Genomic DNA, 1,153,433 nt, shown 5'->3' with positions numbered 1-1,153,433 from the left:
TGAGGTAACCTGGCAACTTTAAATGATTGCACAGTGAAGGGGAAATAAAGCAATGGCATCTTAGTCTCCCTGGGTAGCCCCCCAGAGTCTGCCATCTGCCTTCCAGAGACATAGTTTGCAGGAGGAGGACATTAAAACAGAACAGAGGGTCAGGAAGACATCTCCTTGATTCTTGATGTTACAATCACAAACACACATGTCTGCCACACCTAAGAAAACAAGGCTCAGAGGCAACTTGCTATCAGCACTGCTATGGGAAAATGCCATAAATATCACTACTATTTCCTGTTGCATAGATTGCAAGTCCTCAGTGGTAGTCAGGAAACTGCAGATGATTGGTCAACTTTTCAAATAACTTGTGTGGCTGATAGAACGTGGTTTGCCTCATCTAATGTGCAATGCAGGGCTTTCTTCTAGCAGACAGAAGCATCTGCAACATGTCCCTAGAGGATCGGCTAGGGAAGGACTCTCAGCAAGATTGCTGAAGTGGGACTCCGCCACACGGTAGACCCAGCATAACATATTCCTGGGGTGCCAAAAAAATGTATGCAAGTGGACGCTTTGGTCACTGTTGCTCAAGCAGTATTTCGTTGCAATCAGAAGTCTCTGGACCCTGACGGTAACCACTTTGAGCACCTCTTGTAATTACAGAAGTCAAACGTGACTTGTGTTCGTCTTTTATTATCAGTATATATTGAGTATTACAATTTTAATACAGATTTCCTTCCTTAAAATGTGTATACTTTTTTTTTTGGCACCCTCTGTCTATGTGCTTCAGGCATGGGAAGGGGGTAGAAGAAAGGAAATGGTGTTTTCATATAGTGCCTGGTTCAGTGTAGGTGTAAGGCAACCATGTGATAATATTTGGAGCGATGACATCAGGGTAAGCTGCAGAGTACTCCAGGCTTCCCATTGTCCCCCAGCCAGGTGACAGCCAAACCTCATTGTTGCATCTTTCATATTAGGAAATAAGGTCAGAATGAACAATTTAGATGAACTGTAACAAGCAAAGTGGAAAGAAAAATCGGAGCCCTTAAACATTTGCCCTGGCTCCACCCCGACCCTAAGTAAAACCAGCTTAACTATTACTATTGGCTGGACAAATGAGAGCAGTCAAAAGTGGCATTTGCCTTGTGGGTAACTTTGGCAAATTAGTTGGCCCCTCTATGCCTTGGTTTTCTCGTCTTTAAATTAAGGATGAATGGTTTCTAGAAAAAACGTTTCATGTTAAAGAAGTTTGTGCTCCATATCTGAGTCTTCGTTTCTTCTTCATTCTTCTACAGTGAAACAACGGACAGCAAAGCTTCTAGATATAAAACTCATTCAACACACAAAGACCTGTTATAAGAGGTTGATTTGATGTTATGTAATATCTGATTCATACAGAAGCATGTATATATGTTACATAAGAAAAAGTGAACATCTATGAACCCACTACTGTCTGTCAAAGTTACATATGTGCTCCCCAACCCTGCCTCCTGCACGTCCCACTGCCAAGCGGTATCCACTCTCCTGACTTTTGGGCCTTTATCTTTTGTCTTTTTTCCCAATGGTTTTACCACATATGTTTGCTGAATAACATCTCATTTAGCTTTCCTTATTAAGGGGCTTAAGAAAAAATGTAATCATTCTATGCATTTTCTTCTGTAAATCATTTATTTCATTTTTATTACCTGTCTAAGGTTCCTCCATATGTTGTTTATAGCTGTAATTAACTCATTTTCACTACTAGGTAATATTTTATCATATAAATAGTCTATAGTTTGGCTAACCAGTCTCCAGTTGATAGAGATCCATTTGTTCTATTGCAAAGAGTACAGCTGTGGACTCTTGTGCATGACTCATATTGTACCTATGCAAGAATTTCTCACCTAATACTGGAATTTCTAGAGTACATATTAGGAGATATGTGTGTGTGTATATATATATATCTTTAGAAGATGATGCCAAATTATTTTCTAAATAGATTTTACAGGAGATTCTTCATAATGCATGTTGTGTGGGTTCTACTATATTAAGGCAACATTTGTACTGTATTCTACAAGCTGGGCATGAGCAAAATGGTACTTGTGTAGTACAAATGTCTTCACACCTAGCTTCTGTTTGCCTACCTGCCCTAGAAGATGGACAGTCCTAACCCTAAACTTAGGGACAATGTTGGCAAGGCCAGTGTCCATTTCCTCACCTTCATCTCCATGAACTGCCCTTCGGCCCTGACCTGGGGCTCCTGGTGCCTTCCTGCTCTTAGCCCCCTTGGATATGAAATGGGTTATTTACCCTGTTGGTGACAGCTCCCTGTCTGTATTTTCCTGGTAGCTGAGGGCAGTGAGAACCATGTATTCTACTTACTTGGCTTCTTCTAGAATGAGATGCTCCCTGCACATAGTCCTTAGCAAAACCTTAATTCTCCTGCCAGTTGTCCCTTTCCTTTTTTGCTTAAACTTTTCATTTCTTCTAGTAAATATGGATACATATCATGTTTTGTCATTCTTTGAGCAGTATTTTAATTAATATTGAATTTTATTTAATTCAATTTAATTGTAATAATGACTTTTAATTAATACTTATTGTAATACTTTTTATAGTCCATCATCACATTTTCTGCTTAGTCACAAGCAAAGACTTTCAGAACGTTTACTTTACACTGTGCTGGATACTGAAGTGAGTGCTGTGGTTACAAAGATAAACACAGCAGCAAGGGCACAGATAACAGACAGGTGCCCCCAGTGCAGTGTGATGAGTTCTATGTGGAGATGTGAGGAAACATGGGCCAGAAAGGAATACTTTCTGGTTGGGACAATGAGAAAGAGGCCCACAGAGGTGTTAATGATTCTGTTGCACTTCAACATCTGGAGAAGTAAAAGAAAGGCAGCTAAGGAGAGCCAGCTCGTCATCCCAGCGGTGACTTGGTGTGAATATACTGGACTTCTGGAACATTCCTCACTGAAGCCACAAGTCACCTAGTAGGCTGCACAAAGGTAAACTCGGATTGAGAAAAATCTGAATTAACAGCCTCCACTTTTCCACTGGTTTTCATACAAGGAGGATTGTCCTACCCAGGAGGAACAAAAGCTGAATTGGAAGAAGCTGTCTTGGGCTGTGGGTCATCCTGACCCTGTGATTATACAGCGTGACCCAGCTGACTCAGAATGCATCCTGCTAGATAGAACCCGTGCACTTGGCTTTCACATCATCAGTGATGAATGAGCTGAGGTCAGAGGCTGTTCTCCTAGGGGCCTTCGGAGTGCACAATTGCCAACCAAGTTTTTCGTGCTAACAGACAAGTGGAATGTGTAGGAAATAGAAATCTCCAAGCTATGCTCAAGCCAGGACTTTCAATGCCATCCCCACTAAACAATTAATCAGCACTTTTACCAAGTTGAGCTGATTGGTTGGAATTTTTTCCCCTTCCCTCTCTTGGAGGGAAAAGAATGGTTGAAATTAGCAAATAAAGTAGCAAATTCATTGCCTGAATGGCAGAGAATGGTGCATGCTCCCAAATTAAATTTATGAAATGAAGATTTTTATCTCTGCTTCCCATATTTGCCTGGGACGGTTACCACTTTGTTACTTATTTAATTTCTTCCCTTTGAGTCCTGAATCAAAGGTAAAGGGACTGAAATGCATGGAAGCCTTTACTTTCGAAAATCTGAATTCCAACTTACTTTAAGGGCAGAAGTCAGTTTGTAGTGTTCCATTTTATTCTCCACCCACCCCAACCCACCATAGCCTTGTTCAGACTGACAAAACAACTAGATTCTGTCTAGGAGAGACTGAGTCTCGGGGAGATGTAGCCTTTCCTGCATTCACCACCCTGGTGAGAACTGAGCTAGCACAACTTTCTTCTCTGGTCTCCATTTTTAAGGCCTTTTTACCTTTGTGTCACCATTGGGTGAGATAGTGTGAGCAGGTTAGAGTTAGAAATTTCTTCCACAGCAGCTTCTTACATCAGGCACCTATAAAAAGTCTCTGCAAAGTTCGTGCCTCAGCTAAATAAGTGGTTAAGGAGTTAAGCAAAAGAGGTTTTGAAAGAGAAATTGACATGTAAAATAAAGCCATGCTAAAAATGAAGAATAGGTTAGCCTTTTTTTTTTTCTTTTTTTTTTTTTAAAGCACACTTTTCCCTACCCCTCCCTCTCTTGACTGGGAAGAAAGCTAGCAAGTTCATACAGGCAGTATCATATCCCACTAAGGAAACACATCAAATATTTTAGGATCTTTTCAAATGTGAAAGCATATCATAAAACCTAATGCCAATTTTGCATGTGAAATTTCACCACCTTTTTTTTCCCCCAAATGGTTTGTCTTAGCATTTTTGCTGTAGAATTAAATTAGAAAGTTGGAGGAAAAAGTAAAATATTCTTTACATAGCTCAAGGAATCCAACAGTTATTGTGTTTCAAAATATATCTTAAAAATAATAGCTCAGTTTTTCACCTCATCTTTCTCAGCTTGTAATTTGCTATGCCACATGAATGACATACTTTGGAGCAAGTTGGGGTCTTACTCTTTCAAGTTCTGATTTGGAGAAATATAAAGAACACGGGCTATAAAGTAAGATAGACACATGTTTATCTCTTGGCCCTGCCAGTAAGTAGCTGAGTGACAATGAGATATTATTGAATGTCCCTGATCCTCGTTTTCTTCATAGGTATCATTCAGGTCAGGGGTTGACAAATGTTTTCTGTACAGGTCCAAACAATACATATTTTAGGCTTTGCAGGAAAAATGGTCTCTGTTGCAACTACTCACTTCTGCAATTGTAGCAGGAAAGCAGCCATAGACAATAATTAGCAAATGGGTGTGTTCCAATACAACTTTATTTACAAAAACAAACTATAGGCTGGATTGGGTCCATGGGATGTGGTTTGCTGACCCCTGGTATAGCTAACGATGCCTTCCTCCCAGTATGATCGTAAGGACTACGGGCTGGCTATATGTCCAGTGATAAGAACAGTGTCTGGCATAACATGAGTTCTCTTATCCCATACCTCTGATTCCCTTTGCTGCCAATTATCACCAACTTAGAATGTGCTTGGGTAAGGGGAACTGTTCGTCAGCAGGGAATCAAATTGTTCTGGAGAGAGTTGCTCTTTGCATTTGTCTTATTAATTGTGAACGTATTTTTAAAGCTCTGAGCACAGAATGAAAGCCAATTGTTTTGTGTGTTTTTTTCCTTCCTGGTGTCAAGGCAAGGAGAGGGAAAAGCATTCCCAAAGGCAGTGACCCCTTGGCCTAAGGCAGCCTCTTTATTAAATCTTGCTGTAGAGCTGTGAGAAAAGCTGATTAGACAGTGTCTTTTTTTCCCCTTCTGGATAAGTTTTCTGATATTGTGATAAAGAAGGTCAAGGTGGATATAAGATTTTAGTTTGAGAAAAATGTGAAATGATTGGAGAATTTCTGTTTAAGCCTCATCCCACATGACAAGATGAAGGAGATTTATAGGAAAATATCGGTTTTAATTGAATTGATGTCTATAATTGGTTTCAGGGAATAATTCTATAAATAACATATATTGAGAGGCCTTTATTTTTTAGAAAGTAATGTATTTCTACTCTGGGAAGTTTGGGAAATGTAAAAAGCATATAAGCTAAACAAACAAACAAACAAACCTCAAATCTTTACTCTCCCAATCTAATATTGACATTAGGCCTCTACTTCTTCTCGTCTTTTTTTTTTTTTTCAATTACAGTTAACATCCAATATTACATTAGTTTCAGGTGTGCAACTTAGTGGTTAGACATTTACGTAACTTACAAAATGATTCTCCCTGATAAGTCTCGTACCCACCGGGCACCATATATAGTCATTACAATATATTAACTACATGTCAATACTATGCTGTACTTTATATGTCAATAACACCCCTATACTATACTTTAGATTGCAGTGACTATTTTGTAACTACCAATTATACTTCTTCCTCCCCTCACCTTTTTCTCCTACCCTCTCATCCCACCTCCCATCTGGCAACCATCAGTTTGTTCTCTGTATCTGAGTCTGTTTCTGTTTCGTTCTTTTATTTAGTTTTTTAGATTCCACATGTAAGTGAATTCATATGTTTTTGTCTTTCTCAGTGATTTTTTTTCACTTAGCGTAGTACCCTCAAGGTCCATCCATGTTGTCGCAAGTGGTAAGATTTCATTGTTTTCTGTGGCCGAGTAATATTCCTTTGTATACATGTATCACATTTTCTTTGTCTATTGATGGGCACTTAGGTTGCTTCCATATCTTGGCTATTGTAAACAATGCTGCAATGAACATAGGGGTGCATATACCTTTTTGAATTAGTTTTTTTTTGGACTTCTTCAGATAAATACTCAAAAGTGAAATTGCTGGATCGTAAGGTAGTTCTGGTTTTTAATTTTTGAGGAATCTCCATACTGTTTTCCATAGTGGCTTTACCAGTTTGCAATCCCACCAGCAGTGTAAGAGTTTTCTTTTTTCACCATCCTCCCTAACACTTCTCATTTCTTGATTTATTGATGATACCCATTTTGACAGGTGTAAGGTGATATCTCATTGTGGTTTTTATTTGCATTTCCCTGATGATTAGTGATATTGAGCGTCTTTTCATATGTCTATTGGCCAACTGTATGTCCTCTTTGGAGAAATGTTTATTCATAGCCTCTGCCCATTGGATTATTTGGGGGGTTTTTTTGGTGTTAAGTTCTTTATAAATTTTGGATATTAACCCCTTACCAGATGTATCATTGGCAAATATCTTTTCCCAATTGGTAGGTTTTCCTTCTGTTTTGTTGTTGGTTTCCTTTGCTGTGCAAAAACTTTTTAGTTTGATGCAGTCCCATTTGTGTGTGTGTGTGTGTGGTTTTGTTGTTGGTGTTGTTGTTGTTGATTTTTCTTGGTTGTTCGTTTGTTTCCCTTGCTCAAAGAGATATATCCAAAAAACATTACTAAGAGCAATGTCAAAGAGTTTGCTGCTTATATTTTCTTCTAGAAGTTTTATTGTTTTGGGTCTTTTAGTTAATCAATTTTGAGTTTATTTTTTTTATACGGAGTAAGAAAGTGGTCTAATTTTAATTTTTTGCATGTAACTGTCCAGTTTTCCCAACATAATTTATTGAGGAGACTGTCTTTACCGTATTGTACATCCTCGCCTCCTGTGTCATAGATTAAGTGACCATATAGGCATGGGGTTATTTCTGGGCTCTTTATTCTGTTTCATTGATCTATGTATCTGTTTTTATGCTGGTACCATGCTGTGATTACTATAGCTTTGTAGTATAGTTTGATACTAGTGGGTGTGATACTTCCAAGTTTGTTCTTTCTCAAGATTGCTTTGGTTATTTGAGGTCTTTTGGGGCTCCATATAAATTTCCGGATTATTTGTTCTAGTTCTGTGAAAAATGCCATTGGTATTTTGATAGGGACTGCATTAAACCTACAGATTGCTTTGGGTGGTGTGGACGTTTTAATCCATGAGAACGATATATGTTACCATTTATTTGTATCTTCTTCGGTTTCTTTCTTTAATGTGTTATAATTTTCTGAGTACGGAAAATTTATTTTACCTCTTTGGTTAAATTTATTCCTAGGTGGTTTTATTTCTTTTTGTTTTTGTTTTGATGCAATTGTAGATGTGATTATTTTCTTAATTTCTCTTTCTGATTTTTCGTTATTGGTATATAAAAAGGCAACCAACTCCTGAATATTAATTTTGTATCCTGCTGCTTTACTGAATTCATTTATCAGTTCTAATAGCTTTTTGGTGGAATCTTTAGGGTTCTATATATATAATCATGTCATCTGCAAATAATGACAGTTTTACTCCTTTTTTTCTAATTTATATGCCTTTTATTTCTTTCGCTTGTCTGATTGCTGTGGCTAGGATTTCTAATATTAATATTGTGTTGAATAAAAGTGGTGTAAGTGGACATCCTTGTCTTGTTCCTGATCTTAAGGAAAACCCATTTCACTTCTCCCCATTGAGTATGATGTTAACTGTAGGTTTGTCATATACGGCCTTTATTATGTTGAGATGTGTTCCCTCTATTCCCACATTGCTGAGAGTTTTTATCATAAATGAATGCTAGATTTTGTCATACTCTTTTCCTGCATCTATTGATATGATCATATGATTTTCATCCTTCATTTTGTTTATGTGGTGTATCACATTAATTGATTTGTAGATTGAACCAATCTTACATCCCAGGAATAAATCCCACTTCATCATGATATATGATCTTTTTAATGTATTGCTGAATTCAATTTGCTAACATTTTGTTGAAGATTTCTGCATCTTTGCTTATCAGGGATATTGGCCTATAATTTTCCTTTTTGTGTACTGTCTTTGTCTGGTTTTAGAATCAGGATAATGGTGACCTTGTAAAATGAGTGTGTGAGCCTCCCTCCTTTCGAATATTTTGGAATAGTTTGAGAAGGATAGGTGTTAATTCTTATTTGAATGTTTGGTAAAATTCCACAATGAAGCCATCCAATACAGAACTTTGTTTGTTGGAAGTTTTTTGATTACTGATTCAGTTTTGTTGGTAGTAATCGATTGGTTCAGATTTTCTGTTTCTTCTTGACTCAGTCTTAGAAGAGTGTATGTTTTTAGGAATTTATCCATTTCTTCAAGATTGCCCAATAACTTGGCATATAATTGTTTGTAGTATTTTCTTATATTTCTTTGTATTTCTGTGGTGTCAGTTGTTACTTCACCTGTTTTATTTCTGATTTTATTTATTTAGTTCCTTTCTTTATTTTTCTTGATGAATATGGTTAAAGGTTTTCCAATTTTGTTTATCTATCTGTTCAAAAAATTAGCTCTGGGTTTTATCAATTTTTTGTATATTTTTTTACACACTATTTTTTTTTTCCACTCTGATTTATTTTTTTATTTTTTAATTTTAGTCCTTCCACTCACTTTGGGCTTTGTTTGCTCTTTTTCTAGTTCCTTTAGGTGCAAACTTAGATTTTTTTTATTTGAGAGTCTTTGTTTCTTGAGGTAGGCCTATATTGCTATAAATTTCCCTCTTAGGGCTGCTTTTGTGTCTCACAGATTTTGGGTCAGTTTGTTTTCATTTTCATTTGTCTCAAGACATCTTTTGATTTCTTCCTTGATCTCGTTGTTAACCCATTCGTTGTTCAGTGGCTTGCTAATTAGCCTACATGTGTTCATGTGTTTTTCAGTCTTCTTTTCATTGATTTCTAGTTTCATACCATTGTGGTTGTAGAAGATGCAGATTTGGGTGTGTGGGGGGAGGGCTCAACACAGCAAAATGGCTCCCATATGCTGAGTGTGTGGGAGGAGGGCTCCACACAGGTACAGTGACAGCTGTTTCTCCAGCCCTTGCTTGGAAGCCACACAACTTAGTTTCTCCCTGCACATCTCTGGTACCCCCTCCTCTCCCAAACCACTGTTCCTTCATTACAGCCCAAGAGTGAGCGCCTGTGAGCAAGTGAATCTTTGTGTGGGCCCTTTTAGAGGATGCTTGGGTTTCCAGCAGCCCTATATCTCACACATATGGATGGAATTCCCACTGGTATTCATAGCCAGATGTTGTGGGAACTCCTCTTCCCACAGTGCTCCAGGCCAGGGAGCCTAGTGTGGGGCTGGATTCCTTGCTCTTCGGGATGGGGGGACCTCTGTGGTCATGATATACCTCCCAATTTTCAAATGCCACATGTGAGTTTGGGGCCAGGCAGTTTTACATCTCCTCCTTTTCTACCAGTCTCAATGTGGCTTCTTATTTATATCCTTAGTTATAGGTCTTCTGTTCATCTAGTCTTGAGATGGTTCCCAAGTTGGTTGGTCTATAACTTAGTTCTAATTTTGATGTGATCATGGGAGTATGTGAGCACACTCCATTATCTTGATCGGAACTCATTCCTTCCCATCTTTTACAATAGGTGGGAACTCTCTTCATCTTTTTAGCTTGAATCCTACCCTATATTCATAGGGTTACATTTGTGAGCTGCTCTTTTCACAATAACAAGACGAAGTGAACACATTTTCATGCCTTTAAAATTTTTTTTATGTCATCACTTTTTAATGGCTGCAGAGGATTTGAAAGGTTGAGATAACACATTTGAATACTGATCTTGCAAGACTGCCTTTAGGAACTTTCACTCCTCCACAACACCTTTGTAGTAATTGGAGAAAGAAAAAAGAAGGAGAGTGATTGAGATGCAAATCTGTTTGTTTTTCTCCTTTCGAAAGTGGTGAAAGTTTTAATGCAGGAGAATTATAAGATAGCAGGATTGTCCTTTCCAGCAGGGTCAGGCTAAAGTTGAAGCAACTGAGTATGAGTTTGATGTGGCAATAGGAAAGCAGGATGCCCGTATCAGCTGCCAATCTCTTCTATGTGGGCCATTGCCCCAGCCACCAGGCTGCATGGTGACAATTCAGGAGTTGACAGCATCTGCTCATATTGCATAGTCACCATATTCATGCCCTGTCTTGATTAATTATGTTGTTTCATCTTAGACATTCTCTTGTCACAGAACATTCTGTGCTTGTACCAGTGATAATGAATTACCCCAGGGATAACCTCTTCAGAACAAATAAATCTGTAACTCTCAGAGTACTGAATACATCAGCCCCTCTCTAAAGACACAAAACAATGCATTAATAGCATTCAATTCTATAACATGTATGTCTTGATGGACATGAAACATTATAGGTTAGCAATTAACCCTTTTGTTAACAGCATTAATGAATGAGATTAGAATTGGATTTAAGGATTTTTTAAATGACAAAGGCCAGTGACCTTAATTAGTCTTATCTGACCGAGATGAATGAAATGTATTTCCAGCACATAAAATGGTAAGCACTGTGGCCTTATAATGTGTAAACTTCTGGCCAGATCTCTGATATTAAAAAAAAAAAAAAAAAAAATGAAATGAAATGAGACTTAATGAAACGGACTAATTTATGCATAAATCTCCCAAAACAAAATTAAAGATACCTCAATTCTGGGTCATATAACATCTTTCTTCAATCCTTTTCTAATTTTTAAATAAAAATCACTTCCTTGTCCCTAGTTATAGATATTGCACCTACCCACTGTGAAAACAACAGATGATTAAAAAAATAATAATACAAAGAGAAAGTGTAGCCACACAGATATAAACAATGTTCACATTTTGATTTATAGCCATCTTGGGAATTTTCTTCTATGCATATATATGTAGAAATATGTATTTATTTTCCTAATATATATATTAATGGGATCATGTTATACATGTTATTTAATAGCATTCTTTTTCCTGGTAGACAGTGTGTCCTGGGCTGATGTTCTCTTTTCCTCCCTTCAGAGCACAAGGACTTAATTGCTTTTGTTCCTGTTCACAGCAGCCGTTACCTCCCCAACTTCTTGAGGTCTCTCCCTAAGACTCATTGCAGAAGACAATACAGCCTTCTCAGATTTTAGTTTCCTTACTCTCCATGAAGTCCACCACACAGACCATTGTTAAGAATTTCCCTGCTCATTGAGTAAGGGAACAGATGATACAAAAATAACCATAATGGCAGGTTCTATAGACTTGACATACTTAGACTTCCTGGTTTCCCGGGTGGGTGGTCCCTGGGTAGTCTGAAAGGCTATTGTTTGTCATGTTTGATGCTGGGTAGAAAGCTCATCAAACCCCCTCACCTAGCCCTTTTCCTCCCTCCAGCCTCTGAAGGTCAGTGATTTTCAAGTTATCTGGGGAGAAGATTCAGTGTCTCTTTTGTTTTCTTTTGTTTTTAAGCATTCTTTTTTTGTGATAAAATACACATAGCATAAAATTTACCATTTTGCCATTTGTAAATGGACAGTTCAGGGGAATTAAGTACATTCATAATGTTGTACAACCATCACCACCTTCCACCTGCAGAGCTTTTTTCATCATCCCAAACTGCAACTCTGTACCCATTGAATAATAACTTCTCATTTCCTTCTCCCCACAGCTGATGGCAAACACCATTCTACTTTTTGACTCTATCAATGTGACTATTCTAGTTACCTCAGTAAGTAGAATCATACAGTGATTGGCTTATTTCACTTACCATAATATCTTTAAGTTCATTCATTCATGTGATATATAAGTCAGAATTTCCTTCCTTTTAAGGCCGAATAATATTCCATTGTATGGGATACCACATTTTTAATCCATTCATCTGTTGGTAAATATTTGAGTGTCTTCCACCTTTTGACTATTGTGAATAATATTGCTACAAATGTGGGTGTACAAATACCTGTGTCCCTGCTTTTAATTCTTTTGAGTACGTGTCCAGAGTGAAATTGCTGGATCATATAGTAATTCTGTTTTTAATTTTTTTGAAGAACTACCATACTGCCTTCTACAGAGCCTACACCATTTTACATTCCCATTAGTGATGAACAGGGTTTCCAGTTTCAGTCTCACCAAGACTTGTTATATTCTGGAGGCTTGTTGTGATTGTTGTCTTTGATAACAGCCATCCTAATGAGTATGAAGTGGTATCTTATTGTGGTTTTGATTTGAATTTCCTCAATGATTAGTGATTTTGAGCATCTTTTCACATGCTTTTGGTCATTTGCATATCTTCTTCAGTGAAATGTGTATTTAAGTTGATTGCTCATTTTTTAATTGAGTTGTTTGGGTTTTTGTTTTGTTTGGATGTATTCTGTTTCTTTTTTTAAACTTCTCTTATCTTGTAGATTGATTCTTTTATGAAATATGCTAAAATTACTATCAGTGAATTACTAGATATCAAGATAAAAGATGTTAAGATAAAGTCTTAGGATATCTGTCTGCAGCTATCATGAAGTAAAAATGTATCAATTCCATCTTAAACAATTAGGAGACCAGAAAAATATATAAAATGATGATTGTCAAATATTGGACAAAATTCCCTTTAGGAGTATGATCTTTTCAGAGAAGAGAAACAAACAAGGTGAGCTCTGCTATTGCCTCGGCTACTTTTAGGAGGCAGCCTAAAAGCATATCTTGAGAGAATCGAACTGATTCCTGGTAAGGTAACTGCATAAAGTCCACTGCTACGGAAAGGAATACAGCAGAATCCAGCACCCAACAGTGAAAATTCTCTTTCCACAATCCAAAAAAAAAAAGTACCAGAGATGTAAAGAAGCAGGAAATATGATCCATAACTAGGGAAAAAAATCTACTGTTAGAAGATAAATTATAATAAAAATAAAACAGAAAAAAGTGACATACAAAATATAAGCTGCATTTTTAAATATAATGGACATAGATAAATTACTCTGTCAAATTGCTATAAATATTTCTAAATGCTTACTCCCAAGTTCTGTACTTATTTTTCCATGGACTCGTAATAATTCACAGGCCATCACCTGGTCTGTAGATCACACTTGGCATAGCCCCGCCTAGATCTTTTTTTTTTTTTTTTTTTAACCCCAGCAGAATGAGTTGAATGTGTGGTTAGGGGGGAAAAAATCACATTTGAATGTATGGCCATACAAGAGCCTTATATCTCCAGGAATTCCATGCTGAGTGGCTCCCACCTCAGTGGGTTTCCAGCACCACGCCAGACCCCGAGGGAACACCTGAGGTAAAGACTGGCGCCCTCAGAGTGAAGTGTGGAAGGGAAATTTGTGAGAGGCCTAATTGGCACAGTCATTTTCAGTAAGTAGAGACACAGCGTTTTAGCTAAAACCCTTCTGAGCCTAATAATTTCCTCTTTTAGTATGGACTTCAGAGGAAACTGCACTAAATCATTCTGGAAATAGGTCCTTGGTTCACAAGATGCTGAGAACTAATTATTTGACACATCAAATCGTATGCATTTTAGAACTGCAAAGTATGAAGACATGATTAGAAGAGCCACTGCAGAGCTCTTTCCCAGCTACCTCTCTGAGGCAAATGTCCACAGACACATGATTCTAGAAAATAGTGGAATGTTTTATGTCCCGTTCATTGACAGCAGCTTTCCCTTACAGTCCTGAAGATTGCTGCTCCGCCTATCCTGGTTTAAAACTGGTTTGTGGGATGAAGCTGGGAGGAGAAAGGAAAAAAAGACAAAATAAATATGTATAAATTGGGGCTATGCAAATCTCATTAAATGCATTCTATTTGTTGTTTTCATTTTGGAGCTTGCTGCAACCCATCTATCAATGTCTTTTTCTATTCCTTTTGTTTGTCATCTATAAAAAGAATATAATGATAACAGTTACTACCTGATAAGTTTTAAATGACTTAATATATGTTAGCAATACATATTGGCACAATCTAAGTGCGCAGTAAATGTTAATTATATGTCTGTACATCTATAGATGTTTACTTATCCTTTCATTCATTCAGATCCACTCAAAAAGCATATAGTGTCTGAGCAATCTAAAAATTACACAAGTGAGTTTGTTAAATGGAGAGCTCTGGTATAATTTTATAGATGTAGCACTGTTAAACTCATGTGAGACAGGTTTCATTATTTTCTGTGACAAAAGCATGTCTCCCCAAGGGCAAGGAGTTAATTCCTTAGGTGTGGGCAGTAGAATCAATCTGCCAGGTCAGGTGGCCTGACGTCTACTGCATCATCTACAAAGGCTCAGCATCCCACAGAATCATTAGTGCCCATTTCCTATGACTGGGTTATTTTGGTCTATTGGCTTGAGAAAAACAGTTATGTGGCAGAGCACGGAGTGATGCTTGCCTTGGCTGGGTGTTGACCCTCACCTCTATAACGCAGAGGGATGACAAGCGATATGTTAACGAGGCTAGCTCAACAACGAAATATGGCAACTAGTCTTTTCATTTTTTAACTTATTTCAAGTCCACATCCCTTTATCCTGCCATGCAAAGTAGAATTTCAGGGTGATTACAAGAAGGCCTTAGAGGACTCCCTGCCAAGACATGTGAAGAGGTGTCCCTGATTTGGGCATTCATATCTGAAACTTTTAGTGCATGCCTGACCTGGTCACAAATTGTAGCAAGTTTGCAAAACAGCACCTTTCCTGTTTTTACTGGGAGACTGACCTGTGGGTTGCTGAGTTTCTTTACACGTTTCAGTGGGTGCTCCCTGTATGAATAGGGAAACTTCTCATAAGGTGACAAGTATCCAGTAGGGATGAATGCTCTGATTACTATTGGTGACAGTAAACAAAATTGTTTTGAAATGGATCAGAGGTCTTGTCTATAAAGAAAGGACTCTGAGTGATCCTTCTGCTTGGCTAAAGCAGTTTTCTGAAATGAGCATGTAACATTCCTTAGAGACTACTAAGTAGTCATAGTGAATTATTTTCATTTAAAAATAATCATTTAGGGGATAGAGGTAAGGTTTTGTGCTAAACTAAAAGTGGCAAAATGTTAGATAATAAGGAATTTACTTTCGGTTTTTGTGCTTCTTCACTTTCTTGCTTAACATTCTTTACATTTCTATCAGCAGTCACTTTTTTGTTGTTGTTGTCTCCATGTCCTCTCTTGACACTCTCGGCCAGTATCTTGGTTTCAAATATCACCACTGATCTGTGAAAAACAGTTGAGTCTCTTTTTATAGCCATGGGATTTCTTGTTATGTGAGATAATAAATCTCTATCATCTAAGCCATCTTGGTTTGATATTCTCTTGCTTGTATATTCTCTTGCTTGTATCTTGGATCTTTTCCCTCCAAACAATTAAGGGAGAGCATCCTCCTGGTTTGGGGAGAGAGCGAGATCTGTCCTTGGGACGCTCTCTGGCTTTTTTTCTCCAATATGACCTTCCCGCCACTCATTCTTGTTTTCTATTCTCCTTTAATTCAGAATTCCCGGGTGAATCTTTTAAATATGGGAGTGTAACAGATGCTAAAAGTTACCAAGGATTTTTTTTTTTTTTTTTTTTTTTTTTTTTTTGTGGTTGCTTCCCTTTCTTCTTCTTCCCACGCACAAAACACTTCTGAGTAACTTCCATTAAATTTGATACAAAACCACTTGCTGGGGCTGTGACATCAGGAAAATGAAATAGAGTGTTTGTTATAATTTTTTTAAAAGAGTATTTTTAAGTCTCAATCCCAAAAATGACTTCCATGAGACTCTTCCTGATCTTCCGTGAAGACCAAATGTCATTTTCTTTGGAACTTGCCACTGACACCAAACACTTTGTTCTTATAAATAATAATAATAATAATAATGTTTCCTATACATTGTAACTCTGTGACAGTTGGGTCCGAGACTGATGCAACTTTGGATGCTCCACAGTGTTTTGCATGTAGATGTTCCCTGAGTGTTAGGCAGATGCATATTTTTTATTTTTTTCTCTAACCACTTTAAATGATCCCTAACACAGGGGAATGGTAGAGAAGCAATGAAAACAAGTCTCACGAGTTGGGACATGACACTCAAGTTATGAAATTAGAAAAAAGTAGACGCAAGGAGGACATAACCTGAGCTATAAACAGCTTCAGAGAAACTAAGCAACAGGTGACAGAGGGGGTTGTATGAGCTTACAAGGTGCTAAGTGTAAAAAGATACAGTTCCTAAAACGGAAAGGGAAGTTTATAAAGTTTGCTTCTTAGCAGTGTAGTCAGGCAATAACAGGACATACTCTGCGTCTTAGTTCAGGCTGCTGTAAAAGATACCATCATAGGCTGTGTGTGTTCAACAACAAACATTTATTTCTCGCAGTTCTGGAGACTGAAAGTCCAAAAATCTAGGCTCCGGGAGATTCAGTTTATGGTGAGAGCCGTCGTCCTGGTTCATAAAGGGCCGTTTCCTTGCTGTCTCCTCACGTGGTGTAAGGGACAAGCGAGCTCTCTGGGGTCCCTTATAGGGGCACTAATCCTCGTAGCGTATCCATCCTCATGACCTAATCACCTCTCGAAGCCCCACCTCCAGATACCATCACATTGGAGAAAAGATTTCAACCTGTGAATTTTGGGGGGACACAAATATTCAGTCTATAATACTGTGATTCTGTACTAGCTCAGCAAGCCGTCCCCCTGCCACCCCACATCAGACTTGTGAAAAGTGATGCTGGTGACAGCCCACACTGCCGGTGGTGCCTCTTGAAGCTGTGGAACCTGGGGATTTTAATATAAATTTTCCTTACAGTGCTCCTTATAAGATGTTATTTATTTATTTATTTTATGTTTCCTGTACATTGTAACTCTATGACAGTTGGGTCCGAGTCTGATGCAAAAGCTGGAGGTTAAAATTTTATCAGATTCAATGTCATTGTAAAATGACTTTTTTTGTATGGCATTCCGAAATTAGTTTCTTATTCAAAACAGTTATTTCATTCAATCCCTACTTGGTTAAAATGAAGGCTTAGAAGTACGGAGTGAGCATGGTGAAGAGAAAAGGGCCTCTGCGTCTTTCCATTCCAGTATTCTGAGTACATGCTGACATCTTAGTTTTTTCCAGCCATCCTTTAAGTTACTATTTTCCATATTTTGTCTTTATTTACATTCAAGAATGAATCTTCTGAAGAATCTTCATGTTAAAAATGTTTTCTAGTAGACTTGCTTAGGTATCATGATGATGGCACTCTGGAATTAGTCATAGACAAACAGGTACAATAAATACATGATTTTAAGAAATATTATTTCCAAGATTCTTAGCTTCTAAATGTAGTGATAATGAGGAACCCCCGTGGCATTGCTGCTACAGTATGGGCATCAAACACAAGCCACAGCCAGGCCACCAGGAATTTTGTCACTCTCTATTCACAGGTGTACTCACTTTAAGTGAAACCAACTTAGGAAAATGAACACTTGCCAAACAGAAATGCTAGTGTAGTGATTATCTGCTAAAGAAGAGGATCCTTTGCCATGCCAGTATTTCAAAGAACAAGTTGCTTTACTATATTTTAAAGTTAGAAAACATTTATTTCCCCAGGAACTCTGGATTTTCTGGAAACACAATAGACATATATTCTCTTCATTCTTCTAGCACAGACCTCAACAACTTCGGAAGCCAGTTAGAAGTAGGATGAACAGCTGATGGTCTGTGTGATGTACTGGATGGCTTATGGGTCCAGAATAAGAAACCAAAGAGGAAGATAACTGTTCTAGGGTTGATTTGCTATGAATCAATTTTGAACCTCAAAAGTCATTTTTATTTTGCTCACAGGGAAATTATATATTAAGCAGCCTTCTCCATGTAAAGTAGTTTGAGTTTCTGAGAAGAAAGAAAATACAGTTGGGTTTGGCAGAGTAGCATGTTACATATGGGAGAAAGCAGATCACCAGACAATATTGAAGCTGAAATGGTTGTTAGCATTCTCTCAATGAATCCAAATCCTTCATATGGTAGCTGCAATAAGTATGGTAGACATCTTAGTTTTGTCTGCCCAGCATTTCTTCTATCTCCCCAAGCCAATCTTAAAGATGGAGCCACTTCCAATGAAAAGTTTCAAAGGGCTTCATTAGTGCAAGCCTTCCCAGGTGGCTCCTCTAAAGGGTCTTGACTTAAGTCCCACTAGCTACATGCAGTTTTTTCATGTATGGTGAGTTCCAGGGAAAAACAGTTTATCGTGTGAATTGAAAGAATATTCCACATTTATGATTGTCATCAAATAAAGCAGGTTTTGGATTTTTTTTTTCTTTTTTTTTTGGTTTGATGTGTATTGCTTTGGCCAAAGGTGGGATAGGGCAGAGAATGGAATTAGAAATTATGAAGCATAATGATACATTGACAGGCATACAAATTTAAATGTAGCTTTGACTGTTAATTAGTCTGCATAATGTCTAAACCACACAGTTCTTCCTTCTATCTACAGTCCAACTGAAAAAGTAAAAGATAAAACAGTCTCTGGGTTGAGCTCTATCTCCCTAACCTGTCTTATACTCTGATCTATGAGGATGTAGAATTTGTTGCAGTGGCACGTTATAGAGACATGTTTTATCTTGGAAATAACTAAGATATTTCTGTTAAAAATAGATACAGAGATTAGTGGTGGATAAAGCTCATTAAATTTAGAATCTGGGTTGACTTCATATGAGGGTTCCAGGAGTTGTGAGGCTTAATGACAGATTACAGAAGTATTTGGGGATTAAAGAGCTCATCAAATCCGGGGTGGGTGGGGGGGAAGCATGGCCTTAGGATGCAATTACTAAGAATTATGAAATAGTACTAAGAACTTTGAAATAGTACCAAGCCTTTAAGAGTTTAAGATTTGAGTATTTTGAGATAAAATAGAAAAATCATAAATAAAAAACAAAACATGGCCTTTAAGGACTTTCTTTCCACCCCACAATACCATATATTTACACACACACACACACACACACACACACACACACTCATATATATGTATATATAAATATATAAATATACATATCATATATGTGCATATGTATATATGTATATCTATGTGTATATGTATAGAGGGTGCAAAAAAATGTATACACATCTTAAGAAAGGAAAAAACTATTAAAATTGTAATACTCAATATATACCAATAATGAAAGATGAATACAAGTCACGTTTGACTTCGGCAATTACAAGAGATGCTCAAAGTGGTTACCATCAGCGTCCAGACATTTCTGATTATGGCAAACTACTGCTTGAGCAACATTGACCAAAGTGTCCACTTGTATATGTTTTTTTGGCACTCCCAGTATATTTCAAAATAGTTGAATGATTTACTAGATTTCTGACCTTGAGAATATTGCATAGGTTTTCAGAACCGTAGTTTAAAAAAAAAAAAAAATCTCGTGTTATGTATTGTATATAACTGCATATGCTATACCTTTTTTTTCTTTTTATTTAAATTTCACCTTACTCCCTCCCCTTTGGCAACCATCAGCTTATTCTCTATGGGTCTGTTTCTTTTTTGTTTTATTTATTTGTTTTAGTTTTGTAGTTTTGTAGTTTCATATACATGAAATCATTTTGCCTTTTTCTGACTTATTTCACTTAGCATAATGACCTCTAGATCCAGTCATGTTGTCGTAAATGGCAAGATTTTCATTCTCATTTTCATTTTCATTCTTTTTTAATTGCTGAGTAATATTCCATTGTATATGTACCATCTCTTCTTTGAACTTGTAGAAAGGAAATAATAATAATACCTAATAAGTTTATTGTGAGAATAAGAATGCTGTGAGATTTAACACACACACACACACACACACACACACACAGAGTATTTAGTACAGTATCTGACATAAAGTAAATAATCATTTAAAAAACTTAAACAGTGGGAGATGCTCTCTTCCTACCTATTGCCCCTAATGGACATTACTTTGAAAAATTGCTCACTGATGCTGTTCTTTTCCACCCTCTTTATTGAAATATTCACAAACATAAAACTATAAAGCAAGAAATTTACAATCTAAAATCACAATATACAAAATTCATCCAAAATGGGTGGAAGTGAAAGTATGAACGGAAGTAACAAGAATAAATATTTGCAAATGTTTACTGCATGAAAAGGGCTTTCAAAGACATCTAATAGAAAACTATATAAAAAAGGACATTAATCTGTTCACTCTTCCATAAAAAACCTGTAGCTAGAGTATTGTCCCTATTTTACAGATTAAAAAATATGACTCAGACAGGTTGAGTTATTTTGGCAAAAATCATACAGCTTATAAATTGCAAGGCCGGAACTCATGTTCAGGTTTTCTGATTCCAAGTCCTTGGGGGTAGTTATTGGTGCAACTGGGGGCCAAGGAATCCGTGCAAGGAATCCAAGTGATTAACCACGTTGGTTGCATTATGGACCTGTCTCCTACTTGTGGATTTTGCTTTCTCACCAAGGATTATTAAAGTTATATAATCCTCTTCACAGATCTTCAGAAATTCCTGATTAGGTGACAGCTAATGAAGTATACAAGGCTTCCTTTTGAATGGATTACAGAGGTCTAGGAGTTTGACAGCTACGATGAAGAGCCAGAATTTAAACAACTCTGCGTTGTCTAGGCTCATTTGATTGCTCATCAGGAGCTCTGCAGGGACAAGGACCATGTCTTACTCATCTTTGCACCACAGGGCCCAGCGGAAATCCTGGCACACAGGAAGCACCTGGGCGGGGTTTGAGTACCAGGCTGACAGGCAGTGTGATGACTGATAATCAGTTAGCATCACCCCTTAAGCTCCGCTTTTGCTGCAGATATCAGCTGTCACGAGAAAACATCACAGGGTGATTTTTCCTTTTTTAATTCTGAATCAAAACCATTGACCTGGACAATGAAAGGACAGAGCACTCCAGCCTCTATATTTCCCATTTTCCTCTCTTTGTCGTTCCTTTGCAGAAAGAAGAGTTTTTGTAGATGCCTGAGCCTGAACCAGAGCTACAAGTCATGTTCGCCTCAATAGGGAAAATAATTTTAAAGTAAGGGCATTAAATCACCTTCTGTTTTGAGTCCCTTGAATGTCAGTGTTGACTTAAACCTTCCCCATGGAGAAGAGTGGCACTGATCAGCAGAGTGCTAAGGTGCCCTCAGCACCAGCTTGGAAAGGAGCTGTACTAGGTTGAAATCTGTGGACTATCACATAAGAGTGGCTGCATTTATTGGCCAGTTAGTGTGTTGGTCACTTCACACACATCACTCTACTTAATCCTTGGTGAAGGATTCCCATTATTATTCTCATTTCTAGAGGAGGAACTTAGAACAGAGAGGTGAAGTGATATGCCCAAGGTCACAGAGAGTAAGTTGCAGATCTGTGATGAAACAAAGCAATTGGACTTCACAGCCCATGCTCTTTACTACACTATGTGATTTGGGGCAAGTGAATGGCCATCTCAGTACCTCCATTTCCTCATCAGTAAAATGAATGGAAGAACAACTACTTCCTTAGATTTAGGAATAGTCATTGAAATAATACATGACACTTAGTAGGTGCGTGGGATATGTCAGTTCTCTCCCTTCCCTCACATAACCTGAGATTGAAGATCATCACCTCTTGAGCAACCCTGTAGAATATAAAGTTAAATTTACTCCAAACCATGCCAGAGCCAATGACAATAAAGCTGATTTATTTAAACTTATTTTGTTTCAATAAAAGAACTGTCTCCAGTTTCTTCAGCAGATCCACAGAGCCAACCCAAACTGAAAACATACACAGCGATTGCAAACTAATTGTTGAAACACGACAGACACTTCAAGAACCAAGAAATTCCTTCTTATAATGGATTGCTTCTTAGCCAAAGCAGACATGATTAAACAATACAGCAGTGCAGCTGCGACCTTCAGGGCGCACAGTGGGGCTTCATGCTGCTGGAGTGAATGGAAACATTGGGCCTCGCTTGCCAGCTGGCACTGACACTCCAGGGACAAGATATGCATGGCCTTGCCTTCCAAGTTGAGAGCAATTGCTGGCAGTACACCGTGAGCATGTCAAGTTAAGAGAATATTTTTTTAAAGGCCCATCACTGTTTTTCTTTCTTTAAATGGTAGCCACTGAAAAGTTATGCAAACACTTCAGCTGTGGAATATTTAATCTGACATTTGGCATGGCTCCCTTGTTGATCCAAGACATGAAGTATGCAGTATATGCCTCACAGTTGTTTCATTGTTTACTCTAAAAAGATAAATCAGATACAACAATTTAATTTCCCTTCTCTTCAGTCCTAATTGCATCCATGGGTCCCTAACCAGGGTCCATACTTGATTCCCAAGTAATGGGATGACAATTATGATCCACAAGGCCATAAGATGAATAGCTCATTTAACCAGGTGGGTGGATTTAATACTTTTTTTTTTTTTTTTTTTTTTGGCCCTGCTGACAGCTTTAGGAGTCCCTGTGGTTATGCTTTTTTCTCAAGCATTTGGCACGTCTTCTCTTTGGATCTGGGTTTCGTGTGCTCTTATGGAAACATTGCCAGAACTGCCTTCTCATCTTCTTCGTCACTCGGTTTTTAGTAAGAGGAGAACAAACATCTTGCTGGGTTCTTCCACCCATGCACACTCGGCAGGCATCCTGTCTTCGTGTGCTCTGCCACTCCATCAGTGGAAGCTTGCCTCCCCCTGTTCCTTATTCTTTAACTATCTCACTGACAGATGTGTTTTCCTAAAAGTGGAATCTCCTGTGGGTTATCTTTGAATATCCATCACATGGTTTCTCATCCTCGACAGGTAAAGAATACATTGCCACTCCTGAAAAACACACCAATACCAAAAAGCTGAGTTAGTGGGCAGTTCTTATTATGTGGAGGGAAGGATGCAGTACTAACTAGTCAACATTCCAAAGGGAAGAACAACCTTTCCAAATGTTCCTCCACTGAATAGTTGGACAAGTTGCCTAATGTAAACAGACATAATTCCTAAGGTCCCATCCTTCCTGCAGGTGGGCCAGTAAGGCCTGAAAGCACTAGAAACCATAGTAAAATGCAGACTATACTTTCATCCTCCTCCACTTCAGTGCTCATTGTTATAACAACTCTGATTTAAACAGTAGGTTGAATGCTTAAATTTGGCTCGGCAATGGCATAATTCTGCTTCAGAGAAATACTGAAACAGTACTCATCCTTTAAAGAGATGGGTGATGGAAAGAAGAGAATCCAAATGATGGAAATGCTAAAAACAAAACAAAAACCAACAGCGAAACTGCTAACGTAAACTTGAGACTGACAAATCTGGACATTTCCTTCATTCTTATTCAATTTCTGGGTCCCATTCCAAATAAAAGTATTTCTTTGTTTCTAATGGAAATTTTAAAGAACACAAATATGAGCATTAAAAGCCAGGTCTCAGTTTGTTCTTCTTTGGTTTCAGAGCTTGAGGGATTTAATTAAGTGAGAAAGAAGCTTCTCAACCTCAAAAGCTTTAGCCAACAGATAAAAATGTGCATGAGGGCAGGGAAATGCTGTAAGAATGGGCCTTTCTAACGGGTATAAAACAGTTATACGTTCTGATGTTCAATTTGTGTTTAAAACACCTACATATAAATACTGTTAATGGCAATTTTTCAAAGATTGGGCTAACAGGTCATTATTAATTTCTTTTTATAATCCTCCATCTCTATCTCTCTCTGTTTTATAGTTTCTGACATTGACTATTTGTTTCTTATATAAATGGGAAAATGGCAATTAAAAATGCATTCTTTCTCCCTGGATCTAGTAGTGCACCTTTGCTGGGAGTGTGCTAGTAAGGCCCAAAATGAGTTCGTTCTGACTGCCCTCACTCTAATGAGGTGCTCCAGTTCAGGAAGCGTCTATGGAAAGTTTCCAGCAGCACTTCTACTACAGGGCAACATTCTCAAGCTCTTTGACCACTTTTTCCTAGCCTTCTCTATGTAAGAAGGAATTGATATCATGTCCTTATAATGGATCAGTTATAACTAAAATTAGAGATAAACTAAATTCCATAAGCCAAGAATATTTAATAGAAATTGCTTCCCAAAGTTTTCTCAAAATGTTTTCAGTTGTGAAGTGTCTTCAAGGAAAACGGCAGGGCATTTCTCAGTAAATAATTGGCAAGCAGTATAGGGTATTGAACGTTCCCTTAGGTTTCTTACAACGGTAACCTACTATGCATATTAAGTAACTCTTTAGGGTTTGGGATGGCAGATTAGCTGACCCTAATTGACTGGGGGCAGTTTCTGGAACGCTCTGTTGAGAGGGAGTGGGAGGAGTGGCCTCAGTGGTGACACTCAGACACGATGAGTAATGGCTACAATACGTCTAAGGCAGCATCATTGGTGGAACAATTGGTTTTGCATTGTCAAACCTATTCTAGTATTTGACTAAATGAGTTTCTAATAATTTGTGTAGTGATCAAAGTGTCTTTCCCACAATATTTAGTTGGACATTATCTAAGCCTATCCTAGGGGCAACTGAATCTATGTCTAGCTTCCTGCCTACTTGATTGTTGTTATTCATGCCCAGGAGCTTCATTGTCACTGGCCAATGCTGTCTTGAGCACTAAATGATCTGCATTAGAGTCTGTAACATCTCAGGTAAGGTCTTGGTGCACATTTTGGCCTTTCCTTTAGAAAACTGGCATTGAAAGCCCTTGATTCACATTTGATCTTAAAAGAAAGTGATAGGGTAGAAACAAGAGGTTTATAGAACACAAGAATGCTACTTTTTTTTTTTTTGGTTTTCATCAATCAATATTTTTTTGTTTTGTTTTGTTTCTTTGTTAACATTTTTTTATTAGTTTCAGGTGTACAAAACAATGTAATAGTTAAACATTTATCATTTATATCCCTCACACAGTGATAACCTCCCTTCCCACATCTACTACCCCTCTGACATCGCATACAGCCATTACATTTCCACTGTCTCTATTCCTAATGCTGCATTCCACTTCTTGTAACTATATATATATATATATATATATATATATATATATATATAATGAATGTCAACTACAATTTTATAAATATATATAAAATTGTAGTTGACATTCATTATTGTTCAGCTTCAACTTCGGGTATACAGTGTAGTGATCAGGCATCTACATCATCCCTGAGGTGGTCTCCCTAATGAGACAAGTGTCCATCGGATACCCTACAAAATCTTTACATTATTCATTACATTCCCCAAATTGACTTTCGTATCCCATGGCAATCTTGTTGTTACTGACTGTGCTTTCTAATCCCCTAACCTTCCCCCTTAGCCCCACCCCCCCTCCCATCCAGCAACCCTCAGTTTTTCCTCTATGTCTCTGAGACTGTTTCTGATTAGTTCATTCATTTATTCTTTTCTTTAGTTTCCACATAAAAGTGAGATCATATGGTATTTGTCTTTCTCTGTCTGGCTTATTTCACTTAACATAATGTTCTCTAGGTCCATCCATATTGTTGCAAACGGTAAGATTTCATTCTTCTTTATGACTGCGTAATACTCCACTGTATCACATTTTCTTAATCCAGTTGTCTACCGATGGGCATTTCAGTTGTTTCCATGTCTTGGCTATTGTGTATAGTGCTGCAATAAACATAGGGGTGTATAAATTTTTTCGAATTAGAGTTTTTGGATTTCTCCAGATAGATACCTAGGAGTGGAATTGCTGGGTCATAAGGGTCATTTCCAGATTTTTGAGATACCTCCATACTGTTTTCCATAGTGGCTGCACCAATCTGCAATCCCACCAACAGTGCACAAGGGTTCCCTTTTCTCCACATCTTGCCAACACTTGTTGTTTGAAGAATGCTACTTTTAATAACTTACATTTATGTTTGCATTTTCTGCAATTCCGTAACACTACCATCAAGGGAAGTTTTGAAGCAGGATGATTGTATGACAGCAATATTAAAATATCTCTCATCATTCTTTGCCATTCAATTTCAAAATCTTTCTTATTTATATCTAGGTTGCATGTATTCCATATACGAAGTGGAAACCTTAGAGGAATGAAGTAAAACTATATTCTTATGGAAAAAATACTTTTATTTCTATCATATTGCTGTAACAGAAATTCTATTGGCAAAGAAGATTGCAATATTCCTCCTAGAGGAAGAATTCTGAGTATGTGGAGAAAAAAAAAAATCACGTAATCGCCTCTTCAAAATCAAGAGAGGAAAAGAAAAGTGAGCAAATTGGGTAGTGCATTTCCATAACCACAGTTGAACTACATATGTATTAAACTTAACTTATGAAAAGCCTCATTTATAGAACAGATAAAGAAAGTGGTGAATTGTCCCATTATACCCTATAAGGTGTAGGTCCATACAGGACTCCCTAAAATAGAAACAAAAGAAAAATATTTAGAACTTCTAATATTGAAAATACAAGGATTTAACAGAAGATAAAAGTAGAAGCAATTTTTTAAAAAAAACTTTTGTTTCTTTTAAGTGTGTTTTTCCAGGACCCATCAGCTCCAAGTCAAGTAGTTGTTTCAATCTAGTTGTGGAGGGCGCAGCTCACAGTGGCCCATGTGGGGATCAAACTTGTTATTAAGAGCATAGCACTCTAACCAACTGAGCTAACTGGATGCTCCTGTAAACAATTTTAGCAGTCCTTTTGTACTAGCCATATCAAAACCAACTGAAAGACTATAGATAGGGAAAAATATGTAATAAAATTATTCCAGCGCTTAAACTTTGTAATAGTGTCAATCTGGCACTACAAAATTTCTGGCATTTCTATCAGAAAAAAATGACCTTTGAATCAAAGCAAAGAAAGACTCAGTAAGCTACCATACAATTGAGAGAATAATGGGGCAGTATGAATTGTGACAAGTAAGAAAACATTCTGGAAAATTCCTCTAAATATCCTTTAGTTTGAAAGGACAAATACTGAGAGAGTTGTGAAGCTGTGGGGAACACCACTGAAATTAGAACCCATCTCTGTGCTGTGTTTTGATGTCATAGATCTCATGAAGAAAGCATGGGCTCTTTCCCCCTCATATCCTTTGTATCAGAAGGTGATTAACAATGGTAATATTGAGAAATAGTGTCTAGAATAGGGATCATTGAAGAGGTGGGACTCAACTCACTTGGAGATAGTTCTGCTGCTACATATTATGAGTGTAAGCATATGTGAAGGGGGGAAGCTGGTGGTAGGGAAATATATATATATATATATATATTTATATATATATTTATATGTATATGCCCCCTCACCAAACAATGGACATAGTAAAGGGAATTTCTTGATGTTGAATTTGCACCAGTATGGCTGGCAACCAGAGTCTACTGAAGAAAACAGAATATTCTCTCAACTCAGTAGAATGCAAACTTAGTGAAATACTTTCAAAAATATATAGAAAAAGCTTACAGTCATAAAATTCTTTAAGTATAATGGCTTTTAATCCCCAGTTATCTCCCCAACCAAAGGCTGCTGAATCACATAAATGGCTGAAGATTACATTATTTTGTCCAGTTAAGCATTCAGCCTAGATTTGAAAGGCAAACAGGAAACTTACCCAGATAAGGGAGGAAAGGCAAAAAGAATACATCTATGCTATTTATTTAATTATTGTTTGTTAGCTTCTTTATTAGAAAATGACAGTTTTAGATAGCCTTGTCTCCTTTTTAATTGGAAAAATGAGAAAAATCTGCAGTAAAAAAGAGGAAAATGCTATATTTCAAACAAACTATAGTTTTTGAAAATATGTATTCTGGGAAAAAAAGGTAAGTAATAAATACTTTCATTTAAAAGGGATAACAGAAAAAAAGAGAGATGCATGAAATCTAACAAAAAGGAAAGAAAAGATGAAATGAAAAGTAAATAGACTGAAATTTAAAAGTACCATCTTAGTTATAAAAACAAGTTATTTCAAAATTTTAAATAGTGTTATAAGTCAAAAGAGACCATATCTATATCTATATCTATATATGAAGAGAGACAGAGAAGATAAGATAGAGAACAAGAATCAACAAGGCACAAAGACAAATCAATAACATGGAGGACGAGCTGGAGGAAATTCTGAAGCATGCAGAGGGGTAGACAAAGTAGAAAAAGAAGCTGGAAATAATCAGTGAAACAGTAGAATACAAAATGCAAAAACTGAAATCCTGCATATGAATCATGAGTGTGAATGACGTACTTAAAAAAGTTAAAAATACAAAAGAAAATAACTGTATTTTAATTAAAAGAAGCTTTGATTATGCAGAGAAAAAGAATTACTCCACTAGGCAATGTAATTGGAAAGCAATCAACAGTTTCTTATGACATTCTGAAATTCGAAGGCAAAGAATTCTAAAAGCATTGAGACACAAGAAACAGATCACCTGAAATGGAAAAAACATCATGGTAGTTTCAGATTTCTATACATATTCACCAAAAGACATCAGAAATAGCCCAACACCGTAATAATTACTACAAGACTGGAAACTGTTCAAATGCCTATTAAGAGTAGAATGAGTACATAAATTTTATACTCACACAATAAAGTAGTATATAGCATTGAGATTGAACTTTTTTATATATGCAAAAATATAGATAAATCTCACAAAAATAATATTGAATGAAAGAAGCTAAAAATAAAAGAGTAAATACAGCATGAATCCATTTACATCGAAGTACAAAATAAGGCAAAACAAATCTATGCTGCTAGAAGTCAAGTAATGGTCACTCATGGTGGGAAGAATGGGTGTGATTCCAGGATGGGAGGATTAGTGGGGATTTCCATGGGTGCTGACAATAATCTGTTTCTTGATCTGCATGCACTTTATACGGTGTATTTAATTATTCATTTTATGAAAATTGACCAAATTGTAGACTTATAATATCTGTACTGAAGAAAATAACATTTAAAAATGTTGAAGTAACATTAGAGATACTCATACCAGTCATTGAAGATGGAAAAGATTCGACGTATAGACGCTGTGGATGCATGCTTTGTGCAAGATGGGGCTAAAAATACTGAATAATATTGGACTTTGCTAAAAAGAATTTTAAAGAAGTATACCAATAATTTAATGGTAATAGCAAAATATCTAATAGCACTCCACAGCTTTACAGAATAATAAAAAAAAGTGAATAAAGAAAATATCAAGTTAATAGAAAACAGGAAAGATATAAAAACTGAAAGAAAATGCAGAGTAAGCAGAAACTTATTTAAAAAGGTGTTAGGAATTACTCCAAATATGTCAATCTCCACAATACAATATAAATGTGTCAAACTCAGTTTTTAAAAGCCACAAATTATAAAATAAAATTAAAACATTCACAGTCCAAATCTTGTTTTCAAAATACCATTCATCAATAAAAGTAACCAGGGCTACTTGGAGAAGTGGTAGATTTCAGAGTTAAGGGAAGATAAATAAATCTAAATTCATGATGATATAAATAATTGAAAGAGTACATAAGAATGAAGAAAATATTACTTTTCCTTACAGAAGAATTCCAATTAATAAATGTACAAGGAATGAGGAAAATAGAAAATCACCATAGAACAACATAGTAATAATTACTGCAGGCAAAATCCACCAATTATTGCTAAAATTAGTGGGTAAAGGCTTAAGAGAAACAGGATATTACATAACTTCAAAGTATCATCTATCCCTAAAATACAGTGGAGAAACCTGGCAGATAACACCTTCACCAAATGATAATGGTTAACATCATCAATAATAAGACATACTCATACTGGCATCATTTAAACTCTAATATGTTACACCATGAAGTGAAATCTCTCCGGTGTTCTTCCCAATAAGCATGATCTTAATCTTATCCTGAGAAAATATCAGACAAACTCAAATTGAGGCACATTTTACAAGAAACCAGACCAGTACTCTGCAAGTGTCAAATTCATAAAAGACAAGGAGAGACCAAGGGACTACCACGTATTGGAGGAAACATGGCAACTAAGTGCGATGCTCAGGATCCTGAATTAGATCCTGGAACAGAATTAGTGAAAAAACTGGTGAAATCCAAATGAGGTTTATGGTTTAGTTAATAGTATTATAGCAATGTTAATTTTTGGCTTTTACATTGTTACAAAAGGGCTGTATACGATGTTAGCATTAGGGGAAAATGGGTAAAAGCTGTATGGGAACTCTGTCCTATTTTTGCAACTATTTTATAAGTCTAAAATTACCTGATAATAAAAAGGTGTTTTTTTGTGTTTTTTTTTTTTTGGTTTTTGTTCTTGTTTTTTTAAATCAGACTTTATTAGGTTGTAGAGACCTCAATAGCCTTTGGATTTCCCTATTATAATTAGTTTATCAAAGTTCCTCCATATTTTTGAGTTAATATTTGTAAAATAGTCTTCTAGAAAACATAAATTATAAAAATTGACTGAAGAATAGACAATCTCAGTAGATCAATAGCTATCAAAGAGTTTGAAATTATAGCAAAAAAAAAATAAAATTGTTTTCTCACAAAAATACCCACCTGCCCAGATTTTCAGGCAACTTTTACCCAAACTTTAAGAAACAGATAATCCATACATTATAAATTCTTGTTAAAAGAATTTTAAAAATAGAGGAAAAATACCCAACTCATTTTGTAAGGATAGTATAACCTTGATAACCAAAATCATATAAGAAAAGTATAAGAAAAAATATCTAGTCCAATTACTTTTATGAAGGTAGATGAAAAATATTAATAACGTTAGTCAGCTGAATCCAGTGTGAGCATGTGTATACGTGAATATGTGTGTTTATGCTCAACTAACAGGGCCTATTTACAAAAGTACTAGGATCTTTCTAAAAGACACAAAAGCACACTTAAAAGTCTCTATTATGTTGACACTAAAGTGTCCTTCTAAGTAAGACTCTGCCTCACGTAGAGTATTCAAACTCTTGGGCTACACTTTCCATCATTCTCTACTCATGAACTTCTTATCAAAAGGAAAAGAGAATATATGATAAAAGATAAAAATAGAAATATAATTAGTACTTCTAACATAACCACTTTGAGAAAAGATGTAGAAAAAAAGCATTTGGCATCTTGACCAAAAGGTGGCAAGGTCATGATCACCTTCAGCAGGAGGGGAGATTGGGAATTGGGTCTGTCCAGTTGATCCATTGCCAAGGAACACATCACATCAGCACTTTGAGATGATGACTGCACTTCGTAGTCAAGCTTCACATTTCATTAAATTACAAAATGTAATTCAATATGACTGAGGGAATGAGGCTTAATGTGTTGGCTTCCTACATGTGAATAGACGCAAATTGCTGGCAACCACAATCCAGCTACGCTGCATTGAACACACCATCCTAGCCAGAGCCTACCTGATTTTGAAACCTTTTTGTTCTCCTTTAAATTGTGAGATAGCAATTTTATTTCTTTAGGCACATTATGAATTTCCAACTCTGTATTTGCTACAATAATCTATAATCAGAAAAATAACCAACTATTCTTCCATATTCAGTCATTATTTCTTTTATCTTTATCAAATAGCTTGGGAATTAAGAACATAGTCTTGGAAACCCTACCACCAGGGTTCAAATTTTGGCCTTGCCATCTTTAGTTGTGTGACTTTGGACAAGTCAGATACCTTTTGGGTGACCCTTATTTTCCTTAACTATAAAATTTTCTCATCTTATTAAATGAATTAATATATGTAAAGTACTTAGAACATTATCTGGAATTTAGTATGTGCTTAGTAAATGTTAATTCTTATTAAGTATTAATTCTTTAGGTAGCAATATCTGGGACAATGCTATTTAGGGGCCTGGCTTCTTCAACAAATGTAACCTCATTTCCTAAATAAATGGAAATAAGTAGGCCTTAAATAAAACCTGGCTGACATAAGTTGATTATTATAGAGGATCTTAAATTTAACTTCTAACATTATTTTTGTTAGAGTATAAAAATGGGAAAGATTTTAGCATTATTTTTTAATAATTCATGGGTGATTTACGCGTCAACAGCTGAGCATAAGGATAGCTGACCTGAATAGCGCCACTGTGGTTGGGCTTGCTGAAACCTGCCTGCCCATGGAATTGCTGCTCCTTCCTGGACTGGACACAATAGGGCCTTATTTCTTTGGAGCCCTGTAGGCTGACAAAAGAGCTCCACCTACCTCTTCTGCAAAATCAGCCGCCACATGCTGGTCTGAGAGGTGAGAGGCTCTGTGGCTGAAGACTTAGGCCATGCAGGAAGGAGAACTCTGGAAACCAAAAACTAGTGTTTCATTAAACTAATATATCATATGGATTCATTCAGATAAATAGTAGATATTGTGTTACCATACACTGTGTTAGATCTTAAGTTCAATGACAGGCAGTAAGTGATAGTTTTTTCAATAATACATACATGAGAGGAACTCCCTAACTAAAAAGAAGTTTTATTTATTTCCAGCTTTATTGCGATATAATTGGCATACATCATTGTGTTAAGTGTAAGGTATACAACTTGTTGATTTAATACACTTACCTATTGCAAAATGATTATTACCATAGCTCTGCTAACACCTTCATCATGTCACATAATTACCACTTAATTTTTTTTCTTCAACTGTGTTTTTTTTTCTTTTTTATTTGGGAAATATTGGGGAACAGAGTGTTTTTCCAGAGCCCATCTGCTCCAAGTTGTTGTCCTTCAATCTAGTTGTGGAGGGCGCAGCTCAGCTCCAAGTCCAGTTGCCGTTTTCAATCTTTAGTTGCAGGGGGTGCAGCCCACCATCTCATGTGGTAATTGAACCTGTAACCTTGTTGTTAAGAGCTCGCGTTCTAACCATATGAGCCATCTGGCCACCCCATTACCATTTAATTTTTGTGGAGAGAATATTTAAGATCTACTCACCTAGCAACTTTCAAGTATATAATACAGTGTTATTAATTCTAGTCACCATGTTGTACACTAGATCCCCAGAACTTATTCTAAAAAGAATTTTTAATTTAGAAAAAGGGATAATGGTTTCCATAATTATTTTCATTCTTTATTTTTGTACAAAAATCTTTTCTTTCAGCAAATTCATGGTCTGCTAATAAAGTTTTATATAATACATTATTGCATTTATATATATATACACACACACACACACACAAACACAAATATATATACACACTGATACCTCGGTTTTCAAAAGTCTCCGTTGACGAACATTTCAGTTTACGAAAGCCGTAAGTTTTATGGATCTGTGGTACCATTAGGTAGTAAAATTCATGCTAAATTTGCAGTCTTAGGGGTTGATTTTAAAGGTCTGGAATGTATTAACCCATTTTGCGTTACTTTCTATGGGGAAACCGCACATCGGTTTTCAAATGTTTCAGAACTCTAGCGGTCTTTCAGAACAGATTATGTTTGAAAACCGAAGCACCACTATGTGTATATATATATACATGTATATATGTATATGTATGTATGTATATATATATATATATATATATATATATATATATATATATATATATCTTCTATCATTATTTTACTATGTCTTTATTCCTGTGCTAAGGAAAAATGGTATCTCATTTTTGTTTCAATTTGCATTCTTGGATTATTAGTGAAGGAATATTTTATTTCTTTATTTCATTTGTATTTCTTCTTTTGTGAATTTCTTATTTATGTTTTTGCCCTTTTATTTGTATTGGCTTATCTTTTTTAGGTTAAAAATTAACTACATTTTATGTTACATGTTATTAATATGTCCTTTTTGTTTTCTTTTTGTCTTTTATTGAGGCTAATGTTATTTCACATAAAAATATATTTTTTATTTTGACTAATCTTTTATTATTCCTTTTACTGCTCTGCCTTTGATGTGAGGTTTATAAAAATCTTCTCTCATCCAGTATATACAAGTATATATAATAAGCAAATGTTTGTTATTTTCTTTTACTGTGTTTTGGGAATTTTTTTAACATATGCTTTTAATCTAAAATATATTTTGAGGTATGGTATACTGGAGATATTGATCAGTCAAACTGTTACTGTATATTGAATAACATAACATTGCATGTTAATATTTTCAAAGATAATTTTGAGGGACTTAGTTTTTTAAATAGCAGTTTTCTTATTTTAAAAGGAGCATGGTCATTTCAGAAAAACTCAAAAACAGAAAAATATAAAGAAAGAAATTATTGTGAATTATGTAAGCTAGAAGTAATTTAACTTTTTAAAATAGGAATAATTTGATAGAAATATATTTACTTAAAATGTGAAGAAGCTGAGTTGAAATTTTAAAAACTGTTCAACTTCAGCCAAAAGTTCTTTAAAACTAGAGCAAAACTATAACTGTTGGATCCTAAAACTTCTTCCTAAGTTAAAAAGAGATTGTGAAAATTAAGATATTGGGGTTATTTTATTTTTTAAGCTACATGTTCCTTACATGAGAAAAAGTTTAAATTTTCCAGAAAGCAAAATTTGATCAGTTCTCTCTTTAAAAATTTCAAAAGAAAATGTCATAAAATATCCTTTATGTAAAGCTTTTTTTTTTAATAAAAGAAAAACAAATTTTAAGATACAAACATTTTTGGATGATTTTTCTGCAAATGACTAAAAGGGAAAGACTGTTCTGTGAACAAATATGCAATCAAAATTTCAGATCATTTTCAGGAAAAATACAAACCCATCACAAGGAAATGATTCTGTTTTCTGTTATTGGCCTAAGACATTACATATAAATTCTGAGTGACTGTTGGTCATCTCCTCACTCCTAAATTACTAGACCAGTGGAGATGTAGTTTTGTGTTTCAGACAACACTTTTTTGAACATTATTTGCTAAAGATCATGCCATATTTGGGTGCTAATTTATATATATATATATTTTTTTTTCTAATGGGCTTGTTCTTATTTATCAGAAGAGATATATGCTTTCTTTTTTATCAATATCAGACTGTACTTCTAAATAAGATGATTTGTATAATGACACCTATTTTCTTACTAAAGATATTCTTCCTGTAGCCCTGTTTGCTCTCATATGTACGATTTTGTCAGCCTGCTGCATTGTTGTCACAGTAGGATTTCTTGTATCCTTTCTTGGTTGCAGTGTACATTCTATCTTATATTCTGAGTCTTTGTCTCTCTTCTATCACATTTTGTAGCAATTTCATCGAGACATAATTTACATACCATACAACTCACCCATTCAGTAGTTTTTAATATAGTCACAGAGTTGTGCAACCATCACTACAATAATTTTAAAACAATTTCATCACCCCAAAAGAAACTACATACTCATTAGTGGTCACTCCCCATTTCCCGCCCCCCACAACCCAGCCCTAGGCAACCACTAATCTACTTTCTATCTCTATATATTCACCTACTCTGTAAATTTCATTTAAACAGAATCACACTTTGTGGCCTTTTGCATCTAGCATCTTTCACATAATATTTTCAAGGTTCATCTATGTTGCTGCATCAATACTTCACTCATTTTTATTGAAGTATCATTTTGAAGTATCAATACTTCATTCATTTTTATTGCTGAATAATACAGTAATTTGCCACTTAATGGTGGGGGTATGTTCTGAGAAATACATCATTAGGTGATTGCATCATTGTGTGACATCATAGAGTGCACTTAGATAAACCTGGATGGTATAATCTACTACACACCTAGGCTATATAATATAGCCTATTGCTCTTAGGCTACAAGCCTGTACAGCATATTACTGTACAAAACATGAAATTAAATTAAGCACAAGAAAAAATGATGCAATCAAGAGACGCTGTAAAGATATGTAAGGAGCCACTGCTGGTGTAAAGCAGCATACTGTTTTACAGCAATTGTTTTTAATAAGTAGAAATATTACACTATATGGTAACAATAAAAATTATAGTAAATACATAAGCCAGTAGTAGTCATTTATTATCAAATATTATGTGCTGTACATAATTTGATGTGCTATACTTTTCTGTGCCTGGCAGCACAGTAGGTTTCTGTACACCAGCGACACCACAAACACCTGAGTAACACATTGCACTACAACGTGATGACGACTACAGTGTCACTGGACGATAGGAATTTTTCAGCTCCATTATAATCACATGAGACCATCATCTATGCGGTCCTTCATTCACTGGAAATGTTATTATGTGGCACATGACTATATTCCATTGTATAACCATACTACATTTTGTTTATCCATTCATCAATTGACAGATGTTTGGGTTGTTTCTACCTTTTTTTGGCTTGTATGAATAATGTTACTATGAACATCATGTATAAGTTTTTGTGTGGACCTGTATTTTCATTTTTCTTGGGTATATACCTACCATGTTTCCCTGAAAATAAGACCTAACTGGAAAATAAGCGCTAGCATGATTTTTCAGGATGACATCCCTTGAACATAAGCCCTAATGCGTCTTTTGGAGTAAACATTAATATAAGACCCAGTCTTATTTTGGGGGAAACACGGTAGGAGTGGAGTCATTGGGTCATATAAAAAGTCTGGGTAAGTCTATGGTAAATTTTGAGGAACTGTCAGACTGTTTTGTAAAATGGCTGCATCATTATAAAATCCCACCAGCAGTGTCTGAAGGTTCCAGTTTCTCCACATCTTCACCAACACTTGTTATTATCTCTCTCTATTATTATAGCCATCCTGGTGGGTGTAAAGTGGTATTTCATTGTCATTTTGATTTGCATTTCCCTCATGACTAATCTTCTGTTACTTTCAAATTTTGTAGGAGTATATCCCATAGTAATTTTTTTAGAGAAAAATACTTGTATATGCCAAAATACCATTTGAGGAGGGTTCATAATTTACTTTTTATTTTCATCTAATTCACATATTTAAATCACTTGAGGAATGTCTTTTTAATTACTTAATTACTCCCGTGAAATGACTATTTTCTAATTCCCTTGTTATTTGCTCTTTTTGCTTTTCTATAGAGCTGCAGTGACAAAGAAAATATTTGTGTTTAGAGGAAAAGCATGCAGTGCGTAAAACTGACAGTACATTATACAGTTATTTTTAAATTTTTAATTGTAATATTTTGATCAAAATGAAAACACACTTACCAAAAAGTGACAAGCTATTGAGAAAAGAAGTGTAGGTCCTAGAGTATTCTAGAAGCACAAGAATAGAGACCAAAAACAAAACAAAACAAAAAATACCTTACTGTTTACCTCTATATAATGATTTCTATTATCAGAAGCTACATCAAAAAAGATGGAATTTATAATTGAACGGGAACTTAAGTACAATATTGACTCAGCCTTTTCCTATTTGTAGTGATGAAGGAGTAGGAATTTCTAAAATGGTCAGTTTAGCAGGGCTGATGCATAATTGTCAAAGTCTGGGTGCACGTGTGGAAGCAACATTCACGTTTCAGAGCTGCACACAGGTATAGTAGAGCAGGAAAAACGAAAGTCTCTGATCAAGTCTGACCCCTTATTTTATAGATGAGGAAAATCAAGGTCTAGAAAGACTCAAGCCTGAAAGCTTGCTAGTTAACAAGAAGAAACTGAATGTAGACCTCATGACTGCGTCCAATACGCTTTGAACTAGCCAATGTTTTTGAAGGTAGTGAAACACTTCACATTTAATACACTCACACACAGACATCCATTCAGTTTCACTAAATCTCCTTTGAAATGCTGAGGCCCATTTATTGACCCCAAGTTAAAATATCCTCCTCATCATACCCTACTGATAGTTATGTGCTGCAGAACAAAATAAGATTTTAGTGTTACTTCATGTTGGTTTGTCATCTCATTTTCACTTCTAGTTACGTCTATTTTTAAAAACTATCTCAAATGAGAATTTTTTTTTTTTGTCAGAGGGGTATCATTCCTCTTTATGTCTCAAACAGTTTTACGCATTGCATTCTACTCGGGACAACCACCGTTATCTGTTATTTCCCAATTAATACATCTTGTTGGGCACTTATTCTCTGCCTAGAACTGTGACAGACACTCTTCTGGGTGGATGCCCTGGGATGTGTTAATTGACAAAATAATGACATTCACCCATTGTGACTGCTCTCATAGGCCCAGCCCGTGCTACTTCCCCACACTCCCTTCTTTATCTTTCAGTAGTTTTCCTTCCAGACCTCTGAACAACCAGTGAAACTATTCACTGCTCCTAGAATCCACATAAAGTGGATGACAAGATGTATTGCTCCAAACTCTGCCCAACAGCAGGATTGTAACTCAGTGCCCTTTTTCTGGACCATCCCTGAGTCACACTGTAGTACAGTAACAGTCCATATTCAGCTTGTACCCACATTTGAACTGACTCATCTACGAATAACCTCAGTCTTTTAATTTCTCCTTCAGTTAGTCTAAAGACTCCCATGCAGCCTTAGACATGGTCTGAGGGAAAGAAGCCAGTGAAATAGTCATTGATGACAGGGTCATCTGGGCCACTTGATTGTACAGCTTACTTGTGTCTCTGGCCTTACATGTTTTTAATCCTGGATGCACCATTTCCATCATATGGTGGGTTGCTATTGAGACTGCATGACCTATGACTTGGTAGACAGAATCTAGCTATAGCTGTAGCTTCATGGTCACTTGATCATATAGGTCAGAAGCTCAGTCTCTACCAGGGCTCAGTAATATAGCAGGAACTTTATTTTGAATGGTGGATGTGGTTCTAGACTTCAGATGGCCTGACTTGCTCCAGAACTGTAGCGGTCTACATTGTGATTTTCCAATCAGGGCTAGCTATTAGCTCCCCAGATGCCTCTAGTACCATAGCACTGACTGCATTTATGGTCCAATGTACAAGGCTAATTGTACCATGGCCTGCATTTGCTACTTTGGGTTCCACTTTCAAAGCTCTCACCCTTTGTGTCAAGCATTATTCACAGGTGTGAAATATGCGGCCTCTAGAACCAGTACTTCCTTCTTAGAGGAGGGCAGGCAAGAGGCAATGATCTGCCGTTTACTTTAGAGGAATATCTAAGCATGCCCTGAGCCTCTGGGCTCTTACAAGCTTCACTGAAAAGAAGTAAACTCAAATCTTTATCATAGAATTTATCTCCCACCCTCAGGAGCAAAAGTGTTTTACAATGACCTTCTAATCCAATTAATATGCCATCAATACAATGGGCCAATGTGATATTCTGTGGACTGTCCAGATGGTTCTGGTCTCTTCACACTACATCATGTCAGAGGGTTAGAGAATTGACAGAGCCCTGGGGCAAGGCACCAGACCAGCCCTCCACCCAATGTCATAATCTTCGTGGTTACTACTTTTCCCCATACTTTTCACACTCTCCTCAGGTATCACACCAACCAGTGCATTCTTTTTAGCTGATGTTCCATTTCACCTCACCACTGGTAGTAGTATCCGCAGTTGTGCCAGGACAGCACAGCAGGGGCTCTTGGTACCCTACCTACTACTGGTGACGGGGTTTTCATTGCCAGCTGGCCAGCAGATAATCATGTTCAAAAATTCCATTTTAGAGTCTGCTTCCTAGGACCACTCTCAGTAGCAACTCTCTCTTGTCATTTCCCCAGAAAATAGACTCTGAGGTAGAGATTTGTATGTGAAAAGCTTGCAGGGGAAATGAGAGCAGGGCTATAAGACGGAGAAATTGAATTAAGATGTGGTAGCAATAGAGGCCTTAGCTGGTCTCATTGAGATCTGTGGTACTGTGATGGTGCTTCAGAGATCATCCAAATTGAGGCAAGGAGGCCACTGGAACCAGTCATTGGAGGCTGGCTGCCTCTAGGAGGGCTGTGCTAACTTGGGTGAGGCAGCTCTCTTTGTCTATGGGCAAATACTTACCTGAGATTCATCTGTGAGCCATCAGTAGCTGACTATCCTGGAAGCTGAGGAAATGACTACCTTGGTCTTGAAAGGGTCGTCTGAGTGGTACCTGGCAGTATCTACCACATCATAATCCAACTGTAAAGATCCCAATGAGTACTACAGCAACTTTAGTCTTCTTTTGAATTTTAAGCAAAAAATCTTTTGAATTTTATTGAAAAAAATCAGCCAAAGACAAGGAACCTGAAACTTAATGGAACAAGAAAATAAATATCTGACTAGGGCAATAAAAGCAAACCCTTTGTTCCGAGATAGCTCAGATTTCTCCTGGTTTATCTAAGAATTAGCCCAGACTTTTGAAGAGTGAAATATGTTTTTGAAACTACACTATCTGCAGATGGGGTGGAGTGTATAGGTTCCTGGGGATGGCTAGAGCTGTTTTGGGATAAATGTATACTCACTGTTCTCCAGCAGAAGTACCAATTGTGTTTGTCAAAGATATCATGAAGTTTCTATGAGTTCAGTCTTTTTCCTGCACCTCTGCTTTCCCCTTAGTTATCTCTCCTCCATAAGCATGTATCTCTGTGTGAGTCTCTCAAGCTGTTTTCACATTATAATCCACTACAGATTGGGGCTAGTTCATAGTGACCATGATTTCTGTTTTTCTCGGGTGGACACAGAAAAATTAAGAGCATGTCAAGAAACTGTAAAGAAATGGATAAGTAATGAAATGGAGATTTTAGATTCTAGTAAAGTTTCGACATTACGAAAGTCAGGGGAACATGATATGCCAACCATCAAGAGAGAGCTCTCAAGTACTCAGCAAAAACCTATGGATCTGTTAAGCGTAATGTTAGTGAGATGCTTCCTTTGCCAAAATCTTGAAGATTTGGCGGGGAGCAGAGGAAACCTGTGAACTATGTAATCTCTACCTGTGGGATTAAACGGTGGGAGAAAAACCTGTGAGATTATATGAGTGTAGAAACAAAGTCCCACAGATACATAGACATTATGTTAACAAGAAAATGTCTAGATATAGAATTGAGGATGGTCATTTATTTTACACACACACACACACACACACACACACACCTTTCTCTCTCCCTCTGTCTCTCTCTGTCTCTCTCTCTCTGTCTCTCTCTCTCTCTCTCTCTCTCTCTCTCTCTCTCTCTCTCTGTCTCTCTGTCTCTAGAAGCAATTGTCTCAAATATCAAAGTACCTTGGCCTTCATTATGTAAAGAATACAGAAACAAAAGCCCTAAGACAATAAATTGGGGGTTGTAAACTGCTGTTCCTTACGTTATGTCTGGCCCGTTGATATATTGGGGGATCTCTAGTATCAGTTTTATTAATATTCTGAAAAATCAGAAACACTAGCCCCACTGGGCTTCCCTGTGTGAAGCATGGCTTCACCATTTCTTTCTAGCCCTCTCGCACAAGACCATCCCATTCCATTTAGGGACCTGAATTTGTAACCCTAGGAAAAAACATCAACATGGCTAGGCAATTAGTAAATGAAGGTGACAAGAGGTTAAGGATGAAATATGTTGTTGCTTACCTAAACTTAAGGATGTGATCAAGAAAAATAAACTAAACAAAAACCTTGTTGTATAAGGCCTCTCCTGTAAAGCAATTAATTTGACCAGTCATTCATACATGTGGTTAATAAATTAGACAACATATTCAGTTAAGGAAAGACAATGTCCTCTAGGTACCCATGTTGTAGAAGTTGTCACTTAATGACAAATAAGCTATAAAACAAGTAAAAAAGAAAAAATAATTAGTATTTTATTCTAAGTAAAAAAATAAGATAGACAAAACAATTATAAACAAGTTCCTGCAAATTGTGATTATTAGCTGGGGCTTATTAACCACAAATACTAAGGGAACAGTTACTTGGTAATTGTACTAGGAACACTCTTATTAATTTAGAACCAATTCCAAGAACTAGGAGTAAGAACAAGCACAATTAACTAAAACTAGAGAGCTGTACTTGGGAGGATGAACTTGGGAAACCCAGGCCCTGCTGGATTGTGGAGACTTCAGAGAATTCATGGGGTCAAAACATTCAAAGTAGTTTCTTTTGAAGGCCTAAAGTGAGGTTAAGCCATTGGTGTTGTGTGTTATAGAGGTAGCATCAGGTTCCTGGCAAGGTGGACTTGAATGAAGGAAGCAATTACCTCCTGACATTTGCCACACCATATGGCAGGTAGAGATTTTTTCAGGATGCCATCCAACTTCTTCTCGGCACAGGAACTCTTCTAGGGAGAGTCATTTAATACCTGAACCTTGTGATGGATTTCAAATTCTCATAGATGATTACATTATCCAGAGGGGAAAAAAATAAAGACTACAACCTGAAGCTTTGCAAGTGCCAAGGACACACACACACAAAAAAAATGTGGTGTTTATAGTGAGAATGAACTAGAAATTTGAGGCCCAACAAAGGCCATAGAAACAATTAGATCGATATTTACAGAGCTCAGAATGAAGTGGCTAAGAATGTGGGAACCAGGTTAGATTGGCGTTTAATATTGCTTCTGTCTTCTATTATTATTTTCATCATAATAATCACAATTACTATTTATCCTGTACTTATAGGCCAGGCACTGTGCTTTCTGCTTTTCCTACTTTAGGATCTTTAATGAGCATTTACTGAATGAAGGGATGAGTTAATTCTTCCAGACATCCTGCAAGGTTTACAGATGAGAAGTTAAGCATGTTGTTTGAGCTGCCACTACAAATAGGCAAAGAGCTGAAAATCAAATCCAGAGTTGCCTCATTCCAAATCCCATGAATAATACACTCTGATGGCTTGCATATGAAGCTGAAGAAAGAGTAGAGTTATAAGTCACCAGTAACCACTCAAAAGAGAAGTATTGAAGTGGAATAAGAAAGAGAGAGTCGCTGAGAGGAGTTCAGCAAGGAGAGTCTAAACAGTGGCTAGAGACGTGGAAGTAATAGGAGAGGTCACACAGACAGATGGAAGTTCAGTAAGAGGAACATGCTGAACTTGGCTTAGGTGCTTGCCCTCTGACCTTACACATTACAAATCTGTCTGACATGGGACATGATCTCCCCTAGGATGAAGGCTTGATATCTCTGGCTGTTGCTCTCTATAAGATATCCTATTTCTCAGGTTGAGAAGGCTGGGGAATGAATGAGAGGCTTGTGCAGTGAAGCTATAGTCCTGGGTGCAGGCTTTCCTTGACTCTGAATGCCCATGTGGTTGTGGCTCCCAAAGTCTGGGGTTTGCACGAGGTTTTCTCTCACTTGACACACGGAATGAGATGACAGGAAGGAGTAGTCCAAGCAGCCAACACATTTTATCTCTGCTTGTGTCCCTGTGAACTTTCAGCTGTAGCCAACTGTGGGAAGTAGGAGCTGGGGAACTGAGGACCCACTTGGCATTAGGCCTGCAACTCAGCATCACCCCTACCCCTTGTTTAAAACATTTTCAAACAACACTTCCAACAATAATCCATCAAATATTTATTCTCCAGGTGTGGGGGCCCTATCGGTCCCAGCCAGATAGCATCTCGCTTTACCCCATGCCAGTAGACATCACTACAGACCATATAAGTTATTATGTCAAGCCGCTAAGCCGTTAGGCTATTTGGGTACCAGAGTTGATCTGCTACCAATGCCATCTTCCTAATATCATCCAATGTAGCACAAATGCAAGACTTTGAAGCTAAGCCAATGGACTTTGTTTGACAAATCCAGCTGGTTCTCAATTATCCTGACTAATGAGGCACAGAAACTGCCTGAGAATGACAGATAAGTCTCCAGCTATATACGCATATAGCAAAGCACATCGCCTAGAGGAGGGATATAACAAAGCCACAGAAAGTGTGTGTGTCCCCAGGTGTAAGTGGGATATATAGCCTGGATTTTGAACTTACCCAAGTCATACTAATGTTGAGCACATTGCAGCAAAAGCAGATGGACTTAACTCCAGAAAACCAAGGAAAACTGCCAGAGAACCCAACCTAACAGATTGCTGTAGCCATATAAACAGGTCAAGTAGGACATCATGTATGCTTCAGGGAAAGTTCTGAGACTATATATGTATATACATATAAATATGTATAAAAATATATATAATATATATTTATATATGTAAATATATATTCACATATATATGAATATATATAAAACTAAGCAGAAATTATTACCATGGTATGGGTGAGGCTGTGTGTATCAAGGTCTGTCTGGTACTTGCAAGAACTGGCTCTTTGGGAAGAGGTCTAAATTAGTCTCAACAATCCCAAATTCCATACAAGCATTGCAAGGGTTATAGAAAAATGCTGTGTTTTGACTCTAGAGTACCAGCAAAGGGAAAGGCAACATGTTAAAACAATTCGGGATAAAATTCCAAACATGGGAGCATTTCACCTACTTCATCATGGAAATCTTTTGCAATTATCACCAACAAAATCAAGTGTCTTCTATTAGTTAAGTCTGTTCCAGAGAAACATACATTGTTTCCAAATTACCATGACTTCCTCTGCTCTTGTAACCTACTGTAATTTTTTCCACAGGGGTTATTAAGTAATTTTGTTTGTCTAAAGCTGCCCAGAAAGTGTCCCTTCCAAATATTCTTTTAAATTTGTACTCAGAGTAGAGTGTGTTGAATGATGCCCCTTTGTATGGCCAGCTTTCTTAATCCCATTAAATAATGCAGTAATAGGGGGTGGTTGGGGCCAGAGTGGGGGGTGTGGGCAAACACATGAAAAATATTTCCAGATATTCATAGTGGAAGTGGATCATTATGGCCTCTCCCAGCAAGGCAAGATTGCATGCTGATTTTTTTGCCTTGGCATTGCCCAAAGTGACCCTTGATGGAAATATACACCCTGTAGTATGTCACAAACTCTGTATCTCTAGACTTGAGACCCACCTCATTCAGGTCACCTCCATGCCTTTGCCTCCACTCCAGCTTCCAGGGGACCTCAGGTGGGTCCACGTCCCATTTCAGAACCTTAATACTTAACCTTTTAGATGCCATAGAACAAATTTTATTGAGGAGGGCCTGCTATCTCAAAGCCCCAACCACGTCTCTCATTCTGTGATTCTTCCTCTCCTGCCTGGTTGTCCATTTTCCTTATTTTTACCCTCTTCTGAACTTGAACTTGCAACATGAAGATGAGAGTGCTGGGGACCCAACAAGAAGAGCCTTCTGAAAGGTTATGTGCAATTAAGTAGGGTAATTTGTCCAGTTATTGCTTCTCATTTCCTATGCGGTGGCTTTCTAGAGATCAATGTAGTCAAGTGTAAGAGGAGCTGGCTGTGAGGACGTGAATTATAGTAGGTTTGACCTCAGAATTTGAGAGGTTGTGTGGGAAGGAAGCTGTCTCTTTCTTCTTTATGATGAGTGATTATTTGCTGTATACAATGAAAAACTGGCCTAGCTTAGCCTTTTCTCTGGGTTCTCAAACTGTAAGTTTTTTCTTAAACTATAAGTTACAGCCCATGAAATAAAATGAACTTATTGGACCATGACCAGAGTTTTTCAAATAATAGAATAGATCAGTAATAAAGGTGGGTTCTTTCACATACACAGAGAGAAAATGAGTGTGTACTGGACCAAGATGTAGAATGCATTTCTTACCATAAATTGAGTTAAAACAAAACAAAAAAACTGAGAGCCAAGGTTCTACACCAATACTCACATACTCGTATTCAGAGACCTACCTACAGGTAACAAGCAGGTAACAAAAATTTTTACTTAGTCCAGGGACCAGTCAGAACAAGGCTGTGAGCATTGTAGATTACTAAAATGTGCATGCCCCATCTAAAGGCAAGAGAAATTAAATTTTTAAAAACACAAAATCTGCTGTGCAGATCTAAGAGACCACATCTACACAGCAGCCCTTTACTTCCTTCAGGCACCTGCTAAGATGTCATTTCTTGAAGGAAACCTTCCGCAAACTAAATGAGGATCCTATTTTCTATAATGTTCTAGTACTATGTGCTTCCCACTGAACCACTTACCGTAATTTTATCTACTGATCGCTGTGACTAAGTGTTTCATGATCGGTGAGCTGCAAAATCAGAGCCTGTTTCTGCCCAGGTCACTCCTGTGGCCCCAGTTCTTTATTTAGTACCTGGCACATAATAGGTACATAATAAATATTTGTGGAACGTATGAATAAATTCTTTAGGAAGGATATTAAGGAGTACAAGTTCAGTAGTACATAGTAAAAACATTCTTTTCAGAAGTCATTTCTTTTTTTTTTAATTTATCTGGCAACCACATACGGAGCACTTACCAGGATCTAAGTCCTGCCCTGTATATTGAAAATAAAAAGCAGATTATGTGGCAGCCACTGCCCTCATGGAGACTGACAAACTAATTATTCAATGTTTTTTACATTTCATTTTTAACATTTAAATATTACTGAACATGTGAAGATAATGAGTACCTTTTTTAAAATAAAAGACTGTCTCCCAAAGAATTTGTAAAATGTGGCATCTAGTTTACTCTGATTCTGCTTATTATCTTTATGATTTAATTTTCCATTGGTATAATCTCTTCTCCTCTCTGATTTATGGAAAAAATAAAAGCAACACAATCAGAAACATACTCGTGCAATACCAGCCAAATAAAAATAAAAGAAGGGGCTAATTTGGAATTACAAAAATATCAAGGCATTTGCATTAAAGGTAACAGGTCTGAATCCCTTTACCCCTATTAGTGAATTCACTTTGGAAAGAGCCAATAAACACGTCCAATTATATGATGCAGTAGACTTCTAGAATAGGAACCAGGTAAAAGTAGAAATAGAAAATGGCAGTATGGCTGCCAACAATAGTCTAAACATGACTCTTTATGGGTCCTAGGGTCTTACAGAAGCAAAGAAAGATGAGGGGGATAAATGGTTTCTGAGTGACTATTTTTCCTCAGCCTTAGAAGAAGAGTATGATGGTAGAAATAAGTTTGGGTCTTAATCCTAATACTTCCTCATTACTATGTGACTTTGGACAAGTTACTTAAATATTGAGACTCAGTTTCCTCCTTTTCAATATGGGAATATTGAAACCAATTCTATAGTGAGGAGTACAGATAATATATTTTGAATATATAACATATTGCATAGACCATAATATTAAGTAAGTGAGAACTTTATCATTCTGTGGTCTCCACAAAAGTAGCATAATTTCAGCTAATTTCAATGATTAAACAAATGAATTCAGAAAAGGAATTACAAACAATATTTTATTTTTACTTTGATTTGTGACAAATCCTTTGCATATTTTAAACAATTGTATAATGGGAAGATATGCGTTGGTTTAGAAGAGCTATTTTACAATATCAAAAATATTTCTGAAACCTACATCGAAAGCCTCAACAAATTTCAAAGGATAGAAATCATACAAAGTATGCTCCTTAAACACAGCAGAATAAAATTAAAAGTCAAAACACAGAAAAGAATTTGGAAAAATTTATAAATATCTGGAAATTAAATGGCATACTACTAAATAGCCAATAAATCAATGAAGAAGTCACAAAGATTAATAGAAAACACATTGCAATGAATGAAAACGAAGACACAAAACTTATAAGATGCAGTTAAAGAAGTACGTAGAGGGAAATTTATCACTGTAAATATCTGTATTAAAAAAGAGTCTCAAATCAATAACCTAAATACTCACCATAAGACACTGAGTAAAAAGCAAACTTAAAACAAGTGAAAGGAAAGAAATACTAAGGATTACAGTGGAAATTAATTAAATAAAGAATATATAAAAAACAAAAGAAATCTAAATGAAAATTTGGTTCTTCAAAAAAATTGACAAGCCTTTTAGCTAGATTGATCAAGAAAAACAGAATAGAAAGAAAACTCAAATTACTAAATCAGAAATAAATGAGATGATATTATCAACTTAATAGAAATAAAAAGGTTTATAAGAGAATACTATGAACAATTGCATGTCAATAAATTAGATAACTTAAATGAAAGAAATTCCTAGGAAAACACAACTGCCTAAATTGACTCAAGAAAAAACAGACAATCCGAATAGATCCATATCAAGAGAAGTCATTGAATGGGTAATCAAAAAACTACTCACAAAGAAAAACTGAGGCCCTAGTGGCTTCACTGCTAAATTCTACCAAATACTTAAAGAATTATTAGTAATTATTCACAAATTCTTCCAAAAAATAGAAGAAGAGAAAACACTTCCCAAATCATTTCATGAGGCCAGTATTACACTGATACCAAAACCAAAGACATCACCAGAGGGGGAGAAATCTACAGACCAATATCTCAGAAATATAAACAAAAAATTCCTCACAAAGACACACACAAAATACTAGCAAACTGAATCCAGCAACATATAAAAAGGAGTATACACCATGGCCAAGTAAGATTTATCAGTAGAATAGAATTGGCTTAACATCTGAAAATCAATTAATGAAATATACCATATCAATAAAATAAAGGGCAAAAACAACACAATCATCTCAATAGATGTAGAAAAAGTATTTTATAAAATCCAACACCCCTTCATGATAAAAACTTTCAACAAACTTGGAATAGAAGACATTTCCTCATCTTGATAAAGGCCATTTATAGAAAGCCCACAGGTAACATTATACTTATTTGCAGTTGACATTTTGCATATAAAAAAATTTGAAAGAATCCATGCACAAAAAAATTTATACTTTGCAATCCAAAAATAAAATTAAGAAAATCCCATTTACAATGACATTAAAAAGAATAAAATGCTTAGGAATAAATTTAACAAAAGAAGTACAAGACTTGTACATGGAAAACTTACATTGTTGGAATACATTTTAAAAGTAAATGGGAAGACATCTTATGTCCATGGATTAAAAGACGATATTACTGATCTATATATTCAGTACAATCCCTATCAAAATCCCCACTGGCTTCTTTGCAGAAAATGTCAAGCTGATCCTAAAATTCATGCAAATAGGCAAGGGATCCATACATAGACAAAACAATCTTGGAAAAGGACTAAGTTGAAGGATTCAAACTTCCTTATTTGAAAATTTATTGTAAAGCAAATATAAGCAAGACAATTGTCAGTGATACAAGGACAGACTTATGGATCAATGGACTAGAATAGAGAATCCAGAAACAAACCCTCACATTTATAGGTAATTGATTTTGCACCAGGATGCCAAAACAATGAAATAAGGAATGAAGAGTTTGTTTCAACAACCTGGTGCTAGGACAACTGGATATTTTCATGCAAAAAAATGAAGTTGGACCTCTACCGTATACTGCCTTACACTTTAAAAAGTTAACTCAAAATGGATCAAAGAGCCTAAATGTAAGAATTAAAACTATAAACTATTAGAAGAAAACATGGAGGTAAATTTTCATGATCTTGGCTTTGGCAATGACTCCTTAGATATGATACCAAAAGCAAAAATGAAAGAGAAAACGGTTGAATTGAACATCAAAATAAAAAACTTCTGTGCTTCAAAAACCACCATAGAGAAAGTGGAAAATCAATCAGCTGAACGGGAGAAAATATTTTTGGATGGCTTATCTGACAAGGGACTTAAATCTAAAATACATAAAAACACTTACGACTCAATAATGCAAATGTTATAAACAGGCAATGAATCTGAATAGTCATTTATCCAAAGAATATATACAAATATCTAACAAACACATGAAAAGATACTCAACATTATTATTCTTCAGGCAAATGCATATCAAAATAGTACATGCCTCTTGACATACACTAGGTTAGCTAATAAAAAAGATCATTAACAAGTTTTGGTGAAAATGTTGTGAAATTGGAAACCTCAGACACTGCTGGTGGGATTTTAAAATGGTGTAAGCATTTTGGAAAACAGTCTAACGTATTTTTTATTAATATGGTTCTACTTTTAGTGCATGTTTTTAAAATTTTTTAATTTTATTTTTAAATTACTGTTGACATGCAATATTATTTTAGTTTCAGATGTGCAACATAGTGATTATATATTTATATAACTTACAAAGGTATCACCCTGATAAATTAGTACCCATCAGGCACTACACATAGTTGATATTATTGACTATATTCCTTATGCAGCACTTTATATCCCCATAAGTATTTTGTAATTATTAATTTGTACTTCCTAATCTCTTTCCATTTTTCACCCACCGCCCCAAGTTTTTTTAAATGTTAACTATAAAGTTACTATTTGACCCAACAATTCCAGTCCTGTATATATCCCCAAGAGAAATGAAACCATATATTCACACAATAATTTATACACAAATATTCATAATTGTGTTATTCATAATGTTCCAAAGGTATAAACAACCCAGCTATCTTTCAACTAATGAATAGATAAATAAAATGGGTATCCATATAAGGGAATGTTATTCAGCCATAAATAGAAATGGAGCACTGATACATGCTACAATGTGACTTAACCTTACAAACATTATGCTGAGTGAAAGTGGCCAGATACAAAAGACCATAGATTTTATGCTTTCTATTATATGAAATGTCCAGAATAGGCCGATTTTTAGAGACAGACATAGATTAGCGGTAGACTAGGTATAAAAAAGATGAGGGGATTGAGCACTGATGGCCAAAGGGTACAAGGTTTCTTTTTAGAGTGATGGAAATGTTCTCTGAATATACTAAAATCATTGAGTTGTATACTTTAAATGGGTTAATTGTATGGTATGTGAATTAAATCTCAAAGAAGCTGTTACCAAAAAATTTTGTGAAAAACATGCATTTATTCTTCAACTGTAAATTCTGGGTATCCATCCTAGAGAAACACTTACATATGTTCATCATGAGTTGAATACAAGGATATTCACTTAAAATTTTTTTTTAATTACACCAATGGGAAGGATAAATACTTTATGGTAAATCCATGCTATGAAATACTACACTTTGAAGTATCATTAAAGAGAGACACAAATATCATTGGAGAGATAGAGAGAGATTTCTGTATTAATCCAGGTAAACCTTCCACATTAAGTAAGAAAAGCAAGTTGTCAAAAAATATGTAAAGTATGATCCCATTCATAGGAAAACTGGCTTTATATACATATATGTATGTAAATACTCAGAGAAAGGACTGATAAACGTATATCAAACTATTAGCAGTCGTTTTTTCTGGGGTGAGGAGGTCAGTAGATAGATGGGACGGTCTATGGGAGAACCTTCATGATTCCCTGTATAAACTCCTGTATTGTTTGCATCTTTTCAACACTATGCATTTATGTATAACCAGTACAAAATAAAAACAAATAGAAAACGACGTAAGATGAATGAATGCATGGACCAAGTTCCAAGGCACTTCATACCATCAAATTGTTGTGATGGTCTTGTTGAGCAGGATAAACCATAGTATCAGTGCAGGATACCTCTGCTGTTGGCTACCCTTCTTAGAGCAGTATTATAGTCTGTGTGACTTTTTTTTTTTTTGGTAGGACAAGGGAGATGCATGCTTTGATGAACGTTCTGTCGGCTGCATGTTCTGACCTTTGTATTTGCTATTCCCTCTGGAATGCTTTTCCTACAAATATCCACATCCAGTCCTCCCCACTGCTTTAGATCTTTGCTCAGATATTTTCTTCTCAGCCAAGTCTTGCCTGCCTACGCCACTTTGAACTTCAATATTCAGCTCATCCCCCTTCCCTGCTTCATGTTTCTCCATAGCCTTTCAGCCATCTGACATCCTGTAGCTTCACTTACCTGTCTAATGTCCATCTCCTCTCACTGCAAGTTAAGTCGATAAATGTAGACACATTTGTCAAATGTTTTATGGCTGTAACCAAGAATCTAGAATGATATCTGGCACATAGTATGTACTTAATACACTTTGGTAGAACTAATCAAAGAATGATTTAATAATGCCATTTGAATCAAGAAGACTGTGGTCGTAGGAGCTGCTAACACATCTGGGAGAGGAAAGGGTTGTTTCTCTGAACGCTCATCATCAAATCTTGTTTATTGAATGAAATGACAAAAAAACTAGACCTAAGTGGCAGCAAGAAGACTCCCAAATTTTCTTCAGGTAGCCAAAAGCATTCACCCACTGTTTGTCCCTGAGGCTCACAAAGAGGAGAAACATGAGAACAGAAGTGCCATTTCCCTTTCTCCTTACTTCTAGTCAAGCTGAACCAATCACAGAATCACAAGTAAATCTGGAATTTAACTGGGCACCTGAGAGTTCAGGGATTTCAAAGCTTAACTTCCAGCTCGTTAGAGCACTGTATTGCCCATCTGAGGTTGGACTTGAGATTAACACAGCTTACCTCTATTGAAGTAAACTGATTTTTCCATCCATCCATTGATGTTTCCTTCTTAGTGAGCCCTTATTTAAATCCACGTTGCTTTTTTTCCATCACCATTCCTGGGTATGTCTGAACATGAAAACACTTTCTTTAATTTACGAGTCCAACAAACCAAGATACAGTATAGCAACGGGGTGAGTTCTTGGATAATTCTTTACATTTGAACATACTAAGCTTGAAGGCATAAACCATTAAGCTGTTTTTGAAAGCACGCTGTATTTTTTTTTTTTTTTTATTTTAGTTCTTTGTCCACAAAAGGACTATCTGAATGTACAGTGCAGAGCCAGTTTGGGAAGAACAAACACAGAAGAAAGAGGAGCTTAAAGAGGCTTAGCAGCAAAAGCGCCCAAAGGAAGAGCACCTGTAGGTGGCATGTGAGGTGTTCATTGGGTAAGAGTTGGAAAACCTAATTTCTCCCTCATCAATCCAGAGGGATTTTTCAATAACAGAAAATAATATGGAGTCCTAGTCCTAGAATCATGAGGCACCTGTTCGTCTCATACATGTCTTCCATATCTTTCAAGGTGCACTGAGTTTAGGGATCGCAAAATGGGAGAAAGCTAAATCTATCCTGTCATGGTTTAAAACTCCCTGAAGAGACTCTGAATTCTGTTAGACAAACTGTTCTTCTTATTTTAGAGCCCTAAGCTTTTCAAATCTCATCCACATCTCTCTTGTGTTCCTTTCAGTTTAATGCCTCTTTTATGGTGCTTGGAGTGGAGAGGCTGCTCCTTCTTGGTCAGTTTCTCACTGTCTCCCCAGCTCTACAGTGGGTTGGGCATAGTGTTCTGTAAACACTTCTAAGAACTATTATAAAGTACTCAGTCTGCCCTGCCAATCAGATCCTAGAGGAGCTGAACGTTCCTCAGCCTATCATAACAGAGTACATGTTGCCTGCAGGTCTAGCTATTAAAATGACAGAGCGATGCTCCTAAACAGGTTGGCTGGTACGCGGGGCCCCATGACTCACACTTAAATTAGTTCTGACAGACAGGTTTTGGAAGTGAGGCCGGTGAGAGTCTGACTCGGTGTACAGCACATGCTGCGCAGCCCTGTCTGTGGGGCTCAGAAGGAGTCTGGAGCCCTGTGTCTGGGTGGGGTGGACGTGGGGCAAGTGAAGAATATGGGGTTAGAATAGGGGCAATGATTTCTCATCCCTGGTCAGTTGTGTGGATCCTCATGTCTCATTCAGTGCAAGTTTTAGATTAAGTTTGGGGAGGTAACCTGTTGTTTGGGCTGGTTTTTATCTTTTGGGTTTTGTACATATTTGAAAGTAACAAACACAGAAATCGGTATTTTTCTTTCATACCCTATCTTATCCCATTCCCAATTTCAGTAGATTCCACTGTGTCAGCTGAATAAATGAAATACACAGTCTTTGTTCCATACTTCCATAATCATATGTTTTTACTTATACTGCAAGGTAGTAATTATTCCAGTAAAACAATGAGGAAATATTAATAAAGATGAAACTATGAGACTGATATTACTAATGGTAGTATAAAGATTTTTTTTTCTGTTAGTGAAGTGGTTTGTATTGTGCTTTTTGTCCAATCCTCAGAGATAATTAAAATTCTTTGAATACACAAGTGTCTCATGAAATGTGTTAATCAGATTGTTTTCTGATATGTAAAAATATCCTGGCATGGTTTTTAAATGCACGCTGCACACCCCTAATCAATTATCAAACAAAATGCAACTATTTCTCTTTGTCTATCACTAGTGTCTGAATAGACAGCATTAGACTCTACTGCATAATTCTGGTTTAATTTTCATGTCTGATACTATAGTAATGTTGTGAGGCATTTACTTAGCAACAAGGGTAAGTGTTTGTTTTGAATGTGCTTTCCTTTCTTTAGCTTCTTTGGAAGTATGCCTAAATTAAGAAGCACTCCATCAGTTTCTTTAGAAGAGCGAGCATGTGTTTGCATACACACATCCACCTCAGCTTGTTTTCTCTCCCTCCCTGTGATTTTGATGAGGTGAGGATTTGTGCTAGCAAAATTCTGAAGTGTGGAGAAATTGTGCTGCACTTTTATTAATGCAAGATGGAAAATTTTACTAAAATATTGCAGAGAATATAATTTATGTCTGCTCAAGCTTTGTATTCATTTGCTAAGGCTGCCATAACAAAGTACCACAAACTAGGTGACTTAAACAACAGAAATTTATTGTCCCGCGGTTCTGGAGGCTAGAAGTCTGAGATCGAGGTGTCAGCAACCCTCCACAGAGGGCTGTGAAGAAGAACCTGTCCCATGCCTCTTCCCTGGCTCAGGTAGTTTGCTGGCAATCTTGGGTGTTCCTTGGCTTGTAGATCTGTCTTTATCTTTAAATACCATCGTGTGTGTGTGTGTGTGTGTGTGTGTGTGTGTGTGTGTGTGTCAAAATTTCCCCTTTAAGGCACCAGTCATATTGGATTAGGAGCCCACCCTACTCCAGTATGACTTCATCTTAACTAATTACATCTGCAACGACCCTATTTCCAAATAAGGTCCCATTCTGTGGTACTGGGGATGAGGATTTCAACATATGAATGTTGGAGGGACACAATTCAATCCATAACGAACTTCAAATAAATAATAGGCTAAATAATTCAATGAATGTATATTGAGTTGTACGTTCAAAATAATAGAGGAGTTGTTTCCTTAAGATTAGTGTGACTTTCCTTTTTTCTTTCCAACTCCTAGTAACTCCTCCAGGTCTCTTCTGTCTTCCTTTACCACGCACGAGGAAGAAGAGTTATAACTAGTGGCAAAGGCCTTACTATCTACTGAACTTCAGTCCAGCCTTTCCCAGTACAATATATTAAAAAGACCTTATTACCAAGTTCTCTTTAGTTGCTGTTTCTTTCACCACTCCTGTTAATTTTGATAAACGAATGAGAACATATGCTTAATAGAATAGCACAGCCTTTATTGGGTGTCTGACGGTAAGCCCAGAGACCTTTCAAGGTTTGCTAATCCTTACAGTGCATTAAGTTAGAGATTTAAAACTCAGGAGGGAAGTCAGGCTTGAAGATACTAATTAAGGAGTCATCAGTGTATGGATGATCTTGAAAGAGAAGTAGCTAGGTGAGATTACTTCCAGAGTAGGGTAGGTGGTGAAGCATCAGGACCCAAAGGACTGCCCAGTCCCCTTCCAGAGACCACTTATTTATCTGCCCCTATCATGGCAAGACTCTCTAGTTTTTATCTCCCATTCTCTTCTCAACACTCTCTAAACAGACATCTATCCTCAGTGCTCTACTGAATCTGCCCCTGTTACGATCATCATTCCCTCCTTGAAACACAAAGCAAATGGGTTTTACTGAAGGAAAGCCAAGCAGAAAAATTGGGGAGAATTGAAGCAGTATTACAGTGACAGGACTCCAAGAGGGAAAGATCAACGCCAAAAGAGTAAAAGTAGTGTTGACGAGGGTTTCCACCATATTTGAGAGCAAAATGGAAACATCACCTTTTGGGTCTGACTTCTCAAATTTCAACTGCTTGCCTGCGTTTCTGTTCACCATCAGCTCCTGGGTTCCCTAAGGCCAAGTTCCATTACCAGTCTGAATGTCTTCAAATTGGGCCTCCCCAGTGCTGTGTCAGCCTGATACGCCACCTGCCATGTAATCTGTTGCATGTCTTTTCAGATATTATATTCTGCCAGCTAGATTGAACCTCTCTCTTACACCTACAAATAGATATATTCTTTCCCTAATATCTCTTATGCATTTCTATTTCTAATTCCTGACTTCTTTAATTTGTGCATCTTGCAATAATTAATGAGGTTCTGGTCAGCCATGTCTTTCAATATGGCATATACTATAACGAATCCAACTTAGGAAACGTTATTCTTTACAGCATCTCAGAAATATTTGACTCCTCCAAGTCATAAGAGTTGCTGACATGGGTGGCATGCTCCTCCACTTCCATGGAGACTTTCAAGTATCACACTCTACCAAGAACACAAATTCCTCCAGTTCAGACATGTAGTTTTAAGAGATTCTTATATGGTCTTTGGTGCAAACACCTAACATCTTTAATCATACTGATGAACTTAAGAACTTGAGGTATTTCTTGAGGAAACATGCATTTATGCCCTAGACACTCAGATGCTGGAAGTAGTTTAGGTCTTCTCTTTCTCTGTCGGTATCGTAGTGATGGGCAGGAGCTGCCTTCTTCCTTCCTTCCATTCTTTTTTCTTTCCTTCCCTTTGTTTTCCCCTTCATCCCATCATTACCCTCTCTCTTGTCTCTTCTTTCCACAATTATTTAGCACCTACCATTGGCAAGCTTGATGTTCTATTTCAAAGACTGAGATTAATGTACTACTTTTCTTGCCTTGAAGATGAAGAGATAGACATTTGATCCACACACACGTTGTCAACTCAAGGTGAGTTTTCTCTTGCCATTATCTTCATTTATGTCTCATTAAAACACTTCTGCTTCTTTAAAGGAAATTTAAACAGCTGTGAAATTCCATCTCAGCTCACATTTTCATGGCAAAAAAAGCAATGAATTCAAATGAGTGCATGATATATTCTGTGAAAATAAAATGTACTTAATGTACTCCATATCTTAATTTGAGCCCCAAATTTAGGTATGGTTTCTATACATTCATGAAAACTTGAGTTTTCAATAAAATTTGAGTGCTTATGCAGTGATTCAAGCTACTAATAGGGTTACAAAACATAGGAAAACACTTCCTACCTATAAGATATACACTGAGGAAACATCAAGCCCTATTCTGTAATCATTACAACTAAGCTTGTGTTACTTTTCCTTGTGTGTCATTTATAGTCACTAAATAATAAAGTAACTTCAGATCTGGCAAACAGTTTTCATCAAACTCCTCAAAATTTGAGATATTTAAAGAAACAAATTCAGAGTTTCCTGTTCCTTAAATAATATGAATTAATTTACCTGCACCCATTTTCCCAAGCATATACACTATAACATTGTTCAAAATGCATAATTGAGATAACCAGGAAATGTAATAAAAATTCCTAGGTGGCAGGTAATCTGAAAACTAGGACATAATTTCCTAAGTCAGCACTGAAGCTTTGCAGGTTGATTAACCCGGGTAGGGGAGTGTGGGGGAGATGAGGGGTTAAGGTATTGCTGATTCAAGTACCCTAAGAGCTTTTATTTTAAGATGCGCAGAGTAATAGAATAAATCCCATAAGTCCATGAGAGGAGAGCTATAAACCTGGAAAGAATGTACCTCAGTAAAATACCAGACTGAAAAATCTGTTCCCAGAGGCGTGGAAAGGAAACAGGAAAGCTTATCTATCTCTGCCTAAGTTTCTAAGTAAGAATTTGTATTTGGTGTCTGTTCCACGCACAAATGTGAGGTTCAAATTTATATTACTCTCAAAGTTCTCAAGATTTATGAATCCCTACACTGAGAAATTAAAATCAATGTGCTCCAGTATCAAAGATAATTCTGAGGCATGTGTTAGACACAAAGATAACATGTGCTTCATGACTCCCACAGATAAAGTGCCTCCCAAGTTGAACTTTCACAAGTAAATGACGCAACATGGATGAGAAACTAAAGTCACACAGGTAGCAGCATTAGAAGATCAGTATTTTCACATATAGCATATTCTAACAGAAAATATAAAATTGTGGTCAAATAATTAAGGTAATAAAAAGAATCAAACCCATAGGAAATACAGAAGTAATAAATAAAACCAAGCAGATTAAAACAAATCAAAACCTTTAAAGTTAAGCAATAAACAAATAGCTTATGGAGCATATTAGAAGCCGCTGAAGTAAAAATATTGAACTACAAGATAGGGCTGAGGAAATTAAGGGAAATGCAATTGAGGAACATAAAGAAATAAAAGACATGACAGAGCCTGTGCTACAAAGTGGAGAATGAGAAGGTTTAATATGTGTCTTCTAAACATGTAAGAGGAAAAAGAAAAAGAATGATGAGGAGTCAAGTATTAACAAGATGACAGCTGGCAATTTTATAAAATTGATGCAAAATGTAAATCCTTAGATCCAAGAATACAAAGGTTTAAGTAAGATAAATAAAGGAAAAACTATTGACAATAGACTTCTCCTAGTAACACTAGAGGCCAGAGTACAATTGAATTATATCTTCAAATTACTGAGAAAAAATAAAATTATAAACTAGACAAACTATCAATCAGGAGTAAAAATATAATAAGAACAACTTCAGACAAAAGAGACATGGGGACTTTACCACCCACATATCCTTGCTAAAACAATTATTAAAAGATTTACCCCAGAAAGAAGAAAATTGAACCCAGAAGGAAGAAGAGGGTTTCCAAAACCAATAGTGGGCAAAACAATTGGCAAACATAGGGTAAACCTAAACACATGTTAACAATATAAAAAAAATGAAAATAATTATGAACAATCTGAGGTTCATAAAAATAAAATTGAAGTAAAAACCTGAAAAAAATGACATTAAAAGAAGGGATAATCTGAGTTAAAGTTTCAAGTCTTTGTAATATTTGGAAATGTGATAAAATTACGGATTCACTTTGGACTTTGTTAAGACGGGCATGCATATTTAAAATGAAAGGGTAAACCATAAAACTATAAAGATTAAATATCTAATTCCCTAACCAATGAAAAGAAAGAAAGAGTTATGGAAAATAAATCAATCTAATGCTTGTTTTGAGAGAAGAAAAAGCAAAATATGTAATATAGAAAGCATAAAATAAAGTGTTAGAAATAAAAGCTATCAGGAGCAGAATAACCTTAAATGAACTAACCTCATCATTTAAAAGACAAGGATTGTCAGATGGGATTAAGAAAACAGAATCCAGCTATTTGGTATTTACAAAAGCTATACTTAGTCTTGTTCTGGTTGTATTAATCGGCTCAGGCTGCCACAACAAAATACCAGATTGGGTGGCTTAAAACAAAAGAAATTTATTTTCTCATAGTTCTGAAGTCTAAAAGTCCAAGATTAAGATATTGTCAGGGTCAGTTTCTGCTGAGACCTCTCTTTCTGGCTTGTAGATGTTCACCTTCCTACTATGTCCTCCCATGATTTTTCATCAGTGCATACCCAGAGAGAGGGAGAGGGAGGAGAGAGAGAGAAAAAGGGAGAGGGGAGAGAGGAAGAGAGAGACAGAGGAGACAGAGACAGAGATACTGGGAGATTGAGATGATTATAAGGAATTAGCTCAAGGGGTGATGGAGGCTGAGAAGTCCCAAGATCTTCAGTCAGCAAGCTATAGACCCAGGAAAGCCAAAGGTATAGTTCCAGTGTGAGTCTGAAGGCCTGAGAACAAGGAGAAACAATGGTATAATGCCAGTCCAAGTTCGAGTTCAGGGACAAAAAGCAGAAGGTTAATGCTGCAGGTGGCAGACAGGCAGAGTCTTCCTCTGCTGGTGGGAGGACCTCTTTGTTCCAGTCAAGCCTTCAATTGATTGGATGTGCCTACCTGTATTAAGGAGAACAGTCTCTTTACAGGTCTACCAATTCAAATGTTAATCTCATCCAAAAACACCCTCACGGATACATCAAATAGAAATTTTACGAAATGTCTGGACACCCATGGACCAATCAAATTGATACTTAAAATTAACTATTACAGATTTGTTTCTGAAATATACAAAGACTGCTTAAAGCTCAGCAATAAGAAAATAAACAGTCCAATTTAAAAATGAGCAAAGATCTGAACAGATACCTCTATGAAAAAGATATACAGATATGCATATGTTAAGATGGTTAATGTCACTTGTCATTAGGGAATTGCAAATTAAAACAATAATAAATACTAATGCACACCTATAACTACATATATTTTTTAAGTAACTGGAAATACTAGTTGCTAAAGAAGATGCAGAACAACCGGAACTCTCATTCATTGTTGGTGGAAATGGAAAATGGACAGCTAGTTTTGAAGACATGCTGGCAAATTCTTACAAAGCTAAGCAGTTATACCACACAGTCCAGCTATTGTGGCCTAGGTATTTATCCAACTGATTTGAAACGTATGTCCACACAAAACCTTCACACAAATGTTTACAGTGGCTTTATTCATAATCCCCCAAAACTAGAAACAGCAAAGATGCCCTTCAATTGGTGAAGAGATTAAAAAAAAAATGTGGTACATGTATATAACAAAATATTATTCAGCACTGAAAAGAAATGAGCTATCAAGCCATGAAAAGACATAGAGGAGACTTAAAAGCATATTGCTAAGTAAAAGAAGCCAGTGTGAAAAGGCTACATACTGCATGATTACATTATATCACATTCTGGAACAGGCAAAACTGTAGACAATAAAATGATCAATGATGTTGATTCTGTAACACAAAAAGGATATTAGGTAAAAACTGAAAAATCTGAATAAAATGTGAACTATAGTTAATAATAATTTCTCAGTATTAGTTCATTATTTGAACAATTTTGCCCAGTTGTCTCACTGAAGGCACTTTCCAAACTGTAGCACAGGGAAGTAGGCACGATCAGAGAGAGCAGGCCTGAATGGAGAATGCAGATATTCCAGTTTGGAGCTGCTGAGACAGCTGGAATTTGTGGGAGCAAGTTACCAGGAGGAGAGAGTTATATAGAGAAAGAAACCCAGAAATCTTCAGAAAGATCCTCTGAACAATTTAGCCAAATACTATGCAGTGCATGCACAAAACAAGACTCTTGGGACATTTGGGACAGAACAGCTTTTGGGGGACGACCAATAAAACAAGGATTCCAAGAGTGACACAGTGTTAAGACACATTGGAGTCTGACAAGTAAGAGTGGAGACACTTCACAAACAACCCAGGCACTCAATTGAAATCCCAGAAATGTCATGCCTTAGGAGTAGAACTACTCTAGCCCCAGAGTAATGAATGGTCTAGACTCTTCCTAAAATCTAGAATATCAAGCTTCAGTAGGATCAAGCTTATAATCCATGATAATGTTCTTCACAAAGACACAATATGAAACAAACTGTAACCATTGTTACCTCAATAAATTTTAATAATAATAATAATAATAATAATAATAATAACCTCTGCAGGAATTAATGTGACATACAGCATATTCTTTCATTTAAAAAAAAATGGCTTAGGGGTAAAAAAAAATCTAAAGACATGGCTCTCTGCCTTACACCTGATTGGCTCAAGGTTCCCACAACTAAGAGAAAGGGATGTGTTTCTAGGTGGGCTGTGGTGTGGTTATTGGCATATGAGGCTGATTAGAGTCGAACAGATAAATAAAAGCCAGCAATGATTTAAAAAAAACTGTCAACAATGTAGCATTTATAAAGTTGAGCGTATAATAAAACTAGAACTAGATATGTAAGTAAGCAGGCAAGTGTGACCTTAACTAGGAGAGAACACAGTCAATAAAAGCAGATGAGACAAATCTTGGAATTAGCACCAAAGACTTTAAAATAGTGATTAGAAGTATGTTCAAGGGATTAAAGGAAAAGCTGGCCATAATGAGAGGATGGCTGGGCAAGCTCAGCAGAAAAACAGAAACTACAACAACAACAACAACAAAAAAAAACATAAATTCTAAAATTAAAATAATATACTATCTAAGATTTTTAATAAATTACTAGATGGGCTTAAAAGTACATCAAGAACTGTAGAGGAAAATATTGGCGAAACTGAAAATAGGTCAATAGAAACTATCCAAATGTGTGTGTGTGTGTGTGTGTGTGTGTGTGTGTGTGTGTGTGTATATATATATATATATAATTGGAAAGTAGGAAGAGAGAGTTTGGGGCAGAAGAAACATTTGAAGAAATAATCAGTAAAAGTTTTCCAAATTTGATGAAAATTATAAACCCATATTTCCAAACTTCTTTAAAAAACTACTAGCAAAATAAACACAAAGAAAACCACACCTAGGCACATCACAGTCAAGTAGCTGAAAAACAATAATAAATACAACAATCTTAAGAGCAGTCACACAAAAAAATAAAGGAAAGAAAGTCTTTAAAATTGTGTTAGCATCTCATTAGAAACAATGTAGCCAGAACATAATGGAATAACATTTAAAAATGCTGAAAGGAAAAACAAAAACAAAAAAATTTATCAACCTGGAATTCTATAGCCAGTGGAAATATCGTTTATAAATGAAGATATCTTAAAATAAACAAAAGCCTAGAGAATGCATCACCGACACATCTTCACTACATAAAACATAAAAGAAACACTTTCAAGCTGATGAGAAATTATACCAGATAAAAATTCAGACCTTCATGCAAAGATGAAAACACTGTAAATGCTAAAAAGATATATGTATACATTTGAGCCAGGAATGTAACAGGAATAGCATTTCAATTAACTGGGAAAAGGATGGAATTTATTGTTACTTGTGTGGTATTACATATATAATACTAAATTACATGTATACCTCATTCCATACACAGACACGGACTCCAGATGAATTGAAGACCCAAATTTGAAAAGCAAAACTTTGAAAATATTAGAAGAAAAAGTAATGTCATTAGGAATCATTAAAAAAATCATTTACTAATTAAGATAGAGAAAAACACAAATCAAAATGTAAAGAATGACAAATTTTATTACATTATCATTAATATTAAATAGAAACTTAATAATAACAAAAGCTTCTTCATGACAAAAAGACTTGTCACATATTGGGAGAAGATATTTGCAACTCATTTATCAGAAAAAGAGTTAAGTTCTAGAATACATTTTTAAATCTCCTAAAAATCAGTAAGAAAAATAGTCAATTTTTACGATGCATATCACAAAAGGGAAAAATAATAATACCCAATAAACAGGGAAAATGTGTTCAAACTCACCAGTAATCAGGAAAACACAAATTAAACAACATTGAAATACCATTTTAAACTGCCCCAAAACATAAAAATAAAATTAGCTTGATAATACCAAGTACCGGCAAGAATGTGGAGAAACAGGAATTTTCCACATGGCTTGTGAGAGTTTTATTATGACAACCACTCTGTAGAGTATGTTATTTGAAAATACAAGTATGTAGTCAGGTTCAAGATGTGTATGCCCCAGTGCTCTGCCTTTTCCTTGCTGGATTTCAACTGCATGGGATTCTCAAACGTGAGAACAAAGAGATATGTACACTCTAGCTTGCTGCAGTCGTTTTTAATAGCTAAATTGTGGAGACCATCTACCTGCCTTTCAATAGGGGAATGGATAATAAATTGGCTTGTTCACACACTGACGCTATATGTAGGAGTCTAAATGAATAAATTTGATCTACACATTTCAACATGAATAAATCTCAAAAATAATATGGAGAGATAAAAACAAATTGCAAAAGACAGTGACATTTTGTATGAAACATAAAACCTAAACTATTACACCAAATTCTTTATGAATGTTACTATTAATAAAAGTAGAAATCCATAGATAGGATTGGTGTACCAACTTCAGGATGGTGTTTTCTCTAAGGATGGGAGTGGGTAGAGATGGGGGTCCACCTCTGGCTATCGCTAAGACATTTTATTTCTTACAGAAATAGAAAGAGGAATACAAAGTAAAATTTTTTAAGTGATAGAATTCTTTAAATCTTGGGTTCATAGGTGTTTATTATGTTCTATATAATTTCTTTCATTTATTTCAAACATTCTTTTTATATTTTTTTATTAAAAAAATACTTACTGAAATTATACAAATTCTAACCTTATATAGCTTGATGAATTATCACAAAGGGAGCATGCCTGTGAGTCTGAAGAATACTCTGCTTAGGCTCTTTTCAGAATCTACAGATGCCCTTAGAAGCAAAGCAAACCCTAATGCCTCACCTTCCTTCTTGTCCTGGAATACAGCCCCAATATTTTTTACTATTCTGTGATGCCTTCAACTATTTAAAAATTTTTGTACAGCTTTTCTAGTTTTTCTTTCAAATTACTAAACTTGTCTCCCCTGAATTAAGCCTATCGCTCCAATAAAACAAAACTTTCATTAATGTGTTGCGTGCACGCGCACGCGCGCGCACACACACACAAATAGCAAATGCAACAACTGAAGACTCTAAAGGGCATTATTTAGTGGGACTTAAGTATTATGCTAAATGTTATTATAAGCAAAAATAAAATAAAATTTTAGCCTAATGTCAGAGCTATCTATCGGGGAGGAATTGACAAGGATGGACAAATAATACCATTAGTGTAAGGTGCTTGCCGTTGGTGGTTGATAAAACAGATGAGAAGCACCTTGGACTCTTAACAAAGCACATGAAGTGGTATCTGGAAGGAAGATTTGTCCCTAAAATAATAAGAGCCCTAAAAGCTAGGTGAAATGCTGAAGGACCATAAGAAAATTAGGCATGAAAAATAAGAGAAGACTCACCAAGTTTTACCATGGGCACATAGCTTCTGATTCAAAGACTACATTCCAGCCTCCCTTTCAGCAGGGTGTGGTCATGTGACCAAGCTCAGGCCAAATGAATGGGAATCAAAGTGTTGTGCAAAGATTGTGAAACATGCTCTTAATGAAAAGGGACAGGCCCTTTCACTTGCAGGCCAGAGCCAGAGTAGCTAGTTTAGAGCACAAATGGAAGATGACAATTGAGGTTGGCATAGCAAAATCTCAGGAGTATGGGTCCCTGTCTCTATTACCGCTAAGTTCAGACTATTATATGAAAGAGAAATTCACTTCTATCCTTTTTTAGCCATTGTTATTTTTGGATTTTTGTTGCAGAAACCAAGCTTGTAAGCAAACTCATACACAACCCAAATTGCCCACACTTCTTTTGTTATGATACCACATTAGGTGGTAAAAGAATACAGTATATAAAGGTGAATATCAAACAAAAATAGAGATAAGGAACAGGACACGATTACCGAGTATCTTTTAGAGTCAACACCCATTAGACCTACTCCTTAGTTTTCTGTCATTTCACACTGATGCTCTGAGGGCCTGTTCCTGTTCACTGCTTAGTTTCATTGCTAGTATGATTATCTCCACGTTAATGAAGAGGACATTGGAAACCTCCTAAGGTTTCTAAGTGTTTTTCTTTTTTCCAGTCTTACTTTTTTTCCCCTCCTTTTGCTTAGTCTATAATACAATGGAGAAACTCGCATTTATTTTTTCCTAAAGTAGTGGATATTATGACTGTGCTTTGGATCAGTTTAATGATGGTTTTTTCTCAGATACATCTTTTAATATTAATCAGAAAAATCATTACAGTTATTTTTTTCATTGTGAATAAAAACAAGGAATCCTTTCTGCAGACTGCTATCTGTAACTTTCTGTGTGATTCAGAGTCTGAATAGGGGTTTCTTTAACTGTTTCTTTAACAGTTTACAAAGCCCATGGTCTGTCATTGGCACCTGTTCTCCATTTTTCACTTTATCCAGACTGACCAGATAATGATTTTTTTTTCTTCTTTTTGCTAATGGTCCTCGATTACTTCTGCCAGTTGGCTGACAAGTTGAGGCTGTGAAAAATACTATCCAATTAAAATCTGGCTGGAGTCAGATTTTATGGGCAAAAGAATCCAAAGGTCAGTCCCAGTGTGAAGAACACTTATTGCCATGAATAATGCTTTCCACCTAGTCTGATGCACTCCCTTCTGATGTTCAGGCACCTAGGTATGACCTGAATCTTAGGAGAATCAAAATCCTTGTAAAATTCATCTGGGTTGAGGTGACACGTTCACCAAATGTATGAAGTTATTCAGGCTAAAAACATTCTTATAAAATGATCTTTCCCTCTAATATTTTCAAGCCAAGAACTATATTATTCTTATAAACAAATTAAAAGAAATGATCAGAAAATTGAGAAAATACTCATGCTTAAAAGCGACTGCTCTTGAAACATCCATGATTCTTTTTTTTAATCCTTGTTGAAGTGCGTGTCTAAACATCGTTGATTAGAATAGTGTTCAATGCCTCTAACGACTCTATAATTGTAGGGAAACCATTACCAACAAACGTGTGTTTGCTTTACCAAGGAGGAACCTAGAGTTTAAGAATGTAAGATTCCGGGATGAGGGATTTGTGGTAAAAGGAGACTGTGCTTGGACTATGTGTTACAAACCCTCATCATCTCGTTCCCAACCAGCCCTGCTAGATTGGGGTAAAGAACCAAAGCCTTGTTCTCTCAGTAGTGTAGGCTTCACTGTTTAATAAGGCCCTCTGTCTTTTTTTTCTTTTCCTTTTATTATCTTTTGCTTCTTTTTCTTAAAAGATTCTATGGTTCACTGGAGTTTAGTATAAAATCCCATCAATATTATTGTTTCATTTTTCAATATTAAAGATTGGTGTGTAATCACCTCCTCAGATTTGAATTTGAAAGCTGCCAGCACTTTTGAACATTTATGTTTTCATGGCTGAAACGGAAACAAATGTTGTGGCAAAAATATTCTCTTTCCTTCAATTGCTGGCAAAAAAAAAAAATTGCAAAAGCAGCTATGAGCTGAGACAAAGTTTTGTAAAGGAAAAGAGCATTCAAAAGCCCAAGCATTCCAGAATTTTAATTTGGTCTTAGTCAAAAGCAACATTTCAGAACAAATAGAAACCCCCTGCACCCTTTAAGGTTTAATTAATCATTTGCGTAGACTTTAATTTTAATTTATAGCCTGACAGAGGATGAGAGAGCACATGTGTTTGCAGTCATACGCATTTTATTTTATTGTCCACCAAACATTGCAACCACAACTTAAGATGAAGAGGGTCTTCCTGTGAATCGGGAAGGATACATTTGCCATGTAAAGATAACCCTAGCATCTTTAAAATCAATCAAGTAATCAGTGGGAATTTACTACATGCAGTAAGCCACACTCATCTCTGTAGAGGAAAACACACAATCCTTTGTTCATGAAGGAAGTAAGGAGGAAATATGACATATATTAAAAATAAGAGAATAATGACAAGTCAAAGAGCCAAAGAGCTGTGTACCCAGAGAGCACTGTTTTGATCCAACTTACTTTTCTTAGACTCTGGAATGATACCATCAGTCTGCTTTGAGGGAATTCTAAGAAACAACTTGAATGAAATTCACTATAGTAAAGTTGTTGAAAATGTCTTTTGCTTTAAATAAATAAATAAACAAACAAACTAATAAATCATTGAAATAACAAACAAGGAAGCATTGTTAGGTATAGATAGTGTCAAAGGGATGAGAGAAAAACAGGGATACTCAGGGAAGTCTTTTTGAAAGAGGTAAGACTTGAGCTGTGCCTTGAAAAAGAGGTAAGTTACGAATATTAAAAGGGAACTAGAGAGGCAAGTCTGGAAATATGGTCATTTGCACATCATCAATTCAACAAATATTTATTAACATGTACCATACTAAGGACCAAACACTGAAAATACCACAGCAAAAAAACAGGCAAAGTTTCTGTCCTCAGGGAACTTACATTCTAGTGAAGAAGAAATAGCAAGATAAGACCATAAAATATTTAACTTTGGCCATTTCTTTCTTTCCTGCATTTCCTAATCATAATGTCCCGCAGAACAATAGCTATTCATATTGCTTAAAGGAAAACTACAATTGTTATGGCATGAACAGAAGAAAATAACAGTAAATATTCATTTTTGTTTTCTTTTTTATTTCTGAGCCACGAAAATCAGGAGAGGCTATGAGGGGAGTCGAGTATGGGAACTTGTAATGTGTATAGTACACCCCCCACCCCCACCCCCCATCCACACACGCACACAGGGAAGAAACTAGAATATAGATGAGGTATGTCTGTGCTATAAAGAGAAAGAGAGCTAATGAGGTGGTACCTTGGACGAGGTCAGTCAGGGAATTGGGGGAAGTCGAGAAGAAAGGCAGCTGTTAACAAAAAGGGAATGCCAGTAACTGACTGGTCAGAAGGGGGACCATGTGGAAGCTAAACCAGTGGTCTTTGGTCAGGGAGTCCCTGTTGGCCCTGCAGAGAAGGCAGCTGTTCTCATCATGGTGACAAAAGTCCATCCGATTGACAGCTTCTCACATGTGTACTGCCATGATTGTACAACTAAAGGATGTCTACCTCTCACTTGACAATTAGCTGAGACTCTGTGAACTGCTCAGGACACTTTAACTTCTTGCCACACTTAAAAGAAGGTGTGAGTTCTGGAACCCTGAAGGAGGGTGGTGATGTAGAAGGGAAGATCCCATCACTAGTTCTACGTTGGCTGAATTGATAGGAAACCCCTCCTCGTTACATACACCTGTGCCTATATGTGCACGAGTGCACCCAGGCGTGTGCAGGTAGATATGGCTGCAGGAAGGGTTGTTTGATTCAACTAAGGTGTAACTGTGAAAATTTTTAATTGACCCCGTAAAGCTTGAAAGTGTATATGGGATAAAGAATAGTTAATTTCAGTGTTTTCCAAACTGCCTAATTGTAAAAATCACCTGGGGCAATTGTTAAAATGCCAGTTCCCAGGTACCTATTCCTGCAGGTTCAGTAGCTTTGCCCTAGACCTGGGAATCTGTGTTTTTTGGCGAGTTCCCTGTGATTCTTATAATGATGTAGGTTGGGGAACAATTCCTCCATCGAGCATGGCTAAAACGTTACACATTCTCCCCCTTCTAGCACCCACTGGAGACCTTATCTTGATCTTGGCACTCCTTCCTGCTTCTGGATTCTTTGCAACAGTGTTCAAGGCAGTCATTACCAAGCTCTCAGAGTCACCATATAAGAAAGGACAAAACCAATGTATCGTCCCATTGTAATTAATGGATGATAGTTTTGTGATGTGACATTCACATTTGTAACTGCTCATGTAAAGCACTGAGGCAGTTACCCAACAAACCACGTCTTGGACTATGGTAAAAGGCATACTCTTGCTGGTGGTGACGCTAGCTGTCAAGATCTAGAGTCCCTCTGGAACCTCCGTGCAGGCATTGACCCTACACATTCCCTGATGAAAATGCTGGAATTAATGGAGTCTAAGGTATGATGTGTTCGGGCCTACAAAGAAAGTTTCACGATGTGCTTGCCTGTAAGGCCACAGGGAGCACGCCAATAGAGCCAGCAGCTCCAGCTGACTCGAGAGTGAAACCACATTGTTTGGAAGGGGGGCTTATTAGCTAGCTAGACAGTCCTGTAGCTACAGTGACTAATTAGCTAGTACCCTGCTGGATTTAAGCTGCCATAGTTTCTATTTGTCTTTCCAGTGACCGTTTTCACGTAAGCGGATACTGTTTTTCCAGCCAGCCTAACAAATTGGTTATGGCTCAGCTTGGAAGGCAGACAGACTTACATTCCAATCCCATTCAACTGCTTTGCATCTGTGTGACCTTGGGAAAATTTCTTAATCTCTCTCATACTATTTTCCTTTCTGCAAATTTGGGATAAAGATATCATCTAACTCATGGGTTGTTTGTTAGGACCTAACCAGATAATGAATATAGACTACCTACCCTGTTGCCTGTCAGGTCAGATTGTCTCACCATGTAGCAATTTCTGTCATTCTTCCTAGTCAGAAAATTCCCCTTTCTGTCAAAACCTGACCATTGATTGTGTGTATGTGTGTGTGAGAGACTTTCTTATTCAGGCTGTTTGTGTTATGTTGTGGTGCCTATATAAAGTTTGGATTGTAGCGTATTCCCTACTTTACTCAATCCACTGATTCACTATTTAAAGCCTTTTCATAAGGCTTTTCCTAACTTTGGGAATTATTTCAGGACCCCAGAATTGTGTAAATTGCTTTTACCTAGCAAAAACACTAATAACTACAATGTGCGTTTTCTTCACGTAACCAGGAAACCAAATTGCTGTGCATTGAGTCGTTTTCCTCGGAAAAACATTTGTTGAACACAAAACTAAGTCAAGTCCCTCCAATACATGCCTTCATAACTTTTTTCAAAGCACTTTACAACTTGTAGTGTTCTATTCATTTTTGTGAATATTGGTTTAAGAGTCATCTTTTAGTTTTCAACCCCACTTTAAACTTAGCTGGAATGGGCAATAGTTTCACTTGCTACCAACGGATCCCTAGCCTTGAGCACCGTACCCAGCACAGAACAGGTGCTGGATGAATGTTAAGTGCCCTGACACTGCTGGGGCTGGCACACACCCTGGGGTCCTTTTAGAGTTTCTGTGTGCCAGACCCCTGGCTGCTGTTTGCTTTGGTTTCTAATGGCCTGCAGCTTGACTTGTTTGAGGGACTCCCCTGGGGACATCTAGAGCTTCACTATCGGGATATTCAGAGAGCTGAAAGTGCCTGGGGTCTTCTATCTCCTCAGCCCATCCTTAGTGAGTGGCCCAGCCCAAAGGAGAAAAGCTTTGAGGTGAAAGTCATAGTCCCAAGTTCCTCTGTAGCATGAACTTGAAGTCCACATAAGACTTTGCTTCTGCAAACCGTGCCTGAATCACACCCCTCCTGGGCTCCTTCTTACCTACTTCTCTGCCTGCATTCTTTTATAAGTCCCTCTTGCGTGTCTTCAAGAAATCACTTGCACACAAATCATCCACTCAGGGTCTGTTTCTGGGGAACCTAACTTAAGACAGTGAGTAAACTGCTTGTAGGAACAAACTGTCCCTGAAAAGTAGGAAATTTGTATTCACCTACTATGTTCTTCCCAGGCTTATAAAAAATAAGAGCACAAGGGTGAGGCTTGCATTGCATATGTTCTATCAGAAGCCAGATATGAGTCAGAGATTCATCAGTACAATAGGGACACTAGAACAGCTCTTTCTAGGTAACAAATAATCGTGTGCAACAAGGGCAGAAGAAAATGGGAAATGATATGGGCTTTTTGAGGTACAGTGAATCTCTATCAGTAGCATCTTCTATTTGCTGATACATAGCATACTTGAGAGTGCTGTTTGCTTGGTAAATGGGGATTTAAAAAACTTGGCAGTTAGCCAGGTAATGAAAAGAAATGCATATTTTTCTTAGGTGTGTCTAAACCATGTTTTGAAAGACTGAGCTATGTAAACATGGGAGGAAATGGCCAAAGAAATTTCAGCTTTGTAACTGTGAAGTGTGCATGAAAAGGAGAATGGAGATTTTTGCCAGCTGTCAGAAAAGACATGGGGTGTGCATGAGTGTGATTATAAGTGTGAACGTTTGCAGGAGATTATGTCCATGTTAAACTAGTTTATTTTTGACAGGCAAAAAAAAAAAAAAAAAACAACCACAAAAAAACAGAATTTCTTTAATGTGAAGACATTTCAAAGAAGGTCATGGAAGATTTCAGAGGGATAAGGCATGAACTAAATCAGAACAGTGCTTATTCCCATTACCAAAAACAAGAATAAGCAATAAGACCTCTATACATACGTTTATGTATCAGTAGGTATATAGGCATTCATTTAAATGAAAAATCCAAACATTACCCACTCCATTAGGCATAGCTAAAATTACTCACTTTAACCCTTGCGTTAGAAAACAAATTCTCCTGGATTAAAACACCTCTTTATCCTAAAGAGTTTGGCATCACTCCAAATTTTTTTCAACCTGTGAAATATTCTGTGGGAATTTAATTTTCTGGATGGTCAATTATCTTTCAACCACTAAGTCAAGATTGGTTTGATGCTAGCCCAGGTGTGGAATTAAAAAAGCTTGCCTGTAAAGATGGCTTCCTGTGACTTTGAAGATTTGTATTCTTTTGTAGACTTTGTTCCATACAATGACATTCTGATTAGATAGAATACCCAGCAGGACAACTTTTATTTAGTTACATAATTTTGTTTATTAATGCTATAAGATATGTAAATAATTTTGAAACATTGGGGAGGGGTAGGGTGGAAGAGGAAATAGAAGCAAGTATTTACAAATTTTTTGCCTAAAGAACTCTACTGGAACTACTAAGAAATTAGAGAATTGTACTCTAGGCTCATACCTTGAGTTTTGCATTTCAGAGACCAAGAATAGACTATTGGTTCCTTATTTCTTTTGGCATGAAAGTCCTTTTCTATTCACACGTGATCACGTTTATCTTATCACAGGCACAGGTTCTCCAGAATAGCCAATCATTATCCTTTTTATAAGATCATCTGCCTTACTTTCTTTAGTCTTTTTTATTTTTTATTTTCCTTTTTTGAGTAAGGGAGTTAGAATCTCTTTAGAGTAAAACTAAATGTTTTTGCTTTCTTGAACAGATGAGGAATCTGAGGTCCAGAGAAGTAAAGTTGTTTATCTGTGTTCACACAACTTTTTAGTGGAAGAATCAGGGCTGCCACTCAAGACTCCTGATCCCAGTCCTAGCTCTTTTTACCAACCAGCATTGCCTCTTTTCAGGGCTTTGAGGTAGTGTTCCATCCTACCAATTTATCACTATTTGTTTATTTAATACCTGTTGAACTTTTGGGTTGTTTCCAGTTTGGAGTTATAAATATGTCTGTATAAGTCTTTGTAAGGCATATGCTTTCATTGATCTTTTCTTAAAATTTATTTTACTTAATTCTTTTATTCAATTACAGTTGACATTCAATATTGTATTAGTTTCAGGTGTACATCATAGTGGTTAGCCATTTATATAACTTATGAAGTGATCCCCCGGATTAATAGCCACCTGACACCATACATAATTATTATATTATTATTGACTCTATTCCCTATGCTGTGCTTTACATCCCTGTGACTATTTTGCAACCACCAATTTGTCCTTCTTAATCCATTTGCTTTTCATGATTTCGTTTATCTTGTAACTACCCAGGAGTGAAATGATGTATGTTGAACTTTTTAAGAAATTGTATTCCCAAGTGGTTGCACCATTTTACATTCCCAACAGCATTGTGTGAGAATTCTCAGTTCCTTGAAATTCTCACCAACACTTGGCCAGACATTTTAATTTTAGCCATTCTCCATGGTGTGTAGTAGTATTTCATTATGGTTTTAATTTGTATTTTTCTTATGACTAATGATGCAGAACATGTTTTCATGTGCTTATTTTCCATCGACATGTGTTCTTTGGTGTAGTATCTGTTCAAATTTTTTGCCAATGTTTTGAAAATCTGGATAATTAATTTTCTTATTGAGTTTTGAGAGTTATTTATATAATCTACATACAAATTCTTTATCAAATACATGGTTTAAAATATTTTCTTACAATCTAGCTCTTACTTTTATTTTCTTAAGAGTATCTATCAAAAAGTTCAGTTTTAAATTCCCTAAAGTCTAGTTTATCAATTTTGATATCATGGATAGCACTTTGGTATCGTAGCTAGGAAATCATCAACCAAACCAAGGTCACAAGATAGTCTCCTGTTTTCTTCTAGATGATGCCTTTTTATTATTTAGTTTTACTTTTAGTCTATGATTCATTTGAGATAATGTTTATATGTGATACAAGGTATAATTCAAAACTCATTCATTGCATATGAATATGCAATATTTCTAGCACAACTTGTTGAAAAAACATTGGTTCTCCATTGAATTACCTTTTTGAAAATTAGTTGTCCATATATGTGGGTCTATTTCTGGATTCTAGTCTACTCCTTTGATATATTTGTATATCTGTCAGCATCTGCCATGTTGATTAATAAAGTTTTATAATAAATCTTAAAACCAGGTAGTGTTATTCTCCAACTTTGTTTTGTGTGTGTGTGTGTGTGTGTGTGTGTGTGTTTTAAATCATTTTGTCTACAATTGTTCTTTTACATTTCCCTATGAATTTTAGTATCAGTTTGCCAATTTCTATAAAAAGGCCTAACGATATTCAGGTCTTATTTTTATGTCCAATCTGACAATTACTGCCTTGTAAGTAGGGTATTCAGATCATTCCCATTTAATGTGATTATTGATGTGGTTAAGTATAATTCTATTATCATGTTATTTGTTTTTCTATGTATTCCATTTATTCTTTGTTCTCCTTTTCCTCTTTTTGAGGGGGTCAGCTGAGTATTTTTTTAAGATTCCATTTTATATCCTTCATTGGATTGTTAGCTCTAAATCTTTGTTTCATTACTTTAGTGGTTGATTTAGGGTTTATAGTATACATTGGTAAGTTATCACAGTTTGCCTTTAAGTGATATTATGCCACTTCATGTATATTTTAAGAAGTTTGCAATAGTACACTTCAAATTCCCCCTACTCAGCCTTGGTGCTATTGATGTATTCCTGGTCTTTATCCTTCTGTTTGTAGAACATGTATTTTCTCTGCTTGTTTTTTTTTTTTTTTTTTTTTTTTTTTATTAATTAGTTTCAGGTGCACAAGACAATCTGCTTGTTTTTAAGATTTTCTCTTTATCAGTTTTTAAGCAATTTTATTATGATGTACCTGAGTGTAGTCTTTTTATTTCTCGTGTGTGTGTGTGTGTGTGTGTGTGTGTGTGTGTGTGTGTGTGTTCCTATGTGCTGGTTTTTTTGTAGCTTTTTGGATCTATAGGCTTACAGTTTTCATCACATTTTGGGGGGAAAAATCTCACCATTATTTCTTCAAATGTTTTTCTATCACTGCTTCTCTTTCAGAAACTCCAATTACACATCTATTAGTCCACTTGAAGTTGTTCCACAACTCACTAGTATTCTTTTCACTTTTTTTGGATTATTGTATCTCTGTGTTTAATTTTGAACAATTTTCATGGCTATATCTTCAAATTTGCTATTGTTTTCTTCTACCAGGTCTAATCTGAACTTTATTCCATCTAATTTATTTTTTCATTTCAGATACTGTAGTTTTAATCTTTAACATTTTAATCTGGGTCCTTCTTTTGGTTTTGTATTTCCATGTCTCAACTTAACTTTTTGGGTATATGGAATATAATTATAATAGCTGTTTGAAAAATCTTGTCTGTTAATTCTAACACCTGTTTCAGTTATGTATCAGTTTTGATTGCGTTTTCTTCTCATTATGGGTAATGCTTCCCTTCCTTTTTTTTTCATACTGGTATTTTTAAATTGTATATTAGGAATTGTGAATTTTAGTTTTCTAGGTATTGGATATTTTTTATTCTTAGAAATAGTCTTGCGATTTATTCTGGGACACAGTTATTTGGAAACATTTTGATCTTTTCAAGTCTTTCTCTTTAGCTTTGTTATACAATCCCAGAGCCATGTTTAGTGTAGAGCTAATTTTTCTCTACTACCGAGGCAAGACCTTTCTTATACTCACCCAAGTCCGTGAGACTTACAAAGTTTTCCATACTAGCTATTGTAAACAGGCACTTCCAGACTCTGGGTGAGCCATGAGTACTGTTCCCTCTAATCCTTGTGGGTTATTTTTCCCCCAGTCTCAATTACTTTCATCACATGCATGTGATAATCAATACCCTGCTGAACTTGGGGATGGACTCTGTGCAGTTCTATGGAGTTTTCTTTCTATGTGACTCTTTCTTGTCTATACTCTGTCTTATGACCTCCAGCTGCCTTGGTGTCCCTAGACACTCAGCTCTCTCTCTCTTCAATGCTTTGCTGGACTACCCCTGGTTTTCCTTTCTGTTCAATGACCATGACACTTTCTCCAGGTAGTAAGCTCGGGCAGTCAGAAGTTTCACCTCATTCAGTTCTCATTCCCCAGGGACCACCATCCATTGTCTAATATCCATTGTCTTGGAAACCAATGCTTCATGTGTTTTGTTTACTTTTTCACTCAGGTGAAACAAGAGGGAAAATTCAATCCTCAAAACTCCATTTTGGCCAGAAGTAGAAGTCTAGAATGGTATTTAATCCAGTTCTATCTCCGTTTTCCAGATATGAAAATTAAGGCTCAGGGAGGGTAGATAACTAAGTCAACATCACACATCTGATAAGGGCTATGGCCAGGATTTGTAACCAGGTTGTCTAAATTCAGAGCCTTTGTTATTTTACATTACCCTAATTCCTGAAGATTTAAAATCTAGGCATGATGTAGAGATCAAAATGGAGACTTAACTGCAACATATTTTTAACCAGAGGACCCAATTCTCTAGCCATTTCAGCTAACAGAGCATTTACTGTAGGTCTTTGAGTAACTTTTTTATACTGAGCTCCCCTGCAGGAGTTCATGACTTTAACTAATTTCATTTGTATTACCCTACAATGCTTGATACCCTTTCCTAACTGACGTTTCAGAAATAAATAACCCACTATTCCTGTATAAAAAGCATTTTCTATCAAATCACTTCACACTTCTCCTTGCCTTCCCAACATACAGTGAGTGAATGTGACCGGAGGAAACTGACCATCTGCAACATAACACATGGTTCCTTTTTCTACAGTGACTGGGAGACCACAGCTCTGTCTCCAGATTTCAGAGAAAACAATGCTTCTATGTAGACATTCAGAATAATGTGCACAATCATATTTGTTGCAAAATGTTCTTGGTTCCTCAGCCTCCCCCAGCAAAGGCAAAAGCAAATTCTCACCAAAGGGTCTCATTTCTTCTTTCTCACCCTAGGGTTTTATTGTTTTATTGAAATGTATAAGAGTAGGCAAATTTCCTGAAAAATCCTAGCATCGTATTTAACTCATGTTTATTCAAAAATCTGAATACGTTTTAATAGATACTTTATATAAATTATCTGCTAGTTCCATAGCTGAATTAAAATGAAGTGGTGAGTGAGCCAGTGGCCTTAATATTTTTGATTATTCCACGTGGTGAATGTTAGAATCCATGAGAAATGAGCAAGATTTAGGAGAAGTGCAGCTAGGGACATAGGAGGGTAGAGGCTGCACATAACTAAGAGTTGTGATCTGTCAGCACATGTGTGAAGTTACCGTAGATATGGCCTCTTATAAAAAGGCAGCACTGAAGGCATTCCTCATTCGTATGAAAATAATTGAATATGTATTGCATACTACTTGGAGGAAGAACTAAAACCAATTTGGAAAATGACTGAATTAGGCTCCTTTCTTGCTGTGTGACTTCTCAAACATCTTAATTTATATCTGCAAGAGGTTCGGAGGCTTGTCATTTGGGGAATCTGCCTGTACAACTGTTTTATCTTGTTGACAAGTTGAGAAATTTCTACTTGATTCAGCTTAATTGTATGTTTTTTATTTTGTACATTGTTATCATGTTAAAAGACACTGAGCTGCTCTTGACTGCATTAATTGGAAGGATTCACTTAAGTAGTTTCCTAAAAGAGAAATACGTGTACCTGCTAGACATTCTGGTGCAGAGAAGATAAATAATTCAATCTGGAATTCACTAGTGTAGATTCAATGGTTCCCATCAACACTAGGTATCATCTTTTAGAGTAGTGGCATGTTTTATTCTGTGTACTGAATTAATTTCAGGGACTTGAATACATAGGTCATTGAACACATACCATGTTTCCCCGAAAATGAGACCTAGCCGGACCATCAGCTCGAATGCGTCTTTTGGAGCAAAAATTAATGTAAGACCCGGTCTTATTTTACTATAATATAAGACTGGGTCTTATATAATATAATATATTATAAGACCGGGTCTTATGTTAATTTTTGCTCCAAAAGATGCATTAGAGCTTATGGTCCGGCTAGGTCTCATTTTTGGGGAAACACAGTAGAAACTCTTGTTTCAAAAAATAATCTTTAATTTGCATATGGTATTATAAATTTGAAAACACAAGTCCACATATCTAAAGGAAATTATAATCCAGTGCTGATGAAACAAAATATATAGAACAATTAAGTGCTGAAATATATAATGCTCATTATATTGGCAATAAGATATTAGGAGGAAAATCTATATTGTACAGAATAGTTGAGAGAAGCTTTGTGTAGGAGAAAAAAAAGCTGGGTAGGTAGAGAAGAGAGTTATTAAAAATGACGAAAAATAACATGGGCAGAGGCCAGGACTTGGAAATAAGAGCAGAATGCATGAAAGAAGTGAGCTGTTAAGGCATCCTGTTGGTGAGTGCTGGGAAATAAAGTTGCTGTCCTAAGATGAGTGGCCTGTAAAGCCAAACAAAGAATGTATAACTAATGCCAAAGATACCAAGAAGCCAGTATAGATTTTTGAGCAGAGGACAACTGTCAGTACAGTTTTAATGAAGAGTAGCCTCGCAGCGATATGCCAGGAGGGTGAGGAAGAAGATGAAGGGAGAGAGACCAGTTTGAGACTAGTGGAGTTGTTCAACTTAGGAGGACTATGTCAGGGATTCGAGAAAGGACAAAAGAGGTGGAAAGAACCGGTTAATATTCTGAAAGAATAAATAAGGAGGCTTGAATGTCCCACCTTTCATTGTTCTCCATAACCCCACTGGGAGATTTCAGGGACAGGTAGTGGAGTACGTATGTTGTATATATGTATTAGGTTGGTATACAAGTAATTGCGGTTTTTGCAATTATTTTTAACCTTTTAAACCGCAATTACTTTTGTACCAACCTAATATCTGCCCAGTTTTCTCATGTCGTCGTATGTAAATGTTCAGCTACTCAGCCTCTTTGGATGCCATCTCTATGATTAACTGACTTTTCCCCAAGAAGTGATAGAGTCTGGCATGTTCTTTAAATTCACAAGGATTAGAACATTGATACATTTTTTCTTCCCTTCTAAGAATAGAATGAAAATTTAAAAAGGTAAAAATGTGAAACTAGAAACAATAATGACAAAATAAAGGAAAATGAATTTTTTAGGAAGGAAGGGAAAGCAATGGGGAGTCAGAGAGAAAATAAAGGGAAAAAGAGAAGAACAGAGATGATAAGAAGCAGGTTGCCCAGCTCCTGGGAGTTTGAATTACCTTGGCTAAGATCTAGTCCCTGAGTGACATTTCTGGTCTGCCAGAAGAAGGATAGAATTCTAGAGCTTAGAAACCTCCCCCACTCCTCTTGATTCTTGAGAAATCAAGTGGCTTGCTCAAGATTAAATGCTGAAGATTATTGTAAACAGGATGAGAACATAGGTCTATAACTCCTACTTAGGTCTCTATTCCAGCCCCACCCTTCCTTTCCTGAAAGGATTTGGAGGCTTATTGCACACAGTGTTTGGGCCTATTTTTGACAACTACTTTTTGGTCACTCAATTAGGGTGTCTTCGTCCATCCTTCTTACAGATGTGAAGGATGCATGACATATAAACTACATAAAAAAAGGTGCTATGATAAGAGGAAAAATATTTAAAGAAAGAGAAGAATGAAAAATAATAATTAAAAAGAAAAGCATTACCAAAACAATCTTAAAAAGAAAAACAAAAAACGAAGTTGGAGCTCTCACATTTCCCAGTTTCAAAACTTATTACAAAGCTACAGTAGTCAAAACAGTGTGGTACTAATATAAAGACAGACATGTAGACAAATGGAATAGATTGGAAAGCCCAGAAATAAACCCTCACATATATAGTCAAATAATCTTTGCTAAAGTTGCTAAATTCATTAAATGAAGCAAAGGACAGTCTCTTCAACAAATGGTGTTGGGGAAACTGGATAGCCACATGCAAAAGAGTGAAGTTCAGCCCTTATCTTATATGATATACAAAAATTAACTCAAAATTAATGAAAGACCTAAATGTAAAACCTAAAACCATAAAGCTCTTAAAAAAAAAAATAGGGGAATATCTTCATGACATTGGATTTGACAAGCATTTCTTGGATATAACATCAAAAGCATAGGCACAAAAGTAAAAAGGACAAATTGAACTACATCAAAATTAAAAACTTATGTGCATCAAAGAATATAAAAGTGCAAAAAGGCAACCTAGGGCATGGTAAAATATTTACAAATCATATAACAGATAAGGAGTTAATGTCCGGAATATATAAATAACTCCTACAACTCAGCAGCAAGAAAAGGAATAACTTGATGAGAAAATGGGCAAGGGACTAGAATAAACATTTCTGCAAAGAGGATACACAAATGGTCAATAAACAGATGTTCATGACTAATAATTAGGGAAATGCAAATTAAAACCACCATGAGTTACCATTTCATACCCATTCAGATGGCTATTATAATTTTTAAAACTCATAAAATAACAAGTTTTGGTGAGGATGTGGAGAAATTGGAACCTTTGTGCATTGCTGGTGGGATTGTAAAAATGATGCAGCTGCTATGGAAAACAGTAAGGTAGTTTCTCAAAAATTAAAAACTGATTTATCATATGATCCATCAATTCTACTTCTGGGTATATATTCAAAAAAATTGAAAGCAAGAGCTCAAAGTGTCCATTGACAGCTAAATGGATAAACAAAATGTGATATATATTTGCAATGTAATATTATTCAACATTAAAAAGTAAGGAAATTTTGGCACATAATACAATGTGGATGAACCTTGAGGGCATTATGCTAAATGAAATAAGCCAGTTACAAAAATACAAATACTGCTTAATTCTTCTTGCACAAAGGATCTGGAGTATTCAAACTCATAGAAAAAGAACATAGACTGGTGGTTGCCAGGGGCTGGAGGGCGGAGAAAATGGGAAGTTGTTATTTAATGAGTATAGAGTTTCAGTTTTGCAAGATGAAAACATTCTGGAAATTGGCTGTACAACAATGTGAATATACTTACCACTACTGAACTGTACACTTAGAAATTGTTAAGATGGTAAACTCTGTTACAAGTTTTACCACTATAGAAATTAAATTTTTAAAAAAGCATTAAATGCCATCATTTATTCATGTTTTTGTGCCCTTTTCCCAGAAATGTTTATGCAATTAATGTACCTGAGAAAATTAAAATTAATGCATTTGTTGATATAACATATTTTAGCATTCATAAGTAGATAAAATATGGCTAATTTGCATAAAATATAAATAACTACTTTATTTTATATTTATTTATATAATTATGCTTTTAATTAAAATACTTAAATTGGTTTTAAGGTAAAAAGCTTAAATATATATGTAGAAGTAATGTGATTTCAATAATTATAATTAACATGTATGTTAGTTAAATATCATAAAGCATATTCAAAAGCATTTAAAGAATATAAACTCTGCAAATTAATGCGCTGAAAAGTAGAATTAAGATTACTTATAATCAAGATGTTGAAGAATTGAAGTAATTTTTTAGATAATTTAGCTAAAAAAAAGTCACTGCTATTGAAAAGGATTGTTTGGACTGACTAATCCATATTGATAGTCTATATTGATCAAATCCATTGGATAATTGTCTAATTTACTCTTCATTTTAACTCTATAGCCAGAGAAGAGTTTAAACCTCTCACATTAAGCAGCTCAATTTTAGAATTCCAGCTTTTGTTTATTATCCCGCTTTCTGTAATGAGCAACTACCTGCCATTGTGAGATGATTTATCTCTCCATTTCTTGTTATCCCTTCCTGGTGAACAAGGATTCTATCATGTACAAGGGATAAAGACACTTTTCTCAAGATGTTGAGACATAATTTTTTATTCACAGAATCTGTTACCTTCATGTGCATGAAACAAAAGCTGTCATACAACATTTCTCCCATGCTCTTATTCCCACCTCATCAGTAGCATTCCTCCAAATTGGTGTATAAAGAAAAAAAATTAAAAAACCACAAAACTTCCAGGATAATTATCTCCAACTGCCTCTTGGAAAGAAGTATGGAAGGCATTATCTAATATTATCTAATACACACACCCTTTTCTAAGATGAATATTGCATTATTGTCTATCTTCACAAGTCAATAATGTCATTTAAAATTTGAACAGGGCATTCTTTTTTAAATCTGCTAAGATTATTCTAAATGCACCTGAAAGTGAAAATAAAATTCAAGAATAAATAAAATTCTTTTTGAAAACCATGGAAATTTAAGTGGAGATATGTTCTATTAGGTGTCTCAGAATCAAGCTTGTGTCTTATTTTTTAATTTGAGAATTTTCCCAAATTAATGTCAGACACCAAATCACAGATCCTGGAAACTCATAAAATACCAAACAGGATAAATTCCAAAACAATGACAGCTAGGCATATCATATTCAAACTGCAGAAAATCAAAGATAAAGGAAAACTCTTGAAAGAAGCCAGAGAATAAAAATACCTTACTTGAAGAGAAGCAGAGATAAGAATTACTGCTGACTTCTACTCAGAAACTTTTCAATCAAGAAGAGAGTGGAGAAAATTAAAGTGTTGAGAGAAAAAATAAATCACCAACCTTGAATTCTGTATCCTGAGATATTATCCTTCCAAAGTGAAGAAGAAATACAGAATTTCTCAAACAAATAAAAATTGAGCCATGTGATAGGAACCCCCCCTTTCCCCTGCCTTACAGCAGAGGCTGTACCTCCCTGTCAAGTCTTATCTTGTGTTTATATGGTATTCCTCCCCCCGCTTATCCACAGGGTTCCAAGACCCCCAATGGATGCCTGACACTGTGGGTAGTACTGAACCCAATATAGGTGAGTACTGTTTTTTTCCTATACATACATACCTATGATAAAGCTTAATATATAGAGTAAGCACAGTAACAATAATAACTAATAATAACATGAACAATCATAACTGTACTGTAAACAAGTCATATGAATGGCTTTGGGGCAAGCCTGATTAGGTATAACAAGGGTTACTGGAACACAATCATTGTAATACCAAAACAGCTGATCCAATCACCCAGCTGCCTAAGTGATTACCAGGCAAGTAGCATATAGTCGGACAGCCTGGATACAATGGACAAAGGGATTCATGTTTCAGGTAGGACAGAGATTTCACCATTCTCCTCAGAAAGGCATGCAGTTTGAAACTTATGAATTGTTTTTTTCTGGAATTTTCCATTTAATAATTTCAGACCATGGTTGGCCATACAAAGAGAAACCACAGATAGGGGAAATTCTATGTTCACTAACCCAGTAATAAGACAAGTATACCTCGAAAACCTTCCCTGGAAGGAGGAGCAACCCACGGACACCCATTTGACTAAAGAACTCAAAGGAGAGAAATGAAATGTTATATTAAGACAACGTTCAACAGATTATGGCTGCTGAGTTTGGTTTGTTGGTTCAGAGTTGTATAGCACAAGTTGGGAAGCACACACACACACAATCTCTTTGACATAATAACTTGTGTCACATTGTGATGAAAAGCCTCCTTATACAGAACCAGGAAGTTGTTTGGGGGATGAGATACAACTGTCACAAGCAGGGCAAGGCGGTCTTTCTATTTTCTGTTAGTCGTTCTGTCCCTCTATCTTAATCTTTCCTGACATCCTACCTCTTAAGTGTGCAGTGGATAGTCCTGTCCATTCTGCCTGCTTTCAGCCAAAATCTTAGATCAGCCATGTATAACTTAGTATGAATAATCATACATGGTGTTCATTCATTCACAGCAAAAACTGACTGAGCACCTCTCTAATGTTGTACTGAACTGTGAAACAGCAGGCTTTGTTTTCATTTTGGAGTTGGAAAACTTGGGGGAGATGCAGCAATCTTTCCATGGGCCCCTGAAACCACAGCTTGGCCCACTCCTGACAATCAGTGTTAGGTGTCAGTAAGGCAATGAATGGCCTCTGTTTATTTGGGACAAATATCCCGAAAGAAGTGCCATGTTTATGAAAAAGACCCAGTCTGGTGGACCTCCAAGACGTTTTGTTCTTTGTAGAACTGAATTACCCACAAGAGAGTTTCTACAACAAACAGGTCAAAGACCTGACTTCAGGACTAGGCAAGAGGAATGAATGCATCGTGGAGCACGTTATCTCTGTGTATAAAGAACTGCAAGGTGAAAGTCAGCAGTCCCTAGACTCTCTCTCTAATAGCTCAGGGATAAGGGAAACAATTCAATGCTACAATAACCCTCACAGCTGTTTACAATCATGGAAGCTGGTTTTGGGCCCCAGCTAGCACTTTGTCAGTCTATTTGTTCGTAGTTGTGTGGTGTCTTATTTGTGTTGTTTTGTTTTACTAATAAAGCATCTTCTTTAAAAGAAAAAAAAATAAGGAAGGGACACAAAAATGAAGATGATGTTGATGATAGTAACGATGATGATGATGAAATAATAGCTAACCCCATCTACCACTCACAATGTATCAGGCATTGTTTTCTGTATTTTGCATGTTATAACTCAGAATAGTTCTCTTAACAAACTTGTGAAGTAGATAATATTATCATATTTAATTTATAAAGGAGGAAACGGAGGTAAAGCGAAAGATGTTTATAGTACATAGCCTACAGTACATAGTGGGTTATATATTTAAGAATTGATTTCTCTAACATTTCATGTAACAAAATAAATTCTAAGAGATTTAAACAGTTAAATGCACAAAATAAAATCAGAAAAATAACTAGAAGATAATTTTTTTTTAAATTTTGATGTCATGTCTGATTATGTATTTTCTAGGCATACATACAGTAGAATAAATCATAGCCATATCTAAACACATATTTTTAACTTCTAAGTATCCAAAAACATAAAATTAAGAAGCAAAACATTTTTTAAAAGCCAAAAATATTCCTAATTGTTAATACCAAAAATAAAGTGTTTATAAGTCAGTAAGAAAAACAGTAACACCCTGAAAGATAAATGGTCAAAGAATAGAAACAGACAATTCAGAAAAGAAAAATCAAACATTGCTAGTGCTGTATGAAAAATAATAACAGCTATTGTGTAGTTATTACTCTGGGCCAGGCACTGTGCTGAATACTTTCATTATCTTATTAGATCTTCAAAACAACTGTGTATGATATGTGTGCCCAAGATCACAAAGCTAGCAAGTAGTAAGGCTGGGAATCCAAGTCTGACCAACTCCAAACTCATTATTTAACCATAAAGCTATATAGTTCCTCCAGTGGTGTGCTGGTACCAGCTCATTCCCCCTCAGTAGAGTCCACAGAAGGTGCCTCTTCCCAACTCCATGTTCAGTCATGTTGTGTTGGTACTTTGAAAGAGGCCATGGTGGGAGTATTTACACCACAGAAACTGGCATATTGCTACAACACGCCCCCATCCCCCCACCCCAAAAGCTAATTTTTAAATATTTACCAGCATACCACTTATTGTCTTCCTAAAACAACCTGGAATCAGATTATATTCCAGGACCTGAACACAGGAACTTTACCAAAGTACAAGTGATACTGTTGAACTGTTTTCCCTTATTACTCAAAGAAGTGTGAACTAAAATGAAAGTTAAATACAAATTTGCAAATATTGCAAAGAACAATGATAAATTAAGATGCCAAAAGCATGTAAATTACTTCAACCTTTCTAGAAGTATCTGGTGCCATGTATCAAGATACCTTAAAAAGTTATTATATTTCAATCTTATCATTCACTACTGAAACCCTAGAGGAAATAATCAGTAATGCACACAATCACTTGTGCATAAGGATGTTCATTGCATCGTTGCTTAAAGTAAAAACTTACCTCAATAGAGAAACTACCTCGACAGCCAACAGTAAAACAAGAATTAAATAATATGCAGCAATCACATGATGAAATATAACAGAGCTATTAAAAAATTGTTTTCAAATTCAAAAACATTGTAAAACTATACACAAAATAGTCTATATATTGTTCAAAATACATATTTCAATACATATGTGACATATAATTATTCAGATACATAGGTCTTTTGTACCTGAGTTTTGCATTTTTCTTCACATAAGTCCTGCATATATTTGATATATATATCATGCATAATACATTATATGCACATATTTTATTTATATGTATCTTATATACTTATATATTATATATAAAATGTATGTATATAATGTGTGTGTGTGTGTATATATACATATATACTGAGATGCATTTTTTAAAACACTAAACAAATGGAAATATATATCATGCTTACAGAACTGAGGATTAATACAATTCCAGGAGAATTTTTCTTTTTTGAACTTGATTAAATGATTCTACAATTTAGCTGTAAAATTATGTGGGATTTTGAATGATTTTCTAATTTAAGAGTCTTATTTTCCAAATTTTCTATAATAAGCTTATATCACATCTGAAAATACTCAATAATAATATGTGTTTAATGTAGATTTAGTAAGTATATAATAAGGTATTTAGAATATATGTAGTCTCTTATATATGTGGATCTTGTGATAAGGAAGACATGGGAGGTATAATAAAACAAGTGTCACAACTCTCAGAGAAAGAAATTCCTTCTGTGAGGGGCCTGGAGAGTCAGGAAAGTCATCACTATCCATATGCAAAGGGACCATTTGCGTAACACACTGCAATCAGTATTATAATCTGTTCACTTGATACTGAGGTGGTGAGCCTTCTGCCCTTTGGGTGTCCTTTATCATTACTCATTATTAGAAGCTAACTGGAAACACCCCAAATTCAATAAGGAGTCATAGATCCCACTCTTCCAGAAACTATTGTCTTTGGTGTCTAGTTTTGTGCTTTCTTAGGGAAACTGCTTCTTTCAGCTTTGGGAGGCTTAACAATAAAATGCCTCATAATAAATAATGAGAGCCATTCCAAATCATGAGGGTGGTGACAGTGGCCTTAGGATTACTGTCTAGATTAGTTTGGTTTTTCCTAGGATAAACATTGAAACCAAATGTAAGTTTTGCAACAGAGGCAATCTTGTATACCGGAAATAGGTCGGAATTTGAAATCCAAAGACCCGGTTTGAGTCATACACCACCCTCCCCCGCCCCCGCCTAACAGAGTGATGTGGAATGAGCATGTACACTATACATTTTCCTTTTATCATTCATTCATTCATTCAGTCAACAAACATTTATTGCTCCCCTACCATGTATCAAGCACTGTCTCAGCACTAGAAATCAGTAAAGAAGAGCTACATTTTAGCTGCAGACTCAGACAACATCAAAATAACCAAATAAGGATTAATAAAATTGTAAGATAGTTAAAATTGCTTGCAGAAAAAAAAGATAGGGTAGGTAATAGAATGTATAGGGATGGAGGGGAGTGGATTCGAGAAGAGGGTTGATGAAACGGTCAGAGAAAGCCGTTCTGAGGTTGTGATGTTTAAGCAACACTGAACCCAGGGAGTTAGCCCTGCAAGGACTAGGAGAAGATCTTTGAGGCGGGAAGTACTTGCAAAGGCCCAGAACTGTGGAAAGAACAGCAAAGGAGGTCAGTGTAGCTAGAGTGATTGAGTAAAGGGAGAAAGTGGTAGGAGTTAAGATCAAAGTGGTAACACCAACCTCACCCCCAGAACTATCATGGTGATGAAACGGTGCGTGAGGACAGCCACAGGGTAGCTAACAACTTTCTCTACAAATGCTAGAGGGTGGCAAGGAAATGGAGCCCTGGTGTCCTTGTCATTGTCCAAAGCCATATGGGTTAAGCAAGGAGGAGAAGTTCTGTGTTTGGATAGAAGAGAATTTGGCAGCTGAGATTTTCCTTTGGAGGTCTCGCCAGCACCAGTCCATTTGGGGCTCAGCAGAGGCCACATTGTGTTCTATACAAGGTGTTTATTTCCTGTGCAGAACCTGTCCAGGTCAGCAGCTGGCCAGCACCAACAGCTGGTCCCTTCATGCATTAGGCATTTGGCACACAAGTGTGCACTTCTGCCATTCATACTTGGGATAGCATGTGCAAGAACAAATATCTGATAACACAAAAAATTGTTAGAGATGCTTTCATAATGCACGGCATGGTATAAAGGGAATGTGTCCAGGAAAGGTTCATGTCTAAACGTATGCAGTTGTACAAGGACAGCGCTTATTATTTTACCTTTATCATGCTCTTTCCATCTGGGCTCAATTGCTTGTGTTGCATCAATGTAGCCATCTGCTTACCATTTGGAGAGGTACGATCACTAGAGAATGATGTGGGAAACCAGACTCAGTTATAATCGCCCTTTCCCACAGTCTAAAAGGGAGTAAGACTCACTTGGTTTAGCATTTGACAACATAATGCAGGGTTGTCAGACTTGCCTCTCTCCTCAGATCATCACCTCCCTTCTGCTACTCTGCTATTAGTCTTGACCTCGTTGCTCTTTCCCCTGTCACTGCTGCACTGCTTGCCTCTTTCTGCTGTCCCAGCCAATGCTGTATTTTCCTGGGGCCAGAACTGTGGGGAAAAGAGCCTGCTGTGCTCATTTTCCAGGGCTACAGTTGTCTCAATGTCTTGGTGTGGAAATACCTGCCCGTCCGAAGGCCTCCAGGCACCACGGTCCAAGAACACATACTCTTTCATAAACCTTGGACTCACAAAGTACATGTGAAACCTACGCAAGTTCAAGTGGCCTTGAAAGCTTTTCAAATATGCTTTCCTGTTGTTAATCTGCACATTTCATCTGCACATCTGGCTTGGAAAATCACAAGCCACAAGGTCAGCTCTTCTTAGGGTGACTGGTTTGCCACTGTAATAAAGCCAAATGCAAACATGGAAGAAGAGGCTGTAAGAGGCAACTCCCCTTTCTACTGGCTGCCCCCTGGACAGGAGTTCTTCATTATGGGGATTTGTTGAGTTTCAGTCACTTGGATAATATTTAAAGTGGTATCTCAACAAAGTGATAAGATAAAATGTTAGTCACAGTCCCTAGACACTCAAACACACACCGCCTACTATGTGTAACTGAACTTAAAAGAAAGCCAACTTCGCCATTAGCCATTCATCTAGGCAAAGCTTTTGGTGCTGAGCCAGAAATTACCTAAGACTATTGATTCAATCTTCTAGATCTCACTGATCTTCTCAGATAGGCAATGGACAGATAACATACTGCGGGCCACTGGGTATTAGGTGCCAATTGGGAATGTCATCAGAAAACTTCCTGAAAACGGTTATTGGTCAAGTCATTTGGATGATGCTTTCAGCTCCATTCGATCTTCATATTGAGAGTTGATGTGTTGGTTTCCTAATCTGGTTTTCCACCAGATTTTAATTTAATAATGAACATAATCAGATTTGTTTGTACATTGGAAAATTACATTCCCCAAACCCAAAGTTGTTGTTTTTACTTTCTTTTAAAAATTGATTAATTGTTTTTAATTACAGTTGATATTCAATATTATATTACTTTCAGGTGGTTAGATATTTATGTAACTTACAAAGTGATCACCCATCTGACACTGTATATTTATTACAATATTATCGACTATATTCCCTATGCTGTGCCTTATATCCCTGTGACTATTTTGTAACTACCAATTGTACTTCTTCCTCCCTTCACCTTTTTCACCCAGCCCCCCACCGCCTCTTCCTGTCTGGCAAACATCAGTTTTTTCTCTGTGTCTATGAATCTGTTTCTCTTTTGTTTGTTCATTTATATTGTTCTTTAGATTCCACATATAAGTGAAATCACATGGCATCTGTCCTTCTGTCTGACTTATTTCACTTAGCATAATACCCTCTAGGTTCACCCATGTTGTCATAAATGGTAAAATTTCATTTTTTTTATAGCTGAGTAATATTCCACTGTGATATATAACACATCTTCTTTATATAAAGGTCTATTCATGGCCACTTAGGTTGTTTCCATGTCTTGGCTATTGTAAATAGTGCTGCAATGAACATAGGGGTGCATATATCTTTTCAAATTACTGTTTTGGATTTCTTTGAATAAGTACCTAGAAGTGGAGTTTCTGGGTCATAACGTAGTTCTATTTTTAGTTTTTTCAGGAACCTCCACACTGTTTTCCATAGTAGCTGCACCAGTTTGCAATTCCACCAATAATGCACGAGGGTTTGCTTTTTCCACATCCTCACCAACACTTGTTTGTTGATTTATTAATGATAGCCATTCTGACAGGTGTAAGGTGATATCCCATTGTGGTTTAATTTGCATGATTAGTGACTTGAGCACATTTTCATGTGTCTATTGGCCATTTGTATATCCTTGCTGGAGAAATGTCTATTCAGGTCCTCTGCCCATTTTTTCATTGAATTATTTGTGTATGTTTTTTGATGTGAGGTTATATGAGTTCTTTATAAATTTTTTATATTAACCCCTTGTCAGACATATCATTGGAAAATATCTTCCCCTTTCAGTAGGTTACCTTTTCATTTGGTTTATGGTTTCTTTGGCTCTGCAAAAATTTTTAATTGGCTGTAGTCCATTTGTTATTTTTGTTTTTGTTCCTTTGCACAGGAAATGTATCAGAAAAAAATATTACTAAGATCAATGTCGGACACTTTACTGCCTATGCTTTCTTCTGAGAGTTTTATAGTTTTGGGTTTTATATTTAAATCCATTTTTAGTTTATTCTTGTACATGGTATAAGAAAGTGTTCTAGTTTCATGTTTTCCATGTATCTGTACAGTTTTCCCAACACCATTTGTTGAATAAACTATCTTTACCCTATTGTATACTTTTGCCTCCTATGTCATAGATTAATTGACCACATTGGTGTGGATTTATTTCTGGGCTCTTTATTCTGTTTCATTGATCTATGTGTCTGTTTTTATGCCTGTATCATGCCATTTTGATTAGTATAGACTTGTAGTATAGTTTGACATCAGGTAGTGTGATACCTCCAACTTTTTTCTTCTTTCTCAAGGTTGCTGTGGCTATTTGGGGTCTTTCATGGTTCCATATAAATTTTACCATTGTTTGTTCTGTTCTGTGAAAAATGCCATTGGTATTTAGACAGGGATTACACTCAATTTGTAAAATACTTTGGGTAGTATGGACATTTTAAAAATGTTAATTCTTTCTATCCGTGAGCACCATATATGCTTCCATTTATTTTTATCTTCTTCAATGTCTTATAACTTTCCTAGTACAGGTCTTTTATTTCCTTGTATAAATTTATTCCTAGGAATTTTTGTTGATGAAATTGTCAATTGTTAATTTCTATTTCTAATAGTTCATTATTAGTGTATATACATATACATACCTATCAATAATCACTTTAAATGTAAATGGATTGAATGTTCCAATCAAAAGACATAGGGTAACTGAATGGATAAGAAGACAAGACTCATATATATGCTGTCTGCAAGAGACCCATTTCAACTGAAAGACACACACAGACTGCAAGTAAAGGGATGGAAAAAGGTATTTTATGCAAATGGAAACAAAAAAGCTGTGGTAGCAATATTTATATCAGACAAAATAAACTTTAAAACAAAGCCTATAACAAGAGACAAACAAGGACACTGCATAATGATAAAGGGATCAATCCAACAAGAGGATATAACCCTTGTAAACATTTATGCACCCAACATAGGAGCACCCAGATTCATAAAGTAAATATTGATGGACACAAAGGGACTGCAACACCCCATTGACACCAATGGACTGATCTTCCAGACAGAAAATCAACAAGGAAACAGAGATCTTAAATGACACCTTAGACCCAATGGATTTAATTGATATTTTTAGAGTATCTCACCCCAAAGCAGCAGAATGTACATTCTTTTCAAATGCATAGGAATAATTTCCCAGGGTATACCAAATGTTAGGCCACAATAAAAGTCTCAATAAATTTAAGAAAATTGAAGTCATATCAAATATCTTCTCCAAACACAATGGTATGAAACTAGAAATCAATTGCAAGGGGAAAAAACCTGAAAAACACAAAGACATGGAGGCTAAATAGCATGCTACTAAACAATGAATGGGTTAACAATGAGATCAAGTAAGAAATCCAAAAATATCTTGAGACAAGCGAAAATGAAAACACAATGAACCAAAATCTATGGAACACAGCAAAAGCAGTCCTAAGAGGGAAAATCATAGTAGTACAGGCCTACATCAAGAAACAAGAAGACTCTCAAATAAACAATCTAACCCTACACCTTTAGAACTAGAAAAAGAACAGCAAATAAAGCCCAAAGAGAGTAAAATGAAGGGAATAATAAAGACCAGAACAGAAATAAATAAAATAGAGTATAAACAAACAATAGAAAAGATCAATGAAAATAAGAGCTGGTTCTTTGGAAAGATAAACAAAATTGATAAACCTTTAACCAGACTGATCAAGAAAAAAAGAGAGAACCCAAATAAATAAAGTCAGAAATGAAAGAGAAGTGACAACTGACACCACAGAAATACAAAAGAATGTAAGAAAATGCTGTGAACAGTTATATGCCAATTAATTGGACAATCTGGAAGAAATGGATAAATTCCTTGAAATATAAAATCATCCAAGGATGAATCAAGAAGAAACAGAAAATCTGAACAGACCAATTTCTACTAATAAAATCAAATCAGTAATAAAAAAACTCTCTACAAACAAAAGTCCTGGACCAGATGACTTCACAGGTGAATATTACTAAACATTCAAAGAAGAATTAACACCTGTACTTCTCAAGCTATTTCAAAAAATTCAAGATAATGGAAAGCTGCCAAACTCATTTTACAAGGTCACCATTACCCCGATTCCATAGCCAAAGATATATATATATATATATATATATATATATATATATATATATATATATATCAACACTCTTGATGAACATAGATGCAAAAATCTTCCACAAAATATGAGCAATCTGAACTCAACAATATATTACAAAGATCATACATCATGATCAAGCAGGATTTATTCCTAGGTTGCAAGTTTGGTTTAATATCTGCAAATCAATTAATGTGATCTACCACATAAACAAAATGAAGGATAAAAATCATGATCATACAAATAGATCCAGAAAAACCACTTGACATAATCCAGTATCCATTTATGATAAAAACTGTTAGCAAAGTGGGAATAGAAGGAACATAACTCAACATAATAAAGGCCATATATGACAAACTCACAGCTAACATCAGACTCAATAGTGAAAAGCTAAAAATGTTTTCCTTAAGATGAGGAATGAGAGAAGGATGTCTACTTTCACCACTTTTACTCAACATAGTTTTGGAAGTCCTAGCCACTACATTCAGACAAAAGAAAAAGAAGACATGCAAATTGGAAAGGAAGAAGAAAAATGTCATTATTTGCAGATGACATGATACTACACATAGAGAACCCAAAATATTTCACCAAAAAACTAGAACTGATAAACGAATTCAGTAAAGTAGCAAGATATAAAATTAATATTCAAAAATTTGTTTTTATGTATATCTGCTATGTCTCCCATTCTTGGCAAGTTGGCCTTGTATAGTCAGTGTCCTGTGGAGCCCAGTAGAGCACTCTCCCCGGTCACTTGAGCCAGGTGCTTCAGGAATGTCCTTTGTATAGATTGTGTGTGCCCTCCTGTTGCAGTTGAGGCTTGATTGCTGTTTGCACATCAGTGGGTGGTGTTGACGCTCAGGCTGACTGGCTGTGAGATCTGGCCATGACCATAGCAGGGTCTCATTTGCCCCCAAGGGACTCTGTTGCCTGCCAAGACCAACTTTTGGGATTTATGGAGCTAATCAGGTAGTGTTCTGTTGTGGTCTGTGTCTGGCCATCCTGTTGTGGTCTGAGGCTGGCCACCCATTGTGTTGGTTCTGGGATATCTTGGGAGAACTCTGGTACAGGCCAAAGTCAGCTACTGCCAGTGCCCAAACTGAGATTACCTGCTAAGAGCTACAAAGTGATCCACATTTAGCAGCTGCCTGTTCTGCGTCTCTGCTCCTCCTACCATTCCTAAAGTGGCCTCTTCTTTATAGGAGCTCCATTCTGCTACCCTTCCAATGGTTCTCCAGGTTGATTATTCTATAATTTAGTTGTAATTTGATTTGGGCATGGGAGGAGGCAAGCACAGTTCTTTTCTACTCCTCCATCTTGACTGGAAGCCCCCACAGTTGTTTTTATACAGGTGAGATCCAATAAAGTAATTTTTAAGAGTAGAATTAAAGGTCTAGAGATGGGCAATATTCTAAAAAAAAAAAAGCCCACATGCTTCCTAAGGAATAAGAGTAGAAGAGTAAAGGGCCCACATTTTAGCCTGCTAGTGTTAGTCCCTCCCTCAAGCATTTTTTTTTATGTCAATAGTTTGTGGCTACTTTGTCTTTTCACTCTCATTTTGCTTTCATATGTTATTGCTTTCTTGCAATTTTAGTCCCCTGGTCGATAGTGAGACCACCAAGAGTCTAAACTCTGAATTTACAGGTGTAAAGGCCTCCATCCCCAATCTCTTTAGCTACCTTCCCTTGTTGAATTCATTCCAATAGCTATTTATCAAAAGTCAGCTGATATTTGATATTAGCAGTGAGATTACAAAGATGAGTAAGTTCTGGTCTCTGTTATAGTAGGTCTTAGAGTCTAGCAGAAGAGATAGACATGGAGAAGATAATTTTAATAATTTCAGTACAATATGTTAAGTACTGACCTAGAAATTTACCCCCTGTGCTATTGGAATACAGAATAGAGTGCCCATAGCTCAGCTCGGTGGTTCAGGAAAGACTTCCTATGAGAAATTATAACTAAATTGGGTCTTAAAGGACAAGCGATATTAAGAAACATGGAAAAGGTGTCCCAGATGGAGAGATGAGTATAACAAAAGTAGAAAGTCATAAAATAGCATAGGGTATATAGGGGATCATAAACCGTTGGTATTATTTGAGCGTAAAGTATGAGTCAAGAAGTAGCATATAATGAAGTTGTAGAGAGGTTGGTGGGGAGGTGCCAGGCCCAAAAGGCCTTTTTGTGTGAAGCACAAGAACCTGAGTTCTATAGGTTATGTGTAGTTCTTGAATGTATTTAAATGGGAAATTATGTGTTTCGATTTAAATTTTAGATAGATAGTTTTTGAAAGGTTTTGAAGTATGAATTCCAAGGAGATAATACTGAAGACTGAGAGATGAATCATGAGGTTATTGGGTCCAGTGTAGAGATGATGAATGGAGATAGAGACAGAGGGTACAACTGAGAGATTCTGGACATGGTGATTGATTGACTGACTGATTGATTGATGGATGGATGGATGGATGGATGGATGGATGGATAGATTGTTGGTGAGGTAGGAAAGAAGGACAAGTTGAACTTAACTCAGGTTTCTGCATCACGTTGGGGTGGATAATGAAGCTATCAATTAGATCAAGCACTATAGGTGAATGCGTGTGTTTGAAGGTGTCATGTGAGAGGCAGTGGAGCACAGGACATCCAAGGTGCAACAATTCATGGATACTATATCCAGTAGTGATCAGCAGGTATAGAGATGTCAAGGGTAGGATTTTTAAGATGCAGAAAAAGCTCATTCAGAGGAACTTTGCTAAGCCCTCTGAAAAGAAAAAAGTGAAAATATCCAAAGACAAATCTCTGATTTGGAAATGTTATGCGTGGTACTTTCTCCTCAGCTCCTACTCTCTCACCCCCCTTGACAACCTGTAGTCAAGTCACAATATCATTCGAAATGTGTTTCCTATAAATTCAAAGTTCCATTGACAGTACCATGAAAATTTATTCTTGAATCATCTCTTTCCAATTTCCAATTTTTCCCATACAGTGTCATGGAAAGCTGGTCAGAAAGCAATTTCTTTTCCACCTTGTTATGATTTTCACATCTTTAAATCTTTCTGTGATTCTTTCAGTGACTTACTTTATTTATTTATCTATTTATTTATTTATTTATTTATTTATTTATTTATTTATTTATCTTTCACTCAAGAATTAGAGCTTACAAATTTTTGAGACTGCAGTAAGAAGCAGTTGCATTTGCTTGTTCACAGAGGAAGGTCGTTGGTCATAGCCTTTTGTCTCTTGGCTTTTCTTTCTTTCCTACCGCAATTTCTTTCTGATAATTTTAGTAATTCTATTTGAAAACAGAAAGCATGCTTGACAAAGACATATTAAGGTTTACTGCTAAATGTATGATTAGGCAGGTGGGAAAACTACAATAGTTTGATTTAAGTTAAAACTGCCCTTTGGACCAGCACTATCAAATGAAAATACTATGTCAGCTGTAATATGTAATCTTAAATTTTCTAGTAGTCACACAAAAGTAAAAAGAAAGAGGTGAAATTAATTTAAAAAATATATTTTATTCAATCCGATATATCCACAATGTCATCATTTCCACCTTTAATCAATATAAATATATATTAATGAGGTCATTTTTGTCATACGAAGTGTTAAGAATCTGGTGTGTGTTTTACCCTTAGAGCACATCTTAAATCAGAAACTAAATTGTCATCATCTGTACTCAGAGTTCATAAAATTAAAGTTTGAAAAGTATACCTCTGCACCCAAATTGTTCCAAACATACTTAAAATTTTCTTAGTCACACTGTCTGCATTTTATGTGCTCATGGTCACCTGTGGCTATTGTGTTGGCCAGAGCAGGTCTAGACCTTTATCCTTCCTCTCATCCAGCTCTTCTAATGTTGTAAATGAACTTGAGGCAACTGATTATCTGGAAGATATTTATGAAAGTTGTAAAATCACCTATGCCTTTGAGATCTCACCTGTAAGCTCTAGTTAATGGAGCTGTCAAAGTAGCTGAGTCAGGCTCCTGAAGATCTTTAAAAGAAGGAATAAAGGTCTTGAGTTGGTGAAATAACAGAAAGCAGAAATATTTCATCAAGACAGACAGGAGGTTCTGGTAAGTCTCCTATAAAATAAATTTGTGTCAATTTTAAAACATTGATTGTATTGTGAAATCTTTTTTCACACTGTGAAAGTAGCCTTGAAGGTAAATCTCAAACTTCAGTGTAAATTTTTTCTGTTGTTGTTGTTTGGTTGGTTGGTTGGTTGATTGTTTTACCTTATGTCCAAATATATGATCTTGGAAAATTCACCAAATTTGTACTTAGAAAAATGCTCAATTGTAGCCTAGTTACCCTTAGAGGTTAAGAATTCTTGTCAGTATGGTGAATCTGGACTAAGATTAAAGCTGATCACCTCCCCACCAACGTACACACACACTTACACGCACACACTCACATATGCACATATTTGTATACTTAAGGACATGTGTGGCTTCAGAGCAACAAACTTCCCTAAGACCAGAAGAAGTGTTTGGACCATATTGTATACTATATCAGAGTTTAGCAGTCAGGAAAATTGTTTCTTTGCCATCAAATATTTAATTTCTGACAAGGGTGGAAGTGTGAGAGGTGAAGAAACAAGATGTCATTTCTTCCTTCTCACTCAGTGAACTCCAGTGGGTGAGTCTGGAAAGAGTTTAGCCTGTACCCCCACTGCAATGCGAGCCAACACATGGGGTCTGGAAGGGGAGCGAAGGAAAAGGAGATGATGGGTGGGCAATTCCAGGCTCCTACAGGCACCCCCTGCCTATCCCTCTTTCTTCTACATCCTTTGTGCTCAAGGTCCATCTTCTCTTAGTGATTACAGACCTCTTGTCATAGGAGTCTTGTGACACATTCCAGGAAACACTGCCCTTTCATTTGTTTCCCTTTTTGAAATGTTTTGGACTAGCTCTCAAGAGTCTGATGTCTGTTGTCTTCTCTCCCCTCCTCTAACTCATAATTTTCTAATTTCTTGTTTTGAAAGTTTGAGCTCATATTGTATTTAACATTAACATTTAGACAAAGAAAAGCATTTCAGCTTTTTTACTGTACTTTTTCTGGTTTTGAATACCAGTCAAACTTAGTAATCACTTATGGAATACCTGCTCTGTGCTAGGGACTTGCTAGGTACTTTGGTTTCAAACATACTAGTATATAACGTTCAGTGTGATAAAACAAACTGGGAAATGCTGGGCTTTCTTCCATGCACAAACCAGTGTAACATGAATACTTAGATGGCTGTATATTCCTAAAAGGTAAATTGGTAAATATATATATGTAAATTTTTCTTTGTTCCCAAATGTTGTAGTGGTAATCCGGTTGTTTGTACTCTGATCCTATTACACACTAGGTGGACATTTTATGAGAACAAAGTCAAGAATGTATGGAAATCACAAAAAGTCTTGCTGGCTCTTTGCTTTGGATCTCTGGCTGTTTCATCTTATACGTAGTCACAACTTGGGTAAAGTCTTCATTTAAACATATTTTATTAAATTAATTCACTAATTTATTTTTAATTCCATCAAAAACATGGATCCTGAGATTAAATATATCTTACTCATAGAAAATATTTTTCCATTAAATACCTAGAAACAACCAGGTAGGGTAAAATGGGACCCATTGAAAACGTAACATGAGCACAGTTTCACATTAAACCAGAGATTGCTTTGGGTGGGTAGGTTGGGAGGTGGGAAATGGCTGACTGGAGTCTAAGGAATACAAGGAGAAAAGAAGAAAGAGGAAGGCCCTTCTGACTAGAGAAACAAGCCCTAGAGAGGAAACAGCCTCTGGAGAGATATATATCCATTTAACCAGCCTCTGCTCCTGTCATTTCTATCACCCTTTTCTAAATTCTCCTTACCAAAATATTCACGCCTACTTCTGGTGTGAGACTTCTGTGAGAATGTTATTTTTACCTTCTTATTTTTACCCTCTGTGAGAAGGTTATTTTACTTTGACTGTCTTGCACAATAGCTGTCAGAGCTCTGAAAGAGACAATTTAAGTGGCCACCTCAACCATCTAATCCACAGTCCTTTTCTGACAAGAAAAATATCACTGAAAACTAACAAAGTAATCAGAGTAGGAATCAAATAAAAGTAAGAAAGAATTTGAGACATTGTGGGGTGGGGTGGGGTGGGATTGACTTGTAAGACTTAAAGGTCTGAGAAGGGAGAGCATCTTTTGTGATGGAGATTAGACATACACTGGATTTCCTCAGGACCTGATGTGCTGCTGAGAGAAACATACAGCTGATGAGGAATAAATGATTTACTGGAAAACTATGATTGTGTGAATCAGCCCTGAATGGCAGCATTGAAAGAAAGAAAGAAATTGTAGCAGCATTGTGGGAAAATACTGGATTCCGAAATAGGAGTGCAGGTCCTACCTAATGTGGCTCCTTTCCCAGCTGTTTGATCCTGGGAAAATCACTTAGCTCTCTGAGCTTCAGAACCTTCATCCACAAAATATTCTTATAGCTGACATGACACTTTAGATTTCTTCAACTCTAAAATTTTCTCTTCTTCTTTTATGTTCCTAAACCTTAAGAGGAAGAGTTAGGGAACTATTTACTAAAATCTAAAATAAAAGGCTTGGATTTTCACCAATGATCATTTATATGGCTGGGGAAGGAAAAAGGGAGGTGAGCCTGTGTTAAATTAGCTCTGTGGATGCAATAAACAGTGGTGTGGGGGATAAGACTATCTATCACGGTCTTTAAAAATAATAACATTGCCTTATATTCCTATTCCACGTTGTCCTTTACAAAATGCAAATTTGTTGCCTTGTTTGATATTTATAATAATTAGAGGAAATAGGCAGGAAGTGATAAATCTATTGCCTTGTTTGATATTTACAGCAATTAGGAGAAATGGGCAGGAAAGTTATTATTTTTTTCAGTGACATTACACTCAGAGAGTTTATATGATTTTCTGAGACACAGAGCTGGTTAAGGATAGGACTGGGACTAGATGTCTGGTCTCCAGAACCTTCAGTTGGGCTCCTGCCTGTACTTTTTTCATGGTTTTCCCAGCATGAAAAATTGAGTTGTCGCGTCCCCAAATGATGTCAAAAGGAGGGCACAACTTCTTAGATTAGAGAGCACTTTTCTTTGGTCAACTCATAACTGTCTTTTAGTCAGGACCCTCCAGAATAGGGTGCAACCCCCCTAGGAGTGCACAAGATGATGCGTTAGGGTGCAGGGGGGAAATGTTAAGAAAAATTCTATTTATTTCGCATCACTCTCTTAATTTCTATTTTCGTGTGTTTTTTAAGGTACTTAATGTGTTAACACAAAATATCAGCCTAAGTAGTATATGAATATAATTTATAAGTGGGACCATATATTTTACTGATTAAATCCATGATAAAAAAATATTTGGACACTGTGTTTCAGAAAACAGAGGGAAAGGTCTGGAGGATGAAAGAAGCCATATGGCTGTTCCTAGGAGTCCCTCTTCTTCTTATCCCTTACAATGACTGGGGGAAAGTGGGAAGGAGTGCGGAAAAGACCAGGTTCAATCAGAATCTTGAAGGAAATCCAGGAAAGTAGACTAACAAATGGAACTGCTCTGGCTGAACTGGGGCAGCTGGTCACATGCTTCCACCAACACAAAGGTCTCTTTGTTTTTCTCTCACACACTGCAGCTCTTTGTCAGTCATAATCAACAATTCCATTCAGCTGTTCTTGCTGCCACTTTTCTCCAGTCTTTCTCATCTCTTAGGCAATAAATATAAGGCAAAACCTCAGAAGCCTTTAAAAGATAACGTTGAAAGGGGAAAAAAAAAATGTCCTGATCAATGAACCTATGGGTCTTTTCTAATGGAAAACAAAAGTCCAAGCTACCCAGAGTAAACAACTGGGCAATTTAGATATTATTCATAACTTATAAAGTAGTTGCCAACTGATTTTTGATGTCCTTCAAAGATGCTTATACTATACTGGGAAGGTTTATAAAATAGGAAAGAACTATGGTGAGGAGGAGGATAGTTATTGCCTCCCGCTTTGGGGCTCCAGAAAGGTAGTGTACCCAGGATTACTGAATTAGTGACACAGAAACTAAAATGGAGTGGCCTTCAATATGAAATAAATAAATACTCTTTATTGGCAATTTGGAGGTCATCTTTAGGGTCAATGCTTGGGACTATTTCAAGGAAGAGAGAGACATAGAAGGGATAAAATGTTTCCTTTACGTATTACAATAATATAGCATGAAAGGAGTCCACCCAAAGGATCAGGGGCATCGTATGCCTGTGTCATTAAACTGCTTTCTTTGCCTATCATTTTGGTAGATATTAAAGGCATCAGCACATTGTTATTATTTTATAACCAAAAGAGACCATAGACATCATCTCATGCAAATCTGTTTGGTATAACACAGGATTGCCAAGAAGGCATCTGAGGATGTCTTTTGTATTTAGAGGGTGTGCTACTGTGGAAAGCGTACTGACTCTTCAGGGTGAGGGGAGGGTAAGGTCTTTGGTTTCTTGTTCTATTTCTGTCACTAAATTCCTTGGGCAGATTTCTTAATTTCAGTTTATAAAGAAAAATCCATTCTCATGAGTAGCATTTATTCAACAAACATTGTTGTATTCACTATGTGCTAACACTACTTTAAGTGGCTGTAGATCTAAGATTAACAAAATACTATCCCTCAAAAGGTATACAGTCTGATTAAGCAAATGAGACAGACATAGTTAACGTTAATTATTAGTATAGAGCAATATATGAACCAAGACAAATAAGTGTCAATTTTAGTAAGCGCTATTGTTTTTCTTAGAGGGAATGAGACAGCTCCCTTGTTTTGCAAATAGATAAACAAAGTCATCCTAGTTTCTCACTGGTATCCTCTTTTACTTAATCCTTTGTTCTGTCTGCCATTCTGGCTCCATGGCCTGGATCCCATTGGCGCAGGAAGGAGAAGAATATGGTATAGTACACAGCTTAAAAGCACAGCGCTGGGACTTCTGTATCCTTTCCCCATCCTAGAGTGTGCAGCAGTGCATTCATTAGTGCACCTATAAAAACACATAGGGAGGGAGTGACATGCAGAGAATGATGGTAAACACAAAAATTGGAAAAATACATTGGCAAATCAAATTGAATATCGATTGTAACAAATGATAACCGTTGTGTGTGTGTGTGTGTGTGTGTGTGTGTGTGTGTGTATTGTTTAAATAAAAATGAAGATAAGTTAACAAAACTGAAACTCTGTACCCATTAAATAACGACTCCCCATTGCCCCCTAGCCCCCAGGCCCTGTCAACCAACATTCTACTTTCTGTCTCTATGATTATGGCTACTCTAAGCACCTCATCTAAGTGGAATCATACAGCATTTGTCTTTTTGTGACTGGCTTATTTCACTTAGTGTAATGTTCTCAAGTTTCACCCATGTTGTAGCATGTGTCAGAATTTTCTTCCTTTTTAAAATTGAATACTATTCCATTGTGTGTATGTATATGTGTACACACACACACACACACACACACACACACACACACACACGAAGGTCTGACAGTTAAGTTTGCAAACTTGTTGCAACGATGTTGCTAACCTTTTTTTGTTATTAGAGGGACAAACAATTAACCAAGTTTACTATTTGGAAGTGCGTGAAAAAGTTAGATGACCTGAACTTTTCGCCAACAATTCATGGCTCTTGCTTCACGACAATGCACCAGCTCACACGGCACGGTCTGTGAGGGAGTTTTTAGCCAGTAAAGAGACAACTGTATTGGATCACCCTCCCTACTCACCTGATCTTGCCCCCAATGACTTCTTTCTTTACCTGAAGATAAAGGAAATATTGAAAGGAAGACATTTTGATGACATTCAGGACATCAAGAGTAATACAATGACAGTTCTGATGGCCATTCAAGAAAAATAGTTCCAAATTTGCTTGAAGGTTGGACTAGGCGCTAGCATTAGTGTATAGCTTCCCAAGGGGAGTACTTCGAAGGTGACCATAGTGATATTCAGCAATAAGTTATGCAGCACTTTTTCTAGGATGAGTTTGCAAACTTAATTGCCCAACCTCGTATATACCGTATTTTGTTTATCCATCGATGAACACTTAGATTGCTTCCATGCTTTAGATATTGTAAATAATGCTATAATGCTGCTATGAACACGAATATTCAACTCTCTCTTTGAGACCTGCCTTTAATTATTTTGAGTACAGACTCAGAAGTGGTATTGCTAGATCATAGGCAATTCTATTTTTAATTTTTTCTGGAACTGTCATACTATGCTCTACAGAGGCTGTACCACTTTGTAATCCCACCAAGAGCAGGAAGGATTCCCCTGGAACATACAGGCTGTCAACAGACTCCAGAGTGCCAAATAGTTGGATAGACAGATTATGCTAGCGCCACTGTTATCTAGGTAGGGGGACAGGTTTGTGGTGCCTCCTAATCTACAGTCTTCCTGAAACTCTCCTATCCTATTGCTTTTTAACATCTATTGTTGGTGATAGAAATCTGCTTTCCTTCTAATTGTCATTTTCTCTGTCTGAGCTTTTAATATTTTTTTTTTCTTTTTATACTTGATGCATAAAATGTCAATTCAATTTCTAAGTATGTATGTATTTATTTTGCTCAGTGATGTGTGTGCACTTTAAATCTCAAAAATGAAGTTTTTCTTTAATTCTGAACAACATTTTTTGCCATTTCCTTTCAATATTGCTTCTCTGTCATTCCCTCTATTCTCTTTTCCTGGGGCTCCTGTTGGAAATATTTTATCTTCTGTCTCTCTCAATGCTCTTTTACAAATCTGTTTTTCTCTCTGTACTGTATTCTGGATTAATTCCTTAGAATTGTCTTTTAATTTACTATTTCTCTGCTTAACTGTTTTTGTTTAGTATTTTAGGGAGGTGTTATTCCTTTCTCACTTTGAGCATCCCTGATACATTAATTTTAAACTAATGTTCAAATTGCTGTATTGTTTTTATCTTTAGGTAGACTCATTTCCTAATTGCTGATTTTATTGGCATTTGTATTTCTCTTATGTGCAGTATTTTTACTTGAAGGTTTATCTTGAGCAGTACTACTGGTTTTCTTCTTCTTTTTTGAAAACCAACTAGCTCTGTCTACCAATTTTGTGGTTGCTTCCACCCTTTTCCTCAAGACCAAGAATTCAAATTCAGGTATTCTGTTGAACATTCAGGGTATCTATGCCGGAAAATATTGAAAATATTATACATCGAATCCCTAAGCTAGTAAACAGCATGGCTAAACCCCTGGCATTGATGCGGTATTTCTCCCTCTTGTCTCCCAATGCACATAGCTTTATGAAAGCGGCAGCCCAAGATAATAATGGGTAGCAAATAGTTTTATTTTAGCTTCTTTTATAGGTGAAGTCAACTAATTTCAGGAAGTAAGCCAGTCTCCAGTCTTACATCCCTCAGCACTACATCAGGCAATTTTAATTTTCATTATCCCACAGACATCAAAATTTTCAGTGTCCTTTGCCGGTTTCCAGACCCAGATCCCCCAATGTCTCCAGTCCAGTGTCTCTCAACTTCAGCCTATCTTTTCACTATGTAATTTGTGTTTCTCTTCTGGTCCATGAAAATGTCTATCTTATTTTTTTTTTAAATCTATCATTGTTATGTTTGTAACATTCAGAGTGTCTAAAATTGTGAATTTACAATGCTCTTCTGATTAGGAATATGAATTTATTTTTAATGCTCTGTTTTAATTCATTATGTAACACCAAAGATAATACAAGTAAGTATTAAAGCAAAAGAAAAAAGAGAATGAAGGTCATGTAAGCAGTGTAAAGACCAACGTCTCAGTTATTTTTATTCTATCTCCACTCTTTCATAATAGCGGAAGTAGAAGAGACTTGCACAGCATTCTCTAATTAACTGTAGAATTATATAATTTGTGTGTCATACTAAATGCCCAGGAGAGCCCAATGACATAATGAGAGTCCATGCCTAACTTGTTCTCCCTCAGGGAAACTTTCACTCTGGTACTAAGTACTTTCTTATATTGCAAATGCTTTTAATCCTTATGCTGTATTTAGGGATTTTCTCTTTCTAAGTCCTTCCTGTTACAAATTATATAAACTAAGTAGGAAAAATGGCAGAGACAGAGTAAATTCTTTAGGTACTGACAGGCTTAGTTTTCTCAATGTAAGCAATACTATTTAGATTTCTTCTCTATTTCTTCTAAACTCAATGGAAAGCTAGTATTATACATTTTTTGCTTAGCATGAAAAGGAGTTTTTGGGTCTTTTCTATTTTTTTTAAGCAGTGGATAGAATGGAATTTTAAATTTTCAAACAGTGAAAGAGCTTATAGATTGAAAAGTGAGTCTCTAGCCTACCTCAAGACAGCTATTTCTCTCTTTGGAGGCCACATTTTCCCCCCTCACATAAATAAGTGTATGGTATCTGTATTTCTATACCTTACTTTTCCAATTAATATTTTTGGAGGGTTCTTTCAATATTAACATATATAGATTGACTTTCTTTTTAATAGTTGCAGGGAATTCTGTTTAAGGGTATACTGTAATTTATATAATTTGTCTCTTATTTACATAAATTAAGATAATGTCTAGACTTTTGCTACTATAAACCATTACACAATGAATATACTTGTAGATATAATTTTGCTCACATATGCAAATGTATTGAGAACTGCTGAGCCAAACTGCCCTCCTCTGAGGTTACATTGACATAAATCTTTAAAAACAAATGCACCATTCTCCTAAACTCAAAACACTGAAAATTTAGCACTGATGCTTAAATTTACAAGCAATTCTATATTTACTTTCTTCAGGTTTGTAGCCAACCATATTTTCACATGTGGGCAATTTATAATTGATAGTTAATTATTTTGCAAACAATTTATTTAAAAAAATAAAATACTGGCCAAACATACAGATTTTGATTGTAAATTTTGGAGAAATGATCAGAATTAGGATTAATCCTCAAAATATATTTGCACTTTAGTGCTTGATCAATCCCTGGACTCATTATCCATTTTTATGATTATGTATTTTAGAACTTCCAATATATTCTACAGACTAGGAGAGTGAATTGACAAAACTATTTCCCCTTTTGAGAAAGCACAGAATGACTGTACTACACCATCTTTGGGTGATTTCTTCTTCATACAATTCCTGTTATCCTGGCCTCTGCTGCTGTCATGGGGAATGAGCGCTGGCCACAAGTCTGAGGGAGCTAAGCCACTGGCCTGTTAAGACTCCTGAATCAGCACCTCCTCCACCAGCAGTGTCCTAATCAGGTCCTCACTCAGGAAGCCCGAATGCAGGACTCTCAACAAGGGAGTTACCAGGAGTGGCAGGATCTCTGGAAACAAAGAAGGTGGATAAGTCTTCATGCTCTGGAGCAGAGAGCAACAAATACCTTCTAGGGAGAGTGTAGGCCATGAGCTGCTGGAGCTATGACATCTTCTGAACAACTCTTCACTCCCTGTGTCCTGGCTGGGCAGCTCCTAAGGTAGTGTCCTATTCACCCTTAATTCTCAATAAATAAAATAACTTAAGCATAACTTATGCTCCTTGCAACCTGAAAGGAACTGACTCAATACCCTTAGCAAATAAAACAGGATCACATTTGGTCATTCAACAAATGGCAATTGAGTGTCTTGGATGTGCAAGGTGATGGAGACCCACCAGTGATCAAAATAGACAAGGTCTCTGTTATCATGGAACATATAGTCTAGTGAAAATGGTCAGGAAAAAAAAAAATGAGTAAGAAAGGTAGAAGATAGTTTTAAGTGTTATGCAACAAAGTTGAAGGTAGTGATGGGACAGTAACTGATGACTATTTGGGATAGGGGAATCATGTAAATCTCTGTGAAGAGGTATCACTTAAGGTGAGGCCTAAATGACAAGAGTAAGCCATTTGAGAATTAAGGGAAGAGAGACCAGCTAGTGGAAAAGCCCTGAGGTAGTAATGTGTGTGTTGGAGAAACAGAATGGCATTGTGATAAGGGAGAAGCTTCTGAGACAAGGTTGGAAAGACAGGCTGGGACTAGATCAGGTAGGGCTTTGCATGCCCCAGTAAGGATAGTCTCATTTGATGAAAAGCCTTGAAAATATAATAAGCAGGGGCTGATGTGGCATCATTTATATTTTTGAAAGCTCATTCTGTAGTGCATCAGTAAGGATCGGGGTTGGCAATAGTCAGAGCAGGTTGACCAGTTATGAAACTATCACAGCAGACCAGTGCAAAATGATAGCATCTTAGGGTCAGATGGTTGCAGTGTAGCTGGAGAAAAATTTGGGAACTGGAATATATATGCTTTGTAGGGAGAATTATTAAGATTTATTGATGGATTAGCTAAGAGAAGACTGAGTCGTGAATGAAAAGAATCAAGGGAAAATACGCAGTACAATATATTCTGCAGACTAGGAGAGTGAATCGATAAAATTGTTTCCCCATTTGAGAAGGCTTAGAATGGCTGTTACCATCAACCATCTTTGGGGGATCCCCTCTTCACACAATTCCTATTATCCAAAACTAAATTTTCTCAGGCATTTTAAACCAAAGCATATCTTTTCCTTTTCATTGAATCCCTAAGTCCCACTGAGAAACTAGTAGCAAATGTATTGACTGGTAAGCAGTAAGTATTCTCCCACTCTTTGCTTTCTGAATCACCAACGAAAGATTTGCTTATGTTGAGTGTGTTTTAGTTTAGAAAATACTTTATCATAAGCCAAGCATTTGGAAATTTTTATTTCATGTACCTTATCTCCCATTGACTCTAATGTGGTAGAAACGAGAGTGGTCAAGACAGAGAGTTGGTTCCTGCAGGACTAGGAGAATTTCCATAATTAAGATGATTTGAGTTACTGTAACAGCCTCTCCTTGCCCACATTGTACTATACTGACTTATTGTGTGTGGTCTTTTCTCCTATGTCCTGTGAGAACTACATGAAAACAAGCCCCAAGTGCATTTTGTTCAGTGCGTTTATATGTATTAGTGGTATTGAGTGAGCAAGTGAATGAATGAATGAATGAATGAATGAATGAATGAATGAATGAAACCTGATAATCTGGCCCTTGGTTGGCTCTTTCCTTGAACAACAAAGGTTCTCTAACTTGTCTTCTTGGTTAGTCTAAGAATGACTTTTGCCCTAAATAACTTTTTAGGCTGTTGGTTCTACATCTGGGTTTCTGCATATTTTATCCCTGAGCTTCCCTTTTATGTAATTACTCTACTTTTTTTCTGCCAAGTTGTGGTGGACATCCGTTTAAAATAGACATCCACATAGGATGTTTGTGGAAATCTTACCTTAAGAGAAGGTTTGCTCTCAGAAACTTATCAAGGTAGACACTTGACGTTCTATTGTCATTTATATATTGGGATGGGGAATGCACCACTCTACTTGTGATGCTGTAAAAGGCTTTACAAAGTCTTTCAGTTTCATGGCTCATATGAAGTCATTATGTTCTGTCCACTTGGGGACCAGATATCATATTTAAAAATGCTTCCCACGGAGCAATTCGGAGAAACGTACACTGTATCATTTAAGTATTAAATATCGACTATTTCTATAACGAAAAAGTACTAGGAGTTCCATTTATGTTTATCGTTGTATTGCAAATTGCCACAACCTAGTCAAAAAATTCGGTGTGGTGGTAGGATATCTGCCAGAAAATGAGTCTGTTGAAAGGGCCACACCAAATTCAACATCAGGGCCAGCCCTGACCACAGCCAAGTGGTGTGAAGAGGGCTGACAGCCACATAGTCACCACCCAGGCTGGAGGGGAAGGCAATGCAAGGGCTAATGGAAAAATCCAACTTCCCTCTCTTCCAAAGATGATGAGCAAAACCAAAATGAAGCTTTCTTTGGTAAGTTTTAAATAACTCCAGTTTTCAGAATGGAAATATTGACTAGGTTTTTTTCATCTTTGTGCCTTTTTACATATGTTTTTCTGTACAACAAATGCCTTTTAAAAGGCTCATGGTTAGCAAACATTACTAACCTAGTAATAATTACTTGGTTCTATTGTTTTCTGTGAGGGGTGTACTTAGTACCATATTAGTTTCCTAGGGCTGCTATATGAATGTACCACACACTTAGTGGCTCAAACAAAAATTTATTATGTCACAGTTGTGGAAATCAGGTTCTGAGATCACGGTGTCGGCAGGGCTGGTTCCTTCCTAGCGCTATGAGAGAAAATCTGTTCCATGCTCTTACCCTTCTGGTGGTTTGCTAGTAACCATTGGTGCTGCTTGGATTATAGAAACATAAATCTGATCTCTGCCTTCATCTTCTGTGTGTGCTTTTCTCTGGGTGAAAATTTCCCCTATTTATAAGGACACCAGTCATATTGGATTAGGACCCACCCTAAAGACCTTATCTTAACTAATGACATCTTCAATGATCCAATTTCCAAATAAGGTCACAGTTAGAGGTACTAGGGGTTAAGACTTCAACATAAGAATTTGGAGGAGACACAGTTCAACCCTTAACAGTCATCAAATACTATATTGCAGTATTCTGAAGGGCCAGGTCTGTGTCATACAACCCCTGGTGTCAGGCACAGGAACTTAAACTTAGTAAGCATTCCATCAGTTATGGTGGAATGCCTCAGAATTGGGGCACAAAAATCTCAACAGATCTCTGTGACTTCAAGCCAAAAAATACTATAGAAGCAGTACTATGGGGAGTATTTGTTGCACCAAAATTTCCTTTTTAAAGACAAGGCCTTCTGGTTGTACAGCTCTTGGTTGATTCTAAAGTTCTTAGATGCCAAGCAAGGCTTTGTTTTCTAATGGAAATAAAGTAGGACCAAATAACTCTAAAGGGAAATGTAGGGGGAGAAAAAACAAAAAAGAAACAGAAAATAATAGATCAGGATCTGCTGGGAAATTCTTTTGGAGATTACGGGGACCTAAGACATCTCTAATCCATCGCAGCATGAACTTGGTACAGAACAGATACAAGAAATTGATAAATGAAACTAAAAGGAAAATTAAGACACAAAAAAAGTCAAACAAAGAACATCAGTTTTGTTAATGGGCAAACACTCAATGACTATTAAGAATCAACTGAAAATTGTAGCTTGAGTTAAAAGTCAAGGTGTTGTCTCTTAATCTCCCTTAGGGGGAGGCTGGTGCTACTATTGAGCAGAATCTGTAAAGACGGGGTTTGCAGACTCGCTTCTGCCAGGTCAGCAACAGAAAGAATGTCAGAGCTTGGCCACTGGGCCTCATTGCAGCCATCATGGGCCCTAGGTACATTTGTCTTTATAGGTCTCTTATTCCAAACAAAAACCAAAATCAAAAATTATATGTTTTGACAGTGTTAGAATAAAGATTAATTGTAATAATAACATATGAATAGTATATATTAAAACATTATTTTTGACTTAAGTGTTCATTTTTGCCTTCCAATTTTAAAAGCAATTAAAACATTTTTGTGGGGCCCTGACAGTATTTTGCGCCATAGTCACTGTGCCTAATGAATGAGTTAATCCTGCCTGGTCAGACCAGACCTGCCTCTGGAAGGCAGGCCTTGGACTTCCAACCAGGTGTACGATTTACCTGGTGGCAGAAAAAAGAAGAATTCCCATGACCTCTCATCCCCTCATCCATGAAGCCGGCAGTGAAGACACAGGGGTAGCCTGTTTCCTGCTTATGGGGCTAAGTAATTCCTCCTACTGATGAGAGAGGCCCAGGGCAAGCCCCGTACTTTACTCAATTCCATTAGCGTGAAAGAGAGACGCCATTCCCGCTACTGCTGTTGGCTTCAAGCTGCCTCCTCCTTCCTCCTGTTCTGCTCTTTTCACTCCTATACTCCACAAAAATAAGTCAAGCAAAGAGGCAGCAGAGGGAGCTTGGGCAGACGAGGTGGGTTTCAGAAGTAGGAGGAGAGAAGCAGGGAAGTGGGAAAGGAAAGGTTTAGAGGGAGATTTTCCTAGGATCCTGGTCGAGGGTCTCAGTTGGGGGATGAAAGGGGAAGGGAAAAGGAATCACGTGTGTGAAGGGGATTTACGCCGTTCTGAGGACTTTGCTACCCATTTTCCTTTCATTATGACGTTTAATTCTCAGAATGGTACTGGCCAGGAGCATCACTGTCACTGCCTCTCTTACAGATAAGGAAAGGGGGCTGTTAAGTGGCAGAGTCTAGGTTGAGGTTAGGCTTTTCTAGCTTTCACGTTGAGATGTGGGATTTTACTCTGATATGGTTGTCAGTTCAATTCCAGAAATGTATGGAGACAAGAGTGCGAGGAGGAGGAGGATAAATTAAAAACTGAAAGAAAAAAAACAAAAACCAATTCCCATGCAGGAGACATTTGCCTTTGCAGATTGACTCAGAAGGTTTAACTATCACCCTATATATCTCTGTAGCTTCGTTTTACCCACAATCCACCAACAGCACCTTTTGACATGCTGTAGATATCTTGTAAAAATTCAGAATTGCCTGTCAATTTGATGATTATCATAACCTTTTCTGCATTACATACTGGATTAAGGGCCAGCCCTTGTTTTCCACCACTGGACCACGGTTATCTTTCAATTGTATATTTTATTTAAATACCTTTGCTTCAAAAAACTCTGCTCTGATACTTAATGGAGCTTTACAGTAACAAACACTTAAACATTTTGCCTGGCTTTGTGAATTCAATTAGGGACTCCTTAGTGCATCACTGCCTTTTTCAAAACAAAACAAAACAAAACAAAATAAAACAAAACCAGCTGACAAGCCCTCTTTTCTCCAAGATTCTATTTGTGTGTTATTTAGACCTCAGAAAACCAATTGCTAGATAGGCTTTCTTGGATACCATAATTTACTGGTTACTAAACACAGAGTTACCGGCTGTAATTTGGTCAATTTTTCGTTATTTGGTTTTCTTCGTAAATGCCTTTACCACTCTTAAAGAATTTCTTTCAAGCTCTTTCTCTTCCTTTTAAGAACATAAATTTAATGATTTACCCTTGTGTAAGGTACAGGTTGCAGAGACCCTTTCTATATCATAAAACACAATATACTTATTCTATTTTAGGGGTAAAAACACCTGTAAGGGTTTTTATTTTTCCTTAAAAGAGAGACACTTTCTGATGTGCAGATACTTGCAAGCAGATCTCAACAGAAAATAATTTTAAAAATTAACCTACGGAACAGTCCTAGGAAGTGAAATATACGACACAGAAGAGACAGAATTGTCCTGACGTTACACAAATGTGTTCCCTTTATTCTGATCTTCGGGAACCAGCATGTGCTCCTCTGCTGCTCAGTAGGAACTCTCTGCAGAGTCAGACAGAGCTCATTAGACACTACACATGCCGTAGTTGTTTCTCCTCCCCTACACGTTATGCTTCTCTTTCCCCAACATCCCTGGGATGCTTTTAACTAGCCAGCCCAATTCTGTTGTATAGGTACTTCTCCAAGTATTGTTGACTGCCACCCAGGGGGTTGTGATGCTTTATATACAGGGGGTTGTGATGCTTAAAAGATTTTCATTAGCATGAATAATCGACAACCTCTAAAATATTAGTTATTAAATATATAATATAATAACATAATATAGTATTGTGATATTGTGATTTATAATAAGAAATATACATTTGTTATTCATCCCATTTCTGGCACAGAGCTCCTAAAACTCTGGGAATTTCCTAAGCATAAGAGCAATGAGAGCAACTTTTGTTAAAATATTTGGTCTTTTGTCTTCAGTTCCTAAAATCACTTCAGAGCATAAAGATGAAAAACGTATCTTCAACCACATCTGAGTTTATGTTAATGGGGTGACTTTTGGGAAGCCCTTTAGGATGGGGACTGGTTGCCAGGGGAACTAACCTTGATTAGAGGGTTTTTTTACTTAGTTCCACCTCTAAGTAAAGGTTAAGACAATTGCATTGATGTAACCAAACCTGCCTATGTAATAAAGTCCCTATAAACCTAGAAGGACAGGGTTCAGAGAGTTTCTGAATTGGTGAACACGCGGAGGTCCTGGGAGAGGGGTGGTCCTGGAGAGCACATGGAAACTCCACGCCTTTTCCCATATACCTTGCCCTCTGCATCTCTTCCAACCAGTTGTCCCTGAGCTATGTTCTTTTATGATAATGAACATATGATATGAATGTAATAATGTACTCACCTAAATCTATAAGTATTCTCAACTACTACCTGAATCTAACTTTGGTTTTCATTTATTGACTAACCCTAACTTGCTTGGGCATTCTTGAGAATAAAGCTGACCATCCAAGCATCCATAGCCAGATAAACCAGTATAATTCCAGTCACAGATGAAGGTTTTGGAAATAGTTCTGACAGATACATACATGGCTCACTATGTTCATTCTGTTTGAAGTCACATCTCAACCTATTTTGGTTTGAATTTTTGGCACTGTCCTGACCCCTCCCCTTCACCTCATACAATATGTGGTAGAACCTATTTTATTTAAAGGAATTAAAATTGTGTCTTGAGAATTTCATGAATCCTTGCTTAAGGCTATTAATAGCATATTTAATTTCTCTAAATCTCAGAGTGTTAGTCAGTATACAAATTGTATTTACCATGGTGCCACCAGTATCTGAAAACTTACACTAGCTCAAAAGATGAGTTATCAACCCATCCATATGATTGGTTTAGAAACACTAGATCAGCAGAAAGTCAGAGCTGTATACTGGATTTGCACCATTACTCACTTTATGGAGAACACTCACTCCCTTCCCATGCCACCCTCCTTGGCTCAACCCTCTCAAGCTTTCTGTCTCACATGCAAAGAAAGATGTATCGTTCAGGATTTGGGGTCTGGGGAGCACTTAATCCCAACATCCTAGTAGACCACCTACTTTAACCAATCCCTTCAAACTCCTCATTTCTTGCTCTTCCCCTTTAGAACGAGGGCCTAATCGGGTAATCCTTATCGTAGGTATGTAGGTTTCTTGAAAGTGTCTTGTGCTTTAAACGTGTTTGGAGAAACTATGTTTTTAATATCAGACAAACCTGAAAGAACTAAGAGAAAACCACTTGTGCTATCTAAATCCCAATTTGAGAACCTTGAAATTAAGCAAAGAGAGTTATTTGCCTGCAGCCCATGAAGGGCTGAATGTTCCCAGAGACAATGCTTTTTATGAAAAACAGACCTTGTGGAAAATGATGGAGATGCATACACTTTTAGAATGTCTCTTGATTTCCATTTCGGCCTAATCTTTTTGTTTCATTAAGCCTGGACATGCGAGCTTAGATTATTTCCATGACTAAATTAATAGTTATTTAAACAGTTTAAGTTGATTCTCTTCAGAGATTATTTACTCTAATTTAGCCTGTTTACATGTGGTAAGTCATTATTTCATTGTGTTCTTTTCATTTTCTGAGGATTTTTTTTTTTTTTTAACTAGGGCTAATTTTATTTATTTTTTTATTTTTTAATGAAGAAAGAGAACAAAAGGCTTGCGCTTCTTTAGAAAAGCATAGCATTAATGAGGGCTCCCTTCGGCAGGATGTACATGGTGGTGTGAGTTTAAATTTCAGATTCTCCATCAATGTCAACGTTGGAGAATATGTTTGCTATCGGGGCATCATGAAAAGATGGCACCCCATCTGTGATCCACTCTACCCAGAGAGGATTGAAGTGTCGTTCACAAGAATCAAACTAATGGAAAACAGAATTTTGGTGGTGTTGGAATATATAGAAAAATGTGGAGTCTAAAAAAAAATATTTCTCCCACCAAGACAGCACTGAAGAAACTCATTATGTTCCATCTGCCTATTTCCAATTCTCAGTGTGAAGTAAAAGCAAAGTCTTAAATTTTTTTTCTCCACTGCAAAATAAATATATTTCAGAACATCCTTATCTAGAAAATAAAGCAATTAAGAATTGTCTGGCTAGGAGAACCTGGCCCTGCGTGACTTAAAGCAACAACTTCATTATTTTGCATCAAGACCCATGAGCACTGGGCTTCTCTGATCAGCCCATATGCGGAGCGACTTGACAGTTTTATAAGTAAATAAATAAATATTCGAGCCATCATAAAATAGCCTTTGTATTTATAAATACAGGAAACTGTATGGGTGTTAAATGGTTCTGCAAAGCAAGGCTTGAGCAGTCGGTATGCTTTGAAATTGGGAGACTTTAGGAAAATTAAATCTACCAAGCACCATCATCATTTGTTTCAAAGCCTCAGTGTGTATTAAAATTTCTTCAGCATCCTCATTTGGAAATACAAAGAAGGTTGAATTAATTTTTATATAAGCAGCACCTGTAGGCTATCCTCTAATATTATGGCAACTTTAAAACTTTTTTGAGCAAAAATAACTGTTTGGAATGTTTAACTTTTGCTTTAAAATGATATGTGGAAGTTTTGAGGCCTCTGTTAATGTGTGGCACATAAGAAATTACTAATTGCTAGCTGGACAAGTTTAATTAATTAGATATTTATTCAGTGGCTGTGTGTGCCTAGTCCCAGGCTATGTACTATTATAAAAATTAACGTTATGTATGTTGCCCTATTTATGCTTCCTGGGAAGCAAGATTTTGGAAGTAATTTGATGTGGAAACACTTTTTTGAGAGCATTAGATAGCATATATTTAGGTCCCAAATTGATTTTGATCAAGTTCTAAAACGTGATTCAGGCTAAGCAATAGAGATAGTTAGGAATTGAGAAGCTTGTGGTGTAAGACCTATGTAGGCAATATAGATGATTTAAGAATATTTGTAGACCCAGAGAAACTGGTAGAATTTTCACAGGTAAACATAGCTAAACCAGAGATAGAGCATTCATAGCAGAGAACTATCAGTGAATTCATGAGTTACATCCCTAATTATCCTGCTTCAAACATACATGTATCATGCAATTGTAGGGTTAATGAACCAGTTAATACATTTCAATGACTTGTAAATAGTAGACTATCCCTTTCTTGATATGTATATTATCCTAGTGGTCAACTTGTTCAATAAGCTGCTATTTTTCTCACCAAGGGCTGCTAGCACATGTAGGTAATATTAGATGCTATTTCTTTATACTAGCTCTCCATGTCCTTTTGAGCTAGTAAAATTAGCTACATAATTTGCAGGGGTCAATGCAAAATGAAAATGGGGTCTTCCTGTTCAAAAATTGTTGAGAATTTTGAGATGGTGGAAGCAGAGCACTAAACTAAGCACGGGCCTTCTAAGCAAGGGGTACAGCTGCATGAGCCTCGCACCCATGAAGCTGGTACTGCCAATGGCAAAAGCCAAATTAGGGTAAATGAACTATATTTAAGGCAAAACCTTTTCTTCTAGGCACAATCTACTAATGCGCTCATCATAGATCGGCGACCAGTTAATGGCAATTAACCACACTAGTGTATATATGTGTGTGTGTGTGTGTGTGTGTGTGTGTGTATTTGTATAAAGTAACACATATATGTATAAAGTAACAACATATATATGTATAAAGTAACATATATATAAATTTGTACAATACTTATCTAACATTGTATTTTCACAGACACATACATGAATACACATGCAAAATAGAGTTCTAAAAACTTTTGGTATGATAGCCTTGTGCAAATTAACTAGAAAAAGATCAGTTGCCACTATCCATAAATGATAATTGTACATCATGTTATACATCATTCAGCAAACATCCTCTGAGCACATAGTCTGTGCTAGATACTTTCTGTGCTCTGAGGATACAACACAGGACAAAATAAACAAGAGGCCCTGCTCTCAGACAGCTTTCATACTATTGAATTTCTGAAAGTTTGACTAATTTTCTCAGCCTTTCTTTTGTATTTTTCCTTTCACGTTGAAACCCCTGGTTTTATTAAGACCAGAAGCAAAAGTATCAAAACTTAGCTATTCTTACCACTATTTAGAACTCAGTAGAACCAGGATTCTCTGGGAAAGAATGTGCTGAAAGTCTGTGCTTGAGAGGTTTCCAAACTGAAGACACTCCTTGGAGCCTTTCCCATGAGGCCAAAAGGCTCATTTGCTTACAATGATCCATGGGGAAAGAGGACAGCCCCCTTATCTTGGGTCAGAGGACAGCTATTACAATCCTGAGTGACACAGATTTGCCCTAAAAGTCAACAGCATCCATCTTAACAACTCTTGCTTTTATCCTTCCAAAGAATTTACTGGTCTTGGTTGGGTTTGGCCTTTTCGTGCCACATTCCATTCCAGAACCCCAGCTAAAATGTTCTCAAGGGCTGACCAGAGATTTCTCCTCCTTTCTCTGGGCTGGTACAACTTGACCGCTGCTTGACATCAAGGTCAACTGGAGACTGGGAACAGTTATGTAACTGTGTTATAAATTGAATTAGAGCTGTACATGAGCCCAGACCAAGTAACCAGGGCAGCTCCAGGCCAGAGCAGCAACGTGTCCCCAGGAGACAGCATTGGAAGAACTGCTTACTGGTGAAAGGAAATAATGTATCACAGGCAAAGAAAAACACAACTGGTCAAAACACAACCGGTCTCTTCCCAGTCCCTTCAAAGTTTGAGATGGTCACTGCCCTGTCATGTGGAGAGGCAGAGAGAGGCATTAAGTACAGAGGGAGATAGTGTGAGTGTAGCAAGCAGGTATTGAAGAAACAACAGCATGAATAGTATACACACACAGAGAATGCGAAAAAGAAATTACATTTACCATCAGAAAGACACCAACCATAGAAGAGAAATAAGAAGGCTTACTCATGGGAAGAAAAAAAAAAAAGCCTCTGGCAGTCTTCTGTGTATTGGAGGATGGGCGAGAGCTTACTGCAGGACCATCCTCCTTCCACGAGGGACCAGTTGTTCTGGACAGAATACGTGCACACAGGCCTTAAAGGCTGGGGCTGAAACATCTTTTGACACCTTTGATGACCCAAGGCATTCTTCCCTAAAGTAAGATGTCATGCTAGAAAGAGGGGGAAAAGTAGCATGTGGATTTTCTTCACAAGCAAATGAATACAGAAAAAAGAAAAAAAACACTATTGAAAAGAAAAAAGACACTGAGATCATATCATGACCTTGGTCTTTGCTAACATGACCATCTTTAGAAGCAGATGAGGAGAGGCAGAACAATGGAAAGCTGAAAGTTTGGACCGTGTAGTCCATAGCTCCATCTCTGACTAAGTGCTTGAGATGTGGCCAGGTTCTTAAACTCCTTCTAAGCTCCAGCTTTCTCAGCTGTTAAAGGGGATAATTACAGTATCTACCTCAAAGGGCTTTTGTGAGATTCAATGAAGTCAAACCAGATAGTGTTTGAAGGTTAGTCACATAAAGATTTACAAATACTAACAATAATAGCTAACAGTTATTGAACGTTCTAACTGGTTTACATGTATTAACCCATCTAGTTTTCACAATAATCCTGTGAAAGACACAGAGAGGTTTAGTAAATTGCCCATGGTTGCACATCTAGTAAGTGGCAGAGTCAGGGTTAGAATTTAGGCAGTGGCTTTAGTATTCATCTTCTAGCATAGGATTGTGTTAATGAAGAGGTTTTAATATCTGTCAGATCAAGTGCCCCAGAGGTATTTATTGCTCATACGTATTTCTTCCACTAGAATCAGTGTTCTCTAGACATTCATTCTGCTCTGCCTGAAAGCCAAAGTGGCAGCGTTCTCATGTGTGAGCACGGGCAGAGGATATTATTCTTTTTCTTTATCCCTGGAATAAGGCAAAATGACTATCAATAAATAGTAATTCAGGTGGGCAGATGGCATAGCAGTTAAGTTCATGACCTTTGGAGTCAGATTGTCGAGGTTTGCATCCCAACACCAGTGCTCATTAGCTCTGTACCCTTGGGCAAGTCACTACCCTTATGTAGCCTCAATTTCTCTCACTATAGAAGGGAGTGCATAATAGTTCTTACTTTCTGGGCCTGTATTTAAGATTAGATGAGTTAGTACATGTAAAAGTACTGAGCATAGTACTTGGCAAATAGTGAGTGCTCCATCCATATTAACTGTTATTGTTGATTTTTTTGACATTCACTAAGCCAGGCCCAGGGATACAGCAGTGACAGGCAAGGCTGATGCTCTCATGGCTCTTAAATGAAACAAGGAAACAAGTATATAAACAAGAGTAATGCAGACTGTGAGAAGTGCCATGGAGGAGGTAAACAGGGCAATATAATAGAGACTGAGAAAATGCCTCTCTGAAAGAGGTGACAGTTAAGCTGAGACTTGACCAGTGAGCAATTAGCAGGGAGAGAGAGTACCCAGAAGAGGAAAAGTAAGTGCAAAATGCTCAAGCAAAAAGGAGCTCGCTGTATCCATGAAACAAAACGAAAGCTGGAGTGGTTTGAGGCATAAGTAACAAGGACCTTGGCTGGGCTGGAGCCAGGGCTCTATCCTGGTTCTGATGAGTGGAGGAAGGCAACGTCCCATCGTCTACAAACCTGTTCACACCCATTGATTTACACTGGACCTAAGGGACATCCTAGCATTAAAGCCTGTTCATCCATTGGGATTTAGTCACCAAATGTGTCAGATAGATTGAACTGGCTCCAACAAGGGAAGAAAATCTTTAAAAAATGAACTCAAACTAGAAGCAAGCTAGAGTATTATACAAAAGTGAAGGATTCAGATTAAATATGTTAAAGGACATCATAAATCATCTTGACCCCGGCACCTTTGTGTTATGTTTGCATCCCTGGGAGAAAACTGGGTGCATTCATTGAAAAAGGTATAGCATTAAATACTGTGGCCTATTGGGACTCAAGCATCCTTACTGCTTGGTACTCGTACGGAGACATTTTACTGCTCTTTTTTCTAAAATTGCTTCTCTGGCCATCATTATCAGTTACCCTTGATCCCCAGACCTCAGTGGGTGTGCTTACTCTCATAAACAAGCACCCATATAGATGGTTATTAGATTAGATTTTGATTTTTTGAGAGCTAAAGACTGCTTAATTCATCTTGGTCAAGTAATGCTTGTCGAATGAAGGGATTTATTTCATACTCTACATTTTATTTACAGATTCCTTTCATTATTTTTTTTTTTAATGAAAGTCTTATTTATTTATTTATTTTTTAAGGAGGGCGCAGCTCACAGTAGCCCATGTGGGGATCGAACGGTCACCTTGGTGCTAGCAGCACCACACTCTAACCAACTGAGCTAACCAGCTGCCCTCATTATCTTTTTTGACCTCAAATACCAGATGAAAATGGAAGACAAGCTAAGTATTGCCCTTCTTTAATAGATGAATAAAACTCACTTTAGAAAGGTTAAGGAACATGCTCAATATCTCTCTACTAGGAAATGGCAAACCCAGAGCTTGTATCCACATTTTCTACTGCAAACTTCTCTCTTTTTTCCATGGAGTTAAGATACTTGTTATCCACCTAATGGGAAAGACCACCATAATTCGCCTAAGAACAGCCTGAGCTTCTCACGGCAAATACCTTTGAAAGATATTTACAATTTATTCTCAACCACTCGTTTTTCTGTTGCTTTTCAAGTCAGAAAATTATGCTGACTACTAAGGTGACACAGCATAGAGAGCTCAAAGCTAGAAATAAAGAGATTCAGGATTTTTTATAGGAACTTCACAAATGCCAAAAGTAAAGTACAGGGTGTGTTATTTCACTTAGGGGAGCGTACAGTCTAATCTTTTCATGGTTTAGGGGCCTAAGGAAGCAAACTCCTTTAGTTGCCTGAAATGCTGGCCAGGGGAGTGATGGGCTCTCCAGAGGTAAATAGCAGTCCAATGGAGCCACACCCCTCCCAGAGTGTGTTTTCTCTTTGTGAACTCATCAGGTCCTAAATTGAGCTGTATCAATGAATTAACAATTATTTCTTACATTACTGCCTCCCCTTCTGCCTGGTGTGGTCATTTCCCAACTCTATAGATCCTTCCTGGCTCCAGACAGAGAACCTTTTCTAAACCCTAGGACGCCTCCCCACCAGTGCCCTGTCTAGACCCTACACATTTCAACCCTGAAAGTAGGAAAAGCCATGGAGACATGTTAAATGTTGCATTGCCACCTGAGGCTTTTTCTTTTTATAAATTTTCGACAGAGATTGAATGTACACTTAGAGCTTAATTAGACAACAGCCTTTCTCTTTCTCTGTAGGATCCTGCTAGTACTTTGAGCAATGAGAAGAAAGGTCATTGCCAAGTTTGTTTGGTGCATTTGGGGGAAAGTGAGAAAAGGGGCAGAAAGGTCGACTCTTATAAGGTGTGATTTAATCTTAAAGTGCTTATTCTGCTCTTTATAAAAGTATCCATTTGGCTGGATTTCTTTCTTGCTGACAAAAGAAGCAATTGCTACATATAAAATAAATCAGATTAAAATTCATTCTCTGTTCCTGTCAAGGTAAAGGATGCAGACCCCAGGAACCAGAGCACATTTGGATTTCTAGGGTGTGCAAATGATTGTTTATGTGATGTCTGGTGCCAGGACCCACAGAAGGCTCTTGTATTGCCCTGTAAAGGTAGAGAGAATGAAAAGCTTTTCCTTAGGCATAAAAAGTTTATTTTATTTCTTATTCTCTTTCACAGTGGTAGCTATTCCTTTGTAATCTTCTTGGCATTTTGTTGGCAGCCAAAAATGACAGAAATAATATCCCTTGCTTACAATGAGTGGTTCTGATTCATTTTGTGTAGCTCAAGTCGCCTCATGTAATAAAGGCAGCAGTTACAAGGCCTTATGCAGAGGTATAAAGTATAGCAAGTTCCTTTAAGCAAGTCCTTAATCAGAAAGACAAATCAAGTTCAAAGCCTTTCCTTTCCTTTATCTTAGCAGAGTATTTAGAACACAGAAAGCAGCAAGCAATGAATTCAGCTTTAGTAATTATCATTGACATCTCTTCTCTTCATTGTCCAACTAAACAACCTCTTTCAGGCCAGTCAAGTAGCATTTCATATAATCCTATCTGCAAGGTGTTATCTGGGCAGCAGGATATCATGAGTCACAAACACAGGTCAAGGTGTCGGGACACAGATAACCAAGTGTCTGAGAACGGACACAGTCTCCCAGGATCTGGGACAGGTGTGAGCAAATGCCAGCAGCCCAGGACTATTACATCAATAGTCTAGTTGAAACATGAAGTCAGAAACCCAGGCAGGTACACAGGACTGGGCATGTGCAGACCCGAGTCTTCAAGAGAAAAGGAGACCTCGAAGCCAGGAGGCACAAATGCCAACAGATAAGGTGGTTTGGGTTGCACAATGTCCAAATAGATGCGCAGGGATCAGGGGACACGTATTAGCCAAAAGAAAGAGCACGACCAAGGCATGAGAGGGCCTGGGCCTCTGTATCAGAAGCCAACTCTCTGGAATCAGAGACTTTCAGACGCTGTTTCTGTTAAAGAAACAACAGCCTTATGCAGCTGCCTAGAGCCTTCAGAGGCAGACAAGCAAATCGGGGCACTGATATAGGATATGACATCGAGTGAGGAAATGCTCTCTTGAAAATGCAAAGCACTAATTCATGCCTTCTTTCCATAGACCAGTAACTAAATTATGGAGAAGACTGAACACCAAAATACCATGCATGGCTTGCTTTGAATGGGGCCATTTTTGCCGGTGAGAAATTGAGACCCAGATAAATGCACTGACTTAACCAAGGAGGCAGAGCCAGACACAGAATCTCAGGTTTCAAATCTGCTATTATTCCATTATTTGGCACCATGGAAGACGTGGGGCTGCTAGATTGACCCTGTGCACCCAGAATTCTTTAGGATCTGTATCTAAAGGAGGATCCACCTCTGCTCAGAATGTGTTGGCTTCATTTGTGAAGGGTTTCTTTTGCACTTGGTGGGAAGCCAGGGTTGGAGATCCCAGGTAGCACCACGCCCTCATTCCTATCCATCCAAGCACCTTTTAAGGCACTCATAGGCCTAGGAGGAAGCCTGGCCACAGACAGCCTGAGACGTGTGCTCAAAACAGTTTGAGCTCCAGATGTCATGGGTGCCCCAGTATTAGAGAAAGTGGTAGAAATTGTCCCAGACACAGCATGTGCTGTCTGGACAATAGAGAGAAATAACAGATAAAGTTTCTTAATTGGGTTCGATGATTATGATTTTGCAAAATAGCCAGTTATAAGCAGCTAAAGTAATATAGAGGTAGCTCGTGGGTGAAACTGAGTGGTAAAATAATATTAATAGAGATGATGGTACATGATGATTATCATGATTATAAGAGTGGTAGTTTTAATTAGAGGAAGAAGAAGGAAGAGGTGGAAGAGGAGGCATGCAGTATCTAATTTATATGTAATGGGCTAAATGAGCGAAAATTCATTTTCGGCGTACGAATGGCTTAGTCCATGGGGGCAGAGACCAGGTCTATCTTTCTTCCTTACTTTGTGCTCAGCATCTTGCTCAGTACCTCTCCCTGAAGAGATGCGCTATTAATGTTATAGAATTGAATGAACTAATGACCATGACCCACAACCATGCCAAGGATAATGTGTGAGTGGTGTGAATTGTGTCTTACTGGGTGACAAAGTCTGTAGCACAGACTTGAGATAAATGGGGGTTTGGCTCTCATCCATTCTTACCGTGTTCATTTTTTGGAGGCAGGTCCTTTTTGCCTCATTGATTTTCACTGCTCATCAACTTCCATTAGCCTATTCATTAGTGATGGCTTCATTCCCTTCCCACATAGTCTGTCTCCTGAATGACACTTCTTTGTGTCATTAGCACTGACCGTGATTGCTGGTTATCAACGGAATGTGGCAATACCAGCAGGGCCTGCTGGCTGGCAAGTAGCACCCTTCTGTGTCACATTGGTATCCACAGGAAGGAAATAGCCATTTCAATTACAAAGAATTAAGAGCATTAGGTTGTCACACTGACATAGTTCTAGTCTCTCTCTCTCTCTCTCTCTCTCTCTCTCTCTCACACACACACACACACACACACATATACACACATACACTTTTATTCTGGGATGACACCTCTGTATTACCTCAGGTACTTCAAACTCACTTGTCTAAATATGAACAAATTATCATAACCCCGAACTTTTCTTGCTCCTGAATTCATTTTCCCACTGGACGCACTCTCAAGCCATCAGCTAAACTAGAGGCCCAGAATCATCTATGACTCTTTGCTTTGCTCTTCCCCACTTCTGATTGGCACCAAGGTCCAACCATGCTTCCAAAGAAACAGCCCTTGAACCCTCCTCTTCTCTCCTTTACACCTGTGTAGCTTCCTGTTACCTTCCACCTGGACTTAACCCCAGCTGTTTCTGGGTTCCAGACATTTCCATCCTTCCAACTCCTCTTCCCCAGGGCAGTGAGGGTGCAGAGTGCCTGTGGAAAGGTTAAGGGAAGACAAATTCCCAACATGGAAGAGAGAGTAGTAATAGCCACCATTTATTGAGAACATCTACTGAGCACTTTCTATGTGCCAGACACTGATGTATTAATGTTTACATTACCTTAATTAATGCTCACAAACACCTAAAGGTAGGTACTGCAATTTATCTTCATTTTGCAGGTAAGTGTAGGTCACATAGCTAGGAAGTAGCAGAACTGGGCTGCAACCCAGGTTTGTCTAATTCTGAAGTCCGTGTCATGTTCAATGCAGCATTCGTCCTTTCTAGTTGCTCTAGACCAGAGGTTCAGACTCTCCAGTAGAGCTTATTAAAATGCTGATTGCTGGACCCCAGAGTTTCTGATTCAGTAGGTCTGGGGTGAGGTTGAGAATTTGTGAATTTGCATTTCTAACCAGTTCCCAGGTGATGCTGTGGCCACCGATCCAGGCACCACACTTTGAAAGCCATTGTGTGACTTAGAGCATTGTCTCCTTAGACTCAGAATGCATGGTTCGAAACTCAGTCCTAGAGGTCAGACTGGTTCGAATCCTGGATCTGCCACTCACTAACTCTCTGTGTGAGGACCACGTGATTTTACCTCACTAACCCTCAGTTCCCTCTTCCATAAAATGGGGATGTTGGATGACTGAAAATCATGTATATAAAGCTCTGAAATTAGCATAGAGTAGAACTCAATAAATACCAGCTGTTTACACGTACCTGAAGACACCTACTGTGGTTTATTTCTACCTTTTTGCTGTCTCTCTCTCACTGTATTGCACTTTGCACTTGATATTACATAGATTTCAAATATTGTCTTCCACATATTTGCACAACTCACTGCTTCTTGCCGCTCAGGTTTCAACTGAAATGAACCACCTCAGAGAGGCTTGGAGTCTAGATGAGGGAGCCTCCAAACACATGAGCATTGTTTTCCGGGTGGGTAGACTTTTAAGTGCTGATCTCATCTCTGAAATGATTATAGATCTATGTAGGTTTTCTTTTTCTTCCTACAGTTTTAAGTTTTGGATTTTAATATAATTATCCATTTTCCCTAAGTTCTCAAATTTATTGGCATAAACAAATTCACTGCATGATATTAATTTATTTTTAATCTTCCCGTCCGTATTGTACTCGTTTCACTTCTAATACTTTTTGCACATTCTCTCCTTTTTTGTTGACCATTCTTGCTGAGGTTTGTCTATTTAACTAGTCCTTTAAAAAACAAAACAAATTTATGGTAATATCTTTGTTTTCCATTTATTTCTATGATTTATTTCATTTCTTCCTTCCTTGCTTCTTTTTTCTCCTCCTAACTCTTTAAGGTGGATGATTAGATCTTTACCGTTATTTTTCCCTTTCTTCTATAAGCATTTAAAGCTGTAAATGTCCCTTGGATTTCACATATCGCACTCTCATGGTGTTTCGTTTTCTATATGTCTTTCAATATTTTTGAGCTCTTTGAGCAACCGAAATCTTTTGGAATTCAGGAGGGCCTCCATTCAGACTCAGCAGAGCATTTTCTTTGGCTTTGGCCAGGTGCCCAGGGCACTGACGATCTTCTGTTAATTACTCAGTTTAGGGTTTCCCAGATCATGCAGGTGGTATAAATTTAAACCTCAAACCCATATAGGGTAGGGCTGTGAGGAATTCTCAAGAGAGACCAGTTTGTGCTTCCTCCAGGATTTAAGACAGAAATTCTCTCGTCATCTCCTCCAGAAGGTAGGTGGAATGTTTTCTATCCCATTGTTTCACTGAATGGGTAGCGCTTCAGATGCCCTGAATGTCTGCAGCTTTTTGATTCTCATACTCTTCTTTGCACAGGCTCTGCCATCTTTGTCTCCTCTACCTGTGAAGCCATTAAAATGCCACATTGGTATACAGCCTCAGGGAGATTCAGTGCTAAGAATTATTCTAGATAATTACTTACCTTTTACATTTGGTCTCTAGGTGTTTTCCTTACTATCTTGCTAATTAGGCTATGCATTCCAAAAGGAAAAAAAAATCTATTGTTTCCACACTGTTTATGTGTGTTGGGGTATAAAAAGAGGCTGTTTTCAGACTAGTCTACCACATCATCAAAAATTAAAGTAGCGCTAGTCAACTCTTCGGCGTGTTATTGTCTGTTAATCTTCTCTGTAGTACTCATCAGTACCTGAATTTATTTTATTTATTGTTTATTTTCTGGTTTTCCTCTCAATGAAAAGTAAGTCATTTAATGACAGGGACTCTGTTTTGTCTGCTGGTGTACCATAAGTGTGTAGAATATTTGCTGGAGGTGTCAGCATGGCCAAGTGGTCTAGGGGCCAGACTAGAGCTCTGCTTCCTCATGTAAAACAGTTGTTAGCATGGAGTAAGACTTGATCAAAATGTATTGATCGACTGATTGACCTACAAGTAAATTATGTATTAAAAATGTGTAAATATATATAAATTTAAGTATTCATACAATGAATTATATCCTATGCAAACTTTTAAAACAGCTATTTATATTCATAGTCATTAATATGAAAAGTATAAAATATCAAGATAGAAAATCAGATTATAAAGCAACATGTGCAATATGACCCCCTATTATAAAATACACGTGTGCATGTGTGTGTTCATTGTGTGTGTGCGTGTGTTTTAAACTATCTGTAAGGATGTACAAAAAAATCTGTTTACCACTGGTTAGTAGGATTTTACGTATTTTTTTCTTTTATCCTAATACTTCAAACACTACTTTTATAATCAGAGGAGTGGAAAAAACATTGTTTGACGGTCTAGGGTATTTGCTTCCCTAGTTTTGGGGTGCATATCACAGATAAAGCTTCATTTTGTCTTTCTTCCTAAGGACTCAACTTTATATTGTGTGCATTTATTTCTGCTTTTCTTGAAAGCAAAACTAAGCCATTTTCACGCTTCAGCCATACTATTAGTCTGCTCAGCATGTTTTCTTTAACATTAGTATCTTTTAACTTATCACTACCCACACAAGATTTGTGTAAAGAGCTACTAAAGCTCAGCTCAAGTCTGTTCTAGACTTGATACTTTATCAACTTTAGTTTTGTTATCCTTGTTTTGTGGAAAGAAAGGATACCAAAATATGTTCCACACTGACCTCATGGGAGGAAAGGGACATTATAGATCCTTTTCCTCGTCTCTACCACAGTTTTTTCGCAAGCATAAATTTTGACTCCATTATATTTTTATGTGTGGCATCACCTATCTTAGTTTTAAGATAAACCAGGAATACTATTTATTAATCCTCTTGCTTCTGAACTGCCTGCCATTTACATCAATGATAAAGTCAGGAGCTGGGGATACAAGGTGAGTAAGAATCAGGTCCTGCCCTTCAAGCCCATAGAGATGTTAAAAAATTAAGTGACGACGTGGTGTCATAAGTGTTGAAATACTTTCAGAATTCAGAGAAAATTCTTGGATGAATGAAAATGAAGCAGTAACCTGCCTGCTGTTTATTTTCAGTCTTATCTACCATTCTTACCACTTTTGCTCTAGCAATGTTCTCTATTTCTTAGTTTTCTACAAACATCAGGCCATGTTTTATGCTCTTATTTATACTGTACCCTCTACCTGGAATCTCGCTTTTTCTGTTTTCCAGGCAAATTCCTATTTACTTTTATAATTTGGATGAGGCACCAATTCTTTTCCTAACAGCCCATTCACCAGGCAGGTTGGTTCTATGCATTCACTCATTCATTCAACAAGCATTTATTGAGTACCTACGGATGCCCCGATAGCTGTGCTAGATCTAGACACACAGTGGTGAAAAGAAATAGTGCGTCCTGTTCTCAGAGTTCTCATATCCTGATGAGGGAGACAGGCGAAGAACAAAAACAAACAAGCCAATGAATGAAAGAGACAGTTTGTGATCACTGGTATGAAAAAAATAAGCCCGAGTTTCTGGAAGAACACCTGAAACTGGAGGTCGAGGAAGGTGCAGTTATGCAAGCATGTTCCTGTGGTGGGGGGAGAAACATACACAAAGGCCTTTTCTTGCTCTCGTAGTACCCAATGTTTCCTTGTACTTTTGCCTTTATCCATTGTATTGTATCAGTTCTAAGTCTCTCCTCTCAGACTAGACTTTTCGGTCCCTATGGAGAGAAGACATCATTTATCTTTGAGTCTCCACTGCTTGGGGCCTGACTCATGCTCTGTAAATGCTTGCCGAATGAATGGCTGGGTGGATAAATGAATGGATGAAGGGACGGGCAAAGAAGGAGTGAGAAGATATTTAAGTGGCTTCACAGATGAAGTGACATTTAAACTATCTCTTGAGGGAGGAAAATGATTTTATTTTTTTTCTTTCAGAATGGGTAGGCAGACGAAAGGCACCCCAGGCAGAGGCAAAAGAATTTTCAAAGGTAAAGAGAATTGAAATACATGCTGAGCGTAGAGAACAACAAATACTTGCCTAGTGAAGAGGAAGCGTATGTGGTAGAAAAGGGAAGGTGAAATATAAACAAGAAGGTTGACTCCATTAGGAACAACTTGATGGCAGGTAATGCTGGACCAGCCAGGTACTGAAAAGCCATGTAGTCAGATAAGTTAAGCCTACCTGCTAAACCCTCCACGTCTTAGTGTGTTTAGAGATTTGAAGTCCATTTCTTAGCTAAAGTTCATTTCTACTAAATGCACGTATTTAGTAGATAGTCTTTTAAGAAGTGATTCAGAGACCAAGTTTCCTTCCATCTCATAGCCCTAATCTGCACGAATTCAGAGTTGTTCGTTTCCATCAAGCCTGTTGGGAAAGAGGGAAAGAGGAGGTGTGACTGGACCAGTACTGAGTATGGTCTACATCGCTTGTGCCCACGTTCTGTCGCCAAGAATTCATTCACAAGGTCACACCTAGCTGCAAGGAAGGCTGGGATATATAATCTAGCTATATGCCCAGGAGAAAAAATGGGTTTGATGAATATTTTGGCAGTCTGCCACATTTGTCAAAGGCAAAATGTGCTTACCCTGGACCCACGTGTGAGAAGAAAAGTAAGTCTCTACACATGCGGGTGGCTCTTTAGCAGCAATTACAGGTGACTAATGCCTCCGCTTTTCTCCTCTTCAGCCTCCTGCTTAAGGATAGTTTTGCCACTTTCAAGAAATCAGCTCCTGTTTAACATATATTTCCTTGGGGAGGATTCAGATACTTAATTTGATATTGTCACTCCTACATTGTGCTTTCTTTTTGTATATGATCACATGGTTCCATTAATACCAATAATGAGTTGTAAGTGAAGACTCCGAAGTATTGGCAATCACTATAATCCTTATTATAATACTATATAATTATGGCAATGCCAATAATCCTTAAGTATAAATGTTTCTAACTCATTTTCCCATATAGGCAGAAATAAATATATAAATCAGTTTTTTGTATCAAATAACTCTGGGTTATATTTATTCTGTTATTATTTTTAAACTTTTTTTTTAACCTTTTTCCATTTAAGAAGAACTATAACTTGTGTTAGTAAGCAGAGAATCAGTATAAGAGAAAACAAGTGAAAAAAAATACTAGGTGGTGGTAATATTCCCCAGACTCACAATTTCTCAGTTTGAAACCAAGTTTTCGCTACATCATAATTTTTATCATCTGATATTGTGGTTCATCCCCACTCATGTAATGGAATTTCCTAGCAAGGAAATAAATGTTTCCTTTGTTTCATGTTCATCCAATACCTCCACACCCACACTCACATAGGACCTCCTACCTATACCATCCCTGCTGCTGTGATCTCATCTTCTCACTTTACCGTAATAGAAACAACTACATGGATGAGGGGAAAAAGTAAATAAAACAAGACAGTCAATTTTGTTAGCATGTGGCTGTTGTGTCTGAAGTATAGCTTTAACCCTCTTATGGACATTCATCTTTTTGACTGTAAACTCCTCCTGGGCAAGACTTTGCTATTCTTACCAATGCTCTGGGTACCCAATGACATGGGAGGACAGAAAAATGGCAAGCAGGAAAGGAAATATTGAAAGGTGATAGATAGTGCAGTATGCCTAAATTGGCATTGAAATCTAGACCTTAGGAAGGTAAATCTCTAAGAAAATTAATTAATGCTAAAAGTTAGGCTACTTCATGTTTGAAATTAGAACCCCTTCTCTAAAATTACATATAGTTTGGATCTCCTTTTAGTGAAATATATAAATGTGTATTAGTTATATCTAATTGTATGTAAGTATAGAGAAATATTTAAAATAATATATACAACAAAATGTTAATAATGGTTTCATTTGTGTGATGGATTTAAGGCGGACATGCATTCTATTCTTTATATTTTCCTGTGCTTTCAAATGAGCGTATACAATGCATATTTATTTTTGTAATCATAATAAAAAAGTAAATGTCATTAAGGAAAGAAGTAGGAAATACAGGAAAATAAAGGAACTGTTCTTTAAGTCTTCTTCAGCTCTTTTTAAAACATGGCCCTGATTTCTTCTATCCAGACCTGGAGGAGAAGCACCCCTAAGTCAACCCAGCTGACAACGTGTCCATCAGGCCCATCTCCAGCCTTCTTTGGACCAACAAACGCAATCCTTCCTTAGAACCCTGACTCTCATATGCAGAGAGTGCCAAAAAACCTGCATACACATTTTAAGGAAAAAACTGTGTTTAAATTACACTGATAGTAACCACTTGGAGCACCTCTTGTAATTGCAGAAGTCAAACGTGACTTCTATTCATCTTTTGTTATCAGTATATATTGAGTAATGCAATTTTAATACAGTTTCTTCCTTTCTTAAAATGTGTATACATTTTTTTGGCACCCTCTGTATATTCTCTTGGAATTGGGATGTATATTCCAGAGTTTATTAGTAGAATCTAAATTACCTGACATTTCTCAGGCATAATTAGCATATTTAATAATGGAACACCTTTTTGTGGATTGTTCTAAATTCTAAAGGCCCTTTCATTGGACTCTGGAGAGCTTTTCTGCACAGAGGTAGACATCTACCCTGGGTCTGAAGGTGATGGGCCTTAGTGAAAGTGATGGGTCCAGGTTGCTTCCTAGTTTGTTGTTTGCATAACTGAATAGGTGGTGTTGTCATTCACTGAGATGTGGAATTCTGGAAGAAGACTAACTTTAATCATGAGTGTTAGGGATGGAGTTCATAAGTTCAGGTTTATGCATATTGAACTTGAGATGTCTCTGGGAATTCAAGAGAGGATGTCAAGTAGGCAGATGGATATATGAGCTGAAGTTTCTAGCCTGAATATACAAGTTTATGCTTCATTTGCAAATGGGGATAACTGAAGTTGTTAGCCTGGATGATATCTGACAAGAATAAATTTTTAGATTTAAATGTTTAGGAGAGGGGTGGCCAGTTAGCTCAGTTGGTTAGAACGTGGTGCTAATAACACCAAGGTTGCCGGTTCAATCCCCACATGGGCCACTGTGAGCTGCACCCTCCTTACAAAAAAAAAAAAAATTTTTTTTTTTTTAGGAGAATAGTGGAAGGCCTGGTACCAACTTAGAGAAATTCTAACGTTTAGTGGCAGTTTAATAGGTAATAAGCCTGCAAAGGTGACTGAAAAGAAGCACCCCCAGAAGTAGAAAAAAGCCATGAAAGCATTAGGTCCCAGGAGTCAATGTCAAAAAATATATCAAGGAGTATGTTGTCAAAAGTTCAGAGGCCGCTGAAAGGTCAGATAAGATAAGTAATAAAAAATATGCTTTGAATCTAGAAACCAGTAGTCACTGCAAAACAGAATAAAGCATGGGGAAAAAATGAAAAATGTTGGAGCCAGAATTCATATTGGAGTAGATTAGAGTAAATGGGAGGTGAGGAAATATAGCCAATGAAACTAGACAACTTTATTATTAATATTACTTTGGCTGTAAAAGGGGATGAGATACACAGGAAGGTGATGACTAGAGAAAATGAATCCAGTTAGGAAAAAAAAAAAATGGGGAGGGCGTAGTGGGTGTTATAATGTGAGAGACTTGGGATTGTGTCTAAAAATGATTCAATGTTTAGAAAAGGTATTACTGACTATACTTTCAGTAGCATGCTGGCTTGCACTTTTTCCAGTGTTTTAAAATTTACAGTTCTATAGTGACAGAGGCTAGCATGGAGAATTTTATCCAGTAGAGATGCAAATACTTGCGATCTGTTGTGAATAGATTACCAGTGTAAACCAGGTTTATGGACCCGTTGGACAATATCCAGTATTGTATCCAACCCAGAAATCTTATCTTAATATTTCTTCATTAAATTGACTCTCTAGGACATTTCAAGAGCTCTTTGGACTGGTTTTAGCATCTTACTTGCTCCTCTATTAATTGAAGAGTTAAATAGAGTCATTGTTATGTGTTTATGTGTGCCTGAGAATCGTGATTTTTATCTTTTTAAAAACTATGCTTTAACAATTGTCAAGCCAACTGAAAGAAGAAAATTGAAAAAGCAGATCAAGCAACAGTTTTTTGAAGAAAGAACGAATATATTCAGAACAACATAGGCAGCAGAGCCATGAGAAAGAGGGAGAAATATGCATGAAACAAGCTAAGAAAATCCTAGGAGATATGTGAACTTGCTAAACAAAAAGCCATGCTATTTAGAGTTTTAAGTTTGAAGCATACAGAATTGGTGTTATGAATTCATTAAGAAAGGTTGGGTAATACTTATTTGCACAGAACAAAGGGAAAAACTGAGACTTTTACTAAGAGAGTAAAAAGTTGAGCAAAGAAAGGGGCGTTTGGATACATTTGCGAATGGGAATCCAAATGCAATAGATTGCTTTAACTTGGTAGTGTCTCTAACTTTCCAAATCGATGTTTATTTCTGGGCAGAGTTCAACAAGCTTCGTCGGAGCATCTGACTAAGTTGGGAGCCTCACCACCTCCTAATGACCCAGCACTAATGTAGGCCATGTTCCATACAGCCCAGGAATGAAGTGGTCACTGTGGAAATAGAACAGATGTGGTAGAAAGGCAGCAGCACAGCATAGCCGAGCTCCCAAAATAAACTTGCTTACATAACATGTAAAAACCTCCCAACCACTCCCGCAGGTTCTCTTGGCAGAAGAGCTGATTTCCCCCAAGAGGAAATATTCCACTATCCAAGATAAAGAGCTTCACTCGTTACCATGTCTGTCACTCCTGTAATAACTCTCTTTATGAACTTCGATCACAAAAGTCTTTTTTGGCCCTTTTTGCTACACAGAGATGGTAGTTGTGGGAATCAAATGGGTCAGCCGAAACAAAAGACTACTCAACAGTCACTCACTGGCTTACCTTTTTCCCACCAAGGGTCTCATCATCTTGTGAACAGTTCCTTCTGAGAAGTCACTATAATGCTGCTTCTTTGGAATATGTTTTATTCCGAGTTGCTTACCTCTTGCTGTGGTCTTTATGTTGTAAATTCACTCGGGGCAGGGATCTGACTTCACAAATTTTTCCTCCTATGCTCTTTCAAACAGAAAGCAAAATTAATGTGTTTTGATAATAAGAATAGTGATGATGATGCCAGAAGGCACAGAAACCCTTAGGGAATGTCTCGGTGCTGCCCAGGACAGGAAGACGACATGACTAGTGGCATGACACAGTTGCAGAAGCACCCGATACAAGGGGTGGTTTGGGTTCTGCTAACCCTAGAAGACAGGCTCTTCCTGACTCAAAACTTCTGTGTGTTGCAATTGACTAGTTAGCCTGGAAATGTGGTTTCATTGTCTAATTTTTTGTTTTAAAGAGCGTATTTTTTTATTGACCTTCCTCCGTACAAAATCCAGATTCCCTTACCATACTTTATCACTTGTTCTTCTTATTTTCAATAAATATAAGAAGGTCAAACTGTTAACATGTATTCCTATTTACCAAGGAAAAAACCCTGGTGAACACCTTTTACTGTAGCCCAGTCTAGCCTATTACCCAGCTCCCACCGCTCAGGGAGAGGGAGGAGGAAATGCATTAGTGGGGAGCCCAAATGTTTTTATTTGCTGCAAAGGAAATGGATCATCATTAGTCCATCATCTTTTGCCAGAAGGAGCTCCAATCCCCTTCTATTCCTGAGGCAAAGCAGGAGGGGGAGGGAGCCCAGGGAAGGGAGGTATGAGGAGGTTGCCGAAGGCCCATTTTCACAGGTCCCACCACCCTTAGAAATAATAACAATAACCACCACTTATGCACATTCAATATGTTCCAGTATTTGAGATAAGTGCTTTCTGTATACAACCTAATTTAATCAACCCATTATGAGGTAGGTCTCATTAACTTTTTTCAAAACTCATTTATTGGTTCGTCTCAGCAAAACACATTAGTCACTCATTTATATGTCTGACTTCGTTAGAAACCATTTTAACATGTTTTCTCCCTCTTGCCATGAAAATATAGTGATTTGCTAAGGAAAAAACTATGAACACGTGTTCTGGTTTCCTCTCACTCAATTAATATGTACCTCAGTGATGCACTTTGTAAATCAGTAAGACAGTAGGCTGAAGACTGAAGTTCAAATGATCTTCCACCTTAAAAGTGCAAATAAGCTTTGGAACCTACTCTGTGTCTCTCTCCCCTTTATATCCTAACATATGCACAACTTTTCATAGATTAGAAAGCTGAGACTTAGAGAGAAGTTAAATAATTTGCCTCAAATCACCCAGATGACAGATGCTGGGGTCCAACTTCAAATCCCAGGCCCGTCTAAGTCTATAACCTTACCCTTAGTCATTATGCTGTATTAGTCCCATAGAAAATTAGCAGCTATTCAGCTTCCTCTAGTCCAGCCTTGTGTTGAAACCAAAACTCCCCTTGCTAACACACCCATACAGAGTCATCTGTGACTTTAACCTCCAGTAAGGGAGTTGCCCTGGATAGCCTGGTATTTCTCAAACTGGACACCTGTACCACCAGAGTGTATTTGTTCTTAACAGCGATTTGTATCCAGGAGACAGTCAAAGCCATAGTACAAACATGCCTCCTCTTTTGGACAATTATACTTAAGGGGTTGGAAGAAAAATTATATTTTTATATTAAAGGAGACAAATATAGTTTGGGATTAATTGCAACATCATCATTCATTTTTCAGGTGAAATATGAGACCTTAAAAATTAACACTAGCATTGGACAGCTACATGCTACACCACCACCCTCACTGCCAATTGCCACCACCACCAGGGTTCAAATTCTCTTCTCCGTCCTTAGAAGGACTTCAAAGCAAACTTGTGAGAAGAACTGGTTCAGAGGACTAAGCATATTCTTTGGAACTTCAAGCCAAGGCTCACATCCCCTATCGTTACCACTAATCTGCGATCAACCTGGTCTCCAGCAAGTTACTCAGCCTCTCTGAACTTTCATTTCCTTATCCGAAAATAGAAATGACAATGCCAGCTTCTCAGAGTTGTGATGAGGATTAAACAAACGAGTGCAATGTGTCCAGCACAGACCCAGACATCATAGTCAGTACACTTTCCTTCCCATCCTTCCCTGGGACCCATTACTCTTAAGCACAATTAACTCTCCTGGCATCCCAAAGAGGTTCCCACTTGGTACTGAAGCTTCTTGAACCTCTACCTTCACCACTCTTGACAAGACTCAGTTAATGAACCTTGCTAGAGAACAGCCAGTGTGAGTTTCAGACTCTTACTGGCTCCTCCACTCCTCTCTATCCCACGGAGGTTTTCACACTGGAGAGCCGGCATTCCTCCCACCTGTGAGCCCTGCATACTGGCTGTGCACTAAAAAGAGCATATCTGCTCACCTGTTTCCCTCTTCCGGTCAGTAGGAATCCCAAAACAAAAAGCATCTTAGGTACCTGAACAGGAACATCAGGAGACCTAAACCTGCCAAAGGATGGGGGTTTCTCTGGAAAGAGGACATTATCATCCCAGTGGTAACTTGTAAGTGTGTATAAGCTGAGAGAAGGTAGCTCCTGGATCCCAGAAACACCACCTTTGTTTGGGCTATTACAAATTGTTCACTGATTCAGGGTAGGGGAATCCATTGGTCAATGTCAGAAATGTGGAAAGGGGATTTGAGAACAAGGACACACAGCACATCAGCTGGTGCCTCTGATGGAAATTGCATCCATATGCCGTGTGCTTTCCTTCCACTGATAGAAGTGGCAAAGGAAACAAAGAGTCCAGGTGGACCCCAGGCTATACCCCTGTCTCACAGCTGATAGCTCATCTCTCTGAATCCCAGGGGATGGGTGGTTGGAGTAGAGTTACAGGGTTGGTGAGTTTAAAAAAAAAAAAAAAAGATTTTATTATGATAATGGAATGTTTAAAAAAGGAGGTGAATGGCAGGTGCCCCTTGGAAGTCATTTGACAGCATTGTTATATGTGATACTTAGAGAAAGCATTTCCTTTTTGCTCAAGAAACAGCCAGTTGCCCAGGTGGTGCATGGGTAGGGTTTCTCAGCCAGAACCTTGTTGACCTGATGAGGAAGTCAGAACAATGTAGGTCTCTTTGTTTCTTCCAACAACTCCCGTATCTCACCCTCAATCTAACTACCTCCCCTTTGAGCTTTTCTCTGGAGTGCAGGGTCAGCACCCTTTAGACTTGGCTTCCCAGACTAGGAAGGGGCCCAGCCTGCTTGCTACATGGCCATCTCGCTTGCTGCCGGCTCAGGCCACAGGGCCTTTTCCTCTGTCTCTGTGAGGGAGAGGGCAGAGGCAGCATGAGAGTGTCTGAGGAACCGCTCCTCAGCCTCACTCAACATCACAACTCTCAACGTAGTCAGTTAAGTAAACTGAAAGCCCCATGTCTCTCTCAACTGAAACAGAAGTTAAGCAGAAAACGATTGTGCAAACCGAGGAGTGAGGGAGCTAATAAAACCCTGTCTCTCTATGACAATGTTTTTTGTTCCTTCATCCAGTTGTTGGTTTGTAAAATGTATCAGTGATGAAAATCTGAAGTCCTTGATATACACAGCTAGAGAGATATACCTTTTAAAGTTCTCTTATGTGGAGGTATTTACTCTTCAGCACATTATAAACCCAGTAAAATGAAGTCTTAAAAAACTATCCACAAATCCATGAACCCTGGGAAATAAAGGAAGGGGTCTACTAACAGCCAAGGCTGTTTCTGTATGGTTGGTGCACCCGAGGACTCTTCCTTCTGTTCCATGAGCTAAGCCTCAGGACAGCCCCGTGAAAGGGGTGATGAGACAGTGGTCATTCACTTCATTTTGTTCATAAAGTGTCAAGAGAGGAAACAGTACGCTAAAGCTTCTGGGGCCTCTGTTTGGAACTTGAACCTTTAGCCCTCCAAGCAACTGGGTGGGCGTATCCTTCTAAAGTATGATCTGTAAGCCAGTCACTCACCCCCCGTAGTGGGTTCTTCTCTTAACTGTATCTGCCCACATTAACCATCTCTTATTTATGCATCTGGTTATTAAATCCTACATTAGAAGAGATGAGAAGCAGAGGAAGAACTTAAGGAGAGAAAATATTCATATCATCAGTCATTATGTCCTCACCAGATGGAAGGAAAATAAAACATTTAGAAGTCCTTTTTTTTTTTTTCCTTTTTTCAGATGAGTTGAAAAATGTCCCTGTGTGGCTTGAATGGCAAGAAAAGGAAAATATTCCTCTTTCAATGGGTACTTCCTCTACTTTAAGTTGGCATGAAAAGCTTCAACAACAGGTTATACAGACTATTACTTCAAAGACCTGGAGTTGGCACTCTTGGCTACTCTTGCCACAAACCATATCCAAAAAATGATTTAACTTCCCCAGTCAGTGATGTGTACAAATAGCGCACACACCACTAACCCCACATTCACGCAATGTATGAATTCCTACATTCCTGATTTCTTATTCCAGCCGGAGAATTTTTTTTCAGAGCCTAAAAGAAATGAATCAAATTTGCAAAAGGATATGTGTAAATATGCCAAAGAAAAAATGAAAATCAGATGCTTTGAAAGGCAGGGCCTGGAGTGCTTTGCTGAGATGTTCTGTGTCCTTCCCTGCTTTCTGTCATTAGAGGAGGCCAGGAATGGCCATCAAATTCTGTAGACTTAGGGGGCATAGTGTGTGGCCAGAGAAGAAGAGTAATTGGTAGCTCTTCAGAATGGTTATAAAATAGTTAAATCTTTTGAAGGAAAGGCATTTCGGGCTAGTTCTTATGGGTGTACCATCTAAGCAACACAAAATGTTTTTCTGTATCATTGTTCTACTTTCAGCAGTGAGATTCTTGGGAAAGAGAGAAGCCATTCCCACAAGAATGAATCCCCTGTTAGCATGACTGAGCTTAGGGGGAAAAAAAAATTTTTTTTCAGCCAAGTGCATTAATGGACTCACAAAAAGATTTATCGGGGACATGGAGTGGTAGGAAGGTGATATTTTGCATCATAGTTTTCATGTTGATAAATCCCTGATGTAAATTCCTGTTTTCCAAGCCAGCTCCTCATCAACAGAGTTAACATGTTCTCTGCTATTCCTGTCACAGCACTTCATTGATCACAATGCAGAGGAAACTCAGCTGCCTTCTCTGGAAATTGCTACATGTGAGACAAAGTGGACTTACTGACAAGATAATTGTCAGCCTTAGAAATATTCTGTCAGTGGTGATCTGGCACGTTTTCTATGTGCCACTGCTTACAAGTCCCCATATTGGGTGAACTTTAGAAAATCTATTATGAACTAGTGGGATATCAAAAACCTGGACCAAATGTTTATCCAAAACATAATTTATTAAAGCTTTATAGACTATAGGGTCTTTACACTTTTCTCTAAACCTTGATTTGAATGCTAAATATTTAACTAGGACCATGTATATACCGTGTGGGCTATTGTCATTTTTTTTCTTTGAATGGGCATTGTGATCATTCAAGGGAAAAACAGGTTTGAATAGTACTGTGGAATAAGAAATGTGGTAAGTAGCTAGAGAAATCCATAAGCCATGTAGATACACAACACTCCCCATCTTTTCTAAGGAACGGCAGTGTTGACAGGTATTAAGCCATAGTCCTTCCATGATAGGCATGGCAATAATCTCTGTTTGAGATTAATTACAGCAGAAATCATGACTTAGATAAATATTGGAACACAGAATTCAAAACACCTGGTACCACACAAAAGACCATAGCTCCTTTCCTGGTGTTCCCAGAATCACAATACCAAATATTGACAAGTCTAGTCCTGGTCAATAAAATATTCTTGTAGTATGATTTCTGAGAGAAATATTGGGTTTGCAATACATCATCTTTTTCAGTTATTTAAAATTGCTTTAGGAACTGCTGCTACCCACCATTATTCTTAAAAATACTCAGGGATTTCTAAAGGAACCATTATGCTTCCTGCTTTAAAAACAATCCCTTTTTCATAACATCTGTCATTAGTGATCAGAATGTAGCATACTCTGAAGTTTGACATTACAAATCGTATTAGTAGATAAATGAGAAGAAATATCAGTCATCAATAGTGGGCCCAACACTAAGATTTGGTTTTTAAAAAAAGGACTATTAGCAGTCAAAATTTTTGATAATGTCTAACTCTTTACCATTGAGCTGAAGCTTTAAAAAATCACAAGAGGTCCCTTGTGGTCTTTAGAGTATTGCTTTAATGTCTTGGTTTTACAGAAGACAGCTCAACTTCAGAGAAGTTAAAGGACGTGCTGTTAGCTGTAGAGGAGAGCTGGTCTCATGTAGATGCATTTCTTAAAAGAGTCTTAACTTTCTGCTTCTAGTCTATCCTTCTCTGTCCTGAGTTTTATTTGGCTTGATCCTTTTCACTGTCTAAGAAATTCTGATTGTTTGAGTGAGAGATGGAAGGCAGGATGTCCAACATAGATGTTTCTGTAGAATTTGGGTAAATATATACATAAAATATACACATCTAAAATGAGCAGAACTAAAAGTGCTTCACAAGGCTATATGATATAAGGTATTATAATCACCACATGTCTTCATTTGCAAGATATTATCAGATATAGAACACATCACTGATTAACTTTTGGGGGAAAAAAGAAATTCTACATTAGATGCACATATCCATTCTAAGATGCATTCCACTGTAAGAAATACAAAAATATGAAGCTCGTATATGTTAGAATAAAAAAATAAGGAATTACTAATATAGCTCCCCTACTAAAACATGTATTCTTTTCAAGACAATCAATTTTCAGAGCAATCTATAATCTATAGCAGATAGTCTAAAATCTCTAACTAGCATTATTGCATTTCTGGAAAAAAAAAAAAAAACTTTTGAAATAATAGAAATGAAATATAAGGGTGACATCTCTGGTATTTAGAGCCCCTTGAGAGTGGTACATTGCCTGCCTCTAAAAGCATGAAAGCAAAATTCAGTTCATCAACTTTCAACATGCAAACAGAAAGAAATTATTTCTTCCAACTTAAAAATTGTATTGCTTTGTTAAAATAAGAAGAAACTAAAAATGCTCTAACTGACATAACTAATCAATAATAGTAATAACAAAGCACTCACTGGTGCCAAGACTCTTGTCTCAAGAAAAAAAGAAATGCACTAATCAATAATCAAATGGAGTGAGGTTGGGAGAGAAGAGTTAGTAGTAATCGGATCACTTGCTCCTGACCCATTGTTGTTTGTTAAATCAGTTTACATAACCAACAGGCTTTTTTTGCTTAGTAACCCCTTAAGAATTTTAAGAGCTTGCCGAAAATTGGCATAAGTCATCATTAGCCACTGATGATTCTGCAGTGGGTTCATTTTAATCTTGAAGCTATCAGGATTTTATTAATGTCAATTGTCTTTGTAAACTCAGATCCACCCTTAAGAAAGAGACAAAAGTAATAATAGTAACAACAATAACAGTAATGGTAATACAATAAAAATAGGCAATACAAAGAAAACAAGTTGTTTAACTGTTAGAGCAATCTGGAGATGAACTTGCAGAAGAATTCAATGTACCCATTACCTGCAAGTCTTCAACTTAATAATGAAGTAAGCAAGCCTGAGATCTGAAAAGTACATGTGCTCCCCTGGTACCCTCTCGTGGCTCAGGCCAGCTGAAATGCCAAGTTCTCCGCCCTCTGTTAAGATAGATGTTAACTTTGACCTCAGAATACAAACCTGGGGCTCTGGCTTAATATCGACCATGTTTCCTGGGAGAAAATGAAAGAGTCATTTGCTTCTAGTTTGGAGCTTAATAGCATGCTGGAAAGATCAGATCATGTTCGCTCTTGAGGAAGATTCTTGTGGGGTAGACAGAGAGAGAAGTGAAAAGAGAAAGAAAGAAGACAGCTTTGTACCATCCAGTGCATATCTGATCTGTAACTCTATGCGGGGTCCCTCACACTGGGGTGCTGAAAGGATGTTCTAATTACCTAATGCGGAAGAGCCTGCCATTGTCCCTGTCTTCTGTATCTGAAATTTCCAGGTGCAAGCCAGAGAGCTGTCAGGTAGCAAGAGCGTCTTGCGGAACAGCGGAAGGCACTATGGAAATGATGGTAACTTGGGCCTGTCCACTCAAATTACAGAGAGCAGAAACAAAAGTCAAATCAAACGTTATTGTTTCCCTGCCACCGCTGAGCACCACCAAGCATATGGAAAGCTTGAATTCTCACTAGCCAAAAAAGAAGGAAAAATATGATCCCATCAGAATAAACCTGATCTTCTTATAGTAAAAATTGGCCTTCTTTTTTTTTGATTTTGCAGATTTTTTAACAAAATCTGTTCCTTGAGCATCTTTGTTAAAAGTCCTATCAACCAGGGAAATCTTGTTCAAGACAGATTGGTAGATTTTGGCTTAGGAAAACGAATTCTACCCTTTACCAGAACTTCAGAGCAATGTAATGATCAGACTGACGGGGAATGTAGAAGTTTGTCTTACGCTGCTTCATCTGGTACCCACTGGGAACTTCTGACAATTTTCATCTTCTCAGTCCTCTGTTTTTATTTTTTCCTGTTGAATTACTTGCAGTGGCTCCTAGAAAGGGAAAGTTATGGGTGAGGGGTTAGGAGTCTTTCTCATTTCTGTCACGACCTTCAGGCAAGTCGGTGACTGACATTTTCTGAGCCTCGGTTCTGTAAGTCCAACGAGAGATCTGAATTCACATTTCAGCCTCTTTGCCATCCTAGAGCCCTGGTTGTTTTATTTAACTCTCACTTTAATTGCCTCCTTACTGATGTCTTTATCTTCTTTTGCAGAGACTATCATGTTGAGTTTTTCTCTCCTCCTCCAGCAGTATAATCCAAATTCTCCTGCTTGTCTTTCTAGGGACTATTTCTCTCTACTTCGATAATTTTCCCTGCACTTTTCCGGAGTTACATCTCAGGCTCAGGGCATCCATCATGCTATTTGACGAATCCAAGCATCTGACTCCTTGTGCAGTTCTCTGCAGAGGGAAGGGAGTCCTGGGCCACAGAGAGCAAACCTGGACCACGCTTGGCTCAGGCAGTGCCCTTGCTCCAGCAACATCTTTTGTTTTAGCACCTTCTTCAGCTAAAGAAAAGGATTGGATCAACTGGCTGAGTTCCCGTCCTGCTCCATGATAGATTCTTCTGAGGCTATCAGAAGGGCCACGCTTACTCCAAGCAATTCTGACTACATTTCACATTTACGCAGTTTGTATTAATTTCTTCCTTTCATGTAGTACAAAGAAACCTCTCCTTTTGAAGTCCATCCTAGAGGTGCCCTGCTTCATTTAAAAATGGTTGACTATGTGTTTAAGTCTTATTCTCCAGAGGAGAGCTATTAAGACCCAGTGTGGTTGCCAGGCTCCCTCTTCCATTAGCAGATCATTAATAAACAAGTTAATAAGTAACACCAGGCTAAAACCGTACTTCTTAGAATTCAAAGTGTACGGCCAGGTTCATATTGACTCATTGATAAGTGCAGATTTGATTCATTTTGAGTAAAATAGATTCGGAGGGAAAAAAAACAGTATTATTGAGTGGTGATGATTAGTCACACTGAATCAGTGAAAAATCCGAATGAAGAAAGGTTTTTCAATGTTGATTTTCATTTCAAAGAATAATAATAATTGTTATTATTTACTACTATTATTGAATAGCTGCTCTGTATCAGATACCGTTCTAAGTATTTTTTAATATAAAACATCTCATTTGATTTAACAGTGGCTAAGTTAGGACAGGTAGCTAAAAAAGTGCTCCCTAACTATATTCTAATAAACAGATGAATGCTATGAAGCCTCCTGGAATACTTAGTCTTTGGCAGGGGCTAACACGCATGTGCCTTCAGGATCAGGGTGAGTGAAGAGAGTGGGGTGTGAGGCAATAGGGAATGAAGGAGGCTGTGGAGACCTGGAGAGTACACATTCCATCTGGTTGTTCCTTTGTTGAAATGTGGCTATGTTTTACCCAATCTTCTCATGTTTTCTTCAATAAAATCCAGAAATGTCAACATATATGTGGCATCCCCTCTTGTTTCTGAAACACTGGAGAGACCAAACAAGAAATAGCTGAAAGACAGATGTGCTTCCTGGTCACCAGTTCATGACCTTTGCCCTCTGCTGTTTATTTGTACACATCTCATACTGCTGCCCTGTCACAGGTAATCTCCTGGGGTGTATTCAGGGAGTCCCCAGCTTTGGAATGCCTGACATAAGAGGATTCCTTCTTTACAAATGACCACTCCGAATGACCACTCTGACTAGAAACTAATTTCTGTGTGACTGTTTTCTTCCAATGCCACCAGAACTTTCCCTTATCAAGCAATTCAACTATTTCATCTTCCTTGAGATGGTTTCCCTCCCCTATATTTTTCTCTCATTGTCCCATGACAGTAATGGCAGAGGGGAAACTGCAGATGTTTCATCTCTGGATGAAAATGGAATAATACAATGTATGTAGTCTTTTGAATCTCGCTTCTTTTACCTTGCACAATATTTTTGAGGTTCATTGATGATGTAACATGTATCAATAGTTCATTTCTTTTGTTGATGAATAATAGTATTGTTTCCATATTTTGTTTATCGATGTGGATTGTTTCCAGTTTGGGGCTACTATAATAAAGTACTAACAAACATTTATGCACAAGCTTTTGGGTGGGCGTATGATTTTATTGTAGATACCTAGGAGTAAAATTGCTGGGTCATATGATAAATATATATGAAATTTTAAGATAACTGCCAAACTTTTAAAAAGTAGCTACACCGATTTATATACTCACCAGAAATGTACAGCCAGCCCTTGGAATCCCATCCAAAGATACCAAAATTTACAAATGCTCAGGTCTCTTGTACAAAATGGCATAGTATTTGCATATAACCTATATTTGCATGTATGCCTAAATATTACTTCATTCACATGGATTCAGTGTAGTACTTGGTGCATGGCAAATTCAAGTTTTGCTTTTTGAAACTTTCTGGAATTTTTTTTTTAAAATATTTTCTAACTAGAGTTTGTTGAATCCTGTGGATGCAAACCTGCAGATATGGAAGGCCAACCATGTAAGTGTTTCTGTTACTTCATATTCTCTCCAACACTTTGTATTGTCCATTTTTTATTATAGCTATTCCAGTGAATATGAATTGGTCTCATGTCGAAATTTTAATTTGAATTTCCTTACTGGTTATTGTTCAAAAGACTATCCTTTCCCAACTGCATTGACTTGGACTCCATTAGTGAAAATCAATTGACCATAAACGTAAGGCTTTATTTCTGAACTTTCAATTGTGCTTCATTGATCTACATAACTATCCTTATTCCAATATTATACTGTTGTGAATGGTGTAATTTTATCCTGTTTTGAAATCAGTGAATGTCATCCAAATTTGTTTCTTTTCCAAACTGTTTGGCTACTCTAGATCCTTTATATTTCCATATAAATTTTAGGAGCACCTGTCAATTTCTTCTTTTGAAAAAGCCTGTGGAAATTTTGATAAGGATTTGTTTGAAGGTATAGATTAATTTGGGGAGTACTGCCATCTGAATAGTGAGTCTCCCAATTCATAAACTTTGAATATCATCCACTAATTTACTCTTTTTAATTTTTTTTTTTCTTCACACTGGCTAGAGTCTCCAGTACACAGTTGATTAGAAGTGGTAAGAGCAGACATCCTTGCATTGTTTCTAGTCTTGGGAGGAAAACATTCATTATTTTACCATTAAGTATGATATTAGCTGTAATTTTTTATGCTTTTTATTGAGGAAATTTCATCTTAGTTTTAGTTTGTTGAGAGTTTTTATTATGAATGGATGTTTGGGTCAAATGCTTTTTCTGCCTTGCTTAAGTGATAATATAGTTTCTTCTTTTATTCTATTAATATGGCATACTACATTATATGATTTTCAGATGTTAAACAAATTTGTATTTTTTAGATAAATCCATTTGGTCATGGTATAAATACTTTGTATATGTTTTTTAATTTGGTTTGTTAATGTTTTGTTAAGGATTTTTAAATTTATGTTCTTCAAGGATATTGATGTATAGTTTTCTTTTTTCCTGAAAAAGTATGTAGTATTTGTATTATTTTTTCTTTACATGCTTAGTAAAATTTACGAGTGAAGACATTTAGTCCTAAGTTTTTATTGTGGGAATATTTTTTTCATTACTAACTCCATGTCTTTACTTCATATGCGTGTATTGAAATTTTGTTTCTGCATGAGTCAGTGTTGGTTATTTAGGTCTTTCTATGATTTTTTTTTTTTTCATTTAATGTAAGTTTTCTCATTTGTTGGAATAAAGTTTTTCATAATATTTCTTTATAATTCTTTTAACTTCTTTTGGGTCAGCATTGTAGTTTGCTCTTATATTACTGATTTTGACAATTTGTGTGTTTTCATAATTTCTTGGTAAGTCTAGCTAATAGTTTATCAATTTTATTTTATTTTTTTAAACAACCAACTTTTGGTTTAATTGATTTTTCTCTACTGCCTTTTATTTTCTCTTTCATTGATATCTATTCTGATCTTTACTATTTCCTTAATTGAGCTTGCTGAGTTTAATTTGCTTTCTTATTAGTTTCTAAAGGGAAACGTTTAGATTATTGATTTGAGACCTTTCTTTTTTTCTAGTATAGGATTTAAAACTATAAATTTATCACTAAGCACTGTTTTAGTTACATCCCATAAATTCTGATATGTGTGTTCTTTTCTATTTCATTCAGTTCAACTTGTGATTTCTATTTAATGGGCTATTTAGAAATGTGTTTAATTTCCAAATATTTGAGAATTTCCAAAATTTCCTTTGTTGTTGATATATAATTTTATTCTATTGTATTTGGAGTACATACTTTGAATAGTTTCAACCCTTCTAAATTTACTGAGACTTGTTTTACTGCCTAGCATATGGTCTTTTCTTGAATACAGTCTATGCAATCATATACTATACATGCTTGAAAAGAATATTCTCCTGTCATTGGGTGGAATGTTTCATAAATATCAATTAGTCAAGTTAGTTAATAGTTTTGTTCAAGTCTTCTATATCCTTATTGATTTTCTGTCTAGTTGTTCTATCAACTATTGAGAGAAGGTATTGAAATCTCAAAGTATAATATTTAAATGAATATTTCTTTTTTAAATTTTGTCCATTTTTTCTTCATGTATTTTAGGGATCTATTTATAGATGTATATGTTTATAATTGTATCTTTTTTATGCATTGACATTCTTATTATGAAATCTCTCTAATAATATTTCTGCTCTTAAAGACTATTTTTGTTGATATTAATATAGTCACTCCAATTGTCTTATGGTCATAATTTTCTCATTTACTTTCAATGTATATTTATTTTTTAATCTAAAATGTAGACAGTATATAGTTGGATCTTACTTTTCTCCAGCTTGACAATCTGCCTTTTGATTGATTGTTTAGTCCTTTCAGCTTTAATGTAATTATTGATCATGTTGGATTTACATCAGGTATTCTGCTTTATGTTTTTTATATTCTCATGGTTTCCTGTCCCTCCTATATTGCCTTCTTTTATATTACAGTGTATATTCTACTGTACCATTTAAATTCTTCTGTTAACTTTTAACCATATATGTTTTTACTTTACTTTCTTTGTGGTTGCTCTGGGGATTAAAATATGCTCCTTAATTTATCACAGTTGTTGATCTAAATAAAGAGGTAAACTGAGGCAAGCTCAAAATTGTTACAATGTGAATTTGGGAATAGTAGAGGAATTGCTTTTCAGGACATGCAAACTGTTGTAAGCTACAGGTAAGTCCACTGAGGGTTTAAGGTAGACTGTATTTATTGGCAGGAAATGTAAAGAGGGGAGAGTTAAGGTAGAGTCCATTAAAATAAAAAATAAGTGGAGGCCAGCATTGAAAACTCCCCCAGCAGACAAAATCACTCCAGTCATGCAACAAAATTCAATTCAGCTCATTTTGCAAGACTAACCCTACCTGGCTCATTTCCTCTCCATTCCTCTGGAAACCATAAGCAAAACTTCTCAAGGCTGATATGAGGCAACCCTTGACCACCAAAACAGAAAATCTGTATCAACAAAAAGTCTTGTAAAATGATGTCCATATCAGCTTTATTCATAATAGCTAAAAACTAAAACTTGCCTAGGTGTCCATTCAACAAGATTAGATAAACAAATTAAGGTATATTGATTCAGTGGAATACTGCTCAAATATAGAAAAGAACAAGCTACTGATGAACACAACATCATGACTGATGTTTATAAAACATAATATCAAGTAAACTAGATCAGACACAAAAATGTACAAGCTATGTGATTCCTTCTATATGATCTAGGGTACGCCAAACTCATCTATTATAATCGAAATAATATCAGTGATTGTTTCTGGTGGAGGGATAATTTACTGGGAAGTGTTATAAGGGAACTTTCTAGAGTGAGGGACTTTTTTTCCTTACTAGAGGTGGGAGCTACCTGAGTGCATGCATTTGTCATAACCGATCAAACATTCATGATGTATACATTTCAGATCTATGGGTTAGTAAATTAAGCTGTAATAAAATACGAAATTAAAGGACAAGGAACTGAAGTCAGTGAGACCAGCTTGGAGGCTGTTGCATATTTAAATTAAGAAATGAAGAGATTCTGAAGTAAGGCAATATTCTTAGCAATTGGGAAGAAATGGATAGATTCAAGGAGTATTAGGAAAAAACAATCTATAAGAATTGGTGAGCAATTAAAAAGAAGAAGAATAAAGAGAGCAAAGGAAGCCTTTCAGGTTTCTTGGATTAGGTAATTAGGTAGGTCATGATACCATTTTCCAAGAATAGGAAATGAGGAGAAAGAACAAATTTACAGAGAAAATGAGATCAGTTGTGGTTATCTTAAATTCAGATGTTGTCCAATTAGAGATGTTTACTACCAATTAGATCTGGATTTGAGGGGGGAGAGATTTGGGCTAGATATGTAAATTTGTGATTCATAAAGATTTTAAATGACTTAATTTGTGTTTTTTATAGTGTGTTTTAAAAATATTCTATTATAATTTACCATAATTATTTATGCTATAGATATTTTCTATGCCATAATTTCAAGCAGAAACAGGAATTTTACCTACATATGCTTAGGGAAACATTTAGAAGAGAGTCACCTGAGAGCTACAACCAGAGAGGAAAGGATTGCTTATGTATGTAATTTATTTAAACAATGAACTTACTCATTTTACTGATTATAAAATAGTACATGTTTAATGTAGAGTATTCTAAAAGCACAGAAAATTTTAATTAAAAAAACAGAAAACAAGCATGATCTGACTACTTAATTTAAGCCATCCTAATATTTGTTATGTGTTGTTCTAAATTTTTTCTATAGCACATGAATGAATATATTTATAAATTACATTTTTAAATTACATAAATACAATATATCATGTAAATAAATCAAGTCAATTAATTTTATCTATATCATATTTTAATGGCTCAGAGTACTATTAATTTTCTATAGATATACTACAAAATATCTAGAAATAACCAGTTTCTAAATATTTAGATATATTTGTCCACTCTAAAAAAATTATTGTTCATTTATTCAATTATGTCTTTAAGGTAAGCTGTTAGAATTTCAATTAATGAATGAAAATACTTATGCAGATACTTTACTTCCAGTAATGGTGGCATGATATTGTTCGGTGAGTCTTCTCTGAGAACACAAGAATAAAATGTGAGAGGATTATCCAAGACAAACATTTCAGGGCACTAGAAAATGACCAAAGGCATATAAGAGCTCAAAAGTATTTACTTCTGAAAAACTACCACCACATTGGGTAAGAATGGCAATTAGTGACCTTCTTTTCTGGGGGAATTTTCATCCCCACCTCATGCTAGCTTGGGTGTTGAAAACTTGCATTTTGACCAGCTAGAGGAGGCAGACCAGCTAGAGGTGGCAGAGAACCTCGAAATTTACAAAGAGATTTGGAAGAGAAGATGGATACAGAGAAGTCCTGAGGAAATTAGCTGTTCATGCAGTCTTGGATGGCTGTTATTATATATACATATATATGCACACACACAGGAGAGATCTTGGAGATTCCAAAGTTGAAAGCCTTGGGAGAATTGTGAACTTGCTGTGCTTTTCATTGCAGGCCTCAACCCAAACAGTTTGGACAGCAGAGGGTGGAAACCTTATTAAAATCTTGAAGTGTTTAAATATCACCTCTGCCCAAATAATTGGCTGATTGCTGATTTATACAGATGCAAGGAAGATGAGTCAATAAATAGGAAATGGAAACTGTGGGGAAAAACCAAGTGGACGTTCTACACTAAAATCTACAATAACTTTAAAAGTTCACTGGCTTGGTCAAACAGCAGATTTGAAATGGCAGGGAAAAACCAACCCTTATACAAGGACAGCACAAGACTGTGAACACAGGAGGTAGGGATTGTTGGAAGCCATCTTAAACGTTAATGGGAGGGTCCATTTCTGGACCCTTTCCCCAGTTTCAGTGATTTATTTCTATATTACCATTTACCATCTAGTTTCACCCTTGCCACAGTGTTTTAATTACTGTAGATTTATATTAAATCTTAAAGTCAGGTAGTATATGTCCTTCAACATGTTTCTTCTCTTTCCATATAATTGAGTCCTTTAAATTTCCACATAGGAAATTTTTTTTACTTTCATTACTTTACTAATTTTTTTTAAGCCTATTTAAATTTTGCTTGGGAATTTTTAGACTCTATAGATGAATTTGGGATGAATTTCCATCTTAACAGTGTTGAGTCTTCCAAGTGAGTGAATACAATATATCTCTCCACTTATTTAGGTCTTTAAATGCTCCCAGTAATATATATTAGATTTTAGTGTAGAGTTCTTATACTTCTTTCATTTAATTTATTCCTAAGAATTTAGTTTTATTTTAAAGCAATTCATAGCAGTATTATCAAATTTTTATTTGTTCATCATTAGTATAGAAAATACAATTTATTTTTGTATATGTTTTTGTATACCAACCTTGTAACATACATGCTAAATTTACTTCTTAGTTCTAGCAGACTTTTTGTTTCTTTGGTATATTCCTTAGGATTTCTACCTACACAACCATATTGCCTACCATAAAATTTACTTCTTTTTTACCAATCTACCAATGTAGTTTGTTTTCTTGTTTTATGGACTTTCTAAGACCTAGTACACTAGTGAGTAGAAATAGTGGGTGACTTTATTACTCTCTTATTCCTAAACTTAAGGAGAAAAACTTTAATCTTTTATGATTATGATGTTAGCTTTACGATACATTTGTAGATTCATTTATTGGTTTGAGAAATTTTTTCTACATCTACTTTGTTGACTTTAAAAAAAATCATAAATTGTTAGTGAATTTAGATCTATTGAGATGATCATATTTTATTCTTTTTAAATGTTGAATAGTACTGATTGACTTTTGTATGTTGAAGCAAATTTGCATTCCTGAGATAAACCTTTCTCTTGGTCTTCATGCATTATGCTTACAATAAGATGAATTTGCTGCTAAATTGTTGTGAATTTTTACACCTATAATTGTTCGTTTCTTGATATGCTTTTGTCTGGTTTTAATATCCAAGTTATGCCAGCCTCATTACATGAGTTGGGAAATATTCTGTCCTCTATTTTCTGAAAAGAGTATATATAAAATTGTATTATTTCTTCACTAATTCAGTTTTAGAATTTATCATGGAAGCCAATAGGGTGTGGAGTTTTCTTTGTGAAAGTTTTTTGCTTTCTTTTTTTTTTTTTTTTACAAATTCAATTCCATAATGGATATGGGGCTATATAGATTTCTCATTTCTCTTTGCTTTGTATTTATTCTTACTGTTATTTCTCCTTGTATATTTTACTTATGTCAGTTTGAAATGTATTTTTCAATAAAATTTATTATTTTATCTAAAATTTCAAAATTTTGTATAAAACTTCTCTTGTTATCTTTTGAATTTATGGATCTTCTGTAGTGATGTCCTCTTTCATTTCTCTCTCTCTCCTCCCTTTCCTTCCTCCTCATCCCCACCCCCCTCACTCTCTTACCTCTTTACTCCTTCTCCCCTATATCTAGGACTTGTCAATTTTATTAGTCATTTTAAAAAGTCAATTTTTGTTTTGTTTATTTTCTTTTTATTTCCTACATCATTTATTTCTGCTCTTGTTTTTATTTCCTGTTACTGCTTAAGGTTCAATTTGCTTGCCTTTTACATATAGAAGTCTTTTACACTGTTTAACTTCTTCAAAAGACAATTGACTGTTTAAATATATAATATATATAATATAAATGACATCTATATTATATATGTAATATAGATGACTGGTAGTTGTTCTTCTCATTAGCTTCAAGAGCATTCTTTATCATTTCCTGCAGAAAAATTCTGCTTTTGACAAATTCTCTCAGATTTTGTTTATCTGAATTATTCTTAAATGTTTTTATTTGCCTTCAACTTTAAAGGATATTTTCACTTAAGATTGAATTCCATGTTAACTTTTTTCCTCTCAGGACTTTAAAGATGGGATTCTTTGTTCTCTGGTTTGTTTTGTTTCTGATGAGAAGTTAGTCGTCATAATTATGCTGTGTACCTTTATGTGAATTATATATAATGCATGTAATTTCCGCCCCCCCTTTGGATGCTCTTAAGATTTTCTCTTTATTTTCATGTTTTAGAAATTTGACTATGATAGATATCTCATGGTGCAATTTTCATTGAGTAGATTCTCCTCAAGGGGTTGCTGAGCTTTTTAGATCTGATAGCTTATAGTTTTCATTACATTTATAAAGAATTTGCCTGTGATTTCTTCAAATATTTTTTCTGCCCAAATTTATCTCTTCTGTCTTTGTGGGATTCCAAATTATATACATATATATATGCACGTTTGTGGTTCATTGTACTACAGGTCACCAAAGTTCTGTTCATTTTTAGTATCTGCTTCCAGTTGAATCATTTGGATAGTTTCTGTTGCTCTGCTTTCATGTTCACTCATTTTTTCTTCAGCAGTGCTTAATCTGCTGTTATACCCATTCAGGGAATTTTTCTTTTCAGTTTTTATGTTTTTCAGAATTACAATTTTTATTTGATTCTTTTTTTATGCTTTTATTTGGCTGAAATGTTCTATCTATACAACTCTATGTCCTTAAGAGCTATTTTAAAATCCTTCTCTGCCAATTTTAACATCTGTTGTATCTAAGTCTATTTCTATTCATTGCTTTTTCTTTTATTATGTTTACATTTTTCTGCTTGTATTCATGCTTAGTAACTTTTTTATTTTATGCTGGACATTGTGGGTGCTGTTGTTAAGAGTCTACATTTTGATGTCTTTCTCTAAAGAATAGTGAGCATTTTTCTGGCAGGCAGCTAGCTTTTTGGTGGATCCCAGTTAGTCCTGTTTTTAAGGCTTTATTTGGGTGAATCTAGAGTAGCCTTACTTCTCAGCCATGGTTGTTTAGAGATCACAACTGAATGACCAAGGTATTTAGTGAGGTCTTTCCACTCTGAAATTTCATTCTTTCCCAGGCTAAAGTGATGTTTTTGAGTCTCTGTTCAACTCAATTCCCCAGCAGGACTCCTGGAATCTCATCCTGTGCTTGCATGTCTTAGCATTCATCCAAGGACTTCAAGTCATCTCTATGAACAGATTGTTTCCCTGTGGAGCTTCCTCACCTCCAATATCTTGCCCCAGCAATTGTAGGCATCTTGTATGCTGCAAATTTTGATTTCTGTTTTTTCTCACTATCTGAAGCTGAATGAGATCATTGTTCCCAGTTTGAGTTCTACTGTCTTGTGTGCCACAGTTTGAAAAGGGCCTTCAGACAAGAAGTCCAGGTAAATAGTTAGGTCATCTCGTGTGTTTCCCTTCTTTCAGTACTACAGCTCTGTACCATATGTTAACCAATGACTGAAAAGAATTAATCAGTTTTATAATTCTTTGCAATTGGAGAATAACATTGATACACATTATATCATCATGGCTGAAACTGAAAGTTTTAAATTTTTGTCTTTCTTTTTGTTGTTTTTCTTTTTTGTTTTTGTTTTGTTTTGTTTTCTGTCATGAACTTCCTATATGTCCTTTTAATATTTTTCTTTTTAGATTTTCATAGTTTTCCTATTATGATATTAACCATTTGCTGGTAAAAATTGTTTGAAATAACTTTTTATAGTTTACTATTCTCCTTTTAATTTTGTTTGACAGAAGACATACTTTTTAAACGTTTATGTGGTAAAATCTATCAATCATTCCTTTGATGATTTCTGCTTGGAGTTATACTTAAAAAGTCCTTCTTCATCCCCAAATTATTTAAACTCCTCTATTTATCACAGTGCCTAGGTAACCTTTCAAAACTTTCAATATTTAATTTAGCTGGAATTTATATGGGCATGGGATTTGAGGGAAAGATTTAATTTGAATTTTATTCACAAAGAAGTGAATTTTTCTAATAGATGTTTAAAGGCTAAAAGATTACATAAACAGTACAATCTCAATTTTGTAAAATATGTACAGTGAATAAGCTGATGGTTGCCAGATAGGAGAGGGACTGAGAGCCTGGATGAAAAAGTTGGAGGGGTTAAGAAGTACAAATTGGCAGTTACATAATAGTCACAGGGATGTAAAGAACAGTATAGAGAATATAGTTAATAATATTATAATAATGATATATAGTATCAGGTGGGTACTAGACCTATTAGGGGGATCACTTTGTTATATAAATGTCTAACAATTACGCTGTACGCCTGAAACTAATATAAGATTGAATATCAACTGTAATTGGAAAAAATTAAAAATTAAAAGTCACATCTTCAAAAATTTAAATTATTCATGAGCATGAATTTAAGTGACCAAATAATATTACATTATATATGGTCCGTAATTTAGCCAATTATTTATTGACGGAGAATTAGTGAATTTCTGATTTTTTACTATTAAAAAATAATGTAGCTATGAATTTCCTTGTACATTCATCTTTCAATTCAGCTCCTTAAAATATTTTAAAGTTTCTTGCAACATATATCCTGATTTCTTTCTAGAAGGTCTGTGTTATTTTAAAAGCTTATCAGCTAGTATGGGTATGGTTGAAGGATTAGAGTTGGGGAATTGAGTTAATTTTTTTAAAAAAATTATTTAAACATCTTTTATGTACCTAGTCGTGGGTCCATATATAAAACAAATGTATGGCAGATACAGGTCTTGCCTTTAAAAGCTTTTTAAGGCTCTCAAATATGGTTCTAACTCAGTCTTTTGTGTAGGTAAACAGAGCCTTGTGAAAATCTCCATCCCAACATCTGCATTCTCGAGATAACAGAAATAGAGACCATGACTAAAAATTCAGTAGTTTTTAAAAGTGTTATTGCTCCCAGAAATTGAATTTGTTAATTTACAAAAGTGCTTGCCAAGAATTCATTTCATAATATTTTTGCTTCAAATACATAGCTTATATATTATACTATTATTTAATGTAGTAATAATGTTTAAAAATCCATGAGATAATGTATTATCAGTAATATATTATTAAAATATGCAAATATTTATATATTCATAAAATGGATATTTGTGCATTAAAAATGCGATGTACATTTAAATAATACATTTATTAAATTTAATAAACAATATTTTAATGTGTAGTAAATACTGTTTAATGAATTAATATATAATAAAATTAAATAATATTGAATAACATATATTAAAAATACAAATATGCTAAGTTATCAAATAAAATACATTTACCTGTATCACTGACTTTTCAATATGGCAGTTATTTAAGCATTTTTTATGCTGGATATTATTATTCAATTAGGTTAAGAAATAGTATATCAAATGACCTTTTAAAAACAAGTTCTGGCAAAATAAAATAAGTGAAATTTCCTATCTAGGTTATTTGGTTTTGATATGAATTATCTTAATGAGTTCAAGCAGACTTTTTCATAGCTTTATTGAGATATAATTTTCATGCCATACAATTGATCCATTCAAAGTGTACAATTCAGTACTCTTTAGTATATTCAGTTTTGTAACTCTCACCTCACCACAATTCAGCCATCGCCAAAATCTAATTTTAGATTAGATTCCCTAAATTCTATATCAATTAGCAATCCCCATAGTCTCTCTTCCTTACACTTCCTACCCTAAACAAATACTAATCTACTTTCTGCTTCTATAAACTTACCTATTCTAAATATTTCAAATATATAAATACAGTCATACCACATGTGGTCTTTTTTGACTGGTTTCTTTCACTTAGCATAATATTTTCAAGATTCATCTATGTTGTAGCTTTATTTCTTTTTATTGCTGAATAGTATTCCATTGTATGGCTATATAACCTTTTGTTAATTCATTCATCAATTGATGGCAATTTGTTTTTCCCCCCACTTTTTGCTTATTATGAGAAATTCTTTTATGAACATTTATATACGCATTTTTTTCTGTGGTCATGCTTTCATTGCTCTTGGGTATATAGAGAAATTTCTGGGTTACAAGATAATTCTGTTTTAAGGAATTACTATAATGTTTTCCAAAACAGATGCACAATTTTACATTCCCACGAGCAATGTAGGAGGGTTCCAATTTCTCCACATCCTCACCAATACCTGTTATTACCTATCTTTCTAATTCTAGCCATCACACAGGGTGTGAAGTGGTGTATCATTCTGATTTTGATTTGTAATTTATCTGATGGCTAATTATGTTGATCATCTTCTCATGTGCTTATTGGCAATTTGTTATATCTTCTTTGGAGAAATATCTATTCAGATCCTTTACACATTTTTAAACTGGATTACATGTCTTTTTATTATTGACGTGTGATTGTTCTTTATATAGTCTAGATACAAGTCTCCTATCAGATATATGATTTGCAAATATTTTCTCCCATGTTGGGACTATGTTTTCACTTTTTTGTTGGTGTCTTTTGGAACACAAAAGTTGTACTTTTTTAATGTAGTTGAATTTATCTTTTTTCCTTTGTTTCTTTTGCTTTTAGTGTCACATCTAAGATGTCTTTGTCTAACTCAAGATCATAAAGATTCACTGTTATATCTGTACTTCTATGTTTCTTCTAAGGAGGAGCCTAGCTTCATCCTTTTACATGGGAATATCTAGTTGTCCTAGCACCATTTGTTGTAAAGACTATTCTTTCACTTTGAATTGCCTTAACCTCTCAAACAGATGTTTTAATTCCTCACATTTACTGATGAAAATCATTGGTCTTGCTGTGTTGACATCTTTGCTCTGTAATGGTAGTATGTAGGCCATGTGGACCTGACATCTGTTTCCATGGATATGCCAAAACTGTCCGCTCCCTTACCAGGTGTCTTCCTTTGTGTTCAAAAGTTTTGGCCTTGCTGAATGGTAGCCATTGCTTCTATTCCACGCTATTCTCTCTCCTTCTACATTAGAGCTGGACAGTTCTAAGCAAGACAACACCAATTAACATTACCCTGGGAGCAGCTCTCACTTCATTTTTCAAGAAAACACATTTTGGGTGATGATAACTTTGCAACAGTGAGAGATTGCTAGTAGACAGTATGCATGGTCAAGAACCAAAATGGGCGAGATCAATAACATTGTGTTAGAAAAGGTCCGAAAGAAGCTGAAAGCAATTAACGTCTGACAACTCCCAGGGCTCACCCTATCCCCTGTTTCTTACAGCTGCAGCCTCCAGCAGAGGGAGGTGCTCTGACCATAATTTCTTTACATTTATTTGTTTTCATAGATAGAACTCATTAATCTCAATGATCCTCCCTCGGTCCCCTGCAGAGAGGGACAGTTGTGCTGACAGAACTGTTTCCAATGCCAAATGACCTAAGGTGCTTACTGATTAAAGCAAAAAATGTTTCCCTCTGAGCCTGTTTGTACCCTCTCTTTTACTACTCACCCTCCTAGTTCTTTGCATTATTGACAAGTGACTCCATCTTCAGGTTGAGAGGGGCGTGGGAAAGGGAACAAACGAGTAATCCTACATGAGGCCAATGCTTCTCACCATTCATTAAACATTAGTATTGATGTAATGCAAGGTATTGGCTAACACTGTGGTGACAACAAGGTATGTTCCCCACTCAAGGACCTCACCGTTTTGTTAATGAAATAAAATGCAATGTCCCACACAGTTGAAACCTGCCATAGAGTAGCATGTAAGCAAGGGCCAACGTGAACTAGAAAGGAAAGATCCAAAGAGAACTATTTGGCACGAAGCCTAGAATATAGCTGAGGTGGGTAAATATTTCTATATCCATGTTGATGAGAACAAGGATAATAGCGTATCAAATACGAGTCAGGAGGAAAGTGGTATTTGAGACCACTCTGTCCTAAACTGGAGGAAGAAGTTTTTCTTTAGCTTCATGGAAGAACATTTGAAAGGATTATTTCCCTTTTGAGGGTATTTAATTGATTCTGTAAAACCACATAGGAAGCAAAGCTGCAAAACTGTCTAGATTCCTGGAATATCTAAAAGTAACTTCTCGTTTCAAAAAGCATCCAAGAGAGATTTAAAGGGACACTAGCCTTGAAATCACCTGTCAGGGGTCTGAATCCTTGTTCTTCATGGAGTGTCTATGTGATCAACTTTTTAATCTCCGAGTTTCAGTTCTTTCATCTGTAAAATGAGAGTAAAAGTTCTTATCTCCCAGAATGACATATTTGGTATTCACATGAGAGAGAATGATTAACATCTAGTAAATAGTGATTGAATCACCACTGAATAAGGGCTTAATATTTATATACAAATTCTTTTTATTTCTTAAGTGTGCATGTCCTTTCTTTCCTTAAGTGCAGAGTCTGTTACTCTATACTTAGATGACCCATTTCGTTGTCGTTTTTCTTATCCTTTTGCTTCAAATGACTTATATTTGAACCTGGAATCGAAAGAAATGTCAATGTCATTGCAGTCCTATCTGAAGACATGAATATAGTTGGATAATCACACAGAAAAGCATGTGTCCTGATTATAACCGGGATAGCAAAGTGGTTCATAGAAAAAAATTCTGTGGCCTAATGACCTTTTCCAAAAGCAGTATTAAGGTCACTCTACAATAAAAAATTCGGTGGTCCACAGTGCAGTGGAGAGTTGACACATTTGAACACGTTCAATGTTTGGGGGAATTTATATAGTTTTGAGTACTTGTGTCTTTATGCCTAAAGGCAGGCATATGGCCTTGGACTTACCAGTGAGGCACTTGGAAATTTCTATGTGGAAGCCAGTAACGCGAAGCAAGAGCCACACGGAGCCATTTGGCACTTGTACTGGATCCAGTTTACATGCTGTCCCCAGATTCACTCAGCCGGGCTATAATATAATAAAAATATTTGGTCTTTGTCTCTGGCCGGCACAGGCTAACTCCAGAGGATTCAGATTCTTTCAGCACAGAGCTACAAAACCCCTTGGAATTTCCTTACTGATAGCAGGGTCTTTTTTGTTCATAATGAACCTCTTTCGACCACATCTGAGTTTATGCTAACAAGGTAACTTGTGGCTGGTCTTTAGACATGTTTAAGATAGGGGCTCATTTCTAGAAAAGCAAATTACATGATTAGAGAGTTGGAATTTCAGCCCTGCCATCTGATACCCAGAGAGGTAAGGAGACTGAGTTCAATCATATGACTAATGATTGACCCAATTGTGCCTCCATAATGAAATCTAGATTAAAAACACTGAATGGTGATAGTTGGGGAGCGTCTTGATTGGTGAATATATATTAATGCACCAGGAGAGTGGTATGCCCTGTTACCATGGGGACAGCGCTCCCCTCAGACCTCAGGCTATGTGTCTCGTCCATTGGGCTGCTTTTCAGTTGTGTCTTTTTTAATAAAACTGTAATTGTAAGTATAGCACTTTCAGTGAGTTTTACGAGTCATTCTCGAGAATTATCACACCTGAAGGGGGGCTAGTCAGAGGTGTGAGTGGGGCCTGGGACTTTTGTCTGGTGTCTGAGATGAGGACATTCCCCTTAACCTGTGGGATCTGACACTAACTCCCTGATGGTTAGCAGAATTGACACATTGCTCTTTGTGGGATTTGTTCTAACTCTAAGTAGCTGACATCAGACTTGAATTGAAGTACACCCCTTTGGTGTTGGAGAATCGCTGTTAGAAAATACATGCCTACCCCAGGGGTTCAGATTCTTGGCCTTGCTTCCTGGCTAGGACAGCTCCAGTGAAACCCACATTGTTCCTGCTTTATCTACTAACACTGCTCCTTGTCTCTGACTTCCCCAGTGGTACATGCTGGGCCCCAGCATGGCTTTCATTGCCCCCACCTTGGTGAGTGCTGCGGCAGCTCTAGGACCCAGGTTCAAAGCTACCAGCCCCATAAAAGCACTGGTTTCCTCAGTGATTGCCTCAAGGCTCCAGGTAGCACAACCCCAGTGCCTAACCTTTCACCCGAGAATGAACCTACAAATAAATCACTCCTATTCCCTGCCACCAAAGAATTTTGCAAGACCTATTGCTTACAACTTCTTTAGAGACATCCCATATGCCTGAATAACCACTGAGGGTTTTTTGTTTTGTTTTGTTTTTCTGATGATGTTGTAGCCATCTCAATAATACACCCCTCTCCCGTTTGTCTTCACTTTTGTCATTTGTCTTGCTTCTCTAGGATTGGACCCACCCCTAAAGCATTAGCATATAAGCTTTGCCTTGGGTTCTATTTTCTAAGGAACCTGGGATAGGACAGAAGTGTAGCTAGCAAAATCCTCTTGTTACAGAAATCTGTGGTTGATGGGCTGCTGGTAGCATCCCATGTTTCACATCTGCAATGTGAACTACAGTACTATCTGTGCCAAACTCAGAGGCAGGAGAGGCTCTAATGGAGTCATCTGGAAGTATATGTGGACATTTGTCCCTGGTTGGATAGCCCACAAGCATGTTTTTAGGCCACTCCTAGAGATGTATTTTTAGCTAAAAATCCTGTCTTGTATAGAAAAATTAGAAAAATGTCAAGCATTATTAGCAATCAAAACTTTCCTATTTTAGAGGTACTGGATATCTTCCCTTCTATTATGCAATGATGGTGATGGTTGATGGTTAGTGTGTTTGCTTGTAATAATGTCTTTATTTGGCAAAGTCAAAATTTTTCTGATATTCTAAAACAATAAAACAAAAGCAAAAAGCAAAATGTGTTTATGAAATTCAAAACTCTTTGAATCACTAGGATTTCCCCAGGAGAGGACAGGATTCTAGTTATCTATTCTGTGGCTTTTCTTTGGCCCAGATATAAGATCCACTGAGGCTGCTCTCTTTTACAACTATGAAAAGGAGTAATTAATTGGGGGCTTAGGGACTGTTGGTGAAGCAAGGGCAGTGATTAGGCTTCTCCTGTTAGATGCTCATCTGGTATAAAACGGACATTGCTCACCAGATTGAGACTGAAAAAAATAAAAAGGTAGAAGACATCTCTCTCATACAATCACTATCTCTTTTCCTAAGTTTCCCATGTAGACGTCGCTCACACTGAGACATATCAGATAATCAGGTTACCTGTGTACAGTGGTAATAGTACATTCACTAAGTCCATATTTTCCAGTGTTTCTCTGCTAAAGGAGACTACAGTTGTTTTATTTTAAATAATAAAGAAAGACTTATTGGGAAACCAAACCAGATGAGACAGACTTCTTTCTGGCCATAGTGAAATGAAGAGATAGGCTAATAATCTCCCCCACAAAAAGCACTAAACTGGACAAAGTTTTCAAAAAGACAGCCACTTTAGTCATCTGGAAATTGATCAAAGCAAAGACAACTGAAAAATTTGAAGGTGTTTCTTCATGAAAAACTGTCAGAACTTCAGGTAAGAACTGTGGGAATCTTCAGCCTCCTTGTCTGGAGTTGCACCTCTCTGCTTCCCAGCCGCAGCTCACTTGGTGATCAAGTATTATCAGGGCAGGGACATGCATGAAAACCAGCAGACTTTGTTGGCTGACATGATTTGGAACAGATAAAGAAAATCCATACCTGGCAGTGTTGCCAATAAAAGTGAAAAACTTGGTGGATAACAAAGAAGGAAAATCCACAGCTCTATTAGACTGAGGCTTCAGTATAAGCGAGAATGATGAAGCAGCCATAAGATTAACAGTGAGGTCCCAGGGAAAGTCATAGAAGGTATGTGTAAACTTTTCACGCATCTCAACTTCATACATCTGTAAGTTCTGACATATACAGGGGAGATCTAAGAGGTCCTGGCAGAAGGTAGATGCTGAGGCAGACTTCACAAAAGCCTGAACTTTAAATGCCCTACCCAATCAGGAGAAGGTAGGTGCCTTAGGGATGGAACCTCTAAAGAATAACACCAGTCACATCTCTGGCTGACCAATTAGCAAAAGAAATACTAAGCCTCAGGAGTATCCCCTAGCAAGTAAAGTGAAAAAATAAAAAATCAGAGCAGAAACATCAGTGGCTGCATACCTTTGAAGAGAGAGAGATTCCACAAATTAAATTCAGGTGACTTAAAAAATCTCCATAGGGGAAAAATCAGAATCAACATTTGCTATATTATCTCAAATATCCAGCTTTCAACAAAAAAAGATATTGAGGCATTCAAAGAAACAGTGAAGTGTGAGCCTTATTCAGGAAAAAAAGTAATCAAATGTTGGCATTAGCAAATATGTTAAATAATAACTGTAATAAATACAGTACATTCAAAGAATTAAAGGAAAACATTATGACAATGTGAAAACAAATAAGAATGCTTAGCACTCAGATCTTGGTTTCTAATACCATTCTCTATAAAAGGAAACAGGAATGCTTGGAGAAGTGGCTGAGGATGGCAATATACAAGATGAGCCTGGAGTAACTTGTTATGTCAGAGAGTAAGAAAGTACTCAAAAAACAAAACAATCTTATTAGAGTTTCTAAACTCTCACACTCAGCCTATATTCAACCTCCAAAAGTGCATTGCAAGTTCAGCTGTTTTTTTCTTACCCACATGTAGAACTCTTTTCTCTTCCTCTCTTTGTTCTACCAAAGATGAAAACAACCATGATTCCTATCTTTCTTAGGGGGAATTTGTCCACTTGTGGATTTTAGTTTACCAGGTTATTTTGCAATCTCAGCTTTATGGCAGTCTTACAATGATAATGATTTTGTAAATTGTCTGGCTTTATGGTGCAAGTAAAATTCTCTCGTGACTTTCCACATCCTAAATAGCGAAGAACTCACTCTAAATGTTTTAAGCAGTTCTCAAACTCTTGTCAAAGTGATCTTTTAAAATTATGTCATACAGGTTTTTCTGCTGGAAGCTACTCATTTTCTTAGAAATTCCTACTACTTCTTTAAAATTTCATTAACCTGTCACTTCACATGAAACATATAATTCAGGGGTTTCTCAACCTCACTATTGACATCTAGAGCCAGAACATTCTTTGTTGTGGAGTCTGCCCTGTGCATTTTAGGGTGTTTAGCAGCATCCCTGGTCTCTATCACTAGATATTAGTTGCACTTCACTCTCCTTCTCTAATTGTGACAACTAAAAGTGTCTTCAGACATCCCCAAATGTAGAAAACCACTGGTATAACTTGGTCCTTTCTCTTGGGTCAGATTGAGGAGCTGTTCTTATTTGCTTTTGTTCTCATGTTATCCTGTACCTATTTGTTATATCAGCATTTATTGTACTTTCTTGCATTCGCCTGCTCTCTCTCTCTCTCTCTCTCTCTCTCTCTCTCTCTCTCTCTCTCAGTAATTATTATTTAGAATCTTCTAATGCAATGAGGAAGGTGAATGTTAAGAGGTGGGAAAAATGTTGATGGGTGTGATTGATGATGCAAATGATTTGGGGAAACTGAAAAAGAGCTCAAGTTCGTTGTATAAGAAAACGGAAAGATACAGAGGAAGTTGTGTGTGTGTGTGTGTGTGTGTGTGTGTGTGTGTGTGTGTGTATTTGTGCGTGTGTGTGTTGGCATGGAAGTATGATGGGAAGGGGATATCCATTTGTCCTAGAGAAGGGAATAGGTTGAAGCCAGGGAATTGAGAGAGATTAAGGGGAAAAGCATTGTGAGAAAAATAATGTTTGACAATTGAAGTAGCAATATGAGGAAATTAAAGAGGTTTAGTCAGAATTCTTATCTTTTCCATGTAGTATAAAATTGAACCTTCTCCTTATTTTACATGAAAAATCTTTACCATTGTGAAATTGGATTTGCCTTTTAATGGTTGTAAGAGAAGTCTTGCTTTGAGGTAAATAACATGTTAACAGTCCTTCTGCAATGCTTGAGGGCAGAGTGTATCCCTAGTACAGATCAGAGTTTATGGCACACAGCAGACTTTCAATATCTGTTGTTGCAAGTACATAGATGAGAGTTACCTTACCTTGCAGGGATGGTAAAATGACTGGTAAATATTGTCCTGCCAGTTTATGGGGAGAAGTAATAGCCTGTCCATGCAACCTGGCAAAAGGACCTTGTGTGTGTTTCTCATCCTCAGATGCAAGGTGAAGACTAGTAATCTTGGGAAATAAAGTAAGCACAGGAGAAGAGGGAGATAGAGGAATAACATTTGTTGAGAATTTACTCATACTTTTTTTTATCAAATTTAAGATTGAAAGATACATCAAAAAATGTCAATTATAATTTTAATGGCAATTGCCATTTCTAAGACACATTCGAATTTCACAGATGTTTAAATATAAAATAAAAGCTGTTATTAGAATTGGAAATATGCCATGCACCCTTCTCAGTGATTTGAATATATTAGCTCATTTAACTTGACCACAACCCTGTGAGGAATCTTATTAGAGCCACTAAGTTTGAGTGCTTGGTTCATCCCAGATTATGATGTCCTTGGAAAGCCAAATCCCCCAGATATGATGATGGAGCCTTTGGTAATTCTGATGGAAAACTGTTTCTGAAAAGATATAAGGACAGAAGCTGATCAAAAGGATTTAGGACAGAATGAGTGGTGGTGAGCTTAAAGACTATGTTCTAGAAATCACAATGGGGAAGAAGAAATAAGTGGATGTCTCACTCAAAATTACTTTATGATGTTAATATAACCCCCAAATTGTGAGGCAGGAAACAGTTAAAACATTTTAAAGTGCTGAAAAGGCCGTCTGCACCAGGACAGCAGTTTGTAGGTGTGCCATTCCATTTGAATACTAAGCAAGACCACTTTCCCTTTGCTCTACAGCTGTAGACAGCAAGGGACATTTCCAAGGTGGGGGACAGAGGGGAGAGAGAAGTATAGAGAGTGTATTGTTCCTGAGAGGACAGATCTCTCAGCATGTTTGAAGTGTTTCCTGCCCAGCCCAACTCCACCCCTACCCCGCAAAAGCTTGGTAACATCATGCTGAGAGGTGAATCAACAAAGACAAAGAAGATTATGGAGATGCAAGAAAGAAAGCAGACTAGGGAGATGTGGCCGTCTGAATGGGGAAACTGAGCAGGGTGGTTAGAACTGTGGATTCTGGAGTATAACACTTGCTTTTGAAAACTGGCTCCATCAGCTCACCAGTTGTATGACTTCAGCTAGCTACTTAGCCTCTCCAAGCCTCAGTTTTCTCATCTGTGAAACATGGATGACAATAGTATCAACCTCACTGGCATGGTTATAAGAATTGTTAACGTAGTGACTGGCGCAAAATTAAGTGCAAGTTAGCATTGTAGCTATGGTTATTTTGAGACTTCAAATTAGCATGCCTCTTGATAGATAGATACAGATATTAGTACATACATATTATTAGTACATACTTATAAAATTCTGTGTGCATGGCTAAACAATGGTCCATATAATCAAAGAAGGAAGGAAAGTAGCTAGGCGCAAAAAGACATGACTAGGCAGTTTGTTGACCTAGGACCAATAAGCCAAGGCAAAAGCCCCAACCCCAAAGTTGTCACCCTCTGCAGCAGGATACAGTGGTGTGTCATAGATGGCAAGGGGCAGAATTACAACTGGCTCCCCCAGCAATCACTTGTAAACCGCAGCAAGTGGCTAATACTAATAAGAATGCATTGCAAATACATGTCATCCTTTCTGCCAATAGAATTATCTGAGTTTTCAAAACATACAGATTTCTAGACCCAACTCCAGATCTGTTGAATCGAAATTGCTGGGAAATTCAGATGTCCCTATTCTGCTGGGCATCCAAGACAGAAGCATTGCCTTAGAGCACTGGTTTTCAAAGTGGAGCAGGCATCATAATCACATGGGGAGCCTATTAAGATACAGGTTGCTGGATTCTCTCCTCCACCCCAGAGTTTTTGGTTCAGTAGATCCTCAGTGGGGCCCAAGTGTCAATGTGTCTTCAGCCAAAAACCACGAGGAAGGCCTCTGTAGTCAAACAAGTTGGATTTATTATTTGTTGCAGTGAGGGGAACACACACCTTGGGGAACCACGAATATAAAAGAGTGTTAGAAATATCCCTATAGATAGAAACCACAGGTAGAAACATCCCTATAGTTAGGAACTATAGGATTTGGACTTTGGTTGAGTGATTGCAGGGCAAACTGAAGCAAGTGGGAGTTTGCTCTATATTTGATGCTGTCAGAAAATGGGAGCAGTTATATGATTGGCTATCTTAATATATATTTATCTTTAGGGACAGGAGACCAGTAAGAGGATAAGATGTAATTGGTAGAGAAGTTGCTGCCACTCATTTTGGCCAAAAGAGGGTGTGTTTTGTAGTTTGTAGGCTGTACGGTGACCTTGTTTTTGTCTGTGTTTAGATAACATTATGAAGTGGACTTCATCTCATTTTATCATGGTCTCAGAGTAACATCACATGGGGTTGGTGTTCTATGAGATTGTTTATGTTTAATAGGAGAATGACATGGCCTACTGGGCATGCCATACCAGCTTTTAAATATGTATTGCCCCCTACCCTTCTTTTTACTTTCTAACTAATTCTAGATGATGCTGATACTATTGGTCCAAAGACCACCAGACTTCTAGAACTTTTATCTAAGTTGGTGAAGAGACTTGAGACCTATGTTTGGCATAGGGGCAAAAAAAGAGATACATGAACACAGCCTTGGAAAGCAAGGGCACAAAGCTTCAAGGGAAAAACAAAACAAAAGAAGAATAATATGGCCTAGCAGAGAATGTATCTTTGGGAAACTGAGTCCAGCACAAATTAATGCACTAGAGCAGCTTTAAAGGTAGATAAGGATAGCGTCATCTGGCTGTGCCCTTCTTCTCCAGATGCCTTTTTTGACCAACTACTAGCTCAGGATCTTTGGGCCTACCATTTCCTTTGCCTGGTAACTGGCCCATTTTTTACTTCATTCTTACTCAGTCTTTATCCTCTCAAAATGTCCCTTCTTCCCTGGATCTGAGAGGCTTTCCCAGACTCCCCACCCCCACAGTAAATTAGCTTCCCTCTTCATCACTTTTATAAACTCTTTTTTTTCCTTCAGTGTGCTAATCATGATTTATAATCAGATATTTACACTTAAGATTTTTTTTTTCTGTCACCCCCGCTAAACTGTGAGAGTTCCTTATGAGTAGAAACTATGGCTAATTTGCTGACCATTGATGGTCTCTTTCACATCTAGAAGAGTACTGGAAGGGAAGGACCCACTTCCTTCCCCAGCATGCACTGAACTGATTGAGCCAGCTTTCAAATGCAGGTCCCTATTTCCCTCTACCCAAGCCAATCCGTACTGTAGCTTTAAAAAATTATTTATTGCTTTGGCTAGTCAATGACACTCTCCTCTGTTTTCTATTGCTTATATAGATCCCATAAAACACTTTATGTTTTCATATGATTACTTACATGAAAAATATAAAGTGTTTGATGGAACCTACATGTGCAAAGAAATGAGTTTTACATCCTAACAAATCACGAGTAGTTATCAAGCTCTCCCTGTCTTGATTCAGTCTGAGGGTTGCTTTTTCAGTTTCCGTTTTATGAGAGCAGGCAGGGACTAACTTTAAAATGAAACTTTTCCTTCGGGCATTTCATTTGTTCAAGACATTTCTTGGGTTTGTTGTTTCAATTAAGTGTTCTGACACACTTCCCTTAAACCTTCTTCTGGGGCTGGGCTTTCTGCAGCAGCCTTCTTAGCTATGGGTATGGGATGGGAGAAGAGATTTTGCCAAGAATGAGATCCAGCAGAGCCTCAAGAGTTTTAAATTTCAAGCCAAAATAGGTCCTGTTCAGATCTGGTTTAGCTGGCTCCCAGATCTTGAATGCAAATGCTTCAAAATGCTTATAAAATGGTAACAGAAGACTCCTTGGACATCAAATGGCACTCACTGAACATCACTCTAACAAGTTAAATGCAAATGCAACAGGAACATATGGATTCCATTGTCCTAAAAATATACAAGGGTTTAAAATAAAGGCAAATAAAGAAGTTCCTTGGTGACATGTGTTTTGGAGTTTGCTGAACCAGAGACGCTGGAAGGTTCTCCAAGACATTTATCAAGTCTAAAACGCATCTGGCTTCACCCACTTGCTCATGTGTGGTCAATGACTTTGGTATGCCTACTCTTCCCTTCTATTCTCAAAGCCATTTGCTCTTCTCCTACGATGGAGCCAGGCTCACTGTCATTAGTACACACAGATGTGAACAAAGCCCCACACTCCCTGAGCCTAAGGGAACATGTGTTCCACAAGCAGAGTGGGAAGAGGCACTCCCTTTTCTCTCCATTCCAATCCATCCCTCCTTCCCTGTCCTGTGTTCCCTTCCAGAGTTCCCTTGTCTCTTCCCTGGTCAGGACCAGAGGGCTGGTCAGTTGATATCCCAGGTGGAGCTGAGCTCGAAAACAAGCCTACAAGTCTCAAAAACTTGTACTAGTTTCTTGTGTTGGTTCCTACGTGTCACAATAGGACATAGACCGCTCAGTGCTCCTTAACTTTAGACGCTTGCAGCCAAGTACACACACCGTTGCCATGAGAGCCCCTCCTTGTCTGTTCCTGCCTCCTAGTACCCATACTTGCAAGTGAGAGAAGGGTTTCCTTTTATAATTACTCATTAGCTCAGAGGCTTCTTGAGTGGAAGAAGTAGGTAAATTATCATTTTGCCTTTAACTCTGCTCTTCTTTTAAACTTTTTGTGTCAGCATGGGCTTTGTTTTCCTGTGGTAGGTGAGGAACATATTTTACCACAACAATAGAAAAATGGTTCTGCTGCCTTTGTCTCAGATACTCATCCGATCAGAGAGTCTTTTGGCCACATTCTGTCTGCTGTGAAAATCCCTAGCCCACAAAAGCTTTAAGGAAATCACAGCCACCTCTTTTGAAAAGGTGAAGTGGACATTTGGGGATTCCTTAGAGGCTTCCAAGCACCTGTTGCCTCATGACTCTCCAGCTCCCACACTCCAGCAAGCAGCTCTCTGCCAGGCCAGGGGAAGGAAACAAGAGATTCTGTGTGCAGTGTGATCCCTGTAGAAGCCTTAGGGCAGACGGTCACCTGCTTTGCTCTCTTCCAGGTGAATGACCCAAACAAGCAGGAGGACCTTCCAAATGTAAATGAAGTGACTATGTAGAGGCAGTTAACGAACACTGGGGTGTCACGTATGATTTGTTTGTTTAGCTTATGGGAATGGGTGGCTCATCTGATGTGAAACAAATGACTTGGAATCCTATGTTCTGTTTTTATTTTTTTTGTCTTGCTCTAATTGCTTCTCCTTCTGCTCTGCAATTTTTTTGTTCCGTAATGTTTGCGGCTTGTTTTAAAGCATGCGTCAGGATTTTCTTGGGTCAAGAGAATGAGGGCATGGAGGAAAGAATATCAAGGTGAAGGATAAGGGGTAAAATGTCAGTTCAGATGGACAAGAAGAGGCCAATTATCACTCAGGGGAAAGTCAAGGATGAATTTTTGGTCCTAGAGTCCTGACCAGCTAGTGGAATGAGATTCATGCTCTCTTCTTGTCGTAAATGGTTATAAAGTGGATCAAGAATGCATTAAAAAGCAGAATATGTTTTCCTTACTGCTTTCTCTGGAGCTTCCTTCTTCCAGCTTCAGTCCTTATTCAGCAAATAGCAGAGGGATTTCAATGCTGAGAGTTCAAGGGAAGCCTGTTCCTGTCTGTCTAATATATTGCAAGAAAGAGTCAAGGACATTTCTTTGACATAACATGATCCCTGTCAGGTCCGTGTGAGATCTCCTGGTGGAAAGGCCTGCCACAAGCAAAAATGTGCCCACAGGCTCCCTCCATTATCTCCATGCACTGTCAAACTTTCTGAGATTTCTAAAGATTTTCAGAGGGACATTTGCATAATTGACGCTTCCTTGCTGTTTTCTGTCATTTGCTGATGTGTAGAACTGCAACAACTCCCCTCTCCCTCCCCCTCATCCTCCAGCTGTGCATTATGCTCATGGCCAATACTGAATTCAATTACTGGGAAAAAAGGAAATTCAATTTAACCAGTCAAATGGTTGGACTTAAGACTACAAAAATAGGCAACCTTGTGCATAACCCTGTATACAATGTGAGAAAGGCCTAAAATGTGGTGGTTTTGCTTTGTTTTGTTTTGTTTTGCTTCCTCCTATTCAAAGACTGACTAGACAAGATTCACCAGGAAACATTTTCGGGAGAGTTCTTGGTTGGAGGAAGGAAGCAGGTTTGACCTCATACATTACTTCTATCACTGATTTTTATAATCCTTTATGAGAACATTGGCTTTGTAGGCTTTCACCCGGAGGAAGCTGGTGTTCTTTGTGGGGAAACTATTTACATAGCCACTTAGCCCTGTGACATACTTGATTCAGCCAGGCTGCATGCATGGTGAGAGAAAAAGCAGACTAATGTTCTCACTAAATGCCACTGCCTTCACAATTCTTTCCTTTGCCTTAGCTCTGGTGACATTTTTTTTTTTAATTCCTTTCTTCTCGTGTGTGTGTGTGTGTGTGTGTGTGTGTGTGTGTGTGTGTGTGTATTTAATTATAGTTGACATTCCATATTATTCAGCTTCAGCTTCAGGTGTACAGTGCAATTGTCAGCCATCTACACAGTCCATGAAGTGGTCTCCCTAATAAGGGCCCATCTGACCCACTACAAAATCTTTATAACATTGATTATGTTCCCCAAACTGTCTTTCACATCCCCATGACAATATTGTGACTACTAATTTATACTTTCTAATCCCTTTACCTTCTCCCCCATCCCCATGCCCCTCCCATCTAGCAACCATTACTTTTTTATTTTCCTTACATCTCTGACATTTTTTTGTTCATTTATTCTGTTCTTAGGATTCCATATATAAGTGAGATCATATGGTATTTATCTTTCTCTGTCTGACTTATTTCACTTAGCATAGTGTTCTCTACGTCCATCCATATCATTGCAAATGGTAAGATTTCATTCTGTTTTAAGGCCGAATAATACTCTATTGTATAAATGTTTCTTTATCCAGTCATCTACTGATGGGTATTTCAGTTGTTTCCATGTGTTGGCTATTGTGAATAGCACTGCAATAAACATAGGAGTGCATATATTTTTTGAAATTAGTGTTTTGGATTTCTCTGGATAGATACTAGTGACATTTTGAGAAATTCCTTTGCAGTTTCTTGAAGTAGGGGTGGAAGGGTAGTCATCATCCTTTTGTTTCTCATTGACAGCTTTCCCCTTTCCCTAGATAAGATGAACTGGTTTTCACCAGATAAAATCTATGAAAACATTGAGTCTGCCACGATCAACCTGTTGCAACATTGACTGTCTTGCTTGTAGGTTCATAACATCAACGTGCATGTGGCAAGAATATAAACTCTCCAATTCAAAGAACAATATTATAAAACAGAAATACGACTACTTTGCTTTGATGCACCTGCCATCAAATCTTGTCAAGCCCTATCTAGAATTTTCTCTATATAGTTATTCATAGATGACCATTGTTTCTTCTTGTTTTGTCTACTTTGTCTATCTTTCATACAGCCTCTTATCTATCTTATTTCTCTATAGTAATTGTTTAGGTTTTGTCTGACAACCCTAACTCATTCTGCCCCTGATTTGGGGGAACTGCTTCTGCTTCTCCGACACCACATTCACATTCTTACAATGGGTACAGCTGGTTCATGACCTCCCTCCAACCTCACTTCATCCCCTATACCCACTCTCAGACACTGTTGATTGGTCAGCAGTGGATACCTGATTCAACCTGAGCCAATCAAAAAACTCCCCTGAGAATTTAGATTTCAACCTGTGTCTTGCTAGTCTCCTAGACAAAGGAGATGTGTCATTGCAAACTGTTGGCTATTGAATTTTGTAGGGAGGAATAGAATTTTCTACCACATTCAAAAGGAGATAAAATAGGTCTGTGGGTACAAAATCAAGCACATAGACTGGGGGAAACATAAATGAGAAGAAAGTTGGAGAAAGAATGCCTCCAGGATTCTCAAGGCCTCAGCTTCTTGTTCCAGTCCCTTTTGAAGTCGGGCTCTATGCCTGCTCTTGGGTCCAGTGAGTTATTCCTGTATTATAATAATAATTTTTCCTTTTTGATTATATCTCCTAGGGTTAGTTTCTGTTATTTACAACCCAAAGACTTCTAACTAATCCATTTCCTGAATATCCTCTTATAACACACATCAAGCTGCTTGTCCTAACCTGCCATTGCTCTGCCTGCAGTGACCACCTGCTCTTCTCTGACTAGGTAGCGCTCATTAGCCTTCATGTGAGGCTGTCACTGGATGAACTTGATTACTCATTGAGTGTGGTCAAGCGGTCTCATCCCTGACACCTGACACAGCAGGATTTTGCTATAGGAACACACTAAAAGAACACAAATTGCATGATTGGGTAGAATTATTCTGTGGTTAACTTTCTACTGCTTCATTTTCAACACTGCGGATCCATCCTCCTTTTGTGTGATTCTCTTGTGTCTCATTCCTGTTCCAGCCCAGCCACTTTCTCAAAGCTAAAAAGAATCTATATTAAAAACTTGTGGCTTTCACTATTCATCATACTTTCTTCTGTCCTTTCTTTTCTTTAACAAAACAAAACACATCAGTTTTGCACAATTCAAGGCCTTTCCTGCCTGTTGATACCAGTCATTCATTTTTGGTTCTCTAAGCAATCCTCTGCTAATCTTTTCATTACATCGGGGTAGTCCTCTCCTTGGCGTTACCTCAGTCTCTACAGCTCAGGAAGAAAGAACACATAAACTACTTGTAGGCCGCCTAAACACACATGGGCATGCAGGACGCAAATAAATGTCCCTGAACACAAAGCAAATTAATTTTCAGCGTTGAGACTTTGAGAGTTCACTGAAAGTATCTTTTATTGAGTGTAAGTCACAGTTAATCAGTCTTTGTGACATAACCTGTGAATTCGTGAGTTAGTTATTGGTCTTGAAGAAAAGCTTTCTTTGTCCTTGCGATTATTAATGGGTTTGTAAAATTGCATGATAAGGTGAAATGAAGCCCTAAAACCTTGCTTCTCCACTCTAGTGGGGGAAAAAAAAAAAAAAAAATGAAAAACTCCCATACCATGCCTCATGGCTTGATCTAAGGTTTTAGGATCTGTGTACTGTAGCTTAACAAGAAATCTCCTTTGTAAGGTGCCACCTTTTTCATCAGAGTTCAGAACACTTGGCATAACAATTGAAATACTCAATGATAAAAAATAAATGCAGAATAGACATATTTCTGAGGTCATATGAGGCTGTAAGAATGTGATTTCTAAACACAGGTTCTAATTTTCTTTGGCTACAAAATGACATTCATTGTGTGAGAGTTCCATTTTCAGTGGTGAGTTCATCTTTTACTACCTTTTATCAGTGCAAATTATGGTGCACCAGGTATTTACTTCTCTATAACAGGAGGGGTCAAGTAGATAATTAATGAGAATCTGTAAAAAGGAATAAAATCTCCAGTTCGACTCCTGGTTTATGACTTGGTTTATTATGCAAGTGTGAAACTTCAAAGGGAGCTAACTCAACGTCGCACTTTAATTACATTTTATTATATTTAAGAGCTTTATGGAAATTTTGCTTGCTGCCAAGAAATGGTTCTTGAGAACACTTTCCTCTTCAACAGGCTGCTGGGGCCCCTGTTCCCAGAGCAACTACAGAGAGGAGCCGTTTGCACCTTTCTCACATCTGAGAAAAAAGGTGCCAACAGCTGCTAGGTGGAAGACCAGCTTAGGGAGTGGCCATGGATAAGTTCTCCTATGGAGGGTAAAAGCACAGATCCCAACAATCTCTCCTTTAAGACTGCGAATTCACTCATTCCCAAGGGCTCACTGGAAAGTTTACGTTTAGGGTCAAGCTTTTGGAGGACCAAGACTATGAGATGTCAGTTCTGTGCTAACCTCAAACATGATCACTGCCACCACTTGGACAAATTATTTTTTAAGGCCAAAGAGATGGAGCACATGCACCTCCTTTAGTTATAATTTAACTCAGAACTTTTAAATTGTGTTGGGTTTCGCAATAAGGGAAGAGACCCTTTCTTTAGTAGCTGTATTGTTTTTCCATCCTCTTATATTCCTTAGAGTATGAAACTAAGGGAAAAGGTTCTTAGGTTAACAGGACTTGGTGTCTAAATCCAGGGCTAAGGGCCAGGGTTCCTCCCATTTGATTTCAGCTCTGGTACCAACTTGTCCTATGGCCTTGGGCAAAGCTGCTTAGTCTCTGTGCTGGGTCTGCCCACTCCTAAAATGAAAAGGTTGATGCCGTCCACGCTGACCTCACTGGGACGTTGTGCAGACAAGTTGACAGCTTTTTTTTTTTTGGTGAAAAAATGTTTTGTGTTTCTGATGATGGCAGGCTGAAGGAATGCTTAGAAAAGAGAAAAGTTAGAGAATTGGTTGATTTATTTGGCATGGTAAGGAACAGAACATTATGTCCAAAGGTGTTTCTGCAAAACTCAATAAAGTAGTGATATTTGAAAGTGACTTTGTTGTGGAAGGAAATTGCCCACAGGCTTGAGTAGTTTGGCTTTTTCTTTTACCCTTACCAATGGATTAGTACCATCTTTTAATAAATGGTAAAATCTAGAGGACACTGGACTAAATTTGCGTCACTTGTAATGAAGGAAAGAAAAAAAAATGCCATTTCCTCAAATGTATAGTCAGTGTTATGGAAAAAAATAAAATCTGGAGATTTAGATAAGGCTGGGAATTTGAAGGAATGTTGGAATTTTCCAGTGTTATTAAATTTTTCTTTACAGCATTGAAAGTTGAGAGGGGAGAACATCTAGTGCTGTGAAAGGATGGTCAGTGTTTATTATTCATTTAGTCATTCAGCAAATATGCACTGAATGCATTTATTAGGACATAGTTCTTGCCCTCAAAGAGCTTCAAGTTCATGAGAAAACCTGCATATACACAAAATTGTAACAAGGTACTATGATGGGTGCCATAGTAGAAACACATAATGGTAGGGACACACGAGTAGGGATAAATACGACGGACATATTAAAACATTCTTTAGAAGTCAGAATCAACTCTACCTCATGAGGTGATGAAATGATCATGGAATGCTTCTCAGATAAAGGGATGAAGAAGAGTTTTCTGGGAATCAGAGGAGATTCAGAGAGGAGAATAAGAGGGGCCTGCACGTGCAAATGTATAGAGGCATGAAACAGTGTAATAAATTCAGAATGTAGTGTTAAGTTTTGGCTGAGACAAAGAGGGTGGCAGAAGACAAAGCCAGAAAAATTTGCAAGGGGCTATCAGGGAGGGAGAATAACTGCAATCAGCCCACATTTTTATTCTTACTCCATCACTTGCTCACCATGGCACTTCGGGCGAGTTCTTCAGTTCCTTCACAAGTGAAATGGGAATAATAATAGTACCTACATCACAGGGTTGTTGTGAGAACTAAACGGAATAATACATGATAATACAGGTGAAGATTAGAACAGTGGCTGGCACAAAATAACGTCTTAGTGAATGTAAACTTATTGTTAATTATTATTATAGACAACCGGTCTTTATAGGCAGATGGAAGCCATAAAAGTATCTTTAGAAAGGTGATGCCAGGTTAAGGTCTGCATGGAGAATGAAGAGGAAATAGATTGAGATAGGGGGTGTGTTAGAGGGATGGGAGGATTTGAGAATAACTAAGGAAAGGAATTTATAGAATTGAGTGACAGTAGGATGAAGGATTTAAGCTCTTTTGACTAATATCTTACCCCTTCTTTCTTATTTTGCCATCCCTTCTGTAAACAACCTCTAGCTCCTCCCATAGGTATCAGAACTTATTTATATCATCACAAAAAAATGCTCTCCAATGACTCCTTCACTCTTCCAAGCTACAGGGTTAGTTTTATACATGATTTTCTCTTAAAACACCACAAATGTATGGTCCAATATTAATAATAAGGATCTAAGCAAAAATTAAACACAGATCAACCTTTTTTCTTAAATCTTACTAACACATATTGGAATTGTGATCAACTATGCTTATGTAATTTTAAGAGTAATTAGAAACCCAGAATCACTTACAAATGATTATAAATTTAACCACATTATTTTTTTTTTAATTCAGCATAAAAGCAAACACCATAATAAGCAAAGTCAAAACGTGGAAAAGCATTTGCCATTCATATCACAGATGAAGGGCTAATCTCAAAGAATATCTAGAAATCAGATGAAAATTCCAGTGATAATAAAAATAAATGGCCATGTACAGTTCACACACAAAAAAAAGAAGACGTATAAGAGTAGCCCTAAACAAATGAAAACATGCTTACTCATTCATAATAACAGAAATGCAAATTAACACTGGCAGCATTTTACACTTACACTTATATTTAAGGAAAAACACCCCCAAAACAGCCTGGTGTGTCTGTGAGACTGCTGGGAAAAAGGCACTCTAATAAATTGTGGGTGGAAGTGCAAAATTGAAATAACCTGAACAACCTTGAAGCAGGGAGATTTAGTGATATTTATCAATATTACAGATGCCTTTACTCTGCTTCAGAAAACTCACTGCTAAAAGCCTTGCCTGAGATAACCCTATACAAGTGCAAAATGATATATAGAGAAAGTTATTCATTGGACATTGTTTGTAAGAGCAAAAAGTCGCTATTATAAACCCAAGTGACAGCAATAGGGTATTTGGTTGAGTAAAGTATTATACAGTCTCAGAAAGTAGTAACATGAAACCATTAAAAGCAAAGAAGAATGAAACCAATTAGATTGCTATGTACTGAGATGGAGAGATCTCCAAGACACAGTATGGTAAAAATGCAAGTGACAGAACAGTTATGTAGTTTGCTATTATTTGTGTAGAAAGCATGATCAGGAAAAAAAAAAAAAAATATTTATATATATATATATATATATATATATATGCGTGATCAGGAAAAAAATATATATATATGCTTATAATTATGAAAAGAAATATTTTTAGAACACAACTCTCTCCAGTGAATACTTTATTCTTTGAGTACAGACAAAAACTTAATAAAAATGATTACTTGTAGAGGGTGGAATAAAATGGGATAGAGGGCATATTTTTACTGGGATATATTCTGTATGTAAAAAGCACAAATAAATTTTAAACTATATTCAAGAGTTTTATTTTAGTAATAATACCGGTATTGCTATTTTGAAATAATTGTATTTATATTCTTTTATATAAAGCAAATAACTTATGTTAATGTTGTTAGAATTAAAATTTTCTAGTAGGAAAGAAAATTTCAGTTATAAAATCAAAATTAAGTAAAAACAATATATTAAAAATGAATTTGAAATATCAATATGAACTAGTAGTTTAAAAAACATGTTATTTATTGTCTAGCACAGAAAATGCCTAGAAAGTTCACCTTGTAATATCCACAGCCCTCATGCCCAGAGTTTGGCTTTTAATATCCTTGCCCCCTAAAGAGAGCCAGGATTCTTTAAGAGATGTCTAATTTCTGGTTTAGAGCAAGGAGAGCACAAGACGATGATCCAAAAGGCTTTCATGGATTGATGAGATCCTATCAAATAGTATAGAATCCAGCTTGTTGGGGATCCAACTGGCTAAAAAGATGACAATTTGAGTATCAGAAAGAGCACTGTCTGTAACTGATATTGAATCTATGAAAATCCATAAGTCTACAAGAATGCGGAAAGACAAAGGCAGCAGAAATTCATTGGTTACCATTTGAGGGGCTTGTTGAATCAACTCAACTTTGACAATTCATAGTTTAAAAGGAAAAAAATTAAACATCCTGGCTTTCCAAGAGAATTTGTATTTTGAGTTTACCTAATAGTTCTAGTTGTTAAGGGAGAACGCTACAGAAGAATGACAATTGATATATACAAGTTCTGACAATTAAGTTCGCGAACTTGTTGCAACAATGTTGCTGTGTCTTTTTTTTATATCAGAGGGATTATTCATTATGAATTTGTACCAACTGGGGAAGCAGGTAACCAAGTTTACTATTTGGAAGTGCTGAAAAGGCTGCATGAAAAAGTTAGACAACCTGAAGTTTTCGCCAACAATTCATGGTTCATGCATCACGACAATGCACCAGCTCACAGGGCACTGTCTGTGATGGAGTTTTTAGCCAGTAAACAACTGTATTGGAACACCCTCCCTACTCACCTGATCTGGCCCCCAATGACTTCTTTCCCTGAAGATAAAGGAAACATTGAAAGGAAGACATTTTGATGACATTCAGGACATCAAGGGTAATAAGACAACAACTCTGATGGCCATTCCAGAAAAAGAGTTTCAAAATTGCTTTGAAGGGTGGACTAGGTGCTGGCGTTGGTTCCCAAGGGGAGTACTTCAAAGGTGACCATAGTGATATTCAGCAATGAGGTATGTATCCCTTTTTCTAGGATGAGTTCATGTACTTCATTGTCATACCTTATATGAAAAGAACAATAGATTTAGAAAAATCATCATTGTGCAACCACAGATGAATTTTTTTGTATGGGCAGATCATTAAACACTAATCAGTAAGGACGGATTTTCTACATCTACCATCATGTCCCAAAGACCTTGAGATAAAAATGATCAAATGAATGATTGATGAGGAACTGAACGTTGGCATGGAACCAAAAATGCCCCACACTACTCAAAGAGGAGAACCTAGGAATAGAAGGATCAGTCCATTACTGATGCTCAATCTGCATCATAATGGTGGGGCAATCCATTTAGTGCAATATGAAGTAAATTATGTCACATGGAATATACTGTGTCCCTCAATATTTAACTCGAATCTATTAAAGCTCTTCCTGTTTGTAGGAAATAAGGGAAATAAAGGAACAAACTACATGATGTCTTTAGAAAGTGATCAGATAAATCATGGGAAGGAATGACAACTAGATAAGGGCAGAGATAGAATGGGGACATTCCCCTCTATTTTTTTTCATAGAGCCATATAACTTATTATTTACTAAAAAAACTGAATTAAAAAATCAAATACTTAATAGTGATTAGATATTTTATCATAGCATGTTAAATAAGAACTCTAGGGTATTGACATAAGAGAAAAGTATTCCAACTATAGCCAGCTAAATACTGATGCTATTCTGCCATTTGTGAAAAGTGGGTTGCTAGTCAGTAGGAATGTGGATTTTCCACCTTCTATGCTGTCTCAAAGTCATGTTTATACAATTCAGCTCTACACTAGACTGCTAAGTGAAGAATGGTCTTTTGCTTAAATATAGTAATCGTGTTCCTCCTCCCCCTACTCACTGTTCTATTGCATCAGAGCCTAACCCTGCCAGATTATCAGGTAAAAGAGAAATAAGCATGAGGAATTCCTTTCTGGATGCCTAAAGAGAATATCAGAGGGCATAGGAATTGGATACTGATGCTTCAGTTTCAGTTTCACATAAAGATCCATAGCTGTTCTCCACAGCAATTGAGGTAAGCCAGCCTTGCTCTTACAGCAACAAAGGCCTGGTAGATCTGTTATCCCTTTGCTGCTTACTGGTATTAAGCAATAATCCTGAAGAAGGCCTTTAGAAATGTAGATTGTCCAAATGGAGAACTTAGGGCAAGTTGCAAAGGGAAGATGTGCCTACAGATCAGGCTGTGCCCCTCCTTTCTCCCACAGGGCCTGGGCTCTGACTAGCAATTCTCAATGCTTCTGCTTCTGTGCACACATCAGGAGAATTAGATGGATCTATCCTTTTGGTTTCCTACTTCTTGCATATGGCATGGATTTAATTTTTAAGTCATTAGATAGAAGTGACACTTTCTTACTAACTAGCCCTCTGGTCTGAGATTCTAGTGATGGTCTGAGAGAGATTCTCTTCCCAGAGAAGTTAGTTTAAATCCTTCCATTTCTTTGTCTTTGAGTCGCTGTGGCCGTCACTGACCTTTATTTGGTTTACAAGAATCATTACATAGGAGATTCACTCGCTGCTTTTTTTCCCCAGGGACTCAAAGGCTGAGGGGACAGAAATTGCTGGTATTTGCAGGGCTGTGAATTACAGGGGAATTAAATTCAAAGTCTGATATTTGAATTGGCCGGTCACTACTAGCTGAAAACACCATTTCCTTGAACAAACGAGAAAAGGAAGTCAGGAAGCAAGAGAACATTTGGGAGAAGTGCTTTGAAGAAACCCCAAGTGAAGAGTTCACAGAAGGTAACAGTTGCAAAAAAGAAAGATGGAGGTTGAAAGACAAAATCTGGGGAGAGTCTCAAGGGTGTGAAGTCAACATCCGTGTGGATAGGTTAATGGGGAGCATGATTTAACCATGTATTCAATAAATATTTGAATATCTTCTAAGTATTAGGCACCATGCTAAGTGCTAGGCATACAGTGGTGAGATAAAGCAGATACAATTCTAGCCTTGATGGAGCTACTAGAGGAAAAGTGAATACATCAAATAATAGCCCAAATACTGAGATCACAGCACGCTAAGTGCTAGAGAGGAGAGGTGTTTAGTGCTAGGAAAGTGTATAGTGGGGGAGATTTGTCTTAGTCAAGAAGGTCAGGGAAGGTTTCTCCAGCAAGTGACACACAGACTGAATCTTGACATGAAGGAAGAATATAATTCAAGGCAGCAGGAATAGCATATGCAAAAATCCGGAGATAAGAAGAGCATAGCTCTTCAGGGGCAGAAAGAAGACCAGAGTGTGAGAGGGCCTGGTGCTAGATAGAGTGGTCTTTCCCCTGCTGAGAACCATCGTTCTTTGTTAGGTATTGGAGCTGGCTGTTTTCCAAACATTTCCTCCCTATATGTTAGTCCAGAGACTGCATTACAGTGACTGTATGTCAGGTCAGGATGTCCATGATCCATAGCTAAACTGATCAAGGGTGTGCTTGTCAGTCGTTCAACAAAGACTAATTGAACGTCACTTTGTGTTAGGCTCTGAGCTAAGAGCTGGTGTTTTAAACTATTCATATTTCTTTAAGTCTTATAGTTTTTGATTGGCCCACATTAGTGAAATATATCACCTGCTTATTTAGTCTGATCAATCACTTAATTTTGAGACAGGATCCACCAGAAAAAGGAAGCACTCTTGAAACTAGAACTAGCATATGTTATCATGAGTTGTGGAATACAATCTTGCCAATATATTTTCTCCAGTTTCTTGAGATTCCTCAACATAGATCCATAGAAAAGTACAACCAAACCAAAAAAGGTAACCAAGCTACTTTTTTTTCTTTTTATTACTTATCCATTAACCTATGAGACAGTCCTTCAACTCTCAAGTCCAGCTTAATTTTCTACAAATGAGAACACTGGACCTTTAAATCTAAAATCTGGAGTAAGAATAAATAGATTTTTAAGCCAATATATTCCTGTATTAATGAAAGATATTTTATTCTACTGAGAATATTGTTAAGAATCAGGTCCTTCAGTGGTTTTGTTGATCTCTAGACAGCCTTTTATTTATTTCAAGGCAGAAAAGCCTGGGTCCCAAAATGTTCAATCTTGGCAGAAATTCCAACTTGGTAATGGATTATCAATATCACAAGCAGGACCATAATGAGTAAAACAGGTTTACGACAGATGTGATTCCAATTTTAACATGGTAAACCATGATTGTGCCTGGTTTCTATTTAACTTATAATTGGTTAATTTTTAAGATAATTTGGATTAGTACTGTTGCCAGCCTTAACAAATCAGAAGATAAATGTCCTTTAGGTAGTTTAGCTTTGCTATGCAGTTATCACACTCCTGTCTGCTGTTCTCTCTGTTTGCCCACATCCATGGTGTCCCACACAGCAGCTTAACCATTTTGTTTCCTTCTACCTGCCCCCAAAGAAAGGAGAGTCTGTAAGACGAATCCTTTCAGGGACTTTGCTAAACCTTTGTGTTTGCACCTTATGCCTCCCTGTTTGGCCCCAGAAAGATGACTGGACAGTCAATGATGAGTAAGATTCTTCAGAGAAGGAACAACTCAAGCCAGATGCAGTCGTGTGGGGACCAACAGGCGAACCCACGGGGTTCACGGAGGTGGGCACAGCCCCCCACCTTCCTCAGGCTAAGGAAAGCCTCAGCCTCCGAGGCTGCATTCCTTCCCAGAACCTGCAAGGGAAGTGATTCAATGATGTGCTCTCCATCTATTCATATGCATATAGGTTTTGTCCCTTGGGGAAGTTGAGACTTAAGGTGCAGCTGTCTGCAGGCAAGGGTGATTGACTTAAATCGGTTTCCTATTATGATATATGGGATTCACAGATCTTGAGATTGACAAGCTTCATCTCCTTTACTTCCCCACCTAACTAATAAAAGCTGATGCTAGGCTCCATTCGGGGCTTCCAGTCCTTGAGATTGGGTGTCCCTTGGCCTCCTCACTTAAACTCTATTCATGACTACTGTCTTTTACCAACCTCGTGCCGCCCTCCTTGCTCCCCACAACTCTCTCGTGCGCCACGTGACACTGTGGAATGTTGACATCGTTTTTAGAAAATCCTATAGTCTTTAGAACCACCAATGAATTATTTAAAACTAACCTGGTTGCATGGTAAAGCCAGTCCTCTTTTCCCCTCTACCTTTATTTTGACTTGTACCCTATCAAATTGTTGCCTGGCATTAGATTATAGACTGTGCATGTTAATGGTGGTTCCCTGTTAGTTTGTCTGCATTAATCTGATCAACTAACTCTTAATTTCTAATTGTACAGTATAATTCAACAAGGACTATGGGAGAACCACTTGGTGTTAAGTCTCTGAAAGAGACAGAATAAGTTATAAAACAGCCCTGTTCTAATGTCTCAAATTCTTTTGAAGAAGAAAAATTTAATGCATGCAAGCCAATTAGGGGGCCACAGTTTTATTCATTAGAACCTTCCTGTTCTTAAAGATTTTCACTGCACTTGCCTAGAGGCTCCCAGATAAAGATTATTTCCTTATCCTTCTCGCCATCTCTGCATTGATGCAGTTTCAGTTCTGTCCCTGTACCATCACTAGACACAAAGCTCTACTCTTCAAAGTCAGAAATTGACTCAAATCGAAGCATTTCTTGGGTTTGGTAACTTCAAAAAAGATTTCAGGAGTCATGGAGGAGGGTTTGTACCATGAGGTCCTCCTTGTTTTGGACTCCCACCCCTGTCCCCTTCTTACTCCCCCTGACCTTTTCTGTCTCTTTACCTCAGCCTCTGGAGTAACCAGAATATTCTTTCCCCTTTTGCCACAAAATGGATCACAGAATGTTGTAGGTATTTTCTAGGAGAAAAGGTCAGAGAGGGATGTGTCAAGAATGCAAGGAATAGGACTTATCTTGCCTTGGATCCCCCCTGAAGCAGACTCTGAAGTAATGAAACTTTTTCTTTAGGAGATAATTCCAGGAAACTGGGTTAAAGAATGAGAAAATGAGATAGGAAAAGGAAGGAAGCCAATGGGAGCTCAGAGTGCTGGGGAGCTCTAGATGGGAGTACTGAAGAAAATTTTTCAAGAGGCAAAATTAAGCCTCTCATGCAAACATAAAATGAACACATGTCAAAGATGTTGTTTAACTCATCAATTATAAGGGACGTAGTAAGATGTTACAACAAGGTCAAATGAAAATTTGACTTATTCTCTGGATAAAATCCATTAACATTGTCATGAGTGGGAAACATTTGCTTCCCCATTAATTTTCTATAACTTCTGTCTCTACAGACTGACAGAATATCTAGTCAAAGACAATCAAAGTTGCACATTTTTATTGAATAGACAATAACCCAAGGGTTGCCAGACCACACACCTAGCATTCCCTTGAAGGAATACCCAATTGTCTCTGTTGTCCATTTCAAAATCTTTCACTTTTTTTTTATTTTTTTATATAGCAATGTAAAGCATGTCTCGGAGTTGTCCCACCTGAATGGCCAGGAAGCTAGGGTATTTATGCACTGATTCCCTTGATTGAGACATTCTAACACTCTGGCCCTTCCAGCTTGCTCTGTGCATGGGCCAAGCATGGTCTCATGACCATAAAAAAGCCCTAAGGCAGAGTCACAAGTGTTGACAGGAAAATGCCCTCTGTGTGTAGAGGTGAATGCAAAGGGAAATTGGGGGGATGGGAGAGAAAAAAGGAGCATCAGTAGTGCCAGTTGTCTTTTTTATTTATTGGTTCTTTTGTTGTTTTGTTTGTTTCGCATTTCTCACCAGAATGTAAGTTTCCTAAGGACCAAAAATATTCTGTCTTATTTTTCACTATCTCCCCAACACTTTGCCTACTGTCTAGCCATGGTAGTGACCAATAGGTGATGAACGCTGTTGACTACAGTTGGGCCTCAAGCTAGACCTTGAAGACAGGTTACAGTTTGGCCTAGAGGAAAGGAGGATTTCTAAGAGACCCATACAGTTAGGCTTTGTGTAGTGCCCTTGGAACCAGTTACTCGCTCCATAGCCAACCTCCACCCCAGCCCAAGTCTTGTTCATATTAAGAACAGAGGAACACAAAGTACGGACTCTGCTTTCAGCATAATTGAAAATGACCAGTAACACAATATTGTATCTTCCACCCACTATTAATTACTATCCATTTGATATGTTTGTACTCATATATACCAAGGTCCTTATATACATTGTCTAAGACTCAGAGCAAAGAAAGTAAATTAGCAGAGGGACATTTCTGTGGCACACACTGTTTGCATGTCAGGACAGATATTAGGAAAGTCTATGAAAAAGCTAAATTGAATGTAGGCATCACTGAATAAACCCAAGAGATGTACTGGTTTTATTAAGTAGCCAGATGGCCTTCCTGAATAGCCAGAAGAGCAGACAGGCCCCAGATGACAAATGATGACGGGCCCTCCCTATGGGCTTTTTATTTGAGACAATGTGTTGACATTAGGTATGGAATAAATCCATAACTGTACTGTTCATGCAAATTCTTAAGAAAAGCAGGTGCTATTCACTGACCTTACCCAGATGAAATTTTGTCAGAAAAAATAACCCAACTATCTTTGAAATTCAATTTCAGCAAGCTCCTTCCCCACATGCCACCCCCCTAAAAAACAACCACTTTGAAATAAAATTCCAAACAGAAAACAAAGTGGTAGGGAAAATAACTTGAAAATTGCCCTTCATTTGAAATGGTTGACAAATGATTGGAGTGTTGTCCAGCTGCTTAGAATCTACTCAAAGAGAATGTTCATGAAAACACCACCATTGTCAGATTATAAAGGAACATTGAAAAAGAAAACAACAAAACTATAAAATAGATATGTTGACCTTAAACAAATAGACAGCCAGATACTTCTCCAGCAAAATGAGCTTACTGGGAGCAACAAAGAATTGTTTGAGACATGAGGTCAAATGGCAAACCACATGCAAGTCCAGAGAAACAAAGGAGAGTAACACTATTATGTGGATTTGGGAGGAGATGTTGTAAATGAAGAGTCCATTGGAAGAAACTGAAAGTTTGAAGTATAGTGAGTTTTCGTTGGCTGTGCTATGGCATTCTCCCATTGGCTGAGCTCTTACTGGTCCAGGAGGGATCTTCTCTTCTTTCTGCTGAGGAAGTAATGTAGCACCTCCTCCTGTCCAAAATGCAAGGTACATCTCTTCCTGCTGAGATCAGTAGTGTGCGTTGAGAGTTCTCTCTTCTAGCCTTCTAACTCCATTTCAAATGAGGTTTTTGTATATTAATTTTCACAGATACATGAACTTTTATTGGTGTCAATACTATGTACTAATGAAATTAAATGGTTTAGAACTTCAGACAGAACATTATAGACTACATAGGTTTTAGTGCTCAGAAGAAACTCTAGGGTTTGTCCCTGGTAATATAAATGTTCTTCGTGTGTGTGTGTGTGTGTGTGTGTGTGTGTGTGTGTGCGTTTGTTGTGTTTTAATATACATACCTGGATTCTCCAAGAAGAGATGACTCTGAGAATCTGAATACCCTTTCTTCAGCTGAGTAATCCATAGACAGCCACCAGATGCGCACAGAGAAAAATAGTAGCAATGGGTAGGCTGTCCCATCTCCTCTTACATGTCAAGAGTTTACACTGTGAGATGACAGAAATTATCCCATCATTTTCTCAATATTTTTTTATTTTTACTATTGTGTAGCAGGCACTGGTCATTTTGGTGTTTTTTGTTGTTGTTTTTTTAAAAAGTGTTTTTTCTACTTCATGGAACTTATGTATTGTCATGTAGAATAACAGCAGATAGATTAAGGACGTACTTTATAAAACTAAGCAATGAATGTACAAAATTGCAGAAAAACGTTTTTACTGGAGCACATATGCTAAGAAAGTAGAGAAATACATGAAGTAACTATAAAAATAGAATACGGAAACTTGGTGAAGGGGATTGAGAGAAAATTATGGGAATTTCAAGGAAGCCAGCAATCCATCATGTGTCAACAAGAGCTTCTGGGTCATCTGCCTCGTGCTCAGGATTAATCTAAGGGCATGCAAAGAAGTTTTCAGTATAAATTTTGCTCGATGGGACCCCAGATTAAAGTAAGGATGCAGCCCTGAATAGATAGCAAACAATTCATATATGTAATTAAGAAGAAAAAATTCATCAGGATAGAGAAGGAAGGTTTCCTAGAGAAAGCATGGTTTGGGGACTCTTGATTAGGAAGCAAGGAGCTGGGTTTTACTCTAGCCACTTCTACCCAAGAGGTTATTCAGGTGCAGAACCAGATCAAATGGCCTCAGATCCTTGCCTGTTGTAAAAAATCAAGCTTCTTTACTATTAAGAGAGTGATTGTGATGGGAATAATATGTAGCAATGTCCAGCATTTAGTGTAAAAAATAGGAAAGTACGTGGCAAATATAGAATGCTGTCAGAATGTTCAACAATGATCACCCTTTCAGGAGGAGAAGCAGGAAATTGAGATTCTATCACCATGCCCTGTCTCTGAATTATCACTGCCTGTCAGCAGATGTGAGAAATCTCTTCTGTAAAGCCCCACTTAGCAGACTGTTCTATTCCCTGCTCTTTACACTTGATGCAATGCAATGTACACCAACTGCATCTATTCAGGACACAAATGTCCAGGAGGTGGATATTTTCTTTCTCTTCAGGTCTAGCTCAGAAAAAGCCTGATCTGGCAATTTAAGAACCAGGTCTACTCTACAATTATTCTCATTGCTAGGGCAACTACATTGACAAAAATGACCCTAGACTTGTCGTAAATGCAATTCAAACAGAATTCATATGACACACACAGGGTTGGGGAGACATATCAGACATATTGCAGAGCTTTCCCAGTATCCAAAGGAATCAAATACAGCAGAATCAATGAATGTTTACATGCAGCTTCCAGGCAGGACAGTTGCAGAATAATGAGGAGCTCATGGAAAGGACTGACTGTCATTTAGGAGCAGAGAAATGGAGCACTAAAATGAGTGGCCAACACCTGGCTTCTATTTCTGACACTGCCACAGACACTCTGGCAACTTCTCCAGAAACTTTTCAAGCTGTGGGTTTTAAATTGTTGGGAAAGTCAGCCTTGCGGCTTTCTTTGCCCGTGGGAACAGAGAGATAATTTCACTCCTTTTTTCTTTTCTTTTTTCTGAAATTGTCATCACTCTCTTCTCTTCTTGTTTGGCATTTGACCAAGTGATTGGAGGACAATCTGGAGCTTAGAAAAGAGGACTATTACTTTGCTTTGAAGCCCAAACTCTTTCCTCCATGCTCAAAATCTGGTTAGACCAATGGTTATAAAGCATCGTGCTATGGCTAAAGAAAATGTCCCCTTTGAGAACAAACATCCTCTCTACTGATAATAGCTATTTAAGAGCTAGGGTAATTTAAATCTATAGAGAATTAATAGGGTTCTAGAAATGTAGAGGATTCATAGTTTATGTACCAAGTATAAGTCATTCAAGATATGTGGATACACAAAAATATTCCACAAAAAGACAAAATATTATAGAGTTCTTCCAGGAAGTCCAAAATAAGGGACTCTGTTTCACATGTATAATTTTACAAAACAGTAGAGTTGGGAGCAAGGCCTAGCAATAGTTTAAAGTCTGTTAACAATGTAAATAAGCTGGCCAGATTTATAACAGACTGAGACTTCACAGAGGATCTCTGGCACAGAAGACCTTATCTAGATAAACTGCCTGGAGAAAAATGATAACAGAGAGAGACTGGCTTGCAGAAATTAACTCCTTCTGGGTTTATGGGTTTTCGGAGAGAGATTGATCCAGGTTAGGTTTGGAAAGCGACTCAGTAGAGAGAAAGGAGCAAGAGACTAGGAGTAAGAAGTCCTGGAGTAAGTCAGTCCAATTTGTTTAAAACCTCAAAGACTCATTTTCCTCATCTGTAAATGGGGCTAATAATATTCCTATTTGCCCATCTCACAGGGTCGCTGCGTGGAATAAGTAAACTCCAGAACTTTAATACTTTGAAAGACATTACGACTAAATATTTAACATTATGATTGAGGTAAAAGAGAAATATTGTGGAAGAATTGGTTATTCGAGTTGAGTAAAAGCTTGAAGCCTCAGGGAAATTATACCAATGTTCCCCATGACCAAGTCCAGACAAGTGTATTTCAGCATAAAAGTCCAGCCTCTGCCCTAAGTACTCAGCAACCTCGTGTGAATGTTCAGTGGCGACACATTAGTGTTCTTACAGCACAGCACACCATTACCCAGGTGTTGATTCCCCTATCCGCTGTGTCTAATAATCCTCCACACTACAAAGTCACCATGTACACTGTTTTCATCTCTCTGCTCCTCTCCTGCCACTTCTGAGCTAAAGACTGCAAATGGGGCTAAAAGGTCACAGTTGCCAGCCCATGCAGGGAGTAGGGCCAGCAGGCATCCATCTGCCACTGCTGAGCCCACTGCTCATTTTGCTCCAATTCCAGCTGCTCCATGGTTCCCTACACGTGCAGAGGGCACACGGAGGAGCAGCTCACAAGAGGGAGAACTTGAAGAAGATCGTGACCCAGGCTGGGGCTGTACTGGTTATATAGCTTCATGTCTCAGCTTCATGAGGTGGCAGCTCCTCAAAGGATAGACAGTCAGTCCTCTTTGTCACCTGGCTCCACGGTAGACTCTGCTACTAGGGGTCTAGAGGAAAGCTGCAGGGATTGGGGAGGGTGAAGGAACCTGCTCTTCCTTTTCTACTTGTTTTGGTCGGTGTCTTTGCAGCATCTTTTCTTCACCCAGTAACAGCAGTAGAATTAGCCCCATGGTCACTCTTCAGAAGACTAAGGTCAGTGCACATGGGCTCCTCCTCCAAGTCTCTAAACTTTAAAAATACCAAAGCTTCCCTTTATTCTTCATCCCTGGGTGTAACAGCTGTCCCTGGAGTTATTGCTGGTGTGATACCTACCTCAGTATCCAATTCTTGCCTCTTTGCCTCTCTAACACGGGCGGTCCTTGCTTTGCACAGTTCAGATATGCATGAATTTCAGTTACCAAACACAGTTTAGTTAAATAACATCAGTCCCACCTCAAGACAGTCCGATTTTAGTGACCATGGTATCTTAACTGTGAGTAATTGCATAAAGTACAAACTTTGTTGCTAGCTCTATAATCCACGTATCACTATGTAAGTAAAAGGTACACACCATGATCTGTGACCAATCACGTCCTTTCTTTTTGAATCCATTTGATTGGTTACTGTGCATCTGTTGTTCATTTCAGACACACAAAGAGCAAAGCACATTGTTGTGTTGTCTCCTTGTCTCCCAGTGATAAATCCACATGCCATTTTATAAAAACAAATAATTGAAAAAGGGAATTGGCCAGTAAAGATGAAAATGAAACAGAGAAATGAAAAGTGATACCACTAGAAGTGAAATTCAAATTGAACGTAAATGGAGCTATAGGAGAAATAGCTCACCTGGGGAACACGGATATTGTTACAATTTGAGAGACTCTGGATATCCAGAGGAAGTTAGTGAGGACAAACTTATCAACATAAATGAAGAAAATGTGTTTGGTTCAAAGGATGACGATATCCCAGAGGAAGGAATACTGACAAGACATTTTACATAAAGAAACTCTAGGAGATGTTGCATGACATTGAAAGCATGAAAGATAAAATGTTGAGAGCTGATACAGATTTAGAGTATGAAAATTTGCAGAGGCAAAGAAAAGATGCTTGTTTATGTGATAAATAATAAGACAAGAAGAAGACAAGCCCTCTTCAAATTATTCTTGAAACATTTTTTACAAAGATATAAAACACTTTAAATCTCCATGTTTCTAATGCTTTAAATTACAGTGTACTAAATAAATGTTAGTTTTATTATGATTTTCATTTCCTTTATATGTTCATAACTGATAATAAGAGATTTTTTAGTGTTTTGACAAAAATTTCTGAAGTTCATAGAACAATCACAATTTTTCTCATTGATTATTAAGATTGCTTTGTGTGGTTGCAGCTTGCACAATCAGTTTTGCAATCCGTTATTACCAGGCAAAGCAAAGACTGCCTGTATCTGGTTTATTCTTTATAGTAAATTCTCTTCATTTAAGGTGTAGATTCTTTTCCTAGACTGGACCTAGATCAATATGCCAGCCTATTGGAAATCCCTAACTTTCAGGACACTTTTCTGCCTTTTTGCTATCAGTAGAAGAGTTGTGAATGAAGAGGCAGATGCTTAGGTTGGAATCTAAGTTCTATTAATTTCCTGAGCATAAAAGTCACTTAAGCTTTCTGAGTTTCTATTTCCTCATATGACAATGAAGTTGCTAATAAAATCAACTACTGTAAAAGTTACCAGGAACACATGCATGTAAAAGGTACATATATTAGTAATGTACTAGGGTAGGAGGGTAGGTTGGATAATGGCCCCCAAACATATCCACATCCTAATCCCCAGGACCTGTGAATATTATTTTATATGGCAAAGAGAACATCACAAATGTGATTAAGTTAAGGCTATCAAGATGGGAACATTATTCTGAATTATCTGGGTGGGTTCTAAGTATAATCACAAGTATCTTTAGAACAAGGAGGTAGAGGGATATTTGACTACAGAAGAGAAGATGATGTAAAGAAGGAAGCAGACACGTAATGATGTGCTTTGAAGAGGAGGAAGCGGCCACAAGCCAAGTAATACAAGTGGACACTAGAGACTGAAAAAAACAAGGAAATGGATTCTCTGCCTCCAGAAGGCACCAGTCCTGATAACATTTAACTATAGCTCAATAAAACTCATTTTGGAATTCTGACCTCCAGACCTGTAAAATAATAATTTATCTTGATATATTTTTTAAAAACTTTATTTTTCAATTACCATTGACATACTATATTATGTTAATTCCAGCTATGCAAAACAGTATAGTGATTAGACATTTATATACCTCACAAAGTTATAACCCCAATAAGTCTATTACTCATCTGACACTGTACATGGTTATTATAATATTATTGCCTATATTCCCTATGCTTTATGAGTACTTTATATCCCTGTGACTATTTTTTTTCAATTATAGTTGACATTCAATATTATATTAGTTTCAGGTGTACAGCATAGTGGTTAGACATTTATATAATTTATGAAGAGATCCCCCTGATAAGTCTAATACCTACCTTACACTATACATAGTTTTTATAATATTATTGACTATATTACCCATACTGTACTTCACATCCTTTTGACTAATTTGTAACTACCAATCTTTACTTCTTAATCCCTTCACCTTTTTCACCCAGTCCCCCAATCCCCTCCCATCTGGTAACCATCAATTTTTTCTCTTTATCTATGAGTCTGTTTCTGTTTTGTTTGTTCATTTACTTTGTTCTTTATATTCCATATATAAGTGAGATTATATGGTATTTGTCTTTCTCAGTCTGATTTATTTCATTTAGCATAATGCCCTCTAGTTCCATCCATGTTGTCACAAATTGTAAGATTTCATTCTTTTTTGTGGAAGAATAATATTCCATTGTATATATGTACCACAATTTCTTTAATCATTTCTTGATGAGTATTTCAGTTACTTCCATATCTCGGCTATTGTGAATTTATCTTATCTTAAGCAACTAAATGTGTTATAATTTGTTATAGCAGCAATAGGAAGCTAATAAAGCTACAAAGTGCAGGTATCACTACTACTTTCAGTGAAATTATTCATGCAGCCCTTTCTCACTTAGTCTTTTCCTTGGATCTACTCACAATTAAGACCTTTAGGAAGCACTGGGAATGCTATGTTGGAGGAAGACAGACAGCTGTGCTTGTTCACTATTTGTTAATTAGAACCGAGAAGCATTAAACCCCACCTTCTGTTGCATATATTCACACGGCCTGAAGATCATACTTTGTCCCATTTGTTTTCATGAGTTCTCTCCATTGGAGTGAAACGTTGGGTTCTTGTACATCATTTTTGAGAAAGATGAAAGTAAATCAGCTGAGCCTTTGCTCTTGGTTTCCATTTCAATGTTCTGTGCATCATGAGAAAACTCGCTAGGCCTGTCTCCTGAGTAACTATAGGAAGTGTCTCCAGAGAAAACAGTGTTCTGGCAAACTTTTATGGAGTTTGAGCTTTGGAATCCATAAAATGTCAAGCTTCTGGAACTTCCAGCTAAGAAGTTGGGATGACATGTTTGTATCACTGGCAGTAAATGGCTTATATGTTTGCCTAAGTGGCCTTTGGACTCTCACCTCCAGGATTTGTCTATAGTTTTGATCTCTGCCATTTAGTCATATGGTTGCTTTATATGTCATATTGTTGATTGACATATAAATGTTTTTAAAGAATAAAAAAATGGTAGTAATGCTACAGTAGGTATGTCACTGCCCACCTAGTCATGCCCAGAACTGGGAACTAGCCAGTACCTAGCCTACCATCTTTATGGGAGGAATCTAGTATTGTGGAGACAAGTCTTAACAAGTGCCATTTTCAGTAGGATACTAATCAAGCTTTCTCCTGGATGGATTGGCTCAATCTGTCATTATACAAACTGGTGACTCCAAAGGAAAGTTTCTCCAGCATCACCCTTACTGGTCATCCCTGGATGGCCTCACTTGGTCCCCAGTGTTGTCGCTTGAGGTGTGCTAAATAGAGAGCTGTGGAAGGGCAGTGTGCTGAAGGGAATGGATAAACGTGTTGGTGCTAATGCTCTCTAGAATGTTCTCTAAAATAGCTCAGCAAAATCTAATCTTAACGTTATCACAGTTGCAAGTGGAGGGACAACCTGACATTTTGTGCCCCTCATGTGAAGCAGTAAATCATAAACAATATCATCTTATGTAGAATTTTTGTCAAAAATGTTTAAAAGTAGTCAAATTATGATAATTCAATCAAATAAATACACAGTGTGGGACACTATAAGACATCTTCTAGACTAATCAAAAAGTCAATGTCATGAAAAACAAAAAGGACGGGAATACATAGGAATTTTATAAGTTTAAAGAAACTGAAGAAACATAACAATCAAATACAGTATAATGACTTGATTGGATCATGGATTGAAAAAAAACCTGCTTTAAAATATATCTTGGGGATAATTGGAGAAATTTAGATGAGGGCAGTACATTAACAACATAGAATAAACGTTAATTTCCCTTGGTGAGATGATAGTATTTAGTTAGAAAAATGTCCATATTCTTAGGAGATATAAGATGAAATATTTAGAACTGAGGTATTATGATATCAACTATTTACTTTCACATACTTTAAATAAATAAATAAATAAACAAATAAATATGAATTTAAAAAGAGATAGCACAGATGTGGTAAAATGTTAATAATTGCAGAATCTTTGTAAAGAGTAAATTGGTATTCAATGTACTTTTTTTCAAATTTCCTACAGATATGATATTTTTCTAATACTTGGGGGATTTAAAATATTTTGCAATTAACAAAAATATTCAGAGGACTATAGCAATCTACAACTTCATCCCAAGAGCATCAAGACACAACTTTTAAATCATATTACAAATTATCTCGTCTACCAAGTTTCCAATAAAACAAGAATCAACAGTTAAAATAGCCATGATAGTCCCTTATGATATACAGCTTTCTAGTGTTCAAAGTACATTAATGCATGTATCTCATTTGATGTGACCTGCCCACTGAATACAAAGGTCTTCATTATAGATGAAAAACAATTGCCCAGCAAATCCAATCCTCTTCCCATCTCTTAAATTGGCATTGGTGATGCCTGGCTTTCTTACACAAACAGCCATCTAGCAATGGAGGCTGGCCCGAGCTCAATAAATATCCTGACCCTTTGAGTTAGCTCTGCTCCCCAGATCCTGGGAGTTATTCGAAGATAAATAATGGAGTGTATCTGATCGGGAGGGGGTGGTACTATAGCTGCTCAAATGAGATTACTGTCCCAAACTGATTAACAGTGGGTGAGTTTTTCATCAGCAAAAAGCATGCAGAGTGGGCACTGAATGAATTGCAAAATTGTTGATTTTTTATTGTTACGTGTCATTGAGTCAGCTCTGACTCCTGGCAACCCTGTGAATGAGTGATGTCTACAATAGCCCTGCTCAGCTCCTGTAGACTCATGCTTTTGACTTCTTTTATGGAGTAAATCCATCTCATATTTGGTCTTCCTCTTTGACTGCTGCCTTCTATTTTTCCCAGCATTATTGTCTTTTCCAAAGAACCCTGCCTTCTCATGATATGCCCAAAGTAGGACCGCTTTGGTTTTGCCACTTTTCTGCTTCCAGTGATGTTTCACGCTTAATTTACTCTAGGACTCACTTGTTCATCTTTCTGGTGGTCCAGGGTGTCCATATAGTGCTACTCCAGTATCATATTTCACGTGAATCAATTTTTTCCTATCAGCCTTCTTCACTGCCCAACTTTCACATGCATACATGGTAACTGGGAATACAAGGGAATGGATGATCTTAGCCTTGATCTAATGATACATCTTTGCTCTTGATGACCTTTCCTAATTCTCCCACTGCTGCCCTTCCAAGTCTCAGCCTTCTCTTGACTTCTTGGCTGCAGTGTCCATTTGAATTAATGACTGAACTAAGGTAAACACAGTCTTTAACAATTTTAATGTCTTCTTTGTCTATGTTGAAGTTGTATATTTCTTTTGTTGATGTTTAGAGACCTGAAAAGGAAGGAAAAGCATAAAACTTTAAAAAATATAATAATAAGCACTTTTTTGAAACTTTGTCTTTTGATTATTGGAGAAATTAAAGATTTAAGTTCCAGGACTGTGAAATCCTACAGCGTACAGAACTTCTTTAAAGTCAGAAAGAATTTCACCTGATATTTCTTAATATTTGCACAGCACAAGGAGCCATATATGAAGGTTAGTACAAAGGAATGTCTTATATCGAATTGAATGATGACTGGAGTAATGGCTTACTAGCAGCAGACGTCATGTAAGACATGCACAATAGGGAGATTGTTTTAACAAGGACCAAAGAAATAAATCAGAAGACACTCATTCCTCAAGCTTGCCATCAAAAAGGCTAAAGTGAATTTGTGTGGAGAAATTCTATATGGTATACATACTAACTACAAAAAACAGCCGTTCACTAAATAGTTAATTAGGTGATAATTATCCAAGGCAAAGTGTGGAATCCATACAACACTCCAGAAATCTCTAGGTCAGTCCAAGAGTCCAGTAAATGCTCAGAAGAGTAAATGGTAGACTCTGACTCAAGACCTATAATAACGACATTAATTATGGTGCAATATTAGAACAATGACATTACACACTGTAACACTTCTGCAGGAACTCATTGCCATCACAGGAATTTCCTAGTCAGCTTTAACCTTCCCATTAATGTGGACAGACTCACCCACACTTGGAGAACACCTTATCTGGGCAGCAGAGGCTTCAGCCCCTGCAGTTTTACTTTCAACAGGAATCTAAAGAGGCTGAGTGAACGATAATCAGTAATATTTATTGAGTACTTACAATACACCAGGCCCTGTGCTAAGAGATATATAGGCAGACCTCCTCTGCCCCTTACAACAACCCGATGAGTTGAATGCTATTATTTTATTTATTTTTCAGGAGGAAGCTGAGTATTCAAAAAAAATGAGGCCACTTGTTCAAGTTTACACAAAAAGCAAGTAGCAAAGCCAGGACTGGAACATACTTAATCTGCTTTCAGAGCCAGTGCTTTTAAGAATTCACGCTTACTCCTTCAAGCAGGAGACAGAGCAAAATCATTCTTTAATTGATAATAACCCCTTTTATATAGCTCTTCAGACTTTATAAAAGTCATTGAAAATACTATTCGGAATGACCATCACAGGAATACAGTGGAAACGTCCGTGTCTGTAAAAAGAGGAACCTCACCATGGACAGGACTGTCTGAGTCCACAAACATGTCCCGGCTATTCAAGGCCATTGTCCTCCATGACCCGGCCTTGTGGTTGGCAGCAGCTCCTTTTTGCACAATTCTTGCTAGTGCTCCGTTTTCTCACAGCCTTGTTCCTCAGGAACACAAGTAAAAATGCAGGACTGGTTGTCTCTCTTGAAGTTGCCTCATTCACCATCTGTCTCAGACTGAACCCTGCCCTGAAGCTCTCTGCCACACTTAGCTTTTCTGATCATCTTCCTCCTTTCTATTGATCCTCTGGTGATTTCATTTTGGTGGGAGCATTGGCTCTCGGATTTCAGGAAATCTCCTTTGCAGGATTTATCATCCCCAATTCCCTAATTAGAAGAGTGTAGGCGGTAAAACAGCCGCAAAACCTGCAGTGCTATACAAATTATCTGCAGCTTTCGGATGTTTATTTTACTAATTATCTGCCAAAAATGTGGTTGCTTTTGCTGCCTGGCAGAAGGGTTTTGACTCCCCTTTTGCAGACAGAAGTGCTTGATAAGGTTGGTAGATATCAGCAGAGTCAGGGAGACTGAACTTTTCCCAAACTGCCTAGTTTTCAAGCAGCTGTGGCAGAAATCAAGCAAAAGACTCAAGAGGAGGGGATCCAGTGGGGTCTTAAGCCGTGAGAAAGTGAATGAGTTATTGTCACAGTGCTTAGCAGCTGTAGGCACATTTGGAAAGACGTAGAATTTACTATAGAATTAAGTAGCAACGGACAAGGTGATAACTGGATAGTGTTTATAGGTTACAGGTGGATAGCAATGACTGAATGCGTGAGTGAACAAACGCAGGGACAAATATTAGTTAAGCATTAACAATGATGGTTGCTTTCATGTGTGTGAATCCTTCCCATGGCTCTGTGAGGTGATAACTGTTATTTCAGTTTTATAAAAAAGGAAAACAAAGCTCTAAATGGCTGAGATACCCACCCAAGGTGATCCAGCCATTAACTGGAGACTTTTGAATACAAATTTGTCTTGCTTTTCATTGTTTAAAACTATACCTGGGATAGTTTTTATTCGTAGATGGTAAGGCCTACAGATCAGGAGACAAGTGCCATTGAAAAGATAATCTTTTACTCATAGTTCCCAAAAGAAGGGTGCATGTCACACCTCACAGGGCCACATGGGGAAGCAGCAGGGTAGGTCATAAGGCAGAAGGAGTGAGGGGAAAGCCTGAGCACTTTATTATGGTTGTTGCAGGAAGGAATGGGTGAGGCAAGTCACGCAGCTGAGCAGGCTTAGGACTGGATAGTTTGAACCATTTTGGCAGCCTCGGGGTATTGGGGTGGTCTCCAATTGTCTGATACCTGACCGTGGGGTGACTCAACCCCAGGTCCATCTGGTATTGATGCTAGTACGTTTCACCATTAGCTAGGCTACCTTTTCAGTCTTCAATGTACACATTTCTGCTAAAGCAAGGTACCACTTGTTTATATCTGCAAGGCCCATAGTTTCACTGACATTGATGACTCAAAAAATCCCCAAATCAAGTGTGTTCTTTATTGGAGGGGTGGAATTCAGGGATAAAACCTTGGGCTCTAGAATGGAAGGCAGGCAGGGGTGGCTGGACTGGGTGGAAGGGAAGTGAGATGGCAGCCTTGGAGGAACTGGAATGTCAGTCAGGGAGGATCTGAATTCATCTAGTAGGCACCAAACAGGGACTTGGTTATTGAAAGCAAGGGGCAGGGTGGAGCTTGGTGGTAGAAGAACAAAGGAGAAGGCCAACACTGGAAGCTAGCAGGTCAGCTGCAGGATCAGAGGGATGCAGAGCCTGAGAGCCCCTCATGTAAAGTGTCCTCTATTGGCCCGGCTAGAAAACCAGAATGTCCCTGGGTCATGGTTAGGGCTGAACCTCTGGGTGAGACTGAAATATTCCAGCTTCAAGAGCATAGGGTAAGCAGAGGCCTAGAGTCAGGGAGATCTCCAGAATGTACTTTATGAACTTTTGGTCACTTGTCTCACCAACCTACCATTTGCTATCAGGACATCAACACCAAAGTTCAACCCTGTGTTTCGAAGTAGAAAGAAGTCACTTGTATATGTGCTTTGAAGGGTGAATACTGAAAAATGACTCCATGCACACATGCACACATATTCTTACATTAAGTCACTGCTTTGCCTAAATGTCCCGTCATTATAGGCATTCCTTGGATTTGGACACAATTTTTCTGAAGGTTACCTGGGTAGAGTAAGAGGTCAACCCATTGATAACCCATTTCAATGATCCGTGAGTTATATGTAAGGATATAACAGTGGAGAATTTTGGTTAGCCTACCTGGCAGACACAGAAATGAGGACACGATTATATCACGGTGCAGGTAAATTTTAATGAAGACTACCACCCTAAAATATAGCTAAGTAAGGCCCAGGAAACTGCCATGAGTGGAGATCTCAGTAGCTGAGGAGAGTGGGGCAGAGCAGGGGGAGAAATGACCACCCATTGTGTACCTTTCATGTAAGAGTAATGTTATATACTCCATATCTTATTTAGCACAAAAATTGCAAAGCAGGTATCATAATTCCTCCTGTTAGCTCTGAAGAAATTGAGGTTTAAGGGGTTAAAATAATTGTCCAAGATCCCTCAACTAGTTAATGGTGGAGCTAGAGTGAAAATCCAGATCTAACGCCAAAGCCCATGCTGTTTTACACCATGCCACAGTACAGGAAATACTGGATATATTTGTCTTCCCTAATTTTCCTCAGAGTCACCCTAGTGATAACCAGAATCTATGCACATCTGCAAAGTGGGTCTTTTACCATGTGCCCTGTTCACAGACTTGATTCTTCAGTCCCTGTGGATCAAAGTTATTTGATAATGTTCCCGGGGGCCAACACTCAGGGTCACTATTTTAGAATGCTAAATGCTTTCCTTCATTTTCAAATTGCTTTTCTGTTTAAGGAAGCAACATGAATAGCTTTTTAAGTTTCAAAAATGACCGCAGGGAGACTTGCATATGCCATTTTGAACTGTGACTATTGAGAAACAAATGTCTGTTTTTATTTTTAAATTATCTTCAGCTCACAAAGACATTTAAGAAACAAGAATGAGGCTTTTAAAACATTTCACTTATCCCTGGAGTGATCCGTTCTCTGGAGAGCAAAAGCCAAATAGTAGTTAAAGAGAACTGCTTGGACAGGGTTCCATAGCCCAACAAGTTGTCTCAGGATTGTAAGGGACTTATTAAGGACTTCCATTGGCATGAATCGACTGAGACCCTCAAATAAAGTACATTGGCCTCAGTACTAGCCCAGTGTAGTGTACTCTGTCCCCACTGCTCCACACCCCAAATATAGATAGGTATTAGGAAGTATACCTGATTTATTATATCTAGACTTTTAAACAATACTCTATTCACTTTACATCTGTTTTATATGGGAGCAACTGGAGGAAATGTGACCCGGGTCCAGTTTTGATTACAAATAAATCTAGGAGACAATGAAAGACACAAAGCAGGATTGCAAAGGTGAAGATGACAGAGCACTGTGTACGGGTTGAATAAGAAAACTGCTCATAATCGGAATGGTGATTCTAAGTCAGGAAGAATTCTGAGTCAGAAGAAATGAAGCTTTTAAGCCAGTTGCTAACAAATATTTGGTAAACCCAATGGGATAGCTCTTTTTGTTTTGTTTAGCAGCTTAAGTGAAATCTTTTCAGCCACATTTGAGCCTAAGATGTTGGGGTGGATAAGGTTTTCTTTGTTTACCGTTAGGGAAAATAAGAAATCATGTTTCCTTCCCAGTGTAACTTGGGAAAAACAAAACTTCAATCCTAACGTATTAAGAAAAAAAAAAAAAGTACATTCTTTGATCATGAGATTAAAGTCTAAAAGAAGAGCTGACTACTTTAAAAAATTGTATAGAGGTTAAAATGCAAGAATCCATTTGATAACCTCAGATTCATCAAGGGTGCCAATCTCAGACTATCTGCCACTTTCATTTATGTCTCACTGGGTGACCTTGAACACATTGGTGCCTCTATGTTTCTTCATACAAATACTTGTAAAACAGCTAAACTTCAAACTGAGGGATTTGACAATTTCAATAAGTACTATTACTGGACAAAACTCCTCAAATGAAAAATGTTAGTAGAACAGAAATTAGAAAATAACAGACTCAAATTAGTCTGGATATTTCTTTTCTAGCTCACTCTTCTCTCCATTTAACTATTTAACTCATCCTCCTCTGTTTGCCTGTTGCAGACTCAGGGATAGTGTCACAGGCTGGTAGGAATAAATTAGTTTAGTAGCCATAGAGAGGAGGAAGGGGGAAGAACAAGTTCTAAACACACGGATGCAGCTACAAAATGTCTTGGACTTTCGTGTAGGGTGATAAAGAATGTTCCTGACGGACAGATAATAGGGCAAACACAGGCAGCAGTGAATGAAGCTCTGAGGACCAGGGTCACAGATAAGTCCCACCTCTTCTGACTACCCTGTTCAGTTGGTATAGCTACCTTGAAAAAGATTCTGAGATAGCTCTATGCTCTGTGTGAAAGTGTTCTGTGATTGATTAGTGATGTCTGACCTTGACATGGATGGGACAAATGTCTCAAAATAACTCCCCTAATTAAATATTTATTCTCAAAACAACCCTGTGAGATAGATGCTATTAATCCCATTTTATAGAAGATGAAACTGAAACTTAAAGAATTTGGATTTTCTAAGGAAACAACTGGAGAGTGCCAGGGCTGGGGTTTGAACTTTACTCCGTATCTCTCCAAAGTCCGTGTGTCTTCTATTATACTACACTGACCATCTGGGGACTAGCTATGTAAACTAGGGGGGGAGACCATCTCTAGGCTTCAGGGTCTGCTTTGCACAGATCAGATGGTAGTCTGAGCAATGGCTACTTACATGGTACCAGCATGTAATGTAAGGATGGTCATCTTCCTACTTTTTGTGTCATGGGAATACCCCTATCTGTTAATGACTCATTTTAGAACACTGAGGCCAAATTCCTATAAATCAATCAATTCTGAGTATTTGATTGCCTTCAAAGAGTACTGTAAAATCACTTTTATAAAATTCTTCCTATTGAATGCTTCCCTCCGTTAAGTCTGTGCGAGAGCAATCTTTCTCCACTGGCAGCCCTCTAAAGTGCTGGAGTTGCCTGCTGTAACTAATGTTCCTCTAGGGGCCTTAATAGATTGCTGAAATTCTGAACTTTAATATTGTAATAACATTGGTTTTGCCTTGATATGGTGTAAAAAAGTTTCATAAAAAATAAGTAACATTTTCTATGCATATTTTCACATCCACAGCATTTGTGTATATGTGGTTTGCTGTAAGCATTTTTCCACCCTTGAAATCATAAAAATGCTAAAACTAATGCAGAAATATGGAACTAATTTCACTGGAGACCATTACTGGAATGGTCCAGATTCATACATTTGTAATTAAATGTTTTCAGAAGCGCCTGTGGACTGCCCTGTGAAGGTTATTAACTCAAAGGAAATTGCTGAATGGTAGGTCATGAGAATATTATCATCACCTTCCCCCACCCCCACTTTCTACTTCTATGTTATATCTTTACCTTTTTTCAAAACTATACCTTGGCCGGGAACAGAGTTTTATAAATAACAGTAAATTTCTAATTTTTCACAATTTCAGCATAGCCATTTATCACTCAAATTTCATTCTCCAAGTTAAAAATATAAATATAGCAAAAACCTAAATTTCATGCCATGAAAATGCCACTGATTCACATTCTTTAGAATGGCTATTATTAAAAATGGAAAATAACAAGTGTTGGTGAGGACATGTAGAAATTGGAATTCTTATACATAGCTGGTGGGAATGTAAAATGTTGCAACTGCTGTGGCAAACAGTTTGGCAGTTGCTCAAAAAATTAAACAGAATTACCTTATAATCCAGCAATTCCATTCCAGGTATATGACCTAAATAACTGAAAGCAGAGACTGAAACAGAGACTTATGCACCAATCTTTATAGCAGCATTATTCACAATAGCCAAAAGGTGGAAACAAGCCAACTGTCTATCAAAAGATGAACAGATAAACAAAATATGGTATAATTTGTATACAATGGAATACTATTCAGTCTTAAAAAGGAATGAAATTCTGATACATGCTATAACATGTTTGAATCTTGAAAACATTATCCTAAGTAAAATAAGGCAGCCACAAAAGGCAAATATATGATTCTACTTACATGTAATACCTAGAATAGGCAAGTTCATGAAAACAAAAAGTGAAAGAAGTGCCAGGGTTTGGAGACAGAAGCAAACAAAGAGTTATTGCTTAATAAGTACAGCTTTTCTATTTGAGATGATGAAAAAGTTCTGGAAATTGGTAATGGTGATGGTTGCACAGAACTTTAAATGTATTTCATGCCACTGAATTGTGTACTTGAAATAGTTAAAATGGTAAATTGTTATATATGTATATGACCACAATAAAAACATGAAGACCGATGATTTGTAAAGGTTGACTGTGTACCAGGTGGTATTTGACAAATGAAACTTGCTGTGATCATCAACACAATTTTTAAAATAACCCTAAGATTTATAAGCCAAAATAAATATTTGATTTAAAAAATTTTAAGTACCACTAATTCCACAATCCCTTTTCAATGTTCCTATCCCCAAATATTTATCAAGAGTGGGTTTTGCAGCATACATACTGACACTAGGACTACACAGTGACTAAGCCACAGTACCTAACCTAGAGGTAACCATAAAGAACACAGTAGTAGGGAATGCAGACATACACATCCATCATCCCGATGTACTATAAACATGGTGATAGAAACATTTATCTCGCCTTATGTGCTGAAGTGAATAACCCAGGTTTGGGGTTAGTCTGAGAAGAATTCCCAGAAAGAGTGACATTCTTTTTCCATCTTGAAGGACAAATAAAAGTTTTCCAAGAGGAGGGAGTTGGGGTGAGAGTGTCCTGGGCAGAGAGGATGAATCAGCTGGGACCACTGAAGTCCTGGTGCAGAAGGCACAAGTCTATGGCAGGTGAATCTGGAGGCAATGAGATGCCAGGTCACAGAGGCCTTTGAATAGATTGTTAAAAAATAAAGATTTCTCCTAGACCTTGTGCATCCTCAGGAAACTTTGAAAGAGGAGAGTACTTTCATTAAGATTCATGTTTTAGAAAGACTGTCTTCAGACTTGATAGTACATTGTATATGAGTAAGATAGGCGACAGGAAGAGTGATTAGATAATATTACAAGTCTATTATCGCAATAAGTACTTATTGAATGTCTATTATGTGGCAGGCACTATTTCTAGACAGTGGGAATGCAGCAGTAAACAAAATAGAAAAAAGAAATATCTTTCCTTATGGAGCTAGTGGAGAAAGACAGAAAATAAAAAATAAATAAATCTAATGTGGTTATGAGACCTATCTCTCTCTCACTTCAAGCCTTCACTTCACTAGAAATACAAGCAGGGTACCAGATAAAAGTAAGACTTACTAGGAAACACTAATGCTATTTTTTTTTCCTTCTCATAAAGGGAAAATTATCTCAAAGATAGGGTTATAACTGCTCTTCTTGAATTACTATTGCCTAAACTATGTGGGCTCAATTCCATATTGGGAAGGATTTGAGATCATATGAAAGATTTTCTTAATAATATAAATTGTCTTCCAATGAAATGAGCCCCTTAGGCTATCTGTGGTTTTACCCTTCCTGGGTATCTTCATAAAAATTAAGCTCATTTCTTGTCTTTAGTTTGGACACTCCAGTTCTGGTTCACTTGAAGGCTAAACGAATATTCATCAATGATGGCCCATAAGTTCTCCTAATCAGAATGCAGGGTCCAAAACCTTTTGTTTACCTATTTCTGTGCCTATGTGGACCATCCAGATGGTCTATACAATTCCAGAAAGACAGAAAGATTCTTGTCTGCAGGTCTACATTATCTATGGTCCTGATTTTGTATAGCCTTCTCTTTTATTATTCTGAGTAAAACTCATACTCAGTAAACCTCATACATCCTTCCGTAACTCACTTGGTATTATGTACATTGCCTCCTTGTTATTATTATTAAACATCTATTTGGTAGCCCTCATAGGTCTGTGGTCTTGCACTGGTGGCTTTAATTATCTCTCTCTGCATTTGGGGGTTAGGGTAGAAGTAAAGCACGGGGCTGCTCTGAGTGAAAGCTTGGCTTCATTGTACCCACACCCACTCTATGCACTTCAATTTTCTCTTCCTTCTGGAAGCCCATGCTTTGCGCTGAGGCAGCAACCCGCAATTTGACTGGGCCTTGAGGTGTCTGCTGTGAGTGGCTCTTTCCAGGAGTTGCTGCTATTCAGGTCTTTCTCTCACCTCTCTCCTAACAAACTTTGTAGATGTGTTTCACATTTCTTAGAAACTCCCTCTTATCCTGCAAACTACTTCCAGTTAAGTTTTCTAATTGCTGACAATGGACTATTGAATTACTACTCCTAGATAAGCTTTGTGTTGTATGAATTGTTAACATCATAATCCCAGAGGGTTAAGTTATAGCCAAATTTGATCAGTTGTTACGGAAGATAAAACTACCAAATACTGTTTTTTTCAGGTTGGCCTTTTTGCTTCTCACTGGCAGATGCCGGGGAGCCCCTTTCTTTGACTCTAGACTAGGCTAGCACAAGCCAGGACCCAGAAAAACGTGTTCAGAGATGGCACCATCTTTTGTTTTGTTCTATTTGCATTTTCCTGCTCAGTTTCGAAAGGAAGTCTTCAGGATTGGCAAGTGCATTTATTCAAATGAGATGCCCAAAACAGATGGTAAAAATAATTTCAGAGAAGTCAGGAAGATCATGGGTCAATAGCATAAAATACAAGTACTAAGAGAATCACAATGCAGTTTCCAAATCAAAAGGTCAAAACTGGTGAACTCGCAGACCCTGGCAGCCACTTGTGACTGAATACAGGAGTTTTGGTGTCAAATTTCATGCCCTTCCCCTTATTGACTGTGTAGCCTTGGGCAAATTCCTTAATATCAGGTCTGTCTTCCATGAAATGGGCATCACAGTACTCACTTTTCAGTGTAGTTTGAGGATTACAGATGTTTATAAGGTACTTAGCCCAGAGCTAGAATATAAAAAAGGCTGAGGAAATGGTGACTATTATGATTGCAAGTACTGAACATTTTTGCCATATATAAAATAGGCTGTAAATATATTTACATTACTTAGATTTCACTGAAACTATAAACTTCCTTGAAGAGCAACTCTGCACCTGAACTTACCACATTCCACAAATGTTTTTGTAGATATAATGTGCAGACTTGGGGCATCTGGGAATGGTTAGAGTGGAGAGCATACTGGTCACCTTCATTCTAAAGCACACCACTTCTCCAAGCTCCATTTTCATTGTGGGTGGTGCTACCACTTTGTCCCTTTTTCCAAGAAGAAAAACCTGGTTAAGGTGACCTCTTTTTCCTTCCCTCCTCAAATCTAATCATTGTAGGATTCTGAAGCTTTCCCCCATATCTGGCTCCTCCCACTCAGAAGCCACATGTATTCAATTCAATTCAGTCTCATATTCAATTTCTTTACTAAGCTCTCATATGGCCAACATATAAGTAGGAGCCCTCCTTCAGCCCATCACTTGCCTACAGGGAGTCTTGAATATTCATGTTTACCTTGGCTTGTTTGTCTTCTGTCCCCATCACACCCTCCCTAACAACAAGATGCATTGGGTGCCTGTCAGGTATAGGAACCACCAAGATCACATAACCCTGTCTCTAGACCCTAGAACTTGAAATTCTATGGAAAATTGGATAATTTGATTTTTGAATGGTGAAATAATAAAGACAACATAAGTTAGGCACTCAGAATCATCTCTAACCTCTTGGAAATGTTGCTGTGAATTTCAGCACCCTCTAATTCAGGGCCCTGAGCAACAGTGATGAGAACAGGCCTTCCTTCCCTCCCTGCCAAACTGCCCTCTCTCCAGAAAGCTTTTATGTTGCCTTTATTGACCCCTTACCTCGGGGCAGCCATTGGGCTGAGCGCACTGCACATGGAATACTCATGGGATCCTCACAACAACCCCGCAAAGACGTCATTTCACAGAAGAAGCAATTGAGGCATAAAGAGGAATACAGACAGCCTCACAGCCAGTGAGTAGCCGCACAGGGATTTGAACTTGCCGTCTTTCTGCCTCCCTAGTGCCTGCTCTTAATTGGGTTGTGCTGCCTCCCAGGTGATCACATTCATGGCTCCTTTTATCTGAGCTTCCTCTTCCTTGTGCTTGCCTTTTCTTACATGGGTAAATACCAGAAACTGCTCCTGTTCTTAGATTTCAAGCCTTCTGTTTCTCTTCAGAGCTCTTGGAAAGTCCCACCTTCCGCTAGAAGTTATCCTGACTAAAGGGAACTGAGTGAAGGATCCCTCATCCACGTTCCAAGCAAACCCGTTGCCCTCTCTCCGCCTCAAACTTCACTGCTTAGAATTCTTGTTTCTGTGAATAAGCTGGGCTGATTGTTGCCAATACAAATCCGTGCTCGTCAGCCCTGCTCATCCTTCTACCTGCCCTTGGTTAGCGTCTTCTCTACCTCACATCTGTGACTCCTCAAAGCAATCTGGTGCTGGATCTTTTGACGTTGGAGTTATTATTATTATTGTTAATAACTCCACGTATTTCATAATTATTGATTTCATGAACTGTTCTGTTAATTTTGAATAAATTTTATTTTTTCTGCAAAGCTATCCTATGTGCTTTCAAATGTATTATAAAGTTATGTATTTCATTCATTTACTATTTTAATTTATAATGTTTCCTATTTTCATACATATTTTTTTGTTCCTAGCACATTATTTGTGTGAGTCTCTTTATTTCATGATCAGTTTGCCAGAGGTTTATCTGTTTTATTATCATTTCCAGATCTTTAACCAGTTTTTTGTTAGTATAGTGTTCTTTTTAAATTAAGGTATAATTGACCTATAATAAACTGCGCATATTTAAAGTATACAATTTAATAAGTTTTATTATATATATATATATATATATATACATATATATATATATATATATATATGTATATATATATCCAGAAAATCATCAACATAATGAAAATATTGATACTTCCAAACATTTCACATTACTAAGAAATGTTTGGAGGTGATAGATATCCATAGACACTTCTGTTATTTTCCCCTTCCACTCCTACTACCTCCTGTATCTACTCCCAAGCAACAACTTATCTGCTTTCTGTCTCTATGGATTAGTTTGCGTTTTCTAGAATTTTATATAAGTTGACATATTCAGTATGTAATCACTTCTATGTGTTTTTTTCACTCATGCAAAAGTTTTTAAAAATTTATCCATGTTATGTGGACATATGTCAATAGTTGATTCCTTTTTGTTGCTGAGGACTATTCCATTGTATGGATATAGAACAGTTGTGTATTCATTTATTTGTTGATGGACATTTGGATTATTTCTTGTTTGGAGCTCTTACAAATAATATTTCTATGAACATTCATGTACAAGTCTTTGTACTTGTATGAGCATATGCTTTCATTTCTCTTCAGTAAATACCTAGGAATGAAGTGGCTGGATCATACAATAGATACTTGTGTAATTTTTTAGGAAATTGCCAAACTGCATTACAAATTGATTATACAATTTTACATTCTTAGTAGCATCATAACAGAGTTTCAGTTCTTCCATAGTCTCACTAACACGTACTATGGTCAGTCTGTTGATTTTTGGCTAATTTAACAGGTATGTAGTGGTATCACATTGTGGTTTTAATTTGCATTTTCTTAATTATTAATGAGGCTGAGCATTGTTTCATGTGTTTATTTTCTGTATATCTTGTGTTCTGTATATCATGTGTTGTTTTCTGTATATCTTCTTTAGTAAAGTATATCTTTAAATCTTTACCCACTGTTTAATTGGGTTTTCTTATTTTTGAATTTTAAGAGTTTTCTTTTAAATATTATAGACATATCTTTCATAAACATTTGTGAATACTTTTTTTAAATTGTAGCTTAACTGTTCATTCTCTTGACAATTAGTATTTTCAATGACTGGAAGTTTTTAATTTTAATGAAGTCCAATTTAACAATTTGTTCTTCTATGCTACGTTGATGTTGTATCTAAAAGATAATTTACTTAATCTAAGGTCACAAAAGTTTTCTCCTAATGTATTCTTCTAGAAGTTTTGTAGAAGTCTTACATTTAGGTCCATGACCCATTTTGAGTCCATTTTTGTGTAAGGTGTGAAATATAGGTTTAAAAATGTTTTTGTTTTGTTGGGGAGGGGGTTACATATAGATATCCAATTGTTTCAGTACCATTTGTTGAAAACACTATTCTTTCTCTACTGAATTGTCTTTGCACCTTTCTGAAACCTCGGGGGGGGGGGGGTTGCGTATGTGTGGGTTTATTACTGGGCTCTTATATTTAATTCTATTGATCTATTTGTCTATCATTTTTCCAATACCACATTGTCTTAATTAGTATAGTTTTATAATAAGTCTTGAAATCAGGTAGTGCTAGCCCTCCTTTTTGTTCTTTATCAAAGTTGTTTTGGCTATTGTAGGTCCTCTGTGCTTTCATATGAATTTTAGCATTAACTAATCAATTTTACCTTCCCCGCCTCCTAGAAAAAGCCTTTTGGGAGTTTTCTTGGAATTACATTGAATTCAGAGATCAACTTGGGGAGTACTAACATTTCAACAATATTGAATCTTTCAATCCAGGACCACAGAATACCTCGCTATATTGAATTAGGTCTTATTTAATTACTCTCAGGATTGTCTTCCGGTTTTTCATGTATAAATCTTTCACATCTTTTGCCAGATTTATCCCTAAATGTTTCATATTTTGGATGCTATTATAAGTGATATTTTAAAATTTTTCTATTGCTGGTTATTTCATAATGTAATTATGTTTTGTACATTTATCTTGTATTCTCAAACTTGACAAACTTTCTTTGTCAGTTCTAATAATTTTTTTGATAATTTTCATCAGATTTTCTACATAGGCAATCATGTTTTCTGAGAATAAAGACAGCTTTACTTCTTCCTTTCCAATCAGGTATCTTTTCTTTTTTCTTTTCTTGCCTTATTGCACTGGTTAAGATGCCAATACCATGTTGAATCAAAGTGAAGAGAGTATTGCTTTTCAGAAACAAAACAAAACAAGTGAACGTTTTTGTCATTTTACTGATCTTAGGATGGTTTTCAGAGAGGAAGTAGGGGAAGAATCATTCTAGGATTTCAATTCAAAGGAATCTGCATTTTAAATTATTTTGATCCACTAAGACATTTAAATATAAATCCTATTTTCAGTAGAGAGCTACATGGACTATTAGGCTTCTTTAAAACTTCTTATGTTTAATTTAGTGGAGTGTCTGGGAATGTCCCTGATTAGGGCTTATATGTATGAAATATTTAAAGAGAAGAAGAAATCAGTGTGAATTTTAAAACTATCACAATTTGCTCATTAAATATCACTAAGACAAATCGCAAGAAAAGGGGAGGTCAATGGGAACACACATTGTACCAAAGTACCTTCCAACTTCCGTGTCATTTGCATCAGAGCATTGCCAGGAAATGTGATGAGAAATGCATCTTCTGGAGATATTAAGTAACCTCGCTCTGGGCACCTAAAAAGGTACACACACACACACACACACACACACACACACACACACAGGGAGGCACACACACACGAACACATGCACGCACGCACACACACCACCTGCCACCCTTGGCTTCTTATTACGGGTACCCTATGAAAGTTACTCCAAATTTCAGTGAGAGTTTGGTTTCACAATAATACTGCTATTGCGATTAGTCAAAATACCTTTGTTGGGGGCACTCAGAAGGATCCTGATCCAGATGTCCTAATAGACTCCTGTGGTTTAGTATATGGTTCCTGTAATTTTTCACCACCTTAGATTGTAGGACTAAATAGATTTTAAACAGATCTTGGTGGCACCAGCTCTGTTTGGAGCATGCCCAGATTTAGACACTTGGCTGAGGCCCATGCTGGAGGGGAATACCTATGACTGGCAATGAACAGGACAGATGGCACTGAAGCATGCTCAGCCAAAATGATTGCTGCTCAGAGGGAAGTTGGCAACTCTTCAAGGACTGCCACAAGAGTCCCCAGCCAATCTGAGCCAAGATCATCAGGTTATAGAATATTGGAGTTAAAAAGGACTTTAGAGTTTCATTGACTCCAACGCTCTCATTTTACAATGAAGAGACTAAAGCCTGAATTCATGTGACTTATCCAAAGTCTCCCAGCTGATTACCTCTAAAGCCAACATGAGGACTCAGGTCTTTTCACTGGCTGTCAAACGCTCTTCCTACAGCACCATATTCTTTCTTATAATCATGTGATATCTTCCACCACCTTCCCAAACACTACCTTGTTGAATATTAAAGTAAATGAGGAAAAAACATTAGTTGACCTAAATTGCCTGAATAATTAATTGTGACTCTGCTTATCCAGGCATGGTCACAAACGAGATGCGATAAAACACTACGTTGAATGTTTAAATGAAAAAATAAAAAAATAGTTGCAGTAAAAGACACATTGCCATTTTTCATTCTTTCTAATTCCTATCCTCCACTCACTACCCTTTAGCAACTGTCAGCTTATTCTTTGTATCTGTGGGTCTGCTTCTGGTTTGTTTGGGTTATTCATTTGTTTTTTTGGTTCTACATGTAAGTGAAATCATACAGCGTTTATCTTTCTCTATCTGACTTATTTCACTTAGCATAATGCTCTAGGTTCACCTATATTGTTACAAATGGCAAGATTTCATTCCTTTTTATTGATGAATAATATTCCATTGTGTGTATACACCACATCTTTTTTATCCATTCATCTATTGATAGACATCTAGGGAGTCTTTCTTCCATGTCTTGGCAATTACTAGTAACTGCAATGAGCATAGAGGTGCATATAACTTTTTGAATTAGTGTTTTTGTTTTCTTCAAATAAATACCCAGAAGTGGAATTGCTGGGTAATATGGCAGCTCTATTTTGAATATTTTTGAGGAATTCTCCATACTGTTTTCTATAGTTGCTGTACCAGGTTACAATCCCACCAACAGGGCACAATATTTCCTTTTCTTCACATCCTCTCCAACACTTGTTTGTTGATTTATTGATAATAGCCATTCTGACAGGTGGTTTTGATTTGCGTTTCCCTGATGATTTATGAAGGACAACAGTATGTCCTCTTTGGAGAAATGTGTTTTCAAGTCTTCTGCCCATTTGTTTTTGGTGTTAAGTTGTATGAGTTCCTTTATATTTTGGATATTAACCCCATATTGTATATATCATATCTTCTATGTAATATCTATGTAATATCTTCTCCCATTCAGTAGGTTTTTTTTCATTTTGCTGATGGTTTCCTTCCAAACTTTTAAGTTTAATGTAATCCCATTTGTTTATTTTTTCCTCTATTGCCCTTGCCTGAGAAGACATATCCAAAAAGATATTGCTAAGAACAATGTCAAAGAGTTTTCTGCCTATGTTTTCTTCTAGGAATTTTACAGTTTCAAGTCTTCATTTAAATCTGTAATCCATTTTGAGTTTATCTTTGTATATGGCATAAAAAAGTGGTCCAGTTTCATTTCTGTCCAGGTTTCCCAATAATACTTATTGAAGACACTGTCCTTATCCCCATTGTATATCCTGGCCTACTTTGCCATAGATTAATTGACCATTTAAGTGAGGATTTATTTCTGAGCTCTCTATTCTAGTCCATGGATCTGTATATCTGTTTTTATGCCAGTAACATACTGTTTTGATTATTGTAGCTTTGTAGTATAGTTTAATATCAGGGAGTATGATACTTCCCACTTAATTCTCTCTCAGGATTTATTTGGCTTTTTGGGATCTTTTGTGGTGCCAGGTATTTCAGGATAAGTTGTTCTAGTTCTGAGAAGAATGGCATTGTATTTGAATAGGGATTGTATTGAAACTATTGCTTTAGATAGTAAGGACATTTAAACAATATTAATCTTTCCAATTCATGAACAAGGTATATCCTTCCATTTATTTGTATCTTTCATTTATTTATTTCTTCAGTTTTCAGAGTATAAATCTTTCACTTTTTTGGTGAAATTTATTCCTAGGTATTTTATACTTTTTGATGCAGTTGTAAATGGGATTGTTTTCTTAATTTCTCCTTCTGATTGTTTGTCATTGGTATATAAAAACACAACAGATTTTTGTTTGTTGATTCTGTATCCTACAACTTTACTGAATTCATTTATTAGTTTTAATAGTTTTTTTGGTGGAGTCTTTATTGTTCTCTATGTATAGTATCATGTCATCTGCAAATAATGACAGTTTTACTTCTCCCTTTCTGATTTGGATGCCTTTTATTTATTTTTATTGCCTGATTGCTGTGGCTAGAACTTCTAATACTATGTTGAATAGAAGCGGTGATAGCAGGCACCCTTGCCTTGTTCCTGATCTTAGAAGAAAGACTTTTCATCACTGAATATGATATTAGCTGTGTATTTGTCATATATAGCTTTTATTATATTGAGAGTTGTTCCTTCTACGTGCACTTGTTGAAAGTTTTTATCATAAAAGGATGTTGAATTTTGTCAAATGTTTTTTCTGCATCTATTGAGATGATCATATGGCTTTTATCCTTTATTTTGTTAAAGTGATATATCACATTGATTGATTTACACATGTTGAACCATCCTTGCATCCCTGTGATGAATCCTACTTGGTCGTGTTGTATAATCCCTTTAATGTATTGTTGAATCCAAATTGCAAATGTTGTGTTGAGAATTTTTGCATTTTATTTATCAAGAATATTGGCCTATCCTTTTCTTTTTTCATAATGCCTTTATTGGGTTTGTGTGTCAGGTTAATGCTAATGTCACAGAAAGAGTTTGGATTCATTCCTTCCTCTTAGAATTTTTTAAATAGTTTATGAAGGATAGGCATTAATTCTCCTTTGAATGTTTGGTAGAAGCAAGTATTTTCTCAAGGCAAACACCTGTGAGGAAAAATGGAAAGAGAGCCAAGGAAGGTTGGGATAACTGACAGATTATAATGCAGGTCCAACTCTTGTGAAAGAGACTAGAAAGGAAGGCAGGTTGAGTGCAGTGCAGGTCTAAGGAAATTCAACAAGGCCAGTGGGGAAAGGGGGTCCTCCAGCCAGAGTTTTCCATCAGAGGAGCCCTCCCTTGCCCAGGAACAAGCCTGTCTTAGTATCCCTGATCATTGGCTGGGAGCATCCTGTGGGAAATCCTCCCAGATGGATTTCAGAGCACAACAGCTGGTGCCTTTTGTCAATGGTACTCCTGCAGTGGAAGATCGGAGAGGTGCACTTGTGGCTTCATTACACACTATAAACTAAATGACATTAATGTTACTAAACATAAAAAGCACACATCATTAGCAAACTTACTTGACACAAGTAAGACAGCAAATCATCATCATTTTGGCACGTCACATTCTCCCATTTGTAAGCTAAGAAACAATAACCATAGGTAGGATGGCAATCTAAAATGTCTGCCTTCATCCTATGATTTCTCAGTTTATGCCACAGTAATATTTACAACCACTGGTGACCACTCATCATAGCAAGGCTCTGTTCAAAACATTACATATGGAGCATCTCACTTCATCATCACACAGATTCCATTTTATCTGGAGGAAATAGTATCTCCAGTTAACTGATGAGGAGAATGAAGCTCAGCCAGGCTCAGTAACTTGTCCAAGGTTATACAACTAGTAATTGACAAAGTTGAGATTCAAAAATAGACTGATTACAAAGTGCACCCACAAACCACTGCACTCTCCTCTCCCTTCCTATGTGAAAGTTTGAAAAACAAGGAGAAAACAACAACAATGTAAGTGGTTGTTTAACAGCACCTTGAGCTGAGCTGCCTCCCAGATGGTTCAGTTGGTTGGAGCGCGAACTCTCAACCACAAGGTTGACAGTTCAATCCCTCGAGTGCCGCAAGGGATGGTGGGCAGCAACCCCTACAACTAAGATTGAACACGGCACCTTGAACTGAGCTGTCTCCCAGATGGCTCAGTTGGTTGGAGCGCGGGCTCTCAACCACAAGGTTGCCAGTTCAATTCCTCGACTCCCGCAAAGGATGGTGGGCTGCGCCCCCTGCAACTAGCAACGGCAACTGGACCTGGAGCTGAGCTGCGCCCTCCACAACTAAGACTGAAAGAACAACAACTTGAAGCTGAACACCCTCCACAACTAAGACTGAAAGGACAACAACTTGACTTGGAAAAAAGTCCTGGGAGTACACATGGCTCCCCAATAAAGTCCTGCTCCCCTTCCCCAATAAAATCTTGAAAAAAAGAAAAAAGAAAAAAAAAACTCAGTGAGGTCAACTTGATCCTAGCTCAGACACAATCAGCATTAATTGCTACGTTAATTCACCAACTCAATTCTCATGTATCTATTTTTCTCTGCTGTGGGTGAAAAACTGTGAGCACTTATCCTCATTTTTTTCTAAAGTATACAAAGCACACCAGTGCTTTTTCCAAGCCCTCTCAAAACTGGACATTTTTCTAAAGCATTATGAAACTGATAGATCTGTGCAGCTGTTTACCAAAACCATGTCTCCAAGTTATACAGCAGAATGTGTTGTCTGATAGATTAGAAAATTTACTTTTGTCCTCTGTGGCTAAGCCCCAAAGTTTTCCAAAGCCTCCATATAGCTTAGATTCCATTTGCTGTCAGTCAGTTAGTCCATAAACAACTTACTGAACACTTACTAAAACCCCACTAGGAGTAGGAGATAGGGTACTAAGAAAATAGAGGTTTCTGCACCCATTCCCAAAAACATGACCATCAATTCTAGGAGACATATAGTACACTCAAGGTGCAAATGTTAAGATCACTTTAAACAATGTAGAAACATGTTGAAATGCATTTGGGTCCTTGTGACCACATAGGGAAAAAAGCCATGTAACTTTTTTCCAAGAAACAACATAGTTGACCGTGGAGTGGTGAGTGGGGTTGGTCCTGGACCAGGAGTTCTAGCCTTGGTTTTACTCTGATAGTGTGAGCTTGAGCTTACCACCAAATCCTTCCAGAATTGGATTTCTTTGCTGTAAAATGAAGCAGTTGATCAAGACCAGTGATTTTCAAACTATGCAAGGCCAAGAACCACTTATTTTCCCTCCTCCCAGTAACCCCAACAGAAGCTTGAATTGGATTCAAGATGGAGGTGGAAGAAGGTGAAGATTTCCTGTGTTCCCTGAGAAGTCTCTTAAGCTGTTCATAGAATTGTGTAGTTCCCAAGGACAAAATTTTAAAATCTTTGGTGTAGATATTATTTAAGTATCTTTTTGCATTAAAGTATGATGATTCTGTGGGTCCCCTAGCATGGACAGTTTAATATGGGAAACAGATTTTAGTTCTTTCGAGATTTGAGTGCAACTCAATTTATAAATCAATAGTACTACATAGAAGTACAGAACTCTACTGTACAAAATATGAGATCAATACCCCATTAGGCAAGACATCTGGGTCATTCTTTTATTCATAAACATTTATTGGGCATCTTCTAGTGCCAAGCAATAGACCCTAATTTCTGGGATTTAAGTCTCGTGGGGAGCACTCAAACAGGTTCTTAGACCAGAAAACGTCCTTAATTTTGAGAAGCCCCCCAAAAGCCATGTAAAAATGACACAGTGTATTCTCAATTAGAGCTTTTAAGGACGGATTATTTATTTGATCTAAATGGAAGTACTGTGGACAGATTTAACATACACAATGCAACCTGAGGTGGTCTGTGCAATAAAGCCCAGTGTAGAGAGCATGGTGGAGTCCTGACTCCCAGCCTAGGGCACAGTGAAGTCAAGTGTTCTTTTTCAATCAGGGATGAGAAAGCAGATGGAAAATGCTCTGCATGAAGGAACTTCACTGGTCATTTTATTCTGTGATAGCGCTCAAAAAGGGATGCACTTTGTCCCAATTACCTGCACCCATTCCAAAATCCACTCCTTGCTCCTACATGTTGTTATACTGAGAGCTTTAAAAAAGTGGGCCACAAAATATCAGTCTGCTAGAGCTCGACTCATTCAGACATGTTTTATTAGAGTACTTGCCTATAGAACCCAACATCTCTTGTTTCTTAATGGTTAAATTAAGTCTTGCCCTGCCTCAGGATGATTACAACATGGCCACTGACTCACTAAAAAGCTTACAAGATAGAACATCAGAGTCTAATATTTTTTATAACAAGGAGAGAAAATGAGTGAATACATTTTAGAAGCATTTTAGTGAAAATGATTTGGAAAGAAGAATTGAAAATAAGGCATAATATAAAAGGAAGCTCCTTCTATACTTAAAATTATATATAAATATTTATATTTATCATGTATTAATTTAAATGTTTTACATATTAAATTTTATATTTATAAACAAGTAGGAACATATATCAATATATAAATATATTTTATATAAGTATTTTTATGAATATATTATTATATTATATATTAATAATACGAAAGGGGCTCTCTTTCTTTGGATAGTGCCAAGATTACTCTGGAATTGAATACTCATTAATTCTATTCAAATAACTTAGTCCTATTAACTTCTCCAGGCCATGAGAGCTCCTAGTATTTTGTGCACATCTACTATAATAAAACTGCATCAGGCAATATCCTTCTTACCAAGAGGTTGAGAAGGAATTCAAGTGGAACCTGTGTGTGTGTGTGTGTGTGTGTGTGTGCGCGCGCGTGCGTGCGCGCACACACACACACACACACACACACATAATTAGTTGCACACATACCCTATAGATCAGTGCCTTGCTATCAATAGACATTGACAAAAGTTTTCTTCTTTTGGTAGATCAATTTTATATCATAGAAAATGCCAAACAAATACAAAAGTAGACACAACAGAATAATAGGCTCCCAGGTACCATTACCCAATTTCACCAATTATCAACTGAAAGCCAGTTTTATTTCATTTGCATGCCCACCCACTTTCTCTCTACCCCATGCATGGGTTACTTTGAAACAAATACATGACATCATATCCTTTCATTCATAAATATTTTGGCATGTATCACTAAAAGATAAGGACTATTTTTTAAAAAACAAAACCATGATGTTAAGACTCTCATCATGCCTTAAAAAACAAAAGTTAACAATAATTCCTTACATCAAATATCTGCATAGTTTTTAAATTTTCCTCATTTTTCCATAGTTTTTGTTTCAATTAGCATCAAATTCAGTACACAGCAGTTCATTCATATCTCTTAAGCCTCCTTTCTATAGAAGTGTCCAAGGAGAATATAATGTGAGCCGCATAGGTAACATTACATTGTCTAATAGCCACATTTTAAAAGTAAGATAATGGTAAAATTTATGTGTATTTGACCACATTAAAAAAGTATGAAACTAAAATAAATAAGTAAATAAATATAAAAGTAAGAAAATGGCAACATTAATTTTAATAATATGTTTTATTAAACCAATATATGTAAAATATTTCAACATGTAATGTACATGAAAATTATTACATTATTCTTTTATACTAACTCTCCAAAATTTGGTGTATGTTTTGCATCTATTGCATATCTTGACTTGGACTGGCCGTGTTTCAAGTACTCAGTATCACCATGTACCTAGCACCTACCGATTGCACGGTGTAGGTCTTTGGATTCCCTCTCTAAGACATAAGTTTTTGGTAATCAAAACAAACAACGAAACAAGTGAGCATAGAAATTGATTTTACATAACTCTTCCTTACCAAACAGTAAGAAGATCCCCAACTGTGTGACCTAGGCATATTTTAGCTTGTGTCTCCCCAAAGCTTGAGACAGATGCCAATTTCTTTGGGAATATGATCCTGTAGCGCAGAGGTGCATGATATGGGAACAAAATACAAAAAGAGGGAAAATCTGTACAAAAATATGTGGTAGAGTTGGCTTCTGCTATAGGCAACTGGTGGTCCCTGCTGGGACCTTCTGAGGAATCTTGTAAAATGTGTCACAGAACTAATCACATGAGGCAAAGTGAAAAGCATTTATGCTCCCATCTCCCAATGCTAAACATTGGGCCTCCGGCATTTCCACATTCATGCTTCTGTTTATGAATGAATGAGTGAGTTTACAGCAGAGAGACGAAACAAGAGTTATCTGATTGGGACACACAAAGTGCTGGGAAGTTCTGACCACTGAGAGGTGTGTTGATCTAGCCAAAGCCTGCAGGGAACAGGTCACCCACTGCAGCAGGGGCCAGAGTAAGGAGCAAAGGCAAGAGCATTCTGGAGAGGAATGCTACAGGTGTTCAGTAAGATGCACTTGTAACTTGAAATTAAACATGTATTAGATGAAAACCATTTCCACAGCGATATGATGGCTATGACAGGGGATAAAGAACACCGTTAAGGAGGTATCAGAAGGAGGAGGGAGAGAAAATATTGGAAATATTAGTCCAACTAAACTCTTGTATCCCTAATATATTTTTAAAGCTTCAGGATTCTTCAAATGCAATCAACAATATCTGAAATTCCAGCCAGAATACATAATGTTCTGGTTTTCGTTCTAATATGTGCTCAGTTTTATTGCATGATTGTGTTGTTCTGGAATTAATAGGATTTTCAATATGGACAATAACCAATCAGTGCCTAGACATCATATGTACTTAATAAACAAACATTTCTACCACTTATATTTGAGATAATTTTGTAGTCATTTATTCAAAGCTGGAAGGGACCTTAGAAAATAATGTGTCAAACAAATGCCACTAAGTGGTATAAGAATTCCCTCAAGGGCCTTTACTAGAAATAGTTATTCAACATGTGCTGTCACCATAAAATAAATGGGAAATACCTGGCTTCATTTTGTGCATCTCTTTTTGCCCAAGTACTTACAGTAGTCATAAAGCTAGGCTGCCAATTTGCCTTCCACCAGTAAGTGCTGCTACCTAAAGCATGACACACTTTAGCCTGAAAACTGTTACGTTCAAGGATGCCAGTTTTGTCAAACACTTTTGACCAATTCTCTCCTATAAAAATTGTATGATCCTATATACCGGACATGCTACCCCTCCGCAGCAGATAAGTCATCTGTCAGAGTGAGCTTTGCTATGCCTTGAAATGTCCCTGACGCCTATAAAAGTAATTGTGTTTATGAATACTGCATACATAATGGCATCTCATGCTCTTTATACATCAAAGGCCAATTCCTAGTAACTGAATAAAAATATTACTACGCTGGGACAAAAATGATTAATCTGAAAATATGTACAGACTTTTTGATACTCATCTAGCATGCCAAAGATAGTTCTGCAGTTTCTAACCCAATTTCCCTTCTCTACACTCTCCCTAAAGGGAATAGCTAATTGGTATTTGGAAGGAAGCTAAGTTTATCTACACACTAAAGGGCTGAGAGAAATCGTGTGGAGGAGGAGAAGGAAAAAGGCCCTTCGGGGTTGGGGAGAAGGAATAGTATTGTGGTGGGAGTCGGGGGTAAAGAAGATCAGGAGAATCTGAATTGCTGGGATAAATGAAGGAAATGAAGAGATGGGACAGATTTCAACATTGCTGTGGACTAGGGAGTGAAGTCTTCTAAAATATTATTTGCAGGAAATTATAAAGAAATGAATTCCTTTTAATTCATGTTGCCCATTGAACTGTTCTCATTCATTGCTATGTGGGTTTTTGCATCTACAGGGGTTATACTACTCTCTGCCAAATGAAACCCAAGTTCAATAAGATATAAACTAGGTATGTAAAAGTAGACCAGTTGTTGATTTACTTGGCTTTATATCTTGGTTTTTATATTTGTTTTAGCTCCTTTTCTCGGCATTGCATTTTTAAAACTCTTTCTTGGCTTAGCATTTGAAATACTTCTTCTGAGGATAACAGTTATTGTGATTAAGTTTCCAATGCATTGTTAGTCATTTGATTTCATTCACCGGACACACACTGAGTGCCAACAATATGGCAGGGTCAATACTGGGACACAGGAGTTGGAGATGATCAATGATCAGACCTTGCACTGAGGGCCCAAGTGACACTAATGGTGCTGGAGTATTCTCCAGGCCTCCTGAGCAGGAGTGGTGAAAAATCCCTATGTATCAATATTGGTATCCACAGTACTGCCGGCGAGGTTCTTAGGAAGCTTCTTATGTCTGTTAGGGCCAAATCAGGGCACCCACAGAGATAACTTTAACTTTGGCTAGTTATATACCAGGGTGCATTAAAAGTGAACGTTTTAGTCAGTCATCCAGATATATTGCCAATATTTGGAAATTTCTGGGCAACTGTCTGACTTTCTTCACTTTCATCTTGAAGTTTGGCCTCATGTGAGCCATATGTTGAGTGTAAGCACTTTCAAGAATGCATAGCCTTGGCTTCAAGGGCATTTTCATTTGATTGGAGGTGATAACACAACTGGAACTGAGTCATGACATTTGATGTATCCCTCCCCTTCCAGTAAAGATGGTTGGAGGAAGTTCAACACCTGGAATTTGCCAGAACTTCAAGTAGGACATCTCAGCAATAAATTTATCACTTCAGAAACTGAATTTTTTTGACATGTCAAGGTTTTTTTTTTAAATAAATGCTTAGAGCTGGGAAGATGCCCAGCATATTAAGCCTTGAACCATACAAAGTGAATCATTTTATAAATGGAAATAAGTTCTTTAATATAAACTGGGCGACCGTTCAATCCCTAAGCCTAGCTTTGCAGTACGCTATTTAATCCACGGAGTGTTCTGTTCTTTTCCATTCATCTAACTTGAGCCACAAATACGTTGCTTCTCATTTTTGTCTCTGAGGATATTTTTTTTTCCCTTATCATGACTTAGAAGCAGCCAGAAGAATAGTATTCATGCCTAGAAATGAATTATGAATCGTTCAGGAGTTTCAGAATCCAAGGGGATAAGAAAAGCAATAATCCCAAATATTCCAGTCATTCTCTTTTACTCTAATTTTTTTTTAATAAGAAAAATGCTGTAATTTGAAAACTTGCTACAAAATTTTCTTATGAAAGTCAGGAACAGATATCCTAGAGAGAATAGGTAAGGATAAAAAGTGAGGCAGGTGAGCAAGAAAATGTTTTTAAATGCATCTTTATCAGATAAAATTTCGATGGTCAGTGTATGGGCCAAGATGTGAACACAGGAAAGTATGGATATTGTGGCTCTATCTTCAAGGGGTAGCTTGCTGCTTTCCACCACATGGAATGTAAAAAGAAAGGCAAAGGGTCCCTTGTAGGCTGTGAATCGGATATAGCCTGAATGTCTGAAGGCCCATTCAAGAACGAAGGCTGGTCCATTCAGAGATGACCTCATGATCTCACAGAAAAGTGCTTCTGTATTTAGGAAGCTCAGCCTGTGCCAAAAATAAAACCAAATACTGAGAACTCCCCTCACATTCCAAGGTAAACTAAATGAGTTAAATAAATAGTAAGTCTGAATTAACGTTCAAAATCTTTGACAGCTGAAAAGGGATTATTCAGAAAGGAACGTGGTCACACCTAGTGTCAGACTCAAAGAGGAGAATCTGACCCAGTGTAAATAAGAATGTCTTTTTACCTACAGAATTGTAAAAGTAGTATACAATGATCCTTTTTCTTTATTCTTACCTCCTTTCTACTGTATATGCCAAAAACCATGTAAAGTACTCTACAGTACTCATTAACAAATACTAGATTTGAGAGGTTACATATTTTATATGGTGGTTCCAATCATAGACTTGATTAGTAAAGAGTTATTGGTATAGATTTATTAGCAAAGATAGTAAAGATGATCTCAGAAGGTCTGGTTCCCAGTTTTCCTAGCCCCTGTCTTGAAGGCTATTTTTTAATCCCATAGCCGCATAACATTTAATTGCATCAGGTCTTTTCAAGTAGCTGTGCCAGAGACCATTGTTTATCTCCGCCAGTATCCATTTGCTTCTTCCTTTTAGTAGAACTGTGATTTCTCCCTAGGGTTGCCAGATTTAGCAAATAAAAATACACATTGCCAAGATAAACTTGACTTTTAGAAAAACAACAATTTTTTTGTATAAATTTGTGCCAAATATTGTACACTTATACAAAAAACTATTTACCTGAAAATTAAATTCAATGGACTATTCTTTATTTTATCATGCAACCCGACTAACTGCTTATGTTTCTACCCAACTTTGACTACATTTCCAAGGCTCAGACTATAACATGACCATGTAACCAAGTTCTAGCCAATGAGGTGGAAGTTTATATTGAGTAATGTTCCTAGAATGTCTCCTTAAAAGGAAGGGGGGTATTCTTTTCCTCTCTCCCCCCATCTTCCATCCATACTGCTCTCTGAGAAGTGTGTAATTATTATGAAGGGGAGAAAGGTAATCTTGGACCATAAAGAACAAGGCTATACCATAGCTCTGCTAGAGATGGAAAGAGTCGTGGTCCCAACAATATCATTTGGCTCACATACCAGCCCTAAGCTGCCTTTCTGCTAATTTCCCTTGAGGGAGAGGAGAGGGAGGCGGGGGGAGCGGGGAGGGAGAGAGAGAGAGAGAGAGAGAGAGAGAGAGAGAGAGAGAGAGAGAGAAACTTCTTGAAATGAAATAAAGCACCATTATTTTGGGTTTTCTGATATACTCAGTTGAATCCAATCCTAACTGATATAAAGACTTACCTCCTTAGAGATTTGTGGGCACACCAAAACCAAACTCTTTGGAAAAGGAAAATCTGTGGAAAGTAGAGTATTTGAAAGACTCTATGAATGCTCAATGTCACATAGATTCTCACTGTCTGGCTGACTTTCTCCCACACTCATACAGATTCACTTACTTTTCTAAAGCCCTAGGACTTCTAACTTCTTTCCTATCATTTTCTGGATAGTACTCCAAAAGTAATACTAGCAATCTAGGGGGTGGGGGAAAGTGTCCATGCCTAGAGGACATGAACTTAAAGCTAAATTGTAGTTAGCAATTTTATTTAAAAGGTTGTGTGGCCATTTTGACAGAAATTGTTTGCTGATAATTGTTTTGCTGTCAGGTGGCAGGAAGAAGAATGATTGATTTAAAAACTTAAATATTTGGAGCATCTTTGGCTTTGGGAAATGTGAAAATGAATTCCTAATAACAATGATACCTTGTATAAAGAGGAAGAGACCACTATACCATTCCTTGAAGTTTTCCCAGGTCAGGAAACTTATACATAAAATTGTAGTCCAAATGGGCAATGTTGATTTTTAATTCAGTGTTTGAGATTTGCCAATTTCAACAATTTTCTTGGTGCCATGAAAAATGTTGCTACTGGCAGACATCCCACAGTAAGTAGGAAGGCAAAATAGTGTTAAACGGTGGAACTACAAGAACAGAAGTCTCTACATTTTCATTAACCTATCATTCAGAATCCTTGATTAAGACATTAATTTTTCATTTCTTAAAGGAGGTAGAAATGTATAAAAATGAGAACAAAAGAAATACGACCTTCAAATGAAACAAATAAAACTTACAGCACAACAAGGGTAAGATATTAAAGAAATTGTGTAGTATACAGTTTGTTATAATGAAACACAACTACCACTGGTAGACTGTTGACAGGTTGAAAGTTGCAGAAACTGGTTAGAAAATTAAAATTATCTGTGGTGAATTGAGTAGTGTTCCCCCAAAATTCATGCCCACCCAGAACCTCAGAATGTGACCTATTTGGAAATAGGGTCTTTGCAGATGTAATTAGTTAAGTTGAGGCCATGGGTTAAGTGAACCCTAAATCCAATCACTTGTGTTTTTATAAGAAGAGAAGAAGACATACAGAGAGACACACAGGAAAGGCCATGCGGCAACAGAGGCCAGTATTGAAATGGTGCAGTTACAAGCCAAGGAATGCCAAGGACTGCTGGCAATGACCAGAAGCTGGGTGAGAGGTGTGAATCAGATTCTCCCTCAGAGACTCCAGAAGGATTCAGTTCTGCTGACACCTTGATTGTGAATTTCTAGCCTCCAGAACAGTGAGAGAATACAGTTCTATTATATTAAGCCACACAATTTATGGTGCCTTATTACAGTAGCCCTAGGAAACTAATATGTTATCAAATGCCTCTCATCTCTGAAAGCAAGGTACTGTATGTATCTTTCAAAGATAACCACTGGATCATAAGTTGTTCCACAATTTCCAACGCTTACTTTTCAATTTCTCTGGATGCTGACCAGTGGATGCTATTGACAACCAATTTTTGTAAGATCTTTGTTTATTTGAAAAGCTTTTATTCTGCTCGCCAAGTTGGAAGGACTGTTAAACTATGTCTTTTGTTGAAAGCCTACTTCTTTTTATTTGCCTTTTGTGGCTTCATAGCCTATTTTATTTTTAAAAGAAATGAAAACAAAATCAAAAGAAATGAATCAAAGCAAAGTTTCATCAGCATTTCAGAGTCTCTTAGCCTCTCCAAATATAAGAGCATAATGTGTGCGTCTTATATATTCTAAGTATGTAGGATCAGATATATAACATGGAAGGTTTGTAAAAGGTGCACCCTTTTTCCATTGCCTAACAAAGAGTGCATTTCCCATTTCATCTTCCTTATATTAACAGTCCATTAAAAAAAAAATAGGATGTCATTTTCCCTGACTAAAGCCTGTGAACATATTCTTTTGATAAACACTGAGCGTCTATTTGAAGTGATATTCAACTTTTTTTCAAATCAGTACACATTGAAAAAATGATTTTTGTAAAGCACACGCAGGTGTCCTGGAAGGAAAAGGGGACATGGAGAAATGTATTTGGGACTTGATGAAAAACATTAAATATTGTATATTTTGTAAAAATGTTAAGAAACACAGCACAAAATGTTAGAGAAGTTATTAAATATTGATCACATAAACACTGAATAATTGATTTTTCCAACTGTTAAATTCAGGAAGTATCTGGGGAAGTCAGATAAATTATATTATAATTCAGATATTGTATATTTTGAATGGTTTTAAAAGTTGTTTTCAGAATCTTTAATATCAAGAGTTACTTAAAAACAATATTTTGAGAGGGCATTCTAGGAAGGTGGTGGCAGCGGCAGGAAAGTTTTTAACTCTTTTTAAATCCTCACATAAAAACACACAGAGTAACTAGATGGCAAAACCAATAATTCATGGTTGACCTTTACAACACAACTATGTGACAAGGTATCACCATAAACTCCAAAATATAGATACAAGCTGATAGCCAGAAGAACAGCATGATCTTAATACCAAAGCAGGAGAAAGCAGAAGGGACAAAGTCATGACTGAAAGACATGAGAACAGAATTTCAAATGTTCTTTTTATCATAACACCACCTCTAGCAACTGTGCTGCAATGTACTATCAATCCTCTGTTATATGGATTTACCCACGTACCTTGACTATTGCCAAAGGGATGGACTTGAGTCTGATCAAACCTCTGGATCCAGCTGCCGATTTGCAGGATAAAGAGAAACATGTATGAAACCAGAAATATGCAGTCAACAAAATCCTGAATATGAAAAACTGTACAAGTCAAATGCCCTAGTTCCTCCACAGAAAAACTGAAAGACATGAAAAAGATAGAATATGTAAGTTTTAAAAGATTTAAAAACATATGCAACTTTTTTTAATGGGAAAAAAAAAATCTTTGTCAATACATTTCAAAAAACTTAATGTAATTGACTTTTTTTTTTTTTTTCTGAAAAATAGAACTGTTAACTTGATTCAAGAGAAACAGAAAACCTTAGTAGTCCCTTGGGCATTTCAGAAATTGAAACAATAGTTTAAAATTTCCCTAATTTGAAAAACAGAGATTTGGACAGTTGTATCAGAATGATCTGCCAACGTGAAGATAAAAGTTTGTTCTGATCTTATACAAACCAGTCTGTATAACTCAGCCTCCTTTTCTGTCAATGTGGTTGCATGGCTCAGTTTTTGCCAACGAAATGCGGGTGGTTGTGATGTGCTATGCCACTGCCAGCAGGCCTGCTCCTTCAAAATTTCCCATGTCATCCATGGCACTGTCTCTTTTGTCATTTCTGGCAGCTGGATGCAAACCAAGGAGGAGAGGACTACAAGGCCTTAACGGGTGACAGAAATATCAAAAGGAGAGTGTCCCCAAACGACTATATGAAATTATGCCAGTGGACAAAAAAAAAAACTGATTAGACTTTGTATAAGTGAAACTTTGATTATATTCAGCCACTAAGACTTAAGATTCCTGTTATGCTTGTACAATATCAAACTAGATAAGTATAAGATAATAGAAAATTACATGCCAATCTCACTCAGGATCGTAAGTGCAAAAAGCTGAAAAAACAAAAGCTCTCAACTCTTTCAGAATCTATTTGATTGCCAAGTTCAGCTATCCTGAGATCATACAGAAAGTTTAAATATTGTGTTATCTGAATCTATTAGATGTATTTCAAATAGAAAGAAAAAGTTTAAAGAGTGAATACACAAAAAATAACTATGAGAATTCACAGACAAATAATTAGAATTACTATGAGATGTCATTAAGGCTGTTGGATATAAGAAATAATTGCATTTTCCTTCACCAACAGTGTATATCTAGTGAATATAATTTAAATATAATATATGCATATTATAATATAATATGCATATATTATATTTAAATTACATTCATTAGCTATATAATTTATAATGTACCTAGGACAAAGAAAATAGCAAATAATATATGTATGAGTTTGGTATGTTGTGTTATCATTGAGCAAATATTCACTCTTCTCCCTTCCCATGAGCGGAGTGTACTTTCTTGCATCATTTCTATTGGGCAGACATAGAAAGCTGCTGCGAGCCTTACGAGGGTTCCCTTGTAAATGACAAGCTTCTTTTCTCTTGCTGCTTTCAAGTTTTTCTCTTTGTCTTTCATTGTTGACAGTTTCACTATACTGTGTCTTAGAGAACATTTCTTTGGGTTGAATTTGTTTGAAGACCTAAGAGCTTCATGAACTTGGATCTCCAAATTTCTCCCCAGATTTGGGAAGTCCTCAACCATTATCTCTTTAAATAAGCTTTCTGCCCCTTCCTCTCCTCTCCTTCTGGGACTCACATAATGTGTAGATTGTTTTGTTGTTATCCCATAAATCCTGTAGGCCTTTTCATCCCTTTTCATTCTTTTTGCTCTTCTCACTTGAAAATTTCAAATGATCTGTTTTTGTGTCGCTGATTTTTCTGCTTGGATAAGTGTGCTGTTGAAATGCTATTGAATTTTTTAGTTTAGTCATTGTATTCTTCAGGTCCAAAATTTCTGTTTGGCCCTTTCTTATGCTTCTATTTCTTTGTTCAACTTCTCATTTTGTTCTTGTATCATTTTCCTGATATCATTACATTGTTTATCTGTGTTCTCTTATAGTTCCTTCTGAGCATTTTCAGAACACTTGTTTGTAGTTGTTTGTGAGCAATTCATGGGTCTCAATTTCTTTAGGTCAGTTACTGGAAGTTGACTATGTTCCTTTGGTGGTGTCATGTTTCCATGATTCTTCATGATTCCTGTAGCCTTTCATAGATGTCTGTGCACATAAAGAAACAGTCATCTCATCCAGACTTTATAGACTGACTTTAGTGAAAAAACACTTTCAACAGTGGATGAGGGTCCTGGAGTGTGCTGTGACCCAGGGTCTAATGGTGTGAGGTGCCATGCATAGGGACATGGGGAGGCTTTGGGTCTGGGGGTTGTGGGTCTTGTCAGCTCAGGCAGCTGGGGTCCATAACTTCAACAACTGTGTGATCCTTGGAGAGAGCTGTGGGGTGAGGAGTCCACAGTGGCTGTAAGGTCATGAGCAGCTGCAGAGGCCCTTGCTGTCTGCAGGCACTTGTGTAACAGCAGGGGTTAGCTGCAATTGTGTGTACGGTAGTGGAGGTTGATAATGGGAGTTGGGGCTGGTGGTGTATAAGTACAGAGCTATAAGTAGGGGCTACCTGCATGGCAGTGCAGGCCAGAGACAGGAATCATAGCTGATCCAGGCCCACAAGCAGCTCTGGGGGCCTTGGCTGTTGGTGCACATATATGCAACTGCAGGGGTTCGCCACGTGCATATAGCAGTGAAGGCCAGTGATAGCATTCAGAGCCAGTAGCGTGCAGGTGTACAGTTGCAGGGTACCGTGGCCAAGCAGGCCACAGGAAACTGCTGTCACTCATGCTCGTGACTGATACTGGTACCCCCTGCCTTTGTTCCTTTTTCTTTGCCATCTCTACATATCTTAGTTTTGCCAGTGTCTGGATGGAGTAAAACGGAAGTGGGTCCTTCTCGCAGTGCCCTGAAAGGCTGAGGAAGCTGGTTGCTCACACTGCTCTCTTTTCCCAGCAAGAGGAAGTCTCCTGGGCTAGGAGTTTCCTGTTAGTACTGGGCAGTGCTGGCCTGGGCGATGCAATGATGCAGGCAAAGCAAAGCTCTTCCTCCTACCCTTTTTGTGTGGTTCTGAGGTTTTTTTGCTTCCCTGCATTGCTGAAGCTTCTCAAGTGGACTCCTGAGCTCCCAGAACTATTTTAATTCATGGATAGCTGTCTAATTATTGTTCCTTGTGTGGGGATGGAGGCTGGAGTCTCCTACTCCACCACCTTGGTGTGGTCATTTTTTCTTTTTTTTCTTGACAAATGTGACAAGGAGCTCATATTTGGCTGTTTGCATCTGTACAAATTCTGAAAGACTTAGGCTGAAGTGCATTCCTCCAGAGAGGATTTGTTTTATCTTTTTCCAAGCATCCTGGAACACCCCTGATCCAGAAGTATTTTAATTTAATTTATTGAATTGAATTTCCCTGGACCATGCAAATGATATAAATTCAAATCTTTAATCTGTGCATGGGCAGGCTTATGGGTCAACTACTTTCCAGAGAGATTTTTCTTTTTTCCCCAAGCCAACACCTTCCACAGAGAAGTTTTCAAGCTTTCACCCTTTCATTGTGACTGTAACCCTTCACAAATACAATGTTTACGGAAGTCTCAGTTCCCTCTTCACATTTTATGTGGGTGGGACAATGCCTTTTTGTCTCGTTCTTCCACATGGATTCTAAAACGAGATCATGAGTGTCTAGTGTTGGCAGATCCCTTCAATGTAGCCCTAGTCTCTGTTATACATTTATTACTCGAGTTTTGGTCCCTAGTGATCTCTCTCTCTCTCTCTCTCTCTCTCTCTCAATCTCTCTCTCTCCCCACCCCCCCACCTCTTTCTTTGAGTCTGTCTATGTTTATAAAAGGCTATTAGTAACTCTTAAGCAGAATGGCTAGGTGTTTGTAATAAAAAGGTTTTCCAGAATTTCTTATTCATAATGTTGCTGAAGTGGTATTAGAGTTGAAAGCCATGAAACACTTGAAAATTGTTTGAATATAATAATGCTTATATAATTATAATGTATCAAAACACATGTAATAAGTTAAAGTTTTGTGAGTGCAGTGTTACAGGAGATTTTACGGTAGTGCTATTTCAGCTTCATTACCATCTGGCCTTTTATCAATTTTACAGTCACCCAGTGTACATTCACAAGTGTTCGTATTTTGTCAACAAATATTGAAGTCTCAACTATGAGAAATTGTGAGTAAAGCATGAGAAATGTTAAAGGACTTAAATTTAATATTTGGATTCTTGGATTTCCAAAGTTGACTTTGAAGTCCCTGTCTCATTTCTGTCTCCAGCCACAGATTCCAAACCTGTCAATATTTGTTTTATCTCCAACAAAGCAAACTTTCCTTGAATCCAGAAGTTTGTGTGCCATAATGAAGTCGATTGTAACTGTTGTTCTAGAGAAAATACATGCTCCAGCTGAGAGGGGCCTAGGGTCCCAAGTTGCCCGGATCGTCCTTCGGCCATGAGGAAAGAGAAGTCACATGGATTCTCTACACGTACCTGCCTGCAAGAACAGCAGAGCCACAGGCTTTCCATGAACCCCCACAGCGTCTCTGGCTTTGGGTTCTGACCAGGATTTTGCTTCCTCCCTCCCCTCCACCCTGCTCTCTTTCACCTGTGCCAGAATCAAGTAGGAACCTCTGACTTTGGTGTATGTCGTGAGCATGACCTGCCCACCCCCTGAGTTCCCAGACTTCTGTCCTCTCTGCTTGGGGACAAACTTTCCAGGGAGAGAATAAGTTTCTCCTTTAGGTTCTGGCCTCAGCAGGGAGTTGTGTGCTTGGTAATCAGTAATGCTGCCTTAGAATGTACAAATGTTTGTGCTGATCAGGGAATTAACAAAGCTTGGAGCTTCATTAAGAAACGGCTAGTCACAAGCTGACTGCATTTGGGGTGCGGAAGCTCTACTCTGTCTTGTTCTGTAGAAGAGGCAAGCACACAGATACTAAGTGACACATTTGCTAAAGCCCCTGTGTTGGCAGCCCTGACTTGTCCTCACCCTTTCATGCCCTAGGCCGCAAAGCTTTCCACAGGTTGCACCTGTTGGCAGAGGGGCTGCGACCACATGCCTCCCACAGGAGAGTGTGAGCACGCTTCAACTCCCAGCAGCCCAAACCCTGTGGGTGGGGCAGAAGGAGGCAGAGGGGCTTCTAGAGAAATGTGAATGCCTGCAGTGAATGAATATTGTGCCCGTTAAGGCTTTCCACAAGGGAAGGCAGAGAACTCTAAAGGCTTCCTTCCTCTCTCAGAGCGTTATCACCCACTGTCCTGAAATATGTTTAGCCAGACAGCTGGTCAGAGAAACAGGTGTCAGGCTTATAGTAAAATTCCAGTCTGTGTCATGGTCTTCCCTACTCTTTCCTTAGGTGTCTCTATTCCAAGCTTGTATTTTGAACATTTCTTTCAAGAAAAAGAAAGTAGACATTTGTTATCCAAACACATATATATATAATATTATCTAGATATATGCCCTCTACCATTATAATATAATCTATACACATGGCTCCTATAATTTTAAATTGCAGCTTATATTTCAGAGTGATTCCAACTTTCAAAACCTTTCAGGTAGTGCTGTACATTAAAATAGCCATGGTTGTTGACTTCCTTAGTGAACAACTGATTTCCACAACAAACAAATGAATTCAGTCATTTAACAAATCCTGGTGAGCTCTTATTACTGCCAGGTACTGGGTTAGATGTGAAGCACACAAGAGTGGAAACGTCAGACAAGATTCCTCTCCATAGAGAGTTTATATTTTAATTGGGGAGACAGAGCAAAGTAGCTACACAAATAAAATAACTCTGAACTGGGATAGGTGCCATGAAAGAAACACACTAGGGGTAAGCTAGAGACTAGTGTAGCTCTATTATATTTCTCAGGATAATGTACCATCACTGTCTGTTTATTCTGTCTTCTTGCTGGACTGCACGAACCTCCCGGGCCAACTAAGACTTTTTCATCTTGTCTCCCTGGTGCTTGAGAGAGTTCTTGATACAATGGTACTGAAAAAACTGTCTGCTGAGCACCATGTATGAATGTTTGCGTTGATTAATGAATTAACACAGGATTGGGGCTTCATTCAGAAATGGCTACACATTGCACAAAATACAGAAAGCACCAAGTATAGTCTAAATTTTACATTGTTTTCTTAATAACATTTTATATTTAATATTCAAGTTCTATGTTTTCATCCTAAATTGATTCAATTCATAAGCAAGTGTAGGTTTCATGGGTGAACAAGCAATCCCGTACTCCTAATTGTCTTCTGGTCAGGCACAAGTGAAACAAATAATACCAGAGCTGTAAGTGTTAAGTGCATAACCAAGGCTGGAAGGAAACATGAGAAGGTTTGAGGTGTCTCTGGAAGCTTTAGTGACAATTAAGTTCCCTGTTCTCAGGTTTCTTGTCACCTTCCTCATTGCTGCCAGAACAGCATGTCTCAGTAGTGCCTGCTGAAGGACTAAGTGAGCAGCTGTGGTTTGTTCCTGTCCCTTCCCCCCAGGCCCCTTACCCCCCTTTCATTTGTTTCCTTGAATTTCCTGTCACGTTGCAACTTCCCCAGGGGCACTGGGCTGAACAGTGCTGGTATCTCTTAGCATATCCCACAATCTCCACAGGCAACATTTGTCCCTCATGATTGTCAGGCTCCTGATTTCAGTAAGGCAGGTAGACTGGCCGAGATCTGGAGAAACAAGTTTAACAAAGATTGTGCTGTTTGGGGGAAATTGAAATGAGAGTAGTTGTTGCCTTCAGCTGACCAGCTTTACAAATAAAGAGGATGAGGCCAGAAAGGTAAATGCCTGAGGGAAGTGGGGAATGGTGGCCCAGGACTAGAACCAGGTCACCCAGCAATGGCGACAGCGTCCTGTCTCCTGCTCACACATGTTCACAGCACCTGTTCTCCAAGCAGCATTGCAGCACTGGATGTACAAAGCCTTGAAATTGAGAATCAGAAGTTCATTTTTAGTTGGTCACAATCAAAATTATACAAACACTAGGGGTGCCAAAAAAATGTATACCAGTGGACACTTTGGTCAACGTTGCTCAAGCAGTAGTTTGCCGTAATCAGAAGTGTCTGGATGCTGATGGTAACCACTTTGAGCACCTCTTGTAATTGCAGAAGTCAAATGTGACTTGTATTCATCTTTTGTTATCAGTGTATATTGAGTGTTACAATTCTAATAGTTTTTTCCTTTCTTAAAATGTTTATACATTGTTTTGGCACCCTCTGTATATATGGAGTACCTGTCAAATGCATAGACACTATTTCTAAAATCAATAAAGACACAACTCTTGCCCTGGAAAACCTCACAATGTAGTTGGGAAAGCAATTGTAAAATTTTAAAGCTAGAGTGCTATTTAACAAGGAAGAAAAAATTATAAGGAAGAGAACATTGTTTATTTGCTTTCATTGAATAGCTCACTGGAGGAAGAGCTGAGACTGAAATCCAGGTCTCCTGACTCTCAAGGTTAAATGTATTCCACAGTATCCAGCGGACAGGACACTATGTAGCTGCAATTAAAACAATGAGAGAACAACTATAGGAAAACATAAGTAGGGGCTTAGTGGTGCCCCACATTCACTACACCTAAAAGAAAAAGGGATAAAAAATATGGCAACCGTCAGTGTAGATCCCAGGTGGAGGTGAGTCCTGGGAGAGGATTTATAGGAAGGTTACATTTGGGGTGGGAAAGAGAATATGAGAACTTAAGGGGCTGCTAAGGAGAATCACATGCCAGGAGTGGAAAAGCTCTGGAAGAGCAGAAGTTTCCAAGAATCATTGGGATTGGCTTAAAAGTGCAACATACACAATTGAACACCCGCTGTGTGCCAGGCACTGGGGATAGGCAAATGAATGAGAAACAATGTCGTATTACAGTGTTCTGGCCACTAGAATCTTGATTCTAAAAGCCAGGCAGAGTTTGTCAAATCTATTCATAGAAAATAAAATCCAATGGCAATTTTAACTCAGAATTTTATGAAGATAACAGGTGGGTGTGACGAAAATAGCTTGAAACCCTACTTTGTTAAAAAAAAAAAAATCAGTTAGTTCTTAGTCCGTACCTGGGAACAATGCCCTCCAAAAGGTATACACTGACACTGATGTTAGGTACCAGTTCCTCCCAACCTAAGAGCAGGCAAACATCCTCAGCCCATGGAATTTGGGAAACATCTTCTAAGCTAGCCAGATCCCGCCTCTGTTCTGGGTTCCCTTGGCTCTGATTAGATCTGAGCAGAGATATTTGCTCCTTGCTTCAGAAACCTTATTTCTAAGGGTTATTTGCCCTTTAAAAATGTGCATTTCAATGTTTGTCAGTTAATTTCCTTCTCCCCAGTAGTCCGCATCCTCTGGTTGCAGGTGTGTGATATTGTAGTACTCCGGTAGTATGTCTGTGCCCCTTTCACATGCTACATCTTTTGTGCTAGTTGCCAGGTACTTTATGAAGGATTCTCATGACTCTGTCTGCTTGTTGGTAGGAGGGGCTTTGCTTGTTGTTGTTGTTCTTTTTTAAATTCACCTCCTATCAGAGGATGAGATGAAAATGAATGCCACAATAGCCATGTTACAACACCATTTAGCATCTACTTAGAAAAAAATATGTGGTTGACATTAGAAAACTCAGTTGAACTTGCTGATTTGTTAGGTGTAAGTCAGGAAAAAAGAATTGAAGTGATAGAAGAGCTCAAACATATCCCTATGCTATGGATACACAGAGTAGCATGTCTTTCCTCTTTTCTTGCAAACTCCACTGTCAGAAACACTGGACACGTGCTAATCTGGAGCCTGTCTGCTGCCACACTACACTCGCTTGGAAGGTGAAGAGCCTTGGAGTTCTTATAAAAGTGTCCACCTCAAGGAGTCAAAGATGTTTTAGGTGATTCATTGAGCTCTCTACTTTTAAGTTAGAAAACTAAGATGTATCACAGACATTCCATAGAGACACAAAAAGATTTATTTTTACTATTTTTCTTTCTTCCCATTTCCTTTTTTATTATAGAAAAACTTAAACATACAAAGAAATAACAGACTGGTAAAATGAACACCATGTATGAAAATATATTTAATTTTTATTTCGTCCTTTTGATTCTAGTTCATGCATTTTTATACTATAAATAAGACATTGAGTAGTCCATGATATAATATATAATATATGAATATGAATGTAAATATGAATATGAACATAAACATAAACATAAATTTTGGGAAAGCATACTTAAAAATGTTTTACAAATAGGAGTAGTACATCAAAAATGTTTGGAGATACTTGTGTTAAGGATAGTCACAAGCCACTCTTAGGAATAATAAGGATAATTAATATGTGTTAATGCTTATCTGCTCCCAGCTCAGCTAATAGCTACCCTATAGGAAATGTCCACATGGCCCAGAGTACATACTCTTCCTGTAATGACAATGACGGGAGTAGAAAATCTGAACCAATAGACTTCGAGTCAGACATTTGAACCTACCTCCAAAAAAAGGTCTTCCTTAACACAAGTACTAACCTTCCCAATATATTTTTAAAATTTATGTTTACATAACATTCATATTAAGTACATATATATGACCTTGAGGAAGTCATTATACTTTTTGGAAACTGTTTTATCAACTATAAACGAGGGAGTCTGTGGTCTCTAATCTTCCTCCTAGCCCTAACATTTTATGAGCTATGTCTATGAGGCTATAAATTGCTAAAGGCAAAATTCTATCTGATACATTATTTCTATTATGTCTATTTTTATAGCAGGAGTGACACATGTGCAGCATACTGTTATGTAAATCTTTATCACAATCATCAACATTTATTAAGGACCTCTGGTGTAGCAAATGTCATCAAGCATTACAAGGAATGACTGTGAAGGAGGCCCACATTTTGTGGATTCCATTCATAACTATAAGAAGATCTCAGATCTCACACAGACTGCCAGTGCCCGATCACGCCACTGTCCTTCTGTCACCCTCTCCCTTGGTAGGTATTGCCGTGGTATCTGGGGCTTGGCACCTAACTCAGCGTGCTGCAGGAGAGCTTGTAGTTCCTACAGGGATGGGCATGTGGGATTCCTTTCAAGAAAGTGATAGGCCCATCACACGCTGATATTCAGGCTCTGACATGCCACAGATTAGCAGGCATGCCTTTGTTAAAAGACTTGTGGCAGGCCTTTTAGTCCATGTCCTGGAACCCTCAAATCCTCTCCTGCATTCTGTACAAGCCATTTCCACCCTGTTAGAGCCTGTCTGGCTATTTTTTTAAAGGTTCAAGTGCAAAAGAATGAAAAGATATAGCAGTGACTATGGCTCACTTACTTTGGAACACTGTAGTTCCATTTTTGTCTCAGACACAGCTTGGAGCAAAGAAGCTACAGGGATTAGGAACGCAAAAGCAATTGAAACAGTTCAACATCCTCACCTTAGAAAATACTAGAGTATAGTGGTTTTTAAAAAATGGGCTTTGGTGTCAGACAGATATAACCTTGATGCTTATCCCCACCGCTCACCAGCCATATAGCCCAGGGCAAGTTTATTTATCATAAAATTATTAGGTTGGTGCAAAAGTAATTGCAGTTTTTGCAGTCTTTAATCTTTTAAACTGCAATTACTTTTGCACCAACCTAATAGAATAAATACTTATTTTAAAGGGTTAATAACAGAAGTAAATGAATTAATCCACGTAAGCTGCTTCAAAGAATACCTGGTATCCAGCACTAAAGAACTATAATCAGTGCTATCATCATTGATAATGTCTTTATTGAGTTATAAAGACAAAGAGTAACCCCTCCCCCGCCCTCCCCAGTTTTCCATCCTAAAAACTGATTGACATAATCAAGACTTGCAGAGCGAAGGATTGGGTGCCACCTACCTATGGCTCATCCTGTTCATCTCTGCGCATGTCAGCAAACAGGAGCCACGTTACCTACTGCCAACTAGAGGGGCATATTTGAGTCTGTTTCTGGAGTTCCTATCCATTCCATTGATCTATATATTCCACAAAAAAATAATTAATTAGTTTTATAATTCATGTAAGATGATAATCTTGTGGATTACTTGGAAATACAATAATCATAATTTATAGCTCTGATACAAGCAAAAATGCTTACCCTTTCAATGTGACGACATCTTCTTTTGTGCAGTTCACCATCTTCTCTCTCCATGTGTTTTCCCATTGGGCACAATCCCTTCTGGCTTCCGTGAGTTTCTCTTCAAAATAATTCCAACATCATTTCTTATTTTATGTGCGTCCATCAGCATAAGACCCCCGTTCTCAATCTTATGACTAAAAACTGGTTCTCAAATTAGAAGATGTGGTATAACCATCTCATATACATAAACAAATTCAAATTGTATTCTGCATTTCAAAAGTATTAACAAAAGAAATTATGCATCACATGTAACCACTGTATATTTGCTGGAACAATGGAAATCACAAGCCTTTGTCTGTGACAAATGTTTCCTCCTCCCTTTCCCTTACCACCTTCCTCTTGCTATCTTATACTATTTCAGATCTCACCTTAAATGTCATTTATTCATAGAGCTAATATGTCCCCAGTTATATGTTCTCTTTATATTTAATAGTTGATCTCTTTTGCTAGATTCTATGTTCTGTGATGTCAGTGACCATATTTGCTTTGCTCATTTCAGTATCCACAGTGCCTAAAATCTGAACCCGGCATATAGTAAGAGCTCCACAACTCTCTCTTATCTCCAATAAGGGAAGCTGCATAATATCACATTATGAGCTTGGTTTAAAGTCAGAATACCTGGGTCTAAATCTGTCTATGCCATTTATTACCTGCATGACCTTGGGAACATTAATAAACTTGTCAGTGCCTCAGTTTACCTGTATATAAAATGGGGATAGCAGGTTTTATGAGGATTAAGTATACAGTGTGGCCACAAGTACTTAATGAATGTCAGCTATTATCTTCATGATCATCTTTGGAGAGGAAGTTACTTGAAAGGAAATAAAGATAAGGCATGGAGAATATTAAAAATCTCATGTCACATCAAGTTCTTTCTTAGATTCTTTCAAGTTAGAACAAACAAGCAAACAAAAAAAAAAGCAAGAAAAGAAACACCTTAAACAAAAAGAAAGTTTCAAGGAAATCATGTTTGTCAATAACTCTGAAAAGCACCAACTCTCCAGTAGATGATAAGAAATAGACACACATCCCTTCCTTTTTAAACACATGAGTTCTTTATTCCTTTAGTCAAAAATGCTCCCACTGAGAAAAAGTTGCATAGTCACAAATGAGCTTCTAACAATGCTGGCCAACTTTCCTATGTAGCAGCTCATTTCTGGCAAAGAATCATAGCTAGATCTAGTAGGAGAATAAATGGGGAGACGATGGCTAGCAGAAGCCTAGTACTTGCATGCAAACTCCTAGCTAGCAATGGTAACCTTCAGCTTTCAAATTCACACGGAATGCCATGCCCTGATAAATGCCATCAACTTTCTCTCCACTCCATCGTAGCATCTTTACTGCTTATATTTAATGGTAATTGAGTACCTACCTGTTTAAGCCTCATGAAGCATTTATTGCTTGACTTGTGAGCTGTTCTCTACCCTGAGATATGCCTAATTGATATACCTGTGCTTGGTACTACAGTATTCCTGAGGGAAAGAAAAAATAACCAAAAACAAGCTCTTCAACCATTAAAAAAATGAGCACCATATTAAGCAACATATATATCATTTAGATTTTTTAAAAAGCAACTACCTCTTTTTTCACTTATCCTTGCATTACATCAAAATTCTTCAAAAACTAAAGGTAAAATACTTCATGCTGTATGCTGAGAAACCGTATCTTTTCCTTCCTGAAAACCCTCTCAAGATGCTTTCAGAGCCTGTCCTGATCCTGGAAGGAACTCAGAGTGACTCAAACACAGCACTCAGAAGACCCAGTGTTCCTGAGGGCCTTTGTGCCTTAGGCACTTATTAATCCACAGCTTCCAGTTCTAAAGGCACTGGAAGCCAAGCCTCAAAGCACCGATCTGAAATCAGGAAGAATGGTTACAGAAGGGACAAATACACCTTCAAGACCACAGAGGAGAAAAAAAAGAGGGGCAGGCATTGGAAGAAGCAGCTGGCAAAACTGAATGCTTCTTCAGAATAACAAGAACCCTGGCTTTGCTTAAAAACAGACGGAAAACAGTTGAATCATGGTGCAGCAAAAGAATAGGAAACAACCTCACTGCCCTTTCGCGTTTGAGTTTGTATTTCAGCAGAAGTTAGAATGGCTGGTGGCAAAGCTAAGGAGGCCTCCAGGTCAAGACAAAGGTGACTTCTGCTTCAGGGAGCCATGCTATGTGCCCCATATGAAGTATTCATTGACCCTGAAACTCGTGGACAGCAGGGGTGACTGCCTCTCTATGGAGCAGCCATCCAGGAGTACCTCAGAGTAAAGGCTCTTGAACTGGCAGCAACCGCATCTAAATGTATCAAGGAGACAAGTGTCACCTTCCTCACTTGCAATCTGCCATTCCTGGAGATACAATTGCTGCTTATGGTGTCATTCCACACATTCACATTTCTTCGATGGGGAAGAAAGAAGAACGTAAAGAACTCTGATGCCTGGATTTCTTGTTACCTCAGAACTCTAAATATCTGAATGACTAACCAGTATCAATGATTACAGTGAATTGTTTCACTACAAAAAACACAACTTGGCCTCCCTTTAGTTTTATTTAAACAAGTTAGAGAGTGAATAACCTTTGTACAAACCAATGTCTGCATTTGGTTTTAACAATATTTAGGTGTTAACGCGGCTTTGAAGAAGATATTGATTCTGAAGTAGTGGGTTTGAAATGAGTTGACTATTTTTCATTGTGCAGAAGGTGTAGCAACAAACACGTAGTTTGTACAGATTTATTTTCACGTTAGTGGATAACAAGCTCATACCCATAACTTAAAGGAGGAAAAGGAGGGGCCAGAAGAGGAGGAAGAAGAAGCAGGTAGAAAAGAAGTAGGGAAACCTGGAAGGAAGGGGGTATATTTGAGAACAAGGTAGTGGGATAGCTTTTGGAGGATAGGCAAAGGAAAGAATACTCTTAAGAAGAACAGACATGTTTTCCAAGCAAGCCTGAAGAGCATGAGTCTTCTAGAACAGGAGTGAGTAGACAGATAGGAATCTACTCCTGGCAGCTGAAAAAATTAGAGCGAGCATTGCTTTGGTCACCTGTGGGTAGGGGAGCTGCCGCAGACCAGAACTTGGCAATGAATAGAAAGATAGGAAATGCCCTGTTCTCCTGGGCCAGACCCAGCTGGTAATAATCCTGGTTGAGACGGTGATGTCTCTGGGCAAGAGGCTTGGTTTAATGTACCAGAACATCACCAGCACTCACTAAATGCTAAAGAACTCAAATACTGGAATCACTTTTAAAACATCTAGCTATGTCTCTTCAAATTTGGGTCGAATTTCCTTTTCGCAATCTGAACTGTGCTCCTGCCAGTTTTTAAAGTTTACAGCTTCAGCTGTTAGGGAGTTATGTAAGAGCAAAAGTGATCAAAGGGCCTCAAGAGTGGAAAATGCATTTTCCCCTTGGTTGCATAACTCCCTGAATGGAATGGGTGATGCAGGCGAAACATCATCTGCCCACTACTCCTGCCTCATACTGCTACCTCTACAAGCAACATGAAAGGAAAAACTTCACCTTGAAGGAAAAAATTTTAGAAGGACACGAGAATGTTGTTGGACTCAAATTTAGTATACCCAAGCAGTTTTCAAAAGAAAGTTGCAAATCACTAAAATAAGAAGAGACCAAATTCGCCTTAACTCTGCTGGGCTTTTCCTAAAAAGATGAACCCAGTACATTAAAAATATAGTTCATAGTGGCTAGCATGATAGTCTAATGCCAGGATTTTCTCAGTATGTCTCTTCCTACCGTTCATCTAGTCAGGGCAGAAAACTTACTTTTTTGTCTTTGCCTCCAGTCCCAGTGTATGATAAGATCCAATAAATATCAAATGTATGAATAAGGATTATAGAAAACATGACTTTAGCTGTGTATCTAGAGAAGCCTAGACATGATGAGGAATTAAGAGTCACAGGCTTGATAAAGACCGAACAGATGGTATTTGCCCAATTTCTCATTTTCCTTGTGGCTCCAATTTCTAAAAGAATAGTAATAAAAGCTGAGCAAAATCAGATGATAGAGTGGGTAAAGGTAGCAGTGTCAGTGAGCCCTTACCAACAACTCCAGGATGTCTGCAGGGTTTTAGATGCCAGTGGCCTGCCCTATCCATTTCTGGAAATGTCAACTACCAGACTGTATTAACCCAACCCCCCCACCCCCCAGGGCCGCAATGGGCAATGATTGGGATGATCCTGGGCCCAACTGTTCCCCTAAGAATGGCCCAATCACCACTGGACAAGTTATATCCCCAGATCCAGGATATACTCAGTCAGTGGACAGTATGCTGTGGATTTATTATAACACCTACTTTAAAAACTTAGGGAGAGTCACCCTCAGTGGATAGATTACACTCCAGTGGGAGGAAGGGGACACTAGAGAGAAATTCCAAAGAGCTAACAAAGGACACTGGGAAGGCAGCAAGATGAAAAGACAGGATAGTCCTTGCTAACTTTAGAGAGGCACTTGTCTCTTCTTTGTGGTGAGACTGGCCCTCATAGCATGCTTGGTGTTTCCACTCCACCATCTCTATTTGGCCTTTCCTTTTGTTCTGATCTTTATCATCTATCAAACAGAATAAAGAATTCATGCACTAAAAAAATGTTGAGTTAGAGGACCACTAAGACCCTTCTAGCTCTCTGGTCTATATGTATTTTAACAACCTTCTCATGGGTCTCTATTCACACTTTTTCTTTTAGGACCCTTCCCCACTCTATAAAAGCATCAGTTTTTTCTTTCATTGTTCCACTATCCTGCTCAAAGAATAGAGATGTCCTCCCCACCTGCCCCTAGCCTATGGAATGAAAGTCTGTACCACTTAGCCTGATTTCCACCACACTTCTGTGATCTAAGCCTTCCTCTTCTGCCTTATCTGTTCTCTTGCCAGGAAACACGACCTCTTTCTGAATCAGTCCCATCTTTTGACATCCCATCCAAGTACTTTCATATGATTTCTCCAGGCCATAGTAATATCTCCATCCTGAGGAATATAAGGACACTCATGTGCTCTCAGCTTTCCATGCATTGCTGGAACCATGGGTTAACTCTGGGTAGGCTACAGTGTCCCCTAAGTGTCACAGGACTTGAAAGGAACTCCTAAGGTGAGAGGAACACTGAGATAGAGTCAGAGGCCCAAGTCTAAGGGCCACCATGGTTATGGGTGTCTCTGTCATCTTGCCCAAGTTATTTACAACCCAGTGTTGGAAGGGATGGGCATACAACTCAGTAAGACACGCCAGAAACCTGGGATTGCAGATTGTTTTCACCATTTTTCAATACTATAACTTTATGTTTTGGAACACAATTTATTTTTTTAACAAAAATTACAGAAAGTAAGGTTTAACCAAATCTTGACTGAAGAGTATCTACAGAAATTAGCTCTATTTTTTTTTTCTTTTTAAGTATTGATGATTGTTAATTGAAGGTGAAAGGTTTGCCCCCCTTAGGGAATGTGGTAGGTCAGAATTTCTGGGAAACATGAGATTTTTGTGGTTAAAAAGTTAAGAAAACTGGCATCTTACTCTATCTTAAATATTATTTTACATAATATGGAGAAAACAATAAATTGACAGTAGTGTTCTTGTGAAAATTAACTAAGACTGGTCTGTAAAATTGTTTTCAGACACTAAAGTGCTGTTCAAATCTAAAATGATTGAATATATATATGAGGTTCTCATTATGGGAGGTTAATTAGTATACAAAAAAAAAGATTAACTGAATCCATTGAAAACAGGGACTAAAGAGAACATAGGAAATGGTGGGGGGGGGATATAAAAAGTTTGATTTGAACTTGAACTTGGAAATTAAAACTAAAAATTATGAACACAACTCATTTACCTTACATTTAATAAGCTTTACTTCTTCAAATAAATATTTTGCCCCTTTCTTTCTCTCTTCTCCTTCTGAGACGCCTATAATGTGAATGACATTCTACGTGATGTTTTCCCATAAATCCCTTAAACTATCTTCACTTTTTTTAATTCTCTTTTTCTTTTCACTGCTCTGCATGCATTCCACTGCCCTGTGTTATAGGTTGCTGAGCTGTTCTTCTGTTTCGTCTAGTCTGCTGCTGAACCCCTCCGGTGTATTTTTCAGTTCAGTTATTATATTCTTCAGCTCTGTGACTTCTGTTTGGTACTTTCTTATATTTTCTATCTCTTTGTGGAAGTTCTCATGGTATTCATCCATATCTTATCCCTAGTTTGGCCAGTATCTTTATGACCATTACTTTGAACTCTTTATCGTGTAGATTACTTATCTCCATTTCATTCAGGTCTTTTTCTAAAGTTTTGTCTTATCTTTTCATTTGGAATGTACTCCTTTGTTTCCTCATTTTGCTTGACTCTCTGTGTTTGTTTCTATGTATTAGATGAAGAAGCCACCACTCCCAGTCTTGAAGGAGAGGACTCATGTAGAAAGTGAACCTTATAGTTCAACCTTACCCTAGCTCTTAATTGTCTCTCAAACTTTTGTGATTGTCTGAGTACCCTAATTTATTGATAGGTCCCAGTTGAGTGTGTGTCAAGGTCTGTTGATATTCCAAAGGAGGGACCTTAGTCTGCACCTAATTTCAGGGTGATTGGAAGCCATACCTTCAGGCAGCAGCTTTTGAAGTATGAAAATATATATAGTGAATCTATATAGTCCAGTAAATCCTGCTGACCTCCAAACTAGGAGATCTGGAGGTGTCCCATGGATGGCTATTGTAAAAATCAGGGCTCCAGACAAGTGTATAAGCTTCTTTCTGGGAGGCCGGCGGGGGGAGGTGTCTCCCTGCCTACATTCCCTGAGTGCCTCTGCAGCCTTTAGATGTGTGGCAAACCTGAAGCCTGTCCCTCAGTTGGAAGCTCCAGGTCAAGTAAATGGGCATTTTTCATAGGCTGATTGGGGATATGTTTTAGTCTGCTGTCTATGCAGTGCCCTGGGGGTGGTAGCCTGCCCAGAACTGCCTTTTCAATTGTTACACCCCATGGGGCCATCAGGGCCATGCAATCAGAAACGTCCCCTACATGGACTGCACTCACCTGTGGGCTTTAGCAAGGCTGCAGGAGAGTGCTGAGAACCAGGCAAGTCTATGACTTTATGAAACGATATAAGGGAAGAGTCCTGGAGATAGACTATACCTGCCTGCAGTTTTAGCAGGACTGGGAAGGAGTGCTGGGTGGAGGGGGAAGTGCTTCATACAAGTATAGATAATCTCAGTGAAATAGGATCAGCGCAACACCAGAGATGAAAAGGGGATTGAGTCTTAGACCCAGTTTCTCCATCTACAAAACAGAACCAATTTGTCCAGGGTTTATGATGAAAATGTGTAAACTCACATTAGATCTGTCTATAAGTGGAGCTATAGAGGAATAACATTTGTAAAAATAATAGCAAATAGCGATAAAAGCTGGCACCTACACAGTATTAAGGAACAAGTTTTTACCTTATGGTCAAGATTCCCACACCAGGGAGTCCCAAGGGATCTACAAAGCAATAGAATAAACATAGCTAATCATCTCAGGGTAAAATTTTACTAAAATGTGTAGAGAGAAGAATTATATTTTTGAATAGAATACAAACTAGCCATATAATTTTACAATAAAACTTGAGTTTTCTAAGATATTTTACTTTTGCAGAAAGCCTTGGGGCTATCTCTATAGTAAGCACCGTATCATGCATGCTTTGTGGGCCCCCATTTCAATGGGCAATTTTAGAAAGCTCTCCTTCATGTCATGTCATCCAGTCAAGAACTCGATGATGCATGTATCATCTTTGCTTTGTTTATGAAGAAACTGAGCTACAGAGAAGTTTTGAGTGAAAGCTTGCAAACTTGTTATTGACAGAATCCTGCTTTCTTCTGACTATATTGTTCAGTAAGCAAGATGGTCCTTCCTGTCTCCATGACTTTCTCCTTTGTGTGTTTTTCTTTCCCTTTAACTGCATCTTCACTCTTGATCCCAGTCTATACAAGGATTCATTGCCTAGATTCCTAGGGGAATACTCTCTAAGGATTTGTCTTTACATTTCAGGGTTCTGAAAGGATTAAGGAATTCAGAGTAGTTGCATTTTAAAAGAGGGCTGCTGGGATACAGCAATGCTTACCCAGAGAACTAAATTGTTCTTAGTGGAATGAATGTCCTGGCTCTCTCAGACCAATTGGGGCAAAATATTGGGTGACAGCGCCTTTTCCTGTGTTCCTCAGATTATACTAAGTGAATGATTTCAGACATGCCAAGCCAGCTCTTTGTTACGGGGAATGAGCCCAATATATCTATGAAGTATTATCACAGCCACCTTCCCAACTTTCCAGGCAGGGATGGTGGGTGGGGAGTGGAAGCCGGTAAAGAAAGGGCCTGCTAGCAGAGGGTGGAAGTTTGCCTTCTGCCTCATTCAATCAACAAATCTTGAGACCAATTTGACAAGAGGCAGGCAGTCTTCTAAACACCAGAGTGAAAAAGGATAAATACACAGAAAGACGAGTGATATCCTTAAATAGATCTAGGGAAGGTCTTTGCCCTGAGGGGGAACCGAGATCCATTTCAGGAACTGGTGGTGGTCTGTTGTCATAGTATCCTGCAAAACTAAAAATGTGGTTCTGCTCCAGCATCTCTGCAGCACAGAAAATGGAGCCATTACCTTTGGAAGTTGCTCTGTCTGTCAACATTTTAGAAGAGTCATTTGACTCTTCTAAAACACAGGAATTTATGGGTTGAAAACAGCCTTAGAATCTCCAGGATTGGCCCAGCACTCCAACTTGTGGATAAACCACAACAGGACATAATATTCTTTCTTGCTAAGCTCCTATATAATTCTGGTTTGAATATGTCCATACTTGTGGTTTCTATTTCTGCCCTAGTTTTGCTTCCTAAATTTCAGAAAGTCTGATTCTCAGTCTCTCTCTGTCTCTCTCTCTCTCTCTCAATTTCTCTCTCTCTCCCTCTCTCTCTTTCTCTTTGTATTTCTTTTATTACAATTTATTTTTACATGACAATTAGAGACTTTCAGAAACTAGAGGCTAGAGACCTTATCTGGTTATCTGGTTAACTGGAAGGCCAGTTAATCAGGGCCTTCTAAGGAAAATATGATGGAATTTTGTTATCTAATTGGAGGTTTGCCAAGATAATGCAGGATCAAACATGCAGGATCCTAGACTGAGGCTATTAGATGAAGAACAAATTATAGTTTGTAAGAGGAATTGTGAGGAGAGGGCAAATTGATAAACAGCAAGAAGCATTGATGTGATTCTGACCATAAGGTACCCTCCTATGTGTTTTAGATAATCCTCCCGCAAGCTTATTATATGTAGAACTATTAATATCCCCATTGCAAAAATTGAGAAAGCTGAAGCACAGAGAAGTTAAATAATTTGCTTAACACACAGCTAATTAACAGTAGAGGCAGAATTTGATCCAAAGCATTCAGGCTGCCAAGTTTATGCTATTTAGTACTAAAGGGTTGCCCTTCTAGGGAATGGTGAGACTTTATTTACTCATCCATCCTAGCCTAAACTTCCTATTCTCTTTTATTCTTCCTTTCCCCTCTCATTCTTTTCTTTTTTTTGTTCTATCCCATTCTATGACCTTACGTGAAACCAGTCCTTTGTAAAAGCATTTGCTGTACTTCAGGTAACATTGCAAGTTGCTCTTCATTCATTCGGTAGATAAGAAGACACTTCCATTGAAGATACTTGAAGAGAAAAATAGGATTTCCTTATTAAAAGCAAGCACAGAAAATAAACACTTCCTCTTCTTACGTGCTTCAAAAGACTTTTTCTTCTGAGCGTTAGTAAAAACCTCTTGTCAAAGTAAGAAACATCCAAACCTGTAGAGAATTTTTATAAGTTTATTTGAGCCAAACTGATGACATATGCCAGGGAGCAAGATCTTAAATGCTCCAGAGAACAGTACTGCAGCTTCTTTTATGCAATTGAGATTAAGGAGGGAATTGTAAGGAAGATTACGTGAAGGTGGGAGGAAGAAAAGTGGGGATCAGATTACAGGATAGTTAGGATCATATACTTTCTTGGGGGTGGTCACATGGAGATTGGATTACAGGGTAGTTAAGATTATGTGCTCTCTTGAGGATGGTTACAGCTTATTTCAAAGGTGTGTTAACCTAGATGCACAGAAACAATGAACAGAGCAAGCTTAAGGCAAAAATTAACATTTTACTAAAAAGTTATATGCCTGGGCCGTGACTACCTACCATGACCTGCCCCGTTAGCAATTTATGATCAGATCACCCTGTGAGGGTACTTTCTGTAGAACCTCCCCCCTTTTTTTTTTCTGTCCGCACTCCCTACTTTGCTCTTACTCTCTGGGTTGTAACAGCACCCTAAAGATTTGTTTGTTATAAGTCCTCCTAAACAGTTTAAGGGCATAAGTCCAATTCATATAAGTTGGCTTATGGCTGGACTCAATTCAGTGGAAAATCTGTAACCCACATATATCATCCACTGAACTAAAGCCATTGCTAGTTCTTTATTTTATCCAATGAACTATAGTCATTTCTATGGTAATTTTCTTATTACTGTGGTATGGTTGTTTGAGACTCTGTTTTTGAGTTTCTTATCAAACCAAAACCAGATTTATCTTTTCCATACTAGCCCATTCTGTTTTTTTTGTTGTTGTTTGTTTGTTTGTTTGTTTTTTGTGGGGTTTTTTTTAAGGTGAAAGTCAGCTATGAGGTGAGACTGTTTTCCAACTCCTACTAAACTGTCAGATACAAGAAGGTTGGAACCAATGGTAGCATTTTTGCCTCCTGCTGTCTGACAATGCTAGGTGCTTAGTAATCAGTAGTTAAATGAATGAGACAATGAATACAGGAATCCTTTCCCCTATGTTGGCGATCTTCCTATTTCAAACTTACACAATTACCCTCCAATTTACTCAAGTATTCTTTCCCATTGTATATACCACGATTTAATTAGTAGAATCCTGGACTGAGAATAGGTAGCTGATGTAAGCCACACAATTTCCTTATACTTTAAGATATCCTCTGACAAACTATTGAATCAAAACCCTGTCCCAAACTGTATTATATTATTTTCTCTACTTTGTGTATGTTTAAAAATTTCCATCACTTTTTAAAATCTGGTTACATAATATAGTACAGTCAAATTAGGATAATATTGATTTTTAAAGAAGTGGTTAGTCCAAGAGAGTCTACTCAAATCTTCTAAGTATAATTGCAAAGAAGCTATTTACATGTCTTTTATCCATATTGGAATACCGATTTAAGAGCAATTTAGTTACAGAGAGCTGTGAAAGCATTTCAATTTAAAATTGGATGACTTCTTTGGAAACAGTATTTATTCTTTATCTTCCTAATGGATTGCAGTATCTGGGAGACTGTCATACCACAAACTGATCTATCAGTTTTAAGCTATTGAAGGAATCTAGGCTCGAATTCTAACATTGTCTGAGGACTTAATTTATCAAATGGTACCAGTGAGAAAATAAACTCGAAATTTCAAACATATATGATGATTCAGTGTGTGTGCATGTGCATGGATATGTTAGACAAATATCTAGAGCAAGAGATCTTTCCACTTAAGGGAAATGGAAAAATGTTGGCTGTAGTCATTAAAATTCCAAACATTGATGGTTCAGAAATGTTGAAACAGCAGGTTCCTGTTTCTAACCCTGCAATTAGACTTTTCTACTGCATAATTGTGTTAATTGAATAAAAGCATTAGGATATTCTTATCTATGTTAATATGTCCACTTCAAACAAACTAGAAAAACAGCATTTTATGGTAGTATCCATCCTAAGTTTGTTGTAATTAAAAAAAAAAAACAAAAAACTAATAACTTATATAAAGAAAGAAGCAAACTTAAGCTAGAATTACGTGGTGTATGTGATATTTAGAAGAAAGTGGGACCCAGGGTACATACACTGGGTTTGAACCTGTGACTCTGTATACACTGCTTGTTCCCACTGTACACATTTCTGAAGTCCTATGGTGTCTCAGTTTCCCACTTTGTTTAATATGCACAGATCATTTAACTTCAAATTGAAGCCCATCAATTTAGAAATACAAAGATTGTTTTTACATTTTCCATTGAGGTTCTTCCTCAAAAATGCAATATATATGAAGAAATTGGTCCAAATCCCTTGAAGAAAACAGCACTTACTCCTACTTGTAATTTAGTTCCTTCTCTTTTGTTAAGAAGACTGGTCTGTTCCCATATGGATTTCTTTAGTATTGTGAAGGTTTAATAAGTTTCTGGAATTCAGTATTAGCAGGGATACATGTATACCTACGTAAATATGAAGACAGTGGCATCAGAGGAGGTGTAAATACATCTGTGGATTAAATGGCAGAGTATCAGTAAGGTAGTGCCTGGAAGGAATGCTGATAAGATTGATTACCACGGCATGTAGCTTCTGGGTCCCTAACAGAGAGTGCACATGAGGAGGCCACAGCCATCTTAAAGGACAAAGAACTTCAACTCTCTCTAGAATCAGAATCCAAATCAGCAGGATTTAGGACCAGGAATCCAGCAATAGGAATAGCTCATTTTCAGACACTGTATACATCTTACCTGATTTAAATCGATTCAGTATGGTTTCTCCAGAGGAGTTTAATAACTGAGTAAATATTAAGCTGATCTCACTGTGTGAGCCAAACCCAATTAATTTTGGTCAGTATAACCCTAACAAACTAAGATACTGCAAATGGAGCATTCTGAGGACCCCTGCCCCACTTCAAATGAAAGTATATGCAATTGAAGCCAGTGCATGACTAGTTGGGCAGTCAGAATTATTTGTTTTAATGTCACTTTACTACTTGTCTCTATGTAAGCATATGCTGGACTGTCTTCGGTCAACCAGTCTGAAGCTATAATTCGCTAAAGTACAGCATTCAACTGTTAGTCCTTGGGGGAATACAACCTTTGATCACAAATCCCTTTGGCCATCCACTCTATGTTACCAGATCAAAAATAGGGGTATTTATTTCATTTGGCATGGATCAGAAAATTAAATCAACACATCACCAAACACAAGCTCCAGAAGATGTGGCTCAGACAAAGATCCCAGAGCAGTCCCAGGGAAACAATTTTTATGGCACATAAAGTTTTTATTATGCATGAACTCTAAATGTATTTTTAATTTTTTTCAAGGCTGTCAGTGGGAGGATTGCTGGCCTATAGCAAATTGCAGATTGTAAAAATCTTTCCACAATGAGGCAACATCTTTTTCCACAGTGACTGTAGTCCAGGTTCTCACAGCAAAATTCTTACCACACTGGGTCATGGCCAGGTACCTTGGAGGTTAGACAAATACAGCTAGCTAAGGTGATCCTAAATGACAATAGTGTCGCAATGTCCTTACCCATCTCCCTCCAGCGCCAAGCCATTGGTTTCCTTGCCACTAGGCCAGTGCACTTCCTTCCCTCCTGCCCCACTTTTGCACACAATGGCCAGCATTCTGCACTGCTCTTGGCCCATGGTTTGGCCCATGCTCCCAGGGCTTTGGAATTCATCAAGCAATGAGGCTCTCATAACCCAAACTTCCTGTGCAGACTTCAAACACACACACAAACCCTGGGACCAACTCTCATGGAGTGAGAAAACAACACAAAATACACAAGCCCTCTCCTCAAACCTGCCAGCAACCTCCTAATAAATCCTCCCTTGTTGCCTTGGGTGGAAGAAACACTTCTGGGATCACTTCTTCTGTCCTTACAGGATGAAGCATTCTCCAAACCCCAAAAATGTAGCCTAGATTCTTTATAATCAGTCTCTTTAGTGAGCTACGGATAGTTTCAGAAATAAAAGGTCGCCTTCTGAAGATATTAACAAGATTCTCTTTTTTTTAATTAGTTTTACGCATTCAGTTTTAATTCTCCCCAAATCTGTTTTTTTTTTTTTTTCTGCGAAAGTTTACAGTCTAGTAGAAGAAATATGCATGTACACAAATAGTCATGATGCAGGCATACCTCATTTTATTGTGCTTACGTTGTCAGACTTCAGAAGTCTTGCGTTTCTTAACAAATTGAAGGCAAGACCCCTCCACCAGCAAAAAGGTTATGGCATGTGTGGTTGCAATATTCACTTTGTTACAGTGGTCTGGAACTGCACCTGCAATATCTCCAGGGTATACCTGTATAAGGTTTCTATACATCAGAAAAATGAATAGATAGGACTTAGGTCTCTTCCAGCAAAGACTTTAAAACAATTGCAATTGGATTTTCTGCTCAAGGGATGGAAAAGCTTCCTGAAGGAAGTGAGATTTAAATTTAACCATAAAAGGATATATTCGGCCATGATAACTTTGGAGAAGCTCTTCTTCTCCCCCATAATACCATTCAAAGAGAAAGTATGAGTTTTGCAGAAACTGGAGGGATCCATAGCTGAAAGTCAGCCGCTTGGAGGAGGAGGAGGAACTGAGATTTAGCTAGTTCATACTTTATAAAGCCAACGCTTGAATGACCAAGACTTGACTGTGCCAGCTCACCTCTCCTCTTTCCCACATACTTTTCAGCACCAGCTCTAAGATCATTAAGCAGAAGTTCTGTTGAGCAGACCTAGGCCATGCTTTAGGCAAGGGAAGCTATTTTATTTGTCCTATTCATGGCTCTGTTCACAGTAACTGGGATGTCAAGTCAAGGGAAATGTTATGATTTTTCTTTGGCCTCCTAGGGACAACATATTCCTTTACTTTGTCCTAGGGTATATGGGCGGAGGGCGGGGGTGAAACTCTAACCAAAGACACTCAAAGATTCATCCAATTCTGGACCTATCTTCTGGCTACCATGAAATTCTTCCTCTAGAATTGAAACTTATAACATTAAAAAAAAAGTTATCTGGCAAAAGTAAACACACTGTTTATGGATTGATAGCAGAAAAAGCAATTAGAACCCAAGTACTCCAATGAAATTGAGATCCGTGGGTAGGAGAACCTCACAACAGCACAGTATGAAGCAAACCATCATGATTCATATTTTCCAACAATCAAAGGTTCTCAAAACTCGTGTGTACAGTCATTGGACAAAGATCATACAGCTCCAGATAATTAGAAGAGCATTGGTTCCCAGACACTGAGGATAACTGTAATAAGGTGAATGCGTTGGAGCAAGTTTCTTAGAACTATGGTGACCCAAGCACAGTTAGCACCTGGGTGGTGCCTTTTTAGGCAATACAGAGCAAGTGTGTGCCTTCCTCAGGCCCAGAGGCCTCTCAGGAGTATTCTCAGGTAGCATAATTTGGGAAGACCTGATAAAAGGCCCTTGAATCCTTCTACCAGGATGGATAAAATTCATGCCATCAGAGATTTATTATTTGGAGTTAGCATTTTGATTATCTGTTGTTGTTGTTTTTAATAACATGCAAATTCCCCCTGGAAGACAGTATGACGTTAACAACCCAATGAAATGGCAAACCAGTAACTTCCCTGGAGAGTGAGGGAATGAGTCAGAGGGTATAAATTTGGATGGAAGGTTATTTTGCACTGTGTCAGAAAGGGACTCAGCAGAGTTAAAACCAAGAACGTTTAGAATCAGATTAAGAGGAATCCTGGATAGCCCAAATTTTAAGACAAGGTAATAAATCTCTAATGGCATGATTTCCTCTACCTCTGAAATTACAATGAATACCCAGGACTCAGATCTCCTCCAGCAAAGACTTTAGATAATTGCAATTAGATTTTTAAAATTAATATACGAATATATATATATTGATTTTCATGACATGCAAGCCTGTTGTGTTCTGCTTTAAATAGGAGTTTTCCATCCTAGCCAAAAGATAACATAACTAACCAACTAACCAACCAACCAACCAACGTACTGGAGACACCTCAGGCTTTACAGGCCTGTTCATAACAGTTGCCCCAAACCTCTTCATTTCACTGCCAGCCATGCTTCTATTTCTTGTTTCTGTTTCTTCCAGTTCTGCTCAGCCCTAACTCTTTGGCCATGTGTCTATTCTTGCCTTCTGAATTTTGAAAGTGAATTTCATTTCTCTGGTTATGTTTCAGATCTGATTTAAACTAACCGCCGACAATTTGACTTCCTGAGCACTGGATGCAATGGCCACATAACACAGTTTGCCTCCAGTGATGCCCGAGGCAGTTCTTGGGAGATAGGGTTTGAGGACTGAGGCACCTCTACTGCTATGGTCACTAGATGCCCCACATTGTATGCTTATGACAACTTATCCCCACAGAGAAGGAATGATAGAAATGGTGGCACCTAGCTAATGTAAGCCCTAAGAAGATTGGAGAATTTTGTAGCAAAGTAGCTATAGAAACATTTTAATGGCACTTTTTGTCTTTCTTTACCCTAATTACAAAAGTGACATTTTATTGTAGAAAATTTGGGGGAAAAAATGTAAAAATAGATTTTTAAAAATTATCCATAATCCTATCACCCAACCATAATCTCTGATAACAATTTTGGTTTATAATCTTCTAATAATATCTCTTATACAGCACACAGCAAAATTAGTTAATTTTGTTTACACAACAAAATCAGAGTTACACTAGTCATTCAATTTTGTTTTCATTTAATTTCACTTAATGTATACAATGAACATTTTCTATATTTTTAATTGATTATATTAAATTTGAAAAGTCTGAAAAAAAATTCCATTAATGCAATATAATGAGAAGCTGGCTATGAGTAAATATGACAGATAAATAAATAAGTAGGTCTACTAGAGATAACTATAAAACGCAATCTAAACATGACTCAGTGGTCCAGGCTTACTCTTTTTTGAGACAGCATCACTTAGAGGTAGTGATCCTCAACGGGCAAATTCCGGCCCTGAGACAGAGACAGAACTTCATTCTAGATCATCGGATTTGGGGTCAAATATCCTAGCTCAAGTTGAAATAAGTGGTACATTCTTCAACATATCTCTTAGCCTTTTTTTAGACTGTTTCCCAATCTGTAAAACAAAATTCGTAATCACTATTATGTAGGGTTGTTGTGAAGATAAATGAGATAATGCTTTGTGAACCGGGAAGTGTTAAGCGAGTGAAATGGTTCCTTGTTATTAGACTATAAGGCTGGTTAAGATGCTGCCGTTTAGTTTCCATTGCCTTATGGGGTTGTAGAGAAAGTTTTGCAAGAAAATCTCCAGTACTCTGAAGATTTCTGTTCCCTAATATCAGCAGGGTGGACATTTCCTAGACTAGCTTGCCTTCTTCAAGGTCACTTTCCTAATGAAAACAAAATAAAGAAAAATAATCCTTAATTTAAAATTTTTATATGGATATTAAATATAAAACTCAATGAAAGCCTAAGATAAATTTTTATTACAAGGCAGATTTTAGAAAATGACCTAAAAGTCAGTGCTCCCCGCTCCCCAAAAACATCAAACACTGGCCTCTTAATTGCCAATTTACGTGTTGGAGAGGAGGGTATATAAAACTATGAAATATTAAAAACTGAGAGGCCTGTGACACTCCACTCTACCTAAAAGATTATAAAACAAATCTAAATAGGATTTTATAGTGTATCTCACTAACAGAAATGAATGCTTTCAAGTGACAAATCACCTGTGGTCTTGTGCTCTTCTCAGTTTCATGTGTGTTAATTTTAGTCAGATTCTCAACTAGCTGATGAGTCTAGTGAGGGCACGATACATTTGGTACACTCCGTGGCCCCAAGACTTGTCACAGCAGAAGGAGTTCAGTAAAACCTACTGATCCAAAATATACAAAGAACTCTTAAAGTCAACACTAAGAAAACAAATAACCCTATTTAAAAATGGGCAAAAGAGCTGAACAGACACCTCACCAAAAGGATATGCAGAAGTCAAATAAGCACATGAAGAGATGCTCAACATCATGTGTCATTAGGGCATCGCAAATGAGAACAACGAGATACACTGAAAACCTACTAGAATGACTGAAATCCAAAACCCTGACAACACCAAAAGCTGGTGAGGATGTGGAGCAACAGGAGCCCTTATTCACTGCTGGTGGGAATGCAGATAGTTTGGCAGGTCCTTATAAAGTTAAGCATGCTCTTACCATATGATCCAGCAATCATACTCATTGATATTTACTCAAATAAGTGAAAAACTTAGGTCTACACAAAAACCAGCACCCAAATGTTTATAGCAGTTTCATGCATAATTGCCCAATCTTGGAAGCAACCAAGATATCCTTCAGACAAACTGGTACGTCCCTAACAGACAATTATTCAGGTATAAAAAGCAATGAGCTAACAAGCCATCAAAGGTCTGGATAAGCCTTCAATGCATACAACTAAGTGAAAGAAGTCAGTGTGCAAGGGTTATATACTGTATACTTCCAACTATATACCGTTCTGGAAAAGGGAATCTATAGAGAAAGTAAAAACATCAGTGTTTGCCAAGGGACTTGGGATAGGAAGGGAGAAAGGAGTGAACAGATGGAGCACAGGGGATATTTAGGGCAGTGAAACTGCTCTATGTGATACTATAACAGTGGATACACCTCATGATACATTTGTCTACACCCATAGAACTGTACAATACCAAGAGTGAACCCTAATTTAAAGTATGGACTTTAGTTAATATAATGTATCACTGTTCATTCATCAATTGTAAGTTATATGCCCCATGAAAGCAAGATGTTAATAACAGGAAAACCTGGGGGCGGGGGGGAGGGAATATAGAGTGATTTCTGTACTTTCTGCTCAATCTCTCTATAAACCTAAAACTGGTCTAAAAATAGTCTACTAATTAATAATTTTCTAAAGCCCTATTGATTGATTGGCTTTCTCTACTGGTGAGAAATGAATCCTCTGATGATCTAGCTACTGTTTCCTAACAGGAAATGCTACCGACAATTAGAACTGTGAAAAGCCTTCCCAGAGAACATTAAGGGCAAAGACAATTTGGAATATGAATTTATGGGGCTTTCTGCCAATCGAGCCTTTTTCTTCTCAGAGCCTTGATCTTTTCTAAAATAAAATCTGCCAGAAATTTCACACGCTATGGAAGCAAAATGGCCCCTCCCCACAATTTCATGAGGGAAGTGCCCCTGTGGCCTTGAGCGTAAACACAGACAGGGAAAGGCAGATGAAATGGATCCCTTGCTCTTCTCTGGGGAGTCTCTAAGTTGCTCAGAATCACGAACAACTTCCCAGCCAGCTACTACTAAGCTAAGGGCAATTTAATGTATTTGCCTTATTAATCTTTGAACCCTCAGTAAATGGGAAATGCATTAAATGGCCCAGAGATGTAGGAGCTGAGAGATGAATATTCTGAGCTGTATGGAGTAACCCTTGAAAAAAATTAATGAAGTAGAGAGACAGACAGGCAGACAGAGAGAGAATGAGAATCTCTTTTCCAAAATCATAAAGCGTAGAGGTTTAAGCATATCCACATGACTTGACCTCTGAGTTTACATGTAGGCATGTAGGGTCACCTGCTTTTATGGGAAAAGATAGTTCATGGGAAGAACTAATGTATTATCCCACTGTTTTCATGCTCACTATCTTAATTTTGCTCTTTTCTCACACATCTCCTCCAAGCTAGTATACTAATATTTTTCCCTGTGATCACTGTAACATTTTAATTTATTATGAACCACCTTCCCTCCCCTAAATTCTTTTTTCAGAGCTCAAATTTTCCATAAAAACTTTCCGAAGAAGGGTAGATTCTTCTTTGATTCATTGTGATATTCAAGCTATCCTAATGGTGTAGCTAACTGGCACTGGACATCAAAAGGAGACTTAGATAATCAAAAATAAATAAGAACATTAAAGCTCAAAAAGGAATTTGAAGCTTTCTCAGTGTCACATGATGGCAGATTTAGGACAAGAACCCAAGTTTCTCAGAATCTGTTTTATCTTTATGGGAGCATCCTTTCATCTGAATACAAATTTTGTTTTAACCCTTTTTTAGTTTTAAAAACATTTTTTATTACAAAACAGTGTTTATTTATTCATTCATTCCCTCTATAAATATGTTTGAAGGTACACACTGTTCCAGTGCCATTAGCATTAGCAATAGAAATTTCAATGGGACAGACGAGGGTGCTGCGTTTGTTGTCCAGCAGACAAGATCTTCCTTATGAAAAAAAATAATATAAAGGAGGGGGGACAGTGGACACAAACACAAATTGCACTCAGATTTTGCCCTCAAAGAATTTAGGAACAATCAGAGTGTGCATGAAGGGTTCAAAGGAAATAGAGTGAAAGATTGGAAAGAGGAGTTGAGCCAGATACTGAGAGCCTTAATTGCCCCCACTTACAAAGGGTAGGTTTTATTCCATCCATAGTAAGGAATCACTGGAGGGGTCTAAGCATAGAAGTCCTGCACTAACATATATGTTTTAGAGAATTCCTTCTAGAACAATAAAGAGGGTTGATTGGATAGGAAACATACTCAGTTTGGAAGGCATCCTGGGAATCAAGGCAAGAAAGACTTGGACCAGGACAACAGCCACCCTGACTCCCACCTGCCATCCCCTTGGCCACTTTTTTCACCAAGACTGTCCCTCTGCGTCAGGGCAGCATGTAGCTGGGCTATTACTTCAAGAAATCCGTAAGTCCTCTACTCCAAAACCTCTATAATCTAAAAAGCCTACCACTGATATCACTCCAGAAAAGAGGTATTTGTTGGGTGGAGTCATTTAAAACTCCAAAGCCCGCTGAGAAACCAGTATTAGTCAGAATTGCATATCCAGTGGCCGCACCCATGAAAAGTATGGTCAAGACCCAAATCCTTGCTGAGTCCTCAAGTAGAAGAGATCTTCCAAATTTCCCCAAGCAGGCACTCTTATGTGGAGAATGGATCCCCATGGATACTAATTAAAAGAAAATACTTTGATTTCCTATAGCAGGGGTGGGCAAACTTTTCTGTAAAGGGCCAGAGAATAAACATTTTAACTTCATGGACCATACAAATCTCTGTGGCAACTACTCACCTCTGCTACCATAGATAAAATCTAAATGAATGAGCTTGGCTGTGTTCCAATAAAGTTTCAGTTACTGAACAGGCAGTGGGACACATTTAACCTACAGGCATACTTTGCCCTCACCGCAACCCCACAGCTTCATCTCTGTCCTATAAGAAGCACTGTCTGTCATTTTCCTGTAAGGACATACAACAGATCCTCTAATAACATTTTGTTCAACATCGTTTCATTGTAACATTGATAAGGAAAAAAAAACACAAAACAAAAAAAACTGATTCCCCGCTGGGGCCACTGTGTGGAGTTCGCAGTTCTCCCCATGTCTGTGTGGGTTTTCTCCAGGTACTGCAGTTTCCTCCCACATGCCTAAGCTATGCATGTTAGGTTAATTGGCGTGTCCATGAAATGTTTGTCTACATTGGTCCCCGTCTGAGTGAGTGAGTGAGTGAGTGAGTGAGTGAGTGAGTGAGTGAGTGAGTGAATAAGTGATGCACCGGGTGATGGAAGGGCATCCTCTCCAAGGTGGGTTCCTGCCTTGTAACCTAAGCTGCCAGCTGAGCTCCAGCCACCTGTGACCCTGATCTAGAATAATTAGGTTGAAAAATAAAGATCTTACTTGTTTTTATTCATCTTTCTTAAATGTAAATATAGCTCACATTTATTTCAATGGTTAATGTTAGAAGTGTTTTGGGTCTTTATTTAGAAGTTTGGTGACATTTCTGTGACCAAAAATATGACATAGGTATTTAACTCTTGTTTATATCAATTAATCTATGGCAAAATTGGCTTCATTATATGTCATTTCTCTTAAAGTCACAATTTCCAAGAACCTGCTGGTGACGTTAAGTGAGGACTTACTATATTTGCTTTACATTATCCCATATCACCCTTAACAAGTAAAAATATGATATTTCAGTAGAGTTCCTGTTCTTGTTTTCTCATTTCTTGCTTCTTTTTTGTGAATCTGGTAAATACTGTTTCTTAGAAAATAAATGCAGAATTTTATTTAATTTTAAGTATCTGTAAGCATTGGCAAATAATAGAAAAGCATAGCGTTTGAAACTGGAAGGGTATTTAGAGATCTAGTAACCCAACTGCCTTTCTTGGCATGAGGATCTGAAATCAAAGAGGCAAAGGGAGTTGCTCAAGGTCATAGCCCTTGCTCAGTTGTTCAAGTTATGCCCAAATTGTGCAAGTTGACAGGCACCCTGTTGAGAGTTTGTCCCTCTGTGCAACCATGCTCAAATACCCATGCTCTGACTTTCTTTTCCTTGATTTCTTTAATCTCATTTTGAAAAATAAAATAAAAATAATCTTCGACAAAGCCCCAAATAAGCACATGCTGATGGTAGCCCAAACTAGTTAGCAAATCTTCCTGTCCGAGGGCCATGGTCAAAGATGCTCCAATTACCAGGTAGACACACACAGGTATTAGCAGGAGGCGGAGAGCACCCTTGACATTCCCATACTGGCAGGAAGTTGATCAGCCATGCAGAAATACAGATTTACATTAATTTGTTCAGAAGCATCCATTCTTCTCTCCTCAAACTGTCAGAATTCATTTGCCTATTATCTTAAAATTTCATTCTTCAGACAGGACATCCAATACCTTCCATGCTGAGTAAACTCTTATGTTTGTAGAATATGTATAAGTTGTCCGAGGAACCATAAGCCGTGATAATATCTGTTGGAATGGAATAAATACCAAACACTAGAAAACAAATGCCAGGGACAGGAATATTGCCAGTGACACCATTTCCTTTCTTCTATTTCGATCTTTTTCCTAGCATTCACATTTTGCAGCATGACCCAGGTGGAGATGAATAGGAATGCCATATGCTAGTCTTGAATTTAGATGTTCAAGATAGAATACTTAGCCCTGCACTGAACGTTTCCCTTGAATGCAAATCATAAAAACAAATTGCACAATGTCCGTAACTGACTCATTTGGCAATGGTTCCCAGAGAGAGGTCAGATTAACCTTATTCATTCTCTTAATGTTCTTCTACTTAGCATTTTGTCCACTTGGAATTTTGCATTTTAAATATTCTAAAAAAAATGTTTTAATGTACATTCAGTTACATCACACAAAGAGATTGTAAACTCTTATCAGTCAGTCCTGTCTTTGTTTCTGTTTTACTTTGTAATTTCCTTGCCTCTCCTTTACAAGAATTAATTCATCTGCGCAGCTAACCCAGAGTAGCATCAACTCTGACCAGAGGGCTGGGGCAATTACAAAGGGTAAACTCTCTTCTGGACAAGAGTTAGATGGTTCCAGAGGTTCACAGGCTCAGGAAGTTCCCTGGGTTTCTCCCACATAACTTTGCTTACTAGATGTCTGTGAATTATTTCATTTAATCCTCCAAAAACTCTGTGAGATAAGCTTATTATTAACTGCATTTTACAGAGAGAGGGTTATTAAGGCTTTAGAGAAGTTAAAGAAATTGCCCAAGTTGACAAAACTAACAAATGGGACCAACAATTCCAACCCATTTTGTCAGCTCAGACTCTTAAACACTGTGTAAACCCTTTCAATTTGCCAAATGATGCCAGTATAATTTTTTCCAAAATGCAAATCAGATTATATTACTCTTCTGCACTGAACCCTTCAGTGGCTTTTTATGTCTGTATTTTCCATAAAATAGCATTTAAAAGCCTCTGCCCTCCCCCTCTTTCTTACCTTACATTTTCCCACCCATTCTCCATTTGGCTTGTGCCTTATGTACCACGCTGCTTGCTTACAAATATTATGGGTTATCTCACTCTTACTGCTTTGCTCATACCGCTCTCTGCTTGGAGAACACCTCTCCTAGTCTGCTCAAGAAATAATCAACTCATTAGCATTTGGTTCAGTCTTCTCAAGGACTTTTTAAATAAACTTCACCTCAGTTTCCTTCCTTCAACTCTATTTTTACCTTGTACACATGTTTATCATTTTGACTAGAACACATCATTATACTTCTTGGTTTATAAATAAGTCTAAATGCCTCTATAAAGTAGACCATATGCCTTGTTTATCTCATACTTTTAATGCCTTTTGCATGCACATAGTAGGTGCTTAATCATAGCAACAACAAAAAGCTACCATTTATTGCCCAATTTGCATATGTTCATTAATCATATATGTCTGTGCATAAGCATGCATATGTATATATGTGTATATATATATATATATATATATATATATATATATATATATATGGGTATGGTATGTATTATTACTCCCTTAAAGATCAGGAAGCTATTGAAACTTAATTGTAATTTGAATAGGTTATGAAAGTGACAGAGTTAGAATTTGAACCCAAGTTTGACTGACTTCAAAGAGAAAGGGAGGAAGGAGGGAAAATATAAGGAAGAAAAACATAATTTCAAATGAATGAAAAAAAATATTCTCTATGAAATGGAGTGGTTAAATCACCCCCATCAAAAGATAAACAGCATATTTTGCAAATAAAGATAGCAGGATTGGGGGATCTTTCTTGGAGGCTCAATTCTTAGACCCTTTTTGGGGAAAAATTCAAAGCAAAAATGCCTGCTACCCCAGAAACATTTGCACAATTCCACAGCCAGGAGTAAAGTGGAAAGGAAAAGAAAGGAGACGGTTAAAATCACAGTCCTTACTCTGGAACTGACTGTCAGTCTCTCCCAACAAATAAACAATAAAAATGTTTATAGCAAACTAGAACTAGTAAAGAAGTTTCTTTAAAAAATATAAATTCAAAAAAATCAATTCACCGTCAACATTGTAAACAGTTCCCTTAAATTATTATAATTTGAGTGTGCCATCTGTTTCCTGCTGAGACTCTGATTAATACAGATAGGAACATACAATTCCCAGGAGAAGAAATCTAAATGGACAAAAAATATATGAATATGCAAATGTGCAATAAAACAACAATGGGATAACATTTCATAATTATCAGATTGGAAGCAATTTCCAGGTTTGATAGTACTAAGTTTAACAAGAATTTGAGGAAAAGGAAGTTGGCAACTCTTGCTGGGAGTATTCTTTGGTACACCTGCTTTGAGGAACAATTTGGCAATACATACCAGGATTCCCGAAAATAAGACCTAGCCGGATCATCATCTCTAACGTGTCTTTTGGAGCAAAAATTAATATAAGACCAAGACTTATTTTAATATAGACCCGGTATAATATAATATAATATAATATAATATAATATAATATAATATAATGTAATGTAATATAATATAAGACTCAGTCTTATTTTAATGTAATATAAGACCGGGTCTTATATAATGTAATAAAAGACCAAGTCTTATTTTAATATAAGACCCGGTATAATATAATATAATATAATATAATATAATATAATATAATATAATATAATATAATATAATACCGGGTCTTATATTAATTTTTGCTCCAAAAGATACATTAGAGCTGATGGTCCGTCTAGGTCTTATTTTCGGAGAAACACGGTAGTGAAGCCAAAGCTGTTCCTCCACTATATCCTAGAAATTTCATCTCTACATATGTGCCTTACAGAAATGCTTGCACAAGTGCAAATTTAAAAAAAAGCACAAATATTCAGAGCAGCATTATTTGTTATCATTTTAAAGTGAAAATATCCTAAATATCTACCAAACAGGTAAATAACTAAATAAATTATAAGATATCTATACTATGAAATTCTATATGACAGTTGAAATGAATCAATTAGAGCTACAGCATAGATACTGGAATATCAGTATGGATAAGTCTCAAAATTACAAGTTTAAGAGCAAGAAGCAAATTGCAGGCTGATATAAACAGTTTGATATTGCTTGTGTAAATTTTTAAAACATAGGAAACAACGCTCTATTTTGCTAATGGACACATCTGCAAGTAGTTAGCACGTTATAACATAGAATTAATACTCACCAATCTCAAGGTAGTAGTTACCTCTAAGGTGGGGGTTAAAAAAAATCTATAATAAGTTTCGTGTTTTTTTTTTTTAATCTGAAGCAAATATTGCAAAATGTTAATATTTATTAATTTAGGGTGATAAGTACCTGAAGTTTTGCTATATTCACATGTATTATTATCTTCCATATATTTGAAAATTTTCAAAATAAAAATTTCTTTAAATCTAATACATGAACCCAGCCTTCTAGGAAATCACATCTAGATGTGTGTGTTAGTAGCTGCAAAATGGAGTAGGGTATATTATGAATGCATGTGAGAGGAATATAGGGCGGCAATAGGCATCCCACACTCATTGAATAGGAACAGTAGAATCAGCCCTCTGGGTCGTCTGTCTAACCACACATTCTGTTAATGAGCAAATTGAGGCCACCAAAGGTGATGGGCTGCTAGTTAATGACTGAGTAGGGACCTGAGTCATGTTACATTAATGAAACAAGGAGGTCATTAGACTGAGGTGGCTCTAATGCCTTGGTGGCCTACCTAAGCAAACGAAACTCTAAGCCTGCAATGCCTCAAGATTATAAAATTGAAACCTAAGGACAACCAATCACAAACAGCTATCTAGGCATTAATCTGTCGTCCATTAGTAATTTCCTTGCTTTGCTTCTGCCTTTTCTGTGTGAAAGTCTCTCCCCAAGCTCCTGTCAGTGGGATATTCCTAACCACTTCTAGTTTGGTGTTGCCCAGTTTGAATCTACTTTTGGTCAAATAAACAAAATCTTTCATCTGATTCAGTTTATCTTTTAACAGTCATCTGACTCCACTCCAGTGTTCTTCCATGATCTTGTGCCCCTTCTCAAAATCAAAATCAGGGAAGAAAAAATACTTAGTGCTTGCCCAGTGAGAGCTTTCAGTATGTTCTTTTCTTCCCTTTATAAATGCTATATGTTATTGTTATTTTGTAATATTTATAGCAAAAAAATGGAAAGGAATAAATTGAAATGAAACCATCGCTCTTGTTATCTGAGGGGAAAAGAAGATATTGCTATTTTGCAGAAAGCATTTCTGAACTGAACAACAAATCCAATTCCAAAATCACCTTACACTTCGTGTTTCTGTTTAGTCAACTGTGGAGGGAAAATAGTTTGTAAAGCAGTTGGGTTACTAAAAGGCATTTCCCATGACTTCTCTAACTGGTTTAATTTCATACGCCAAAGTGGAAGGGCTGTTGGTGCCGGCTAACGTTCACAGTTTCTCCCCACCACACACCCAGCTAAGCCATACCTAATATGACCAGGGTTACAGCAACAACTGTGACCATCTCCCTTCTTCCTCTAGTATCTGTTCTGCATTGCTTCTTACTTGCTCACGTTGGTCTTTCTCCCACTCCACTTCTGTTTCCATATCTTTATCACCATTACAAAATAGAATTCTGTCCCAACATGTAAGTGGAATAGGGGCAGCCAAAGTCAACTGTTGGTGGTCATTGCTCCATCTGAGTGACCCAGAAGGCCATCTAGAAATGTGGCCTCTTCCATGGGAGGAAACCCATGTTGTGAGTCATGCTGAGTCTTGGGAAAAAGCCAAGAAAAGGTGGGGCCTCTAGGTGAGGAGGTCAGTGTCCAGAGGAGAGTGTCAAAGTGTGACATGATCAGGGCTAATGACACTTGGGGAGTTGGCCGAAGATGGAGGGGGCAGTGCCATGAGTCTAGATGGATGGAATATTGGGGACAAGTCTAGTCTCTCAGAGGATGAAAGAGGAAAAGACTCACCAGGTATCAAGCTGGCTTGGATTCAAACCACTACTAAACCTCAAGAAGGAAAAGAGTGGGTGTAACTCAGGAAACAAAGGCAGCTGTATATGCTGGGACATGCCTTGCATCCAGGAAGTAGATTATAGAGTGATGGCTATGGGGTTTCCAGGGCTCATCCCTGGCACATGGACTTTGGGTTCAGGGAAGCCGAACTATTTCCAGAGTCCATAGAGACTGAGCCACTGATAACATGCCTGCCTGGGTCAAGAATTGCTCAGCCACTGGGCAGGGCTGCGCTTCTAGAGCAAAGATTCTCAGGGTTGCAGCCCAAGCAGCTAGGGAAGGCAAGTACTGACCATTATGATTCTTCCCAAGCATGGGAGACTTGGCTTCCTTCCTAGAATTGAAAAATAAATCTATTCTGCAATGGAGGTAAAATCAGGTATGCCTGTTCTAAATATAATAATGACCCAAAACACCTTACACTATGAAAGGTAGAAAGGACAGTTTTTTTCACTGATTATTTTGAGTTGGATCTATGAAATTGCCATTTTTGTATGCAAAAATTTGCCATATTTCTGCAATTTCATGTGATTCAAACTTACTAAACATTTTCCAGTTCTTGCATAATGTGCACTCGTTTAGTAGGAAACTTGGTGAACTTTTCTGTTGTCAGTAAGTGAACTTTCCTGTCTGACTCACTGTCTCCATTGGAAAACGGAGCTAGTGATCCACACTGCTCAGCCTGAGGCAGAATTGCTTTAAAACATGCTAATCATCATCATTGTCATTATCATTATCAACCACTGAAAGAGAATATGAGATCAAGTTACTCTTGTGTTGATATTGAATATTATAATAACACTTGAGGATATCATCAAAATTAACATCAGTGTTGATGGAGGCAAGCCATCAAAGTCATGTCACTTCGCCCCTTCCCCATATGGTCGAATGAGTTTCCAGGTACCCTCCCGACCAGGTGCAGGCCAACCATTTTGGGACAGAGGTTATTCAGAACCAGACTCTGTCCCTAGGGGCCTCCTTGGTATCTTGTGTCTAGCTATCCAGGGCACTTGGCAGCCTTATCTTTCTGTATCACAAGGACATGGGTATCAAAGGGGGAAAGGGGTAAGATTTGAAAAGAAACCCCTCAAGCTTACCAGGCCTGGAAAGAATCTCCCTTCCAGGCAAGATGGAACTCCTGGCCTTCTCTGCCCTGTTCCCGTCCTAAGAATTCCCTAGGGCCATGGAAGGCCTTAGGCCTGTGGCCCTTTTGGAGTTATTATTCCCAATTGTATTGCCATGAAGAATTCCTAACCAAGCAGAGGAGGAGGAGCAAGCAGGACAGCACATTACTCAGAAAATCCCTTCCCTGCCCCTTGTCTTTTCCTCTTTCCAAGGCAGACCAGCAGCTTCAGTGGGGCTGCTATAAATGTTCACTTAGTGGCAACTCAGTTGTAATGACAATAAAGCCCCATTCCTCAAATGCCAATGCATCATGTGGACATTTCCTCAGGAAGAGTGGGGGCTTTATATACAGGTCTTGCCTCGATGTTGATGAAATGCAATATCTGTGAAGTGCAGTAAAGCAAAGCACAGTAAAAACGGGTATGCCTGTATTTATTCAAAAAGAAAAAACCAATTTGAAGAGATATATGAACCCTTATGTTCATTACAGCATTATTTAAAGTAGCCAAGATATGAAACTAACCTAAATGTTCATCAATAGACAACGAAGATGTGGTATATATACAGAGGATGCAAAAAAAATGTATACACATTTTAAGAAAGGAAAAAAATTATTAAAATTGTAATAATATATATCAATAACAAAAGATGAATACAAGTTATGTTTGACTTCTGCAATTACAAAAGGTGCTCAAAGTGGTTACCATCAGCTTCTAGACACCTCTGATTACAGCAAACTACTGCTTGAGCAACGTTGACCAAAGTGTCCACTTGTATACATTTTTTTGGCACCCCCGGTATGTGCAAAGGAACATTACTCAGCCATAAAAAAGAATGAAATCTTGCCATCTGAGACAACACGGATGGACCTAGAGGGTATTATAATAAGTGAAACAAGTCAGAGAAGGACGGATACCATAAGATTTTACTTATATGTAGAATCTAACAAACAAAACAAATGAACAAACAAAATAAAATAGCAACAGACTCACAGATACAGGAAACAAACTGATGGTTATTAGAGCAGGGAGGGGGTTGAGGAGCAAGTGAAATAGGTGAAGGGGATTAAAAGCTACAAACTTCCAGTTGTAGGTTAAATAAGTCATAGAGATATAAAGTACTGCATAAGGAATATAGTCAATAACACTGTGATAACTTTGTACCATGAGAGATGGCAACTAGACTTATGGTGGAAATCATTTCATAATGTATATAAATATCAAATTGCTGTGGTGAACACCTGGGTATTGTATGTCAATTACATGTTAATTTTTTAAAAAAGAGGCAAACTATTTGCCATCTCTGTGGGAATGAATAGACTTAGTCTATCTTACTTGAACATTTGTTTTCATGTGTATCTTCTATTTAACTTCGTAGTTTGGCATTTCTAGTAGTGATACTTGATTTTTAAAAATGTTTAAAATTAAGCCAGTTTTATTACTTCCACTGAATAAAGCTTAGGGATGTACCAAAAATAAAATAAAACATTTAGGGGAGCATGCCGAAAATGGAAATATGTAACAACATAACTAGAATAGAGGCTTATTTCATTTTACTATCCAAGGCTTAACCCAGTTTTTCAACCTTCATGTGATTGACATTTGGGGCCTGATAATTCTTCACTGAGGGAGGTTTTCTTATGCATCATTGTAGGATGTTTATCAGCATCCTTGGACTCTACCTAGTAGATGCCAGGAGCACTTGTGCCGCACTTGTAACAATGAAAACTATCCCTAAACATTGCCAAATGTGCCCTGTGTGTTGTGGGGAGGGGATGAAAACAAAATTGAACCACTGGCTAAACAAATCTCTGAACTGTCTTGAGTTTGCTTTCTTGTTGTTGTGTCTTTAAATTCATATATACATATGATATTGACATGAAAACAGACACAAATCTAACTTCATGTGAAACATATTTTCCCAAAGCAATAAACAGTGATTGAGTAAAAAAAGCTCAGTGCACTGAAAGCCGGTCCCCAGGACCTAATAGTGAGAAAGGCAGAACCCAAAGGGCAGAATTTGCTCCCAATGCCTATTTTGTGTCGTTGGAGAATTGTTTTACTATTTCCACAGCTGTAAATCAGTAAGGCCCTCAAGACAGCCTCCTGGGATAGCTGGTGCCTGCTTATCTAATTAGGGCTAGCTGGAATTCATGATCAAATTCCCAACATCCACATCCTCCTTGCAGTTCATAGCTCCAAATGCCATCCCCATGTGACCACAGTCGTGTAGTCTCCTCCCCAAATAACCTTTGAGTAGACTAGGATCAAGAAGTCAAAGGAATTTCACCTTTTCCTTTCTTGTGGGTGTGCCAGAGAGGCAGTGTCCCAGATCAGACTGAGGATGAATAATCAGCCTCTGAATGATGGTGGAATGTATCTTAGGAATCATTTTTAAATAAGATCTGAAAGGACAGAGCATACCTGTCCCTGGCCTCTGCCATTTCATAGAATGATGGCTTCCTTCTGGATTAAAAGAAAAGTAAGAATGAAGTAATAACATGCATCTAGAAACATACACTTACAATTTCATTGGAAAGCTCCTGGGCTCATGAGGAAACAATAATGGAGGACTTGGTTCCTATGAAGCCCACTTGATTGTAAGCTCCCTGAAGGCGGGGAGCCACCAAAGTACCTCAAAGGACCTCCAGCACTTAGCACAGTGGTTGGCATGTAGACGTAATAGCCAATAAAATCTGCTGGTTAAATAACTTCAATAAAACCTTTCTCCTTAGTTTTTGGTTCAACTGTAAGATGTGATTTAGTAAGAATTAATGTATAGTATATTATAATTTATAAATTATAGTACATTATATAATACAAACTAATATATTACATTATATAAAATAATTTATATAAAAATTTTAATAAATTAAACTTAAATTTAATTACATAATTTAATATAAAGGGAAAAAGAATCAACATTGAGCATTACTGTATGTCAAACACTCTAAGTTCTTTCACATATTTCATTTATTAATAATTTAGATTTCTATATATGTTCCCTCTGAAATCCTGTGGATGCATAAGAATAGCTACTATTTATTCCAAAGGGGCAGCACAATGAGTCAAAAAATCAGGGATTGTTAAGCATTTATTCTTCAGTTATTCATTTTTTAAAAAATTATTTGACAAATGCTTATCGAACACGTACTCTCTATAAGCCCATTTTTAAGATCTAGGGATACAAGACAGAATAACTTAAAGCCTCTACCCTCAAGAAGCTTACAGTTTAGTATGAAAGACAAGACCCTAAGCAGATAATTAGAAAGCAATGTGGTAAGCAATATGGATACGCATGAGGCATTACAGCCAGCCAGAGAAGGCACCTACAGGAGCCAAAATAAGAGAGAAGATGTCAGGACGCATTGCTGGTGGAAAAGACAACTGAACTGAGTCATTACAGTACAAAGAAAATTAACCAAATATAGGGAATGAGAGTGAGAAGAGGGTATGGGTTTCAGGCTGATGTGACTGCTAAAAATAAAGGCATAGACTCAAAAAATACGTGCAGGAAATTGCAAAACGATTGGAACTTCTGGGACGTTAGGTATCAGTCAGGATATGATGAAAAATGAGGATGGAGAAGTAGAGATAAGGCCCAGACCTTGGGGGCATCTGGGCTTTATCCTGTGAGTAGAGGGAAACCCTAGAAGGGAGAATCAGAGGAACAACCGGCTGGGTTTGTGCGTTTGCTGATTCACTTTGGCTGCAGTGTGGATGAGAGGGATCAGGCCTACCTAGGGCAGAAGATCAGTGAGAAGCCTCTGGTAAGAGTCACTACCACAGACTTCTCACTGATCTTCTGCCCTAGGAGGTGAGGACAGCTATAAACTGGCAGCTTTGATAGGGATGGGGAGAAAGCAGTGGGGTCCAGGATACATTAGCAGTCAGCATAATTAATCTAGCCCATAAAGGCCCATGAAGTTGCTTCTAGGAATCCATGAATCCCCTGACATTTAAGCATGTGTGTGCTTTTCTGTGGTGGGAGACCGTCACTTCAACAGATTCTCAAGATTTTGAATTATAGATTTTGATTCTGGAACATGATTTTACCTCCTATTCAAAGCTCCTGCTTCTAGTCATGAAAATGGCATCTTCATTCTGACTAGCCACAGGTATCTGCTACTAGCTAGTGGTAAAGATTCAGCTAATCACAGAAATTTGATTTTAATACTGTCAAGGAAAATAGCCCTCTTCAGCAATATGGCAAAGCCTAATAACTAAGGTTAGGATTAGTGGACTGAATAATTATCACTGCTGTTGGGCTCGTTTCTTCTGTCTTTATAATGATTTTCATCAGAGTAAAAAGCTCTGGGCACATATGACATTAACATCACCTGCGTTGTCAGACCCAAACTAGATACATTACTTGCTCTTTGTTCTTGCAGTCTTTCATGAAGACACCCCATTTCTAGTGAGAAATGGTCATCTGTTTGACTTTGAATTATTTCAGTGAGTTCTAGTCAGCTAACAGCGTTAGTTATGTGGCCCAGTCCATTAGCTCTGCCTTTTATGATGTTTATTATGGTGGATGCAGACATGGGGAGTGAGGCATATCAAAAGGAGCTTTTGGGAAAAAATATTAGGGTATAACTTTTAGCTAATCTGGTAAAAATAATCTAATGAATATGATGTCTGCTTTAAGAAGAGAACATATGTTTTTCTTTCCAGCTGTTTTCCATGAAAGTATTCTACATCCAGTCACACTAATGAATGCCAAACTGTGATAATGCACCCAGATCAATAAACACAGCTTTATAGAATAAGTTCATTCTAATGGAGATAGCCCACCCACTCATGAAAAACCACTCTGCTAATTGCGTCAGAGAATTTCTCTGTAGTTCATTCTAGGAGAGAGGGAGACTCAAAAGGTAAACAGGGCTCCAATCCAACATGTCCAGAAACAAGATGATACCTTGATATGTCCTTTTTATCTGTGTTTAGTAAGAAATATATACATTCTAGGGAAGTGTATTTATTTGAAAATCAAGGGCTATAAAATATAGACTGAAGGATTTTTGCTAGCTCTTCCATATGCAATCTCCTGTACGCTGTTGTACTTCACAGGAAGGAAATATGAGCCAGCAGCAAGTGCCAAGGGATACAGTTTGTTATTGCTGCCACGTCATGCTGCATGACCTTTGGCAGGGGTTATGATGGGGATGGAAACACTTGTTTAGAAAGTAACTTTATAGTTATTTCTTCTTTATACCCAGTATCTGCATTATGTAGTACTCAGTCTTACCCTACGTATTTGCTCAGGGTATTCCATATTTGGCTTTCCCTGTTGACATGATCTGCAAAAACAATGGGAAATGACCATGTCCAGTCTGATGTTTTCTACAAAAGATAACAAATGTCTTACAAAACCTGAGTGTCTTACAAATCCTGAGTGCAGAGAGAGATTTTGTGGGCAATTTTTAACTTTTTGGAAAATGATCTTTAATTTCTCACAGCACTTAATGATTACATCTCCAGGTTAGGAGTGTTGCAAAAATATTATTTAGTATAGTTATTGTGTACAATTATTAGAAAGTAAGAATTTTTTCTAATACTGAGAATGGGGTATGTGTGTTTGTGCCTGTCTGTGTGTGTATACATACAGCATAAGGTCCTCTCTGCAAAATGCCTAAGAGACAGAGTAAAGAATTAACTAATACTGTTTAAAGATAAGCTGGGAGCTGAGAGGGTGCCTGGAGGGTACACACACATACACACCAAGCACACATACATATATACAAAAATAATATTGATATTAGATGTTATATATAATAAATCTTATATTTTAATGGTGTATGTACATGTGCGTGGTGTGTATGTATATCCTCCAGGCACCCTCTTAGCCCCCAATTTATGTTTATATGAATAGTATAACATTAATACTAAAATATATTGTGAATAATATAGATATATTATAGTAATATATAGTAATTGAGTGTTTATACATATAATATATAAATATATAATACATATGTTTACATATACATATATTTATAATGCATATATAAGTGTATATATTATATATGTATATGTATATAGTGTATACATACACATATAGGCATATATATGCTTTTGTATGTATGTATGAGTATGTAGTTCACTGCATACATACTATCTCTTTCAGAAGTTATACTATTGCAGTTTACCAAAATACCCTTCATACCAGAGCTGATCCAAAGAGAAAAAAGCATTGATTCTCTTCTTGTGCTTAAGGGACTCCTTGAGAGCAAATTAGGAATTTAGCTTCATTACCTATTCAGGAAGTACTGAGTTAAATATAACCCTAGTGACTTAAAAGAGCACGGATTCCCAAGCATCATATGCACTCTCTGCATTATGTGTATACAAGATAGAAAGCTAAATGCATGTCCCCAGGTGCCTCAAAGATATAACACAATCCCTTTGGAATTTGTGATCATTGGGCTGAACCAGAGTCTACCCTTGCATATTCTAGCAAAACAAGGACATGTTTAACCAATTGATGCTATAATTTATTATATTGTTACATTATATATTGGTATATTTATATAAATTAAGGTTTAGGGGTGTTGCGATAGAGATAGGATTTACAGTCACCGGACCTTGTTTGAATCCCAGCTGTCTTGCTTGTTGTGGGTATGGAGGACCTTCTAACTCACTTCTGAGAGTGACTTTGACAGGGAGAGAAGTTAATGAAAAAATGCCTACTGTATGGGCTGAATCATACACCCCACCCACCAAAATTCATATGTTAAAGTCCAAACCCCTAGTACCTCAAAATGTGACTATATTTGGAGGTAGGTCCTTTAAAGAGTTAGTTAAGTTAAAATGAGGTCATATAGGGTGGACCCTAATCTAATACAATTAGTGTTCTTATAAGAAGAGGAGATTAGGACACAGACATGCGCAGAGGGAAAAACATGTAAAGACAAAGTGAGGAGAGAGCTATCTACAAGCCAAGGAGAGAGGCCTCAGAAGAAATGAAACCTGCCAACACTTTGATCTCATATTTCTAGCCTCCAGAACTGTGAGGAAATAATTTTCTGTTGTTTAAGTCACCCAGTCTGTGGTACTTAGTTATGGCAGCACTAGCAAACTAACACACCTACTAAACTGTAAAATTCTGTAAAAGCTGGATCACTGATACTCTACCTCTGAAAACAAATTGTTGTTGAGTGCTTTGCTTCTGTGTGTATATATATATATATATATATATATATATATATATATATCTGAAACTCCAATTATAAGTATTCACGTTTCCATTTTAAAAAACATTTCTGATCAGTCTCTCAGGCTTAAACCTATTAATTTTCTTTAGGCTTCGAAATAATGGCATTTATTTTAATTTAAACTTTTCAGTGGTTAACTCCAGGATTTCATGTAATTTGCCTAAATTATTTTTGTTTTGTGTGTCTTGTTTAGAGACCATGGTAATTGTGAACTTATAAAAATGCGGTAAAAATACCCAAAGCTGTGGTTGGTGCAAACTCTTGAGTTTTTGTTTCTCTGTTCATTGTATTCATCTCTGTGTATTTGGAGCTGTTTATTTTTTAAATTTGATGCACAAAATTGATTTCACTCTATGTCCATTAAAAATCTTTCAAGGTACTCATACTGATAATATAGGACAATTAAAGAATGAATCATAAGGGCAAGCAATATATATTACACACAGTCACTGATGTTTGGGAGCAATCAAACAAATTTATGCAGATTTTAAGTAAAAATAAGGAATATGTAAAATGTGGTTTGGAAAGACAGAAGAGAAGGTCAGTCTCAAGAATAGAGGGTAGCAGTGAACAGGAGGAGGACTAAAGTCAAAATGGATCAGTATTAGTTGGCTAGGGCTGCTATAAGAAAATACCACAGGCTGAGTAGCTTAAACAACAGAAACTCATTTTCTCACAATTCTGGAGGCTGGAAGTTTAAGATCAAAGCGCCATGAGGTTTGGCTTCTGGTGAGGTCTCTACTCCTGGTTTGCATATGGCCACCTTCTCAGTATGCCCTTTCCTCTGTGTGCATGTGCAGAAAAAGCTCTCTGGTGTCCCTTCCTCTTTGTATAAGGACACCAGTCCTCTTGTATGAAGGACCGCCTTACAACCTCAATTAACCTTTGTAACCTCCTTATCGACCCTATCTCCAAATACAGTCACACTGCAGGTTAGGGCTTCAGCACATGAATTTGAGGGGGTGGGGCACAATTCAGTCTATAACATTCATTCCTCTAGCTCGCCTCAAATTCACTTCCTTCTCACATGCAAACACATTCATCCTATCCCATCCCAACAGCCCCCAAAAGCCTTAACCCATTCCAGCACCTACTCCAAGTACAAAATCTCAGTAAAGGTCTAAATCAAGTATGGGTGATACTCCTGGTACAATTCATCCTAAGGCAAAGTTCCTCTCCAGTTGTAAAACTGTGAAATCAGACAAGTGTGTTCTCCCAAAATACAATAGACAAGTATAATAAGAGAAACATTTCCATTCTGAAAGGAAGAAATTAAGAGAAGAAAGGGATTATGGAACCTAAGTAAGTTTAAAACCCAGCTAGGCAAATTCCATGAGATCTTAAGGCTCGGGAATAACTCTCTTTGGCTGAATGCTCTGCCTTCTGGGCCCACTGGGGCAGCAGCACCTCCACAGCCCTAGATCGAGGCCCCAGTCCCACAGGTCTTTGAGGCACCCTACCACTGCAGCCCTGGGAGGGTGTAGCCTGGACCACTGAAAAGGAGAAGGTGACCTCACCCTCTGAATGATCTCCAAGTTGCCTTTGGGGTCATTCTTCCCTTTTCTTGAAGGATAAAGCATGTGTGCAGCTGGATAGCTCTATTGTCCTGTCCTGTAGAATCCAGAAGTCTCACAGCTTTCCTTTATTTCATCCTGTCCCTGTCCCCTTTTGTTCAATCTGGCAGTGTCTCTGTTGGTATAATCTCATCTCTGTTCTTGGCATCTGCTAAAATAGCTGATTAGGTATTTTAACATAGGTAATTTCTCTAAAGAGTGATTGTCCAGCCACATTTTTGTTCTTCTCTCTGGAATGTACTTTCTTATTTTTTGCAATATGGATAGGCTGAGAATTTTCCAAATCTTCAAGTTGTGGTTCCTTTTTGCTTAGCAGTTTCTTCCATTTATCTCTCTCCTCTCTCATTTTACCATAAGCAGTAAGGAGAAACCAGGCCACACCTTCAAAGCTTCGTTTAGAAAGCTCCTCAGCTAAATATCTAATTGCATCACTTATAATTCCTCCTTCTCCAAAGCACTGACCATAACTCAGCTGAGTCCTTTGCCACTTTATAACAAGGGTTGCCTTTCCTCTAATGACCAATAACATATTCCTCATTTCCACTGAGACCTCACCAGGATCACCTTCAATTTCATATTTTTACCAACATTCTATTTGTGATGATACCTGTATATCTAAGATGATAGACGTGAAGCTTTCTGTATAGCTCTTTTCCTTCTGAGCCCTCACTAGAATCACCTTTAATGTCCATATTTCTACCAACAGTTTCTTCAAGGCAACCTAGGCTTTTTCTAGCATGTACCTCAAAACTCTTCCAGCCTTTACCTATTACCTAGTTCGAAAGCCACTTTCATATTTTTTTTAGGTATTTGTTACAGTAGCACCCCAATTCACCATACCAGAATATGTACTAGCTTACTTGGGATGTGAATAAAATATCAGACCTGGTGGTTTAAACAGCAGAAATTTGTTTTCTCACCGTTCTATAGGCAGTAAGTCAAAGATCAAGGTATCACCAGGGTTGGTTTCTGGTGAGACCTCTCTTCCTGACCTATTGATGGCTGCCTTCTTACTGTGTCTTCACTTGGTCTCTTCTCTCTGCAGGCATGGGGAGAGAGAGAGCTCTGTGTCTCTTTCTCTTCTTATAAGGACAACAGTTATGTCTGATTAAGACCTTATCCTTATGGCCTAATTTAACCTTAATTACCTCTATACAGGCCCTATCTCCAAACACAGTCACATTGGAGGTTAGAGCTTCGATATATAAATTTGGGGTAGACACAGTTCAGTCCATAACAGAATGTAAAGGGTTCATTTAAGAGTATAGAGCTTTGCTTAGGTATATAGAGAGACATAAAGGATGGGCCAGAAAAAGGACTGGAATCACAAACTCTTAGATCTAGAGAAAATCTCAAGAAGTCATATCTTAGCATTTGGCTTCAGGAAGTAAAGTTAATCAAAAGAGATGATTTTCTATTTTGTTTTCAATATTTACGAGTGTTGAGATTGTACGATCACATTAGATCATCTTTCTAAGTCAAGAATTTCTTGATGCTGAACAAAATCTTTCTTCTTTTCATCCTCCACAGTCATTGAGAATGATCTGCGCATCACACATTCAACATGAATTTATCTCACGTGATTCATGTAGTGGAGGATGACACAGAAGGGAAAGCCAGTTTCCCTCTCTAAAGAAACCAAGGCAGTAGCTGAGGGAATGGAAATAGTCACATAGATCAATTCATCTAGAGATTTTTGTCATCAAATCACCCCTTTTGCTTTAGTAGAAACTTTATTAGATTGGGCTCTGGTCCCAGCTCGACCACTACTTAGTCATGTACGCATGATGAAATTGACGTCTCTCTATCTGTTTCCTTATATGTAAAATGGTGGTGGTAGGAGTAAATGTGGCTGTTGAACTCAAAAATCTCTAAATACCCTTTAGCTCTTCCTTTCTAATATTCCACAATTGTCTATTTAATATATTTTTTAAAACTTCCCTGACATAGTCTTATAGGCTCAATTATTCAACACTTCAATTATTTTTGTGTTTCATATTACTGAAGTTCAATGGCCAAAACTGGAAAAAGAATTTTAATATAGTTTTGACTAAAGCTGAATATAGCAAAAAAAGTTATCCTTGCACTTTGAGTCTCATTCTTCTTTTATGATTTCTCAATATCATGTCTCTCTTTTCCCATAATGGAAATTCGGCTGAGAATTTTGTAACCCAAAATAAGGTTGAATATGATATGCCATAAAAGCATGAAGAAATTGTGGAGGTCTCAGTCATGTTGTAACCTGTCCAAAAACAAAAATATTTATTTCTAACTAAAGCAAATTAACTGAATAATTGACAATACCCCTTTGTCTTATTTTCTACGGAGGAGATGTTTCATTTACAAGGAATTAGATATTTTGTGGCATTTGGGGGAGGAATGAGACACAATGCAAATTATGACCTTGACAATGATCTTAATTTCTTTTTCTATTGACTCTGGGTGCCAGACCGAGCTCAAGTCGGGAGGCCTGTCATTTAGAGTGTAACCTTTCAGAGTGACGTGTGCATTCCTGCATGTCTGAGATTAAACCTGTTTGACATGGTACCTGGACCTATAGTGTCTTGAAATTTAACTCTAAAGTTTGCATACTAAATAATTCTATTTTTCAAGGTAGGGATTGTCTTTGTTTAAAAATAGTAGTTCTATTAGAAAGATCTTCAGATGATGTCGTTGCCATATATTGCACTGCAATTTGAGAGGATCAGGTTCAAGTCTCAAATTCTCAGACACTGGGTAAGGAGAGGCTAAGAATGTGACAGAGAAGATAAGCTTGGTCTCCTGGAAAGAGAATTTGCCCATCTTGCTTTTCAGCACCTTTTGTTAGTGGATTTTATTCCCTTAATATGAGAATCAAAACAGCTACCCACCTCTCAAAGACTGAGAGTGGCAAATGAAAAGGAAACCCTAAGTATTTGAAAACGATAATCAGCTGATCCATAAATATTATTGCACAATCCATTTTGAGGAGTAAATATGTATTTGTTCTCTTTGCTCAGGATACATGGAGAGAAATATGTGAAATGCTAAGGGGATTCAGTGGTTGAGTACTCAAAGTCTCGGTGAAATGGATATGAGTTTTAGGCACAATATTTCAGAACACAAATTAGACAGTAGGAAAATAAAGGGTGACAGAGAGGGCAAGAGATGCAAGAAGAACACTTTGGAAAGCTTGACAGGAGAAGCTACCAATTTCTTATTTTTATCTTCATGAAGTAAAATTCCTCACAGGGGCTCCACATTCCTCAGGCCCAGACATGATTAAACACCATACCTTTGAAAATGTTTTACTATTCCAAGCTGAGAAATATATAAATAACCCCTTTCCAGCTACCACTCCTCTGCCTGGAATTTAAGCCAAGTGTCTTCTGGGCTTCCGTCTGCTCTGAACAAACTCCACATAAGCACAAAAAAAAAAAAAAGCTGCCTTGTGACTAGCCTGGCAGTCTGGATGTAGGAGAAGTGAAGTGGACTGTGCACAGCCTATGGAGGTGGTGGGGAGGAGCCATCAGCAAAATGGAGTCCATGTTTTTTCCCTGCTGTGGCTGTTTTAAGAAGCAATGATGAAAGTTGTAGCCATGTGGTAAACTGAAGGAAGTTTGAACCAACTCAGCTCTAGGACAAAAGGTCTAAAAGTCCTCCAAGTGGCTGGTATTGATAAGTACATAGGGCTTTTCTGAGCAACCAGATAGGAACATTTGTGAGTCTGCTAGAGTTGGAGTGCTTCAAAATTAATGTCTAAAGTAATAATCCCCCACCCAAGCTGTGCTCTGTACAGAGAAGTTCATATGCCAAGGAGCCCTGATTGGAGAGGCAGGGCTGGGACCTGTCTTGCCTGATGCAGCCCTGACCTGCCTCTGTAATCTTGTCTCCCACTATTACCCTGCTGCACACCCGCCAAACCAAATACTCTTTTTACCCCCAAAAATGGCATCTAGATTCCTAATTCTATGCTTTTCTTACACTGTGAAGGTGCATACTTGTTCTCTCTCTCTCTCTCACTCTCTCTCTCTCTCATATTTAGGTATTGCTCTCCCCTCAAATTCCAGTTCAAGTATTACTCCCTTCCAAAACAATTTCCCTGTGAATCATGGACTAACATTTTTTAAACTACAGTCCTGGAGCTGTCCGCCTGGGAATGAAATCCTGGTTTTTGAGGCCCCAACTCAGACTCACAGAATACAAATTTTGAGTGGTGAAGCTGGGAAGCTGAATTTTCACAAGGTCCTCGGGCGAGTCCAATGCTCACTAAAGTTCAAGAACATCTTCCACGGCCTCATGCCATACCCCTGCAGCAGATACTGTCTACCAATACCCTGACAGTATCACACAGCAGTGGGTCTTTCTCAGTGCTTCTCAAACTTTGGTGTGTGTCAGAATCTCATGGAAAGTTAATAGAAAATGCAGAGGCCCAGTCTTGAGAAATAGGACCTTTGTATTTTTATCAACTTCTGGGTAATTCTGATTCACACTAAAACTGAAGTATCACTACCTTCCATGATTTGTTATTTTCTGAGCTACAGCCTGAGTCCTCATTTGAATTACAAGTACTTCCGGGACAAAGACACAGTTTGTACCATCATGGATGCCCAGTGCAGAATGCCCTCAACATACTTGGCAGAGAGCAAACAGAATGGTTTTGATAGCAATGTGACTGGTGATGATGGAGATAGCAGTTTGATACTATTTGGGTCACTGTATGTCCTTACGTTTCTGGAATTTTAATTGTCTTTTGTGCCCTGCACTACATCTGTTACCAGGTCTTCTATAGGACCAGGTTCATGGGCAAGCACCCAGGGCAGCTGCATAGGGTCCCATTCTAAGAAGAGTCCTGCACTTGGTTTAATACTCTCCTGTCTTATGATTGAAATTATTAGTAATTTTTAAACAGTAGACTCACATTTTCATTTTGCACTGTGCCTGGCAAATTAGGTAGCCGGTCCTGGTCTTATAGATTCATTCATTTCAGATGTGTTCTTTTCTCTATATTTTGCTTGCATCCACTCTGGCCCCAGTTGTTATATCAGACCCAGGAGACCGCATCATTATTTGCCTTTTCTCTAATTGCTCCTCTCTGCAGCAGGCTCGGCATCCCAAATAGGTGCCCTGAAACAAACGATCAACTTTCATGTGATATGAAAAGTAATGGGACATGGTAGTGGGACAAAAATCCAGACAGCCTCTGCCTCTATGCAGACAACTGGCAATTTATATAAAAATTTTAAATTCACTTGCTGTCATGGACTAAATATTTGCATGCCCCCAAAATTCATATGTTGAAACCCTGCCCCCCAACATGATGGTATTAGGAGGTGGAGCCCTTAGGAGAGAATTAGGATTAGGTGAGGTCATGGGAATGTAGCCCTCATGAATGGGATTAGTGCCCTTCTAGGAGTCACAGGAAAGCCTGCCTCCTGTCTCTGCTCTCTGCCGTGTTAGGATACAAAAGGTTAGCAGTCTATAACCCAGGAAAGGGTCCTCACAAGAAACAGATTGTGCTGGCATCCTGACCTCAGACCGTCAGCCTCCAGATCTACAAGAAATACGTTTCTGTTGTTTATAATCCATCTAGCCCAGGAGTGTCCAAACTTTTTTCAATGTTTTTCACCAAGGGCCATATGCGGTAAAATACACAAACAGTGGGGCCACTCACTCAAGGTGAAGTACGTATTGCCTCACCTGGTTTATTTAAGTAAACTAAATATATTTTTGGAATTTGCTGTGGGCCAATTAACAATGGATTGCGGACCGCAGTCGGCCCACGGGCCACAGTTTTGACTCCCTTGAAGCCCAAACAGACGAAGACACATACTTTGTGAGCCAACAATTCCATCTCTAGGAATTCGGCCTATGGAAGCAAATTGCTTTAGGCTATACATACAAAGATGTTCCTTGCATTGTCTATAATAGCAAAAGACTACAAGCACATTAAATTTTCATAAATTGAAAACTAGTGCAATCCATACATACATGTATTTATGCTTGACATGCATAGAACACTTCTAGAAATATATGCAGAAAACTAGAAACAGCTGTGATGTCTGAGGAAAGGGACTAGAATGAGGAGTAGGGTTGGGTGAAGAATCAATTGTTCCTTTATATACTTTGGCACTGTTTGAATTTTTTTTCCATATGTATTATTTCTTTAATCACAAAATTAAAATTTTAAAGCATATTAGGGCTTGAATTGGGTAGACTGAAAATTAGCTCCCCCTCCCCTGAAAAAAAAGAAAATGTCAGGTTCTAATTGCTAGAACCTGTGAATGTTACCTTTTGTGAAAACAGGATTTTCGTAGATGTGATTAAGATAAGGATCTTGAGGTGGGAAAATTATCCTGGATTATTTTGGGGCAAGAAGTTGCTGAAGGTAATCACATATTCTGTAAGAGGGAAGCAGAGGGAGATTTGAACACACACACACAAAGGAGGTGATGTGAAGATGGAGCAGAGAGAGATTTGAAGATTCTGGACTTGAACATCACAGTGATACTGCCACAAGCCAAGGAATGTGAGCAGCCACCAGAAGCTGGAAGAGGCAAGGAACTGATTCTCCCCAGAACCTCCAGAGGGAGTGTGGCTCTGGTGACACCTTGATTTTGCCCACTGATACTGATTTCATACTTCTGGCCTCCAGGACTGGTTTTTTTTTTCAGCTACTAAGTGTGTGGCAATTTGTTATGGCAACCACAAAAAACATTAATATACCTCTTAATTAATTGAATGAGATACAAATGCTGTTTAGGATAATTAACCTAGAAATTGAGAGGAGAATAGCCACTAGAGTAGCCAGGTTATAGGAATACTGATGCCAATTAGGACATCTGGTAAAGGGGCCGCAGTAAAGAATTGTGCTTATGAAAATAAAGAGAAAGGAGTCCAAGAGCCACCTTGAATAAAAATTGAAAGAATATTCAACAGAAGACATTCAGATCTATAAAAGATACAATTTAGATAAGATGTTGTATTTAATAAATGGTGCTGTATATCCATTCAGAAAAATATGAACTTTAACTCCTACCTCATACCATAGACAAAATATCAGTTCCACATAGTTTGCAGATTTTAACATGAAGGTAAAACAATAAAACTTTTGAAGGAAAATAGAGGAGAACATGTTTGTGATCTCTCATTAGGCAAAGCTTCTAAAACAGGCCACGGAAAGTGATCATCATAAAACAAAAAATGATAATCAAAAAGGGAGTAAAAAAGAAATTCACATAGTAGAAGATATTCACAATACATATGTATCTGGCAAAGGCCTTATATTCTAAATATACAAAGAACTCATATTAATAAATAGGGAATGGGCAAAAAGACACTTCGCAAAAGAAGATATATAAAAGGCAAAAACAAACAAACAAACAAATGAAAAGGTGTTCATCTTCATTAGTCATCCTGAAACATAGATTTAAAATATAATGAGTTATTACACAATGACAGAATGGCTAAAAAGTAAATAAGATGGGAATTTTTCAAGTATTTCTGAGGATGTGGAGAAACTGGAACTTTCATGCACTCCTGGTTAAAACACAAACTGGGAGAAACACTTTACAAACTATTAGGATTTGTCAGTGTCTTCTAAAACTGAATATATGCATAATCTATGACCTCGCATTACACTCTCAGAACAGAACAGAAGTGCATATGTATGTTCATCAGGAGAGATCTACTAGAATATCCATAGTTCTATTCATAATAGTCCCAAACTGGAACTTACTCAAATGCCCAGCAATAATAGAATGGATAAATATATTGTGGCATATCTACACAATAGAATAGTGAACACCAACGACAACGAATGATATACCACTAAACTGCTGAAATATCTATTTTTATTTTATATCTTTTTGCATTGTTTGAATTATTTTTTTTTACCACATGCATTACTTTTTCAATCACAAAGTTAAATAAAGTTCTAAAAATGTATTAGGGCTTGACTGTTCTCAGAAACATGAAAGGAACCCAACATCAAAGAATATATACTGTATGATTCCATTTGTATAAAATGGAAAATAGGAGCCTAATCTATATGCTTTCAGAAGACTAGAGAGTAGTTACCCTAGAAAGGAGAGAGTAGCTTGAGGGAACATGAGGAGGATTCTGGGGGAGATGGAAATGACTTGTTACTTTTCTGGATAGTGATTACAGAGGTGTGTTCAGTATGTGAAAATGCTATACACTTATATGTGTACTTCTCTGTACATATTACATTAAAAATTTTTGACAGGCTCACAGGTCATATAAAAGACACAGACATATGCGTGTAAGGATGTATGTATGTGACCCTACATACCACACATGCACAGAACACTGCTCTTATGGAGGGCTTAGTAAGCTTACCAAAAACATTTTAAAGCTGAGCAACGAAATTCCTGTGTCCCTTGTGCTGACTTGCCCTTTCTCGTAATTTTATTTGAAGTCACACAAAGTTTGGTATTTAGGCATTTCAGCATATTTCTCTACTCCCAGTGGAGGGAAAAAAAAGGAAATGTCACATGAAGACTTATATACCTCAGATGCAATTTTGCAAAAGTTCTTAATCATTCTGTTTTTGTCTCTAAGCCAATCTTCTACACTTGGAAGACTTATTTTTAGATAGCTGTATAGTTGATAGTTTAAAATCCAGCCATTCCACCCACTCCTCCCTTTCTCTGCCAGACCCAGTTCAGTTGAAAATTTACGTTTCCAGTGGTCCCAGAAGGATTATAATGATGTTGGGAATGAGCCTATGTGGAAAGTACAGCCATAGAATTGGACAAAAACCAACGTTTGCAATGGAATATTTAAAAATTAAAGTAATGACCATTTAATTGAAAACTGAGGCTTCAAGAATTGGAAATGAGCTATGAAAATTTCACATCCAGGTCAAATTATAATTTTGGATGTGGGTCAGATTATAATTCTAACCCATAAGAAATAATAACCCCAAAGTTAAAGAAATGGAGCAAGGTTGGCATATACAGAACAAAAGTCTAGAACCAGTGACTCAGACACCATCTGGATATTCTCTGTTCATCTCTTGTCTCTGTTTCTGTTTTTGTTAGTCTCTCTCTCTCTCTCTCTCTCTCTCTCTCTCTTTCTCTTTCTCTCTCTCTCTCAACTGCTTTATTGAGATATCATTCACGTATCATATAAGTGACCTATGTAAGGTGTACAGTTCAATGGCTTATAGTATGTTCACAGAGTTGTGCATCCATGCTGTAATTGATTTTAGGATATTTTTATTATCCCAAAAAGAAAATTTGTACCTCTTAGCCATCACCCTTCCCACGGACTCCCCATCACCCCTCGTACTGGACAATCACTAATCTACTTTCAATCTCAATAGACTTTTACCTTTTCTGGACGTTTCATATAAATAGAATCACACAATATGTAGTCCTTTGTGACTGCTTTCTTTCATGTAGTGTAATGTTGTCAAGGTTTACCCATGCTGTAGCATGTATCAGTACTTCATTACTTTTTATGGCTGATTAATATCCCATTTTTATGGAAATACCAAGTTTTATTTAGCCATTCATCAGTAGACAGACATTTGCAGAGTTGTTTGCACTTTTGGCTATTATGAATAGTGCTAGCAGTGCTCTCTGAAACCAGTTTCCGTAGCTGTCAGGGACCTATCAGCAGCTCTATCTTCACTCCTAGTCCCTACTAACTTCACAACCAGAGAGGCGTAGAGTCTTCCCTACAGATTACAGATAAAAAAGAAGAAGAAAAGCAGTATGAGTGTCCTGACTCAGTGCAACACTCAACCAATGTGTAAGGCCAGGGAGATGGAATCACCTAAAGCGGCCACTCCTATTCAGGTCACTTTTCTAGATCAGGGGAATGAAGTGTTTCCTAAAAGGAGCAGGGTAGCATAGCCATGCATATTAGTAGGCAGCATCCCTTATTTTTAGTCTATTTTAGCTCTTTTCTACAACTTCATTGGATCATAAGTATATGAAGATAGGAGACTTGATGTCTTTAAATGTAAAACCATGAAGCTAGAAGCTCTAGTTTTCCAGAAGGCCCTGGAGATCCTCAAGGAAAAACTAACATGGTGTGGGTCCAGATTCAAAAGCAAGGAGACTAGGCAATATGAGGGAAATTCATCCAGTTAGTCGACCATCAGCTATTTATGTACCTACTATAAGTTAGACACCATGCTAGGTAGCAAAGCTAAAGCGAATGATTTGGGAACTTCAGTGATCTTTCTCTACATCTTTCTTTTCTTTTTTACTCTTTGCTCCTGTTTTTCAACTCATGGTAGCCTGTCAGTATACAGGCTCATCTCAGTGTACCTTGGCATTTCAAATTTGTAGATCTGTTCCATTGTCAATCACCCAAGCTTGCTCTGTTCTGTGACACCAAAATGTAACAAGCTTTTAAAGACTAAGTTTTCGACCAAGGAGAGAATCAAAAGAACTTGGAAATTTGAAACAAATCCATGCTGAAAAACCATGCTAAGTTTATAAGCACCAGGGATTTTTTATTTTGTTTTGCTTTGTTTTGTTTTTAGCAAAAATGAGGATTGAATCCAGTAAGGAGAAACTGCAAAAAGGATTAGATTCTTGAGTTACATGGTCCTATCTCCATTCTGTTGCATTTCCCTTTTTCCTTGAGGTTCTATTACCACTGCTATCACTGTCCTGAGAAGTTCACAGTCCCCTTCAAAAGCCTGATGAAGCTCAAACAAAACCATTAACCAAGCTGAGACAGGCCAGAATTCCCAAACTATTAGGGAACAACATGAAAATAAGTAAAATTAGCAGAAATAACATTAGTTCTGAAGCTCACCAAAAGTGTTCTCTCACTTCCTATCTATGGGATTCTAGAAAAGCCACTTATGCTCTTTCAGCTTCTTTTCACTCTTCTAGAAAATGAAATTAATAGTATCTGTATCATAGGCTTATATGGAGGGTTGAAGAAGATTTATTCACTCAACAAATATATACTGAGGCCTATTAGGTGTCGGACACTGTTTTAGATAAAACAATCATACACACATACACAAAATCATACCCTCATGGAACTTACATTCTAGTAAGGGAAGACAAACAACAAGCAAATCAGTAAGTAGAAGATATGGGCTATATACATTTTATACAATGAGGAAATATATGCATAACCATGTCTAAAAAGAAAAGAACATATGTAATTACCATCTGAAAGCCGCCTGCAGTTCATACCTGTTACTCAAGAATGTACGTTTAGAAGCAAGTTGACTCTTTTGTCTGAGACAGCATTTCAAGGGGGAATTTAGTTGTCCAAAGGGAAGGCCAAATTCCAATTTCCCATCAATTCTGGAGACAAACTATTCTGGAGAATGAGAAGCTAGACTTCTATGCATAATAATGTAAAAGCCTGGTCTGGGATATTAAGAGAGGTTGAGAGAAATTTAGCCTAAGGTGCGTGAGTACAGAGTCAGAGGTGAGGAAGTGGGCTGGCCTTGCTGAGGGTCGCAGCTTAGGGCCTCAGAAGGAAACAACCAGATAGCTGGTTACTGCAAAGAAACGTAGTTGATAGTTTCCAGGATTAGGAATATCTGGTATGTAGTCTGAATTTTCCTTCTTGGAGTTGTAATTGCCTTATATTATTCTCAAGCCATTTGTAAATGTTTGTCCTGCACTAAAACGAGGTGGTAGTTATGCTTTCCGGGAGAAAGAGAGGGCACGTTGTGCCCACTTGGGATGCCTCAGGGTGGAGAGAAGACAGCAGAGGTTAATGGAAGACAAAAAGTATGTAGAGAAATGCCTGGAGGCAAAGTCCAGTATGAGAGGAGATGGAGGTCAGCTTAGAGGGCTGAAGTGCATTTTCTGGCATGTCTCAGAGTTATTAAGAAAGGAGAAACTTATGAAGGCAAGACCATTGGGGACGGAGCCTCAGGTTACACTCACTGAGCATCCAATGGAAACCCCAAGGGCAGGAGAATTTGGGAGCTTTTTTGAGCGAGCTCATATGGAACATTCTGGACATATAGCAGACATTCTACATGTACATTTCCTTCTCCTTTATTTCCATCATAAAATGATGGGGAAAAAACCAAAGATGTGAGAACCTGCTCAGCTGACAAGGAATATTTTGTGGAGCTGCCTGAGTTAATTTGCCTACAGGCAATATTGATACAAAATGCTCATACAACTTTTCAGAGCTCCTTGCTTTCCAGTTTCTGGCCTACTGCCACATGATAGATCCCTTATTTCTTTTTGTTACCTAAAAGTTGGTGCCCAAACAACCTTGTTTTCATTCCTATTGAAGCTTAAGAGAGTTGTCACTGGACAACAACTTCAAGACCCCAGCTGAGTCCTGGTTGTTCCTGGTCGTAAATGTCTTCTCTCTACATAACTGAGAGACATGTTGTATTTGATGACATACAACGTCTCATCTGTAACAATAGTCTTACTCTCTCAATACAAGGTGGCCTGACCTTATGGCCACCATTCAAGAATACTTCAATAGACACAACCATATAGCTAAGATGCAAAAACTCTGTTATCAAGACAGTTGTTCTGATTTAGTGTAGTGATAATTATATTTTCTTTCCGGTGCCTCTCTTTGCTCTTTATTCTCCACTTAAATGTTTCTCATGAAAGCAGCACGTAGTTTGTTTTTTCTCTCCTCTCCAGTATTTCTTTTTCTGATCCCTTTTCTTGAGAGTTGCTATTTACAGGTAAGCTTGGAGATAGTTTGGTTGTAGCTATACAATTTCATCTGTTTAGCCTCATCGTGAGTCATGCTGGAAAGATCTTGAAGCTGGTGAACTTTTGTAGGCCAGTAAATATCTTGTGGTTACTTTAATTTACTTTATAGCTTTTTTCCAAGGCTGGCCTGCAATGGAAGAATCGGCTCTTCCTTTAAGTGACAGAAGCAAGCCATTCTCAAGTAGAAGAACACATATTTAAATTTATGATAGCTGAGCTTGGCTGACAACAGCCACATTCCTGTTCTACTTTGAGCTTGGCAGACCACTCTAATATTTCTGCTTGGTTTATAGATGAGCGATTTCTTTTATTTTCCTTTGCTGGGATCTTTAAAGCTCAGGAATACATGTTTCATTTGAGACTTTTATAAAACATTCAACGATACGTGAACAGCAAGCTTTGCCCAGACTAACAAACCAGTCAAGACAGTGTCTTTACAGCATGCTTATGTTTCACTGCCATGATACTGTGATGTGTAGCCGTCCACTTTCTTTATACAGAGGTGGATTTACCCTCCACTCCTGATAATACATTATTCTAAACTACCTGTTCAATGAAGCAACAACATTTCTAAGTCTCAGTTTGCATATCTATAAAATCGGAAAATAATCAAATACCCCATAGGGTTTTTGTGACAACTAATGGATCAAAAGTAAAGTGCCTAGCATAAATACTGACACTTAGTAGCACAATAATAGACGTTAGTTCCTGTTTTTTGTATTAATAAATAATGAATATATCCCAGGTTGTTAAATATTTTTAGGACATGGATCCCTTTGAGTATCTGATTTAAAAATTTTGACATTCTCCCCTGAAAAAAATACACATACACAAAATTTTTGTATATAATTTCAGAGGAACTATGGAAGTCCTGAAGGCATTCATTCATCTCACTTTAGGATGCCCCAGTATAGAATATATCTCAGCCTCCAAAAAGAGTGTATGACTTTTAAGGGCTGGAATCATGTCTTTCAATTTTTCTACTCCTCATAGCACCTATAATGATGCCTATTACTTGGAAAAACTTCATAAATATTTGAAGATTTGTTGATGCCAAATTCTAATTCTTCATTGGATGTTGGAACGAAGCGCTAAAAATTTGGACTTAATTCTCATTATTAATGGAGGAAAAAATGAATTCTACTTTCATGCTCTTCAGAGGACTTGCTATTAGTACTACGTTTGCCCAGAGCATGAGTTAGCAATTTCAAATGGGACTTTCAGTTCCCAAAGTTGTGTGGCCAATTCCAAGGAAGGACATTCAGGCCCCTTAAGCCAAGTCACACTAGCTGGGAAGAGAGCATGTTCTCAGCTAGTGCCTCGCATCTGTGCTGACAACTAGATATCACGGTGGCTTCCATTAGGTCAAGTTTGCAGCATGTCAATTTAGAGTAAGCCTAACTTTTGTTAAATGGGCTAGACATTGAGCCAAAGTTTAATAAAATCTCTGACAATAATTAACTCATATTACTGAACACTTTTGTTAATGCTGACACAATATGAACACATGTTCCTTTATCCAGAAGAATTGAAAAATGGATGTTTGTCAAGGTGCAAATGCAGTCACATGACATGACCTACATATTATGCCCCTCCCTCCCTCGTGGACTTCCTCTCAGGATTTAGTTATTTCTCTTCCCCTCTGTTCACCTCCTTTTACTAGTGGTAGCACATTTAGGGGGAAGCAGGTACTGACTATAAATAGCATATCTTTCTTGGTTATGTTATGGAAATTGATTTCTGTCTTTCTTGAAGTCATCGGTTAATTGAGCACTCTAACACATAATCATGAAAAGTGGAAATGCAGTAATAACAGTTAAAGAAAATAAAAGGAAAAGGAAAGTCTGTTTTTATAGATCCTATCAGAATGAAAGTTCAGACTTCAACATTCTTGTTCCCCTTTTCTTTTTCCAACACATGAAAGGCAGATTCTAATCAGGTTCTTTTTTCTGAGCCTTGATGTTCCTCAAACTAAATGACCCTGGCACCCTGTACAAAAGAACACAAGATGGGCTGGTGTGCAAGCCTTGGCTTGTTTAAAACACTGCTGAGAGCATTAGGATGGGAGAGGTTAGGAGTTAGGAGCAGATTTTGCTAATTTTGACATTCTGTTCTACATAATCTTCTAGCTTAGGGGGAAAGAAGTACAAAGTCATGTTTTATGGGCTTGCGTGGCAAGGGGGAAATAACTAGCAAGAAGACTTTCAGCATACTCCTTTTAATGACTTTAAAACACAGAAGTTACTATAAGTCAAACCTTTAGTCCTCTCCAAGGTGTCATGTACTCACGCACTGTCATTACATACAGACTTCACTACATGAAATAAAGTTTCTGCATGTACAGTATATATAAAAACATACTTCAATGGAAAAGACATTCTTGAGCCCCCAGGCTTGGTGTCTGCACTCCCACCAATACGTGAATTCCCTCTATCCTGGCTCTTTAGCTCTCTTATCTGTGAGCATACATCAAGAAGCCCCTCAGGATTCAGCTTCCTTTGTGAATGACAGAAGTGTCCGGGCACCATCCACTTGCCCTGAATCTCTCCCCATGCCCCTTGGATACATCCTTCCTACTCCAATGCCGGCAAGAACACCAGTGCTTTCTCTAGTCTTCTTCCCCTGACTTGTAGTGACCCCTGAGTCCTGGTCTAATCACTTAGTGAGTTCAACTTTCTGCCTTCTTACCCAGCCCCACCCCTTAATAATCTTGCTAATATATAACTTATCTTTAGCGAGAGAGAGAGAGAGAGAGAGAGAGAGAGAGATAAGAAGACCCAATCAGTAAAAACCTGTGTTTAGAACAAAGCTTTGATTTAATAACTAGAACTGGGAGCAAGTTAGATGAAGTCTAATTCAGCTAGGGCCAAAGTCTGGAGCCCCTGTTGGGGCAAAGTGGGTGGGTTTATGTGGTGGATTCAGGGTATATGAGTGAGGAAATCAACCCTAAGCTGACTCCCATTAGGAGAGTTGGACTCTCCGCTTTGCATTCCTTGAATAGCTCTAACAAGCAATCTAAAGATTGGCCAGAAGCCAGCAACACCTGGAGCACCCAGCAAATCAATATACCGTTTTTCCTGGTTCATGGTATATCCAAGTTTCTTAATATAAGCTTCCCTTATTCAAAACCATGGGAATTAAATTATCTACTTCGATCAGTCAGACATTTAATACTTTAAGAGGTCATGACAGTTTTGCTTTTTAAAATCCTCAATGGTGGTGGTACATTTTTACCCATTGAGGATGGTTTTGAAGGCAACCAAAAATCATTTGGACTTAATCTGAAGACTACAATTGGTAATCAAGTTGGTTATCTATCTGTAGGCAGCTACAATGGCCGCTGGTAATCCCTGCCTCCTGGTAGGAACGCCCTTATGTATCCCTACCCCTTGCCTCGGGTGGACTCACTTTTAAGGAATAGAGTACAGCTTACTCCCAAGATTAGGTTCCAAAAAGTCCTTGCCATCTTGGTCACACTGCATCTCTATCTATTACTCTCCCCCTTGTTTTATCCCTGAGGGAAGCCCCTGCCATCCTGAGAGCCACCCTATAAGAGGCAAAATACTGGTGTCTTCAGCCAGCAGTCAGAAAGGACCCGAGAGGTCTGCCAACAGCCACTGCGTGAGCTTGGAGCAGATCTTCCCCCATCCAAGCCTTGAAGCATCTGTAGCCCCGGCTGGCACTGTGATTACAGTTTTGTGACAGACTCTGGGTCAGAGGACCCACATAAATAGCACACAGATTCCTGACCCGCAAAAATTGTGAGATAATAAGTGTTTGTTGGTTTTAAGCTGCTATGTGTGGAGGGGCAATCTGTTACAAACCAACAGATAGCTAATACAGATTTGTTAGTATTAAATTTGTGTCTGTTGAGCAAGGAGAATGATTTTCTTTTGTACTTCAGGACTGCCCACTTCAAATTAACTCTCATCGTGTCTTAACAAACATATTATCTCTGGAAGCATTTTTCCTCAGGGGTGCAGATCTGCAATCTCTCTTCCCCTGCTTGCCTCAGGCCTGCCAGATGGATTTGTGGCCTTTTCACTGTTTGTGTCTCTATTTGACCTTGTGGTTAGGGTGCGGACCAATGTAACATAGCTATCTCCAGGGTAGATGTGAGTACAAGGCTACCTAGTAGGGTACTTACGAGATGCCTCTTAGATCCTTCTGTTTTTCTTCCTCCTATCCTCAAATTACCACCCTGTCCTCCCGCCCTGGTGAGGATGGGAAACAATGTTTAAGCACACATTCACGCACCAAAGTGCAGTTCTGTCAAAGTAATAAGCACGTAAGTTCTGGGTGAGTGATGAAGAACTGAGTTCTGGTGATGGTGAGACTGTAGGGCAGCAGCTGCTCCCCTTCTCCCCAAATATAAATGATCATCCCCACCCCACCCCACTCTTATCATCTCCACTCCTTCCAGTCAAACTGTTCTATCGTCAGCCTTCTCTGAACTAAGTTAGAGAAAACAGGTCATCCTAAATGCTCACTAGGAACATCTTCACACATTTAGCCCTCTTTCCCCTGCCTCCTGGGAAGATGCTGTGAGGTATGTGACACTCTCTGGGGGCTAGAAGAAGAGGGAAAATGAAAGGCAAGATAGAGAAGAAAATGGAAAGCAATGGACAGAAAGAGACCCATGAGTAGGGAATAGCGGCTCACCTGCCCTGCCCCTGGGGTACCATGTCTTCTCACAAATCCCGATAATGGATTGGCAGACACATGCCTGATGTGCATGTCCCTCCATTTGATATTACACGTTGCATCATTTGGTCCACAGACTTGAAACTGCTCAGAAATGTGGTCACAATGTAGCTCCATTTCTAGTTTTATCATCTAGTTCCTCTACAGAACTCTGAGTGGCCTACTTTTAAGTGTCTCTGATTTTCTTTGAATGGAGAAAATAAAGACTTTTTTTTAAAAATCTGAAATCATTGTTCCATCAGCTCAACAAAACACTGTTTAAAAAAAGAGACTGTAATGTTCATGGTAATCCCCCTGGCCAGGGGGCCAATTCTCACTTTCTATTTTAGACTTTAGATTATATTGCTGATTCTCTTTCTTTTTTTTTTTTAAATTAAAGTTTATTGGGATAACAATTGTTAGCAAAGTTACATAGATTTCAGGTGTAAAATTCTGTATTACATCATCTATAAATCCCATTGTGTGTTCACCACCCAGAGTCCGCTCTGCTTCCATCATCATATATTTGATCCCCCTGACCCTCATCTACCACCCTCCCTCCCCCCTTACCCTCTGGTAACCACTAAACTATTGTCTGTGTCTATGAGTTTTGTTTCTTCATTAGTTTTTCTTGTTCTTTTGTTGTTTTCAGTTTTATAGACCACATATCAGTGAAATACTTTTTCTGTCTGACTTATCTCCCTTAGCATTATAATCTCAGGATCCATCCATGTTGTTGCAATATTGCTGATTTTTTAATAATATAAATTGGCTTCTGGGCTTAAGATTTTATGGGAATAAAGTGGGGTTTATGTCCTTATTTATGATCGTTGAATAACTATAGAAAAAAAAAGTGCATAAAAATCTTTCAATGTGGTTTTTTTTTTAGCCTAATTTTAAGGCTACTACTCCGACTTTCCTTCCTTTTGATACCACCAGCATGCCTCTCACCCAGAACCTTCTGTTTGCACACTGGCATCAGGGGCCTGAAAAGTGTTTGCTAAGCTGCTGATGTAGGTGATGTCTTGTGAAGCCGAAGAATGGAAACACGGACCAGGGAGAGGCAAAGAGTTTTAAAAGAGGATAGTTTATTAGAGGCAGAAGAAGAGGTTGCAGCTCCCAAGCGGGAGGGGATCCCGAATGGGGGTCCCCCATTCCTGAGGCAAAAGCTCTTACTTTTATACCTTCCCTTGCCTGCTTGGGGAAGGGGAGCTGTTTGAAGAAGGGAACTTGTTTGAAGAAGGGAACTGGCGCCTTCTAATGAAATTCGTCTGCCAGGTTGGTTCTGCTTGCCCATCCTAAAGGAATTAGCAAAGTAACCCACTCTTATCTATCAGATCTGCTCCATTTGTCAGGCCAAAAGGAATTTTATGATTATTCTCAGGGCCTTGTTACATTATGTCTTAGAGCGAAGGAGTGATTTCAAAACCTGAAGTTTTAGGATATGGCTGTCTTTGTTTATTCCCCCAGGGACCTCCCTGTCTACCTAGGGACATGCTAACTCTCCTGTATCACTGTCACACAGCTTAAAAGACAGCTGGGAAAACCAATGAGCTATTCTCCCTGGGCTGAGGGAGGCAGTTCTCCAAGATGTCAAACAATCTGAAGGTACCCCTGACGTGGATGGTTTTCCTTTTTCCTGGTTCCAGGGAATGCATGGCTATTTCCAGTGGGAATTAGGAAGTGATGTCTGCCTATTTCTCTCCCTATGGTAATGACTAAATTCTAAATGGAGAAGAAGCTTCTCTGATATTTCATCCTTCTCTTTCTTCGTCATTTTTTAAATTGGCAATTCCATGTCTATAATGAGAAATCATGGATTTAAGATTTGTTTTAAATATGTGAATCTATGAAAAGGAGGCAGATTTGGGGAACTCGGTATATGTATTAGAGGGTTGCTTGTGTGTCTGCCTGCAGGATACCTATCAGCCTACAAGAAAGGGACATAGGCATCAGGCCCAGAGAGAGATTTATTGGCAAAGAGCCTTCAAATCCCATCACTTTCCTACTCCTACCACCTTTGGCAGTGTTGTCCATCTGGCTTTCTGCTCGGAGCACAGGCTGGATGATACTTGCACAAGCCCCTACCATGGGTATTCAGAGGGAACACACAAGTGAGGGTTCTAAGCTATGTCTCCCCTTACCAAGAAAGCATAATGTTGGTGAGTTAGGATGATGTTTTTAGAAGACTAACATTGAATCTGCTATCACTTATATTTGTAAAAAATATTTAAATATTTACTTCAAAGATAAAATAAATAAGCCATTTACACACGTGTTTCCAAATGCTAGTAGCCAATTGCCTGCCACACATCCCATTGGAGATAGAATGTGGTGTCATAGTGAGCGTGTGGACTCTGGGTCTCAATTCTTGCTGTTTGTTTGTTTAATTAGCTTCAGGTGTACAAAACTATGTAATGGTTAGACATTTACACCCCTCACAAAGTGGTAACCCCCCCCAATCTACTACCCCTCTGACATCGTATGTAGCTGTCACAATTCCATTGACTCTATTCCCTATGCTGTAGTCTACGTCTCGTGACAATATATATATTATAGTTGTGGGTCTTAATCCTTTACTGTGTAACTTGGTCACGTTGCTTATCTTCTAAACCTTGGTTTCTTTTACAAAATAAGCATGAGAGTAATTCATAGTTCATGAGGCTGTTGGGAATGTAAAATGCTCTAAAACACGAAAAGCTTTGGACATAATATTAACTATTAGGAAAGCAATAGGATAAATAGTTCAATTGTGGCAAAAATTGTGAAAGTGTTCCATGCATGACTAAGGACTGTACAATATTTCCCACTCCGCCTATCTGTCTCTTTGACAATCTCTGGGTAACTTAAGATCAAGCACATGTGTCTAGTCCAGGGGTTGACAAACCACAGCCCACAGGCCAAAGTCAGCCCACCTGTTTTTGCAAATAAAATTTACAAAACTCACTAGCTTACACATTGTCTGTAGCTGCTTTCAAGCTAAAACAGCAAAGTTGAGTACTCGTGGCAAGAGACTGTATGGCCTGCAAAACCTAAAATACTCTCTGATCCTTCACAGAAGTTTGCCAACCATTGTTCTAGCCTGCTGTGAGACACTAATGGTATCCCAGCAGGGCCTGCGTTGATACAGTTTTTATGCAGGACCAGTTACATAGTTTGTAGGGCCCATTACAAAATGAAAATGTAGGCTGCCTTGTTCCAACATTATAGAGAATTTCAAGACAGCAACAACACATCATTAAATCAAGCACAGAGATTTCCTGAGTGTGGAGTCCTGCACAGGTGACACACCATGAAGCCAGCCCTGCCTTTATGTTCTCTAGACTTCTCTTCCTAGTGGAAGCGACTTTTTCATTTTCATCCCCAAAGGATCTTGGAAGCAAACCCTAGAACAAAAAAGGGAAGAGTTACCAAAGTAATGCCATGAAATAATTCCAAGGGAATGGGTTCTGGAGTTATCTATTAAAGGAATACCTGCTCATTTGAAACATGCTTTCTTCACATGGTACAATGTTTTCCCTCTCTGGTCTTTCTATTAAATTATTGTCCTGTATTTGTTCTAGTTTTTTTAATGTTATTTGACTAACCATAATACTCTCTCTATCAATCTTGTTTAGCTGACCCAAGGAGAGTTGTCATATTTGGTGTTTGGAGTCTGACAACTATTAATGCATTGTTCCTTGAACAGAAAAGAAAGTGTTTCATATTTTTAACCTTATGGAAACTAGAAAATTTGTCCACATGGCCAGAATTGCAACTCTGAACTTGTTAGATGCAAAAATTCAAAACAGAGTAAAAATATTCAAGTTGTATCTTTCTCATCATTTCTACAAAATATCATTTCCCATCCAGGTTTCTAATTTACAGCCTTTTTAAAACAAAAATAATAGAAATCACATAGGTATTTTTAAAGATTTGTACTTTTAAGCATTTAAACATTTCTGTCCCATCAAAGTCAAGATTTAAGAAGGCTTAGTGATTCAATATCAACTAGGGAATAATTTTGCTTCCTTTCTTGGCTGGTCTATACTGATAAATGAGAAGCAAGTCAGACAATTCCCCTCCTCTCTGTGTCATTTATGCTACAATAACATGTGGGATAAGACACAGGAGAATTAAAAAGAAAATAAGGCTAAGCAGACCCTCATTAGAGCAGCATCGTTTTCAAACTCGTGTTTTGTCTCTGGGATCAGCAGGCATGACAAAGCCAATGGTGGAGCAGAGTGATAGTCTTTGGGGGGCAATCGTTCCTAATTCCCTTTTCCCCACAAGCTTTCCAAGGCCAAGAACAAAAACAAGGTTATCTGTATATTAACTAAAAGACGAGACCTATTCTCTCAGCCCCTCCTCTGTTTCGTACCTCTCTAGGCCCCCACTCTCAAAATTTAAATTATTTGTTTTCAGCCGCTTGAGTTAGGGGAATTTTATATGGCTTTATCAAAAGCCAATCAAGTTCTTGTCTTCACACCCATCGTGACCCTCCAGCTTCCACAGACAAACGGCCTACTCTCAGCCAATCAGACCCTCATATCTTTGAAGACAGTGACCGTAAGATGCAGAAAGAGCTAGAGATTATGCATGAGAGTGATGCACTTCAGACCAGCAGTGTCCTGGCCTTGCCTGGCCAAGGTGACATTGCGATATTCTCCCTGTAGCATGGTCTTGAGTGCGTCTTTGTTTCTGGCCTCCTGGAGTCCAGCTCACTCCCCCTCTTTTTTTCCTCTAGCCTTCCCACCAATTTTGAGAGATCCTTAGTATCCTTCTAGTCAATAGCTGTGAGGCTTTATTTCACCAGAATTGGCTTCTGTTTTGTAACCAGGAGCCCTGACTGATACAGCTGCTCTTTAAGAATCTGGGCAGTAGAGGAAAGTAAAGTAATAGCCCAGTAGTTTAAAACGGGGTCACACCCCTTAATGGAGTTGAGGGCATCTATGCTGGCTTAGCATCCCATCAAAGTTATCTGTTTCTCTGGTCAGTAGAGAGTCCTGGGCTCAGCTATATATCAAATAGGCCTGTCCCATCTTTCTGCCAGGCTCTCAGACTGAGCAGTCAGGACTCAGTTGTCTTAAACTAGAGATCAGAGAGAGGGAGGGTTTAAGATGGAAGAGAATTATCTGGTCACACACTACTGAGTCTTCACACAGCTTCTTCCTCCCCTTCCCACAATGGTCACTACCACACACAACATGAATCAGAATCAGAACAAAAATGTTACCAGGGGTAAAAGTGATCATTCATTCACATCTTTCCTTCCTCAGGGTAGAAATACACAGCAGTGACTAGCAAGGGTGTTAAAGATAGGAGGCCTGGGTTCAAATTCTAGCTCCACTATTCACTAGTCCTGTGATTCTCTATAAGCTCCATTTCCTCACCAGTAAAATAAAAAATAAAAATTGTATCTACCTTATAGGTGTTGTGAGAATTAAAAGAGCTCCATATAGAGCATTCAGAACAGCGACTGGCACATAATAAGTGTTTAGTAAATGTTACTTGTAGTTGTTGTCAATGGTGGTGTTATGTAATTTCAATCTCTGCATAGTGCTGGGTACCTAGCATTTTCTGTTGGGAAAGGTTACATGAGTGGAAAAAGTATCAGGTGATTCTTTTAATGTGCAGAGAAAACATACTTTTAATGTCACATTAGGATTTCACTTTATTCAGAAGCCCCAAGTAGAACATAACCAACTGTTCTGGAAAGTGGTGTGGGTAACTATAACTCAGTCTCCTTGGCAACATGAAGCGAGACCTCTGTTTCAATGGGCTCCCTTGGCATTTCTTATGGCTGCCTGTGGCCTCCTTGTTCCAAGTACAGTTTAATCTGCCATTTTGGAACCAAGTAGAGATCACTGACATATCCCAATAGACATACCTTTGTTTTTACAGATTTTAGTGTGTTTTGGTAAAAGCAAGAGAGGTTTCAGGGAGTGAGGTAGACAATTTCTAGAATTGCTGGGTTTGGAGACTGAAATCTGCTGAGTAATCACATGACCTCAGGCAGGGGAACTATTTGACCACTTCAAGGAGAAGTGACTTAGAAATCAAATTTTATTTTAGTAAGAAATATAGTTTACCTGGCTCCTTTTGTCATATGAACGATCCTATATCACATGACAACCCCATTCTAAGAGCGAGGCTTTCCTTTCTGGAAAATACAGACCTGGCGTCACAGCCCTGAGGTCAGAGAAGCATGTGGCCCTGTGTGTGTCTTAGGAAATGCACACGGGTTCCCCAGCTGATTTCCCCTGTGAACAAAAGCAGAAATCTACTTGAGAGGACAAGGAAGTTAGATTCATGACCGCAAAGGGGAAGACTTAACCTGACTTGTGTGCGTGTGAATAGAGTAACCCCACACAAGTGGAAAGAAAGTCAAGTGCCAAGAGGCCAGAGTGAGGGCAAGATGGGACTGTGGGGTTAGACTTCCAGGGTTTGAATCCTGACTTCAATATTTACAGGCTGTGTGACTTCAAGCAAATTAGTTGAATTATCTGTGCTTTGTTTTCCTCATCTATAAAATGGGAATGAAAAAATAACATGTATCTCATATGGCTGTTGTGTGAATTAAATTAGTTAATATATGTAAAGTGCTTAGAACAATGCCTAGCACATAGTAACTCTATATACGTGTTCACAATGATTATCAATACTTGCTATTATTACCATGTTGAAATGTTTTGCCATGTATAAAGAAAGATACAAATGTAAGTAAGGCAGTGTGTTAGTTTGCTGGGACTACCAGGACAAAATACCACAGGCAAGGTGGCTTAAATGATAGAAAATTATTTTTTCACAGTTCTGAAAGCTAGAAGTCTGAGATCAAAGTGTTGGCAGGGTTGATTTCTTTTTTCAGGGTTGATTTCTTCTGCGATCTCTCTCCTTGACTTGCAGAGGGCTGTTCTTCTCCGTGTGTCTTCCTATGGTCTTTCCTCTGTGTCTGTGTCCTAATCTCTTCTTATAAGGGTATCAGTTATATTGGATTTAAGCCCACCCTACCGACTTCATTTAACCTTAATTACTTCTTTGAAGACCCTATCTCCAAATACAGTCACATTCTGAGGTAGTGGGGGTTAGGACTTTAACATACGAATTTGGGTAGGGACATGGGGACAAACACAGTTCAGTCCATAATAATCAGTGGTCAAGATGGAACTGTGCTTCCAATATCTAAATGGTTCCTGTTTAGAGTTGGCCAAAGAGGTACTGCACAGAAGAAAAACAGTAGCCACACGCGCTGGAGGTCATGGTGGTTGGTAGAAGTGACAGACAGACGCAGAGAGGCCAGCGAGATCCAGCTTATCCTGGCTGCCCTGTGTTCCCCAGCCTTTTCTCCAGATTGCTGACCCTACAGACCAACAGGGACCCCAAGCCTTTACCAGATGTGAGGATGAAGACCCACAGACTTCCCATTTCCCTCATGATCTCACATCAGTTGGCTGGACATGGTTAGTTTTGAGATTGACTAGCTGGTAAATCCTCTGATCTTCTATAATTGTGTAAAATCTAATTACTAAGTAAATCCTTTCTCTTATTACACTGATAATGACTCTGTTTGCATTGTTAAACCCTGACTGATACAACAACAACAATAATAATGATATAATGTAATTTGTTATTATTATTATCATTATTATTTTATTATTTCTTCTGGACATACAGTCACTAAACCTGAAAAGGACGTATGCCTCACTTTTAAGCACATATTTGAAGTTCTTCTAATTATCTCAAGCCTGAGCTCACTCAAAGTCCTCTGACTTAGTCTTGTCACTTCCCTCTTTCCTGGCTCTAATATGTCCCACAAAAGGCAACCAGATACAATTTCTTGACCCACATTTATGTCATCAAGTGACGGTCCAGGGAAGCTCCCACATGACAGCTGGGTATCAGGCCTAGAGAACAACAGGTTCAGGTTAGAGCAAAAGGATAAAAGGTTCCCAGAAGGAGGTCTCCAGGGGGAAAAATGGAATAGATGCAAAGTATGCAAATATTAAGAGGGCAGTTTACAACGCTGTTGGGTCATTGGGATAAAAATAGGAATGGGGCACAGAAAATTACAACATTTTTAAAAAGTAATTATTAATTCCAGGACATACAAAAATCATATAAGAAAAAAATGTACTCAAATTACACTACTATACTCAAAGGTGGAGACTTTTTAGGCATAATAATTTAAGTATATATAATATCATTACTATTGCTATAACATTAGGTTGTGAAATGAGCATATGAAAAGAAAAAGAAAGGAATGACATGGCAGGTCAGGAGCCATATTGGAATGTGCTGAAGGCTTTGCCAAGTCAACTGCTTAAAGAAGTTAGCCTGCAATGAGGAGCTGAGGAATGGAGCAGAAACTAGAGGGGTATATGGCACAAGGGAGGAATTTGGGGAGATAACAAGAGCATATTTGTGTACTTGGAACTGATCCAAGGGAAAGGAGAGCCGATAGCTGAAAAGGAGATAACAGAAAAATATTTGTGAGGGGAAAAGGGACGGATTCAGAGCCCACATGGAGAATCTGGGCTTTGCTAAGAACAGGGACACATCTTTTGTTGTATCAGGTGGGGAAAAGAAGGCAGATCCAGGAGCAAGAAGGTCTGTACATATAGATCAAGAAGATATATGTGGGCCAAGGAGATGAGGATATCTTCCTTCTTTTCCCCTCATCTCCACCTTAACTTCTCTAGGTGTAAAGTCTCAGAGTATTTTCCTAGGGCTGCCTCCTGTCCCTATGTATTGGGGAGGTGAAAGCAGAGTAGAGAAAGCTGGTTCAAGAGGAGGAGGTTGTAACCCACGACGGAGATGAGCAAACTTGTTGGAGTCACACAGCTAATCAGTGACAAAGCCAGGACTAGAATCAAACTGGCTCCTAGCCTGGTACTCTTTCACTACCAAATTACCATGTAATATTGAACAGATGGGAGCGCTGAAGATTTAGGACCATTATAAAGACTAACACAACCAGAGTGACATGAAATAAGGCACCAAGTAGATATACAGCAGCGAGATTTAAGCCTCACTTCACAGGAAGGGGTAATTTTACCCACTGTGAGCCCATGATTAGACTGGGGTGGATTGAACTAAATTGTAAACTTTTAAAAAGTACTGCCTTCGGTGTTATTTAACCCAGCTGGGCTGGAAGAAGCCCTGGCTGCATGAGGTGGCATTCAGGGAGAGGACTGAGATAAACATCAGCCAGTAACATTTATCAGCTTGAACCCAAATTAACTCTTTAAGTTACATAGTTCTCTGGCAATCTTTGCTCTACTCCATTCAGAGGCATTTATTAAATATGCTGAAAAGTAGAGTGTGCTTAAAAATAACATGTATTGTTTCACCTCTATACCCGTGGGGGCCCTGGAATTTGTAACTTCAATTAGAAGAGGTTCTTATTCAAAGTAGTCTTTCCTTCACCTTCTCCTTCATGCCATTTATGTGGCTCTTGTTCCATTTGCAACCAATGTCTTTTGTTAGTTCTATATTTAAATTTCCAACCTATCTTGGACCCTGGTGTTTATTTTGACTGACATTTGGTTATTTGTCATTCCAGTATTCTTTTCCTCTAAACATTGCTTAATGTGATGGATGTTGAATTATGAATGCTGGCATTGGTCAGGCAAGTTGATCTTGCTATTACATAATTTTGTGTTTGAGAGAAGACAAATTTGTTAATGCCCACTTGGACAAGTCCCCATCAAGTAATGCTAACTCATAGTCCCCTTTGTAATTAAAATCCTTCTGATTCCGTGTTTATAGTCAATGGTGATTTCTAAATATTTAACCAATAGTCCCTGTTTCCCCTAAAGTTGAACCCCAGTGCCCTGACTCCCAGTCCTATGATCTTTTATTCCCCATGTCCAGGGCAGAGCTCTTGGGCCAAAGGGACCTGGAAGAATTCCATGAGTTGCCAGGTTGTTCCAGGCAGCAGAGGGAAAATACCCCAACTGCCAATATCCATTCCCTGTTGAAACTCCAAGTGCTGGGAACAATGCCTGGCTCAGAGTAGGTCCTAGATAAATATTAATTGGATGGGTGAATAGATGGAGGGATAAATGGATGAACAGAGGAGAAGCAACATGCTGTCTTCTCCCACAGGGAGAATGAGCTGAGACTCAGTGAGCCACCTGTTTAAGAGGCATCCCAGCTCTTGATAACTAGGCAGGTCTCAGGCGAGATGGAGCAGGGAGTATGACAAGCTGCTAACTATTCAAGTCCCACTGAGACTTACGCTTGAAAGAAAAATAATAAAAGTAAATGAGTAATTGCGGAGTAACCAACACTAGCAGGAATAAAGAGGACTTTATGACTAAAAAACCTCTTGTCATATATCTTGGGAAGCTGACTAAGATCCAAAGTGAATTAAACAAGGAAATTAGATTGAGATTAGGAGATACTCAACAAACACATAGTAATTGACTGGCTAGCTAGCTAAAAAGCAAAAAATAAAAGGTGGAAATAAAATTAGATATAAGACACGTTACGGTAGAGTTTCACCTGATTTCTGTGCTGTTGAGGAGAATCTCGCGTTGGTATTAAGCAGAGAGAGTTATCTTTAGGTTCCAGTCTGCCATTCCCTGCCACACACAATCCTGCCCTTCCAGTAGGTTCATGCTGACATCCTGCTGACCCAGCTACCAAAGGAGTGCCTTCTCCATCACAGTCTACCCACTTTCTAGAAGAGTCCAAGAATTAGACTTTTCTTCCTCCCATCTAAAATATTTTCCTGGGTCTTATCCACTCAAGATACTGAGGATAAATAATTAAAGTGAAAATCCCTCACTACTGGGTCATTTCCATTAGGTGAAGAAAATGTTATAATTTTCTCATCTTAAAAATAATAAATTTCTTGAACACACCTGTCCCTCTAGCTGCAGCTCCCTCTGTTCCTCATTTCTATGCTCTTTTTTTTTTTAAAGCAAAACTCATTAAAATTTTGTGTATACTTGCCATTTCCAATTTCTCTCCTCTTATCTTGACTCTCTTCCATCAGTATTTTGTCTCAACGATTTCACTGTTACTGCTCTTATCAAAATCATCAATAACCTCCAAGTTGTTAAATCTAGTGGTGATTTTCAGTCCTTGGTCTACTTAACCCATCACTATCATTTGACACCATGGATTGTTCCCTCCCCCTGGATACACTTTCTTCACCCTGTCATGGCTTCCTTTCTATTCACTGGTCACTCCTTCTCAGACACCTTTGCTGATCTCTTCACCAACCTGAACTTCTAGTTGTAGTGCCCCAGGACTCAGTCCTTTCCCCTTCTCATCACTCATTCCTATGGCGATCTCACCCAGCCTCAGGGCTTTAATGACCATTTATGTGCTGAGAAATTTACATCTCAGACCCATTGCTCTCCTGAACTCCAGACTAATAGATCCAAATGCCTAATTGATACCTCCACTCAGATGTCTAAAACTCCAGAATGTCCCTCCCAGATCTGATGGTCCCAGTCTTCCCCACATCAGTAATAGCAACCCTACTCTTCCAGATGCTCAGACTCAAAAACCTTAATGTCACACTATTGCTTTCTTTCTCTCATACCTCACATCTAGACATCGAAAAATTCTTTAGACTCTATTTTTCAAAATATATCCAGATTTAGACGAGTTCACTACCTCCTTCTTTGCCATCCTGGTCTAAGCAACCAACATTTCTTACCTGGATTAAATTAAGAACCTTCTAATGAATTATCCTGTTTCTTCTCTCACCTGCTGCTAGTCTATTGTCAACAAAACAGTTAGAGGGATCCTTTTCAAAAGAAAATCACATGATGTCACCCCTCTGTTCAAAACCTTCCTGTGGTCCCACATCTGCCCTAGAATAAAAGCTAGAGCCCTCACAATAGTCTTCACAGCCTACACAATCTGGCCCCATTATCTTTCTACTTATTTCTTTCTATTTTTTCCATCATTCACTTCCCTAGGCACTCCAGCCTTCCTGCTATACTTCAAACACGCTAAGCATGCTCCCACAACCTTAGCACTTGCTGAGCTGCTGCCTTGATGCATTTTCTCCACACCTCCACGTGGCTTCCTCCTTCATCTCCTTCAGGGCCTTACTCAAATTTTATCTTCTAAGTGAGGCCCTCTCTAATCACTTAATTTTAAATCACAGCCATCTCCTCTTCTACCACTTCCCATTCCTCTCCCCTGCTCTATTTTTTTTTCTCCACAGCACTTATTAGCACCTATTTTTATTATTTTTGGTTATATTGTCTGTCTTCCCACATTATTGTGCAAGCTCCATTAGGACAGGAAGTTTTGTCTTTTCTGTGCACTGCATTATCCCCAGCTTCTAAAATAATGCCTAGTACATGGCAGGCAATTATCAATGAATATTCACTGAAGCAATAAAAAAGCCATTCTACACCAATGTGTTAATGATTTCTAGTATCCTAATAGGGGTAGCCTAGACTCAACTCAACCTCCCAACCACAGTTGTCTAAACTAAGGAGTAAGTCCAACAGAGAGATGTCAGACCACATAGATTGAGAACATAGGGCCTTGGGTACTCCTCAAATTACATTGCATTGTTGACTGCTATATGAAAATAGCCTAGAGGTAATAGAAGACCGCATGTTCTATATGAGTCACACAAAAAGATGCAGTTGTTGACTTCATTAACAAATATGTTTAATGGATATCATAGTTCCATTGTTTTCTGATCTAATCGGACCACATTGCAAGTATTGTGTTCACCTTTGGGAGTTTTTTTTCAAGAGGAATATTTTTCAGAGACAATCAGCCAGGCTAGTAAAGTATCTAGCCATGGTATATAACAAACGAGTGAGGAACCAAGGATGCTCGGTGATGACATTACATTTAAGGACAAAGTCTAAAAACGTGCACCGCCTGTGCCACCACTCTCTCCTCCTTGGTCTATGCCAGATATTATTAATCAATCATGATTCTCTTTTCTACACCATTGCCCTCCAGGCAGCCATGATCCATTCTATATTAGTTATTCCGACTATAAAAGAGGTATGATTTTTCCCTGAGAAATATTTGAAGGTCTGTGATAAAAACCAAACAACAACAACAACAACAAAAAAAAATACCTAGTCCCATCTGCTTCCAGAAGATAAAACTAGAACATATAAGTAATAAAAATTCAGGGTAGAAAAGCACGTTCTAATGGTAATGATTGTCCAAAAATGAGGTCTTGGAAGGTAGGGAGTCTGGAGGACCACTGGCCAAGGGCTAGTGGAGGCAATCTCTTTGTTGGGTGGGAGACTGGACTGCATAACCTCTAAATTTCATCCATCCCTAAAGTTCATGGATCATTTTCTTCTTGGCTCCGTTAGGCAGGGCCAGGGATGTGGGCTGATAAAGAAAATCTGCAAAGCAAAATTATTCACCGGTAAATTGCAGTTATTTCACTGAGAAAGACAATAGAAATTTAGAACAAAGAAGGCAATGGGTTAAGCACCAAGAGATAAAGTGATTATTTCTAAATTTAATAACAATAACGAGAAAAAAATGTTAACTTTTGGACACTCTTCAACGTCCATGTATCATAGCTCTTTTTTGATTCCCACATACTTTAACCCCATCTTTTTGGTTAGAAGCCAATTAACTTCATTAAAAGCAGGCGATGCCAGAAGCGTCCCTTACTGTGTTCCAAGACTTGGAAATTCCTTCCCTAATGACATAGTAGAAACCTGTCGCCACAGTTAAAAGCAGGCTAGAGACAATTACTATATTTAAGTTGTGCTTTGCAGGTTATCATAGTCACATCTGCAAGCTATTCCCTTTGTAAAGCATTTGGAGTGATTTGCCACAGAAAACTCATTGGAAAGTGCCAGCAACGGCATGAGGGCCGATGACTGAGACTATTCCGTGTGGCTCCAGCAGACAGGCACATAACTTTCTTTTCAGCAACTCCACTCCCACCCCTGCTTCTTGGAGCCAGGCTCCTCTTATCGAGACAGGAAATCTATACTTGGGGTGGAATGAAGGGGTGGTAAGGAACAAATCCCATAGCAGCCACCCACCCACTGGCCTGTGAAAGGAAAGAGGCCAATCCAGAGTGTTGGTCAGCTTGAGTGCTACCCTCTGAATAATCTCCCTGGCATTTATAACAGGAAGAAAATGAAAGGATAAAACTTCTGCACGGGATGGTTATTTTCTAACAGAAATCAGAGAACATTCTAGGTCTCACTGAATACTGGACTGCTGGCATCTGTGGCCTTGAGCAAGTGACAGCTGCTCTGGGCCTTGTCTCCTTCATCCATAAAATGGGAGTAGCAGTGCCTAACCTTAATGCCCTGGGGGGACTGGAAAGATTAAAGTAAATGATGGATGTCAAAGCATTTTGAAAGTGTTTTAAGCATTATCCTAATGTCAGGATTATTATTCTGAGCGTTCTTTTGAGACTGTGACGATAATCACCTATAAGATTTCATACAGAGATAATTATCCTAAAACCAAGATGGAATCAAGACCAGTGTTGACTGTGTGGGACCTTTGATGGAGTCTGTCCTTTCTGGGTTCATCCATTTCTGAGCTTACCCAGAATGTGCAGCCCTTGAGTCAGTTGAGCCCTTTTGAGCTCTTTCGATTGTCACCTAAAAACTGAGAGTCAGTTATTGTTTGAAGGAGTGTGTCAGCCGTATGAGATGTATGCTCGTGCACAATCCTCTTAAAACAAAAAAATCACACTTTTGTCTGCTGGCCAGTGGGACACCCACTTTGAATTCTACCCTACCCTGCCTCTTGTCTCATCTCACCCACCCATCTTCCCTCCCCCGTAAGTTAGATTTAATTGGATCCATCCATGTTCTGTCATCGCTACCAAACACATACATTTGCAAGGTATGCAGATACCTCCGTTTTTTATGGACTGATTATTCTGGTAGTTTTCATTTTTGTATTCATTTAAGTCTTTTACAACTCCATTTGTTTCTATCTGCCTGAATTTTAATTTTACCCCCAAAGACAAACAGAACAAAAAGAGAGAGAGAGAGAAAGAGAGAGAGAGAAAACTAGACTTCTTAAAAACTATTTAACAAGTCTTTAGGGAAAAAAAAATAGGGGGCTGGTATGTAGGGAAGGGAAAAGGGGTGAGAGGTAGGATTGCACCACTGGTTAAAGTAAGGTTTGTAGATACCACTTAGTGTGGTATTGGTGTTACCGATTATCATGTGTGCTACCTAAACGTGTGGCAGGGCAACTGTCCTCAGAGATCTTCCAAAACTTCCCAATAAGATGACTTAACTATTCTAGAGCATGATTAGTGTTAGGCCCGTAAGAAAAAGACCTACAATATTTGTTAGGTATCAGTCCCTTTAAATGTTATGTTCACTATAGTCAGGGCATTCTAAGATGCACCAAATCAACTAATCACCAACACATTTCCTAAATTAGTTTAACAACAAACAAATGACAAAATGCAACATTATCTTCAGTCACTTAAGCTAACTCTACTTCCACTCTATAGAACTAAATATAATATGTGATTCTAATCTGTGTTGCACTGAATGTATCATAAGAACATATATATGCTAATGTATTTTATTATAATAAGTCAGAAAAGAAAAAATTGAATTAGACACAGCCGGTAGACAAATAAATTCACCACATCTAATCTAAATGTCAATTTAAGCCTACTTATTTTACTTCCTATTGAAAATAGGGTTGGCATGCATTTTGCTTTGACAATGTAAGGTTATGACAAATGCATCTTTGTGCTCTCACATTGATTACTTTATGTAGCAAATAAATCACACAGCATTAACCCAGAAAGGCCAAAACCTTAGAAGATATAGAATGAGATGCATATATAATAAAGGATTATGACTCCTGCCAACACTCAAAAACTATCTGGTTTCTTTTTCATGTTCTTTGCCTACCCCTTCCGGTCCCTCATTCAGGATCTTAAAACTTATGGGAATTGTATAAATAGCTACTCCTCAGGTCCCCAGAAGTCCATACAAGTGAAAATAGAGACGGATAAACTATTTTCAATATTTCAAAAATCCTAATAGATGTCATCCATTTGTTGTGGTAACTAAAATGTAAAGTTCTTTCCTTTTGGTTGTGATTATCTTAATTAGTTAGCCTATGCCGATTAGATCTGAGTGACAATTATACATGTCTTTTGTGAATAAAATATGTAAAACGACCAATTACTTATCAATAAATTTAGATACATATGTGGAAAGATAGAGCCTCTGCACGTAGAAATGTAACAGCAAAGGGAAATATTCCTAAGGCAATCTCGGCCTGGTGGTGATAAGTTTTGGACACGCCTCAAGTAGTAACTTCTTGGAAGTAAGTTGTGGAGCAGATAAGAAACAAGAATTATTTCAGGCTGATAAGACCACTTGGTACAAGGAATTCCAATTTTCCTGATAAGGTTATTAATGTACTTCCTTAATTCTTTCTTAGTCTCATCCAGTAGCAAGCTCAAAGGCAGTAACTTTATAAATAAAATGACAATCTGCACACACACACACACACACACACACACACACGCCGTAAATTTCAAAGGAAATCGAAAGAATGTGGAAATGAAAATGATCATATCTTGCCTGATATGAAACATGAGCCTTTGGTATGTTGTGTGTAGAACAGATTGGAAATCTTAGAAATAAACCATTACTGAAGTGATGGTTCCTAAAGAGCAGGCCCTCTTCGGTATGTACCCCTTATCATACGTGAAGGACCCAGGATTTTCTTTGCAAAGGAAAAGATAGCAGGCCACGATAGCTGAGAGAAAGGTAAGAGCCAGGCCCTAAAAGCAAATCAAAGAAGCTGCCAGTTCAGACTTCTAATTGAGGCCCAGACAAATTCACTTATTGAACAATGATACCCATTTCTAGTGTTAATAGCCTATCCTTATTTTATTCATTCATTTACTTACTCCTTTCTTTATTCACTTATTTTTATTTTTTTATATAATGTTTAGCAAGTATTTTTGAGCACCTATCATGTCCTAATAGCAGCTGTAGAACTATAAAGATGAATATTTTTTCATGCACACAAGCCAAAGAGCTTTCAGTATAACAGAGGATTCAGTAAAACAAATATGGTTAAACAACAACTATTAAGCACCTACTATGTACCAGATACTATTCTAGGTGCTGGGACACAGCAGGTCAAACAGATGCAAACCCCAGCTCTGGTGCAAGCTTGTCTAGTGGTATGAAAATGTTATGGCAAAGCTACGCCCAGGGTGCAATGGAAGTAAGAGGTTAAGCAGACAATCCAGATTTGGCACCTGGCAACAAAGTAGACTAGATTTTGTGATATCTGTTGCTCCAAAAGCACTACAGCCAACCCAGCATAAAGTCTCAACCTGTGGAGGCATCATAGAGACTTTTAGAAAAGTAAGTTATGGTGAAGAAAATTTATGTGTTGTGAATTTTACAACATGCTTTGAAGTAACTGACAACTTTAGATCGAGGAATCATTGTTGACCATTGTAGTCTCAGTAGATACTATTTAATCCACCCAATCAAAGTGATCTGTTCACAAACTTTAGTAAAACAAAATAAAAAGGTTCACTAATTTTCACCAGTCTCATCAGGAGAAAGCTGACCTCAGATGTATTAAGCCTTAGTTTCCTATAAGACAAGAAGTACTGGAAAGATAATGGCTGTGATTCTTTCAAGGTCAAACATCTTGAGCTTTTCAAGGATTGTGCATAATCTAACATAACCTGTTTATGTGTCCAAAAATTTATATGTACATTTCTATATCCATATGCATGTAAATTAGTTAAACATGATTTGGGAAATACACATATGATAACATTAGCAGTAACTGGCTCTGAAGTTTGGAAATAAGATTAGGAGATGTAGGGGAGAGACATTCTGCAGCATTTGAATTTTTTTAAATAATTACATAGTTATATGTTATCTGTATAATTTTTTAAAAACATATAATATGCATTTGAAGGGAATTGTCTCTATAAAAATAATACTAACTAGTAGTTAATTTATTTACTCAAATCTCTGAATTTTGTTTTAATTGTCTAATGGCTTTTTATTTTCACCTGAGAAAAATACGTCATCTGTTACCATTAATCAGAGATTTTCCTGATGAGAAGCTACTGAAGCATGCGCAGGAGCTTTGAGTTTTGAAAGAGACAGTAAAGGTCAGAGGAGTGGGGGGTTAATGACAGGATCTCTTTCTCACGCACTCCAGTTTGCTCTGCATTTTCTCATTTGAATATTAATATCCAAAGGAAAATATTTTTTTACAATTAAAATTGTAGAGCTAGAAGAACTTTACCAATTTATAGGTAGTTTTAAAAAATCTCTAAGGAAAATGAGGCCTGAAAAGGTTAAGTGACTTACGCAACATCAGATATTGACTAAGAGATAGGGTGACAGACGTCAGGTCTTTTTGTGTCATGTGCTTTCTACTGAAACTTTCTGTCTTTGAATCTCCAAGAGTCCCATGAAGTCTGATTTGAACAGCTTTAAAATACGCAACTACAACTGCAGCTTCTTGTTATTTGGACACCAAATCCTGAGATGATCCACCCATCATCACTAACATTTCATCTCAGGTTCACCAAAAATAGCTTCTTTACAGTTTCTCTGGTAGTCCAGGTAACATTTCAACTTCAAATCCAGGCAATTCTCTTAACTGGGAGGCATTTCCAGCTGGTGGCTTTTCTAGAGAGCCCATTTCAGTGTCCCAGTATCTGTCTTTCTGTCCTATTCAACTGGAGGCCATCCAGGTCTGCACCTACACACCTTCCTGCTGTGATGTCATTGGCCTGGAGAGTCATATCTCTTCCTTCCTTTTATTTTCTCTCCAAAATGCAGAGGAAGCAAATATAAAGCTTTAATCCCATGGTCTTAAAGAATCATTTTAGATGATTTAGTCCCCTAACCCAACTATTTAAGGGTTAAATACTATGCCTGTGCTCCAAAAGTGAGACCTAGAGGCAAAAACACTCAGTAAATTAAATTCAGAAGTGACAGTAGAAAGGAGACCAAATATTTTTATGGAAAAGTTTCATCGGTTTGGGAAGTGGTAAAAGAGACTAAGTTACTCAAGGTCATTTCCAACAGGCCCAGTTTGGGGAAGAGAAATTTAATAATAAATTTGGTGTTGCAAAGAACAGTAAAGTTGCACACAGTTTTTGTCAATACATGGTTCAGCATGTATTTTCTAATGTCATTTGTCAGAGCCCCTAAAGCCGATGCCATTAACAGAAGAAGGGGCTCTGCCTGGGCCTGCAGCAGAATGCCGTTTACAAACTACATTGACTGAACTGGACTGAAATTCAGAGGCTACACATTGACCTCTGAAGCAAGTACCTTGGTTGTCCTCCTGGAGTCCACCCTCAGTTAACAAAGATACGAATTTGGATTAACTCACATGTCCTTCATTCATTTGAGTTTACTCAAGCGAAGACATTTTTTAAAATGGTCATGAACAATGCCCATCGAGGAACATCCTGAGACCAGCTGGGTGGCCTGAAGGGCTATTTTCTGAAGTCCTCTTCAGTGTCACTCATTCTTTCTCTCTAGTCAACCAAACATAATTTTCCTGCGTCCTCTGGGGAGCTTCGTGTTGATACTTAGTCGTTTGCCATATCTGCATCCTGCAGATGGTTGCAAGATGGAAGATCAGGATATATCTATTCCCAAAATGGAATTTATTTTAATACCAAGTGAAAACATTTAAAAACTAATGAAGGCTGCTGCAAAATAACATATTTGGTTATACCATGCTCCAAGAGGTATTTTATACTTCAAACTTGTTTCTAAGCAGCCATAAAGACGTGAATACTATTCATGAGGAAAAGCTAAAACTTATCACTATCTAAAGCTTCATCTACTTAAAACTGAACACAGTCAAAATATAAGGAACTCATTTACAATACAATTGTCATAATTATATATTTATTTTTCTACTTCATTCTCTTCTTTCTCTTTAACAATTTTATAAATCTATATAAATGGTAATATCTCCAAATTTCAGGTTAAGATGTATTTATGAGTAAAATACCTTTTTTCCCACATATGGTATCATGTTCACAACAAATGCTATAAAAAAATTGTCTACATTATTCCTAGTTGCAGTAAATTTGCCTAGGAGTTTCAGAGTAACAAGGATTTAAAATAAATTTAGACCAGAAGGGGTTGTTACCTTTTTTAAACCAGAGCTTCATAGAACCAGCTAAATCTGGATGTCAGATCCAGCAACTTTTTAAACAAGATATTTGGGTCCATGTGATCTGACTATCCATGTCCTGGTAATAATTTGGAAAATTGGGAAACTGTTGCATTCCCATGCCCAGAATTCATAAATTCCCTTGAAATTATTAAAATCTCATTGCATGTACCATAGGCACAGAGATGAAAATGTCTTCCAATGGGGTGTAAATTTAATCTGCCTTTCAGTGTGTGCCTCCACTAGAACATGGGAATAAACACAAAGGTGAGCAGTCAACACAGCTTTTCTGTTCTCTCCAACAGCACTGATGTTCTCTCAGGTGCTCATTTGGCTTCGTCTCCACATTCTGGTGTTATTTTCACTTTACTTTTGACTTCTCCACAGCCACTAATTATTTTCAATTTATGATTGTGGTAAAGCTATGAATCAAGTTCCATGGTTTGGGGATTTTTGGGTTTTTTTCCCTTCTTTTTTAACATTTTGTAAAAAGTGGATTGAGATGGAAATTTTTTGAAGTTCTAAAATTCTGGCTTTTATTTTATCCAGTGCCTCATTTGACACATCCCTTTGAAAACTTAATGTGTCACTGATAAATTCCCATTGGGGCTTTCTGAGATAACTGTCCCTTAGCTTGGCTTTCACTTGCTCACATGGTTGGTGATTGCGATTAATAAGAGTATGTAAGACTTTTTCTGGGATGAGTTTGTGAACTTAATTGTCTGACCTGGTATAAAGCTCCATCTTCACCATAGCAATAGAAAAGGAGGTGGTGTGGGCCAGCACATGTTTATCTGCACACATTCCTCTCCAGAGATCTTCCCTTTACAAGATAGTTGAACCAAGAAGTTTCCAGATATGATTTAATAGAACCAATTATTTGGATTTAAAAAAAAATGAATACTAAAACTGTGACTCCATATGGTGCCACAAGCCAAGGTGACAGAAGATGACTAGTGCTACTACAACTCATGATACAGACAAGTGAGTGAAATTTCTTTCCACCAAAGAACGTTCTAAATGTGGCTCATGTATACTATTGAGAAAAATCCTCAGTAGTTAAGGAGTAAAACTATATTTTTTAATATAGTTGCAGATCCATGCCTTTGTTTAGTCTCCAAAATTTCATTTAACTACACAGATGGATTTATAACAACCTCTAATGGGTGTAACTTAAGATGGAACAGATGACTGTACCAGTGGATTAATCAACCTCTTCCAAACTGAAAATTTAAAAAGAAACAAATCAAACACTGCATTTTCCTTGCAGTTGTTAACCAAACATATTCAGTCTTACTCCTATAATTACAGCATTAGGAGAGATTTACCAACATCAAAGTAAATAAAAACATACCAAATGAAAGCTGATGAAAAACTAACAAGAGACTGAATAATAATCTTTTTTAATCTTATAACCATAGAATCTCTTATTGATTTCGCTTATTTATTCATTACTTTCAAATGAAGAGCCCTGGAGTTAGAATTAAAACACAGCTCTTGGGGACCTCAGCTATGTTCTAACCACACAATATCTGACTAAATTCATCTCCAGCATCTGCAGTTGACTTTCTTTAAATATATATATATATATAATTTCCGCCCCCCAAACATCAATGGAGCTTCTTTAGCACCAGGAAAAAAAAGAAAAGAAAGAAAAAAAAAACTACAGTCAGAAAGGATGCCCTGAATCTGGGATTTTCAAAGCAAATGTTATAAATTGGTCTTCACTGTAAGTGTTGTATTGAGTACAAACAGCACATTTTCACAAGTGATTTCTTATCAGTGACACTCCTACAGGACTTCCTGGAAACAAATGAGGGTCAGAGAGGACTAATCTCTCAACAGATTTATTAGCAAACGTCCCATTCCTTCATCTCCTAATGGCCGTTTGACTTTACCACACTAAGTCATAGTAGTATTGCCTACACACTGACCGAGGTTAGACATCGCTGTGCTATCTCAATTTCTAAACAGCAGCCAATCAACATGCCTTGATATCACCGCTCAAGACTCTCAGTAGGATGGAATGATAGAGGGGTGGTAAATCAAAGCTCTAACTATTTCAGCTCCCGCCAGTCTGTCTCCACTCAAAGCGTCCATTTAGCTGGGAAGCAAGCACAATTTATAGCCTGGACTTTTATTGTGTGGCGCACTAACACTGTGAGGAACCCTATACTCATGCCTGAAATCTTTTAAAAAGGGCAGACCCTCAATTTGTTTTAACCAATAGGTGAGTTCAATAGCCCAGATTGCAATAGGCCTGAAATTAATCAGTTTGACATTCACAAATCTCTTCAACTATTACTTTGCATTTATGAAAATGCCACGGGTTAAAAATGATTGTAGCAACAATTCTGTTTTTCCTTCATTTCCTTTTTGTACAACACATTTGTCAAGAATTCCAGATAATGAATGTTGTCTGGGAAACACTTTTAGAATGCCAATGTGTAATGTTTCTCTCTCTCTCTCTCTCTCTCTCTCTCTCTCTCTCTCTCTCTCTCCTCTTCCTCCTTCTCTCCCTCCCTCTCAATTTTCTGAGTGTTCTGTTGATCAGGCTGATGACAAGACCCATGAGAAAACTAACTTCTCTGTACTCAGACTCTCAGGAATCCTGCCCTGGCACACCATATAAAATGTCAAGGCTCCTCCCAACCCCAAAATATACATATACATCGTATTCCACTTCCCTGCTTTATTGTTTCTCCCTAACAATTATCACTTTCCAACACACACACACACACACACACACACACGCGCGCGCGCGTACATACATATTTCACTTATTTATTTTGCTTGTGGTCTACTTTACTCAAAAGAATGTATGCATCAGGATAGGGGGTTTTGTCTGTTTTGTTCACTGCAGTATCTCCAGCACCTACAACACAGTTTGGCCCATAGTATTTATAGGTGCTCAATACCTATGTGTTGAATGACTGCTTTGCCATCATCATAAGCTATTGATATCAGGCAGTGATTACTCTAATTCATCTCTTGACTCTTAATGTGTTTCCATCTCAGATTCCCAAGGCCCTATCCTAAAGCATCAAACCCAGCCCAGTCTTTTGCCCATTATCCCTGCCCCCATCACAGCCATCAGATCTCACCTAATTTTATCAAATTAGCCACCAGGACCAGTTTAGATCCTAGTGGCTAATTTGATAAAATAAACCTGCAGGAAAGTAGTACAATGTGTTACCCAGTACAGTAGACAATCACTTTGTGACTTAAAGCCTTAGCCTCAACCAGTGATGTTTGTGGCAAATCAAGTCCCAAGGGCCCTACCATTATCCAGTTTTCACCATTAAAATAATGGGGTGAGGGTTGTCAGTTAAGTTAGAAGGGGTTTTCAGAGGTTTCTAATTGATTCTACAAAGGTCCTCCAGCTGGGAGTGGGGCTAGTGACACATGGGAGATAGTCAGAAGGCAATAGTGCCTCGTCCAGGGGTCAGCAAACTTCTTCTATAAAGGACCAGAAAGTAAATACTTGAGGCTTTGTGAGCCATATTAAACTCTGCTGCTGTTGTGTGAATGCAGCTATGCACAACAGAATCCTGGCCGTGTTCCAATCCACACTTTATTCTCAGAAACACGCTGTGGGTCAAATTTGACCATTTGCCATAGTTTGCTGACCTCTGCTCTAGACCCAGAGGAAATGTAAAATTATCCCAAACCCCACTCTCTAGTACCTTAAAATTGAACGTGGTTCGGTTACTTCAGTAACGCATTTACATGTATCCATAATAATCACATGTATCTGCATACCTAGTGGTGAGTGTTTAAGAAAGAAAAAAAACAAAAGATGATACTCATTTCTTGATAAAAAGTAAATTGTATCAGTCGCTACTTCTCTTTTTAAACTGTTCACCCACCCACTGCCGGGCCCCACCCTACTGCCACCACACCCTACCCATGGCAGCCATGATCTGCTCAGACCTCCCTCCAGGAGCTAAGCTTCAGGGAGTGCTGTTAGGTGACAGCCCCCAGAGCCAGCACCTTCAGGATCTGCCCGCCTCACTTGGAGGCCACCATCTTCCTGGCCCTCAGTCAACGACTGAGCAGAGGGAGGACGAGGACCTGGCCATTCCCACCCAGTGGAAGGCGCCTTTCACAGGCCACCTTTGCTCTAGAATGCCCGTTGGATTGGCCAACTTTGGTCAGGTTTCAGTTGCAGCCTGAGTACCCCCCTTCCCAGTTCTGCTTTCTCCTCCCTTTCCTTTCCTAGGCATCAGCTCTGCATTACCATCTAAAGGTTTCGCCTACCCAACCCTGTTTCCCATCTTCTTATCTTTCACTGACCTTATCAGCACTCCCCCCAAAAAAGCCTCACATTACTTCTAATTCCTACCATTGTCTGCTTCCTATCCCCACCCCAACCCCAACTCCATTCTACTGAACTTGAGATCCTTGATACATTCAGATTGCAAAGAAACCCCAAAGTGGATCTACGAATATCGTGGTAAAAACAAGAAAAAGAAATGTTTCCTGCTTCTCAGGGATGCCTTTATATAGTATTGGATATTTAAACTTACTCTTCCCAAATTTTTCTCAAATTATTGTTAGGAAATCAGGGGAGTAATGGCAGCACCTGCTCAGATCATCCAAAGTGTACAGAAGAAGGTTAGGGCCATTTGGAGAGGCAGCACTCCTGTATATAGAACACATGCAAGTGGCAGCTTCTGGCCAGAGACCTTGAGTTTCAGTGTCAGGCTATGACCCACACAACTAGGACCTCCCTGGGTCTGGAGAGGTGGGACACATAGGTCTCAAATCAGTTATAGGGCAATTCAGCTACAACCACTTTGGAGACCTCCTAGAAGAACAGGTGTCAGAAGTGCTAGCTGCCTTGGGTCCCCAAGCAGGGACAGCTAGCTGGGAATCCTGAAGGCATTTGGTTCTTCAGAAAAAGCCAAGGCTCCTTTCTCCGTTTGCTGCAGACAAAGTGTCTTTTATTAGAGAAGAAGGCTTGAAGCCTACTTTTAGGGGCCCTTCTCAGCCTCTAAAACAGCCACAGAAAAGCTCATAGTACCTGCACGGATGCTGACACCTGGTCACCGGGGAGGAAATTTGCCTTCTTGCAGTATAGTTGACAATATGAAAACATGAGGAAATAGGATGAGGGGAAGGAGGAGGAGGAGAAAGAGAAGGAGAGGGAAACATTTAAAGTACAATGCAAAACCAATTCAAAGGTAAGACTGTTGTTAAAGGCACTTGTGATTAATTAATCATTGCAGTTGATTATATTAACTTCTGCTCTGAGCTTTCTGACCACCTGCAGTTTAGAGGAAAGCCAGCAATGTTTCTGATGAGGCAAACTCTTTGTGGGCTCACAGCTCTGGAAATCCATTCATGAGAAGTACAGCTAAATCATTTAGTCAACCTGGGACTCAGTCTCCTTATCTTAGTAAAAATGGGGCATGTATTCCATAAACTCTGTGGTCCCCATCACAGCCACCATTACCTGATTAGGCAGCGCCCAGAAAAGCAAACCAATCCCCCAGGGCTTATCAACTCATTCTACCTCCTCACATTCCTATAACCTATGGGAGGTTTTAGGGGCCAGGCCGGAGGGGGAATGTCTACTTCCTCCCATATACTACTGCCCAGAATTCCATAATATCCTCCCCTCACCTACAAGGAAGTCTGAGAAACAGAGTTCAGCTATGCACCCAAGAAAAGATAAACAATTTGGTGAGCATCCAGCCATGTTATTGTTTAAGGCTCTGCTTCAGCATTCACCAGGGAAAACTAACCGCTCTGTCCTGCTTCATTCATGTTTCCGTCCCAATGCCTCTAACAAGAGGTTGTGCTCAGTTGTCTCCCTATCTATCTCTTCTTCTTGACTATAAGAGCCTTGAAGATAAAGTTCATATCTTATTTATATCTGAATCCCCAGTGTCTAGCACATAGTAATTATTCTATAAATATTGCTTTTTGAAATAAGTAAATAAATAAACACACAGAATTTTTAAAGTAACAACAAAGTAAACCTCTTTATTTAAAAACCTTCAGTAGTTCCCCCTTGCCCAGAGGAGTAAATCCAAATTGCTCATTATGACATTTAAGATAATCCTTTCTTACCTCCCCAATCTTAAATCCCATTACTCAGCTTCACCAAAATGTTCACCAGTCATCTTTCCTTTCCTTCTCTCCTTCCTTCCTTTTCTTTCTTTTCTCTCCCTCCCTTTTCTCTCCTTTCTCTCACTTTTGTTCTTTTCTTACTTGTATTGATTGAACTAACACTTGAGCACCTAATGTGTGTCAGAGACCATGCCAGGTATAGGAGATATGCAGATGAATTGCTCTCCAAGTCTACTGTAGAAGATAGCCTGGTAAATGGGCAATTGCTGTGTATGATGAAAGAACAAGGCAGTAAAACAGCTCTTAGGGGGGGGACTCTACACAGACTGGGGACGAGGGGGCAGGTGGGGTTGAGAGCAGAGAAGGTTCAGAAGAGCCAATAATTCCTAAATCTTAGAGACTGAACAAGGTCATTCAGGTACAGAAAGGTGGGAAGGAAATTTCTGGCAAAAAGAAATATATGTCCAGGTATGAAGACATTAGAGAGTACACCATGTGTGAGAACCAGTATTTCCCTTTTCTGTAGAATGAAAGCAGATTTTTGAGAGATGGACTGGTCACAAACTAAATCATGAAGGTAATGCTATGCTAAGAATTTTGGAGTTTAGCCCAAAAGGGTAAGCAGAATTCTGCTTTAGCAGCATCAGTCTTATTGCAATGAGAAGGCCAGGTTGATGAGAAGTAAGGAGACCTGTCCAAACGGGAAAATGAGGCAGAGGAAAGATGTAGACCTGCCCTGAGGCGGGGCTCTGGGAAGGGAGTGGCAGAGAAGGGGACAGAGTCAAGAGATATTTAGGAGGCAAAGTGGCCAGATTTTATGACAACTAAATGAGAAAAATAGGTTATAGAAGGAAAGAAGGAAGGGAGGCCTCCAAGGAAGGTTAGTTCCAGGGTCTTTGTTCCTGGATGGCAAGATGGACAATGGCTCCCTCACTGACAGACGGTACAGGAAGAAGAGTAACTTGTAGAGGCCAATAGTGGATCTGTTGAGACTGAGGTACATGGAGGACATCCATGGAGGCAGAGATTTCAGGTAGATTTTCAAAGGCACTCTTTTCTCAAACATGGAAATTTATGCCCCTGGAGAGTACATGACCAGTCAAGAAGGAATCACTGTACATATGTGCTAATTTCTAGTCTGAAGCTCTTTCCACCGCACTGTTTTTCTTTGAACTTTGCAGCCATGGCAAGATAAGGTCTCTCCCATTCACCCACGTAAATCACTCATTAGTTTCTATGGTTATTCATTTCAACAGGTGGACACGATTAGCCTCCAGAAAACATCAGACAGTAAAAATCATTTTAGATCATGAGCACTTAAACTAATTTTCAATTGATCTAGACTAACGTTCAATAATCAGACAGGTTTTTTTCATTATGAATTCAAAGTATACAGACCCAGTTTACTCAGTAACTACGTGTTACTAACTTCTCAACGTCTGAATTTATTGAAAATATCCTCAGAGTGACTCAAAATACCAGTTTCAAGAAAAATGTAGTAATAGAAAATGTTACGATAGCTTTTCCTGAACATCCTCCCTTTCCCCACCCCTAGTTCAATCCCAAGTATAAAACACACGCCCATGGAAGGCCACCTCCAGAGACAGGTCCTTGCTTACTCCGATCTCAGGAAAGTTGACATTTGCAGTGCTGTCAGGTTTTACTTGATCGGAATTTATTGGTCCTCAGATTTTCCTCAGGATAACGGCAGATGTCATAAGAGTAGTCACATTTTCTAATGTTTTCCCAATATGTCTCACATAGTAACCATCCTCATAAAACGAATTTCTCTCTAATCTCCTCAGAGTGTTGTGCCCCATGTCTGAACTTTTAGAGTAGTCACCTAAAAACTAAAAGCACCATCAAAGTGTGATTTACTTTTCCAGGCTACATTTTCCAGGGCTAGCTGTGAGATCATCACTCATTAAATGGTTAAATAACAGCTAAAACTGTAAGAAGTATGCTTCAAGAATTTGTTAACCTATCTTGCAAAAGGCCAAATTTTCAGTATATTTTCCCCATCCATTTTTTTGTTTTAAGTACCTTTTCTGGGGAGCTCTCTGATGAAACAGAAGCATTTTGACCTTCAACGAGGATTAAAAACTTGGAAGGGGAGAAAAAAAATCTCTTCTAACCCTTTGCTGAGAAGAGCCTGAAAAAAGCTGCTGGAGGAGTTTACACTCAGAGTAGAAAGTCTTAGCAAACACTGAAAATAATTTGCTGTACGTGAACCTTAATAAAAAAGGCAGCCTAATATTTACACAGCTCCTTCCACTCGGAGAACTCCAAACATAACCTCCCCTTTTTCAACATGTAACCTTGGATTCATTGACTCATCCCTTTCCTGCCGAGGGAGGAGTTCCACCTTTGACACTGCTGTTGGGGTTCAGTCATTTTTCATCTCCTGACTTCTTCCTTTCAGAGGTGCACAGAAATGGCCGCCAGGTTGAAAGTTCATTCTGGCAGAACTGCCTCAGTAAACCACTTCACAAACTGTCATAGAGACAGTCTCTCAATGAGTTCTCCACAAGCTCCCTTGTATAGTGGGTTCTCTTAAATATCACCAATCTAAGTCCCTATAGTTTGAATTGTGTCCTACTTTTTTTTCTGTTAAATGAGATGGAGAACTGCCAGTCGCCAATTGCGTACAATCTCCCTTCGCAGACTAGTCCATAGAAATAAGTTCTTATTCTTTCATTTTACCTCTCCAAGCAAAATAATTTTGGCTTCTTTAATCCCTTTTCGTATTCTTAGTTGATGCTATTTTCTGCCATCTTCATCAGGTTTCGCTTTCTTTTCTCCTTGAATCGTGCATTTGCTCACTGAATGTAGTCCTCTCTGAAGGGTCTGACCATTACTAATATGTCAGGAAAGGTCCTCCCAGCTGCTTCATCTATTTATGCTCCAGCCTTGAATTGGCCTTTTGAAAACCACTTTTGGTTTTCTGACTCATGTTTAACTTTTGATACCCAATTCCTTGAACACAGACAAAACCAATATTGCATTTGCCGTCACTTTTTCTCCTTGCTTTGCTGCCACCCTAACCTGTCCCGATTCGTTTGGTTTTCTTAAAATTTGACAAATTGTTTTTGAGATCTAATGCTACCTTTCCCAGTGGTTTTTCCCTAGTTTAAGGATATGAACCTGGCTATGGAGAAACTCTGTCATGAAGTCTCCATAATTGTCAACTTTTTCTGTGTCATCAGCATCCCTTAGTTACCAAAACTGTCCACTTCCCTACACTTTGCTTAGGGGAATTTGGAGAAATATAGAGAGCTATATAATCAAGACCAGGCTCTCAAAACTTAGGTATGAACATTTTTTAAGGAAAAAAATTAATAAAGTAAATATGTGAACCTAAGTCATTTAATGGAAATGATACTTAAATATCTACAAGCATAAATCCAGGTGTAAACTTTCTTATATCTCTAGCTCTTATATAACTATCAAATCAAAGTAAAATTATAAATTAGGTATAAACCAAAACCACATAAAATTCAAATAAGGGAATTTAACGTAGACAATGAGGTTGCTTATTGGAATAAAATCCTCTTAATGTAAAAAGGGTACTAACCACAATGGCAAAGGTTTTTTTTAAGTTCTGTACAATTATATTATTATTTGTGATATGATGACTCCGTTTCCCAACATATTTTTCCATCTAAAGTTTGTAAAGCCTTTGACCATGTAATGTCTTTGGGCCTTTATTTGGCCAAAACATATCATGTAGGAGTTAAATTCACCTTTCTTCCTTTTCACCAGACCTCTAGTTTACTCTGCTGCAATATGTCTCTTCCATGGTATCCCATCAAATTATCAACACATTAATTCACTTATGAAATTAAAGTCTTACTTTATAACAGTGTTTTCTAGTTGAAAATTATTGATATAAAAATGAAGTTTTGTCATTAATTCAGATGAAAAAATTCAACATGAATTCAGTGGTCGACACAGAACAGTGGTTATCAATTTGAAAATAAAACAAACCATCATAGATAGCTAGAGAAGCTTTCCAACATTTTAAAAGTTTCTTGAAATCTTTCTGGGGATCAAAATCCAACCTATATGTACATTTGCAAGTACAAAAATAAATGCAGCTGCTGAAATCTGCAGACATGGGTTCATCATACAAATGATTTAAAAAATTGCTTTTTTTGTCATTGAAAAGAAAATATAAAATTTAGAGTTTTTTCATTGGGAACTCACGCACACAGAGAACATGCCCATTGACCTTGGAATCAGAGAAGTTTAGCTTGAAAAACAACAAAGATTTTTGGAGTAGAAAGGAGCCCTTGAAAATGTCTATGGGAACTAGATCATCTTGGTTAATCCCCTCAACTTGATATGATGAAATAGAAGTTAAATTGCTGTTTAGTGAAGGATCCAGGTCTCCAGATTCCAATCTCATGCCCCTTTTTATTACATCAACATATACAGAGTTGTTTTACCTTATTGATGCCACCTCCTATCAATAATTTGCACACAAAATCCTCCTAGCACTCAAAAATTATTCTTATAAGCCAACACATATATTCTTGAAAATAAATCCTATAAAATGTTAGCATATCAATCCACTTAAATGATTCTTTAATGAATATCTGTTTATGAAGACTAGATCTATTAATAACCTCTGTATAAACTAACACTTCATTTCATTTGTCATAAGATTGTTTCCTACCATTTTCAAAGACTACCAGGAGCATGTAAGAGTGTTCAGATCTCTACATCCTAAAGGATCTCCCTGTTCCTTCTAAATTATTCTCTTCTCTCCGCTCATTTCACTTCCAAGTTTCTTAACGATGAATTAAAAATTTGACATCTCCATTTCTTTTAGAACCCACATAGGTGACCTTCTGTTTTCAGTAATCCATTGAAATTGTCCCCTCAGAGGTCACACTGGACTGATACCCCATCTAGTGAACTCTGTATTAACCTATTTGACCTTCCTTTAGGACTTAGTCCACTTCCCTCTTAAAACTGTTCGTGGCTTTCCCAATGTTTCTCTCTTTTGGTGTGTCTGATCTTCTGATTGCACTTTCTTTTTCTTTGCTGGGTTTTCTTCCTAACTTTAAAAATATTAATATTCCTTAGGATTATATAATTGTTCTTGTGCTTTCCTTGCTGTGCATAATCTTTGTGGTGATTTCATGTGGATGCATGTGCAAACGATGCCCAAATATGACCCTGTAACCGATCTCTTTTCTCAAGTCCAGATAAGTATTTCTGGGAAACTTGAACATTTGAGAGACAAACATGGGATTCTAAGGCTGCCAAAAAACCAGAGATGTAATAATATTTTCTATATGTGGCAAAAAGAAAGAAGAAATGATGAGAGAGTTCAAAAAGGAGTAGTTAGCTATTTCAAATGCCATGGTAATGTCAAATAAAATAAGAATGGAAGTAATCTTTAGATTTAACCAGTTGAAGGTCAGTGAAACCTTGGCAAGAGCAATTTGGGATCAAATGCATTGAAATGGGTTGACGAGTGAGTTAGAAGAGAAGAAATACAGACTGTGAATGTAGAAAAGTTCTAGCCACTTCGAAGAAAGGAGAGAGAGAAAAGTGACTAGAGAGGAATCTAGGGTCTGGGGAAGGGCAAGATTTATTGGCAAAGAAGAAGGAGTCAGGACAGAGAAAGGAGAAAAGATACGAGAGAGAGGAAGCTACATGTCTGACCAAATATTCTGGACTAATGAGCCTTAGGCAGGAGAAGAGCTACCTCTTCCACTGACTAGGAGCAATGGAAGTGATGGTGGTCGTGGTATAGTTCTTGTTGAACTGTATGTTGTCAAGTTGCCTAAAAAAAATGCTGTGATTAGGGTGCAGGACTTTTGTAAATGAAAAAGAAAGAAAAAGGAAAAGTCCTGCTTTCTCCTTTCTAGGTAGTCCTTGCACATCGCTGTTTGGTGCTCAATCTAAGCATGACTTCTTAATATATTTGGGTTGCTAAAGAGGAGAGTCACTGGTATCTGTTTAATTTGAAATCATAATTTTCTTCTGAACTGTTCTAATCGTGGTTTTACCAGAAGATGAGTTTATACCTAAAATAAGACTAGCTTCACCTTATTCATTTTCTGTTTAAATTCTTTTCTATAGGAAGGTGAAAGGCTAGGGGTTGAAATTTTCACTTTTTCTGTGATTACTTCTTGCAGAAGTTTCCAGACTTGAAATAGGCAGCTATAAATACGTACAATTGCAATGGCTGCAACACCCAGTCTCACTGCCGTTCATGGCTTGCCAAGCCCTGGCAATGTTTGCAAATGGTCTGGTGGTCTCAGGCACTATGTGTCTCTCTTAACACACCTAGTCATGATGGTTTCAAACACCGTTTTTTCCTGAAAGTGGGAGTCATACTTCTGGAATAAAGCCCTCTCTTTCTGACTGTGCATGCCCTTCAGGTTATATGTACATTCTCCTGTCATCCTAAGACCAATTTTTAGAAATAAGACAACTGTTCTTATATTAAAATTCCCTCCTTACCAAATAGAAGTACATTTGAAAAATGCCAATATTTCTTGAAGTGAGAAAATGAGAGTCCAAGACTCATGTCAGAGCCATAGTAGACAGTCTCTAGGGAAGTAGGTTCAGTCAACTGCAGAGTTGTTTAGTTTCTCCAAAGCAGATATGCAATTTTGGGGTTGAACTCAATTTCTCAGAACAATAGAAAACAAGAGAGCTGCAACCTTCTCAGCTTTTCCCCCAAGGCTTTCCTCCAAATAAATTTTGATCAAGTATTTTAACAGCACTGTTTGAAGAGATGCCAAATTAGTAACCTGTCCAGAGAACCCAGTATCTTGGTTCCCTTACTTGGTGGTGACAAATAGCTCAGAACTCATCACCTCATGAGCTCGTGTTGCTTGTGTTGCTTTTTCTCTAATGCATTCCCTTATTGTTGCCAGTATTCGGACTCATCAGTCACTTCTTTGACGACATGTATCCTCCCAAGGTCTTCCCAAGTTTTCCTTCTTTTGACTTGAGTTTCTACTTCTGAGAAAATTTTCATTGTAAACTCTCTCTTCCAAAATATGCTAAATAAAACTTAGCTGTGCACCTTTTTGGGGTCCCTCTATCTCACCTCCCCATTCAGAGAAGGGCCCATATTCTTTGGGTGGAAGTTTGTAAACATATGGAATTCGTTACTAGAAGAGTTGGTTCGGGCTGTTTCTAATCCCTAAGCCAGTTCCCTAACCATGACAAAACATTCCCCACAATCTCATCATGACTCATTTTTATTTTTAAATAACCTCTGGTGTGGAACTTTGTCAAGGCTTTTCAAAAGGTTAAAGAAATTATGTCCACATGCTTTTTGACCCCCTCAATAAGTGAAGATCTAAAGAGAATTTTAATAGACTAAGCACATTCTCTCCTAACAGAAATCTCTGGCTATGTTTGCCAAATAACCCATGACTAAATTATAAATTTATCTAAATCTTAATGTGTGCTCATCGTGATACTTAGCCCGATGAGGAGATAGAAAGCCGTAGAAAGGCATCGTCTTTGGTATTGAACAGCTTAAAGTCAAGCCAGAGAGGCTAAAAGAATCACAAAATCCTTAAGGAACAATGAGATACATGTATAAGTGTGGTGGTGACTAAAATTATAAAGGCATTCAGGAAATAAAGAAACAAGTGTGTTTGGAGGAAAATGGAAAAACTTTCACAGAGGACAGAGCTCTTGAGTTGGGTCTTGAAAGCTGAATAGGTTGATAGAGACAGGGAGAAAGGGAACAGGGGGCTGCAGGAGACTTTCAGGCATTCCAGAAATAAAAGACAGAGAAATAGCACGAGCAAAAACTTTGAGGTAGAATCATCTGGTTAGAGTGGAAGAAACACGTAAATGAGTCTGATACGGTGAGAGAAACCAACTGAGAAAGGCCTGGAACAACCAGCCACCAGAATTAGAACCTGATAAGGTAGGTGATAATTATTTAGGACTTTGGAGCATATTTGAGAATTTAATGTACAAAGGAAAGAAGATGTTTCATGATGGGAAACAGAAATGGTTTGTTGAAGGGCTATCAGGGCAAGCCAAAATTGAGAATTCTTTTTAAAAATTTCATATCAAAATAGGGTAAACATGAATGAAGATAGAAATGAAAGAGCTCAAGAAGAAGGAATGGAAGATGCAAGAAATAGTAATAATGGATGTGTCTTCCTAAAGGAATTAGTCCTAGTGCCAAAATCTATGTTTCCTAGGGCTATCACAATCTATATAGCTTAAAATAACAGGAACTTATTTTCTCACAGTTTTGGAGGCTAGAAGTCCCAAGTCAAAGTATTGACAGGTCAAAACTCCCTCAAAGTCTCTAAAGAAGAATCCTTCTTTGCCTCTTATAGCATCTGGTAGTTGCTGGCAACCCTTGGCATTCCTCAGTTTGTAGCAGCTTAACTCCAATCTCTGCCTCCTTTTTCGAAAGGGCTTCTTCCCTGTGTGTCTGTGTCTCTGTATGTTCTCTTCTTATAAGGACAACGGTCACTAGATTAGGGCTGTTGTATGACCTCATCTTAACTAATTACATCTGCAAAGACCCTATTTCCAAATAAGGTCACATTCTGAGGCTCTGGGTGGACATGAATTTGGGGAGAAAACTATTCAACCCAGTGCACAGAGTGAAATCCAGAAAGCACATGGAGGGGTTAATTCTACAGGACCTCAAGGAGAGGAAAGTGTAGGGGAGGAAATACTTCTACCTTCTTAGATTTGTGGCTGAGCCTAAGAATTAAACTGACATGAGGCAGATTAACAGGAGAAAAGCATACAGATTTTATTTAATATTTCTATATATACATACAAGAGTCTTCAAAAGGAAAATGAAGACCTAAGTAAGCCATTAGGCCCAAAAGTTTGGCTACTGACTATATTTTATTGAAATTACTCTTGCCTCTTCCAAAAGCTCTGATAACTTTTGGCAAAGGGGTGGGGGGATGAAGAAGAAAACCCTTATTCTTTGAAATCACCCCCTTACTTTGAGAGTGAGGAGATGGAGACAGGAAGTAAAGTACCTGCCCAAGAGCAAATTTTGTTAACTCAGAGGCCAAGTGAGAACCAAGGTCACTCACCTCCCAGGCAGTGTGACCTTACCTCTCCCTATGAAATAGCCAGGCTTGGTTTGGCATTCCCAATCACCCCCAGTAAATTATAGCTATTTTCCACAGCTATGTCCACAATGAACATTCAAGCAGTTGTCATTGGTACTGTAAAGCCTCTCTCAGCAGTAGAGACACCAGGTCTCCTGGTGGTTTTGTATAAATTCACTAGAACAGCTGGTTCACCCAAGTTTTCCTCTTGATACTTTTGAATATGAACTGGCTGGAACAGGTTGGCCCTGCTGTTGGTTCCTGTTACTGGGACACAAGTGTAAAGCTATACCAAACAAGTAAGTCACTGCTAGATCACCTCTGTCATCAGTGTCTGCCAAGCACCTTTCCAAGGACCCAAGTCCAGTTATCCTGGAAGTTGTCCATCCTTGTTGTCACAAATGGTAAGATTTTATTGTTTTTTACAGTCGAGTAATATTCCATCGTATATTTGTGCCACATCTTCTTTATGGCAAGGATTAAATTAAATGAGATAATTTAGGTAAATCATTTCGTACAGCCATACCTGGTACATCGTAATAACTCAAATACTCTTATTATCATCATTAGTATATATTTTTTCATTTTTTCCTGCTTTGAATTTATCTAAAAAACTGTATTTGCCCCAAACAGAATTTTTATAACAATTCCAGAAGTAAATAACAGGGTACTAGGAAAAAAAAAAAAAATCTCCCTATACACTTTTGTTTCATAAGTAGAACATTCTATACCATTCATTTATTCTATAGTACTTATTTATTCAACAGCTATTTTTTTTTAATTTGTATTATGTGCAAGGCAATATATATGTATGTCCCAATCCAGTATACCTTTTCTCTATTTTTAGCTCACTTTTTTTCTTTTTTAAGGACGCCATTTATGTAAAGAGCCACTATTCACAAAGAATAGTGTAATATCGGTTTAGTTAACATATGACAATCTCATATGTTTGGCCTTAAAGTGCAGTAACAGTGCTGGTTGTTTAAAATGTACATCAGGAGTCTAGGACTCTAATCTCTGTTGTGCAAAAACAAATCAGTTCTGTGATTTCAGGCGAGTCATTTCACCCTGTGGGCACTAATCTCCCTGATCATGAGAAGATGGTCTTCAAATAGCTTGGTAGTTTTTAATCGTTTTGGTGAACTGGACACATGAACGGATCTAATGATATCATTACCCATTATCCAGAAGTAAAATGATACAAAGTTATAATCAACATTCAATTTCCAAAGTTTCCTTGTCCTCCTCGAAGCCCACTGTGAACCATGGAGGTCCATCGACCACAGGTGAAAAGTCCTTGAACAAGAATAATGCTCTCTGTTTCACTATTTTGAAATTTGGAACCATACCACCAACACACAGTCTGCTGCTCAAAAATAATGGGGTTGAAGTCTCTTCCTAGATAATATGTCATTCCATGCCTCCAGGTAACTCATCTTTCACCATTTTCTCTAATGGCAGTTTTTGCCCCAAATATGCTGATAGGAATACAATATTTCAGCAAAAACATTTGCAATCAAATGTGTTGTGTACATCTCAAGTAATCACTTAATTTTAATTCCATGGAAACGAATTAAGAAACTTCCTATAGGCACCACAGCTTCCCAGTAATTACCACGAGGAGAAATTATGCTCAAACTCTTGGGTCTCCAATGTTTGGACCCAATTATTTCCACTACGTATTTCTTCTGGTGTGAAGACCTCATATGAAGACAGTTTCCAAAGAAAAAATGAAAGCCTTGCTGACCACGAAATATTTTAAAGTAAGACAGGAGGGATAATGACTAAAGAAGGAACAGGAGATGTCCAAGAGACCAGACAACGAAGTATATTCACATTATATGCTATTGCAGGTGACCCCTGTTTTATGGACCAACCCAGCTTACCTCAGAAGTCAGAATAATCCAACCTCTCACGCACCACACATGTTCCCTCTTACATCACACTCACACACACACAAACACAAACACACACACAATTGACAATACCTCACCTCAAGCCAAAGCCCTGGAGTAAGGAAATGGCTTACTTCATAGGCAGAATTCAAAGATGACCCCAATGACTTTTGCCCTTGTATAATCTCATCCCCTTGAGCCTGGGCAGAATCTGAATATAATGAGATATCACTCCCTTAATTATGTTACATCAATGTGGTAAAAGGGATTTGGCACTTGTAATTAAGTTCCCAAATCAGTTTACCTTAAGAGAGCAAGATTATCCAGGATGGCCTGACTTTATTGCGTAAGTCTTTTAAATCTAGGTGTAGAGAGCAGAGATAGAAGAAATGAGAAATTTGAAGCACCAGAAGGATTCCATGTGCCATTTCCGGCTTGACGATGGAAGGGTCCTCCTGGCAACGAATGGGCGTGGCTTCTAGGAGCTGAGAGGAGACCTTGCCCTCAGCTGACAGAAAGCAAATAGTAATAAGGGACCAGCATCCTACTGCAAGGAACTGAACTCTGCCAATGGCAAGAATGACTTTAGCAAGAATTTTTTCCTAATCTCCAGATGAGAACTCAATCCAGGCAATACCTTCATTTCAGTTTTGTGGAACCTGGAGTAGATAATCCAGTTGTGCTTTGAAGGACTGCTGCTCACCTACAGAATTACGAGCTAATAAATGGGAATTGTCCTAAGCTGCTAAACTTGTTATTTTTCTTCACACAGAAACAGAAAACTAATGCAGGGAAAAAAGAAGAAAGATGTTTGTATCTTGATTCTTCATAGCCAGGCACATGGAAAAAATTTTCTTCCACCCCTCTAAAAGTCAAATTTATACACCTTCACGTTGAGCTTAATTTGCTTAATCAGTCAAATAAGTCTACTTTATACTTTCCATAAATATTTATTGAGCTTCAGGTGATATTGTAGGAACTGTGTATAAAGGTATGAGTAAAATTATTTGGATTCGATTTTTTAATATTTTAAGCCAGTCTAGACCATTAGAGAAGTAAAGTGAAGCATTTCAAGTGACTTGGCTTAACACTGGTAGCATTAACATAGCGTACATCTGCCTACATTTTAATATATAAACATATAGATGTAACTTATTTTTATAGCAATTTTTATAATTTATTGGCAGTGTGTGTCTGATAACTTTTATCTGATAACATACAGCATCTCACAACAATATTATGATTTTTAAGTGGTTCTCTGCTACATCAGTTCAGCAATACATTGAATTTTTTACTGAATCTTGAGTTTCATTGGAGCGAACATGTTCATTTATTCACCAAATATTTATTGAGTGTCTACTATGTGTCAGACACTCTCTTAGGCTTTAAGTATATAAAGATTAAAAAGAAAAATAGAGGTGATTTAATGAGCTCGCAGGTTATGAAGAGACCAACATACAACAAACAATTATATGTTTATTACTATACACCTATAATTATTCATATATCAATATATCGTTATACATAAATGTATATGTTCATATAGATAAGTCGGACAATTAAGTTCAAGAATTCATCCTACAAAAAAGTTCTACATACCTCATTGCTGAATATCACTACAGTCACCTTCGAAGTACTCCCCTTGGGAAGCGTTGCACCAACAACAGCGCCTATTTGGAACTCTTTTTCCTGGAATGGCCATCAGAGCTGTCATCATATTACCCTTGATGTCCTGAATGTCATCAAAATTTCTTCCTTTCAATATTTCCTTTATCTTCAGGTAAAGAAAGAAGTCATTGGGGGCCAGATCAGGTGAGTAGGGAGGGTGTTCCAATACAGTTATTTGTTTACTGGCTAAAAACTCCCTCACAGACCGTGCCGTGTGAGCTGGTACATTGTCGTGATGCAAGAGCCATGAATTGTTGGTGAAAAGTTCAGGTCATCTAACTTTTTCATGCAGCCTTTTCAGCACTTCCAAATAGTAAACTTGGTTAACTGTTTGTCCGGTTGGTACAAATTCATAATGAATAACCCTTCTGATATCAAAAAAGGTTAGCAACATCGTTGCAACAAGTTCGACAACTTAATTGTCCGACCTCACACATATTTATGACTGTAAGTTCCTTCATATATATGAATATCTTTTTGCTTTTAAGTACAAACTCTATGCCTTCTGCAATAGTGCTGTTGCATCACAAATAACATTTAAAGATAATTACCAGAGTTTAGGGTGAGTTTAGTACCTATTATTACTTGAGCCTCAGTGCTCTGATCTCCATCCAAGGCCTCCTGGGGGCGGGGCCTTCAGAGTAACACTTCCGACAGGCCATCCAGCGAGCGAGCCTGCTGCCTGAGTTCTAGCCAATAGCTGACTTCCCCACCAGCTCCTTGAGAGCTGGCCATTGGAGGAACATTGGTATCACATGGTTGTAAACTAAGAATGTCTGCGAACAAGGGCAGGAAGCTCTGGATTTAGGGACTAGAGCTCTGGGAGTGGCAACTGCTTCAGAGCCCCAGCCTCCGAGGGCCTTCCTGAGCTATGCTGGACACTCCGCCCCAGACTACCAAGGGTCTGCAGTCCCAGCGGGCAGGGGCTGTGGGAGACTTGGACAGCCTATTGGAGACCACCACCAGTTAGGAGCCCCTGCTGCTTGACAAGTAATGATATTCCTGTTTCTTGTTTAAACTCACTTGATTGGGACTATTACGTTTTCTCCCCAACACCCCCAGAACAAGGAAAATTGGACGTGCTTGGCCTGGAGGGTAGGAAATGTGTGACATTGAAAGAGTCATGTAACTGGAAAGATGTCAGGGGGAGAGGCCTACGGTTTGCAGACTTGGGCAAAGGGAAATTCATGTGCAGAGGTCAGGAAGGAGCCAGAGATTTGTATTTTTTATTTTTATTTTTTAACCAAAAAAGAGTTACTACTGTGGCACAGAGAGTAACTTGTGGGATTTGCCAAAACTCAATTCTCAGTATTACCAACTTACTGAAAGAACAATTTCCCTATTTTTCAGTTCATCAAAAACTTATTTTAATTAACTTTCTCCAAATGTTATAGCAAATTGTTTCCCATAAATGGTTGCAACAGCCTTTAAGGATGTTTCTCACTATTTAGTGTTTGTTCTTTTCTTACTTGAGGCAATTTGAAATGCACAAGAATTCCTCATTTCCCAAGTCATAGATCCAAAGTACCTAAAGGACAGAAACTTTGGTCACTGAAAATAGAGTTAAATAACTTTTGTGAGATTATACTAACTGCAAACTAAAAGAGAACTGTGGTTATAGAGGCTTTTAAATTGTTTTAAGCAAAACAATTGTTTAAAAATAATTTATTGTTTTGTTTACAGTGTGTTTCCAAGTGCTACCAGTGACATTTATCATTCTTGTTGGCAACTCACATCTGAATCCCCTTTCATGGGGAAGTTTCCTCATGAGGCCAACTTGCCTCCTACTAAGAAAACTAAAAATACCAGCCACTAAATTCCCTAGCCACCCTGGCCATTAGGGCAGGGCAGCATGCTTCTCTATAAAATGTATAAAATGCTATAAATACTACTTTTTAAAATAATTTCTTATTTTTCGATTACAGTTGACATACAATATTAGTTTCAGATGTACAACATAGTGATTAGACATTTGTATAACTTATAAAGTGATCTAGTACTTATCTGATATCATACATAGTTATCAGAAAATTGTTGACCATATTCCTTATGCTGTACCCTCTATCCCCACCACTATTTTGTAACTACCAATTTGTGCTTGTTAATTCTTTTCCCTTTTTCACCCATCCCCCAACCTCTATCCCATCTGGCAACCATCAAAATGTTTTCTATATCTATGAATTTGTTTCTGTTTGGTTTGTTCATTTATTTTGTTCTTTAGATTCCATATATAAGTAAAATTATATAGCACTAGTCTTTCTCTGACCTAGTCCACTCAGCACAATACCCTCAAGGTCCATCCATGTTGTTGCAAATGGCAAGATTTTATTTTTTGTGTGTGGCTGAGTAATATTCCATTGTATATATGTACCACCTTTTCTTTATCCATTCATTCATTGATGGACGCCCAGGTTTCCTCCCTAGCTTGGCTATTGCAAATAATCCTGCAATGAATATATGTATGCACATGTCCCTTCAAAGTAGAGTTTTGGGTTTCTTCAGATAAATACCCAGAAGTTGGGATTACCGGATTCTGCTTTGTCTCTTGTTATAGCTTTTGTTTTAAAGTCTATTTTGTCTGATATATGTTACTGCCTTAGCTTTTTTCTTTGTTTGTTTCCATTTGGATGAAATATCTTTTCCCACCCCTTTCCTTTCTGTCTGTGTGTTTTTCTACCTGAAGTGAGTCTCTTGTAGGCAGCATATGTAAGGGTCTTGTTTTCTTAGCCATTCAGCCACCCTGTGTCTTTTGACTAGAGCATTTAACCCATTTACATATAAAGTAATTGTTGATAGATATGTAGTTATTGTATTCTGTTATTCCTATTTCGATCTTCTTCTTCTTCTTCTTCAAGAAATCCCATTAACATTTCTTATAATTCTGGTTTGGTGGTGATGAACTCCTTTAGTTTTCTCCTGTCTGGGGAGCTCTTTGTCTGTCCTTTGATTCTAAATTGTAACTTTGCTTGGTAGAATAATCTTGGTTGTAGGTCCTTGTTTTTCATCACTTTGAATATTTTGTGCCAATCTCATCTGGCCTGTAATGTTTCTGTTGAGAAATCAGCTGAAAGTTTTATGAGATCTCGCTTATAAATAACTAACTGCTTTTCTTTTGCTGCTTTTAAGATTCTTTGTCTTTAACCTTTGGCATTTTAATTATGTGTGTCTTGGTGTGGGCCTGTTTGAGTTCATCATCGTGTTTGAAACTCTGTGCTTCCTGGACTTGTATGTCTATTTCCTTTACCAGGTTAGGGAAGTTTTCCATCATTATTTCTTCAAATAGGTTTTTAAATCCTTGCTCTCTCTCTTCTTCTGGTACCTCTACGATGAGAATGTTGGTACACTTGATATTGTCCCAGAGGCCCCTTAAACTATCCTCATTTTTTTCATTCTTTTTTCTTTTTGTTATTCTGATTTGTTTTTCTGCTGCTTTATCTTCCAAATCACTGATTAGATCCTCTGCTTCATCTAATCTACTATTGATTCTCTGTAATGTATTCTATATTTCAGTTATTGTAGTCTTCATTTCTGACTGATTTTTTTTTCAGCTTTACTATATCCATTTTTATGTTTCCTATCTCTTTGTGTAAAGTTCTCATTGAGATCATTGAGCATCCTTATACCAGTGTTTTGAACTCTGCATCTGATATATTGCTTGTCTCCATTTTGTTTAGTTCTTTCTCTGGAGCTTTGTTCTGTTCTTTCATTTGAGACATATTTCTGTGTCTCTTCATTTTGGCTGCCTCCTTGTGTTTATTTCTATGCATTAGGTGGAGCTGCTATGTCTTTCAGTCTTGGTAGAGTGGCTTCAGGTAGTAGGTGTCCTGTGGGGCCCAGTAGCACAGTCTCCCTGGTCACGTGAGCTGGGTGCTCCAGTATGTCTCTCATGTGGATTGAGTGTGTCTTCCTGTTGTAGCTGAGCCTTCTTTGCTGTCAACACATCAATGGGAGAGATTAACTTTCAGAATGACTGGTCATGAGGACTGGCTATGACTATTCTACAGAGCTGTTGTACAGAGTAAGGCTTTGTACACTTTAGCAGGGCTCTGGTGCCAGCCCAGTCGACTTTTTGGGTGTGTCTTTTGTGGAGGTAGTTGGATGATACCCTGGTGTTGTCTGAAGCTGACTCCCGGGTGTGTCAGTTCTGAGGCCTCTTGGGAGGGGCGCTGTTGCCGGCCAAGGTCAGCCACTGCCTGTGCCCTGGCTGGGCCACTTGGTATGAGCTACAAAGTGGCCAGCAGATGGCTGCCACTTGTGCTGGGCTTGGAGGAGACTGGGCAAGGTTAAGCAGCAAGCAGAGGCCCCTGCCACTAGTGCCAGGCTTGTGGCTACTTAGCAAGAGGTACAGGGCACATCGAGGCCGATGCTGCTTGTTTGGGGTTTGTGAACCTTTGAGAGATTTTAGAAAACTCTGCAGCATGAGCCAAGGCAGGTCATTTGTATGGAAAAGCCACTGGAAGTCATGTGGGTGGGCCTGCAAGTTGGGTGGGGCAGAGTTTCACAGAATCACCAGGGTAGGGCAAATGATATTAGCCAGGTTGATGGAGACTCAGATATGTCACCTACCTAAGTATGCACACTGGGTTGGGGATTGGGTTCAACATGAAACAATAGCTTTTGCCAGCACTTCTGTGTGGGAGAAACTGCCCCTCAGGCCCTCACCCTGAAGTCAGACAATTCAGTTTGTCCTCATATATCCCTGGTGTCTTTCAAGCTGCTGCCCCAGTGCTGGGGCTCAGAGTGAGTGAGTCCATCAGCAAGTAAGTCTGTGTGCATGCAAGCCCTTTAAAAGGTTTGCCTGGGACCCCAGCCACCCTCAGTCCCTCTCAGCCACAATCTCTACTGGTTTTCGCAGCCAGAAGTTATGGGGACTTCCCCACCCAGCATTGGAACCCTGGGTTGGGAAGCCAGGTGTGGGGCTGGAACCCCTCACTCCTCAGGGAAGACCTCTGCACCAGAGATGTCCCTCCAAATTTTTAACTGCCATACGTGGGTATAGGACCAGCCTGTTCTGCATCTCCACCCCTCCTACCAGTCTGGATGTGACTTCTTCAGTATATCCTCAATTATAGGATTTCTGTTCAGCTAGACTTCAGGTGATTCTCAATAATGGTTGTTATGTAGTTTAGTTATAATTTTGAGGTGGTCATGAAACAATGCAAGCACAGTGTTTACCTACTCTGCCATCTTGAGCAGAGGTCATCTAGTATGTTCTCAGTGTGGGCCCAGTTATAGATCTTGGGCAAGTCAGTTCACCTCTCTGAGATTCAGTGTCTCCATCTCTATTCTTTAAATTTACTTCAAGCCTTTGTTTGAGGAGACTGATCTGAGCTTTGTCTCCAGTCTCCTTGTCTCTAAATATTACTTTTAAAGAAACTTTAAATTTTCTTATCAAATAGTTTAGAATGCTCTTGCCTTAGGCCCTTTCATGACTGCTCCCTCTTTTTATTCAGATTTTAAAAATGCTTTTCCTGACTCTTCCCCACACACACTTGCAATAAAAAGTTGCTTCTGTCCACACCCTGCACCATAGTTTTAAAGGAGTCAACTGATTAATCATAATTGTGAAATTAAATTTCAATTCTTTAAAATGATCTTATGAAAACAACTAAATGAAAACCCCAGTCAACTAAGATACGGCAGAAATCATCAGAAGCTGTTTAAAAATCCCATCCAATATAAACTGCCATAAAAATGATAGTTGTTGTTTTTGGAGTTTTTTTAATCAGTATTTTGGGTATCTTTGGGATAATCAGTTTTCTGGTTAAATTTGTTTCCAGCGAATCAGTTTCTGGTGACTTGACCTGAAAGTAAACAATAGCAAGAGGTGGCAGGTAGAACAGTACAAGGGACCCATGTCATAAGCCCCCTCTCAGCTTGCTAAAGAATCTGAACTTGATCCTAAGAGCATCTAGGGATACTTGAAGGGAAATTGACTTGGTCAGGGTGCATTTTAGATCTGGGTGCAACTGGATAACCTTAGTAATTAAGTGGGGTGGAGGACAGAGGAACAATTGGGTAAATTCTAAATTATTTTTATCTTTTTGTTTGTTTATTTGACTTTTCTAGTTTTCCAACTCTTGTGCAGGGGGAAAAAAGCAGAGAGAAAACTAAAATAAGAAGCATCTCAAGTTTCCCCTTGGTTTTGTAATACATAGAAGTGACACTTGCTAGATAGCAACTTGTATGTTTTTATACTTATATCAATCTTCAGCAATAACAGCTAATATTCCACTATCAGAAAGAGAGCTTTTTGCATGATTCTTCCAATAAGTATAAATATTACACTCAGCTACTGAAATACTTCATTCTAATAACCAGCATTAATGAGATGATCATACAGTTATTAACTGTGGTTAAATTCTGGTTAGCTGCCATACCAGTGTTTCTCAAAGCGTGAAACACTGACCCACAACATGCAGTTTCACCTGAGATGCTCATTAAAAATGCAAGTTCCCACACCCCAAGCCAGCCTGAGTCTGAATCTCTGGGGTTGGAGCTTCAGGATCTGCATTTTAATCCAAAATTAGGCAGTCACTGACTGCATATTATCTCCCTAACCAATCATGTTGAAATCACCTGTGAAATTAATTGAAAATACATCCCTGATGACTCCTAGAGATTCGGATCTTGTAGGTCTGACCTGACCTCAGGATCTACGAGTATATTTTAAGTGCTCTGGTGAATCCAGTGGGGATCAGTGACTTCCCTTTGTGCACTTGATACCCTCATGCAGGTGATCCAGAAGAAATGACAGTATTTTCCACAGTTCTGCTCTCTGAACATGAGTGAGTGAACCTAAGGTTGTCTTACCCATCAGTACAGGGAAATTGACTATGAATCCACAAGCACAGTCAGGCATTTACTGTGCTTGACTTTCAATTGAATATTTCAATGTCTGTGATATACATTGAAGGTAGTGACAGAAAAGCTAGAATAAGTTCTAGCAACTAGAGTTTACCAAGATCCTGGTGGACTTTCTCTATTTTCACAGATAGCCTGAAATGCATTTTAATATCCTTGAGGGCTACAATCTAAATGCATTCTTCACTTTTTTTTTTTTCAGTTATTCCTTTTTTCCTAAATGACAGCAAAAGTCAGTTACAACTAATAAAGAATTAAAACATAGTTTTTCCAATGTGTCAAGGTCCTGGTTGACCTAATGGCATTTCAGAGGCAGAAGCAGTCATCTTCGTAGTATTAAAATGTAACTTCAGGCAAATTATTATTTACTGGGATGAAAAAAATAGATGAAATCCTGGATGGCAGATGAAAAATTTGAGTGGGGCTATAAATTATGGAGAGTGTGGTATCAGCTAAAGATAATTAATTCTCTTAGAGACTAATAAATAAAGATAACAATATGTTGTATTATGCTTAGCACGTCTGGTACCTCAAAACCGAGAATCAAAGAAAAACTAAAATTTGAGTCAGCCCTCCTAACTGAAAATGTCTCTTCTGAGGTGACTCTGCACTGCTTTTTCATGAAATCAAGCGCTGCATTAGACATAATCACTGGCCTTCAGCTCAGGACGATGAAGTAATCATTGGTGGTGAAAGGCGGATTATCAGCTTTCAGGTGGCTAAAGAGTCAGGTGGCACCAGTATTGTAAAATGGGTCAATATTTGGACAATTGATTTTTTTCTCTCTTCTCAGTCTTCAAATGTTAAAGGGCCAGAGAAAAGGGCAGAAAATGGATTGAAGGTTAAGAACAGCAAAAAAGAACAAGCTCACAAGTGTGAGTCACTTTTCTTAAGTTGTTATCATGAAGAAACCAAAGTTGAGTTATTAAAATCAGAATTTTAGAATTGATGGACAAACTAAAATTCACTTAGTCCGACTTGCTTACTTGCTAGACATAGAAACAAATGGTCAGCTGAAGTGAAATTATCATTTGAATGAACATAATACTTATTTCTTAATATAGATTCTACTGGTGTTATCCCACTATTTTCAGGGTTTTTTTTGATGGAGATTCCATCTCTATCTAAAAATTCAACTGAGTTTTTTCCCCAAAAAATAATGCTGTATACTTTAAATTATAGGGTTTGTTTTTTGTTGTTGTTGTTGTTTTGTTGTTTTTTTGTTTTTTTAATGAAAAAGTGTTGCCATTTCAGGAATAAGCATAGGAATGAAAAGAATTCGAAAAACTTCTAAACCATGTGAAATTCTCCTGAACACCTTCTATGTACCAAGCAGTGAGTCCATTGCCTGGTCTAAAAGAACTGACCGCCCGGTAAAGGAAAACAGACACCTGAACAAATATCTAATAAATAATTTCAATAAAATGTGGTGTTAAGATATAGGTATATAAATACTATGAAAAGAATTGGCAGTAAAACATCTTAAACAAATAGAAATCAATGTAATCTGGAAGATTTAGTGGCCACATTTCTAAAGAATGGTATTAATAAATCACCTTCACGGCATTCATCCAAGTCAAGAAAACAAAATTGATGCTTTAAATGGTGACTAGCAGGAGAAATAAAAATTGGGAAGTTTTCATTTCACAGACTGTAGCTTCCAGTTGGGTCATTAAAAAGAAAATACCTCATGGTAGAAAGAATATATGTACAGCATAGTACCTAATGTGGGTCAGCGGGAATTATGCTGGCTGCTGGAAATACAAAGCTAATAAACTCTGTTCTTGAGTAGCTCAGTCTTGAAAAAGGCACAGGTAAATAGAAAACTATATTATAAGTGCTACAATACCTACAGCAGGAGGTCTGTTTTTTTCCTCCTGATTTTGTATTGGATAGCAGAGCGAAATCTCCTTGGAGAATACAAAAGAAAAAAAAAAAAAAGTACAGCCATAATTAGCAGAAACCCAAACCCTGGAAATAGGAAGGAGAATAGAATACACATCCTATTGTCTACTCAGAGTTGGTACAAAACTGGCAGGTGTGGATTTGCATACAAGTAACCACTTCAGGTAGCACAGGTCAACACCTGCAGCCACAAACACAGGTGGTTTGGCAGCATTTTTGAAAATTTAGCTACTAAATTACAGTCTCCTATTCTTACCCTATGCTAATCTGGCCTTATTTTCTATTCTTAAAGAGAACCAGGAATGGAAAACCATTCAAGGTTTCCATTTATTTGGAAACCCAAATAAAGTTAATTCCCTCCTCCTGGGCTTCTCCAACTCTCATCACGGTTTGTGAAAATGCAAATTCCTGTGACCAACCCACCTCTATTGAATTAAACCCATTGGGAGTGGGGCCTGGGGCATTTTTTCCCCTTAGGCAAGTCGTGGGGTTCTGATAGAGGTAGTTTATAAACGTCAGTTTGAGGAACACTGCCTTAGATTACACAAACATGTGCATGCTAGTCAGATAAAATCAGATATTTGGGTCCAAGAGTAAGATGATAAAATGTCTCCACCATGTTTTTATTTAAAGAATTTAAATTATTATAGTTTTAAGTTATACAATTATATGACCATTCATTCTTGTTACACAAATTCAAATAGGGAAGTATATAGAGTAAAAAAGTATCTTTCTCCCCTTCATCCTCCTCCCACTGCGGATACTCAGGATACTCCGCACCGGACTCTTAATTGTGGGGCACAGTTCCTCCCAGACCTGTTTTTGTACAATTGCAATTATGTATCTATAAGTATGATACAATTACATTTCACTGTTTTAATTTTACAGAAGCTACAACTTTTTTTTTTTCACTTAACAATGGGTAGAGATTTTCCAAGGTAGAATTTATAAATACATTTCATCCTTCCATTTGCTCTTTAATATTCTTGTATAGCTATGCCATAAATTGCTTAGTTATTTCCAACAGATGTACATTTAGGTTATCTCACCCCCCTTTTTGCTACCACAGAAAGTGTTACAGTGAAACATCTTCATGTATGCCTCTTTGTGCAAATGTGCAAGAATTTCTTAAGGGTAGCTACCTAGAAGTAGATTTTCTGAGTCAAAATGTATACACATTCTAAGAATTGCTTGCCCTCAGACACACCCCTTTGCCACCATCTGATCAAAACTTAGATATTATCCACTGTTCTTTTATTAAAGTATAGTTGACATATAGTACTATATCTTTTTCAGATGTGTAACAGTAATTCAATATTTGTATACTTCATGAAGTGATCACTGGTAAGTGTAGTAACCATCTGTCACTATGCAAGGTTATTACAATATTACTGACTGTATTCCTGTGCTGTACATTACATCTCTGTGACTTATTTATTTTATAACTAGAAGTTTGTACATTTTAATCCTCTTCACCTTTTTCACCCATATTCCCATCACCCTCCCCTCTGTCACCTTTTTTCTTTTATAACCAACTGACGGGTGAAAATTATATTTTACCATTTTAATCTGCATTCCCCTAATCATTACTAGATTGAGATGCTTTTGGTAACTATGAATCCTCTGTGCTATTTCTGTGAATTGCCTGCTCATATTCTTTGCCCATTTTTCCATTTATGTTTGTGTTTTTTCCTATTGATTTGTAGGCATCTTAAATAGTCTGGGTGGTAATTCTATCTGTGAAATAATGAGAAAATAAGACAACCAATACTCACAATATTAATATGATTGGGGCAATAAATATGAAATCAATATTATAAACACTATTTAACTTGGTCTATTATTTGTCTTTTTATTTTATTAATGATGCCTTTGTCCTGCAGAGCTGTTTTCTTTTTTTATTTGGTCAAATCTGACCATGATCATCTCTGTAGATTCTAAATGTACTTACTGTCTCTATTGCTTCTGGTTGTGTATGTAGGAGGGGGTTGCTGGAGTAAAGGAGCATGAACAGCGTAAAAATTGATCAGCGTTTTTAGCTTCAGTGTCTGGTGCTCAGTGGTATCACTAACTGACATACAGGATCAAGGAAAAGAAGCAGCTTTGAGAAGGAAGGGAGTTGTTGATTTCTGTGTGGGGCATGTTGAGTTTTAGATTCCAATAGAACATCTTGGTTATAATGTCCAAAAGAAAGTTGAAATACACCCATCACTCACAAAACAAGCAATCTCATGATGGGTGTTTGCACCCCAAGCCTGGCACTCACCTTCTGGTTTTGCTGTGCATGTTCACATTCTTTGCTTGAGATTGGAGCCTAGCCATCAGCTCAAAGCACATGACATCAGGTTCCTAGAACCAGACTGACCAGATCTTTGCTGGATGAACTCACTCTCAGAGTCCTTGTTCTTTCATTGAAATACAATGTTGCATATATTTTTTAAATGAACCCTTTCGGGCAAAAGCTATTCCCAAGCTCTTTGCAAACATTGCTACCTATCTGTACTAAATTGCACAGTTTCCAAACAACTGAATAAACAACCAGAATTTATGTTGCAGCAGCTACCAAGACTTCCTGCTTCAGGACTTTTTACATTTTATGAATGTGGACAGTTTGTAGCTGTTTATAAATATGTATTATCAACATCTGTTATTGACTCACCAGCTTGCTACTTGCACAATATTCCCATAACCTTGCAGATATTACACTGAGACAGTGAGTGAAGCTCAGAGAGGTGGTCCTGTCCAACATCTCATAGCTAGTAAGCGAAAGCACCAGGATTTAAACAAAAGTCTACACGGAGCAAGAGGGAGTGATGTTCATACTGAATAATATTTAAGCCCAGAGCTCAGGAGAGTGGTCTGGGCCAGAAATTGGACCTGGGGGACTCTCTGTACTTGAAGCTCTGGCGTTGAATACAGGGCCAACTTCATGTTACATGTGGCCATGCAACTTGTGCTGTCACAAAGGGCCCATGCTTGGTTTCAAACTCTGCTGTTGCTATTTTGAAATTTATAATTGTTGAGCAAAGGACCCCACATTTTCATTTTGCTCTAGGCCCCACAAATTATGTAGTCTGTCCTGGGTAAATGAGATTGCTCATGGGATGTGAATAAACTAAGAACAACAGCAAGGCAAGGGACAGAGTCCAGGCAGACCCAAACTGGAAGGATTGGCAGAGGTAGATGTGTCCATGAAGAGCGCTAATGATTAGCAAAGTAGGGAGAAAACCAAAGAAGAGAAGTGTGATGGAAGCTGAGGGAGGCGTTCCAGGGGAGAAGTGTGGATCTACAGGGTCACCAGCTGCAGATAGGTCCAGGTTACTGAAAACCAAAATGAGACCTTTATCGTTTGAAGGGTCAGACAGTGGGAAATTTGTGCTGGCAGAGAACACATGCAGCTCGAGTGTGATGGTCAGGTCAGGAAGTGGCCCTGTGTACGTAGAATATTCTTGGAAGCATTTTGGTCATGATAGGGAGGGGAGCAGTTTGAAGGAGATGCAGAGTCAAGGGACAACAGTTTTATAATCAGAGAAATAAGAAAATGCTTGTGCCTGAGGGAAGAAGAGAGAAAGGGCCAGTAGAAAGAAAGGAATTTGTGATTCAAGAGAACTTACTATCATCCTGAGGTCACATATGAGAGAATGAATGGTGGGCATACTGTGGGAGGAGTCAGCGTGTAGAGAAGAAAGGATGCAGGCAGATGGACAAGTGAACATGAAAGGTAAGGAAGCTAAGGGAGTTTGTGCTGGATAACTTCTTTTTTTTTTTTTTTTTTTTTCTTATGACGTAGGAGCAAGTTCCAAGTATGGAGATAAGAGAAGAAAGGATGAAAGTCCTTTCCAATTGGAAGGGAGCCAATCAGTCATGAGTAACAGAAAAGTCAGGATTTGGGCCCACAGCTTCCCCAAAGTTTGTGTCAAACCACATCTAGCATTTTCTTCGATTGCTATTCTGAATTTGGAGATGACAGATTCATGTTCACAGTGCTATCCAATTTTTTCTAGTTGTTCATAATTGGGTAGAAAGTAACATGTCTCCTAATGGCTTTTTTTGTTTGTTTGTTTTCTGGTTTTTTGTTTGTTTGTTTGTTTTGTGTGTGTGTGTGTGTGTGTGTGTGTGTGTGTGTGTGTGTAGCCTGGATGTGAAAATTACTAGAAAGGTAAGGTGGAAACAACTAGATTTTCTGCGTTGGGCAGAATGGCAATACCAGGAAGTCTTGGTATTTTAAATTATCTAATTATACTAACTTTTGGCTCTGTGGCATTTCTTTGTAAACCTACTAGACTCAGTGCACATGAAAATGCCCAATCTCATTGAATCCCTACAAGACTTCTGTATCACTATCTATAATTATACAGATGATTGAAACTCCAGTATTAAGGATGTTGTTCAGGGTCACAGCTGGTACCTGAATCAGGATTCAAACCAAGCGTGACACTTGTGTGATCCCTGTCCCTCCCTGACTCCATGCCTTAAAAGAAACTCATGGCTTAGTTTTGCACACAATATCCCACCCAATCTTCATATACAGCCCTATGAGGTAGATATTATCTCCATTTTGCAGATAAGGAAGCTGAGGTTCAATGTAACTTGCCCCAAGTTACTGAGTTAGTAAATGAATTCAGCCATTTTGACTTAAAAGTCCATGTTCTTTCCAGAAAATAGGTTGAGGGCAGCACTCTTCCCAATGAATTGAGTCTGGTTGTGGACAGCCACTGAGCTCATGATGACGATGCCATCTGAGGAAGCACAGCCTGGAGATGGTTTTTCTGAACGGAGAGAAATGTGTAGTTTAATGGAAATTAGGAGTTTCTCCAAAGAGCATAGAGAGTGGAATTTATAAAGAACCAAGGGAGTTGGGAAAACATGGCAGTTGTTATCTATGAAGTGTTACCCAAGATTGTAGGATGCCCTTGTGTACCCACACTGGAGAAATGGAGAGTAAAACAAAGTTCCCCCTTTGTTTAACAGACCTGGTTGAGGTTAGTGCAAGGAGACCCTGTCACCCTGAAACTGCGGAGACAAAAAGATCATAATCCCCTAAGGTGGACCGCCTACCTTGTTTGGGGCTGAAAATTGAGTGAGCTTCCTAAGTCAAGTCCAGAGAAAGAATCAGCCCCTGGAGGGAAGCAAAACAGGGAGGGTCTAGCCAAAAACACAAGTTACTAAAATTGAGGCCTGTGCTAAGCTATAATTTAGTAAATCTCTCTGTAGCATGGATGCCCTGAGGTGTTTTGCATCAGAGATTGATACAGTGTGATCTAATTCGTTGCATATTATGAGTGACAGGAATACAGCAGAATTAAATGGAGAAGGTTAGTAACTCCTCAAAGTGCCATCTTTAAGGGAGAATTTCTTCTTAGTTTGGATGAGTGGTGATAACAGCAGAAAGTTATCAGAATAATCTGCAGGAGTTCCCTTCTTTCCCTTCGGTGTGCAGGTTTCCTCCCTGGCACCTTTCAAACTTCATCACAATCTGTCCCTACCTCCCAGTTCCAGTGGTTACAACGTTAGCCCTTATCTCTCCCTGCAGTTACTAGCCAGAGTTCACCCAGCTTCTCTCACCAATCCACACTGACCTCCTGCTCCTCCTAGTTCTGGCTCCAGAAACTTGCTAAGTCAATGCCACAGGTTTCTCACTAAGTTGAGTAACCCACAAGTGAGTGGTTGCTCATATTGTCATAATACAGATTGAATCATAATTATGACTTTCAATCTTAGTGGAGCAAGAGGAGATATCTAGGTTTATATAGGTAACTCATTGTGTGAATATTTGTGTGTGTACAGATACATACAGATATTCACACACACACCAATACACACACACATACACACACACACACACACATAAATGCACACAAACAGTGTCATCAGTCGCTTATGTGAAATTGATTTCTCCAAGGGGTAATGCAAATTGGAAGCTTCATCAAAATAAGATGAGAGGAGTAGTGTGTGTTGCCAAAACCATTAAAATGAATGAGACAGTTATGCTCCTGGCATGGGGCCACCCTGCTTAGGCTGCAGTGCTGTCACAGCCCTACTGGTTAATCAGAAGCCCTCCAAGGATAGCTACTCTTTGGTCAATGAATGAATTTCTGTTTGGCATGTGTCCTCATGTTGTTGGACACTCAAAGTGTTGTTTAGCAAAGCAGATGCAGAGGATTATATTCCTAGGACTTACCCAAAGACATAGCTGACTAGACGTCATTTTTCGTTAGAAACGTTATCTTGTGTACTATTCACAGTATTTAGCCCAGCACATTTTCTATTCACATAATTCACCCCCAAAAAATGAGTATTTGAAATATTTAAACTGTTCAGAGTGCTATACCACTTTGGACACAGTTTGTCAGTTCCTAAACAAGTTAAACATACACCTGCCATACTAACTCAGCCACTTCTCCCCATTTATCCAAGAGAAATGAAAGCATACATCCATACAAAAACTCATACAAGAATGTTCATAACACCTTTATTTATGATAGCAAATATCAAAAAAAAACAGATCTAAAGGTCCATCAACAGGTGCATGGATAAGCAAATTTGGTACATCCATTCAATGGAATAGTAAGTACTCGGCAACAAAAAGGAATATGTTTTGATACTATGAAACAACATGGATGAATCTCAAAATAATTATGCTGAAAGAAGCCAGATAAAGAAAAGTACCTATTATTCCATTTATATAAAATTATAGAAAGTGTGAACTGATCTAAATTGACAGAAAGCAAATCTGCAGTTGGCTGGGGACTATAGCTCAATAGATTTGTAAAATGTTTAGAAAGTATCTGAAAGAATGTGAACAAAATTGGCAAGGATATCCCTTCTCTGTAGGAGTTGATTGATTAAGAAGACACTACATGACTAACGCACATAATAGTAGGTGTTTTTTTAAAAAAATCACATTGTATATTTGTTTTGCATTAATTACATTTGTCTCGCATCACCTTTACCTCTTTTTCTTACCTCCTGCTCCCAAAGTGCTGGTTGATTAAAAAGTGTTACTATTCAACTAGAGATATTTTGGTTCATTGTTAGGGATTTCAGCTTCTGTTAATATTTTTCTTCCTCTTGATTTAGTGTTGGAATTCTAATACTGTGAGGGTAAAAAAAATTAGGAGGAAAATTTGAAGATGAAGTTGAGAGAGGATAATTAGTGGAGCAGCTAGTACTAGACAGAAGTTAGATCTTGGATTGGGAAGTTCACCTTGGAAAAAATGAAGGACACTTTTTTTTTAGGAAAGTGGAACCAAAGGACTAGGGGAAGGAGTGAGAAAAGCAGTATGGGAGTTGGAGAACCACTGACCAAATGATCTTCTCTGGCTTGTTAGTGGATAGACTTGAAATAAAGATAGGTAATATTATGGAGCAGTTGGGATTTGAGCAGAATAGAGAGTTTTGGCAATAGTCCCATATGAGGTCAATAGGGAGTTGACAAGTGAAGAGGAAAAAGCTTTGTTAAATAGCAAAGGGGCAGCAACTGGACTCACCTAGCACCCATTTTTCTGGAGCCTAACCAGCGTGGTTTTGTGAAATTTTCATCAATACTAAATGTACTCAATTAGAATTATAACCAACCTTCTTTTTTATGATGAAACATGAAAAATTTGTTTAAAATTAATCGCTGAACTCAGCTTAGACAGTCCCAATTTTGTTGGCAATGTCCAAAGTGTCATAGTTAAAAGCCAGTGGAACATATGCCTTCTTCTCTCCATTAGGTCTGATCAGTGTCATAGAGCTTCTTCACAGCCTGTGTGATCTGGGACTCGTTGGCCTTGACTTCCACAATGAACATAAGTGTGTTGTGGTCTTCTATCTTTGTCACAAGTTCGGTTGTCAGGAAGAACTTGGTCGTCATAGTCAAGATTTTTTTCTCTTGAGATTGCTCCTTGGAGGATATGTTGGCTGCTTTCAGCACAGCAGTATCTTGGGCTGCCAGAGAGTGGGTGACACGTGGATTACTTTTTGTGGCTGTGGACACCTTTCAGTGCTGCCTTCTTGGCCTGCAGAGCCTTTGCTTTGGCTTCAGCATTGGGAAGGGCAGGCTTATCTCACAGCCAACCTTCTGTCTTCACTTCCAGCTCCATCTTCATGAAAGGACTCAGCCTTCATTCTGACAGGGGGAAAATGTGTTCTCATCTTTGGGGAAAAAAAAACAAAACAACCTGAAGTCCGTTCTCAGACAGGTGAACCAGGACACTGAAAATAACTGAGTTGTACTTTTTAAAACTGTTCACAAATTTTCAAATACCTTCAATAGCTATATTGTCTCTCAAACACCCTCTTTACTACATGTAGTAACTGAGTATTTTCACAACTATCTATAAATAAAGCTACCGTAATCATGTTTACTAACATCTCCTGCTTGCTTACAGTAAGTGTTACGCATTTAGTAAGTGGCAGGTACTTTTAAATATATTAACTTATTTAATGTTCATTATATATATTAACTTATTTAATGTTCATAAGAACATAATTACATGCTTCACAAAGGAGAAAGCTGAAGCACAGAAAGTTTAGCCATCTGGTAAATGACAAAGCTAGGATTTAAAAATCTGGCTCCAGAGACAGGTATCTAACCTCTGTAATAAAGTGCCTCTCAAATCATGTCATGTCACGATTACACCAAACAAGCATGATTCATGGGTTGTAATCAGAAAGCCACTTTCTTTTTGTCTCCCATTGTCCTTTCATGTTTATTCAGTAGGTCTAGCTCTTCTCCTATCCCTGAGTGAAATTTAGTGCAGTCTCATGACTTTTATGGTCATTCCTAATAACATAAGGTCCTACAATCAGTAATATGCACCTCTCGTCCGATGCAATAATTGAAATTGAAACTTCATTATACACTATTTCTTTTTCCCAAAGCAGTCCTGACACAGGTAGCAACCTATAGAGGTGGTGGTGGAAGGTGACTTTAACCATTTTCCACCTCTCCAACCTTGTACTTTACCCCTCCTCCCCCATCTTGCTAGCTGTGGTATCTGACCCCCACCCAGGGTTAAAAGGGAGAAGACCTAAAGTGACAGGAAATGTCTCACCTAACTAGCAATAATATGACATCGACTTTTTTCTAGCTATGGGTTTAAGGCTGACTATCTCTCAAAGGCATTTTTGTGGGGTTTTTTGCAACTGCTCCCCCATTATCAGAGATTTCTCATCTCTAATTCCCATGAGTAAGGGAAACTTAACTAATCATTGCATCCTTCCTCAATTCTCTGGAGATCTGATAGTTTTCATCCTGTTGGGGTTTTTCACCCATTGAGGCAGTTTTCCTGAACAAGTCTTGTAATGACCCCACACAGGCACTCTCTCCCATTGAACCATATCAGATCCCTGGGAAACATCCCAGCATCATTTGTCCTGACCAACTCCAATGGTCCAGGCAACCAATATGGCAACCTTGCCTTTGCCCAGCCAATCCTTAGACATTTCCCACAGGAAGTCAGGAGCACCAGTCCACACAGAACTCTAAACTGTAGAGAACGTATTTTATTAGGTTTTTTAAGTCTCTTATATCTTGACTTGAGATAAAGAAAGTAGTTCCCACCCATCCCCTTCCATTGGGTGGTAAGGACTCATGCTACATTGATAGTTGTCTCCAAAAAAATCCTCCTGTGGTCTTCAGCCCCAGCAGTTTTTATTTCTTTTATTTATTTTGCATTGAGGGCCAAGAGTTGGGAATCTAGATTTCTATAAAGAAAGTTCAGCAAGGTTCCTGGATATAAAATTACTATAAAAACTTGAATAGTGGTCCTACACAGTATCAATAACCAAATAGAAAATAGAAAACAAAAAACTCATAAGCAATAAAAATTGTAAGATGTTCAGAAATAAATCTAACTTAATCTATATAGGATAGGTATGGAGAAAGTAAAAATATTGAAAAATTTAGAAGAAGGTCCCCCAAAATGCAAAATTATGCCATATTTATAAATGGGAAGGTGTAATACCATAAAGTCAGTTCCTCCAAAATTATCTATAAATTCAATAATCAATAAAAAAGAAACTTCACTAAAATGTTTATTTCATAATTAATGTAAAATATATACAAAAGATTCGAGTTAGGAATACAAAATAATTCTGAAGAGAATTAAAAAGAATGGAAGTCTTGATTTATGAGATTTTGAAACCTAAAGTTATGGTTAAGTAAAAATGAAGTACTGTTTTGGGAATAGACAGATAAATTAAGGAGCCATACAGAGAATCAAAAAACAGATCCAAGCATATATGAGAACTTGTTATAAAATGTGGCATTAAAAATCAGTTGGAAAAGGGTGAATCTTCAATAAGCTGGAACAAGTGGATACATAAAAATAGACCCCAGCCTCAAAACATACATTTCATAAGAATTAAAACCTAAATGTTAAAAGGAAAACTTCTGGAACAAAATATCAGAAACTATCTTATGATACTGGGGAAGGTGGATGATTTCTTATATAAGATACAAAAAGCACAGATCAAAGAAAAAGATGGAAAATTATGACTGCATTATATTGCACAATATCTGTCAAAAAATGCCATAACCAAGTTAAAGCTAGTCACAAAATGAGGAAAGTCTTGAGCATGAATAGTACAAGGGCTTATGTCCAGATTACACAAAAAGCTGCGACTGGATTATAATGAAAAAATAATAGAAAAAATATCGACAAAGAATATGAACAATATAAAGAACAGAAAACCTGGATGGCCAATAAACCTATAAAAAGATGTTCAACTTCACTAGTCTTTGAGGTGATTGAATATTGAAACAAACCCCCTTTCTTAACATGATACTGGTAATAACTAAAAAGTCTAACAGTACTAAGCATTGGAGAGGAAGAAGGAAAATTATCACCTCAACTCACTGCCAGTGGGAGTACAAAATGACACAAAACAGACTCGATTGTCTCTTTAATGTTTTGCCTTAAAAAAAATGTGAGGCAAATAAGATAGAATGTTGATGTTTATGAAATCTGGGGGATAAATACATTAATTTTCATTATATTGTATCTAAATTTTAAATTACTCAATAGTTTTAACTTTTTATTTTGAAATAGTTCTAGCCATGCAAAAATTGTAAAAGTAGCACAAAAAATTTCTGTATACCCGTCTCCCACATTCCACAGATGTTAGCATCTTAAATAACCACAGTATAATGATCAGAATTGGGCAGTTATCATCAATACACCACTATTATCTAATCAACAGACCTTACTCACATGTATCGAAATTTTTGAATTTTGAAAAAGTCCTATGATCCTATGGTTTGTGTCATTTCAAATGCGTACTGTAAGTTAACTTACAGGATGGCTCAGCCAATTTTCTATCACCAAAGAGAAAATGTATTCCAGGCCATGAAAGCTACGTATTTAGATATGCTGCATCAGTGAAGAGAATTTCTGCTTTTTCTGAAGCTATACAGAAGAAATGAGGGTCAGATAATTGATAAATGTTCTCAAAAGAACATTTTTATTCTATAGACCTTCATATCTCTTAAAGTACCAAACAGAAAAATTATATGACAAAAGTGGTTTTTAGATAATACATCTTGTGATTTTTATTATGAAAATCTTAGAACATATACAAGGATAACACTTTTTTTTTCTTAAAGTACCAATGAAACTTTAGATCTAGCGGTAGATGCTTAGTTTATGAATCTTTAGAAGTGAGGCCTGAGCAGACAGTAATTTTTCAACAACAAAAAATAGCTACTGCATTTATTCATTCGCTCTCTGGGTCCCTCAGCAAATATCTGATCCTCCCTCCCTGCCTTTCAGCCAGTGTCTAGCAGGCTTTTACTATTGATACACAATTGTCTAAGTGCTAGAGAGCAACTGGAATTTCAAATTTTTCTTCTTTATAGACTTTTAGTTGAGAATGAAAGAACTTGACATCTCAGCTGGTTTAAGTTCCTGGAGACGAGACTGAGGATTAGTGACTTCGTCAAGAACATTGCAAGGCCTCGGACTCTGTGCTCAGAGCTGTGGTTTGATATCAGGGAAGCTCATACACTCACACGCACTCACACCTCCTGACTGCAAGAATGCAACGTCAGGATGCAATGGGTGCTCCCAAGAAGGCTAACGCAGTGTTTTCCAAATTTGCCAGATCATGAGAATCACCTGGGGTGTGTGAAAAAGCCAGATTCCTGGGCTCCACCTCAGACTCTCCAGGGAAGGAACCCCAGAAATCTGCATTTTTCCAAGTGGCCTAGCTGGGTCTGATAAGCAGGAAAATTTGGTAACGAAAGAAAGCCACATCTGGCAGGTTTGCTGCCACCTGAATTGAGCTGATGGGGCAAACCTCAGCAGATGTGTGAGGTAATACTGGCAGAATCTTGTCAGGAGCCAGTAGGTTATCTGTGTACCATGGGGACAAGGGATAGGATATAAACGGACTAAAATAATTCAGAGAGGTGGGGAGGAAGTGTGCCAAGTCCACAAAACTGCCCTCCCGTTCATCACGGTGCCCCCAATCCATTCTATGCTCACTGCTTCTAGGCTCCTACAAGTCTCCACCTTTCCCCAGGCCTCAAAGTATCCACCTGGCTGAAACCCTCCAAGTAGCACGGGGAGATGAGAGAAGGAAGTGCTTACCTGGGCATGCCGTCTGTGCCAGTCAAAACTGCTCTGTGTCCTATCACTTTAGAAAGGTGGTGTTAAAGGATTCTTCATGTTACAACTGAGGCCAGTGACTAGCCTCTAGGGACAATGATTTGTGCTGGAAAAATGCCATAAGTTTGAAAAATTGCTCACATCATGGGCCTTCAAATCTCAGGGGAAAGAGACAGCAAAAAGAGAGAGAGAAAAAAATAAATAAATAAAACTACACAGATGGGCTGAGAGGCTGTTAATTTATCAATCTGCAAATCTGGGGCCAGGCCAAACTTAGGAGCTGTCAAATCAAGTATGCACCCAAATTTTAATTTTTCCATCTAGTAATGATTCATAAGAGAGCCCTTCTAGGAGTTCAATTTATAAACATTCATGGAGACAAACAGCATAAAAGGGTCCAAGTAGGCATTTTTCTGTTACAATTAGGGGGGGAAATGTCAACATATCTAATTATATTTCATATGGCACTTATTTACAATATGCATCACAAAGCAAATTAAATTATTTTAGAAATTGAAGACATTTTGGAACTATTGTTAAAAGTAGGGAAAATACACGTAGGAATATAATCATAGTTGCCAGGGTGGCACAGACCCCAGGCTAATCACCCTGAACATGACATGTTTGCTGGCTGTGTCATTCAGCCCTCAGAATAACCCCATGACATAGTGAGTATTTTATGCCCACTTTACATGGGAGGAAACTGATGTTTGGAGATGTTCACTTACCTCCCCAGGCAGACTGCTTTTCAGAGTCCGTATAGTTGACCACTATTCTCTTTATCAAATCTAGATATTTCATTGCTAAGTTTCCTAGACCTTAGACCCATCCTTAAGATGCTTTCTCCATTTCTATGCATTATATTGACATGTCACACTTCTAGCCACCGCGGCTCATCCTGACATTTACTGTTTGCGACAGCCCTTCTCTTCCATAGTCACTCTCTAATTGCTGTTTGACTGCTTCTCCATTGGTTCGTTTCACCACCTTAACTAGATCCCAAACTACCGTGGGCGAAGATCACGTCATATTAGTTCCTCCTCTTCTTCCCTGAGCTCTCCACAGTAGCAAGTATTCATTAGACAGTTAAATACATGTTGTACCAGTGGAGGCCATAGTACTTAAGTTATTATAGCTTAAATACTGGAAAACTTACTAATGAAAACATTTAAAAACATTTCACTTATTTTGAGATTAAACTCTGTGAGGACAATTTTTAAACACAACAGCTTATGACTCAAGATTATTTTGTTATTAGGAGAAATGAATGAAAAAGTAACTACAAGCTTTATGGCCCATACGTAATGAAACGCACATTTTGTAAATCATTTCATTGTCAGTCTCTGCTTAGTCAACTTTGCCTTGCCAGCAGTTAATGGTCATGTCTGTTTTTTCTATAAAGAAGCAACAATTTGAAAAATGAAGATTGATTGAGCTGCAGTATCCTCTGATACAGCTATTTATCATCACTAATTACCCTTCTGACTATAACTATTTCAAAGTAATTTATAGGAACGAAATTCATTATTCACAAAAACCAGTGACAGATGTCAAGGATAGAGGGTTACAGCCAGCAGAGCTCACTAATCAGCACTTCCTTTCTTCAGCCTGCCTGCTGCTCACGTTAGGCCATATCTCCATGATCTTCTATAAGCATTATTCACAATAAGTCTTCTGGAGGCAGCCTTCAGAGAATCAGTGACAACCCTCTCCCGTTCAGCTCTTTCAAATTTTAAATAAAAGATCAAAGTTTGCCTTCAGGAAGACAGAATAATTTCTTCCAAAGTGTTTTCAATGAAATGGGTAGAATTGCTCTGTTGAATTGCTTTAGTGGACAGCTGAGCTCCTTGTTACATCATTAAAGAAGTATACAGTGAGATGTCCCTTTTAAGAGATGCTACTTAATCATTCTTAAAGTCATTATCTCATCTGTAGCTTACATACTAAAAAGAAATCATCTTCATTGGCATAGTACAGCAGGTGCCTTTTTCATAAATTATAATTCAGTCTGTTGCCATTCACATTCTTATTTTCTGTGGAAATCTACTTGGGTTGAGGTTTTAAAAAATGATGGCTTCCTGTATACCCTGGTGTTCAGTTTGCCACTTAGTAAGTCTTTTCACCTAGGTTGTCTCTGCTAAATTAAATCAGTTTGGTATTTACTGTTAATGAAAACAGATGTCACAGTTTAAACCCACTAGAAAGTCAGTGTGTGTGTGCGTGTGTGTGTGTGAAAAATTTTTAAAGAATCCTGAATTTGTAATATTGGAATATATTTAAAGAAGCACAAAATATATAAAGAATTTTTATTTTGTTCATGAGAGGAGTACACATGAAAATAGATCTCCGTTACAGGCAGAAATCATGCCATTTTAAAAACTGAGAATGACATGGGGAAATTTGCGCAAGAACAGTTAATCCCAGAGAAAATACCTCACTCGGTAGGAACACTAGCAAGGTCAGTGTTTCCTTAATTATTCATTGCCAACTGTCAGTCTCATTGCAAATAATAGATTAGTCTTGCATGGTGAAGGTCTCCATATATCTCTGTGTTTAAACACTATTCACAACCCTTTATGATTTGTACACAAGAGCAGAAACAAAAGTAGAAGGTATCTGTTAAAACCATTCCTGCTGAAAAGAGAATTTCCTTTTTACTTTTCCTCCTGTGTGTCCTTAGAAAAAGGTGCTGGGTAATGAAATACTAGGAGACGTAGCTCAGTTAAACTCTATGGATGTCCACTCAACAAACAAATTTTACTAGGAGCAGGAAAATATTCAGCATATTGTATAAAGGGTGTTATGAAACAGATAAAACATTTGGTCAGCAAAGCAATAAGCAACATCTTTTGAAGTTAAGTTGGTGCTGCAAAATTCAAGATTATAAACCATGTTTACACAAGGCTGGGCCTGAAAGTTAGACTGTTGAAATGCAGGATCTATCTCATAGGAATGAGTCTATAGATCTTTGAATTATGAGGCTTGGCTGCCAATGGCTACATTGGGCACATTTAAAATGGCTCGTTATCCTTGTCTGCACAAACTCTTTGACAACAATTTTCAGTCTAGCTCCATGGTTAGAATGAATCATGGTCATTACTAGAATTTCTGAGTGATTAGCTGCCCTTAATAACATGCTGGTGGACCAGAAGTTGCCAACTCAAAAATTCAGGAGCCAAGCAACTAATTCCAATGAGAACAGTGAGATTGCAGTCATAGCAGGGAGTGGTGAGGACTGTGGCAATGAGAGGTCAGGTCCCACCTACAGGGACAGCTGCTATCTAGGTTGCAGCCTTCTTATTGAGAGGAAAGATGGGCCCTGTGTTGTTAGATCTGACTTTACAAGAAAAGCCAGAAACCTGAGATTTTCATGTAAAAATAGTCCAATTTTTGGTAACATTCAGCTAATTCAAGCATGTTAAAACATCATGGAGGGCAATCAGGACATAATTTTGACTAGAGCTGGCTTTGTGGCCACCATTTGTCAGTTCCTGCTTTCACCTGTGATTTAGGCTAGTTGGTGTGCAAATTATTAATTTCACATTTAGGGTGGAAGAGGCAAGACGTGTAGGTGCATCAGTATAACTCCATCACCACTCCTGGGAAAGCTCCTCTGCTACCTTCAGGCCTTCCTGACCGGTCATGCAGTGGCTTAAATGTGGTCCCCAAAAGAATTTGTCCACATTCTATTCCCCAGAACTTGTGACTATGATCTTATTTCAAAAAAGGGTCTTTGCAGATTTACTTAAATTAGGGACTCTCAGATGAGATCACTCTGGATTATCCAGGTAGGCTTTAAATCCAATGACAAGTGTCCTTATAAGAGACACACAGAAGAGAAGACCACATAGAGATGAAAGTAGAGATTGGAGTTACGCAGGCACAAGCCACAGAATAGCTAAAACCACCAGAAGCTGGAAGAGGCAACGAATGGAATCTCCCCTGAAGTCCTTGGAGAGAGCGTGGCCCTGCTGAGCTCGATTTGTAGTTCTTGCCTCCAGAACTGAGAATAACTTTCCTCTGTTTTAATCCACCAAGTTTATGGTGATTTGGTACAACAGCCCTAGGGAGTTAATACTGGTCAGTAGCATCATCTTTTTAAACAGGGCATCTATAAGCATCACCCCCACCATCTGACATCGAAGGTTCCTCTGAGGATGGCTGCTTTATCAAGAATTTGTGCCAAAAATTAAAAATCAACTCCTCTACTTAAACCTCTACTTAAACTCTAGGTTTCATGATATCGAGCCTAAAGTAAAATGCTCATATAACCCACAGAGAAAAATTAAACTTCACAGAAAAATATCATTCAGGAGAGAGATGCATTGATAACCAAACATATTTGGGCCACTCACTGTCTCTACCTAAGAAGACATTATAGAGATGAGTGTGATTGCCTCTTAATTCTGAGTAAAGAAAATTGCTCTTGATTCCTTTCCTGTAAGTTAAGTATGAGAGCTATAACCAAGGCAGTTTGATGGATATAAAGGCCACTGAGGCAACAGTCATTTTGCAAATTTTAGCTACTTTGCTAAATGTGAATTTGAAGACCAAGGCCAAACACCGCAAATTATGCAAGGGAGAAAAAAAAGAAAACTGTTAGGCTACTGACCATGAGTATTATTTAACCCATTTATCACTCTTCTTAAGTAAGCGTATTGAATCCCCTATAATATGCCCAGTGTGGTTTTCCCTAAAGCCCACTAGAGCAGTTGATATAAAATATAAAATATTTTATGTTTCCCCAGCATTCTTATATACCCAGAAGAAAAAAGGGCAAGGCTATCAGTCAGACAGGTGCATATGTTATGTTTCTGCCGTTCATATCTTCCTAAATGCCTAATTTATGATGTACTTTCTTATAAACTATGTGAAACCAAAATCCACTTCTCCTTTAAATTATTGTGGGTTTTTTGTATGTTTTTAAAGGATTTATATTTTTCATTCATTCAGTTTCTGTTGTACACTTCTATTTGTCAGTGCACTAGACTTTCTCTCAAGGAACTTACCATCTAACAGAAGAGACAGGCATAGAACAAATAATCACAGAGCCAGAGCGTGAGTCATAATTGAGATGTACACATGATGCTATGGAAACAAAGAAGAAAGAAGATCAAACTGAACTGGAGATAGCATCATAGGGGAATCACCCCCGGAGTGGGTCTTGAAACATCATTAAACATGAGGCAGTCGGGGTGTTAATATACAAAGATATAGAAGCATGGGGAGTGGGCCTTTTTGGGGTAACATGGCACGTTCAGGAATGAGAAGGGAATTTGAGATGGCTTTAGAGGCAGATGCAGAGGGTGGGGAGGGGAAGTGTGGCTATCTCCCTCCTGGTGATTTCTGCATCCATCTCCTCTACCCTATTCCTGACTTGGAAGATGAGGTCTTCATTATCCCCTGCCTGGCCCTCCAGGTGAATCCCACCAAGCCTCAAGTCTTACTCTCCACACTGCCCCCAGAGCAAGCTTTATAAAATGATGGTCGGGTCACTGAAAACCTAGTGGTCCATTCCTAGTGCCTCTAAGATCAAGGTCCAGTTTGACTTGGCTCTGCCTACTCTTGTGGGCTTGTGTTAGTTTTCATGGCTGCCATAATGAAGTACCAGAGCCTGGAGGGCTTAAACAACAGAAGTTTATCATCTCACAGCCTGGAGGAGGCTAGAAGTCCAAAATGAAGGTATCCCCAGGGCTGGTTTCTTCCGAGGGCCTGGAGGGAAGGCTTTATTCCAGGCCTCTCTCCTTGGCTTGTGGATGGCCATCTTCCCTGTATGTGCTAATCTCTTCTTACAAAGACATCGGTCACATTGGATTAAAGCCAACCCTAAAGACCTCATTTTGGCTTAATTACCTCTTTAAAGACCCTAACTGCAAATGCAGTTATGTTTTTATGTACTGAAGATTAGGACTTCAATATACGTGTTTTTAGGGGAACACAATTTAGACCATAACAAGGCTCATTTCCCACGCTCACCCCATACCAAATGTGCCTTTGTCTGGGCAATTTTCTCTGCCGGGAATGCCATTACCACTCTTTGTTGAGATGCAGTAGATAAAAATGTTTAACAGCACTGACTCTAGAACAAAAATCCAGTTTGAATCCTGGTTCTGCCATTCTATGATTGCTTTATTTGAACTTATTACTTAATCTTCTTAATCTCAGTTTTCTCATTTATACAATGGAGACCATAATTCCTTCCAAAAATTATAAAAATAAAATTAGTAAGAATATGCAAAGCACTTAGAACAGTGCCTAGCATATAGCAAATGCTGTTTAAGAGTAAGCTGTTGTAATTATTGTTCACTGGTAAACTCTATTCATTGTGGAAGGATCCAGCATCATTTCTTTTGAGAAGAGTTCTCTGACCTCACATCCTGCTTCATGTTCCCATGCGACAGTAGGACCAATTGATATTTTTCTATGGTTGGTTATTTGTTGCTTTTCCCACTAGTCTGACTCCTTAAGGCCAGAGACTCTCTTAGAGCGTAAAAGTTCCGTTTCTGGAGTTAAACAGCTTGGGTCCACACCCTAGCACCAACAATTACTGTATATCTTTCAGCAATTTTAGCTAAGCTATGTAATTCCTTGGTTTACTCCTCTTTCAAATAGATCTAATAGTAATACCTACTCTGTGGGGGTATTGTGGAGATTAAATTATATAGATGTAAAGGATATATCTGCTACAGAGTAAAGACTAATGATTATTAACCATTATCTATTTTATAAGCTTTGCATATCCAGCACCTAGCACTCTGCTCAGAACTTATAGGTGTGCAATAATGTTTAGTTTGAATGTGATTGAACAGACTTGAATAGAATTGAAACAAATTGAAGCCAGATTGGTTACACCTAGAAATGGTTCAAGATATAAATGATGAGGGCCTGAACCGAGGCAGTGGAGGCAAGGATGGAGAGATAGGAGAAAATTATAGTGACATTTGCAAGCTTGAGTGTACTTTTGGACATGGAGAATAAAAGAAGTGGGAGTCAGAAATGACATCAGGAATTCTCATGGCTGGGTGGATGGTAATGTTATTGCCCAAGATAGGAAACATGAGAGGGTAAGCAGGTCTGTCCGAACAGATAAAAAACTTAGTTTCGGTTGTCTGGAGTTTGACATGCCAGTGAGATAGTAAAGTACTCCTATAGGTTTCCCTTGGGCTTAAATGCATGGATATGGAAAGCAAAGGCCATGCTGTTGAGAAGGAGAATTGTGCTGAAGTCATAGGAAGATTGCCTTCAGATGAAGACCCAAAGATAAGAAGCACAGTGAAACTCTCAGCTTCCTATTCTTGTCATCATATTTGTTGGTCCTGTTTCCACTGTGAGCCTAGAACCTTTCCATTCTCAGAATCAAGGATCCTGTACCACGCATCACTCCACACAGACATGAAAACCCTACTTTCCTCTATATCTGCACCTATTCCTCCTCTTTCCCTTACTAGGTCTTCCATGCCTTCCAGAGTTAAATCCCTGCCAAAACATTAACCTGGGAAACCCAAGAGACATATGGCCTAAAATTCACTACCAGGATAATAATGACTTTACTTATGTGGGGAGTACATAAAAAAATTGATATAAGCTTCTCTCTTATGGCCAGTATCTAGTCTCTTTTTATAAGACATGATCGAAAATCTACTATCTCTAATCACCTGGCTTCAGGGAAACCATATGAACACAGGACAATGGGAAGAGTAGCGAGGTGAACAGGGAGGTCAAACCAAAATTCTCTTGGCTTTACTTTAATGAAACAAGCAAAAACGAATTACATAGAACATAAACTTGAAATAAAATTACATGAACAAAAGGTGAGTAGCGAATCCATGAGCATATTCACGTGACTTTTCCTTAAACTTCCTGTTCACAGCCTGTCGCACTCTGAGCCCACCTCACTGACAGGAGTTTCCTTAAGGACATGTCTCCCCAACGCTCCTTCTCACGAGAGCCAAGGGGAAGTGACAAAGGCTGAGATCACCCTAATATTTTTTTCCCATTAACGTCTTTTTCAAAATTAATATTCTATTATTCTCTTATTACAAATGCAGTATATACTCACCAGGAAAAGAGAACAACAAATAAAATTTCTTAACATTTATAACCCCACACACCCAGAGATAACTAATGTAAACACTTTGGTGTATAGGCTTTGTAGTCTTTATAGATATAGACTCTAGATCTAGAGCTAGACAAGAGGTTATACTTACATATGTGTTTATAGATATTGTTAGGTTTACAAGTACAGCTACAGCTATATTTATAGATACAGATACGAATATCTGTCCATTGGCAGGGCTACTACATGTATGTGACATTATTCAGGGTGGGTACTTTACTGAGTGGAGGGGCATATTTTTGATTCATAATCTACCTGTTCACTCAAATTAAGACTCACCTTGTTGAATCCCAAACCCTTTCCTTCCTAAGCGGTCACTCTCGCCTAAGTCTAGCTTTGTTCTCCCCAGCTACAGTCCATCTGCAGCAGTGGCCTCTCCGTGAGCCCAGCTCCTGTGTGGGTGACCACATCCAGGGCGTCCTCAGATTTTCCTACCACAAGGAACTGGCTGCTCATGTTAGGTCTTGGCTGAAACGACTAGGTCTGAATTTCAAGTCAGTTTACTCATCCAGCAGCTACAGATTCCTTCTATGCTCTCCGACTTGGGTGTGAACTTTGATCATGTTTCCCAATGACAAAGATTCTTTCTAAAACTGGGGTTGGATGGGGTCTTCCATGTAATGAAAAAAATAATAATGATAAATTACATATACCACTCATTATTTATAAAGCTAAGAGCTTTGTAACTGCCTTTGAAACCACTCTTTAAGTAGCTATTATTATGCCCAGTTTACAGATGAGGAAACCAAGATTTAAAGAAGTATCTTATCTAAAGTTTGATTCAAACCCAGGATTGCCTGACTCCTTATCCTGAATCATACCACAATGCTTCTATCTGTGAGAGTTTCTCACCAGTGATTTAGCAAATACCAAAGACTGGGCATTAAATTCCTTTTTTTCCAAGGTTTCAGTTCTTTCTGGTTGAGGAGGAGCCATATCAGCAATTATTCAGGAGGAGCTTAGTCAAGGGAAGTAGGTCCACTGCTGAGCAATTATGCATCCTTCACAAAACCTGGTGGTGTGGGTTTAGTGAGCTTAGAATTACATCCATCTCCTGGGGATGTTCATGGTTTAGAAGTTTAATTTAGTTTGGTAATATTTTGAACTTTATCGATTCTATGTATCTTGATGGCTAGGTTAATCCTCTTCAGAGTGCTGAATGCCAGGCTTGCCAATGGGCTGGCTGGGGCTTTACCTAAAGACTAGTTCAACTTGGAGCACTGTTTCCCCAGAGACCATTCCTCTAGGGAAGATGTAGCAATTACACTGACCCTCCTGACCAGGCCCATTTATGAATATGATTTATCATTGTTAAAACTGATTGATTTGGAAAGAACAGTTTTCCATATCTAGAGATAATTTTCTTTTGTTGGGTACATTCTGAAGTTCCATTTTTATTAATTTCCATGAGTGCCTTCTCTCCCCCTTTGCTATCAGCTTACTGTTGACAGTCTTGAAATTGGTACTGATTGTCACATGTGTGGGTAAATATGGACCTTGTTCTCTTAAATCCTGGTTTGATAATGACCAACAGGAAACAAAAAAAGTAAATTAAATAGAAAGTATAAATCTTGGGTAGATTGGCAATGCAGTATCCAAAATAGAATATGGAATCAGTATTCAAGAAGTTAGTACATTTGTATCTCTTCATAGAATTTCTTATCACTTGCCCCCAAATTTGACAATCATAAGTCCTTGAAGGAGATCCTAGATGTAGCTGTGAAATCTAATTGTAAGGATAGATATTAGGACGTAATTCCTCAAGCAACAGTCAAAGAGAGAGAAGTTGCAGAAGCACGGATTCCAGCTGATGCATGGAAACCTCATTTCTCCCCACATTATAATCCTATATAAGCTGCTTCAGCAACACAGAGGGATAAACTTCGTTCAGAGAGGGACACCTCTTTCACTGTACCTGAAAGTAAGGAGGTGGTGGGGAGGAGGCAGATATTTCATAAAAAGGAGTCCTTGGGTTTGAGGGTTGCCATCTATGATGGCCTCGATTTTCCCTATGAAATACGGGGACAGAAAAGATGGGGAGGGTAGCCTGAAGAGAGTAATAAAAGTCTGGCCCCTGTGGAGGATGATAGAGGAACCGGAAAAGGGAAAATTTTTAAAGGACACAGAGTACCCCAAGGGCCAGGTGAGTTGGAGACCCTGAATATATAGGGACAGCAATGAGCAGTCAAGTGACAGAAAAAAATAGGAGACAGCAGATAATTCACTTAATTCAAGTTTGGTGGTTGGGGAGGCAGGTGCAGAAGAAAGACGGTGTTGAAAGTGCTGCATTTTGTGTTTAGTTTGGATAAGAGAAAAAGCAAAGCCATGAGTGAGAATAATCAATGGGGAGAGAAAGGGACATTGAAGAGCTGGTGTATTGAAAGAAAGGAGATGAGGTTGAATAATAAGCGTAATGGGAATATGGGAATAAGAGAGCAGAAAGGATAGAAGGTTGGTCAATGATTGACAAATTAGAGGTTAAGATATTAGAAGAGGTAGAGCTCCAGGTGGTAAGACCCAGAGTCTACCTGTCAGTGGGAATCGGTGACTGGGATGAAAAGAATGTTAAGTGTTAAAGATGCACGAACCTGGAGGCTTCTTTTTTGAAAGAGTGGACCAACAGGATTTGAAGACATCTATAATGATGGCAGTGCTTTTTCTTTCCTAGTAATATTGTAGCATTATTTCCTTTTATGCCCTGTTGTTATCAGTCACTTCCAATACTTGCAGAACAGGGAGAAAACAAATGAAATGGGTACAGAGCCCATGAAAAGGACTAAATATATGTCGTTACTGGATATAAGAAGTGGCCAGAATGACATGAATTAAGTAGTTTGTGGATCTTAATTTTTTTCTCATGTTATCAGACTGTATATATTTTTTATGTTCTCTGTTCCACTAGAGGTCCTTGAAAGGAGGTCTGTGACTTATCATCTGTGCATCCTATTACAGTGTTTAGCACACAACGTAGTTGTTCAATATGTTTCCAATAAATCCTAACATGTGTATATACTATTTTTACAAATGGTTGTATGGATGCTCAAATGTTCATATATGTTTTCTATATGTGCAGCTTTGATCTACTTGCATAAGTTGGAGGTTTCAGGATGTCCAAGAGATCTGGATGTCTCAGAGGAAAGGGGTAGTTCTCCAAGGACCAGAAAAAGATCTCCTATAGCTTCTAGACTTCCTGTTTCCAGCATAGGGCCCTGTACTAATAAACGCCAGTGTGTCCCAGGTTAGAAAGATGATTCCCCATCTTATAAAGAATCTACTTCTAGCCAGGGAGACATTGAGAGGCAGCAAGTGTCAGTATTACCAGGAGTACAAGCCCATCTGAGCCCTGCAAGTGCTTCAGGGGGACGCAAGTTTGTCCAACACTTTTTGGCCTTAAGACTAATGTATGATGTATTTTTTTAATGAGGGCAGTTACTTGAATTATTTTTTTAAGAAATAAATACAATCCCAGTTGGGAGGTATTTACTAGATTGTAGGATAATGTGTTCTGAATGCTGCAGATTTCAAGTCCAAGAATGAGGAGTAGTGTGATTTGATCCCATTCCACTCACTGTTCTTAGCCAATCTCTGAAATTGAAGGGTTGGGAATGCTTCAACTCAGTGAAGGGACATAGTGACAAAAAGACAAAATTCTTGTAAACACTGGAGGGACAGATATGGGCTGGGCTGGGCCATTTTTCCTCTTGGTGAGCTCTCTGTTTAGAACCAGAGAGATCAGAGTATCAGGGTAGGGAAGGGCCTTGAAAGCCGTGTGTCAAGATCCATGCTCTGACAATACATATTTTTGGGTAACCATCTGGGGATTAAATTAACATATTTAAAGTTCAAAAGGGAATAGAAAATCATTACTAGAATGGGAGAGGTCATTTTTTTCCTGGATCACTCCCAAACAGAAAATTGAGAACAGGATTTGTTGTAGGAAAAACCCAAAGGGATTAGCTTTTTTCTTTTTCCTTCAAAAAAAGCCAGCAAATGTTTTCATTCTTTTTAGAGCCAGCTCTCGGTTAATCAGCACTTGGATATTCAATTTTTCAGTTATTCAGTTTTGCTTTTCTTTTTCATGTCACCACACGTGAAAAGAGCCTCTTTCTTGTCGGTATTTGAGACAGTCTGGTGTTCATCAGGATATCTACCACCAGATAGACAGAGCAAAAGGACAAGTAAAGATCATAAAGTCTATTTTCCAATTTATCAGCAATTTGTCTTCCTTTATTGTTACCTTCTTGTTTTTCTTGTTTACAGTATACACTCCCACTATCTCCTTCATGCCAGCAAGGTCCTCAGCACTTTGTCAACCTCCCAGTCTTCTCCCCAGAACACACATCCTTCCCACACAACCTCACAGCCTCTCTCCCTCCCTGTGGTGTTACACAGGACAGTCAGAAATTTAGGGCAGTTCGCAGAATTTGAACATTCTGAATAACACTGCAATGAATAACTCTGGAGGCCTCATTCACTGAGGTACATTTTTTTCTAGTTTAAAGATAAAAAATATATATGTAGCATCAAAGATGACATTACCATTTAGCTGTAGTACTAGATCAAAAACTTGGCGTTCTAACATCATGGGCCACTGAGATGGACATATCTTGTAATCTATACCTCCCATGTAAGTGAGAAAGAAAGAATGTATAGAATACTCTGACAAGCCCTTTTACATCATTATTTCATTTAATATTCTCAATAGTATGCTGGGCAATCATAAGCCCCATTGTACAGATGAAGAAATTAAAGATTAGAGAGATTGAGTGACTAGCCCAAGTTCACACAGCTGGTAAGTACAATCAACTAGCATTCAAATTCAGGTTTGTTTGACACCAAAGCTTTGTTTATACCATACCTTTATCTCCTAATTCAAGAGAGGACATATAATGGCTTTCTTATTTTTTTTAATAAACTTGACTTTTTTTTTGAGATTAAAATTTTTTAAATTAGTTTCAGGTGAAAAGAGAGGTATCTGCCAAAACCCAGGATTGAACCATATAATGACTTTACATACAATCTACCCATACTTATTCGCAAGTATATTATCTTTTTTTTAACATTGTGGATTTTAAGGGTCATCCAGGAGTCCATTTAAGGCACCTGACTGATGACGTCAGTCATATCAAGTCCAAAGGAAATTTAGAATAAAAGCAAAAGAGTGAAATTTGCATTCACGTGTTTGTGTTTGACTATCTGAGCAGTGTAAATATTATACTACATCCACGAGTGGAAGAGCAGCAAACTTTTGGATGACCTGGAGCATGGATAATTAGGAGAAGAATATATATGACTGAGCCCAGGATCACAGTTATTGAGGGTATTAACTGTAATCATCTCATGGAAAATTAGAAATGGAAGAGAGGTTGAAAACCAGCTATTCAACCCATCATTATATCAGTGGGGAAACTGAGGACCAGAGCTGTTGTGACTTGTGATGTCTATTGTAATACCTTCTGAATAATTCAGGTGAACTGAATGAAAAAGCTGAAGATAAGAGCAGTTAAATAAACTGCAAAGAACTGCAAAGCTAAGCCATGCCCAGCGTGGACCAGAACTCCCTATAGTCTTGCTCATATAGTCCTTCGTTTGCCTGTTTTGTTGTTTAAGGTACCAACTGTTAGGTGCTTACTCTGCATCCAGCACTCTGATAAACAACTTTTTTTTATTATCTCATTTAATCATCTCCACAACTATTTGAAACAGGCAATATTTTATTGTAGTTTTACACTGGAGGAATCCAATTTGTAAAGGAATTAGGTAACTTGCCCAAGGTCGAATTAAATGATAGAGTCAGAGGTAAACCCAGGTGCATGACCCTATCCACACCTCTTAATTCTTGCAATATTCCAAAAAGAGATGTGAGGTGTGAGCAAACAATATGGTGAATGCTTACATTAAAATATATATATATATATATATATAACAGTAAAAGACACATTGCCATTAATCCCCCTCAAAATACTCCCCTTCATTTCAAACACACTCATCCCATCATTCTTGCCCCTTTCTGCAGCAGTTCTAGAAGTCCTCTTTCGTGAGTGTCTTTAGTTGCGCTATCATGGCTGCCTCAATGTCCTAAATGGATTCAAAACATTTATTTACCTTTCACTGTCATTTTGACTTTGGGGAAGAGCCAGATTTGGCATCATGTGATGCCAAATCCAGTGAATAAAGTGGATGAGGACACACCATAACGTTTTTATTTCATAGACATTGCCACATACCAGAAGTTATGTGACACAGAGTGTTTTCATGATGGAGGATGATTTACAGCACACTTTAAAACACACCTTCTCTCAACCATAGCTCACACCCAACTGACTGCAATGAACAAGTTGAAACTTGTCACACACTGTTACTAAGGTTTGATGCGCAGCTTCCCGTAATGAAGATCCCTGCCTTTCCACTGGATGGTACTTGGCAGCAGCATTCACCATATATTTTGATCACAACAAAGGCTCTGTGTCACACATCGCTTCTGGTATACAGCAATTTCTCTCAAATACAAACATTACAGTGTGTTTCATCCACCTTATTCACCAGATCTGACACTGTGCACTTCTGGCTCTTCCCCAAAGTCAAAACGACCATGAAAGGTAAAGGTTTTGAATCGATTCAGGACATCGAGGCAGCCATGACAGCACAACTAAAGACACTCATGAAAGAGGACTTCTAGAACTGCTTCAGAAAGTGGCAAGAATGATGGGATAAGTGTGTTCAAAGCGAGGGGGCAGTATTTTGAGGGTGACTAATGGCAATGTGACTTTTACTGTAATAATTTTTTTTAATTTAAATATTAACTGTAGTTTTTGTTCACACTTCGTAGATCAATGCATGCAGTTGGCCCTCCAGAACCGCAAATCCCCAACTGCAGATGCAAAACCTGGGGCTACAGAGGACAAACTTTATATTTATTTTAAAAATCTGTGTGTAAGTAGACACACACAGTTCAAGCCTGTTGTTCAAGGGTCAACTGTATATGATAAACATGTACCTCAAATCAACAGGAGGGAATGCATTATTTAGTAAGTTTTGTCTGATCAATAAGCCAGTCATTTAGACTAATATTAAGTTTGGTCTCTTGCAGATGCTCCTAAATCAAACCAACTTCAAATATATTAAAAATTTGAATGAAAGGAATAGGATCGTAATAGTAATAGGAGAAAATACAACTGAACAGTGTTATAATCTTGACATGGGATGGACATCACATATGATACAAATAACGAAGCTATAAAGGAGAAGTTAGATAATTAACTACATCAAAATAAAACCTTCAAAATTTCCTCCAATAACAACACAAATTACAAACAGAGAGAGAGAGAGAGAGAGAGAGAGAGAGAGAGAGAGAGAGAAATCTACAAGGCTGAGTACCCTAATGCTAACAGTAGTTTGCTTTTGTGGTAGTATTATACAGGTAATTATAATTTTCCTTTTTTCTTATTTCTTGTTTTTTTCTTGAAATTAATATGTATTACTTAGTAATAAACTTATTTTAGATTACATTAAAATAACAATGATATGCCGTGACAGTGTAAAGATTCCCTACCGAAATACTGTTTTCCAATAAAACATAGACTAAATGTAATTCTCAGGCCAAGAAAATGTTTTCCTAGCAGGCAGTTTATCCCAGTGGTCCTATTCCTAGAGTTGCTTTTCCTCATCATGAAAAGAGCTGAAACTTGAATCCTTTGGTGCACTTACTTACTTTAAGCCGATGTCAATAGAACACTGTTCACAATGACATTTGACACATGTTCTATTGACGAACATGAAATTGGAAGCTTTGGCATAAGCAGCTCCTGACAGCATGCTATTGTGAAGTATGTGTGAGCTCTAATTGATTTATTCTTTCACACCCAGGTTAAATTTTTCTAATTCCTGCTTTAGAGAAGAGGGCAAGGCAGATCATTTTAGCCAGAAAGTTCAGAGAAAAAGAAATTATGGTTGCTGCACTTCAAAAAGTCAACATTTTCAGTGTTCGGAAGTTGTAACGAATACTTACAATCTACAACAGAAAAGCACACTATGTTATAAAGTAACCACATTGTTATAAAAAGGACCACAAAACAGATATGACAATACTACATAATAGTAGTGATAGTGACATTTATTGAGTGCCTTCCATATGCCAGTCACTGTGATATATATTTCATTCTATTATCTCTAAATATGTATAAATTCTTTTAAATCATTCTATTATCTCTAACCGTATATAACTTCTTTTAAAACAAGTTCTTTATTGATTACTTTTCAAAAAGATAAATTCATAAAAATTAGATTTTTTGAAACTTCTCTAGCTCATCACATTATTCTGAAAATTATTGCTGTTGAGTACAAACATAAGTAATAATTAATAAAAGTCCTAATACCTATAAATTTCTTGAAGGAAGTTCTGGGATATAAACGAAGAACTTGGCCCTATCAGTCTTCCATAGTGAAAAACAGAGTTTATAGCCGGATCAAACACTTAGATTCTTACAAGAGGCTTGGAGATGGCAATGACAATGATGACGACAGGTAGTACTTAATGAGCCCTTACTATATGTCAAATGCTATTCCAAGCTCTACATGTATGAATTAATTTGATCAACCCAACAACTCTTTGAAGAGTTACAAGTGTTCTCTGTTTGAAGAGAATGAAGACAATGAATCATGAAGAAACTTAAAAACGTCTTCAAGATCACACAGCTAGTGAGTAATGATGCTGATAATTAAACCCAGACAGCCTGATTCTAGAGCTCTTACATAATACATTGTGACTTGGGGTCTGGCCTTTCTAGCCCAGATACCTTTGCGGTGGGATGGGTGGGGCGATCAAGTTATCAGACTGTAGAAGTAAGTCTGCATCCTTTTACTGGCCCATCAAAATGAAAAACTGAAACAATTATTTGCACAAAATCAGCCCCACACTCTAATATGAAGTTAAGCAAAAATGGGAGGGGTGCCTAAGTTATTGAGCTAACTACTTGGGGTTTTATCATCCTCTGTTATAGGACACCTAACTAGAAGGTCACGATCTCCTGGATACACACTTCCTCTGTGATTATAGAGGGCCAGATTTTCACTTTGTGTCGTTGTTCTTTCCCTGGAAACCCAGTTTCCTTTTATCTAAATCAGTGAGGCATTGATTGGAATTACAGCATTGTAAAATATAGAATATACATACTATTATACATAATAGAAATATGAATTTCTACCCTATACACCATGTGGTGTCTCCAGAAACACAGTGGAGTCCATGTAACAGTGACTTTGCAAGTTAGAGCTGCTTTCAAATGCTGCCCCCCCACCACACACACACACACACACACACACACACACACACACACAACTTATTATCTCTGAGAATTTGGGAAAGTAACTTAACCTCCCTAAGCCTCAGTTTTCTCATCTTCAAGATGGGGCTAACACTTAGGTACTTTATAGGGTAGTTGAGAGGGTCAAATGAGATACTGTGTCTGGTATAGTGAGTGGTACGTGGTAAGCCACTCCATAATTGTTGGCTGTGATTGTTTTCATCATTGCCTCCTTCAACATCTTCATCATCATTAGCTCTTGTTGTCATCATTTGTCATCATTAAAAGTGAATTTCAATGTGAATGTCATTGAATTTTTAATTTTTAACTACGGACAATGAGATGTTGAGATGCAAAACAAAGTATCTAGTTAGGCTATTGAATTTTCCATCGAAAGCATTTTATACACTTGAAACAACAGGAAGGAAGGGCAAGACAAGATAATAATGAGGAAAGCTCATCCCACAGAGCACCCTTGTGACCAAAGCTCTTGCAATAAATGCAAAGCGCATGAAACGGAATGTCCCCTTATGTCACGGCTGAAAACTGTAACATAAATATTTTTGTCAGTTGGCTTTATTCTACAGATGTTTTTGAGGATTTGTTGTTGAAACAACCAATCCACTCCTGAATAAAAAAAAACTTTTGGCAGTACTCAAAGTGTCAACTAATTAGATCCAAATTGCAGCTGAACATTTTGAAATGTATGCATCGCCCACGTGAATACTGAGTGAATTTATTATAAATGGAATTTCAATTGCTGTGAAAGGATACTCGACAACGTGGAAGTAAACCAATTTGTGAGCATTTATTAAAAGGTGTGAGACCTTATTAAGATCTCCCCTTATAAGGGACAATATACAATGGAATAATTGATGAGTATTTCAACGGTGTGCTCAGGGAAGACACTCTGCATAGGAGTCAGAAAAACCACTAGAAGATTTGTGCATAATGAGTTGGATTCTAATCTCGTTTCTGCCACTATGGGAGGTTGAAAAGTCACTTAATCTAAATTTTTGTGTAAACTGGGCCCATAACCTGTAGGCCTAATTCCCCCTGCAAACTTTTTAAAAACTTAATTGGAATGACTTGAGGTGATGATGCTCACTCTCGTTTGCAGGACCCACAGCTCCCTACAAGCTCAGTGGGCAGCTTCACACATTGTGCTGCTGTCTACTCTGATGACAATTAGTAGACAGGGCCTTGGTTTAGCCTTGTGGGACCTCCATCTCTGCCTTTGGATGAAATGAACTTTCAGTGACCCATTTGCCAAAGTATATCATGGTATGTATTACAGATGACAGTTTTCTAGATTTCTACTCTGCTAGTTGATAAAAACAGAACAATGCAAGCACCAAGTAGAACATCCTGTGTGCTCGTTATGTAAAGAAGCACTTCCTAGCTTTTAGAACTATCCAGCGATGAATGTGCCTACTCTGTTGGGTAGTGAGTGCCCCATCACTGGACCTTCTCAGGCCAAGACCTGAACACAATCCCCGAGAAGCTTGAAGGAAGAGACTTTGGTTTCAGTTGGTAGGTGTATTGGTTTCCCTAGGCTGCTGTAAAAGAGTACCACAAATGGGGTGGCTTAAAACAACAGAAACTTGCTGTCTTACAGTTCTAGAAATTGGAAATCAAGGTGTCAGTGAGCCATGCTCCCTTCGAAGTCTCCAGGGAAGAATCATACGTTACCTCTTCGTAGTTTCTGGTGGCTGCCAGAAATCCTTAGTGCACCTTGGCCTGTAGCTGCATCTCTCCAGTCTCTGCTTTTGTCTTCACGGGGATTTCTTCCCTCTGTGTGTCCCTTCAGATCTCTCTCTTCTTATAAGGACACCAGTCATTGGGTTTGGGGCCCATCCTACTCCAGCGTGACCTCATCTTCCCTTGATTACATCTACAAAGACCCTATTTCTAAATAAGATCACATTCACAGGTACAGAGGGTTAGGGGTTAGGGAAGAGCACACACTTCAACCCACAATAGTAGGTAGGACTAGTTGGCTGGCAAGATGAGTCTATCTACTATGAGATTCTAGGAGTTTATAATTCCTTTCTACCAAAATGATGTCATTGGTTGGCCCAACCATTATTAACTAGCTCCCTTAGTAAGTACTATTCTGTTTTTGATTGGGTTGTTATTGTTGGGTTGTTATGACAATTGTTGTTGTTTATGTGATGTCTTGTTAATTCTTTAAGTCTTGTATGGGAAACCTTTGGACGTTGTCTTGAGTCAGAGAACAAGACATTAAATTGCTGTATCTTTTTAATTCACATTCAGTCTTATGGGCCTCACATTTTCTATGTACTCAGAAATATAAATACAGATATACATTACCAGACTTGAGTTATATGTTGAACATGAGATAAAATGAACTTCCAAAAACTTATTAGAATTTTAATGATAGACAAGAACGCAAACATTGGCCCTTTGTTTGTCTTTAGAAAATGACAGACCAGTCTCACTGGTAAATTAAAAAAAACAGCTTCATGGCTTAAACCTACTATCCTATGCTGATCTGTATGTATCTTGATAGAAAAATGTAGTGTTTTGGATTCATACACTTAAGTGATTTAGCTTCACTGTTTTGTTTTGACAGGCAGTTTTTGTATCTATCTGCTATATTTTAGAGTTTCTCAACCTCAGGACTACTTAGTTTTTTCTACTGGATAATTCTTTGTTATGGGAGCTGTCCTGTGCATTATAAAATGTTTAGCCTACTCCCTAGCCTTTACACACTAGATGCCAATAGTACCTCTACCCCCCACCTCCACCCACCCAGTGTGACAGCCAAAAATGTCTACAGAACTTTCAAGGTCCCTAGATGGTGTGGTGGTCAGTTAGGAACCATTGCTTTGCCAAAATTTTTAAAATTGACATCCTTAGGCATTGCTTCCAAATTTGTCTCCTCAATCTATCCAAATGCATGACCCAATTTAAGACTGAGCCATGAAGAAAAGACCAATTAAGTTTTGATTAATTCTCATCTTAAGATCCCTTAACACTCTTAAAAATTGTTGAGAATCTCAAAGAAATTTTGATTATGTTAGGTTTAATTTATCAATATTGACTGCATAAGAAAAAATTTAATATTTATGTATTCATTTAAAAGCAACAATAATCCATTACATGTCTATATAAATATTTTATGAAAATTAGCTGTATTTTCTCCAAAACAGTGAGAAGAGAGGCATTATTGCATTGTTGCAAGTATCTTTAATGTTCAGGTTAATAGAAGATAGCTGGATTTTCATATGTACTTCTTTCATCCTGTTGACATAGTATGTTGTTTTGGTTCATAAAGTATATAAAGAAAATTCCCCATAAATGGAGTGGTATTTTAACAGCTTTTTCAAATACTTATGGATATCTTTTCTTTAATACTTCCCCCAACTCATCATGTATTAGTTTCTTAAAGGTTATTTTGTCACATTAAAACTATTTTGTCTGCCTTTTACTTTGAATGAATCTTTTACCCATGCATTGGTCATTTGGAAAATATTGGTTCCCTGAATTATGTGATTTTTCTAAAAATTTGACATATTTATTATCAGTTTTAGTATTTTAACATAAAAAATTGCAATCATTAGCTTCACCACCAAGCTCAAAGGCAATGTCTTTAAGTGTTAATATGTTGTCAAGTTCATAGTTGTAGATTTGAGTTTTTCAAAGTTCTAGTTTCTTTTGAAATCCTGAATTTTATCATTGGTAACAAATAGTACCAGTTTTTTTCTTGAAGTGACAGACTCATTTTATTAATTTTTGAAAAAAGTCTGGCAAATTCTCAAGTATGAATAACCATAATTTATCTCTCAGTCGTTCTTTCAAATAAAAAATTGTGTTCTGTAAAAATGGCTATTTAGCTTGCAACCCATCCAATTAAATGTGCATTTTTTCTTAAAACAACCATTCTACTTCAGTATGTAGCAGAAGTGTTTTGTGTGCACCTCCCATTTTGTCACACAGAAATCTGTTTAAAGTGTACTTAATAGCTGAGGTTTAATAAGAGTAATTGTTTTTCTATTTTATCAGACATTTTAAAGACATTTTCTTTTTTGTTGTTGTTGTTGCACAAGTACCTGGTAGTGAAGAATATAGTGTCTGCTAGCGTAGTTTAATGCCACTGTCTTGGTTTGAGCTAAAGCACCAGCATGAATTACACCACTGGTACACATATCAATACAATAAAAAAGACAAATAATGTCTTAGAATTATTATTATTATATTTTTTTTTTACCTTGGGGACCCCCAGAGGTCCACAGGCTAACTTTGAGAACAGCTAGACTATGAAGATCATTCTACTCTACACTTAATTTGAATAATATAGAAAATATCTTCTGATAGGCATACACAATAGCAGATACACTTCTTCAAACTAGAACTTAGTAGACACCAAGAACTGCACATGGCATTCAAGAAATATACCTTCCACTACCATCAAAACTGTGGGGAAATATTGTTGTTCTCTTTGACAAGAGTCTCAGAGGTTAGAAGTGTTTCTAAAACATTTTAGTTTTGCTTAATGGCACTGACACTTGTGAAATTACCTATATCTTTTTTGAAATTATTTCCACAGTTAGCCTATACCCTGTTGAAGTAATAATTTTAAAGACCTTCTGTGTCAGCACTGCTTTCGGATTCTTTTTATCCTTAAAGAGTAGGTTCCAGTTACAAGGAATTTGGTAAAGAAGGATGCATTCACTCAGTTTCTAAAAATGCTTTACTCAAATTAGGCACACAATAAGTATTTGTTGACTATAAAATTTTATTGATTTACCCTTTACAATCTTCATAGTTTTATGGTCTGATGATATGACTTTCAACTTTCATCCATCTGGACAAGAGAGGGCTGATTTTTAAGATCCCTGGAACATTTGAAGTCAAAAGTAAGGCTCTATATTTAAACCAACAAACAACAGAATAATTCTGTCTGAGAAAGCTGATAAGACCAAGAGATAAGACTTAGAGATAACTGGCATTTGAGGTTCACCAAAGAACCAGATGGGCCTTGTGTACAGATAGGTCTACCATTTGACAAGTCCTACCCTACGTACACAGGAGTAAAAGGAAGATGGTAATGAGAATTTTTAGGATGTTATTGAATGAAGTCCTGGAATAGCAACTCTTAGTAAGCCAGATTTGAACCAGAAGATGGAGTGTTCCAGGAGAGATGTCTCTGGGGTGGGGGGGAATGGACCATAAAAATCACCCATTGAATTTGACCATGTTGAGGGGAATTCCAGACACCTGAATGGAGAATTTGGGTATAAATTGTTGATAACGAAATAGAAAACCATTCAGATCTTTAAAAAAAAAAAAGCAATTAGCTCCTGAAAAATTTTAAAGCTATACAAAATAAGTACGTGTTCACAGTGTGCCACATGGCTCAGCTGAGATTAATTGTACATGGTCATAATGTAAACACTGTACATTATAATTTAGCCAAACATTGATTTAACCAAAAATCATGATTTATGTTGGGAGAATAAGGTTTTGAAAGTGTTTGTGTGTGCTAGAGTCTATAGATGGTAGTTATAAAAGAGGCAAATCCTAGTAAAGAAAATCATGTCAAAATCAAGAAGTACAAGGTGTGATCAAAAAATGTGGTGAATGTTTACACTAAAAAAAAAAAAAAAAAAAAAAGATTACTGTAAAAGACACATCACCATTAATTCCCCTCAAAATACTCCCCCTCGCTTTGAACACACTCATCCCGTCATTATTGCCCCTTTCAGAAGCAGTTCTGGAAGTTCTCTTTCATGAGTGTCTTAGTTATGCTGTTGTGGCTGCCTCAATGTCCTGAATTGATTCAAAATATTTACCTTTCTTGGTCATTTTGATTTTGGGGAAGAGCCAGAAGCCTCACGGTGCCAGATCTGGTGAATTATGTAAATGAGGACACACCATAATGTTTGTATTTGACAGAAATTGCCATACCAGAAGCAGTGTGTGACAAGGAGCCGTCTTGTTGTGATCACAAAATACGGTGAATGCTGCTGCCGAGTGCCATCCAATGGAAAGGCAGGGATCTTCAATACGGGAAGCAGCATGTTGAACCTTAGTAACAATGTGTGACAAGTTTCAACTTGTTCAGTGCAGTCAGTTGGGTGTGAGCTATGGTTGAGAGAAGGTGTGTTTCAAAGTGTGCCGTAAATCATCCTCCATCATCACAATGCTCTGTGTCACACATCACTTCTGGTATACTGCAAATTCTGTCAAATACAAATATTACAGTGTGTCCTCATCCACCTTATTCACCAGATCTGGCACCATGGAGCTTCTGGCTCTGCCCCAAAGTCAAAATGATTCAGGACATCGAGGCAGCCACGACAGCACAACTAAAGACACTCACGAAAGAGGACTTCCAGAACTGCTTCTGCAAGTGGCAAGAACAACGGGATAAGTGTGTTCAAAGCTAGGAGGAATATTTTGAGGGGGATTAATGGCAATGTCTTTTAATGTAATAACTGTTTTATTTATTTAAACATTCACCGTAGTGTTTGATCACAACTTGTAGCATTATAGGTATGTTACTTCAAAAAAATAGAAGTTAAAACCAGAAGAAAGAGCCTAAAGAAAGTTGAAAGTAGTTCTTCTAAGTTAGTGGAACTCAGACATGGTCAGGGTTAAGAGAAAGTAACTATAATTTTTCATCATAAACCTTATAGAGTTATCAACTTAAAACTACATGCATACATCACCTCAAATTATATTGATAAAAATCAAAATTGAAAGTTAATAAGTCAAGGATGTTTCACTTTCCATGTAGATGGATCTGACTGCATAACCAGAGTCTCTGGTAAACCATACTCTGAATTTTTGCCACATAAGCTAGCTAGCAGCCACATCCCTGACTTTCCCTTATCTCCTTCCCTCAAAATGTGTTGGTAGTATGTCCTAATCCCTCAAAATTCTGACTTTGTATACTTGAGTTAATAATTTGTTCTAACTTCCCTTTCCAACCTGCTCTGCTTGCTATACCCCCACATGAACAATTCTCTCTGGCCAAATTGATCTACTTCTTATCACTTGATTATGTAGTTCTGTCAAGGTTAAAATAGCTCCCATGCCTCCAAGCCTCTGCCTATCAAACTTTCAGTAATTGCTCAATCCTAATTCCTTGTGGACTCTACTCTTGACCACTTCAGTTGAAAGTGATATGCTCCTTCTTATATGCTATCTGTTTTCATTACCGTTTAACTTTTTATTGCAAAATATACCTCAAACACAAAAAGTATGCATCATATATCTGTACAAGTTAGAATAAAATAAGCATCCAATGACTTACATCCCAGTTTAAGAAACAGAATATTATTGCATTTCTGTATCCCACCCCACAGAAGAAATTGCTATCTCTATTATTAGGTTATTCATTTTCTTGCTTTTCTTTATGGTTTTATCATAACTAGATGTATTTCTACATAATGTCTTAATTTGTTTTGGCTTAAACTTTATATAAATGAAATTCTACTTTATGTCTTTTTCTTAGATTTTCTTCTGGTGCTCAAACATGTTCTTTTGATTATTAGCTATGTTGATGGATGTAGCTGTAGTTCATTTTTTGTCATCACTGCACAGTGTTCAATTGTCTGACAATGCTATGAGTTACTTATAGTTTCTGTTGTTGATTGACATAATAGGTTGTTGACAATATTTTTCTTTCTTTTTCTTTTTTAATTGGGGAATGTTGGGGAAGAGTGTGTTTTCCCAGGACCCATCAGTTCCATGTCAAGTCGTTGTTTTCAATATAGTTGTGGAGGGTGCAGCTCACTGGTCCATGTGGGAATCAAACTGGCAACCTTGGTGTTATGAGCACTGCACTCCAGCCACTGAGACAACCGGCCGCCCGACAATATTTTTCAATGCTACTCTTAACTTTCGTGTACATGTGTCTTGGTGCAGATGTGCAAGACTTCTCTAGAGCAGCAGTTCTCAGTGTGGTGCTTAGACCGGCAGCATTAGCACCATTTGGGAGCCTGCTAGAAACGCAAGTTCTTGCGAACCTACCCCAGACCTGCTGAATCAGAAACTCTAGGGATGGGCCCAGGAATCTGTGTGTTACCAAACAATGCAGGTGACTGTGAGCACCCTCAAGGTCAAGAACGACAGATCTAGTGTGATAATGGATTTGTCAGTTTCTCCTTATAGTGTTGTACATATCTAGTTTATATATTTTGAAACTACATTATTGGAATCGCTGGATTAGAGTTGCTGTATCTCCCTGATGAATTGAAACTTTTATAAAAATATAGTGATTCACTTCATTTCTGGTAATGCTTTTAGCCTTAAAGTCCATTTTGTCTGATACTAGAACAGTTCTACTAAGTTGTTTTTGTTCTCTGTTTATTGTCTAGTTTTCCATCCTTTGACTTTTAATCTTTATCTTACTTAAGTTTTGGTTGAATGTAACCCTTATAAAACAGCATATTACCCTTTAAAAAAAATCCAATCTGATAGACAGTCTTATAATTGAGGAGTTTAGTCCACCTACATTGATTACTGTTCTATGTTAATTCATTTCTACCATCTTATTTTCACACTCTATTTGCTCTGATTTTTCTCTTTTGTTTTGCTTTTTCTCATTTTTGCTTTGTTGGGTTTTTTGAGATTTCCTTTTTTTCCTCATTCCATTTTTTTCTTCTATGTATTTTATACTTACAGTGTTTTCCCTAGAAATAATTTTAATATGCTTATTTAATTTTTTGAAGTCTAAATTTAATCAGCATTTCTACCATGAACAGCATAAGAAGTTTACGATGTTTTAATGTTAAATGGTACTCCTCCTGAAACATTTTCTTAATCAAGGATTTTAATTTTTACATTTATTTCTTAATTCCCTAAATTAGACATTACTATTTTATTCTATTGTTCGTGTTAGATATCAGTACATTGCTGTTTTTAATGCTTATTATTTTTCCTTGCAGTTCAAGTCTTATGAGATCCTTTTCCTGAAATCTGTCATGTAGGAGTTTTTTTAGTGAGGATCTGGTGGTAGCAAATTCTCTGTTTTTGTATGAAAACTTCTTCATTTCATCCTGTCTTTTAAATGATAGTGTTACTGGGTAAACAATTCTATCATGACAGTTATTTCATCTTCAGCAGGTTAAAAATAGTATTCGAACGTCTTCCCATTTCATGTTGCTGTTGAGAAGGCAGCTAATTGTTCTTCTTTTGTAGTAAACCTGTCTTTCTCTCAAACTGATATTTTTGTTGTTGTTTTACTTCTGCAGTTTATCTACAATGTGTCTAAATGTAGATTTGTATTTAACTTGCCTGGAATTTGTTGAGATGCCTGAATCTAAGAATTGAATGTCTTTTCAGAGACATCAATACAACTGTACAGTTTTTATGTAATTTAAAATCTATTACATTTTCCTATTATCTTTTTTAGAAGTCTGATTTCATTGGATCATTTCACCCCATGCTCAATATCTTTGGATCTCTCTTCTATATTTTTATTCCTTTTCAAACTCTTCTATTTTTCTTTAACTTTATTTATATCTGATAATTCCAATATCTCCCATCTTTGTGGTTCTATTTCTATAATTTGTAGTTATGCTGACTCTTATTATGGTGTCTTGTTTCTCCATGTTACTATTATTGGGGTTGAGGGGAGATTAGAGAATGATGATGGCTAATGTTCCTTGGAACTTGACACATAGGCAGGCATTCATTTGAAGCCTGGGTATCAAGAGGATTTGTGTTTGTTTCTGCCAGGCATCTGGGGGCAATAGTAATTTTGGATCTTTAAACACTGTACAGGTATTGAAAATTTTGGCCTCAAACCCTTGTGGTCAGAAATTCTGCAAGGAAACATTTAAAAATATTTTTCCATGTATATCTTTTATTTTTATTTCATTATGTCAGCTGGTAGTGTCTTTTACTGCAAACCATCTTATATCCTCTTTGAGAACATTTTTAAATGATGGCTACAAAATGAAAGGGATAAATTTAAGACCATCTGAAGGCTGATTAACTATAACATTGGATTATTTTTAAGTAAAATGGCTAGGATCTCAGGCAACACAATTCAATGTCTTTTGCTCTTAAAGTAGGTTTCCAGGCATTGCCTAAGGCAATGATAGCAGAATAAGTTGATTTTAAAGAGTGCTGAGGCAGTCTCAAAATATGAATTAGGAAAATGGAGGAATTTCCAGGTCAACATTAAATATTTGCATGGAAATTAAAATTTAGGCACTTAGAAAATCAGATTTGGGTTTGCTTCCTATGTGAATAGGTAGAATGGAGTACTACCTATTCAAACAAGTGGATATATAGATGAAGAGATTGATAGAAGAGAAAGATAGGTAAAAAGAAAAATCAGTGAGTGAATGCATCCTGAAGGCACACTTCACTTCCCCATTTGTAAAACGAGGGTAATGTCACCTACATCACTGGGTTGTTATGAGAATTCAATGAGGTAAGACAAGTTAGAGCAAAGTTTGGCACATAGTAAATACACAAAACATGTTAGCTATCACTGTTTTTATTACAATAAGCCTCGTGACCTTGAGAAAGTTACTTATCTAACTAAACATGGGCTTTGTGTTTACCTCTCCCTGAACCTAGAAGTAGGTTCTCCTATATGTCTCCTATGAAATATTGTGCAAGATTTTAAACTTCTCTTGCCCTCAGTTCCTGTCATTTCCAATAAAATGTGAAGAAGAGGAATAACAACAATAACTCAAAAAGATGTCTAACTGACTTGGTATTTGTTGATATTAGGAAATTATTAATTTTTTAAGTGTGAGAATGGTATTGTGTTTATAAATATGTAGTAAAATATTCACCGATAAAAATATCTGAGATTTGTTTCAAAATAACAGAGGGAGCAATGGGTGGTGGCATGAATTGATGATTGCCATGATTGAACGATGGGCACATGGGGTTCATCAGACTATTCTCTTTTGTATATGTTCAAATTTTTCCCTAATAAAAAGTTTTTCTTTTTTTCTAAGAGACTGTCGTTAAATGAGAATATACATAATACAGTAGCAACTATGCAGTAATGCCTCGGTAAATGCTGTTGGTAGCCAGATGTAGAAGTGGTGGTTATAGCATTAGTTGTTGTAGCACCATATTTACTCCCATTAGCTAAGTGGCCAGGAACAAAAGCCTACAGCAAGGGAATGGGTTAACTGATACATGTGAGGCAAACCATCACTTGCCTTTTTTTTTTTACCGTTCTCTCAATGAAGATCTTAGCTTTCTGATATTCGGGGAAACATCTACCAACCCTCTTACCCCAGTACAGATGTCTGCAGGTTCTGACACATAACATTCACAGCTCTCAACCAAAAACCAGACCCTGAAAAATGGTAGGATTCTCTCTGCATTGTTAAATGTCAGCAGCTATTTTATGTTCATTTTGAGCTTCAATTCTGAACTTCAGTTAAACAGTGTCAAACAGGGCAGGTATCTTTTATTTATGCAAATATACCTTTACAATCAAATACTTTATTTTCAGACATTTAACCTTAAAGAACTGAGTGAAGTTCAGTTACTGAGGTGCAGCCAGTTTTAACTAGAACAGCCATTAGCATTGGATGAGTGGGGATTTGGAAATGCTACCTTAAAAAATGTTTCCCCCTTAACTTATTTTTACCCTTTCCCACCTCTGTCTCCATGGAAATGGGGTCAGAGGCCACCGGGAGCTCACAGGGAGCCAGCAGCTGAGAATGAGAAGTCTCACTTAGAGTTTTCAGCTGAAAGCTATAAACTTCTTTACAAAGACCAGCTGAGTCTTTTGACCACTCTTTTTTTTTACACTGGTAAGTAGGCTTTTTTTTTCTCTACCGCCTTTCCCCAAAAATGAGACCTAACCGGAAAATAAGCCCTAGCATGATTTTTCAGGATGACATCCCCGACTATAAGCCCTAATGCGTCTTTTGGAGCAAAAATTAATATAAGACCCAGTCTTATTTTGGGGGAAATACGGTGTGTGGAGGAGGAAGGGATGGTATTAAGTAATAAGCATTTTTGTGTTTATACTTGAACTTCTACTGTGCAATAAGCCGAATATAGAGACATTCCTTAAGAAATTATTTTCAACTTAATTTTTAAATGATAATATTCATTTCGAATTAAGCAATTATCACTAGTTTGATCTCTGTCCTTTCAAGCTTATCTCATTACCTGATATTTGGAGAAAAACGTGAATTTATTCATTGCATACTATCAATTATAAGTGATTCTGTGTAATGGAGTATCATCATAGCCCAATTCAAAATCACTTATGTAAAAATAAAAATCTCAACATTATAGGCAGTCAGTACCATTCCACAGAATGTTTTATGAATTAAAGTATAATTTACTATTGGCTCCTAGTTTTTCTTGAACTGTTAACACTATTTCCTATTTTTTGCACTTTAAATATTCAGTTTACTTTCTTACAAACCATTTGAAAACATCTGAGAAGGCTGGATACTCAAATATGCCAAATATTTTAAGTTATTTTCATGTATGATACATTATTTTACCCATTTAGCAGCTGAGTAACTGTTGAAACAATATGAAATGTAAATTTAGATTCAAAAAAGCCCTAGCAGGTCCTTATTAAATTTGGAGCTAAAAGAGTTTGTGTTCCAAATGAGATATTTTTTTTAATATTCTTTTTCTCTTCATGCCACACATCTTTATGGTTCAAAGTTTATAATCTCACTATTAATTTCAATCACTTTTGCAAAATTCACCAGTACTCTTACATAAAACATTCAGCTATTACTATTAATCATCAATCATACAAGTGCTCTGAATTTTCCAGAATTTAGTTAAAGTAAACATCAGAATTACAGCACTTCTCTCAGGGGCTTTAATGATTTTTTGTTTTGTTCTCTCTCTCTCTCTCTCTCTCTCTCTCTCTCTCTCTCAGAATTCTATGTTGCCTTTATTCCTAGTGTTTCCTTTGTCTCCTGGCCCGCTTGCATGTCTGTGCTGAGCCCTCTCTCTGTCCTGAGTTGAGCCTTTCCACTTTCTTTTGCTCTCAGAGTGAACCAGAACATCATGTTCTGAAGCTACCCAGCACATGTGCTTCATGACACTGCCAAGTTTGCAGCTGACCAATTGGCCTGCTTTATAGGGCTTGCGTTTATAAAATTTACAACCCTTTATTTCCACCACTCCATCACCCCTCCCCCATAAAAGAGTGTGCCAAATGTTCTGATAAATCAAGGGTCCTTTGGTTTTGTTGCAACAAAATGGGCAGTCCTTTCTTTTCCCTTCTTTGGCTATCAGCCTTGCTGTTCCCTCCTGAATAGACAGAAAGTAAGTTGATGTGCTGAAGACATTTGGTAGTGGCTGCCTCTGTAGTAATAACTAATTTTAAAAGAAATGTATTAACAAAATGATATGCTTTTCAATTTATGGAACTCTCCAGTTCCAAAGTAATTCCCTTCCAAAAACCAATGGAGGCAAATTTGTCTTCTTCCTAATTAGGAAGACAGAGTTGCGTTCTTGCTTTTTTAGTGCAATCAGGTCAGGCAGGCTTTTTGTATTTAGGTATTTTGAACACTCCTTATTGGCATTTGAATCTGCTCGGCTTTTTGAATAGAATCAAGACCAAGTATGAGAGGGTGAGGATTTAACGGAGTAAAGAAAAACTGTGACAATTGGTCTCTCATGATTTTAGTGATTGCCTATGTTCTTTCTTGTGCCCAATTCTTCAGGAAAAGGTGCTCTGTCAGGATAGATCCAGATTTCTACAAGGCCTGAAGCTTATCAAATATGGAGCTTTCTTTAGGAACAAATGTCCAGTTAGATTCAAGAGTGTATATCTGTTTCCAATGAAAAAAGAAACCACAACAAATTACAAATTTTAAAAAAGCATCCAGAAAAGTAGCATCATCGTTAGTATTAATTAACAATTATTACTATTACGACTTAACTGGTTGACCCAACTCTGTAATACATCTTTTCCCTACTTTTTTTTTTTTGGATTTGTACTCTTTGACCCTTCTTTGCATGGTAAACATTTTATAGCATTTTATGTAGAGAGAATAGAAAGATAACTTTTTCTTTCTTCCGGCATAGTGGATAGAAATGTTACTATGTTTTTTGTTATTTATGGTTTAGAAAAGTTTCTTTCAGCTTCAGAACTTGTTGGTCATGCCACAGCTGAAACAATTTCTTGTGCTGGAGGTGACTCCTATCCTAGGAACAGCCCTTGAAGGCTCCAGACCTTTGATGTCACTGGAAAGCGTTCCAGCTGGCTGTTTGGCCATTGCTTCAATGGCCGGCCCAGCTCAGCCAGGTCCAGCAACCTATTAGTGGTCTTGGGCAGGGGGAGGGGGGCATCAGGGCACAAGATGTTCCTGGTTGAGCCTTAGTCTGGAGGGCCTGAGTGAAGAGTGGAGTGGCATCTCATTCAACCTTCTCCTTAGTGCCAAAGTTGGGTTCTGGATATTCAGGGAGACCCCCACATGGTGCAGGTTATCAGTGGGGGCCAGCAAAAATAGAGGGGGTACTTGCAATCCACTGGCATCACCCGCATATCCAGGATCTAGAGGATGACCCCTTGGCTGGGACAGTGCTAAATGCATCCAAATGAACCTCAAATCCCCGAGGAGGACACAAAGAACTTTCGATGGGGCCCGTGGAAGTAAGCAGCCATGAGCTTAAAGTTCATTAGCTTTATTGAGAATCGAGTACCTCTGTACTCCGTGCATGGCATACAGAACTGAAAGTGGAACTGAAGTCCCTGGCCAAAGTGACCCCTACTTAATATGTTTAAAATTATAGGCTTCACAGTCAGGTTCATGGCTGTATCCTTATCATTTAGAACAGTACCTAGCACATGGTTGAAGCTCAATCAATATTTCTAAATGAATGAGAAGTCTCGTCCTCTGAATATTTTTTCGTTTGTTGAAGGGACCAAAATTAGTTACCAATGCCTTTTGTTTTCCTGGGTTAAAACAAGCCGGCCAACTGGAAGCCACTGGATATTGCTCACTTTTAATGACTTCATTCCCCCCTTGAGAAACTCATTCTTACATCATCCAAGCTCCTCTCCGCCCTTCCAAAAAATGGGGGGGGGGATTGTTGGGGGGGCCTTTAAAGCATAGTTTAAGCATCATGTCATTTTCTTTTCATTTTGAGTGCATGCTCTATTGCAGCCCAGATAGACAAATTCCAAGCCTTTTAGGCTGGAATTCTTCCAGTTATGTTATAATGCCTGAACTTTTTCAGAGTGAAAAAGATGTTTACCCTTTTTTTTAAACATTTAGGCTAAAATATTGGGAGATTATTTTGAAGATGTGAACATGTTTTCTTCTTGCTTCTCGAGAATTCTGAGATGCTTCTATGAATTACAGGGAAAAAACCATGCAGTCAGTGTGTTCCACGTGTGGGTTATTCTGGCGTGTTTGTTTCTTGAGCCTGCAAGCCACAATGTGGCCATTTCATTCTATAGGTCGTGAGTAGGGCTGGGAAGAATACGTGGAACTCAGAGATTACATAGAATCTTCTGGCTAGGATAATGTATTCTACTTTTTTATTAATGAGTCAACTGATGCTCAGAGAGATTAAATGAATTGCCCAAAGTTATAGCCATGAGTGGCATTAATCAGAAGTTCTGTAAGGACAGCAGAATAAAGCTATACTTTAAAGTAAGTTTTGGAACTTTTCTTACCTCTTATTTTCATTTCCTCATCAGCTCTTATCTCTAATGATAACCATGATTAACTACATCTGCATCAGTAGTGTTTGAAAACTGAATATTTGATAATGAGGCACATTCGGAGACCAAGAGAATCAGAGATGTTATGTTGGAGGAACTTGATATTGACATGGTGTTGAGCATCTAGTGGGCATTTGAAAAACACTTATAGAAATAAATTGAGTACATTGAATCCTTGTCTCTAATTGCCTACATAATACGGAAAAATGTAGCACTTACTATTAATCTATTAATTTATTCAACAGACACTTATTGACCACGGCACGAAGTCAGGCACTTTGCACACAAGGGCCTATATTGATAATTAAGACATGAACCCTGCCTTCCAGGAGATCACAATTTAGCGGAGAAGACAGGTGCATACTGTATTAGTTTCTGTCATTGTGCAACAAACCATAAGCTTAGCACCTTAAAACAACACCCATTTACTAGCTCATAGTTCTGTAAGTGAGAGATCTGGGTACAGCAAAAATGAGTTCTCTGCTGAGGGTCTCACAGGGCTAAAATCAAGGTGTCAGGTTGGTTGCATTCTTATCTGGAGCTTGGATCCTACTCCAGGCTCATGTGCTTGTAACAGAATTCAGTTCCTTGAGGTTGTAGGAGTGAAGTTCCTCAGATCCTAGAGGCTGCCTGCATTCCTTGTCATGTGACCCCTTCCATCTCCAAACAGGCAATAGATTATCTCCCTTGTATCAAATCCCTCTCACACTTCAAATCTCTTTTGAAAAGCCCCATATCTTTTCAAAGGTAACCTGATCAGGTTGGTCAGTCCTGCCCAGGGTAATCTTACTACTTTAAAGTCCACTGATTTGGCACCTTAATTTCATCTGTAAAATCCCTTTTGCCTTGTATACTGTTTGTTATACAGTCATGGGAGTGATATGTCCTCACATTTATAAGTCCTACTCACATGCAATGAGAGGGAATTATACAAGGGGATCATTGGAGGTCATCTTAGAATTCTGCCTACTGCACATAACAAAAAGTTACATCTGCCAGAGTAAGTGATCTATTGAAGATAGCTACAGAGAGTTATGAAAACCCAGAAAAGAGAACAAATAACTCTGCCTAGTGAAAGGGATAGAGTTAGGGTAAGAGAAGAGGTCAAGTGTAAGTTGATTGGAAAGTATGAATGAGAGTACAACAGATAGAGAAAGGACAGGCTCTTATCCAAGTGTCTGTTTCATTTTCTAAAGTCCGTGAAGCATAGCACCTCGGGAACTCTCTCCCCTAACCACCCATATACCAAGCTTCATCATTGACTGATAGGTAATATTTAAAAAATATTTTGATTGAATATCAAACTAATTTATGAACATCATATAATCTTCAACCCCTCACCTACCTTATTCTCCTTACCTATCAGAGGTTTTAAGTATATAAAATTTAGTCATTTATTAGACAATTGGGGAAATCTGAATACTGATCTGATACTAAATGATATTAAGGAGTTTATTAATTTTTAAGTGTGATAATGGTATTTTGGATTTTTAAAGTCTTTGTATCTTACAAACATATACAGACACTTATAAATAAAATGATACAATGTCTTCAAAAATAAAAATAGTGTGAATGTTAACTAGAATTATTGTGGTGATCATATTGCAATTTATACAAGTATCAAATCATTTTGTTATACACTTTAAGCTAATATAATGTTATATATGAATGGTATCTCAATTTAAAAAAGAAGGAAAAAGAAATTGTGATACACACACACACACACACACACACACACACAGTGAAATACTATTCAGCTCAAAAAGGAAGGATATCCTGACATTTGATATGAATGGAACTTGAGGGCATTGTGATAAGTAAAATAAGTCAGACAGAGAAAGACAAATACTGTATTATCACTCTTTTATGTGAACTCTAACAAAAACTGCACTCAGAAAGAGAACAGATTTTTGTTTACCAGAGGGAGGTGGGTGGGGAGTGGGAACCTTAGGTAAAGGTGGTCAAAACATTGAGACTTCTAGTTATAAGATAAATAAGTTCTGGGAGTCTAATGTAAAGCATGGTGACTATATTTAATAATACTGTATTGTATATTTGAAAGTTGCTTAGGAGAATAAATCTTGAGCGTTCTCATCACTAGGGAAAAGATTATCACTATGTGAGGTGATTGATGTTAACTAAACATATTATGATAATGATTTTGCAATATTATACATATGTCAAATCATTATGTTGTACACCTTAAACCTATACAATGTTATGTGTCAACTATATCTCAATAAAACTGAGAAGAACAAAACAAACAACAAAAAAAGTGCAAAACATCCAGTCCAGATTCAACATGGGCCTGCATAAGGTGACAAGAACTAGGAGATGTGGTTCATTGAGGGCCATCTTTGGAAACTAGCTACTGCAACTGGACAAACAGGGTCCGTTTAGTAATTTGTGGTTTTATTCTCTTGAATTGAAGAGTCAGGTTCGGTTGCTTAAAACTAAAATCTCTTTAATTAATATGTCCCTGAACCTCCCTTATATAAAATGGTAGAATAAGCGAAAGAGAGAAAAAGTAGGAAAAGTTAATAGGAGTCAGTTACCAAAAAAAAATTGTATATTCTCTGTGTATGTGTGTGTGTACATGCTTATCTCCAAAAGATCTCAAAACTTTTTACAAAATCAAATTTTACTATTTTTATTTTCCTTGTTATTAGAACTTTTAAGATTTACTCTCTTAGCAACTTTCAAATATACAATACAGTATTATTAACTGTAGTCACCATGCTGTATATATATATCCATTATTTATTTTATAACTGGAAGTTTATGCCTTTTAATCCCCTCCACCCATTTTGCACACACCCCATCCCCTACCTCTTGCAAACACCAAACTGTTCTTTGTATCTATGAGTTGTTTTGGGGTTTTGTTGTTGTTGTTGTTGTTTTAGATTCCACATACGAATGTAAGTGGGATAATATTATATTTATCTTTCTCTATCTGACTTATTTTACTTAGCATAATGCCCTCAAGTTTCATCTATGTTGTCACAAATGATTGCATTTCCTTCTTTCTTGTGGCTAAATAATATCCCATTGTATCCATATACCTTATTTTTTTTTACCATTGATGGACATTTAGGTTGTTTCCATGTCTTGGTTATTATAAATAATGTTTCCGTGAACATGGGGGAGCAGATATCTTTTTGAGTTAGTGTTTTCATTTTCTTTGGATAAAGTGTAATTCCTGGATCCTAAGGTGGTTCTATTTTACATTTTTTTGAGGAACCTCCACATTAGCTGGAGCAATTTACATTCCCACTAACAGTGCACAGGGGTTCCCTTATCTCCACATCTTCACCAACACTTGTTACTTCTTATCTTTTTGATAATAGTCATTCTGACAGATATGAGGTGATATGTCATTGTGGTTTTGATTTTCATTTCCCTGATGATTAGTGATGCTGAGCATCTTTTCATATACCTGCTGGCTATCTGTATGTCTTCTTAGGGGGAAAAAGAATGGTCAGATCCTCTGCCCATTCTTTAATTAGATTGTTTACTTTTTTGCTATTGAGTTGTATGAGTTCTTTATATATTTTTGGATGTTTAGCCCTTACCAGATATATGATTTGTAAATATTTTGTCCTATTCCATTTTCATTTTGTTGATGGTCATTTGCTGTACAGAAGCATTTTAGTTTGATGCAGTGACACTTGTTTATTTTTGCTTTCGCTGCTTCTGTTTTTTGTGTCAAATAAAAAAAAATTACCAAGACCTATGTCGAAGAGCTTACCACTTACATTTTCTTCTAGAAGTTTTATGGTTTTAGGTCTTACATTCAAGGTTCTAATCCATTTTGAGTTTTTGTATGTGTGTGTATGGTGTAAAATAGTGGTTCAGCTTCATTCTTTTACATGTGGCTGTCCAGTTTCTCCAACACCGTTTACTAAAGAGATTGTTTTAATTATATATTCCCCATTTCCCATTATATATTCTTGGCTCCTTTGTCATAAATTAATTGACTGTATATATGTGGGTTTATTTCTGGGCTCTCTCTTCTATTCCATTCTTCTATGTGTCTGTTTTTATGTTAATAGCATACTGTTTTGATTACTATAGTTTTTAACATAATTTGAAATCAGGAAGCATGATGCCTCCAGCTTTGTTCTCCTTTCTCAAGATTGTTTTGGGTATGCAGGGTCGTTTGTGAGTCCATATAAAAATTGTTTGTTCTATTTTTGTGAAAAATACTGTTGGAATTTTGATAGGGATTACAATGAATCTGTAAATTGCTTTGAGTAGAATAGCCATTTTATTAATATCCTTCCAATCTATGACCATGAATATCTTTCCATTTATTTGTGTCTTCAATTTCTTTCAGTAGTGTCTTATTGTTTTCAATATACAGATCTTTCACCTCCTTGGTTAAATTTATTCCTAGGTATTTTATTATTTTTGATGCAATTGTAAACGGGATTGTTTTCTTAATTTCTCTTTCTGATAGTTCATTATTAATGTACAGAAATACAACAGATTTTTGTATATTGATTTTGTACCTTGCATCTTTATTGAATTTGTTAAGTAGTTCTAGTAGGTTTTTATGGCATTTTTAGAGTTTTCTATACATGATTTCTATACATGATTTCATGTCATCTGCAAATAGTGACAGTTTTACTTCTTCCTTTTCTTTTTGAATGCCTTTCGTTTCTTTTTCTTGCCTAATTGCTCTGGCTAGAACTTCCAATACTATGTTGGAAAAGTGGTGAGATTGGGCATTCTTGTCCTGTTTCTGATCTTAGAGGAAAAGCTTTCAGCTTTTCACTATTGATTATGATGTTAGTTGTTGCCTTGTCATGTATGGACTTCATTATGTTGAGGGATGTTCCTTCTATACCCAGTTTGTTGAAGATCTTAATCATACATGGATATTGAATTTTGTCAAATAATTTGTCTGCATCTATTGAGATGATCATATGACTTAGCCTTCATTTTGTCAATGTGATGTATCACACTGATTGATTTGCAGATGCTGAACCATCCTAGCACCCCTGGAATAAATCCCACTTGATCGTGGTGCATGAACCTTTTAACATATTGTTGATTTGGGTTTGCTAATACTTTGTTGAGGATTTTTGTATCTATGTTTATCAGGGATATTGGCCTGTAATTTCTTTTCATGTAGTGTCCTTGTCTGGTTTTGGTATGAGGTTAATGCTTCAGTTGCAAAATGAGTCTGAAAGTGTTCCGTCCTCTTATATATTTTTTTAAGATTTTGAGAAGCACTGGTGTTAGTTCTTTAAATGTTTGGTAGAATTCACCAGTGACTCCATCTGGTCCTGAATTTTTGTTGGTTGGAAGGTTTTTGCTTACTGACTCAATTTCTTTACTAGTAATCAATCTTTCAAATTTTCTATTTCTTCATGAATCAGTCTTAGCAGATTGCATATTTCTAGGAATTTATCCATTTCTTCTAGGTTGTCCAATTTTTTGATGTATAGTTGTTTATAATAGTCTTTTATGATTATTTGCATTTCTGTTGTAATGTCTCTTCTCATTTTGTGTTCTCTCTCTCTCTCTCTCTCTCTCTCTCTCTCTCTCTTTTTCCTAGCTTCTTCAAATGTAAACTTGGCTTCTTTATTTGAGATCTTTCTTGTTTCTTAATGTGGATGTTTAACATTATGAAGTTCCCTCTTACAACTGCTTTTGCTGCATCCCATAAATTTTGGTATTCTTTGTCTCTATTTTCACTTGTCTCAAGATATTTTTTTGATTTCTCCTTTGACCCATTTATTTAGTTTTATGTTGTTTAATCTCCACATATTTGTGAATTTTTCAGTTTTCCTCTTGTTATTGATTTCTAATTTTACCCCATTGTAGTCAGAAAAGATGCTTGATAAGATTTCAATATTCTTAAATTTATTAACACATTTTGTGATCTAACATGTGATTTGTCCTGGAGAATTTTTCATGTACACATGAGAAGAATATATATTCTGTTGTTTTGGGATGGAACATTCTGTATACATCTGTCACATTCATCTGATCAACATGTCATTTGAAGTCAGTATTTTCTTATTGATTTTCCTTTTTTTGTAAATTAAATTTATTGGGGTAACATTAGTGAATAACATTATATAGATTTTAAGTATACAATTCTATAATACATCATCTGTATATTGCATTTTCTGTTCACCATCCAAAGTCAAATCTCCTTCTTTCTCCATATACTGGGGGTGCCAAAAAAATGTATACACATGACTTGTAGTCATCTTTTGTTAGTGGTATATATTGACTATTACAATTTAATAGTTTTTTCCTTTCTTACAATGTGTATACATTTTTTTGGCACCCTCTGTATTTAACCCCCTTTACCCTTTTCTACTGCCTCCCTCCCCTCTCCCTCTGGTAACCACCAAATTGTTGTCTGTGTCCATGAGGTTTTGCTTGTTTGTTATCTTTTATCTAGATGATTTATTTATTGACAAAAGTGGGATATTAAAGTCCTCTACTATTATTGTATTGCTATCTATGTCTCTCTTTCATACTGTTAATATTTGCTTTATATATTTTGGTGCTTCTATGTTGGATGCATGAATATTTACAAATATTATATTCTCTTGTTGGATTGACTCCTTTATCATTGTATAATGACCTTCTTTGTCACTTATTACAGTCTTTGTCTTAATCTATTTTTTTCTTACATAAGTGTAGCTACCCCAGCTTTCTTTTGTTTCCCTTTGCATGGAATGTCTTTTTTCATCCCTTCTCTTTCAGTCTATGTGTTGTGACATCTAAACTGGGTCTCTTGTAGGCAGCATATAGATGGGTCTTTGTTTTATAAAATCAATTTAGCCACTCTATGTCTTTTGATTGAAGAATTTAGTCCATTTACATTTAAAGTAATTATTGATAGGTATGGAATCATTGCCATTTTGGTAATTGTTTTCTAGCTGTTTTTATAATGCCTTTGTTACTTCTTCTCTTGCTCTCTTCCTTTGTGATTTGATGACTTTCTGTAGATTCTTTTTTCTGTGCCCCTCTTTTTCTTTAATTAACAAAATGCGGCACAAATGATATTGCAACAGGTTGGGTTCTAAACTTTAAGAAAGCATTTTCATTTGGGGAGCCCTGAGGCAGCATGTGCTCAGTATTATCACTCAGCTACTGGAGTAAGCCTCAGCTGAAGCTTACGTTCTGTTGGACCAGATGGACTTAACAGACATGTGTAGACAGTAAATTTGCTTTATTACTTAAATCTTTATAAGTTGTGTTTCCTGTTAGTTGCATCTGAAATCATCTGTGTATCAGGACCATTCCCAAAAAAGAGATAGTTGTTATGGGCTGGGAAAATACCTCAAAAGGTGTCTACAGAAGGGGACGTAATTCCTTTTCACCTAGGTCAAGAGCTGTCTTGGAAGTACAGAATTTGGGGACAACATAAATGGTTATGAGGTCACATGGCATCCCTAGTGGCTTTACACCTCTGGATTCTGCATATCACCTATTAGAAAAGAAAAATAATAGAAAAAATAACTGGAACTAAAACTTAATGAGAATTTACTATGTGTCAGGCACTGGCCTTGGTTATTTACATATTTTGCTGAATCTCCACTAAAACCTTTGAGTAGTTCCTCTTACCACTGCAGATGTAGAAGCTGAGGCTCAGAGAAGATAATTAACTTGCCCAATGTCATTGCCAAATGTCAAGCAAGTGTTTCATTTGGCTCCAATGCTCCTTCCTTTTCCTCTCCTTTGACAGATCCCAGAAGCACCTCTCATATCAATTCTGTTATCATCACCATTGAGCATAAATAATAATGAGGACAAGGAAAGGAAGGCAAAAAACCAACTCTGGGCACATAAATCACTGAGGTTGGGAGTGGGGGACAGGGGTGGGGGAGCGGCAAGATTTACCCTCACCCTCACTCTATTAGTTGCATAGGCTTTCAAGTCTCATGGCCATATGTATTCAATGTACAATCACCAAATGTTGGAGCAGTGAAAGAACCCTGTGTCATCTACTCTAATCTCTTCCTTTTACATTGATGAAGATGAGGCCAGAGACCTGAAATGACCTGCTTAAGGTCACACAACAAGAGGCAGTGCTTGAACTAGAATCAGACTGTACTTTTGGCTCTCCTCTCTGGTCCATAAGCATACTGTTGTTTGAAAGTTCCAATTTTGAAACCACACTACTTGAGTTTAGTGCTTGGCTCTGCCACTTATTGAGGGGGTTGGCAAGTTATTTTATCTTTCTTGGCCTCAATTTCCTCACCTGTTAAACAGAGCAAAATATCAGCACCTATCTCTTGGATATAAATCACATAATACATCAGGAACATAGTGAGTGCTACCCTGTTTCCCCAAAAATAAGATCTAGCCAGACAACCAGCTCTAATGCATCTTTTGGAGCAAAAATTAATGTAAGACCCGGTCTTATCTAATCTAATCTAATATAATATAATATAATATAATATAATATAATATAATATAATATAATACGGGGTCTTATATTAATTTTTGCTCCAAAACACACATTAGAGCTGATGGTCCGACTAGGTCTTATTTTCGGGGAAACACGGTAGTGTTTCCTACCATTGACCAGATCACAACTCACTGCTTCAGTGGCACAGGCTCTTTTCACATCCTAGCCCCATCCTGAACACCTCTCAGGAGTCTTGTTACCCTCTGGTTACCTCCAATGTGAACTAATTACAACCTGTGAGTCATCTGCCTATATCTGCTCTAGAAAAGAATTTTTGATTACCGTGCTATGAGGCAAGAGAGACAATAAGACAAGAACCCTAACTTTAGTCTCAGTCTGTCTAACCTTTAGTTTTCCATTTTTGCTTTTCCTGACTATTGGTGGAAGTGAAGGGAGGAAGGTCCAGTGTTCTTTTCCTTCCACCCTCTCACTATTGAAATCTGCAACCAGGAAAGGATCTGATAAGCTTACTTAGTGATAACTTCCTGTTAAGGCTAAATCAATGACCTCTGTTTTTAGGCGCATTTTGTAGTTTTGCCAAAGGTTAAAACCTAAATCACAGAATCTCCAATGCTAGGGTTTTAGTATCAGTCGAGAGTGGGACAGGTTTGCCTTTTGGCTTTGTTTTGCTGGTAGTGGAGAAGGAAACAGAGGTAACTCATGTCTTTCCTATAAATCTAGGTTTCACCCTCCATATTGAGACTGAGCTAACTAGGTGGGCAGATAGGAAAGAAGTGATAGATTTTCCCCAGGACATCCTAAGGCAGCCCAGCTGGGGTAGAAAATAAGAATTGCCTCAGAGAAGCAAAGGATAGGGGTGAAGGGCAGATCCACCAAGAAGCAAGGTATTTGGCTAGGACAAAATAGCCTGCATTATATTTAGAAGCCAGAATAGGACAGAGTGCCCCATGAGTGACCTCAAGAGTGAGTCTTAACCCAAAGTTCACACCCTTTTTAAAATTTGAACTGGCTCTGTGCTGTGGGACAGGGACAGATTCAAGGCACCAAGACATGGACCCCCCTTATGGCCCACTCTTGCTGCTCTCAGGGTTGATACACCTTCCAAAGGGTGAGGGGCAGGGGGAGGCATGGTCAATGTGACCAAGGGTTGCTCGGACTCTGGAAAAATACCCAAATTCCATCCAGATCTATCTACCAGCCCAGATGGAGTTGCCTTGCACTTCCTTCTCACAGAGTTCTTTGGAGTAAGTGATTCCATAGAAACTGGAAGCCCAGGTGGAACAGTTTCTCTACTAGAAAAGAAGACCAAGATCAGGAGCCTAGAGAAAGGCATGGGAAGGGGGTGGCACAGGGAGAGCAGAAGAAGTGCATGCATTCCTGATGAGGGGTCGCAGGTGTTATTACAAGGCTGTATGCAGTAAGTACTATCTACAGACTTAATAGATACATCATTTCAAAAATGTATGCCACTGGTTTTTCAAATGTATATGGAAGCTGTTGTGTGGTTATGTGATTAATATTATCCCTCATTTATAATTCTTTATTTTGTCAATGAGTGGATAGTAAAATACTACTACTCTCATATGGGGAACTGTGATATTATTTTGACGTTCAAAAGATATTCTCCTTGAAAAGGTTGCAAACATTGTGCTACATCAGTGCCTTTTCATTACCATGTCATGTGCTTCAATCATGAGTTTATGAATATGATCTTGCCTACCAATTTCACCACCAGAGAGTATCTATTTGGTGTCCTCTTCTGAACACTGGGTAAAATAAATCAAACAAATATGTTTGTTAAAAAACTTTCTTTAAAATATCCCTCAGTGTATTTCCATTGAGGAGTTCTTCCCAGGGGTGAGTTCACCTAATCCGTCGTACCTACCTTATATAGATTTGGGGGAAGATTCTTCTGGGGAAAAATTGAAGTCTGTTTTCTGAATCTTCGTACTCATAAAAAAAATTTAGGCAAATGTGACCTACGGACAATATATACCAAGTAATCTGGGACCTTGATAACATGTTAAAAAGTGTGCTAGTCAAATTACAGCTCAAGGTCAAAGGCACACTGCTAACTTTGTCCAGTTTCCTTTCCACTGAAGTAAGTAGACTATCAGACAATTTTTAGTTATATTTCTAACATAATTTTAATTGTTTCGAATATTTTAAATTTATAAAAATATACTGTAAAACATTTAAATAAAATAGAAGTGTATAAAGAAAATGTGCCCTCAGTAGTCCATAGACAGAGGTAATTAAAATTTGAAATGTTTAGATAGAGAACAGTTGTGCTTACAACTGAAATTATTTTATGGTTATTAGTTTTTACTTTTCTCTTATAAATACTGCAGATGTCCAAACAAATGCTTGTGTATATAACGTTGAAACAATGGTACTGCCTCCATCTCAAACTTCTGTCCTCCTTCATCATCTTTGTTTCCTTCCTCCTCCTCCTCCTCATCATCAAGGAATCAACTGGCCTTTGTGTTTTGTTGGGAAACCTGTGTTCACAGCAGATGTCTGTTCCTATCTGTAGCAAGCGGACTTTGTTTCCTTGAGTTCAGACACCACATTTATAAACTGGAACAACTCACTTCACCTCTCCAACTCCTCTGTAAAAGATGAGGAGTGTTTAGGATTTTGATACTGTAAACACTATGCTACTCTTTCATATTATTCAAAATAAAAACATTACCAGTCCCTAAAATAAATTTCAGGACACCCAACAAATTTCTGACTATCCTATGATAACTACTTTCTTGCTTTGGGGAAATATCAAATTCTTTCAATACGTGCATGTAATTCTGCTTCATCTGGCCATCAGATAATCCTAAAAGGGTCAGATGCACTTTACACTCTCTCCTCTGAGCTCTGAAAGTCTATGATTTGGTAGTTATAATTTGGAGAGTGCAAGTGAAGGTGAAGAGACTAATAAATGTACATGGTATCAAATCAGGCTAAACAAGAAAAAAAATCTTGAGAGATGGGGAGAAATGAATAAGACTATTTTAAAAGTCGAGGAGCACCCCACTTAGGTGTGGACTGTGCATAATAAGCACCCTACTTAGGTGTGGGCTGCACATAATGACATCCAAAGAGCTCAATATGGAAAGTTGGGGGAGGGATAACTTTCTAGTGCAGAAACCTGATAAACACTATCTCAGCCAGGTGATCAAGGTCAACATCAACAGTTATAAATCATGTTGATAGTATATACCCTTGATATGATGTGACGAAAATGGCCCTTTACATCTGAGACCCTCTACTCAAAAATTTATTACCCTAGTCTAATCATGACCAAAACATCAGACAAATCCCAAAAGAGGGGCATCCTTTTACCTCTTATAAAATCACTAGTACACCTCGAAACTGTCAAGGTCATCAAAACTAAAGTCTGAAAAACTCTCATAGCCAAAAACAGCCTAAGGAGACATGACAACAAAATGTAATGTGGTATCCTGTATGTGATCCTGGAATGGGAAATGGACATCAGGTAAAAAAGCCTAGTAAATCTGAAAAAAACTGTGGACTTTAGTTAATAATGTATCACTATTATAATAGTTCATTAAGTATAACAAATGTGCATTATTAGTGATTATTATAGGAGAAACTGGGTGCAGTGTATATGGGAGCTCTCTGTACTATTCTCCATTTCTTCTATAAATCTTAAACTGTTTTAAACAATGAAGTCCACTTTTTAATTAAAAATAAATGAGCAATTATTTAAATAAGAACAATGGATGGATGACATTAACATTTTTGTACCGGCTCACCAAGCCCAGACTGGCAGGTTTTCTTAAAGTATTGAGAAGGAATTCTTCTGCAGTTCTTTATAATGATTCTAACTCATCTGAATTTTCCTGGAAGTCTCTGTGATGAAAAATGTAGATATTGTTCCGCATATAAATTATTGACTTACTCTGTACTCTGATGGCCAACTCACCTGTTCTAGGCCACAGCCACCTGGCACCTTGAATTTAAAATTTATAAGGCGCAAGCTATGTGTTTTCCTAAAAAAGAGTTAAAGTTATTTCACAGTCATACCAAGATTGGATTTCTGGCCGTACCATTTATCAGCTGTGTAACAATATTGAGGAAATTACTTAACCTTTCCAAAACTCAATTTTCTCCTTTGTTAAAAAAAGAAAAACAACAACAAAACCTTTCAGGATCATGGTGAGCAAGAAAATGAACTTAATCCAGTACCTGGCACAGAAAAGTACCCAGTAAATGATAGTTAATAACAGACATGGTCATCAGTCCAAATCAAGAAAAGATAATATCCTTTGGTTGTCCTGAAATAGAACTTTCCTTCCAATCCCCCTTCCCATTCTAATAGGTCACACTACATCAAACATCTAGAAGGCTCTTTGCCAATTGCGCTGGTTTGTTATCTAAGTGAGTCTTGGTCATTAAGCAAAGTCAGGGTCTTTGTTATTGTTTTCATCACCACTGGCCCAGCAGAGAAAGACCAAGCCACAGGGTATATCTCGGCCTGCCAAAGTCCTGTATTCCTGAAACAAAAACGCAATAAAAACGGTACTCAGAGTCCGGACACTGAGCCAGGGCTAGAGAGCCGGTGGGGAGGGGCTGCTCCTCGTGGTTCCTCAGCACCTGTCACTGAGCATGGCCCGGGCTGGGACAATCCTGCTTCCTCCTCCTCCTCTCCCCCGCCCAACCCTTCCCCCGCTTACCTCCTGGGCAGCTCCAGCCCCTCAGCTCCCAGCAACGCAGCGCAACCCACTCTGGGACTAGAAAGCGCCCATTGAAGGCTTGCAGCTGCCGGTGCCGCTTGCCCAAATACTAAATAAAGCCTCAACTTCAGTTCCAGTGAAGAAGTCACTACTGTGTTCTTCCTGAGCCCCACTCACGGCTATCAAACATTCAAAGCAAACCGGTGATGGTTAAACACTGCCTGTATTTACACCCTGAATCTTGAATCACAATAGGGCAGCTTGAGCTGCCAAGGCCCGGCCAGGCCTGGTTTTATCCTGGACACTGGAGTCTGTTTTCTGACCCATCCGACAGGCGTCACGTTGAGTAAATACCATATCACTTTGCTTTTGATAGATGTTTGCTCTCCGGGACTTGAATCAGATTCGGATGGAGATGGGGTTGACGGGCACATACTTGCAGAATCAAGACGCTGCCTCACATAAGAGGGTGTTTGCAAGCTTTGAGACTTTGTAAGCTATCCCCAAAGAGCAAACCCAAGCTATGTAAAATGAAATATATCCAAACAAATGAAAGGATAACTGGGATCCTTTATAAAACGGCTTTGAAGAAGTGGAGACAGGAAACTAGGTGAAAGAATGACGGTAGTGTGGTTAATGGTTTCATTTGAGTGATGGATCCCTGGGACCTTCTTACACTATTTTCTACTCTTGAAAATTTTAAATTTTTTTTCATTAAAGAAATACTACCATAAAAACGCCACTTTGCTGTCCCCTTTTCCCAGGCCACAGTACAAAACATAGATTTTTCTGTTACCTAACCCAATCTGTTCTGTGTTTTTAGCTTTGTCAGGTTTTTTTTTCTTTAAATAACTTGTCAGGATTTTTTTTTTTCCCTAGTGAAAAAAAAAATTTCATCATCATGGTAAATTGAGAAATGCAGAAAAATATAATAAGGAAAATACAAGTCCCATGTCTTTGAATTAGCACTTGTTAATATTTTTACATATTTTCTTTCAGTCTTTATACACAGAGAAAAAGAAAAAAGAAATTTTTGCTATACCTATGTGGAATCCAATTCTATTTACCTTTATAGCATGCCTTTTGTTTTCCACTCTCATGACCATTCCCATGCCATTAGATATTCTTAAAATAATGACTTGTAATGACTGAACATTTTCACCCTATGTTTTTAATGCCAGAAAAGGTTCAGAACAGAGTTTCACTTACACCATGCCATACTTAAAAAAAAAAAGGAATAAGATTTTTATAGCTTGAGATTACAAGGAAATTTATTTTACACTAGATATATATCACTTTCTTCAGAATATTTTAAGAATTGCAGCTGGATTCAGCACAGCCCTTGGCAAGTACAAAATAATAGTAAGATGAAGTTTTCTCACCTTCAGACATGCTCCAAAAGGGAAATGAGAAGAAGGAATGAAAATAGAGCATAAGGGTGGAGTGTGGATGTGAGGAGCAAAGCCAGAAATGGGCAACAATGACTCAGCTAGCACACAGACACTGACTTCTACAGGCCTTGCAGTAGCTGATGTGATCTGTCTCTTAAGTAAGAACTTTGGAACCAAAACTCAAAAGGATCCAGTGAAAATTACAAAGATTAAGGGGAAAAGACACATTACATATTAGAAGTGCAGAGGAAACAAAATAATGGCAGACAGATACAATGACAGGCCCTCCACACAGAGCCCTACACTGGAGTATGAAGCCACAGTCCTTGCCCCATGGAGCTCACAGTCTAATAGAAGACACAGGATATAAACAAGTCATTTCAGCTCCACACTGGAACGGTGTGTATAGAGAAATGAATAAAGTGCAGTGGGAGCCCAGCAGAAGAGACATGGATTCACAGACGATCAGAAGGTCTCAGAAAAGAAGCAACCTTGGGGCCAAGTTTAGAAGAATGCGACCTCAAAAACATAGAGGAAAAGGAGAAATAGTAAGGGGGATTTTCACAGTTGGGTTAGCAAAGAAAACAACTATATTTTAAAATGTTGTTTTTCATGGGTTAGGAACCCAATGTTATTTGATAGACTTGCCCTTTTTTTCTGTAGTAGAAGTATTCCTGAAAAGTTTTGCATGGGATAAACTTTGATATTTTTAAGCATATCACAAAGGAATGCCATTTAAAGGAACCCTACTGTGAATTTGTTTATCTAGATAACCCCTTAGTTGTCTCTTTTTTTCATATAGAACCTTACAAACCACCTGTAGTTAGTGCAATCATGAAAATAGATATCTCCCCATTTGTTCCATTCATTAGTTCCAAACCCAAAAGGACCTTGAGTGACTTTTATGTTTATTTGTTGACACTTCTCCCTCCCCCCACACACATTCTTGTACTCTACTAGTATAACGAATATTAACATTCAGATGACAAAAGGCAGGCAATAGCACAGGCAGAGGTGACCAGGGTGAATGCAAATTTCAAACATTAACCCCTTTAAAAAAAAAATAAGTTAGTTGATTTTGAAAACTACCATATTTGGAAAGCTGATTTAGTATTTTTAATTCTCCGACTTTTTTTTTTTTTAAACCAGTTTGCAGCCTCCCCCAACTGACACTGACTATTAAGGTGGGTCAGGACTATAATTACAACTTTGCAAATAGAGAAACCAAAATGAAGAGACAAGGTTAGCTGTTAGCTGCTCTCCCAGATAGGCCTTTAAATTGTCACCGGTTAAAATGGAAATATTTTCTGCAGTGACTGGAGGCTGCAACCTCAAACAAACTCTTGGTCTATCGAGTCATGAAGCTGTCGTTCTTTGGAAATGGATCATGCTCCACTCTACAATTAAGTTAGAGCACTTGAATCTTGATGGTGTTGAAAATATCTATGAATTTATGATGGGAGGGTCATGTGTCATGCAATCTAGCTGAAGCTGTGGGAGGCAGGAGTTTATTCTTATCTTCCTGTATTTTTCCTCTGATCACCAGGCCTGAATGTGTTTCACTGTGGTTAGAGTAAATAAAGACTCAGGATGACTTTTTTTTTTCTTTTCAAACAAAAACAAAAAATTCAGTTGTCCTGAAGAATACTGATAATGTGAAGTAACACAATTGCAGTTGTTATTTAAAGGGTCATCTTGGTTTCATTTTTCTTAAATTGAATTTTTGCTTTTCAGAATATAGTGTTCCTTGGATATGTTTGTAGTTTGAGGAAACTTAAACTACTTTTCAAGGCTATACTTAAAAAAAAAAAAAAAAAGACATTTGAGAACATTGCATAATTCTGTTTATGAGGCTATAAGGTCATTTATACCATTGTTATCTTTCTTTCCTTGAACTTGGACTGTATACCCATTGGAAAAATTTATTGTAATATAAATGTTTTTAAGGTAACTTTGATTTTGCATTATCTTAAGAATAATTTTGGTGGAGGTATTATTCTGGTTACTATTGCTGCATAACTAATTACCCCCAAACCAGTAGCTTAAAACCATCATTTTATCTTGTTCAGTTTTGTGGGTTGGGAATTCAGGAAGAGTTCCGCATGGGCAGGTCTCACTTGCTATCTTTCATGCCCTTCTAGTCAGAGATTGGCTCAGGCTCCCCTCCTTAAAGGTTCCACTGTGCTCTCCCGCAGGTCTACAGCTGAAGCGCCCCCTGGGATCTCAGCAGGGGCGGGGCAGTTAACAGAGCACCTATACCAGCCAGCTTGGTGGTCTCAGGACAGTCAGACTTCCTGCATGGTGAATGGCTTCCCCCACAGTGAGTATCTAAAGAGAACCAGGCAGAAGCCTTTTCCAACCTAACCTCAGACTTCACACAGCATCAGTATCACAAGACTCGGTTGGTTACAAGTGAGTCACTAAGATTGGCCTTCTCTTGTGGGAAGGAATGTCAAAGACTCATTTTAAAACTGCCATACAAGTGTTTTTGCGTTTTTCTCTGGAAAGAACAACTTAGTGTGTATTGTCTTAAACTAGCGACTGGGATTCTCCTCAAGACCCCACAAGTTTGTGAGTTCACTTTGTACTTGAGAACTTAGCATAGGTTCTGTGTTATAGGCAATGTTCCAAATATTTGTTAAACTAAATTGAACAGAGGGCTGACAAGCTAAGAACTCTGCCATCCAAATGAAGGAGAAGGGACTTTGTAGCTACCAAATTTTTACCTTGGATAAGTTGAAAGGCTTATCATGCTGATAAAACCACTCTGTATAGAGATAACAGAAAAGAGTGGGTTTTTAAAGGTAAAGGAGTCTCAGAAATCCAGTGGTCCCACCCTCCTCCTCCTTCTATCTCTCAGCCCTACTCAACCCACTCCAGTGTTGCAGCTGAGGCCCAGAGAAGTTAAGTGACATAACTAAGTGAGAGAGGTAGAACTCTCGTCATTAATTCTAATCATTGCTTCTTTTCCTTTCCTTTGTTGTGTTAGTCACTGTTTGGGATTCTTACTTTATCAAAAATTGCAGGGTCACTGAGGTTTAGATGTTTTTTATACATAAGGGTGAGGGTGAGTGAGGTGAGACTTCTGCCAATCTGTTGATCCCAGCAAGAGTTCTTTCCCTCCTGGACCTCCTATCTATCCCATGGTCAGATAAAGAAAAGTCCCAGACCGATATCACCAGGAGGCCACAGGACTCCACGTTGGTCTCTTCAGATACAGTTCAGAGAAACTAACTCCCTGACCCTCTCCTCATAGCTTTCAATAAAACCTTATAGTTTCTACATCTGGACAGGGCTGAGTCTGGAAAGCTTCTTGTGATTTACAAAAAGCCTATGAGGAAATGGAGATGTCCCTGAGTCTGCATAAACCTGTGACAGTGACCTATCATATTTCCAGGTGGTCACTACACACCTAGTGTGATACTGTGAGCCATCATCATCCTGGCTGTATTGGGGCAGGAAAACAGAATGACAAGCCACCTGTTTTGCATCACAATGACGCAGTTTTGTCCAGAAGAAGAACAGTATGTGTAGAGTGAGCACCCAGTTAATTAACACAAGGAAAGAAATCTCACCTTCTCCTCTGAAGTGTCTACAGCTTCTCTGAGCAAGAGGAAGCTTGCCTTAGCCTGTGTCAGGGTTTTTGAATTTACTAAGTTCCTTGTTTATCAGGAAAGGCAAATGATAGAACTAGTGTCTGGGACTTGTTTTTGAACTAATTTCCTAGGTCAGTAAATATTCCTTTAACTCATTAAATTGATGTTTGTGAAAGTGACTGTATAGTGAGCACTCAGTACATGTTAATTCCCCTTTTATTCCCCACAGAACTGTATAGTGATTCATGCTCACTCAAGGTCAGTATTTCTCTAAAATCCTCTGTATCTTTGTTAGCAAGGGAAAAGTCAATAACATTTGGCCTCCTGAATTTACTGAGGCAGATAAATTTCCTAAGCTCACTGGATTAGTTACGGTTCTCCTGAGAAGCAATTATATATATATATATATATATATATATATATATATATATATATATATATATATATATATATATATATAAATACATATACATATACACACACACACACATACATACACACATATACATCAAGGGTACCAAAAAAATGTATACATGTGGACACTTTTGTCAGCGTTGCTCAACCAGTAGTTCGCCATAATCAGAAGTGTCTGGATGCTGATGGTAACCACTTTGAGCACCTCTTGTAATTGCAGAAGTCAAGCATGACTGGTAGTCATCTTTTGTTATTGAGTATTACAATCTTAATATAGTTTTTTCCTTTCTTAAAATGTGTATACATTTTTTAGCTATATATATATATATATATATATATAGAGAGAGAGAGAGAGAGAGAGAGAGAGAGAGAGAGAGAGAGAGAGATTTATTATAAGGAATTGGCTCACGTGATTATGGAGACTGACAAGTCCCAAGATCTACAGTTGACAAACTGGAGACTCAAGAGAGATGATGCTTTAGTTCAAATCTGAATCCAAAAGCCTGAGACGCAGGAGAACCAGTGGTATAGTTTCAGTCTGACAGCTGGTAGGCTTGAGATTCAGGAAGAGCCAATGTTTGAGTTTGAGTCCAAAGGCAGGAAAAAACCCAATGTCCCAGCTACAGGCAGTCAGGCAGGAGGAAATTCCCCCTTACTGGGGGAGAGGCAGCCTTTTCGTTCTATTCACCTTTCGTTCTATTGACTTGGATGGGGTCCATCCACATTGGGAAAGGCAATCTGCTTTATTCAGTCTACCAAATGTAAATGTTTACCTCATCCAGAAACACCTTCACACACACGCCCAGAATAATGTTTGCTCAAATGTCTGGGCACCCCAGTCCAGTTAACAATTAAAATGAACTATCACACTCCTCTTCCAATGAGCCTTAGTCAAATTGAAATTTCAGATGAAATTTGCATGGTTGTAACAGAAAGAACTTTCTGGTTAAAAGGGATATTTTACCAAGGATGGGTCACGTGCCCAATTCTCCGAGCCTTTAGGTGCTACTGTGTGCTCAGAACACTTCATTTCAAGGTATGTGAATAAATAGGATACCCCCTTATCCCCATCCCTGAGAATGCATTTACAGTGATAACGGGGGACCAGAAGGAGGAGTATGTTCTTTGTAGTGTGGTCACTACCAGGAAGGGATGCTGGTATAAGCTCTCCATCTTCACTCCAGAATGTGACAGACTTGCCTTTAGAGATACTAGAGAGCATGGAGATTACAGCACAGCCTCACAGACATTCTCAGACAGTAATGACTTATTAGTGCACACAGAAGGCAAATCATCTGCACAATTATGATTCATCAAAATACAGAAATCTCAAACGTGCTGCACTTTGGTCTGACTTGGAAGGCAGTAGCCCGTTCTCATTCCATGGTAGAAGTCTGGCTTGCACAGTGGAGGCTGTACATTGCTGTGATTAAGAACATGCAACTACCGGAGCCCAGCTGCAGATCTACCGATACAGAAGCAAAAATGGGGAACTTTTTAGAGTTCTTACAGTAGGAATAAAATTATCAAAACAATGGCTGAAGAAGTCTTGTGTTAGCTAGGATTCATTATATTTGTAATGACCATGCTAAAGAGGTTATATCTATACAATCTTATATACCTGCTATGTGGTAGGTACTGTTATCATCCCCATGCTACAGTCAGGAAACAGAAGCATAGAGAATATAAGTAACTTTTCCTAAGGTCACAGAGCAGGCAAGTAGCGAGCTACCTACAGAGATTTGAAACTAGGGAATCTGGCTCCAAGTCTAACCACCCTAGATCCCTCTGAGTTGGGCGAGTTCTCTCTCTGACACCCAAACAAAACCACAGTCTGCCCCAGTAACCCCAGGGTTGCTGCCTTGCACTGCCAAGACCCATGGGGATTACTGGGTAAAGGTTTCCCTTTTCTGCTTTCAGGCCATGCTGCTTAAGCCACAGGTAGAGCTCTATGGGGATGAAATGAAAGACCAAGACCTTCTGGGGTCAGAGATCTCGCCTCCAGACACTTGGCCTGTCCCGAGCTTTTTCACACCCGACTCCCTCCATCCTACAACCCACCATCAACTACATGCCCCTTCAAGTTTTACACTGTCTGTTCCAATCAAGACTTGGGTTCCTCTAAAGTGTTTATTTCTTTTGTAACAAGAATCTTCTTGCTAAATTTTACTTTCCACAGCCAGTAGCACTGCCCTCAGTAAATATCCCCCTTCTGCTCACTCTGTCCTCATCATATATGAAGAGGGCCTCCTCTTTCAGACATAAGCTGAAGACTGTGTTGCCAAAAAGAGGGTTCTTAGTATCAACACAGGAAAGAATTCAAGGACGCACCAAATAAGCCAGTCAAGCAGTGAATTTATTAAAGGTGGACAATATACTCTCAAAAAGGTGAGAGCAAGCAGGCCCAGAGAAGAGCAGCTGCCCCAAAGAACAAAGGGACTTAGGAATGTATTACTCTTAAAATGAGGGTGCAAAATATTCAAGTTTTAGGGGTGGTGTCACATGCATTCCTAGGCAGGCTCTTGCTGACCACTCTTTCCCTTTGGGAAGAGGGATTTTTGTCCTTAGTTGGCTCTTGTCAGAACTGTCACGGCAACACAGGGAATGGAGATTTTTCTTGGCTGCCATGCTAATAATATTATAATCTGTTATCATTAGTTAGTTCACCTAAAGTGACAAGATGGCGTCCTAGGTCTGTTCTCGCACCAAAATCTAGTTCTAGCTGGTCTGGTAGCTGCTGTTTTCTTAAAGATGACTTCATCTCCTCCCTCCTTTGTCTCCTCACATCTCCTCTTTCCTTTCCTTCCCCTCTCTCCATGTGGCCCTGGTCTTTCTGTCTATGCTAGTAACTGGAGATGTACTGGTGAGCAAAGATAATATGGTTCCTCCCCATATAGTTTATAGTCTAGTGGGGAAGACAAACATATTCAAAGGATTACACATACCATGTTTCCCCAAAAATAAGACCTAGCCGGACAATCAGCTCTAATGTGTCTTTTGGAGCAAAAATTAATATAAGACCAGGTCTTATTTTACTATAAGACCCAGTCATATATAATACAATGTAATGTAATACAATACCGGGTCTTGTATTAGTTTTTGCTCCAAAAGACGCATTAGAGCTGATTGTCCGGCTAGGTCTTATTTTCAGGGAAACATGGTAAATGTAAAGCTATACTGTGACAAGAGCTATAAAGGAAGGGTGTAGAGCTTGATGAGCCCAAAATGGACACTTGACCTACTCAGAGAATTCAAGGAAGTATTCCCTAAGGAGGCAGTGCAAAGTGCAGATCTGGAGACAAAGAAGGGTGTGTTACATACAGGAAGAACCTACTCAGAGCCACTATACGAAGGCAGGAAGGAGTGGGGTGATTTTGAGGAACTAAGAGAAGGCCAGCATGGCCGTAGAACAGGGGATGGGGTTGTGGCCTATGATGAGGGAAAAGAAGTAAGCAGGGGAAAGACTGTGCATAACCCATGTTAAGGATTTGAGCCTACGTACACTTACAGCAATGCTTTCAATTCTGGGGAGCATTTGAAAAATACTGATGAGAGGGTCCCTCTCCAGAACAATTAAATCCACATTTCTGGACATGAGACCCAGGTGTAGGGGTTTTTTTTGTTTGTTTGTTCGTTTTTTAAGTTTTCAGGTGACTTTATTTTTAAACCAGATGTGAGAATCATTGCCCTATAACAATGGAAACCATGAATGTTTAAAAGAGACTATGTATACTGTGTGTGTTTAGGGGGATATGGATGTTATCATCAGGTTTGCTTTTCAAAAACATCTTTTGGAATTAGGAATGTATAGTTAAGAGTTTTGAGAAAGAAGACCAATTAATTGGCTACTAAATGATGCAAGGATAGATGGGGTAGCAGCCATTGAGATGAAAAAGAAAAGGGTTAGTATGAGAGATTACTTTGTTGGTTAAACCACTGGTGCTGGTGGAATAATGAAATGATGCACTCAGTATAGGGGGAAAGAGAGAGAATGATTACCAGGGTTCTAACTACACAATAGGCTGGGTAATTGTGCTGTGTTGAGATCAGGACAAAGATTACACTCAGGCATGGCTAGAGTGGGAGTAAGGCTTTAAGTTTGACATGTCAAGTATGCTTTCATTTCATCATATGCTTTACTTCTCTTTTCTCTAGATTATCTATGTGGCAGTCACCATTCCTTGCTATTATTCATTACACACACACAAAAAAAAAGAAAAACAAGCAAACAAACAAAAACAGCAACAACAATAACCACAGAAAACTATTGAGCATTTACTAAGTTCAAGACATTGGACTGATTAATCTGCCTTCAACTATAATTTGAATAAATTTACTGATGAGCAAATAAACTTTCCTAGTAAATACACGTTTTCCTAGCAAAATTGTTTCTGTTTCATCCTCTCCATAACATGTTTTATGTTGTGTATTTCTTAAAATGTTTAGTGCCAAGGGACAGATACCTCACTCCAATAAGCTTAAGCAAAAAGAACATTTTATTGTAAGGATATAAAGGTATTTCATGAAATACACAGATGAATCTGCATCTAAGTTTCAGGAAAAACTAAAATCACAAACTCATGACTTCATGGTATCTCTCCTCACTTCTACCTCTCTGCACATCTGCTTTATTCTTCTTTCTCTCTCCTCACAAACCAGCTTCCATCAATTTTCTTGTCAAGGTAGAAGAAAACATGGCAGTTGACAACTTCTGAGGCTTAACTGTTAGAGCTCAGATGTCAGAGAGGCTCTCTCAATATAAAATCCCAAATCCTGCAGAACTCACTGGCTAATATGGGCCAGGTTTCCTCCTCTGGACCAATCAATGGTGGCCAGGAAGTAAGACCCGAGGAAAAGGTTATGATCATCCCACATCGACTCATATACCACATGGAACTATGGCCAAAATGGATGCTCCCGTGATAGTCTGGGGGATTGCACTGGGCCTGGTGGTTCAAGACCTGGAAAAGTAGGGGCTGCGCAAATAGTGCGAGTTTGCCATAACATCCCAATTGAGTTAGCATATGTGAACCACAAGATCCTACTGAAAACAATTCCAAGAAGGTTGAGAATTTTACAAAATATTTCGTTTCTCTGAACTGGTATTATTATGGCATCTGAAGATTCCAAAATTTCTAAAATTTCATGTCAGACAGTGATGTGTACTGATAGATTTGCATTTGTATATTATTTGGACTATGAAGTTTTGAGCTGACTCAACAAAGCAATGCACTAGTTCTGAAATGATACTGATTCTAAATATCATTTGTATTTGTGTAGATGGAAAATTACATAACAAATTCTAGCTCTTTTGATTCTCATTCGTATTTGATTAGTGAAAACTCTCCAAAGCCCTAAAAGAAGTAGCAGGAGTTGAGATTTCAATTGCATTTGGAAAAATATGTATGTTGTTCCCTTAGAAATAAAGAATGTGTTAGATGACAAGTCATGAAAAAGTTGATTTCAACAGTGTATTCTTTTGAAGCTTTAAGGTAAAATTATAAAAAAAAAATCATTTTTAAGATAAAAAAGCTTTGCAAATTATTGGTGATGAAAATGATCATAAATAAAGATCTCTTATGAGTTTTCTTATGAAAATACTAGGAAATAGTCAGCCCAATCTTTCCATTCTGACTTCTCAAGGTGTGGCCCTCTTTGTAGACTCTTTAACTCATGTGTTCATGACCTTTGGAATTTCCCTCAAAGAATTTACAATCCATTTAGGATTCAGCAAGTACATGGTTAATAATGTTTATAAAATAATCTATTCTTGAGTGTCCAGGAGACAATCTACATTAGTTGAAAGAGAAGTCAGGGGCTGGGAGTCCAAACAGGCTTGAGTGGCCCTGTAGGGCTGGCCCTTAACAAAGCTGCGAAGCAGTTTGTCTTAGGTGCTTTTGAATCCCTTTGTCAGGACAGACTGTTTTTTCCCTTGTGGACTCTCTGTACTTACCTTTACCTGTCTTTTCCAACTGCTGGATTGTACCTATAATTTGTTCCAGTCTTACTCTCAACTCATTTTAACTAATCCCTGCTAAGATGCTAATTGAAAATTGAGGTGTTATCTCAAACACGGCAGAAGTATGGGTTTGGGGATTTGGATTCTAGTACTAGCTCTGCTGTTACTACTCAGTATAATCCAGGGGTAATTTTTCATGTCCCTAGGCTTCAATTTTCTCATTTTTAAAATTTTTGGTAAGGAATTAGATAGGTGTTAAACTATCTTCCACAAATTAAATCATTAGTCTATATAACAACAGCCTTCAGTGTTTGTATTTTTTTAAGGTATGGGAGGGACAGCATAATTTGAGCAAGGCTCAGCAACTTTTTTATAGAAGCCAAGTAGTAAATAATTTAGGCTTTGTGTGCCATAAACTCCCTGTCACAATTACGACCTCTGTCATGGTAACGTGAAAATAGCCATAGACAACAAGACTTATTTACAAAAATAGGCGGTGGGCCAGAGTAGGCCTGCAAGGTATAGTTTGCAGACCCCTGGTTTAGAATATGCTGTATGGAACCAAGTTTCTTGGGTTCAAAGCTCAACTCTACCAGCTACCTACCCTTTTTGTGCCACAGTTTCCTCATCTGTAAGATGGAAAAATGGTACTATGCCCACCTATTAGGGTGCCTGTGGGGACTAAATGAATTCATGTGTGTAAAGCACTTGGACCAATGCTTGATTCATAGTAAGTGCTGTTAATTACTATTATTATTTTTCCTCTTTTCAGCTTCCTTTTGTATTTCTGCATACTGTTTTTCTACTGATGAGCTTGGCCCAACAACCTCCCCTGCAGGGAGATGTACTAGGGCAATAGCCTTCTAGGTGAAAAAACACCTACCCCTGTAAGGAAGCACCTCTATTTATGAATGTTTGGTTTGTGAACAGTCTTAGACATATTCAAAACTTCATAGTAGAGCAAAAGCACATCCACTTGGTCTGCCACAAACTAATGGCTTTAGCATTCATTTGTATGGCATTATTTGACTCAAAAGACACCTAGCCATGTAGCCCTCTGCAAGGTAGGCTGTTGGTAAGCCAAGAAGTTTCTGAAGTCCTTTCCAAGAAATAATGAATAAGGAAAAGCTCAGCAAAGCCACCTCATGTTAGGAATAATACTAAGATTTTAGTATTTAGTAATACTAGATTTTTAGTATTACACAGAGATTGGTGAGGGAAGGTTACCTGAATGAGGGGAATATTAGGGCACAGTTTTAATGCGGTCCAACATGAACTGTGGAAAGGAGGTGGTGTTGGTAGACATAGGGGTGTGTGCCAACACTCATGGTCAGTTCAGTGGCTTGGGAACAGATATGCATTTTTATTTCCTCTTCAAATTCAGTGACAAAATAAAATAGCAGGAATTGCCAACTCCTTTGCTGTGGAATTGTATGGTAGAGTATTTTATAGCATTTCAGGTTTAAAGAAGTTTTGCCTTAGATTGCATCATCAGCCTGCATAGTTCCTCTTTTTTTCATGTGGCACAGTGCCTAAATTATGTACAAGATTATTAATCTTTTACAAGGGTATTGTTGACAGACTTGTAATCATGTTTAAGAGTGATAAATCTTTTCTTCAATAAGTCAACGGTGCCTGTTATATTAGGCAAGCATTTACCAGGCACTAGCTAAACCAGAATGATAGCAGTGAGGCCACAGGCTGGAACAGTGAGTCCTATGCCTGGGTTTAGGACACTTAGCTTCTTGTCATGATTCTGTTACTAATTAGCTGTGTGACATGGAGCATCAACTAACTTTGTAACATAGAGACAATCCTCTAATTTCTTTGGGACTCCGTTTCCTTATCTGAAAAATTAGAGAGTTAAACCAGATGCCTAAGGCACTTGCCAACTCTGTAATTCAAGATTACCCAAGAAGAGAGATGAGGAGATCCCAGAGGTCTAAAATTCTGTGTTGAGAAGCCTACATCCTTTTGGGCCCTTTCACAGTTTCTCCTCGGTTTGTGGTCATGGTAGATCAGTTAATAATTATAGTGGTTAGACTGAAAGCTGCCCAGAAGTGGCACATCACAGATGAAAAATGGGGAGCACACTTGAAAGCAGGAATCACTGAGAAATGATTCTGACTGCAGCATGTGCTATGGTCAGAAAGCCCAAGTAGAGACTTGGTTCTGTTGCTTACCATCAATGGGACCTAGGCCAGATCACATAGCCTTCCCGAATCTGTATCTTTATCTGTAAAATGGAAATCAAGATACATGTTCTGCCTACAACCCAGGGCTGGTGCATTAAATAAAACAATTCATTAAAATATTTCTTTAAACATTAACATTAGATGCAAAAGCCATCATAAGCATGGCTCCCTTCTTAGCAAACATAAGATATGCTTTTCAAACATATTAGTGGTTAAAGAAATGAATAACTTACCAAACATCCTGAATTATCAGTAGTCATTCCTTCAAAACACATTTTATTCATAACTAAAGAAAGGAAATCCTTGTTAACATTGTGATACAGCCACCCAACAAGGATTTTGAGTGTTAAAATAAAAGGTTCCAGCTAATTTGAGAAAAATTGTCAGGGTACAGCCTCACCTGACCTAAAGTGTTTTCTTTGCTCACACAACTTGGCAAGACCCAGAAAAGGCTGCGTGATAAGAGCTAGATTGGGGCGGTTGATGGTAATGTGCTTCCTTTATTCTGCAAGGCTGGCTGAATACTTAGGGCTAGGTTCTGTCAGAAGCACTGACAGCGCTGGATCTCCTCCAGTGGTGGGAACAAAGGCTGGGGTTTCTTTTGAAACATTCTTTCTGAGCAGTGCGATTGTCCAACACAGTTTTCTTGATAAAGGGCTCATTATCTATCAGTGTGACTTTGCCCTTAATTTTTATGCTGGCAGTGCCAACATGAGCATATTTAAGCAAATCCTTTTACCCAGACAGCTGTAAAAGCACCCTAACAATTTGTGCCAGTGCTCAAAGCTTGGGTGAGGATTATAATCAACTACAGTCTAAATTTCCAATTAGTTGAATCACCAACAATATAGTTTATTAGCTTGCTTTTCATTGTATTTACAGTTCTGGTCACTTTTCAAATGCAAGCTCATCTTCAAATTTTAAATGGAAGAATATTTCAGAATTGCCTCTTTAGTTCAAATGACACATCCTCATGGACCTAAGGTCTATGGTTGCTTTTGTTGAAGTACGGTGGCTTCAGAAATTGGGGAAAAGGTGACCCTCTGAGAAAGAAATCAATATAATAATTGACATATAATGAATCAGTCTAAGAGAGAGAATCTGTAAATGGTGATGCATTTCTTGTATTTCCCAAGTCTAAACAAGGTGATTAAATTTTGGTCTCTAAGACAGGACAGGAATGTGATGTTAGCTCAGGACGCTGAAAGCTAAGTGTACTGTAAGCTTTGTGAAAACTTTTAAATCAACATGAGGTAGCTTCAAGGAGCTGGCAAAAAGAGTTGTCATAGAGTCCATGTTTATCAGACAGTACCAGGGTGAGAGTTCCTGAGATGTGGGATATAAACATTCTGCTCACCAGGGAGATGTACTACATTGCGTGCCGGGGACACTAAGTAAGGTGTTCCAAAATAGGATGAAATATCCAAGTCTCTCCACCACCATTTACTCTGAAATTTTTCAGGGTTCATCCATGTTGCAGCATGTTTCATCACTCCATTCCTTTTCATGGCCAAATACTGGTCCATGTATGTATATACCACATTTTGTTGATTCACCCGTTGATGAACACTTTTGGTTAGGGTTAGTAATACTGCTATGAATGATGGCAGATAAGTATCTATTTAAGTCACTTCTCACTGTGATTTTAATTTGCATCTCCCTAATAACTAAAGATGTTGAGCTTTCCCATATATGAGTTTATTTGCCATCCATATATCTTCTTTAGTAAAGTGTTCAAATCTTTTGGCTATTTTTAAAAACTGTATTGTTTGCTTTTCTATTATTATGTTGTGAGAATTCCTAGTATATTCCAAATGCAAGTCCTTTGTTAGATATATATTTTGCAAATATTTTCTCTTTATATCCGTAACAGTTCTTATGAAGAGCAAAACTTTTCAATTTTGTTGAAGCCCAATTTACTGATTTATTTTCCTTTTGTAGTTCATGCTTTTTGTGTGCTAATATTTAAGAAATCTTTCCCCAACCTATGTTTACTTTGAAAGATTTTATTGTTTCAGCTCTTAAATGTACATCTATGACCCATTTCCAGTCAATTTTTTAAATGGTGGGATGTGAGCATCCAGGTTCCTTCTCCCTTGCACGTGGCTTTCCAATTGCCCCATGCCTCGTAGTGTGGATAAAACTGTTACTGTGTCCCCAAATCTGGCTCTAACTTATTCAGACCCTCAAAGGTTCTAGCCCAACAGCACTTGGCATTCTATTGCTTTAATAGATATATAAATATATACAATCTTGTGTTGTGTTTCCTTTAACCCTCCAGACCTTTCTCTCTTATAGAACACCCACTACGTACCACGAAGTCTATTAGCTACTGGAGTTGTTCAAAAATAAAAAAGTGCCCCTTGCATTCAAGAAACTAACTAGGTACATACTCGTTTCTGTGTTTCACATTTTATGAACTCATATTATTGCATCATAATATATTATATTATTGCATTATAACTTTTCTTAAGTCCAGCTTCTTTATTGCAGGGGATTTTGAGAGCAGGTACTAAGTGAAATTTAACTGAAGCTGTCACTAAGGTGGCTAATTTATTTCCATCTTATACTGGTTGATTTGTTTAGCCTTCTTCCCAAACAAAGTATGAGGACTGAAGAGCTAAAGGAGATAAGGATGCCCAGAACATAGATTATGATCAGAGAGTTTTGAGGGTAGGTAATTATGGTCAGACATGTGTTCCAAGATAGCCAGGAAGGTGCCTCTCCTTCTAATATTTGAACATGTTTAGCAGCTTGTATAAGCTCAGAAACAACAAAATGAGAATTATAGTAATGTTGGCCATCTGAATTCTCACTCTGCTAAGAAGCATTCCCGCCAATATTTTTTTTTCACTTTTTATGAAATTTTTTTATTGCAGAGTATTGGGAAACTGTGTTTTTCCAGGGCCCATCAGCTCCAAGTCCTTGTCCTTCATGTGGAGGGCGCAGCTCAGCTCCAAGTCCAGTCACCATTTTCAATCTTAGTTGCAGGGGGCACAGCCCACCATCCCATATGGGAATTGAACCAGCAACCCTGCTGTTAAGAGCTCGCGCTCTAACCAACTGAGCCGTCCAGCGACCCCTTTCACGTTTCTTTTAATATGTGTTTAAGTTGGTTAGCTCACAAAAGTGGAAGATTTTAAGCTAAGTAATACAAAGATTGATTTTTTTTTACCCCCTCCCAAACATTTTAGCTATCAGGGAAGAGAAGGAAAATAAAAATATTGGGCAAGATTCTGTAATGTTTTGCCTCCAGGGTTGCTAGTAGCGCTGGTATTTCACCCATTATCAACTCTCAGTCATTGAACAGCTACAATGTTTGGTGCTGTAGAGAACAGAAAATTCAAAATACATGGGTCCTTAGATCAACAGTTTGACATTCCAACATGCCAGTTCTCTTCTCGGCTGTACTTTTTTTGAGGCCCACTTAATTTTATGGTGTACAACATTGTAAAACCATAAACTGGTGGTCATCACACTTTAGTGTCCTAACCCAGGTTTCAAAAAATGTTGAATTAATTGCCAGCATTTAATAATTGGGAAATTGCCTATAAAAATTGGGATTTTCAGTTTCTTTTTGAAAATGGAAAGGTCTGGCAAATCTGGGCTCACATCTCTGTGTGGCAACAATCAGCTACACTCTAGCACCAGCTGTTTCCTGTAAGAACAGCCATTTGGGCTCTAGTTTCTCCCCGGCTGACTTTCCTGATGGCACCTTTCCTACCTGGTTCCTCCAAGGCAGTGGTTTTAAACCTGGCTTTGCATTAGAATCATGTGAGGAATCTTGAAAACTACTGATGCCTGTGTCCCACCCCCAGAGATTTTGATATAATCCATCTGGGGTGCAGGTCAGGCAGTGGGATTTTTATAAGCTCCCAAGGCATTTCCAAATGTATAGCCACAATTGAGGACCCCTGTCTAAGACAGAGTATCTCAAAGTTTAACTTGCATATCAATTACCTGGGGATCTTGTTAAAATGAAGATAGTGATTTAGTAGGTCTGGGATAGATGGGGCCTGGGATTTTGCATATCCAGCAAGCTCCTAGATGGTCCAATGGTGCAGCTCTGTGGACCTCTCTTTGGGAAGTAAGGCTCTAAGGCTTTTGTATTTGTTTCATTTTGTTTTTTGAACCTTAAACTACATACTTAGGTTTCAACTCTAATGGAAGCATATTCTAGCACCACATTATTGAAGTGGCTGGAGTGATGGTGGCAAATGAGACTTTTTTACTGGTCCTCTTTGGAGAGGGCAGTTCTCAGCTTACTGTGGCTACTGAAAGCCTTCCAAGGTACCAGAGGCCTTGACTCCCTTGAGTCTGACTTCTAAAACACCTTCACTGTTACCAATTGTACATGACAATCTCCCTTTGGTAAATTGTACATCCTCTGACATTTTGAGTTCCTTGGTGGAGGCATCACCTGCCAGCTAACAGTTTGGCTGTTACTGATTGAACTGTGGTGTTCAATTGAACTGTGTGCTTGTTTGAGCATTTTATTACAGTGGCTTTCAGTCAGTGTGCCCAGATGCCCTAGGCCTAGAGCAATGGTTCTCAAACCTTAGCATGCATCAGACCACTGAGAAGGCTTATTTAAACAGGTTGGTAGGCTCCACCCCCAGCATTTCTGATTCAGTAAGAACAGAGAATTTGTATTTCCAACAAATTCCCAGGAGATAATGACGTGACTGGTCCAAAGACCTAGTGGTTCTCTTGGCCTCACAACATGGCTTCTTATTTATTCTTATGCATTTTGGGAATCCAGAGAAGATTTTATTAAAAGAAATAGGTTGTTTTTGTGTGTTTTTTAAGTTTGAATACTGTTGTTTTATTATTTCATAGAAATCAATGGAAAATTAAAATAAACATGCAAATATTAGTGATATGGGGAGCAGGTACCAATTTCACACAGATGAAACAAACACTGAAATTATTCGGCTTATGGGAAAAGAGCCCTGTTGTCCTTCCATACGACACTCCTTGGACTTATGCAATATGATGGAAAAGTTTTTAATTACAACATATACTGAAAGTAAATCACTGAATTCTACCTAAAAAAGGAAGCTCCGTGAAGGACTTGATGCTACTTTTAGGTTTGAGGGCAAGAGAACCCCATTATAGCAGGACCTAAGTCCTTTTCCAGGAACTCATCATGTACAAAAGGAGGAGACAGCTGGTAAGGTTTCTTCAGACCCAAGCCTAAAGGAAATACTGTGAACATCACAGCAGTTGCATCTCAGCTTATTGGATTAGATCAAAGTAATTCTACCACAGGTTGAGACAGCTCATGTTACTTACAAAGCTCACACAAACAATATATGAGGCCCTTCATTTCACACAGTAGGTGGGAAGGATATAAGAAGGATGTTTGGTAAACTTCATATTTACTTTTAGATAGAGTGGATTCTTAAGCAGGTAGGTAGCGATCTGCTTCTGCATCTCCACTTCCAGAGACAGGTTGAAATAATAGCAACGCCAGTGCCTGAGTAACCTAAAGTAGAACATTTCCGTTATAATGTGAGTCACCTTTAAAAATGATTATATTTTCTAAGGACAGTCAATAAATTTCAGGATGTTCTTTCCTCTAGTTTCAACGCCCACTGGAATAAACCACCAAATTCAAAAGTTTGACAGAAGTCTGAGGGCTTGGTTTTTTGAAAAGTAATATTCTTGCAAGGAAATTGGGAAAGAGCTGTAAAAAGGATTTTAGGGCAAGCAGGCTTGCACCCTATGCAGATCTCAAAACTGCCGAAAGAGGAATCTGGGAAAGAGGTTTCTAAGAAGCGAACTCTTACATATTTTAATGGAAAAGAGCAGAACACAAGATACTGGCATTCCATCTTACCCATCAGTGGAAGGTTTGAACCAACATCAGGTTTTTCTTGGGCAAAACTTAAGTAATGATTATTAGTTGAAGAATCTGCGTTTGAAAACTAACACATTTATTGGACAATATAATTCACGTGAGCTTCCTTCACCGACCCCACGAACGAACGACCAAGGGGCCGCGGTCTGCCTGCGCGACCTACGTTTGCTCCGTCATCTCAGGATTGGAAGGGATCAGCCAGCGTGCGCCCTCCTCATTAAACTCTCTTCCCTTCTCGCGGACCGCCTGGGTCCCGGTGGCGGCGGTGCCAAGCTCTTGGATTTCGTGGCAAGGCTGCGGGCGCCCGTCCCTCGGTTCACCCTTTCACCCCTCCTTCATCCCCAGGCGTCACGCGGGGTGGCGTGGTTTTTCCGCCCACTCCCGAGGCTGTGCTGGCGAGGACGGGAATTGCAGGGCCTCTCCGCTTTGGCAAGCCTTGGAATTCGAGTCCTCCCCGCCCCAGTCACTCTGCCGCGGGCGCGGGGGGCTCGAAAGAGGCTGGGGTTTGTTTCAAGAGGCTCAGATTAGAGACGCAGCCTCTAACTAAGTCTGAACTTGTCCTCGACCTCCCCCAGCCCTGCCGCCTCTGGTCCCGGAGACGCCCAGCAGCCGGCTCGGCAGCGGGCGGAACGGGCAGCAGTCGCCGTCCCGCAGAGCGCAGAGCCAGAGCGCTCCACAGCGGAGGTAGCGCGCGGCCGGACCGCCCAGGGCTTCCCTGCGGCGGGAGCGGAAGGCGAGCGGGGTGACAGGAAGGGTCTGCAGAGCCGGAGCTCCGCCCCCCTGGCCACCGGTTGGGAGGCCGGCAATGAGAGTGGCAGCGGCGGAGGGCGCGGCGCCAGCGGAGAGGGGCGGAGACGCGGGCGCTGGTTGGCGTGAGCTCAGGGGCGGGGCGCGCGGGGCCGAACCGAAGACCGCGCCGGCTCCGGGCGCTGGAGCTGCAGGCGCCAGGAGAGGAGTCGCGAGCAGCTGGAGCGGAGTTGGAGGAAGAGGTGGCTGCGGCGAGAGGCTGGCGGGCGAGCGAGCTGGTTGGAGACAGCGAACTGGGATCGGGAACGGCGGGTGGGTCAGAGGTGCGTCGGAGCCTTGCGTGGAGGAGGCCGCCGCTGCAGTCCGGACCGGGAGAAGAAGGAAACCGGCCGACCGGGGAGGTAGGCGGCGGCAGCGGGACCGGGTGCGTGAGCTCGGGAGGGGGAGGCAGTGCGTGCGCGTGCGGCTATCGCCGCTCTCTTCCTGTCACCAACAGCCGAGCCGGGCCGGGGAAAGCGGCTGGGCGCCAGTCCTCCCCGCCGCTAGCACCTCCGGCCCGCGGGGCAGCCGGGGGCCCCGCTCGCGGCTAGCGCCCTGCGTGCTCCCGGCCACCTCTTGGCTCCCGTTTCCCCGGTCCTCTTCCGAGCTGGTTCTGCGCGCCGCCGGGCGCATCAGTCCCCGGAGTTGCAGGCGATCTCGGGCTTCCCCCCACCCCTCCGTCACCGCACACTTCTGAGGGTCCCCACTGTCGCCTTGGTGCAGTGTCCCGGGGCCCTTCACCAGAGGAGAGTGTACTGACCGTTGCTTTTGCGTTAGCGGAAAGATGCTTTCCTCCGCGCCCTCCAGCTGCAACCAGGGTCGCTGCTTCGGCCCTAGCCTGGGCGGGCGGGGCAGCGGTGGTCCCCAGAGCTCACCCCCAACCCCCGCCCTCCGAAGTTTGCCTCCCTCCTCTTCCGGGGTGGGGGAAGTGCGCCTCGGGGCGGCTGGTCGCTGAGGCTGTAACTCTGCGTTTAGTGCCGGCCAGGCCTGGGCAGGTTGTTGAAGGCATGTTTAATGGGGTCTTGGAACAGCCCGGAAATCCAGCTTTTTGTAACGCAGGGCTAGACTGGAGGCACTTGCCCAGCAATATGGAGCCGGCTAGGGAGAGGAAGAGAGCGTGCAAGCCCGAGCTAAAATATCGTGGGGGAATTGTCTGGAAACCATAGCTCTAACACTCACTTCCGAAGGGCAGAAACTGCCCCGAAGATCACAAGACAAAGGGAACAGAAAAGCTCAGGCCAACCACTTAAGTCCAGAAATGTACTTTGATAACCAGAATTCGAGCCTGAAATGTAAGGATTGTGAGCGCAATGGCTGTTAACATGTTGAATGCAGAACGTGTGTGAGCTGAATTGAGGGTAATTCTTATGCTTCTCTGGGCGCTGTTTGTATTGGAAAGATCTCACTTCCACCGTTAAGTCCTGGTGGAGCTGCAGTGCCTTTGGTATCAGAGTATGGTTTACTCTTATTGGGGGGTTTTATGACTTTAGAAGCGATAGGTTTTTTGTTTTTTTGTTTTCTTGTTCTTTTCCTCATTGCCGGTCAGTGCGAGTAGTTCCGGGTTGTGAATGTAGCATGAGGTTGTCATTTCAGTGTGCTGAGGTTCAAGTTTTAGTTGTTAGGCGGGACATTCACAACACTTACTGACCCAGGCTTTATGTGGAATTGTATTGTAATGTTTCATTAGTTTGTGTTGCGTTATGGCAACTTTGAAGACGCTAGAAAAGGTTGGAGTGGTGGACAGGTTCATTTCTGAGGCAGGCTATCAGAGTAATGGATCTTCAAGGTGTAAATTATTGGGAATTTGGTGACTTCTGCAACAGAAGGCCACAAGCATCTTTTATTGTTGAAAAAGAAAATAGAAAGCATCCCCCCTAGCTGTAATTTTTTGACAGATTACACTGTTCTTGAAACATAAACAGTTTAAAAGCAGTAGATTATAGTTTTCTTAGGAACAAAAGTTACTTCAACTTTGGAAAGCAAATGTTTTGGTCATTGCAAAGAAAATACTCTTAAGAGTGATTTTTGGGGGGGCTCCCCTCAAAACTTTGGGCAGGTGTGTTTGGTACAGAATCAAGGTTTAAACTGGAAAGGCCGATAAAGGAGGTTGTCTGCTTTGCAGAAGTGTTGGGTGGGTTATGTCACTGCTGACCTCTAGCTTTTATATGTCAGTTGCAGGTAGGTGTTCGAGAGTCATACCTTTTCCATAGAAATGTATAGATTTTTATGTTTGGAAGAATGTTTGATGTGTCTGATACTAGTTTTCAAAGTGTCGTGTGTATTTGCTTTTTAACTTTCATCTTGATTTGGGACCTGTTCTTGTCAGTTGCATAACAGAACTCTGCAATGTATACACTGTTATCTGCTGTTTTATCTGCTTTTGTAAAATGAGGATATCACTGTGTCTTTTCACGTCTGTGATGCTGATAGCCAATGTGAAAAAGCATTTCACTTCCCATTGATTAATTACATTTTTCTTTAGCTATTTCTTGAAATTTAAATTTATTAAGATCAGGAAATCTCCGCAGCATAGATTAATTTTGGGAAACAAGTGATACAGTAAGTTATAGGTAATACATATTTTCGTTATTGACAGTGGTGATGGTAGTACCCATCTGTCTGCTGGGAATATCAATGGCTGATTTTAGAAGAGTTTTATGTCTTGAATGTAAACCTACTTTACTTACTCAAATTTGGTGTTGTTAAAAATGTTGGCCATACCTTTAATTAAATTTTTCCATGAATGCCTTGTAACTTTTAGGTTAGTATGTCAGTTGAAATTTTCTTTTTGTCTTAGGTAGTTTAGGGGAGTATTCTTGAATGGCGTCCGCTCTGAAAGATTGTCCACATGCTCATTAAAACAGGAACAATTCTAGTTCAACCTTTATTGTGTTTGCATTTTGTAATTCTCAAAATGTGTTTTATTGAATAAAGAGATGGTAAATGAACAGAGTTAAAAATATCATTTTATGGTCAGGTAGGATATAGAAAGCTGAGATGATGTTTGCATTTGGGGTTTTGCTTTTAATGCTGTCACAGCTGAGGTGGCATACACAATACAGAAGAAAATGGGAAGTGTTTTCTTCAGTATATTGTACATATGAGACAGGCTCCCCACAGATCTCCCTCTTTTGGAGGGCACAGGGATTTCCCAGTAAAGGCACGGGTATGGGGCATCTCAGTGAAACCCTCAGAAGGCAGGAAAGTTATTATCGATGGAAGGAAGTGATTATTAATTTAGTTTTTACCTTAAAAAGCATTATGTAAATTATATGACACTTTTTAACCAAACACTTGTAATTAATTTTTTAAATATTCATATTATTTATTGCTTTTTTCGTTGTCTCCTGCCCCTACATCTCCTAAAAAGATTACTTGCCGTGATTTTGCCAACATTCATATTGGAATTACTCGCCTAGAAGAGTGGCAATTAAGAGCCAATTAATGTCCATTATACCAAATGAGCTGAAAAAGTAGACTATGTAGTTACTCATAAACTTGTCTGTTTGGCTTATGTTAGCTTTTTGTTATTTTGGGGTTTTTTGGAAAGGGGGGAATGAGTGTAGTATGTAGATTTTACTTAAACAAAAAATCCTACTATAAAAACATCTTTGGAGATTTTTATCCTCCCAGAATCGTTTTCCTTAAAGTAAATCAAATACATACCCACAGGAACCTGTAGTCAAAATAGTGTTCAGGTAAATGATCACCCTGAAGATTATTTAAGTCATAGGAGTGTCGACAGGTAAGAGACTCCACTAGTGGGCAGAGTGAGTTACTAAAACAAGGTGCGTGGGCCCTTGTGCCATGCCCTTTGCCCCTTGCCTTCCTCACTGGACCCCCAGTGGTGCAGACTCAAGAGCTCTGCCCCAGGAGCCCTGGGGTTTAACTTGAGTATGCAGCTGCCTTTAGTCCCAGGAGGATTGCATTTCCCCTTTGAGGGCAACTAGGGAGCAGCGACCAAACCCTGTGGCTGAGGAGTTGCCTCCTAACTCTACCTCCTGCCGGACATCACACTCTCACATACCCCGACCCCTCCTGGGTCTACTTTGTCCTGACCTCTGTAGAGCTACCTTCTACCTACCTCAGGTAGGAGAGAACCAGATAGTCAAAGTCTGCATTTATTCTGAAAAGGAGTTGAGGAGACAGCAGAGATTTTTATTTTGGCTAGTTTCAGGATTCATTTAGAACAGCAACATTTAGAGGCAATGCAAAAGAAAATTCCTGGCAAATGTTCCTATTTTAAATATGAATTGTATAAATGATCATAAGTGCGTTCAATACTAATAATAGTAGTAGTAACAATAGTACTAGTAATACTGCAGTTACTAGCTATGTAACTTCAGGCAAATTATTTAACTTCTCTGCTTGTTTTCTCATCTGTGAAACGGGGATAATAATTATACCTAGGGTGGTTGTAAGGATTAAATGAGTTGATATATGCAAAACTCTGAGAACTGTGCCTGGCCCATAGTAAGTTGCAGTTAATTATATTCAGCTTTAATTATCAAGCATGGAGCTCAGTGCTTTATCTATGCAATTTCATTTAATCCTCATAATAACCTTATGAGCTGGAGATTTGCTTTTTGTATCTGTCTCAAAGATGCTAAAAGTGTGCCACACAGAGGTGTAAGTAACTTGCCCAAGGTTAAAAATCTAGGCGTTGATGAGAACAGCTGCTGGAGTCTGAAGCTCAGTGCTTAGTAACCTTAAGCATTTTACAAAATAGCATTGTTTTTTAACAAGGGGAAGGATTTTAGATTATCTACTTCCGTACTTTCATTCCAGAGAAACCTCCTCAGGGCCTCCTTTTGGTGATGATGCAGAGAACAAGAATGGGCAGCTCGATGGCGTTTTCTGGGTGGTAGGGTATGTTTCTGAGCGATAGAATAGGAAGCCTGAGTGAGAGCATCCTGCCATCCTTTCTCCTTGTCTCCTGGGGGTGACCTCTGAGCCTAACAGCTGCTGCCAGCTGGACCTGGGTCTCTCTCTCCTCTGCCCTTCCTGCAGTGCTCAGGTGCCATTCCATCACTTCGCTTTTTGGAGAGCCCTGCTTCCTTATCGTTTCACCTGGACTTGTCCTGTCCCCCCACCCCACCCCCATGCGGGGGTGATGGCCTAGACACCCTGCTTCCCCACAGTACAGACTCAGCCCCGAGCATGGCAGCCAGCTGGCAGCACATTCTGGTTGGTTTGAAAATTATATATATATGTAGTCACGGAAGGTAGAGTATAGCATAAGGAAGGGAGTCTGTGGTATTGTAACAGTTATATAACATGCCAGAGGGGAGTAGCTTGAGGGAGTTGGGGTTATCACTTCGTGAGGGGTGTAAATATCTAACTATGATGTTGCTTTGTACACCTGAAACTAATAAAGAAACTATATGGATAAACAAGTTAAAAAAAGAAAATGAATGGAAGTATTTGATGACTGACTTTGGGATTAATCTGATCCCATCATTTTTATTTTGCTTTACTTGAGATAAAATTCATGTACCATACAATTTATCCTGAACCCATCGTTTTAAGTTGAAATTCATTGTTTACTAGGACATTTTAACTTTTGTTCGATTTGGTTTTCATTATTTCCAGGACAGCATATTTGAAAAGTGAAAAGATTTTTTAAATAATGATTTTTGTTTTCTAAAGACTGAATTTAGGTGGGGACTCAGAGCTAGCACACTGAGGATAGAGAGATGGAATGTAGAAAGATGTGGTTTGGGGGCCCAGGAACCCCTCCATAACCTTCACAGCTGGATTGAAAACCCATTTTGTGCCGGGACCCTATGCCAAACTGCTAATTTTATCATAGGATAGAATCATATGATCAGGATATATTCTTGATTTATTTAAAGTGATTTAAAAATATCCTTTATCCCTGCCTGCCACCAAGTTTGCTAAATCCTTGTTCTTTGTAAAAGGCGAATGAGTACGCCAACAAAGTCAGAGGACTTTTCAAAGAATTTTGTTTGGTTCTTTGCCAAAATGCCTGCAGGTTAGAGGGTTAAATTGAAATTTTCCTTTCAAGCAGTTGTACATTAAGAAGTTATGGTGGCTTCTTGTCAGGCATCAGAAACACCTATTTTGAGGAACAGAATGAGAATTGCACAGTATCTTAGCAGAAAGAGGAAATACACTTCTGATTAATGGTATTGCAGGCAGTCTTTAAAAGGATTGAAAGACTAGAGCAAAATCATTCCCTTTAAGGAAATTTGAACTGTTGCTTATGATGTTGTATAACAGTAAGTTAATTTGTTATTTGTTCATAGGATTCCTTTATACTTTTTGTGACAGTAACTTTACATCTACACTAGCTTGGAGCCTAGGTATCATAAAACCATCTAAGTTATTTGAAAACATTAAATTATGGGTGGCAGATATTACCCACATATAAAAACCGTTACTTTGTGAATAATTTTATGTTGGCCCTGGGTGGAAATAACTCAATGGACAGGTGTATTTAGCCAAAGAGATTGGGGGCGAAACCTTGTGAATCTGGGCAACTTATAGCCTGGCGATCTGGATAGTTTGGGATCCATTGATTTCAGGAGGGTTACACAGACACTGCCAATGCCTCAGGCTGGTGAATCTTCTGCATTCCTGCTGAGAATTTGAGGATGAGAGAAAAGAGAACTTGTCAGTTCTCTAGATGTGACTGTGGATTGATACTTCACATATCCCTCTAAGGAGGAGCTGAGTTTTAGAAATTGTGTAGTGAGGAGCCTGGGATAACCACAGGGGGCATAGATAAGGAGAGGGATACAGGTGGCAAAAGCTTACGCTCATAGAACAGAAATGGGCAGGATTCCAGAAGCGCTCAGCCTTCCAGAAGTGATGTGCCCAGTATTCTTTTATTCACTAGTTTATGGACTTCTTTGGCAAGGATGCATTTTAATGAAGTCTCTTTGGAAGAAAATGTGCATGGTCTAAAATGCTGGGTCGTGGACTGGGACGGAACTGCTGCCAGGTTATAATGGCTTCTTTTTGTGTAGGTGTGTTTGTGAAAGAGCCAGAGACACTATCAGGAAGGCTGCTGTTGCAGAGAGTGAAAAGCAGACGTTCAAGGTTAATCTAAGAGGTCAGAGTCTGTGGGCCAGGATTCTGCATTGCAGACCCCGTGGACATATCTGGGCTGTCCTTGGGCATCGAGGCAATTTGAGTTTGGGCCATAGGTTCTAGCGGTGTCAAAAGGGGTGACTCTGGAATCAGACTGCCTGGCTCTGAATCTTGGTTCCACCTCTTGATTACTGAGTGTTATCACAGCCAAGGATACTAAGCTCTCTGCACCTCAGTTTCCTCCTATATAAAGTGAGAATTATTGATAATACCTGCCTCGTGACAGTCTTCAGTATTGAATGTGTTAATATACATTTAGCTCCCAGCAAATGTTAGATGGTGATGATTGAACATAGCTCCCCATATTAGATAAGGAGGAGGAGGCAGAGGATTGGTTAGTACACATACAGCTTCCAGTAATTATCAGGTGACGCTGTGATGACCATGACAACAATGGCAGCCATGGAACTGGGCCTGGCAATCAGGAGAAAGTGTGCAGTAGGGTAGAGGTGCCTGCCTCTTCTCCTTCGCCAGGGACTCTGTGTACCTCACCATAGGACACCATCCAATTGCCTCCCAAATAACTAGTCAGCTCTCCCGCTTGTCTGACTCCATAGCTCTCCAACCACTTAATTGGCACTGAAGCGTGGCCGACCTTGAATTGTTTTGATGGATTTTCCTGGCCTTGATTGTGGAGTTGCAGAAGACAGGAATAGTGTGTTCTACTTCCGATCCTAGAGCTATGAAAGATCTGGGGTTCTTTTTATCAGATGGAGTCCCCGAGTTCTGCACAGGATTCTTACACAGAAAGTAAGGTTCTTCTTACAAATGGTGAAGGAGTGGGGAATTTGTAGAAACATACAGGTCACAGGCACATATGGCCGAGATTGCTAGTCTAGAGTCTACCCTTCAGAAAGCCATCAGGTTCCTCAGGTTTAGTTTTCTCTTTGCACAAATAGCCTTAGGCCAACATAGCAGTTTTCAGGTTTGTAATACCTTACCCAGATACCCAGACATGGAGCCTTGTCTTAGTACAGCGTCCACTGAGGAGGAACATGCATAGCTGCAAAGGTATGCGATGAGCAGGGGCTTGGTGGTTGCCGAGGGTTCTGTAAGATGGGGAGGGAGGAAGGGTGGGGAGAGAGAGAGAATCATTGTACACCCCATTCTGTTTAGAATCTCACCCAACTGGCCCACTGGGTTGCTGAAATAGAGGAAGCTCCAGGCAGCAGCTGAAGGAAAGACCAACCAGTTTACTGGTTGAGGATTTTTTTTTTTCCAGAAAAGACATACATTGCCAGGAAAAGCTAACAAAAATTTCAAGGCAGATTTGGAGGAATTAAATTATTCTTAGGCATATTGCCTGGTTTCCAGGCATTTAGGGATATGTAAATTTTCATGTTCTTTAGAGTTCTGTGTCTCATTTGTACAGAGTACATTAGTACTGAAAATGAGATGTGCCAGTTCTACATTTTTGTGTGAATTTATGCAGTGAGTATTTAATTGGATTCTGGATCTAGCAAAAGGCGAGGCTGTCTTCAAACATAATATAGTTTATTTTTCTCATACACACCGATGGTTGCTTTAATTTTTTTCTCTGACAACTGAAAATGCAAAGCAGAATACTAACCCAAATTAATATCCTTGCTACACAAAAATTTCCAGTGTTTGTTTTTGCTTCTTTTAATATGTAACTCTCCTAAGAGTGTTATTGTATTACAGCTAAGAGGCTTTCACCATGTAAAGTTGAATACTTTGCACTTCTGAATGCCAGCATAACAATTAATCTGTGATTAGATTTGCTTCTTAACATGCTTACATTGAAGAGTGCCTATAATATTATACTTCTAAAGTGTTCACGCTGTAAAACTTTTACAAGCTCCCTTTGATATAGCACACTGAAATTGTGTGGCTATTGTTTTTATTGCTTTATTGTTCAGCCAGCTTAACTGAAACCTTTAGGCTGCTTTTACTCTTTATAATAAAGATAACCGTTGAGGAATGGAGTGCAAAGTGTGCACACTGTTCTATCAGCAGTCTACGTGCTAACTTACTCTCTAATTTAGAGGATCAAAAAAAAACAAGTTTCGTTTCCCATTTTTCCCTCCACTAAGCTACCATCATCGAGTAATCTACAGCAACCGTCTCTACTGCTCTTCAGCTCCTTAACTCCTTAAATTCTAGTTACTGTCCTCAATATTACTAGACTGGAGTCTGCTTCCATAAGTCAGTAATGATTCGGTGACGGACAAAGCCCCAAATGTCGCAGCCTTGCTTCAGTTTCCCCTGTCTGGAGGCCTCTGCAGGATTTAGTTTTCAGAATGACCTTTTCCTGTCTGAATCCTCTTATCCTTTGTTTCCAGGACACTGCATTGTCTCCAAATCTTGACTTTCCTGTTCTCGGTTGCATTCATTGAGCCTCAATGTTTGATCCTTGGGTCATTTTTTTTTTTTAACTGTAATCTTTTTCCTTATGAGTTCCTCCATTCCTTTGAGTTCAGCCTTGCCTTATTTGCAGCTCATTACCAAATCTCTAATGTGTTTGTTCCTCCTCCTGAATCAGAGACCAGGTTTTCAACCACCCACCAGCATGTTTGCATTTGCATGACCAGCATCACCTCAAGTCTGTCACCTCAAGTCCCGCAGGCCTCCTGCCTTCCCTTTGGCCTCCTATTGGTCGCTAAATTCTTCTTGTTAACGCAGCATCAGGCACCCTTTTCTCCTCGTTCTCTAGCTCAACCCATATTCAAGCATCGCCACATCCCACACATGCTTCCCGTGCAGTGTTGCCTGCTTCAGTCCTGCCCTTTCCATAGCTTCTGCTACCACCTTGATTTATGCTCTCATGGTCGCTTGTGCAGACCACTGCAATACACCCTTGACAGTGTTCTTCACCCCGTCTGTTCCTACACCAGTCTTTCTACGCACCATGATTACATTGATAGTCTTCAAGTGCAGCTCTGATCCTATCACTCCCCTTTCTCCCAGCTTTCTCAGTTGTTCCCTGTTGTAGTCTGAGTGACTCACAAACTCGACACACGCATGTGTGATGTTATACAACCCCTACCCATCTTTCTAACCTGGAGCCAATGCTCCCTCTTTTGCTCCACATGCATTGGCCTCCCTGTTCTTCTTCCTGGAATATACTTGCTTAGTCACATCTGTACCTAACGTCATGCCATACGTTCCATTCTGTTTTCAGATTCCTGCAGTCAGATGTTGTCTCTCCCTCATTTGAACTTCATTGCGTTTGGTCTCTGCTGTCCTCTGGCACTTTCCCAGTGTTACTGTGTACCAGCCCTGTGTACCCGTCTTGTCTCTGAGACATTGCCACATGCCAGCACCCCTCCCACGCCCACCTAGTGTTCTTAGAAGGCAGGGACTGCCTCACTAATCTGTGTTGTGTATATCATGTCCAGCAATAGCACGCTGGCCCGTGCATGTCTGCCAAATTAAGTACTTGTTGAATGAAAGTAGAAATTCAAATTCACACAGATGGCAAAGTGTGATGATCATTCATAAGTCTTGCTTTTCCTTTGCTAGGTGAAGCTTGTGTGTGGAGTGCAGCAGTCAAATCAGACGACAGATGGACAGTGTGACAAGAGTGTCTGAAAGGATTGGGCCTCGCTGTGAGAGTCAGCGTGGAGTCAGAGTGTTGACAAGTTGCTGAAAAGGAAGCCAGTGGGAAGACTGTGGTCTGCAGAGGAAGTCGAGCCCTCTTCAGTCACACCATTGATGGAGGACAGATGGACAGCCAATGGCCAATCACCTCTCCTCTTAAACCTTTGGAGAGTTGTTCTTTGTCCTCTGCTGGACACATATTAGGGATCTTAATACACTCTCTGAGTTCACTTTCCAGAGCGACGTAAAATTCAACTGCAGTGTGTTATCAGACTCATCTGTTGCATGGTCACAGGTTTGCAAACATGAGTGCCGAGGGGTACCAGTACAGAGCACTCTATGATTATAAAAAGGAACGAGAAGAAGATATTGACCTGCACTTGGGTGACATATTGACTGTGAATAAAGGGTCCTTAGTAGCTCTTGGATTCAATGATGGACAGGAAGCCAAGCCTGAAGAAATTGGCTGGTTAAATGGCTATAATGAAACCACAGGGGAGAGAGGGGACTTTCCAGGAACTTACGTAGAATATATTGGAAGGAAAAAAATCTCACCTCCCACCCCAAAGCCCCGGCCACCTCGACCCCTTCCTGTTGCACCAGGTTCTTCGAAAACTGAAGCAGAAAGTGACCAACAAGGTTAGTATTGATAAGTGATTGCTTCATAACTCCCTCCCCGCGCCCTGCCTTTTTTTTTTTTTTTTTTTTTTAAGGAAAAGTTTTAGGTTTGGATTACGCTGAAATAGTCTGGGCAAGTTGTTTCGGCAACTTTACCTGAATTTATATATGGTGCATAAAAGCTTGGTCATTATACAGCTAGAAATTTGTGTTTGTGGGTGGAGGTTGTTATAAAATAGAGAGATGGTATCTGAGAACCTGTTTAGTGAGTATCTTTAAACACGACTGTTATAGTTGTCATTGAATTAAATACTTATTGCATCCTGATTCTTGTAATTGGTGTTACATATCTAAATAATCATTTTGGGAAAGTAGAGGGTAAGTCTCATATAAGTATATTTAACACTAATATGGTTTGTATGGAAAAATGTAGAGAGTAATAAAATGGCCACAGAGCTCAGTGGAGAAGAAACCATTGTTTGTATAACCCGGTGTCTGCCTCTTGGTTTCCTCTCCAGGAACACTGTGGCTGCAGCTGAAACCCAGTCCTGTCCTTAGTACAGATGTAGAGGGAGTTCTCTTCCTTCATGGGCAATGTCATTTGTAGTATTCATGCCTATAGTGTGCTTGGCCTTCATGAGAAAAATAAAAAATCAACTGAACACTTTTCTTAAATGGAAACCACCTTGATTCAAAAACCACTCATTGTTTATTGGAGATGGTCCACACTTGAGTTTTGTGCACAGCTGTTTATTTAAGGTATTTTTTTTTCTGTTCAGTTTCAAACAGAGACCAGCCTTTTACTCAGCTTTGCTGTTATCAGCTTTGTCAATTCATTTCCTCACTAGTAAATTTCAAGCATTTTTTTTTCCTTTGTGTAATCTTTTTTTTTTATTTTCCCCCCTGAGAGATTGAGAAAGGTATGGAAAGGCATGTTTAAAATGGGTGGAGTAAACGGCAATGGTTATGTGTTGAGGAGAACTGACTGGCATTACAATGTATTTTTGGAAGAGACTCTGATACTACTATGCCTTGTTTAGTGTTGGCTTATTCTAGGAAAAATGAAAGAGGTAATGAGAACAAAGAAGCGGAATGTAAGGATAAATAGCTGCCTTTTCGTGTGCAGTAGTAATAAGATTGAGAATATTTTGTAAAAGTCAAAGAATTTACTAAGAATGCCTGAAGGGAACTGCTTTTTCCTCTCTCACCCGACCCAAAAGAGATACTTGTTTCATACACTTTATAATAATGTCCAAATAATGTTTTACTGTACAGTTCAAAAGCAAATTTTAATTGTTTTTTGGCAGGTGAATCAAAATCTTGACCCTCACATATATGTTATTTTGTTAACCATTGTGTTTCTTGCATAGTTTCATTTGGCAGATGGAATTTATATGCATAATTTAAATTTTCTGCGAAACTACATATTTTTAATTTGATTTTTTGTTTTTAGGTTAGAAACATGTCCTTAGAAGTAGGCTAATTCAAAAGGAAAAATGATTTAATTTATCCCAGAATACAAAAGATTGCAGAATCATGAAAATATTTGAGTTTTATTAGAGAAGATTATTTAAAAGGTGGAAAAGGGGTATGTTCTTAAGATTAGTGACAAAAAGATTTTGTAAAAATAATTTCTAAACAAAATTGCATTGGATAGCTACTGGCAGGTATAACTTTATTTGGATATAGTATACAAAAAAAGCAAGTCTTTCCTTAAAAGAAAAATGATTTTCTCTTTTTAGGTCCTAAACTCTTTTATAATCTTTCATGTAATGTAAGAATTTAACTTTTTAACAGCTTTTCTATTTTACTTTTTAATCATAGAAAGGTAGAGTAAAATGAAAAATTTTAGCAGATTTTAAGAAAGAGACCTGTGGTAATATGCATTAAAGTATTAGGAAGAATGGCTGTGAATATGAATGAGAAGTTAGGAATAATTGAAAGGTTGAAAAGGCAGTGTTGGGGAACGTAGTACTAAATATTAGATTTTCTAGACATGTTAATCTTGTATTCTTATTTAAATACCATTCCTATGAAATGAGAATGCAATAGCTCCTTCTAGTTACATGTCAAATTGATATGGAAAGTAGTTGTAAGGACAGATTTATGTGTTGGAACCTATGGGACTCCGATTTCTTTTGCCTAAGTGTGTATTTATTTGAAAGGCTTTTGCAGTGGCAAAGTGTGTGAAGGCGAGAAAGGCTAGTTCTTTTCTTACCGTAATTGAATTCTTTAGCCCTTTTCCCCCTTTTATTCCCCCCACGTGACTTACCCTATTTTTTTGTTTGTTTGTTTCTTTGTGTTTTAGAGGGTCCAAATTCTTTAATTCTCCTTAATCATTTCAGGTTAAAAAAAAAAAATCCATGAATGTCTAAAGGTTTGAAATAAGCCATCAAGGTAGTTATGAACAGGGAGGTCAACCAAAATGGTAACAGGAGGCTCCTGTTTTTCATGTTTGACTGCCTTTATTTTATTCAGAAGGTTACCCCTGAGGTCTAAGGACTATATGCAGGTCTCTTGTTGAGATAGTGCCCTGTGGACAGTTGGCCTAAGCCTATCATGGGCAGGGGGCAGTGGGTGCTCGGACCCGCCTTCCTGCTAGGCATGTGCACCCCATACCCTGCTCTTGCGACCTTCTCTCTCTCTGTTTTGTTTTCAAATAAAGTTGTCATTAGACTCTGACCAAAAGTAGATTCTGTTTGAGGCATTCCTCCTTATACAATAGAACCCATTTTTCTGCTTTCCTCGTATGTTCCTGGAAATAAAGCTGTGACCTTTAACGTTTGGGGGGAAAGAGAGCCAAAAAACTCATTTGAAAATCTGATTGATAGCTCCTCTCAGGAAGATGTACCTTCCACCAATGCATTTTATGTACAGTCTTCTTACAAAGCCCTAGACTATAGTTTGGATTAAATTTGGGTATTGGGTAATCTTGTATTTATTGGAATTTAAGTAACTCAGTAAACATGAACTATGCCCCTATTTTGTGCTAGGAAGCAGGGATGAAAGACGAAATCAAGACTCAAGAGAGGCAGCTTGCTCTCTCCTGCCCCCTCCCACCTCAGGACTGTGCTTTGTTCCCTCATTGGACAGCTCTTCCCCAGATATCTCTTTGCACAACCTACTCTCCCCTCTTTGCTGAAATCTTTCTTTCTCATGGAGGCTGGTGCTGCTTGACTTACTTCATGTGGCAACCTGCCCCTCTGCTTTTGCAAAGCATTTATTATCGAAACTATTACAGAATTTACTTACCACGTTGATTGTGTATTGTCTGTTCCCTCTGGTAGATTGTAAACTCCATGAGGGTCGGTATGTCAGTTGTCCCTCCATTATCCCAAGTATCTAGAACAGTGCACTAGATTCTCTGCAAGTGGATACATGCTTATTATTGCAGCTCATCTAGCTATTTCACGTGCCACATGACTTGAAATTAGCCACATGAGTCGTATGTCATGTACAGGCACATGAGCCTATAACAGCCCATCCTGTTTTTGAAACCACAGTTTGTTTTCCGTGTCCTTCACATCTGAGGAATCTTACAGCTGTGGCCTTCACCATTGCCTGCGATGTCTCCAGAACTGTTATTTTCTACGCCATGCTTAGGATAGGTAGTTCTGCTGGTGGGAAAACGTGTCGAGCTGATACTGCATTCTGTCAGCAACTTAAGCAAAGTGAGTAGAACATGTATCAAGGTCAGTGAGTGTCCTCGGGCACAGATATTTTTGCCCTCTCTCCCCTCCTTTTATCTCCATCCCTTTGCATGAGGGCTAAAGTTTTGATACGATGGTCACATTTCATTTTCCCACAACCCAGTAAGGCTCCATTTTCCCTCCTTTGGAGAGAACCTGTAGGCATGCTATTGACAGACAATAGAGCACTCCAGCTCTTTCTGCATTAGGCTGTTCAGACACTGGCATTCCATTCCCCTTCAACCCTGGCTCCATGTTTCCTTTTGCGCACAAGGAAATGAGTGGATGATGGAGGTGGAGATTTAAGGATAGGGGGAATGAAAATGTATTTCTTCCTTTCATAAGTAAGCTGTCTGGTGGGGCTATTTCTCCAGACAGTAGTTTGAGATCCTTTAATTAAAGTTATGTTAATGCAGAATATTTAGACTAATGAGATTCTGTGAACGTGTTAGTTTGTACAGAACATTGAAATCTACTAACTTGAGAGAACACTTTTTAATCTGAGTTCATAACCCATTTCGATCCCCCATCCACACACCCCTCCCCAGCTTACACTTTGGACTAACAGAGTGGGTCCCAGATCCCAGCTGGTTTCACATATGAAACATAAAACATGCATTTGGTGTGGCCTCTTTTGAATTTTGATCAAAATTCTTTCTAAACAGAAAAGTAAAAAAAGCCTGCAATTTGTGTTTGCTTTCATGGTTTCCCCAGCCATGTTATTTCTACTTTTTTCACACTCAGCATTTGAGTGTCCCTTCACAGTTGCCTTTTCCTATCTAGAAAGCAAGCATGTAGTAGATCATAGATTGATGATGCTGTACAGAGGTCCCAGAAGGTTGTGCCCTGATTCCAAATTGTAATACACACCTTTGCCGAGCCCCTTGGTCATAGCGTATTGCTGTTCTTCACAGAAATAGTACCTGTGAAAGTAATTTGCTTCACAATTATTGCCTTTATGAATTCTGTTTTGGTTCAGAATATGCCTTGTCATGACTTTCCTTGCCCTTTCTGCTACTTAAGTGAAACTCTGCTGTAAAGTTGGAGGGTTATGTTGTTTAAGTCCCCTGAATGTTGGGGTAAGACAGCTGACCCTTGGCGCTGACTGCCCACTCTGCACTGACCGCTCTGCTTTTGTGAGAAAGCAGGACTGCTATAGGATATTTGACGATGAGGGCCTTGGAGCCCTGTCTCTAACTTCTGACCAACCAGAAAAATTAATCAGAACACTAAAGCTTTTTTACCCAGTTGGGGAAAAAAAAGTGTTTGCTCTTTGTGTCTTAGTATGAAATTAAGTGCATTTCTGAAAGACATAATCAATATAAATGATTAAAGAGTATGTCGGTATGGAGGAAACACATGTGATTATTAGTTTTGATAAAATAAGATGAGCCTAACTTCTTATCATCACAGAATATATTACTCATGTATTAAGTTACATATTATAGCACAGTTCTTCTCATGAGCACCAGCGTTTGTTTTTTTTTACTAAATTCTTGATTTTAAGACATTTTCTTGTCAATTTTAAATTTAATTATTTTGTTTCCCCAGAAATATGGAAGAGACAGGAAAGTAACCCTACTGAACAATTTACATATCCATGGTTATTTGAGAAGGAAATTGACCAGAAGAGAAAGGATTCTCAAGTTGGCTGCTTTTTAGCAGGAAGGTTCTGCCCTGAGCTGGGTTAGAAATTAACAGGCAGACTGGGTGGGGGGGCATGGGGTGGAGAATGGGTAGGGAGCTCCCCTTGGTACTCCCAGAGAAAGTGGGAAGACCTCCCTCTAGTCTATTATTTGAAGTGAAGGACTTGATTTTCTCTTTCCTAGAGTTGTGGTGACAGTTAACTTCAGGGTTACAGATAACGGCATTATTTGAGGAAAAGCTTTCTGCCTTGCTGCCATGACCTGTATCGTTTAGAATCACAGGGCTTGTGGTACGCAAATTATATTTTCTTACTAAAGTGAGGTATCTATTCAGATGCTTTCATTAAGGCTTCTGGCTTTAGAGAGTTCCAAAATGGGAAAAGGGTCCAGTATCCATATCTGTACAACCTAAATAAAGCCCGCATACCGCCGATTTGAAGAGGAGCTGTGTAGATGGAGGGAACCCACTTCGTTTATTAGCAACCAAGCTAATGTTGATACTCTAATAAAATTGTCTTTGTCATAAAAGTAGAATTCTATATGCTAAAAGTGTTTCCTTTTTAGCTTAGTTTCAGTAGAGGCTTTGATAACTTTGATGTCAGTCTTTTCGAGTTTCTAGGTGAATGCATCTTTGTCTAAAACAGGAGAAATTCTGATTAATAAGCATTTCTCCAGTGAGCCTGAGTTTAAGAAAATAAACATTCGAAATTCTGAAATTCAACAGCAAAATGGTGCCCCACATCTGCTAAGTAACATCCAAAAAGGGAAGAATTTTGTACCTCTGGCAAATAAGAATGCCAAGTATATGATGCCATTTACATATCCATGTTTTTCTTAGTAAAAGAAAACATATGTGAGCAGTACAGCTGGCTATTGCATATATGTGTGTCTTTGTTGCTAACAAATTTCCACGAGGAAGGACGTGAAATTGGTTTGAAAGCTGAAATAGGATACAATAACTTGGTGTGATAGCTAGAAATGAGAAGCATAGTTGCATGATGGATTATATCTTAATGTTTTGAGGACTTGATTGAGTTTATAGCATTCAATATCAAAATAGTTCTTAGGTTTTCAATGAAACTAAATAGAGGAGGTCAAAGAGAACTAGAATTTGACTTTATTTGAATTACTTGGGTACAATTTCCCTAAAATGTCAAGTTTAACAAAAATGTCAGAATACTTTACAAATGTGTTATTCCTACTTACTAATTTATGTAAATAAAGGACCATGATATTTTGTTTCTACTATGATAGCTCTATACAGTATACATTGTTAAAAATGCTCTGATAAAATATAACTTTGCAGTTAGAAACAAAACAAATATGCGGCAGATCTGTTTAATTATGCATGCAGAACTTTCTCCTAGTATTTTTATTCACCTCAAGTATGCCTGTTGTTTTCAGGAATACCTTCTCTGGATTGTTTCTTGCTTGGAGGTGTTTGTATTCATCTATTTATTGATTCTTAGTAGCATGTATTACACAATGCCTATAGATTATTCTGTCCTGTCACAATTTGATGCATATTGGAGTTCCCACTGTGAATTTATTACACTGTATTTAGGAGACTCTTTGTAATTTGATGCTCAAATCTCATATCCAAGATAATAAAGATGTAGGTATTAGTGAAATATAACTCTCTGTGATAGATTATTCGAGTCAGAAATTTCCCTCTGCTTTGCTTACTATAAATTCCTTAACACTGCTAATCCTCATGCTCTAATTGTAAAAGAAGTAGCTATACTACCTCTTCTGGGTTTTGGCTATATTTTTGTTTTAACCTCTTACTGACACTTGTTCAGTAAATGGAAAAATGTTTTCTTCATTCCTACTCATAAGAATTGTTAGAGAAACCCAGAAAATTTTAAGTCTCACTAGTAGTGTTTCCCCAGGAATGTAACCCAGAAGCCAGAAGGAGTGTTACGGAGAGAAACAGGATAGGATTGTTGGGCAGGTACCCTCACGTGACCTATTGTAAAATATAATTGGAGGAGATTGGTCCACGGGATTATTGCTAATGAAAGTGCCAAACTGGTGCGCAATTTTTGCAAATCTGTATGTTGTATGATTTTAAGATATATTTCACCAGTGAGAGAACTTATGCTCTACCTCTGTTGGTGGGCACTCAGCAATTGCTGACGTCAGAATTGGTCTTCCAGTTTCACACGTTGCAGCCCATGAGTGAATTAAAAGATATTCATGGAATGTCTTTGTACTGCGCCTGTGTGATGTAGCTAAATCTGTTGACATGATATATGCCCAGAGTTCCTAAGGATTTGTCTACTGGATTTTTTGTTAAATTTCCCAAGTAAGGTAAAGGGTGATAGTTACAATATTTGTCTGTTCAGGTTCTAAAGGTTGATTTATTCACACCTCTTCAAATTATGTGATAGAAGTATTAAAGTATGTACCCAAAGGTAACACATTAGCAGAGGCCTTAGGCGAGGCTGTGATGTGCAGTCAGTAGCTCTGCGGGGCGGTCACCCCAAGGAGGCTGGTACCCTCACCCTGAGAACGGCACCATCGCCACCGCAAGAGGTAGTTGGCATTGATTCTAAGTTGCTACTGGGTTTTGGGAAATGAAGTTTTCAGAGTTCAAGTTGTTGGTTAGGTAATCTATTAGTAACCTACGTGAAACACTGCTGGTATTATTTTTATCCTAGTTTTAAAAATAATTCTTAATGTTGAAGAATGTTGCTTCTTTATCCATAAACAGTTCATTTGAAATACATCTTTCTGTCTTAATTATAGATACATAGTTGAATACTTGTGACATTATTAGTTTATAATTTCAAAGTATTTCACCACATTACTAAGTCAGGTCTTGTGATGTTGTTTTTTCAGGTAGCAGAAAGGGAATTTTTCTCTTTAAAAGAGAAAGATTCAAAGAGGGTAGGACAAGATGACTTTGTTGCTAAATAATATTGAATATCAACGAAGTACCAAGGAATGAGATTTAATGAATTTGGTTAGAACATATCAAAGTGTACATTATAGTCATTGTCTCACACTTCCCCCATTTAAATGGTGAAAATGCCTTTTTGAAAACGTACCTTAAAAATTTTCACTTACTGATGGCCAAGCCTTCTTCTAGGCATTTTATAGATAGCTTTCATTTGATCCTCATATCCACCCTACAAAGATGGCATTATTATAACCATTTTCCAGATTAAGAAACGAAAGCTCAAATGACTATGTAAATATTTAAAAAGAAGGGGGTTTATTCACAGGGGTCAGGAACCCTCCAGCAGGCAGACCTGTGGGTCTTGTTAAGAAGTCCTTTGTGCAGTTATCAGTAACTGAAGAAACCAGATATTTTCTGCTTTTTGGGTGGTCTTTACTGTCTGTTTTATCTGTTAAGTTTCATTGGCTGTTACATTGATACAACCCCACAGCACATTACCTTTGTAACACGGCTTACAACATTTTGTTATGTCTGCTAAATATATAATAGGGTTGAGTTATAAAGAGACTGATAAGGCCATGAAACTAAGACTTTTGGGTATATGTATGTCCATGCGGCTTTTCTTGGAAAGAAGTATACCTTTATCAGATATTCCAAAGTTAAGAACCATTAATAAATTATTTTCCTTTCATTTCTGTTATTTTTGAAGAAGTGAAATAGCTGCTTCAGATGTTTCCCTGAGTTTCAAATTTTCTTATTTCTGACTCATAATTGTGTCATTTTGATTAAAATGGAGCATAGGCTGGTTATTACATGCTTAAAAGCCAAAAAGCTGAGGGTATCCAGCATAAGAATTATGTGTCTTGGCATGAGAATAGCGGCTGCTTGAAACCGTAAGTGAAGGGAATCTCAAGTTGGCTCAAATCAATGTGAAGTCTTGTACCTGAGATCTGTCAATGTTAGCAGTAAACGCCATTTTAAAAGACTAGCTAAATGTCTAAATTCCTTTGAATGTCAAACCTAATTTCTCAGGAAAGTCAGCCACTGCCAAGTTTATAACATAAACATTGTGTTTCTGTTACCTGAATTCCAAGGACAGGAGGGTGGCTGAGGACAAGTGAAAGGCACAGGTGAATTTTATTTGTAGGTGTTTAAAAGGACGGTGCAGCATTGCACAGAGATAGTCTCTCAGAGTAAAACTTCTTGGATGCTTTTATTTTTGCTTATGTTTTTTTTTTTTTTTTCAGTTGAAATGAGAAACTTATTTTAAACATTTCCTAATTTAACAAGATCTCTGCCCTGGTAGTCCTGACACAGCCTCTTGAGACGTCTCACCAGAGTCCCTAAGAAGGTAGAGAAAAGCACTTACATTTGAAACAGTTATAAACATTAGAGCTAGTGAGGTGTCTACCATGAACGCAACAAAAGTGGGTTTAAAAAACAGGCAGAGTCAGTTTTGACCACCTAACAATAGGTAGGCAGACCCATCTCTTCCCCAACCCTGTGCCCGTAATTCAGAAAGATCCTAGGCAGCTGACCCCAGAATACTCTTCCCAGCTCTTCTCATCTTCTCTAACAGTGCCTTTTTATTTAGCAGAAGGTTGTAACTCAGAAAATAGCTAGGCAGAGCTGGGAGGGGGGATAGCGGCTGTCTGTCACTGTTACATCCTTAGAATCTTCCTCTACACAAGTAAAGTGTTATAGGTGGGCTAGAGTTAGAAAGGCTTGTGTTTACTTAGGGTTTGATTATTGTTTGGCTTCTCCATTATTCAGAGCCTCAGAAAGCCAGACAGTGAAGTCAGGTTTTCGTTCCTAGCAAAACTACATTGAAATGAAAACCACAGTGGGAATTGGCCTGGGAACTATCCATCTCCACCTGCCAACCAACTCTAGGTCTGAAATCAGCACCCAAGTGCATCAGGAGTAGCTCAGAGCAAATACCAGGTCTGGGTAGATCTCTCCTTGTTCACTGATCAATAAACAGGAAAAATAGAGCCACGCCTGTTGAAAAATTTTGCTCCGTAAAGGAAACAGGAGATCATATTGAAGATCTGAAGGGAGAGCAGATCTCCAACAATGATTTACTACTAAAAAAGACGTGGCCCTAATGAAAGAGGGACAAAAAGCAGTTAGATGATTATGAGCTGAAAAGACAGTAGGATGAGATGAAATGGGAGTGAAACCATAAGAATGATTGTAAAGAAATTAAAAATGTAATAGCACATTAAAATTCATATGAGAGGCAGTTAAGAGTAGAATTAACACAGCTGAAAAGAAAGTTAATTTTGTAAAGAAGAAACAGATAAAGCTCTTCCAGAATCCAAAGAAAAAGAAAAACGAGAGAAGATGGTGGATATATAGAAAGAAGATCCAACATGGGATTGTTAAGTGTTGATAAAGAGGAAATCATATCAAAGGAAAAGAACAACATGATAAAAATAAGCTTGCATGCATGCATGCACATTTGAAAGTGTTCTCCACATTACAAGGTCAGACAATTAAGTTCATAAACTCATCCTAGAAAAAGTGCTACATACCTCATTGCTGAATATCACTACGGTCACCTTCAAAGTACTCTCCTTGGGAAGCTATGCACCGTCGCCAGCGCTTAGTCCACCCTTTAAAGCAATTTTGGAACTCTCTTTCTGGAATGGCCATCAGAGCTGTCGCTGTATTGCCCTTGATGTCCTGAATGTCATCAAAATGTCTTCCTTTCAATATTTCCTTTATCTTGGATAAAGAAAGAAGTCATTGGGGGCCAGATCAGGTGAGTAGGGAGGGTGTTCCAATACAGTTACTTGTTTACTGGCTATAAACTCCCTCACAGACAGTTCCGTTTGAGCTGGTGCATTGTCGTGATGCAAGAGCCATGAATTGTTGGTGAAAAGTTCAGGTCGTTTTAACTTTTTCTCACAGCCTTTTCAGCACTTCCAAATAGTCAACTTGGTTAACTGTCCAGTTGGTACAAATTCATAACGAATAATCCCTCTGATATCAAAAAAAGGTGAGCAACATCGTTGCAACGAGTTCACGAACTTAATTATCAGACCTTTGTATTCATATGAAATCAATGAAAGGCCAGCTCTAGATATGTTTTTGACAATTTTTTAAAAATTATAAGACTGCTGTTAAAGCTTATAGTCAAAATATTAACTACCAAGGAACAAAATTTAGTCCGCCTTCTCCTTTGTAGCAGTCAATACAAAGCATGGTAGATTGCTTTCAGTAGAGCTTTGAGGAGAAAAGATAGTCACTCGGGAACTTAAAGTGCTGCTTCCTTATATTTCGTGTGGAAAGGCAATTGCAAGACTTTCCCTGATAAGCAAGAGCTCAGAAAGATACATTAAACTTCTCCTGTCACATGGGAGGACTTAAAAGTTGCGTTTTCATTCTTAAACTTTATAATTAGAAAGGCATAAGTTACAAATTATTTTAATTAAAGAATAATTACCAAAAGAATAAAACTATAAGGTGCATATTTTTCAAATGCCAAGAAATACAATGCATATTCCAAAATAGAGGCAACAGAGAATGCGTAAAAAATATTGTTGACATGGGGAAATGCTTACTATGTGGGAGAACTTTAAAGACAAACATATATGCATACATACATAAATATAAAACTGGATTTATACCTGCCTATATTTGTGTGTTCAACAAATACTAGTTCTGGGTCAGGTGCTGTGCTAACATTTTACTACGTTAACTTACTACTTTCCATAAGGGTTCTTTGCTATTGGCCTCATTATTACGCCTGTTGTAAAGATAAAGAAATTGGACGCTTAATTAAATGACGACCCAAGCTTACCCATCTGACTGTTGACCCAGTGTTCTTACACAACTGTGCCACACTGCTGGCATGCCCTTGGGTGCTAACGTCTGTGCTGTGTGACACTGCCTGATTCCTACCGTGTTTTCCTGAAAATAAGACCTAACAGGAAGGTTAAGTCCTCACATGATTTTTCAGGATGACGTCTCCTGAACATAAGCCTTAAGCCGTCTTTTGGAGCAAACCTTAATTTAAGACTTGGTTTTATTTTCGGGGAAACATGATATACACAACTGATTGGCCAGGAGGGCACCCCTGAGCCAAAGGCTGACGATCCTGAACTTGCCAGTGACCTGTCATTCAGCGTGATATTTGAAAATGAGTTAAACAAGAAGATTTTTCTACTCTCAAGAAACAGATCCAAGAAAAACTAAAGAGAATGAAGCAGATCTGTGTTACTCTTCTTTCCACTTTCTTCTTATCTTTGGATAAGGATCCAAAGATCCTTATCAGACATGTTGGAGCCTATGGGCCTTAAATGGTTAAAGTATTAACCTTCAAGCTAGCTCTCACTTGTCTAGTGCTTCTCAAAATGTTTACATATATATATATATATATATATATATATATACACACACACACACACATATATATATATCTGTACACATATACACAAAATATATTTGCAATGGCATAACATGAACATTTATATAAAGCATATAAATACAGAATAGCATTTATGTATAATGTTATATATAAACATATCTGATAGTCTAGTATATAAGGCAATATAGAAAAGTCTTTGTGGAGTCAATTAGCTAACTGAACCTTTGTAATTAAATTTGCTGTTTCACTAAAATCAGCTTTAAAGGACTGAATGCTAGTTCTAACTCACTACTTTACTAGCCAACATTGTTTGTAGTTACATGTACAGTGAAATTGTAACTGTCATTTGTGGTCTGATCTTCCCTTTAAGGGAAACTTGAGAAACCTGGCCAGCTTTAACATTTAGAGGAAGTTTAAACATTGGAGCATAAAATCCACAGTTGTTTAGGTTGAAACTCTGGTTTCTTGTCAGACCACATCTATCCAGCTCTTCTGTGACTAGAATCGTCTAACTTTGGCCAACATGAAGAAAAAAATTACACAAGATGCACAAAATGTTTACTCTTGTTTTTTTTTTAACCAGCTTCCGGAGTCTATGCAGCAAACTCTGAGACTTCTGCCTATCTAATGGCAGTGTGCTCAAATAAGTGAATTGTCATCAGTTAACTATTTTTATTTCTTTAACTGCGTTTGGTGAATTCCAACCTATTTGTTACATCTCTTTAATATTTTGAGTAATTTACATTCTTTATAAGAGTAAAAATATTTGTTTTTGTTTTTGGCGGGTGTAGGGTTAGTTTTAGTCTAGTTGCAAGACTAGTTACCTTTTGTATAGTCTAAAGAGAAGGATAGGTCAGTTTCACAATGACCTTTTTCCAAAATATAAAACCACCACTGTTTCTGCCACCTCTCAGGCAATGCCCACTCAATCCATTTTCTAGAACACATTTAAAATACAGCCGAGGCTTTTGCTGAAGATTCTTGATTCAATGGATTCTTAAGGGACCATCTTTTGCCTCTGTCAAATGCTCTGTTCGCATTTTAAAATGTTTTAAATTTTATTTCCTAGCACACGTACTTAGTAATCTTCAGATTATGTTGTCTCACATTAATATTGTTTCCTAAGAGAAGGAAATGGAGAGGGTGGGGTTAATATTTATCGTCATTAAAGCTTCTTAAAATGAAGGGGAAAGTCTTTTGTTTATAGGAGTTGAGGAGAAGAAATCATTACTGATTGGGTTTAGCCTTTTCCCAGAAATCCATCTCACGGAGTTGATGCTAAATGTTTTAGGTAAAAGTTCTGTAGTTCTGATTAATTTTGTTACCTTATTCTGGACCTTTCATTTATGGGTATGTAGCTGAATGATTACAAGAATGTTTGATTTGGGTTATATTTGCAGTTGTTTTATGTTACTGTTTTTAGTTCATTGCATCTGGATACGATCTTTTTCTTTTCTTAAATACATGCAAGATGAAACGGTTTACCTCTGAAATGAAAGGTTTGAAATTTATTCAACAGGATTCTTCAGGAGTATGTTTCCTGGCACGCATTGAGCATTTGCTTTGTGCCAGGCTGTGCTGTACCTGCATTATCTCACCTTGTCCTATTTACAGGTTGAGGCTCAGAGAGAAAAAGACACTTTGCCAGAGGCAAGCACTAGTAGATGGTGGACAGCTGGGACTTGGCATACAGTCTTTGACTTGAAGATGTGTGCTTTCCAACATCGCAGGGTACCATCCTCAAAGTGAAATGTAGAAGGAAAGGAACCTCCAAAGGTCCTGTCTTAATAAAGCAATCACAGATTCTGAAGGCAAATAATAAACAAATTTTAGGAAGTAGTAGCCTATAAACTGTAGACTTTAAATAGTCTCACATCTCTATAACCTTTGCCCATATTCCAATTGCCCTCAAACTAATTTAAAAGATACACATATTAAAAATGCTTGATTGGCCAATATTTTGTTTCTGTCAAAGATCATGTACTTGAACCACACAGCAAACCAATGATTTATATGAGATAATTTGTATATATATTTGTATGAAATCGTCAGCTTCTTTAAAAGTTTTCTTGCAATGGAGGGAAGAATATGAAATATCTTAAGTTAAAGCAAGGGTTTAATTCCATTCAGGTAAAAATATTGTGCTATTAGAACATTATCAGTGCTTGGACCTAGATTGGACTCCTTTATAGCAATTCCAGTTTAGAAGAATGTTTTAATTGATTAAAGAAAAGTTTAATCTTTACTTAGAGAAGAGAGCAGCTCTGACTGAAAGCTGTGGAGACTAGACTATGTATCAGGTGTCTAAACTTTTCCATGTGGCCTCAGGTTGAGTCTCGCTCAAGGAACACAGAAGTCATACTTTGGTTCATATCATAGTTAGGATGTATCAAGCCAAAAGAAAAGTCCTGGGTGCTAGGTGGTTCCCTCAAATCATCAAGACAGATTTAATGAAGGGGCAGGCCCAGTGGCTCAGGCGGTTAGAGCTCCATGCTCCTAACTCCGAAGGCTGCTGGTTCGATTCCCACATGGGCCAGTGGGCTCCCAACCACAAGGTTGCCAGTTCAATTCCTCGAGTCCCTCAAGGGATGGTGGGCTCTGCCCCCTGCAACTAAGATTGAACATGGCACCTTGAGCTGAGCTGCCTCCCGGATGGCTCAGTGGTTGGTTGGAGCATGGACTCTCAACCACAAGGTTGCCAGTTGAATTCCTCGAGTCCCGCAAGGGATGGTGGGCAGCGCCCCCTGCAACTAAAATTGAACATGGCACCTTGAGCTGAGCTGCTGCTGAGCTCCCAGATGGCTCAGTTGGTTGGAGCGGGTCCTCTCAACCACAAGGTTGCCGGTTCAACTCCCGCAAGGAATGGTGGGCTGTGCCCCCTGCAACTACCAACGGCAACTGACCTGGAGCTGAGCTGCGCCCTCCACAACTAAGACTGAAAGAACAACTTGAAGCTGAACGGCACCCTCCACAACTAAGACTGAAAGGACAACAACTTGACTTGGAGAAAAGTCCTGAAAGTGCACACTGTTCCCCAATAAAGTCCTGTTCCCCTTCCCTAATAAAATCTTAAAAAAAAAAAAAAAAAAAAAAGACAGATTTAATGATTTTATTTGAAATACTACTTTTACTGAGCCAAGGCAGAGAGGCCCAGAAAGAGAGATCTTGCGTTGGTAGATAGGCTCTCAGATGCTTTGCAAGTGTCAACAACTGCGATGTTACTTAACCCTAAGACAGATAATTCCACCACTCTTAGAAGTTAGGGTGTCCTCTGTAGCTGGGATTGGGGAAAATCATTCCTGTGAAATGGGAGGTATGCAGGTATTAACTGGATAGCCCAAGGCTGAGCCATAGCCAAGGATTTCTCAGTTCCAGAGGCCTCCTTCTTGAGCTTACTTTCACACTTAACCCTCAGTTTCTGAGTAAGTTGGAGAGTATCTGTAGGGAAAGCCCCTGGTTTGGGTTTAGTCAAGCTTGCCAGAGAAAATTGGACCTAAGCGGGAATAAAATTTGCTGACCCCGGTCTCAGAGGTTAACATTTTCATTTATGTTTTACATGACTCATTTTAAATTACAGTGTTCTACAGATATAGAAAGAAGCCTTCCTCTTCCCACCCTCCCCCAGACATCACATAATGGAAAAATCAAGAATTTTCTGCATAAGCAAGGCTTTTTTTTTTTAAACAAAAAGCCAGTCTCTGATGGGACTTTTTTCCTGCCAGAATTCCCACTGGTCGACTGTCGCAATTTTTACAAAAGGCCACAATGAAAGAGGAAGGCTCATTCTGAGATCTTTGCCTCTGTGTTATGTGACACATAGCTTGTATTTCTGTTCTTGGTATCAGAAGAATTATTTTCGAACCTCTCTGATAGGCATGTAAAACCTAGTAGGCTAACTGTTAAATAATTTTGATTAAGAAGATTTGTTCTGCTGCTGTGACTAGACACATAAAACTTTGAAAGGTTTTGATGTTTTGTTTCCTTTTTTTTAATGTGTCCTCTCCTGTGAACTCCGACTAGATGACAGGATTTTCCTCAGAGAAAAATCAGCTCTGGAAGGAACCATCCATGGAGGTCATAACCCGGTACATTTCTGAAAGGAGGTTCCAGTGAATTATAAGAAGCTGCAAGTTCTGTTCTACCATAGCTGTAGCTGAATACACCATTTCACTCTGGAGCCTGCGCAGTCCCATAATTTGTAGCAAACATGTCTGCAGAAAAGGCACTGATATCAGTTCCTAGTGGAGGAGGAGAGAGGTAGCCTGGGGTCCCACTAGGAATTTGTACTAATAGTGACACCTTTCCTTCTTCCCCAGAATGTTCGGGGGAGAATATATAGTGTATGTAAAACCAGCAGTGGTAAACATGTATCCCATTGTTGCAGCTCTTCTTTTGCTTTAGAGACAGTTTAGTTTGCTAACCAAAAAGACACCCCCATCAAGACAGGCTCCCAGCCCAGAGCTTTAAAGCATAAAACAAGTGCTCAATTAATTTAGGTGCCTGTGGTAAAAGCACGTTAGCATTGGGATCCCGATTCTGAATAAGTCTGCCCTTGAAGAATCACGTGGACGGTAGTGGCAAGAGACTTATTTAATTGAAACTACATAAAATGGTTCCTTAAGCTTCATGGACAATTGAGTAACTTCAGTTTCCTCTCTTTACTCTTGTTTACTTCCTGCTCTTCTAAAATCAAGCATTAGGTATTCTGGTCTGTTACAATGAGAAGATTAAACAGCTGTAGTTTAAATTGAAACATTAATTTGGAGTGTTCTGTGGCTGCATTAATTACATCTTTATTAAGATTACATTCCTGTGGATTTGACAGATGCATATAAGCAACAGTATGGTTTATCCAGGACAAACCAAAATTCTGTTAACCACTGATCCTTGTTAATCTTTTATTTATACATAAAAACCTTTTAAAATAGAAATGACTTGATTTTTTTTTTCTTCTAGTGAGGTAGAATCAGCATGAAGCACAGTTGTGAAGCATGTATTTGCCTGGGTGCAGGACTAAGTGATGGACAATTCTGTTCTTTCAGTGGGACTTAGCAGAAAGCTTGTGTTGAAAGTTTCTTACCTAAATTGGTCATAATTAAAGGCTAGGATTTATTTCTTTTAATTAGACTGTTAAGCTCAGTGTGAAAACTGCTAACTGCATGTTTTATATCTAGCAAGTTAAATTTCTGTGGTACAAGGAAGGGTTTTTGCTGTAAATGTAATTTAGCTCATGCTAAATATATTAATGTTGCTGTTTACTGAATAGTTGATCAGGTCCATCGTTAATTATGAGTTTTCTAATAATAGTTTTAAGACTGTATGTTTTAGAAAAATGCTATTGTTGGAACTTTTCAGATCTAGTGTGGCAATCAGTGGGACTAGAGGTAAGAAATAAAGCTTTAACTGAACATCATCTAAAATTCTGTAATATTCTCTGGCATAACACATCCCATGGATTTTACAGTTTCTAAGAAACCCAAAGTGTAGTGTGCAGTTTTATCAACTTCCTTGCATCCCTGTGGCACAAGGAATTATTTTTGTTGTCGAGAGGACAAAATAGGGGTGAAGTGAGTCTCAGGTAATTGCTGAATTAAATCCGGCACCCTAGTCACTGTGCTTCGGGTTGATTCTCAGAGACTCAGCTGCTGTCCTCAAAAGGAAGAAATACAGTTCAGCATCCGAAAAGAACATAGCATGCAACATGTGATGGGTCTTATTAATTGTCACCTATTTTCTAGTCAAAAGAAACTCCTGGTTGGAGGAAAATTTCAAACAATTTTAGTATATTAGAAAATCCTTATTACATTTAATAATTATGTATTGCATTGTGAATGAATATATTTAACTTCTTGGAAACTTTAGGAATTCTGATAAGTATCTTTCCTTTTCATTTTAAGCTAGTTGAGTTTCTAATTATGCTAAGTTTGGGTTTTTGTGGGCATGTGGAAGATACATAGGAGAATGAGGGTGCTACTGATGTTATAGGAGCACCAAAGCAACCACTACACGTCTACGTCCTTTTTCATTGTTCTTGCTTACATGGAGCGCTGTGCACAGGCTGGGCATCTCGGAGCTGTGAGCAATGAATGCCCTCGGCCAAGCATCAGTCCTAATTGCTATGACTCATTTGCTGGGTGACCTAAAGACGGTAACATACTTAACGTTGATTTTCCTGTCTGGAAAATAGAATTAAGGACACTACCAATCCAAGGATTTCAGTGAGGTGTCATGATCACAACCAAACCCCTAAAACACTAATTAGAGTATTAAAAACCAGATAATTTGGCAAAAACTAAATATTTGATGATACCATTCAAAAATTGTAAAAACATGTTTGGCGTGTGTGCGTGCGCGTGCGCGCGCACACATACACACAAATTGTTTCTTAGACTTAAGTGGTATGTTTACACCTGAAGGAAATGAAAGGAATTGAAATTGTTTGGTCGCAGGAAATAAAGACGCAGGGCCATTTTAAACAGTTGAAAATTACTTGAAGCAGTGTTTTATGAAGAGTAGTAATGAACTCTTCTTCATCTTCTTTGAGGCTATCCATAGAAGAAATGAGGTTAAATTACAGCAGAATTGCACAAATTAGCAATGTGTGAGACTGACCTCTTCTTTCTAAGACATAACGCTTGAATATTCTCTTCAGTTTCAGTGAAAGGGGCAGTGAATTTGTCAAACAGCTGTGCCTCAAAAATAACCCCACCGGAATAGTGCTTTGTTTCTTAAGACAGTGTTTTCATTTGCAGTTACAAGTCTTGTCCCCTGCAAGAATACTACACTGTGTGTCTTCATTACCTGCACCATTTGGTGAGAGCCATTTCAGAGCCTTTAACTGGCCATATAGATGTATTCTATATTTACTCATGCCTTGTTTGGGGGTAATGATACCTCAAAACCATGTTGAGACAAAAAAAAGGGGGGGGGGCGCATTTTGCTTCTTTTTGAGGAGATTTTTAGGTCTTCTTTTTCTCTTACAAAGCCAAAATTACAGTAACTGAATAAATTACGCTTTCATGACACGAGGGAGGAAAAACAATCTTTCCAAACTGAATCTTATGCCTCAGTAGTCTTAGCAATAAAGATTGCCACCTACTGGTAGTAGGAAAGAACTAAAGCTAAAAGATGGTTGCCAATCTGACAGATAGTGGGTGTGATCAAAACAATTAATTTGATGGTGCTCTTGGTTGAGGTATTTGAAAATGTATGATTTAATGAGTCTTTGTTCTGTGCTTTGGAGTTGTCATAGCCAATCTCATTGAATCATAGAAGACACTTAGGTAGAGGAAGTGTGCAGCTCTCATGATCCCTTTTTTAAAAGCATATTTTTTAGACTCAGAATTCCATTTTAATGGTATACATATTAGGTGGATAAGTGCATTTTTAATTGGACAAATGTTGGAGGTTTGATTTTGAAAACTTCTTTTTTAATTCTGTTGTTAGTTTGGACTTTTCTTCAGTCCAAGCTTTGAAATCCAGAATTTTCTGTCCAACTGAAGTGGGACGGGCTGGATGACATTGGCCTTTCATGCGACCTGATGCCAGGGTTTCTTTTTTCCAGATCATGAGCAATATACAGAGACCACTGCCCTGAGCGACAGAATCTCCCCAGAGTCATTGAACATCCTTAAGTTGCATTTAATAATAATAATAATAAAAAATCATTGTTTTTTGTTGCAAAGTCTCAAGTGGTTACAAACTGGGAAAATATTATTTTTAATAATTATTTCCCCAATACTTGGATGAATACATACATTCAATTATTATGAATACTTGTATTTAAATATAAAACGCCAGTGTAGCAATTTTTTATTGTTAATACTGTATCATCTTAAATCCTCCCCTTTGTGTCCCCAATAACTAAACAACCTTCAAATCTTGAGACAATTGAAATTTACATACATTAGTGTTTCATGTGTATGTATTGGTATATACCCTAACAAACTTAGAAATAAAGCCACCACTGTTCCTATGTTCAGAATATTAAGCTTTTTAATGTTAGATACTTCCCAAATAATCAGTTGATACCCTTTGTTGGCAGTGCATGTTTGGTTAGCTAATTTGGCAAAGTTTATTTAAGCACCCCCTCCTCAGTTGGGAACTAAGCACTCTAACAGCTAAAGAAAGAGGTGGTACAAGGGACATTGGGAGAATCATGTTGTTTGCTTTAATTTTTACACAGTACACCTATATATGCGTAGAAAATATACAAACTCTTATAAAGCAACATATTGGTGAAATTAAATGAATAGGCACAATAAAAGCAAAAACCAAACAGAAGAGTGGCTGGAGTTGAGGTCATAATAAATCAAAGAATGTTTTCTGAAGGAGGTAAAACATTTATGTTTTCCAGCAGATTCTATGGATGTCAGCAGTAGGCTTATACCCTGTCTTGCTGTATAGTTTGAAGGGCTGAGATGGAGAGGAGCTAGCTTTGTGAACATTGTCAAGGAATTTAAGACATGAGCGTTTTATGTAGGAAAGTTGAAATGCATTGTTATAATCAGTCTGTGTAATTTCCTTCTGTAAAGACCTGCCCATTTACCAGTAATGATACCTTCTTTCTCTTCTATTTTTGTCCCTTCCTTTAGGAAAAGAAATATATGCTTACTCATTATTTAAAACCTGTAGTCATTTTCCTGTTCCAGTTGGTTATGTTCTTACCATTAAAAAAGAGTAGAATTAGGTACACGTGAAACTTTCACCCCTCTTAAATATCTGCTTTTTTCAACTATCCAAGTTTTACCCCTTTTTAAATTCTACTCTTTGAACCATCGAGTCTGTCTGGTGTTCTCTTTCCTTGGTCGTTTTGTAGTGTATTTCCGTAAAAGCAGATGTAGGGGGCTTTTTACATGCTGCTCAGACAAATTACCTACCCTGGGACCAAGTGGTCCTGTCCCAGATTCCAGTACTTAGCACATGACTGAACCAGGTAAATTCAAGTTCATTTTTAAAGAGCATCGTTTGGGCATTTGGACTTTGAAACGTAATTGTTTCTCCCAGTGAAATAGGTTAGTTCAACAGGGCCTTCTAAGAATTCTGCTACCCCAAGAATCCCTGTTACTGTGCTACTACAATAATGATTTAACCTCCCATAAAGCTGCATTTTAATAGGTGTTTATAGTCATTGCTTACCAGGCATTTCAAGTACTCCTTGAATGGAAACTGCTGGGGAAAAAGTTAACCCATACTTTCTCAATCAGGCCACCGTTTGAACTGTCCGCATAGAGGGCAATTGATAGACTATGTGGTGAGTAAATGAATAAATGGATGAATCCCCATCTCATGCCAGCGACCTTCTGTTGTTCCCCTAGAGAACTGGAGGTGATTTCCTGGGCACTCCTGTTTACAGTCATTTATTTAGTGCTTACTGGTGCCATGTGCTGGGCTGCGTGCTGGGGTCACCATAATGAGTACGGCATTATTCATTAGTAGTGGAGGGAAGCAGAGAGCGTGGGCAGCAGTGTTCCTGACACACGGGAGGAGGCACCTTCCTTCACCCTTACCACCCGCCCTCTTGCCTCACTGCCCTTGCTTCCCTCTAGGGTCTAGGTTGCTGGGGTGTAGTGCCCCCTCCAGAGCAGGACGATGGAGTGGTACGGTACCTCCCACAGGGTCTGGGATCTCAGTGTCAGGCCCCAGCACTGGGGGGTGAATGGGGGGGTCAAGGCAGTGGGAACCCAGGTATTGGTATTGCCAGACCTCTGTCCCCTGCACCCCGCCCCCCTTGTATTGCTCCCTGCTCTGTCCCCTGCACCACCACCCCCCTTGTATTGCTCCCTGCTCTGTCACCATGCTTGCCTCTGACATTTGCAAAGCGGGAGGATTGGATTATTCCCCCTGGTCTTGACATAGATATAGAAATTAACCTTAAAGGAGTTAGGTTTCCTTGTTTATTTACCAAAGTTTCTATTACCCATATTGCCACTCATACGTGCCCAGTCACAGCCATTACCAATGAAGTTATTCAAAATAACTTCAGTGAAATAGATCTTGGTGGTCTAATCTGGGGACCTAACCACCTTTTATAACATTTCTGGAGGGAAATGTGTTCCTAGTTTTGCACAACCAATTTACAGATGAGCTTTGGAAACACAATCCGTGTGTAAGTTGGACACTTCCTGTATTGACATTCAGCCATTCTAGGAGGCCCCAGCTTTGTTAGTCCTTGTATGTCCCCAGCCTGATACCTCTAAAAGCAGGGCTGCTGGGGGATTTTGAATGGACTCCCCTGGAGTGCTTGAAATTGGTTAGGCAATTTCAAAACCTACTTACCAGTGCCACTGAACTACAGGAAATCTAATTCATATCCTAAAAGGTCCTTTTAAGTCAAGAGTGGATGTGTTTACTTTTTGCGCATGTACTAAAATTGTCGCTCCAACAACTTGTTGCCTTGAGACTCCCCAAGGGAGAAGGGAAGTAAGAGAAATAATTACTTTCCTGACACAATAACCAACTTTAAAGGTACTAAAGTTGGTTAGCTTCAGAACCTATCAGCATACAGTGGGTTATTGCTGTTGCTTTCAGATATGGATCCCATTTAAATTAAGGATTTTTTTTTTTTTTTTTAGATATGGAGATTCTTTAAGGTAGTGAGTGGTACAGTGGTTCTGTTGGCTAACATTGCCTTTGTCACCATGGAAGTTAAAATTCCTGAATTCTAGATTCAATTTTAAAATATTCTAGAATGCTGGATTTAATAACATGTGCTGGAAATGTACTTGTGATAAAACCTTTGCAGCACGTCTCTGGTGGCCTTACTACGCATGAGATCACTCAAGTTCTCGGTTCAGAAGATGAAAGGTGTAAACAGTGTTTCTGAGTTGGTTTTTCAGTGTATCCTGTTAAAAAGAAAAAAAAAGTAATTTTTAAAATGAATACGTCTGTATGAGCCCTAATGGCCCTCCAGGCTTTTCCCTCTCTGGCAGAACTAAGGGGGCTGGACATATGTTAGCTGTTGACTAACAGGAAATGCACAAAATGGTGCTTAAGTTAGTCTGCAGGTTGGGATTGGGATGTGCTGAAAAAGGGGGGTTCTTGTAGACCTAGATCCATCAGCCACTGATTTCTGATGGGAGACCCAGCTGCAAACAGTAGGAAGCTTTCCTATGGTCTAGAATTACAAATCCTATTCTTTCTTGCAAATCTTCCAGACTTTTCATTAGTCCATTTTTCAGACTTTGCACATTTTAAGCAGTCTTTCTGTGTCACAGAGGAAAGCACACAGTTGACAGCACCATGAGAAAGGAAGAAAGAAGCAAACTGTCTTCCAAGGAGGAACCCAGATTGGAGTTCTGCATGGTCCCTGCCTGGCTGGGGGTTGGTGGAGTCTTGGCTGTATGCAGAAGGAATGGCTGATCTTGGAGATGCTCTGCTTGGATCATGAATTTGGGCTTGGAAAGCATTGCCTCCAGTTCACCAGCAGGAACGAGGCAGAATTCACGTTTAGGTGTCTTAAGACCTTCATGTTTGCCAAGTGTTTGAGCAATCCCTCAACAGCTCCCCCCGCTGAACTGAAGTGCTATGACTTGTCCCACAGTGAGTCCAGCAGAGGAAAAAAGGTTGGCCCCTTGCATCTCTTAGCTGCTGTTTAGACAAAGACCTAGGCCATCCCAGGCCCCTCTTGGCACTCTGTCCCCACCCCAAGGATCAGCAGAGGTACAGGCCCACTTTCAGGCCCATTGGAGGAGTTTGTGCCTGATGATGGGCAAGCACCTACATGTGTCTTTCATTATTGGGTTGCCTGAGGAGACGCTGGGTAAGTTGGCAGAGAGACTTATTGAAAGCAAAGCTTGTCACTGGTGAGATTACTGATTTCACCAAAAAAAAAAAAAAAAAAAAAAGAGAGAGAAAGAAATGCCAAGGGAGAGGGAGGGGGGTGTGTAGCATTTAAAAGTGTGGTGAAACCATCAAGTTAACAAGAAAAAGTAGAATAAAATGTGGTTTCAATTTGTTGTACTGGTCTTGGGATGATAGTGTTTTAATAGTAAACGTAGGGTGTGTGTGTGTGTGTGTGTGTGTGTGTCCTGAATTTCAGAATCCTAGAAGTTACTTAGAAGTTTTAATTTGTTTCAGTCCCTAGTTCCATACTCTGATAGTAAAGTAGTATTTTTCATGGGACTTGCTGATGATCAGAACAAAGGTTTGCAATTCTTAGGCCAGAGTCCCCAACATTTTTTGTAGAGTGAAGATATTTATTTCCTGAAGCCTTGAGTTATTAGGGCAGAGCTTGCAGGGAGTGTGGAATGACCCATCTGACACTCTAAGCCACTTACCTATGTGACAACCCACTGCCATCCAGTGGCAGCTGCCTATACAGCACGGTGGCCGTCAAATCTACCTTGTTCTGCCTTCCCTCCCGGAGCTTCCTCTTTTCTGCTGTTCCTAGTTTGGTTATTCTTTTGTTTTGGTTTGGTTTGTTTGTGTTTCCAGGTAATACCTGACACAGTATTTGATGGGGGAAATTGGATGTCTGGCTTAAGTAATTCAGATGAGTGTGAATTTATTTTTACCTTGTCTCTTTCTCCTAGCAGCACTAATTATTAGTATTGCTACATTGCATTTTTTTCTCCCCAAATTAATAATGATATGCATACTATTTTTCTTGAATGTTTTTGTTTCTTTGGCTTGTTTCCATTGAAGAACTAATGCTTGGTGGCATTTCTGATTGCTATAGTTTTAATTTAAAGTGGGTCTTCACTTATATCTTTGTGATTATGCATTGAACTGTGGTTTCCCAGTTTCCAGTCTGTTTCATGACACTTATCCTACATTTCAGACAAGGATTTATGTGTCCCATAGGATTCTAGCTGGACTTGGAGAAAGAGCCAACTAGCAAATGGAATTACTCTGTCTTGTGAAAGGTTCCAGCCTTTTAAAACTAGACTTGGAGAAATAGAAAACAAATATTCTTGGGAAGAAACTGGGTTAGAACTTGGCTAGAAATATTAGGAAAGGAAAGAACATTTCCTCTGGCCTCAGGAGCACATTCAATGGGAAATATTACTGTTTTCAAAAGAGCTAAACTTAAATTTATCTTTGGGTCATTTATTTGACTTGAAAATAAATGAATCTAGTCCTTACTTTACAAAAAGTTCAGAAATGATAGTCCAGTAAGTTAGGCAAGATGCTCCCAACATTAGCTATTAACTAAAAACAGCTGGGACTTATAGAGGTGTTTGCAAATATCTACCATGAACTGGGGGATTGGCAAAATGTGGTACAAGTTAGTTCCAGCTGCACACATTTGCCTGATTAGAGTTCTTTATGGTAAATGAAGCATGCTTCATACATATTTTGGTGTAGTCATATTCTCTCAGCACTTGACTTAAGCAGGTGGCAAGTTTATTTAGTCAGAGGAATGACTGAAAACAATGAACTATAAACCCATCTATATCAATTCCAAGAAAGAGCTATTAAATGTCTTCCTTTTATTTTCCCATGAATCCCATTTTTTGTTTTTGTATTTTTATAACCGTTCCAGAATCTTGAGTGATTTTTAAATGTTTGCCATTTGGCCTTAAATGGGGCAAGTCAATGGGAGCCTGCCCCCCGGAATGTTACGTAAGTCAGTTGACCAGTGTTTGAGCAAACTTTGGATGATTGCGCTGCAAACTCCCTATGCTGCTGGCACTGTCAGCAGATAGAAAACTAGCCGAGGGGAGAGTTGTTCTGAGAAAAGAATGATTCTGCATCCTAAATCTACATGCAAGTTGTTTAGATATTTCGTCATTTTTTCTTCTCTTACCCTCTCTCCTCTTCAATTAGGCTGGAAAATTGCAAGTTTACGAAAAGAATTTCAAGTAGGATTTTAGATTTGAAAAGGACCACAGAAATCATTCAGTCCAACTTGCCAAAAAAAAAAAAAAAAATCCGAAGAGGATGAATGATGTAGTATTGGGACACTGGAATCTCTTTACAAAGCAGAAGTCAGCTTAAGCCATTTTCATCTTAGACCTCTATCCAAAAGGGTATTTTTACAAAGACTTCAAGTGAAGTCTTCAATTAAAAAAAAAAAAGACCTATGTCAGGTATTCTGAGTAGAGAGTTATGTTTCTGGAACATTGGTTTAGTATTTAAGTCATTTCTACCTTGGAGCTGACCCCAGTGGACTGATAAGTGTTGGTGTCGCTCACTGTTTGTAACTTACTTTTTCCAATTTTAATGTGATTTAAGGTAACACCCTTGGAAGTGCTTAGCAATGGTTCATACACATAATCATGTTTCTTTTAGGTCTTAAAACTTTATATAATACAGGGGAGTAGATTGCATAAGTACAATCTTGCTTTTTTTCTCAACAAGGCAAATGAAGCAGTATCTTAAATTAAATCAGGGTTTCCTGAGGTTCTGGAATCTTATTCCTAAATTTTCCACTGGGTAACCTCCAAATCCTTCTCTTGTATTTGTCCCCGTTTGACACGAGTCAGGCCTCGATTTGTACTGTGAGTGGACGCGATGCTGCTGGGAGGCTGTACTTGCTGGGGAGAGAAATCTTTCAAGGGAAATAAATCTGGAATGGCCTGCAACGTTAGTCACTGGTTGCTCCAGAAGCTTTTTAGAGCTTAACCTCTGAGATTTCTAAATGGATGATGAAATTTAACAGCATCTAGTTTTCTAAAAATTACCGAAGGAGAGTTGTTTCAGCCCCTGATTTGCAAAGTACTCACTTTTTAGTCCTCTTGACATTTTTGTCAGATAAAGGTGTTTCTGTGCCACAGATAATGGAAGGAATAACCCACTCTCTCTGTAAAGGGAAGTTAGTGTTGCACAGAACAAATGGTGAATCCAGGGCTTTTCCTGAGTCTTGGAGGTATTCCTTCTTGACTGAGCTGCCTGCGCGGAGCGTCTTTATTTGGGCCAGCCTTCATCATCTCCAGCAGTGGGTTGAACAAATGCCACTTGTCAGCTACTTCTTCGTGATCCTTATGACCAAGTATTAATTTGAAGCCATGCTCTGTGAAATAGTCCTTGGTGTAAATGAGTTACTGATTTTATAAAGATAAAGGGGGTTGGGGAAACTGCTTCAGCTTGCTTTAAAGGAGCTGTAGCTTCATTTTGACTCTCAACCTCACTACTTTCATGGTAGTGTATTCCTTTAGGATCCCAACCTGATGTGTTCCCACTGCTTTTCTTATAACTTGGGAGGGAATCAGAGGGCAAAAGTGAAACATACTACCACAGTAAACAGCTACTCCCTCTCTAGTACTGGTATCTGTTGTCATTAATCACGTTTGTAATGGAGAGATTACAATACACACATTTATGAATGTTCTTATGTTATTTGGAACGTTACTGATGCTCTGTGAAATTCCCAAGAAGTAGTGATTGTTTAGGACTTCGGTCTGCACGACATTTCACGTTAAAATGCTGATAACATCTTCAAAAAACCACAGACATGGGCTTTGCAGGCTTGGTAACTGAGTGCCTTTGTGGCTTGGTTTTATTATTTTTCCTGAAGTACCCGCTTACAAGTATGGGGCACTGAATTCATAGGGGCGTATTCACAGAAATCTTTAAAACCAACTATCTATTTATGCAAAATAGCACATCGTTCAAAGCCACTTTAATTACCCCAACTGGATGTTTTACTGTTCTTTGATGAAAACAGCCTGAACTTATTTACTAAACCAGTGCTTTTCTCTTTAACTGCCCCCCCCTCTCAGTCTGAGGACCCAAAAAAAAAAAAAGTGTGAAAACATTCTGTAGTCTTATAAGTGCTATAGAAATTTAAGGTGTTATTGTTACACTTATTAATTTTACTGTTGTGGTCAGAAGTTATTGTTGTTGAAGCGTTTGCAGTGAGCATGATTGGGTGTCCTAAGTGGTTATCTGGTCTCAGCTTTTCAAAATCCATCACTGACCAGAGTGTTTTATTGATCTTATTTACATCCATTTTAGTGATTCATTCATAGCAAAGCACTAAAGAGTCATACATGTGCGTATGGGTTTTAAGAGCTTATGCCTGGAATACTACAGTTAGAAGAATTTGGCTGGAGACCCTATTAAAATCAGCCATATCCATCTGATGTGATAACTCAGGAAGCCTTCTTGGTCATTTCCATTTCAGTGTGACTGCTGATCAGCCCCTCCCCGAAGAGACCGGCTTTTGAGTGGGGGGAGACCACAGAGACCAGGAGATGTTGAGCAGTCTTATGGATCAGGGAGGAGGGTTAGCAAGAGAGTGGGATCATGGAGGAAGGAAAATATTGCCAAGTTGGGAAAAAGATTTGGGAAAGGAAGACAAGAGATACTCAGCACAAGCGTCCTGTTTTTCAGTTTGCCAGGGCCTTTCTTTCCCTGTTGAAGAAGGCCAGGGTGTTCACCTAGCCTGTTACAGCTCGGTGACCTGCCAAGTGGGGGGCAGTGACGCATTAGCACTTGTCCTGTGGTAGAAAGTGTCCTCCTCAGGGTGTGGCCAACCAAAGAGAGGCAGACATGCTTTGTGCAGTCTCCTGAGCCACTACTGTGATACGTAGCACCAGGAGTGTAGGCTCCTTCATGGTCCACAGTCTGAGGTGGGGGCACCACAAGAGGTGGGAGGGAGCTGCATGGCCCAGCCCGGCTCAGCTCACTTCCATACCTTATTATTTTTCCACTTCAACATTTTGAATTAGAGGAGCAAGTAAAGGGATTCATAACTCAATGAAAGGGAGCTGGATGGAGGCGCCATCTTCGTCAAGAGCAACGAAGTTTTCTCTACCCACAAGTTGCACGTCCTGTCTACCACAGAGCCCGCTGCAATGCAGACGGAGCCATGGAGGAGTAACCTCTATTAACACAGAGCTGACCTTTAGTAATTAACATTGGCCTGTTCATGCCTTTGCCTTACTGGCTGTTGAAAGACCCTAAAAGGGAGTAATATAGTCATGACAGTCAGTTAGGATGGGAAAATGGGTGTACTGCACTGTGAAGTTATTCCGTTCTGCTCATACTTTTTCTTGTGTCCTGCAAAATGGTGTTCTTCCTTTGTTCAAACAACTTTTGCAGAGCAGATTAACATTTTCAGGCACTGTATCTGGCATTTGCTATCTGGATTTGTTTGATTGTTTTTTTGTGTGTGTGTTTTTCCCCTAACACCACGTCTTTTTACTGTTCATCAGTGATCTCTGAATTATTCCTGCACCATCTTCAAGTGCTGGGTAAGGAAAGGACTGTTACTTATGGGGTTAAAATCTCGGTGATACATTATTTCAGGGTTTATATTCAGTATTATTAGCAGAAATATATAACAATTGTTCAATTATTTTCAAACAGCAAGTTCAATTCATAATATTAGTCCTAGAGCATTTGAAAGGATCTTAGAAATGATAACCGGATCCATATAGCCTATGTCTAAGAAAACTGAAGTCCAGAAAGATTCAACTTACAGGAGTCCAACCAGCTTCCTTGTATCAGGCATCTGTGCAGCACAGGGGCCGTGATTAACGCTCCTGCTCTAGGTCCCTGCTCTGGAGACACTTACCACTCGGTGGGAAAGAAGCAGAGGTGTCATTTGAACCCAGATCAAACTAATTCTAAAGTGTTCTTTCATTTACATTAAGTAAACTACCTAAAGTCTCTTAATCAAGCATCTCAAATGGGTCATAGACATAAGTTTCATCTTCAAAATGTCTTTTTTGACCACGAGTTCTTAAACATTTGGGGAGAAATGGAGCCCTTCAGAAATGCATTCAGTCAGTAGATCCTCACTGATCACATCCTCTGTGTCCTGGTGCGATGAGTTTGGGACAGATTCCATGACTAACCTCCCAGAGCTTCACCTTCTCTTGGCAATCTTGAGCCCCTTTCTTGAAATGTTGGTTTACATCTGAATTTAATCTTTGCTAGCTGTCTAAGGCAGACGGTGGACACAATTTTACAGACCGCACACTTCCTCCTGAGAGCCAGTTTCCTGGGTAGCATAATAAAGTAGCACCTGATACCAAGGTTTGACCTGCATAGCCAAGCCCTAAAACCATGAAAATTGACACCTTGAAAGCCTTGTTAACTTGATAAACTCTCTATGTCAACTATCTCATGAAGGTAGGCTCTTTTAAACCTCTCCTTAGAAATTCAGGCACGGGGACCCTCACTGCCTTCAGACTCAGAGGCCTTTCCCCAGAAAGAACCCAGAGGTTTGAGGCTTACTCACTGCAAATCTCTGTTCTTTTCTTGTTGCCTTTCCTAAAATAATTTTTGATTCCGGACCTTTCAGCGGTGTATAATGTTATCATATAATCTGAGTTGGGAATTGCTTGCCACTTCCAGTTTCCGCCAATAAAACATATTGTTACATTTGGAGAAAACAATAGCTACTTGACTTTTTAAAGGAAAGAGCTTCTCTTCTGGGTCCAAACTAGAAGCAGATATTGGAGCTGTGAAACATTTTTTTTTTTTTTCCTTAGAAGTGTCGATTAGGAGCTGGGTTTAAGCTTCATGTTCCATGTATGTACTTGGAAAGAGTCAAGTTTTAGGAGTCTAAGCAAGTAGCATGGGCACCTGCTGCAAGGGAGATGGCATGGGACAGCACAAGGTGTCACTTGAGTTGCTCCACCCTCGTCCACAGCCCCCTTTCCTGCTGCCTTTTGTAGCCCAGGGTGCACTTAATATTGTTACCAACACAGTTGAGAAACAGTTTCCAAGTTTTTATAAGAACGGATTCATTAAATTGCTTGTTTTGGAAAGAGGGATGTGTTAGAGACTTTGAATTTGAAGATGGGCTATAAAAATATAGACCATTGGACCATCTTATCGGGAAGAATAAGAGCTCCCTAAGGCGCCTGTCTCTGCCTCCAATACTAGGTACGCATTTCTACCTCCACCCCTTTTATTTTAACCTCTGTTCATTTATCTTGTAGCCAATATCAGACATGTTAATGATCACTAATTTTATAAATGAAATTATTGCAGCTCATACTGTCAAGATGTGAACCTAAGCAGACCTTAGATTTTCTGGCTTAATAGCCGGACGGTGGCCTGTCGCTGATATATGGGACCTTCTGTCAGCTGCAGTCAGCAGATTGTCTCTAGCAGGAGGTACACAGACGCATTTAATGCTCATTTTAAGAGTAGCCAGTAGCCGACAGCCAGCAGATGAAACACTTACAGCAATCACTGTATTTCTGAAGAACCAACTAATAGGTTTGCCTAATGTCCTCACCTCACGCTGGGCGTTGTGACAGACACCAGGGTACCTGCTTCCTGGTATTCTTAGTGTATAACAAACACTGCAGGTGCCCCAGTTCCCAGTCCACCCAGACTAAATGCCTTTACAGTGGTGTTAAGCTGTTTTTACTCGTTACACGCTGAGAGTAAAAAACACAAAACTCCTATTTGACCTTCTTGGGGCATAAGGAATATGGATCTTTGTATATCTTTTTAGTTTTGATTTCAAAGCTAACACATTCTCCAGAGAACCAAATTCACACTGAGAAAAACTAAAGGCTGTCTTCTAGAGCTGTGCTGCCCAATACAGGATCCACCAGCCACATAGCAGTCACATCGAGTCATTGAAATGTGGCCGGTCTGAATTGAGACTTGCTATGAGTGTAGAAGAACAATGTAAATTATCTCATTCATAACATTTATATTAGTTATATGCTGAAATGATAATAGTTTTTATACATAGAATTGTATAAAAGATTTCATTTTCAGCTGTTTATTTTTTTTTTCTGTTAATGTGGTTGCTAGAAAATTTTAAATTATTTACGTATATGGCTTATATTTGGACCCCATCGTTACAGAGTACTAGAAGTCGTTCTCTGGATTTCTGGTATAAATTCTACTTGGTGCTGTTTTGTATATTCTGTTGGATTTCTTTTCATGTTTTTCTGTGTCTTTTCTTCCAAAGTGCATGATCAAAATGCAAGATAGGACATGGAAACAATTGGTCTCATATTGTGATTTTCAAGGATGCAGAGGGTTGTCACCATGAGTGGGATGTTGTCTCATTTAGTGGGTATAGATCGGATATGCTCAACATCCTATAGAATATCATACAATTTAAAAAATACTATATGTAGGAAAATGGGCCAATCAGGGAGTGGCTTTCTAGACCTCCCTGCTTTCCAGGTCTGTTCTTTAACTAGAGAACTCTTGTCTTTCTAACTTTGTTACTGGCTCTTGGCAGTGCTGTGCCAGTTTCCAGAGTAGTGCACTGGGCTATACCAAGAAAAGGTACAGTCTCTAAGGAAACCATATGCCCTAAGGGAACTCAATGAGATGACAATTAGTAGGTAAGGATCCCTTGGAAGGGAGATGCCTTTGTGTCTTCTAAACCAGATAACCTCTGTCACTTAAATCCTGGCTCTGACTGGTACAACTCTGTGAGCCTAGACAAATCATTAACCTCTCAGACTCAGTTTTCCCCTCTGTAAAATGGGGATGATGATAGAACCTTCCTAATAATGAGAATTTCAGTAAAGCAACTTAGCACAGTACCTGGCATATATTAAGTGCATCATAAATGTTAGCCATTATGATCAGCATCTTAGTAACGAGAGCCTCAAATACGTATTAAGGGCAGTCTGGCATATTATTTCTGATCTTGTGTGCTTTGGGACTCTTTCCTACCACCACATTTTTTGAGAATGTATTATTTTCCGAATGACTGAATGCCAAGTTCCCTCGGAGGAAATGGATAAACTAACAATGATCTAGGGTCTGGGGAACAGAGCCTTCCAGTAAAGCCCTTTTCCTGTCTTACCATGGATGCCTGTACTCACTGTGTCAATCATGAACAGATTCTGCACCGACCCATTCTCTTGTCTCTTAGAGCCCAGTGTATGTTGGTCAGAAATCTCAAAATGTTAAAAGGGATTGCATTTACAAGCAACTGAATTAAAAAAACTCAGAAGAGGGAGAACAGGAGGAAGAACTACCCATAGGAGCAATCAAAGGTGAAGTGGAAAGAGCAGGGCCCAGATTCAGACAGACGTGGGCTGTGGTATCTGATGCCAGACACCAGTCAAGTGGTCCTGCTGTAGTCACCTGACCTTTCAGTCTTTCCCACATGCAGAATAAGACCAGTGTCGTTCACAAAGCTGTTATCATGACTCAAGGAAATAACCTAAGTGACTAGAGCAGTATCTAGGCCAGTGACTGTCCCCCCTTCCCCTCCCTCCCTCCTTCGCCACCTCTTTGGCCTGACTTTTATGTTGCTCTCAGTTTCATGATCTTTACACCCCCACCCTCCCAAATCATGATACACAGAAACTTAAAGTTAGTCTCTGATCAGTAGTAGTCTTGACTTTGAAATACATTTAAGAATATGTAGTTAGTTGTCGTCCATTAGATTTACATACAGAAATTGGAGAGGTGTTGTAGTCCTTTTGAATTTGTTCCTCCTGACAGAGTGAAAATTTTTATCTCACTCAAAAACACTACTGCACAAAAGCTTTCCCACCCTGTTAGAAATTATAGGTTAAACTAGCCCAATCAAATAGAATCAAATTTTGTCATTTTTAATTTATTTAATGTAATTAACTTAACCCTCGCCCCCCTGCCCCCCAATATTTGAAGTGATCTTTTGCTTGGTACCAGCTCCAGTCATTCCCCAGGTGCCTTCTTGTGATTTTTACCAGATTTGCAATCACATAGTGGCAACAGAGAAAATAAGAGTTATTTTTAAAGTAACTCATGATAAAATGTAATTCAGTAATTTTGTATTAGCCATGTGATCTCCTTGACTTTTATCTTCCAGTCATAGAATTTAAGAACTAGAAATTATTGTATAACGTATTAGCTCAACCCTACCATGTCGCTGATATGGAAATGAAGGCCCAGAGATATTAAATGTTTTCCCCAAAGTTTCCCCAACCTGTTATTGACAGAGAGGGGTCTAGAACTCGTGTCCTCACCTGTTGTCTTTTTTATTTTTTCTACTACTGCACAGTGGCTTTTCAATTGCGTTTCATATGGTTTAGGAACAATTATGCATATGTAAGGAGTTTTTTGTGTTGTTTTTTTTTAACAGAAGTCACAGAAAGGATGCAATATGTTATAAACTGCCTTCTACTTTGTCCAATAGGTTACATTAAATGGCCCCCAAAAGTATTTTATGGACTAAAAATGAATAATCTGTGCCTTCTACAGAATAATGCAAAAAGTGACCAACAGAGGGAAACCTGATATAGCCTTTTGAATTAATTTTCTTAACTTCTAGCCCCTTTTAAAAAATTACCCAAGCTTCTATTGAAGCCAGCAAACATCTGTTGTTTTATTTATAGCCACAATTTCTAAGAAGCATATTCTATAGCAGATGAAAAAGAAGTTGACAGCTCATAATTCATAAAGTTACTGAGGCCTAATCTGATAGAACACAATGTACAAAACTCCCTCCCATGGTTCAGGCCCTATCACTTCCCTTTCAACTGAAGGCAGAAGTGGTGCAACGGAGAAGTGGGGCATAGGTTGTTACGCTTGTTCAGAAAGGGGCGACCTTCAGTGTGCTGTACACTGAAGCTGAAGTAGGATAATATTATATGTCAACTGTAAGAAAGAGCATCGCATAGGGAATATAGTCGATGGTATTGTAACAGCTATGTGTGATGTCCGAGGGGTAGTAGCTTGGGGGAAGGGGTTTTTACTTTGTAAGGGCTGTAAATGTCTAACTAATATGTTGCTTTGTACACCTGAAACTAATAAAAACATCTTTTAAAAAGAAAAAAAGGGGCAACTTTGGGATGAGAATGCATAAAGGAATAGCCTGCAGTGATCAGTGACTGCTTTCACCTCTGGGTTGCCCACCAGCCTGAGTCACTAGGTCCTTCATCAACATCATGGTTATTTTCATTACAGGAAACCAACATTTTCCTTATCATTCCCACTTTTTGCTGGGAAGGTTTAGTCCTGCGCTATATGCAAATTGTTACCAATGTATTTTCTATCAAGAATCTCGAGTGTTGATTAAAATGACTGATTGAGTAGTTCCATATCTGGGTCCAGCTTAATTTTTGACTTCACTCCTTTACTTTCACCAGTTAGCTCTAGTTTATTTGACGTAGCCACCTTTTCCCTACTGACTTCTAAGCAATTATGAAACATACCCAGGTCTCAGATGTCACCTATCTGTATTTTTTTTAGCTTATTTCTGAGGATCTTTTTGTGAATATGGGCAGTCTTGTTTCGGTAGTCAATATATGTATTTTATATTTTGATTCTGGTTTATCTGTACAGCCTCTTGTATTTTACAGTTTTGGTGTTTTTTTAAGCGTAGGTTGGTCTGGCACAAAGAAGTCTCTGTAACATAGTGCTCTTTATTACCCTGCGCTTTTTTGAGAATTTAATATGATCCAACTGCTGTCCAGCTTGACCCATCTAAAAAAATTTCTATCCTTAAAAAGAAAATCATAACCAGAATAAGTCCATGAATCTCTTTAGCTGAGAAGTGAATAGTTCCTTGCTCATTTCACTGACAGAGTATATTACGAGATATGAGAATTTATTAATCTGCCAGAATTAATCACATTTGTCTGAGGTAGTAAAAGTATATTGCTTCATTTTTTTAAAAACTGATTCCTCACGCAATTGTTTAGGGTTGTGTTTACTATCTCAAAATTGCACCCTTACTGTGTATGGATAGCTTAGTTTTATATCAGTGATTTAAAAATAATTTTTTTTTAATTGAAACATAGCTGACTAAATACTGTCTTATTTTCTGTGTTAACTGATAAGGAACTTGCTATTCGTTATTTTCTGGCCTCTTGTCTTTTTTTCCTTTATGTTCTGTTTCAACCCAGTCCCACAGACAGTTCATCTTTCTCTTCTCTCCTTCTCTAATCAGGAGCACGTTAACTCCTTTCATATACTCATTAAGCATATCTTATTAGGATTTCATTTTGGAACCTTTGAAATGTAAGTTACAAAATATATGTATTTGTAAATTATTTGCTGGGCCCTTTCTCCACCCAGTGATTAACCAGAATAGTACATTCATACCTTGCTGAAAGTGATAAGTTAACCAGCTATATTTAGCTGAATAAAACCCATTACATCCTTGGGGAAGAATGTGCTTAGTTTAGCCTTATGAGAAAATATTTAATAAATGCTGTCCTGAAAATATTTAGCCTGGCTGAGCAGACTGGCAAGAGTTCAATCCTGATAAAGCAGAGGTGATGGCGAGAAAATGGCCCGCCAGTCCAAGCTCAAGTTGAACAAACACACCTCCTGTCACTAAGGGTTGTAACTGTGGGTGTCTCCTGTTGCCAAGTGCTTTTCCATTCGTATCCTGCAAAGACTTTTCAACCTCTTCTCATGGCTTTGTAACCACCAGCATGGTGTCATGCGGTGTATCTGCATGCAACCGAGATTCCGAGTGGTTACAGCTGGCTTTGAAATGATCAGTTTTTTAAAATCCTACCTTTACCACTTACTGCTGGTATGACTTTGGGCAACTTGCTTAACTTTTCTTAGCCTCGGTCTCCTCATCTGTAAAATGGGGACAATTTTAAGAACTCACAAGTTTGCACAGATTAAATGAGATAAAGCACACAAAGCAACGAGCACAGTTTCCAATACTACCATGTTTCCCTGAAAATAAGACCTAGCTGGACAATCAGCTCTAATGCATCTTTTGGATTAAAAATTAATGTAATATAATATAATATATTATTGTAAAATTAATTATTGTAAAAATTAATGTAATATATAATATATAATATATTAATATAATTAATATAAAATAATATAATATGATACCGGGTCCTATATTAATTTTTACTCCAAAAGACGCATTAGAGATGATTGTTCGGTTAGGACTTATTTTCGAGGAAATGGTGAGTGTTAAATACATAAGAACTACAAGTCGTACGTAGTAGTACTAATAGTAGTAGTAGTAGTAATAATTTGTCAGATCAGCCTTTCCAATATTTCCTATTCCTCTCCTGTCCCCCAACTCCACCAAAATTTAAACAGCTGAGTCCTCTTGAATGTGGCTAGAAGTGGGAAAAGCTCTGATGTGGGCATCAGTAGAACTGGGTGCTAACTGAGCCTGAACTTACTGTGGGACCTTGGCAAGTGGTGACCCACGTCATCACCCTTTCCACACCAATGTGCACAGATGCATAGAGCAGCCCAGCCTCTACCGCTAATCTCTCTTTGGATATCTAATTAGGTATCAGATCAGCTCTGATTAGGTTTTATAGCTAGACCCTCCGTGTCAGTCAGCGTCATCTGCCTGACACATGTTCAGACGTTGGGCTGCTGGGATCTGGTATAAGACCAGCCCATGAATGAAGCCCAAGGCATGGAAGCAACAAGTATGAAGGTTAATCATTAGGGTTCTGTCTCCGACCATGATCTGCCTTTTCTCTCTGTGGCTGGTGGGTTCACCCTTACTGCTCCAAGTGTGAGCCAAGGACCGGCAGCACGGGCGGCACCGGGGAGCATGTCAGATATGCAGAACCCTGAACCCCAGCCCGATCCGGTTATTAATACGCACATTAAAGTTTAGGAAGCACTGTCCTTGGGAATGTTCTGACACACAGAAGATGTTTACTAAATACCTACAGAATTGGTATTTGACATTGATGTTTTTTCTAGACTTAAAAGTTTCCTTCCTCTCTTGAGTGTAGTGTATTGATGTGTTAGGCATCTTAGGCTGCGATGACCAAAGTCCCGTAGACTGGGTGGCTTAAACAACAGAGATTTGTTTCTCACAGTTCAGGTGGCTGGAAGTCTGAAATCCAGGTGCCAGCAGGTTGGGTTCTGGCGAGGGCTCTTTCCTGGCTTGCAGACAGTTGCCTCTCTATGTTCTCACACAGCAGAGAAAAAGTAAGCTCTATGAAGTCTTTTCTTAAAAGGACTCTAATTTCATAATGGTGGCCCCACCCTCATGACCTCATCTCAACTTAATTACCTCCCAAAGTTCCCATCTCCAAATAATCATATTGGGAGTTGAGACTTCAACATACGGATTTGGGAAGGCAGGGGATACAATTCAGTCCATAGTGAATGATTTCTGCAACTTTGAAATGTATCCCAAAAAAAGTAAGATAGATTGATGGATAGATATGTAATAAAGCAGAGTCAAATGTTACTTGTAGAATCTAGGATGAAGATATATGGGCATTCACTGTACAGTTCTTTGAACTTTTCAGTAGTATGTTTAAAAATGTCAGAAAAAGTCCTACTCTCTCTGTAGTTATTAGAATGGAATCTGGTTTTCCTCTGATTTCCATCTAGGCCTTCTTAAAACTGCCTGTCCTGCCTTGCTGGACAAATTTGCTTCTTTGGCAGCTCCTTCCTCTCTGTACTTTCCCCTTGGTCAGCCGATGCCTAGCTTCTGCACAGTTAGGTTCCAGCCTAGATCAAAACGCTTGTTTTTGGTCTCTAGTTTCACCAGTAATATCTTTCTGACTCCCTTACCTCTGCCCTCTCCTGATCGGAGGATCCTTTAATTGGGGCTTCTTAAGTTATGTTGGAAGACCCTGCTTTTATTATTTTTAAGCATTTATTTCATTGCATTTTATACATATGACGGTGAAGTCTATTCTTTGATATAAATGAGAGAGAAGTGAGTGAGCCTCCAACAGGTTCACCCTGAGACACACAGGGAGATAGCTGGCTCACCTGGAGCCCCTGCCTCCCTCTTGTTGTTAAAAGTGCTTTCATTGCTTTCTCTTTGCAATGTTAATTATCTGCATTTCAAAATATTTTGTAGTGAGGGAGAATTGTACTGTCTTGCTTATTTGGAGGGAACAAAGCTGATTAGCTTTACTTGCACACGCCAAAAAGTACTGTGGCTACTCGTGGGATCAAGCATCAAATATCTGTGTCACGTAACACCTTTATCACAGTTACCCTTTAAGTTAGGGAGACTTGGCAGGAAGTTTTTGGAAACTCATCACAGGCGTCTTTCCTTGACTGGGACTCACAGACTCTGGTGGAGAGAAAGAGATCCAACCTGAACTTAGGGACACCCCTATAGCTTTGTTACCTTGAACAAATGATTTAATTTCTCTAAGTCTCAGTTTCCTCACCTTTAAATTGGGGATAATAAGGACTATACGTCTTTGAACTGCTATGGAGAATAAAAGCATGTCTGTAAAATACTACTATTGGGGTGTGGCTCCTAATTGATGTTCAGTAATAATCATTCATTCACTTATTTGTTCAACAAATGGCCACGCACCCAATGTGTATGTATGCTTTTTCCTTCTTGCCTTCCCTTAGGGGACTCTTAGTGCCATTAGATATGAAATCTTGCTAAGCCAACAAACCAAAAGACCAACTTCCCTTACAAATCTTTAGCTTCCTAAATCCCAGGGACTCAACTAGTATAAACTATTTTCCTAATGGGGAGAGGGGAGAGTCCCTTTCTTTCCCATTTACTTCCTGCCCAGCATTTTAATTTGCTATGTATTGTAAATGATAATTTTTAAGTCAGACTCCAATTTAGATGATAAGAATCACAATTAATTGGGTTAGCCTGCCAAAGATTAAGTGGAATCTTGCGTTTCAGTTATCTCTTAATTCTAAGGCTTTAGCTGAAGCCATTCGTCAGAAGCAAAGCTGTAATGTCCGCTTATGATTAGGAAGATCTTAGCCTGCTGTTTGTTTCCTATACTAGTCTGTTGTCTAGAAATAAAACTAAATGGGCAGAGAATCTCAGATCCCCTTCATTTGTTTTTAAGCTGTAGAGCAGAAGAGGTAAGTGGGAGAAGATAAAGGTATTAAAGACTAATTAGTTTAGCGTATCAGAAAAGATTTGCAGACTTGTTTAAAATCTGTTGACAACTCTTTCAATTCCCTCTAACTAGTTATCTCTGGAAATAATGTAGTTATGGCTGAAGATTTAGTTTCACATCTACTCTTGTACTCCCATTTTCAGTTGTCCATATTTCTTTTTCTCCTTCCTCAAAAAAAAAAAAAGAAAAAGCCCTTGTTTCCACCAAGTTCAATATCATTCCAACTTAATTTTTCTTTTACATTTGGAAAATGGAAGTATAATAACTCAGAAAAATTAAAGATGATAGTCCTTTTGGAGAGAACTACAATATATTTTTTAAAATGTGGTATTTTAGATATGACTTCTGAAAAGATATTGTGTTTACATGTACAATGAAAGGCAGAATGAAGGTATCTTCTCTATCAAATATGCTTCCTGTTTGCCATCTTTAAAAAGTATTGAGAATTCTTTCTGTCTTAATAATAATAATTTCTGGGTCTTAAAATTTGCCATTACAATTGAGTATTAAATCTAACAATAATAATGAAAAAGTTTACACGAATAATTGTAAATTAATAATAGCTACCCATTTGTTTGTGCTTTCTACATATGGGGCACTATGCCTACCATGTTTATTTGTTGTATTAGGTTGGTGCAAAAGTAATTGCAGTTTAAAAGGTTAAAAATGAAAACAATTGCAAAAAACGCAATTACTTTTGCACCAGCCTAATATTAGTCCTTGAATCCTTATTACACTAACAATTCCCATTTTACAGATAGAGAAACTGGAGTTCAAGTTAATTAACATGCCCAAGGTTACACTTAGTAAGTGGCAAAACCAGGATCAAAATCCCAGTTTCTTTAGCTTTGAACCTGTGCTTTTAATAATTTCTCTACTGCTGATTAAACAGGTGTGCTCCAAAATTAAGGAACCCATAATTGTTTTTTTTTGCTGTATTAGTATTTTAGCTTCAGGTTTTTAGCCAGTATTATGGCTTGCCCGTAGAGCTTAAGAAGTTTAATCGTTCAGAGTATTAATCATTATAGGCATAAGGTATGAACACGCTTATAGGGTTTATTTAAGAATGTATTAGGATTTGTTAGATTCTTGCCCACTAGCGTATACATTTTTCATTTGAAACAATGAGACATTGTTTCAGACAGAAATAAAGTTTTGATTTAGCAACAGTGATTAGACAAACATCTTGATTTAATATTGACCCACACTTTGCATATACACTTGCTTTTCTGTGTATTTGTATTAGATTTTAAAAGGTAAGTGGCAGTGTTTCATATACTTCCAAACTGCTTCCATCAGTAATGAAATACTTGGCTTGCGCAGTCTCTGGAGTCCCAGAATTTCAGCTTAAACTTTCCATTCGTCCCTGCCAGGCACTAACTCTAAAATATCTTTTTTTATAGAGAACGCCTCCCAAAGGTGCAGCTGTGTGCTGGTTTCATCTTGCACTTTGTAGCGGTGTTGGCACCATTTAATGCAAGGAATGCCACTGTCTCCCACACACCGCTGGTGCCCAAGGACTGTTCAGGCCTGTCCATGTTAGTGGTTTGGGAAGGGCCTAAGTTTGGAGAGAAAGCTCTCTTCTGTTGCATGTGATTGGTTGTCACCAGGGCAAAGGGGGGAAAAATAGAACTAGTGGAAAAGGCAGAATGTGATTTGTCATCAACAGTTCTTTCTACAACCTGGGACACCTAGTTCATTGGCATTCTTGTCGATGCTGAGGACGGATTCCTCTTTTCTTACAAAACGATGCATATCTTGGCTTCACCACTTTTAGATCCTTCTGCTGTTCTTTTTCTTTTTCTTTTTCTTTTCTTTTTTTTTCTTTCTCACAATACTCGTTTCGTCTGATGAAAATGATTCAGCTAAGTGCAAAACTAGTGCTGGATTGTAGTAGAGGAATCTACAAATTCACCCAGATTTTTAAGAGTGGGCGTGGCTCTCCATACTTAAATGCCGGCTACTGCAGGATTCACAATTAAAAAGCATTCCTCATTCAGGTATAAAAATATGTCTGGTATAAAAATTCAGCTATAAAAACCTGAAATGTAATGAGCATTTGTATGCAAACTTTATGAGGATCATGCTAATTTATGTTGTGTTTAATAGTCACCATATGTGATCTATATATTTTGTACATATGTGTTTTAGTTCCATTATGTTTTGGTTTATTGAACTGTATGATATGGGGTTTTATTATGACTTTTCAAAAAACTACTTGCAAAATTTGGTATTTCCTAGCAATTGCCATTTCCTGTTGGAATTTCTTAAAATGGGATCTAATGGAAAAGTAAATATTGATCTTGGGTATTTAATAAAATTAAATAAATAGTTGATTTTAGGAGTGTTGAAATAATTAGTGTTTTGCTTTAGAAATACTTTTTAGACTTTTCATATTAATTGATCACGTTGCTGGAAGTAGAAGTGAACGTTAAATGCTGCTTGGGTAGGGCTACCACATTTCCTATGTTTAAATGTTTTAAAGGGGAAATGGATTGAATCACAGATACTATACTAGAGAATAGGAAATCTGTTCAGTGTTAATGTGCAGTGTTATTTTTTTTTTAAATTGTCTCTCTTTGTAAAATTTACCTTTTAAAACTCCCATTGCAAAACTTTGATCCGCTGTGGTGATTCATACATTTAGGTAATAAAGCTTTTTTCAAAATAAAATATTCAGTGGGAATTTTACTCAGTATATGATAAAAGGAATATCTGTATTCTGGTGTGCACTTTGAGAAATGTTCCAGATAACCTGATAGCTATCACAATGCTTTCCAGAAACTTCATGTAACACTTTAATGAGTGAAACCAGTGATATTTTGTAACTTAGGACACTGAAAGTAAACCACCATTTTTTTGCTAAAGAAATATTGAAAGGACTAAGGAAAGATTTTCTTTTTTTTTTTCCTTCTTCAAGTTGAAGTGAAGAAATAGAGAGATGGAACCCCTTTTAAATATAATATGTGCCAACCCAGTACTATAACAGCTGTTGGGTGAATATTCCAATCACAATGAGGTGACATCTTTAATTATCACTTAATTTAACTTTCATATTTGCCTGCAGAAATGATTATTTTGATAAGATTCTGGAAGGAGATAAACCTTTATTAAGTAATTCCATTTTCAGTTGCCAACTTTAAAGATTTTTTTTCTTATTTTAAAAACAAAATGTTTAATTTATGAGAGAAGGGAAGTGGAACTGGGTGTGTTAATTGGATGAGTGAGTGTTGGATGGATACTTGGATTCGTGTATTTACAATTTAACCTTCAGCTTTCTTCATCCTGGCATGTGCTAAGACCTGTAAGTTTGAGAGGGCTAAGAAGAGAATGGCAGTGAAGCCTGATTCATAACATTTCTCTACAGTTATGTTTTCCTTTTGTTACATATGCTGCTGATAGGATAGTAACTGCATTTTGTTCAGTGTAGAGGCATTTGGGGGGGATGATATTTTTGTGAGCTGATACTCTTGGAAGGCAAAGGGAAGTAGTTTATAGTTGATCAGAAAAAAAATGAAATAGTATGCTCTTTCATTTTATAGTTTTTTTAATTTTGTAATGCCTTTAATTAAAAAGAATATGAAACTTTCAAGACCTTTGTATCTTAAGTGCTTTTCAGATATACTCACATTTTAACATTTAGAGATTTGGTGCATGTCGTTGTTGGATTTTTTTCAGGGAGTTACCCGCATGAATTTGCTTATCATAACAGCATGTCCTATGACTTAGTACTAACCCAAAACAGACAACCAGCTCCATTCCTGGATATTTCAATTCCAGGGGTTTGTGGTAGTGCCTGGGACTGGTTTCCTAGCAATTTCCTTTCGCGATCCATAGGCTCAGGCAGGTAAAGGAAACACAGGACAGGTAAACTTCCCACGCAGCTCTCTTGCATAGTGACTGTCTAGAAATGGCATCTGTCCTGCCTTTATGAAATCCAGAATGTATCCCAGGGATGTTACCCAGGAGACTGAATCATAAACTTTGCTTGCCTAGGGTTCAGATGTCAGTTAACTATATGTCCAGATGCCCTGTCCTCAGGGATGGCTTTATAGTGGGGTCTCTAGCACAAAGTCAACTCGGGAATCTTTCATCTGCTGTTGACAAAATCTGCCCTAGCTCAGCCTCTAAGATTGTACTCTCCAACATTGTGGTCACTAGCCACCTATAGCTATTTCAATTTAATCAATAAAAATTTAAAAGTTCAATTAATCAAAGTAGCAACATTTCAAGTACTCGGAAGCGAATGTGGGTAGTCACTGCTTTATTGGATAGCACAGCTATTAGAGCATTTCCATCATCACAGAAAGTTCTGCTTGACAGTGCTGCTATAGGATTTTCTTCCATAATTTAGCTCTGCGCCATTTATCCTGGATAGCTGCAATGGCTAACAGAAATAGTAGGTGGCAAGGTCACATGTGTCTGTCTATCACAGGGCATATTGCAATCTGAAAGGGTCTTGAACCACAGGGTATAGGGTTTGTAAAATGATACAAGTTCATTAATTCTCTGAAGTAAAAATTTAATATAATTTTATTTTTGTATTGTAAATCTGTTGTTCTATGTGGACTCTTAGTATTAGAAAAACGGGCCTGTTAGAAATTTGCTTAATTTGATATACGGCTTATAATAGTCACATCACTAAAATCTCATTGAAACAAAATTATAAATATTTATCTTTCTTAGATTATATAAACTATTCATTGATAGGACTACACTATGGTGAACCTTAAGTGTTTAAAACATTATTAATTGATGGCTAATAAACAGGTTGCACATATAAGTATTTTCAAAAAAGAACTATCATTTACCTTTATTTTGCAGTTTGAGAAATTTGAGGTGAATATATTTAGCTCCCTCTTCTGGTACATTCTGAGGAAAAGTTTTTACTTAAAATGGTTTCATGTTTTTGGAGTGAGAATACAGTTATCAATGTAATGCTGAAGGACAGTATTTGTAAGTGTCATCCAATGAGATGTTTCTTCTTTTGTATCAGCAGAGTTGATAAAACATGTAGGTAGAGCATGGAAAACATTTTATGACAGGATCTCTTTCCCTAAGATACTAACGAACCAAAGTAAGCAAATAAAGGCTTTGACAACAGGCACACGAGGACTTAACTTGAGTGTCAAGTGCTCAGTGCTCGTGTGCATTGACTACCAGATCTGATCCTGGGCCCACCCCTGACATTTTTGGGGCTTGGGACAAGAGTACAAAAGAAGGCCCACATATTCTGTGTCTGAGTAATTCAAAGTTATAAATCACGTTAACAAACGATTGGATAAAATCTGTTCTATCCTCCTGCCTGAACAGTTATTTCTTCATAATGAGCAGGAGGCCAGATTTGAATTCAGATTTCTTGGGCTCTGAGTTCTGCCCCAGAACGTGGCTTTGCAGGGGCCTTGCACGTCCAGACTCCATTTCCCTGAGCCCCCGCCCACTCCTTGGACCAAAAGGGGCACCCCAACGGGCAGATCTGCCCTGGGGAGGATAGACAGGGGAAGAGGTATTGAGAGACCGCTGGGGCAAGGGACTTGGGATTCTGGGTAATTATTCTGAGTGTGCCCTAGGACAGAAGAAGGCTATGTTCTCTTGGCCCCCAACACTCATCACGCTGTGGGAAGAGGCACAACTGGAGGAGGGCCAGAGAAGAGCCTCTCTTACTCAGGCCTGTGTTTGCTACTGCCAGACAGAACTGAAGTACTCTGCATTTACACTTCCTCCATTGTGATCTGATGCATTTGGTTACCGCAGATTAAACATAATTGGAGGGTTTTGTGTATTTGCAGCTTCGAGCCTTCCGGATCTTGCAGAGCAGTTTGCCCCTCCTGACATTGCTCCACCTCTTCTTATCAAGCTCGTGGAAGCCATTGAAAAGAAAGGTAATCTGATGGGTGCAGTGTTAAAATGTATTGTCTCTTCTTGGGCATTCATTAAATACATTTCTTCCTACGTGTGCTACACATGCACACTCCTTGTTGCTGTATACTGGGGACATACCCTGGGTCTGATTTCTAACTCCATATTAACATGTACTTACTGTATGGAAACTATTAAATTCTCCATCATTTAATAAATTAAGTTGCTCCTTTGTGGCCAGATGATTTTGCCAAAATGATTGACATGCCAGATAAGATTAATAGTAGGAGTGGACTTCCAAGAATATTTGGTCCACATCTAGAATAGATACCGGATGGAAACTGGAAAGCCTTTCTGGCAGCAGGCTCACAGGTTCTCCAGAGAGCTGTGTTTTGCATACTCAGTCTGTTTTGTGTCCCAGGTCTGGAATGTTCAACTCTATACAGAACACAGAGCTCCAGCAACCCAGCAGAATTACGACAGCTTCTTGATTGTGGTGAGTGTCACGGAGATAGAAATACAAATGGGAAAGAGGTCTTATCTTTCTGTTTCAGGTAAAGCACCCAAAACTTGAACTTAACCATGCAATGTTCTAAGTTTGAAGGGAGCTCAGAAATCGGGCCCAGTTCCCTCTGCCCTATTATGGTAACAGTGCCAACCTTTGATGTTTGCCGCCTGAGTTGGGGTTTGTGTGCATGCCTGCTTGCAGACACGTTGGCCGGCACCATGGCCAGGAGCCTCTGCGTCCGGCCGGAATTACAGAGAAGAGAAGCAACCTCTTGGGATTTCTCTGGCTCTCCATGTCTTCCATCTTTCTCTGACCCTGCAGTTGGCTACATCTAATTCATCTGGATCAGTTTAAAAAATATTTATAAGGCTATGTCATTTAACAGTTGTCTCTTCTGAACTTTTCCCTTTTTCCCTTTCCCTCTCTTTTTCCTTTTCCTTTCCCTTTCCTTTCTTTCTGTCTTCCTTTTTCTTTGCTTTTTTTCATGTAATATTTACATTAAGTAACATTATGATACTGTTATATTCCATAGTGTGCTATATACACCATGGTAAACGAACTCTCTGAGGGGAGAGGGTGAGAGCTTTGGTTTGTCAGATTTGCCCATTTCTGTGGTGTGAATATTCCCTCCGTGGTGAATTTCAAGCTCCCAACACTGTCACTGAACTCTAACTTGGGCAGAATTGAACACAGTTGGCCCTTGTGAGTGGGTACAAGCAGCTGCAACACACCATCTGTCCCCTCCTTCCTTTGCCATACAGAATGAAACTGTACAAACATGAATAAATTTATTTATCATCAATCATTCTAGCAAGTCTTTTTCTATAGAACTTCTAGAAGCTCTCAGGTCCTTCATTCCCTTCTAACACTTTTGTTTTAGAAAATAATTTTCTGCCTCACATTTTTTAACTGCTGGATGTTTGAACCAAAAAGAGTGAACCCTAGTTTGGAAGACGCTCTTTCAGATATGTTATGCAAAGAATACCCACATGATATTTAGTAAACCAAAATTCGAAGTGTGAGGCAGCTTCAAAATGAGGCATCTTATGAAAATTTTTAGAAGAGATGTTTCTGGGGAAAAAGGAGATTAGATTGTTAGCAGTAAATAGTTTCACTTGAAATGCACTGCACAAATGTTCATTGAAGCTTTAAAAAAAAGTTTTCAACTTTCATTTTTTCCCTTTGTACATGGAAACCAGTCTTTCATGTAAATACAGGGCATATCCTCTTTACTGTTGCGTCTCCTGTCTTACCCACAGAGTAGGTCATTAGAAGATGACAGACAGAAAACTAAAGGTGAAAGACTTGTTTTTCTTTATTTTTAACAGCTTTACCAGGGTATAAAGGAAACACTAAATTTTGTCCTTAGCCAATTGAAATAGTGATACATGTTTTGGTCAGAAAATCGGTCAAGTTGAACATGTTAAAAGTCACAGGAAATGTTTAGACATCAGAGACCTATAAAATGGGAGTTACTTGAGAAATAGTGGTTGAGTTTTTAAATGTGACCAAACACACAATGATGCATTTTAGCTTTTAAAAAAATCTTCACACCACCTGTGAGGTGGAATAAATAACCAAAATTCATGTCAACCATATATTTTGACAGACAACTTTCCTTCCTCATTTGAGATCAAAACACACACGTAGAACACTGGTTTCATTTGCATTCTGTGCTATAAAAGTTAATTTTGTAGCAAAAAAAGAGTAAACATTATCTAAATTTAGGAGTGGATCCTCTAGGACTGTTTCCAGCTTGAGGATTTCTCAATTCATAAAAATACTGTATCCTGGGAGAAATTCAGAGATAAGTCACTTACACTAAAAAAAGCAAAAAAAAAACAACAACAAAAAAAGTCTTTTTAACAAACCCTATGAATTACCAGTGTCTGAAAAAGACAGACGGAAAACAGCAGCCCACTTTTATTAACACCTACTGGGTTATTTTATTTCATCCATACATTAACCTTGTGATTTAAATACTAGTACTACTGCAGGCAGAGGTGTGACATGCACACAAATTGTTCTGACTCCAGAAGTCCTTTTTTCCTACTATATTGCCCTAAAATGAATTATTTCTTTTATGGCTCATTTGAACTTTAATGGTGTCAATTTTCTCCTGATTGTATTGGTTTCCCTTAACCCAAATCAGGCTTTTTCTTTAAAAGTTCTCATCACGAGAAAAAAATTTTGTTAACTAGACTTATTGTGGTGATCATTTCACAATATATACAAATACAGAATCATTTTGTTGTACACCTGAAAATAATACCAGGGGTGACAAAAAAATGTATACAAGTGAACACTTTGGTCAACGTTGCTCAAGCAGTAGTTGGCCGTAATCAGAAGTGTCTGGACACTGATGGTAACACTTTGAGCACCTCTTGTAATTGCAGAAGTCAAACGTGATTTGTAGTCATCTTTTGTTATCGGTATATGTTGATTATAATTTTAATACAGTCTCCCTTTCTTATAATGTACATACATTTTTTTGGCACTCTCTGTATAATGTTATGTCAGTTCTATCTCAATTTTTAAACATTGGCATTTTCAATCTCAGCACTGTTGACATTTTAGAATGGATAATTCTTTGTCGTAGGGGGCCATCCTGGGTATTGTAGCAGCTTAGCAGCATCCCTGACCTCTACCCACTAGATGCCATTGTCCCCCAGTCATGTCTCCACACATTGGCAGATATCTGGTGGGGGTGATGGTGGGATAGCAAAATTGAGAACCCCAAAGGAGAACTACTGACATACATAGAGATCAACTGAGGAGAGGCCACCATGCCAGTTGGAGGAGGGATGAAGTGTTGGAGGAAAGGTTGCTGGTTATCTGTCATGGGTAGACTCAGTGAGAAGTGGGGAGGAAGAGCATATAAACTCACCTAACCTAGACCTAAAGATTTTATAGCTCTCACCTAGCTAGCTTCAGAAGTCATCATGACAGACATGTATGGCTCTTGGAAGAGCTTTAACACAAAAAAATAAAAAACAAAAACAAGAGAGAGAGAGAGAGAGAGAGAGAGAGAGCGAGCAGAAACCAGACAGAAACTCCAAGAAGCTTTAGAAGTTACATTAAAATAAAATAAATGGAACATACTATGTCATCAGCTCTAGTGGAATTTGATATAAGGTGAGCTTATGCAAAGACTTGCCAAAGGCTTACCCAAAGACTTGAAATAAGGTTATTTCATTCAAAGGTTGTAAAGGCTCTTTGGGATGCACGTCATGTGTTAGAGTCGTGTTAATTCACTGAAGCCCTACTCTAAGGACTTTTTATAGTTCAGCCCACAAATGTTTAACAGGTACATTGTGTGTGCTGGTTACTGGGGGAAGCAAGTGGAGAAGGTCAGAGCCGCAGTCCGTGCCCTTGACGTGCTCTCAGTCTACGAGGGAGGCACATCGTTAGTATACTCTCTGGGAAGTGTCCTGCGACAGCTATGGCTCATCAGCACTGCTCTTGCAGAGAAGGCAGCAGAAACCCTGCCTGAGGGAGGGACATGTGGAATGTTCAGTGTTTCATTGTCTTACTACATCATCCAATGGTTTATCACATTTTTATAGGAAGAGCAAATTAAGAAATAATAATTTGCTGGCAAAGAGACATAGTAAATGAAGCATACAGGGGGTGAAATGTGTGTGTGTGGGGAGTGGGGGGGGCGGGGCAGCAGCTTGCCCAATAGCCAGTGGCTATGGAATGTCCCTGTCATGATGCACACACAATTTTGACAGTCCACTAGCAGTTGCATTACTTTCGAGGTTGATCCTTTATGCAGAGACCTAGTATTACCTTTCCCATGCTTGTTAGAGATGTGATATGTCTCTGGTTAGTTCTTTGTAGGACATTTAAGTGATTTAACCCTTGCCTGCTCTCTCCACCTTTTTAAGTTTAATAATTCTTTTCCTCAGACTAACCTATCCACTTTTGTTATGAGATGGTCTTTTCTGAGCTTTACAGTATTGTGTGATTATCTTTCCTAATATCTGCCCAGTTAGTGGGGCAACTTTGGATTATGAGCGTGTATCCAAGGAACTTTGGTAGCTTCAGGCTCAAGCAGAAGTGATTTATAATATCACTCTTGGTCCACGGGACCCAGGATACCATCTCGTACTCATGCTCAAACTCCTTGCAGTGAACTGTGGTTCTTTCTCGCTCTCTCCTAGGTCACAACGCCATCCAGTCACTTCTTGATAATGTCTCACACATTTCTAGTTGTATTAGAATTCAAATTACCTGGTGTTACCTTTCCTGCCAGCAGCACTCCTCCCCAACTTATTTTTAACACCACAACTAATAAACCTGTTTTAAAATACAGCATTTTGTTCATCACGTAGCACTTGGTTCACCTTTTCTCCATTGAGTTCCCAGGTCTCCCGCTAATTCTCCTCAGGTTAACCTTCATTTCACTCATGTGCATTCTTCAGCAGCAGCCACACGCCTCTCGTTTCTAGATGCCTGTAGTCATTCCTTCCCCCAGTATCCCTTCTTTCTGCCAGGCACTGTGCCTGTTTCTCTCCCACGTTCTCAGAGGGGAACTTTGACTTGCTTTGTATCACCCTGTTCCTAAATTGCCTGACCTCTCTTCCAGCTGAAGAATTTACTGGACAGATATGCTCACCTTATCATTCTTCTGAGGTAGTTGAGTTCAGTACCCACAGGTTAGATTAGTAGTACGCTAATCTGAATACCCTGTCAGTATTAGGGGGAAATGTTCTAAAGATGTTCCCATTATTTTTATTGGAGATTCTTAAGAAGGACTGCTAAAATTCTTTATCTTATTGTTTAATCAGTCACTCTGTTAGATTAAATTTTATATTGATTCTGAGATGCAGTATTTAGCAACTCAGATTTTAGGAAATCTGTGGGTTTGCATTTCACGTTTTCCTGTTGAGGTTTTAGGAAACCTTTACTATATGATTAGCCTTTCCTAGGCAGGACCATTCTCAATCAGGGCAGAACCACCCTCCAGAAGGTATTTGGAAATGTTGGGGGGGAGAAGGGACTATATTAGTTTTCTAGGGCTGCCATAACAAAATTCCACAGACTGGGTGGCTTAAAAAATAGAAACCTATTTTTTACTGTTCTTGAGGCGAGAAGTCCTAGATCAAGGGAGGTTTGGTTTTTTTCTGAGGCCTCTCTCTTTGGCTTCCAGATGGCTGCCTTCTCTCTGTGTCCTCACATGGCATTTCCTCTGTGCATGCACCCCAGGTGTCTTTTTGTTTGTCCAAATTTCCTCCTCTTATAAGGATACCAGTCAAATTGGATTAGGGCCCACCTTAATGGCCTATTTTAATTAACCACCTTTTTAAAGGCCCTATCTCCAAATACAGTCACATTCTGAGGTACTGGGGTTAGGGCTTCAACATAAGAATTGTGGGGGACAAATATTTTTTGTTGCCTGAACGTCTGGGAATGTGCTCTTGGCATCATGGGTAGGGGCCATCATGCTAAACGCTTCCAGCGTTGGGGACAGACGGAACTACACAAAGAAAAATTGTTCTGTTTGAAATGCCAGGAGCAACCCCTGTGAAAAATCCTGTTAATACGTACTCAAGTATCTCGTATTTGTCCTCATTGCTTCCTTTCATGTGTCACATTTAAGTCAGACGTTCAGAAAATTGGCCCAACCAATGTTCAAAATGTCTGAAATATATTTTTAAATATTTCTATCATAGATGCCGCCTCCGTGGACTTGGAAACAGTTGATGTTCAAGTTTTAGCAGATGCTTTCAAACGGTATCTCCTGGACTTACCAAATCCTGTCATTCCAGTAGCTGTTTACAATGAAATGATTTCCTTAGCCCAAGGTTTGTTTTCTCTTCTGAGAACCTTATTGAACCTATATTGAGATGTGGGTTTCTGTACTTCTAAAATCTATGAAGTGCTGCATATGAAGAGATAATTTTTAGAAAATATTAGTAGAAATTTGCCGTCCTTTCCCCACCCCTTCGTCCCCTCCCCCACAACTTCCCTCCATTACCAGGACAGCCAATAGAAGGCCCCGGTTCTCATGGGCTTAGGAAGACTGTCCACATTTTGAAATGGCTAATTGTTAACCTTTATCAGTACTAACATAGTTCATTATATCAGTGAAGGCCACAGTGTCCCTGTCCCATGTTCCATCTAGGTTCAGGGAACTGGGACAAGACCTGGTGACTGGGGTGGTTCTTCTCATCTTTTTCAAGTGGCCATTACAAAAGTGTTGAGGGAAGAGGACTCTCAGTTTTAGGAGCTGATGCTCAGTTCAAGTTCTTTGGGGGCAGGAAATTGTGGTTTGTGACCTTCAAAGTCAAAACCTGTGATACTTATCTGATGCTCCTCCGATGTAGCCAATCACACTTGCAGCTGCTCAATAGAAGGCAGATTTCTGCCAGCACACCCTGAACCTTTTGTGGTTTTTTACACCAAGAGTTTCTTACATTTCCATTTGACTTGAGATTTCGACTTTCTCACAATGCCTTTTCTGACGAGAAGAGTAACTGTACTGTCTGCTGCTTCTAATGACTTTGTTTTAAATGACTTCTTCTATAGCTAGAAGAAGAGACATTTTCTAGGTGTTTATTCACTGATACCTAGAAACAGTCTCTTACTCTTTTTTTTGTTTTAACTTGTAGAAGTACAAAGCTCCGAAGAATATATCCAGCTGTTGAAGAAGCTCATTAGGTCACCTAACATACCTCATCAGTATTGGCTTACGCTTCAGTATTTGCTAAAACATTTCTTCAAACTCTCCCAAACCGCCAGCAAAAATCTTTTGACTGCAAGAGTACTCTCGGAACTTTTCAGCCCTCTGCTTTTCAGATTCCCAGCAGCCAGGTAAGTGAAAGAAACATGTATTTTTGGGTGATTAGAGTAGTCCTAGGTTGATTGGTCATTAAACTTATTCTAAAGATATGAGTTCACAGGTGCATGTGCATATTTTACACTTGAATGTACAGAAATGAAAAATGACTGTTGTGTAGGGGGAAAGTTTCTAACAGAATTCTCTTTTTTGTAGCTCGGAGAATACTGAACACCTCATACACATTATAGAAATTTTAATCTCAACAGAATGGAACGAACGACAGCCCGCACCAGGTAATGCCTTTTGAACGTTTAAAATTCTTGCATGGTCTGGTTCTTAGAGCCTGGAAAGTCGCGGCTTTAGAGTTCCTTTGAAATTATATAAGTTTCTTGTAGAATTGAGATGCATGATATACTGTTATCTTGTGATTTAAAGACAAAAATCGCTGAGTGGTAGTGTATATGGTAAATATTATCTGGATTTTAACATTGTGGATTTTAAGGGATCTTGGTTTTAGATGAGGCTTGTTGGGAGAGTTTTCTCTTCCCCTCAACTTTTATGCTTCTAGTTGTTGCATAAATTATGGAGTTCATTTTAGTTGTTGACATTTTTGTTTTTCTTTCTAATATTTAGAAAGTAGGGGACTTATAATTACTATATAATTTGAAGTATTTGGGAATGTGTTTTTTGGAAGCAGGTATGCTGAGAAATGTCTGTCAAAATAAACATTTTCAATAATGCAAGCAGTATGAAACCAGGGTGTTCACTGAAGCAAGTTAAAGCAAGCCAGACACTTCTTTGAAAGCAGGCTGGCATTCAACTAGCCATTTAACAAAGCATGAAATGTAGACCATGTTAGCAGTGGATTTAATTTAAACTGATGTATTTTTCTTCTGTGGAAAGTCTAAACAGCCTTATTTTGCCATATGTACTGGTTAAAAGCTAATAGAGGCTGGCCATTTAGAATAGCGATTAGGGTCCTAAGGTGAAGTTTCGGGACCGGTAAACAGTGTTGCTTGTGGTCTTCATTTATGCCTAGAAGTTAAGTAAAACATCATCAGTGTATTGTTTATGATAGGTAACTCATGCAAATGACTGAATGTATCTCTGTATGAGCAGGCCTGAGGACCCAGGCATCAGTGTCAGGCAGTGGTGGTTTAAGTTGTGCTTTTGAAGGTGTTCCATGGCCAGGTTTGGTTGTTTGCATTTGGATGGGACAGACTGAGGGAGGCGAGGGCCTATGCTTAAAACCCACCTGTAGGATTGGGATAAATGAGGCGGGTGTTGGGGAGGGCTTCCGGGGACAGGCTCACAATATGGTATCCAGAGGTCAGAGAGGCAGCAGAAGTGGTACCTAAGGCAGGAATAGAGTGTTCCAGATGTCCCAAACCACAACAAGCAGGATGTTCAGCAGGGAGACTCTGACTTGTAGGTAAACTGCATCAGAGAAGTCTGTCTAAGGTATGGCCTGGGACCTGAGTCCAGGGGCTACCACAAAGGTCTCATCTCCGGTGACCGCTGGAGTCATTTGTTAATGAATGGTGGAGCTGTGTCTGTGTTCAGAGGCCGCCTTGGGCTCAGTAGGAAAGATTGCAGTGATGGGTTAGAAGTGCCCTGTGATGAGCAGGTAGAACAGGTATTGTCGCGTCCAGCACAACGAGGGTTGTAGGGAGCGAGGAGGGCGGCGCAGGGTTAAGAAAAGACAGTAGCCTTGAATAAAGTGCCAGGGCCAGGGGACCGGCAGCCTCAAGGTCTGGGCTGTGGTGCCTAATCGGGCCTAGCATCAGCTTTTATTAGTTAGGTGGGGAAGCAAAGGAGATAAAGCTTGTCAATCTCAAGATCTGTGAGTCCTATACATCATAATAGAAAACCATTGGAGTCAATCACCCTTGCCTGCAGGCAGCTGCACCTTAAGTCTCAACTTCCCCAAGGGACAAAACCTATATGCATATGAATAGATGGAGAGCACATCATTGAATCACTTCCCTTGCAGGTTTTGGGAAGGAATGCAGCCACAGAGGCAGAGGCTTTTTTTAGCCTGGGGAAAGTGGGGGGCTGTGCCCACCTCTGTGAACCCCGTGGGTTCTCCTGTTGGTCCCCACTTGACTGCGCCTGGCTTGAGTTGTCCCCCACATGGGGAATCTTATCATTAGCTGACCAGCCATCTTTTTGGGGCCAAACGGAGCCGTGTGGTGCAAACACAAAGTTTTCCAAAGTCCCTGAAAGGATCCATCTCACAGACTCTCCTTTCTTTGGGGGCAAGTACAAGGAGACAAACAGTTAAGTTGCTGCCTGGCCACAGGTATGGAACCTGGCACTTGAGCCATTCATTGATGACCATCCCTGGATGAGTCCCATGGGTGGGGAAGGAGAAACAAAGGAGGACTCTGGGCCAAAGGCCCGGCTGTGATCTTTCACTTCTTCCCGACTCACGGCAGTCTGTCTCAGAGACTAGCAAGAGCGGGGCCTGCTGGCGGGGCAGGGCCAGGCTGTGGTCCTGGTCTTCTCAGTGGCTGCCCCTCCGGAGAGGTGACGCAGGGAAGCTGAATGCCAGACAAGAGATGCCAGATACCCACAAATGAGTTGATCACATGGAGTTTTTGAGAATTTCTACTCTGTGGAGTATAGTAGGGTCAGTGGTGGAGTTTAATGGGCCTGACTGGTATAAACTGGTTAAACGTCTTTATCAGTTTTAGCCCAATTCTGCCAAAGAAAAGATTCATCTGCAACCAGTTTCATAATGCGCACCTAAAACTGCTTGGTATGCCATAGACCCTACCTACATTCTTCTATAAGGAACTGGTGTGCCAATTGCAGAGGCGGATTGATTCCATCAATTCTGTTGTAGAATGATAAAGCCTTGAACGTTTGCTAGACCATCACAGAATTCATGCAGCATCTTCAAAAATTTGGATCCATGTCAATTTAAACCCTAGTTGGAGCCATTTTTCCCTCTGTGTGATACCTCTTAGCTGTTCTGGAAATTGTGTGGGCCCTTTGGAATTAAACGGATGCTTCAGGGTCTCTCACTTGTGAAAATAGGCTACCCACCCCAGGAAAAACGTCTCATTCTGAACACTTTCATGTTCAGGAATGGCTGTAGTGCAAATGATTGGCAGGACACCCTGGGTTAGAGAAATGACTTCTTAGGCCTGGTAGTAATGTGACATTTTTGTAGAATCCTCCATTGTTGCCCCAGCATGTTCTAGCACCAGAGGACTTTGGAAGCACAACACCAGTATGTCTCTATCAGTGGTCATAAATCACTTATTTGCAATGACTTTATTGTTGTGAATGGAAATGAATATGTAAATGATATTTGTGGGAGAGGAGAGGGGAACAAGACTATTATGGGGCAGGCAGACGTCTTTGCTAGTTCTTAGCAGATGGAACTTGAAACAATGGGCAGAACTGATGATGTTTGAGGCTGTGTGTCAGTTCAAACAGGACCCATTAGCACATAGTGTCTAATTAAATATCAGGAGGAAGGGCACGAGCTGTAAGTACAAAAAGAATTTTAGAGATGTGATTGGTGACTTTTTAGGGCAATTACATAGGCAGAAAACGCTCATAGAAAAAATAAGACTTGAAATGGGCTTTGAATAATAGATACAATTTGAATAAGGGAAGGAGAAATAGGGTTTCAGTTCAAGGGAATTTCAAAGATTTATTCAAGTTAAATTGCAAAGTACAAAAATAATGGCTTGAGAGTTTTATCAGATCTTAAAGAGCAGTACATATTTTAAGTGACAGTATCATAAAAAGCATCACTTGAGAGTTGAAAGCATTGTCTAGCTCTTCGTTTGCACACGAGGAAACTAAAGCCCACAGAGCTTGAGAGTATCACCTGCTGCCACCCAACCTGTGTGTGTCAGAACCGGGTCTGCGGGAGGACCAGCCCCAGGCTGCAGCCTGTTGCTCTATCTGCTGCCTGGGTTTGTGAGTAATGGTGCTGCTTTTAGTGACCAGTTAAACAGTCCTCTGAAGTCTCCAGCAAGTAATAAACTAAAAATATGTGAAATTTGCACCTCTGGGTCACATAGAGTAAAGAGCCACATACAATTTGTATAGCTTTTGGGATAAGGCTCCAAGGCCCTCCCTTCGTTGGTTGTGCAGTGGAAAGAACAATGTGAGTCAAATAGATCTGGGTTTGAATCTCAGCTCTTGCTACTTATTTGCCAAGTTTATCATCAGGTAACTCAGCCTTTCCAAACTGTTCTCCATTCTGTGAAATGGGAATAATGCCTCTCTCCTGGGGTTGTTGGGAGAATGAAATGAGGTGCTAAGTTCTGAAGCTCATGAACTTGTAGTATGTATGTCTCTACCGCCTGTTGCGTCAACTCTAGTTTCTAAGGCCCCACCAGAGCTGGCCTCCTTCTGCAGCTTTGTCTCATCAATCCACCTTTCCTAGTGAGTACTGTCTGAATCCTGTCAGCCCACTGTCCCCACTGACCCCAGGTCCCTAGCCAGCAGAGCCAGACCTCCGGGAGCCTGTAGGGGCTTTAATCAAAGTATGAAAGAGACACTCCCAGGGCAGTGTGGCCCTGTGGGTGCATTCCTTGGAGGGAGGAAGGAACCTTTTCCTCTGTGTGGCTTGGTGAGTGGAGGGGCCCAGGCCCTCCAATGGCAGCTCCTACTGCCACTTTGCCCAGGTAACTTTACACAGTGCACAAAATGTACAACTGTACACAGCAGCCCCAAACAGTACCATTCACTTCATCTGTGCCCACGTAGGTCCCCCCAGCCCTTACTTATGTGTAGGTTGTTGCCCCATTCAGTATGTTTATGCCCTGAAGCCCCTTGTCCTCTTACACTTACCTGTCCTGTAGTTCTTCCTAGTAGTTTCATCTGTCCCACCACATTTCTCAAGGAAAGGCCACTTCTCCTTTGGAGCTCTTCCTAGCATAGAACAGGGCACAGTATAATAATAACCCAAATGAATTGTTTTTTATTCTTTGATAAACTCCCCCACTTTCAAAGCACTTTCACGCAACAACTCATTTAATGCATCCAGCAAACGTGTGAAACAAAGCTTCTCCCAATATGAAGGGAAACTAAGGTTTCAAAGGTTAAGCACTGTTTCCTTTGTTACTAAAAATCTTAAAAATATTTAAAGCTGAACAGCAGGTTTTCTTGAATCATTATGTTTACCCTACTAAAACTTAGGTAACTAACGTAGATTTCTATAGAGCAACTAAGGGAAAAACAGGACCATTTAACATGGGTTTCTTTGAATGAAACCCATTATAAGTGTATTTACATATTTCAGATTTCATGGATATATTCAGAAATATTAATGTAGCATAATTGAAGTCTAATATTGCACCCTCAAGTCCAGAGTGGAAAATAAATGACTCTTTCTCCTCCCTGCCCTTCTACACCTGTCAGAGTTAATTTTTAACCACTGGCGCATTAGAAAACATTCATCCTAAAGAGCCTGATTCATAAATCTTGTTTTAAATGCTCTGAGCTTGGTTTTCCACCAAGACCAAAGCAAGCACTAAGGTAGAGGGAAATGACTTTCAAAGAGTTTTACTTTTCTCTGATTTATTTTTTATTGAGTTTAAAATGTGGTGTGACATTAGAGAGTTATTTCAAAGGTGAGAAATGAAACCTTGAAAAAAATTCATGCATGCATTTAGATGGGTAGGAATAAACAGAGGCAACCCATACGAGGTTATATGTCGAAAAATAAGGAGTTTTCTTTGTGCTTTGGAAAAGAGACATATTGAAGAATGTATATGTTGATGGGGGGTAGCACAGTTTTTCTTCTGTCTTCATGGCATAGCTTTCTCTTTTGAGGGAAAAGGACAGGGCAGGAGTTCTTTTCTCCACTAAGCAATGGACACCTCTCTTCAGATACTTTGTAGAATGTGTCAGTTTTGTGCATGCGTAAACCTAAGTTTATTTTGAAATTCAAATAGACATTTTTCTTCCTGTGGATCATGAAGAACACTGCATATGGAGTAACGAATTTGTATCATCTTGAAAAGCCCTTCTGTCCTAAATTATCTTAAGTTGAAATTATGAAGGGAGGAATTCATTTAACCCTTAAAAGATAATTTTGGTTCGTTTACTTTTTTGTCACTACCTGTTTTATAAAAGTGGTCTTTTGTTCAAAATCATGGCCCACAGAAACGTTTGAGAAGTTGTACAGGATGAAAAGTGGTTGTGAACATTCATTATTTGGTGGTGATTTGCACATGAGATACAATGTTCAGTTTATAATTTTCAAACATACTTTAGTGATGAAGGGGCATTTTTCTGATTAGATCATACCTGCTGAGAAGCAAAATATGGCCAATTTTTGCCTCTGAAATGAATTTTACCAAACTTTGGGGAAATCAAAAGTAGTAAGACATATTGGTTTGAAGAATGCAGAAGGGTAAAGTTAGTTTTCAATTATGTGTGTAAGTTTTCCAGTGTGGCTGAGTCTTTGGGTCACAGATAAATGCTGAAATTAACATATAAGTTTTCTTAAAAGAGCTTAGCAGCCACATGAAAAATATTTCCTAAGTTGTTTTGACATCTGGGCATTTGATTTATTAGTTATTTGTTGGTGAATCATATAAATTAAGTGACAATTAAGTTGGATAATTATATCCATTTTCTTTGAAATTTTCAACAGTGTGAGATGAATGAAACATGCAGAAAGTTGGTTTTCTCCCAAGTAGAAGTCACTGACTCTGTTCTACCAGCAGAGGGCTCCCTTTCTAAGCTAATAAAGAGCATGTATCTTACAGATCACTTTTCAAAGACTAAAATTGAATGGGAAAAGATTCAGCTCATACTTTCAGTAATATAATAGAATCTTTATGGTAGATGATTGTACATATTGTGAGAAATTTGAAGCAAAGTTTTCAAATCTATTTTAAGACTTTCTTAAGTAGAGGATGTACTGCTTTCCAGTGGATATTTTTCTTCTGAAACAGAAAATATACTGTTGGGCTAGAAAGCATTTTAATCTTCGAAGGTTTTGACACTAAACACCATGTGCATCCAGACAGGTATGCTTAAGAGACTGACGTTTCCAAGGTTTCTAGCTTTAGAAAGACTATTTTTAAAAATAAGGCAAGACTGTGCTGCTCAGGATATAAGAACATTCTCTGCACTAACCATATGTCCCTGTAATCAGCTGGCAGGAGCTGGAAGATTCACTTACAGACTTTTTCTTTCCATTGGAAAAGTAGGTTATTTTCTATTATATGAACTACACCGATGGAAAGTTTGTAAATTCCCTTTCATTGTGCATCCAGCAGCACTTCCCAGATATTGCAACTAATCCTGAAGCTGCTTCCTGCCTGTGTAGACTTTATATTAGCACCTCGATCTTCCTTCATCACTGCATGTGACCATTGGGTCACTTTCCCATACAGAGTCTCAGGTATTCTAGACAGAACCCATATTTCTTCAAAGAGAATTAGAGGTAGCTTTTTTGTTTGAATAAGCTAAAAATAGAAAGCAGAAAAAGTTTTGCTGTAGGTGTGAAATTCTTGGCATGTGGCTTAAAAGAAATTAACTTGAGTTTCACTTGTTAACTTTTACTTTCTCTGGCACAGGGAAGTGAAGAGCAGGGCCATGGGATAGAGAAAAAGGAGTTTAGGACCAAACTTCAGAGGGCTGGGTCCTGGTCCTGACTATTATCTTGTGCAAACCACTTCACCTCTGTGGGTCAGAATTGTGTGTGTAACATGAGGAAATTGCCTGATGTCATCTCTAAATTACCTTCTAGTTTCACAGGTAGTGATTCTTTAGTGATTTTACATTGTGTTATGGTTCTTGCGATAACAACAGTAAAGGAATCTTTGCTGGTGCAAGTGAAAATTTTCTTAGGTCAAATTTTAATTCTTTAAATAGTAGCCAACTAAGTCTGGGTCATTACACCTTTCTTAAATAGAGGACAGAAATCCTCTAGAAACGTATTCCATTCTCCTTGCCCGCCCATCCTTTGCTCCAGGTGGCTGTCACATGAAACTAATGCAGATACACCTTTTAATTATTACAAAGTCCTATGGGCATATAAGTGTGAGTTGCAGTTTACTTTTTTATATGAATAGCTGCAGAGTGGACTTTTTTCTTTCTCAATCTTCACGTGTGTTTGGAGTACAGAATCCATGCAGAGTTCGAATAATCTTCTCTGAGACTATTAAATACGTTTTAAACCTGTTCCCGCCGAGTTGCTGCACAGGGCTTTCCTGGTACACCTGCGGGCTGCCTGTGCTGGTGTGTGGGAGGAGGTGGACACGAGAAAGGCACGATGTTCTGGGCCGTTCCGAGAGGTTCAGGCCTTTACAAGCAAGGCTTTGATTCTATTTTTTGCTGAACTAGCTCAGCCACTTCCTGTGTTTGGCTGCGCATAGTGCCTCGCTTCACTGTGGCCACTTGAGCCCTGCGAGCCAGCGAGCGCGCCGCCGCAGCCAGTTAGAGAGACTATTTTAGGTCCCCGTACAATGGCCTTCTCATTTCCTCAGTGAAAATGAGCGAGTTGAGCTGGCATTGGCCACTTGTTAGCAGATGACAGCTTTGACTTTGACTTGGGCTCGGCTCTCCTCCCCTCCCCGAAATCCCTAGCTCAGCAAATATTTGAACCTGCCCAAGTTAATCATGAAGCTGCGATCTTTATCTAAGAGAGACGTGCGAGCGCCTGGGCCTTTTCCCTCCCCGGTACTGTACCAACATCCTGCAGCTTTCTCCGTGGGGAGCCGGCGGTGAGGGCGCTGCTGGGGCCGTGCGTTCGTCCTGGCCGTCCCCGGGGTCCTGCGCCGCCCGCCCGCCCCTGCGCGCTCTCGTAGCGCCCGCACTGCCCGCCAGAGCTGTGGGGGGAGACGCGGGGGCAGGTCCCGGTTGCTGGAAGAATAGCTTTTTGGATTTTTTTTTTCATTGTTGGATACAGGCATTGAAAGAGAAACCGTTGAAATGCATAACCTGCAAAGTAAGTTGCCTTTAATTTGTGCACTTCTCTGCCCCTTCGCTGTTGCACGGTTTTGTTTTGTTTTTTGTTCTGTGAAAGGTGCAGTGTGTGTGTGTGTGTGTGTGTGTGTGTGTGTGTGAAAGATATTAAGCACTCCCTGGGGAGGGCAGATGGGAGATTAGGGGAGACACTCCCCTATTTCCTCAAGGGGCACAATGTGAGGGAAAGATGGGGTTTAGGTTGGAAATGGGGAAGGAGGTGATTACAAAGTGCTTGGCTGGAAGTTGGTGTCTGGCCAGGCCTGGGAGAGACGTGGAAAATCACCTGTCTCCGTGCCCTCCTCCGTGGATCGCTTTGCCACATGGGTTCCAGCAGCAGGAATGGTTTGCACCAAGTGCTCCCAAAGACTTGGGGTGGCACAGTGCGCTGTCTGTTAGAAGCACAGCAGCTGCCGGGAGGACACTTTCCTTTTGGGGGACCATCACCGTTTTTATTAAACTGAGAGAATTTTTTTCTGAATCATATCTGAGAACATACTCTCCCACCACCACCACCACTTTTACCATTTTTATTTGAATTTGAGTTTAGGTTTACTTAAACCCTTAAGCAAATAAAAGTGAGTGGGAGAGGGTGGGAGGGAAGAGGCTGAGCCTGCCTTCCTGGTTAATGGGAAAATGAATTAAACTAGAGAGGGGTACAAGTGAGCAGTGCGCAGAGAATGTCCTGCCTTTGCTCTTTTATATATTTTATGATTACAAATTTGATAGAAAGTCGAAGAATAATTTTCAAGGGCTTCTGCATGCTTTAAATTGACACACAAATATGTGACATACATATGTATGCAGATCACAAAGCCCACTGTAGTTTTTTAAATCAGCCACATTTACATGGGAGGGGGGAGCTTTCCTCCCCTTTCCTCCCCTCTCATCATATTATCATAAAAGTAAAGGTAAAGAGACTGGTTCCCAAGGGGAATGTACATTAAGCTCCAGAAAGAGTGGCAGGATTGTATGCAGAATGGCTTTAAAGAACTAAAATTAATAATTACATTAATAAGGGAATGGATTTTTTTTTACATTAAATAATAAGAAGGAATAGTAATAATTGTCCCCATAGTGAGGCATTTGAGATAGAGGGGATAAAAGCCCCCCAAAAGTGATTACATCACTCTGTCCCTCAAGCAGTATTAGCACAGTAAATCTGAAGATGGGTTCATCAGTGAGAAATACTTGCCAAGATAACTCTACCCCTACTCTCATATGTGGCCTCTTTCTTTTTGGAAGACACAGCTTACCTTGACCATTCTTGTTAGACAGTAACATTAAAATTCTCATTAATAATGTTGACAATTATGTTGATTATTTCTGCTAATAGACATCTTCAGTAGCAGAAATGAATTTTCATTGTTATTCTGTAAAGTCTAGTTTTAACTTTGCAATATTCGGTAGAGGAAATTTTAAAGCCTTTACATTCTTTCGGTTGTGCTTTCTAATGTGGTACATTTGTGACAGTGTTTAAGTTCTGAGTTTTCAGTTAGACTGAAATTAAATATCCAGTGTTCTTGATCCTTTTTGCATTTAGTCTTTATGGGAGGTATTTAAGGACTCTAAAATACATCTTAAATATATATCGTTTTGATGCATTTATAAGATTTTTAAAGCAAGGAATGACTGGGCTATCTAAAAACCCAGATGCACTAGGGAAAAAAAAAAAAAAAGCTACGTGCTGCAGCATATCAGCTTTTGTCAACCTGCCAACAGTGGAGCGTACCATGCTGCAAGGAGTAATAAAAAAGGAATTAGAAAACTCACTGCTGGAGGAGAACAGTCAAATTAAACACCTTTTTAAAACGATGAGCATGTATATACATTGCCGTTCTATTAAATGTTGGTCCTTAGTGAGGTTGGGATTGTGCTAAGGCTGGTATAGAGGAGAAATGATGAAGCAGGAGTGGTCTGGTGACATTTTTCTGACTTGATTGGCTGGGGTGTGTGATGTAATAGGTTACAGTGCAGCCCCTTATAGGTTTTAAAATGAATTCCAAGACACCATTACAAAGAAAGCCGGACTCTTTTCTTATTACTGAGCTCAGCCAAGGAAACTCTCGCACAAATGTACAACACTGTTTGGAATATGGAAGACCTGGATTTAGAATATGCTAAGACAGATATAAATTGTGGCACAGACTTGATGTTTTATATAGAAATGGATCCACCAGGTAATACTGCAGTATTCTTGTAGAAAGCTAGTTAATTCTGTGGCATTTTATTTCATTTTTATTTTTTTTGACAACTACTGTAACAAAGCCTCTTTACGTCTCTATTTTTGTTAATTTGTTCTAATTTAATAATTAGTTTGGTCGTAGCTTGAAAATTAAACAAATTGACTGCCTGTGGAAGCAAGCAGATCAGGCTGTGTGTGGTAAATGCTTATTCTTACTTGAATGGATATGAATGGAATTCCAGTTTTTCACTGGTGTCTTTTGTTAATCAAGGTCTTTTGCCGTAGGGGTTATATTATTGTATATTGTTCCTTTAGTTAAAATGATGCCTCCTTTGTGTTGCCTTTCTCTGTTGACAGTGGATGAGAACAGTGTGGTACTTTGCAGTGATAACACTCGATACTTTAGAAAGCATGCAAAATGTAGCAGTGATTGCAACTCAGTTCTCAGTTCTTGGGGACCTGAAACTATTGTAAAGCAAATGTTGAGACTTTGCCTGGTCTCTCCTATATTAAGATACTATAATGAGAAAAGAGGTTGGCTCTCCCTTATTTAGTCCTAGTCTGTATATTCCTGATAGAAGCCTGAAATAATTTTTACATAAATTAAAATAGTAACAGCGCTTTAAAACTTACGACTTAGAATTTAGCTGAAAATCCTCGACTTATTTTGCTTTCTAAATTAATTTTTGTTCATTAACGTTAGCCCTCCCTCCCAATTAAGAAATTTCAGAAACACTGCAGTCTCTCATTTGTCACCAGCTGGTATATGAATACCGATTTGACATTGAGGAAAAGGAATGTGGTTTTTAATCGGTCTTGGCATATTGAGCACAATTTATCCAATAGAATATGAACATGGACACTAAAGAGATTTAGGTCACAGATGAGTTTCTTAAAGTGGCTTATTGGCAGAACAGTGCCTGAAATACTAAGGTTAGAGAAGCCTAATTCCTCCTCTTAAACATATTGCTATAGATGAGCTTTTTTTGTTTGTTTGTTTTTTACCACAACAGCATTTGTGGAGAACAGAAACCAAATTTGTCTCTTATAATTAAATAAGATGATGAAATTAAAGCCAGTCCACGTGATTCCTCCTGTTCATATGTTCATAGTTTCTTAGTTTCTTACTTGAGGTGCATTTGACCAAGCATGAAACTTTAATATAACTAGAACCTAGAAGTAGAAAATGCTGTGACTGAAATTCGTTCAAGTGGCCAGCCCAATTTATTTGCTAGTCTCTAAGCTGTTCTCTTTTTCGGTTTCTTTTCTCTGAGCCACACTCTGAAAGATTTCTGATTTTTCTTTTTAAACTGTCTTCCATGTTTCATGGAATGGTGAATTAGTGCTACATTCCACAGTTATTCTTTTTTCTACATAGAAATGTTATTTAAAGATTAAATTAAAAATGTTCAATTGTAGTTGGGGTTGCAAACAACTTTTTCTTTCTTCTTAATCTCCAGCACTGCCTCCTAAACCACCAAAACCCACTACTGTAGCCAACAACGGTATGAATAACAATATGTCCTTACAAGATGCTGAATGGTACTGGGGAGATATCTCGAGGTAAGGCTACAGCAACACTTAGTTTTCACTAGAGATAGAGAGTTTTAGATTAAGAGAAAGAAAAGCACCAGCTTGCTAAGTTCCATTTTTAGGATATCATCCAACATAAACATGAAGCATAGTTGGTTCTCTTCCAAAGACGACCAGAGAAGTCACTGAGCCGCTGGAGAACTGTGGGTGCTGGATGCCACAGGAAATTAAATACCCGAGAAGTTTCATTATTGACAGAGATGGCTGGGAAGCACCAGGATGAAGTGACACTGTCTAAAGGCAGCATGTAAAGTCACTCTCTAGTAGACAAAACTCTTACTATTAAGAATTAATAGCATCTTCCACATAAAATAAAATGGCATTTTCATTGTTTGCTTTTTTAAAGGGGAGTGAGGAGTTGGGAGGAAACCTTGGGATCACTTGCTTTGCTGATTTGTCAGAGTGATTAGAGTGTTTGGTTAAAAAATAAAACTTTGTACCACATTTATACCAATAGTGAAAGTAGGTTGTTGTTGTTTTTAACTCCCGTGCACCTGTTTGTAATGAGAAAGTTTATAACATTTTTATATAAAAAATAAATTAGTAAGCTCTAAAAACGTGATTAATAAATATAAATCTATAGGGGCAGGCTGTATACAAGCTCTGTACTTTCTGCTAAATTCTGCTGTGAACTTAAAAGTGCTGTAAAAATTAAGTCTGTGAAACAAAACTACACCTAGAATCACTAAGTCCTCAAGGTGAGTTCTCTCTTGTGTTCTTTTCACTTCAGGGAAGAAGTGAATGAAAAACTTCGAGATACAGCTGATGGAACTTTTTTGGTACGAGACGCATCTACTAAAATGCATGGTGATTATACTCTTACACTAAGGTGAGTCAAAGAATATAGGTAACATTGGGGTGGTTCAAGTTGACATTACAACATTTCCTTAAAGAAAATTGTAATGCTATTATATTTATATTGTACTTACAGGAAAGGAGGAAATAACAAATTAATCAAAATATTTCACCGAGATGGGAAATATGGCTTCTCTGACCCATTAACCTTCAACTCTGTGGTTGAATTAATAAACCACTACCGGAATGAGTCTCTAGCGCAGTACAATCCCAAGCTGGATGTGAAATTACTTTATCCAGTATCCAAATACCAACAGGTAATCAAATACTCATGTTATTATATTATTAAAATAAGATACTTGCTATGCTTAGAAAACATTTTGAAGTGGATGAATTACATGTCATAAAATTTGAAAAGCTTTGCACTTGTGATTACAAAATTACAATTTAAGAGAGAAGCTAAATAAAATACTTTATCTGACATGCAAAAGTCCTTATTTTGTTAAACAATCTTTAGTTGATTTAATACCTTATCAACTGACTTTCTTTTTCTCCTGGTCTCTAATCCTTCTAGGATCAAGTTGTCAAAGAAGATAATATTGAAGCTGTAGGGAAAAAATTACATGAATATAACACTCAGTTTCAAGAAAAAAGTCGAGAATATGATAGATTATATGAGGATTATACTCGTACTTCCCAGGTGAGTTTTCTGTGAGAATCCGATTAAAATTTTAGAAATCTTAGTTATTAAAACCTAACATATATTAAAGTCAGCTAAAAAAAAAAGTAAAAAAGGTTGAGTTTTTGCAAATAAAGTGGGGAAAAGAGCATTTATGAATCATTGATTATGCTAATAATTTATTCGTTGTCTCTCTAAATCTTTCGAATGAAGCCTATAAGTATCAGAATAATAAATTAAGTTCACAAGATAAATGAAGAGGTTGCTGTGAGTTTTAAGTTGATTTGATGTCATTCCTGATTGAAGAATTCTTGTTAGATTGGAAACTAGTAATAACGGGAAGTTCCACAGACTTGTCTAATCTTAGAAATGGAGAGTTAACCATTAGACCCCTGCCATGAGAAACAGAGGCCACACTATTGTAATGTTATCCTGAAGACTTAATCTTCTCTAGGCCATCTTGTATCTGGGCCCCTCCAGAGGGAGTAGAAGGCAACAGGGGTGTCCTAACTGCTGATAAAGTGGAATGGCTTCAACAAAGATGAAACTGTAGGAAATTGTCAAGTAGTTGTCGTCCATAGATTGGGAAAATTCCCAAAGGAAATGGGTAGTTTCGTGATAGTATTATTGGGTTTTATGAATTAGAGTCCCACCTTGCTGAGAGTACTTGGGTGTTAGATAGTGAGACAGATCAGGTGTCCTGGTCATGCCTTACAATAAGAAATTGCCTGTTCTACAAAAGGTGTGACATTGTCTTATTAAAATTGTGTTACAGGAAATTCAAATGAAAAGAACAGCTATTGAAGCATTTAATGAAACCATAAAAATATTTGAAGAACAGTGCCAAACCCAGGAGCGGTACAGCAAAGAATACATAGAAAAGTTTAAACGTGAAGGCAATGAGAAAGAAATACAAAGGTTGGTGAACCATGAGTACTTCCTTTGTCCTTGTGCTAGAGATAACCAGAGTCTTCTAAAACTGCTTACAGATGATCTTGCTTTCCGTGCTTTGCATAATTAAAAAACAACAGCAGTCTTTACCTGAGGAATCTAGAGGGAATCTTTTCATAAACTTGGGGAAACCTTCATGAATGAACTCAGGCAATGACAGACGCATTTCTCTTACCTGTAGGATTATGCATAATTATGAAAAGTTAAAGTCTCGCATCAGTGAAATTGTTGACAGTAGAAGAAGGCTGGAGGAAGATTTAAAGAAGCAGGCAGCTGAGTATCGGGAGATTGACAAACGCATGAACAGCATTAAACCAGACCTCATTCAGCTGAGAAAGACAAGAGACCAGTACTTGATGTAAGGATTGAAAATGGAACCCTGTGAGTGAATGATTGGTAATGGCTAAAATTAAGGATAAGTTACAAATAACGTTTTCTTTGTAAAACTCTTTTTCAGGTGGTTGACTCAGAAAGGTGTTCGGCAAAAGAAGTTGAACGAGTGGCTGGGCAATGAAAACACTGAAGAGTAAGTAGTTCCTCCAGATGGCAGGATTTTTTTCATTTTAGGAAAGCTCGTGACTTGCTTTAGAGGAAAAGTGAAGACTTTTACTGAGTTTGGAACATCTTGTGGGAGAGAGTGTAGCAACTCAGTCTGATTATCCAGAATTTTTTAAAGGGAAAGTTTAGAAAGGAAGATACAGAGTTATTTTGTCCCTTAACGCTGTAGAGTGACACTGTCCATAATGATGTCCCTGAATATCTGAAAATCCCAACATATGTTTAAAACAATCAGATTTTTAAAAAGACTCAATTAGGCCTAGTATATTTTTGAAGCTTTAAGTATCTGTTTTGTTTGAGTTATTTGAAAACTGGCAATCCTCCTAGTCAATCAATTTCCTGATCTAAACTGGACAAACAGGATTGTTTAATACCTTCCTTTCTGCCGAGTCTGCTGAGCACAGTTGCTGACCTCAAAACAGGAAAACTGTACCTTATTGCTGCTAACTCTCTGTCCAGGGAGGGTCTACTGAGGGCTACACTTGGTGAGAGGAAAACTCAGGCCAGGGAGGCTGGCTGAGTCAGACCAGTGATCACTTATAGGAGGGGTAGAAATGAGGCAGAAGTGCTGAGAGAAAGGGCCCTTCCTACGAGGGAGGGTGGCGCAGGCTCGTGGCTCCCATGCACTTCCTTTAGGAACCTTCTCTCCTGCCTCCTTAGCCAATATTCACTGGTGGAAGACGATGAGGATTTGCCCCACCATGACGAGAAGACGTGGAATGTCGGAAGTAGCAACCGAAACAAAGCTGAAAACCTACTGCGAGGGAAGCGAGATGGCACTTTTCTGGTCCGGGAAAGCAGTAAACAGGGCTGCTACGCCTGCTCCGTAGTGTATGTATCTCCAGCAAACTGTTTTTCTTGTCAAACATCTTTTGAGGAGGTGTTTCATCCAGCCAGGGGGCAAAGCTTTGAAAAAGTTCTAATCTGGAAGAATCTTGCAGATTATAATAATGTAGAAGAGGAAATAGAACAGGCAGAAGATTTTAAAGTCTGTTAATAGACTCGAGTAGAAAGAAACCTGCTTTTTAGCTGGAAGATTGGGGGTTGGGTCCCAATTCAGCAACTACTTTGTTTTTTGGGGGGTGTTTTCTTTTTCTTTGTTATCTTTAAAGTGGAAATAGCAGTGCTTGTTCTTTTTGCCTCCCAAGGCTGATAGAATTAGACTCAGAGGTAATGGAGAATACCACCCACAGGTAAAAGTCTCCATCAGGGAACAGATCAAAACACTAAGAAAAAAGACTCTGGTCACTGTCCTTGAGATAATTACACCCAAGAGAGGACATTTTTGTCATATGGCATATTTTGTTTATTTCTTAGTAGTCTGGGGAGTACTTTGAATGAAAAGGGAGTTTTGGATCACTCAGCATTTCAGAGCAGTGAGTGTCCTCCAGGAGAGAGGTTCTGAACGTACGTTATACTCCGTGAGCTACCTCCGTTTAAGCAGAGACATAGCCCTATCGCAGAGGAGGAGTGAGCAGAACTTTGGGTTGAGGGAATAGAGAGCCAGGGCCTGGATGGAAAGGCGTGTGGACATTTTAAGGTTAGCCTGAGAGAAGGAAGCCTATTGATAACTGTGGTAATAGTATGACCCTGATCGTTAAGCAGCGCCGAAGGTAACGGTTGGAAGCTACCCCTTGTTGCGTGCTCACTGCATTCCGGGCATTCTGTTAAGTACATCCTCTCATTTCTCAAAGCCACCCTGTTACACACCTTTACACCCTGTTACACACCTGTCACCTTCCTTTTAAGCCATTTTTAAGATGAAAATACAGTGGCTCAGTGAAGCTGGGTTACCGACGCAAGTCACTCAGCCAGTGACAGAGCCAGGAGTCTACAGCTAAGTTAGGGCTCTTCCCTCCATGGAGCCTGGCTGGCATGCAGTGTGCTTTTCAATGGTGATGATTTTGTTAAAAACCCCTTGAGGAGTCATGAATTGTCCTGGACAAGCTCAAAAGGCATGTGCACTCTCTCTCTCTCCTCTAGGGTGGACGGCGAGGTGAAGCATTGTGTCATAAACAAAACGGCCACCGGCTACGGCTTTGCCGAGCCCTATAACTTGTACAGCTCCCTGAAAGAACTGGTGCTACATTACCAACACACCTCCCTTGTACAGCACAACGATTCCCTCAACGTCACACTAGCCTACCCGGTGTATGCACAGCAGCGGCGATGAAGCACGGACCCTCCGATCCTCCTGACGTCCAGCCACCCTAAGGCCTCTGGAAAGCACAGGGCCCCTTCTCCAGCCTGACCTGTGAATTGAGCTGCGGACACCAAGCCGTCTGTCTTCAGATGGGCCTCGCGCTTTCGACAAAAAAAGTAGTACGGGAAGACACGCAGCCTCGCGCTGTGCGATGACCAGACGTTCCTAATCTGGAGTGCTTATCCTTCCTTCCTTCCTTTCCTTTTTTATTTTTTGGGGGATTTAATTTAAAGCCACCACACAACACACAACACAAAGAGAAAAAGAAATGCAAAAATCTCTGCGTGCAGGGACATAGAGGCCTTTACCCATGGTGCTCGTTCACGCTTTCTGAAGCTTTACCAGCTCAAAGTTGGGACCTTGTCGACCAGAGGATGGATGGGCCTGAAGACCCTGGCCTGGGATCGCTCGGTCCAGCCTGGTTGAGCCTGGGTGTTGCTGTGCACGGTGGACCCAGACACTTCGCACTGTGGATTATTTCATTTTCTAACAAATGAACAATATGTAGCAGAAAGGCACTTCCGGCGCACAAGGGACACTTTGGGAGAACGTCAGCTCACGTATGTTCAGAGGAAATTCTGTTGTAGCAAAGTGGCAGAAAGTGTTTTGTTTAAACTTTTCAAAAACAAAACAAAACCCACCAACAGAAAAAAATGGAACTTGGAAAATAGGACTTAAAGTGAAACTCAGTATATAAAATATGTACATAACATTGGATGACTAACTATCAAATAGACGGATTTGTATCAATACCAAATAGCTTCTGTTTTGTTTTGCTGAAGGCTAATTTCACAGTGCTATGCAATTCTTAATTTTCATTGTTATCTCAGTTTTAAATGTACCTTCAGAATAAGCTTCCCTTGCCCCAGTTTTTGTTGCTTGAAAATACTGTTGTCCCTGATTTTTGTGTTAATATTCATTTTGTTATTCTTTTATCTTTTTTTTTTTTTTAAGAAGTAATGTACAGGATGCCAGTTTAAAAAAGGCTTCAGAATTAAAACTATGAAATATTTTACAGTTTTTCTTGTACAGAGTACTTGGCTGTTAGCCCAAGGTTAAAAAGTTCATAACATTTTTTTGGACTAAATGTTTTGTTGGGCAGTGCCTGATAAGCTTCAAAGCTGCTTTATTCAATAAAAAAAAAGAGAAAGATATATGACTATGACAAAGTATCGCTGAGTTCAACAATGTTTCAAGACTCTTATACGGTACCTGACAATGTTTGTTTCATAAAGAATTGTGAACTTCTTGGATCTAGGGAGGGGGGATGTAGCAAAGGGATGTACAGGTAGGGTGCAGGGAGGGGTGGCATGCACTTTCTCATGATTACAGAAGAAGGAACTAACTGCAAAGTGAAGTTGCTTATACTTCAGTCTTTTCCCATTTTGATCTGCTAGTTCTCAATTGTGACAATTACAAACCTACTAGGACTCTAACACAGTGCAGCTGGTCAGATATTTCAGTTCTTAGGAAGGAAGTTAAGACTCCAGGAACCGCGTTCCACCTTTGTTTGGAACACTGATTTCAAGGTATAATCGCTACATTTAGAAAAGAGATCACTTTTTAACATTGGACTACCATAACAACCAACTAACATTCATTTTAGAAAAAGCATGATCTGAAAAAAATGTTTTTATCTGGATATTTGTTCTTTTTCCAAGCTTTCCGTTCACTTTAGATCATAAAGCGAATAGGCATGATCGTGAAACTGTTACTGCTCTGGGGCTGTGTGGGGCTCATTCAAGTCATGGCCATTTCAGGAATCATAACAGTCCTTCTCATTCATCCAAATAATTGTATGTGTTATACTCCCACTGTGGGGAAAAGGAAGGGGTTGTTAGTCATCTTTCCAATTTAAGGCAAGCATGAGGGGCCTCTGACTCCCAGATGCAAAAGCCTGTGTTCAGTGGGAATTGTACACGTATTGGGAGGAATAAAGGATGATTCTAATCATGGTCAGTGGCTGGTAGCTTGAAACGAAATCTTACAGTTTCAGTTTTCCTTTCTCAGCATCAGATTCATCCACAGCTTTATTTCTCTTCCCTCAAATACTGGGGTGGGGGGATTTTGTTTTGCTAGTGTTGTTCCTTTTGAAATTCTTTGGAAAGACTCCTTCTAGCAGCTGAGTTAATCAACTGTAGAATGTATTTTTTTTTTCCCCTCTGTACATGAAGCTATTCATATCAAGAGCAATAGTCAGTCTTGCAGCCAGACTGACAGCCCTTAAACTTGACTATACTGATCTGACCATCTCCCTCTCATCTCCGGACAATTGATGATTTCCCTGGTTTGCGTCTGTGTCTGGTTTAAATCTCTCCTTCCATGTCACATAGAAGTCTAACAGTTAATAGTAGTTTATAAACTAGGGTTTTTTGTTGTTTTGTTTTTTGGTAGCACATCCATGTATGCTATTAAGTATAAATTTTCATTTAATTTCTAAACTATAAGATCTGAGATGGAATGTTTCATTAACAGCTACATCTTATCAACAGTTTTGTTAGTGTTTTTGCTTCAACACTTTGCAAGATGACATGGTGTTAGGCACCTGCCTTATTTTTGCGTTGCACAAGCGTACACAATAGATTTCCTTTGATCTGCAAGGGCAGGATGCCTCGTTCCATACCACAGTGAGTTATACCATACCTATGACGTTACACCTCTGCCAAATGCCTGCTTGTGTGTAGCATGCCCGCCACATATGTCATTCTAGATGTTTGACCCACAGGGCTCTATGGGTTCATTTAGACACTCATCTCCTAACAACATTGTCTCAGTGGCTCAAGAGTATGAATGGATACAGCAGAGGCACTGTGACACATCCTCTTATCCATGCATTGATTTTCCCCACCCAGTATGCCATCCTAAAAATAAAAGCCAGAAGCTAAGCTGCAAAGAGGCTGTGACAGGGCTACAGAAGTGGAAGCACTGGGACCTGATATTAGGAGAGAAAAATTATAACCATGTGCAAAGGCAAAAAGCAAGTGTTTGCAACATCTGACAACTTCTCGGCCCTTGATATATGTATATATGTATATGTGCATGGATTGTGTTTCCAGTACACCTTTCAACCAAAAGAGATCCACAGTCGTTGAGTTCAAGTACATAACAAGCAAATGTCTAGTACAGTTCTTGTGTATGTGTATGGGTTGTTTTTATCCTCTGAAGTTGCTTTGTTTTGTCTTATAAAGGTGAAAATTGTTTGCAAGTGAAGTGAGAAGTTCATAATTCTTTGGCTTTCTTCCTGTTTTTAAAAGTTACTCCTTTTGGGAAGCTGGTCTGGATGACCCGCTTAACTTGGAAATCTTCGTTTTCAATGTGTCAAGTCAAAATGTGTTTATGTGAGCTGTCACTGTAGGGAACCAAGTGCTTTGTCTTATAGCTGGTTATGAACTAGTAATGTGTTTGGGAAGTCCTACTGATGTTCCTTATTGGGAGAAAAATTCTGCTGGTTTTTAACAACTGTGCTTTTGCTATGCATGGTATCCAAGTCAGTTGGAAAGCAGATCCTGAAATTTGAGTTCAGGGTCATTTAAGAAAGGGGCAGTTTAAAGCACAATGCCTCACATGGGACAAAGTTCCAAAATACTAAATTCTTATTTTTAAAAAATCTAGTTGTATAAAATACTAGTATTATGAGTGAAGGGAACAGAATTGGGTTCATTGGAAACACTATCCAACTTAACATTAAACTTGTCACCATGAGATAGCATTAGCTGCCCAGGATGCTGCTATTAAAAAAACAAAAACAAAAACAAAAATATTCATTTATATCTGTGTATTTTTTAAAGCTACAATCTGTTCAATGTTTTTACAAATCTGTTTATATGACATTGTTAAAATAAAGTTGGTCTTTTGACGAGAGGAAGGATGTCATGGTCAGTTGTAATTTTGCCTTTACAAGGCAACTTGGGTGGGGGGGGCGGGGGAGTGTGCCTCCTTGACATTTGGTTGAAGCTATAGATTTAATGGAGCTATGTCTTGTTGTTTTAAGTTGCTTTAATGCATTGTATTAGGTCTTCAAACAGAATAAAGGTTGTTTTGAAACTTAATGGTTTGAAATTTCAGTTATCACCTAAGAAATATTTCTAAAACCACTCTCTTGCTCTTTTAGTTAATAAAAGTTGCTGTTTATAGTCTCTCACCGACCTTTCACTCATTTTCCAAAGTGAGAAGGACATTAAAAGTGGTCACATGAATGATAGCTCAGTGTTGTTTACCTAACTACACTATATCCTAAATGATGAGAAGAAGTAGTGGCTGGCTGGCTCCGTTGCTTAGAGCGCGGTGCTCCAAACAGCAGGGTTGCGGGTTCAATCCCCACATGGGCCACTGTGAGCTGCGCCCTCCACAACTAGATTGAAACAATGACTTGACTTGGAACTGATAGGTCCTGGAAAAACACACTTAAATAAATAAAAGTTAAAAAAAAAAAAAAAGAAAGAGCTCTAGGTGATGTCATTTCAAGGCATGTTCTTGCTATAAGAAAACAACGCCCACTGTCCTTCAATCGCTCTCCTCCACCATCTCCAAACCTTCAGAATTGTTCTCTACACACTATGGTTTGTGAAGGAATTGATTTTGTCTGCATATTTTGAACACTCACAGTGCAGGGACGGTGCTGTTTTGTAGCGGGAACTAACTAAGCACACTCCAGATTCAGGTTTCACATTGTAGCATCTAGTCAATGTATACAAACTTACTTTAGTTTGTTTCTAATGTTTTTTTCTATTAGTTTCAGGCATAGAGAACAACGTAGTGATCAGACATTTACACCACTCACAAAGTGATAACCCCAACAAGTCTACCCACCCAACTGTACACAGTTATTAGAACATTAGTGACTATATTCCCCATGCCGCATTACACACCCCTGTGACTTTTTTTTAAGTTATAGTTGACATTCAATAATATTTTATATTAGTTTCAGGTGTACAGTGTAGTGGTTAGACATATCATTTATGAAGTGATCCCCCAATAAGTCTACCCAGCCGGCACTATAGTTTTTACAAGACTGTTGACTATATTCCCATACTGTAATTTACATCCTGTGACTCTCCTGTAACTATCAATTTATATTTCTTAATCCCTTCATCTTTCTCAGCCAGCCCCCCCAACCCCATCCCATCTAGTAACCATCAGTTGGTTCTCTGTATCTACGGGTCTGCTTATTTTGCTTGCTTATTTGTTTTGTTATTTAGATTCCACATGTAAGTGATGTCATATGGTATTTGTCTTTCTCAGTCTGACTTATTTCACTTAGCATATCCTCTAGGTCCATCCATGTTGTTGGAAAAGGTAAGATTTCATTCTTTATAGCAGACTAATACTCCACTGTATATATAGATGACATCTTCTTTATCTAGTCCTCTATTGACAGGCATTTCAGTTTCCATATCTTGGCTATTATAAATAACGCTGCAGTGAACATAGGGGTGCATATATCTTTTCAAATTAGTATTTTGGATTTCTTCAGATAAATGCCCAGAAGTGGAATTGCTGGGTTATAAGGTAGTTCTAGCTTTAATTTTTTTGAGGAACCTCCATACTGTTTTCCATAGTGGCAGCACGAATTTACAATCCCACCAACAGTGCACAAGAGTTCCCTTTTCCCACATCCTCAGGAATGCTTTTTTGTTTACTTATTGATGATAGCCATTCTGACAGATGTGAGGTGATATTGTGAGTTTTACATGCATTTCCCTGATGATTAGTGACTTGGAGCATCTTTTCATATGTCTTGGCTATCTGATGTCCTCTTTGGAGAAATGTCTATTCAGTTCCTCTGACCATTTGTTAATTGCATTGTGTGTGTGTGTGTGTGTGTGTGTGTGTGTGTGTGTGTGTGTGAGTGTGTGAAGATGTATAAATTTTTTTAAATAGTTTTGGATATTTATCCCGTATCAAATGTATCATTGGTGAATATCTTCTCCCATTCAGTAGGATATATTTTTGTTTTGTCGATGGTTTCCTTTGCTATGCAAAACTTTTTAGTTTCATGTAGTCCCATTTGTTTATTTTTCCTTTTGTTTCCCTTGCCCAAGAAGATATGTTAAAATTTCAGTAAAAATATTACTAAGGGTAATCTCAGAGTTTACTGCCGACATTTTCTTCTAGGAGTTTTATGGTTTCGGGTCTTACATTTAAGTCTTTAATGCATTTTGAGTTTATTCTTATATATGGAGTAAGAAGATGGTCCACTTTCATTTTTTGCATATATCCAGTTTTCCCAGCACCGTTTATTGAATAGAATGTCTTTACTCCAATGTATATTCTTGCTTCTTTTGTCATAGATTAAGTGACCCTAAGGCATGGATTTACTTCTGGGCCCTCTATTCTGTTCCATTGATCTATGGGTCAGTTTTTATGCCAATACCACACTGTTTTGATTATGGCCTTGTAGTATAGTTGGATATCAGGTAGCGTGATACCTCCAGCTTTGTTCTTTCTCACATTGCTATGGCTATTTGGGGTCTTTTATGGTTCCATATAAATTTTAGATTTGTTTTGGTTCTGAAAAATGCCATTGGTATTTTGATAGGGATTGCATTGAATCTACAGATTGCTTTGGGTAGTATGGACATTTTAACTATATTAATTCTCTCTATACATGAGCATGGTATATGCCATCATTTATTTGTACCTTTATTTTCTCCAATGTCTTATCATTTTATGAGTACAGATATTTTACCTCCTTGGTTAAATTTATTACTAAGTTTGTTTGTTTTGGGGGGATTGTTTTCTTAATTTCTCTGAGGGTTCATTATTGGCATATAAAAATGCAACTGATTTCTGAATATTAATTTTATATCCCACTACTTTATTAAATTCACTTATCAGTTCTAATAGATTTTTGATGGAACTTTGGGGTTCTCTCTATGTAGTATCATGTCATCTGCAAATAATGACAGTTTTACTTTGTCCTTTCCAATTTGGATGCCTTTTATTTCTTTTTCTTGTTTGATCATTGTGGCTAGAATTTCCAGCACTATGTTGAATAAAAGTGGTGAAAGTGAACACCCTTGACTTGTTCCTGAAGAGTTTGACAAAATCCAGCATCAACTTATGATAACTCTCAACAATGTGGGAACAGAGGGAACATATTGCAACATAATAAAGGCCATATATAACAAACCCACAGCTAATATCATACTCAGTGGGGAAAAGCTTTTCCCCACTGAGTATGATCATGTAATTTTTATTTTTCATTCTGTTTATGTGGTGTATGTTGATTTGTGGATATTGAACCAACATTGTATACCAGGAATAAATCTCCCTTGATCATGGTGTATGATCTTTTTTAAGTATTACTGAATTCAGTTTGCTAGTATCTTGTTGAGGACTTCTGTATCTATGTTCATCAGGGATATTGGCCTGTAATTCTTTTTTTTTAATGATGTCTTTGTCTGGTTTTAGAATCAGGGTAATGGTGGCCTTGTAGAATGAGCTTGGGAGCCTCTCCTTGTCTTGAATTTTTTGGAATAATTTGAGAAGAATAGGTATTAATGCTTTTTTGAATGTTTGGTAGAATTCACCTATGAAGCCATCTGGTTCAGGCTTTTTGTTTGTTGGGAGCTTGTTGATTACTGATTCAATTTCATTAGTAGTAATCAATTGGTTCAGATTTTCTATTTCTTCTTAATTCAGCCTTGGAAGATTGTATGCTTCTAGGAATGTATCCATTTCTTCTAGATTTTTTAATTTGTTGGTGTATAATTGCTCATAGTATTTTCTTAAAATTTTTTGTATTCCTGTGGTTTCCGTTGTCACTTCTCTTTCATTTCTGATTTTATTTATTTGAGTCCTCTTTTTTTTTCTTGATGAGTCTGGTTAATGGTTTATCAATTTATTTTTTTCCGAAGAATCAGCTCTTGGTTTCATCAATTTTTTGTATTGTTATTTTTAGCCTCTATTTCATTTATTTCCATTTTGATCTTTATTATTTCCTTTCTGCTACTCACTTTGGGCTTTCTTTGCTATTCTTTTTGCAGGTCCCTTAAGTATAGAGTTATATTGTTTATTTGAGATTTTTCTTGTTTCTTGAGGTAGGCCTGCATTGCTATGAATTTCCCTCTTAGGACTGCTTTCACTGTGTCCCACAGATTTTGGATCATTGTGCTTTCATTTTCATTTGTCTCAAGGGATCTTTTGATTTCTTCCTTGGTCTCATTGTTAACCCATTCATTGTTTATTAGCATGTTATTTGGCCTCCAACTGTTCATGTGTTTTTCAGGTTTTTGTTGTTGTTGTTGTTGTTGGGATTTCTAGTTTCATACAATTGTGGTCAGAGAAGACACTTGATATGATTTCAATCTTAGACTTGTTTTGTAGCCTAACCTGTGGTCTATCTTGGAAAGTGTTCCATGTGCACTTGAAAAGAATATATATTCTTCTGCTTTGGGGTGAAATGCTCTAAAAATATCAATTAAATCCATCTGGTCTTTTAAGACCACTGTTTCCTTGTTGATTTTCTGTCTGGAAGATCTGTCCATTGGTATCAATGGGTGTTAAAGACCCCTATTATGATTGTGTTACTGTCTGTCTTTCCCTTTACATTGGTAAATATTTGTTTTGTATATTTAGGTGCTCCTAGATTGGGTACATAGATGTTTACTAGTGTTAAGTCCTCTTGTTGGATTGATCCCTTTATCATTATGTACTGTCCTTCTTTGTCTCTTATTATAGTCTTCATTTCAAATTCTATTTTGTCCAATATATTGATATCCCAGATTTTTTTTTTGTCTGTTTCCATTTACATGAAATATCTTTTTCCATCTCTTTACTTTCAGCCTACATTTGTCTTTCATTCTGAGGTGAGTCTCTTGTAGACAGCATATGCATGGGTCTTGTTTTCTTATCCATTCAGCTCCCCTATGTCTTTTAATTGGAGCATTTAATCCATTTACATTTAAACTGATTATTGATAGGTACATAGTTATTGCCATTTTATTATTCATATTATTGATCTTCTTTTGTTTGTTTTCCCCACTTCTTCTTCTTAAAGTAGTCCCTTTAGCATTTCTTGCAATACTGGCTTAGTAGTAATAAATTCCTTTAGATTTTTCTGGGGAGCTCTTTATCTCTCCTTCAATTTTAAATGATAGCCTTGCTGGGTATAGCAGTCTTGATTGTTGGCCCTTGCTTTTCATCACTTTGAATATTTACTGCCACTCCCTTCTGGCCTGCAAAGTTTCTGTTGAGAAATCAGCTGATAGTCTTATGGGAGCTCCCTTGTAAGTAACTAGTTGTCTTTCTCGTGCTTCTTTTACGATTCTCTGTCTTTAACCTTTGCTATTTTAATTATAATGTGTGTTGGTGTGGACCTCTTCTATCCACAACTTGTTTGGGACTTATGCACTTCCTGGGCTTGTGTGTCTATTTCCTTTGCCAGGTTAGGGAAATATTTAGCCATTATTTCTTCAAATAGGTTCTCGATCCCTTGCTCCCTCGCTTCTCCTTCTGGTACTCCTATGATGTAAATGTTGTCATGCTTGATGTTGTCTCAGTCGTCCCTTAAACTATCTTCACTTTTTTTGTTTGTTTGTTTGTTGTTTGTTTGTTGTTGCTGTTATTCTGATTGGGTGTTTTCTGCTACTTTGTCTTCTAAAACAGATTTGATCCTCTTCTTCATCTAATCTGCTGATGATTTCTTCTAGTGCATTCTTCATTTTAGTTATTGTATTCTTTATTTCTGACTGGTTCTTTGTTATGGTTTCTATGTCCTTCTTTATGCTTACTATCTCTTTGTTGAAGTTCTCACTGTTTCTTAAACATTCTTATAACCAGTGTTTTAAACTCTGTCTCTTGTTGGTTGGTTGGCTCCATTTCATTTGGTTCTTTTTCTGGAGCTCTCTCTCTTGTTCTTTTATTTGGGACATGTTTCTTTTCTTTTCTTTTCTTTCTTTCTTTCTTTCTTTCTTTCTTTCTTTCTTTCTTTCTTTCTTTTTTTTTTTTTTTTTCCATTCTGCTGCTTCTCTGTGTTTGCTTCTATGTATTAGGTACATCTCCCATGTCTCTCAGTATTTGCTGGGTGGCCTTATGTAGTAGGTGCCCTGTGCGGTCCAGTGGCGCAGCCTCTCTGATTGCCTGTACATGTGTTCCAGGAGTGTCCCTTGGGTATATTGTGTGTATTCTCCTCTTGTAGTTGAGCTTTAGTTGTTTTGGTGCATCAGTAGGTGGGATTGACTCAGGCTGACTGGCTGTGAGGATTGTCTGTGCCCACAATGTATCAGCTGCTGTGTGAGGGCTGACTCCTCAGAGAGGGATTCACCCACATGGGCTCTTGTGCCTGTTAATACCACCCTTTGGTGTGCCACTTGTGGGGCTAATCAGGTAGTGCTCTGGTGTGGTCTGAGCCCAGCCTCTGGGTATATTGTTTCTTGTGCCTCTTGGGAGGGGCTTTCATGCAGCCCAGGGCAATCTGGTAGGAGCTACAAAGCTATATGCAATTGGTTGCTGCCTATATTGGACCAGGAGGCCTGTGGAGGTGGCCTCACTGTGAATTGAGGTCAGCTGGCACTGGGCCTAGGGCAGCTTAGCAAAAGGCCCAGAGTCCCCCTAGGCCTGTTACCACCTGCCTGCAGCCCCTAAGGCTCAGTGGCTGAAAGAGCTTCCTCAGGTGTATAGGCCAGGCTGGTTGACCCAGTGTTGACAGTGCCCCTGGTGATGCTGCCCAAGTTGGGTGGGGCGTGGTCCCAGGGAGTCACGGGGTGTGGCCAGTGGTTTTATAAAGTTAATGCAGATTCAGCTCCTGCACTAGAACCAAGCCTGGGGCCACTCTGAAAAACACCCTGAGAGCAGTGGCCAGCCACGCTTGCTTCATGCTTACAGATCCCTGAGAGCTTCCCAAGAAGGGCTGAAGCACAAGCTAGGGCTGACCACCCACCACTGAAAGTTTCCTAGGCCGCCATGGGCCATCTACTGCTGTACAAGCCTCCCGCAGCTTGCAGGGTGAGGCTGGCTGCCCAAGAGCTGAGGGTGCCCTGGACAATGCCACACTAGTTGGGTGGGGCCCAAGGGAGTCACCAAGGTGGTGCACTCACATGTGGATTTTACCAGACCAATGTGATCTTGGATTTAGCCCTATGGGGGTGGGTTCAACACAGGAAAGATGGTGCTCTCCTTTAGGTTACACATGAGGTTGGCTCCACACAGGGATAATGGCAGTTGTCTCTCTAGCCATCACCCTGAAGCCACACAACTCAGTCTCTCCCTGTATATCTCTGGCACCTCTTGAGTCACCATCCTTCTGATGGAGTCCAGGGTGAGTGCCTGCAAGTGAGTGAGTCTATGCATGGGCCCTTTAAGAGAATGTCTGGGTTTCCAGCTGCCTTCCATCTCAGAGATAGATGTGCAGAACCCTTGCTTAATTTCACTGCCAGATGTTGTAGGGACTCTTCTTCCTGGGCTGGGGAGCCCAGTGTGGAGCAGGACCCCTCCATCTTCCAGGGGGACCTCCACCACCAAGGTGTCCCTCCCAGTGATCAATCACTACATGTGGGTTTGGAGTCAGCCCATTTTGAGTCTCCACCCCTACTGCCAGTCTTGATGTGGCCTCTTCTTTATATCCTTGGTTATAGGGGTCCTATTCATCTAGTCCTCAGATGATTCTTGAGGTTGATTTTTCTATAGTTTAGCTGTAATTTTATGTGATCCTGGGAGGCAGCAGGAATAGTGTTTACCTATTCCACCATCTTGGACCTTCCTCCTTATACAAACTGTTCTTAATCTGAAATCATTTTGTTTTTATTACTGAACAACTTTATGAGAATGCCACTCTCCATATATATGGCACTTGCTTTACATGTAGACACAGTGAGGGCCCTAGATGTGAAGACATGGTCTAGTAATGGAGATGAGAGGGACACATAAATAATTACAGTCATGACAACAATGAGTAACATTTTCTGAGTATGGAAATAACTCAGATTCATTTCCTACTTTTCTCCTGCTCTGTTCTGTACTACAGAGAACTGTATTCTCAGAATCTTTTGCCCTCTTGCTTCTAGGTAATGAGTCTTCCCCTGGGCTCCAGCTTCTGCTAGACAGTATGTCATGCAAGGTCTCTGATCCCGCTCCCCACATAAGAACACAGGACATGGTGAGGCCAAAAAGGAACACCCACGGAGCCATAGATGGAGTCACACCACTATATTCTCGTTGGTGGCTGGGTTAGACACACAGGAAGCAGGAGCCACGTGATTCATAATCCGCTGTCTGCTTCTCAACCAACCAACCTTGCTAGTTGCAATCTGTGCTTGCTAGCTCAGCCACGGCAGTTATATTAATGGCTAATGGCTAACTGGTTACAGCTGATAGCCAGCTAGTCACAGCTGATGGCCATCTGTTAGCAGAGCCAACACCTTTCCATGTGAGGCCAAGAGCCTGGAAACTGTTCTCTGGGACTCTGTCCCCATGCTGTCTCTCTCACTATACTCTCTCAGTAAAAGCCTCTGGCTTCTGAGCTCCGGAAACATTGCCTCCTTCCATTTTTACTCTAGTCCAAGGTGTAACAGCTGCTTTCTGAGATTGCTAAACCTCTGGTTTCTCTCATCACCCTTTGTTTGGTTTCTGAGCCTTTCCATCATCTGAGTAACTATTTCTCTTTATTGAACTCCCTCTAGAAGAGCTAGAGTTATTTCTTTTTTCTTTCCTGACTGATATACCAAGAGATTTTTCACCATTGAACATTTCATATGTGTCATCTGATTTAATCCTTCTATAATTATGAGTTAGAAGATAATATCTTCACATTCTACAAATGAGAAAACTGAAACTGAGATGTTAAGTAACTTACTATCATGCAGCAATTAGAGCATTAGGTGGCCTGACTCACGCCGGAGCTCTTCACCCTTGTGCTGTGACAGCTTTCCAACGGAAAATGCACTAGGAAGTTCAAAGAAAAGTTCACTAGTCACTCTTCCTGCTGGGGATCTAATGATGTGGCTCTCAACTGATGGATAGTACACAAGTAGCCAGTGTTTGCTACACAAGTAGCAAACCCAGGAAATGGCATGGGTTAGCTTTATACCAATGGTTCTTGAAGCGTGGTCCCCAGACTAACAGCATTATCATCATCACCACTTGGAAATCTGTTAGAAGTACAAATTCCAGGGCCCCACCCCTAGCTGACTAACTGTAAGAGTAGGACCCAGCAAATCTCTTTCAACAAGCTCTCTGGGTGATTTTTATTTTTTTATTTTTTTATTGGGGAATATTGGAGAACAGTGTGTTTTTCCAGGACCCATCAGCTCCAAGTCAAGTCGTTGTTTTTTTCAATCTAGTTGTGCAGGGCGCAGCTCACTGGCCCATGTGGGAATCGAACCAGCGACCTTGGGGTTATGAACAGTGTGCTCTAACCACTGAGCCAACCGGCCGCCCTTCCAGGTGATTTTAACGCATGTTAAAGTTTGAGAATCACTGCTTAAGGTCATCCAATTGTTGAAATAATACAGCCAGTATTTTAGTTAAAAGCTATTACCATTAATGAGTGATATAAATATATTTTACTTTATGTAATTTATGGTGATAGAATACACTCTATACAGGAAAGATAATCAACTGGTTTACAGCTTTGGAACCTGAGGCTTGTCTTAGCACTGCCTCTACCCAGCTGTGGAAACTTGACCAACTCAGTTTATCTGTCTGGGCCTCCAATTCCCTATCTGTGCAATAAGGTTATGAGCTTAGATATACTCTAGAAGGAGTCCTGGAGACTATGTTGGGACTGGGTGTACTGAATGAGACTACTCAATCCCTGAGTTCTCCATTTACAAATCGACCACAATTACAGCCCACAACATGACTGGTAACTGCAGACCACTACAGTTTATTGAGTACTGGCCTTTTGTGTTGTCAGTGATGACAGCCAAGAAAGCATTAGTAGAATTAGGGTCCACTGAGTCAGAGAATTTAGCCTACTAAGTCCTCTAGGCCATGGCGAGAGGCGGGTAAGTATTCTATGTTAATATCTGATACTGTGTCAACCCATTAAAAAAGCTTTTTTTCTGAATGTGTTCTTTAATAAATCTGTCTAAAAGTAAGAGTCCTATAAAGACTTAAATGTAAGACCTGAAACCATGAAACTCCTAGAAGAAAACATAGGAAAAAAGCTTTTTGACATGGGTCTTCACAATATTTTGAATATGACATCTAAAGCACAAGCAACAAAATAAAAAACAAGGGTGACTACATCAAATTTAAAGCTCTACACAGAAGAAAAAAAATATTAAGAAAATGAAAAGGCAACCTATGCAATGGGAAAAATATTTGCAAGCCATGTATCTGTAAAGGGATTAATATCCAAAATACATAAAGAATGCATACAACTCAATAGCAAAAAAACAAACAAAACAAACAAACAAACAAACAAAAAAACAATAATCCAATTTAAAAATGGGCAAAGACTTAAATAGACCTTTTTCCTAACAAGATATATGAATGACTAAATAGAATGGCTAGCATTGGCAAGAGATGTCACCAAGATGGTGATGTAGGTTGTTCCCGACTTAGTTGTTTCTCCTGTGAGGGGCAGCGAAGAATTATTCATAGACAGGATAGCATTGAGAGAACCCTAGCGCTTGGGAGTGAGGCAGAACCCACCCCCTTTCACCACAGAGACCAAGAGAGACTACATTAGAAGGGTAAGAGGGACAACTACTTGCTGACAGCATTGCCCCTTCTCCAGACCAGGGCAGCACCATGCCAAGAAGTCTCCTCTGAGGCTACGGTTCCTCCAGTGGGAAAAGAGAGTTCAGAAGTGACATCTAGACCCACTCCCAGCACTTTGTGGATTACTTCTGGTTTTGCTACACAGCGATCACAGGGGAATCTGCAGGACTCAACCACTGGGAATCTGATTGTGACAGAAAAGAGGGGAGGGTCTTCCAATGACCAGCACTCAGATCTTAACAGAGCAAGTTCCTACCTGCAGAGAGCAAGTATTAGCCCCAACCACCAGCTTTGCTCATCTGCAAAACCAAGTCAGTGGCACAGTCTGACCAGGGTACTTGGTGGGGTGCAGATCTGCCTGATTTGGGTCCTCAAATGAGGACTTTTGCTGACCCTAAAGTTTGGTCTACCACATCCAGGCAGAAGAGCTGAGTCACAGCTCCATGGTAGAGTGTGACCCCTCAGCCCCATCTGATAGGAAGGGCTGTCAAGAACACCTGGAATCTATGTAACCAAGCAATGCTCAAGTTGATAGGTGGACAGACAGAGCTAATCACCCCCAGAGCAAAGCCAGTGTCCCTGCACAACCAGGAAATTTGGGGTACAGGTCAGCTTGAGTCAAGACTACAAACAAAGAACCGTAGTGGCCTGGGAGCTGCTTCTCCCACCATGCCTGGGCAGGGAAACTAATACACAGCCCTTTTATTGCTGAATACAGCCTTCAGCCTGCCCGAGCAGAGAACCTTACCGGAGCACATGGGAAGCTGTGTAGCCCATCCAACAGTTTTGCTTACAATGGAACTTGAACAGAGAGCATAGCCCATGGCCTTTCCTATCTGCAGAGCAGAACCAGTGGCCTCATCTGACCAAGATACTCAGTGCATACTCTTGCCTGATTTAGGTTCCCAAACAATGAGCTGCACAGTACCTGGGTCCCCATCCTGCTGCCCTGCCAGGGCAGAGAAGCTAATTCATAGCCCCACCTACTGCTGAGTATAGTACCCAGTCCTGACTATCTAGTAAGCCTGACCAGAGAATCCAGGCAACCACACATCTCATGCTACAGCCTCACTTGGGCAGGGAACCAAGCCAACAGTCCTATCCAGCTGTTCTCCGACAGTGGCACACACCACCCACCCCCAACCTCAGAAATCAAACAGTTGCCTCACCCCAAAATAGACCCTAATAGGAGACCCCATCTGCCCAAGGACTTTGCCAGCAGATATGTCCAGAAATCCAAACTGAGCTGACTGGTGAAAAACTCTCTGCTAAAGTGAACCTGCAAAGTCTAGAAGAGGAGACCACTTACTCAAATACACAGGTATCAACATAAGGACTCAAAGATCATGAAAAAGTAGACAAATATGACGTCCCCAAAGGAAGCTAATAAAACTCTAATAACTGACCCTAAAGAAGTGGAGATCTGTGAACTATCAAAAAAATTCAGAACAATCCTCTTAAAGAAATTTAGTGAAAATTCAAACTGACAACTAAATTAAACTAGGAAAACAATGCATGAACAAAATGAGAAACTCAAAAAATAACTAGAAATCATTAAAAAACAAAACCCAGAAATCCTAGAATTGACAAATACAATAATTGAAATGAAGAATTCAATAGAGAGCTTCAAAAGTAGATTCAACCATGCAGAAGAAAGAATATGCTACCTGTAGATGAGACACTTGAAAACTGACCACTTAGAGTAGCAAAAAGACAAAAAGAATGAGTAAGAGTGAAGAAAGCCTATGGGACTTATAGGACACAATGAAAAGAAACAACATTCATATTATGGGAATTCCAGAAAGAGAAGAGAGAAAGGAACAGAAAGTATATGTAAAGCAATAATGGCTGAAAACTTTCTAAATCTGGGGAGAGAAATAGACATCCAGATCCAAGAGGCCCAAAGAATACCGGTTGAACCCAAATAGTGTTATACCGGGACACATTATAATCAAATTTTCAAAAGTCAGAGACAAAGAATTTTAAAAGCAGCAACAGAAAAGAGAGAACTTATGTTGTTATCAACTTAAAATAGACTGCTATAGATATAAGTTGTTATATGTAAACCTCATGGTATCCACAAAGCAAATACCTACAGTAAATAGACAAAAGAGAAATAAATACAAGCACAACTAAGGAAAGTCATCAAACCACAAAGAAAGCAAGAGGAAAGGAAATACAAAAACAGCCAGAACACAAGTAATAAAATGGCAATCAGCGTATACCTATCAATAACTCCTTTAAATGGACTAAATTTTTTCCAATCAAATAAACAGAGTAGCTGAATGGATTTTAAAAAAGACACATCTATATGTTGCCTAGAAGAGACTCACTTTAGATATAAGGACACACAAAGACTGAAAGTAAAGGGATGGAAAAAGATATTCATACAAATGGAAACCAAAAGAAAGCTGGAAGAACTATACTAGCATCAAACAAAATAGACTTTACAACCAAGACTGTAATAAGAGACAAAGAAGGGCCTTAAATAATGATAAAGGGGTCAACTCGACAAGAAGATATAACATTTGTAAATATTTATGCACCCAATGTAGGAACACATACATATATAGAGCAAATATTAGAAAACCTCAAAGAAGAAATAGACAGCAATACAATAATAGTAGGGGACTTTAATACCCCACACACATTAATGGATAATCCAGGTGGAAAAAAATCAATAAAGAAACATCAGTTATACTAGATGAACTTAACAGATATTGACAGAATATTCCATCCAATAGCAACAGACTATAGATTCTTCACAAGTACACATGGAACATTTTGCAAGATAGACATGTTAGGTCACAAAAAAGTCTAAATAAATTTAAGAGGACTGAAATGATATCAAGCATCTTTTCCAATCATGACGGTATGAAACTAGAAATTAATTACATGAAGAAAACTGGAAATTTTACTAATATGTGGAGATTAAACAACATGCTACTGAACAACCAATGGGTTAAAGGTGATATAAAAAAATACCTGAGACAAATGGAAATATACTAAAATTTATGGGACTCAGCAAAAGCAGTTATAAGAGGGAAGGTCACAACAATAAATGATTACCTCAAGAAACAAGAAAAGTCTCAAACAACCTAACTTTATACCTCAAGGAACTGAAAAAAGAACAAATGAAGCCAAAAATTAGTAGAAGGGAAGAAATAAAGCTTAGAGCAGAAATATATGAAACTAAAAAGAGAATAGAAAAAAACTCAGTGAAACTAAGAGCTAGTTCTTTAAAAAGATAAAACCGACATACCATCAGCAACTCACCAAGAAGACTAGAGGACTCAAAATCAGAAATGAAAGAGCTGTTACAACTGATACCACAGAAATAGGACGATAAGAGACTACTACGAAAAATTATATGCTAACAAATTGGATGACCTAGAATAAATTTATAAATTCCTAGAAACACACAACCAATGAAGACTGAATCATGATGAAATAGAAAAATCTGAACAGACTGATTACTAGTAAAAACTTTAATTGGTAATCAAAAACCTGCCAACAAACCAGACACCATCACTGGTGAATTCTACCAAACATTCAGAAAAAAATTAATACAAATTCTTCCCAAACACTTTCAAAAAACAGAAAAGCTGGGAACTCTTTCAAACTCCTTTCACAAGGCCAGCATTACACTAATATCCAAACCAGAAAAGGATGCCACAAGAAAATTACAGATCAATAATCCTGATAAACACAGATGCAAAAATCCGCAAAAACTATCGGTACACTGAATTCAACAATATATTAAAATGATCGTACACCACAATTAAGTGGGATTTGTTCCATGGAGAAAAGGATGATTCAACATCCACAAATCAGTCAATGTCATACACCACATGAACAAAATGATGATAATCATCTCAATAGATGCAGAAAAACCACTTGACAAAATTTAACACCCATTTATGAAAAAGCTCTTAACAAAGAGTGTATAAAGGGACTACACCTCAACATATAAAGGCTATATATGACAAGCCCATAGCTAACATCATACTGAGTGACGAAAAGTTGAAAGGTTTTCCTCTACGGTCAGGAACAAAGCAAGAGTGTGCACTATCACCAATTTAATTCAACATAGTTTGGACATAGCCAGAGCAATTAGATAAGGAAAATAAAAGGCATCCAAATTAGAAAGGAAAAAGTAAAACTGTCAATATTTGCAAATGACATATTATATATAAAAAACCCTAAAGACTCCATCAAAAAACTGTTATAATTAACAAATTTTGTAGGATAAAAAAAAAATCAATACACCAAAATCTGCTTGTTTTCTATACACTAATAATGAACTATCAGAAAGAGAAATTAAGGAAACAATTCCATTTCACAATTGCATCAAAAAGAAAAAAATACGTAGGAATAAATTTAGCCAAGGAGATAAAAGACTTGTATATTGAAAAGTACAATACATTAATGAAAGAAATTGAGGACGATACAAATAAATGGAAAGTCATTTCATGCTTATGGATTAGAAGAATATTGCTGAAATGTCCATACTACCCAAAGCATATACTACCTATACAAATTCAATGCAATCTCTATCAAGTTTCCACAAGCATTTCTCACAGAAATAGAACATTCTAAATTTGTATGGAACCATAAAAGAACCCAAATAGCCAAAGCAATGTTGAGAAAGAATAACAAAGCTGGAGGCATCATGCTCCCAGATTTGAAATTATATTACAAAGCTATAGTAATTAAAACAGTATGATATTGCCATAAAAACAGACACAGAACAATGGAACAGAATAGAAGACTCAGAAATAATCCATGCATATATGGCCAATTTATTTACAGCAAAGGAGCCAAGAATACACAATAGGGAAAGGAGAGTCTCTTCAAGGAATGGTGTTGGGAAAACTGGACAGCCACATGTAACAGAATGAAACTGGATCACTATCTTATACAATACACAAAAATTAACTGAAAATGGATTAAGACTTGAATGTAAGACGTGAAACCATAAAACTCCTAGTAGAAAACTAGGCAGTAATCTCCTTGATATAGGTCTTAGCAATGATATTTTGAATCTCACACCAAAAGCAAAAGCAACTAAAGCAAAAATAAACCAATGGGACTACATCAAACTAAAAAGCCTCTTTGCCCAGCAAAGGAAATCAACAAAATGAAAAGGCAATCTACCTATTCAATGGAAGAAAATATTTGCAAATCGTGTATTTGACAAGGAGCTAATATCCAAAATAAAGAACTCATATAACTCAATAGCAAAATAAATAAATAAATAAATAAATTAATTAATTAATTAATTAATTAATTAAATTAAAAAATTTAAAAATTTAAAAATGGGCAGAAGATCTGAATAGACATTTATCCAAAGAAGACATAGAGATGGCCAACAGGTATGTGAAAAGATGCTCTATATCATTAACCACCAGGGAAATACAAATTAAAACCAGAATGAGATATCACTTTACACCTGTTAAAACGGTTAATATAAAAAAGTCAAGAAATAACAAGTGTTTGCAAGGATGTAGAGAAAAGGGAACCCTTGTACACTTTTGGTGGGAATGTAAAATTGGTGCAGCAACTATGAAAATCAGTACGGAGTTTTGTCAAATAATTAAAAATTTAAAAAAGAATTAACATCAATTTTCCTCAAAATTCCCCCCCCCAAAATTGAAAAGGGAACACTTCCAAACTTATTTTAAAAGTCTAGCATTACCCTGATACCAAAGCTAAAAAAGGATGTTACCAGAAAATAAAACTATGGACCAATGTCCCTGATGAATTTAGATACAAAAGTTCTCAATAAAATACTAACAAACCAAATTCAACAGCATGGTAAAAGGATCATTCACCATGATCAAGTGAGATTTATACCTGGGAGGCAAGGAGTTGCAACATAAGCAAAATCAAAGCAATACATCACATTAACAGAAGAAAAGAATATGATTATCCCAATAGATGCAGAAAAAAAGCATTTGACAAAATTCAACATCTGTTCATGATAAAAACTCTAACAAATTAGATATATAAGGAATGTACTTCAACTTAATAACAGCTATACATGATAAGCCCACAACTGACATCATACTCAATGGTGAAAGGTCAAAAGTTTTTCCTCTAAAATCAGTAAGAAAACAAGGGTGCCCACTCTCACCATTCCTATTTAACATAGTACTGAAGTCTTTGTCAGAGCAACCAGGCAAGAAAAAGAAATAAAAGGCATCAGAGTTGGAAAAGAACAAGTAAAATTGTCTCTATTGGCAGATAACATGACTTTATATATAGAAAATTCTAATGACTCCACCAAAAAAACAATTAGATCCAATCAACTAATTCAGTAAAGTTGCAGGATGGAAAAATTAACATACAAAATCAGTAGCTTTTCTATACACTAGCAACAAATTACTTGAAAAAGGAATAAAGAAAACACTACTATTTACAATAGCATAATCTCTATTTTGGAAACTACAAGACATTGTTGAAAGATATTTAAGAAGACACAAATAAATGGAAAGGTATCATGTGTTCATGGATTGGAAGAACTGATATTACCAAAAAGCCATCTATAAATTTAGTACAATTGCTATCAAGATTCCAATGGCATTTTTTTATAGGAAGAGTAGGGAAGAAACAATCCTAAATTTATATGGAACTAAGACCAAATAGCCAAAGCAATCCTGAGAAAGAACAACAAAGCAGGAGGCATCACACTTTCTGATTTCCAGCTATACTACAAAGCTAAAGTAATTAAAACAGTACAGGTGTAAAAAAAATAGATCAATGAAACAGAACTGAGAGCACAGAAATAAACCCAAGCATATACAGTCAACTAATATTTTGCAAGGGAGCCAAAAATACTCAATGGAGAAAACACAGTCTTTTTAATAAATGGTGCTGGGAAAACTGGATATTCACATGTAAAAAAATGAAACTGGACCTTTATGTTACACCATTCACAAAAATTAACTCAAAATGGATTAAAGACGTAAATGTGAGACCTGAAATTTGTAGACGAAAACACAAGAAAAAGCTCTTTGACATGAGTCTTTACAATGATTTTTTTGGATATAACACCTAAAGCACACAAAAAAAAAAAATAAAAAAGAAATAACTGGGGCTAAAAGACTTCTGCATAACAAAAGAAACAATCAACAAACTGAAAATACAATCTACAAAATGGGAAAAAAATTACTAACCATGTATCTGATAAGGTGTTACTATCCAAAATATACAAACATTTATACAACTCAATAGCAAAAAACAAAACAAAACAAATAATCCAATTTTAAAATGGGCAAAAGACCAGAATAGATATTTTTCCAAAGAAGATATACGAATGGCCAACAGTTACATGAAAAGATGCTCAACATCACTAGGGAAATGCAAATGAAAATCACAATGAGATACCACTTTCACACCTGTGAGAATGGTCATCAAAACAAAAAAAAATACTAGTGATAACAAATGCTGGTGAGGATGTGGAGAAAAGTGAGCACTTGTGCACTATTGGTTGGATTGCAAACTAGTAGCCACTAAGGAAAATAGTATGGAGGTGCCTCAACAAATTAAAAATAGAACTACCATATGATCTAGCAATTCCACTTCTGGAAATATATCCAAAGGAAATAAAAACAGTAACAAAAAATAATCCTCATCTGTATTTTCATAGCAACATTATTTACAATAGCTAAGACATGGAAACAACCTAAGTGTCCATTGACAAATGAATTGATAAAGAAGAAGTGCTACATATATGCAATGGAATATTATTTAGCCACTAAAAAAGGAAATCCTGCCATTTGCAACACTATGGATGAACCTTGAGGGCATTATGCTAAGTGAAATCAGTCAGACAGAGAAAGACAAATACTGTATGATTTTACTTATATGTGGAATGTAAAACAACCAAAACAAATAAACAAAAAACCCTACTAAACTCGTAGTAAGAGAGATCAGACTCGTGGTTACCAGATGTGGACAGTCGGGAGAGTGGGAATCGGAAGAAGGTGGTCAAAAGGTGCAACTTGCGATTTTAAAATAAATAAGTATTGGGGATGTAATGCAGAACATGATGACTAGAGTTAACATGGCTGAATGATATGTATGAAAGTTGTTAATAGAGTAAATCCTCAGAGTTTGCATCACAAGGAAAAACAAGTTATTTTGCATTCTTTTTATTGTATCTATATTAAATGATAAATGGTAACTAAGCTTATTGTGGTAATCATTTCACAATATATGCAAATCAAACCATTATAATCTATGCCTTAAACTTATATAGTGATGTTTGTTAATTATATCTCAATAAAACATGGGGTGGGTGTGCGGAAGAATGGCTATTAGAAAAAAGCCAAGAGATAAATGCTGGGGAGGATGTGGAGAAAAGAACCCTAGTGCACTGTTGGTGGGAATGTATATTGGTAGAACCACTATGGAAAACAGTATGGAGAGTTCCTCAAAAAATTAAAAATGGAACTGCCATACCATCCAGGAAATTTACTTCTGGGTATATATCCAAAGGAAACAAAAACACTATGTCAAAGAAATATCTGCAACCCCATGTTCACAGCAGCCTTATCTGCAATAGCCAAGACATGGAAACAACCTAAGAGTCCATTGACAAATGAATGGATAAAGAAAATGTGATACACACACACACACACACACAAACTACAACAAAATACTATTCAGCCATAAAAAAGAAGGAAATCCTGCATTTGCAACAAGATGGATAAAACTTAAGGGCATTATCCTAAGTGAAATAAGTCAGACAGAGAAAGATAAATCCTGTATAATCTCATATGCGGAATCTGAAAAACAAAACTCATAGAGAAAGAGATCAGATTTGTGGTTACCAGAGGTGGGGAAGCAGATGGAACGAAGGTGGTATAAACTTCCGGTATTAACATGAATAAGTACTGGGAATGTCATGTACAACATAATGACCACTGTTAACACTGTATATAGTCTACTCAGAAGTTGTTAGAGTAAATCCTAAGTGTCCTCATTACAAGGAAAAAAGGTTTTTTTCTTTTCACATCTATATGAGATGATGAATAGTAACTAAACTTACTATGGTAATCGTTTCATAATATATACAAATCAAATCATTATGCTGTATACCTTAAACTTATACAGTGCTATATGTCAATTATAACTCAATAAAACTTAAAAAATAAAAGAATCTTGTGATATCTTGTGTAAATAGATATACTGATGATTCACCATCTAAACTTCAGATAATCTTTTTTCAAAAGATAGCACTCGGTTATCTCCAGGTTGGTACTGAGGTCATAAATCAGCTCAACAGTAAACTCTGAGATGCTTTTGGAACAAAAAAAAAGATAAATGAGTAACCACCAACATGCTTATCTGCTTTTGCTTTCCAGGAGGAAATTCAGAAATTCCTTGCTTTCTGTAGCATTCAATCACAACTGTCTGAAGCATGACCTCAGGCTTACCTTGTTGTTAAATAAAAAATTCTAAAGCTATACCTTGCTTGACACATGTAAAATTTTGGCCTATGCTACAAGAACAGGACTGTCAACTTTCAACTACCACTTCTCATTCCATTAACAACAAAGTTACAGGATAACACCATTCGTCACCAACACTGCTCGTTAGAATTATGGTTTTGACTGGAAAATACACCATAGATTCTATGACTAACCTACTGGAATCAATTTATTTATGGAGCTCTCATTTCAGAGCTCAATGATTTCTAGTCCAAGTCTTCATAAACCAAGATATATGGATAACTTCATCACAATGGAGAAAATGTGCTGGTCACTTGATTTCCTATTTACTGTCATTGTAAGAGAGGCCCCCATGGTCCAACAATAAAGATCTCAGCCTATTGGTGAGGGCAAAGTCTTAAACAACTGCCATCTATCCTAAGAGATATAGTAGAGAGAATTGAACTGTGAGCCTCAAGAGGCCAGAGGGGAAGGAGTTGGGCAAAGGTTCAGAAACGAGATATCTTAAAATGTTCCCTAGTTTAGAAAAACCAGCCCTACTCCTGGTTGCTCCTTGTTAGTCAGCTTGAGCTGCCATCACAAAATACCATAAACTGAGTAGTTTATAAACAACAGAAATACAGAAATGGATTTCTTACCATTCTTGAGGCTGGAAGTCCAAGATGGTGGTGCTGGCAAGGTGGGCGTCTTCCTGAGGCTTCTCCTCTTGGCTTCTAGGCTGTGCTTTCTGCGGTGTGCTCATGGACCCTCATCTGTGTGTGTGTGTGTGTGTGTGTGTGTGTGTGCGTGTGTGTGTAGAATGGGGCAGCACTTGGGTATCTCTTCTTATAAGGGCACTAATTCCATCACAAGCCCCACCCTCGTTACTTCATCTAACCCTAATCACCACCCAAAGGCTTCATCTCTAAATACCATCCTACTGGGGTTTAGGGCTTCAGCTTATGAGTTGGGGTGGAGGGGACAAACATTTAGCCCATAACACTCCTCCCCAGGCTTCATGAAAGCTAGTAGTGTTGAGGCATTGCAACTTTTTAATACAATCACTTTTCTGAAGAAGGTTTTTACTGCTTGTTTTTTTTTTTTTAAGTACTGTGATATTCATTAGTCCAATACAAGTTCTCCTCCAGAACTGAATGTCCCCATCTGTGGTTCCTAAACCGCACGTGGTTCCTATAGCAGACCTCATACCCTCTGCTCCAGGCAAGCTGGTGTCCTCCCTATGAATGGACGGATGCCCTCACCTCCCCACCCCCCCCAATGCACGGACAGATGTCACAGACTCATTTGGCTCTGACTTGGCATCAAATGTCAACTGCATGCAGTTATACGTTTTCTTTTTATTCTGGATTAGAAATTCCCAGCCTTGGCTGTACATTAGAATCACCTGGGTAGCAACTGAATAGAAAACCTGACCTTTGAATTGGAGTCTTGGGGGTGAGGATTAAATGAGATAGTGTATGGAATGCACCTGGAACATGGCTGGCAGGTAATAAATGGAAGCCAATAATTATGGTTGTTGGTAAAGCTTTCCAACAAGATTAGCTTCTCAAGAAACTATAATCTAACACACTAAAATCACTGGTTCCTGAATGTTTGGCTGTTCCATTTATGTAATGATTCTGAAAAAGAATTTGTATAACATTTTGTTAAATGCAGTATGACAAGATTTTTAAAAAGACCAACAAAACAAATAGTGAAGCAGGAGGGGAAGAGAGAAATTATTGAAAATCAAATCAAATCATTTTTAAGGAAAGTTCCAATAATTGAAGGAAAACGGAGCTTCCTAACAGCCAGGCAAAAAAAAGGACCGCACAATGGTTTCATAGTCTGAATGCTCCAATAGGAGGAACTTGTAAGTTCACTGTGAGATAAACATTTCCTTCGCCCTGGTGCTCGCATCTGTCAAAAGGGTCTTTGTAAGTGATAGTGCCTCTCACACAATGTTCTTGATTTTAAACAATTGTTTCAGAGACATTCCCCACATAGTGCTTTCCTGTGTGAGAAGCTGAAAATTGTTCTAGAAAGGAGGTTCTGTGGCTTGGCTCTAAAACCCTGCTCATGGTGCAACTTGTCCATTTCCTAGGACTCTCTGGCTACACTCACTTCGTCATGCCTGATAAAGCTGATACGCAAGTGCTTCAGAAAGAAAATTGCAGACCACAGCTTATATACTGGATGGTTCCAGGCCAGAAGCTCAGCGGTAAATCTCTTGCCACTTAATGTTAGGTTTGGCATATGGATAATAAAAGTTAATACAAAATACAAGTTAATGCAACTCTTCAAGAAGTCCTTGTGACATCTCTGGCAGTGCCAAATCTCAAAGCTATGGAGAACCAGACACGACAGTCCTTATCCAGACATCAGCTTGCACTGGGCTGGAGCCCAATTTCTCAAGATACTACATTTTGTTCACCGTTCTTCCAAGGGACACACTAGTTCCTGTTCATTTTTACTGTTCACTTTATTTTTTAGTTCATCTTTCAAAGATACATTTCGGCTAAATATAATAACACCCATGAATCTTTGGAAGTGCAAGTTTTCTGGCCTTTTTTTGAGAAGACTTGTCATCAATACATAGAACTTTAGAGGAATTTCTGCAAAAATTTGTGAGTATAGGATAGGATGGAAGGCAGCCCTGAGCAGCCTAGGATTAAAGGCGTTAGAAGGGAAGGTATCTCTGGGAAGTGGCTAAAAATTCTCAGGAGAACTCCACAGCATATTCTTCTCCCCTCCCAGTTCAGAGAAACTGAGAATGGTGGTGAGGGTGGGCCAGCAGGTATGTGCCAGAAAATGTTCATTAGCTCTTCCACATGTCACTGAATGTGCAGTTGGGAAGAGATGCACAGTAGCACACTAATATATATCGTGTTGCCACCATACAGGTACAATAGATGAAAAATACCCTCAGGAGCACATATAATAATATAATATAATAAGCATAATGAATATAATAAATGTAATATAAATAATATAGTATAATATAATATAATTGGAAGTGATGAGTTTTGAACTTTATTTGATAGTAAATTTATGACCTAATTTTAAAATGAGACCTGTGATTATAATTTGATTTTAAGTTTGTATCATTTAATTTTTAATAATAGCTATGTATTACAACCATCTCACAAAATACCTGAAAATATAGCAAGCTGATTTTTGAACTGGCTCCAGCACACCACTGGCAGTGAGAAAGGAGAAAATCTTAAATTTAAGGCCACTTTGGGAGCTGCATGGGCGTTGACATATACCAACTGGCTGTGGACCTCACCTGCAGGTTCTGCTTGGAAGGATGGTTGCTAAGAAAAGCAGAAGTAGCCCCATACTAGGTTCCTAACAAAATCAGTTAGGAAAAGCAGACTGTTTCTTACCTAACTTAGGGTTATCACAATAACATGGAAAACAAATTACAGCAATGATTATTTTTACTCAAAAGTTCTGCCTTATTCCATCATACAACAATGATCCCTTAGTCTAGAAAAATGGAACTTTTTAGATATTAAAATGTAATTATTATGTTTTTAATTAAAAACTTTATTAAACTGTTCACTTAACTGCCCCCACCCCTCTCCGACAATTTCAGGCAGAATCCCTATGTGCTCTCAGTACTAAGCCACATACATAGTCTTTTGTGCTGCAAAAGTTTCACAGCCAATCACTGGGCATGTGAAAAGTTTTAGTAATGAAACTGAAGGGGACATTTCTGGAAGGTTAGAGAAAATGTCTTCCACATAAAACCAACTGACTCAGGAAACAGGAAGAATAATAAAATCAATTTTCTCAATGAAATTTGAGAGAACCTTGTATCGTATGAAAAGCAAACAATTTGAGCTCAGGTCTAATTGCTATCAGATGAAAAACTATTACCCTAGCAGAGTGGAAAATGTAGTGTTAGTAAAAAATACATTGGGTGCTACAGAAACTTGAACTAGAGAATGAGAGGAATAATTCTAGGTATCTTCTCAGAATACAGAGAAAGAGAAAAGAGATGACCATAAGTGAAAAGAGAAAAGACCCAGCAAGCAGATTGAGGAGATCTATTATATACATACTAGGAATTTTAGAATGAGAGCAGAGCAGGCAGAAAAGTACTAATGAAAGAACTGATATAGAAAGGACCTACCGAGTAGCATAAAATAATAATTGAGCCTCAAATTGCTGGTACCTCTTTTCAGACATGAGGGGGATAAATTTACAAATAGCCGAACAAAAACAACATACTATTAATAAAATATTTTATTAAAAAATAATGGTCGACAATGACTTTCGTTTATAGTACTTAATGACAAAAGATAGTGGAAGAATATCTACAGTGTTTGAGGAAAAAGAATTGTGACACAACAGCTATTTGACCACCAAATAATCGTTCATGTTTGAAGGCAGGAGAAATTTAAGATATACAATGCCTAAGAGTGACCACTATTTACCTTTTCTGGAAGAAAAAAAAAAAGTCCTCTAGCCAAATGAAAAGTAAATTAAGAGGACGAACACAAATATAGGAGAAAAAATTTTTAATGGTAGAGAACAGTGACAGTAGTAAAAACAGTTAATATCCAAACAGTTTTTGTTAACATATATGTGAAAATGACAAAATAGTTATTGAATGAAAATACATGTATTGTAAAAATAAATTGAGACATTAAAGAACAATATGGAACTAAAAGTTGATGTTGTTCCAATAATCCTGAGACCTGGGGGAGGTAATGGATAATTGGACAAATACACACACACACACACACACACACACACACACACACACACACACACGAGGTCGGACAATTAAATTCTCGAATTTATTGCAACAATGTTGCTAACGTTTTTTTTATATCAGAGGGATTATTCATTATGAAGTTGTACCAACTGGACAAACAGTTAAGCAAGTTTACGATTTGGAAGTGCTGAAAAGGCTGCGTGAAAAAGTTAGATGACCTGAACTTTTGGCCAACAATTCACAGCTCTTGCATCATGACAATGCACCAGCTCACACGGCACTGTCTGTGAGGGAGTTTTTAGCCAGTAAACAAATCACTGTATTGGAACACCCTCCCTACTCACCTGATCTGGCCCCCAATGACTTTTTTTCTTTACTCGAAAATAAAGGAATTATTTGAAAGGAAGATATTGCGATGACACTCAGGACATCAAGGGTAATACAATGACAGCTCTGATGGCCATTACAGAAAAAGTTCCAAAATTGCTTTGAAGGGGGGACAAGGCACTGGCATCAGTGCATAGCTTCCCAAGGAGAGTATTTCGAAGGTGACTGTAGTGATATTCAGCAATGAGGTATGTACCACTTTTTCTAGGATGAGTTCGCGAACTTGTCTGACCGTGTGTGTGTGTGTGTGTGTGTGTGTGTGTGTGTGTGCTCATATATATACATATATGAGCAAGGATATGTATTGATGCATTCCTTTTAATAAAAATATTGAAATTAATGTAAATGAACAATTTGTTGAATAAATGACAGAATAATCGCTCTGTGCTCCATCTATTAATTCCTTCCTTCGTGCTAATTCCTCATGACCACTAATCTGTTTACTGTCTCCACAGTTTGGCCTTTTCCAGAATATCATATAGTTGGAAACATAGTGCACGCAAAAGCCTTTTCAGATTGGTTTCTTTCACTAAGCATTCCTCCATATCTTTTCATGGCATGATAGCTCATTTCCTTTTAGTGTGGAATAATATTCCATTGTCAGGATGCATCACAGTTTAGCCATTCACCTACTGAAGGACATCTTGGTTGCTTTTAGTTTTGGCACTTAAGAATAAAACATCTGTGTGAAGGGTTTTTTTGTTTTGTTTTGTTTTTTCAACAACATTGTGTAAATACAAAGAAGTGCAATTGCTGGATGGTGTGATAAGAATATTCTTAATTTTGTAAGAAACCACCAAACTGTCTTCCAAAGTGGCTGTACCATTTTGCATTCCCACCAGCGTTGCATGAAAGCCCCTGTTGCTCCACATCTCTGACCAGCCATTTGGTATTGTCAGTGTTCTGGATTTTGGCCATTATAATAGATGTGTAGGGGTATTGCATTGTGTTTTAATTTGCATTTCCCTGGAGATAGATGATGTGGAACATCTTTTCATATGCTTACTTGCCATCTGTGTCTCTTCTTGCTGAGATGTCTATTAAGGTTTTGGTGTAAACTTTAATCAGATTTTTTTTTTCTTATTGAGTTGTAGGAGTTCTTTGTATATTTTAGACAACATGCATCTATCAGATGTGTCTTTTGCAAATATTTTCTCCCAGTCTGTGGCTGGTCTTTTTATTCTCTTGATAGTGTTTCTTGCAGAGCAGAAGTCCAGGTTATCAATTCTTTCCTTCATGGATCATGCCTTTGGTGTTGTAGCTCTCTCTCGTTTTCTTTCCCTCAGTGAGCATGGAATACCTATGAGATTTTGAAAAGTTAAAAGCAAACGTCTAAGGGAGCACAGGATTGGTAAATTTTGATTGGGGGTGTTAGAAGGGCTTTTAAGAGATCCCATGAATAAGGAGGGGAAAGTTTTGAAAGGCATCCAGATTGAAGCTGGATGTGAGTGTGGAGGTGAGTGTGAGCATACGTGTGCTCACACGCACTTATTCATGTGCACGCTCCGAGGGGCCAATCACTTCCCTGAGGAACTACCATCTGGATACCCATAGGGGAATTTTCAAGAATTCAAAAGCACATTCAGATGGCAGGTTCCAGGTTTCTTTTTGACATTTTATCTTTGTCCTACCCTAAATCTTCCCATCTATCTCCCATCCTTTGTTCAGAGTGAAGACTGTGTACAATACAAGAAAGTCTTACAAAAAGAGACAGCTTCATGCCCTTGTATTTTCCAGGGGATGCCTTGAGGTCCAAACTTCTTCAGAAACAGTCAAACTCTAAGCTAGCTTACTCCATACTGTGGCAACCCTAAAATCTTCACTGAGTCTAAAGGTCATTGTTTAAAGTTTTGATCTTCTTGCCTTACATAATTCTTATATCTTCTGCTGGAAAAAAAAAAAAATAACAGTGATTTATAGCCCAAAAGTCTATTTAAAGGGCTTAAAAAGAACAAAATATTATATATTATTTACACACTCCAGGCAAATTTGCTTCAAAGCAAAACAATTTCACAAGGATCATCATTAACATTTAATACATCTTTAAGGAACAACATTCTCATTTGATAGATGGAATAACTAGGTTCTAGAGGGTTAAGAAAGTATCTCTATGGTGGCATGCATGCGAAGACAGACACAATAATTAATATCCGATCACAATAATGATGATAATACTACCACTCATGTTATTCAATGCTTTGTACTGAGCACTGTTTACATGTTTTACTACACATTCATCTTATTTAATTTTTTTCTTTGCCCTGAGTTTACAGATGAGAAAGCTGAAGTTTGTTTGCTTTTTTAAATACATCCTTTTTTTTTCAATTGGGAAATATTGGGGAACAGTGTGTTTCTCCAGGGCCCATCAGCTCCAAGTCATTGTCCTTCCATCTAGTTGTGGAGGGCGCAGCTTAGCTCCAAGTCTAGTTGACGTTTTCAACCTTAGTTGCAGGGGACGCAGCCCACCATCCCATGTGGGAATTGAACCAGCAACCTTGTTGTTGAGAGCTCGTGCTTTAACCAACTGAGTCATCCGGCAGCCCAGGAAGCTGAAGTTTTAATGAGGCTATGCAAAGTGCTCGAAGTATGCAGCTAGTTTGTGGTGGAGCTGGAATACAAACCCCAGTTTATCTAATGTCAGGGTCCTTGTTCAGACACATAACTCTGTACTACCTCCAATTCCACAGGTGTCACATCTTAGGGAACAGGGACCCACAACCTTGTCTTTAGAGATACGGATTTGGTGACAACAATAGAGATTCTTGCTGCATCTACTCTAGAATGTCATTCTTCATCCCATCGGCTACATTTCCCTCTAGCTAAGCACTCCCTATCAAGCCTCATTTCACTAACCAGCCTTCCGCTTACCTTTCCACGGTTACTGAATTCACTTCTCATTGATTTTTAGGCTATTTACTCTCTAACACTCTCATTTGGCCTTATATTGTATCTCCCATGTCAGTTAGAAATAATCTGCAAATAAAAGAAAAGCCACCTTAGAAATACCATAGTGAATATTACTGGAAGTTTGGATGCAGGCAATTACTGAAATTGGTTTGGTAGCGCAACTATTCCATCCACGACCGAGGTTCCTGTCATGCTTTCCTCTGCATATAGGTTTCTTGACCGCATGTTTTTTGCTTCATGGTCACAAGATAACTGCCCCACTCCAGCCATCACATTCACATTCAAGACAAGAATGAGAGGAAGGGGCAGTGCCAATGAGCCCTCTTCTAACATCTGTTCCTTTTATAAGGAAAGGGAAACTTTCCCAAGTGCCTCCAGCAGACTTTATACCTACCTCCTTGGCCAGGACTGGGTTATGTGGCCACTCCTAGCTTCCAGTGACATCAGGAAAGCAAGTACCTCACTTCTGCATCTATAGAAGATGGGCATGGAGAAGATACTAGAATGGCTGCTGGGTCAGCCTTTCACTAATATCTGCCATTGTGGCATTGTTGTCTCTTGTAGGTCTGTCATGTGGGGTGTCATGCAGGGTCTCAGCTCCTGCTCCCCACACAAGAACGCAGGATATGGTGAGGCCAAAAAGGAACAAGCACGGAGCCATAGATATAGGAGTCATACCACTATAGTCTCGCTGGTGGCTGGGTTGGAGACACAGAAAGCAGGAGCCACACGATCCGCAACCTGCTGTCCATTTCTCTGCCAACCAACCTCACTTGCTAGCTTTAATCCGTCATGCTAACTGCAATCTGCTCTTGCAGGCTCAGCCACCATCTTCTTGCTAGCCCCCATTTTCTGCTAGCGTAGCCACAGCAGTTATATTAGTGGCCAATGGCTCACTGGTTACAGCTGACGGCCAACTAGCCACAGCTGATGGCCATCCAATCACACTTGATGGCCATTTACTACCTGAGCCAGCACCTTTTCACGTGAGGCCGAGAACCTGGAAACTGCACTCCTGGCTCTGTCCCCACAAGGTCTTTTTCTTTAATACTTTGTCACCTCACATAAACGATAAAGTTCTTGAAGACAGAGTCTTTTTAATTCTCTCTTCACTGTGCCCCCTCCCCACTCTCAACATTATCTCACGAAGTTCTGGAGCTCATTTTTGGTAGCTTATAAATACCTGTAAAATTGAAATGTATTAGGTATAAAATACCTAGAAATATAAGAAATATTCTTTTTTGACATTTTATTTCCTAAAAACTCTATTGACACACAAAAATCAAAAGAAAACCTTTGAGAAATTCTGTCAAGATTTGATTATATTTCATTAATATGGGGGGGAAAATGCAATACTCAGAATAGAAGTATTGAGCCCACCACTTTCTGTTTTGGCCACATTTTCTGACCATTTCCATGATGGCTGACCCCCTTGCGGAGGCTGAGCAGGAAATAGCGCAGGAATGCAAACTAACACTGGCTTATTGTTGGCAAGATGGATCAAGGGTCTGCTGGAGTGGAAATTTGAAACTATTGGTAAAAATTGACTCTTTTAAAAGTTACTGCCTCCATCTTGTAACTGGCACAATGAGGTCTGACCAAGACACTATTGGCTTAGTGTTTCTGATGCATTTCTGAGCTTCTTAACCGATCCTTACTCATTGCTCTTTTTAAGTACCCATGACACTTCTTTGCCTGCTTTTTCCTGTCATCTGCACTACTTCCCTTCCCACCCCTCTGCTATCCCAAATGGCCTTTGGTGGAAAAAAAATGCAGTCTGGAGTCGTAAGGTCACAGAATAGAAAGAGCTGCTGGACTAAAAGACTGAATTTTAGCCAAAGTCATCACTTAAGCTAGAAGTATTTCCAACTTACAGCAATATTGTCAGATAGGAGAATAAATCTGATGACACCTGCAGTACCCAACTCACAAAATGTCCTCTAAGATGGCGCCAGTGATTCTTGATCCCGGTATTCATGTTCCTGTGTAGTCCTTTCTGATTTGAATAGAGCTGACCTATGTAACCAAGGGAAGGCCTGCCCTGGGGGAAGGCTAGTAGATGTCATGAGAACCTGCGAAGAAGAGCTAAGGCCTTCTGCCAACAGCCAGCATCAAATGTCAGCCACGTGATTGCATTGTCTGAGAAGCAGATCCTCAAGCCCCAGTCAAACCTTCAGGTGATGCAGCACTGGCAGCTATCTTGAGAGTAACTTCATGAGAGCCACTCAGCTTAACTGCCCCCACATTCCTGATCTAATACAGCTATGTGAGCATGAGGTAATAACTGTTTTTGGAAGCCACTAATTTAATACACTAATATACTCATCCTTTCAGTATTTATTATCTCCGTTGTTCCTGATAACTACCTGTGGTAGGTAGGAAGAATAGGTATAGCAATCGATACTTCATAGACGACAGCGTACAGGCTCAGAGAGATGAGGCAACGTGACCCGGATCACATTGCCAATACAGGCTGGGGTCTGACCAAGGATTCTCATCATCTGATTTCTAGTTTGGGATATTTTCTCCCACGGACCTCTGCTATACCAGTGGGGCTTAAGGAAAGTGACACCAGAGTCCCCATTTCACTCCCTGCCCCAGAGAAAGGAATCATTGGCATAACTACTAGGCTGAGTTGTATTCAAGTTGACACCAACTTAGATCCCTAGTGTCTAACTGAGATCAAAGATAAGTCACTTTATTGCCATGGACATCCTGAGCTCAGGAGCCAGGCTGCCTGAGCTCGGTGAGAAAATGCACATCATCTCGCCAAAGTACTTTTTTTTTCTTCTTCTCCCTCTTTAAGCCCCAGTCTTCCTCCGGCCATCTTTGTTTTCCTCCAAAGAAGGTTTTGAAGTAATGATGGGAAGATAATGATTCTAGATGCTCGGTCTTAGCTCCCAGATTAGTGGTATGTCATTCTCGTATGGTTCAAGAGCTTCCCAGCTATTTGGAATGAAGTTTCGAGTAGAGAAGAAACCCCCATGTTATCAATGACTTCTCTTGCCATATTATCCCGATCATAGCTTCTTTCTAGTACCACCTCCTTTTCCAGAAGATTTTTGGTACCAGAAGATAGAAAATACCATTCAGCCACTGGATCAGGTCCACACTTTATAAATTCTTGGTTAGAGGGCAGCTTTCAAGGCTTTGGATGTAGAACATGTCTTCCCAGCACAGACCACAGCAAAACGGAGGAGCGTAAAAGCTTTAATCAATCCCTGTATGCTGGACAATAAAACAGGAATTTAGTTGGGATATAGGTATTAGCAAACCATTTCAGCTAAAATTTTCCTTCCTGCAGTTGAATTCTCCCATCGTGGCAGGGATTGTCCAACCAAAACCTCTGGGCTACCTCAGGTCATGTCCCTCATTGGTCCACTTGTCCAACAGGAAACCTTGGTTCCATGTTTACAAACACAGAATGCGAGGAGATGTCTAGGGGCAAACAGGACTTCTGCTTTTCTAAAACATTACTTTTGTATAATTATAGGCTTTCACAGTTGGAAATATTTTTGGAAGTAATATAGCTCAACCATTTCATTTTACAGATGAAGAGACCAAGGACTAAAATTTAACGAGAAGCAGCTGGGGCTGACGACAGCCAGACTGTAGCTCTGTGTCTTATGTTCCTTCCCCTCACATCTCATAACCTACTCACCCTGCTATCAGATCACTCAGAATAGTTTCTCTTCTGCCATCCCTGTACCTGAAGCTCACAGTTTGGGGACTCATCACATCAAGGGTTTGGGAGTAACCAGCCATTGGGATCACCTCTATGGGAATCAGTTAGAGCATTCTCTATGATTCAGTTTCTTCATCTATAAAATGGGTATAATAATATCTGTTGCAGAGGGAGTTAGGAAGATTACATGAGGGGCAAAAACTGTATAAAGCACTGAGCTCAGTGCCTGGCATGCAGAAAACTCCAGTAAACATCAGCAACTGATTGATAAGAAACGGTCACAAAGAGAAAGCATCTCTGCAGAGTAGTAAAGACTCACCATTGAGGGAGACTGACACAGGCCCATCACTCAGAAGTGGAGTCTTCTGGCCATACAATATTACAATAGGGCTCGATCAGGCCAATGGGAGAATAGGGGCCATTGTAAGACCCCAAGGACACAGTCAGCAGCAGGTGGGAGAAGGGATGTAGACAAAATGAACAAGAGGGGAAAAAGAAAAGGAGAACCAGGCCAACATGTTACATTTAACTTCCTGTGTAGCTGAAAAAAGCCTTGGTTCTCCTAACCATCCTGAAAAGGTGGTCCTAGGTCAGCTCTTTGAGGAACAGGAAAGGATGAAGAAAACATGCAAGACTGATGGCAGTGAAGTCTTTGGGCTACCCATGTATTACCAGGCTCTCTGTAAAGCGGGCACAGGGCTGGGTACACCCACAGGCGCTGGGATTTCCCCACTCACTTTCTCTGGGCCTCAGCATTCCCCACACCCTCTTCCACAGGGCTACTGGATGGCCTCCAGGGGCAGCTGTGGGCTCCAGCCTGGAAGGATGCAGAAACCCATTCTTCCCTGCCCACTTCTGTGAGTCACACTCCAGGCGTGTCCACTACCACTTACCTCAGTAGCATTTTCTCCCAGGAGGACAGCGGGAGCAAGCAAGCCTGAATGGAGCGCTTGTTCACTGAAAAGCCCTAGAGGCATTTGTGGGTAGTGACCAGGTCTAAGCACCAACTTCCTAAGTAACGTGGATGCTTGAACTTAGCCTTAGATGCCACATCCATAAAATAAAGTTAATGAGACTCACCCCTGCTGTTATCCCAGCAAGGGCTATGGATCAGTGAAAGATTTGTTGTTAAAAGAAATTACCTCAGGATAGGACAATAGGTGTCAGTTAATTGCAAGCCATCCTGACTCATCTAGGACTCTCTGGTAGGCAAAAGAAGAAGAAAAAGAGGAGGAGAAGGAGAAGAGGAAGGGGAAGAAGAGGAAGGAGGAGGAGACGGGAAAGGGGGGAGTAAGGAGGGAGAAAGAAAGAGGAGAGTTGGGGGGGAAGGAACTTTTTGGAAGGCTAAGGGAATTAATTCTACATATAAGTGGGTTTCCTTCCCACTCTCCACACTCAGGAAAAAAAGACATTGGCTTTTCTCTCAAGAAAGCCTTCCAAAGAGACAGAGATCTGAGGGACACCACAGGGGGAGGCAAGTTGATTCTGCCCAAGATGCATTCTGCATATTCTTGCTCTAAAGACAATCTCCCTGCCTGGTTTGTGATTCTTTTTAGGTCGCCCTGAAAAGTTTTGGGTACATAAGACCATTTGTCTGTTTGGAGAACCAACCGGCTCAGTGGAATAGATAAGCCAGTGTGGTTTTCCTTGAAAGAACGGATGCTTCCCCGGAATTCTCTCATGCTTTCTAATGTTCTATACCAGTGTTTCTCAAAGTATTTTTCCCTAGGAATTTGTAAGAAAATTAAATTCTTGGATTCTGCTGAGAACTACCAAATCAGAAATTCTGGGGGTGGGACCCAGCAATCTCTGCTATAACAAGCCAGCTAGGTAATTCTGATGCTTGGTCAAAGTTTGGCTAAATAATTGTTCTACACCAGTGCCCCTGAAATTTTAACATGCATATAAAGCATCTAAGATTGTGTTAACCTTCAGGATTTGATTCAGAAAGTCTAGGTGAGGCCTGAGACTCCACACTTCTCTTGAGCTCCAACGGCTTGCTTATGCTCTGGGCTTCTGACTACATTTTGAGAAGCAAAGCTCTACATCAGAATTCTCATGAAAATATCCGGGGAGATTTTTAGACAATCAATGCTTGAGCCTCACCCCAGAAATGCTAATTCAATTGGTCTAAGTTTGTATCCCACCCCCCCCCCCCCACTGGCGTTTAAAAAAACCTCCTCAGGTAGTTCTAACCAGGGTGAAAACTGCTGCTTACACTTTCAACTTTATTGCATTCCTTTTACACTGCTTTGATTCCCATTTTACACTCACTTAGGAGTACGTGCATTTTAAGCACCTGATCATTGTAAATGCATGCCAATGAAGGACCTAGCCTAGTGATTTAAGGGTGGGGAGAACTTGAAGCATTGAAGAAGGGTGGGGAGACTGTGGAAGGGCTACAAAGTCGAGAGACTGGAGGTGCTGATGCCAGACTGTTTCAAGTCTTACCTCAGGGTTTCCTACTGTTTCTTTGAGGATCAAAAGGAATTTTTCAGTTGTAGGAGGTGTCAAGAAGCACAGGGAAAGACTGAAATGGGCAAAAAAATATTACTGGGTGTATCGGATAGCACACTGGGTTATCTTTGCCTTTCAATGAAAGCACAACTATAAATTGTAGAATACTGTTAGTAATACAAACCATGTTTTCATAGAAATGTAAATTATGTGGAGATATACTCAATTATTATCCTGTAGATATTGGCCAATTTCATATCCACCTATCCCATCATTTCAGCATTCCTAATGGCCTATGTATGTGTGTGGGATTTAAAAATTCATCTTTGAAACTGTTGTGCCACTTTATGAGTTCCTTAATTAATTCATGAGTTAAGTAAAATCTTTGACATGTTTATTTTATATTTGTAGAAGGTCGTGACTTCACCACTAAAAAAACAAAAAATTAACCTTTAAGAAAGGGAATGAACTTCATTGTGTAGTTGTTGTCGGCTGAATAATGGCTTCCAGAGATGTCCATTCCCTAATCCCCACAATGTCTGAATATATTACTTTCCTTGGTAAAAGGGACTCTCTAGATGTGATGAAATTAAGGATCTTGAGATGGAAAGACTATCACGGATTATTTGGGGCTTGGAGGCAGGGGGTGGAGGGATATAGTCGCAAGAAATCCTAATAAAAGGGAGAGAAAATGATCACAGTCAGAGAGGAGCTATGAAGCAGAGGTTGGAGTGATGAGCAGGAGGGGCCTCAGCCAACGAAGCAGGAGGTCTCGAACGATGGAAACGGCAAGGACACAGAATTCTCCCTCAGAGCTTTCTGAAGGCCTGCAAGCTCTACCTTGATTGTAGCCCTTGCGACCTATTTTGGACTTCCGACTGCTAGCATTGTGAGATAATAAATTCGTACCTTTGTAGTTTGTTAGAGCAGCAATGGGAAACGAATACAGTAGTGGTCCTAAGACTGCATCTGGCGCCCCTTAAAGGTGAGGAGTCACATGACAGTGGTAATGATATGCGATGATGCTTCCAGCCGTGCTGCTGCCTCTGGTTTTCTCCGGCTGCAAGGGGAGGCCTTGACATAGCAGACTCCCTCTAACCTTCTCTCTGGCTTGGTGTTCCAGCTTCCCTGGATGAACCAGTAAATGCCACCCTATTTTTCATGACCATTGAGTTAATCACCCCTTCTTTCCTCTCTCAATCATACTTATAAAAAAATGATATTACTGAGGTTTAAGCCCTCAATTCTTAGGGGCTCTCAGAAGCATTCCTCAGCCTTTTCCCACCCTCTCTAACTTATTATTCTTGTAATTCCCCAGTGAGGATACCAAAGGACCATGACACATGTCACTTGTTGAAAGTCAGCAAGTGATTGGCTGAGCCTCTCATCCTTCCAAGGAGTTCGGTAGCTCTGGCCTGACTCCTCGTTTAATGGAATACTCTCAACATGCACTTCCCACTGCAAAGGGATGAACTACAAAATGCTGCTTGGTCCCTGAACTCGGTCTTCCTGTCCTCTTATCCAAAATCCAGGTATTTCTCTTACTCTTCTAAACATTCTTTGAACTTTAAGATTCTGCACTTCTTTCCCATTTACAAAAGCGGTGATTGAAACACCTGTCTGCTGTATGAACTGCTGAAACCAGAGAACCACAAAGAAATGGAGTCCTTGACCCTTGGACGTTCACAATTTAAGACATGGACAAACTAGGCCACTTAACGTAAACATTAAACGGTGAATAGAGAAGAAAGAATTTACCCATTTAGGTCAAGGGTAAGTGCATAAAGGGTGTAGAGCTGGGCTGAGTGAGTAGCTGGGGTGGGAAGTGTGGGAGGGGGCACCCAAGTTTCAAGTCCAGGCAGGAGGAAGTGGGAAGTTATCTATGTTCCAGTGGTCAGTGCTGGGAAGAGCTTTGTGAAGGGGGTGACATGTCATGGCTGGCAATGAACCTCTTGGCAGGGGGTAGTAAGTTAAGAGAAGATGCACTCCAGACGTCTGCAGTTCAGTGGGTCCCCAGGAGGACATCGTTTAAGGGGGCACAGGCCCACAAAGTTTCAAAGCAGAGTGAGTCAGCAGATGCTGTTTGCTCCTAATAAGAGCCCTGCAGACAGACCTCTCTAGGAGAAACAAAATCAAGTTCCAGCTGTATCAGCTAGTATGGTTGATTTTCAGCCAATTGCACCTAGAGTGAGCTGGAAAAAGTACCAATTAGCTGTTTTGATTTAGCAGCAGTCAGAAAAATAACCCCAAGCTCAGCCTATCTCCAATCTTAACTTGTCATTTCTCCCAGCTAGACAAGTGGAGAGACAGTGCTGTATGAAATCCCACCAACCTTGGCCTGTGAATTATGCACCCTGACCACAAGGAAATAGCAAGACTCTGTCAGCACCTGCACTAATGCATCAGGGGAAGTATTGAGACTGTCGTCCTTCCAACCTTAAAGGAAACAGGCCGAGGAGGGGGGGGGTGATTTCCACACATGTGAAGACTTAGAGAGGAAGGCTAACAACAAAATATTAGTGAAACAAGTCTGGTTTTAAATAGATACATTAATCAGGAAACTTAATTCTCTCTCTCTCTCTCTCTCTCTCTCTCTCTCTCTCTCTCTCCTGTCCACTCCTCAGAGGCATCTACTTTTAACTCTTTGAGGTGTGTCTTTGGGTATCTACCACTGTAGTTCTAAACAATATTCCTATACTTATAGCTCTTGGTTTATAATTTTGGCATAATCTACTTAATTTTTATTATGGTGGATGAGCATTTTAGTTCCCATATTCCTTCAGTGTAGTTGTAGTCATAATTTTTGGTTAAATTCACATTTAGTGTTTTCATTATTTTTGACTGCTGTTCACTTCTAAGCCAAGTAACATACACTACTTACATTCCCTATATTGTATAACTTTTGGTTTTTCCTGCAGTTAATTATTACCTAATTTTTTATTTGCTTAGGGTTATTTTTTCAATCAATGGCAAACTCTTTCCATGTCTTCCTATAGCTGTGTACCATGGCTTTCAATACAATGTTTCCCATCTTCAAACCCATCAGACAACTGTAAGTTCCCCTCTCTCTCTGGATATCTTCCTCCCGGAGCCCTCTGCACCCCCACTTCTCTGCCCCCTTTTGGGCTGGCTGTCTTCTATTCTTGCTGCACAGCTGTTGTTCAGGGACTTCCCTTTGCCATCATCCAGGGAATTCCCTTCATTTCCTTCCTGTGTGTATCTCCTGTTTCATAAACTCCCATCTTTCTCTTAGTTTATACCCTATTTGGGTTAGTACATCCTTCAATGGTTTTCTGAAAAAGTGGGTAGGGTATTTATTTGGAATTCAGTCGTCCAAATAACTTTTATGTAGCTTTTAATCATCCCACTTATCTTTTTCAGCCTTCCCCAGCCAATCTCTCCCCATATTTTACAATGCTTGGTGTCTCCAATTTTGATGCCTTTCCAAAGTTTTATAGGCGAATGGGCTTAATTTAGTTCCTCCTCCGTAGACCTTTAGTTTTGACCTTGTGTTGTTTTGCTAAGTCATATACCAATCTTCCACCTCCTTTTTGTCTCCATATCTTATGTTTCAGGGTTTCATTTGGCTTCTAGTGTCATGAAAGGCAGTGTTGCTGTTTTCTGTAATTCTTGTTATTAAAGGGATGAGTTTTGAGAGGAGAGTGGGGCATTGTCACTCTGCTGTTAAGTCCCATGTTCCTTGATCACTGGGTGTTCTTCAGAGCTGGCTTCAGGAAAGCTTGTGATAAATGCTCTTTATTCAATAACTGTCCCTCAAGGCCAGTTTGTAATTATCTCTCTGGTCAATTGATGTCCTGAAGTCCTAAGAATTGGGATCATTTTGTCAAATCTCAAGGCTCAGGCTTGCTTTTGTCCAGCGGCAAGGTCAACTTTGATCCTAGTAGGACATTCTCCATCCTTGGCTGGATGGTAACCAAATATTCACGTGCCTAGCAATCACCTAGGATACTTGTTCAAAAAAGAGAGAAAAAGAATAGAAAAAGAAAGAAATTCCCAGGGATTCTGAATCAGTAGGATCCAGAAGTTTACCATTTTAAAATTAGCCAGGCAAGAGGTCATCAGACTTCACTTTGATCAGCACTTATGACAACTTTCATCACGTACAAGTCAAAGGTGCTGGGCTCTCTCCTTGCACTGCTGTCCAACGTGCCTTTTGCTTTACTTCTTAATTGATAAAGAAACTTCAGTTAGAGCGCAATGTACTTGACTTGTAAAATAGTTACTTGTCGGTCTTGTTCTGTAATCATGTTACAACTTGTCCTTATTATATAATTATTTACAATTCCTAAGTTGTGATTTGATTCTAGTGCCTGAACCCACCCAACATCCCCAATGAACACTTGAGAAGCTCTGGAAACAATAATAAACCAACTCTTGCTATGTGCCAAGCATTATTCTCAGTTCTTTACACTCATTTAACCACACAATCCTCAGAGGTAGGTACTATTATTGTCCTGATGTTATAGGTAGGGAAACTGATGATTAGAGAGTTGGACAACTTACCCAGATCACACAGTCAATAAGTTGAAGAGCTGGAAGTCACTTAAGTATAATGAGCTGCCAGCTCTTTCCACAATGACCAACGGGCTAGGGAAGGCACAAGACCCAAGGAAACTCCAAGTGCCTCATTTACTTCCACCTTCAGCTTCGTCACCACCACACAGGGGTCCAGGCAGAGCAGGTGGCCAGGACTAGGAGCAGTGCAGGGAGGTGCTAGCAGCAGTGGCTGTTGGAAATGCTCAAACAGCATATGTAGATTTCAATCTGGGGCAGTTGTTATGGGGTGACTCTGTGTGGGGACAGAGCCAGGAGTGCAGTTTCCAGGCTCTCGGCCTCACATGGAAAGGTGCTGGCTCAGGTAGTAAATGGCCATCAACTGCGATTGGATGGCCATCAGCTGTGGCTAGTTGGCCATCAACTGTAACGAGTGAGCCATTGGCCACTAATATAACTGCTGTGGCTACGCTAGCAGAAAATGGGGGCTAGCAAGAAGATGGTGGCTGAGCTAGCAAGGGCAGATTGCAGAGAGGCAGATGCCACCAGAGAGAATATAGTGATATGACTCCCCCAGTTATGGCTCCATGGGTGTTCCTTTTTGGCCTCATCATGTCCTGCATTCTTATGTGGGGAGTGGGAGCAGAGACCCCGCCTGACGCCCTGCACGACAATTGTAAAGTTTAGAAAGGCTGGGTTCACAGGACGTGCAACCTGCTGTCTGCTTTTCTGCCAACTGACCGACGACTCTCCTCCACTCTGCTCTTCTTCCCTCCGTAGCCACAGCAGTTATATTAGTGGCAATGGCTCACTGGTTACAGTTGACGGCCAACTAGCCACAGCTGATGGCCATCCAATCACAGTTGATGGCCATTTACTACCTGAGCCAGCACCTTTCTATGTGAGGCCGAGAGCCTGGAAACTGCTCTTTGGGGCTCTGTCCCCACACTCTGCCAATACTGAGTCCACAGATCTGCCTCAGCTGGAGCTTAAGGGTCTCCACAATGAAGCTAACTAAACTTAAAGTTATCAGTCTCAAAAGAGTAGAGGAAGTAGTGACAAAAACGAAGGAGATCACGTGCCAGAGTCTAATCACCGGGGTAGCAATGCTTAGAGCGAAGCAAAGCTTTGGGGGAATGGAATTGACTCTTCCCAAGCCTCCCTTTCCCATGTGTAAAATGAACATAATAATAGGACACCTTATTTAATAAAGGTAGTGAGGATTAAATGAGCTGATATGTAAATGGTGTAACATAGTACCTGACACAGAGTAAGTATTCAATAATTGCTAGCTATTATTATTAAATCTCTTTGCTTATTCAAGTCTATGACCCAGATGGAATTTTACATAAGAGAAAAGGATGAATAACATTGTCGAATTTCACTTTATTTTTGTAATTTGGTCTCTAACGAAAACAAGATTGTTTTTTTCCTCTCTAAAATTAGAAATATCTTGATTTTTAATAAAACAAATCATGGAATCAGCCTTCTGTAATGACTGTGGCCTGTAGGAATCTCTTTTGACCTTCAGTAGCACGTGTTATTCGCATTGCTCACAATACTTATCAAACAACCAGAGGCTGTGTATGTGGCCTTCATCTGAACAAATGCCTCCTCTTCATTCCCTTATGCTGGTTGTGAGATTTTCAGGGATCTCAGAGAACTGCTTTTCTATTTCTTCTTACTGTCTCCAGCGCAGGTAGGTATCCAATATTGTCTTATGATGAATAAAAATTGTTCATTCTTATTGGACCTTCTTGTCCAACACAAAAAGAAAATGCAGTTGCGAGTTATTTTATTAAGACCTAGGCTTTCTAGCAACCCAGGCTGGATCTTGGCCTTTGACCTCCCCTGAGCGGCAGAAAACCTTGGGGTCAATTAGCACAAGTTAAGCAGAGGCCTCTTGTGTCTGGCTGCATCCACAGGACAGTTACTTTCAGCTGCCTTACCCTCGTCCAGGCCCTCACCCTTGACCTCTGTTGTACTACAAAAAGCCTCAGGACAGTAGACCCCCATGCCACAGGTCATCTTTCCTCCAGGCCAGCCAGCCAGCTGTGCCTCATGACGCTTCCAACAGCACCACTTGCACCAAGGCATGAGCTCATCCAAAAAACCTTTATCGGCTAAAATCTAAACTTCCCCAAACTAAGACTGAACCATTTCTACCATCTTTCGTCCCACTTCTCCCATGCATAAACTCTTTGCTCCAGCTGGAACGGCCTATTTATTGCATCCCCTTCTCACCTGCACATGGTAGACCGGCATCCTGGCCTTGCTGAGAGGTGCCCTGTGATCTGCCCTCCAACCTACAGGTCAGGACTCTGGTAAAACCTCACTTCCTCCACAGAGAATTCCTCCACGGTAATTCACAGAGATCGTCCCTCTCTTAATTTGCTACGCTTACCCTTCCATACTTATTATATGCGGCCTTCTTTCGGCTGTTGTATTTTAATCTGTAGATATATTATTTCCCCAAACTATAATGTTTGAGTGCTTGCTCTGTGCCACATACTTCATAAATGCCTAATTAATTTATAATTTATAAGTGCCTAAAATTCATGATGATTTTCACAACAAACCTATGAGGTGGATCCTGTTAGTAGCCCCACATTAGAGAACTGGGGCAGAGAGGGGTGAAATAAGGCATCTGGAGGTTACTAAGTGGTGGAGCAGGTAGATCTAATGTCTATGTACTTAACCACCATGCTATGCCCTGCACACAAGAGTCACTCGATAAATATTTGCTCATCAATTAATTGTTGATTTTCCCACCCCTCCTCTGACCCAGTCCTGCCTACACTAACTTTTCAGAGGGAGCCTGGCTTGGGAAAATGATCAAATGTCTTCATTATGTTGACTTCCTTGGGAGAAAAGAGTTCCCAAAATAATTGAAACTGTGTTGTTTTGATTCTGTATTTCAGCACTATGGTTTTTTATTCCACTCTGAAATTCTTTGTTGCCAGACCCCAGATATATAGCCTGTTGCAAAGTTGTTATTTTTGATATCAGAAGGTTGGGGATGTTTCTATTTGAAACATTGTCTATTTACATTCCTCAGCCCAAAATAGTCTGGAGTGTCAGTATTATGTCTTCATGTTTCTAATAGAATTTCATGATGTTACATCAATAGTCACAAGTCATCATGAGGTATTTTTGCCCTCTCCAGTTTTCGGGAAAGTATATTATGATAATGATAAGGTCATATTTATGAAGTGCTGCCAGTATATCTTTCCCCAATATGAGAAGGAAGATAGAGTGTCTATGGAATTAAGTTGCTAGAAATGCACAGGAACGAGCTGCTCTCATTAGAAATGGTTCTCACAACTCCCTTATGATACAGTGTCATGAATCAGCCCCTCCTTCTTGTTTGATTCTGACTCCCCAAAAGAAAACCATGTCTCCAAGGGCATGCCTGTGGGTCTGCATGAGCTCCTTCATTTTCTCCTAACGTTATTACTGAGATGAAGTCTAGTTACAGTAAATAATATCAAGGACAATCTGCAGAAGAAGTCATATAAATTCATCTTGATGATGTGTGAACGGGGTGGAGGGAAGTTTGCTGCCAATCCTTGTCACATCACAACTCTGTTTGCCTGCTATCTGTACGCTTGTGACTTTACAAAAAAAGCCAATAAAAATGCAGAGGGTGGCTTGTTTGTGTGTGTGTTTTCAAGCAAAAGTATCAGAAGTTATACATTGATATCAATGTGTTCTTAAAAATCGTCACATTGTGAAGTTGGGCACTCAGTCCCCAAATCCTGTCATTGCTTACATATTAGTTACTTCCTTTTGGAGCTGTATTTGGGATAGGATGTCATAACTCAACGCACACATTGGAGCACTTTGAGAGTGGCAGTGGGTGCTATTAATAATTAAGTTAGGATAACCGGCCAAAACCCAGTCTTGGGCAACTAGGATGGGTGATCACTTTGCTCTAGAGCCACAACAGAAAATCGATTTTAGTCATTGTTTGACCAAAATGTTCTCACTCAGCTTTTTTTTTTTTTTATAAGATTTGAGTTGTGATGATTTTTGGTTATCGACAGAATGCAAGTCTTTCTGAAAAGATAAAACTTCCCTTCTGCGATGATAGTCAAACGAATGTGCTTTTGGTTTTAATGAAATTCTAAAAGTATTTCTATCAACAGCAGCATCTTTGTAATATGTCGACTCCAAAGGGGAGAGCCCTGCGATGTACACGCACATGCTTATTACACATCATATGCACTGACACCTTGTGCTTGAGAACCCCCAGTCTTATTTTGGACAAGCAGTCAGGACCAAGGTCTCCTTGCCTTGTCCCCTGCCAACTCTTCTCTCTGAAGTTATGGCTCTGATTTTCCTTATCCCAGAAACAGTTTTTTTGTTTTGTTTTGTTTTTTAGCACATGTCCTAGACACACCTCTGCTACAAACTCCTCTATGGACTGTTGTGGTACTTGCTAGTCTCCCTCTTTATTATCACTGTAGCCTTAAAGCTTCCACAGTAAGACCTTGTAAGGGAGTAAATACAAGGCCAGGTCTGAAAGGTGAAGGTCAGCTCCTCCATGTGCAACCTGAGTAAAGCTGGGCCCCCTTGGGGTCAGTCTCAGCAAGGACTGTATCCAAAATAAAGACAAATCTGACTCCGAAATGACCTTAAAGTAAAGGAGAAAGAGAAAATTCCACTGCAGTTGTACTGCCCAGAGAAAGCTCACAAGAGAGCACTATGAGACATTTATATAATGTCAACTACAACACTGTTTGTTTTAGTAATTGTGTTAGACAAAATAATGACATTCCTCCCCTGTCCCCCGCCCCCCAAAAAATATCCACATCTCAATCTTCTGTGAATATGTTGGGTTACCTGGAAAAGGGGAAAGATGTTTACAGATAGAATTAAGGTTACTAAATAACTGACCTTAAGATAGAAGGATCACCCTGAATTATCTGGGAAGGCCCAATGTAATCATGAGGGTCCTTAAAAGTAAACAAAGGAAGCAAAAAAGGAGAGTCGGAGAGACAAAAAGATGTGACAATGGAAGCAGAGTCAGAGAGATGCTATGTTGTTGGCTTCAAAGATGGAGGAAGGAGACCTGGGCCAAGTAATGAAAACAGCCTCTAAAAGCTGGAAAAGACAAGGAAATGAATTATTTCCTAGAGCCTCCAGAAATGAATGCATCCCGGCCAATACCTCGATTTTAGCGCAGTGAGACCTGTCAGACACTGGAACTACAAGGCTGTAAGGTAATAAAGTTTTGCTGTTTTAAGCCACTAAAGTTGTGGTAATTTTGTTAGGGCAGCAATAGAAAACTAACAGTAAAATAACCCAAGGAGGAATACATAATATGTATAGTATTCATTGAAAAAATGTGGTTTAGCAATTAAAAGCAAATGAGCTAAGACAGAAGGTAAAATAGGGGATACTGGGGGCTAGGGAAAGGGGGTAATGGGGAGTTATTGTTTAATGGGTACAGAGTTTCTGTTTGAGGTGAAGAAAAAGTTCTGCAAATAGATAGTGGTGATGGTTACACAATATTGTGAATATACTTAATACTAACAAATTGCACACTTAAATGGTAAAATGTATTATGTATATTTTACTGCAATAAAAAAATAAGAGTAAAAAAATGAATTAGCTAGACCTACATTTTTTGATAGTAATGGAGTTTAAAATAATGTTTTAGAATGTTATTTATAGTTAGTACAATATAACAATTATGTAAATTAAAAAAACACAGAACATGGGCCAGCCCAGTGGCTCAGGCCGTTAGAGCTCCATGCTCCTAACTCCGATGGCTGCAGGTTCGATTCCCACATGGGCCAGTGGGCTCTCAACCTCAAGGTTGCCAGTTCAATCCCTCAAGTCCCGCAAGGATGGTGGGCTCCGCCCCCTGCAACTAAGATTGAACACGGCACCTTGAGCTGAGCTGCCGCTGAGCTCCCGGATGGCTCAGTTGGCTGGAATGCGTCCTCTCAACCACAAGGTTGCCAGTTCAACTCCCGCAAGGGATGGTGGGCTGTGCCCCCTGCAACTAGAAAACGGCAACTGGACCTAGAGCTGAGCTGCACCCTCCACAACTAAGATTGAAAGGACAACAACTTGACTTGGAAAAAAAAAGGCCTGGAAGTACACACTGTTCCCCAATAAAGTCCTGTTCCCCTTCCCCAATAAAATCTTTAAAAAAAAACCAAAAAACCACAGAACAGTGCTTTATATCATTTAGAGATATACATGTAGACTGACGCAAGTCATGACAGTAGTTGCCTGTAGGGAGAGGGGAGGGAAATGGGACCAGGGAAGACACAGGGACATTCAACCTTATCAGCAATCCTTTATTAAAAAGAAAAAATTAGGAAAACATGCAATATTATTAACAGTTATGAATTGTGGTGGTGAGTACATAAATATTGGCAACATTATCCTTTGCAGCTTTCTACTATTTTCTCCAAATTAAAAAAAATAATAAAAATGGAGGTTTTACTGAAGGTCTCTTGAGGAAGCTGAAAAGTAGGAATGAAAAACAAATCACAGCCACAGCTTCCTAAGATTCTCCTTACATACCTCTCTCCCTATATCCCAATGTTCCTCTCCTCTCTCTCCCTTCCTCCCTTTTATTGTGCCAGTTCTCTCCCTCTCTCCTTCCCACATGAAAAAGTAGTCTGCTCTACTTTCAATCTCTGCCTTCAGTTATTCTGGAGACAAACCTGGGAAGACGTGGGCAAATACAATAAATGGGGATCTGGTAGCTGGCTAAGCCAGCAAACATCCTCCTTCCTTAGACAGAGCTTCTTAAATGTGAATGCACTTTGCAAGCACTTGGGGATCTCTTCGAAATGCAGATGCTGATTCAGTAGGTCTGGTAGGGCCTGAGATTCTGTGGGTCTACTGAGCTCCTTGTTGATGCTGCTGGTCCACAGACCACACTTGGAGTAAAGAGCACTTGGAAATTGAGTGGATATGTTGGGAAAGGAGTGGGAGAGGAAACGGCTAGTAGGAGTCTGCAATTACAATTTAGCATTTTTTCCCCTGTATTTCTGGTCACAAACAGTCTGACACCCAGTGACCCCAGCAAATACCCATTGTAGTCTCTCAATCTCCGATTTTTATCACTTCCTTGAAACTTACTTTCTATACTTGCAAATTAAATCTAAACATAGTGTTAGGCTCTGTATCAAAAGGAGGCAGGTGTTATCAGCAGAAGAACATTTACAATAATAAACTCAGGTTGTCAGAAGGCTAGGTATTGTATTCTGCTATTTATGACCCTAATTCTAAAAACAAAAGAATGGAAAAGGTAAAAATTATTGCATTTAATAGTATTTTCATTAGTATTCTTTTAACAATGAACGGCTATTCATTTACAGACCTATTAAAATAATCTATAGATTATTTTCATCACTATAGAATGTTTGTTTCTAATGGCTTTAGTGTCTGGAACAAAGCCAGGCACAGAGACGACATACCAAGTGATGTAGGAATCCCCAGTAAACTTAACTCATTTCCCAGTCTCCTCATTTCTAACCACCTGAGCTGCTGTGACCTGAAGCTCTTGGCCATTTTTGTCTAAAGGATAAAATTTGTAGGGCGACAGATTCCACCTCACCATAGGGAAAAGCTCTGAAACAATAACTGCTGTTTCATGTACACACGAACCTAAATACAGAAACAATCTTATATAGCACTTATGATATGGTAGACACTCTTTTAAGTGCTTTTAAAGTAGTTAATCCTCGTAATAATCCTAAAATGTAGGTAATAATATTATTTCCAATTGACAGATAAAAAAATTAAGACATAGAGGTTAAGATATCTATGAGTCACATAGCTAGTGTCAGGCAGTATATTTCTAAAGTCCATATTCTTATCCACCACAGTTGCATAGATTGTAATTTAGTTTAGGTTCCCCCAAAATTAAAGCCACGGGCAAGGGCTTGAAAGCAAGCCATTTACTTGGGAGATGATCCCAGGTAATAGAAAAGAGAGAAGGGGATGGGGGAAGTGAGACAGGGAAGGAAGAGGAGCCAATATAAGTAATTATTATCCAGAGACCTCTGAGAATCTTGCAGAAAGCCTCCCAGAATCACTCACCTGAAGGAGGGTAGGCTACAACACTGACCCAGGGCAGTGCCCATTGATTGAGGGTTGTTCCCAAGGCTGAAGCACCACCCTACTTCTGGGCTGCACTTGCATGGTAAGTGGCCTGGGAGAAGGTCATGAGCAGATGTTGAAATATGTGGGGCACCCAATAGAGGTGAGACACCATTAGTTCAAGGTGAGCCTGCTCTGGGCTGCGGCTAAAATCAGACGTGGGGGAGGCGACGTGACAGGGCTCCAGCAATATTCACTACATTAAGACAAAAATTAAGACATAGAGGTTACGATATCTATGAGTCACATAGCTAGTATGCTGCATTCAAGGGTGAAAGACTGTTAGTGGCAAATATTGCAGAGAAGATTTGAGTATGTAGGTTAGATAATCCTTCCACGTATGAAATTCTATAATTCTCTAAGTAAAATAATTCTCATAGGGGCCACTTAGACACCTAATAAATAGGTTATGTTGCTAACATAATTATGAAAAATAGTGAGAAGTATAATTTAAAGAAATACTGTCAATAGCATTCAACTTCTTTTCATCCAAGTTAGGAACTATTTAGCCATGACCCCAAGAGAGTAATACTTACAATGGAGAAATAAATCTTTTTGAAATATGTGTTAATGTATTCTGGCTTTGGTGAGTGGGATGGGAAAAACTGCCTGAACACTCTCCACCAGGGGCCATCATGACTAAGAAATGAGATTCCCAATCTTCTAACAATAATTTCCAGGTCAGTAATATATATTCACACAGGAATGTGATTATATGTTCTCTGCTCAATAAAAGCTATCAGTTAACAATGGGCTTTTTGAAAACCTGAACTTGACTTCCGGTGTGCAATGAAATGCCATCCCTCCTGTAGATCTTGCTGAATTCCTGAGTACCAGAAGGACGCTTGGTGAAGACTCAGTTTTATCCACTGACTCACAGTTGTGGTCAAGGCTGAAGAAATTCTGAGTCTGCCGCCTCCATGCCACTGGCCACTTCTAAGTTTGGAGGTTTCATTTGGTCAGTTCAGGGAGATTTCTGAGGCATCACATGTTAGGATTGTGGGGCGTGGGGTTCGGCTTGGGTCACATCAAAGTGTGGCTCACTCAGCCCAGCCTTGTCAGCTGGTCAGAATTTGGCACTATTGGTGAAAGCATGGAGCAGAGGTCAGCTTTGTTGGTTTGACCCCTCAGTGGACCTGTTATCTTGGTACAGTTCCATGGCCACAGAGGGTAGCCTCATTCCAAGCCGTGGTCTCCTACGTGCCTCCTTCCTGGCTCAGACAGGGAACAAAAGAGAGACTGTGGAAGAGTCTATGCACATTCATTATTTCTACTGGGGGAAACCTCAGAACTGCTGGTTGTTTTCCCAAAGGCCCAAATTAACAATTGGGAAGCATGTGAAGGTCAGTCAATGCTGGCAGAGAGTGTTATAGTGAAATAAGGGCAGTGCCATTTTCTCTGTAAGTGAAAATCACCAATACTCACTTTTCCCTTTTTGTATTTTTAATCACTTGTGAATTTTCCCTTCAGTGATTTGATGATTATATTGTCTCTGTGCTGCTCACTGTGAATACACCCTTCCTTCTCAAGAAATGGAAAAGAGGAATGTAATTAGACTTCAACAGGGGACATGCGTATACAGTATAGAAGAATTATAGTCTCTAGGGGCAGCAAATTGTGTTGCGTGTCCTCTTCTGATATGCAGGAATCTTGCTTTCTATGGGAAGAGTCCATGAGAAGAAAAAAGATAATTCTAGATGGCCACGTGAGTTGGTCAGAATAAAGGGCTGTGGTTGGAAGAATTCTTGTCATTGCAAAGGACAGAAAAGCCATTCAAATCAGCTTAAGCAATAATGGGAACATCTTTCTCACATCACTGAGAGATTCAAAGAGTCAAGCAGCTTTGTGCCCAAGTGTATTCAAGGATTCTAATGAGGTCAATACGATTCTTTTTCTTCACCTCTTGGATCTGCTTTTCTCAGTAGCTTCATTTTTCTTCCTAGTGGTAAGATGGCTGTTGGAAGTTCCAAGCTCAAATATCTCAAAATGTGTTTGTAGTACCAGAGAAAGAGAGAGGCAGTCTTTCCTAAGAGCTCTGGGAAGTCTCAGGAAGCCTTCTGATTGGGCTATTACGTTAGTCAGCATAGGCTGGTTACGCTGTGGTAACAACTGATCTCAAATCTAAAGCTCAACATCCTCCTCGTTTGCGTCTTGCTCATATTATATGTCCAATGTGTGTCACTGGCACCCAGGATGATAGACACTCTACCATTTTGAGGCTGCATCATCTGGAAATTACGATTTTGTTTATCGCTACAGCTTGACTAGAGAATTAGTCAAGGATTTTTCACTGCTTCAGCCCCGAAGTGATGAATATGATTTCCTCCTCCTTTAATGGGCACGAACTAGCCACATGGCCCTGCCTAACTGTCAGGTGACTAGGAGTGTGAGAAAGGACTTAGAATGTTTCAGAAGCATCACTGTCCCTACCACACCTAGCTTGGGTCATATGCCCCTCTTTAGGTGGGACTGGGATCAGAAGATTAAATGCTTACACTGCTAGGTCTAGGCCATATGCCAGCCCAGGCACCAGTGAGAAAGCTCAATGCAACCTTCAGAGATCCAGCAGCCCCAGGCCTAGGCCAAGGTCTGACACTCTGCCTAGTCTTAGCAATCAGAGGTTTAAAGCCTCAGGAAGCATAACTCAGCCATGTTTCCCCAAAGTGAAATTTCCATCCAAAGTGGAGTTTGGTGAACTGGTCACAGGGTGATGACTGAGAACACAGAGCTTGTGTCAGCTAAAAGGGAGAGGACATTGAGATCCCTGAAAGTTGATTCAGATCACATGCCTGGGAAGGCTGCCAAGGGAGGCTGATCACAAACATTTACCAAATGGCCAGGAGGAGGCAGTTCAGTGGGTGAGGCTGCTGTAAGCCCAGCACCTGACCAGGCCTACTTTTAGCAAAGGTCCTGTCCATCCTCTGCCATGTGGAAAAAGGGGGATGGTGTGTGGTAGGCAGAATAATGATCCTCCAAATGTCCACAATTTAATCCCCAGGAATATGTTAGGGTATGGGGCAAAGGGAAATTAAAGCTGTTAATCAGTTGACCTTGAGATGGGGACATTATCCTATCCAGCTGGGACCAACGTAATCATGAGTCTTTATATGTAAAAGAGGGAGATAGAAGAGAGAGAAGCAGAGAAATGGCAGCATGAAAAGGACTGGACCAGATTTGCTGACTTTGAAGATGGGGACGATGAGCCAAGTGATGTGGGCCCCTACAAGCTTGAAAAAGCAAGGAAACAAATTCTTCCCTAGCACCTCTAGAAGGAAGGCAGCTTTACCAAACCTTGAATTTAACCTAGTGCGACTTCTAGTCTCAAGAACTGTTAAATAATAAATTTGTCTTGTTTTAAACCAGTAGGTTTGTTTTACTTTGTCATAGCAGCAATGAAAAACTATCACACTATGGATTAGGCTTTTAGCAACCCCCATCCCATCCCAGAAAGTGCATATTATAGAGGGATTTAGAGATGACGAAGGACCTCAGGAGCAGGACATAGCTGTGGACACCTCCTAGGCTGATCCTAGAAAACGAAAGGGGCCAGAGGCTGACAAGGAGGGCAGATGCTATGGTTCTTATGATGGAGAAGTAGACCAAATCCAAAGAGTACAGGGAACAAGGTTCTTCTGGGCCTACTGAGTTCTTCCTACAGTTAAGGTAGTCCAGAGTTTGGCCATCATTTGAGTGCCATTTTTATTTGAGATACTAACATTGAATTAGAATTTACTAAAGTCAAACCAAAACACAAACAACTGGATGTTTTCCCATCAGTATGAGGTGGGTAGAACATTGCAAGAACTCAAATTTTACAAGCCAAGACACCAGGGTCAAACTCATAGACTGAGTAGTAAATGATCCAAGTAGAGAGCCATAGCCACAGCCTGGCCTTTAGAAAGCTGGCTTTGCTAATAATCCTCACAGAAGTGGACCTTCATGAGGTGCTCTATATCATTGTTGAATGGAAGAAGACAATTATGAAAACAATATTCCTTCACGGTTAGCTGGTGAGTTTCCACATATACCCATGCACATACAGTCATAGAGACAGTTAAAACTTTAGTTTCCTCAATTACCTTGTCTGCCAAGAAGAAATGAACAATAATAGGAAAGGTTTGCCTCCTTCAAAATAAATGAATTTTCCCCTCCCACATCTGAGAACTGACCCCCTGACTAACTGCAGGTAGAATACAAATAGGGCCAGGGGAAGGAGGCTGCGACAGTTGGTCATGGGACTCAGGACTCATCGTTGCTCTGAGGGAAATTGCAAGTGAGGGTTGTGATCATTTCATAGAGTCTTGGTAGTCTTCATGCTGTGAGCTAATGGTCCCAGTCTTGTTCTTAAGCAAGCACATGTTCACCTTAAGCTTGAACTTTAATGCTTGTCTATCTATTAGTTATCAGCATCTAAGTCATCCAGAGCAGACAAATCACCACAATGTTTGGATCACATTAGCATCCTTCCTGGCAATTACCCTTACACGGCAAAGGGCAGGACTCAACTTACTTACAGAGGCCAAAGTATTTTCATTGGCCCCACCAAGAACAGCTCTTCTTCAGGACAGCTGAGGCCAAGAACTGCCGAGATGCTTGGCCATCCCTGCCAAGTACACACTATGCCTGTTTTATGGGCATGAGAAGGATTCATGACTCCAGGCCTTTTGTTACCAGATTTTGCCAAGAAGACTTTTGTGAACCTAATGCATGTGGTAGAGGAAACCCACGTCTATAGAGCATCTACTTGCCAGGTGCTCATCTAGTGTCTAATTTAATCACCGCAGCAACACTAGGAAGTGGATACTGTTATTCTCAATTCAGAACTTGGGAAACTTCAACCTAATAAGGTTTGGTAACGTGTCCAAGTTGCACAGAGAGCGAGTAGCAGTGTCCATGCCTTCTCATGACCTCCTTGGGCCATTCTATTTGTTAGGTACTGAGGTCTCTTTTTAAAAATTCCCACTCCTCTTGCTGATTTTCTGTATGATGCAAATAAACTTTCTTTCTGTCTCTGGGATACAATTCTCTAATAATTGAATATGAGAGAAGATAACAGCGTGGGCACTTCGAAGATGAATGACATCAGTTCTAGTATGGTCAGGTAGCATGAACTCTGAATTTAGTTTCAGATGACTGGTGTGTGAGTCTCAGGTTTTCTCTTTAAAAATGTTAAGGGTAAACCATTTAATCTTGCTAATCTTTAACACAGCCACTTGTAAAATGAAGAACATAATACCTACCTTATATCACAAGATTGTTATGAGAATTGAATGGAAAAATAGATGCGAAACTTCTATTGACTTGTAAAGTGCTTTGAGTTCACAGAAGAAAGAAGTTGCCAATTAAAACTCTGTATTATTATTTTTGAAATCTTAAGGACCAGAAGTCTATAGCTTTCAAATACTCCATTAACTTTAGAAATAAGTTCTAGAGTACTAATCATAATATTAGCTACCATTTACTGAGAGCCTCTCCTGCATACATTATTTCTAATCATCACTTCTCACCCTTTCAAGCAGATATTATGGTCCATAATTAAAACTTGAGAAATGAAGACTCAGAGGTTAACTAACTTGCTCAAGAAAGAGGCAGAAGCAGAATGGGAATCCTTGTATGTCTAACCCAAACTCTATGTTCTCTGTGTTGGATTTTGTAGGGAAAAAAAATACCAACATGTTATTAATTTGTAATATTATTTGTTTATTTATAAATGTACTAGTTTACTTAGAACAAATATATAGCTTGTGGGTTTGTCTTATAGAGTTTTCACCAATTCCTAATTGTTGTTGAATTTTCTGCAGATCCTTCATTTCTGTTCTCTCCCCTTTCTAACTTGGATACAGAGACAAATGTTACGTACAGGATAAAACAGGTCAGATCCTACCAAAACCAAGATATTCAGGATATGAGGTGGTCCAAACTTGTGTTCCCACTAACCCTTGCCCTGGTCAGCCCTGGCAAGGGGATGCCTGTGTTCCCCGAGGTCAGGCTGGTGTGCAGGGCAAAGGGCAAATTTCATGGCAGACGGGCAGGCTCATCCAGCCCTGCGTGTAAATGTCCCAGCTCCCCTCTAACCCCCAGACTTCCCACTTAGCTTTTATTTTAGTCCTTTGAACAAATGTCCACAGAAGAGAAATATTTCAGGTACATCACAAAATGGAAATGCAAAGTTGGTAGGAGGAGGAATGTCTTTAGAAAGAAGCCCCACTGAGCTGCCTTCCTCCCCAATCCCAGAACTGTTCGATTTATATGCAAGAAAGTACAGTATAGTGGTGGGAGAATGGATGGTCCGTAGGACCAACTGGTTGGATGCATATCCCAGCTCAGCCACTCTCACATTGTGTTTAGAGGTTAAGAACCTCTCTGGACCTCAGTTTTATCATCGCTAAGGAGGAATAACCTATAGAGTTACTGTAAAGACGAAGTAACCCACGTGAAATACCCAACACATCGAGAGACACACAGAAAGCAATAAATCTGTTGGGTAAGGGAGGAGGTGAGTACATTCTCACCTAAACTGGAGAAGGCCAGGTGTGTCCCAGGCCATGCACTGTGACCCTGGGATGGGCCAGAATAGTCATTCCCTCATAATGGTCCTGGTGTCACCCAGAAATGCTTTTCTAGATTTCCTGCTGAGGTATGACCAGACTGGTCATGACTCCGATTTGAGATTCCCTTGGGAATGGTACCCATTGCCCTGCATGTAGTCTCTGTTTAATACAATGTTTTCTCAAACTGTAGTATGGAGATCACTTGAGTCACACTCATCTGGAGTGCTTTTCCAAATGCACATGGCTGGGCTCCACTCAGATCTATAGATCTAGTACCTCTTGGGTGAGAGTGGAGCGGGCATTTGCATCTTTGAGCCTCTATTGGTCCAGAGCCTGATAGAATTAACCAAGCCAAGGCTGGGTAAGAAGCGTGAGGGGATGAAACTCCAGGGAGGTGGTGTAGCTGAACCTTCCTCTGAGACCTTCTCTCACTCCAAGCTCGGTGACCCATCTACGGCCACTGAATTCCCAAGGGAAGAGTATAGTCCATGCTCTGCTACTCCCACCAAAGAGCATACTGGAGGTTGCTTTCTTATAGAAAGTGAAGTTTTCCAGGCTTTTCCTTAATATCCCTGGGTTATTCTAAAAATCATAATCAAACACTGTATACGAAGCTCTGCTAGGAGCTAGAGCAATAAGGAAGAATAAAACACAATTCATATCTGGAATGCTTATGGAGAGGTGATCAATGGGCAAGACAAGGCAGTCCTTGATAAATAATTTAGACTGTACCAAAAATGTAACTGGTGAAAATGGCTCCAGCGCAAGGTATAGTGTAGGCTCTGTCATGTGTGACTCATCCCTTGCATACCAGGAACTCTACTTCTTTATCCTTTAAGCAGAGAAGGGAGTATAGCTAAATCAAATGAAGTCCTTGGAGGACAAGGGGTACATTTTTTTTTTCTTTTTTTGGCAGGGGTAGGCTGTGTTGTTAAAGGTCATGAGCTTTGCCCTAGAAGACTCTGAGCCCTTTGGAGAAAGAGGGGCCATGGCAGGAAGAGGAAGGTCATGGGGATGGCTCCCAGTCAACCAGATGCATTCACTCAGGACTCTTCTAGGACAAGAGGTAAAGATTCTGGGAAGAGGTGTCTCCCCTTCCTCCCTAACTCTAGAGGGGTTGAAGTGGTGTTGGGCACTCTCATGAAGAGAAAAGACCCTGACCCCTGAGCTTTATTGCAAATCAACTTCTAGACAGCTATTTAATTTTGAAAAATTATCTTACCCTCTCTAAGATTCATTTCTCTCATCTACAAAATGTAGAAGACAATTTTTTACCTTACAGGTTGGTTGTAACAAATAGTACAATTTATATGAAAGTGCTCTATAAACTCTGTTTGTTTTTAGACTACACAACTCCTATTCCTCATCAGATAATTAAAATTGGATTGTCACTTGTGATGTCTCACAGCTCCTAACATGATGTTACTCCCATAGTGGATGCTCAGAATGTGTTACTAGCCAACATGGATTCTCTCACGTGCTACTCCTTTCAGCAATCCAAAGAAACACTTCTGCTCTGCTAAATTCGAGGCTAGGACGTTGGTGTTTTAGGAATCTTTTGCAGAGAAGCAAACATTTTAGAAGAACTGACATCATGAAAAACCATCCTTAATTGTCTACTCCTAGTTTCTTTAGTCAGCAGGAGCCCTGCCTTGGAAGAGGTAGGCCTGTAAATAGGAATGGTCAGGAATGGGCAAAGAAGTATGAGTGTGGAGGTGGGGACATTTCCCCAAACTATTGCTAGTGGCACTTTCAGCTAAAAAACCTTCCAAGGCTTTTGCTCCCAACAAAGAACTCAATTCTGGGAACTGGTACATGGGATCAACCCTATATGGCACTTGAAGTGTGTAAACCCTTTTAACAGTGGGTCCTCACTTACTTGGCCAAACAGCCATGCTTCCCAAAGAAATGGGTCTCTACCTGTTTTTAAAGAACCCTATACTCACCACTCATACTGCTCAATGCATGTAACTTAGGCTGGAAGATTAGGGGCCTGTGACAACCTGGTCAGGTTATCATGCCCTCAGAATCACCATCCCACGGGGTGCAGCATAATCCATCGTGTCACCTAACTGATGGGTCCAAACCAGCTCCTTCCTCAGATCCAGCACGTCCTTGAAAAGGAGCTTGCAAGGAGGTTTCCCTCTGCCTGGCAGTGACTGGCTGCCTGACGAGAGCTAGAGATAACTCCTGGCAACTGTGAAGGCTGATGAGTCACCAGAGAGGTTTCCAACCTATTCTTACACCCTGAGAACAGTGGTGGTTACTGATTTGTATCAGCACTCCTCTATTTTGGGCAGGTCTTTTTTGGAGTTGGGGTTTCCTGTAGTGTGCGTTAAGTGCTCAGTCTCTCTCGAAGTTCCATCCTCTCAAAATTGATAACTTAGGCCTGTCGATTTGCCTTGTCAGCTATTCATAATGTCAGAAAGGGGCTGGACTCACCAAACCAAGGTTTACTTAATCATTTTCTTATTCAAATTGCTCAGATTTTCAACAAATGAGATAATTAAATTCTGGCAGCTTGGCCTCATGCCTGGGCATTGATAGAGGCTTCATCAGAGGACGTTCTATTTCCCTCCCCTTTATTGCGGTCATGAGGTTGGAAAAGTCTAGAGACACATGTGGTTCTGTTCTTCCATCTATTCATGGGGGAAGGCTGTTATAAAATGGTGTGCTAAGCTGTGATTAGTGAAGCTCTGGCTTTTCAAGGTGCAGTCGGTCCAGGGGATAGCAGCATCTGGTAGAAATGCAGAATCATCAGCCCCACCCCTGACCTGTTGAATCTAAATCTGCATTTTAACAAGATCCTGCGATGTAAATGAATGTTATTCTTTGGGTAAGCAACAATCTAAACCACTGTACAGAGGCATGGGTGAGCCTGACCACACAGCTCCAAAAGAAGTCACTCAGGGTTAGATGAGCTGGAGGTCTACGCAGTAAACTGTTCAACACTGTCCCACTGTGTCCCACAGTGCGGGCAAGGAGGGCAATCCTCCCTCAGTCATTAGGACCCTCAGACAAATCGCTCAATGCTGAGCCACTTGAGTCACAGCCTTTGCATTTCTATTGAATAAAATAATGATTGCCCAACCAGAGCCTTCCATGCACCTCAGACCCCTGACAAGCTCTAGGCTGCACTAACTCAGTGGATAGAGCTTGAACTCACCAAGTCGTTGGATGCCTAGGAGCCACGTCATCATTTTCATGACACATCTACGGAAACCACTCAGCTGTCTGAAGCAGTATCAGCTCAGTTCAGAAAATCTAACTGAGGCCCAAGAAAAGAAAAATGAGGAGCAGGGACTGGGAAGAAGTTAAAGAAAAAAAAAGGTCAAAGTGTTGGTAGGCAAGATTGCCTCTCTGTTTTAAAAGTTAAGATTTCATTGGCTTTTACATTGCAACTTCCTTTAATTTGCAGGATGTTTCTCCCATTTTCTCAATGGTTTTCCTAATTATCATTTAGCTCATAAGATACTCACTCACCCATGCTCAGAAGCTCCATAGCATTGTGTGGGGGAGCAGACAGGCCCTGATGCTGATGTCATCAAGCTTTTCTCAGGCAACACTAGGGAGAAAGGGACCTGCTGTTGTTCAGATATGCTAAAATTTCCCATTTCTTCTAACTGCCTATCTCACAGGAAGCCCAAGAATAGCACTTGTGTATTGTGAAGCACTCTCAGCCCACCGAAGAGAAGGGCGAAATACTAAGAAGCGTTAACAATGTCAGTGTAATAAGAGCAGGTTTGTGTGTTATTCTTCCTGGTGACTAACCTGTTGCCAGGAGCAGTGATCTGAGCCTGAGTGGACTGTGGTCCTCAGTCACAGGTGAGTCTTGGGCTTCTGGCACACATCATACACTACAGCTCACACTGACAGACAACAGCTCTGAGAGGGATGAACAGACATCTCCTGATTCTTCCTCATGACTGACATCTATGACAAGACAAAGGGGGGAAAGTTATTTTCCTGGTGACTAGACTGGTATAAGATTACTGAATGACTTTCTCCTCTATCATTATTATCCTCATGACCATCATTTCTGCCATGGACAACACATGTGTTTTGAGGGCTGACTGTACATATAGAATTCGCATCCTCAAGGACTTTGTATTATGGAGATCTGAATTAAAATCATTACTAGACTAGATTGGGAAAAATCTTCAAGAAAATGGTAGCAAAATATACACTCTTGTAACACAATTCTTGACTGAGCCATTTTGTGTTCATAAAATTACAATACTATCTACATTCAAAGAGACCAAATCTCTCCTTTGAACCTAATTGGCCCAACTTGAATATGTCCTCTCCTGGATCAATCCAACTGCAGCCAGGGGGATGGAGTCACATAAAGAACATGCCTGGTAGAGACCCACTTTCACAAGAGTCATGCATGTGGGGAAAGGATGCAATTCCCAAGATGAGGGAACTAGGAACACGAACTAACTACCACACCTAGATGTCCAAGGGAACTTTGGCAAGAGCTAGTCACGCTTGACTCTTTTTATTTACCTTTCTTTCATGTTCAATGAAACTTCACTCTTCCCTACTCCCTACCTTCCATTTCTTTTTCTTTTTCTTTCTTTCTTTCTTTCTTTCTTTCTTTCTTTCTTTCTTTCTTTCTTTCTTTCTTTCTTTCTTTCTTTCTTTCTTTCTTTCTCTTTCTTTCTTTCTTTCTTTCTTTCTTTCTTTCTTTCTTTCTTTCTTTCTTTCTTTCTTTCTTTCTTTCTTTCTTTCTTTCTTTCTTTCTTTCTTTCTTTCTTTCTTTCTTTCCTTCCTTCCTTCCTTCTTCCTCTCTCTCTCTCTCTCTCTCTCTCTCTCTCTCTCTCTCTCTTTCTTTCATCATAGACATTATTATTTTTAGGGCACTTTTAGGCTTACAGAAAAACTGAGCAGAAAATAGAGAGTTCCCTTCTATTTCTTATCCCTCCCTGCCCATCCCAGATGAACCAATATTGATTCACTATTATTAACTAAAGTCCAGTTTATATTAGGGTATGCTCTCTGTGTTGTACGGGTCTAAGGGTTTTGACAAACATGTAATGTCATACCTCTATCAATACTGAACATATTCACTGTCCTAAAATTCCCCCAAGCTCTACCTGTTCATCCCTCCTTCCACCCAAGTCCCTGTCAACCACTGATCTTTTTACTGTCTCTGTAGCTTTTCCTTTTCCAGAACATCATAGAGTTGGACACATATGGTATATAGCCTTTTCAGACTGGCTTCTTTCAGTTAGCACTATGCATTGAACATTCCTCCATATCTTTTCATGGCTTGATAGCCCATTACTTTATATTGACGAAACATATTGCATTGTATTAATACACCAAAGTTTGTTTATCCATTCACCTACTGAAGGACACCAGCATTTCTTTTTTACTTCTCTGTTCTTGGATTAGTCCTCAGGGCAATTTTTTTTCACTTCTACTTCATGTCTTTAATGGGCAACTATTAATTTCTTGCCCTTTTATAGTAATGTATGAAACTATGATTCCTACATGAAAATGACAGGTTTTAGAGTCTATTTGGTAGATAGTTTCGGTGGATCACCTGGTTACTTGGCAAGTGAGGCTTGACTATATACCAAAAGCTAGTAGATTGTTTCTAAGATGGCATGTCCACACTTATACAATGAATTAGCTAGTCAGGCAGAGAGTGAGTTCTTGGATATTCCAAAAAGTAGTGAGACTTAAATGACTAGAACTTGAAGTTAAGTATTTTTAGGAATGGGGTGGAAGCCTTATCACCATCCATGAAATGGAAATAGATGTAATAGCAAGGAAAGAAGATATTGCCCAGTAACAGACCAGTGGTATTGGCCATATTTAGTTAGCACCAGGAAAGGCTGAACAGAGTCAGAGATGCCATGTTTAGGCAATGTTGAAGGCAAATACAGTTTAATTTATTTGTCCTTAAAAATGTGTAAAGAAGGTCCCCTCAAGGAATGTTATGAATATTATTTTGTTGTATAAACACCCTTCTCTCATCCACAGGACTATTTTGCACATTCTTTATGTGAACCTATCACTCTGGCTACGGTTGGATTGGTAGAGGAGAGGACGTGGAACTCAAGTTGAGTCAATCAGATATAAAGGAAAGGTTCAGTCTCTTTAAATGTGGCTACATTTGGAAAAATTAAACTTTCACGCTATGAGAGGCTATTATTTTATGCACACTAAATTCTTTTTAGAATTACAGCAATGACATAGATGTATTTAGGGGAGAAACACATCATCTTATCTTTTCTGGCTCCTGTTCCCAAGCATTTTCTTGAAGTGGACATAAGGTGTCTCATCAATGTATTCTTCCTTTTTGGTAACTGTCTCTGATATCCACAGGCACCCCGAGCACCCACTGGCAATGAGCAAATGATTATAGCCTAAGTTTAGCATAGCCCTATTTGCTGGGCACCGGTGTCGGTTCAGAGATAGATGGGGCACCAGGTGAAGCCAGTGAGACAGAGAAGATAACTGTTGTGGGATTCAAGGAAAGAGCCTTCCTTACTCTTCTGGAGTAGCTTTTGGAAGAGACTCTCACACCAGATGGGGATAATGTATCGGACTCAGTTTATGCGCCATCCGGAATCATGCACTCATGCACTTGCCTTGCTTATAGACTAGCAAGACCCTAGTAACAGTCTGCTGTTCCCAACATTATGGACCTAGGTCACTGTTGTTGCCATTGCTATCACTGAAGATGGAGAACTCAACCATGCAGTGCCACCTGGCAAAGAGAGATTGCTGAGTCCATGCCCTGGTCCCACTTGTCCTACCGGGGCTGTGGCTTTCTCAGCAGCCATCTGGAGAAGCCTAGGGACAGGGACAGAACTAGGAAGGGAAGGGGAGTTAGGTCCCATGAGAATGACTCTGATCAGTAAAGATGGGGGCCAGGAAAGTGCTGGTGGATAAATTATTCTCTGTTCCTGCACCCACACAGCTGGTCCTGAGATACGGTAGCTCATGCAAACTTTCTGAAGTCTCCTTATTGTACTTGCTCTCTCCTTTGTCCGACCTCATTCCTCTTTTTGCTTCTCCTGCTTCCCAAAATGTGAAGTGTTGACATATCAGTTTTTCTGGGAATCCAGGCTAAGACAAGGAGAATGTAACCTCACAGATTGCCAGCAGCTCTCTTGTGACCATGGGAACCAGCATAAGGATGAAGCCAGTAGTGTGAGAGGTAAACAGAGAGCTGAAGAACTCGATAACACCACTTATCAACCTGGGAGCCCTTCCTACCTCTGGATTTCCAGTTACCAGAGTCAGGAAGAAGTCCATTGTGCGTATCTAGTTTTCTATGATTGGCAGCTAAATACATTATAACAGATAACCTTCTCTAGTTTCTGGGAGGACTTCTCCATATCATAGCTTTATAATAAATTTCCCTTTTGATCATAAGTTAACAGACTGGTTTCTCGTACCTGCAATCAGTTGAATCTTAACTGATTCTCCTGCCTTCCGTTTGGTATTGATGAAATACCTTTAGAGCTTCTTGTTGGAATTTTGGTCCTTTTCACCATTAGAAAAATCAAAATCAGTGAAAATGTATGGAGTGTATCTCTAGCCATGCATAAAATACAGGTTATTTCTATCATAATTAAAAGCAAACATATACACACAATGTTTTTTTTTTGTTTTTTTTTAACAATTCTGGAAGTTCTCCCAAATAAAACCAAACAATACCCTCAAATAAGAATAGTTTAAGAATTAATCTCTGCCAAGCCAGCTTTCCCCCAGATGATGGATTTGTTAGTTAATCATTCTGAAGCCAGGATTAGAGCACAGTCAACAGTTTAATAAACTATTCATTTCCTACAGTGCTGAGTAGTTCCATGGCTTTTTACTCTTATGCCATAAACAGGACTATAAATTGTATTAGTAATTGTTTTTGAAAAGGATGTCAAGACTTCCGTTGCAAGATGGCGATTTGAGCCCGCACATTTAACTGCTCCCTTTCTTTCCAAGTTCCTATGGAAATGACCAAAAACATGTTTTAGAATGGGGTTGATAAAAAACCAAAATCTTTATTCTGAAAAATCAGTGAAAAGTGCTATCAGCAGGCCAGCAATGGGGAGGAATTTGGCAAAACGGCAGAGATAGAAGCAGAGACATGGAAGAGCTAAACTAACTGAAGATTTCACCCGTGCAAGGAAAAGCCCACCTGCACTTGCGCAAGAGTCCAGTGAAATCTCCTGAGGCAGCAGGGGCTAGGGCCAAGGCTGAGCAGTGGAGTATTTCGTGCCTGCAATGCAAGGTCTTTGCTAAAGCAGGCTCCCAATGGGAGTCACCTTGTCCCTTTCAGAAAGAGATAGTGGCCCAGCTAACTTCAGGGAACTACAACAAACACAGGAAAAATAAAATAATGAAACAGGAAAGAGAAGAAAATAACGACAGGGGCCTGCCACGATGCTGAGAGCCTGGCCGTCAGCAATTGCGTTTACTTCCCCCAGGTCATTGTTAGAAACTGGAAAACACTTCCCAATCATTTGCCAGGGGCTGCTGAGCAATTTTCTTCAATCAGCAAGCAGTTTGAGCTTTGCTGATTATGTGAAAAAGGCAAAACTGTGCCCGACCTGAAGGTCTCCAGAACTGAAAGGGCCCTTTTGCCATCCAAAGGTTAAGGTACTGGGACGTAGGAAACTGATTGAAGTTTATTGATTTTCCATTGATGAAACATTGACAATGGCATGGTGATAAAATTACACCTCTCAGCTGAGAGAGTATTGTTTCTCCATACCAGACTCACTGTTGAAGTTGACAAGTAAATGGATTTCTGGTAAACATGTATTCCGTTTTTCAATCTGGACACTAAATTGATGTGTAGCAATAATGTGAAGGTAATTATAGGAGTCTGACGAACTTTTAGTCTTGCAAAAGCCTAAATGTTTTAGAGAGCAGGCTGTTTCTTTTACTTTTGAATTGCCTTTATATTGTTCAAGAGGAAAATGCATACCAAAGAATTGGATTCAATTCAATTCAAAAAATATATATGTGAGCTTTCTGTGAGTCCAGGTACAGAACTTCAGGTCACACTGATGGTGTTTTCCTTCTCAGTATCTCCCTTATCCTCTCATTTAAATACCTTTTCATTAATTCCATAAAATCCACCAGAGAGTTCTCTGCTCCCAGTGGGCTAGCCTTTCTCACTTCAGTTGAAAACAGCTCTTCACAACAGATTATTAAGTTTTATTTCCCCCTTGCTGAAGGGGTGGAGGTAAGGAGGTAAGGAATTATTCCTCTGAACTAAGATCTCTCAGCAGCCCACATTTTCTTCCTCCTTCACAATGAACAGCCACGTGAGAACGCCATAGTGGATACAGAGGCAGTGTGAAGTAGCAATGGACCAGACCCGGTAGCCTCATTAATTGTATGACTGGGCAAATTATTTAACCCCTATCTTCCTCAGCTTACCTATCTGTAAATGGGGACATGAGTGCCCACTTCAGACAGTTTTTGTGAGAAGTAATGAGTTACTCTATGTCAAGTTCTTAATAAATATAAGCTAATATAAAAAAGAACTTATTTCAGCATAATCTTATTATACACAAGAGGTTTTCAATGTCTTCTATGAAGTGATAACTTTCTATGTATATAAATTCTATGACCTATGGCGTGGGGGAGGAAATGTAGTCCCAGATATAGAATCAACTCTCTGCATTCATTAGGGGTCTGAGTTTCCCTTGGAGGTAAGGGGAGAGCTCTCAGGGGGATTTCATAGAGTTAAGAAAAAGGTATTCAAACTGGAAAATGGAACTGATTGAATAAGTGCACAGGACCAACTCTAGACAATGGAGTGGTGGGTGCCATTTATAACCCTGTTTTAGGACATTTCCCATCCTGAGCTCCAAGTGGCCCCAGGTCCGTGTCTTGAAAAGTTTCATGTCTACTATCATCCCCTAAACTGGGTTAACTACCAAGAGACTATTATCATCCTAGAGGTACTGGCAAAAGTTCTTATCCTTCCAAAGAGGGGCCTATATGTGTGGGGCTGGAATCACAAGGATAGCCCAATTTTGTAGGAGATGGACGGGTGACAGGACAGAACGAGCTGCCAGAAGTTCAGAGCCAGATAGAGACTGTTGGAGGCCCTATGCACTGATAAGATTTTGGTGCCCATCATACCCCATATAATTCATACTGAATGTTATACAAAACCATAAAACATAAACACAAAACCCACATGTGTGGTGAAACAGAAATAAATTCTTTGTAGATGTCCTGATTTCAAAATTCTGGGTAAGTTCATCACAGCTGAATCAACACAGTTGTGGATGAAAAAGGGGTCACATACTAAACCTGACAAGCTCAGGGGAAGCCAGCATGGCAGGCCTTACAAACTGAAGAGACCAAAAGCAACCACATAGGATGGTCTGAACTTAAAAATTCCTAACCAAAACTGGGTCGTGGTGGGTAGTCACATCCTAAGCCTATAGCTTCCTTGACAAAGGTCACTCTTTACCTTAAGTGAGCCTGTCTATTGTCTTTGTGTATCTAAGATAACGTAACTTTGAAATGTCAGAGTCATCTTTCCAGACCCCTTAAGGCACAAATACCAGCACCAGAACAGGAGACCACATAACCCCTCATTGTTATTTTGTTCCCAGAATACCATCTCTACGTGCTGTAAATGTTAATTATTAACTATCCTGTACCCATCAATGCGAAAGAAGTATGTTTCTCTATTTTGCTTTTTTATTCAATCCCAGAGATTTCCCTGCTTTGCTTTCTCCCATCCCTTAGTCTACCACCAATGAATTTCATGTAACCCTCCTAATGTCTCCTTCTTTCATTCTAATGTATAAAATAAACTGCAAACTGTCATTCTCTGGGGCATTTTCTCAGTCCATTGAGATCTTAGTTCTGGCAACTGTCATCAGTTTGGCTCAAACACATAAAAATTCTCTACAGATTTGGACATTTCTTACATTGACACAATCAATCTCTCTCTTTGGCCCTGCTTTCTGGTGCCTTCACCACATCTTTAGGCTGCCTGTTAGGCATTCGAGAACTGCCATCTCCAAATTCTTCTGCTATGGTAACCAGCCAGGTCACCTCCCCCACGTTTCCAAGGAGGCTCTTCAGGAACCCTCACCAGGCTCTGCCACCAGAGCCATCTTTTGTCCCTCCCCATATCCAATGGCTCTCTGTACCATGGACAGGACTCTACTTTGCAGATGAAGCCCAGGTCCTGAAGTCTCACCTCAGGGAGCAGTGACAACTAACACTTTTCTCTTCAATATCTTGTCTGTAGTATGTTCTGTATTGGTGAAAACAACAGAATGGGTTTCCAGGAATTGCTTCCCTGCCTCTTTGGGAATGCAGCTAGGACCTCTTCCCAGTGTGGGAGTTTAATTCCTGCACCCCAGGTTCTCCAAAAGGGATGGCCAATAGAACTGTGTGGTGGTGAAGAGCAGGGGCATTAGAGGCTGAAACACTGGGGTCTGCATCCTGCTTCAGGCCCTCGCTAGCTGTGTGAAGCTACTTCACCTTGCTGAGCCTCAGTTTCCCTCCATGAAAAAGAGTACAAGGAGAGTATTTGTAAAGACTAATTGCAGTGATGTAGGTGGCACCATGCCCAGCTCAGAGCAAACACTTAATAAATGGTAGCTTTTATTTATAACAAGGCCAGGTCCCGTGACTTGTCTCAGGGATGAGACAGTGGCAGCTCATTCTTTGCACTTACCCTGTGATTCTCATGTCCCTCATAGTAAATTCCCTGGATAGGCCGATTGGATACTGACTTGCTCTATCAAAATTTGAGACCTTAACCTGGACAGGAATTGGTTGGGCCTAAAAGAGGTGCCCTCACACCCTATGTCATAGGGAAATCCCTACAGGAAGAACTCTATGGTCACAACCGACCTCAATGGTTGTGACAGCCCCTCCCCTTAACTTTCTCTTTCCCTCTGTGAAAGGGCTTTTTGTTTTTTGCTTCTCTTCATGCTGGTGGCTTACACATTCAGGATTGCAATCCTTTCTTTTTCCCAATTAAGTCCTTTTTGCTAACAGAATACCTAGTTGACTTTTGTTTTATGGCTGTCAGTACCATCAGAAAGAGTGCTTCACACTCCACTTTATCTACCCTTTCTATAATTTGTCACCAAGTCAGGGCTACATTAGAAGGCACACTTGATCTACAGATTAGGAGGAAACACAGCCCTGCCTTTCCCCAAGCTCATGGAGACCACCTAGCTTTCCAAGGCCAGGTAATGAAGAAAAGGATATAGTGACACCTTTAAGGCTCTCAAGCAGGATTTTCGAGCTGAATCCACATATATATAGAATTACCTAAAAGCTAAGAAAGGCAAATTTGACTTCCTGAGGGCGAAAATAGTGTCTCTGGCAGTTTTGGGTCTTTGGCTTTTTTTTTTTTTTTTAACAATTTAAAAAAGGGAGCGGGGTGGGTATAAAACTCAGGTAACATTTAGGTTTCCTCAACTGTAAAGCATGAACCCCACAGTCAGGTGGCTGCTTAAGGAATCTGCATAAATGGATTCTAGAACATTTTGCATCCCACCTAGGGACTAGTCTGGTTCCCACTTACTTGATCCCTTGAAGTCAGGAATATTACAATCTTAAAGGCCCCAGTTAGGGTCTGGTTCCTGGGCTTGTGACCTGTGTATTCACAAGGGGCCCAGTGCTTAGAATTAGTCCTGCACTTGGTTTAATGTTCTGCTATCAGATCACTAAATTCTTAATAATTTCAAACAAGGAACCCTGAATTTTCATTTTGTAATGGGTACTGCAAGCTATGTAGTTGGTCCTTGTCCCAAGACTTAGTTCATTGTTGTATAATAGATGCTTATTTGTTATTGGAAGAAAATTAATTATCAATAATGTAATACACTCTTTATAACTCTTCATTAGCATCATATTCAAGCTACGATCCATAAAGCATTTGAATCCATCATGTTATATTAGATAAACTGTCCAAAGCCAGCAGTAAGCCTAAAAATTATCCCTGAAACTTAGAAACCTAATTTGATACATGAAATGCCAGCTAGTAGTGGATTTCCCCCAAACAGAAACAATTTACAAATCTTCTATTTGCCTGATAATGACAGCTTCTGGTATTGCAAATCTCAAAGGAATAACAGGTCAAAGTATTGGGTATAGACTGCTGCCAAGGTAATGTGCTAACGTTAGTTATTGAGGTTATGCTATTAAATCCTGAGAAGTGAATATTCAGATCTCATTTAAATGAAGTTCTCAGGGGGAATAGCCCTTTACACAACAATTGATTTTTTTAGAGTGAATTACCAGTTACAGGATATTTACTCTGGTTTGTTGTTTGGGGACTTGGGGATATGTCTGAACTACATTTAAGAAAAGAGAGCTGAAAAGCAGGGCAGCATGCAGAACTGTAATTTGGAAGTTGGTGATAAAATCATTTAAATAAATAAAGTAGAATTGACACAATAAAGCAGAAAAAAAACACAACAAAAAACCTGAGAAGTGGTACCCCAAAAGAGAGAACATAGTGAGATATGATACTGAGATGATATAATATATGAAACTTCATTTTCCATTCAAAAGGATTCAATTTGCAAGGATACCATCAGTGTATGTTAAATAAAACATTATTTGTAAACAAGGTGGCGGTTACATGGGTGATTGTACTATCTTACCACAAAAAAATGATCAAATAAATATATAACATTCCTTCTCTGCGTCTCTTCTTGTATTTATCTATGGACCTTGATCACTGACACTTCCCAGTATTCTGTCTCAGGCCCAGAGAACAGCTGAAAAGTTTAATGTAAAGACAACAGCACTGGGAGTGACCATAGCATAAATATAACCAGCCACAGAGAAGACCAAATAGGAAAGGAAATGAGGATGACGTCATAAAAATGGTGGCATGAGGTGAGCCTCTTGAAATCACCCCTGGAATTTACAAATTGAACAACTATATTGAACAACTATAACTCCACAAAGGACTCCCTGCACAACAGACAGGCAAGAATAAGAGGCGCACTACTGAAATCATCTAAAGGTGGGCAAACTGTGTGAGCAGGGGAAGAAGGAAGGGAGAAGTGCAGAGATGGAGCCGCGGGGGCAAAGGACGCAGACCTAGCTCGGTGCTCTGAGCTCACAGCATTCTGGAACTACTGCAGCTGTGGGAGAGGGAAGAACTCAGACTGCTAGGTCTCTGTTTATGGCCCACAGGGCTGAGGGGACAGCATATAACATGGAAGACCCAATGCTCACAGCAGAGACCTCGGAGCAAAGACTGAGGGAAGAAGGCTGAAAACAGTGGTTTAAGCCCTCACTGCCAAGAGAACAGAAGCCTTAGACTGTGAGCCTACCTGCCCCTCCCTACCATCCCAGAGCTCACGCCGCCCCCACCTGCCCAGTGCTAGAAGCAGAACATAGCAGTGTCAGATTAAAAAAAAAAACAGAATATTTGCAGTTCTGAGAACTGTGGACCGCAGACACAGATTCGCAGCCCAACTAGTTCCAGCAAATGGGAGGGAGTCATGGAAGCAGGACTGGCTGCAGTGGTGGTGGCCACCTTTGCTCTGGGCCACTTCTCACAACCCACCCCGCCCCTGTCCCCACCTATTTGGGTGGATGCCTGTAGGAGTAAACAGAGCTGCTGAAACACATGGGCTCTGAATCTGGTGCAGGAAGACCTTTGGAACTTCAGAAGCTCTCCACATCCCTTCATGGAGATGGCCCCCTATGACCCAGGTGAACTGTTAACAGAGGAGAAGCCTCCTTCCAGGCAATCCCTCATTGTGTGAGAAGCCAGAATAGTGCAGAGAAAATATAACACTACAGTATGAGAGAGAATAAAAGGCTGCAGTCAGAGAAAAAATAAAACATTCTACAAACACCTATTGGAAAACAAAAGAAAGACCTCTTTCTATCAACGTGTTGAAGAACCTATGCCTGTAGATGTCTAGGAAGAGAAATAATAAATCATTAACAGCCATGAACAACCAAGGTAACAAGATAGCTCATGAAGAAAATGAAAAGTCTCCAGAAAATGAACTTAAAGACATGGAAATATGTGACTTAAATAACAGAGAATTCAAGATTGCAGTTCTTAAAAAACTCAATGAGATGCAAGAAAACAGATAGGCAGTTTAATGAACTCAGAAACACAAAGAACAAAATGAACATTTTACCAAAGAGATTGAAATTTTAAAAAGAACCAAATAGAATTTCTGGAGATTAAGAACTCAATAAAAGAAATGAAGAATGAAATAGCCAGCTTAGGTAGTAGAGTTGACCAGATGGAGGAAAGAATCAGTGACATCGAAGATAGAAATCTGGAAATGACACGGATGGAAGAAGAAAGAGACTTGAGACTTAAAAGAAATGAAAGAACTCTACAAGAACTTTCTGACTCCATCAGAAAGAGCAATAAAAGAATAATGGTCATACCAGAAGGAGAAGAAAGAGAGAAGGGAACAGAGAGTATATTCAAACAAATAGTTGACGAGAACTTCCAAAACTTGTGTACAGAACTGGATTCTCGAATCCAAGATGCAAATAGAACACCTAATTATCTCAACCCAGGCAGGCCTTCTCCAAGGCACATTGTATTAAAGCTGTCCAAAATTAATGACAAGGAAAGAATCCTCAAGGCAGCCAGGGAAAAGAAGACGGTAACCTACAAAGGAAAGCCCATTAGATTATCATCAGATTTTTCAGCAGAAACTCTACAAGCCAGGAGGGAGTGGAACCAAATATTCAAACTATTGAAAGAGAGAAATTATGAGCCAAGAATAATATATCGAGCAAAGATATCCTTTAGATATGAAGGCGGAATAAAGACCTTTCCAGACATACAGAAGCTGAGGGAATTTTCTAACACATGACCTGCACTACAAGAAATACTGAAGGAGGCTATTCGACCAGCATAAACAGGGATAATTTGTGACAACCAAAACATAAAAGGGGGGAGAGTAAAGGCCTGAACTGGAATATAAGAATGGAGAAAGTAAGCATGCTGAAGAAAGTGGACTACTCTAAATATAAAACTTTCTTTTACATAAACTTAATGGTAACCACTCAAAAAAAATCCAGAACTGAAATATATATGTAATAAAAGAAGAAACAGAGGGAAAAATCATAGAATATCACTACACAGAAATAATAGACAACAACAAAAAGGCAAAGAAACAATGGAGAAACAGTCTTACCAGAAAACCAAAGATAGAATGACAGGAAATCTTCACATATCAATAATCACCCTAAATGTAAATGGACTGAACTCACCAATAAAAAGGCACAGAGTAGCAGATTGGGTCAAAAAATTAACTCAACTATATGCTGCCTCCAACAGACAAATCTCAGCTACAAAGACAAACATAGACTCAACGTGAAAGGGTGGAAATTGACACTCCAAGCAAATGGTGTCCAGAGAAAATCAGGTGTATCCATACTGATATCAGATGAAACAGACTTCAGGATAAAAAAGGCAACAAGAGACAAAGTTGACATTTCATAATGATAAAGTGTACTATGCAACAAGAAGACATAACAGTCATCAATATTTATGCCCCCAATCAAGGAGCACCAAAATATACCAAGCAACTACTAACAGAACTAAATGGATAAATTGACCCCAAACACAATTATAGTAGGAGACCTAAATACATCATTGACAGCTATGGATAGATCATTCAAACAGAAAATAAATAAAGAAATAGCAGCTCTAAATGGCACATTAGATGAAATAGACATAATTGACATTTATAGAGCACTTCATCCTAGAACATCAGACTACACATTTTTTTCTAGTGTACATGGAACATTCTCAAGGATAGACCATATATTGGGACATAAAACTAGCCTCAGCAAATTTAAGAAGATTGAAATCATACCAAACATATTCTCTGATCACAAGGCTTTGAAATTGGATAACAACTGCAAAAAGCAAGCAGGAAAAACCACAAATATGTGGAGATTAAACAACATATTTTCAAAGAATGACAGCGTCAAAAGAGAAATAAGAGAAGAGATGAAAAGATACATAAACAAATGAGAATGAAAATACATCCTACCATAATTTTTGGGATGCAGTGAAAGCAGTTTTAAGAGGAAAATTTATATCATTACATACCTATCTCAAGAAACAAGAAAAATCACAGATAAATAACCTCATGTTACACCTTGAAGAACTAGAAAAAGAAGAACAAATGAAACCCAAGGTCAGCAGAAGAAAGTAAATAATAAAAATCAGGACAGAACTAAATGAAATAGAGAACAAAAAGACAATAGAAAACATTAATGTGACAAAGAGCTGGTTCTTTGAAAAGATTAATAAAATTGACAAACTCTTCCCTAGACTCACTAAGATAAAAGAGAAAAGACACTAATAAACAAAATCAGAAATGAAAGAGGGGAAGTTATCACAGATGCCACAGAAATACAAAGGATCATCCAAGAATACTATGAAGCACTATATGCTGCCAAATTCAATAACCTAGAAGAAATGGACAAGTTCTTAGAAACATATAGCCTTCCTAGTCTGAATTGCAAAAAATTGGAAAATCTAAATAGACCAATCACCAGTAAGGAAATTGAATCAGTCATCTGAAACCTTCCCAAAAGCAAAAGTCTGGGACCAGATGGCTTCATTAGTGAATTCTACCAAACCTTCAAAGAGGATCCAATATCTGTCCTACTGAAACGCTTCCAAACACTGAAGAAGAGACACTACTCCCTAACTCATTTTATGAGTCCAACATTACCCTGATACCAAAACCTGGTAAGGATAACACCAAAAAAAGAAAACTACAGACCAATATCTCTGGTGAATACAGATACAAAAATCCCAAACAAAATTCTAGCAAATCGAATGCAACAATGCATTAAAAAAATTATTCATCACAACGAGATGGGGTTTATCCCAGGGGCACAAGGATGGTTCAGCATATGCAAATCCATCAATGTGATACATCACATAAAAAAATAAAGGACAAAAATCATATGATTATGTCAATTGATGCAGAAAAAGCATTTGACAAAATACAACATCCATTTATGATTAAAACATTTAATAAAATTGGTATAGAAGGAAAATATCTTAACATAATGAAGGCCATATATGACAAACCCTCAGCTAGTATCATAATTAATGGTGAAAAACTGAAGTCCTTTGTTCTACGTTCAGGAACACGATAGGGCTGTCCCTTATCACCTCTGCTTTTCAACATAGATAGTGTTGGAAGTTCTCACCAGAGCAATCAGGCAAGAGAAAGAAATAAAAGGCACCCAAATTGGGAATGAAAAGGTTAAATTGTCACTCTTTGCAGATGACATGATGCTATATATAGAAAACCCTAAAGACTCCACCAAAAAGCTATTAGAAACAATAAACGAATACAGTAAAGTTGCCGGCTACAAAATCAATGTAGAAAAGTCCATTGCATTCCTATATACTAACAATGAAATCTCAGAAAAAGAAATAAAAAAACAAAAAAAGCGAAAAAACAATTTATTTTGCAATTTCAACAAAAAGAATAAAATGCCTAGGAATAAACTTAACCAAGGATGTGAAAGACCTATATGCTGAAAACTATAAGACATTTTTAAAAGAAATTGAGGAAGACACAAAGAAATGGAAAGACATTCCGTGCTCATGAATTGAAAGAATCAACATAGTTAAAATGGCTGTATTACCCAAAGCAATATACAGATTTAACGCAATCCCCATCAAAATCCTAATGGCATTTTTTAAAGAAATAAAACAAAAAATCATCAGATTTGTGTGCAACCACAAAGACCCCGAATAGCCAAAGCAATCCTAAGAAAAAAGAACAATGCTAGAGGTATCACACTCCCTGACTTTAGTTGTACTGCAGGGCAACAATAATCAAAACAGGATGGTATTGGCAGAAAAACAGCCACACAGACCAATGGAATAGAATTGAGATCCCAGAAATAAACCCACATAAATATGGACAGACAGTTTTTGACAAATAAGCAAAAAACATTCAATGGAGAAAAGACAGCCTATTCAATAAACAGTGCTGGGAGAATTGGAAAGCCACGTGCAAAAGAATGAAACTGGACTGCTATCTGTCACCATGTACCAAAATTAATTCAAAATGGATCAAAGACCTAAGCATAAGACCTGAAACAATAAACTGCATAGAAGAAAACATAAGTACTACACTTATGGACCTTGGGTTCAAAGAGCATTGTATGAACTTGAGTTCAAAGGCAAGGGAAGTTAAAACTAAAATAAATGAATGGGACTATATCAAACTTAAAAGCTTCTGCAGAGCAAAACAAACCATTGACAAAATAAAGAGGCAACCAACTGAATGAGAGAAGATTTTTGCAAACAGCGCCTCCAATAAGGGGCTAATATCCAAAATATACAAGAAACTCATACAACTCAACAAAAAAACAAACAACCCAATTGAAAAATGGGCAGAGGACCTGAAGAGACATTTCTCCAAAGAGGACATACAAATGGCAGATAGACATATGAAAAAATGCTCAACATCACTAATTATCAGAGAAATACAAATAAAAATCGCAATGAGATATCACCTCACCCCAGTTAAATGGCTATCGTCAACAAGACAAATAGTAACAAGTGTTGGAGAGGCTGTGGAGAAAAAGGAACCCTCATACACTGTTGGTGGGAAGCAGACTGGTGTAGCTGCTATGGAAGGCAGTGTGGAGGTTCCTCAAAAAATTAAGAATAGAATTACCATATGACCCAGCAATCCCTCTCCTGGGTATCTAGCCAAAAAATCTGAAAACATTTACCATAAAGACATGTGTGATCCAATGTTCATTGCAGCTTTATTTACGGTGGCCAAGACATGGAAACAACCAAAATGTCTTTTAATAGATGAATGGATAAAGAAGTTGTCGTATATATACATAATGGAATACTATTCGGTGGTAAGAAAAGATGTATTGGACCATTGTGGCAACATGAATGGATCTTAAGATTATAATGCTAAGCAAAATAAGTCAGAAAAAGTAGAGAACCATATGATTTCACCGATATGTGGTATACAAAACTGAAAACAACAAAAGAACAAGACAAGCAAACGCAGGAAGAAAAACTCATAGACATAGACAATAGTTTAGGGGTTGCCAGAGGGTAAAGGGGGAGGGGGCTCTAGGAGAGTGTAAATGGGGTCTAAAACACAGTGATTGAAAGAGAACTGACTCTGGGTGGTGAACACACAACATAAGTTATAGATAATGTATTACAGAATTGTACACCTGAAATCTATGTAACTTTACTAACAATTGTCACCCCAATAAATTTTAATTAAAAAAAAAGGAAAGGAAATGAGAATAGTAAGACTCTAGATTTTCACAGCTGATTCAAGAATCATTTTGGATTACAATGTACCCTGTGTTCTCACGAGACCTACATGAAGGACTGTGGCCAGGGAACATTCAGTTGTGCTACACCTGAAGTATGGAGTACATAATTCCTGACTGAGTCTTTTCCCAGATGGATTTAACCTGGAGGCTGTTTTCCGCCTCCCAGCCAAAGCCAAAGCACAAGATATAATTTCTCTCAGCTAGAGTATGAACACAAGTAAGAGGAAAAAAAGTAAAAGGAGATAACATAATAGGTAAAATACTATATATTATGGAGTTCAAATGATTGAAGGTAGAGTACTTTGTAATTGGTATTAAAGCCCTAGACAAGAGAAATTCCATTTGGCCAGAAAGAATAAAAATGGGAAAGACTAGGATCAGATAATGAGAAGGAAGAAAAAAGGATGCAGGCCAGACAAGGCTGAAACAGCTTTTGAAGCCACAGCTTGCTTGGAGTTCTCACCAAGTCCATGGTGAAGAGAGAGAGAGAGAGTTAAGTGGTGTGATAAAAAAATAAGGTGAATGTTTAAATTAAAAAAATAATTATTACAGTAAAAGACACACTGCCATTAATCCCCCTCACTTCAAATACATTTATCCCATCGTTCTTGACACTTTCTGAAGCAGTTCTGGAAGTCCTCTTTCGTGAGTGTCTTTAGTTAAGCTGTCGTGGCTGCTTTGATGTCCTGAATCTATTCAAAACGTTTTTCTTTCACAGTCATTTTGACTTTGGGGCAGAGCCAGAAGTGGCACAGTGCCAGATCCAGTGAATAAGGTGGATGAGGACACACTGGAATGTTTTTATTTGACAGAAATAGCCATATACCAAAAGTGATGTATGACACGGAGCATTGTCACAATGGAGGATAAAGTAAACACACTCAGAAAAGAGGACTTCCAGAATTGCTTCCGAAAGTGGAAAGAATAATGGGATAAGTGTGTTCAAAGTGAGGGGGAGTTTTTCGAGGGGGATTAATGGCAATATCTCTTTTACTGTAATGATTTTTTTAAAAATTTAAACATTCACTGTATTTTTTAATCACACCTTGTAACATCAGAACCACGTTATTTTATTGCAGCTTGTTGGTGACACTTAGGTTAACAGTTGAACGAACTACATGTGGTTCTCAGTCCAGCATGGAAAACAACATAAATTTAATATTAGACATTTGTGTCCTAAAGCTCCTTGGCCACTCCTACCACAGAAAAATGTACACTGGCCAACTTTTGCTCTGGGCCCCACCTCCTCCCATGTAGTTTTTTACCCCCACTCAATCCACTCCTCTCTTCCTATATTCATCTAACCCCCTCCTATTCCTACTAGGGAGCTGCCAAAGGCCCACTCCGAAATTCCTTTGTTTTTTAAGCAGTGAGATAGAACTCTTTTTTGTTTAAATGTCTTCTATCTAGGTTATGTCCCAGGGAAAGGCCACAATTTTCAAAGTGAAATAAGCCCTTTAAGAAGTGTTTTTCTATAAACCAAGAGAGAAGTCTCACTCTAAAAGGAATTCTACCCTTCTCCTGGACCAACAGTTCAAACACCAGGTGGCTCTTTAAAAATGTTTTTTTCCCTACTTTTCAAATTGTTATATTACTCAGTGTTCTTCTAAAATAGTATTTTAAAATAGTGGCATATAATTCAGTGCTGTGGATATGACACATTTAAAATACAATGCCCTGTTATTGAATGTTTTATTTAAGTTGTTTAATATTGTTGTCAATATTTTGCTATTATAAACAGGGCTAAAAACATATTTCTATGAATATATTTTCATGCATGTATGATTATTTTGTTATTATAAATACATTGAAGTAGAATCATTATACAGAAATTATAAATTTAAAGTAAATAATTCTGCAACTTCTTGCATGTATTTTAAATGACTTGCAGAAAGCTTTAAAAATGCATAAAATGCCTATATTATTACACCCTTAGCCACTTAGTGACTAAATAAAACACAATTTATAGTAGTAGAATTATTAATTATTTTCATAAAAATAAGTAAATTACCATACAGTTGATGGTCATACCTAAGATCTTGTGCTTGAAGATTGAAGAAATAAGAAAAATTAAAACTTGATAAAAGGAATGTCATAAGGTTTTCAGGAATAATTAAATCATTCCCAATTCATTCTTGTTGGTATCTATGGCTGACATCAGACACAAGGTAATTGTAATTTGTCTATTTTATAGATGTGGGCGGAATAATCCCAAAACTTTAAAAAACAAATGCTTTGAAAGAGTTTTATTATGAAAAAGCTTCAGCTGAGCTGCGAGTCTCAGTTATTTGCATTAAGGCAAGATTATTTTGAAGTACTATGAGTCAACAGCACAAGTATGTACTGGCACATACCATAGTTTAAAGCCATGCTTTCACCACAACTCCCCTATATCCACTTTCTGCTCCATTTTGGCTGGTCAGATCAAGCGTAACAACATGTTTAATTTCAGAAGAAATATACAAAATACTTTCTCTTAAAGATATTAAATATTACAGATAGGAGAATTTCACTGCCAGCAATTATAAAGTAGCATGTATCAGACTAATCCTACACTTAAGATCAATCTACTCTCTTAGCAAGTTTTAAGTATACAATACAGAATATTTATTCAAATTAACTATTTGCTAGGATATAATGCAAATCTCAAAAACTTTCAAAGGATTTTAAAAAATTTTCTCTGAACTTAGTGGAATTAAGCCAGAATTCAGTCACAAAAATATCCGTAAAAATTCTCCAATGTTTGAAAATTAAGCAATAAACTTCTAAATATTTCATTGATCTAAATAAGAAATCACAATGGAAATTAGAAAACATTTTAAACTATATGTTAATGGGAACATACTCCATATCAAAACCTCTGGGTCAGGTTAGAGCTTGTTTTAGCTAGCTTTTGATGTGTAACAAACCATTCCCAAACTTAGTGGCTTAAAAACCACAACCATTTTCTTTATATCAAGATTCTATGGGTTGGCTGGGTGGTTCTTCTGTTCTGGTGTGGCTGATATAGTTGGACTGTCTTGCATCTATGATCAGATAAAGTTTAGGGAAGATGTAAGATCTAGAATGGCCTTATTCACATGTTTGGCAGTTAGTGGGCTTTCAGCCAGGATGCCTTAGTTCTTCTGCATGTGACTTCTTTTCCTCCGGCAAACTAGCTTGCTCTCATTCACATGGTGTTCTCAAGTTTCCAAGCACAGTAAGAGACGACAATCTACAATGCATAACACTTTCTAAATCTCTGACATATATATACATATATATATATATATATACATATATATATATATATATATATATATATATATATATATATATATATATATATATATATATATATATATATATATATATATATATATATATATATATATATATAAATTTTTTTCTAACTTCCATTGACTAAAGCAAGTCCCATGGCCAACCTAAGTTGAAGTATGGAGACCTCTCTTGATGGAAAAAACTACAAAATTATAATAGGTCATGCTGCCACAGATAAGAAAAATTTGTGGTCATTTTTGCAATCTACCACATAGCTTATGTAGTGCTCAGAGGAAAATCTATATCTTTAAATACATATATTAGAAAATGAAAAAGATTTGATTTTTATCTTAAGAAGCTAGAAAAGGAACAACAAATTAAACCCTAAGAAAACACAAAGTCAATAGAGTAAAAAAAAGATGATGTAGAAAGCAAACATACAATAGAGAAATTCAACAAAGCCAAAAGTTTGTTCCTTAAAAGTATTGATAAAATTGATCGACTTTGTTCAGCAAGAAAAATAAGTGAGCAAACACAAATTATTAATAAAAGGAATAAAATAGGAGACATTACTACAGATCATACAGATGTTACAAAGATGAGAGTATTTATAAACAATTGTTTGCTGATACATTTGGGAATTTAGATAAAATGGGAAAATTCATTGGGAAATACAACTTACTAAAAGTGGACCCAAAAGAAATAGAAAATTCTGTATTTATTAAAGCAATTGTCTTTGTATTGAAAATCCTCCCCATAAAGAAAACTCTAGACCCACATGGTTTCATCAGTGAATTCTCCCAAATATCTAAGGAATAATATCCATCCACAAACATTTCCAAAAACTAGTAAAGTTGGTGAAACTTCCCAACCAGTTTTAAAAGACTACTAAATCTGCATGCCAAATTTCAGGAGAATACTATAAGGAAGGAAAATTATGAGCTAATCTCTCTATGAATGCAAAAACAAAATCCTAAATAAAATATTAACAAACTAAATTTATAAACCAGTTGAGCTTATGTAAGTTTGGAAAAAATAGAAAAGTCAATTAATAAAATTAACTATATTAATGGAATAAAGAAGACAAATCATGTGATCATTATTTTCCTAGATGCAAAAAAAGAATTTGATAAAATTTAATACCCATTCATGACTAAAAAATATCTTTTTAGCAAACCAAGAATAGAAGGGACTTCTTTAACTTCATAAATGATATATTTTTTAAAACCTACATAAAACTTCATATATAATGGTAAAATTACTTAAAAAGCCTTCCTGAGATTAGGAGTGAGGCAAAGATGATCATTTTTATTACTTACATTTAATGTAGTACCTGAGGTTTTAGCCAGTGTAATAATTTAAGAAAAAGAAAAAATGACTGGAAAGGAAGAAATAAAGCTGTCATTCACAATGATATAATTGTGTATGTAGAAAACTCAAAGGATAAAATGTTACAATAAGTGAATTTAGCAAGGTCCCTGGATACAAGATCAACATACAAAACTCAATTATATCAAAAGATACAATTGTTAGATAAAAAATTTTTAATTAAATAATTAAAAATAGCATTAAAACCTTAAATGTTTAGAAACAAATGAAATAAAAAATGTGCAAAGCATCACCAGAGAAAACTACAAAATATTAATGGAAGAAATAAGAGAAGATCTAAGTACATGAAAAGATATACTAGTTTTTGGATTGGACTACCAAATATTACAAAATTGTCCATTTCCCTAAATTAACCTTTAGATTAATAAATTCCCAATCAAATATCCCAGAAAGTTTTTTTGTGGAAATGTTTTTCTTTTAATATAAAAATTATTACTTTTATTGCTAATGATATGTATATATACATATATGTTTTTATATGTATTTGTATATGTATGTATGTGTGTGTATGTGTGATCAAAGAATACAGTGAATGCTGCTGCTGAGTGCCATCTGAAGGAAAGGCAGGGATCTTCAATATGGGAAGCGGCGCGTCAAACCTTAGTAACAGTGTGTGACAAGTTTCAACTGGTTTGTTGCAGTCAGTCAATGTGAGCTATGGTTGAGGGAAGGTGTGTTTTAAAGTGTACCATAAATCATGGATCACAAACAGTGCATTAATATGAAATGGGCAAATGGTTTCAACATCCATCATGACAATGCTCCGTGTCACACATAGCTTCTGGTATGGGAATTTCGGTCAAATAAAACCATTACGTTGTGTCCTCATCCACCTTATTCACCAGATCTGACACCGTGTGACTTCTGACTCTTCCTCAAAGTCAAAATAACCATTAAAGGTAAATTTTTGAATCGATTCAGGACATCGAGGCAGCTACAACAGCACAACTAAAGATACTCATGAAAGAGGACTTCAAGAACTGCTTCAGAAAGTGGAAAGTTTTGTGGAAATTCACAAGTGGATTCTAAAATTTTAAATGGAAACACAGAAGGCCAAGAATAGTAAAACTTAGAAATAGAAAAATAGCAAGCTAAAGGACTTAAGCTACCAAATATCAAAGTATTACAATGCTGGTATTTTTTTAAAAAAACAGTGTGGTAGGTATTGGTGCAAAGATAGAAAAATGAATAAAAGAAGGAACAGAGTCTAGAAATAGACTTATACATATATGGGAAACATTATTACAATAAAGATATCACAGTAGTAGGGGAAAGGAGGGCTTTTTTCCCTCCTTTTGAGGGAAAATGATACTTGGTCAATTACATACATATCCATACAGAAAGAGATCAACTTTGATTCCTACTACACAGCACACACAGAAATCAATTCTAGATGGATTATAGATCTAAATGTGAAGAGTAAAATAATAAACCATAACAGAAGGTAACACAGGAGAATATCTTCATGACCTTGGCAGCAGAAACTGGAACACCACCCCTATTTAAATATCTGACTCAGATGTATATGATACATCTGATCTGCTCTATAGAGTCTTCTCCATTTATTCTAGCTCACTCTGATTAAGCCTTTCTCTGAAATTCTATTTCTCTCTTACAGTTATTACCGCATTGTAAATTGCAGAACTTTTGTCACATGTGTTTGTCTTGCAAACTTTATCATGGCAGAGCTCATCATTCTCTACTCCTATATTTATTTAATAGTACTTCTGTTAGTGCTAGGCCCTCAATTAATAACTAAGAACTTCAGTTGGTCCCAAATTTCTCTGAACCTCTGCTCTGCTCTCTGTCTTTTCTATGACATGGTGCTTGAGTCTCTTCATTTATCTAAGTACTCAGGAAGTCTGACCTAAGTCTGACCTTGAAAGCAAAGCACTATACCAGGCATCATTCAAGTTGCAAAGTTGTGTAGTTCTCATCCTAAGAGAGAAGAGGGGATTGTTTCTGCTGAGGCGAATCAGGAAAGGCATTTTGATGCAGTGGCATCTGAGTTGGGTACTGAAGATTATAATAGGGTACTTCAGGCAGAGCGAAACCTAATGAACAGTTTAATTGATGAACTATGTTTTCTGGGTAACGGTCTGAATAGATTTCTCCTGGAATAGATTGACTTTCTATAGTCACTGAAGAGCAGTTGTTGAGGCTATGAAGCAGGTGTTTCTGGAAGAACAGAAAAAGTGGTTGCTTCTGTGTGAATTCTATGGCTTTTAAATCTAAGCCATCAGAGGATTATGTTAGCAGAAGTTATTATCGTTCATATACCTAGATGTCTTTTTCCTGCTGGTCCCTTCCAGCACAGGGGAAGGAGATACTGCACCATGCCTGCTTTGTGGTTTGTCTTGTCTTCCACTGCCTTCATGAAATTGAATCAAGAAGTTGCATTATGTTTTTAAAAGAGTTGAAAGAAGAAGTCAGAAAAACATGAAATCCAGATTAGCTTTAACATTCATGTCAGAGATTAGTGGGAATTTAGGAACAGATGGGAGGGCCCTGAATTCCTTGGTGTTAACATAACATAGTGCTTAGGTTGCAAACTCAAATGCGTGCAGGGAGCATGGAGGTAAAAGAAGTGGGTGGGTGGGCTGAATGTAAAAATAGCAATACCACAAACGTGATGAGAAATGGCAACTAACACTTGGGTTGTTGTAAGGCAAATTCTCAGGCCCTACCCCCCACCTACTGAATCAGAAACTCTGGGGTGGGGCCCAGCAATTCCAGATGGTTCTGATGGATAGTAACATTTGAGAGGCACTGCAATAAGGAACGTGTAGATAGGGGCAAACTGGTGTGCTCACACCACATGTAAAGGGCAGACATTTCTCAGCTCTATTTGATTTTTGCCTTGTAGGAGATGGAACTTATGTGGCCAGACCTTCCAGTTCTGTAAAGAGAGGTCATAAATCTGAATTTTTATGTGACATCTCCTAATTTTTTAAGGACTGGCCATCATTAATAAATAAATAAAAACTCTGGTGGCCAAACATAACCATGGCCAACATTTTACCCTTAATTTGCAACCTGTATCATAGTAATTAAAAGCATAACCTCTAGATTCAGAGAGTTGTAAGTTCAAATTCTAGCTCTTCCTACCATGTGGGTGACTTTAGGCAAATCGTCTAACTTCTCCAATTCTTGATTTTCTCCTGTGTCAAACAGGCATAATAGTAACGCCTGCTTCATACAGTCCTTGTAAAGGTGGAGTGAGGGAATGCATACAATGCACATGCTCAAGGGCCTGGCACATAGCAAATGCTCAGAAAAATGATATCTTTATAATTACTCTGCTCAAGCACAGGATGTGCCGGGTCTGTTGGGAAAAGGAAAGCATCTGAGCCAATGGAGCAAGGAACTCATTGGTCTTACGCAATGTTCTAGGCTGAGCTGAGAGGTCTTATGCAATGTTCAGGTTGTGCAGCAGTCTCATGCAGGGACAGGCTGTGCTAACAGTAGGAAGGGGAGGAGTTTGATGGGTGTGACCCTATAGGAGAAGACTCTCACAATCTCCAGTGTCACTCTGGGCAATCTGCTTATATATGGCCAGAACTCAGACTGGGCTAGGAGTAAGAACCTGGCAAGTCTTAAATTTCTAGGAGCCCAAATAAGCAAATTATGTTCAAAGCTTAAATGTAAGAACAGGCAGGCAGCCTGTAGCAGAAGCTGAGATCCACTCATGGGCCAGTATGTCTGAAGGAACAGGGGAAGTGGATAAAAGAAACAAGCGGTGTAAGCTGGAAGCATCTAAGGCTTATGCTAGGTAAAGCAGGTCTGTGGTCAGCTGTGATTAACTTCAGGCCCCACATCTGGAGGGGCTGAGACAGCTGATATGTGTCCTGTCTTAATCTAAACTGGCTCAGCTCCTAGGCATGAATTAGCCTGGAGGTAAAAGACACTGGAGAACTCTTGCTGTGAGTGGTGGGAAAGGTTCAGCTTGACAGATGCTAAGATAGGCAATGGGGTATCACTTATTGTTTTAGGAGTCAAGATATCACAGTGCTAATTAAAAGGGTCAACTTTCGGTCAATGTGTAGGATGCATTAGATAAGGAATCAGGGAGAAAAGACTATTGCACTTATCTTGGCCAGAGATAACATAATCTCAGCATTTGGACCACAGTTTCTCTCAACTATACATATGATAGACATCTTCAATTGGTTAAAAATATTCTCTTCTGATGATTCCAGACATCAAAATGTTTTCAGAACTAAGCACTATCTAGACAGCTACTCCAATAGAAGGAAACTGGGCTGTAAAGCCCCTGATCTGGGTGTCAATTGCTACAGGGTGATGACAATGGGGGTAAAAGTGAGAGGTTATTTAGAAAATGTGAAATATAATCAATAGGAGTCAGTGCCTAAATTTTTGATGGGGCAGGAGGTGGGGGCAAGATGGGTCAAGCATGAAGAAATCCAGGTCAAAGATCACAGTAAGTGTTCAAGACTTAGAAGTGGGAGAATTCTTGCTGCCATTAAGAAAAGCATATCCCCTCCAAACAAACAAAAGAAGAGAAACAACAACAAAAAAGGCATATAAAGAACCACCCCCTCAAGGAATTCAGAAAAATGAGCAGGTTAATGGAGAAAAAATGATGATTTCACCTTTTGAGGTCCTGGCAGAACATAAAGGTAGAGGTGTCACCCAAGCAGTTTGACGAGCCAGACTCTTCTCAAATACTAACAGCTTTTAAACTTGGTATATCAGCGGGTGATGTTTTGGCAAAGTGCAAAAAATATGTTGGATACTTGGTCATTAAGAAGTTCAGGAGATAACAGAGGCCAGGGACACCCACATGTGTCTAACAAGGACAGGGAGAACCAAAACAAATCAAACAGAAACCACACCCACATATTTAGGGAGGAGGGTGAGTGACTGGAGAAGTGAGGCAAGTCATGGCTGCTGAAGGTAGAGCTCAAAGAAGTGCTGAGCACGCACACAACACTGGGGCCAGAACATGTTCTGAATTATTCTGTGTACATGGGTAGTTGTCCAAAAGGGACATCCTCATGGCCTGAGACTACAAAAACAATGACTGATGCCATCATTACATGACATGCATTGACTAAGCCTCAACAGGTGTAGGCATTCTTCTAGTGTTCAAAAACCCTTTGCTCTTAAGGAACCTACAGACTTGTGAGAGAGATGTACCAAGTAATTACAATTCAGCACAAGAAATGCTGAGATATGAGTATGCACAGAAAGATCCAGAAGCATTGAGCAGGGTCCAATGCAGCCTGAGAGATACAGGGCAAGTGCCCTACAGGGAATGAAGTTGGAGCTGCACCGAAAGCAAACTAGAAAGACAGATTCATTTATCCATCGTTGTCCATTCACTGCCAAGTTTCCCAAGCTTCTAGGCAGCACCCAGCGGGAGCAGAGAAGTGTGTGGGTGTAGAGTACGACTCAGGGTGGGCTCTTTAATGTACTTCCTCCAGCTTGCTCCTGGAAACAGGCCAGAGTTTTGAATCACCTTTTAGTTATTTAGTCATGCATTCATTCATTTTTCTTTTTCTTTTCTTGAGGGAAGCATAACAGAACATTTGCAGCTAAACTACTGTAATTCTTACATGCTGGCTAGCTTCCAGAATAAGCTGACTAAATAGATCACCACCTTTCGGGGCAGGCACTCCAAGGAATCCTTCCCATGTACTAATATTCCTAAAAGTCTTCTCACCAGGAAAATGAAAGGGAGGCTGATATCAGAAAGTTGTTAAGACTAGGGAATTTTTTGGCTGTTGTTCTGGTTTGCTTTTTTTAATCACCGTTAGGTCTCCCATCTTTTTAAAATTAAATTTTATTTTTTAATAATTAAAAAATTGTTAATTGTGGTAGAAAAAAAAAATATGTGTGGGTGAAATAAGAGCCACATACTAAACCTGACAAAGTCAGGGGAGGCCTGACTGGTGGGTCTTGCCAATCCAGAGACCAAAGTAAACACACAGGATGGTCTGAACGTAAAAATTACTAACTAAAAGTGGGTCATGGTGGGTAGTTGTGTCCTAGGCTTGTAACTTCCTTGACAAAGGTCAAGTTTTACCTTAAGTGAACCTGTCTATTGTCTTTGTGCATCTAAGATAACATACCTTTGAAATGTCAGAGTCATCTCTTTTTCCAGACCCCTCAGGGCACACCCACCACACTAGAGCAAAGAAACAGAACCTCTTATTGTTATCTTGCTCTCCAAATACCATCTCTATGTGCTGTAAATGTTGATTATTAACTATCCTGTACCCACCAATGTAAAAGAAGTATGTGTCTCTCCATTTTACTTGTTATCCAATCCCAGAGATGTCCCCACCAATGGATTTCATGTAATTCTCCTTAAGTCTCCTCCTTTGATGCTAATGCATAAAATAAGCTGCAAAACTGCCATTCTCTGGAGCATTTTCTCAATCCACTGAGATTTTGCTTCCCAGTAATTGTCAGTTTGGCTCAAATACACTTTTATAAGACTTTTTCTGAGACTGGACATTCTTTCATCGCCACATGTAACAAAGTTTACAGTCTTAACCATTTTTATGTGTATGATTCAGTAGTGTTAAGTACATTCACATTGTCAGGTAACTGATCTCCACAACTTTTTCATCTTGCAAAACTGAAGCTCTATACCCATTAAAAACAACTCTTCATTTCCTCCCCCTGCAGCCCTAGTAACCACCATTCTTCTACTTTCTGTTTCTATTAATTTGACTACTTTAGATACCTCTATAAGTAGAATCATACAGTATCCATACTTTTGTGCCTGGCTTATTTCACTTAGCATAATGTCTTCATTCATGATTTTGTCATAAGTTTCATCCATAAGGTTCATGACCATGTTGTAACATGTGTCAGAATTTCCTTCCTTTTTAGGGTCGAATGACATTCCATTGTATGTGACTGACAATTTGCCTCTGTTAAGCATCTTCTGTTTAAACTGTAAATCATTTCCATAATCATCGTTCACCATATTACATTGGCCTCACTCATAATACTTGTCTTTATCCATTTACTCATGGCTGGACATTTGGGTTGCTTCTACCTCTTGGCTACTGTGAATAGTGCTGCTATGAACATGAGTGTGCAAACATCACTTCAAGATCCTGCTTTTAATTCTTTTGGCTATATTCTCAGAAGTAAAATTGCTGGGTCATATGGTAATTCTATTTTTAATTTATTTTTTGAGGACCTGCCATACTGTTTTCCATAGCAGCTATATCATTTTACCTTTAGGTCTTCCATCTTTCAAAGGAGGCTCCGTTTTCTCAACTGTGCATGGAGAGTTGGTCCCCCAGGAGATCTCAAATATACTATTGATATTCAATAACTCCACTTGAGTAGGAGGAGGAGGTGTAGGAAATACCTATCACAGGGAAACTGCAAAAGAGCTTCTGCCTTTCTTGCTTTAATTCCCTCCGTGCGTGTACCTTCTAGTCAAGCAAGTGGGAAGAGTCCCAAATGAGAATGTGCACTAAATAACTTCAAACGGTAGTTTCAAGTCTTCCAGCATGTGCTTGATAGTACCTGAGGCAGAGTCTCATTGTTGGATAGCTCATTGCTCTTCCTGTTAGAAAAAGTCTTCTTGATATTAATCCTGACTTGCCTCCCTGTACCTTTCACCTATTAATTCAAATCCTCTCCACTGGGCTAACATGGAACAAGCCTAGTTGCTTGATTTTCATCTTGGTGTAGCATATGTGTGTGCATGGGGTCCCTATAGTTTGTGGTCTCTTGTGGGGTAGGTCTCAAGGCCCTAGTATGTTTTATGACACCAGAAAGACCAGTATTATGAGTGAGGCCAATGTAATCTGGTGAACGATGATTATGGAAATGATTTACAGTTTAAACAGAAGATGGTTAACAGAGGCAAATTGTCACTTACATATTCCTCTAGTTACATCAACTTGTAACCAACAGTGCATTTACTGCAAAAGCCAATTTTCAACATAGTAGAAAAATTTCCCCTCAACTTTCTCTCTTCTCTCTTTCCACTTGCCTCTCTTCCTGTTTCCATGTCTGCTTTGGCTCAAAGCTAGTTTTTACGCTACTACCAACTAACCTTGGGACCCTGTGCAAGTTTCTTAACTCCTCTACTCCTTGATTTTTCTCTCTGTGGCTCCCCAGAGACGTCCACATCCTAACCCCTGGAACCTGTGAACAATAAATGGAAATTAAGGTTGGAGATGGAATTAAGGTTAACCTTAAAATGGGAAGATATTCCTGGATTATCCATAGAGGCCCAATGTAATCACAAAGAAAGAGGAAGGCAGAAAAGGTCAGAGTGATGTGATGTGATGTGATGTGATGTGATGTGATGTGATGAGACGTGACGTGACGTGACGTGACGTGACGTGATGTGATGTAATATAATAACTCAACCTAACTTTTGCTGGCTTTGAACGTGGAAGAAGGAGGCCATGTGCCAAGGAATGTGAATGGCCTCTAGAAGCTAGAAAGGCAAGAAAATTATTCTTCCCTACAACCTCCAGAAAGAACTGCAGTCTTTCAGACGCCTTGATTTTAGCCCAGTAAAACCAGTGCCAGACTTCTACAGAACTACAAAACAATAAGTTTGTATTGTTTTAAGCCACTAACTTTGTGGTAATTTGCTATAGCAGCAATAGAAAACTAAGACACTATCTATAAAATCCAGTTAATAATGGTATTTGTCTTAAAATGATTACCAAGACAATACAAGTAACATACAATGCCTGATACTTACTGAGTACTCAGCATATAGATGCGATGATTTTTAAGCCTCCTAACTTTCAAAGCCAAGGATGATGGTACATTGGTGGCTCCACTGCAAATCCTACTATGAATGGGCCTGCCAACAGCAACTCTCCCAGAGCCAGTTGACAGTAGGAGAAATCACAATCCTTTCAAATCCATTTGGCCAGGACTGAATGCCTGCCAGTTTTCTAAAGGGATTTTCATTTTTAAATTAAAGTGATAGATCTACCTGTCTGCATTTTTATGACTGTGGGAGCATATTCTAGCCAAAGAGCCAACTTAGCTTTTCCTACATATTCATCCCTATTTTAATTTGTATATTATAAAAATAAGCCATGGGTATCTCAGCTTCAAAGCAATGCCCTGTCTGTACGCCTTTTAGAACTTACTTGGGAAGAACAGTTCATATCACGGACAAATTCAATGAAAAGAGACAGTATTTCTGGCAGGGTAAAGAATACAACCAACATTTTCTGGGAAACTTTTCTTTTGGCCCTTTGCCTAACCACCAGGCTCTCCACTGCCCCCTCTTTTGCAGTTACCCCAATATTCCAAGAAATTGCCCAATTCTAAGGACTTTCAAAATCTTAAACCAAAGTCTGTTTCCATATGCCTTAGGTATAAGCAACAAAAGGGCAAAAGTCCTTAGAGGAGAACTTGTCTCCCATGGGTTCTGCAAAAAAATGTCAATATAACATTTATGGTCAAAACTTTACATGCATACAAGTCAGAAAAGCTTTATTTATGGCCGGCACAGCCATTGCAAGATACTTGCCTCCCTCTCATTGTTTGGGGGCGTCAGATAGGTCATTAACCTGAATGCTATGCCAGCCCTTATTTGGACTCTTCTAATCCCCATTTCATCTCACCATTTACATTTGTTGTCTTTGGCATAGGAAATAAAAAGAGAAAGAGAACCATTGTTGACTGCACATTCAAATAAACACAGCATTCACATGGACCGGGGTGTGATGGCAGATGCGAATCAAGAAGTCTGGCTTGGTGATGGGTTGAAGGTAGCAAGGGGAGGGCTGCTGGCTGACTGTGTGGGGTGGTGTTTTTTTTTGGGGGGGTCAAATATTTCAATTCCTTTCATGCTGTTGGTACATGCACGGACTTGTTTACGCAAGGTCAGCATTTCACAGAATGGTATGATTTTCATATTTTATATTTCTTTTTCAATAAGAAGAAGCAATGGAAATGTCTCTTAACATTACTTGATTCTTCCCCCACCAGCCAACTTAGAGTACTGAAGCAGTCCCACGGGACTCCTCATCTCCATCCCCAGTCAAACCTTTATTTGCTTACCATGCCCCATTATCTGGGCCCCACAGAGGCGGTGAGACAGAGCCAACTAGGATGAGCCAGGGAAGTAGACAGCAAAAGTGAGGAAAGATTCTGGAAATGAGCCATACCTGGAAGGAATATGGAAATGGGATGTAATTATATAGAAAAGAGAAGGGCTTTTGTGAAGAGGGCCTAATTACAGAGTGGAGGGAGAAGAGAGTGTTCAGTGTGTATTGTCTGAATGACAGAACAAGCTCATTTCCTCCTCCAGGGGACCCAGCCCAAATGAAAGGACTTGAACGGCAGCAGGATGGCTGGAGTTGAGACCTAAAGAATCTTCTGACCATGAGGATTGCGAGGGATAGTTTTGTTTCTTTTTCCAGATTATTCATAACTATTTTAGATGGGCAGTTTTCTTTCTATTCTGACATAATGCAATTCAAACTTAGATATGAGGAATGCATTAGGATCTCTTAATAACTCTTCCAACTTCTCAGCCAGAAGACTGAATTCTATAAGAACTTTAAAAATATTTATGTATTTTCTTTTAACTAAAGGAAAGTAAGACATTTTTACCAACATACCATGCTGGAATAATTTATTATCTTCATTTTGAGAAAAGGGAAACTGAAACCTAAAAAGCACTAACATTGTTTTTCTCTTCTACATGTAAGTAAAATAAAACCTTTTTTTATTTTTTTAAAGTTACCTAAGCATATGATTTCCAATCATTGACTCTGGATTTGACCTCTGAAAGTGGAGAAAACCTAAAATGTAACATACTTGAAAAGTGCTGTGCTTATATCTTTCTTAGTGATAGTCACCTCTATTTGCTTTTACAAAGAGTGAATATTCAAGGCAATCTTACAGATAAACATTTCCTCTTTACCAAGGAAAACCACAATACCTGAGTGACAAAATCTATATTGTTTATTTCAGTCATGTTACTGACTATGGAAGCTTGTAGGATGGGAGGGCCTATTCTAGGTTGGTAAAAAGGCTGCTAAAAAGTAGGGTGGTCAGAAAAACGCTGTACCTATTGTAAGATCATTTAAAGGGTTTGTTTTTAAAAGTGGCTGCAAAATCAAGTCCACATTTACTTATTAAGTCCCTATTGTGTACCTTCAAAAGGAAACCTAGATAGCTGCAGCCTATTAGAAAGCTCACACCATTGCAAGATGGGATTCAGTCCTCCTTCCTTCTCCTGACTCCAACTGCAGTGTTACAACATTATATAGATTTGCCTCCCTGCCATGAAAATTGGAATGCAGTGGCCCTTTGCTTCCAAAATAAATATGAGTTTTGTTTCCCAGCATTTCCCGTCTTTTCCAGGTTCATTCCAGGAGCTTGGTTTTAAACAAGATTAAACATGCCCACAGCTGAAATCAAACTGGGTACTATGGAAATGTTGAAAGAGTGGACTTAAATCTTAGCTCCTCAAGACAGTCTAGATTCATCCCACAGCAAATGTTCCTCACAGCAGCTGCTGTTCTGGTAAACAGAAGAGAGAAGAAATATGTCATTCTCTGCCTGTTAAAACTATCCCAAATTGAGAGGCCAATAGGTTGTATGATCCACATGTAGCATGAATTGTTTTGTTTTGTTTTGTTTTGTTTGACTGCAACCTCTGCCTGTTGGGGACATCTTAGTTTTAAACGAAGAGAAAAATAATTTCACTTATTAGAAACTTGATTTTGTTCCTCCTCTGACATTTTTATAGCAGAATAAGGACTGGAATCACTCTCTTTCTGCAACCTGAATTTACCATTCACTGAGTTTCCCTGTATTGTCACTTGTGATGCGTGAGAACCCTTTTTAAATCTAGCAAGTCCTAGGATATTAAGAGAGAAGAGAACCAGGCAATGTACGCTTGAGAAGTTATTATTACCCTTAAAGTCTTGGTTGCCTAAGCTCATGAAAGATAACTGATGCTCTGATCTCAACTTAAAATATACAGAAACACATTAGGTGGAAGACACCTCAGAGATTGGCTAACTCTAGCTTCTTTGTTTATTATAAATGAGGAAGCTGAGTTCCAGAGAGGACATCATGTCTTTCCAGTATTTTTGTTGTTGTTGTTTGAGGTGGGGGGGAGGTGTTACTTTTGCTTCTCTCCATGTGGCTTAAATAGCTCAAAAAGTCTTGCAAACAGATTTGCGCAGGTAGGAAATCCATGAATACCACAGCTACTAGCACAGAGCATTGGGCACAGAGCCAGAAAGGGTAATCTGGGTGGTCACTGTTGAACTCAGGTCAAAATAAGGGGAATTTTGTCACAGATGGCCATGGGAGGGTAACAGAGTCACAAAATCAGAATATACTTCTCCCTTATGGGCTATTTTTTTTTTTATGTTTACCATTTCATTATAAAGGATACAGCTCAGGAACAGGCAAATGGAAAAGATACATGGGGCAAGGTACGGGGGAAGGGGCAAAGAGCTTCCATGCCTTCTCCGCTGTGCCATCCTCCCATAACTTAGATGTGTTTGCTAACCCAGAAGCTCTCCAAACCCCATCTTTTAGGTTTCTGGGCTCATGGGCTATTTTTAAGGGCCCCATCAAAAATGGCCCATGATTGAGAAACAAGCAAAGATTGAGTAGTGCTCCCATTTTAAGATATTCCCAGGCATTGGTGGTGGTTTATTGCTTATCTCTAAATCCTAGTTTCTAGATGAATTTTGTAAGCAAAGTCATTTGGTTTGCCTATGTGTATGAGTCACTACGTTTCTCTGACACTGGTCAAATCAACTATTCTTGTGGGATCTGGGATTCAAGCCCAGTTAGGGGTTTGAGGAAGAAGGCTGGAAGTAGTAGTCAAGAGACAGTCCATGACTGAGAAGACAGCCACTTAGCAGTAAGTGAGAAGGGTCTCACCTGGCCTTGCTGTTTAACGTTTCCTCTACAGACTAGCCGCACCAGCCTCTCTGGAAACTTGTTAGAAAAGCAGAACCTGCATTTTTACAAGATTTTCACATAATTCTAATGAGCATTAAACTTTGAGAGCCAGTACCTGGTCCCACACTCAGAGATTCTGATTTAATTGGTCTGGGTTTACGGCCTGGGCAAGGAGACTTTGAAAGGCTCCTCAGGTGATTCTAAAGTGCAGCCATGGCTGAGAACTGTTCTAGACCTCCAAGATGTGGCCAGGGTACTGGGTAAATGCTCTTGACCTGAGGAAATGTAGGTTACTTTCTGTGGCGACAGAGCCAGGAGTGCAGTTTCCAGGCTCTCGGCCTCACGGGGAAAGGTGCTGGCTCAGGTAGTAAATGGCCATCAACTATGATTGGATGGCCATCAGCTGTGGCTAGTTGGCTGTCAGCTGTAACCAGTGAGCCATTGGCCACTAATATAACTGCCGTGGCTATGCTAGCAGATAAATGGGGGCTAGCAAGAAGATGGTGGCTGAGCTAGCAAGCGGCAGAGTGTGGATTGCGGATTGCAGAGAGGCAGATTGCAGCTAGCAAATGGGGAGTCGGTTGGTTGGCAGAAAAGCGGACAGCAGGTCGCACGTCGTGTGAATCCAGCCTCCAGTGAGACTATAGTGGTGTGACTCCCCTATCTATGGCTCCGTGGGTGTTCCTTTTTGGCCTCACCGTGTCCTGTGTTCTTATGTGGGGAGCGGAACAAGAGACCCCGCATGACACCCTGCATGACACTTTTGTTGTTGTTTATTTTCCATGCAGAAATCTGCACAGAACTTTAGAGAAAGAACTTTTTAAAGAATAAAATAATGGGGAGAAGGAAAACCCAAGGACAATTGGGCAAAGAGGGAAAGCTATAGTGCATAATAATTGGGAATAAAGGAATTAGTATATGGAAAGCACTTAGAAGAGTGCCTTACATATAATCAGGGCTTTATAAATATATGTTGTTGATATTGTTACTATTATTGTTATTCATGGAGAATGTCAAGAATGTCAACTTGAGTAGAGATAGGATACTACAATAGCTACTTTTCATTAGTATCTCCTAAGTGCCCAGGCTTTTGCATTCTTTATCTTATCTAATCCTCATAAAAACATTTCCAAGAAGGTATTATTACCCCATTTGGCAGGTGAAGAAACTGAAGGTTAGAGAGGCATTTTAGTCTGCTAAGGCTGCTATAACAGAATCCTATAGACTTAGTGGCTTAAACAACAAGCACTTATTTCTCACAGTTCTGGAGGCTGGGGTATCCAAGGTCAAAGTGCCAGGGAATTCAGTTCCTGCTGAAAACCCTCTTCCTGCCTTCTTGCTGTATCCTCACTCAGTAGAGAGCGAGAACTCTGGTCTCTTCTGCTTATAAGGGCACTAATCCCATCATGAGGGTTCTCTCCTCAAGACCTCATCTAAACTTAATTAACTCCCAATGGCCCCACCTCCAAATACGACCAAATTGGGGATTAAGGCTTCAACATATGAAATTCAAAGGACACAAGCATTCAGTCCATAACAAGAGGTCAACTATACTACCCAAGGTCAGAGCTCAAACCCAGACCTACTTGACCCTAAAGCACCATTTAACTCCAACCAGGATGACAATTATCATTGTACGCCTGTGGAATGGAGAAGTTGGAGGTAGGCAAATAGAGGCTGAGAAAACTGGGAAGAGAACTAGGAATGATCTTGATACACTCTAAATGATGTCTATTTCTTAGGCTTTGTCTACTCCTAGTTCCCAGACCCTTACTCAGACTGCTGCCCAAAGGGCAGTTATAAATTCTTGTCTTTGGAATAAAGCAAAACTTGGTCATTCTTTCAAAGCTCATCTCTGCATTCAAGAGAGACATCTTGCCCCTGGCTTAGCACACCAAGGCCAGGTGCCAGCTAATGAACTCCACAGCCAATTACAAAAAGGGTGGAAAGGCTAAGAAGTAGAAAGGAGTGCCAAGCCCAACACATTTCATTACCAAACTGTTAGAATTAGAAGAGGGTGTATATCAGATTGGCTAAGAAAACACGAGCAACCACTTGGGCTATGGAGTTACAAAAGGATTTGCAGTAACAGAGTCTGATAAGATATCTCCAGTGTGGATTTGTGAGGGCAGGCCTAGCTTGAAAGAACACGTTGGGTTTGTTTTGGTTTTATTTTTTTTAGAGGAGTTACTGTTATAAAAGACAAAAGAAAAAAGAAAGACTAGGATTATATTTACCTAAACTTTCAAAAAGCATTTGATAAGGTTGCACAGGTAAGTCGATTGCCCCAGGTAAGAAATCATGGTAAGGGGTAAAATAGCTTAATGTGAAGCGAAATACTTCCCAAACAGGAAACAAAAAAAGGTAATAAAAGGTAACAACATCTCTAGCTGGAAAGGGGTTACTTGAAGGGTTGTTTGAGTCCTTCTCATTCACACAATTTAATCAGGAGACAAAGACTTTGGTGGCTCTTCATTATTATTTTCAGGTGGAAAAGAAATTGAACTATTAACAGCCTAGCAGAGTACAAAATCTACCCTCAAGTCCTCTCCACTCTAAATCTTCCTACAGTAACTACCAATGGGCTGGCTCTGCTGTGCCAGGCACTGTTTTCAGGCATTTTGAATGATCAGTGAACCAGGGACAAAAACCCATGCCCTCCTGGAGTTTGCATTATAGTGGGCATACAATAAACTATACATACAATGCTGTTTAATTTGGGCAAAACCAATATATGTCATCAATGTATTGAACCCCAGGAAAGTTGCCATGGTTCAGTTAAAAATAATCAAAAGGAAATGGCTGAACAAACTCTTGAGGGTTTTGTTAGGTAAGGGGGGTGGGGGGTGGGGGGGTGGGAGATGAGGGTAAGGGGGATCGAATATATGGTGATGGAAGGAGAACTGACTCTGGGTGATGAACACACAATGGGATTTATAGATGATGTAATACAGAATTGTACACTTGAAATCTATGTAACTTTACTAACAATTGTCACCCCAATAAATTTAATAAAAAAAAAAAAAGAAGAAAAAAAAAAGAAACATCTCCTACTCCACCAGAGGCTACATGGCAAGGCTTCTGGAATTCCCTCATTTCCAGGTTAGGACCAAGGGGGTGCTTAAAAGTATCCAGTTCTTGATATAAGTGTATTCCTGCACCTTTGCCCCAGCAGAACTTGAAGGTCCTTAAAGGCACAAATCACAGCAGCTCTTTTGCTTCCCACATCTTTGCCTGGCTCATGGGAAACAGGGGATGGTCAGTCCTACAACTGCTATTCACTTAGTCACTGCTTTCCATAAACTAGAGAAGACCACAGAAATAGTCATAATAGCATCTATTATTATAATAATATTACTGGTAAGACGATGGCAAACAGTTCTCCATCTTCACGAAGGCCAGGGGTAAAAAACAACTGGAGGAAATGGATGTGTTGGTTGCTCAGTGTCAGAACAGTTTGATAAAGACATCTTTTTCTTTAGAGATGCTTAAAATGGAAAAGATTCTCGTGACCCTAAGGAGGCTTGGGATGGAGGTTTCCAAAAGCAGATAATAGTAATAATCTCTTATGTCAATTCTAACATGTGAAAACCACTTAAAAAGCATGATGCTAGCATTGGGGAGCTGCGTTCACAGCAGGACATTTGGGGGATAGAGTGCCCTGAACAGGAGCTTTGTCAATGGGGCAGACACAAGGTCTTTCTGGGAGCCAGAGCCTTGGCATACCATAAACCCAGTGCTTGAGCTAGACTATTCAGTGGATTGGTGACTTTGCAGGCAACATAGGATGGCAACCACTCATATGACAGGGTACTAAAAACCATCCTCAGGGTCAATCCTTCAAGAAGTCTTCACCTGGGAAGAAGAATGTCCAACAGAATGTGGATATGATCCATCATTGCTCTAGAAAAGTAGGCAACAACTGTGGTCTGTCAATTTAAAGCAAATAGATGAGGGCACCCAAAGACAGGGAGGATTTCTACCATGTGTTTTTATGGGATATGATGGCAAAGACAATTAAGACTTTAAGTGATGCTGCCTCTTATGAGCTAAGGCAGAACTCCTGTTTCCAAAGGCATGACAATCACATGTTTGTCTTTTCCCCCTGCTCTCATCCCTGCTGTTCTCGTCCTGCCAAATATATACACACTACACTCAGATGAGCAGTGGAGTCTTTGAGAATCTGATATTTCTTTGTTTAGTACACTCGGGTAGTTTTCCTGACCAGTTATGACTTTCTGATATCCATTTGTATTCGACTTCAAAACAGCAAGTCTCTTCACAACAATCTTGTCTTTGAAAGTGTCAGGTTTACTTATTGCCTTGTCATTTTCTTGGCTACTTCTGAAGATTGTGAACTTCCCACAACAGGATATGTGGATCAAAAAGAAGTCTGTTGTGGGAAGCACGTTACAGTTAGGACTGGTGACCTTGCTTAGTTAGATTTCAAGTGTGGAAGGTACTTCTAAAGTCTCTCTACTGAGTATCTCATGGGTCAGGTCTTTTGTATCAGCAGAGGAGGGAACTGAAGTCCAAGTCATATAACTCAATGGTCAGTGTTCTTTCTTCCACATCACAATGCTTTCAAAACTGGCAACATTCTCCTTACAATTCCTTGCTAAATCAGAGTGCATTGTTTAGTCACTTCTTTATGAGCCTAACTTTCTCCTCCCCTTACAAAAATTGTTTTCAACTTCATTTTGACAAGCCACCTTCTGTCCTCAGGCCCCAGGTTCTAGAATCCCATGGATTTGGCTTCCACAGTATCTCCTTGTACTGTCCTTCCGCTCCGGGAACAACCATAACCCTGGACCTTTCCGTTCATGGAATCATGAACTGGTGATGCCCTCAGAAGTCATCATGCCAAATGCCCCCATTTTACAAGGGTAGAAATTGAGCACAAGGGAACCCTCAATTACACTGGGCTCATGACTCCCAGCCTATGTTCTTTCCACTTTATAAGGCCATCTTCTACAACTCGAGCCTCAACTCAAAATTGCCCAGAGCACATTCTCTATGCTCCCAATTCTCTGCTGGCCATGAGAGAGACAAAGGAGTCACAGAAAAATTCTAACAGGTGCATTTTCTCAACAGAAGGTTGTCACTCTGAGGTTGACAGTGTCTAAACCCAGTGAAATGAGCTACTTCATAGACGAATGTTGGTATATAATATGAACAGTGAGAATTCTGGGTCCTAAGGCAGATGATAGAGTGACTATGGCTTGAATGATTCCATCAGACCCTTGAATCGTACCCTCAGAACTTGCAGAGGATGGATAGAGGCCCCTGAACCAGAGGTTCCCAGGCTATTTCTTTCTAAGTTCAGAGAAAGCATGATGTCCTGAGAAAGGGTGGTGATACCAGGAACCTCAGATTTAATTTTGCCACAAATTTTCTGTGAACTTTAGATATGTTTCCTAAACTCTCTGGGACTAATTTCCTGGCCTAGTTAATCCTCTCCCAGTTTTAAGATGTTATGATGAAGGTAGAATAACCTCTAGTTCAGAATTTGCAAACTCAGATATTTAGTGGGCCGGCAAGTTAACGTAAAGGAATAAAGTAGGATGTTTGTATAGTAAGCACTGAATTTGCCATTAAACATGTAGGATGTCTATTCTTCCTTCTACAATAAACTGTGCTGGTCTAATGTTGCCAGGTCCTGATTTTTATTAAGAAAAACCCTAAATCCAAATTTATGTGGGAAAAATTCTTGATTTTTAAAATGTTGGCAGTTCGAATTTTAACAAAAACAACAGAATATGTGGGGGCAACAAACATCTCCCATCCTCAAGCTGTGAGCAGCCCTGATTGGCCACTGAAAGACCACTATGTAACTAGGATAGTCTGGAGTCCTGTGGCCAAGGGATGCTGGCAGGTGCTTGGAGTATAAAGAAAGTCTATGTGTACCTTTGGAAGAACATTTCTGTGAAGGAACAAAGAATGACTGAACCATGATTTCCCCTGCAGAGGCTGGGCACTCCTGGGAGGGCTCAGAGATCTGGAATTCCCTAGCCAGGTGGTCTAAAGAACTCAGACCGGCTGTGCTCTGCCATGTGCCCCAGGGCTCTGGGTGCCCACAGTTCAAGGAGCGCCTATTGTTAGATTACAGCTCTGCTTTGAGTAATGAGAAAGTGCCTAGAGGTTCTCACTTTACAACCCAGAGAAAGGAGAGGACGCCATTCCCTCACTGTTTTACTGTAGGGGAGAAGCTGGCAATGACCCAACTGTAAAACCCCAACAGTGAAACCCGGGCAGAAAAGATAGGCTGTTCAGAGAGCCAGAAAGACACTGTTGGGGTGGGCCCACAGATCATTAAGACACCAAGAACCAAGCCCAATAATAACAATGATACTAATAACAACTATTGTTTATTGACCTCTGCATGAGAAGCACTTTATAAGCAGGATCTCATTTAATTTCTACAGCGACATGGCGAAGATTAAGTAACTTGCCCAAGGTCACCCAGTAAGTGGAGAGCCCGGATGCAAAATCAAGTGTGCTTGATTTCAAGCTCAGGTCAAGAGCTGGTGGCCAGTGAAATTTTGAGGAACAGTGATGAGACAAGTACAATGGCCTGATCTGTCAATGAGGGGAGCAGGCTACATGTTCCCATGAGAATATTAATTTTCTTTTTCTACAGAAGAGGCCGCATAGCTTCAACTTTCCTCCTGGCCAAGCTGCTGCTGCTCTCTTTGCAAAACTCCCACAGTTCTGTTGTCTCAAGGAAGTAATATTTTGTGAAACTTTTGAAAACCCAACTTTCTTGCCTGTTTCCCCAGACCAACAAGGCAGCATTTTATTATGTATGTAGCTGGTCACATGACTCCAATCATAATAAAAGAGCCATGGACCATAGAATGACCTGATTTTTCTGAAAAGCTTTTGCTGATACAGTAACTGATTTTATTTTCCTATTAACAATGAGATTGGAAGTCTCCTTTAGCAGCTTGCTGCATGGATGACCACCACCTCCGTCTCACTCAACAGCCATATTGTTCAGAGAAAACACTGCCAGCAATGACTGCAAATGAACCCAGTGGACAGGACTGGCACCTCATGGCACATTAAATTATTTGACTTTGTCAAGGTCACCACTCCCTGCTGTGGAATCAATCTTTCTCTTAATCAGAAAAGGCATAAATGTCACAAGTTCCATTTGAGACAATGGTTAAGGGGAAAAGGAGGGAAAGAGCCAGATGATTTATCTTCATGTGCATTTGTTTGATGGAAATTTCCATACATCTTGCTGTTCTCAATCTACAGTGCAGACAGAGGAAGGGGAGGCTTTGAGGGGGAAGAAGGGAATGAGGTGAATGGGGACTCACCTGGTAAAGATGTCTTCACCACAGAAGGTGGTGAAATAACACAGTGAGTCTGTCAACCCCACAGTTAATCTCCAGTGTTGTAGCTTTGTTGCTTAAGTACGGACCCTGGAATCTTAGAACTTTTCCACAATCATAGCACCTTCATCTTGAGTTTAGAAGGACTGATGCGAAGAAGCCTGGACTTGGCTGTTTCATTGGGAGAAACATTCTCACATGTTAATACTGCAAAAGCAGGCCAGAGCCTACTGACCACTTAGGATGGGGCCAGGCTCTGCATGGCACTGGAGTTGGAAGGAAGAAGAGTTACAAACGCACTATATCTGATCCCTGCTCTCAAGGAGTTTGTATTCAGGGAAAAAACAGCAACACATGAAGCAGCCAAAAGAGGCCTGAGGATGTGGACCAAGGAACATAAAACAGTAAGTGCTGCCAGAAGGGGAAGAAGGATGAGATGGGTGTGGGACTGAGTGGCACCACAGTACTACTGACTTAAGAACTTAATGTTTAACGAAAAGTTCCAAATTATTTTGCCTATTTCCTCATGCCTATTAGATGAGGCATTAAAGTATGTGTGGAAGGAGAATGACTTTGAAGAGGCTCTAAATATAAAATATTTCTCAAATTTCTATTGTGAATTAGAAGCCAACAGTTAGTTACTGATTTGTGGTTGCTTATATTCATGCTGGTCATTTGAAGTGAAGAATGGAAATGTGGGATCCAGACATTACATGATTATTTTGAGCTTCTACCTTCCATTATATTTTTTAAAGACTTTATTTAAAAAGTCTTTTAACATAAGTTTTGTTTTACTAGCCAAAAGTTAAATATCACACTTTATATAGATCATATAATCCAGGAGTTGTCAATACCTGTGCCTCCAGTGGTCAGACAATAAGAAAGAATCATGGGGAAAGAGGCAAGTAGGACAGTAGGTGGGGATTCTAGGGTCCTGGAGAGGAGGGCAGGCTCTGTCAAAAGCCGTATTCACTACCCAGCAATACCATTGTTGCCGTGTGGGGATGGCCCAGTATAGCTGGTTCCTTCAATTTTTCAGAAGATGAACTGGTAATTTGTATGTGAAATTTACTGATGTTGAAGTTATTATTTAGTGTACATGTACACGTGTGCGCACAGACACACACACATACACACACACACATACACACACACACATACACTCACACAATCTAAGGCAAAACCAAACAAAACACACATCTGGATCTGATCCATGGACTGCTGGTTTAGAATGCCTGATGTAGAGCAATCTGTTCATTTTACAGATGGAGAAACAGGAACCATAAAGGTGAGACATTACTTGCCCATGGTCATACAACTAGCTAAGAGCCAGGAGTCAGTTTTCCTGACTTTTAAATCTTAGTTTCTTTCACCATACTACACTATCTTACAAGACATAAATCTTAAAGGTTATAGAAAGATTCAAACTACAGAGCCTCAGAAAGAATCCTTTCATTTTCCCACACCCCTCATCCTCAGTTTTAATGACAAACCACCACTGTGGAGTATCTGGGACCTCCAGGTGGCTACATCTCAAAGTTTTCTTAACAAAGTGTTCCTTAGGATTTGTCTTGACAAAGGGAACGTGTAATTGGAACCATCTACATAGAAAGGTAAACTACAGGGTCTTGCCTTGGCTCCCTGGGAAGTTTCAAAAGAAAAGTCCTCAGTGCTTAGGCTTGCATGCTGCTACAGATATAGAATGCAATCCAGTGCGCACAGTCCCAGGAACAGCAAAATCTTCCTAGTTTATAATATGGAGTGGGAATTAGCAATGGACAGCAAGTCCTAGTTTCATTTCCTACCAAGAACAGACAGAGCCTCTTCAGGAAATTCATCCTTTGATGGCTGATAAAAATAGAATTGCAATTTGTGCTTCATCCACTCCTTCTGTCTTCAGGCTTTTAAGGTGTATTTTTCGTCATAATGGCTGATTTAGATGGATTCCCGGGGTGCTGCATCACTGCATGACATTAATGGTCTTGGGCTCCCTGAATTTTGATTGATTACTATAATCTGTGAAACTACTTCAGAACATAGATTTATTATTATTAAGCCTATACAATGGTGTCAGGGTCAAAGCAAGCTGATGATAGGTTGTGATGCAAACATGGCCAAGGGGTGGATGCCACCATTTAATAGACACAACTGGCAGGAGCAAACAGTATTTCATCTTCCACTGGTGACCTGCCTCCAGGCCTTCTCCCAAACAGGTAGTGGATTTAGACTCCAATTGCACTGCACAGGAAGTGGGGATGGGGATAGAAGGAAGACAAAATGTGTACTATTAATTAATCTCTTAAATTGTTTAATTTCTTAAAGAGGTTTTGATAGAATTTTTATTTTAGTTCATTTAGAAATGGCTAAAGATTTCCTCCATTTTTTTCTCTGGTCTACAGATATTGACTAGCTTGTTTTTGGAGTCGGAGAGAAATATTGATGCTATCCTATTCATCCTCTATCAAGGAGAGAAGAAAAGGCTAAGCAGGGAATTATATTCTTAGCCATATTATCCTTTCTTCCTTTCCTCCCTTCAGAAAACTTGGCTCCAGTATTAAAAGCAAGGAAATGGATCTTATATTAGGCTAGGTTCCAGAAAGATATTCTCAGGGTTGCCATTTCAAGCTCCTTTTAAGAAAGGAGAGGGGTATTCAATAAAATAATAATCCACAGCTTTTGTTTACACATGAAATATAGAAAGCTGAAAAGATTCACTCTTATTCTTAAAATAATAAAAAGCCAGACATGCACATTCACAACTTTTTATAAATTTATCAGAGAGCTGAGGTCACACAGCAACTAACTAACTGAACAACTAAAACTGACTCAATCTAAGGAAGACAGATGACGGCAAACAGAGATGGGATATAAGCACTTCCTCTTCTAAGGCTGGTGCAGTTGGACATCCTAGTAAGAAGGATTCAGTGAATTAATTGGTAATGGTCAATTGTGGGGGAACAGGACAGTATAGAATCCCGAGGGTCATGGTGAGAGTCATGGGAAAGCATCCTGGGAGAGGAGAAGCGCAGCCACTGTGAGAAAGGATTGATGCTTTGCCCAGATTCTTCCTCTGTATCTTCTCTATAGGACAAAAGCTTTAAACTGCTGGGGGGGGGGGGAGGGGAGAAGGAGACAACAAACACTGACAGTCCATCCCAGCTATGGTGAGAAAAAAACCCTCCTACCTCTAGATAAAGAACATTGCATAATGATAAAAGGCTTAGTTATCCAAAAAAGAAAACAATCCTAAATTGGAATGCACCTAACACCAGAGCATCAAAGTTACTTGAATCAGAAATAGAATGAAAGGAGAAACTGATCATTATATGTGGAGACTTCAAAACTTTTCTCAGTTATTAATACAAAGTAGGCAGAAAATCAGCAAGAATAAAAAATCCAGAAAAACGCTATCAACCAACTTGACCTAACTGACATCTATAGAATATTTCACTTAATAACAGCAAAATAAACATTCTTTTTAAGTACACATGGACCATTCATCAAGATAGGCCACATTTCAGGCCATAAAACAAGCCATAACAAACTAAAAAGACTAGAAAATCATACAAAGTATATTCTCTGACCATACAGAATTAAACTAGAAACGAACAACAGAAAGTATCTGGAAAATCTACACATATTTTAAAATTAAGCAATGTACTTCTCACTTACCCCGAGCTCCAAGAGAAATTCTCAAGGGAAATTAAAGATATTTAAAATGGAAATAAAAACAAAATACATCAAAATTTATGAAATACAGTTAAAGCAGTACTTAGAGGGAAAATTATAGCACTAAATGCTTATATTAGAAAAGGAGAAAGTTTTCAAATTGGTTACCAAAACTTCCACCTTAAGAAACTAAAGAAGGAAGAGCAAATTAAATCCAAAATGAGAAGATAGAAGAAAATAATAAAGAACAGAAATCAATGAAATTTGAAATAGAAAAACAACAGAAGAGTGCTTCCCCTATTTTAGCACTTACCATGTTATACAGATTCTATTATTCTAAAACACATTGAATTCAAAGCTAACATTTCCTTAGTGTGGCCGATAGATTCCTATGCAACTGATCTTCCTCAGAAGTCTGCCAGGAAAAACGAGTTTGGAGGTCAATGCCCAGGATTGCCATCGCCCTCTGTTAGCCAGCAGTGCAGGTCTTACCCAGGATAGCCAAAGAGGACCTCTTTAATAATCCTAACCAAAATGCCCCGTCCTCAGGGAGCTTCCAGTCAATCATGGGAGACAGGTAAACAATGCTGTGATGACACCACAATGTACTATGTTCTGTGGGACCTGTGGGAGCATTTCAGTTGGACAAGAGACAGTGCCAGTTAAGTTTTGAGATTGAGAATGCATGAACATGAAAAAAGAAGTAGAAAAAAGATCTGCACAAACAACTAGAATTATTTTCATGTGTAACATAATGAGGACAGTTTAATGGAATGAAATATGCTGAACTGAAAAATCATTCACTTAAGCTACTGCTAGAGTACTATGCCTTAGAATTTTGTGAATGCTGACTTTTTTAGCAACTGATTCAAATCTATTTAGTTTATCTCTCTCTCTCTCTCTCTCTCTCTCTCTCTCTCTTTCTCTGTCTCTCTCTTTCTCTGTCTCTCTCGGTAATTGTGTAAGAAACAGACAGGTATAAATAACTAACGAATTAGCTGTTTCTAAGGAAGGGGGCTATTGCAGACATAAGGACTCAGAAGCCAAGTTAAGGTGATAATTCATCACATTTCGGTACATTGATGAACGGGCACTTGCATAATGGTATACACGTATCAGTATCCAAAGAAGTTATGCATCCCCACTGAAATTCAGTGTAAAAAGACATCTAAAACCCCTGCAAAGTATGTTGTTAGGCACCACATATATTATCAAACCAGATCCTGAGACAGTAAATGACTTCAAATGTCTGTACACTCAAGATTCTTTTTTTTTTTTTTTTTTTTTTTTTTTTATTAATTAGTTTCAGGTGCACAAGACAAAGCAAAACTTAGACATTTATCATTTATATCCCTCACACTGTGTGAACCCCCCTCCCCCCATCCACTATCCCTCTGTACGTTCCCAAAACCTCTCACCTTCCCCTTATCCCCACCCCCCTGCCCATCTAGCAACCCTCAGTTTTTCCTCCATGTTTCCAAAACTGTTTCTGATTAGTTCATTCACTTATTCTTTTCTTTAGATTCCACATATAAGTGAGATCATATGGTATTTGTCTTTCTCTTTCTGACTTATTTCACTTAACATAATGTTCTCTAGGTCCATCCATGTTGTTGCAAATGGTAAGATTTCTTTCTTCTTTATGGCTGCGTAATACTCCATTGTATAAATGTACCACAGTTTCTTAATCCAGTCATCTACTGATGGGCATTTCGGTTGTTTCCAGGTCTTGGCTATTGTATATAGTGCTGCAATAAACATAGGAGTGCATAAAGATTTTTGAATTGGAGTTTTGGATTTCTCCGGATAGATACCTAGGAGTGGGATTGCTGGATCATAAGGTAGTTCCATTTTCAGATTTTTGAGATATCTCCAAACTGTTTTCCATAGTGGCTGCACCAATCTGCATTCCCACCAACAGTGCACCAGCGTTCCCTTTTCTCCGCATCCACGCCAGCACTTGTTGTTTGTTGATTTATTGATGATAGCCATCCTGACTGGGGTGAGGTGGTATCTCATTGTGGTTTTTATTTGCATTTCTCTAATGGTTAGTGAGGTTGAACATTTCTTCATATGTCTGTTTGCCATCTGTGTGTCCTTTTAGAAAAATGTCTCTTCATGTCCTCTGCCCATTTTTTAATTGGGTTGTTTGTTTTTTGGAGTTGAGTTGAGTGAGTTTTTATAAATTTGTGATATTAACCCTTATCAGATATATCATTGGCAAATATCTTTTCCCAATCAGTAGGATCCCTTTTTGTTTTATTGATGGTTTCCTTTGCTGTGAAAAAGCTTTTTAGTTTGATGTAATCCCACATGTTTATTTTTCCTCTTACTTCCCTCGAGGATATATCAGTAAAAATCTTACTCCGGGTAATGTCTGTGAAGTTTCTTCCTATATTTTCTTCTAGGAATTTTATGGTTTCAGATCTTACATTTAAATCTTTAAGCCATTTTGAATTTATTTTTGTATGTGGTGTAAGGAGGTGATCCAGCTTCATCTTTTTGCATGTGTCTGTCCAAGTTTCCCAGCACCATTTATTGAATAGACTGTCTTTACCCCACCGTACATTCTTGCTTCCATTGTCATAGATTAAGTGGCCATATAGGCATGGATTTATTTCTGGACTCTCTATTCTGTTCCATTGATCTATGGGTCTGTTTTTATGCCAGTACCATGCTGTTTTGATTACTGTAGCCTTGTAGTATAATTTGAAGTCAGGTATTGTTATACCTCCCACTTTGTTCTTATTTCTCAAGATTGTTGAAGATATCCGGGGTCTTTTGTTATCCCATATAAATTTTAGGATTATATGTTCTATTTCTGTGAAAAATGTCGTTGGTAGTTTGATAGGAATTGCGTTGAATATATATATTGCCTTAGGCAGTATGGACATTTTAACTATATTAATTCTTCCTATCCATGAACATGGTATGTGTTTCCATCTATTTGTATCTTCTTTCATTTCTTTCTTCAGTGTCTTATAATTTTCTGAGTACAGATCTTTTACTTCTTTGGTTAAATTTATTCCCAGGTATTTTATAGTCTTTGGAGCAATTGTAAATGGAATTGCTTTTTAATTTCTCCTTCTGATGTTTTATTATTGGTATATACAAATGCAACTGATTTCTGAATATTAATTTTGTATCCTGCTACTTTACTAAATTCATCTATCAGCTCTAATAGTTTCTTGGTGGAGTCTTTAGGGTTCTCTAAATATAGTATCATATCATCTGCATATAATGACAGTTTTACTTCCTCCTTACCGATTTGGATGCCTTTTATTTCTTTTTCTTGTCTGATTGCTGTGGCTAGAACTTCCAGCACTATGTTGAATAGAAGTGGAGAAAGTGGGCAGCCTTGCCTTGTTCCTGATTTTAAGGGAATGGTTTTAGTTTTTCCCCATTGAGTATGATGTTAGCTGTGGGTCTATCATATATGGCCTTTATTATGTTGAGATATGATCCCTCTATTCCCACTTTCTTAAGGGTTTTTATCATGAATGGCTGCTGAATTTTATCAAATGCTTTTCTCGTCAATTGATATGATCATATGATTTTTATTTTTCATTTTGTTAATGTGGTGTATCACATTAATTGATTTATGGATGTTGAACCACCCTTGCATACCAGGGATGAATCCCACTTGATCATGGTGTATAATCTTTTTAATATATTGCTGAATTCTGTTTGCTAGTATTTTGTTGAGGATTTTTGCATCTATGTTCATTAGCGATATCGGCCTGTAGTTTTCTTTTTTGTGGTGTCTTTGTCTGATTTTGGGATCAGGGTGATAGTGGCTTCGTAAAAAGTGTTTGGGAGTCTTCCCTCCCTCTGGATTTTTTGGAAGAGTTTGAGGAGAATAGGTGACAATTCTTTTTGGAACGCTCTGTAAAATTCACCTGTAAAGCCATCTGGTCCAGGGCTTTTGTTTGTTGGGAGATTGTTGATTACTGATTCAATTTCCTTGGTGGTAATCAGTCTATTCAGGTTTTCTGTCTCCTCTTGAGTTAGCCTTGGGAGGTTGTATGCATCTAGGAAATTGTCCATTTCTTCCAGGTTGTCAAATTTGTTGGCATACAGTTGCTCATAGAAATTTCTTAGGATTTTTTGTATCTCTGCAGTGTCTGTTGTCACTTCTCCTCTTTCATTACTGATTTTATTAATTTGGGTCCTCTCTCTCTTTTTTTTAATGAGTCTGGCTAAAGGTTTGTCAATTTTGTTTATCTTCTCTAAGAACCAACTCTTGGATTCATTGATCTTTTGTATTGTTTTTCTGGTTTCTATTTCATTTATTTCCGCTCTGATCTTTATTATCTCCTTCCTTGTACTCCCTTTGGGCTTATTTTGTTGTTCTTTTTCCAGATCCCTTAAGTGTGAAGATAAACTGTTGATTAGTGATGTTTCTTGTTTCTTTAGGTAGGCCTGCAGTGCTATGAACTTCCCTCTTAGGACTGCTTTCGCTGCATCCCATAGATTTTGGGTCGTTGTATTTTCATTTTCGTTTGTCTCGAGATATCTTTTGATTTCTTCCTTGATCTCCTGTTTGACCCATTCATTGTTTAGTAACATATTATTCAGCCTCCATGAATTTGTGTGTCTTCCAGTCTTTTTCCTGTAGTTCATTTCTAATTTCATAGCACTGTGGTCAGAGAAGACAATTGGTATGATTTCAATTTTCTTAAATTTATCCAGACTTGCTTTGTGGCCTAACATATGGTCTATCTTGGAGAATGTTCCATGTGCGCTTGAGAAGAACGTGTATTCTGCAGCATTGGGGTGGAATGCTCTGAAAATATCGGTTAAATCCAAGTGGTCCAATGTGTCATTTAAGGCTGTTGTTTCCGTATTGATTTTCTGTCTGGAAGACCTGTCCCTTGTTGTCAGAGGTGTGTTGAAGTCCCCTACTATGATAGTGTTACTGTTGATCTCCATCTTTATGTCAGTCAATATCTGTTTTATATATTTAGGTGCTCCTATGTTGGGTGCATAGATGTTTACTAGGGTTATATCCTCTTGTCGAATTGATCCCTTTATTATTATATAGTGTCCATCTTTGTCTTTTAATATTTTCTTCATTTTAAAGTCTATTTTGTCAGAGATAAGTATTGCAACTCCAGCTTTTTCTCATTTCCATTTGCATGGAATATCTTACTCCAACCCTTCACTTTTAGCCTGTGTGTGTCTTTTGATCTGAGGTGAGTCTCTTGTATACAGCATATACAAGGGTCTTGCTTTCTTATCCATTCAGCCACCCTATGTCTCTTGATTGGAGAAATCAATGAAATTTGAAATAGAAAAACAACAGAAGAGTGCTTCCCCTATTTTAGCACTTACCATGTTATACAGATTCTATTATTCTAAAACACATTGAATTCAAAGCTAACATTTCCTTAGTGTGGCCGATAGATTCCTATGCAACTGATCTTCCTCAGAAGTCTGCCAGGAAAAACGAGTTTGGAGGTCAATGCCCAGGATTGCCATCGCCCTCTGTTAGCCAGCAGTGCAGGTCTTACCCAGGATAGCCAAAGAGGACCTCTTTAATAATCCTAACCAAAATGCCCCGTCCTCAGGGAGCTTCCAGTCAATCATGGGAGACAGGTAAACAATGCTGTGATGACACCACAATGTACTATGTTCTGTGGGACCTGTGGGAGCATTTCAGTTGGACAAGAGACAGTGCCAGTTAAGTTTTGAGATTGAGAATGCATGAACATGAAAAAAGAAGTAGAAAAAAGATCTGCACAAACAACTAGAATTATTTTCATGTGTAACATAATGAGGACAGTTTAATGGAATGAAATATGCTGAACTGAAAAATCATTCACTTAAGCTACTGCTAGAGTACTATGCCTTAGAATTTTGTGAATGCTGACTTTTTTAGCAACTGATTCAAATCTATTTAGTTTATCTCTCTCTCTCTCTTTCTCTGTCTCTCTCTTTCTCTGTCTCTCTCGGTAATTGTGTAAGAAACAGACAGGTATAAATAACTAACGAATTAGCTGTTTCTAAGGAAGGGGGCTATTGCAGACATAAGGACTCAGAAGCCAAGTTAAGGTGATAATTCATCACATTTCGGTACATTGATGAACGGGCACTTGCATAATGGTATACACGTATCAGTATCCAAAGAAGTTATGCATCCCCACTGAAATTCAGTGTAAAAAGACATCTAAAACCCCTGCAAAGTATGTTGTTAGGCACCACATATATTATCAAACCAGATCCTGAGACAGTAAATGACTTCAAATGTCTGTACACTCAAGATTCTTGATATAAGATTCAGTTATATTTAGACTTACGTCAATGTTCAAAGCTTTGTACAGAAAGCAAAAAGTTGGCTTTTATAATAACCCTATGTAGCTGGGAATTGTGTGTGTGTGTGTGTGTGTGTGTGTGTGTGTGTGTGTGTAAAGCCTCCCCTGGAAAGGCTTCCTCAGACAGATGGTTTGCCCCCAATTAAATTGAGGGGCAGTGATGGAGATGAAACTCAGAGAAGCCAAAAATCTACCTAGGGTTGAAACAGGTATTTGTTGTCTCAAGGACTGAAAGTCACTCTGAAAAAATTATTTCAAGCACTCTTGAGAAGAGAATGTGTGAGGGGTATGAGTGAGCTCAGGAGAGGAAGAGGGAGGTTAGAGACAAACTTTAATGTGGGAGCACAGGCTACAGCTCAAAAAGGGAAGTTGAATGCCTTCTGGAAATGATGAGCCACCTACTCCACATCCATCACACCAACATGTTCTAGAAGTTTTTGTTTTGTTTTAAATAAGCTTTATTTTTGTCCCTTGAAAAGTTTGTTGCCCTCTGGTGAGCACCTAGCTTCCAGGTCAAGTGGCTTTTCTCCTGCAGCCTCTTAGAAGCACAACCTCGGGTGACATGCTGACCTTGATAAGACAAAATAGAGAACTCAACAAAGGAATCTAATCCAAAGTGTGGGTTGTGCATGTGTGTGTGTTTCTGAAAAGTTAGTAGCATTGTCTCAACCCTCAGCTTTGTCTATAGAGCTCTATCTCCCAATCTTTTTACATCATTTCCAATGGTAGGGACCAGACACATGCATTTTTAAAAAACTTCCTCCCTTGATGCTGCTCTTCAGAATACAATGAGAACCATTGTATTAGACAGGAAGTTCTCAAAGGACACCGTATTTTTCTCTATTCAACTAGCGTTTATTGAGCATCTACAATAGGCCAGGAGCTGTTACGAACTGGCCACAGGATACTGAATAAGAGAGGCATCGTCCCTGCCCTCATGGTAATTTTATTGGGAGAGTCAGATACTACACAAATAGAGTTAATTAAATGTTTACAACTGATTTAAGAACTACAAAGAAAAGAACAAACTTCTATATATCAAGCCCTTGGCCCAATACAATATATATACATAGTAAATATTTGTTGATTATCTGCTATTCCACAGGTTATTTGCATTGGTATTAAATGCCCAAGTATGTTCTGGTAATAGTTATTAGGCAAGAAAAAGACTATCAGATAATTTTGAGGAATTATGGTTTAAAACTCAAATAGGCTTCCTTAATGAAGGATTTTTCCAGATCATATACTAGTGGGCACCGTGGGTCTCTACAACAGCTCTCAGGTACGCATAGAGTGTCACAGGCACTTCTCCCCGGCAGCATCCCAGGAGCCTAATGACCGGGGCAGTCTTTTGGGAACATTTTTCTGAGTGTTTCAGGTAAAACTTTAATGTTTCCAGCTGAAGAAGGAAAGTGTTCTTCTTTTCCGTTGCCGTCAGCTGGGCTCTGGAGAGTCTGGTGCTGACCTGGGTTTTCTCTGATAACACAACCCTGCCCTTTGCCCAGGGGATACTCCCTATGCCGCCCAGACACAGAGAACAAGGGAGCAGCACACTGCCAAATGATCGCTTACTCAGTGAAAATGAAAGGTCCTCAATGCATTCAAGATCTGCATGCAGAAATAAGCTCTGCAATCTGAGTGCCTAGTGACTTTGCTTGGCACCACCTAGAGTTCAAGGTCAGGGGAAGGACACATACTCTATGTCTGATGCACTTCTGTCAGAGCTTTTGGCCACCAGCATACTTGGTGGTAGGAACAGGAAGTGTTCTCTGGACTGCATACACTGCTGTGAAAGTTGGCAGCAAAAGTTGATCCCAGGATTTATGCAAAGTGAAAATACAGACACATTGTTCCCATTTAGGGTTGCATGGAACATACTTATACTAAAAAATTATTTGTTGTTTATCTGAAATTCAAATCTAACTGGGCGTACTCTATTCAGTAAATCTGACAGTCCTACATTGGTGCCAGTCTGTTCTGCCTACCATGAGTTCTGCCCATCAGTGCTGGGCTTTGAATAGAAGGGGCTGAGCAGGCCACCCCGCAGGTGCCATCCTGGCCAAGCCAATAGAAGCCCCATCCAGCTGCTGTGCAGAATGTGCAGGACAAATTTTGCCAGGAGTCACTCCTGTTGTTGCCCTACTTGGCCAGGGTCCTCTGCTGGTGAGCAGGTCAATTCCACACTTCTCATTTCAAAACCAGGAAAAAGATGAGTTCTGGCAGCAATTTTCTGTAATATGGAAGAGACAAAAGCCGGGATTCTTGACCAGGGACAATTTGGCAATGTCTGGAGGCAGTTAGGGTTATCACAACTGGCAACGGGAGGCAGGGTTACTGGCATCTAGTGGGTAGAAGCCAGGATAAACATCCTACAGTGCATAGGACAGCGCCCACATCCAAGAAGAACCCTGTCCAAAATGTTAATAGGGCCGAGGTTTACAAAGCCTGGACTAGAGGACGCTTAACCACATTCCAGAGGCAAAGCTGACCCTGGGCAAATCTGTGAAGACGGGAAAGTTTTAGTCTTCTATTCCTAACCTTTTTCCCTTCAACAACCCCCACTCTACAGAGTCCAGTGTCCCTATATGGCCCTTGGTTCTTTTAGTTGAAGAAAAACAACATCTGCCTACTGCACCCCAATTTTTATTACAGTGCTAATGGCTTAACATACTAACTTTTCAAAACATATTCCTGTTCAAGAGATGGTGTGGCAGTCATTGCTAATTCCCCACGTCGGAGCCAATCTCTCCTTTTTCCTTACTAAAAGAACTCCCAACTTTGCCCAAGGAAGCAATGTGCCCAGTTAAAAATACTGACCCTTTCAAACTTCCTCTTGGTCAGAGGTGGATATGAGATAGAAGAGGGAGTCTACTAGGGAAGGTTTCAGGAAGGAGATTGCTTGCCTAATAAAAATGGACAGACTTTGTTCTTTCGCCTCTTCCCACCCGGAATGCAGACATTATGGGTAGCAGAGCAGCAGCTGTCCTCTTACAAATGTGAAGACAAATGCCACATATAGAAGGGGTTTGAGCAAGAGGCTAAAAAGGGGAATGAGTACTGGGCATTTCCTTGAGCTGGTGTACCATTCTGTACTAGTTATCTCCAGACTTCTTGTTACATGAGAAAAATAAACAACTTGGTTAAGATACTCATTGGGTTTCCATTACATGCAGCCCAACTCAGTCTTCACTGAAACAAAGTCCTGGAGGGAAAAATGTTTAAGCCAAGTGTGGACTCTACTAGTGAGTTGCTGGGAGCCTTAGAGCTCCTGAGGAGTGATGGAGAATGTAGGGACAGGGGATTTCCCACTCTCCTTCACTCACACAGCGTAGGCTCCCCTGCACATAGGTAGCTGCCCTAGTTCTGACCCAAGGAAGATTAGATAAGCACTTAGCTATTAATGGTGCCAGTCAATGCCACAAATAGTGGATAAAATTTCAAGGAGATAAGTGATTAAAGGACGGGCACTTGGGAGTATCCCAGGAGGCCCCGTGCAAATAATAATTGGCCAGTCTTCATTAGGACCGTATCTCTGCTCACACTGGACCAGGGAAGATGCTTTCAATAGTGCATCTTCACTTTTGAGAGAACAGGGCCAGCATGACTTCAAAAAGAGAGGGTCTTGGATCCTTAATTGACAGAAAGCATTTATTGTCTTTCAGATACACTCCAGGGAGGGATTATGAAAAGGCCATCCTCAATATTAATGACTGTTTGCAAAGATCTGATTCTTCTTATGAAAATTGATAGGAAGAGTCCCAAAAAGGGCAAGGACCTGGCTCTGGTCTGGACACAAGTAGCACTCTCTGAATGTTAGCTTGCATTCTATTAGCATTAGCCTTATTAGAGTTTCATGGTGCAGCAAAAGGAGGTAAGAGGATTTCTCCCTGCTCTGTTTAAGATGGCAGATTGCTGTATCCTCCTGAAGGCAGCATGGAGAATCGGATGTTGTGTTATTTTATTATCCGATTATCTTAATGAGTGGTTTATAGAGAACAGCTAACAATCCACCCTAGCTCTCAGAGAGCTAGAAAGTCACAAGCCACAGGCATGAAAGCAGTTACTTCCTTTGGGAAAGGGAAAGGGTGCTGCTCTGTCCTGTCAGATATGAGGTGCCCATTGCCCCGCCTCTCAGGCCTCATGATACTGACTAGATCTAATCCCTGGGGAGGGCCCTGAGGGCTTGGAGTCACATGAGAAGCCAAGTGGTTCCAGGGGGAGGGGGCAGACAGTGGAAGAATGAAGAGGCTGGCAGGGAGGGGAAGGGAGACCCTTTCCATCCCAGGTTTTAGGGTCTCCCTCAGATGCAGTCAGTCTGCACATATGGGCAAGTACAAGCCCCCAGATTGTTCCTGCCAAATGGAACATATATATTTAAGTTGGAGGACACAGTGCATGTAAACCATTAACAGTATTCCCAACAAAGCGACAATGATACAATATTCCCTTGTTTGGAGCCCTACCTGAATTATGCCTTTGTGTAATATAATCTGCAAACTGCCTCTGGGCTGGAAGCCACTGGAAGCAGGCTGGTCTCACCTGAGGTTTTTATCTGAAAGTCTTACCTAGGAAACACAATAGCCCAAGTTTACCTGATTGATTTCTTTTAAAGGGGTGTGTGTGTGTGTGTGTGTGTGTGTGTGTTGAGGGGGTAAATGAACCAAACTATAACTCAAAAGCAAAAGTCTCATTTGTAAAATTCATAGAGGAATAAAGATATGGGCATGAAATGCAGTACTTGAAGTCACATGTGGAGGGTGATTTAACCCAATGCTGCCACACAGTAGTGACAGATTGTGTGGTATTTGGGCAGGATATCAGTCACCTTGGCAAGCACTAAGTTAAACAGTAAATAGGTTCCAGGACTTTTGTTCTTCCCAAAGAAGAAGCTGCTCCCGAGGTAGGCATATCTGGCTTGCCTGCATGCCTTTCTCCAAGGATCCTCAAGCACTCTGTAAACATGACCTCATTGCTGAAGCAAGCTCACTGCCCAAAAGTGGTAAAATGTGAAGGGAAAGAACCAGCAAGAACTCTATCTTATTCTCTGATCAGAGAGTGACCTCAGGTCCCCTCACAGCCTGAAGAGAACCCTGTTGGAATATATCAGCACCTCTCTCACTGAGAGAGAATCTCCAAGTTCAGCAGGATTAAGCACACCTGATATCCTCCCTTAGGTTCCTTTGCTTATTTCTATCCTCAGCAGAACCCCACATGCCAGTCTAAATTAGGCCTCCTTTTCTTAAAGTTTATACCTTTATGAAATTTTGTAAGCCATTTCGAAATATTTTTATAGTGAATTTAAAAGGAAAGCCTTAAATAGAACAAGCTAATTTTCCATCAGTAGGACACTTGTTTAGCATAATCTTACCATGAAATACTATGCAGTTGCTTAAAAGAATAAGGCTATGCTACCTATATTGCTATAGAAGGATCTCTGTAGTAAGTTGAATGGTGGTCCCCAAAAAGCTATGTTTATGTCCTAACCCCCAGAATGTGCAAAGGCAACCTTATTTGGAAAAAGGGCCTTTGCAGATGTAATTAAGGACCTCAGATGAGATCATCCTAGATTATTTGGGTGGGCCCTGAATCCAATGAAATGTCCTTATAGAGAAAAGAAGGGGGGATGACACAAACACAGAGATAAGAGGAGAAGGACAGAAAGACATGAGTGATGGATGCACAGAGTGGAGCGATGCAGCTACAAACCAAGGAATGCCTGGAGCTACCAAAAGTTGGAAGAGGCAAGGAACAGATTTTCTCCTAGAGCCTCTGGAGGAGCGCAGCCCTGCCAACACCTTGATTTTGGGCTTCTGCCCTCCAGAACTGTAAAGAATTAATTTCGGTTTCAAGTCACCCAGTTTGTAGTAATTGGTTACAGCAGTTCTAGAAAACTAAATACAACTCCAAGACAGATTTAAGACTAGAAAACCAAAAACAGAAAACAAAGTGAAAGACAGTATATACAGTATGCAGTCTAGTGTATATGCTACTATTGGTATTTAAAAAAAACATATATTTACATACGAGTTCGGACATTAAGTTCACAAACTCATCCTAGAAAAAGTGCTACATACCTCATTGCTGAATAACACTACAGTCACCTTCGAAGAACTCCCCTTGGGAAGCTATACACTGATGCCAGAGCCTAGTCCACCCTTCAAAGCCATTTTGGAACTCTTTTTCTGGAATGGCCATCAGAGCTGTCATCGTATTACCCTTGATGTCCTGAATATCATCAAAATGTCTTCCTTTCAATATTTCTTTTATCTTTGGGTAAAGAATGAAGTCATTGGGGGCCAGATCAGGTGAGTAGGGAGGGTTTTCCAATACAGTTATCTGTTTACTGGCTAAAAACTCCCTCACAGACAGTGCCGTGTGAGCTGGTGCATTGTCATGATGCAAGAGCCATGAATTGTTGGCGAAAGGTTTAGGTCATCTAACTTTTTCACACAGCCTTTTCAGCACTTCCAAATAGTAAATTTGGTTAACTGTTTGTCCTGTTGATACAAATTCATAATGAATAACCCTCTGATATAAAAAAAGGTGAGCAACATCATTGCAACAAGTTCACGAATTGTTAGACCTCGTATGCATAGACTATGACATAAGGATATAAAAGGGACCAGTAACAGGGCTGTCTGTGAGGAGAGAGGTACTTGTGTTCTGCTGTAAATGGCATCCCATGGAGCTGGGCACTCTGATAGGCAGAATAACGCCTCTCCCCCACCACAAAGACATCCTAACCCCCAGAATCTGTGAATATGTTATGTTAAATTGCAAGCAGGAGTTACAGGAGTTATAAGATTGCAGATGGAATTAAGATTGATAAACAGCTGACCTTAAAATAGGAAGATTATCCTGGACTATCCAGGTGGGCCTAGAAATCACAAGCGCCTTTAAAAGTGGAAAAGGGATACAATGGAATATTATTTGGCAATAAAAAGAAATGAAGTGCTGCACATATTACAACATGGATGGATCTCAAAAGCCCCATGCTAAGTGAAAGAAGCCAGTCCATGCATTTCTTGGTTATTGTTGTATTATCCCCAACAATTAGTGTAATTCCTGGCCCATAGTAGGTGCTCGATAAAACTGATAAATAAATTACTTTATAGCTTGTAATTCTTTCTCATAATTCCTACATGCATATTTATATTGTCAGAAAAGAACTGATTTTGCTACAGCACAGCTTACTGGTATGAATAGAAATTTTGCAAATGTATCATGAATAGTTCAAGAGTCTACCAGCTAATGTCTAACAGATAATGTAGATACATGCATATGCTCTCACTAACTAACATAAATCATCCACTCAGGGTTCTTAAACTAAAGAATACACATGCATTTCCTAATAAATACTGAAGAGGTTCGGAGGCCGAGAGCAAAGGGGCCATTCTGAAGTCTCTGACCACAAGCAAGCACAGATGGATCCTGGGATATCACCATAACGTGGGACACACTCTATAGCAGAGCTGCTCACTACCTTCGCTTAGGTCCTGGAGTCCTCAGTCCCAGTACAGATATTTCAAGGAATATTTTATTTAAACTGTATCTAGTATATATGAGCTAGCTGTACATACTGGAAATTTAATTCAAGCAGACAAAACTCTGTGGCTTTGAACCAAGGAGTCAGTCACTGATGGAAGCTACACCCCTAAGGCTAGATACTTTTAGATTTGAAATTATTTTTATATAGTTTATATATTAAATTCAAAAATATACTTATTATACATGCACACACATATTTTGCAAATAAGAAAATACCAGCTTCTTAGTAAGTCTATAAGGGCCGTCTTGGACCCACATGATCTGACTCTTGCCCATGTCTCTGGCTTATTTCTTCCCATTCACTCCCTCCCCCTGGACCTACAGTCATACTGTCTTTGCTCTTTCTTAAATACACAAAGTTTGTCCTTGCCTCAGGGTTTTTGCACTTATTGTTCCTCTGCCTGAAAAGATCTGCCTGTTGACTCCTTTTTATTTGGATCTCAGTTCAAGTAAATCCTCTTTACCAGTGAGGTCTTCCATGGCACCAAATCAAAATAGTGCCGACCTCATCTCCTAGCAACACTCACTATCACAACATCCTTGTTTTTTAAAAACACCATTTGTCATTATCTAAACTCATCTTGTACATTTATTTCAGTTTTTATTATCTGTTTTCCACAAGAGAAGAAACTTTGTCTCTCTTACATTCCCAGAGCCAAGAAAACACAGAAGAGCATAATACAAAAGTGGACTCAGCCAAGGCACTGAGGTCCTTCTAGCTATGTAGTCACTTATCTTTTCACAGAGACAAGCAAACGTTGCAGCTTCACCAGGCCACAGACTTGTTTTAGCAAACGGCACCCACACACACTTTCAAGGAAACTACTGTCACAAAATGCTCCCAATGTTCCCCGGGACCCAGAAACAACTGGAGAGCTATACAGGTCAGAGGCTGTTAGGCATCAATGGCTGCCCTAGCTGTACTGGGTTGCTTTGGGTTAAGCAACTCTTCTTGGAAATCTTATTTGGGGTCAAGACTTAGAATGTTCACCAATTCCATTCAGTTTCATGAATTACGCTGTGTTTTTTAATGTACCTATGGATGAGACCAAGAAGTCTATCTATGAAGAAATCCCTCTCTAAAAGGGAGTTACATTTCTTGGGAGACAAGATACATTAAGGTAAAGGAACCAGAAAGAGGAAAGTGACATTGACATCCAAACACTTTTTTCACATGACTTAACACATTCTGTCTAATAAGCATCCTTAGCCCCAATTTGAGAAAATTGAGAAGAAAGGCCACACAGAACTAGATCCAAGTCCCAGTTTCTCAGCTGGGATGGTCTTCAAGACTCTCCAAAGCCCTTCCTTCTGTGTCACAAAGCTTAATTGACCAGCAATTAAGGGGTTCAAGAGAGGGTTCCAGACAATTATACCACTGATCCCTGTGTTCTTGACTCAGCTCCCATATATGCTAAGCAGGTAATGATTCAAGGACTTCACTACTATTAACTTATATCACCATCTAAAAGGCTTTTGGTTGAAACCTATCCCCTCAATATTTTCAAACCTGTATGAAGACAACTTCACTGTTCACATTAGCTCATTGTTTATTATCAGAACCCTGTTTTTAGCCTTCTGTTCCAATTTATACTATTTTTATGTTTCTATGTACGACTATGTTACCATATCATTGTATTCGTTTTTACTATGAGCCTCCCAAAGCCCTTCTGAAATAAAACTAACTATGAAGAAATAAATTACAGAACTAATATATATTATTGTGGGTTACAAAAATGGCCATGAGTTTTCATGTATCTTTACAGCCAGGGCCTTTGCCATGTGACTTCTCAACTCCTCCCAGAAAGAGGTGGAATCTATTTTCTAGCCCTTAAATCTGGGCTGGCTTTATGACTAGCGTTGGCCAATAGGATATGGCAGAAACGAAAGTGTGCCAGTTCTGAGCCCAGGCCTCAAGGCCTTGCATGCTTTTCTTCCTCTGGGTCCCTTGAGACCACCATGTGAATAAGCCCAGGCTGGCGGGTTGGAGGATGAGAGACATATGACCATTAGTTCCACTGTCCCAGTCAATGGCCAGCCACACCCAGAAGCAGAGACACCTAGATGATCTGTCAGTATCTCCAGATTCATAAGAAAGCCCATCTAAAACCAGAACTTTCCAGCTGAGCCCAGCCTAAGTAAGCTAACTGATTGTTTTCTTCAATAACTAAGGAAGCAATAGCTACCCAATACCCTATATTGCTAATGGCCTCATGTAAGTGCTAATATTATAAACAGTGAATGATTTACATAATCTCAGTAGATTATGGATACTGTCTTCTCAATGGATACTGTCTTCATTTTACAGCTGCTCATTACAGAGGTTTAGTGACTTGCCTTTCCTCTTCTGCTATAGATTGGTCTATAGTAATGTAGGCCAATCTATTAGCTTACCACTATAGGAAACGTTAGAGCTCTTTAGCCAGGAGCTTTAGATTTTTATTACTTCATTTATGTACAAACTCCTTCCCATTTGGCCTCCAGTTAAGCAGACTAAAAAAACATAAAGCTTAAAAAACATCTTACAAATAACTCTTCTTCATATTTCTGCTTCAAAGGTAACCTTAGGACACTGAAAGGAAGAACCAAAGTCAAGTTACGCAGAAGAGCCCACTTATTTGGGGAGGTTTTGCCCATCTCCTGACAGACTTCGACAAAATACCGAGGAAGCCATGTGCTCTCTGAAGAAAGCAGCCTGTTCCCTGTTGCTTGAACATCCCTGAAGGTTACTCTGTGGATCACTCTTCAGAGGGCCTTTGAGAATACAAATTACTCACTTGGAAATTTATGGGATGATATGTCTTTGAAGGTACACAAATGAACATTCTGTTTTCCTGACTACAAAACTCAGACAGCACCAAGTCATGGGCAAAATTCTATTTATTCTACTTGTCTTTGTTCACTAAGCATGCCTCCCCAATGAACAGACATAAATCAGCCTCCCAGTATCAGAGTGTAACAACTTCGTGAGAGACTGGGAAAAACAAAACAAAACAAAACTCCCATGTTCTTTCATCTTGGCTCAGCAATCTGCAACCTGGAAGACACAAGAGCTCCTCTACTGAGAGAAACGGCTGAGGCTGTTGAGGCAGTGGTTGGCTGAAGGTTACATTATGTAAGAATGAAAAAAGGTGAGAAAAAAGAACATGCTGCTCAATAATCACATCTATGCTCAGAAGGGCAAATATGAATTCATAAGCTAAAATCAGTAATTGTAAAAAATTTACTTGATACCCAAAGAAAACAAGATGCATTTAGTTTTCTCACTCTCATCTTGCCTCTAGTTTTTCTTTTGCTTCTTCTTGCTGTTCTTGAGTATTTTATATACTTTATCAATCTCTTCCTTTCTCCAAGAACTTGTGTGTGTGTGTGTGTGTGTGTGTGTGTGTGTGTGTGAACACACATAGGGACAAGGGAGACAGAAATGGACGTAACCAGAGAATGAGAGGGGGATAGGCCCAGAAAAGTCAAGGAAAAGTAAAAGCAAAAATATACACAATTGGGAAACAAATTCAATTTATGAGCCTTAGGAAGGACTCAAAATTATAATGGGCTACTTTAAATTTGATTGTCACAAATTTTCAGAAGAACCCTCTTTATACCTCAGTTCCTACAATGACAGTTCTAATGCAATCCATTAACTAATAGCTATAGGATTGGCCCTCTGCCAACTAATACCTCCTATTATCTTTGCTTTCTGGTATTGAGTATGAATTCATGTTCTTCGCTTATTTTACCTTGCTTATTAGACTAAGCTTCTGACGTTTCACTAATACTTATTAGGGTAAAAGTCTGTCAGCCTCCTCTGCAGAAAGCATGATTGAGAGAAATGAGGCTCCGGTTGGTTGGGTTCAACTGTGGGGCTCCTGACTGACTGGGGTGGGGGGGTGGGGGGGGCAAGTGGGCCTAAACATTCAGGTAGGAAATGGTATTGAAATTTGAACAAAAGGAAACACTACAAATTAGCCTCCTGGTTCTGTGTTTTACAAACTTGTTATATGGTCTCTTGTTAAAGAAAAAGGAACTCAGGATTTTCAATGTGGAGAAGTGTTTCATCATTTTACTTAGATAATTACAAAATAAAACAAGTAATGAACATATGTACATAACTTTAAAACTATTCTAAAATCCAAAAATGTGTACGTTATAAAACTTTATCAAAATTTATAAATTCAGAAGTTCTAATTGGGTTTAGAGAGCTTCTCTTGTGTCTGCTGTTTCTTAAAAATAATTAGTTCAAGATAATTCTTTTGCCAAAGAGGCATATTTTGGGACAAATTCCGCTCCACTTCTAAAGCAAAAATATTTAAGTAGAAAAAAACTTTGTTAAAATAGTAGCTGTTTAAGCATTTTGAAATGACTTCCGTTTCCAAAAGTAACAGAACCAAGCTCCAATACTCTTTAAGAATTTTATAGAGCTTAAGATATTGAAGGCAGCTGTGAAGTACCTTTGTATTCTCCTTTTGACTAAACTACCTTATGTGCATGAAAAAGGGGCCACATATTAAACCTGCTAAAACTCAGGCCAGGATGGCACGTCCTACAAACTCGGAGACCCAAAGTAAGCACACAGGATTGTCTGAACATAAAAATTCCTAATTAGAAGTGGGTTATGGAGGGTAGTCACATCCAAAATAAAAAAATTCCTAACTTCAAATGAGTAAAAATAATTTAATAAAATAGATGAGTTTGTTTTCACTGAAAATAAGTCATCCAGATTGGATTTAATGTTAAGAAAGATGCATTTGCATGCTTAATGCCTCATTTTTTTACTTGATTCTTTTGCTTTTGATAAACTATTGAGTCATTGTTTTTGTTAAAAAATTGATTTTATCCATCAATTTATTAGGTTGATGGGCTATTTCAAACTGCCTACCAAGGTGCAATACTGGGGGTGGGGGAATTAAATTATGTTTAATAAAAAGTTTTTCATGTATGTTTATAACTCCTCATGCTGCCTGTTTATGAACTGCTCTATGTGCATGAATGCAGAGATGGGCACCTACTACCATACTTGCCAGCAGCCCGATTATGTGTGGACTGCTATGATGGAGGTCTTTATGAGCTAGGACTGCCTACGCTGCTATTTGCTAAGAGTATTCAATTCTTGGAAACACAAATGCAAATTCCAATATGGAAATTAAATAGCTGCACTCAATTAAAAGGTAATTGTTCAATGTCCAAAATTGCTTATAGTAACACGTGTGAAAACACAAAGCTAAAATTATCACAAAAATCCTACACCTGCCTCAGAGAACATATTCATGTTTGCAAAACATCTTGCTAGCTTCCCTGTTTCCCCGAAAATAAGACCTAGCCGGACAATTAGCTCTAATGCATCTTTTGGAGCAAAAATTACTATAAGACCTGGTATTGTATTATATTATATTATATTATATTATATTATATTATATTATATTATATATTGTTATATATTATATTATGTCATGTTATGTTATACTATTATATATTATATTATGTTATGTTATATTATATTATATTATTACATATTATATTATATTATATTATATTACATTATATTATAAGACCAGGCCTTATATTAACGTAAAATAAGACCAGGTCTTATATTAATTTTTGCTCCAAAAGATGCATTAGAGCTGATTGTCCGGCTAGGTCTTATTTTCAGGGAAACATGGTTATTGTTTTGCCTGGGACTACCTGGCCTAGCCAATAGGTTTCTTATGTAAACATCATTAATAAAATAACTTTTTGGGGTTTAGAAATAGAATTCAGAGAATTCACTCCTATGGTGAGACTGGGGGAGGAAGAGATTTATTGATAATTGAAGGTAAAAAGATTTTTTATTAAAAAATGCTTTTAATTTATATTTATTTTTATGCCTTAGATAACACAAACTCTAAAATAAAAAAATGTAATGACTTCTTAAAAAAAACAATGTTTGGTGTTTTTTGTTTGTTTGTTTGTTTTTACTTAATATATCTGTAAAGCAACATTCAAAAACTATTTTCAAGTTTACATGTTTCAGATCAAGCCAGAGGCTGCTTCTTCATGGCATTTTAGTATTTCTGGAGGGAAAGAGAAAAAAATCCTTTATTCTTTTATACAGAAATGAGAAAAGAACAAAATTAATCAGATATATATATCCCCTTTAAAAAGTTAACCTAAAAATTCAAGAGATTATTTTGAGTTCTGTTAGATGGAGACCATCATTCAAGGGATATGTTTGTCCATGAGGATGCTAAAAATTTTTATTAAGCACCTTTTTTTCAATTGGTTTTTCATCAATTTCCCCCAGGCAGATGTCCAGCCTATATATATACTCCAAACACACACACACCTTCCCCACACCCTTGCTGTGACGTAAGGATCATAGTCTCCCCCAATGTACTTCTTCTTTGTAACAGAATATGCAGACTTAGTAGCCATGGGGTACTGTTTCCTAGCACTAGGTTGAAATAATTCTGGCAACTGGGACCCCAGAGATTTCAGAGATTTCACCATCTGAGTGCCGGGCTGTGCTGTTTAAGGTCACTGACCAACTTAGTGACTCAGAGGATTAATGCAATCTTAGGGAAAACATTCCAAAACAAGTCATTACTATTCACGGATATCTTAAAAATCTTCTTCATGTACACATATAATTCTATTTGACTTACAATATAATTTTATTATGTATGTATTGACCAATATAAATTTGTGTATTTGTATATATATCTGGATAGGTAATAATTTGCATTCTAGGAGCAATCATTTGGTTTGCTTTTTAGAAACACATTTTCTTCATTCTACCAGGAGCCCCCCAAAACCTATTTTTAGAACAGATTCTTGTGGCAGAGGCTGCTCGTTTTCCCCTATTATCCATGCTCACCTTCTTGTCTAGTGATACAATTCTTAGCAGGAACATGACTTCCCCGAATACAGGTCACGTTACCCAGCCTCCCTTGCAGCTAAGGATGGTCCTTTGACTAAGTTCTGGTCAGTGAGAAGTAAGCAAAAATGTCAGAGCCACTTCTGGGAACCTTATATGGGTTGGCCAACACATAGTCTTTGCCTTTCTTTTTCATCATTTCACTTGTCCTGCTGACTGCAAGCAGACGCTACCTTGGACCATGAACATGAGATCATACCACACAAGAAACAATGCAGGGAACTGTTTTCTAAGGATTCCTGGTGCAGAGCCACCCGATCAGCCCTGCACTGCTTTCTTCTCCTTTTTCACATGACAGAAATCTACTCGTGTGTCTTGAGCTCTTTTAAGTCTCTACAAATTTGGATTTTCCTGTTACTTGCACACAAGCCTATTACGGAATGCTAAGTTCCCATCTTACAGCACTGATATAGAAGGAAGTATAAAAATGTCTAAAAATACAAAAAGGGGCATTAAGTCTACCCCTGAACAATAAAAAATTTATAACACATGGACATTAAAGCTAAGTCAATCATTTAGATAGAGAACAGAGAGAGGAAACCATGGTCCAAATCCACGTAGGATAGAGTGAGGGAAGGTCAACGCTTGCACGAATCTTTGAAGGTCAAATGTCTAGAGTTGTTTACAGTTTGGTGGGCTAAAATGAAATAATCCAGACCTCTTGGGAATAGCCTCTTGAGAATAAGCTTAGCGGTTGAAAGGGAAGAATGATGGAGGGGGCTTTGAGATGGTATGCAGGCCAGGCTTACACCAGCCCGACTCCCTTTCCCTGAAGCTGACTCAGCCTGCCCTACTCCACCCTAACCTCTGACCTCCTGTACAAGTCCCACATGGAGGAAAGCCCTGGGCAACTGCACTCTTGTTCCTTTAATGCCCCTACTGCAAAAATAACCCCCAGCTGCTCTAGGAGTGCTAGAGGGCATGGGGACGAGCCCGACCCCTCACTCAAAGTCCTAAGAGGGAATGGCAGCCCACTCAAGCAAGCATTGGATGCCTGAAGATTCTTCTTCCTTCTCTGAGTGTGGCAGCTGCAGCAAGAAAGGAGACCCAGATAATGCTCAGTCCCACATACTACTTGGTAAGCACATAGGAATTGCAGCAGAGGAGGTAGCCATTCCTGGGTACCAGGACCCACTTGAGAGGGAGTTGAGAATGACAGGGGGCATAGAGCTAAAGAAGTCAGGGGCAAGCCCCCACCTATGGGGAAGTCAGGGTGAAGCTGAACAGGCTCCTGTCTCTCCCAGTGTCAACACCAGGAAGGGACAGCTGGTGTGACCTGGGCACAATAACAAGAAACAAAGCTGAAACTAAAGAAGCAGGAACTGGAGCCCAGCAATGTCAAATAGATGTGGAAAGCCACACGGCCCCTTGGGAGAACTGGGCGGGGGCAGGGGGGACTAAGCAATTGTCTGGATAATCCAGGCAAGACACAGGCTGTTAAAGTTCCACGCTATTTCAAGGTAAAGGGAGTTTTTTTTATAGCAGTTGATTCAAGTACCTGCTTCATCATTTTCTTAATAGAACTCAGATATTGTCCTCTCTGAAGGGATGACACACTTTTGTGCTCCAGTGCCTCTTTTTAATATGGGAGACTTTCCTGTTTCAGTCCTCTGGACACATGCTAAGAAGATAAATACTTCCTATGTAGACAACCCTTTACATTTCCCAACCTGACAGTCCCGCACTCGTTAATCTGTACACTGCTTCTGTGAATGTGACCAGAGCTTCTCTGCCTGTTAGGCAGAATGGGAACCTAAAACAAGGAGGTAGAAATGCAAGGCCACCCAGCAAAGTATTGGCGCAGTGCCCAACTCAGGCTGCCTGCCTGCACCAGCTTGATAAGTCCTCCAAAACACCTTACTATCATTGACGAGTAAGGACTGGGGGTGATGCTGACAACGCAAAACGCCGTTAACCTTGACTCACCCAGTTTTTAGATTAATTAGTTTGAATATCTAGAGATTTGCTTTTCTTCCCCCCACCCCTTCTCGCCTCCTCCTTCCCTTTAGTAAGCTCATAACTTTTAAGTACCACACCACGGGAAAGTGTTCTCTACAATTCTTTCCAACAAATGTATTGAAGGGGTCATTCAATGCTATAGATCATTTCCTATTATTGGGATCACCTCTACCCACTTCCCACCCCAAACTATACTCTCAAATTTTCTGAAATTAAGTCAAATATTTATTGAGTATATATCAGGTATCAGGAATATAAAGAGATCAATAAGACATAATGGCTGACTTCGAGCAGCTCATATTCTATTTGGGAACACACACACACACACACACACACACACGCTCAGGAGATGCAATCAAGGTTAGCTTGCTATTATTTTTCCAAATAAATGAACAAAAACTGCTGTATTATTTAGATGAAAGAGGGACCTTCAGCCTAAGTTGCCGAGGAACCTAAAGACCAAATAGGTCTGTGATAGCATAGCGCTATGGGTTGAGTTGTGTCCCCCTTCAAATTCATATATTGAAGTCTTAATCCCTTGTACCTCTGAATGTGACCTTATTTGGAGATAAAGTCTTTATAGAGGTCATCAGGTTAAAATAAGGTCATAACTATGGGCCCTAATCCAACAGGACTGATATTCTTATAAAAGGGAAACTTGGAGATAGACATGGATAGAGAGAAGACAATGTAAAAATATAGAGAGAGGATAGTCATGTGCAGGCCAAGGAGAGAGGCCTGGAACAAATCCTTCCCTCACAGCCCTTGGAAGGAAACAGCCCTGACCCCTTGGGTTTGGACTTCTAGCCTCCAGAACTGTAGCACAAGTTTCTTGTTGGTTTTTCAACCCACCTACTCTGCAGTACTTTCTTATAGCAGCCTAAGGAAACTCTCACAATTTGACACATGTAAGATCTTAACTAAGAACAGGAGGATGAGGAAAGCCTTACATGTCAGTGAAACAGCTCAAATAAAACAAGCCAATCAGAATGCCAGATACAATCTGAGAAAATTAGTTTACCTGAAGCAAAATGTTCACGTAGAAGAGTGGTAGAATATACCTGGTCGGGTAAGGAGGTTGGGTCTGTGTACACTGGGTTGTGTTCTACATTCAGGAGTTTGGAATGTATCCCGAGGCAGAGGAGAACTTGAGTGGCATATCATCAGGAGCCATGTGATAATAGAGATGCTGTACTAGGAAGATGGTGAGCAAGATGAATTGGAGAAAGAAACTTGGAAGAAAGTTGCTCAGTTACAGGAGTTGTTCTTAAACTAGTCTGCAAATTAGAACGAGGTGCTGTGATAGGCCAACTGATGGCCATTCAGGATACCGTGGCTTACTCCTGGGAACCTAAGAATGTCCCTTATATGGCAGAAGAGACTTTGCTGCTGTGTTTAGGATCTTGAGATGGGGAGATTATATGGGATTATCCAGGTGGACCCTAAATGTAATCACAAGTGTCCCTGTGGGAGGGACGCAGAGGGAAATCTGACAGAAGAAGGCATTGTGACAACTGAAGCAGGGGGAGAATAGGCCACATGAGGCGACCACTTATGAAGGAAAGGGACATCTTCTAGAAGATGGAAATGGCAAGGAAACAGATTCTCCCCTAGAGCTTCCAGAGTGAACGACACCTTAATTTTGGCCCAGTGAAACTGACTTCTGGTATCCAAAACTATAGAATAAATTTGTGTTCTCTTAAGCCACAAAGTTTATGGTAATTTGTTATAGAAGCCATAGAAAACTAATACACCTAGAGAAGATTTACAAAAGTTTGATACCTAGGCCCCATTTCAGAGTGATTAACTCTTGTCTGAGGGTAGGGCCCAGGCATCTGCAATATCTCCTAGGTTTGCAGCTAGGTTGAGGGCCTCTGAGCAGGAGGAGGCCACATCTAAGGCTTGAAGCAGAAGCATAGCTATAGAATGGAAGCAAGAAATGCAAGTGATATTGTGAAGAACAAAACACCTGGGATCTAGTGACTACTCGGTTACATCATTTAGGGAAAGATGCAAGGTCAAAAATGGATCAGCTAGAGCCTGTGTGTGGACAGCACCCATGCCTTTCATACATTAGGGAAGAAGGGCAAGCAGCCATGTGGGGGAGGGGTGGGTCTCATATTAAGTGTCTGGACGGGATTATCCAGCAGGTAGCTGTACAATGTGAGAGGAGACCTGGGGAGAATGCAGGGCTGAAGATACTATTTGGGAATCAAAAGCAGAGATAGAAGTTGAAGCTGTGGCAGTGCAATTTCCAAGGGAGTTTTGAAATTAAAGAGAGAGAGAGAGAGAGAGAGAGAGAGAGAGAGAGAGAGAGAGAGAATGAGCAAGAACAGAACCAGCGCTATGTCATACAGTTGTCAAGAATGAGAATAGTAAGGAGACAGAAGTGTATTAGTCAGGGTTCTCTAGAACAGAATCAATAGGACATATGTAGATATACATAGATATATAGAAATTTATTATGAAGGATTGGCTCACGTAATCACGAAGGCTGAGAGGTCCCACGATCTGCTGTCTACAAGCTGGAGGCCCAGGAAATCTGGTAGTGTTATTCCAGTCCAAGCCCAAGGGCCCAAGAACCAGGAGTGCCAGTGTCCAATAGCAGAAGCAGATGGATATTCTGGCTCAAGCAGAGAGCAATTCACCCTTCCTCCACCTTTTTGTTCTACTCAGGCCCTCAATGGATCAGATGATGCCCATCGACACTGGTGAGGGTGATCTTTACTCAGTCTCCAGATCCAAATGCGAATCTCCCAGAAACATCCTCACAGACACACCTAGAAATACTGTTTTACCAGCTATCTGGGCACCATTAGTTCAATCAAGTTGACACACAAAATTAGCCATCAGAAGAAGGAATGAATAAAGAAGAGTGACAGAAGCAGATTCAGTATTACAACTCAAAAGCCCCAGTGTCTGTGTGTTTGGTGGGAGTGGAGAGGAAGATAACACAGTCACATACTGCAGAAAGGGTAAAGAGAAGGATGACAAAGAAATGATGGCAGATTAGAGGCCACCATTGACCTTTGAGAAAGCAGTTTCGATGGTATATAAGAGGTGGGGGCAGAAATCAGATTACAGAGCCACAGGAGGGAGTGGGTGGGGAGGATATGTAAACTGCAGTAGAAGCTAGCTTTGGGGAGCTCCAGTAATGAAAGCAGGCTGAGAAATGGAGTGACAGCCTGGCAAATTATACAGAGATAACATAGCGTAATGGGCCTTGGAGTCAGCCAGACCTGACTTAACCTCCATCTCCTCCACTGCCTAAAATTTGCATTAAACAAACTGTTTAATTCTACATGGACTCAGTTACCTCATTCATAAAATACTGATAATGCCTACACCAAAGGGGATCAAATGAAATAGGATAGGTAAATTGCCCATTTTAAGTGCTTTGCACAAAAATTGATACAGGTTTCTAGGCAGAGATGTACAAGAGCTCTGTATCCCCACTTTTCTATAAATAGGGTTGCCAGGTAAAGTACAGGACTCACAATTGAATTTTAATTTCAAAACAGAAATCGTTTTTAGTCTAAGTAATGTCCTAAATGTTGCCTGGGCCATACTTATATTAAAAAATTATCTGTTGTTTGTATTAATTTTCTATTGCATCTGCAGCAAATTATCCCAAATTTAGTGGATTAAAATGTATTACCTTACTGTTACAGAGGTGAGAAGTCTGACACAGATCTCACTGGCTAAAACCAAGGTCTGGTCAGCAGGGCTACATTCCTGCTGGAGGCTCTAGGGGACAATCCATTTTCTTAGCTTTTCCAGCTCCTGAGGTCACCCACATTTCTTGGTGTGCAGCCTTCTTCCTCCGTCTTCCAAGGCAGCAATGTTGCAGCCCTCCGAGCCTTCTTCCTTAGTCACCCCTCCCTCTGATTGCAGGTGGCAAAGGTTCTCTAGTGTTAAGAACTCATTTTATTAGATTGGGTTCATTTGGATGATCCAGGAGACTCACTCCGTTTAAGCGCACTCGCTTAATAACACCTGAAAGTCCTTTCTGCCTTGGGGAAAATTCACAAGTTCCAGGGATTAGGAGATGAACATCTCTTGTGGGACATTATCTACCTACCACATTGTTAATCTAAAATTCAAATTGAACTAGGTGTCCTGTTTTTGTTTGTTAAATGTGGTGACTATGACCCTACTTATAAAACTTTCTTTAATTAATTCGAAGGAAAAACGTGAATTTCTCCTGACCCTCGAACCTCAACTACACCTTTTATTATTCTCTCTTCCCATTCTATGTATCTCCCGACATAATGTTATGTGAATGTGTTTATATTTAAAATTGTATGGAAAAGATCTGTAATTGATTGCAAAAGAAGGGAAGGAAGAAAGGAAGGAAGGAAAGAAGAAAGAAACTAAAGATAAATTCTACTTTTACTTGACTTTCATTAGAAAATGAGATTGAGACTTATATAATAGGAATTAGTAAAGAAAAACAGAAACCATTCTAGGTATTTCAGGAAGGGAAAGAATTCAATACAAGGAATTGGATGCATACAAAACTCCTGGAAGAGCTAGAGGGGGAAGGTCAGGGAAAGCCACAAACTTTCAAGTTTGCTGCCAGCTTTTCAGAGCAGGAAGTTTCAGGGATTACAGGAAACTCTTGGTGGTGATCTCATCTGTTTCCAGCACTGAGGTGAGTGATTCACAGGGAAATGTCTGGAAGCCCATACAAACTCTGATATCTGCTGCAACCCACACATTTGCCCATATCTGAGAGAGGAGCAATAATGTGGCTTTTACTTCTCTCTTCCAAATCTCATGCAAGTACCTCGGTTGTCAGCATGATTTGAAACTGCTGGCAAAGGATGATGGGAAATGTAGTTCCCAGGCTTCCAGTCCTAACAATAAGAAGGAAGTACATAACAGACAAGCTGGCCTACGTAGTTAAAGAAAGAAACAACTCCAAAAGATTGAAGAGATAAAACTTTTGACAAAAGGAAGAGGCAAAATAATCACCAGCGCTTAGATTTCTGTTTATTGTAAAATACCAAAATCCCTGAGTATTTAGTACCCATCTTTTTTTCTTTTAAAACAATACTTCGTTAATTTGCTGTGCTGTCCCATGTCTTCTGAGCTTCTCCTAGCCCTAGGATTTCACTGATTGTTTACTCTTGGCCACCAGAATTTTGTTTTTCCTATCTAAGGTGGCAACTTGTAAAAAGAGGAGTCTTGGTCAATATGTTTATTTCCAGAGCTAATGCCTGAACTGTACGATATGACTATTTTATATCTCTTGCTGTGGAAAAAACTACACTCTAAAACATAGTAGCTTAAAACAATAATCCCCTTTTTCACAGTTCTGTGGGTTTGCAATTCAGGAAGGACTCACTGGGGCTCTCCTGCTCTCTGTGTTGTGGGCTGGGTCACTCACTCAGTTCCATTCAGTTAGTGGCTGACTGGCAGGGCTAGGGAATCTAAGGGGGCTTCACATACATGTTGGGTGCCTTGTCCCTCCATATGGCTTCTCTCTGCCCATGTGGCTAACCTAAGCTTCCTCACAGCTCAGTCTCAGGTAGCCAAACTCTGTGCATTTCCGCTGGCTTCCTAAAGGGAAAAAGAGGAAGCTGCCAGTCCTCTAACAGCCTGGTCATGCAAGTTTCAGAACGTCACATCTGCCGTAGTCTATTGGTCAAGGAAAGTCATACAGCCAGCTGTGATTCAAGAGGAGGAGAAGTGAGGTCTATCTCTTGAAGGGTAGAACAGCATGTGCCTGCAGAGAGAGGAGGAATTCCTCAGCGGCCATCTTTGGACACTGATTGGATTCTATTTCTCCCAGCTACTAACTTTGATGCTTATTTTCTTATTCTATCCACACTTTACAATTTGGAACATGCTGTTTTTGACCTTAATTTTTATCTTTTTGTATTTTTATCCATCAGTGGCCTGTTCATAGTTTTTGCTTATATAGCTTATTAATAATGAATATTTCAGCAAGCATTTCATATATGTATATATACACATATGTGGTCACACAGCAGCCTAGCCGTTTGTCCCCTCCAGTCTTTCCTTAGGGAAAGAAGACTCTGCGGGACTGTCCCTCTTTGGGGTTGAGTTCACTTATCCTAAGTCTCCCTATTTGGTCCTTGTAAGTAAAGTTTCCTCATGGGAGGAACAACTTAAGCCAGACAGGACCCCATTGGGACCCCCATGAGTTAACATAATAAAAGTCAGGAGGTAGCCATACCCCTCCTCCTCACCATGATGGGAAGCTGCTAATGCATGCCCCAGTTGTTGTCCTGCACCCTGCTGTGCAAAGTACCTCTTAGAGTGATAAGATATCACTCTTCCTGCTTAGCTCATGGGATGGTTTTACCTTGTGAGACTTGCTCCCCCAGGGGGTTGTACACACCCACCTTAGTCGCCTGGGGACAGTGAGCATCGGTTGCTTTGGGACAAATATCTGGGAATTGGAAGAATTTTTATTATGGTGTGGTGTGAGAGTTTCGCGGACCCTGCCTCTAATCACGCAATGCTTACTGTAAGAAATCAATAAATACCCACGACGACCCGATTCGGGGCTCCAGTCCCTTGAGGCTGCGAGTCCCTCGGTCCTCTGTAATTTAACTGTATTTGAGTCTCTGTCTCTTTATGATAGTTTAACCCTCGCCGCCTCCCTCGCCTTCCCACGGCTTGTGTTGTGCTGGTCGCAACACACATACATATATGCATACATAGTATGGACATATACTACTGACAATCTATTTGTTGAATTTTAATAAAGTTTAATTACTTTTTTAATAAGCATAAACAAGATCTATCTTATACCACCTTTTTATACTCTACTCTGAAGATCACTGATCTGTCTTTCTATTTTGGTTGGTCTCTTCATTGCTTTCTTGGATTTTCTCATTAACTCCCTACCCAAGTCCCTTCTACCTACTTACAAGGTGACACAGATTTTGCTCCCCTCTTTTATCCTCGTCCTGTTATTTGGCTACATAAAATAGCTAATACAGGTTGGCTTTGTTCCACATTTCACAGTTTGTATCATATATATATATATGTATGTATCATATATATATATATATATATAATCTTTGACCCTAAGTTCTGTGAAAGCCTAAGCCTTGTCATTGGGTAAAGTAGACTAGCTTTTCTTTTCTAAATGTTTAGATTGACAATACTTGTATAGGTATATACAGATACTCAGGTACTCTCATCTCTCTAAAAAAAATGTCATTTGGGAATTGAACACTAATTAGAACTATTTGTGCTATCTCATAGAGGGGAAGATTGAGAATAATCTAAGCTTATAAGAGACAGGTGTGTCTTTTCATCTTTGTGTCTCCAGAGTGCTAACATAGGGTCTAGCAAAGAGTAGGTGCTTAAAATGTTTGTTATACTAAAGGCTGGCCCCTTACATTTAACTATCCAAGTGGAAATGTACAATTTGTTTGCAAGTACTTTATCAAGAAATACTAAGACACACAAATAGGCCCTTTTCGTAACACAAAAATAAAACTCAAATTGTCACAAAATAACATCTAGAAGGTGAAGCAGAAGAAATAGATTGGACATCCATCACACTTTTAAGTGCTCTATCCTTTTAATTATGAGTACAAGTTATTTCCTTTTAATCTTAAAATTAATTTCCTTTTAATCTTTAAAAAAAAATCCACGTGAGGGGACTGGAAACAGAAGGGGGACTTGAGGCAGCAAACGGGGTGGAAGGGTTTTCAGTGACCCATCGTGACCTGCAGTGCATATCCTGGGCAGGATTATCTGCAAACAGGCCTCAGTAGACAAGAAAGTGCAGACAGCTACCAGCTTCCTTTTTAATCAAACATGAATCTGCTGTGTGCACAGCTCTGATGTTCAGGCTGCTGCAGGTCTGAAGGTTTAGGCTGAAGCAAGAGTGAAGATGACAATGGTGGCAGGAGCCCCGGGAAGACTGTGGGCCACCCAGGGCCTCCCTTGGGTCGATTTCAGTGCTTCTGGCTACCAGATGTGATGCATGCCTCAGGGGCCTAAGTGAAGGCCTGGTGGGGGTGGGGGGTTGTTAGGAGGGCACTCTCCCTTTCTCAGCCTGTCTAATTTAACATGATTTCTGTCTGGCTCCCCTGAGATTCTAAAGGGAGACCGAAGTGCTTACCTACATGACATAGTCTATGGAGCTTTCTCAGTCGGTATGTCGAAATAAGCATTGGAGGCAGCATGTCAGGCAGTGCTGAGAAGCAAGAAATATGTGCAGGAGTGTGTGTGGGTGGGGGGTTGGAAGGGAACCTCGGCTCTGACTGAATGCCATTTGTTTCTTTCATTTTAGGCCGCTGCTCTTATTGTTTTTACCACGAGATTTTCCTCCCCCAAATGTGAAAGCTAGAGCTACAGGGCCCATCAATCCCTGGCCCTTTATATAAACAAACTCTGGGCTGCACTACGGCTTGAAGGTGCTGACAGCTCACCTCATGGCTCCCTTCCAGCCATAGACGAGAAGGATGCCTGTTCTAAGGCAGCAGCTTCTGGGGTTCTGCCCTTTGGCACAGGATAGTCACCCTTATTGAGACTTGATAAAAAAAAAAAAAAAAAAAAAGGCAAGATATTGCTAAGCACATTTCAGGCCTGCCTATCAGATGTTTATAGGGAAGACATTCCTTTTAGATTTTCCAAGGTCTGTGTTTCCTAAGCCGGGCCCTACTCCCAAGTCTCTGGGCTTCAGCCCCTTGTGTATGAAATGAAAAGGTTGGGCTTGAGAGTCTCTGATGCCCCTTGCTGCTCAGACTTGCTCGGATCCCATGACCTCCTAATTATCAGGGGTGATAGAGACCAACAGAGGCCTAGAAGATACAGAAGAATGGAAAACCCTCAGATACATATAGATATTTTTTGCCCTTGGAATATCATTTCTTGAATTTAAATGTGCATGTGCTAACTCATGAAGCCACACAATAAAGATCTGACTCAGAAGGCTTCCCCCTTTCCTCATCCTGCCCTCTGAAATCCTGAAAATGTCCCTGCTCGCTTTTCCAAAGGAACATAATTGGCCCCACCCCCAACTTGTCTTTCTACTTTCTCTGTCTATTTAGCACCTTCTCTGATTGGGAGAGGGGTGCTGCTTGGTTTAAAAGCCTTCTCTGAGGAGATGTTTTACAGTTCATCCCTGCATCCCATTTTTTATTTTAATGATTATGCACATATAATTAACAATACAGTTTTACACAGAATGCTAAAAGCACTTTTTTTTCACATTTTACAGAAGGACTTGAAACATATGGACATTCTATTAATATTCATACCATAGCACAACCAAATCTACCTCTTAAATAGATGCATTACAGTTTGTTTAAAGTTTAAAGTCTTAATGCCAATAATGAGGGAAGGGAAAAGAGGAAGTTTATTTTACATAACTGAATGAAAAATAAATTCACAAAATAGTAAATAAAATTTAAGATGGTCTCATGTGCCCTGAAGGACGTGGTGCCCGATTTGCAGGGATGATTGCTATGTCCAAATAGTCTCCTGTTTGGAACTTCTGTGACTACAGAGATGTCAGGCAATCTAAGTTACATCTCACAGGGTAGACAGAGAGGGAGATAGTATGAACCAGGCTTTAACATAACCAAGGTCATACATAAAATAACATCACACCATCTCTCTTTTTGTTCCTCTTACGGCTTGGTGTATACAGACCAGGTATTATTATTCCTATTACATATGCAAATACTGACTCAGCGAGATAATTGAGTTGCCTGAACTGTCAAAGGTATTTGAAGGCTGCAAACCAAATCTTCTGATTCTTAATCCCCCATCCACATCAGTGTTTAAAATATGGATCATCTTTCTGAAGGAAACAACTTACTTTCTATGCTCACCTGTTCCTGGAGTAGGAGGCTGGTAGAGTGGAAGAAGAGTCAGCCCGGGGTTAAAACTCTTCTCAAAAGAATTGGATTATTGTGCTGCTATGCTCAAAATCTGCTTCTGCTTCCAGGATTTGCCCAGAAACCCATAATCACAAACTCTGTAGGTCCTTTTGTCACATATAACTGAACAAAAGTGTGTGGACAGCGTCCAACACAAGAGTCACCTTTCCATTGTCTGAGATAACAAAGCTGAAGTATTCATGAGTTATTATGCTGGGTGGGACAACCCTCTACAGTAGCAGCATCTTCCTTGCATCTTCTATGTCCTTCAGTAGATCCCGAAATGTTGAAATTCTTGCTACCAACTAATAGGACTGTTTCACATTTAATGAGAAATGGAGAGAAACTAAAAAAGTTGAACTAATTAGATTATGAATTTAGAAAATATATTGATGCTCTTATTCTAATTCAATACTTTAAGAAAAAGTACAGTTTGAGTTCTTATTCTGCACAATTCAATGGTGGTTTTATGGGGAGAAAACCATTTTGATTTGTTTCAAAATTCACTTAAAGATACTGCTGACCAGTTTTATTTGGGGTTCATGTCAAGGATTTTTTTTTCATAGTTCTGTTTTGTTAAGGCTTTGGAAATGTTCATGAATATTCAGAGTATGGAGTTGATCTTTATAAAAACACTCAAAATGCTAAAAATTTTGAAAAATACTAAACAATAAGCTTCTGCTATTCATTATTAAACAAGATAAACTGAAATGTTTGTCAGTCCACTTTGGATTAAAAACTGCAGATCCACAGATGACATGATACTATGCAGAGAGAACCATAAAGATCCCACCAAAAACCTGTTAGAACTAATAAATGAATTCAGTAAAGTAGCAGGATATAAAATTAATATTCAGAAATTGGTTGCATTTTTATACACCAATAACAAACTATCTGAAAGAGAAATTAAGAAAACAATCCCATTTACAATTATATCCAACAGAACAAAATACCTAGGAATAAATTTAAACAAGGACATAAAAGACCTTTACTCAGAAAATTATCAGAAATTGAAGAAAGAAATTGAAAGATATAAACAAATGGAAGTATATACCATGCTCCTGGATAGGAAACATTAACATCATTAAAATGTCCATACTACACAAAGCAATCTACAGATTCAATGCAATCTTTGTCAAAATACTAATAGCATTTTCACAGAACTAGAACAAATAACCCTAAAATTTATATGGAACCACAAAAAACCCTAAATAGCCAAAGCAATCTTGAGAAAGAAGTTGAACATATCATACTACCTGATACCAAACTATACTACAAGGCTGTAGTAATAGAAATAGCATGGTATTAGCATAAAAACAGACACATAGATCAATGGAAGAGAATCGAGAGCCCAGAAATAAACCCATAACTATATGGTCAATTAATCTATGACAAAGGAGGCAAGAATATACAATGAGGTAAAGACAGTCTCTTCAATAAATGCTGTCAAGAAAACTTGACAGATACATGCAAAAAATGAAACTAGACTACCTTCTTACACCATATACAAGAATAAACTCAAAATGGATTAAACATTTAAATGTAAGACCCAAAACCATAACACTCCTAGAAGAAAACAGAGGCAGTAAACTCTGTGACATCACTCATAGAAATATATATATATATTTGATATGTCTCCTCTGGTAAAAGAAACAAAAGAAAAAGTAAACAAATGAGACTACATCAAACTGAAAAGTTTCTGCATGCGAAGGAAATCATCAAGAAAATGAAAAGACAACCTACTGAACAGGACAATAAATTTGACAATGATATGTCCAATAAGGGGTTAAAATCCAAAATAAAGTCTGACAATTAAGTTCAAGAACTTGTTGCAAAGCTGTTGCTAACCTTTTTTGATATCAGAAGGATTATTCATTATGAATTTGTACCAACTGGACAAACAATGAACCAAGTTTACTATTTGGAAGTGCTGAAAAGGCGCATGAAAAAGTTAGATAACCTGAACTTTTTGCCAACAATTCATGGCTCTTGCATCATGACAATGCACCAGCTCACACGGCACTGCCTGTGAGGGAGTTTTTAGCCAGGAAACAAATAACTGTATTGGAACACCCTCCCTACTCACTGGATCTGGCCCCCAATGACTTCTTTCTTTACCTGAAGGTAAATAAAATATTGAAAGGAAGACATTTTGATGATATTCAAGACAGGAAGGGTAATACAATGACAGCTCTGATGGCCATTCCAGAAAAAGTTCCCAAATTGCTTTGAAGGGTGGACTAGGTGCTGGCATCGGTGCATAGCTTCTCAAGGGGAGTACTTCAAAGGTGACTGTAGTGATATTCAGCAAAGAGGTATGTAGCATTTTTTTAGGATGAGTTCGCGAACTTAATTGTCTGACCGTGTGCGTGTGTGTGTGTGTGTGTGTGTGTGTGTGTGTGTGTGTGTGTGTGTATGCTCATATATATATATGAGCAAGGATATGTATTGATGCATTCCTTTTAATAATAAATATTGAAATTAATCTAAATGAACAATTTGTTGAATAAATTACAGAATAATTGCTCTATGCTCCACCTATTAATTCTTTCCTTCGTGCTAATCCCTGTGATAGAATTTTTTCTAGGATTAGTTCGCAAACTTAATTGTCTGACCTTGTATATATGGAACTCATACAACTTAGCACACACACAAAAAAATCTGATTAAAAAATGGGCAAAGGATATAAACAGATATTTCTCCAAAGGAAACATACAGATGGCCAACAAATAAATGAAAAGACACTCAACATCAGTAATCATCAGGGAAATGAAAATTAAAACCACAATGAAATACCACCTCATACCTCTCAGAATGGCTATCATCAATAAATCAACAAACAAGTGCTGGAGAGGAGGTGGAGAAAAACCTCATGCACTGTTGGTGGGATTGTAAATTGGTGCAGCCACTATGGAAAACTGTATGAAGTTTCCTCAAAAAAAAAAAAAAAATGTAATTACCACATGACTCAGCAATTCCACTTCTGAGTGTTTATCCAAAGAAATCCAAAATAGTAATTTGAAAAGATATCTGCACCCCTATGTTCATTGCAGCATTATTTACAATAGCCAAGATATGGAAGCAACAGAAATGCCCATCAATAGACAATTGGATACAGAAATTGTGGTATATTTATACAATGGAGTATTACTCTGCCATAAAAAAGAATAGAATCTTACCATTTGTGACAACATGGATGGACCTAGAGGTTATTAGGCTAAGTGAAATAAGTCATACTGAGAAAGACAAATACTATATGATCTAAGTTATATGTGGGATCTAAAGAACAAAATAAACAAACAAAACAGAAACACACTCATAAATAAAGAGTACAAAGTGATGGTTACTAAATGGGAGGGGTTTGAAAGGCTAGGTAAGAAAGGTAAAGGGATTAAGAAGTACAATTTGGTAGTTACAAAATAGTCACAGGGATGTAAAGTACACTATGGGGAATATAGTCAGTAATATTGTAAAAACTATGTATAGTGTCAGATGAGTACTAGACTTATCCAGGGGATCACTTCATAAATTATGTAAATGAAAAACTATAACGCTGTACACCTGAAACTAATATAAAATATTACTGAATGTCAACCATAGTTAAAAAAATAGTCACAGGGATATAAAGTACAGCACAGGGAATATAGTCAATAATATTGTGATAACTATATATGGTGTCTGGTAGATACTAAATTTATCGGGGTGATCACTTCGTAAGTTATATAAATGCCTAATCACTATGTTGTACACCTGAAATTAATATAATATTGTATATCAACTGTTACTTTAAAATATTTTTATTTATAAAAAGTTATCATATACAAATATTGAATCATTATGCTGTTCTCCTGAAATTAATGTTATGTCAATTATACTTCAATGAAATATAAATTTTTAAAAATTACAGATCCTTCTTCTTTTAAGTTTTCTACATTGTCTCCTTTACAATGGTTTTCTGTGCCCAAAGCATGCCATTTCATTCTCTGAAAACCTCTGACTTGAACTGAACTTTGAACTGACATGATAGAAGCAGTTTTTGGTTCTATGTTTTAAAGGCAATGGTGGGGGTGGTTTTCAGGGAAGTTAAATTGAAAAGTCTGAAATACCCAAGGTTATGTGAGCAAAACATGTCCTGTAATTTGGAGGCATAGTCGTACATCCTGAAATGCAGAATGAAGAGCTGTGCAAACAGAAGTTTCTATATCAGGGGTGTCCCTACCTTTGACCAAATGGTTCATTTTTAGCACATAAATATCTGGTGATATTACTTTGGCAAAAGCAGTGTGGTGGCTTCGTGTTCTTTTAGTGTTACTGGTGGTTTTAAATGCCTTCTCCCCTGCCCCCACCCCCCGCCCCCCAGTTAAGTAGTTCTAATGTAACACTTCTTGGCCACAAAAAAAGTTCAACCATATGCCTTAGAGAATGAACATTTCCCTTTGGTTCTCACCTTTCTTCATCACACACACGCCCTAGTGGGAAACTTCTCATTCTTTGTTAGTCTCCATCCCAATAGAGCTGGTTTAGATATTTTCATCAACTGACTTGCTTCATTTTCGTTCAAAATCATTTAATGGAATCACTGAAGACATCTATTCATTAAAGGCCTATCAGAGTAGCAGCTTTGAAATCAGATGGATTTCAAAGGCTTTTCTGTGATTCAGTATCCTTGTCTGAAAAAATGGGGATAACAGGGATAACAGGACCTCTCTGAAAGAAGGCTGAAAGAATTATATTGAGAAATTTCCAGTAAAGCCCTTACTAGGTGTTCAATTAGTGATGTGCTTATCCTAAGTTCATATAGGCATCTTTCATTCTTTGGACCAGGTCTTGCTGGACTGGGGAGATGTGGGTGAGAGGCTGAGTTGTGCATTCTTGCCCAACTCTTAGAGGAGGTGGGAAGAGAACTCAGTAACCCAGTTTATAATTGGCTGTCCTTTGGGGAAATCTTCCAGTCTCCCTCAACTTGTCCTAACTGCAGAAGTGCAAGTTTTCCCTTTCAGATCAAGGAATAAAAAAGGTGCTCCGAATTCCTACTTCTTCCCTGCCCATCCCAAGCTCCACACTGGCCCAGTCTGTGAGGGGAAAACTTAAGCCTCCTCCCCCATGTTAATTCAAGTAACTGCATTCAAGCAGCGGATAAAAAGCAGGTTTTTCTTTTCACTTTGGTAAGGTGGCCACTCTTGGGGAAAGAGAGAGACTCAGGATGAGATTTGCACCGAGGAATAGGATTGATCAGCCTTTATTTATGGAAGTGCCCTGTACAGGCACCATATTGCCAGGTGATATGAGTCACAAGCTCCCTTCTGTCCCTTGTTATTAAGGGAAGGAAATGACAGGGGTAGTTCCCAGGCATCCTTGGATGTTATGTATGTTTGCAACGTGAAGAGAGATTTCTCATCTCTTCCTTGTTGTCTTTCTGCATACCTACCGCTAAGCCACCTCTGACACAACCAACCCCAACCTCTTCCAGGGTCTTCTTGCATGTTGCCTCGGGATCTACCTTATTTTTCTTTTTGGTTTTATTTCTTAGGATTTAAAAGCACTTTAGTCAAAGGTTTTTATTTTGTCATGCTCATTTTATCAAATAGAGAAAATAAGGAAGTTAATCTCTCTCTCTCTCTCTCTCTCTCTCTCTCCATATATATATATATATATATATATATATATATATATATATATATATATATATATATATATATATATATATATATATCTTTATCTCAGCCAAGGCCAGAGCAACATGAAATTAGAATTCCTGAACTCAGGACCCATTCTTTGTCTACAAGATTATCCAACCTGCAACAAAAGCCAGTACTTTCCTGAGATCCCTGCCAGCTGGGTATAAATCAACATCTAGCATACAAGAGGTGAGATCTACATCAGGATTTCATAGAAGGATTATTAAACTAAACCTATCTCCTTGGCCTTCAAATACCCACCTGGGGGAGGGGGGGACCTATTCTTACCCTGCGCCACAGAGGTTAATGTTTAAGAGGCTGACTGCTTGGGTGTGCACTTTACCATTTGCTGGCTGCATGAACATAAGCTCAGGACTTCACCTCCCTGCACCTCAGTTCCCTCATCTGTAAAAGGGACACAGGAATTGCATAACTGGTAGGGTTCATGGCAGGTGTAGTGTCTGCCAACATAGGCTATCAATCAGCCTAGCATAGAGGTGAAGGATCTTCAAAATTCCAATTTAGTTCAATATTTAGGTTCGTATAAATAAGCCCAACTCATTCTCCCCTCCACGTCTGTGTCCAAGCTTCCCTCACCTCTCTGGTTCTTCTCCCACACTCCTCCCAGTTTGTCTGCCTGTTCTAACGTCCCCTTCCCTGTTAACTCCCCAGGTGTGTTTGCCCCAAAAGATCTCTCCTGCTCCATTTCCTGTTTGCAATGAGCATTCTTGCTTTTCAGTTCACTGCCCTCCTCTACACTTAATGCAGAAGTCCAGAACGGTTTCTCTGGAGCCACCCAAAAGGCGGGCACATTGCGAGGCCACAGCGCTGGAGACACGCACATGATGCTTGTTGAAGGATGCGGAACGCCTGGCTGAAGAGACATTTCTTAAAAAGTCTCCAACTTCCGCACAAACCACCTTGTGATCGCCCAAGTGGAACCTCAGGCTGAGGCGTGTGATTTGCAGATCTCTGAGCCCAGGTCTGTGGAATCCGGGACGCAAGCGTGCGCTGCGTGCGGAGGCATTCCAGTAATAGCTTCAGCTGGGGAGGACAGTGCAGTGACTCACGTCCCCAGCGCAGGTCTCTGAGGCAGAGCAGCGTGGGCGGGGACACTCACCCTCAGCAGAGGGGGATTACCTGGGGAGGCCAGGAAACCGGGCTGGAGCACAGGATTGGGAGCTGGAGTGCTGAGTCACACAGGAAAGCGACAGGATGATGACCAAATATGAAAGAAGCAAGTCGCCTATGTCAGGGAAGCTCTTAGAGAAACAGGAAGCATAATCAGCTGGTACCAAGCTCAGAAAAGGAAAACTCACCGTTTCTGCATGCCTTTGTTCTCCCTGAAGTTTATCAAGATGAGCGTCTACTGAGCACAGCACTGCCTCCTGAGAAACCAGAAGCAGCCCCACCCCCTCGGCTTGGGCCCCCACAGTCATCTGCCGCCCCTTCAGGGTAATTCCCACTGCCAACGTCACTATCACCCTCACCTGTAATTGTTACAGCTAACAGCTACTGACAGCCGGGGTCCCCATTCAGTTTGATGAGCTGTGGCCCCCATTCAGTTGTATGGGTGGCCAGTTGAGGGGGGTATTCTGCTCACCAAGAACCCAGGCACCAGCCAGAGGAGGGGGCATATTTTCTAATGCCTACCCAAAGGAGCACAGCTTTATTTCCCCCTAACTAACACAGTAGGCATTCTACATGCTAGCTGTGGCCCTATTTACAGAGCACTTACTATATGCCAAATTCTGTGTTAGGAATTTGATGCATTGTCACATTTAATTCTTACGACAATCCCAAGAGGCAGATTCTTTTAGTATTCCTGTCTTATGGATGAGGAACCAGAAGCACAGAGAGGTAGAACAATCTGTCTAATCCCACACCACTACTTGTATCAGATTTGGAATTTGAACACAGGCCATGTTCCCTCCCAGTATGATTTTGTTTAGTCCTAGTTGATGATGACGATGATTTGAGCCTTGGGTCATTGGGATGCCTTTTTTGTGTGCTGTATTCTCAGGGGCATTTCAGTCAGCCTCTGGGCTGAACAGGGAAGGGTGGATTATTAGGGAGTTCTTGGAGAGGCTGGCTCCATCGTTTTAGGCCCAGGCTGCCCCAGGTAGGATGAAGCTTAAATGTTTCTAGCTAAGTAGCAGGTCTGGGTGGGAGGTCCCCTGGCAGTACAGGACAAGGGGCCCTCTTGATAAATGTAGACTTGCTGCTGCCCTGTTCCCTCAATGCCCTGAGTGTGGTGCGCCTTCCTGCTGTGCAGGGGATTTATTATTGAATTCTCCAGGAAATGACAGACAGGATAACAGCCACTCCAATGGAGTTGCCACTCTCAAGACAGCAAACCTTAGTCCAGAAGTTCTCAATCATCAATGCCTTTAAAATCATATTCCTAGTCCAGGAATTGGCATGCTAACAAGTTCTTCCGGTCATTAGGATAGAAGTATCATGTCTCCCTGAAAATAAGACCTAACCGGACCATCAGCTCTAATGCGTCTTTTGGAGCAAAAATTAATATAAGACCCGGTCTTATATTATGTTAGATAAGACCCGGTCTTATTTTATACAGTAAAATAAGACCGGATCTTGTATTAATTTTTGCTCCAAAAGATGCATTAGAGCTGATGGTCTGGCTAGGTCTTATTTTCAGGGAAACAGGGTAGTGCTTAAGACTATTCTTTGTGAAACATTGCTTTGGGCCTTTCATTCTATGGGATGTAGGTCATCTTCCCAAGTTAAATAAAATGAGTAAAACTGACACTGAAAGTTCCCTTGTAAATTAAAGCTATGTTGGTGTCTTGGCTGATCACCACATCTTTTCAGGATACTTTTTTTTTCTTTTGAAAAGGAACTAGAAACAGTTTGCTTACAACAAGCACAGTTGAAGGTTCTTGGAGGGGACCTGGGTCAAACTGTGATGACATGAATTGCCCTGAAGAAAATCACAGAAAAAGAACATAAAAGTTCGAATGGCCTGGGACATATTTTTGGAGCCTGTTTCCCAATGGTTCTACAACACTAAAGATTTTCATGTATGAAAACAAAGGTTTGTACAATGAGGGCAGATAAAAAAAAAAAAAAAACTTTCAGTTTTAGAAGCATAGCTTACACCTCCAAGTTCAGGCATGGAGGGTTCTTCAGGCTGGAGGGTGAAGCAATTCCTCTAATTTAACACTTGGCCTCCCTCCTCCTTACAAAAGGAATAGGCTTGACCTGCGTTGTGATATGAAAAATAATATGAAGCCATGTGGCCTGGAAATTTCTGTCCAACTTGCCTGATATTTTATCCTTATGTGGTTTTCTTTTGTCTCTGGAAGCACGGGGTACGGCAAGACTCCCCGCAGGAAAGTACCTGAGCGGGGACACCATACTTCCTTTGTCATCTGCCATCTTGGAAGGGATTCTTACACACACACTGGCAGCTAGCTGAGAAAATTAAGGCAGGTAAGGAGGCATCAGATGGATAATGGGATTGGAAGGGGCACCTACAGTTTGTGTGTGTGGGTGGGGAGAATCTCCCATGTCAAAGGCCCATTCTACTCATGCCCTTTATCCTTATGATTAGATTCGGAACTGCCCCTGTCTTCCCCGCCTGGCACTATAAGTGTCCATTCCCCAACTTCCCCATTCCTTAAATACTCTAATTAAACGTTGAAACAGCTGGCCACATCACATATTCTGGCTTCTTCCCTTTTCAAAGGAATGGAGTAAATGTGGTGTGTGTGTGTGTGTGTGTGTGTGTGTGTGTGTGTGTGTATTGTTGAGTTCTGTAGCTACAGATTTCCTTCGCTTTATGCACCCATTGGGCCCTTTCATGGGTCCACCAGTTTGGACAATCCCAGGAAATGCACAGAAGGAGGCAGCTGGTTGGGAACCTGTCTCCTGTGGGGAGACAGCTCCAAGGTAGGCCAGAGCTCCAGCCAATTGGCCTATGAAAGGAGCTGCCTCCCTGTAAGATGTCAAGGCCAGACTTCAGCCTTATCGCCCCATCTGGCAGCTCCCTGCATTTCACTCAAGTCAGCAGGGCTGCAATGGGCAAAAGAAAGAAGGGGCAGGTTCCCACTACTTGCTTCCTAGCCTGTGAGCAGGCACTCAGCAGCACAAAGCATGTTGGAAGCAAAGGTAGACAGTGAAGGTGGGCAAAGGACAACCTCTTGAGGCCTCTGTTCCCTCAAATGTGAAACAAATCAGTTGGTCATAGAAGCTCCTTTTAGGCTGTAAAGTTGTATAATTCTATTCGATGTTACCACTGTTAATCTGGCACACATTTAGATGTGTGTATATGTATATCTAAGAGACACATCATACAGGTGTTTAATTTATGTGAATTCAATTATGCAAGTTCTGTCTCTTACATACTTGAAAATAAAAATGCTATAAAATTATATTTTACATACACATAAATGGTATATATTTATACAAACACAATACTGGGCAGGATTATATGCCCTAAACCTTGTATAACTACATTTTATGGGTGATTTAAATATTTTTCTAACTTACCTTTGATTGCACCTGACTTTGGAACCTAACCTCACAGAAGGTGAGATTCCACTGTAAGGATTATTGTGTTGCTAGGGGGACAGATGTGGGTTTGAAGGCAGATTGACATGGGTGTGAATCCTGTATTTGAATCTCAGCTATGCTGTCTATTAACGGTGTAATGCTGGACAAGTTACTTAAGCTCTCCTGACCCCGGGGTTTTCATTACAAATAGGAATAATAATGCTCACCTCACAGGATTGTTGTGAACACTTAGTGAAATAGTATATATAACACTTATTATAGCACCTGGGACAGCGTGTCACTCAATGTATGATATCATTTGTATATACATGATACAGCCTGCATATATTTACACATCTAGCTTTATTTTATACAGCCAAATCAAGGACTTCAGTAGTCATTTATGTAGAACAGAAAACTGCTCTGATGAATACCTAAAGAATCTTAGAACACACTTTCTAAATACATGCTCCAAATTTAGCAGAGGAGTCTGTAGCCATATAAATTTGGAACATTCTAGGTGTTATATACTCCTCCTTGAGAATCATAATATATCAAGATGTTAAAGGATCTGAGAAGTCCTGCAGCAAAAATGCTTGCTTAATTTGGTTTAACCCAGTTTTCTTACATGTTGTATCCTCTAACACTTATTAATGTCCCTGGGACAAGGGACACTTTGCACACTGCACAATGTTTTCCCAAAATGCTCAATTTAAGAGGGCCTAGGTCACTGGTGGCATGTGTTACTCTACTTTCCAGGAGCCTTTGGCTGGGTCAAAAGGATCATGCATAGCTGTTGGGTATCAGCGCAATGAAAGCCAGTGTTTCTGGGCACTACTGGCCTCAGAATCACCAGGATGCTTTACAAAAGTGTAGATTCCTTGACTGGACCTCAGAGCTGCTGAATTAGACCAGGGGATCAGACGTGTGCATTTCAAATGAGCATCACAAGCATTGAACTGAAGTTTGAGATGCACTGGGTAGGTGATAGGAGTCAAAGTCAAGGCAGTATTCAAAGAGGCTTTGAATAGTTCTTCCTCTCAATCTCCAAATTTCTAGAGCTAATTTAACATGTGACTCAAGAGACAAAAAGGAATCTTTCCCTACCTCTTCACACTGGAAGCTCTAGTGGGGAGGTTAAAAGGGTGCCATCGGTCATAATTTCGTGTGAGGTCCTTTAATCAGATTGTGTTTCCTCTTACCTGCTTGCTGAGACCCTGGCCCTCATGGAATGGACATTTTGATCTCTACAGGGGCTGTTTCTACCAAAGGGTTTTGTCACTTGGAAAAACTGTACTCTGTAGCCTGATTCCTAATGACAGACACGGTACATTTACACAGAAGCACTTAGGTAAAGGGTGGTATTGATGGAGAAAAGCCTGCAGGCTTAAAGGATGGAAGTATGAAGCGCAGAAGGATGGTCTTTAGTTACGAGAGGGGGTATGCTACAGGTTGATTGCATGCATGAGAGTCCTTCTGTCATCACTATTAGCAGCATTATAGTCAGGGTCTCCTTAAAAGCATAATAGGCCTGAGTCCTTGCTCTAACCTTTTGGAATGTAAATGACTCTCCAGGCTGGGGTTAGATAAACCCAGTCTCCAGTTTTATAGTGCAGAGAAATCTTCAAGGTCATGGGCCTTATAACTTCTTAAAATGTAACCACATACCTTTGGACTTAACCTGGGAGCCTATCTCGAGATGTAACTCTTGAGTAGATAGGAGATGTTCTGTTGTTATCTCTTCCACTTTGCCGTACAAATTGTGTGAAATTTCGTCCTGACTCTGCAGTCTCTTGCAGGCCACCTAGCTGCTTGTGCTCTGTTGTAGATAGTCAATAATAAATCAAAAGTTGCCTTTCTTTCCACACTGATGTGGAGACATTTTTGTTTGGTGGCTAGATTTTTAATTTCCCAACAGTAGAGAGGGCAGGTTGAATTTCAGCTGTCCCGTTCTAAGCAGTAATTGAGGCTCCTTAAATATGAGAACAGGGTACATTCTACCGGTTTGCTAGTACCAATGGGCGCTCCCTGGGGGAAGTTGAGGAGGAAGGAAGGAGCTTTGGAGCCTGAAGCACACTGATATAGAGTGTTAGAGGCCATGTGGAAGGGGGCATGTCCACCCTCCTAATGTTGACCCTGCCCCTATCTCCTTTCAACTGAACTTTTGTGAGTCTCCCTCCCATTAAAGACAACTTTCACCAGCTCTACCTTCTTTTCGTTCTTCCTGGGGAGAGGGATAAAGCAATGCCGGAAGTCCATAATACTGAGGGTCATGAGGGAAAGCATGCTCCCCAGGGATAGTTTAAGTGATGTTGAGAGAGTACTGGGGCAGGGGTCTGTTTTGCTCCCTGTGACTGTGAACCACGAAGCCCCATGGGCTTCCCCCACCCTAATGTGCCACTTCTTCCCCTCACTGCCAATACTGAGCAGTATGTGTAACCAATTCAAAAAACTTATTGGTGATTCACAGGAGTCTGACTTCCCTCCAGGGAATATCTGCTTTAAAAAATGCAGCGGGACAGAGGCAGTGATGGAGGCTGGGGCCCTCAGACCATTCCCCTGCCATTTACCTCTGGACTCTTCAAATGCTTATCAAAGAGAATTTCGGGTTGAATCATATGGTTTTGGTTAAGAAAAAAGGAGGTTGATAAGTGGGGGCAAAGTGGTTTTACAACGATATCACTACAATCTGATCATATACACCAAGTAACCTTCCTTTCCAAGTATAACTGTCTGATGACACTACTCTCAATTAATTTCTCCTCTACCTCACGCTATACCGCACATGCCATCTATTGCTCTTCTCTATTTGGCAAGACCCAGGACAACTGGCCAGCTTCCCATATAAAGGGAGGACAATTTTTTTCCCCTTCAGCGAATATCTCCCTTTAAGGAGCGGAAAGAGAGAAGCACCAGTGTCACGCGTTCCCATGACTCATATCCACTTTCCATTGGACACCTGGGCACCTGCCAAGCAGAGCTCAAGTGACACTTTCTGACCACCATTGTGTTCCAGCTGCCCCCCATCTGGATAGTTTGGTCCTGAGTTTTTCTCTGTCTTTAGGCTATCTTTGACATAGTGACCCATTTTACCACTCTGCCCAGAACTGGCTGTTGGGGGTGGGGGGAGAGAATGAATCGCTTTGTATCCATAACAATGCAAGCAATCCTCAAACATCAGACACTTTCCACTGTTCAAAGTCCTTCAACAGACTTTGAAGGAAACTTAACAAAGCAGTTACCCCTGGGTTAACACCTGCTATGAGGCTGCACAGCCTGAAATATAACTTCGCAAACCACTTCAAAGCCACTGGAGATACAAGTTTGGAACAGAAAGACCATTTCCCTCTAACTACTCTAGCATATTTCCTTCCAGGCAAGCAATAAACCCAATGTGGCAGCAGAATTCTAGAGTCTTCCTGAGTTAGCACAAAGCTGCCATTTTGTTATGGCTCCATTTGAGCCCTCTCATTAGTTGGCCTAATGTTACCATTTCTAATAAATCAAGTAGACACTGGTTGCCTCCCAAAAGATGGATTTGCCTTGATTCTCTGTACTATATGCAAGCAAGCAGTAATTTGTACATTGCCTGGAAATCAGTAGCACAAACACTGATTAGTAAATGTTCAATCAAAGCCAAATCCCCCCTGCTATTCATGAAAGGAGCTTGCATGCCCACTCTCAAGTGTCAATCATCTTGAATCATGCTGCTGTTGAGTTTAGCTAATGTTTTTTTTCAAAGTAGTATCTCCCATTAAGCCAAATGATGCCTTTGGGCACATTATTCCTTTAAAATGTTGTACTGTATTGAAATAGAAAAAAGTTAAATGTGAAAAAAAGTAAGTCTATTTGTATGGTGGGTTATATATCCAGGGTTAAGTGTTTGTATTTCAACTTACTATTTTTAATCAAGAGTGTTCCAATAATTACAGCCTAAAGGAAACCACAGTAAAAATTTTAACCAAAAATTTACTCACTGTAATGAATAATTACCAAAGAATAAATAAATAACATTTAGGGACAGGAGAAAAAAAAGAGTGACATTGTTAAAAGTTGCCAACTTGGCAGAGCAGAATCTCTTCCCCATAGCTCCTCTCCTCCTCCTCCATCTCAATACCCCTTCCCACTTCAACCAGGAGCTCAGTAACATTCAGCACTCCCCCACCATTTCTATGAAAACTTGCCCAATGGAAAAGATCTGAAACTCATTTCCATTATGGTATAAATGATTGATAACTTAAGTGTTACAAGTTTTGCTATCATTCATTTATTTTAACATATTAGATAATGCTTTAGTCTAAAGAAAGAGACTCTAATGGGAATTTTAGCAGCCAGGCATTGGGTGAAGGATGATTTTTGTCAGTGAGGGTGGTGGTATTGGGGGAATATCTTCCCAACCCAAGTGAGATCTTAATAGCATAGAGGTTTTGGAGCTCTTAATGAAGATATATCAATGAACATGAGCTAAAATGAAACACTTGACAAGTATATTGTTTAAAAAAAATAGTTGTGTTCCAGGAATTTAAGTGGCCTCACCAAATGGAGTCAATACAGTGCAAGAGATTTGGGCACTTGGGAAAATTAACAAGAGTGAACATTGAGACCTCTCTCTCTCTGACACACACACACACACACACACACACATACACACACACACACTTTTAAAGAGCTTACTATGGGACCACGATCTCAACGCCATTTCTATCAGGTGCTGCAGACATTTGGGAAGAAAGAAACCTGGGGAGGGGATATAAAACTAGATAATTAGCAGGTCACTGGTGACCTTTATTGAGAAACCGTTGTTCTCATGATAAAGACCAAATATCTCAAGGCCCTGGATAATTGGCCACTGTCTACCTCTCATCTCCTACCTCTCACCCCTACCCCAGCTCTTAGTGCTCTAGCCAAGGGTTTTTGTATTTGCATTTCCCAAGCCTGAAACCCTCATATTCCTCCAAGTGTTCCACTTAGCTCTTGGCAATGCTTCAGATCTCAGCTCAAAGGATGTATCCTCTGAGAAGCCACTCTGACTCCCCAGATAAAACAAGTTCCCTGCTGTCAAAACTCCTATACTTTCTCTTCATAACTACTTTTCCTAGTTTATGTGTTTGTGTGACAGTTGATTTATGTCTGTCTCCCGTACTGCTCTGTAAACACAATAAAGATGGGACCATATCTCATTGGTTTACCTTTGTTTCTCCAGTGTCAGGTACAGTGAGTGTTTAGCACATAATATGCACTCAATAAATGTTAATTGATTATGTGAATGAGGGAATCCGTATTTCTTCTCATCAACAGCAATAGACTAAATGTTTATGTTCCCTCAAAATTCATATGTTGAAGCTTAAACCCCATTGTGATGGTATTTGGAGATGGGGACTTTGGGAGATAATTAGGTTATGAAGGTGGAACCTTCATGAATGGGATTAGTGCCCTTAAAAGAAGAAATTCCTCTCTACCATGTGAGGATAGAGCAAGAAGTCATCTATCTGCAAACCAGGAACTTAGCCCTCATCCGACACCAATTTGGCTGGAATCAGAACTGTGAGAAATAAATTGCTGTTGTTTAAGCCATCAGTGTATGGTATTTTGTTATAGCAGCCTGAACTGACTAAAAGATCACGGCAGCACAGGAGAATCAACAAGCAGTAAATCTTAAGCAAGTGACTTAATTTCTCTAAACCATTAATAATAGCATCTGTTTCTGAGGATTGTTTTGAGGATTAAATGAAATCATATGTACAAATAATTTAGCACATATCTAGCACATAGAGCACACCCAGTAAACATTTCTTATTATTACTGTTACAACTTACATCTCTGCACCAGCTTTCTCATTTATAAGCTGATGATTTTAAAGGTTCCTTCCGCTTTAACATGCTATGACTCCTATCTAATCCTAAAAGAAAAGTTCTTTGTTCTCTGGGTTTGTCAACTTGGCAACTTTAACAATCAATATAATAACTTTTTTTCCAGTTAAAAAATTCTACAGGAACCAGCAATGATTTATCAACTTTTAACAATATGCATGAATTTAGGGCATGGCCATAATTATTTTATGAACTTACATTTAATATACCAAAAGTCTTCATTCTTCTCACAAGATTCCAGGAAGTACAAAGAGGGAGTGACCTGGAATAATGCAGCTCCTTTTTCATTGGCGGTCCTGAAGAGGGGCACGTTTTTTCCTTTTGAAGATATAGCAACAGGGTGTATATATGTATATATGCCCTTACTTGAAAGAGAAAAAAAATCCTAGAAAACGAAAAGTAAGATATTTATATTAAACAAGCCAAAATAGTAAACAGAGGCTTGTGTGCCTCTCTGTGATTTGCTAACTTTCTTTATAGATTTCAACCTACATGAAAAAAGTAATGTCCATTACCTAGTAACGATAAACTATGTATGACCTTTTACATCCAGCAGAAAACATAATCTTCTGTGCTCTTATAATGTGTAATGGAGACTTTTATGCCCATTTTATGCATGAGGAAGTTGAGCATCCATGAGGGAACATAATTGCCTGAAAATCACACAGCTAACCAGGCAAGAAACCAGAGCCAAATAAGCCCAAAGTTCTAGGCCTCCTGATCAGTCACCCTACTTCCCTTTGCTTACCTGTCAAATCCCATAAGTGTGAGCTATACTTCATGTTTGTTTCCCATAAATATATCCTTATTGATAATGTCAATAAAGTAAATTTCATCACCCACTTGGAATGGCTCTGTCTTCATCCTGGCAGTGTTTTGCCTTCCAGAAGAACAGAACAATGCACCATAGTTTCCAAATGCCTTCATTTGTCACTGGGACCTTTGCTATTTGGGTCATACTTCCTCCTTCCCAGACCTTAGCAAATATTATATCTTGGTTCAAATAATTGTCTCTTTAATGGAGATACTTGCAACGGTTAGCACCTTTTACCCAAATTCCCACGTTTTTTCAGCGTTTTATTTTAAGCTGACCAATACTGTTTAAAAATGTTTCAACAATATCTGAAGCCTGAAGGGGACAAGGTGTCAAGAATAAAAGTTATTAAAACCAACAACCAATGTTTATACAAAGCCTTACAGTTTACCAAGTTTCATTGCTTAAAGTCTGATGACTTTCAGTAATCCAGTGAGGTAACTCGGGCAGGTTTCATTATTCCCATTTTATAGATGAGGAAAAATGAGGTTTATTCAGGTCTTTTGATTTCAAATACTATGTTAGAGTTACAATACCACAAGATTCCTGAGTACTTCAGTATTATTTTCACATTTTTACTATTACACTTACCATTCGAAATGAAAAGGGCATTTGCCTGAACTTCCATCCACATGAGCAATCAGACAAATCAGAATTGGAATCATTGGCCAAAATTTACTTAAACTAAGTTCACTTATTATTTTCCAGCTATGCTTTGGACAAGTTATTTTAAACACAATTGTACATCAGTAAAAGTCCACAGGAACAATGAACACTCCATAGGCCTCTGATGGAGAAAGTGAATTCAGCACAGACCTTGTTATGGTATCAAAATGAAACAATGCCTGGGCAAGTTCCATTACTATTCCACAAACAAAACTAAGGAAATGGGAGAAGAAAGGAGAAAAGTAAAGTATATTTATGTCCTGCAGGGCAGGAGCTCTGGCAGGAAATTCCGAGTGAGAGTTCTCGCCAGTGCCCCACCACTTGACCTTGGGATTGTGGAGCCTTTGCACGGCCATCTCCAAACAAATATGTGATTGGCCCCATCCACACGTTCCAGAGACTGAAGGGACCTAGGCTTCACTCAGCTTTCCCATGTCGCCCAAAATCTGCCCACTCCTTCTGTAGGACGGCGTCCCTGCTTGCTCCCACAAGCGTGGTAGTCTTCCAGTTTAAAGCAGGAAGAGCTGCCTCTCTTCCGTCACCCTTTACATCACTCCTACATACACCGTCCACGGATCCCTGCCTTAGTAAATCTTTTGCTAAGTGTTTGTTACCTATTGCCTGGGACTAGACAACATGAAGAGACATGCTATGTGCCTGACACACAGCAGACATTCTCAAACTTAATTACGTAAGAATCACTTGGAATGCTCATTTAAAATGCAGATTTGCGGGTCCTACCTCTAGAGATGCTAATATAGTACATTTGGGGTGGGGCCCAAATCTGGGTTTTCATTAAACGCTCCAGATGATTGTGATGTAGGGGATCCAGGATCGCAGTTTGAGAAATACCATAGAGAGGGCTAAACAACTAAATAAGAGAATGAATGAAAGATAGTATCATGAATGAATATCAATGTTTGAATAGTGTTTCCCACATTTGCCTTATGGTAAGAATCACTGGGACACTTATTAAAAATACTGATTCTTAGGCCTACCCCAGACCTAGGAATCACAATCTCCAGGAAAGGCATCTGGGAACCTAGATTCTTAAACAAGTGCCCCAAATGAGTTCTGATGAGGAACCTGTGGGGAATACTACCATGGGCTGTGGTCTCTATCATCTCCCCCACAATCATTTTTTGTTCTTTGAAATAGTAACTTGTGGTGCTCTCACCCAAGCAGATGCCCAACGTTCCCACTGTCTTAGTAAAACTGCTCCTTCACTGGAGTACCATTTTAGAGAAATCTGGACCCCTCAGTCATACCCCAAGTGGTACTTCAAGTAAATAGACTATAGCTATGGCTCCAAATGGGTTTTAATATAATCTGGTGAGATTTTAAAACATTTAAATAATCAGTCAGTCCTGTGTGGGCATAGTATATATTATATATAATATCAGTCCCTAGTATAATATTTTAAATGATAGTTTTTCAATTGTGTTAGCCTAACAGAGCTAGAGGATACTCATTTTCAAGATTCTCTTCTCCTTTCTCTCTCACACCCCTTTACATAGGTAGGGCTCGAGATTGTTAAATACCTCAAGGTAATACCTGGTAATTCTGCCCAGGTTTGGTTAATATATCTTTCCCTGTTTAATTTGTTGCACGCTCCATGCCCTGACATCTTATTCCCTACCAGACCAGAAGTTTTTAAATGTGCAAGCCTATTGTGCCTGGGGAAAAATGTTGAACTTTTGCCTTTGTAATAAGATATGCTCCAATTACCAACTTTAGCAATTTAATATAGTTGAATAATAACTGAATGGGACACTTTGTCACTCAGTCATTATTCAAGCTCCTACTGGGGGTGGAATGAGGAGTTGCTGGAGGTCAGCCTAGTCTCGGGGGAGCTCAGCTGCACAAATCAACACTGAGAGAATTTTCTTAAAAAACAATGTTATACAAAAATTCCAGGAAATATAGGTCAAAGTATAGATTTGGAAAATGCTATAAAAGCTCAAGTTCAATAAAATATGGCATCGTATTTAGTGTTAATTTAAGATATTTTTATACATGGAAAGTATGTTGGAAGGATAAAGCAATAGCCTGGATAATTCAATCTAAGAAGTACTTTGTAGGTGGACGTGATCCAGATAGATGAGATCATTTTTGCATGGGCCAGAGATAGGTGAAAATCCCCTCCACCAAACACTGCATGTTACCTCTGATTCTGAAAATATTCCAGTATCCATTATAAGCTTTAAGCACCTGTGTCTTGCTTTGACATGTATACAGACATTTTGCTGAAAATTGCAAGGCTTTTTATTTATATGTGAAGCTTGGAGCTTGAAGAAGCCAAGGATTTTTGTTTATTTTAGCCATAGTTTTTTTGTTTGTTTTCAGAAGTTCTGTAAAGCCAATTTTTTTCTCCGTATCTAGGACCAAGGTTTATTTGCCAATAAAAAGAATATCACATGCTGACTTTTAATTTATGTGCTTAGTGTATACAATGTGTCTAGAGTCTCATGAAAGTTAATCAAGGGAAAAAGCAGGTGGCCTGGCTGCCTGAGGCAACTAGGGTGTGGTTCTAGGAAACTAGGTGTGGTCATTTGGGAAGGTTGCCTCTCCCTCCAGAAGGACACCTGGTTGAGATGAGGCTGGGCCACAGAGTGTTGGGTCAGTGATGGCTACCTCAGTGTCAGGACAGGAGGCTCTCAGGAAAGACACAGCACCCTTCCAGGACATCTGAGCCTGATTCCTTCAATCCCACAAGCCTTGTTTTATGCTGTATGTGGACATCACTACCAAAGAGATCATAGAAGCTTCCTGACTTCATATATCTATATCAAGGAGGGACCTCACCTGCTACCTCAACCATGGATCTTTTCCTTTCCAGGGATGCTTAGAGGACTCAGGACTGAGTTGCCGGAGTTCTGGAAAGAGTTCTGGAAGGTGTGGGAAGCCCAGAGAGCCATGTACCCCATCAACAGAGGACCAGAGATCTCTTGGGAATGGCTCCTCATTGTTCAGCTCCTCTCCTTCCCGTACCCCACTTTATGTCAATACCTAGGGCCTTATAAGACACAAACCAGGTTGATGGACCAAACATAGGTCAATAAAAACCTCAGGTCTTGGACTGATCTGTTAATTAAGGGAACTCAAGGGGTTTTTACGATTGTTGATGACCTCTGACAGTGATACCTATTATTGTTAACATAAGTGTTTATCCCTTCTGGGCTATCAAGGATAGAAATGCTTACAGACAAGTTTTCAGTGCAGTATTTCCTTGATAGTATATGTAGCCCAGTGATATACTCCCTAAAAGTCACCATACGTATTGCTCTCACATGGACACAGATATAAGTTGAAAATCACTTTTTCTAAAGTACTGATTTTCTCATCTCAAGGCTCCATGGCAGGGACCTTTCTCCAGGCCCTGTGAATGGACAGAGAAAATCCTAGTCTTTGCCTCAGATTTCAGCCTTATCTAGAAAGATTCAGTGGCCCTGGTCCAAAGAATATTCAGCTTTTGCTCCAATGGAACCAGAACCCTCCTTTCACTATCCTGGCCCACCATGCACTGGGCCTCAGAGAAACAGACAGATTGGCTGCCCCATAGTGAAGCTGCCAAGAGAAATTCTAAGCTAGGCTTTGGTAAGTGGAAGCCTCCATCAGTACCACATGCTCCTTGGGAAGCATCTGGAATGATGTTGGTTATTATCTTCCTGTGTGTCCAAGCTATGGCCTTACCTGACTCCTCAGCTTCCTTCATTCTGAGCCTGACCTGATGACCACACGCTACGTCTACAATCAGCAGCAGCCCAAGTTCCCCCTTCCAACCCGCTCCATCTTGCCATTCCTAGGGCCACTTTCAGCCTTTGTTTCTGATTTTATCTACCCAACCAAGCCTTGGTCTAACCTGCCATAGCTGATTGGCCTAACCTAGGCCCACATGCATCAGGAAAGCCTAACCTCAGGCGAGGCCCTTGCGCTGGCTCAGTACCCCTGGCATCTGTTGCACAATGGGGCACAGGACGCACATGACTGACATCCTCAAAGACAAAGATGGAAAATATGAGCCATCCATTTGGCAACAATGTTGGCATCTTCCTCCATTCGTTCTGCCAAGCCCTGACCAGAAAGATCTTGGCCTGCGTATTGCCCAATGCAGTCAGTCCAGACACAGGGTGTCTCAGGTCATGGCGGGTACAGCCAGCTATAATAAGAAATATATACGCGTCTGCAAGCAAAGGCCAGAGGAGGGGATCCAGATTCCATAGCAGCTGGTGTCCACCAGACCCAAGCTAGAGGGAAATCTGAAAACCTTCACGAAATTAAACAGAAAAGTTGTTGTTGTTGTTTTTATTATTTAGAAATGCCTAAACAAACATATTCTCCTCTAAAATTTTTTTGATTTGGTTTTCACAGGAAAAACTGAATGTGTTTTCTGTCCCTATGAAGCATGTGTGATCTTTGTCTAGGAATAAGGGAAGCAGGAAAATAGGTGAGAAAAATAAATAAATAGAATACTGTGTATGTTATAATGTAGAGAAGACCTGTGTCATTGCTGCCTATGGAGTACCAATTCTATGTCCCAAATGACTTTGAAAGCACTGCAAAAGAGCCAGGAATAACACTAAGCACTTCCATATACATTTATCTCATTTATCTTCCCCCCAAATCTTTCAAGTTAAGTGTTGTTTTCCCCACTTTGCAAATAAGGAAACTGAGGCAGCCTCAAAGAAGCTAACAGATTGCTCAGGCTTTCAAAACTAACAAGTGACTGAGTTGGGAGCTGAACCCAGTCTGGCAGTCACCAAAAAGCTCAAAACTGCCTCTCAACAATTGTCATTAACTTAGACAACTGTCTTCTCCTAAAGCATATGCCAAAAGAAGTTTACCAACATTCCAAGACGATGTCATCAGGGAGAGAATGGTCAAGTTACCATTGAAGGAGTCCTTCCAGTCCATTTCCCAAAACTGGTGTTGGAAGTGCTGGAAGGTGAGTTTGGTAACTGGTTCACTTTTAATAGATGATTTATTTTAAGCTGCCTGGCCTGGTGATGCAACAAGCAGGGGAATGAGCTTGGTTTGAAGATAGATTTCTGATCTTCTGGGAAGTGTTTCTACTTTAATAAGCTTTGACTCTCCAAGGAAATTCCTAAGGACGTTCAGTCACGACCTGCTGAGCTGCCAGCTCTGTAAATACACACATGCCCATATGCATGCACACGTAGGTACAGGAATAGAAATTTTGTAGTCATGGCAGTGAATGCTGCTTTCATCAGGGAGCAGCATCCATTGCAGTCAGCAGTAAGGAGACTGTTGGGAGGGAAACTTTTCTTTTTCCAACTTGGGTCCAGTGGTCAGGGGCCTGCAAATAAACTGACAATAGATAGGTTAACAGGAGAAAAAACAAGGTTTATTTATACTTACACATGGACTTACTCAGTGATGGGAAACTCAATAACCAGGAATAAAAAGGTTTATATACCAAACTTAACAAAGAGGGAAGGGCTTCAGTGGGAAGGTATGGAAGGTTCTGTGGGGCTTTTAGATGTTAATGGGGAATGGTCAGTCTGTCTTTATGGCAGCTGAGTTCATAGGAAATTCCCCCGGATGGCAGGGAGGGGGGAGTATGGGGGGCTACTGTTGGTAATGGCAGCTGCATATTCTGGAGGCTCTGCATGAGTCAGAGGAGAGGGTTGAGGTAAGATTTTTTTCTGTACACTTCTTTAGCTCAGATGTTTTCACTTTAAAATCAACTCTGGGGGTCTGAGTGGCTCCCTACATTTCCCCCATCTGAAACTTCCCTAGAAATTCCACCAAAAAAGGAGGAAGAAGAGGAGGAGGAGGAGGAGGAGGAGGAGGAGGAGGAGGAGGAAGAAGAAGGAGAAGAAGCAGCAAGGCTGTTTGGTGTGGAGAGAGATTCAGATTAGAAGTTACAAAAAAAGAGATATGCAAAGGATGAGAAAAACACAGAGTAATGGTTGGAGCAGACTATAAACCTGGTTTGAGTCCAGAAAGCTGCCAGTCAAGAAGATTTCTATACGTTGGGTTCGAAGCATCTTTAAGGAGGATGGTAGTGGTACTCTGACAGTCACGGTTTTTTTCCTGAAGTGGAGCGTGGAAGATGCAGGTGTTCTGGTGAACTTTCTGAGTGGCTGGCCCACACTGTTGTGATACATCCTTTGAAGTTATATCAAGTTGTCCAGCTTCAGCTTGCGGGGTTTCAGGGGAAAAAAGCAGTCTTAGTTCTCAGTGATGCCAAGTCAGGAGAGTAAGTAGGAAAAAATTGGAAACGTTAATTATCAACAAAATGTGTATGACAGCAGGGTATAGTTTACAAAGAAGTGAAAAATAGCTCAAAGACAATGAACAGGACTCAAATCTGATAACATACAAGGGTAGGTTGTTATTTTCAATTGAAATATAAAATTTGACCCCATTTAGGTAAAAGACAATCAAAGTAAGATTACTCTTGTTTACAAAATAAGTCTAGTCTCATTAAATTTGGCCTGATCATTTACATAAATGCAGCAAGAATGGTAATGGACCATATAGGTCTTTTCAAGATTGCTTTACTGGAACTTTTATAAGGAATCTCCAATTGGACTTTTACATGCCTCTCAATGAATGCTTGTAAGTCAAGCCAAGAATTTATTGGACTTCATTTGCAGTACATGTATATTTGGGTGATTTCCTCTCTTCTTAAGGTCCCTAAAATATTCTAAAGTCCCCGGGCCTGCCAGACCGTGGCCTCCCTTACCACCTGTAAGTCTGGGAAACCTGTAAGCCAGGTATCAAGTCACTTTTTCCAAGAAGGTTTTGTAAACATTGGCTCCATAAAGCCAATCTTAATTCCTTCAAACTGTCGGGTCATACGTGATTCTACGCACATCACTCTAAAATATGACATTCCAGTCAAAGCCTTGGTGATAGAACCAATTCTCTCAATTATGTCCTGTTATAAAGAGAACAGAGTCTTACTGAGCTTATGCAAACAACTATATTGCAATGGCAATAAGAATATTCAGTAAGAGTTTCTGAAACTAAGAGGGATCAGGTAGGGAGAAAGAGATAAATGTTTCATTTTTGTTTACAAAGATAGAATCTACTAAATTATTATAAGTTATAGATAAAGAGAAAAGAGAAAGGGGTTCCTTATATCCAGAAAACAAACCATTAAATAACCAGCAATATTTCAAACAAACAAAAGACCCATAAGAATTATAATCATTCTGTTCCTTCAGACCCATGTAATTTAGTCTTGTTCTGCTTCATCTTGTGTTAGCAGTTTTATGAACCAGAGTTCTGGAAATCTACTCGGTGGTATGATTTCAAATTCTTTAAGCAATGCCATAAGAAGCCTGTACCCCAGAGGGCCTGTCATAGACTTTTCTATGGTTCTTTGAGACATCCCTTTTGTTGAAGACAAAGTATTCTGGCTTGTAGTTGATTGCAAGAGCTTTTAGGAAAGCATCAGAATAAAACAGTAACTATGTGTGAATGACAAAAAAACATAAAATGGCCATAGTTAAAATTTGATGAGTTCATTATATATATATATATATATATATATATATATATATATATATATATATGCAATTAACACATTTGGTTGTTTCTGTGACACACAACATTTAAAGATAATAACTGGAATTATGACTGATAACATTATATCAGTAACACATTTAATAGATCATCGACAGTAAGAGCAGAGACAAATTTCTAGGAATTTTCATAGAATTTCTGAAGTAGTTATATTAATAACATTTAGCCATACAAGTTAACCTAGGGAAAGTCAAGCACCTCCTCTTACATGACAATAATTCCCACACAACTTGACATATTAAATAAACCTAATTAGTTTAGCATCTCTCTTTACAAGGTGACAGGACAAATCCTTTGAGATTTTCCAGGGACCCTCTGGAAAATCTCAAAGTCAGTTTGAAGTCAAGAAGACTTCATTTAAAATTTGATTTTGGAAAGTTGTCAAAAATGACAAAAGATTTGAACACCTGATTAAATAGGATCACAGGTCAGTTTTTTAATATATATAAAAGGCTTGGTCTTCTTAAATAACCAAAACATGATAAAGCACTGGACATTATCCAATAAGACAGAATTGCTGTTTCCTAGGTGGATAACTTAAAATGGAAAGAAAATCTTTTGTAATCTCTTATTAACAACAGACTAATCATGCAAGAAAACTTGTATGTTTGAGAAAAATGTTTACATTAAGTATTTTACATTAGCAAACTATTGATATTAAAGCTTATTTTAAAACTTTATAATAATAAATCATTCAACGTTAGCTAATTTGACCCCATCAGATAAGATTCTCCCTCTCAGTGCAACCCACCACCCAACCCAAACTTTATAACTTTCTATATCCATTCACATTCTTGTCTTTTACTTTTCTTTTTTTCAGTCTGAAACAATCTTTAAACAACGACTTTAGTACAGAATTACTCTTTCTTTTTCTTAACCAAAACAATCCTACATTCCTTGAACACTTTGCACTCAAGAGTTTTTTTCTTTATTCTTATTATTTCTAGTAGTTCATTTACATATATTATAATCTCAACCCTTAGTAACCTTTATTTTCCGGAGAAAACTAGGAAGTAGACAGTTGTGAACTGTCATATACCAGCATTCTGTAGTAGATTAGCACATCTATCAATATATCATCTCACAATTTCTAGAAACCTGTCTCTTCGCAGTACAATTTCTTTTTTCTTTTCTTTTTTTGTGCAGAAATTCAAAAATTTAATAGATTTAAGCCTATTAATCTAATTCATCACATTAAGGTTAAGGAAGAAAATCCATATATTAACAACTCTGTAGAGAGAAAATTTGATACATTTAATAGTAACACCTGATTTAAATTGAAAAATCTATATTCTTTTTATTTGTTTTATTGTGTTGTATATTATTTGCATTTTTTATTTTTTTATTTTTTTTATTTTTTAAATTAAAGTTTATTGGGGTGACAATTTTTAGTAAAGTTACATAGATTTCATGTGTACAATTCTGTAATATATTATCTATATCTCTCATTGTGTGTTCACCACCCAGAGTCAGTTCTCTTTCAGTCACCATATATTAGACCCCGTTTACCCTCTTCTAGAGCTCCTCTCCCCCTAACCTCTGGTAACCCCCAAACTATGAAATCATAAGGTTCTCTACTTTTTCTGTCTGACTTATTTCGCTTAGTATTATAATCTCAAGATCATCCATGTTGTCACAAATGGTCCTATTTCATCTTTTCTAACTGCTGAATAGTATCCCATTGTGTATATATATAACAACTTCTTTATCCATTCATCTATCAAAGGACATTTTGGTTGTTTCCATGTCTTGGCCGCCGTAAATAAAGCTGCAATGAACATTGGAGCATATGTGTCTTTATGGATAAATGTTTTTGGATTTTTGGGGTAGATACACAGGAGAGGGATTGCTGGGTCATATGGTAATTCTATTCTTAATTTTTTGAGGAACCTCCACACTGCCTTCCATAGCAGCTGTACCAGTCTGCATTCCCACCAACAGTGTATGAGGGTTCCTTTTTCTCCACAGCCTCTCCAACACTTGTTACTATTTGTCTTGTTGATGATAGCCATTCTAATTGGGGTGAGGTGATATCTCATTGTGGTTTTTCTTTGCATTTCTCTGATGATTAGTGATGCTGAGCATTTTTCATGTCTATTGCATTTGTATGTCGTCTTTAGAGAAATGTCTCTTCAGGTCCTCTGCCCATTTTTCAATTGGGTTGTTTGTTTTTTTGTTGTTGAATTGTATGAGTTTCTTGTATATTTTGGATATTAGCCCCTTTTCGGAGGCATTGTTTGCAAAAATCTTCTTCCATTCAGTTGGTTGCCTCTTTATTTTGTCCATGGTTTCTTTTGTTGTGCAGAAGCTTTTAAGTTTGATATAGTCCCATTCATTTATTTTAGCTTTTACTGCCCTTGCCTTTGAACTCAAGTTCATACAATGCTCTTTGAACCCAAGGTCCATAAGTGTAGTACCTATGTTTTCTTCTATGAAGTTTATTGTTTCAGGTCTTATGCTTAGCTATTTTGAATTAATTTTGATACATGGTGACAGATAGCAGTCCAGTTTCATTCTTTTGCATGTGGCTTTCCAGTTCTCTCAGTAACATTTATTAACGGGGCTGTCTATTCTCCATTGTATATTTTTTGCTTCTTTGTCAAAAATCATCTGTCCATATTTATGTGGGTTTATTTCTGGGTTCTCAATTCTATTCCATTGGTCTGTGTGGCTGTTTTTCTGCCAATACCATGCTGTTTTGCTTATTGTTGCCCTGTAATACAAGCTAAAGTCAAGGAGTGTGACACCTCCATTATTGTTCTTTTTTCTTAGGATTGCTTTGGCTATTCAGGGTCTTTGTGGTTCCATACAAATCTGATGATTTTTTGTTCTATTTCTTTAAAAAAATGTCATTAGGATTTGATGGGGATTGCATTAAATCAGTATATTGCTTTGGGTAATACAGCCATTTTAACTATGTTGATTCTTCCAATCCATGAGCACAGAATGTCTTTCCATTTCTTTGTGTCTTCCTCAATTTCTTTTAAAAATCTCTTATAGTTTTCACAATATGGGTCTTTCTCATCCTTGGTTAAGTTTATTCCTAGGTATTTTATTCTTTTTGTTGCAAGTGCAAAAGGAATTGGTTTTTTCTATTTCTTTTTCTGAGATTTCATTGTTAGTATACAGGAATGCAATGGACTTCTGTATGTTGATTTTGTAGCTGGCAACTTTACTGCATTCGTTTTTTGTTTCTAATAGCTTTTTTGTGGAGTCTTTAGGATTTTCTATACATAGCATCATGTCATCGACAGAGTGACAATTTAACTTCTTCATTCCCAATTTGGATGCCTTTTATTTATTTCTTTTGCCTGATTGCTCTGGCGAGGACTTCCAACACTATGTTGAAAAGCAGAGGTGATAAGGGACAGCCCTGTCTTGTTCCTGAATGTAGAGCAAAGGACTTCAGTTTTTCACCATTAATTATGATACTAGCTGAGGGTTTGTCATATAAAGCCTTTATTATGATAAGGTATTTTCCTTCTATACCTATTTTATTAAGTGTTTTAATCATAAATGGATGTTGTATCTTGTCAAATGCTTTTCTTGCATCAATTGATATAATCATATGATTTTTGTCCTTTATTTTGTTTATGTGATGTATCACATTGATGGATTTGCAGATGTTGAACCATCCTTGTGCCCCAGGGATGAACCCCACTTGGTCATGATGAATAATCTTTTTAATGCATTGTTGTATTCGATTTGATAAAATTTTGTTTAGGATTTTTGCATCTGTATTCATCAGAGATATTGGTCTGTAGTTTTCTTTTTTTGTATTATCCTTACCAGGTTTTGGTATCAGGGTAATGTTGGCCTCATAAAATGAGTTAAGGAGTATTGTCTCTTCTTTAGTTTTTTGGAAGAGTTTCAGTAGGACAGGAATTAGATCCTCTTTGAAGGTTTGGTAGAATTCACTAGTGAAGCCATCTGGTCCTGGACTTTTGCTTTTGGGAAGGTTTCAGATGACTGATTCAATTTCCTTACTGTTTACTGGAGTTTACTGGTGATCGGTCTATTTAGATTTTTCAATTCTTCATGATTCAGCCTAGGAAGGCTATATGTTTCTAAGAACTTGTCCATTTCTTCTAGGTTATTGAATTTGGTGGCATAGTCCTTCATAGTATTCTTGGATGATCCTTTGTATTTCTGTGGCGTCTGTGATAACTTCCCCTCTTTCATTCCCGATTTTGTCTATTAGTGTCTTTTCTCTTTTTATCTTAGTGAGTCTAGCCAAGGGTATGCCAATTTTATTAATCTTTTCAAAGAACCAGCTCTTTGTCACATTAATGTTCTCTATTGTCTTTTTGTTCTCTATTTCGTTTAGTTCTGCCCTGATTTTTATTATTTCTTTTCTTTTGCTGACCTTGGGTTTCATTTGTTCTTTTTCTAGCTCTTTAAGGTGTAACATGAGATTATCTGGAATTTTTCTTGTTTCTTGAGATAGGCTTGTAATGATATAAATTTCCCTCTTAAAACTGCTTTTGCTGCATCCCAAAAATTTTGGTAGGATGTATTTTCATTCTCATTTATTTCTATGTATCTTTTGATCTCTCCTCTTATTTGTTCTTTGACCCTGTCATTCTTTGAAAGTGTGTTGTTTAATCGCCACATACTTGTGGTTTTTCCTGCTTTCTTTCTACAGTTGATATCCAGTTTCAAAGCCTTATTATCAGAGAATATGTTTGGTATGATTTCAATCTTCTTAAATTTGCTGAGGCTAGTTTTGTGTCCCAATATATGGTCTATCCTTGAGAATGTTCCATGTACACTAGAAAAAAATGTGTAGTCTGATGTTCTAGGATGAAGTGCTCTATAAATGTCAATTACGTCTATTTCATCTAATGTGTCATTTAGAGCTGCTATTTCTTTATTTATTTTCTGTTTGAATGATCTATCCATAGCTGTCAATGATGTATTTAGGGCCCCTACTATAATTGTCTTTTGGGTCAATTTCTCCCTTTAGTTCTGTTAGTAGTTGCTTGGTATGTTTCAGTGCTCCCTGATTGCGGGCGTAAATATTAATGACTGTTATGTCTTCTTGTTGTATAGTCCCCTTTATCATTATGAAATGTCCATCTTTGTCTCTTGTTACCTTTTTCATCCTGAAGTCTGTTTCATCTGATATCAGTATGGCTACACCTGATTTTCTCTGGACACCATTTGCTTGGACTGTCAATTTCCACCCTTTCACTTTGAGTCTATGTTTGTCCTTGTAGCTGAGATGTGTCTCTTGGAGGCAGCATATGTTTGGGTTTAGTTTTTTGACCCAATCTGCTACTGTGTGCCTTTTTATTGGTGAGTTCAGTCCATTTATATTTAGGGTGATTATTGATATGTGAGGATTTCCTATCATTCTATCTTTGGTTTTCTGGTAAGACTGTTTGTCCATTGTTTCTTTGCCTTTTTGTTGTTGTTATTTCTGTGTGATGGTATTCTGTGATTTTTCCCTCTGTTTCTTCTTTTATTGTGTTATGTATTTCAGTTCTGGATTTTTATTTTTATTTTTTTGAGTGGTTACCATTAAGTTTATGTAAAAGAAAGTTTCATATTATTTAGAGTATTCCATTTTCTTTAGCATGCTTACTTTTTCCATTCCCATATTCCAGTTCAGGCCTTTACTCTCCCCTCTTTTATGTTTTGGTTGCCACAAATTATCCCTATTTATGCTGGTCGAATAGCCGCCTTCAGTATTTCTTGTAGTGCAGGTCATGTGTTAGAAAATTCCCTCAGCTTCTGTATGTTTGGAAAGGTCTTTATTCCTCCTTCATATCTAAAGGATATCTTTGCTCGATATATTATTCTTGGCTCATAATTTCTCTCTTTCCATAGTTTGAATATTTGGTTCCACTCCCTCCTGGCTTGTACAGTTTCTGCTAAAAAACCTGATGATAATCTAATGGGCTTTCCTTTGTAGGTTACCGTCTTCTTTCCATGGCTGCCTTGAGGATTCTTTCTTTGTCATTAATTTTGGACAGCTTTAATACAAGGTGCCTTGGAGAAGGCCTGTTGGGGTTGAGGTAATTAGGTGTTCTCTTTGCTTCTTAAATTCGAGGATCCAGTTCTTTCCAAATTTTGGGAAGTTCTTGTCAACTATTTGAATATGCTTTCTGTTCTCTTCTCTCTTTCTTCTCCTTCTGGTATACCATTATTCTTATATTGTTGTTTCTGATGGAAAGTTCTTGTAGAGTTCTTTCATTTCTTTTAAGTCTCAAGTCTCTTTCTTCTTCCATCCATGTCATTTCCAGGTTTCTAGCTTCGATGTCACCGATTCTTTCCTCCATCTGGTCATCTCTACTACCTAAGCTGGCTATTTCATTCTTCATTTCTTTTATTGAGTTCTTAATCTCCAGAAATTCTATTTGGTTCTTTTAAAAATTTCGATCTCTTTGGTAAAATATTCTTTTTGTTCTTTGATTGTGTTTCTGAGATTATTAAACTGCCTGTCTGTTTTCTTGCATCTCATTGAGTTTCTTCAGAACTGCAATCTTGAATTCTCTGCTATTTAAGTCACATATTTCCATGTCTTTAAGTTCATTTTCTGGAGACTTTTCATTTTCTTTCTGAGCTATATTGTTACCTTGGTTATTCATGGCTATTAATGATTTATTAGTTCTCTTCCTAGACATCTACAGGTGTGGGTTGTGCAACAGGTTGATAGAAAGAGATCTTTCTTTTGTTTTCCAGTAGGTGTTGGTAGAATGTTTTATTTTTCTCCAACTGCAGCCTTTTATTCTCTCTCACAATGTATTGTTCTATTTTCTCTGCACTATTACAGCTTCTCACACAATGGGGGGATTTTCTGGAAGGTGGGCTTCTCCTCTGTGAAGAGTTCACTTGGGTCATAGGGCGCTGCTTCCGTGGGGAGATGTGGAGAGCTTTTGAAGTTCCAAAGCTCTTCCTGCACCAGATTCGGAGCCCATGTGTTTCAGCAGCTCTGTTCACTCCTGCAGGGATCCGCCCAGATAGGTGGGGACAGGGGTGGGGTTGGTTGTGAGAGGTGGCCCAGAGCAATAGTGGTGACCACCACTAAAGCCAGTCCTGCTTCCACAGCTCCCTCCCCTTTGCAGGAACGAGTTGGGCTGCGAATCTGTGGTTGCAGACCACAGTTCTCAGAACTGCAAATATTCTGTTCTTTTGATCTGACACTGCTACTGTTCTGCTTCTAGCACTAGGCAGGTGGGGGCAGGGTGAACTCTGGGAGGGTAGGGAGGGAGCAGCTAGTCTTAGTGCCTAAGTCTTCCATTTTCTGCTTGGCAGTGCGGGCTTAAACCACCATTTTCAGCCTTCTTCCTTCAGTCTTTGCTTCGAGGTCTCAGCCGTAAGCATTGGGTTCAACGGTGTTATATGCTGCCCCCTCAGCCCTGTGGGCCATAGTGGAGCCCTAGCAGTCCAAATTCTTTCCTCTCCCACAGGTGCAGTATTTCTCGAATGCAGCGAGCTCGGAGCACCAAACTAGGTCTGTGTCCTGCGCCTGCACGTCCCCGTCTCCCTTCCCTCCTTCCCCCACCCCCTGCCCCGCTCCCACAATTTCCCCACCTTTAGATGATTTCAGTAGTGTGACTCTTAGTCTTACTTGTCTGCTGTTCAGGGAGTCTTTTGTGGAGTTATAGTTGTTCAATTTGTTGTAAATTCCAGGGGAGATTTCAAGAGACTCACCTCACGCTGCCATTTTTATGACATCTGCCACAGTACAATTTATGAATGTGACAAAAAGCACATGTTTATTAACAGATCCAAACATCTTTAGTCTCTTGTATATATAAGAAGCCAAAAGTAAATAAACCTAAAACTATGTTCAGTAATTAATGTTTCAGCATTTTGTCTTATTTAGAAATGACCTACATATTCAATGTGTTTATCATTTAACTTAGAATAACTCTAAGGTTTCAAAGGTTCCAAAAAGATTTTGGAAACTACTTTAAGCAGATATATGATAAATACGATTATTGTTGAAATAAAGTTTGTAAGAGTAAAAATTCTATTTGATTAAAATAAAATCTACAAGTTTTATAACCTTAAGAATCAAGTATATATAATTTTAGCTTATTTGGTTAATAAACCTAAGTAATCTAGAAATATATACTTGTATCACAGAGATGTTAACTAAGAAGACACGGTTATTTTTATTAAACCAACAATATTAAACTAGTATTATTTACCAAAGATTTATCCAAATCATGTGAATTTGACAAATATTTGGAATAGTTCCTGTATTTCTGAATTTTAGAAATATTTAATTTATATGAGCATTTATTTTTCTCTAAGCCAACTAAAATAAAGCTCTTTTAAATAATTTAATAAATTAATTTGGCAAAGCCATCTAGAGGTATGAAAATACCACTTACACATGACATTCATACATAGACATATATAAGGGTGCACACAGACACAAATAGAGCCCTTATAGCTTTTACAGTAATACAAAACTCACTAGTTTGCATAAGAGTTAGTTTTCACCTTTGCCCCACTTCTTATTCAAATTGTGTTTCTGGCAGGTAGAACAGGTTGTTATTTGTTCAATATAAGGACTAAGCCTTTTATAAATATTTGTGGGGGAGACCTTTAAGATCTTTTCTCTGCTCTGATGTGTAATACATGGAGGCTACAGGTTATTCTTAGTGGACTGAAAAGTTACTTTTTAAAGGCTGTGTTGTGCTAAAGGAAGGGGCATAGTGGGCTTGTTAAGGGGGGATATTAATTGGCACTTGTCAGGAGGTGAAATCAATGTCTCATATTTTATGGCAGGAAGTAGTAGCACAAGCAAAAACAAGGCATCTCTTGGGTTACCAGTCAGTTATTCTCCTGGATGTTTGCATTTTACAGCTCTCAGGTCTTTGAGAAGACAGTTCTGGGCGGTAGATTTACATCTCAAAAGAGAAAGGAAGGATGCAACCTTTTAAATTAACTGTTCTGAGGTTTTCAGGGGACATATTTGTCTATCAGGAGGTTTCATACACTGAGACAAACAGTATAGTCTCCTGATAGCACTGAGCATTTTTTGTTTTGTTTTGTTTTTTAAATTTTTATTGCAGAATATTGTGGAAAAGTGTGTTTTTCCAGGACCCATCAGCTCCAAGTCAAGTGGTTGTTTTCAATCCAGTTGTGGAGGGCACAGCTCAGCTCCAAGTTAAATCATTGTTTTCAATCTAGTTGTGAAGGGTTCACCTCACTGGTCCATGTGGGAATTGAACCGGCGACCTTGGTGTTATGAGCACTGTGCTCTAACCAACTGAGCCAATGGGCTGCCCCAGCACTGAGCTTTTGCAAGCAAGCATTTTAAAGGGGGGCGGGGGAGGGGGGATATTGTGGGTGGAGATTTTAATTTTTGTTCAGTATCTGATTTGTGTTCTTTAATTTTGCTAAGGGGTCCTTTTAAGTTAGTCATGATCTTTTTGGGTGTGTCCCTCTTTCAATTTGATCTTCCCATATTGGTAATAGGATACTTATTTAGGGTGAAAGCTCTCTAAAAATTCTTTCAAATATAAAAGCTTCTCCAAATCAAAGTATCTGTTGTCTGGTCATTGATGGTTTAGGATCTCCAAGGTATACCTGTTCAAAAATGTGACTCAAAACCAATAAGCCTTTTTTATGACTTAGCCATAAACACAAGTCTTCCTCAAAAAGGGGTACAGAAGATGAAGTGCCATGATCTTAAGTCACTCCCAATGACAGTCAGAAAGAAAGAAAGCTAATAATCTCCTTGCCATATGTTATGAGAATGGTGTTTGTGGAAACTCCTGTCTCCAGTTTCCCATAAAAGTGAGATGTCTACAATTATGGACTTCCTATCTGTGACACTAGGCAGGCAATGCCAGGATGGGACTTCCCAACACTAACAGGGCAATGAGAAAACAGAGGACCAGGCCTTGAAAAACTGAGACACTTTATTTAGATTTAGATAAACCTTCTAAGAGCTGGCAATGGTTAGCAGCACACCAGATACAAATAGGGTGCCTAGTCTACTCATATTTTTTGATGAGGCAGAAAAAGAGTTAATAACAGTGAGCCCAAGAGGGAGCACCCAGGCAGGCCTGCACCCCCTCCCCAGGGACCATGCAGACTCTACCCCTAGAGATAAATTTTTCTGTTGAAACATCCTTAGAAGAGGACATAAGGCCCCAACCAGAAATATCTAGTTTTTGATGCCTGCGCAGACTGCTGGAGCCTGCCCTCAGCTTGAACTCCAGCTTCGTTACAATACAATTAGAATAAAATGAACATTAAGGCTTGCTCCAACCGGTGGGTTTTTCTGTATGCATTCTGTTTAAGGACGTGTACAGAAAGAAACTAGTTATTTACATACTAGTTATTACATATTTTGTTACATATTTACATAACTAGTTATTATTTTATTACATATTTACATAACTAGTTATTACATATTTACATAACTAGTTATTACATATGTTAATCAAATGACCTCAGTTTATACATCAAATGTCCTGAGTTTAGATGTCACATTCTCTCCTGTAAGAAAATTTACCTACCCTTTCCTACATAGGAGGAAGCTAACCTAAAGAGCAGCACAACTGTTGACTTTAGACTCTGCCCCCAGCAACAACTCTGCTGGTGTTTCTCTCCTTACTACCTGTATACACTAGCTGTCTTCTTTAGACCCTGCTGTGGGCATTCTCTCGGCCCGACCTTCAATAAAACTTTCCTTACTTTCTTACTTTTCTGAGTCTTGTGAATTCTTTCACATTCCACAAACGACCAAGGGTAATTCTATGCCAACACATTTTTGTCCGGCAGACTACAAATTCTCATGCTCCCAACATAATGATTGGCCAATTCTGAGCTCAGATCCAAAAATGTAAGCCCCTGGGAAGACAGAAAAACAGAGTGAATGCTCTCACTAGATGCAAAGCAAGCTCTTGGGACACAAAAGAACACAGACAGGACACAATAGCTACCCCTGGTAGGGAAAGGATCTGTAAGAGGATGTATAGTACACAAAGAACTAGTTTGTGTAAGTGTTTTCTCCTGCTAATCTAAATCTTGGTAAGAAGAAAAGGAGAGGCTCTTACTGCCTTTGTTCAGCCAGACCTAGAGCAGAGATCTGGGAGCTTGTCAGGTAAGGAAATTCACCTGTCAGCTTGGTCAGAAGTCCCAATATCTCAGCTGCCGCTTTCAAAGTGAAATGAGCAAAGCGTCCCAATCATGCCATTCTTATTGCCAAAAAGCTTGCAAATCAACTGAAAATGGACAGATTAACAGGATAAAAGAAAAAGATTATTTATGCCTGCAGGTGCAAGTACTCAGTGATAAGGTATTTACTCCATAGCCAAAGATTAAAAGGTTCTTGTACCAAACTTAATGAAGAGGTATTGGTGGTGGTGGTGGTGGTGGTAGTGGTGGTTAGGGCTTCAATGAAAATGTATGGAAGGTTCTATTCATTTTTTTATTATTATTCTAATAGAAATGGGCAGTCTGCATCATTGGCAGCTGAATTTGCAGGACACTCCCAGGGAGGGGGATTAAGGGCAGTTGCAGTTTCTGGAGGTTCTGCATAGTCAGATAAGGGCAATTTAGATAAGATTTATTTCTTTGTCTGCTTTAGCTGAAATGTTACTGTCTTCAAAATTATCTTTAGACCTACTCTGGAGTCTGAATGTGTCCTCACAAGACTCCTATCATCACAAGAATGTTATAAAAAGGAAAACCTCCTGGGTCCTTTGTGAGGTAAGTTTTGAGACACGCAATATTTCTATGATGAGCTTCGAGAAGGTTCAATGAAGCTCCTAGTGACAGAGAAAGGCACTGTGGGTTATCGATGTAGTCTCTGCATAGGCTGAGATCATCCTGGGCCTCATTCCAACAATGCAAGCAAGCCCTGGCTTCTGTGCCCACAGTGAAAGCTGGTATTTAACTTCATTAAGTACCCAAGATTCAAAGCCCATTACTGGCCTTCAGAAGGTCATTGCACAATATTTCAAGACTTAAGTAATATCACGTTTTTTAAACTGTATATATATATACAAAAGAAATATATATATATATATATATATATATATATATATATATATATATATATACTTCTTTTGTCTTTTACCTACCACAAGCAGGAAACATAGATTATATTTTTGGGCCACAAATTGATCTTATAACCCCAAACACTGACCCAACGAAATGTTGTTATCAGTGGAAATATCTAGAAGAGAAGGTGAAATTCAAAGTGCTAACTTCAAAAGGCAGTGTTCCAGATTCCAATACTTTGAATTAGTGCAATGAATTAGTGCTGTTTGGTTGCAAGAACATGCTTCCTGTTTGTTAAAGACATCTTCATAACTTCAGGAACTCTGCAGTTGTTAAGATAATTAAGGACATCTCCTAAAAAATATTATGGTCTCAAGTCCATCAATTCCTACTGCTCATACAGAATACAAAGTGTAAAAATTAAAGATAGAAATTAAAGATAAATGAACCACAGGTGATCTTTTCTTAGAAGATGGAAAACTTCCCCCAAAAGAAAGACAGGTATATGTTTTGCACTATAGACTCTCAGGATGAAATTTCTTAAGCATTAATGGCACCCTGGATTTGGAGCTAGTTAACCTGCAGGGACACTAGATATCAATAGCAATGGAGAATAAGAACGTAGCTGGAATGGTTCAGAGAATGAAATGGTTGAGAAACTTCTTTACAAACGAATTTAGACATTGCTAATTAGTGGTTCAAATGCTGGCTCCCCAAAGTATTATCAAAATAATGTATCGATACTAGATAACGCTTTTTGGGGGGAGGAGGACTGTCCTGTACATTGCAGGATGTTTACCAGCAATATTGACCTTGACCCTTTAGATGCCAGTAGCACCCCAAGTCATGAGAATAAAAAATGTCCCCAGACATCACCCAATGTCCCCTGGGAGGCAAAATTGGCTGCAGTTGAGAACCAATGCTTTACAGGTAACACAGAACACAATCTTAACAGTCTTAGAGGCTCAGAGTAAGGGGGGAAGGTAGAGAATATTTTTGAGGTTTTGAAGTCTGTTTTCAATGTGTGTCCCCAGCGCCAGGGAGGACGAGTTCTGGTTAGGGTTGGGTGAGGAGCATAATAATCTTTAGGATTGGTAGACAATGCAAGGTAAAGATTTTGAAGTGAGGGGTTTGAAAATGCTCATATTGATGTAAAATTGTCCTTTGAGGTTTTCCATTGATGAGTTTGCGGAAATTCCTGGAATGCATAATAATGTTATTTGTAACTATTCTTTTCCTGGGAAATAGCTTTCTGGAACGGTAAAGTTATGCTGCTGATGACCCTGGAATAGTTAATGTAGACTGTGTGGATGTAAATCATTTGTAAACCTCAGTGGATTTCTTAAGTTCCTTGTTTTCTTCTCCCTCCGATTACTACCTGCCTTTTTGCCCACTATAACCACATTCAGAAAAGCCAATACATAAAAGATCAAAGAGGCATAGCTGAAAAGCATGGGCTCTGGAGTCAGTGTCAGGTTTTCATCCTTGTTTTACCACACTACTAGCTGCGAGACCTGGGCAAGCAAAATACTATTGTTAAACCTCAGTTTCTCCATCAATATATTGAAGTTAATAACAGTATCGCCCCAGCAGGTTGTGGTAGAGCTTGAATGAACATACATGTCTAGTGCTCTGAATATAATATGCACTCGGTAGGTGTGAACCAACTATGCAAAACTATGAAAAAAAATGCCATAGCAAGAGTGCGCCTATGCTTGAACCAACATGCTTTTGGGGTTCTCCCTCATCCTCTTTCCCATAAGCTCTAAGAAAAGACTGGGTTTAAAAAGAAATAAAACATTCTCTCTGTACCCTAGATGTATCATGGGTGAGAGCATCTAACTGTTCTAAGTTCCTCCACCCATCATCAATAGAACACGGTCTCTGATTGCCACTAAAACGTGTGGGGTGGCTTAGGCTGCAGTTTAGTAATATCCTGCTGTAAAAGTTGGTGAGTAATAAAAGCACCACGGCACTAGCTTGGGAGAGGTTAAAAGTTACGTTTCTGAAACTCACCCACTGGAATGTTCATCCAAATCTACTTTTCATGAAACATTTTAAACATACAGCTTGCTTTAATAGCCATGTCCTTGAATCCATTACACTCTGGAATTCTACTCTTTGCACTCTCCTAATTCTGAAAACAGGTCATATTCTACAAGTGGGAGGCTTACTTGTCCTGTGTCAGGCACTGACCTAGGCACTTCATATAATTTTCTTATTTAATCCTCACTCTCTAAGGTAAATACTGTGGTGAGAAATCTGATCCTCACAGTTGAAGTAACTTGCTAAAGGGATCTGGCTGATATGAGTGGAGCAGGCTTTAATCCTCTGTCTGTGGGCTCCAAAGCTGATGACTCTTCTACAACAGCATGAATCTACTATATGTCTACCAGGGGTGCCAAAAACGTATACACATTTTAAGATAACATCTCTTAAAACATTTTTTTGGCACCGTCTGTATTTCTCAAAACAATAAACAGAAAAACCCAAAGATAACACATCAAATGAATCTTGTTGTCTTTTTACAGAGCCTGGGTCCATGTACAGTATTTGACCAGAGGAACTGTTTTCTGGAGTATTGGCAAGGAATAGACAATTTTGCAAAGTAATAGTTCTAATCTGACCATAGGATGACTGAAGCAATTGAACACCAATCTCAGGGAACCACATTGCCAGTCCAGATGTTTGCCTAATTTTAACAAATGAATGAAGTAGATCCAATACATTGGTTGATGCTTAACCACTATTGATGGGATTGGGATGGGAAAAACCCCTATACATCATCCTGTCCCCCATTGAGGGTTATATACATTTGGCAAAGAAGTATTTAGACAGTAGAGTTTATCAACAATGTTGTAATGGGCTAAGGGAATTTTACTAGATAATACTGAAAGGTGACTGACATTGCAATGAAATACCTTCAAGAAAAGTGTCTTAAAGAGTAGGTTTTCTGGGACAGTGTCATTATTTTTATGGTGACGGTCATACTGTTTTCAGGCAAAGTGATTCAGTAAATAGACAATTAAATGCAATTTAATTTTTAGATTTCTGCAAGTTATTTTTTTAAAACGTAATTCAGAATTCTTTACCTCAGCTCTGCCCAAAGCTAGCTGTGTGATTCTGAGCAAGTCACCTGATTTCTCTGGGCCTCAATTTTTTCCTCTACATAGAAAGAGTAATTGGATATATGATCCATAAGGTCCCTTCCTGCTCTTGAGTCAAATTGATTCAAAAAAGGAGATATTAACTGACTAGTGCCCTCTACAGGCAACTTGCACCACAATGTGAGAAACCATAATGGGGATGTTAGCAGAATTCTTTTCTTATATTTAATGTTGTGACTTAGTGTCTGACATAATATTTTGATATTCAATAAGCCATGGTTGTGAAGCAATTAGAGTTTTAGTTTTCCCTGGACCGTATTTTATACATAAAGAATATGAGGACCACCATGGCTGCAAACTTCCCGTTCCTTTGGAGTCAAGCTGGGGCTTAAATACAAGTCTCTGGATTTTCAGTTCAGTAGAGTCCAATAGTGACCTTTCCAGACTTTTGCAGTTGTCTTCAAAATACTCTTCCCTCCCCTTGTCAGATAGCATTGGAACTCAGCGTTTTCTAAATTTTGTATGTACGTACTACCCTTAAGAGTTGATGAACTGTGGCTTTTTCCATTACAGCAGGAAATGGCTGCTTCAGCGTTGCCTGGTAATTATGTGAGCACCTCGTTGTGAGGTTGCTTTCCTGCGACCTTTCCTGCTACTCATGGGGAGGTCTTTTACTGACATTGCCAGCAGAAAATGTATGCATGCTCAATATCTGATTGATTCACTTTCAGTTCAAGGACTGCTAAAAATTTTAATACTTCATGCTGAGACCTACTCAGAATTTGGGACACACTATTCATTTCTAAAGTGGAGGACACAGAAAAATGTCTTGAACAGCTTTTGGTAAAAATCTGAGTCTGTTTAAGCCTATTTGAAAATTTTTTAAAAACTAATTTATGTTTTAATTTTGTTATTACAAAGGCAGCATTTGTCCCTTGTGGAAAGTTATAAAGAAAAATAAGAAAATGGTAACACGATATTCTTACCACCCATAGATTACCACTGTTAATGCATCTGTGTATATATCCTGAAAGTTTTTTCTATGCATATATCAATATACATATGCATTGTTTTTACCAAAATGAGATTACATGATGTTTTTAACCGGCTTTCTTGAGTTAATGATCTCCATCTTCCCTTGCCAATAAATTTTCATCTTATGTAAAACCAAGTCTGCATTAATATTTCCCCTGCTTGTCCCCAAAATGTCTTTTACAGTTCCTTTATCCAAACCGAGCTCAAACCTAGGATCCTACACTGTACCTAATTATTATGTCCTTTAAAAGTCTTTACTCTAGCATGGTTTCCTCTGTCTCTCAATCTCTCTCTCTCTCTGTTCCTTTTCATGAAACTCGTTGAAGAGAACAGGACAGGTTGAGGTTTTGCGTGTTTTTTTTCTTTTCTTTCAGATTTTATTCTTTACATAAACCAGATTTTTAGGAAATTTCCCAACTTTCTGCTTTATCTTCACCTGCAAGAAATATGGCCTTAATGGTATAACAGATGGTCAGCTGCTTGAATGTAAAATTTTTAGTCTAAAATGAAATCTGTACCTGATCAAACATCTCTATTTTTTCTTGAATTTCTCCCTCTCTCCACCCACAGCACCCAGACCAAAGGAAAATCCGTCAAAACTATGTCAAGCCCTCTGATTAGCGATAGAGGTGAATAAAAGAAGCCTTGTCCCTATCCTCGTGGAGCTTAAAGTCTAGTGTAGGAGTTTGACTCTAATTACTAATATTAAATGTTTAATATAATGATGACAAATACATGGGCAGGCAAAGTGCAGAATATAAGGTTTCTGGTTTAGCATATCACGGAAGCCTTTCCTTGAGGAATGACATTTTAAGTTATAGCTAGTTAAGGGGAGATCAGGGGAAAACTGTTCCAGGCACTGGAAACAGCATTTGCAAAGGTGCTGAAATTTAGGAGTAGTGCCTAGCATTCCTGGGATTAAATAAATAAATAAATAAATAAAAGGGAAAAGGAATGAGATAAAAGGTGGGAAGCTAGGCAGGGACCAGCTCATTCAGAGGCCAGAGGCCATGTGACTAATTTTTGGATTTCATTATATGGGCAAGGGGGAGCAACGAAGAGCTCTAAGTAGAAGAGACACACAATCAGATTTAGGTTTTACTAAGCTCATGCTGACCACTGTGTAGAGAGCTTAGTGAAGGCTCAGGAGTGGATACAAGGAACTAGTTAGAATGCCGTTGCAATTGTCCAGCTGAGAGATGATGGTCCTAGAGTGATGATTGGAATGGACTGAAGTAGAGAGAGTTGAAAGATATTTAGCTAATTAGGAAGTAGTTTTAAAAAGACTTGGAGACTGATTGGATGGTGAGGAGTGAGGGAAGGGGATGCACTAAAGATAATACGATTATTTCTATATAAGCAATTGTAACCCAGTTCAATCGGGCTTAAGCCTGAAAGGAAACTGACTGATTCAAGTGCAGGAGAAGTCCTGGGAGTAGACCAGATGCTTCAGACGTGGCTGGATCTAGGAGTTCAGATGATGCCTTTAGGAGGAAGTTTCTTTCCAATTCCTTATCTGATGCTTTGGCTTCATCGTCTCTCTGGAAAGTTCTTTCCTCATGGTGGTAAGATAGCAGCTGGTAGCTCCAAGTTGACATCCTCCAGACAGGGTAGCGACTCCAGAAGAGAACTTCTCAGTATTTTCAGGATATATCCTAGCTAGTCTTGGGTAACATGTTCACTCCTGGAGCAAATAGACCTAGTATGGAGAAGGAAATTTGAGGAGCTATGACCAGTACAATGGTGAATGGATGATAGACCGTAGTCATTACAGGTAGCAACTAGGATTTTTATTGACACAACTGCGTGGTTGGTGGGGTCATTTGTTGGAGGAAGAGTAGAATGTTGAGGGGAAAGGCCACAAGTTCAAGTTTGAGCATATTCTTTTTGAGGCCTATTAAGCTTATACATGCAGATGTCAAGAAGGCAGATGGATACATGGGTCTGTAGCTCAATAGAAAGTTCTTGGCAGTAGTTCAAGGATTGGTAGTGATCCACGTACAGGATATGGATGAGATCATTTGAGGTGTATGGCAAATGAGAAGAAATTTATTAGCTAAGTAGTAGAAGAAGAAAAGCCTGCAGAGCAGAGAGCAGAAGAAGATCTGGTCAGCCAGTTAAAAGGCAACCTAGCGCTATAAAAGTCCGGGATGTTTCCTGCAGGTAAGTGTAGAATGTCTACCTGTGTGTTATACCTCTGAGACAAGATCAGATGAGGAAGTGTCCATGGAATGTAGCATCATGGAGATCACTGGTGAGCTTAGTCAGTGGGACAAGTTTACATAGTGAGGAAGCCAAGTTTTATAGGAGGTTGAAGAGTGAATAAGAATTAAATAGATGGAAAAGATGAGAAGTTTGCTATGAGTGGAGACTGACAAAATAATGGCCAGAGCAGAAGATGGTGGTCTAAGGGAGATTTTTTTGTTTTGTCTTATTTTTTGGTAGAGAGACTCGAACTTATTGAGGAAGAAAGTTGGAAATACACAACCTAGTTAAAAAACAGAAAATGGGATCAAGAGCACAGCGGATGAAGAGACTTTAGAATAGAGAAGGACCACATCCTTCACTGTAATTGGAAGGTAAAGATATACTCATGCAGGAACATGTGTAGATCCCATAGCCAGAAATTGAAGTTGTTTCCATATGACAGCTTCAGTTGTTTCTGTGAAGTAGGAAGTTATCTCCTTTAAGTGAGGAAGGATCTGAGGTTTGAAGAGAGTAGAAAGACTTGAAACAGGATGCAGAAAAAGAAACTGGAGGTAGAGTGGGATATCAGAGCAGTGCCTGTGGCCTAACAGAGCCTGAACTTTCCTTAATCTTAATTGGTGATTTCCTCCAGCAGCTCCCAGCAGCCTGAGTGCTGAATGTGAGGAAATGGACAGTTGGTTAGCCAATGTGATGGAAGAGCACAGTAAAAAAGAGTTGATGGTGAAGTAAAACCCCTCCATAACATAATACATGGGATTGAGAAATTCAATTGCATAAAATGGGGAGCCTTGTCATGCCTAGGCTTGTGAAATGAGAATGGAGTGAAGTGGAGGATGTCTGCTGAATTCGCATTACTACAAGATGCATTCCCATGGGGTTTTACTGAGTGTACAAGAGAATGACTGAAAAGATGAACCATGAAATTCATGTTGGGTAGGGAGGGAAGTGAGGAGAGAAGAGCACTGAAGACAGGGGGTTGAAAATAGGAGGTCCCAAAGGTGGAAGAACAGGTGTGGGAAATAGAGAGAGCTGGTCATCAGCCACACAGAGTCAGCCTTAGAAGGGAGAGGCAGTTTTGGGCCATGAAAGCAAACTGACCAAGGTGTTGGAAGGTCTTAGCTCCACAATTTATTAGCCATCTGGCCTTGCCATTGCTCAGATTCCTGATTTAAAATTTGGGAATAATGATATCTTTCCTGCTTACCTCACAGCAATCATCTGAAGTGCTACAAAAGTATGAGCTATGAGGTCAGAAAATTAAGTTTGTGAACTCATCCTAGAAAAAGTGCTACATACCTCATTGCTGAATATCACTATGGTCACTTTCTAAGCACTCCCCTTGGGAAGCTATGCACTGATGCCAGTGCCTAGTCCACCCTTCAAAGCAATTTTGGAACTCTTTTTCTGGAATGGCTATCAGAGCTGTCGTCATATTATGCTTGATGTACTGAATGTCATCAAAATGTCTTCCTTTCAATATTTCCTTTATCTTCGGGCAAAGAACGAAGTCATTGGGGGCCAGATCAGGTGAGTATGGAGGGTGTTCCAATATAGTTATTTGTTTACTGGCTAAAAACTCCCTTACAGACAGTGCCGTGTGAGCTGGTGCATTGTCGTGATGCAAGAGCCATGAAATGTTGGTGAAAAGCTCAAATTGTCTAACGTTTTCACACAGCCTTTTCAGCACTTCCAAATAGTAAACTTGGTTCACTGTTTGTCCAGTTGGTACAAATTCATAATGAATAATCCTTCTGACATCAAAAAAGTTGGCAACATTGCCGCAACAAGTTCGTGAACATAATTGTCACACCTTCATATTTTAGAAAATAGACCCAAAGGTCTCTTCTTTCCACTGTGGTAGGGAGGGGATACATGTAAAGGGAGGTGGTTACCCGAGACCTCACCACTGAACAGTTCTGGCCTCACACTCGTGCTGTGCTTAGGTTAGGGGAGGAAAAACAAACTGCATACTGTGCCTTGAGCTGTTGCTATTTACTAACAAGCTGTTCTTCAGCAATGCTGTGGTTCTAGTTTAATTCTTTTGTTTGTTTTTATTCCATAACAATCTAAATTGCCTGGATCATTCACACACATTAAAACATTAGATCAGGACACGCAACCTGAGGACTGATGCTTCAGAGTGATACTGCAAAGGAGGTTACCCAGTCTCTCTCCAGTGCAGACACTGTGTCATAGTCTCTCTTCATTTTCCTTCTCCTGTTAATCCCCTATTCTGGGAAAACAAACCCATTTCTTCCTGCTCTTGTCTCTATTGCAGTAAATGGCACCACTACTCATCTAGATGTTGAAACCGAAAGCTTGGGAGTCACTCTTCCTGCCTTTCCCTGGTATTCAATCCATTTGTGGGTCTGGTCGACTCTACTTCCAAGAAAAATCTACTTTTCACAATCTTACCACCATCGCCACGGTCCAGCAACCATTATCTCTCACAGGGACAACCACGATACTCTCTTACCTGGCCGTCCTTCTTCCATGTGTGCCTGCCTATAATCTATTGCCCCCACAACTCATTCTCTACAGTCCTCTTTTTCAAAGCACATGCCGGATGTCACCTAGAATAAAATCTGCTGCCCCCCCACCGCCTTTCACCCAAGCTACCCTAGCCCTCCTTTGAGTCCGTGAACTTGCCAAGCTTGTTTTAGCCTTAGTTTCTTTGCCATGTTGTTCTCCCTGATCCTCACATGGCCAGTCCTTTCTTGTTATTAAAATCTCCTATCGCCACCTCCTCAGAGTTCTTCCCTGACAACCCAGTCAAAAGTAGGATGAGTGACTTCATCCGTCTCACAGAAACACATGCTTCCTTTTCCCTGTCCTTTCTTGTCCTCCCCTCTTTTACTTTTTCACCCTTTAAAATGTTCTCTTCAACCCATCTCTTAAGTTAGCCTGTGGTTTATATTAAACATCACCTAGAATTCCTTAAGCACCACTTGTGTGGCCAAATTAGTGGAGCAAGCATTGCCTTGGGAGTCAAACATATTCCTCCCTTCTGCCTGCTTTTCCTCTCTTCTTTCTTCCTTCCTTCCCTCCTTCCCTTTTCCTCCCCCTTCCTCCTTTCCTTCACACAATTAACTGATAGGCCTCCATGATATAGCAGAGTCCTGTTTCTACACATAAAGGCAGCTATGGTATAAAGAAAGGAGTTTAAAGACGTAGGTAAAGCTCTATTTTTCTCCTATTTATTTATTTATTTATTTATTTATTTATTTATTTATTTATTTATTTACTTATGAGTCTCAGTTTTCTTAGATTTGAAGTGGCAATAAAAATTGCTATTTTATAGGCTGTGGTTGTGTGAGACAGTGTCGTTTCTCTCCTGCCATAACAGTTAGGTGTGACAAACCACTTCAAAGCTTATTGGCTTAAAACAGCCATTTATGATGTCTCATTCCTCTGTGGATCAGCTGGGCAGCTTTGCTGATCTGGCCTGGGCTCATGCATGTATCTGCCGTCAGCTGTCCATTCCGCTGGGCGAGGCGGCCTAGGATGGCCTTCAGCTGAAATAACTGATCTCTGCTCCATCAGGTCTCCAATCTCCCAGCAGGCTTGTATTTCTAGGGTTCCAAGAGATAAATCAGAAGCCACATTTCAAGCTTCTGCTTGCATAAAGTTTGCTACTATCTCATTGTCCAAACAAGTCACATGGCCAAGGCCACGGCCAGAGAGCATGAATACAAGGAGGTATAAAAGAACCCAAGGCCAATAATGCAATCAATCCTACCCAATGAATTGAATCAGGATGGTATGGAGCTTCCTCTTTTGGGAAGCCTTCCCTGATTTCCCTCAGCAAACTTGAGCACGCTTTTTAATACGCTTCCAATATAGGAATTATTCACAAATATTTATTGAATCCCTAACATTTCCTAGACTCTAGATGCTTTGGTGCTTGCTGCATACCACAGTGAATGTGACAAAGTCCATTGCATTGCCATGGAAGAGGACAGAGAGTGAATAAATAAACACACAAAAATATACATAATTTCATATAATAATATATGCTTTAAAAATTTGCTTTGTAGCTCTTCATGAGTATGTTAGTCTCCCCCACTATGCCAGGATATCCCTGAGGGCAGGGACCAAGTCTTTTCATCTTTACCTCTGTAGTCCTTAGCACAGTGTCTACCTGAGAAGGTGCTCAATAAATAATGAAACTGCAAGTGGGCAAGAGAGCCCTGAAGAAGGCATCGCCTACAGAAGGCACGGCACTGAGAAGCGTGGAGCCAAGAGCTTTGTCATGGCATTAGCTACGCATTCTCAGGCTCTCATCCCTTTCGACTCATGTATTCCCATGGGAAGACACAAGGAATGCCTTCTTTCCCTCGACACTCTTCTCTTCTCTCTAGATAAGTCCCTGTAGGGACCCTCCTGACATGATATCTATTACTTAGCAGTGATTCTGACCCATGGCTCAGAAGCGTTTGCCTAGCTTTGCTTCTCTCATAATCCAAAGAAGCTTTTTGTTCCCGTTTCTCATCAAATGATGGTAATGGCAAAGTCAGAGAGGACAAGGGACGCATGGACGTGGGTGCTTGAGTTTTCCATTTGGGATTGTGAAGGTAGAAATAACTCATTTTCAGCAGAAAGCCTCCATGTTATCCCACCTTTCTCAATGTGAATGAGAGACAGACTTGGGCTACAATTTACAAGTTTTGTCATCAGTCATTAGAGTTCCTTCTTCAACTGACTTGATTCTAGACTCTCTATTTAAATGTTATCCAAGCCTCTTTTCAAAGACTAATATGCCTACTTGAAGAGACTGGTTGGTTTAAAAAGTACTGATGTGGCTTCTTGTCAGATTTTTAACTGCTTAGCCAGGAAACCTCCTTCCTCTGTTTGGAGTATTTTCATAGCATCAGTCTTGGTAGAAGGTAGCACCGGCCTCCCATTCTAGACACTGGAAAGGTCAGATTCTAGCTTTCCTTCTGCTCACTGGCAGGGGTGGTGTGTGCATGTGACTAAGCCCAGCGACTCAGGTGCCCCCACCTGGGGCAGTGGAGCATTTTCCCTCAGTGACCAAGGTAGCAGGGTTAATAGCACTGGCAGGTGTCCTATGATTAGTATCCAAGGGGGCTCTGTTAGGGGTTGAACTGTGTACCCCCAAATTCTTATGTTGAATACCTAACCCCAAGTATCTCAGAATGTGACCTTGTTTGGAGATATGATCATTGTAGAGGAAATCAAGTTAGAATAAGGTCGTTAGGGTGGTTACTAATCCATTATGACTGGTGTCCTTATAAAAAAGAGAAAATTTAAACACAGAGACATGCATAGAAGGAAGACAATATGAAGAGACATACAGGGAGAAAGCCATGTGAACATGAAGACCGTCATCTATAAGCCAAAGAGAAAGGTTTGGGATAGATCTTTCCCTCGCAGCCCTTGGAAGAAACTAACCCTGCAGACACCTTCATGTTGGCCTTCTAGACTCTAGGACTGTGAGACAATAAATTTCTGTTGTTTAAGCCACCTAGTTTGTGGTACTTGGTTATGCCAGTACTAGCAAACTAAGACACCATGCTCATCAAAAAATTCCTGTGGCATGGTTTTGGCTTTAGTCCAACCTCCATAGATTCCAGGTTCTCATCATCCAGGATTTTCTGCAGCGATTAAATATTTCTTCAAGAATTTTTTTTAATGTTTTTTTTTTGAGTAAAACTCAGCCAAACTTGTTGTTTCTAAGAAACACAACTAATGGAAATATTATGTTCTAAAGAGTTTTCCCTCTACAGGAAACTCTGGCTTCTTTTTTCTTCCTCTATCTAACAGTTCCTGATCTGAGTTCATTCGTTCAGCCAAGATTTTGTAGGACTGGCATAGCTGCCCTTCCTCTGTGGTTGGTGGGTTTTTAACTAATCTAACCCTGCTCCTCCTTTTTGGAAGTACAAATGCAGTTTTCTTTTTCTTTTTTTTTTTTTTTTCTTAATTAAAGTTTATTGGGGTGAATGCAGTTTTCTTATATGACTCACCTCCAGGGCTGATTTGTTGACCCTCTTCATTTAAAATAACCAAAATCAGATGCCATTCAAGTCATACTACAAAGGGAGCAATGAGCCCCCTGAAATACGGTGTATTTTGTAAATATTAACAGGAGATCCCAAGCCCCAGCACCTCAGAAGTATTGACATTAAATGAGACACTCCAATATTATTTCTGCTCTAGAGTGTGTTCTGAATAAGCTACTCAGTTGTCTTTAATTTGGGCTTAGTCACATTAGCACCATAACTTGAACTCTTAGCTTGCTAACACATTTTAATTCAATGTCCAGATTAAATCTACAGTAATAGTGCTCCATTCCTTATAAATATATGACACTGAGCCTACATAGCCAGTGGTTGGGTGAAACTGACTTATCTGATCATAGGTTTGCACAGGCTCAAGAGGCTGGGGAACTGAAAATTTATTTTGTTGGTTGCTCTGATATTTCACACTTCAAGAGATAAAGAGGGAAAAAAAAAACTAAAATAGGAGTGGAAATTAAGTCCGGGGCCTCTACTTCAACTTCAAAGCAGAGAAGAGGGAAAGAGGAAAAGGCTGACTGAGTATCGTGCCAGTTTTCTCCCCTACTTCTATTTCCATCCAAAAAGTAGGGAATTCACCTGTTAGGGATGAACCATGTACAATATAATGCTGACTGCTTCACAAATATCATCTTATTTAGTTTTTGCAACAGCCCTCCAAAAATCACTACTATCATTGTTATTCCCATTTTATAGATAAGCAAATATGTTTTCACACTGTTAGTTGGCCAAGTCAATATCATATATTACTCCAAAAGATACTCTTTCTACTACACAGGGAAACAGAGATGTTTTCAGCATCCTCCAAGAAACCCCAGAAGCAACAGTGTTCCTTTTGCTCCAACAGAGTAGCTGGGATTAAATAGGACAGGAAAGTTGAGTTACTCCTCAGAGAAATCAACAATGCTGGATTGTATTATCACCTCTCATTATTACTCTTCCTTCTTTCAACTCATCCCTGACAATACTGGTAGCCATCTTCTGGGAATCCTGCCTGTTCAACATCTAGGATTGGATTCTGTTGATTTTGAGTGTCCATTTTGTTTCTTTTCTACTTTCCTTCTCTCTAGCTGCCTATTTTAGAGTTTATAGTTGGAGAACTATTTGGTGTTCTCCACATGGATGGCTGTGGTCCCTTTTTCTCTCTGAAGAAAAAGATAGTATGAATGGCACATAAAACAAACAGTATTTTTCTTCCTTTCTCCTTTGTTCCCTCTCACTAATAATGATCTGGCTGAGTGATCTTGGGCAAGTCACTTAACTTCTTGAAACCTTGGTGTTTTATTTATAGAACAGAGGTGATGGTATCTTACATATCTGACAGCAGGGGCATGACCCAGAGCATCTCCTGAGCCTCTACTCTTTCTATACCAAGAGCAATTAATCAAAACATTCTCTCTCTTATGACATGAATAATTAATTACAATTCCAATTACACTTAAAGAGAGACATCTTATAGTGAGCATTCTTCTGAATGGCAATTCTGATTGGTAAGTGGCACCCATCTTGGGGCAGTGGGGATCAGACATTCCTGACTGCAGGTCCACTCTGCACATGTCCCTCACTGGTCACCGTCACCCAAATACTATATGTAAGCTAGGTTCTCAAATCTTTTTTGTTTCCAAATTATATAGGGAAAAAGTTTTGCTTATAGCACCATTAACACCAGGGCACAAGCACATTTTGACCCAGAAGGGAAAGGCAATTTGATAAGTGCAGTTTGACCTGCTCTCATTCAATTTTTAATCAAACCCACATGAGAAATTCCAAAACATCATGGGAATATTGTCTAGGAAATATTCATGACTGAGATATTTGAATTTACTGTTGAATACAAGAAGCAAGAAGTTATACTTGTCCTCCCTTCTGTCAGAGCACAGTGGCAGCCCTCTGACTGGGGGTACTTATTTGGAGCATGGGTTTGAGGCTGTGAATCTGAGAGGGATCCCTGGTTGGTGTGAAAGGGAGTTGCGTCTTAGTGAATGCTGTAAGTCAGCATAGTATGTGCTGAGGACTCTCCCTGCCTTTCCTTCCATGGAAAAGAGGAGATGGAGCCAAATGACAGATACATACTTCTGTATGTAGCAAGGGGAAGAACTTAATACTGCTATGATTGAAATTCTCTTTTTAGACCTTCTTTCCTTTGGAAAGTTAGAGGAGCTCTAGGGCTTGCGATAGAGACCCTAACCAGAAATTATAAACCCCCAGTGATTTCAGGTTTCCTAGTGAGGAGCTGTTATTCTCTTTTTAGAGAAGACTGAGGTGGTGGTAGTAGCAGTATTATTAGTAACTGCCGCAACAATAATAATACTTAACACGAATTAGGCATTCATTATGTTCCAGGAATCTTGAAATGCGTTATGTGTATTAACTCAAATAATTCTCACAATAACATAGAAGTTAGATGCAATTATTATACACTTTTAACAAATGAGAAAACTGATACACAGACATTTTCCCCAAGGCCACACAATTGGTAGAGTCACACTGTGAACCCAGGAAGTCTGGTTCTGACACACCCACAAGGTGTAACTACTACACAAAAGACCAGTGGTTTTTACCTCCCCTTGGGTCTCCCCAGTGCCAGCTTTGAACTGTGACTCTTAATGGTGGCACTGAGGCAATTCCTGCCAGGCTCATTGAAGTTGCTCCTAGTGGTTCCTTGCCTTGAATATAGTACCATCCCAGGGACCACTCTCAGTAGGTGCTCCACTGGGGAAGTGGCTTCCATTACCACATCTTGTCATAGCTGCTGCCAGCGAATGGTGGCTTCAGGAATACACTGCTTCCAACATCGCTTTTAGGGCCCTCGTGATATCTGCTGCTCCTATAACAATAATCAAGTGTCTCGGTCCTTGTTAGAACCACCCCTAAAGTAGAGAATACTGAAGCTACAATGCCCCGCAGCTCTTTCAAAGAACTTACTTGAGTTTTACAGTATCTTAAAGATGGCATCGAAGAGCAAGGTTACCTACCCTCTCATCTCTCTTTTGTTCTTTAAGACAAGGCACAGGTCCCCTTGGCTTATAGGACCAATAATTATACTTGTTTCTATCTGTGTGTATATTGCTTCTGAATTTACAAAGTGCTTTTTAAATTCTTTATCTCATCTAAACCTCACACTAACTCACGAGTGAGACCACTATGATACCCAATTTAGAGATGAGAAAATTGAGGCTCAGAAAGCTTAAATGGCTTTCCTAAGATTTTACATTACATTACAGAGCCAGGAGTAAACCTAATCAGAATGCTAATTTCACCACACAATTACCAAGGGTATTAATAGTCTTTTAACTCTTAGACTTTATGGGCAAAATTTTAATTTATAAATTAAAATAAAATTTTAATTTATTTTACTTGTACTGTAATTATCCCTGAGGTTCTTCTATAGTGCTTTCTTGCCTATTGCCTGTGCTGATTTTTTTCCTTTGGGGGGTTTATCTTTTCAGAATTGACTAATAAAAACTCTTGCTATAAGGGAGATTCTAATTTTTTTATCTATCATATATTATGCAAATATGTTTTCTAGTTTGCCTTGTGCCTTTAAACTTTTTTACATTTTTAGGATATACAGAAACATAAAAAATTTATGTTGTCAAATTTATCCACCTATTTCCTCATAGTTCTACCTTGGAAAAGTCTTCTCAATCGAAAATCATATACATTTGTTTCTACCTAATTGATAGTTTTACTTTCATATTTAAGTTTTTAGTCTATCTGGAATGTATTAGGTTGGTGCACAAGTAATTGCAGTTTTTGCAATTATTTTTAACCTTTTAAACCGCAATTACTTTGCACCAACCTAATATTTAAGAATATAATGTGAGCTAAAGGTACAACTTGAAAATTTTCAAATGAGTAATTAGTTATCCCAACACTCTTTATTAAATGTGTTTTTCCCCATTGATTTGATCTTCATCACATTTTGAGTACAATTTACATTTGGGTTTTACTCTGAGCTTTTTATTTACTTCCTTTGATATGTTAATCCCGATTCCAGTTACAGTTTCCTCCCCTCTCTACCCCAGGCTCTAGAGGGTAGAACCTGCTCCTATTATTGCAGCATCATTCTCCTTTGGGCACCTAGGAACTTGGCATTAGCACCTAATGCTTTGTCACTTGTTGCTTTATTCTTCTCTAGGTAGAAGAGCCATGATTCTGGGCCCCAAATCAGAACGCACAGATTGAAAAAAAAGGTGCTTCCTTCATAATAAGGGTGTGTGTGTATTTGTGTGTGTGTGTCTGTGTATCTCAGGGTTGGTTCATTGTGTCTTGTGGTTCTCCAAACCAGAGAGCCATTTTCTACCTGTGACTTGTGTTACTGTCTAGAATCTGAGGCTGGCTTAGTGACTGTTCCCATTCAGAGAACTCTTCCTTATTCAAGAAAAGTTTTGCTCCATTTAACATAGGGTTTTGTGGAGAAGATTTTGCCATCTTCATTTTCTTTTAGGTGTGAAGTCATAAGAAAATATGGAAATACATGAGAACTCAAGACCTAAGCAACAGCATGTACAGAAATTGAACATTGATCTGGGGAGTCAGAGACCAAATTTACTGTTCTTTTAAATCCCTGTGAAATACTGATTTCTGTATTATTATTGGTGTGTTCAAGTCACTTAAAATCATAAAATGTTACATCTGAAATGGACCCTAGATTAGTCCAAACTCCTTGTTTTTGCAGATGTGGAAACTGAGGCCCAGAGAGCTTACATGACCCGTTCAATAGGTCAGAGCCAGAGTTAAGAGGGTTTCTCACTGCGCTGCACTCTGCCCCCACTCCCTGGCTTAACACGTCACAGCTAATTAAGTAACTCAATTTATCGCGATTATATTAAAATCCAAAACCCATTAGAACCCATGCTGAAAGTGGAACAGTCTTTCAAATTCATCAATTTGTTATTTCTTGAATTGAGAAAAATATATACCATAAATGCTGTGATTAAACACTCTCCCCACTCTTTTTCTGTCTTTCTGTTTCACCTTTCTCCTCTCTTTCATACTTCTTTCTTCCTCCCTAGCTTCCCCCTTGCCCTGGAACCTCTCCTGCCAGAAATAAAATTTGCTGCACAGGCATCTAATTGCAGCCCTCACAGTACATTTAGCTGTAATGGGTATGTCTGTCCAGTGTAGGATGCAATCATGCTGCAGCCTTTTCTACCAAGCTGCAGTTCTGGGTCCCAGAACTCAAGCAGGAATGAGGCAAAGTGAAGCAAGTTAAAGCAAAAAAGGACATGGACATGGTCATGGATACAGAGCTCAAGCCTGCAAGCCGCCTAACCAGGACCTCATACAAGTGAGACGCAAAAGTCCTCTTCCTGACCCCCACCACCCTGCCACGCACTCCAGTCACCCAGACAGAGTCACAATGATGACTCTATCTACTTAGGCAGAAAAAGCCCCCCATGGTGCTTCTGGGCACAGAACTGGGTGAATTTGAATCCTTGGTTCATGCACTCTCTTCTATTGATCCTTGAGTGATCTCCTTTTAGAGGTTTAGTTAGTTCTTTAACCAATTATGTTTAACAAGGTAATACATTCCCAGAACTGGCCACTCAAAACAAAATCTCAGACCTTGACATTAATCTACATATAACCCTTTCCTACCTGCAATAACTATCATCCTAAGTACCACACTTTTTATTCCCTTGAGTGTCTTTATATAAAAAGAAAATTTGGTTTTATTGCATCTATATAGTCATAAAATGTTTTAATTTTAACATTATGAAAATGTTTGCATATGTTTAAAATTTTCCATTTAAAAAGTACTAATCATTCTGTAGTAATACTTTGGGACCTTTTCTCGCTAAATATTTTCTTGCTAAGAATCATCCCTATTGTTGGTCATTTTGCTTTTTGTATAACATTTCCTATTGTAAACAGATCACAGTATATTTGAAATATTTTTGAATACAAGAACTGATGTAAAAGATTTTTTATTTACCTAAAAATCCAAAGTGACAGTACTGTCCTTGTTCCCACTGACTGCCGTTACCTCTATCTCTTTCATGCTTCTTCCCAACTCTTCCCTCTCTTGAAGAGATTCCCCACACCACCCCCAGCCCTTCCTGAGGATTCCATGAAGGGGACCTAGCTCATGGTGAGCTCTGGGCAGAATCCTGGCATTTCGAATTGTCTTCAATTGGCTTTGGTGCTTAGCCACCACAATCTTGGATTCCTGCAGGCGTTGCCCTCCTACTGCGTGCCTTTCTCCCTTTCTGGCCTCAGGCAGTGGAGAACCCAGAATAGCTCTAAGGAAGGGTTGAAAGGATGTTACTTGTTTGTGTTTTTGTGTCTTTCCAGTTGCATTCCCTCTTCTGCTACAAGAGCCTCACTCTTCCAGGCCCCATTGCTGAGGGTGCCTTCCCCAGTAGCTGGGCCCCAGCTGGAGCTAAACTTTCAATCTTTCATGCAAAGACTGCTCTAAAGTCAAATCCAAAGAAAAGAGGGTATGTCACTCCCTTTTGACCGGCTCAGTGACTTTTCCATCCTCTTGAATTTTCATCCATGTAACACATAATACAACTTTCAAAACCACTGCTAGGCTGGCCTGAGATTGACTTGCTTAGAGACTTAGCAATGCCCTTCTTGCCAGGACACAAAGCTTATTGCATGCAACTCAAAATGTTCAATATTTCTTTCATTCATCAAATATTTATTGGTTGCCTATTATGTGCCAGGCACCATGAGCTGATGCAAATCAGGCTTTGTGTGTACAATGGCAAATAACATGCTGCCTCTGTTCTAAGACCTCCCCATTCAGAAGGGGATGCAGAAAAGTACATGAGCAATGTAACAAAGGCACTTGCAGTCAGGCCTGCATTACGACTTCCAGGGGCCCTAATATTTTTGACTTCATTGGCCACTTTCTCCATAAATTATTGAAAATTATATTTGATATTTATACACACTGCATAAAATGGATGTATTAACATTACATATTAAAATATTTCTCCTCATTTAAAAGAATTTAAAACATTTTTATAAGCTCTTATAAGGATCATGGACCCTAAACTCCGTCTACTGTGCTTAATGCGAGAAGTTGGCCTTGCCTGCCATCTGTATTTCCTTTCCTATTTTAGGATAACTCAGCCCTACCTTTTTATTCCTTCCACTCCCTTTCAACAACGAGGACCCCCCCATATGACAGTAATTCTGCATTTGTTTTCTATCCATTAAAACTGTATATACTGACAAAGAGTAGCATGGAAATCACATTTAAAGGAATGTATTTTTAATTTATCATGATGGTAGCCACAATTATGTCTGTCAAACAATACTAATAGCTAAAATTTACTAGCTATTAACTATGTGAGTCTTAACTGTGTGAGCAACACTAGTCTACATATATCAGTTCATTTAAGAAGATGGTCCTATGAGGTGGTATTCTTGCTATTGCACCCCCTGTACAGATGAAGAGACTGAAGCACTCACAGGTAAAATCATTTGTTCAGGGCCGCATAACTAGAAAGAGGCACTGCCAGGATTTGAACCTGGCGACTCCAGAGGCTTAAACACTATGCTAATTAACCTAGGACACAATTGTATGAAACATATCATTCAGGCTACTTTCTACCCACTTCTGAATTTCCCACCCTTTACAAAGCTGCACCCTGCAAGGAGCCCACAGTCCACAGGCTGGGAACCTGTATTTAGGGTAAAGTTTCTAACTCTTTTTATAGCATTAAACTACCATTCAGACTCATTTAATACCTGAAATGTTCCTATTTCAGGGACCCTACTATGAGAATGCAGGCGCCACACTTTCCCTGTGTGCCCTAGAGCTCTCACTGGTAGCTGAACATGGGCCAACTGAATGAGAAGCTGTGACTCTTCTACCCTGTCTTCTCTACCCCCTAAAATAGCTTAAGAACTTTGAGCCCCCCGGGGCCCTTGCATTTTCCACAGGCTTGAGGTACTTACAGCCAGTACCTTCCTGGGTTGTGTCCTCATCAACAATGTAGGTTCACAGAAAAGGAATTTAGGTAAGAAAGATGATGTCTTAAATTCTAGGCCCACAATGCCAGAAGAATCCTTCTTTGCCAAGTAGAAATTTATGTAATCATAAGACTAAAGACACTTTTAATTTCCAAAATGTTATTGCAACCAGCATAATAATTCTCCCTAAGTAAGTGCCAAAATACTTTTCCCTGAGTTGTCTTAAGTGCTTTGAGTTGACAGAAATATATCCTCTTGAAATGGTACGGTTAACTCTAGAATATAGCTATGCAACATGAGCAAGGAAGACAGGAAGGAAACATTTCAGTTGAGCTGTACATCAATGAGGAAGGGAAGATACAACATCCTGACCCATATACACAGCTATCTGGTCCAGAAATATTATTTGCTCAATAAGAAATTTAATATAGAATTAAAAGCAATGACAGAAAATTATGATGTTTTTTCTGCATGGAAGGGCAAGGCTTGAGACTTGTAATTTTTTTCTCATTCATACAGCTTGAGGCCAACAAACATGCTGTGACTGGGTAATATCACATACAATTAATGGAGGAAAATATATGAAAGCCGACTCAGAACAGTCTCTTTACTGCGGCGTTCGGGTAATCAGTAATGAGCTGACAGATAAAAGATCATGTAACCATGCAATACAACATTGCCTTTCTTAAAAAGAACCAAAAAATTATGTGGTTTTAAAAATAAATTTAAATGCCATGGGAGTCTACCCCTAAGTCACTGGACTCTGTATAAAGAAGTGTCTGATCACTTAGTCCAAGTTCCTGGAATGGGATTCCAGGCAGAGGCAAATGCTTCAGTCAGGGCATGTGGATAGGTGACAGATGGTGGATTTTTGCCTTTCAACACATAACCGTAACCTTAATCACTGTCTGAGTTTATTTTCAATCCCATACACAAGGGCTTATTGTTTATAATAAGCTCGCCTCCAAACCCATTTCCAGGAAAAGATTCTGTGTGTGTGTCACCCTGCGTCACTTCCCAGGTTGCACAGTGACCATGAAGATTCTGGGACCCGGGGGCCAAGTGTCAAGCGCCAATAATGGGTGTGTGTGTGTGTGAAGTTTCCGGTCCTTGTTACTGTTTATATTAATGTCCTGTCCAGTCTAGTCTCAGATGCATCTTAGATGTATTACTTAGAATTTGCAGCTTTATGTCTACTTTCTCACTTGGAATGAAAACCAACACACATTTCACTAAGCCATCGCTACTTGTAAAAGTAGGGAAGAAAAGAAAATTTTGTCTCAAAGGTCAGGCTTCTACGTCAAGGTGGGAAAGCTCAGTCATTTACACTGAAAAGTAAACAAGCTACACCCACCCCCAGCCAATGAAGTATGTAAACATTAAACGGGCAATTCTAATTTTATTCTTGGTTCTGTGTTCGTGTTCAGAGTCAACTCTTACCTTTTCTTTATTTTGAAGCTAGTGCATGCAGTCTCCTAATTCCATCTGAAACCATTTAACTCCACTGGGCTTTTCAGAAGGATTGGGGGCAACATAGAAATGAATCTAAATGAGCACAAACTCTAGTGCTATGTCTCCAAATAAAATGTGAGCAGAGAACAGCTCTGAGATTCAGGAACGTCAATTTACTTTGGGGAGAAAAGCTGGATTAAAACTTTTGAGTTTGGTCTCAAAATAGCCTGGACAATTTTAGTTTTCTAACAGCATTTGGTGGCAAGTCTGTTAAAGAACACCATCTTGAAACTTCCCATTTGCATGCTGTAGATAGCATATCGTCTGGACACGCCCAGAGCATCAGAAGCATTAATCACCAAGGCACACCTGGCATGGAATGGAGATGTGAGGAGAGGCAAGATGTGAGGAGAGAAGGAGTTAGAGTCTTAGATGGACCCCCATATCTTGTATTTTCTACATCTCTGCCTATTTGATTAGTTAAATACTTACCTCAGTGCTAACCCAGAGAGGCCCTAGGGTGCAGTGGTTAAGAGCACGGATGCTGGAGTTAGGACGACTTGATTCTGAATCCCAGCTCTGCCATGTACTGGCTGTGTAACCATGGACAGGTTCCTTAACTTCTCTGAATCTTAGCTTTTTAATGAGACAAAGTATGTTAGGACTAGCACAGTACCTGCATATTTGGGGGCTTGGGGCTCTTGCCCCCGTACCTTTTCCTTTTCACTGAGTATTAATAAGGATGATATGTGTATATAAAGTACTTGGCATGTAGTCAATTCTCACAAACTTTTAGTTTGTCTTTATCACCAGGGGCCCAACGATGTAGAACTTAAAATTATTTTTATTATTACTATTTGAAAAAGGCCATTTAAAGGTTGCTGTTTCTGATTAGTTATCAAGCGTCTTTGATGCAGACAATATTGTTCTGGGTGGAGCAATCTGAGAGGCTCCGAAGATGTAAGGCTAGCGCTCACCCACTGTTCTCACAGAAGAGTTGCGAATGGGATATTCCCTGACTTGACAAAGCCTTACTGCTTGGCAGCTTTTGGCAATGACATTAGACAGTTCCACTCCTTCATGTACGAATCTCATATTTATATTGGGATATAGGACTCAGAGTCCTTATTTTAGACACTCCAAGTTATTAGATCATCTCTGAAAGATTAAATTGTTTGTAACTGAACTAATTTAGCAGGAAAAGTCACTGGGGTTGGGCCTATGGGGAAATTCACCACTGGGTACACTTGAGTGCCTTAAGCTAAAGAATAGGATCAAGATTGTCCAAGAGGAGAGCTGGTCTGGCACTGAAATGATCCTTTCCTGATTCAGTCACATTCACACCATGGCCATGCCCAGTGGAAAGTGGCTGAGTATGTGAGAAAGGAAATTGATCACAAAGACTGGTCTTGCTGCAACCCAGCGTGCTATGTCACAGAGCTCTATGACTGAGCAGAACATGGCATTCTAGGGAGAAGCACCGCGCCCTGCCAACCTCCCCTAACTCCAGATAGTTGGTGGCAGCAGCCCTTTGGCTTGCACTCGATCAACAGACAGACTATTGCTTTCGGCAGAGACAGAGCAAGAGCTGTCATCTTCTTCCATACGAGAACTTGAGTTCTCAGACTTCTCATGGGTAATGGCCCACAAAGAAAGTATAGACTTTTCTTCCCAGTGATAACAGTGGATTAGAGTTATTATAAATTGAACATTCAAAGAAATGTGAGGTTATTTCATATTCCAAACTGATGAAGCAGGATATATTAGTTATGCCTAGGTGCATTTGAGTTAGCAGTTTTCATAACATCTGTTTCTAAGTCCTTCTGCAAATCCCTAACTAAAGAATGCATAAAAATTGAAAATAGGGAAGAGCTCATATCTTAGAATGAGCCATACTTCTTTACCTTACTGCCTTCCAGTCCATATTTCCAAATGAGGACTTTCCTGAAATAGAGGTTAGGGCCACAGGTAGGTTAACTTATCTTTTGAGCTGGACAATTCATTTCCCTTTGGTGACTAATTTCCAATCTCTTCCTCCCACCAGTTTGAAATTTGGCCAATTTCAATTAATTATAAACGCTTGTATTGTTAGAGGTTCCTGGTCTTTAGGGGCAGAAATGAAGTTGCATCAGAATGATCCCGTGTCGTAGCATTCTTAAAGAAAAATCCAAGCGAGCTGATTAGAAATAAACGTGGCAGATATTCTTGTGATGGTACCAGGAACAGGCCATCATCCCAACTTTGTTTAACGTAGGCTCAAAGGTAACCTCTAAATTGATTGGTTCTACTGCAAATTTGTCAGGTTTTGTATAATTTTAAATAAATGGCCTGGGACAGGGAGAAACCTTTCTCCTTATACAGAGATGTGGCAAGAGAATTGGCAATTTCATAATCTGACCCATATAGCATCTTTTGCTTGATAGTCTCAAAGCAATTCTCAGCATCATTACTGACTTTTGTTACACTATCAGTGGGCGGACAGTGCCAAACATTTGTTCACCAGTTCTGTACCTTAACTTCCAGCATCAGCTATGGGAGTGAAACAAAAGGGAAATGCAGATCCTGAATTTACACTCCTAGCTCTCAATCTATCATTTCCACTAGCATCCTCACCTCATCCTTGCTGGACAGCTGAATGGATGGAGTTTAGGCAAGTGCACAAATTCATGTGACTTGCTTGGCTGGTTCATGATTTGGCCTGAGGAGGGGCTTCAGTTCTAATGGACACCTTCCCTCTGTGAGCCAGAGAAGCTGCAGCATAAGTTCTCTAGTCTGTAGGACTTGAAGGAACCCATTGGGAAGGGATGCCCAATGTAACCATAATGCCATTAAGACATTGGACACTTACTCATTTCCTATTAAAAAATCTTGGGTATCTTGCCTGCTAGGTACCCATTCACTCACTACATTCTTTGGGGGATTTAGCAGTCCTCCAAGCCAAATCCTTTGTTTTACTGATAAATGAACTAGCATAATGTCACATAGATAAGGAATGATAGGTTCATGACCAAGATCGTGATTTCATGGCTCCTAACGTTCCTTCTATCACCCTACTCTTCCAATGTGAAGACAAATAAGATGTGACTTTTGCCCTGGTGGGGTTCACAATAATGGAGGGGAATTGTGAGACTTTGGGCAAACAAACAATGGATGGCCCAGCATGAGAATGAGATGGGGTGGGACAGAGAATATATGCTGAACATCTGCAATGTGCAAAGGGTTTTATTATACATTTACTCACAACAAACTCATGAGGAATATATAATCACCCCATTTTATTGATAAGGAAACTGAGGCTTGGTGGTTCCGCAATTTTTTATTAGCATGTTCAAGGAACTCTAGCCCTTCAATATACCTGGTGCTCTGGTATCAGTGGACTCCCAAAAGGGAGTGGTTCAGTCGGAAAAGGCTGCTTGATAAGGCAAGGCTTGAGTCAGTGCATTGCACTTGCATAGGTTCAAAGAAGCCTCAGCAGATGGAGGAAACACAGATGGCCTCCCCATGATTGTGTCACCACCCAGAAAAAGCTGGAATCAGTTACACACCCACTGCTTTGCAGTCTCAAATGTAAATTGCCTAGAAAATTGAGCATGGTGAAGAGAAATTTTGCATCCTAAACCTGCAGTGGCCACATTTACAGATGGTCTATTCTGGGCAAGGAGTAACACAATGTATAGGGGGAGTTCCTGAGGATGTAGAAGACCCTAATGCCCCTTTTGTGAGTTGTACCATTTCATGAGGAACACGAACAGCCATTAGTAAAGGGACAAGGTGATGGACAGTTGGACAGAGCTATATACAAGTGCTGAGGGTAAGTCAGGCAGGGCAGGGCGAGGACAGGTAGGGCATGTGGCAAATTTCAGGGGGAAGAATATCCTTAGCAAGGATTTGAAGGATGTGACTTGGCAGAGAGCAGGGAGAAGCATTTGAGGGGCAGTTCTGAGGTGAGAGAAGGAAAATCGCATGCTTAGTTGGAACAGAGAACACAAAACAGAGCATGGTAGCTGCAGATGAGAAAGTTTGGGAAGGAGTCCATGTTGGGAAGTTTAGAAGCTCATAAATTCAACCACATTATCCTTGATCACCTATGCACAGAAGCTTCAAATCTCCTGAAGGACCCCCTTCCACTTTGAATACCTTTGGATCTGAATCCGGCATTGTCTGTTATATTCCCTTTATACCTGAGGTCCTGAGTCAGCAAGGAAAGCGATAAAGACATTGTCAGTACAGAGATTTTATCATCCTCTTCCCCTAACCGACATAGAAGTTTAAAGCAACAGATCAACTAGATTCAAAGAAACGCTGAATTTGAATTTTATAAAGGAGCTTCAGAATACCTAGACTATCAACTGAAATGTGCCAGGGAAATGAGGCTACTAACCGTCAACAACGGGCATGAATTGCTGTGTGAGGATTCTCCATTAGGTAGGTATCCCTTTGACGGGATACTCCAATACCGGATCCCAAATGTCCTGAACTATTGGTGGCTGTAAAGGTAGAAACTGGAATTGGTGTTTAGCAACATCGCTCATACAGGAAGAAGGTGAAAATGTTCTTCTTGAGGAAGCTCTAAACAAATGGCAAGTGCTTCAGACTGAGATGGTAAATATCCTGTTTAACAATATAAGAGACTTGGAATAGATCAGCAGGTTTATTTCAGCAAAAATAATGTTTGTTGCTTGCTTTTCTTTTTTCTGACTTATTTTTCTGGTAGAGAAAGAGAGGTTGGAGCGATCCCTGGGGAAGGATCAGGTTCATCATAAACAGTGGGGCAAGGTGTGCCCCAAACATGGTGCCCCGCTAGGAGGACGACTGGGGCCTGAAAGCCAGTTTCCCTCCATTGCACTGTAACTTCCATGAAGATGGGGGCCTTGAGGTCTTAGTCCCTTCCGTATCACCAATGTCTAAAACTGTCCTTGTCCCCTAGCAGTTGCTAAAATTTATTTGTTAATTGAACAAATAAGCAAACAAAGTGGCCTCAGCAATGTTATTTCAAGCTGGGGAGCAGGAAGAAAGGCCCAGCTGAGGCTACTCCCCCATGAAGATACAAGGCCACTGCTGAGACATTCATACTTTGTATCTAGTATTAGAGTTCTCCTGCCCAGTAGTTAGGAAATGGTCAGACAGGACCAGTGTGGAGAAGCCAGGAGCAGTGGGACAGGATAAGGGGTAGGAAGGCTGGCAGCCACTGCTGGGTGTTCAGCTGCCATGTTCCCTTTCTTTCTTACCAATCATGTTTGTATTTTGTTTCAGGTGGGAACATACCTCACTAATGTCCTTGCTTTCCCAGGCTTCAGGGAAAGCACTGACACTCATTTCAGGCCACTGTGACATAATTAGAAATCTGCTAGGGATTTCTGAGAGAGTTTTGCTCTCCTGCTTTAGGTGTTGCCCCTTAGCCCTTTGTTCTTTCTTTTTGCTTAGAGCACACACATGAACTTGGAAAAGTGGCAGCCACCTTGTGACCATGGAGCTACAAGAATGAGGCAAAGCCATGTGTTAAGGATGAGGAAAGAAATACTGAAGGGGCCTGGGATGCTGAAGCCCTTACAGAACCCTTGGACTGCTCACCTCCAGAGGAAATGTGTGAGGAAAACACCCCTCTTCCTGTTTGATTAAACTACAGCAGGTAACTTTCAGTTACATGAAGTTGGACCCAACTCCTAACTGATAGAATAAGCAACCACCAGGAGTGTAAACCATCCAGGGATGCTTAGAAATATCTGAGGAGGAGACAAGACTTCTTGTATCTAAGATGAAGATTTGGAGTAAGATTGATGGACATTCAAGGACGTAATGACTCCTCATGAAGCCGGAGAATTCATGGATTACAAAATAATTTTCCAACAGTGAAGCTGTCCACAGACTATCGAAATACAGGATTAAGACAGTCTGTGGACAGTCTGTGTTATTGGATTTCCATTCTGACAACAGCAGAAATGACCTCCTAGTTGAGCAATGTCTGAAAGACCATCTGTCTAGAACTTCATCAAGCCTGAGCTGCAAAGACGTGGTACAAACCCGTTTGAGAACTTCACATTCTTTCTGTTCCTAATGCCACTGAATTGAAATGAACCAATTTATTTTGAATGGCTGCTGTAAATTTGATCTGCAAATTACTGGGTGGTAATTTTAGTGTCCATGATCTAAAAGTACCCTATGATTGTAAGGAGGAAGAGTTGATATCATCACTGTCATCAAAATAACAACCTCATTTTACACGCTAACACCTTGAGTTTGTTGACATTATTGGGGACTGTGCTACATACACGTCTACTCTGCTTTCCCCAAGACTGGTGTGAATTAGTGCCCCAAAGAGCTGTGGGCTCTTTGAAGTATATTTGGAGACTTTTTCTGCCCTTAGTATTCATGTAGCTAGAAACAACAGGGAGGTGTTGATTGGTAGGTATATTTTTAGTTGGATTACTTCAGCCCCAAACAGGGAGTGCTTCAGGCAGTAAGTAGTGAGGTACATCTGATTAAGACTCATAAACTTTGTTTAGGACTACTCCTATAGCTATGTGGCTGGCGTGGCATGTCTACAGGTGTGTGTGTGTTTTGGTGGACGTCCTTAGGTGACCCACTCTCAAATGGAAAAATAATATGTCATTGTGGCAGACTACCACCTGTACTTTGTGGAGCTTCAAAAGCTATCTTTCTCTGTTCTCCACAGCTCTGCGAGGCTGTTAGCTGGCCTATGCCCAACACACATGAGCAAACTGAAAGTGAACTTCAGTATGAGACTCGTTCTCAATGACTTTTGTAGAAGGGTCAGAAATTTATAAATTATATTCAGATCGGCAAAAGTAACCCTAGTATAGATTCTTTATTTTCCCTCTCAGATCTTATCTTGTTAGGGAGCATTTCATTTCCACGTGCAGCAGAGAAAAGTTAACGTTGCCACTTCAGGGTTGCTCTGTTTCTGCTGTTCTTTGGATGTTCCAGGCCTCTGTCATGATGTGACTATTCAGAGCTTGTCTCTGTTGCCCGTGCTTGTCTCTAGGGTGATGCGGCTCATCTCATTTGCACCTAGCACCTGAGGTAGTTGTGGTTTCTGCCATAGTCCCCTGACACGAGGACTGAACATCACGAAATAATCTCATCTCACCTCTCAGACTTTTCTCTGTCCCTCGCTCATACAGTGGTCTATAGCACTTCTTGATTTTTTTTATTGAGATACCTGAGGGTTCTGGAGCTCCATCTGGGCCTAGAAAGATACCGCTGGCCTTTCTAAACTCCCACCTGGGTGGTGCCGTCTTGCTCCTGTGCTAGGCTGAAAACGGAGCTCCCCTAAAGGGCTTTGGAATTCCCTAACATTTACTTTGAGATGTTTGGGATATGTCTACCTGCTCTCAGAGTTTCTCAAACCCTCTTCCACCCAGACTTTTGATCCTGATGGTGAAGTCATGCTCCTCAATTCTGACATCTGGCCTCTCTTTCTCCTCCTTCCTGCTCTCCTCTGTCTGGAACCTAAAGGGCTTTTTCACTTTTCCTTTCAGTCAGGTGAAATTTTGTCTTACATCATTTCTTCCTTCTTCCTTTTTCTAGAGCTTTTAAGTAAAGCTCTGGAGTCCAAATCTACTGGGCTTGACTCTCAAGAAGTAAAGGAAAGCTTTATAATGTCGAAGTCTCTTTTCTTTTTCAAAGCTTGGCTTTCAAGGTTATTGTCACACTATAGACTCAAAACGGGACAGAGTTTCAACTGAGAGTACATGATGATTTCTGCATTTTGGTGTGTGCTTACCCTCTCTTCCCCTGGGGCAATCAACTGAAAAGGCCAAAGGAATTTAGGAAAATAGGATTTGCTAGGTATTAATTATTTGAAGGGAGGAGGAAGAGAGACTAGTTTAATGTTTAAAAAATATTCTCCATTGAGCTTATGGGAGAGCCAATTGTTTCATGTTAACTATATGCCAGGCACTGTGTTATGTGCCTCTTGTGCTTTCCTTCATTTAATCTTCACAACTCCCAAGGAGGACTTTACATATGAAGACAATAAGGCTTAGAGGCTATAGACCTCACTGAAAATCACACAGCTAATCAAGAATAGGACCAGGATCTGAGCCCATGGATGCTGCCTTGACAACCTGCAGGAGTACTGACTTGTGACACTGTGTCTTGGAGATGACAGAGGGGTGTATGAGGACACAGAAATCCATGCCATGTCCAAGAGTATGTACCATAAATTTCATCGCACCCTGCTTTCCCCCCTTTTCACTAAAATTTTCATGCCCCCATGCAACGTATCAGGCAAATCCAAGTATTACTCATTGGAAGAGAAGAACTGGATGAAAAGTTTTGCAGGAGGAGACAGAAGGAGGAAGACATAAAATGTTCATAAAACACCAATTCCTGGGAAACAAACTTGCTGGTAAGTTCACTAATTTTTTACCCACATGATGCTGAACAGGATTTTAATGAACCATTTATTGGAAGTTTGTTAGGGGCCTATATTTTGGGTACTATATTTTTATTGATTTCCTTTTTTATAAAAAGGCAAAACCAAAGTACACAGTGTTTAGATGACTCGCTCAAAATGGGAGGCATCTGAGTCACAGAGTAAAATTAAATACTCTAAGCTTCCGGTCCCATAATATCTTTCTTTAAATACACTTTTGTCCTGCAGCCTCACTTTCTCAAGATCATTGGATGATTCTGTAGGAAGAAGAGACTCCATCTGACATGCCTACACAAGAGTGAGGCAACCTCCTTGGAACTCATTTCTTTCCAAACTCCAAAGAAATCATGTTTGAAACAACAGAGGTGGCAGGGATTTGGAAAAAAATGAAAGTCCAATGTTTTTGTAAAATCCAGAAAGCAGTGTTACTTAAAGTACAGATCAATAGTGTAAGCCCATATTTTAATATTGTCATGTTTTCTCATTCCTAGTAGCTATACCTTAGCGTCCACTATTAGGAGGAAAGAAAAGCAAACAGTCAAACTTGCCTAAAGATAAATGACAAAGTATTGCAGAATAGCAATGAAAATCATTAAGCTCAGCATATGAAAACATCTTAGATTACTTGAGAGAGGTTCTTTTATATAATCAAAGGTGGTAAAAAAGATGGAATTAAGACTCCAAACGGAAACAAATAAGGGGATCTATGAGAGAAAATGGAGCAAGAATATTATAAAGGAAACAAGAATAGTTTTAAATACATATAGTAGAGGAAGACGGAGGAGTCAACATGACTGGTGAAAGACAACTCAAGAACTTTTTTTTTTAAGTGGGAAAGATGGCTTGAGAAATGAAATGACTTCTTTGTCTCAGCATGTGAAGCAGGATAAGTGGGGACAGATGCCAGAAACAGGCATATTTCCCAAAGGAGGAAGAAATAGAAAATTGGTTTCCTGCCAGAACAGGTGGCGTGTTGACATGTACACATCTGACAGGCAGGATTCTGAAGCTTTCCGAGGGTCTGACCAGGCCAGTCTGAGGTTGTCTGTAAGACTTCAGGGAAAGGCGCCATGGGGAGCCCTAGTGATATAGTTTCAGATGTTTTCAGACGTAGGAGCAACAGCAGTGGTGGGTAAGGAAAGTCCTGTAGTAGCCTGCCATTGAGCACGAGGTTGAAAGTTGGCCTAAACTCATTCATAGTTCACAGTTTGATATTTTTAACCATCCATGATAGGAAAAGAACCAAATGTCTGGTTAATTTCAGAAACAGGCAGATATTATCTCACTAAACTCCCTCTGACCTTCTCAAATACGGTGGATGATTTACCAGGATGTTTTTTTTCTTTTTTGGGGGGTGGTGGTGGTGGTAGTAGGTAGCTGGGTCTGAGGTAGAGAAAGAATTATGGGAGTGTGGGTGAGAGGTTGATGTACAGTGCCCTACAAAGTTTAGAATCCTGTTTTATTTGAATAACTGGCTTTTATTTGTTTTATTGGAAAATCTGTGAGTGGGACTCTGTAAATGGCACACTTATGCAATCATAAATGTGTTTCAATAATAGCTTGGGGCTAGATCTGAGGTGAAACGATCAAACGAAATAACGATGACTTGAGAATAATGTTTCTCACCTTGCAATAACTGAGGGGAAGTACAGGGTTGTGGCTACAAGCATGGGCTTAGGAATAAGACCATTTGTCTTTGAATCCCCACCCTCTTTATTGACTGTGTGATGTTGGGTATTGAGCCTTCCAATGCCTTAGTTCCCTCAGCTATAAAGCTATAATAACCGAACCTGTCTGTGGCAGAAACATCATTGTATATCTACCACACTGTTTCTTTTCCCTCCTGGAACAAAGGAATACCACATTTCACATTTCCCCTTGGCATCTCTATGGGGCCTTGTGACTAGTTCTGCCCATTGCCATGTGACCCCTAAAACCTCCCGCAGGATTCTCCACGCTATTTCAATCCTCTCATTGTCTGCTGGCCAGTTGCAGAAGCTCCAGGAGAGGATTCTGAAGCCCCTAAAGCTTGTGCTGCCTGCCTGAATCATGGTGGGAAATTTGTCTGTCAATCATCCAGTTGACTAGGATGGAAGCAAGAAATAAATCTTCTGTTTTATGAAGCCACGGAGATTTAGGGGATGTTCCGTTACAGTAGTTAATCAATTATAATACTATCTCACAGTCTTAGTCACTCCTGACGAAAGACTACATCAGCAGGTTATTACACAGATTAAATGACTTACTGTATATAGAAATTATTAGAATAGTATTGGGTACAGAAGCTCTCAATAAATATTGTCTCACATATCATAATCAGTACAGAATTGGCCAGTTGGTTAAATCCAAGATCCCCAGTTGGTTCATTAATTCTAAGAAATACTGTTTGCATCTTCTTAGCAAATCTGAGCATGGACAGCGGCTACCTATTCCTCATAGCTGTTAAATTGATTTTATGATATGCTTCAAATAATCACTTTGAGTTAAACTGGGCAAGACAGTACATTTAAATGGTTGAAAATCTACAAGGACCTGTAAATATCAGGTATTCTGGCTATTTGGAGAGAGATGCCTTCCATAGGAACTTAAGATTCAGATGGATAACAACATGGTTTCTAGATTATGACCAGGAATTGTATAAAAGGAGTCACACAAACTGTTTGAAGGGCTGTTAGGTTTAAAAACAGTCTATGCAAAGGGCTTAGCACAGAACATAGTCCAGTTTTAAGCATATGCTAGGTATCTAATAAATGGTAGCAATAATAATAATGACAACAAACAATAATTATCACTATTAGTTGAGTACTCTTTTCTTCTTAGAACTTCAAGAGTGTGTCTATTATATACTTTCTACCTTGAATTCTTTGGAAAGCCATTTTACATCCTGAGGCCGCTGTGGCCTTTCTTATTACATAATGCTATCTTTTCTAACATTTCATGTTTTTTCCCTACTGCTTCTTTTTTTTTTTTTTTTTTTGTAGTCAGAGACAATTCCTTATGCTTGCTCAACCTAATGAGGCTAATCAGTCCCTGCTCTCTTTATAATATCCTTTACTGATCTGCAAACTCCACACTTGCGTATTATTAAATATCATGCCTTAGGTATGCAATGTCACAGAGAGACCTCAGCAATAATTAGGCAGTAGGAGGTGATTTTTTTCAAAGAAACATTAGTTTATATTCTAAAATTCTCTTTTTTTAGTCAGTGCAGGTCAATAGATAAAGACTTTAATGTTCCTTTAATGTGGAGATGAGCAAACCTGGCTGCTTTGGGGTTTGGCAAACTCTATCTGGCCATTTTTCAAGCATTATATGGTTGGCAGCTCCTCAGATGTATTCTGCCAAATGCCTTCTCCCCTTAACCTCTAAGTGTGTATGTATTTCAAAGGGAATTAGAACCATGAATTTCTGACTTATTCATACTTAACTGATCAAAGTTGCCGCATTTGTCTTGGTCAACACTTACAGTTTCTAACTTCTGTTTCTTTGACCCAGGAAACCTGGAGAGGTTGGCAGCAACCACCTCCTCGAGAAGAAACCAAACTGGTTGGCTGAGTCTGGAAAGTAGCTAGTTCATATCTGTCCTTCAGACAATATTTGAAATGATATTTTCCCCCTTTAAATTCTATGGCAAGGGTAAAGAAAAAGACAGAGGTGCTTCCAAATCTCTCTTAGCTGATATCAACCTGAAATAGAAAGAGTGCTGCCTCTCAACGGGAGAGGTTTAGGGTCAGCAATATGGTTGGAAGAGTGTTGGCGTAAAAGTCTTGCCCTGCAGCCCCGTTTATATAGTGCTTTACATGTGTGTGAGAAAACATCAACTGTCCACATTAAGGAAAGGGCAGTGGCAAATAGCGGAGGCCGGGTGACAGGATGGAATATGGTGGTAATGTGGGTTCTTGGTACTCCCCTAAGCCACTTCCTAATCCTGCTTCTGACCTGACAGCACCACACTCTGAACCTAATATCTTGGGGACTGAAATTTCCAGAAACAAAAGGAACCATTAAAATACTGGCTAGCAAAGAGTGACAATAACAGGCAAATCTTTGCTAAAAGGATATGGACGTCAAGCATAACAAACTCACAGGCTGGTTAAATGCCCAGGTTATTGTGTGTGATCCATTTTTTTCCTGGCAACTTTTTATAATATTGGCTCTCCTCCCAGAGATGACAGAGCACCATGTGAGTGTGCATGAAGAACATTCACTACGCAAATATTCCAGGGAAGGCTGTCTCCTAGGAAGGCAGGTGGAAAAATTCACTAGATTTGTGTTGGCTGCCTGTTGTATGGTACAGGATAGAGTGATCTTACCTTGAAAAGATAGGAGGTAGCCTGGGACTGTCATAAAAATCAACAACTATGCAGACATTTGTCGGTTTACAAACCTGTTTCAAACTAATATTTAAAAGATGTACCTCCCTGTCTACTTGCAGAAGAGACCCGTGGAGAACAAAATTTAAACTTATAGAAGGGAAGCTTTTAAGACATCTGCTTATCAGCAACCCCTAAGTTTTATCACATTAATAGGTTATAACTTCCAAAGGAAAATACCTTTTTAAAAATGAAACCAAGTATGGTGGACAGACTCTAAAATGGCCCCCATGACTCTTGGTTCTATATTCCTGTTGTTTCACCCCCTTGTTGTAATCCACTCCCCCTGTGTAATGGGTGCCGCCTGTGATTTGCTTCTAACCCAGAAGAACATGGCAAAGGTGATGGACTGTGTCTTCCATGGTCGTGTTGTGTTATTTAAGATTTCATCTTGCTAGCAGACTGGCCCACACAGCAAGAGCAAGAAGCCAGGACCCTCAGTCCTATAACTTCAAGGAAATGAATTCTTTCAACAACTTTAGTGAGCTCAGAAACAGGTTCTTCCCCAATTATGCCTCCAACTGAAAGTGCAGCCCAGCAGGCACCCTGATTACAGCCTCTGAGACCTTGAGCAGAGGACCCAGCTAAGTTGTACCCAGACTCCTGACTCACAAAATCTATGAGCTAATAAATGTGTATCATTTCAAGCTGCTAAGTTCAGGGTAATTTCTTATGCACAATAGATAACTAATACACCAAGTATCTATCACAATGGTTTCTGCTACTTATAAGTTTCATATTAAAATAGTGAAAAAGAAAACTGAGCTTTATAGTTAACTGATATTACTAAGTGACACAATGAACCACTCTACTACTGACATGTTACCACCAGAGGTAAATGAGATAAACATTTGGTTAAGGGTATGCCTTTCCTTCCTTTTCAGCATAGTTAGAAAAAAATAAAACCATAGTAAATGGTGATCTGTCCCTTGGGCATTTGGACACTGTGTCAAGGAATGGAATAAATAAAACCCAATAAATACACTGCAGCTTTCCCTACTGTAGAGGTCACTAGTAGAATTTCCTTAAGGCCCCCATCCAAATATATAAAATAATTAGGACATCCCACATACATCTGCATTTGTATCATCAATTAACTGTGAATTGCAATTTTCAAAATCCCATTATGTTCACAAAAATATCCGTACTTCTTACTGTGACATTCAAGGCCTGCAGAATCTGCCACAGCCTGCATCTCTGACCTCCTCACTAGCTTCCTTGTTCAGTATGTTTGCCCCGCTAACCTTCTTGCTGTTCCTGAAGCACACAGACCAAAGCTATGCCTACTCCCAGGGCTTCTGTCTGGAACACTCCGTGTGATTTCCATGGCTGATTCCTCAGATTTCAGTCTCACTCGTTCCTTCCCTCAGCAAGGCTTTCCCCAATTTTCCTAAAGGCCCTCTTTCCTCCCAGTGACTCTCTTCCACATCAACTTCTTTTATTTCCTTCAAGATACTAATACTGTCTGAAATGACTTGTTTTGGGGCTTACTTACATGATGATTCCATGCCTCTCACTAAAATATGATTACCACATAATAGGTGCTCAATAAATATTTACTGACTATATAAATGAAATGCAATTTGATTATTATAACAACAAGACTGCCAAGACTTGATTAATTTTCTTCTTTACTCCTTGCACACCCTCTTACAGGTTTGAAATCCCACAGCAGTTTGCCACTAACTCGGCCAGCACTTTTTGTACACCTGCACACAGAGCACTACACAAAGTATCTTAACGGAAACAGAAGATGGAGAAGACACAGTTCTGCCCTTACGGACAATAGGACTACACAAATTAACTGGATGGGAAGATGTGGCATGCATAAATTGACCAAAATCTAACTATACGGCACTCACCACACCAATATCTAGGCCAAACTGAGTATGAAGTTGCTAAGGGAGTGACTAGAAAACTTATGGGAGCTGATTTTTGAAATGCATGTATCTATGGGACAGAAGGCACAGGCATTCAGAACAAGGTGAAAACAATGAAGGGAAGTCATTAAACTCCCAGAGTTTATGTATCCATTTCCCAAAGAAAATGTAATTTTAAACCACAGCTTGCCTGAGCTTTGGAACCACTTTTTAAAAAAATCAAACATTGTCTTCTACCTAGCTGAAAATATTAATATTGGCCTCAAATCCAATTAAATCAGAATCTCTGGGGGCTGGGCTTAGGCTCAGTATATTTCAAAAGGTAGCCAGTGAATCAATGTGCATCCAGGGTTGAGATCCCCTGCTAGCCTGAAATGATCACAGGGTTAAACTGATGAGGAATGCCCCAGAACAGCAAGGGGAGGTAGCGACATTCAGTAGTTACTCTGGAGTAGAATAGCCTAGGTTCAAATCCACGCCCTGCAACTTTCCTGCTGGGTGACCTTGGGCAAGTGTCTTACCCTCTCTGAGCCTCTGTGCACACATCTGTAGGCTGGGACTAATAAATATAGTTGCCTTATAAGGTCGATGGAAAATTAAATGAAATAAGGTTTATAAAGCACCTGACGCCATGCATGGCACATAGTCAAAGATCAAACTTTTTTCATTATCATTATCTCTCTATGTCCAAAATTCTCAATTTTTCATAAAGGCACTAGAAAGTTCAATTCACATTTCTGAAGTCTTTGCAGCCATCCTCTTAACAAATTATCTTAACTCTGACCACAGTCTTAACCCAGCACATCGATGAATTCAAGCGCATTTACGCAGGAAATAAGAAATAAGATGGGGGCTGAGATAAGCCAACCTAGGAGCAAATGAGTATTTTAATGGAAATTGAAATCATGAGTGATGGGGCCAGCAGCCTCGCCTGATGAGGACACCAGGAGCTGAAATGTCTTCCTGTAAAAAAATTACAGGGCATTTAAATGAAACAGCGAAGATTTTCCATATTACTTGGATTGCCATACTTCTCCCTCATTAGTGTGGACCCAGCCCTAGATAAAAAGCATGGCCTGAATCACTCTCTCTACCTCGCCCTAGGTCTGGTCACTTTACTCCAAAGTTCCGTAACATGTGCCTTGTCTAATATTTTTAGGACAAATCATTTGAAAGTTTCCTAAACTTCTCAAAACTAGCATGTGCCAAGAATGAAACCATTTAGATCATTTATACTTATCAGAGAAGCAGTTTATCCCTTTCAGTGTAGAGAATACAGTGCATAACCCTGTTTTCACATTTTGATATATGTCAAAGATGCATGTCTTGCAATGACATAGAACACAAATTTGGAAATCTTGGGCATATAGACCTGGAGTCACATAATGGAAGAGCTTCAAGAGGCAGAGATTTTAGAAACAGCAGTGAAAGGGCTGCCAGAGGGGGAAAACTGATACGAAGCAGTAAAAGCTCAGTAAGATAGTTGATTAACAATTTCAAATGCTCTGAAAAGTCAAGTAAAATAAGAGTAGAGACGTGTCCTTTCAGCAAAGCAATGTTGTAGTCTTTGGTGATTTTAATTTCCGTTATTGTAATTTCAAGATCTAAATTATACATTTGGCTCTTCTTGTATAGTTCAAAAAAGCACCATTTCTATGTTGCTAAATGCTTAGAAAATAAAGTCTGGAAGAATATCCTCTAATCCTTTGATAGTGGTCATTTCTGGAGTAACATTAGGGTGACTTTAAGTTTCTATATTATTCTCCTTAGTAGCATTTGAAACTTGTGTACTGAGCATTTATTATTTTAATATTTTATTAAAAAGATACATTTTTTGATGAAATAAAATGCACATTTTACAAAAAGACTGGCCCTTTTGGAAATAAGAAGTGGGTTTAGAAAATGCTGAAAATCTTCAGCTTAGTCAGGAAAGGGCTGTCACTAAGTATGAATTTTAAATATTTAGTGTGTTGGAAAAACCTTCTGAACTGGAAAGAAAAGATGAAAATGAATCCTGGTTAGAAAAGGACAGCCTTTCTGGGTCCTCCTGGGTGGCTTTGAGTGTCTCAGCTCCCCTTTGAAAGGCTACTGAGGTGACAGGGAATACTCCTTTGCATACATACGTTTGTGGAGTGTAGACCTCCAAGGCCGGCCCAGAAATACTCTTAAGCAAAGACTTAAGTCTCCGTTTCACAAACTGAATCAGTGCTTTTCATGACTCCAAAAACTGTCGTTCATTTTTTTCCCCCTCTTCCATCATTTAACTCGGAAACATTCCTTTCTGTGGATTTTCATGAACTCCTGCCCAACACCAGGTGCAAATTGAAAAAATCCCACTGGCCAAATTCAGCATAGGGAGGCCTACTGTTCTTTCAACAGAGCCCCTCTTTCAGGCCAGGAGTTCAGATCTTAGCCTCTGGGCACACAAGTCAGGGGTTTCACTTTCATCCACAAGCATCACTCATGAAAAACTCCTTCTCTGTGGTGGCTGCCTCCCCAGACCCCCCAGCTGAGAGGCTCAGATACATCTGCCTGTGTGAACCCAGGCATTTGTCAGGGAGGAAAGCCAGAGGGATTCCTTGCTGATTTTAACCTTTAAAATGTACAACTGTCCCCGGCTCAGACATGCAATTTTCTACCCACTGCGGTTTATGTGTGGTTGACATTATCATTTGGCAAATATTTTATAGTGAGTTACTCTCCTTAGTTTGCAATTTAGAGACTATTGGGTGGTTTTCCCCAGTCAGAACCTTTCACAGATGGATCACGACATTAGCCCTACCACCAATATCCAAGGAACGACATGGGGGCCTTCAGAAACTGGCAGGTTCATACAGGAATTCAAATCTGGTTGAGGTCAGCTCTGCACAGTACTTGTGGCATGAGCAATCATCCAATTAAATTCTATTTTACAAGAATTTATTGAGCATCTACTTCAGATTAATTATCTACGGCAACTCAAATTGCAAACACCTGTTGTTGAATTGAACTGCTGCCTCTGTGCATGTGGTGGGATTGGAAGATCAGGACTGGTTCTCTACATCTGGCTCCAGCCTCTGTATACATGTTTCCTCCTCTGCTAATAAAGTGAGGGGACACTCAGCCAGCTATTCAAGTTCTACAGATTAAATCTACCACTATGGACTCAGTGAATGGACATGGCATCCAAACTCTCCATCTAAAATGCAGAAGTGGGGGGCTTGGAATAATATTTTCTGGTATTGTTAGCAGGCTGGATCTACCTGTCTTATTGATTAAAGAAGCAGTTCAGCTAGCCTCTTGGAAAAAAGATACCAAATTACCAGATTATAAATGTTACTTAAAGTTCCTGATCTTACTCTGCAAACTACATGTAGGCGTGAGGGTCTTGCAGGATACAGATGGTCCATTCACACTGGGTAATTCACAAAACAAAGTAGAGACTGTTTACAAAGGCATGGGCAGGGTGTCAGGGAAGAAACATGGTGCAGGACTCCATGGCTAGTAGCAAGTAAGAACTGTAGCTACTACTAGAAACCCGAATAAGTGAGAAGGGGCAGAGGACCCCAATAGCAGGAGAGGGTAGCTATGGAGACTGGGTTGCCTGAAAAGTATAGCTTTTGGTAGAAAGACCAGACAAACTATAGCAACCAGGCAGAGGGGAGCCAGGGAATAAAAACCTCAACTTCCTCTCTTCCTACTTTCTGATCTCCTGTTAGTGTCATCCCCCCTGGGTGAATTAGCCAAATCCCACTGGGAGCTGAAGGACAAGGGAGCCGAGAGTGTATCTGGGTCAGCCTCCTGGGGCACAGAGAAGGCTGGAGAGTGCATGTGTGAGGGGACACAACAATATCTAGAATACCATATTTTTCTAAGTGCAGTGAGGACACAGTAAAGAGTACACACACACACACACACACACACACACACACACACACACACACACACACAAAGCATTCTTTCCAAAAGCTAATGTGTAATTAGGAAGTTGATGCTTGAGCTGGTGCCAGTACAGGTAGAAGTCTGATCTAGACGGAAGGGTTGGTGGGCTGAGAAAGGCTACGGGGAAAGGAGCTTCAGGAAACAGCTGTGTGGCCACAGCCTGGCGTGTAAACAGCTGTGGCAAGATAGGAGCCTGCCGGGGAGAGGGGGCCAGGTTCTGGAATCCTATGTGACATCCAGGTGTTAGGATTTGCTGTGGGCTTTAAGCAAGGAAGTTTTATCATCAGCCCTACATTTTAGAAAGGCTGCCAGCTGTATAGAAATAAGATTAATGATGCTGTGGAGCTTCAAACCCTTTTCTAGAAACAGGCAGGGCAAAGCGATTAGATAATCAAAACAAATAAAAGAATTCCTTCTGACCATAATAGTCCCAGAGAATCTGGCTTTGGTAACAACTTAGGAGTCAGAACAATCATCTCCCTTTATAACCAAAACAATTATTATGCTTAATTATCTTTTCCAAAAGGTAGTCTTTCTCTAGGTTCTAAGTATTCTTTCACAGAATCTATGGACATTCTTCGCACATACAGAGCAACACTAAACATATGCTTCGCACATATAGAGCCAGGCCCTTATTTTGTCATATACTTGTAAAGAACATTCCTTGGCATAGGAAGCCCCCTCTGTTTGACTTTTTTTGCTGAATTCTTACACCACTTTAAATGGCTGCCACATGACTTGACACTGACATATGTACACATCATAATTTTCTCTGAGTTTGTTGTTAATTTTGATTAATTAGATGGCAACCTCCTTGAATGCACCACCCGAATTCTGCTGTGTGTTTCTCACTACCACCCCCAGGGCTAAACACAGACAGGTATTTGTTTTTTCAAGAGCATATGGTCATTGTCTAACCAGGAAGCAATTTGTGCTTTGAAAGGAAGGGTTCCTTACAACTCACTGGTGTGTCTTTCTCTAAAATACTCTGTGTCTTTAAGCACCCATGTGCATACAGTCTGAGCCCAGGACAAGTATTTATTTCATCCGAAAAAAAATATTTGAGAACCTATAGCATACAAGGACTAGACCAGATAGTCAATGAAATATAACCATTTGGAACATAAAAATGAGAACATTTGGGTCAATGTGTTAGTGACTAAAAATGACCCACTCTGTTAACCTTTTCAAATAATATTTAAATTTTTGCAGAGACCTTCAAAACCCGTTCAAAGATTGAATATTGTAAGAGTTTCGAACATTATAGCAGGGTGAGCAAGGAAGGTATTTTGGTTAGGGTAGCCTTTCAGCATTTGTCAGATTACACTAATTACAACATGTAGGGCTGCCAGAAGTCTGGATCTGGGAGCACAAACTCTTACTCTGCTTTTAAAACCTTGCTGAACGGTCACCTTTTCTGTGGAGGCTTTCTGGACGACTCGTGCACAGTCTGACTCACTCCAAACTCAGTCATTGCTTCTTCAAAGGTGGTTCTCAGTCACATTCTTCAGAATAACCTGGGGGAGCTTGTTAAGCCTGAATTCCATCAGTACCATCATTGATTCCATTCCGGTGTTTCATGTACATAGAGCATTTCCATTAGACTGTGAACTTCTTAAAAACGGGAGCTATATATGAATATTCATGTTCTTCAAACCTGGCACAATGCCAGAGAAATAGTAGACTCTTGTTAAATGTGATCCTCTGCTCACATCTATAAGAGGTTCCTATGTATCACCGTATTCAGATGCCCACACCTTGAACCCCACCAACGTATTCTAGGTATCTATTGCCACATAACAAAGTACCAGAGAACGGGGCACAGTATCACCTCCATAGTATTCTATTGGTCAAGCAGTCATAGAGCATGTCCAGGTTCAAGCTGAGGGGTATAGACCACAGTTCTCATTGAAGGAATGGTGAAGAATTTTTAGCCATCTTTAATCTACCACGTAGCACCTGCCAATGCCTGTTATAAAAAGACTGGCCAGAATTCTTTAACCTGACTTTATGGGCCTTTCAAAGAGCCAAATAAACCAACCATGCTTTGTGGCTTGGGAAATAAAGAGTTCAAAAAAGATGGGAAAGGTATAACATAGGAAAGAAAAATCCAAGGGCTTTTCTCATGCCTATGGCCCTTCATAGCTTACTGCCCAAGGAACTGGGTCACAGACCATCTGAACTATATTTGAATCCCACTGTATTCCTTAATAGTCAGTTTCCTTTTCCAGAAAGAAACTGGGCATTTCAATGGTGGCGAATGGAATGATGGGTATTCTTTATCAGTCTTAGGGCAAGGTTAGAGATAGAAGCAGCAAAAGTGTTAGAAATTCCTAGGAATAGACCTATGATATTTAGTTTAGGAATCTTCCACTCTAGGGATTCCCCTACCTTGCCTGTGGGGGTTTGCAATGCTGGATGACTCTTAAAATTCTCCTCTCTTTATTTTGCTTATTGGCAGTTCTACTCTTCCATGTTCCTAAATAGGATACCTTGTGATCCATTTCTCACAACTGTGAGAAAGAGGACCTCACCCACCCATCTCTATACCTAGAAAAAGTGCATGACCTAGCAAATAGACATGGGATCAACCAAGGTGGTCAGCTACTAGTAGAAAGTGAAGAACTTTACTTGGTCGACACAGAAACTGAAATAAGTTCTCCTTGTGAAGCTAGGTGAAAACGGCATTTTAGCTGAAAGTCCTTTTGTTGAGCTCGAAAATTCTTGACTCAGGGGTGGGAGTCATAAAGTGCTTTATGATTCATGAGAAGGTCAAAGGTCACCTTTCAACTTTTAAAACCAGCCCAGCTACTTACGGTAGCTTTCTTTCTTTTGCTCTTCCCCACCCCCCTCCGTCTACACCACCTTCATCATCTATGTCCACTTCACAGTATATCTGTAATGAATTTGGATCCAATTCAAGGAATACACAGGAGAACTTCAGCTCCCAAAGCAGGCTGTTCTGTAGGAGGCAGAGAGAAAAGAAAACACCCTGGGGCAGCTCAGTATTTCCAAAAGATTAAAAATAATTAAACAATAAGATATTCAGCTCGGATTATTGTAGGACAGTGATTAATGGCTCTTCTCTCTCTAATGTTGCCCTCCACTAGGCTAATCCTTCCCAGCCTCATTGCAAAGAAAATGTTGGTTAACACTTTGTTTTATTTCACGTACTCTTAAGTAAATCAGGGCTTATTATGGCCCTGACATTCATTCATACCAACCAACTGCCTCCCTCTCTCTCCACTTGTAATAACTGAGGGTGAAAGAAAGGAACTATTTTCAAAGGCATTGGTGCTTCACTGAGTAATTACCTTTCTACCCGAGTCAATAAAGCAAGGTCACCCAGTATCGTGCTGCTGTTGGAAGATCGTGGCTGGAGGTCCTAGCACTCTGTCCACCATATAACAGCCACTCAATAAATGCTGGTTGCATGAAGAAATTATAGAGACAATCCCTCTACGTGTTTGAAGTGGGAAAATAAATTTTTTTCTTGGGATCACAGACTGAGGTAAAGCAGAGGTGATGTTGATGCTGCTACTTACGTAGGATTCCTAAGATTTCATAATGGCCTCATGCGTCCATTCAACAGTCATTTGTTGAGCAGCCCCTCACTATGTGCCAGACTCTATGTTCTATCTTGTAGTGTATTAAACCTGGGTTTGCTCTAGCAGAGGTGGCAACAAACTAAAAAAATCATTACTCTACCAGACAGTAAGTAAAAGTTTGTTGGACCTAGTAATTCTTAGAACATTGAGGCACTCAGAAAACAGTTGAATGAATAATAATACAACAGCCACAGATTATTTTAAGCATGACATCTCCAAAGCTCGTGTCCTTGAAATTTAATGCAGCAATCTCTTGGCAGCTCAGGGCATTTTGAAGGAATGGTGGATATTGTTGGGTTGTTTAATTTAAACTGTAAAAATACAACAAAAGCATTGTTTTTAGCTCTTGTGCCTCTCCTTACCTTTATTTAGTCAGGCAGAGAGAGCCTGTTGCACTGGGAAAGTCAGAAGTTTATTTGCAAGATGACAATATACCCAAACCATATGGAGATTGCTGAGATCATTAAGAAATGTGGCAAGCCCATTTTCCTAAGTTCGTGATCAATTTAATTTGAAATAACACCTTGACCTTTGACTTGATGATGAGAGTAACATTACACTTAGCAATTTTTACTACATATTTTTTACTGTTTCCCCAAAGGACTTTATCAGCTTTAATATGGACTTCCTAGCCTAAGGACACAGGTTTTAGTCTATAGTCCCACCAGTGGACCTGCAAAAAGTAAGTGTTCATTCCTTTTTTTTTTTTTACATACCCCAAATTTTTACTAAATATAAATTGTGAGAACACTCTCCCACATTTCATGTAAATCAGATAACTTAGTAAATACAGTGATGAAAAAAGTCAAAAGGTGAAACAATTTAAATAATCAACTCCACTTGGTTATGTCTTCCTTTATTCACCCAAGCCAGAAGTTTTCCATTTGGATAAGAGTGACTCCCCTCTCTAACTTGTAGGAATGGATAAAGTCCTTACAATGATGGGCTCAAGAAGACTGAATGGCCACACTGTATGTGAGTTTAAAAAAATAAATAAATAAATAACAACTATCCTGCTCAGCTGCTGTCCAAAAGCAACTAAATGCAGCCTCTATGTAAGTTGGAGCTGGGCCCCTGAGCATCCCATCCTGAAATGTAACTCCCAACTCTCTGACTGAAGTCCCTGTCCTGTATGAGCAGCAAGCTTACCCCGCCACCCAGGGAAGGCTCTGAGGAGCCACAGAAAGTTCTACTCCATCAGCTACGGCAAAGACTCCTGTGGTCTGTCCTCTTACCAACCACAGAAGCACTGGGCTGAGTGTCTTTTGAGAGTATTATTAGTACTTTCTTTCATTAATAACAGAAACTAGATTTCCTAAAGACCAGACGTCTATAAAAAGTCACCCTGGTATGCATACTCAAGTGCCAAATTTATTGGTTGCCACCAGGGCTCACCCAATTTTTGGAATTCAGTAAGGTGGATTAATAAGGGAAAATTGGCAGCCTCTGTAACAAACACCCCGAAATTGCAGTTGCTTAGGATAATAAACATTTATTTCCCACTCATGTCATAGACTATGAGGGTTGGATGGCTCTTCTAGGTACTTCGCCGCCATATGATTGTTTTCTACAGAAGTAGAAGTATATCCCCTTAGGTGGATGCAAAAATGTCTCCTGGATCACAAGGGCAGGGAGAACACTGAATCTTAAAACTGTTGAAACTAGGGACTACATCCCCTTCTCTCTTTTACTTATCTTTGCTTCTCTCTTCGCATTTGCTTCAGTCTTTGTCTTCAGCGCAACTGATTTTCTTTGCTTTATCACGGTTGGTGTTGCCACTGCCAACATTTATGTCTTCTCTATAAGGGAGGATAAGCAAACGAAACTGGAATCTTATACCTAATTCCAAATGCCTATGGTAGGATCTGATTGGTCCGGCTTGGTCAGGTGCCACCCTTAGTCCATTCATCTTTGGTCAGGCAGGTATGTTCATGCAGTAATCCTGTATATCAGGATGGGGAAGAGACAGTTCCCCAAAAAGGAAGAGAGCTGGGTAGTCTCCTTTCTTCAGGTTTCTGATCACATACTGCCGATGACATCCTATGCTGTATTGCTATTTCTATTATTGAGCACCTTAGTTTTTCATGGGCTTATATCTTTTCTCCTCGATTAGGTTATGCCGTGGTCTGAATGTGTCCCCCTCAAATTCATATGTTGAAACCTAATCCCCAAGGTGATGGTACTAAGAGGTGGGGGTCTTTGGGAAGTGATTAGGTTGAGGGTGGAGTCCTCATGAATGGAATTAGTGCCCTTATAAAAGTGGCCCTAGAGAGCAACCTTGCCTCTTCTGCCATGTGAGAACACACTGAGAAGTCAGCAATCTGAAACCAGGAAGAGGCACCCCCATTGGACCATGCTGGCACTCTGATCTTGGATGACCAGCCTCCAGAACTGTGAGACATAAATTTCTGTTGCTTATGAGCCACCTAGTCTAGGGGATTTTTGTTGTCAGCCCAAACAGACTAAGACGGGTTATAAGTAATGAAGGAAAGGTAAAAATTTCTGTTTTAAGTAAAGAGAATTAAGTGAGAGTTACAACTTTTTTTTCTATTTTACGGGGCCAGCACAGGACCTATATGTGATAGACATAAAAAACTTATTGTATGAAAGAATAAATGATTAATCTGGAGGGGGGTAACTCTTGCCAACTCATTGGCTTTAAAGGGTCAATATAACACCCGTGGATGTCTAACTACTTAAACAAAGTGGTTAAAGAACACAGAGATGGTGCAGAGGAGAAGCTGATTCTTCTCAACTTTTCTTTTTTACTGTCTCTGCAAATGACTGATTTGAGGCTCCAAAAATTAACCTGCCACTGATTTATTAATTACTTTTGCTTATCAGTCCTTGAATTCTGCAGCTTCACTGAATACTTTAACTATTACCTCTTCTTGGCATCACTTACTCCTAAAACTGAACCTCAATGTAAAGAGTCAAAAGAGTATTTTTCACTCTAATGCCACATTATGGGCGCACATGGTGATTACATTTCATGCTTACTTAGTACATTTGTTACTATAGCACTCAATTCCTAACTCTTTAATCCTCTTTGTTGCTCATTCATTCATTTTTCATTACTATTTATTGAGTGTCTCCATGCACAAAGCCCTGGGTATACAACAGTGAATAATTAAGACCCAGTGACTCCCTCAAGGAGCTTACGATTAGGGGAGGAAGCAATTTAGCAGGTAGTTACTGAGGAAGCTAATATTCACCTTTTTCATATTTGCGACTCTTCAGACAAGTCGGCAATGAAGGAACTTAGGAAAGTTTCTGTTTTAAGTAAAGAGAATCACTTGAAAGTTTACGCGTAGGTCAGGATAAAAACCTTGGACCAAATTTAACAGATGGGATTTTATGCATTCTCTGTTTATAGTAACCACAGTCTGGGTTTCTTTCTGTCTGTTTTCAAGTTGAAGACTGACCACCGCTAAAGTGAAGGTTCTCTCTCTCTCTCTCTCTCTCTCTCTCTCTCTCTCTCTCATTCTCTCTCTCTCTCTCTCCCCCTCCCTCCCCTTACTTCCCTCTCTCCCTCCCTCCTTCTCTGTCTTTTTCATCCATTTATTCTCACTGGCCTGTATTCTCACTGGTCAATCCCCAAAGGGCATGAGAGAGGGCTCCCTGTGGGCCTGGGGAGTGATGCGCGTGGTAATGAGAGAGAACTGCCATCTGGAGAGGTCAGCAAAAGAGGGATATGTGTTTATTCCATTCTCCTCCCTCATTACAGCGAACACCTTTAATGGCTACAAGGTGAGACATTTGAGAAGCCTGCATGGGGAGGGGAGTAGCAAGCCCTTTTCCTTGACTATTTAGTACTTATTCCTATAGCATCATCCAGTAAGAAGGAAGAGTGAATTTCTAATTCCCTCCACCCCCTAAATAATTGACAAGAAATCTCTTTGGAGATTCAACATGGCACATACAGCTAGACTCATGTAAAAGACAGAAGTTGATGTCCACCTTTTTCTACAAATCAATCTAAATATTTCATTCCCTTATACCTTCCTTCAAATATAACAATGTATGTGACAACCAACCACCCAACCACCAAAAAAACAACAACAAAACACCCTAAATGCTAATGGAACAACGATTCCTGGTGTTAGACTAAGGATTGTAATGTGAGAGGAACACAAGCTTCTCCTTGAAGTTCCAGATCCCCTTCTACATGTAAGTACAAGGTTCTCAGAGGGCTGCAGAATTAGCATAGCAGTCCTTGCATGAGAATGTGGTCCCATTATTTATTCAGTGTAAATCGTCACATAAAAGCCCACGGGAAGCTGTCAAAGCCAGTGTTCTGCTAGGCCTGCGGGCAGAACTGTTCTTTCTTGCAACTTCTTCAGGGGCCCTTTCTAAAGAAAGAATCACCACATATTTAAAACATGATGGGCTTGGTCTGACTTCATTGTGGGTGGTGCAAAACGTTGTCTGCTTTTTCCCAACTTGGGAAAACTTAAGCACTGCGGTTAACCTTGGGAGACTCACTACCTACTCCCCTTCCACATTTATGAATTGTTCCATTCTTACTTAGTTTCCTCTCCCAAAGAAATGTGGATTCATTGTTCCACTATTACACTATTTACATTACATTATAGCTTCTGCCAGTTAAGTGGTAACAAATTTCAACTCTTTCAGAGATGGCTGTTCTCTTTTGAATTTCTAGAGCTATCTATCGCAATGCTGAGGTTGGTCATCACCAGATTACAGCTGAGACTTGTCTGACATAAACTTGGGTGCCAAATATTTGGAGAATAGAGTTTGGCAGTAGCCAAGAGCCTTTGTAAGATCTTTGTGCACTTTCAAACCTTAGTAATTTAGGTTGTAGGCCTGTTAGAAATAATCTGCAAGTGGCTTTTAGAAAGCCATTTATTAAGTTTAAAACGGCTACATTAAATAAGCATACATGACATATTTTTTCTCCCCAGAATCCATGACAAATAAAAAAGGCTTCCATAGATAAGGTAAACTGTGTCCTGTGGTTAGCAGGACTGAGATCCATATTAGTCGTAAGAAAAGAATCTGTTTTAAAATGCCATTCGCAACTTGTTTCTTTCAAAGTTGCAGCCTAAGTTGTTAAACTTTGAAAGTGAAATGTTTAAAAGCTGCTCAAGGATTTTATGATATCTGAATTTTTAAAGCATGTTCACTTTTCAGAATTATGTTTAAATAATCACTTTTTTTAAAAAAGTAAGTGCATAGGGTTATATTTAATATAACCCAGAAAACGAAGAGTCGAGGTCATTTAATGACTGGAGACTCGGAGCCAGAGGTATTGGATGACAATCTGCTTTTCTCTGAGACTCTATTCCTGCCTCTGTCATGCCTTCCTTGCTTGCCCCTCTCTACAATTAAGCTCGGGAATCAGTCAGACAATTCAGCAAACAGCTTTGCAGCCAGCAAGCACCTAGAACTATTCCATACTCCATCAGGACCCGAGTTGGGTGGCATGAGGGGCAAGCTTTGGAAAATGGGGACTGAGTTTTGTCTTCTTTGTTCCAAGCCAAAGGACTGCAGGGGACACCTTCAGCACAGAATAAGGATCTCCTGACAGGAATGGCACACCTTGACCCCAGGAGGTATTTGCTGTTTGGCACTCCCTACATCTCCTGCCCCAGGTATAGATGGGGGTGCGCCCACACCCCAGCTCACTCTGTAAGCCCCTGAGCTGTCTTCTCAGTAGTTCCTCGCACACTCAGAGTGACTCTGGTATTAGACAGACCTGAGTTCTAATTTGAGCTCTATCACTTACCAGCTCTGTGACATTAAACAGGTCACTTTGTCCTTTCTGAGCCTCTGTCCCCTTCTCTGTAAAAAGAGGATAAATAGTAGCACCTAACTCATTGGGTTGTAGTGATGGTTGATGAGTATGATACATGGAAACTACTTCCTACAGTACCCAGCACACAGTGACAGCCCAAAAACCATTTGCCGTTATTATGATAATCAATATGCATCTGGCAAAGTGTCCAGTTGTTTTGAAAGAAAAATCATTAAAATCATAGATTCTCTCATGTTGACACCAAGCACCTATTTATAGTGATGCTGTGAACAACAGAATATTTATCAGGACTAAAACTATTTTTTCAGTTATTCCTGAACTTAGAATCAAACTCTAATGTCTATGTAGAGTTGGAATGCAGCAGCTTCCTGGTTCAAAGCAAAAGTCCTCAATAATCAAGGCAGTTAGAAATCCCATAGTTCTCTCCTCTGAGAGCTCTCAACAGCAATTCCTCTGAAATGGCTTTCGAATCTGTTCCTTCTCTCTCTGCACTGCTTGTGTAGAGTTATGATGGCCTCATCCTGTTCTCCCTGAGTCCATAGCTCTACTCCAGGCAGCTAAGATGGAAAATACTAGATGGACTCACAAACATAGTAACTTGAAAATTCACATTCTAAAATTGTATTGCTATGATTTTTTTAAAATCAAGATATTTACTGTATTTGCTATTTCAAGTAACTATAAAGGAGGAAATTGGAATCTTTTGTTCATCAAAAAGTAAGAAGTTGGATTAAGAGGGCTAGATGCTCTGCCTTCGTAAGATACACAAGGCTCTTGTCAATCTACCCAACGTGCCTCTTCAGGCTCACGTGCCGTACCTTCCTCCGTGAAATTTATTACCCAGCTCACAGCATTACACATTATGTGGGCTAGTCTCCCAAATACCATGCTCTTCCATCTTTTCTGTCTTTGCAAACATGGGTGCAACTATCTCTAGAATGACCGACCTGCCTTTAGCTCCTGTTTCCACTTACAAAGCCTCTATTCAAATGTTGCCTCGCAAGAGAAACACATTTTTTGTCAGAAGAATCTGGGTTGGAACCCTGGCTCTTCTGTGTCCTGGTTCCATGACACAATAAATAGTCTTCAGTTTTCTCATCTATAGGTATCCCAAAGAGCTCCACCATGCTGGGAATAAAAATCTCAGTACTTCACACAAATCCATGACTCCCATTGGCTTGACCACCCTGTCCCTTCCTTAGTCAGTTTAAAGGCAATTCAGTTGTGTTTGTTTGTTTGTTTAAAAGATCCTTTCTCCCCAAGTAATTTTGGGAACTAAGGGAGATTGCTGAGCACTGACTCTAAATCCAGACCCAGCTAGTCCACAAACTGCACTTGGAGGCTGGAATTTGCCCTTATTGTTACTACCACAGTCATCTCAGTCACCTAAAGGTGACTGGTTTTCTTTTCCAGTTGAAATAGATTGGCTGCCAATCAGGAGTTAAATCCACCACTATTCCTGCCACCATCTTGATCCTCCTCACCCAAGCCTTTGGGCACCACCACTATTTCTTAACAGTTCTTTTTGGAACAAGAGAGAAAGCTCCCATCATGCATGTTTCACTCAGTCAAGGATTTCCAAAATGATGCAATAATACTGATTGGGCTCCAAAGTTATACAGCTCTTCTCCTCTAGATAGTGATAGATTACAAATACAGGGTGCATCTGTATCCAGAAATCGCCAAACCTTAAACCTGACCAAATCTTGAACTGAGTCAACTCAATGGGCCACCTCCACCACTTTTGGGGTTTTCTCCGAAAGATTGCCCCACTGTTCCCACCTAAGAGTTCATTGGTCCACATGAGAGTTGAAGTCCTTACGCCTCAGCACTTTCTATGAAAATCTGCATATGCAAAGGAGTACTGGGCATGTTACAGGGATAGTATTTAATCTCCTCTTAAAAAAGCTTCCATCACCATCCAGAGGGGATCCATGTGATGTGTAAAATTAGGGTAAGACTATCTACCTAAAGGGATCCTGGAAAATGATAAATTAAACAATATTAAATGAGATAGCATATTTAAAGTACCTCATGTAGCGCCAGTACACAGTTCATTCTTAGGAAGATGTAAGCAACTAGTGCTTGGAACTCCACCGTAAAAGAGCACCCTTCTCTGTGTTCCCACAACAATTAGTATGATTTTTGTCTAGTTCTGACCACATTGTGTAGAAGTTGTATCTCTCCCTGCTACACTGGGACCATCTCTTCTCATCTTTGTATCTTTACCACTCTAGCCCACCGTTGGCTTCGCACAGTGCCTGCTAACTCTTAGTAACTCAGAGCCCCTTAGTAACTCTTGAATGAATGGATTTAGAGAAAAATAGACCTGAAACCAGTCAGAGTGCCTAGACCCATGGTCTGGTTTGTAGATGAAGCTATTCTTTTACCCTCTAGTCTCCCTAAAAAATTGTGTTGGCCCAGAGTCTGAAAAAGGCCTCAGTTCCTACCTTAATCATCATTACAAGAGTAAGTTCAACAAGGCAATTAGATAGTCACATGGACTCAGATGGCCACGTGAGAACTAGAGAGGAACCAAGCTAGTGCTTCCCACACCTAGAGCTGCAGTATCACCTGAGAAGTATGTTTTAAAAATCTGGACTCCTTCCTGTGCCCTTACCTCCCCTCCCTCCAGGTCTTTTATTCAGTAGTCAGGACATGGACCTAGGAATATGCATTAAAAGAAACTCTCCAGGCAGTTTCTATACAACCATCTGGTTCCAGTGAGTGGACTACCCTTTGGAAACATTGACCTGAGTCATCTATCAGGGCTCAGTTAAGACTTTTCTAAACCCAGTGGTCCATTGTGTTACAAAGGATGTAGAACAAAAGAAAGGGGAAGGACACCCAGGGAGTGGTATGGCAGCATTCTTAGCCCATGGGATCTATCAGTGGAAGTATATGTTAGAAGCATGCAGTGGAATGGCATGGAAGGTAAAGGTGAGAGCGTACACTTATTGTTGATTTCAGGATGCCAGGGATGAATGTGGGATGTGACATGAATAATGTAAAAAATGGGGAACTCTAGAAACAGGGTTTTTGAGAGGCAAGGACAGTAAGGCAGGCAGGAAGCCTGAGGAAACCACACCGCAATTCAGGAAAGACTACAGAGGTTCAGCCCTGGGGATTTCCAACACATGGGACAGGAGAGATTGCATAGCCAGGGTAGTAAATTGTTTCAGCCTGAATGCACGGAGAGAGGGCCAAGGCTGGCCTCCTCTCATTTCCATAAGGAAAGTTGTGGGTGCCACCTAGGAGATAGACAAGTGAGGTGGCACAGGGCCAGTGTCACCTACTTCAGATGTCTCATTGTGAGAGTTCCAGAACAGTCCAAGTGAATTTATTTTAAAAAGAGTAAAGTCAGAGAACAACACTCAAGGAAATGATCTATTTAAGCACAAAAACATTTGATGCTGATGATAGGTACCACGGTTTCACTAGATATGTTTAAGTGGAGAAAGAGATACCCAAACCAATTTGTTCCCAGGCCTTTGATTCCACACAGAGGGCTGGGAGTGAACCCCTGAGGTATAAGTTGAGTCAGAGCAGTGTTCTCTAAATGAAACAAGAATCAAGAACCTAAATGCAGGCAATGCAGTCCCCTGATGCAATGGCGTCATCTTGGGGATGGGCAAAGATAAGCCCTAGGACGGTAGTGTAAGACTCACATGAGTTGGGAATATTCTTAGAGAGGAAAAGTCTTATGTGTGAAGAGTCTTCTGTGTGAAAATAAGATCCCACTCTGAATACAGTGCTGGGCACATGACACTGCTGTTGATACTCCTCAGCCCTGTGCTGGTCCACTGGACTTCTTGGCACCTCGTTGGTCCTTCTTTGGCTCTCAGTGGGGCATGTGGGAACTTCTGAGAGCCCAGCCCAGGCCATGGGGAATCAGAAGCACTATAACAGATCCATCAGCCTAGACTCCACCAATGCTCAGTCCTAAAATACACTGGGTGTGACAAGGAGGCAAATGTGAGGCTTCCTCTAGAGATGTGGAGCCATCCATGGTCATGCTTGGAGAAACAGGCCACGGAGCCAGATGTTCTCCAGTTTGCTTTTAACAAACTGCATGCTTCAGTAGCTCCCCTATTCCAACCTTCCTTTGAGGTTTGGTCCTATAGGAGACAGTGGGGTTACCGTTCTTTCCTTCTAACAGAACCCCGATTTTGTTCAGGTATCCATGTACTCACTCTCAGCCCCAGGGGTAGGCCTAATCAACATAAGGAAAATTTCATTTTTTTTGTCTCGTTTGTTCAGGAGTGGTTATATGCCCTCATTTCAGTCCAAGAAACATGATGGGAAACCTGAGCACTTCTCAGGAAAATGTCAATCTTCCAAGAGAGAGCTGCAGAAAGACAGAGTTTCCCACTTCCTCTGCAGATTGCCATGTATGGGTATATTGCCCAGAGTCACCGTGGCCATCTTGCTGCCAGCAAAAGGAGGCAGCCAGCATCAAAAGTGACAGAGAAGAGCGATGGTGGGAACACGGGTCTTTTACGACATCACTGAGCAACTGAGTCAACTCACTCTGAAGTCCACTCTGCCTGGACTTCCAATTATGTGAAATAATCAACTTCGTCATTGTTTACAGCGATCTGAGTCAGGATTTCTTTTACTTGTAGCTAAAAGCATTCTAATTGTTAGAAGTTCCAAGAGGAAAGGGAAGCATCTGAACAGATCTTTTTCATTCTTTTCCCAAATCTCCAAAGAATGTAAGGGTGGTTTCCATGTGCTATTCCAGTCTCTCTGGGACTTCCCCCATCATATCCTCCACCTTTCGTGAATTGGTATTTCTTCCTCTTTGTAGCCTCTAGTATTTGCCCTGTGCTTAGGACTTCTACATAATGGATGTGAATGCAAATGGAAGAATTTGTTTCTTGCAATGTGATATAGGAAAGAGAAGAAAAGGGAGGTTAAGGTTATAGATGAAAGTTATGAACATTGTATAAAATACTTAAAATGTTTTACATGCAGGGTGGTTATGGAACACACACCTACAGTGTAAATACAAGTCACCTTTCAAATCCAGTGACTTTAGGGCCCTTTCTATAGAGCTGTGCTGTCCTACACAGTAGGCAATAGCAAATAGCCACTTGTCTTAGCCGCTAGACACACACGGCCATTGAAATTCTTAATTAAAATAAAATAAAATAGAAAGTTCAGTCATACTAGCCACATTTCAATTCTTAGTAGCCACATATGGCTACCGTATTGGACAGGACAGATATAGAACAATTCTGTTATTGCCAAAAGTTCTACAGGACAGCACTGTTCTGGAGGCTTCACTTTATTCAAAGTGAAGTGATAATCAGAGAACCAACCGCAGGCTTAGGAAGCATGAAAGAGGGACGGCATATGCGGCAAGGACACAATTCTGTGGTGCCTCCTGGTTGTACTGCTTATCTCACGTCTATGAACCTCAGTGTCTCTGTAGTCAAAGTGGAGATACGATATTTACCTTGCAGGAGGGTTACGAGAACTAGAGTTGATGTATGTGGAAGATCTAGAAAAGGTCTTAGCACATTGTAGATGATCAATAACAGTAAGTACTGTCCCTGGTTTCCTTCTTTGGGGATGAGTCATACAAAGTTTTGTGCTGCCCTACAACCCTCTATGCCCTTGACACTCAAAGTGTGGTTCTCAGACCATGAGCATCACCTGCAGCCTTGTTAGAAAAGCAGACTGTCAGGCTTCACCCGAGAGCTACTGAATCAGAATTTACATTTTAACAAGACTACCAGGTGATTTATCTGCACATTAAAAGTTGGGAAGGACTGACCTATTCAACATAGTAGGCAAAAATTCGAAATATGCAAACTATATGGCATACAAAAAGAATTTGGATAATAGACTATGGAACTCTAACTATAACTGAGATGCCTCCATTTGAAGAGCCTGTGAGAGCCCAGTGGCTGAGCCCAGCAACAATGGGACCTGGGGTCAGAAAAGAGCACCCAGGACAGAGGGCCCTAGCCCCATGCTAACAAGATAATTTTACAAGAAGCAGAATCTCCCAGATCCCTGGATATGTGATCTTGTGGCATCACTGAATTCTCCCAGGAGGTAAGTTACTTCTGCATACAACGAATGATACCCCAAAAAGGATTACTTAAAATAACAATAATCATTATTTCTCACAGTTCCTGTGGGTCAGAAATTTGAACAGGGCACTGGCTCTGGGGCCTCCGCTGAAAGACTTCCAGGCTGGGGGCTGGAATCATCTGAAGGCTCCTTCAGTGACATGTCTGGTAGTGATGCGGGCTGTCAGTTGAGGGCCTAGCTAGCATTATCAGGTGGAACACCCACACATGGCCTCTCCATGTGGGCTATCTTCCTTAGAAAATGGTAGCTAGGCTCCAAGGACAATCAGGGAGAGAGGGAGGAGGGAGGGAGAGAGAGAGAGAGAGAGAGAGAGAGAGAGAGAGAGAGAGAGAGAGAGAGAGAGAGAGAGAGAGAGAGAGAGAGAGAGACATTGAGACCATAATACATTTTAAGACGTAGCTTTGGATATCATGCAGCATCACTGCTGCCACATGCTGTTGGCCAAGGTAGTTACAAAGGTCTGCCCAGGCTGACTAAGAGGAAACTTAGACCCAAGGTATATCAAGGTCATACCTTGACATAATAGAGGTATGTCAAGGTTACCTTATAAGTTCACCTTGTGTGAAGAGATATTTTTCTGATGACTGTATAATTAAGGCCATCTTATTATGACCATCTTTGGAAAACCAAATGTGACATGAATATTCTTTTTGATTCAAGTTATTCCAGCTCTCAAATCACCACACCCACCACCATGATCATAAAGAAGTTCTTATGTAGTGTCTTCCATGTGGAAGGTGCATCTTCTGATTTCTATTTATTTATAAGACTTATAAGCTATTCATCTCCCTTTAGTGTACCTTGTTCTTAGGAATGCTTCATTATTTCTTTTCCAGGAAAAAATAGCCTCAAAGCTAGTTTTACTTTCTATGCTGTCTTGTTCTTTTGCATTATTTCATTACAGTCAAACTCCTTGAATGTGACATCAAAGAACTTTGAAAATAAAGTGGGAATAAGTGGAATAGGTAAAAATAATGACTCATACACTGGTACTAACTTCCCAAATAGGTTTTTGGTTGCTCTATAGCTTGAGATTCATTGTCAATGGCAAATAAAATAATTATAGGAAAATGTGCCCATGAAGTAAAATTTTGATTTCCATTTTTTTTTTTTTTTTTTGTAGCTATCTAACCACCCTGTATTTTCAGACTAAAGTTTTTCTCAGTGGATTTTCATCTTCACAATAAAACTTTCCTGGCAAGATTGATCTCAATCTGTTTGGTGGTTCTTATATTAGCGTAAAATCAAGAAAGGGGGAGGAAGAGATTGTATTCTTCAAATGACAAAATAGAAAATACTAGTGTTTGTTTCTCATTAAAGCAATCAAAGGCAAAAACTACAACTGGATGTGGTCTATAGCCATTCATTCTAAATAATGGGGGGAAGAGAAGCATAAGGCAACTGGATATAGGCTTGGCAAAGATTTTTAGGTTTCTAGTTTTGCACAATCTTCTGTGTTCCCTTTCACTAGACAGTCACATTCTAACTTCTTATGGTTAGATAGTCTGGCCCTGTGATTGTTCTTTCTCCCCACTTGCCTCCCAGCTGCTCTTAACATCTCAGAATTCCCATTATATCCTCCTCCTAGAAATTTCACACACATATACATACACAATCGTTCACCATATATGTACGCATTCACTGATACATACAAACTCACATTCATGCACACACACACACAGTCACATACGGTCATTGAGATGCACATGGTCAACTCACACACACAGACACTCCCAAGTATGAGTGCACAAACGCACTCGCTTAGCACAAACCACCTCCTGTCTTTGACCACCTAGCAACCACTTGGTCACCTCTTCCCTCCCTTGAACACCCCAGCTTCACCCCTAAGCAAAAGGAAAACCTTCCATCTACATGATGGAAGATCCCAGACCTTTCTGGATCTACATGACAATAGTGACATTCACATTCAAGACCCTCTCCCCATGGTCACCCAGGGTCTTGAACTTCTCCCTGCCAGTAGTACACTCTACCCCATTCTTTTCTGCTAATCAAGATTATCAGAAAGCAATTAAAAGTGAATGAAATTTGCATGGGGTTAACCCTGAATCTATTATAATTTATTTTTAATTTCGCAAAACTCTGTAACATAAGTTTTATGGATTGAATGGTATCCCCAAAAGAGATATGTCGAAGTCCTAACCCCCTGTAAATATGATGTTCTTTGGAAATAGGGTTTTTATAGATGTAATCAAGTTAAGATGAGGTTGTTAGAGGAGAGCGTAATCCAACATGACTGATGTCCTTATAAGAAGAGGTACAGAGACACCGGGAGAACACCATATGACAATAGAGGCTTGGATTGAAGTAATGCAGCTACAAGGCAAGGACACCAAGGATTACTAGGTATACCCAGGAGTCAGGCAACAGCAATGACTATCCAGCGTCGGAGGGATCACGGTCCTGCTGACACCTTGATTTCAGACTTCTAGGCTCCAGAAATGTGAAAGAATAAATGTCTATTGTTTTAAGCCACCCAGTTTGTGGTGGTTGGTAATAGCAGCCCTAAGAAATGAATACAGTACGTATTAAAAGAAATTACTCGTAGTGGGCCTCGTAATTGAAAAGACAAAATAGCATGCTGTTAGCAAGGACAAGCATGAGGCGAGGGCACGGGAGTTGGGCTCGGTGGAAGCGTGAAGCCTGGTTGTCTTACGCCACTTGGGCTGCCATAACAGAATCCCATTGACTGGGTGGCTTCTACACAACAGAAATTTATTTTCATAGTTGTGGAGGCTAGGAAGTCTAAGATCAAGGCTCCTGTAGCTTCAGGATCCAGTGAGGACCCATTTCCTTATTCACAGATGGCCCAATACTCTCACATGGCAGGAGGGGGAAGAGAGCTTTCTGAGGTCTTTTTTATAAGGGCACCAATCAAATTTATGAGGGCTCTACCCTCATGACCTAAGCACCTTCCAAAGGCCCACTTCCAAACACATTTGCATTTAAGATGAATCTGGGGGGGACACACAAATATTGTCTATAGCACTCATCCTCTGTCAATCTCTACCCCCTTAAGTCTGCATCAAGCAACAACTTTAAAGACCATAAAGCTCTTAAGTTTCATCAAGCAACTAGAGATCATTCTAGCACTTCTAAGAAACTTAAGTTGCAGCCATGATTTGTTGCTCATGAAATGATACTTGCTTACCCCTGTGCACATTTGCCTTATATTTATTGCCTTATATTTACATTGTGTATGTTCTGCATGTTTCTGGGTGACCCCAACTCCATAGAATGTGTTCTTGGCCATAGTGCATTTCCTCCTTTTAATGTCAGCATGGCAGCAGCTGCTGCAGTTGATGGGCTACCTTGGGTATGCTGGGGCTACCCCTTTGGGTGAATTGGTTGGAAAAGATCCAAACCAGGAAGGAAAAAGGACTCCTTGGGAAGTTGGGAGTGTAGACATGGTCAGAGAGTGGAAAAGCATCTTCTAGATAAGGATAATGTATATTAAAAGAGGAGGGAACAGAGGTTCTTATTGCATCAACTTGTTTCACGTCTGCACTGATATCTAATCCTAACAACATTTTTAGGCATGAATGTCATGCCCATTTTAAGGATAACGAAATTTAAGTTCAGAGAGCTTAAGTGATATGCTCAAAGTCACACAGCTAGTAAGTAGAAGAGCCAGGACGTGAATCTAGCTATGTCTGCCTCCTAATTCTGACTTGTAATGAGAAACTCAAATATTAGATCATCCTTTAGAAAAGCTGTTCAGATTTATCAAAACCAAGGAAAGAAGCTAGATCCTTAGATTATCAACTTTAAAGTAAGTAGCCACATCTTTTCCACTGCATATAAGGGCACTCTTGCTTTGCTACAAAGGCTAGACCAGCATGCGTTGTTAAAATGACTTACTGAGAGTTGGGAGTTAGGAAATTACCACGGCTATTTTCTCTCCTTCCTCTATAGTAACAGAACCCCTGACTTTTCGCTCGGAGCATGGCCACATGTCTTGGTTTCCTTTACAGCTAGATGTGGCCATGTCTCTAATTGCTAACCAATGGGATATAGAAGTGTCATGCAGTTTCAACAAACTTCCTCAAAGAAAGTTGAAGCCTGCCTTTTGCTCATTTCTTCTCTATCCCTTTTTCCTCTGTGCTATTTGAAACTGGATGGGACGGCTTGGACTCTAACCACCATCCTGGACTCTGAGGATAAAGGCCTCACTCTAGAGACAGCAGAACTGTGAGTTGAAGAGTTCAAGTTTCTGAGGACTTTGTCAAGCAGAGTGTCGGTTCAGTCCTGGACTATCCACCTTCTACTGGTACACAAGAGAGAAATTAATGTCTGTCATGTTTAAGATTCTGTAATTTGGGTCCTAGTTACTTGCAGCCAATGCTAATCTTGATACAGTTTCATCATAGAGATAGAGACTAGAACAGGGCTTGCCATGTTCTAGCCAGCAGCTTCCCATATCATGGAGTCTGTCCCTTAAAAAAAAAAAAAGAGGATGTCTCCTTCTCTATGTTCCCTGCCTGGGTATCTTCATAGACTTCCCTCCCCCAAAATGCCTAAATCCCTCAAGTTAAGTGCTGGGTACTAAATTCCCATCTATTACCAATAAAGTCAATAAATCTTGTTTAAGTTTTATATTTTTCTCCGTTTCTTTATTTTCCTTAGTTGCTGCTACTTTTATTTGCATCTGCTCCATAGTCTGGTTTGTCAAACTTGTATCTCTCTACTCTTTCAAAGCCCTCTTTACAGTCTGCATGTTGAGAGATACATAATGCAAGACCCTGCTACTTACTTTTACTTGCTCCCCATTCTTAATGACATAAGGCTGAAGGATTAAAAGTACAGACCCAAGGGCAAAGGGAAAATGAAATGAAATGCTCTCAGTGGCTCACAGAGAAGACTTACCTAACTCTTTACCTGGAATATCTCTGTATTACAGCTTTGCTTTCACTGACCGGGAACTCTCCCTTCATCTTCCATATGCTTCTAACACCTCGTGAATATTTAATAAACAATCAAATATGCACAATAAGAGAAGGAAAACCCAAAATCTAAAACTCTAATCTTCCTTTGTAATATTTTATAAGTTCTTTAAAAGCTATTCTTTAATTTATTTGACCAGGAGCTGAAAAAAGCTTGTTACTTCAGCAGGAGGTGGCCCAGAAAGGAAAACGGGAGAGACGTTGGGATGGAGGGGGTGGTGGAGGCATGATACACACTTGGGAGCTACCATTCATACCACCCTGCACTCACACAAGGTCCACTTTCTACACAAACTCCACCTAGCAGCTGTTGTTTCACCTCCCAGTCTTTGTGAGTCCCAAGGCAGTGTGGCTGGCTATGCCCACAGCCCAGGGTGGGCAAGAAGTACTGGAGGGATTCTCCAGAATTCTGCCCCAAGGGACACCTTTCCTAAATGATGAGTTCTAGAACTCCAGAGAGATTTAGACTTTACAAAGGCCATTCTTCAAGATATAGCGAGTAAGGGAGGCACCCCACGAGAGTTGTACTATTTCCAAGTTTGGTTTAGTCCATTTTCCACAGTCACTATGCATGGACACACAACCATGTCTGCTCCTCGTTGGCTGCATCCACCTGTCATCAACCCTACCTTCTTTCCTCATTGAGAAGTAACAGAATGAAAGTGAGCCTGGGGGATGCCTGTACTCACTGGTACTACCAATCTGCCCAACAGAAGGTGGGCTTCAGTGGACTATTGCATGACCCCAAGTCCATCAAACATATTTCCTCTGTGCCTACAAGGCTTGTCTAGAAGATGAGCCCAATAAACTCTCAACGAAATCAGCCAGCCAGCTATCAGGATTTGACAGAGAGACATTGGGCTGCAATAAACCAACTGCTACTAACAAAAACTTAAAAGAGAAAATTGATGGAAGTAGAGGGATACTGAAGCAAAATGAATTAGCAATCACCAAATAATAGTAATCGCTAATATTTAGTGAGCATTTACTGGGTCAGATATTGTGCTATATACTTTATACATGTTGAATATAGTCCTTTATCAGATATGCTTTTTGTAAATACTTTCTACGAATCTGTGGCTTGTCTTCTCATTCTCTTGGTGGTATCTTTCTTAAGGCAGAAGTCTTTTATTTTAATGAAATTCAACTTATCAACTCTTTCTTTAATGAATAATGCCTTTGGTGTTGCATCTAAAAAGTCATCGCTGTATCCAATGTTATATTCTATGTTATATTCTAGGAGTATTAGACTTTATCCTATGTTATTTTCTTCTATGTTATATTCTAGGAGTATTAGACTTTTGTATGTCACATTTAGATCTATGATCCCTTTTGTGTTCATTTTTGTGAAATGTGTTAGATCTGTGTCTAGATTCTTTTTTTTTTTCGGGGGGATGGGGGGAGACATGTAGCTGTGTATCTCCAGTTGTTCCAGAACCATTTATTAAAAAGACTGTCTTGCTGCATTATATTGCCTTTGCTCCTTGTCAAAGATCATTTGACTATATTTATGTGGGTATACTTATGGGCTCTCTATTCCATTCCATTGATCTAGTTGCCTGTTCTTTCATCAATACCACACTCCCTTGATTACTGTAGCTTTACAGTGAGCTTTGAAATCAGGTTGTGCCAGTCCTCCAACTTTGCTTTCCTCTTTTAGTATCGTGTTGTCTATTCTATGGCTTTTGCTCGCTATATAAACTTTAGAATCAGTTTGTCTATATCCACAAAATAACTTACTAAGATTTTGATTGGCATTGCATTGAATCTATACAACAAGTTGGGAAGAATTCACATCTTAACAATATTGAGTCTTCATATCCATGAAGAGATATCCATGGATTGTCTCTTCATTTATGTAATGCTTCTATTATTTCTTCCATCAGAGTTTTGTAGTTTTCCTCGTATAGATATTGCACATATCTTGTTAGATTTATACTTAAGTATTAAGTTGATGATGTAAATGGTATTGTGTTTTTAATTTCAGATTCACTTGTTCATGGCTGGTATCTAGGAAAATGATTGACTTATTAGTTCCAGGAGGTTTTTTTGGTCAATTCTTTCAGGTTTCCTATAGACAGACAATCACATTACCTGCAAACAAAGATAATTTTTATGTCCTTTCCCAATCCATATATCTTTTATATAATTTTCTTGTCTTATTGTATTAGTTGGGACTTTCAAGATGATGTGGAAAAACAGTGGTGAGAGGGGACATTCTTGCCTTGTTCCTGACATTATGCTACATACTTTACATAGATATCTCAGAAAATCCTTGCAAAGACCCTGTGAGATAAGAACTATTATGATTCTTATTTTTTCATATGAAGATACTGAAACCTAAAGAGGTCATGTGCAAGGTGACATGGCTTGTAAGTAGTTAGAGATGAGATTTGAACTCTTATAGTCTGCTTCCAGTGCCTGGTTTCATAACCACTGTTTCAGGCACTAAGATATCCTGTGAAAAACTGTCAAGATCCTGAGATGCTCAGACTTTTCAGCAAGTACAGAGTCACAGGGGTATGAAGATGAGTATCCACTACAAAAGTTACTCAGTTGATCTTAACATTTAGAATCTATCTGAATTATACCTTAAGAGATAAAGCTCAGTGTAATCAGTCTGGTAACTTTACAATAGTCCTCTCTGTCATACTTAATTTAATTTAGTCATATACATGCTTCTAGGCTGGATAACATTAGCAATCACACAACACAAATTAATGCGATACTACCCTGAATCTCTGAGGTCCGTATTCTAAAATGCAATGGACATTTTGGAAGTACAAATACAGTTAGTGGCATCATATGAAATCATTTAACAATATATGCAAACCTGATGAGACTGTGAATATTGTCATCACAGGCAACATACTAGACTTATGTGTCCAGAAATGGCTTAGTTATTATAGTAAGTGGGAGAAGAAACAAATCACTCCTTATCCACTATGCCCAGAAACTATAAGTGAGATTAGATTTAGGAAAGGACTTTCTTTAAGCAAGAAAAGTAGCACTTCTCCTTTCTGTGTAAATTTACCACTAAATAAGATTCAGCTGAGTTTTGCCTTAGAGGTAAAGAGCGGGGAGATAAATTTTTGCTGAGTTTCTGGAAGTGCACAGTTCATGGCACAGAGTTGGCTCTTAATAAATATTTGCTAAATGACTGAATGAATAAATAAATGAAAGAACCACATTGAGTGTACTTTTTTTTTTTTGGAATGGGTTACATTCTCTTGTACTTACATCTATGTCCTGAATATGGTCCTTTGTGTGTGTAATAGAATCCGTAATGAAGGTTTGAACTGTGTGCTTCCTAGACACTCAACCATAGAAAGCAGGTGAGGAATGGTTTATTTGCATAGAGACCCAGGTATCTAAAAGGAGAATCAGTAATTGAATACAGTGAGGCTCAGAATTATCTCAGGTGTTGGGATTAATTCTGCCCTTGAACTTCAGTCCTCAATCAGATTCACCATTAGGGAGAGACTATAGGTACTATAGGTATCAGTTTACTGTGGCTGCTATAACAAATTACCACAAATCTGGTGGCTTAAAACAACACATACTATGTATTTTCTTACAGCTCTAGAGGCCAGAAGCCCAAAATCTCTATCACTGGGTTGAAATCTAGGTATTGGCAGGGTCATGCTTCCTACAGAGGAAGGTTCCCAGAGAAAATCCATCCCTTGCCCCTTCCAGCTTCTGGTGGCTGCAGCATCCCTGGATTTGTGGCCGTATCACTCCAGTCTCCAAGGCCAGCATCTTCAAATCTCTCTCTGCTCTGGATTCACATCACCTCCCCTCTATGTCTAGCAAATATCCTTTTGCCTGCTCTTACAAGGCTATTTGTGGTTACATTTAGCACCCATCCTGATGATTCAGGATAATCTTCCCACCTCAAGATCTTTAACTTAATCACCTCTGCAAAGATTTTCCCGTATACTTTTATATTCATAAGTTCCAGGGATGAGGTCTCTTTGGAGACCATTATTTAGCCTACTATGAGGACATGAGCCTGACCAAAGGGCCAACGGGGGAATAGTCTCCTGGCCAGCTTCTCAGAAACTTATGCTATCATCCCAGGGAACGAGAGTTCTGCTAAACAATGGCTCAAATTAGAGTGGTATATGTAAATCTGCTATTTAAATGCAATATATTAAGTTGCTAATATATCTAAGGAAATATAGATTGCTCATCATTCAGCTACTTTACATTATGTAGTCCGCCCCAAGATGATTTGGTTTTTGTCTGGAACATAATTTCAATTTAATTAATGCTGTAAACATGAATGTGAGCACATTAATGTGGAATTAAGTTATAAAATGTTAAATTTAGTATAGATTTTCTGAGGTGCGGCTCATTCATGACTTCTGTTCCTATCATCTTGTGTTTGCACAGCTGGTAACTATAAATTCAACATGAAAACAGTGTTTGAAAATCAGCAGCTATTTCACGGAGCTTAGGGATGAATTTCTCACCGCTGAATTCTGTGATGATCTATATTCTTAGTCTGTTGACTTTGGGGGAGGCAATAGCGATGGTATCACAAACACAGGGGTCCAATATTGGCCCTGCTTGTCATAGCATAAGATACTTGAACCATATCTAGAAATATTTTTCTGATCGAACCACAGAGAGGAACGCTGAGCCACCCAACTTGCATAAGAAACAGGTATAATCCTAGCATTGAGAGGGGCTCTCTGAGAGTTTAGAATTCAACTAAATACATCTCTGGTTAACATCAAGCACAGAAGTCTAGGGACAGGGAGACAAAGGATGTTCCAGATATCATCAGACCAAACCCTCTTTCTAACAACCATCTCTGTGTCAATGAGGCTCTATTGCTCTTCTCTCTCATCCCATATCAGCATGTGGTGCCTGGCACATTCTTTTCTAATGTCCTGGAAAGGGGATTTCATTGTAAGAGTGGCCAGGTGTACAGTTACTAAAGCCCCTTACAATGAAAAAAGCCTTCCTGAATTCTTCCTCCTCAGTTTCTAATAGGCTCAGATGGTCTGTGAAAGAAAATGGATCTTCAGCAGCTGCCCTCAAGGTTACCAACAACAGCAACCCCCTCTCCCCATCAGACCCTGACAACCACACAAAAGTATATATTCTCCTTCTGAAGGACCCATGAGGCCACCAGTCAATGGCTGACAGAAATGGAAAATCGATTTCAGATTTATCTGTGCTTGGAATTAAATATATTCCTTAGAAATAATGAGTTATGAGGTCATCGAGGGCTTGTTCTTTTTCCCACTTGCAGGGACAATTTAATTTTAGAAGAAAAAGTGACTAATGAACAGGACATTCTAATTCGCATGATGTGCTTTTCCCATTTTAATGTCAGCTGAACCACAAAAATGTTCATTTTTCTCTCTTCATTATTCCTCAGGGCTTAGGAAGAACAGTGTCGCCAAAGGGGAAGAAATCTGGAAAATTCCTGTTCCCTCCACCCAGCTTCCAAAAAACAAAATAAGATGCAGCTCTGGCCTCAGTCAGACTATATTTTCATTGTTGTTGGTAGAGCCATTCCTCTCAGCAGCAGGGAATCCACAAAGCAACATTTTCCATAGTTAGTAGAACGTAAGGAAGACAATGTCATTCAGAACCCAGACATTCAATAAGGTGGAGAGAGGCTCAATATTCAAAAACAAGAAATGCCCTTAGGAAGTCTTCCAACAAGCAAACTCACAACCCTACCCCACCCCACCTGCCATGTCCATAGGTACTATCTACCCACCAGCTATGATTCTGATACTGTTAAAACCCTGTGGACAAGTACTTTCTCATTTAATCCTTGTGACAGCCATTTGAGTTTGCATTCTTAAATCCTGTGCTCCAGTTCAGTGTTCTCTAACTTTAGCATATGTCAAATCATCTGGAGGGCTTGTCAAAATGGCATGTTAAGCCTCATCCCAGAATTTGTGATTTGGTAGGTCAGGGGTTTGTACTTTGAGAACCACTAGTCTAATGCCTCTCTATGATCAACAATCATATTCTAAAAAGACTATTCAAGGAAGAACTTCAAATACAAAACATCAGTCTATGACTTCTGTTCCCTTCACTGCTTCCTAAAAGAGAATTTGAGAACAATAGCTGGTATGTCCAAGGCCAAGTAGAGAAATAGGAAAAACTAGAGAGTTAGAGATGTACACTTCTCTTGTAACAATTTCTCAGTTCAAATGAAAGTCTCTATAGTGGCCCAGGACACTTATGACACACACCCTTAAGATTGTGGCTATCCTCCTAATGTGAACACCTCTTTCATCTGGGCAAATGTTGATCCTATGACTATTTTATCCACCATCCTAGCTTTTGGATTAGTGTTCATAAAATAGAACACTTCATATTTTCTATGTCTCTTGAGCTACCCTGGCCCTACCATTTTGATCTCACAGTGAACTTAGCCGTTGATGTACCAAAACAGCTGCAATGTCAGTACCATGTTCTCTGTGCGTTTGAGTTTTTCTTTCTCTTTGAGGGTATGTTCATCTCTGTTTCATATTTTCTCTTTCCCTGTCTTACATTATTGCTCATTGTTTTCTCAGGGATTAGCTAACTGCTGGTGATTCAATAGTGACATTGATGTGGTGCAATTAAATGAAATGCCTGAAATAGAGACAGCCAAGAACTTTGATTACACTGGGCAAAGATATAATATGACTCTTCTCTCCCACTTCTCTTTTCCCAACAACATCCAACAGCAGCAACAACAACAACTTCTCTTCTCCTCCCAACATCTAGACCTGAAACAGCTACCTTTCTCCTCTCTCCCATTCCCTTGGGACAGTGGGGACTTTCAGGATGGAGTACAATTAAACAATTCCCACCAGTGATGTACTAAACTTCTGTAACTTGCCTGAACCTCAATAAACAAGGGCCTCACAGAGCTATTATGAGAGGTGTGCTCCTCAAAGGGGAAGCTTGGCATGATAAAAGCCTACTTTACATACAGACTAAGTTTTGGAGGTTTTAAAAAAATGTTTTAATGCAAAAAAGTCAGAAGATAACTATAATGAAAGATAAAGCTTCAAGTTCCACCTGTCTGTATCAAAAGACTCATAGAAGAAGTCCTAGCCACAGCAATCAGACAAAAAAAATAAATAAAAGACATCCAAATTGAAAAGGAAGAAGTAAAATTGTCATTATTTGAAGATAACATGATGCTACATATAGTGAACTCTAAAGATTCTACCAAAAAATTGTTAAAACGAATAAATGAATTCAGTAAAGTAGCAAGATATAAAGTTAATATTCAGAAATCAGTTGCATTTTTATACACCAATAACAAACTATAAGAGAAATTAAGAAAAAAATCCTATTTACAGTTGCGTCAAAAAATTAAAATACCTAGGAATAAATTTAACTAAGGAAATAAAAGATCTGTACTTGGAAAACTACAAGACACTGAAGAAATAAATTGAAGAAGATACAAATAAATGGATGCATATACAATGCTCATGGATAGAAAGAATTAACATCGTTAAAATGTCTATAGAATCCAAAGCTATCTATAGATTCAATGCAATCCCTATAAAAATGCCAATGGCATTTTCAACAGAACTAGAACAAATAATCCTAAAATTTATATGAAACCACAATAGACCCCGAATAGCCAAAGCAATTTTGAGAAAGAAGAACAAAGTTGGAGGTATCACACTTCCTGATATCAAACTATACTACAAGGCTGTAGTAATCAAAACAGCATGGTATTGGCATAAAAACAGATACATAGATCAATGAAACACAATAGAGAGCCCAGACCACCTTCTTACATAGCATACAAGAATAAACTCAAAATGGATTAAAGACTTAAATATAAGACCCAAAACCATAAAACTCCTAGAAGAAAAATAGGCAGTAAACTCTCTGAAATTGCTCTTAGTAACATTTTTTTGTTATATCTCCTTGGGCAAGGGAAACAAAAGAGAAAAATGAAGAAATGGAACTACATCAAACTAAAAAGTTTTGCACAGCAAAGAAAACCATCAACAAAACTAAAATACAACCTGCTGAATGGGAGAAGATATTCACTAATGATACATCCAATCAGAGATTAATAATCAAAATTTATAAAGGACTCATACAATTTAACATACAATAAAAACAGAAAACCCAATTTAAAAATGGGCAGAGGATCTGAATAGACATTTCTCCAAAGAGGACATAGAGATGGCCAATAGACATATGAAAAGATGCTCAACATCACTAATCATCAGAGAAATGGGAATTAAAACCACAATGAGATATTACTTCACATCTGTCAGATGGCTATCATCAATAAATCAACACACAATTAAGTGTTGTTGAATGTTGAGGATGTGGAGAAAAGGGAAACCTCATGTACTGCTGGTAGGGTTGCAAATTGGTGTAGCCACTATGGAAAACAGTATAGAGGATCATCAAAAAATTAAAAATTAAATTACCTTATGATCCAGCAATTCCACTTCTGAGTATTTATCTGAAAATAATCCAAAACACTAATCCAAAACACAAAAAGATATATGCACCCCTATGTTCATTACAGCATTATTTATAATAGCCAAGATATGGAAGCAACCTAAGTGCTAGACAATTGGATAAAGAAGATGTGGTACACATATACAATGGAGTATTTCTTGGCCATAAAAAGGAATGCAATCTTACCATTTGTGACAACATGGATGGATGTAGAGAGTATTATGCTAAGTAAAAGAAGTCAGACAGAGACAAATACCATGACTTCACTTATATGTAAAATCTGAAGAACAAAACAAACAATACAGAAACAAATTCATAGATACAGAGAACATTTTGATGGTTGCCAGATGGGACGGAGGTTAGGGGAGGGGTGTCTGAAAAAGGGGAAGAGATTAAGAAGTACAAATTGGTTGTGACACAGTAGTTATGGAAATATAGGGTATAGCATAAGGAATACAGTCAATAATATTATAATAACTATGTACGGTGTCAGATGAGTACTAGATTTATCAGGGTGATAGATGGGAGGAGGTTGGGGAGTAGGGCAATAAAGGTGAAGGGATTAAGAAATATAAATTGGTAGCTACAAAATAGTAAAGAAAAGCATAGGAAATATAATCAATAATATGGTAATAACTATGTATAGTGCCAAGTGGGTAGTAGACTTATCAGGGGATCACTTTGTAAGTTACATAAATGTCTAAGCACCTGAAATTAATATAAAATATTTAACGTCAACTGTAATTGAAAAGCAAACAAAAGAATAAAATTATACATATATGAGAATTAATTATAGAAAAATATTTAATTTAAAAAAAAGACTCATGGGAAATTATTTCCTTACTGAAAATTTATAAAATGGACAGGGTTTGCCTGAAATGGCAAAGAGAACCTAACATTTGTGGACACCTACAATATACCTACAATATAGAGGCTCCAGCTATGCTGTTCAATTTAGTCATCATACTAATTGAACGTTTGGTTTTATTATCCCCATTTCATAGTCAAGAAAGCTGAGGCTGAGAGGTTATATAATTTGCCCAAGATCAAACTGAGCCAAGGCTGGAACTCAGACTTGTCTTTCCTCTATATCATATGGTTTCTTGGAAATGGATATAGTAAATAAAGATGGCAAAGTGGAGAACAACGATAAGGAACCTAGAAAGGAAAACCAAGAAAGAGTGCACAATGGAAAAAAATAAATACATGATTATAGAACTAAGACATTTCCAAATCTGACGCCAAGTCCAATGTATGCTTTTTCTTCAATATACCACCAAGTAGCTCAATTCTCCATGGACACTGACCTGATGTCCCACAAATTTAACTCAATTCTGACATTATCTCCCTGGAGATGGCATTGGATTCCACAAGGTAAAGGCTCAGTCCCACAACACCGCACCCCTTCTCCCCCACTTCAGATGCCAACTGCAAGTCAAAGCTGTTACTGTTGCTCAGGAAATCAGATTACTAACTAGATTGCCAGTTTGTTACAAAGAATATCAAAGGATACAAATCTACAGCCAGATGAAGTTACAGAGGACAAAGGCAGGAGCTTTCAGAGGACAAAGGCAGGAGCTTTCGTACCCATAGAGTTTGGGGACCTGGCATGTGAAAGTGTTCTGTTTCCCCACCCTGGAAGGCCTCTAAAAACCCATCCTTTTGGGTTTTTATGGAGGCTTCATTACACGCACATGATTGATTAAATCATTGGCCACTGGTGACTGAACTCAGTCTTGAGGCCCTCTATGTGCAAGTTCCAACCTTCTGATCAAGGTTGGTTCTCCTGGCAAACAGCCCTCATCCTTATGTTACCGAGGGGCTTTCCAAGCATCACCTCATTAACATAATAAAAAGATTATCAACTGATAGCCTCACTTAGGAAATTCCAAGGTGTTTAAGTGCTCTGTGCAAGAAATAGGGAGGAAGACCAAACATATTTCTTATTAGAAATCACAACATACATTTAAAAATCATTAACAACAAGCAAAAATATAAAAATAAAGACAAACTTGAGAAGTAATAAGAAACATTAACAGAAAATTTACGGTACAGAATGACCCAAGGATACTAAAGGAGAATGAGCAACAAATTTTTGTCTATGAATGTATGAACATACCATAACAAAAATATGGGGGAACTATGACCAAGAGTATGGGGAATAGGAATGTGGACAAATCCAACTGAAACAAAGGATTTTTTTAGCCTTGCTAAATAGGAAGTAGAAAAGGAAGTATAAAAAAGCATAAGATTATATAAATGGTAAACCCTAGAAGTGCATAAAAGAATTAGAAAAACAAATTGCCAAAAGGAGAGAGGGAGAGAGAGAAGAGAGAGAAAAGAGAGAGAGAGAGAGAGAGAGAGAGAGATGGAAGAGGAAGAGAGGGAGACAAGGAGGAAAAAAGGGAAGGGAGAGGAACAAGACACAGGTGGAGAGACAGAATTTTTTAAATGTTCCCGACATAGACAGGTATACAATTATTTTGATATTTGTAGAAACTGATTTTCTGTTAATGAGGGGAAATACAAATATGGAAAACCTTTAATAATTTCAAAATAAAACTACAGAGACACTTTAAAGTGATAATATCAGCAAAGGGTTCTTCAGAGAAAGAAGCTATATGAATTGAAAAGCTGGGCTCAACTTTTTTCTTCAAGGTAACTGAAAGAACCCTGGTGAATTCAACTGTCTTCCCTTCCTTGCTTTTCTCTGGCTCATGACTGAGGTGCTAGCCAGCAAGATGCTGTCACAATGCCCCGGCAACAAAGGGTTGGCTAGGAAGACACACCTGCCACTGTTTTTTATAGGTGGGAGCACACGGTGCTAGTTAGGATTTATACCATGTCCGAAAATACCCCAAATTCAGTCCCTATCTCTTCAGGAACTAGTGTGGGCAACCCAGACTCAGACATAGAGTCTTCATGGACCCTATCTGATGCAGCTGTTTTTATGGACTATAGGATAATAATTGAAGCTAATTGTGACTGAACGACACACACCATATGATCTTCTACGTCCCATCTAGTGAGATGGTTCCAGCATCTCCCAAGGGCACCATGGTGATTTCCTTTCATCGCTTATGTGCTCCTTACATTTATGGGTTATGCACAGGCTAACGGGGCTAATTGTTATTGCACTAGTGGAAGCCCCTTTAACATATTCCCCTACCTCCTGACTAAATGTCAAGCCCACTGTCTTTTGGTGCTTCGGTTTTTCCGCATTTTGTAGTCTTCATCTTTAAACCGCAGTTTGAAAGAGGAAGAAAAAAAAAAGTTACCACGACTGGAGGTTGGCAGCCTTGACTGTTGCTCTCTGCTCAACAGAGATTTTGTTTTTCCAAGTCACAGAATAAAGTGATTTAAGAAAAAGAATCCTCAGTGCTCAGGCTCTGCCTTCTAGCTTCAAAGCCTTTTACAAGCTGCAATTCATTAAACGCAATAATCATTTGAGGCCAGTGGGCTGACCTCTGCAGGGAGAGGGGCCAAGCCCTCCCACCCCACCCTCTTTCCCTTTGTGTTCCCAGCCACAGAGAGCAGGAGGGGGCGGGAGAGTGGTCCTCCCACCAGGCGGCTGCCCCTGGCCCTCAGCCAGGCCTGCTTTTCTTCTCCTCCTTGCCAGGGCTCCACGCTCCACTTAGCCATTGGGTACAGGCTCTTCTCTCCTCGGGGCTGCATTTGTCTGCCTTTCACAAAATAGACAGTCTGCCCACATTTTTATTTCCTTTAGATAAATGAAGAATTTCCTAGCCATGGGGACCAATCAAGCCTGACATTTGCCCCATGGGACAGATTCCTCCCTGCTTGGCCACTCAAGGACAGAGAACCAAGAGGTATTGCACCCTTTTGTCACCAAGAGACAGAGCCAGTGTATTCCACAGCATGCCGAACCCATTGTCCCAACATGTGTCCTGGCCATTCAGCCAGAGCTGGTTACCCTGTGGCAATTCTCCATTCACTACCAACGAATGGTTGCCTCTCAAGAGAGGGTGTGGCATGGTTGGCTGTGTTTTTGGTATCAGAGTCACTAAAATGAGAGGCATGTGGCCTACTGGGTTTTTGTGGGTCACTCCACAGTTTAGAAGCCCCCCTTTCGTCTGCCTTCTGTTCATCATCTACATGGACCCTACCTAGACCTTTTCTTAGAGAGAGAAAAAAATAACACTAAAACACCCACAAGGCCCAACCATGGCATATCAAATTTCATAAGGCAATGCTGCATTAATGTTTATAGTTCTACTTTCTTTCCAGTTACCTTGGTTCTCCTCAACACTGCCCACTAGTTTAAGAAAAAACATTCCTAGGATTGCCTTGAAACACTACATTAACACTTCTAGTGTATGAAGGCAGACTTGGTCTACTTTTGACAGTTGATCTTTTCCTAGTGGTACTGAAAACATTCATGAGTTTCATCCTCAGAACAACCATAAAGCAAAAACTTGCGCCAGGATCTTCCTGGGCCAGAGTTCGTGGGGGTGAAAGATGAGTAACTATATCCCAAGTCAGGCCTGGCTCCTTTTCCTTTCTCACTGTGTCTACCTCTCAACCCACCTCTGAGCCTTTTCTCAAGTCATCCCAAGGCACGTGTTTCCTCCAGTGCTCTGTCCCCTTGCCCAAGGATTTATATCCTGCCCCACACTTACGGCCCGACACCACTCCAGCAACTCCATCAGGGCATTCCTCTCTGCTCCGGCCCAAATGGATATCTCTTTTGTCTGGAAGCTTAAAATGTTCGTACTCCTTGATGTTCAAAATTATAATTTTAGACTTGCAAGGAACCTTAGGCACAAACCTTTTCCATTTACGGAATAGAAAATGGAGTCATTGGGAGCTTCATTGTGGCTACACTTGCCCTGTGTCACCCAATTAGGTTGCTGAAGGATGAGACAAGAATTTGAGTCTCCTGACAATGACCTTTCTTCCTACCTCCCCCACAGATGATTGCCAGAAAGAGAGATGCCTGTGGATCACCAAGAACATCATGCATTGTTCATTTAGTGCCCCCGGAAAGTAATAGAGGCAAAAGGACTACTGCTGTCCGCAGAATTCATTCAATTCCACTGTGAACCAGACTCCTGCCTTCAACTACAGTTTTATGGCACAGAACACTTCCTTATTCGGCACATCTCCAGGAAGTCTGTCACTAGCCCTGCTGTCCACTTTTCCTCCCTTCTCCCCACTTCTGCAGTTCTCTGCTCAGGTCACTAGTTGGGCCCCCTCTGGACACAGAGCACTCAGATGTGTTTACTATCATACTCACAGTTAAAAACTATCTCTTTATAGTGATGTTAATTGGCACCAACATGACCCATAAAGATAAACTGTATGACAGCACTTGGTTATAAGGAGGAGGTCCAGATGACTCAGAATATACTTATGCTAAATTGGTCTTTTTAAAAAACAATTTAAAATTTAATAGAAAAGCTTCAAGAGTACAAAGAACTTTTTTTCTCTTAACCTTTCGAGAGTAAGTTGTTGACATGATGTGCCATGACCCCAAAATACTTTGGTGTGTAGCTCCTACTAAAAAGGTTATTTTCCTGCACAGCCAAAATACAGACACCAAAATTGAGACACACACACACACTCATACATCACTAGTATCTAATTCACAGACCCTATTCAAGTTCTGTCAATTGTCCCAATAATATTATTTATGGCAAAAGCATCCAATCCAAGATCATGTGTTAGATTTGGTTGTCATGTCTCTTAATCCCCATCAATTTGAAACAATTCTCCAGTCTTTCCCTGAGTTTAGTGATATTAACACTTTTGAAAAGATTACAGGTGAATTATTTTGTAAAAAAAACTCTCAATTTGGGGTTGTGAGGTGTTACCTCATGATTAGATCAGACTATGTATTTTTGACAGAAATATCACAGAATTGATGCTCTCAATGTATCTTTCTTAGGTGGTACATCAATTTGTCCCATTTACATCAACCTCTTATTAACAGAATAACATAGCATCAAAACACATACAGCAAAAACCTAGAACTCATGAAAGAATTTACAGAAGCACAATAATAGGAAAAGACTTTAACAAAATCCTTTGTTTTTGATAGATGGGGAGGGGAAAGCAAATAAGGAGAAAGAGAATTCAAGAAATATAATATATATGGCTGCTCATTTTATATATATTGACTTTTAGACCCCATAAACAGATAAATATTTTTTCCTATAATTGATATACTTTGGGTTACAGAGAAAACATCAATAAATTTCCCAGATAAGATATTTTATATTTGATTTTAATAATGAAAATATTAAATTTAAATCACTACTTGGTTATTCAAGGATGCTTTTAGAAATAACTCTTGGGACAAAGAAGACAATCAAAATTGATTAAAAATACTTGGAAAGTGATAACAACAAGAATACCATACTATAAAATCTGTAGTATGAGACCAATGTAATCAGAATAATTTATAATATTAAGTACAGTAAATAAAGACTAAAAAAACCTGTACTCAAAATTCACTGAAGACATTATAATGAAAGCCAAAATATCAAAATAAAAAGGGAAAGGACTCGTTAAATGAGAAATAAAAACTAATAAAAAAACGAAATTGGAAGAAAAGAAAAAAATTGGTAAAAAAAATATAAGGGCAGGATGAATCTATGATTGCTAAAGTAGTGTGGTATTGTTTCAGAATTGTAGAGAAAGATCAGTGAAATTTTATAGTGTCCAGAAACAGAGTTCATATATAAGTATTTCATATATCAAAAAGGTAGCATTTTATATCAATGAATTATGACCCTATTATGCAATAAATGGTGATGGGAAAATAGGTTGGGGGAGAGAGTTAGGTTTACCTTACACCATGTACCTCAACTTACAAATAATTAAAGAGTTACTTGTAACATGAAAAAAATGTTTCTACATGTTAGAAAAAGAGATGAGTATTATATCCTACAGTGGAAACAGTCTCCCTAAATAGCACCAAGTATAGAGACTATAAAGTTCAAAGATTAATACATTTGATTATATGACATTTAAATAATTATAAACTAAAATTAAAATGAAATAACAAATTAGAAAAGCATTTGCATTACATAAAACCAAAAGAAGATATCCCAATGTATAAGTAGCCCCTATAACCATCTAAAAATAGGGAGACCCCATTTATTTGTGATATGTGTATATATATATAGAGAGAGAGACACACATATATATACACACACACATATATATATATCAATAAATAAATGAAAAAAATACCAAATCACTCTGTTAAGCAAAAACATTCAAATCAAAATAATGAAATAGAATTTTATACTTCTCAACTTGAAAAAGATTAACAAAGACAGACTGCTACCCAATGTTAGACTGCAAGAAGATACATTTTATATACTACTCGTACAAACAAAATTTAGAACAATCTTACTGGAGAGAAATACATCGGAGTGTATAAGAATTTGATTTGCATGTTCTACTTCTAAAAGTGTATTCTAAAGATATAATTATGAACGTGAGCAAAGACTTATGTTAAAATTAGAGACAACTTAAATGTCCAACAATAGGGGTTTGATTGACTAAAATATGGTACATGAAAAAGATGGAATAATATTCAGCTATTAAAATCATTTTGCAGAAAAATACATACTGTTGAGTGAAAAAGACAGGGTATAATATGATTTCTCCTTTAATTAAAAGTATATACACACATGTAATATATAATTTCTATATATACATAAGAAAAAAACCCAGAAGAATTTATGCCGAAATACGAACACATTAACAACAGTTATCTGTGTTTGGATGATTTTTGTTTTTCTATTGGTAATTTTTGTGTTGAATGTTTTCTATAGTGATCATTCTATGGATGTTTTTATAATCAGGAAAAGAAAATCTACTATTTAAGAAAAATGACTTGAGCCCTTTGAGGATAGTTACAAAATGCTTTTTTGTTTTTTTTTTGTTTTTGTTTGTTTGTTTTTTCCAAAAATTGCTGATAACAACCTTGGCTCACAAGATAAAGCCAGATATACTCAGGCTTCCTTCTCCTCCTTCATCCCTGCTCATCCTCCCATGGTCTGCATCCCAGAGTGCTCCTCTGTACACTCTGTACATAAACAGCAACTCCTCTGAGCCCTTTCCTGTGTTCCTGGAATAAGGACAAGGCTGGGAAACCTCACTGAGCCTTGAGGTTCCATAGTAGCTCCAGTCTTCCACCCTAGACCACTGTGGACAGTGTACCTTCCGGCAGACTCTCATGCCTGCATGACTCTCCTGAACCCTGGCCAGCCTCAACACAATGGGAATGTCACAGCTTCCATGGAAAGAAAGCCAGGCTGAGAGCCCAATATGGTCAGAACAAAGTGTCCATGCCACAGAGCAAAGGATAGCCTGTGGCAATTGCTGTCACTGTTCATGCATCCAGGCTGACAACAGAGCCCCATGGAATAGCAGTGAATAACCAGAGTATCTGAGGCCAGCCTAGGATGATTTTTTCACAACCAGACAAGAGTCTTACTGCAATAATTGAGGTTAATTGTGCAGAACAAGGCTAAGAAGACATTGCCACTGTTCCCCCATGCACATGGCCTGGGCATGTTACCATAGGCAGAAAGACTAGGGCTGCGGGGAGAGAGGGGGAGGAAGGAAAGGAGGAAGTGAGGGGAGAGAAAGGAGGAAGGAGCTGAGGTCATCTTTAAGAAAAATGCAGCTACCAGACCAGCTAGAACTAGATTTCAGTGGCCAAGAGCAGACCCAGCACACTATCTTGTCACTTTAGGTGAACATTAACTAATTATAACGGATTATAATATTATTAGCACAGCAGCCAAGAAAAATCTTTCTCCTTGTGTCATCCAACAAGAGCCAAATAAGGACAAAAATCCCTTTTCCCGATGGGAAAGAGTGGTCAGCCAGGGCCCACCTAGGAATGCCTATAATGCCATCCCTAAAACTTGAATATTTTATGCCCTCATTTTAAGAGTGATAAATTCCAAAGCCTCTTTGTTTTGGGGGCAGCTGCTCTTCTCTGGGCCTGCTCGCTCTCACCTTCTTGAGAGTATACTGTCCACCTTTGATAAATTCACCATTTGCTTGGCTTATTAGGGGCGTCCTTGAATTCTTTCCTGTGATGATACTAAGACCTGTTTTTTAGCCACAGACAGGCCTGGTTTCCACGGACTTGTGCAAAGAAAGAGAGAGACGGGCTATGGATGGTAGGTAGAGTGGGTTCCAGGCCACACAGTGGTGTGATTTTGAAAGCTTCTGTTAGCTTCTAAGTCCCCCTGCAAACTAGCTTCTGACAACTGAAAAATTTCTGGAAGCCTTTACACTCTCAGTCCACGGCAGCGTCCATGAGTAGGTTTGCAGCCTTCTCCCTGGAGGGCCCTTAGACACAGAAAGGTGGTCAGGTGCATTCTGATGAAGGTGTTTCCTAAGTGAATTGGTCCAGGAGGAGACCCTGAGTGATGAAGGGGCCACTGCAGAGCTCTGGGGCCATCAGGCAAGAGAGCGACAGAAAAAGAGGAGTGTCTAAAGCATGATGAAGAGGTTTAGAGACAGTTTCCCTCATGTTTTTGTCCTGGGCCAGCCCAGGGTTTGGGTTTCACCTGTTTTCAGTGCTTGCATCGGTGGTGTGTGCTCAGCTGAGATACATCAATTTCTTGTTCTGCACTGAGAGTAATAGTTGGTATTAACTTAGTTATTTGGAAGAAAATGTAATATAAAATCCATATGGGCTTAACATTCGGAAGGACCAATTCATTTCACATGTTTAGATCCAAAGCTCTTGCTTGAATGGCAAGCACTCAACCATGCCCTGTGTAAGACCTTTCTGTCTCCTTTGCCTTTCATCAAAACTTACCTGTCCAATGCCCTAGCTCTGTTGAGAGCCCCCTTCTTCAGTGAGTGGAAGATAAAGAGACGTTGGCATTATAGAGAAACCAAGATTATTAAATATCACTAGGTTCCAGCAGTGTATTAAACCACACTCATTGTAATGTGTTTCTGATTCCAGAGGTCGTATTATTTTCACTTAACATGGTGGGTTGAGGAAAGGACTTAAACCAGAAGGCTTGGCGATGTGGAATTCACTTCACCTACATATACAAAAGGTCCCCAAATTTTATAGGTCATGCCTATCCTCTATGAAGTCTCAGGGATCTCAGGCTGTTCCAGGCAGGCTACATAAAGAGTCAAGGCCACATTGCCTCAACATGACACCAGGCAAAGCCATTCCATTTTGTACAGTCAGCTTCTGTTGCTTCAATGAGCTTCTCCTCTTGGTCTATGAGAAGCTTAGGAAAGAGTGTTCCCTTTGAGGAAGCAATTTCAATATTCATGCTTTTGCAATACATCATTCCAATGTGAATATCTTAGAGATCTCAGGAGACATCTTATATCAATGGACTCAATAACGTCCAAATGTCTTCCTTGTCCTTTGTATGTTGCTCTAAATTATAAGTCATAAACCAGGCTTGCTATATTGTTGTCACTTTGAAAAGTATTTCTGTTGTTGATGATATATCCATTTTAAAAAGAATAATTGAGTCTGTTTCTGTCTGTGTCTAGAACAATAATGGATCCCTGACATATTACAAATTGGAGAAATGATGGAAAGAGTGAGAAGGAAGAACACTTAGAAGCTAAAGTCTCCTCCCATTATTCCCATTATTCTCCTTTATCAAGGTAGCTTTGTTTTTGCTTTTTTTTTTTTTTTTTTTTTTTTTTAGGAAAACAAGGAGTGTTGTTGTTTTTTTCATAAATCATAGTCTTTTAGAGACCTCTCCATCAAAAAATAAACAGAGGTTCTTACTAAATTGCTCCAAGTTTACATTATTTGATGAGCTTGGGCAGGCAGGAGAGATAAATATTTTCCCTAGCTGGCCACCTGGCTCAGCTCTCCCATCTCCTATCCCCCTCCCTGGAGAGCTCCCTACTTAATTCATTTGTATTTTATTTGTACTTAATTAATTGTATTTGCTTTGGGCTTTCATTTCATAAAGTGGGTTTTCTCTGCATGAGAATCATTCCAATCCCACAAATAGCCATGGTTCTGGGTTCTCCTTTCATGCAAATCATTTGTTAAATCACCTCATTCCTCCCATTTCTGTTTGTGGGAAGGAGTTGTTTTAAAAAAAAAATCCAGTTCAATGTCTTATGTCCAATTACACCTATTTTCTTTAGACAATCAAAATTTCAGGATAATCAAAGTCAGTAGCAACCATTGGTGTAAGGACAGATATAAATATGCAAATGAACTGAGAGAAATAAATCCTTATATTTACAGTCAATTCACTTTTGACAATGGTAGCAAGGAAATTCAATGGAGAAAGAATAGTTTTTTAACAAACAATGCTGGGAAAATTGTATATCAACATGCAAAAAAGGTGAACTCAGATCTCATACAATACATAAAAATTAAGAAGGATCAGAAATCTAAACATAAAATCTAAAATATAAAACATTCAAAAGAAGACAGGAGGAATTTGGGTTAGGCAAAGACTTCCTAGATATACCACCAAAAGCATGATTGATAAAAAGAAAAAAGTAGGACTTCATCAAAATTCAAAACTTTTTTGTTTCAAAAAACACCATTAAGAAAATGAGAAGATAAGCCATAGACTAGGAGAAAATACTTTTGCAAATTACATATCTGATAAAGAACTGATATACAGAATATACAAAAAAACTCTTACAATTTGATAATAATAGAACACAATTTAAAAATAGATAACACGTATAAACATTTTACCAAAGAAGATATATGAATGGCTAATAAGCTCACAAAAAGATGGTCTGTATCATTAGTCACTAGAGAAACGCAAATCAAAACCACAATGAGATATCATATCATCCCTACTAGAATGGCTATAATAAAAAAGAGAGCCAATAGCAAATGTTGTTCTGGATGTGGATAAACAGGAAACCTCACACAGTGCTGGTGGGAATGTAAAATGGTGTAGATGCTTTGAAAAAAAGTTTGACAATTTCTTAAAAGTTAAACAAATTTCCCGTATGACCCAGCAATTGCAGACCTACACAGCTAACCAAGAGAAAAGACACATATGTGCACACTAACATTTGCACAAAAATGTTCATAGCAACATTATTCATTTTAGCCTAAAAGTGGACATAACCCAAATATCCATAAACTGGTGAATAAAAAAGTGTGCTATCTACATACAATGGAATAGTCTCAGCAATAAAAAGGGATGAAATATTGATACATGCTGTTCAAAAACATTATTTTAAGTGAAAGAAAGCCAGACACAAATGACTACATATTGAATGATTCCATTTATATGAAATGTCCAGAACAGGCAAATCTACAGAAATAGAAAATACATTAGGGGTTGCCTGAGGCTGGGGATAGGATGGAGGTTAAGTGTAAATGGATATAAGAAATCTTATTGAAGTGATGAAAATGTTCTAAAATAATTATAGTAAGCTTATACAACTTAGTAAATCTACAAAAACAAAAAAAATCATTGAACTGTATACTTAAAACAGATGAATTTCATGACATGAAGCCATACCTCAATAAATTTGTTGAAAGTCAGAAGCAACCAAAGGAAATGCAATGATAGAAGATTGTAAAGCTCAACTCTCAATCTCAACTTCAAATGTTTTTATTCTTTATTAACCTTCCCCCCCCACCCGCACCCCCCAAAAAAGGAGGAGAATAGTTTTCTAATGGAGAATGTCTTTTCTGGAAGCATAATATGATTCATTAATAGAAAGTAAATAAGTTCAAATTAACCTAGCCATAATCAAAGGGAAAGTCTGTTTTCTTCTAAATATTTTCTCTGTAGAAGATATTCCATCTCAATAAAAATATATCCCATCTCAATAAGAATAGTCCTGAATCCCACATTCTGAAGTCAGATATTGGAGCAATAATTCATGATGTTTTCCACAAAGATCCTTTCCGAACAGAAGGAGAAGAAGGAAGGAAAGAAGTGGGGGAAAGGGAAGGAAGGAAGGAAAGAAAGAAGGAAAGAAGGAAGGAAGGAAAGCAAACAAGCTAAAGAAAAGGCAAAGCATTTGAGATTGAAGAACCTCAAGCCAATCTCCAAAACTGGAAAAATTTCACAAAGTTGGGAACAAAATTCCCATAGCTGCCAACTTTTAGAGCCAATTTTCAGGAAGAAGAGCCCATTGCTACTCTACTCCCTTAGCACATGTGCTCCTTCATACTCTATCCTGAATAAATACAAACACACAAGTTATAACAAGACTCCAAGCATAAGCCCAGCTGCTCTCTGAGGTAGATTAACTGTAGAAGCCACCAAAGTGACCAAGTGCCTTATCCTCTGAGGGCTTAGCCAGGGAATCTGCAAACCACTGCCTATTATAGAAGTTCCCAATCCTGAGAGAATGCAGCCAATCCTTTATCTCAGTGCCCAAACCCCAAGCCACATTATTCTTCCCAGAGCCCTGTGATCTCCATAACACTCCTGTTCCTTTTTTTCCTTTCAGCTAAGAGATAACTGATCATCAGACAGTCAAGATTCTCCTAAAGAAGAAATGTGAGTTGTGAGATATCAGAATATGTGTCTGCAAACCAAAACCTATGGCTGCTTCTCTCTAGGGTTAGCCCTGAAATAACTCAGGTATGTTTGTGTTTAACCTTTTGTCGATGTCTGTGACAGGCTCCTCATCAATGCTACTTTCCATTGTATTCACCTAGAAGAAGACATCAAGCCAGACAGGCTTTTTGGAGGAATGGTGTTGGGGAGTCCACTGGGTCTAGCTCTCTTTTAAGAACTGGGATCTTTTCTTTGGTAGGCTGGAGAGTAGGGTGTGAGTACTGAACCTCCTGCTGACACAAAGAAGGGGTTCTGCTAACTGTTTATTTTACCCACAAAAGCTCTGAATGTCTATCAGACAAAAGGTGGCTTGTTCCTTTGCAGACTCGGTGATACTGTGGAATTGGCTGAGGTGGTTCCAAAAGGTGTTTGGCCAGTGCAAATGTATGAGCTTGGAGAAGGGCTTGCCAAATCCTGTTAAGGTTTATAGAAGTCAAGAAGCCATGGCATTCCAGCTCTGGTCATATTTCTCAAGTTCGGCTTAAGTTTTGTGCTTGCAGTTGACTGGCTTTTTTGTATTTTGATTTTCATTAACACAGAAGGCTTGCTGTTGGCAATAACGCCTTGGAACGTCCTTGCTGGAGCTTAACATTTCAGCACATTTTGCATTGCCTAATGATGGAGTTGCGGTTTGCCAGGAAGGGACTATTAACGCTTTCCTCCTAGAACTGGGTAGAACTATCCCCATGCAAACCTCAGCTAGTTCAAACAAAGCTTCTGTAATGGCAAAGGGAGAGAAAAGCTGCTATAAATACTTTTATAGGCTGCATAGGTGATTTACAACCCGCTTTATTAATCCTATAAAAAGGCACAGCTGAACGCCTTTAAGTTACATGCATACAGATGACTAATTAAATACACAGTTAAAAGTCTTGACCCAGCACAATTCTGACCATTAAAGAAACAAGTCTTGAATTCCCCTCTAGGCAAAAGTTTTTGGATGAATTTGTGGGTGGAAGAGGGTGGGAGGGAGGTGAAGGGGAAGGTTGACATGGTAGAGGATGGCACATGACAGAGCAGAGGGGGAAACTAATTTTCTGCTGGTTCGTGTTTACCTGTTCTTACTACACTTAGGGAAAAAGCAGCCGTATGAATGCCCAACACTGCCAAAGGCCACTTCTTCTGACCTCTGACAATGACTGGGCCCCAGTTAGCTTGAGTGGAGATGAATTAAAGTGGCTTTGGATACAGAAATAATAGAATCCTAACATTCAGGTTGGGAGGCATCTTAGCAGCCTTGCTCACTGCAATTGGTTTATACATTTAGAAACTGAGACTCAGGGATGAGAGGTGATTTTTTTTTCTCAATCACAGGAGTAGTTAACAGCAACACCAGGACCCAAAAGCGACCTCTAGAACATTAACCTTTCTGAGACACCCTTCATTCCACAGGCTGTGTTGCCAGGAGACACAACATATTTTGATGGGGGAGAGAGGGGATTAGTGGAAGGCGAGTCAGGTAGCATACGATTCCCAAACTCTAAATGTTTGCCAAACCATTTATCAGAAACATAAAAGGCCCTTTCAGTTTTTGAGGTTCTTGGAAGGGACTGGAAGAGGAGGGAGTGGCCTTTCCCATCAGGGGACAAGCCCCAACAATTCCTCCATCAGCTAAGTGGGGTGTTCTTTGTTGGTTGGCCCCCTCACAAAGTCTGGCTCTGTACAAAACATTTTTAGAAGCTCCCCAATCAGGCTGTGAAAGTGATGTGTTAGAACACTGGGCCCAGTGGTTCAGGAAGATTGGATAGCATGCCTGAGGGGCCATTTGAAGCAGCCAATATTATTCCTCCTGCATTTAGCTCTTGAGGTGACCCCCAAAGGTCAAGGTCACCTCCACACCTACAGACTGCCCTAATAGGTACTTCAGCTAACAACTCTTTTCCCCACTGGCACAGCTCTATCTGCTTTGCTTGGTTCCTTTATGATTCTGGAGCTTTTTCCTCAGCTCCAAAATAGAAGACAAGTTTTCTTCCCTCTTTCTACGTGAAGCACAGAGTCTGGCTGTTGCCTCTGTCAAGAAACATAGCCGTCCCAGCTTTTCATTTTCCCTCACCCCTTTCACCAGATAATTCCTATCCATTATTCAAGTTTCAGTTCTGCTGTCACTTCCAAGTCAGAGAAGTCTTTCTGGATCCCAGGAGATCCCAGTCTTTCTGGATCTCGCATTTGCTCCCACAGGAGGTTATGCATACCTTGTCGTAGAAAGCACTTATCACACTCTCTTACAATTGTAGAGGTTCAGGTTCCTTTGTTTTTTGTTTTTTATTACTGCTGGACTATAGGCTCCATGAGGGCAGGAATGATCTCGTCTTATTCACCATGGTATCTCTGGAGTACATTGAGAGGCCTGGCATATAGAGTGATGCTTATGAAACACAAAACTTCTTAAATGGCCAAATAGTCCTCTTTCTTCCATACTGCCTCTTCATTGCTTTCCATATCTGAAAACTATACATATATATATAGAGATAGATAGATATCTATATCTATATCTATATCTATATCTATCTATATATCACTCTGGTTGCAGGGATGGAGATGGAAATTACTGAATGTAGAGACGGGATAGCTTCCTAGGGCTGCTGTAACAAGGAACCAAAGACTAGGTGGCTTAGACAGCAGAAATTTGTTGTCTCATAGGTCTGGGGGTTAGAATGCCCAAAACAAGGTATCAGCAGGATTGGTTGGTTTTGAGGACTGTGAGGGAAGGATGTATCCCAGGCCTCATTCCTTGCCTTGTAGATGTCTGTCTTCATGTTCACATCGCATTCTATCTGTATGCCTGTTTGTCTCCAAATTTCCCCTTTTTTGTAAGGAAACCAGTCATATTGGTTTTGGGCCCTTCCAACTGATCTTTTTAACTTGATGACCTCTATAAAGATCCTATCTCCAAATAAGGTCATACTCTGAGGCACTGGGAATTAGGACTTCAGCACATAAATTTTTGGGGGCCCCAATTCAACCCATAACAGTGATAGTGGAAGTGACTGCAACCATAGCTGGCCAGTTAATTGCCTAAAATCACAACAAAATAAAAGTTTCTCAACTTGTACTGCAGGTTGGTTATGGTCACTTCTTGTAGAGCTTGGAAAGTCAGGCTAGGTATCATATTCTGGGGATATAATCTTCTCCAACTTGGGGAGCCTTAGGATTTTCAAGACCCTCCCTCCACCAGAGTGTTTAATCAGAACACAGGTGGTGTAGAAACACTTGGCTAAAGGAACCTCTGGATCACCTGTCATAGTCAAAGAATTTCACCCTTCCCCCTCACAATCATCCCTGTGACCATGACAGGAAGCAAAGGGAAACTGAGTTTCCCAAAGGAGTTATGAGGTTTCCATTCCTTGCTCCAAACTTGCACTATTATTCCAAGAATAACTGTGAAATTGGAATTTGAGCTATAAACCTTGTGAGTAACAAGCTAAGGTCATTTCAAGCTGAAATATGACTTTGCTTGCTGATTCACTGTTTCTCTTTGAGTCCCTTTCTTGCTCCCAGCAAGGCCAGAGTCAGGCAGACCTCTAAAAGCAACCTCTCTCCTGCTTCCTTGCATTTCAATTTGCATTTGTTTAATTGTGAGTGATGTTGAACATCTTTCTATATGTTTATAAGCCAGTCATACTTCCTCTTTTGTAAGCCCTCTTTATATGTGGAGGAATGTAGCACTTAATGCAGCTCTTTTCCCCCCTAAGTTTCCAAGTTTCAGTCTGACTCATGAATTTTTTCCTGCCAACATTTTATATGCTTATGCAGTCAAGTAATAAGTCTTTTCCTTTTTATCTCTACTTTTCATATATGTTTTCTTCTCAGGAGACTCGCTGACTCCCTAGTGGCATCTTTTGCACACCTCCGCCCCCCGCCCCTCCCGCCCCAAACCAGGATCTGTTCATGTCTGACTTCTTTAGGAGACTTGAGGAGCTCCACAGGCTTCTCATGTGATAGTTTTCATTTCCTCAGAGGTAACTTTGCAATATCCTAGATAAGACACATTTAGTAGCATCAGTTTGCACTTGTATTTATAGTGTTTATCATATTTTATGTAATTGTCTAGGTAGATGTTTGTGTCTCCCACTAGACTGGCCTCCACTGCACGCAGGGACTGTCTTATTCACTGTTGGAACCCTGGAGTTTAACACAGTGACTGGCAAACAATAGGTGTTCAATAAGTGTTCTCTTGATGCCATCACGAGGGCCTCTCCTCTCATTTGGGTGCCCCCTGTCCTGTAAGTGCTCATGCTAAATTCTCTCCGGTTATTCAGCATCTGATAACTCCTCAGTCTGTTGGTCACATGGTATTAAGATGGTCGTGTAACTCTACCCCAAAAATCGTTTTATTAGCAAAAAGAGCTAAGGACTGAATCCATTGTGGAGTTACTCAAATTCTGTCTCTAGACCTGCTTATCTGTACCAGATTCAGTGACTTTTTCACCCTACACTTTGGCTATTTCTTCAGTTAATCTTTGTCATTTATTCCTTCTCAGAATCACACAATGAACAAAAGCCCCATCTTTAATGGCTTCCATTTTGCTGTTACTGTTTATAAAGGAGTGAAGCTCAACCTCTAATGCAAAACTGACGCTGTGAAAAGAATTTTAGACAGTTTTTCATGTGGCCATTAAGTAAAATAATGAGATCCTTTTTCTCAGGTACACGTGTGGCCACCACCACTCTCACTCACTCAGTTTTTCCTCCCTGTTACCACTGCTGAGAAAAGAGAAGACACCTGGTCACTGAACTACTCTAAACCTAGGAAACCAAAGGTAATGATTTTATTTGAGGGATAGCACCCCACTTTGTGTTTCTCGCTTCCACCTTAGCAAAATAAGGCTGCTCTTCAGGAGCTGGACAAACATGTGAAGGGAGAGAATGAAAAGAATGAAGTGGGATGCATGTGTCAAATCCAGCACCAGTTTGCTGTTGGATTTGCTATGAAAGTGACTCATTTCATAAACAATACAGCTGCTGTAGGAGGCAGCCCTGTCAGATTTGATGGATGGCTGTGTATCTCTGGATCTTCTGCAGTTGTCGAGGCAGACAGGCTTTGGGGCCAAACAACCATATCAAATACATCTTGAGTCAATAAGAAATATGAGAACTCTTCCTACCAATGGTAAAAATAAGGCAAAGTTCTCTGAACACTGGGACTCTGGACCCACTCTACATTCTGGCCCCAGCTTGCCTTTTGACCTCAGTTTCACATCTGACCTTTCTGAGTGTCCCTGCTTTGCAAGGGGAGCTCTGGGGAGTCACTCTCCCCTTCATAGAGCAAGGTCAATCTCAGTTGGTACCCAAACAGGAAAGCCTGGATGGGGGAATAGATAAGTGGTAGCTATTGTGAGAGAATAAATTTATGGCAAATGTGAACCTGTGAGAACAAAACAATGGGTTGGAGAGTGACCTTTCCCCTTTCTTAGTGTGGATCTAGCTCCATTCCTCATTTCTAGCAGAAACACCAGCAATAGGATAGCTCCTGGGGGTCCCAAGCAAAGAGAGCCAAGAATAATCATACGTGGGTTGTTTGCAGATAAGAGGGCATGGCCACTTGTGGAGCTTATCTCCATCTCTCCTCTACTCAGGTCAAAGGACATTGAGTTTTGCTCTGATCTGACCTCTCAGCTCCTAGAAAGCCTGAGTCCTGGCTAGGAAAAGCACTAATTTTGACAGAAGGAGTATGACTGGAAGAACCCTGGAAAAGTCTTCTCAGGCAAATACATCTATAAACCCCACCTCTTCCGGTCTCTGAAAGCTCCAGATATTTCTTTGTGTTAAGACATTGAAGGCATCTGTGAAAATGCAATCATAAAAGGGTGAAACATTAAGCCATTTCATAGGACATTTCTAAGGGAATTTGATCCTGGCTGAACTTCTCTGAGGAGAGCCCCCACTCCCACAGCTCACCAGGACACCTCCTCTCTCCTTTCTGCCCTCAACTCCTTTATGCCATCCTGTTTTTTCTCATCTCCTTTTCTCTTCTTTGACAGGCCTTACTCTTTAAAATGTGGTGAAGTTAGACCCTCCTGACTCGATGTCCGGCCCAGCAGCTTCGGTATCACCAGCAGCTTTAAGAAGTATAGGCTGTTACCAATGGAACTTCACTAACCACTGTCACCCCAATAAACTTTAATTTTAAAAAAAGAAGAAGAAGTGTAAGCTCTTGAATCAGACTGTGTATTTTAATGGGTGACTTATATATGCATGTTAAAGTTTTAAAAGGCCAGATGTAGGGTCCTCTTCCCAGAGACACGAGAACATTCCTCCCTCATTCCCTCATCTTTGAAACCACTGCCCTTGGGAGTCCTGGGCTCATCTGAATAACCTGGCTGTGTCGTCAGCCTCAGGTCACTGGATGGTTTCTGTCAGGATTCACAGTCACTCACCCTCCGCCTGTGGAAGGCACCTTTTATCTTGCCCTTGGAGGTACTTTTATAAAGATGTCTCAAAGTTCCAGGCATGTATCTTGTCTAGCTGACCTCTATTGCAGTCATAATTAGGGGAGGAGGTTTTATTTATGTACCTGAGCACAAGGAAGAGTAGTGCTAACAGCCCCTGACTTACTAGTGGGTGAGGTTGGGAACTGTGCCCCCCAGATCAAGGATTTGTACTAGGTGTCCTCTTAGAGAGACTTCACTTTTGAAAACCAATATGGAATATTTTTTACAAAATCCCCCCAGCAATGTCCATGTGTCAGGAAGAAGGGTCATCTAAAGGGCTTGCTCTACCTTCTAAAAAATGTTTTACTTCGAGGAAATTGTAGACTCACATGCCATTGTAAGAAATAATACAGAGAGACCTGTACACCCTTTGCCCAGTTTTCCCCAATGGGAACATCTCACAAGGCTATCGTTTGATATCACAACCAGTATACTGACATCGATACAGCACATTGACCTTCTTCGGATTTCACCCGTTTTCATGCACCTCTTTATATGTCTGTGTCTTTCATCCTATGCCACCTTCTTGACAGGTGTAGGTCCTGGGACCACCACTGTAGCCCAGGTGCAGAACAGTTTCGTCACAAGGCTCCCTCCTGATACGCCTTATAGACATAGCCACTTCCCTTGTCCCCGCCCCACCTCACAACACTTGGCAACCACGAATTTGTTCTCTAACTCTACAATTTGCTATTTTGAGAATGCTATATACTGTACATGGAATCATACAGTATGTAACCTTTTGAGATTGGCTTTTTCCACTCAGCATAATTCTCTGGAGATTCATCCAGGCTATCATGTGTGTCAGCAGTTCGTTGCTTTATTCTGAGAAGTATTCGTGGCATGGCTACGCCACAGTTTGTTTAACTATTCACCTGTTGCAGGGCTTTTGAGTTGTTTCTAGTTTATGGCTATCACAAATTCAGCTGCTAAGAACACGTGTACAGGTTTTGGTGTGGACATAAGTTTGTATTACTCCGGGATAAAGAGTGCAATGGCTGGGTTATATAGGAGTTCCATGTTCAGTTTTGTAAGAAACTTCCATATTCTGTTCCACAGTGGCTTACAATCCCACCAGCAATGTATGAGTGATTTCCTCGCTCTACATTTTAAATGTCTTTATTTGATTAAATGTCAAAATCAAAGTCCTTTCAACAGTTTCCTTTAAGCACCCCAAGAAGCAATAACAGAAAGCGAAGCCCTCACCTTCTTTGAGGTGTATGATTTATGCCCCCAGTCTGCTTATGAGGCTCTCTCTGCCCACGTTCACTTTAATTCCACAGACTGTCTTCGTGTTTTTCCCTTTCTGAGTGTCTTCCAAATCACTTATCAACATCGGCTGCAATTCCCATGTGTCTTGTTCCGATCATAATCTTCTAATCCTCCCCGACGCCATGCCAAGCCCAGCGGTGAAGCCGAGCCTGCAACCACAGCTCATGACTCAGCACCTCAGACAAAAGTGGGGCTTCTGGCTCCAGGGACCCCGGCCAGTGCTAGCCATTCATTCTTTCCAGGCCAAGGAAACAACTCTGACTCCATTCTTATTTTGCCAAGAGTAAAACAGAACTATGGGAAGGGCAGAGAGGGCAGGCCTGAATCTAATAAGGCTAGGACAGGAGCCTGCTGACCGGGAAGTCAGTGCAAGGAATGAACACAGCCTTAGCACTAGGAGCTTTACCATTTGGGCCAGTCCTCTCCGTGGTTCTGAGCATTATAGGCATAAGTATAACAGTAGTAATGGTCATTTATGGAGCATTTGATGGGGGACAGGGACTTTTACAATACACTTTCCAGCATTATTTCCTAAGCCCTCATAGCCACTTTACAAAAACAGTTCTATTCTCGTCTTTACAACCAAGGAATCTGAGGCTTGTGATGACACAGGGATTAAAATCCACATAGCCACCTTCAGAGCTCACACATTTAACTGTGTTACTTTATTCCCTCTCAATAAGTAGAACTCTGAAGCTCCAGATTCTACAAAACTTAAGAGAGTCCTGTGTCCCCTCCCTGATAATTCAGACCCAAATCATTTTCATGCCAGAAAGGAGGGTCCATGTGGGGTGGGGAGCATGTCACAAGTAACAGCTGTGCTGCCTATTAATCAACTTTGGTTCTTAAGTGTTGAGTAGCAGTGCCTGGTCCGCGTAAACCAACGTCTCTGGCAATCCACAATGAAGGAAGACAACCAAAAAGTTGCTGCCTGCACAAAAATGTTACGCCGATATGGTATGCAGTAAGCCATGGGCAAGGGACGCAAGCGAGCATGGCTGTCATCCACCTGTTCGTGGCCCTGTGGCACGCCACAAACTACCAAGGACACAGTGCAGCTTCATGGCATGCCACAGCCTCAAATGCATAGTTGTCACATACCATTCACTCCGGCAACACACATTCCACCCACATGCTCCAGAATCCTGCAACTTGTGCTGTTTTGCTTTCTGATGCGACAGCTTGCTGACAGTAAATACTTCTTGATAAAGGACCTCAGCTCCCAAGCTGAATGCTATTCGACCAATGTGTTAGATTCTTTTCCCCTCACTGTAAGCCACACCTCCATATTCTTCACACACCCCAGCTTGCATAACCTGCTATACATTCCGTCCTGTCCCGAAGAGGACTGCCTTCGAGTAGATTCTTTGTCTCCTTAACCCAGACTTGTCATGGGACCTCCTGACACTTAGGGCTGCCAAGAACAACTTGGAATTCTTGCAATCAACACACTCCAAGCTCCCCCTCCTTCATGCCTTCCCTGACACTCAGGGAGCCTTACCTTTCCTGGGTACATTCCATCCTGAATCATCCCACCCACACCGGCCTTTTTTATTCCCTCATTGGGTGGTGCCACTCAAGCTTGTAAGCTGCTCTTTTCCCTTAGGCCAGGGATTTGGCTTCACAGTTATATCTATTTCATGTGGTCTAGGGTAAGACTTGAGGATCTAACCATCAGAAGATTGTGGCTTCCAGCCCTGATTCTTGCCCTAAAAACAGTTCCAGGTGCCAGTAGCATTCAAAATCACTGGGTTATCAACATAAAATCCCTGGCCCTACCTTCATTACTAGGAGCACCCTCAACATCAACATAACTGCCCTAATGCCTCTTCAACATCTCTCTCTTTTCCTTGGTCCCCAAATTTCACGTGAAGCTTTAGCAATGCCACACACTCATAGTTTCCCATTGTAACGTTGTGCCTCCCTGCTTTTGCACATGTGGCTCTCTTGGCCTAGAATTGCCTCCCACGGATTTGACTTTATTTCCATTTTAAAAGTATCAATCCTGGTACTCTATATAGAAAGAATAGATTTTAGAGAGGCAAGAGTAGAAGCAGGGAAACCAGGGCTAATGGTGGCTGGGTCCATGTGACTACAGTGAAGGTAGAGGGTAGCGCTCAGATTCCCATGTTTTTATATGTTTTTAGGGTATCCATTTTATATATTCCATTCAAAAGCCTGTCAAAAATGTTAAACTAGTTGACAGGGGGAAAAACTGAGTCATGAAGTAATAAAGTATTTTGTCAGCATTATTATACTTGAAAGTTCTATAATCCATTTTTTCATATAAAGTGTTACTGCCTGTCAAGAAAAACAAAACAAAACCCGAACCCTGATACTTAATGTAAACTGAGCAGGGGTATAACTTCTATTTTTCTTGAAGATCTTCAAAGATAAATGTTTATATTAATTATCTTTAAAATAATTCCCAATTTGAGGGGTTTTTTTTGTTGTTGTTTGGTTTTTTTCAGTACTGATCATAAGAAAAACCATGAAATTGGTAAGGTTTCTCTCTGGCTCTTGTCCTTTCTTCCTTTTCAGCACTCTTCTCTTAATCTTTCAATATGATCATATCGTCCTCACAAGGTCCTTCAACCAATTGATTGTATTGGTGGTGGTGGTGGTGGTGGTAGTGGTAGCAATAGCAGTAGCAGCAGCACTTGGAGAAATAATAGCAATAATACAATGTATTGTCATGTATGCGCGTAGGATCTTACTATGCTAAAAGCTTATGCAGATTATCTCATTTAAGTCTTTTAAGAACCCAAAGAATTAAATAGCATCTTTACCCCCATTTTGCAGGTAAGACAACTTCCAAGAAGTTATAAAACTTGTTCAGGATCATTCACCTAACAAATTGTGGAATGAAATTTAAACACAGATTTCATGACTTGGCCCCTGATGCACTGCACCATACTGGCTCCCTTATAGCCATTTTTATCCAGATTCCAATTGTCATGTAACTGTGGATTTATCTAATGAATCATTTTTAAATAATGCTTAAAATTTTTCTAAATGAATTTCTGTTTATTGTAGAAAATTCGGAAAACTCAGAAAAGCATAAAGTAGAAAATATTTCTATAATCACATCACCCAGGGATAGCTATAGTTAATATTTTTGTATTCTCTACATCGTGCTTATAATAAATTAATATTGTTGTGATCAAACTGAAAAAACTTTATAATCTGATTTTTTAACTTAATAAAATTATTAAAACATTCTCCCATAGCAAGTTACATTTACACAAAATCATTTTTTGTAGTTAAATATTATGTCATTATAACATTTGTTCATGGATGCACCAACAAATTTATTTCACTAAGTCTGTATGGTTGGATATTTAGGTTAATTTTTTTTTTTTTTACTTATTACACGTAAAATTTTTCCTTACTGTAATTAATTCTGTAATGAATACTTTCATATATGTCTGATTATTTCCTCTGGATAAATCCCTAAAAGCAAAGTTGCTAGGTCAAAAATAGAAAACGATCAAGTTTTTTTTTTTTTCCTTTTCGTTTTGTCAAAATGCCTTCCTAAACGATTGCTCAAATTTAAACACCAACCAGTAATTTTTAATGTGGCCTGCTTCCAACCACTAGCTAATACTCAGTATTAACTGTTACTATTTTTATTATCTGGAGTTGTTTTCTTTTCCTTTTAATAGTTCTTTCCATTTACTTTACTTTTAAAATCAAAAGGGGAAGAACTTTTGCTTCCACCTATAAAGGAGCAGTAACTGTATGGTATTTGTAACCCCTCCCCCCATAACCGATAACTACAGAATTGGACAGAATATATAAAATGTCTGTTTTGGGGTATTAGATAACAAGCAGTACAGATTTGTGATCCCTGATATCATGACTTGAAGCCTGGAGATAATTTCTTAACCTCAGGGTAGGGAGGGGGAGTGTATGCTGAGTTTGGCAGCTTCTCTGAGTTGAGGAGTGATAGGAGCTTGGAAAGGCTGAGCCAGCTGGAAATTGGAGGGAAGCATTCCAGAGAGGGAGGAGCTACACAAAGCAAGTGCTCCAAAAATCTACATAGGAGTCTCATTGAGTCTTAGGCTAAATCTAAAACTGCACATGGGTAAGTGAATGCCACAAAACCAAACAAAGAACAAGTGCAAGGGCTCTCTAACTGAACAATTCTTTGAGCTCACACTGGACTAAGATATTCATATTGTTATTATTCAGAGTCGAAAGCCCTCATTGAATACATAAGCATTCAGTAAAGACTACAGAAAAGCTAGGCCTTATTAGTAGGAATAAACTAGCCCTACAATAAGGTTATGCTAAACCTGGAGTAATAAAGCTTGACAACAAGCCTCAAAAGGATCAAACTGATTGCAAGTAACAAAACTGCCTGCCAAAACAAATATGTCAATACTCTTTAAAGAAAAACAATAAAATACACTCAATCATGTAAAATTCCTAATATCAATATCCAATAAAAAGTTACTGGATATGTCAAGAAGTAGCAAAATGTGGCCGCAATCAGCAATCAACAGAAACAGACCTAGAAGACAGAAACGTCAAACTAGAGACAAGAACTTTAAAAGAGCTATTATAAACAGTTAACAATTTAAGAGAAAACAAGGACATGAAGAAAGTAGTTGAAAACACAAAAAGGAGCCATATAAATATTCTAGAACCTCAAAACAGAATAACTGAAATGTTAAAAAATAATAATAGTAATTCACTTAATGGGCTTAACAGCAGATTAGATATTACAGAAGAAAAGATCAGTGAATTTGAAGATACAGTAATGGAAACTATCCAAAACCAAGCAGAGAAAACAGCAGCTGAAAAAAAAATAAATGAGTTAAACCTCAGTGCCATGTAAGAGGACAATATCAAGTAATGTAACACACATGCAATTGGAGTCTCAGATCAAGAAATGAAAGAGAAGGAGTCACACAAAAAATATTTAAAGAAATGATCGTTGACCATATCCCCAAACTGATTTAAAAAAATTTTAAACTACACATTCAAAAAGCATGAAAAATACTAAGCAGGACAAACAGAAAAAAATACCACATCCATAAAGACAGACCAGATTTTGGACCATAAAACACACCTTAACAAATTTAAAGGAAGAGAAATCATACAGTGTCTATTCTCAGACAACTATGGAATTAAATTAGAAATCAGTGAGAGAAAGGTAACTGAAAAATCCCAAAATACATGGAGATTAAACAACACACTTCTAAATAATACATGGGTAAAAGAAGAAATCTCCAGAGAAATTTAAAAATATCTTGAACTAAATGAAAATGGAGAAACAGGTTCTCAAAATTTATGGACTGCAACAAAAGCAGGGCTTAGAGAAAAATTTATAGCATTTAACACATACATTAGAAAAGAAGAAATCTAAAAATAATAATCTAAGTTTACACCTTAGGAAACTAGGGGGAAAAAGGGAGCAAATTAAATCCAAAGTAAGTATAAAAAATAATAATAGAGCAGAAATCAATGAAATTGAAAACAGGAAATTAATAAAACCAAAAGCTGATTCTTTGAAAAACAATCAATAAAATTAATCAGCCCCAGCCAGACTAAGAAAAAAAAGAGAGAGAACACAAATTACTAACTTTCTTTTTAACAGAAATGAAAGAGGAGATGTCATTAGAGATTTCATGAAAATTAAATGGATACAGAGGAACTATGAAAAACTCTGCCCACAAATCTGATAACCTAGATGAAATGGACCTATTCTTTGAAAGACACAATACAAAACTCATACAAGAAGAAACAGACAATCTGAATAGACCTATATCTAATAAACAAATTGAATTAATAATTAATAACCTTCCAAAAAAAAAGCACCTGGCCCAGATGTGTTCACTGGTGAATTCTACCAAATATTTATGGAAAATATTATATCAATTCTCTATCATCTCTTTCTGAGGACAGAAACAAAAGGAATATTTCCTAACCCATTCTATAAGACCAGTATTATCCTAATCCCAAAACCATACAAAGACATTACAAGGAAAGAAAACTACAGACTGTATATCTCTCATGAACATAGATGCAAAAATCCTCAAAATATTAGCAAATAAAATCCAACAATATATAAAAGGAATTATATACCATGACCAAGTGGGATTTATCCCTTGTATGAAAGGCTGGTTCAACATTAATAAATCAATTAATGTGATTCATTACATCAATAGGCTAAAACAGAAAAAAATCACGTATTACTAGATGCAGAAAAAGTACTTGAAAAAATTCAACACTCATTTACGATTAAAATAAAAATTCTCAGTAAACCAGGAATAGAGAGGAACTTCCTCAACTTGATAAAGCATATGTACAAGAAATCCTGCACCTAACATCATAATTAATGGTGAGAAGCTCAAAGTTTTGTTACTGAGATCAGAAATAAGTTGAGTATGTCCCCTCTCCTCACTTTTTTAACATCATACTGGAAGTTCTAGCTATTACAATAAGAATAAGAAACAAAAAAAACAAAAAAAAAAGAACTAAAACGTATACAAACTGGGTAAGAAGAAATAAAACTGGGAAAGATGAAATAAAACTATCAGATGACATGATCACATATGTTTAGAAAACCCAAAAAAATTGAACTTTGTAATTTTGATAGATATAACAAAAAGATACAACATAAGTATTGAATACATTTATACTACTACCAACAATTATCAGGTTTTTGGTTTGTTTGTTTTTAAAAATCTTTGACTATATAAGTAAAAACATTGTCTAATTTACTTGAATTTATGTTTCTATAATTGTGAGCAAGATTGAATATCTGCTCATAGTTCTCAGAATTATTTGCATTTCCTTTTCTTTTAACCACCATTTGTAACCTTTGCCTATTTTTCTATTATAGTTTTACAAGACATGTACTTATTTATTTGTAGATGCTCTTTCTATATAAGTAAATTATTCTTTATCTGTGTTGTGAGTTACAAATATTTCTTCCCGGTTGTCATTTATTTTTTTGATTTTGATTATTGTAAGTTTTATAAATTTTGTAAATATGTAGTCTACCGTTTTTTTCATGACTTGTGTATTTTTTTATTACATAATACTTAGGTCTTTGTCATTACATGGTTATAAAAATAATTCTCCAGAGTTTTCTAAGGTACTTGCATGGTTTTATATTTTACACCAATCAATTGGGAATATATTTTGGTGTATCATACAAAGTTCTCAAATTTTTTCCAGATGGCCACTCAATTGTTCCAATACTATTTATTGAGTAATCCCTCTTTTTTTTCCCATTGATTTGAAATACCATCTTTATCAGCACTACATAACCATATGAACTTGGATCTATTTCCACACTTTCTATTCTGTTCTACTGATCTGCCTGTCTATTCAGATATCAATACCAGATTGTTCTAATATGTTGTAGCTTTATAACAAGAGCTAATAGTTAGTGCACTGGTTTCTCCCTCTTTTTATCTTATTTATCAGAATTTTGTTTATTTTCCATTTGAACTTTAGAAACAGCTTGTATAGTTCCACAAAAATATTCTTTTGATTTTTTTTCAGTGGTATCATATTAAATTTATAGCTTACAGGAAATTGACATCTTTCTGATTTTGATGCTTCTTTTCCAAAATTAATTACAATATGCCTTTTTATTTGTGCAAGTCTTCATTTGCTAATTTTCAAGTCTTTTACTAGCACTGAATTGTTTTTCTTCATATAAATCTTGCATATTTCCTTTTCAGTTGTTTTAATCTAATTGTACTGGCTACAATCTCTTAGAACTTAACAAATATAAGACTGATAAGAGAGGACATCTGTGTCTTGTTCTTAATTTTAACAGAAATGTTTCTAATATTTTCCTATTAAGAATCATACTGGTTGTTTGGAATACACACACACACACACACACACACACACACACACACGTTTATGTCTATCTATTGAAAGATTTTTAAATTCAGGAATGAAAACTGAACTCTATTAAATGCTTTTAATAAATACCTCTATGGAGTTATAATATAGTTTTATTTTACCTATTAATACTGTAAATTTTGAAATAAATTTTTATAATATTGAATAATTCTTGCTTTTCTAAAATAAAATTCACCGTGCTACATTAATTTTTTGTATGCTGCTATATTCTGTTTGCAACTATTTTATTTTGGATTTTACATTAATATATAGAAGTGAAATTGATAACCTAAGCTTTTTGTTCAATTTTTTTGGATTTTGAAATCAATGGTATACTTGCATTATAAAATGTTTTGGAAGGTTACCTTCTTCTGTGGTCAAGAAAAATTTAAATTTTTTTTCACCCTTTACCCTTTTCTACCTTCCCCCTTTTTCTTTTTCCCCTGGTAACTATTAAATTATTGTCTGTGTCTATGAGTTTTTGTTTGTTTGTCTTGTTCATTTGTTGCTTTCAGTTTTACAGCCCACACATGAGTGAAATCATATGATTCTCAGCTTTTTCTGTCTGACTTCTTTTGCTAAGTGTGATAATCTCAAGATCCACCTATGTTGTTGCAAATCGCAGTATTTCACCTTTTCTTATGGCTGAGTAATATTTCATTGTATATACGTACACATCTTCTTTATCCAATCATCTATCAACAGACACTTCGGTTGTTTCCACGTCTTGGCCACCGTGCCAAAGAAGAAGTTACAACAGATACCACAGAAATACAAAGGATCATACAAGAATACTATGAAAGAAGAGTTTAAATTTCATTGCAGTTCTCTATCCTTTAAAGGTTTGGTAGAATTATCCTCTGAGACTATCAAACCCACTGCTTCTTAGTAGGGGATAAATTTTAAATAGTTTTCTCTTTTATCCTATGATAATGGTAGTATGACATTTTTATCTCTCTGGGCCACTTCTGGCAATTTATACTTTTCTAGACAATTATACATTGCATCTGGATTCTCAAATTTATTTTTATAAATGTGAACACAGAAAGTCTTGTAACTTCTTTGCTTTCTTTTGCATAGGTGGTTATTTCACTAATGGCAGTTCTTGTTTTCTAATTGTGGTGTCTTTCTTTTTTCCTTGTTTAGGTCAACTAACACATCTTTTAAAATATTTCCCCCACTAATCCAGCTGTTGGATTTGTTATATCTAGATTACCTACTTTTTAATTTATTAATTTCTGTTTAAATTAACTTATTAATTTCTCGTTTTCCTTCCTTCTGCTTTCCTTAGCTTTGTTTTGCTTTTATATTGTTACTCTTCTAAAATTGGATACTTCATTCGGATATTTTCACCCTTTATTTACTGCTTATTGTTATACATTTTCCTCTAACTACTATACAAGAGGATCAATATCCTGATGAGTCTCTTAGCTTTGCTTTCATGATCAATGTCATTATTTTCTAATTGACTATTTCAGTTTTGATGCCCTCTTCAGCTTAAAAAGTTGTTTGAGAGATTTTCTTCCCCAAGTGATATTTTATTTTGTTTTGTTCTATGGTTTAATTTCTAATCCTATTGCACAGTGATTAGAATATATTTGTTAGAACTATTCCTACCATTTGAAATTTATACTTTATGGCTTGAAATTTGGTCAATTTTTATAAATGTTCTATGAATACAAAGAATGAGTTTATCTTCAATTTTCATGATACAGAGATTATATATAAATGCAATCTAATTCAATAATATTATATAGGTTTTCTTTCCTTGCTTATTTTTGTCCACTTGTTTTCATAAATAGCTACCTCTTCCCCACTAAATTATATGAATAATTTTGATACTTTCTTAATGTTTGCATTTATACCTTTATAATTCTATCTTTATTATTTGTCAGTTCATTAAATGATCCCTAGTTTTAGAAACTCAGGCATAACTTCACTAGCTTTTTATTCCCCATCAATTTTGATTATGTACATTATTTCTACAATATCAGGGTTTATAACGTTTACATTCTATTGATCAGCTCCATTCCTTTTTATCTTTATTTCTTCATTCACCTACTGGTTGGCTAAAATTCTTCTGCCAATATCTTAGAACAGGCCCACATGAAAAAAATTCCCTCATTTTTTCATGGTAAATATTTTGTTGTTGCTGTTCTTGTTGTTTTATTTAGAAATAGAAATTTATATGAGTATAGTATTTTTGACTCACACATTCTCCTTCAGTAATTTAAAGATGTTACTCTATCCACTTCCAACACTGAATGTTACTGTGAAGAAGTCTGAGGCCAGCATTATATTTATATTTTTTTTCTCTTCCAGTTGACTTCATTTTTTTGCCTAGGTGCCCACAATATTCTTCAGCTCTAAGGCCTTCAGCTCTTAGTAATTTTATAAGGAGATTTTGGTGTTAATTGTTCGATGCCAATTTTCCTGGAGACATGTTATGCCCTTAAAATTTGTGGATTCCAGTCCTGAAACTTTAATTGAATTATATTTTTATTTGGTTTTCTACTTTAGAGGCACCAATTATGCATATTTTGGATTTCCTTTGCCTGTCTTCCAGGTCTATAATTTCTCCGCTACTCTATAGTAATATATTGAATCACAATTTTTACCTGTGCTGTAACAACATTTTAATGACCAATATTTTCCCCAACTGGTAGGTTTTCTTGGTGTGTTTTTTCCAGTTTTTTTCTTGTAGTACTTCTATATAGATCCTGTGGTGAGTCCTCTATTATTGTTGTTGCAGTTTACCTTTGAGTAACATGAATAATTCCTGGATCAACTCTCTGTAGTCAGTTGTTTTAGGAAAAGGTCTATAACCTTGTTTCAAGATAAAATAATCCTCACAGCACAGGGCTGCATCCATGAATGAGTTTAATCTTTACTTCTCGCCAGCTGACAAAAATCACACTGCATTGCTCACCTTGTAACCAAGGAGTGGCTTCTCTCCAGTCTCACCAATAGACCATTTCTGGTAAATATGGCTTGTCTATTTGATTCCTTTTCATTTCTGACTTCTCAGCTTCTCACAACCTCTTTCCACCTGGAATCAAGGAAGCTCCATTTGTCAGCTTGCTCACTCCATCTCCACTGATACAAATAAAGGAGTGTTGGTTTTATACTGCAGTAGGTATTAATACCACCTATTTTAAAGATATGTGTTTGCTAGCTTTCTGTAATGTGTGCAGCTCATAGCATCCTCTCTCTGTTTCTTCCTGTACTCCCGTTTGATGTTCACTGTTTTAAGCAATGCTTCCTCTTATTTTATAGTGTAGTGTTTCAGTTTCAATAACAATGGATATTTTCTTTGTTTTTCACTGTCTTTGTAACTTTGAATGATTCCAAGAAAATGATGATTTTGTTTCATGCTTAAAGAAAAGAAACATAGCTGATAAGGTTAAAATTCAGACTTTTGAAATTCCAACAATGTGTTCGCCACATCTACAGCCTTCTAAGCTGGCTGTAAGATCCCAAACAAGTAAGTACAGTATGAATATATGTGTCAATCCTGGTGTTGTTATCACACATTCCCTCCTTTTCATCATCCACTAAAGAGCCAGCATTCGATGATAACAGCAAAATATTGGATAGAGGAAGCAGGCTTAAGTCCTTTGGAAATAGCTAAATGAATTCTCCAGTAACTTCTTTCCTCCTTAATAATAGTATCATTCTATGATCATCTCAATTTTATGAGAATTTTTTTTTCAGTTCAGTTACAGATCAAATACTGGCTGAGTACATACACACAAAACCACTTTAATGAAATTTTTTAAACACAGGAACTGCCACTTCATAGACAGACTTTATAGAAAACACGGATTTCACTAAATTGAGCAATCCTCATAGGCCTCACCTCCATGAGAAAGTGTCTATAGAACAGGTAAATGTGTCTTTGTTTTTAAATATTATTAATTTCCAATTTTATTGATTTGTGATCAGAAAGTATCGACTACATTATTTCTAATTTTTGGAATTTATTGAGATTAATATCTGGTTTATATGAGATTAGTATTTGTCCATTTTCATGAATGTTCACAGGCATTTAAAAATATGGTATATTTCCAATCATTGGTTCCTACTTATAAGTATTATCTACCATATTATTTATGTTATATTGGTTTTCTTTATCCTTATTTTTTCTGTCCTTTTGCTTGCTTTTCCTTGTATGTCCTGTTATTTCTGCTTCATTAATTTTGCTGATGTGCTAATTAGTCATAGATATTTGTAGCTAATATCTTCCTTGTGAATTGCATCCTTTAGCATTAAGTGGCCTCCTTCTTTGAAATTATTTCGGTCCCTAAATTCTACCTTATCTGAAATTAATATTAGAGCCACAGTTTGTTTTTTTCTTTTTGTCTTTTAATTTGCTATTCTAGTGTATCATTTTGCTTGCCCTTTTATTTGCAAACATCTTATAGCTTTATTTTAAGTATTTTTACTGTATACTCATCAAATTGGATTGCGCTATGCAATTTCAATTTGAAAAGTTTTTTAATTAAATAGATGTTTGAGCTCACATTTATTGATAAGGCACACAAGTTTAGCTTTTAGCTTTAGTACTGTCATTATTTTCTTTTCTGTTTTTTATAGTTTTTGAAATGTCTTTTATTATGTGGCCCATTATCACCACTAAGGTAATGCAATGATCTGAGAGAATGAATAAATGGTGTAAAAATGGTCCATGAGGAAAAATGGCCCAAGAAAATTAACTGAATTAAAAAAAATGACTTTAAATAATTAGAGAATTCATTAAATTAATATACATAAGTTAAATGCTTTTGTATATACAAAAATCAATTTCAAGACATATTGAAATTTTAAAAAACCCATTTACAATAACAGTTATCACCACAACAAAATACCCAGAAAAAACTGAGACAAGAATTTTCAAATATCCATGGCAAAGAAAAAGAAAAGAAATTTAACACTCCCGAAAGGCACAAAAGAAGATTTGAACTTATAAAAAGACACACTGTTTTCTGAGATAGGAAGGTGGTAACAATGTCAAAGTTATTTTACAAATTAATGCTACAACATTAATTTATAACATAACAACAAAATTTTATTACAACATGCAAACACTTTCTTGTTTGAAACTAGATAGATTCATTTTAAATCTCATGTGAAAAAATAAGAAATATCCAGTAAAACTGAGAAGGAGGAGTAATGAAGGTTTAACAATCCCAACTGAATATTAAAATACATTTTAAAGCTACAATAACTCAAATCGTGTGATACTTGCCATGAATAGACAGATCAATGGAACAGAATAGAAAGTAGAGAAATAGCCCAAATGAAAAATGGAAATTTAGTATATGATAAAAATGACATTTCAAATTAATGGTATTAGAAAAGTAGGCATCTGGGAAAAAAATGTTATGTCAACTACTGATAATTTACCAGAATACATTCCAAATAGATCAAAGACTTAAATGCAAAAGTAAGCCATAAAAACATTAGAAAAGGTGCAGATCACCTGCCTTGGCTCAAGCTGCAGACTTTCCTAGGGTCTCTGAAAGGTTCGCAGAACCCAGACAAGCAGCATCTGGTTTGAGTGTGTCCTGTACCTCTGGCTGAGCAACCCTAAGCCGGCACTAGCAGCAACCAGCCTTGGTGTGTGGCTTGACCTCTCAAGGTACTTTCAAGCACCTCATGGGTGGCAGCCATCCGTAGATTTCTTTTTGGCTCCTGCTGGGTGGCTCTAGGTGGGGCAGGGCCTGTAGCTAAAGTAGACTTACAGCGGATCCCTTCTAAGGTGGTCCTGGGGCTGGCGCCCCCAGTGGCCAGCTTCAAAACGAGCTGGAGTATCACCCAGCCTCCTTCAACTATGACACACCCAAGGGGCAGATTGGGCAGGCACCAGAGTCCTGCTGAAGCAGATCCTGCTCCATAGGATCTGCCCCTGCACTACAACTCTTCCACTGTAGTCAGGACCAGTCCTCACAACCAGTGAGCCCAAGGGTCAGTCCCTCCCATTGATGTGCTATTATCAACCAAGGCTCAACTACAAGAGGAGGGCACATACAACACACACAAAGGACACACCTGGAGCACGTGGCTCAGGTGACCAGAAAGACTGTGCCACTGAACCCATAGCACACTTATGACATAAGGCCACTCTACTAAGACCAGAAGACATAGTAGCCCGACCTAATACAAAGAAACAAATACAGGGAAGCAGACAAAATGGGGGGACAAAGAAACATGTCCCAAATAAAAGAACTAAACAGAGCTCCAGAAAAATAATTAAGCGAAACAGAGCTAAGCAATCTATCAGACCCAGAGCTCCAAACACTGGTTATAAGGATGCTCAATGATCTCAGGGAGAACTTCAACAGAGAGATAGGAACCATAAAAATGGAGATAGAAAACATAAAACAGAACCACTCAGAAATAAAGGATACAATAATGGAAACAAAGAATATATTACAGGGAATCTACAGTAGATTAGATGAAGCAGAGGAGCCAACCAGCAATGTAGAAGATAAGGTAGCAGAGAACACCCAACTAGAACAGCAAAAAGAGAAAAGAATCCAAAAAATTTAGGAGAGTTTAAGGGGCCTCCAGGACACTATCAAGCATACCAGCATTTGCATTATAGGGGTACCAGAAGAAGAAGAAGAGAGAGCAAGGAATTTTAAAAACCTATTTGAAGAAATAATGACAGAAAACTTCCATAACCTGGTGAAGGAAAAGGACATACAAGCCCAGGAAGCACAGAGAGTCCCAAGCAAGATAAACCCAAAGAGGCCAACATCAATACATATCATAATTAAAATGCCAAAGGTTAAATACAAAGATAGAATCTTAAAAGCAGCAAGAGAAAAGAAGTTAGTTACATACAAGGGAGCCCCCATAAGACTGTTAGCCGATTTCTCAACAGAAACTTTGCAGGCAAGAAGGGAGTGGCAGGAAATATTCCAAGTGATGAAAAGCAATGCCATACAACCAAGATTGCTCTACCCAGCAAGGCTGTCATTTAGAATTGAAGGACAGATAAAGAGCTTCCTGGACAAGAAAAAGCTGAAGGAGTTCATCACCATCAAACCAGTATTACAAGGACTCTTAGAGGGAATTCTTTAAGATGGGAGGGGAGTTAAGGATGAGTGAAAGGAGAAGGGATTAAGAAGTATAAATTGGTTGTTACACAGTAGTCATGGGGATGTAGGGTATAGCATAAGAAATATAGTCAATAATATTGTAATAACTAAGTATGGTGCCAGATAGATACTAAATCTATCAGGGTGATAGATGGGAATGGGGTTGGGGCAGAGTGAAAAAGGTGAAGGCATTAAGAAATATAAATTGATAGTTAATACAGTATGGGGAATATAATCAACAATGTTGTAAAGATCATGTAAGGTGCCAGATGGGCACTGGACTTCTCAGAATGCTCACGCCATAGACTGTGTAGATGCCTGACCAACATGCTATACATCTGAAGATGAAGTAGAATAATATTGAATATCAACTATAACTAAATATATAGTTATATATAGTCATGGGATATGGAGTACAATATAGGGAGATAGTTGATGATACTGTAACAGCTATATAAGATGTCAGAGGGGTAGTAGCTTGGGGGGTGGGTTATCACTTTATGAGCGTTTTATGTGTCTAACTATTAAGTTGCTTTGTACACTTGAAACTAATAAAATAAATAAACAATTTTTTTAAAAAACACTAGGAAAAATATGTGAGTGATTTTCTTTTGAATTTTGAAATGGGAATGGCCTTCCAGATTAAGACACAAATCTAAAAGCCATAAAAAGGACAGATAAATGTAACTACATTTAAAAGAACTTAATGGCAAAATTATCTTAACAAAGTCAAAAGATAAATGACAAACTATGAAAAAGTGGTTGCAACTTATATTACAAAGGGGCAGTTCCTCTAATATTTAAAGAGCTTCTAGGAAGCAATAAGAAAACAACCAACAAGCAAAGAGAAAATGAATAAATGATATAGAGGTTCAGAAAACATGAAATACAAACACTTAAAAATGAAAAGATATTCAATATCAGTAAGAGGAATGCACATTATAGCTGCACTGAGATGCATTTATTTACCATATCAGGTTGACAAAAAAAATCCAAATGTTGAAAAAGACATTCTGTTCATAACATCTATCAAAAATAACTTTTGAAATAGTACAGGAAATAGTAAAATGTCTAGATTGTTTGAAATAACCTGTTTCCCAAAAAATAAGACCTAGCTGGACAATCAGCTCTAATGCATCTTTTGGAGCAAAAATTAATATAAGACCTAGTATTATATTGCATTGTATTATATTATATTATGTTATATTATATTAAGACCGGGTCTCATATTACAGTAAAATAAGACCGGGTCTTATATTAATTTTTGCTCCAAAAGATGCATTAGAGCTGATTGTCCAGCTAGGTCTTATTTTCGGGGGAACACGGTATATGTTATATTTAGGAGAAGAGCAGGCGATATGGCTGGAATGACAAGCTGGGCCATATTGAGAGGATCTTAAATGTATTGGGTATAAAGTCTTTTGCCAAATATAACTCTTCAATCTCAGTGGCTGTGCTCACCATTATAGCCTCAGCACTTAGAATAGTGGTTGACACACGCAGGTTTCAATAAACATTTATTAAGTGAATGGAAGAACAGATGAACCCTTTCCTAGTTTTCTTCTTTATTATTTTAGAATTTGCTGATAATGCACAATAAAGAAAATGTATCAGTAAAGAGTGATAATGTTGCTGACTCTTTGATCATATAAAGAACATCTTCAATATATAATCTGGGCATACTGGCATTCTGCAAATAAATAGAGCTGAAAGTAATCATTTTGTCCATCTCCCTACTTTTTACCAAGTTTCATCCAATAGTTTCACAGTCCTCCCCCCAAATGCCTCCATTCCCTCAACTCTCTGCTCCACTTCCGCAAACAGACAAGATCTCATCCCATTACTCCTAGTGACTTCCTACTAGGTACTCTGAAATTAAGTTCTTCACCTTAAAGTAACTTTTTCTAAAAGGAAATTCTAAATCAAGAAAGAATCACTTTATATAAATGAAAAAACAAAACATCTCTTTCTTATAGCATAGACCAAAATAAATGTCAGATGGATTAAGCGTAAATTGCTTTAAAAATTCAAACATAGAAAAAATGGAATCAGATACATATCAAACTTCTGAAGAGAGGATGATTTTGTAAGCTTAGCAATAGAAGATATTTTTAAATGGAAAGGATATTTTAGGCTTACTACTAAATCCTAAACGCCTGCAAATGAATAAAAAAACAAATATATTAAAAGAAGTCACAGACTAAAGAAATTATTTGTAACAGATAAAATATACAAATGGGGAATATCTTTAAAGTAAAAAAGAGTTTAAACAAATTATTAAGAAATATCAAGATCTCTGAATGGACAAAGGAAAGACAATTCATGATAAGAAAAAAAAACATAGAAAAATGGTCAGTCTCACTAGTAATAAAATCCAAATTAAAAATAAATTAAGATACCACTTTACTGGAAAAAAATTATCAAAATAAAAATTACATAAAATCCAACACTGCAGAGATACAATAAGTAATATTTGCACTTTCATCTACAACTGCAATATTCATAGTAATTGGTGCAGCTCTTTAGGAAAGCAATTTGGCAATATGTATTAAGAAGCATAAAAATGTAGTTACTTTTTGATCCAGTAATTTCACTTCTGGGAACCTGTCCTAGGAAACGAATCCAAAATATGGAAAAAGGTTTATTTACCAAGATGTTCATCAGAGAATTATTTGTAATTATGAAAAAATAAAAACTATCCAAATGTCCAAAAAGGGGATAGTTAAGTGAACTACAATGCATCATTTGAGGGATTTTATGTGGCCATTAATAATACAGTCAAAAAGAAATTATTCCATAATTAGTAGAAATATTCAAAATATCATGTATATTAACATACACAACTAACAAGAGTTGCCATTTAAATGGTCAAATTATGGTATTTTTAACCCTCCCTAGACTTCCAAGAAAGACCTTTGGTTATGACAGTTTCCCACCTTAAATGTCCAAATGATCAAGTCCATTCTTAGTAAGGACATGGTCGAGAACTTCAGATTACATGTCGTTGTGTCACTCTTGGGTTGTTTTAAAGCACAATCCATGCTGTCCGTTGAAGCAGAAACCCTCCCTCTCCTCTACCATATAAGACATTCTCTTATTTCTGGGCTGTGGATTCATGTGAGGAAAGCTAAGAGCTAGTGAGTCTTTCTGTTCAACTCGGATCCTCACCTGGCCTCAAAGCAAGGTGATGGAGAGGCAATTAGGATAGGAAAAGAACTGAAGGGTCTCTCACCACTATGATGAGCTTCTCATGATAGCCCTTCTGCAGAGGAAATGTCTGCTCCTCAGATTATCCTACGTTTTAGGAATGTATCTGAGACATGTCACCTTTGTAGTCAATTATGTACTACACTGTACAAAGACTAAGGCAACTTAGACTACTCTTGACCTTCTCTAAGTAAGAGTACACCCTAGATAGCATGCCCATGGTATAGTTCTATTGCTATATAATCACTTTTTACATGAACTAAAATAATTTAACTAAGTTTAATAAAGTGCATATCTCGGGCCTAGCCCTGAGTGCTCAACATGTATTAACTCACTGAATGTTCATAACAGCCCTATATATCATCCTTATTTTACAGATTGGAAAACTGAGGTACAAAGAGGTTAAATGACTTACCAAAGTAACTCAGCTAGTAAGTGATAAAATCAAAAATACAACCCAGGCAGAATGGTCCCACAGTCTATAGGTTTAGGAGGCTGGCGTTTGATAGTTTGAGAGTGTGTATGACCTAGAAGGAGGAGTCTTCAAAGGTATCAAGTACATGATATTCTGAAACACAACTGCCACTAAAATGGTTTCCAAGTCTGCTTAATATTAACTTGAAGTTTGGGTATATACTTAGCTTTAGAAGCAGATGGTTCACTCTGTCATCAAATATTTACCTACCATGTATCCCTGAAAATAAGACCTAGGTGGACAATCAGCTCTAATGCATCTTTTGGAGCAAAAATTAATATAAGACCTGGTCTTATTTTACTATAACATAAGACCAGGTATAATATAATATAATATAATATAATATAATATAATATAATATAATACTGGGTCTTATATTAATTTTTGCTCCAAAAGATGCATTAGGGCTTATGTTTAGGGGATGTCATCCTGAAAAGTCATGCTAGAGCTTATTTTCCGGTTAGGACTTATTTTTGGAGAAACAGTACATATGTGCGTGAGATGCTGCCCTGGGCAGAGGAGGCCCATCCCAACAGCAGAGCAGGACGTTGGCCTGGGAAGAGCTGATAGGGAGCGTAATCACTGACCAGATTGCAGCCCTGGCCCGCCAGCTCTGTCCCTTCCTGCTACTGACCTACGCCATCCCCACTTTGTCAGGAATTGAAGGCACCTTTCTCTTCATCGCTGGACCAAGAGATGTTTCCTCTGTGTTTCTTTCTTTCTTTCTTTTTTTTTTTTTTTTTTATCCCTATTACTGTAAATTCTAATCCAAGAGAAAGATGACTTGTCATGCTACCACAATTGTCATTCAAACTCAATACTGAAAGCTTTGGCTTGCATATTACCAGACAAGAAACATAAATTATGTCTCCACTCTCTTTAAAATAATGCACGAGGCTCTGTGGAGAAACATCAAAGGAGAAGGAATTCAAGGAATGAAACTATAAATTCTTGAGCCTAATTTTTAACAAAAGTTCCAATATTTATGTATTCAAACAACTATTGTTTCCTTTAGAGAAGACACCCAGAAAGCTACAAACATTCTCATAATGATGCCATTGTTCAAAGATGATCAAGAAATACTTCAGGAATTTTCTTCAGAATGTGAAACATTTTCTTATGAACAACCTCAAAGGTGATGATAAATCACTTTGGGCAAGTTATTAAACATCCTTGTGCCTAAGTTTCCTCGGAGTAAAATGGTGATATATTATTATCCACCTCATTGGGTTTTTGTGAGGGCTTAGTGAGAAAACCTAAAAATAGTACTTAACACAGTGCTTGGTACCTAGTGAGTGTTCAGTAAATGTTATTAGTAGCATAATTATAATTATTACAATTCCTGGAGGATGTGTGACTTTTTTTTTTTTTTAGTACTGAAAGGCATTTGAAAATAAGTCTTAAATCAGACAAGTGATACAACTGGGTAACACAGTTTTATGTCAGCAGCAAGAGGAGACTACAAAGCAAGAAATATATTTTATTCTTATAGTCTGTGCACTGGAAAATTTTTCAAAGGAATCTCAAAAATATGCTAAATAATAGCAACATACTTAAAATAAGCACTATCTTCCTAACATGACTACTTTGACAGAAAAAAATCGACTTCTTGCAATGGAAGCTTCATGAAGATGTGTGGCTTCACCACCAGTCACTGTTTTCAGAGTCATGCCTGGTTCAATCTAATGGGAGTTGACAAACATGAAGATGACATGTGCAAATTGAAATAATACAAACAAGCACCTGTGTGCTTATCCTTTATAATTCTAATTTTATCTCCTCCATGTGTTGTTTGTCTCTCTCTGAGCCTTGAGAAGAAGGGAAAGGGGATTTTCTTAGAAGGTCCATGTGTCTGTCTTACTCATGTTTATGTCATTACACTTTTTAAATGGGGAACCTAAATTGTTAGTGAGGCATAAAACAAGGATAGAGTTTCTTTTTCCTACATTTCAACTTGCTACTGGTGACACAAAGTTCAACACTTCAATTCTACTTTAATTCTAGAAGCATTTATGGAGTGTCTGTTATGTGTGGGGTCTTGTCCTTTAAATATAATTCATATCATCAAGGAGCTATCTAACAGGACAGACAAGATTTTAAACCCATGTGAAATAGATAAATCATGATACCAGGCAGCTTATGGGTTATTACCTAAATCTTAGAAACAGATAAGTGTTTTAGGTTATCAATAGAAGATTGGCCTAATAAATGGTCTGGGAGAATATCATTAAAAAAGTGGGATTTGAGGAGGTTTAAATTCAATTTCCTGTTTACAATGGGGAACAGTTATCCATTCCAATGGACACCTGTTATTAAGTGCCCATTGTTTGCCAAGAAGGTCTTGATGCAAAAATGAAAAAAGCACCTTCCCTAACCTGAAGGAAACTTATAGTACAGCTACATAGAAAACTACACAAGAATAACTACACTCAAGAATAAAATGTGAAGTTTGCTATGAGGTGGAAGAGTGTCAGAATGTAAAAGAAAAGAAATTATATATTTATGTGTCATAGGTAAAAGTTCAAAAAGATAGATGTCAAATGGTTAACTGAGGAACATTCACTTTTTACTCTGCACATTGTGAATTGTTTGACTATTATGTGGGTAATTTTCACAAGGTACTATAGGACATACTTTGGAAAAAAAGTTCTGATTTGGGGATACAGAGAGGTTCCATGGGGAGATGACTTTCAAGTGTTGTCCTGGAGGATGGCTGAGATTATAACAACAATGGTCAGCACTTACTGAATATATTTCTGTGCTTGGTTTTTCCATTACCAATTATTTGGGGAGTTCAATGGTGTAGACAAAAGTGCAGTTGGGCTAACAGTGATTAAATACCAACTGAGTAGGCAGCAAGGGTGGTTTGCCATGAATAAAATATATTGCATTTGAATGTAAGTCCACACATTAGCTTATTTACAGAGAACAGCTACTGGTCAGCAATGTGCCTCTGGCTCTTGAGTCAATGTTGAAGGAACTAGTGCAAATTGTTAGTACAATCGAGTCATGATTTGAGGCATGAAATGGACATGAAGTTCAAGGTTTTGTCTTTGTACCTGAAGTGTCCTCTCCATGCAAGATAAGGGTGCTCACAGTAATTTTGAGGTGAGAGATAAAATGAAAACATTTCTTCATGACATTGATCTTGGGTATATTAGTGATATATGCAGCATCTTAAATAGGTTGAGCCCGTTACTTTAAGGTAAGACTTTCACAGTTTTTGATGCTATGTATAAAATATCCAAATTTCTTAAGACCAAATTGTGACCAAGTCAATCTCTAGGCGTGACTTTTTCACCATTTCATGATTTTCTTTACCTAGCAGAGGAAGAAATCTCTAAGTATATCATTTAGCATATTTTTCAACACTCTCACCCAAATTCTAACATGGAACATGGAAAAATACAGAGGTCAATACTAACAAAGAGTGAGTTTGGAACCATTCACCCTCATCTTCCAAGTTGAGTCTTTCACAGCATTCAAATGTCTTACTTTTGAGTGTGATAGACTTATTGACTCAACATACGATGGAAACCTCAAGTAGTCTTCAGTAAGAAAGTGCTTACTCTAAATACCAAGAACTTCCTGCCATTTCTAAGGATAATTCCGCATTAAGATGTTGTAACTGAGTACAAAGAAAAGGTAAACGATAAGGCACCTGGATATGGAATCTGGCCTAAAGCTCAACCTGATATTGGGATACGGCTATTGTTATTCTTACTAATTTTAAGATATATTTTATTTTTTAAATGTCATGATTAATTTTGTTATTTGTTTGGCATCGGTAAGCTATTTCTTAAGTGGTTTCTAGACATCAAACTTTTAAAAAACTGTGCTTTATAGAATGCTGTCTTACTAAGGTTTATTCCTCTGCTTCAAATTATACCATCCTTATACTTTCAGTTTGTAACTTCAGAATTGCTTTGTCAGTGGCTTCCTCAGCATTACCCAGGTCTTAGTGGGAACTCTGTCTTTCCCTGAGTACACACTGCCAAGCAAAGGTAATATCACTAGAACATTAAAATCAATAATCCCGAAACATCAGGGATTTTCTCTACTTAAAAAACCGTGACTTTCCTAGTTATTATATTTTTTCCCTTGAAATCCAGAGTCTATTAGAAGTTCCTTATCAATAGAGAAACCCAAATTTAGGATGGAGGATGCAGTGAGAAAGAACATTGAGTACCTAATCCCCTTGAAAATGATGGTCCATATGAGAAACCCAGAAGTTTGTGGGCACAGAAGCCCTGTCTTTGGTGCTCACCTGCCCTCAGCTGTTCCACACAAGGACACACAGATTCTCAGTCTCCATACCCTGGTTTCCCAAAAGCCTGTCTTTGGTGGTAGGAAGCTTAGGAAACTCTATTTCAAAAAAGAAAAAGAAAAAATCTATGTCTTGGCTTGGTGGGTATATTGCTAGGTGTGTGAGTAAGGAAGATTCTGAGGCAGATGTGAAATAACCAGTGGGCACTGATTACATTTTTCCTTCTAAGCCTGGCAACTTATTTCCCAAGTGTATTGAACCATAAGCTTGAAGAATCTTTGAACTGAAAGAGATATGAGGGATCTTCTTCATTTTACAGATGAGGAAACTAAGGACAAAACAGGTTATCTCACTAACTCAGAGTCAAACTAGAGTTTGTTTCTGGGTCCAAGTAAGACAATTGATCTCCTAACTTGCAGGTCACAACACTGTTTCAGCTCTTGTTTTCACTTTGTTGTTTCCTTAGAAGACAGAGGCATCTCACTACCTACCCACCACCACTCCCCAAATCTTATAATTAGCTTCATTGAGGAATTGCCTTACATTAGAGAGATACAGAACACATTAGCAAGGAGTTTATGGGTCTCTCTCTCTAGAGAGTTTAAAGAATGAGAAGGAGGTGTCTATTGAGGGAACATTTTAAATGCCCTCTTTCCTGGAGACAAAGGCACAGAACAGCAGTCTTCTGAAATTTCTTTCATGTCCCATGATCCTTTTATTCTACTCTTCCTATGAGAAAAAATGAAGTATTGGGAAACCTCCTAGAAGGTCGACATCAAAATGAGAATCTCACTTTAGACAATGTGCAGAACTAATCTTTGATTTAATCCTACTAAGCCGTGTACCCAGTGTCTTTGGGTTAGTTTGAGTCCAATATAGACAGAGGTTAAACAAATTAGAGTACATGCTGACAATGAGAGCAGGGTTTTCAGAGTTATTTGAAGAATTGTGTCTACCTTGCCAGCTCAAGGCTGGCAGCAAGTAAGTAAACTTAGATTAACCCTAGATTAATCCAAAGACAAAAGAACCTTCAGCCAAGAGACTAAGATAGGGCTGGGAGGGAGGGGGGAAAATATGCTATGTCCTAATCACTAGGAAAGAACAGGCTGTCCAAGCCAATTCTGTTCTGATCTATAATGAGATCAATTGCATCTGGAGCTCTTTGGGCACTGGCGGCAGGCACAGGGACAGCAGTGTAACCCTGAGGACGGATTACCTCACTGCAGAGAGCAGCCAAGGCTACCATCCTCCCTTTCTGACCCTCCCCACTCTCCCAGCCTGCCCTCCCTCTCTTCAGCCTCCACTGAATTGTCAGTTGCCCAGTGAAGCATAGCCAGCCTGTGAAGTAACAATGTCGATATATTGAAGCAACAGTCTCTTTTCCTATCAGCCAATTACGTGTCTACCTGTTGAAAACCATCTTAAACTTTAAATGATTAGAAGAAATTTGCCAGCTGTTTTCAAATGGCCTGTCCTCTTTTTTCCCCCAAAGACTCTTGATTGGCACTACCTCTATAGATCATCTTTAGAGAGAATTTTAAATCATCTCTCTAACCCCCTTCAACATTGAATGTACCCACATAAATGCGGGAATATGGCTTATCATTCAACTGCATGGCCACAGAAGACATAAGTTATTATAGCTTAAGTTTAGGTCATTAGTCTCCTCCCCAAAGAAAAAGCTAAGGGCATTTTTGTTGTTGTTCTTTCCCCTCTTTCACTTATGTCCTTCCTCAGGCAGCAAAGGCAAGCAAAATGGATAACATCGTTGTGATCCACTTCAATTAGTGATCACACAAGAGTGGAACTGGTCTGCAAGGGGAGTCAGAGAAAGAACACAGATAAGACCCGAGTCTGATAGTGACTAGGAAAACAGAACTTCCCTATTAGCAGAGGAAAAAATGTGGGGGGAGACAGGCTTACACTGGCTTATTTTTTTTAAATGGCACTGAAGGCCTCTTGGGCTTCAGATAACTCTTACAAAATATTTTGATGAATTGAGTGCAAAAAGTGAACGAAACATATGGATTAAATTTTCATTAAAATACAGATGGGTTATTATTATTATTATTATTATTATTATTAAATTAAGTAAAATGTCTGGCAAAGTAGATTTGGTTTTGGCCAAGCCTAGAACATTTGAAAAATAGTTTTGAAATATTCAGTGAACTGAACACAAAGCTAGGTTGACCCATCTCTGGAGTTTGGAAAAATGAAATTTGGCTCATCAAGGTTTGATTCAGTGTCAAATATATTCGTGGGGAAATATGTTTCTGAAACACCAAAATTGCCTACGTGCCTTGGGAGTGAAGTGGAAATGCCCAATAGTTATTGAGTAACTCAGCCTGCCCAGCACCATAAAAGGAAGCAATCCATTGACCTGAGAAGAAGGTGAGCTGCTCCCCTCCTCCCCAACCAGGATATTAAGAACTGAACCAAAGCCAGTGGATTCTGTGTGAGTAACTATGCTGTCTAGCCTAGAAAATTAGCACAAAGAGCAAATGAATAGGAAATGCTCATTTGAGAGAAAGGTCATCACTGTAGCTGGATGGCTGACAGGGGCTTTTATTATCTGCACTGACCAGAAGAATTTAGAAAAGCAAAGGACAATAAGGGTATTGACAAAAGGTGAGGTCATATTGTTTGGAATTTTTTTCCAGGCATTAAGAACTTCATTTCAATTATTTGAAAAAAAAAAAAAAAATCCCAAAGGAATGCATGGAAATTTTTGGCACTCTAACACCAGTCCATTTGAATATCTTTCCATCAACCCATGGGTTACTGGAAAATATTTTTTAAATCCATCTATCAGCAACCCATCTGAACGTGACTATACATGAAATTTCAAATTTAGCAATCTTTTATTCCTGCACATGGCCATTGTGAAACTCCTTTCTACCAACGATAGAACGTCAACTTTCTGCCAGTATTTGGGGGAATGGGGTCATGCAGAGAGTCAAGATTTCTGGGCAACTAAGCGTTCTAAGTATCAAGCCCCAACATCAAACCACTGGAGGTTTGTATTTAAACCACTTGGAATAGAATAGAAATATTTGTCAATCTATGATCCACTCCATTGTATTGTTAAATAAATGACCATATTGTATTGCACAAACACTCTAAAGGTGGTTGAGGTGAATAGAGCTATTTGCTTTAATACTTTTACTTTCTCTGTATGGTGCATGAGTGAGGAAAACAGAACCACTCTAGATATTTAAAGCACAAAGTGATTTAATGTAGGGATTTAGCAGCTTATGCAACTATTGGAAAGGCTGAGTGGTATGAAGATCAAGGATACCACTGCTAGCACTTAATAATCAGGAAGTGAAGGTTTTGTAGGAGACCCCTACCCATGACCTTAGCTAACTGTGGTATAAGGGTGGGTGATTCTCAGAGGGTTATCTGGAAATTCTTGGAAAACCCATGTACATGGCCCGCTGATGTCCATATGCCTGCCCACAGCTGAAGCCAGAAAATGGCCTCTCCTTTTCCACCGTCTGCATCATACGCAAGAACCTGTCACTGGTAAAAGCAAAACCGGAACCCTCCTAGGAAAAGGAAATGTAGTTTCCAGATTTCCAGTGCCTGCATAAAGGAGAGAGTTTAGAAGGGAGAAAATGATGCTGAGTATAGCAGATATGATTGGCACTTATGGTTTCCCTGCTTGTTTGCCTGTTGCACGCTACTACTTACTCAGTGGGTTTGTCTTAGTCGTCCCACTTCACTCCTTTCCGTATTTTATTTTTGTGGCACTTAACATGGTAATGGCTAGAAAATCTGACACTTAATTTATTAAGAATAAACAGTCCTGAGTGAGGACATTGAGACCTTTATTATAAAAAACAGTGTAGTTGAGTGGTAGATGCTGGACCACATGTATGAAGCCCAGCTTCATACATTGTACTAGCTGTGTTATATTAATATTTTGGACCATGGGTTTTCTACCTACCCATGGTAGGTAGAAACAACTATACCCATGGTAGGGAATAACAACTACCATGCCTACCTTTCCCAAAGATATTGCCAGTATCAAATGATTTATACACCTGAAAGTACTTCACAAACTATAGAGTACTATAAACTTTAATTCATTCTCTCACTCATTCATTCAACATATTTATTTAGTGCTTATTTAGTCTAAGGCACAGAATGAGATGTTTCAGGAGCATAATATAAACAGTCTCTGTGACCCAGGAATTTAACACTCAGTCAAAGAATAAAATACATTAATAAAAAACAAAATACAAAATAGAAAGTCATAAGGGCCATAAGGAAGTACAAAGGAGGAAAATTTAGTCTAGGAAGGGCTATTATTTCCAACTGGAGAAATTAGGATGTTTTTTTTCACCCAGATCTCTCATCTGCTTTCTTATTCTTCTATTTGATTCCTGGATTTTCATTTCTTATACTATCTCATATATATATATATATTAATGCCATCAATTATCCATCTAATTCCTCTTTCTCATTCCCTTTGTAATTGTTTCAGTTCAGTCTTATCACTATTTGCCTGCACCACTACAATACCTTCCTCATTAATCTATCTACCCCAAGCCTATTCTCATCATACTGCTCACCCCATCCCACCCTACCCAACCCACTACTCTCATATAAGGTCCATCTGTCCTCTGCACTGCTCTCAGAATAATCTATCTATAGCACATCTAGCCATACAGCTGCGTACAAGCCCTTCAAAAAACAACCTCTAATTTCAGGATGAAGTTGAAATGCCGTTGCCTCCCACACAAAGCTCTCCATGGTCTGGCCCGTTTCTCTCTCTAACCTGATCTGCATGAGATGCGCCTTCATGCATGGACGTCATGACTCCTACTTATAATATTCAAGACACCTTTTTCCCCCTTCCTGGTTCATGACAGTATTAAGAGTGATATAGTTGTGGTCCTTAAAATGACAGATTAGAATTGGGAAGTTGGGGGCCTGAGGAGCAAAAGAGCAGGCTGGAGAGAATAAAAGGGGACATTTTGCAATAACAGAGAAGGAAGAAAGGTAGTACCTACAGTTATAACACCTGGCGTCTGTGATACTGGATGTGAGAGTCAGGACTCAAGCTGATTGTCAGGTATGAAAAGATTCATCAGGGAGGGGCACTCAATGCTGTCGCCACACAGACAAGATTCTTTCTTCTATGTGGAGGCCAGAAGTCAGGAACTCCCTCAGTGCTTTTATAGAAGAATCCATTTAGAGAGGAAGCCTTCCCTGACTATATGAAGCACCACTTTACATATTGTTCTCCAAATGTTTTCTCGTGGAATGTGGTTTTGCAATTATTACGATGATTATCTAATATTTACATAGCACTTAATAGTTTCCCAAATGCTGCCATAAATGTGTCATTTGAGGATCAAATGCTGGGCCCTCCAAATGAAAGGACAGAGTTTTCAAAGGGAGCCCAGGCTACTTGCTAGGCTAATGAACATAGTTGTCATGTGCCATGGTTTTATGGAGCCTTTAAACTCTATTAACTGTTGGCAAAACTAATGTGTCTAAATTGGGTATTACTTAAAGTTAACAGGGCAATATGGTAGAGTCTCAAAAATATGAAATGAATGAATAATCACAAACCTTTGTGCTAGAAACTCAGATCATCTCTTTAGGAAAATCAGCTAGTAGAGTAAGGAAAATTAAAGAGAGTAGGTAGTGTGAGATCTTGACTGCTAACTTGCCTCTACTTACTCTCTTTAAGGGTTACACTGGTCTGAATGTGCTCCTGCGTCTAAGGGGGAAGGTGGGGAAGAGATGTGCAGGGAGAGAGAAAAAGATCCTTTTATCTTACAATTAATGGATTAGGTAAACTTTTCTGAACTATTTTTTTTTTATATTTAAAGGCCCACAAGTTTAATCTTGTGTTACTAAACTAATGATTAGTTCGTGTCAAGAATATTAAAATTATCTTTTACACAAATCCTTTCTCCTTCTTGACTCAAACATCAAAAGTGTGTCAATATCAACTTAAAGAAACTGAGCTAAAGAAAATGTGTTTTAGACCCCAAATTGAAACTTGAAAGGGTATGAAATTCTAAACATAAACAATACTTCTCAATCACTTCACAGATCATTATCCCTTCCTTTTTCCTCCCTTCTGAAGTTCTCTTCTGAAATAACTAGATCTTTGTGTTCTGCAGCCTCTGAAGTTTCTGACAGAATCAGTAAGGCTTGATTCAGACCACAGGACAAGTACCCTGCTGGGGCAGTGAAAACCCAGTGTTTTCATCTGGTCACCTAGTCTTACAGCAGTGGAGTCCCCAGTTTTCTTAACATCCTTTAGAACCAGGAGGACTGCTTTATTTACATCTCAATCGTATGGATGAGGGGAGAATACTTCATGGCTTCAGGCTTCTTCATGGAAAACTAGGGCTGTCAGAGCTCTTTCACGCTAGTGATGGCTCTCTAACTAGAGAAAGGGTGAAAAAGAACATTTGTGAAGTACTCCATGGTTGCTTTTCATAATTTTTGTATTTTTTTTCTGTGACTACTGCAACAAATTACCACAAAGTTGGCTTAAAACAATACATGTTTACTCTCTTACAGTTCTAAAAGTCAGAAGTCTGCATTTCATTGAGTCAAAATCAAGGTATTGGCAGGGCCACACCTCCTCTGGAGGCTCTGGAGGAGAACCTGTTTCCTTGACTTTTCCATCTTCTCGAGGTATAGCTATCTCTTGCCCTCCTTGGCTCAGGGCCCCTTCATCATCGTCAAAGCCAGTCATGTGGCATCCTGCTTCAGTGGTCACATTGCTTTTTCTGTGTCAAACGTTGCTCTGCCTCCATCCTACAAGGACATTGTATTGGGTCCCCCCAGATAACCCAGGATAACTTCTCCATCTCAAGGTCCTTAACTTAATCACATTGGCAAAGTCCTTTTGCCATATAAAGTGGCATTTGCAGTTTCCTAGGATCAGGACCGGGATATCTTTTGGGGGCCATTATTCGACCTACCACTGTTTTTCTTCTAATACCCACAACTACACCATCACACAGACTTTGTTATCTGTATTCTACAGACACATCTACTAAGACAAAGACAGAGTAAGTGATGTATCATGGTTTTCAGTAATAAGTAGCAGAACAGAAGTTCCAATCCAATTCTCCTGGGTTTATGGAAGGAAAGAAGGAAAACAGACACAAAGAAACACTGTGGACAACTTTGTTCAAATCTTTCCCCTCAAAGTCCCTTCAGCTTCACCCTATATAGCAGGGGTAGCCCAATTGTTTCCCTCTATATCTGCCTACCATTGGCAGAAAAAATTATTTCCAGATGAGGGACTGGAAAGAAATGGTCACTGACAATTGGCTGGGACTCCATATTTTATCTAAAGCCCTCTTATGACTTTTCTCACCTTCCAAGTTATATTATAAGAGAAAATTTTAGTCTTTTCTATGTACCAGTCACTGTTTTATGTATTTTCACATGTGTCAATTCATTTCACCCTCACAACATCCCTATGCTGTAGGGCTACCATTATTCTTATTTTTTCACTTCACAGCTGAGAAAATTGAACCACATCGTGGTTTACTAATTTGGTCATCTTTCACAGAACAGGATTCAAGCCCAGGTATCTTTAACCACTAGGTACTGCACTATACTACTTATAATCTAATGTTTTGTATATATCTCAACTTCCTTGTACTTTGTAAGTTCTATAAGATGACTTATTCTGATTCCCCCTTTTCCCCATATAACTGAGTATAGCCTTTAGGTGCTAAATAAATGAATACTGATTGTGATTACATTTACCTTTCCCCTTGTGAGGAATGCAGAATTCCAGGCCCCACCATAGACCTGCTGAATTAGCATATGCATTTTAATAAGTTTCCCGTATCATTCATATGTGCATTAAAGTTTGAAAAGCATACTTTAAAGCACATGGTTAGACATAACAAACTTATTCCACTATATCCACATGGTTCTCTCACCTATTTGGACATCTGAATGCCTTGGCTCTAACCTCTTCAAATCTAAGATTCCATGATTTGGCCAGTTCCACAAAAGGTATTCCTTTTGTAAGAACTTGTTTCTATGTGAGAAGAGCAGTGTTACTCAAGGGAAGCATTAGTAGTACTTTTTTTTTCCTTCAAAGCAAGCATATAAGAATCTCCCCTGTCCCCAAACACACAAACAAACATGGCTTCAGTAGGCTGCACTGCAGGTAAGCTGGAGAAAGCAGTAGCCAGGGGGAGCAAGGACCCATGGCCTCTCCCGGTACAGAGAAGCAAGCCGCTCATCACTGTGACATAAAATAAAGCCCCTAACGTAGCTTATATGTGTCAACCATCAAGAGCGTTTCATAACAACACATTTCATCTTCTCAAATTCACCTCGACCCTGTGGCACTTGGCTGTGGAACCCTGTGAATAAAAGAGGTGTATCCGAGGCGATGCCTTCTAGAGAACCTAAAGGGAAGTTTGTGATCCCAAGAGCGAAGCATCTTGTTCTAAACTAAGAGTTGGTATCACCAAAAGAATAAAAAGAAGGAAGTACTCACTCAGCATGAAAGGAGATCAGACCACTCTCTGCAGATCCCCGGCCTTAAAATTGGAAATCAGCCTGCTTCCTAAAGTAAGAAAGGAAGATTGAACTGTAAAAAAAACAACTTTCAGACGTTCTATCTGACTTCTCCTTCAGAACAGAATAGACCTAAATTAGGGCTTGATTGTACTAGGCTTTTTGTTTTAATATTTTCATCCCCATCTACATAAAAAATATTAGTGGATTACTATAATTAACATGGTACCCTCAATCTATAAATACAGAGGATGCTGATACCACACTCCTGGCAGGAAGTGCATGTTTGAGCATTTTAGACCCCAAACTCCGGATTTAAACATTGCCTGATTCCAAATGCATTTAACCGAGGAATTTTGCTTCAGACAAAGACAGAATAACAGAGACTGAATTTACACTCCTTCCTGAAACAACCAAAAACATGACAAAATATATGCAACAATGGCTTTCAAGACATAGGACATGAGGCAACAAAGGACAGTGATCTCCGAGAAACATTAAACGAATTAAGTGTGCCCTAATCACCAGCTTACTTCCTGTACCCAGTCTGCAGTACAGGGAGAAAGTACCCAAGCACAGCCTGAATGTCTCTCTGGGTTGAGGTGACAGAGCCGGGAGTATAAAGTGGCTAAAATTTTTAGAGCAAAGTACCGGAATGGAGAGAGCTGTTCAGAGAGAGAACTCTGGAGAGCTTCAGGACACCCCTGAGTATTCAGCTGAGTACTGACGAGCACATGAATGTGAGGAAAGTACCAGAAGCCACGGGAAGAACCATACAAAAGGACTAAAGGGAGCAAAATTCAGAGCAACCGCAGAACAGGGAACAGTGCTTGTTTCCACTAGCCAGAAGTGGAAAACCTCATAATTTGCAGGATGTTGGGTAGACTACCATATTAGTTTTGCATTACTGTGTAATCATTTACCACAATTTAGAAGCTTAAAAATAATACCCATTTGTTACTTCACAGCTATGAAGGTTAAAAGCCCAGGCAGGCTTGACTGGATTTTCTGCCCAGGGTCTCATAGGGTCAAAATTAAGGTGTCAGTTGGGCTGGGCTCTTATCTGGGGGATCTGGGGAAGAATCTATTTCCAAATTCATTCTGGTTATTGATAGAATTTGGTTCCTGTGGTTGTAAGACTGATGTCCCCACTTTCTTGCTGGCTTTTAGCCAGGGATAGCTCTCAGCTCTTATTAGCCACTCTCAGATCCTTTCCAAATGACCCCCTACATTTTCAAGCCAACAATGACACATGAAATCCTCATTGTACTTAGAATATTTGACCTACTATTCTACAACCATTCACAGAAAAGTATCAGGTTTGGAAAGCTCGGAACTACTGAAAAACAATGACAAAGAGAAAATCTTGAAGGCAGCTAGAGAGAAAAAGCTACACTAAGTATAGAGAAACAAAGATAAGAATAAGAGTAGACTTTCATCAGAAACCACATAAGCCAAAAGACAATGCAGTAATGTCTTTAAAGTACTTTAAAACACCTCTCAATTCAGAATTCTGAACCCACAGAAAAGAGCTTTCAAAGAGAAGGGAAGAAATAGAGGGTTTCTCACACAAACAAAAGCTCAACTAACTCATTTCCATTAGATCTTCACTACAAAGAAATGTTAAAGGAAGTTCTTCAGGTCAAAGATGTAAATTATCAGACAGAAATTTGCATCTTCACAGGAAATGAAGAGCTCTGGAAATGTAATAAATGATGGCAAACATAAAATTTATCTTTTCTTATTTTTAATTGCTCTGAAAGGTAATTATCTAAAGCAAAAACAGTAGCAATATATTGTGTGTTTAAAGCATATGTAAAATGCATAACGAAACAAAGCACAGGAGGGAGGAATTAGGAATATACTGTTACAATGTTCTTATACGACAGATAAAATTGTTACCAAACTCAGGTTCAGTGCCACTTGCCGCCCCAACAGTCCGAAAAAATTAGAGTAACAAGGGTTGGTGAGGAGAAAAGCATCTTTTATTCTAGATGTCAGCAGCTAGAGAAGATGGCAGACTGAGCCAATATGCAGATAAATGGGAAAGAACAAAGGAAAGCAGGCCTCATGGCTAATAGTTGAGAAGTGGTCCCCTGGGGTCTTCTGAGGCCTCAGGTCTGCCTCAGTGTTATCTTAAATCTCATTGTTTATTGCCATCTGTGAAGAAAGACTGCTAGGGAGTTGTGATCTTGGGTCCCAAGGTCCTGAGGATTAAAGAAGCTGCTCTTTTCGGTTAGGATGTTTGTTAATTAACAAGGGATGGGTAGCCTTGGAAAAGGGAACAGAGTTCTTCAGTTAATCAAAGGAGAAACAAAGAGAAAATAGATGAATATCAGGATGGACTAAACTGCAAACTAGCTATGTTTAATTATATTATTTATCTACCAAATTTCACCCTTACAAAATGGTTAACATTGTTTGAATTCTGATTAATTAAATATGTATATTGTAAATCCCAGAGCAAAACTAGAAAGGTTGTTTTAAAGTGGTATAAATAATAAACCGCTAGTGGAGATAAAGATGGAGTCATAAAAAGTCAATCAAAAAGAGAAAAGAAAAGAATAGATGATACAATTAGGAAACATTTAGCAAGATAATAGATTTAAAACTAACCATATCAATAATTATATTAAATGTAAACTACCTAAACACATCAGTGAAAAGATAAAGATTATCCAATTAGATAAAAATCAAAATAAGACCCAACTATATGCTGCCTACAAAAAGTCAACTTTAAATATAATTAATAGCTGGGTTAAAAGTAAAAGAATGGAAATAGATATCGCATGCAAATACTAATAAAAAGATAACTGGAGAAGTTATATTGATATCAGGAAAAATAGACTTAAGAATGAGAAATATTACAGGGACTAAAGTGTGACAATAAATGAGAAAGGAGCCAATTCTCCACAAAAACGTAATAATTCTGACTATGTATCTAAGTGACAATAGGACTTAAAATATACAAAGAAGAAATAGACAGATCTACAATTATTTTTGAAGTTTCAACACTTACCTTTCAGTAACTGATAGGAAAAATGGACAGAAAATAAGGATATAAAAGAGACTAGCAACACAACCAACCAACTTGACCTGACTGACATGTATAGGTCACTTTATCCAACAACAGTAAAATACACATTCTTCTCAAGTGGACATGGACTGTTCATCATGATAGACCACATTCTGTGCCATAAGACAAACCTTAACAAATTTAGACGAATAGAAACTGTACAACATTATGTTCTTTGAAAATACTGACATTAAACTACAAATCCAAAACAAAATATTATCTGAAAAATTTGCAAACATTTGGAAATTAAACAACATACTTCTAAATAACCCATGAGTCAAAGAAGTTTTCAAATTTTAAAATATTCTGAACTCAATGAGAGGAAAATATAACATCAAACTTTGAAAATTAAACATACACCTACCATACAATCCAGCTATTCCATCAATGAGAAAAGAAAAGAAAACGAAAACTATGTCCGTGTAATGAATTTTACATGAATGTCCTTAAACTCTTTATTGTAATTGCCCCAAACTGGAAATAACACAAATGTCTATCAAAAGTTAAATAAACAAATTTTGGTATATACTCACACAATGTAATACTACATGGAATCAAAAGAAATAAACTATTAATACAAATTTAAAAATGGGTGAATTTCAAAACTATTATGCTGAGGGAAGTAAGCAAGGCAAAATGGAATATATACTATATAATTCCATTTATATAAAATTCTAGAAAGTGCAAACTAATCTATAATGATCAACCGGTGGTTGCCAGGGGATGGAGGGTGGAGTGGGAAGAGGAGAGGAGAAGATATAATAAAGGGACCCAAACTTTTTGAGAGTGATGGCTATATTCACTCTCTTGATTACAGTGATAGTTTCATGGGTGTATGAATATGTCAAAATGTATCAAAATCGTAATATGTGCAGTTACGGTATGACAACCTCAACAAAACTGTTAAAAACAAAAATGAGTCAGGGAAATTCATGTGAACTTGTACAATTTTAAGTTGACTTCAGAAAATATCTTGCTAAATTTAGGATCTCACCATAATGAACCTCTACCCTCCACCCTATACCTTCCTACCACACATCAGAATAAATACGGAGGATTTTATCAAAGCTGGACTTCATAAAACTTTGTTTGAATGTCTAGAGTTTAAACTGATGTTACCAGCTTTAAAAAAAAATCTCAAAGGGGGAAAGCCTTAAAGGTAAACATAATCCAAAAGAATAACTATCATCCTTAACTTGTACATTTAGCATCTTTCAGCCTATTAATGACTTCTCCCTCTGGACCATAATTACCAGCAATGGCATCAAGTTTTCTCTTTTCCATTGTGCCATAAAGTCTTTTTTATAAAATTGTCTGGATTCACTATTAAGATGCTGTGTTACCTCATGATGAAGTAGTTTTCACTTTTTATTTATGATAAAAAGCTCAGACTGGACAGTTTTATCACTGATTATCCCACATCTAGGGAAAAAATCATCTCATATTTGGCAGCAAGAACAGCTAATAACTTGTTTTAATAGTGCAACAGGCCTTGCCTGCTAGGGGGGCACACCCCAGCTTTAGGAGGGCTTAGGACGCATGAAACTCATACATCACCCTGACTCACTCAAATAATACAATGAGCCAGGCCATGAAAACTTAGAGGAAAATGTATAATTTTGCAGTCTATCTGCATCTGTTCAATCATATTAGCATTCATGAACAATAAATTGAATATTCTAATGATATTTGCCATTCCTGGTTTTCAGTTGATTTCCTTAAAGAATTAGAGTTTTTGTTTTCCTCATTTCAGAGAATATTAAGAACTGTTCTCTACTTAACTAAATCCAGGGTTATGAATGCTTCCTCCTAACAAAGCAGGCCCTATGCTCCTTCAGCCATTTGACAATTTAAGTTGCTAAGAAAATCATGCTTTTCAGCTTAGTGATGGAGCTCAGGCCTCAGGAGCATCTGAGCTTGCAATCCTACCTTTCACACAGGAAGACTCCCTGGTCCCCTCATGCTCTTCAGCTCTCATTGTTGGATGGCCAAGGAAAGAGTTTGTGTTCAGTGGTCACACAATCATCCTTGGCAACTTGTTATCACCATTTGGAACCCCAAGAGTCAAAGGCATATTTCATCTCTTTTGTTTATTGTTACTGCTGAGCTTTGTCCCATAGTTTGTTGTAGTTACTATTCTTATTATTCTAAAGCAAAAGGAAGTTGCTATTGTCTGCTTTTGGTTGAGTTTCTTTAGCTTGTTCATTCTGCTGCCACATTATTAGAGGCCCCAGGAAAACACTGTTTGTATTTATCTTCTCCTGAATGTCAGCTTCGCCTGGACCCTGGCTGTTCAACTAAGTGGAATTTTCCAGTACAAACATCCCCCAGTCCTCTCATCCTTGATTTGGCAGCTAATTGACCTGCCATCCTTCACTCTGCATAAGTTATTTGCAATGTTGGGGAAATTTCTAAAAGTAAAATAATGAGGCCTAAAGTCAACACCTTTTAAAAGAAATTCTAAGTTGTCTCTCCACTTTACCAGAAAGGCAGTACTGAAGTGACTTGGTAGTAAGCTCTGTCTCCATCTTCTTGAAGAAAGAATTCCTTTGGCTGGGTATCTTAGAGACAGAAGCAGGCATCTTCTTCAGAATGCTCCCTTAGGTGCTCCTGCATGCTTTTCTTATTGGTATTACTAGAATCAACCACAGACTGCTTGCTCAGAAGTTTATCAGACATTTGTACCACTCTAATTTAAAATTTACTTACAACGTATTTGGCCAATACTTAAGAACTATCACTCTGCTTACATTGTACAACTGCCTTACCAGCACTTGTTGGCCTATCTCAATTTCTTTTATGAGAGAAATAAATTTCTACCATGATACCTGGATTTAGATTTCTTAATCCCTGGTCCTAACACCTGGAAACTGTTACCCTGGGTAACAAAGTTCCTGCAGGTATGATTAAGTGAAGGGTCTGGAGATGAGATTATTCTAAATTATGTAGGTGGATCCTAAAAGCCATCACAAGTGTTTATAAGAGAGAGGCAGAGGGAGATTAGATACACAGAGGAGAAGGCGATGTAAAGACAGGAGCAGAGATCTGAGTGATGTTGCTGGCAGCTTCCAGAAGCTGGAAAAGACAAGGCACAGATTCTGCCCCACAACCTCCTGGCAGGCCAGGGGGACTGATTTCAGAGTTTTGGCCTCCAAAACTGTGAGAGAATAAATTTCTGCTGTTCTAAGTGAAAAACAAAATTGAACAAAACAAATATTAAAGGACTATTAGAACAGGAGACAGATCCAGGATTATCTGAAACTTCCATTTCATGTAGGGATTCCATGATAACATGTAGGACAGCATCACTCACTGAAACTTGAGTGTCTCGGACTAAATTTGTCCCCGATATATGTAGAATCAGTGACCTCACTGCACAGCTGTATTCCTGAAACACGTAAGAAATGCAGTTTGGCCATCACTGAGAACAGGGCCAAGCAGACATTTGTTAAGAGAGGGTTAGTCTGGGTGATGAAATCAGAGGCAGGGATAACTCACATCCTTAACACAAATCAGTGGGCCTGCCTTTCATTAATTTACTGAAACTTTTCTTGACCCTATTTATATTTTCAGCCCTATGAACTCTTGGGGGAATGAATCTGAGAACCACTGTCTAAGAGGATTGATTGTGTTGCCTGGAGGGAAATAGAAATGGAGTGAGGATGAGCATTCAGGCAGAATACTGTGCTGTAACCCAGATCAAAAGGCTCTCTGAGCCAACCCACATTTGGCCAGGCCCAGCCTCGGTGGGCAGAAGGAAACATACAGCTCTCACCCTGTCAGCTGTGTTTTCCATCTTAATTTAAAATTCACACTGAAGCTAAAGCTAATCTGCTCAGCTGGGCTATGCAAGCCCTTAACCTTTCTCATTTAGAAAGGGCTGTTTGACATCTTTCTGGAAAAAATTAGTTTCTACTACCTGTGAAGCTGCTTTGTGCTAGTTGGTGTTCATGGTAAATAAAACAGGTGTGGTTCTTAACACGTGGATGATTCGGTGGGTAAAAGAAGCAAAAATAGGCAGACAAACACAAAGAAATTTACAGTAGATATAGGAGATGGAATAACTATGCAGAGACATTTAAAAAGGGCCTGTGGCTTTCTTGTTCTAAATCTGGCAATACTAAGAAAGAGACGGGCAATTTGCTACAAGAGGAAAGTTCATATTGGGCACCACATTTTTAAAACAGTCTTATATGGAATGTTAAATGGGTGAAATAAAATAAAAATAACTACAATGGAAATAAAAGAGGTGGAAGGAACTGGGGTTCAGGGTGTGTGTGTATGGGAGAGGAGAAGACAGGGAGGAAGGATTTAGAGGAACAGAGATTTCTGGTAAAGATCTTAGGTATTTGGGTATATCTGGGCACCAGGATTTTTCAAAGCTGTCCAGATAATTCTACCGTATTTCCCCGAAAATAAGCCCTAGCCAATCAGCTCTAATGCATCTTTTGGAGCAAAAATTAATATAAGACCTGGTATTTTATATTATATTGTATTGTATTATATTATATTGTATTGTATTATATTATATTATATTATATTATATTATATTATATTATATTATATTATATTATATTATATTATATTATATTATATTATACTATACCGGGTTTTATATTAATTTTTGCTCCAAAAGATGCATGAGAGCTGATTGTCCGGCTAGGTCTTATTTTCGGGGAAACACAGTAATGTGCAACCAAGTTTCAGAACCACTGATCTATATCACCCTACAAATGGATATCAGGTTAAGCTTTCAATTATTTTCATATTATTGTTTCCTCTGTTAAAAGATCTCACATTGATTCCTTATCAATTATTGGGTAGGTATCATCTCTTCTTTCATTTACTCTTTTAACAAATGACCTGCAATAGCCATAGACAATTACTGCTCTGAGTCTTAGGCTTTAACTTGTAATAAGAAAATAATACCTACTTGTAGCTTTGGCTTAAAGAGAAAACGAGCCAATGTTTACAACGCATTTCACACAGTGCTTGACACACAGTAAATACATGTAACTAGCGGCAATTATTATACTATTAATAACTCTTATTATTCTCCAACAGGTGATTTTGCTGCTGTCTCCAGTCTAGCCCTGAAAGCATCAGGCTCATGGCTTCTGGATCGTTGCTCCTTCTGCTCTTTTCCCAGGTATTAGCCCTGCTCCTTTTCGTCTAAGCTCTGCCTATCTGAAATTCTACCTCCTTGAAGTCTTTGAATGAACAATCTCTCCATATGCTTTGTCCTAAACAATCCCCCACCCACCACCACCATTTTGGCATTCTTAAAGACATTTTTTTGTCCTCAGTCTAAGTTGGTCTTGAATTGTCTCTTCATTTTACTATGCATGTTAAGCATTGTCTCTGAATTTATGTTGTAAATTCCTTGAGATCAGGTATTGGGTTGTGTCATCCTGTGTGTACCCATGGATGCTCATGCATAGCCCATTTACCCTGTTAAGTTAAAGAGCCATTCACATCTAAGAGACACCCAGTAGACTGCAAGCTCCATCAGATGAGGGCAGAGGACCTGTGTATGGGATTCATCTAAGCCTCCGAAGGACCTGGAATAACACCTAATACATAATAGGTGTTTAGTTTGCTAGGCCTGCCATAACAAAGTACCACAGACTGGGTGATTTAAACAACCTAAATTTATTGTCTTACATTTCTTTTCTGTTTTCTTTTTTAACTAAAGTTTATTGGGGTGACAATTGTTAGTAAAGTTACACAGAATTCAAGTGTACAAATCTGTAATACATCATCTATATATTGTCTTCAATTTCTAAAGGCTATAAGTTTGAAGTCAAGGTGTTGGCACAGGGTTGATTTCTTCTAAGACCTCTAACCTTAGTTTACAGATGGTCTTCTCTCCTTGTATCTGTGTCTAAATCTCTTCTTCTTATAAACATACCAGTCAGATTAGATTAGGGACCATCCTAATGGCCTCATTTTCTCTTAATTACCTCTTTAAAGACCTTCTCTCCAAATATAATCACATTCTAAGGTATTGGGGATTAGGGTTTCAATGTATGAATGGGGGGACACAATTCAGCCCATAGCGTGCTCGATAAATATGTGAATGAATGAATTCCTCCTGCCCAACATGTCCTTACCACCTAATCCAGTGTTACTGCTTAGTGTAGTCTGACATTTATTAAGCAACTATTATGTTCCTGTCTTAGGTGGTTGTTGTAGACAAATGAGTAAGCTATGATTTCTGCCTGAAGGGACTTACATTCTAATGGAAGAAACCACTGCACACAGTTTCAATAAATGGAAAATAAATTAAGTTAACAGTGTGCACAGGGGGATATGTGAGACAGAAGAGAACCATCTAGCCCAACAAAGAAGGCTTCCTTGAGAAGATCATTTCTGAAGTGAGTTTTGAAAGATGCATGACAAATTTATAGGAAAAAAACACAAGAAGGAATTGATTTTAGTATTAGATGGTTATACTATCTAGAGTGGTAAATGGATTTAAGGTAAGGGCAGTATTAGAGGCAGGGAAAAGAAGAAAGAGATAATTACAATAGTCCAGGTGAGAGATGAAGAGGGTAGAAATTTGGCCAGTGGTAGTCAGTGCAAAGAAATCAGCAGGTGTGAGAAACATTTGCAGGGTAAAATCTATAGGCCGTATCGGTTAAATGAATATAGAGAAACAGAGGTATAGGGCAGCTAAAAGGGAAGAGTGTTGAAGAATTTGTGGCTATGTTTTAAAACCACCACAATGAGCAGCACATGGGAACTTGTAAGAAATGCAAATTCTCAGGGTTCACCCTAGACCCACCAAATCAGAGTCTCTATGGGTGGGACCCAGGAATCTGTGTTTTAACCAGCACTGCAGGTGAGTCTGGCCCTGCTATTAATAAGAAGCCCTACTCTAAAGATAAGAAACATTCTCTTTGTATCCAGGAATAAATATCTTCCTTTGTTTCTTTCTAATAACTCTCATTGAATTATTCATTCCCCAGTCCTTGCTGAATATCCCAAAACCGATTAGTTGAGGAGAGGGAGAAGTTAGTTGGATTATATATGTGTGTGGGAGGGAAGTGAAGGCAGGGAGGAAATTCCCAAATAAAAATGCTATCTATGCATCAAAAGATTTTCTGAAATCTGGCATTCATCTTTTATATACTCAAATTTAATATATGACCAAGCTTTGGGAAAATGTTTTTCAGTAAGGACACCAATTGAAAGAAAATATAAGTGCATCATAGGAAAAGGTTCCAGACTGGGGAGCAAGATTTTGAAAGCACAATTTATTTTTGATCATCCAGCGTGTTACGCATGCCTACTGAGAGGATGCACTAAATAACTAGTCAATACCTTAATCAATGTTTTAGTGGAACCCCACGGTAGAATCAATAATGGCGACCCCAATGCAATGACCTTTGGAGCTCACAACTCTGCTGTCTTACAGGTTATTCTCAATCAACTTAATAGAAAATGTTTGGGTGCAAAACCAAATGGTTCGATTCCTGGGAAATCATTAGTAGTTAAGTAATTAAACAATCACTCACTTATTAACTTTTCCAGGTACTTTGGTCACGCTTGACAATACCAAGATTGCCTGGTAATTATATAAATTATTCCTTTCCCCATTTAGTAGTTACCCAAAAAATATATTTTCATGAAGATACAGACAGGAACATAACCTTCAAAGCATGGAGGGTGAGAATTAGGTGCTACACTCTCCCAAGGACGAATGCTAATTCAGAACATATATTGGGAGCAAGCAGCATGGAGTGATGGAAACAATGATTTGTTTGAAGTACATGAAATTTTAATAAGCATGGGGATTTAATAATTATAAATAATAAAGTTATTGTCTTTAAAAATAAAATTTAAAAAGAAAGAAAAGATCAGTATTAAGAAAAGAGCACAGGTATCAAAACTCAGAATGTTTTGGTTCAATTCTTGATTCTGCAACTTACTAGCTGTGTGACCGTGGGTATGCTACTTAGCTGCTCTGGGCTTCAGCATTTTCATCTTTAGAAATGTTTATCTCAAAAGGTTGCTTCCATATTAAAAGAGCTATGGGATGGCTGGTTAGCTCAGTTGGTTAGAGCATGGTGCTGATAACACCAGGATTGCCAGTTTGATCCATGCATGGGCCCGTGGGAGCTGTGCCCTCCTTAAAAAAAAAAAAAAAAAAAAACCTAACAGATGCAAAGCACTTTTAGCATGCCTGTCAAGAGGAGTACTCAATAATACTAACTTTTTGTTGTTGTTACTATTATAGCTTTGGACTCAGCTCAGATCAGAATTCCAATTCAGATTCTTCTACCTATTTTCTACATGGCCTTAGACCAGTCATTCACCTCTGTAAGCTTTGTTTGTTGGTTAGTTTTTAAGATATGTAAAATGGGGACAAGAATATCTATCATGTAAGATGTTGTACACAGAGTAGACACTTAACAAATGATGGCTATTTCACCTTAGCTCTTCAGAATGGATTTTATCTTCTCCATCAATTTGTCTTAGTCTTCTCTGTTACTTAGGCTCAGTTTGGTCATTAGTACTGCCCTGTCCACAATGGGACTGGCAGAGAGCCCTCTTCTTAAAGAAGAGATATTTTCCTCATTTTGTGTGTTTGTTGAAAGGTCATCTTACATAATCCTGCCCTCCAACTGTCCTGAAACCACAGCATGGGGACCCCACAATCCATGCAGAAAAAGACAAAGTCATGGAATGAGAGGACAGAAATAATCTCAGACACATTTTTAGATGTGCCCCCATTTTCATCAACACAGTCTCTGTCTTAGAATGAATCCTTAGCCATCTGACTTTCATCCAAGCCTCAGATTCAGTCAGGCACAAATAATGAGACAATATGATCGGAAGTGGATAAAGAGAATGATATAAAAATACAAAATCACAAAAGAAAAGGTGATTAGATGGCTATCTTATTTTGTTTGTTGTTTTAACCTCTATATGGAAAAACCACAACATAAAAAATTAAATGTCAAATGATACATGGAAAAAATATTTGCAGTAGGTATAGCAAAGTGTCAATGCCCATAATATATTTTTAAAAACACCTGCAAATCTTTAATATGAAAAAGATCAGTATCCCAATGCAAAAAAGAATGGGCAAAGAATATGAACAGGACATTTACGAAAGAAAACGTGAAAAGGATAGATGAACAGACGAAAAATGTTTGAATTAGTAACAAATAAAAGTAAATTAAAACAATATAATTTCATCAGATAGCCAAAGGTTTTATAAACTGAGGCTTCCTAGTGTTGGTAGAGCATGGGAAAATGCTACTTTACATATTACTGATTAAACATTCCAGAAGGGCAATGTGCATTTGGCAAGACATATCAAAAATTTAATGTGCATATCATTTGATCTAGTAATTCTATTTTTAGGAATTTATCCTAAGACAAAAGATGTATATAAAAGGATGCTTCTTACAGAATTATTTATACTAGAAAAAAACATTTTAAACTACCTAAAAATCAATTAATAAGACGTCAGTTAAAAAACAATAATGAATTAATGATTTAGCCATACAAAAGAAAACACACTTCCATTAAATATACCACAGAAGCAGATATGTTGATATAGAACTCTGTCCCTAGGATGGGGGGTGGGGTGGGGTAGTGATCCAGGCAGAGAAACCAGCTTGAGCAATGGCCCTATAATGGGGTGATGCTTACTCTGTTCCTTATATGTTCATGTATCGTTTGAAATTTTAATGAGAAACATGAGTCATTTTCACAGTTAAAAATAGCTAATCACGATATTGTCATTTAAACACTTCAAAAAGAAAGAAAAGATCCGGATGAAGAAAGAGGCATACTGCTTGGCTATTAGACTTGGGCATTCACAGTTTATTTCTTGCAAATAGCCCTTGCTCTGCTGTCCGAGGCTGTGAACAAGGCAGCCACTGCTCGCTGCCAGCGGTTGCAAAGGGAGCTGACACAATCAAGGGGTCAGCAAAAGTGCTCGCTCAGGGCTCAGAGAGAAGCCTTCCCACCCCCAGCCTTGCATAGTCTGGGCTGCCCCTCCATGGCAAGGTACTTTCTTCCCTTCTTCAACCACCTGGTAGCAGCACACCACTCATTCTTCAACATCCAAGTCAAACTTCACCTCCTCTAGAAGCCTCCCCAGTCTTGATGCTTCTCTTCTGTGTTCTTCACAACTCTCTTTATACCTCTTTGTCACTGTCTCTCGTGGCCTCTAAATGACGCATTCACTTGCCTATCTCATCCATTCATGTGAGCACCTGGATAGCCAGAAGTATGTTTCATTAAGCTACCATTTCCAGGTCCAGCCTATCATCTGAGACATAGCAGTAGCTCAATACGTGCTTGCGGATGAACCAGCACACAGTAGCTGCTTTCCTGTCCCCTAATAAAACTCACACACCCCCACGTTCTCCTGCAGCTGGCTTGGCCTAGACCCCCAGCTGGGCCAGACCCTCAGCAGACACCCATTCACATGGGGACATCCATGTCTGAGGGATAGAAATGGTGTACCTCCCATATATCATGGAGGCTATGGGATGCCGTCCTCCTGTGTCTTCTGACGACCTATACCTTTCTTTGTTCAAACAAAAACAAGATGGCAGACCAATTTAAAGTTGTGACCAGACATGAAAGCTTTCGCAAGGAATAGACAGTATGCCTCCAATCCACGTTTTACCAGTGGGTGGGTAACATTGGAAGCCTCTTGCATCACACCAAGCCTCACCACCATGCACCCCACATTCGTATAGTCTTCCTCTGAACCCCTCGGCATGGACGTCCAGGTGGGTTTATGCCAAGTAAGCATTGGGCAGCCTAAGGTATTCAAATGTCACTGGACAAAGAGGAATAATGAAAACTGGGAAGTTACGTGTGCCAACCAATTGGCAACATCTTTATCTCATTCTGTAAGTTTTTCTCCTAGGTTTAGCAGGAATGCACACACTAAGCTGTTCCACCTGAGCTGAGGTTTAAAATGCTGCTTCCTTGGAATCAGAACTGTGGGAAATGATATTTCCATTAACAACAAGAAATGGTGTTGGAACAGTGTCTTTCCAGCATTTCAAAAGGCTGATAGGGTTCAGGGGTAAGGTTCTCAAGAAGTACATGGGCAACATTCAGCTTCTAGTTTATTCTCTCGCCTCCACCGCCCATGCCTAACAGAGACTTGACTTCTGAGAATATACTTTATGGAAATAATCCAAGATATGGGAAGGGGAGTCTTGCATTATTTATATAAGACAGGAAGGAAGGAAGGAAGGAAGGAAGGAAGGAAGGAAGGAAGGAAGGAAGGAAGGAAGGAAGGAAGGAAGGAAGGAAGGAAGGAAGGAAGGAAGGAAGGAAAAAAGGGCAGAAAAGGTGGAGGAAGGGAAGAAAAGAGGGAGGGAGGGAAGGAGAGAGGAGAGGAAAGGAAAGGCCTAAAAGCCTACCATTGAGAGATATTTAAATAATTGATTGACTTCTACTAAAGAGATTATTGTGAATCCATTAAAATGATTTTGAAGAGTAGGCAACAACATGGAAAATGCTTACTATGTGACTTTAAGAGGAAATGCAGAATACGAGTATTATTATGACCACACAAATTCGGAGGAGACAGAAAGGAATAAAGATAAAAGTAAAACAAAAAATTAATAATCTAATCACCCAGAGAACTATTATTAACATGAATATTTTCTTCCAGTCATTTTTCCAATCATGTACATATATAAACAAACACTTATTTTAATAAAATAAAGTGACCTCATGCTATGTAGTTATTTTCATATCCTACTTTTGCTATACAGCATTTTATTCATGAGTATTAAATAGTCTTTAAAAATATTATTTTCAATACTTGCACAGAAGTCTGGCATGAGAACATCCCACAATTTATTAGGTTGAACCATACAAAAAGCTGTTTTGCAGGTCAAAATTTGTCAACTCGCAGTAATTTCATATGGATCAGCTTAATATTTACCTAATTTCCAGTTGGAGCACTTGGGTTATGCTAATTACTCACAATGAAGTCAGTTTAAATAAATATTTGGTGTCTCTTCACTTTTTTATTTGGATAAAATTTCTAAAAGAAATTTCTAAAAGAAATTTTTAGATAAATATATTTTGTAGATAAGCATATTTTTAAGGTTCCTCAAATATTTTTCCACGTTGCTCTTCAGAAAACTTGTAACAATCGACATTCTCATAGCAGTGTTTGTCATTCCATTTTTGCTATACCCCAAATGCAAGAAACTCCTTATAGTTTCTTTATAACACATAATATTTTAGAACAAATTGCCAGTTTTCATTTCTTTACACTTAAGATAATTATCCTCGCAGAACAGTTGCGAGTGATTTATCTCATCAAAGCTTGCTGGTGTCAAGAAAAAAAAGAGTTCCTGTTGAAACCCTCCCTCTGGGCAGATCAAAACTGGAAATCAGATCTGAAGTCTGGAGTGAGACACATGGAAGATAGGTTCTGGGGCAAAGTAAACACACAATGGGCAGAAATAGGGCATTTGATTTTCCAGAGCTAAGTTCGGAATTCCCAAGGTCAGAGTGTAGAGAAGTGATGGAAGCCCACCAGTTCAGGCTGGAACAGTGTGAAGCACAGGGCATGATCATCATTAAAAGACCATGCTGGACATCTTTGGTGTCTGGGTGTAGCCAGTGGTGTCTCTATCTCTGGCAGAGTAACCTCCACATCCCAGTCAATATTCACTTCATACCTGTTACAAAATCATATGACAACATGGTGTTGGATGATGGGAAAAGTCTGGGAGATGAGAAATTATAAAAAGATGGGAGACATATAAGTTAAATGGCAGCCCTCCTAGGAGGATTTCTACTAGCTCTCCTAATGTAAGCAACAAATCACCCACTGGTTCAAATATCCTTGCCCATTCTGAACACCTGCTCCCCCAGACAGAGAATATTGGGAGGGCTACAGAGGCTTGCAAGTCCCAATATAGCCTGGTGGCTGCCGAAAACCTCTGTAAACTGTTCTCAAAGAATGACTTCATTCTCCAGAAAACAATCTAAAGAAAAGGCAGAAATCTTCTGGCCAAAGTGAGCCCAGGCCAACTGAAACATCAAGCTGAGTAAAAATATGGAGACCTTTCAAGGGGAGGCTCCATAATGAGCAGTTGCAAAAGCTTCTTTGCACCATGGCAAGTCCCTGGTTCCCAATAAAACTTCAGATCCTCCAAGTTTGTTTGAATGGGGACTTCTCTAGGAGAACACAGAGCTCTCTGGGAGCTTTTCAAAGACCGTTTTACAGACGGCCACCACAGCAAGTACACCATCATCAGAGATACTTAAACCAGCAAACCGGCTTGTTCTAGCCCATGAACACACCTAGATCTAATTTTCTGTCTCCAAGTTCATTGGCTATAAGGACTTGCAAGCTGCAACCATTTTGTTTCACACATCACCAGAAACTAAGTATCATACTTGTCAAAAACGAATAAATTGCTTTTGAGCTGTGGGCCAGGGTCTGGAACTGACCCTAGTCCCTATAAAATTCTCCTTCGTTTGGGCCTCTCAAATTCCTGTCCTGTCATGGAACAGTCAGCAATAAAAACAGGTAGGAGACAGACAACGGGCCCTGAGGTTTCAGAAAAGATCAAGAAACTACTTTCAATTCTCTTAAAAACATTCCTCCTCCTACTTCTGATTCAAAAGTCATGCATACAGAATAAATGTATGTCCCATATAGAACTTCTCAGTTATGTATAACTTTTCCTTTTATACTTTCCCTTCATATAGAAGTTTAAACCAGTGGTTCTTGTATTCTTTTCATAAGTACTTCTTTGGGCATCTGACATAGCCCCACAGATAACCATTTCCCACAGCCACCATTGGATTTATGTACATTAGTATGACTTTCTCTCTTCCCACTATGTAGCCAGTATTAGAGAACTTTATCCGAGATGGGCTGTGAGGGTTTTGAATTCCTGGAAGACCCACTTAAAGTCTTAGAGGATATCACTGAGCTAATACCAATTTTCAAAAGCCTTGGACAAATCTTCTTTCACTTGTTTTGGAATGTTACATCACAGAATCCAGACTAGACCCCTCAAATATTGTTAATGATTTTGAAGCAGAATTATGTCTAAAGTATTTTTATATTTTATGTTTATGTTTAACCTGTTGACAGTTTTCTGGTGATTTTTTTTACAAGTGAAACCCATGGTGAAGCTTGACTGACTTTATATTTTGTTCCAAATATACGCTTATGAAATTTTGAAGTTTCATGGGAAATGAGCAGATCATATTATTTCCATTTTATAAGAAAAGAAATTGGCTATATTTTAAACTATTTTTCCACTTCCAGTATGACCAACAAAGCTCATACCAGACCCTAGCCTCCAACAGATGACTATAAAACATGGACAAAATATACAAACAAAAATTAAATATCGAAAGGTTACTAGAGCGTGAACTCAATCAGGCAAATTCTGGATCGGAGCTAAGGTTCAATAGAAGGGATTGGTACAGGGTGAAATAACAATTTTTATGCTTCTGCAGGCAGGCTGGTCAGTGTCACACAGGGTGACTAAATCTCTAATAGAAAAGTCAATTTTTTTGAAGAAAATGACCAAAGAACAGAATTTGGGGCAACCACAGCTCCTGGAAAGTGAAAGGGAAATTTCAGAAAGAAGTGATAGAGAGAGGGAGAGCCCAAATCTTGTGCCTACACTCTTTCCAAGTATCTGGGTGACCCTTGAATCATACATACATATGGTAGACTCCAAGCACCTTAGCAAAGAAAAAAAAAATACACTGAGGCTTGAGCCACCACATAAGAGACAGACTCTGTAGTTTGAGTCACCAAGTTAATTGCCTGCTGAAACAAAAAAAATATAATGGCATTCAGAGTTTCTATGACCAATTATTCACTATGTTCAGGATATAATCCAAAATTTTTCACCATATAAAAAACTATCCTTGCAAAATAAAGAAAAATATTCTCCCAATAAATGAAAAGAAGGAAATCTCTGCTGAGAAATAGAAAGTATTTTTAAAAACTAAGTGGAACTACTACAACTGAGAAATACTATATCTAAAGTTAAAAATTCACTGAATGTGCTTAATAGTAGATGGAAAATATATAAGAATCAGTAAACTTGAACACATAAATAGAAATTACCCAATCTAAAAAAGGACGTAGGGAAAACAGAGGAGAGCCTCATAAACCCATGAACCTGTAGAATAATAACAAAAGATCTAACATGTATAATTGGAGTCTCAAGAGGAGCAGAGACAAAAGTGGGCATTAGAAATATTTAAAGTATCAGAGGGTAAGGGGGGAGGAGTGTGGTAGATGAGGGTAAAGGGGATCAAATATATGGTGATGGAAGGAGAACTGACTCTGGGTGGTGAACACACAATGGGATTTATAGATGATGTAATACAGAATTGTACACCTGAAATCTATGTAACTTTACTAACAACTGTCACTTCAATAAATTTTAATTAAAAAAAAATCCTCATCAAAAAAATATATTTAAAGCTATAATGGTTGAAAATCTTACAAATTTGGTATGAGACTTAAATTTACAGATTCAAGAAGCTCAGTTAACTCCAAACAGAAGACTTATTTTCAGTTTCCTTGTAGTCAAAATATTGGAAACCAAAGATAAAGAGAAAATCTTGAAAGCAGTCAGATAAGTACACATTACACATAGGAACAATGATTCAAACTCAATGACTTCACATTGGAAATTATAGAAGCAGAACATAGCAGGTCATGTTTTAGAGGACTTTAAAGTAAAAGAAGAAGAAACTATTAATCCTCAATTCAGTATCCAGTGAAAATACTTTTTTTAAGGATGAAAACAAAGACATTTTTATGTAAAATAAAACTAAGAGAAATTTATTGTCTGCTGATCTGCACTATAAGAAACGCTAAAGGAAATTCTGCAGGTTGAAACAAAATGAAACCAAGTGGAAACTCAGGTTTATAGTAAGCAATGTAAAACATCAAAAATGGTAAATATTTGAATAAAGATCTTATATAAGAGGCCATTTATAGAAGACCTTTTCCCCTTTATTTCTTTGAATTCATAACAGTGTTTACAAAAAACATATAACATTGTCTCATGGTATAACAATGTATGCTGATATAATACATGTAATAATTATAGCACAAAGAGGGAGACAGAGTGGACTCACATGGTTATAAGGTTTCTATATTTTGCATGAAGTGATACAATATTAACTCTAAGTATAAACTGTGAAAAGGTAAGTATGTATGCTGTAATCTCTACTATAACCACTAAAAATAATGGAAAGAGGTATATGTAATAGATAATTATAAACATTTTTTAAAACAATTCAAATACTTCAAAACAAGAGAAAAAAGAACAGAGAAACAACAAAATAAAAAATGGTAATCCTAATCCAATCATATTATCATTTTTATTAATCATTTGCTGAAGAGAGATTTGTCACAATGGATAAAAAAACAAGACCCAGTTATTAACAATGCAGTTTACATAGAGAGAAGTCAAGAAACAAAAGAGAATCAGTCTAAACCATAAAATGAAAACAAAACAAAAATGGATTTATGAAGGAAAATGACAAATCTCCACAAAAAAATCTGTCTTTGAGAAAACAGCCTCTGTGAACTTTCCAAACTTTAGCCTTCACAACAGAATACACAATTCATCAATGTTAGCCAGACACCAAGATAATTTTCTATATCAAATCTGTCTACATTAACACATAATTATTCTGTATGGAAATGGGACATCACATCTTATTCCCTTCCTGCCAACTCCTCTTTGAGCAAACATACTCCTCTTCTGCCCTTCTCCAAGCCCAATCATCAGCCAAGATGTGCGTCCATCTGTTTTGTACCCACATTCTCAAAAATTCTTGATTCCAGCACAAACTCTTTATTTGAACATAATCTTAGTTGCACGTTGAGAAGAGGTAGGAAAGGTGGTCTCTGATGGACTTCTATTTATGAACTAAATTATATCAACTGGTTTTCATTTTCATGACCTATTTTATTATTTTCTAGATAGCTGGAAGTTTAACATCCTCTAAATGACATAATCATTTTCCCCTCTGCCCACACAATCGGAAGTGATTCTCACTGAAATGTTTTCTCTGCTGAGCCATCCACGACCTCAAAATGATGAGCACGTGGACCAAAAACTTTTCTGCCATTACTACAGGGAATTGTGTGTGCCAACCTAAGTGCAACATTCAAGTAAAAAAAAGAAAGAAAAGATGAGTAGGGACAGAACATACGTGTTTTTTGACAAGAATATATCTCTAACAAAGGGCATTGTTGCTTTGAAAGATTAGCCCCCGACGACTAACATTATGACAAATAATCTGAGGAGACACTCAAACCATAGAATGTGAGATTCAGGGTATAAGACTCATTGTATGGTAGGCAAAAATATTGAATTAAGCAAATACAATTGCTCAGAGCTATATGCCCAGAGTTGCGTCTCAGTTCAATAGCTAAATGAAGTGTCTCCTCTTTTGTTTCAGAAAGATGAGTTGAGACTATGTTGAGGGATGAGAGTGATTTGATAACCATGGTGGGCTTAAAAAGAGTCAAACATAGAAAAAAATAGAGGAGTAAAAATGAAATATAAATTCCCACTTTCACCCTTCCCTCCCTTTCTCTGTCTCTGTCTCTGTCTCTCTGTCTCTCTCTCGCTCTTTCTTTCTCTCTCTCTCTCTCTCTCCCCCCCTTCACATGCCTCTGCACCCCATAAAATAATATGCCATTCTTTTTAACATAAATGGAATCATTTTATGCAAATAATTCTGAAATCTTTTGATTCACATAATCCATACTTTCTTTCCATATCAGCCTGAATAGATCTTTTTCATTTTAACTACTATATATACATTACAAACATGTTTTGGATTTCACTTATCTAGTCCTATTTTGTAAGATATTTAAGTTGTTTTAATTTTTACTCTTATTCAAATGCTGCTGAATGAAATTCCTCCGCATATCTTTGTGTATTACAGATCTATATCAATAATATAAATTCCTAACCACGGAATTGCTGAGTCAAATGTGCATTTTTCCAATGTGATAGATATTGCCAAATGGTTTTCCAATATTTATGCCCACCATATAAAGAGTTGCACCAATTGATACCTATACTGGACTTACAGTAGTAGGTCACTGCATTTACAGCAGGGGACTCACTTCTTTTTTTGTAATTGTGAAGCATGGCCGGCCACCTTTCCTAATTATAGCATGGTGTTCTCTTTATATTTTTTGGTACAGTCTTAAATGTTGATGTGTTCCGACAGAAGCCAGAGAAATAATGGGAGAAATAACTTGAGGCTTGCTGCAACATGGTGGCAGAAAAAAACAAAACAAAACAAAAAAACAAGAGGTAATGATCAGGAGGGGGAAAAGTGAGAGAGAGAGAGAGAAAGAGAGAGAGAGAGAGAGAGAGAGAGAGCGCTCAAAGAGATTACAGTTAGTCAATACCAGGACTTGACAAATTGGGGAAGATGACCAAGGTATGTTCTTAAGAAAAAGACCATTTCTAGAGCTTCTTGACATAAGATTCTAAGCAAATGGAATAACTAGCGCTGAATATAGGGCTAAACCTAGGAGTCATTCTTAATATTTACCCAAAGAGGGCTAGGTTACTAGCAATTGTTTGTTTTCTCAGAGAATAGTAATTGAAAGAGGTGGTGATAAAAAGGAGAAAACTGAAATCCAAAGCCTGGCTTGTTTTATGCAAGAGACAGCTCAGTTATCAAATGACGTGTTTTGTTTTGTTCCTTCTAATGGGCCTATTCTTAGGATTTCTTTCACCACAAACTCTCTGGCAGACAGAACGCCTGTCTGCTATGTCAGATGCTGCCTCTGAGAGCCAGGCTTGAAGTGACCTCTATGTCACACATCAGAGAGTAACCCCTTCTTTTTATTTCTTGGGGAGAGCGAGTGAATTAGTATGGTAGTGTGCCCCTTAAAGCCTCTGCCTAGAGGTTTTCCGGTCATTTTTACTACAAGTAGAGTCCCCAAAACCCTGCCCCCACCCCCACCATAGCACAATAAACATGAACCCATTCATAGCAGAGGAATTACTGTTACAGAATAGAAAGAGTTTATCCACCCAGGGCTAAACTCTAAACACCCAGAGCCAAACACTAAACACCCAGAATTGAGGTGGGGAAATATTATCTGTTTTATTGATGATTGACACCATCCAGGAGAACAGAAAGCTAACACTCAAAAGCCCAAACTCCCCATGGCGTGTAGGTTACAGATTATATAGGGCAAAATCACAAGACACTGTGGGTTTGGGGTTCGGGGTCGTGCTGGGAGCTGATTGGTCAAAGATGAGGTAAAGGTAATGAATCATTTCTTCAGGTCTTGAGGACAGTTCTGAGGTCTTTTCAGGAGTCCCTCTGTCTTATCTCATGGGAAAGCAGCCCCAGGGGTCGTTCCACCTTAGGGCTCAGGAGCTGAAACCTAACTTAAGTCAAGATGTTCTCTTTATCCTGCTAGAGGCCCAGACCTATGACCATTAGTCAGGTCCGGCTACTGTCTTCTGCTGTATCAGGGTTGCTGATTATCAGGGGAAATGGTAGGTCCCTGAGCAGTGTATAGAGCGAGAGGGATATGATTTCCAGAGCTAGGATTTAAAACTAAATTTAATCAAAGTCATAAGGACCCTCGGTTTCACTGTCTCTTTCCTAATCACAGATTAAGTCAGCTGACTTGTTTTGGGTTGGTTTGGGTTGAGTCGCCAAAGAAGCATATTACATTAGGGCACAGGTCTTCTTTATAATGATACAGAATCTCCAAATAGACATCAAGTTTGGAGGCCATTCATTTTCATTACCCTCTCTCCATGGGAAAAAGCAAGAACAATGTTTATGTATTTAAAACAATAAGCTGATTTAATGTTGCTATTTAACATCTTATTTATTAGAAAATGTTCCTTCTCTGTCATTGTGCCTGAAGCCAGTGCTGCACAGGAAACAATTATGTTAAAAATAGAATAAATTAAATAAGAACAACTAGGAAGCAAATTTAAAATTAAAAGACTCCCCTCCACTTTTTTTTTTTTTGTACAGCTCTGCCTTACCCCAAGAGATCAGTAGGTAAATGTCATCCAGTTATCTCCACACAACATGGACGGGGTCGGGGATGAGGGGATGGGACATTGTTGCACCAAATAGCTTGGTCACTCCAGTCTGTCGCTAATGTGGAATGAGTCTGCGATCCATGGATGTTGCAGGCTGTTTCTCTGTGACTCAAGGAGCCACAAAGACAATTCCAAAGGATACACTCATTCCTTTTTAAAATAAAAGAGGGAGGGGCTGCTGAGAGCGGACATTAGGAACTGAGCTATTTCCATTATCCTATTTTAAGAAAAGCACTAGCTAGATGGTCCAGATAGCAGCTATTATTGACCCCTAACTTCAGAAACTCATTTGCAATGAGCTTTCCATACCTATTTGGTTGGGAAATGTACTATCACTTCTCTTCTCAGTGAGGCTATCAAGAAACACACTTCAAAAAATTCCCAAGGGACACATAATCATTCTTTCAAAATAGCAATTTGGCTGTAGCAGACTTCTTCCCATTCAGCTAAGCAGTTCTGTGAATGATAATGGAGACAGCTAATGCCTTATGGGTTTTCTGGGGGTGGGGGAACCTACCACTATATGTAATTAGTAAGAAATAGCAGAAAAAGACAACTGTTGTGGAAAGCAGGCTGAAAATACACTAACAAATATGTCTAAACAACACTCAAGGAGTCCCTTTGCGGGTGGGGGAGGGGATAATTTTTTGTGTTAAGAATGTCATAAGACTGACCAAGTCTTAAATAAGCAGGACTTCACAAGGGCCTCTGGGAAGAGACAGGGAGATCTCATAAGAAAATGACAGGTGTTTTATTTGCATGACCTTTTTTTACTTACTAGCTCTTTCTTCTCAGTTAATATATCTGGTGTATCCACTTCTCCCAATAACTACAACAGCAACAAAAAGATTCTCGATTATTAGTCATTGGATTCCTACAGTGAACCAGGAGGCCCCTCTTGGCCCTCCCTCACCTGCCAAAATGTGGCTGAAGTGACTGCATAAAAACATTTCCAAAGCTCACAGTACAGCTCTCCTGTTCCTGGGCTGTGGATGGAGGAAAAGCAGACCAAGTCCAGTGAGGGTCATCTGGGAGAGATGAAAGCTGCGCCACTCAGCAAAATCTGGTTCCACCTCATCTCCCATGCTCCCCTCAGAGGCCCCTCCTCGGAGTTCCCCCAGAAGCCCATTCTCCCTGCTGCCTCTAGACCTTTGCTCTGGGGCTGTCTGGGGGCGCCCTTCTTCTAACCACATCCTAGTCTGACTTGAACTCATCCCTCAAGGATCCACCTCTTCCCAGTTTATAGGCCTTTTTTTTTTCTCATCTCCACCCACACTGAGCTCCCCTTTCTCTGAATCCTTATAGCACTTAGAATCTACCTAACAACAATATCAAGAACAATACCTTATGTATATGTATACTAGGTCCTATGCTAAGCAGGTCACACATGTTATTTTCTTTCCTCTTCTCACCTATCCCAACCTATTTTACATTCGAGGAAGCTGTGGCCACAGAGCTAGTAAGTGGCAGGGATGGGATTTTAACCCAGATCTGTATCAGTAAAGCCCATTTCTTCCCTAAATTCCATACTCCATTCTTTGGGCAACCTCACAATATACTTGCTCTATATCATATTGTATCTTATTCTATGTGCTGTGTCTCCTCTGTACAATGGCATTTACCCCACTAGTGAGTGGGGATCATGTGTTCTATGTGTATAATCCCCTTTTGTCAAGCATGGGGCTAGGCAATTAGTAGGTGCCTAATATTCGTGAATGGATATGCATATTTATTTGAGTTTCTCAAAGGACTTTATAAGAAAGATCCTGGTGCCCTATGGTGCATGGAGAGGGGAGGTGTGGAAGTGATGTGTGGGTAAATCTCCCCCAATAGTCAATAAATCATCTGGTTTGGGTTCACTATGGTTCTCTTAGCCCCTCAGTAATAGGTGAGGCCATGTGAAGCCTGGCAGAGATGCAGTGTCAGAGAAATCCTCAGGAGGTGTGCCATCTCTGCCACAAAAGTAGTGTAGCTGTGGCAATGATTTTCCCTGATGTTTCTCTAAGGAGCCAAGATCACTTCAGCCAATCAGCTAGAATAGAACTGCAGTGTTTTACTGGGTTCCACTGTAAAGCTTTAAATGGCTTAGTTAGATCACTGGGAACCAGTGCCAAGTGAAAGTCTTTCTGATTGACCTGCTATTAGGAGGCTACTGCATTATAAACCTTCAAAGCTTTAACCATAAAATCATGTCAAATGCAATGTCAAGAGAAGAGTTCCAACATGTAATAAATAAAATTTAGAAGATGCATAAAAATTAAAGGGTGGGTCAACTAGATTGAATGGCACACAAATTTAATGTTAGTATCACAATCTAATGGAAAATCTCAGGATCCAGGGGGGTTCATATCAATTCCAGAATTGCCCTTCATAGAACCTCAACCAGCTTACTTCACCTTGCTGTGCCTCAGTCTCCCCATCTGTGTGATGAAGACTGCAATCGCTTTTATTATCCAATTACCTTTTACATGTCACCTGGCATTCATCTATGGCCTGACCTTCCTTTCCTGTCTCATGCAACTATATACTATGTTTCTAAAAACCTCTCTGCCGACACACCTTTATTACAAAAATGTGTAACTCGGCGTTTCTGTCAGGATAAGCAGCCCCATTTTAAGGAAACAAGAATGAGAGAGGAGAACTGTTTTCAGAGTTAGAGAAAACAAAGCCAGAAACAAATTCCAGATATATAATCTGCTGCTTATCCACTGAGCCATGTTACATTCCTTCTAGAAAAGAGTCCTTAAAAGAATAATGTTCTACCCAGTATGTTCTCATCAAGGAGAGCTGTACCTTATAAAGTGACTTATAAAGTGACTTGAGAAAATCCTTTCCTATCACCAATCACCATAATTTTCATGTCAAGTAGAAATTAGGAAAATACTTAATGTCTTTTTCAATTAGATAAAATGCCAGGAACGCAGAATCCAAGACTCATTGATGATGGAAAAAAAACAAACATTCTGACTGAAACTCTACCCCCAGCCAAGTTGGCCAGAACTTCTTCACTTTTTAAGTTCTCGGGTCTCTACTTCTCATGGGTCTCTTCTTCTTTCCCTATTTGCCACATTGACTGCAGTCTCTCCTAGCCTAGAAGCCAGCTCTTTCAGCCTTTCCCCTTTCTTTGCTTGTTGTATCTAACATTTGGGGGCTGGGAAACAAGACACCCAAGCCTGTTAAAATCAGGAATAAAGTTACAGGACTAGAAGGGCCCTGAGCTACTCCCGTGAGGAAATGGCATGAGCTTATGACACCTTCTAGTTACTACGCTATCTATCGGATGAGTCACAGACAGGTGAGGCTGTCAGATGTCTTTCAGACTAAGGAAGCTTTTCTCTACATAGAGGACAACATCGTTTAGGTTTCTGCCTTGGCTTTGGGAGAAGGAACCCTCTTCTCCCATACCCTTGTTCATTTCTTTTCCATGGAGAGTGTAGCCATTGCATAGTTAAAGCACTATCCTGGGAACAGTAACGAGCAGAGATGCTTTCCTAAGAAGCATCTCCATTGAGATCCTTCACTGTATCTGACACTGTGACCTGGCTAACCAGCAGTGACCAGGTTAGTCCCACATATAGAAAGAATAGGTAGTGGATGGGAATTCGAGCTTGGCAAAGTTATAATCTTTTGATCTTTTGGGCTTTGGTCATAAATGGGATAAAGCCCTACAAAGACCACGCTGGGTGTTAGGGAGTAAAACGTGTCCCTCCTCAAAGAAACAGCTATAAAGGAAGGACACCAGGCTATATTCTAAAAAGCCACATACCCTTTGGGGCTAAATTACAGTCATCAAAATCTCTACCGTGGAAATGAACTGTTAGTTCTAATTGTTATACCCAGATTCTCATTTGTGTCTGTTCCTCAAACCTTCCCCATGAGTCCCACCCTCCAGGAAGCCTTCCATAAGCCCCGCCCCACCTTGGGTTAGATGGCACCCCCCAGACCCCCAGCACTGGATCCCAGTACTGACTTACGACACACCTGTACGGTAATTGTGTGCTTCTCCTCACCTGGAGGCTCAGGCTCCCTGAGGATGAGGTTTACATCTTTTGGCTCATAACTTAAACACCTGGAATTGTGCCTTGTGCATGGTACGTGTTTACTATATGTTTGAATGGATGATCCAATGAATAAAAAAATCATATCTTCTGTAATACAGTCCCTCCTTCCGCCAAAGAGCTCATTTTCATGCATTCCCATAATGCTGCTGGGACAGAGCACTGTGACATCACTCTAAGACAAGACAAAAGCACAAGAAGAGGTTGACCCTGGATAGGTAGATGATATATAATCTTAGAAGAGCATCCTGCTTTCTGACCGGGGCCTAAAAGGAACAGGGTTGGCTTGTGTGGCAGGTCTGGCCTCCCAAGCCTGGCAGGATGAGATTGATGGTCCACGCTGTGGGCTCAGAGGACAGTGTGGGCTGTTTTGGGGCACAGAGCGAGTGAGACCTCAGTCCTTGGAGACCTGCACAGGAGTACAAGCTCTGCACTGTGACTTTATCTTACACCTTTCCTGAGTTCTTAATTCAATTCAGTAGGGGAAAAAGAAACAAGGAAAAAAAAAAAAAAAGAGCTGGCATTTTCCACTGAGGGCTCTGAATAAAACCGGAAATACTTTGTGCTGTTGGGGGGATGAGCTGCTAAATTGTAATGGGTCCTTAAGCAAACAGTCCTTGCAGCCACCGGAAAAGCCATCTAGGAAGGTATATTTTTATTAGTTGTCCTTTTAAAGACTTACAAAATTTTAAAAGAACCACATGAATTCTGTTTTTAACTAGCATAAAAGTCTGCAGTTAATTTTTAAGAGCAGATTTCAAATGCCTGAAAAACAGGTTTGGTAGAATCTCTGACAAGACTTGAAATGCAAGGCTTGGGGAGACCTCGAAAAAAAAAAAACACAGAAATTTTAAATTTTCTTTGTACATTTTCCCTGAAAACCTGGGTCACATTTTCGGTTTAAAAAAAATAAAAAAATTAAAGAACAGCAAATCTTACTTAACAACATAACTCTCATCCTCCCGTGGAAAATGCCACCAATGAGTGACTTTCTACTGACTTTCAAAGGGTAGGTACAAACCATCGGAGCAAAGGCTAATCACTTTCAGAGTAAGAGTTTTTTTGGTTTCTGATATGTGAAGTTGAAAGAATATTCTGCAAAATATACCATGATTGCTGCCCCCCTCTCCCCATCCCTAAAATGCTTCACCCAATTGAGATTTTCTCTTTTTAGTCCTCAAACTGGCAGAAGGCGTGAGATGGCTGACTGAACTCCCTCGTGCATCTGCCTGAGCCCTGACTTGGTCTGTGTCTATACATGTAAGTCAGTTAAAGCAAACACATTTAAAAAAAAATTTTTTTCCCTAACTTAGCCACATAAGTGATTAGTATTCTCTGTGTCAATTAATTGTTTAACTCATTCTAACTCCCCCCAATAACCTATGGTTTGATTGAAGTTATTAGGGTGAACCAGTGAGCCTTCTCAAAGGTTTGTGTCTGCATAACAACCAAAGGGACTAGCCCTAGGAACTGAAGGTTAATGATTTCTTTTCTCTCTCACCTTTTCCTTAATTCTGAACCTCAGATTGCACAAGGACAGACTATGGAGTCCCAGCTACTTCTGAAGAGCCCACCCAGCATATACAGTATGGTGCATGCCCGTCATAGCAGCAGGATAAACAACAGCTTAGGAGGCCACGATCAGCAGATAGTTGTGTTCAAGAGGGAATTGTGTTCAAGGACTCAGAGATGGGACAGTCATGGCACTAGACCATAGCAGCAGGTCATCAGGAAATGTCCAGGGCTCGGGGCCCAGCCAGAAGTTGAGACTCAGACTCTCCTCTACCACCTCTAGACCCTTCCATCCTCCAGCCACTTCTTCCTACCTTTGTCTACCTTTTCCACTCTGGAAGCCCAGCCTCAAAAGAGGCTGTGTTTGGAAACTGCTTAGCTTGTGAACCAAGATGAGAAATATTTTAAACAACCTAATGCCACCATAGCAGTGACCAGTGGTTTCATCTTAAGTCCACACTGAAGTGTGAGAACCAAATGTAAATAAATTTTTAATCACCACATTAGTCCCAGAATGGCAGGAGCATTTATTTTAGGATTTGGGAAGAAGGAGTTATTGTCAAGTGTCTCAGAGGAATCAAGGTTGCAAGCAGGAAATGAAGGTTGATCCAAATGAAGGATGATGCTAGCTCTGCTAGACCAACCATGTATACTGCTGACAAGCTTGTGTGGGGGAGCTGACAGCTTTATCCTCAGCAGAGTTTGAAAGGACAGTTTAAGGAAAGGGGATTAAGCCATTCTGGGGAAGTGTAGCCTGCCTGGAAGAAGTGACCATACTGCACAAGCCAGACACGTACACAATCTGCTTTTCAAACATTTATAAAATCCTATTTATACATTTTCCAAATTTGTCTGTCGTGACCACAATTGATTTCATTAGAATACTGGAATCCAAAAATGTCTGATATAATCTATTCCAACTGTTTCATTGGACAGGTGGAAAACCCAAGGTCCAAAGAGATAACGTAACTTCCCCAAATTATTAAAGTTTTCTATTCCCCTAAGGGTGTAATAACACCAAAAGTAAAAAAATCTATGGGACTTGGGGCTGGGAGGCCAGTGTAACATGGTGTGTTTGAATATTTGCCAACTTAACTGTGTGATCTCAAGTAATTTCATTCATTTCTCTGAACCTTGGTTTCCTCATTTCTAACAACTAGAATAAGAATAGCGCCGACTTCAGAGGATTGTTTAAGAATTAAAGGAAAAAGTGCACTTAAAGCATAGCACCTAGAACCTAGCAGGTATCAACAGAAGATTATGACTATTATTGTTATTGTCATTATTACCTCTGCTGATAGCATAATAGTCAATGGAATTGTGAAGTCAGGAGTCAAAATAACTTTAACTATCATTATTCTGACTATAATAATAATATGACTAGAATTTCTCGGGTCTGTGCCTAGGCACTTTACTAACTGCTTTAAATATATTATCTCATTCCAATCATTCCAATTTTATAGGTAAGGAAACTGTCCCTGAGAGTTAAAAATTTGCTCTAAATAGTCCTTACAAATTTGTTCAAAAGCTGGGAAATGACACTTGTAGGATATGAACTGCATCTCTCATACCCTAGAATGCATGCTGTTATTCTGAATTAAGATTAATTATCTATAAATTAAGGAGAAATAGAGGAAATGTTTGATTTCATGAGTGAGATCCTTTACTCTTTCCCAATTCAAAAAGATGAAAGCCTGCATCTTAGAGCAGAATGGGCCAGTATCAATCATTTCACTTAACCACGTCAGACTCATAATAAATGTTTTGGCTGAATGTGAGGTCACTCAATGTCAGTTCAATACCCCTTTAACAGGGAACTACAAGTCGATCCTGCCATCTTGAGATTTATCTCTGATGTACACTAAAATTGGTTGGTTTTCTATTGATTGAGCGTTTGAGATACAAAAGCCTGAGAATTGACTGCTATTTATTTGACGTGTCCCTGTATCCATCAAACCTGGAGCAGGGTTATCTGCTGCTTTAATATCTTGAAGCTTCCCAAATCTGGCTTCCCTAATTGTGTCATTTGTTTGGAAAATAGTAGTAAACTGTGGGCTACTCTTTTCCTACTTGCAGATTTTCAGAGATTTTTATTTATGCAAGCTATTAACCAGGTTAACTTGACCCACCCTATCCCTAGGGAGGAGGAGGAGGGAGGAGTTGGGGTGTGGGTGAGGTCTACTTCTTAAGGGTGCTCAAAGACGTCTCAAAAAGTTACATCTTCAGTCAAAAGGCCCACGTGTTGCAAAATATTGAAAGGAGGGTGGCTTAAATTGTGAAATCTCCTGTGAGGGATCTCATTTTTCTGGAACTCCCTGACATCTGAGCCCTGGTGCTGTTGGAAGGGTTCCAAGAGCACCATAAAATTAGGGCTGGTCCTGTCTGAACTGAGTCCAGATCATTTCAAAGTGACTCAAGGCAGGGAAATAAATATTGAACCTAGTTAAATGTTGCTTGAGATTATGCTTGGCACTGGGTGTCCAGTCACTGATTTACTCTTAGGTTACATGGGTTATTTTGAGCTCAAATGGATATGCCAGGGTGGATCCATTCAATGGCAGCAATTATTTGCAAGCACAGTTGCATTTCTGACACATTTAGTGGAATGTAATGTAAAGATTTATGAGATGGTATTGGGTGGGTGGAGAAGACTTAAAAATCCTCAGTTTCATGCTACTTTACCCAACTTTGGATCACATTCAATTTCCCTCATTCCATTCCTCTTTTTCCTTACTTTCTTTGACTAAACTAACTTTATTTATTACCTTTTCTTTCTTCTTCCTTTCTTTTTTTGGACAATAACTTGTAAGTTATGAATGAATGAATAGTAAGAAATCAGGATCAAAGAGTTGTAATGATCTGTTGCTCATCCCACCCCACCCCTTTAAACTGCCAAAGAAAATGTAGGGGTAGCTATTTGGAAAAGAAATGTTTTAAATGGCCAGTTAATGGACAGACTTTGAAGCAAAACTGCCCCACAGCATACCTGCACTATGTATAGCTACACACCTGCTGAATCAGCCTGTGGCATTTTCAGTTTGGGACGGATGTTGGAATTGGTATGTCAGTGCCACAGATGGAAGTCACATGCAGTCCCAGCCCTCCGCCTCTCCTCCTTTCAGCAAGAGAACACTCTACTGTTTGATCGCGCTGTTTGATCTGAGGCTCTGGCTGCCGTGCCCAGTCCCAGCCCAACCAGTTACTGGAGCAGCGTTCTGCTAAGAGCAGGCTTTGGAGTCAGACAGACCTACCTGGGGCTCCTGATCTGCATTACATTAACCGTTGACCCTGGACTACTAACCTAAAACTCTCTCAGCTCAGTTTCCTTATCTGTAAAATAAGGATGATAACAGTTCCTACATCTCAGGGCTATTGCTAAGCGTTAATGGGGTGATGCGTGTAAAGTGCTTAGTGCAGCACCTGGCATACTGTAAACAATAAGTGGTAGAAATTATAATAATTTTCCAAATGTCAAGCCACCTCTCTTTCTGAAAGACCTACAGACTCGGTGCAGACGTGACCACAGCCTCCGGCCTCTATGGACCTGGGCACACCAATGTGGCAGCTCAAAAGCCTGGCTGGCATGGAAGATGGGGGCAGAGTGGGGGGACCACCACAGCAGTCAGACAGGAAGCCCCTTACAAGGACATGCACCTGTTCCTTGGATTACACAGAGGAATTTTCTGGCTCTGACTATCTTGAAAAATTAGACACAAGACCACAGAGTATATGAGTAGATTAAATCCTGTCAGGTGAAAAATCAATAGGAATATCTGTTTAACAAAGCTCCAGTTTAGACTATCTTCTTTCAATAACCATTTGATCCAACTTAAGTCCAGGAGCCACAATTTGTGGGTGTGTAAGATTTTATAGTTCCCAATGCACTACCTTATCTGACTTGAGCCTTCCCTAAACCTCATCTCCACTTTATGAATGAGAAACTGATGGCCGAGTGACAAGTCCAAGGTCACTCAGCTAATACCTGGTTGTTATTTCTAGATCCCAGGGCTTTTGATCCCAGTGAACCTTTCACTACATCTTTCAGCTTTATCTACCCACTGAGGATTGGTCACCACAACTCCTGCCACACTCACCACCTGGTACTCACTGACCCAATCTGGGTCTGATTAGAAATGTGCTCAACGTACAGGCTCTGAAGAGGGATGCGAGTTAATGGGGCATGAAAAATCACTGGTTTTCAAATCTAGCCATGACTATGCACCAGATACAAAAGGACTTAATGGAAAGAAACAGAGTCCAAGAATTTTGGGGAAGGGGTGCTCCTCACTGGTGAGTTTTAGGAAGCAGACTGGACATAAGAGTCATTTACTTTGTGAACCAGTAGATTTTAATACCATGGTAGTTTTAGTGATAGGATGTCCCACAGATCCCAGACATAAAATAATCATCTCACCAAAGGTACAAATAAATGGGGATTTTATAGTCAGATCAGTTCCTGTGCTCCCAGACACAATGAATTATTTCTGTCCCCACACCCAAAACAACATTTTAAGAGAGTTCCATGGCTCCCCCTGCTTTGCTAAGTGGGGAAGAAAGACCTGAGCTGGTCAAAAGAGTGATGCTCACAGAGAGACAAAACAGACCCAGTGATGTTTCACCCTCCCCTTTTCCCACCGCCTGGAAAACGAAGACTGACAATAATGACTCTTGGTAACCACGTACGGATTATCCATCAGGGAAAGCATGATTTAAACCATAGCTATGAAGTAATTACTTCAAAATATCCCATGTAGCCCTTCCCCAACCAGACCTGAAGCTGAGGTGGACATTCGGGGTGAGCCAGAGCCACCACACAAACTTTCCCAAAGAGCCCACCTCCATGGCTCTGTCACAGTGGGGAGCACAGCATCAGTGCCTTGATTGAATGTCAGCTACACTGGGGAGCGAGAGAGACTATTTTTTTTAGGGTATATTCCAAGGTGGTTTTGTTGCCTCATTTTTAGCCCAGAGTAAAAGAGGTTGTTTCCTACGCAGAAACACAGCCCTGCCCTCCACATGGTCAGAAACCTCTCCACACAACACCCTCCCTGAGCTAACTTAATGGCAGAGCTCTCCGTACACAGCCACTGGACTACAGCTGAGGTCAACTGGAGCATGCCCAATGACATCAGTAGATCCCAAGATTTGATTTCATTAATCTTTGTAGACAAATCAGCTGGGCATTTGCTGGCAGTGTTTAAACGGCCGTGGGGCGTCGAAGTAGGAAGCTGCTAGCAACACAAGTCCAAGGCAACCCAGGGGTGTGTGTGTTGGGGTGGGGCGGCTCCTGGCTTCTGCCAAGGACAAGATCTCATGGCTGCTCTGGAACTGACCCCACCAGAACAGAGTGGGGCCTCTGCTGGCAAGCCCATGTGTCTCTCCAAATGGAGTGTGGCCTCCTGCCACCACCATGACACATCTCTCTAATACAACCACAGACAGATGATGCGCCTGGGACTAGAGGCAGGGCTGGGTGACTGCAATGGGAAGCTCCTTCCCAGGAAGCTTGGCAGACTTCTTCCCCACAGGTGCTCTTCCTCTTTCCAGTGCAGTGTGATGATGAAAAACAGGAGTTGAAAGTTGGGCTGCCAAGGTTTGAATCCCAGCTCTTCCCATGAACCATGTGATCATGAGTAAATCACTTAACCTCTCTGAGCTGCAGGTTCCTCTTCCACAAAAGGGGAAAATAAAAGCTCCCACACAGCAACATGAGGTTGTTGTGAGACTAAGTGGTATGATTGGTAGAAAGACTTAGAACAGAGCCGGACTCTGAGTAAATTTGGAGTCTTGTTAGATTTGATTTTCCTCTTCCCTGGCACTAGGCCCACCATCTTCCCCTCTCCTCTAGACTCCATCATGTCTGCCCTGCAGGGGTGATGCTTGTGCTCTGGGCTGGTCCTCTATTTACCCTTCTGAAACCTGGTGCCATATGGAAAAGAGACCACGATCTTTTGTAGATTTGTAGTCCACAAATCTACAAAAGGCTTAATGCATTGCTTATCAAGAGCATTTGTATTTCAGAAGAGGGTGAAGCTTTCGCTATGAGGAACAAATTCCTAGGAGGGAATCTCAGATATTATTGGTCTGCAAGTGGAAAAGGTTTTTTGCATCTTATAGGAGAGTATTAATGAATAGAGAAGGAAGCAGACCAGGGCCTCATAACCTAGACATTGATTTTAGGATACGAAGAGCATGTATGATAGGTTTTGTAGGTGGAATCAAGAAGTAGGAGAGAAGAGATGATACCACAAAGTTCTTTCCAGAAAAAAATAGGGTGAGGGGGACCCGGCAACCCCAGATGGAGGCTGAGATGTGGAGGTCCTCCTTGTAGCACTCGTTAGCCCAGAGCTACCTGGCCACCAGGCTATGCATGGGCCTACGGCCTCTGGAGTCCTTGGTGAGGGATGACTGCACTCAACTTTCACTTCCTTGTGCTTTTCACATGTCCCAGGGTACAGGCAACTGACAGACACCTTGATAAGTCTGTTCTCTCTAATTTTCTGGGGCCAACACAGTCACATCAGTTATTTCTCTGTCCCCTCTCACCTCCCTTACATCTCCTCACACTACCCCCTTTTCTAGGTTTGAGAACAAGGGACTAGACAAAACAAACTAAGAACCATATGTAGACAAGTGATGCTGGACAGGAGCAATCATCCATGCTCACAGATAAAGGCAAGATTAATCACCAAAGGCCCCATCTCCTGTGTGCTCTGAAAATGATCTGCCTTCTTGTAGGTGGAAGGTGACAATCGTACTCCTTTCTACCTCATACTCAGGCAACCACGAGCCTGTGGCTGGTCTACAGCACTGCAAAGGACTGCCAGTCAGGATAGACTGAAGCAAAATGAGGGAAGCCAGGCACACACACCCACCCCTCACCCCATGGAGCATTATCCTCTAGGGACTATGATGGTCTCCCTGCAGCAAGGGAATCCGTGCCCCCTCCCCATCAAGAAGGTAGCCCATCAGGGCTCCAGTCCCTGGAGGGAGGCCCTTAGTCTGTTTCAACTAACTTCACACAGCACAAAGCCCAGCCCATTTCTGTGTAGCTCTGGGCATTTAACAAATGCTTTTAATGATGATGATGCAACCCTCTCAGCCTAGATCTGTCAGGGTCCCTAAGGCATGAAATGGTCCCCTGAGAAACATACATTATCTGAAGCTTTCCCTTTTGCTTAATTATATTGTACTAATGTTCTTTTTCCAGAGGATTTCTCCTCCCCAACTCCTCCACCCAAAGCCAGCTACACTGTGGGTTGGATTTACATAAGACACCAGCACATTATAATTGTGATGATTGATCACTGAAGTTTCCTTGGGTTCAGATTGTTTCCTAATGTGGGTCATTTTTCATCATAAAGAGTTGGCTGATAATGATGTCATTTCCATTGCTTGAATTTCAAGGCAGTGGCCACATATCACAGAGTTTAAATGACTGTCTATGGGGCAGCAAAATCATATTGTTATCAGTTTAAAGCAGTCGCTGCTTTACTCCTGGGGACAAAACGAAAATTGGAGCCACCTAAAACTCATCAAACAAGAGCAGGGTGCCAGGAATACAGATCTGTACGGGAGCTGGAAGGGCCGGGTGTTGGGAGGGTTTGAGGGGAAGGGAGGGGAGATGGTGAAACAAACCTGTTTTCATGTGACACTGTGTGGTAAGCAGCAGATAAAACCGACAAAGTCATAATTGACAGAAAATAAGCCGCATTGCTGATCACTGGAAATCTTCAATGTGCTCTCCCACAATCATTTACCTGTGATTCCACAGCAAGACTAACGAGGAAGACTTGAAACCACTCATGAAGAGGAGCTTTGGATGAAAACCCATCTACCAGACCAGTCTATAAGTGCGCCTTCCGTTGCATGAGTGGGACGGGAATATGACCTCAACTTTTTTGTGTGAAATATGGACATGAAATGAAATGATGTTATATGTGTGTTTAAAACAAATAGCTGCATCATTAAAATCCCAAAGCTTGCAGGCGCTAACTCGCAGCTGCACCAGATGTTCTGTTTGCCTCTAACCACCTTGCCATGTGGCAGTGCCTCCCAGCACCCCTCTAGGATGTCCTGCGGATGCGGAATGTTATGAGCCTCGCCCCAGCCCTGCCTTCCACGGCCTTTCTCGTCCAACCCAACCCAACATGTGTTCCCTCCTCTCCAACTGTTTATTTTGAAAAATTTCTAACTTAAAGAAAAATTATAAGAAGAGTACAAGAAACCCTGCTCACCTAGATCCATCAGCTGTTCACATGTTCCCTAATTTGTTCTCTCTCTCTCTCTCTCTCTCCATATATATATATATATATATATATATATATATATATATATATATTTATGATTTTTGTTTAACCATTTGACTTGCCTGAGCTTTATGACTTTGTGGCACTTCCACCTCATCATACCACAGGGTATAACTCAAAGAACAAAATTGTATTGTCCTTTTTACAATACAATTATTTTACTCAAAAAAATTTAACATTGATACAATTCTATTATCTAATGGAGTCCTTAAATTCTCCAATTGTCCCTATAGTCTTATATAACTGATTTAAATGTATATGTATATATAATATATACATATATATTTAAAGTTATATATAAAATTATAAATATAAATTATAAATATACATTTATTTGTATATGTATATGAATATGTAATATAAAGATAGGGATATATAGACATAGCTCTAGGATTTAATCAAGGATTTCACATTGCATTTAGTTGACATGTCTATTGTGGTCTCCATTTTGTTTTGTATTGGTTTTATTTGTTTTTGTTTTGTTTTGTGGTACTGGATTGGTCTTAGCAGTATCTGTATACACTCATTATTTTTTCAAAATTTATTTTTTAGTATAATAGAGATATGTCAAGAGGACATAGTATGTAGCTTGAAGGAATTCCCTCTGGGAAAACTGGCATAATTTGAATATCAAAATGGTTAATGACAGAAATGGCTATAATATACTAGGGAAAAAAATATATTCTGATATGAAAATAAAAGTGGAAAGGAGAAGGAAAAGCTCCTCTTTACAGAAGAATACTGACTAGTAAATGAAGAAAGAATTTAGAAAATTACCATTTTATAACCATCATAGTAATAATTTAGTCAAGAACCATAATCTCCTAGTCCACATTTATATTTCCTCTCTCCGATAGTGAGAACCCAGGTTCCCAACAATCCCAATATTTTTACTCATTTGTTCAGTCCTGCAATACACACACCAGTTTCAATATTGCTGTACCATTACCACTACCAATAGCTTATTAAGTTCAAGATTTCTTTGCAATTCAATTTTTCTTATTAGAAAATGTCACACTGGGAATACATAGTCAAAATACTGTGCTTAAAATTGGCTTGAATAACTGTTCTAATGTGTGATTTTTATCTATTTGATATAAAGTTGATTTTATATAAAGTTACATTCTCCTTTTTCTGTTTAAATTCAATCTTTTTTCCATGCTTGTTGATTTTATTTTTTGTAAATGGAAACCATTAACATAGTGTAAAAGTCAAAAATACTTAAAGAGAGGTCCCTACCCCTTACACTTGGTTCCCAGTTACCCCTGTAGATAACCAGCTTCATTAGTCTCTGGCTTGTTTTTCTTCTGTTTCTTTTTGCAAAAATAAGCAGTTTCATCAACAAATTTTTAAATCCATTAACATTTGCATGTCTTTTATAATCATTATTTTCAAATTTTGGAAAAATATATGAGAAAATTCTAAAAGATAAATTCATCCCAAGAACATTTCTTCCCATTTCCTGCTTAGACTTAGAGGAAGTATCTTGGTTTCCTTTACAAAGGACATCAGAAAAGGTGAACAGTAGGGAATAGGGAGAATGATGGAGGCCAAACCTAGGTATGTGACTTAGGGGGCTAACCATCATCAAATTCCTTAAAATGTGTATTTTTTGGTTTGAACAGCAAATGAGAAAGCAACTAACTAGCTCCAGTTCTGATTCTCTTGTCACTGATATGATCAAAATAATCAGCGCAATTATAGTACTCCTTAGACTAAAAACAAATCTGATCACGTTGCCCTCTGGCTTAAAATTCTTCCATGGCTCCCCATTGCCTTCAGGCTAAATCCCAAACTTATGAAGTCTTCAGTAGGTTGCCCTCTCCGGCCTTGCATCTCATGTGCATGAACACACACATACAAGTGACTCCCAACTGCTTGGTTCTTTATTCACCCTCATATTTGATTTGCTCACACTGATCCTACTTGAAATGCTCTTCCCCACATAGACCAGGATGTCAGCTGGATGGGTTTCACTTTGAGCCCTAGGAAAGCTTCTTATACTGCAAAGCTTCCCATGTCTGAAATTTGGGTGTTCGGTTTGTAACAAGACTTCCAGAAATTGCAACTATAGTTGATCCTTGAATAACATGGGTTTAACTGTGTGGGTCCACTTACACATGGATTTTTCAATAAATATTGTAAAGGTATTTTCTCTTCCTTATGATTTTCTTTATAATATTTTACTTTCTCTAGCGTATTTTACTGTAAGAATACAGTATATATAATATGCATAACATACTAAATAAGCGTTAATCTATGGCTTATGTTATCTATAAGGCTTCCTCTCAACAATAGGCTATTAATAATTCAGTTTTGAGGGAGTTAGAAGTTATATGTGGAAGAATATATGAGAACATTTCAGTGCCCCTAACCCCCACATTGTTCAAGCCAACTGTACTTGTTACCTAATACAAGAGAGGTGTGAGTTTAGCCTTTGAGCCTAGAACAGTGGAGGAAGGCTCATTGCTGTGACAGTACAGGGCTGTGGTGCATCCCTGAATCCTCCTGATGAAGAGGTCCACTGCCCCCGCACCCAGGGCCTTTCCCAACCCTGAGATCCTATAGCTCGATTGGCCTCATCTCTGCTTCCTTTTTTTGCATTGCCAACCAGGCTAGTAAACAGTCTCCGGAGAGATCTCTTCATCTGACGGCTGTTCTTGCATTTCTATGTCCTAGATCCCACATCAGACCTACATGGCATTATACAATCCCATAAATCCAGACATTTAATCTTGGTCTGGTTCCTTCTATTGTCTTCAGCGCCTTACTTCCACTTGAAGAGACGCTAATAGAGTAGTGATTGTCAGGCTTTACTATGAAAAAGAACCACCTGAGAAATTTCTGACTCAGTAGATCATGGTGGGGCTTTGGGATCTGCATTTCCAGCATGTACCTGGAAAGATGGTCCTAGGGCTACTTTAAGAAATACAATAAGTAAACTATCTGGGGGCTTTCTGTCACCCTTCGCAGGACTAGACCCTCTGAGGGCTAGAGATAATTTTTCTCCTAATTACTCAAAATGACCATTCACCAGACGTCATACGTGGAGTCTAGGCAGGCAATCATCTCCCCAGACTACTGCCTTCAGATGGTCCAGGTAGGAACTACAACTCTAAGATACACTCTTCCAGCTCTTTACCCCAATCATATCCTTTCCGTAAAATAATTTTATTTTTGAATTGTAAATTATATTTTTATTTTCCTCTCAAGTAATGGACATTATTCTGCTGCCTCTCTGTTTATTCACATCAATGTGATTTTTATTAGAATAGAATAATGTTTATGTGTGTATTTCATGTTCAAAGATATTTAGACAGTATACATATTTAGAATTCAGCATCCTACTTGCAGAAATCATCCAGCTAATCATGTATTACCTTCCTTAAAAATATAAGAAAATCAAATTGGGCTTGATATCGATGCAGCTGGTACAAATTAGTGGGAATTACTACCACTCCAAAGATGAGTGGCAACTAGGAGTGGTGGAAACTGTCACGGCCATTCATAAGCAGCGGAGGAGGTCACAGGAGCCAAGTCCAGGTGAGACCCAGAGTATCTGGGGATGGGAGGCTGTTTTCCTCTGGCCTGTGGGACATAAGCATGCTTGTCTTCCCCTCTGAGCATGGCAGTTATTCTGGCCAAAATGTTTGTGGTTATACATATAAAAGTATATTTTTGCAAGTCTTGAAAAATTCAGAAGAAAGATTCTCAAGAAGTAGATAAGGAATCCCAGACTACACTAAGAATTTGGAAAGAGGAAGTGGAATGTATGGCTCAGACAGGGGAATGGAGGATCTGTCCCCCTGGACCATGGCAAGTCCCTGACTGGCCACACCTTGTATGGGCAGTAACAGGTGTAGTGATTATACGTGACGTTCTGGGCTCGTTCTGCTGGAGTTCTACTCCTGCTCTGCCCCTAACAGTTGTGATCTTAGGTGAGTTACTTAGCCTCTGTAAGCCTTTCCCATCCACTTGAAGAGGGATATTTTTAACTCAAACAATTGTGGAGATTGACTAAGGAATTGTTTTCTGTAAGTTGGGTGATAGAAAGAGAATTTTAAGGATGTACACTAAATACCTCTAAGTAGACATCACTATTTTTTTATTGTGGTAAAATATACATAGCATAGAATTTACAGTTCAGCCATTTTCAAGTGTACTATTCAGTGGCATTCAGTACATTCACATTATTGTGCAACCATCACCACTGTCCATCTTCAGAACTTTTTCATCATCCCAAACTGAAGCACTATTATTTTTTTTTGATCCACTAACTGGTTTTGGTCATGTTCATAAATTTCTTAGAATGGTTCCTAATACATCTTAACCACAGGCATAATATAAGGGGTCATGGGGTCCCATTTTAGCTTTTAAATTTAATTTTTGAGCAGTCCTATTTATAGGGTTTAATATTTTATTGCTTTTACACTTTCTTAGAAGTCTCCCAAAGAACAGAGAAAATCTGTTCTGTAAAATATAGAATAAAACATTCTATTTTGAATTTTTATAAATTTAAGATACATTACGGGATCTTAACGATTTTATTTTTCCTATATCTTAAAATGTTTTGCTATTTATCATGTTCGGCATTATTTGATATTACTGACCAATTATTCTCAACCATGCTAAAAAACACTAAAATAATGTGAAATGGAAAAATGATGGAATTGCCTAAAAGGTTGATGTGATAATGAAATAAACCATCATCATTATATCACCCCTCAATTTTCCTGTTGTTTTGCCTCAAGTAGCTGCAGCATCTTTCAAGGGTTAAGAGAAGACAGGAGATACCATCCTGATAGTTTTTTTATCTTTCAGTAAGCAGTTGAGAATCCACAATTTTTATTTTCTATGTATAATGGCAAAAATAAGGAAATTTACAAAGGAAGATGTTTCACAATTATTGAACAAATCAGAAGATTAATGAAAAAATATTTCACATAAATGATATCTCAGACTATGAGTCTTCAGATGACAATATCCTAAATGAACTTTCTCAAACTCTAGAATCAATGAGTAGACACTATATTTCTAAGGACAAAAGGAAATATGGTGTTCTTAATGAGTTAGTCAATCAATAAGAACTTTATCATGCAATATTTTGTAGTCAGAACCTGCACCATCCAATTTTGCTAAAAAGATAAGTGACAATATTCTTTCAACTTTTATGATGGTCATACACTAAAGTTTGCCAGTATGTAGACAATGCCAGTATGTATAAAAAAGTGGGTGGAAAAAATAGATAATGTAAAAACCAAAAATTTTATTGACTTCATTATTCTAATTGACGTCTATAAATCTGAAATGTTTTGCAATTATGGAACAAAGATGGCTATCCTCTCAAAACTGTGAGCCATCAAAGTTTTCAAAAGTATTATATTTTGATGATGTAACTGCAAGAAGATAAAAATCAGAAGTAATGATAAGCTAAACCTTTTAGAGAGGTGTTTGAAATCTGGAATCAGTATTTACAAGATTTATATGTTCTGGAATCATACATGACAGTTGATGACTAGTTAATGGCATTCAAAGGAAGTTTCCCATTACGTAGAAGATACACACACACACACACACACACACACACACACACACACACATCTTCTAAACCAGGAAAACAGAATAAAAAATTCAGATTTGCTGTTTAGATTTTTATTAAAATTTCTAATGAACTGGTTTTTCACACTATCTCTTATTTTACTTCTGTAAATTACTCATAAAATGACTTAAAAACATAAAAAGGGTTCATTGACCTCAAATGTTTAGAACTATTCCTGGTATACCAAGGACTAAACACTCAATAAAATCTTGTTTTTTATTATCATTATCACCATCATCATCATGAGTCCACAGGGTTTCATCAAGTCCTAGGTTTATTCTGAAAAAGAAACCACATCCTATGTTCCATTGAACAATAAGAAGGACTCATAAACACCAGCAGGTTTGAGGCATCCTGTTACCACATGTAGGACAGGAGGGTGGCCAGCGTGCCTTCCCACTGTGGCATGCAAAGGCAGATCTGTGGGCCTGATGTGGCCATTCACATATGAGCCTTCTTCCGGGAGTGTGTACAGGACACAGTGCAAAGCCAGCCAAGATGCATCATTCTCACTGACCACCACCCACTTCCGCTGATTCACATGGCACTGTGCTGCCACCCAAAGCCCTGGTAGTATACCTTCCATGACTTTTAGGAGTTCAATCTTTTTTAAAAAAAAAAATAAAATATGCCAAGTTCCTTTCAATCAAAGGCTATGACTAGACAATGAAGGAGGCTATGGAAAGTGACTATCTGGCTAGAGAAGAGAGTGTCCATTAAAAAAGTCATATAATTGACTACAGGAAAGGACACCAAGAGGGCCACAGAAAATAGAAATAGAGAAATTTTCATAGTAATGGAACAGAAAAACATAAGAAAGTGGGTAAAGAAGAAAACTTGGAGCTTCAGATGTCTGTGTAGCTATATCCATCTAGATAGATAGACAGACAGACAGACAGACAGACAGATAGATAGATATGATATATAGATATATAGATATGGATATAGATATAGATATATCTTCTAAACCAGGAAAACAGAATAAAAAATTCAGATTTGCTGCTTAGATTTTTATTAAAATTTCTAATAAAATGGTACATTTATAATGTGTGTGTGTATATATATATATATATATATATATATATATATATATATATAGACACACACACACACATATAGTGCCAAAAAATTGTATACACATTTTAAGAAAAGAAAACTGTATTAAATTGTAATACTCAATATATGCCAATAATAAAAGATGAATACAAGTCATGTTTGACTTCTGCAATTACAAGAGGTGCTCGAAGTGATTACCATCAGCATCCACACACTTCTGATAATGGTGAACTACTGCTTGAGCAACGTTGACCAAAGTGTCCACTTGTATACATTTTTGTGGCACCCCTGGTGTGTGTGTGTTTGTGTGTGTGTGTGTGTGTGTGTGTGTGTGTGTTTTAAATTACTAAACATGACCTTCTGGTCACACTGTCCCATCTAAAGGAGAACTTTACAGTCACAAAAGGGATCCCTCAGTGGGAAGAAAAAGGACCACAAGGGAGAGGTCGGTTCCCATATAGTCATATACTCAAGTAGTGGCCAAAGAACTACCTGAAATGCACACTGCAAAAGTCATTCCTGAGTTGGGAGAGAGGAAAACTGGATTCCCTCTAAGGTCCCTTGCATCTGAACTCAGGATAACACAATGGTTAAGGGGAATGAGTAGTGGAATCAGAGTGACTGGGTTCAAAATCCAGCCTGGAATTTATCGAGGGACACTATTTTACCTGACTAAATGTAATTTTCATCATTTGTAAACTAGTAGGCAAGTGGGGGCCAGTAATGACAATGGCACCCACCTGATCAAAATATCTTCTGTTTTCCCCTACAGATCCCTTGCACTCTCCACTATCCTCCTTTCTGCCCCAGGAGACTGACCAGTATGAAATTCCTCAACAAACTCCTGCTCCCACATCCAGCAGGAGATTACAGGAAGGGAGCAGGGTGAGAGCAGGGTATTGCAGCCATTGGTTCACTCCTGTGGGATCCTATCTTACTGGCTGTGTCTTTCAACTAAAGGTCACTGCTGCTCTCCAGGAAGCCCTATCTATGTAACTCTTTCCTTCTGGATTCTGGAAATTGCTCCCTTCTCTCAACCCTTCAGGCCCAGAGATGATTACATCTCCTTTGTTACAACCCTGAGGATATGACACTATCTCTTATGGATCTCTACCCTTGGTCTCATTTTGTAAGTAGTCTATTTATGAAACCCTCTTCTAATTATCTTGAGTATCCACCTGTGCTTTGCTGGGACACTGACTCTACTTTAAGGGTTGTTGAGAATATTAAGTGAGACTGGCACTTAATAAATGATCATGACCATGACATTTGTATCCTCCTTTCTCTTGTCTCTCACTCCTCTTTCCACCCATGATAGCCAGTTCCTCTTCTGAGTCTTTAGCAGAGGAGTCAGCAAACATTTTCTGCAAAGGGCCAGAGCATCAATATTTTTATTTTGGGCTTCATGAGCTGTCACCACTGCTTAACTCTGTCCTTATACAATGAAAGTAGCCATAGACAACATGTAATGAATGTGCGTGGCTATTTTCCAATAAAGTTTTATTTATGAACAGTGACATATGAATTTCATATAATTTTCATGGGTCATTAAATATTATTATTCTTTTGATTAGTTTTCAACCATTTGAAAGTATGAAAACCATTGTTAGTTCTCAAGTCACACAAAAACAGTCAACAGTCAGGGTTTGGCATATAGGCCACAGTTTGGCAACCCCTGTTTTAACAGTTCTAAAATTTAGCATTTCTGCTACACTGGAGAGCTTTGCTGCTCCAAATTATCATTCCATGCTTTTTTTTCCCTATTTTCCTTTTTTTTTTTTTAAAAATAAGACTCTATAAATTCATCCTTTGAAGCCAAAGCTTACTTGCTCTTTCCCGCCATCTTTGCCATTTGGTTTCCAAAACCCTGTCCCATAGCACATTTGAACCTTTCCCATCTATAGCACCTTCCAGGGACAATGTCCTTGAAGCTGTTTCCACACTAGAAACTCACTCCAGCGCTGTTTCATCCAGTAAAAGGTACATCCAGGACTAGCCCAGTGTTATTCACTCTATGGAAATAATACAAAGTCTGGTGTATTTGGGCAACATTGAGAAGATGAGGTTTGTCTTTGCAGGATTCCACCTAATTATGTCCACCATGGGCTGGTACACATCCAGGACATGTCCCAATGTATGATCATTTACCAAAGTGATGATCAGTCTGTCCTCCCTCCCCTTCTCCGAGGGCCAATCTGATCAGTCAGGACAAAAGTGCCAGTAGATGCTAAGGTGTTTAATCCACTCCAAAAAACATACAATGACATACAAGCAAAGACATTCTTGAATTTCAGTGAGTCTTTTCAAAATAATTCCTTACCTAAAGCAGTGGTTTTCAACCCTGGCTACACATTAGAATCACCTGGAAAGCATTTTAAAATGCTGACGTGAAGGACTCACCCTACAATAATTGAAATTTTATCTGCAGCTTTAAAAAGCTTCCCAGGTAATTCTAGTACAAGGTGAGGCTTGAGAATCATAGACTTGGAGGAATGGCCAAGGAAGAAATTTTCAGGCAGGTGAAAGAGGTCAGGACTTGCCTGGTCACTCATGAACCCTGTATTTTTCTTACTCTGCCATGCAAAGCCTCAGAAAAGAAGACAGTTTTGAGTATGGGATAGAAATGCAAGTTATTGTCCACCTAGTTTGCATTTTGCTTTTATAAATTACCTTTGTTGATTTATTCATTCATCCAACAACATTTATTAAGCTATTTTGTGCCAGGCACTCTGTTAAACACTGCAGATACAAAGACGAATACGATAGGTATGGTCTCTGCCCTCATGGAGTTTACGTTCTCATGGGTGGAAACGGTAGGGGGAATAGAACTAATTACACCAGTATTTTTTAATGACAATTATGGTAAGTTTTATGAAGTTCAGGGTGCATCTTCCAGGGAGGTCTCCCTCACTTGAGGGAGATCAGGGAAGGCTTCCTTGAGGAAGGGATACTCTGGCTGGTCTTTCAAGCATTAATAAGAACTAGTAGATAAAATGTGGGGATGACAGAGGGAACTACGTGTGCAAAGGCCCTACGGTGGGTGGGTAGGAACTTAGAGTATTTAAAGAACTGAAAGAAGGCGGTGTGGGTGAAATTCAGAGCAAGGGAAGCATGGTAGGGCACATGAGGACCCTGTCAGGCAGGGCCTTGGAGGCCTTATTAAACACTGTATGTTATTGCATTTGTACTTTATTAATATCTGCATTTTATAGACTGAGAGCACTAGGAACATGCTCAAGTTTCCATCACTGGAAAGAGGTGAGGCAAGTGCTCAAACCCACTTCTGTTTAACACCAAAACCCGTGTCCTTCCTGCTGCCTATCTGTCTCCTTCTGCAGTTCCTTCCACCTTCTGAGGGGAGATGACTCATTAGGAACAGAAACTATAAATCAAGTCTGTGTTTCTGTATAGAATCTCCATAGAGGAATGCAGTATCTGTGCTTATATATAGATAAGAAGAACAAAAGAGAAAGGAACAAAACTATTAACTTCAGGGAAACTGACCTTCACTCTTTGAAAAAAAGACTTGCCTGCACTCCTAGCCAGTCTTTTGCAGAATTCAAAAAGGCTCCTATAACTGGTCTATAACATAGTTTAATCAGATAAAGTCATTCATTGAATCATTTATCAGTATTTATTGAGCATTTATGTGCCAAATACTAGAGACATAGATGAAAATACATGATCTCAATACTAGTGGAGCCTACAGTCTTTTCTAGAAGAGAGTAGAGAAGCAATGCACTTAGCTAAATTCAAATCAGAAATTCCTAAAGGTTAATAAGAGATAGAAGAGAGTGGTAATATTTTACACTTAATATTTATTTCTAACAGGGTTATCTCTTTCTGCCCCGCTCTTTTACCCCAATGTTTTTCAAACATGACCACCCAAAAATACCAAGGTCAATAAAAATCGCTGGTATTTCATAGCTATGGGAGACCACCTTGTGAAGATTGAATTATAGGAAATACTGTATTGATTTTTGAAAATGGAAGTCAGATTGATTCTGGCCAGTACCTCAGGTAAACTTCTTCGATCTCGATTAAAATGTTCAGTTTGTGTCTAACAATCAAGGAGGCACCTCAGCACACTTTCCTGAGACCCAGGGGGAGGCTGTGGGGAAAGAAGAAGGGTCCATCTTCCCATTCTTCTCCAGGAATCCTTAGGAAGCAGTCAACAATGTGCTCAGAGCAGTCCCACGCATGACCCTGGAGGACCAGCACACCCGCCCCAGTGAAATTTCTGACTGACTCCAGGCTCAAACACACAGTCAGGAGAGGTGGCTGAGCTGGGAGGTCCTTCTAAGTTTTGCATCAAAGGTACACTGAAGGTGTGTGTGTCTCTGTATGTGTATGTGCACGCATGCATATACACATGTACGTATAAATCACCAATTATCCTCCTTCCTTCCTTAAGAGTGAGTTCTTAATCCCGTGGAACTTAACAAAACAGAACAAGAAACTCAGGCCTTCACAGCACGTCAAAGGCCTCTCCCAATACACTCCCCAAGCCAAGGTCCAGAAGAACACCTTCATGGCCTTCTTTGAAGACCACTGAGTTGGAGTGAGCCTAAGAAGAACTTTCTCTTTCTTCCTTTCAAGAACATCTCACATTCCTGGTTAGTCACCTGTCCCTTGAGTAAAGTGTTAAAGTGGCAACAGACTATAAGAACTTTGTTTTCAAGGATAACAAACCTTTATCATACAATACCAGCCCTACAACCATCAACTTTTCTCTCGCTAGTATCTATTTGCTCCAATGTTCTTGTTTTCCTACATTATGACAGACTCTTAATTTGATCAGCCATTTGTCCCAATTCCCTAGATTTAAGTCTATGTAGCTATCTATCATATCCATTGTGATGCATGTACTTGGTAGGTTGTCAGGTACCTCTGATGTGTACATTTGTGTTCTAGATTCACTGCTCAAAGTATAGCTCCTGGATTAACAATATCAGCAGGACCCCAAGGCCTCACCTCGGACCCGCTGAGTCAAAATGTGCTTTTAACATTATCTCCAGGTAATTCCTATACACATTAAAGATTAAAAGTCACTAAGACGTAGAGAGTCCTCTGTCTAAACTGTTAGGCACTCATCACACTCCTGAATACAAGTTAGAAGTAAACCATTAAAAGTTAACTATGTCACCAGGATGGGATTTTATAGAGAGAGAGAGAGAGAGAAAATAGAGAAGAATTGGTTGTTGTTACTATTAATATCTTGACTCCAGAATTTATGTCCTTTATATGAAGTACTTGGAGACTCAATGACACTATGTATTTAAATGATGTAAGTGCCAGAGAAGTTTAAAGAAAGGAGAACTTGATGTGGTATTTCCAGGTGGGAGGAAATACCACATGGAGAAAGTAGGACTTGAATTAAGGAGAAATGGATAAGATGTTGCTAAAATATGACTACTAGGGAAATCTTCTAAATCCAAAACGGATGGATTGAGTTGTCAGTCATTTACCAACCATGGGAACTTTAATAAATCACTTATTTTCTCTGAGCAGTGATAAAACCAGGAGGGTGATGCAGCACAGCGGAAACCAGATTTGGTGTCAGATGGACCGGGCTCCAATTCTATTCAGACTATGTTACCTTGGAGCAGTTAACCTTACCTGGTTTATATTTCCCAATTAGACTTTGCTGAGCCTCACTTATCCTACCTAAAAATGAGAGTAATACCTAAGAATTGAATTACATAATATATCTGAGAATTAAAGGCGAGTATACAAAGTACCCAGGTTAATGTCACATTATACATGGTCAACCAGTATTACTTAACCACTTCTCCTCCCTCCCTCCTGGCAAAGAATTGGGCCAAGACAAATATGAACTAAACCTGGATCTGAGTTGGCAAGGACAATCCAGATTAGGAAAGTCATGAATAGTTCAAGCTTGATGTGGCGGGAAGCAAAGACCATTGTGCAAAGTAGTATTTTAGAAAGATCAGCCCAGCAGTGTGTCCACAGTGGACTAGAGAGGCGGGTGATCGTTAGTGGAGAATTGCCAAGCTCACTGAAATGCAAAAGGGACTTTGCACCCGCTTTCGCAGCACATCTGACCACATCTGTGTTGGTCATCTGTCTCTGCTCTCAGATCTGCTTCTGAACTTCCCCAGCTCTAACCTGTATATTTGGGGACTGGAATTGTTGCCAACTGGTTTCCATGTAGGATCAACCAGTGGAAGGCTAGAAGGCTTGAAAGTGAGAGGAGGAAGGAAGCGGAGATGTTTATCCTCCCTGCCCTGTCTAGGGTGGCATCTTAGACAGTGCTATTTCTCCTGGGAGCCTCCGGCTCCATCAGGCACCCTTGTCCTCTGTGCTCCAGCAGGCAGCCTCTGCAGAGCTCCCAGCTCTGCCAGCAGCCCCAGCTCTGGGCTCTGGTAATACCTCCTCCTTCTGTGGTCCATCCAGCTTCAGGGCAGGAGCAGCTTCCAGCCATTGCCAACCTCTGGATTGCTGTACCCTCTCCTCTTTGGCTTCTCAACTTCACCATCACCTGGGTAACAATACCAGTTTCCTGTACTATATTTCCTCTATCAAAAACCAAAAGTGGTTTATATTTCCCAATTAGACCTTAACTGACATAGCATCTAAATCAAATCTCAGATTACTTTTGTATGATTATGTGAGTTTTGGAAAATATAAAAATATAAGCTACATAGTGATTGATTTACCAGTGAAGAGTTGGAGAGAAATTGGGGTCAGGATTCTCCAAACCAAAAATATCACAGATCCATTAATTCAGGATAATTATTAATCTGTGAATGTAGTAGTATCTATTAGAATGTCACATTTAATTTAGCATTTGCATGGGGGATCTGGAAAGGTGAATAACAAATGCAGAAATCAATTCCACAGATATAATTGGGAGATTTTGCAAATACCCAAAAGGATGGTGAAATGGTCCAAAAAAACACTGGCAGTTGCAGAAATATGGGAAGGATATAGTGGTGAAACTCATAAAAATGCATAGCTAGATCAAAATAGCAAAATGAAATACAGCCTGGAAAACATACATTTGTATAGGTAAGAGACAATAATCAAAAACAGAGATATTCCACGGGTAGGAAAGAAAATAAGAAATGAATAAAAGTAAAGAAGACCGAGAAGTGACAGTGCAAACTTGGTTGTAATTTTGCAATACGATGGAGGAAAAGAGACTAGTTATTTTAAGCTTGAACAATAGACACCGGATGGTATTTTTTAAGCACCCCCTCAAAAAAAATTATGTTCTCTCTCTCCCCAACTTCCAATCACTTCACTCAATTCATAAAGTATTGATTAGGCCATACTTGCTATGACTTACCTCAATAACAAAAATGAGAAAAATATTAAGAATTGCAAGAACTCTGGGAAATAAAATCTGAAAAATAATGAGCTGGAGGATATGAATAATAAAGGAAGTTATAAGAGCCAGATTGGCTGAACAATCATATTTCTAGCACAGACCCATAGAAATCAGGCATATTGTGTAGGACAAACAAATTCCAATTAGAGAATACATTTCAATGGTGACCTAATTATCTAAAGTCCAAGTCTCATTTTTATGGGATGAATCCAGTGAAGTAAAATAAATTCTTGGAGACAAAACTACTTTTTCTAATAAGGAAATTTTCTTCCTCTTTCTCTATGAAGTCCCATATGTTCAGAAAAGAAAAGCCCAGTATGTTATTTTACTTTGTTCAGTTTGAACCTTAAATACCACTTCTATAAGGATAATATTGACTATAAGGGGCCCAGACAGTGTGTTTCTATGTGGTCAAGAAGGGTTTTCTTTCAGGGAAACAGAAGTTCAAAATAAGGACAAGAACTCGCGACTCTGAAAGGATACAGCCAGCACCATGTAGCAGCCACCAGTAAAAATCACTTGCTCCCAAGTAAATTATTAGGTGAAAAAAGAGTGAAGGATTAAAGCAAAACACTCACAGCTCCCTGTTAAGCTGGGCTGTTATAATCTAAGTATTCACAAGAAACCATTTTAGAATTTAGAAGGGGGTGGGAGAGAAGCAACCACAGTCAACTGTAATATAGTAAGGGTCTGTCACATGATCCAATTACAGAAATGCAAGCAACCCAGGAATTATGTGGTCTATTCAAGCCTGCAGGGAGTATGAACAAAGAATATAATTATACATCAAGACTGTTGATTAAACAATTACTATTTAAAGCAGATATAGATTTAAAATTAATTTGCTTCTGCATTCCGAGGATTTGGGGACTGAGATAAACAGTGTTTGAAGTTTAATTATCCATGTGTAAGATGAAGGGGCTCATTTCAATTTGGTTAGCACTGCAGAGCGTTTTGGGTGGTGTAAAAGGAAGAATCCGACTTGGCTGCAAGTGCCGGCACCGCCGAAACGTGTGATTAAAGTGAGCAAGGAGGCTCGCTCAGCTTAATCCCCACAGAGTGTGGTAATATCACAGGAGAGATTGTGCAATTGCAAATTAATATTTAAATGAACATTAGTTTGAAGTTTACCTGGAGGGGCAAACACACTATCTCTAAAAGAATGCCAGCCAAAGAGTTCCAGACTCCACAACCATGAGATCTGGGGAGTGGAGACCTTCACGCATGTTTGAGCAAATAGGACATCTACCTGCCAGCTACTCTGAATGGAGTGATTCTTATCGGAGGCCACGTGTGCAGTGTCCCAGGGCAGAATTGCAGGGTTGAGGGGTGGGCAGGGTGAAAGGGTGAACTAGAGTTAGAGTACAAGACAATAAACAGAGACTAGAAAATTCAAGTTAAAGAATGACTGTTGAGATGCACAGAATTGTGTCTGCATTCACACAGCGACATCAAAATGCATGGGAACAAAATTTCCAGGCATCAGACCCAACTCACCACCCTGAGGGAGATGTGCTCAGTGACCCGTTTGGGCTCAAAGGCCAACACAGGAGGGTGCTGCATCGTGTGGTGAAGAGAATGGGCTTTAGAATGGGACATGCTTGAGTTTAAAGGCCAGCTCTATCCTTTTCCAATTTTGTGACCTTCAGAAGCGTTTGGCTCCCCGAGTCCCTTCCCTTTCATCAGTGAAATGACTTTCATTCTTTCCTCGTTGGGTGACTATAAATATTAAATATGGTAATGAGGGCAAACCTCAGAGTGTCTTCTCCCTACTTAAAATCCTCACGGACTCCCTTTTTAGGTAAAGATGAGTCTCCTTAACTTGGCCTGCAGGGCCTGGCAATGAAGTGACCCCGCCCACCCCACCAGCCTTCTCTTGCTTTCCCACCCCCACCCCCCTCAACAGTCTCTGCACTCCAGCCATGCTGGCCTTTTTTCAGTCCTCTATTCTCTCTTCTGCCTCTAGGCCTACCCATTTGCTTCTCCTCTGCCTTGGAACACTCTCCTTTCCACTCTTCAAGCAGTTAACATCTATTTATTCTGCAGATTTTACCTCATGTTATCTTGGGTGGCTGTTAGAAGCTCAGGCTCTAAAGACAACCCATCAGGTTCAAAATCCAAACTCCACCACTCACTATTTGTGTGACTTTTGCCACCTAAGAGTCAGCTTCCTTCCTGCAAAACAGACATGAATACTAGTACCTACATCAAACAGTTGTTGTAAGATCACACGACAGTACATGTGACAGTCCCAGAACAAAGCCTTGTATGTGGGGAGCACCAGAAAATGGCTCTTGTCAGTCTCCAAAGGCCTCCCTTTAATATTACTTGTCACGGTTGCAACTGTATGTTTGTGTGATTATTTCAATATGCCCAACGCTCCACTAGAATGGAAGCCCCATGAGGGCAGGAGTTTGCCAAGGTTTAGTCCATATGATAGATTCAGTTCCTAGCAGAATAGATACTCAAATATTTGCTGAGAAATAAATGAATGAAAACGCTAAGCATAGTGCCTGGCACATAGTTGGCCTCAATAAATACTAGCTTTTAAATCACCTACAGATAATGCCAATCAATAAACAAAAAAGTTAATATTCACATTACCCAGTGGTTCTCAACATGTTGCCCCCCAGGGACCTTTGCCTATGTCTGGACAGGGCAGGGAGGGGAGCGAGAGGGCTGCTACTGGCATCTAGTGGATAGAGGCCAGGGAGGCTGCGAAACACCCAACGCCCAGGGCAGGGAGGCTGTGCATTTCCACAACACAGAATTATCCAGCACAAAATATCAATAGTACTGAGGTTGAGAAACCCTGAATTTTGCCTTCTGCTGTTTTTCCCTAATTGCTTAATTCACCAGTTAAATTACACCAGGCAAGTCCGGCTTAAGGTAATCACTCTTGCCTTTTATCCTGTCCACTCCTGTGGCTACAAGTCTATTCTTGCCTCTTCTTCTATCCCCAAACTCTGTTAGCCTAGCTGGATAGTCTCATTCCTCCTCATCCCTGTGCCAGGTGTGAGATGGAAATGTGGAAATGTGGGTGAGACTGAGGAAAAGCACACACTCCAAGACATCTCCCATTTTGATCACTCTTCTGCATCATACACGTATTCCTGTTTTCAGTAGAGCTATCAACAGAAGCCAAATGGTAAGCACCACTACTTGACTTTCAGGACAGAGCTGTTTCAAATATGCTTCAGAAAATTTCATGTAGCCCCTCCACAAAAGGGGGAGGGGGAACTGGCAGGTACAACCTCTCCTGTCTAATACAGAGGTTGCTCTAAGATGCAAGAGAATTTGCTCCAGCATTAAATGCTGTGCTCAAAAATTATCAAATGTAATGTAGATGAATTATAGGATCTGAAAAAAAAAAAAAAACCACAGGATAATGAAACAAAATTGTCCTGAAGTGGCACCCAAATGATGTCAAATGCACAAGTATATACAAATGCTGGAGGTTAATATAAATTTTAAACCTTAATACTTAATCAATTGCATACAATGACATTTTCACAATGGTTAAAACTATGTCAAATAGAAATTACAAATGTTGGTGAGGATGTGGAGAAATTGGAACCCTCCTACATTGTTGGTTGGAAGGTACAATGGTGCAGCCACTGTGGAAAACAGTGTGGCAGTTCCTCAAAAAGTTAAACATAAAATCACCTTATATACCCAGAAATTCCACTCCTGGATATATACCCAAAGGAATTGTAAACAGATAAACAAGAACATGTACAAACATATTCACAGTAGCACTATTCTCAAGAGTCACAATGTTTGAAACAGGCCAAATGGTCATCAGACAAATGTATAAACAAACTGTGCTATATTCATACAATGGAATATTATTCAGCCATAAAAAGTATTGATACATGCTACATCATGGATGACCCTCAAAAAAAAAAAAAAAGGATGTTATTAAAGGAAACTCACATATGATTTCATTCATATAAAATATCCAGAATAGATAAATCCACAGAGATAGGACACAGATTAGTGGTCACCAGGGGTTGGGGGAAGCAGAGAAATGCAAAAAAACTTTAATGGATAAGAGTTTTTACCCATTAATACAGATTACAATCTCATTTAAATTAAGATGGAAATGTTTTGGAACTAAATAGGTGTGGCAGTTGCATAACACTGTGAATGTATTAAATGCCACTGGATTATTCACTTTAAAATGGTTGATTTTATGTTATTTAAATATCACTTAACAAGTTTTTTAAAGTATGCCAAAATTGCACAAAATTGACAAACACGAAAAGAGACAATACCTCAAAATGGAAACAGATGTAGTAGCCTCAGGTATTGTAAGTGACCTATTTTTGCAATCTTAATATAACTATTTTTTAAGTAATACATACTGGTTATAAAAACTTTGAAATATATATAAAAGCACTAAACAGAACATAGAAGGCACTATCAATGATATTTCTAGTTTTTCAAATTATTCTTTAATATCAATATTAAATTACCTTTGCAATAAAAAAGAAAACAAGACCCTGTGCATTAAGTAAGATAATCCCACACAATTGAACATTTATTTCTGCCAAAGCTTGTTTCTCTCTATGGGCAGAGGCTGGGGGACCAAGAGTTGCCAGGTAAGCAGTTAAGTCTGTGATTTTTTTGGCTATGGCCTCTCTTCTATCCTCCCATCTATCCCCGACCAGTGTGTCTGGCTCTTCTCAGACTGGCAAATCTGGTCTCCATGGGACAGAGTTTGAGAGGGCCTCCTTCTCCGTGCCTGAGCCATTGACCTTCCATGAAACAGACTGGAATTGCTATTTCTCCCACCCGCACAGTCTCTTTCCTGCCCACAGCAAGAGGTCTCCATAAATCACTACACTATTACATTCGGGGAATAGAGAAATGGCAGCTTAGGACCCTTGACTTCATGAAATAGATCATTATCTCCAAAATATTTGCATTTGATGGTGAACTATATGTCTCACCTGCCATCCTTCGAAACCTTTTTGAGTATGAACAAAATGAACAAAATAAAAAAGCAACTGAGAAGAGCAGAAATCCCGTGTCAGCATCTGCTTCCTGGGATCACCCCTGGGTGTAGCTGCCAAAAAACAGACACTGAGCTTTGAGATTTGTGGCCAGTAGTGTTGGGATGGGGGAGAGCGGGGAGGGCCCTCTTAGGAACAAGATCTGTGAGCAGCCAAGAGCAGCAGGATTGGGCTGAGAAGAACTTGTTTGGTGACAAAGAGGCAACAGAGAACTAGCCAACCCCACAGCGATGGCCCTTCAGAATGGTCCCAGATTGGGGCCAGGGCCTGAACCTTTGTACCCCCAAATTGGCCAGTCACTGGATGTGGGCTGCCTCCTCTGGGAGGGCTCAAAACCTTGGAGGAGGTGGCTGTCATCTTCACTTGCTTACTGATTCACCAAGGGCGACACAGCTGGTGGCCAACAGAAGGTGAAGAAGCAAGCACCTAGGTCCTGGGGGGCAGAAGTGGCTCATCACCCCCAGCAACCAGCTGAGCAGCTGGAAAGGGAGCTGCACTCACACTGGCTACAAAATCTATGAACTAGCTTGGCTCAGTGCTGAATAGATATGTCACCAGTAAACCGTCAACTATCAAGGACTCACGTGGTAACCAGCACTGGGGTGCTACTGTCTCTAAGAAAAGACTCAGGAACACCATCCTGATTCACAGATCCAGAGGTTTGGGATTTGAATATTCACTCTTACCTTAATCTATCGATGGCTTCTCTCTCAATCCAAATTTATCATCAGAACTTCAGTGTCAGTATCCCACCTCTTCTTTCAGTAGTTGCTCCTGTTCTTACAGCAAGACTGCCCTCAATGAGTCACCTCTTCCTGATTAAAAAGACCAGATTTAAAGATGTGTAAGTATCCTAAAGATATTTGTTTCCTAAAGAAACTGATAGGACCAAAAGGGACCCCCCCCAAAAAAATGGTAAAGGAAATAAAAATAGATAACTGTCAGAATGTTGAGAAGAAAGGCTCGTGGATTTTCCATTCCTCCCTGGCATGGCAGGTCTATCCCATGGCTAATGGAAGGTATTGATGCTTCTCCATTTCCCCAGGGAACTTAGTAATAATGGTTTCCCCCAAAACAGCTGCTTAAGGAAACATGACCACAGCAGTTAGATAGAAGAAGCCCAGCCAGCTGGCCTTGCCGCTGCTTCTTGATGTGCACGATATGCAGACCCACAGAATCCACAGCAGGATCCCACAGAATAACACAACCAAGAGAAGGAAAGGGGAGAAAATATTTAGTCAAATGCTCATTGTTCTCTCGTTCTGTCTTGCCATGACATGCAAGCATGAAGTGAATTATGTTCATCTTACACCAAGCAAAACACTTCAGGCTTCTTTACATTGTGTGGTTTATTTCTCAACCCAAAGCCTGCTCTCGTCAAGACTTTAGAGCCCAATTGCCTAGAACGGAGTCTGGTTTTACTCTGGGTTATATACAGCTGGCTATGGCCTCCAAGTAAGGACTCTATAGAAGTGGAATTTCAGGTCTTCAAAAAGGTACATTTCCATATGAGCCAAAGTAGCCACCAGATGTGAGACACTCATACCCCAAGTTCTGAGAAAATGGAAACGTCAAGATGCTCTCATGAACGATTTGGTATCATTGAATTTCTCCTGGGACACTGTGTCCTGCCTGTAAATATTACCAAATCCAATTCTAGGTGGCTTCTGGAAAAAGGCAAGTAGTCAGAATTTATTCAGGCCAACATCTGGAAGCATACATGTTCCACAGTTACCTCTACGAAAGAGAGAAGTCACCCACCCACACTTTCCTCTACCAGCCTAAAACCTTCACAGCACAATATGTCTCAAAGATACATTAAGAGAGCACCACAAAATTGGACACTGGCTGGCAGCCGTCATCTCCCAAACTTGCCAGACAGGGGTATTTTTTTAGGGCATTAAGCATCTAATGGCCATAAATACTTCATTTAGTGCTTTTTTCCTAATGCATTGCAAGAAGTTCACTCTTCAACCCTGGATTATGCCAAGAATCCCATTTCAACCTCTCATCTAACATCTGGAGAAATTTCATCAAAATCTTTTATTAAGCTTTTCCCCAAATGCTCAGTGCTTACAGAGTATTTTGCAATAATTTAGTAGCCTTCTCGCAAGTCACCACCTAGAGAAAGGAGAGTGCCCTCTTACTATCAATGCTTACATTGCAGAGACAGACCCTGGAGACACATGGGAGGTTCACAGCTAGTTGCCAAGATCTTTTTGGAGTAAGAAATGAAGCGCAAGTCTAGACTTTCAGACCTCTACCCCAGGGCCTGTCCCACAGACAGGGAAGAGATAGCTGACTCCGCTGAGAAGGGGACCAGTGACTGAGGTGTCTTCCCTTTTGGCTGGTGGCAGTTCTTGAGTTTCCTATGTCTGTATACTTTCTTATCCAGAAAAAGGTCTATACTTAAGTGTTCGAAGGTTTTGCTTATCAGCAAGAAGTGCCATATTAGTTACCTAACATGTTGGTAAATTTTCATGGTATGTAGACAACCTGGTATCACCTACAAAGAGAACAAGTCCTGAAACAACAAGACCTAGGACAGGTAAGTTTGGATAATTGGGCTCAAAAGGAAGAGTAGAATGATCCACAGTAGGGGGTGATCTAGGACCCAAAAATGTGGAATAGTAAAGGGGGTAGCGATGGGAGTGGGAGCAAGGGGATGAAGGTACCAGACCCTTGGCTGGTTTGAAATGAAGCAGGAAGAAGAGACAAAATAAAAACCAGGTGTGGCTAAACTGACAAATTTGCCTGGGACCAGCACTGCCTTTGCTAGTACACAAGGAGGAGACACCAGCAGAAGGGTGATGTGACTGGTTGGCAGGTAATGTTTTTGACACCCTGCCCTCATCGGCATGACTATTAAGGGAACATAAGCTCTCAAAGAGCTGTGGGATTGGGTTGAGTATTGGGAGCAGAGCGGGAGGAAAGATGGGAGAAAGTGTCAGAAGTTCTCCAGGTTGGGAGGAGTGAAGCAGGTCAGAGGCCCTGGAATTTTCCACTGGGTGTCCAATCCTGGATCCATCTCCTGGAGGGCATGCCAGCACAGTACACACAGCAGCCAAGCATCTATGAAGGCCTCTCTGAGCCCATCTGGGATCTCTGGTCTCAGAGGGAAAGAGGGCACGCGAGGAAGAGCTGGCAATATCAGATGGCCCTATCCTGATCCTGGTGTGAGAAATACGTTTATCAGCTTCATAACACTCTTCCCATTTCTTATCCTCTCTCCCCACATCTCGTCCTGCTCCCTCTAGGACTGCCAGGGCCAAATTGTTGAGACGTATGGTTCACTTCTTTGACAAAATATAATAATTGAGTGGTACATTGATAAATCTTACTGAAAAACAAAAAAAATTAAATATTCAAAGTGGGCTATAGGTTCCTTTCTACATACATTCTACATTTTAGCTTCACAGCTTTTCATGGTCTTATCCTCACTTCCTGGAACTCTCAAATCTTCATGCGGATCTCTGGCTGCTTTAGCTTCTATCACAATCCACCCCAAAGGGACAGGGCCAAATGTTCCCGACCTTTTCTGACACCCTCTCCTGACAATCTTTCCTACGTTAAAACTTACTGTCCTGTGTTCCATTCCCGGAGGACTTTCCTCAGTGCTGTTGATTCTGATAAACTAACCCATTCCAAGAGGAAACCATTGCCTTCTGGTTTGTTGAGAGAATCCAATGAGATAAATCAATATATATGGGAAAGCATTCATATTATCTTTTTCAGCACATTAGTCCTCAAAGGTAACAAACTGACATTTGAGTAGAGACTGTGAGAACTGTCATCTAAGCAAGCGGTTCTGTTCAGGGGAATTTCGGGCATCAGGGCAGGTTGGTATGGGAGAGGGGAAGTGAGGGAGAGCCTGCAGCTGTTGACTCTCCTCCACTCACATTTTATAAGCCACCTGCCCACTCCTCCTGTGCTTGCTGCCCACTCTATGGCCAGTCCATATTTTGCATCATTCAACTGAATCTGGAAACAACTTAGCTTGATCTGTAGTTAATAAAATACTGATGAGGGGCACAAGAGCAATAATGTACAGTTAGCTCCCAGTTATAGGAAACAGCATGCCTTCGGGCCAAATATCTTAAAATCTTCTGCAGTTAGCAAAGAACCATTATTTAGGGACTCAGTCCCCTAGACAGGGGCAGAATTGCTTTCGTTTGGAAGAATTGGCTCTGTCACTTTCCATCCCTGTGATATGGGACAAGTTGTTCAGCTTCTCTGAGTCTCAGGTGCTTTTTCTACAAAATGGGATGAATACATCTATTTCACCAGGTTGTAAAGGATTCACCAGGTTGTAATTAAATACTTACATAATCTACACAAACCACATAACTTGAGGCTTGTTATTAGTAAACATGTGAACATAGCAGCCTTTCCCAGACATTTGGGGAATGGAAATATTCAGTCTTCACAAGGTACTCAAAGATGACTGTGTGATCTGCATATTAGTCAAGAGACTTGGAAACCACTGCCTTTGAGAATTTCACGTTGCCCTTTGCGATAGCTGGCAAAGCCGTGAAGTGTCTCAACACCTCCGGGACAGGAATTTCTGCTCTAGAGATAGACATTACCTGTCTCAGGCAGCTCCAGAAACAGAACAGAGGGCCTGGCCACCCCTGCGAGAGGACTTCTCCCTCCTACCAAGCCAAGGGCATACTGATTACCTGTCCTTTTCCTGACCTCACCCTTTTCCACCCACCCACTTCCCTATCCCCTCCTGGCTGTGCGAGCCTGTAAGAGCCTGCCTAATCTCAACTCGGGGAGTGCTCTTTGCTGTTAAAACACCTTGCCCAGCTTAATCAGTAACCAGCAGCCCTCCACTGCCCGTTCGTCGCCTGCCCTGACATGAGTTCCTTTGCCTGCCAACCGGCAGATGTGACTTTTTTAGGAAGATTCAATTCCCAGCTTGTGCCCTTCTTCCAATGACAGCGTCCCTCTCTGAAGGTTACCTGTCACCAGCATTCTTGCTCATGAATGCAAAGTAAAGTGGGTACTTGCTCTGACCTTGGAAAAGCACATCGTTCTGTATATGAGTTCTAAAAAAGGGCATTTGACATTTGCCATCTTATTTGTGTCAGGACTAAGAAAAGGGAGCCCCACCTGGCAGGTTATCCTCTTAGGTTCACAGATGTGGCTTGTGAATGGCACTTGTCAACTAGACCTAGTGATGCTCTTCAGCAGGCGTGATGTGGAGAAAGTGTTAATGAAATCCTGCCTAACTGCAGAAACACATTTGAATAGAATCAAAGGCATATGTGGGATTTTTTTTCTCTCTACTGTCTCCTCTGCATATATTAACCTTTTGCCAGCTTTAAAAAAAAAAAAAAAAAGGCACAAAACTAGGATGATTCACTCATTCAATCATTCTTCAAACATTTATTGAGCACCCATTATGTACCAGACCTGAACCTAGCACTAGAATACAAAAATAAATGAGGCATAGATTATTTTAGGCAAATAATCTATTATTCAACATTTTTATGCTGAGAATCCAAATTCTCAGTTTGTTAAAAAACAAAGCAAAAAGACTACATGCATTTCTGGACCTGTGCGTCATTTGGAAACAGGCAAAGGGAAAGGCAGACAGAGCAAATAGAAAGTTAGCTAGGCATGGGCTAGCTATAGACTTGGGAACATGTTACAAAGGAGGAAAGCAAGTTGGGTTATGGAAAGAACACATACAAGTGACCAGAATGGAGGGGATGATCTTGGGCAGTCTTTTAGAAGGAGAGTGCCCAGACTTGCCATCGTTTGTGAAATAATCCATCACGCAATGGCCAAGTTGGGCTGGCCCTCCTCGTCCAGACTCTACCCCATGCCTGACACCACTGATAGTGAAATCCAGGTGAGCCCTGCTCTGCTGATAATGGTGCGAGGCACCATTTAGCAGAAGCTTCCTGATGCAGAGCTTTTAGAGAATTCAAGGACTCGCTCTGTCATCATCATCAGAAGTACATGTTTCCATTGCTGAGTCAGAAGAACTAAATTGGAGCTGGACCGGGAACAAATGATGAGTCAAATGAAAGACTGCAGAGCACCTCCCCCCCCCCCCCACCGCTGTTAAGATTGCTGGGACATGGTGTGGAGCACCCCAGCTGGGGCCCGTTCATTCATGCAAGAAATGGTTATGGACCACTTTTCATGCTTCAAGAACCGTCCTAGGTGCTGGGGACAGAGCAGTGAAGCAGACAGACAAAGCCCCATTCTCATGAAGCTTCCATTGTGGTGGAGTGAGACAATATGAACAGAATAATTTAAATTATGATAACAGGGAAGAAGAAAGAAAAAAAATTAGCTAAAGTATAATGTATGGAAGGCACTTATACTGGTCCAGACTTTATAGCAGTCACCAGAATCCACTCTAACTAGTTTAAGCAGAAAGGGATTCTATACAGGGAATTCAGTGATTATGAAATTGTTAAAAGGGGCTAGAGGAGCACACTCTAGGCTGACCTCTCAAGAACAATCCCCAGCCTGTGTACAATCGTTAAAAGAAGCTGTTGTATTAGGAGGGCGCAACACTCCTGCTGACTGAAGAACGTTCTAGCTCCCATTACAATTAAAACAGCTGTTGCTGCTGTTGCAGAGCCACTGACAGAGGAAGCTGCCTTTTGCTGCTACACATTGTAGCCACAGATACAACTTCTTGCTCCAGAGTCACCCCACTTCCACCATAATCCATGCCAGCAAAACGATGCTCAGTCCCCTCAAAATGGAGACCCTGCAAATCACAAAATGGAGGCCCTGCCCTGAGTTGATGGAAATGAAATAACTTGTAGGATAAGCTCCAAGAGAGTCATGGAAATGTGAATTTTAGTTTTGCATTCTCAGCATAGGAAAAGATCATTTGAATGGATGTTAAACTACCCGATTGCTAGTAACTACCACACCACTTTGGAAGGAAAACAAGGGAATGCCCCTGGGGGAGGTGACATTTAAGCTAAGACTGTGAATAACTAAGGAAAAGCTTTCTAGGCACACAAAACACAAGAGTAACAACTTCAGGCATAGTGATGAAGGCAACAGAGAGCTTGGAAGAGTTAGCAGAAGCTACATCAAACAGGGTTTAGGAGATCATTTAGGAGTTAGGAGTTGATTTTATTCAGAGTACTGGGAAACCACAAAGAGTTTTACGAAGAAGATTGGCATACTCTGATTTGTATTTTTTAAAAGTAACTTCTGGCCTTATGGTGGAGAATGGATGATAGATGAACAAGGATTGAGCCAAGAAGATAGAAAATTCTTGAAGATTAGAGATGATAGTGACTTGGGCTAGGATGTTGACTGCAGAGACGAAGCTGATACAGCCTACGTGTATTTTGTAGGGAGAACCACAGGATTTCAGAATGAATTAGATGTGAGGAATAACAAAAATGGAAGCATTAAGGATTGCTCCAATGTTTCTAATATAAACAAAGGGTAAATGATATCCCATTTCCTGGGTTCAAGAGCAATAGGGAGAACATGCCTACAACCCACCAAAACAACGCACCTAGTCATTGATGTTTAAACAAACCAAAAAAAAAAAAAAAAAAGTCATGTACACAGGTTGGAAATAGACCTGAAACCAGAAAGCCTCTTTACTCTCCCAACTAGCCACTAATTTAATTCTTCAGCATGCAAGTATTCAGAGTATTATTAAGGTTCTTACGTACACTCTGTGTATGAAACAGTTTGACACAGGTGGGATCCATACTTTGACTTGGACAAAGGTTTACATGGTAAAAGACATGTGGGGCTGTATAGAATAATTTTGGGAGTTGGTGTCTAATCTCTATGAGAAACAAAAGTCATAAAACATAGAGTCATCTGAAGTTGAAAGACTAAGGTCTGAAAAGTTATAAAATTTAGGACTGTGGAAAGTCAAAACCCCATGTTCATTTTGGCACAGCAAGATAATCTCAAGTTACCTACTCCCATATCCCTCCCCTCCTCACCTCTCTCTATTCACTTCTACCATCAAAACATTTGCTAGCATTAGAATAGGATGTTTCTTGGGTTTTATGATCTAATACCGTGTTTCCCCCCAAGTAAGACCTAGCCGGACAATCAGCTCTAATGCATCTTTTAGAGCAAAAATTAATATAAGACTCGGTCTTATTTTACTATACTATAAGTCTTGGACTTATTTTACTATAATATAAGACCCAGTCTTATATAATATATTAATTTTTGCTCCAAAAGACACATTAGAGCTGATTGTCTGGCTAGGTCTTATTTTCGGGGAAACACGGCAGTTAAATGATAAAATGATGTCAAAACTGAAAATGTAATTTATTATCTCTTTATAAATACAAATAGTATTAGTGATTAGTGATCTTTATAAATACAAATAGTATTAGTGATCAGCCTGGGAGTCACCCAGAAGAACAAACTCAGAAAAACCATTGCTCTAAACTATGCTATAATCTCTTCAACAAATAAATAAGCCAACAAGAATTTTAAAATCTAAGCAAGAAAGAGAGGCTGTGTCTGTGCCCTGCCTCTCTCAAGCAATCAGAGCTCTTACACTAACTCTGTTGCTGGGGCAGAAGCAAATAATCTTTTGCTCTCCCTAGGCATTAAATCTTCCACATGTCTTTAGCACTCTCCATGGGCATACTGGTGCCAAAGCAGAAAAAGATTTAATTTCATGTTGCTAGGTTTTCACTTTTCTGTGGTTAATAAAGAGGCAGGTGCAGTCAGCTGGGCTGTTAGAAAAAAAGGGGGAGAGAGGGTTAAAACTGTTTATTTGACCAACTTTAAGTCTTGCTAAAACCACAGTATTAGACAACTTATAACTTGTTCCCAGTACCCATACCTTAATCACTTTCAACGGAAGTGCTTCTGAAGGCATTTCACACTAACAAATGAAATTATTTTATCAAAATAGGGCACTCTGCGCTCCGCATACTCGTATAAGAATTTTTTAGCACGCTCCTACCACTCTAAAAATAAAATATGTAAATATGTAATATAGTACGCCCAAGAGTAAAGTTGCTAGCTGTCAAATTGGTGAGTTGTGGGTGATGGAGATGTACACCCAATGCACTCAAGAGTTCAAGGTTAAGTCAGTGTCATCCATTACCTGATAAAGGGAAGTTGGTGTGAGTGAAAAAAAAAAAAAAGACATTCTTTTAAAGATTTGTGTTTAATAAAATAATCGGTTAGTAACTAAATGGTTGACTGAATTTGGCCAACCTTGTTTTGGAGCCATCAATTTGGGCTCAGTTTCCATCTTTAGTCCAACCTTGGGCTGTGCTGGGATTTTCTTATGTGCTTATACCAAAGGGTACAAGGAAAAAGCAGAAGGGGCATGAGCCACAATTTGTCATTTTTGTCGCCTAATGGGAAAATGGATTCATGTGTGACTTTTCTTTAGAATCTCTTGGTTCTGAGCAGATGGCAGATATTTAATACATGTCTCTTGAATATGTCAATGAATCATGATACCCATCTGGTACAGGCAAATCCTACCCTGGGGATTGTGGTTGCCTTTGTACATACATCCCACTTCTTTCTTGTTGAGAAAAAGCAATGGTGTCTGAGGGAATTACCTCATTTAAAGAGATGGACCTGGCTGACAGTGAGTAATATCAACCCATTTTCCAGAAATTGGCTAATAAATGGTCTTGTGGCCCTTAATTCTGGCCAGTGAGAAGGAAAAGAGGTTTCTGGGAATGTCCTTCTTGGTTCCGAAGAGAGAGCAATAGGAAGCCAGTTTTCTCTTCCCAACATATGCGAATAAGGAGACCTGTAGCCCCAAATGCTACTGGCAGCCATTTTGTGAACACGAGAAAAAACAACCTGAGAATGAAGCCAAAGTTTAAGACAGCAGAAAGAAGAGATGGAGAAAACCTGGACCTTTGATGACATTTTTTGAGTCATCAAATCGATCACACATAAAGCCTCCTCTATTTCTGAATTGCCTTCTATAAGACCTAATAAGTATCCTTGTGGCTTAAGCCAATTTGAATTTGGCAGTCTGTTTCTTGCAAACGGATTTGAATAATATAAAGACTGACGCCATTTTTAAAAAGTGTTTAATTATTTTAAATATCCAGTTTACCTGTCTTTGAAATGGATAACCAGTAATCACCTTTTATATTATTTAAATGTCCTTAACAGTCCCTTCTCACTAGAAAGGTGATTTTAAGAACTGAAAGTCCACAAAGTCAACAGGAAGTCAGGGGTGATAGCATCATACAGCTCCCCCAGAAATTATGCTCTCATTTATGTGTTTTACAGTAAATCTCATACTTTAAGTACAGTTTTCAATTCTTGTAATTTAGTTATATTTAGATGAGTCTTTTTATTTTATGCTTTATTCTCGAGAATCTCCAATCAAAATCTATACAGAAGTAACTTAAGCCAAATCGTAAACTGGAGAGGAAAGCCTCACCCAGCCATGCCCACCTGCTCTGTGCTTAATTACCCCTTCTTCCACATATCCAATGAAACACCCATTCTCTACCTGGGTAGTTGGTATGAGACTGTGCACTGCAGGATAGCACAGCCACTAAGAGCATGGACTCTCTGTAAATGAAGATATAGTTGTATTTACCTCATACCATTATTATGTGGATTATATAAGATAATGCATGTGAAAACTTAGATAGTGCCTGGCATGTAGAAAGTGCTCAAGAAATGTTATTAATATTCCCTTTGTGGTACAAGTAATCAATGGATTTTACTTGGAGGGAGGATGTTGGCATTTTTAAAGTGCAGCTTGATAAACCAAATTATTATCTAAAAGAGTGGGGTTCAGGAGAGAGTTGTTTGGGGAGAACAGGCAGAGTAGGACATTCCTTTTCCTCTTAACATTTATTTCCTATCTCCCTCTCATGGAACGAGTCTAGATCCCCCTTCCCTCCTCCATCATCATAACATTTAAGAATTAACCCTGGTTTTTTTTACATGGAATTAAGTGAAGTAATGCTGTCACACAGCAGGATGATAATATCATGGATTGATATAGAAATGCTTAAAATTGTCTTTTTAAAATCTAGAATATAGAGAATGAATAAAGAAACAAAAGAAGGAAGAAACAAATCAATATGGCATGTTTATATTGGCTCAATTCTAAGACAATCAAGAAACTGCTTAAAGAAAGTAGAAAGAGCACGGGCAACGGTGAAGGGGGTCTGCCTCCAGCGGCTGAGTGTGACCTTGGGCAAATCACAGCATCCCGCTGGATGTCAGTGTCCTCACCTGTCAACTGAAAGCCTTGGATATGAGCAGTGTTTTACATCATGTGCTTCCTAGAGCCTGGTCAGGGCTGTGAGTGAGCAGGGAGGGATGGAGGGGGGAGCAGGAGCACAAAAACTAGTCTGTGGGGTCGTCCCCCCACCCCGCGATTTGCTTTAACCAGAACAGTTTCATGATCATCTGTTACCTACTCTACGGCAACAAAAGTTTGAACATACACACACACAAAAGCTTAACTCGAAGGTCTCTAAGGTCTCTTGCAACTCTGGCTTTCCAACTTTCCCCCCCATATGCCTCTGACCACCGGCACTCCCAGCACAGCCCAATCGTTCCCCTGAACAGACAAGAGGATGTTATCTGAGGCACTGGGATGCCACAGCTTCATTGTTCAGGACGCCAAGAGCAGCGCGGTAATGAGCCCACCATAGGCTCACGTGAACTGTAGGAAGGCTGATGTGAGAGCAGAAATGGGGAGGCCTTGGAAAGGTGGGACACAAGTCTGAATCTCCTTAGAAGTTACAAGCTGAGCTTCGTCCTGAACCACCCACATTCTTTCTCCTATCCTACCCTCAAAGTTCCCAGAGAAGAACTGAAGAGATCCTGTCTGATTAGTCTGAGTACATTGACTGTATTCACGCTCCCCTAACTATCCTCTTTCCCAGTCCCTGTAGAGTAGAGATGAAGTTTATCAGGCTACATGCCACAGTCTGTGAAAGTTGGGTTTCATTGGTCAGAAACAAGGATTTGCAGCTTTGATTTTAATCAAATCACAATAGATTTTCCTTAGTCTAATTAAACTCCTTATTTTTTTTCTTTTATTAAATTCTGAAGGAGTCAAGCATACCAAAAAGTATAGAAAATAAAACAACAAACATTCATGTACCCACCACTCAGCTCTGTCAAGCTTAAAATTGTGCCTTCTATCTTTGAACTTCAGTCTTTTTTTAAAGGAAAAAAAAATTACAGATATGATGAAAGCCCCTTCTCCATCCCATTCTTCTCCTTCTCACACTCCCATCTGCAAAAGGAATTATTATCTTTAATTTGGTGCTTTCCACTTCCATTCATGTTTTCATAATATTTCACACTATAATATATAACATACATATTGTAATATCTAAAAGTATGTAATGTATATATGTAATATGTGATGATAGTACATATATGAAATACATAAATATAGTATGTATATATTCATAAACAATATATAGCATTATACTATAAATATTCTGCAACTTGGATTTTGTTTTTTGGGGGGTTGAAGATTTTACAGTGTAAGGTCATATTGAGACATGTTGTTCTAGATCATTTTAACTTCAATATAATATGTCTTTGTATACAGTATGTCCTTGTATGAATATACTTCAACTTAGCCATTCTCCAGTCAGTGGAATTTAAGGCTGTTTCCAATTTCCATCCAATCTTACCCACATGTGAAAAAATTTCTCTAGGGTAGTAGAGAATTGCAAGGGCTAAAATTAAGTTCATTTTAAATTTTATTTGATGTTACCAAGTTGCTTTCCTAAGTGATTGTTCTAATCCACACTCTCATTTTACACTCCCAATAGCAGAATATGAATATTTCCTGGTCCCAAATCCTCACCAACAACTGGAATTTGCAGAGTTCTCAGTTTTTGCAAACCTGATGGATGTGAAAAGTTATTTTATTGTGGTTTCAGTTAACTTTTCCCTGATCACTGGGGAGGCTGAACAACTTTCCAAAAGTGTATTGGCCATTCATGGATCTTCTCTGAATTACCTGTTCTTCTCTTTTGCCTATTAATATGTTGACTTCTCTCTCTTATTGCTTTCTGGGAGTTCTTTAAATATTCCAGACATTAATCCCCTGTCAGTTACATATATGTCAAATATCTTTTCTCACATTATGACTTATCACTTATTTAAGTTGTCTTTGTTGTACAAAACTTTTAATGGAGTCAAAGTTATCAGTATTTTCTTTTAGGATATGAGATTTTCATGCCTTGTTTAAGAAATCTTTTCCTACCTCAAAGTTATAAAGACATTTCTGTATATTTTTGTAAAAGTTTTCACAGTTTTATAATTCATAAATATCCAATCTACTTGAAATTAAACTTTTCTACATAGAATGAGGCAGGGATATAATTTTCTCTTTTTCCATAATATATTGTGTCAACACTATGAATTTTTTTAATCTATCATTTTCCTAGTAATTTACAATGCTACTTCTATCATATATTAAGTATTTATTCAAACAAGGATCAAATCGCTATTAGATTGCACTAGTCTATATATTCCTATGGCACTATTCTTCTATTTTGATTATTTTAGTTTTTAATAAATCTTGATATCCGGTAGGGCAAGTTCTCCTGTTTTGTTCAGCTTTCTAACTTGTTTTGGTTGTTCTTGGCCATTTGTTTTTCCATATAAATGTTAGAATAAAATTGTCCAATTAAAAAAAAAATTTGGGATTTTGAACTTTATATTAATTTACAGAGTATTAACATCTTTAAAATATTGACTCTTGCTATCCATAGACATGATATCCCTATTTGTTGAAGTCTACTTTAATGTCTTTCAATAAAGTTTTATAATTTTTTCTTAAAATGGCTTAAACATTTATTAGATTTATTTCCAGACACTTTAGAACATTTGTTACTCTTTTCAAAGGTATTATTACTTAAGTCATGTTTTCTGACTTGGAGGATTTTCCGCCTTTGTGGCCACTGTACAGGGATCTTCATAGTGAATGCTACCATGTACCACTCAGATCTCCCTTTAAGACTGAGAGCTTACTTGCCCGGATGCTACTGGCAAATAGCCCCCAGCTGTTGGTCCTCTTTAGGAAGTGCCTTACCGAAGGTCACATCCTTTTCCTGGGGAATCCCACATGCAAAGACTGATTGACAGGAAATAAAGACATCCTCCTCCCACCAGCTTTGAACAACTCTAAAGGGCCGTCCCAGTTCTAGAGCTCTCCTAGCAAGGTCTTCATTGCGACTACATCCCAGCCTGTCTTCTCTTCTATTCAGTCCTACTTCTTTCCTGTCCTGTCCACAGGTATCAAGAGCCTGCTTCCTGCATGTTAATCTCTATCTCAGAGCATGCTTCCTGGAGAAGCCAACTTCAAACAGTCCATGAAAGCAGATGCTAAAATGAGATTTTGGAGTTGGGTCATCCTCTGCCTGACTGGCGATAAGGACCCATCACTGGCACAAGGTAGAGGTGAAACTGTTAAACTTCCATCAGTGGCTAATTGAAAGGGAATTCTGGTGAAAGAGAGTGCACAAGACAATGTGATTGATCAGGCATTTGAGAAATATAGGTCCAATAACTACAGGAACAGAGAAACTGGGTGGCTGTAGGTAAGATGTATTAATACTTTGAAAAGTATATAGAAAAACTAATAGAAATTAATTATCAATTAAAAAGTCCATGTGAAAGCCAAAGGATTTTTATAGTATCATATAAAGTGGCTCTCACATCTTGTAGCCTGAGGGAAGAGGGAAGAAGAATGCTGCAGACCAGGCCCAGGACTTAACCAGAAGAGTAGCAGAGCTCTGGTGAAGGTGAAGCTCTCAGTTCATACAAGTCAGCTACGTAAATTCAGAGCCCTGGCTGGGAAAGAATGAGCCCTGTCACAGGAATGGAGACATCTGGGTTGATGCACCTGAAACTCTTCAATCTCAACTTTCCCTGGAAGCCTTTGAGCTTGCAGAAGTGGCCCAACCCTCTGTCCGAAGGCCTAGTTCTTTCCCTCTTACTTGCATATGTCTCCTATAGGACAAAATGTATTCCCCTTTGGGGTCCACCTCCCCTTCTTATAAGTAGGACAATAACTAAGGTGAACGCATCCAGGATATGCTGAGCCTAATACAGCAAGAAAGAAAATATGCCCAAAAGGAACTACAGGACCTGGAAGGCATGTCTCAGAGAGAGCCAGAGGTGTAACTGGGCTGGATTTTGAGGATGCTGGTTGATGGGAGGCAGAATACAAAGTTGAAGAAGAGAAAGCTAATTAACTTAGGGGCACTGTGGAAGGACAAAGGATTTAATGCGTGTCCTGTTAAGGACCTTGAGAGATTGTGCAAACACCCTGCTAGAATGGTTCCCAGAAGCATGAAAAGACAATGGCCCAGGGGTTTGCAAACTACAGTCCACTGGCCAGATCCAGCCTGTGCCTTATTTTTGTACAGTCCTCAAGCTAAGAATTTTTTTTTTTTTCATTTTTAAAGGGCTATAAAAATTAACAAAGAAGATATTCAAAAAGGCTGCTTGTGGCCCCAAAGCCTAAAATATTTACTCTCTGGCCCTTTATAAAAAAAGATGGACCCCAGCGCACAATAAATGAAGGTAGAAATGCCTGAATTGCCAAGGCAGAAAGTAGAATAATTAAGACTCAGATAAATAGGCATGCAAAAGTGGACTTACCAAGTAAGACTGTAAAATCCACAGATGACAGTGCTCCCTAGGAGGGCCCAAAGCAATAAAGAATGTGCTGGTAAGAGGGGCACCAGCCTCCCTAAATTCAGCGGTGGCTCCCTTCTGCAGGCCAGAGATTACAGGAGCAGAGGCCATTACAGAACTGCCCTCACTGAGAGCAATGGAGATGTGAGGATCCTGAGATAATAGAGGCCAGATGGCAGCACTTAACTGTTAGAAGCCAAGGAGATGCAATTATCATAATGAGTAGCAGGTTCAGAGCGGCAGGGTATTAACGATTATTAGGAGAAGGTAGGGTTGCTGTTACACAACGTAGGCAAGGAAGAATATATTTGGCGTATAAGTGATGTACCTGGGTGCCTCTTGGTACTATCTTGCACAATTTTGATAGTAGTTTGACAGTTGCAGCAACCCTGGCCTAAGAAGGGCACCAGTGCCCAGGGTATCAGACCTCTGAGCAAGAAAGATGTGGGTCACCCACCAGGTAGGCCACTGAGACCAGCGGAGCTGCTAGCTAAGAAGAGGGTGGCAGGGTGGTGGTTAGCATGCATAATAAATCAGGGATCAATAAGTATCACTATGGCCCCAAGACCAGCTACAATAATGGGAGCTACAGTACATCCCCACTCATCGTCCTCTTCCAAGTCTCCCCCAAGGAAAAGACTCCTATTGGAATCCTGAAGGAATGGCTCCCAGAACTAGATGAAGACGTAGATCCCAGCGCGTCCCAGATCCCCCTTCAGGACTGAGAACTTATCCCCTCAGAAAGTAATGCCAGCAGTTAGACCTCATCTACCAGTCCTCTTAAAGAAGTGTCTTGGCAGAAAAGAGATGCCAATCCCATAGCCACACCCCTCCCCAGGCCGCCTGGCACCCCGTAACTGGTCATCTTGGGGATATAAAGGCTTGGCCTCCTCACCCCAACTTGGGACAATTCCAGACAGACTTGCCAGCTTCAGATCGTCCCATGGGGTGGTCTGGGCCTTTTTTAGGACTGCATGGCAGCTCAGCTTCTTCCTTTGCACAGTCGTGCTTTGCGCCCTTCCCTATCACAGGTGTTGATATCAAGAGCACATCCTAAGAAACACTCCACATGCTAATCTCTAGCTCAGAGTCAGCTTCCCTAGAACCCAACCTACAATCTTTTATCCAACAACTTTATTACTAGAATCATTTGACAGTTCCTCGGGGATATATAAACACATTGTCTGAAAAACAAGACAGTGTTTCTTCTTTTCCAATCCTTATATCTTTTATTTCTTTTTTCTTATCTAAATCACTGACTAGTGCATTGATAAATAGCTGCTATGATAACAGGCATTCTTGTTTTATTCCTCTTTGAAGGTAATACCATAGAGTATAATGTTTGCTCCAATATTTTGGTAGATATCCTTTATCAAATATTTCCCTCTTTTCCATTTCACTAAGAATTTTTTATCATGAAAATATTTTGAATTTTTCACATGCTTTTTCTGTTCCAATTTGAATATATTTCTTTAATCAGTTAATATGCTGAATTACATTAAAAGTGATTCTATTGTTAAGCCATCTTTTCATTAGTGAGCCCTACTTGTTTCACTCACACATACACACACACGTTCACGTGCACACAAATGTACATGTATGAAATTCATAAAGATACAGCTGGATTCTGACTTGCAACTATTTTTATTTTTGAGTTTTGGTCCTATGTTTATTAGTGATTATTGGTCTGCAAATTTCCTTTTTCATATTAACTTTTTTCTGTTTTTAGCATCAAATTTATCTGATTTTCTATCAAAGTTATACTAGTTTCATAAAATGAGTTGGGCAGCATTCACTTTTTTTATTATCTGGAATAGCTGTATAAGATTGAATGTTTGATAGAGCTCACCTATAAATTCGGAGTTTGAAATCTGTCTGTGTATACACATACACATGCATACGAGTAGATTTTTTTACAAAAGACTAAATTTTGTAAATGATTATAATTATCTGTCTCTTCTTGAGTCAATTTTGGCAAATTCATATTTTTCTATGAAACAGACTACTTCATTAAACTTTCTATGTTCATTGGTATTTGGTTAAGTATACTCTTTATATTTAATATCTACTATATTTTACCAATGTTTCCTTATCCATTTATAAAAAGACTTATTTGTGCTTTCCATCTTTCCTGTCCAGATTATGAACAAATTGAGAAATCAAACAAAGGAGTGTTTTTATACTGATAGAGGCTAGGATGGCATAGTAGCTTAACATTAGAGCCAGAATTAAGCTGACCAACTGACTAACCAGAATTCCCCCAAAGGCTGCCTGGGTCAGGTCTATGACGTGGAGGGCAGAGGAATAGTTATCCTGACTCCAGACAGTTTTGCTCTGAAAAAAAAAAAAAAAAAAAAAACAAGGGGAAAGCTGAGTTAAGTAAGCTCAGTTTATTCCTCTCAAATTTACCAATTAGGTAAATTATCCTACCTTCCTAACAATAGACTGCATATAGGAGCATAAGAAAGTCAGTTCTTGGGTTTTGTTGAATCTTCCTAGTTTTTAGCTTTTGATTTTATTAAATTATGTTCCGAACCTCATAATTTATTCCTTTTCATTCTTCTGAGTTACTCTGTTCCTTTAATAGATCCTTAAGTCCTGATTTTCTTCACTTCTAATGAATGCAGGTAAGGCTATCAATTATACTCTAAGTAGAATTTTAGCTCCTACACTCTACTTTTATCTATGACATTTTCATTTTTGTTTAATTATAAATATTAGTTTCCATTGTTATTCACTATTTGACCCATGACTTATTTAGAAAGTTATTTTTAATTTCCAAAAATATTGTTTTTTAAAAAGAATTTTTACTTATTGTTTTCTCATTTAATTCCATTGTAGCTAGAGAGTTTGGTGTGTATATGTTTTTTTGGTATTTACTATATTCACTAAGATTTTCTTTGCAATGGTGCATGGTTAGTTTTTAAAATGGTCCATGAGTCTTTTAAAGAAATTTGGATCTTCTTGGCATACTATTTCTTTTATCCTTATTTAAGGATCATCTTTACCTAAACACTACTTTCTGTGACATATATATATATATATATATATATATATATATATATATATATATATATATATATATATATAATTTAGTAACCTTTCATTTAGTTAAAATTTGTCTGGTGTATCTATTGCCATCCTTTTCATTTTAACTTTGGAGGTCTTTAAGTTTTAGATATGTCTCTGTTTTTTGTTTTGTTTTTATGTTTTTATCCTCAATCCAATACGATAACCTTGATCTTTTAACAGAAGAGTTTAGTCCATTTACATTTATTGTAATTACTGACATATTTGAATTTATTATTACTATCTTATTTTGTTTCCTATTTACACAAAGGTATATTTATCTCCTATTTTGTCTCCTATTGGATTAAATGAATTTTCTATATTCTTTGCCCATTCTTTCCTGGTTTGGAAGGAGCCTATTTAATTTCTGGTTTTTTTAGGGCTTATTCATCAAGTTCTAATATGCATACTTACCTGTAAAAAGTTTAAATTTAATCAATATCTCTATCTTCTTTCAAAACAATACAGGAACTTAGAACAATTAAATCCAATCGGTGGCTTCTGGTCTTGCATATTACTTTTGCACAACTTTTAATTTTGCCTTGTCTTTTTACCTCTAAATCATACTATTGTTGACTCTGGTATTTTATAGTCATTACTAATTTAGATTTATCCCATATTTACTAATTTATTTATTCATTATTCCTTCTTGCATCTCCTAATTTCTGGGTTTAATATGTCAATGAAAAATTTTATGTTCAACCAAATTATCATTCAAAAGTGAGGGTGTAATAACAAAATTTTATCTTGGCACTTTGAAATTATTCTTCTTTTTGCTATTGAAAACTCCATTGTCAGTTCTTACAAGTAATATTCTGTTTCTTTTTTATTGTTTCAAAGATTTCCTCTTTGTCTTTCAAGTTAGAATTTCAATTCAGTAAGTCTAGTGTATTTCTTTTTACTTAATCTGTGTTTGGGACTTGTTGTGTTTCCCAAAGATGAGTACTTAACTCTACCTTTAATTCTGGAAGATTCTTAATCATTATCTCTTCAAGTACAGCCTTTCCCCTACTCTCTTTATTCTTTTCTTCAGGAACAATGATTAATATATATAAGCCTTTTAATTATATTCTACATGCATTTTTGCCAATATTATATAATTCTCATTACTTTATCTCTCAATGCTAGTTTCCAGATAATTTTATTAGAGCTACTTTCCAATTTAGTAATTCTCATTTCAATTGCTTTCAATTACATTGCCTTCAAGAAGTTCTAATAAATTCTTTTCAAATCTGTCTTTCCTTTTTAAAAATTATTTTTGTAATGGCTTATTCTTTTCTTATATTTCAAATTCCCCGTTATATGGTTTTAACCATTTAAAACATTATTGTCATAGCTTCTACTACCAATGACTCTACTATCTTAAACTATTGGAAACTAATTCTAGTGTGCTTTTTTATGTCTACTAATGCACATTCACGGTAAATTGTTTTCTTGTGTATTTTGCAACTATGTATCCTGAGCTCATGTTCAGCAGGTATTTATCTGTGGGAATCCTGGGAAATGCAGATTAAGGGTTCATCCCACCACACCAGTTTTGTGTTTGCTTCTGCCAGGAACCCCAGTTATTAGCTCTTTTTATAAAAATTCCTCAGCTTTGGGGTTTCTCAAATAATGTAGGCAGAATAAAATCAAATGTTGTACAGGCACAGGTCTAGAGAAAATATTTCTTTCTTGTCTTTCAAGCAGTATCTTGCTGATAATCCTTAAGACACTGTAGAAAACAAGTAGATTATAAGAACCTTAGTCCATTTTTACCCATGGTTGATAAAATGTTATTCTTACCCTTTCTCAATATCATATGCATCCAAAATGATTCACTAAATAGTGGGGTTTCTTCCCCTCCCCCCAGTAATCCTGAGGATATTTTTCTCCAAAGGGAACAAATTGGCTAAAGCAGAGTTTCCAAAAAGAGCAGGCCCATAGTCCACTTTAGAAGCAGCAGCTTTATCAGCTGCAAAGTGAACATCTACTGGCATATTAATGAAGAAAGGCAACAGGAAAAGAAAAACGAGAGTGAAAATAGAAGGAAGGGGGAAACTGCTATTTGCTGGCCACTGGCATCAATCCACAAAACCATTCTTTGTGGCAGATATTCCCTCTCAGATTGCAGATGAGACCCAAGGTTATCCAGAGCTAACCCATGTCTACCTGGCTCCCTGCTTCAGAAGCAAAGTCCATGAGCCAGGAAAGGGGGTCCCAGAGTAAATCAGACATACAGCCTCAAGTAAAGGAAAGCTCAAGGCAGGTAAAAGTCCTGTTTCTAAGTGAATCGTGGCAGCTGCTCTTTTTGTAAACTCTGCTTTAGCCAATCATTTCCCTCTGGACATATTGCCCCATTTCAGATTTTCATTTCTTATCCTCTCTTAAGCACCCTTCCCATCCCCCAAGTTTCCAATAGCAAGTGTGCTGATTCTCTAGCCTGGAAGCTAAGACCACACACAAATGAAGAGGAAGGAACAATTGGAGAAAAGCCTTTTCCAAACCTCTCAATGTCAAAATATCTGTGGCATTCCCCCTTGGAAACAGCCCTACTTCCTTGGAGGCCAGCCATACCTGTGATGTAAGGTTGCAAGGTAATGTAATTCTAGAATTCAGGCCTTCTGATGCTCCAGGACATTTTAAAAAATCATATGGTCATCAAAAAGCTTCACTCCCAGCTGTGTGGAAAGTGACTGTGCATCTCTCAATTTTGGTTGCATTACCTCATTCTATACATCATTCATGACAAACAAGGAACCACAGGGCTCCCTGGGCTAAGTCCTCTTGTCCTTGACTCAGCTCTAATTTCTTTGGCCATTTACTTCATAAATGTGGTAAGTCCTGTAGCTGAAAGAGGTTGTGTAGAAGTTTTGATACAGTGGGTTCTTTCCTCCTTGTCACAACAATCAAGAGAAGCCAAGGCAAATAGGAATACTGACCTAATACCATTTTCTTGTCCTTCCCATGGGATCCACAATGCCATTACTCTGGCAACTAGGATAGAAAAGGGGGAAGAGAGAGATTTTTTTAAATTGTCTTTGGATGGGCTATTTATGCCTTCCAACCTGGCACTTTTCCTTGATCTCAAAGGAACACCAGACAGACTGCAGCGTGACTCCTCTACCCCATGTGAGTGAATACATTTACACTTCCTCAGCTGTTTGTGTTGGGAAGGAGCTAGGAGCCTCCATGTGCTTCAAGGGCCCATTCAGGTCTCATGCTTGTCCAGACAGAAACTCAGAAGCAGGTGGCCTCAGGCCCTGAAAGTGAGGTAGCCCCAGCCATGCCCCCAGGGGAATAGTCCCGGTGAGCATTTCGTCTTGTCTGTAGGCACAGCTCTTCCCCCAGACTTCATTATCAGGGCTTCACAATTCTCCTAGGAGGAGATCACATGAAACAAAGGATTCATTGAACCTGCTAAAGAAGTGGCAATGTTTGGGGCTGCAGTCTGCAGGTATTTGGAACTGAACCAGGAATGCCAGTCTGCCCCAGGACTCAAACACGGTTAGATAAAGGAGCCTTTTCAGCCAAGGCTCAGACCCACTCCAACCTTCTGTACCCTCTAACCCTACCATAAAACATGGCTAGAATTGAGAGGCAGCAAGATGCTGAATCATCAGAGTGAGATTAGATCATGTCCACGTACTGTGCACAGACATAAAAGCAAATGTAAACATTTTAAAATGGATTTCAACATCAAGGATTAAAGCAAAAGGGGTTTTATGTTTAACTAGGAGTTAAGCATAAATTCTATCTCCCCAGAGTTCCATTAATAAAGATTTGCTTCTAAAGTGTTCAGAGGCAGTGGGCAGACTTTCCTTGAGACTTTGGGTGACAGTAGGATAAATAAGCAAGACACAAAAGCACTAAAATTAACTGGAATTTCTCCCAAAATATGCAATGCAGTTTGAAAACCAAAGAAAGAGACCAGCAAAACGATACATATTGCTCTGTTTTAAAAGGACTGTGTTTATATTTGCTTAAGGAAAAGGGAGCCAGAAAAAAAGCTCACTCAACAAGATCATCTCTTGAATCCCCTTCTCACAGAGACGAACTAATCTGGTAATTGGAGTCACTTTCCATCCACCCATGGGTCCTGTTGAGCTCCTAAATTCTTATATTATGCAGACCTTAAAACCAATTGCCAGAAGAATGTATCAAAGAAAGTTTCAAAGTCAGTTTAAGGTTAATTTCCCTCAAGAAATTCCTGGCTTTTCTTCTTCTGGTGTCTCCCTGTCCCCTCTACTTAATTGCTTCTGTCTTCTTCCGGCTTAACCCCAACCTGATCTCTCTTACCAAGGTCTGCCCCCGGACTAGCAGAGCAGACCAAAAAGCTGTTTAAGAATATAGAGTTTACTATTAATAGCAGTGACACAAGCCATTGAAAGCCAAGGCAGTCAAGTAAAGAAATCAGTCAGCCTGGATTAGCTTTCCAACACCTGGGAGGTAGGACTTATTTATAAATAAAAATAGACGGTAAAAAATGTCTGGCCCCTCATAGGTCCCTGCTGTCTGAGAAGGCTTGCACGGATCCAAGTCCAGAGGCTTTTCCCAGCTGTCCTCCGAACCTAGCAGCAAGCTCTTGTTCTTGAAACAAATTAACAAAAGGAAGGCTTGTTTCAGTCTGAATCAAAATCCCTGCTTATACAGAGTACCATTTTCCATGGATTTCCAAACACTTAACCCGATCCCCAGTCCTGGAATGGGAACCATACATGTCATAGCATCATCTAGGATGGTCTTTACGAGAGCGTGGCCCTTGTCTTCTACTTCACTCTCTGGGCCTCCCTGCACCTGCCATGAAGGACCATGCTTCCTCCACATGAGGTGTAAGCCCTCTACTTCTCAGTTTGGGAGAACTACTTCTCTCACCACAGAATGGACTATAAGAAGCAAATCAAAATCTTTTGAAAGGAACTTAAATTTTAAAGGAGCATTTCAAGATTAATTTGCTAAGTCTCTGGATTCTAGAAGCTGCATGCAGACACTCATTGCCAAGTTTAGAAGTCAGGTGACTACTGGTATAATTCACCAAGCAATAAAATTATAAAATATTTGCACAGGATTCTGTTCTTGGGGTTTTATAGATGAGGTCACCTTGTGCTGCAATCAATGGTCTCTGATCTAGAGAAGTTTATAATAGCACAAAACCACTGTACTGAAAATCTACTTTCAATTATCTCAAATAATGGGGTGCACACACACACACACACACACACACACACACACACACACACAGGATTTCCTTGAGAAATGGTGGTCCTGTTATATAAGCTAATATAATTGGCCAGAGCATTTTCTTTTGCTACTCAGTCTTTCAATTCCCATGTCTTCTAATTATACCACCTCCTATTATAAATAATTCTTGCCTTCTAGGGTGTCAGGAGTTAGCACTATTACCAACCCCCTCTTAACTACCCATATTTAGCTCCTTTAATCTTTCCTCTCTTCAGATGCCCTGAGTCCGCCTCACCTCCATACTCCTCCTTGTCCTTCTCCAAATTCCCTAAGGTTCTATGCCCTAAATGGAGCTTTACAAAATCAAAGTGATATTCCAGATGCTTGCTCACGGAGGAGCCGGGAGACCAGCTGTCACCTCTGGTCTCTGTTACCCCATGACTCAGGGTTCGTGTCCCAAAATAGGTCTGGCCTTTCATGCCACCTTCTCTCATTGCAGTCTGGCTGCTCGATGGCTGTCCACTATCACCCCAGCTCCCCTTGGCATTACTGCTTTCCAGGTTTCTTCTCCCCATGAAGTGTACATGTTTCACATTATTTTCCTCCGAACTTGAATCTGAGCCACTGGTCAGCACTCTTCTTTATTATCACCTTAGTTTGGAACTAGCCCCAAAATTCCCATGAACATTTCTACTACAGGAGTTCTGTAAGGCCTTCCGCTCTGGAAAAAGAAAGCAAGAAGGAAAAGTATTTATGATTTTAGGCTCTTAATTTCAGATGATATACTGGAGAGTGTAACAGAACATTCCAGGCAGGATCTGCCTCAGAAAAGATTTGATGGGCTTGCGAAGGGTAACTGTGCACCACACCTGGAGCAATAGCAAGGAAATGTTCCGCTACACACATCAATTCCCCTGGGGCTACTTGGAATTGCCACAGGTTTCTCCCTGGTGCTTCGTTGCCTGGGAACCCTGCTTTCTTCTCCCCACCACCCCCAGGATCTGTCCTCCTCTCCTTTCTAGAGAGCTCAACACTGGCAGGTGGCAGGAAGAGTGTCCATGGGGACGGAGAAGCCCCACCCTCCTCCAGGAAGGTGCAGGGGCCCACGCTGTGCCCTGGGGAAGTCCAGGAGGTACTCATTTCAGGAACTCCCAGGCCCACAGCACTAATCCCTATAGCTTCAGGGGAAAGAACATTCCTATTTTAAGAGGCCCTGGGTGACGTGCTCACCCAGCTCTGAGTCATTGCTCCTCTTTAAGGTTTGTGAAAGAAATATATTTCTCAGCCATTAGCTTTGCAGACTATTTCCCGCAGCCTCCATGATCAACTGGTTTACCACAAAATGTAAAAGGAACTAGTGAGGCAATGGTAACTAAGGAAGTTATAGTGTCTGGAATTATAATAACACAGGCAAAGCTCAGAGTTATATGAGATCTAAAAATAGGTCACTACCCATATCCTACTTCGTCTCATTTACATATACAGGTAACTAGAAGAGAAAACCACCCACAGTTCAAAAGAATCAATAAAGAACACCGTAACTAGCCACAGCCCACCCTGGCCCAAAGAAGTATTCCTACCGCCTTAGTGAACATATTTCATTGGAAGATAATTCATCACCATAGAACCACCAGGGGTCTCCACACCAGCCACTGTGCAGTAATTAGAAGAGGCTATCACATTACGTCTCTGGCATTGGTACCCTTTGTGTGAACCACTGCAGGCGAATGTGAGTTCTTCCACAGAGTTTCCCTGCAAAAACATGTATTTCTTCCTCATCAGCAAGTTACTGTTTAAACAACTTTGTGTTTTAATATGAACATAAATAATAATAACAGCTTATATTGATTGTACATTTACACAATAACTCACTATTATCTCACTTCATCCTTATGGCAACCATATGAAGTACCCCTTCTTACACATGAGAAAACGGAGACTTAAAGAAATTAAGTAACTTGACCAAAACCACACTATTTGTAAGTGTTGCTGTGTAGGTTCCAATTTAGATCTTCCTAGCTACTCACTTTAAGAACTTAATCATATTCCTATACTGTTGTTTATAAGCCAAATTTTGTACGGTAAGGGTTTCAATCTTTATTTTAATGGCAAAGACTCATTCCCCTAGCTCGTCAAGCTGATTTTCCATACATTTAAAATGGCTTCAGTTAAAATCCACTTCAAACTCTTTTCTCAGACTTCTATGTTTAATATCACATTTGGGTGTGGCTCAGCAGCACAAGTCCCTGGTTCATGGAGTCCCAGACTCACAAGCTCCTTTTTAATTTTCTTCTGTTGAGAAAAATAGTGGCCAGATCTTAATAGAATGAGCCTGGCCCCCAGTTATAAGCTCCCAATTCTTTAGGACTACCTTCGTATCTGTATTAGTTTACCAGCTCTGCCATAACAAACTGGATGTCTTAAACAACAAAATATTGTTTTCTCACTCTTCTGGAGGCCAGAAGTGTTGCAGGGTTGCTTTCTGCTGAGACCTCTCTCACTGGTTCGTAGATGACTGTCTTCTCCCTGTGTCTTCACATGATCTCCTCTCTGTACCTATTTATGTCCTAATTTTCTGTTCACATAAGGACACAAGTCATGTTGGATTAGGGCCCACCCTAATGACTTCATTTTACCTTAATTATCTCCTTTAAAAAAAATCCTTATCCCCAAATACAGTCACATTCTGAGATACTGGGCGTAAGAACTTTGACATATGAATTTGCGGGGGTGGAACACAATTTACCCCATAACAGTATCCCAACAACTTCCTTTTACAAAGTTGTCTATGTTGTGTAATATAAATGCCTTTGGCCCTGACAACCAGGAATTTAAACCACTGCTTTCTCTGAATGCTTCTGTGTTACCTCCATATAATGATATAGGTAAGTTTTTCTGTGACTAAACCATAGTTCTTATTCAGTGTTATCAGCAATATCTACTGTATTATAGTTTTCATCTTAGAAGACATAAATCTCATTTGTAAAAAAATTTACAGACAATGTTTTTGCCCATTATAAATTATTAGTGAAAACAAAGTCTAGATGTTTCAAGATGTATTGAGACCAATAACATCTTCTTAAGTTATCATTGCTATACGTCCAGCACTTAAAACAGCATAACCTCTTGTCAAAATATAGCCTAGCATAACTTACCCTGCGCCCTCACCATTTGTCACAATTCCTGATCATTCCATGTGAAGAATCAAAATGACCCAACAAGAGGCAATTCAGATGTGTATAGTCCCATCAATACAAAATCTATCATTATGCGTTGTCTACTGATGTCACATATTGTGCTAGGTGCGTTATAGGCATTAAATCATTTATCCACTCAAAATTCCTGCAAGAAAGATATTATTGCCTCTGCTTTACCAGTGAGTAAACAGAACATTAGAGAGATTAAGTAAATTTCCCAAGGTCACAGAGCTCACATAGGGTCAAGATTTAGATGTCTAGTCTTAAATGGGAACCAAGTCACGTCTGACTCCAGAAGCTTTTTTTTTTGGCACCACATGTTTCTTCTTTGACTTCTTAATACATGTAACAGCATACTCTCAGTGGCTCAGAACTTTTCCTGGGCCATAAAAATATCCAATCTAGTTTCATCAACTGCTAGCTTTGGTAACTAGAATAACAGCATCTTTGTTTCTCTGTTTTAGCTGCAAAATAAATCATGGGATATTGACCATCAGAAATAAAATCTCTATCTGTCTTTGGATGGTGATGAATATTAAGGTTATGTAAAACAACAATGGACACATTTATTTCTCATAGAAAAATTAATTATATTGAGTAAACCTAGTTAGTAATCCCAAGCTGCCTTGTAACATCTGTGGGACTGCAGTCTTGAGTTCCTTCAAAACACTTGTATCATTGTTAAATTTAGTCTGTTTTGTGCCCTGGCTTCCCAGTCAAGATTGTAAATGTGTAGAAGGCAGGAACCCTTTCTTAGCCTCCGCTGTGTTGTGTGGCAGCGCTAAGGACAATCTTTGCACAGAGCAGCTGCTTACTAATGTCTAATGATCAGCTTTAAAATCTTTGCAAAATGACAACCACCGGAAGCCCATTGGAGGACTTGGTGATTAACATCACAATTATGCAACAGGGCGTCTAAGAAATCCTTAAAACTGGCCATGTTGAGACAGCTTGCTTGCTCTGTGAGGTCAGATGTGCAATCTCCAGAGCTTTGATTTGTAAGTCTTAAATGCCTGAGGGATGCCTGATGACGGTGGTGAGGCATGTTTTTTTGTAAGAATTGTGCAACTATTTGTTTATGTAAAATAGGAGGTGTAAGAAATCTTAACAGGTCCAATTTGGGGCCTCCCAAGGCAGTTCTAAATAGAGCAGGATTCTGCTTGGGGACATCGTCAATGGCCTGAGAGAAGTCAATTGAAGCACCAAATGAGTCCAAGGCCACCAGTATGAATAGAAATGACTTCCTCCTTCCTCCTGTTCCTCAGTTGTCTTTTTTTCTTAGCAGAACTCTACTGTCTTGGCCAAAAAGTAGATTACTGTAGTTATACCAACAGACAAAAGCAGGGTAGTTATATCTAGAGCCTTACTCTAAGAACTATATAACTATCCACAACATATGTCTTTACCTAGAAGTAAAAATTAACAATAACTCAAAGGAACATATAAACACACTTAGTAATTAAGCCTGAGCCACAGGGCCCCTTAGCAAATATAACGGAAACCCTGAAATCAGAGATAAGGAGGTCTTTCTCAAAGGAAAGCATTGTCTTCAAAAGACAGAACGAACAATGAGCAGATGATTACATGCGTACTGGCAGATCTGGTCCCCAGGAAAAAGGCATTGGTCAGGGAGCCTGCTATGATGAACAGAACCTCTCTTTAGTCTGCCATCTCCTTTCAGTTCAGGACATCTGTCTCCAAGGCTGCCCTAGGCCCTTATATTTGTCCCAGCGTGACTCTGGGCACCTCTTCTCAAGCTTTCTACATCTCAGAGAACTAAGAAAACTACAAAATTGTTCAGCCTATGGAGAGAAAGCTTTGAGAATGGTCAACAGACAAGATGAGCATATGGATTTACAGACCCTTTAAGGAGGCAGATACTTTGACGTGGAGTTAGAAACAGTTTAGAAAGCAAACAAGCTCTAGGGATTTAAGTGGTTCCCTCTGAGATGTTCAATAGCTTGGGCCATCTTCAGACTGGTATGTTCTTACCCTTGTGCCTAGAAAACCTTTAGCTGCATCACACCCTCAGGTAGGTTATAGATGCACTGGCACCTAGAAGCAGAAGTAGAGATGGAAGGCAATGAAAAGAAAAAGGGCTTTCTGTTAAACTACTCTAAATCTGAGTTATCTTTCCTCAGAAGATACAGGTTTGCAGAAAACACTGGTTTAGATTAGGGAAGAAGGCCATGAATGTGGAAAAGCAAAATAAGCATAAATATGAACAAGAAGGTCAAATCTGAGGTGCAAAGTATGGCAGAAGACAGATGCCGGATTATCTCAGCCTCCACCCATGGGCTGTGAATGCATCGTCTTAGTGTATACTCAGAATACTGTGTAGTACAGAGCATTCCTCCAGAACAGTAATTCTACAAAGTGAAAGAGGACACTAGGGCTCCAGAAGAAGTGAGTCACCCCAAAGCCATCACTACACAGTCGACCCACCCCTTTCATCAAGGCAGAAATTACTCCACATTAGCCACAGCTTCCATGATCTCATTAGCAAAGATACTGGGAATCTGCTGTTCCTTTAGGAGGGAAGATTGAAATGGTGCCACAAATTATTTCACCCAGAACTTCAGTCTGATTGGATGGATGGCAATGGGGAAAAAAAATCTATCTCCCCATGGCACTTTCCTTAATCCTGTTGTTGGGAGGATACTAGTGTGATGCGAATTGAGATGTGTCCTGACAGCTACTAATCCAGGAAAAGGCCTCAACCTAAATACTGTGTTTCCCTGAAAATAAGACCCAGCTGGACAATCATCTCTAATGCGTCTTTTGGAGAAAAAAATAAGACCCGATCTTATTTTGCTATAAGACTGGGTCTATAATATAATATAATATAATATAATATAATATAATATAATATAATATAATACCGGGGTTTATATTAATTTTTGCTCTAAAAGATGCATTAGAGCTGATTGTCTGGCTAGGTTTTATTTTTGGGGAAACAGGGTATCCTGAAGATTTGGAGAATGGGTGAGACACTTTTGTTGCAAGTGAGCACCTTGGCCAAAAGGCAATTAAGGGCTTACATAAACTAAAAGTTCACAGATAAAGCTGGTTTGATGCAAAGATGGATTCAGGACTCGAATAATATGGTCCGAACATGGCTTTTTCCCCTTCAATTAGCCCTGACTTCCACAGTCTCAAGTGCCATGTGAAGACCTCTGAGCCTGTCACGGGCCCTATGTAGTACACAGGAGCAAGAGTCTCATTCCCAGTACAAGTCTCACAGCATCTGATTGGGTCACATGTTTACCTCTAAACCTAGACTGTGGCCTGGATCATGTGGAATCAGGGGATGAAATCAGGTACAACAAAGCCACATGGACTAAGTTAGAAAAAGAGGAATTCAAGCTATGGCTATCATAAGAAGAAAAAGTGAATACTGAGAGAAACAACAAAAGCCAACTAAAATTAGTGAGTGCTCTTGAAGCTGGTGTTTGCAAAAACCTTTTTATTTAGTTTGGGATTCCCCCCCAGAAAACAAGAGCCTGAAATAAAGGTTTGCATGTGGGTCATTAATTTACAGAGGTGAATCTAGGAAACAGTTGGGAGCTGGAAAGAGTGAAACAGGAAAGGAGGAAAAATTAATGCAAAGTACACTGCAGAGGAATGTATGAGGAGGGATCCAGGAAGGGAACTTTTATTGACCAGCTACCACCTGCATTGGTGAAGGATTGCCCATGGGTGTTAATTCTCAGTTCCAGTTCTGTGCATTTATGAGAACAGCCTAGTTGGTTCCTGCAAGTGTCCATCATGCCAAGTCAGAAAATCCTGGAGGCACAAAGTGGGAGAGGGATGGCATAGCTGGTTTCCATGGCAACAGTTAGAGTAAAAGGTAGGGCAAGAGAATGTGAAGTGGGCATAATGGTTGGCCAATGTACCTTTCTTCTTGGATGCTTAACTTGTTTTGCTTTGTTTTATTTATTATTGCAGGTTAATTTTTCATCAAGAGTAAACTGTAAAGAGAAAACATCACAGGATAGGGTATGGGATTACATGAGGAACAGTAGAGAAATAATCAGGCCTGAATCCTTACTCTGCCATCAGCAGTGTCATTTAGAGCAAGTCAATTAAACTCTTTGACTATCAGCAATGAAGCACAGTTGTCAATAATGCCTATCTTATGTGATTTGGGGTAGTATTATTGTATATAAAGTCATACTGTCTCCTTATTAAAAATGCTATTTTCATTTCCATTATTCTTAATAACAAACAAAAAAATTTAAATAAATTTTAAATTGTTCATATAAACAAAATGGACTTTTGTAAGGGGCCCTCTAACCACTTCTGCTTCCCTTCAGTTTATGAAGTTTGCAATTCATGATCTTTAAAACAACATCCAACTCATTGCAGGATTGAATGGTGTACCATGCCAATAGAAAAATTGCAAAATGTCATTGAAATTGACACAGGATAAACCATCAAGATTTCCCCCCAAATTCTAATTTCTGTGAAAATGTATCACAGTTATCTTTTAAAACCCATTTAACAATCTAAAACAAGGGAGGGCTTATTTTTGTGTGTGTCTGTAATATTTTATTTCTTATATTTAAATTGTTTTGAAGAAGGGAAGGGTTATTTTATATCCAGCCATGTGGTAATGCAGTTTCCAGGAATTTAGAAAAAAATATATCCCATACATTTGTTATCATCGACAGCAGCCCATATGCCTAAGCATTTGCTTTACACAGTTTCTGAGAAACATGGTGGGGAAAAAAAGGCTGAACCCAAATAAGATCCCTGATGTGGTGCTGTAGGCAGGACATCTAGCCATGCAGTTTACCCCTTGGTCCCTGAGACAACACTGTACCACCCCCGGGCCTCCATCTCAGTCCCACGTGGTTTGGTCTCCCTATGTTTCTCTGCAGAAGCCTTCTCTCAGGCGCGGAGCATCAGGCAACCAGTCTCATTACCCTCTTACTTTGGAAGATCCTAGCTTCTTAGGGACTAAAGGCAGGAGGAAGTCACCTCTTCTCTCTCTCTCTTAAATTTTCTCTTCAGCCTGGCTTCAATCCTAAAGTGATTCAAATATTTTCAGCAAAAAACCAAACCACCCCTGGGAAAGAGTGGACAGAGATGGTCCATACCACACTCTAGACTCCTGTGAGACAAACCCTTAAATGCCCAAGTCTCCTTAGTTCCCAAACTACCTCAACCTCTGCATCAAATTACATCATTCAATACAGCTAGAGCCAATTGCCCAAAAGCAACTTGATTGCACATTAGTCTCTGCAGATGTTTTGGAAAGTGTTTATGGAAAGAATGTCCTCCTTTGAGCTATCCCCACCCTCCCCTAAAAGGTGAATTTCATGGATGTCATACAGCCTATATTTTGAGCCAGGCAACATAAATGTACTCTTCAAATAGGATGAAAATCCACCTAGTTGTTCCTCCATCATGTACTAATCGGCAATGAGAAAAATTCCACATAGATGGGAAAGAAACCAACAGGTAGGTCAGTCCTGTAAGAATTTCAATGATAGGAAGTTTAGGCAAAAGCATAATTGAGATGAGGTTTTAAGATAAGGAGCAAACTCTAATGCATGGGGGAAGGGCAAGGTGATCCTCAGACAAGTCACATACCTGAGGACAGGTGGGGACTGGGGTGGAGTGGAAAGGAACACATGTCTTACCAGCTCCTGCCACTTATGGCCACAGGGGTATACTGGCACATGTTGCAGGGTTTTCTCTACAATTTCAAGCATGGAACTTCTAAGTCTTGCAAGTCAAATTCTTGAGAGAGAAAATATCATCGATCAACACCGTCTATAGACTGATTCTTCTGGGATTTGGTGCTTACTCCTATTTCAATCGTTTGTGGCTCAGGGATCCAAGAAGGGCCAGGTGATATGATGCACTGTCTACACTGGAGGAACTTTGAGGGGACCAGCTGATTTATGAGATGGGGCATTTGAGAGGGACTGGTACAGCAAAGCATGCCTTTACAAACCTAAAGGGCAAATTGTAGACGTATGACAGCCACACAATCATTTGTACTGGGGAAGAGGATCTTCCCCTCAATTCTTCTATGTGCAGACAGGTGCTATATTCACCACTCTGATCCCCTGCTTGTTTGAGCCAAAGTGGGAATAGAGTAAATAATGAGGCTTCGCCCTCGCTTCTCTATACATACTGTTACTAAGGATGGACAGACTTGGAAAAGAGGAAGCTGCCTCGGAAGTATGAATAAAGATGGCTGCAAAATATGCCATGCCTCCAAAACGCTATTGCCACATTTAGAATATAATGTCAGCATCAGGAGTAATGGATTCCCTCAAACTATGACAGCACGTATGCAAGAGTGTCTCGCTGCAAAGAGAACAAAGACATCCCCAAGAGAGCAATGAAGCTCTCAGCTATGCACACCTAACCTACAATAGCATCTTTGTAGACTCTTGGATTGAGAAGCTGAGGGTGAGACCTGGGGTGGATACATTTTGATCAGGAGAAGGATAGAGGAGCTTTTGGTGGTGTGCTTCCCAGAGACAGTATAATCAGGATCTCACTTTACAGATCAGGACACAGAAACCCAGTGGGGTTGAGTCTTGTGTCTCTAAATAGAACATGGGCTTTACTTCCAGCGCAGGGCTCCTCAAATGTTTGTAGCAGGCTCTGAGTTTGATGTGGAAGAACCAGAAAGAATAGGACCACTTCTATAACAGCTACGTCATTCTATAGTAGACTTCCAAACTAAAGACGTTCTTCACCTGTCAAAAGTGGGTAGTCAGTGCCTTGAAATACATAAAAAGATTGAAGGACAAATGCTCCTTGACTTAACAGAACCTGTTTATAATTACAGCATTAGCACAGGCACACTTTAATTGAAAATCATGCAAATAACCTAGCTGTGCTGTGAGACCTGTATTAAAATCCTCAGAAGCCACTTTCTAGCCAAGTTCCTATTTTCAGACGTCTGCCCTGTGTTAAAGAATTTTCTTTAGCCTGAAGTTTCTTAGGTTTATTCTCTAGTCACTAATGACTCTTTGCCAATATCTGAAAAATGATAAGCCAAAAATGTGTCATTCAAACCTGAACAGATAACACTATCTACCCCTAGTCCAACCAGCTGTGGCTGAGAGACAGGGTGCTCAAGTCCTGTGACTGTCTGCCTTATAGGAAGTTGGGGCGGGGGCTGGGAATGGAGGAGAGACACGATAATGGTCCAAAGAATCGTCTGGCCCAGCATTCTCACTTTACACATAAAGGAGTGAAGCCTCAAAGATGACAAGTGACAGTCCAGGGCCACCACCCAGTGGTAGGAGAGCTGGGATACACCAGTCTAGGTGATCATTGCTCAGGAAAATGAGCTGCCCAGTCAACTTATAAAGAAATACAATTTTGAAATTACAGATATGATCCTCTATTACTTCCCAGACTATGCTGCTGAAAAACCAGTCTTCCAGATACTTGGAGAGAAGGAGGGAAGGAGGGAAAGAGAGAGAGAGAAGGAGAGAGAGAGAAAGTTCACCCAGGGCTCATAAGCATGAGAAATACTACACACTATTTTCCCTTTTTGGAAATTCACATCACACACACACACTGGGAATCTGAGAAAGAAGCCCAGCAGTAAAGAAATCTGTTTAACTCAAAACTCTTTTTCCAAGTCACATCTATTAACATCCTACAGACCTGGTGTTCTTGGGAATGTACATAGGGACACGCGGGCTTAGTGAGAAGAGAAATGAATTTCAAAATAATTGGGCTGGAAAGTAAAGAAATTGAAACAGTCTGGCTCATGTCAAGCAAGAGTTCAAAAATGGTACCATCTCATCCTCATTTTCTTCCCTAGGTCTTTTACACTGGAAACTTAGGAAGAAATGAAGGGTAAGAGTGTCTTTGAGTAGCAAGGATAAAGAGAACAAATCTTTTTCTTTAATTTACCATTAAGCTTTATGTAAAGAAGTAGAAACACAGACCCTGCCTTTGCCACTCTTCTCCATGTGTAGTTAAATCCAATCCCTACCAGAAATATAATGCTTAGAATAGTATTCACTCATATTTATAACTTCTGTATGATGAACTACCATGATTTTCTTTCCCCTCAAAGCTGGTAAAGTTACATTCCTACCTCAGAAACTGTGAAGAAATCAAATTTGGCCTTTAAATAAACTAATTTGAAAGGTTTAAAAAAATATTAGAGACTTTAAAAAAAGGAATAGGGTACTTGAATTTCCCAACGTGTGAAAATGCCACATTTTTATACTCAAATGATTCAAAATAGATGAACAGAAGCTTCCAAACTTTCTAAAAATATGCACCTCTAGGCAATAAAAAAAAAAAAATCAACCTAAAGGGTCATTTATTTCAAGAACCTAAAAGCCTGATTTAGCACTCCAGGAGCCCCCACAGCTGACTGGATCTGGGAGAACAGGGCTGAAGAGAGGTCATTCACACTCCTCCCTAACTCCTTAATGATATGTTTAGCCAGGCTAATTTTAGACCTGTCGGAAGCTTTTGATTCAGTTAACCATAAGGTGTTGGTGACAAGACTGTGGTCAATGGCAGGCGTGGGCTGAGTCCTTTTGAAGTCAGTTGGTGAGTTCATTCCTGGAAGGAGGGTGTCAATAGGTAGTCATGGGGAACTGCCTACGATGCACATATATCTCCTGGGAGGTCTCTTCTTCCTTCTGTATTTCTCCAACGTGGGCAGGAGAACTTGAGAACCATCAGTACAGGCATCATCTTGATGATCTTCATCCCATTCTCGTCTTTTCTACTGATCCATTCAAACTGTCTTATTCTTTGGCTTGGCTCATCGTTATTTTGGTTTGGGCAGGAAGCAGCTGGCTTCAAGTCAACCTGGATGGGCTGAGGCTGTGATCTTTAGTCAGAGGAAATGCTTTGAGGATATCAGAGGTGGATATGGATCATAGCTGTTCAGGGATGGAGGCTGACTGACTGGTCTTTGAACAGGTGCTTGTGGAAGGACAAGAAAAGTCTCTTTTTTCTTGGATTCAGAGATGCGTGTGCCTACAGCAGCTTCTAGAAAAGGCATTGTTACATTCAACTACCCCTCTGGTTTGTATAAACTTCACGACAGGAATATCCACACTTTTCTCTATTTTTCTAGATTTTACAGGGGAATTTCATTACCCTGTTATTCATTAAAGGGAATTTCTTTAGCCCTATGGGATTCTGCATGAATCAAATCAAATCCTTTCCACCCTCTCAAGGTTTACGATGAATGGATTTTATCTGGTGGAATGTGTGCTTCTGCTCTATATATGCTCCATAAAGCTATCTATAGCAAAGAAAATGTCTGTGTTCTACTCAAGAACTCAACAGCCTGAGTGAGGGAGAAAATGTCTTTCTTTCTACTCTTTCTTACTAGATCTCAACAAATTCAGATGTTGTAAGGAAACTCGGGGATAATCCATTATCATCCTTTCATTTTATGGAATGGGAAAGCAAGACTTAAATTTCCTCAATGGATACAATAATTCGGCAGAACCAGAACATTTCCGTGGAGCTAGAAATCTAATATTATCTTCCTAAACTTTATCAATCACTCATGGTCCTCACCATGGGTCAAAAAGTGTGGAGAACAGGAAGAAGACCAGGGGATAAAAAAGAGACAAGGGTGAAAAAGTTGGATGAGAAAAAGAGTCAATTAGTGAGTAGCTTGCTGTCATCTCCTTGTCGTCACCCTTTTCTTCCCAACTATTTTTATGTTCGCTTTGGCCTCCTCAGATAAACCAGATTATCAGCAAGTCTCACTGGAAATCTTTGGTCACCCATTACCAAGGATGAAAAGAGGCAGAGACAAGCATATCTAAGTGAGCCCCATTTTCCAGCTTTGGGACTATAGATGCTTTAATGGTTAATATTGCAACTGTGGATTTTAAATGCCAATTTCCTTCATTTGACAGCCATCTACTGAACATCTGCCATGTGCTAAGAGCTCTGCTACACACTCAAAGGACATGAATATGAAGGAGACATAGTCTTGCATCTAGAAATTTACAGTTTAATAAGAAAGAGAAGAAAAATGTTCCTCCTGGTTGTAAAATTCTGAGTGTGACATTTCACACTAACAATTATAACACAGGGAGAAATCAGACAGGTACCCTAAGAAAGCTTTGACCTGAATATTATGGGAGCCCAATGAGGGAGTGTGTCACATCTAGGTGGCAAGAACCAAGAATTCTTCAGCAAAGAGCATCTTGAGCTGGGTTTGAATAAAAAAGACTTAAACAGTAAAAGTACCTGAGGAGTGGACTTCCTGGAAAAAAAAAAAAAAAGGAAATGGCACAGGAATAAACAATCTGTTTGGAAAATAGCTAGTGGACCAGTTTGGATAAAGCGTAGGATAGATAAATGAAGGGAGATACACAGCTGAAAATGTGTGTTGGAAGCCAAATTGCAGAATATCTAAAAGGCTGAGCTAGAAAACTTAGTCTAAATTCTCTAGGTAATGGGCAGCCACTGAAATTTTTCAGAGGACTGGCCTTTGGGCAGATTAATTGGGCCACAATGAATTGGAGTGAAAGACACTGACTAGATAGAGAACAGGATCAGCTTTTTATGATGATCTAAGTAAGAAGTAAAAAGCACTTGCAGAGACAATGGAAAGAAGGTAGATTCACTAGGCATTAAGGATGCAGAAAGAACAGGAATATTTGGTAGAAAGGGCGAAGGAGCATTTCTTGGGGTATTTGTAATGAAAACAAAATTCCACCATGTCAAGTGGATACTTGAAAGCGTGAGACTTTGAACCTACCACGGAGATGGCCTCAGTGTTGCCCACTGTTTGTTGATTGAATGGTTTTGCTTGATGTGGGTTGAGAATATTTGTGAGGTTTTTTTAATTATTATTATTACTATATCATCCCTTTTATGTCTTTTTATGGTTTAGAAGGACCAGAATAAACAAACAAACAAAACCTATCCCATATTTCAGACTAAAGCAGAGCACAGGATGTCTCATAATCTCTTTTCTGGTGAATAAATATAGCAATAACTATAAAGTGGTGGACCCATGGCTGTTGAATATAAAGGAGGGGACCTATTACAAACTGTCCAAATCAATAATTCTGCTTTACCATGTCCTTCCTATGTGTCCTGATTCATTTTTATATCAGAGCTTCCTTTTAAAACTTGACATAATTGAATGGGTCAGAACTTGCTTTTAGAGGGTCCTCTATTAATAAAGAATACAATCTGCACACAACGTTTCTCTACCACTTATTCTCTGAGCAGCCTCAATCACCTAGTCGGATGCTGAAGGATTTGGGAACAAATAATAACGGCCCTTTCATCTTACTAAGCTGCTAATGCAGGCACCTTATTGACCATCTTCTTCAGGCAGCCTTCCCTGACGACCTAGAAGCACCCTGACTCCACGTCATTCTCAGAGAGCTCTCTGACTTGGATTTCATTCCTACACGCACTCATTCTTCTGCCTGTCCCCACCCCACCTTAGCAAACATTTAGTGAGCACTTGGTATATACCCAGCACTGGGCTTAGTGATGCACATACAAAAATAAAAGGCCACAATCCTTTGCTTTGTGCATAGATTAATGTAAGGAATTCGTCTACCCTGTGGAATACCTCACCTTGAAGAGAGGAACCATGTCTACCTAAACGTGCTGTCATCTGATCATTAGTGCTCCGGAGTGGTTAAGCACGTAGACTGCAGAGTCCTAGGATAAGACGGTGCCAGTGCCAGCTGGGCCATGTACTAACTGTGAACCTAGCAAGGTATTTAAACCTTCTGAGCCTCAGTTTTCTCCTCTGTAAATGGATGTAATAATACTAGTACCTACGTCATAGGGTGGGTTCTGGTAAGAAGTAAATGAGACAATTAATGCCAGAATTTTAGGACAGCACCTGTTTTTCATTTAAAAATACTAGATAAAAATGGTCACTAATAATATTACTATCTGACCTGTGATCAGTCTGCAAATGACCACCAGTGGCTGTGATGGTGACTGACCTTTTAACAGGTAAGAATACACTTGAAAGACTTGCTAGCACTTCACAGAAAGTAATGCCCATCTCAGTTTGCATGTCACAGGAGCAATTCTTCTTTAGCCTATATGTCATGTTTTCTGTTTTATTTCTCTCATTTTCTTATACCAGAAATATTTCATCTGTTTCCGATGTTCATTCCCTATTTAAAGACACAGCATTCAGTCTGTGAAGCCAGCAATTCTCTGTCAACGCTGTCACCACCCAGCTCTGTGGTGCTGAAGGCCCAATCTGCAGCAAGAAGTGACATCAAACTACTGCCTTTCCATCCAGAGGGAGTTGCTGGGATGCAGGGTGGGTTACAGGATCAAGTCCCCCATGAGGAATAAGTAACAGAAACCGTGGAAGGCAAATAAAATGGAAATGTGCTCCTCATGCAAACATAAAATGAGGCAAAAAATGAACTAAAAGAGAAGATTGTGGGGGGAGGGGGTGGAACACTATTTAAATCAAAGATCGTGCTTTTCTTTCTTTATCCTTTGAGATTCTAGATCATTACTTAGATGAATTTATGACTGTTTTCAACATTTATATGAAACACAACAAAGAGCTGAACTCTGGTTGCCAGGCTGGCTACACTCCAGGAGGTCGGAATGCTTCATTAATTAAGCGGAGGCTGCAAGACTGGTTATCTGGGAGCTTCAGGTGCCCCATACACATACTTCTCCAAGCCGGAGCAGGTTACACCTAATAAAGTTTCCAAGGTGAATTTCTTGTTCATGTTCCGAACCCCCAACTTCCTCCTAGGCATTTCCAACCTAGTTACCCCCACAGTCCAGGGAAGGCAAATCTTCAAACACCACACCCGCTTCTCAGCTTCTCCAACATTATCTGCAGAAACAAATTTAGCATTAAACATTACATCACCACCTTGCTGCAGATTACGGACCCAGACAACTACCTCCCACATGAGCCAAGGTGATGCAGGCAGCCTGGGGCATCATTCTGTCCAGATTGGAAGAGGGCAGAGCTTCTTGCTGAGCAGATGCTCTTGAGCCCAGCAGATCTAGGAATTCTTTTTTTTTTTTTTCTTGCCTTTAAACATGCAGATCAGAACATTAGACCTAGAAGTTTTCCGTGCTGCACAATTTATGCTAGCTCATTACCTCCTGCTATACTCCAAGGCTTTGTAACAGAAATTGGCTCTGATTTCTGAGATGGGCATTACATCATCGTCTTCTTTTAGCACATTATGTCATCCCTGCTGAGACGCATTATCTCGGGTTGGCTCAGCAGTAGCGATTTTTGTGGGCCGACTGCAGTGTTCCCAAAGAACTGCTGGGAACCACAGATTGAAATCTGAAACATTTATCTTCTGAAAAGCTGAAAAAGGGGAAAGATGTTCACATTGGACCCCATTTATTTTCCTTAACCCTCTCCTCTCTCGGCTCCTTTCAGATTACATTGCAGCAAGTGCCAGTGGTCAACGTGCGGAGCCTGTGCAGGGACGATCATCTTGAGATAAGCATTGCTAAGCGTGCCTGAAATATTGCTCCCCATCAATGGCTGATATACCTGACACTTGCCGTGATTCTATCTCAAGGGATGTTACAAAATGCTAAAAAGGAATCAATCCCCTTGGATGCTCACATTGATAACATAGAACACTTTGCCTAATTCTTGGGTTATTTAAGAAAAGAACTTCTCACAATCTGTTTATAAATATATATGAATTAAAACTACATACACACACACATACATGCTTATCTTCCTGACCATGTTGCAGCCACAAAGGCAAACTGCTAGAAGCTTTGTATTAGAAATAATTTTTATGCAGGGAACTGAGCTGATACTATCTCTTCTCACCTCAACCATGAAATTAGAAGCCTATTTTGTATCTCTTCATCCTAGGCAGGATTAGAAACCATTGCACAGAGGGAATAAACAGGTGCTTTCAGGATAAAGCAAAGATATTCCTGAACCCCAGAGAATCCCTGTACTTCTCTCAGCACAAAAGCATAATTGTGGGGGGGGGAAAGCCTCTGAATACCAAAAGGAAATGAGACACATTCAACCATGACTAAATTACAATTCCCCACCTTACACACCAACTGATGAAATTCATTGGGTTGGGAATAAATGCTGGGAGAAGGGTTAGGAGAAACATTATGATATTCCCTTCCCCTGCCCACCTGTGCTGCATTTTTTTCCACTGATTTTTCTAAATACCGAATACTTTTATGTTCTTAGTTGCTTTTTGTGACTCTCAAATGGTAACTACATCCAAACAAACAACTTCATAATTAAACTGGTGGCAAGTAAAGCTATCATTTGGCCCAGCCCAAGAGCCTCGCTCGTACTTCTATCCTCAGTGATTTTTTTGTGTTCTTCTTCAGTGTCCTCCCCCACCCCAAAAGGATCATAAAACAAGATGGCAGCCTTCATTTTTTACTCAGCCCAGGGCAAGGCCATGTGAGCAGTTTGAGCATTCTAACAAGAGTTGGGACACCCGGCCCCACACTCACGGTGTAGAAACTTCCTGGGTGACCTTCAGCGACCAACCGATATCCCCATCTTTAGCACCTTTTCTTTCATATTTCGTATTCATTGCCATTTGCCTCTTATCTCCTAGCGGGGACAGTGTGAGGATTGATGGTAAGATCCCGCAAAGGGCTCCGTGGCTTTCAGATGGATGGTGCTCCATAAAATAGTGTTATTTAACAGCTAAGGACAGTTATAAGAATCCTCTTACCCTTCTCCTTCCTTTCCTTGGTCCCTTCCTCTCCACCCCCTGCCCCAAGCTCTAGGAATTTTATGATCTGAAGGCCAAAAGGCTTTAAATCTTAATAACTACATGTGTTACTCAGAATACTGAAAGGAAACTATATATACTCCTTACTTGACTCATTCCAAGCTTTTACTGCAGCCAAAGTAACTGCTGCACCATTTAGAAATTCCACTGAAAAAGCAAGTAGCCTTCAACACGTTAAGCTGATTTTCATGTAAGCTGTAAAATATTAAATGACCAGAACTTCTATCCAACAATGCAATTACCTGGCCAATCACCCCTTTCCCTTTGCAGGAGACAAGATGGTGGATTTATAAGCCCTGATGGATGTGTGCCTGCTTCTGGATGTTGGCTTGCTGGGCACCAGCTTCTGAAGACAAATTGGGCAAGGGAGCTGAGCATTACTTCCCCTTCCTCCAGCAGCCTGTGTGTCCAGTACATTATGCCCAATCCTGCAAAATAATGCTTTCAGGATGCCCAGAAGTCCTCAGTCCACTCCCAAACCAGGCCAACTGTGGGACAGAGCCACTGTGCTCTCGACTCTCTAGCAAGACAGCCACTGGTCCTGAGAATCTGCAGGAAGAGTTTTTCCTGCTACTCTCTTACAGAGAAAATGAAATCAAGCCCAAGAACTGTAGGTAGTTTCTAAGAGTAAGTACATATTAGGGGGATCAGATTGCACAAGGAGAAATCAACTATTCTCCAATAGAGGTCCCAAAATAAAGGTGGAGGGAAGAGCTGGCCAAGTCAGGATGGGGAGATCACGCTCTGAGCTCACAGGCTCCTGACATTACAGTAAAACCCAGGCTCGGAGTGAGGAGGGAATTCTGGGCCTGGCGTCAGCAGCCTCCATTGCCAGCTGCCTTGGCACTAGTCACTATGCTTCTGAGATTTGCAGCAGGGGGACAAAACTGTATGGACCTTTCAGGCTCTCCTGGGCAGAGGGCATGTGGAGAATTGGCATAGCCTCCCCTTGCCCCACCTGCCTACCTAGAACCACTATTAGGATCAGCTAATGCATAGAAAAATTGACATTTGTTTTATCAATGAAGATCTTGATCCTGCATCTACCAGCAATGCCAGGATACCAGCTGTCCACACCAGCTGCTCTCTGGGTGCCACCCCAGAGTCCCATTGGCAGTCCCCTGGGAACCTGTGGCATTTCCTAGACTGCAGAACCTTCTCTACTTCTCAGAATGAGCCCCTAACAATACACTTTCAGACTTGTCTTCTTAGGAACAACCAAGCAAACTTCAAGCCTATCATGAAGATACAGATTACAAAAGCATCAAGGCTTACAGTTTAGACCTACAGTTTAGATCTACTTTATCCAGCTTTGCAGGGGGTTCGGGGGAGAGGAAATAATACAGGTTCCCTTAAAATACAAGTCTATTTCTGTTCAGGAACTTTCTGAACTTCCCAGACATTTGCATTCCTAGGCCAGGCTAAGTACTCTGCTTTTCCCTTAAGAAGATTTTTCCTTCTCCGATGCCAGCTTTCTACTCCATTTTTCCTTCATGATCTGAAAGGTGTCTCTTGTTTACCCCTGAACAAAAGTGTTAGAATCTCATTAATCCTGAACAACAGAACTAGGTAGGCTCCATGCCTTCATTCAGCAAATATCTATGGAGCAGCAGCAACTATGAGCCAAATATTGTAAAAAAGTGTTGTGGAGATGAATCAGATATGGATTCGGCTTTTCAGGCATAGGAGAGACCACAAACAAGCCATATGAATAAATATGTGACAGAGACTGCTAGCTTTTCACCCAAATTCCTCCTCTTATTCCTGGGTACACAGCTAGATATATTACCCAACTTCTTCTACTGTTAAGTGAGGCCATGTGCCTGAGTCCTAGTCAATAAAAAGTGGATGGAAATTATGTGCACCACTTCCAGAAAAGTACCTATGAGATCCTGCATGCTCTTTCCTCCTCCGGGCTGGTTGGGATGGTGAGAGCACCAAAACCTGAAGTCCTGTGTTGAAGTGAACAGAGACCCAGACAGCCTGAGTCACCAAATGCCCACTAGGAGGAAAGCTGCCCTCACGGTCTAGTCATGTGTTCAGGACTGGTACAGGAGCAGGAAATAAACTTCTACTGTGTGCATCCATCATATTGGGTCTATTTAAATAGCAGTCAGGTTGCTCTAATTAATATAAATTTAAATGGTTTATGAAATGGAAAGGTATTCACAGTGTATAAGAGTAGAATAAATTTAAAACTGTATTATAGTGTGATGTCGCTTTGTTTAAGAATATGTATATAAATGTACTTACCCACACAAAGAGAAAGTTCTAGAAGTACGTACAGCAAGGTATAGGTGTTTATCTCTGGGTGGTAGTAGTATAGGTATGGCTTATCTACATTTCCTGATATTAAATGATATAGCTTTATAATTTTTAAAAAGCCATGTTTAACATTAAAAAGGAGATGTAAATACAAAATCATAGGTAGCATCTCAGACTAGGTAAAGATTTCCTGAGGGAAATTAGAAAAGGCTTCTCAAACTAAGCATCTATTAATGACCCCTACAACACGGAAAATCCATAAATTAGCTACAGCCTGAGAAACAGAACAGTTCGATTATGCAACACACCTTGTTCCCAGCCTTTACATAGTGAGCCCTTGTCAATGGAGATCAATTCACCAGAAAGGATGGAAGAGATACATCTTTTACCTTTACAAAGTGCCAAGAAACTAGTCCTGGTGGTTGTTTGGGGGAGTATAGGGGTGGGGAGAAGGGGAAGTATTGAAAGGTTAGGGGAAGACAAAATTAGCATACTTACACTCTTTTGTACTTTCTGAATATTTTGCTAATTACTTATTCAAAAAAATCAACAAAGGTTTTCCTTATGAATTTTGTGCTACATGCATTTATTACATATTTTTTAAATTCTAAATTCTATGACCTTTTGTAAATATTACATCAGGGATTCTCTTTGAATTGGTTAAGAGCAGAGTTGGATGCTGAGTAAACAAGCCAAATCATAATTCCCAATAGAATCCACAAAACCATAGATCCAATTGGTCATTGCAGCAAATGTGGGAAGGGCTTAAACATGTTCTTCCCATACATGTGGGGGAAAAGCATGGTCAGTGAAGGGTCACCTCTGCTCTCCTCCAGACAGCCCTCAATAGTGCCTGGAGAAAGATTTTGGTGTCCAGTCCAGAAACTTTGCAAAACATGGTGTGCCAAAGTCCCAATCATTGATCTGCCATGAAGACTTGGAAGAGTGAAGGTGACCCAAGAGAAGAGGGGCAGGCCAATAACGATCCAGATTGGAGAAAAGTGATGCAGGGTGAGGTTGCTGCAAAATAGTCCCAGAGATGGAGATTTCCATAGGTGGCTTACTGGGTAGGACTCTTGGGAACACCAGTAAGGAAAGGAAACAGAATTAAGCACATGGAAGAGTTGAGCTGTGATACAGTCACAACAAAGGTGTCAATGGATCCCACAGGGCACTCTGGACCTGGGATGGTCCTTCAGAGTTATCCTAAGCTAGAGGTAAGCCTTAATATGCCCTCAGGGTCTTGGGCAAGCAGCTCTCTTCAGCCAATTTTCTGGCAGGGTCTCAGTTATGAGACATCAGCAGGCAATACTCCCAACAGCTGTGTCCCTAGGGGGACAAAACCCTAGGATTAGGGGACACACTACAGCATCCACTACAGAGCAATAGGAGAATGTCAGCTCTCCTCCTATCAGTCAAGAGAGCACATCAAAATCTACTCCTGTCTTTCCTCTTTGAAATTCCTCAGCAACTTCCCATCACCCATGGGAGCAAAGAAATCCTCATAAGTAAGCCCATGGGGCTCTTCTCAGGCCTAGAGACCAAACCCCATGTGCCATCTTACCCATGGAACCTAGGCTCTAGTTCCAAAAATTACCATCCTCTTTCATGGTTCTGAGGTTCATACATGTTCCTTCTGCTGGAATGCCTTCTCTACTCTTATCTTTCTAGAAAATTCCTAGTCATCCCTCAATCCTCAGGGCAATCCCCTGGGTAACTTCCCTGGCTTCCTTGGGCAGCTCAGACCCACTTTCTCCCATGTTCCCACCACCAGCCCCTGTAAGATATACCAGTTCTACACATCTGTATTTCAACTAGACTGGAGGCTTCTTGAAAACAGAGCCAGAGCTTCCATATTTATGTCCCTGATACATAGAAAATATTAGATTAAATGATTGTGGAATGAGTAAATAATTTAATGTGGAAGAAAAGGTGCTGGCAGCGTTAGCTTCATCAAGGAACAGCAGACGATGTCTGATAATTTGGGGGGGACGGGGGACAGGAACTAGGGACATGTGGAGAGGCAAGGTGTTTGTAACCAGCCAGGATCCAGAAACATTTAGCTTTTGTCATGTTTTGTTCTTGATATCTACTGTCCAGCTTCAGCTTAACAGAACAGAAAGTATGTTTGGGGTTCTTATGTTGACAGCAAAATTGCTGTTAGAGTGCAACTACCAGAAACTCTCCCAAGGACGACTGGGAGTATTGGGCTGCATGGATCCCTGGCTGAGGCTACTGACTAAGTGAGATGGTGGGTCTGAGGAAGCATCCCCTCTCTACATGTTCTCTTGGAGAATCTTTGCCAAGGACAAGAGTAGCTGCCACACGAGTAACATATTACTCAACTTTTCTGCCTGGTGCTAACCAACAAAGGTGTTCATGAGGACGTGGTCATTGGGGCTGTGTGAGCCAAAAGTGGTTAGGCCAAAAGGGAACAAGGTCCCAGGTAGCAGATAGAAGGAAAAAAGGGATCTGGCTCATCTGGAGCTCCCTTGTAGGGGTAAAGTGGAATTGCAGGTTCTCATCTTTCTCATCTCCTCTCATATCCATCTCATTCCATATTTCTGTCCTCAGAAGGAATGGAACTAGCCTAAACTACCATGACCAGTGATTGTAACTCAGTCATATCTTGAGCAAGTAACAATTTTTTTTCAGAACCCCCCCATGCACACATAATATACTGAGTAATGAAGCAAAATTATCTAAGGCCATTGTGAACAGGCATCAAACCAAGTTTGCCCTCAATAAAAATGAGTGTTAGGTCGGTCTTGCCTTATTTTCAAATCTTACTGCCTCATTACAGAACCAGGGACCTCTCATTTTGGGGAGAAAAAAAATATTCTATTTCCTCAGGAAATGCCAAGGGGCCACAAGTTTTAATCTGCTCCAGCTGGAGTGGAGGCTGGGGGCTTATTTAAGCTCACAAAGTATACCTTCTCGTGTTTCCTCCTGCTGACAAACCAAAGATCCTCCTCGACCTAGGTTTAGGTAGCTGTTCCCAGTATCCAAAGGAAGATTGCCCAGCCAAGCAACTGCTCCACCCACCTGAAAGCCTGCTTAGGATTCCATTTGAATGTAGGAGTTGATCTCTAAATATAACCCTGAAAGCAGGCTCTGCCATCATCCCTGCACTTGCAGCTTCTCTCATTCCAAAATAATAAAATGGGATAGATGGGTCTTTGGGCTTTTTCCCTGGGAGGGCAGCTTGGAGTAATGAGACACAAGAGAGCAACGCTCCATTGCCACACTCCCCACCCCCCAAATCTTCCCTTTAGGGTGGGAGGAGAGGTAGACAATAGCAGTCCACCCAGGAGCTGCTGCCAAGCCCCAACCCCCACATACCTGCTGGGTTCCTCTCAAAGCAGATTGTCCCTGACGTGAGTCCATTGTCCCAGGACACTGATTAAACTCAGAACAATCATTAGAAATGTGCCTTCTCCCCCTGCCCAACCCAGGGCTCCGACTGTAAAATTTAGAATCTCCATATATCCTGTCCTTGTGATCATTCTTATCTCAACAGATTCCACTAACTAACCCATATCTGCTCATTGTCAATCTCTCTCACTAGCCCTGAGATCTCTGACAGCAGTGCTATGTCTTCCTCCTCCGCGAACCCTCAGTACCCACCATAGTGTGAGACACATAGCAGGTGCCCAGTAAATGCTAGATGGATAGATGGAGGGATGGATGGAGAGACGGAGTATTGCCTCAGCGTTGCACTTGGTAGATAGAAGAACAGATGATGGGAAGTACATCTTGAGGAGCTTGACTATAGCTGTGCCCTGCAACCCAGGGCCTAATCCTGGAACCCACACAGAGTTCCGGGGGGCTCCAAGTCAGAGTATGATGGTGCCATGGCCCTGCCCTCTGAGTCACCTGCTCCAAACTGAATCCAGTTGAGAGTGGAGGTGGACCCCTCCATAGAAGGCCCAGGAAGGACTCATGTTGGGATCACCTGTGGAACACAGTGACTTTCACTAACGCAATCCAAAATTGGCTTCTCTTAGGGCAAGCAGTAAGGTATTTTGTTTTATTTAGTTTCACTTTATCTTTCCAACAACCCCATGAGGAAAATATTACTCTCTTCAGTTTATAAGGAAACCAAAGATCAGATAAGTTGATTGACATGCCTATAGCAAACAAGTGGAGAATCCGTGTCTTTTCTGCTTCACCTATGGCTGAGATGGCAGAGTAGCATCATCTGGGAACTTTTAAAGACTACGGGTGCCCAAGTGTCATCCCCAGAGAGTCTGACTTAGTTGGTCAGGAGTAGGTCCCAGGTGTTTTTGGAAAGAGGATCAGTGGACTATACCATGTTGAAACGGAGGGCACATGAATCCTGAAAAAAATGCCTTATAATTTTCATCTCATCTTTACCCCAGTACTGGGAAGTCACCTGCCATGTGACTCCAGCTTAGCCATGTAAGTGATTCCAGCAAGACTTAGCTAGGGTGGAAAATCAGGCTGACAGCTGAACATTTTTGTAGCTCATAAATGCTTTTAGCCTATCTACAAAGTTGTACCTAGTCTCCTAGGTAACTGGGACTATTTTCATTAAACTAGGGAATACTGAGCAAGATACATGACAACACTTGCATTGAGATTTTCATATCTTATAACTGGTAACTAATTTGAGATGGGATTGGACGTAGCTCACCTCTCTGTGATTCAGCATGCTGCCTCAGTCACAGAAACAGGAGGAAAGGAGCTGTCTTGCAGGGAAAATTTGGAGGCATGAATAAATTATTCCATGTTTATGAAGTGCTTTGGTCTCCTTGAGTAATAGCAGAGTGTCAGGGCCTGGTGTTATTAGTTTTCACACAAGTCCCAAGATTAATTGCTCCTCTCAACCTTGCTCCCCAGCTCACGAGTTATGCTCTGTGCCTATCTAAGTTACTTCCCTCGTGCCCTGGTAGATAGCAAAGCTAGGATTTGAGTTCTCCCTGTGGAGAGGCAAGGAAGTGTGCATCCTATCAGCAACTTCTCCTCATGACAGATTCCTTTGAGCTGGAATTCATTTGCTGCTAAATCCTTGGCATTTGTTTAACATACGCCAAGGAACCAGATCAACAAAGGGAGCCCTAGTCAAGTATAAGCTGTTCTTACTCTGCAGATTCCTTTTATGAAACACAAATAATTTTCAAATAATTAGGCAATTGAGGCCCCAAGTTAATGGGTGGGAAGGGTCTCCACTTTATAACTGCAACCTTGGCCCCTTGCTGTCATTTTCCCCTTGATCTTCTATTTCAGCACAAAACCAGTTATTTTTCATAAGCAAAGTCATTCCTTTCTTGAAATGCCACTTCCTGAACAAAGAACTTAATAATCAGCTTCTCACAACCAAGTGAATCCAACCTTATTATAAGCTGCTGTTTCGTTGGGGAAGCCATTGTTGAATGTGTTTGACTTTGACAATATAAAATTTTAAGTTCAAATTCAGAAATACATGGGATAGATTGTAAAAAGGAAAAAATGATATGAGAAGAAAATTTAGTAGCCAGCTATAATACATTGAAGCTCTAAGTCATGAGAATCTGAATTAGTGTGTGAACAGTGCACAGGGAAGATGGTACAGCTGGGAGAGACACTACGTGGCAAGAATTGGAATGTGATATCAATTCCACCAAATCTGAATGTCTATTGTATACAAGGTCCCTTATTGAGGCCTCTAGTATGTATGAAGCACTGTGCTAAATGTATCCCACTTAAGCCTTAAAAAAAATCTATAGTTAGATGTATACAATTTTGTACATTATATAAATGAAGAAAGTTCAAGCCTGAGAACTAAATAACTTTTTCAAGATCACATAACTAGAAAGTGGCCAAAGAAAGGAACCTTGTGAAAAGATGGAAGAATCCTTGGGATAATTGGAAGAGGGCAACGGTATTCCCACAAAGTGACCTGAGACTGGAGAATGGGGCCAAAAAGGGAGGATGACACAGAAGGAGATGGCAGGAAGGCCCACGTTTATAACTGGGATGAAGGGTGGGATCGCAACATGGTTTGGAGGATGTAGCCAGGCTTTACTCTTTGCCTTGCAGCCTGGCCCCATCTTGATCAAATGCCTTCTCCCTTCGCTGAGATTCAATATATTATCCTGTAAAATAGGGGTAATAATATCTATGACCTTGAAGGTCTGGGTAGAGATTAGTGATAATGTATCTAAAGTGGCCGTGGAGAGATCCAAGACGGCAGAGTAGATAAACATTGTGCATGCTTCCTTCCATGAACACATTAAAATTACAACTAAATTATAGAATAATCAACCTAAAGAACCATCTGAAGTCTGACTGAACAGAAGTTTTATAACTAAGGATGTAAAGAAGAAACCACATCGATCAACACTGGTAGGAAAGGCAGAGACGCCAAATGGGCTGGTCCCAAACCTCCATGTGGCAGATGAAAATCGGGAGGGATATCTCAGCCATGGAGCTTCCCCCCAGAGCAACAAGAGACCCCGGTCCCACACCGGGCTCCCCAGCCCAGAATACTGGCGCTGGGAAGAGGACCCCCAACATCTGTGAAAAACAGTGAGGATTCTGCCAATCCAGGTGGGACAGAAGGCTGTGAGAAACCCACACATCCTCTAAAATAGTCCATGCACAGACTCACTCATTCCCAGACACTTACTCTGGGCTCCAGAGGAGGGATGATGACTTGAAGGGCATCAGAAGCTTATAGGGGCAGACCAAGGTGTGTGGCATTGGAGCGAGGGATAGAAAATAGTTGCAATTTTTCCTGTGTGTAATCCTCCTCCTGTGCAACCAGCAGGTAGATGCCATCTTTCTTGGGTTGAGCACCCCCACCACGCCCACAGCCAAATCAGAATCAGAATTGGTCTGGTGAGCTCTGCTGAGACCCTGCTCTACCCAACTCCCCCAACACTGGAGGCACTTTCTTGGCAAGCAGCCAACCCTACCCACATTACACTCTTTCTAGGAAAACCATCGGAGTCTGCAGCCCCCAGGCGGGCAGCAACTGGCCTCAGTGTGCTCTGAGGCTTTTGCTGAGTAACTCCAGGCTCAGCACTGGCACCAAACCAGAGTCTGTCTACTGTTCATTAACATGGTCACCAAAACTCTTCCCACTTTAGTGACTCCCTGAGACCCTGACTCACCCAACTTGCGTAGTGCATGAGGCTCTATCAATGGCTGAACCTTAACAAAACTGGCAGGTGGCAGCAGGCCTTGGGGTACCCTGGCTTTTTTCAGAGCAACCCCAGGCCCGGTACTGATGGCAGCCATCCTCGGTTCTCAGCATGGCCTCTCCCACATGCCTCCAACTTTATCACAGGCAGCAAACAACCATGGATCACTTTGTAGCTCCTACCAGGTAGTCCTTGGCCAGTCACAAGCAGCAGGTTGGCCTGCACCAGAGCCCCTCCCAAGAGGCCCCAGAACCAACATAGTTGGGGGTTGGTTTCAGACCACAGCAGAGTGCCACCCAATTAGCCCCACAAACAGCACACACAAAGGACGGTCTCAACAGGCATGAGCTCAGTGGGGTAAGCCCCCCACAAAGCAGCCTATAAGCTGTGGATATGGCCAAACCCCGTAGTCAATCAGCCTGAGGGCCAATCCCATTCACTGATGTGCCAAAAGCAATCAAGGCTCAACTATGACAGGAGGGCACGCACACCCACACAAGGGACACACCTGGAGCACCTGGAGCAGGTGACCAGGGAGACTGTGCCAGGACCCCACAGGGCACCTACCACATAAGGCCACCCAACCAAGACTGGGAGACATGGCAGATCTACCTAATACATAGAAACAAACACAGAAAGACAGCCAAAATGAGGAAACAAAGAAATACATCCCAAACAAACAAACAAACAAAAAGAAGAAAACTCCAGAAAAAGAACTAAGTGAAATGGAAGCAACCTACCAGAGACAGAGTTCAAAACAGTGGTTATAAGATACTGTAGGAACTTAGTGAGAACTTCAACAGAGAGATAGCAAGCTTAAAAAGAAAGACATAGAAACAATAGAAAAGAACCAGTCAGAAGTGAAGAATACAGTAACTGAAATGAAGAACGTACCAGAAGGAATCACCAGCAGTCTACACAGAGGACCAAATCAGCGATTTGGAAGACAAGGTAACAGAAAACACCCAATCAGAACAGCAAAAGGAAAAAAGACAGCCCCCCTCCCTGAAAAAAATGAGGAAAGTTTAAGAGTTCTCTGGGGCATCAAGCACAACGACATTTGAATCACAGGGGTACCAGAAGAAGAAGAGAAAAGGCAAGAGATTGAGAACTTATTTGAAGAAACAGTGATTGAAAACATCCTAACCTGGAGAAGGAAACAGACATACAAGTCCAAGAAGCGCAGAGAGCCCCAAACAAGATGAACCCAAACAAGCCCACAACAAGACACATTATAATTCAACTGGCAAAGGTTAAAACAAAGAGAGAATCCTAAAAGCAGCAAGAGGAAGGCAACTAGTAATTTATAAAGGAGCTCCCATAAAACTGTCAGCTGATTTCTCAACAGAAACTCTGCAGGCCAGAAGGGACTGGCACAAAATATTCAACATGATGAAAAGCAAGGACCTACAACCAAGGGTATTCTATCCAGCAAGGCTATCATTTAAAATCAAAGGACAGATAAAGTGCTTCCCAGACAAAAAAAAAAGCTAAAGGAGTTTATCACCACTAAACCAGTATTACAAGGAACGTTAGAGGGACTTTTTTAAGATGGGGGCAAAGAAAGATCAGAATTATGAATAAAATGGCAATAGCTATATATCTATCAGTAATTACTTTCAATGCAAATGGATTAAATGCTCCAATCAAAAGACATAGGAGGGCTGAATGGATAAGAAAACAAAACCCTTATATATGATGCATACAAGAGACTTACTTTAAATTGAAAGACACATACATACATAAAGGAATGCAAAAAGATATTTCATGAAAATGGAAATAAAAAAGTTTTTAAAAGGTGAGGTAGCAATATTTATACCAGATAAAATAGACTCTAAAACAATGGCTATAACAAGAGACAAAAAAGGATCCAGTTATCCCACTTCTGGGTATTTATCCAAAGAAACCCAAAGAGCTACTTTGAGGGGACCTGTGCATCTATACTTTCACTGCAGCATTGTTTACAATGGTCAAGCTGTGGAGGCAGCCCGAGTGTCCATTGATGGAAGAATGGATAAAGAGGAGGTGGTACGTATATATAAAGAAATATTGCTTGATCATGGAAGGGAATGGGTTCTTGCCATCTGCAGTGGCATGAATGGACCTGGAAGGTATTGTGCTAAGTGGAGTGTCAGACAGAGAAAGACAGATGCAGTGTAATTTCTCTTATATGTGCAATCTAAAAAACAAAATAAACAAACAAAACAGAAACAAACTCACCAATACAGAAAACATTTTGATAGTTGCCAGATGGGAGGAAAGTTGGGGGTGTAGGTGAAAAAAGGGGAAGGGATTAAGAAGTACAAATTGGCTGTTAAAAAGTGGTTATGGGGATATAGGGTAAAGCATAAGGAATATAGTCAATAATATGGTAATAATTATGTATAGTGCCAGGTGGGTGCTAAACTAGTCAGGGGGATCACATCTTAAATTATATAAATGTCTAACCACTATGCTATACACCTGAAATTAATATAAAATAATATTGAACGTCAACTGTAATTGAAAAATTTAAAAAGGGGGGGAAGGTGAAGGGGAATAAGAGGTTCAAATTTCCAGGTATAAAATAAATAAGTCATGGGGATATGAAACACAGCATAGGGAATACAATCAATAAATTGTGATTGCATAGTACAGTGTCAGACGGTTACTGGGCTTAACATGGTGATCGCTTCTTTAGGCATATAAATGTTGAGTAACTATGGGGTACCCCTGAAACTAATATAATATTGTACGTTAGCTATACTTTTAGCAAAAATCTTAAAAATAAATAAAGTGGCTCACACAAAGCAGAGTCTCAATAAAAGGTATCCTTGCTGGGGTTAACAATTCTATTGTTATTACTGATAGATTAGTCAGGGTCAATATATAAACATCCGAAAAGATGAACTAGTCAGAATTCTGTTGAAGGGTTTCAGTCTCCATGTTTCAACTTGAATATTGCTGTCACAATGTGGACTATTAGGCCTTGGGCTACTCATTTCTTAGAAGCTCGGATATATGGGTTGGTTGGTAAGACAGGTCTAACTTTCAATGTCAAATTATCTCATCACTCGAGTTAAACAGTCTGGACAGGTGGGGGCGGTGTGACTGTCTCCTGCACACTGCACACCCTAGAGCTATGTGCCTACAGCTGAAAAGTGCTGCCAGTGAACCAAAGTACAGTCTAAAAGGGAATACACTTGGCAGAAAGTAACTCTCGTCAGTAGCAGGTGGTGAAAACTTCACTAACTTAGTAAGAACATCTCAAAGCCCAGAATCCAGGCTTTAAATATTAATTTGACTTCAGTAAGAAAGAGGTAGGTTTTACCCATTAGCTGAAAAGTACTTCAGCTCCTACTTGTTATTTTTAAGCAATAATGTTTTTTTAAAGAGCCCACAAGGGAAAGCCCTGGCAACCCCCACTGGTCTTTGTCTCTTCCAAGTGTGGGAGAAAAGAAGCAGTCAGCCATCACTCCACCTCTGCCTTCCCCAGGCCACCAAGCCTAAAGCCCACTTAGGGGTGGGATCAGCCCCAGTTCAAGATCAAACTCTCTCCACGATGCACAATAGAAAAGTCCCATTAGCCAAACCACTGGGCAGAGTTTCAAGCAACAATAATCTATTGCTGATTCTCTTCTATGCTGGGAACATACAAAGTAAACTGGCTATCTATCCCTCAGGACACCAAAAACCTATTTTCTAATGCTGTCTGACGCCATCCTACTCGAAAAGCTCACCATCAGCAAAGGGGCAACCAAACAGCTTTGGTGCCCCAATTCTGGATCTTTTCTTCTTTACTTTCAGAGCAAAACCCATCTGAATGAGGATGATTACCTTTCAAACTAGATGTTAGTTTCATTCTAATCAAGGCTTGAAAAGGATTCTGAAGGAAGAAGTTGGCAGAATTCCAACAAGTGATGTTAAAAAAAATCTGACAACATGAGTCTGCTCGCTGGCCACAAAGAATATATATTGCATATTTAAGGCAAGGCAGTAACGTTGCATAACTTGGGGGAGGAGGGGTGCCATTCATTTTGTAGTCTATGTGAATGGTACCCCCTGAAGTTGTGCAGTACACAACCTGTGAAACCAAACTTAGGCCTAGGTCAGGGTAACTATCATAAAAGTGCCTATTGTAATTTCCACACAGATGTGGCAGCATTAGAAAATTCTTAATACACACTGTGAAACCCAAACTCCCCCACAGAATCAAATCTTAAATTATAATCAGAGGGGACATCAGAGGCCATATAGACCATCCCCTCAGTTTGCAGATGAGGCAACTGAAGCCCAGAGACAGAATGTGTCTTGTCCAAGGTCAACAAGCCCATGCTAAAAAGCTGAAACAGACGTATTCTTCTTCCCATAGATGGCCAAAATAGACCACTTTGCTGTGAATGGTTTTCAGTCCACCCAGACTGCAAATTGAGTCTTATTTGTCTTTATCATCATTTAACATTTATTGAGCACCTTCTAAATGCTAAGCCTTGAGAATACAGAAAGTTGTCCCTCCTAAAGGTCACAGCCCATGAGGCAACAGTAGGACAGAGCTTTGCCTCAGTCACACACAACCTTTGGTCCAGGGAACGAAGACTTGGCTAGAAACATTTCCAGGCACAAAGGTAACATACTCTTTCTTGAGCCATGAACAGTTATGGTCTATTGAACAAATTCTTATTTAGGCATTGTTTTTAATGTCTTATGTCCCTGTTGGAGCTGACTGACTTCTTTGAAGCTGCTTTGATTTATTGGTTAAATATTTATTCATTAATATATTTAAAAACCATATTATTTACACAATAGATTTGGAACCATTCTGGACTATTGGGTAATTATTACCTACTTAAAATCAGCCAATCCAAAGCAAGAAAACCAATGGCAATTTACAGGGAGAATGGGAAACTTACAGGTTACTGAGGCTGGCCTTTAATTTAAATTTTATTTTTAACACACTCATTCTACTCTTTCTAATGGGAGTTTTATGTGTGTTGGAATAAGTGTGGTGAGAGTGAGGTGGGAGGAGAGAGAAGCCCTTTTACCAAAAACCAATGCAATTAAACTGCTTTATGTACCAGCTCTCTGCCAATTTTCTTATTGAAATCAAAGACACCTTTGAGTTAGTTATACAAGAGCAGGGCAGAAAGCACCTGCAGTCACGTCTGTTTCTCATTTTGTACTCATGTAACTCAGATGCCCTGTGGATTAAGTGAAATCTGTCCTGAGTTGAAATCGTGTATACCACGTGTCAACTCAGTTTGAATTTGGAAACAGGAGCTCCGAAGGTGCCACTCAAACGCGTGGCTCTGGTTTTCCCCAAGTGTAACATGAACAGGGGAATCATGTTCTGGGGGCCCACGTCTCCAGCTCACTGTAAGTCAGAGATACAGCAGGACCATGTTTCCATTTAATGGTGCCCCCCACCCCCACCAATATCAGTTCCCATTTAAGCTTTCACGAGGGAAGTTCATGGCATGGAATGAGAAGTGCTGTAAATGTACACAGGAACAGTTCACGACCTGTGCCTGAATTTACAACCATGTCCTGACACAGAAAAAAGGAAAGCCAACCAGAATGCCTGATCCAGCATCCCCAAATAGCCAGCTACGGGTCACTTTTCTATGCAGATACTGTTTGTGGCCTACATAAGTGTATCAAGCATTCCATTGGTCTGGAGAAATTGCATTAGGGTAAAATCAGCACTTAGCTCTCATGTTACAACCCCAAACCAATTTCTTTTCAGTGTTAACCCAAAGAGGCCTCTTTTAAATATTAGCACTAATAAGGAATTCTGGATCTTGTCTCTTTGATCACTTTTTAGAATATTAGCTCCCCATTTGCCTCTTCATTTGTCCCATTGATTCAACAAATATTTAGTGAGTACCTACTATGTACTCTCAAGCATTTTCAGTCCATAATACAGCAAGGATATTGCTTTCAGGGAGTTTCCTTTCTAGCTGGGGAGGGGAGGAGTTGGCTTTGAAGTAGCTTAGTGAAAGCGTGTTCCAGTTAAAGTCAAGTCTCCATGTGGCATTCCAGATTTACACAGGATAAATCGGGATGTGATAATTTGCTTCAAAAAAAGATTCAATAGTTTACTAAAGAAAAAAAAAATCACAGAAGGATTCCCTTTAAATCTAAAACTCCCATAGCCCCTCTCCCCTAAGTCATTTTATTTATTCAGAATTTCTGAGGGCTCCATTAATTGTTAGAGTACCCCTGCACTGTTCTGGAGTATATCCCCTACTTCCCACCACAGGTAGACCTTCACTTCCACTGCAGAGAAGAAGGGCCCTAAGAAAGCACTGCTTATTCCAGAATAAAAACACAACCCACTCTGAAAAGACTGCTCAGCAGAGACTACAGCCAGGCCTAGAGAGAAAAAGCCACCAATGCTGGTGGCTTCCCCAGAGCCTCTCTGTATCCTTTACTTAGAACTAGGTCAAGGGCAAAAATAGTCTGGAGTCAAGGGGAATGTTCCTGTCAGTTTCTCTGGATTTTACTCATGGACATGAATGGGGGAAAAAGGGAGAAAAACAAGCCCAAAAAATATAGTTTTAAAAATGAAGTAGGTAAAGACATCATTTTTCTCCCCTGACACTTGCAACAACTTAGATATTTAATTATCTGCCACCAGAATCTCTCCTTGCAACCACCAGCAATTTGGCCCGTGAGCAATTAGTAGGACAATTCCTCCACTGAGCTTTTGTGTGAGAAAACAGAGTTGCCTACCACACACACAGCCTCAGAAGAAATGAGACAGAAGCTGAAAAGAGCATTCCTAATATTACAACTGGCCTCCTCTCACTTTCCCCACATTGGGGTCTTATTGATCAGTGACCACATTTCTCCTCAGGACGGCTGTACCACCAGGAAGCTTCTTGGTCCAGCTGCATAGTGATCAGTTGGTATAACAAAAAAAATAAAAAATAATTTTTTTTTTAAAGCACCAGCCCTACCCTACCCTGTTCAGAAAAGTTAATGCTGTACCATGAATTTCAGTTCCATGGATTGGAAGGCTTTCCCATTTAAACGGGGAAGCAAAAATGAAGCCAACCGTGGGTGTTTCCACAAGCCTTTCATCTGCCCCAAAAGGATTCGTATTGAAAGCCTTTATGGTAATTAGATAAGTTGAGCAAACACAGGTACAGAAGCGTATTCAGAAGTCAAATGAGCCATTCTTCGACTGAAGAGCTTTGCTTTAGAATAAAGAATCAGTGTAGTGGGTGTCGCTTCAATTAACCCTGGAAGAAAAGTATTCTTAAGGAAAACAGGATTACATGTACAAATAAAAGAGACCAAGATGGGAAGAAATTAAGTGTTTTTCTCTGTCCCAGTGTTAGATCAGTCCAAACAGACGATAGCCAAAACCAAGTTTCCATACACATCACAACCCTTGCTCTTCAAGGTCTCTTCTGGCCATATGTGTCTGGGTTTCCATTGTGCCTAAGGTACTCTGTGTTGGTTTTCCAGATAAAGACTTTCTGATTGCTCTAGGAGAGCCTGTGGTAACTGCCATCTGATACAATGGAGAATTGCAGTTGACTTTCAGAAGAGGGCCAGATTCTTTTTGCTGCTCCTTAGACCTTGCACTCAGAGTTCATCTTTGGCTGTGACTTGTACTAAATAATAGGAACTATGCAACTACCTTAGCAGAATGTGAGACAGCATCAATGTTTGGGTTAAGTAGAACAACTCAGTTTACCCTGGTTTTATAACACGCCACCCTTCCTGATGGGAAGCACTGAGCAGAGGTGTGACTGGGGACCCACATTTACCTAAGCTTCTCAGTATAAGTTACCTGTCCACGTCTATTTTTTTATTTGTGCCGCCATCTTCCTTACTGACTTATTTAAATGAAAAGAACTGAATAATATTTTCATGGAAAAAAGTTTCCTTGGGCATACTCAGGTTACTGACAACTCCCAATACAAAAGTCAAGCTTTGAATTTGGTACTCTGACTCCAGACCACATGGAAACAAATTAAAATCTTTGAACAATCACTCACGAAATTCACAGAACACATCAAGTCCAGACATCAAAATGCAATCCATCCTTAGGAGGCATACAACAAGACGTTAAACCAATGGATATTATAATGACACCATGACTATTTTGAGCTGCTCACCAAGTGCTGGGTATAATATTCAACGCTACTCTAATGACGCAAAATCCTGTATTCCAAGTAGGTCTTAGAGTAAGACAAAAATCTCAGAATTGACACGTGGAAAGAGAAATGATAAACATTTGACTTCAACTTGATAGTGTAATTCCTAATGAAATCTCTGAAATGAATGGTGGAAAAGAGTACAGACAGACCAACTCCACTCATGGTAAGAATCATTAGGAATTTAAAACAAGAACAAGTACAAAAAGATGAGAGGACTGGGGTTTAGAGCAGAACACACAGTTGTATGCTTCAGAACTTTGGCTTATTCAGACAGTTTCTTCTGTATGGGTTAGTGGAAGTAGATAATTTAGATAACTTTTCTGAAACTTCCTGGAAATTGTTTTTAAGACCTTTGGCTTATTGTCCTATCTGTTTGTTCTACATTCGCCTCTTGTTTCAGTGTTAGTTTTCATTGCCTAGACCAAGATGTCAGCATCGATTAACTCACTCTGAGATTCAAAGGTTACTGAAGAATTAGGCAAGGGTTTCTCCTATAATAAAGATGTGACATGGCTTTTAATTTTATGAACTGTCCCAATAACTAATAGGCTAGCACAGATCCTACCGAACACTGTTACAAACATTAAAGCATTCGGGATATACTGCTTAGAGATTCTTGAGAGTGAAATTCTCCCATCTAACTGATTCTAATTACTGGAAATTTTTGAAAGTCTATCAACTCTGCTATCCATATTTATATTAATCCAAGTCTGAGGCATTATTTCCTGTCTCTAAAATCCCACAGTTCTGTAATTCTAGTCATCATTTTTTCCCCTCTTTCCATCCTTCTACAGTGGTCTTATTTTTAGGAGGTTTCATTTACCACCCCTGTTTCTAATTCCTTCTCTTTAGTCATCTGTATCTTCAATAGAAATAAGGACCAACACAATCTTATTCATGGCAACTCCATTTTCACACTGGACATTATTTTCAAGGATTGTGAAGTCATTGCCATCAGGACCTCTGAACCTCAGTAAATAACTAGTGCTTCAAAAGTAGGTCAGTCAGAACGGGGCTCCTGGTCAAACCTAAACACAGAGCTAAGGAAAGTTATCTGCCCTCTCTTCAAATGTCCTGATGTTATTTAAAGATTGTTAGTGCCTGCTTCACAACTCCGTTGGTGTAAATGTCAGTAACTTTAGATGGCGTCACATGTTTGCTATCATTACTTAAAGATGTGGGCAGATGTAAAGACAGAACTAATTCTTGCTAGATAATTGTGTTCCATTTGTCCTGGAATGCTGAGTATGATGTCATTTTCCATGAATAACTCTGAAAAAGTAAACCCTGCTGAAATTCCACACACAGAGGTAAAGGCCCAAACTGTCTTACATTCAATTTAGCCAAATCACAACCCTAGGCAGACCAAACAATAGATGGACTGACTATTCTTCAGATATCTTTCCTCATCATACTTCATTAACACCAGGATACTTTTCATTTCTTTGTCTCAATCATGCAAAACATTTGCAGCACTTAATTTATGCATGGACTCATACTCAGTAATCCAGGTCTTACAGGTACTGTGTGTTAGCTAATATTTGTTGGTTTCTGTGAAGGAAATGGCCACTTTCGTAGACGGACAGCAGCCTGAGAAGCACAGGGCTTACACTGGTAGTAACTGGCCTGGGTCCTGGGTCAGCCTCTCACCAGTGATTTACATAATCTTATTAAGGAAGATCCCAGATATCATGACTTTATGCATCATTTCACTCATTTGGTCAACGACAATGAAAGCATCAACTGTTGTTTCTTTCACAACTAAGGTGACTTATTTTATATAACAACCATTACTTTGTATCATGTCCTGTGCTAGGCATTGGGATAAGATGAGTTAAGCTTAGATCTTGCTTTCAAAAAGCTCACAACTCCTTGTGAATGGGAATAAAGAAAAGGAGAGAGGAGGGTGACAGTTAGTGCCTAGTATAAGCTAAAAATATAATTAGCCAGCCTTGAGATTTCCACTGCACCATAATGCAAATGCAACCCACCAGATTCTGTCAATCTCCAGTTACACCCTTATTTAGGCAGAAAGAAGATCTAGTTGAATAGAGAAAAAAAAAAGTAATATTGCTCATTGATTTGTAAATATGGAAATGACAGTCACAGCAATGAAAGGATATACTCTTATACACAGATTATGAAGAAATATTCTCCCCCAAAAATGTCCAATTTAGTAGGCTGAAATTCATAGAGGGGAAAGAGCCTTTATACACAGAGTTTTATAATTTCCTGCCCACCATTTCTCTCTAAGTTCTTTGAAGCTTAAATATGCTCATCCTCCAATTTCACCAATGTCCAGATTCCACTAAGATAGCACAACAGTAATAATGCATCAAAAACCACAAAATTCAACTTGATAGGCACATATGGCATGAATACTATGTGTCAATATCCTTACCTCAGTTTAACAGTTTTAATTTCAAATGGCATTCTGAATTAGAAGGATTTTATTAGTTTATATAAAGTTTTGGGGATTTTTTTCTCCTTTACTGGTAAAGTACATAAGAATGTTTTTTTTAAGTCTTTCATTTTTACATTAAATAAAAAATAACATTTACATAAAAGAGCAATAGTCATAGCGTAACTATTAACATTTCATTATCCTAAAACCAAAAAGCTTAAAGTTAATGGAAATGAATTTAATAAACTCTCAAATGAAAATTATATATTGCCAATAAACACTATTTAGGATTTTTCCATCCCTCTAGACATAAGTTAAGTATATCCTGATTAAACACCTACTATGTGTAAGACACATAATTACTGGAAAGAGAAATAAATAATTTCTACCCTTACAGAATAACATTCTAAAAAAGTTTAACCATCTGAACTTTCAAACAAAGTGTTATTCATGCTTTGAATAAATGGGTCTGAATATTACCATAAAAAAGAAACAACAACAAAAAATGGTTTAGCCATTTTCCAAAGGAGCAGAAGCTTATATCACATACTAGATCAAATTTAAAACATAAATTCCAGGAAATACATTTCCTTCATGATATGTCAGCTTGTATATGGAAAGATGCTTTTAAACTGAGGTGTTTTTTTTCTTTCAATTACACTGATTACCATCTAATGAAAGGTCTTGGAGGGAATATGATGAAACTTTCATTCACGATAGAACAAATCAAAAAAACAATAGCAGCATAAGTGATTGAGCTAATTAAAGTTATTGCAAAAGGACTCAGTCACTGAGGAGCAAATTAATCAACATTAAGTTTAAACCACAATGAAATTGTGTATGTATCATTTTGCTTTTCAAACAATCTTCAAATCTGGAGAGAATGATGTCTATTCAAAGAACATCCCAAGTGAATAATATAGGAAATACAAAGAAATGGAGAAAAGGAAAAGAGGTTTCTGCAACACTCATTCGAAAAATAATAGTATACAACTGGTTTAATATAAGAAATATTTCATGAAGAATTTTTCTAGTGGTGATTTTAGTAAAACTGGAATTTTTCCAATTTAGACTGACTTTTCCCAATGCTTTAGTATATCTGATGTTTGTTCGATATTTTTAGGCTATGTTACAGACTCTGTAAATAAATGTCTAATATTTTAATAGGCTGAAAATCAACTATGTAATATGCTTCAAACTACATTTGAAAATTATGTCAAATGAAAAATATCTCCATGGAAAATGTTTCTGATAGTTAAACTAATAGAATACTAAACACAAAATAAAAAATCAACAGGTTTATATTATGTTTCTGTTTTTAAGTTGCTTAACCAGGATTATGTGTACTTTCTGCATGTATGGAATCTATTAAGATAGTTCAAATCCCTTCATAGCCAAGTCCACAATATTGCCCCAGTTCTTTTGTTAGAGTGACAATTTTTCACGTCAAATATGACTTGAAATAAATGAGCCATTATAACTTTGGACTTAACTTTGTTATAAAAAGATAATTGTAATGGTTCTTGTTGTAACAAATTTTGCTCTGTTTTAACACAAGGATATCAGAAGAAGCTTTTGACTATTTAGATTCCTACATTAGGCCCATAAAAGGTGAATATTGGTTTGAACACCATAGTCAGATCCAAGCAGACATATATTATTACAGTCTACAACAAAACCCTCTAACTTTCATCCACCTAAGGAGACCTAGTAGTATACAGCAACCAAGTTAAAGGATAAGTGACAAGTGGGGGAAGTTCTAGATTTAGAAAAGGAGTGCTAGTTTTCAGAGTCCTAGTTCTGCTAGTATGTGGCTATAATCAGCGGTTCAAAAACAATGTAAAATGGCCAAATAAACTCTTGACAGACTGACTCTCCCTCAGATAACAACTATAAACTTTGGAAAAAATTCAAAATAAAACCAACTACCTGAAGACACTGGAGAGCAACCAAGAGCAGGCAGATTCTGGAAAGAAGTTAACACTTGAAAGAAGAAAACAGCACTGGGTGAGTTTCCTGTTTTCATGGCTTCTAGCACATGGGCTTGATCTCAAGAAGTAGAGAGCCAGGAATGGGAAGCCCTAAATTCTGTGTATAAACTCTTCCCAAATCTCTGGCCACTGAACCACACATGAGTGGGCAGACCCCAAGCAGCTCAACCAAAGATAAAACAAGCTGAGACTGGAGCTGCCATCCAAGAGCTAGCAGTTGCTGTCTGAGTAGTTAAGTGCCTGCTATAACAAAAGAAATCAACCCTATTCAAGGAAATATACAATATCCAGATGTTATACAACATTATCATTTATAATCCTCAGGATATAATCCAAAAGTACTTCACATATGGAAAGTGTAATCCATTCTCAAAACAATCCTGAGAAGCCAACCATGAGATGGCCCAGATGATAGATTTATCAGACAAAGATTTTAAAATATCTATTGTAACTATGTTCAGTGACATAAAGAAAAATGTGCTTTTAATAAATGAAAAGATAGGGAATGTCAACAGGTAACCAGAAACTATAAAAAAGAACCAGATAGAAATTATAAAACTGGAAAATAAGATATCTGGAAAAAATTCACTGGACAGCCTTGACAAGAGAATGGAATTGACAGAGAGGATATAGTCATTGAACTCAGAGACAGATTAATAGAAATTTTCTAACATAAATAAGAGAGAAAGAAAGATTAGGGGGGAAAAATGAATAGGAACCTATGGGACAATATCAATAACAGTCACCAAACAAAAAGAACTGGAATTCTAGATGGCAGAAAAGAGAGAATGGAACAGAAAATACATTTGAAAAATTAAGAGCCCCAAATTCCACAAATACAATGAAAGACATAAATTTACAAGTTCAAGAAGCTTCATGAACCCCAAGGAGAGTGAATACAAATAAAACCATGACTAGAGGCCGTCCTGGTGTCTCAGGCGGTTAGAGCTCCATGCTCCTAACTCCGAAGGCTGCCGGTTCGATTCCCACATGGGCCAGTGGGCTCTCAACCACAGGTTGCCAGTTCAACTCCTTGAGTCCTGCAAGGGATGGTGGGCTGTGTCCCCTTTAACTATCAACGGCAACTGGACCTGGAGCTGAGCTGTGCCCTCCACAACTAAGACTGAAAGGACAACAACTTGAAGCTGAATGGCACCCTCCACAACTAAGATTGAAAGGACAACAACTTGACTTGGAAAAAAGTCCTAGAAGTACACACTGTTCCCCAATAAAGTCCTGTTCCCCTAATATATATATATATATATATATATATATATATATATATATATATATATATATATATATATATATACAAAGTATATGAAAGGACATAGTATTTTAAAAAAATGACTAAACATATCATTGTTAAAACTGCTAAAAATCAAAGATAAAGAAAAAGTCTAGAGAAAGCATTACATATAGGGAAACAATGATTCAAATGATAGTTGACTTCTTGTCAAAAACATTTCAGAAAGCAGTAGAACAACACATTGAAGTTCTGAAAGAAAAATCATTATAAATCCAGAATTCTTTTTGTAATTTTTAAAATTTATTTATTTTCAATTACAGTTAACATTTAATAGTATTTTACATTAGTTTCAGGTGTACAGTATAGTGGTTAGACATTTATATAATTTATTCAGTGACTCCTCCGATTAGTCTAGTACCTACCTGGCACTATACGTAGTTGCAGCAAGATTATTGACTATATTCTCTATGCTGTATTTTACATCCCTGTGACTATTTTGTAACTACCAATTTGTATTTCTTAATCCCTTTATCTTTTTCACCCAGCCCCCCCCCCCACTTCCCTCTCCTCTGGCAACTATTAGTTTGTTCTCTGTATCTATGAGTCTGTTTCTGTTTGTTCATTTATTTTGTTTCTTAGATTCCACATACAGGTGAGATCATTTGGTATTTGTCCTTCTCAGTCTTACTTATTTCACTTAGATGGATTATTTCACTTATTTCACATGGATGGATATCCATGTTGTCACAAATGGTAAGATTTCATTCTCTTTTATGGCCAAGTATATATTCTATTGTATATATGTACCACCTCATCTGTATCCAATCATCTATTGATGGGCACTTAGGTTGCTTCCATATCTTGCCTACTGTAAATAGTGCTACAGTGCACATAGGGGTGCATATATCGAAGGTGCCAAATAAATGTATACACATTTTTAAGAGATGGTATCTATGCTCAAGCAGTAGTTCGCCATAATCAGAAGTGTCTGGACGCTGATGGTAACCACTTTGAGCACCTCTTGTGATTGCAGAAGTCAAACATGGCTCGTATTCATCTTTTGTTATTGATATATATTGAGTATTACAATTAATACCGTTTTTTCCTTTCTTAAAATGTGTATACATTGTTTTGGCACACTCTGTATGTATATCTTTTTGAATTAGGGTTTTGGATTTCTTCAGATAAATACCCAGAAATGGAATTTCTGGGCCATAAGGTAGTTCTATTTTTAATTTTTTTGAAGAATCTCCAAACTGTTTTCTGATTCATGACTGCACCAATTTTCAATCCCACCAACAATGCACGAGGGTTTCCTTTTCTCGGCATCCTCGCCAACACCTATTGTTTGTTGATTTATTGATGATGGCCATTCTGACAGGAGTGAGGTGATATCTCATTATGGTTTTCATTTGCATTTCTCTAATGATTAGTGATGTTGAGCATCTTTTCAAATATCTATTTATCCAGTTGTCTATTGATGCACATTTAGGTTGCTTCCATATCTTAGCTTTAATAAATAATGCTACAAGGAACACAGGGTGTAAACACAGAATTCTTGATTCAGTGAAAATATCCTTCAAGAATGAAGATAAAATGAAGACATTTTCAGACCAAAAAAAAAAAAGAAAGAATTTATTACAATTGCCCTGTACTATAAGAAATGCTAACGGCAGTTCTTCAGGCTGATGGAAACATGGATCTTCAGGAGGAAATGAAGAACATTGGAAATGAAGAACATTAGGAATGATTTGAAAGTTTTCATGATAAAATGATGAACAAATAAGTAATTAAAATGTATTAAATCACTGAAACTTTATGAATCTAAAAGAAATAATAATAATGCTATGATGAATATATGTAAACACACTTTGTAAAAAGGTAATTGTTATTAAAAATATATGGTGTGCTTATAAGCATGCCCAGAATCAGGAGAGAGTCTTAAGATTTTAGTTGTCAGCTCAGCACTTACGCAACAAGCATTCATTTGATGCTTATTATTTGCAATATAAAATGCCATGTGCTTCAGATTTTCTGCTTGGAAGGAAAAAAAAAATCTAAGTGGTTTTAATTTCCAAACTAATTTGATAAAAAATGTATTGGCAAGCCAAAATTTTAGGGAATTTAGAAACAAAATATAAAATAGCCATAAACTGTTAAATAACCAATCTATACCTTTATTCTAAAAGTTGCTTCCAACAAGCCCAGTTGTAGAGAGTGAATCCACATGTTTGCATATTACCTGCCTTAGTTTTTACTTAATTTGTCATTGCAAAACAGTGCAAACAAGGTAAAGTCATCAAATTACATTTCTGCCAACCTGGTTTCCCTTCAAACTACTCAAAGTCTACATGTGTCAGTATATATATATATATATATATATATATATCAGGGGTGCCAAAAAAATGTATACAAGTGGACACTTTGTTCAGTGTTGCTCAAGCAGTAGTTCGCCATAATCAGAAGTGTCTGGACGCTGATGGTAACCACTCTGAGCACCTCTTGTAATTACAGAAGTCAAATGTGACTTCTAGTCATCTTTTCTTATCAGTATATATTGAGTATTATAATTTTAATACAGTTTTCCTTTCTTAAAAAATATACATTTTTTGACACCATATATATATATGTATGTACGTATGTATTATATATATATATATATATATATATATATATATATATATATATATACAAAATGATGCTAAGCATAAAGCTTTGATTATTTTTAGAAATGTTGATTCTGGGAGAGATTCGAATGTCATGTTCCTTAAGTAGTTCTAAAAATCACTACGTTTTCCCATTCTCTTTTCCCTTCCCATTCTGGATCATAAGCTATTTCTACTCTTGTTCAACTCTGTGCCCTGACTGATTGGGGACAGAAACTATAAACAGTCCATATAAAATTTCCTTATCATACATCACTGAAAGGTCAGTTAAAGAAAAATCACGAAAAAAAAAATCATATATCAGAGTTTTATCCTAAGTCCCTCTTTTACTTCCTTATATTTCTGTTTTCCATTCCTATCTCTGCAACTTACTCCAAGCCACTTTCTGAGATGGAAACAACTTTCCACCTCATACTTATTTGCAGAGACATCTTCCTGCCCTCGTGGAAAGAGGATTAGGAATCAATTTAGTGTGCATGGTGATCTGGTTAACCAGCCATTCTCTTGCCACTTGACTCAGCTGTGTAAATTCAGACACTCTTTTCATTTGTAGTTGGTAGTTCATGGGTTATAAGAGGAAGCAAAAGGAGAAGTCAATATAAACACAGGTACCCCTGTCAATACAAGATTGCCATCTGGCTTATTCATGTCCTTGGCAAAAAGAAAAAGGATATTTACATGTCATGTGGTCTCTGAGCACACTAATTTTGCAAAGCAGTGACTAAAACCATTCAAGACAGGCCAAACTATCTGTCTTAGGACTTTACTTTGCCTACACTTCCAGTGAATATCTGACCCACCCAAATCTTTTGTACCTTTTATGTAAATGAGTTTTGGACAGTACTATTCCATCCACGTGTGCTGTTTTCCAAAGAATTCCTTTTGTATTTCTTAACTTTAGAAAATTAAATCTTTCAATAATGTATTTCATCTTTACATTTTGAAATACCAGAATAGCTGACTGGTCATTATCCGAGACAAATGGATACAGGCAGTTCACTTTGCTTGCTGGTAAGTAGAAGTCAATTAGTGGTGGTAACTGCCCAACAATTGGGATTAAAAGGATGGATTGCAGTGAGGAGCCTGCTTTACAAACATTGCAATTAACACCTTCTAAGTATTTGAGGGTGATCGAGGTAACAAACAAAAGATTAGATTAATGTGCATGTTCAGTCCCCAAAGATAGCCAGATGGCTAGCTCCACCCGTCAGATATTTCCTCTTTGCCTTTGCAGAGAATCAGTCCTTTGTGCAGGGAGTGGTACAGTTGACAATTTCTGTGAGCATGGGCATCTGATGGTGGATGACAAGAACCGTAGAGCAGCCTGCCTGGGATGCCCTGAGGACTTTCAGCTCAAAGCCATGCCAGGTGTGCCCAGAGGCCAGGAGGCACAGGAACAGCAGTCATAAATTGAATAAAGGGCAAATTTCACAAGCACAATGCTGACCACATCACTGTGGACTCATGCTGCCCAGGGAAGAAAGGAGGGGGTAGGAAGGTTGTAGGACTAGAAAGGTTTCTTTTCTCTCCACCTCAGGAACTCCCAGTGCCCAAGATTTCCCATTCTGTGTGGTCAGGCTGTGACTAGAGCCACATACGTAAAGACTTTTTGTTCCTACTTCACTATTGGAAAACAAAGGGGCCCTTATTTGTCTCTAATGTAAGCAGCCATATCCACAGCTTCTGTCATAGTCCAAAACCGAAAGGCAGTCATCTAAACTAAGCCCCAGGCACAGAGGAAAATCTCAGTGCTTAAGACTGGACCCTCTGGACACACCTACCACCAAAAAAGCTTTTCCAAGGCTCTCCTCACTTTTTCTTTCTGTTTATGTTGTCCTTCTAGCTCTCCATCTAACTGCTTGCTCCATTTGTGTTTTATGAAGATTTCTTCATCTAACAAATAGCTAAGCAGCCCAAAACGAAAAGGCCAGGGACCAGCACCTTGTGCCAGGACAACAGGCAGCATGTCGCCTGCTGTCCGCCTCCTCCCCAAGGGTTGGAAGACTAATAAAGAACACACTGGGCCATTGACCGCCTGGGCTACTCCGACCTCTGTTCTACACCTTGCACTTGATGCTGTTCTGTGCACTTGGGAAGAATGCTCTCCTCATTGTGCAAACATAAGAGATCTTCTTAGACAATGCAGGGCAAAACACATCACTGGCCCAAAGAACTACAACATCATGGGCATGCTTGGTTTATTCAGTAAGCATGGTCCTCCCTAGTAGTAAATAAATTTTGATTTTAAATCAAATTCTATCTTAAAGTTTTACGAGAGCTCACAACTAGAGCAACACTGTGGTTTATTACTTTGCTGAAATCCATTCTCTAAAGGAGTTCTTAACTGGAGTCCCCAGGCCTCTGTGGATAGAACTCACAGAGTGCATGAACCTGTATGAGGAAAACATTCATCTTTATTTTCCATAATCACTCAAACTTTGTACTGTCTTCAGTTATGACTGTGGGCCAGTTATGACTGTAGGCATAGTATTAGCAGTACTAGTAATTATGCCAATTGAGATCTCAGATGTTTTCATGTCACTTTATAGTTGTCGCAGATATCACAAAATATTGCTGAAGCTCATCAACTTGGAAATTATAGTCATTTTTAGATTGCTGCTAGACCTTGCCATTTATTGCATTCCTAATGAATATGTATATTACTATATCATAAATGTGTTTATTTTATTGATGACTTTATTTCAACATCATTGCTTTCCTTTGCAATCCTATTGTTTTAATTTATGCATCTAAAATATTATTCTAAGGAGGCCATAGGTTTCACCAAACTGTCAAACAGATTCACGGCACAAAAAAAGTTAAGAACCCCTGCTACAAACTAAATGGACTGCTCGTTCTTTCCCCAAGCCCAGTCTACATTTTATTTTGCCTAAAAGTCTACACTGTGTGCAATTCCCAAACCACACTTAACATCTTTGCACACGCTATTCTCTTCAGCCTGGAAAGGTTTTCAGTTATCCCCATATCTACTGCAAATTCCTCCTCAGTCTTCTGGACCCAAATCAAAGGCTGCTGTGAAGCCTGACAGATTACCTCCAGGAAGAGCTATCAGCCCCGTTGTTGTGTCCCCAGTATGTGCTATAGAATCTCCGTTTTGATGCCTATACTTCTCAGCAGCTTTTGTTTACAAATCTTATTCCTTTATCAGAACGTATTCCCTGTTGCCAGGGACCACAGCATCTCTCTCCAGGTATCTGAATGCTGCAGGAGATGCCTGCTGCAACGCAAGTGCTGGGAAAATCTTTATTAAATAGATCCTCCCAAGGCCTAATGCAGGTGTCAGCCCTCCTAGGAAGCTGCCTCAGCAGAATGCGTTGCTCCTCCATCTGTGGTGACACCTCACACTCTAAAGAATCAACCCCCATATTAGCAGGGCCCAGGGTCAGAGAAACAGACTGCTAAATAAAGAAGGCTTACCTATTTTACCTACTTTGACAAATTACCTTCATGGTGCCTGTGAAGGCCAGGTTGGAACTGAAAATTCCAAGTTCCATTTCAGGACCAGGCAGGTAGGAAGTGTCGGCCTCTGGCCTGTGTCCCACTCCCTTCCTTTTCTTATATCACAATCCACCTTATACACAGTTTGCAAGCACTCCAACCTGCATGTCCAAGCTCTGTCCACATCCTTGACAACAAACTGCCCTTTGAGTCCCCTCCTCTTGCCCAGGGATGCTCACACCGGCAGCACAGGTAGATCCAGAGAGGGATCTGCACAGGGTCTAAAAGCTGATTCAAGCATATAGGCAGGGAAGTCCAAGACCCTGGGTAGCCGCCGTGTCCAGAGCAGGGTGTTATGGACACTGGGTGGGCACCTCCCCATAGCCACACAGGGTCCTCTCTCCACAGAGGGGGCTCATGTGGGGCTTTTGAAAGGCAGGGCCCAGGGCAGAAAGCCTGATGCCTGGGTCTAAGGGACTAGAGTAGAGTCATTGCTCCAGTGCCTGTCCTCCCATGGATTGTAGGCTCTCTGAGGCTCAGCAGTATTCTCTTCTACTTCCCGGAGAAAAGGAGAGAGAACGTGCTCTCATCTGGCTTCGAACCCCAAAAGTCATATCGAATTCACCCCTGAGAGCCGGCTTACTAGAGATGCTGAATAAACAGTTGTTTAGTAAATGAATTAACAAAGACTCCTTTCATACTTTGAACAATGAACAATTCTAGCATTTGGGGCATTTATGTCTAACTCTTATATTGCTTTTCAACCTTACAGGCCCTCATGCCTTATCGCCCCTAAGAGGATTTTAAGTTCCTAACAGGTTTTCTATCTCCCATAAGAATTCTACTGTCCTCAATGCAAGAGACAGATGATGTGTTGTAGACTTGTACACTTGAAACTTATATAATGTTGTTAACCAATGTCACCCCAATAAATTTAATGTTCAAAAATCCCAGTGTCCTAAACATAATCTGAGCTCAATAAATATTTGTTGGATTTTTTTTACAAGTCATCCTCATTAACATATTGAGGGTTTTATTTTTTTCAGTCATCTCAGTAATTGTGAGTCATAACCCAAATGGCAACAGTGCCTATCATAACAGAAAGCTTCTGAGAGTGATTTTAACATGTTGTTAGGAATCTTTTTTTTTTTTAATTTTTAAAAACAACTGTAGCTGTAACTATTTTACTAGTAAAACACAATAGCTATTGTTAACAGTGTCTGAGCAACTGAAAACTAACAATTCAAACTGTACCAATGAATCAATCAGAGGAAAGAGTGAATGAAAAGAATGACAGGTTTCAAAAAACAGTATTTGAGAAATTGAATTTGTTTGAAGTTGTTTGGGGGGAAATCTGACTAAAGAAACAATTAATGATAATCCCCAGATCCAGGACTTCTCACAACTCCAGGAGAGGTTTAACATCGTCAAAATTAAAGCAGCCTTTGATGCACAGAAAGGACTACTGAGGAGATCCTTTTAAGGAAGTAGATCTATGCAAGCTTCTTGACCACGACCCTACAGCTACGAAGAAGGAGAAGGAGAAGGAGGAGAAGGAGGAGAAGTCATCCTTGGGAGCATTCATTCCACTGACCGTCTTGCAAGGTTCCTTGAACTTCAATAAATCAGAGCAATCTGACCTAATCAAGTCCTGTCCCAGAAAAATCAGGGATAACCTAGGCAGAAGGTTATACACATCCCTTCTGTCAATTAAAGGATGTTCATTAACAGAGTTCTTTTTTATAACAGATTTATTGAGATATAGTTCACATACCATCTAGTTCACCCATATAAAGTGGGCAATTCAATGGGTTTTACTACATTCACAGGGTTGTGTAACTACCACAACAATCTAATTTTAGAACATTTTTGTCTCTGCTAAAAGAAACTCTGGACTCATTACCAGTCACTTCCCAATCCCCCTCTCCCTGCGACCCTAGGTAACCACTAATCTACTCTCTGTCTCTATGGATTTGCCTATTCTGGACATTTCAAATATTAATAAATGGAATCATACAATATGTGGTCTTTTGCGACTCACTTCTTTTATTTAGCATAATGTTTTCAAGGTGTCATCACGTTGTAGCATGTGTCAGTACTATATTCCTTTTTATTGCTGAATGGTTTTCCATTGTGTGGATATACCATATGGAAACTATGCTTTGAAAATAAAAATTCCATGTCTGCTGGTGCTTTTACCTAAACACTCCCTGGAAGATCTTCAGTTTCTAGATACACATGAGTAGATATATGATAGAATAAGTTCTGTCACTCTGTGAACTTGGATAGGTTACCCCTCTAACATTCAATATTCTCACTTGTAAGGTAGAAATTATATTAGTATCTAGTTATAGAATTATTAAGATTATTATAGTCTATTAAAGTCTAATATAGTGATTTCCTATAGGAAGAACTCATTAAATATTAGGTTTCATGAGGGCATAAAAACTTTAATATCTTTGTTTTAAATTTGGTTGGATTCTTAGTTACAAAAGTGATACATATTTATTATAATGTATAAAAACATACAGAAATGAGTTTTTAAGTTCATAATCTTCTTCTCAGCTCTCTATCTTCAGACCATGTCTATGTAAGGTGAGGTGTGTATCTTTTCACACCACTCTTTGTGTTCATACAAATTCATAAAATAAAAATGCACATATAGAGAAATTTTTCTTTTTCTTTTATTCTAATATATACTATATGTAGTACTTTAAAATTTACCTTTTTAAAAAAAAACTAAAAAGGATCTGGTCATCTTGCCAGGGCAATAGATGTATATCTAACATTTACTTCTAATAGTCATACCATCTTCCAGGGTAAAAATGCTCCCCAATATACTCAACATTCCCACTGTCGATGTATGTTCAGATTGCTTTCAGTTGCCATGATAAAAAAAAAAAATGCTGCTACTAATGAAATAATAAAGAGTCAATCATAACCATGATTGTGTTATTATTATATCTATATCTTTGCAATTCCCTAGACTCATTCCCTTCCTGCTCTACTCCAAGCAACACAACTTTTAAGGACCAAGGATGGACAATCAAATTATTTATAATAAGAGATTTTCAATAGAAGAAATGTGAGGGGAAAATAAATTCAACAGACAACTCCAGGGACCTAGACCCTCAGGGGAGAAGATACTATAGGCCGTTCTGGACAGGAGAGAAAGGGGAGGCCCAAGGGGGAGAAAAGATGATCAGACCAGGAGAATCGGGGACAGCAAGCTTCCTAAGACAGCTCTGCTCCAAGCCAGGGCCCCAGGCAGTGGGTGAATTTTTGAACTTCTAGCCAACCTAGTCATTTTCCCTAATATTAGAGATAGCGTCCTCTTTTAGATCAACTACTACTTTCTGGAAGCAATTTTTTAAATTTAATTAATATTTAAACTTTTGCAATTTAGCCTACCTACTCCATTCTAAAACACATACATACATACATACATACATACATACACACATATGAGGTCAGACAATTAAGTTTGCGAACTCATCCGAAAAAAGTGCTACATACCTCACTGCTGAATACCACTACGGTCACCTTCAAAGTACTCCCTTTGGGAAGCTATGCACTGATGCCAGAGCCTAAATTGTTGGCGGAAAGTTCAGGTCGTCCAACTTTTTCACGCAGCCCTTTCAACACTTCCAAATAGTAAACTTGGTTAACTGTTTGTCCAGTTGGTACAGATTCATAATGAATAATCCCTCTGACATCAAAAAAAGGTTAGCAACATCATTGCAACAAGTTCGCGAACTTAATTGTCAGATCTCATAGATACATACATATACCCAAATTTATTCAAAACTGGGCAATACAAATATATGATAAAACTATGTGATGTGCTGAATGAATTTTAATATCACCCTGGAACTTGACTCTCTGTAATGTTTCTTTTTCTCTGTTTCATGGGAGAACCTGCCATTTGAGCATATGTGCTTGTAAGTCTCCTAATGAACTCCCTTCTATGGGGTTTAGTCACTAAAGCGCTAAAATAAGACCTGAAATGACTGAATTATAAGGTATTTTACCCATGGCTTTCTTGTGGCATGGACTCTGCGATACCTTACAGTAGGTTCCAGTGTCCCATGAATGAATTTGCTATAAATCTCACATGTAGTATGGCACTCCCTTTCCAAGAGCCAGACCAATAGAGAGAGAACACAGAAAAATTATCTAGTTTTTGTTTGTATATTTGTTTGTTTGTTTCATTTCTGGAAACATATGCTATGTGGAAAGGGTTTTGATCCAGAGGTAAACTTCTAGATTTTACTGGCTCACTAAAATATACACCATTTAGTGGCTTTTTTTTTTTTTAATCTAAGATTAAGCTTTTTTTCATCTGTTTGCACATGTCAACCAAAAATAGCAGACTCCATATAAGAAAAAAAGTGTTTGCACAAAAAAAGAGAATGTATACTGCAAAAGCCACGATCTCCCTTTTGCTAGAGTGTTATTTCATGGGGGATTTTTATTCAGGTAGTTTATCAAATTTCTGTAATAACATGAAAGAGAATAGCGATTGCCTATCAACCCTAAAAATTCTCACAAAATTTGCAAGGGACTCACTAAAGATAAGCAAATGCTAACAGCTGAGAATTAGTAGCAATTGCACAGAAACCCAGTCAGGTAAACACATATGTTAATGGAGATTTAATATTCTGTTACAGAACAGAAAAAATTAATTACCCTTTTAATGGACAAATTCTTTATTTCCTTCTACCAAGGTATAGATGGCCCCTAAAATAACCTCTATATGTATTAAACCTTGGCAGCACACAGCTATTTCCTCTGTGGTCTTCAGGGTCCTGCCACCCTTCTACAAGGCAGTATATTGAAATCTTTCAAGGGGCCTTTTAGAACTGGGCCACCCTGTTTTTCTTCACAGAAGATACTAAAAGCCCATTTGTCAGGAGCAATAAGGGACCTGTCAAGGTCTGCTGACAGGCTCAGAGGAGGCCCACCTGCTCAATTCCTAACCCAAGGATTATAAGTAGTTTCTGCTGGCCACGATCGTTCCAACAATTTTGCAGTGAACACATGCATACGTTTCACACCTTGTCCTCAGTAATCAATTTCAGCAGCAAGTAGATAACCATTTGACAGCGAGAGTTGTCAATGTGACACAAAGTCCCAACATTTCATAATGGTATCTAACAGAGCCCGTCATTAGATCAATACCATTGCATGATTTATACAATTTGGGAGATAGGGGTGGTGTATCCCTTACATTGATCTAGCTCTGTGGCTTCCTAAGACTTAAACACTAGGTAAAGAAAGCAGATGTTCTCTCTGAGCCGTCCCCTCCTGCTTCCTCAGTCACTGCCAACCAACCCTGCAGGTGCAGGCGCCCTTCCTGATTTCAGTATTCTCCTTATAGCCACAGCTATGTTTCACCATCACCAGGCTGTTTTCCTTCACAAATTTAGATCCCCCAGAATGAGTCCACACACAACCACCAGCGCTGGGTCATTTCTCCTAAACAAAAGTTCTTAATACCTTTTGGCAGAAGGTCATGAACTCTTTGACAGCAGCCTCTAGGTCTAATTACTTTTCTATCTCTAGGGCCTGGCACTAGTATATAGTATATTTTCAACAAGTACATATTAATAATAGCAACAGTAATAAATGTAGAGCAGCAAACATTTCTTGAGCGCTTCTTTGGCGCCAAGAACTCTGGTGAACATCTTATTTGCGTCATCTCATTCAGTCCACACGACTGCACTGCAAGAGGAAGTATAATTATCCCCACTTTAAAGATGAAGAAACTGAGTTTTCAGATAGTTTGCGGAAGATCACACACATAGTAAATAGGAGAAAAAAGGTTGAAATACAGGTTTATCTGACTCCTGAGCCCAAGCTCTTTAGTCTTCCTGATAAATAAATTTAATTATACAATCGATTAGATTCACCCTTAGGTGACGCGAACAGGAATCCTACAGACAAAATGAGATAAATCATCTACCCTTTGAAAATTTTTTGGCTGTTGTGATTTCTCTCTCTCTCACCGATAATCTTTGGTCCCAGAGAACTACACTGCCAGCAGACAATGTTGTTTATGAGATCAGCTCTTATCTATTTTGGTGCCATGTAGGAGGGTACCAAGCAGTACACTTGCAGTTTTACACTTTATTCTTTTTTATGGTGAGCTCCAATTTAACCGGTGCTTGACAGAGGACTAACTGAACATGACCCAGCCAAGAACACAAAGTTGCAACTCGGTTCTAATTCATTCAACAATCATGATGCCTTTCACATGGAGTTTATTCTGCTCCTATTTACCTCTCTTGCATAATCACCCTCAGTTTCCTTCCCAGTGGTTCTGCATGCTGAGCAGGAGATGAACAATTTCCAGGCGCTAACTTCAACCTGCAAACGGCCCTATCATTACTTCTCCACACTTACTCTCTTATGTTCCCAGGTGTTATGTAAAGTTCAGTTACTAAGCTTTCTGGGCTATGAGCTGCCTGTCTTCCTGGAACTATGCAAGCAAGAAGAGAAAACTGTAAACCATTAGCTTGCTTCTAAGATTTGGAGACGTGAAGCTTAACTGAGGTTTACTGGCAATTGGGTTTGTCTTTATTCCAAATCCTTCCAGCTCTGGCCCCCATTAAGTTTCTTTGAGTACACTCTCTTTTTTTCCCATTTCCCAATACACTAAAATTTCTTTTCTGGGACTGACTCATAAATTACAAGGTGTAATCTAAAGGAAAACATTTACTTTGGAGTCTCATTAACAACTCAGAGGAGAGTGATAGTGTTTATTCCCAGCACGACCGAGTAGACTCCTGTGGACGTGAAAAAGGCCAAGCCCTCTTCCTAATCCTTAAACACACACACACACACACACACACACACACACACACAGCCAATATTCACAAGTGAAAGTACAGTCCCACAGATAGGAAGAGGTAGCAAACACTTCGCTAAAGATAGTCTCTTACTCTTCTCTACAAGCACCAGATTTGAAGCTCTTTTTAGTTAGTGATTTACTGGCAACCATACATAATTGTTCACCCAACATGCCAGTTTGTAAGATATTGCGTCTCAGTTCCAAAATCCAGCCCTTTCTATTCTGCTCCATGAGCGTGGGGCTGGAGCCCTGCAAACCCCATTTCTCCTTTGTCAGAGAGCTCTATATTCATTTCTGCCAATAGGGGGAATCAGAAAGAAACTGCAAGGTGGAAGTCAGGAGAAGCAAATTCTCCTTCCTGTTTGCTTCTATTTCCTGTCAGCATCACCCCAGTGATGGCCCTTTATCCTGGAAGTGAGAGCTGGTTCCAATCTCCTGCTTCCTTCTGCCCCATTCTGAACCAGCCTTATTACCTCCAGTCCCAGGATGTCTCCCCTGAGCTGCTGAGGGATCCTCAGAAGTCTGAGTCCCAACTCTGTGAGACGCTCCTCTGAACCCCAGGTTCTTCTCAACCCCACTTCTTCCCTCTGTTCCCCAGCCTTGCTTCATGCCATCCTTACTTCTATGTTACCTCAATGCTCCCGTTTTGCCTTTCCTGAAACACGTTTAACCAATTCCGTACGTTCAAAGAATCTTCTTTGTTGAAAGCCCTACAGTGGTTTCTATTTTTCTGACTGGGCCCAATGGGTCCTCCCTGCATTAACCATACCCTGCCGGATCCCTGAGCAAAATCCAAATCAGTTTGCTCCTACAAAACTTGTCTTCTAACTGCCGTATCTTCCGATTCTCTCTCACTGTAAAAGTAGCTGGATGGTAATTAACGTTAGTGGATGGGGGGGGAGGGAGGGTAAGGCGTCAAGGATCCTGTACTCCAAGAAGTGAAAGCAGCATCCAGGCAGAAACTCTTCAGTGGAACGCAATATGGGGGATCAAATGAGGGCGAACCTCCCTGTCGGCCTGATCTAAAGTGGAAACAGTAAAGGAGACTTCTTGCTAAAATACTTGGAAAAGAGGCCCAGAAACTAATGAGCTACACTCACATTTTAATAATTCCAGGAATTCAGAATGGCATAATCAATAGGCAGATTATAGGCACTACCACTGAGTATTAGAGGGAACCAGGAAGAAACTACTGCTCAATATTACCCTTTCCCCCTCCCATTTTTGTTCACAGTCAATGAAATCCCACCTTTTGAGATTCACTTTCTTGGCTCACCTCTCACCTTCTCCCAGGTTCCTCTTCTAGAATTGCAGTGAGGAGAAAGAGTGATTTTCAGTCTCCACCATTTCACTAAGACTTGGCCTTTCAGCCACTTTTTATTCAGGATGGCTAGCTGAGATAAGAGCTTTGAGAAAATAGGAATATTTCATGAAAAGAAATAAGGAAGGGTAATTCTGGAGCACTCAGTAGGGCAAAAACACACGTTTCATCAGACATGCTTAAATGCAAATCTTGGATCTTCCACTTTCTAGCCCAAGCCTCGGTTTCCTCAGCTGCAAAATCAAAGTGATAATAACCTTGCAAGGATGAGATCTAATGTTTGGAACATCCTTGGCATAGTGTCCTGGCAGAGGGTCACTTGGCCATGGGAGTTTTTGATTGAACCTGGCTTGAGAGGGCTCATATTAGTTCTCTCAGACTCCAGCAAGCTCCCATCTCTTCTTTCATTTTTTGAAGCAGACCCAAGGCCCCCACCTCGGCTTTTCATCTCTTCTCAAAACTTCCACCACCTGGGTGGTGAACACACAATGGGATTTATAGATGATGTAATACAGAATTGTACACCTGAAATCTATGTCATTTTACTAACAATTGTCACCCCAATAAATTTTTAAAAATTTAGAAGAAAAAAAAAAGCCAAACTATGGAGGGGCAGCCAGCATCTTTCAGTGGATTTATTTAAAAAAAAAAAAAAAAAAAAAAAGGAAAAAACTTGCACCACTCATTCTGCTTCTTGGAGCTCCTCCCCCCCTTCTCCAAAATTGGCTGTAAAGGGAAGCATTCACCCCAGCTCTCTTACTTTCTAGTAATCCCCCAAAATCATCATATGGGATTAGTTTTCCTTTTAGAGGTTTACTACTAAGCACAGCAGGGAAAGAAAGATGGGAAGCAACAAAATTAACAAGATGGGGAAGATTCAAAGACCACAGAGTCTATACTGTGCTGGTTTCTAGTTTCTGACTCGTCTGAAAAAGTGACACTGGGCTTCTGTCCTATCCTATTTGTGGGTAAAGGACAGACTGCTGATGCCTTCCCTCCCAGTGTCCCTCCTCTGGGACTAAGAGCAACTATATTTTCTTGACCTCCAGAAGGCAGGTGGCAGAAGGCCCTATGCTTACGTGGCAGAAACTCCATTCACTAGGCTTCTGCCCTGCCCAGCACAGAACCCTTGGGCCATTGCCTCACTGTGGGGCCATCTGTGTGGCTCTGGGTAGCCTGAAGGAGAGAAATTTGGATTTGGTGAAAAGAGAGTGAGTGTTGTCGACAAAGGAGGAAGAGCCCCTCAAAAGGTCCACCTGGACTACTTCCCAGCTCCACTCGGGGCTTCCACCTGCAAAAGGTCTCATCACTCCCTCTTCTCCCTGCCTTCTCATAATACATGAATCATTATATAATTGTTATAAATTGTATAATTGTATAGTTTTTAACAAACACAACAGCAAGGGCATAGTAAGCCTAACACTCACAATGTTCCAGGCACCATTCTTAATGCTTATGTACCTTAATTCCGATAACAGTGCCATGAGGTAGTTATTACAACCCATTTTATAGTTGAAGGAATTTAGGCCACAATAAGGTAAGTCACTTGTCTATGACCTCACCCTAAGTAAGGGGAAGAACTAGGATTTGAACCCAGGGCAGTCTAATTCCAAAGATCACATTCTTTTCTATGATATGATGCTTTTCCAATAAATTTTCCCCCAAGGAAGGCCCTTCCTAACCCTTGGCAGGATCTCCTAGAACTTTTCAGTGAGAAAAGGGTGAGTGCTCCCAAATTCCCAGCTTTCTTCTTCCCGCTCTAATTGGAGTATTATTTCAATAGATATGCCTAAATTTTAAATGCAGTGCTTGGATCTCAACAACGAAATAGGATACGTAAGAACCCATGTACTTTGGAACAGAAATCAAAACTGGCCTGGGGAGATGCAGGCGAAGAGCAAGCGAAGGCCACATATTTGCCTCACGTCCTCTCAGTCCTTCCTTGATTCCTGGCGGGCTCAGTCCTCTGGGCTGGTCCCCTTCTCCTCAAAGTGGAGGGCATTTCTGGGAATCTCTGTGTTCCCTTAGAAAGAGAAGCAGTACTGGGAAGATGGAAGGAAAGAGGCTGGAAATTTTTTTCTTGACATTTTTGTTTTGTTTTTGTCCTTTCCCTACATACGTGTGTTTATTTGTTTGTTGTCTTTGGGGTCTTGTTTTTAATGGACAATGATGTCATTGGGTTTTAATTCCCTTCAAAACTGGGTCATCTCTGAGCAAATGATTAAGAGCCTTCCTCAACTCCTCACAATCCCTAACCTAGGGAAAGAAAAACATTTTTCCATATTAATTGGTGTGTTGTCTTTTCCTCTCCCTAATCCATGTCAAAATAACACTGGGGAGAAGTGTCAAAGAGGCTGGGCCCCCAGGCCCTTGACACCAGCACTATTTTAACCTGCCTTATTTTCCCCTTCTACCGGCACCCAAGCAACACAGGCCACAAGCTGCAGCTGGGAAGGCAACTTGCCAGCTACTTACATGGAAATAAGTGGCCCTGCTGAGACCATTTTGTGCCTCAGCCAAGTCAAAAACAATGCTCCCCTCCTGGTCTCATCTTGCCTAATGCCCCTCTCTCCTAGCTGGCTGCTTGGGCAGGTCACCTCTCAGCTCACTGTTTACCCAACTCCACTTCAAACAGAAAATGCCCATTACTGTTGGACTAATAAAACTTCATCTGCTTTGCCAAGCCCCAAGGCAGAAGGAATTTTGGTAAAATTTGCCCAATAGCAATAATCTAAAGAAAAGGAAAAAGAAAACACTTTTTTACCATTCTGAATTTTTCTCAGACTTTCTTTAGTCTGTTGAATTAATATTACTAACACTTCTCTACTCGATTCCAGAAATACTTATTGAGCAACTACTACAAATTGGCTACCATGCTAGACACTGAGAGGGCACCAGTGAACAAGGCACAGACCCTACTCTTAGTGGACAAATCAGCTTCAAGTGGAAAAACACCCAGATGGTTAAACAGGCTTCATCATGTATAGCTTGCCTGTCATCGGTAACTGAATGACCAGGTATTTTCCACTAAAATACTAAAACATTCCTACGGCAAGACATTAATCTCATCTTATAAGCCATATCCAGTCGGCCCTGGTCTTGGCAGTAGATTTCCTCACATGTATAGAATCTGAACACAGCTGATAATAACGTCTATTAAGACATACATGGCAGAGTGTTTTCTTTCTCCTAACAGGCAAGCGTGGAAGAGTTTCCATTATCCATTACACACACTGACAGTTTTTCTGATCCAAAACAGCTGTGGCCCTGAAAAGACTGGGGGCTATGTTTTGATTCTGCTTGGTGCCAATTAAGAGCCTTGCCTTTGTGATGCCAATGTTGGCGCCTTCTTCTGTGTCCCTCATTGGCACCTTCTCACATGCCCTTTTTCTGTTTGTTTATGTACATCCTCCTGACAACAGAAGGGGCCTGAAGGCAAAAGCCAAATCCAAATGGTCTGCGGAAGCAAATCTTAATGTAGAGGCTCCGCAGCCCCTGGGCCTCACTAAAAAGTGAGTGTCCCACAGCGCTTTCTCACTTGTCCTGTTTCCTTCATGCACAGATAATTAATGGGATTTTTATAGGGGGTGGGGATGGTCTCAACAACTGGCAAGGCTCTCAGCAGAATATAGCAAAGTCATGGCCCTAACCACTTAAGGAACGTGCCAATGTATAGCCAAAACCCAGCACATGAATGTATCCAAGCTCTAAGTGAGAGAAACAGGAAACTGTGGTTTGAGGAGGTACATGATAATTTACCCTCTCCCAATTAATGGGGTCAATACACAGCAGTGCACCCAAATTATGTTGGAAATGACATAGTCAAATAAAAAGGGGGGGAGGGACCTAACATTTGTATAGAAATTTACAACATGCCTTCACTTGCGTTATTTTAATTCTGCTAACCACCTTGCTCAGTGGGCCTTTTTATCATGTCCATTGTTACCAAGGAGAAAACTAAGAATCAGAAATCGTGTGTAACTTGCCTGATGATCCACAAAAAATAAGCAATAGTATTTGGACTTGACTTGCACAGCCTCCCATGGTACCAGGCTGCCCCGGAGAGCACAGACATTGCACAGGAGCCTGGTGAAGGGCTCTTGTGCCCTGAGACGCACATGGAAAATCCTATCAGGTTGGGGGACGGCCACTGAAAAGTTAAGTGAAATAACAAAGGCAGAATTTACTTGACCCAGAAAGAACAGGGCAAGGAAAAGGGCAAGAAAAGGATGTAGAAAAAAAGGAGAGTAAAGAGTGATAAAAGAATATGTCGTAATATTGAGGATTTGGTTGCACTTATGACTGAGTCTCTCACCATTATGTCCTCTTGCCTTTTCCCTCTCCCCCACCTCTTCCCCTTTCCTCTCCTAGTAAGCCACCCTGTGACCTCTCCAGCACCATCTACTCACAAACAGGGCATATACCGTCATCAGTGTAGCCAGATGTGAAATGCAACTCCTCCTCTCTTCCTGTTGTCTCAGACTTTTGCAAGAGTCTCCCAAATAAACAAAACCACAGTTCTAAGGGGGTGGGGTTTGGTCTCTAAACCCACCTCTAGCCCATATAAAAAATTCAAGTTGAGGAATAAGGAGAGAGGATTTCTTTGGAGAAAGTTATTAGTGCAGCATGCATTTCCCATCCCCATCTAGCCTCTAAGGAAGAAGCTGGAAGGGGACCATCTGAGAGCTTGGCCTACATTCTCTGGAGTTTGAAGGGACAGACATAGCCTGTGACTCGCACTTGTCCCTGCTAGGATCGATCTCAAGCACATATTAGGTAGCCAATAAATATTTGCTGAATGATTGAATATATGAAAGAATGAGTGAGTTAATGAATGAATGAATACTTGAAAAGCGTGAAAGTAAGAGCCTGGGACTAAAATTGAAGAGAAGAAATGGGCACATTAGCTACATAAGGATTACAGACAGCAAATCTGCACATACTGCCACAAAAGTTTATGGATTGAACGAACACAGAGTAGAAACCAAGGCAATGTTGCTTAAACATACTTTCATCATATTAGACATTTTGGCAGAAAAGCCCACAGAGGCCCATGAGTTCTCCATATTTTCCTAAAATAGCTCTGGCCTCAAGTTAATCCCTAAGAAGACGACCAGAGAAAACACAGGAAGCATTCTAGATGAAAAAAATCGCTGAAGTTAAAAGTGATTTTGATAAGAGATTCTGGTTGCTGAGTCTTCATTTATTTGCCTCTGTCCTCATTTCATTCTTTCCTCTACTCCTTTAAACTTAGCCGATTCTTGCCACATAGCAATACTTGACGGTAGAAGGGAGAGGGGACAGAGTCTGACACCCTTCTCAGATCAGCACTCTGAGAACTTTCTGCAGCATCTCAGTCCAGAAACACAGATAAAGTGACCCCCCTGCTGTTCCAGCAAAAAACATCATCTAACAAGGCTTTGTTTACTCATGGTGAAAACCCCCCAATTTTAATAAAGTAGTGAAACTGCATTTATAATCTATCCTAATACCCTAGAACAAGTTCCTGACTTGTAGCCCCTGTATTTGTGCTCTACTAGTCCCCGTAATAAGCAGTGTGCTTCCATAAACACACTTAACACAGCCACTGCAGTAAGAGAGAAGCGTGGCTGTCCATACAAACATGCACATTTGAAAGACTGAACCCAAATGAGAATCATCTCGGTGTGCGTTTGCACTTGGACTTGGAACATCCTTCATCAGAACTAGTCCTTTCGATGCTCCCGTGAAGGAGGAGGACCAAACCAAGCTCCAACAGTGACCCAAACCAAATCCCACCATACTTCCAATATCCAAGTGATCAAATGAAAGCAGCCAGGGTAAACAGCACAGGCTCTGTGATTTTCAAGATCTATTTATCCAGTCCTACTTGGAACAGGGAGGGATTCCAAGGCAAGGAAATTCCAGAAGGCCCCATATAAGGAGCCAAGCCTTTGATATAACTTTCTGTCACTCCTTGTTTCCCCATGCAAATCTCTCATTACCCCATCCAAATAACTTTCAAAACCACAGTTTCCTCTGTGTCTTGCACTAAGAAAATCTGTGCACTTGTACGGGATAAGCAGTGCATAAGTACCTGCCCTCACTCCCCTATCATTGAGACAGAAGGAAGCCTCAGCCTGTCAATAGCTCAGTTCAGCTTGCTCCTGAATGGAGAGGGAAGGATGAAAGGGCTAGAAATATTCATTTATAGGGAAAAGGAAAAGAATTAAATATGTAAAACTTGGCTAAATGACATCTGAAGGGAGAAATAAATACCCACGAGCATTTGAAAGGTGTAACCAAACACCACAAAGAGGGGCTTAAAAAAAAAAAAAATGGTTCAAGTGGCTATAACTGGAAGAGTCTGAAGGAATATCTAAAGTTTAAGAAAATTCTACCTCCAGCAAGGGCTATTATACAGAGGGAATTGGTGTTTATACAACCCCTAGACTGGAATTTCTATTCTCTAGAATTCATCTATTCCCATTTCCAATACATTTTCCAGACGAGTTTGTTTGGACTTAGAAATATATGTTGGAGTGTTGCCTCTTGTGTCTATATTTTCTGTATATTTTTCACACGGACTCTGTTGCCGCTAGTGCCTTTGCTTTCTTTGTACTTCTTGCATGCACTCCCTATGGTATCACTTGGAAATGGCCTGGTCTTACGGCACGACAGGCCCGCTGCTGTGCATGATTTGTTGGGAAAAACAAATAACCTCAATAATGGTGATTTTAGGAATAAAATGTGAAGCAAAGAATCCCTCCCTATTAGTGACTTTAACACTCAATCAGATCTGAAGTTCTGGAACAGGCCTAAGTATGCCTCCATCTTCTCCAAGCTCTCTGGAGGGGAGATGGGTGAAGTCAGCCAAATACAGCCAGAAAATATATCTTAACAGTTTTCTCCTGAGATACACTATATGGCAAGTTCTTCTGGAATTTCTAGATGGAGAGAAACGTGTAGAGTGAGAACAACTTTTCTGAGAGTCTTTCAACACATTTATTCCCAGATGGGTTCAGTGCAAAAGTGAAAATTATTTTTTTAAGGAGCAAAGAAATTTCAACAAAGGTTTGGTTTGAGTTTAAGTTAGAGAGTGAGGCCTCTCCATCACCTGGGTGGTTTATGAGGGGCTGGCACTAAGTTTCAGTGACAAGCTCTTATTTGGTTGATGCTCTATAACAGAAGGGGCACTGAACTATTATACAAGTCTGTAGAATACAAATCCCTCCCTCATTATTTAAATATGTATCTGGGTGACCTGGGATACGTCAACTTTCTTTTCGAGACCAGTTTCCTTACATCGAAAAGAGAGAACTGAATTAAATTGGCGGAGTCTTGTTTCAATATTTTTTTCCTTAGGCAGAAGAGTCCCATTTAAAATATAATATCACACAGAAGTGCTATAATATAAACTGGATAAAAATCCTTCTGGTTAAAGCAACACTGAGCGGCCCAGAGCTTGACCACCCACATCTCCGCTATAGATCATGACTCTCAATTCCCACTCAGAAACTCCTGAGGTATCTCCATGGGACACCACACCTCCCCAAGGAGAATATTGTGGAAGCCACTGGGTTCCATGCTCCCTCAGATCTTTTCCAATATAGTTTCAGATCTAGTTTCCTATGGGTTCAAAGTCAGCAAGCAAAGAAGCAACCTGGGGAGTTGACCCTGAAGACCTCACTGATGAACCGATTAAAATGACAAGAAACTGGAAGTCCAGTCTCCTTTATGGTTCATCATCTAAAGAAAACAAACCCAGAAGAGATAGGTGTAAGAACAAAAACAAGAAAGTTGACATCCAATCTCCCCCTCTCGCCCTCCCTCCCTAAGGAGGATGCTCAGGCAATCCAAACCAGAGAAATCTGAAGGCTTCCTCAAAAGCTCCCCAGCAATTTAGGATGGGTCAAAGGAAAAGACGCTGAACATCAACCAGTCATTCAGTTTGAAGACGATGTTCTTACACACCATTATTGGGCGTGTCCCACCCATCAGAGGTCAATTTGGCAGTTCCTATCAAAACTTAAAATCTGCACACCATTTGATGCAGCCATTCCACCACAAATCTATCTTACAGATAGACTTGCATGTGTGATGTCTGCACAAAAATATCTCTGCAAAGATGTTCACTGCAGCATGTTGTACTCACAAAAGACTGGAAACTACCTAAATACTGATTGACTAAGACAGGATAAATATGTTTAGTTTTACTCATATAATGAGATACTCTGTACCATCAAAAAGAATGAGTCAACTCTATATTGATGACAAGGAAAGAGTTTTAATATCCAATATTAAGTGAAAAAAGCAAGATGCAGACATTGTGTACAATAAGCTATATACAATATCTTATGTAAAAAGGATATATATACATATATATACATATGTTTGCATATTCATGGAATATTTCTACAAAGATACATACAAAGTGCTAATAGTGGTTACCTTTAGGGAGAAAATAATCAAAATGGGGAACGAGGAAACATCTCTAGGAGGAAAGGGCTTTCTTTAAATGCCCTTTTATACCCTGGTTCGATTTCTTTTTATAATGTTTTTATAATGTACAATAAACATTTGAAGAAAACAAAAATAAGAATGTGTAGTAAAATAAAACCTATCAAATTGATGTATAAAAAAAAACCCTATTACTTTTGTTCAATTCCCTCTTAGATGCAAGGAAACTGGTCTCGAAAAGAACGTTGACTTACCCAGCTTTCAATAAACCACTGTACACTTTAGGAGTCCCCAAATCAGCCAACTGTTATCTTTATCAAAAACTAGAATCAAATAAAGAAACTGGCTGGGTCACTAAGACCTTTATTGCAAACCCATCTGACAATAGTGAGCAGTGAGAAAAGTGTACACAAGAGCAGAAGACCAGTTTCTGGAAGTTACCTTGAGCAAGTCACATATGCTCTCTTGGCCTGTCTTTCTTTATTTATAAAATGACGTTCTTTATTTAGGTCTGTAAGCTTCCTTTCTTCCTCTAAGATGCACTGTCCCTGGCATGTTGTGATCATAAACTTGGGCTTTGGACTTCTAATCCCAGCCCTGACATCCTATTACTTGTGGGACCTTGGATTTCAATGTATTTCAATCTTCTCAACCTAAATTTCCTTATTTTAAAAAGTGCAGATACTAATTCATTCTTCCTTAAAGGGTTTTGTAAGAACAGGAGACTGCCCTATGACTAGGAGACTTAGCACAGGGGACCCCTCTATCTGATATGCTCATCCCCAGATATCCTCCAACTTAGTTCCCAGCTCATATGTTGCTAACCAATCTAAATTGACCTCCCTACCCTGGCTACTGTCTATCACACCAGTTTGTTCCCTTCCTTGGTAGCATGAATCCCAATTTGTAACTACCTTGAATATTATTAGTTCATTGTCTGTCTCACACCAACTAGATAGTAAGCTTCATGAGGTTAATGATTTTATTTTTTATGCTCACCACTCTGTCTCCAGACCTTAGCACAGTGGCTGGCTCATAAAAATTCCTTGAATGAGTAAGAATAAGAGTGTCAGCTGTTAGTTGCTGTTGGCCCTCACACCAACTCCTTGCCAGAGGAGACTAATGATCTCTCTCTCAAAAAGTGGTTGTGAGAACTGCTAACCCTACTTTATAGAGGCTCAGGGCAGTTCAATCACGTGCTCAAAGTTACCTAGTTAACAAGTGGCAAAACCAAGATAGGTACCCATACCTTTTTTGACTCCAAACTCTGTTCTCTCAAGCACTAGACCATTCTAGGGCAGAGAATTCCCTTGACTGGAGTTACATACATACAACTCCTGCCTGGCTCCTAATAACATGCCTCAAACAACAATCACGTTCAATCTTTCAATTCTACATTGCCTGAAACACCACTAATAGGAAATCCTATAATGAGTTGGAAATCTCACTAATCTATTCTATAGCACATTTATCCCCTGCAGTCCCCTCTTGTGGACCCGTTAAAGGTCTTTCCTGGAGTCAGAAAACAAGATAGTTTTGAGCCATGCAGCAATACTTCGAAGCTCAGAATTATTTCACGATCACCAAATAGCAAAAGAGACCAGTTGTCATTTGCATTTCACCAAAGTCATAAGAAGTAGTCACATGGAAAGTCTTATTACATTTGGAGGAGGAAACAGAAGCAACTGAAAAAAAAACAACAACAAAAAAAAACACTGAACTCTTATAGGCTGATTAATGGCTCACTGTGCTGTCACTTTTGAGGTTATGTAAAGTTTATGAGCATTAATTTGCTTTCATGCTGTTGTTGTTATTGAGCTATTCAGCATGTGTAAAGTTCATGGCTATAAAGCCCACAAAAATAAAAGAAGCTGTGAATAATTCCTTTGTTTTTAGATATAGGTTCTACTACTGGCAAACAGGAAAAACATTTTAGACACAAAGCTCTGGAGGGAGAGAGATGTAAACATTGTCTTGGCCAGGATCCTGGTAATAGGTAGCACGGGCCTTAGAAGGGCAAATCATAGAATAAGCAAGCACCTGTTACTGATTAACAGATCCCATGCACGTTCTGAGGAAGACTCCTTTGAAGCCTAGGTTGAAAATGCCCAGCACGGAAAAGCTTCCAGGTTTCTGCTTTGCTATGCTACCGTGGAATGAGAAGACAATAGTTTGCTTGCCCTCAAATCCAAACAGCATATTCAATCACCTGAAAAACAAAAATTGCTCCATTCTCCCAGTGAACAAGTTAAGAACTATGTCTTTGTCCTTACAAGCCAATTTATTCAAAATCTGTAATTAATTCCATCTCCAAAGGAATCAAACGGGGGATTCTATAGAAAAACCATAGCTCCCAAATAAAATGCTATTTTTGGATACATTGAACCAATTTTATCACAAATACCTGGAAAGTTTCTGAAGGCACAGATTTCTAAGCCCCATCCTCGTCCTAGAAGATGGTGGACAGGGTCCATTACTCAGTAAAAACAAAAATAAACAAACAGAAAAATCTTCTCAGGTAAGTATTTGATGTTCTAAAGTTTGAGAACCACTAGATTATAGAAACAAGGATACCTGTTCAGGCCAAGGAAACTAAGCTTCTCACACCTACACAAGGTAGAGCAGGATGTAGACAACAGCAAAGGAGGGGTTTTGCTTTCATTTGGTGAAAGCAAAAAGGGTAATAACTATGTTGGATAATCAAAACTATAGCTTACAGACATGTCATCTCACCTTTTCCTCTTCTTTCTTCAATAAATCAGAGGGGGACATTTTAGGCACAGAAAGTCTTACTTCCTTATGCTGTAAGAAATACATGGTCATTTCAGACACATGCAAACTAATCCACAGAAAGAAAACTGGATTTGGAAACAGAAAGAAATGATAAATTGAGTTCTGGATGGATTAATAAAACAATCATTAATTAAGTACCATTTCCAGTTTGAGCATTGTAGGGTCATCCAAGGGGAATTTTCCTATGGGCAACTGAATATTCTGGTTTCAAACTCAACTCAAGAAGCGGTCTAGAGTCAACAATATATAAGTGATACGAGAAGCCTTGAATGTTAAATGGGTAGAAGGGCAAAAGAAGAACAAGCACAGAGTCTGCGGGAATGTCAGAAAGAATGTTTCTCAGAGCAGAGTAATGGATTATAATGATCCAAAAAGAACAAGTAGAGTTGAGAGAGTGATGTGATGGAAACCAAAGAAAAAATGTCAAGAAAAAGAAATGATCAACAGTGTCAAATACGAAAGAAAGAGAATGTAATATAAGTCCAAAAATACGTATGAATCTGATAACTAGATCACTGGTAGTCTCTGTAAGAGATGCTTTCACAGAGCACTGTGACACGAAAACAGATTGCTTAGATTTGAGGAGCAACAAGGAGATGAGGAAATCAAGACAGCAGGCAGCAGGTAGGGATAATTCTTTGAAGAAGTTGGGAAGGAAGATGGTGCAGTATTCAGAAGGATTTTTAAGAAGGAAGAGACAGGCACTTGTTTATGTACCAAGAGAAAGAATCCATGGAGAAAGAATAAAGACACAGAATACAGTGAGAATAATGTATGAACAAGCTTCCAGAGAAACAAGGAGGATATGTGATGTAAAGCAGAGAGGGAAGAATCACATTTAAACAGGAGAGGAAGATTTTACTTCAATACTACAGTGAAGGACAGAGGAAAGTCAGATGCAGCTGAGTTTGCAGGTGAGAAGAGAAGGAGAGAAATGAATAAGGTTACAACTAATGACCTCAATTTCCCCTACAAGATAGAAAGAAAGGGCATCTATTTAGACAGAAGGTGGTGGGATTAGAATGGACAGCTTGAGAAGATCAGAGGACTTGGAATCACTATTATAGGACATAGAAAGAAAGCTGACCAGGAGCAACGAAAGGATTGATGAGCTGAGTTGAGGCCCAATTAAGGTCAGACCATCAACTATTAGTGGGGCCAAGTGACATGATTGTGTAGTTTTCTCCAGCAGCACTCAGTGTCCTGGTGACAGAAGTAGAGAGAGCCATGACAGTGTGTGCCTTGAGTAGAGTAGAGGTGAAGGTCACAAGTGTCAAGGAAGCTAAATAATTTTAGGTGAAAACGTTAGATGGAAATTGAAGTCAATCAAGAAGTGGAATGAAAAATAAACCTATAAGCTAAGTTCCAAAGCCCTCATAAATGTTGGGTAAGCCAACATTTATGACAGGAAGGTGGAGGTGAGGGGCAGGAGGAAGTGGCATAGCTAGACCACATAAACTTCAAAAGAAAAGAGGCTTTTGCATAAGGATCCAAGAGAAATGGGTTAGTGGGACATGAAGAAATACAAACACCTCCCTTGGCTCAGTGATGTGTCGCATATGAAGGAATGACCTTCCTTACCTCAAAAGGGCCACTGACAAAGCAGTTTCTAGGGAGGAATAAATTTCATTTAAAGCAGGTGAAGAGAATGCTCCATAAGAAGTTTACAGAAAACGTAAAATGAGGTTCAGAGGGTGTGGTAAAGGGGTAAGGAGGGAATAAACATGGGGGATGGGTCAGTGAGGACGGAGTCCATGGCACTGGGAGGTGGGTGGGAGTTCAAAAGGAGGTTCTTATTCTTTGTCCCTACTCCATTCACTCCAGCCAACTTTTAACCCTGCGGTGTCCCCCTATCATATTTACACTTACTCCCACTATTGCCCCTTTAATATCACTGACCTTGGCTTCCTAGCTTAGATGAAAAGGTCTTTCTTTTTTCCATGTTCTTGGCTGCTTAGAGGAATTGACGCAGCTCTGTCTTAGTCCACCACGTGGCCTGTTTCTAACGGTCTCAGGATCTGAGTCCTGTTCTTTGTCTACCACCCTTCCTTGACTAACATTTCATCACAATCTAAGCTCCAAACATTATCTCTGTCCTCCCCTCTGGAATAAGACCCTGGTCTCTGATCAAAATTCCCCGGTGCATGATATCACATTCAACTTAACGAAGGCTTGCCTCAACGAACTTTCTGCAAGTGCATCCTTAGGACTCTTTACATGACCCCCACACACATCCAAAGGACCACAAATTACGCTCTCTCCTACACCCCACTGACATGTAGCTCACTGCCCCACATCCACCCCCCCTTCAAGAATCTTCCCTTCTTCTCCTTTATTCAGTTTTCTGGCATCGATGGGGCAATCCCATGCTAATTGTGATACTGAGGGAGTGAGGATAAGCCACTTAGATGTGATCAGTTGGGTACTGGAGACAAATTAAACTCACTTCCTCGTGTGGTTGTCAGGGAGGTAGTGACTAGGTACAGGCAGATATGTGCCGTAGGCTTCAGGAAGGCAGACTTCCAAATCTCAGATAACATATCAGCAGGATCACACTGTCTGAGAGTCTTGATAGAAAACAAGGAGCAACATGATTATGAAATGTCTGAAAAACTAAATTCCAAGTAGACCATTACAAATGCATGAAAAGGCACAAACAAGCACCTCATGAAAAAAAAAATACAATAGCTATAAACATGGAAAATGTTCGGTCTTATTAGCAATCAAAGGAAAGCAAATTATAACAATGAGACTCCATTTTTTTCACCTAGACAATTGGCAGAAATTTTATAAATTGTTGTTTTAATAAGAATTCAGGGAAACCAGTAATGGTGCTCTTAAATACTGCTGATGAGAGTATGCACTGTCATCTCCTTTTTGGAAAGTAAATTAGCAAGATGTGTCAAAGCTTTAAAATATTTTGTAGTCATTCAGAATAATGTTTTGGAAGAATAAATGACATGGGAAAAGAATCATGATGTATCGATAGATGAAAAAGTGTACAAAATGTCATGTGTGGTATGATCCCAATTTTACAACTATAGGTATATACAGAGGGTGACAAAACAACGTATACAAGTGGACACTTTGGTCAATGCTGCTCAAGCAGTAGTTTGCCATAATCAGAAGTGCCTGGACACTGATGGTAACCACTTTGAGCACCTATTGTAATTGCAGAAGTCAGATGTGACTTGTATTCATCTTTTGTTATCAGTATATATTGAGTATTACAATTTTAATAGTTTTTTTCCTTTTTAAAAATATGTATACATTTTTTTGGGCACCGTCTGTATTTACATACATACCTACACACACACACACACACAATGTTTATATGGATATGCACAGAAAAATGACTGGAAAGATATCAAACAAAGTATTAACACTAATTATCTCTAGGTCACGGAGTTATAATAATTTTTTCTAACTGATGATTCTCTCTACTTTTGAATTTTCTACAATCAGTTAATACTTTTATATTAAGAGGAAAGCCTTTTAAAAGTTGATTCTTTAAAAAGATAGAGCAAGAAAGGGAAGTTGACAATCGGGGGAAAAAGACAGAGAAGTTACCTACCAAAGACAATATGGATGCAAAGAGAACTTTCTAATACACTGAGGACTTTAAAAATAATTCAAAAGAGGAATAGAAGACACATCAAGAGATGAATATGAAAGACTGGTAGAGAGACTGAAACACGGGGTCAGGAAGTGGAAGCCCAAAGCGGGCTAAGGTGTACACTGTATGAAAAGATAAGGAAAAGGACTGTTTTCCTTATGTTTAGACTGAGAGGAACTGTCGCATGCAGCACAACAAGAGCAGTGGGAAGCGAGGAGGGCAGCACAAGGTTAAGAAAGACAGTAGACAAGAGTAGACAGCAAGCGGGTCCAAGGGACTCAAGTCTCAAGGACTGAGTCTCGTATTGGGCCAACACATGGCTTTTTAATCATACAAGGAAGTAAAGTTTGATTTTTTCCATGGTCCACGAGTCACGCGCCTGACTGGCTGTTCTTCCTGAAAGTCCCCATTGTGCTCCAACACGTACTGTGCCTTCACACACACGCATAACCCCAGGGGATGGAATCACTGTACTGAAACCATCAGATAAGAGAGTCTGATCGATATTATTCCATCGGTTCCCAGCTTTCCGGGACACTTCCTTGTGATGTCCTGGGGAAGGCGCCGGGAACAGACGGTTCGGCAGCTGTAAGGCAACAAGGAACAAGAAACATATAAGTGCTACTTGAGCAGATGGAGCCAAAGTAATATAACTTGTATTCCCTTGCCCATGAAAACTTGGAAATAACAATAAGATAATAATTATGGACACATAATACTATTTCTCTTCAATTCCACCCATTCAGGACTTCTCTCTCTCTCTCTCTCTCTCTCTCTCCACGATGTTCCTTTCATGTAGCTTTAGGAATCCCCAAGGGTAAATAAAGATAATACCAAGTCATCAGGTTTCATTATTGTAATTGCCATGTTTCTCTTTTCCTACTCTGGTACTCTGTGGCAAATTCTCATGTCATGATCAGCACCAAAGATGACAACTACTGATGCTGGTGAAAAAGCCACCACCTCTACCAATGTTTTTACTGCCAACATCACCACTGCTCACAGCTTGTACTTTCCAAGTCCCACAAAAACTGCTAAGAAATGGCCTTTTCGGTTTTACTTGCTTTTGTAACAGCCTCTCACCCTGAGCGAGGGCATGATTTTGTGGGGGTAGGCCAGAGGACAACTGTCGTGACACATGCTGGGCCATGCTCAGAATCACCCCTCCTTTTGATAACTAACCCATTCTCCTCAGACCGACTTCTTAGCCTCCACTCTCATTTCTCTCTGCTATTTCTGGTACTTCTATCCCTGGAGGATCCTCAGGTCTTCAAGTAAAGAAGAACTGTCAAGCTACCTCCACAATACTTAGGGGAGACAAGCTCATATCTAACTTCTAGGATGACTACTCCTTAGGCTAAGACTGAAATTCTTGCTAGGGTAATGGAGGACAGTCAGAAACAATGACTCTTCAATTCCAACTTTGCTTCCAGTTTCTTTGTCAAAAAAGATCTTCTGGAAATGGTGGGATACATTTAACTAAGAGGAAATTAAAACCCAAGGTAAATGAATAGCTCATGACATATTACCTCGGTATTCAGAATCAGTCATGTACCCTGGCTCTGGTACATCACATACTTCTTTTGTGAAAATCTGCAGATGAAATGACTGAGTTATGGTCAGTAATTACCGAGGAACTACAGAGAACCACAGGAGAGGTGTGGGAGACAGTCCCATTTTTAAGCACAAAAGAAAAAGAGAATCTACAAATAAGAGAATGGTGAATTTGATCACAACATGAGCAATATTCTAAATATCTTTTGTATGTAGTAGCTATTCATCTCAGTCCACAGACTCAAGAAATTTAAATGTCTTGATTTTCTATAATTTAATTTCTCAGTCTGAGCCCTCACCTCCAGACTAATGGAAAAATTTAACTTCAGTGCTTCCTGAGCTTGCTCTACAATTTCTGGGTCTTACCTGCATATAGAGCCAAGGTATGAGACAGGCAGAGTAGGGTATAGGGCTGCAGGTGTGCAATATACTTCTCTAGTTTCCTCTGAGACATCCATTATCCATGTCTTTGTGGCCATCAGGTCCAAAAGTACTAATCTCTCAGGAAGAAAACAGTAATCACTGACTTTATTGCATATTTTAATAGGATTTTGATCATGGTATCTCCAGTATGTCAGGATTTCAACAGAATAGTTTAAAAGATTTTCATGATGTTTTTGACAAAATGGATACATGTGGCTAAATGCTAGCATAGTCAATATATTCATAACCTAGCTAGTCATAATAAAAGATGAGAGGCAATCTAGTATGGTTGCTAAGAGCACAGATTCTGAAGCCTAACTGTCTAGGTTCAAATCCCATCTATTTCACTACTACAGATGTGCCCAGGAAAAGCACTTAAATTTTCTTCACCTCAGTTTTCTTATCTATAAAAATGGGGGTGATTAATAATGCTAACTTTATGACAAGAACTATTCATGTTCATCAAGTATCTAGTGCTCTGCTTATTTATGCATCTAGGTGAGGTCACATGACTAATACTGATGGGATGTGGGTGAAAGAGATTTCCATCTTGGCCCTTAAAATATCTACCAGCTTCTTCCATATCGATCTGTCTAACTATCTATCAACCAATCTAGATATCTATCTATCTCTCCCTTCCTCACACCTCCCTCCTTCCCTCTCTTTCTCACTTTGCAGTGGCAGCCTTGGAGGTCACATGTTCCAGATGGCCTAGTTAAAAAAACAGAAGCATCGTGGATTCCCAAGACACCATTTAAACGAAAGTGCTATCCTACAGTGTCACCCAACCCATATGGGAATATGGTGTAAATGAAAAATAAACTTTTATTGTGTTAAGACATTGGGATTTTGTGGTTTACCTACTGAGGCAGCTAGAGTTCATTATCCTGCCCAATAGGATAATAAAGCATTCATGACAGTGCCTGCCGGGGAAAGTGCACTTAATAAATATAAATAATATTTGTTGTCATCGTCAGTATTGGAAAAGACATTGTGGGCTTCAGAATATTTGGGATTAAGTCCCAACTTGCTACTTACAACCATGTTTCCCCGAAAATAAGACCTAGCTGGCCCATCAGCTCTAATGCATCTTTTGGAGCAAAAATTAATATAAGACTTGGTCTTATATTACATTATATTATGTAAGACCTGGTTATATTATATTATGCAGTAGTACCTCGGTTTTTGAACATCTCCATTGACAAACACTTCGGTTTAGGAACATTGTAAATTTTATGGATCTATGGTATCATTAGATTGTAAAATTCATGCTAAATTTGCAGTTTTAGGGGTTGATTTTAAAGGTCTGGAAAAGATTAATCCATTTTACATTACTTTCTATAGGGAAACTGTGACTTGGTTTTTGAACATTTCAGAACTCAAACAGTCTTCCAAAATGGATTACATTCGAAAACCAAGGTACCACTGTGTTATGTTATGTTATGTTATGTTATGTTATGTTATGTTGTGTTGTGTTGTGTTGTGTTGTGTTGTGTTGTGTTGTGTTGTGTTATGTTGTTACGTTACGTTATGTTATGTTATATTGTGTTATAAGACCTGGTCTTATAGTAAAATAAGAATGGGTCTTACATTAATTTTTGCTCCAAAAGACACACTAGAGCTGATGGTCAGGCTAGGTCTTATATTCGGGGAAACACAGTAGCTATAACAAGACCACCTCTCAGGACCTCATTTGATAGAGATAGCAATCCTAGCCTCACAAAGTTGTGGGAATTGGCACAGAGAGGTGAAAACATTTTGGAACTGATACACAAATGTTCAGTATTTTTAACAAATGACTGTGTAATTATTTCTAATTATTCACCGCCACTCTTGGCCGTACTTCGAGAACATTCCTATAGAGGGAGTATGCACCCTTAGCCCATTGATGTTGGGCTTTATCATGTTTCTTGTTTTGGCCAATAGCCTGTGAGGGAGGGGATGAGGCACATCCACATTCAAGCTGAAGCTTTAAGAACCATTGTGTGTGGATTAGCAATATCTACTTTTCTCTCTTTGACATGAAAAAAGTATATGGTAGATTTGGGACTTTTCCGTCTTCCTTGGCCCTGCAATGAAGACAAATGGAGCAGAGCCGCAGCTGCATAACAGTCAGCACAAGTTGTGAGTGAGAAATACATCCTTGTTGTTGAAAGCCACTAGGATTTGGGGATTGTTTATTGCTGCAGGATAACCCAGCTAAGCTTTAGCTAAATTACATAATAACCAAAGGGAATTGACTAATAGAGTCACATCAACATAGACAGAGGTGTCTGGCAGTTTGCTGCAGTTTTCCTACCTTGACATTTTTCTGAACAACTTTTATTTTAATCAGTGATTTGAAGGAGAGAATAATGCTCAAGTGTACATATGATACGATCCTGAGGTTAACTGCTAACAGTTTGCATGATAGAATCAAGATCAAAAGAAGATCAACAAACTAGCACAATGGGCTAGGTCTAGCAAGATGCCACTTAACTAGAAGAAATACGAGGTCCTCCACATAGTTATAGGATACGGAAGATGGTCGTTCTCAAGAAAATAATACGACATTTTATCTGACAGTCAACAGAATATAAGGCAGAAGTGTGAAGTGGTTGCCAAGAAAAGAACTACTGGATCTCAGAAATGTACCCCAAAGAGAGTTTCAAGTATCTTCACAAGTGTGATCACTTTATTAAATTCTCTCTTGAAGTGTAGAACCTAAACTGAAAAGACTTAGATTTGGTTTAATTCCAAAAAGACAATGACTAGGTTGTACATGTCAGGTGTAAATCTTATAGAAGAGAGTAGAAAAACTTAAGGGAGGGGAGGAGAGGAAAAATAGGAGGCCTGTACCATAGGGGAATTTAAATATTTGACAGCCTGTCTTTTAGACTAGGCATTATAATTACTCTGCATGACACTGAAATGTAAAACAAAGGCATAGTCAGGGAAAATGAAGGGATTTTCAAGAATAGACCCCTCTGAAAATTGAATGGGCTGCTTAGGATATGTTCGGGAGAAGATTCATGCAAAGACAAATAAGGATTGGGTTCAATGATGGCAAAAGTCTCTTCTAAATGAGAAGAATCAAAACCAACTTACACAGGGCAAGACCGAATTAAGCCATGGAATACCTTGGGAAGGCTATTAATAATTCACAATTTGCAGTACATGTTGGAACATGAATTTCACTTACCAAGGAGAACTGCAAAAATGGAATTATTGAAGCTGATTCTACTCCCACAAAGGGGGAAACCACCCTCACTCCCCCACAGTTGGGACAGCAAATGGGCATTTAGATTTAGAAATGGGCTTATCTGTCATAGGCGGCCTTTCTTTCTCATGTCGGCAAAAGAGAGATATATCTTTGGCAAATTCTGTTTGAAACCTGGCATTCTGTTTTTTATTTCTCTAAAACAGAGGTGGGGAAACTGTTATGGGGACACAACTAGTCACACTGGTAAAAGAAAGGCAAGTGGCCAACATAAATATTATAGCATAAGGCTGAACCAGAGGAGAAATGAAAAGATCAGTCCCTCCAAAAACGTTCTCTCAAAATAAAGGTCATGCCAAGGAAAGCCACAGGTGCAACACCACAAGCCCCTAGGAGAGCTTTAATCAGAAAAACTGGCCTCAGGCACGCACACGCGTGCAGCTTCCTACCCGCCTTTCTGCGTGCCATTTTTTGAAAGTTAGGAGACAGGAGGTTCATTCATGGCCAGATGAAAAAGCAATACGCACTTTAAACGGCAGCCTGGTAGAATTCATGTTTCTACAGCTTCTTCTTCTTCCTTTCATAAATCTCATTCTATATGTTCTCCCAGGGCCATCTCACTTGATCTTCTGGTCTCAACTACTGTCTTTAAGCTGACCACTTCTAAATCAAAATCTGCAGATGGGGTCTATCAAAGGAACTAAAGACCTTTCTATCCTATTGCGTGTTAAATATCTCCTTCCTTGGATCTATATACTGACACTTCAATTTTAAAATGTCCCAAACTCCTATGTTTATCCTACTGTCTTCCCATCTCAAGGAATGACAGATACCCAAGTCAAGAACTTGGAAGTCATATTCCTTATTTTCCTCTATCCTATTCAAGTCCTGCTAATTACATCTCCCAAGCACCTCTCTCTATGCTGGCTAGCTCTGCCTTCGTTCAGCCATCATCATCTCTCACCTGGTTTATTGAAACATCCTCCCAACTGGTTTTCATGATTTTAATTTTACCACCCTCTAATCCATTTTCCACACAGCATTTAGAATAATTTTTATAAAAATGTAAGTCTGATCATGTCACTCACTCTTTTATTTAAAACCCTTCAAATATTTCCTTTTGCCATTAGAATGAAATTCAAAATCCACTCACCTGGAATTAAAGTCCGTGAATATGGCACAATGCCTCTTCCCTAAACCCTCTCTAGATATTCTCCTCCTTTTCCTCTCCCCACACGCACACCTCTTCACATTCAAAAAGGGTCATACTTTCTTTTTATCTCTGAACCTTTGTACATTCTGTTCCTTTTGTCTGGAAACTCCTGCTTCCTTGCTGTCACTTATTCAACCTTCAGAACGATTGGGAGGCCTAGAAGACCTCATCAGTGCCCTCACAATATGCCTGCCCTCTGCTTTCTGCAGACTGTCCCCAAACACATCAACAGTTTCCTGAATCTCACAGCCTGAAGTCTTGTTCTGGCCACAGAATGGTGCTCCATCCATCTGTCAGGGAATGGTTAGGAGTGGTTAGGAGTGGCCGGATAACTTTCTCACCCCTTGTAAGACAGTTTTGAAATACATTCCATACTTTGGTAAGCATGCATGAAACTTTAAGTAAAGATCGGTTCAAATTTGTTATTCATTTTGTTTAATAAATTATAAGCACAAATTAGGCCACACAGACTAACTCTATAAAATCCAGAAAGCAATAACGCTTAAAATGAATCAAAAAAATCAATGGAAAGTGAATTTATACACTTATACATATATATATATATATATATTTTAAACACCTCTCTTAAATAATATGCAATCAAAATGGGGGTGTACAGTGGCTATTTTAAAAATAACAAGTGAGAATACTAAATATAAAAAATTATTATAGCCAAAGCTGTGCTCAAAGGCAAATCCATAGCCTTAAGTATAATTTTAATTAAACAAAAAAGCTTGAAAGTAAATAAATTAAGCATTAAACTGAGTAATTTAAAAAATTTTAAGCGACATAACCACCTAAGAAGTAAATAAAAAAGAGCAGAAATCAATGAACAACAACAACAACAAAGAAGAATATCAATAAAATTGAAAATTCAGAAGCTGGTTCATGGAGTAAGGAAGACACTAAAACAGGCGTCCTCTGACCCCCGCCCCCAAAAAAAAAAATCACAAAGAAGAAAGTCTTAGTAATATATGTAGAACATAATTTAAAGAGTTGAAAATGCTGCAGAAGTGTCTTCTTTTATTGAAATTCACAGGTGACTTAAGAGCTTCCAGACCCATATGTCTCCCACAGCATGACAATTTTGGTGAAACTGCAAAACTACAACATTGTTTCCCTTGTGTTTAAAAAAAAGAAGAAAAATAAATAAAAGAATGATAGCATCTACCTTGATTAAAATTGTATCCGATTTTAATTTTGATAAAATTTGTCTCCATTGTGTTAAATTTCCCTGAAGATCTATCTCTGAAAGCCCTGAGGTTTACAGCTGTAAATGATGGAGTGCCTATGACAGTAGGTATACATGCCAGTGAAGGTTTAACTATGCTAAAAAGTTTATGACAATTGTAATGACTTTGTTATGAAGTAGACTAGGTTTTTAGTGGCTAACCTCTAAACCTATTTTCCTCATAATTCCTGCTATTTTTAGTGTACCATTTTGCTGAATGAGAGGTTTTTCAGGAACACATATGTTGCATCAAATCAGAAATACCTACATATATGAGAATTTGGTATATTATAAAGGAATTATATAAACCAACAGAAAGAGCATGAATTTGTTTTTTTAGTGTTAAAATTTTTAGTGGGTAAACAAATACTTATCGCAGATCAAAGAAACTTCCAGAAAATTATGTATAAAAAATAAAAATATAACATAATTTAAAAGTAGACAAATATTTAATATTGCAATAGGTGGGGAATTTCTAAACACAGAGCAATGGAAGAAATTACAAAGGTAAAAAATTAAGACGCTTGATCAAATAAAATTTCTAAATTCTGTTGGTCAGAAACGTATTTTAAAAATAACAAAAAATGGGGCAGCCGGATGGCTCAGTTGGTTAGAGTGCGATCTCTGAACAACAGGGTTTCCCACATGGGCCAGTGAGCCGCACCCTCCACAGCTAGATTAAAGACAATGAGCTGCTACTGAGCTGCTAGAGGGGTGACCAGATGGCTCAGTTGGTTAGAGCGCGAGCTCTGAACAACAAGGTTGCCGGTTCAATTCCCACATGGGATGGTGGGCTGCGCCCCCTGCAACTAAGATTGAAAATGGCAACTGGACTTGGAGTTGAGCAGCGCCCTCCACAACTAGATTGAAGGACAACGAGTTGGAGCTGATGGGCCCTGGAGAAACACACTGTTCCCCAATATTCCCCAATAAAATTTTTTTTAAATAAATTTAAAAAACCATTGAGAAATATTTACAAAGGATTAATATCCTTTATTAACTCAAGAATAAGACAGGAAAAACCTTCACACACACAAACAGAAAAGGTCTATAATAGCAAAAAGAAGACTGTTTTTAAGGAATAAAAAATTAATATGTACTAACACATTTGAAAATCTTAATGAAAGTGGACCTTTTCTGATCAAAAAGAATCATCTCAAAAAAAAGTAGGAAACCTGAATAGGCTAATATCCACGGGAAAAATTTTTTAAGTATGCACACTGAATGACTACTGTAGATTGCTAAAAGAGTTTATTAGTAACTTCTCTCAAACTTTCAAGAAATAGAGACTAACTTTTACAGAGAATATGAAAATATGGCAAGATACCCAATTTTGTTCTTGGAACTAGCTAACTAATACCAAGACAGCCAATTAGCCTCAGAGAACCTTATTTCTGAGGGATTCTCCCTAGTAAGGGACCCAAACTGTGCTTTACAAATACACGCATACCCTTGGTTCCCAGGCTTTCTGGGCTCTTGTGGATGCACATGCCAATAAACCTCATGCTTGACTTTCCTCGAGTCCTCTCTTACCAACAGAAGGACACAGTCACCTTCATGTACAAAGACTGAATGCGTTCTCCAAACAACTTTGGAAAGAAAGACCGGTACACAGAAGGGAAAACAAACACCCCCCAACCCCTTCCGACCGTACACTCAGTCCTTCCATCAAAAAGTTGCCTGTAGAAATTTCACTCCCAGGTATTACTTAACAGAAATGCATACATATGTTCACCATGAAATACGTCCAAGAATGTTCAGAGCAACACTAGTCACACCTGCCGAAAACTGTAAATAACTCACATGGCCATCTATAGCAGACAGCGCTGGGACTAGAGTGAGGGAAGTGAGGCACTCACCTCAGGAGCAATATTTAAATAGGTGCTAAAAAAAAAACACAACAACTCATAGTCAAGATAAATAATATTTTAAAGCAACATTTTAAAATCAAAATTAATACACACAAAAAAACCCACGGTGAACAAAATATCAACATTTCAAATAAAGGTAGGATCAGTCTTACTGATTTTTCCTTTTGCCTCAGGCTCCAGTGTGGCTCCACACAGAACTGGTAGAATGGACAAATAAATTGTGGAATGCTACACAGCAATGAGAGTGAGTGAAGTACAGCGACACACAATAGCACAGATGAAGCTCACAGATACAATAAGTAAAATGAACCAGACACAAAAGTGCATGCACTGCTGATTCAAAAACAGGCAACGTTCAAGTACAAAAACAGGCAAAACTAATCTAGGATATTAAATAAAAGTCAGGAGAATAATTTCCCTTGGAAGGGGGCATGAGTTTTCTGGGACTCTAGGCATATTCTATTTCTCGATCTGTATGTTACATGGGTTTTATACTTTGGGAGAGTTCATCAACCTGTTCATTTATGATTTGTGTACTTTTTATTATATGTGCTATACTTCAATTTAAAAATGTTTAAGAGTTGTCTTACTCAGAAGCTAAAATATATAGAAGCAAGTTGAATGGAGATGAATCCCAGAAGGAGGAGGAAGAAACGTGATCAGAGCTTTGGGAGGTGACTTTTAGGGCACTGTTTTACTTCTGGGCCTCTCTGCTTGACTAACCCCAAGGCCAAAATAAGTAAAGTGAATTCTTCATTAGCAAGTATGGCTAGCACCCAACCGACACCATGTGTTCCACTGATTTAGAACCTTGGGCTGTCAGGAGTTAACCCTCCAGTGGGCATGATTCACGAAGTATTAGTTACAATTGCTGCTTGGGCAGGACAGCCCAGGTTTCATCCAAGTCCCAGAGGAACCTTTGCCCTAGAAATCAGACCCTGTCATATCAGACATGACAAGACTTCCAAGCAATAGACAAGGCAATCATCCAGGAGACTGGCAGCCACTGACCAGCTCTGCCAATAGCCCCACGTGGCTGTCAGCATGATCAGCACAGAAAGTGCCAGCCTTCCTACAGCCACTGCAGAAGCCACTCATTGTATGGTGGGGCAGGAACCGCTGGAGGCAGGGAAAGGCTATTTCAAAACGTGAACTTGGACCAAACATGGGACATTGTGGCCTAGTTCCTAAACGGGAGCAGAGTCTGTCCTGGCTACCAACGGTGCCCAGCCTCACTGCCAAGCCTGCAGAAGCTTTTCAGTGGGAAAAATAAGATGCTTTGGATTTTAATGGCCCCTGAAAAGAGAAAGGCAATAGGCAAAGAGAATGGTAAACAGATTTTTTCTGGGGTGTCCAGGAAATGCCAACAATGCCATCACCAATCCCCTTGAAAGGAGAATGATCACCCAAGGACGGCCTTTCTGAACTCAGGCCTAGGGCCTGAGGCCCACTGGCCAGTGGTCAACTCTCATTCTCTTGCTTCCAAAGCAGTTTCTGTAAGCAGCTCGGGGTTACAATATGGATGGACCATGAAGACATAATGCTAACTGAAATAAGCCAGTCACAATAGAACAAATACTGTATGATTCCACTTACATGAGGTACTAAAAGCAGTCAGATTCATAGAGACAGATAATAGAACAGTGGTCACCAGGAGCTAGGTTTGGGGGGAATGGGAGAGGTGGGGAATTATTGTGTAGTGGGTATGGAGTTTCAGTTGGGGAAGATGGAAAAGGTTCTAGAGATGAATGGTGGTGATGGTTTAAATCAATGTAAATGTACTTAACGCCATTAAATCATATGCTTAAAACTGGTAAATTTTATGTCATGTGATTTTTACTGCAATTTTGAAAAGAAAAAAAAAGCAGCTGGGAAAGTAAAATTCTCAACTATATCCCCCATTCATGAAGTCATCTGTTCTCCACCAGTGCTGCCCCTTGGGCTGTGCCCTGACCCAGATCTACCAGTAAGCTCAGCTCTGTATCCCCAGAATGTGTATTGGAACTCGTAATGGCCTTTTTTCGCCATCCTTCCCTCAACGTACTTCCTCACCAAACACCTACCAGGGAGATAAAATGACTGATAGAATTACCTCAAAGGATTGAACTGAAATATTAAAGAAATAGTTTGAGAGACAATCCTGAACAAGATGTTGGGAAGAAGGAAGGTGTGTATACCAATCCTGGATGGTATACTCAGTGTAGTTTTCAGTAGAACCCCTCATTCCACTACTTGCTTTCCTCAGCCTTTTCCTCACCATATACTTCTTCCCCAAACCTGTCTCAGGTCTCCTGCTCAAGTAAAAAATCTTCTTTCAGGAAAGGAACCCAAAACTCAATCCCATGAAGGTATAAAGTAGAAGTTTTAACTTGGTAACTCTAGCAAGGGTATCAGCTCACAGATTTTATCTGTGAACACGGCCTTAGGTGAAATCAGACTGTAGAATTTCATGGAGGAAATAAGAGGACTGGTAGGGCAGAAGGTGCATGGAGGTCTTCAGAAAATCCTGAAGGAGTATTTAATAGCTGTCTACTTCTCATCAACTAGAGACAGTCTTGAGCTTTCCCTCTGCAAAGATTTATTTCTGTTAGGGTCCACTCACAGATTCCTGAGCAGGTAGAAGAAGAGGGTGACAGGAATTCTAGGAAAAGAAATATAATAGCTACTTTTCTTAGCACTTATTATATAAAATACATTACCCTATTTAATCTCTACAACTGTCTTATGAGAGAGAATATTATTAATATTATTCACATTTGACAAATGTGGAAACCAAGACTTTGAAAGAGAAAGCAATTGCCTATTTTTTCATGTCTATATAAACACACCTATAGTTAAGGAGGCATTTCTTTCGTTTTTTTCTTTTCCAAGTTTTCCTTTCTCTCCATTTACAACTTCTTATTTTGGACCCAAATAGCAACACACCCCAGCATTAGAGTATAGAAGTCAAGACACAGTCTGGAGTCAGAGAGTCCCCATGTTTGAATTCACCACAGACTAGTTGAATAATTTGTATGTATGTGTTGGCAACATTGACTTACGTGCCTGAGAGAGCATGTGTGAGAATCAACCCTATCTAATAAGCAACGCTTACGTAATAAAATGAATTGTCTTTAGAATAAAAATCTTTCAAAAGATGCCTGAAAATATAAATCAGAACTAAGCACTGTAAACACATTCTCTCTGGTTAGATATGCATCAAATAAAACATTTTTGCAGTCCAGATTGTATCAACTCCTACAACATTCAGCAGCAAATAGATTGTCAAGCCCTGCGATGGTATAGGAGATACAAAAATGAAAGATTCAGTCCTCACCCGCAAGTAGTTCACAGTCCAGTAAGGGATACAGGCAAGCAGACGAGTAAATGAGCAGCATGATAAGTTGCAATACCAAGGTGGACACAATGCAAGGGAGTCGCATGAAGAGGGTGCCTTGATATGAATAGGCACACACCAAGGAATAAAAGAGGGAAAGCAGCCCTAGCAGAAGGGAAGAGTGTGTGCAAGGAGACAGAGGCCTAAATGAATATGTCACTCCCAGGTAGCTGCAAGTGGCTCACAGCTGGAAAACAGGTGTGGCTGGGAACAAGACTGGTCAGGTAAGCCAGGGCAGCTTAGGAGGCTTGTCAGTCTCTAAAGAGTGTGGATTACACCCTATAGGCAACAGAAATCCACGGAAGGTTTTTAACTGGGTGATAATGTGATGAAAGTTCATGCCACTGAGATAATTTAGGTCTTTGTGTCAGAAAATGGACAGGAGGGAAATAGGAACAAGGGAACCTCTGCAGTTGCTGCCATTATTCAAGTCAGAGAATCGGGGCTTGAACAAGAGATCCAAGAGATTTTGTCCAGGATATTAGACAGAATTTGGTGAAGAGAGGGGGTATAAAGGAGGCAGTATTTAAAATTATTCCAATCTTTTGAGTCTATACATCAGAACACTAGCCAACTGCCCAGCAAAAAGAAAAACGCACTTCTTCCCTAGACATCAGAGCACACTGTGGGAGCACACAGATAATCTAAATCCCCATGAATACCGATCTACAAAGTTAGGGAGCCCCATGAACGCAACCCTTAATTCCTGTGATCTGCCCCCTCTCGCATTCTGTCCACAAGGGCTCAGTATATGGAAAGACCTTCTTTAAAACTGGTACTTCTACACAGCCTGCTGTCCAGGCCCAGCCCAAAATGTACAAATGCAGGCTGTACTCAGCTCATCTGTGTGTGCCATGTAGAATCCTTTCCTTTGAGTTGCTAGAATATAAAGTAGCTTATCGTCATGAAGCAGTACACCTTTATTTTTAAAAACTACTATGAAAGCAGCTGGGCCTCTAAAGACTCCTGAAGCCTATAAATGTCCCTAATTGATCCATTGGTCCAAGTGCTGCCAGGAAGTCCACCTGGGTCAGCCCCATCCACACATGGCTGGCCTGCCCAACCCAAGCCATACAATCAGCCAAGTGTGTCAGCAATACCTTCTGGGCTCAAGTGTCTTTGGAACTAATTGCCTGCAGGTCACAACCAGAGAGTGCCCATTTATTCCCCTACCTGAGGGAACATGTAATTTTATTAATTTTCCATTATAGCCTTTATCTCTCATAAAGATGTACACACATATTAGCTACAAAAATGTTCATCAAATCATTGTTAGTAATCCAAAAAGTTGCCAACCATCTGAATTTCCAACAATAGGATACAAGTCCATGTATATCATGGAACAGTATGTAGCTCCCAAAAATGCTGTCCTGTAAGTGAGTCTATGGCTATGAAAAGACGCTCACTACAGAATGCTTACGTGAACACGAGCTCCTGAGGGCAAGGGCTTGCTTCCGTTCATCAGTGTAGTGTACTCCCAGTGCCTAGAACAGGACCAGCCACATGATACTCATTCATTCAATATCTGTTGATTGAATTAATATAAGTGGGAAGAGCAGATGACAAAAGACTGTGGTTCCATTTCTGTAAAAAGACACACACACACACACACACACACACACACACACACACAAAGCATCCAGAAGAATATATATTAAAATGTTACCGGTAGCTTTTTCTCTGGAGAGGTGGGCTTTTTATACTCGTTTTATCTTTTTTTTTTTTTTTTTTTCATGTTTTTCTGTGCACAGCTCAAAAGGCTATCATAACAAAGGACAAAGCAAAAAAGAAACTATTGAGGGACAGGGGACCCATTACAAACTCAGCTCTTGCTTCTCAAGTTCACCTATGGTCTTACTGTCCTCTGCGTGCCAGAATAACATGACATTATCTACCCACAGCTCCACATGTAACCCAGAGCACTAATTTGCACTAGCACAGAATAGCCCCTCACGCTTACATCTGGACTGACCCCTTGGCTTTATCATTATCAGCCTGGGTTCCATCCAGTGCCCTCAGATTCCCCAGCACTTTTGCTAGAGCATCAGCCATGTCCCTTATGACTTAGCTCTGCGAGAGAATCCAATTCCTCCCAAACGGGAAAGGGGCACTTTACTCCTCTCGTCATATAAACAAACTGCCCACGTTGGCAGGGCAATGCTCCTCTCCTTATTACCCCAAGCATGAGCGTATGAACACTTTTTACCCAGTTTCTCTATGGGCAATTAAAAAAGCACCCAAAGGCGTCATCTGCCGGGACCTCATCCCAGCCAACCTATGACTGCCCTGGAGGAATGCATGGCAAGCAAAACACTGAAACTCTGTAAAATCAGCTTGCATAAAGTTGCCCTGGTACCAGAGCTGATGTGTCTAATCCTCTCCTCGCTGAGCTAATTGGCTTAGCTCACTGACGATTTTATAGCCCTAGAAGCCCTTCTCTGATTGCGAGAATGAGAGTTGCCAAATGATCTTAAACCACAGCACAGACAGGCCCAATGCCACGAGAAGAATATTTGGGGAAAGAGCTATTTTAAACAAATGCTCCTGTGGTTACAAGGATACTTTTCTGTCTAGACTCCTGCGAACACCTGTTGCTCGCTCATCTTGCCCCCAGTCCACCTCCCCCTTAACAGCAATGTGGCCAAGACAAACCATGGCCACGTGACAGAGCCCAGAGATGTGGCCGTGTGAAGAGCAGACCCACAGAGCCCAGGCTTCACATGTTCTGGCGAAGCCTGTCAGGCCCAGACAGCTCTGCTGCCAAGTGTCAAGGAGCCATTTGCGGGCAGAGAGCTGACCTGGCAAGCTATCATTTTAAACTTTCAAATGGCCAGAGAAAAGAGTCTCCTTCCTGAGGGTCATGGCTTTGATTCTGGCACGCCAATCAGCATCAAGCAAGTAGAAGGAAAGGATGGCAGCATTCTCATCCAATTCAATCCATTCCTCCATATCTAAGTCCCCTTTACCACATCGTCACTAGGTAGCTGTCTAGCCTATCCTGGACTCCTTCTGGTGACAAGAAAGCTCACTACCTCATGAAACAACTCCTTGCATTTGGTGGCTGTCTTTTTTATACTGAACCAAATCCTTTCCTATAGCCTTATGTGAAAAATTATGTAGAAAGTTACGTAGAAAGAATCTCGTCTCTCTCTCATGTAATTGAAATCAACATAGGTTTCTGTGCTTGGCTTTCTTTCCTCAGAGGAAATAAATAACAGAAGTCAGTACACCAAGACAGGAAAGATACTATCTGATTCAAACTAGATTCAGAATGGAGCAGGATAAGAAATATCTTCCCAATAACTCCCTAAACACAAGTTCACGTTCTTTGAAAAAATTATTCACATTATATGTGTAGACTGAACAACTCAAGTTGAAATCTTCATTTTATACGGTCCTGAGTTAGTCATGTAAAAGCACAGCAAATCCTCTCACTTTAAACTCAAGCCTCAGGATTTATCACAGATAGTTTCAGTAACACTAGCTCAAAATTTAAAATCACCAAGCATATAAGGAAACAAGCTACAATGAGCAAGAACCAGAAGACAGAAAAAACTACTGGATAAAAACCATAGAGATTGCAGATATTATAACTATCACATGCAAAATATTACATAAATGCATTCAATGTGTTTAAAGAATTTTTTGAGAGTATAACAAAGGAAAAGGAAAGCTTATCAAAACCAATGATTTAAATTGGAAAAATACCAAAATAGAACAAATAAAAAAAGGAATTTAAATCATAAACTCAGTTGATGAGTTAAACTGTATACATGCAGACAGAATGAGTATATTTTTAAAATATTGGAAAAAATACATATAATACAGCATGGAAATACAGAGATTTTTAAAAATTGCAAGAGGATAAAAGATATGGAAGATAGAATGAGAAGGTCCACCATATGCCTAATCTGAAGTCTAAAAAGAGATAACAGAATGAGGCAAAAGCAATATGACTGCTATTTTTTTCCATGGAAATATTCATAGATTCAGGAAGGTAAGAAAGAAAAAGGAAAGAAACAAACTTGGACCCATTATAGTGAATCTGCAAACATCAAAAGCAAAGAGATCTTTAAAACAAGCAAAGAGAAAAAAAACAGATTACCTATAAATAATTTAAATTAGACTGACAGCTGATTTCTCAATTCTAACACTATAACCCAGAAACCAGTAAAATTATAAGCTTAAAGTGCTAAAAGAAAATAAATGTCAACCTAGTATTCTCCACCAAATGAAATTTACTTTTAAGACTAAGAGTGAACTAAAGATATTTTCAAATATATCGAAACTAAGAGAACATGGTACTAGCAGAAACTCACTAAAGAATCTTCTAAAGAATGTATATAAGAAAGAAAGAAAATGACCCTAGAAAGTAGGTCTAAGACACAAGAAGGACTAGAGAACAAAGTAAATGGTAAACATGGGGTAAATATAAATAAACACTGACTATATAAATAATAATTATGGTCATTTTAGAGGCTAAAAGATCATTGCAGAACTAGAACAATAAGTCATGGCAATAAAATTTATAATTAAAGGAAGAGAAGATTGAGGCTAAGGCATTTGATTTCTTGTGTGTACAGAAGGAGGATAAAGACACTAATTTTCTTTAGAATTGTTAAATTAAATACATCTGTTAAAATTTCTAGAGTAACCAGTAAAGCAATTGAAATAGAGTACTGTATATAATTTCTAAACTAGCATAGAAAAACTGGGTAACTGGTATTAATCAATACAAAACAAAAGACAATAAAGGAGAAATAAACTTTTAAACATAGGGAAAACATGAAATGAAATAAAAAATAAATCCAACTCAAGCAGTAATCAGGATTTAATGAAAGCAGATTAAATTCTCCAGTTAAAGGCACAGACTGTCATTTTTTAAATCCAGCTATATGCTAACTCTGAGAAACAGAAAACAATAAAGAATAAAAATAAGAATGCAGAAACACTGAAAGTAAAAAGATAAAATATGCCAAACAAATACTAATTAAAAGAAAGTTCAGATATTCATATCACACAAAATATATTTTAAGGCAAAAAGTCTTCTTTAGACATTAAAAGGATCATGCACGTTGACACAAGGTTGTATTCACTAGGAAGGTATAACATTATGACACTGTATGCCCCTAAGAAGTAGGGATTCAAAAATGTAAGGCAGAAGTTGAAAGAACCACAAGAAAAATTGACAAATTCACAATCACAAAGGAAAGTTGTGTATACCTCTCTCAGTAATTGAAAGCTCAAACAGACAAAATTATCAGTAACGATCTGTGGATTTTCTCGCTCCGTATCTGTTCTAATCTCTCTCTGGTATAGCTTCTTGTACTGTGAGGATGGAAACCTAAACATACATTTTCCAGGTTCCCACGTATGACCCAGTCTTCCTGGACAATCCTGGTCTATGCCCATTTCCCTGGCATAATTATTAACAGCACTCCCTTTTTACTTTCAGAAGTGTCTGGTATGAATAACAAATTATATTGTTACCCTACTCATACATAAGACACCATAAAAGAAAAAGCTTTTTGCAAGCATACAGTATTGGTGACTCAAATATCAAAAGCCATATTACATTCAGAGGTGTAATTTTTTCAAATAGGTGTACAAGTCTTTTGAAAAAAAACAAGGTACAGTCTCCTTAGATTTACAGGATAGTGACATTCCTAGAAAAATGCATATTAAATGTACATTAAAAGCATGCAAAAAATCCTTCATGTTAGTATATAAAATGATAGCGTCTGGGTTTAGATCATTTTAAACAGGTTTTCCACCTAAACAGAAATACAGAGACACTTTTAGAAAGTCATGCTGGACGTTGGACAATTCTTCACTGTATGAGGCTGTTCTACACATTACAGCACATTAAACATTTACTGCTTCTTGCCCACTAAGTGCCAGTGGTGCATTTCCCAATTATTGTGACAATATTAAAACACCCCCAACATGGTGGCTTCAGCCCAGTTCAGTACCACTGACGGCAGATGGCAGAGGCCATTAAGAGGCCATTTTATTTCATGTGAACATCAAGGACCTGAGTAACGTGCCATAGGCTCTGAGGCCTTTCAGTACCTACTGTGTTCCTGCAGGTGAAGTGCCGCTGCCCAGGCTGCGGAGTAAGTTAGACAGTGAGTGTGGGCCTGGATTTACCGTCTCTCTACTCTGGCAGACATTTCCAAAAAATCATCCCTTTTAAAAAAAGTAATAAACTGTTTAGAACAGTTTTAGATTGACAAAAAGAATTCTATAGATAATAGGGAGTTCCTATATACATTATTATGGCACATTTGTTACAATTAATGAACCAATATTGATTCATTATTAACTAAAGTCCATACTTAATTCAAATCTTCTTAGTTTTTACCTAATGTCCTTTTTCTGTTCCAGAATCCTATTCAGGACTCAACATTACATTTAACACTCATATTTCCTTAGGCTCCGCTTGGCTGTGACAGTTTCTCAGACTTTCCTTGTTTTTGATGACTTTAACAGTTTTGCCGAGTCCTAGTGGGTATTTTGTAGAATGTCCCCCAGGTGAGATTTGCTTCTTAATTAGACTAGAATTACATGTTCTTGAGAGGAAGACATCAGAGGTAAAGTACCATTTTCTTTACGTCCTATCAAAGGTAACTGCTATCGATATGACTTATCACTGTTGCTCATCTTGATCAGCTGGCTCAGGGAGCGTTCGTCAGATTTCTTCACTGTGAAGTTATTACTTATTCCCGCTTTCCATACTCTGCGTTTTAGGAACGCACAGCTCACACCTAAGTTGTGAGGAGTCGTGCTCCCCCTCCTTGAGCGCAGAGTATCTACATGGAAGATTTCTACTCTCTCCCATTTATTTATTTATTCAATTAGTTATTTATGTAACTATGAACTCATGTATATTGATTTTATATTTGGGTTATGATCCAATACTATGTTATTTACCTTGTTTCTTAAATTGTTCCAGTTTTTGCCACTGGGAGCATTTTCCATCAGCTCCTATGTCCCTTTGACATACCCCAACTATTTTGGGGGGGCTGGGGAGGGGTAGTGTAGGGTTTTGTTTTATTTTGTCTTGAAATTTTCCTTACTTTCTGATACTACAAGATGCTCCAGGATCATCTTGTATATATCCTGCCCCAGTCTTAAAATCAGCTATTTCTTCATTTCTTTTATTAGAGAATGATGGTATAACCAAGATCTGGGTGCTAGGGGTACTGCTTGCTATGGGGTAGTGTTGCTTCCAGCCCCTCAGCTGACAGAACAAGGAAATACAGACAGTGCCAAAAAAAATGTATATACATTTTAAGAAAGGAAAATTGTATTAAAATTGTAATACTCAATATATGCCGATAACAAAAGATGAATATAAGTCACATTTGACTTCTGCAATTGTAAGAGGTGCTCAAAGTGTCCAGACACTTCTGATTATGACGAACTACTGCTTGAGCAACACTGACCAAAGTGTCCATTTGTACACATTTTTTGGCACCCCCAGTATATGTGTATATACCAACCCATGTATACAATCATGTTTATAAATATGTCTACATTACCACGTATATCTTTATTAGGCCAAACATGAGTTCATACTGATATCTCCAATATTCTTTCTACATGGATCATTCTAACCTCTTCCCCATGCTGATCTGTAACCCCCACTCCAACAGTAAGAAAGCAGGCTTCCACCATCCATCATCCATTTACTTAATCATTTAATGCCAGTATACATCATAGTGGTATCAGAATTGTTAATCCATGCTCCCATGGGAAACAACCTTATTAACTAGAGTACAATGCTTAAGTACATTTTTGTTTGCCTTTAGTCCTACAGACTCCACTCATTTCCAAAGTACCTTAGGTCTGCACCTTTTTCCTCCATATTCAATGAGGTTGTTTCATACATTTGTAAGGCAGCCAAATTGTTTTGTTACGTTCTCCATTCCATCCTGGGATTCTCTGACTCCCTAAATGTTTTTTGGGGTTTTTTTTTATTCAAAGACATTCATGTTAACTCTTTGCACTTTAAAGTTCTATAGGTTTTGACAAATTCAAATTGTTATTAAGTTGGTGTAAAAATAACTGTGGTTTAAAAGGTTAAAAATAATTGCAAAAACCGCAAATACTTTTGCACCAACCTAATACATATTCACCATTACAGTATCCTACAGAATAGTTTGACTACCCTTAAAAAAAAAATCCTGTATGCTTCACCTATTCAACTCTCCTTCTTCCCCAATCCCTGGCAATCACTGATCTTTCTGCCTTCTCCAGAATGTCATGTAATTGGAACCGTACAGTATATAGCCTTTTCAGACTGACTTCTTTCACTTAGCAACACATATTTAAAATTCATGCATGTCTTTTCATAAGTTGATAGCTCATTTTTATCACTGAATAATATTCCATTGTATAGATGTAAAATAGTCTATTCACCTATTAAAGGACATCTTGGGTATTTCCAGTTCTGTGATTATGAATAAAACTGTTATAACCATTCACGTGCAAGTTTTTGTGAGGGCGTAAGTTTTTACATCAGTTGGGTAAATACATGCAAGCATGCTTGTTGGATCATATGGCAAGACTATAATTAAATTTTTAAGAAACTGTCATTCTAGCTTCCAAACAGGCTATAACATTTTGCATAAGGTAGCTCTGCATCCTTATAAGCAATTGGTTATTGTTAGTTTGGGGGATTTTGACCACTCTGATAAGTGTGGAGTAGTATCTCATTATTGTTTTACTTTACAATTCCCTAATGACAAATGATGTTTAGCATCTTTTCATAGGTTTATTTGACATCTATACATCTTTTTTGGTGAAGTATCTGTTCAGGTCTTCCATTTTTTAAGTGGGTTGTTTATTTTCTTGTCATTGAGATTTAAGAGGTTTTTGTATGTTTTGGATGCAAGTGTTTTGCAAATATTTTCTGCTAACCTATGGCTTATCTTTTCATTTCTCTTAGTGGCATCTTTCATAAAGCAGAATTATTCATTTTAATAAAGTTCAAGTTATTTTTTTCTTTTATGGATTGTACTTTTGGTGTTGTATCTATAACTCATAACCAAATATAAAGTCACCTAGATTTTCTCCCATTATCTTCTAGAAGTTTATAGTTTTGTATTTTTCACTTATGTCTATGATACACGTTAATTGTTGTGAAAGGTATAAGATCTATGTCTAAATTCATGTTTTTACATACGGACATCCAATTGTTCCAATTTGTTGAAAAATATTATCCTTTCTTCTTTAAATTGCCTTTGTTCCTTTGTTAAAGGTCAGTTCACTATATTTGTGTTGGTCTATTTCTGGGCTGTTGTCTATCCCTTTGATCTCTGTGTCTATTCATCAGTATTATGTTAGCTATTCCATGTAAACTTTCAATCAGTTTGTTAATATTTACAAAATAACTTTCTGGGGTTTTGAATGAGATTGCTCTGAATCTATAGATCAAGTTGGGAAAAACTGTTATCTTAATAATATTGAATCTTCCAATCTATGAACACAGAATATCTCTCCATTTATTTAGATCTTCTTTGTTTTTTTAATCAGTTTTGCTGTTTTCTGAATATAGTTCCTGTATATATTTTGTTGGATTTATGCCTAAGTATTATTTGCTACTATAAATGACATTTATAATTTCAAATTCAAATTATTCCCATATATATAGGAGTGTAGGTACCTTATAACAGAATATTCCTAATTCCCCCTTCCATCTCTTATGACAGTGAGGTCATTCATTTCACTTATCATATGCTATAATCACCCAACACATTGTTACTATTAATACCTTTAAAAAACGGTTATATTTTATATCAATTAAGATAAATAAAAAATATTGTCTTTATTCCTTTTTCAACACTCTTTATATAGATCTGAGTTTCTGACATATATCATTTTATTTCTGCCTGAAGAACTTCTTTTAATATTGCTTGCAAAGAAGATCTAGCGGTCATAAATTCCCTCAGCTTTTGTTTATCAGAAAATGTCTTTATTTCTTGGGTATTTCGCTTTTGAAGGACAATTGCAGCGTATGTAGTATTCTCGGTTGCCGTGGTTTTCTTTCAACACTTTAGAGATTTTATTCCATTCCCTTCTTGCTTGTGTGGTTCTGATGAGTAGTTCACAGCAGTTCTTATCTTTGTCCTTCCACAAGTAAGGTGTTCTTCTCACTTCTTTCAAGATTTTCTCTTTGTCTTTGGTGTTCTGTAGTTTGAATATGATAAGTCAAGTAGGTATTTATCCTGCTTGGTGTTTTTTGAGCTTCCTGGATCTGTTCTTTAGTGTCTGTCATTAAACCTTAGCCATTATTGCTTCAACTATTTCTTCTGTTCTCTCTTTCTTATTCTGTTATTCCAACTATACATACCTTTTGAAATTGTACCTATAGTTCTTGGGTGATCGGTTCTGCCTTTTGTAGGAATTTTTTCCATTATTTTTTCAATGTGCATCTCAGTTGGGGAAGTTTCTATCAACCTGTGTTCAAGTTCAACGATTCTTTCTTTGGTTGTGTACAGTCTACTGATGAGCCCATCAAAGACTTTCTTCATCTCTGCTATAGTGCTGCTTGTATTTCTAGCATTTCCTTCAATTCTTTCCTAGAATTCAATTTCTCTGCTTACATTCTCACATGCTGTCTTCTTTTCCATTAAAGGTTTTAACTTATAAATCACAGTTATTATTTTAAATTCTGTATCTGATGATTCCAGCTTTAATGTCATATCTGAGTCTGGTCCTGATGCTTGTCTCTTTAGATTATTTTATTCTTGCCTTTGGCAAGACTCGTAGTGAGGTATGGGAGAAATGAAGCATTCTGTAATCACATGATTAAATCTCAGTCTCTTACTTGACCTGTGTCTCCAGGCTGTGATCTTCACAGATAATTCGTCTAGTTTTTTTCTCCCCTTAAGTGAAAAAGAAAGTCTGGAGGGGGCTGGAGGGGGAGGAATGTCCTTTCTCTAGTGAAATAAGGTTCTAGCAAAGTGTTTTTCCCTGGAGAGTAAGACTTTTTTAGGGAACATGCTCTTATCATATTACAATGACTACTCTTCCCCTCCCCCAGCCAAGGCCACAGGGGATCTCCCTTAGATGAGAAGCTGGTGGGGTTCCTGGAAGTAAAACTCACAAAAATGTGAGGTTACCCCTAAGACTGTTTAAGACTACAACACTAGGGATTTCTCACAGGCCAGACCACACTCAGCCTCTGGCAATTCATAATGATCATTAAATTACCAAAATTACCAGTGGTTCCTACTCCAGATAAGCAGATTTCAGCTTTGGCTCTTTGAATTTTTGTGTTTCCCCAGATTTCAGGGTGGTTATTTACCCTGCAACTTCATTTCTCTGATGAGCCTGAGATAAGTTGTTGATATACAGGTTGTTCAGTTTTTTGGTTTTTGTTTTTGTTATAAGAATAGGAGTGATGACTTCCAATCTAACAGGCTTTGGATCTAAAGCTAAAAGTCTAAAAATTATCTTTTTTATTTAGAAAAAATTTTAAGCAAAATTGGTAAGATTTGGTAATCGTTAAATAAAGCTGAATGGTAGACTCATAGGGATTCTTCATAAAATCTCTACTTTTAGGTATATTTGACATTTTTTACCATATCCAAAAAAGTTGTTTTTAATAAAAAATACTGTTAAATATCTAAAACAGGGTAGACATAATTAATAGGGACAAGATAAATAAGTAATTAGTCATTAGTGAACAATATTTATTGAATATCTAATATGTGGCAAGGACTTTGATAAAATAATTGGAATTACAAGGATGAAGACAACTGTTTCCTGACCTCATGGAGCTGATTGTTTTATAGTAAAACAGTCATTAAATAAATGACTGGCATTCATTTGTTAAAGTCTGGCATTAAATAAATAACTATGAGTATTCATTACTTACCTATTAATTACTCATGCTAAGAGCAACTGTCATGCAGGGTGTCATGCGGGGTCTCTGGTCCCGCTCCCCACATAAGAATGCAGGACATGGTGAGGCCAAAAAAGAACACCCACGGAGCCATAGATAGGGGAGTCATACCACTATAGTCTCACTGGCAGATGGGTTGGAGACACAGGAAGCAGGAGCCACACAATCCGCAACCCGCCGTCTGCTTATCTGCCAACCAACCTCACTTGATAACTGCGATCCGCGCTTGCTAGCTCAGCCACCATCTTCTTGCTAGCCCCCATTTTATGCTAGCATAGCCTCAGCAGTTATATTAGTGGCCAATGGCTCACTGGTTACAGCTGATGGCCAACTAGCCACAGCTGATGGCCATCCAATCACAGTTGATGGCCATTTACTACCTGAGCCAGCACCTTTCCACATGAGGCCAAGGGCCTGGAAACTGCACTCCTGGCTCTGTCCCCACAGTTACAAAGGAGATTTTTTTTTTAAATGGTGCTGTGAGAGCAGATAACAGAGAATAGAGAATCTGACCTCGTCTGGGGGAGTCAGGGGAAGTCACCTCAAAGACTACTGGAAGAAATGGTACAAAAGGAACCCCCAAACTATGCCTATTTCTAGGAGACCCAGCAGCCTGGATCAATAACATAACCTAAAGTTAGTCAGACTGGACACAAGGGCTGATCTCCAAGGTCTGGACAAAACAATGGCAATGTAAAAGGTAAAAAGAATGAAAATGTTTCCAAAGAAATCAGGCTTTTCATAGGTTGGAATCCTCAGTAAACTCTTTGATCCCTGACCACCTGAATTTATGTTGGACAGCCAGGTGAGATTTTCACAGTTCATTCTTGCTTCCTGTAATATTAAGTTTTTCATTACCCCTCCTTTTCTACCCATTCAAATTCTCTTTGGATACCAGTAAGCGCGGGATTAATTTATAGTTTTGTTCCTGGAGCGATCCCATAACAGAAGGACTAATACTTTACATTGGACAGAGCTAAAGAAATAGGAGCCAGGCAATGAGAAAAAAAATTGAAATTTTGGATGGAGAGTAATCAAAATGGCAGCGTGAGGTGAGCCTCTGTAAAGCTCCTCTGGAATTTACAACTAATCGAACAACAATAACTCCACAAAGGACTCCCTGCACAGCAGACAGGCAAGACGAAGAAGCCCACTATTGAAGTCACCTAAATGTGGGCAAATCCCGTGAGCGGAGGAGGCAGGAAGGGAGAAGTGTGGAGACGGAGCTGTGCGGGCGCAGGACGCAGACCGAGCTCGCTGCTTCCCGGAACTACCGCAGCTGCGGGAGAGGGAAGAGCTCGGACTGCTAAGGCTACGCTTATGGCCCACAGGGCTGAGGGGACAGCATATAACACGGCTGAACCCAAAGCTCACGGCAGAGACCTCGGAGAAAAGACTGAGGGAAGAAGGCTGAAAACAGTAGTTTAAGCCCTCACTGTTGAGCAGAGAACAGAAGCCTTAGGCACTGAGACTAGCCGCCCCCTCCCTACCCTCCCAGAGCTCGTCCCGCCCCCACCTGCCCGGTGCTAGAAGCAGAACAGTAGCAGTGTCAGATCAAAAGAATATTTGCTGTTCTGAGAACTGGGGACCGCAGACACAGATTTGCAGCCCAACTAGTTCCAGCAAAGGGGAGGGAGCTGTGGAAGCAGGGCTGGCTGTGGTGGTGGTCACCGCCATTGCTCTGGGCCACCTCTCACAACTCACCCCGTCCCTGGCCCCATCTATCTGGGCGGATCCCTGCAGGAGTAAACAGAACTGCTGAAACATACGGGCTCTGAATCTGGTGCAGGAAGAGCTTTGGAACTTCAAAAGCTCTCCGCATACCCACATGGATACTGCGCCCTGTGACCCAGGCGAACTATTAACAGAGGAGAAGCCATCTGCCAGGGAATCCCCCCCATTGTGTGAGAAGCTGCAATAGTGCAGAGAAAAAATAGCACTACTGTGTGAGAGAAAAAAAATAGGCTGCCGTCGGAGAGAAAATAAAACATTCTACCAACAAGTACTGGAAAACAAAAGGAAGACCTCTTCCTATCAACCTGTTGCAGAAGCCACTCCTGTAGATGTCTAGGAAGAGAAATAATAAATCAGTAATTGCCATGAATAACCAAGGCAACAAGACAGCTCAGAAAGAAAGTGAAAAGTCTCCAGAAAAGGAACTTAAAGATATGGAAATGTGTGACTTAAATGACAGAGAATTCAAGACTGCAGTTCTGGAAAAACTCAACGAGATGCAAGAAAACACAGAAAGGCAGTTTAATGAACTCAGAAACACAATCAAAGAACAACATGAGCATTTTACGAAAGAGACTGAAATTTTTAAAAAGAACCAAATAGAATTTCTGGAGATTAAAAACTCAATAGAAGAAATTAAGAATGAAATAACCAGCTTAGGTAGTAGAGTTGACGAGATGGAGGAAAGAATCAGTGGCATTGAAAATAGAAACCTGGAAATTAAACAGATGGAAGAAGAAAGAGACTTGAGACTTAAAAGAAATGAAAGAACTCTACAAGAACTTTCTGACTCCATCAGAAAGAGCAATATAAGAATAATTGGGACATAAAATCAGCCTCAGCAAATTTCAGAAGATTGAAATCATACCAAGCATATTCTCTGATGAGAACTTCCCAAACTTGTGGACAAAACTGGATCCTCGAATCCAAGAAGCAAATAGAACACCTAATTACCTCAATCCCAACGGGCCTTCTCCAAGGCACATTGTATTGAAGCTGTCTAAAATCAATGACAAAGACAGAATTCTCAAGGCAGCCAGGAAAAAGACGGTAACCTACAAAGGAAAACCCATTAGATTATTATCAGATTTTTCAGCAGAAACTCTATAAGCCAGGAGGGAGTGGCACCAAATATTCAAACTATGGAAAGAGAGAAATTATGAGCCAAGAATAATATATCCAGCAAAGATATCCTTTAGATATGAAGGAGGAATAAAGACCTTTCCAGACATACAGAAGCTGAGGGAAATTTCTAATACACGACCTGCACTACAAGAAATACTAAAGGAGGCTATTCGACCACCATCAACATGGACAGTTTGTGGCAACCAAAATATAAAAAGGGGGAGAGTAAAGGCCTGAACCGGAATATGGGAATGGAGAAAGTAAGCGTGCTGAAGAAAATGGAATACTCTAAATATCAAACTTTCTTTTACATAAACTTAAGGGTAACCACTCAAAAAAAATCCAGAACTGAAATATATACTGTAATAAAAGAAGAAACAAAGGGAAACATCATAGAATACCACCACACAGAAATAATAGACAACAACAAAAAGGCAAAGAAACAATGGAGACACAGCCTTACCAGAAAACTAAAGATAGAATGACAGGAAATCCTCACATATCAATAATCACCCTAAATGTAAATGGACTGAACTCACCAATAAAAAGGCACAGAATAGAAGATTGGATCCAAAAACTGAAACCAACCATATGCTGTATCCAAGAGACACATCTCAGCTACAAAGACAAGCATAGACTCAAAGTGAAAGGGTGGAAATTGACACTCCAAGCAAATGGTGCCCAGAGAAAATCAGGTGTAGCCATAATGATATCAGATGAAACAGACTTCAAGGTGAAAAAGATAACAAGAGACAAAGATGGACATTTCATAATGGTAAAGGGGACTATACAACAAGAAGACATAACAGTCATCAATATTTATGCCCCCAATCAGGGAGCACCGAAATATACCAAGCAACTACTAACAGAATTAAAGGGAGAAATTGACCAAAACACAATTATACTAGGGGACTTAAATACATCATTGACAGCTATGGATAGATCATCCAAACAGAAAATAAATAACGAAATAGCAGCCCTAAATGACACTTTAGATGAAATGGACATAATTGACATATATAGAGCCTAAAACATCAGACTATACATTCTTTTCTAGTGTACATGGAACATTCTCAAGGATAGACCATATATTGGGACATAAAATCAGCCTCAGCAAATTTAAGAAGATTGAAATCATACCAAGCACATTCTCTGATCACAAGGCTTTGAAATTGAATATCAACTGCAAAAAGAAAGCAGGAAAAAACACAAGTACATGGAGATTAAACAACACACTTTTAAAGAACGACTGGGTCAAAGAAGAAATTAGAGGAGAGCTCAAAAGATACATAGAAACAAATGACAATGAAAATACATCCTACCAAAATTTTTGGGATGCAGCGAAAGCAATTTTAAGAGGGAAATTTATCTCATTACAGGCCTATCTCAAGAAACAAGAAAATTCCCAAATAAATAACCTCATGTTACACCTTAAAGAACTAGAAAAAGAAGAACAAGTGAAACCCAAGGTCAGCAGAAGAAAGGAAATAACAAAAATCAGAGCAGAACTAAATGAAATAGAGAACAAAAGGACAATAGAAAACATTAATGTGACAAAGAGCTGGTTCTTTGAAAAGATTAACAAAATTGACAAACCCTTGGCTAGACTCACTAAGATAAAAAGAGAGAAGACACTAATTAACAAAATCAGAAATGAAAAAGGGGAAGTTATCACGGACACCACAGAAATACAAAGGATCATCCAAGAATACTGTGAAGAACTATATGCCACCAAATTCAATAACCTAGGAGAAATGGACAAGTTCTTAGAAACATATAGCCTTCCAAGGCTGAACCATGAAGAACTGGAAAATCTAAACAGACCGATCACCAGTACCGAAATTGAATCAGTCATTCAAAACCTTCCCAAAAGCAAAAGTCCTGGACCAGATGGCTTCACTAGTGAATTCTACCAAACCTTCAAAGAGGATCTAATACCAATCCTGCTCAAATTCTTCCAAAGAATTGAAGAAGAGACAGTACTCCCTAACTCATTTTATGAGGCCAACATTACCCTGATACCAAAACCTGGTAAGGACAACACAAAAAAGAAAACTACAGACCAATATCTCTGATGAATACAGATGCAAAAATCCTAAACAAAATTCCAGCAAATCGAATACAACAATGCATTAAAAAGATTATTCATCACAACCAAGTGGGGTTCATCCCTGCGGCACAAGGATGGTTCAACATCCGCAAATCCATCAATGTAACTAAACAAACAAAATAAAGGACAAAATCATATGATTATATCAATTGATGCAGAAAAAGCATCTGACAAGATACAACATCCATTTATGATTAAAACCCTTAATAAAATAGGTATAGAAGGAAAATACCTTAACATAATAAAGGCCATATATGACAAGCCCTCAGCTAATCTCATAATTAATGGTGAAAAACTGAAGCCCTTTGCTCTACGTTCAGGAACACAACAGGGCTGTCCCCTATCACCTCTGCTTTTCAACATAGTGTTGGAAGTCCTTGCCAGAGTAATCAGGCAAGAGAATGAAATAAAAGGCATCCAAATTGGGAATGAAGAAGTTAAATTATCACTCTGCAGATGTCATGATGCTATATGTAGAAAACCCTAAAGACTCCACAAAAAAGCTATTAGAAACAATCAACGAATACAGTAAAGTTGCTGGCTACAAAATCAACGTACAAAAGTCCATTGCATTCCTATATACTAACAATGAAATCTCAGAAAAAGAAATGCAGAAAACAATTCCTTTTGCAATTGCAGCAAAAAGAATAAAATACCTAGGAATAAACTTAACCAAGGATGTGAAGGACCTATACGCTGAAAACTAAAAGACATTTTTGAAAGAAATTGAAGAAGACACAAAGAAATGGAAAGACATTCCGTGCTCATGGATTGGAAGAATCAACATAGTTAAAATGGCCATATTACCCAAAGCAATATACAGATTTAATGCAATCCCCATCAAAATCCCAATGGCATTTTTAAAGAAATAGAACAAAAATCATCAGATTTGTTTGGAACCACAAAAGACCCCGAATAGCCAAAGCAATCTTAAGAAAAAGAACAATACTGGAGGTATCACACTCCCTGACTTTAGCTGGTACTACAGGGCTACAATAATCAAAACAGCATGGTACTGGCAGAAAAACAGACACACAGACCAATGGAATAGAACTGAGAATGCAGAAATAAACCCCCATAAATATGGACAGATAATTTTTGACAAGGAAGCAAAAACCATACAATGGAGAAAAGACAGCCTCTTCAATAAATGGTGCTGGGAGAATTGGATAGCCACATGCAAAAGAATGAAACTGGACTGCTATCTGTCACCATGTACCAAAATTAATTCAAAATGGATCAAAGACTTAAGCATAAGACTTGACACAATAAACTGCATAGAAGAAAACATAGGTACTAAACTTATGGACCTTGGGTTCAAAGAGCATTTTATGAATTTGACTCCAAAGGCAAGGGAAGTAAAAGCTAAAATAAATGAATAGGACTATATGAAACTTAAAAGCTTCTGCATAGCAAAAGAAACCATCGACAAAATAAAGAAGCAACCAACTGAGTGGGAGAAGATTTTTGCAAACACTGCCTCCGATAAAGGGCTAACATCCAAAGTATACAAGGAACTCATACAACTCAAGAACAACAACAACAACAAAAAACCCAATTGAAAAATGGGCAGAGGACCTGAAGAGACATTTCTCCAAAGAGGACATACAAATGGCAAATAGACATGCAAAAATGCTCAACATCACTAATCATCAGAGAAATGCAAATAAAAACCACAATGAGATATCACCTCACCCCAGTCAGAATGGCTATCATCAACAAGACAAATAGTAACAAGTGTTGGAGAGGCTGTGGAGAAAAAGGAACCCTCATACACTGTTGGTGGGAATGCAGACTGGTGCAGCCGTTATGGAAGGCAGTGTGGAGGTTCCTCAAAAAATTACGAATAGAATTACCATATGACCCAGCAATCCCTCTCCTGGGTATCTACCCAAAAAATCTGAAAACATTTATACATAAAGACACGTGTGCTCCAATGTTCATTGCAGCTTTGTTTACGGTGGCCAAGACATGGAAACAACCAAAATGTCCTTCGATAGATGAATGGATAAAGAAGTTGTGGTATATATACACAATGGAATACTATTCGGCGGTAAGAAAAGATGATATAGGAACATTTGTGACAACATGGATGGATCTTGAGAGTATGATGTTAAGCGAAATAAGTCAGACAGAAAAAGCAGAGAACCATATGATTTCACTGATATGTGGTATATAAACCAAAAACAACAAAAGAACAAGACAAACAAATAAGAAACAAAAACTCATAGACACAGACAATAGTTTAGTGGTTACCAGAGGGTAACGGGCGTGGGGGGTGGGAGATGAGGGTAAGGGGGATCAAATATATGGTGATGGAAGCAGAACTGACTCTGGGTGGTGAACACGCAATGGGATTTATAGATGATGTAATATAGAATTGTACACCTGAAATCTATGTAATTTTACTAACAATTGTCACCCCAATAAATTTAAAAAAAAGAAAATTGAAATTTTGGACTTCTGCACTCAGGAATGCAATGGTTGCAACATATAAACTAGTGCAAGTTGCATGTTTGTTTGCAATATTTTTCCCATCTAGAAAACAGAATTATGCCACTTACCATCTCTGTAATATTATTAAGCAAGTTGAACAATTATGTCTATGTAAATGTTTTCTATTGATTTATTATCTAGCTAATGACAATTAATTATGGTTATTAAAATATAAATTGATAACATTTAGAGCAACATCTAAACTTCTCAAATTATTACCAATTTACAATTTTTTAAATAACAAAATTAATCATTATTATTATGGTTAAATGATAGTGATTTGTAATATAGTATCATATTTTTGCTCCAAATAATAAGAGAAGCACTAGTCTATTGTGGTGAAGATACTAACACTAATAATGAAAGAGCAATGATTGCTAATCATTTCCCATTGGTATTTAAATGTCCAAATCAACAAAAATCTGGTGAAATAAAACCTAGTGAAGGTATACGGCAAAGTAAGTGATCTATATTTACCAAGTCCAGCAGATGAGGATTCTAAGCCAGTGGTTCTCAACACTGGCTGCCCATTGAAAAGACTGAGTACCTTTCAAAAAATGCCAATGGCCAGGTCCTACCCACCGCCAATCCCCAGACAATCTGATTTAATCAGCCTGGTGGTGGCTGATTTTTTTTAAAGTTCCCTGAGTGATTCCAATATGCAGCCAGAGCTGAGAACCACTGCCCCCGATGTTTCATTTTTATGCCTAAAGATGTATTTGCTCCTAAGGGCAAAATTGAATTCAGATACCCACTTGCCCAGCCTCTGTCAATCAGTGCTGTGTATAGCAGAGGAATGAGTTGTTAGTTTTAGTTGTCAGGGAGTTTTCTTCATGGAAAAGAAGTACATTAAAATACCAAATTACAGTATTTACATATTTCATGTTTTTTTCCCAACTACGTTCCCATAGCAACTAAATCCATTTGCTCCATACTTTCTTCTGAGTTATTTTCCATCATGAGCCACGCTTTAATAGTGAGGCAAACAGTTTGCCCTCCGAAATGACTGTTTTGCTGTTTACTATTCCTTTGCCAAGAACCTCAACTCTCTGTTGCATCTTCCTTACTCCTGTGCCACTCGAATTCAATAAAGTTAGCTTTGCTGGTTTGGGCAGAGACCGTGTCCCTGACCACTTTTCTCAGTCTACAGAAGTCCAAGGTGGTTGTTGTTGTTGTTTTCAATCAGCTGGCCAAGAAAAGGTAAGTAAAGAGAAAGATTTCCCGCAGGGAACCTGTGAGTGGGAAAGGATGCCAAGAAGGGAATCGATTAAATCCCAAACAGTGCCCAATTAGCCTAAATTGGCAGTGGACAAAGGGGAGGCGTGGTCAGGCAGGGTTACTGGTAGAAGGCTGTCACAGCATTGGAGATGGTCACCTGGTAGCAAACAGGAAGAAAGTGAGTCCTGCTCCAGCCTTGAAAGAATTATTGAATCTCCTGAGAAGAGGCCCCAAGGAGGCATAGGACACTAAGATTTCTTTGTGATTTCTCCCAGACAACTTGGCAGACTACAGGGCCTGTTTGTTTGTTTGAGACTATGACATTTCACTTGCTAATGGGGCTCTGCTTTGCAAGGCGACAGGGATGCCAAAGAAGACTGCAGGAGGGAGGCACCAGGCCCCGTGCTTCAGGGCAGCTCCCCTCGCTGATGCCTGACGCCAGGATGGACCTGGGCTGCCAGCACCAGAGGAGAGACGAGTGGCACCAGAGGCAGGGCGATGCTGTGAAATCGTCTATCCTCACTTGCTGACTCAGAACCTCCTTCTGTGCCAGCAGCACTAATGGAGAGGACTTGCTTCCTCCTCTCTCCCGGACTCCAAATGCAAGCCAGAACTGTGGTGCAATTGCCCCCGGGGCAAGGGGGCTGGGAACCCAGGCGGCATCTCAGAATCAACAACAGAAATCACACACATGAAGAGCTTCCCTCCCAGCTTCCCTCCCACCTGCAGGATCTGGTGCAACTTACATATGTGCATTAATTACATTGCTTACTGCCAGGTTCTGGGGGTCACCTGTAAAGTCCCTCAGGACTCTTTTAAAAACATCATTTATTCCAGAATAATTCCTCTGTCAGTTATGGTCCCAGCAGGAAACGAATGCCATACTCAAATGGGCAATCTGAAGAGATTTCAATTAAGGGACTATTTACAAAGGTATGGGCAGGGAGTCGAAATAAAACACCAGTGTTACCTCAGAGCTCGTCATAGCAGAGCACTGCTACCACTCTTAGCCTAAACAGAAGAATCCAGAGACAGAGCTGTGTGGAGCTGACAGGAGCTGACACCTTCAGTTGAGAAACTCAGCCAACATACCACGAGCACACAGGGAGAGAGCCACAGAAATGAATGCCTGGGCTTCATTCTCCTCTCTCCCTTCCATCTGCCACCAGAGCTCCCACTGCCAAACCTAACCAGAAGCTGAGGGTTTCTGGTTATTGATGCGGTCCACACAGGTCAACCTCCTGGGGCACAGAACAGTGTAAAATGGGAAGAAAGGACCTGGGAGGGCAGGTGAAGACATCAAGCACCCTCCTCTCTCACGCACTAGAGCTGCTGAGGTGGAATATGTTTGCTCTACCATTGCCAGTGCCCCCCCCAAATGCCAATAAATCCCAAGACAACAGTGGCCAGGGGTTGAAAGGGAACACTGAGAGTTTGCAATGTGTTCAACCACAAAGAAGGCAAGTAGAAGCCTGACTTACACAGGGACATAGAAGTGAGAGTGAAAACACAGATACAAGCACCCTAGCCCTATTCAATGGTCCATCCAGCTTTGAATCACACTGCTGCTCACGTTTTACACTTTTCCGGCTCAAAAGGAAATCATGAGCATACTGTTATGCTCACTTCATGAGGAACATTTGCCTGGTTACCTATTTAGAAAGGAACATGTAAAGGGATGGCCATTATTCTAAAGGTTGGTGTCATTTGCATCGGGAATATGCAGCATTAAAAGTAGACAGGCTATAGGGGTTTAAGTATATGATACTTGATTGTTGGAAGTCCAATGTCTAAGGACAATCTGAAGAATTAGTTGTCTCCATTTTGGTAGAGTTGGAAGAAGAGCAGATATTTGAAACTGAATGTACAGAAAGATATGTGGGTAAGAGCAAGATGCTCTTCTGCTACCTTTGAGTAGTGGGGGGCAGGAATAATGATTATATCTATCCCGCCTAATTTCGCAGACTCTGTCAAACATTCTTGTTTGGCTTCTGCTTGTATTACAAGGAACCCAAAGAGTGAGTGCTATGTCAAGCTCAAAAAAAGATGTTCTGACCAAATACTAATGGTGATTATGAGAAATGTCACAGCTCTTTCTGTAGTTCTTATTATTCAAGGCCACATGCTAAACGTGACGGCTCATTCTCTACTGCAATTTACTCATAAAAATTCAAAATTTCATGTCGTGGATTTCATAACCAACTGAAAGATCTGCACATGTGATCAGTTCAACTCCAGAACTGGCCCACTTAAAGGCTATTAAAAAGAAGACAAATTTTACCAAACTGCTCAAAAGAAGAGAACATGGGATGGTAGAAATCAGATTCTAATTAATTTACACTGCCCATGCTTTGCACTGCTTTTATTCAATACATTAAATTTTTCCTAATTGTTTGCCTACTAAGGCATCCCATGCACTGCTCATCTAAGAATCATTCTTCTTTGTAGTCCATAGCTATGGTGACCATATTTTCCCAAGTAAATGTTAAAATTTACCACCTTGACACATGCTAACCTGGAAAACATATGGTCACCATGGTTATGATACATACAGAGGCACACTAACGGTAACAGCATCCACAATAATAGCCAAAAATAGCCTCTCTTTAACCCATGAACCTGTTCTCCAGGAAACTTGATTCTTGTGATGAGAGTGGTTCAGAGTAAGTTCAGACAAATGGAGGCATTTGTCACTTCCCTTGCACTTTTATCCTTTTGCCTCTCTATATCCAACAACCACCCGTCTCCCATCCCAAAACAGCATAGCAAACATGCTGAACACAAACCAGGACACTCCACTCAGCTCTCAAGCCATGGAATTTCCCCACTGTGGTCACTGTATATAAGCAACGGTGTTATTTTCAGAGTGGTAAACCACTTTGCCCAGACAGCTGAGATCACGATAAGTCAGAAAGGCCCTTTGGTTTCCAATCTTTAATCTGTTCTCCACTACAATTAATGTTCAGGTCTTCACAGCTACAGTCTCTTTCTAAGACCCAAATTAGTAGTAGGGGGAAGTTGGAGAGCCACATGTTGTCTTGTGTGGCTGCAGAGAAGGTTCTAGAAGGAGAAATAAGGTTGGGTCCAGTTGAAAGAGGGGAATCTATCATCCTCCAATCAATGGATTTGTAGTTAGATACAAGGCCAAGGATTGTTGTAACTTTTCCTGAAGGTAATGGAGAGACATCACTGGTTTTTAAACAGGAATGTGAATTAGTCAAAGATAACTTTGATAGTAATGTGGAGGATGAAATGGGAGGGGTAGGGAGACAAGACTGCAGGTGGGACACCAGGTGAGAGAAGATGACAGCAGTGGCAGTAGAGGAGACGAGAACAAAGAATTTCTAAAAAGAAAATTTTTCAACATAGTCAAATGCTGTAGAGAAGTTAAAGAGAAAAGGATTTTTTAAATTTAGCTGTTTGACTTTGTGGTTGGTGTTAAGAAACCAGAAGGACATAATCTCTTTTCTCAAAAAATAAAAATTCACTCTAATTGAGAAGCCCAAAATGTCTTTGAAAAGTTAAAGTATCTAGAACATAATGTAATGTCTATGAAATATTTGTTAAATGATTAAGATATTCTCCCATCTTTTTTTTCCTTTCCCACCTCTTCATACTTTTTTTCCTAGAGACCTGCCTTTTTCCAGATAACAAAAATTGCCTAAAAACTAAAAATCAGTATTTTAGTTTATGAGTTTCCTTAACTTAAAGACATTTCTGTTTTTGAGGGTTAGTTTAGACCTCACTTACCATGTTAAGTGGTGGGTTTTACTGTATTTTTATTTTAAAGATCATCCCACTGCGGGGGAAAAGAAGATGGACTAGAGGTACCACTTTCCTGTTCACTTTAAGACGCCATCCCATCTTCTAGGTACCAAAGGATGAGTATTTACTCCTTAAAAGGCAAATGCTAACTCTGCTGAAACAAAAACACAAATCTGCAGCTATAAACCAAATCTTTTCCCCAAAACAATAGGGTTAGGACGATGTGGTCAGCTGAATTATTGGAAGATACATTTCCTCAAAATTGCTCCAGGAAGAGATAATAAAGCTCTTGCTTAAATTATTTGCAATTAAGCACAAAATCAGAGGTGCTCAAAGTGTAAGTTATTAAACCATGCGATGAATTCTGCAAAGTACACAGGAATACCCCCAAAACAAAAACCCACAAATCTGTTTTTTGTATTATAAAGCAACTATCAAATATCATAAAATCTTCTCATAGTCTTCTGTTTTCTACCATGAGCGTCATTTCACTAAAATACCCCCAAACCACTTTGTGGAAATGTTTTACTTGTCAACAAAGGCTCAAACAGTAACCAGAGTAGACAAAGAGAAATTCAGTTCAGACTTACAGGTTTATATATAGAGTGGCCAGACATTCTTTTCTTTATTTTGCCCTTTGCACTTGCATTCTCTAGATCATGTGTCTAATTGCTATGCTATAGGCCCAAGTGTCTCTGAATACAATATATTGCCTTCTAAAAGTTGAAACTCCCATTGTTCTCCCCCTGGTTTTTTGGTAGTCTCTCCACCCTTTATTACTAGCATAGTGGTGGGTTTTGCTTTCATTCCCCAGCTACAAACACTAAATTCCATCCAGACCACTTATTTGCCTGGCTCTGTTGGCATCTTTCCGTGTGCATCTGCATTCCTGTAAGGGTAGTATCTTCATCCCTTTCCATTTCCCTTCTTTTCCTATGGTTTTCTCTGTTTCTGTTCTTTGGCCCATCCACCTTAGAGCTACATATTTTCACATCTTCCCTGTATTTTTATCCTGGTATTCTTAGCCTTTGGGCTCTCAGGACTTATACAAACTCTCTCACCTTTCCTCTGCCACCTTTCCAATTATTTCTCGGTTTCATTTTGCATGGTTGATCCGTAACTTCTTTTTAAGTAAAATTTATTTTCTAAACAGTGAAATGCTTTACCAGGATATATGGTTTCTGTAACCTCTCCTTGCAACACAAATTCAAAGTCTTCATGATGAGCGGTTCACCCACCCATTTCCTTCCAGTCTGACTTACCCAGAGTTCTAGTATCTCCTCTTGTCATTAGTGATATAGACCACATTCCCCTATTAGAAAATGTTTCCAGGATTGGGAAGCCTATGCTAAGAGTGAGCCTGTATCAATGGCAAGTTACTTGCATCTCGTCTCCTAGCATCCTACAGTACTTGCCTTCTCCATAAGCAATTTATCCTTCCTGAAAGAACTTTATGACCATGGCACCAGGCACATATACGCACACCACACAGATTCACATTAGAAGCCTGTTGACAAAAATTAACCAATAATTATCCTGCAATCCACATGATCCTCACTGTCTTCTACTTGAACTTGATGATCAATAGTCAGATGTGTAAGTTCAGTTATTTAGGATTCAACTTCCTTTTGTCCTTTGTGAGCTGACACAAAGGAAAGAGTCCTCATCAGTAGAGATAGTCTTGAAATCTCTGAGTGCAGTGAGGATACGATCATATTTAGCTCCGGTTTAGTTTTAGTTCAACACACAATTTTTAAATACCACAAAAAGCAGATTTATGGATCATTCTGCCTAATGCTGTGCTTATAACACTATGGACATATTCTAAGATATTTCTTTCTTCAACAAAAGGACTATAAGAATATTCATTGTAAGATGCCAATTTGAATCCATACATTAAGTTGCCTTCTTTGCTATGTTCCCACTGCAATAGTCAAAGAAAATTCAAATGAGGAAGAAAACATCTATATCAGCCCTAAAAAACAGGAAACGTTGTGACAAGTATTTGACGAAAATAGTTGTGACTTTTTTTTACTAGGAAAATATAAAATAAAATTGACTCAAGAAGAGGTAAGACATATGAATAAGCTAATACCATCAAAGATACTAAGAATACCATTGGAGAATTGTCAAATTATAAAAGACATTTGGCCTCTGAGGTTTTATAAATCTTCAAGGAGCAAGCAATTCTGATGCTATTTATTCTGAAAGAGACTAGAAAAAAGATCGAAATTTTCCAATTCAACTTTTAAAACTAGCTAGCATAACTCTGGCACAAAACAAAAAAATAAACAAACAAAAAACACTGTCAAATACAGCGCAGAAATCTATAGACCAACATTACATAGGAATGTTCATGCAAGTATTTTAAAGAAATATTAGCAAATCAAATCAGCAACATATTTTAAAATACATCAGCCATAACTGAGGTAGAGGGAAGATGACTCCAAACTCTTTGCTATTCCTCCCATCGGGAGGTGGAGCCTAATTCCCTACTACCTGAATCTGGGCTGACTTTAGCAACTTGCTTGCTCAACAGAATCCAACAGAAACAGCACTCTGGAACGTCTGTGGTTAGATCATAATGAGTCTTGCAGCTTGCATGTCTGGGAACATTTGCTCTTGGCAACTTAACAAGGTGTAAGAAGTGCAACTACTCTGAAGTCATTGTGTTGTGAGACGCTCAAGTGACGTGGAGAGTCACTACAGGATAAGAGGCCACATGGAACAATAAAGGGGCCAAGGTGATACCCAGGCAGCAGACTTTAAATGGAGAACCCATCTTGGAAGTGGATCTTTCTGCTCCAACTGCCCTAGCTGATACCATGAGGATCAGAGGTGAACTATCCAACTGAGCCCTTCCCCAGTTCATGATCCATAAAACTGTGAGCTAAATGAAATTTCTGAGGCAGATTATCACTGAAGCAATAGATAACCAAAACAATGACCACATACAATTCATTCTAGGAATGCAAGATACTTTTCAATGCTAGTAAATTACTCAAATTTAGTAAGTCAAAGGAGGAAAAACTCATCTGTGAGATGTTAAAAAGATATTTGAAAAATCAAAATGTACTCTTGATTTAAAAAAAACCTCAGTAGACTATGAATATCTCAATACTTTCCTAACACAACTTGAAAAAGAAAAGTTATCAATCCAATTACTAATATTGTATCTAAAGATAAAACAATAAAAGCATCCCCATTAGAATGAGAAACCAAAGAATCGTACACCTGCTTTTTAACGTCATTCTAGAAGTGCCTGGAATTAAAACGGATACAAAAACAAAAGTATACATTGAAAATATTGAAAAAGAGGATCCAACTGTTGGTTGGATTTGATTGTCCAACTGGAAAACCCATAAAAACAACTGGAAAACAGGTGGAACTAGTAAGAAAATCAGGAGACCTCTTAAAACAGTAAAATATTTTAAAAGCAATAGATTTCTTATATGTCCTAAATAAACAACTGGAATAATGAAAGAAAACAATTCACAATAGGAGTACAAAGTAATAATAATGCTGTGGACCTAGGAATCAAGCTAATAAAAAATATACAGGACCAATATGAAGAAAATTATAAAAATTGTACTAAGAGACATAAAAGAACACTTCAATAAATGAAAAGATATACTGTGTTTCTAGGTAAAATTATTCAATATTGTAAAGATTTCCACCAAATTAATCTGTAAACTTAATGCAATTGCATTTAAAATCCAATGGAACACTTTTAAGTTGACAAAAGTATCATAGACCTAGAAGATAAACATGTAAGAAAAACTGGAATGCTTTTAGCAATATGGAATTGGTTAAGAAAATTACAGTACATCCATACAAAGCAACACCTGTAGTTTGCATAGCCATAAATTTATTGGCTTCAAAAAATTATCACAAAATATTAACTTAAAAAAGCAAACTGCAAGAAAATATGTTCAGTTTGAGCCTATTTGGGTAAATTAAATAAATAAATAGAAACATAAACTATTGAAGCTATATACTAAAATATCAATAGTTATTACCTCTAAAAGATTATAGGTTTTTAATTTTTTAATGTTGTTTATATGATTTTTCTAATTTTTTCCAAGGAACACGTCATTTTGTGATTTAAAATAAAAAGTACGTGCATATTTCTTAAATATACCCACTGTAAATCTGACATCCTTGAGTTTATCTAAGCCCTTCTTAAATCCCATCATATTTCGACATAACTACTTCTTGGACTAATGACTTTCATGATTTTACTATAAATGTGAAAAGCCACACTTCCTTTTGTCTACAAACTACCTTTAGTATGTGTTCCTTACTCTTATTTTTCTGAGTTGTTACTCACCTAATTCAGTCCTTTCATGACACTGTAAATTTTTTATCACATCCCTTCATCTCTCCAGATTGAGAGCATTAAATTGTCAGCCATCCTCATAAACAAGGACTCATTTGCTCCATATCTGTTTTTACTGCATCATTAAAATGACCACATGGCCAGAATTGAGCCACATATTCCCTGTTTATTTTTTCCTTACTTCCACTGTATAAGAATTATTCCCCCAATGTAAAATATCATCCTAAATATAATTTATAAGGATATTAACAGAGCCAAATATGTGTATGGATTGCTTCTGCGCTATCCACTGGGAAAGCAGAACCTCTCTTCAGGTCAATTTCAGTGACAACATCTACAGCACCACAGCTTTTTACCTCCCAAATACACATAGATTTGTTTCGACTGCACAGATGGATCTGTATCCAAATTCACAAGAAAGGCCTTTGTGAATCAATATGTTCCATCCTAGTGCCATTTTTCTTGTTGTCCAAATGCCATAGGAAAAGACAGAAGGTCCCAACTCAGCCTGTGTAAACTGTTAGTTTTAGGCTCCTACCAAATTACTCGGTGGTGTGCCTGTGTATGGGTGAGAGCAAACACACTAGCGTGGACACACATACATAGAATGTCTGAAATCGTCTAATCAGTGTAAAGCTACCAGGAAGAAATGGAAAATCCACTCTTTGAATTTGGATAAAGAGCCTGGAGTGAGGAGGAAACAGGGCAAGACCCGGAGGTAGGCAAACATGGGGAGAATCGAGGGGAGTAGTCAAAGGACGTAAGTCAGCTGTTAGTCAAGTAGTTCCATAAATATAACAGCTCCTGTGTGGGAAGGTCAGGCTGGTTGTACAGCTGTGAGCCATTGTGATTGTCAGTACGGGACTGCTCACACAGACCAGTGACAAGTTCAGTCTTCTGCACAAGCCATTTAGTGTCACACGGGACAGGAATATTGATACCTCACTTCACCTTCATTTCTTCTCACTGATACTGCCATAGCCTCCCAATACAGATCCATTCTTCTTCATGTCACCGTACACACTGGTGTCAGAGTGGTATGTTTAAATAAAGTTATGTTATCACTTCTTTGCCTTATTTAAAAATAAAAAACAAAGCCATCTCTTGGTCCCTATTGTTTCCTCTGCAAGCCTTTTGGAATAGACCAAAAATCCCATCACATGGCACATGAGGTCCTTCCAAACCAGGCCCAGCCTCCCCTCCAAGACTCATATTTTCCCAGCTCCCAAGTTCTTGCTTCCTCAAAGAAGCCCTCCCTTTGCCTCTTCAGACCATCTCTTCTCTGTGGTATCTTTGGCTTCCCACATCCATTTGCCCAAACATCACACACCCTTCTTTAAGACCCTCCCTAATTGTCCCACCTGGGGACTAAATAATCAACTTCTTCCCCTTTTCCTTTCTATTTTCAGAGTACTTTACGTGAACCTCTATAAATCCCTTAGCATAATAATAAAACAGTAAGCACTTGCAAAGCAGTCATTAAATATTGGGTATGGTGCTAAGTTAATTACAGATTAATTACAGATCCTTAGGTTGTGGGAATTAGAAACTTGCTGGGACCCAAGAAAAGGGAAATTTACTACAACAACTCAAGAAACATATAATCAGGATTCTAGAGGGGCTGGAAATCAATAAGAAATCAAGGAAACTCTCTTTCCTCTCCCCTCCCCTCCCCTCCCCTCCCCTCCCCTCCCCTCCCCTCCCCTCCCCTCCCCTCCTCTCCTCTCCTCTCTCTGTCCCTTGTCCCCCCATCCCTCCCTTCCTTTCTCTCCCTCCCTCCCTCTTTCTCTCTCAGCAATGCCTTTTCCTGGTTGCTGCATACTACAATGGAGAGAGTTGTGAAAATCTTCCCACCCACCCACCAGCCACTACAAAACCATATGATTCAACTTCTATTTAGGAGTGTTGAGTGCATATTATTTACATGTGTAGATCATTATGTATAAAATTGATGGTTGAGAAAAGAGTAAAAGTAGACTATTTGTATTAAGTAAACATACCCCATTTAATCAAGTCTAAGACTCTATTGATTATGAGACACATCTCCATTTTATATATCATCAAGAAAGAAAAAAATACTACCTTTTATCATTGTTAAGAAGCTGTCAATGATTAGACACATCCTTATTTTTAGAGATATTAAAAATGTTAAACAATGTGATTCTTGATAAAATAGTATATAGAGAAAATAAAGTATGAGCTGCCTTTGTATAGCACCTAAGAGCTAGCTCAAAAGGAGAGGTTCTTCAAAGCCCAAAATGACCCTTTTACTACTACACAGGCCCCCAGTGGAGAGCCCAGAAACTGGGGCTCAGATCCAAAGCTGTCAGAAACCACATTAACTCATCTCAAAGATGACATCAATGACAATTAGTCAGTAATTACAAACTTCTTGAGTCAGGCCATATAAACTACCCAGATAAGCCCTGCAAAGAGCTCGTCACAGGTCTCTTATACTAAAGCAGAAGAAAGATTCCTCACTGTCTATTCCCTGACCTCTGAAGCAACTCAGCTCAGGAGTCTAGATGTTGAGGCAAAGGGTGACCCTCCACCTCACTACCAAGATGGACATTTTCCCTCTCCACTGCTCTCCCTCCTCTGGGGTGACTTAGGTGGTGAACCAGGATAGTGATGATTACAGCCCATCTCAGCCCCTCCTTGCTGTTGTCAAGGCCAGTTATCAAACTGAAGACTAGGAGGACAGCATATAGAACTCTTCAGAGAGCCCAACTGTCTCCTTAATATATTTATGCTCACTCAATATTGCTTCTAAGATTCATCCACATGGTTGCATGTGCCTGTGGTTAATTCATATTCACTCCTGTATACTATTCTGCCATATCTCTAGTATATACCTACCAGTGGGATTGTAAGGTCTTAGGCTACATTCATGTTCAGATCCACAAGAGAATTCCAGGTTATTTATCCTAAGTGGTTGTTCCAATTGACATTTCTATAGGAGATATACGAGCTCCCATTCCTTCAAACTTCACAAACAACTTGAGATTGTCAGACTTCTTCATTTTCACCTATCTAGTAGAATAAAGGAAACAATATACAGTACAACATAATTTTTATGAAGTTCCAAAATAAATAACTCTGAACAGTAAGTTGTTTAGGTAGGCATATACTTGTGATAAAACTATGTTAAAAGCAAAGGAATGATAAATATAAAATTCAGTATAGTAACTACCTCAAAAAAAAGGCAAGGAAGTTGGGATTTTTTTTTCAAATAATACATAATTTAAAAAATATTTTTAAATTGCTTTATATTCTGTTTCCACAATATTGAAATAATAATTCAGACACCTTTGAAATTATATTTTTACAGCCTCACAATCAGAAAAAAAGAAGAAGTTCTAGCTCCAGATAGAAAAAAATATCAGAGAAGGACTCTCATTGGCCCAGATTAGATCATGTGTCCATCACTGAACCAATCACTGTGGCCAGGGGTGATAAACTTTATGATAGGTCTTGTGTCTTGTCCACCTCTATGGCCACAGGGAATCAGCTGCCATAAAGTGTGGGGTGAGGTAGAATGGTATGAAAAAGCAAAACATGACAAAAAACTTAAGTATTAATATCATCAACTTCTAAAAGCCATAGCAGGCAGATCTGGGATTCAAACCTTCAAACCCAGATCTGCATCACTCTGGAGCCTGGCCATTAACCACTTTAACTCCAGCTTCTGTTAGATTACAATAGTATGGTTTTCTCTAGTGTTATGCCAGAATTTTCTTAAAGGCTGGGACACTGTCTTATTTATCTTTGTCCTTCCAGCTCCTAGAAATACTACCTGGCACTTTTTAGGTGTTTTATGGAATTTATCAAATCTCCGAACTACAGATTACTTATTTGAATATATTCTTATATCAACATGGATGTGACCATTCTGAGACCAGCTGTGTGGGTCTTGTGCTCGGAAGAGAACAGATGGGGATTTGAAGAGTGGGAGGGGGTGGAACATTTCAATTTCAAGAACATTTTAGCACCACAAAAAATCAAAAGGAAAATAGAAATACTAGAAATTTTATACTCAAAGCAAAGTCGCCTGAGGATCAAAAGTAAGCATGGTAGGAGGAGCTACCACACACTTTTTCTTACTGAGAAAATGATGACTATCTAGATTTGTTATTTCTATTACATTATTTTGATAAACTTTTTGGAAAGAAAAGTGGAATTGGGTGAGGCCAAAGGGGGACATTTCCTTTGACTATATCATTACAATTATTATAACAAAATGTATTCATGAGATTACTTGCAAATTTAAAAATAATCACTACATGTTTTAAATCGCTTGGCAATAATTACCAGTTTTCTGCTTCTTTCTCCTTTCCCCAGCTGTGATGTGCAGGTATTATTCAAGAAATGATCTTTATCTTCGTTTACTTTCATTTGGGTCATGTTGGTTTCCATCTTTTTTCTTCCACAGACTCATATCTTTTCCTGGTATTTGTCTTTTATGTTCTTTGTGAAGCCTAAAATAAAACAACAACAACAAAAAACCATTTCTTTGTTAAGTACATTATTCATTATTGTACTTATTTGTTATTTCTTGTTATTCATTTTGTCTTGCCTTGGAATGCTTCTAGTCTCCTCTGAACTTTGGATCTACATATCTAAACTTTTTATCTTCATTTTAGTCTTTCAACCTTTTTGTTCTCCTGTCTTTGTTTCACACAAAAATACTTCATTTTATGGCTTACATAGCCATTAAGTTGGATATAGTCTATTAATTTAGAATTGTGTTATACTGTCTTGGTTGAGGCTGCTTCTAATTTTGCTGAAGGATCTGTATGTGGCTTCAATTAATATATTTTTAAACATTTTATTTCTTTCCCTCTGTCCTCTTTTTTGTATTATCCAATCTGATATCCACTAGAGCATTATACTCTGATCCAAATTTTGCCCGTTCCCAATTTTAACTTTTTCTTTTTTCCTTCCTATTAGACTCATTTTGTTTCTAATTACAATCCAGCTACCCACAGGCTTGTTTCACCAGAGGCCATAACACTGGTGTTTATTCAGGTGATTTTGAAGTGAATTTTGTCCTGCATTTACTAGGAAAAAGGAGAGGGGAAGAGAGGAGAGAAATTGAAAATAACTGTTTCAGTCTTGAAACCAAATATTCCCTGTTGGCTATGTACACTGCTGGGATTCTCTGGGCCCTTATTTAATCCTCCCATTGCTTTGCCTGTATTGACCTGTGCAGAGAGTAGACTCAAAATAGGAGTAGAAGACCTCAGAACCCTGACTCAAGGCTTCTGGGCCCTTGCCCTAATCCTTATCCCCTACCTCCCACTTAGCAAACATTAGGTCCAAATCTATCTTTGTTCTTTGGGCAAAAGAAAGAAGTTCCCTTTCACCTTCTTCTCTCCAGTCTAGTTGATACAAGCAAAAGAGAGGATGGTCTAGCTGGGTTGGGCCCTGGAAATTTTTTCCAGATGGCATTACAGATTTACCACAGGTACAAGATCTTCTTAGCATACTTAACTCACAGAAAAAACCACAGTGCAGGGAGCAGAGAATAGGTGCTTTATGGAATTAATTAAATCCCCAAACGACAGATTGCTTATTTGAACATATGCTTATATCAACACGGATGTGACCATGTCTGAGACCAGCTGTGTGGGTCTGGTGATCACAGGAGAGCAGATGGGGGCTGAGAGCCCATTGTGGAGTATCAGAAAGGAGTAGGTCTTTGAGCAGAGCCCAGCCCTGCTACGGTCCTCTCTGGGCTACCCTCCAGATGTCAGGTTTCTGTGACGACAGCCACAAGCAAAATGACTCTGCCTCCCAAAATAGGATCTGTGGCCTTTAGTTATAAAGAACTGGTGTTACACCACTACCTGAATCATAATGCAGGGTAATACATTCTCTGCTTCAGGTGTCAGACTAATAGCAAATTTTAGATACAAATCTCCAAACAAACTGTTGTCCCACATGCCTCATGGACACCTATGAAGGCCTAAGGAAAAACAAAAGACCTTGGTCTCACAGAGAACTGGGGTCCTGACTCAAGAGCTCTGGCTATACGGGCCGATAGACTAGGAGAGCCCCTGCGCTCTTCTCAGTGGGCATCAGACTTCAGTGGAGGTTGGATTACACTGTTGTACACAAAGTCTGTCTCCTTGTCACAAGAGTTTCCACTGTCACTCCTACCATGATTCACTGATCCAAGTCTGGAAATCCCAGGTTCAGGACCAAATCGCACAGAAAACCATGAATGTGTCCAGGCAAAGCTAGCGCTTCCTGTTGGTTAGAGCAGATGCCAATGAGGCCAAGGCTTGGGTAATCCTTGAGCCAGTTTCCCACAGGGGAAAATTCTACTCCACAGTTAAAGAGTAAATGTGCAAGCCTAGCCAGACATTTTGCAACTAAGAACATAATGAAGTCAGTTAATTTTCTGTTTAATTTTCTACTGAGTTAGAAGGGAGACTGGCACTTTAAATTCTAAATCAGAAGCAGTCTCCAAAGAAGTTAGTTGCTGGAACAAAGTAGCCAGGGCTATTGGAAATAGGAAAAAAAGAAAAAACAGCACTTCTTCTGAGAAAGCAGAAAAAATAAAAGTAACAAAATCAGAAAAGCTTCCTATGATTAGAAAAAGCCAGACACTGGCTTACTCAAGTCTCTATGTTCTATAGATGTAAAGGAAACTTTATGTGCTTCTTGGTAGGTGCTAAATTCAGGGATGAGAAGCAGAATTAAAGAAATACCAAAGGTAATTGCTAGAGGGGATGGTAAAGATGGTAAGAGAAGCGAAATCTCATCAGTTCTCGCTGGAAACCATCTCCCTCGAAACCTCAGGATATCCTTATATTGATAAAGGAAGGGGGACACATGAGCGAAACTACCAAGATAAGGAAGGGGTGGTTTAAGAACAGAAAATTATCCCGTTCACTGCTTAGGGGAGTGTAAATCAGTACACTTCTGGAAAGCAGTTTGGCAACATATTTATCAAAAATCCTGCAAAATATGTATTACCTTTGATTTAGTAACCCTATGTCTAGACATCAAGCCTAAGAAAATAGGAAAGGTGGAGAAATATACCTGTCACAGAATTATTTAAAATGGTGAAAAATTAGACATCCAAATATATGATAGGAGAATCCATACTATAGAAACTGATGCAGTTATTTAAATTGCACCTTTAAGATTAGTCAGTAATATGAGGACACGCTAAGTAAAAAGAAGAGATGCAAAATAGCATACCTTAAATATATAAACAAACCTAAGGTAGAATTACCTTAGGTTTGTTTATATATATTTTTTGGAAGGAAATACAATATTAATAATGGTTATCACTGAATTGTGGAATCAGAATTCATATTACCAAATATTCCATATCAAACTAGTATTACTTTTATAATTACCAAAAGTTGTTGTTTTAAAGAAAATTTTAAAGTTTATGCCACAGTGTTGGGGAGAGGGGGAAGCAGAATACAAAACTGTATGGGGAAAAAAGTCCTGAAAAAAAAGTACTTAAAATATTAAAGTATTAATTTTTGTTATTTAGAAATATAGGTCACTATATAATTTTTTGCTTTCTACTTTTTGGTATTTTCCTATTCTTCTTTAAAGTAAACATATCGCTTTTATACCAGAAGAGACATTTTTAAAGAATAAAAAAAAGAAGAGCATGCTAGAAAGTCTCACTAAGAATAACTAAGCCACCTAAGAAGTATATGAAAGACTTCTTTTTGGTCTTTTATTGAAAGATGTAATAGGATGAGAAGGAATTTTCTTGTTGCTCTTCAAATTGGCTACCACACCCAAAAAACTGACAATGAACGATAAAGATACTACATTCTAAAGAAAGACACAACGTGAGAGGAGAGGGGCCCTCCTTAGGACAGGGTTGAACTGGCTCAGTTACGTACCCCTGCCAAGCCTAGGAGGTGACAGCAGTCCCCAGCTGACAGCCAGGGAACTGCAACCTCTGTCCTACAACCACGCTTCCTCCCACACATAGCTGTCCTACCAACAGTTTGAATGGGCTTGAAAGTGGGCTCTTCTGAGATCCTCCAGATAAGTGCCCAGTTAGCCAACTCCTTGAGTTCAAAACTCTAAGCATAGAACTCAGTTGGGCCATATCTGACGTCTGACCTGCAGAAACTATACTAAAAGTTGTTTTAAGCCACTAAGTTTGTGATCATCTGTAACGCAGCAATGGGAAACTAATACAAGAAGATTCAACAACATACTTTTGATAGCAGTAACTATCATTTTGTTTGTGTGTCTACCAAGTTCAGAATGCTTAATAAATTAATTACAAAAAGTTTCATCATCAAGTTTGCCTTGCATTGCTAAATGAGTATGTTCAAGGGTTCACAGATATATTATTTAAGGTACAATGCAGTGACTTAAAAATTCAGAGTCATTTCTTACCTCAAATTATAACTGTTTATAACCAATGTGATCATTTCTTACAGTGTTCTTTTTAAACTACCATTTAGATGCCTCATACCTAAGTTAATGGCATATTTAAAATAACAATCTCCATAGTTCCTAAAGGGAGGCAGGAAAGGAAGGAAGCAAATATAAAGTTGTCTATTACTGAGTTGGCCACAGCTTCACAAGAAAACACAGCTGGAGAGAGGCCATGTGGAACCCCTGCATCTCAGAATAGTCCATTGAGGGAAAGACGGAGCAGAATTTATCCTCCAGGTCCTTTCTGTCTCCTGTGTCTCCCTGATCAAAGGACTCCTGTACACTTCTGGGTGTGTTAGTGTTATCCAACTTCTCCAGTCAGCCACTGGAATAGTCAGATCCCATGCGCCTTTCCAACAATTCTCCTGAGCCTAGACATGGTAGAACGGGCAAGGGGTAGGATTGCTGCAGTTCCTGCCCTGTGAGCATAATGGAGCCGAGTGTAAGCAGGGCCTCGGCCTGGGGAGGATGGGCCAGCTGACAGTGTTAAAAGATGAGGCAAAGGTGGTGGCCAAGGGTTCTCCATCGAGTAAGTGGCCAGAGCCCAGAGAGTGGAGCCAAGCAATCTGGAGAGGTGCATTAACTTGGACCTCGCAGCCCCAAATCCGAGGTTTGCACTGCACCACCCTTCCTCCCACACTATTATCCTGACAACTAGGTAATAGAAAATTGACCCATCCCCCCACTGCTTCTAAGAAACAGCTACTCCTTTCTTTTCATCATCATTCTTAATTTTGGGTTCCTCCATCTGGTTTGCATTTCTTCCCAGAAGGTTCCTGATGCCCTTATTTCCAAACTCTTCTCTGTACAAGAAGCTATTTCTTTCCCACCAATTTTTGTAATCCATTCTGGAAAACACACCCAGAGCCCCTGGGCTTCCGCCCATTCTGCTTTTCATTATTGCAATTGCAGTGTCATTATACCAGTAATGTCAAAATGTGTGTGTGTGTGTGTGTGTGTGTGTGTGTGTGTGTGTGTTTGTGTAATGCACTCTACTCCAAAGTTTGATAAGAGGAGGGATTAAATACACATATAAGCACGCACTTCTCTTCCGAGGTAGTGCAATGTTTGGACAGAAATATGATAAAATCCCTTGGAAAAGAGAAATAGAGAAGAAAAACCTGGGTTTGAAGTATAAGCTTTCCAATTTCAAATGGGAAATATTTCAAAACTAGTTGCACTAAACCCTTATGTGCAGGGAACAAAAACCTTATGAGGAGCACGAAACATTAAAAAATAGGCCATTAATAAATAAAAACATTTTTCCCACAGATAAATCGGGCTTTGAGTGCTTTATCCAAGGCCTTCTTTTGACATTTCCTGGATTCTTACATTTATATTCAAAATCATCAAAAGTTGTCCCCAAGCGACCACACAATCACTTCTTGTGGTTTTCCTTCTTTCCTCTTGATTAGTTTTCCTCTTCAGACCTTTGGCTGACTGTTTTGCTGCTATTACCAGGACCGAAGATCCTACCAGGGTTAAAAGAAAGAACCACGAGTAGCAATGCTGTGTTTTCAAATTTTTTCACCCTGAGCAGGAAAGGACCATTTACAAGTAGGAAAGGCCCATTTACGGATTGATCTCCCCATCAGAGAACCATGTAACCCAATCTCCCTGCTCTGCAACTTGCCACAAGATTGATGGTAAATATAATATATATGAAAATGAAGGAGGAAAATGTATGCAAAGCTTCAGTGGTGGTGTAGGGGGCTGGAAACGATGTTGTACAGTACATCATTTCATCAGAATTTCTCATTTTCAGGACATTGACTCTAAAATTACTGCAGTCGTAGAGTTTAATGTTCCTGTACTGGGATTCCAGGGTTTTAAAAAAAATGATTTGAAGCCAGAAAAGCAAGGCTGACTTATTTGGACCTATGCTGTAGAGTGACAAAAAATTTGTAACAAATTAAAAAATGCTATGCACACACACACACACACACACACACACACACACACAGAGTCACACTTACAAGCAGCTTAATACTCTATCCAGTCGAACACTAAGGAGGTTGCCAATAAATGAAAGAACATAACATAATTGTAAACTAATGAAATTTAAGTTCCAACGCCTTGGGAGGAGACCTAGCAACATAGTCAGAGGTTTTTGTAAAATTTGCAAAAATCAGCTATTTTAACCAAAATGGTTAAGATTGCAGTCTGTCTATGTCTACTCCAATTTCCCTTCTGTATTGGGTGGCATTAGACAGGTTATGAACGTGTGGGGGATCCAGCTAAGGGAAAGTTGAGGATATGTTTCATTTGGGTTTAATAGAAAAGTAAAATATACTTAGGTAGTTCTCCGTCATTCCTCTGTTAGTGACATGATTGCTAGTGTCCTGGAGTATGCAGACGGTCCCTGAGCGGCACAGGTACGGGGTAAGAGATCACATCTCGATATGAGCACACACTTCAGGGTCCCGCACCAGGAACGTGTTGGGTAGTCGAGAAGAAACCAGGTTTGAAATGTACAGAATCACAAGCTAATCTATGGAAAATTCTTCCAATCATCAGATCTACGACAAAATAAGCAGAGGATTCAGATTAATACATCATCAAAATAAAAGTTTTACTCTTGATGAAGATTTTTCCAAACTTGACAACAATCCTAAAAATGTATGTGGTATGAACCTAATGAGTTGTGACACTGAAAACAAACTTCTCTAAACTATTGATAAAAAAAAAAAAAAAACTTTAGTCAACCATGTTAGAAGAAAAACTATTACCTTTCTATTCTCTCTATGAAAAAGGCATTACAAAATTGTCATATGAAGAGGCAATCAAAGATTCTGAAGGCAAAGAATGTATTTTTGATGTTTGTAATATTGGTCAGCTTTTTCAAATTTGTAATGGATTGTGATTCTTTTCTTTTTCTAAATAAATGTTCCTCTATACCTGATGGAGTATTCATGATTCTAATTCTCTTAAAGAATTGTATAAGCGTCAGGCCCCTCAACACCTCTATCTGCCCCTCTACCTGACTCAGGATCAGTGCTGAGCAGCTTCTAACACATCACACAGTCTCAGACGATGGGCCTCAGAACTTTTCTTCACCTTCTGGGTTCTAAGGACTTTCATTTCTGCTTCCCTTTGGTCACCCTTGAGTATGGCCACATATTATTCTTTGTCTTCATGTGGAATCCATTCCATTTCCAAAGCCTTAAATTCCAAAATACTTATATGTCAGTTTATGTGGCTCAAACTCTACCTTATTTCCAATTTACTTTACACATATACCTACCTACCTACCTCTACACACACACACACACACACACACCCTCCATGGGTTGTTTTAATACATTGTATTCTTTTTTGCCTGCCTCTTCTCTTCCTCACCTCCCATGCTCTCCTCTACTGCTAACTCCAATTTTCCCATGTTATGTAGACCTCTCTGAACCTTGTTCTTCCTATTCCATACTTCATAACAATCCCTCCCAAAATCAACCTGGTTAGCTCTAAGTGTTTTTAACAGCTGTGTAATGTTTCATGGTGGAGACACATCATCATGAATTCAACATTTACCTTTTGATGTCCACTCATTTTGTTTCCTGTTTTCTTTTGTTTTTGCAACATGAAAAATACTGCAAAAAAAATTGTTTTACCTGCATCTTGATGCTATCATATCTATAGGATTCCCAGGACTAGGACTGAAGGTTTAAAAGGCACACATACATACCTACATGTTTTTTTTAATTTTCATAAATGCTGCCAAGTTGTTTCCAAAAAGACTGTAACAATTTACATTTCCATTAGTAGAGATGTATGAGAACTTCTCCCTGCCTATTTTGCAGCAATAGATAATATTGCTGTTTTTTAACTTTTGCCAATCTGAAGTGTGTAACATGATAATTCACTGTTACCTTAATTTTCTTTTCTCTGATCACTAGTAAATTTGGGCACATCTTCATTGATTAATTAGTTGAACTTTTAGATTTGCTCGTCTATGAGTTACCTATTCATATTCTTGACCAAAACTTATGGGGGAGGACATTTGGTTTTACTCACTGATTCTTAACCCTACTTGTATATTACTTTTGCCATGCTTGTTGGAAATATCTTTTTCCAAATCTACCATATTTCTCCTTTGTTTGTGTTTTTTTATATTCAAATCATCTATAAGTGGTATATATAATGGTGTCAGGCTTTCTTGAGTTGGTTATAAAGGTCTTAACTACTCCTTGGTTACATATTGTCTCTTAGATTCTCTTCTACAATGTTATTTTATTGCTTACGGAAATCTTCAGGCTATCTGGAATTTATATTTGCATATTTTGTGTAATGAGGTCCAACTCTTCTTCCTAGAAGACTAGCCGGTTATATCAGCACTACTTATTAAATAAATCATTAATTTCCTACTGAATTGAAGTGCCACCTTTATCACATGTTAATTTTCCATATATGTTGGGATGTATTCTTGATTTTATATTCGAGTCTACTGATTTGTTTATTCTTTGCAGTACCATCTTGGTTTTTAATATAGTACCTTTGTTGAACATACTGATTATTTAATAAGAAAAGTGTCATCTATTTTTTGTCATACTTTACTTACCATTTTTGGTCATTTACTTTTATATGTGAAATTTGACATGATTTTATCCAATTAAAAATGGTTTGATACTACAAGCCTACAATCAAAACAGCATGGTACTGGCATAAAAATAGACACATAGATCGATGAAACAGAACAGACAGCCCAGAAATAAACCCATGCCTACATAGTCATTTAACCTATGAGAATGGAAGCAAGAATGTACGGTGGGGTAAAGACAGTCTATTCAATAAATGGTGCTGGGAAACCTGGACAGACACATGCAAAAAAATGAAGCTGGACCACCTCCTCACACCATATACAAGAATAAATTCAAAATGGATTAAAGATTTAAATGTAAGATCTGAAACCATAAAACTCCCAGAAGAAAATACAGGAAGAAAGTTTACAGACATTACCTGGAGTAAGATTTTTACTGATATATCCCTTCGGGCAAGAGAAGTGAGAGAAAAAATAAACATGTGGGATTACATCAAACTAAAAAGTTTTTTCACAGCAAAGAAAACCATCAATAAAACAAAAAGGGATCCTACCGAATGGGAGAAGACATTTGCCAATGATATGTGCGATAAGGGGTTAATATCCAAAATTTATTAAAAAAAAACTCACTCAACTCAACTCCAAAAAGCAAACAACCCAATTAAAAAATGGGCAGAGGACATGAAGAGACATTTTTCTAAAGAGGACATACAGATGGCAAACAGACATATGAAAAAATGCTCAACCTCACTAATCATTAGAGAAATGCAAATAAAAACCACAATGAGATACCATCTTACCCCAGTCAAAATGGCTATCATCAATAAATCAACAAACAACAAGTGCTGGCGAGGATGTGGAGAAAAGGGAAACTTTGTGCACTGTTAGTGGAATTGCAGATTGGTGCAGCCCCTACGGAAATCAGTATGGAGGTATCTCAAAACTCTGAAAATGGAATTACCTTATGACCCAGCAATTCCACTCCTAGGTATCTATCCAGAGAAATTCAAAACTTCTAATTCAAAAATATTTGTGCAACCCTATGTTTATTGCAGCACTATACACAATAGCCAAGATATGAAAGCAACCGAAATGCCCAACAGTAGATGACTGGATTAAGAAACTGTGGTACATTTATACAATGGAGTATTATGCAGCCATAAAGAAGAATGAAATCTTACCATTTGCAATAATATGGATACACTTGTCTCATTAGGGAGACCACCTCAGGGATGATGTAGATGCCTGATCACTGCACTGTACACCTTAAGCCGACGCTGAACAGTAATGAATGTCAACTACAATTACATATATATATATATATATATATATATATATATATATATGTAGTTACAAGAAGTGAAGAAGCGGAGTACAGCATTAGGAATAGAGACAGTGGAAATGTAATGGCTGTGTGCGATGTCAGAGGGGTAGTGGATGGGGGGAGGAGGGTTGTCACCGTGTGAGGGATATAAATGATAAATATCTAACTATTACATTGTTTTATACCTGAAACTAATTTTTTAAAAAGTTTAAAAAAATATCACTCATATAAAAAAAAATGGTTTGAGAGTCCACTGGAATAATACTAAAAATATACAATAATTTTGAGTAATTTGACATTTTTATGATATGATGTCTGCCATCTAAGAATGTGGTATGCTTTTTTTAAAAGAAGTAGAACAAAAAATCATCAGATTTGTTTGGAACCACAAAAGACCCCGAATAGCCAAAGCAATCTTAAGAAAAAAGAACAATACTGGAGGTATTATACTCCCTGACTTTAGCTTGTACTACAGGGCTACAATAATCAAAACAGCATGGTATTGGCAGAAAAACAGACACATAGACCAATGGAATAGAATTGAGAACCCAGAAATAAAACCACATAAATATGGACAGATAGTTTTTGACAAAGAAGCAAAAAAAAATACAATGGAGAAAAGACAGCCTCTTCAATAAATGGTGCTGGGAGAATTGGATAGCCACGTGCAAAAGAATGAAACTGGACTGCTATCTGTCACCATGTACCAAAATTAATTCAAAATGGATCAAAGACTTAAGCATAAGACCTGACACAATAAGCTGCATAGAAGAAAACATAGGTACTAAACTTATGGACCTTGGGTTCAAAGAGCATTTTATGAATTTGACTCCAAAGGCACAGGAAGTAAAAGCTAAAATAAATGAATAGGACTATATGAAATTTAAAAGCTTCTGCACAGCAAAAGAAACCATAGACAAAATAAAGAAGGAACCAACTGAGTGGGAGAAGATTTTTGCAAACAGTGCCTCCGATAAAGGGCTAACATCCAAAGTATACAAGGAACTCATACAACTCAAGAACAACAACAACAAAATACCCAATTGAAAAGTGGACAGAGGACCTGAAGCGACATTTCTCCAAAGAGGACATACAAATGGCAAATAGACATATGCAAAAATGCTCAACATCACTAATCATCAGAGAAATGCAAATAAAAACCACAATGAGATATCACCTCACCCCAGTCAGAATGGCTACCATCAACAAGACAAATAGTAACAAGTGTTGGAGAGGCTGTGGAGAAAAAGGAACCCTCATACACTCTTGGTGGGAATGCAGACTAGTGCAGCTGCTATAGAAGGCAGTGTGGAGGTTCCTCAAAAAATTACAAATAGAATTACCATATGACCCAGCAATCCCTCTCCTGGGTATCTACCCAAAAAATCTGAAAACATTTATACATAAAGACACGTGTGCCCCAATGTTCATTGCAGCTTTGTTTATGGTGGCCGAGACATGGAAACAACCAAAACGTCCTTCGATAGATGAATGGATAAAGAAGTTGTGGTATATATACACAATGGAATACTATTCGGCGGTAAGAAAAGATGATATAGGAACATTTGTGATAACATGGATGGATCTTGAGAATATAATGCTAAGCGAAATAAGTCAGACAGAAAAAGCAGAGAACCATATGATTTCACTGATATGTGGTATATAAACCAAAAACAACAAAAGAACAAGACAAACAAATGAGAAACAGAAACTCATAGACACAGACAATAGTTTAGTGGTTACCAGAGGGTAAGGGGCGTGGGGGGTGAGACATGAGGGTAAGGGGGATCAAATATATGGTGATGGAAGGAGAACTGACTCTGGGTGGTGAACACACAATGGGATTTATAGATGATGTAATACAGAATTGTACACCTGAAATCTATGTAATTTTACTAACAATTGTCATCCCAATAAATTAAATATATATATATATATATATATATATATATATATATATATATATATATGAAATAATGTTCTTAGTATTTTGTAATTTTCTGTCACTATTTTAAAGAAATACTTTTCCCATTTCCATTTATAGGTGTCATTATTACTGTAGAGGAAAATGAGCTTTTTTTTCAATTATTGTTAATTCCAGTCACTTTACAAAAACTGTATTAATTCTTATAATTCTTACAGAGCCTCCTAGGTTTCCTGAGTATACTATTATCTCATCAGCCACACACACAAAAAATAATATTCCACATGTCAAGTTCTCTAGAAGCAAGTAGTGCCTGGTACTTAGCAAGCACTACATAAAAGTTTTAGGAATTAATGAACAAATGAATTAATGAATTAATGAAATTAAGTGGGTCTGAGATTATTCACATGCAGCATCAAAGTCCTTTCTATTATAGCACTCTTCCGGTGAATTCTTAATCTTCCTTTTGAAGACCACTGCCATTTATTTGCTAGAAGCCACATAAGTTTCCGAATCTAGGAAGGCAGAAGATGAATAAGGGAATATGCTCCTGTGAGGGAGGGAGCTTCCTGAATGAGGTGCAGGGTGTGTTCTTTGAGTTCGTCTTTTCATTTGAGCTAAGAGAGAGACTAACGAAGGACGCTTTGTTATTCTGACCAGGAAGAAGCAACAAGTTGTCACGGCCCGTTAGAGTGAATTAGAAGGCTTCAGGAAGCAAACTAATGTCTTTATTGGATGAGGGCAGGCAGCTAGTCAAAGGTTCAGCTGGAGGAGCATTTCAGTGGCGAGTCCAGAAGCACAGACAAAAAATAAATAAATAAAGGCAGCCCCAGAAGCTTTCTAAATCTATTAGGTTGGTACAAAAGTAATTGTAGGTTTTGGCATTATTTTTAACCTTTTGCACCAACCTAATAGAGCGTTAAAAAAAAAAAAAAGTTCACAGGTGGCGACTGAGAGGAAGCCAAAGAGATGCCAATTTATATGTAGGTGTTCGCGTCCTTTTTAGTCTTTATCCATGTATTACCTCCACAGTTAGGCCTCACAAATACTGCATAATGGAACTGAAAGCATGTGCTCACCTATCCGACCTCTGTAAATCAACCATACTTAAGAAAAGCCAAGCCACTAGGCCTATAATCTCAACCACAGCCAATTTACCTTATGGCAGCTATTGAAGTTATAGGCATAATTTATTACTGAGGGAACTAACCATTATCTATGCTGCATATTTCAAATTCCAACTCAACTAATTGTCAATCTGATTCATAATAAATAATAAATAGGCCCCAAATGCTAGAAGCTTCTGATTTGGTATCATAAAAATATCACTTAATTCTGGAAGAGGTTTTCCAACAAATCACAGCAGCTCCCTGCTCTTTCATGAAGTTAAAATATACAGACACAAATTTATGAATGTACACAAAGAACTTTCCTCTGCAAGATAAACTTTTGTTTTCAAAAACAGAAATGATAACCACCAAGCTGGAGAGCATGATGCAAAGTGCGCCCCATAAATTACCCGCAAGAACATTGAGTACTAAGAAAAATGAGAAAAGGGTATGTTCAAACTGTGGAAATAAATACAAAAGCACAGATTACAAGAGATGGTTACCCAAAGGGTGACCAAATTGTTCTTCTAGGGAAAACAAAATGTTCCTATTAGAGAGTTTAAAGGGAAATCCCTTGAGAGGCAGACAAAGTACCAATGCACTAATTGGCCAGATAATCCCAAATACTGCATTGGACCTCACAGCACACAGCCAAATGAGGAGCATCAGCTTCCACGCACACACCAGGCTACTGGGGAGATCTGATGCTTTGAAGCATCTCTTCACATTTTTAGTTGTTGAAAGGTTTATAAAGAAAATGTATCCCTCTAAATAAACCTAGCCCTGTGCGCACACACGAGTGCACTGGTGATGGAGCTCAGGCCTTTAATCTGCTTTGTGTAGCAGCTGGAGCCTGATGTTTGGCCTTTGCTCACTAAGCTAGTCCCGACTGAAGCGCTCTTGCCCTTCCTCTCTTTGAGATCTGCATCCTTCTCATCCAGCATTGGCCTGCCAGACTTACTAGGTTGGTGCAAGCAGAAGGGGTGCCCTTTACTTCCTCTAGAAATTATAATTTCAGATTAATGAAAGCCAATTATAACATCCCTTTACGTTATCTGTAGAATGATCATTCAGTCATGTTTGCCTCCAACAACCCTGGTTTACAACTACTGTCCCTGAGTAATCATTTATAGTACACCTTTGCACTCTTAAAAGCGTTCCACTTTAGAAAGTCAATTATATTGTCAACCTATGTCTTTAGGACACCAACAGCAAATTCCTCTTTGATCCATCCAAGGTAGCATATATATCAAAGGACAAACAAGATTCCTAAGTCAAGGGACTTGAAGCAGAAGATTAGGGATATGGAAATGGTACTTGTCTTCCTTTGGTGCAGATATTAAGCTTATCTTTCTGGAAGGCTGCATATCGCTGAAGAAAAATAGTCATAATCTGGAGGTCTCATCTGTTCCCATTAAGCAAAAAATTTGTTTCATGACAGTACTGGTCAGAATCCCAACAGGAAACAGATGACCCACTTGAAACCTTCAAAGAGGGTTTATTTATGACAGCATGATGTAAAAGGACCACAGGAATACTACAGAAACCTGATAGTCAGTGCAAACCAAGCTGTTATCACCCTGGACCAGAGGAAAGAGGGGAGGGAGACTGTCTTGTAGAGTTGGCTTCTTGAGAGGAGAAGAGACCCCCACACAACACAACTCAAGTCTCCCATCTCTTATGAACCAATCCCCACAAAAAATCTTGGCCCATAAGGACGCTACTGGGAAGCTCTAGCTCAAACTGCACCGCACATCTGGCAGTCACACCTATTAACCCGTGTTCCTACACACCTTTTTGTGGGTCAAATATGTCCTGTCTTGTAATCTAATCTAGACTATAAACTCTATGAAGGAAGAGAGCACAATTCTTACCTCTATATCTCAAACACTGCAACACCTCTGTATCTCAAGCATTGCAAGACCAGTACTAAATCTTTTGTTTTCCTACCACAACACATAAAACCAATGACATTCACATATAGGACATTCCCCAAAGGCATTCAGTGAATTCTACATAGTTCCCACCATGTTCCACTATTTCTCCCCCATTCAAGACAGCACAACAGAATGTAGATGAGCAACGTTAGGTTGTTTAACAGATATTCTTTAATCCACTCTGACTTTTTAATGTAACTTCTATACAAATTTTCATGATCTGTAAATATTAACTGGTGTCTGACAACACGCCTCACAACTGCTCCTACTCAAGGTGTGCCATGACGGCACAAGGACATAAAGTACTTGATGGTGAGAAGAAGGAAGGCTTCACAAAGTGGATAGAAAGTGGAAGAATAGGCTGTCTCCATCACTTCTGACACCACTGTAGGGCTATAGAAGAGACCCCAACCCTTGGTATGCTATTGCTGGATCTCAGAAGAGATCCCACACTTACAAAACCAGGAAAGGGCAACTAAAACTTGCCTTGCATAGTTGCCTTGCATAGTCCAACCCTGAATTTTACAGTTAAAGAAACTGAGATACGTGATTTGCTCAGGATCAGACAGGATACTAATCAAGGTGTACTGGAACCCAGAACTAAATCACAGACATTCAAGGGAAAACAATGACAACTACAAAATTCTTTTCTTACCTGGAAACTAATGAATTCACTTGTATTTACTGAATGAAGACATTTACTGAGTGTGTCTACCTTGTGCCAGGTAATGGGGATGCACAGGAAACAAAAGCAAAAAAGGGCCTGCTCTCAGATGGAGGCAACATTTTATCTAGGTCAGGTAAGACTTCCTGGTAAGGTGATGTTTGAGCAGAGAGGTAAAGGGAGGGAGGGAGTCACGTGGGTCCCCAGGGCAAGAGTGTTCCAGGCAGGTGCAGGAAGCAGAGGAGCGTGTGCTCACAGGGCAAGTTTCGGGGAAGGCCACTGTGACTGGCCTGGAGGTGTAGAAGGAGCTGGAGATGGGATCAGAGATTGGGGGAGGGGGGGCAGATCATGTAAGGTCTTGCATTTTATACCAAGTGAGATGGGAAATCAGTGAAGGGTTTTCAACCGAAGAGGTGTTTTTAAAATATCAGTCTAGCTAGTATGTGGAGAAGAGACTTGGCAGAGCAAGGGAAGAAGCAAAGAGGTAACTATAACAATAATCTAGGAGAGAAATGGGGGCAGTTGGGACTAAGGTGATAGACATGGGGGATAAAAGTGGTCATATTATGAACATATTGTGACAGTACTGCTGACAGGATTTGAGAATTGACTGGATGAGAGAAAGAAGGGAGTGACACATCAGGCCCAGATTTATGGCCTGAGCAACTGAAAGATTGAAGTAGACATTCATCAAGAAAGAAGAATGAGAGAAGATCAGGTTTGGAGAGGAAGGCCAAGAGCCTTTTTGAACATGCTAAGCTAGATCTGCCTTTTACATGTCGAAGTGGGATATCCAGCCAGTAACTGTACATAAGGGTGTGGGATTCCAAAGAAAGGTTGGGAGTCATCTACGTAGAGGTGGCATTTTGCGTTACAGGACACTGTGACTCAAAATGGTTAAATGGACCTCCCTTATAGGGAAAAACATTCAGAAGTAACTTATGGAGAACTATTTTCCGAGTAAAAATAGCACCACCACATTAAGTTTTAAACAGTTAAAAATAGGTGAACTCCCGTTGTGACGAATTCAAGGAACTCGCCAATTATTTTAATGAAATAAAATGGTGCTAAAATTAACACATGGCTAGAAACCAGGCTCCAGGTTGAGAAATCTGGAGAAGAAAGAACACCAACATCCAGCTTCTGTTTCATAAATCCACAAACAAAGAGAACTAAACCCAGCAAGGAGAAGAAATGTCATGAATACACAAACACATACCTTCCCCCATTTTTCTCACCAGATGCTGGGATTTTTCTGTATGCAGATTTTTTAAATTAATTATGGAACATGATGGCACCCAATTAAATGGTTATTTCTTCTAGGTGAAAAATAAGAGTTACTAAAGGAAAACCACTTCTATTGGAAGAACAAACCTACTAGGGAAAGCTCAGCTATCTTCTCTCACAGGGCAGGAAGTACACTATCAATTTCTCTGTAACATAGACAGTCACTCTATCGGATTATTATTGCATATAACTGACTGAAGTCAGACCAGCAAAGCCCTGTTTGCAGAATATAACACAACAGCCATAAGCAATAATTTTGAAATCAGACAGAGGTGGGTCCATACCATAGCTCTACAAATTTCCAGATGTGTGACCTTGGGCAAATAGCTTTACCTGTGTCTTGGCTTCCTCTTCTAAAAAATGAAGTTATAACACCTGTCTCATAGGGTTATGAGAATCAAATGTGATGATAAAAGCACATATAATGGATCATCCAAAACACGGATTTAGTTTTACTGCCTAGAAAGCTTTCTTATAATGGTATTTATTGTGATGGGATTTAAATGAGAAAGACAAGCAAGGGATAGCTAAACTGCCAGTGCCAGGGGGTTTTCTGATAAGCTCAGATCTCTAATGGGCTTTTATAAAAGAAGGAAAGAAAGATACAGAACCACAGCAAGCTGTTATTAGTGGTATTGACCAAGTACTTGGCAATATAACAGATAAAATGAACTGAGGTTTAAAAAGAAAAAGTGACAAAGACAACAAAAATAATGTTAAAAATTATCTCTGTGGAAAGAGTCTATGATATCGATGAAGATTCCAAGATACCATTGATATTCTAATTAATACCTGCAACTTGAAATTTCAAAGATGAAATGACACTTAAGAACAAACAATGGAAAAACCAGTTCAATGGCAGAATTTGGACTAATTTGTCTTCAGTGTCCTGGGGAAACTGAGGCCCTTCTGGCTTAAAAAGGTACCTGTTCCCTTATCCCCAAGGAAGAAAGAACTACTGGCTACTGGGAAAGCTGTGCGTGGCAGGCCGAAGGATTACTACGGTATTATGAAGCACGTAGCCAAGATGTGAGAATTTTTTGGTCAGGCTTAGGAATCATTACATTGGGAGAATCCACTCACTATTTTGTTAGGAATTATGCATTAATTAGGGTTGTCAGATTTAGAAAATAAAAATACAAGGCATCCAGTTAAATTTGAATTTCAGATAAACAGCAAATAAATTTTAGCATAATTACGACCCATATAATATTTGGCAAACCTAACGTTGGGATAACAGTAACTTGTCACTTTAGCAGGACCTCAGGCTAAGAAGGAAATGATTCCCTTCCACTTTGCAAAGAGCACAAGTTCTGTGTGACACTTTGCTCCTTGTCTGTGAGGAAGGCATTTATCATTGATCACTTTCATTAATCTAGTCCAGTGGTTTTCAAACACACACACACACACACACACACACACACACACACACACACACACAGTTCTTCAGAAAACAACTTCTGATGTGGAATCCTAATATATTATACAGATTGTTTTTCTAAAAGAAGGGGCAAGTCTTCTGGTTGAATGCAGAAGTTAGGATAGGAGTGAGGAAGATGGAGGGTCTAGCTCTCTGGCCATTTGGCTTCTCACTACCTTTGCCCTCATAGTACACCCAAAGGGTCTTCTTGGAACAAAAGGATTCTACGTAGAGGAACAGACGTAGAATGGCAATCATTTGGTCAGTCCCACCAAGTCTTATTTAAAATTGAACTTATAGACCAACTTAATGTGAGCCTTACCTGTACATCTCCTTGTCCGTGCCAGGGTTTCTCTAACTACCGACAATATCCTTGCACTCCTATTACAGAAAACACTGGAGTTCTGTTTGACTCATTTCAATCCTTCTTCTGCCATAACCAATCTGTTGCCACAGTCTGCCATTTCTTATTTCATAACAACTGTGCCTCTGTGACATAAAATAAGCACCTAAAAACAAAGTCACTCCAGCAATTCATCTTACCCACATGATAACAACCCAGGAATTGAAATAAACTTCCAATGCATTAGCTAAAGTTCCCATTTATTATCTATATATTTACTATCATATAGACATAGCCAACACTCTTCCCGCTTCAGTTCTTCCTCTCAGGGTTGGTTCAGATGAATGTTCCCCTCATGGGAAATAAGAAATACTGCTGTCACACAGCAGTCTTTCCCTCACCCTATTCCTATGACTATCTGCACGGGTGGCAGCCAACTCCCACAGACCTACCTCCATTCGGTATGTCTCCATGCGGACACTCCTTTTGGAGTGTCCTTGGACATTTCATGTTTATTCAAATCCTCATTATTCTTGCCCACCATAGGGCCTGGGCATTTTTGCCCATATACTGTCTGGGAGTAATCACTCACCGTGATTTTGCCCTAACCCTTCTTCATGAGAGACGTTTTGTTCTGGAAGAAGCACCACAGAGCCATTCCCAGAGCAGCTGGAGGGCATCCTAGACCAGCTTAAAAAGGCAACTTCAGACCAACGCTGTGGATGGCATTCTTTCACCTATGGAAATGTGCCTGTTCAGTTTGCTCATTACAAGTTATTCACTTACCAAAAAAAGCTATTAAAACAAATAAGTGAGTTTAGCAAGGTTACAGGATTCAAGATCAATATACAAAAATCAATTGTATTTCTATATACTAGCAACAAAGAACCACAAATTGGAAAAAAATCAGTACTATTTGTAATACCATCCAAAAAAAGTGAAACACTTAGGGGTCACTCTGACAAATATTGTGCAAGACCTGCACTGAAAATGACAAAACATTGCTGAGACCAATTTTTAAAAACCTAAATAAAAACCATATTCATGAGTTGGAAGACTCAATAATGTTAAGCCGCTAATTCTCTCAAAATTGACCTAGAGAGTCACTGCAATTCCACTCAAAAAAATCCCAGAAATTAACATACTGATTCTAAAATTCATATGAAAATGCAAAGGACAGAACAGCCAAAACAACTCTGACTTAAAAAAAAAAAAGTAGGGGACTAAAAGCACCAAATTTCAAGATTTATGAAGCTACAGCAATCAAGACAGCAGGGTACTAACGTAAAGATAGACAAATAGATCAATGGAACAGAAAGAATCCAGGAATGGATTCTTTAACGATATGGATTTTTGAAAAAGGTGCAAAGGTAGTTCAGCGCAGAAAGGGTAGTCTTTTCAATAAACAATGCTGAAAAACTTAGATAGCTATATGCAAATGAAGAACTTTAATCACACTTATACAATAATTAACTCAGAATGGTTCATAGACCTAAACCTATATCAAACTAAACCTAAAACTATAAAACTCCTAGAAGAAAACATATAATAAAATCTTTGTGATCTTGAGTCAAACAAAGATTTCTTAGATACAACATCAAAAGAACAATCTACAAAAGAAAAAAAATCAATAAATTGGACTTATCAAAATTAAAAACATCTGTTCTTTGAAAGACTGCTAGGGTCATTAAAACACAAACCACAGACTGAAACAAAATATTTACAAATCAAATACCTTATAAAGGAATTGTATCCAGAATATATTTAAAAGCTCTTAAAATCAACAATCAGATTGCAAGCGACCCAATAGGAAATGGGCAAAAATATGAATAGACACTTCACCAAAGAAGGCATATAGATATTAGCACATGCAATGATGTTCAACATCATTAATCGTTAAGGACAGAAAACGTGAAACTACAATGCGATGGCACTGCACACCTATTTGAATAGCTAAAATTAAAGAGACTGAGCATACCAGTGCTAGTGAGGATGTAAAACTGGAACATTCATACACTTCTGGTGGGTGTGTAAAATGGTACAACTGCTTCAGAAAACAGTTTGGAAGTTTCTTAACTAAAACATATACCTACCATATGATCCAGCCATTACATTCCTAAGTATTTGTCCAAGAGAACTAAAAGCATGTGTCCATACAAAGACATGAACATAAATATTCACAGTTGCTTTACTTTAACAGCCCAAAACTGGAAACTCAAACATCCATCACAAGATGAATAATCTGTGGTATATCCATATAATGGAATACTACTGAGCAGTAAAAAGAAATGAATTATTAATGCATGCAAAAATGTGAATAAATTTCAAAATAATTATTCTGAGCAAAAGGAGACAGACTACATACCCACACATCCCCATAGAAAGAGTAGATAATGTGTGATTCCATTTTACATAAAATTCCGGGAAGTGCTAACTAATCTATAACGACAGAAAGCAGGTCAGTGGTCTCCTGGAGAAAGTGCAATGGGAGGGATTACAAAAGGATGCTTTGGAGGGTGATGGATGTATCCATCATCGTGATTATAGTGATAGTTCACAGGTGTTTACGTGTCAAAACACAACAAATTGTGCACTTTAAAATGTGTGCAGTGTGTTGTGTCAATTATACTTTGATAAAGCTCTTCAAATAAATTTAAAAATAAAAAATGATTTAGGAAGAAGAATTAATCATACGTGGTCCAGTCTCTGCACAGCGTCATATTTAAACAACTGTTTGGCAGCCAAGAATTAAGTGACAAGTCTTAATCTTTATTGAGGCTGCTGAAAAACATCAAATGGAACGCAATTCATAATTGAGAGCAAAATCAATTTGTCATCCCTACCCGTATTATCTACTTGCCATGCATGCCTGGAGTAGCCCCCAAAGACTTGTTCCCTCTCTCTTTAAACCCCCCAAATCCCCTCTTCTTCAGCCCTGCCCAAGAAACTGACTGGTCTTTTCCCCATCCTTCCCCTAACTGCCTGGATGTATTCTCCAGTCACTCTGCCACCCCGCCACCAGTACTTCCATTTCTTCTCAATTCTGATCTCCTCTTCTAGTTTAACATTTTTCTATTGTCCTAAGTAGCCTGACTAAACCCCAGAAGCCAAAATGTTAAAATAATCTTGCTTGGAAGCAGAATAAGTCAGGACGGAGAGGAATGCTCATACATTAATGATTTTTTTAATTCCAACAGCTGGGGGTGGAGGGGACTGTCGTATTCCTTTAAGAAAATAATAATAAAGATTGGCCCTAATATCCTGGCCCCTCTCTGCATAGAGCTCCTTTCTGATTCTTACATTTCCTCCTCACTTATTCTCTCAGGCAGAGACTCAGGTCCACTTCAGTCTTCTCATTCTGGCTCTAAATGGCACCCTTGTGCCTAATTCCCCATCCTAATTCACCCTTCTTATTCCTTTTCCACAGCTGTGGCTATTCTGCCTCTTTTCTGAACCCCTTCCCCAAGCCACTCAAAGAGGAATGACCAATTTCATCCTTTCTAAACATGGTACTGCCATAGCGCCTTCTACATGTACCTTTGGTTTGTATATGATACAATTTCTTTATAAATTTAAAGGCTCTATTTGTTAAATGTTTGTCTATTTGTCTGCATATAATTAATAGAATGCACGTGCCTGCCTACATCACTGCTCTCTATAGAAGACTGTAAAGTTCTAGAGAACCAGGGGTCCATGCATGTTATTACTTTTTCCAGGCTCCTTATCATGGCCGGCTATGGCATCGCCTGGCTGAACAGTAGATAATGTGTGATTCCTTTCACCACTTTACCCCCTCCCCCCACCCAGGGCACCTACCTCCTGCTTCATGTGCCAACATTATCAACCCACTTATAGGGCCCAACTCTGCATCCCCAACACAGCACCATCCTCTTTCATACTCCCAAGCATTACCCACTGCCTAAAACACAGGTGGGTAAGCTTTTTTCTGAAAAAGACTAAATAGTAAATATTTTAGGCTTTCTGGGCCATTTGGTCTCTGTCACAACTACTCAACTCTACCATTACAGCACCAATGCATAGAGAATACATTAATGAATGAGGGGTTGTGTTCCAATAAATCCTTATTTCCAAAAACAAGCCACAGGCCAGATTTGTCCCACAGGCTACGGATGCCAAACACTGGGCTAAAGCAGCCTCCCTTCCCAACTTCCATCTGGTTAGCTCCTGGCTTTCCTACTAGATTCAGTGCAAGTTACCTTCTCGGAGTGCTTCTTCCTGTTTCTGGTTGGGTGCACCCTTTCTTTGTAACCCCACAGCATAAACACTGAATGTATTTTGCAGGGGCAAGAAAAGCTTCTTCCCCCAGGCTGATGTTTCCTTCCATGGGGAGGGCGTTCCACCACCATAACACAGCTGGCCTCCCCGCCTCCCACTCACTCCTCCCATGGGCAATGGAGCAACTTGGAGTAGGCTTACTCCTACTCTCGTTCGGGGGAGCAAACTGACCACAGAGAGGACACTCCTCCTGCTTCCCCAACACCATAAGGGGCACACGGTGCCATTACTTGGAAAGGCTGGTCTGTCCAGTCCTCCCTGTGCCTGGGTGCATAAATCTGCCTCACTCCACAAGTCTCCATTATCAGTTTAATCAGTACTAACAGTTATATTTTGATCTCTATCTTACTTCTTGATCATCTCTTAATTGTTTCAGAACTCTAGAGGGAAACGGGAGCTACTTACTAGGCCTCACTGAACCCCAACCTATACCACTAGCCATAGCACTAAGCATGTTGCTGAGAAATGTTCCCTTTGCATATCTTGTTTCACTTTGGTCAGTGATTCTCAGAGCAGACCTCAGTCCTCTGGAGGGGCCTTCCAATTGCCATTAGCTCACACAAAATTCTAGGCAAAAAGATCTATATGGGACAAAGAAAATTAATGAACAGACCAAGAAATGCCAAGTCTTTCTTTCATACTGACAGCAAATGACACACTTCCCGTTACCTTTTATTTTAATTTAATGTTACTTACTAATAACCTACTAAAGTGAGTTAGCAGTAGTTTCTTCGTTGAATGTATGAATAGAGTTTACTGAATCTTTTTTTTTTTTTATTTATTGGGGTGACAATTGTTAGTAAAATTACATAGATTTCAGGTGTACAATTCTGTATTACATCATCTATAAATCCCATTGTGTGTTCACCACCCAGAGTCAGTTCTCCTTCCATCACCATATATTTGATCCCCCTTACCCTCATCTCCCACCCCCCACCCCCCTTACCCTCTGGTAACCACTAAACTATTGTCTGTGTCTATGAGTTTCTGTTTCTCATTTGTTTGTCTTGTTCTTTTGTTGTTTTTAGTTTATATACCACATATCAGTGAAATCACATGGTTCTCAGCATTCTGTTAAAACTCTGGCAGCCACTCTTTCGGAAATACTGCAAAAACTTTTATTGAGCGTGAGCATACAAGACAGAATTTCAGTAGTTTTCAGGAAAGACAATTTGCAAATAACGTACCATTGATGCTGTCTTCAATTGATCAATTTTCAACCACTGCTATTTGAGTTTTGCTTTTGCATTATAAATTAACATTAGTATAATGTCTTTATCAATTTAGTTTATTATGTATCATTTGGATAACCTTACAGTGTAGATTAATGCATATTTGTCCATCTGAAGGACAGAATGGATAAAGCCAGACTGCTTGGTTTGTATCCCAATATCTCTACAGATCAACTGTCGGACTTTGGGTAAATTACTCAATCTCTTACAGCTCAGTTTCTTCACCATTAAAATGGGGAGAATAGTACCTATAGCATAGGAATAATGGGAAGATGAAATAAGATAATCCATGTAAAGTACTTAGACCACATAGTTAACTATTACTATTATTATTATTATTATTATTATTGTGTGAATAGGACTTTTGAAATCTAATTTTCCAATAACTAGACTTTAAGCTATGTATACTCATAGACATAGTTCAAATACAACTCATCCATAAATCTATTGCTAAAGCAGATATATCTGTAATCCTGTCAAAATTTTTTAATATCATATGTTTCAGTAGTGATACATTTTATAGCACATGTTCATTTGTTTAGTATCTATTGTCTGCCTTCTCTACCGGAACCTAAAACTTGTAAGAGCAGAGACCTTTTCTTATCTGAGATATCTACTATAACCCAAATGCCTGGAACAGTGCCTGGCACACAGTAGGCTCTCGATAAATTTTTTTACTGAACTAATATGCTAACTATGAATTTATACTATATAACCTGCAGTACAGTATTGAGTTTGGTGTAATAAAATTACTGGATTATCAAAAAAAAATTACTAGATTATCAAATTTTTCAGCATTATTTTATACCTTAAAACCACGTTTGTCATGTCATATTGTCATCTTGTTAAGTAAATAATGCGTGACCTGTATATATTCTTCTTTAATTCTTTGCTATCATTATTTTCCACCGAGAACACATGGAATAGGTGACCACAGGTCTTTTGCAAAGCCTGAATGGGCCACAGCCAAAGAAAGAACTGTATTTTCAATCCAACAATATAAAATATTACATGACCCTGCAGCTCCAGTTTTACATATATGCATAAAAGAAATATGTGGAAAAGTCCATCAAAAGATACGTATAATCAAAGATTGAAGCATAATACCTGAGACAATAAACTGCATAGAAGAAAACATAGGTACTAAACTTATGGACCTTGGGTTCAAAGAGCATTTTATGAATTTGACTCCAAAGGCAAGGGAGGTAAAAGCTAAAATAAACGAATGGGACTATATGAAACTTAAAAGCTTCTGCACAGCAAAAGAAACCATCGACAAAATAAAGAGGCAACCAAGTGAATGGGAGAAGATTTTTGCAAACAGTGCCTCCGATAAAGGGCTAATATCCAACATATGAAAGGAACTCGTGAAACTCAACAACAACAAAAAAAGAAACAACCCAATTGAAAAATGGGCAGAGGACCTGAAGAGACATTTCTCCAAAGAGGACATACAAATGGCAAATAGACATATGAAAAAATGCTCAACATCACTAATCATCAGAGAAATGCAAATAAAAACCACAATGAGATATCACCTCACCCCAGTCAGAATGGCTATCATCAACAAGACAAATAGTAACATGTGTTGGAGAGGCTGTGGAGAAAAAGGAACCCTCATACACTGTTGGTGGGAATGCAGACTGGTGCAGCCGTTATGGAAGGCAGTGTGGAGGTTCCTCAAAAAATTACAAATAGAATTACCATATGACCCAGCAATCCCTCTCCTGGATATCTACCCAAAACATCTGAAAACATTTATACATAAAGACACGTGTGCTCCAATGTTCATTGCAGCTTTGTTTATGGTGACCAAGACATGGAAACAACCAAAATGTCCTTCGATAGATGAATGGATAAAGAAGTTGTGGTATATACACAATGGAATACTATTCGGCGGTAAGAAAAGATGAAATAGGACCATTTGTGACAACATGGATGGATCTTGAGAGTATGATGTTAAGCGAAATAAGTCAGACAGAAAAAGCCGAGAACCATATGATGTCACTGATATGTGGTATATAAACCAAAAACAACAAAAGAACAAGACAAACAAATGAGAAACAAAAACTCATAGACACAGACAATAGTTTAGTGGTTACCAGAGGGTAAAGGGGCTGGGGGGGGTGGGAGATGAAGGTAAGGGGGATCAAATATATGGTGATGGAAGGAGAACTGACTCTGGGTGGCGAACACAATGGGATTTATAGATGATGTATTACAGAATTGTACATCTGAAATCTATGTAATTTTACTAACTGTCACCCCAATAAATAAATAAAAAGGAATAAAAAGATACGTGTAAGAATGTTTTCAACAGCTTTGTGTATAATAGCTAAAAATTAGAAACAACCCAAAAACCCAGCATAGAAGAATACATAAGTGGTGCAGTATTTATACAGTGAAATATTACATAGCAATAAAAAGAAGAAGCTACTTTTACATACTTTTATATGTAGAAACATGAAGGAATCTCAGAGATAAAGATAAGTAAAAGAATCCAGACACAAAAGATAACATTGTATGATTCCATTTATATGAAGATTCAACTTACATGAGTTTATATGAAGTATATTCACTAATACACACAAAACTTATCTGTGGCTATATAAGTCAAAAAAGAGGCTGTCTCTGTTGGGGGAATGTGAGAAAGACTTCTAGGATCTGGGAAATGTCCTATGTCTTAATCTAGGTGACAGTTCACAGGTATGCATGTGTGTGTTATCGTTTACGTGTATAAATTCATTGAGTTGTATGGTTAAGATCTATACACTTTACAGTATGCATGTCATATTACAAGGAAGTGTTGTGTGTGTGTGTGAGAGAGAGAGAGAGAGAGAGAGAGAGAGAGAGAGAGAGAGAGAGAATCATTTCTGCCAGATTGCCATTTAGCTGGACCCTGGAGATACACTGATGAACAAAACAGACATGGTCTCTCCCTTCAGTATAGTGTATGTCTGGTGCTAGCTCAGTATCTATGCTCAGTAAGTTGGTGGTGACCTGAACTGAGCACTCTTTTTGCACACTAACCATTTAAACTTTTTAAAAAGACTACTGTGTATGCTAATGGCAACAGTGGAACTCAATATTTCTTTAACAAACGTTTTGTTTCATTTTAGGCTTTTTCAATCCAAGGTCATCAGGATATCTTATTATGGAAAAATCCCAGAAACTTTTCGTCCCTCCAGCAAGAGAGCTACATGCACTTTCATCCTGCAGATTTCAGAATTGATTCTCTGTGCTGCGAGCATTCTCCATATCCCACGGACTGGTGCGCTAAAATCCAGAGCAATGAACACACCTATGAAAAATGATGCTTTTGAGCCTGCCCTACGGTGCAGTAAATTTGAAAGTACTCTTAATAATAAGAAGAATCAACATTGACTTTAATGGTCCTCAAATCCATCACGTAATTTCATTAGCCACCCAGCACAGATGCAAGCTGGGGTGATGTCATACTTTTTCCCCTTGCTCTGAAACCTGAGTCAGGCGCCAGAGATGGAAACCAGTTTTACAGACTCTAATCGGATTAAAGCTTCTGGCAGCCACTGATCAATAGGTGGTAGCTGGAGGAATACCAAAATGTACAAAGCTCTCTCAGGCCCCTTCATGGGCACAGCCTCACTCAAGCAGAAGGAAAGCTCAGGTGGCTGCCTTCTGCAAGTGGGCAAACTGAAGCTGGTGTGTCCAAAGATACTGGGATATTTCCACTTTCCCCAGGACCCAGTCCACCCGGGAGACAGAGGGTATCACATACGCAGCCACCTCAAATACTCCTCTCTGGCCTTACCCAAAGGGAATCTCTAACTACTCACACACCCATCATATAGAAAACTAGCAGTTATAATCATGGGTTTTGGAGTCAGACACAGCTTAATCCAAAACCTAGCTCTTCCACTGACTAGTTAACCCCTCGTGAGCAACCCAACCTTTCTGAGACTCCGCTTCCTCACCTACAGGTGGAGTAAGCAAAAAGAGCTCCTGTGTGTAAAGCACGTGTGACAGTACCAGACCTATGTACTTGCATGCTTGATAAATGAGAGCAAGTAATGAAAGAAAATGGTCAGCTATGATTAATAGCTACTGATTATCATTTTAATTCATAAAACTCTGAAATTTCCCCTCCCAATCAGAGAGGAGATTGTGGGGGGGTTTTGCCTTTATCATTTTACTTATCTCAAACTTCCCATCTCTCAAACTTAGCACAAGCCAGAAGTCAGTGCCTACATGTGAGTATGACCCCCAGGTTGCTTTAACAAGAGCTTCAATAACACGGCAAAATACAATGACCTCATCATCTCAGTGTTGTAGCAGTGAAAATCGATGCTGCTGAAAAAGCCTGACAATCAATCAAGGTCTAGCCAGATATCTGTGGAAGTCAAACAGGCCCGTATAAAACACTAATTCACCTAGGGATCTCATTAAAAACTCTGCAGCAGTATTTCTCTGATGTAAGCTGGGAGTTTTCATTTGGGTTGCTGTGGTGTGTTTTTTTTGGTGGTTTTTTTTTTGTCCGACTGTGGAATCCCTGTGAGATCAGGGCTATATGTCTCCCCAGCAGCTGGCTTGGGAGCACTTTTATTACTCGGATGTCCTCACTTGCATTACCAATGCAAACGGTCATTCCTATGTCAATGTCATTCCACCCTCCTGTGGTGACTGGAAGCTTCTCCTACTGAAAGCACATGCTGCTTTAGTCCAGAGTCAGCTCTTGAAAGAGCAATAAACACTCTCTTTTTATTGCATTATATACAGTCATGTAGGAGTTATAGAAAAAATAATTTTAAGAGAATGCATTTCTATTCTATGGCCTTTTTCTAAATCCTCATAATTCAACTGTTGCTATAAAACAACTTTCCCTCTTCTGAGCTCAGGTCATTTTTAGAAATAGCACCTACTCTAGGCCCAGCAATCTTCTTGGCATGGGAGATAGAAGGATGGATAAAACAAGAGCCTTCTCTTCTCTGGGATTGTGAGAGACCACCAAGCACAGATCCCACTAACTCCAGACTGAGTTGCTGAAAAAAGACAAACAGGATGAAAGACAGGATGTGGCACATGCCACGGAATTAAGACTTTTTTTTTTTCCTCTAGCAGTGAAAAAACTAGACTCTGGATTATCCACTCCAGAACAAGCAACATAGAGTGGAAATATAAACTTGTACGGAAAGTGGGTGACCCAGAATAAGAAGACCCACTGTCTGCAGCAGCACTGACAACCTCATATTCATTCAGAAATTCGATAAAAGTCAATTCAGGAACCCAATTCTTAGCCTACTCCATATCCCATGCATACATGTGGGAAAGGGAATGAGTTTATACATTACAGACTATATATTCTTCAGGTCTTCGGGCGCACCCCCTAATTTCTTTAATTAGTCACCCTATCTATAGGTATAATAATACTTATCTCCTGGGGTTCTTGTGACAGTTAAATGAAGCAATCTACATGCAAATGTCTGGAAAAGTGCCTGGCTTATGTTAGGCACTCACTGAATGACAGCTAGAAGAAAACTCAGTTCCAGGGTACCAAAAGGAGTGTGACTTCACATGCTATGCCCCCTGGCAAGCTTCAGGTTTTTCTTACTTTGAAGCAGGAGACGCAGACTTTTCTCTAGCCACACCAGCCTAGAAACATCTAAGCTTAGCTACTAGCAACAACTCAACCTTGACAAGATATCTAGAAATGTATCCAACAAAAACATGAAGATGACAGGAATATAAGTAATCCCAACAATTGTAAATAAAGCTCCCTTATTAAATGATAACATAATTTCAGACTGATTATTTTCTGATGAGCTTCAGGTACATGCTATTTATTAGAATATGTCATAAAATAGTACAAAAAGGTTGAAAATATGCAGATGCCCAAAGTCAGACCAGGAAAATACAAAAAGAAAACACTATAGCAATGTTAACATTAGCTCATACAGAATTCAAGGCAAAAACATCTATATGGGACAAAGAAAATGAATTCATATCGATAGACCAAAATAGATAGCAGCACTGGCAACCTATTAATTTAGAAATTTGTGAACATTTTCACTCTCAATATCATGGCAGCAGATAGGTGAGAGTAATAGAGCACTCACAGTGTGTCAGGCACAGTTCTAAGCTCTTTATGTACAGCAACTTATGCAATCCTCCCAGGAGCCCTCTAAAGTAAATAAATGATATGATTTTATAGTTGAGAAGGTTTGTCAAGGTCTGTCAGCTCGTAAGGGTGGAGCTGGTATTCAAACCAGGCAGACAGACCAGCTCTTAAATTTTACTACATTCTCTCCAAAAAGTAAAAAAAAAAAAAAAATAAGAAGTGCTAGGAATAGGAAAAAAAAATTGTCAAATCCGTAAGTACATTGGGAAAGGTTAACAAACCATTCCCAAAATTTGTCATGTCAAGATGACAAAGAATATGTACAAAATATGTGAATAACACATATTACACACTTGAGTTCACAGCAAATCATATGTTCCCTAAAAAGAGGAGAGGACACTTTCTTTTCAAATGTCCGTGGAATGTTCTGAGAGAAAGATCATTTACTAGGCCATAAAAAATTCTCAATAAGTTTCTAAAAGTAGAATTCTTATAGGATCAATTGACTGATTAAAATAGAATTAAATTTAAAACCTCACTCTTCAAAATAACTTTTGTGTCATAGAATAAATAAAAACTTAGTTTATAAATTATTTAGAAATTAACATATGTTGAAATACTAAATGGAAAATTCTATGGGATGTAGCCAAAATCTTACTCAGGAGAAAAATCATATCTTTAAATAAGTGTTTTTCCTAAAACAAGAAATGTCTGGAATAAATATTTTTGGAACAGTAGACTGAGAAGCCAAAAAAAGAATAACAAAATAAACAAAAGAAACCAATGAATTAGAAAGTTTAAAACAACTAGAATTATTAAGTAAAACTAAGACAAGTTCTTTGAGAAAAAAAAACAATGTTAAGAGATGTTTGACAAATCTGACAAAAGAAAAAAGTTTGAAAAAACTTAAACAACATTGCGATGAGAAAATTAAATATAACTACAGATAGGGAAGAAACAATTTTTAATAAAATAATACTACTTATAACTTTATGCCAAAAATGTGAAAGCCAAAAACAAAGATCAACAATGTTCTAAGATAACTACTTGAACTTTTTTTAAAGAACAGAAATTGAAAGAATTAGTTAACTCAAACCCTCAAAAAGTTCCAGATGTTGGCTTTATAAGAAAGTTCTATAAAGCTTTTAAGAACACATTTCACAAGACTAGTATAACCCCAATGTCAAAAATGACCGAGATAGTGGGGAAAAGTAACCTATAAGTCAAATTCACTTATGAATATGATCTACACATATATACCCTAAAAATAGTAACAAAAAGAACCAACAACACATTAAAAAGAACAATATAGTACCTCTAACTAGGATTTATTTCATGAACTCAAGGGTAGATTAACATTAGAAAATCTATCAATGTAATTCACTAAATTAATCGATTAAAATAAATGATCAGTTTGATAAATGTAGAAAATACAGTTGATAAAATTCTATATTCACTCCAGGTTAAACTTATGAATAAACTAAGAATAGAAGGAAACTGATCTAATATTATACAGAACATTTTTTTTAATCACAAATAATCTCTTTTAAAAAGTTAATATTATCAGGGGAAACAATTTGAGTCGCTATTCTGTATTAAAAAGAAATTAAAGGTATTTAACAACCAAATACAATGAGTGAACCTTTATTGGATCCTTGGTTTAAAAATATGATAAAGGCGGCAATAAAATGTACTTTGGGTAGAAAATATGTAACGTACAGAGCAGTAAAAACATTAGTATCTCTATTTGATGAAGAGGTCTTATTGATCAATATTTTTAAAAAGACAAATCATCTCCCACACCTCAAAAGTAAGAAGAATCAGGGCACTTTCAAAAGAAGAAACAGAAATTTCCAAAAAAATTTTGAAAAGACATTCAGCCTGATTAGTAATCAAAGAAAGGTAAATTAGAATAACAACAAAATATCATTTTCTACTTTAAAATCAGCAAAGATCATAAAGAATAATAATATTCAAAGTTGGTGAGGTATAAATATACTACAGGTGAAGTATAAATTTGTTCACCTTTTTGGAGGTAACAAATTAGACAATATACACCAAAATTTTACATAAGCATTCCTTTTGACCTAGCTGTTAAACTTGTAGAAACTTCCCAAAGGAAATAATTAAACAAATGGGTAAAAAATTAATGTATATGATTTCTTTGTGCAGTACTGTTTATAAAAAGTTTAATTAAATTCAAACAACCAATTAAATCGTGCCATAGCCTTATAACCAAACTCTTAAGTGTTGTAAGGAACAAGTAAATCTATATTTACTAGCATAGAAAGATGTCCATGAAATATTTTATAGATGAGTAGGTCTAATATTATATTGTTTACCTAAAAGATATATATGTGTTGATATTTGAGTTTATAGAGACATAGAAAAACTTCTTGAAAAGTATACAACAAATTAAAACAATGGTTATGTCTATAGTATAGAATTAAGGGGACTTTCATTCTCTACCTTATGTCTAAATTTTTCAGTATTTTATAATAAGCACATATTATGTTTATAATCAGAAAATTAATAATAGTGCATTGTGAGAGAAAGAAGAGGCACCCTGGGTTCCCTCAACCCCAGTGAAGGCAAAGTCCACGCCCCATCTCTGTGGGGTCCCCACGAAGCACCCCAGGCAAAGCCACTGGGACTGGGGCAAAGCCTAGATCAGCACTGGAAATCTTGCTTTGTAAAGCTCCCCACGCTTGAGCCTTGAGTCATGTCAGGGATTGGCCCCTCTTTAAGGTCACCCTTATTGCTACTGAAATAACTATTCCACATCTGGGAACAAGAAATACATTTCCCTAAGGACGCCCCTGTGTCCAAACCTCCACCCCGGTTTACCACCAGTTTAGGCTCTTGACCTGTAATGGGCCATCTGCTCAACATGTCTCTTTCTCCAGTTAACAGCCCTCATTATTTGTAAACTGTCTTAAAGCACAGATTCAGAGGCAAGGGCAACAAAAATGTCCCCTAAGTCTCCAAAATAAATCGATCTTTGTAATCTGCTTCCCAGGTCCCCTCTGTGAACACGAACATAACTGGGGCTGTCATCGTCACCATCACTATATCTTTGCCGGGAGAATCAATACTTAAAAGCAGACACTTAGCACAGGGTGCCTGGCAGATCGATACCAGCAGAGGCTAAGGGGGACTTGGTCAAAAAGATTCCGAGGGGCAAAGAGTATGTCTGGGGCTTCGCACACCCGAGGGTGATTCAGGAAACAGGTCTAAGATGCTGGGGCCGTGAAGAAAGACAGACTCTGGGCAATTACATTTATGGCTTGAATATCGTCTATGGGTAATTAATAATCTATGAATGTCCTGAATAAGTGCACATATTGAGTTATCCCATCATTAAAAATGGTGACAGTGTTAATGTGGTTCCTCTGGAGGGTTCATTAAGTGGCCAGACTGTCAAGTAAGGGTGGGTTTATATTTTAATTTCTTTCATTTACTCTTTGTTTTGTTCCTTTCCATTGTTCATAAATAGAAGTGGTAATTATTGGAAGAAAAAAGCATTTCTCAATTCTTTTGCGAGATATTACAGGGAAAGGTGGGGATTTACCTACAATCATCTTGCCAAGTCTGCAGAGAACTAAGTGGAAATAAGCAAGTAGCTGGAAAATTTTGGATTTTAGAGTACTTTGAAAAGTAGAAAGCTCTAAGTATTAGTAAGCTACTGTTTTTCATCTTGCACTGGGCATATATGATCTCAAAGTGATCTTCAAGACGCAGTAATTACTATATGGGGCAAGTCAAAACTCCTAGCTTACCAAGGAGGGCTGCACATACCTTGAGAAAAGTTCTCTATACGAGGTCTGACACTTAAGTTCGCGAACTTGCCACTGTGCGCTTACATTGGCAGCACTGTACAAACAGCTCGGTAAGGTTTCATTACCCCGGTATATCAGTGTCTCACAGCTGTGTTCATGTCAACGTGTGGCGGTGTCTTGCTGAGTGGTGTTCATTATTGTTGTTGCATGTTTTTGTGTGCCGTCACGAGAATGTCTAAGCTTGAATTAGAGCAACAAGCAAACATTCAATTTCTTGTTAAACTTGGCAAGAGTGGAAGTGAAATCAGAGACATGTTAGTCTAAGTTTATGGGGATACTGCCATGAAGAAAATGGCAATGTACAAATGGATTAAACGTTTTTCTGAGGGGAGAGAACATATCACTGACGAAGAGAGGCCAGGGCGGCCAGTAACAAGCAAAACTGACAAAAACATTGCAAAAATTCATTGAATGTTGCGTCAAAATCGTTGGCTGACTGTGAGAAGCATAGCAGACCAAGTAAACATCGATAGAGAAACAGTTAGGAAAATCTTAACTGAAAATCTTGGCATGAGAAAGGTGTGTGCAAAAATGGTCTGGAAGGAGCTCACCGATGAACAAAAGCAAAAGAAGTTTGTCAAGACCTTTTGGAGAGGCAAGATGATGTTTTGGGCCATCTTATCACTGGTGATGAAACATGGGTGTAACTATATGACCCTGAAATAAAGCATCAGTGTACAATGGAAGTCAGGCAATTCTCCACAGCCAAAAATATTCCATCACTCCAAATCAAGAGTCAAAATCATGTTGCTAACCTTTCTTGATATCAGAGGAATTATTCATTATGAATTTGTACCAACTGGACAAACAGTTAACCAAGTTTACTATTTTGAAGTGCTGAAAAGGCTGTGTGAAAAAGTTAAATGAAAACAACCTGAACTTTTTGCCAACAATTCATGGTTCTTGCATCATGAAAATGCACCAGCTCACATGACACTATCTGGGGGGTAGTTTTTAGCCATTAAACAAATAACTGTATTGGAACACCTTCCCTACTCACTTGATCTGGCCCCCAATGACTTCTTTCTTTACCTGAAGATAAAGGAAATATTGAAAGGAAGACATTTTGATGACATTCAGGACATCAAGGGTAACACAATGACAGCTCTGATGGCCATTCCAGAAAAAGTTCCAAAATTGCTTTGAAGGGTAGACTAGGCACTGGCATCCATGCATAGCTTCCCAAGGGGAGTACTTCAAAGGTAACTGTAGTGATATTCAGCAATGAGGTATGTAGCACTTTTTCTAGGGTGAGTTTGCGAACTTAACTGTCAGAACTTGTAAGGGAATAAGCCATGTGGATATTAGAAGTATCCTGGGTAGAAGAAACAGCAAACATGAATACTCTGAGGTAAAATCATGTCTACAGTGCTCAGGGAAAATGAGGAGACATACAAGATGAGATCACAAAAGTATGGCTGAAGAAGGGTAAATCATATAGTCCATCAAAGGACTTTGAGTGAGATAGGAAACCACTAGACAGTTTGCCCAAAGGAATAACATGATCTGAACTAGATGTTTAAAGGATTCCTCTCGTTGTTGTTATGTCAAAAAGACTAGGGAACGTGGGCAGAAGCAGGGAAACCACTGCAGTAATCTAGGAGATAGTGGGGGGTAGCTTGTTGAATGGGGAGCAGTGGAAGAGACACAAAATGGTTAGTTTGGGGTATTTTTTGAAGGCAGAACAGTTTTAATTGGACTGCAAGTGAGAACTCCCCAAGGATGTGGATTCTCAGAGAACCCAGAAAGGTGCCCCACAAGAGAGCCAGCAGCCATCTGATGACAGGACTAGATCAAGTAAGACCTGGCTCCATCTCTCCTCTCCCTAGCCCCACCCACCTTCTACCTTGAGTGTGATCCAAAATAGCGGCCTTCATCTCAAAATGAGGGAGAAGGGATATGATGCACACTGGGGGTAAAAATAAGCCAACCAGATCCAGCTTTTGCCCTATGATGACAGCCTGGCCTGAGCTGATGAAAGAGGAATTTATTCAATTATTACACGGACCTGGACATAATAAAGGGATGATCACTGTTAACTGAGAGGAGCCAGAAAGCTACTATGATTTGCCCTAAATTTTATCTTTCAGAAAAGAACTAGCTCCACAGAATAAACATAAAGGGACAGTGGAAGAAAAATCGTAATAAAGTTATTTTATTGTTATGAAGTCATGCTTGTTTAATGAAACAGTTGCTTTAGGAGGTCAAGACTAAAATGGTCAGCTAATGCTCTTTATGGCAAAGGCCAGTTAAAGAAGCAAATATACGTCCACTTGACAATACATACCTTCAGCCCCAAGCACAGCTTGCAGGAGCCCTTCTTTTAGGGTTACATCTTCAATGAAAAGCCTGTATGACACAAAACTGTTAGGAGCTGGTAGGAAAACAAAGGGTCTTGTTTTTGTCGCCAAGGCTGCTGCTACTACTGGTGTTATTCAGTAAAGCCCAAAAGATCTTGGGAAGCAGAAAGCCTGCACTGAATTTATGATTTAAATAGATTCCTCACAACTAAAGATAATCCTTCATTTGACATTTCTTCACTTCATTGTTTTTTTCCATATTGTTCACATCGAGCCTTGCCATTTCACTTATTCTTACCATAATGTACTTGCACATTTGCTGTTTTGATTATTATCTCCTACTTAAAGCTGACTTGGCACTTTCTTCCTGGGCCCTTATTTCCAGCAGCTTATAAATTTTATGAACAAATTACTATTTATTTATCAACCTCTTCCTCTGCCCAGCAGTAAATTTTTTGGAAATTTGGCCGAGAAAGCACAAATACTCTTTTTTAAATGAGACATCTAATGAAGAAAGCTATCATCTTTGGGAGAAAATATAAGCCAAGACGGTACTTTCTTTTAAATTATTGCATCACTTAAAAATAAAGAAATAAATATAACTTAGGAAATATAATATAAAGCAAAATATAGGTGGTTGTCCTCCAAAAACAGAATTAATTCCTTGGAGGAAGTATTTTACCAGAATTTCATTTCTTCTGGTATGTAGCTTCTATGCTGGAATGTTTCCAAAACAGTCATAATTCCCAAATCCCATCAAGTTACACGAAAAAATTGGAAAGTTCATTATGATTTCAGAAGTGACATTTGACTTACATTGGAGTGAGAGAGGTTGTCAAACTCTGGATTGACAGCCTCCACCATCAGCCACACTGTAAAAAGATATTAAAGTCACCACAAGGAGGATAGGTTGCATAAATAAACTTCATAGAGGAAGGGATCCAACATTTACTGTACTTTATAACTGGTGACTTACGTATTTATTTCATTTAACCTTCAAAGGCTACAAAACAACTGTTACTAACTCCACTTTGTAGAGAAAGACATTGGAGTTCAGAGGTTGAATGACTTGCCTGAGTTCACACAGTTAATAGTGGATCCTGGGTCTGAACAAAATCTATTTCTCTAAAATATAGCATTTTAATTTTAGATATTTGCTTTCGAACCTTCTCTTCCTTCCCATCAAAATCTACTACCAATGCTTCTAAAAGCAATAAAAATAGCTGATGGGCAGGTGAGATAAATACTGAAAAGGCTGAACAGATATATTAGAAAATGCTCAAGTTCACTAGCTATTAGGGAAATGCAAATCAAAACCACAATGAGATATCACCTCACACCTGTCAGAATGGCTATTATCAACAAGACAAATAGTAACAAGAGTTGGAGAGGCTGTGGAGAAAAAGGAACCCTCATACACTGTTGGTGGGAATGTAAATTGGTACAGCCACTAAGGAAAACAGTATGGAGTTTCTTCAAAAAATTAAGAATAGAATTACCATATGACCCATCCATGCCTCTCCTGAGCATCTACCCGAAAAACCTGAAAACATTTATCCATGAAGATACATGGACCCTGATGTTCATTGCATCATTATTTACAGTGGCCAATACATGGAAATAACCAAAGCATCCTTCGATAGATGACTGGATAAAGAAGATGGGGTACGTACCAGAGGTGCCAAAAAAATTAAAATGTATACAAGTGGACACTTTGGTCAACGTTGCTCAAGCAGTAGTTCGCCGTAATCAGAAATGTCTGGACGCTGATGGGAACCACTTTGAACACCTCTTGTAGTTGAAGAAGTCAAACGTGACTTGTATTCATCTTTTGTTATAGGTATATATTGAGTATTACAAATTTAATACAGTTTTCCTTTCTTAAAATGTGTATACATTTCTTGGCACCCTTTGTATATACAATGGAATACTACTCTGCCATAAGAAAAGATAAAATACTGCCATTTGCAACAACATGGATATGAGATTATCCCGCTAAGCAAAATAAGTCAGACAGAAAAAGTCGAGAACCATATGACTTCACTCATATGTAGGATATTAAACTAAAAGCAATAAAGAAATAAGACAAACAAATAGAGAAACAAAACCTCATAGATACAAATAAGAGTTTAGTGGTTACCAGAGTGTAAGAGGGGTGGGAGGATGGTAGAAAAGGGTAAAGGGGGTCAAATATATGGTGATGGCAGGAGAACTGACTCTAGGTGGTGAGCACACAACGTGATGTATAGTGACATATTATAGAATTGTACCCTTGAAAGCTATGTAATTTTACTAACCACTGTCATCCCAATAAATTTAATTTAAAAAAAATACTGAAAAGGCTGAAAGTCAAGAGTTAAGGCAATCTGATTTCTGGATGATTATTTTGGAGGTAAGAGACATGGCCACAGTACCCAGGAGTCAGGAGGCTCTGGGTACCTCCTTCACTTTTGCTTCTCTTTACTGATAATCTCAACCACTCTCCCAGGAACCAGGAGTCCAACTAAGCAAGAGGACCACTTCCATTCACAGAAAAGTAAGCTGAGAAACTCAATCATCCAGACTTACACAGTGAATTCTATTCCAACTTCTTCATAATTAGAGAACGGTAAACCTGAATTAAACTATATCTAGAATTCTAAATTTCACAATTATCTGGCACTAAGGAAATCCAGAAGAGAGGCTGCCCAATTACATCTCTAGTAACAAAACACCACCTGTCTTTAATATCCTACGGGTAAAAAAATCCTGAAACTCAAAAAGATGGCCAAAAAAAAAAAAAAGAAAGAAAGAAAGAAAAATTCCCACAAAGCTAGGTGCTAAAATAAGATAATCTTTTTAATAGTGCAAAAGAAGCCAAACTCCAATGATAAGACCATTAAAGAATTTTACTGAAGACAAGAAAACACCCCAGGAGCTCTCAATTTTGACTCTGCAGAAAGGCAACTACATTACTATGCAATTACACAGACTACACTCCACTTTCCTCAGAAAGAAATAAGAAATTGGGCTCATATCAGGACACGTGCAAGGAAGTACGTGCCAAGATTTGTCCGGGATATTATATACAGAGGGTGCCAAAAATATGTATACACATTTTAAGAAAGGAAAAAACTGTATTAAAATTACACTGATGGTGACCAGTTTGAGCACCTTTTGTAACTGCAGAAGTCAAACGTGACTTGTATTCATTCATCTTTTGTTATCGGTATGTATTGAGGATTACAATTTTAATACAGTTTTTTCCTTTCTTAAAATGTGTGTACATTTGTTTGGCTCCCTCTGTATTTAATCTGAAATTAAAGCGATCTGATGATCACCTTGGCTTTCAGATATAAACCCATTTCATTGTTTGGGGAATTCCTTACTTTTGAGTTTGGGTAGAGGAAACAGAGGACCTACCCCCAGAGGAGCTGAAAATGTTAGTTATTCCTTCACCACAAGGGCCCATCCAGGAAGCAAAGTTTCTGCTGATTGGAGTTTCACACCAGACTGATGTGCTGAGTGCTCTTAATGCCTCTCTCTTCCTCTCTCTTCGTGTCCCTCTTGCTCTCCCTCTCTCTCATGCTAGAGGCAACAGCAGAAACTGCAACCTGAAGCTCCTGGCATAGAAGCTACTTTTAAAACTGTGCTACCTACTCACTATTCAGTCATTGAAGTGGTGGTACTGTCCTTATAGGACCAGGTCTTTAGTCTGTATTTGGGTATTATTTCACTTAACCTCCAGCCCTCTCTACAACTGTTTGAATGCCCCCTATCCTTAATAAGCCAAAGTCCATTGCTGTTGCTTGCAACCAAGAATGCTGATGGAATCAAATCCCAGCTCCAAAAGCATTTGCCTATTCAACTCACCAACGCTTTTTAATGGATGACCCACATCATTCAAAAAAGGTGTAGTTGTATTTTATGTACCTCAATTACTGGGATACAGAGTATAGATTTTATTTTAGAAAATTTCCACTTAAAACAAAAAGTTTGGAAAAAAAGATTTTGTTACTTAAATCAAGTTATCCAAAACAACAATCATCCTCTTGATGCCAAACCATGCCAGGCTCCTGATGTATTACTGTGATATGATATATAATACAATGTAAACATAATCCAAATGAAAGAAACACTTAGAAATGTCAAGAAAACATATGTGTGGCATGTGGTTTGCGAATCTGGGTCTCTGTGTGGAAAGGGAGGGTGGGAGAGGGGAAGGTGTAAGCAGCAGAAACAGAAAATAGTTACAAACACCACTATCATTGATTTGAGTTCATTTGAAGGGTTTCCCATATTTCCACATTCAGAATTCTGAAGTGATACCACAATGTGACTTGTAATTACTGATAACAAATATAAGGGCCAGAGTAGGATGGGAGTTGGGGAAAAGATTATGGAATGCTTCTTATTACAACTCATACCTAGTATTAAAAAAGAAAAGAAAAAAGTTTACCAGAAGTAATTTATGTAAGGGAACATTTGAGATTTTGTTCCCCAGCATATGTTGTCAGTTTGGATCAAATAAACTGTTACAAAAATTCAAAAAAAAGTAAGTTATATAAGACCAACTGAATCATTAATGCTAATTTCATTATATCAAAACACCTGGAGTTTAAGAGTAGAAAACAATAAGTTTTATGAATTTACAAGTATATAGCATATGTAAATATGCTAAATACTTTTTTTTGTTTGTTTTACTTACAATATTCAATTCTACTAGGCAGACGCCTAAAAATAAGAAAACCCTTGTTGTCCCTTCAAGGAATAGGAGTCTACAATGTAATCTAGGGCCTATAAGCTGCTCCAGTAGTCACGAAAAGCCCATACCTTGAAAGGAGCTCTGAGATCAGTTTGAAACAAAAGGGAAGTCATTGAATAGAAAGAAAATGAAGAACAGGTAAATTTCTTTGAGACAAAAGGCAAGTCACCATTGATGGCTAAAACCATTTGGATTGAATCCATTAATCAAATAAATCAAATAGTTCAGTGCTGGCCAAAAAAATAAAGGGGCATTTAATGTTTTTGATGGAACTGACCAGATAAGTAATTTAATAATAGTCAAGTCAGACAAAATCAAGTCCAAGCACGTGTGTGCAGATGTAGCAAGAAAGCTCAAAGGAAAAGATCCTAAAAGCAACAGAAAATCCAAATGAATTCAGAATGAAAAACAATGCCAAGAAAAAGGAAGAAGGCAAGTGATGGAGCGATCCGCTCCTCATGGGCTGTGAATTACGTCGGGAAAATGAAGACTTCTGAGTAGCTCCTGGCTGTGCTGTTAATAAGTTAGAATTCTGCGGATTCCCTATAATTGCAGCAATTCAAAGTATTAGAGTGTACCTGAGACAAGTGAATGATGGGTTCAATGGGGTAAATGAAGAAAAAGAGTCTACATTTTTAATGAAAAATGAAGGTGGAAACCAGCCATGAAATAACGTCACTAAATAAAAAATGGGGTGGCAGAGGGGGCACCCTGCAGCCCAAAAAGGTAATACCTCAGGAAGCAATAAATAGTCTGGTTCATAAAAACAGAAAAGCACTTCCCTGCCCTTTACCAGCTATGTTTCAAAACAAATGCTTTGAAACAGTAAATTCTACTTTTTTAAATGAAACATGTCACACGAAGATATTTTCTGTGGTGATATCTAATTATGTGAGAGGGAGAGGTCATGGTGTGACTACTACTGCTTTTCTCTACGTTCCTTTTGTTATATCCCTAATAAGTTGCACGTTCCCCTATGCAGATGCACATAAAATTCACCCATCAGAAGCCAACAAATATGTATTGAGCACCTACTATGTGTCAGACATTCTTATAGGTGCTGGGATTACAGCAGTAAACTTACAAAAATCTTTGCTCTGATAGAACTAATATTCTAGTTAAGGACAGAGAGATGACAGGGAAAGAAATACATACTAATATATGCAGAGGGTCCAACCATCATAAATGTCATGGAGAAGAGAGCAAAAGCAGGGAGGACTGAGATTGTTGGAGTAAAGAGTTGCCTTATAGTCATATACAGGCCAGGGGATGAGGGGTTGGAGCTAAACGATGACCTTGGGTCCTGAGTTTTGTTGTTGTTGTTGTTGTTTTAATTGTCGTAAATATACAACATAAAATGGACCATCTTCACCATTTTTAAGAGTACAGTTCAGTAGTGTTCAGTACATTTACATTGTTGTGTAACCAATCTCCAAAACTCTTTTCATCTTACAAAACTAAAACTCTCCATCCATTAAACAACTCTCCTTACCCCACACCCCCAGGCCCTGATGGCCACCATTCTACTTTCTAGCTGCATGAATCTGACTACTCTACGTACCTCATCTATGAAGAGTCATACAGTTCTGGGCTTCTTGTGGTGACTATTAGAAGCTGCAATGGAGTGCACGGATGAGATTAGTCCTGAAGATCTCGAGACAAAAAGTGGTGATGCTCTGACTGTTGGGGGGAAAGTTAACTGGGGCATTGCCAAGAACACACAGAATTCTGGGACTTCCCTTCACTCCTGCCCATGTGGTGTTACCTGGAACACTCACAGCTCCTGGTCTCTCTCTTGGCTCCCACAGATGGAGGTGTGGAAAGCCAAGTGAGCACCTTCTTACAAGAAGCATGTGGGACTCTTGGGCTCCCTCTTGACTGCACAGAAATGCAGCTATGAAACATCAGGCATTCTCTGGTCATGGAGTCCTTTCTGCTCATTTCCTGATTCTCATTTATAATTATACACATATAATATAAATATATGGTCCTGAGGCATACTTGGGCATCGTGCTATGCTGTAAAGAACTTGGTCCTCGGAAAAGAGAGCCATGGGTTCTAATTTAAGACATTAATTTATTTTGTGATTTGGGGCAAATGTCTCAACTGGCCTATGGGATTAGTTTCTTTGGGAAATTGCCTTACCTATATCTTCAGGATATACATTTATGTAAATATATAGTTACACCTTTTAAATTAAAAAAAAATTAAAGACAGGCAAACACTCTGATCATGCCTAGCACATGAAGTGCATCCTCCAGAATGTTATATAGAACAGTTGGTTTTTTGTACTGGAAAATAATGCTTTCTGTACTAGAAAGCAGATCAGGTTCAAGTCCTGGCTTCTACACTAGATTCTTTGTGTCCTCGAGCACATCCCTTCACTTCTCAAGGTCTAATTTGCCTCATCTTTAAAATAACTTCTGTATTTATTCATTGTCCAGCTTCTCCACTAAAATGTAAGATCCTGCACATCAGAGCCTCTGTTTTATTGATTGTTCTACCTCCAGAAAGTAGAAAATAGTGACTGGTGCACAAAATGGTACTCGATAAATATTTATTGAATGAATTAATGAATAAATGAGCTCTTGTTATCTACTTAGCAATGTGCTAAGTGCTGTGGTAAAAGTATCTAACACATCAGAAGCACTGAGAAAATAATGCAATTCTACACTAAATGGTACTAGTTACGGACCTTACTTATGACCACCCTGTACTGCTATCATAGATAAACAATTGGTCATTTTCATAAGGGAGAAAGAAATAGGGCTATTTTGTAAAGATGACAACACAGAAAGATGAGGTTTGAATTGGGCTGAAAAAGGCAGGTAGCTTTTGAGTAAGAAAGAGGAGAAAAAACTCCTTTTGGGTTGTTAAAAATATAACCAAGCATGGCATAAACAAATCACAGCAAGAAATCTTTCCCGGAGGTCTTCTTTTACCACTCTATACCCTCTTCACAGGAGTTCAGTTTGAGACATGTTGGATTTGAGGTCTTGCGTGAGATGTCTAGCTTACGTTTGGAAATTTGAGTTTGGAACTTGGCCTAGAGATCTAGAATTGGAAGTCATCCACTGATAGGTAATAACTGCCATGGATGCCATCCAAGAAATCACAACTCTCCTTAAAACTTATTCTAATACCCTACAGCTTTGCATCTTTCAAACAGAAGATGGTATTCATGTTGAGAAACAATCTACTCATTCAATTTCAAATCCAGTCATGTAGCCATATTGCAAAACCAAGCAGATCCAGACTGTTCCTCAGCTTTGGTATGTACATGCCCAACCTTACTCAAACACAGGCACCAGAGACCAGTTTGGACCAGGTGGCAGGATGACCTTACATCTCAGTTTGCCAAGGACAGTTCTATTTTATACCTATCATTCCAGCATAATTATTAATAGTACCCCAAAAGCATCCCAGTTTAAATGATAAATTATACAGTCAATCTACTAATTCCCTAAATAACTGAATGACCCATTCCCCAAATGATCAATTTGCCTAATGTAATTATGTCATTTAACTTTCTAGTTTACTTGATTGGTTTTCATTTTGCTTTCATTAATACAATTTTAAGAAATGTTTAGACTGGCTCTTCTTCCCCAGCTCCTTAATACCTGAGTTGGAAACTTAAGACTCTGGGTCTTCCTCTCCGTCTGTGCCTCACTATCCCGCGATCTACCTCTGCTTCTGTCCCTCAGTCTCCAGCAGCAACCGCAAGGAGCTGGGCAAAGAAAATTTGAATATAGTCTTCTTATGAATATATTCTCCTTATGAATGTATTGTTTTATGAATATACTCAATGAAAATATTATTTTTATGAATATATTCTTTATAAATAGTGCCTTCTTGCATATATTCTTAAACATGAAGAGTTCATATAAATACATCTTTATGAGTAATAATGAAAAATATTTTTATAATAATTCTCCCAATTCAAGGATCTATCCTCATGAATATACTTTTATTAAGGTCCTCAGAGCACCCTTCCTCAATTTTCCCTGCTTTCTGTCCCTCAAACGCTTGAGACTGACTAGGTTGAAAACTCCTTAAAATGCTGGTCAAACATCACAACGAAAACCAAACCTAAATAGTATAGACAACATAAATAAGTTTGGTGAATTAGTCCTTCAAGGAATTTGGCCATCCAATGAATTATCTTTCAGCAAATTGACTTTCAATTAATTGACTGTTAGCAATCTGACCTATAGCCTTCCTGACCAGCCATCTAAAACAGGTCAGCCATTATCCTATTTGTGACCTCAACTACACCAAAATTCTCTCTCAGAGGATTTGTTTGGTTTCTTCATCGTTTCAGCAAAACCAAACATAATTATGTTTGATGATCTTACATTATCCATGTTGGAATATCCTCATGAGGTCCAGGGCCTTTCTGTTTCTGTTCCCCAGTAATTCTACAGTCCTATCACAATCTCTGGCACATAAGTCAAGATGTAAAGATGCTCAATAAATATTTTTTTAATAAACTGACAATAAATGAATGAATGAGTGCATAAGGGGTCCCCAAAGAACCTCTAGATTCGTGGCAGAAAGAAGAAAAAATATAAATCGTATACTATTAATAAAACATATACAATTCTGACCACCATCATCCCAACCACCCTCCTTTTCTACCGAAAAATAAACAGAAGCTATTAAGCAAAACTTTTTTAATTGAGTATGAAAAGAAGCGGAGTGGGAGGGGAAGAAGTGGTCAAGAGATGAGCAAGCTTCAAACCATTTTTTAATCGGACAGAACGTATTTTATAGTCTGAAATCAGAATGCACTGAAGAAAATCTCAACCCCAGATGTTACAACGTTGCCCATTTAGTACAGCGTTACTTGAGAGCAGATGGCGATGAGTCAGGACTTAACAAAGACCTAAATGGCTCTCCTGCCAGCCCTTGGGCCAGCATTTGCATAGGAAGCAAATTTGGCTTGGCTGCTGATGGTGATGGCCTCTCACCCAATTGGAAGTGACCTCATTTTCACGTCTCCATTTTCCATCTCTGCCATATGCAGTTATAATCTTCTGGGAAATACTGTGCCACAAAATATAAAATAATAGCAAGACCTGATCATCTGAAGCACTATTTTAATTATGATTTTACTGACATACCTTCTCATTAGTAATTCATTTTTAATCAGTCTAACACATTTGAATTAGTGTGATGTGGTTTTCTTTTCACTCATTTAATATCTCAAGTCAGAAGTTTATAGCATTGCATCAGGGCAATTACATGAAGGGAGGCCATTTTTAAAGACGCATATAATTTTACGGTGGATTCGCACTGTTTATGAATTAGGTTTATAGGCCTCACCTCGCCTCCAGATGCACTTATAATCATCAAGAGAAAAGAAAGACATTTCACAAATGAAAGCATAACCTCTTTCCCATTTGGAAACAAATCGCCCAGTCCTAACAAACACAAAGGCATTTTTTTTTTTTTTTTTACACTTAGACAATTTACCTGGGGGGTTGTGGGGACAGGAACAAGGTCTTCATTTATCTGCCATTTCAACTCACTGAGGTCCAGCCAACAACATATTTCCTCAGGAAAGGACAGGAGACAGAGGGACTGAGAGTGATATTATTAATTGTACTTTCTGAGAGCAGGAGTTCAAGGGACACAGCAGGAATCTTGGAAAGTCTCACTTTCTTCCTCTCCTCTTAAGTCCCCTCAGAATTACTCAACCCGAAGTTCCAATAACTGAGTCCCATCATTTTCCAGCTTTCAAATACCCAGTGTTCTGAACCAAGCCCTTAATCCTTAGCCTATCTTCCTCCTTTGATCTAGAAGCCTTAATAGTTCATTAATTTCTCAAGGAAGGGAAGGTAAATTTTATCATAAACATTTGAACAAACTCCCCTATTTGTAGCATTGCTAGCTGAGAGGGATGCTGACAGTTGTACAAGAGATACTGTTTTTGAAAGTGTAATTCAAACCCATTAGAGGATGGTGAATTATGTTTTTCATAAAATAGTATAAAATAGAAAATATTAAAGTGTATTACACAAGCAATTTCTGTTTCGGCTATTATGTGTATGGAAGTATGTGTGTACTGGGTCAAATGTGCAGTTATTTTTAGCAAACACTCATATAATGCTTCATACGTGCCAGGGACATCTACATGCATTAATTCATTTAATCTTCAAGATCATCTAATGAGATAGGACTATTTTTTACCCCAGTTAGATAGTTGAATGAACTAAGGCACAGAGAATTTAAGTAATGTAGCCATGATGGTTCAGCTATAAAGTGACAGACGGGATTCGAACATAGGCAATCCAGCCCTAGAATCTATGGTCTAGGTTCACTCTTTCACATACTAGACCCATCTGGTGAGCCCAGCTAAGACACTGTCTTCTCTCTTGCTCTCTGAGGAGGCACTGTCACAGCTCCATCCAGCCTGCCTCTCCTAAATATATTTCCTGCTATAGGTTTTAGTTTTTAAAAACAGACTTTGATAAACACCAATTTAAGGGGATTATATATGATGTACATCCTAGGTTAGTTCCAATTTCAAATATTCAATATAATCATCCTTATACCATCAGGCCATATGACCTAATGTTTTCCTCGGTAAACTTGGCCCCTGTGTCATATACTTCAGAGTCACTAATGACACCACCCTTGCCACCAATTATAAATCAGAGATCTTCTGCCTTGATCACTTTGTCTCTGGGATGGGATGGTGCTAGTTCTTACATTCAATGGTCCCCAATCCCATGGTGCCAGAATTAAAATTAAAAAAAGTTGTTTATATTCTGAGAAAACTATTACACAATTAACAACAGTAAAACCCAAAGCTTTTGCAAGGCTACTTAGTCTTCAGGTGGGAGAAGCTATAGAATTAGGTTATAAAATAACCACCGCAAGTTTATTTTCCCTATCCTATTTTACAATGAATGGGGCTAGCTACAAGGAGACCATGTAATCCAAGGAAAATATCCTTAAACTTCCAGCCACAAAATCTGACCTCCATCAAAATTACGTAACTTAGGCAAATCACTTATTCACAACAGCTTACCTTAGTTAGGATTTTGTAGTTTCCAGAGTATACTTACATTCATGATTTTTTTAGGCTCTAACAACTATTCTCTGAGGAAGGTAGAAATGGCTATCAGAGAAGGGATGTTTCCATTCTCTTTCTCTTTTTACTCTCTGCCTACCTTTCTCCCCCCAAAAGAGGAGAAACAGCTAATCACAGGATTCAGAGAGCAGAGCAATCACTGGGGACATTTCACTAGCAGGCAGTGAAAGGTGAGCACTGTATAAGGTTCATAATTTACTTTCTAGACCCATGTGATGAGCCCAGCTAAGATATCGTCTTCTCTCTTGCTCTCTGAGGAGGCACTGTCACAGCTCCATCCAGATCCCCTGTACCATTTCTGTGTACCATTCAGCTTCTGTCTGCTACTTTGCTCCTAATGGCTGAGTCTGTGACCTTCTTTGGAGGATTAGAAACCCCTTCACCCAGATGTCCTTGGAACAATAGATGCAGGGGTTCTAGTCCCAGCCCCACCCCATGCTGGGCTAACTCCTAACCAGTGACTAGATGTGCAGGAGTGTGATCGCCCAGCTCCCTCACCTCAGATGAAACAAATTTTGAGATGTCAGTTAAACTCAGACCCCCCCACACACACACAATATCTGGAGTCTGGGAGTTCTCCTGGAATGATACCCTTGCTTGGCTTCACCTTCCCTATTCTCTTCACCCACTCCCTTGCAAATTTCCTCTGAGGACACTTCCTGAAGAAATCACTTACACCTTTATCCTAGCCTCAGAATCTGCTTCCAAGAACCTGACCTAAACTCTCCCCCTGTTGCAGGTCTAGGCCTGTATAAGGAGACAGGCCTGATCAGATTTTCTCTATTTCTCTTTGGCCTCCTTTTCACCTACAACCAGGTTAGGTCAGGTCCTGCTCCAGAGAGGTGGCAGTCATCTTAGATTTAAGGAGGACGTAGAAGCCTCATGTGAGTCTTCAAGTCTTAGCTGGATTTTCCAACCAGCTTCTACCAGAGCCATGTCTTGGAGGTTAGTATTCATTGGCCAGCTATTAATACAGCAGGGCTTTGATAACCATCTAGCTGCTGGTCTTAAACAGCTCCCTCAGCTAGGAAGCTGAGGGGAAGACCGGTAAGTGATTTAGGTATTCCTGGTTTCCTGGCCCTAAAACTAGCATAATAGCAACAAAAACCTCACCACTAGCTTCCTACAATTATGTTAGCAACCTTTTCAACAGTAAAGTCATCCCATATGGCTTAAGAGCTGGAAGAGACCTTTGAGATACATCCCTTAGTATACAGATGAAGGAACTGAAGCGAAAACCACGCATTTCCCCAATGTCACATCATTGACAGTAAATCTTTTCAACAAATCTGAGTCTCTAGACTCCGAGTAGGGCAGTGGGTGCTGGCCATTGAACCAGGCTGCAAAGTGAGAGAAGGGCAAGTAGACTGCTGTCCTCCCAAATCCCACCCCCTGAAAGCACCTATTGAGTATATGTAAACACATTCATGACCATTGATTGGTTTGAACTGCTTGATCTTTCCCCCACTAAGATAAACAGCATGAAACATAGATTAACTCTCATCATCTGCCTTGAAGAAAACATAATCAATATAATCAGTTCGTTAAGGAGATTCTTAGTCACATCACACTACATCTACCACACCTAGCACAGTGTCTGCCACATAGTAAGCACACAAATCATTTTTTTAGAAATTCACTGGACAAAAATTCATATTGAGCACTTAACTGTGATTACAATGATACTCCAATTTATTCATGGGGAGACTTACAATAGAGTTATGGCAAAATATTATGACATTGATTGGCAAAATATCATGAAATATTTAATTCTACCATACAAATTATAAATAATTTTACTAGCAGTAAAATATGGCTATAGGATATGTATTTATATTCCTGCATTCAAGAAACAAATGCACATTTGAATTTTAAGGAGATACTTTCCAGGTATGTGTTTTCTACTCTACTTATGCATAATTTACTCACTAGCTAGTCCTCACTACCAATGAAGCAACATAATCAAATGCAAGAAATTTTAAAATTGAGAAAACATTCCAACATTTCATGCATTAATTTCCTTTTCCTTAAGAGTAGAATATCACTGTTGTTTGACATTACCCATGAACCAATGGCTCAGCCTATATAACAGCCCTGTTCCCTTAGAACATAAGTTTGAAAGCACTACAGTAATGCAATCTTCACGCAAATAAACTCTAGCACAGGTTAGTATTAAGCAATCTTAATACAGACAACTGAATCGGTATCTGGCCCATACACACTTCCCTGCTATTGATTTCAAAGCAGGAAAATCTCTGCAGTCATAAACACAAGGAAATGTTGAAATGAGAGTTTAGGTATAAATCCTCAAAACATTAATAAAGACCCAAACAATGTTTACAAATTGGAAAAATGGAGATTAGACTTAGTTTTTCTCTATAGACAATAAACTTGTGAAATTTCTAAAAGGGGACCTTTCAAGTATATTCATGGGTAGGGTGAATGATTACGCTTTAAATGTTTTCTAATTTTAGCTATAATTCTATATAAAAAGTGTCAGAGGGGAGCAAAGTATCTAACAGTGCAAGCAAAGGATTGAGGGGGAAGGAATCATGGCATCTAGACCTTTCCCTTTATTGAGATGGTGCCCAAGGTTAGACATAGAAGGTTGGGAAGAAGAGTAGTCCAAGCTATGATGTAAGCTGAAGGTAACCCCACCCTGAGGGCAAGCTGTGCATAGCCAAGGACAATCAATTCAATTGAATTCAGTAGTCAATAATTTCCCCCCTCATGTCAAGCTCCATGCTATGTGCTAAGGATAAAGAGATGAATACAACACCACCCCCACCCTGATATGAAACCAAATTGAATAATCATTAAGGAGACAGAAGAGAGAAAGAATAATAAAAGGGTAACTGAGGGGCCCTTGGAAGCCAGATGGGTATCCCCAGCTTTCTCTTGGTGGTGGGTAGGAAAGGAAGATGGTGTGATGTGCTTGAATAAAAGACTCTAGTCCTCATTTACACCAGCTGACAGAGCTGCTGCTTTCTGCCAGTTGCTACTCTGAGTCCTTAACTAGCAGCCATTCCCTATAGCAGCATGAGGAGCAAGACCATGGACAAAATCACAGGCTATAAGATATTATTGCAAATTTACTACAGCTATTATTATCCCCATTTGACTGGTGATAAAATTGGGACTTAGAAAAGGGAATACCTTGAGCACTTTTCAAAGCTATCAAATGAAAGAACTAGCATTCAAATCATCACCCATCTAACATCAAAGTCTAGTATCCCCCCTACTCCCCAGTGCCTCTTTATGTATAGTGTGTCTGACACAGAATACTTTTAGACCCCTGAGAGGACAACAGGGAGAGACTATGTCATGCTCTCTGATTTATGGTCCAAGTCTAGATTGAGGAAAGGGTGTGTGAAATTCCAAACATGACTTAAGCACCTCCTGGCCAGAGCATTGAGATCCCCAAACACCTTCATCTTTAGAAGAACATCCCTACAGTGGGGTAAATTTCGGGTGGCCCTCATGCTGGCTTCAGCTGGAAGACGTGGACATTCCAAAGAGCAAAAGGAGAAGTGGTTGATGGACCGCAACCATACTTTAAAAGTAGGGCCAGGATTTGTTAAGGGGCTGCATGGGTCCCAGTGTTTTACTTCATTTTAAGAAACTAGCCTGCATTTTTACCTATAAACGTCTCTCTGCCTAGGCTACCCACTTAAGTGCATGAGGCTTGGTCAGGGAAGAATCAGAGACAGCTACTTCCAAGCACAACATTCATTCTTTCATTGCACACCTATTCTGTGGTGGACCCACTTCTAGGCGCAGGAGCTAGATACAGTACAAATAAATATTTGAAAAGTCCTTGATATCATGAAACTTCCTTTCTAGTCAGTGAGGGGAAAGATGATACATAAGAAAGCAAAGCAATGGGAAAGATCATTTTAGGTGGTAATAAACACCACGAAGAAACATTTTTAAGGGTGGAGGAATAGAAGAGAGATGGTGGGAGAGTACTGGTTTAGATCGGATGATCTGAAAAGGCCTCTCTGTAAAGGGAACCTTTAATTAGAGACACAAATCATCCCCCTCTCTGAGATCTAAGATTGGTTATTAGGCCCAGATTATAGTGCCCAGCTCTTCCTTCCTTCCTGAAGAATTCCTTTCCCTAAGAATCCTTAATCCTCATACACACAGTCTTCTGGCAGTTCTGCCCTACCAGTTCACCAGATGAGCCCAGACATGTCCAGGTTCCCCTTAGACAAAAGTTGGCATCTCTGTTACATCAGCAGCAGTATCAATATCATTACTACTAATAATACTGCAGGACAGCACATCTACTTAGCCAGTTGCAACCAAGAAAGAAAAGCAACAAAACCCAGGAAAAAGCAGGTGGGTGTAGGCTTCCAGAAAATTAAGTAAATAAAAGTGGGTTTGCTCATATAACTCAAGGGCGGGAAGAAGATACTCTTTTTCTTTTTTACATAACAACCAAGATCTATGCTAGCAGGTGCTATGACTCTTTAAGTAGATTCAATGAGAAAATTAACTCTCACAGTATGAAATCTGATATTTTTTGTGTGTGTTTTTTTTGTTTGTTTGTTTGTTTTTTTGGTATCTGGAGACAATATAAAAGAAAAGCAGGAAAAGGAAATAAAAAAGGTAAATTACCCCCTGAAGTCAAGACCACCCATCTTCCTTCCTCTCCCACTTTACCCTCAGGCCTTAGAGCATCTACCTTCCCCTACCCAACAAAAGAAAGACTGGGGCAAGACTAGCTGGGATCCGTACCCTGTGATAAAAGAATAAAGATGTTTGAGGCATAAGAAGAGGGAGGACAAAGAAAGATGGAGACTTCTGGAGGAAAGAAAAGGGTCTAGACTGAATGCGATCAACCAAAAGAACACCCACATAGGAACGTCCCAAAGGTCTGCTCAGGGATGCCCTTCCTAGTGCACAGAGCACAGACAAGTCAGCCGAACTCACATTGCAACCCCTCACCCCCACTACATCCTTAACATTCTGTGTATTCCATCATCATGGACTTGGAATAAGAAACCATGGGGGGCAGGGGGAGAGGGGGGGAAGAGAATGTGTTTATGCTAACTTCCCAGAGAGAGGGAAGTAAACCACTCCCCACTACACCCACAGCCCCGAACCCCCGGCCACACCTGAGACATCTTCAGTGGCAAAGAGACCCATTTGCAGCCATCACCTGGTCAAAGTTGCTTTTCATGATCCTCTTCTTTTTCCACCCCAGAAAAGACCCACAGGTTATGACCTCTCGCCACCCCTACTCCACCCCACCCATTCCCACCCCTGCCCCCAGCCTAGAATAGACTTGTGACAGGTAAATATCATTTTCATCATTATAATCGTTGGCATCATAATCTTTTCCCTTTTACAGAATCAAAGTGATTATAGGATTTTTTCCCTCCTGGGAATCAGTCCACAATTTATTTTATAGCACATTCATAGAAGTTCCTGCATTTCCAAGGTAAACAGATCCTATTCAGGTTAGCACTCCTGGTAACAAAATTATATAACTACCCTAGCTTCAAAAGTAAGATAGGATAATACACATTAACATATCCTTCCCTTAATACTGCAGAAGACGAAACATCACAAAAATCAAATCACATGCCTTTTATAATCCAGTGTGAAGTCATATTATTTATATTATTAAAATTAAATCATTTGGGACATGGGGTGATTAAGAAAAGTTCAAAGCTTAAGATTTTCCCCCCAATGCCATCTTTCTTTCCTAACTGCCAGTTCACACATTCAGCTTCATTGCCTTGGAAGAGAAGGACAGAGGAAAGCAGGGGATCATTTAACTCTGACTATCATGGCTTCTTAGACTTCTTCTGTAAAAACTAAAATAACCTAAAATTCTAAAAAGTTAATATTAACAAATAATACAGGAAGCACCTGGAAAAAATTCCTCCAGTCACTGATGGGAAATTTCAGCTAAGGACAATTCACAGTGCTGGCAAGTAGCTGAGCTGAGACACAGACTCCAATCCTCTAAATTCAAATCCTGTTTGTCTTCCCTCTACACCACTAGGACATGCCTGACTCCAGTACAGGAACTTAGAGGTGATGCCGAGGAAACTGTGGCCCCATGCCAAGCCCCAAACTGCTTATACTTGGCAAACAGCTGAGCAAAAATATTCTGCTCTCTGACATCTTCCATTCCATCAGCTACCAGATCTTAAATATGGTTAAAAGCTGGTTCTCTTCCCAATATTAAATCACAAAATCAGGAGACTCCAAAGAAAGGCTTGCTCCCCACCCCCAACCCCACCCATTTCTATGCCAATCCAAATTTTGTTCTTCCTTCAACATCTCACTCTTACCGTCCCTGATTTTTATACCTCCAGTCTTAATTTGATTTCTGAATGTTCCTGGATGGGATATTCCAATCCTGACTGAAATGGCGTGAAGAAAACTTTTACTAGTTCCTGCCTAGAACAGTCAATTATATGGTCAAGTGAGAAATGCCAGCTCCTGGCCTTGGGGTTCCACAGTCTTTGAGGACCTGCATGGCAGCCATGGTGCAGAGAGGCACAGCAGGGCTGAACACCTAAAATTCCTGATATGAGGTCATCGCTGGGCTTTGGGGTACTTACCATAACCTTCCCCCTTGAAGAGGAACAGACACCCTTAGGATACCAAAGCAACAACTGTATTGTATTCCTGAAAATCCCAGTGAAGCCCCAACATCCAACAATTAACAACTCAATTCAAACTGATCATATAAACTCAAACACATACAGAACTGGTCTGATGCTGTCTGTAACAGTTGTTTGTTCCCTTACAGACTCATCATACATGTGTTTCCATGAAAATAAGACTTAACCAGAAAATAAGCCCTAGCATGATTTTTCAGGATGACATCCCTTGAACATAAACCCTAATGCGTCTTTTGGAGCAAAAATTATTATAAGACCCCGCCTTATTTTGGGGGAAACACGGTATTTGCTTCTTTAATGCCCCAAACTAGCTTTAATTTCACTTTTAGAGTCTCTCTCTCTCTCTCTCTCTCTCTCTCTCTCTCTCTCTCGTAATACAGCAGGTAGTTCCTGAACAAAAGTACCCACCTTCTGATTGCCTTTTAAAAAAACAAAAAACAAAAAAACAAAGATTTGTGCATTTCAAAGACAGTCTGCAGGTGACATGTAGACCTCTGGGAGATCTGCCACGGGGTCGTGGTTCTTTCTGAGTGAAGAGAACGCCAATGCCCGCTCACTCCAGACCTGGCAAGTTTGAAATGGAAGAGCTAACGGACAAGGCTGAAGCGTTGCTGCTTAGCTGACACCTGTGCTGTTCCATGTGGTTCACGCATTCTCACCTGCACAGGACAGGACGCCAGCGCTGCCCAAGTGGCTGGGACAGGACTGAAAGGCAGCACACACCACTACACCAGGTGCTGAGGGAGAACTTGCTTCTCCAGGGGGAAAGCTGCACTCGTTTAGCCCAAGTATATCACTCACCCTGTGGCTGGAGAGCTGCCATCGTGCTACAGGCTGGTGCCCTTAGCGTGAAGCGGAAGTCCCGAGGCTCCATCTTCATTCACAAATGGCTGCCTGCTCCCTTGTCCACAGCAAGAAGGCTGTTCTTCTCTGCCTCCTTCTCTGCTTCCCACCCCATCGCCGTAGGTGCAGCAGGAGTGAAAGTTTTTTTCTGGTCCTTTCTTTATGATAAAGTCCCCAAATTGGAGTTGCTGAGCTCTGAGATACGTAGATTTTAAAGACTTTGGGTACATATTGCCAATTTGCCCTGCATGTGGACACACGTTCGCCTTCCCAGCTCCCCTGCCTTTGGAAAACCCCTTACCCTTCCATAGGAATCCTGCCCAGAACATGTGGCCCAGATGGGGCGGGTCCAGCTCCCTGGCCCCAGAGCTGAGATGGTGACCTGGCCTGGCCAGTAAGAAGAAGACATCCCCTTGACCCAGTACTAAGTGGTTCAGGGACAGACACATCACCCGAGCCAGGCTAACTGGAGTTTCCTCAGGACTTTTGCTAGAGATAGTTTAAAAGACACTCATTTACAGCCAACTCTATGAACACAGAACGTAGATTAGTGGTTGCCTATGGCTGAGGCGTTGGAGGGGGGTTAGGAGTACGGCTAATTGGTCTGAAGTTTCTTTTGGTGGTGATGAAAATGCTCTAAATGTAATTGTGGTGATGGTTGCACAACTCTGATTATACTAAAAATCATTTAATTGTATGAGTTCAGTGGGTAAATTGGTATTGAATTTATATCTCTAAAGCTGTTATTTAAAAAAAAAAAAAATGCTTGCTCTCACTCTCTCCCTTTATCTAAGACAGCAAGCAGTTAAGGATAATGGAAATTGGGTCTGCCAACAGCTATCTCTTCACCATGTAGAGAGAGGCTGCCTGAGAATATAGCCATGCAGAGGCAATGAGACAGAGGTACAGACAGAGAATGAATCATTTGAACTACTCGATACAACTTTACATAAAGCCAATTTCATTCCTTGAACTATTCGGTTGAATAAGCCAAAAAAAAAAAAATCCCTTTTTTTGTTTAAACTAGTTTAAGCTTAATTTCTGTCACGACCAACCAAGACCTACTACAGCTTTCCTGAAAGGCTGTCCAAATGTGTTGCCTCATCAGCTGTGAATGAGAGTGCCTACCCACACCCCAAGCCCCTACAACACTGAAAATTATCTTTAATAATCGCTGTGTTCAAGGCAAAAAAAAAAATGCAAATATTAGATTTCTAGCAAGGTTGAACATAGTATCAATCCTTATCTTTTCCATCTTTAAATTGCCTATCTTTGCATAAACTATGTATAGGATAATGTTAGTAAACCTTTTTTCTATGAGTATTTTTTCTAGTTATCACTTGTCTTTTGATTTTTTATGATAATTTTCATATGCAGAAGTATTTTTATGCATTAAGTCCATCAAATTTTTCTTTGTAATGCTATTGTTTTTATTTTTAGAAAGTCTTTCCCCATCCTGAGATTAGACAAGTATTCTCATGAGTTCATTTTCTAATTGAACACCTTGACGCACATGGTCTTTGAAATTATAATATGATTTCAGTATGTTCAAAATATACCATAATAGTTCACTGATTATCCCAGTATTTATTAAATAATTCTTTTTTTAACTTATTTACGATAGATAGCTATTTGTATCAGATACTAAATTCATTAACATAGTAGAGTTTCTTTCTTGAGTATCTATGTAGTTACATTGAACTGAGTACCAATCTTAAGCAATCACTCTGCTACTTGACCTAGTATAACTTTGTAGTACTGTTTTGGGGTATTTTTTATTGCGGTAAAGTATGCACAACGTCATAAAATGCACCATTTTAACCATTTGTAAGTATGTGGGTCAGTGGCATTAAGTACATACACAATGTTGTGCAACCATAACCACCATCCATCTCCAGATCTTTTCATCTTCCCAAACTGAAACTCTGTACCCATTCAACAATAACACCCCACTTGCTCTCCCTCTAGGCCCTAGCAACCACAGTTACACTTTCTGCCTCTCTGCCATTTGACTATTCTAGGTACCTCTTGTAAATGGAATCACACAATATTTTCTTTTTATGTCTGGCTTACTTCACTTACCTTAATGTCTTCAAGGTTCATCCATGTTCTTGCATGTTTCATTCCTTCAGCGTTTCATTCCTTTTTAGGGCTGAATAATATTCCATCTGCTGTATCTACCACATTTTGTTTACCTATTTATCTGTCAATGGACATTTGGGTTGCTTCCATCTTTTGGCTATTGTGAATAATGCTGCTATAAACACTGGTGTACAAGTATCTGTTTGAGTCCCTGCTTTGAATTCTTTTGTGTACATATCCAGGAGTAAAACTGCTGGATCAAATGGAAGTTCTATGCTTAATTTTTGAGGAACTGCCATTCTGTTTTCTACAGCAGCTGTACCACTTGACATTCCCACCAGTAATACATAGCATTCTAATTCCTCCACACTCTCACCAGCACTTGCTGTTTTCTTTTTGATCACAGCCACCCTAATGGGTGTGAAGTGGTATAATGCATTTTAATACATGATAGTACAAGTGTATTCTCATTATGATTCATTGTGAAAAGAATTTTTGACCATTCTCTAGTTTTTTTTCTCCCAGGACAATTTTGGAATTATTTTTTAGTTTCCCAAATATCTTACATGAATAATAGAATTCTATTAAATTTATTTTGAAAAAAAATAACATAATTAATATCTTTAAAACATTTAACGCCACCTCCCATCAGAGAAATAAAATCTCTTATTTCCCTTAGCAAAGTTTTAGTTTTCCTCATATTGGACCTAAACGTTTCTTGTTAAGATTATATTGTTCTATTGTAAATGGAATAATCAGCCTCTTTTTAGAAAATAATTTTTGGAGGATGAAGTCCCATAATCAACAATAACACTCATTTATGAAACACCTGCTATTTTAAGATCAGTGATAAAGGTCAACAGTGCCTGTCTTCTACATGGAAATTTACTGTAACAGAAAAAGAAAGCATTAGTTAAAACTTCCTTGGATTGCCTCTTTCAGGAGCCTGCAGCATCACTCTGAAGGAGGCAAGGAAAACTGTGGGTGATTTCATGTTTAATCAATGTTGTTATAGCTATTATTAATTTGGAGTCAAATTTATGATGCGTGAGGTTTCTTGTGTCCTGTGTGTCCTTATGACCTTACATTACACTAGCCTTTCCTTGTGGCTTTATACCCATTTTATTACTTCATTAATTTACCATTTAAATTATTACTGAAGTTTACACCTGTATCTCTCCCCTACAATATATTTATATATCTGTGATTTATTTACTATCAACTCTTCAGTCAGGATAAGAATCTTTAATTTTTAATATTTAATCTTTAACATGTCCTCCTATAGCTCCTAGGAGGAAATATGATTCACTTTATAACAATTTACTTTAAGACATTCCACTCTGCTATGCAGTTTCCTGGCTCATTGCATAGAAAAGCTTCTACTGACAAGATTCTTCCCTCTTTGGGGGAAAAAATGTTAACTCTGTTCTAGGTGCTGAGTGCAGAATGGCTATATAATAATATACATCAAAAATACATGTTTATGAAATTGAATATACCTAGCTTATCCTCTAGAAATGTATGAAAATTTTCCTATCCCCTTCCAAAAACAGCCTAAGAATGTCAAGAAAGAAAAAAGATAACACTTAATGCATCTTCCTCCCTGACATTTTTTCCCTTGAGAAGGGAAGAATTTTGTTGATAGAAGCAAACAATCTACAGGATGTTGAGTCCTGAAAAGGTTACACTTCAACCCTGCTTTCCCCCGTCACCTCCTCGCCACTACCACTTTGGGGTCCACGAAAAGCACATGGGTTGTGGCTTCCCTCTTTTTTAAAATTCATATTTTTGGCCAAGAAAAAGCAACAAAGGGTATTTTTGCACAAGAGGACACAAAGAAAAAGGAAACAGAAACCCATCCAGGTGAACAGTGGCCCTCAGTCAAGTTATTATATACCCTCTGGCTCATGACACCTATTTTAACATACTGTTTCTCCTCCTCTGCCAATAACTCCACTCTCTTTCCAAGCCTTCAATTATACACACAGACAGGTCAAATAACAATAATATAAACTGCTCAAAGTGGAACCAAAAAAAAAAATGACATAATGACTGTGAGTGATGAATAGCATTTTTTTTTCCATGCTGCTTCTGAGTCTCTTCTGACTGTTAAAACCTCCATCTTCAGAAGAAGGCCAATTACATTTGGGATATACATTCCAATTTTAGACTCTGGAATATGATATATTTTGCTTACCAGATATAATAGTGCCATTGTTTATTGCTCTGGGAAAACAAATATTAGGTTGGTGCAAAAGGAACTGCGGTTTTTGCAATTATTAACCTTTTAAACCACAATTACTTTTGCACCAACCTAATAGTATCACTTATTACTGATTAATGTAAAGAAAAAAGATCCAAGTCAACCATTAACTTGCTTTTAGTGCTCAACTCTATAAAAATTGCTACCAAAATTGTATCTGTATTTTGGTTTTGGAGTTGGAAGGGCTATCTCAAACTAATGACAACTCAATGGAATAAACCAGAAAGGAAAGTCGTCTGAAAGATACAAACCCATCTCCTTAATTTCCAGCAATTCTAGTTAACAGAAAAATCTTATGTCTCCACTAAATTGTTTCCATGCTCTGTTCTTACAACCCAAACCCAATCAGAGAGTATTCTCATGAAATGATCCTGGTACTATATAATTTGTCTAAACGCATAAACTAAATAGTAAAACAAACAAACCTTAACTTGAAATATAAAAAGAGAACAGCTGTTGTATAAAGACAAGCAAACAGCATAAATGAAGCTTAAGGCTTAGGATCACCCATGAGCTGTAACCATTATTAGGTCAACATATCTAACTGACATTTTATACAGCCAAGGCCTCTGTCCAAGTATCTTGCCCCATCTCTGTATCAGTCAAGATAGGCTAAGTTCTGCTGTGGTAACAAATAATACCAAAATCTCAGTGGCTGACAAAAACTTAAGTTAATTTCTTGCTCACACTATGTGCCCATCATGAATCAGGTGCAGCTCTGCTCCACACTGTCTTCAATCTAAGATCAAGGTTGATGGAGCAGCCTTCATTTGAAACACTGTTTGCTGTTGGGGAAGAGGATATCACAAAGAGAGAAAAGAGAGTATCGTCAAGCAGAAGCAGGAACTCTTTTAAAGTGCCAGCCCCAAAGTGACATGTGTCACTTTGGCTCACATTTAATTGGCCAAAGCAAGTCACATGTCACCTGAGTTAAGAGGGCGAAGATGTATATTACTCTCTTAGCCAGTCTCCTTACCTCTAGTCTACTTTCTGTCAAACCAGCCTCCCTCTTGTTTCCGGGGGGCTCTTTCCAAATCTGACCATATTCCTCCTCTGCCCAGAAATGTCTACAGTTGAGCTGCTCCTATCGGTATCTGTATCAGCACTGGAATGTGTGGCAACAGGCCTGGAGAGTTCTGGAATAAACATGGTGACTTTTCCAGAATGCTGGTTTTACTTGAAGATTTGGAAATATATATACTTTTTTTTTTTTTTAACTTGAACATATTATTGGACAAAATAAAAATTAGCAAGAGTCTCTAAAGAAAATTGGTATTTGAATCAGGTCTCATTGGGCTATCCCACATTTCCTGGTGCCATGGAGACAGGCTCATCTACTCTCAAGGGTTCCTACCTCTCTAGAGTGGCACCATCCATTATGCTAACTAATAGCCACATGTGGCTATTGAGGACTTGAATTATGGCTAATATGACTGAGGAACTGAATGTTTAATTTTATTTTAATTAAATTTAAATACCCACGTGTGGCTAGTGCTTACTGTATTAGCACCAATATAGAACGTTGCCATCTTTGGTAAGCAAAATAATGGCCTTCCAAAAATGCCCATGTCCAAATCCCCAGGACATGTGAATACGTTATGTTACATATCAAAAGGGAATTAAAGAAGCAAACAGAATTAAGTTCACAAACCTGTTGACCTTAAAATAGGGAGATTATCCTGGCTTACCCATTCTTCTCCGAGTCTAATCCAGAACCAACACCCTTACCTTGTTTTCCCTTAGTACAGTTGAGGTAAGCAGTTGGATTCAAGCAACATTTACTAAAACACCAAGGAGCCAGGGGAAATGAGTAAAGAAAATTCAAATAGGATCAGTCAGAGACATAAAAGGAATCTGACCCAAGAATCTCAGTGAAAGTATGAAAGCACTTTGCTGAGCCCCAAATCTCCTCTCCTCCAATAACTGCTCTTGAACCACATAGTACTTATTTCGGGTTCTTCTCCATGGACTTACCTGCCCCAAAATCAAAATTGTGGCTTATTATTATTCCTCAAAATATAAGGGCTATCTATAGAAGTACTCCATCCAAGTACTATCTTCCAAATTACAATCCGAGGAACAAACCCAGTTGTGAGTTTTTCTCCTAGGATTCAGGGGCAACCCAAGGAAAGATGCTAAACATGGTAGCCAGTCATCTTCTCCACCCACCCCGTCATCTGCTCCTGTGACTCATCCCTGAGGTCCTCCTCCCCCACTCCCCACATGGCCTGCCCTTCAGGGAAGTGGTCTTTTATAATTAGAGTTTTAATATTTAAACTTAGCTTATGCATACAGTGACCATGACACAAATAGAGTGCAGCAGGTCATTTTCTCACAAAGCCTTTCCTGAGTATTTATACAAGTCTTCCTAATATAGCAGCCTGTTTAATAAAGGTAGTCTAAATACGTTTTAACTCTTTAGGACCTAGAAGTGTGCCTGTTACAAAGTCAAACACACACTCTTACCCTTTTTCTATAGAGATCCTCATCTGACATTACTCCAGATTAAAAAAAAAAACCTTTTAGCAAAATCCAACAGCAAGTATCATTAAGTACTACTCTTACTTTTGCATATAAAAATGTTTATTTAGCTTTTTTTGCATTCCAAATTGACTAATTTTGCTCCATAATGAACATCAGACTATTAGATCATACAGATCGAACATTACTGGATTTAAAAAACAATGTAATTCTTAAAGGAGTGATAATATGCACTAACCCTTAATGTCAAAGCCAAATATTGAAATGCCATATGAATGCATGAATCCATTAAGCAGGAGTCATTTTCAATTATTAAGAAGAAAGATCTGTGTTCTTTATAGAAATTAGAAATGGCAGAAAATAACATCAACATTCATAACTGCTACAATTATGACCAATAAAATTTTTAAATCAAATTAAAATTGGAGTGTTGATAATAACAGTAATGAAATTTATGTAGCACCATGTGGCTCCATTTCCTCAAAGAAACCCCTGAGTCTATTATTTTACAGGGATGTAGAAATCAGTAGTCATTGCTTCCATTTTCCAGATCACTGGACTAAGGAGTCTCCTGCACCAACAGGAAAACGAATCCAATGTCATCACATGCCCATGGTTACTGTGTCTCCTGCTCCAACATAAAACCCAGCCCCTTGGTTTCACCCCAGTTGTCCGGTTCTGCTGGGAGCCAGGACAGTCAAAACTGGAAAATGCCTGCCTTCCTACTGGTTCCATGTATCCCCTGAATTCATTTGGCTCCAGTGGGTCCCTATTTTGGGTAACCTGACATCCAAGGGAACAAAAGTCAGAGAAGGCTTTAGAACCGAGGAGTCAACTTTCTATAGTTCAGCACATCTGTGGTGACTACAAATGTTTGTAAAAGATTATACTGAAGAGCCCACCCTATCTATATAACGCACTTTTCTTATAATCCTAAATTCCAAAATCAGTAGTGTTTATTAAATTACTTAAGGCCACAAATCACCTACAGAAATTGGTAGATATCCCAAACCCTCTACCCAAAATTTGCTCAAATTTTTTTATTTAATTTCAGGAGGTTCCCAAGCCTATCAAGTCCCAGCCAGGCCCTTAGGGGACCTACAAACCAATTCTAAACTAAGAAACCTGTTTTAGGGTTACTTTGCTTTTCTTTGATATACAGAATTAAAATTAATTGGCTTCCCAGATACAGAAAGACAAATACTATATGATCTCATTTATATGTATAATCTGAAATAGTCAAACTCATTCAAGCAAAGAGTAGAATGGTGATTACCAAGAGCTGGGATAGGGAGAAATGGGGAGGTGACGGTCAAAGCGTACAAAGTTTCTGTTATGTAAGAAAAGTTCTGGAGACACAGTGCCTATTGCTAACAATTCTATATTGTACACTGAAACTTGCCAAGAGGATAGATTTTATGTTAAGTGTTCTTACCACCAAAAATAATAACAATAATAATAATAATAATAATAATAATAATGGAAGTGGAAAGAAACACTGGGAAGAGATGAATATGTTTATTGCATTGATGGTGGTGATGTTTTCGCACGTGTATACTTATCCCCAAATTCCTTGAGTTGTATATATTAAATAACTAAAGCTTTATGTGTTAGTAATACCTCAACGCAGTAGTTTTTAAACGATAAAAAATTAAATTAGCTGGCTTCCTTCCCAGAAGTGCTAAATTAATGTAGGGTATTTCTTATTAATATTCTTGTGTATATTGGGGTATGTCAAGACAGTTGGACACCTGGACCCCTGTTGATACCCCTGGTGAAAACCCTGAGTGTCACTCTTAGCCAAATATGAGCGTGGGGAGAAACAATGCTGCTCTATGGAATTATCACTGGACTGAGCATCTAAGTTTACCCTGGTGAACTAGGCTGTCCTGACATCTTTCCCTGATGCTAATACAAGTCATTTTAAGCACACCTGGCAGGGAAAAGAGAAGACACATGTATTGAAAGCACAGCACATGCTGCCCCTCCCCCAAGAACAAGGAGCACAGCAGCAGTAATTTCCAAAGGCCTGGAGATACCATAGGCACTTAAGAAATAAATTTAATTAGCCATACATAATTTGATTTTAAAAATATAAAGGAATAGGCCTTTTTTATATTGCACTGAGTGTCATGGAGCCAATTCATACCCATCAGACAAGTTTGGGGCTTCTGATCCGGAACCACTTTCAGAACCAAGAAATAATTATATGCCAACAAACTGGACAACCTAGAAGAAACGGATAAATTCCTAGAAACATACACCCTACCAAGACTGAATCATGATGAAATAGGAAACCTGAACAGACTGATTACTAATTTGCGTATCAGGGGAATTTTTCTTTGAATGTTTGGTGGAATTCATAATTAATACCAATCCTTCTAAAATTCTTCCAAAAATAGAAGAGAACTCTTCCAAATTCATTTTATGAGGCCAGCATTACCTTGATAACAAAACCAAACACGGATGCCACAAAAAAGAAAATTACAGGGCAATATCCCTAAAGAACACAGATGCAGAAATCTTCAACAAAATATTAGCAAACTGAATTCAACAATATATTAAAAGGATCATTCAGCACGATCAAGTAGGACTGATGCCAGGGATTCAAGGATGATTCCACATCCACAAATCAGTCAGTGCACTACACGTATAACAAAATGAAAGATAAAAATCATACAGTACATCTGAAACGTATATAATACAACAATCATATGATCATTTCAATACATGCAAAAAAAAGCATTTGACAAAATTCAACATCTATTTATGATAAAAACTCTCAACAAAGTAAGGGAATGTACCTTAACATAATAAGGGCCGTACATGACAAGCCTAAGTTAACATTATACTCAGTGGTGAAAAGCTAAGTCTTTCCTCTAAGATCAGTAACATAACAAGGATGCCCACTGCCGGTATCACCACTTCTATTCAACACAGTAATGGAAGTCCTCGCCAGAGCAATTAGGCAAGAGAAAGAAATAAAAGGCATCCAAATTGGAAAAGAAGTAAATTTGTCACTATTTGCAGATGACATGACACTGCATATAGAAAACCCTAAAGAATTCATCTAAAAATCGTTAGAACTAATAAACAAATTCAGGAAAGTATTGCAAAAACAATACACAAAAAAATCTGTTTTATTTCTACATGCTAATAATGAACTATTAGAAGAAAAATAAATAAAACAAATGTATTTACAATTGCATCAAAAAGAATAAAATACCTAGGAATAAATTTAACCAAAATTAAATTGAAAGACCAGTCTATTAAAAACCACAAGACATTAATGAAAAAAATTGAAGACACAAATAAATGGAAAGATATTCTGTTCTCATGGATTGGAAGAATCAATATGTTAAAATATCCATACTACACAGAGCAATCTACAGATTAAATGCCATCCTTATCAAAATTCCAATGTTATTTTTTCAAAGAAATAGAACAAATAAGCCTAAAATTTCTATGGAACCAAAAACAAACCCATATAGCCAAAGCAATCTTAATTAAAGAAAAACAAGATGGAGGGGCGGCCGGATGGCTCAGTTGGTTAGAGCGCCAGCTCTTAACAACAAAGTTGCCAGTTCAATTCCCACATTGGATCGTGGGCTGAGTCTCCTACAACTAAGATTGAAAACGGCAATTGGACTTGGAGCTGAGCTGTGTCCTCCACAACTAGATTGAAGGACAATAACTTGGAGCTGATGGGCCCTGGAGAAACACACTGTTCCTCAATATTCCCCAATTTAAAGAAAGAAAAGAAAAAGAAGATGGAGACATCACACGCCTTGATTTCAAACCATATTACAAAGCTATAGTAATAAAAATAGTACAGTATTGGCATAATAAAAGACACATAGATCAATGAAACAGAATAAAGAATCTAGATAAACTCACACATATATGGTCAACTAATTTATGACAAAGGGCCAAGAATATACAATGGGAAAAGGACAGTCTCTTCAATACATGGTATTGGGAAAAGTGAACAGCCACATGCAAAAACGAAACTGGACTGCTATCTTACACTATACACAAAAATTAACTCAAAATGGATTAAAAACTTCAATGTAAGAACTGAAACCATAAAATTCCTAGATAACATAGGCAGTAAGCTCTTTTACATAGATCTTAGCAGTTTTTTAAATCTGATACCAAAAGCAACAAAAGCAAAAATAAACAAGTTGGACTACATCATACTAAAAAGCTTCTGCACAGCAAAGGAAATCATCAACAAGATTGAAAGGCAACCTATGGAATGGGAGAAAATATTTGAAAATCATATATCTGACAAGGGCAAATATCCAAACTATATCAAGAACACATACAACTCAATAGCAAAAAAAACAATCCGATTAAAAATGTGCAGATCTAAATAGACATGTTTCCAAAGAAGGCAATACAGATGGCCAACAGGTACATGAAAAGATACTCAACATCATTAATCATCAGGAAAATGCAACTTAAAACTACAATGAGATATCACCTCATACTTGTTTAAATGACTATTATCAAAAAGACAAGAAATAAATGTTGGCAAGAATGTGGAGAAAAAGGAACCCTTGTGCATTGTTGGTAGGAATGTAAATTGGTGCAGCTACTATGGAAAACGGTATAGTGGTTCCTCAAAAAATTAAAAATAGAACTACCATATGATTCAGCAATTCCATTTTTGCATATTTATCGAAAGTAAATAAAAAACACTAACTCAAAAGTATATATATGAAGACCCGTGTTCACTGCAGCATTATTTACCATAGCCAAAATATGGAAATAAATTAAGTGCCCATCAGTGGATGAATGGATAAAGAAATTGTGGTACACACACACACACACACACACACACACACAGAGGAATATTATTCAGCCATAAAAAAAGAAAATCTTGCCACTTGCAACAACATGGGTGGTCCTTAAGAGCATTATAATAAGTAAAATAAGTCTGAGAAAGACAAATACTGTATGATTTCTCTTACATACGCAATCTAAAAAAGAAATTTAAAGCTACAGACAACACATAGGTGAAAAGAGTCAAAACGTAAAAAGAAAAAATAATGCCTAAAACATATGACAATAAACACAAAAATTGAAAAAAAGTGAGAAACAGTAAAACGCCACCACTTACTTCAGTACTGCTCCTCTCCTCCTGACATGGATTGAAGCCACTGAGGAAGAAAGCATGGGTGATAGAGTGGGGAAGGGAGAGAGTAAGAAGATAGGACTACGGTGCCCACTTGCTACAGCAATTTCTCAGCCCAGGCTAAAACAATGACAAGAAAAGGATGAGAAGCTCCTCAGGAAAAGCTATCTATCTGAAAAAGCAGAGCTATGACCAACAAGATTCCTTACTATCATTTCATATCCATAGTACTGTCTCCCTGCCATCGCTCTTTTTAACTGTCAGATCTCTCTAAATGACCCTGCTTATGTACATTACGTTTTTTTAAGGTGTTTCAAGCTGTTTTCAAGGAAACATGAAAGATATAGGCAAGAAATGAGATCTGAGCATGAAACAAGAGAAACAGGGCCGTCATGGAGCTCAGAGGGGGCAAGCAGGTGAAATCACCAAGCGTGCTGGAAGCAGCCTGTCCTCTTAGGTCCATAAGGTGCCAGAAAGCCCCGTGGTGAATGCTGCTTTGTGGGTGGAATTTAAAGTGAAGCTACTTGTGAAAGAATAAGGCTTATGCTCATATAAATGATGGGTCCCTGCCTAGTATTAATGACCCTTACATATGGACTCCAATTATTTCAAGGCTTCATCCTAAATTCCACCCCAAATTCTCAACACTAAATTCATTTTATTTAACTTTAATCTTAAGACTAAATTAAAAAGCTTCACACACTTTCAGTTAGCTGGTATAAAAAGTAAACAAAAAAAGGATGCTGTCACACCAAAACATTTGAGACTTCGGGGCCTTACGAGCAGCAGTTCTCAACCCTGGCTGCACAATGGAATCTCCTGGGACCCACTCCTACAAAGTTTCATTTAATTTTGATGCCTGGTACCCAAGCATCAGTATTGTTTAATTTAAGAAACTCAGTTCTGGAAGTTTTTGATAGTAAATGTGTACTTAGATACTAAGCTTTTTTTTTTTTTTTTTTTTTTTTCAATTTCTCAATGACTGTTCCTACATTCTTTCTGCTCTTGAGTTAGCTCTTAGAGAAAACTACATCCTAGAGTGATCAGTATGAGAAAAGGAAGAAGAAGTCGTACCTTCCCTGTTGGCAGAGAGTTTCCCCCAGTGGTGAACAAGAGATGGTTTTGAGGGAAAGAATGGTCCCTTCCCCCACACACATCCCTGCTCACACCTGCCCATAGTCTCAAAAAAAAAAGGATGTGATGACCAAAACTCATTTACACCCCCATTATTCCCACATTATGATTGTTTGTAAATGCCATTTTTCTTTAATTACCCCTGCCTAAAAAGAAATGAAGACAAGAGGAGACCAAAAGGCCAATGCAACATTCCAGTAGAATCACAAAAGCAGAGCACAGGACTGTCTTATTAACTTCATTGTGGCGGAGTGTTATAAAATGCAAGTTGCAGAAAGGGGACAGTAATTTGTTAATAAATATGTTAATTAGGTAGAGTAAATGCCATACTGCATGGAGGGGGGAAAACTCACTGATTATAAACTCTACGCACAGCTTTCAGAGGGCAAATGTAGTTAATAAAACTACCTTTATGTTTTATATGGCTGCTCTTTAGCATAAATAGCTAATAACCAATTTACATGAATGGTGTGGGCACAAATGTAAATTAGCCCGTTTGGGGTTTATATTACTGCAATGCAATCCTAACGCTTAAGTGTTGCATTTGGCCATTTCATTAAGGGGAAGATCTGAGAAGCTGATACAGTCCTACGGCCGGCTTCAAGGAATTTTCATATGAAACCAAAATTACACTGTACATCCTTCTTCACCACATGGGAATTTCCAGAAAGGGCTCTGCTATCAAATATTTTCCCTATTCATGGCTGTGTCCACAACCCCGAGCTCCTGTGGGTGTTCAACATGTCCCACTCGCCAAAATGCCACACAAGCCTGAGACTGCAACAATACGGTCTTGTGCAACTGGAGTCTGGACTTGTACTTGACTTTCTCTGCTTGCCGACCAGTAGCAGCCCTGACTTGACAACAAACAAAGAGACCCTTGTAGGAGAGGGACTTTCATAGGTCCAGGTGGCTGGAGGAAGGAAGAGAGAAGGACCTTCAGGGCCTTCTGAGTCTGTGTTCCCACTAGCCACAAAGACCGAATGCAAATGCTAGCAAAAGCTAACAACACCTATTTGTGCTGCCTGCACCAGTGGAAGCTTTCCACTTCTGGCCTCATTCCTCTGCAACCTCTCCTACTCACAGGGTCTTTCTTTAGTCATGCTGTGCAAGCAGCTACTGTATGTACCAAAAGTTAATTTTACTAACACACTTCAGTGTGTTGCCGAGCTGCAATAAATCACGAACCAATTTCCCATTTTTTTATGCCCTACTTGATAAGAACGCAAAGCATTCTTTCCCCAGATATACATGTTTTTAAACATGAGGATTAGAAGCAGGAACACATCTCTTGATGTGCAGTGAAATGTTAACCTTGCTTTTCAGGAGAAGTTGACCTCTGCAGGTCCTATTAGAATAAAACATCAACTTACGCTTTCTTTAGTTTGGACCTTGGGTCCAGAGCTGCCTATAGGCCTTTATGCTGCAGAACACTGCTTTAGAAAAGTTTTTTATTGTTTTGCAACTTCAGCAAATAAATTCTTTCAGAGGAAGTACAAGTTGTAGGGGCAGTTTTGTTCTGAATTGTGCTGCATTTTTTTTAAAGATACAGAGTAAGATTCAGATGTATTTAAATTTTCACACCATCATATTCTTGGATTCAGAAAGAGACTTTAGGATCCCTTTTACAATTATTAATTTGAATACTTCCAGTGTCAGCCCGTTGCAACTGTGGATTAATCTAATTCTAATGAGGTTGTTTTTTGTTTAGTTTTGGGGCAGGGAGTTTGTATATTGAGTCAGGATTCAGAAGTTAGATGACAACAATGAACTCTTCAAAGTCATTAATTTCTTTGTTGCTTTGTCTATACTCACAATGATAATAATAGAATATATTTCTTGAAGTTATTTTGAGGTTTAAATAAAATTATACATCATTAACTGGCAACCACCACCGTAATAACTGTTTTAGGCAATAATCACCAATAGATGCAAAAATTAGCAGGTGAAAGTTGGATGAGAAATAAAGCATTAGATAATCTCAAAGAATGTCCCCCCAAGAAAGTAGAAGAATAACACACCCAAAAGTTGGTGGTAGTCTGGTGAGAAAAATGAGAATGGAGTGGAAAGAACTAAATGCGGGACACATATTACTTGAGTATCAAAAAAAAAAAAAAAATGGAGCTAAATTGTAGAAGAAAGAGGAGGAAGTGGAGAAGAAATGCTCCAGTGCAGCAAAATCAAAGGAAGCCGAGGAACTAGATTGTCCCCTACAGTCACATAAACAAAGTACAACCCAAGCTACACATGAACCTATATTTTCATTTAGGCTCCAATTTCGGTCCCTGAAAGGCACACACATGAAGGAGGCTGGATGTCTTCAGTAAAGAGGAGACAGATATATGAGGCAACAGAAAGCGCATGGGGTTTGAAGTAGAAATCCTAGGTTCAAATCCTAGCCCTACCTCTTGCCAGAAACAAATGGAAGTTTATAAATAAGGTAATACCATTCCAAAACCTACTGATTGCTTATTACACATATGCCACCCTAGGACAAGTCCTTTTTATTATTTAAAAATAAACTTTAATAGCATGCAATCACTTTGGAGAAAAATTCAGCAATATTTAGAAAAATTTTAAATGTGCATATCCCATGACTGAGCAATTTCATTCCTAGGTATATACTCTAGAGAAACTCACACATTGACATGAAGAGACATAAAGAGTGCTCATTACAGTATTGTTTGTGGTTTAAAAAAAACTGAAAATAATCTAATAATCCATCTAAAAGAGAATTAATGTGTACATTGTAATATATTCATGTAATAGACCATAAAGTTATGAAAATGAGTAAACTATAGCTATCCACGTCTATATGAATGACTTTTATAATACTGAGTACAAATCATGTAACAAAAGAATGCGTACAATACAATTTCATAAGCATATTGTTTCAAAGCATTACTACATATGACTTAGGATAGATAAGTATATCATAAAAGTATAAGAAGAGGGCATGGGAACCAAACTCAGAAGAACAGTTACCTCTTAAAGGGACATGCAATCAGAAAAGGGCATTAAAATGCTTGAGTGACAAGAGCAGTAAAGGTAAAGAAGTATAAGTATAAAGGGCATTTATACTTATTGGCTTTATTTGTTAAACTGGGGGGTGGGAACACATATATTAGTAGCATTATTCTTCATACTTTTAGTATGTCTTAAATGTTACCTAATTACTAATTACTTAATTTTCAAACAAAACTACTTATATATAAATATATGCATAGATTTTTAGAAGGAATCAAAGGAAAATATGGACAGTATTTGCCTGTGGAGAGTGAAACTAGGGCCCGGGATAGGAGCAAGATTCACCTTTCACTGGCGTGTAGTTTCACTACTGTACAGTTTGAATTTATACCATGTGGAAATGTTATTCTCATAATGATGATTTTTCTAACAACTTAGCAAACACTGGTTACTTGATTATATCTACACGTTGCTTTTGCACTAATAATGGTCTAACTCATTGTCATGTGTATTTAAGCAGTTAACAAGCTCAACTCCCCTGCTTAAGAAATGTGATGTTGGGGTGAACGGATGGCTCAGTTGGTTAGCGCACTCGCTCTGAACCACAGGGTTGCCGGTTCAATTCCCGCATGGGATAGTGGGCTGTGCCTCCTCCAACTAAAGGTTGAAAACAGTGACTGGACTTGGAGCTGAGCTGCACCCGCCACAACTAGATTGAAGGACAATGACTTGGAGCTGATTGGCCCTTGAGAAACACACTGTTCCCCAATATTCCCAAATTTAAAAAAAAAAAAAAATCCAAGTCACAGAACCAGGTTAAATGTTAAAAAGAAAAAAAAAAGAATTTAAGAAATGTGATGTTAATTTGGACACAGATGTCACGAACTCCAGGCAACCATTACCGCATTTCATTCCCTGGGTAGTATTTTGTAACGCCTCCATAAAATCCCATATATGTGATATGATGAAGCTTCCAGATAGTAGAAAATAGTCTGAGTATATTATTTTGTGATAAGGACCCTTAAATATTTTTGGCCATGAAATAGAGCCTAGTGCCATTTCAAATTTAGTTCAATTCAACTCAAGTTTTTATTGAATTTTTACTATGTTAGAGGCTAAGGTAGAAACATGAATAAGACATAATTTCCTGCCCTTGAGGATAGAAGCATGTAGCCTAATGAAGCGCAATTTGTTCTTAACTTTACCTTCAAAACTAATCATCTAGATGGATTGGATTTGGGAGCAGACACTAATCATCACTGTTTACTTCCTCTCTTCCTTCAACCCATCAACGAAAACAGCAAGCGCTTCCCAATGTTACCTCTATTGTTCTCAAGGTGTGATGAGAGAATGTCCATGCTATGTGAGCCATTCACAAAGACTAAGCAGACGGCACAATAATTAGTACTGCAGTCAAATAAATCTCACAACCAAGTTGATCTGGCACACATTTGATGACACGCATAATCATTATCATGCAGCCTGGTAATTAAGGATAATTGGTAAATAATTCATGTAAATTACTGTAATTGATACAGCTCTGCAGTTAAGCCAAGATTTCTAGGGTCAACCAAGTAGAGTAAGAAGTTAGTTGGTCCAACTGAAAACCCCCTAATCAGCTAACACAGAGGAATCTTTTCTTGCCCTATCAGGGCCTCCCACTGTCTTGGGTTTCCCAGGAGCCCCAAGCTGACTGAGGAGTCCAACCCCTCAGGGATTCCCAACTCTGACATGTCTGAGGTTCACAGTTGCAGTTGGTTTCCTCTAGGGAGTGGGGTTTTCTTCCATTTATGGAGGGGAAAAAAGGTCAACAAAATTAGCTCAGACCTCGAACTTCAGACCAGAAGCTTGTGAAAAAAGGGGAAGAAAAAAAAGAAAGAAGGATAAGGAAGCAAAACTAACTCCTCCCTCCAGCACTGAAGGGGGCTAGAAGTGACTGCCACTTTTACCACATCTCCCTTAAGGCCAGATACACACTGGGAGAAAATGTCGAGGGACATTATTCTTTAAAAAAGAGCCTCCTGCCTAAAATTTCTCCCCTGCAATTCTCCTAGTTAGAGAAACATGCATCCTGGGAGTGCAAAGGGGGCCCTCAGTCTTTCGAATCTCACATCTCCGGATGGTTTTGTTCACTCAGATTGATTTCCCTTATCCAGGTGAGGGTAGAACAGCTCTCCTCAAGTCAATGAACATGGACACAAGAAGAGAGCTCACTCCCTACGTGCACTGGGGCCTCTGGCTTCAGCTGCTCTCTCATTCACAAGCATGTGAAGATTACATGAGATGATCCTTATAAGGCATTTAGCAGAGGACCTGGCCTGTGGCAAACATACCTGGTGGTGGTGGTGGTTGTGGTAATGGTGGAACCACATATAACGAAAGGGAGATGGATTTTCTCTTGTAGCAAACTCCCTGATGGCCCAGTTGTAGATTAGGTGTGTTGAAATTGGACTGTTATAGGAAGAGAAGCAAGGGATACCTGGGCTGACAGGCCCCCAGCCCGATTCAGTCCCTACCTACAGAAGGGAGAGCATCTAATTAAATTTCTATCTTCCAAGAAGCGGTCCAGGGTGTTAGACTACCATCACCAATGACTTTAGATATTATCACTCATTTGTCAGAAATAAATCTTCCTTTGGGCACCTAAAAACTGCAAATGGAGAAGAGGTTCTAATAAGATGCATTCCTACATTTTTTGGATGACATCTCAAGCTTGCAAGAGGTGTGAGAACATACACACCTCTGACCCAGGGGCTATGGAACTAATACCTTTTTTTAATTTCTTGCTCTTTGGAATCTCTCAAAAGTACAGCAATGCCTTGCCCTTTTCCAGATTCAAATTATTCCTAGAAAATAATCCTTCTATAACTACAGAACCACTGAGTATTGATATAATTTTTTATTAGGCATGTTCCCCCATTTCCCATCTTCTCTTACTCCTCCCAGTAGTTTCTTTGCCATAACAAGCCACAATTACCTGCTCATTTCCGTAAAGGGCAACTATCTGGAATAAAGTGGTCAGGAAAGACACCACTCTTTCAGAAATCTCCCTCCCAAGGTATGTAAAATGCAGAATTGATATTTCTGGCTTTTAAGTGTCTTTTATCAGAAATCTGTCATTATCTAACTCATCTGTTCTGAAGAATGTGCAGCCACATCGATAATTTTATGGCTTCCCTTGGAACTCAAAATAAATTTAAAACCCATAAATTTTCTTCTGTGGCCATCTGTCTTCAAAATGGACAGCCTCAGAATCCTGTACGGATTATATACGAAGCAGTTCAACTAGTGACTCTTTTTTTTCTTGCAGAATCTCAGCTATAATACTGAGTTTAGTTTAATCTTATCTAGTATTTGTTCCCTTGAACAATGCCTACTTTGTTGAAAAATCAAACATGTAAGTAAATATTATATGATTCTTTTCCAAGAGGCAGTAGAATATTGTGGTCAAGAGCTCAGACCAGGTCTGGCCACATCCCAGCTCTACCACCTATCAACTGAAAGACCTGAGCAAGTTACCTTAACTCCCTGTTCTTCACCTTCCTCATCTATACAATGAGGATATCAAAGGACCCACCTCAAAGAATTGCTGTGAGGACTAAACATGTGTTACTTAGATTTACTTAGTACTGGTATCTGGAACATAGTAAAATAAGCACTCAAATTTTAGCTGTAGTAATATTAATATTAATAATTGTGATTGTAACAATTATTTGTCACTATATATTATCACTATATATATTGTACAATATATATTGTAATATATTTTAACTATAATATATTAATATTGTAACTATAATATATTAATAACAATATTTATTATTCCTTAATGCATGAAACCACCAAAGTTATTCTATGGATGTTTGGGTAAATTATTCTTTTCTTTATACAAACACCAATTTTCATTACACAGACTGTTACTATACCATTGAGAAATGCCTGAGAAATGCCCAAATTCCAAATCTCCCCCACTTTATCTATTGTTGCTTCTTGGTTTCCACCAAGAACATGCATGTGTCAGCAGCAAACATCAAAAGCACGCACTTAGTAATGAGAATGAAGCTCTACAATCATTCAGCACAGGCTGTGGAGAGAGCATTCTACCTCTCATTCACTGACGTCAGGACCTATTTCCTGAGAATACATTGCGCCTCATAGGTGAGTTACCTGTGCTTATTATTAATGCAGTATGGCAATCCATGCAATGTTACATATCTTTACAACATTCTTTCATGTATGGCTGTCTAGCAGACTGCTTAGCATAACACAAAGGAGGCCAAGCTCTGTAGAATTGATCTACTAATCCTACTACTGAGAATAAGAAAATAATTCAAAATAAGGCCAAAAAAATAATATATGTGTGTGTACACACACACACACACACACACACACACACACACACGGTGCCAAATATATATATACACATTTTAAGAAAGGAAAAGACTGTATTAAAATTGTAATACTCAATATATACCGGTAATAGGGCGGCTGGATGGCTCAGCTAGTTAGAGCGTGAGATCTGCACACTAGGGTTGCTGGTTCAATTCCCACATGGGCCAGTGAGCTGTACCCTCCACAACTAGATTGAAGACAACGAGCTGCCGCTGAGCTTCCAGAGGGGCGGCCGGATGGCTCAGTTGGTTAGAGTGTGAGTTCTTAACAACAGGGTTGCAGGTTCAATTCCTACATGGGATGGTGGGCTGCGCACCCTGCAACTAAGACTGAAAACGGTGACTGGACTTGGAGTTGAGCTGCGCCCTCCACAACCAGATTGAAGGACAACAACTTGGAGCTGATGGGACCTGGAGAAACACACTGTTCCCCAATAGTCCCCAATAAAAAAAATTTAAATTAAAAAAACATATGTATATATATACATATACCAGTAATAAAGATGAATACAAGTCATGTGTATACATTTTTTTGGCACCCCAGTATATGTCACACACATATATATGTGTAGACACACATACATTTGCTGCCTGTGCAACCAGCAGTAGGGAGATGATTAAATAAATGTTGATACATCAACATGATAAATCATTATGGTGTAATTTTAAAATAATTATGACTGTGTAGCAACACAGAGTTAAGTGAAAAAGCAGAACACAATATTTTATCGAGTTCATTACTGCATCGTTTGTGAAAGAAAAAATAGGAAACCTAAATATCATCAATAGAAAAATAGTTAAATACATTATGATACACACTTGCTAGCAAAATTTGCAGCCCTATTAAAAAGAATGAGAGAGATCTATATGTACTGACATGAGAAGAGTTCCAAGATATATGGTTAGGTGGAAAACACAAGTCCCAGGTCATATGTAAAATAAGATCCCATTAAAGCCAATGGGGTGGGGGGCTGTGTATATGGGCACGTGTGAGTGTATATGTAAATACAGAATCAAAGGTCTGAACGGTTACATAGTCGATGCTAATAGGGATTATATCCACGGAGGAGACTAGCATGAAATCACTAAGAAAGACTAATGCCCACTCTATATCCTTCTCTATTGTTGGAACTTTTCACAATTAGCATATTACTTTTCTATCTTTCATAATTTTAAAATTTTATATTACTATTGTGTGTTACCTGTCAGTCAACCCCAACTCCTGGTGACCCTATGAATGAGTGATGCCCATTAAGGAGGGCAATCTGCTCAACTCAGTCACTGATTCAAATGTTCATCTCACCCAGAAATACCCTCACAGACACACCCAGAATAATGTTTAGCCGTATGTCTGGTCAACCTGTGACCTACTCAAATTGACACATAAAATTCACCATTATACCTGCCCTATTCTTTCTTCTCTCATATGTCTTCTCCTTAGAGCTCTCCCCCAGTAAATCCCTTGAACAAGAATCCCTATCTCAGGCTCTACTTCTAGAAAATGTGACTTAAATCACCTACTATGTGCCAAGAACTTTAAACACTAATCATTATTCAATCCTCATGGCATAAGGCAATACAGAATAGTGGGAGGTAAGCTGTCAATAGCAATTAACAACATGGACTTTGAAATGAGATATACTTTATCTCAAGATCTGGGTTTAAAATAGATATATTAGCTGGATAACCTTAGGCCAGTTACATACCTCCCTCAAGCTTAGTTTCTTCATCTATAAAATGGGGCTATTTACGGTACTCTAATACCTAACTGACTTGTTGTGAGGATTATATTGGGCCCTCAGTAAGTATTTGTTGAGTGAATGGAAGGAGATAACGCACAATGTTCATATATCAGCACCTAGTTCGGAGTAAACGCTCAATAAATATTGTCTACCGATATTCAGATATCAATTAAAGCCACCCCCTCAAAATCTAGGTCAGCTTGGACAGAACCACCAAGGCCTATGAAAATCCAAAGTTCTCAAGAGCTTTCTGCAAATTCCCAAAGGCTTCCATTCTCATGAGCTCTTCCTCCAGGGTACCTGTATCATCTCACTGATCCAGACATAAAACTTAAGACACCCCTCCGCCCCATGACTTATATAACACACACATAACCTAATTTCCACGAAACATTTGTGAGCTTAGCCGACTATATCAAAGATTAGGCCAGGAGGAGGGCAAGGCAAATAGACTGGCTGAGGACCTGAAAAATGGGACCATCACTGCAACACACACACAATTTTAATAACTAAATAAATCAGGGAACCTCACAGTTCTTAAAATGTCCTCCTGTCTACCATCACCGTCATCTTACCATTGAACTTGCCTCATTGCCTTCCCGCCCCGCTCCTTTTTGCTGGCTCCTCTCAACTCTCTTCTCCTTTCTCTCTTCGCTCCATTCTTTTCCCTCTTCTATAAGTCAAGTTCTCCTACTACATACCTACCCCCCAACTCTTGTTCCCAGACTTTCACAACAAAGTTCAAGGCACTAGGCAGGAAAAGGCCCTTCTCTTTAAGCAGACCCACCCTCCTTGGAAAAGAGCTTTCATTTGAAAAATGAAATTTGTGTTCCTATAACACTATATACGAGGTCTGACAAGTTTGTGAACTCGCTGCAATGCTGTTGCTAACCTTTTTTTATATCAGAGGGATTAGTCATGATGAATTTGTACCAACTGGACAAACAGCCAATCAAGTTTACTATTTGGAAGTGCTGAAAAGGTTGCGTGAAAAAGTTAGACAACGTGAACTTTTCGCCAACAATTCACGGCTCTTGCATCATGACAATGCCCCAGCTCACAAGGCTATGAGGGAGTTTTTAGCCAGTAAACAAATAACTGTATTGGAACACTGTCCCTACTCACCTGATCTGGCCCCCAATGACTTCTTTCTTTACCCAAAGATAAAGGAAATATTGAAAGGAAGACATTTTGATGACATTCAGGACATCAAGGGTAATACAACAGCAGCTCTGATGGCTATTCCAGAAAAAGAGTTCCAAAATTGCTTTGAAGGGTGGACTAGGGGTTGGCGTCAGTGCTTAGCTTCCCAAGGGGAGTACTTCAAAGTCGACCGTACTGATATTCAGCAATGAGGTATGTAGCACTTTTTCTAGGACGAATTCGCAAACTTAATTGTCAGACCCCGTATATAGATCCCAATGAGAATGAATTTCTACCTTCACTTTATCTATGAGGAAAGTAAGACTGAAAGAGGTTAGAGCCCTTGCCCCAGTCAAAGGGTAGAGCTAGAATTAGAAACCAGGCCTGCTTAGTTCTACGGCCAGTGCCCTCCAGTGCTGCACTACCAAAAACATCCCAAGAGGCCATTTAGCAATCTTCAAGTCTGTGCCTTAACTTTAGCCAACTGTCCCTTGGAGATATGACAGTGCTTTCAGGGGGCTTGGGATAAATAGCATGAATTTTTCAGCATGAACTATCAGACCCGTTACAGCAACAATACAACAAACATAATCTGCCATCTTCTAAGAAGCGTGATTTTCATATTCATTTGAGATGCCATATTCTTTTGATTTTATTCCTACAGACAAGTTGTTTATGCATACAAGCTCTTAAAAGTCTCCCACCTGAAATTTTAGAATGTAATAACTCCGCATAATGAAAAACGTGCTCAGTGAGTATTTGGTGATTAACTAAATGAAATGACAATGACAATATTTCAGTGGTGTGTAGCAGCAGATGGTGGCAAATTTCACTTGAGCCCAAAGAAGGTAAATTCATTCTTCATTACTTAATAATGGTTCTACAGACCACAATCCATGCTCATCACACCACACTTCTGTGAGGATTACTGTATTCCGAAGGATAAAACATTTCTTTCTTTCTTTTTCAATGAAATTCCTTAGGCATTGAGTTATTTCAGGCCCTAACAAAAAAAGAAGAAATGTTCAAATGACAGTGAGCCGAAGGCTTCAATAGTATTAATCTGAAATAAGATCTAAGGGTTGACATCAATTCTTACCTCACATCTGTACTGTGCTGTGTTCCAAAGCAATCACCACAATTCTGGAAACATTTGCAAAGAGAGAAATATTCAGTTGCAAAAGTTTTATTTTTGAGAGCCCAAAGTGAAAATTTCCAAAGGGCACACTCCCCTTAGGGCCACTGCTCCCTCAAACGTCCTCATAGCCAATCAAACCCTTCAGTGAATTTCCTGAGAATTACAAGAACCTTTTAGATAGTTACTGGCTTAAAAGAATATTCCCATGACATCCAGCCTGTTTTCCTCTCAAGTGTGCCACAAATCAGCAGTGTGGCTTTGAATAAGTCGTTAAATGGCTGTAAGCCTCAGTCTCCTCCTGGGTAAAATGAGAGGCTGGCACTTTGCTCTTTAGAGGTCCTAGTGCTGATATTTCATAATCCAATCAAGTTCAAAAAGAGGGAAATGGCAAACTATAGTACCTACTGTTGGCAGTAGGTCTAAAGGCCATTTCTCAGAAGCTAGAACTGCTGGGGGTAGGGCCACCATGTCTCCATCTCTAGACACGGGTTCCCTCCTAAGCTGTACAGGAGGATCCCACACAGGAAGGAAGAGCAGATGCTGCCATGCAGGCCTGGCACAAACACTGGCAGAGCAGCCTCCACCCAGAGGGGCGGCCTCTTCTTAATTCACTCAAAGGAACTGCCTGGGCTCCTCTGAAAGGAAAAGCAACAGTTCGATGAAAACATACCTTTGGGTACTAACCTATCGGCTAAGAGAATGGAAAGCACAGATGCAAGAGCATCTATCATTTCTTATTTATTTCTCTCACTTGAAAAACAAAGCCAACTTTAAAGAAATGAAAACACTGCTCCCTTATGAAGATTTGTGAGAAAAATCCATAACAGATTTTAAGGACATTTGTTGGGGATCGAGCCTCAGAAGACACTGAGAACTGGATTCAGAATATACCTCCATAATCAAAGGTTTTTCAGATGTGTGTCAGACAGACCTTCTGAGTGCTCGCCCCCCACAGCCTGTCCTGTCAGCCTGGCCGTCACTCTTTCCTGTTGTTTTAAGCCTTTCTCTTAACCCTGGTGTCACAAGTAAACCAGGAGTGCTGAGGAGAAGTGCAAACCTCATAGTGAGTGCACCCAGCCTGCCCCACCTAGGACCAGGGATGAGGAAAAGTCAGGGCATCAAACCAGGAACAACGAGGGGAGACAGAACGTGACCATCACATCCACCACTCACACGGTTCTGAATCTCACACCATTTGGGGCCAAGGCCAAGGCAGCCCAACGCCCTGCTCTAGGACCTTGAGCACTTTCCTGGGATATCAGGGAAAGCTTCTTGAGGAGGTGACATTGAAGCTGAAGCCTAACTGATGAGGAGTCGAACTTGGGAGGCATAGGAACAGCACGTACCAAGGAGCCTAGAAGGTTTAGGAAACACGAAGAAGAGCAACGTGGCTGGAAAACAGTTTGTGTCACAGTGGCTTAGATGAGTCTGGAGAGGTGGGCAGAGGGCAGTCAAACAAGACCTTGGGCTTATGTTGGCTTCCTCTGCCATGGTCAAGGATTTGAATGCAAGGCGTTTGTTTGGAGGAAGCACAGGAGACAGGAATGGGAAGAAGGCAGTACAGGATACACCAGTGAGCAGTTTACCTAACAGGCAACTAGGGCTCAGTCCTGTGGGGGGACTTCTAGAAGGCTGCACACAGCACACCTCAGAGGTCCCCCATCGGAGGGCCAGGACAGTTGGGGTATTTATCCACCCATTCTTGCCCATCACTGCTTGAGACCTGCTCCTGGGGGCATTAACTCTCAGGGGCTTCCTGCCTATCCAGCTGGCAGCCAGAAAACCTCAGACACAAAGTAAAAGGTGATTGCAGTAGAAAGCTGCCCAATGCACAGAGAGAGTGAGTCCCAAGGCGGAGGTTGGGGAGTGAAAAGGGCATTGACAACACCTGTTACAGCCCTGTAGACGAAAGTAAGGACTTTGAATTTTATTCTAGGTGCAGTAGAAAGCCATGGACCCATTAACACCTAGATGAAGGGTGGTGAGCCAGGCATCAACACTTTCTAGTTGACAACTTCAGATGGTTGTTCTTACTGCTGTGTAGAAAATGGTTGGAGGGAGGGTGGCAGCACAGAGTGGAAGCGTCATTTATTCTAAAACCCAATGTAGTTCAAGGTTAAGTAGTTCTCCCAGAACTATCCTATAGTGGCTAACCCCAAGAATCTCATGACCTTATCTGCCCTTTCAGCCATCCCTTCCAAAAATATCCCTCCTCTTTTCTTCCCCATAGATGCTTACTCCCGTCTCCTTTGACCACTCAGATTTAGGCTCTTTCAGAAAGACACCTCACCCAAGCTTCTTCCTCACCTAGCTGACCTACAATTTGTCATTTACACAAGGATTAGGTACCACCTTACCTTACAACAGTATTCTATATCCACCAGCAAATGAAGGACATGGGAAAAGGACTACAGTTTCTAAAAGCACGTGAAACAATATTAAGTAAGATCGTCTAAATTCCAATCCTGACTCTCCCACCTATGTGACCTATGACTTAACTTCACTGAGGCTTTCAAATGGGGATTAAATGTGTTCCATAGAGAGCTATGAGAAATAAAGGAGATTTTACAGGCACAAGTACCTGGTACATAATAAGTGGTCAATAAATAAGTGTCCGTTACTATCATTATAATGAATGTACGATGCATATTCACACGTGCCCTTAGCACAGTCCCATTTATGAGGTCAGAAAGAAACTAATGTACAAGCATGCACACACACACACACCTCGTTTATTCTAATGATCTGCCTGGTTTGGAGTAATCCAGGCCAAGACTTTCTCTCATAATCCTGAGAAATTATTCATTGGCTATATACACTGTATTCTGAACATCTAGAAAGTCATTTGACTTATCGCCTGAGCACTTCAGAATGTCAGCATGAAGAAAGTCAAGCAAAATTTAAGGAATACTAAGCAAACATTTGATATTCCTGGTGCCATACAAAAAGAGGCACATTTTGTTCGTATTTTAAAACTATGTTATAGGGAGAAAAATAGTGATTAGATCTAGAAATTCAAATATTGTGAGCAAAAACTAGTGATATGATGTGGAGAATTGGGTCCCACCCGTTCCTCCCCATTTAAGTGAACAGCACGACTTTGGCAGCAATTAAAAGCTAATGTCTTTCTTAATCCCTTCCCCTTTCACGTAAGGTGCCAGATGGGCACTGCATTTATCAGGAGGATCACGTCATAGACTGTAGATGCCTGACCAATGTACTATACACCTGAAGTAGAATAATATTGAATGTCAACTATAACTAAACATATAGGTATATATAGTCATGGGATGTGGAGTACAGCATAGGGAAGATAGTCAATGTTATTGTAACAGCTGTATCAGATGTCAGAGGGGTAGTAGCTTGGGGGGTGGTTATCACTTTATGAGGGGTGTGAATGTCTAACTAGTACATTGCTTTGTACACCTGAAACTAATAAAAACAATAAAAAAAATTTTTTAAAAAAAAGCTAATAACTTTCATAGATACAAAGAACATTTTGATGTTTGCCAGATGGGAGTGGGAATGGGTGAAAAAGGTGAAAGGATTAAGAAGTACAAATTGGTAGCTACAAAACAGTCTTCAGGATATAAAGTTTAGCAGAAGAAATATAGTCAATAATATTGTAATAACTGTGTATGGTGTCAGATGGGTACTAGATTTATCGGGGTGATCATTTCGTAAATTATATAAATGTCTAATCACTACGTTGTACACCTGAAACTAATATAATATTGTATGTCAACTGTAATTGAAAAAATTAAAAATTATTAAAAAGGAAAAAAGCTAAAGGCTTGCCAGTGATGAGCTCTTCCATCAAAAAGATAAATTAGAGACTATTTGAGACTTGTTTGGTTTTGACATCCACCCATTCCCTAGTGCCCACAATTAAAAATGGGCCAACCAAACATCACATTCCTCATTTATTTAAAGAAAAGTGAAAATTATTATACTGACCCACAGGTAGAGTGACCTTTTTAACAGGTATGATATCTGAAAAACTATTGGGGAGGAAGGGCTTCTAACTCCATGACTCCCCTTTTCCGTGCCACACCCCATGATTCCTAAACTCACAGATTGTGTGGAGACACTTCCATTAGGGAGTCGGTTAAAGAGCTTTGAACTTGGAGCCAGGCGACTCCATCTCTGCACCTCAATTTTGTCATCTGTAAAATGAGTGTTGAATTACAAAGTGATAAGAAGTCTTTGGATTTAAATATTCTATGCTTTCAGGTGCTGTTAAGGCAACTCAACCAATGTCCCCCCCACCCCCTGAAAGGAGTGGGAGGGTGCTTCTCAACTTTTCCAGAAAGTAATAAAAGTGATGGTGAAGGAGTAGGGAGGAGAGCAAAGTCGCCATTCTCGCTAAGCGGTTCTCTGGACGCCACTATGGAAGTTACGTGGAAAAAATGAGGAGTCAGTCAAGTGACACAACTGCCTATCCCTGTTGGAGAGATTAAGAGAAAGGTTAATATTCTCCACAATTCTAAAATAACTAAGTTTTACATCACATTTTCGACTTTCAAAGTACTTTCAAAATCATTTCAATACTTGTCAACACTCTAAGCATCCTTCTAAACAGCCAGTAAATGTTGGCATCTTCTCCTAAAGTTCATATGTCAGAACACAGTATCTCTCTTAGACTTTTATTTCAAGGAGTGCTGTGTCTCTGCACACTCCAACATTACAAGGATGGTGGGGCTTGGGGATTGTGTTTGAACATTTCTTACAAGTTCAGAGGGATGGTCAACTTCAGCAAATTCCCCTTCTCTTCTCTCAACAAATGCACAAAGACAGGACAGATACAGTGGTACCACCTATACATGCCTGAGCTAAAACGTGTCCACCTTGTTGCAACAATGATTTATGCCAGTTGCTGCCGCAGGTGCTTTGTTCCTGCCGTTAAGAAGTCAGTATAAAACTGGTTCTCAAATTTGCCTGTGCATCAGAATCACCTGGAAGACTTACTAAAATATAGACTCCGCCCCCCACCCCACCAAGAGTTTCTGATTCAATCTTGGATGGAGCCTGATAATTCACATTTCTCACAGGTTAGTAGGCACCTCTGATGTGCCTGTTCAGAAACTGAGCTTTGAGAATCGCAGGTGTGGGGAAATACGTGAGTTGGAATAAGTGGGAGCCTTCTTGTTGGAGAAGTCAAGCTGGGCTCATTCCTTCCTTAAATTCAGACCCAATTAACATGTACTTAGTTATACAAGGCACTGGGTTAAATGCTTTCAAACACTTTTAATTCTCACCATGGCCTGGGCCACAGCAATTGTCATTCTCATTTTAAAGAGAAGCATATTGAGACTGCAGAGAGATTAACAAATTGGCCCAAGACCCCAGGGCTAGTAAGAAGAGGAGTCAGAATTCCAGCTCAGGTCTTCTGACTGACTCCAAGTCTGATGGGTGACCTCAGTGATGCTGTTTATTCCCCCTCTCTAGGAGGCTGCTAAAGGGCTCTGAGCAGAAGTTGTAAATGGCATGGACAGAGGATGGGGACGTGCTTCAGGAACTGCTGAGGGGCGTTAGAGAAACTCGGTTCACATGCACATCTGGCTAAGTGGGCTGACAGACCGATTCCCTTCCCTGTACCTCGGCTCTGCCAACTGTGAAACTAAAGACCGAAATAGTTGCCACCTACCCCCCAGCTTGTTCCCAAGAATGAGATAAGAGCTCCCAGCGATTATGTAAGAAGCAGTTTTCTTTCCAGCCCCTCCGCTTGCTGAGCAGTCTGAAAGGCTCCAAATCTTATAAAGGATGGGGTTCACCTTTACTCTCTTGAACCTAGTGCTGTGGTCACCCTGTTCTCCCATCCTGTGACCTCTACCCCTCCCCTCTGCCTATTATCAACAAGCTGGGAACTCAAAGTTCAAAGCGAGTTCCTAAAATGATGTGTGCATTTCAGAAACTCGATTTGTTCCTGCAGAGTGACTGATGAGAATTCCTCTGACAGCTCAGCTGGACACATTTCTTAGGTCTTCTTCAGATTCCGCCCTCATTCTGTCCCTCCAAGGCCCCTACAGCTGGCATATGCTGTAGGCTCTGCCTGCTGAGTAACTGGCAGGAGGCATGTCGCACCTATTCTGTAAGCTTAGAAGGCCTGTGTCAAAAGCCTCATCCTCATAGAATTAAGACTCCTTTGTGGTGTTTAGTTGGTCTGTCTAATGAACTGAGAGAAACACTTGGGATCCACATTAGTCAACCACTGAACATGCCAGAGAATACATAAGTGTTCTGGAGTCAAAGTGAGCAAATAAAAGATTTCTTTTTGTTTCCTTTTCTTGGCTTTGTGTCTCAAAGGGATAGCCAGTCTCCCTTTTCCCCAGTCTCTCCTTGTGGGTGTTTGTTTATTAATGGAGTGGAGCTCGACTCTGAAAGCTACCCTGGCTCTGAAGTTCTGATTGTAATGGAAACAGTCGCCAGGGGGTGAAGTGTCACTGTGGTTATCTAATGATCAAGGACAGCATGCCTGAGAGAGTGAGCAGCCAGGGTTTCTGGCTGTCACCACATAGCTTATTCTGCCTCTACTCTCTCTGCACTGCCAGTGACTAATTGATTTGTGAATGTGCTTGGAGGTACTTTGAGTGAGAAAGACACTTTATATCTGCTTGCGGCAAATCCTCAGAAAAACAAAAAATCCATTTCATGCACAAATTTCCCTGCTTGACTCTTTCCTCCATTCAATTCCCAATTAGCTAAATCTTCAGCACCCAAAGAACTAAGTAGACAAAAAAAGTCTTCTCCTGGCCAGTTCCTGCCAAACCAAGAGATTAGCACATGAGGAAAAGAAACCAGAATCAATGATAAAAAGAAGGAACAGAAAAGTAGGCCATAAGGAAAGAAAGTGGCTATAGGGCCGTGAAGCCACAAATTTAAGACAATTACCAGATCCCAAAGTCAACAAGTTCTGTTTTCTACCACTGACCAGTAATAAGGGAAAATCATGAAAAGCCAGAATCCTATATAGTTCATTTAACAACTGGCAACTTCATTTAACACAGTAAATTCTAATAGCCTAATTATTTACCTCCAGCAAACAACCTAATGTTTCTATATACAGACTCAAAAGTGCTGTCAGCCTTTTGTAAATCCATCCCCAAAATCTACCAAAGGGTTGATTTGGGATGTCCTGCTGCCCGACTGGGAATGGGACTTGCATTCTGGTTTTCAGATTCATCTTCTGTCCACAGTACATTTGCTTTTCAAAAAAGAGTCTGCCAGGGCTACAGGAAGAGTTGAAGTACTATTGATAAGAGAACTGAGCCCTTATCAAGAGCTGCTTCTTATAAGTGAACTTGGCCCCAACTCAGAGTTCTTGCCTTACTGCTGACTGACCCCAGGGTACCCTTGGGGAAAAGCCAGTAAAATCATTCCTGGGCCTTTTTTACATGCAAATGTTAAACACTTTGGATAGCTAGGGTGAGGGGAATAAATTCATTTATTTATTCACTCAGTGTTTATTAAGCACCTTAAATGTGCCAGACTCAAAAGTAGAACTTATTTTTTTAATCACTAGTTGTAATGTTTGTTCTACCGAAATAACTGAGCCTTTTCTTTCTTTCTTTTTTTTAAGCAGGATACCACAAAACACAAGATAGTGGATGGAGAAAGCACTTTCTCCTTTCTTCACAGTCTCTAAGATACGTCCCCTAGGGAGAGAGTTCTGGAGCACTGAGCCATTTTCAACACTGATTACCTTGGCAATTCCTATTCCATTGGCTTTAACCTGGTACAACACAGAATAACTCATAGCTTTCCAGAACCACCTATATCGAGAACCCATGTGGGTACACTACACTTAGGACATTTTCTAAAATACCTACCTGTGCAGCAGAGAATTTTTTTTAATGAATTTTAATGACATTCAGAGGTTATACTCCCGCCCATTGCTAGGCTCTCTCAATTACCACAGGTGACCAAGAAAGCCCAATGTCAGACTGGTTTCAGTCAAAATAATATGGCTGATCTTTTAAACCTTTTGCAAATTCAGTCAAATTGCTATCATTCTTGTTCTATGAAGTGGGTATTTCTTGTCCAGCTCACAGGATTCACATCTATCCTTCATTGCTGTCTAGACAAAGTAATGCAATTACAATAAAAAGAATTTGTGTTTAAACAGTCCTTACTAGTTTATGAAACATTTTGTACTTTACAAAGGCATTTTCTCATTTGATCAAAGCATTTTTACATTCTCTCAACAAACACTTATTAACCCTCTGACAGGTTACTCTGGTACCTAGAGTACCTGGTAGATGAAGAATAAGACATGGTCTGTGCCTTAAAGAAATCCAGAGTCCAGGGGGTAAGAAAGACAAGTCAACCATAACTACAACATGATATAAGCACAATCGAGAAATGGAAAGGTATAGTGATAGAAGAAGGCTAACAAACATATTAATTATTCAAAATTTAAAATGGTATTTGGTGGAGTTCTGTTTATTTATAAATTCCTCAACATCAGGGATATCTCAGTATATGGCATAGATGGAAACATAATAAAATATCTTTGGTGGTCGTGCAAGACTGGGGATGGCAGCGATTATGGTAGAAGAGATATCGGTGGAAGAAATGATAATGATGGTGGGTTTCGGAAGACTTGGTCATTTCTTCGTTGATCAGAATTGAGATCTTCTTTTGTTAAAGTACAAATTCCCAGCCATCCCTGAAACCTCTCTCCTCATAGCTAGACAGTCCAGTGGTTTACCATAGAACAAACAGACACCCAACCACAAAATATTAGTAGTGATTGATTAGTTGGTAGCAAATTATGTGCTGAAGAACTGATAGCCAGTGGCCACTTAGAAATGTGCCTAAATGTTAAGAAAGCAAAAAAGAAGCCTTCTACTCAGACCTGCCTTAGATTAGTTGAGCACCATTTGCATGAACAGCGGAGGCAACAATAATTTTGAGGAGGGTGAGAAAGCCAGGCAGAGGAGGAAGAAACCAAACATGAATTGAAAGCAGATGACACAAAGCCCTGGCTCACGGAGCCCCACAAGAACAAGCATGAAATAAGTTTCTTGTTGAAGGGTAACTCTGAGAAAGAAAAAAACAGTTGTAATAAATTCTAACAAAAGCCAACGATAGAAAACATTGGACAATTTGTTGGATAAATATTCAGTAAGGCTAATCCACCTTACTGCAATGTTGTGAAGAACACCTAATAGAAAAAGCATTGTCAAGGACACTGCAAACACAGAACTAACCAATAATAAGAACATTAATAATAAGGAAGGGCCTAGGAATGAAACCAGTTCCATCAAGACGAAAGCTGTTGAGCAACCAGCACAGAAATAAAGAAAACAGATATGACTGCCTGGAGGTGGTGCAAACAAGAACCAAAATATTTTTTGCTCTTAATTTTTAAAAAGAAGACAAGTTTACAGGGTATAAGACTATAAATAAATATGGGCCAATGGGCTCTTGCTTCCCCCCACCACCCCAGGCAGCTCCCTTTGAAATGACTTCCTACATGGAGTGGGTGGGTAGTTGAAGGCTCCTACTCCCCTTCCTAGAGCTCATGGTCCACAACAGGAAGCCTTCCCTCCCTCGTTTGAAGAGTTGGGATTGGAAAAAACACTGGAAGGGATCCAAAGCTGTGGTTCATTTCATTCTTTCATTTCCTGCCTTTGCCAAATGCTGACAATTACAAACAAATGTTGTCTTCCCAAATACTTTCTTCTAGACGAACATTCTGCTCATCCTGGGTGCTTATGTGTATGTGACTTGAGAAATGCATTCTAAATCCCCAAGGTGACAGGATTTCCACGTAATGATAATGATTATTTAATGTCATCATCACAATGGGCTGCCTGGGCAAATGAAACGCTTGCTGGGTCTAAAGCATTCACTCAAGGGAGGTAAATTAACGCTTTCTGGGGTACCCGATTTCCCACTGGGACCCTAAAGAAGGTAATTAATTACCCAGGCATTCTCCACCCCCAACACTGCTGTCGACCAGCAAGTTCTTCCCTTGCTTAGACTGTGAGACTGCTCAGCCAGTGCGGGGCAGTCCGAGAGGGAGAGGACTATGCGGAGAAGGTCCAGGTTGGGTGGATATTTTTAGCGATCTGAAAATAGCCCAGGCGTGATAACAGTCATCAGTATAAGGCACATGGATGTACCCATCTTACTTTTCAAAGCACTTTCGTTGCATAAATCATCCCCTTTGACCCTCACAATAATCCCCGAGGTAAGCAAACTGGTATTACTATAGTCAGCACCTGACTATGGCAGCAAGAAGGGCATAGACTAATGGCATGGAGGTAAGCCTAGGGGGTAAGACACAGGAAAGCAAGAAAGGGTGTGGCAGAAGAGCGCGCAAGCCTCCCAAATCAATAGCTTCAACCGCATGAAGGATATGGGACCAGAGGCCATGGAGAGTGAGGACACACATGGGCACACGGAGACAGAAATGTGAAGAGGCTCCAGTGTCAAGGTTTAGAAGATTACTGATAATCTGCTATGTAAAACATTACTGTTTCTAAGGCCAAAATCCAGAAAAATGGAAACTAAAATGAATCAAGTGGCTACTATGTGCCAGGTGTTTTCCTGTAAGACATTAACTGATTTAATCTTCATAACTAATCCATACATGATAAACATTATCAACCCATTTTTTTTTACAGATGAGAAAACTGAGGCTCATAAAAGTGATGTTACTTGCCCAAGGTCACACTGCTACTAACCAGAAAAGATGAGATTCAGGGACTCAGAGAGAGACAACGCAAAGCAACAGAAGGTTGGGGACCTGGCCAGGAACAACTAGCAATAAGTCTGGGGCAGCAATAAGACATCAAGAAGAGTTTAAGAACAAGGAACAAAGGCTTCCTGAGCCCTGGGCTCCCTGTGTACTTCCTGCCCTAGAGGTGTATCACAGGCTGGGCTCACAGTGACCGGTGAAGAGGCATGTCTGACTGAGAGAGGAGAGGTGGGGTAACAAGCGAGATGATTCCTGGCAATTTTCCCCTTTTACAGATAGGGAAACTAAGTCCCAGAGAGGAAAGGTCACAAAGCAGTTGGGGGGAAGTTGTTTTTCTTCTGTAGAGCAAGAGGAATGTACAATGTCTGAAAACATAGAAATCTGGGAGGATCATGACTGCTAGCAAGCAGTTTGCCTAAGGGAACAGGTTCATGCTAGTGACAGCCAGAGATGGTGGAAGGAAGTAGAATGGTCAGAGCAAAAGGAACATCGGAGGGGCCTGGGGGAGTGGAAAGGAATACTCTATTACTTCTCTGCTGCTGCACATTGGACAAGATAGTTCTCTGAGCTTCATCTGTAAAATAGAGTCAATAAAATGCACCTCAAAGTGATTCTCTGAGGACTCAATACTTACAATAATATATAGACAGAGTATGAATGGCTATTGTTATACTTAAGCATTTGAAAGAAGTTTTGGTGTCAGATGATCTCTGGAGAGAGTAACGTAACAGGCAAGAATAGCTTTTGAGTTTGGAGAGATCCCCTTCTTTGCTTTTTATAAAATATTCCTATTGAAAATCTACTTTCCCCAATCCTCATGAATTCAGCCTCTGTCATAAGTAAGATTTTCAATTCTAAGAAGCTCCTAGAAAGCCATTTTGGTGACCTTTTCCTTCTGTCAGACTTATATAACATGTTTCTTCTGACAAACTAGGAACTATTCTGCTTTAAGTAAAGAAGATTGCTCCCAGAGAGAGAATCAGGGCAATAACATTCTGCCTGACCCTTTTCAGCATGTAAGGGTCCCATCCAGTAACAGAGCACAAAGACTTCAACTAAATTGCCTCCAGCTTCTCTAAAAGATTTGCCCAACAGAGCCCACATACATTCATTTCTGCAGTGACTGTAGGCACCAAAGAGAGCCATTCCCAAGGAAGAGGTATGGTAGTTATGAGCAATGTCATTTGTAGTATTACCTGCAAAGGCACTTAGAAAGTTTCACCTTACAAGTCTTTGATAATTAAGAGAATCTTAGATTTAGCAAGAAACTTGTAGGCCACCTGGTCTAACCCCCAACTCTAGTCCCACTAATCCGCATCCTCCCAGAACTAACATGGGGATTCTTTACATGGCTCTCGGTTTGGGAAAGTTATTTCTAGGAAGTGCCCACAGGACTCTTGGATATAAATACAATAGTACCAGGAGCCACTAAATGACTCATTCAAAATGTCTTCAATGTCTCTAGCCCTCTTATTCTAATATTATTTTTGAATGCCCATATTTGACATGAATGTATTCTTATAACATGCACACAACCTGCCAGCGCCTGGCCAAGCCGCTTACCCTCCTGAATAGTCACGCATATCCTCTTCCCCATTTCCCTCTCCACTGGGCCCCCTCCACAAGCCACAGCACTAACTCACCTTCCAAACCCAAACCCAATATGGGCTGAGGACACCGGCCACTGAGATGGCCTCCCTTCCATGCCCTCCCCATTTGCCAAGTAACAACAGGGTAAAGCTGAAGTCTAAAACCAGACCAGCTAGACCTGAGCTTAGCCATCCCCCTGCCCTTCAGTGCCATCACCCCATCTGGCATCACTGTTGTGTCACAGGGCACTGCAAGTCGATGTTTGTTTACTTTAGGTTCCAAATGGAACGCCCCCAGGCTGCCAATAGCTGAGAAAGATGGAGAACCCCTAGCAGGTTATAACCAGCCTGCAGAAAAGCCCAAACACCTGAAAAGGGCTACAAAATGAAATCTGGGGGCCTCCCGGCTTTACAACTGGATGTGTAACGCATGGTACTTCTGTCATGAGGTAAAGCCAGCCTATGTGCTGCTGTTAAAGTGGGAAGTAGGCTTTGTGCTCTGATTCCATCCAATAAGTTAGCCAGGAAAATGTCACTAAAAACATTCAGTGGAATTTGCTTTAAGATTCCCAGTCAGCACAAGCTATTAAAATGAAACAAAGTCATAGCTTGCTCTTCAGTAAATCTTATCATTCCATCATCTCAGGCTTCCCTATGATATTAGGCTAAGGCTTACATAACATTTGCTCCAGGTGACTTAGTCATTCTTAGGAGTGGAGAAGGGGTGACAACTCACTGGGTTATCTCTGCCTAAATGCCCCAAAGCAGCCACTGCTTGGCTGGATTTAACTTGAACAACTAGAACAGGGTTTTCCTCTTTTTCAGGGTGAGTGGCTCTCCGAACTAGAAATGGGGAGAGGGGCCTGGAGACGAGGTGGTTCCACTGAGGCTGCCAAGAACTCTGCAGCCAAAGCCATCCTCCCAAGTTTCACCACAAAAGAAGGAGCTTTCAAAATACAACTTTAGAATAAACTGTGTAGGACCTAAAGGTTGCAGGGACCTGGAAGGCCTGGCTGGAACTCTCCCCGGCAGAATGAGCAAGGCGGCTAAATTGGTCACCAGCAGTTCTCTCCTGCCCCCCAGTGCTGTTGGCGACCCAAAGTCCCCACTTTGCCCCAGACTCCAGCTCTTTCCTCCCAGTCAGCTTCTTCTGGGTCCTATTTCCTTCCTCAGGTCAAAGCATCCTATTTTCCAAAGTAACACCTAGCTAATCTAATCCAGTCTAATCTGAAAGAGTTAGTGAGTATTATTGGATTAATGTGCTCTTACTCCTAGAAAATACAATTTGCATTCTAGACACACAGGGCTTTAAACTGAAAGAGTGGGAAATTCCATTACCACGACAGGCTAGGAAAGGAGGCAATTTTTAAGGAGTGGGAATGTCAAGACCAAATTTAAAAATTTTAAACAGTCTTACCTATGCCTACAGCTGAAAAGGTTTTGTGTCTCCTTTTTTAAAAGCTACCAATCCATGTCATTTTTTTTCTAACTTTTTTCCCACCTCCTCAGTACTGACAACCTCAGAGGAGCCGGGCTTTCCTTTGACCTCAGGTAATAACAATGGTTAGGAATGCCACAGCTGTACTTCATTAATGGGGATTTTAGTGCTTCTTAAAAAACAAAAATTAAAAAAAAATTTTGAAAAAAAGATACTACTTCCTCAGTTATTTAAAGTAACCGTGGCTTATAACTAATTCTTTTAGTTTTGGTCTATTTATTTTTTTGTAAACTTTTTTTTTTTAATTTATTGGGGTGACAATTGTTAGTAAAATTACATAGATTTCAGGTGTACAATTCTGTATTACATCATCTATCAATCCCATTGTGTGTTCACCACCTAGAGGCAGTTCTCCTTCCATCACCATATACTTGATCCCCCTTACCCTCACCTCCCACCCCCCACCTCCCCTTACCCTCTGGTAACCACTAAACTATTGTCTGTGTCTATGAGTTTCTGTTTCTCATTTGTTTGTCTTATTCTTTTGTTGTTTTTGGTTTATTTTTTTGTAAACTTAATAGGTAACTTCAGAGATGTGCAAGAACTCTTAGAAAGAACAGCTACCATTTAGCATATATGTTATTTGTCTATACAATGTACTATATGTTCTAAACCAGTTATGTCCATTGTCTCACTCCTCATAACAACCCTATGAACTAGAAGCTATTCTCCTCATTTTTAAAATGAGAAACCTGAGGTGCTGAGAAGTGAAACAAGTTAGCCAAGATCACATAGTTGAAAGTGTTGGAGGAAGAATTCAAACTCAATTCTGAGTCCAAAGCTTGGCCTCCTAATCACTACCTTCTCCTACCAGATATGAGAGGGAGGGGAGTGGGGGGAAGCAATGATATCAGTTTGGTGCAAAAGTAATTGCAGTTTAAAAGGTTAAAAACAGTTGTGAAAAACACAATTACTTTTGTACCAACCTAGTATTTCTACTATCTTGAGCTTTTCCACTTTACAGTGCTAAGTCAGTAATTCTCCAAGTATGGTCCCCAAACCAGCAGCGTAGCATCCCCGAGGAAATTTGTTAAAAATTGCAAAATTTGGGGCCCACTCCAGACTTAAAGAATTAGAAACTCTGGGGGCAGGGCCCAGTAATTTGTATTAACAAACCCTCCATGTGATTCTGACACACACGCAAGTCTGTGAACCACTGGACATCAACGTAGATTCCTAAAATTTTGGGGAATGGATCAGCAATAACTGTTCTTTAACATCCATTCCTTGAAAAATTCCTTTTCAGTTAGAAAGACCCATATAATTTTACTGTAACTCTAGAGAGATGTGAACAAATAAGCATTGTTGGTACATGCTTGATAGGTGTGAAACACTGTGAATAGAAATGAGGTAATGTAAAACACAGTTCCTCAAAATCCTATAAGGTAACTAATAAGACTAAGTTTAAAAGCAGTGTACCAAGTATTCCTGAGTTTAGAAAAGGGTAACAGGTTATCTACATTGGCTATACCTAATCAGTTCCCATTAGACTGCTCCCTACTTATACAAAATTATATGGAACACCACGAAATGCACCTGTAGGGATCATGTGACTAGCACCGAAACGCCCTGCCTCACCCTTTCACTTCATTCTGTGCTACTTCTTTCTTACACCAAAATAAGACTGAGAGGCCAGCTTGGGCCTGGGAAAGGCCCACCAGCCTGAGGTTTTCTCATTCCCTGCAGCTGGAAAACCTCTGGCTGGGGGACAGGAACAGCACCGTGCACAGGTGCCCCATGCACACCTAATGACTTGAGGCTCAGACTAGGCCACTGTGCAGGACATAAGTTCTTCACTCAGTTTCTCTAACCCCTCGTTTCTTCTATTTTCTTGGAGCTTGTTTACTATTAGCCTAGGTATGCCCTGGACAAAGGAAAACAGAAATTCACGGTCATCATTCTACCTTTATCTGAAAAAGAGAAATGATTTGAGTTGGTTCTCAAACGGGGCCAAAGGTCAGAAGTAGGGGGTGGGGGGAAATGGGGAAGAAGGGGGATCAGGAATAATATCCACCAGACAAGTATGAAGAGATATAGGGCCCAGTGGCCTGACCATGCCAGGCCCACCTCAGGTGATGATAATTTAATGTTGGCTCCTTTCCTCTTCCTCTCAAAGTGCTGAGGTGGCCTTTCACCTGACTGAGGGAGAGGGATAGATAGTCTCAAAGAGCTGCCACCAGGGGTTATATAAACAGGGCTTTATAAACGGGGGTTAAGGCCCCGGTTAACAGGTCTCACAATCATATCCCAGGTATCCTGGTATAGGAGTGTGTGCTTTCTAAATCTTGAAATATATAACAAGGGCTCACATCCTGAAGAAGGGAAAAGCTATAATCCCCTAGTCTGGGTCAGATCACAGGCCTTGCCATAAAACCTCTGTGGAATGCCGGATACGCTTCCTCCCCACAGCTCTTCCATAATCACACCCAAAAACCTGACAACGGCAGTACTCAGTTCATCCCAAATATTCAGAGGAATGACACACCAATCAACTACGGAGAAGAGAAACACCACACTTAATGTCTGGATATTAAAAACCTTCCCAGAAACATTTTTATTTTTCCCAAAAGAAGAGAGCCCTCTACTGGCAAGTTAACATTCTGCTAGGAAAGGGACTCATTCTGGAATACCTACATTAGTCAGTCCTTAGGGACTGTTTCCTTCTTTTCAGGCAGCAAATGTGTAAGTTATTACTAACTGGATAAGGTTTCATCCATGGGAGGAAAAGATACACGCATGAATTAATGAAGGTTGATGGTACAAAACTCAAATCCTATAAAACCCTCTCAGCTGTCCTGATTACCAGATAGCATACAGAGGGGATAAAGAGAGGGTACAAGAACCTTCTCCCTTCTCCGCCATAGTACATGGATAATCTTCTAGAAGCGTTTCATGCAGAGGGCTCTGCTCAGTATTTGGGACGTAAAGACATCACATCAGAGAGTTTGGAAGAAACTGCAAACCACCTAAATGGTCATCAAGAGCAGATGAGAAAATAAGTGATTATATATCCAAATAATGGAATACTATGGAGCTTTAAAAAAAAAAAGTTTACCAGAGGGTAAGGGGGGAGGGGGTTGGGAGATGAGGGTAAGGGGAATCAAAGATATGGTGATGGAAGGAGAACTGACTCTGGGTGGTGAACACACAATGTGATATATAGATGATGTGTTACAGAATTGTACACCTGAAACCTATGTAATTTTACTAACAATTGTCCCCCCAATAAACTTAAAAAAAAAAAAAGTGAGGCAGCTCATTCTATATCCATATGGAAAGATCTCCTTACCTTTAAGTTTAAAAAGAAAAAGTACCAAAGCACTATATGTCATGTGATAATTTGTATAAAAAGGATACATATTTGTATTTGCTTCTAAATGCATAAAGTAAAACATTTCTAGAAATTTGCACAAGAAAATAATAACAATGGTTAAATGTTTATAAGGGTATGACAACTATATAAGTGGTAGACAGAGGAGAGGCGAAACTGTCACTTTGTCACATATTTTGACCTATGATGTGAATATTTTAACTAGTCAAAATATTAACTAGATAGTTTTTCAAATGATAGCCTGAATGGGCATGAAGTTTTCCTTTACTCAACGCAATAATGGTTAACTTCTATTTATCACCTATTATATGCCATGCACTGTGTTAAATGCCCTTCATGTATTAATTCATATATTAAACCCTCCCAACCACTCTTATGACGTAGGAACTATTCCTATCTTCCACATTCTAGAGACAAGGAAAATAAGCAACAGAGTGGTTAGGTTACTTTCCCAGGTTTAGGCAGATAATACCTCAGGCAGGTTGATTCCAGAGTTCCTGCATTTAACACTGTCCTATATAGCTGCCCCAGAGAACGTTTCTCCAACAGAGCTGATATCAGAATGTTGTGAGTTAAAAATCCAGGAACCCTAGTTAAAAGTTTGGAGAAGCCTGTCACTAGTGGTCTCAAATGTGAGCTTTCCTTTGACTAGACAAACACACACAGCCTTACTCCCACACATACACCCATATATTCTCACACACTCACTCATACATTCTCATACTCACACACATGCACTCCTACATTCTCAAACACACACATGCTTTCTCACACTCTTATACACATACTCATAGATTCTCACACACTCATACACACACATAAATTCTCACGCACTCACACATACACTCTTACATTCTCAAACACACTTACACATATATTCTCACACACTCATCTCTTCATACATTTTCTCACACACACAATAATGGCCTTCCCTGGCTCCAGCCTAACCTCTCCTCCGTGCTGCCTGGCACAAAATGTTGGTCCTAGTACACTCCAGCCCAAGGATTCCTGGACCTGTCAAGCCCATTCTCCTTGCCCACTCTCAGGACCTCCTCTCTATGTATAAACTTTTTCCAAATAAAATAGAGGAACCCATATTTCTATCCCACCCAACCCATCTACACTCCTAAACATGTCCCATGCTGACCACTTCAATCTTTCATTTAATTCCCCTAACAATGAAGATTTTCTCTTCCTCAGGACCTTAAGACGGAAAGTTTGTTTTTCCATTCTACTTATGTTTCCAGTTTATCTGCTTGCACAGGAATGAAGAATTTCATGCAATTTTATTTTTGACAAGAAAGAGGTACTACCGTCCATCTCTCTAGAAGAACATGCATCCACTTAGTATCAAGCACATTTCCTCACCAGCCCTGGAGGACACAGAACCACTGTGAGAGCAACATTTTGTGCTGCCAAAAAGCCATTTTGTTTCCCTGGAGCACTGACCTGCAAATGTTCTAGATGCAAAACCATTTCAAACGAAAAATGAGATACAGCATTTGACATGTACTCTTGTAATTCTTTTTTGGGTTTGCTCTCACTTTACAATATAACAATTCTTGAATATTTTACTGTTGCCCCAAACTCCTTCTTGCTCTGCTGTTTCAAATATTAAAGGGCAAAATAATTTCTGTCTGTGTGGAACATTGTCTTATTATACAGTGACTGTAAAATGATATCAAATTCCAGGCACTCTTCTAAAATGTTTCTATTTACAATAATTAATAACATTAGAAAATCCTTCACAGTCATTATTCCATTTAATTCTCTGTAACATTGATATTACTATATTAGTCCCATTTTACAGATACGAAAACCGAGATCACAGAGGGAAAGTAACTGATCCAAGTTCCTATTGCTAGTAATTAGCAGAGATAGTAGCTGAAGCCAAATCTGTTTTATTATAAATCGACACCACCCCTAACGATCCTTTGGGGCCTAACTCAAGTTCTACATCCTCAGTGGTCCAAACTCTCAACTCTCGCAAGGCAAAACAATCAGCACTTTTGAGTATCAATTCTGCACAGCATGTCATTATGTGCTGCTGTTTATTCCATGCCTTTGGGATTTATTGTTGCCTTGTATTGCTATCTTTCATGTATACTCATATATACTCTAAGTATTAATCAAACTGTTAACTCTTTAGTTATGTCTTTTCCATCTTTGTGCCCCCATACTGAAAAGAGTCTTTTGCACATTGCGGGTGATTTCTAGATTGTTGTTGATGGTGGCTTTCTACCTCTCTAGGTTTTTCAGACAATGTCTACACAAATTAGGCCTCCCTGCCTATAAAGATGTGTGTACAAACATGTTTCTCACAGCATCCTTTATAAGAGCAAATAGGAAACAACCCAAATATCCCACAAGGGAACAGCGATCAAATAAACTATGGGACATCTGCATGAGGCAATGTTACCGAACAAGTAAAAATCATGTTTTCAGAGATTATTGACTAACATAAGAAAATGTTTACCTAATATTATGATGTTTTTTGTATTTATAGCAAAGGGAAAAAAGCTTAGAGAAAACACATCAAAATGTCAACTTTTGTTATCTCTAGGAAGGGAGTTGAAACTACAGAGGACTTTTATCTTCTCTTTCAGGACATTTACTCCTTTTCTGGTAATCCTTAGGGTCACTCATTTCAATCCCGTGGGCTTCATTTTTCTTTATCTATAAAATAGGAGCAATATTGGTTTCCTCACAAGGCTCTTGTAAATAGTTAAAACTTTTCCAGTTAAGTGATGCTTTGTAAATGAATAACAATGGCATTAAATTATACACTAAATAATTATGTGACTTTTATGCTGTTTTCGTAACAAAGACATTAGAGGAAATGATGCCCTATCAACTAATAGTGGAAATCTTAGCAAAATTTGTATCTTTTAAAGCTCTACAAATCTCTCCTTTCTTTTATAAACTAAGACGGTGCTTACCATATATTCAGTGAATTACTACGAAATGAATCTTCATGGATAATTTTTAAAAACTACTATATGAATAACCTAAATAGTTCAGTTTCTTTTTTGTTCGTTTTGTTTTTAGTAAAATGGGGGCCAGGCTTATCAAAATAATGATCTCAGGGCTCTTCTTGCTTTGCTATTCACACAGTCACTGTGGCCCAGAAGAGTCAGGCATGACAAGGAACGCTTCACCAACGTGCTGAGGTACCACAGCAGGTCCTAGACAGGGTAGGGGCAGGACACACAGGCATGGCTGGGAGGTCATCAAGTCTTGTCACCTGGTGGGAGCACTTCCAGAATCAAAATGCCACACAAAACAGCCCTGTATGGGCTACCGCAGGCAGGCTCCATTTCAGAAACCCTTAATTTGAAGCCGGGTCCTGTTCAAGCTCTTCCCTCAACTATCCTCCATCACATTCAGCTCTAGGTGTGATAGCCAAAGCATTGGGTGACAGTCAGTCTTAAAAGAAGCTTCCTTCAATTCTACACATATGCATTTAGCACTGATTCTGTGCCCAGCATCAGATACCTCCATACTTTCCTTTAAACTCGAGTAATTTTTACAACTGCTTTCCCTACTCTCCATTTCAGCTCCTTTTCACACAACACAGACATACATGACTTCATTGATAAGTGGTTAATATCCTCATCTTTCACCAAACATTTAGTGGTTTAAGCTCTATAAACCAGAAGGAAAAGAACAAATCTGAACTTCCAATGAAGATGGCAGAGTAGGTATGTGCTGTGCTTGCCTCCTCTCACTACCACATCAATTACAACTAAATTATAAAACAACCATCACTGAAAATCACCTGAAATCTAGCTGAACTGAAGCCCTACAACTAAAAACATACAAAAGAAGCCACCTCAAGACTGGTAGGAGGGGCAGAGATATGGAATGAGCTGGTTCCATACCCGTGTGTGACAGTTAAAATTCAGGAGGGATATCTCAGCTGTGGAGGTCCCTCCGGAAGATCGAGTGGTCCCAGCCCCACATCAGGCTCCCCAGGATTTCAGTGCCTGGAAGAGAAGTCCCTTTAACTTCTGCTGTGAAAACCAGGAAAGATTGTGGCTAAGTGAGAGAGACGGCTGCTGGTGTCTCAAGCACTCCTCTTAAAGGGCCCATGCATGGACCTACTCGCTGATGGACTCACTCACTCTGAGGTCCAGTACTGGGTAGCAGCTTGAAAGGCACCAGGGACATACAGGGAGGAACTGAATTGTCTGACTTCAGGGCAAAGGTTGGAGGGACAGCTTTCCTCCGGACAGAAGCGATGGCAGAAACCATTGTTCTTCTGTTGAGCCCTCCCCTCACCCAGCATGCAGATGAAGGTGGCTGCCATAGCTGAGACAAAGAAACATGTCCTAAATAAAAAAAGAATTTAATACAAAAATAAAAAAACAAAAAAAAGGAACAAAACTCCAGAAAAAAACTAAACAAAATGGAGGCAAACAATCTACCAGATGTAGAGTTCAAAACACTGGGTATAAGGATGTTCAATAATCTCAGTGAGAACTTCAACAAGGAGATAAGAAATATAAAAATGGAGATAAAAAACATAAAAAAGAACCGGTAATAAATGAAGACTACAATAACAGATTAGATGAAGCAGAGGATTGACTCAGTGATTTAGAAGATAAGGTAGCAGAAAACTCCCAATCAGAACAGAAAAAAGAAAAAAAATCCAAAAAAATGAGGATAGTTTAAGGGGTCTCTGGGACAATCTCAAACGTACCAACATTTGCATCATAGGGGTACCAGAAAGAGAAAAGAGAGAGCAAGGAATTAAAAACCTATTTGAAGAAATAATGACAGAAAACTTCCCTAACCTGGCAAAGGAAATAGACATTAAGTCCAGGAAGCACAGAGTATCCCAAACAAGATGAACTCAAAGAGGCCCACACCAAGACACATCATAATTAAAATGCCAAAGGTTAAAGACAAAGAAAGAATCTTAAAAGCAGCAAGAGAAAAGCAGTTAGTTACCTACAAGGGAGCTCCCATAAGACTATCAGCAGATTTCTCAACAGAAACTCTGCAGGCCAGAAGGCATTGGCAGGAAATATTCAAAATGATGAAAAGCAAGGACTTACAATGAAGGTTACTCTACCCAGCATAGCTATCACTTAAAATCAAAGGACAGATAAAGAGCATCCCAGACAAGAAAAAGCTAAAGGAGTTCATCACCACTAAGCCAGTATTACAAGAAAGTTAAAGGGACTTCTTTAAGAAGAAAAAAAGATCAAAAATATGAATAACAAAATTGCAATAAATACATACCTATCAACAATTACTTTAAATGTAAATGTATTGAATTCTCCAATCAAAAGACATAGGGTAGCTGAACGGATAAGAAAACAAGACCCTTATATATGCTGCCTACAAGAGACTCACTTCAGATCAAAGACACACACAGACTGAAAGTAAAGGGATAGAAAAAGATATTTCATGAAAATGGAAACATACAAACAAAAGAAAAACTGGGGTAGCAATACTTAGGCAAGACAAAATAGACTTTAAAACAAAGGCTATAACAAGAGACAAAGAAGGACTCAGTAATCCCATTCCTGGGTATTTATCCAAAGAAACACAAAACACTACTTCAAAGGGACATGTGCATACATATATTCATTGCAGGATTATTTACAATAGCCAAGATATGGAGGCAACCTGGGTGTCCATCAATGGATGAATGGATAAAGAAGAGGTGGTACATATATACAATGGAATATTACTCAGTCATAAAAAAGAATGATATCTTGCATCTGCAACAACATGGATAGACCTAGAGGGTATTGTGCTGAGTGGAGTAAGTCAGACAGAGAAAGACAAGTGCTATATGATTTCACTTATACGTGGAACCTAAAGAACAAGATAAACACACAAAACAGAAATAAACTCATAGATACAGAGAACATTTTGAGGGTTGCCAGATGGGAGGGGGATTGGAGGACAAGTGAAAAAGGGAAAGTGATTAAGAAGTACAATTAGTTGTTACAAAATTGTCATGGGGATATAAAGTACAGCATATGGAATATAGTCAATAATATTATAATAACTGTGTATGGTGTCAGATGGGTACTAGATTTGTCAAGGTGATCAATCACCTCGTAAGTTATATAAATGTCTAATCACTATGCTGTATACCTGAAACTAATATTGTATGTTAACCGTAATTGAAAAATGTTTTAATATTTTTTAAAAAGAATCAATCTCAATCACCTAGTAACACCTCAGCCACCTAGAATATTTTGGAAAAAGCCAAACTTCCTAGATGACTATAAGTCCTACTGCTTTAAGCATCAAAACTTTTAAGATATTCATGGATTTGAATGGAAATCTTTCTGTATTATAGTCTATGTTCTCTGCTTCCTCAGACAGATTATACTGAATTTAACATTTTTTTGATAACTTACCCTCATGCACATCAGTGACTGCCTGCCTTTGTGGAGGCTGTTGCACTGGGTAAGACTCTTTGTATATAGGTCAATCACCCCCACACTGTTCTCTTCTGAGGTTTTAGTTTTTCTGTGCCTTTCCTTTCAGGAGCTCACTGTTTCTGTTTCCCTCCAGCCTTCCTAGCTCACTTTCGTAACCACTGCTAATAATCTGCTGGGTGTTCAGAATCCACTGATAAAAACTTGTTGGTTTCAGTGCATACTAAGAGTAGCATCTGAGCACCAATCCCATGAGTAAAATGCCCACACCTGAGTTCATCAATTTGATGCTATCTATTTTGGCTGCTCTGAGTCTTATCAGCCCACTTCCTGATTTCTACTATGTTCTGGGTAGACGATTCAAGACAGATGTTTCAGAAAGTTCAATCTTTCACTGCACCTCAATTCATACGTGGGAACTCTAATTAAAATAGTAACTCTCTAATGACCCCTTAAGGAATGAGTGGGTGACTTGAGAGGACCACACCAACTGTAGCAAAGTCTGAAAATTATAAAACAACAGAGCAAGAGGAAGGTTTTAATTTTATTTTCTTGCCTAGCTGAATGGTTGCTCCAATTTTTCAAATATTCCCCTCCTCATTTCAACCCTGTTCTATAACCTCAATCAAAGGGGGTGGAAAAAACACTGAAGTACATGATGGAAAATTGGAAAAGTTCATTTGGAGCTAATGTAATAAAAGGAGATAAAGATGCTTCCAGATGTAAGAGTGGGCATAATGTATTCTGAACTCATTCAATCATAAAAATAAAATTTTATTTTGTTTCATGACTAAAATGGATAAAAGGGTAAGACTTGTTGCTATAAAACATAATTCCAGTTGTCAGGCTTCACAAATCCCTTCTTTAGGGACACAAAGTTGCGTTTCTCAGTTGTCTCCTCAGACTCTTCAGAGTTATTTGTTCTGTCATTTATCTGACCAAAGCTCCTAGTGCTATCTCTGACACTTCATTTAATAACATCTACCAAGGTCCTATACATGCCTGGCACTTCCCAGAGTTTGGTCAAAATAGCCCTTCCCTTAGCTTTCTATTTCCTTCTGATTAAAGATTATCAAAGGGTCTCTAGAACTTTGTTGTTAGAATTCTTCCTGTGGTTCACAAACTGGCCCCAGGAGAGACCAAAGAAAGAGACAGGCCACTCCAGATTGGTAGGTGGCACACATAATAAGCAAGGGAATTTACTTCCAAGGCTTGTCTAGGGTGAACACAAAACAAGTAAATCTCAGCACCTGCCCTCCAGAATCTTAAAAATTTATATAGCAGCCTTTACTGGTTCAGTCACGTACCATCCAGATGGTCTCACCAACACCTTACTTTCTCAAAGCTACATCCTTGAAAATAGCTCCCACTGTTCAAACAGTGGACAGAATGTACATGCCAAGGACAGGGGAGGGGGGAGGAGCCTCCAATTGTCCAGGTTCAGCTCGTAGGTAAACAGGCAGTCATGTTTTCTCAATTACCTCCTCCAACACTAATACATAAACAAAATTGTATGTATAAGCTTGTTCGCTTCAGTATTGTTTAAAATAGTAGAACATTGGAAAGAATCTAAATGGTCTACCACAGGTAATTGATACAATAGCATATGATGTGAATTCCATAGTTATACCCAGGAATATATTCATCTTGTATTAATAAATGAGAAAAATATATATTTTACAGAGTGGTAACTATACTATACTCACTTTTATGGTAGTATATTATTTATAAGCATATAGATGCATTTTGGGGTCTAGAAGAATATACACCAAAATAGGTGACAGAATTGTGAATGATTTTTCTTTTGTTTTCACTTGTCTATTTTCTCTAATGCTTTTCTAAATGATTATAGATATGTGAAATCAAAGATTTTGTGAATTAATTTTCTCCAATCAAAAGAAACAATTCCATTGTCTTGTCAGTCACTGCAAACCTTACTAAAGTCTGAGAGGGCCTCTTCCTAAAACCAATGCATTATCCAAGAGACAGACACAGAGGCCCCAATAAACTGAGCAGTCTGTCCTCTTAACCATTATGCTATACTGCCATATGAAACATGAATGGTGGAAGAGACATGCTCTCCAAATACGCATGCAGGATAACCTCCACTTAAAAATACAAAATTTTTCAACAAAAACAAGTAAAAAATTAAACATGAATAGGTGAATATTTAAAAGAAGCAGTTAGAAATTAAGAAAGCAAATATACAGTTTTTAAATTAAAAATACGATAAAGAAAACTGCATTGTTCTCCCTTCTAGACAGAGATAAGTAGATAGATATAGATAGATAGAAAGATAGATAGATAGATAGACAGACAGACAGACAGACAGACAGACAGACAGATAGATAGATAGATAGATGATAGACAGACAAACAGATAGATAGATAGAAAGAAAGAAAGATAGATAGATAGATAGATAGATAGATAGATAGATAGATAGATAGATAGATAACTACAAGGTGTGATAAAAAAAATAGGGTGAATGTTTAAATTTTTAAAAATTTACTATAGTAAAAGACACATTGCCATTAAACCCCCTCACTTCAAACATACTTATCCCATTATTCTTGCCACTTTCTGAAGCCGTTCTGGAAGTCCTCTTTCGTGTCTTTAGTTGTGCTGTCGTGGCTGCCTCCATGTCCTGAATCGAATCATGGTCATTTTAACTTTGGAGAACAGCCAGAAGTCACCCGGTGCCAGATCTGGTGAATAAGGTGGATGAGGACACACCATAATGTTTTTATTTGACAGCAATTGCTGTACCAGAAGCGATGTGTGACATGGAGCATTGTCATGATAAAGTATGAAACTGTTTGCCCATTTCTCAGGACGTTTTCTATGCACATCATTTCTTAAATGCTCTAATAAGCCCTTACAACACTCAGAGTTCACTATAGTGTTCCTGGGTACAAATTCAGCTCGCAAAACTTCATCAAGGTCAAAAAACACAATTAACATCACCTGGATGTCACTCAGCAGCAGCATTCACAGTATTTTTTTTATCACACCTCATACATACATACATATTAATGGATAGATTGGTTTAAATGAGCAGTTATGAAACATGGAAGATAGATTGAGAGAGTCCAACATTTTAATGAATAAGAATCCAGGAGAATAAACTGAAATGAATGGTAGAAAAGCATTACTTGAAGAAAATGTGTTGATAATTTTCCAAAATTAAAGAAAAAAAATATGATGAACCTTAAGATCAGAACAATACAAATATTAAGCACAATAAATACAAATAAAACCAAACTTAGACACACTAAAGTGGAACCATAGAAGTCAAGAGTAAAGAGACAGCCTTGAAAGCTATCAGAGAGAAAAGACAATCTAAAACAGAGTGACAATTGTACTGACAGCAAATTTCTTGTTAACAAATGTAGATATCAGAAGTTAATGAAGCATCTTAAAAGTGCAGAGAGGTGGTCATCTAAGGTGTTAATATAAGGGAGAAAATGAGTGAGGAGTACATGAAAACTCTATTAGCTTGCGAATTTTTTGTAAATTGAAAATAATTTCCCCAAAAAAGTTTATTTTTTAAAAAGCACATTGACAAAAACTGTTAAACTAGAATTTATAGCCAGCTAATCCATCAGCCAAAGATATTAAAATAATTACTAAAAGGGGCGGCCGGTTAGCTCAGTTGGTTAGAGCTCAATGCTCTTAACAAAAAGTTTGCCAGTGTGATCCCCACATGGGCCACTGTGAGCTCTGCCCTCCACAACTCGATTGAAACAACTACTTGACTTGGAGCTAATGGGCCCTGGAAAAACACACTTAAATAAATAAAATGTTAAAAGAAAAAAAAATTTTTAAATAAATAATTATTAAAGGATATACATCAGCAAGAGGTACACTGAACACAGAGAAAAGTTGTAGGATTACAAAACAAAATGATGAGCCTAGAAATTGATAGATTTCATTCCTTTCTTCCTTCCTCCTTTCTCTCCTTCCATCATGGATAATTCAATCCAAAATATATTTGGTGGGATGAAGAGGTATCAAGGGGCTACGGGGAAGGAAGTAGCAGCCGCTAAGCATGAGGTGTTGAAGCTTCAGCAAAACGTTATCATCTGTGCGGCATAGTACGGGTTGGTCAAGCTGAGGCAAGGAAATATGGTGTCCACGCAGGGGAAAGGTGGTAGTAGCCCAGCACAAAATGTCAACTCCCAAGTTAAATGAGGAGATCATGGGGGTGGGGTCATAGCAAAGGGAGAGAACAGTGGCGGTGGCGAAAGATTGGTTATAAGTAAAAATATTGAGAATAATAAAAGCTGTCAAAGAGAATTACATATAAAGGAACTCACATATAAAGGGAATAAACTAAAGTGAACTCTATGATGGCTTGAAATTGGAAGTATTAATGTTAAATCATGATTTTTAGTATGTGTGGGTATATGTTTACATAGCTCTGCCCACAGAGAGGACCTTTGAGCATCAACACCCTAAAAACAATAAGCACACCTAGTCCCCAAATCTTGGTTTCTGAATACTATTCACTAAAAAGAACCAGAGCTTCTTGGAGAAATGGCTACTTCAAGGCCCAGGACAGGGAAAGCCTGGATTAAATATTGTGCTAATCTAGAAATTAAGAAATGCTCACGTTCATGGGAATATAAACTGGTACAGCCACTATGGAAAACAGCATGGAGGCTCCTCAAAAAGTTAAAAATAGAACTACCTTATGACCCAGCAATTCCACTTCTGTGTGTGTGTGTGTGTGTGTGTGTGTGTGTGTGTGTATATCTCCAAAGGAAATGAAATCACTATCTCATTTACACCCCCATGTTCACTGCAACACTATTCACAATAGCCAAGATATGGAAACAACCTAAATGTCCATTGACAGATGAATGGATAAAGAAAATGTGATATATATGAAATGAAATATATTCAGCCTTGAAAAAGAGAAAAATCCTGCCATTTGAGACAACGTGGATGGACCTTGAGGGCATTATGTTAAGTGAAATAAGCCAGACAAAGAAACATAAATAGTATGGTCTCACTCATATAAAGAATCTATAAAAAGTCAAAACTATACAAACAGAGAGTGGAATGGTGTTTGCCAGGGGTGTGGAAGAAACCGGAAAGTATATATAGGTCAAAGTGCACAAACTTTCAGTATAAGATGAATAAGTTCTGAGGATCTAATGTACAACGTGATGACTATAGTTAATAGTACTGTATTGTATACTTTAAATTTGTTAAGAGAGTAAATCTTAAATGTTCTCACGCAAAAGAAAATGGTAGTTATGTGAAGTAATAATGTTTTAATTAACTTAATTGTGGTAATCTTTCATAATGTATACATATATCAAATCATAACACTGTACATCTTAAATACATACAATTTTATTTGTCAATTATACCTCAATAAAGCTGAAAAAATAACAAAAAATTAAAACTACCTGCAAATAAATCTTAAACTTTGTCCATATATTTTACTAAAAAGTATAGGTCTGGTATTTTGGAAACAAACATATTAATATAAATGGAAAACAAGGCTTTCTATGTAAGAAAAAATAAATGCAAATATAAAACCAAAGATTTTAATAAAACTCTACAGCCTTTAAAAAATAATAGAGGGGGGAGGAAAACAGTCTCTTTACCAAATAGTGCTAAGAGAACTGGACATCTGCATGCAAAAGAGTTGCACCCCTACCATACACCATATGTGAAAAATTAACTCAAAATGGATCAAAGACCTAAAAATGAGAGCTGAAACTACAAAATTTTTAGAAGAAAACATAGTGGTAAATCTTTGGCAATGATTTCTTAGATATGACACCAAAAGTAGAGCAGCAAAAGAAAAAAAAAAAAAGACACATTGGACTTAATCAAATTTAAAATATTTTGTGCATCAAAGAAAGTATCTATCAAGAACAAAAATAGTGGGGTGGCCAGTTAGCTCAGTTGGTTAGAGTGCAATGCTGGTAGCACCAAGGTTGCTGGTTTGATCCCACATGGGCCACTGTGAACTGCACCCTCCTTAAAAAAAAAAGAACAAAAATACAACTTGCAGATTCGGACAAGTTATTAGCAAGTCATATATCTGATAAGGATCTAGTGTTCAGTATATATAAAGAAGACTTACCACTCAACAAAAAGACAAACAACCCAATTTTAAAATAAGTTGAATAATCATTTCTTCAAAGAAGATGTATAAATGACCAACAAGCACATGAAAAGATGTTGAACATCATTAGTCATTAGGGAAATACAAATCAAAACCACAATTAATACCAATTCACATTTACTAGGATGGCTATAGTCAAAAAAGGGAAAATAAGTGTTGACAAAGATGTGAAGAAATTGGAACCCTCATATATTGCTGGTGGAAATGGAAAATGGAAAACAGTTTGGAGGTTCCTCAACATGTTAAACATAAAATTACCATATGATCCAGCAATTCCACTGGTAGGTATATACATAAAATAATTGAAAACCAGTGTTCAAACAAAAACTTGTATGTGAATTTTCACAGTAGCACTATACACAATAGCCAAATATGAAAACAACCCAAATGTCCATCAGATGAATGAATAAACAAAACGTCATATATCCATACAATGGAATATTATTCAACCATAAATAATGAAGTACTGATACATGCTACAACATAGATAAATCTTGACATTGTGTCAAGTGAAAGAAGCCAGACATAAAAGACCACATATTATATGGTTCCATTTATATGAAATATCCAGAATAGCCAAATCCATTGAGACAGAAAGCAGATTTTTGGTTGCCAGAGGCTAGAAGGATGTGGGAATGGAGAGCTAATGCTAAATGGGTACAGGGTTTCCATTTTGGGGGTGATGAAATTTTTCTGGAAATAGATAGTAGTGATGGTTGCACAATATCGTAATGTGCTTAATGCCACTGAATGGCACACTTTTAAGATGGTTAAAACAGTAAATTCTATGTGTCATGTATTTTGCCATAATTAAAAAATTAAATGAGAAAAATCAAATCATGGAGACATGTCAAAAGGACACAAAACTAGCACCTCCCACTGGCCTATCTGGGATAATTTGACCATCAAAATAAGTAGTAATAGAAGTAAATTATAGACCATTGACTAAAAAAAGAAATTCATGAGTCCAAACCTATATATAATTCCAAATGGGGAAAGAAGAAAACTTTCCTTACAGTAAAATGCCAACTAACCTTTGTAGAAGGAATGATAGACTTAGTAAATCACCATTTGGTAACCATCGTAGTAATAATTAATTCCATCAAGAAACATTAATGGATAAAAGTTAGTAAAAGTTTGATGAGAAAGGAAATATATACATAGTCTCAAAGTACATCACCAAATTCGTATTAATTTCAAAGGGAAAATGAATAGCTTTTTAATGGAAAAACCTGACAGACACCGTCTTTATCAAATGATCAAAGTTAGTATAGTGTAATGTCCCACCAGTAATGGGACAAATCAAAATCATGTGCCACCTGATAGGATGCAGTTAGAATACAGCATCTCTATCAGTAGGGTGAGGTATATGAACTTGACCAAATAATTCACCTCCTTAGACCTCTGTGCATTCATCTTAAAAAGGAAAGTAGACTAGATAATATCTAATTTCCATTCCAGTGCTAAATTCCTACTATTCTAATACTTATTGAACTAATTGAAATATGTATCATCACATTCAGAACTTGGCAAGGGAGGTAGAAACTTTTATCTCAGTTTTAGTGACTGATGTGCACAACATGACATCTACAGCAAAACTTACGAACTTGAACTAGTTTCATAGGGAGTACTGGAAAAATCAAAATTTGAGAGTTTTGAAAACAATAATATTTATTCCTTTCAAGGACATACCTGCTTTCAAACTACCGTGTTTCCCTGAAAATAAGACCTAGCCGGACAATCAGCTCTAATGTGTCTTTTGGAGCAAAAATTAATATAAGACCCAGACTTATTTTACTGTAATGTAAGACTGGATCTTTATAATATAATGTAATGTAATGTAATGTAATGTAATGTAATGTAATGTAATGTAATATAATATAATATAATATAATATAATATAATATAATATAATATAATATAATACTGGGTCTTATATTAATTTTTGCTCCAAAAGACACATTAGAGCTGATTGTCCGGCAAGGTCTTATTTTCAGGGAAACAGGGTAGGGTAGAAAAACAATTATATGTAAATGAGTGCTTATATAAATAAGTGCTCAGCAGGGTTTTTTCCCTTAAGAAAATTAAACATGCCTCCTCCCACTCAGTGACTACCATCCAGGAGCCTAGCAAAATCTCTGCGGTGAGGAGAAAGCTGCAGGCCTTCCAGGCATGGCACTCACACAGTCCAGTCACTAAGAGCACCTTCAACCGAAGACAAAAATCTCTAGTTGGCCAGAAGTCACTGCTTTCAGAAGAGTAAGATTAATGTCATTTAGTTAAGCAGGAGAATGGTTCTGTAAAATAACTCAAGGCATCATGGGGCAATTCAAATTATTAGCAACCTCATAAATAAATGCAATCATATCAATATTCAACTGGCAAATCATCAAAAAGTAAAGTCTGAACTGATCCTATTATACCATTCAGCTTCTGCTATCAACTTTTATGCAAACAGAAACACATTAATTGGTTAATTAGTAATCTTTTAAAGTTGGAAGAGCCAATTTGCTATAATTACTTTTACTAAATTTTTATTATCCCTTCAATATACAGAACCAACTATATAAGTTTAAACTATCAGAGTTACTAATGGTTCTTGTAAAGAATGAGTTACTAGCTCATGTTGAGTTTTTTATTATTATTATTATTCCTTCCTACACTAAAAACATAAACTAATTATAGTACCCTTGAATCAGTTGGGTCTCTTTCCTCTCCTTTATCACCTATATGCAATCAGGCACAAAATTCTGCCAACTCTTCCTTGTCAAATGTCTCTAGAATCCAATCCTCTACTCCCACGGCCACTGTTCTAGGCCAGGCCCTCATCACCTCACGCTTAGTTTAGCACAACAGACACAGAACATCTACTATGGCTCATCACGTCTTCCAAAACCTACTAATTAATCTGATATGGGAACTATCTCTCTATCTTTGTATCACTACAAATCTGACCCAAATTCCTTCTCCTCAAGAGGTTTTTTTAACTAGGTTTATGAGATAGGGGCAGGACCTGAGGTAGTCTCCTACAGATCTTCTTCAAGTTCCCACTAATCCATCGCTCAGCACTACTTTGGTACTCACAGTCCTAGCCCACCTAACTCTACTACTATGCAGCCCACATTCTCCCATATAAGACTCTTCTCTTATAAATGATTCTATTGAATTACTTACTAAAACTCAAATAATCCATATCTTCAGCATTTCCCCTACTAATTACTCCTCGGTCTCATTTGCTGGCACCCTTCCCTCTGCTAGCTCTCTAGAAGATGGAGTACTTTAGACTCAGATCTCAGCATTCTCTCCTTTCTATTTTCATTCCATCTCTAGATAACCTCATTTAGTCCCATGAATATCTTTATTCTGACAACCCCCAAATTGATATCTTCATCCTTGCTCTTTCCTAAGCACCCAGCTCAAATATTCAACTGTAAACACGGAGTTTTTACTAGGCAATCAAAGATAACAAGTCCAAAGGCTTACCCCATCTCAATAAATGGTTATCACCATCCATCAAGTCAAAAACTTTGAATTCACCCTTTACCCTTCCATTTACTTACCTCCCAACACCCAATCCAACAATATATCTATGTGTCTGAAATATATGCCAAATCCAACCATTAGAACCATCTCTATTGCTGTCACCCTAGTCCAAGTTATTACCATTTCTCATCTGGATTATGCCATAGATTCCCAACTGGTAATGAGGTTCTGTCATTCATTCAGACAGTCAATCAGAACAACAGACCTCACTGGAAAATAAAAGGTTAACTTAACATCGTGTACATTTAATGAAACCATACCGCTGCTGGAAATGACCACCTTGTTTCTTTCTTTTCTCGTTCCCTTCATACTTTCCTCTTCTATGTGTATCGCCCTCCCTCTTTCTAACTCCCTTTCCTTCTCCCTCCCTCTTTCCAATTTTCTCTTTCTCTATTCTTCTCCCTATTGTTTTAGTGAACAACTAGGCACATAATGCAGTGGGGAGATGCTAGGCATTAGACTTAGAAGTAATGTGTTTATTCCTGTGGTCTGTCATAGTCAAGGTGGGTTATTATGACAAAGTCAATTTATATTTCTGGCCTTCAACTGCTTCATCTATTAAATAAAGAGATTATACTGGATGGTCTCTGAGGCCCCTTAAAGTTCTAGAAATCTATAAAAGATATTTATTGAGTAAAGTGCTATATTCCTTGTTCTTAAAAGTAGGTAAATTCAATATATTCCCCTAAGGGGAAACAAGCAAATTAGTTTTTTTTACAAGGCCTTCAATTGATCCTTTTCTACTGAGGGTCAGTGGCTCTCAATTGAGAAAATGCGCCTCTCCCTTGGTGTAGTCTAAATATTCAATATCTCTGTAGTTATTTATGTGTTTGGGCCCTCCTAAGAACAAGCAGATTCCAAGAAGAGGTCAATAGGCCACTAAATATGAAGGCTCTCATGCATTAGGCACTTAATGTGTTCAGGCTCTGTGCTAAGCCTTTTTGTTTTCCATTTAATCCTTAAAACAAGTCTACATAAAGTAGGTATTATCTTATCACCTCTGTTTTACAGAAGAGGAAGCTAAGGTATGGAGAGGTTAAGAAATTTGCCTAAGAGCACACAGCTAATGGATGGTAGAGCCAAAATTTGTACCCAAATCTATCTGACCTAAAAGCTCATGCTCTGTAAGATTACACTATACTACCTCCCTCACGATATATTAAACCCCTGCAGTCTGTCTTGCAGGTCTCTATCTCCTTTGAACTGGCAAAACATGTGACCTCTGATGTCACTACATCCTCACTTGTACCTGACCCAACAAGGTCAACTACACTACAAAGGTTTGAGGAGCAGACATTCGTGATTTCTTATGGTACTGGTACCAGCCATGTGGGCCCTCAATAAATGCTCTTGACTGAGGAAGGCCATGGTGAGAAACAACTTATACACCTGGGACTTTGTGCAAATTCTGGTGGTGCAAAGTAAAAGGTTGGGATGAGGGAGAGATTGTGCTAGGACTAGAGATATGGTCAGACTTCCCAGGAAGTCTAATTTCCATGATCTCATTATCATTTGCAGAAAATAGAGACAGCTTTTCATACCTAGAGAATTGCTTTAGAAAATGGCTGAAATATTATTTTAATTAAGACTAGGTATTTTAGTGAAATATCAGGTCAGCACATTTGTGGAAGTATTTCCCTTTTTCAAATGCTTCAAAAGATCTTCCTTAGTGGCATGTAATTTGCATAACCATCTCCTAAGCAACATCAGAACAGAATCAACTCTCAGGGAGTCTTTTGTACCTGAGGAATTTATGGGTTTCCTGGCCAAGAGGACCACTTGGCATAGTCTCTAAAACTCTGCTCCCCACCCATCTCTAAGAAAACTGTGTTTGGGTAGATAGAAAACCCTTGCTGAAGTATGAGGCTACTAAGCACCTGGACATCTTCCTGGGTCACTGGTTTGGTGCTGATAAGACAAAATTTTGTGTGGTGCCATTGTTTTAGTGAACAACTAGGTACATAACATAGTGGGAAGATGCTAGGTGTTAGACTTAGAAGCATTGTGTAGTGCCATTCAAATGTCTTCAACCCATCCTTGCGATTGTTTATCCAAATCTCCTTAAAATGAAAAGTTTTAGAAGTACAGAAAGATCCAGACTATCCTTTGGGATGTTCTTCACTTAGAGAACTGTAACACTGGTGAAGAAACAGCCTGAGACGCACCAGTAGACAGGCACACCAACATCATCAAAGTGGTGAGCAGGAACTCCCAATGGAGGCCAACCAGCCCCAAAACAAAGATCAGCACTGGCAACAACAGAGCAGACGTGGGAGAGGTTGGTGGTCTACGTGAGAACATGTGCATTCCCCAGGACCAGGACCAAGAACGGGAGAGAGCTTGGAAGGTGGAAGAGAGAGGGAAAGGTTGAGGTTCCAATGATTCTGCTTGGTAAGTGCTCAGGGTCAGAACTATTTGTGACCATCACCTTCACCTAGGTTCTCCAAGCCTGTCCCCTCAAATTGATGTGAACTGGAAAGAGAGAGTCAGAAATATTGTCAAATAATAGTACCATATCTAATGGTGAAATATTGATTCTGGATATTTCTTCCTTTTCTTATACTTCCTTGGTAAGAACATTTTTTGAGCCTATCTATGAGATAGCACCAATCAAGCCTATCTCTGATTTATTTTTTCTAGTCAACTAACTGCAACACACAACTAAAATAAAAGAACTCAACCAAAAGAATAATGACAACAGACATAAAATTGAGGTAAACAAACAGTTTTCTTTCTTTTTGCTCAAGAACAGTAATATTATTGACTCTACCCACCAAAAGAACATTAAGCACTTTATCCATTGCACAGAAGTCTCTTTTTCTCATGGCTTCTTTTCAAAACGAACTTTTAAATTCCAATTTTCTTAAAAGTATATCGAGACGTGACATTCTAAGCAATCACCGAGAAGTGTAAAAGTGAGTATAATAGCTGTAATTAACTCTGTTTATATACCAGACAGACTTACATTTCACTATAAATATTCCACATGAAAATCTCTGAAAGAGGGCCGATTATGCTGAGAGGTTTATCTATAGGGCATTTGTCAAAAGAAAACAAATACCGCAGTTCCAATTTGGAAAAATTATTTCCTGGGATAATGCAAGATCATACACTTACCAAAGGAAAAAAATGAGAAGTCTTAAACTAAAATGATAAAGTACATGTACTTTAAGCTATAGGCCTCTGCCCCTGCAGCCTCATCCTATCATAAAAACACAGAGCACACATGCAAGAGAATACTAGTTCATATCATCTTAATTCCAACACTAGCCCTGGTCACTGAGGGAACATCCTCAGAAAAAAAAAAAAATTTCCCTATGACATGTGCTCTACTACAGAAAAATCCATTTTGTTCCTAACCTTACAGCTCAAAATAAAATTACCATTTGAAATGAAAATCTCTCTTTATAATTCTTCCTTGGAATGTGTTACATTCATTTTGTTCTTCCTCCGCAATTTGTCACCTACTATTAATCTTAGTTTTTAGGGGGTGGGAAAAAACACAATTTTTCAGTGTTCTTGTCCGCTTTTCTGTCCTTTTTGCCCCCAAGGCTCTTGATTACAAACGTGGCCTTCAATCAAATTTAGCAGGAGAGTTTGCATACATATTGCAATGTTAGTTATAACTTCTGCGATCTGGTCCTTTGGGAGACCTAGAAGTCCTACTAATCCAATCTTGAGAATCAGTCCCTTTAATCAAGGTATTTCTGAGAATGGCATCCATGCAAATAACCAGACAGTCCATAGGAACAGGACAGTTAGTCACTGGTACAGCCCTACCAATTGTTTATAGCCCAGCATCTGTTCTGATAGGTTATAGCTGCTATTTTATCTGGTCCGTGACCAGTGCATCTTGGCTGTTAAATATTTTGTAACATCCTGAACGTATGTCAAAGAAAATACCAAATTAGCTATCAAACCCTTCAATAATAAAACATGTCCACCAGATAACTGAATTCATTAGCTCTGGGGTTAACTTCCATAGAGCTTCAGTAATAGCCTTACAACATCACTCCGTAAGAAGTAAGTCGCAGTCTTCCACATACCTCTCCAGCTACCATCAAACCTTCAAAGCAAAGCTCTGGGCAAGACATGTCTTCATGTGCTGCCTTTGCCACCTCACCTTCCATCCACTCTTCAACCCCATTCATCACCATCACATCTTGTCCCCCACTAGCATCTACTCCTATTGCTCCCCTGAAAGTGCTCTGGGAAGGTCAGCAAGGATCTCCATATTGCTTACTCAGTGGGCCCTTTTCCATCTTCGTCTCACTTGATTTCTCTGCAGTATTTCACCCTATCGACCACTTCCTCCTTGAAACTCTCTCCTCCCATGTGGATTGTGATATTTTCTCTTAGTTTTTCTCATCTCTCTTTCACAACCTTATAAAATTCCCATTTCTCCACAAGCCCCTAAAACATTGGTACTCTCCTCATCCCTGCTCTGTCTGTACCCTCACTTAGGGTGATCACGGTCATTACTGCCTCTATAACAATATGCAGTATTGCAAATGTACAAAACTTAACTTTTCCTTTAAAACGGGTAGTCAGTCTAAATCTCCTAGTTCAGCGATGACTCCACCAACCAACCCATCACCCAAACCAAAATTCCGGCAATTATTCCTGACTTCTCATTCCCTCCTAGGCCCCATATTAGTGCATCAACAAATAATTCCAACCTATTTTACCTTCTTAGAATGCCCAGAATCTTTCATACTCATTCCCTCTCTGCTGACACAGTCTCAGTTCCATTCCTCATGCTTCTCTCATTTCTCCACCATAGAAACGTAGATCAGCTTCCTAACTGGTCTCTTTGTTTTCTCTTTATTCTCCAAACTGATGCCAGAATTATCTTTATGAAATGACTCACATACCAAAAGCCAAAAAAAAAAAAAAGCTAGGACTTGCTTTCTCCTATACACTTTCACAGCACTCCATGCCTAGCGTTATGCTAATACTTACCATACTGTATTCTAATATACTAAGAGTTATTTGTCTGTCTCCCCAACTAGATTATCAGCCAGTTGAGGGCAGCCGCTAGGTCTTAGTGAGCTTTGCTGTACCATGTCCAATGTAGCAGGTGCTCATTTACCATTTGTTGAATTAATTAATTGGAAAGTGCTACTGATACTTAATGAGAAACATTTTTTAAATGAAAGGGGGTAGTTTGGAAAGGGATATAGACACAACGCTGCTCTCTGGGACTTCCCAATGGCAGGAGGAGAAAGACTGTAACACTGGGTCCAACATCTTTGTTGGCCCATGCATCCTTTTTGGCGAAACTGATGAAAATTAAAGACTCTCTACACAGGAAAAAAATGCACCCATACACAAAATCACACAAAATCATGCATACAATTTCAGGGGATCGCTCTACAGACATCCTGAGGATCCATAAACCCAAGATGTCACAGAGAAACGTGTGGGATGGATCAGAGGTGGGGGTGTCTGGAATGAGAATTTGTTCCACACAAAAAAAGGAAACTTTCTACCTCACACATTATACAAAACTATATATCAGAGTCATTAAAGGGCCAAATAATTTTTTAAACTACAAAGTATTAGGAAAAATATTTTTATAATCTTGGAGTAGATATAAAATCATTAAGCCATAAAGGATAGGCCTGACAGATTCAACAACATAAACTTCTGGACAAAATGAGACACCATGGATGAAGAAAAAAGACAAATATCAAAGTATATAAAATATGTGAAATATATAAAATCCAAGTCATTTATATCCAGAAAATACATAAGTAGTGACTGTAAGTCAATAAAATAACAAACACAATAGAAAAAAATGTGCAGTGGACAAGAACAGACATTTTACAGAGCAAATTCATTCGTCAAACAGTACAGGAAAAAATGCTCTAGTTTTACTAATCAAGGAAATATAAATTAAAACAACTAAGTCATTATTTTTCATCTACCACATCAGCAAAAATTAACATGACTGATAATATCCAGAATTGTCAAGGATATGGGAAAAATGGATACCCTCATACACTGGTGGTGGGAGTAAAAATCAGCATTCTTTTAGGAAGGTAATTTGGCAACATCTGTCAATATTGTAAATACATACAGTTCTACCCAGAAATTCCACCAGTAAACCTCTATTGTAGAGAAGTGTTTGCACCTGTGCACAAAGAAGCAGAAACAAAGATATTCGCTGCAGTACTGTTTATAGTAGAGAAGCCTAATATTCATCTAAAGGAGAACTGCACTACAATTTAAAAGACTGCAGTTGATCTATTTATACGTAGTTTCTAAGACATATTGCTAAATGACAAGACAATACCATCCCATTTACTTTAAAAAAATCTACACACTGAACATATACATATATTGGGTATGAAAGGTTTACACATAAGGAAAATAATAAACTCTTGTTACCTCTGGGAAGGGAAATAAAATTCAGGAGAGATGAGAAGATGGAATGTTTACCTTTTGTATTATACATATTCTGTTAGATTGTTTGAACAAGGATAAATGGGAGTGGGGCAAATTTTTAAGAAAAATGTTCCATCATATTGCCCAAAACCCTCATTCTTTCTGGCCTCTAGAAGGTCTCACAATTTTACTTAATTTCTACTGTTCACTAATGCTTCATTTAATCTACAAATTGTATGCTCTTTCCTAATCCACATCCAGAGCCTGCAACTTCCTATGGGCAGCCATCACCAGCCTTGCTTCATCGGGGCAGGGAGCAGCATTACTCATCAACTGCAAAGTCATGGCAGTATCATATAGAAACAGGATACACTGACCCTATGTTCTGTTTATGCCATTTATTTTGTTCTCTTTGAGGATTTTGCAGAGGAAACCATGATTCTGTATAAATGGGTAGTGTTCAATGACAGGTCTATATTCAGCTGTAAGTTAAATGACACTGCTTTCAGAACTTAGCGTGTGGGCTGTGAAATATGTAAGTTGATGAGAATGTTCTCATAACCAAATGGGAAATAGAAATGATAAAATAAAGTAAATTGCTTCTAGTAGAGATCACTGTGGTAATCTTCCATTAATTCCTCTGCATCCCAGGAATAAACTATTAATTTCCCCTCTGGATTTCCTCAAGATAATCACATTCTAATCCATCAGAGTTCTTTCCCTCCCACCTTCAATTACCTGGTTGAGTTTATGACTCTGGAGAGACATTTTACCGACAAGCTTTAAATGCCTAAATAAATGTCATCCTTTTGGTCCTCCTCATCCACTATTCTGTTAAAACTGTGGCCTCTTAATAAAATTTTTTAATGTAGATAGATAGATAGATAGATAGATAGATAGATAACCTTCCTGAGCTTCTTTTCAAGCAGCCAGATTTCCACAAATATTAATACTTCTACTAAGAAAATCTGGTTTAAATCTGTATTATTTTCAAAAACCTAGATATATTTCCTGTAAACAAAATGTATTACAATACTACATATGGGGTTTATGTCTCAGCATTAAGGGTAACATCAACGTTTAGCATCTCCATTTATGAGGAGAAAACAGATATGGAAAGCCTTAGCTTTCGGGAATTAACAGCAAACTCTGAACCTGGAAATATCAGGTTCATTTTTCCCTTCCGTATGTATAAAACCGATGCCTACCCATGGCTCTAGCACAATCCCATAATAGTCCCCCCAGCCAGCCCCTGCCCTGATGTTCAGCGTTCTCTGAAAGATCCACTGGGTGTGGCCAAGTGCAGCTGATGGCCCAGGCAAGAAAGAACATAGAACTCTAGGCTTTTTACCTGTTTCCCCTGCTGGACCTGGGCCTTTTTAGGGCAGGACCTTGGAGACAGTACATTAACGTAAAGGCAAATAGAAAGGACCCTATCTCCACATTTAATGCCAACTGGATGATTGGTTTTTCTAGTCTACTCCCCTAAACATAGCTAACCTGTGCCCTGCTAAGAGGCACCTGTGAGGAAGATGAGCCCTCTGAGTTCCATCTCATGTATGGTGGGACTATAGACTGATTCCTATGAATTGGGGTCCATTTTGCAGAATGCAGCTCTATGCATGCCTCATTTAAATAGGCCACTCTGTGCAGTACGTGTTATTGTAAGCAATGTGCCCACACACCACGGATTTTAATGCATCCTAGAAAGCAAATTACTGTCAATGATAAATTATATGACAGTCCTAACCAAATTAGTTGTGTATTCATCTGGAGACCAACAAACTCAGCCTCTATTGAACCATGAAGTAATGGGAAAAGCATCAAATGATTATATAGACATTCTATAACAAGGGGTTGGAAAATGACTATATTGGAATCCTTTCCTTAGCATGGCTCACCTGTGAAAGGTCTGGAGAGGTTATTTAGTGCAGCTCCTGACTCAGCCTGCTGCAGACTCCAGGGATCCATTAGCCCAGTCCAAAATAAAGGAAAAAGATATATATGAAGAAAATGCATGTCTTTTCGCACAATTGACAGCTACATTTTTCCTCGGGCTACTCCACTGGAAGTAGAACAAGATGTCAAGAATAACTTAGGAGAAGTTAAAAAAAAAAAAAAAAAAACACAGTCCTAGGGATATGTAAGATTGACTATGACGTGAATACTAACTGAAGCAGGAAAAATACAGCAGGGGGCACCCAGTGAGCTCAGATCCCCCTTCAGCTGGCCACCACAGGCTACTCACCAGCTGATTCCAATGCGGTAGCTGGCAGACGAAGGAGAAAACAAAGTTTTGGAGCTATTTTTCTATTTCCATACTTCTAATTGTTCTTAATCCACACTCCCTAGATGGCTTAAGCAATAACAGGCTGAAGCTATGCTCTAGCATAACACTGTGTTAATTATGCTCTTGGGTTGCAAAGAACAGAAATAATTTCACTTAGGCCACCTCAAGTAACAAGGGTTCACTATTCAGTTACACAGGATAATGTGTGGCTTCTCCTTTTCTCTACCTATCCACCCCATCTCTCACCATCCCCTAAACCCCAATCCCACCATCCCCTAAGCTCCAATCCCATCATTCCTTAAACCCGAATCCAGCTGGCTGATCCTCTCCATATTTCTCAGTTCAAATTCCAAAAAGAGTCTGATTTCCAAGTGTAATTACATAACTCACGTTGGTCAGAGTTTTCCCGTCAGGCCCCTCTACAAACTACTCAGCAGCCTATGAACTGACTGCCCTTGAGTCAGGTGTCTACCTCTGGTCCAATCAGCAGGTGTGCACGGCACAAGGTACAGTTTAGGGCAGCTTCCTTAGCAAGGGGCTGTGGACAAAAGCAGCTTTCCTTAGAAAAGAATGGTAGGTGTCACAAGTACATGTCTGTATCAAATTGCCACCAAATACTTAAGTAGAAATAAACTGTTTGGAAGCACTAATCCTTATAGGGGCAGGACAAGTTTCATAGGTTTATGCCCTGTGCAGTTGCAAAGGGTCCCTGCACTTAAAAGGGCCCACACTTCACTTAATACCCTACTGTGGCTATCTTGACATTCTTAATAATTTTTGAATGGGGGCCCTACATTTTTATTTTGCAAGGGGTCTTGCAAATTACGTAGCTGTTCCTGCACGGAAGATTTTACTATGTTATAAAAAGTGAAGGGAGTTTCATAGAATCAAATAATTTTGGATCCAAGGATTGTTCTGAGATCATTTACTCCAAATACTCATTTGACAAATAAGAAAACTGAGGTCAAAGAAAGGATAATTGGTTTAATCAAGATCCCACAGTGAGTTCTGGCGATGTCAGACTGGAAACATTCTTATCACTCTGCATCCAATCTTCTCATTCCTCCATGTGGCAGGCGTCCTAACAGAGGCCTGCCTGTCTGACACTTGGTCTATTTTGCTAAAATATTTCGCAAACTACTTAGAAGTGTCACAAAGCTAGTCTGATATAAAAACACAAACGTCCGTCCTTCCTTGTTCAGTCTTACAGCTTTTTTCTTCACCAGTGATCTCCTCAGGACAAATTCCACTGACAATCCCCCAAATCTAAAACGAAAGCAGGGAGGAGGAATGTAAACTAATAGAAGCTCTGTGGAGGATCATTTGGGAATTGACATCAAAATTGCAGTGTTCATACCTCTCAACCCCACAATTCCATTTCTACACATAGTTTCACAGATGCACAAATATGATTGCATGCCCAAGACTATTCGTTGCAATGTTGTTTATAATAGCAAAAGATTGGCAACAACCTAAATATCCATCAACAAGAGACTGTTTTTTTAAAAAAGGCAGAGGGGGGATGATACTACATCCATGCAACAGAATATTATGTAGCTCTTAGAAATTCATCCGTATCTATTAATATATGGAATACTAACCAATATATTGGTTTCATGAAAAAAGCAAAGTGAAAAACAGTATACAGCCTGCTCCTATTTGTGGAGAGAAAGGATATTTAATTATATATCCTATAATTACAAACACCCATATACACACTCACACACACATGTGTTTGGAGGGATTTGTATATGCATAGAATTTGTCTGGAAGTATATACAAAAAAGACAGCAATTACCCCAAGGTGGGGACTTGGGGATAGGACTATGGGGGAGATTTTTATTCTACATCCTTTGTTCCCTTAAAATTTGTACTATGTGCACATATTATGCTTCAAAAACTAATTAGTTAAACTAAACGAATGTCTGCAAGGGGACCTCATGCCACTGCCAGTACTGTGTCACATCTACAATAATGAGAAACATACTATTGCTACCATTTTTACTAAAGCTTTTGCTGGGATCTTGTATTGAACTTATAGACAAAAGAAATTACATGTAGTTAAATTAGACTGAAAAAACAATTCTCTCTCTTTCCGCTCCTGTGCTCTACATCAAAAGAAAAATCCGACAAGTTTTCAAAACCTGAATAATCCATTGCTTGTTTAGTCATTGGCACAGCTGTGTGACACTGGAGAAAATGAGAAATGTCCCCAATTCTTCCTTTGGAAACTTGCCAATATCATCTCCAAAGTGTCCTTCAGACATTATCCACTTCTGTTTTTCCAGTGCACCTACCATTAGTGTTCCTAAGCACTTTAACAAGAGTTTTATTTTGAACCAAAAGCACAAAAGGGGACAGGAACCTCAGTGCTGCCCTGGTTAAGCAGAAGTACCTTTTCCTCAGGCAAGAGCAGAAACGATGAGCTTATTCCTCCTAATGAACCCATTTCCCTTGGGAAAACTGTGATTCCTAGTTAGGAAGCAAAGTCAAAGGAACGTCTCTCCCCCTCATATCCTCTTTGTTGCTTCACTTCCACACAGTTTACATTTATGCAACCCACATGTGATTGATCGAAAATGGCCACAAATTCTTTGACACTCCTCTTCTTAGGAGATGGGATCTATTTCCATCCTCCTTGACTTTGGGCTGCCCTCTACTTTGACCAATGGACTATGGCAGAACTGGTGCTATGCCAATTCCGAGTCCAGCCTCCGAGAGAACTGGCAGCTTCCTCCTTGTTCTCATTGAGTCCTAAACAAGGCACTATGTAAAAATCCAACTGCCCTCCAAAGACAGCATGTGGAGATGCCTTAGGACTAATGCAGGGGCAAAAGGATCCAAAGCGATTTCTGTCAAGACAGCAGGCATGTGGGTGAAATCATCTTGGACCTTCAGCCCACACCAGCCACCAACTGAAGAGTGCCAAGTGACCCCGCTCAATGCCATGTGGAGAAGAATCACCCGGCCAAGCACTGCCCAAATTCCTGACCCACAAAATTATGAAATATAATTAAATGTTGTTTTAAGACAGTAAGTTTTGGGGTAGTATGTTATACAGCAATACAAAACCAAAATATCACACTAGCAACTAAAGACATATCTTGCTTTATTGTGCTTCGCTTTTTTTGCGCTTCATAGATGTTGCACGTTTTACAAACTGCAGGCAAGACCCTCCAACAGCAAAAAGATTACGACTCACTTTATTGCAATACTCACTGTATCGTGGTGGTCTGGAACCAAACCCACAATGTCTCCAAGGTACGCCTGTACTAGACTTGGACATCTTCAAAACTTTCATACTCAAAATTCAGTATTTCCTCAACTGCTTAGACTAGTGATAGGACTACCACATGCCAGGCAGCCATGACTACAGGAGAAAGTGTCAGCTCCAAGTTAACACACAAGAGAAGCATCTCTTTCCCCATCACCTCCTCCCCCACTGTGCTAGAGATAACTCTACATGGCCAAGAGAAGGGCCACCCCCTGCCACTGAGGACTCTAAGAATCATGAACTACAGAGCCTGGAGTTTGGCAGCTCACACAGGACCACCATCCCTGAGGTTGTCCTGTGACCAGCCCCATCCACTCCAATGTTCCACCAAACCCATGTCCACCAACCCCATGTCCACCACCTCATGGGGGTCACATGTGGTTATTCTTGGAGGTGGGATAAGAACCAGACCCTCTTACTCCAGCCCTTGCCCTTTCAGGCTGGGCTGAGGGAAGGAGAGCAAGTCTTGGAAAGAGAGATTCCTAAATCAATTTCCCCAGCCCACAATGACTGGCAGTTGTCACCCACTCACGTCCATGTGCCTCTTCTCATCTACCCACAGGGTTGCAAGGCCTGAGGGAGGTGGCGCTGTCATAAACCATAATTAGAGATATCATATACTTTAGCTCCCTGAGAACAAATTCTTCCTTACAACATGCAAATCCATTGTTCAACTTTCAAACTTCCAACTAACTTTCAAAGACATTATTGGGAACATATTAGGGAGGAAAGTAAGACACTGCCTCTTCTGAATTGTAGACATGGCCTTGAAATTCTGAAAAAGTCATTTCCAGGGTTGAGGCAAGAATGGAATATTTAAAAATAACATGATGAGGCTGGCAAACATGGATTAGCAAGGTCCAGCATGTAGCTGAGAAGTTATCACAGGGAAAAGGGGCGGTATAAAAAGGGTCTTCTCCCTCCCAGTTCCTGGCTTCAAAGTGAAGTCCCATCCAATGTCATTGACGATCTCTCCCCCAGTGTCTATATAGACGAATTAAAATGGTGAGTTGACCATCTGATAGATCAAAAAATCTGGATACTATTGGGAGAGAAAGGTGTTAATTTAAGGGAAAGCTTTTTTCTCAAAAGCCAAAGGAAGAAATTTTAGAATTTTTCTAAATTATCTCAATAATTTGCTCAATCTCTCACTCCAGACAAAGTATTTAAAGAAAAACTCTCTCCAGAACATTGTTGGGTCAGGTCCATAGAGGCAGGGAAGAGAAGAGGGAGGGGTAAAGCCACCCAGGTTACCTGTCTGGCTGCTTAGATGGGTCCAATTTCACTAAGAATCACACATACCTTTTCATTCCTTCCGCTGTGTTCACCTGACCTTTTTCAATTTCTCTTTCCTTTTTCCATTACCCTAAGGGAGTAATCTAGCCACTCAGACTTTCTTTGCATGCAAAATGTAACAGTTCTTTCTTTCAGATAAAGGCAGTCTCAGGGAGGGGAAAAGAAAAGCGCCTGGCTTCTTCAAATTAGCTCTGAAATAAAAGTCACTGCCAGATGTTATATAAAAGGTGACGTAATCCTAAAGTACTTCATTACATATGCAGCTCTGCTCTTCAGCCCAGGAAGAGTTTATTACATTTTGTCGATCCCATTTTCTATACCCACATCATTTTTACATAATTTTTCCTGCCTGACATACATCTTCACATTTTCACAGCAACCCATCAAGACAGCATTACAACAGCGCAGGGAACCCAGGTTAGCAGTTTACAAATAACGGCGCTAATAAGCCAAATCTGTCCCTGAGATACAAATCAGGGGTAAATGGTTTATTCATGCATGTGAGAAGCACATCTATTTTAGAATAATAGGGAAGAGAGCAGAGCACCGTTCCAGCTGACACCGTGTTCTATGAGAACATGTACCGAATCTACTCTATAAGTAGCAAAATGGGGAAGTGCCAATCTAAACTTACTCTTGCAATTCTCTTCATTTTCCTAGTAAATTTCTGGCTTGTAGTGAAATAGATAGCCATGGCAAATACATTAAGATCAAGCTTCTTGCCTTTTTATATTTACACAAATTTTAGAAGAAAACGCAGCATTTGTACCACTGCAGTATCTAGCCACCTAGATGCTTTAAGCGCAAACACTGCGATACACTTCCTCCCCCTCCCCAAGTGCTAAGCATCTTTCCCCTCCTTCCCAGGTATTCACGCCCCCACTGCCCTCTAATGGTGAAAAGCAGCAGTGCAGGCTGGACGCTTCTTTCCTTCAAGAGGATTCAAGACAGGTTAGAGTGAATGGTTTAGAGGGCATCTGCCTTAAGGTCAACGTAAGAGACAAAGTACACTCAGTACTTGGAAATAACCCTATCTGACTCAGAATCCCAGTGGGATAAGAAAGTGCCTGTAACTCCCACCCCCAAGGAAACATACATGCCGTTCATCTTGAGAATCTCCTTCAGTTTTAAGGAAAGACCCTGTTAAAATGAACTTTATGGTTTTAAAGTATAATTACAAACTTAGGGTAACAGAGGTTCTCATTTTTTTATAAGAGCAGGATTTGAATCTGGGGCAAAGGGAGATGTGAAGGCTTCTCCAGGAACTCTGACCACCACCACCACTACCACCACCACCCACATGCCCTTCTCCCCCACTGCCCAGGAAATAGATACAGATCTGTAGATAACTAGACCACAACATAAATTTATTCCAATTCCTACTTTGTCCAAGGTCAGTACATTCTTTAGTTCTACAAGTAGTTTGCTGCATGGGTTCAAATTTTCTTTTCCTTTAAGTACTTTTTCTTTGTATGAAGGCTATTCGTGCATGTAGTCTAAAGAGTCAAATAGTTCTACAAATCGCATTCCAGAAAAACAGTAGTCCCAGCAGCCTCCACCTTCTGTTTCCTGCTCCCAAGAGGCAGCTGCTTTGAGCTCTTTTAACAGAATCATTTACTATTTACCTCCATATTTCTAAATAATGAGTTTATGTGGCTACTTCTTGATATTTCAGTTTAGGCCTATATTGACTTTGCACTGTGGAAGATGATTTCATACACACATACACACATGTATATAGTATATTATAATGTTGGTAAGATTAATAATCAATATTTATAGTACTATAACTATTAAATTCTTGACAACTAAGCCATGTGGTATTACATATTTATCTTTCCTTCCCTGAACAACTTTTGATTTTTCCTGGAGTTTAAAAAAAAAAAAGTCCTTTTTTTCACATGCAAGTTTTCTATATGCTTCCTATATGCGTTCTGTAGGGCTGCCATAACAAAATGCCACAGCATGAGTGGCTTAAACAACAGAAATGTATTGTCTCACAGTTCTGGAGGTTAGAAGTCTGAAATCAAGATGTCAGCAAGACCACGCTCTCCTGAAGGCTCTAGGGCAGGATTCTTTGTCCCTTCCTAGCTTCTGGTATTTGCCATCAATCCTTGACATTTCTTGGCTTGTAGACACATTTCTGCCTTGATGGCCACATGGCCTCTTTTCCTGTGTATGCCTATGTCCTCCCATGGCATTCTCCTCACTTTGTATGTCTCTCTGTATCTCTTTTCCTCTTATCAGGACATCAATCATCTTGGATTAAGGGACAACCCGACTCCTATATGACCTCACCTTAACATGCGTATTAATTAATCTGCAAAAACCTTATTTCCAAATAAGATCACATTCTCAGGTACCAAGAGTTTCAATATATCTTTTGGGGGGCACTATTGTACCCACATTTATCTTCACTAATTTATCCTCAAACTCTGTCCAATTATCTAAATCTTCTCTGGATATAGTCAAACGTTTTCTGTTTCCTATCATGTTTCATCTTCTGTGTTTGTTCATACTCAAATGGGCTTTCCCTTTGTGACTGGCCACAGCTCATTTCCTTTCTGGTTCAAGTGCAAAGCTGTGCATGTTTCTCTCTCAACAATCTCATTGGCTCTCTAGGGTCACATGCCAATCTCAAACCAATAATTATAAGCAGGAGAATGCTATGTGCACCCTGGCTTAATCCTGGGTCATGTACTCCACCCCTGGATGTGGCAGTGAGGTCAGCTTCATTTAACAATGTTATCTGAACACGGGGAAGAGGTGATACCACAAAGGGTGAATAGATGCTGGGCACCAAAAATAAATTAATGTCCACTACAGACTACTAAGCAATTTAAGAGGGGTCATTTTTCCCAGAACACAGATTTTGGCCCTCTAGAGAATTTTACGATAATCTACATTATCATTTTTACGATAATCTACTCATTCCAAGAAGGTTAAGAAAACAGAAAATAAATTGAACAAAAATAAATTCAGATCTACATTTTATCCTTTTTCTGTTTTTATAGGGATTGGTTTGGTAATATTTAAGGAAAAAATACATATCACTTTAATATATTTTGACACCCTAAAATGTTTGGGGAGAAGGTACTATCCCAAATGGATAGTGGAAGGAAAGTAGAAGAAAATATCCTCTGGTCAAATTGTCATGATTTCAAATAGAATGATGCAGAAAATAAAAAATCACCACCAGGCAGGCAATAACCATCCTTTTGATAAAAGTGTTCTCCAGCTGAGATGCCACAAGAAATTTTCTTCAAATGAGTTTTCACACTACATTCTAGTTGTCCAACATCATCTATTCCCATCTGTGAAGAGTTTTGAGAGCCACAGCCTCATTCCCCCTTGACCCTATAGCATCTGTCTCTGTAAAGGAGTTCAGAAATGTTTAACTTTGGATTTCCTTTTTATTGGTTTTCTAATTAATTTTTTTTTACTTTTGACCTAATTTTTTGTACTTTCGAACTATAGATCAAACTTTAACAGTCAACTTTTTCATTGAAACTGATGGTTTGAGCACAAGAATTAACAATATTTTCCAGTCTAAGTGCCTCAGTCAAAGCAAACAAAAGGCTTAAAGACATAAAACCTAAGACCATAAAATAAAATAAATAAAAAATGGGGGAAATAGAAGAAGATGATGGTTAATTTTATGTGTCAACTTGACTGGATCATGGGATGCCCAGCTATCTAGTTAAACATTATTTCTGGGTGTATCTGGGACAGTGTTACAAGAAGAGATTAACATTTGAATTGGTGGATTGTGAAAAGCAGATGGCCCTCCCCAACATGGGTAGGCATCATCCAATCCATTGAGAGCATGAATAGACAAAAAGGCGCCTGACTCTCTCTGCCTGACTCCTGATTCCTGACTCCTATCTTCTGCCCTCAGCACACTCCTGGTTCTCAGGACTTCAGATCCAGGCTGGAATCTCCTGCTGTTAGGTCTTCAAACTATACACTGGCTTTCCTGGGCCTCCGGCTTACAGATAGCAGATCATGAGACTTCTTAGCCTCCATAATCATGTAAGCCAATACCTTATAATAATTCTCCATCTCTCTCTTTCTCCATATATATATATATATATATATATACACACACACACACACACACACACACACACACACACACACACATATATGTATATGTATATATATGTTTCCCCTAAAATAAGACCTAGCCAGGCAATCAGCTCTAATGCGTCTTTTAGAGCAAAAATTAATACAAGAACTGGTATTATATTACATTTTATTATATTGGACCGGTATTATATTATATTATATTATATTATTATATATTATATTATATAAGATGCAGTCTTTCTTATGTTATAGCAAAATAAGACCAGGTCTTATATTAATTTTTTGCTCCAAAAGACGTATTAGAGCTGATTGTCTGGCTAGGTCTTATTTTCAAGGAAACATGGTATAATATATATGTGTGTGTGTGTGTGTGTGTGTGTGTGTGTGTGTATACACATAAATATATACACATATAAATGTATATAAATATGTATACATATACACATATATACCAGGGATGCCAAAAAAAGTACACATTTTAAGAGATGTTATCTATGTATTAGTTTTCGAAGTTGAATTGAATTACGGTAGCAATATGTGGTATGACATTCACTCAAAAGATGGTGTTCATCAAATGAATGCTAGCATCATTCATTGTGTTACAATTTTAATACAGTTTTTTCCTTTCTTAAAATGTGTATACATTTTTTTTGGCACCCTCTGTATATATTTCCCCCCTCTGGAGAACCCTGACTAATACAGATGGAATCATAAGGTTAGGAAAAGAAGAGAAAGAAAAAGCCAGGAAAACAATGGAATAAAGAAATTGGAGAAAATCATGTAAGATGGGAAAAGTCTAACCAGTGTTTGAGGACCTACACTATAGACCAGCAGCTTCATAAGTCACTGCCTAGCTCTGTGCATCTCTCTGGACCTAAACCTCCCCATTGAGAGCAGTGACTCAACACATCTCTGAGTCCCTCCAGTGCTAGTACACTGTGGGTGCCACCCACTCAGTCAACACCCATGTGATGGGTGACTACCTGGCAGGGTCCTCTCCTGTGTAGGAATAACAATCAAGCAGTTCACTGTAGGGGCTGGTTTTAAATGCTGCTTTTGCCAAATGAAGTTATCTTCGGCATTCTGAGATCACAGGGAGGACGCCCAGTGGGATGGGCAGCTAAGTGCTGGATGTAAAGCTGCCAAACCATCAGGCCCAAGGGAGGCGCTTGGCATTTCCTAAAAACTCGACATTTAAAATGACACATCTTGACATGCCCTTCCCAGAACCCATCACCTCACCTTCTATGGGGTTTTATTGGTTAAAAAATAAATAAATAAAAAATAAATAAAACAGCTTTCGATTCCAGGTGACATTAGCTAAAGGCCTATTACCCAGATCACTGCCTTAAACCAAATACACCAAAGCAGAGATACAAGCTCTTTTATGTCTCATTCTCCCTTCTATTTGCTATGGCCTTCCATGTAAGCTCCTGAGATTTTGTAGTGTGATTGGTAGTGAGAAATTCTGGCCAGCAGTGATCTTCAACCCTGAAACATTCAAATCACCTGGAGAGGTTTGTTTTGATTTTGTTTGTTTGCTTTTTTTTTTAATGAGTGTTTGGGCCCCTTTTCTAAAAAAAAAATGTATTTAATTGGTCTGGTGGGGGGGTCCAGGCATTACTCTTTTTTCAATCACTCCCCAGGTGATTCTAATACGAAGCCAGGATGGACCCACTGGGCTGAGGGACTACAGTGTTTCCAGAAGGTTCAGAGTAGCAGGGAGCACCTCAGACGCTTGCTTTACATTCCCAATATTTTTAGCCAAGAAGTCTTAACAGAAGGGAAGTTCCACCTACACCACCAGTAGATGCTGCATATTTAGATCTGGCTTTTCTCTTTCCCTTACAGAACTTTCATCTGATATAGACATTGCCCAAGCAAGCAACGGTCTTACCAAGGGTAAAAAAAAAAGAAAACACCAAATTCTTGCCAAATGAGTACCCTTTTAAACTTGGGGCTTACATCACCATTTTAGAACTTACATTAATAATCTGTGTACCCCCATCTAAGGATATGTGTTCCAACGTCAAGCTCTTCTGTTTCTATAATATACTACTCATCAGCAAAGCCACATCTTAGGGAATGGAGAAAGTAGAGTTAACGCTAATATGTTCCTGAATATTAAACTTTCTCCAGCATTCCGAAAAGTCTGTCTCTCCATGGAGTTTGAAAGAGCTCTATCTATTGTTCCTGAGCACTAGCTCATAGTTTCTTGTGAATGTTTATTAAAGTACATTATCTGGCTTCCGTGGCCATCAATTTTCACTTTTTAAAATTTGGCAACAATAATCTTCCCTAGGGGCCGGTCCGGTGGCTCAGGCAGTTAGAGCTCCATGCTCCTAACTCCGAAGGCTGCCGGTTCGATTCCCACATGGGCCACTGGGCTCTCAACCACAAGGTTTCCAGTTCAATTCCTCAAGTCCCGCAAGGGATGGTGGGCAGCGCCCCCTGCAATTAAGATTGAACACGGCACCTTAAACTGAGCTGCCTCCAGAATGGCTCAGTTGGTTGGAGCACATCCTCTCAACCACAAGGTTGCCAGTTCAATTCCTTGAGTCCTGCAAGGGATGGTGGGCTGCGCCCCCTGCAACTAGCAACGGCAACTGGACCTAGAGCTGAGCTGCGCCCTCCACAACTAAGACTGAAAGGACAACAACTTGACTTGGAAAAAAGTCCTGGAAGTACACACTGTTCCCCAATAAAGTCCTGTTCCCCTTCCCCAATAAAATCTTTTAAAAAATAAAAAATAATCCTCCCTATAACCTACCACGTATTTACAATATATCGGACACCATGTTAGACACTGTAAATATAGTATCTCTAACCACAGGACAACCCTGCAAAATAAGCACTGCTTTCTCAAGGTCACGGATGAAAAACCTCATAGTTAGTAACTGTTAGAGCTGGGATTCAAATTCAGTTCTGTCTGGCTCCAAAAAATAATAATCTTTTCACAATGCTCTATTGCCCACAGAAAATCTGTTGGAAGGTCAATAATATAACAAAACAATAAAAGTAAATATTTGTATAACAAAGAGCAGAATTATCCCCCAATGTTCTCTCCTAACTCCCTGAATCATAGAAAGGCATCGTTAAGTCCCAGCTTTCACATCCTCAACTACATTAACAAAAAGTCTTTAGAGCCTCCAAGTCCTTTGAAAATGGAAACACTTCCTGATTGACTTGTATGATGTGTCATAAGGTCATTTCTAAACCATGTATAATCAGGTCATATAGCCATTTCATCGATACGGCTGGTAGAGTGGGGAACCAGAAGGTCCAAGACACAGATGGACATATTTTCAAGTCAACTAGGAAAAACCTTCTAAAAGGGCATGCAAGTTCTCATGCAGATCAGGCTCCTTGAGAGAGGGCAGACTCCAGGAACATTTATTCATCTACATTCGAAGCACAATAGTGAAGAAAAACACACACACACTCAATCCCTACCCTCACAAAGCTTTCAGTCTAATGGTGGGGAGATAGGCATTAATCAAATAATCCCACAAACATGATCATGTGAGAAATACTATAAAGGAAAAGCACAGGGTTCTTTGACAGCATATAGATTAGAGGGCCTGATCTAATTGGGGGGGCGGGGGGGAAAAGGAGGAGTAGTGTACAGTGAAGAAAGGCTTCCCTGAAGAATTTTTATTTTCCCAGTAAGAGTTTATTGTTCCCAAGTTAGCTGAAGGCATATTCTGGGTTATGAAACAATGGCAACTAGATATGGTCTATTCTCCAACCTCCATCCTCAAAGCCACCAGCCAAGCCCATGAGATGATGAATCTGAGCCATAAAATTGTAGGCACCTATCACCTACCACTTATTAGAATGGCCATCATCAAAAAGACAAGAAATAACAAATGCTATCATGGATATGGAAAAAAAGGGAACCCTTGCACATTGTTGGCACAGCCACTATGGAAAACAGTATTGAGAATCCTCAAAAAATAAAAAATAGAATTACCATATGATCCAGCAATTCCACTTCTGGGAATATATCCAAAGGAAATGAAAGGAAATGAAAACACTAACTCAAAAAGATATCTGACTTCCATGTTCATTGCAGCATTATTCACAATAGCCAAGACATGGAAACAACCTAAGAACCTAAGTGTCCATCGATGGATAAATGGATAAAAAAGTTATGGTATATATTTTTGTGGTGTGAATATACAGAGAGTGCCAAAAATATGTATACACATTTTAAGAAAGAAAAGAACTATTAAAATTGTAATAATATATGCCAATAACAAAAGATAAATACAAGTCACGTTTGACTTCTGCAATTACAAGAGATGCCCAAAGTGGTTACCGTCAGCAAAATTTTAATATAGTTTTTTCCTTCCTTAATATGTGTATACAATTTTTTGGCACCCTCTGTATATATTGAAATGTTTATTCAGCGATAAATAATGAGGAAATCCTACCATTTGTGACAATATGGATGGACCTTGAAGACATGCCAAGTGAAGTAAATCAGACAGAGAAAGACAAATCCTGTATGATCTCACTTATATGTAGAATCATATAAGATTCACTTATATGTGGAATCTGGAAGAAAAAAAAAAAAAACATACTCAAACTCAGAAAAAGTGATCAGACTTGTGGTTACCAGAGGAAGAGGGTGAGGGAAGGGGAAATTGGAGAAATGTGGTCAAAAGGTACAAGTTTCCAGTTATAAGATAAATAATTACTAGGGATGTAACATACAGGATGGTGACTATAGTTAACACTGCTGTATGAGATACAGGAAAGTTGTTAATAGTTCTCAATCCAAGGATAATTTTTTTTCTTTCTTTTTTCTTTTCTTTTTATTGTATCTATATGAGATGCTGTACGTTAGCTGAATTTATTGTGGTAATCATTTCACAACATATATATTAATAAATTAAACCATCATTCTTATGCCTTCAATTTATACAGTGATGTGTGTCAATTATTTCTCAATAAAATGGGGGAAAATTGTAGGCACCAGCTGATTCTTTTGGTCACCTTCTTTTCCAGGGTTTGAATTTCTAAGTTTTAGGCCTAATAGCATAGATCCAATTGCCTCCCTTTTCTTGCCCCCAATGTTCATCTATTTCCACCCTACACCTAGCTTAACAACTAATGCTAATTCTCCCATATCTTAAAATACAAGGAAATTAGCATCTTTGCCAGCCTTTATAGAACAAAGAAAATTCCCTTCAGTGCCCTACAAGCCAAGTGAATTGACTACAGGCCTATAAAATTTAGTCAGCTACATTTACTCACAGTTGTCTTAAGGAAGCCAGGCAGAGCAAATCACAATAAACAGCCCCTACCTCACTCAGCAGGTCATGCAAAAGTTGGAATTGTTGTAGTTCAAGTATTTAGATCCCAACAGAGTTGGCCCTTTTCATAGAGACAATCTAGTCTTAAAGAAGAACTGTCCCCTATTCTCTGATATTAGTAGGCAGTGGTCACCTTGCTATCCCCTCCAGAGTCAGGAAGGCTTTTATCTATCTCCTGGATTTAGTGAAGCAAAAAGAAGTTTGATTTCCTTTCAGATAAAAGAGATGATGCAAATTAGAATTTTATCTTGCATGGAGGAGTGACAAAGTAGGAGGATGAATCCTACTTGATTACAATCTTCCATCATTCTGATTTTATAATTACTGAATGGAATCAATCAACTTTCAATTGTTACCTTGGTGAAAGATTAAAACATCATTACTTGTCCTACATATTTCACACTTTAGCAAATTTTAATAAACTGAATGCATGAGATATGGTTATACTATCTTTCATGATATCAGGATGCTAATGACATTTCAATTGATTTTAATTCTCATTTGTTGGTCAAAAAGAGTTAGATTCCAATGAGGCGTGGAATCCTATAATAAACACTAACAAATGAAGACCCCTGAACACTGAAATGGCCCAAATGAAATCATTAATCAGAAATATCATAAAGTAATTGCTGAAAAAAAAACTAGGGAGGTCTTATCTTCCTAATGAGCACCTTTTAGGGTACACTAATTCGTTTGTAACTCTCGCACATTGGTGGTTTCTCTATTAAAATATTTTAAGTAAGTATATAAAAAGCACTTTGAAAAGACAAAATTGGGAGAGCACCAATTTATCAACAGAGGGGATCACATACAACCACCCCCTAAAAGATGAAAAAGACTCCTGAATATCATAAAGTACATACAACTCTTCCTTAAAACCATTCAAGTCTGAAAAATTCTTAGTCCAGTAGTGGGAAAGACCATAGAGTTATCAATAACATAGAACAGAACAGTATTTAAAGGTGAAGGTTCTGTAGTTAGACATCACGGCTTCAAATAGCTTTGGCTACTTTCCTCTCTGTGCCTCAGGCTCCTCATCTGTAAAATGTTCATTAATGTACTCATTTCACAGTGCTAGTCTCAAGAGGAAATGGGATAATGTACATTAAGCATATTTCAGCAGACTCCAAACTGCATTTCCATGGTCAAAAACAGCATTTAACTTCATATAGGTGAAAAATTTGATTCTCCCAAATTCTCTGTTTCAATTTTTCCTTATTTATGCTTTCTAGATGCTAAATTAGCCCATGCCTCCTGGGGGTAATCCAGTCTGGGTGGGTCTGGTATCTAGAGTTCACATTTGCAGGAAGTAAAGAGTAAAGGATGAAGAAGACGCAAGAGCAAACAAGCTTTTAAATGCTCTACAATCTGAACCTTTCCCCCCATAGCCTCAGTCTTTAATAGACCTATAAAAATCATGATAAATGTCCTCGGTGGGATTCAATTTCTTGTAAAAGTTGGAAAAGCCAATGTTTTGTTCCAAAAGGATGTAGAATATAAAATATAGATGGCCCTGGAAAGACATGCAAGTAGAGACTAGGGATCCTGGCCCCACAAGAACAAGGACACGCAAAGAGTTATGGGAAGAATGCTGGACGTGTCTGAGCCAAGAGGTGGGAGGTGAAGAAATGAAAATATGGTTCCCAGGTGATACCACTGGGGATTTCAATATAAAATCAACTCTTCAAAGGCCCCACATTCTCAATTTAAGATTCACTAGACTTCCTTTCCATTTGGGTTTTACGAGAACCACCCAACATCAATTCAAAATACCAGTCTTCAAGTCCAGTTAAATCTATTCTACCACCCTTTTTAATCAGATTTTTATTATCCCACATCTTCCTTTAAAAGTATTTGAAATTTTAAAACAACATGATATTGAGGGGTTTCTCGGATCAAAGCACTAGGTCAAGGCATCCCTGGTACACGCGGGACAAAAACAATACAGGCCACCCATCCGTTGACAATTATGACAATAGCAGTTACCATTTATGGAATGCTCACTACGAACCAGGCATCATACTAAATGCTTTACTTGTATTAAGGTATTTAACCCAATGAGGTAGGTTCTGTTATTACAGAAGAGGAAACTGAAGTTGAGAGACGTCGCTTGTCCAAAGTCACAAAGTTGGTAGTGAAACCAGGATTAGTTCATTCTTTCAGCAAGTATTCATTTGGGGTAAATGTATCAAATAAGCCATATTTTTTAAATCTATATGAAAGAAAACAGAAGTGTAGTTACATTTGTTTTAAAGTATATTTATGTACAAAAACTGTGAAAGCAATCACAAATAAATAAAGAGCTTTACTTCAAGGAACTTGTGGCGGGTTTTATTTTTCAAAACTAGCCACAATGATCATGCATCCTACATGCCCTCAGTGTGATTTTAGCTCTCCTCACATCGAGAGATGGAGGTCTAGGTTTCCTCCTCTGAACTCTATCAGGACTTATGACGAATGGTGGAACTGACACTATGTACTTCCAAGACAAGTTCATAAAACGTTCACAGCTTCTGCCTCGTTCTGTTGGGATACTTGCTCTTGGAATCCAGCCACCAGGCTATGGGGAAGTCCAAGCACAAAGAAGCCAGCTCTAGATGTTCCAGCAGAGGTTCCAGCTGAGATCTCAGCCAATAGTGAACATCAACCCGTAGACATGGGAGTGAAAGAGACTTTGGATGATTTCAGACCATCATTAAGCTGGTGCCTAATCTCCAAATCACCCCAGCTGAGGCCCCAGACATCACGGAGCAGAGACAAGCTGTGCCCACTGTGCTGACTATACCCTTTCTGAATTCTGGACCCACAATATCCACTAACATAATGAAATTATTGCTGTTTTACAGCAAGTTGGGGGTGATATGTTATATAGCAATATTAACTGGAACAGCTTTCTACAAACACCATTGGCGTTTGCTAATTAAACACTAAAGCACAGATATATAATGTTGCAGGTAAGCTGGAGAGTCAGGTTGAACTTTTCCACGACTTTGGCCAAGTTACTCTTAAATTTTCCCAAAAAGAAGAGCTTCTAAAGCTTAACAGAGAGTTTCTGAAATATTCATTAAAATGATCACAACAGATACTACATAAAGACAAAGGCTTAAGGAAAACACATTAAGGGAAAGGCTTCTGGTATGATACTAAGTGGAAAGAAAGCAGAATGTCAATTTTTATACACGTTATGATTACCCTAGGTAAAACGATTGTTTATGCAAATGGAAAAAAGTCTAGAATGCAATGTAGAAATGTTAAAATAATTGAGCTGGTATTATGGTAAAATCTCATGATTTTTTTCCTCACAACTGATATATGGTGTCTGTATTATAGATAAAAATAAGTTAAAATAAAAATCAACAGAGAAAGAAACTGGACAAATTTCCACCCCTCTCCTAACAACTCATTAAAATGACTGTAAACACTTCCTTAGTTACATAATCTCTCTGCATCTCCTTTTCTTTCTTATGAAATGGGAATAATAATCACATTTATTTCATCAGATTTTCGTGAAAAGTAAATGAATTAATTTGGTAAAGCCTTAAACAGTGCCAAACACATAGAGATTACCAAATGTTAGCTCTTGCTGTTATCTAATTTTACCCCTAATAATGTAGATTACATCATCTCTGTTAGTCCTGCATTTAATTCCCAAACCCTGCCAGTAATAGCCACAAGAGGACCAGACTTCTTTGTCCCAGTGTCAGCTAAGGAAAGTTGCTGTGTAATCTTGGTCAACTCTCTCGGCCTCCATTAACTCATATGTATGACAAAGTTTATGCCTACTTTTCTGAGTTCTCATGAAAATCAACTGATACCATGCAGTGAAAAAAATTGGTCAAAATCCAAAACAAATGCTGTTTTTCTATCTTCTTGTTTTACCAATTGTATTAGTTTGCTAGGACTGCTATAACCAAGTACCACAAACTGAGTGGCTCAAACAACAGAAGCTTATCATCTTACAGTTGCAGAGCCTAGGAGTCCAAGATTGAGGTGTCAGCAGGGTTAGTTCTTTCTGGGGGCTGTGAGGAAGAATCTGTTCCAGGCCTCTCCCTGGCTTCTGATAATTTGCAGGCAATTTTTGGTGTTCCTTGACTTGTAGACTTATCACCCTGATCTCTGCCTTGATGTTCACATGGTGTTCTCCCCATGTGCATATCTTGTCCAAATTTCCCCTTTTTATAAGGACGCCAGTCATATTGGATTAGGGCCCACCCAAATGACTTCATTTTAACTTGATTACCTCAGTAAAATCCCATCTCCAAATGCAGTCACATTCTGAGGTACTGGGGGTCAGGACCACAACATATAAATTTTGAGGAGACACAATCCAACCCATAATATCAATGAAGAAATGGCCCAAAATGAGTAGTCAAGTCATTTAGGGAGAGTAGAACATGCATCCAACAGATGATGACAACTTGCTCAATGTGTATACAAAAAAAAAAAAAATGTTCAAAACACGTCTTTTGAAATCCCAGACTAAAGCAGCTCTGGCTGGGCCCTTTTATGAACCTCAAATTTGGTGCAGATTCATAAATCCTTGAAGAAAACCCAGCCAATTTTGGAGTCTCTAACAAGCTTCAGAAGCTGGATATATCAGACAAAATTCACTTGGTATTTAGGAATACTGAGTCTAACTTAAAACTGAATGAGAATTCATGGAACACATATTCCTTACAAATTGAATAGAAGCAAATAGTAAGGGCTCACAAGCTATCTGGAATGTACATGCTGAATGCTGAGGTTTTCTCATCTCAGTAACATGGAGAAGGGAGGGAAAGGCCGAGATGGGAAGGTCTCACCATCAATCAATTCTGTAATATTTGTATCTCATGTGAATTTGAATTATTTCAAATAGTGCGATACACATATAATAAGAAAGTTTCACTTTTGAGCAAAATTTAAAACAATATGAATCTCCTTAAACGTAAAAGTGTGTCAAAACTTGCAAAACTTCAAAATGGGCAAGTTGAGCAACTTGCAAACTGTGTTTTTGTTAATGCCATAGGACGGTGTCACCTTAACTGATTAATAAAATACCTGCCATCTTGGATCAGCAGGTACTATTTCAAATGTACATCCAGACTTCCACCAGTAGTTTTAAAAGCAATTGTGCTCATTTTAAATTTGACAGTTAAGAATTAAAATCTTTTGAATAGTCTGTAACAGTGTCACATAGGTGTTCAGTTACGCAATAGTTCTACTACTACTGAAAAACACACTGGAAATTTAGTAGCTTTGGACTGGAAGTTAGATGTGATAAAAAGTTATGGATACAGTCCACATACCAACCTCAATATACCCTATTGTTAAATTAGGAGAGAATACTGTGTGAAAGATGTAAGGTTACAAAAACTAAAAGCAGTTCAAGCAAAAAATAGACCACGATAGGTGTGGGGCTTTTTACACTTTGAGAATACATCCCGTCCACTTTATACTTATTTCAATCAGAAAATTAGCCTTAAATTGTGAAGATTTTGCATTATGCAAGGCCTTCAGGACTGTGTCTCTTGAATTAAAGCCACCATCTTGTATTTCGTTACCAACTTTATTGAAATGCAATTTCTGTACCACGAGATTCACTCCTCCTAAGTGTGCAATTAAATGATTTTTAGTAAATTTACTGAATTGTTTCACCATCACCATAACCTAGTTTTAGAGAATTTTTATCACCCCAATAAGATTTCTCATTTACAATTAATCCCCATTCCTACTGCCAGTTCCAGGCAACCACTAATCTACTTTTTGTCTCCTTAGAGTTGCCTTTTCTGGACATTCCATATGAATGGAATCATACAATATGTGGTCCTTTGCCTCGCTTCTTTCACTTAGCATGATGTTTCTGAGGAGCATCCATGTTGTAGAATGTATAGGAATTTCATTCCTCATTGATGCTGAATAGTATTTCATTGTATGAATCCTGTAGTTGTTTGGGGGGCTTAAGTTTATTTAGATGGTCCAAAGGTATAGCCCCTTCTTATTGTGTGTCCCAGGTATAACTATGACTATCTGCGATAGACAGTACCCAAATATGGCCACCAACAATTCCTCACTCCCTGTACACACTCCTTTACATTGAGAGGTGGAGTCTATTTATTTCCCCTCCTCCCCTTCCCTCCCCACCCCTGGAGCTCTAGAATCTGGGCTGGCCCTGTCACTTGTCTTGTCCAATACAAGTAGCAGCAGAGACATCTTAGTACTTCTAAGCCCAGTTAAGAGAACTGGCAGCTTCTGCTTCCTCCTTTTGGAAGTCAGCCATCATGCTGTAAAGAAGTTAGGACTAGACTACTAGATGATGAATCACAAAGAGAGAGGCTTTCAACAGTAAGAGGCCATCTTAGCTGCTGCAGCTCCAGCCAAGCTCCCAGCTGAATGAATGCAGTTGCATAAGTGATTGCAGTTACACCATATGGAGCTGAGACACCACCCAGCTTGGCCTAGGCAACCTATACAATCATGAGAAATAAGAAAGGATTGCTGTTTTAAGCCACCCAGTTTGAGACAGATTTGTTATTCAGCAATACGTAAGTGAAACATCATGATTTAACCAACGTCTTTCTCTTCCATTTTAATTCTTACTAAGTGTGTCCTTTTTGGATTTTTATAGTTGTATTCTACTCTATAGAGATTTCTAATGAGCCTTGACTTTAACGTCCTTGGCTGCTTGTGGTACACTGAAGAGTTTTATGTCAGTCAACCTACTTCCTGATATTTATATGCTGAAATCTTGAGGCAAATTTTTTAAATGCGCTGACGAGAATCACCTGGAGAGCTTTATAAAAATGGATGCTCCATCCTCCCCTCCACTCCCTCACCATGATGGCTAAGGAATCTGTATCCAGCTGTTCCCATAACAGTGTACAAGTTAATTTAATAATCTCACCAGGAAAGCTATTTCAATAACTCAATTAAATATTTTCAGAATTTTGATTAAAGGAAAATCAGCATAATAAACACTGTGCTTAAGGACACAAAAACTACCAAAATACAACCCTTACCCTTACCTTGAAAAAGTTTAGAATCTAGTTGAAAAAAAAAAAAAAAAAAAATGTCAATATGAGATTAACATTCAATCACCCTGCCCTCGAAACTGCACAATCTAAGGGGGCACCATTCACATAGAAAATAATGGGAATGATGTCTCTTTGGAGCTGTTTAACCGAATGCACTGGGGATACAAAACTAGGTTGTTTTAACTTACACAATATTATATGTCAACTATATCTCAATAAAACTGTGGACAAGCGAATGTCCCCTTCACTTGTGGAAGGCCATCCCTGGCCCCTCTCCACGCATTCTGTCCAGGAGTCATTGTCTCCAGCCAGCCCAGAGGACCTCATCCTTCTGGCCACAGTGATTGGTTCAGGGTTGAACATGTGACCCAATCAGAGGCAATGAGACACAATCTAGACTTTTTCTGGGACTGTGGAAAAGAGGTACTCTCTTTTTCTCTACTGGATATAGAACTGAGAATGTAAGCTTAGAGCTATTAATAACTATTTTGCCATCTCACAGGGAAATCCAGTCTTAGAAGAAAACTATGTATCAAGAAAACAGAACTGGGAGCTGTCAAGGGAAATTGGGCTCTGATACTATCAACTGAACACCTCTTTCAAGACTCACTGAAAGCTACTTCCTGCGCTGAACTTTTCAATTCTATGAGCGGAGAGAGGAAACAGGAAAGAGAAGAGAAGAGAGGAGGGGGCTCTTATTGCTTAAGCCAGTTTGAGTTGAATTTTCTGTCACTTGTAACATCTTCGAAGCAAGTTTTTAATCAGTAAAATGAAGGGAATACTTGACCAAACTTTGGTAGCATCTGAGTATTTTGGAAAGTATGAAGCTTATTCAAATATTAAATATTATTCCTACTTACTTCCTCTTTTTTTTTAAGTTACTTGCATTTATTGTATAAAAATCATCCTACTCAGCTGAAATACCCCTTTTATTCTGTACAATTTTAGCCTTTGTCGAACTCAGTTTTTTTTATTATTAAATTTTTATTATTAAAACCATTGTGGTGACAATGGTTAGTAAACTTACATAGATTTCAAGTGTACAATTCTGTAATACATCATCTATATATCACATTGTGTGTTCACCACCCAGAGTCAGTTCCACTTCCTCTTTTTGCTCCTGCCTGAATTCCTTGCATATTAATACTTTTAAAACATAAAATATAATACTATACCAAAAGAACATTTTCTTTACCAGGTATGCCTGTTCTGTGTTTAGGGACTTCTGATCCCATTTGTTCCACAGAATTTTTCATATCAGAATTCTTTGAAACCGTATCAGCAAAGTTCTATTTCAATGAATCATTTGTTCCCTAGGCCAGGAAAATAGCTTTCTGCCAATAAAATCCTATGTTAAAAATGGTGCTTGTGAAAACACCATTTTACCTGTGATATATGCGAATGTGCTTTGGAAATGAAATTGCCTTGTAAATTGGCTGATGTGTAGTAAATTTTCATTACCAACAATTAGTTAAAGTCTGAGTTTTTTCTGGTTTCTTGATCTTGGGAGTTGCTGCTCAAAAAAGACACAGCCATGTAGGGAACTAACAATGAAAGCTCTTTAGTCTTTATTCAAACAGCAGAAGATATATTTTCAATAATCAACTGCTCCTTTTACTTCTGTAATTCTCTTGTTCCTTCATTTCTGCTTCTCCCTCCTTTTCATGACTCTTTAACTGGCATTGAAATTTGATTCTTTGATTTGATCCATCAGTAATATTTATCCCTCATAGCCATTATCAATGCTTTTGCAGTAATTCATCTGATGCCTGTGAACATTAGAAGACAGGAAGACACTAGGGGTTTGGGTTGCACTCTAAAAAAGTAGCTAACAGAAGTGATATATTGGTATGTGAATTCTATCTCAATAAAGCTGTTACTTAAAAAGAAAACAAACAAAATCAATGAGTTAATACTGACCCAGCCCCTAAAGAACCAATACAAAGTCACATACTGACTTGCCCAGAAACAAACTGGGTCTAGGGTTCATCAGCATGAAGGATAGTGACATTGTGCTCTTGTATCCGAATAAAACCCAGCAAACCTTCCTTCAAGTGTTACCAGGGAGGCATGTGGAATCATAGTGAGTGGATTGAACTGATAAAGGCATTTTATCTGTCAGCATTTAAATGTGCCCTTTAAAGACTAAAATCAATTCCACTATCCATACTTACACTCTGGTGGTACACATGTGGATATATAGCAAGCTAGCCATTAGGAAAGAAGTTTTGCATCTTTCCACATAATCCAAAATGATGGCACATTATGATGTAGTTATTAAATCAAAATCTTTCATAAGAAAAAATATATTATGAACTGCATGTATTCAAGCTGCCCTCTTTTTAAATTTTATTTTCCATTTTTTTATGTTTTCTCCCACCTTGCCAGTGTACTCTCCTTATAATTCATTCTCTAGCGAGGCTGGACTTATTGCTACTTAGGATGGTAGATACGACAGTGAAAAAATGATGTCACCCTTTAGCCAAATTGCACTATTATTACAGAACCGCATGTACTCTCATTCATTTATCTCTGCTGACATCGCTCCACAGGAAGGTTTTCCAGGGCAGATGTGAGCTCCCTTGGCAACAAAAGTGGTAGAGAGTGCATATTCATTTTAAAATCCCAAGAGGTAGAATCTAATAAATCTTGACTTTTTAGAAATATATTGTGAATAAAGGAAATAGCGAATGTCTTCAAAACTGTTCTGATTAAAAACCTCAAAGAATCTTGAGCATGAAACAACTCCCAACATTTATTCTCATTATAGAAATATTTTTTTTCATTTAAAGGCATGCTTTTTATCCACAAAAATATTGTGCAGACTAAAATAATGTATTTTCCAAGTATATGCATACATCCTAAGGAATGATTTTACACTTTAGTTAATTATTTGATTAGGAGTTATGCAAAAATTAGTAGAAGATAATTATGCAGGGTTCCATCCAAAAGGGCAAAAAGAGCTTTAAAATCAAATGCAGGCATTAGGGAGACAGGAAGGGACTTTTTAAAGAGGAAAGAAGACAATCAGAGAAACGGTATAAGACAGAAACAGCAACCCAGGAAAGGAGAGTGAGAAGAAAACCCAGGAAAACTCGGGTTCATTTAGGGATACTTTCCCCCATATCCAAGCTTACTCTTTCTTTTTTTCCTAGCACTTCAAAGCAGTAGGTAACTTTTTAAAATATACTTTTTTTTTCTTTTATCGTTTTAAAATATAATCTATGCACACAGAGAAAATTCAATGGTACAAAAGGGTACACACAGCATAGGAAATCCCTCTACCACTCCTGACCCAGACCTCTGCTATCCACCTCTCCCTCGCCTACCCAGGCAAGCACGCTTACCATTTTCTTGTATCTCTTTATTTGTGTGTGTGTGCTATGAACCCCTTAGCTATCTGACGAAGACTATGGATGCTCCTCTCAGAATAATGCTTGGAAATATGCAAAATAAAATGCAGAGAATTACAAAGGTACCCAATTATTTTGAAATATGTGTCTATCAACGAAGTCCTTAGAGATCCATGGACTCCAGCATGACAGCCTCGGCTCTTCTAGTTCCCACGCACGTGCAAGCACATACATGTGCATATCTGTCCTTTCCCACAAAATGGCAGCGTGCCTTCCGCAGTAGGTGCTGCTGGAGCTCCGCTCAGATCCCCTGGACAGCCAGTGCACCCATCCCCCAGCTGCTGTGCGGACTGGCTACTAATGGTTCACAGTTGACCCCTTCTGCAGAGAATCCTACATCCCACCCCCCAACCTTGTGGCACACTGCAGCCAACACAGGGGTACAAAAGGTGGGATGACCCTGTGGTTAATTCACACTTTAGAGCCCCCCCATGTGATGAGCCTAAAGCTGATGTCCATTAAGACCATCCCTTTGCTTAGCTTGTACTCACCCTACCCCTCTCCCCCCCCTTTCCTGGGAGTAATCCCGCCTAAGAGCACAAGAATCCCCCTTTCAGTCTTTGCTTCCAGAAATACTAATGTAAGACATTCACCATCCCTTACCTTGACTTTGCCACTTAATGATTTCTTGGAAAATATTCCATATCTGTACACATGGATCTGTCGCATTCTTTTAAAAGCCACATACTAATCATTAAATGGATTTACCATCATTAATTGAGCACAGTCATTTCCAATAGTTCCTCTCTGGGAACTTAAAAATCTAATTTTTACACATTTAAATGTAATTAATGCCTTGCCACATTCTAAGTATCTAGTTAGTTGTTGAGGAGCCCTTTTTCAACCTCATTAGCTACAAAACTTTAGTATCTTGCTATCTTTTTGGAATAAAACTTTATTCTCAAAGCAATTTATCTTTACATTTGACAAACTATCAAGATGCAGCTGGCTCCTAACTCACAGCCCAAGCCTCTTAACACCAGATCAAGGAAACGCCATTCTAAACAGGAGAAAAATAAGGACTTCAAACGCACAACTTAGAACCTCCATTCACAGGGCCTCCCCACTTGCCTCCTGGCTGGTGGGAGGAATAGAGGTGCCTCTTGAGTCTGGTAGGAAACTGCTGGAGCTCGTGCTCTCACAACCACTTCCAACAACAAACACTGATTCCCAAAGACAGCACAGTGTAAACCCCAAAGGGGAAGAGAAGCATATCTTCTCTGACCCCACAATTGAAAGACAGTTTCGCCCCACAGAGTAGCACTTGGGGGCATCTGTTTGGGGCGGACCCGCACCTTTTGAAGAGCCTTCCTGTGTGTCGGAATTTGCTGAAATTTAAGTTTTTTTTCACTTCCCCAGGATTGAAACCAGAACTCACTTTTCCCCGGCTAGCAGCTGCTCACAGTGTGTATGATGACGAATCATGATTAGAGCAACAGAAGGAAGCAGCCGCTGCATGGAATCCATTTCCTGGCCAGGATGGAAGAGTGACTGAGAGGCCTGGGATCGCCTCGCTCGTATGCGCAATAGGGTCTCTGCTGAATTCGTCCGCCTGTGTACGTTGTTCTGATGCTCACATCTAAGAATTAAGACCAATAATTTACTTCACATTCATTTCTCTTTCCCTCATAGGCTCCACCCTCCTCCAACCATAAAAAGATGCTCAGTTTCACTCAAAATCAGAAAAATGCAAAACAAATCAAGGGAAACACTGTTTTCTACCTGTCAGACTGGCGAAGATGAAACGTTCAATGAACCATACAAAAACATGCTGGGAGAATAAACCAGTACAACCTGATTTAAAGAATTGGGCCATTAACTATCAAGTATGAAATGCAAAACACTTGACTCGGCAATTTCCCAAATGGGAATGTATTCTCTAGATCAGAGGCAAGCAAATTTTTTCTTTAAAGGACCAGGTAGTAAATATTTTAGGCCTCCGGGCCATATGTATCAATGTTGCAATTACTCAGCTTTGCTGCTATAGCGTGAAAGAAGCCACGGAAAACATGTAAACCAGTAGGTGTGGCTCTGTTCCAGTAAAACTTGGGAACAAAACAAATGGCAGGTTGAATTTGGACCACAGGCTGTAGTTTGCCTGGAAACCATCTTGATGTCCATCAAGAGAGGACAGGATAAGTAAATTGCGGCACATCTATTCAATGGCATACTTGCAGCCACTAAAAGGGAGGCAGCTCTAAGTGCACTGTAAGGGTTACCATCCAAAATATAATATATAAATTTTTTTAAAATACAAGGTGCAGAACAGGGTAGAGTATGTTCCCATTTTTTATTAAACGTGTGTGTGTGTGTGTGTATTTGTTTATCTAAGCATAGCACATTTCTAAAGAACCTACGAGAGGAGCAGAACTAGAATGCTGGGAGACAGGAGTATGAGAGATTTTTTTCATTGTATGCCCTTTTGTGCCCTTTGAATTTTATACCATGTGCTTTACCATGAAGAACCAATAAATACAATTTAATTTTTGCAATGCATATGATTTTTTAGTAGTTCATTGAATCATCAAATATAGACAGACAAAGTGGGGTTCCAGAAAGCTGACCTAGCTATTTTCAAAGTCCCCTCCCATGCCAGAGGCTTTGCTGTGTCAAAGAGCATCACAATGAGACTTAGGATACCTGACTTCAAGTCCAGCCTCTGTTTCTGACTTGCTGTGCTGCCCTGAGCCAGTCAACTCATCTCTCTGATCATCCCTTTCCTCTTCTATAAAATGGAAGCAATAGTGCTTTTGAGTTATGTAATATAAAACAATATTACTGTTATTGGGGCAACCTCTTAATGGCTCCAGGCCTCTTTCCTCATCTGCAATACCAAAAAGTCAGAAAAATGAGCCTTTCAACTCCCAAACGCATGATTTCATTAATAAACAAAGTTTGCATTTACAAGAATTCAGGCAGAATCACAAACTTGGCAAGCAAGTGAGAATCTCTTTTTGCTTATCTCAAGAGAGTGACCTCCAAGTCCAAAAATAAATAAATAAGATACATGTTTGCACATAGAGATCCAGTCCAACCTGGAGGTGCCTTCTTCCAAGGACACCATCTTTTTTTTTTCCCTTGGTCCAGCTGACCCACCAGCAGTTGTCAGTCAGGCAACTTTTTTTTTTTCTTTGAGCTGCCACTGAGTATAGAACACTCCCTGTTGGAAAAAATTTTAGGAAGTGTCACTCATAAAGAGTTTACATTAATAATATCAAATAATAGACTCATGAGCACTGGCAGCACAGAGAAATGGAAGGATCCAGATCAGGGGGCCATCCAGGGAGGAACTCCTTCCCTGTCCTGACTTCTGGCCTCTGCTAAGAGCCATCAGTTGTATTTTTTCAGGAACTCCAGGGAGATGACAGGATGGTGACAAGGAAGAGCAGTGTTGCACTGTCCTCCTATTTCTGAGAATTTCTGGTTATTGTTAAACAAAAGTTTGGAGAAGTTAAACTGACAGGAAATAACACTGAGTTATAAGGTGGCAAATGTTGTGAAATCCGTTTTCAAAAAAAGCCAACTGGGTGAGAATGTGCTGAGGTGATAAGGAGCAGAGCTCTCAACACCGTCTCAGCTGGTGGAAGACGCTTTCCTTTCCTTCCTCATTTCCATGGACTTGGGAGCAACTACTCAGAAGCTTTGAAAAGAATGTCATGAAGACTCTTCATGCCCCTTGCTTTAAAGAACCATTTTTGCCCTCTCAACCTTCGAACCAAGTCAGCCAGTCAAATCTAAGAGGTTTTCACGAATCACAGATCCTCCCCAGAAATGCAGAGAGCGTGATGAGGATACATCCCCAACCATGGGGAGCTGGGACAAGAGAGAGGGAATATGGTGCCTTAAGACAGCAAAGAAAAAGAAGGGTGGGATTTCAAATGTGAATTAGAGTATTTCATGTTCTCACTGAGCGGTGGAAGGAAATATTTATCCAATATAAGACACAGGACATGAGGGTTTAGTAAAAAAAATTGGTGGATTATGGGGGCAAGTAGAAATAGGATGGAAAAGAGAACAGGAAAAGGAGGGGAAAGAGACTGAATTCAATGTAAGAATTTGCTATGTACCCGTCTTTGGGCTGCCTACTGAGGAAAGCGCTCCTGACAGGGAACTTTGTGCTAGAGAACAGGAAAGCTCTGAAGGCATAAGAGACTAAGAAAGAACATTCAGGATCAGCACCCAAGAGTGGTAAGAAGGGAACCAAGCAGTAAATCCCAGTCTCCCAGGCTCCCCAGGAAGAACTATTATCATAAACTAGATTTAGTCTTTCAGTCTGTGTTTTGCTACATATATATGCATCTGTAAATATGAGATATTATTATTTTTGTGTTTATTACTTATCATTGGGGGGAAATGGTAACATCCAATATACATCTTTCTGCAACTTGCTTTTTATTATAAAAAGGATATTGTTTCCTGATATATACTGATCTAGTTCATTCATTCTAACCACTCCATATCATTCTACCACATGAACATACCATACTTATTTATTCATTCCCGTACTGATGGATAAGTCCATGAGTTGGGAAAAACACTCAGTTTCCCTTCCTGTGTGTCTCCTTTTACTCTCACACTACCACCACACTTACAACACTTCTGACACTAGATGCATGGGTCATTCCCCACACCGAGCAATTCTCTGCGATACAAACTGGGTGTCCTACAATTTAATTCACATCGCATACTATCTACCTGGAGACAGTGTCAGATCCCACAGGATAAAGGCTCAATCCCACGAGATTGCCTCCCATTTCAGATGCCCATCACAAGTAGTAGGTCACTAGGTTACCCACAATTTCTGTGTGATTTGGCTACTTGGTTAAAGAGAAAACCACAGGCCCAAAATGGTGTCACCTGTGCTAAAGCCCATGATATCAAACCTAAGATTTAACAACTGACTGAATTGCTATTTCATTCACTCTCGGAAATAAAATCTTAATCAACCAATCTGTAGTTTTCTGGTCAATACCAACAAGGTAATCTATTACATGGGCCCTCTCCATTTCCCCACCACCACCACCATAGGGAAAAAAAAAAAAAGGCAATCTGCAAGAAAAAAACCCTTGTCATTCCCTTACTACCAAAAGATGGCCTGGTCTAAAAATAATCTTTTCTTTTGTCAATAGCTCCTTTGCCCCACTCTTCTTCCTATAAAAACCTTCAATTTTGTACAACCCCCTCAGAGCACCCTTCTAGTTGCTAGATGGGATGCAACCTGATTCATGAATTGCTTAATAAAGCCAATTAGATCTTCAAATTTACTTGGTTGAATTGTGTTCTTTAACACCAGAAATTGGAGCGTTCCATGACTCCTTGGATTTGACTATTTGCTATAGTGGCTCGCAGAACTCAGGGAAACAATTACTTAAATGTTTACTAGCTTATTAAAGGATAGAAATGAACAGCCAGGTGAAGAGATACATAGGGTGAGGTCTGGGAGGGTCTCAAGCCCAGGAGCTTCTATCCTGTGGATGGATGGGGTGCCTCATCCATCCGGTACATGGATGTGTCCACCTGTGTGGAGGCTCCCAGGCTGCGTTCTGTTGGGATTTTATGGCGGCTTCCTTACCTAGGCATGATCAGTCATTAACTCCATTTTCAGCCCCTTTCTCCTCTGGAGAATGGGCAGCAGAGCTGAAAATTCCAAGCTTCTAATCATGGGTTGATCATTCTAGTGACCAGCCCCCATTCAGAAGCCCACCCAGAGTTGCCTCATTGCAACAAAAGACACTCCTATCACCCAAGAAATTCTAAGGGATCCCTGTGTCAGGAATCGGAGTCAAAGACTAAATATTAGAACAAATGATGCTCCTAGTGCTCTTATTACTTAAGAAACTACAAGGGTTTTAGGAGCCTTGTGCCAGGAAGGATGGTGGGAGGTGGGGGAGGCAGAGAGCCATATAGTTTTTCTATTATCTCACGGTACCTTATTTTTAATTTTCATATTTCACAAAGAAAATGCTGCAGTGTACATCCTACATCCTTATACATGTCTTCTGGTGTAAATATGCAGAAAGTTTTCCTAGACTAATGTATATTTAGAAATAGAATTGTTGGATCCTATAGTGTGCTTACTTTCAACTTTACCAAATAATACTAAATTATTTTCCAAAGTGGTTGTACCAAATTATCCTCCTACCCACTCCCCACAGGATATTATATGACTTTTTTTCTTTTCTTTTTTCTTTCTTCTTCTTTTTTTTTTTTTTTTACCATCTGAATGCATATGAAGTGCTTTCTTGTTTTAGTTTGCAATTTTCAGATTATTTGTGAGATTGAGCATCTTTGTATATGTATTTGCAATCTGTGACTGCCCATTTTTCTACTTGTTTTGGTCTGTTTCACAGTGATTTGTAGGAGTCTTTTATATATTCTGGTAACTATTCATTTGTTTGATATAGCTGAGCAGGGGTGTTGTTGTTTTTTTCACAACAGTTTGAAAACCAAAATATCAGTAATTGATTCTGAGTATAAAATTCAGTTACGTGGGTATTCTTATGAGGAAAAAAAAGTCCCACTTGATTTTTCTGATCTAAAAAAATTATAAAATATTTTGTATCTTTGACTCGGATGCACCAAAAATTCTACACCTAGAGCATCCAAGAGTATTTCATCATGTGGTCCAATAAAACTTGACACAATAGAAGAATGTTCCCTCAGACTGGTTTTAAACTTTCCTTATCAGTCAACGTCCTCCTGCCCAAACAAATGGAAACAGATGGTATATTCAAGTTAGGAAATTTTACAGAGGTTTTACTAACTGGGGGACTAATTAACAAAGGTGAGTGGGTATAGAGGAGCCATAAGAGGTAGCAGGAGTAGAGCTGTCACCATCCCCAAAGACATAGGAGACAGAGCTGGCCAGGCCTAGAAAGAGAGAGAGTAGCATAAAGTGGGCCACCTAGACAAGAGCAGTATCCTTCTGTTGAGGGACATAGCAGCCTGTGGCAACCTCACAGGCAGGAACCAGGGAATAAATGCCCTGACCCCATGTTTCCCTCTCCCTCCCTCCCATCTCCGTCAGAAAGCCAGAGAACATAGGTGCCTTTGATGTTATCCAAGAGGGACAGCCTTGCAGGGCAGAGAATGGTGTGGAGAAAGGTGGAAAACAGATCTAAAGAGGCACACCGAAGAAATTCAACACCCTTGTCTAACCAAATCACTTCAGAGTCTGTCCCATGTGTGTGAAAGGCAGATAACTTAATGAAGCGGTGAGGAATTTTGAAATATTTTTCTTTGTTCCTGAATATGAGTTTAAATCATGAGTTGCTACACCAAGAGCTCCACTTGAAATCCTGCAAAGCATAGAGTACAACATGGCAACCCAAAAGGCCATTTAATAAAGATCACAAATGTTGAATAACTCATAATTTCTTATAAACCCGAGTGTGGGGACAGAGCCAGGAGTGCAGTTTCCAGGCTCTCGGCCTCACATGGAAAGGTGCTGGCTCGGGTAGTAAATGGACATCAACTGTGAGTGGATGGCCATCAGCTGTGGCTAGTTGGCTGTCAGCTGTAACCAGTGAGCCATTGGCCACTAATATAACTGCCATGGCTACACTAGCAGAAAACGGGGGCTAGAAAGAAGATGGTGGCTGAGCTAGCAAGAGAGAGTTGCAGTTAGCACAGCGGATTGCAGCTAGCAAGTGAGGTTGGTTGGCAGAGAAAAGTGGACGGCAGGTTGCAGATAGTGCAGCTCCTGCTTCCTGTGTCTCCAACCCAGCAGCCAGCGAGAATATAGTGGTATGACTCCCCTACCTATGGCTCCGTGGGTGTTCCTTTTTGGTCTCACCATATCCTGCGTTCTTATGTGGGGAGCGGGACCAGAGACCCCACAGGACACCCTGCATGACACCAAGTGCTTTACTATAAAATTTTAAATGTTCAAGATGACTTTTTGAAATTATATAGGAGTAATGGGAACAAGTGAAAGGTTGATAATAAGGGCAGATACATAGTTCATGGAATGCTTCATCTCCTCTTTTCCATCTTTCATCTCTGCCGAGGAGAAAGCTGATTGGACAGAAAGTAAGTAGAACATTCAGATAAGAAACCTAAAAATCCAAACTGGTAGACAGATTATTAGACAGTGCTTGGGTTCACTACGACAGTGCAAACCTCCTGGTCCCAACAAACTCCATCCAGCCTGCTACTGCAAGGATTTGATAATAAAACGAGCTGTTATTTATTATTGAAAAACAATGTTAAAAATTGGGGCAGAGATAGGCGATGCAATTCTCAGACAGGTTACTAAACATCAGTTTGAACAAAGAGAGAAGAATGCGGAGCACTTAAACATGCCTAGGAGTCAGGAAGAGCGAGTCATGATTTAATGAATTAACAGCTCTTCCCTTTTTATTCACATTCTGCCAGACTGGTAAATCAGAGAAAGCTATCAACACTCCAAGCATTTGAGCTCAACATTTGACAGAGACTCTCACCTTGTGACCAAGATGGTGGAATGTGACCCAGATGATCACAAACATAGACGCCAGTTATGAATCAATGTCAGCCCAGAGTCTTTAATGAAACCGAATTCTGTCTTCAGCCTTGTCCTGTTCACTGAGTGAATAGCTGAGTGCCCAGTAGGCTTGCTTTTTCACTTTTTTGATGGCTGGGAGAGGTAGCCAATATATTGAATGGCAGAGTGAAGATCCAGAGGTCATAACAATAAGCCAGAATTAACAAGGAAAATTTTAATTGGAATAAATGTAAAACCCTACACTTACATTTTTAATGCAAATAACAGAGTCAGAAAAACAAGCTAGTGGCTTCCAATTAAACATGGTGTGTTTTACCTCCTGCTTTTATTACTACTCTATTCCAAAACCTACCAAAATAACTATAAATGAATTTTTTTAAATAAAAGTATAATTCCACAAGAACAAAGAATGAGAGAGGATAAATAGTGGACAGGAGATGTGAGCAATAATGTAAAAGAAGGAAAGCAAATAGTAACTGATTTGGCAGAACCTACCACCAAAGTGCCTGCACAGAGGGATACCAATGAGAAAAAAGTCAAATCACATGGAAGAATCCTTGAAAGGCCTAAGATCAGGAGATTCAGGTACTTCAGCAGGGAGTGGTGAAGAACAAAATGAAAAGTAGATGTGTGTGAAAATATTAATAGAATGAACTGCTTAGTGAGAGTGTTTCCATTCATTGAAGAGGTTCAAGCAGAAGTTAGACAACTGCTAATCACATATGTTATAAAAGTGATTCAAGCTTTGGGTAGAAACTTAGCTCCAATGGCCTTGAAAGTCACATCATATCTGAAATCCTGTAATTCTAATCACTGCATAGAGAAGACTCCAACACGCTTTAGTAACTTCTGCATGTAGTTCCTACAGTCGTCCTATATAGGTGGCATTGTGGTACAAAATGTGACAGCAAGACAAGTAATAAGTGTTGGAGAGGTTGTGGGGAAAAAGGAACCTTCATACACTGCTGGTAGGTTGTAAATTGGTAGTTAGTATGGAGGTTCCGCAAAAAATTAAGAATAGAATTACTATATGACCCAGCAACCCCTCTTCTGGGTATCTACCCCCAAAATTTGAAAACATTTATCTATAAAAATTTATGTACCCCTATGTTCATTGCTCCATAGTCACAGAGGTCAAGATATGAAAAGTGTCCTTTGATAGATGATTGGATAAAGAAGATGTGATACAAGGCAGCTGGATGGTTCAGTTGGTTAAAGTGTGAGCTCTCAATAAGGTTGCCAGTTCAATTCCCAAGTTGGATGGTGGGCTGTGCCCCCTGCAACTAAAGATTGAAAACGGCAACTGGATTTGGAGCTGAGCTGCTAGATTGAATAACTAGATTGAAGGACAATGACTTGGAGCTGATGGGCCCCAGAGAAACACACTGTTCCCCAGTATTCCCCAATAACATTTAAAAAAAAAAAAGATGTGATACATCTATACAATGGAATATTACTCGGCCATAAGAAAAGATGAAATTCTGCCATTTGTGGCAACATGGATGGATCTTAAGATTATTATGCTAAGTGAAATAAGTCAGACAGAAAAGGTTGAGAACCATATGATTTCACTCATATGTGGGATATAAAACTGAAAGCAACAAATGAACAAAACAAGCAAACAAGCAAAAACTCACAGACACAGAAAACAGTTTAGTGGTTACCAGGGGGTAAAGGGAGAGGGGGGAGGTAGAAGATGGTAACGGAGGTCAAATATATGGTGATTTGACTTTGAGTGCTGAACACACAGTGCAATATATAGATGATGTATTACAGAATTGTATACTAGAAACTTATATAGTTTTATCAACCAATGTCACCCTAATAAATTTATTTTTTTAAATGGAAAAAAAAAAAGATGAGACAGCAAAGGTTTACCTTTACATGATTTTCCTGGGCTATACTAGAGTGTCTATGGCAATGCATAATAACTACAATGTTTCTGAATTTTAAAAAATCAGAAACTAGAACCTATAGGTTTAGAACACCTAGGTATAGCAGTTCTAGTGACACATGAGACTTTGTGTGCATTAATTTGTCCTCCTTCTTCGCTCTGGCCTTCTGCCTTATTCATATCTCAGTTGTGACACTTCTCTTCAATGAATCTGTCATTTTCGGATGGCAAAAGAAGTCATATGCCAAAGCAACTTCTCCTTCATTTCCCAAGTGTCCTGCCTCACTATGTACACCCTTTACCTCAAGGCTCCTGGGGGTGTGGGGCTCTACAAGCTTTATCTCCCTTGATTTAAAATAAGAAGAAGAAGAAAGAGGAGGAGGAAGAGGAGGAGGAGGAGGAAGAGGAGAAGAAGAAATAAAAACAAAACAAAACAAAAAACTTTTTTTCCCTGTACAACTTTATACCAGTATTTCAAATATGATTGTCTCTGGCTCTCCCCCCTTTTTCACAGGTAAAGGAGATTTATACTTTCCTTCTTAAAAGCTAATTATTTAATATGTAGCTCTTCCTGACAAATTTTGCCACTCATCAAAGCTGTAAATTTTAATTTATTTATCTTATCTGCTGCAGATTTACAGGGTCCATAGGGAATGTTTGCTCCACACCAAGAATGCCTACATCAACGCCATAGATTCACATAATTCTGCTTCCACATTCAGGTCTCAATGCCAGGAAAACTTCCTAACATTAGGAATCTCTAAATCTGTCAAATCCATTCACTTTTGGCATAATTTGCCTTTTCCAACACACTGATTTTTTTTATTTCCTAACTGCCAATAGTCCACCCAGAAAACCCAAACTGCTTTTTTTTTTATATTGGGTCTAGTCTAGCTGACAAAAAATTATGAGTTGAGCAGGGAAAAAAACCCACACTCATTCTTCCAGTGATTAGATTTTCAATAGTAATGGCGTGCTTATACCTGATTCCAAGTATGTGTCCTAACTTGGTCCATTATAGGCCATTAAAGAACAAAAAACAAATCAACCGAGTAAATAAAAAAGATTTAATTGGATTTATTAAACAATTCATGAATTGGGCAGCATCCCATCTAATAAATAGAAAGGTGCTCTGAGGAGCTGTACAAAATGGAAGGCTTTTATAGGCAGAAACTGGGACAAGAAAATTAAAAGTGGTTCACTTCAGGCAATGTTACCTCCCCCTTAGGGGAAGGCTGGGCATCTTATTAGGCAGATTACCTCACTAGTGCTGACCAGAAAATTACAGGCTGATTAGTTTACGTTTTCATTCCTGAAAAAGGCTGAAACTGCAATTAGGTTAAGTATCAAGTCTTGGTAGAACTTAGCATAAGTGACTCCATTTGGGGTCTGTTGTTTCTTTTCAACAAGGCACAGGCCCCCATATCCGATTGGATGCCGGATCTTTTGCTTATTTGTGTTGTTTTCTGGTGCCCTCTGTACTAACTTGATTGAAGAATAGATGTAGTAGCTCACATTTCCCATCGACCCCAATTCTTATACCAACTTTCTAGACTTGATCTTTCTGTCCTTCTCTGGAGTGAAGAGAAATAATTTACTTCATATTTAGAGCAACTAATAAGCACTTATGGAAACATCTTTGACTTGTTTGTCCCACGGAAGGAAGGCTAGCACCTGGCTAGTTAGTCCTCCAACAAAATCATTTCTAGGGTTTCAAAAATGTTCTCAGCATTTCCATCATTTGTGTAAGAGAACACTCTTTCCACCTCATAATCCAAAATGGAAAACTTTCAAAGGAATACTGTGCAATTGGGCATACAGATTCTGATATGTTTATTTTAAATTTATTATATTTGTAGCACATACTTAATTTCTTAAGTAGCTTATAAAAGGGTGGGAGTGGTGCTTTAGTGATCTCTGTAATCTACAGCTATCAGGCAAATTACAGAGCTTATTTGTTGAAAAGGGAGCAATTTAAACTTTTTGGATTCAAATTCAGCATTTAAGCCCCTATTTAAGCCAAATTCATTAATGTTGTGATGAAACTGTGTGCTGGAAGACCCTAGGATAAAACAAACCATTATCTCTGTTTGTAATTCATGCATTTTAAATATAGATGTGGCTGTGTCACACCAGAATAAGAGAGAAACTTCCAAAGCTGATGAAAGAGCTGCTCAAGAAAGCATAAAAGTTTTTGGGTTCAAAGGCATAGATAGATAGGTAGGTAGATAGATAGATAGATAGATAGATAGATAGATAGATAGATAGATAGACAGATAGATAGATAGATAGATAGATAGATAGATAGATAATAACTTGAGCTGATACTGCTTCAAGAAAATTTTCAGTAAGATTTAAAAATAAAAACACACAATAAATAAACAAAGTATAACATGCTCCAGAATTAGTTTCTCATTAGGGCACCAAGGGATGCTAGGTCTCTCCAGAAGTCTACTCAAGAGAGGGTTACGAAGGGTTTCCCAATTTGTGACTATTACAGTGTTCATCTCTTACCCTGATGTTTGGAGTAAAATTAAGGCCAGAATTATGAAGATAAGAATTTTGACGAGGGTTTTATGTGATTATATCACATGAAGTATAATTTTATATAGAATTTTACTGTGTTGGCCTGCTAGGTCAACTAATAAACAATTTGGAAAGTTTAATACTGTACAAATATGTTTTTTGGGGTCACTCATCTAAGAAGACATCAGCCCCAAAGCAAGAATATCACCTCCCTATTTTACGTTTGTTCTATGAGAAGCTAAGATCCAGCTTACTTCAATTTACAGAAACTTTTCCCAGTTCACATCACAATAAGGATTTAACTTATGTATTGCACATAAAGTTAAAACCTAATGCCAAGTGCACCAGAATATCTGTGTGTGTTAAATTTTTTGGTATCAAGGCAATTTCAGGTTACCTCAAGTACTAGCAGATTTACTGTAGGTTATGTATGGGATTAACACCAATAAGAATCTCAGCTACATAGACAGGCATCATGGGACACAGTCAAACTGGACAGCAGTGTACAGAGCCTGGATGCAATTCCCAGAACTGGAAG

General features: G+C 38.8%; 1 protein-coding gene and 3 long non-coding RNA genes across 14 annotated transcripts; 1 reads left to right on the top strand and 3 right to left on the bottom strand.

Annotated features, from left to right (window-relative positions):
* The first annotated feature begins 416,912 nt into the window (after positions 1–416,912).
* On the top strand, positions 416,913–503,382 carry PIK3R1 (phosphoinositide-3-kinase regulatory subunit 1). 5 transcript variants are annotated; one of them, XM_019746039.2, is made up of 17 exons: positions 416,913–417,050; positions 427,288–428,004; positions 431,487–431,654; positions 474,056–474,148; positions 474,547–474,621; positions 480,312–480,443; positions 481,251–481,452; positions 481,634–481,713; positions 494,015–494,117; positions 494,878–494,976; positions 495,079–495,259; positions 495,517–495,642; positions 496,397–496,539; positions 496,754–496,930; positions 497,030–497,098; positions 497,791–497,961; positions 499,114–503,382. In XM_019746039.2, exons 2-17 carry the CDS (start codon positions 427,671–427,673, stop codon positions 499,301–499,303), a joined length of 2,343 nt encoding a protein of 780 aa, XP_019601598.2. In that variant the 5' UTR covers positions 416,913–417,050; positions 427,288–427,670; the 3' UTR covers positions 499,304–503,382. The 5 variants fall into 5 exon arrangements, with proteins under 5 accessions (XP_019601598.2, XP_019601599.2, XP_019601601.1 ...); XM_019746040.2 differs by lacking the exon at positions 431,487–431,654; XM_019746042.2 differs by lacking the exons at positions 416,913–417,050; positions 427,288–428,004; positions 431,487–431,654 and adding an exon at positions 469,733–470,266.
* On the bottom strand, positions 484,688–486,318 carry LOC141570699 (uncharacterized). The gene is made up of 2 exons (XR_012495112.1): positions 486,239–486,318; positions 484,688–484,917 (listed from the first exon to the last, which is right to left on the bottom strand). It is a non-coding gene; the product is annotated as an uncharacterized LOC141570699 (long non-coding RNA).
* Positions 503,383–592,400: 89,018 nt separating the features above from the next.
* LOC141570698 (uncharacterized) lies at positions 592,401–993,614 on the bottom strand. Of its 6 annotated transcripts, none has more exons than XR_012495111.1 (5): positions 993,454–993,614; positions 854,095–854,223; positions 797,302–797,370; positions 654,550–654,736; positions 592,401–593,263 (listed from the first exon to the last, which is right to left on the bottom strand). It is a non-coding gene; the product is annotated as an uncharacterized LOC141570698 (long non-coding RNA). The 6 variants fall into 6 exon arrangements; XR_012495110.1 differs by lacking the exon at positions 592,401–593,263 and adding an exon at positions 639,309–641,217; XR_012495109.1 differs by lacking the exons at positions 592,401–593,263; positions 654,550–654,736 and adding exons at positions 654,775–661,995; positions 992,002–992,175.
* A 5,295-nt stretch (positions 993,615–998,909) lies between these two features.
* LOC141570423 (uncharacterized) lies at positions 998,910–1,120,324 on the bottom strand. Of its 2 annotated transcripts, XR_012494428.1 has the most exons (4): positions 1,030,689–1,030,752; positions 1,029,860–1,029,921; positions 999,866–1,000,091; positions 998,910–999,044 (listed from the first exon to the last, which is right to left on the bottom strand). It is a non-coding gene; the product is annotated as an uncharacterized LOC141570423 (long non-coding RNA). The 2 variants fall into 2 exon arrangements; XR_012494429.1 differs by lacking the exons at positions 1,029,860–1,029,921; positions 1,030,689–1,030,752 and adding an exon at positions 1,120,161–1,120,324.
* Between the last annotated feature and the right edge of the window lie 33,109 nt (positions 1,120,325–1,153,433).

The sequence above is a fragment of the Rhinolophus sinicus genome, linkage group LG03 (assembly GCF_036562045.2).
Source record: "Rhinolophus sinicus isolate RSC01 linkage group LG03, ASM3656204v1, whole genome shotgun sequence".
NCBI classification, from domain to species: Eukaryota; Metazoa; Chordata; class Mammalia; order Chiroptera; family Rhinolophidae; genus Rhinolophus; species Rhinolophus sinicus.
The sequence above is the reverse complement of the archived record's forward strand: the minus strand, read 5'-3'. Positions and strand labels throughout refer to the sequence as shown.

Excerpts from the sequence above, each read along its gene's own strand:
- PIK3R1 (XM_019746039.2), top strand. The coding sequence starts at position 427,671 with ATGAGTGCCGAGGGGTACCAGTACAGAGCACTCTATGATTATAAAAAG. Across the intron at positions 480,444-481,250 it reads AATGATTTCCTTAGCCCAAG|AAGTACAAAGCTCCGAAGAA; the intron begins GTTTGTTTTCTC and ends TTTAACTTGTAG. Across the intron at positions 481,714-494,014 it reads CGAACGACAGCCCGCACCAG|CACTGCCTCCTAAACCACCA; the intron begins GTAATGCCTTTT and ends CTTAATCTCCAG.